This window comes from Homo sapiens, chromosome 9 (assembly GCF_000001405.40).
Source record: "Homo sapiens chromosome 9, GRCh38.p14 Primary Assembly".
Classification (NCBI taxonomy): domain Eukaryota; kingdom Metazoa; phylum Chordata; class Mammalia; order Primates; family Hominidae; genus Homo; species Homo sapiens.
The window spans coordinates 130,973,097-131,842,774 of NC_000009.12; the positions used below are offsets into that span (position 1 = coordinate 130,973,097).

Genomic DNA, 869,678 nt, shown 5'->3' on the forward strand with positions numbered 1-869,678 from the left:
TTAACCTGGTTCTGTGGGCACCCAGAGGGTAAACTAAGGCAATCGAGCACCAGGTCCATGGAGGCGAACACAGGGTGACCTTTCTCTGCAGGTGCAGCCGTCCACCTGCAGGTGAGCTCTGCTCCCTGCCTCCCGCAGCCTGGCCCCAGACTCCCAAATACCCTCCGGCTGTTTAAATGACCCTCCAGCAGACCTCGGAGGCTGGGGCGTAACGGTCGCCATCATTGTCTGTTTGGGTGGCCCCTGAGCAACTCAAAGTCTCCGGCTCCACCTTCTAGAGCCAAGGACAGGTGGTGGGCTGAGCAGGGCTGGGTATGGACCCTGCCACCTCCCGGGTGGGACAGGAGGGCCAGAGCAGAATGCTTCCCTTCCCTGATCCACGTCCGCCTCTAGCTGTAAGACAAAGCCCAGACTCCATCCTAGGGGCTGCCGGTGCCCACCCCTCCAGCCGGTGCCACACTCCCCTGTCCCCCTGGGTACCAGCCACCCTGGTCTTCTTCAGCTCACTGAACACAAACGCCCTGCCTCTGTCTTTCGTCCCGGGCTTTGCGCAAGCTGCTCCCTCTGCCTGGAACACCCCCCTCTGCCTTGTATCGCAGCTCACCCCGGTTCAATCCTCAGGGCCAGTCTTCTCTGACCGCCGGCCTCCTGCCCCAGCTGTCATGGGTGCCTCTCAGTGCACAGCCTGTACCTCCCATCACAGCTCATGGCACGAAACGGTCCTCTTGCTAGTCTGCCCCTGTGGGCGGTGGTGGCTGGAGTTGCGTCTGCATGCTGCCTGGTAGTGTTCCCCTCCCCCTGCCTCCGGCTGGCCCCGAGTGGGTACCCGTTGATGAAGAGGTGAAAATGTTCCCAAAGCTCATCACAGGGGGTTCTGGGGGATCCGCCAAGGGAGCTGCAATTCTTTTCTGAGCCGTGCAGTCACCTGCAGCCTCACAGTTGATCTCATGGTCATCCCTGCGCAGCTCTGTCCCCGGAGGAGGCAGTAAGTGGGGCCACAGAGGACAGACCTGATTCCCAGTGTCTCTAGGAGCCTCTGCCAGGCGGGAGGCACACAGAACTCCCCGGGGGCCGTGGGAATGAGGCCGATGCGACGCCTACCCAGGTGCAATCCCCACCCAGGCCATGGACCCTGCAATTCTGGCTGCTCCCCACACCTTCCCAATCCCTCTCATTCCTCTCCAACCTCAGGGACTTCTGCTCATCCATAGCTAATGACGGCAAGAGGATCACAGGCTTGGAAACACGGCAAGGAGTTCAATAGAAAAATGAGCACCAGGCTGGGTGCAGTGGCTCACGCCTGTAATCCCAACACTTTGGGAGGCTGAGGTGGGTGGATCACTTGAGGTCAGGAGTTCGAGACCAGTCTGGCCAACACGGTGAAACCCTGTCTCTACTAAAAATACAAAAAATTAGCTGGGCTTGGTGGTGGGTGCCTGTAATCCCAGCTACTCGGGAGCTGAGGCAGGAGAATCGCTTGAACCCGGGATGCAGAGGTTGCAGTGAGCCGAGATTGTGCCACTGCACTCCAGCCTGGGCAACAGAGGGAGACTCTGTCCACCTCAGGTGAGCTCTGCTCAAAAAAAAAAAAAAGAAAGAAAGAAAGAAAAACAAGCAACAGGGGTCTGGAAGCACCAAGCCCCTCCCTGAGCTCAGGGAGAAGACAGAATGGTCACCAAATGGCCCATCAATTTATCTCCCCCCAGATACCACTGTTCAGCGCCCCTGCCCAGCTCCAGACAGCCTGGTAGGACACCTGGGACTTTTCCCTAGGTGAGGTCACCATCTGCGGTGGGGACAACCTTTAATGACGTCACACCTGCAGCAGGTACCTCCACCCTGAGAGTGCATACAGGTGAGTGGCTTTTACAGATGTGAAAGTCTCCATCGTCAATGCCCCTCAGGTCCTTCTGACTGTGTGAGAGAAAGTCTCCACTGAGAGCTAACCTGTATTTCAGAACACTTGCCCACTGCTGGAGGGGGCGTAAATTAGTTCAGCTATTATGGAAAGCAGTGTAGGAAGACCTCAAAGAACCTAAAACAGAATTACAGTTCGACTCAGCAATCCCATTATTGGGTATATACCCAAAGGAATATAAATCATTCTACCATAAAGATGCATGCATGTACATGTTCATTACATCACTATTCACACAAGCAAAGACATAGATTTAACCACGATGCCCATCAATAGTGGACCGGATAAAGAAAACGTGGTACATATACACCACAGAATACTATGCAGCCATGAAAAAGAACAAGGTCATGTCCTTTGCAGCAACATGGATTGAGCTGGTGGCCATTATCCTAAGCAAACTAAGTGCAGGGACAGAAAACCAAATACCGTGTATTCTCACTTGTAAGTGGGAGCTAAACAACAAGAATACATGGACATAAGGAGGGGAACAACACACACGGGGGCCTACTCAAGGGTGGGGATTGGGAGGAGGGAAAGGATTAAAAAATACCTACTGGGTACTATGCTTATTACTGGGGTGATCAAACTGTCGGTACACCAAACCCCCGTGACACGCAGTTTATCCATATAACAAACCTGCACATGTACCCTTGAATCTAAAATAAGTTTTTTTAAAAAAAGCTAACTCGTTTTTAATTAATTAATTAATTATTTGAGATGGGGTCTCATTCTGTTGCCTAGGCTGGAGTGCTGTGACACGATCTCGGCTCACTGCAACCTCCGCCTCCCAGGTTCAAGTGATTCTCCTGCCTCAGCCTCTTGAGTAGCTGGGACTATAGGCACGTGCCACCATGCCCTGCTAAATTTCTATTTTTAGTAGAGACGGGGTTTAGCCATGTTGGCCAGGCTGGTCTCGAACTCCTGACCTCAGGTGATCTGCCCACCTTGGCCTCTCTAAATGCTGGGATTACAGGCGTAAGCCACCGCACCTGGCCTAATTTAATTTTATAGTGACCAATGGCCCGTGACACAGCCCTCAGGAGATCCTGAGAACATGTGCCCTCCAACTCATGTTTTAACACCTTGAATCTCAGGGTCAGCAGTCCCTGCCTGGGTGTGCAGGTCCACAGGGCAGGGCTGGGAGGCCAAGGTCATGACCGTAACAGCTGAAGACTCTGGACATGGACTCTGAATCCTCATGGCAGCTCTTGGAGGTGGGCATCATTTTATGCCCATTCTGCAGAGGAGAAAACAGAGGCTTCCACCAAGATGTTCAGTGACTCTCCAAGGTCACACAGCTAGCAGGAGGGACTGGAACGGGGTCTCTCTGGCTCCAAAGCTCACGGTCTTTCTGACGGGTGACACTGCACCATTGTGGGGTCCACGCTCCAGGGCTTGAGGCCTGACTCTTAGGAATGAGTGACTCTGTGTATGAACCTCAGAGAGCACAGACCCTAAGCACAGGGATCTCAGGTGCAGCCAGGCCTGTGAGCAGGACGGACAGTGAATTCACACACGGTGCCGCCCTCTGAAGGGCAGTGGCTTATCCATGAGAGGTCATCACCTGGGTGCAGTTCCCTGAGGGGTGGCTGGGTCTGTGTCCTGGACAGAGAAATTCAAATACATTTTCCCTGACTCATGGCCACTCATGGTATCAAGCAATGTAAAGCCTTCATTTACTCACTCACTCATTCATTCTGTGAATACAGTTGTCCCTGGATATCGATGTGGGATTGGTTCCAGGACCCCTGTGGATACCAAAATCCACGGATACTCTAGGCTCTTCTACAAAATGGCATAGCATTTGCACATAACCTACACACATCCTCCCGTGTACTTTAAATCATCTGTAGATTACTTATAATACCTAATGCAATGTAAGTGCTATGTAAATAGTTGTTACATTGTATTGTTTAGGGGAATAATGACAAGAAAAAAGTCTCTACATATTCAGTACAGGTACAAACCTTTTTAAAAAATATTTTCAATCCGAGGTTGGTTGAATCCACAGATGCAGAACCCATGGATATGAAGGGCCGACTGTATTCACTGAAGACCTCCTTTGGGCCAGGTGCTGGGCGAGGCCCCTGGGATACAAAATAATAAGGCAAATCCCCCGGCATGAGGCTGCTGTCCTAGTGGGAGAGATGAGCCTTGAACAGGGAAATAACAGCAAGCTTAACACACGAGGGCTGGGGCTGGTCAGGGGCTGCAGCATCTGGGGCAGGTGTGAGGGGAGGCGGGGTTCACACGCACACACAGGCATGCATGCATGCGCACATACATGCACACGCGCGCGCACACACACACACACACACACACACACACACACACAGAGTTCGTGGCTGGACCCCCGCGGCAGTAGCCTCTTAGGTGTCTGAGATGAGGTCCGAAGCTGAGGTGTGAATGAGCTGGGCTAAAATTGCAGGGAAGAGTGTTCCGGGCAGCAGGAACAGCCTTGCGAGGCCTGCAACAGAATGAGCACGGTGTCTGAGGGACTGAAAGAGCCAGTGTGGCTGGAGCATCTGGCCCAAAATGAAGAGTGCTGCGAGTGAGGTGGAGAGGCCCGCGGCGGCCAAAGCAGGCGGACCTGGCGAGCCACGCCAGGGCTCTTTCACCAGGGGCGCTTCGGAGCCAGCAACAGGCGTTGGACAGGAGACGGTGTAAGCCGACGCACATTTGGGAAAGATGGACTGGCTCCTGGATGGACAGTGGATTTGTAGGGAGTAGTGGAGGGAGGAGGAGTCCTCGGAAAGACCAGGGCAGCCACCCCAAGGCCCGGAGGTGTGAGGCTGAGCGCACGGGGGAGAGCAGAGGGCTCTGGGAGAGGCCTAGGTGTCGCTTGAGGGGACGTGTTGACAGATTGGCCTTTTGAAAAAGTCAGCTGGCCCCAGGGATGGAAGGAAGCTGGTGCCAGGAGGTGGTATAGGGGCTGGGTCCAACTCTGGCAGCCTGAGCTGGGTGAAGAGACTTGCCCTGTGTCCCAGCTGCCCCATTTCCAAGCAGCATGACCTCAGAAAGGTCGCTTTGCGCGTCTGGCCCTGACTGTGTGCTTATCTGTTAAATGCTCGATCGGCACGAGAGGATGGGTAACAACCCCCGAATCTCACGGCCTGGAAAGCGCAAGTTTGTTCTTCTCTCACACGGTACACCCATCCCCCACGGGCTCTGGAAACCAGGCTGACAGGAGCCAGAACACGTGGAGGGAGAGCCAGGGGTTCCCACATTTTTTTTTTTTTTTTTTGAAACAGAGTCTCACTCTGTAGCCCAGGCTGGAGTGCAGCGGTACCATCTCAGCTCACTGCAACCTCCGCCTCCTGAGTTAAAGCAATTCTCCTGCCTCAGCCTCCCGAGTAGCTGGGACTACAGGCAGGTGCCACCACGCCCGGCTAATTTTTTGTATTTTTGGTAGAGATGGGATTTCACCGTGTTAGCCCGGAGGGTCTCGATCTCCTGACCTCGTGATCCACCCGCCTCGGCCTCCCAAAGTGCTGGGATTACAGGCATGAGCCACCGCACCCAGCTAATTGGTTCCCACACCTGAACGCAGCCCACATCCCTCCCTGTCTGGATTCCTTGGCTGGAGGGAGCCATAGGGCCACACCTCACTCCAAGGGGGACAGGCAGCGAGAGCCACCGGACATGGGTTCAGTGACGTCCACTTCACAGGGTGCTGTGCAGAGTGCGGTCAGTGAGGTGCTGCGGGAAGAGATGACTGTGCAGAGTTGATGCTCGGTACAGGGCAGAAAGGATGATCCCAGGAACGCATCGCTGGACCCGCCTCCCCTTCCTGGACATCTCCCCAAAGGGGAGTGTGATCTGAGTCCGTGTTCCCCAAACCTCCATCACCTGCCAGACCCATGGGCCAATAAGAATCAGTCACAGAGGCTGGGCGCGGTGGCTCACGCCTGTAATCCCAGCACTTTGGGAGGCCAAGGCGGGCGGATCACGAGGTCAGGAGATCGAGACCATCCTGGCTAACACAGTGAAACCCCGTCTCTACTAAAAATACAAAAAATTAGCCGGGCGTGGTGGCGGGTGCCTGTAGTCTCAGCTACTCGGGAGGCTGAGGCAGGAGAATGGTGTGTACCTGGTAGGCGGAGCTTGCAGTGAGCTGAGATCGTGCCACTGCACTCCAACCTGGGTGACAAAGCGAGACTCCGTCTCAAAAAAAAAAAAAAAAAAAAAAAAGAATCAGTCACAGAATGGTTTTGTTTTATTTTATTATCTTATTTTATTTTGTTTTGTCTTGTTTTGTTTTATTTTTTGAGACCGAGTCTTACTCCATCACCCAGGCTGGAGTACAATGGCATGTTCTCCGCTCACTGCAACCTCTGCTTCCCGGGTTCAAGTGATCCTCATTCCTCAGCCTCCTGAGGAGCTGGGATTACAGGCGTGTGCCACCACGCCCGGCCAATTTTTGTATTTTTAGTAGAGTTGAGGTTTCACCATGTTGACCAGGCTGGTCTTGAACTCCTGACCTCAAGTGATCTACCCGCTTCAGCCTCCCAAATTGCTGGGATTACAGGCTTGAGCCGCTGTGCCCAGCCAGAATCGTTTTCTTTAAATCAACTCACTTTTTGTTTAGCATTTGTTTGTGGTGTCACCGAAAGAGAAGGGCCCTAATTCAGGAATGTCTAATTGTTCCTCTGTGCACAGGGACTTCTCCGAGTTTGCAGAGCCAAGCGTGTATATATCTAAGGCTGCCCCCATGTTACTCCAGCCCAGAGTCCCACTGCATAAATAATACATGAGACGCGCTGTCTATATTTTCCATGGCGAGGCTGTGGATTAGAGCATGATACGATACATGGTATAATAAAAGCAGACGATCTATGCTGGTGTCATTTCAGCGCCTAGAACATGGCTCTTCGCTTCCAAGCAGAGAGCAGGGATTGGAGAGGAAGGGCAGGCTCTGAGTGAGGACAGAGAGCTGGCCCTGGCGGGGCAGGCTGGGGCAGTGGGAAACGTCCCAAGTGGTCAGAGCTAGGTTTGAACCCTGGCTCTGCCACTTGCGAGGTGTGTGACTTGCAAGTCAAGTACGAGGAGGACCTTTGGTGTCCCTGCCAGGTCCCCCTTGAGTCCCCTCTGTGAGCACTGCCTCCGTTCCGCCAGCATCTCAAGGCTTGGCTTTGCAGCCATTGACTGGTGCCGGGTGCAAAAGCCCAGCTCCTGGCCTTGGGATGAGGCAAAGCTGAGGGTGCACTCTATGCTCCAGTGCACCTCGTGGGAGCAGGCTGAGCTCAGCCCTCTCTTAAACCCACCCTATTGCTGTCTCCCTCTTCCCTTTCCTGCCTCCCTCACTCCTTACCAGCTTCTCCTTCGAGCTCTTCTTTCATGAAATCGCTTGCCCTGAAATCCTAGACTAGGGTCTCCTCCTGGAAATACCCCTCTAAATAGCAAGGGACTTCGCCCCTGTGCGCCTCACTTATCTCATCTGTGAAATGGATATAACATTCCCTCCAGCATGCAGTTGGCACAAAGGGCCTCAGCATAGGGCCGTGCACATATCAACTGCCTAAGAAACGAATCTCTTCTGATTCATATGCAACACACAGGAACCTTGTCATGGTGCTGCTGAGGAATGAAGCATTGCCCCTGGGCAGCGGGGGGTGTCCTGGGAGCCCTGCACAGTGGTACGGAGGAAGCAGCTTTAGAAAACATATGTAGCCCCTCCCGGGCCCATCCACCTGCTCCTCATTAGAGACGTTCTCATCCTTAGCTCTCAGCGTACAGCACAGCCCCCTCGACGGTCAAGCAGGGTTGGTGCTTTGGGGGACAGTCAGTTACGAGACCAGGTTTGGCCTCTCACGTCGTCACTTCCTCAAGATGCGGCCTAGGTACGCGGGGGCCTGGGTTAGAGCACGTGGATGTTTGACTGCAAAGTCATGTCTATTACGGGGGGGTGGGCGTGCAGATGGGGGTCTCTTCACAGAGAAGGCAGAGCCGATAGGCTGGCAGAGCAAAGAATGTTGAGCAGAGGCAACCTGGACCCTCCTGCCCATCCTGGGCCACCCACCTCTCGGGCCACATCCTTAAAAGAGAAGCAACTTGAATGAATAATGGATCAATGGCGGACGTGCTCTTGCCTGAGAGCGGGCAGGGCAAGCTTCTCTTCTGTATCCTTTTGAGTACAAGGGAGATGATTTTGCAATTCTGCAAGCCACTTAAAAAAAGAAAAGGAAAGAGAAAAAAAGAGGAAGCTGCCCTGCCCTCCCGACCACTGCCCACAGTTCTTTGGGTGAAGGTCTTGGTTAAGCTGGGGCTAGACCTCCCCACCCCAGGCATGGTAATGGCAACACCATCCATTTGGATGGGGGCATCCGCTAGAGCTAAGGGCTTTGCAGCAATACATCATTTAACCAATCCAGAAGGTTGCAATTATCTTCCCATTACTGATGAGGAAAAGGAAGTGACCACCTGGGAAGCAGAGGAGACTCATGGCCTCCCCCGGCTGAGCTCTAACCACCGAACCATCAGGCCCACCTCGCAGGAGCCTCTCCCACTTCCCCTCAGGGCCACAGATCCACTGGGTCCTTGCAAGAGCTGTCCCTGGCCTGGGATGGGGTTTGTAACCTGAGGACTTTCCCCATGGGGTACAGGTGTGGGGGAGACCCCTTCCCCTGCTGCACCCCAGGGGCCTGGCTTCCCCAGCACCCCCTACCTCACTCAGCCACGTCTCAAACCTGGGATTGAGGTTTCCTGCAGAAAAGAATCCTCAAAGCTGCCTTTGGTCCTTATTAAGTCAGCAACCCCCCTCCATGGAAGGAGGGTGCTGGGTAAGTTCCCTGCTCCTCTCCCGCCCTCTCCTCACCGCACCTTTCATCACAGGGAAAAATCCCAGGAGGGCCAGCGTCAGCTCAGCCTGAGTTACCAAGACAACGGCCTCTGCCCACTCGCCATGCGGCTTCTCCACCTCCCTGCGGCCCCCGCCCTCCACTCAGGGCCAGCGAGGCTCAGGCAGGTGCCCCCGCCACGGGGCTGTCAGCCTGGGTTGCAGGCCATGGCTTTCATCTGTGAGACTCTGCCTTCGAAGTGGATTGCATTCTCTCAGGTTCCAGGTGGTGAGATAATTGAGGAGGGAGTGACGAGGAGATGGAATGGAATCGTCTCCACTGTGGAAAAAGCTCTTGTCACGCTGCCTCCTCCTGCCGCCTGGTCTGGCCAAGCCCATTGTGGGCGACCAGGGCCCTGGGGAAGGACAGCACAGGGACCAAGACCAGGAGGCTGAGGAGTGAGACTGGCTGGGTACAAAGCCCAGCTCCACTGTTCTTAAGCTGTGTGACTTTGGGCAGGTTACTGGATCTCTCGGAGCCCTGGTACTGAATGGATGCTGATTACTGTCTCATGCGGCTGTTGCATTGGTGAAATAAGAGAGTGTGTGGGGCCGGGCACGGTGGCTCATGCCTGTAATCCCAGCACTTTGGGAGGCCAAGGTGGGTGGATCACCCGAGGTCAGGAGCTTGAGACCAGCCTGGCCAACACGGTGAAACATCATCTCTACTAAAAATACAAAAAATTAGCTGGGTGTGGTGGCGGGTGCCTGTAATCCCAGCTACTCATGAGGGTGAGGCAGGAGAATCGTCTGAACCCGGGAGGCAGAGGTTGCGGTGAGCCCAGGTCGCGCCATTGCACTCCAGCCTGGGCGACAAGAGCGAGACTTCGTCTCAAAAAAGAAAAAAAAAAAGAGTGTGTGGACAGCCTGGAGGCTGGCACCTAGGAAACACTCAGTACATAAACTGCCTGCCCTGGCCCCAGCCTCCTTTGGGCGGAGCTCAGGAGGACGCCACCGCGGAGAAGGGGACTGACATTTACGAGGAGCTCCCCGAGCACCAGGCCCCGCTTAGTGCTCACACCTGCGCTGCCCAGGAGGGCACGTGAAGGCCCTGTCCATGGTTTGTTCGTTTCATGGGTGACACTAGAGGGAGGAGCACCTTGCCAACATTGCTGGGTAGGTAAGGCCAGGCGGCTGCCTCCTCCACCAGGCCTGTGTGATCCTGAAGCCCAGGCTCTTCCGCATAGCCGGCCTTCTTGGAGACATCGCTTGGTTTCTGCAGCAGCTGGATGAAGAGCCTGCGGTTGGCAAAAGCAGGAAGACTGGGGCATCCCTGTGGCCCCTCGGCCCTCGCAGCAGCTCCTGCTTCCCAGGGCCACCCTCTGCTCTGAGCCTCTTCCTGGGCAGTAGTCGTGTTTTCCCAACCCCTGTCCTTCGGGTGACCTCAGAACTGTCACAAAAGCCCCGGGAGAGACAGAGAATCCAATCACCAGTCATTAGGTGTCCTCTATAGAGTCTGCCCTGATGGAGAGGAGGACTATGAAAAGAGATCACAGCAGAATGAGTCAGTAAACTGATTAGCTGAATCCAATCAAATTTGGAAGGCCCTGGGTGGGGGGCTTCAGACTGGCGTGAGCAGACAGAGAATGAGGGGCTGAGGATGCATCCGGCTGGCCAGTAGCCCCGTCGTGCTCCATGTCCCATGAGGCAGTGGGCAGGAATGTAGGCAACTCAGTCAGGCCACACTGGCCGAAGACATTCTGCCAGCTGAGAAGGCGGCCCTCAAATCACCAGGTGTGGCAAAGTCCCTTCCACAGTAGCAAGCATCTTTCAGCCCCAAAATGTTTAGAATTAAGTATAGATGTGTTTAAGAGAATCAAAACAATAATAATAGTATTTTTGTCTCAAAAGTTTTCCTAACTTTACAGGCCGGACACGGTGTCTCACGCCTGTAATCCCAGCACTTTGGGAGGCCGAGGCAGGCGGATCACTTGAGGCCGGGAGTTCGAGACCAGCCTGGCCAACACAGTGAAACCTCGTCTCTACTAAAAACACGAAAATTAGCTGGGCGTGGTGGCACACACCTGTAATCCCAGCTATTGGGGAGGCTGAGGCAGGAGAATCGCTTCAATCCTGGAGGCAGATGTTGCAGAGAGCCGAGATCGCACCACTGCACTCTAGCCTGGGTGACAGAGCGAGACTCTGTCTCATTAAAAAAAAAAAAAATAGTCCTCCTAACTTTACAAATGCTGAAACCACCCTCCACTCACGCTGCGTTGTTTCAGCATTTGTAAAGTTAGGAAGACTTTTGCCGATTAAAGGACAAGGTCAGCCTCACGATTCTGACTTAAAATGTGAAACTGAGCACGTGGCTTAGACTTGAGACTTGAAGCTGCGCTCTGAGAAACTTTGGAAACAGTGCTGGAATTCACCACATCTGTAATTCAATGTGTTAGACGCACAAAAGATGTGCTTCAGTCTGTAGCGAGGCTGGTTTCTCAGTTGGGCCGTGGAAGTACTTACAAAGGAAACTGAATCGATTAAGTTTATTTATGCAGTTCAAAATGTTTCAAGGAGCTCCATGAACTGGTTTTGTAAATGGGACCAAACAGTAAGGAAATGGTCCTTAGAAGGGATTGTTCTGATGTGCTGGATTTTAAATAGAATAAGTAACATGTGTAAAGTGAACTTAAAAGCTTAAGAAAGAAGAACATTTTTGAATGCGTAACATTCATGAAACAAATGTTAATGTTTAAAATCAAAGCCATTGTCTGAGTAATCTTTTCTGTGCACTAGAGCCACCCCAGAGAACAGCAAGCCACTGACAAAGATACATCCCTGTCCCCATTCAAACCTTGTTCCCCCTGTGTTCCGCACCTGCCATATCCCTTCCCAAGAGGTGAGCGTTCAAGGTGATAGGCTCGGCTGCTGTCACAGCCACAGGTTTACGGTTCATGGGCTAACGTCTGGTTTCAGCAGGACACGCTTGGGTGTCTAATAAAGGGGCTGCTCAGAGGCGGTTAGTTAACCCTCCCATTCAAGGGAGGAAGGATTCACTGAGCCCTGGCAATATCCAGGAGGAGATATTCAAGGCACCAATGAAGGTAACAGGAGCTAACAGTGCTACGGGGTTCATCATTTGTTAGGACCAGTGATGAAGCTTCATAGATATTAACTCGTATAATTGCTGTAACAACCCATTTCACCAATGAGAAAACTGAGAGGCAAGCTGATGAGGGGCGGCCCCAAAGACTTGGCCCCAGAGAGTCTGGCTGCAGAGCCTAAGCTCTTCCTCAGGCTCCTGTCCTTCAGGATCTTGCTCCGTCCTCCCACCACCCCTGTGAATTAGACATTGTTGTCCCATTCTGCAGATCAGTTAACTGAGGCTCAGGGAATCTGGAACCTCACCCAAGGCCACACAGTCACATGGGACAGAGATCGGCAGCTTCTGGCCCTTGCAACATCTGTGCAGCTCAAATCCAATGGGGGATGGACTTTGTTATTGTTGAGACAGGGTCTCACTCTGTCGCCCAGGCTGGAGTGCAGTGATGGGATTATGGCTCATTGCAACCTTGACCTCCCGAGCTCAATGGATCCTCCCGCTTCAGTCTCTTGAGTAGCTGGAACTACAGGCATGCACCACCATGCCCAGCTAATTTTTTTTGTATTTTTTGTAGAGACAGGGTTTTGCCATGTTGCCCGGGCTGGTCTTGAATTCCTGAGCGCAAACAATCTGCCTGTCTCGGCCTCCCAAAGTGTTGGGATTATAAGCATGAGGCACCTTGCCTGGCCGGGCCATGGCCTTTCAACAGATGGTACTGAATGGTTTTGAATTATAGTCATACTGGTGTTTTGCAGGCCAAGGGCAGGAGCTCAGAGTGTGCAGCAAGAAGACCTGGCCTGGTCTTGGGACAGGAGGGGCACACCCGAGGAGGTGGTGTTGACACTGAGACCTGACAGATCTCAGCTGTGGCCAGGTGCGAGTACACCTGGTGAGGAGGGGCCAAGGACCTGCTCACTGAGGAACAGCCTCCGTGAAAGCCAAGGCAGGAGGGCACTGGAGGGGTGCCCGGCGGGTGCTGGGGAAAGAGGTGGGGTGGGACAGGCTGCAGAGAGGGCAGGAGCCAGGTGGGACACTTTGAAGGTGTATCCTGACTTTTATTTATTTATTTATTTATTTATTTATTTATTTATTTTGAGATGGGGTCTTGCTCTGTCACCCAGGCTAGAGTGCTGTGGTGTGATCCCCCTGCCTCAGCCTTCTGAGTAGCTGGGACTTATAGCCATGTGCCACCACACCCAGCTATTTAAAACAATATTTTGTAGAGACAGGATCCCAGTAGGTTGCCCAGGCTGGTCTCAAACTCCTGGGCTCCTGCCTCAGCCTCCCAAAGTACTGGATTACAGGTGTGACGCCACCGTGCCTGGCTCCATCCTAACTTTGGACCTTCTCCTGAGAACACCTGGAGGTGATGGCAGGGTTTTGAGCATGAAAGGAATAAGGTTAGCCGCATGTTTGTAAGCCACCTGTCCCAGGAGGGCAGCAGGATGAGGCAGGGGAGTGGGCTGCCACGGGCGTCCAGGCGAGCAGCTGGAGCCAGGACTGACCTGGTGGCACAGAGACCAGCAAGGTGTGCCCGTGGAGAGTTGTTTAGAAGACAGCATGGATAGGGGTTGGCCGCGATGGGGTGGGGAGGGACTGGGAAAGAGGAGGCCCCTCGGGGCAAGCTGGGCCATGGGTGTGGTGTGTGGATGTCTCTCCGCATAGAGCCCTTGCCTGCCACACCAGGGCCCAGACCCGAGGGCCTTTCCCCGGCCCAGGATGAGGCACGGAGGGCTGTGCTGTTGGACCGAGAAATGTCGCCGCAGGGGCTGTGGCATACTGGCCTCTGTGGAACCCCCCCCCAGCCTGGCCTGAGGTGCCCTCCTGGCGACCTGAACCGCTTAACTCCTCCCAGAGGAGTCCGGGTAATTCGGTCTCTGTGTTTACTCCTGCGGTGAGCGCCTCTGAATCTTTCATCTTGACTGCTGACTGTATCAAAATTCCCGTGGTAATTGGATCAGGTGCAGTATTTTCCATGAGGATATTAAATCAGGCCTTCTGCCCATGTCCAGAACGATCCGTTTCAGAATATAAAGACGCAGGAGATGGCATTACCCAAGGTATTTTTCCTCCTTTAAACTTCCCCCCCATCTTAATCATGGCAGCTCTTTATTTGTTGCCAAATAAATTGGGTCGTCCTCCCCTCCCCCAGTTTGTAGCCAAAGGAAAGGAAAGATTCTTGTGCGTGGAAGTGGGAGACTGGGGGGTGTGAGCGAAGCAGCCAGGTGGGGCATGTGGGGTTGGATGGCAGTGCCCAGAGTCACCCAGGAGGGTCCCACCTCCAGGGGACCCGTGGACCTAGGCAGAGTCCTCAACAGAGGGGAAGAGTTCAGTCAGACACTGCCCTCATTCTCCCAATCAGACCCAGGAATGGCCACTTGGGGAGGAGGTTTGGGCACCCAGCATTGGTGGAAGCTCCTCGTCAGCCAGCCTGGCCCCATAGCCAACCTCAAGATGGGACATTTTAACTGTCCTTAAAACACCGCAGGAGAGAAGCTCATGGATATGGCAAGACTCCGGATGGGGAGGGAGTTGGAAAGAAGCTCCGAGACATTTAGTTGTTTAAAATGATAGGCGAGGGAGAGTACTAAGGTCAGTTCGGAGGCTGAGGAGGCCACGGCCGAATGGCTCTGTCATTTGGAAGGATGGGGTGGCAGTTGCACAACCGTGTGAAAGAACAAAATGCCACCAAATTGTTCACTTTCAAATGGGTAATGTTATGTTATGTGCATTTCATTTCCATTTTTAAAAAGCAGCTCTTGTCAAAATGCTGTGTTACCTACCAAAGACTTACTTCCATCATTCAGCCAATATTGATCAATATTGATCGAGCCTGCATTCTGTGCCAGGCATGGGTCTAGGCCCCCAGGATGTAACCGTGAACACAGCAAAGATCCCTGCCCTCGGGGAGCTGACATCAGAGAGGGGGAGTGGGAGACAGACAATGAGAAGTGGGGTGAAAAGTGCTGGGCAGAAAAAAGAGGCAGGGAAGGAGGTGGGCAGTGAGAAGGCAACATGGAGCAGAGCCCAGGGGAGGGGAGCGGAGGCAGGAAGCGGAGGGACGGCGTGGAGGCGAGTATAGGGGAGCACAGAAGGAGGGGGAGAGCTTTGGAGGGTCTCGAGCAGAAGGGAGGGCAAGAGGGTCTCTCTGGTTGCTGGGGCAGGATGGATTTCAGGGGGCAGAAGCCATCACAGGGATTCTACTGGGCAGCCAGTGCAGTTATGGAGGTGGAAACGCAAATTAAAACCACAAAGAGAACTCAGTACACAGCTGCCAAAGTGGAGAAAAATTAAAGACAGACAACACCAAGCATTGATGTCCACACAGAGAAACTGGAATGCTCCCACATTGCTGTGGGCTATAAAACATCCTGGCCACATTGAAGAAGAACATGGCAGTTTCTCATGAAGTTAAACATACATCTCCCCTGTGACCCAACAATCCCACTGCTGGGCCCATACCCGAGGGAAATGAGTGCTTATATTCACAAAAAGACTCACTCCAAAACATTCATAGCAGCTTTGTTCATAATAGCCCCAAATTAGAAACAACCCAAATGTCTACCCACAGGAGGGTGGATGCACAAACTATGGTCAGTTCACAGAATGGAATACTACACAGCAGTGAAAAAGAACCAAATCCTGACACTTGTAATGAAGCGGATGGATCTCACCTACTTTAATGGTGAACAAATAAGAAAATAGACACAAAAGAGTCCCTATTATAGGATTCCATTGGTCTGAAGTTCTAGAAGTTGTTGACTGTGCTCTGGTGATAGAAGACAGAGGTGATCTCGATGGCAGTGGGCAGAAGGATGAGGGAACTTCTGGGAGTGACAAATGTTCTTTGCCTTGATCTGTGGTCTCATGTGTGCATACACATGTAAAAATTCATTGAGCTACATAATTGTAATGCATGCATTTCACTGAATGTAAATTACACACACCCCCCCTCCCCCAACACACACACACACAAAGTGGCAATGGAGAGAGGATGGTGGCTCCAACCAGGTTGTAGTACGGTTGGGGGGCAGGAGGGAGACAGAGGGCCTGGAGAAACTGTGCTCCCTCCGGGCTCGCTACATCCAGGCCTGGGCCACCTGGAATTCCAGCCACCTCCTGCCCTTCCTGTGGTCCCTCACTTTGGGTGGGGCAACTGGGATGGGCAGATGTCCCTTCATGGGGACAGGTGGCCTGGGGAAGTGGTTATTGACTTCAGGGACCTGGCTTGTTTGTCTAGCGGGGGAGGGGCTGGCGGCGAGCATCACAGGACCAGATTCCTGATTATAACTTCATAACGGGCACTGGTGATTCGGGAGGTGCTGATATTTATGGAATAAATACAGTGCAATTTATGGCCGTATCTCCCTCTGATGTCCCATCTGATATGCAATTCAATTTCTTTTATTGTTTTTGGGCTTTTGCCATGGAGGAGAATGCATAAATAAATAAATATGTGGGCAAATGGCAGCCGGCGGGCCAGGCCGGGGCTGCCAGCCCGCCGTCTCCAGTCCCATATTAGGCCCATCGATCACACGTTATGAAGCCGGAGCCTGTCCCCCGGCTGGGATGAGCAGCAGACGTGCCGGTCACTCCCTGTTATTTAGGGGCCTCCGTTGGCGGGCTGCCCTGCCTGCCCTCTGCGTGCCACTGGGCCGTGGTGTCCATACTCAGGACCCAAGCCCATGCCGCTCTGCCACTCGATTGCAGGAATCCTGGAGGATTCTGCCCAGGGCCCAGGAGGGCATGTCCCAGCCCTTCTGTGGGCTGAGAGCACTGAGGACTTCCCCCTGCCCTCCTCTCCCATGGGAACCCCACGCCCCACAGGGTGAGGCTGCCGGGCTCTCTCACAGGCACCTTCCTGCTTCCATGCCCAACGGGCATGCCAGAAGTTCCGTTCTGGAGTCAAACCACATCTTCAAAAACCAAGCACCAGCATCTCTGAGCCCTGGGACCCTCGGTAAGTCCCCCATCCCTGCGCCTCGCTTCTTCATCTGAGCACAGGAGAGCAGCCTCTGTCCCAGGGCTGCCTGGAGGATGGCGGGAGGCCCTGCATGCGTGGGCACAGGCCAGGCACCCACTGCACAGAGTCGGACGGGGACCGTGCTAGCCGTGCCAGGTGCGGGGGATGCGCGAACCGGCCGACAGCGGCCCAGCCCTTCGCGGGGCCCTGCCCTCGGAGTCACAGAGAGGCTCAGTGGCTGAGCCTGGGGTCATCATTGATCCCCAGGACTGTCCCCTGCTGGGGACCGGACACCAGCCTGTGGGAGGACTTAGCTGGAGAGGCCACAGCCTCTCCTCGGTCCCCATCTCGGGTGGACCCCTGGGCTCCGAGATTCAAGTGGGCTGCCGAGTCCCTCCCCGTGCTCTTGGGCCAGCCACTAGCCTGGAGCCGCCCACTTCCTGCTGAGTCCCTCCCCGTGGTCTTGGACCTGCCACTGGCCTGGAGCCCCCCACTTCCAGGTGCTCCCATCCTGTGTCTCCCCGATCCCAGAGCACCCTGGGCCAGGCTGGGACTTATCTACAACAAGCTCACAGCTCCGCTCCTGCATAGCTCCAGTGACCACCACGGGCCTCGCTCCGCCACCAGTCCCAGCCGCCTTCCTCCTTTGGCTGTGCTGAGGGCTCCTGCGCCAGGCCTGTCCCCCTCAGGGCCCCATGGGTCCTGCCACACACACAGATACATCCCACAGCCACACACCACGTGCACACACACATACGCACCCACAACACACGCACACACACGCCGCCAACATGCACACATGTACACACACACAAACACACACCAACACACAGATACCCTTCCCACGTCCTCCCCTCACAGATCCCAGTGGAAACCCGATAGCCCCCAGCACATCCTTGAGACACGTGTGTGCATGAAAATCAATTTGCAAAGAATATCCCCATTGCAGAGACGGGGGTGGGGACTGACAATAAACTATGGAGAAGACTGATCTCCGCGGAGACCTGAAGGGGAAGACAAGGGGCTGCAGTGGGGAGGGTGCTCCGAGCAGAGGGAGCGACGTGCATGTGAAAGCTCTGGCAGTCCTCACATAGCTCCCCAAGCAGGGGGAGACCTAGCCGGACACTGAGGCTGTGGACTGTCCTAAATGGGGTTTGTCCTGGAAGCTGGGAGAAGTGGGGAAGGACAGGGCCAGGAGGCTGCTAAGAGAGTTGGAGAACTGGGTTTCAATCCTGCCTGACCCTCTCAGGATCAGCGATCTCAGGCAAAGCCCTCTGCTTCCCTGAGCCTCAGTGTTCTCATCTGCAGCCTGGGGGCAACGCCCCTCCCTCATAAGATCATCTTGAGGATGAATCTGGATGGTTTGTATGGCAGGTGGTGGGGACGGAGCCTGGCCCAATGGGGGTGAGCAGGAGGGGTCACCTCTCTGATTCTGACACAGCGGGGGGTGCCCCCTAACCCCACCTACTCTGAGTGGCCCCCATTTTTACCCTGTCCCGCGGAGGGTTGGGGGTTATACTGAATCCACCTCTCTGTCCCCCAGGGGCCTCCACCAGGCCGTGCCTCCTGGGCAGGCATAGACTTGGCAGCTTTACAGTTTTATTTTCTGAGCCCCCTCGCCTGGCCTTCACATCAGCCCCAGCAGGCGGCAGAAATTTCCCGCGGCCTATGCAGGGCCCCATTTGCGCATCGCCGGGAATGCTAATCGGCTCCTGGCGGTCCCAGGCGGAGAATCCCGCCTTTCCCTGACATTTGTAAAGTTCACGTTTTCAAAATAAAGCCACGTGAAGGGCGAGGCACTCGCAGATCACTTCCCTGTCACCGGCCTGCTGGCTCCTTCCCTGCCCTTGGCCTTCACTCCCCCGCTTAAAAGCCATCAGTCCTGGGAGAACAGCCACCCCCCTCCCCGAGCTTCGCTGGCCAGTTCCTTTCTCCCAGCCTTCTGCCTGCTTTCTGCCCTCCCTCCCTCCTTTCACACACTCACCCATTCACTTGTTCTTTCATTCTGCACTATTTATTGAGCACCTAGTGCACATCCTTCCTGGGTGTATGTCAAGGACACAGCAGGAAGCCCCAGGATTCTTGTCCCCAGGAGCTGACAGTCAAGTGGGAAAGAGGGACATGAAATACTCACTTAATGACAAGTGTGAGAAATGCCACAAAGTTGGAAGCAGGGGAGGTGTCACAGGGTTGGGGCACCAGGGACTGCTTCCCTGAGGAAGTGGCATCACCCCAGGCCTAGAGGAGGAGCAGGAGTCAGCCGCCACCCCACCCTGGCGAGAAGAGGCAGAAGGGCATTTCAGGACCCGCGGGTGCAAAGTCCTGGGATGGGGGGGCCAGGGATGCCTGAGGGTCTAGAAGAGGCCCGTGAGTTCTGGAGTCTTAGGAGCTTCAGCTCAAGAGATCCCCTTTACCCGAGGGGAATGGGGGCCCTGCAGGGTCGTGCCAGGCCCCTGGTGCGGACTGGGGTCCTGCTCAGGTGAGGCTCAGTGCACGTGGCGCTCAGATGGCCAGGCCCTAGGGCAGCCGGAGCTGTGCATGTGCCTCCCGTCCCTGGATGGGTTCTGCTGACTTACACTTGGGTTATAACTGGGTTCTGGTGACTTATAATTGCTGTTTCCTTGTCCTCAGCAGAAAGAGCTCGGAAACGAAATTATTGTTTAAGGACAGCCTCCCTGCAGTGAGAACTGCTGGCGAAGACCAGTGTCTTCCTCCTGCAGCCGCACAGCAGCAAGCGAGGCCGAGCTCATGGCCTGAGGGGGCAGACGGGCCACAAACAGACAAGCAAAAACATGCCCAGCAGGTGCGGTGAGGGCTAGGGGGGAAAACCCGCAGAGTGGCAGGGGAGTCCTGGGGAAGGTCAGCAGGAGGGTCTGGGACGGCCTCTCCATAAAGGGATGCAGAAGAAAGTGTGGGAAGAGCGTTCCAGGCACGAGGAGCAGCAAGTGCAAAGGCCCCGAGGTGGAAACGTGCTCTGTGTGATCGGGAAGGAGGCCCGTGTGGCTGCAGCCAGCCCAGTGGGCAAGGGGACAGGATGGCAGGTGTGGTCACTGAAACCAGAACTGGGTAGGGGGCAATCAAGTAGTGCCTCCTGTAGGGACAGTGAGGCCCGCAGAGCTGGGGCAGAGGCCGCTGGAGAACCCAGGGAGGAAAGGCTCTCATTTGAAGCAGCACACATTCACCCCTGACTCCCGCTTCATTGATTCACCATCATTCATTCACTCTCACTCATTCATTCCTTTTCTGTCCATTCTTCCGTCCACTTCCCATTCATTTGTCAGCTTTCATTCATCCCCTCTGCCTTTTGTGAGCATCTACCCTGCCACCTGCCCAGGGGAGGAGTCAGACCCACTCCCTGCCTGCCCTCAAAGGGCTCCTCGTCTGTGGTGGGGTCAGAGGTACAACAAAGCCCACTGTAGGGGCCTGAGGTGTTTAATCCACCCACGGGATGGGTTCCTGGATCCCTGGCCGGGCCCATCTGTGGGTGACACGTGGCACTGTGAGCTGTGGGGGCCGTATCTGGGCACTGGGCAGGGGGTGCTGTATCAGTGTGGACGTGGCTGCCAGCATTTTATAGGGAAGTGCCAGGCCCAACGGAAGCTGCTGGGGACCCTGGGTCCCCAGAGGAAGTGGCAGTGGGGGCCAGCAGGGGCCAGAGGCTGGGGCTGGAGCCTCTCACTGGTGGGGGGACAGCCTGGACCCCTGGGAGAGCCTTGGGAAAGGGAAGCCACTCTAGGCAGGCCTCAGAGGACATCCTTTGCTTCCCTTTATCATACAGATGGGAACCCTGAGGCCCAGAGAGGGGAAGGGACCTGCCCAAGGACACACAGCGTGGGAGGGGCCGAGCCAGGAGAAGTCTGGCCTCCTGGGTTCCTCTGGGCACAGAACTTCAGCACTGACAACGGCTTCCCCATCTCCCCCAGGCCTGCTCCTGGACCGGCGACCCTGTCTGAGCACAGCACGCCCACCCAGGGCCCAGCCAGAGACCCAGAGCCAGCCTCAGCTTTGCTCACCACCCCGCCAGCCCAACTGGGTGATTTTCTGTCCCCAGTGCCTTCTGGCACAGATACCCCCATGCCCAGGGGCCACAGTTTGCTTCCCGGGTCCTGCAGACCCCAGCTCCTCCCTGCTCCTGTTTAGGCTACCACCTCATTCTCCTCGGGTCCCTGCAGCAGCTGCCAAACCATTTCTGCTTCCACACCACCCCCAGCGGGCCAATCTCCCTGCACATCCCAAGAGAAAATCTTCCCACAGCTCCCCATGGCCCCCCGGTGAAGTCCAGGCTCTCCAGCAGGATGTCCTGGGCCCTTCTTGGCTCCCCTTTTCCACCCTCCCCACTCCTCAAATGCCCATCCTCCCACCCCCATCCTCCGCTTCTGAGCCTTTCACATGCTGCTGTCTGCCTGGGATGCTCTTCCCCAACCCCTTTTCCTGGATACTCCATTCTCCTCCAGGTCTCAGCTGAGACTCCACCTCCTCCAGGAAGCCCTCCCTGATCTCTCCAGACTGTGTTAGGCATCAGGTCTCCACTCTCACTGCCTGGTGCTTACAGCCTTGTGTTGTTATTAACAGCTTCTTGGATCCCTAAAGTGCAGGGACAGTTTCATCATTATTCATCACTCTGTCCCCTGTGTCCAGCCCAGGGCCCAGAGTGTGGGCTGAGTAAACATCTGTCCAGTGGATAAAGGAATGAATGAATGAATGGATAGATAACCACGTTTATCTCCTTTGTAGCCCAGCCTGTGGCCCCTGCACCACCGAGAAGGGGACATCCTTTATTCTTCTGAACCCCCTGAACTTGAAGGGCTGCCCAGGGCTGACTCATCCAGGCCCAGACCCACCTCAGGCTGAACACAGCAGGGAGGTTGAGACAGTTGCTAGACTGAGTAGTGACATGCCCTGAGGCCAGTCATGTCCCTTGGCCTGTCTAAATCTGTTAACTCTGTAGGAGGAGATGCTCCGTGAGGGTGACAGCTGAGGGGCCCCCTGTCAGCTCCCATCAGCTCCCTCTCCATCCTGCCTCCCATCTCATCTTGCAGGTCTCCAGTGAGCTGTCACCTCCTCTGAGAAGCCTCCCTGATTGCTCACCCCCTCATGGAGCTCATCCCAGCCCTGTGTCTATTTCCTTTGCGGCTCTTACCGTGATCAGTCACTAACTAATTCACCAGGTTGCTTCCTGGGTCACTGTCTGTCTTCCTGATTCTCTGGGGAGCACCATGAGGTCCCAGACAGTCTATCCCCTGTACCTCAGCAACCAGCCCAGGGAGGGCACAGAACAAATGTCCCCTAAAGTAATAGAATGAATGAATGGATGGATGAATGAATGAATGGAGAGCAAAGTGGAAAGGCGCACAGGCTCTGGGGCCGGGCACACTGGGGTGTGTACACGGCTCTCTGTTGCTGACGAGCAGAGTGGTCCTGGGCAAGGAGCTGTCTCTGGCTGGGCCTCAGTTTCCCTGTCTGCAATATGGGGAGAATAACAGTAACTACTTGTGGAGGTGGTGCACTCAGCCCAGGTCTGACTCCCAGGAGGCCTCTCAGGGGGTGACCTTGTCCTTGCTCAGAGGGGCAGGGCAGTGCCCAGGGATATGCTGCAATACAGACAGATGGGCGTGGGCCTAGCAGTGGGATCCTGGGGGCTGATGTCGCCAGTTGCTAACTTCTTTCTTCCACAGTTGTCCACAAGCCCTTGGCAGACCTCCCAGTTTTCACTTCCTGCCCTTGAAGCCTGCCTGCAGAGCAAGTGATGTCTCCCCACCGAACAGAAGGGAAGATCGAGACCCAGGCATGCGGACAGAGAGCACAGGCTTAACAGAGCCTCTGAGCCAGACCTGGCATCCTGGGAACCACCTAGACCAATGCTCTTGCTGTCCACATGGGGAACTGAGCCGCCCTAGAAGGGCAGAGCCCCACCCAAGATACCACAGTGAGTCTGGGCTCCAAAGCTGCAGGGTGGGGGCAGGGGGAGCTGCCTTTCCCCTCTGCGCTGTGCCCCCAACGCTGGGCTCCAACGAGGCTGCAGAGCTGTCAGGAGAGATCAGCAGGGCCCTGGCCGATCTCCCCAGATTTAATTAACAGGCCTTTCATCTCTGTCCTGAAGGAATCAGCTCTCTTCTGTCTTCTTAATTAACGTTCATTAAGCAAATCAGAACAACAGGGTTTTTCTCCCTTCTTTCTTCTCCCGGAAGGTTTTAACCCTTAGTAGGTGGGCTTCCGGGAGGGAGCCTGCTACCTTTGCTGGTAGCCCAAGCACAAGGCCAGGCCTCTGCAGGAGCCCCCTAGGTCCCCAACGCAGGCACATTCCTTATCGGACACATACACACACACAATGGACACACACACACATTGGACACACATGCACACACTCACATATCAGACACATGGGACACATACACACACATCGGACCCACACACACATCGGACACACACACACAACAGACCCACACACACATCGGACACACACACACAGGACACACACACACATCAGAGACACACACACATTGGACACACACACATATTGGACACACACACATATTGGACACACACACACTCACATATCAGACACATGGGACACATACACACACATCGGACCCACACACACATCGGACCCACACACACATCGGATACACACACACATCGGACCCACACACACATTGGATACATACACACATCAGACACACACACACACATCAGAGACACACACACATTGGACATACACACATATTGGACACACACACTCACATATCGGACACATGGGACACATACACACACATCGGACCCACACACACATCAGAGACACACACACACTGGACACACACACACACATCAGAGACACACACACACACTGGACACGCACACATATTGGACACACATACACACATATCAGACACATGGAACACACACACATGCGTGCACACGCATCAGCTCCTCCTACCACACCATCATCAGGCTGCTCCCCTGGACTCCACTCCCATCTTCCAAAAGGAAACAGGCCTGGACCATCTGCTGCTCAAGAGCCTTCCTTGGCTCCCTGCTACGGCTAGGACAATGGGCAGACCCTCACCAAGCCCTGCCAGCTTCATTTCTGTCCCCCTTCCAGGCCCCCTCGTCCGCCTTGCTCCTCTCACTCGCCTCCCACCTCCCCGCTTGGCACTTGCAGTTGCTTCTTCAGTTGTACCCTTCCCACTTCCCCTCCGGAGACCCTCTCCAACGCCACTCCTCTCCTTCCCGAATCAGCTCTCTCTGCCGGTGCTAAGGACAGCTCCCTGAACCCCTGAAGGAAATATTCAGGGGTCCCTGCTCCCAGAGCAATCCCAGACACAGGTGATCCTGGGGTAGGGCACAGGACCAAAGCCGCCTGTCCAGGCACACCCACCAGTGGGTCAAGGCCAGTGTGACACAGGTGCCACTTACGGACCCTAGGAACTAGTACCAGCAGGGGACCTCAAATGACATGGTGGGAGGTACTTAGGTGGCAGCAGGGCTCCACTTGGGGGAGGGATGCAGGGGCTGCCACCAGGTGTCAGGGAGAGGGGTTGGAGGTTGGGGATCTGGAGAGGGGCCCCAAAGCTCCAGGCTGCAGGGAAACTGAGGCCATGCAGCCTGTGGCTTCTGTGGGTTTCTGGTCATGTGTGTAAAGAGGGGACCCCCGGCTTCAGGGGTCAGATGTCTTGCCAGGGTGTGGGGCCCTACCAGAAGGTGCCACTCAGAACCTTCCCCTGATGGAGAGCTGGCAGCCCTCACCCAAAGACTGGCTTCCTCAGTTCTCCTGGCTCCTTCCCAGCCCTTTCCGGCAGTGCAGGTGTTTATTGTCCCCTTGTTGCCCAGATTTGGGGGGTTATTCTGAGACTTTTTTGTGGGTGCACAGACACCCCGATGCCCGGGGAGGATACTTTGCTTCCTGAATTCTGTAGACCCTCCCCGAACCCTATCCTAGGAGGAGCTGACCACAGGGATAGGAGAGACCCGGTCACATCCTGCCTTGAATGTGTCCCCAACAAACTGCTTCTCTTCCCTGGGCCTCAGTTTCCCCATTTGTACAGCCTGTGCCCTGGATCCAACCATCTTTATAGGCCCATCTTATCGGATCCCAGGCCACAGGGAAGCAGGGGATGTTTAGCCACCCCACCCACAGTGCCATCCCTTCTACTCACGCTGTCTGAACACAGCGGTCAGTCTGAGAGGCCAGTGCCCACCGGCCGCCCCATGGAGGCTGAGGGGCCTCAGGATGGGGGCCCGGGGAGTTTGTCCTCAGCAGTGGGATGGAGGGAGACCTGGCTCTGGCCCTGGGTCTGCCCACTCCCGCTGTGTGTTCCTGGGAGTCACCCCCACTCTGAGCCCCTCCTTCCCCCTTTGGGCTCCCCATAAACCTGGCTGCTCCACACTCAGCGCTGGGGCCCCGAGCGGCTGGGGAAGGGCTAGCGGGGGTCAGACGGCAGAGCCTCTTGCTCTCGGGGCCTGAGACGTGCTTGTGCCACTCACCCAGAAAGCAGCCTCGGGAAGGAGCTTTGTCCGATGGAGCTCCGCGCCCCCCTCCACGGCGCTGGTCAGCTCCCCTGCCCTGTGCAGCAATGGCCCGGGGTGTCCTAGGCCACCAGGGGCCAGAGAGGGGCCCGTCCCCGTATTGTGGCCAACATCGCCACCTGGTGGTTGGTCCCGGGTGAACTTGAGCAGCTGGACGGTGAGAGCTGGGAGGAGAAGCTGGGAAGGCAGAAGGCACGAGGTTGCTGGGAGACCTCCGCAAATGAGATCACCAGCCCAGGCAGGACGGTCCCTTCAAGGGCTGCTGCCAGGGCTGGGCGAGGTCAGTGAGCACCCAGTTGATGCCTCTTGAAGGAGCCCTCATCTCTAGCCCAGCCCCTAAAGGATCCGTCTTTGCCGGCCGCGGGGGTCTCATTCATTCCAGAAATGCTCCTGAACACCGCTCAGTGCAGGCCACGGGGACACCAGGCCGGGACACACGTGGTCCTTGTCCCCCAGGGGCTCACAACCTCCAGCCCCTGCAGACCCTCGCAGGACAAACTGCCACTGCCGAGAGGCCCACATCCTCTGGCCTCTGTGCCCTGCTCCAGCCTCACCCCACAGGACCAGCTCCCTACCCAACACTGCAAACACATGCCGACCTCCCCTGCTTGTGCACGCCTCTGGGCCTTTGCGCGTGCTCCTGCCTGGGACGCCCTTTCCTCTACTCATCCTTTACAGCTCAGCCTAAATGCTGCTTCTTCTGGGAAGCATCCTCCAGTTCCAGGCAGAACGAGCCACCCCACCCTCCTTGCACCCGTTCCAGGCACTGTCTTGTTGCATGTGTCTCGTTGCAGCGTCCAGACCTATGCATATCACGCCTCTGCCTCACTGACTGTGAGCCCAAGACAGGAGAAGTTCAACAGTGGGTAACAGTACGTTTGCCGAGGGACAAATGACCACAACTCAGTCTTATAAAACAGGTTCAAACGAGCCTTGGAATGTCATCTGGCTGTTCCCTTCTTTTCTTTAGTTAGAAAAAAGACTTTCTTTCTTTCATTCTTTTCCTTCCTTCCTTTCCTTTCTTTCTTTTTCTTTTCTTTCTTTCCTTTCTTTCTTCTTCCCTCCCTCTCCTTCTCCTCCTTCTTCTTTTCTTCTTTCTCTTTCTCTCTGTCTTTCTTTCCTTCCTTCCTTCTTTTCTTTTCTTTTTCTTCTTCTTCTTTTTTTTTTTTTTTTTTTTGAGACAGAATCTCACTCTGTTGCTCAGGCTGGAGTGCAGTGGCATGACCACAGCTCACTGGAGCCTCTACCTTCCAGGCTCAAGTGATCTTCCCACCTCAGCCTCCTCAGTAGCTAGGACTACAGGTGTGCACCACCATGCCTGGCTAATTTTTGTATTTTTTGTAGAGATAGGATTCCACTATGTTGCCCAGGCTGGTCTTGAACTCCTGGGCTCAAGCAGTCCACCAGCCTCGGCTTCCCAAAGTGTTGAGATTACAGGCATAAGCTACCACTTCTGGCCAATCAGACTATTTTTTAATGAACGCTTTTCCTCTCTAACCAGACCATGGGCTCATAGAGAGCAGGATCTTGTGGGAATTATAGCAATAACAATTTATGGAGCACTTACTCCATGCTGAGCTCTGAGCCAAGCACTTGCCATGTGCTTGTGTATATCCAACAGGAAGGATTGAACACAGGTCACTAAGTGCTCAGGAAATGGTTGGGAGGACTGGAGGGGCTGATACCTGGGACACCGCAGAACTGACCCACCAGGGAAGCTGCCACCACCTCTGAGGCTGCCACCGCTGTTGGCTCTGAAAACTCACAGCTGTGCCTGCAATCCAGGGGCTGGAAATAAGAGTCAGGAAGCACTGCTCCTGCTACCGCCACCACACAGAGACCTCTCAGCACACGCAGGACTGGAGAATGGGAAGCAGGTCAGGCTGAAAACCTCCCTTCTCTGTGACCTCACTTGCACCAGAAAAATCCACCAGAAGGGCAGAAGATGGCCTCTGCCCACTTCCATCTTCTAAATCTCAAGTGAAAATACCCGGCTGGCAGGACCTATTATTATTATTATTATTATTTAGACGGAGTTTCACTGTTGTTGCCCAGGCTGGAGTGCAATGGCGCGATCTCAGCTCGGCTTACCGCAACATCTGGCCCCCGGGTTCATGTGATTCTCCTGCCTCAGCCTCATGAGTAGCTGGGATTACAGCCACGTGCCACCACGCCTGGCTAATTTTGTATTTTTAGTAGAGACACGGTTTGTCCATGTTGGTCAGGCTGGTCTTGAACTCCTGACCTCAGGTGATCTGCCCGCCTCAACCTCCCAAAGTGCTGGGATTACAGGCATGAGCCGCCGCACCCGGCCTGGCAGGACCTATTCTACATACAGGGCCCTAGCAGCAAAGGCAGCCGGGAAGAGTAGCTCTTAGGGTGGCAAGCTTGGCATATCAGGGAGGCATCCAAGAAGGAGGGGAGACCAAGGCTTCACTACCCTCCACAGCCACACAGGAGGTGGAGATAGAATCTGAACCCAGGTCTGTTCCTGAACACCATGTGGCCAATGGCTTCTGTGTCGCACAGATTGAATTGAGAAGATGACCAATTAATTAATCCAGGCAGAGTCCTTGATTGAGAATTAGGGTGGCGGAGGCAGGGTCTGCTTTGCCATGGAGCCTGGGAGGAAGGATGCTGGCCTTCTTGTCACCATCATCTCCCCCTACATCATGGTCCTGAGCTCTGGAGGGTCCAGAACAAAGCTGGCCCCGTCCCACAGGTCCATCTGCATGCCCCTGCCACCAATCTTGCTACATGGTCCATCTGCATGTCCCTGCCACCAATCTTGCTACATGGGTTGCTAAGCCACTTGCCACTGTCCACGAGTTTCTGTGCATCGTTCTCAGGTGTACAAACACTGCCCATTGGGACCACTATCCCCAGGGCCACCCCAGATTTGGCTGGAAGGGCAGTGGCAGTCCATTCTGGTCCCATAACTGCACACTGAACTGACTTACCTGGGAGCCAGGCTGGGATTTTTTCTTCCTCCACCAGCTGGTCATAGGGAACACCTTCCTCCCAGGCTATAGGTATGAGCCAAGGAGGAAGCATCAGAGCTGGGGGGCAACATGGGGGCTGTGCCACCGGTTCATGAACTCCCTCACACTATGGACGACCCGTCCCTGACCCTGGACCTACCGTTCCCATTTCATGAAGGCTGGCTGTTGGGTCTGCATCCTTGACTTCGTGGGTCCGACTCCACCCAGCTCTTGATGGCAGTACCCGCCATGTGGTCCGTTGATTTCCTTTGATCATCACTCAGCCTGTACAAAAGCCCGGTCTTGTAGACCAGGATCTGCCTTTTGAGTGGCATAGAACCCTCTGCGGGGCTGGCATGCCTTGCTCCAGAACCCCGGGGCTCACGATAATTATGGTTCTTTCCCAGCATGGATTCCACCAGCACCACGGGGCCCGCTGGCACACATGCCTAAGAGGCAGGGCTGTTCATGAATGGCCTGGAGCTGCTGCCCAGCCCTTTCCTACTCTGGGCACATACAAAGCGAGTAGCCTCACCTGTTCCCTGAGAAGTGGGTCCGAGAAGTGTTCCTACATGAAGAATATGCTGCTTCTAGGACCTGAAGAGGCCCACCAAGCATTGTGCATCTCGCTGATAGAGACAGCGTGACTTTTACTTTGGAGGGTGCGATGGTTCATTTTACCTGTTCACCTGAGAGGCCACGCCACCCAGATATTTGGCCAAACATGATTCAAGATGTTTCTGTGGAGGTATTTCTTAGATCAGATTAATGTCTAAATCAGAACACTTTGAGGGAAGCGAAGGCATAAAGTTGGTGGGCCTCCTCTAATCGGTTGAAGACTTAGTAGGAAAAAGACTGAGCTCCCTGAGGAAAAGGGAATTCTGCCAGCAGGCGGTACAGGAGCTTCAGCTCTTTCCCGGGTCTCCAGCCTGCTGGCCTATCCTGCAGATTTGGGACTTGTTGACTTCCATAATCATGTAAGCCAATTCCTTAAAATAAATCTCTCTCTCAATTTCTTTATTTATTTTTACTTATTTATTTATTTTTTTGAGACAGAGAGTCTTGCTCTGTCACCCAGGCTGGAGTGCAGTGCCACAATACAGGCTCACTACAACCTCCACCTCCTGGCTTCAAACGATTCTCCTGCCTCAGCCTCCCTAGTAGCTGGGATTACAGGCATGTGCCACCACGCCCAGCTACTTTTTGTATTTTTAGTAGAGACAGGGTTTCACCATGTTGGCCAGGCTGGTCTCAAACTCCCGACCTCAAGTGATCCACCTGCTTCGGCCTCCCAAAGTGCTGGGATTACAGGTGTGAGCCACAACGCCTGGCCCTCCCTCAATTTATTTTAAGTTATTAATTAATTCTTCTCTCCCCATATATACATATATATATACACACACACGTATATATTCTCTTTTTCTCTCTCTCTCTTTCTCTCTCTCTATATATATGTAAACATAGCCACACATCATTTGATGATGGGGATGTATTCTAAGAAATGTGTCGGCAAGTGATTCTGTCATTGTGTGAACATCAGAGAACATACACAAACCTAGATGGTACAGCCTACTGCATACCTAGGCTATATGGTGTAGTCTATTGTTCCTAGGCTACAAACCTCTACAGAATGGCACTGTGCTGAATACTGCAGGCAATTTTAGCACAATGATAAGTATTTGTGCCTCTAAATATAGAAAAGCTACAGTAAAAATATGTGGGCTGGGCATGGTAGCTCACACCTGTAATCCCAGCGCTTTGGGAGGCTCAAGTGAGTGGATCACTTGAGGTCAGGAGTTTGAGACCAGCCTGGCCAACACAGTGAAACCCCATCTCGGCCGGGCACGGTGGCTTACGCCTGTAATCCCAGCACTTTGGGAGGCCGAGGTGGGCAGATCACAAGGTCAGGAGATCGAGACCATCCTGGCTAACACGATGAAACCCCGTCTCTACTAAAAAAAAAAATACAAAAAGTTAGCCGGGCGTGGTGGCGGGCGCCTGTAGTCCCAGCTACTCGGGAGGCTGAGGCAGGAGAACGGCATGAACCCAGGAGGTGGAGCTTGCAGTGAGCCGAGATCGTGCCACTGCACTCCAGCCTGGGCGACAGAGCAAGACTCTGTCTCAAAAAAAGGAAACTCCATCTCTACCAAAAATACACAATTTAGCTGGATGTGATGGCGCCTTTAGTCCCAGCTACTCAGGAGGCTAAGGTGGGAGAATCACTTGAACCTGGGAGGCAGAGGCTGCAGTGAGCCGAGATCATGCCACTGCACTCCAGCCTGGGCAACAGAGTGAGACTCTATCTCAAAAAAATATGTATATGCTATAAAAGATTAAAAATGGTATACCCATATAGGGCACTTACCATAAATGGAGCTTGCAGGACTGGAAGTTGCTCTGGGGAGTCAGTGAGCGAGTGGTGAGCGAATGTGAAGGCCTAGGATGTTACTGTACACTACTGTAGACTTTATGAACATTGTACACTTAAGCTACATTAAATTTATTTAAAAATATAAGGTATTCGTGCTACGATATTATGATGGCTATGACATCACTGGACAATAGGAATTTTTCAGCTCCATTGTAATCTTAGGTGGTCCATCACTGAACAAAATGTCATTATGTAGCATATGACTATATATATAAAGTTAGCACTATTAGCCAATCCCTGCAAACTTCTTTGGGGGATAATCCTGCTGCATCCTTAGCAGGCTCAGAACTTCCCCAGTCAGGCCATGCTGGACTTTTCCCTAGTTGCTGGACCTCTGGCCAAGAGGGGAGGTGGGCAAGGACCATCTTATAGGAGAAGGGCGAGGATGGCCTTATAGACACCTGCCTCATTTGAGGCTCCTGCAAACTCTTCAAGCAGTGGTGGGGTGGTGGGCACTATCTTCTAGAAAAGCGGAGTGGATCCCTTCTTCAGGCCCAGAGTGTTAAAGGAATCTAGAGATTCAGGGTTCTCAGTGAATCTGTCCAGATACCCACCCTAAGTCTCAAGGTCCCACTTCTTCCCTATCCGGACCCTGATTGTGATTCAGGATGCTTTCCAGGGATGGGAAATCAATCTCCTCTGGAGTCCAGTGCAACTTACAATCAGATCCTGAGCCTAGTTTTCAGCTCGGTCTGCCCCGTGTGGTTTGTTTGTTTGTTCGTTTGTTTGTTTTTTGAGATGGAGTCTCACTGTGTCACCCAGGCGGGAGTACAGTGGCGCCATCTTGGCTCACGGCAGCCTCTGCCTCCCGGGTTCAAGTGATTCTAGTGCCTCAGCCTCTGGAGTAGCTGAAACTATAGGTGCAAGCGCCAGGCCCGGCTAATTATTATATTTTTAGTTAGAGACAGGGATTCATATGTTGGCCAAGCCGGTCTCAAACTCCTGATCTCAAGTGATCCACCTGACTGGGCCTCCCAAAGTGCTGGGATTACAGGCGTGAGCCACCATGCCCCACCAGGTCTTTTTTTTTTTTTTTCTAATTGTTGCCAACAAGGGCCTCTGGCTTTCTAAATTTGTTTTGGATTGGTCCAAGATCACCCTGACCTGGTCATTTTCCCTCTTCAAGGTATCAGTGACATTCAGCAAGGGCCACCCAATCCCACAGTCTCTATAATCACTATTCCCTACTCTCAAGCACCAGAGATTGGATGAACCATCGTCTCCTTCCACCTGTACCTTGGTCAAGTTCACTGTAGGTGAAAGTCTTATTGCTTGTACTGTTACTGCATGCTGCGAACTACAAATACTTCACCTAGCTGTAGTGATACCAGCCGGGTGTTACTGTAAAAAGTAAAGTAGAGGTTCCTCTTCAAAGAGACTCTCCTCCCCATCTAATTAAGAATAAATGGTAACTTCTCTCAGAAGCAAAATTTATTCAAAGACCTGTGCTAACATTCTTAAATATCTGCTAGCCGTAATAAAGAAATCAATGTACTTTATGTTCTTAGCTCCCACAATTTAGCCTAAATATTTGCCCTGGCATGCTTATACTGGTCCAAGCAGGCATTAGGTCATAACCTATTCCTCTTCCTTACTTAGAAGTGTTTTTACCTTTCTCAGCACTCCACAAATTTCTTCCTCCTTCCTTTGTTCTCCTCCACCTTTGCCTCTTTTAAAAAGTTCTAAGTTGCTAGCCAATCAGGACAAATACAGAATGTGAAGTCCCGTTCCAGCCAATGGAAACTGGACACAGCAGTAAAGTAGACGTGTCAGGTTATAAATGACCCTGTCTCCTTTGTTCAGTGTACTCTAGTGGCAAAACTGCTGGCGAGTGTACCCTTTCTGCACAAAGTAAAAATAGCCTTGCTGAAGAAATTAAATTTATGTTCAAGTGGTATTTCTTTATGGCACCGAGGAACAAGCATTTCTAACATTATCATGGACACTTTATGACTTTCCTGGACCCTGGGCAGTTTTGCCTTAGCGGGCTCCTTTATTTATTAAAAAATATTAAAAATTCTATTTTACCGAGGGGAGAAGGTTATAGAGAGTTATTGTTTAAGAGGACAGAGTTTCAGTTTTGCAAGATAAAAAGTTCTGGAGGCCGTGTGCAGTGGCCCACGTCTGTAATCTCAGCACTTTGGGAGGCTGAGGCAGGAGGATCACTTGAGGTCAGGAGTTCGAGACCAGCCTGGCCAACATAGTGAAACCCAGTCTCTAAAATAAAAAAATTAGCTGGGCATGGTGGCAGGTGCCTGTAATCCCAGCTACCAGGGAGGCTGAGGCAGGAGAATTGCCTGAACCTGGGAGGCAGAGGTTGCAGTGAGCCAAGATGGCGCCACTGCACTCTAGCTTAGGTGACAGAGCAAGACTCCATCTCAAAAAAAAAAAAAAAAAGGTCTGGAGATGGATGGTGGTGATGGTTGCACAACAATGTGAATGTGCTTAATATTATTTAATTGTAACTTAAAAGTGGTTAAGATCGTAAATTTTATAAATATGTTATATGTATTTTACCACAATTATAATTTTTTTTTTTTTTTTTGAGACAGGGCCTCCCTCTGTCACCCAGGCTGGAGTGCAGTGGCGTGATCTTGGCTCACTGCAACCTTCGCCCCCTGGGCTCAAGCAATTCTCCCACCTCAGCCTCCCAAGCAGCTGGGACCACAGGTGTATGCCACCATGCCCGGGTAATTTTTTGTATTTTTAGTAGAGACGAGGTCTCACCATGTTGCCCAGCCTGGCCTCAAACTCCTGAGCTCCAGCGATCTACCCGCCTTAGCCTCCCAATGTGCTGGGATCACAGGTATGAGCCACCGTGCCTGGCACTAACATTTTTAAAAATTATATTTAACCATTGCATTGATCTAAAGACGGGTATATTAATATCATACGTTAAAACATGTTCTTCAGCCTAAAAGTTCTTTTTTTTCTTCTGACTTTAAAGATATTAGAACAGTTTTTGTGGGTTCCTAGAATTCCTGTGGGCTGCCATGTTTCCTGTGCCTGATAGATGAATTTGCTTTGGATGGGTGCACAGCCCAGCTCAGGGTAGCTGCGTGGACCATCAAGAGTCTGCTGCAATCATGTTCTTGACCATAAGAGAAAACTTTAACAAAGAAGCTTCCATAACACCATCAAAAAAACAATTTGGAATTACATTAAATGATATTTTAACTTGGGGAGAATTTGTATATTTAAACAGTTGGAAATCCGTGAATATAGATGCTGGTCTCTTCAGGTTTTCTGTCTCTCAGTAGCATTTTATAATTTGATTCATTTATATCTTGCACATTTCATACCAGATTTATTATTAGGTGTTCTACCATTTCCTACATCATTGCTGGCATCAGTTTTTTGTTTGTTTTGTTTTGTTTTTGTTTTGTTTTTTAAAAAACAGGGTCTTGCTCTATTGCATAGGCTGGAGTGCATTTGCGTGACCTCGGCTCACTGCAACCTCTGTCTCCTGAATTCAAGCGATTCTTGTGCCTCAGCCTTCCAAGTAGCTGGGATTACAGGTGTGCCACAATGCCTGGCTAATTTTTGTATTTTTAGTGGAGATGGGGTTTCACCATATTGCCCAGGCTGGTCTCGAACTCATGACCTCAGGTGATCTGCCTGCCTCAGCCTCCCAAAGTGCTGGGATTACAGGCGTGAGCCACCGCACCCAGCCAGAAAATGCCTATTGCTGGCATTGGTTTTCGTACTCTATCCTGTAGTCAGCCATCTTACGGAGCTCTTATTAATTTTAATAGTCTTAGTAGAATCTTTTAGATTTTCTAGATGTATGTTCAGGTAAGTAGAAGATATAAATATTTATATCTTTTAAGTTTTTTGTCTTATTGTATTAGCTAGAACTTCCAAAATAACCTTAGGTACCAGTGGTGATATCATATACTAACTCTACTTAGATATAGTTCTGAAATCTCTAACTTATTCCATGGGTCTATTCTGTAGTCCTTTCCACAACCGTATTGTTTTAATCATGTGTAAATAACTGGTAGTGAATCAGCCCACTACAGTTCATCTTGCTTCCAAAAATTTTCTTTCTTTCTTTTCTTTCTTTTTTTTTTTTTTGATGGAGTTTCTCTCTTGTTGCCCAGGCTGGAGTGCAATGGCATGATCTCAGTTCACTGCAACTTCTGCCCCCCGGGTTCAAACAATTCTCCTGCCTCAGCCTCCTGAGTAGCTGGGATTACAGGCACGCACCGCCACACCCAGCTAATTTTTGTGTTTTTAGTAGAGACGGGGTTTCACTATGTTGGCCAGGCTGGTCTCGAACTCCTGACCTCAGGTGATCTGCCTTCCTCAACTTCCCAAAATGCTGGGATTATAGGCGAGAGCCACCGCGCCAGGCCAGGAAATTTATTTCTATTTTCCTTAGAGTTCGTCTGGGAATGGCTGCCTTTTTTTTTTTTTTTTTTTCGAGACAGGGTCTGACTCTGTTGGCCAGGCTGGAGTGCAATGGCATGATCACAGCCCACTGCAGCCTAACCTCCCGGGCTCAAGGGATCCTTCCACCTCAGCCTCCCAGGTAGCTGGGACTACAGGCTTGTGCCATGACGCCGGGCTAATTTTTGTATTTTTTTGTAGAGATAGGGTCTCACTATTTTGCCCAGGTTGGTCTCGAACTCCTGGCCTCAAGTTATCCTTCCGCCTCCACCTCCCAAAGTGCTAGGATTACAGGCGTGAGCCACCGCGCACGACCTGGCTGCTAAATTTTATCGAATGACTTCTCTCCCTCGATTTGCTAATGTTAATAAATGGGGAGTAAAGGGGGCATTTATGGGGGTTGGGGCAGAAGACAAGGAAGCCCTCTCTGAGGTGACATTTGTGATAAGACCAGGTACCCTTGTCACAAATGTCAGGTTAGAATCTCTTTGCTGTGGGGACAGAGCGCAGCCGGCAGCAGGAGTGCTTTTCAGGGTTAAGGGCGACAGGAGCTATGCGGAGCCATCTCACAACCCTGTCCAGGGCACACTTTATTGCTAGGAGGAGATGCGCAAACGGTAGCGATCAGTTAGAGATAGATCCTCTTGTCCCCTTTTATCTCAGGACTCCAAGGCACTGCTGAACAGTTTCTGTTTAATGAGCAGCCATTGAAGCCTCCCAATGGCGAGAATGAGCCTGCATCTTTACCGACCCCACTCCACAGACGAGGAAACTGAGGCTCAAAGAGGCCCGGGTCGCCTCTGGGGCAGACTCCCGAGCCGCGCACTGCCGGGCACGTCCAGCAGGTGGGAGTGGGCGCCCGGGGACGGCGCGGTCCCTGGTATTTTTAGTGGGGTGGGGCCGCCGCCGCCCGCCCCTCCCTCCAGCCTCCCCGCCCCGCAGGGGAAGGCGGGTCCTGGCGGCCAGCGCGCGGTCCGCGCCCACCCTAGCCGAGCGGGGCCGGCAGAGCGCGCGGCGTCGGTGCCCTTGACCATGGCGGCGGCTGCGCTTCTGCTGGGGCTGGCGCTGCTGGCACCGCGGGCGGCCGGCGCGGGCATGGGCGCGTGCTATGACGGCGCAGGGCGCCCGCAGCGCTGCCTGCCGGTGTTCGAGAACGCGGCGTTTGGGCGGCTCGCCCAGGCCTCGCACACGTGCGGCAGCCCGCCCGAGGACTTCTGTCCCCACGTGGGCGCCGCGGGCGCGGGGGCTCATTGCCAGCGCTGCGACGCCGCCGACCCCCAGCGCCACCACAACGCCTCCTACCTCACCGACTTCCACAGCCAGGACGAGAGCACCTGGTGGCAGAGCCCGTCCATGGCCTTCGGCGTGCAGTACCCCACCTCGGTCAACATCACCCTCCGCCTAGGTAAGCGCGGGCTGGGGGCACCGCCACCGCACCCCGTGTCCCCACTCCACTGGGGGTCTGAGGCTGAGGCCTGAGCTGCTGTGCGCCCAGGTTGGGCTGCAGGACCCAGATATGGTGTTGGATGGAGGGGCTCAGAAATAGGAATTAGGCTGGGTGCGGTGGCTCACTCCTGAAATCCCAGCACTTTGGGAGGCCGAGATGGGAGGGTCGCTTGAGCCCAGGAGTTCAAGATCAGCCTGGGCAACGTAGTGAGATCCCATCTTTACAAAAAATAAAGAAAAATAGGCCGGGCGCGGTGGCTGACGTCTGTAATCCCAGCACTTTGGGAGGCCGAGGCGGGCGGATCACCTGAGGTCAGGAGTTCGAGACCAGCCTGGCCAACATGGTGAAAACCCGTCTCTACTAAAAATAGAAAATTTGGCCGGGCGTGGTGGTAGGTGCCTGTAGTTCCAGCTACTCAGGAGGCTGGGGCAGGAGAATCGCTTGAACCCGGGAGGTGGAGGTTGCCGTGAGCCGAGGTCGCACCACCGTTCTCCAGCCTGGGCAACAGAGCTAACTCCGTCTCAAAAAAAAAAAAAAAAAAAAAAAAAAGCTGGGCGTGGTGGTGCACACCTATGGTCCCAGCTACTCAAGAGGCTGAGGCAGGAGGATCACTTAAGACTGAGAGGTTGAGGCTGCATGAAATATGATAGTGCCACTGTGCTACAGCCTGGGCTACAGAGTGAGACCTTATCTCTTAATAAAAAGAAAGAATGAAAAAAAGAAGAAAAAAAAACAGGACCTGTACCCCTAGATAGCCAGAAGGATAGACTGAGGGGTGCCCCGTGGGGCGGGAGAGGCAGGGAGTCACTTGCTGAGCTTTGGTTCTAGGTTGCAATTATAATCCCCTGTAATGGTTTTCCATCCTAGACCAGAACTGTTGGGGAGGTGACACACCAAGGACTGAATTGGTCACCCTCTAGGGCAGGGGCTCCTGATCTTGGGTCTTCTGGTCAACTTCAGGTATTCAGTGGACCCCTGAAGCTGCCTGCAGTCCTCGGGTGGGTTCTGGAAGATAGAAGCTGTGATGTTCATCACTGCACAGGCAAAGTTTAACCCTCTGGGGAGGAGGACTAAGTTTCTTCGTGCTGCTGGGCAGCTGCGCCCGGTGGCATGGCCTCTCTGCCCTGCTCATGACTTGCCGAGGTGCAGAAGCCCTTAGATCTCCAGGAATCAGAATCTGGAGTCTGGACCCAGCCCCGGTTCTCAGCCCCTGCCCCCACTGCAGGGAGCTGGAATGCTCTCTCCTCCCTCCGTGTTCAGCCCGATTCCCATGTCCTCTGTGGCCGGGTAAGCGCCAAGTGTCTTTCCTGTTGCAGCCTCCACTGCCCTTTCAGGAGGGGCTGGTATCACTGGTTAGACTCCCTTATCTTCGAGGTCAGCCTCCCAAAGCTTTGAAAACTCAAATTATTTTTATAACTCATTTTTGCTGCTAAACCTGACCTGAGGCTATTTATAAGCTATGTTTATGCTAGTGAGAATGAATATTCATTCGCTTTGCTACTGAAATCTCATTTGAGTACAGCCGGCAGCCCCAGACCCCACTGGGGGTATTAGCACAATATATGGTATAAGGCCTGCATCGTCTTTCTAAAAGCTGAAAAATGTTCAATTCCCAAACACATTTGGAGCCTAGGAGTTTGGATTAGGGATGATGGGACTGTATCCCATGTTTCAGCTGAGAAAATTGAGGCTCAGAGAGGTTGTTTTGCCCAAAGGCACAGAGCTGCTAAGTGAGCATCTGAGCGTGGACATCCATGGACATCAGAGGTCAGAGCATAAACTCTTTGATGTGAGTTCCGCCACCCATCAACTGAGTCAGCTCCACCTCAGCCTGGTGACAGTGTCCTGGGGAGGGCTGGGAAGTGACATTGGAGTGGGGTGCGGGGAGGACCGTGAGCCCGCTCTGCAGAGCACACAGGTACTGGCTGCCACCTCAGAAACTCCCTTCTTCTGGGGCCACGTCACCTTCTCTCAGCCTATCTGGATCACTAGGTGGGGCTTCTGAATGGGACGAGGGGGAGGGGACAGGAAGCCAGTGGGGAGGGGGGAGGCTGGGGGAGCTGTCTGGATGGAGCTGGCAGGACCCCAAGGCCACAGGGGAAGGAATCTGGGACAGGGTGGGGAGTTGTTGGGGAGACACAGTGCTCCATGACAAAGGGTATCACATGTGTCCTGGGAACCCAGGGGCCAAGGAAAGAGCTCAGCCCAGGCACAAACAAGGTGGGAGGAAGTTGGGAGAAATGGCCAAGTTTTTGGATTTGAGGTAGTTCCTGTTTACTGTGCATCTACTGTGTGCCAGGCCCTGTGCTGAGCTGTGCACCCTCGTGGAACTCTGCCTAGAACCTTAGAAGCAGAGTGGTTCTGATCCTTCTAAAAGCAAGGAACCTGAGAGCCTCCACACTGTGAATGTAGAGAGCGAACACACACACACATACACACACACACACACACACACACACACACTCCCTGCTGTGTCTTATCCCGGTGAGCATTCTTCCTGTTTTGTCGCCGAAAACCAGGCATATAGGAGAGAGTCCACAAGTGTGAGTGACAGGGTCACCTCCTCTGTCCTGTGCTCTGGGGCCAGCTCAGCATTCTCTTTTGCCTGCTCTGGGAGGCAGAATAGGATAGAAATCACGAAAGGAGGCTTTGGACTTAGGCCCAGCAGAGCCACTCACTGGGCAAGCGGAGTCCCCTCTCTCAGCCTCAGTTTCCTTACCTGTACCGTACGGATAAGAGTCGCCACTTCCTGAGCAGCTGTTCGGGTTCATGAGCCCGGGTCGGAGCCATGGCAGTCCCTGTGTGTGACCAGCGTGGCTGCTGAGACAGCTCAGGGCTGAGGCTCCCTTGCGGGGATTGAGAAATGCTCGTCCCGGCCGCCCTGCCTCCTCAAAGACATCCTGACGCTGGTCTCTGTTTACGCACAAGGGGCGCCGGGGGCCCAGCGCAGCCCCAGATTTGGCCTCTTTTTGGTTTCCTATGACTTAGGTTTGCTCCAGGCTAAGCCATGGCTTGCATAATAGCGGGGGAAGGAGAGGCCTGGGATTGTCGGTGTCCCCTGTGGAGGCCGTCTGATGACCTCTCCTCCTGGTCCTTAGGCCACCTCTGCTGGCTCTGTCCCCCCACTGCTCCCTCTCCTTGAAGGCTCATGGGAAGGGAGAGTGGGCGGCCAGCTCTGGCCCGGGGTCTCCTAGAGGGAATGGGGTGAGGGGCAGGGAAGGAGATGGAGGTCGCCGCATTCCCAGCCCCCCGTGGCTCCTGGACATCTGTTCCGGATCCTCCCGTCATCTCTGAGCTGAGCCTTCCTGTCTGGGATGAAAGGCAGCAGTGGGCTCTGGCAGCCCCAGCCCACCACCAAGGCCCAGGGAGGCCACGGGGCTGGGGCCTGGGAGTCAGTGGGGTGTTGGGGGAGTGGACAGTGACGGGGGTACAGACCATTCCGGGGCTCTCACCGTGTACCAAGGACTCGCCCAGGCGGCATCCCAAACCGGCATGCTTTGTTCTTTTACAGACAGCAAAACTGAGGCACTGAGGGTGAGATCAGTTGCTTGGGGTCGCACAACTCAATAAATGGTGGCCCCCGGGACCCTCCCCCTAACTGCTGTACTTGGGAATGAAGAGGGTCCAGGCTAGGCTGGTCCACATGCTTGAAGCCTCGGTCCTGGGAGGAACAGTATGGGCTGTGGCTTTCGGTGGGCTGGGGGAGTCTCCTCCCGGCTTGCACTTGGATCGCTGAGAATCTCCTGGAACCACAAAAAGACCTGAGTCCCCCAAGCAGATGAGTTCTGCCCTCCCTCCCCCGCAGGTCCCGGATGTCCCTGCATGGAGTTGACTTCTTCTTGCTTTCATTTAGCCGTTTGCTTGGTGGTCACCCAGCCTTGGCTCACTGGCCACAGGATGCAGCTGTGAACAGGGCCATGTGCGGCCCCTGTCCTGAGGGGCTCAGGGCCCACCAGAAGGCAGCCTTTACTGAGCAGTGCTGAGAACGAGGATGTATGCTCAGAACATGCACTGGTGCGCACGAGCCTCATCTCTAGGGTCAGGAAGGGTCTCGCTGAGACCTGAAGGATGGTAGGAGCTGACCAAAGAGGGAAGGATGTTCTTCGACCTGCCGGGCCTGGATGGCCTGAGTGCAGACACCGAGAAGACGCTGGGGTCTGGCCAGCCACAGCGAGGAGCCGGGTCCCAGGGTGCTGGACATTAGGGGGACCCTGTGGCCCCTGAGGGGTCCTGGAGCCAGCTGGGTCTCCTGAGCCTTGGCTCCGTTCTGTCTTCCTGTCGAGTGGGCGGCTGCGATTGCCTTGGCCTGGGCCAGTGCTGGGGGCCAAGTCCTCCCTCCTGCTCCCTGGGGGTTCTGGCTGGAACGCTGGGCCCTGAGCAGGGCAGGAGGTCAAGGCAGCGGCTGGTTAGCCTCCATCCACCCACAGAACTGCCCTCCAGGCCCCTGGGCCCAGCTGGCCTTGGCCACCTCTTTCTCTCTGGGCCTCCCAGGACTAATCCAGGAGATGCAGGGCTAGGAAGTGGCAAAGCCCAGGATGGGTGTAGCCAGCCTCCCATGGCCTCTGCATCATCCCTGTCCACTTCCCACACTGCCCTTCAGCAAGGCCTTGGCTGGGCCGAGGCACTCTCTCTCCTCCAGCGCCTTACATGTGCTGTGGCTTCGGCCCAGCGCACTTCTCCTCCCACCTTCAGCCTAACTCATGTCTTGTTCATCCACAAAACCATTGCATGTCTGCCGATCCCTGTGCTGAGCCCTGGGGATGTCTGTCTGCCCCACTCAGCTTAGAGGTGCCTCCTCTGGAAAACCCCTCACCCCTCTAAGGTTGGGCAGAAGGCCTGCCCACGCATCCTTGCAGCCCCTAATCCTCCTTCCACCAGAGTCTGGATTACACTGCGTGAGGGCTTGGTCTGTTTACGTCCATCCCTATCTCTGGGCTGCCAGAGGGAATGCCTGTTTTCACACCTGTGCCCCAGTAGTGCCCAGCCTGCATTTGCCCACTGCACAGGGTGCTGGGTAAAGGTTGGTCAGGCGAATGAATGGAAGAGCAGCTCAAATTTCATTGAGGCTGGGTGAGGCTCACACCTGTAACCCCAGCACTTTGGGAGGCAGAGACGGGAAGATCACTTGAACCAGAAGTTCAGGGTCAGCCTGGACAACAAAGTGAGACCCTGTCTTTACAAAAATAAAAATAGAAATGAAAAAATTAGCCGGGCGCGGGGGCAAGTGCCTGTAGTCCCAGCTACTTGGAAGGCTGAGGTGGGAGGATCGCTGGAGCCTGGGAGTTCGAGGCTGTAGTGATCACACCACTGCACTCCAGCCTGGGCAACAGAGCGAGACCCTGTCTCAGAAAAAAGAAAAATGTAGTTGAACAAATGCTTCGTGCCTGGGACTGTTCCAAGTGCTTCCAAGGCATTTGCTCATTTAGCCCTGTTATTGTTATGCCTATTTTGCAAATGGGGAAACCAAGGCACTACATTGCACAGTCACTTGCCCAGTGAACCCGAGGGAGTTCAGCTATTTTGCCCAAGGCCACAGAGCCAGGAATTGGTGGGGCTGGGCTGTGAACCCCAGGGTTGCAAGATTGCACTGTGTTTCCTCGCTCAGAGCAAGGGAGTGAGGAATTCATGGATGAAGGGCCCCCAGCCTTGCAGGTGCCTCCCGTACTCCTAAGCCACGGTGTTCACAGCAGTGCCGCCGTCCTCCCAGCCCAACCCTGCCCTGCCCTGCTCTCCCTTGCCCAGGCTTCAGCTGCTTGGTCTACCTCCCTTCCCTGTGGCCCCTTGTCCCCGGGCAAGCCCTCCCAGCAGCCATGCCCTTCCCCAGCTCATGCCCTGGCTTTGCTTATTTGAATCATAGTCGACATCCAGGACTCCACCTGCACCCCTCGCCCTGACTCGGTCTCCACCTGAGCCCTCGACTGGGTAATTTGAGCAGCCGCCTTGACACCAACCACTCTGAATGTCATGCAAGGGCCCCCGTGTGCAAAGGCTATGCAAGGGCCCCTGTGTGCATAGCAGCATTTTCTTTTCTTTTTTATTTTTTTGAGACGGAGACTCGCTCCACCGCCCAGGCTGGAGTGCAATGGTGCGATCTCAGCTCACTGCAACCTCCACCTCCCAGGTTCAAGCGATTCTCCTGCTTCAGCCTCCCAAGTAGCTGAGATTACAGGTTCCTGCCACCACACCCAGCTAATTTTTTGTATTTTTTTGTAGTTACGGGGTTTCACCATGTTGGCCAGACTGGTCTCGAACTCCTGACCTCAGGTGATCTGCCCTCCTCTGTCTCCCAAAGTGCTGGGAATACAGGCGTGAGCCACGGCACCTGACCCATAACAGCATTTCCACAATAGCCAAAGGCAAGGCAGCCTAAGTGTCCACCGAGGGGTGAATGATGAGCAAGAGCAAATGTGGTCCATCCATCCAGTAGAATATTACTCAGCCCTGAAAAAGGAGATTCTCACACAGCCACAGTATAGACGAACCCTGAGGACATTATGCTAAGGGAAAGAAGCCAGCCAAAAAAGAACAAATACTGTAGGGTTCCGCTGATATGAGAGGCACCCTGGGATAGTCAAGTCCACAGAGACAGAAGGTAGAATGCTGGTTGCCAGGGGCTGGGGGAGGGGCAATGGAGAGTGACTGTTTCATGGGGACAGAGTTTCAGTTTGGGAAGATGAAAGAGTTCTGGAGATGGATGGTGGTGAAGGTTGCACAACAATGTGAGCTGTGCAAATGGGTAAGATGGTAAATGTCATGTTATACATATTTCACCACAATAAAAGAAGGTTTGGGGAAAAGTACATGTCAGCCCCGTGGGAAGGCAGCTTGGCAACATGGTTGAAGACCCACAAGAATATTCCTGGCCTTTGGCAAAGGAATCCTACTTCTGGGAATTCAAATAAGGGAAGGGTCCTAATGCATGAAAACATTCATCGAGGCGTTCTTTATAGTAGGGAAAAATGGGAACCATAAGGGACTAGTTAAGTAAATTGTAGGACATAAATTCTCATGGTGATTGGAGCCATTCAGTGCAACAGCTGACAAAGGGTTTGTAATACACAGGGAGCGCTTAAGTCAAAATGTTGAATGAAGAAAAAGACACAAGTTGGTATATGTGGAATCATCAGATTTATATTTTAAAATCCCTAAAGAGTAGGCAAAAAAAGAAAGACATCAAACTGGTAAGCGTGTTTGTCCTCAGGACTTGCAGTGACTTTTCTTCCATTTTCCGTGTTTCTACATTTTCCCAGTATTCTCTCATGAAGCTTGTTCTAATTTAAAAACTGGAGAAAACACATTTCTACGATTTTTTTTTTAAAAAGCACCCGCCTTGCTATGTTCTGTTTTAAGATGTTTTTCAAAGTTCTGGTGCAGCACAGCTTGGCACCGTAACTCCCAACCCCTTAAAAGAAAGCGTGCGGAGCAAACAGGGTCCGGATCTGGGGGCGGCCTGGTGTCTGCGCCTGTTTGGAGCAGAGGCTTCGGGCCTTGGAACGAGGTGGGGGGCTGGCCCAGATGTGTATTCGCTAAAGGATGCTGTGCGCGGGCTGCTGCGGGTCACCGGCGCAGACTCCTTGGTAAACATCTAGCAGCCAGACACCTCTCGGGAGGGGAGCTTGGAGCCACTTGAAAGGTAGCTGGCAGCTAGAAGCGTGATCGGAAAAAGGCAGTCACTGGGAGTTCATGCAAACGAGCGGCCTCACGCGATAGGAAACATCCCGGCTTTTCTGTCCTTGCCAAACCAGGAGGTGAGAGAAGATGCAGCAATATCACAGAGACATGGCAGGGACTTTTTGTTACAAGAGTTAATTAGAGGCCGGGTGCGGTCCTTACGCCTGTAATCCCAGCACTTTGGGAGGCCGAGGCCGGCGGATCACTTGAGGTCATGAGTTCGAGACCAGCCTAGCCAACATGGTGAAACCCTTTCTCTATTAAAAAAAAAAAAAATTAACCAAGCGTTGTGTTGGGCGCCTGTAATCCCAGCTACTTGGGAGGCTGAGGCAGGAGAATCGCTTGAACCGGAGGCAGAGGTTGCAGTGAGCCGAGATCGGGCCATTGCACTGCAGCCTGGATGACAGCAAGACTGTCTCAAAAAAAAAAAAAAAAAAAAAAAAGGCCAGGTGCAGTAGTTCACACCTGTAATCCCAGCACTTTGGGAGGCTGAGGCGGGCGGATCACCTTCGGTCAAGAGTTCGAGACCAGCCTGGCCAACATGGCAAAACCCCGTCTCTACTAAAAATACAAAAATTAGCCAGGTGTGGTGGCGTGTGCCTGTAATCCCAGCTACCCAGGAGTCTGAGGCAGGAGAACCACTGGAACCCGGGAGGCAGAGGCTGCAGTGAACCGAGATCGCACCACTGCACTCCAGCCTGGGCGACAGAGCAAGACTCCATCTCAAAAAATAAATAAATACATAAATAAAAGAAAGCAGCTTAATCCCTCCTTTGTGATGAAAAAGTTTCTTCCAAAGGCAACAAAAAGGTTGGGAAAGGAGTGGCCCCAAGATCTTTTTTTTTTTTTTTCTTGAGTTGGAGTCTCACTCTAGCCCAAGCTGGAGTGAAGTGGCATGATCTCGGCTCACTGCAACCTCTGCCTCCTACGTTCGAGCGATTCTCATGCCTCAGCCTCCCGTGTAGCTGGGATTACAGGTGCATGCCACCATGCCCGGCTAATTTTTTGTATTTTAGTAGAAACGAGGTTTCACCATGTTGCCCAGGGTGGTCTCGAACTCCTGAGCTCAGGTGATCCCCCTGCCTCGGCCTCCCAAAGTGCTGGGATTACAGGTGTGAGCCACTGCGCCCGGCCCCCAAGATCTTTTAAACAGCGACGAGAATTAAAATCTGCAGCCCTAGCCCAGACCCTCACAAGCTCCAGGGGCCAATGAGGCTTCTGGGTGATTGAGACAGCTGTGTTCCTATCAGGAAAGCCGAGCCAAGATGTCATCCTTGACTGTTAGCTGGTGGTGACACTGCTTGGGAGTACTTGGCTTCCCTCACCTCCAGGCCGCCCAATATGCTGTTCTCTCTGTCTAGAATTCTGTTCCCTCTGCTCTCCTCGCCTGTCTAGCTCCCATGCACCCCTGCTCATCCCACCCGCTTACTGGACCACATGCCCCAAACTTACTTCTCACCACCTCCTCCCTCTCCATGCTCCTGCCAGCCTGAACTACAGGCTTCACCACAAGGTGGCCACAGCTTTGCCAACATCCTGCCTGGTGTGGAATGCACCTTCTCCTCACCTTCCCTGGCTAATGGCTGCTCATCCTTGGAACCATAGGTTTGAGCGCCTTGTTGATGCTCCCACAGCCTCCCTGGGCTACTTTGTCCTGTTCTATAAAGACCTGCCTGTCTCATCTGGGCACGGTGGCTCACGCCTCTAATCCCAGCACTTTGGGAGGCCGAGGCAGGCAAATCACTTGAGGTCAGGAGTTTGAGACTAGCCTGGCCTACATGGTGAAATCCCATCTCTACAGAAATACAAAAATTAGCCAGGCTTGGTGGTGCACGCTTGTAATCCCTGCTACTCAGGAGGCTGAGGCAGGAGAATGGCTTGAATCCAGGGGACGGAGGTTGAAGTGAGCCAAGATCACGCCACTGCACTCCAGCCTAGGCAACAGAGTGAGACTTTGTCTCAAAACAAACAAACAAACAAACAAAAACAAGACCTGCCTCTCTCTCCCTACCTGTAACCTCCCCTTGGGGCAGGTGCCATGAATCCTTATAGCTGAGCATGGCACCTAGCACACAAGAGGTGCCCAATAAATGCTTGCCCGATGAATGAGTAGACTCGAGGCAGGATTTGTACCTTCAAGGAGTTTATAATCCAGTGAGAGAGTGGAGACAGCAGGCAGTCCTGACAGTGTGGATCACATTGTCCCAAGTGTGCCTGGAAGTCATGATCCCTGGATGAGTCTCTGTTTCACACTAGCCAGCATTTAGTGAGCACCTGCTATGTGCCACGTGCTTTGCCAAGTACTTTACTCACACTGTATGGCTGAGATCCCCAAACACTTCATTTACTAGTGAGGAGTCAGGCTCAGGGAGCAGAAGGACTTCCTCAGTGTCATGCCCAAAGTCACTGCTCAAAACCTGGGTGCCCTCCTACTCAGGAGTCCATGGAGCCCCAGAGAGAAGGGGCTGCCTAGGAAGGGGGTGAAGGGGGTGCTGGTGCCCATGGAGACATGGAGGTCCCACCCGCCCCCCTCCCAGTCTTCACCTGCTGGCTGAGCCAGCAGCTGGGCACAGCAGAGCCTCCCCCGGCCGGGCCCCGCACCGCCCACGCCAAACAGCAGGAGCGCCAAGCTGTGTCCTCTCCAGCCAGCTGGAACATAAAGCCCATCAAGAATGACACCGGGACAGTCATAAAATCAAGCTGGCCCACATCCGGCACTGACCAAGCAGAATGAGCTCAGTACGAAGAGGCTTATTTTGGGAAAATGGAAACAAAACAAAGCCCTATAATTGGAGCCATCTGGGCAGCAGTGGCCTAGGGAGTGGGGCGGGAGGGGCTAGGGTGGAAAGCTGGGCTGGGAATGCATGGGTGAGGCTGCCCTGCCCACCTCGAGCATCAGAACCAGGTGGGTGAGCTGCTCCCAGCCTACAGGGGAGTCACACCCAGCAGGGTCCCTTAGCCCCATCTGGCCACCCACTGTTCTTGTTCTTCCTCTCCCAGCCAAGCTCTTGGCACTTCTGGGTGTGGTGACTCCCTATAAGGAGCTGGGGACTCCCCATGGCCATAATGCCAGATACCACAAGACCCTGGCTGAACCAGGGATAGGCTCCATCACAGCCCTCCCATCTTGGCACTAAGTCTAAGCCCCAAATATGAATCAAGATTGCCAAGTCTAAAAAAACAAAAAGATTGCCAAGTTCTCCTCTAACCTGGGGAGACCAAACAGTTTTCCTTGGATTGAGTGTTGCCTAGGGCTTTGTGTTAAGAAGGATTCTGAGGTACAGTCTGAGCCAAAACATGACTGAGACATGACTGCATGTTTGCAAAGAGAGGTGGCAGGGCATTCCAGACCATTGCATAAGTCAGGGAACAGACGAGGGGCTGAGAGAATGACAGAGAGGAGGGCTAACACAAGGAATTCCAGAGAATGAGCTAGTGATCTGGTGAATACTGAGGTCACTTGCGAGAAGGAGGTGATTCACCAGCTTCTTGTTTTGGTGCATAGAGAGACTAGGGGAGGAAGGAGGGTGCCTTTATTTTTCCCCCCCAAATACATGTAACACAAACGTGGAGTCTGGCTTTCGGTTCTTTTGGGTATATCCCCAGAAGTGGAAGTGCTGGATCATATGGCAATTCTATTCTTAGGTTTTTTGATGTTTTTTTTTCTCCCCAGAGTCTCTGGCTTCTTTTAATTAGTTTTAACCTTTAAGCTTTTGTAAGCGTAATCAACCAGCTGAGGATGGTAGGGGATATTTCCCAACACTTCTCGTGTAAACTCAAATTGTAGGTTCTTGCTTGGAGTAACACAGGCTCTTCACTGCTTACAAGGTTATTCTTGAGTTGCAAAAATTCTCTCTCCGTAGTTTTTCCTGGATTCCTCTATTCAATCTCGGCTGCCACAGAAAGCAGAAAGCAGTCAGAGAGAAAGCACAGGGACGCTGTTTTTGCATCTGTAGTGGAAACCTTAGCAGACAGTAACTGCTCTGGGGCTGTCAAATAGATGCATTGTTTTTAGTTTTTTCGGGAACCACCAGTTTCCCATAGCGTATGCACCATTTCACATTCCCACCCACAGTGCATGAGGGTTCCAGTTTCTCCATATCCTTGCCAACACTTGTTATCTTCTGTTTTTTTGATAATAGCCATCCTAATGGATGTGAGGTCCAATAATACATATATATAACTGTGTAGGGAAAAACTCCTCAAACTGTGTTTTTCCTCTGCTCTCAGACGACAGCCATCATCAACACAGAAGACTTCTGTGACCAAATGCGTGGGTTTTTCCCCCACCCAACAAGCAGCGGTACCAGCTGGGTGTCCTCTAATTCAGTTCCAACACGATCTAGTCAGAGATAGCATCCGGTCCCACAGGTTGAGGGCTCAGTCCCCAAGGCTGTCTTCCGCCACACACACCAGTCACAAGTCTAGGCCTCACGAACTTCTGACAGATTAGCTTCAAGTTCCCATGACCCCTTCTTTGGGTTCAATCAATTCACTGGAGCAGCTCACAGAACTCAGGGTAACACATTGACTGGTTTATTATAAAGAATATTGCAAAGGACACAGATGAAGAGATGAGCAGGGTGAGGAACGGTGAAGGGACGGGAGCTTCCATGCCCTCCCTGGGTGCCACCCTCCAGGAACCTCCCCGTGTTCAGCCATCCAGAAGCTCCCTGAACCCTGTCCTCAGGTTTTCATGGACGCTTCATGCATCAGCATTGCTTCCCTTGGGCGTAGGGTGGGACCCTCTCTTGGAGGGTCTTAAGACCCACGGTCAGAAAGGTGGGGGAACTTTAGAGTGAAAGGAGGGCAGGAGAAGGCAGAGGCCTGCCCCTGAGGCCCAACACACCCAAAATTCTAATGAAAGACCGTAAGGAGGGCTATGGGAGTCATAAGCCAGGAGCTGTGGATGAAAACACACACACACACACACACACACACACATATATATGTATTTTTTTAATAGAGAGACATGGTCTCACTATGTTGCCCAGGCTGGTCTCAAACCCCTAGGCTCAAGTGATCCTCCCACCTTGGCCTCCCAAAGTGCTAGGATTACAGGTGTGAGCCACCACGGCCAGCCCGAAAACTGACAGCTATCATAACACCACAATAACATACATAGTATATATAACAGCTTTAGGAGATACAATTCACATACCGTATAATTTACCCATTTAAACTATACAATCCAGTGGTTTTTAGTATATACACACAGTTGTGCAGCCATCACCACAATCAATTTTAGAATATATTTATTTATTTATTTATTTATTTTGAGACAGGGTCTCACTCTGTTGCACAGGCTGGAGTGCAGTGGCACGATCACAGCTCACTGTGGCCTCTACCTCCTGAGCTCAAGCCATCCTCCCACCTCAGCCTCTCAGGTAGCTGGGATATGCAAGCCACCACGCCCAGCTAATTTTTTAATTTGTTCTTATTTATTTATTTATTTTTTGTAGAGAGAGGATCTTGCTATGTTACCCAGGCTGGTCTCAAACTCCTGGGCTCAAGCGATCCTCCAGCCTCAGCCTCCCAAAGTGCTGGGATGACAGGTGTGAGCCACTAAGCCCGGCTTGGAACACCTTTATTACCCTGTACCTATTAGCAGTCACTTTCTGTTTTCCCCCAGTCCCCATCCTGAACCCCTATCCTGTGACAACCACCTGTCTCCTTCCTGTCTCTGTGGATTTGCCTATTCTGGACATTTACGTGGAATCCCATAAGATGTGGTCTTTGGTGATTTTAGCTTCTGCCACTTAACGTTCTCGTGGTTCATTCTTGTGGTTGCGTGTGTCAGCACTTCATTTCTTCTTGTAGCCCAATCATATTCCATCATATGATATATGCCACGTTTTATTGATTCATTCATCAGTTGCTGGGCATTGGAGTTGTTCCCACTCTTTGGCTGTTGCAAAGAAAGCTGCTGTGAACATCCATATGTACGTTTTGCGTGGATGTATATGTTTTCATTTCTCTTGGGTATATGCTGAGGAGTGGAATTGCTAGGTCCTGTGATAACCCTGTGTCTAACATTTTGAGGAACTGCTAGGCGCTGTTTTCCAAAGTGGCCGCCCCATTTTACATTCCCATCAGCAGTCTATGAGGGTTCCAATCCCCCAACTTCCTCACCAACATTTGTTATTACCTCTGTTCATGCTACCCAGCCTTGAGGGTGTGAAGGAAATCTCATTCTGGTTTTATCTTGCATTTCCCTGCTGGCCAATGATGTGGAGCATTTTTTCTTGTGTTTCTTGGCCATTCATATATCCACTTTGCAGAAATGTCTATTCAAAACCTTTGCCATTTTTGTTTTTTCTTTTTTGAGATAGAGTCTCACTCGGTTGCCCAGGTTGGAGTGCAGTGGCGTGATCATGGCTCACTGTAGCCTCTAATTCCTAGGCTCAAGGGATCCTCCCACCTCAGCCTCCCAAGCAGCTTGGAGGCACGGGCCACCATGCTCAGCTCATTTTTTATATTTTTTGTAGAGATGAGGTTTCGTCATGTTGCCCTGGCTAGTTGTGAACTCCTGCGCTCAAGCAATCTACTCCTCCTTTGTCAGTTTTTAATTGGGTTGTCTTTTTGAGTTGTAAGAATTCTTTATATATTCTGGATAAGTCTCTTATCAGATATATGATTTGCAACTATTTTCTCCCACTCTGTGGGTTGCCTTTTCATTTTCTCAGTGGTGTTCCTTGAAGGACAGAAGTTTTGGTTTTGATTAAGTCCAGTTTATGTATTTTTTCTTTTGTTACCTGTGCTTTTCGTGTCATTTCTAAGAAGGCTCTTCTAGTGCAAAGTCCCAAATATTATTTACTCCTCTGTTTTCTTCTAAGAAAGAAGTTTTAGCTTTTTTTTTTTTTTTTAGACAGTCTTGCTCTGTCACCCAGGCTGGAGTGCAATGGCACCATCTCAGCTCACTGCAAACTCCACCTCTTGGGTTCAAGCAATTCTCCTGCCTCAGCCTCCCGAGTAGCTGGGATTACAGGCGCCCACCACCACACCTGGCTAATTTTTTTATTTTTAGTAGAGACAGGGATTCACCATGTTGGTCAGGCTGGTCTCGAACTCCTGACCTCAGGTGATCCACCCGCTTCGGCCTCCCAAAGTGCTAGGATTACAGGCATGAGCCACCGCACCCAGCCTTTTAGCTCTTACCTAGAGCCAAGATGTTTCAGCAGACGACTAGGGTGGCTTGTCCTCGGCACCTAAGGAAGATGGTGGTGGCAGTGGGCAGTCTCTTGGGGGTCTCTGGGACCAGGGAAGGAAGGATCAGAGAATAGAAAGCCGGCCATGGGGAGGGGACTGGGCATCTTCTGTGCTGCTCTGGGAAGTGAGAGGCTACTGCCAACGGTAGAGATGCAGGAGGGACTCCCTGCGTGGGCCGTTCTTCCCTTCATTCATTCGTTCCTGCACCAACACTCAGTGAATGCCTGCCAGGTGTCAGGCACCTTGCTAGGCACTGGGATGGCAGAGATTACCAAAGAGACGCCCGGTGCCGACGGTGAGGAGCTCTGTCCAGTGTGGGGAGCCACCGCTGAGCAGGTAACTCTGCAGGAGGCTAGCTAAGGAGTCACATTGCAGGAGGCCCCCTCTCCTGTCCTGGGGGGATGTCAGGGGTGTGCATTAGGGCTTAAGGTTGAGTTGGGCTTCTGTGAGGAGGGGGTACCTGGATGGAGTCCTAAACATAGGAGGATGGGGAGAGATGGTGGCATTTCAGGCAGTGGGGAAATTGCCTTTTTAAATTCAGGCTGTACTTCCTTCTTATTATTGAAATCATACCCGCTCTCAGTGTAGAAGCCAGATACTTCCCAGCTCGAACTGTGGAAGGCGGCAGTTCTCCCGCGCCCGCACCCCAGGCTCCCTCTCCGCCCGGCGCTCTCTGAGCCATTTCTGTTCCCTGATGCATCCTTATCTCCTAGCCCTGTGCCTGCACTGCCATGTCAGGGTTTTTCTCTTCTTAGGCATTGCCTGTTGACATCCCATGAGGGAAGAGGAGGAATTGGGAACCCCCTTCCCTCTACCACAGCCATCCTCCCTACCCCAGCCTCCCAGGGTAGCTGAGTCATTGTGACGGAGCCAGGTCTGCTGTTGAGGATGCTTCCAGGGTGGAGCGCAGGGCAGGCAGGTGCCTAAAGCCTGCAGATCCTCCAGCTGGGTGTCGGGGGCATGTGGGGGAGTGGGGCTAAAGCCCAGGGAAGGGAGAGGCCACTGGAAGCTGGGGGTTCAGGGAGCAAGCAGAGGGGCTCAGGAGGGGGCCAAGGCAGGCAAAGGAGAGGAGAGCAGGTGGAGGCCCCGGGAGAGGGGACTTTCGAGGAGGTGAGCATGATCAGAGGCCCCTGGCTGTGGCCACCAGGGGCTGTGGGTGAGGTAACTTTGCAAGTACAGTGTCTTCTGTGGAGTGGCCCAGAGAAGCTGAATTGCAGGAGGTTGAAGGTTGAGTTGGGAGATGAGGCTGTGGGGCAGTGGATTTAAACCTGTCTTGGGAAATTTGGAAGATAGAAACTTGGAGCAATAAGGGGTCCAGGGAGGATTTCGTTAGGATTAGGAGATATGTGGTCATTGCAAGGGAATGAGGCCGAAGGCACAGTGCAAGGATCAGCTTCGTTGGGGTGTAGTAAAAGAAATAACTTTCTAACGGTAGAGCAGGCTTTCTTAGAATGTGGCAACATCCCATTGCTGGAGATATTTGAGCAAACAGAGATGGCTGCCTCTCAGGGGTGTTGCAACGGAGATTCCTGTGCAGGGTGGCGAGTTGACCCAGAAGAGGGACAGCAAATACTTGGGAAGCATGTGGGCATTGTCCTTTCCAGTGCCCCAGCAGGCATCATGAATGGAGGGTGGCTTCCCCTGTCCAGAGCTCCAGACAGCTTCCAGCGATCCATCCACGCTAGTGCCTGCAATGCAGCCGTCTGTCCTTCCTAGACCAGGATTCCATACCTCCTTCCCCTTCCATAAAATGGGCCCCGTTTTCCTGGCTGCAGGGAAGGCTTATGAGATCACGTATGTGAGGCTGAAGTTCCACACCAGTCGCCCTGAGAGCTTTGCCATCTACAAGCGCAGCCGCGCCGACGGCCCATGGGAGCCCTACCAGTTCTACAGCGCCTCCTGCCAGAAGACCTACGGCCGGCCCGAGGGCCAGTACCTGCGCCCCGGCGAGGACGAGCGCGTGGCCTTCTGCACCTCTGAGTTCAGCGACATCTCCCCGCTGAGTGGCGGCAACGTGGCCTTCTCCACCCTGGAGGGCCGGCCCAGCGCCTACAACTTCGAGGAGAGCCCTGGGCTGCAGGTCAGGGAGGAGCGGGGCTTCGGAGGTTGGGACGGGGTTGGGACTGGGTCACGGCAGTAGGAGGGTCTGATGTGCCAGGACACACAGGGTGGGGGACCTGCAAAACCCCATGGTTTTCTTTTTCTTCTTTTATTTTTGGAGACTGAGTCTTGCTCTGTCGCCCAGGCTGGAGTGCAGTGACGCGATTTCGGTTCACTGAAACCTCCGCCTCCTTGGTTCAAGCTATTCTGCCTCAGCCTGCCAAGTAACTGAGATTACAGGTGCCCGCCACGACTCCTGGCTGATTCTTTTTTGTATTTTTAGTAGAGACGGGGGTTTCGCCATGTTGGCCAGGCTGGTCTTGAACTCCTGACATTAAGCGATCCACCTGCCTCGGCCTCCCAAAGTGCTGGGATTACAGGCATGAGCCACTGCCCTTGGCCCCAAACCCCATGGTTTTCAAGCTTTCTGCCACAGAAGGCTTGTTGCACCCAAGTCTTCTGTGGATGCCGCTAATGAACCAGAAGGAAGACGGGCTACTCAGTGGACCAGAGCTGTCCCTTCCCTGGCCTCCTGGGGCAGAGCCCTGTGGCTCCCAGGAGCCTGTGAGGGCTGTCAACCCACCTGGCCCCTTCCTTATATGGGTGTGGAAGCTGAGGCCTGGAGGGAGACAGCATTTTCCAGGGGCACAAATGAGGCGTGGAAGGGCCCAGGCCAGCACCTGAGTGTCCAGACTCCTGGCTGGTGTTCTTTCCAGAACTCTCCGCTGAGGGGCCTCGCTTCCTCCTCCTGTGAATTAGTAACAGGGCCTGCCCATGTGTCTCCAAGGGCTCCTATGAAAATGGCAAAATGTGACAGGAACATGGGCTTTGGAGTCATAGAGCCCTGGGTCCCACGCTGTAAGTCCGTGCCAACCAGCAGCACTTTCTGTGATGACGGAAAGCGCCTCTAGCTGCATTGTCCCATGTGGTGCCACCAGCCACCATGAGATGTGGCCAGCGCAGTTGAGGAACTGGATTTCATATTTTATTATTAATATTTTATTATTAAATATTAATAAATTTAATAAAATAATAATTATTTTATTAACTTAGCCACATGTGGCCAGTGGCTGCCACGTTGGAGAGACTGCTGTGGGGTAGCGGGAACACACACACTGTGACCAGTGCGGTGCTTGGCACGTAGAGCGTGCCCACCCACACTCGGGAGATACGCGCGCATGACAGCTCCCCGTCCTTGTCCTCACGGTAGAGAGGACGGCTGGCCTGTCGCCATGTCAGTCCATTCAGGGCCCTCCAGTTCAGCCCACGTAGGTCCACCCAGGTGTGCGGACCTGCCGGGATCGGCACCTATCTGTGTCCACGTTGCTGTGTGTCCATAGCTGTTCATCTCCACACAAGTGTGTTGGGTGGCTCTCCAGTCCACAGGTCCCCAACCCCCGGCTGCAGACCGGTACTGGTCCATGGCCTGTTAGGAACCAAGTCACACAGCAGGAGATGAGCGCGGGCAGGTGAGCTTTCCTGCCTGAGCTCCGCCTCCTGTCAGATCAGCCTCCTGTCAGATCAGCCTCCTGTCAGATCAGCTGCGGCATCAGATTCTCCCAGGAGCAACTGGGTTGCGTGTCCTCCTGAGAATCTAGTGCCTGATGGTCTGAGGTGGAACAGTTTCATCCCAAACCACCGCCTACCCCGTTCGTGGAAAAATCGTCTTCCACGAAACCTCTTCCTGGTGCCGAAAAGGTTGGAGTACCGCTGCTCTAGTCCATTTCCCCGGGTTCAGACCCAAGACGTGTCCAAACCCAGGGAACCTGCCCTCTCCTCCCCTCCAGACTTTCAGAGCGTCTCCTTTGCCCATCTGGGATAATGAGGGAACCAGGGTTAGAATCCTGTTTCCAGAGGGGACACTGACACCCAAAAAGAAGTTGCGTTCTGTCAGCGATGTGCAGCATGAGAACACACGGAGCCGGCCGTGTCGGGGTCCCCAGGACCACCCTTGGGTTTAGTGGTTCGCTATAAGGACTCACGGAACTCAGAAAAGCTGTGAGGCTCAGAGCTGCAATTTTTTGCAATGAAAGGCTACCGGCTCACATCAGCCAGTGGAGAGGCGCCCGGCCAGGTCACAGAAGGGACCAACCAGGCTCTGAGCTTCCAGCTGTTCTCCCAATGCAGTGGAGTCACACGCACAGCACATATTTCCCCAGAGCCACATGTGACAGTGTGCGTAGAGTACTGCCAACTTTGAAGGCCAGAGTTTTTTAATAATTTTTTTTTCTTAAATAGAGACCTCGTCTCACTATGCTGCCCAAGCTGGTCTCTTACTCCTGGGCTCAAGCGATCCTCCCACCTCAGCCTCCCAAAGTGCTGGGCTTAAATGTGTGAGCCACCACACCTGGCCTGAAGTCCAGGGTTTTTACTGGAGGCTGGCAGTGTAGACACGGCTGACCACCTGTGTGGCTGACCTGTCTCCAGCCCCTCCAGAGGTGAAGCCGATTCTGTGTGGCCCGAGGCCCCCACCGCAAATCACATCATCCGCATAGACTACCTAGTGTGGCCCAAGGGAAGACCCTCTTATCAGGAGGGACATCCAAGGATATGGAGGTCACTCCCCTGGATCCAGGGCAAAGGGCCAGGCCCCTCTTTGGGCAAGCCGAATCCTTTATCACACAGTACCACATCTCTAGACGTCCAGGCCCTGCTTGTCCCACTAAAATTGTACATGTCACCATGATTTTATTTAAAAATTACAATTTCTTCTCCACGGGGCTCCAAAGCTCTGTAGATTAGAAAACGTCACCCGAGGTCAGATGAAGACAGGCAGGGAGGGCCGGCCCCCGCTCCCACCTGCGTCTGTGCAGCCACCACCGTGGGGACACCCTTGGCTGTTGGAGGTTTTCTGTCTTGTTGCCTCTTGTGTTCTGGACACTGTCCCTGATGGAGAGATGACCTTTTGAGAAATATCTCCCCTGCTGCTTCTGGACAGAAACCAAGAGCAGAGCAGGACAAAGAGAGGCAAGTCTACCTTGCTCTTTTCTCCTCATGCTCCCTCTGGACACATTTAGGGGGCAGGTGCTTTCTCAGAGGACACAGAGCTTGGAAGGAAGGATGTGGCTGCTGGGTCTTGGGTCCCTCTGACCCCCAAGGAAGGGCCTAGGACTTTGGAGGAGAAGGTCGACCTGGCTGTTGCAGAGTAAGACCGCCAGAGTTGAGGGGCCGCCTGAGCACCCCTTGGACATAGAGCCCAAGCTGTCCACCTCCTGCTTCTCCTTAATGCCATGGCCTGAGTCCTGGGATCCATCTAAAATCAACTCCAGCACCCACTCATAGCTTAAGCTGGAGTTCCAGTGCCTGGGTTCAGTGGGGATTGCCCTAAAATGACTTTTTTTTTTTTTTTTTGAGACAGTTTCGCTCTGTCGCCCAGGCTGGAGTGCAGTGGCACGATCTTGGCTCACCGCAACCTCTGCCTCCCAGGTTCAAGCAATTCTCTTGCCTCAGCCTCCCAAGTAGCTGGGATTGCAGGTGTGTGCCACCACACTGGCTAATTTTTGTATTTTTAGTAGAGATGGGGTTTTGCCATGTTGTCCAGGCTGGTCTTGAACTCCTGGTCTCAAGGGATCTGCCCGCCTTGGCCTCCCAAAGTGCTGGCATTACAAGTGTGAGCCATCACACCAGGCCCTAAAATGACTTTTAAGGCATCAAGACAGTCCCCCTGCAATTGAGGCTAAGGCTGCTCTCTCCCAGCATCCATCCTATGTCTCAGAGATTTTGACCCCATTCCTTTGTGGTCATTGTCCTTGCAGACTGATGGATCAGGTCACAGGCCAGGAAGCAGAGGTGGGAGACCTTGGGCAGGTCATTGCTGTCTCTGGGCCCCACTGGCATGATAAGGGCTTTGGGATAGACACAGGAAGGCAGACCAGCCTCGTGGTTAAAGCTGGGACCCTGGGATCAGATAGACCAGAATCCCAGCTCTGCCATGCACTGGCTGTGCAACTTGGAACAGAAGGGTTACCCTCTCTGAGCTTCAGTCTCCTCATCTTTAAATGGGGTTAATAACAATACCTACTTCAGGGTTACCGTGAGGCCCGAGCCCTAACCATACAATATGTGTCAGTAGCCGCCGCACCTCCTGGCTCTGGTATCCAGTTGGTTTGAGTTCTCCAGGTGGCACTTTTTTCTGGAGAAGGAATCGCCACAGCGCGTTCAGCTCTGGACTGCGGGACTTCCCCACCCCAGGCCTCAGCTCCTTGTCCAGTAGCCGGCCCAGCAGCATCAGTACCTGGGCACTTGTGAGAAACGCAAGCTCCCCAGCTCCACCGCTGACCCCTGAATCAGAAGCTGCACTTTAACCAGATCCCTGAATGCACGCTGAGCTTTGGGAAGTGCATCCTGGGGTGATCCAGGCCTGCAAACTCAAGCACAAGCTTAGCTTGGTGCAGAGGCTCCCACTTTAGTGTTTGGGTGCTGGACCCCTCTCCCTGGCCAAGGCATCCTCTGGCAGAGGCCCTGGGTCCCCGGCAGTAGCTCCGGTTGCCGAGCTCTCGGGGAGCAGGAGGGCCGTCGGCCTGAGTCACGCTGGGGCAAAAAGATGGCCTGCCAGGAGCTCATTTTCTGCACTGATGGGCCTGATTGCTAAAGCAGGGGCTCCTGGGCGGAATCAAAACGCTGATTAATATTCAGCTGGAGCTGCTGCTGCTGCTCACAGCAGGCAGGTGAAAATGTCAGTCTTCACGTGGGTTTTCCCCGACTTCCCCTCCACGCTCTTCCATGGGGAAGCTGCTCATTCAGGGATCAGCAGGTATTTATCGAGTGCCTGCTAGGGCCAGGCAGAGCCCAGGGCCAGGGAAACAGTGAGAACAAGGGGCCACAAGTCCCTGCTCTCGTGGAAGAGATGTCACCTGAGGCAGGTGACCTGTCCACAGGAGCCTGACCCTCAGCATGTGAGGAGCCAAGAAACCCGGGGCCAGCTGCATGCCAGGCCCCACTGAGCAGGGGAGAAGGTTGCGGGGGCACACCGTCCCCCAGCTGTATCCCTGGAATGAGGTGCAGGAGCTGCTGGGAAAAGCCAGGTGACCTGCACAACCGGGTCTTCAGTGGGCTGCTTTGACCCCTGCCCGCCCAAACCTCAGCTGCTTCCTGACCACGGGCCCGACCTCACAGCCAGCACTGATACTTGCTACCCTCCCCCAGACATGTTTGTAGGGGAGGTGCTATTTTTGTTCCAATTCACAGATGGGAAAATGGAGGCTCTAAGACACTGAATGCAGTTGCACTAATCAGTAGCCTAGCACCCAGGTTGGGGTGACCCCCAAAGCACAGCCTCCTTATTTCTGCAGTGTTCTCAGAATTGGCCTGAGCTCGGCCTGTTCCTGTGTCCCAGGAGCTCCCGGGGCAGCCAGCTGGATCTGCCAGCAGAGCGATGGGGGTAAATACTAAATACTCAGGAACCTGCTGATGGCACCCTCTCCCCTCTGCCCCAGGAGTGGGTCACCAGCACCGAACTCCTCATCTCTCTAGACCGGCTCAACACGTTTGGGGACGACATCTTCAAGGACCCCAAGGTGCTCCAGTCCTACTATTATGCCGTGTCCGACTTCTCTGTGGGCGGCAGGTAGGAGGGAGGAGGGAGGCAGGGTGGCAGGGCTCCAGGACCCAAACCCGAGAGCGGAAGGTGGCTGCTGTGGGGTGGGGGGTGGGGGGGCACAGAAGCCAGGTGTGCCCCAGGGGAGAGGGAGGGAGCACCTGCCATTCGAGGCCCTGGGGGTCCACACCCAGCCCACCTCCTGCCGGGTCCCCTGCATCAGCTGATTTGCCATGTGCCAGACACTGGGTCTTGGTTCCCATTGTCCCCTCAGCCTGGAGGTTCCTTCCTTCCTCCCTCCCTCCCTCCCTTCCTCCCTTCGCTCTCGCTCTCTTTCTCTCGCTCTCGCTCTCTCTCACTCGCTCTCTCTCTCTTGCTCTCTCTCGCTGTCTCTCTCTCTTGCTCTCTCTCGCTCTCTCTCTTGCTCTCTCTCGCTTGCTCTCTTTCTCACTCGCTTTCTCTCTCTCTCTCTCTCTCTCACTCTCTCTTGCTCTCTCGCTCTCACTCACTCTCTCTCACTCTCTCTCGCTCTCTCTCTCTCTGAAGGAGTTTCGCTCTTGTTGCCCAGGCTGGAGTGCAGTGGTGCAATCTCAGCTCACTGCAACCTCTGCCTCCCAGGTTCAAGGTATTCACCTGTCTCAGCCTCCCAAGTAGCTGGGATTACAGGCATGCGCCACCACGCCCGGCTAATTTTGTATTTTTAGTAGAGATGGGGTTTCTCCATGTTGGTCAGGCTGGTCTTGAACTCCCAGCCTCAGGTGATCTGCCCGCCTTGGCCTCCCAAAGTGCTGGGATTACAGGCATGAGCCACGGCCCCCTTCCCCTTTCTAGTATAGGGGTGTTACTGGCCTAGAGAAAGGCGCTTCTCTCTGGCCCGTGGTCCTGGTCCTGGTCCTGGTCCTGGTCCTATGCGCCATTAGCACCCATCAGTGCTGTGGGCAGTTTGTTTCTCCTCCAACATCTGTCCCCTCCAGGAAGCAGGGGCTGCCTAGGAGGTAGAGGCCCATCTCTCACCTCAAGTCCCAAGGCCTGTCTCGCACATGGCCACCTGGCAGTGGGTGCCCAGGGAGGGCTGTGGGACGAGGGAGGCATGAACAGCTTCCACGTCAGTGTTTCTCAGGTTTCTTTGAAAGGAGAGAGGAAAACAGGTGCGTTCCTGCCCCAGTCACCTGGGGATGGCAGACATTGATCAGATTGCTCCCCAGTGAACACATCAGCCCGCTCCAGGATGACAAGGAAGGAGAGGAAAGGGAGAGCGTGTGCCTGGGGTCGGGGAGGACAGGAGCTGGTGCTGCAGATGGGACCCAAGAGTGGGAAGGCTGGGGTTGAGGACTAGGGGACGGCCAACGTGGCTGGGTGGAGGGCAGGCGGGTGGGCGTGGAGAGGTTGGCAGAGTGTCAGGGCCTGGGCGGGTTTAGCCTCACCCAGAAGTCAAGAGGAAGCTGTGGAAGGATTTGGTCAGGGTAGTAACAGAGTCAGATTTTTAAAACACCCCCAAACCCCTGACAGCCAAGTGGGGCAGATAGGAGGAGAGAGGAAGTCGAATGTCAGGAATCGAGGCGGGAGGCGGCAGCTTGGACCAGAGGGCTGGGGTGTGGGGCGCGTGGGTCTGAACGCGACTGAGGATGGAAACGCAGCTCTGTGTGTGAACCATGGGCCATGGGAGTGGGGAGCGGGGATGACACTGGACTCTGGGCCTCCACAGTTCAGAGGCGCTTGGGTGGCATTAGAGAGATGGAGAAGGGGGCGGCATGAGGCTCAAATGCCTGCTTTGGGTGTGTGAGCTCCAGAGAAGGCCAAGGCTCGTCACTGAGAGCCCCTGTGGCCATGAGGATCCCCCTGCTCCAACCTGCCCCCTTATGTGAGTCGGTGGGAGGAGCTCCCCGGGGAAGGCGGCCATGAGCTCCAGTGCCTCCTGTCAGGGGGCTTCGGGCCAGAGGACATCTGGGTTCCAGCTGCCAGAGCCAGACCACCCTCAGACCACAGCTGGCTGGGGCAGGCTGCTCATGGCAGGGGACAGGTGGCCCCAACAGCCTGTGTTCACAGTGGAGCCCGTGGAGTCTCACTCTCCTTTCCTGGGTCAGTGGGCTTCACAGGGCTGGTGTTTACAGCACCCCCTCCAAGGCAGGGGCAGTCCCTTGTGACTTCCCTGGTGACCACTGTCCCCAGGATTGCCTGGCGCCTGCCTCACCCCAAGAAACCCTGGGGTGCTGCCTGCCTAAACTGGGCCTTGCGTGGAAGCCGTGCTACGTGCCCTACCACACAGTGTGTCCGCTATCAGCTAAAGCACCTGGAGCCGCAACAGCGGTTGGTGATTCGTCAACATCCACAGAGGGCAGAGCGTGGAACGTGGCTTAAGGGAGCCACTGAGTGGCCACAGAGGAGTGTCCAGGAGCTCAGGGTCCACGTGGAGTCGATGAGGACGGGCTTCAGCTCCAGCTCAGCCACTTAGCATCTGTGAGTTCCAAGGCCTGAGCCTGATGCCTCATGTGTGGAATGGGGACGCTAATGTCCCTCCCACCTCTGGTGAGGCTCTAGGGAGAAGCTATTGCCTTGGCCAGGGGCAGAAGCCATGGCCTCTGAGCAGCTCAGGACAGGGACAGTGGTCGGGACAGGGACAATCACTCACAGGGTCAGGCTCTGCCGAGCATGCCGCGGGCTCCCAGGGCACCCCTGTTCCTGCCTGATTCCACCTGTCTCTTGATCCTGTGTGTGGAATGGGGCCACAGGCCGGGGCTGCTCTCAAAGACCCCGTATTTGTCCATTCTTGTACTGCTGTAAACACCTGAGATGATTATTTATTTATTTATTTATTTATTTTTGAGACAGAGTTTTGCTCTCGTTGCCCAGGCTGGAGTGCAATGGCACGATCTCGGCTCACTGCAACCTCTGCCTCTTGGGTCCAAGCAATTCTCCTGCTTCAGCCTCCTGAGTAGCTGGGATTATAGGCATGCGCTGCCACACCTGGCTATTTTTGTATTTTTAGTAGAGACTGGGTTTCTCCATGTTGGTCAGGCTGGTCTCCAACTCCTGACCTCAGGTGATCCGCCCACCTTGGCCTCCCAAAGTGCTGGGATTACAGGTGTGAGCCACCATGCCCAGCTGATGGTAATTTATTAAAAGAGGTTTAATTGGCTCACAGTTCCACAGGCTGTACAGGAATCATGGTGCTGGCATCTGCTTGGCTTCTGGGGAGGCCTCAGGAAACTTACAATCATGGCGGAAAGTGAAGAGGGATCAGGCACATCACATGGCCAGAGCAGGAGCAAGAGAGCAGGGGATGGGGTGGGGCTGACGGGTGGGTGCCACACGCTTCTAAACAACCAGATCTCATGAGAACTCACTCTACAGTACCACGGGGGAGGGTGCTAAACCATTCAGGAGAATTCAACCTGATGATCCAATCAGCTCCCACCAGGCCCCACCTCCAACATTGGGGATTGCAGTTTGACACATTTGGTGGGGACACAGATCCAAACCATATCCGAAGTGGACTCATGGGGGATTTGGAGTGACTCAGGAGCTGTCCCTGTTTGGGGTACCTTCTTTCCTGCCCTTTCGGACACAGTTGAGGGATAGCTGCTGGAGGCGGTTCCCTTTGCCTTCCACACCTATTGCTGGTGTGACTGCTGGCCCACTCTCCACTTGGGAGACTAAGGTGACTTCTTCCTGGGTCCCTCTCAGCCCCCAGGTGGGGCTCCTCCCAGGCAGAAGCTTTCTGTGCCAGGCACTTGCTAGCTGGTGGCTTTGGGCAGCTTCTCTGTGCCTCTCAGTTCACCCATCCATTCTATGGGGGTGGTAACAGGCTGGTGAAGATGGAATGGGTTTGTTCCAGAGCTCACCAGTACAGTCAGTTCTCTGTTACTGCTGCCCCCAGGGCACATAGTAGGTGTTCAGTGAGGGCCAAGATTGAGGGTGGAGTCTGGCTCACACCTGCAAACAGGGGCTACCTGGTGACTAACTCCTTGTCTGCCCTGCCGGCACCTGCGGGTCCCCTTCCTCCTCTGTGTCTTTTCCCAGGTGCAAGTGCAACGGGCATGCCAGCGAGTGCGGCCCCGACGTGGCAGGCCAGTTGGCCTGCCGGTGCCAGCACAACACCACCGGCACAGACTGTGAGCGCTGCCTGCCCTTCTTCCAGGACCGCCCGTGGGCCCGGGGCACCGCCGAGGCTGCCCACGAGTGTCTGCGTGAGTGTCTGAGTGTCACAGGGCATCAGGGACCCGAGGCTGGTGTTGCAGGCGGGGAAAGGAACTCCCCAAAACGTCGTGGTGGGGGCTGCTCCTGGGTACGCCCCGGGGGCAGCTCGGGGTCTCTGTGCTGCTGCAGAGATAAGGACGAGCAGAAGGGGAGCCTGGGGAGGGGGTGCATTTAAGCCTCAGTCTCTCCTCCACTAAGTAGCTTCCCTGGACCAACTCTACCCATGCAGAGGCGCCTGTGGTGGGAGGGCCGGAAGGTCCCCGACTTGCTTCTTTGTGTTAACCGCTCCCACCCCAGCTGCTAATCGGAACCAGGCTACCCAACAAGCAAGGGGGTGCTGATGGCCCACCCAGCCTCTCCCACGGGCCCCCAGGCAGCCCTTTGGTGTCCCAGCCCCCATGTGATGTGGCTTTGACCACCTAACCTCAGAGAAGCGCTGGAGAGAGGATGATGCCATCATGTCTTCTCCAGGGACACAGGCCAAGAGCAGGGACCCACTGACTTCCCTTCTGGCTGGGGCACTGGCTGCAAGCCCCACCCTGTCCCCAGACAGCCTGGTTTCCTCCAGGCTCTCCATGCACAGCCGCCGTTGCTGGGGGCCAGATCCCAGCTGGTGCTGGTGCTGCTGGCAGGAGACACATCTTCACTCACAGGCTCGCTGGGCGGGCAGCTTGGCCTCTGGACCCCGCTGTCCTCTTGGGCCTGGGCCACTGGCGACCAGAACTGGGGCTGGGCCGGGGGCGGCTTGTTCTGAGGGTGGGGCACTGTCTGCAGGAGCTGCCCTCGCTGGCCTGCCTCCACCAGAGAGTCCTGGGGCCAAGGAAGCTGTGCTGGCTGGCTTCCACTGTCCCAGCCTGCTGCTGTCTCCATGGTGGGGACACAGAGGCCAGACTGCTTCTACCATGTCCTCAGCTCCATGGTCACGTCTGTCTCTCAGTCAGCAGCCTGGGAGCCAGGGTTTCAGGCTTGACCCTTCATCCCCACCCTCACCCGCAGCTGAGACAGCCCCGAGCCCTGAATTCCGCCTCATCCACATCGCTCCAGTCTGTCTAACTTCTGTCCATTGCAGCCGATGCCTTGGGCCTGGCCCTGCCTCCTCTCCCTGCACACCCGAAGCTTCCTCTTCCCTGCTCTCCCTGTTCCCAGCCCTCCCCTAACTGCAGCTAAGGCTCTTTTCTTGAAACACGGCCTCACTCTGTCACCCAGGCTGGAGTGCAGTGGCCCAATCATAGCTCACTGCAGCCTCGAATTCCTGGGTGCGTGTTCCTCCTACCTCAGCCACTAGAGTAGCTGAGACTACAGGCACATACATCACCATGCCAAGCAATGTTTTATAGAGCTCGGCTCTCACTGTTGCCCAGGCTGGTCTTTACACTCCTAGGCTCAAGCAGTCCTCCTACCTTACCTTCCAAAGTGCTGGGATCACAGGCGTGAGCCATGGCACTGGGCCAAGACTTTCTAAAGGACAAATTTAGTAACATCTATTCCCTGCTTAAACCTTCCCACGGCTCCCCCTTTGCTCCCAGCTAACGTCCACTGACCACGGCAGCCCAGCCTCCCTGGAGCAAGCTCTGCTAGCCTCTGACTTCACAACTGCCCCTGCACTGCAGGCCCCCCACTGCACAAAGTCCTTCCTTCCCTGCCATCACACGACATGCCGTCTGCAGCCAGCCTCATGGCACACCCGCACCAGGCCACGCGTCTGTCTCTGCATGTGGGGTATCCCCTGGGCTTTCGCCTCCTGTCTGCGACGCCCTTCCCGCCCCCTCTTCCTCTGCCTGGCCTATTCCTCACTGCTCAGCCTTCAGATTCAGCGCGGCCATGACTTCCTCTCGGAAGCCTTGTCCCACCACCCCAGCACAGCTGCAGGGGCCCCTTCTTTCGGCTCCCAAAGCCCCCAGCCTCTCCTGTCTCAGCCCTGCACCTGCAGGGGGTTTGCTTGCTTGCCGTCTGGGCTGTGGGCAGCACGAGGGCGGCAGGTGTAAATGGGTCCGCACCTTTCATGGATCCACCCCTGAGCTCACTCTGGGAGCCAAGACAGAGCCAGTCCTGCACACAGACTTTTAAAAATGATTTAATGGGGGAAATGAAAGGTGACTTGTGCTTTCTGTACCCCTGAGTGACCTCACACAATAGTGAGAGTCACACTATTATGGCTTGGAGGACCTCCAGGAGATTTTGGAGAGAGCCAAGCTGCCACTCCAGAAGGCAGCCAGCCTCTGATCGGTGCCCATCTATCTGGGTGTATATCCTTGTTGCCTGGGATGGTCTTCTTTCTGCCTGTTGTTTTGGTGTATTTACTAACAGTGTCCCCTTTGCTCTTAAGAGTGTCCTGTTTTGGAAAATCAATTGATCAATGTCTAGCCTTGATCAAGCTGGGCCTGAACTCCATTCTGGACCATGCTCTTGCCCTTCTCTTTGCACTGCCTGCTCATTTAGCACAGGGAGGCTGACTGACACAGATGCAGCCTCCTACCACATCACAGGGGACTCACACACCTTTCCCCACTCCTGCCCATAGCCTGCAACTGCAGTGGCCGCTCCGAGGAATGCACGTTTGATCGGGAGCTCTTCCGCAGCACAGGCCACGGCGGGCGCTGTCACCACTGCCGTGACCACACAGCTGGGCCACACTGTGAGCGCTGTCAGGAGAATTTCTATCACTGGGACCCGCGGATGCCATGCCAGCCCTGTGACTGCCAGTCGGCAGGTGAGTGGACTCCACATCCCCAGCCTCCGACCCTCTCCCTTTCCTGGCCTCAATTGCCCTGTGCCCTTCCTCTCCCAGGCTCCCTACACCTCCAGTGCGATGACACAGGCACCTGCGCCTGCAAGCCCACGGTGACTGGCTGGAAGTGTGACCGCTGTCTGCCCGGGTTCCACTCGCTCAGTGAGGGAGGCTGCAGGTGAGGGCGAGGGGCGGCCCAGTATGGACACATTGCACTGAATGACAAGAAGCAGGAGGAACAGGCTGTCAGCAGTCCCTCCCCTCCCCATCCCTTCCTGTCTGCAGCTACCTCGCCCTAATCCTGGTGAAGACTAGAGACACTCAGCTCCTGGAGAGGCCAAGAGACAAAAACAGACCTTAATGAGACCAGGCTGAGCCCTGTGGAAGCTCAGCGGATCTTGCAGGTGGAGGGCAGGCTTCCTGTAGGAGGTGCTGCATAAGTGCAGGGAGAGGGGAAGGACAGGTGTTTGAGGTGGGGTGGGGGGCACGGGAGGCCTCTGGAGGAGCCGTGGATCAGTGAGAAGCAGGAGTGGGTGAGGGGGAGGCTGCGTGGAGGCTACAGCAGGAACGCCTGGGCAGCCTGCATGGGGGTTTGACTGTGGAGAGGGAGAGCAGGGCAGATTCCAGAGCCCAGTGCAAGGAGGAGCTAATAGGACATGGTGACCAGGGGGTGGAAGAGGAAGAAGAGGTGGAGGCTGACCTTCGGGGTTCTCTGGGCCTCTGGATAGCAGGGCACGCAGTGTGGGGAGCGGGGTGGGAGAGGCTGAGTGTCATCTGGGTGCACCGAGTTTGGTACCTAGTGGGACAGCTGAGGGGAGAGAGGGACAGGGGCTCCTGGGGTCTGGACCTTACCCCAACACATTTGCCATCACTTGATTGAGAAAGTATACAATGGCCAAAAAACAAAAACAAAACAAAACAAAAACCTATGATAAATTTAGAAGCTTTTTTTTTTTTTTTTTGAGACAGATTCTTGTTTTGTCAACCAGGCTGGAATGCAGTGGTGCCATCTTGGCTCACTGCAACCTCCACCTCCCCGGTTCCAGCAATTCTCTGCCTCAGCCTTCTGAGTAGCTGGGATTACAAGCATGCACCACCATGCCCACTATCTCTATTTTTTTTTTTAAGATGGAGTCCTCCTCTGTCACCCAGGCTGAAGTGCAGTGGCGCGATCTCTACTCACTACAACCTCCGCCTCCCAGACTCAAGTGATCCTCTCATCTCAGCCTCCTGAGTAGCTGAGATTACAAATGTGCACCACCACACCCGGCTAATTTTTGTATTTTTTGGTAGAGATGGGGTTTTGCCATGTTGCCCAAGCTGGTCTCAAGCTCCTGGGCTCAAGTAATCCACCCTCCTCGGCTTCCCAAAGTGCTGATTACAGACGTGAGTCACCGCGCCTGGCCCAGAAGCACTTTTAAGTGAACTTGCTTTGGTTGATAACGGGCATCTTTGTATATTTGAGAGGCAGCAGAAACACATTGGGGATATCTAGGAGAGCTCTGATTCCTTGTAAAATATTTGGTGGTTCTGGGCATAAAACTGACCATGAGATGGGGCCTGGCTGCTTCCCTGGGGTCCCTCTGTCCTCTGGACCTTTGCAGGTGCCACACCTCCCACCCCTGCCCCCTCTCCCCAGCCTGTGGCTCACAGCCTCCTGCTCATTCTTCAGGTCTCAGCTGAGCAGCCCCGCTCTCGGGACACCTTCCCTCCCACCTGCCCCTCGCCTGCACACCCAGGCTGAGTCAGAGGCCCCACAGTGCAGGCACAGCCTCTCGTACATCTCCCACAACACGTATCGCGGTACAGGGTCTGCGTGATCTGTCTGTCTACACCAGACTGGGATTCACCAGGGAGGAACCATGTCTTATTAGATGAGTGGATGGATGGAGGGAGGGATGGAAAGATGCATGGATGGGTGAATGAATGGGTGGATAGGTGGCTGCTGGACAGAAAGAAGGAAGGATGAATAAGTGGATGGAGGAGTGAGGGGATAGACAGAAAGATTCATGGAGGCCGAGCACGGTGGCTCATGTATGTAATCCTGGCACTTTGGGAGGCCAAGGCAGGTGGATCACCTGAGGTCACGAGTTAAAGACCAGTCTAGCCAACATGGTGAAACCCTGTCTCTACTAAAAATACAAAAATTAGCTGGACATGGTGATGCATGCCTGTAGTCCTAACTACTCAGGAGGCTGAGACAGGAGAATCACTTGAACCCAGGAGGCAGAGGTTGCAGTGAGCCAAGATCATGACACTGCGCTCCAGCCTGGGTGGCAAAGTGTGACTCTGTCCCAAAAAAAAAGATTCATGGATGATGAGTGAGTGCGTGGATGACAGATGGAAGGATCCTGGATGGATGTGTGGTGGGTGGGAAGATGGACCACTGTACCAGTGATGGATGGGTCACTTCCTTGGCAAGATGGGAACAGTAAAGCCAGGTCAGTTACCTGCGTCAGCCTCACTCCTGATGTTGGCAGCAGGGAAAGCTCCCTTCCTAGGATGGGCTGTTGCCATTCTGAATTTGCTCATTGCACATTTTCCTCTTGTCCTGTCTCATTGGCAGACCCTGCACTTGCAATCCCGCTGGCAGCCTGGACACCTGTGACCCCCGCAGTGGGCGCTGCCCCTGCAAAGAGAATGTGGAAGGCAACCTATGTGACAGGTTTGTGAGCTAATCCAGCAGTAAGCTTGCTGGAAGTGACCTGGGGGCTCACTGATGAGGCACCAAAGCTGTGGAGTGCGGGGAGGAGCAAGGGGCACGGTCTTCATGGACTTGGGTGACCTTGTCACCCTGTGCCCTTCCTGGGGCACCATGTATCTGTCATACAGGAAGTTACTCAAAAGCTTTATGGCACTGTTTGTGCTTTGATTCAACACCACTGATCATTCATAAGCTGAGAAAATACATGTCTTAGCTTAGAATCCTGAAAAGAAAGAACTGGAATGATAGGAGAGACCATCTAATCCAGGGATAGTAAATAGATGGTGCTCGTACTACCACCTGCTGTGGCAGACATCGCTAATGGAGCACTATCACAGGCCTCCCGTTTCACACTCACTGCAGACATAGCTAATGGAGCACTATCACAGGCCTCCCGTTTCACACCCACAGCAGACATCACTCATGGAGTATTATCAACGCTCCCCTTTCACACCCATGACAGACACCACTAACGGAGCACTATCACAACCCTTTCACACCCACGGCAGACCTATCACAGCCCTCCCTTTTCACACTCAATAGACATTACTCATGCAGCACTGTCAATACACCCCTTTCACACCCACAGCAGACATCACTAATGGTATACCCATGGTACACATCACTAAGGGAGCACTATCACAGTCTTCCCCTTTCTTACCCACAGCAGATATCACTAATGGAGCACTATCACAACCCTCCCTTTTCACACTCACGGCCAACATCACTCATGGAGCATTGTCAATGCACCCCTTTCACACCCACAGCAGACATCACTAATGGTATAACCATGGCAAACATCACTAATGGAGAACTATCACAGCCTCCCCCTTTCATACCCACAGCAGGCATCACTAATGGAGCACTATCAACCCTTGCCTTTCACAGCCATGGCAGACATCACTAATGGTGCCATATCAAACTTTCCCTTTCATAGCCATGGCAGGCATCACTAATGAAGCACTACTACAACCCTTCTTTTTCACACCCATAGCAGACATCATTCATGGAGCACTGTCAACACACCCCTTTCACACCCACAACAGACATCACTAATGGCATACCCATGGCAGACATCACTAAGGGAGCACTATCACAACCCTCCCCTTTCATACCCACAGCAGACATCACTAATGGAGCACCATCAACTCTCCCCTTTCACACCATGGCAGACATCACTGATGGCATACCCATGGCAGACATCACTAAGGCAACACTATCACAACCCTCCCCTTTCACACCCACAACAGACATCACTAATGGGGCACAGCAGTCTTGGCCATGAGCCCTACTATAACCTCAGGATCCTTCTTAACACCCTGCTTCAGGAAGCCCCTACCCACTGAGCTGGATTTTGAGCCTGTTTGCCATCTTTGCAGTCTGATCATGGTACAAATGGGGCATCTGAAGCTCTGCAAGTCAAAGGGGCTCTCCCAAGGCCAGGAAGTACATAAACTTCCTCTTTCAAGTGTTCAAGAGGCCTCCAAGCTCCAGCAGTGCGGCCAGCAGACAAACATGGGTTTAGCTCCTTGGGTACACACTATCTCTTCTTCCTGGCTTTGTGTCTGACATTCACCAGAGCTGCTTGGAGAAGTGGCAGATTCTGGGGCTGGGGCTGGAAAAAGACAAGATAAGCCCAAGGCGTCTTACAGTGCCAGGAAGCAAGGAAATGCTGAAAAACAGAGACAGACACAAACAAAACAGCCCAAACCAGAACGTGGGCCCATGTCAAAAGGACACAGGAGCCGACGTGAAAGAGCTCTCAGGGCTGAAACAATTTGAGCAACAAAATAAACGATAGTATTGGATTATAACCCAGAGAATAAAGTCAAATCCACGAATCCATACTGATGTAAATAGATGATTGAATACATAAATAGATGGGCATGAAGAGACAAACCTTCCTTGCAGAAGAATTCCAAGTAATGAATGTAGAAATGAAGGAACTGGAAAACCACTGTTCAGACCTCACAGTGGTAATTGCTACAGGCAAGAGCTGCCGATGAATGCTGACATTGGTGGGCAGAACTTTAAGGAAAGAGAGGATATTTGCATAACCTCAAAATATCTATTAATTACTGGGGTGGCTTTAACATCTGTCCGTGGGTTCTTTGATACTCTTCCTCTAGGAGGTCGAGCTTAATCCCCCTCTTTTTGAGACTGGGCTGCATTTAGTGACTTGCTGCTTTTTTTTTTTTTTTTGAGACGGAGTTTCGCTCTTTTGCTCAGGCTGGAGTGAAGTGGTATGATCTCGGCTCACTGCAACCTCTGTCTCCCGGGTTCAAGCGATTCTCCTGCCTCAGCCTCCTAAGTAGCTAGGATTATAGGCACCCACCACCACGCCTGGCTAATTTTTGTATTTTTAGTAGAGATGGGGTTTCACCATGTTGGTCAGGCTGATCTCGAACTGACCTCAGGTGATCCACCCACCTCGGCCTCCCAAAGTGCGTGAGCCGGCCAGGCGCGGTGGCTCATGCCTGTAATCCCAGCACTTTGGGAGGCCGAGGTGGATGGATCACGAGGTCAGGAGTTCAAGACCAGCCTGGCCAACATAGTGAAACCCTGTCTCTACTAAAAATACAAAAATTAGCCGGGCATGGTGGCGCACACCTGTAGTCCCAGCTACTTGGGAGGCTGAGGCAGGACAATTGTTTGAACCCGGGAGACAGAGGTTACAGTGAGCTGAAATCGTGCCACTGCACTCCAGCTTGGGCAACAGAGCGAGACTTCGTCTCAAAAAAAAATTTAAAGTGCTTGAGCCACCGCGTCCGGCCTATTCAGTGACTTGCTTCTAATGACTGGACCGTGGTGATTGCACAGTGGAGAGACTGGTAGACAGCACAGGTGATGAAAGTCAGCATCGCTTGGATGTCATGTGGGTTTCCTGTGCCCCCATGTGATATGACGAGAAGGGTACTTCACCTCTGTGTATTTCTTTCCCAAGCCTATAACTCTGGTCTAATCATGAGAAACATCAGACATTCTAAAAATACCTGATCAGTGCTTTTCAAAAAGTGTCAAGATAGTGGCAGACAAGGAAAGACTGAGAAGCGGTGATAGGTTGGAGGAGAACAAGGATACCACTAAATGCAACACCGTGTCCTGGATGGGATCCTGCAGCAGAAACCAGACATTAGAGGAAAAAGTGGAGAAATCCTATTAAAGTCGCTGGGCGCGGTGGCTCAAGCCTGAAATCCCAGTACTTTGGGAGGCTGAGGCGGGCGGATCCCCTGAGGTCAGGAGTTCGAGGTCAACCTGCCAACATGGTGAAATCCCGTTTCTACTAAAAATACAAAAATTAGCCGGGTGTGGTGGCAGGCGCCTGCAATCCCAGCTACCCGGGAGGCTGAGGCAGGAGAATCACTTGAACCCGGGAGGCGGAGGCTGCAGTGAGCCAAGATTGCACCATTGCACTCCAGCCTGGGCCACAGAACAAGACTCTGTCTCAAAAAAAAAAAAAAACAACAACAACAAAAAAACAAAACCTAATAAAGTCTGGAGTTTAGTTAACTTAGTTTTGACAAATGTACTGTGGTAATGTCAGATGTCAGCATCAGGGGAGGCTGTCTGAAGCAGGTATGGGAACAATCTGTAATGTTCTTACTACTCTTCTAGAATTCTGAAAAAAAATTGTTTTTAAGTTTCTGCAGTGATTCTAGACTCTCATTGGTCCAGCTGGGATACCCTGGCCCCGCCCCTTCCTGGCTGATTCACGTGGCCCTCGTGGGCATGTCCTGCCTCCATTTCAGATGTCGCCCGGGGACCTTTAACCTGCAGCCCCACAATCCAGCTGGCTGCAGCAGCTGTTTCTGCTATGGCCACTCCAAGGTGTGCGCGTCCACTGCCCAGTTCCAGGTGCATCACATCCTCAGCGATTTCCACCAGGGTAAGAGATGCTCCCTGCAAACGCCTCCCAAGGGTCTGCTCCCAGCCTAGGCAGGTGATCCTGCCCTGGGGAGATCTTGCATTAGTGGATCTCCCATTGTGGAGAGGAGCCACAGGCCTGCACAGCCTAGGTGGGGTCGGGGGTGAGATGATGGCTCCCCAGTGCCCACCTGCGACCCCCAGCTCCCTCCCCAGTCCCTGACTCTTCTCTTTATACCCGTGGTGGGGTTGGGGGCCGGGTACGTGACGCTTTTTGGATCCTGTAGGGGAATTTCCCACTCACCCCGTTGAGACTGGCCTCCCTTGGTGTGTCTAAACACTGGGGATTCAGGCTCAGTCTCCTGGCCTCCACTTATTGAGCACCTGCTGTTTGCCAGGCACTGTGCTGAGCACCTAACATGCAAGGATTCTCATTCCCCTTTCAATGATGAAGTAACTGAGACCTACAAAAGGTAGGCCACTTGCCTGAGGCCACATAACAGTTGTGAGCACTGCATTTGTCAGCTCCTGAGTTTTGCTCCTTTTTTTTTTTTTTTTTTTTTTTTTTTTTGGACACAGGGTCTTGCTGAGTCACCAAGGCTGAAGTGCAGTGGTGCAAGATTGCACAGCACAGCTCACTGCAGCCACCACCTCCCTGGGCTCACGTGATCCTCCCACCTCAGCCTCCTGAGTAGCTAGGACCACAGGTGTGCACCACCGTGCCCGGCTAATTTTTATATTTTTTTCTAAAGACAGGGTTTTGCCATGTCTTTAGACCCAGGCTGGTCTCAATCTCCTGGGCTCAAGTAGTCTGCCCACCTCCGCCTCCCAAAATGCTGGGACTACAGGCGTGCACCACCATGCCGAGCTAATTTTTGTATTTTTTTTTTTTTTTTTTTTTTTTTTGTACAGACGGGGTCTTACCATGTTGCCCAGGCTGGTCTAGAACTCCTGAGCTCAGGCAATCCCGCCCACCTCGGCTTCCCAAAGTGCTGGGATTATGAGTGTCCGCGCCCAGCTGTTTTGCCCTTAACCGCTGTGGTGGCCTATACCGTGGTCCCTGACTCCAGGTGGCACAGCCGCATATTTAAAGAGGAAAGCAGCAGAGCTCGGAGCTCTGCATTAAACCAGAGGCTGCGTGGGCCCCAGCGATGTCCCACGGAGCGCCCCGCACCTTCCGCCTGTCCCCAGGAAGGAGCGAGGCATCAGCTGAAACAGAAGAACCTCAGGGCCGACGCTGGGGCGGCCCCAGACATGAGGGCCGCGCGCCCTCTGCTGGAAGCCGCGCAGAAAGCAGGACCGAGAGATGCGCGGACCGGCGCCGCGTGTCTGGGTCCTGGGTCCGGGGGTCTAGGGTGTCAGCGTTGGGCAGGACTCATTTTCTAGACCCTAAGAACAGTGTCATGATCTGTTCTCACATTGGGCCAGGCACTGGGTGTGGCCGGCCCTTCAGGGGTGTCATCTCATTTTGTCTCACAGTTGCCCTTGCGCAGGAGTTCTCAAAACTTTTTGGTCTCTGAATTCCTCTTTTTTTTTTTTTTTTTAAGACGGAGTCTCACTGTGTTGCCCAGGCTGGAGTGCAATGGCGTGATCTCAGCTCTCTGCAACCTCCGCCTCCCAGGTTCAAGTGATTTTCCTGCCTCAGCCTCCTGTGTAGCTGGGACTGCAGGCACCCACCACCACGCCCAGCTTATTTTTGTATTTTTAGTACAGGTCGGGGGTTTCACCATGTTGGTCAGGCTGGTCTTGAACTCCTGACCTCAACTGATCCACCCTCCTCAGCCTCCCAGAGTGCTGGGATTACAGGTGTGAGCCACCGCACCCGGCCTCTGGATCCCTTTATGCTCTTGAAAATTATTGAGAACCCCAAAGTGCTTTTGTTTATGTGGGTGGTTTGTATGGATATTTGCTGTCTTAGAAATGGAAACTGTGGCTGGGCGCAGTGGCTCACGCCTGTAATCCCAGCACTCTGGGAGGCCGGGGTGGGGGTGGGGGGAGCGGATCACCTGAGGTCAAGAGTTCGAGACCAGCCTGGCCAACATGACGAAACCCCGTCTCTGCTAAAAATACAAAAATTAGCCAGGCGTGGTGGCCAGCTCCTGTAATCCCAGCTACTCGGGAGGCTGAGGCAGGAGAATCGCTTGAACCTGGGAGGCAGAGGTTGCAGTGAGCCGAGATCGCGCCACTGCACTCCAGCCTGAGTGACAGGGTGAGACTCTGTCTCAAAAAAAAAGAAAACAAGTAGTTTTTAAATTTTTATTATTTTTATTTATTTTTATTTTATTTTTTTAGCAGAGACGGGGTTTGCCATGTTGACCAGGATGGTCTTGATCTCTTGACCTCATGATCCATCTGCCTCGGCCTCCCAGAGCGCTAGGATTATAGGTGTGAGCCACCACACCCAGCTGATTTTTTTTTTTTTTTTTTTTTTTTTTTGAGTCAGAGTCTTGCTCTGTCACCCAGGCTGGAGTGCAGTGGCACAATCTCAGCTCGCTGCAACCTCCGCCTCTCGGGTTCAGGCGATTCTCCTGCCTCAGCCTCCTGAGTAGCTCAGATTATAGGCAGCTGCTACCATGCCTGGCTAATTTCTGTATTTTTAGCAGAGATGGGGTTTCGCCATGTTGGCCAGGCTGGTCTCGAACTTCTGACCTCAGATGATCCACCCACCTCGGCCTCTCAGAGTGCTGGGATTACAGGCATGAGCCACTGTGCCTGGCCTTCTAGTTCCTTCTAAATGCCTGTCTGCAAACTTCTCTTCATGTTGACATCTTCCTTTCTCTGACCTCTTTCCCCACTCCGTTCCTTCCTTCTTACCCCTTGGCTGCCCCAGGTATTTGGCCTCTGCCTCATTGCCCGCTACCCCCTGGAGAGGCACCTCCTTAAGGTCACTCGCTGTGTGCTGGGCTGTGCTCCGTGTTAACTGCTGTGGCCAGAGGGAGGAGGCACTGAACTGGCACTGGGGACCAGAAGGCCTGGGCTCCCGTCGTGGCTGGGCCCCTTCCTAACCAGGTGGCCTCCTTGCCTGAGGTGCTGTTAATGACATGGGCCACTGGAAGGACAGGGTTCATGAGGTCACAGGTGAGAAAGTTCTCTGAGAACCTGAAGATGAGGTCAAGTCTGGTACTATTAGAGATGGCCCTGATGTCCCAGGGCCCCCATGTGGGGGTCTTCAGGCTGTCTTCATGCTGAGCTCAAAACCCCACTGAAAGGGCAGGGCAGGCTTCCAGGTCTGACCATGCCCCCAAGCAGATCCGGGTCCCTGAGCTTTCTAGCTTCTCCTGGGGCTCCCTCCTACCCCAGGGCCCCCACCTGGGGCTGGCACCTGGAGACCACCCTCCGGGGCCTCACACTGATCGGGGGGTGTCTGTGTTTGCTGTCTAGGAGCCGAAGGCTGGTGGGCCAGAAGTGTGGGGGGCTCTGAGCACCCCCCACAATGGAGCCCAAATGGGGTCCTCCTGAGCCCAGAAGACGAGGAGGAGCTCACAGCACCAGGTACCTCCAGCACCAGGTGGGGGCTGGCCGCCCTGTGTCGGTTCCTCCTGCTGCTAAACAACTTGCCGCATATTAGAGGCTGAAAACAATGCCAGTTTATTCTCTTAGAGTTCTGGAGAAGTCAGAAATAGGTCTCTCGGAGCTAACATCAAGGTGTCAGCAGGGCTGAGTTCCTTCTGGAGGCCCATGGGAAAGTCCCTTCCTTGCCTTTCCCAGCCTCTAGAAGCCGCCTGCATTCCTGGGCTCATGGCCTCTTCCTCCATCTTCAAAGCAGCTGAGTTTTTCTCACGCCCCATCACTGGCACCAACTCCCCTGCCTCCCTCTTGTGTATTTGCCATTAATCTCTAATGATTGATGGGGCCCAGCTGGATAACCCAAGAGGCTCTTCCTACCTCAGGTCAGCTGATTAACAACCTTAATGTCCCCTGCCACAGAACACACCATATTTATGGATTCCAGGGATTAGAATGTGGATGCCTTGGGAAGGCTGTTATTCTGCCATCAGACCACCGTATCTGATGAAACCCCCGTTTTTCTGGTCATAGCTTTGTCATGGAGGGCTTCTTCAGTGCCACAGGGCCATAGCCACTGTCATGGCCCAGAGAATCTGTGTTTCCCATCAGCCCCTCACCCGCCAGGCCACTGCACCCTAAGCCCAGGGCCATGGCATTCTTGCAAAAGGAAGGAGGTTCTTGATCATTCTGACCTCTCCACCCCACAGTGAGGGGAACTGTGGTCTCCTGGCGACTGTCTCAGCCCCAGAACCCAGAGCCTAGAGCCCATCTTTAGCCCCACTGTGGCTGATTCAGGACCTGCCAGCACCCCCGACCAGCTCTGCCCTTTCCCTCCCTCCCTCTGCCAGAGAGGCCGGGGAGATGATGTCACAGGTGGCTGAGGAGCCGTGTGCCCTGCAGCCAGGAAGTCAAAGGCGTCGGGCCCCTCGTGGGGCAGGCGCTCCAAGCTCAGAGGCCCATGAGCAAAAAACTCACTCTGTTCCATGGCCACTCTGCTGGCATATGTAAGAAAAGGGGCTTATTCCTGAAAGAAGCGCTTGCTGGGTGTTGGGCACACTGCAGGGGTGAGATGGATGGACGGCCTGTCCTCATGGTGCTCTCAGGCCGGCCCGCTCCCGGGGCACCCTGAGCAGCTGGAGGTGAGGGCATGGCAGGGGAGCCAGGCTTCTGCCTGTTGCTTACGGTGGGGACACAGAAACAAACGTCTGGGCTGGCTGGTGACAGCATCAGAGGGAATGAACACATCGACCCTCTGGCCAGCATGTCCACCTTCTGTATTCTGCCTACGAGCACTCAGTGGGGCAAAGAGCAGGAGCTGAGGGAAGATAAGTATTTAGGCCGAGCGCAATGGCTCACACCTGTAATCCCAGCACTTTGGGAGGCTGAGGTTGGGGGGGATCTTCTGAGGTCAGGAGTTCAAGACCAGCCTGACCAATATGGTGAAACCTCGTCTCTACTAAAAGTACAAAAAAGTTAGCCAGACGTGGTGGTGCATGTCTGTCATCCCAGCTACTCAGGAGGCTGAGACAGGAGAATTGCTTGAACCTGGGAGATGGAGGTTGCAGTGAGCCAGGATTGCACCACTACACTCCAGCCTGGGCGACAGAGTGAGACTCCATCTCCAAAAAAAGGAAAAAAAAAAAAAGAGTATTTAATGGTGCAAGCTTGGGGCAGTCCCAGGAGGGGCTGGGTAGCCTGTTGGTGGACTGTGATGCGGCCGGTTGTGGAACAGTGTGTGAAACCATCTCACGTGTAGAACGTGAGTAGCAAAGGATGGGAGGGGAGCATTGCGCTCGTGCTGGTGATTGATTCTGGAGGCCGAATCGGAGTGCAGCCGGGGCATGTGGCCACCAGCTCCCGGGGCTCCCCGCTTCAGGCCGCTTCTGCACAGGTAAGAAATTCCCCCAGCCAGGAAACGCTCTGGGGCAGAGGGACACAGGGACTTTCAGTGTTTCGGGAGCTGTCCACCAAAGCTGTGGCGGGGCGCGCTACAGAATTTGAGGGATGCACTGCAGAATTAAAATCCCACCCCCCCAGTTCCCAAATAGGGGGAAGTACTATTAAAGGTACTAAAATATAAACACTTTTTTTCCCCTGCAGTTTTGCCCTTTATTTGTCATGGTGTTTTTTGGTTTGCTATTTGATGCCATTCTAGGTAAAGGAAAATTTTAAGTTATTAGCATGAAACATATAAAGTTATTAGCATGAATTTTACCATTCTTTTTTTTTTTTTTTTTGAGACGGAGTCTTGCTCTGTTGCCAAGGCTGGAGTGCATTGGCGTGGTCTTGGCTCACTGCAACCTCTGCCTTCTGGGTTCAAGCAATTCCCTGCCTCAGCCTCCTGAGTAGCTGGGATTACAGGCACCCACCACCATGCCCGGCTAATTTTTTGTATTTTTACTAGAGATGGGGTTTCACCATCTTGGCCAGGCTGGTCTTGAACTCCTGACCTTGTGATCCACTCGCCTCAGCCTCCAAAAGTGCTGGGATTACAGGCGTGAGCCACAATGCCAGGCTGCGTATTTTGTTCTTACGAGGACAGTGGAAATACTGCACACAACAAGCCCAGCCACTTTTATTTCACTCCTTGACACACGCATGTTCCACCAACATGGCACACCTCTGTGGCTTTCTCACGGGTAAGGGAAAGACCACTGGGAAAGGAGGAGGGAGGGTACTGGGAAAGGAGGAGGGAGGGTGGCCTGTGTCCTTTCCTCCTGGGTCACGAACTTCTGAAGAAATGATGGGCTGATGCAGTGAAATGACATGAGTCAGAAGGTACCGCACAGCGCTTGGTGGTTCGTGTCTCAGAAAACTAGTGCCTTCTTTCCGAGTTCAGGGCAAGTTCTGATTGGAAGGGAAAGCATGGCCCGGGGCCCAGAGCACCTCTGCTCACTCAGCCAGCTCACTTACCTTGCTGTCACCTGGAGGTCCCGCTAAACTCCTGCTGCTGGGTGTTCCCTAGGAATTTCGTGCTCATGGGCATCGTGAATGCTACACATGAGCAGACGGCAGCCTCTCTGGTCACACGTGTGTGTATCCCCTCCGTTCACCCTCGGACTCCGTGTTCCATCGGACGTCACTTCTAAAACCCAAGTTCAAAGATAAAATTATTAAGAATGTGAAGATGGTCACAGCAGAGCATGAAGCCAAGTGTGGGGGCGTGTGTGACTGCAGAGGTGTGGGTGGGCCCCCTGCAGGGTCTGCTGTGCAGGAAGCTTTTGATTTTCTACCCACTGCACTTTTATCTTTTTTGAATGTTTAGTTGCCGATAAAATCAACATAGACATTTAAAATCAAGCTAACCATATGAAGACTGTCAAAGCCTTCTTCTCTTGTCTTCAGAGAAGTTCCTGGGAGACCAGCGGTTCAGCTATGGGCAGCCCCTCATACTGACCTTCCGGGTGCCCCCCGGGGACTCCCCACTCCCTGTACAGCTGAGGCTGGAAGGGACAGGCTTGGCCCTGTCCCTGAGGCACTCTAGCCTGTCTGGCCCCCAGGATGCCGGGCATCCCAGGGAGGTAGAGCTCAGGTTCCAGTAAGTATCCCCTTCTGTCCTGAGAGATGGGGAGGTGAGAGGGGTGGTCTCTGAGGTCCGGGCACATTTCAGATGCCCCTGTAGTCTGGGGGGCTACCCCCCATCCCCAGGCATGGTACCCCCCCACCCTATGTCGGGATCTCACTTTGACCGCTTCTCTCGCCAGCCTGCAGGAGACCTCCGAGGACGTGGCCCCTCCACTGCCCCCCTTCCACTTCCAGCGGCTCCTCGCCAACCTGACCAGCCTCCGCCTCCGCGTCAGTCCCGGCCCCAGCCCTGCCGGTCAGTAAAGACAACCACATGCCCAAGACCCGAGTGCTTGCCAGGTCTCAGAACTGGGCTGGGCTCCGGCGGTCACAGTCTTGTCAGGGCCTTGCGGCCGGGTGGTTATTGTCCTGTTTTGCCAAGAAGGAACCTTAGTCAAAAGTCAGGACAGTTGCCAGAGGCCATATAACCTGTGAAGGCAATGGGGATGGTGGCTGAGGTCAGATGCAGGGAATGGACAGGAGAGAGGCCTGAAGGATGGGCCTCAGAGGCAGGTGTGCGGCCAGCAAGCCACCCAGACCCGCTGGGTGTGCTCACTCCACCTTCACTGGATCCACCAAGCCCCCTGTCCCCGCTGGACACAGCCCACAGCCGGCAGTCCAGGAGTCCCCTGGCAGAGTGACTCCCCTGCTGGTCACTGGCGGTATTGTACCTAAGCCACCCTAGGAGGGTCTGGTCTTCCCAAAGAGGGGGCCAAGCCATCACACATCATTGATGGGGGTCTGTCACCACCTCCCACCCTGGTCACAGTGATTGACAGCCTTAGCCTCTGATCTGTTCCTCATTAGAACCTCTACCCACACGCTATTTTAAAAATCAATATAGGTCGGGCGCAGAAGCTCACGCCTGTAATCCCAGCACTTTGGGAGGCCAAGGCGAGTGGATCATGAAGTCGGGAGTTTGAGACCAGCCTGGCCAAGATGGTGAAACCCCACCTCTACTAAAAATACAAAAATTAGCTGGGCGTGGTGGCACACACCTGTAATCCCAGCTACTTGGGAGGCTGAGGCAGGAGAATCGCTTGAACCCAGGAGGCGGAGGTTGTAGTGAGCCAAGATTGCGCCACTGCACTCCAGACTGGGCGACAGAGCCAGACTCCATCTCAAAACAACAACAGCAACAATAACAAAAAACAGTCTGGTGGGGTGGTCTGCACCTGTAATTCCAGCTACTCAGGAGACTAAGACTGGAGGATCGCTTGAGCCCAGGAGGTTGAGACTGTAGTGACTGTGCCACTGCACTCCAGCCTGGGTGACAAAGCGAGACCTTGTCTCTAAAAAAAAAAAAACAAAACAAAAAACAAAACCCCTAGTGTATGTGTGTAAAATGAAGCTGAGCTCTAGGCTCAGATGTTTACAAAGGGGTTTTTCTACCCTTCCAGCACCACGCAGGACATTTGAAAGTCATGTGGGGAGTTTCTGGGAATGTCAATTTCTGGGAACTTTAGGCCTCTTCATCCACATGACAACCAACATGTCCTCAGATTTGCTTCCAGGGGAGGGAGATTTTGCTCTTTTTGAGGACCTCTGGCTCAGAGGGTCAGTCTTCCCCTGGGCCTCTTTTGAGTCCAAGGGTGCTGGGATGCCCTGGAGAAGCAGAGGACATAGCGACCCTCCCCAGCACCCGCAATCCCCAAACTTCCTCTTTCCATGGGTAATGTTTTGGGAGGCCTCTCTCTAAACCTTTCTGTGTGTACGTACTTAACATCTGTATTTTTTTAAAAACATAGAAATGTGATTACACAGCCGGGCGTGGTGGCTCACGCCTGTAATCCCAGCTCTTTGGGAGGCTGAGGCGGGCGGATCACTTGAGCTCAGGAGTTTGAGACCAGCCTGGGCAATATGGTGAAACCCCATCTCTACTAAAAATACAAAAATTAGCCGGGTATGGTGGCATGTGCCTGTAATCCCAGCTACTCGGGAGGGAGAATTGCTTGAACCTGGGAGGCGGAGGTTGCAGTTAGCCAAGATCATGCCACTGCACTCCAGCCTGGGTAGCAGAGCCAGACCTTGTCTCAAAGAAAGAAAGAAAAAGAAAGAGAGAGGGGAAGGGAGGGGGAGAAAGAGAGAGAGAGAGTGAGAGAGAGAGAAAGAAAGAAGAAGGGAGGGAGGGAGCAAGGGAGGGAAAAGAAAAGAAAGAAAGGTAATCACACAGTACGATATTCTGGGACTTGCTTTTTGTCAGCTAACAGTGCGTCGTGGAGGTTGTTCCTTGTCATTACGCGTAGAAAGCCTGGTTTTCTGTGTCTGGTGTGTAAGATTCTGTGGTATGGGTGCTCTGTGAGGTTTTAGCCATCCCCCTATTGACAGGCGCTTAAGTGGCCTCCAGTTTTCCCCATTACAACCGTGTCACAGGGAATAGGGACCAGCCTCATAGAAAGGTCTTGGTATTCCAGTATAAGTGTCGCTTTAGGACAGAGTGCTGGAAATGGAGATGTTAGGTCAAAGAGGGAGCATTTTCCATTTTGATCCACACTGCCAAATTTTCCTTCAGAAAGGCTGCTCTGATGAGGAGTGTCGGCCGCCTCCAGTCTCCCTGTTCTGTGTCTACAGATGGTCATTTTCATATTTTGCCCAGAGTTTATAGTTGTTTTCTGTGGGAAGGTTGATCTGCCAGGATCCCCTGCTCCTCTGTTACTGGAAGCAAAACCTTCTGATTAGTATTCGTACATCCACACTCTTTTTTCTTTTCTTTCTTTTTTTTTTTTTTTTTTTGAGACGGAGTCTTGCTCTGTCACCCAGGCTGGAGTGCAGTGGCATGATCTCTGCTCACTGCAAGCTCCGCCTCCCGGGTTCATGTCATCCTCCTGCCTCAGCCTCCCGAGTAGCTAGGACTACAGGCGCCCGCCACCACGCCCGGCTAATTTTTTGTATTTTTTAGTAGAGACGGGGTTTCACCGTGTTAGCCAGGATGGTCTCGATTTCCTGACCTTATGATTCGCCCGCCTCAGCCTCCCAAAGTCCTGGGATTACAGGCTCGAGCCACCGCGCCCGGCCCATTTTTTTTTCCAAATATCAGATTTCTTTATTTTTAAAATGTACACATTATAGTTGATCTAAATACAAGATGTTCACTTTCCTTGCAGGTAAGAAATGTCACTGACATTTCTGTGTCAATTAGCTTCTTTTACATCAAAATCCTGTTACATTCATTAGTCTCAAAATCTCCTATAACACTTAGAACTTTAGGCTGGGCGTGGTGGCTCAAGCCTGTAATTCCAGCACTTTGGGAGGCTGAGACAGGAGTCCTTGAGGCCAGGAGTTCAAAACCAGCCTGGACAACAAGGCGAAACCGTTTTTCTACAAAAAATTTAAAAAATTAGCTGGGTGTGGTGCCACACACCTTTGGTCTCAGCTACTTGAGCGGCTGAGGCAGGAGGATCATTTGAGGCCAGGAGTTCAAGGCTGCAGTGAGCTATGGTTGTACCACTGCACTCCAGCCTGAGTGACAGAGCAAGATTCTGTCTCTCTTAAAAACAACCAAAACAACAAGAAAAATCTTAAAACCTTAGAAATAGACCTTAAACTTTGCCTAAATGTAGCATTCAGTTATGAGTAGCCCAGGTGAGTTTCCTACACGCCATCCTCCACTAAAATTCATCTATAAAATGTTACCAGTCTGAGAGATGTGAATGGTATCATCGTTGTTTAAATCTATATATCGTTAATAACCTGTGGATGGATATCTTTCCATAAAATTCTCAGCCATATCTATTTCTTCTTGAAAATTGCCTAATCATCTCCCTTACCCTTGAATTGACAATTTGAAAAATAAAAATAAAAATCAACCAGCGCAGTGGCTCACACATGCAATCCCAGCACTTTGGGAGGCCAAGGCAGGAGGATTACTTGAGGCCAGGAGTTCAAGACCAGCCTGGGCAACATGGAGAAACCCCATCTCTACAAAAATTTTAAAAATTAGCTGGGCTTGGTGTCTTGCCTGTAGTCGCAGCTACTTGGGAGGGTGACATGGTGGGATCACTGGAGACTAGGAGTCGAGGCTACAGAGCTATGATTGCACCACTGCACTCTAGCCTGAGTGACAGAATGAGAATCTGTCTCAAAAAAAGAAAAATCATTGATTGCTAGTCTGCCTTTATATACGTGGGCCTGGTCCATATGTGAACAGGAAGGTTTTGGGGGGAAGCATGTGCAGGGAGCTTGTGCCTCCTCTCTTCCTCTCTCCCTTCTCGCTCTGCAGGTCCAGTGTTCCTGACTGAGGTCCGGCTCACATCCGCCCGGCCAGGGCTTTCCCCGCCAGCCTCCTGGGTGGAGATTTGTTCATGTCCCACTGGCTACACGGGCCAGTTCTGTGAATCCTGTGCTCCGGGATACAAGAGGGAGATGCCACAGGGGGGTCCCTATGCCAGCTGTGTCCCCTGCACCTGTAACCAGCATGGCACCTGTGACCCCAACACAGGTGAGTCTCCTGGCACCCCATCCGAAGGCACCTGGGTTATACCCAAAACAGCGGGATGAGTACTGACCTGAACAGGGCCAGCCTGGCACAGGCATTGAGGTGTTGGCCAAGCTGTGGGGCAGTGCGGGCACTGAGCTTTCCCGTGCTGCTCAGTGCCTGGGCACCTCATAGTTTAATAAAAGTTACTACTGGAATTTGTTGAAGCCTCAGGCTCTGTGCCAAGGACTTTGTATGTATCAGGTGATAACCATAAGCCAGCTGCTCTGTGGGCCATCTGTCCGCGCCACCTTCTCCCTGGGCTGGCCCTTTTCCCAGGAAGGACCAGGGAAAGACCTCAGGGGTCTTTACATGCAGAGGGTGCTGTGAGGAAGGGCAGAGGCACCAGCATGGCAGGTGACAGCAGGAGGGTTCTCAAGAAGGTCACACAGGTGACAGCAGCTCATAGGCACCAACCCAGAACCACAGACCTGCCACCCTCACCCCTTAGTGGCCATGGGAAAGTCACTTCCCTCCCTGAGCCTGCTTCCTCTTCTGTAAGGTGGAGATAATGACAGTATATACACTGCTTCTGTTTCTACACAAAGCCATATGGTGGTCAGGAGACGCTCAGGCTCTGAAAACACAGGCCTGGGTTGCATAGGAGCTCAGCCATAGCTAACTGGGAATGCCTTAGGGAAGCGCAGATAATGAAAGTCTCTACTTTTCAGGACACTTGGGAAATAATAAAATAGTGTCACCAGGTTCCTGCATGTGCTAGTCACCTTCTCTACACTATATCATTGACTCCTGCAGACATCCCTGCGGGGCCGGGACCCTTCCTGTCCCATCTCACAGGTGAAGGCCCCACGCTGCAGTGCAGATGCATGGCCAGCAGGTGGCAGAGCCGTGCCTCCCTCCAGCCTGGACTCCTGAGGCCTGGTTGCTGCTGGCTACTCATTCTCACTTCTTTTTATTTTATTTTATGTTTTATTTTTTATTTTTTGTGGGGGGTGACAGAGTCTCGCTCTGTTGCCTATGCTGGAGTGCAGTGGTGCAGTCTTGGCTCACTGCAGCCTCCTGCTGGGTTCAAGAGATCCTCCCACCTCAGCCTCCTGTGTAGCTGGGATTACAGACGCCTGTCACCATCCTCGGCTAATTTTTATATTTTCAGTAGAGATGGCGTTTTACCATGTTGAGGCTGGTCTCAAACCTCTAACTTCAAGTGATCCTCCTGCTTCAGCCTCCCGAAGTGCTGGGATTACAGGCGTGAGCCACCACGCCTGGCCAACTGATCCCCACTTTTATAGGAGCAGACCTGGCCTTGCTCAAGGTCACATGGCCAGGAGGCACCTGAGAAGGCTGGACTCAGACCTCTTCCACTCCCACACTGACGGCTTCATGCCTAGACACCTGCTGCCTCCCCAGAGCAGGTGGGGGCTGTCTGAGAAGAAGGCTGCTGGGCATTTTTCTTCCTGAAAAGACGGTAGCCAGGCGTGGTGGCTCACACCTGTAATCCCAGCACTTTGGGAGGCTGAGGTGGGCGGATCACCTGAGGTCAGGAGTTTGAGACCAGCCTGGCCAACATGGTGAAACCCCATCTCTACTAAAACTACAAAAATTAGCTGGGTGTGGTGGCAGGCACCTGTAATCCCAGCTGCTTGGGAGGCTGAGGCAGGAGAATCGCTTGAACCCAGGAGGCAGAGGTTGCAGAGAGCCGAAATCATGCCATTGCACTCCAGCCTGGGTGACAAGAGCAAGACTCCAGAGGAAAAAAGAAAAAAAAAAAGAAGAGGCCAGACTTGGGCTCATGCCTGTAATCCCAGCACTTTGGGAGGCCAAGGCAGGTGGATCACCTGAGGTTGGGGGTTCAAGACCAGCGTGGCCAACATGGTGAAACCCTGTCTCTACTAAAAATACAAAAATTAGCCAGGTGTGGTTAGGTGCCTGTAATCCCAGCTACCTGGGAGGCTGAGGCATGAGAATTGCTTCAACCTGGGAGATGGAGGTTGTAGTGAGCCGGGATCGCGCCGCTGCACTCTGGCCTGGGCGACAGAGTAAGACTCCATCTCAAAAAAATAAAAAAAGGCCGGGCACGGTGGCTCACGCCTGTAATCCCAGCACTTTGGGAGGCCGAGGTGGGCAGATCATGCAGTCAGGAGATCGAGACCATCCTGGCTAACACGGTGAAACCCCATCTCTACTAAAAATACAAAAAATTAGCCAGGCGTGGTGGCGGGTGCCTGTAATCCCATCTACTAGGGAGGCTGAGGCAGGTGAATTGTTTGAACCCAGGGGGCGGAGGTTGCAGTGAGCCGAGATCGCGCCACTGCACTCCAGCCTGGGCGACAGAGCGGACTCCGTCTCAAAAAAAAAAAAAAAAAAAAAAAAAAAAAGACGTCAGCTGACCTAGCCGGGGAGGGCAAGCACAACCACACGCCACACGCCACATACAGGGCACTCTGTCTTCTTGTGTCCATGGCAAGCATTGATAATCGAGCCCAGACAAGGCCACATAATCCCTCCCTGCTGCAGTGCTTCCTGCAGCCCCTGTGGAGGAAGCAGGGTCCTCCCATGACTGGGATCAGTTTGTCATCCCCACAGAGCCTCTGGCCCTGCCACAACTTCCTGCTCAGCTTGGGCAAGTCCTCATCTGTGAAACGGGCAGTATAGCCCCGCTGCCTAGGCTGAGAGGAGGAATGAGCCTATGGGTGCTGGGCCTAGGCTGGGACAGTTCCCCCTGGATGCCAGCCCTGCTATGCATGAGCGACCTGGTTCTCACTCTTCCTCCCAGGTCACCTGTGCCTTGGCTGCTGGGGTGCTGCCTGGGGACCTCCTGGAAGTGGTGGTCTTGGTTAACCCCTTCTCAGCCAGGCTTCTCACTCAGTCCCTGGCAGCGGGTCTCCCTTCCCAAGCACCCCAGGCTCTGAGCAGATGCCAGGTGCAGTCGGCCTGGGGAAGAAGAGTTTGCAGAATCCACCGTCATCAGGAGCCAGAGGGCAGGAACAGGGGTTCCCTCCCCTGAGACTAGGTATCCCTTGTGTATCCCAAACCCCATAAAGGGGAGCCTCTTTGCAAAGTCATGTGAAGGCCAGAATTCTGGGTCTGTGTCTCCCTTAGGAAACGTTGCTCTTCCTTTTGGTCCCTTGGCATCAAGAAAACAACAGTGTAGCGAATGGTAGCCATGTCACCTTTTGGTTCAGAGAGAGGTTTCGGAATACAAAATAATAACAGTGCTGGCCGGGCACGGTGGCTCACACCTGTAATCCCAGAACTTTGGAAGGCTGAGGCGGGCAAATCGCTTGAGGTCAGGAGTTTGAGACCAGCCTGGCCAACATGGTGAAACCCCATTTCTACTAAAAATACAAAAATTAGACAGGTGTGGTGACGCACGCCTGTAACCCCAGCTACTTGGGAGGCTGAGGCAGTAATATCACTTGAACCTGGGAAGTGGAGGTTGCAGTGAGCCAAATTGCACCACTGCACTCCAGCCTGGGTGACAGAGTGAGACTCTGTCTCAACTAATAATAATAATAATAATAATAATAACAGCAGCGATGAGTATGTGTGCCAGAGAGTGTGCAAGGTACTTTGAATGCATGGTCTTGTTGGACCCTGACGAGAACCCTTTGAAGTCAGTGCTGTGGTTGTTCCCATTTTGCAGATGGGGAGACTGAGGTGTGGGGGCATCAGACAACTTGCCCAGCTTTGCACAGGCAGTAAGTGGTGGACATGAACCAGGTGGTCCAGCTCCAGGCCTGGACCCTCAATCCCCAGGCCTTGCTGCCTCTGCCTGGGAAAGGTCCCCACCCCACTTCTGCCCGGGATGTGCTCCCTAACCTCTCCCACCGGGATGCCCACCATCTCTGGGCATTCTGGGTTCAGACAGTGGTGCTTGTCTTGCCCCTCAGGGATCTGTGTCTGCAGCCACCATACCGAGGGCCCATCCTGTGAACGCTGTTTGCCAGGTTTCTATGGCAACCCTTTCGCGGGCCAAGCCGACGACTGCCAGCCCTGTCCCTGCCCTGGCCAGTCGGCCTGTACGACCATCCCAGAGAGCCGGGAGGTGGTGTGTACCCACTGCCCCCCGGGCCAGAGAGGTAAGTGACTCCTGCCCCGGAGCCCTGCCCCGCAGAGGGCCAAGCCCCGGCACTGTGACTATGCCCTGGGCTCCAGGGTTAGGGCCCTGGGTTTAGGGTGTGGCAGGTGAGGGAGAGCCCAGCTTACGGGCAGCAGGCATGACCTCTGAGGACACGGAATCCCTCAGCCCCATAGCCAGAGCCCCAGGCTGCCGCACATTGCCAGCAGAATTTGGGCCATTGAGAATTTGGGCTATTTGAAAATACCCGTATCTGGTCCCTGGCCCCTTAGAGCCTGGGTTAGTGATAGCTGAACAAGTTCCCTGGGTGATTCTGTTACACAGCTAAGGTGGAAAACCTCGATTAAACTTCTAGCCTTTAAAAAATGTCATCAGGTAGGTAATGTGCAAAGCAGAACCACCTACGCCCACCCTTGTTCCCAGGCTCCTTGTATTCTTTCCTGCTCTGGACTCAGACATCCTCGACTCTGATTTTTTTTAAAAAGCAGCTTTATTGAGATACTATTCATATACCTGACAGTTCACCCATTTAACGCATACAATTCGGCTGGGTGTGGTGGCTCATGCCTGTAATCTCAGCACTTTGGGAAGCCAAGGTGGGCACATCACTTCCGTCCAGGAGTTCAAGACCAGCCTGGGCAACATAGTGAGACTCCCATCTCTAAAAAAAACACAAAAATTAGCTGGGTGTGGTGGCATGCACCTGTGGTCCCAGATACTCTGGAGGCTGAGGTGGGAGGATGGTTTGAGCCCGGGAGGCGGAGGCTGCAGTGTGCCGAGATTTCACCACTGCACTCCAGCCTGGGTGACAGAGCCAGACCCTATATCCAAAAAAAATTTTTTTTTAAATAAAGTACAGGCCGGGCATGGTGACTCATGCCTGTAATCCCAGCACTTTGGGAGGCTGAAGCGGGTGGATCACAAGGTCAGGAGTTTGAGACCATCCTGGCTAACACGGTGAAACCCGTCTCTACTAAAAATACGAAAAATTAGCCAGGCGTGGTGGCGGGCGCCTGTAGTCCCAGTTACTCGGGAGGCTGAGGCAGGAGAATCGCATGAACCCAGGAGGCGGAGGTTGCAGTGAGCCAAGATCGCGCCACTGCACTCCAGCCGGGGCAACAAGAGTGAAACTCTGTCTCAAAAAATAAAATAAAGTATAATTCAATGACTTTTGACATGTTACAATAGTAATTTTTATTATGGTAAAATATATATAACGTAAAATTTGCCATTTTAACCATTTCTAAGTGCATAACTCAGTGTCAGGAAGTACAATTTGCAATGCTGTGCAGCTGTCACTCATCCATCTCTAGAACTTTATCATCATCCCAGACAGAAACCGTACCCATCAAATGTGTTGTTGAGGCCAGGCGCAGTGGCTCATGCCTGTAATCTCAGCACTTTGCGAGGCTGAGGCGGGCGGATCACCTGCGGTCCGGAGTCTGAGACTAGCCTGGCCAACGTGGCAAAACCTCGTCTCTACTAAAAATACAAAAATTAGCCAGGAGCGGTGGCAGGCACCTGTAATCCCAGCTACTCGGGAGGCTGAGATAGGAGAATTGCTTGAACCCAGGAGGCGGAGTTTGCAGTGAGCCAAGAGCGTGCCACTGCACTCCAGCCTGGGTGACAGAGCAAGACTCCATCTCAAAAAAATTAAAAAAAAAAAAAAAGGATTGTTGAATAGCCCTTCCTCCCTCCAGCCCCTGATAACAGCTGTTCTCCTCTCTGTCTCTATGAATTTGACTGCTCCCAGTATTCCATTTAAACGGAACCATACAGTATTTGTTCTTTTGGATCTGGCTTGTTTCATGCAGTGTAATGTTTTTAAGATTCCTAGACATCTGATTTTGCTTTTGGTACGTGTGGCTGCATTAAATCAATTTGTCAAATGCCATGTGCTTTCACTGGGACTGTTCTGAAAGCAGCTCTCTGGCAGCCAACAGCCAACAGGGCAGGGCAGATGGCTCCAGAGCCGGGAGCTCAAGAACCGAGGGATGGAGATTGCACTGCGGGACCCTGCACCCCACTGGCCGCCATGCTGTCCCTCCATTCTCGTTATCTCCCTTACATTTTCTAGCTCCCGACTGTGGCTCCCCTGGCCTGCAGACATGCACGAGGCCCACCCAGTGAGAGTGGACAGTTAGAGAAGCTCAGGTGGACCCAGGCTGAGACATACTTGAGGGAGGATTTCAGGGGAGCAGGCAGTGCTGTGTGCAGAGGGAACCACCCTTGGGAGGGAGGGACACCTGGAGTGGACTTTAGACCTGGGACCTTCTGCCAGTGCCCTTCTTATCCACACCAGTGTCCTCTGGGCCCCGGGAGGGCCTAGCACACTGAGAGCTCACCTGGACATCTGAGTCAGGGTTGACCGGGGTCAAGTCCTGATGCTCACTTGTCCTGGGAAGACTCCTGCCTGCCATCCTGGCCCCTTGCAGCCCCTCCCAGGACTTCCAGAGCTGCCTCCTGCCCTATGAGCTGTCCTCACCTGGTTCCAGGTGAATGGCCACTTAACCATGGGGCTCACTCATCATCATCAGTTTCAATCTCCCCCTTTCCTGTCTAATTTTATTTCTATTTTAGAATCCACAAGGCAGGTGCTAGCCTCGACCTTGAATTCTGTTCCAGTTTGTCTTTTCCTTTCCGTTCCGTTCCGCCTTTTCCTTTTCAGGGTTGCCCTTAGCACTATTAACTTTTTTTTCTCTGGAAACAGAGTCTCACTCTGTCCCCCAGGCTGGAGTGCGGTGGCATGATCTCAGCTCACTGCAACCTCCACCTCCCAGGTTCAAGCGATTCTCCTGCCTCAGCCTCCCGAGTAGCTAGGATTACAGGCATGCACCACCATGCCCGGCTAATGTTTGTATTTTTAGTAGAGATGGGATTTTGCCATGTTGACCAGGCTGGTTTCAAACTCCTGGCCTCAAGTGATCCACTCACCTCAGCCTCCCAAAGTGCTGTGATTATAGGCATGAACCACCACGCCCAGCCAGTACCATTAACTTCATTTCAACAGACCGATGACTTTTGAGGACACAAGGAGCTCACAACTATTCTTCACAATGGCAGCAGCTATTTTTTAATTATAAAATTAGTACATACTCTTGACTGACTTAGTAACTTCATAAAAAATAAAAATAAATGAAAATAGAAATAAATGTACATGGCCGGGCACAGTGGCTCACGCCTGTAATCCCAGCACTTTGGGAGGCTGAGGCGGGCAGATCACAAGGTCAGGAGATCGAGACCATCCTGGCTAACACGGTGAAACCCCATCTCTAGTAAAAATACAAAAAATTAGCCGGGCGAGGTGGCGGGCGCCTGTAGTCCCAGCTACGCGGGAGGCTGAGGCAGGAGAATGGCGTGAACCCCGGGGGGCGGAGCCTGCAGTGAGCCGAGATCGCGCCACTGCACTCCAGCCTGGGTGAAAGAGCGAGACTCCGTCTCCAAAAAAAAAAAAAAAAGAAATGTACATACTCATTGTAATGTTGGAGCAGTGTAAAAATGTCAAGAGGAACATGAAAAAAACATGTGAGCAGCCGGGCGTGGTGGCTTACACCTGTAATCCCAGCACTTTGGGAGGCTGAGCCAAGGCAGGCGGATCACCTGAGGTCAGGAGTTCCAGACCAGCATGGCCAACATGACAAGAACCCGTCTCTAGTGAAAATACAAAAATTAGCTGGGTGTGGTGGTGCACGCCTGTAATCCCAGATACTCGCGAGGCTGAAACAGGAGAATCACTTGAACCCAGTAGGTGGGGCTTGCGGTGAGCCGAGATGGTGCCATTGCACTCCAGCCTGGGCAACAGAACAAGACTCCATCTAAAAAAAAAAAAAAAAAAAAGAAAAGGAAAGAAAAAATCATGTAAGCAAGGCAGCATTCTTGTCACCTCCAGGGGACCATGGCTATTATTTGGGCCTGACACTGGTTTCATGTAGATATAGGCAGAGAGATGGGCATGTTTACAAAGAGTGGCTGACACCATGTGAAGCACTTGGAACAAGTATGTTCTTTTATGCTCCGTCTATGTCCAGAGTAGACCTCTAGAACCACCCTCCAAAAGCCCCCTCGCACAGCATGTCTTCTGCAGCTCACAGGTAACCTGGAGGCTGGAAGATGAGCCAGAAAGCCCAGGTCAAACCCAGAAAGCAGGACAGGAGTCTGCAATGCACAGTCTAGAGGAAGTTCAGAAAACATGAGAAACAGAAAAGGTAAAGGGGCCAGGGATTGCAAAGGAAAATGCACCCAGCTAAGAGGGGGATGAGGAAAAGGACGAGGAGAAGCAGATGAATGACATTGGATGGTGACAATGAAGAGGGTGAGGAAGAAGAGAGTGATCAAGACAATAGTGATGAAGAAAATGAAGATAATGATCAAAATGATGACAATGAGGTGATGATAAAGATAAGGTGACGATGACAGTTGTGCCAGTGCAGCGGGAATGTGGACCTCAATGCTGTAGGCAACTGTGACCCGTGTCTGGCCACTGCCTGCACTGGCTACACACCACCACACGTGATCACGGGTGATGATGAGGATAATGGTCAAGAAGGTGATGTTGATGAAGATAATGGTCAAGATGACAATGGTGATGAAGGTGATGATGATGAGAATAATGGTCAAGATGATGATGATGGAGGAAGGTGATGATGAGAAGGATGAGGTTAGTGGTCAAGATGATGATGAAGATGATGGTCAGGATGATGATGAAGGTCAGGCACAGTGGCACATGCCTGTAATCCCAGAACTTTGCGAGGCCTGAGGTCAGGAGTTCGAGACCAGCAGGGCCAATGTGGCGAAACCCCATCTCTACTAATAATACAAATAAATTAGCCAGGCATGGTGGCACACACCTGTAGTCCCAGCTACTTGGGAGGCTGAGGCAGGAGAATCTCTTGAACCCCAGAGGCAGAGGTTGCAGTGAGCCGAAATTGCGCCCCTGCACTCCAGCCTGGGTGACAGGACGAGACTGCATCTCAAAAAAATAAAAATAGCCGGTTGTGGTGGCTCACGCCTGTAATTCCAGCACTTTGGGAGGCCAAGGCGGGCAGATCACTTAAGTCCAGAAGTTTGAGACTAGCTGGGCCAACATGGTGAAACCCCGTCTCTACTAAAAATACAAAAATTAGCCAAGCATGGTGGCGGGTGCCTGTAATCCCATCTACTAGGGAGGCTGAGGCAGGAGAATTGCTTGAACCCAGGAGGCAGAGGTTGCAGTGAGCCGAGATCGTACCACACTACACTCCAGCCTGGGTGATAGAGTGAGACTCCATCTCAATAATAATAATAATAATAATAATATAAGGATGATGATGAAGAAGGTCATGGTGATTGAGGTGCTGCTGGGGATAGTGGTGATGGTGAAGATAATGGTGACGATGATGATGAGGGTGTGAGGACAGATATGTGATGATAGCCACCACTCCTGAGTGCTTACTACATGTCAGGCTGGATGTTAAGCGCTTTTCACAAATTATGTCACTGAATCCTCCCCACAGTCCTGTGGGGAGCTGCCATTGTTGTCCCCGCTTTAGAGATGAGGAACCTGAGCTCCTAGAGGCGCAGTGGCTTGCTCAGGACCACACAGCTGTGGGCAGCCACTGGGGGCCGGTCCCAGGTCCTCCTGCCCAAGCCCGTGCTGCTCCGGGGAAGGTGGAGGGACGCTTGCTCTGCTTCACACCCACCCTCATCCCTGGTGGGTCCAGCCAGCTGTGTTCCCCACACGTGCTCCCTCTACACACAGGGCGGCGCTGTGAGGTCTGTGATGATGGCTTTTTTGGGGACCCGCTGGGGCTCTTTGGGCACCCCCAGCCCTGCCACCAGTGCCAGTGTAGCGGGAACGTGGACCCCAATGCCGTGGGCAACTGTGACCCCCTGTCTGGCCACTGCCTGCGCTGCCTGCACAACACCACGGGTGACCACTGTGAGCACTGTCAGGAAGGCTTCTACGGGAGCGCCCTGGCCCCTCGACCCGCAGACAAATGCATGCGTGAGTACCTACCTCCAGACCCCAGGGTGGCACATGGTGGGCCCCTTCTCTTCTGCCCTGGCTCAGGGCCCAGAAGGGGTGGCTGAGGAACCCACCAGAACCAGCTGGCTCCTCTGCAAGGCTGTCCAGCCTCAGGCAGGTCACTTCCCTTCCTGTCTCCATGTCCAGAAAGCACAAGGGTTTGCCCCTCTCCCAGGTCTCTTTCAGCCGGGAGATCTTATAAACTCTGATCCGAAGCCTGGATTGTCTAGTGCTTACCTCCCACTCTGCAGTCAGCACGTATGGCTGACCCGGTGATCGCCCTGCGCCGGGTCTCCATGGCCATGCCTCCCCTCATCACCTCAGTTAACACTCAGCCCCTGGGAGGCTCCCAGAGCCCTGCAGGAGGGAAGCTCAGCCTTTGCTCCACACTGATGTGCTTGGAGCCCTTTCCCACGCAGCAGCTGCCGGCTCCTGCTCACTCTCGCTTTGTGGAACCCCTGCAGGAAACACCGCTCTGGCCCAGAGTGAGATGCTCCCCTGGCAGTGGCCAGGAGAACAGGGTCACGGGACCCAGAGCCATGGGTGCAGGGCTGTGCCTGTGACCCTCGCCCAAGTCTCTGGCCCTCTGCAGCCTGCCAGGGCTCAGGGCAGGCTCAGAAGGATTGTCTGTTACCATGACCGTCCTGGGCTGTCCCTCTAAGGATATAGTCAATGGGCTGAGGCTTGAGCTTGGCCCTGGAGCCTTTTTCCAGCAGTGGCGTCTGAATCTGGGCTGAATGTGCCGTATCATCTCTGGAGGCTCCCCCATCTCCTCTGCCTCTGTTGGACCCCCAAAGTTGGAACAGACAATCTGCATTGTTCCCAACACCCCTTCCTGCTCCTGCCCCCAGCTTGCAGCTGTCACCCACAGGGCTCGGTCAGTGAGCAGATGCCCTGCGACCCAGTGACAGGCCAATGCTCCTGCCTGCCTCATGTGACTGCACGGGACTGCAGCCGCTGCTACCCTGGCTTCTTCGACCTCCAGCCTGGGAGGGGCTGCCGGAGGTAGGTAGGGTGAGACTGCCGGTGCCCTGGGGACCTCTCCAGGAGGGAAGAAGGCATCGGGCAGCCCCCAGGGAGGGGCCTGGTTTGGAAGGTGTTGTCCTAGGCCCACTGCCAGGCACATTGTGCCCTTTGCCGAAGGGGAGCAAAGGGATGGACTCTTGGCATCCGACTCATGCTCCTGCCAGCCCAGGATGCAGGCCAAGAGCAGCCCTAAAGGGTGTCCAGGCAGGCAGGTGGCCGGTTTGGTCTCTGATTCCCTTCTCAGTGACACTCTCCCTGGGTGGCCTTTTGGCCACAGTAGCACCTTAGACAAGTGTTCTTAGGGAACAGGAGGACTCCAGGGAAACACCAAGTGGAGCAAACAGGTTTCTTCCTTGCAGGACTTCTCAGAGCTCTTACTATGCTGATTGCATCATGACTTTCCAACAGAGGGGTATAGTCTCCCCGAGACACGTTTGTCCCCATAGCCTTATTTTATCTTCTTTTCTCCCTGAGCATCCTGGGAAACTTGTGCTTTCCAGAGCACAGCTGGGGAAGCTGTGCCATGCACCGAGAGGAGATGGGGTCTTGTCAGCAGAGGGCTGTGATCTGAGGCCCCAGCCAGCTGCAGCCGGCAGAGGCTGGGCCAGGAGTGGCCCTGAGCTTGCCTCAGACCCAGTTCCTTCCCTGATCACAGCTGCAAGTGTCACCCACTGGGCTCCCAGGAGGACCAGTGCCATCCCAAGACTGGACAGTGCACCTGCCGCCCAGGTGTCACAGGCCAGGCCTGTGACAGGTGCCAGCTGGGTTTCTTCGGCTTCTCCATCAAGGGCTGCCGGGGTAAGGAGGCTGGGTCCTTCCCGGGCTGCCCTGAGGGTGGGGCCCGAGGGTCTCTGGGCAGAGATGACTGATGGGGAAAATGGGCGCAGCAGGAAAGGATCGTCAGACATGGGACAGGGTCCCGAGAGCAGCCGGAAGCATGGAGCGAGTTGCTCCCGTGGCAGTGGCCGGGACAGCAGAGTCACATGACCCAGAGCAGTGGGTGCAGGGCTGTGCTTGTGACCCTCGCCCAAGTCTCTGGCCCTCTGCAGCCTGCCAGTGTCCTCATGCCGGCCAGGAATGTAGTCCCAGACGCGCTGTTAAGTGCCTGTGTGCCTGGGGCCATCATGTCACTCTCTGGGCCTCAGTTTCCTCACCTGTAGAGTTGGGCTGCATTGGCAGTTCCTAAACCTGGCTGGTCCTCAGATCCCGAGGGAACATTGGAATAAGCCAGGCTCTGTGCCACCTTCAACCTTCTGAATCAGAATCTCCAGGGAAGGGCCCAGGAATGTTTTTGATGCTGCCTAGGGCATTCTGGGAACACCCAGAACCCAGCACGCACTGCCCCTGGCCCCTCTAAACCCAGCACGCACTGCCCCTGGCCCCTCTAAACCCAGCACGCACTGCCCCTGGCCCCTCTAGCCTGCAGGTGCTCCCCACTGGGCGCTGCCTCGGCCCAGTGCCACGAGAACGGCACATGCGTGTGCAGGCCTGGCTTCGAGGGCTACAAATGTGACCGCTGCCACGACAACTTCTTCCTCACGGCAGACGGCACACACTGCCAGCAATGTCCGTCCTGCTACGCCCTGGTGAAGGAGGAGGTGAGTCGGCCCAGACCCACTCACCTTTCCATTCATTCTGTATTCCCAGCAAGTGCCAGCTCTATGCCGGGCACCAGGAACTGCCTGCTTACCCCCAGTGCTCAGGCTTTGCAAGCCCACCACCTACCTTCTCCCTGTGCCCACCCAGCTTCAGGCCTGTTCCAGCCTGGCTCGACCCTCACCTCGGCCCTTCCCCTGCTCTAGGTGGATGGGGGAAATGTGACTCTTGTCACCTGCCTTTCCCCACCACGCCAGGCTGGGGTCTCACTCTCTCAGGTTCGGTGGGGATGAGACCACAGATGACCCCTTGGTAAAGAGGGTTAACAGGAGGTGATTCTGAGTGGGAAGGTGGCTGGTGCAGAAGTCCGGAGTTCAAGCTCTAGGGTTAACCCATTGGGGTTCCCCTCCCCCAACTCCATTCATTGTCATGTGTCTGGGCAGGCAACAGCCTTGGTAAGCCTCTGTCTCTTTCGTACTCCAGACTGGAGATAGTTCAGGCCTGCAATCCTTTTCTAGAAACCAGTGGGGCCAGCTTTCAGAATGTGTGGCATTGTAGAAAGATAAGATGGCATACACTGAAGGCCGGGTGCTGTGGCTCACGCCTGTAATCCCAGCACTTTGGGAGGCTGAGGCGGGCAGATCGTGAGGTCAGGAGTTTGAGACCAGCCTGGACAACATGGTGAAACCCTGTCTCTACTAAAAATACAAAAATTCGCCGGGTGGGGTGGCGCGCACCTGTAATCCCAGCTACTCGGGAGGCTGAGGCAGGAGAATTGCTTGAACCCAGGAGGCGGAGGTCGCAGGGAGCCAAGATCATGACTGCACTGCACTCCAGCCTGGGTGACAGAGCAAGACTCTGTCTAAAAAAAAAAAGATGCATGCTGTGCTGAATATCACATAATCCCCCACTGTGAATGGGCAGCCCCCATAGTCAAGCCCAGTGATATTTATGCAGGAAAACAGACGACTATTTCCACGAAGTGGGTAAATGAAGACCACAAGTAGCCTTTTTCAGAACAGGTTTATTTCAGGTAAGGTTTTGCTCTCGAGTGAGGAATGGAATGCCTTGTGGCTTTTCAGAACATTTTGGACTTGGGAATGGAGGACAGGGCCCAGGACCTGTGCCTGCCACTTCACTTAGAGCGGTGACAGGAGGAATCAAGCTGGGACATGGCAGGCATTTGTGCTGAGACTGGCTCCTAGGAAGTGTTCTGTAAATGCAGTTATTGTTTGTCTGATGAAAAGATGGAGCTAGGGTATGTTCATAGCACATTCAGCCAGTGTCCATAGTGTGCTTTCTCCATGTGGCGTCCTGGGAACACAGCGAACAGGACAGGCAGAAATCCTCGTGGGGCATCCCTCCCCATCCCTTCCTCCCCACCTTCCGAGGTAGGACAGCAGTGTGGTCAGCGGTGTCGGCAGGTGCCGTGAGGATGGGAGGGGAAGGGACAGCTACCATGGGGTGGGCAGGATTGGCTCTCAGAGGTGTGGCATACCCTTAGCGCTGAGGCCCAGGGGAGGATTTGGAGAAGGGAACCCCCAGGGAGAGTGGCAGGGTAGAAGCCAGCGGGAGTGTCTGGGCAGGACCTCCATGCCACCAGCCTCATACACCTTTTCTTCCTGTCCTCTCCAGGCAGCCAAGCTGAAGGCCAGACTGACTTTGACGGAGGGGTGGCTCCAAGGGTCCGACTGTGGCAGTCCCTGGGGACCACTAGACATTCTGCTGGGAGAGGCCCCAAGGGGGGACGTCTACCAGGGCCATCACCTGCTTCCAGGTACAGCAGGAGCGCAGAGCGGGAGGGTGGGAGGCAAGGGGAGGCCCCCAGCGCCTGCAGTCTGGTGTCGTTGGATGCTTTGGGGGCCCTCCCAAAACAGCCCTGTTGCCATGGGCCTTTACTTCCCTAGCCCACCTGTAACTTTATTAATATCAGTCCTTGTCACCATGCCTCTGCCCTACTCAGACTCTAAGCTCAGTGAGGATGGGGCTGGGCTCATTCATTTATTCACTCCCTCCACAGGGGTGTCATGAGGCGCTGCTTCAGAGGCTGGACTGGGAGGGTCTTGCTGTCTTGATTCTTGGCCGTTTTGCTCTGCCATAGGCCAGCACGGTGCTCAGCACATAGAAAATCTTAATAAATGAGTAAATAAGACAAAAGAAGGAGGGCCAGGTGTGGTGGCTCGTTCCTGTAATCCCAGCACTTTGGGAGCCAAGACAGGAGGATTGCCTGAGCCCAGGAGTTTGAGATCAGTCCGGGCAACACAGCAAGACCTTGTTTCTATGAATGGAAGCAGGGAGGGAGGGAGGACCTGGAAATGGCGCTGAAATGGATTGGATTACTTTGTGAAGTTTTATATGTGTAAGTGCTACACTCCTTTAGCAGCCAGACAGAGGCGAGCTGAGAACCTGTTAGCAGGACTCACTGTGGAAATAGGGGCTATCAGATACCGTGTCTTAAAATGCCCACATGTGAGCCACATTGTGAATCAGAGCTGATTTGAAGGGTCCAGAATTGCTTGTGTGGCTCCAGAAGGCCTGGGTCTCTCCCGGTCCCTGTGTATGACTGACTTGCTGTGGGTAGGACCTCGGGTCATGTTTGCCTTCTCTGGGCCTCGGCCTGCACCTGGAAAATGGGGGTACTCTGCCTTTGGGACTACCTGTTGGTGCTCAGGGCTGCTGATGCCTGGGGAATGGAGGCCACAGAAGGGGACCCCTGGGGGTGGGGGCTTTTGTGTGACATCTCCACCACTTTGTGACCCCTGGGCTGTGGGCTTCCCATAGGGGCTCGGGAAGCCTTCCTGGAGCAGATGATGAGCCTCGAGGGTGCTGTCAAGGCCGCCCGGGAGCAGCTGCAGAGGCTGAACAAGGGTGCCCGCTGTGCCCAGGCCGGATCCCAGAAGACCTGCACCCAGCTGGCAGACCTGGAGGCAGTGCTGGAGTCCTCGGAAGAGGAGATTCTGCATGCAGCTGCCATTCTCGCGTCTCTGGTATCCCAGGGGACCCCCCTACCCGAACACACCAAACCTGGGCATTGGTCCCTGCCCCAGCCCTCCCATTGACCTGGTGACCTTGGGTATGACTCCCCACTTTGGGAGGCTTAATTTCATCTGCAAAGTGGGGATCACACAGTGCCTCCTCCTGGATTCAGCGAGAGGATGTTTGCAAAGGGCGAGGCATGTTCCGAGGAGACTGAATGCGCAGTAAGTGGTGGGCTGCATCCTTATTGGTGTTTCTGCATCCTAGGACTCCGCTCACTGAATGCCGATGTTGTGGCCAGCTTTGTGCATTTATAAAACGACGGGTGCCATCCAGTTCTGCCTCACAATTGGACCAGATGTGGCCCTTACCCTTTGGCGATGGGCCATCAGTTTCCTCCTCTTCCTCTTCTTTCTACAGGAGATTCCTCAGGAAGGTCCCAGTCAGCCGACCAAATGGAGCCACCTGGCCACAGAGGCCCGTGCCCTCGCCAGGAGGTGAGTCCCAAGACATGGTGAGCTTACACCTGGCCCTTCTCCTGGGGGTTCCAGGGTCAGAGTCAGCCCCACAGGTGCCCCCACCCAGAAGTTGGGATCAGATATTACAAGAGCTGTCTGATGGAGGCAGTGTCACCAGCATGGGGAGGGGCAGGCAAGGTGGGTATAAGTCCAGAGATGTTAGGGGCAAAGCTTGGTGGACTGAAGGCGTCAGAGAGCATCTGCCGGCTTTCTCTTTGTGAGAGTTGTGTAATATACAAGTTATTATATTGGGGGTATAGTTCACACTATACAGAGGCCTTTGCCCACTGCACTCCAGCCTGGGCAATAGAGTGAGACTCTGTCTCACTGTATAATTCAGTGGTTTCCCTATATTCTCAGGGTTGCAAAGCCATCACCACAACCAGTTTTAGGATTTTCATCATCCCAAAAACAAACCCCTGGACCCATCTGCCATCAGCCCCCGTTTCTCCTTACCTCCCCAGCCCCTGGAACCACTATTCTACTTTCTGTCTCTATAGATATGCCTATTCTGGGTGTTTCATAGAAGTGGAATCAGACAATGTGTTGCCTTTTACAACTGGCTGCTTTGCACAGTGTTTTCTTTTTTTTCTTTTCTTTTCTTTTTTTTTTTTTTTTTTTTGAGACGGAGTCTCGCTCTGTCCCCCAGGCTGGAGTGCAGTGGCGCTATCTCGGCTCACTGCAAGCTCCGCCTCCCGGGTTCGTGCCATTCTCCTGCCTCAGCCTCCCAAGTAGCTAGGACTACAGGCGCCTGCCAACATGCCCAGCTAATTTTTTTGTATTTTTAGTAGAGATGGGGGTTTCACTGTGTTAGCCAGGATGATCTCGATCTCCTGACCCCGTGATCCACCTGTCTCGGCCTCCCAAAGTGCTGGGATTACAGGCGTGAGCCACCGCGCCCGGCCAGCACAGTGTTTTCAAGGCTCATCCACATTGTGGCATGGGTGAGTGCTTCACTCCTCTTACAGTTGAATAATATCCCATTGTATGGAAATGCCACATGTTGTTTATCCGTCTTCTGTTAACAGACACTTGGGTTGTTTCATCCACTGCCTTTAAGGAGCAGCTTAAGGCTGGGTGCGGTGGCTCACGCCTGTAATCCCAGCACTTTGGGAGGCTGAGACAGGTGGATCACTAGAGGTCAGGAGTTCAATACCAGCCTGGCCAACATGGTAAAACCCCGTCTCCACTGAAAGTACATAAATTAGCCAGGCATGGTGGCACACACCTATAATTCCAGCTATTTGGGAGGCTGAGGCAGGAGAATCGCTTGAACCTGGGAGGTGGAGGTTGCAGTGAGCTGAGATTACACCACTGCACTCCAGCCTGGGCAATAGAATGAGACTCCATCTCAAAGAAAAAAAAAAAAAAAAAGACGCAGCTTAAGATCCTAAAAACACAGGATCTGTGACAATTTTCTCCTTTAGCTACGCTCCAGGGACCTTAGACTTATTTTACAGATGAGAAAACATTCAGAGAAGTTAAGGAATTTCCTAAGGACACACAGCTTGGAAGCAATAAAGCCAGGATTCAAACCCAGGCTGTCGTGACCACTCTCTTCTATGCTGTCTATATTGGGGTGACTGTACAATTTATTGTCCAAACTGAGATGCTTTCACGTGTGATAAAAGGTCCTATTGGCCAGGCACAGTGGCTCACACCTGTATTCCCAGCACTTTGGGAGGCTGAGGCATGAGGATCGTTTGAGGCAAGGAGTTACAGACCAGCTTGGGCAAGATGGTGAAACCCCCATCGCTACAAAAATAATTTTAAAAATTAGCCGGGCATGGTGGCACACACCTGTAGTCCTAGCTACTTGGAAGGCTGAGGCGAGAGGATCCCTTGAGCCTAGGAGTTTGAGGTTGCAGTGAGCTGTGATGGCACCACTGCACTCCAACCTGGACAACGGTGTAAGACTCCATCTCTTAAAAAGAAAAAAATAAGGCCCTGGCTGGGTGCAGTGGCTCACGCCTGTAATCCCAGCACTTTGGGAGGCCGAGGTGGGTGGATCGCCTGAGGACAGGAGGTCGAGACCAGCCTGGCCAATGTGGTGAGACCCTGTCTCTACTAAAATACAAAAATTAACTGGTGCACACTTGTAATCCCAGCTACTCGGGAGGCTGAGGTAGGAGAATCACTTGAGCCCAGGAGGGGAGGTTGCAGTGAGCTGAGATCACACCACTGCACTCTAGCCTGGGCAATAGAGTGAGACTCTGTCTCAAAAAAAAAAAAAAAAAGTCCTATTAATCCTTATGTCAGGACAACAGACACAAACTCTATGTCTCTGTGTAACAGAAACAGGGCATGGAGTACCTTTCCTGTCAGTCCTTGAAGTGCGTAACACAGAAAGGTGGAAAAGGCGTACCTGTCTTTGTGGCTGTCCTCTGTTAGGGGCAGCAGGAGGCCTGTGTAGTAGGGGGCGTAGTTCTGATCCTGGGCCCCTTCCCTGCGAGCCCTTGGTAATGCTCAGGTGGGTGTCCTCACACAGCCACAGAGACACCGCCACCAAGATCGCAGCCACTGCTTGGAGGGCCCTGCTCGCCTCCAACACCAGCTACGCGCTTCTCTGGAATCTGCTGGAGGGAAGGGTGGCCCTAGAGACCCAGCGGGACCTGGAGGACAGGTGAGGCCTCCCCAGGTGTGGGTAGAAACTTTGGGGTTGGCCTCCTGGAGCCAACAGGGCCTAGCCAAAGGCTGCTGGTTCCAGAGCCAGCTCCCTTGAGTCCTGACGTTCTTTGTCGTTGGTGTCTTGGGTCTGCATCCTCCTCGGAGTGGGGCCACAGGGTCTTGGGCCCACTCGGTGGTGAGTCGCAGTAACCCACTTTTGCCTGGGGGGATGCAACTCAGCCTCTTCAAGAGAAGAGACAAGAACTGGAACCCAGAGCAACAGATCCCTTGCTCTCCTTCTGCCGCATTCCCTGACCCCCCTGGCCCCGGCGCCCCAGCCCAGGGCAGCTCCTCTGAGCTCCTCTGAGGCACCAGCTTCTTTCTCTGCCTCTGCAGACAGACGGCTCTGCTTTTCTGCTTTGGTGACCCCTTCTGTCCCTCTCAGTTTAAAGGTTCATGGAGACTCCCCAGCATCTTGCTTGAGCCCCTTGACATTCCTAAACGAGACATTCCTAAACGAGAATGGGATTGGCTCCGCTTAGATCAGGTGTCCAGCCCTGAGCCAGTCACCATGGCTGGGGGAGGTCACATGACCCACCCCAGGGGCAGAGCGATGGCTCTCTAAGGAGGAGTAAGGGATGGAAGGGAAGCCAGAGGTCTCCACCCCAGCAATGCCCTTGTCGAGGAAGAATGGGTGGGACAGGATGTGGACAGCTGGTCAGGACAGAAAACCCATCCTAGCTGATTGGTTATAGACCACAGGCCTGTCAGGGCAAAAGGGCCCACAGGGATTCTGCAGCCCAGGGCTCTCCATTCATCAGTGGTGAGGACGTGCCCAAGGTCTCTGGAAAGGGCATGGCCGAGCCAGGACCAGGACCGGGGCCGCTGTGCTCCCCACTTCACCGGGCATTTTCCTCTTCACCATTCACCCAGAAGAGCCAAACATTTGCAAACATGTGATTCTTGAGTGGAAACCAAGCAGAGCCCTTTCAGCAAAGTGTGGCTGAGCTGAATGATGCAGAAACAAGAATGTGGCCCTTTCACAGCCCGTCTGGCTCATCTGAAAGCTTCAGAGAAGCAGCCACTTTCCGAGGCAGCTGTACCTACCCCGCAGAGGGCTATTCTGCCTGGGAAGTTGGCAGAGGCCTTTGCAAACCAGTGGCTCCAGCCTGGGGCCCAGACAGGGATGGGGAGGGCTAGTTCTGCACCCAGCTCCGTGGCCTCTGCTTCCTCCCAGGTACCAGGAGGTCCAGGCGGCCCAGAAAGCACTGAGGACGGCTGTGGCAGAGGTGCTGCCTGAAGCGGAAAGCGTGTTGGCCACCGTGCAGCAAGTTGGCGCAGATACAGCCCCGTACCTGGCCTTGCTGGCTTCCCCGGGAGCTCTGGTCAGCTCAGTTGTCTCAGAGCTCCGTGTGGGGTCGGGAGGATCTATTATAGAAGCTGGAGGCTGGGCACGGTGGCTCACGCCTGTAATCGCAGCACTTTGGGAGGCCGAGGCGGGTGGATCACCTGAGGTCAGGAGTTTGAGACCACCTGGGCCAACGTAGTGAAACCTAGTCTCTACTAAAAATACAAAAATTAGCCAGGTGTGGTGGTGCGTGCCTGTAACCCCAGCTACTGGAGAGGCTAAGGCAGAAGAATCACTTGAACCTGGGAGGCAGAGGCTGCAGTGAGCCAAGATTGCACCTCTGCACTCCAGCCTGGGCGACAGAGCAAGACTCCATCTCAAAAAAAAAAAAAAAAAAAAAAAAAAAAAAAAAAAAACTATTATAGCAGCTGGAGAAACCGGTGGGGCCCAGGCAGAGGCAGGTGATATGGCTCATTTTTAACTATATTGCAGCTAAGTCAAATGATATAACCTACCTATGGGGCTTGGCAGAGTCAGAGCTCAACCATTTCAACCATTCTCTGTTGATAATGTTAAGGCTGGGGCCTCTTCCTCCTTACAGTGACATTAGCAGTGTCATCAGATGGACACGGGATGCAATCCCAGCTCTGCCACTCCAGCTCTGTGACCTCGGCCAAGGACTTTCCCTTCCTGAGCCTCAGTCTGTCACATAGAACTCACCCATTAGGTTATTTCGAGGCTGCTTCCATGGGAGCTGGACAGAGATTCGGGAGCAATGCACGAGGTAGCTGGCCGACCCCTCTGTGCTCATCGCCTTATACTCATCACCTCTGCATGAACCGGGTCCATCGTGTCGATTCAGTAACCCTGAAATCCCAAAACTCAGAAACTGAACATTAAAGAACTCAGCTTGGCCGGGCGCGGTGGCTCACACCTGTAATCCTAGCACTTTGGGAGGCTGAGGCGGGCGGATCACGAGATCAGGAGATCGAGACCATCCTGGCTAACATGGTGAAACCCCATCTCTACTAAAAATACAAAAAAATTAGCCAGGCATGGTGGCGGGCGTCTGTAGTCCCAACTACTCGGGAGGCTGAGAATGGCATGAACCTGGGAGGCGGAGCTTGCAGTAAGCTGAGATTGCGCCACTGCACTCCAGCCTAGGTGACAGAGTGAGATTCTGTCTCAAAACAAAACAAAACAAAACAAAAAAAACTCAGCTTATAAAAATGCATTTGGGACAAGTGCTAACCCAGATTGATGCCCAAGGCTGCTTATTTGAGATCTTTGCTCCTCCCACTGCGTGCGGAGAGTAATGCACAGCTGTTAGTGTGTTTGAGCCCAGGTTCTGCTTCCAGCACCACTCAGGGTGTTAGGTCATAGGTAGAACCTGCACAGTTCTCCTATAAGTCTGGGAAATTCTGCATTCGGAAGCCATCCAGCCCCCAGATCTCAGTTCAGGGCTGTGGAGCTGGGGAAGCATTCCCACTTTGCAGTGGGGCAGTGTGGGTCAGGGAGGTTAGCTGGGTTGCTCAAGGCCACGCAGCTAGAAATTGGTAGGACTGTCATCTGAGCCCCAAGTAAGGGCTTCCCCAGCCTGGCTCCTCTCGCCCTGGGCCCTCTGCCTCCAGGGGTCCACACAAAGCCTGACCCCTGCTATTCCTGCCTCTGGGCTTCCGAGCTACCTGGGGCATCAGCTAGGCTCACCAGGTTTTCAGGGGGCTTGGGTTCTTGGCTGGCAGCCAGGGGCAGACCCGCCGCCTCAGCCCAGCAGGGCACCTCCCCCAAGGAGAGGATCCGCTGCTTGCCCTTCCTTTCCAGGCCCTGCCTGAGCGCATTGTCTCCCTGCAGCCTCAGAAGTCCCGGGCTGAAGACCTGGGCCTGAAGGCGAAGGCCCTGGAGAAGACAGTTGCATCATGGCAGCACATGGCCACTGAGGCTGCCCGAACCCTCCAGACTGCTGCCCAGGCGACGCTACGGCAAACAGAACCCCTCACAAAGGTCAGCTCTTGTGCTTTGAAGCAGGGGACCTGGGAGAGGTTGGGGCTACCCTGAAGGTGATCCAGGGTCAGGGTTGCAGGAGGGAGAAGGGCAGAGACAGAAGTAGCTCTGTCCGGCCGGGTGTAGTGGCTCACACCTGTAATCCCACCACTTTGGGAGGCCGAGACGGGTGGATCACGAGGTCAGGAGATTGAGACCATCCTGGCTAACATGGTGAAACCCCATCTCTACTAAAAATACAAAAAATTAGCCAGGCATGGTGGCATGTGCCTATAGTCCCATCTACTTGGGAGGCTGAGGCAGGAGAATCGCTTGAACCCAGGAGGTGGAGGTTGCAGTGAGCTGAGATCGCGCCACTGCACTCCAGTCTGGCAACAGAGTGAGACCCCATCTCAAAAAAAAGAAAAAAGAAGAAGTAGCTCTGTCCATCCCTCTGGTGCCTCCTGCAAAACTCCACATACAGCCTGAGATAGGGGAGGGGACCCTGATACCCCGAGAAGAGATGATGGATAGACTGACAGAGGACAGCAGCAGCAGCACCCGGGGCCACACCCACCATCCTGGGATCATTCTCTCTCATGCCTCCATTCATTAGTTCATTCTCTAGTTCATTCATGGCTCATTTGAAAGCTGCAGAGAAGCGGCCACTTTCCAAGGCAGCTGTACCGATAATTTTGTTTTTAATTTTGTTTTTGAAACAGTCTTGCTCTATTGCCTGGGCTAGAGTGCAGTGACACAATCTCGGTTCACTGCAACCTCCATTTCCCGGGTTCAAGTGATTCTCCTGGGTCAGCCTCCAGAGTAACTGGGACTACAGGTGTGTGCCACCGTGTCTAGCTAAATTCTTTTGTATTTTTAGTAGAGATGGGGTTTCACTGTGTTGGCCAGGCTGGTCTCGAACTCCTGGCCTTAAGTGATCCACCTGCCTCGGCCTCTCAACATGCTAGGATTATAGGTGTAAGCCACCACACCCAGCCTCATTCCTTTTTTTTTTTTTTTTTTTTTTTTTGAGACAGACTCTTACTCTGTCACCAAGGCTGGAGTGCGTGGCGCGATCTCGGCTCACTGCAACCTCTGCCTCCCAGGTTCATGCGATTCTCCTGCCTCAGCCTCCAGAGTAGTTGAGATTACAGGCCCTCACCACCACGCCCAGCTAATGTTTGTATTTTTAGTAGAGATGGGGTTTCACCATGTTGGCCAGGCTGAACTCCTGATCTCAGATGATCCACCCACCTCAGCCTCCCAAAGTGCTGGGATTACAGGCACGAGCCATCACACCCGGCTTCCATTCCTTTTAAAGACAGGATAAGGGGGCTGTCTGTGAGGCATGAGAATGTATCTGAAGAGCTGAGCCCAGTGCCTGCCGCTTACCCGGGGAGTTTGGCTTTGCCCCCGGGGTAGCACCTGCTGATCTGGTCCACTGCCCTCGTCCAGGGTGAGGTTGCCAGGAAGAGAGGTGACTTCCCCAGGAGTCAGGGCCAGGCCCCAGCGTGTACAGATGCCTCACCCCACCACAGCACCCATGCCTTCGTCCTCCTCCCCACCCCATGAGCAATCAGAATAGGCCTGAGGCAGTACTAGTGGCTCCTCAAACTACTATTTATTTATTCTTGTTACAGTGACATTCACGTGGCATACAAACACCCATTTTAGATGCAATGGCTTTAGCACGTTCACGATGTTATGCCACCTCCACCTCAGTCTAGTTTCAGAACATTCTCACCACCCCTAACTCCATGCCCACTCAGCAGTCCCTCCTCATTTCCACTTCCGAGGCCCGGGCAGCCTCCACTCTGTTCTCTGTCTCTGTAGATTTCCTTAGTCCAGCTCTTTTGCAGAAATGGAATCGTGTAATATGTGCCGATGGTGTCAGGCTTCCTCCTGATGGCATCACCTTTTCAGGGTTCACCTGCCTTGCGGCCTGGATCTATACTTCCTCCCTTTGAAAGGCTCGGTCATATTCCAGTGTGTGGATGAAGCACATTTTGTTTACCCACTCATCTATCAGACCCAAATTCTTTCAGTGTATCTAGTCCTGTTGAGTGGCAGTGGGGAAGAAACTGATCTTCCATAAGTCAAGGTGGTGTCATAAACAGATTTGCGATTTTCACATCCACTTGCTGAGATAGAGCAGTGTTCCCTCCCTCCCTCCCTCCCTCCCTCCCTTCCTTCCTTTCTTTCTCTCTCTTTTTTAGATGGAATCTTTATGCCACCCAGGCTGGAGTGCAGTGGCTTGATCTCCGCTCACTATAACCTCTGCCCCATAGGTTCAAGCCATACTCCCGCCTCAGCCTCCCCCAGTAGCTGGGATTGCAGGCATGCACCACCACACCTAGCTAATTTTAAATAAATTTTTAGTAGAGACAGGGTTTCACCATGTTGGCCAGGCTGGTCTCGAACTCCTGACCTCAAGTGATCTGCCCACCTCGGCCTTCCAAAGTGTTGGGATTACAGGTGTGAGTCTCTGTGCCTGGCCAATAGAACATGTTCTAAAGAGATGTTCAGGTGTTCTCGTTCCTTTAATTCTAGTGTTTTAGTTTTCCTCCGGGCTTTTGTGGACAGGTATCTCTTGGGAGACATTCGGAGTTCAACTTTTGTATAATAACACAGATCAGGTGCTCCTGGTGGACAGCGTGACCCAGCGTCAGGGATTTGGTGATGATTTGGGCACCCATGTATGTGGGTTTGGTGCCCACTGAGCTGCCCCTGGGCCCTGCTCCTGTGGAGCCAGCTGCCCAGCCTCTCCTCATCTCTCTCCAGCTGCACCAGGAGGCCAGAGCCGCCCTGACCCAGGCTTCCTCATCTGTCCAGGCTGCGACAGTGACTGTCATGGGAGCCAGGACTCTGCTGGCTGATCTGGAAGGTACGTGAGTCCAGCTGACCACTAGGCTGTGTAATGACGAACGCCCCTGACAGCCACTCACCTCTCGCCTCAGCCAGGGCAGGCTTGCAGAGGACAGGAGTCTGGTCTTGTGGGCTTAATTAAGCCAAACAGACTTTCCCTCCACCTCTCAGGATCCTGCCCCATCTCATACATCACTCACCTCGGACTTGCCCATGTGGCTATCCCATACACCCCAGGTCATCAGACCACATGCAGAGCCCCTCCAGACCAAGTGAGAGGAGACTCTAACATCATTGGCTGTTCAACCAGGTCAAGTCCACTCTGGCCTGGGCTCCAGTTAGTTATCTGATACAAATATGGCTGTCCGGGTCCAATGTTGAGTTGGGGCTATGGGAAGCAGATGGAGTTTCTCTTTAGAAGGGGCTATGGGTTGATGCCAGTCTAGTGCCCCCATTTTGCAGATGGGTAGGCTGAGGAAAGGAATTGCTATTCATCCCTGGGTCAGAGCTAAGCTGGGAATAGAAGCCAGCAAGTATTACGATTCTGCAAGTATCCACCTGTGTGATGGGCTTCTGTGATACCCAATTTGCTCCAGAGAGAAGCCCCCTCACCCTTTGTTTGTGGCTCCTTATCCAACGGGCTGGATAAGGCAGGAACACACTCTGAACCCCAGATGTCTCTTGGGGTCTGAGGCCAGAAGTCAGGCTTCTGCTGTTGTTCTGTGGCCTCCCTCCCCAGCCCTGCCCACTGCCCGGAAGAGATGGAGCGCTAGCTGTGGACCCAGCCCCTCTGGGGCAGAGGATGGGCTGGTCAGTGCTCCTGTTCCCCAGCTTCCTGGCGGCTTGAAGTCCTAGTCACCCATCGTTTGGGGACTTCCTGTCGGAAAGGCGTGGCCGTGTGTGCTTAAGTATCTAGAGTCATATTTAGAAAAAGGTACATTCAATGACTTATAATGATGGAATGTTAGGATCTTAGAACATTAGAATTATAAGAGGTCTTAAGGTCATCTGCTGCAAATCTCACACCTGGCAGTGGACTCGCCCACCCTCAGCTTGCCTATCTCCAACAATGGGGGGCTCACTACCTTACAAGCTTTTACCTTCTCATTGTCGGGTTCTGAGAATGAGAACATTCTTGTGTGTAGTGGATGGAAATTTCCTTGCACTGTTCCCATAATCCACAGGAGGGCTAACCTCAAACCTCTAACCCCAGGCTCTTTTCCCCATTCTGATCCCATTTTAGAGACACCCTTTCTTACCACCAGCTTGGCTGTGCTCAGTTGGTGTTCAGGATAAAAGGAAAATTCACAAGGTGAACTGTGGAGCAGTCTTCCCCAGGGTGTGGCCGGGGGTCTCCTAGCCTATTGATACGCTCTGCCAAGAGAGGGTTTGTGTTCAAATAAGTTTAGGAACTGTCTCTTGCTGCAGCATCCTCTTGAGGTCTTACAGAGAACGCTTGAGAATATTAAAGGTTCTGAGAAGGCCTGTAATAAAGAAACCTGCTTCACTTTCAACTTAATTGACACTTCCCCCTAACGTTTGTTAACACCGTGGAGAATTAGGGCTCCACACAATACATGCTGAGAAACATCAATTTTGTGTACAAGGAGCAAAGCAGGTCTAATTTCTGGATGGAACAATTCTATAATATTATGCCCTCAAAGATTAGAAGGCTTTATTCATTTTAAAAATTGACTTTTACTTTGTCCACTGTAATAAGTGCTTTTTTTTTTTTTTTTTTTTTTTTTTTGAGATAGAGTCTCGCTCTGTTGCCTAGGCTGGAGTACAGTGGCATGATCTCGGCTCACTGCAACCTCTGCCTTCTGGGTTCAAGTGATTCTCCTGCCTCAGCCTCCTGAGTAGCTGGGATTACAGGTGCCCGCCACCACACCCGGCATTTTTTTTTTTTTTTGTATTTTTAGTAGAGACAGGGTTTCACCAGGTTGGACAGGCTGGTTTTGAACTCCTGACCTCTGGTGATCTACCTGCCTCCGCCTCCCAAAGTGTTAGGATTACAGGCGTAAGTCACCGTGCCTGGCCTGTATTCAGTTCTTTTGATGATAAACTTCCTTTAGAATTTTTTTTTGAGTTGGGGTCTCACTCTGTCACCCAGGCTGGAGTGCAGTGGTGCAATCATAGCTCACTGTAGCCTCCAACTCCTGGCCTCAAGTGATCCTTCCACCTCAGTCTCGTGAGTAGCTAGGTCTATAGGTGTGTGCCACCATGCCCAGCTAAGCTTTTGTCTTTTTGTAGAGATGAGGTCTCACTATGTTTCCTAGGCTGGTTTTGAACTCCTGGCCTGATCCTCCTGCTTCAGCCTCCAGAGTAGCTGGGATTACAGGAATGAGCCACCGCACCTGACTAAATTTCCCTTAGAATTTTATCTGAAAGGAAAGGAAATAGTCTCTTTGTTTACCAAGAAATAAACTACTTCTTATTGGATAATAAAATCTATGGGAATTCTAACATTTCCTCTGGGTGTGGTGGCTCACACCCGTAATCCCAGCACTTTGGGAAGCCAAGGTGGGTGGATCACTTAAAGCCAGGAATTTGAGATCAGCCTGGCCAACATGGTGAAACTCCATCTCTACTAAAAAAAAAAAAATACCAGCCGTGTATGGTGGTGTGTGCTTATAATCTCAGCTACTCAGGAGGCTGAGGCAGGAAAATTGCTTAAACCCGTGAGGCAGAGGTTGCAGTGAGCTGAGATCTCTCCACTGCACTCCAGCCTGGGTGACAGAGCGAGACCTTGTCTCACTGCACTCCAGCCTGGGTGACAGAGCGAGACCTTGTCTCAAAAAAAAAAAAAAAAAAGAGAATTGTAACATTTCCCTTTTTGTCTTGATTGCTTGAAAGCTCAGTGGTCAATCAAACATTTGGTTTCTGCAATGTCATTATCGAGATTTTCTGGTACTTCTCCCTCTCCTCTGTCCTTCCTCATCCCTCCAGTTACATCAGACTCTTGGTTTTCCATGGTAAGGATCCATTTGTTGATTTACCCATCACTATACACTGCCTTAAAGCATTGTTTAGACGTAGGCAGTACATGAAAATGCCGAGCTGAGCAGACTGAGCCATGGACTGTGCTAGTCCCCACCACTGGCCCCAGCATTGACCACCATGTAATTCCTTGACTTTAATAGACATCCTAATAGAATGAATACTCATCTCAAAATTCCCCAAGCAGTATGTCTGTGTCTCGCTTGCTTTTGTTTTCTCCTGGATAAGCCTGAGAAGGCGATATGCACGTTGCATGCACTTCAGACCTCCACTCGTTGTCCAAGGGTCTGTGGTCAGCCAGGCAGCTCTGCCAGCGGCTGCCTGGGAGGCACCGGAGGTGTGAGCCCAGTTCCCCTGACCCAGCCTCAGCCGGGTTTGCAGGAATGAAGCTGCAGTTTCCCCGGCCCAAGGACCAGGCGGCATTGCAGAGGAAGGCAGACTCCGTCAGTGACAGACTCCTTGCAGACACGAGAAAGAAGACCAAGCAGGCGGAGAGGATGCTGGGAAACGCGGCCCCTCTTTCCTCCAGTGCCAAGAAGAAGGGCAGAGAAGCAGAGGTGTTGGCCAAGGACAGTGCCAAGGTCAGGGTGGTGGCTGTGACAACAGTGGCCTCCTTCCCTCCCGGGGGGACCGCCCTTCCGCGGGCCCCTTCCCGACATCCGTGCTGACTACTCCGCACTCACTCACTGCTCAGTGGGCCCAGGCAATTAGCTCAGAGACTTCACGGGGGTGAGTCTGTGGGTTCCTCACGAAATAGGTGTCATTGCTGTCCCCATTGTACAGGTGAGAATGCTGAGGTGCAGCCAGCTTCATGAACTTAACCAGGACTTACACCTGGGTCTGCTGGCTTTCCTGCCTAAACTTCTAGGTTTTTCTTTTCTTTTTTGTTATTTTGAAGTTTGCGTTTATTTATTTTACCTGCCTTTTTGTTTTCAATTTTTTTCTTAATTTTTTCAGACAGATTCTTACTCTGTGGCCCAGGCTGGAGTGCAGTGGCGCAATCTCAGCTCACTGCAATCTCCGCCTCCTGGGTTCAAGTGACTCTCCTGCCTCAGATTCCAGAGTGGCTGGGATTATAGGCGTGCTCCACCACACCTGGCTAATTTTTGTATTTTTAGTAGAGCGGGGTTTCACCATGTTGGCCAGGCTGGTCTCGAACTTCTGATCTCAGATGATCCACCTACCTTGGCCTCCCAAAGTGCTGGGATTACAGGTGTGAGCCACTGCACCCAGCTTAAGGGTTTTTGGTTTTGTTTTTTTTTTTTGCTTGTTTGTTTGTTTTTTGTAGAGACAGGGTCTCTGTCGCCCAGGCTGGAGTACAGTAGCACAATCACAGCTCACTGCAGCCTCAAACCCTTGGGCTTAAGTGATCTTCCTGCCTCAGCCTCCTGAGTAACTGGGACTACAGGTGTGTGCCACTGTGCCTGGCTAACTTTTTTTTTTTTGCAGAGATGAGGAGTCTCGGCCAGGTGTGGTGGCTAACTCCTGTAATCCCAGCACTTTGGGAGGCCAAGGCAGGCAGATCACTTGAGGTCAGGAGTTCGAGACCAGTCTGGTCAACATGGTGAAACCCTGTCTCTACTAAAAATACAAAAAAATTAGCCGGGCATGGTGGCTCGCACCTGTAGTCCTAACTACTCCAGAGGCTGAGACACAAGAATTGCTTGAACCTGGGAGGTGGAGGTTGCAGTCAGCCAAACTGCACCACTGCACTCCAGCCTGGGCAACAGAGGGAGACTCTGCCTCGAAAAAAAAAAAGAAAAAAAAGATTGGGGTCTCACTATGTTGCCCAGGCTGGTCTTGAACCTCTGGTCTCAAGCAAGCCTCCTGCCTCAGCCTCCCAAAGTGCTGGGACCATAGGCATGAGCCACTGCACCCAGCCCTGGCTGATTTTAACTAGGCTTTTAAAAAATTGGTGCCAAATTCTAATCAGTGCCTATCTCCCCAGCTCTGCTGCTGGTTCTGTTGCTCACACACCAAGGAAACTGTCTTTATGGTGCCTAGGAAAAGTGCTGGGTTTGCAGTAGGGGTCCCCGGGCTTGATCTCTTGTCATGCCCCTCGGGCTTTGGCCAGCCCCTCCTCCCCTCTGTGCCTCTGTTTCCTCACCTGTAAAATAGTTAGAATTGCTCCTCCTGAAACGGGTGGTATCCAGCAGTCTACACTGTGCCCAGCACTTAGCCTGCATTCAGTACATATTTGTTGCGTGCATGAATGAATGAATGATCTGCCTGGTACAGACAACTGCTTGGCATCATTGCCATAAGAGCTATTTACCTCCAAAAGGACTTGCTGCACTCACTTCTTCTCCCTGCCACTGCCACCCATCCCATAGCTTGCCAAGGCCTTGCTGAGGGAGCGGAAACAGGCGCACCGCCGTGCCAGCAGGCTCACCAGCCAGACGCAAGCCACGCTCCAACAGGCGTCCCAGCAGGTGCTGGCGTCTGAAGCACGCAGACAGGAGCTGGAGGAAGCTGAGCGGGTACGTTTGCCAGGGCCCCTACCCTATCGCCTCCTGCCCCTGGCAGCCCGGGTGGGGACGCCATTCAAGCTGTTTCTTCCTCCTCCCCCTGAAAGGTGGGTGCTGGGCTGAGCGAGATGGAGCAGCAGATCCGGGAATCGCGTATCTCACTGGAGAAGGACATCGAGACCTTGTCAGAGCTGCTTGCCAGGCTGGGTAAGGAGGCCCTAAGGCTGGGCCCTGAACCCCTGGGTCCCTGGGGCACCTCTAGGATCTTCCTGTGAGCTCCAGTCCTGGGGAAGATTTCCTCCTTGTCCTCATTGCCATGCTTCCCGCATCCCCATCTTTGTGGTCAATCACAAGCATTTATAACCATGCCCAGGCCCCCTTGCCATGTGGGACAGGGTTGGCATCTAGAAGTGAGTTCACTTTGAGTAACTGTTTGTGCCTCCAGGGCCCTCTATTCTTTGGGGCAGGGCAGGGGGCACACAGAAAACTCACCATTGGCAAGAACACCCACAGGCACCGGGTGAGCAGGTGAGCAGGTCAGTCCTCAGGAGCTGAGGGTTCAGGAGAAGAAGAAAGACTGTCACGGCAGAAAGTGTCATCAGGTGCTGGTCTGGGATCAGACTAAGATTCAAGTCTGGCTCTGTCCCTTCTTTGGCCATTAGACCTCGGGCAAGCCACTCCACCTCTCTGAGCCTCAGATCCCCCATCTGGAAAATGGGAGTAACAGTGGGGTGGTTTAGAAAGCGCTTACCACGGTGCGTGGTGTATGTTGAGAGTGAGTAAATAGCGGCTCGTAGGAAGGAGGTCAGATTCAAGATGGGCCTTAGCAAGGAGGCATTTTGGATGAAGGGAATAGCACCTCCCAAGGCACGAAGGTTGCAGAGGCCCAGTGTTGTGGGGAGGCTCAGGAGACAGCAGACAGGGCAGTTGGGCTGAAAAGAACAGCATGTATTTTTTTCAAATTGTAAAAGACACATAATATTTTCCATCTTAACCATTTTGAAGTGTACAGTTCAGCAGCATTAAGTATATTCATTGTTGTGCGATCATCACCACTACCCATCTCTAGAACACTTTCATCATCTCCAACTGAAGCTCTGTCCTCCTGAAACACTAACCCCCCATTTCCCTCCCCCAGCCCCTGGCAGCCATCATTCTACTTTCTGTCTCTATGAATTTGACTACTCTGGGCCAGGCAGGGTGGCTCATGCCTGTAATCCCAGCACTTTGAGAGGCTAAGGTGGGTGGATCATTTGAGGTCAGGAGTTTGAGACCAGCCTGACCAACATGGTGAAACCCTGTCCCTTCTAAAGATATAAAAAAAATTAGCCAGGCATGGTGGCACATGCCTGTAATCTCAGCTACACAGGAGGCTGAGGCAGGAGAATCGCTTGAACCTGGGAGGCGGAGGTTGCAGTGAGCCAGGATCACACCACTGCACTCCAGCCTGGGTGAGAGTGAGACTCCGTCTCAAAAGAAGAACTTGCTTAGAATCATAGGTGGGAATTGAACAATGAGAACACTCAGACACAGGGTGGGGAACATCACACACTGGGGCCTGTCATCGGGTGGGGGGAGGGGGGAGGGATAGCATTAGGAGAAATACCTAATGTAAATGACCAGTTAATGGGTGCAGCATACCAACATGGCACATGTATACATATGTAACAAACCTGCACGTTGTGCACATGTACCCTATAACTTAAAAAAAAAAAAGAATTTGACTACTCTGGGGACCTCATATAACTGGAATCATATAGTATTTGTACTTTTAAAATTTTTTTGGAGACAGGATCTTGCTCTGTTACCCAGGCTGGAGTGCAGTGGTGCAGTCGTGGCTCACTGCAGCCTCAAACTCCTGGGCTCAAGCGATTCTTCCACTTCAGCCTTCGAAGTAGCTGGGACCACAGGCACGCACCACCACACCCAGCTAATTTTTTTTTTTTTTTTTTTTGGAGACAAAAAAATATGTTCCCTATGTTGCCCAGGCTGGTCTCAAACTACTGGGCTCAAGTGATCCTCCTGCCTTGGCCTCCCAAAGTGCTGGGATCACAAGCGTGAGCCACCATGCCCGGCCTTATTTGTCCTCTTTTGACTGACTTATTTCACTTAGCAGAAAGTCATCAAGATTCACCCATGTGGCAGCAAGCATTTTCAATTTTCATTCGTAGTAAGAGGAGAGAGAATTGCCATGCTCTACACGTTGTCTGGACACCAGGCCCACACTAAGCTATTCACACACGTGATCTTACAGAATTCTCATACTCACTCTTTGACGCAAGGACAGTTATTCTTTTGCCGTTTTGCAGATGAGGAAACTGAGGTGAGGAGAGTTTATTTTTATTTTTTATTTATTTTTGTTTTTTTGTAGAGACAGCGTCTCGTTATGTTAACCAAGCTGGTGTTGAACTCCTGGCCTCAAGGGATGCTCCCACCTCAGGTTCCCAAAATGCTGGGATTACGGGAGACAGCCACCACACCCAGCTTAGCACAGAGTTTAGATAATGTGCCCAGGGTCCCACAGCCAGTCGGTAGGAAAGCCGTGGCTCACCTGCGGGTCCAAGTGACTCAGCGTGCGTGCAGGTAGCCACTAGTCGACACCTAAGGCCCTGTCGTGGAGCAGACACTCTCTTCAACCATTCCTGCATTGTCACTGTCATTCATTCACTTGTCACACTCTGTGTTGGCCTTGTGCTTGGCCTGGGGATGCAGAATGAAGAGCACACGCCTGGCCCCTTCTCCAGGAGCCCTAGGCAGCCTGGGCAGGTAGAGTGGGGGCTGTAATCCATTTCTGAATCTCTTCGAAGACCAGGCTGTTTGGATTTTGCTGTGGGCCATGGGGCCTCTTGAGGTCCTCCTAGGTCAGCAGGGCCTTGGCTCCCCTCTGCCTTCTCTTGCACACTGGCTCAGTGCTTGCAGCTGCTTGCCCAGGAAATCCAGGGCCTCGGGGATCCCAGGGGCCCAGTGGAATCCTGTGGGGTTAGAAGCAGCCACTTGGGGCTGGGCATGGTGGCTCATGCCTGCAATCCCAGCACTTTGGGAGGCCAAGGCGGGTGGATCACTGGAGGTCAGGAGTTTGAGACCAGCCTGACCAACATGGTGAAACCCTGTCTCTACAAAAAATACAAAAATTAGGCAAGGCGTGGTGGCTCACACCTGTAATCCCAGCACTTTGGGAGGCTGAGGCGGGCAGATCACCTGAGGTCAGGAGTTTGAGACCAGCCTGGCCAACGTGGTGAAACCCTGTCTCTACTAAAAATACAAAAAAATTAGCGGAGCATGGTGGCAGGCACCTGTAATCCCAGATACTCGGGAGGCTGAGGCAGGAGAATCGCTTGAACCTGAGGCCACAGTAAGCTGAGATCGTACCACTGCACTCCAGCCTGGACAACAGAGCGAGACTCCGTCTCAATAAATAAATAAATGCATCCATCCATCCATACATACATACAAAAATTAGCTGGGCATGGTGGTGTGGGCCTGTGGTTTACCCCAGTGATTGCCCACATCCAGGCCCACAGGCGGCATCTGTAAACGTGTGCTGTCAGTGAATTGAGCCAGCATGTTCAAGCTGGCAAAAATCACAGGGGCCTTTCTCCCACACTGTTTTGTAAATGAGTAAACTAAGACTCAGAGAGGACTCACCTGAGGCCTTCTTTTTTAACAATAATAGTAAAACCATCAACAAAAATGACATTTGTCAAGTGCCACCCAGGAGGATGTTCTAGAGTCTGCCCATGGGCCCGTTGGGATGCTATGGGTCCTCACCCACCTCCCAGCCCTTCTGCTCCCCATCTTTCCCTGGTGGATGGTGGGCCATTGGAATCCTGGGAGGCCTGAGCTGGGGAGAGGCTCAGGGGCTGGGAGGTGCCCTGGGGCCTGCAGGGCTGCTGGCTCACAGTGAGGCTGTTTGTGCCCCACCACAGGGTCGCTGGACACCCATCAAGCCCCAGCCCAGGCCCTGAACGAGACTCAGTGGGCACTAGAACGCCTGAGGCTGCAGCTGGGCTCCCCGGGGTCCTTGCAGAGGAAACTCAGTCTGCTGGAGCAGGAATCCCAGCAGCAGGAGCTGCAGATCCAGGGCTTCGAGAGTGACCTCGCCGAGATCCGCGCCGACAAACAGAACCTGGAGGCCATTCTGCACAGCCTGCCCGAGAACTGTGCCAGCTGGCAGTGAGGGCTGCCCAGATCCCCGGCACACACTCCCCCACCTGCTGTTTACATGACCCAGGGGGTGCACACTACCCCACAGGTGTGCCCATACAGACATTCCCCGGAGCCGGCTGCTGTGAACTCGCCCCCGTGTGGATAGTCACTCCCTGCCGATTCTGTCTGTGGCTTCTTCCCTGCCAGCAGGACTGAGTGTGCGTACCCAGTTCACCTGGACATGAGTGCACACTCTCACCCCTGCACATGCATAAACGGGCACACCCCAGTGTCAATAACATACACACGTGAGGGTGCATGTCTGTGTGTATGACCCACACGTGTTCAAGTCTAATCCATCCAGTCAGCAGCTTACGGTCCACACACATTACAGTCCACAGCTGTTGTGAGAGCCACCTGTGTGCTGGACACCCTCTGGATGTTGGGCAAGTTGTTACATGAGATGCCCTGGGGTGCTACATCCACTCACTCCAGATAGCAGGGAGGTCTCAGCAGATCTGCAGAGATCAAGGGGGTCAGCAACAGCCAAAGCCCCTAGTCCCAGAGCTGGCTGCCCTCTGTTTCACAGCAGCTCCCTGACCTGTGTTGCTGCGTGCACTCCCTACAGCTCGACACAGCCAGGGGACCAACAGGCCAAGAAATGCAAGATCCCGGGAGGGTTCTTAGCAGCAGAATCTGAGGCCCAGAGACCCTGAGGCCGTGGCCAGGCCTGCTAGTCTGGCTAGAGCAAGGCCCATTCCTGGCGGGGGTGTCATTGCCTTCACCGGACGCTTCCCTCTCAGGGTCCTGGGACTGCACCAGATGCCCTGAGGGAATGGCCCACCCTGGCCTGTACCCACTTCAGCCTGTGATCTATCCAAAGAGCCAGGCCCAAAAGCGCCTAGGTCAGGGTGCTCAGGCTACCAGGAGCACGCCTCTGTGCCCCCGGCAACCCAGTTGACCTTTAATTGACGCTTTCCAGACCAGCCCTGCGGCACCACTTGCCATGCGGGAGGCCACCAGGGTGTGCAAGCCTGGCTGCCATTCCAGTCTGTCCTGTCTGGGAATCGCCCTGTGGCCAGGCCCGCATGCTGGCCTCTGCCCAGGACTCCTCAGCATTTCCTCTTGGCATCCCTCCCCTCTCCCAGACCCTCTTCCAGCAGATGGCAAGGCCTCGGCATTGGGAAGTCAGGCACCTCTGCGGGCCCAGCCCCCTCCCGTGGCTCCCCTGACAGGGGCAGGGGTAGGGCAGCAGCACAGACCAATTCCGTTGAACGTGGAAATAAAGGACCCTTTCACTGGGCAGGGTGGTGTGCCTCACCCTCCCCGGCTGGTGGGCAGCCAGGGCCCTGGCTGTGGGTGTGCATATGACACACCTAGTAGGTGGCCAGCATGTGGACCGGACGTTGGTAGGAAGGTGGCAAAAGCCGAGCTCGTGGCTGGGCCAGTACCTCCCATTAGAGGGCTTTGCTGGGGTTGTGTGATCACAGGTACCTACCCTGTCCTCTCAGGCACTTACCACGTAAAGCCTAGGAGCTGGTGAGTTGGAGGGGTGGGGTGCGGAGAGGCCCTCAGCTGACCTCTGGTTCAGGCTCGAGACGAACTCACAGCCAAGTGTCCGAGGATGGTGAGGAGCAGGGAGGGGCGCCATCCAGGAGGGGGATGGTGTGGGTGGGGCCTTGAAGGGTGGGGAGGCAGAGAAGGAAGCATTCCAGGCAAGAGGGTGGACAACAGTCCGGGGCCCGCAGGGTTGGGGCTCGGCCAGCTTGCATCACTCCAGGACCCCAGGTTGAATGGGGTGGGATGTTGGAGCTGCTCAGTCAGGGCTCTTGGCCGCAGGCCTCAAACCCCTCCTGAGGTGGTTTCAGCAGAAAAGGGGTGTTGGGAGGGTCGCTTGGAACCCTGGAGTAAAAACGGCTGCCACGTGTTGGAGATAGCCTAGGGAGGGGAGCCTGAGGCTTCCGGGATAGGTTGGCTTCCCTCTTCCCCCCTCCCGCCTCTCTTCTTGGTCTGTGTCTCTGCTCTCCTCTCCTGTATCTGCTTCGTTCTTTTCTCTTTATTTATTGATTTTTTTTGAGATGGAGTCTCGCTCTGTTGCCCAGGCTGGAGTGCAGTGGCATGATCTCTGCCCACTGCATCCTCCACCTCCCAGGTTTAAGCAATTCTCCTGCCTCAGCCTCCCGAGTAGCTAGGACTACAGGTGCTTGCCACCATGCCCAGCTAATTTTGGTATTTTTAGTAGAGACAGGGTTTCACCACGTTGGTCAGGCTGGTCTCAAACTCCTGACCTCAGATGATATACCTGCATTGGCCTCTTAAAGTTCTGGGATTTCAGGCATGAGCCACTGCAACCGGCCCATTCTTTTCTCTTTGCAGAGTGGCTTTCTTTGTTTTTCTTGTGCCTGATAGGAGAGGACACCCACCCCTACCGCCATCCCCCATAATGGCCCCAGGTGTACATGTCATCAGGTCCAGTGCTTGCAAGAGACAAGCTGGTGACTCTGTCCTGATTCCAGCTTCTCAGCTTAGGTGAAGTCCCACCAACCCCCGTTCAGGATAATGAGGATCTCTGGATCTAAGGCCAATAATGGATGACCGGTGCCACCCCCCAACCTAATGGGAGATGGTGTTCAGAGAAGAGGTGTGCTCCTCCACAGAAAACTGTAAAATCAAGGCTACGGTGGGGGATTGACATGATTAAACTGAGCTAGGAGTGACTTGGTCCCTAGATGTCTGGGCAGAGGTGGAGAGGCCGAAGATGGGGGAGCTGCTGCTGCACAGTGAGTTTGGTGATTGGCGTCTGGTGTAAGTGATGTCGAGAATATGGAGTTCTTCCAAGACCTCTGGGATAGGGTCTGATGTCCCCCTCCCGCCTCCCTCCAGTTTCTCAGCCGATGGCACACAGTCGTCCTGGTGCCTGCTCTTGGCACTCAGCCTTTATCCACTCAAGCCGTGGGATCCAGCTCAGCTCAGTCCCAGCATCCCCGACGGGTGGAGAACTCGGGCCTGACATGTTGTGACTCACGCAGTCTGATCATGCCTGGTGCATGTGCTGATCTATTCTCTGGCCCCAGAGGTGGGGCCGCTGCCGGGTGGAATGCGGCAGCTGTTGAACATCTGGCTAGCAATGCAGTCCAGCAGCTGAGCAGAAGGTGGGGTGGCCCCTGCCCTGTAGGATGGCTGACTGGAGCCAACCAGCCCAACCGGCCAGGGCAATAGGCTGTTGGAGCCTGGAGAGGGAAGTGCATTATGAGGGCTCTGTCCTAAGTCAGCTCCCATCCACCAAGGGTGGTAACGCTAAGCTTTTACTCTCTGCTTAAACCATCCAGCAAGTCATCAAAGTTACAAAAGCCCCTGCTTAGTGCGTTCTGGGTTACTTCATTGTGAAGATCAGGGGACTGAAGCTCAGCCAGATCAAGTGCCTCGCCTAAGGTCATGCAGCTTGGCCAAATCCAAACCCTTGGGTGAGTGGACAGAGGAGCGTCAGCTAGGAGAGGTGGGCGCTGGTCTTACTGGGGAGGAGGGGCCTGCCCCCTGGACTGCTGCCCTGACCTCAGCCCCATCCCATTCTGCCTAGCCCCTTGCTGGGCACTTCCCTCCCCAGGGACAGCCACAGAAAAATGATGATCTCGGCTGGGCGTGGTGGCTCACGCCTGTAATCCCAGCACTTTGGGAGGCCGAGGCAGGTGGATCACCTTAGGTCAGGAGTTCGAGACAAACCTTGCCAACATGATGAAACCCCGTCTCTACTAAAAATACAAACATTAGCTGGGCGTGGTGGTGTGTGCCTGTAGTCCCGGCTACTTGGGAGGCTGAGGCAGGAGAATCACTTGAACCCGGAGGCGAAGGTTGCAGTGAGCCGAGATCAAGCCGCTGCACTCCAGCTCTGGGCAACAGAGCAAGACTCTGCCTCGAAAAAAATAAATAAATAAGAAAGATGATCTCAGGGTCCCTACCCTAGGAGTCAGATGCACGGTGGGGCCATTCCTAGCGCTGCCTGCCCTGGACAGCGCCTGTCTATGCCTGTGGCCCAGCATCATTATGAGGAGTGCTCCCTTGACTCTGGCTGTCCTGATTTGGACACTAGACTTCATGGTCACCCTGGCCACAGGTACCCTATCCTGCATCCTGAGCTCCGCTCTTCCTGGAGTCATGGGCTGGTCTTTCCTCCTGGTGGCCTTGCGCCCCAGCTCCAGCTTCCTGACTTTTCTCTTCTGGAAATGGGAATGCCAAGTCCTATTTCATGGAGTTTTGAGAATGAAATGACTGGTGTACGGTGCAAAGTGCCTGTGAGTGCCCAAGAAATCTCTTTTATTAACAAGACACGAATTCATTCCAATTGATTTGACGGGCCACTGTTGTCACAGCAGCCGCACTGCCCCAAAGGCAGCAGTGATGTTTGAGCGCCGACTCCCCGACGGCACTTGGTCCTCACAACCACCCCATGGAGTTCATGCTAAGATCCTCGCATTTCATTTGTGTGGCAGGGACTTGCTGAGGTCCGGGGAGGGGCAGAGAGGAGGGGTGCGGCCGCCCCGCGCTTTGCACTTTCCGCGTCCTCCAGCAGAGGGGTCGGCCGGCGGGCTCAGCGTCCCGCATAATAGCCGCTTTGAAGCCCGCGGAGCGGGTGGCGGGAGGGGAGGGGAGAGGCGGGAGGGGAGGGGAGAGGCGGGAGGGGAGGGGCGAGGCGGGAGGGAGGGAGGGAGGGGCCGGCAGCGGAGGGAGGGGTGTGTCGGCCGCCCGCGCCGTTCCTCCGCCCCTCGGTCCCGCGGCCACACGCAGCTAGCCGGAGCCCGGACCAGGCGCCTGTGCCTCCTCCTCGTCCCTCGCCGCGTCCGCGAAGCCTGGAGCCGGCGGGAGCCCCGCGCTCGCCATGTCGGGCGAGCTCAGCAACAGGTTCCAAGGTAGGCGCCGCCGTCCCCGAGCAGCCACCTGTGCGCGCCGGGCGGACCGCGGGGTCCACCGCGCGCGGGAAGCGGGCGGGGACGGGGGCGCGTGGCCCGAAGAGGACCCCGCTTCCCAGGCCGCCTCTTTGTCTCCTCCAGGAGGGAAGGCGTTCGGCTTGCTCAAAGCCCGGCAGGAGAGGAGGCTGGCCGAGATCAACCGGGTAAGCCCCGCGCCCAGGGCAGCACGCGAGTCCCGAGCCGCGCGCTGCGCGGGTGCCACCTCTCCTTCCGCGAGGCCGTGCCCGCCTCCAGATCTACCCTCTTCCTTCCCTTCCCCTGGGCTTCCCTCAGGTGCCTCCCTCCGCCCCCAGCCCCGTCGCCTCCGACTCCAGGTAGGTCCGCCTCCGCCTCCCGCCTCCGGTCTCGGGTTGCAAGTTGTTACTCTTGCAACTGGGGACTGGGGAGGTGGGGCCGGGTCAGGAGCTCGGATGCCAGCCGGCTCGTGGCTCCCCGCAAGCCCGCTTGGGAGCAGCCCAAGGATTTGGCGCGGGAAGGGCCCTAGGCCAGTGATCTCTCCAGCTCAGAACACAGGCTCCGGGTCATTTGCTGGTCTGTCGCCCAGGCTGGAGTTCGGTGGCCCAATCTCAGCTCATTGCAGCCTCCACCTTTGGGATTCAAACGGTCCTCCCTCCTCATCCTCCCGAGTAGCTGGGACTACAGGCATGTGCCCCCACGCCTGGCCTTAGCTATTGTTGTTATAAGGGATTCAAAAGTACAAATAGAAGACTCTGATGGGCGTAGAGATCCTGGCACTTCCCCGTGGTCTCCAGCCTCCCGCCTCCCTCAAACACACCACTCCTCTTCACTCCAACTTTCAGGAAAGATTGCCTTAAGGGATTCAATGCTTTTCTTGCTGGTCCTGGTGGATTTCTCAAAAGAAATCTTTCCTGTTGTTGCCAGGCATCCAGTGAGAGCTCCATAAATTTACATAGATTCTAGAAGATAAGGAAAGATATCAGGACCTGTCTGGGTTGGCCAAAGCTCAAAGGCAGCACAGCCAGTGGCTTTAAAGTTCTGCAAGACCTGGGCTCAGATCTGGCCTCCACTGTGTGCCAGCTCTGTGGTCCTCAGCAAAGGGCCTCTCATCTCCAAGCAGGGCATTGTGCAGGCTCAGAGAGGGAAGGCCCGTGGCCTGCATGGCCCAGCACCCAGCATTCAGGAAGCACTCACAGAACTAGCATTATTTCCTGAGGTGGATGTCTCCCAGTTTCCTTCTTAACTGGTGGCAGAGGCACGCCCGCTGAAACAAGGCTTGGCATTCCCCCTGCAGGCTCCTCTGGTCCCCTGGACACCCAGGGTCTAAGCCCAGCTGACAGTCTGGAAGTGGGCCGCTGGTGAGGTCAGCAGAGCCCGAGAAGGCTGTGGGAGGCGGGTCCGAGCCTGGGGCCAGGTTGTGGTATTGCCTCTTGCCAGCAGTGTGCAGCCTTGATTCCCCCTTGGTTTTCTTGGACTGCTTGGATGTAGGCAGCCTGTCTGTTTTCCATCCGCTGGCTACAGGACTCCCATTCGGTCCCCAGCTACAGGGCTCTGGGGACCTCAGGGTTCCCCCTCCAGGTAAGCTCCGGCCTCCTCACCGCCACCCTCACCCTGCTTCCTGGGGGCATCTTGAGCACAACTGGAAGGTTGCCCGGACATCTGGCTGGGGTGCTCAGGGGTCTCGGATCCCTGCTGGGCTCCTTCCCAGATCACTGTGTGCCTGCCCAGCCTGGGGCTTGGCTGCTCTAGCCCTCTGGACAGAAGGCTGGAACCCCGACCTCATATAGCCCCCTGGGTCACTTGGCCAGGCGGGTTCTGAGCTGGCTGGAGCCACCCACAGCCAGCGGGACCCTGAGCCACAGACAGCTGGAGATGGGGGTGAGGTGACCATGGTTGGACAAGCCAGAAGAGCTAAGAGGGCGGGGCCAACCTAGCCCTTGGGGAGGTGGGTTGGGGGAGGGGGCGGCTCCAGGGTTGTTTTGGGAAACCGACTAGCTTGGCTTAGAAAGAGGAGGGACTTTAACAGCTGTCAGGGGCTGATCTGGGCAGCACTGGGACTAGGGAAAGTGAGCAGGAAGGAGCTGTGGTCTAACCACCTCAGGACAGCGCCCAGAGAGGGCAAGCAGCTGACCCAAGGCCACGCAGAAGCCAGTGACAGAGCTTGCAGCCCAGCGTCCTTCCCCTGCCAAGACGCTGTACTGAGACCCACCATGACAGCCCAGCCGCTGTAGGGCTGCTGAGGCCCAGGATCTGGGGCCCTGTAGGAAGGAGGCGCCAGGATCACACGGGAAGCTTGAGCTGCTTCACCACAGTGGAGCAGGGTGGCCCCACCAGTTTAGTCATGAGGTACCCACAAGCACTGATCTGTGACTCTGGGCAAGCCACTCACCTCTCTGAGCCTCCTTCTCCAAAAAGATAATGGTTGTGATTTTTTCAGTGAGACAATCTATGTAAAGCACCCAGGAGAGCTGGCTGCGGCCCTGATAGCTATCAGGACAGTTTCTTTGTTCGTGGCCTCAAGGTGCAGGGAGTGGAAGATACTCCGCCCTGGCTCATGCTGGTTGCTCAGCCCAGCAGAACCTCGTCTTCCCCAGCCTGAAATGGGAGCAGGGATCTCTGCCCCTCTGGAGTCCCTGCAACAATTAACCGATGGAAGTGGATGGAAGCTCTTTGCAGACTGTGGGGGAGTCACTCTGTGTGAGAGTCTGAATTGGTTCACCCACGGCCATGGGGGCAGTGCAGAGGGCCTGAGCTAGGTGGATTGTAGGCAGAATTGTGCTGGCAGCCCGGACTGCCTTCCTTTGGGGTGCAGCTTCACTGCCCCACTGGAGTGTGGATTCTGGGGGCCTGGGCTAAGCCCAGGATTCACTGCCAAAGCCCTGCTTCTGTGCCAGGCAGCTTGGGCACCGCCATGGCTGCTGCCTGGGGCACAGCCCAGCTTGGCTGGCAGATCTAGGGGCTTCTCTGGGCCGATACCTAGTTCCCTTTGGGGCCTTTCTCCTCCCTTGGTGTAGGCCAGCTTCCAGAGGGGCAGGGTAGCTCAGCCTTAGCTTTTTTTTTTTTTTTTTTTTAGACAGAGTCTCTGTCACCCAGGCTGGAGTGCAGTGGCGTGATCTCAGTTCACTGCAACCTCCGCCTCTCGGGTTCAAGCGATTCTCCTGCCTCAGCCTCCCGAGTAACTGGGACTACAGGCGCTTGCCACCACGCCCAGCTAATCTTTGTGTTTTTAGTAGAGACAGGGTTTCACCGTGTTGGTCAGGCTGGTCTCGAACTCCTGACCTCAGGTGATCTGCCCGCCTCAGCCTTCCAAAGTGCTAGGATTACAGGCGTGAGCCACCCCACCCCGCCCAAATTTAGCTTTTTGTTGTTGCTGTTGTTAACAGAGACAGGGTCTCACTCTGTTGCCCAGGCTGGGGTGCAGTGGCCCAATCTCAGCTCATTGCAGCCTCTACCTCCCCAGCTCAAGCAATCTTCCATCTCATCCTCTCAAGTAGCTGGGACTACAGGCATGTGCCCCCATACCCTGCCTTAGCTATTGTTATTATAAGGGATTCAAGAGTAAAAATAGGAGACTCTAATGGGCCTAGAAATCCCAGTAGAGGAAGGGAGGTGGGGGAGCCGCATGAAAATGCACCTCTTTTTGGTTTCACTTTAGTTTTTGCTGTAGTTTTCTGAACACTTGGTATGTGCCCGTCCTGTGCCAGGTGCACTGTGGGCATTATCTTGCGAATGCTCTCTCTAACCCAGGGAGTATTGTTGCTCCCATTTTTGAGAAAACGAGACTCAGAGAGGCTGGGTAAACTGCCTGGGTTTAAACAGCCTCGACTTGAACCCAGCCTATTTTCTCAATCGCTCAGCTTGGCTGGGCCTCCTGCTGCGTGTCCACCCCCAGCTCCATTTGCTGTGTGTTTGTATGTGCACGCACGTGTGTACATAGCAGCACTACTGGAGTGGGCAGAACTGGCCAGCACCTCCTACTCCCCCTACATAGCTGGCATTCCCCGAGCCCTGATGGCATGGTTGGTGACCCCAGGCCAGCCAGGCATGGCCTTATATGGCAATGGGAGAGATTTTCTCCAGCTTCCCACAGGGACAGAGAGAAGCAGGAGTGGGGCTGGGGGCGCTGCCCCTCAGGGTGGCTGTGCCCTGGGACTTAGCAGGAGGCGCTCAGGGGACAGTGAGGGCTGCCACATGAGCTGGCTAGCAAGTGAGGTCTTTTTTCTTTCTTTCTTTTTTTGAGACGGCGTCTCGCTCTGTCACCCAGGGTGGAGTGCAGTGGCGTGATCTCGGCTCACTGCAACCTCCACCCCCTAAGTTTACGCGATTCTTCTGCCTCAGCCTCCCAAGTAGCTGGAACTATAGGCGCGCACCACCACGCCCGGCTAATTTTTGTATTTTTAGTAGAGACGGGGTTTCACCATATTGGTCAGGCTGGTCTCAAACCCCTGACCTCGTGATCCGCCCCCCTCGGCCTCCCAAAGTGCTGGGATTACAGGTGTGAACCACCACACCCGGCCAACAGGTGAGATCTTCAACACAGTAACGAGCTGTGGCTGTGCTCCATGCCCACAGATTGACATTCATCATCTCGCTGACCCCGCAACAGGGCACCCCAGCAGACAGATGCACAGTGAGAATCTGCAGACAGCCCCATGGGATAAGGATTATCATGACTCCTTTTTTTTTGAGACAGGGTCTCACTGGGTTGCCCAGGCTGAAGTGCAGTGGTGTGATCTCGGCTCACTGCAGTCTTGACCTCCTGGGCTTAGGTGATCCTTGCACTTCAGCCTCCTGAGTAGCTGGGACTATAGGCGTGCACCACCACGCCAAGCTAATTTTTTTTTTTTGTGGAGACAAGGTTTCACCATGTTGCCCAGGCTGGTCTCGAACTCCTAAGCTTAAGCAATCTGCCCACCTTGGCCTCCCAGAGTGCTGAGATTACAGGCATACATCACTGTGCCGGGCCTTGACTTCCATTTTAGAGATGAGGAAACAGGCTTAGCTAGATGAAGTCACCTGCAAGGTCACCCAGCCAGGAAGTGGCAGATCTGGGATTCAAACCCAGTCACCCTGGCCCCTGTCACCAGGTGGCTGCAGCCTAGCTATGACACAGGCCTCTCTTGCTTATATCGATAAGGATCTCTGGCTACTGTCCCAATGGTCCAGCCCTCCTGGGTCGAATGAAGGGCACTCAGCATTCCCTGTCACATTTAGGTACCTGATGGTTTTTTGTTTTGTTTCGCTGTTTTTCATTTTGAGACAGAGTCTCACTCTGTCACCCAGGCTGGAGTGCAGTGGCATGATCTCGGCTCACTGCAACCTCTGCCACCCAAGTTCAAGCGATTCCCCTGCCACAGCCTCCCGAGTAGCTGGGATTACAAGTGCCCACCACCACGGCTAATTTTTGTATTTTTAGTAGAGACAGGGTTTCACCATGTTGGCCAGGCTGGTCTCGAACTCCTGACCTCAAGTGATCCACCCGCCTTGGCCTCCCAAAGTGCTGGGATTGCAGGTATGAGCCACTGCACCTGGCCCCTGATGTTTTTTTCAGAAGCCACATGTCATCTGCACTGGGAAGGCAGCTGGGCAGGGTAGGCTGGGTATCTCTGCCCAGGGGTGTATATATCCCCTGCCCTTCCCCCAGCAATGGGGGGCCTCTGAGACCTGACCCAGGCAAGTATGCAGGTGTGTCTTTTTTCCTATGTACCTGGCAGTGCCACTCTGTCCCTGCCCAGGCGAATGTATGCAGCTGGCATTGCTGGGCACCCACCTCTCTTGCTCTTCCTTAATATATTATAAGGGAGATGGTGATAAGTGGCCACGTGAGCCTCTGAGGATTCAGTGTCCCCTGCAGGTCCAACCAGTTATGACCTTGGTGTGGCCGTGTCACAGGAAGCTGGAGATGGAATTTCTGCAGGGTGTGCTTTATTGCATAGCTGCTTGGGAGTTTTTCTTTAGCTGCCCCATCTGTTGGCGAGGATGCGGCATCTGAATGAGGCCCAGGGCTGCAGTGGGGAATGTGAACCCGCTGTCCTTGTGGGTGCACATTACAGGCTTCTGCTACTCACCAGGTGCCAGCACCACTTGTGGCCTGGCCCTGGCCCTTTAAGAGCCTGTGGGCTGCGTCAGAGGTCCTACGCCCCGGCATGGTGCTTCCTGTCCTTGGAGTTCTTGTCCAAGGCCTGAGCCACCAGCCCCTTGGATGGCCTCCAAGATGGTGATATCCGCCCACCCCAAAATTCTGCTGCAGCTGATACAGAAAGACAAGCCTGGAGGGCCAGGAGCAAGGGTTCGCCAGAAGGTGCTAGAGGTACCAGCCCAGAAAGAGAGTTAAGTCAGCGAGGAGCAGGCAGGTGGGAGGGCTTCTGAGGACAGGCACGGCAGGGGCTGCCAGCTTCTGATGGGTTTGGAAACAGCCCCTCCTGGGCATAGCACTTGGGGGCCTCGCTGGAGGCTGGGATGGGCTTGGGGGACTCTGGCGAGCATCAGAGGCTGTAGGTGACCAGGAAAGGCGGCAGTGAACAGATGCTATTGGGGACTGAGATGGGAGGGTTCAGGCAGGTTGGATGGCCCATCACTGCCAGGTCAGCCGGGGGCTGAGGACAAAGCAAAACTTGCCCTTGAGGGATGGCCAGTGGGCCAAGACTTGCCAGGAGGACTTCAGGGCATCACGGAGGAGCACAGCATGGTCGGTGGGTGATGTTCTTTCCCTGCCCTTCCCCCGCACACACACCTGCCTCTCGATGTGGCTTGAGTTTGGATGATCCTAAGACATAATAATAATTTTGAACACTTAGCAAGTGTACTAGGAGCCAGGCTCCTTCTGTGCAATTAGCTCGTTTAATCCTTACCGCAGGCCAGGCACTAAGGCAGGAGGATAGCTTGAGTCTGTGAGGTTGAGGCTGCAGTGATCCTGCAGATCGTGCCACTGCACTTTAGGCTTGGGAATGGAGCAAGACCCTGACTCAAAACAAAACAAACAAACAAAAAAATTCCTTACAGCAACTCAGTGAGGAGGTTCTGCATATCATTATGATCCCATTTGATAGATAAGCCCACTTTATAGATGAAGAGACTGAGGCCTAGAGTGGTAAACAGGTAAAGTTGCCCTGCCCAGAGCCACAGAGCTAGTATGTGCTAAAGCTGGAATGGCAACCCTGGCAAGTTATCCCCTATGTCCTACACACCCTGGGCTCAGAGAGATGATGTGACGTTTTCAACTGTTGTGAACTTGGGCAAGGCCTGTCCCTTCCGGCACCTCGGTTTCCCCAGCTATTGAACAAGGAGGGCAAGCTGAACGCTGTGAGGAGTCCCTTCTGGTTCTGTGGCTGGGTGGATAATTTAACAGCTCTGCCACCTCCCAGGCCCCAGCCTTGGATGCTCTGGTCCCCGGGGACTGAAAAGTGGGCTCAGCTGCCTGTGTGTCACCCCCCAGCTCCTGCCCGCTTGCATTTCCTGGCCCTTTGCTAGGGACTGATCAGGCCACTGTGGCCTCCAGGCCTGCCCCTCTGCATGTCAATAGCCACTTTCAGGGCCCAGAGGCCCCCTGCACTTCTCACACCTGCTCCCCCACCCCAGCACTTTCTACTTTCTGCAGCCGGGAAAACTTGTCTTTGGGGACAGTGGGTTAGATTGTGTGAGGAGGATAGGGGATAGAATAAACCACCTACCCCCACATCTCCCTGGAGGGCTATAAAGTGGTTCCCTGGCCTCTGGAATAACCTCCTGCAGCTGCCGAAGAGGAAAGGTAACTCCCAGTATTGACTTTCTTTGCCCAGAAACCTGCAGCCAGGCTACCTTCTTGTTTGGGGCAGGCATAGACCTTGAATTGCTAAAACTTGGCAATCCTGAGCAAGTTGAGCAACCTCTCTGGGCCTCAGTTGTCCCATCTGTCAAATGGGGATACCTGGAAAGAGGAGAGAGAAATCATAACTGGCCTACTCCACGGGGAGGGGGCCTCCTTCCTAATCTGCTGAATAGTCTGTGAGGGTCTATGGAGGTTATAAGCTGATTGTATGGGCATAAGTATTAGAAAAAAATAATAAACAGCTAACATTTATTTAGTATTTGCTGGCCGGGTGCGGTGGCTCATACTTGTAATCCCAGCACTTTGGGATGCTGAGATGGGCGGACTGCTTGGGCCCAGGAGGTTGAGGTTGCAGTGGGCTATGATTGTGCCACTGCACTCCAGCCTGGGCAACAGAGCGAGACTCTGTCTCAAAAAAAAAAAAAAAATTCATGCAGCCATGAAGTGGATTCAAACTCAGGCATTCTGGCTCCAGTCTGCCTTTTTTTTTTCTTTATTTTGCTTTTCTTCCAAACACCTGGGGTGGCTTCTATCTCTGTCTCCTCTGCCTATGGACCCAGGGTCAGGGCAGCCAGGGGTCCTGGAAAGACAGGGTACCTGTGCCTTTGGCAGGGACGGGGGGAGGATGCCTGCAGGGAGGGAGCTGTGGGTGGTACATGAGCAGGAACCAAGAATCCAAAGCTCAGAGGTGGAGCAGGCGTGGCAGCCTGGCTGGTGGAGTCCTGTTCCTGCCACTGCCCGCCGGGCTCCCCCATCCCCTACCCAGGCATGGTCAGCACAGCTGCCCTAATCCCAGAGCCAGTGAGGGCTGCCCACACATGAGGAGCTCAGCTGCCTCTCCCACCCTGGTCACTTGTGGCCCAAGCATTTGTCATGTTTTGTTTTGTTTTGTTTTTTAAGACAAAGTCTCACTGTGTGGCCCAGGCTGGAGTGCAGTGGCGCGATCTCAGCTCACTGCAACCTGCACATTCCGGGTTCAGACAATTCTCCTGCCTCAGCCTCCCAAGTATAGCTGGGATTACAGGTACGTGTGGTTTTTAGTAGAGACAGGATTTCACCATGTTGGCCAGGCTGGTCTTGAACTCCTGACCTCAGGTGATCCGCCTGCCTTGGCCTCTCAAAGTGCTGGGATTACAGGCGTGAACCACCACACTGGGCTGCATTTGTCATTTTTGGCTCTAAGGAAAAATAGGATTCCAAACCCTAAGCCCCTCCAGCCTCTGTCATGCGTGGGCACACACTTTTGCAAAGCTGCCTGATCGTTGCAGGGGTGAGGATGGAGAAAATAATGGACCGAATGGCAGGCCTGTCCATTCATTCAATGGATGTTTTGTTGTTGTTGTTGTTGCTTTTTTTTTTTTTTTAGAGACAGGGTCTGGCTGGAGTGCAGTGGTGCAGTCAAAGCTCATTGCAGCCTTCACCTCCTGGATTCAAGTGATCCTCCAGCCTCAGCCTCCCAAGTAGCTGGGACTACAGGCACGCACCACCACACCCAGCTAATTTTTTAATTTTTTGTAGAGATGGGATCTCCCTATGTTGCTCAGGCTGACTTCAAACTTCTGGCCTCAAGTGATCCTCCCTCCTCGGGCTCCTCAACAGATGTTTATTGAGTGTCTACGATATGCTGGGCACTTCGACGCTAAACCTGTGGCTGGGGCCCTGCCTCCTCCGAGCTGCCTCCTGATACCCACTTCCTCCTCAGTACTGTGCAGGGAGGGAGCCGCAGCTACAGAGGATTTCATGTTCCCAGCACAGCTGCTTGCTGGCTCTGCTGTTTCAGGCAAGTTAGTTAACCTGAGTCTCAACTCCTCCACTCATCCTGCACATGTTTATTGAGCGTCTGCTATGTGGAACCTACATTCTAGCCGGGGAGGCAGAGAGGGTGTAGTAACCTCAGTAAGCAGTGGCAGTGGAAATCATGTTTGGAGGTGACCCATCCTAAGGAGCTGGATAAGGGCGATTGGAAGTCGGGGCAGCTGAAGTGGGCAGGCAGCAGTATAAAACAGGGTGGACAGGGCTGGGCATGGTGGCTCACACCTATAATCCTAGCACTTTGGGAGGCCGAGGCAGGCAGATCACTTGAGCCCAGGAGTTTAAGACCAGCCTGGGCAACAGAGGGAGACCCCATCTCTACAAAAAATACAAACATTAGCTGGGTGTGGTGGCATACACCCGTAGTTCTAGCTGCTCTGGAGGGCTGAGGTGGGAGGATTGTTTGAGCCCAGGCAGGTCGAGGCTGCAGTGAGCTGTGATCGTGCCAACAAAGAATAAATAGGGTCGGCCGCATTGAGAAGGTGACATTCGGCCGCATTGAGAAGGTGACATTGAGGCTGGGTGTGGTGGCTCACGCCTGTGATGCCAGGAATTTGGGAGGCCGAGGCAGTCGGATCACCTGAGGTCAGGAATTTGAGACCGAACTGCTCCATATGGTGAAACCGCATCTCTACTAAAACAAAAATTAGCTGGACGTGTTGGTGCGCACCTGTAGTCCCAGCTACTGGGGAGGCTGAGGCAGGAGAATTGCTTGAACTCGGGAGGGGGAAGTTGCAGTGAGCTGAGATCGCGCCACTGCACTCCAGCCTGGCGACAGAGTGAGACTCCGTCCCAAAAAACAAAAATAAAACAAAACAAAAAAGACAAGGTGACATTGAGCAAAGGCTTGAAGTTGGTGAGGGAGAGAACCACGCAGATCTGTGGACTCCAGGCAGGGTGCACAGCTAGTGCAGGGTGCAGCCCAGGGCAATCTTCCCAACCACTGCTGCCGTTCATGCTGTGCACGTGGCCTTGCTCTTCATCCCTGCCTGGTTGGTCTGTGTCTGTCTGTGTGCAATTTGTCTCTAAGGCCAGGGACCATGTCCTTCCACTTGCACCCATCCACCTACAGAGTGGCCCAAGTAAAACTGGATCTCTAGGGCTGGTCGGTCCAGGCTGAGGCAGGATTTCTGGTCAACCAGACCCCAGGGGCTGGGACAGCCCCTCCAAATCTCTCCCCAGAGGTTCCCAGATGTTGGTGCTCTTGTGCCTCCCCAGGAAGGTTCTCTAGTTCTTGGTAAAGTGAAGGAAATGCAGGGTCACTGTGGTGAGTTGGACCTAGGCTGAATGGATTCCATTTAAACATTCAGAGATGGTGAACTTCCTACTTTTATGAAATGTTCTTTTCTGAACTCATGGCAACAGTCAATGGCCATTGTTTAAAAAGTCTTTACTTGGCAAAATAAAAAGTTGGCACTCGTATATTAGTGCGCCCCTCTGCCCCGCCTTTAAAAATGTTTCATGTCTGCGTGACCCCAAAGTCTGGGAATCACTGATCTAATATGTCCCTTCACTGGGCAGATATGGGATCTGGGACCCTGGGAGGTGCCTGGTTTGCTCACAGTCACAGACAAAAGTTAATTGTCCTCCTTTTGGGCAGAGGATGGGGTGAGGGAGCAGTGCCGAAGAGCTATGAGAGGGAGCCAAGAGGAAAGGAAGTCCTCGACAGAGCCAACTAGGAGGAGGGCGGCCTCCCAGGCTGCCGAAGAAGGATCCAGCGTCAGCTAAGTGGAGGCGGGGCCGTGCCCAGTGCATTGCAATGAGGCCTGGAGTGAGGCTGTGGCCAAGCCAGCAAGACCCCATAGGCCCTGGGACTGCCCTCTGCCCAGGTGCAGGAGGACACAGGTCCTGGAGTCAGATAGACCCAGGTTCGAAACCAACCTTCCTTAGCTGTCTGTGAACCTTTTTTTTTTTTTTTTTTTTTTTGAGATGGAGTCTGTGGCCCGGGCTGGAATGCAGTGGCACAATCTCGGCTCCCGGCAACCTCCACTTCCCAGGTGCAAGTGATTCTCCTGCCTCAGCCTCCCAAGTAGCTGGGATTACAGGCACACGCCCCCATGCCCGGCTAATTTTTGGACTTTTAGTAGAGACAGGGTTTCACCATGTTGGCCAGGCTGTTCTTGAGCTCCTGACCTCAAGGGATTTGCTCACCTCGGCCTCCCAAAGTGCTGGGATTACAGACGTGAGCCACTCACTGCGTTTGGCCTGTCTATGGACTTTAGATGTGGTATTTAACCCCTCTCATCCTCATGTTTTAACTTGTAAAATGGGAATAATAGTGGCTGTGAGGATTTAGTGAGATAGCACAGTGTCTGCTACAGCCAATGTTTTACCAAAAGCTACAGGACAGCCAGACCCCTCTCCCAACCCAGTGAGGGAAGCCCTGTTGCCAGGTAGGTTTCTCCTGTGGTCAAGGGGTGCTGAGTTAATGTGGAGAAATTTGAGCCATAGAAGAGGCCATATTCTGCCTCATACTCATAATCTTATCTGTTGCTCATTGAGAGCTGAACTATGAGCCCAGTGCCCAAGGAGTGGGTACTATTGAACCTATTTTAGAGCTAGTAAAAAGGGAGACTGAGATCCAAACCCAGATTGCTTTATAGTCAGTTAGTTCTTGTCATCCTCTATTCTGCTTGAAGCCTCTTAGGAGTTTGCAACAATAGACTAGGAAGGTAGTGAGTTCTCTGTCCTAAGAGATATGTAAGAACAGACTTGGCCATCATGTATTAGGAAGTAGGTCAAGTGATTAATGTGGGTGACATTGCACATCATTTTAAACACCAGCTTTCTGTAATTTCAGGATAAGGACCTTGTCATATTCACCATGGTCTCCTCTGCTCCCTTGATGCTAGCACAGTGAGTGCTGTGTGCACTGTGTCCCCCCAGAATGTTGAATGAGTGAATGAATGAATGAATGAATGAATGAAGGAGCAATGTCCATGTCCAGTGAGCTCAGTAATGAAGAATGGAAGGTCCACTGGCCGGGCTCAGTGGCTCACACCTGTAATCCCAGCACTTTGGGAGGTCGAGGTGGGCGGATCACATGAGGCCAGGAGTTCAAGACCAGCCTGGCCAACATGGTAAAATCCCGTCTCTACTAAAAATACAAAAATTAGCCGAGCATGGTGGCACACTCCTGTAGTCCCAGCTACTTGGGAGGCTGAGGCACAAGAATCATTTGAACCTGAGAGGCAGAGGTTGCAGTGAGCCAACATTGCGCCACTGGACTCCAGCCTGGGTGACAAGAGCGAGACTCCGTCTCAAAAAAACAAAAACAAAAACAAAAAAAGAATGGAAGCTCCAAAGAAGAGGGGTTATTTGCAGAGTTCGAGTGGTAGGAGGGGAACAGGCCCTGTGCTTCCCCATCTGAATACAGGTTCCAGGGCTGCTGAAAGATTAGCCGCAAGATACATAAGTTACCTGGCACTGTATCTGGCAGGTGTTCCCTCATTGGTCGCTTTTTGCTGTAAGGTCAGAGACCAGGCCAGATGAACACCTGCAATCTGCCCACCTTTAAAGAATGTAGGGGCTAAGGATGCAGGCTCCAAATGAGATGGAGCCGAGTTGAAGCTCTGGCTTATGAGCCTCAGTTTCCTCACCTGCAAAATGGGTATAATAATAGTAGCTACTGGCCGGGCGCCGTGGCTCACACCTGTAATCCCAGCACTTTGGGAGGCCGAGGCGGGCAGATCACTTGAGTCCAGGAGTTTGGGACCAGCCTGGGCAACAGAGTGAAACCCTGTCTCTACAAAAAATACAAAAATAAGCCAGCCGTGGTGTGGCGCCCATCTGTAGTCCCAGCTACTCAGGAGGCTGAGGTGGGAGGATCACTTGAGATCGGGAGGCGGAGGTTACAGTGAGCTGAGATTGCATCACTGCATTCCAGCCTGGATGACAGAGCAAGACCCTGTTTCAAAATAATAATAACAATAGCTCCCTCTTGGGACTCCTAGGAGATGTGAAGAGATCACATAGGTAAGGGCTTCACCCTGGAGGCCATTGTTAGTGTCCAATCCTCCCCACCCTGCCCATCTGGTCCTGAAAGGACTCATTTGAGTCTCTCCAAGCATCTGAAGGGAAGGCAGGCCAGAGATTAAAACCCCCATTTTACAGGTGAGGAAACAGGTGAGAGGGTAAGTGTACAGTCATTTTCCCGTTAGAGCAGAGACGACGAATTCACACTCTCACTGGATTTCTTTTTTCTTTTCTTTTTTTTTTTTTTTTAAGATGGAGTCTCTCTCTGTCTCCCAGGCTGGAGTACAGTGGCATGATCTCAGCTCACTGCAACCTCCACCTCCCAGGTTTAAGCTATTCTCCTGCCTCAGCCTCCCAAGTAGCTGGGATCACAGGTGCCCACCTCTATGCCCAACTAATTTTTGTATTTTTATAGAGACGGGGTTTCACTATGTTGGCCAGGCTGGTCTCGAGCCCCTGACCTCAGGTGATCGGCCCACCTTGGCCTCCCAAAATGCTGGGATTACAGGCGTGAACCGCCGCACCTGGCCTCACTGGATTTCTATACAAACTCAAGAAGCAGATCATGATTCTCATTTGGTAGATAAGGCAATAGAAGTGTGGGGAGGGCCGGGCGCGGTGGCTCACACCTGTAATCCCAGCACTTTGGGAGTCTGAGGCGGAGGGGTGGGAGCGGGGGGATCAACTGAGGTCAGGAGTTCGAGACCAGCCTGGCCAACATGGTGAAACCCCGTCTCTACTAAAAATACAAAAATTAGCTGGGCATGGTGGCAGGCGCCTGTAATCCCAGCTACTGGGGAGGCTGAGGCAGGAGAATCGCTTGAACCCAGGAGGTGGAGGTTGCAGTGAGCTGAGATCGCGCCATTGCACACCAGCCTGGGGGACAAGAGCAAGACTTCTTAAAAAAAAAAAAAAAAAAGTGCACGGAGGAATGAATGAGCTCAGGATCACATTCCTAAGAAGTTAATGATGGAACCAGGGGCTTGTCTTTGGAGCTCACAGCTTCTCGGATCTGAAGCTGGGGTGTCTTGGGGGAGGGGCACGGGTCCCAGCATTGGTAATGTAGCTGCTGGCTGGAGGGCTTAGTCACCCGTAGTGAACCCTCTGGGGCCTCCCCAAGCTGCTGGGCAAACTTCCTACCCACAGGGTGGCCAGTGCAGATCTGCCTCCAAGGGGCGACAGGAAGCCGGGGTGAACAAGGGACAAACTGGGTCTGGTCGCACCTGGTTACCCGATAGGAGGGAAGGCCCCCGGACAGTGGGCCCATGTGTGGGTGACTTCTGTCCCCAGTCCCTTGCTCAGCACTGTCCTCTCACCTCTGTAGGAGTTTCTGTGTGACCAGAAGTACAGTGATGAAGAGAACCTTCCAGAAAAGCTCACAGCCTTCAAAGGTAAGCTGGGGCGGGCTGCCCTGCATTTATTCCTGGGGGAGGTGGGCTGGCCCCTCATCCTTGCACACAGGACCCCTCAGCCCCACAGGACTAGGCTGTGGCCCTGTTTTGTCCAGAATGCCCTTCTTCCTGGAGAAGGCTTGGAGACAGGGACCCCCTGAGAGGTGGGGAGAGGCCCCTCCACCTGCCTCCCTGCCCCTGCGGGCCCCGTCACCCCTCGCCTGCAGCCCGGTCCTGGCCCTGCCCCTCTCTCTCCCCTCACTGCCCACGGGGCTCAGGCTGGTTCCCGTCCGCCGCTGCCCAGGCCCCGTCACTCCCGGGCCCCGCACACAATCAGCTCTTTGTGAGCAAGCCTTGCCTCTCCCCCTCCCCAGCAGAGCGTCTCAGGAGCCCCTGCGGAGAATGGACGTTTGTGTCACCGCAGTGGGGCAGGGGGGCAGAGTTTCTGCCCATTGAAACCCGGCAGCACGGGATGAAAAGAAAGCAGGGCCTGGGAGCCGGCGCGGGGAGAGGGGCAGCATAAAGGTCCCTCTGTTTGGGGCCCTGGCGCTTGGTTCCCAGCCAGCACCTCGAAAGGAGAGGAGCCGGGCACATAGGGGGCAGCGCAGACCCACCTTCCCTGCCAGGGGAGGCACTTAGGCGCAGGAGCCCTGGGCTGTCATGGAAAATATCCTGGAGGTTGCATTCCCCTCCAAAGTGTTTGCAGTGTGAGCATCCTCCCGGCTCCAGGGCAAAGAACTTGGCCAAGTGTTCCTCAAATCACTTCCAGTTGTCCTTAGGCTGGACATCTAGGGCTAATCATATTAATAACAGCTGGCATTTGTTGGACGTCGGCCTGTGTGAAGCACTTCTCGTGCGGCGTGGCGAGCTCCCCACATCACCCCAATCGGCCTGGAGGAAGATGGCGCACTTGTTAATGTGCAGATGGAGAAACTCGGGCTTGGAGGGCGGGGTTGTTGGCATGGGGACACATAGCTCGCCTAGGGCAGAGTTGGGACTTGAACTCATGTCGGTCTGGCTCCAAAGCCCCTGCTCTCAACTGTTACGCTATGATGCTTTTTACATGAAGAAGAGAGAAGGGAAATAGTAAAAGACACTCCTGACCCCACCCCATCCCAGCCACCTGTAGGAGAGCTGTGAAAAAGAGAGCAGTCTATTCCCTTCTGTCTGCATACCAGCGTGGCCACTCCCAGGGGTGGCTCTGGGAGGAGGCACGGGTCTCAGGGCTCTGGCACCCTTTCTACTTGTCTTCACTGGAATGTTGGGCCAGACAGGAAGTTACATCATTCACTCATTTGTTCTCCAAATGCGCACCTGTACATGTGCCAGGACCATTCCAGGCCAGGGGCACCATGGTGAACGTAAAAGGCAGCTCCCACCCGGGAGCCTGTGTTCTCGCTCGGGGGGCGGTGTGAGAGGTGGTGGGAGACTAAACAGAGAGCCGGGAAATACAAGGTTAGCAGACTGTGGTAGGTGCTTCAGTGAGAAATGAGGGAGGGAGGACAGGAGTGCTCAGCTGTGGGGAGGGGGTGCAATTTTGAAAGGGTGGGGAGGCCAGGCACGGTGGCTCACACCTGTAATCCCAGCACTTTGGGAGGCCGAGGTGGGTGGATCACCTGAGGTCGGGAGTCCAAGACCAGCCCGGCCAACATGGCGAAACCCCATCTCTATTAAAAATACAAAAATTAGCTGTATGTGGTGGTGGGTGCCTGTAATGCCAGCTACTCGGGAGGCTGAGACAGGAGGATTGCTTGAACCCAGGAGGCAGAGGTTGCAGTGAGCTGAGATCAAGCCACTGCACTCAAGCCTTGGTGACAGAATGAGACTCCATCTCAAAAAAAAAAAAAAAAAAAAAAAGCATAATGGTTAAGAACGGGGGCTTTGGAGCCAGACTAACATGGGTTCAAGTCCCAACTCTGCCCTAGGTGAGCTGTGTATCCCCCCTGAGATCACGCCACTACACTTCAGCTTGTGTGACAAAGTGAGATGGAGCAAGACTCCTTCTAAAAAAAAGAAGAAAAAGAAAGGGTGGGGAGCCCTGAAGCCATGAGGAAGGGTGCTGAGAATACTTGGGAGAACATTCCAGGCAGAGGGGCAGCGAGCTGGAGCAGGCAGGGAGTGGGCGGGGGCAGCACAGCCTGCAGGAGGGCCTCGGCTTTCTCTGCTGGCTGCTTGTGGGGCAGGATGGACCATGAGGGCCCCACTCTGCCCGGGCAGGGGGTGACCTGCAGAGGCCCCACGGTCCGTTTGACACACTGCTCCCATCTGAACATACCAAGCCCACTGCTCCGACATCCTCCCTCACTGCTAGAAGTTTTCCTGGACTCCTTGATCAGGGAAGTATAACTCAGTCTGTGTGTGAGGTTTGGGGTGATGGTCTGTGTACCCCGGGAAACTGTATGTCCACTTTGTGGGCTAGGGCAGGCCTTTTTCCTGGTTTCAGAATCACAGGTCCCCTGAATCAGTGGTTCCCACACCCGGTTGCCCATCAGAACTGCCTGGGACGCTAAAAAGCACACCCATGCCTGCCCCCACCCTGTCCTTCCACACCCATGAGCCAGAATCCTGGGGCAGGGAATCAGAGCTAGTCACTTTGCTACTAACTCAGATGCAGCTGGTCTGTGCTGCTGGGGACCCGGGAGAAAGCAGCTGCCCTCCTGGTAAGAGGGTCAGAGTGGCCCCCAGCCATCTTTCCCTCGTGGCACCTCTAGGAGAGTAGTCCAGGCAGGATGAGCTCTTTCCCCAGAGGCCATGGCTCAGCGGATGGGGGACTCAGGTCAAGACCCTTGGTAGGGTGCGGGAGGTGGTTCAGACTCCTGAGGACACGGTCATTTGCCCACAAGGGAGCCACTGGGTCCCCACAGGGAGACGCTGCTTCCAAACTAATGCTAGTTTTTGCTCTGTGATTTCCAGAGAAGTACATGGAGTTTGACCTGAACAATGAAGGCGAGATTGGTGAGTGAAGCCTTGAGTGTGTTTAGGGAGGAGGGTGTTAAGTGGGTAGAGGGCTTGAGGGACCCTCTGTGCGGGTGAGGGGCATGGGGCAGTCCGGAAGGCTGGTGAATATGTTGCGCCGAGCCAGCCCCAGCCCCTTGCCTTCTGCCCTGGCACCACTGCCCTCAGACTCCTCCAGACCCTTTGATCCCCTACTGCTTCCCTCCCCACCCACACCTCAGCCTCCCACCCCAGGTGCTACGGGGACTCAGGACAGAGGGTGCCACACCTGCCCAGGGCTGGAGACACTCAGGGTGGACAGGCCCTGGGCCTCCTGGCTGGCATTTCAGTGGCCCTGAAGTCTGTCTTTCCATTGTATGTCATTCGGCAGTTGACAAGTTGCTTTTATATACGTTGATTCTCTCCTTATTGCATCCTGCTGTGCAGCTACTGGCACTTACGTTCTGGTAGGAGACCATACCTGGACCTCACCCGCAAAGAAGTGGTTAAGGCTGGTTTAATTATCCCCATTTTACAGATGAGGAAAGCAAGACTCAGAAAGGTGAAATGGGCCGGGCGCCATGGCTCAAGCCTGTAATCCCAGCACTTTGGGAGGCCAAGGCGTGGGGATCACCTGAGGTCAGGAGTTCAAGACCAGCCTGGCCAACATGACGAAATCCCATCTCTACTAAAAATACAAAAATTAGCTGGGTGTGGTGGCGGGTGCCTGTAATCCCAGCTACTCGGGAGGCTGAGGCAGGAGAACTGCTTGAACCCAGGAGGCGGAGGTTGCAGTGAGCCAAGATTGTGCCACTGCACTCCAGCCTGGGTGACAGAGCGAGATTCTGTCTCAAAAAAAAAAAAAAAAAAAAAAAAAGCAAAAAGAAAGGTGAAATGACTTGCTTACATGGAACACTGGCAGTGAACCAGGGCCCAGCCGTTGGTTTCTGAACAGTTTCCCCCTTTTCCATTTCATCCTGCGTCTCAGATTGATGCTGCTACCGGCATTTCTACTCCTCTTCCTCTGTCCTCTCTCTTTTCTTCTCCCTTTAGAATATTTTGATCATTTTTTTTTTTCTTTAGAAAGAAAATTTGGCCAGGCACAGTGTCTCACGCCTGTAATCCCAGCACTTTGGGAGGCCAAGGCGGGCGGATCACATGAGATCAGGAGTTCGAGACCAGCCTGGGCAACATGGTGAAACCCCATCTTTACTAAAAATGCAAAAATTAGCCGGGCATGGTGGCAGATGCCTGTAATCCCAGCTACTCGGGAGGCTGAGGCAGGAGAATTGCTTTAACCCAGGAGGTGGAGGTTGCAGTGAGCCCAGATTGCACCATTGCACTCCAGCCTAGGGGACAAGAGCAAGACTTCGTCTCAAAAAAAAAAAAAAAAAATTTGGCTTATCAAATAAACACATTTTCATCATTAAAAAAATTGGGGAAACACAGCAAGACAAAAAGACAAAAATGCATCACCCACAACCCCACCTCCCAGAAGTAACTGCTACAAACATTTCCGTTTCTAGCCTTCCACTCTTTATTCTAATCACAAAAGCTGTTTTATATCATTTTTGAGCCTCCTTGAAAAAAATAACTTTCTATTGGTCAGCCCGGCCAGAAAAAATAAGTGAAATAAAACAATGGTGAGTATTTTGATTTATTATTGATTTTTCTTTCTTTTTTTGAGACATAGTCTCATTCTGTTGCCCAGGCTGGAGTGCAGTGGCACAATCTTGGCTCACTGCATCCTCAGCCTCCCAGGTTCAAGCGGTTCTCCTGCCTCAGCCTCCCAAGTAGCTGAGATTACAGGCACGCACCACCACGCCCGGCTAATTTTCGTATTTTTAGTAGAGACGAGGTTTCACCATGTTGGCCAGGCTGGACTCAAACTCCTGGCCTCAAGTGATCCGCCTGCCTCGTCGTCCCAAAGTGCTGGGATTACAGGCATGAGCCATGGCGCCAGCTGATTTTTCTTTTGAAATATAGTTAATGGCTGCATTGTAGGAATGGATTCTAATTTGTTTAGCCGATGCCTTTGTGTGGACCATTTGGATGCCTTCCAATTTTAACTATTATTGATAATCCTGTAAAGAACCTCTTTGTACATGAGTGCTTGTTCACCTCCCTGGTTATTTCTGTAGAGGAAATCTCAGGAAGGGGACACTGGGTCAAAGGCTTTTGAAGCATCTTGCCGAACTGCCCGAGAAAGGTCCTGCCAACTTCAGAGTCTGGCAGTGCGTGTGCAGCCCTTTCCCCCTTTCCTGGAGAAGGCTGCCCAGCTCTCTCTGAATGCGTGGACATCCTGGCACCTTTGGGCCTGGCCCCAGTCCCGCCCGCCTTGCCAGGAGGAGCATTGGCTGCGCCACGGCCCATGGCCCCTACCCCAGCCCTCTCCTGCCATCCTTAGATGACCCATTGTTCACTGGAGAACAATCCAAAGGAAATTGCCTCAGATCTTGGTGGGAGCTGGGCGGTCAGAGACAGCACCGCCTCGGGCTGGAGTGACATTCTGGGGCCTCCCTTGTTTTTCTTGAATTTTGTTCTTTTGTTGGTTTTCCTGCTCTGTGGGATATTTTTGGCATCCTCTCCCTTCCAGCCGGGGCAGAGCCCTAGGACAGCAGGACAGGAGTGGCACGTGGGGAGAAGCCACCTGCCACTCGGCACCCAGCAGAGTTACTTTCAATGCCTGACTTCCTGACCCTGCCACACTGGGCATAACTCCCCAGGCAGCAGGAGAGTGGGCACCCAGCCCACCCTAACTGCAGGAAATAGCAGAGCCCACAGTCATGGTGTGAAGAAAGTGCTCTGGGCCGGTGCTTCCTGCACAGAGATCCCTGAATGATCCCATCCACCCGTTCCACCGTTGGTGGGAGCAGGGGTTCAGAGAGGTTAAGTAGTGTGCCCCAGATCCCAGAGCCAGGAATAGCAGAGCTCGATTCCAATGCAAGCCCGTCTGACTCTAGAAGCCCAGGTCACTAACCACTAGCCTATACGGCCTCCAAAGAGAGCAGGGAGGGCGTGATGGGCTCCTCCTCCCTAGAGAAGGAGTGCAGACGCCAAGTTTCTAGGCGTGGGGTGCCTGAGTGGAGCTTTCCCAGCTTCCCTGCTAAGCCCCAGCAGCCCATCTCCACTTAACAGATCTGCTTTTCCCCCGGCAGACCTGATGTCTTTAAAGAGGATGATGGAGAAGCTTGGTGTCCCCAAGACCCACCTGGAGATGAAGAAGATGATCTCAGAGGTGACAGGAGGGGTCAGTGACACTATATCCTACCGAGACTTTGTGAACATGATGCTGGGGAAACGGTCGGCTGTCCTCAAGTTGTGAGTACCTCCTTCCTCCCTTGGGATCTCTGAAGGCAAAATCATTCTGTGCAGAGAGGCCCCTGGCTCTGGGCACCCCAGCCATTCCCCACCTAGTAGGTAACTCATTGTGCGACCTGCTGGACAAGGTACTTACTTCTCCTGATCCTGATTTCCTTATCTGTCAATTGTTTGTTTGTTTTTTTTTCTTTTGAGATGGAGTCTTACTCTATTGCCCAGGCTGGAGTGCAGTGGTGTGATCTTGGCTCACTGCAACCTCCGCCTCCTGGGTTCAAGTGATTCTTCTGCCTCAGCCTCCCTAGTAGCTGAGATTACAGGCATGCACCACTATGCTTGGCTAATTTTTGTATTTTTAGAAGAGACGGGGTTTTGCCATGTTGGCCAGGCTAGTCTCAAACTCCTGACCTCAGGTAATCTGCCCTCCTCAGCCTCCCAAAATGTTAGGATTATAGGCGTGAGCCACCACACCCGGCCCAAATGGTCATATTAATATGTACCCTGTAGGGGAAATTAGCTTGTAGCAGAGTCAGGCAGAATCAGTACTCAGTAAGTGGCAACTGTGATGATGATGATGGTGGTGATGGTGATAATGGTGATAAATCTGTTGAAACTTTCCGAGCCTTAGTTTTCCTTTTTTTTTTTTTTCTTTTTGAGATCTCGCTCTGTCACCCAGGCTGGAGTGCAGTGACATGATCTCAGCTCACTGCAACCTCCGCCTCCTGAGCTCAAGTGATTCTCCTGCCTCAGCCTCCCGAGTAGCCAGGATTACAGGTGTGCGCCACCACACCCAACTAATTTTTGTATTTTTAGTAGAAATGGGGTTTCGCCATGTTGGCCAGGTTGGTCTCAAACTCCTGACTTCCAAGAGATCAGACCCCCTCGGCCTCCCAAAGTGCTAGGATTACAGGCGTGAGCCACCATGCCTGGCAGTTTCCCCATTTGTAAAGCACCTCCACTACCCCCACAGGCTTGTAAGCATAAAATAGAGTCAAAAATTGGCCCCAAAGGGAGGCAGGGTTTGCATCTTGATGCTATTACTTGCTACCAAAATGACCCTGGGCAAGTTACCTTAGGTCTGCGAGTCTCAGTTTCTTCATCTATAAAATAGGGGTGATAATCATGTCTTCCGTGATGTCCTGAGGGCTAGTGAAATGACACTTATGAAGATTTCAGCCTTGTGTGGCTGATGGCAAACACCTACTACGTGGTAGCACATTGTGGGTGCTGCCCCATTGAAGAGCGTTACAGCATTGCCCCAGGGCAGTCTCATTGTCATTTGTCACAGCTGAAAATAACACTCTGCCAGGTGCCCTGGCTCACGCCTTTAATCCCAGCGCTTCGGGAGGCTGAGGCCGGTGGATCACCTGAGGTCAGGAGTTCGAGACTAGCCTGGTCAACATGGTGAAACCCCGTTTCTACTAAAAATACAAAAATTAGCTGGGTGTTGTGGCTCACGCCTGTAATCCTGGCTACTCGGGAGGCTGAGGCAGGAGAATCACTTGAGCCCAGGAGGCGGAGGTTGCAGTGAGCAGAGATCGTGACATTGCCCTCCAGCCTGGGCGGCAAGAACAAAACTCTGTCTCAAAAGAAAAAAAAAAAAAAAAAGAAAACAGAAAATAACACTTACTTGGCTTTTATGAAATAAGATTCACTTTTTTAAAGTACGAATGTAAAATATACCTGTCTCATTTTACAAAGGAGCTTGTTGAGGCCCAAGGAGACTGAGTACCTGGCCCATGAGCCCACGGTCCAATCTGGCCAGATCTTCTAGCACCCCACTTCCAGGGAGAAACGCCAAGGATCAGAGAGGTCAAGTGTCTTGCTTGAGCCACCCGGCTGGGAAGTAGCAGGGCTGGCATTTGAATCTAGGCAGTTGCCCTAGAGGTTATACGCTGAGCCCCTACCCTCTACTCCCCAGACACCACTCTCAGAGCAGTGGGCAGGTTTTTGAAGATCTTTGCGCAGAGGCGTGGCCCAGCCTGGCTCAGCCTCCTCCAGGCAGTGTGGTTAAGGGAAGGGTATGGCCTGGAAGTCAGAAGCCTGGAGTCGTACCCAGCCTCTGCCCTGGACCGCCTGTGTGGTTCTGAGGAGTCATATCACCACTTTGCGCCTCCATTTTCTCCTCTGTAAAATGGGACTAGCAGCCCCTTCCTTGGAGCTGCTGTCTTGGGCTTCTGCAAGGATCCCACTGGAGAACAGATTTAAATTCTGTTGAGGACCCTGCTGACATGAGGCTGGGATGATCTTTCCCTGGATGAGGGAAGGATCCTAATCTTGTTTTTCTTTCTTTTTTTCTTTTCTCCATCTCCAAACCAGAGTCATGATGTTTGAAGGAAAAGCCAACGAGAGCAGCCCCAAGCCAGTTGGCCCCCCTCCAGAGAGAGACATTGCTAGCCTGCCCTGAGGACCCCGCCTGGACTCCCCAGCCTTCCCACCCCATACCTCCCTCCCGATCTTGCTGCCCTTCTTGACACACTGTGATCTCTCTCTCTCTCATTTGTTTGGTCATTGAGGGTTTGTTTGTGTTTTCATCAATGTCTTTGTAAAGCACAAATTATCTGCCTTAAAGGGGCTCTGGGTCGGGGAATCCTGAGCCTTGGGTCCCCTCCCTCTCTTCTTCCCTCCTTCCCCGCTCCCTGTGCAGAAGGGCTGACATCAAACCAAAAACTAGAGGGGGCAGGGCCAGGGCAGGGAGGCTTCCAGCCTGTGTTCCCCTCACTTGGAGGAACCAGCACTCTCCATCCTTTCAGAAAGTCTCCAAGCCAAGTTCAGGCTCACTGACCTGGCTCTGACGAGGACCCCAGGCCACTCTGAGAAGACCTTGGAGTAGGGACAAGGCTGCAGGGCCTCTTTCGGGTTTCCTTGGACAGTGCCATGGCTCCAGTGCTCTGGTGTCACCCAGGACACAGCCACTCGGGGCCCCGCTGCCCCAGCTGATCCCCACTCATTCCACACCTCTTCTCATCCTCAGTGATGTGAAGGTGGGAAGGAAAGGAGCTTGGCATTGGGAGCCCTTCAAGAAGGTACCAGAAGGAACCCTCCAGTCCTGCTCTCTGGCCACACCTGTGCAGGCAGCTGAGAGGCAGCGTGCAGCCCTACTGTCCCTTACTGGGGCAGCAGAGGGCTTCGGAGGCAGAAGTGAGGCCTGGGGTTTTGGGGGAAAGGTCAGCTCAGTGCTGTTCCACCTTTTAGGGAGGTTACTGAGGGGACCAGGATGGGAGAATGAGGAGTAAAATGCTCACGGCAAAGTCAGCAGCACTGGTAAGCCAAGACTGAGAAATACAAGGTTGCTTGTCTGACCCCAATCTGCTTGAAACCTGACTCTGCTTCTCTCATTTGTCTTCCTACCCTACTCACATAATTCACTCATTGACTCACTCATTCACCAGATATTTATTGACCTGCTATTATAAGCTTTACATCCTCCCATGTTGTCCTGGCATGTGCAGTATACACGGTCTAACTCATCTCTCCCCAGATCTCTCAGAACCTTGAGCTTGGGAATTGAACTGGGGTCACCTGTGTCCTTTCTTATGGACTCGCAGGATTTTAGAACCCTAATGCACCCTGGAGGGTAGCTGGGCCAGACTTCTCATTTCACAGGTGAGGAGACTGGTGCCCCACAGGGATTAAGTGCCTTGCCCAAGGTCAGGCTTATCTCCAGAGGGAGGTGCCCTGGACTGGGGCCCAGATGTTCAGGGACCCTGCCTACACCTCATTTCCAGTGTGGGCTGCCTTAGTTAGTTATGAGAACAGGGAAGGGCTGGGAAGAGACAGCCTCCAAGGTCAACACTTGGAGAGGGTTTCACTTGCTCTGAAGACCCTGGTCCAGGATTCGCCCTCTCCCATGCCTTCAAGTCAGCATCAGGCTTAGGGCAAAGACCAGGCCTCTGAAGCTGCCTCTTGTAATTCATGCAGGAAGATGTCAAAGTCAGCCCCATCTTGGCTGATCAGGGTGTTCAGCCTTAACCCCACCTGTGTTCTGAAGTCTCTTACCCTACCTGCTCAGGACTGAGACAGTTATTCACTGAACATATTTATTAAGCACTTGCTGTAGGCCAACAGTTAAGAATCCAATAATGAAATGGACAGATTCATGGAACTTAGAGTCCAATAGGAAAGTGAGACCCAGACAATGACAATGAGATAAATGTTAGGAAGGGGGAGGTATGGGGTGACTTCCCTGCAGTCCTGGGGGCCTAGATGGGCCCAAGACTGGGTGAGAGTCTTGGCAGAGCCTTTGCAACACCTTAAGTGGACAGGACTGGGAGGTCTTGGTGGTTGGAGCCAACGTGGGTTCCCTGCGGCTCCTTAGTCACCTCTGATAGCAGATTGAGGGAGGAAAACAGGTAAGGCATGAGGAAATGGCCAGGTTGGGTTAACCCACTGGTTTCAACCAGTTCAGGAATGAGGTTATTTGGCCATGACTGGCTGATCTTGAGCTCAAGGATCTGCTTCAAATGCACACAGGCCTAGTTGAAGTTTAAACCCCAGCAAAACATTCCTCCCTGTAAATGGAAAATCCTACTTCTACCCCCACCCTGCCCTGTTTTTTGTTTTTTTTTTCCCCAAGATCATTAGATGTCCTCACCCCTCCTCACTGCCTCTCCTCTCTGGGACAGGCTGGGACCTTTGAGGAAGATAAAGCCTTCCTTCACTACCCATCATATTCAGTGTCCCTGTTCCTCACTCAGAGAGGAAGGCAGAACCAGTCAGGCTTATTTCAGTAAGTTCCACAGTTCTACAAGACTGCAGGAATTCTCCTTAAGGGAGGAGAGCAAGCAGGTGTGGCCCCAGCTTCTGGAAATGGCAGAAGAGAGGGTTTTCTCATTGAATGGGGGTGGGGGCTCGTGTGTCCTGGGAAACCCCATCAGTCCCTTCATTTCTTGAGACTCAACTCCTGGGAGGAGAGGGTCTCAAGAGTTGTCCCTGGAAGGAGGGCGGGGGCAGTCTGCATCTATTTCAGGTTGTGGCTCTTGGTTCTAGGACTCTTACTTCTCTGGCTAAGGGCTCAGCTTCTTGGGACTTCAACCATCTTCTTTCTGAAAGACCAAATCTAATGTAACCAGTAACGTGAGGACTGCCAAGTATGGCTTTGTCCCTATGACTCAGAGGAGGGTTTGTCGGGCAAATTCAGGTGGATGAAGTATGTGTGTGCGTGTGCATGGGAGTGTGCGTGGACTGGGATATCATCTCTACAGCCTGCAAATAAACCAGACAAACTTACCAACGTCTTGATTGGTGTATTTTGGGGCTGGTTCTGGGCTCAGCAAATTGCGAACTAGCTAATATAGTAAGAGATTAAATGAGCATGTCCTGTGCCTTTTGTCTGAGACAGCTGAAATTCACTTATCCTAACCACCTCCCTGCAAGAGACAGGTTCTATTATGTCATCCTTGTTTCACAACTGAAAAGTAGGCTTGAATAAGCAATGTGCTGCAAGCCAAACAGTAAATGGCACAATCCGACCCCCCTGGAGCCAACCCATGAGGTCCAAGTTAAGAACCTCTGTCGGCCGGGCGCGGTGGCTCACGCCTGTAATCCCAGCACTTTGGGAGGCTGAGGTGGGCGGATCACGAGGTCAGGAGATGGAGACCATCCTGGCTAACACGGTGAAACCCCGTCTCTACTAAAAATACAAAAAATTAGCCGGGCGTGGTGGCGGCCGCCTGTAGTCCCAGCTACTTGGGAAGCTGAGGCAGGAGAATGCTGTGAACCCGGGAGGCAGAGCTTGCAGTGAGCCGAGATCGCGCCACTGCACTCCAGCATGAGTGACAGAGTGAGACTCCGTCTCAAAAAAAAAAAAGAACCTCTGTCCTAGAGCATTTATAATTCACTACAGAAATGTATTCTATGAAGGACTTTAATACCATCAGTCAGCCTTATCCAGACGATCTCAATTCTAATCCTGTCACCACCACTTTCTGACTGAGGGCTATTGGAGAATTTTCTCAACTTCTCTGTGCCTCCCTTACCTCATCAATTATTATTATGTATGTGTATGTGTGTGTGTGTATATATATATATATGTGTGTGTGTGTATATATATATGTGTGTGTGTGTGTGTATATATATATATATATATATATTTTTTTTTTTTTTTTTTTTTTTTTCTGAGACAGAGTCTCACTCTGTCACCCAGGCTGGAGTGCAGTGGCACAATCTTAGCTCACTGCAACCTCCACCTTTTGTGTTCATGCGATTCTCCTGCCTCAGCCTCCTGTATAGCTGGGAACACAGGCGTCCGCCACCACACCCGGCTAATTGTTGTATTTTTAGCAGAGACGGGGTTTCACCATGTTGGCCAGGCTGGTCTCGAGCTCCTGACCTCAGGTGTTCCACCCACCTCGGCCTCCCAAAGTACTGTGGTTACAGGCGTGAGCCACTGCTCCCAGCCTATTTTTATTTACTTTTTTTTTTTTTTTTTTTTTGAGACGGAGTCTCGCTCTTTCGCCCAGGCCAGACTGCAGTGGCGCTGTCTCTGCTCACTGCAACCTCCGCCTCCCGGGTTCACGCCATTCTCCTGCCTCAGCCTCCCGAGTAGCTGGGACTACAGGTGCCCGCCACCGCGCCCGGCTAATTTTTTGTATTTTTAGTAGAGTCGGGGTTTCACCGTGTTAGCCAGGATGGTCTCCATCTCCTGACCTCGTGATCCGCCCGCCTCGGCCTCGCAAAGTGCTGGGATTACAGGCGTGAGCCACCGCGCCCGGCCTTTTATTTACTTTTTGAGACAGGGCCTGGCTCTGTCACCCAGGCTGGAGTGCAATGGTGCAATCACAGCTCCCTGTAGCCTCAACCTCCTGGGCTCAGGCAATTCTCCCACCTCAGCCTCCCGAGTAGCTGAGACTACATACGCATGCCATCACTGCTGGCTAATTTTTGTGGTTTTGTTTTGTTTTTTATAGAGACGGGGTCTCGCCATGTTGCCGAGGCTGGTCTCAAACTCCTGGTCTCAAGCAATCCTCCTGTCTCCGCCTCCCAAGTGCTGGGATTATAGGCATGAGCCACCCGCGTCTCATCAATTAAATAAATAACCCCTAGGACGACTAAGATGTCTTCAAGATTACATGAGATCCCACATCTGAAGGTTTTTGCAAAGGACTTGGCACAAACTCGTGCGACTAGACATGGATATGGCTCTTGCTCTGGAAAGGATCACCTTGATAGGAGCAAACAAAGCTGGTCTTCGGTGCCCTTTAATCTCCCCTCCCAGCCTTCCACCTTCCACACTTTAAGAGTCGTCCCTGCCGACCCCCCGACCCCGTTTTTCTGAACCTCCCTTCCTCCCCTTGCATAGTCCAAAGCCTCTCTCTAAAGCAGCCCCCCGAAAACATCTGTCAAGTTCCAAACTTATCTGAATCGGAAGCTACCAATAGCCAACCTACATCTAAGGGGAACTGTAAGATTTCAGAAGAACAAGAAGCATAGGTCGCTTAGGCGTGGGCCACCCAAGAAGAGAGACTTAACACTAGGTAAGCCCGCGCTGGCTGCGAAGGCGGGAGCGGCACCAGGACCATCCAGGGCGCAGGCGCAGGGACCTCACGGCCACGCCACTACTCAGCCCGAGCTGGCCAATGGGGAGCGGCGGCCGGAAGAACGCGCGGCTTCGCTAGGTTCCGCGGCTTCCTCTGACCAAGCTTGACGTCACCAAAGCGCGCCGGAAATGCGAGGTCAACTGCGCGCCGCTGGCGCTGAGGGGAGGAAGTTTGCTGTCGAGCGGCCTGGGTTCCGTGGGCAAGGCCGTGGGAGGCAGCGTTGGCTGCTTCGACACACTGAGGGCGGCGCGATGGGAGACGAGATGGATGCCATGATTCCCGAGCGGGAGATGAAGGTCAGAGACTAACCGGGGCCTCCCTCCCTTCTTTAGTCCTGGCGTTGCCTTGGAGCCCAGCTGAAAGGCGAAGCGCGGTGCTGGCTGTCCCGCCTCCTGCTTGAACAGTTTACCGCGTTCACAGCTCTCACCAGCGCGTCTGCCGCGCCGCTGGCGTGATAGCCCCACCGAATGCAGTTTCCCAGTCCCATCCTGGTCTCGTGCACGGCTGTTGAGTTACCCTAGCTACTTCCTGGGGCGGTCACAATAGTGGCAATAACTGCTGTTTATTGAGTGTTGACTGTGTGCCAGGCACTGTGGTAGTCATCGCGGCAGCCCTACGAAGTAGTCGTTAACGTAGAGGAGTAAGTTGAGGCTCGGAAAGTAATTTCCCTAAAGTCACATTTGACGCGGGGCTGAAAGCCAGCATCATTTAAGACCTTTGCTCTCCCAGTACTTCTGTAAGGTGATACGGGCTTGCCTAACGTAGAGTCAGGGAAGGTCATCCATCCTGCAGAACCTTTAGTTGATTGGACTAGGAAGACTATTTTGACCTCGGTATATCAGCCTAAAGTCAGGAACCTAAAGGGAGGGCCAAGTGGTCCCAGTGATAGCAACGTGGGAGTCCCCCAGGGATAACTTCAGGATGGTGTGTTTAATAGTTCTTATATGGGTTCTGACAGAATGAGGGTACAACAGACGGGCTACATCTGTTTTAAATAGTGAAAAGAAGTAAGTTGCAGGAAGATTTTAGGCATCTGTGTGAACAATAAATCACTAAAATGCATTTAGGGCATAGTAATACCATGTTTAGAATAGTGATTTTTTTTTTTTTTTGAGACAGAGTCTTGCTCTGTCACCCAAGCTGGAGTGCAGTGGCATGATCTCGGCTCCCTGCAACCTCCACCTCCCCGGCTCAAGCGATTCTCCTGCTTCAACCTCCCTAGTAGCTGGTATTACAGGCGCCTGCCACCACGCCCCACTAATTTTTTATATCATTTGGTAGAGACTGGGTTTCACGATGTTGGCCAGGCTGGTCTCGAACTCCTGACCTAACGTGATCCGCCCTCCTCTGGCTCCCAAAGTGCTGGGATTATAGGCGTGAGCTACCGTGCTGTCCTAGAATAGTGATTATTTTTTGAGAATCACCACCTGTGGTGAGCCACCTAATGGGGTTGTGTCATATTCCTCAGATATGCTGGGGTAGAAGAAAAAAAGGTTTTATTAATAGAACCACAGACTTAGAAGATGGTAATCTCGCACTCCCTTTGGCAGCACATATAAAATTGGGATCATGCAGAGAAGACTATTATGGCCCCTTTACATGGATGACAGACAAATTCATGAAGTGTTCCATATCAGAAAAAAATGAGGGCCGAGTGTGGTGGCTCATGCCTGTGAGCTTGCACTTTGGGAGGCTGAGGTGGATGGATCACTTGAGGTCCGGAGTTCGAGACTAGCCTGGCCAACATAATGAAACCCTGTGTCTACTAAAAATACAAAAATTAGATGGCCATGGTGGCGGGTGCCTGTAATCCCAGCTACTTGGGAGTCTGAAGCAGGAGAATCGCTTGAACCTGGGAGGCAGAGGTTGCAGTGAGCCAAGATCGCTGCACTGCACTCCAGCCTGGACGACAGAGCGAGACTCCATCTCAAAAAAGAAAAAAAGACAATTGAGACAGACCTTGGTCTCAGTAATACATATTTTTGTTGTACTGAAATTGGGTCTACTGAATATAACATGTTTTAATTTCTTTCTTTATTGAATTGATCTCGTTTTGATTCTTCACAACAGGATTTTCAGTTTAGAGCGCTAAAGAAGGTGAGAATCTTTGACTCCCCTGAGGAATTGCCCAAGGAACGCTCGAGTCTGCTTGCTGTGTCCAACAAATATGGTCTGGTCTTCGCTGGTGGAGCCAGTGGCTTGCAGATTTTTCCTACTAAAAATCTTCTTATTCAAAATAAACCCGGAGATGATCCCAACAAAATAGGTAAGTTCCCTGGTTTATGTTGCAAAGTAGAGAGAGGAGTATGGTGGCATGCTCTTGTGTTTCCTTCCCAAGAAGTCATTCTAATACTAAAATGAACACTGCTGTCAGTTTGAAGGTTGACTCCCAAGAAGATTAATGGAAGCCTTTCTAGGTTTTCTCCTTGGTCCTTTGTATTTCTCCTTACATGAGTTGTTCCTCTCAGCTCAACAGGGAAGAACTTAACCATTATGCCATGCTTTTATTTTTGCTCAGTTGAACTTGGGCTCTGGCTCTCTGGGTGAAGGGTTTTATTGGCATGGGTTTTCAGTTGGCACAACAGTATGATCCAAACTATTGGCAAGGTGTACTATTTAGAGCATTGTTGCAAAAATATTTTCAACAAGGGCAGCAGCCACAGTTAGTTTCCCCAGATTGTATGAGGAAGAATTCCAGGGATACTTAATCCATCATTATATATCTTTAAGAAAGTTAAGATTTATCTGTATAACTAGGTATTGGGGTGTATGTGTGTTTATGTAGATGCAAAAATTTTTTCACATCGAACTGGATAGAGGTTGTGGCTTTATGCTTAGAACATACCGTTTTCTGCTTTGTATTTTTTTGTTTTCATAGTTGATAAAGTCCAAGGCTTGCTAGTTCCTATGAAATTCCCAATCCATCACCTGGCCTTGAGCTGTGATAACCTCACACTCTCTGCGTGCATGATGTCCAGTGAATATGGTTCCATTATTGCTTTTTTTGATGTTCGCACATTCTCAAATGAGGTAAGCTACTGTTATACTGTGATGTCAACATGAGAACCCTAAGCAGATTTCCTTGTATTGAATTACAACTTGGAAGCTTCATAGGTTAACCCTTGAAGTTTCTCTCTAGATTAAAATATGGGTTAAAAAAAAATCCTTAATTATAGAATCATAGATCTTTGAGACAGAAGGGACTTCAAGAAATTCTTTCATAACGCCATCTGCCCTAAGTTGTTATCAGGAGGCTTAGGTGACTTGCCCAAAGTCATAGATGAATACATAATGTCAAAAGTTCCTACATTTTGGATGTTCTTCCATTCCAAGCAGTTTAAGAATGATAATAATAGTGAGTGTTTATACTGACTGTGTGTGTTAGACTCTGTACTAAGTGCTTTATATGCCTTGTCCCTCGTTCATGCCTACCACAGCCTTATGTAGTAGGTACTATTATCTTCATTTTATAGGTAGAGAAACAGGCTCAGAGTTTAAGTAACTGTCCAAGGTCCCAACATTATTAAGAAGCAGAGCCAAGATTTTAATCTATTGTCTGCTATTTATTGGTTATTTTGCAATTGTGCATTCCCCTTCTGAGAGTCCCCCTAAGCATGTTAGAATAATTGATTGCCATTTTCAAAGTTGTGTTGAAATTGTCTATAGCAAATAGATTGATGCATAAAACAATCTTTTTTTATGGTTATGGAGAAAAATAAACTGATTTGAGATACCTTGTGTATTCAGTAATTTCCATTGAATATTAAATGTTTCTGCATTTACTATTTGTTAACTTATTTCACTTTTGCATATTTGTTTTAAAAGGCTAAACAGCAAAAACGCCCATTTGCCTATCATAAGCTTTTGAAAGATGCAGGAGGCATGGTGATTGATATGAAGTGGAACCCCACTGTCCCCTCCATGGTGGCAGTTTGTCTGGCTGATGGTAGTATTGCTGTCCTGCAAGTCACGGAAACAGTGAAAGTATGTGCAACTCTTCCTTCCACGGTAGCAGTAACCTCTGGTGAGTAATAAAGGCTTTCACACTGTAGCATACAATCATGGTCATCTACTTAAGAATTGATTTCTAGAAGTGAAAGTGGATAGCTTTTTGTGTTTTGGTTTTTTTTTTCATGACGAGGGAGGTTAAGGATGGAAGGTATTCTTTTTTGAGACAGTCTCACTGTGTCGCCCAGGCTGGAGTACAGTGGCATCATCTCAGCCACTGCAACCTCCACCTCCTGGGTTCAAGCAATTCTCGTGCCTCGGCCACCCAAATAGCTGGGATTATAGACATGCGCCACCATGCCCAGCTAATTTTTGTATTTTTTGTAGAGACAAGGTTTCACCATGTTGGCCAGGCTGGTCTTGAACTCCTGACCTCAAGTGATCTGCCCTCCTCCACCCCGCATATGCTAGGATTACAGGTGTGAGGCACTGTGCCCGGCTGAGAGTATTCTTTATACCCATAGTTAATGTCCTTGAAGCCAAACAGCATACATAATTTAACCTGAATGTACTTGGGATTTCTGGAGAAATATTTTGGTACAGCTGGTTTAGAAGTGTTTTTTGGGAATAATTGTTTCTGGATCTGTAACGGTGGTACTCTGAAAGTCATTTGTACCTTTGGGCGGAAAAGCATTTTAAATATTAAATGGGAGCAGGAGAATGATTTCTGGTTTTGTTTTTTTTTTTTTGTTTTTTTTTTGAGACAGAGTCTTGCTCTGTCGCCCAGGCTGGAGTGCAGTGGCGCGATCTCAGCTCACTGCAACCTCCACCTGCTGGGTTCAAGCAATTCTCTTGCCTCAGACTCCAGAGTAGTTGGGATTACAGGTGCCTGCCACCATGCCCAGCTAATTTTTGTATATTTTAGTAGAGACGGGGTTTCACCATGTTGGCCAGGCTGGTCTTGAACTTCTGACCTCAAGTGATCCGTCCGTCTCATCCTCCCAAAGTGCTGGGATTACAGGCATGAGCCACTGTGCCCGGCCAGTGATTTCTTGGTATTTGGAAACCTTCTCTGTTCTCCTTGTCTTATGTAAAGACTACAGAGTTTTCTGTATTTTGCAGCTTTCTGGGCAGTAATCTATTGAAAAAGCATTTTTAGCTTTCAATTCAATAGCCCAGTGATAAATCAATTGGCTTATATCGTTAAAATGATTTTACTTTTTTCCACTTTGCCTGATAGAGATGATCCTACAATCTTCCATGGACTGACAGAGGAATGAGAATTGATAATTAGCTGTGTGTGATAGATCTTATTGGTTTGCTCCATTTTCTTGTTTTCATTTGGTAATACTGTCTTTGCTCAGTGTGCTGGAGCCCCAAAGGAAAGCAGCTGGCAGTGGGAAAACAGAATGGAACTGTGGTCCAGTATCTTCCTGTAAGTTCTTATCTTGAACTTCAGAATTTTTCTTAAGTTGCCCACTTTTTTGGGGGTGGTTTGGGAGTATCTTTCTTGTTTTTCCTATTAAAAAGTAATTTATACTCATTGTAACAAATCCATCAGTGAATGAAGAGTGGAACTCTTCCCTTTCCCATAGTCCTTCTTCCAGAGGCACCCACTATGTTGTGTTGAGTAGATAGCCTTCCATACTTTTCTGGATGTTATACAAATAGTCTATGGGTAGCTGCTTTTTTTTTGTTGTTGTTTTTATGTAAAATGTGATCATACGCTATGCGCTGTTCCCCACCTTTTTCAGTCCATTCCATAAAAACAGCTCAAGGGAAAAGAGTTAGTGAAAAAACTATGATGATAATGCAGAATCACTCTGGGTTAAAGCACAGTATTTGTCTTTTAACTGAGTCTGTCTTTAAAGGTCTGTTTGTCTAACTATGGGCACCAAAGAAAATGGATACTCTTGTTGCATGTGCACTCTGTCATCCTCCCTGTGAATTTCTTGAAATAATGTTCACAAATATCCTTCAATATCAATTGAGTTGCAAGGAACCCCCATATGTCTATTGAGCCTGGACACGAAGGAGGGATTCACAGGTGGTGCTAAGGCCTTTCTTGTGCCTTCCTCCTCAAGACTGTTCTCTGGCGAGGAGGGGAGCAGAGTGGTGAATGTAGGTGGTATAGGTTTAAGGTTAAGGTTATGTTTCTTATTTGTTATTACCAAAAGTTACCTGAAATTTGGTACATAATCTTTTAGGACACTAACCTGTAAAAAGATAATGCAATTTTTTAAATTTTCTTGCTTTGCTGTTTGCCTTAATTTTTTATTTATTTATTATTATTTTTTTTTGAGAGATGGTCTTGCTCTGTTGCCCAGGCTGGGGTGCAATGGTGTGATAACGTAATGGTTCACTGCAGCCTCAGCCTCCTGGGCTCAGGTGATCCTTCCACTTCAGCCTCCCGGGTAGCTGAGACTACAGGCACTTGCCACCATGCACAGCTAATTTTTGTATTTTTTGTAGAGATAGGGTTTTGCCATGTTGCCCAGGCTGGTCTCAAACTCCTGGGCTCAAGCAGTGTGCCCACCTTGGCCTTCCAAAGTGCTGGGATTACAGACATGAGCCACCTCGCCCAGCCTTATTCCACTATTGATGATTGTCTGCATCAGTGCTAGTGGCGTTGCTGCTGCAAATGGTGTTGCATTGACTACTCTCATTACCTATATCTGAACATGTTCATGCGTTCATGCGTTTCTTTTCTTTTCTTTCTTTTTTTTTTTTTTTTGGAGACCAAGTTTTGCTTTTGTCACCCAGGCTGGAGTGCAATGACGTGATTTCAGCTCACCGCAACCTATGCCTCCTGGGTTCAAGCAGTTCTCCTGCCTCAGCCTCCCGAGTAGCTGGGATTACGGCACCCGCCACCACACCCAGCTATGTATTTTTAGTAGAGACGGGGTTTCGCCATGTTGGCCAGGCTAGTCTCGAACTCCTGACCTCAGGTGATCCACCTGCCTCGGCCTCCCAAAGTGTTGAGATTACAGGCATGAGTCACCACACCCAGCCACGTTCATGGGTTTCTGTAGGATGAAGTCCTGGAAGTAGATAGCACTATTCTGTTTCTTCAGTCTCTCCCGGCCAAGGAGATGGAACAGGTAGCATCTAAGGAATAGATTAGATTTGACAGTTTGATTGGTTTAGGATTTGTTTCATTTGATACTTTATTTTCCCCTCCAAATCTCTTTCAGACTTTGCAGGAAAAAAAAGTCATTCCTTGTCCTCCGTTTTATGAGTCAGATCATCCTGTCAGAGGTAACAACTGCTTTTCTTATTGGGCTGACCTCTAATGACATGTTATGTATATTACAGAAATTCAAAATCATGTAATGTACCTGCTCAGTGAGGTATTGGTGTTTGCTTTATGAATAATGTCACTATTTCAAACAGCTAATTAAGTCAGTGTAAATTATGGCCCTCTGGGTGACATCTGTGTTTCACGATAAATGACATGAAATGGATCCCGACTTTTTATTACAATTCTTCATAATTTGCCCTGATTATAATCCAGCAGAAAAATTACCATTTGGGGATGAGTTTGGGCTTCTTGGGTCATTGTACCTGTGCATTATATTTAGTCAATGAAATCAGGGCCTTTGATTTTTTTTTTATCCATAGTGGCTATTCCAAACATAAGCTGCTTTTTCTTGTATCTGGTTGCTGTCATTTTTATGAGCTACTGATTAAGATGTGTCTTTCAGTTCTGGATGTGCTGTGGATTGGTACCTACGTCTTCGCCATAGTGTATGCTGCTGCAGATGGGACCCTGGAAACGTCTCCAGATGTGGTGATGGCTCTACTACCGGTATGCCTGTGGAAGAAATTTCATTGTTTGAGAATTAGAGAAGTCTTCTAATAAAGCTGGAGGCTTTGATTTCAAGGGGTTTTTTTGTGTTTGTGTTTTTTTTTTTTTTTTTTGAGACAAGATCTCACTCTGTCGCCCAGGCTAGAGTGCAGTGATGCGATCTCACCTCACTGAAGCCTGGACCTCCTGGACTCAAGTGATCCTCCCACCTTAGCCTTCTGAGTAGCTGGTACTACAGGTGCACACCACTATGCCTGGCTAATTTTTTTTTTTTGGTAGAGATGGAGTTTCACCATGTTGCCCAGGCTGGTCTTGAACTCCTGAGCTCAAGTGATCTGCCCACCTAGGCTTCTCAAAGTGCTGGGATTACAGGTGTGCGTCACCGCACCTGGCCTGATTTCAGGTTCTTTTACTTACTGGCAGTGATTATGCAACTTCAGGTATAAGGTTTCCATGCTGCACCATGGGCCAGGGGTCTAAAATTGGAGTGTCCACAGCATGTTCTACTGTTATGAGGTTAAAAAAAAAATGATTTTGCTTAAGCTATAAACTATGAGTCTTGGTTAACTCGATAAATTTTAGAAAAGCAAGACAGTATCTTGATTTTTAAAATTATTTCATTTGCTCTCGAATATTTAATGCCAACAGTGTGCTAGGCACTGCTTTAAAGCTGAGTATATAGCAGTGATCAAGGTGATGGGCTTGCTTTTATGGTTTTAAGTTTGTTGTTGTTGTTAATTTTTATTTATTTTTTAGAGACAGAATCTCACTCTGTTGCCCAGGCTGGCATGTAGTGGTGCGATCACAGCTCACTACAGCCTCAAATTCTTGGGCTTAAGCCATCCTCCTGCCTCAGCCTCCCGAGTAGTTGGGACCACAGGCATGCACCAACACAGCCAGCTGTTTTTAAATTTTTCGCAGAGGTAGGGTCTTGCTTTGTTGCCCACGCTGGTCTCGGACTCCTGGCTTTAAGCAGTTCTCCCGCCTCATCTCTCAGAGCACTAGGATTACAGGTTTGAGCCACCACACCTGGCTGGTCTTACATTTTAATGGGATAGTCAATACTAAATGTGAGATCAAGGACTGATAAGAGTGATGGAGAAAATAAAGCCGTGTTAGGGATAGATGATGACTGGTATGTGTTTGAGATTGTGTGTCAAGGGAGGCCAATTTGATACTTGAAAAAGATGTCTTGTTTTTAACTCTTTTGGATTTCTAATAAGGTTGAGTTTTTGAAATATGTTTATCTAGATGCCTTATTTTAAGATTAGAGGTTTTTTCTATTCTAGGGGATAATATTAACACTAGTATTTATTAACTGCTACTTATGTTTCATGTACTGGGCTGGAAGTTTTGTATGTATCATTTCATTTTACACTTTACAGTAGCCTCTGAAGTAGGCTTAGTAGGTCTAGTATACACATGAGAACACTAAGTATCAGGAAGGTTGAAAAATCTGCATGTCTCGTGGGCAGAAAGTGGCAGAACAGAGTTTAAATGCAGTTCGGTTGATGGCCAATGTTTGTACTCCTTGTACTAAGTGCTGCCTTTATACCATGTCCGTATATCTGGACTTTGAGTAAATATTCTCATATAACTTTAAATGATTTATTATTTGAGATTCTTTTGCTGTGGGATCTGAGAAAAATTGCACATGAGAATTTTTTTTCTTGCTTTGTTCATTGTAGAAAAAAGAAGAAAAGCACCCAGAGATATTTGTGAACTTTATGGAGCCCTGTTATGGCAGCTGCACGGAGAGACAGCATCATTACTACCTCAGTTACATTGAGGAATGGTGAGCAGAGAGTCTGGACAGGGCATTCCTGCTCTCACTGGAAGATCACACCTGAGTCACCTTGTCCCATGTTGAAATCTTTTCTGATTGATTGATTGATGGATTGGCAGGGTCTCACTCCATTACCCAGGCTGGAGTGCAGTGGCACGATTGTAGCTCACAGAAGCCTGGAACTCCCAGGCTCAAGTGATCCTTCCACCTCAGCCTCCCAGATGGGACTACAAGCACATGCCACCACACCTGGCTTATTTTTAAATAAGTTTTTTGGTTTTTGTTTTTTGTTTTTAGAGATGGGATCTTGCTATGTTGCTCAGACTGGCTTCCCAAAGTACTGAGATTACAGGTGTGAGCTACCGCACCCAGCCTGAAATCTTTTCCATTACAGAGGAAAATGGAGGCTGAGATGCCTTGAACATATTTTCAGCTGATTCTTGATAATGTCTTTCTATTATTTCTGTTTCCCCAATCTTGAATTATTTATCTTAAATACATACTAATTTCAAAAATCTAATTTTCTCAATAACCCCTAGTGATGACTTACGAAAATATTGATATTCAAGGAATATATTAAAAGTTTCCTGAGAGCAGAGTTGCCCTTTGGAATGGAGATTACTCAAAGCAAAGCTTCCATCCCTCTAGCTACATTATTCTGCCTTTGGATGGCATATTGATTGTGAACTGTGACTTGATTCTGTTGTGTCTTTCCTTTGTCTTCATGTAGGTAGGCACTGAGCTGATTCTACAGGGCTTTCTCACAGAAACTAAAAAGTTCAGCTTTACATCTAGAATCTTCCCACCTTTGTTCAACCAGATAAAAAACCTTACTCTCTCTTTGACATGTGGAGGCAGCCCTCACAGGTGTTACCTGCAGACCCAGGTTAGCTTAGAACTATTGCTGTATTTGAACGTAATGGTCTCTGGTTTTATTCTTTAAGGGATTTAGTGCTGGCAGCATCTGCGGCTTCAACAGAAGTTAGTATCCTTGCTCGACAAAGTGATCAGGTAAATCTCTTTTTTGTCACTTCTGTGGTGCTTTCTTTTTTAAATTATTATTTTGAGACAGTCTCGCTCTGTTGTCCAGGCTGGAGTGCAGTGGTGCAATTTCAGCTTACTGCAACCTCTGCCTTCCAAGTTCAAGCAATTTTGTGCCTCAGCCTCCCAAGTAGCTGGGACTGTAGGCGCGGGCCACCACACCTGGCTGATTTTTATATTTTTAGTAGTGACTGGGTTTCGCCATGTTGGCCAGGCTGGTCACAAACTCCTGATGGTACTTTTCTGAAAAAGATTTTGGAGGGAATTAACTATATGTGGTTAAGGTATACATGATCTCACATCTGTTTTATCAAGTTTCTGCGTGACAGCAAAGCTTCAGTGACAGAGTGCCTTGGCCAAATGGCTTGGCTATTGCATGGAGAAACACGGGTGTCAGACTTAGCACTTCCTTCGCTTCTGTTCTTTTAGGATCCAACCCCTGTCTGTGGAAACATACCATGCAGTTAACCTCCAACTGGAGTATGCCTGATGTGTAGGCGGCTTTTTCTGCCTTGTCCTGTTTTGTCATCTTTGTTTTATTCCTGTTGCTTGAAACAACTTCTATACAATTTAATGATAATCCATCCTCAGTTATGAAAGAAAAACATGCAGATGACACTAAATTGTGATTCACCAGAAGTACTTTCTGTTTGACTTTGAAAAACTGTCAGAAGGAGCAAAGCACCTTTGCATACAAGAACCTTCTTTCACGTTGTCTTTCTTGCAGGGACACAGTGGGCCCAGGTAGTGGTGGTGCGCTATCCACTTGTAGATTTTGCAGAATGACTGTAGAGAGGGCACAACGAAAGAAGGGAAACTTCTTTTTAAAACTGGCTTGAACTTAAAAATCTTTAGTGCACCCTTATAAATAAGAAGCAAGTGCTTCTCCTCCCCACATGGATACTTTGTGCTCCACCCATACATAGGTACTTTGTGCCTCTTCAACCATTGGCATTTATCTGTCACTCTCTGGGTGGCCAGGTGGCCCATTAGGAGGGCCATGGCTCTCATTGTCTAGGGGTGGCTGCTTTTGGATGAGGCTAGAGTTCAGCCATCTGATTTGCTGCTCTAGAACTATCTTAGATTGACCTCAGTAATAATTTCTTATTAGTACAAGTATTTCATATGTTCACACATTAAAAATGCAATTTTATTTTTACTTTCTATCAGAATAATTTATGTTCATGTTTTTGAAAAGTAAATAGTAGAGAAGGGCTTATAAGTGAAAAGAATCACCCCTGCCCTACCTGTTTGCTTTCTAGAGGGGACTGTTTTTAATTTGTAAACATTTTCTTATAATGCTGCCACCTTATCCCTAAAGAAAAATCTGCTTTATAACTAGTAATTGGTTATTAGTTTTAGACCTTACTGACTGTACGGCAAATGATGATCTAGCTCACACATGGCCCCCAGTCCCCTCCTTCCTCTCAAGAGTTACAGCGTTGTTTTAATTTCTTATCTTGGTGAACCTTTGTAATTTTAATTGGTGTTTTTTACCCTCATTTCTGGTGGTATCTTTTTTTTTTTTTTTTTTTTTTTGAGGCCAAGTCTCACTTTGTCACCCAGTGCATTGGCGCCATCTTGGCTCACTGCAACCTCCGCCTCCCTGGTTCAAGCGATTCTCATGCCTCAGCCTCCTAGTAGCTGGGACTGTAGGCATGCGCCAACACGCCTGGCTAATTTTTGTATTTTTTAGTAGAGACAGGTTTTTGCCTTGTTGGCCAGGCTGGTCTCAAACTCCTGACCTCAGGTGATCCGCCCGCCTCAGCCTCCCAAAGTGCTGGGATTACAGGCATGAGCCACAGCTCCCGGTCTGGTGATAACTCTTGATCTTCCACTTTGTGAGAGGAATGTCTTAGCACTCCCACCCTTTCCCTTGGTAGCCTTCCAGTTGTTATCTGCGTCTTCTCTTTTGTAAAATTGCATTCTGTCCTACAATGATAAGTCATCTTTATCTTGTCTGTAGACTGTTTTTAAAAGTTGAGATTGTTTTTGTTTAATATGAACGTGTCTGTTACCTGCTCCATAGCTAAGTCACATAGTGTGATTTCATTCCCTCTCCTGAACTGCCTGCCTGCTTGCTTTCTTGCTTGCTTTCTCTCTCTCTCTCTTTTTTCTTCTTCCTTCCTTCCTTCTCTTTCCTTCTCCTTCCTTTTCCTTCCTTTCCCTCCACTCCCCTCTCCTCCCCTCCGCTCTCCTCCCCTCCCCTCCCCTCCCCATAACCTAGGCCAGAGTGCAGTGGTATGATCTCGGCTCACTGCAACCTCTGCTTTCCGGGTTCAAGTGATTATCCTGCCTCAGCCTCCCAAGTAGCTGGGACCACAGTTGCACACCAACACGCCCAGCTAATTTTGTATTTCTGGTAGAGACGGGATTTCACCATGTTGACCAGGCTGGTTTCAAACTCCTGACCCCAGGTGATCCACCTGCCTCAGCCTCCCAAAGTGCTGGGATTACAGGCATGAACCACTACATCCAGCCTGTTTTTCTTTGTTGGTCTTTAAGCACTATTCCCCTGTGATTCATGCTTCCCAGTCTGGTCAACACTGAAAGTTAGGCAAAATGTTAGTGATTTTAAAAACCAAGAGTCATTTGTTGGAAGGAACAGAGCCTATCCAAGCACACTTAAGCAAAAAGGGAGTTTACTAGAAAGACTTAGTAGTTTCTCAAGGAATCTGGGGACAGGAAAGCTGACCAGCCTGAGGAACTGGTACCAAGAACTGGGAAGAAGAACTAAGGTTATCTCTGTCTCTATAGACGAGTGAGCGCAGGGCATCTGAGCACAGACCAGCCTTACATGCTTCTCTGTGAAAGACTGCAGTAGAGATCAGCTGGAGTTCCTGGCCCCAATCCAAAATGTCTAGGAGCAGGTATTGACTGGCTTAGTGCTGCTGTTGGATTTGTCCCTCATGGTCAGCAATCTCCCTAGTTGTCATGGAAGGTACCTCAGAAAATGTTCATGATAGTGGTTATTTATTTACAAGGCAGAGGCTTGATACACCAGGAACAGATAGAGAGGGGGTTGATTTGGAAAATTAACTTCCCATTTGCTGGGGTACTTCTGGCTTTTAGGCCATCTTCTCAGATTTCAGAGCCTCCTAGTCAACACCTGAGTCTAAACCAAGTGAGTCATCTCTGTTCTCCTATTTGAACAATGTTAGGAGGAACCAATGCAAAGCTCTAACCAACATGGCTTTTTCTTTTTTCTTCTTCTTCTTCTTTTTTTTTTTTTTTTTTTTTTTAGATTAATTGGGAATCTTGGCTACTGGAGGATTCTAGTCGAGCTGAATTGCCTGTGACAGACAAGAGTGATGACTCCTTGCCCATGGGAGTTGTCGTAGACTATACAAACCAAGTGGAAATCACCATCAGTAAGTGTAGCCTGGTAGTTAGTGCAGAAATAGTCTTCTTTCTAGTTAGGGTTAATATTGAAACACCAGTTACATGTTACTGACAGAGTCTACTCTGCTGGGCACTTGTAGCTTCTGGCAGCACATTTCTCCCTGAAGAGTGATAACAGGCTGCGTTGTGACAACACTAAACTGATTTGAATGGATGTTCGTTGATGAGACCAAGGCCAAACACTGTATGTATGTGTGGGTGCATGTTTGCACACTTGCACATGTCTGGGTGTACTTTAGAATCTGGTTGAAATATAGAACATCAGGATTTTATGGCTTGGTTTCTTTGTCCAATCCAATTCCCTGGTGACCTCCCAAAGAAGCAATACCCGAATCTGGTACTGCACACAAGTACTTGGTTTGAAGGCAAGGATTAGAAAATAGAGACCTCAGGCCCATGGTTTCCAAATAGGGCCTAGATATGTGTTTTGAATAGATCTTCCCTGCAGTAGCTTGGCTATACTGTAGTCATTGAAATGTAAAAGTGCCACAAAAGAAACAGTCTTTGCCATCTGGTACTTAAGTTTAGAGAGGTGTCCCCGTCAGGCACCATTAAGTTGCTTGCTCCTTCCCTGGTTAGGCAGGAGTATTTGTTCTGATAAGCTCATTTGCTCTGATTCTCTTGAAGCCTTAACTGATAAAATACATACTTGTCATTCAGCTGTGAATGAGGATAAAGTGGTTTGACTCATCTTTCTGTGTCCTACTGTCCATTCCAAAGAGTCTAGTCTCATTTTCCTACTAACCTAAGTACTTCTTAGATATTCTTCTCTTGGTCAGGGGAATGCCAAGCCTACCTCCACTGAGGTACACAAGCCACTGAGACACTCATAAAAACTGAGGGACCTTTGGGAGAGTCAGAGCTACTGCGGGACTGATGGAGCTTCTAGGCAGGGCCCAGCAGGGTGGTGGCGATCTGATAGCGGCAGGAACTCTCTTTAAATAGCTGGTGCACGAAAGGCTGTTCAGATATAAAATCAGAACAAACTAACTTGAGCTGCTATTCAGATGAGTCCCTTAAACCCTCTTCATGTTGAGGGCAGTCTTTGCCTTCTGGGCTCAGGCCCTTAAATTCACTTGGTTTTTTTATTTTTGTTTTCTTTTTTAACAGGTGATGAAAAGACTCTTCCTCCTGCTCCAGTTCTCATGTTACTTTCAACAGATGGTGTGCTTTGTCCATTTTATATGATTAATCAAAATCCTGGGGTTAAGTCTCTCATCAAAACACCAGAGCGACTTTCATTAGAAGGAGAGCGACAGCCCAAGTCACCAGGTATGTGCCTCTGCCTGCTTTATCAGTAAGGGAATACCATGGGCTTGCACAAGAGTATTTCCAAGAATGAACATGGTGTGAAGACACATAGTGATTATCTTTACCAGCCTGGTCTGTCTTAGGAAGGCACACACTAATCTTTTTTTTAAACATGCATGTACATATTTGCCTTCCCCTACCCTCAAGCTTTATTCTGCAGCCATTACTTTACTTCGGAGATGAAGGAAGGTCAACCAGATGATTTGCATCCAGTCGTTTACCAACAGTTTTCTAAGACCCTATATTATGTGATGTGCATCCAAAAGACATTGTGCTTAATCATGGGGGTTGGTTAAAGAAATGATTGTATAGTCTTACAGTGAAATGCCATGTACCAATTATAAATGTTATATTTATTGACAGGGAAGGAGTGAGTGGAATACATCACCAAAAAAAAAAAAACCACTATTCTTTGTGATCTTTTCTGTATGAGAAAAAACATATACATAGAAAAACAACTTGGAGATGGATTTAAAGTCTAAATGGTGGTTATTTCTGGGTGATGGGAACATGGAGATTTTTGTTTATATTTTCTTGACTTTTTTTCTCCTTTTTGAAACATTTCTTAAGTAATAGATGTTTATTGAAGGAAAATGAGAGCATGCAAAACAATGGCCACAGTCAACATTTTGGTACCTATCCTCCATGAAAATGAATGCACACATATAAATACTAGTCTGTATTTAAACAATTTTTACAGTGACATTTGTATCACTTGTGAAAAGAAACTTTTTTTTTTTTTTTTTTTTGTGGAGACAGGGTCTTACTCTGTTGCCTAGGTTGGAGTGCAGTGGCATGACCACAGCTCACTGTAGCCCTAATCTCCCAGGCTCAGGCAGTCACCTAAGCCTCCCAAGTAGCTGGAACTACAAGCATGCGCCACCATATGCAGCTATTTTTTAAATGTTTTGTAGAGATAGGGTCTTACTGTGTTGCTCAGGCTGGTCTCAAACACCTGGGCTCATGTGATTCTTCTGCTTCAGCCTCCCAAAGTGCTGGGATTATACGCATGATACACTGTGCATGACCAGAAAATATAAAACTTTTAAAAAGAGCATTGTTTCATATGTTGGAATTTGACTAATATTTCTCTTTTTGAATTCTGTGAGTATATAACTGATACAATTTTTTTCTTCTATTATGACCAGTTTCTTACCTAAGCAAAAATGTATGACCAGTTGGTTTGTATAAGGTTAGCAATAACTTAGGGGTATATTCTCTTCCTGCATCCCAGTGCACAGTGAGTTGTATATCACAAATAGAGCCACTCAGATACTTGGGCCCTAACAACTGGCAGCACTACCCCAAGTGATATACCAGATGGCTTGCAGAGTGTTGTATCAGGGTAGTCCATTATTCATAGTGTGTGTACTCTTTGTGTTGTTTTTTTTTCCTCCTTATTCAGCCATGAATAAGGGTACCATGAACTACCTATACCCAGCTGCCTGGTGTGTCTGTAATAAGCAGAGCAGCCTGTGAGATTAGGAGCCTCTGGGATGGGACGAGGTTTGTTTCTGAGCCTTTGCTACTAGCCCATTCAATGCTGGAGCACAATCAGAGGCCAGTTTTACTGTTAGCCTTTCCTAGAGAAACTCCCCTCTTCCTTCACAGTTGGTCCAGAGGTTATAGTTGTGTTCAGATGTGTAGAAGAGAGCCCCTGCGGGGAGAAAGTCCGTCCCATCAGCTAAGTCTAGCTAAAGCCTACTTCATGGGTTCAGAAGACATTAATGGTTCCACCTGTTTCTACACTGCAGTTCTAAGGATGCTGTATTGATCAGAAGTAGTAGTAGCATGATGGTTTTCCAATAATCAGTTCTGTTTTCAGTGGAAAAAATGCTTTTGATTTATTTAGGGTCTGGTATATATTTTTCATGTCAGTTTACCTAATATGCATGAAAGTGTTTTAACATCTATGTATGTCTTTACAGAAGTTAGTTGTAGCTGGTTCCATATCTATTGTATAAAGAAGTATTAACAGAATAGGTTTGCTTGCATTATTATACTTTCATCAATGTGACAGTTTACTTGGATTTTTGTTTTCAGAAAGTGGTATTTTCATACTTGTATCTAAGTATTACGTTGCATTAGACAAAGTGTCTTCCATGAAGATAAACTGCCATCTTAGCTAATTTGGAACAACCAAGTCCTATTAATATAAATAGAAAATATTGACACAAAGAATTCTTTTCTTATTTAGTTGGTTATTTAATTTAAAGATTAATATTTTTACCTTATGGAAAGTTTGGAAAATAGAAAAAAAAATTATTCATTTTTGAGACAGGGGTCTCACTCTGTTGTGCAGGCTGGAGTGTAGTGGCAGGATCTTGGCTCACTGCAGCCTCTGTCTCCCAAGTCCAAGCGATCCTCCCACCTCAGCCTCCCAAGTAGCTGGGACTACAGGCACAAGCCATCACACCTGGCTGATTTTTGTATTTTTTTTGTAGCAACAGGGTCTCACTTTGTTCCCCAGGCTGGTCTCAAACTCCTGGACTCAAAGGGTCCTCCTGCTTTGCCCTCCCAAAGCTCTGGGATTACAGGCATGAGCCACTGCGCCCAGCCTTCCATTGACTTTTTTTTTTCTTTTTAACCATTTGGATTGCATTAAATATCTTTTTCATTTTTTGCATTATGTTTGTAAGCTTTATTCTTAGAAGAGAAATTACTGGGTCTGTTTTTTACAGTTTTTTATACAATGCCAAAATGTTTTCTTAAAAAAAATACTAGTTACCTACCAGTGATAAAAAGTTTCAGGTTTGTTTTACCCATCCAAACATAAGGGGTTAGACATATTTAAATTCTTATAATTTAGAGGACAAATTAAAAATGTACCTTGTTTATATTTCTTTGATTAGAGAGATTGAATGTGTTTTCTTTATGTGAGTTAGTTTCCCTGTTTATTAGTCCTGAAATTTTAAAATCTCAATTTGTATGAGCTTTTTAAAAAATAGAAAACATCTTATTTGTCATTTGCTATGGATCTTTTTTTTTAGTTCATTACCATTTAGTTATTGTACCTGAGTAGCTATTTTTTACACAAATCTTAACCTTCTCCCTTTGCGATTGTTTTTTTTTTGGTCACTTCTAAATTTATCAAGGTGTTAGATTCTGAGACCTAACATATCTATCAATTTGCCTCCTTTGTTTTGAGATACCTGTATTTATGTGACTTTCTATGTGTATTTATCTGGAATTACTTTTAGTGAAATAAGGTGGAGGTCTGAATTAAAACTTTTTCCTGGTTGTTAATGAAATGTTGCAGTGACTGAACTGTTTTGTGTGCCATAGTAGCACTGAGAAGTCCATGAAGTCCAATTATTCTAATGTCTTTCCTTAGTTTTCCTTCAGTTTCATTTATCTCATGAGACCTGAAAACTCCAACATGAACTGTGTACCCATGTGTTCTTTTTGCTTCTTAAACTAGTAACATTTCTGGCTTTATTCTACCACAAATTCTTTTTCACTTGCTTTCTATTATGTGAACCTCCACTGTTACAGTGTTAACATTTTCCTTCCTTTTTTTGTCACTGCAGGAAGTACTCCCACTACCCCAACCTCCTCTCAAGCCCCACAGAAACTGGATGCTTCTGCAGCTGCAGCCCCTGCCTCTCTGCCACCTTCATCACCTGCTGCTCCCATTGCCACTTTTTCTTTGCTTCCTGCTGGTGGAGCCCCCACTGTGTTCTCCTTTGGTTCTTCATCTTTGAAGTCATCTGCTACGGTCACTGGGGAGCCCCCTTCATATTCCAGTGGCTCCGACAGCTCCAAAGCAGCCCCAGGCCCTGGCCCATCAACCTTCTCTTTTGTTCCCCCTTCTAAAGCCTCCCTAGCCCCCACCCCTGCAGCGTCTCCTGTGGCTCCATCAGCTGCTTCATTCTCCTTTGGATCATCTGGTTTTAAGCCTACCCTGGAAAGCACACCAGTGCCAAGTGTGTCTGCTCCAAATATAGCAATGAAGCCCTCCTTCCCACCCTCAACCTCTGCTGTCAAAGTCAACCTTAGTGAAAAGTAAGTCACTTCTAAAGTTTGATTCTTCTGTGAGTTGGGTAGAAATATTGGATGTTATTTACTAAAAGTAGAGTCACTCTGAGAGGAGTTAACTGAGTAGAATTTTTTTACCCAGAGTGATACTTGCAAATGGCAAAAATTCAACCAACATAAAATACTGGCATTTCATCAGTGAATAGAGTCCAGAAGGGTCTCTTAGCTAGCATTTTATTTTTTTGACTATGGGATTTATATTCAGGTATTTGTTTTGCTTTTTTACGTTACAAATGTAGGAAATATTCCTTATTTTAAAAAAAGAAGCAATCCAGAGTATGCATCCTGGAAGGGAAATGAATCCCTTGTAGTCTTTTTTCCTCCCTGTGTCTACCCTTAACTCTCTCTGAACTGCTGTCTACACAGCCACAAAGTCATCTTGTGACACTGTAAATTGTTAGGTGATTCTTCTGCTTGACAGTCCCTATGAAGCCCCGTGGCTGCTCACTGCTAATTCTTAGGTTGGTATCCAGTTTCCTCCAGATCTGGGTCGGGCAGCTCACTCATTTCTTATTTATTTACTTCTTTATCTTGTTCTTTTCTTCCCACTAGAATGTAAGCTTTTGGAGGGAAGCAATCCCTTATATCTTGTAACCCCTCCCAAGATAACCATGAGTTCCCAAGATAACCATCGAGTATAAGTACTACCAGCTTTTTCCCTACTTGCCTGTACTATCTGTTGTTGCTATGGTGGTGCTGCTGCCACCACAGTTACTGTTAATACTGAATTGGCACACATCCACTTCATGCTAAGGGTTGCATAGTGTTCCATTTTGTTGACTGCACCACAGTTTATCTGACCAGTCATCTAATGCTGGAGTTTAGATTGTCTACAGACTTTTGCTCTTTAGGTGGAACCGACTTTACATTTCCTTTAGGCCATAAGTATCCCAAAGACAGTTCCCTGCATTCCTCTTCCTTTTTCACTCCCCAGAGAAGGTGCTCACTCTCAAAACGAGTTCTCAGTAATTTCCTTGGTAAGAGAAAGTACTAACTCTCCTAAGCATAATTGTGTCCCACCTCCTGTTTAAAACTCAGCTGGAAACAATAGTATTTCATATCATGATAAACTTGGTATTTCATATTGTGATAAACTTAGTTTTGATATTTCCCCTGAATAATTAATTCCTAAATAAGCAGACGAAAAGATAAATGTTTCCTTGCAGCTTTCACCTTTTATAAGAAATAGCTAAACATTTTTGTTTCCTGAAGGCAAAAAGTATGTTATCTTTGTAAGTTAACATAAAAGATAATAAGTTATCTTTTGATGACATTGCTCATGCTAGTGTAAAAGAATCTTCTAGCAGGCTCTTCTGAGGCCTTCAGGCTGCCATTTTTCAGGTTTACTGCTGCAGCTACCTCTACTCCTGTTAGTAGCTCCCAGAGCGCACCCCCGATGTCGCCATTCTCTTCTGCCTCCAAGCCAGCTGCTTCTGGACCACTCAGCCACCCCACACCTCTCTCAGCACCACCTAGTTCCGTGCCATTGAAGTCCTCAGTCTTGCCCTCACCATCAGGTATGATTTTAAGCAGACAACTTTAGACCTCAGCCCTGCCTTCTCAGATTAACGGTTTTAAGTGTTAAGAGTCGTAGCTAACATAGTTGGACAAGGTTATTTTTTCTTGCTTCCTGTATCATACATTAATGATTAATGTGCTGTGATTTTCATACTCTGAATTGGGAGATTTGCTCTTGCTTAAATGCTGCCACTCTTCTCTCTGACACTTCTTATGGAGCTAAGTGTATTTAATGAGTCAAAAATGCCTTGCTCTTGGGCATTTATTTTCATATGGAGCCTGCCCTCCATGAAGAGCAGTTACATAACAGTTCTTTAAGAAGCACAGGCACAAGAGTTGTTTGGCGGGGTGCGGTGGCTCACGCCTATAAACCCAGCACTTTGGGAGGCCAAGGCAGGTGGATCACCGGAGGTTAGGAGTTCGAGACCAGCCTGGCCAACATGGCAAAACCCCATCTCTACTAAAAATACAAAAATTAGCCAGGTGTGGTGGTGGGTGCCTGTAATCCCAGCTACTCAGGAGGCTGAGGCGGGAGAATCACTTGAACCTAGGAGGCAGAGATTGCAGGGAGTCGAGATCACGCCACTGCTCTCCAGCCTGGCGACAGAGCGAGACTCTGTCTCAAAAAAAAAAAAAAGTACAGAGGAGAGAGTACCTGCAGTGATTATATTCATATTTTCACAGTCAGTCATACTGTAAACAGGAAGTTTTGTTTTGTTTTTTGAGACCCTCTCACTCTCTCACCCAAGCACATCACTGCAGCCTCTACCTCCTGGGCTCAAGCGATCTTCCCACCTTAGCCTCCTGAGTAGCTGGGACTACAGGCATGTACCACCACCGTCGGCTAATTTTTAAATTTTTTTGTAGAGACAAAGTCTTGCCATGTTGCTCAGGCTGGTCTCAAACTCCTGGGCTCAAGCAATCCTCCTGCCTCAGCCTCCCAAAAGGCTAGGATTACAGGTTTGAGCCACCATACCTGGCTCCTAAAATTTTAATATATTTTTTTCATTATCTTAGAACAGAGGCTAGCACAACTGGTGGTCATCACTCTTTAAAATAAATCATGAAAGTGGGCCAGGGGCAATGTGTAACTTAATTTCTTAGATTTGGAGAAAGGACATTTGTGATAGGAGAAATAAAGGTAATAAATGCCATCTATTTTAACTGACTTCTTTTTCAAGCAGGACGATCTGCTCAGGGCAGTTCAAGCCCAGTGCCCTCAATGGTACAGAAATCACCCAGGATAACCCCTCCAGCGGCAAAGCCAGGCTCTCCCCAGGTATGTTTAAATTCAGCTTGCAATGTTTGTGTTTATTAATTTACTGCCCCAAGCATACCTATGAATAAAATGAGTTTTCATGTTTTATAATTCAGACCTTGGACATAGTAATTGGGACTATGTGATAGTAAATACCAAAGTGCGAGGTTTGAATACTTGTATACTCGTAAAAGCCATTTAGCTATTTTAATTTTTTATTCATGTATAATACAAATAGAAAAAAGTACACATGATACATGTACAGCTCAGTGAATTGTCAACAACTGAACATACCTTGGTAACTAGCATCCAGATCAAGAAACAGAATTTTACGAGAACCTGGCTGGGCACAGTGGGTCATGCCTGTAATCCCAGCACTTTGGGAGGCCAAGGCGGGCGGATCACCTGAGGCCAGTAGTTCGAGACTAGCCTGGTCGACATGGTGAAACCCCGTCTCTACTAAAAACGCAAAAATTAGCCGGGCGTGGTGGCACGTACTTGTAGTCCCAGCTCCTGAGGAGGCTGAGGCATGAGAATCACTTGAACCCGGGAGGCGGAGGCCAGAACCCCAGAGTTCTTTTTCACCTGTCCCCTTCTAGTCACTACTCTTGCCAAAGAGTAGCTGATTTGATTTCCAACAGCATAGATGAGGTTAGCCTGCCTGTACCTCCTATCAAGTGGATTTGTACAGTATGTATTCTTGTATCTGGCTGCTTTGTTCAACATTATGTTTGTGAGATTTATCCATGTCGTTGTATGGAATTTATTGTGTGATTATATTACAACTATTTGTTCCACTCTGATGGGCGCTTGAGTAGTTTCCAGGTTTAAGCCATTGTATGTAGCACTGCTATGACCGTTCCAGTTGACATCTTCAATGAACACATATGCAAGTTTCTCTTGGGTGTATCCCTATGAGTGAGATTGCTGGGTCATAGAATCTGCATGTATTCCTCATTAGTAGATTCCCACCAAGAGTGTATGAGACTTCTGGCTGCTCCACATACTTGCCACTCTTGGTATTTTTCATCTTTTGTTGTATGGTTTTGTGGTTTTAATTTGTATTTCTCTAATGATTAGCAAAATTAAGCTTTTTAAAAGATGATTATTGGCCATTTGAATATTTTCTTTTATGTTGTGTCTGTTCATGTCTTTATTCTGTTTTTCTGTTGGATTGTCTGGCTTTTTCCTTCTGATTTTTAAGAGTGAGTTCCTTGAATACACACACACACGCACACACATACAGTGCAAATATGTTCTCACTGTGAATTGTCTATTCATTGTCTTTTTTGTTTCTTTGATGAATACACATTCTTCATTTTAATATAATTAAGTATATCAGTTTTTTCTTTTATGATTAATGCTTTTCATGTTTTAGAAATAATTTTCTATTTCAAGGTCAAAAAGATGTTTTTCTAAAAGCTTTATTATTTTATCTTTCATATTTAGATTTGTAGTCCATCATCTCAGTTTATTTTTATGGTATAATGTAAAGAGAATTGTATGTCAGTTTCCCACGTGATTACTTGAGTGCCCTGAGAATAAGCGTTATGTCTTTTCCTTTCTGTGTCCCTCTAACCAACCCTTGTACCCTAACACACACCTGTACTAGGTACATAGTAAGTGCCCAGGTCACAGTTCACGGTGTGGCATGATGCATGACATACAGTGTTTGTCAAATAAATGTTTGCTGTTAATGAATGCTGATGCAGTCTAAGACCTCTCTAGTGTTAATCGTTGTAAGTATCAAATAGTCTAAAGGGCATTTCAAATTATAGTATCTTTAAAGCAGAACTCTTGATTTCTGTCTCCCCTAGAGGCTAGTCCTTTTCCAATGGGTAAGTAGCACTAACAAACCAGATGTTTGCACAAGCCCCAAGCCCCGAAGCATCCTAGATCCCTCTCTTTAACAGTACCTGTCCCCAGTCCAGGCTGGCGGGAGGTCTTGTCAGCTCCACCCTCTGCTGTGTCACATGTCATAAGCCCACAGCTCTGTCCCCCTGCTAGCATCCTGTGTCAAGCTGTTGCACCTCTCACCTTGTTAACCTCTCGACTACTCTCTCTGCTATCCCTGCTCTACATAGCAGCAAGAGGGATCTTTTAAATCATAAAGGAGATTTAAACTCTTGTAAAACACCAGTAGTAGCTTTCCAACACGTTTAGAATAGAACCCAAACTCCTTGGTGTGACCTTATATGACCTACCCCGGCCTGCCTTCCTGACTCTACCCCTGCCCTCTACAACGCCTCCCCTGACTTCACAGAGCCCACATTTACTTTTTTTCTTTGCTAAGGTTTCTCCTGCCTTGAGACCTCTGCACTTGCCTTTCTTGGTGCCTGGCAGGTGCTTCCTGAAGATCTCATAGCTTGCTTTCTGCTTGCAGCCTCCGTTCAGATGGCAGCCCGCAGTGAGGGCTTTCTTGGCCATCTCATCTGAAGTAGTGCCCTTTTTTATTCTCTTTATGTTTCCCTGTTTGTTCTCCAACTGAAATTATCAGATGTGTTTATATTTTATTATTCAACATGTCCCAGTAGGAGGTAAGTTCCATAAGAGTTGGGCCCTCATCTACTTGTTCACCTCTACCTGCACTGTCTAGAACATGCCTTACACAAAGTAGAGACCCTATAAATAAGGATTCGTTACAATGAGTGAAGAAATAATGACTGTGTTACAGGAGCGCCACTCCCTGTAATAGGCTCTGATATAATTGCTTGTAGAAGCTATGACTTGCAGTTTTTAAACCTTTTCCTTCCATTTCAGGCAAAGTCACTTCAGCCTGCTGTTGCAGAAAAGCAGGGACATCAGTGGAAAGATTCAGATCCTGTAATGGCTGGAATTGGGGAGGAGGTAAATTTGTTTCCTGAGGGTGTTTTTCTGAAAGTAGCTGACAGACTTGGATGGGTCAGAGTGCCAACCCCTGTATGACTAGTTAGTTCATTCTAGCGCTGAAGCATGGCCCATCCCAGCAGTCTGAGCAGTTAGTAAGCACGATAGCAGTGACATTACTGTTTGTCCTTCAGACTGAGTAGTTCCTCACTTGTGGCTTCTACAGATTGCACACTTTCAGAAGGAGTTGGAAGAGTTAAAAGCCCGAACTTCCAAAGCCTGTTTCCAAGTGGGCACTTCTGAGGAGATGAAGATGCTGCGAACAGAATCAGATGACTTGCATACCTTTCTTTTGGAGATTAAAGAGACCACAGAGGTTTGTGTTTATGGATACTTTTCCTGAGTTGAATTGCATTTAACAATTTTTTTCTCCTAGTACTCCATGGGGTTATGTACTTTATTTCTTCAAGGACCACCAGTGTTGTTGTTTTTTTAACGTGGCTGAGTAGCTTGCCTAGAATCCCTGAGTTCAAATCCTACCTTCAGCACTTAATAAATTATGTGACTTTGGGCAAGTTAACCTCGTTACTCTATTTTTCAGTTTTCTCATCATAAGATGGACTAAGTTTCTATCCCTTTGATGCATACTGTGCACTCCATAAAATTTATTATAATTGTTAATTTAATTTAGGTTTATTTGAAATTTTACTATCTCAAATAGTGTTCGATTTTTAAAAAAGGATATTTTAGGACATATGCAGTATGAAAATATTAAATGCTGGGTGTTAATAGTGTTAATTATTGTAACCATTATTACTACTTACTGTGTGCCAGGCACTGTGCCAAACGCATCACTTGTATTATCTCACTGAATCCTCACAACTTTGCTGTGTCATACATACTGTTACCCTATTTTGCAAGTCAGGAAACTGAGGCTTAGGCAAATTTGTCAAAAGTCACCCACTTAGCAAGTGGTAGTGCCAGAATTCTGCTTCAGACTCTCTGATTCCAGAGTTCGGGTCTTAAATAGTGTGTTTGGAAAGAGGCAAGTTCTTTAGAGTGTTAGCAGTAATTATCTTCACATAGTAGTGTTAGAGCTACTGTCTTTGTATTTTCTGCATTTTCAATCATTAGAATGTATTTTTTCAATGGGGATGAAAAATAAATATAAAAAAAGAACATTAGTGTCGTTCTAAACAGTTAAATTCTTTTTTTACCTGAGTTAAATATGTTCAGATGTTCATTCTGTTCAGTGAGCGTTTGAGAAACACCACCTTCCTTGATCCAAACAGAAAGATTTGGACGTAACAACTTTTTGTACCAACACATTATTGTACTTTTTCTAGTCGCTTCATGGAGATATAAGTAGCCTGAAAACAACTTTACTTGAGGGCTTTGCTGGTGTTGAGGAAGCCAGAGAACAAAATGAAAGAAATCGTGACTCTGGTTATCTGCATTTGCTTTATAAAAGACCACTGGATCCCAAGAGTGAAGCTCAGCTTCAGGTAGGAGATCTATGTAAATCTGTTTAAAAGATTTAAAAACAAGCTCATGTAACAATTGCTACCTCTTTTTGCATATAGATTTGGATGATGGCTCTTTTTGAAGTTGTTGATTTTCTGCTTATAATTTACCACATTTCCCGTAAACTTCCTTAACTGTGGCAAACAGTACACTTCATGTAATTATGTAATTTTTTTCACTTAAAACATAGATTTTTTTTAAAATACTTTTTTTCTTGAGACAGGGTCTTCTCACTCTGTTGCCCAGGCTAGTGTGCAATGGTGTGATCCCAGCTCACTGCAGCCTTACTTCCTGGGCTTACGTGATCCTCCTGCCTCAGCCTCCTGAGTAGCCAGGACCACAGGCATGTGCCACCACACTTGGCTAATTTTTAATATTTTATTTGGAGAGATAAGGTGTTACTATGCTGCCCAGCCCAGCTGGTCTTGAACTCCTGGGGTCAAGCAGTCCTCCTGCCTTGGCCTCCCAAAGTGCTGGAATTACACGCGTGACTGGCCAAAATTTTTTATTAAACCTTAAGCTTAATAGAGAATACTCTGTTGAAACATGTAAGTTGAATTATAAATAAATAATAATTATAAATAAATAATAAAAATAAATAATAATTATTAAAGTGGCAACTATTTCTTGAGTGCCATTTAATCTGCTAGGTGTTTCTTATGCATTATTTCTAGCCTTCAAAGCCAGCTGCTCTGCAAGGTAAGAGTTACTGGTCCCTGTAGCCCATTATACAGGTAACTGGAAATTAAATTTCATAGGCTAAGTAGCTTGTCCAAAGTCATGTTGGCTAGGAAACGGGGAACCAGAATTGAAACCTCCATTTGCCTGAGCTCTTTTCTGTATGCTACACTTAACTTTTCTCTTGAAAAAAAATTTTTTTTTTTTTGAGACTGAGTCTCGCACTGTCGCCTGGGCTGAAGTGGCACCATCACAGCTCACTGCAGCCTCAACCTCTGGGCTCAAGTGATCCTCCCACCTCAGCCTCCCACATAGTTGGGAGTACAGGTGTGTGCCACCACACCCAGCTGATTTTTAAATTTTTTGTAGAGATGGGGTCTCACTACATTATCCAGGCTGGTCTCGAACTCCTGAGCTCAAGTCACCCTCCTGTCTTTGTAATCCCAAAATTCTGGGGTTACAGGTGTGAGCCACTATTCTTAATTATTCTTAATCTCTGCTTTTGCTAATCGGATTTTGCTTTCCATCTTTCAGTGTACACCGAATCATTGTGTCACTGGCCTTAGTGTGGGGGTCCTCTTCTGCTATCTCACATTTGTCTGGAATTCCAGCGGGAAGCGTTCACTGGCATCTCTGGTCTTCCTCATGACATCTGTGGGGTTTGCAGGTGTGATGAATCATTCTTGCCTCAGAGAATTTGAGGCCTCAAACTTTATTGTTCCCCAGTGTTTCTGTCCCACACCTGGTCAACTTACTGAAAATTAAAAAAAAAAAAGAAAAATGGTTCCTTCTTCAAGATAGATTGCAGAGCCCTTGCTGTGATCTGCAGCCCTCTGGTATTCCTGATGCGTCCTCTTTCCACTGTGGATATTACCTCTCAGCAAGAGAGTGCTGCCTGCCTACTGCTCATCAAATTACAGGCATCCGCTCTGCATCCGAGCTACATGTTGTTCCTATGTGCCTTTCCACCTCTTTCTCTATTGACAAACTAAGAGGAAAGCATACAGCTTTAGGGAGACACTTATTCAGGAGGGAATAATTTTCTTTTTTCATGGTGCTAAGTAGATAATACTAGTTAGCATGTATTGAGTGTTTACTATGGACAATGCACAGATGATGAAACCAAGATAACTGAAACTGCCCAGGTTTTACCACTAATAAACCTTGAAACCTTGAACCTGGGCAGTCTGACTCAAGAGCCTGTGCTCGTACTCAAGAGTCTGGTTTACAGTTCATGCAGGTTTACAATTCACTCGGGTTTGCAATTCCTGCAGTTGGGTAAGTGACAGAGAGAAAGACGAACATGTAAATGTAGTGTGGGATATGTTGCTATGGGACCACAGGTGAGGGAGCAGCCGAGCCAGAGAAAAGAAGTATTTGTGATAGGCTTTAAAAGAAGAATTGTTTTTGGCTGGTGGGCACAATTGGGAGGGCATTCCAAAGAAACAGCAGCAGCTAACGCAGAGGTGTGGTTGTATCTGAAGTGATCAAAGGAAAGAGCCTCGGTGAGTTGAAAGTTACATTTGCTACTAAGGTTACTTCTACTTCTCTTGAATCATCTTGGCTCTTTTAAAATTACATTTTCTCTTTTTCAGATAGGACATAGACCCTTATCCACAAAATAATTTTTTTTTAATTTTTAAAAATTTCAATAGTTTTTGGGGGACAAGTGGTGTTTGGTTACATGGTTAAGTTCTTTAGTGGTGATTTCTGAGATTTTGGTGCACCCATCATCCAAGCAGTGTACACTGTACCCCAATGTGTAGTATTTTAGCCCTTACCGCCCTCTCTCCTTTCCCCCCAAGTCTCCAGAGTCCATTGTATCATTCTGTCTATCTATCTGTCTGTCTGTCTGTCTATCTATCTATTTATTTATTCATTCAGAGACAGTCTCACTCTGTCACCCAGGCTGGAGTGCAGTGGCGTGATCTTGGCTCACTGCATCCTCTTTCACCGTGTTGGCCAGGCTGGTCTTGAACTCCTGACTTCAAGTGATCTGCCCGTCTTGGTCTCCCAAAGTGCTAGGATTACAGGCGTGAGCCACCGCGCCTGTTCCGTTGTATCATTCTTATCCCTTTGCATCCTCATAGTTTAGCTCCTGCTCATAAATGAGAACAAATGGTGTTTGGTTTTCAATTCCTGAGTTACTTCACTTAGAATAATGGTCTCCAGCTCCATCTAGGTTGCTGCAAATGCCATTATTTCATTCCTTTTTATGGCTGAGTAGTAGTAGTTGTGTGTGTGTGTGTGTGCGCACGCGCACGCTCGCGTGTGTGTCACATTTTCTTTATCCACTCGTTGATTGATGGGCATTTGGGCTCGTTCCATATTTTTGCAATTGTGAATTGTGCTGCTGTAAACATGCGTGTGCAAGTGTCTTTTTCATGTAATGACTTCTTTTCCTCTGGGTAGATACACAGTAGTAGGATTGCTGGATCAAATGGTAGGTACTTTTAGTTCTTTAAGAAATCTCCATATTGTTTTCTGTAGTGGTTGTACTAGTTTACATTCCCAACAGCAGTGTAAAAGTGTTCCCTTTTCACCACATCCACACCAACATCTATTATTTTTTGATTTTTAAATTACGGCCATTCTTGCAGAAGTAAGACGGTATTGCATTGTGGTTTTGATTTGCATTTGCCTGATAATTAGTGATGTTAAGCATTTTTTTGGATGTTTGTCAACCATTTGTATATCTTTTAAGAATTGTCTGTTCATGTCCTTAGCCCACTTTTTGATGGGATTGTTTGTTTTGTTCTTGCTGATATGTTTGAGTTCCTTATAGATTCTGGATATTAGTCCATTGTCGAATGCATAGTTTGTGAAAATTTTCTCCCACTCTGTGAGTTGTCTGTTTACTCTGCTGATTATTTCTTTTGCTGTGCAGAAGCTTAATTAAGTCCCATCTATTTACCTTTTTGTTGCATTCGCTTTTGGATTCTTGGTCATGAACTCCTTGCCTAAGTCAATGTCTGTAAGAGTTTTTCTGATGTTATCTTCTAGAATTTTTATGGTTTCAAGTCTTAGATTTAAGTCTTCGATCCATCTTGAGTTGATTTTTGTATAAGGTGAGAGATGAGGATCCAGTTTCATTCTTTTACATGTGGCTTGCCAATTATCCCAGCACTATTTGTTGAATAGGGTGTCCTTCCCCCACTTTATGTTTTTTGTTTGCTTTGTTGAAGATCAGTTGGCTCTAATAATTTGGCTTTATTTCTGGGTTCTCTATTCTTTTCCATTGGTCTGTCTGCCTATTTTTGTACCTGTACCATGGTGTTTTGGTGACTATAGGCTTGTAGTATAGTTTGAAGTCAGATAACGTGATACCTCCAGATTTGTTCTTTTTGCTTATTCTTGCTTTGACTATGTGGGCTCTTTTTAGTTTTATATGAATTTTAGGATTGTTTTTTCTAGTTCTGTGAAGAATGATGATGGTATTTTGATGAGAATTGCATTGAATTTGTAAATTGTTTTTGACAGCATGGTCATTTTCACAATATTGATTCTACCCATCCATGAGCATGGGATGTATTTCTGTCTTTTTTTTTTTTTTTTTTTTGAGACGGAGTCTTGCTCTGTCACCCAGGCTGGAGTACAGTGGCACGATCTCGGCTCACTGCAAGCTCCACCTCCCGGGTTCACGCCATCCTCCTGCCTCAGCCTCCTGAGTAGCTGGAACTACAGGCGCCTGCCACCACGCCCGGCTAATTTTTTGTATTTTCAGTAGAGACGGGGTTTCACTGTGTTAGCCAGGATGGTCTCGATCTCCTGACCTCATGATCCACCCGCCTAGGCCTCCCAAAGTGCTGGGATTACAAGCATGAGCCACTGCGCCCGGCTGAGCATGGGATGTATTTCTATTTGTTTGTGTCGTTTCCATTTGTGTCGTCTATGATTTCTTTCAGCAGTGTTTTGTAGTTTTCCTTGTAGAGGTCTTTTGCCTCCTTGGTTAGGTATATTCCTAAGTTTTTTTTTTTTTGTTCTTTTTTTTTTTGCAGCTATTATAAAAGGGGTTGTTGTTTATTTGATTCTCAGCTTGGTCGCTGTTGGTGTATAGCAGTGCTACTGATTTGTGTACATTGATTTTGTATCCTGAAAGTTTACTGAATTCGTTTATCAGATCTAGGACCTTTTTGGATGAGTCTTTAGGGTTTTTTAGGTACATGATCATAACATCGGCAAACAGCGACAGTTTGACTTTCTCTTTATCAGTTTGGACGCGCTTTATTTTTTCTCTTGTCTGTGCCAGCTACACAAATAATTTTGAAAATACATTTAAACATAATAAGATCTCTCTACAGATGTAAACTGCTTTTCCTAGTGTATAGCACATTATCTCCATTTGTAGACATACTTAATTGAATGCCTCAGTTTTATTTTATTTTTTTTTAGGAGACAGAGTTTTGCTATGTAGCCCAGGAGTGCAAAGGCTATTCACAGGCATGATTATGGTGCACAAAAGCCTCGAATTCCTGGGCCCAGGTGATCCTCCTAACTCATCCTCCTGAGTAGCTGGGTCTACAAGTGTACGCTACCACGTTTAGCTCTGTTTTTTTTTTTGTTTTGTTTTGTTTTTTAATTTTGGACACGGTCTTTCTCTGTTGCTTGGGCCAGAGTGTGTGGTGCGGTGGCACGATCCTAGCTCACTGCAGCCTCGAACTCGGGCTCAAGTGATCCTTCTGCTTCAGCCTCCTAAGTAGCTAGGACTACAGGCACACGCCACCATGTCTGGCTAATTTTTAAAATTTTTGTAGAGATGGGGCCTTGCTGTGTTGCCCAAGCAGGTCTCGAACACCTGGGCCCTAGCACTCCTACTGACTTGGCCTCCCAAAGTGTGAGATTACAGGTGTGAGCCACTGTGTCTGGCGTTTTTTTTTTTTTTTTTTTTTTTGAGAGAGAGTCTCACTCTGTTGCCCAGGCTGGAGTGCAGTGGTGCGATCTCAGCTCACTGCAACCTCAGCCTCCTGGGTTCATGTAGTTCTCCTGCCTCAGCCACCTGAGTAGCTGGAATTACAGGCGTGCACCACCACTCCCAGCTAATTTTTGTTTTTTGTTTTTTGTGTTTTGTTTTGGAGACAGGGTCTCACTCTTTCACCCAGGTTGGAGTGCAGTGGCATGATCTCAGCTCACTGCGACTTCCACCTCCCAGGTTCAAGAGATTCTCCTGCCTCAGCCTCTGGAGTAGCTGGGATTACAGGCGCGCGCCACCACACCCGGGTAATTCTTGTATTTTTAGTAGAGATGGGGTTTCACCGTGTTGACCAGGCTGGTTTCAAACTCCTGGCCTCAAGTGATCCACCTGCTTTGGCCTCCCAAAGTACTGGGATTACAGGCATGAGCCACTGCACCCAGCTCTAATTTTTGTATTTTTAGTAGAGATGGGGTTTCACCATGTTGGCCAGGCTGGTCTCGAGCTCCTGACCTCGAGTAATACACCCGTCCTGGCCTCCCAAAGTGCTGGGATTACATGCATGAGCCACCATGCCCGGCCTGATTTTTTGTTTAGAGACAGTGTCTTGCTCTGTTGCCCAGGCCGGAGTGCAGTGGCGTGATCTCAGCTCACTGCAGCCTCCGCCTCCTGTGTTCAAGTGATTCTTGTGCCTCAGCCTCCCAAGTACCTGGGATTATAGGCATGCATCACCCTGCCCAGCTAATTTTTGTATTTTTAGTCAAGGCGGGATTTCACCATGTTAGCCAGGCTGGTCTGGAAGTCCTGGCCTCAGGTGATCTGCCCACCTTGGCTTCCCAAAGTGCTGAGATTACAGGTGTGAGCCACAGCGCCCAGCCACCTGGCCTGTTTTTAATTTTTGAGAATCAAGTTGCATAGCCATGAAGGTTAACAGTCGCCCAAAATTTAAATAAAATTATTGCAGGCCTATAATAAGTTAAATAGCTAAAATTTTAAATAATGACAGATTCAGTTTTTAGTGCTGATAGTGTTCTTTGATTTTGCAAACAAATGAGTATTTCTCAAATGGGAAGATGACTTATATGTTCTATGCTGTGAATAGATAGGTTTAGAATTACTTTCAGCACCGTTTTGTCTCCATTACAGTTAATTTTATGGGTGGGAGAGCAAAATCTAAATGGATGCACTGTCTGAGTACCAGAATGGAATGGAAAATTCCCAGACCATGGAACTGAGAAATGAGAATTAAGCAAGAACATTTGTTCCCTGGGGGCCTAGGCAGCCATACCCATTCTGTTTCCCTTTTCATTGTACCACCTCTCTGCCACCTCTGCCTCCTGGGTTCAAGTGATTCCCCTGCCTCAGCCTCCTGAGTAGCTGGGATTACAGGCACCTGCCACCCTGCCTGGCTAATTTTTGTGTTTTTAGTAGAGACGGGGTTTTACCATGTTGGCCAGGCTGATCTTGAGCTCCTGACCTCAAGTGATCTGCTTGCCTCAGCCTCCCAAAGTGAGGAGCCACCACTCCTGGCCAATTTTGTTTTTCATTTTAATTATAAAGTTTTTTTATGTAACTTTTTTATTTGTATACATTATTAGAGACAGAGTCTTGCTGTGTTGCCCAGGCTGATCTTTAACTCCTGGCTTCAAGCAGTCCTCCTGCCTTGGCCTCCCAGGGTGTTGGGATTATAGGCCTGAGCCACTACACCCGGCCTCATTTTAATTATATAGTTTTAAAAATCGTATTAAAACCTATTCTGTTTTCCTTGTTCATTATGGTTCTTAATATAGAAGTATTTTAGAATTCTTTTGACTGTTTTGATACATCTTCCCCCAAACTATCAGAAAAACAAGTTATTTGCCTTTTAATTTTTTTCTTATAGGAAATTCGGCGCCTTCATCAGTATGTGAAATTTGCTGTCCAAGATGTGAATGATGTTCTAGACTTGGAGTGGGATCAGCATCTGGAACAAAAGAAAAAACAAAGGTGAATGAGATCTCTCATCTGCAATGTGTTGGAATAGATATTGCTATTGCCATTTTAAAAAGGTTATTTAGGAACATATGAAAATCCCAGGCCGGGTGCGGTGGCTCACGCCTGTAATCCCAGCACTTTGGCAGGCCGAGGCGAGTGGATCACCTGAGATCGGGAGTTCGAGACCAGCCTGACCAACATGGAGAAACCCTGTCTCTACCAAAAACACAAAATTAGCCGGGCATGGTGGCACATGCCTATAATCCCAGCTACTATGGAGGCTGAGGCAGGAGAATCGCTTGAACCCAGGAGGCGGAGGTTGCAGTGAGCTGAGATCGTGCCACTGCCCTCCAGCCTGGGCAACAAGAGCGAAATTCCCATCTCAAAAAAAAAAAAACAAGAAAGAGAAAATCTCTACAAAACGTTCATTCTTTTTAACAGTCATTCTACTTGAAATATTTTTCTATAGAAACAACAAATGATACTCAGTAATTTACATAAAATAATTTATATTGCAGTATAATTTATGATAGTGAAAAATTGGATTCAGCCTAATTATCTAAAGGTACAGGAGTGGCTAAATAAATATGGTCGCTTTTTTTCTTAACTACAGAATACCCTGTAACCATTGACTAGCATGTTCTCCAATAAATTATTTAATATATTGAATACATATTCTATGTTCTACAAAATGTATGAATATATAACTATTTCGCTATAATTATTAGATGTAATATAAAAATTTAATAAGTAAAAAGACAAAAGCATATTGGCTAATAAGAATGTGGAGGTACAAAAGTAAATAGATGTAACAAAATATTCGTAGTTATATCTGCAAAACGGGATTAAGGAGAATTTTCCGTAATACTCTTCTGTATATTTCAAATTTTCTTTTTTAGAAAACATTTGTAATTAGTGTGGATAATTAAAAAGATGAGAGAAATGATGGCAAAGTAATGGGAAAACCTTTTAGCATAGTTTTTTATCCCTAGATATTTGGTTTTAAGCCACATATTTTCCACAAGGAGTAGAATGTCATGCACCATGAGAGCATGAAGTGCCCATTAGAAATTTGAAAAATGAATCAGCCATGAAATGTTAGATTTCTGAAACACCTACACTTGATTAATGATTAGCTAGCCCTGTATGAAAACAAACCAAGAAATGGTCTATTTGATGTACTTTTCAGTGGGACAACCTGGGTGTGATATCAGGGACAGGACTATAATATGCTTATAATTTAGTAAGCACAATTCAATAAATTACATTGTGTTATGTGGAGAAAGGCTAAAAATCCCAACTGGAGGACCCTCAGCTTGCAGCATAGATAGGTATAGGGAGATAGAAGTGAGAAGCTCTCCTCCGCCACTATCTAAGGGGAGAATTCTGTGGCCTGTGGACTGGAGCACTTGTCTCCATGGGCAGTGGGGCCCCATTAGAGAACTAGCTCACACACCTGGTTCTGATTCATGTTTAACCATATGGTTTGCTTTCCCACAAGGGAAACAATGGTCTAACCTTACAGTGGGTACATTCTGCTCTGCTCAATGGTTGTATTTCTTTTTGGTAATTAACAAGTTAGCCTTGTAAGAAAGTGCATGATGCTTAAAGAGAAGCCAAGCTTTTTTTTCCTTTGTAACAATTCTGTGGATTTACTACTTATGCTTTTCTGAGTTCTCTTTCTGCAGAGTTCAAATTCTTAAATCTGTACAATTTTCTATTTTGATAGCACTTCTCTGTTTCAGGGCCATCCCTGAATATTACCTTGAACCCTATTGAAATGCCTTTTTTTTTTTTTTTTGAGACTAAGTCTCGCTGTGTCACCCATATTGGAGTGCAGTGGCGCGATCTCGGCTCACTGCAACCTCCGCCTCCGGGGTTCAGGCGATTCTCCTGCCTCAGCCTCCTTGAGTAGCTGGGATTACAGGTGCGTGCCACCACACCTGGCTAATTTTTGTATTTTTAGTAGAGATGGGGTTTCACCATGTTGGTTAGGCTGGTCTCCAACTCCTGACCTCGTGATCCACCCACCTCGCCCTCCCAGAGTGCTGGGATTACAGGCGTGAGCCACCGCGCCTGGCCTGAAATGCCTTTTAAAAATTATATGTTGAACTACCTTGTTACCAGAGGCAGTCATTCAAGTCAGCCCTGAACTCAAAGAGGTAATGGGAAAAAGGGAAATAAATCCAGAGGTTTCTGTTTAGCAAGCATTTTTCATTCCATGATTTGTGTTGAGGCAAAATATACATAGAGTCACTTGTTGCTTAACGTGCGTTCTGAGAATTTCATTGTTAGGCGATTTTGTCATTATATGATCATCACAGAATGTGCTTACACTATGTGTACTTATTACCTAGATGACATCACCTATTACACACCTAGGCGCTTATGGTGTATAGCCTGTTGCTCCTAGACCACAGTACCATACAGCAAGCTTGTCCAACCCACGGCCTGCAGGCTTCATGTGGCCCAGGACAGCTTTGAATGCAATCCAACACAAATTCGTAAACTTTCTTAAAACATTCTGAGATTTTTTTGATTTTTTTTTTAAGCTTATCAGCCAGCATTAGTATATTTTATGTGTGGCCCAAGACAATTCTTCCTCCAGTGTGGCCCAGGGAAGCAAAAGATTAGACACCCCTGCTGTACAGCATGGTTTTGTACTGACTACTATAGACAATTGTAACACAAATCACTAGGCAATAGGAATTCAGCTCTACTGTAATCTTATAGGATCATCGTTGTATATGCAGTCCATCATTGACCAAAATGTCGTTATGTGGCACATGACTGTATTGACATACCATAGCAAAGAAAATTTGGTTTATAACTGATGTGGGATTATTCCTTATGTTTTTATATGTATGATTTTTCCTATCCCCTCTGCAAATTAATGCAGTCAGAAAAAAATTTCAAAGCTACTTAAAGATTTCTACTGAAAAGCGGAAGCAAATAGACCTGTCGCCCTCTACAGTCAGACCTACTTCCCAGAGGCAGCTACTGTTGTCTCTGTCTTGTTTTAGTTCTTTTGGGCAGGTTACCTTCCTGATGCTAAATCTTATGCTGTCCCCCTATTTCTTGACAATAGTCTGAAGAATTAACTGACTCCCATAGACTTCCAGTGAACCTTTTTTTTTTAATTGAATATAATTTACATTCAGAAAAACAGATAAATTCTAAGTAGAAAGCTGACTGGCTTTTTCCTGGTTCCTGACTCACACCTCACTCCTGCCCTTTTCTTCCCAGGGCCTCTCTCAGGTTTCACCTAATGTATGCTGTCCTTTGCTACAGGACTGGCCTGCCTGTTTCCAGCTGTTTTCTCCACATTCCATTTTATCTTCATTAGGCTTTCATCTCCTTTTTATTTTCTAGTAATTTCTTAATGGTTCTTGTCCAGTGCTGGTTCTCCATTTTATCATTTTCACTGTTACCATTGTAGTCTTGTTTGTTTTTTTACTGGGAGATTCCTTTACTTGAACCATTCATGTTTAATTCTTTTCTCATTGTTGTCAACAGGCACCTGCTTGTGCCAGAGCGAGAGACACTGTTTAACACCCTAGCCAACAATCGGGAAATCATCAACCAACAGAGGAAGAGGCTGAATCACCTGGTGGATAGTCTTCAGCAGCTCCGCCTTTACAAACAGACTTCCCTGTGGAGCCTGTCCTCGGCTGTTCCTTCCCAGAGCAGCATTCACAGGTGTGGAGAGGACTTGCACTCAATAAATATGGGTGAATGAATGCATGAACATTTAGGGAGTCTTAGAGTGGTTCAGATATGGGTTTGCAAGTGACTCTGTGTCTCTCACCTGTGTAATCCTGGTCAGGGTCCCACCCTCTCTGATCCTTTGTTTCTTTGCCTAAAAAATGAGGATGACAATACCTGCTTCGTGGGATTGTTGGAGAGTTAAATTAAGTCTGTAAAATATTACACTGATGAAATGGGTGCTGAATATATCATAGCAAGTGATACACCATAGTAACAGTGTCATGGTTTGATTGAAAATCAGCTGATAGGATTAAGTTGACTGACTTGTTTCTGAAGCCCAGATTTGCCATTCTGCTTGAATGGGGGGACTTTCAGACCCTGGCAGATTGACAGTTTGCCTTGAGTTTACCAAAATGGTTTTGTGTTTATGCTTTTAGGCCAAATGTATAAATTTTAATTACTTTTTCTACTGAGGCACCATCATGTTGTGTTTGAGGTGGAGATGGTATATAATATGATTGTGATCTCACTTCTTTTAGATTAATTCCATCAGTTGGTCAGATGGCATGTTTATATATTGGGGATATTCTCATGTCTTGCATTTATATTTAAGAGGATAGTGTACCCCCGACAGCCTCCGATCTTTCAGCTCCTAGTTGGTCTGTATCTAACACTGTTCTGTTTCAGTTTTGACAGTGACCTGGAAAGCCTGTGCAATGCTTTGTTGAAAACCACCATAGAATCTCACACCAAATCCTTGCCCAAAGTACCAGGTAATTGCATCCTTCCCAGTCTTTTAACTCCCTTTATTCTCTTCCAAGTACTGATATCTTAAAAACTGAGTCTTAATCATTTATGGGTTTATGGATTTCTTGCAGCCAAACTGTCCCCCATGAAACAGGCACAACTGAGAAACTTCTTGGCCAAGAGGAAGACCCCACCAGTGAGATCCACTGCTCCAGGTAAAGAGAACCAGTAACTGGGCCTGTACATAGTGATAGGGTGTGGTGGGGTGTGTGTGTGTGCGCGCGCACATGCACGTGTGCATGTGTGAGCTAGGGTGCTGTGTATGTGTGTGTAAGTGTGTGTGTGTTGGTTCTTAATAGGGGATAGAGAAAATGTCTCCAGAATCTGTTGTTAATCTGAATAGTGGAATAAGAACCAGCTTATATATACTTGATGAAGCAGCAAAGTAGTCGTTTTGGCTTTTACACTGTTTTCTGCAGTCCTCAAGTTTTATGGCACTGATTCACAAGGGTTTGAGATAGGCTGAGCTGGATCCTAGCCTCTGCTTTAGCCAGAGAAGGTTTACTTTTCTGATTTGTGTTGGGTTTTGAGTAAGTTTGCATCTGGGAAAAAGGCATTTTAAAAAATAAATAAATAATAGAAAAAAATAAAAGACGAGGTCTCCCCATGTTGCCCAGGCTGTTCTCAAACTCCTGGGTTCAAGTTATCCTCCTGCCTCAGCCTCCCAGAGTGCTGGGATTACAGGTATGAGCCACTGTGCCTTGCCGAAAAAGGCTTCTTTTATGAAAAAAGAAGAAAAAAATAAGATTAAGCAATGTTGATTAAAAATACTTACTTAAAAATACTTGCTTAAAGAAGCCATAAATTTTTTTCCCATTACATTACCTAGATAATAACTTCAATTTAAAGAAAAATTTGTGACAATTTTAGGCATAACTGCTTTGTTTTAGTATCCATATCCAAATTTTTCTTTGAGATTCTGTTTTCAGTTAAAATTTTTTTATGCCAATAACAAATGCTTTTGGTAATCAGAATAACTGAAAGAAATTTAATCTTACTGATTTATTTTTCTGTACTCACATAGAGCTAAATTAGATAAATAATAGTCACAGACAAGTTAATTTTCAAATAATTTTTCTTTACCTAAAGAATACATTCTCTTGGTAGGTAATTGGGAAAAATATGGAAAGTATAAAGGAGAATAAAAAATATTAGCTGAGTGCGGTGGCATGCACCTGTAATCTTAGCTCTTCAGGTGGCTGAGGCAGGAGGGTTGCTTGAGCCTGCAGCTGCAGTGAGCTATGGTCATGCCACTGCACTCCAGCCTGAGCAACAGAATCTCTAAAAAAAATTAAAAAGTTAAAAAATTACTCTCTCTCAACCCAGATATGGCCTCACTTAGTTATTTTGGTTTAGTTCCAAACTTTTTTCTTTGCATATGTAAATCTGATTTATTTTAAAATGAAATTGAGATTATAACAGTTTTGTGTCTTGATTTTTTTCTAATTTAAAATTCATGAGCCCTTACTATTAAACAAAATAAATGCTGGTGGTGAAGATATGGAAAAAATGGAAGCTTTGTGCACTATTGGTGGGAATGTGAAATGGTAAAGCCACTGTAGAAAACAGTTTGGTGGTTCCTCAAAAAATTAAAAATGTGATTACTGGATGATCCAGCAATTTCACTTCTGGGTATATACCCCAAATAATTGAAAATAAGGTTTCAAAGAGATACTTTTGTATCCATGCTCATGACAGCATTATTGGTAATAGCCAAGAGGTGGAAACAGTGTGTCTGTTAATGAATGAATGGATAAACAAAATGTCTGTCTATACAATGGAATATTATTCAGTCTTTAAAAAGGAATTTTTGACACATGTTACAATATAAGTGAACCTTGAGGACATTGTGCTAAGTGTCCTCAAATAGACAAATACTGTATGATTCCACTTATATGAAGTATCTAGAGACATCAAATTCATAGAGATGGAAACAAGAATAGGGGTTGCCTGAAGGACTGAGGTGGGGGGTCATGGGGAGTTATTATTTAATGGGTATAGAGTTTCAGTTTTGCACAGGGAAAATAGTTCTGGAGATGGATGGTGGTGATGATTACACAACAATGTGAATGTACTTAATACCAATGAACTGTGTACTTTAAAACACTTAAGATGGTAAATTTTATGTTACATTTTACCAAATTTTAAAAATTGGAAAAAAGATTTAAACTTAAAATCTTAACCTTTTCCTCTGCCTTCTGTGTTTAAATATTCTTTGAACACATGCCTTATAAAGACAGCACAATATTTCCTTGTATTAGAAGGCCATAATGCCTGTTGCTAATCTTGTTGCCAAAATTTTCTCAGAACGTCTTTGTTCACAAATCTTTAGCCCACATCAGATTATATATTTAGATAGAGTCCTTACAAGTGAGATTTATGTAATTTACTTATTCATTCATTCAATAAATATGATTGCCTAGTTTGTTCCAATCAGTGGTAAATAAGAGAAACATGGTCTCTGCCCACATGAAGCTTTTCATTTAAGAGGAGGAATTCAGACATTAAGCAGATAACTGCACATGATACTCATTTAATGTTAGTGGGCATGCTGGGAAGAATAACTCAGCATGTAAACACTTTGAATTTTTAAAATTGTGAAAAACAACACACATTAAGTGCACAAAACAAAAACGTATATCCCTGTAGCCTCTACCCAGGTCAAGAAACAGAATATTGCCGTTTTTTAGAAGCCCTCTTGCATACCCCAGTTTTCCTTCTTCCCCTAAGGCACGATTATATGGGCTTATGTGAGAGTTTTGCCTTTGCCTTTTTTTTTTAATTTGACATTTTTTGTTATTTTTAATTTATTATTTTGAAAAAATTGAAACTTCCAATTGCGAGTACAGTAAGCACCCACTTACCCCTCACCCATATGTTTACTACTGTTTGCCACAATTGTTGCTGAACTATCTGAGAATAAGCTGAAGACAACGCCCCTTATTCCTAAATATTTCAGCATGTGTCCTCCCAAGAACAAAGGTGCTCTCTTACACACCATAATACAGTTTGCAGGTTCAGGAAATTTAACGTATACAGTTATCTCATATACAGTTGATACTCAAATTTTGCCGGCTGTCCCACTTACCCCTACACGTTGATTGGATCTAGGATCCAATCCAGGATTCTGCATTGTGTAAGTTGTCATTCTCTTTAGTCGCCTTTTCTTTGTTTTCCTTCAGAGCTTTACTATGTAAGCATACCTCCCAAAACACTATGATTTGGTTTTGCCTGTTTTTGCATACCACATAAATCCATTCACTTAGTCTCTGGACAGGCTTCTCTTGTTCCACATCAGGCTTGTAAGATCCATCCGTGTTGTTGCCTCTAGCTGTTATTTTAGTTGCTCTGTATAGGATTCTATTGTATGAATATGCTGTATTTGTTTATTCATTTTCCTGTTGGACATGTGCTGCTTTCAGTTTATAGCTATTACAGAAAAGGTTCTGAATATTCCCGTGTGTGTCTCTCGGAGCACATGTGTACTTTTCATTTGGTTACATAGCTAGGAGTGGCATTGTTGGCTCATAGTCTGTCCATATGCTCAGCTTTCATAGACTCTGCCAGGCGGTTTTACTAAGTGGTTGTACTTTATCATCAGTAAATGAGTGTTACAGTTGTTCCACATCTTTGCCAAACTTGATATTGTCGGTCTTTTTTCTTTTAACTATTCTGGTAGGACTCTTTTGTAAAATGTTTTAACCATTTGGATATGTTCTTTTGTGGAGTACCGAATTAAATCTTTTGCTCATTCATTTATTATTGAATACTCTGTCTTATTGATTTGTACATGTTTTTATCAATTCTGGAGACCAGCCTTTGTTGGTTTTGTGAGTTGCAGATACTCACTTTGCCTTTTTGTCCTCTTAATTATGTCTTGGTGAACAGAAGTTCGTTTTTGTTTTTGTTTTTAGAAACAGACTCTTGCTCTGTTGCCCAGGCTGGAGTGTAGTGGTGCAGTCATAGCTCACTGCAGCCCCAACCTCCGTGGCTGAAGCGATCCTCCTGCCTCAGCCTCCTGAGTAGCTGGGACTATAGGCACAGGCCAGGCCACCATGCCCAGATAATTTTTTTAGTTTTTGTAGGAACATGGTCTTGCTGTATTGCTCAGGCTGATCTTGAACTCCTGGCCTTACGTGATCTTCCTGCCTCAGCTTCCCAAAGCGCTGGGATTACAGATGTGAGCAACTGTGCCCAGCCTGGTGAGCAGAAGTTCTTAATTGTAAAATAGTGAGATTTATCAGCCTTTTCTTTTATAGTTAGTACTTTTTGTGTTCTGTTTAAGAAATCCTCTATCTCTAGGTAATGAAAGTAGGTATGCACCTTTATTATCTTCCAGAAACATTTAAGTTTGTCTTTCACAATTGGATCAACTTTATTGAGGTATAATTTACATATAAAACTCACCTGCTGGTAGCTGGGTGCTTTTTACTAAGTTTACAGAATTGTATACCCATCACCACATTTCAGTTCTAGAACATTTCCATCACTTAAAAAGTTTCCCCAAGCTTGTTTGCAGTCAATTCTTGTTCTACCCAAGCAACCACTGATCTGCTTTCTTTCTTCTTGGATCTGCCTTTTTAAAGAAATTGCATATATTATGGAGTCTGATAGTGTTTGGGTTTAGGTTCTTTCACTTAGCATGTTTTTGTTGTTCACCCATGATATGTACCATGTATCATTAGTTCATTCCATTTTGTCATTGAACAGTATTCCACTGTATAGATATATTTAGTTCACCCTATCAATAATTGATTTTTGTGTGTGATATAAGGTATGGCTCATGTGTCATTTTTTTGTGTTTGGATATCTGCTTGTCCTAACACTATTTATTGAAAAGACTCTCCTCCCTGCTTAGCAGGGCCACTTTTATTATAAATCGTTTATCCCTATACATGTATGTTTGTTGGTCTCATACACTGATTAGAAAGCACTACTGCCACACTGCCTTAATTAGTGCTCAAATAAGTCTCAATACTGTTCTCTTGCTAGATTCTAGAGGTGTTCTGTCCAATATGGTATTCTGCTTACTTTGTTTTTTTTTGTTTTTTTTTTTTTTTTGGAGACAGAATCTCGCTCTGTTGCCAGGCTGGAGTGCAGTGGCATGATCTCAGCTCACTGCAACCTCTGCCTCCTGGGTTCAAGCAATTCTCCTGCCTCAGCTTCTTAAGTAGCTGGGACTACAGCTGCGTGCCACCAAGCCCAGCTAATTTTTTTGTATTTTTAGTAGAGATGGGGGTTTCACCGTGTTGGCCAGGATGGTCTCGATCTCCTGACCTTGTGATCCGCCTGCCTCAGACTCCCAAAGTGCTCGGATTACAGGTGTGAGCCACCACGCCCAGCCTCTGCTTACATTTAAATTAAATAAAATTGCAAGGCAAGGTGGTGCATGCCTGTAATCCCAGCTGTTTTGAGGAGGCTGAGGCAGGAGGATCACTTGAGCCCAAGAGTTCGAGGCCAGCCTGGGAAAGGAGTGGTGAGACCCTGTCTCAGATAAATATATAAATTTTAAAAAGAAAAATAAGTAACATTTAAAATTTAGTTTTGCAATCCCAGTAGCCACATTTCAAGTGCTCAGTAGGCACATGTGACTAATGGCTACTGTAATGGCAAACACGTATAAAGAACATTTCATCATTGCAGAAAGTTCTACAATTCAGAGTAGGGGTTGGCAGATTTTTCTGTAAGGGGCCAGCTGGAGAATAGTTGAGGTTTGCAGGTGCTGTGGTTTCCATTGCACCTACCTAACTCTGCTGTTGTAATGGGAAAGCAGCCACAGACCATGTGATGAGAGGGGCATGTCTGTGTTTCAGCAAAACTTTATATTTCTGCAAAGAGACAGCTGGTCTATGGTTGTAGTTTTCTGACTCCTGCTCTAGAATGTTTTGCCTTTCTTGGTGTTTTACATTTTCATATTAACCTTAAAATTGTCTTGTTAAATTCTACCTCCCTGTACCTAGAGTAGTCAAAACTATAGAGACAGAACTAGAATGGTGGCTGCCGGAAGCTGGAGGAGGGAAAATGGGGAGTTAGTGTTTCATGGGGATGAAGTTTCAGTTCGGGAAGATGAAAACGTTCTGGAGATAGATGGTAGTCACGGTTATACAACATTAGGAATGTATTTATGCCATGGAACTGTACACTTTAAAATGTGACTATGGTGCATTTTATGTCATGTATATTTTACCACAATAAAAAAATAAATAAATAAAAAAGAAGGGAGGCAGGAGAATCGCTTGAACCCGGGAGGCAGAGGTCGCAGTGAGCCGAGATCATGCCGTTGCACTCCAGCTTGGGCAACAAGAGCGAAACTCCGTCTTTAAAAAAAGAAAGTTTTGGGGGAGGAATTTTGCCTTCCTCAGCCTTCAAAGGAAAGTTGAGATTTTGATTGGAATTGTATTGAGTCTCTAGATCAACTTGAGAATTGACATTTGTGCAGTAGTGAACTCTCAGTTCCTGAACTGGGTACATATTTGTATATTTGGGTGTTCTTTAATTTCTCTTAATGTTTTCTGCGTGGGAGACATGCACATCTTTTGTTAGATTAATTGCTAAAAATTTAATTGCAAAAATTTGTTGCTCTTATAATGGTAGATTTTTTTTCCTTAAATTTTATGGTTTATGTTGGATGTAGTATCGAGAAATACCATTGATTTATGTGTATTTACTTACAGCCAACAACCTGGCAGAATTCATTTATTCTAACACGTCTGTAGCTGTTTCTTGGCCTTGTAACTATGGAAACAATGAAATCCTCCATGGATACTAATGGTGACGTTTCTGCCTTTCCAGTCCTTTTGTTATTATTATTATCATTATTATTATTATTATTATTTTACCTTACTTCACTGGCTAGAACCTCCAGTGCAGCGTAAAAGTGTCGTGTAGCTCTCCTTGATCTCAAAAGGAGCACTTTCTATAGTTCATCCTAAGATGTGAGGTTTGCTGCATCTACTGAGATGATCATATGACTTTCTATCCTTTTGTCTCCCCACCCTCCCTGCCCTCAGTCATGTAGCTTTCTACCTTTCCTTATCTGACGTAGAGTGTAAACAGAATAAGATTCTTTAAATTTCAGTGGGACGCTCTTTCTAATGCCAGGCAGTTAGCTGCATCCTTGATCACAGCAGAGAGCAGCACCCATTAATGGTGGAGGCAGCACCATTGGCATAGTGAGCAGTCCATGCCCCATGCTTCTGTGAGTGAGCATGCCCATTGCATCTTTCAGTTGATGGGGTTCCTCCACCGAAGGCAGGTAAATTGCCTCAGAAAGGTGAAGGAAGGAACTAAGAGTACCTTCATGTTACATAGGACCTTGGAGGTTACATAGTTATTCCAGTGTCTCTTTCTGTCTAGTTCTTGAAGGTGATGTGATTATTTGAGTCATCTTTTATTGTTACTATCAGGAACTACAATAGGATTTTGGAGAAATTATGGAGAGAAATTTGGCCCCAAGAAAACATGGGTTTGTATTAGTTTCCTATGGATGCCGTAACAAATTATCACAAACCTAGCGGCTTAAAACAGTACCTAGTTGTTATCTCACAGGAAGATTTTCTTTTTTTTTTTTTTTTTTGTTATACTTTAAGTTTTAGGGTACATGTGCACAATGTGCAGGTTAGTTACATATGTATACATGTGCCATGCTGGTGTGCTGCACCCATTAACTTTTCATTTAGCCTTAGGTATATCTCCTAATGCTATCCCTCCCTCCTCCCCGCACCCCACAACAGTCCCCAGAGTGTGATATTCCCCTTCCTGTGTCCATGTGTTCTCATTGTTCAATTCCCACCTGTGAGTGAGAACATGCGGTGTTTGGTTTTTTGTCCTTGCAATATTTTACTGAGAATGATGATTTCCAATTTCATCCATGTCCCTACAAAGGACATGAACTCATCATTTTTTATGGCTGCATAGTATTCCATGATGTATATGTGCCACATTTTCTTAAACCAGTCTATCATTGTTGGACATTTGGGTTGGTTCCAAGTCTTTGCTATTGTGAATAGTGCCGCAATAAACATACGTATGCATGTGTCTTTATAGCAGCATGATTTATAGTCCTTTGGGTATATACCCAGTAATGGGATGGCTGGGTCAAATGGTATTTCTAGTTCTAGATCCCTGAGGAATCGCCACACTGACTTCCACAATGGTTGAACTAGTTTACAGTCCCACCAACAGTGTAAAAGTGTTCCTATTTCTCCACATCCTCTCCAGCACCTGTTGTTTCCTGACTTTTTAATGATTGCCATTCTAACTGGCGTGAGATGGTATCTCATTGTGGTTTTGATTTGCATTTCTCTGATGGCCAGTGATGGTGAGCATTTTGTCATGTGTTTTTTGGCTGCATAAATGTCTTCTTTTGAGAAGTGTCTGTTCATGTCCTTCACCCACTTTTGGATGGGGTTGTTTGTTTTTTCCTTGTAAATTTGTTTGAGTTCATTGTAGATTCTGGATATTAGCCCTTTGTCAGATGAGTAGGTTGTGAAAATTTTCTCCCATTTTGTAGGTTGCCTGTTCACTCTGATGGTAGTTTCTTTTGCTGTCTCACAGGAAGATTTTCTGTGATGATGGAAATGTTCTGTATCTTTGTTGTCCAACAGGGTAGCTACTAGCCACATGTGGCTGTAGAGGACATGAAATGTGGATAGTGCAATCGAGGAATTGATTTTTCATTAATTTGCTTTTGATTACTTTAAATTTAAATAACCACATATGGCTACTGGCTACCAAATTGGCTAAGACAGCCGTAGCACATAGCATTGGTTTTTAGTGGCATTTGTTTATGTTATACTTACATTATGACAATAAAATCTTGCAGAGCCATGTGCACATGGGACACAAAAGTCAATAAATATTTGCAGAGCCATTTTAAATAACTTGGGGAGGGAAGAAAAAGGGCTAGATTATTTTGTTTGGTTTTTGTTTTTTCCAATATACAGGAAGTATTCACTTGCATTCTGAAATTTATGATAGAAAGTTAACATGACATAAAGCCTTACTCTTCGTAGTCTAAACAGAAGGCCGGGATTCAGTTCAATTCAATTCTATTTTCTCTTTTGGGTTTTTCTTGTTGTTATTTGAGAAGGAGTCTCACTCTGTTGCCCAGGCTGCAGTGCAATGGTGCAATCTGGGCTCACTGCAACCTCCACCTGCCGGGTTCAAGCGATTCTCCTGCCTCAGCCTCCTGAGTAGCTGGGAGTACAGGTGTGCACCACCACGACTGGCTAATTTTTGTATTTTTTAGTAGAGATGGGGTTTCACCATATTTGCCAGGCTGGTCTTGAACTCCTGTCCTGGTGATCTGCCCGCCTCAGCCTCCCAAAGTGCTGGGATTACAGGCTTGAGCCACTGCACCCAGCCTTTTTTTTTTTTTTTTTTTTTTTTGAGACAGAGTTTCACTCTGTTACCCTATTTTTTGTAGAGACAGGGTCTCACTATGTTGCCTAAGCTGGTCTTGAACTCCTGGCTTCAAGCAGTCCTCCTGCCTCAATCTCCCAAAGTGCTGGGATTATAGGCCTGACCCACTGCACCCAGTCTCTTGTATTTTTTTTTTTTAAACCTAATTGTCTGAATCAGAAGAATCATTAGATTTATCTGGAAATGTTCGAGACACTCAGGACCGAGGACATTCTTTCTAATCCATTTTGCGTTGGACCTGTTCTTAGAAGCTTATCATTGGAAGGTGACAGTAATGGTGTGATTGTTCACCCCACCATGGAAACTTGCCTGTTACATTTCTAGTATATTATTATTATACTAGTGAGGGCTCCAGGCTTCTACTTTGACACCAGCATTAATTCTGTCTCTTACTTTTTCACATTCTTTTAACAGCCCCAAGATGTTCTCGTTCACACACCTCAGTTTCTCAAATCCCCATCTGAGCAAAGACCCAAAACCATTTTTGTTCACATTTGACAATACCTGCTCCCACTTAAAATAAGTAATAATTAAATCATTTTACAAGTTGAGTATTTTTTTTTTTTATCAACAGTGAAAATTACTTAGCTTTTGGGCTTGCTTTGAGTTGTCTAAATTGTGTTTTGTTTGGGGCTTTTGTAGCCAGCCTGTCTCGATCAGCCTTTCTGTCTCAGAGATATTATGAAGACTTGGATGAAGTCAGCTCAACGTCATCTGTCTCCCAGTCTCTGGAGAGTGAAGATGCACGGACGTCCTGTAAAGATGACGAGGCAGTGGTTCAGGCCCCTCGGCACGCCCCCGTGGTTCGCACTCCTTCCATCCAGCCCAGTCTCTTGCCCCATGCAGCACCTTTTGCTAAATCTCACCTGGTTCATGGTTCTTCACCTGGTGTGATGGGAACTTCAGGTAAGTAAACAGTGGGAAAGGAAACTGTTTTTCCCTATGATGTTTCTAACTAATGACGGAATTGTAACTGGGTCTTATACTGTCACACCAATATGGTGGTTGGCTCCAGCCCACTTTTTTTTTTTTTTCTTTTTTTCTTTTTTTTTTTGAGGTGGAGTCTCACTCTGTTGCCCAGGCTGGAGTGTAATGGCGCGATCTAGGCTCACTGCAACATCCACCTCCTGGGTTCAAATGATTCTCCTGCCTCACCCTCCCAAGTAGCTGGGATTACAGGCGTGCACCACCACGCCTGGCTAATTTTTGTATTTTTAGTGGAGACGGGGTTTCACCATGTTGTGTTGGCCAGGCTGGTCTCAAACTCCTGACCTCAGGTGATCCACCTGCCTTGGCCTCCCAGAGTGGTAGGATTACAGGCATGAGCCACTGCACCTGGCTGCTCAACTCACTTCTGCTTATATTCTAGAAATTAGAAGACTGATTGAAAAGATGTGTGTTCCCCTTGAAAGCAGTTGCTAGGCCATTGTGAGGAAGGAGATGGCTCTCCAAGTTTATGCGCTATAACAGTTTTTCTGCTGAGCCAGCTTGTTTTTTAAAACAGATCTTTTTCAGAAGTAAAAGGGGGCTGTTTGCTTCAGTTATAAAGCAACATCCACACTCATATCTTTTAAATCCTGGCTCATTTCAGCCTGACTTGTGGCATATTCTGCCTCAGAACTCACCAGCTCTGATGCTTGTGGTCAGTATTGGCTCACTGTACTGACAGGTGTTGTGCCCCCACACTTTCAGTACAGTGTCAGGGCTTTGCATCAAAGTGACTTCCAGCAGAGAAAAATACCAGTGTTAGGTACTAGAATGAAGAGAATTTGTGAGAGGGGATCAGGGAATTGGTCTATGTTGGTATAAAAGTTGTATCTCAATCAGTATCAGGAAATGATGATGTATCTTAGTAGAGGTGGGTAGGCAAATTTCATGCGATAACTGAAAGATATAGATGCCAGCCTGTTAGTTTACTGGTACTTTTCTATGTTAACGCTAATTTTAGCATTTTCCCTGCAGTCGAACATAAAGAATTTACCAATTTAACCTTTTGTATTTTCCTGTTCTCTCACCCACTCACACTTAATTTTTCTTTTCCTCTTAGTGGCTACATCTGCTAGCAAAATTATTCCTCAAGGGGCCGATAGCACAATGCTTGCCACGAAAACCGTGAAACATGGTGCACCTAGTCCTTCCCACCCCATCTCAGCCCCGCAGGCAGCTGCCGCAGCAGCACTCAGGCGGCAGATGGCCAGTCAGGCACCAGGTAAAAGCTGTAGCCCCATACCTGTACAGAGGCTGATTATGAGCTGTCTGAGTCACAGGCCAGGACAGCAGGTGGCAAGAAACAGTGGGCGCTCTTTGGTGCCCTTCAGAAGAGAAGATTGATGTGACAGCCCTCTCCCCTTTGTGGAGAGAGTTCTAAGAAAGCAGAGACTAGGTCTGAAAATCTTTGCTTTTAAGGGGAGGGATTAGAACTGCCACATTTAGTTAAGGTGGAAATCAGTGGGGTTTGTTTTTTTTTTTAAACAAAATTGCTAATCCTACTTTTGAATAATGTCTGCTTAGAGCCCTAAAATTATAACCTTTGAAATTCGATCATCGAATAACACTAGCGTCATCTCTTAGTATCTTACAGATTGCAGCTACCCCAAGAGGTAGGTATTTGAATGGCTATTTTGGCTGGGCATAGTGACTCATGCCTGTAATCCCAGCACTTTGGGAGGCTGAGGTGGGAGGATCACTTGAGGCCAGGAGTTTGAGACCACCCTAGGCAACATAGTGAGACCTCATCTCTAAAACAAAACAAACACAAACAAACAAAAAGAATGACCATTTTGTGTTTGAGTAATCTGAAGTTCAGAGAGGTGAAGGTTATCCCACCAATAAGTAGCAGAACCCAGACTCTAACCCTCTGCTCTTTTTCAGTTGAGCATTTTTTCTTCTCCAACTATATCTTGCATGAAGCTTTTTTTTTTTTTCTTTTGAGACAGGGTCTCACTGTGTTGCCTAGGCTGAAGGACACTGGTGCGATCACGGCTCGCTGCAGCCTCCGTGATCTCCCGAACCCAGGTGACCTTCCCACCTCAGCCTCCTGGATAGCTAGGACTACAGGCATGCACCACTACACCAGGCAAATATTTAAAAAATTTTTGTAGAGACAGGATTTCACCATGTTATCCAAGCTGGTCTCAAACTCCTGGGCTCAAGTGATCCACCCGCCTCTACCTCCCAAAGTGCTGGGATTATAGGCATGAGCCACTGCTCCTGACCAAAGCTTTTTTTTTAACATTGTAAAATTTAACTTTTACAGAAGGAAGCGCTAATAAGTCAGTTAGCACTTAACATTTCGTCAGTGGCTTGTCATTATCCCAAACTTTCTACTACTTTCTACGTTAATGTACATTGTACATTAGGATTTTACAGTCTGCGTAGTTGGTCTCAAGGACTTCAGTTATCACTAGTTATCAGTTTTATAAGCTAGTAGTTCTCAACTAGAGGCTGCCCCCACTTCCCTGTCCTCCACCCCTGAAACAGTTGGCAGTGTTGCTGGCATTTAGTGGGTAGAGGCCAGGAATGCTGCAAAAAAAAAATCTTTAAAATGCATAAGACACCCCCACAACAAAGGGTTATCTAGCCCCAAAATGTCAGTAGTGCCAGGGTCAAGAAACAGATATAAGCCAAATATTTTCATTTTAGCTGAGTAAAATTATTTTTTAGATGTATCACTGCTTACAACACTTATCAATTTAGAGTTTTTTTTAAAGACTAAAAAGACATAATAGTTTGATTTAGGAAAAAAGAACTAACATTAAACAGTGATAAGTCAAAAGATTGTAAAGAAAAATTCAAATATTAAAACCTTTATTAAGACATCTAACATATATATTGAAGAACAAAACAAAGATAACTTTTGAGGTACCTTTGGGCTTTCTAAAAATAGAATTCTTTGATCTCTTTAAATATTACTTGGACCAGGTAGAATCTTGCCATTGTGCTGAACAGGCCTGAAATCAAGTTGATCAAGTCAATGATCTGTAAAACGTTAAAATCTATTAGGATTGAGGATTGTTCCACTCAGCAGAAGGTGGTGTGATCTGTATTATCATGTTGGATGCAAAAATTTCTAAGGTATAGGCACCTTTGAATATGAAATATGAAAGATGTGCAGTCGTGGGCAAGATGTTCTGGTCACTTCTTTGAAAGAGGGAATAAAAGAGAATTAACTACAGGTCTGTCATTCTGCTTGTGATAACCACTTTCACCTTGGCCAGTGATGCAGTTAGTAATGAGCCACAAGCTTTGCTCAGGCTTCCTTAATTGCTAATTATAGAATGTCATTAAGTCTTTTGGGATACAATTTACAATTATAAGACGAAAGCTGATGAGGAGGTGTCAGATATATGCCTCTTAGTCTCTTCTCCCATTATTGTCCAAGCTCCATTTTCCACATTTTATTCATTATGCCTTTCTGTCTCACTAGGCCATGAGTTTCTTTAGAGAAGAAACTATAGATACATTTTGTATTCGCAGCCCCTAACACAGAGCCTGGCACATAATAAGCCCATGTTAAAGAAAGACAGTGAATGAGTGGCAGAAATCCTGAGTCTAGATGCTGTTAATCCTCTAGCTCAAGCTGCCCTTTTCCAGGACAGACCAGCAGTGTGGCAGGTGTCTCAGCTCTGTGTAGAAAAGCTGGCCAGAGAATTCTTTTCCCCTACTCTAGTACATTCGATTCAGTTACAGGAAGCCTTGTTCCATCACCTGTGTTAATGGAGTAGGCCAGGTGTTCCTTTGAACACAATGCTGCAAGAACTACCTAGAGTAGATTTCCTTCACATGATAAGGCTCTAATCTGCTTGGGCTCATGTCTTGGTTTTTCATTTATATGTGGCTAGAACTTTTTATCCTTTGCTGGAATTAATATGGTGTTCTCTCTTCTCTGTTTAAATTAGCTGTAAACACTTTGACTGAATCAACGTTGAAGAATGTCCCTCAAGTGGTAAATGTGCAGGAATTGAAGAATAACCCTGCAACCCCTTCTACAGCCATGGGGTATGTTCTGACTGCAGTGTGTTTCAGCCCCTGGCTGCTTCTGTAGTAGCGGTGGACTGCCTGCAGGGAGCAGCAGTGCCACTGTCACAGTCTGGTTTTCCTGCACCGCCTTAGGTTATAAGGGGGGTGGCGGCTAAGCCTGCCTACACAATGCATTTTCAGGAGACTGTCCTTTTTAACTGGCCGGTGACAGTTGCCTCACAAACTTTTAAAGTTTGTCTTGATGCTGTATGCTCAGTTTCTGTTTGCCATGTGTAAGTCTCTGTGTGGTACACATTAGGTGTGCAGGTTGATTTTTTTTTTTTTTTTAATGCCCTAGGGGTTCCAGAGTTGATGCTTTGGGTCTCATGCAGACTTGATTCTGGAAACTGTAATCTCAAGGGTGACACTCTCCTCCCTCACTTCCCTTCTCCAGGCATTTCTGTTCTTCCCATTTCTTTTGCTTTTGTATAAAAGACAGCACCTCTGTTTGGAGACTTTAGCTTCTCTGCCATGCCATGTTTGAGGGCTGGATTGTTGCTGGTGGAGCTCACTTGTTTTTTTGGTGGTGGTGGTGGTTTTGTTGTTGTTGTTGTTGTTGTTTTTTGTTTTTTGTTTTTTCTTAGACAAGGTCTCACTCTTGCCCAGACTGGAGTGCAGAGTGCAGTACGATCATGGCACACTGTAGCCTTAACCTTCTGGGCCCAAGCCATGCTCCCATATCTGCCTCCCAAGTAGCTGCTGGGACTACAGGCACATGACACCACACCCAGCTAATTTTTTAATTTTTTGTAGAGATGGAGTTTTTGCCATGTCACCCCAGGCTGGTCTCAAATTTCTGGGCTCAAGTGATCCTCTCACCTCATCCTCACAAAGTGCTGTGATTATAGGCAGGAGCCACTGTGCCCAGCCTAGCTCATTTGTCTTTAGTCCTCATCTGTGTTCGGAATTCAGGGTGCTGACTCCCTCCCGCTGCCCTGGGCAGGTTCGCAGAACATGCCTGTGCCCTGCTTTGCCCTGCATATTTTGTGACTGTGATCCCTTTAGACCAACCACCATCCCCTGTGGCAAAGGGAAGAGTTGAGGGACATTTCCTCACTTGGAACATGGGGATCTTGAGGACTAGTATCAGATTTCAGGGAGTTAGTGTCTGGTACCCATGATTAGTCTAGCAGCAAGAAGGGCAGCCATAGACCTTGTGGTTCTCCACAGCGTGCCCACCCTCTGCCATTGCACAGAGCAGATCTGCCCACGGTTCTGTTTTCCCTCTCTCAAGTGGCCCTGCCTCACTGGTCCGCTGGCCTCTTTTTTTCCATGTTGTTCTGTTTATCAACACTGCTTGTTTGAGGAATTTTTAGTTATCTCAGGGCCATACTAACAGCCAAAAAACAAGCCTTCTCTATTACTATTTTGTAGTGACCTCGGAGCCTTGGTATGCTGTTTAGACCAAGATGGTATTTGTGGTTGTTGCAAGCTTTTCAAGGGAAAGAACTATGCATTAGAGTTTGGGAATTGTAGCCAGATTCCCAGCATAGGGAAGGCAAGGCAGAATGTTACATAAGATGGGAAAACTCAGCATATGGTACAGGAAGTATTGTCTAGTGTTTCTGAGATATATTAGGTGCTAACCATGTATGAGAAGCACCTTTTGGAGATTCCACTTCTCCTTTTCTCAAGCTTCATTTCCCTAAATGGTTCATCTGAGCTGATCTTTGATGAAGGGTTTGTTCAAGGAGTAATTTTGAGTCTACTCTTTCTGACAAAAAATCTCAGACAACTTAAGAAATCTTGAAGAAACTTTCTGTTCCATTCTCCACAGAATTAGACTCTGGTATAATTATTTCATGTGTATGCCCAGCATGGTGCCTGAAATGTAGAAGCATTCCTTTCAATAATCATTTATTGAATAATAGGTAAACTCTACTCCAAACATAAATTGAAAAGTGAAAATTGGTGTTTACTGCCACCCCTCCCCAGGAAAGATCGAGAGAATATGTTCATTGTAAAATGACTTGCTTTCAGATTCTTTTATGTTTTATTTTTAAAATTATTTTCAGCCAGCTCTCGTGGAACAGATTCTTTTAAACAGTAGTTTCCTAAGTGTATTTTAAGTATTTAATTTTGCAGTTAGCTTTTTCTCAGTGGTATCTACAGAAGATTCATCATAGGATGAGCTTACATATTTCTGCCATTGGTGTACTTTATGTTCATTGGCCTCATCCATTCAGTTCGTTGGAAGAGTGTTTATCTGGCGCCAACCCACAGCTATTCAAATTCCTTTGCAGTGCTCCATCGCTTGATTCAGCAGATTCTTACACAGCGTCTGCTGTGAGCATGATACTGCCCTGGGTACTAGAGATAGGGTAGTTGAATAAGACAAACCAAACAAGAAGACAGCCGGGAAACTGCCAATTACACAAACACTTATTTTGGTGTGCATTCATTCATTTATTCATTCTTTCAACAAATACTTAATGAGCATTTGTTGTATGCCACACAGTATTCTTAGGAGCTGGAGATAAACTACCTGTTTTGTTGTTAACAAAATAGACCAAAAAAACTAACAGACTGATTGTTTGGAGAGACAAACAATAATCAAAATAAATAAGTAAAATATGTAATATATTAGATGGTGATATGGTGTGATGGAGAAAATTAAAGCGGGGGAAAGGTTAGAGAGTATTGTCTGAACATGGGTTATAATTTTAAATAGGGTGGCCAGGGAAGGCCTTCTCAGGAAGGTGACCTTTGAATGAAGAGAGAAAGGCCACACAGCAGGTCTCATTAATATCTCGGAAGAAAGCTCCAAGCACAGGGCCTGTAGCAGGAGCGTGTCTACAAGTTGAAGAGCGAGTCAGGGGGGACCTCTGGTGACGAGAGTAGAGGGAACAAGAGGAAGAATGCTGGGGGAGTAGGTCAGGAAAGACTGTTGGTGGACAGTGTCTGTTTGAGTCCCTGCTTTCAGTTCTTTTGGGTATGTATGTAGGAGTGGAATCGCTGGATTACATAGCTCAAACTGGTTTACAGAGGTGCTGCACCATTTTTCATTCCCAACAGCAATGTATGGGGGTTCCAGCTTCTCCACATCCTCACCAACACTCATTATTGACTATCTTTTTGGTTATAGTCATCCTAGTGGTATAAAATGGTATCTCACACTATCAGTGGTTTTGATTTGCATTTCCCTAATGGCTGGTGATATTGAGCATCTTTTCACGTGCTTATTGGCCAGTTGTATCTTTGGAGAAATATCTATTTAGTTCCTTTGCTCCATTTTAAAATTAGGTTGTCTTTTTATTTTTGAGCTCTAAGTTTCTTTATATAATCTGTATTCAAGTCTCTCATCAAGCATATGATTTGCAAATATTTTCTCCCATTCTTTGAGTTGTTTTTCACTTTCTTGTTGTGTCCTTTGACACGAAAATTTAGTCCAGTTTATCTATTTTTTCTTTTGTTGCTTGTGCTTTAGGTGTCACATGTAAGAAACCATTGCCTAATCCAAGGTCATAAAGATTTACACCGATGTTTTCTTTGAAGAGTTATGTGGTTTTAGCTCTTATATCTAGGTCTCTGATCCATTTGGAGTTAATTTTTGTAAATGGTGTGAAGTAGAGATCCAACTTCATTGTTTTGAATGTGGATATCCAGTTGTCCCAGCACCACAACATATCTTTTCCATCCTTTTATTTCAACTTATTTTGTCTTTATATTTAAAATGGGTTTCTTGTAGCACAGCAATGTGAATGTACTTAGTATCACTGAACTACATGTGCACTTAAAAATGGTTACTTTTAAGATGGCAGATTTTGTTAAGTGTATTTTACCACAATAAACAAAAATAATTTAAAAAAATAAAATGGATTTCTTATAGATTAGGGGTCCCCAGCCCTGGGCTGCAGACCAGTACCGGTCTGTGGCCTCTTAGGAACTGGGCCACACAGCAGGTGAGCGGCAGGCAAGTGAGCATTACCACCTGAGCTCCACCTCCTGTCAGATCAGCGGCAGCTTTGGATTCTCATAGGAGCATGAACCCTATTGTGAATTGCACATGCAAAGGATCTAGGTTGCATGCTCCTTATGATAATCTAACTGAATAAAATATAAAATTATAGCCTGATGATCTGAGGTGAAACAGTTTCATCCTGAAACCATCCCCCTCCGCTGTCCGTCTGTGGAAAAAATTGTCTTTCACAAAACCAGTCCCTGGTGCCAAAAAGGTTGGGGACCACAGTTGTAGACAGTATATAGTGGGCCTTAGCTTGCTTTTTTTTAATCTTGACCATCTGTGACTTTTAATTGGGGTGATTAGATCGTTTACCTTAAGTGTAATTATTGACATGTTTTGGTTTAAATCTGTTATATAGCTATTTGTTTCTATTTATCCCATCTGTTTGTTGTTCAGTTTTTGTTTTTCTGCCTTTTTTTGGGTTAAATGTCTCTATGACTCTATTTTAACTTTTTTGTTGACTTATTGGCTATAACTTGGTGTTATTTAAGTGCTTACATTAGGGTTTATAGTATACATCTTCAACTTATCACAGACTGTCTTCAAGTGATACTATATTACTAAAGAATAGTGTAAGAATCTAACAGCAGTATTCTATTTTCTCCCTTCACCACCTTTATGCTATTGTGCATTTTACTTCCACTGTATTGTAAACCTCATGATACATTGTTATAAACAGTTGACTATCTTTCCTCCCCACTACCCCCCAGATGGATTCTTCTTCTGTCGCCAAGGCTGGAGTGCAGTGGTGCGATTTCAGCTCACTGCAACCTCTGCCTCCCAGGTTCAAGTGATTTTCCTGCCTCAGCCTCCCTAGTAGCTGGGATTACAGGTGCCCACCATCACACCTGGCTAATTTTTATATTTTTGGTAGAGACGGGGTTTCGCCATGTTGGCCAGGCTGGTCTCGAACTCCTGACCTCAGGTGATCCGCCTGCCTCGGCCTCCCAAAGTGCTGGGATTACAGGCTTGAGCCACCGCGCCCGGCTGACTATCTTTTAAATACATTTAAATAAGAAGAAAAAAGTTTACATGTTTATACATATAGTTACCATTTCCAGGGTTCTTCATTCCTGTGTCTGGTCCCAGCTTGCCATCTGGTATAATTTTTCTTCTGCTCAAAGGACTTCCTTTAATGTTTCTTGAGGTTCATATCTGAATTCTTTTAGCTTTTGTATGTCTGCAGAAGTCTTTATTTCACCTTTGATTTTGAAAGATATTTTCACAGGGTAAAGAATTCTAGATTGGCAGTTTTTTTCTTTCACTGATTTAAAGATGTTCCTCTACTTTAAAAATAATAACTCTAGTAATGACCAGAAACTTAAAAGGAACTTTAATCCTTTTGTTTTTCTAATTACAAATGTTTGTTGTAGATATAAAAAAGATAGTTAAAAAGAACAAACTTAAAATCACCTTTATTCCCACCACAAATGTATGATTGTTATTTACACATTTTTTCATCCTTATTTTATGAAAATGTTTCTTGTTAGAGAAAAATTTGGATGCATGCTGCTTTGTAAATTTGTAACCTTTTCAGCTTAATCATGAAATGTAATCGTTTACATTTTCCATGTCATTAAAAATTCTTACACTATTCGTATTTTTTCTTTTCTTTTTCTTTTTTCTTTTTCTTTTTTTTTTTTTTTTTTTTTTGAGATGGAGTCTCGCTTTGTCACCCAGGCAGGAGTGCAGTGGCGCAATCTCAGCTCATTCCAACCTCCGCCTCTCAGGTTCAAGCGATTCTCCTGCCTCAGCCTCCTGAGTAGCTGGGATTACAGGTGTGCACCAGCACAGCCGGCTAATTTTTGTATTTTTAGTAGAGACGGGGTTTAACCATGTTGGCCCGGCTGATTTCAAATTCCTGACCTCAGATGATCCACCCACCTTGGCCTCCCAAATGCTGGGACTACACGCGTGAGACACTGCAGCCGGCCTCTCTCTTTTTTTTTTTTTTTTGAGATGGAGTCTCGCTCTGTCACTCAGGCTGGAGTGCAGTGGCACAATCTTGGCTCACTGCAACCTCTGTCTCCCGGGTTCAAGCGATTCTCATGCTTCAGCCTCCCAAGTAGCTGGGACTACAGGCACCTGCCACCACACCTGGCTAATTTTTTTGTATTTTTAGTAGAGACGGAGTTTCACCATGTTGGCCAGGCTGGTCTCGAACTCCTGACCTCAAGTGATACACCCACCTCGGCCTCCCAAAGTGCTGGGATTACAGGCGTGAGACACCGTGCCTGGCCTATTTTTTCATATTTAATGTGGATTTTTTCAAAGCTCTAATGCAATTCCGTCTTAATTATTTAAGTTACTTAGCATCTAAACATTCATGCAGGAAATACAATTTGCTTTAACAGACTTTTGGATACTATTTTAAAGAATGTGTCTTTGAAGACATTAAATTTACCAATGGAGAAAATAGTTGGCAGTTATATTTCCATCGACAGATGTCAAAAACGCCCAAGAATTGAATATAGAGTGTTTGTTTTCAGTATCTTCTATCATTTTCATTCTTTTTCCCTGTTGATTTCTTTGTTTCTTCAGTTACTCTTGATAAGTTCCACTCTCTCATATATGAGTATGTATGAAAAGATACATGTGATAGTGATTAAGATTTACCAAAATAAAACATAACCAGGTCTCTTGTTTTTTATGCTTTTTAAAATCCTGAAATAAGTTACAAGAAGTTGAGGCTTTTTACAACAATGGGATGAGTATTTACCTTGTTGAAGTTCATTAAAGTTGGAGGGATCAATAGCAAAGGGCCTAGGTGACATTTTAATGCTTCACAACCCAATTTTATAATTGTGTGTAGAGTACACATCCATGGAACATGTGTGCATTTGTCTGCCTCTGTTGGCATGTAGTGCTGGTAATGTGTGGCCAAAAACAGAAAAAAATGACTCTTCTGTGTTTTATTTTTCTCCAAGAACCCGAGTTTCCAGACTCTTAGTGATCTGTGCCTCTGTCGCTCATTTCTGAAGCAGGAACTTTAGTGTTGCTGGCAATGTCAGTGTCATTTGTAGACTCACTCAGTAAAGAGATGTCTCTTTGGGGCTCTGTTATAGCACCATTTTCTTCTTAGAACAAATATCAAGATGAATTTCTGATATTTTTCAACTCCATATTGCTAAAAAGTGGAATAAAGTCACCTAAGATATGGATACTTCTGAATTTGGCTTTTCTATCTCTTGATCATTTCTAGCTATTGATTTCCATTGTTTTGGTTCATGCTCATGCAAAAACGTTTGAACATATTTGTTTGAGAGTATACTGTTTTTTTCTGTGTGCTGTCTTGGATCTTGATAAGAGATTTATTGGATCTGGTTTGTTAATTGGTTTACTGGCTGATTGCACTGAACAGCATTTCTTTGCAGGGGTGTCACGTGGTGTGTAGGTACTGTGAATCCTAATTTTGTGTATTTGGGGATTTAGGATACTCAGGAGATACATAGAATTATCACAAATAAATAGAATAATAATTACACTCAGTCTTATTCATGCATAATTTACTATCATGTCACAATTGAATTCTGGCTGTAAAAAATTTTCTAAAATTTGGATAAATTGCTGCTTTTATTTTTATTTCTGATTTCTGTTTGTCTTTGAGAAAGCATGAAAGAGTTTCCTTTCCTTTGTAATCCTTGTGAGCTCCAACCTCTTCTCTAAGCAAGTCTGCTGTGTCTGTCCAGGTACTGCTCAGGGCCCAGCAGTCTCACTCACACATTCTTTTCCTCTGGTACAGATTCAGCGGAGGTGACGGGGGAACACTGTATCTGTATTGCCTGCTTGGTAAACTATCTCAGGGGAACAGAGATGTGTTTCTCCAGAGAGATGCATATTTATAGCTGCTTCTGGCTTCAGTAGAAGCATGAAACGGGTTTTGTTTCATTGAACATAAGTTCACTTTTTCTTCTCTCTCAATCTAATAAAGTCTGTTTAGGAAGGTCCCCTTGTTATTCCAGCAGAGAATCTCAATATGCTTGTAAGGTTTGTTAAGCTGTTTGATAATTTTCTTCCGTGAGGCACAGGCCTATCTTTTATCTTCTAAGTTCATTTTTGATGGAAAATATGAATCCTCCCTAAATCTAGGGGAGTTCTGAAAAATAACCAGGTCCTACAACTACTACTGCTATATATACCAGTCAGAGTAGCGCTGGGCTGACAACAGATAAATTGAAAAAATTGCCGCTAGGAGCCAAGAACTTTTGTGTGTGATTACACTAACAGGTAGTTTTCCCATATGTGAACACTAGTTATTGAAATAACAGTTCCTCACATACAGTATTCACCTACTTCAGAGTTAACAAAAGATGATGAGAGCTCTTTCTGCGAATAGGGGTATACTTTTCATGCTGTAGCAAAGATGCAGGTTGGGAATGGAACAGTGGTACATTTGAATCCCTTGGATGCTGACCTGGTGAGCCCTGGAGATAGCTGCTGTGAGAAGCTAAGATCTCTTTGGATAGCACCTTTGCGGTAGCAGCGAATTGGATGCATAGGTGGCAGTGAGAATGCTTCCCATAGAGCCTGCTTGGGTAAGAGAATCAGGAATTTCTCGTGGTCTACAACAGGGGGAAGGGCCAGGGAGGAGGAGGGCTTATACTCTGGATAGCAAAAAGATCTAGTTCTGAATGGTTACTAATTTTTTTCTTTGGATTGCAGAAAGGAAATAAGTTATAAGGCCACTGCTTTGACTTTCATGCTAAAAACCCAAAGTTCATTTTTAAAATTTATCCTTCAAAAAAAATGTCAAATCAGTTGTATTGGGGTCCCATGCATCTGTATCCTACCCAAAACTGGTATTGTATATTGGACAGAAGGTTGGCTTGAGAATGAATGTGATTTTTACCTAGTCATGCCTTTCTCTGAGTGTATGCTTTGTGTGTTTTTCAGTTCTTCAGTGCCCTACTCCACAGCCAAAACACCTCACCCAGTGTTGACCCCAGTGGCTGCTAACCAAGCCAAGCAGGTAACTTACTGATTTTTACTTTTTTTTTTTTTTTTTTTTTGAGACAGAGTCTTACTCTGTCGCCCAGGCTCAAGTGCAGTGGTGCGATCTTGGCTCACCGCAACCTCTGCCTCCTGGGTTCAAGTGATTCTCGTGGCTCAGCCTCCTGAGTAGTTGGGATTACAGGCACCCACCACCATGCCCAGTCAATTTTTGTAGTTTTAGTAGAGACGCGGTTTCACCGCGTTGGCCAGGCTAGTCTCGAGCTCCTGACCTCAGATGATCCATCTGCCTCGGCCTCCCAAAGTGCTGGGATTACAGGTGTGAGCCACCGTACCCGGCCTGAGTTTTACTTTTAACATTCATGCCGTGTCTGTCTTTGTAAGTGAAGACCATACTGTTTTTAAGTCTTGACTTTGTTTAAATGAACCATAAGTCTGATAAAGGCCCATAATCCCTTCCCCACAATTTATGCCAGTCTTGACATGGCTGTTAATCAGGGTAGGTCAGTCAGGACCTGATACTGTCTTCATAGGCCATTTAAACATTCTGCACCTAGTAATTTGGGGTCATAATTCTAATACCATACATTTTTATATGAAGTATTTTGCTTTGCAGTTTACTTTCACATTATCTCAGTTAACCCATACAACAGCCGTGTACAGTGGGAGGATAGGTGTTTAGATATGTCTCACTGGTGAGGCAGCCTAGGCTTGAGTGACCAACGCAAACTCTCACGATTAGTAAATGGTGGAACCAGAGCTGGGACCCAAGGCTTCTGACTTCCTCCTGTCCATTGCTCGTTTCACTACACAGTTGAGTATCAATGTCTGGGGTATAGGTTATCTGGTTTTCTCCTGCAATCCCTGTTTGTCAGAGTTTGCATATTTTTAGTGATGTTATGTCTAGCTTGTCTAGCTTCAGGCTTTTGCCTGATAAACATTGTCCCTTAGAAAAATAGGTGATATTGCAAACAGTTAAACAATCCAGAAAAAAGTGATAGGGGATGGTTGGAAGGTCAGTCAGGCTAGTGCTGAAACTCTTCCTAAGAAGTTCTGGTTTCTCTCACTACTCTTACATCTGTCTCTGAGATGAGTAGTTTGTGTTAGAGATCAGAATTTGAGACTGGATATCAGGACTTGCCTATTTAAGTTCTCAAACTTGCCTCTGTTCCTTAGTTTACCATAACTTAAAATGGCATTTAAGCATTTAGCATTCGATCTTTCTTCTGGAGGTATTTGTGTTCACCATGGAAAACACATGATAAGGCATAAGTCATGGCGAGTGAAGGAACATTGACTGGAGATGGATAAGTCAGTTTTGCTTTTAACCTTATTGTACATGCTTTGAGAGCTAGAACCATTTTATTAATTTACTCCTTCATTAATTCATCTACCTAATAGTCAAGTGCTTTTGATGTGCTAAGCACTGTGCTAGGCACTGGGAAGATAGCCATGAACTAGGCCAGTGTGACTGCCTTCTTGGAGCTTGCAGAGTATTTCTATTTTCATCCTTTAATATGATCTTACATATGGTTAACTTAAATTGAGACCTTTTTTTTGTTTCCTTTTTCTTTTTGGTAATTTATCTAAAAGTATTTGTCCTTGCTTATTTTAAATTATATTTTTGTGTTTACATTTTACATATTTCTTTGTTACAAAGAATGGTTAGTGGTTTAACATAAACATTTTGCTTGCATTCTGTTATAGGGGTCTCTAATAAATTCCCTTAAGCCATCTGGGCCTACACCAGCATCCGGTCAGTTATCATCTGGTGACAAAGCTTCAGGTCAGTTTGCATTTTTGTTTTCTTGAAAAGTGAAAGAAGCACTCCACAATAGGGGTTATTGTTCTGGATCACTGAGACAGTTGCCATAGGAAACAGGAGTCACATTTGATGAGATCGGGAGCATTCAGGGTAGTATGACCATAGACAAGAGATCATATTTGAAAGCCGTCAGCTAATGAAGAATTTCTAGAAAATTAGTATGCCCTTCAATGGCTATGTAGACTTCTGAAATTTTTAGGTTAGTTTGAAAATGATAGAGCAATAGGAGAAAAACCTCCCTTTAAATTCTTTTCCTAAAATGGAGCAATAGTATTATCTTTTTCTTCCTTGCTGGATGATCACAGTTGAGAGGAATGGATCAGAATGCTAAACGCTATTTCTTCCACTAAAAGGAATTAAAAATTCTGTTGGTCCACAGTGACAGTTCAAAAGCCTATAAGGTAGAGAAAGTGAAACAGATTTGTAAGATCTCAGAGTATATAATGAGTCGATATTATGAGATTTTATGGCTTCACGTAACTTCTCCTACACTCACTCAAGCATAATTATTCTTAATTTAGTTTTCACAGTAACCATGAGTGTTTTGACCAGACACTTTGTCCAAGTGTCATTGCCCAAACCAACTTTATGCAGAATGTGGGTCTTCCTCAGTGTCCCCTTTTGTTGGCTCCTTTATTATAGCCTACCTAATTTGGCGTGTATTACTTCCTGCTGCAAGGGTCTTGTGCTGTCTGCAATACTGAATTTTTACAACACTGTTGATTCTGGCATTTGTTTCAATCATGCTCTTAAGTGGGCCTTCAAGCAAATTCTGTTAGAAATTGAACTTCATACATTAGCAGCCTGCGTCTCATAATCTTAATCATACAGTCATTCTGACTTTCTCTGTAATCCCAAACTTTCTGATTGGATACTGGATTTATCTTTAGTAGCTATTCCTTGCAGAAGGAAGCCATTATTGCATAAGCCAGAGTTGTATTCTAGAATTCGGAGTGATATGGAACCACAGTTGGTATCATGTACGCCTCACATGAGAAGGAGGTATCTAGCACTTCTCGACCGGGGCCTAAAGCTTTATGTTAAAAGGAAAATTATATAGTAGAACTGTCAAAGACTTGAGTATTTTACAAAAAGGTTTTGAAAGATCATATACTCTTTTTTCAAGGACTTCATTGGAGAGGTTTTTGTCACTCTTGGAGTTAGAATCAAAGAAACCTAAGGAACTTTGCTTTATGCATGTCTGGGCAAGTAGTGTGACTTGCAAGAAATTTCCGAGATTCACCATTCATTGCTGATCATGAAATCCTCTCTTTTGTTACGAGGTGTTCACTTCTGTTTTCACTTGCCAGGTAATCAAGGTTTAGAAAAGAACTTTTTTCTTTTGGTAGGAAAACTTCCCTGAAAGGTGCTGCTTAAGAGTTTGCAAAAAGTTTCTTTTTGAAAAAGAGCATTTCTAAAACCTCTAGAGAATAGTTCTCTTATTAGTAATGGAAATACCTTCATTGTTTTTCTGATTGTAAAACTATTACATGCCCAGAAAAAGCCTATGGTGTAGAGATATATAATGTAGAATGTGAAAGCTGCCCTATAGATTCTGTATTCCAGAGATCATGATTTCATGTATATCTCTTGAGGTTACTTCATTGTTTTTTAAAGAAAAATATCCTATATACTGTATATCCTATATATATTGATTTTGTAACTTATTTCCCCTTCTCTGCCCCCTCTTACAATAAATGTCTTGGTCTCTGCAGGTCTGATACAGATCCACCTTACTCATTTTAAGAGCTGTCTACAACCTCATTGTGTAGTTATACCCTGTTAAATTTAACTAGTACTCTGCTGATGATTTAGATTGTGACTTTTCATCCTGTACATTTTACATTGTATATCAGTAGTTTTAAAAATATTTGTACTGCCATCTACCCTGTGTTTGTTTATTTTAGAAGGTTGGTGTTTTTTTTTTCTTGTTGTTGTTTGGTTTAGTTTCGTTTGATTTGGGCTTTTAAATAGTTTTCCTCTTTCCTTTCCCCCTTTTGAAGTGGAGCAAGGCCAGGCCTGGTGGCTCATGTCTGTAATCCTAGCACTTTGGGAGGCCAAGGCAGGCGGATCACCTGAAGTCAGGAATTCGAGACCAGCCTGGCCAACGTGATGAAACCCTGTCTCTACTAAAAAAAAATACAAAAATTAGCCGGGCATGGTGGTGCATGCCTATAGTTCCAGCTGCTTGGGAGGCTGAGGCAGGAGAATTGCTTGAACCTGGGAGGCAGAGATTGCAGTGAGTCAAGATTGCGCCACTGCACTCCAGCCTGGGCGACAGAGCGAGACTCTGTCTCTAAATAAATAAATAAATAAAGTAGAGCAGTAGGGAAAAGATTGAAGATTGTACCCAAACTATAAGTAAGTAGTTAGAGTGAAATCGAACATGGGGAGAATGATGGATTGCACTTTTAACCTTTTTGCATGTCTCCATATTATAGCAATCATGTTTTACATCTGTAATTTTAAAAAAAGAACACGATTATTTGTTAAATGCCAACAAAATCTGTGGAAAATGCAGAAATGTATATAGAAGTAAACAGCCTTAAAGTCACTACTCAGAAATATTTAGCTTATGAACCTATTTCTCTTTTGGATTTTTGTCCTTCAGCATAGATTAATTTCAAATAATTATAAAGCTACATTATATATAGTTTTATTTACTTTTGTGGGGAGGGGGCTTAGCCTCACATTATAAGCATTTTCCCATACCATTGAAATATATAAGAGTGTACTTTTAAAACTGTACATTTAAACTATACTAGAATTATTTTGATATATTTTCTGTAAAGGAGAAGATGGCACACCTTAGACTGGAATTAACATTGACAGAGCCACGGAGCAATTTCAGAGACCTCAAACACAAGTGAGGCAACGTGCTCACTCCCCATGGCCACTGACGTGTCACAGAAGGCACATGTGGTGCTAAGCAGCACCTCACAGGCTGAGCTACAGGGAATTATACACTGGAACAGTGTTTCTGTCTTTTTGTAATATTCTTTTTTTTTTTTTTTTTTTTTTTTTTCCATAATTTCAGGGACAGCCAAGATAGAAACAGCTGTGACTTCAACCCCATCTGCTTCTGGGCAGTTCAGCAAGCCTTTCTCATTTTCTCCATCAGGGTCAGTAATGAACTTAAGTTTTATGGCAAATTACTAGCAATTAGCTTCCCCAAATCTTACAATTATAGATATATTTATTTACTTATTAAATGTGTATGAACCCAGAGTTCTTACCGTGGCAGTAATACATGTGATGATAGTGGCAATAGTTTAATGTTCTCATGTAAATCGATTTTCCCTTTGCAATTCAAGTTAATACTTGTTTGTTACATATTTGTGTATCTGTTTTGTTTTTTAGCCTAAGCCTCATTTTCTTTGAGTAATGAGTCTGCTAAATTCTGTAGTTCATCTAGTTTGTCACACTGAGATGTTTCCATTCTGACACCATTTTGGGGGCTAGATGTGACATTCAAATTGACTTTGCTGGACAAACATGGTGGCTCATGCCTATAATCCTAGTGCTTTGGGAGGCCAAGGTGGGAGGGATTGCTTGAGGCCAGGAGTTGGAGACTGACCTGGGCAACATAGTGAGACCTCATCTCTACAAAAAATTGAAAAATTAACCAGGTACGTTGGTTCACTTCTATAGTCCCAGCCACTTGGGAGGCTGAGGTGGGAGGATCCCTTGAGCCCGGGAGTTCGAGGTTACAGTGAGCTATGATCACACCATTGTACTCCAGCCTGGGCAACAGAGTGAAACCCCGTCTCCAAAAAAAAAAAAAAAAAAAAAAAAAAAGGCTTACTGCATCGAGAGTACAGTATACTAAACTTAGAGAATGTAATGAAAGATAATAGGCATTTGAAATTTGAGGTTTTATATAGATGTGGAGGAATCTGTTTCCGTTTCTTTAAAAAATAATAATAATAATGATGGCTGTACTTGTAAAGTTGAGTTGTTTTTAAAAATGAAAGAATCTTCTATACCTTATCTCAAGATGAGCCTTTGTTAAGGTGCCTGTTCTCTGTGCCCTGAGCGCTCATGTTGAAACCTGTGTGAGCTGCTGAAGCATTGGGTTAGACTCTGTGGAACTGAGATCAAAATGTGTCAAAAGGATTTTTTGCCATTGAAGCATTGTGCATTCAGTTCCTTAGAAAAGCCTCTTAAGTTCTTCAGTTTATGCTTTTGTAACTAGGAGCATATTAACCAGTCTCTTTTTCCTGATTTTAATATATTTTTTGAGTGTCCTTCAGCCTAAGGAGAAAAGAGGGTATTAGAATATTATTTGAGGGGGAAAGTAATACATATATTTTTTCTTTATTATAAATCATTATGTTTTATGCTTCCCAAAGGTAATTTGCAGCAAATTTTAAAGAGTAGGTCAATGCCAAGAATTATTGCATCCTTTACAGATGGCTAATAATCAGTCTTCTGTGAAATGATATTCTTCTTCCTTTTCTTTTTTTTTTTTTTTTTTTTTTTTTTTTTTTTTGGATTTTCAGGCAGAGTATCACTCCGTCACCCTGGTTGGAGCGCAGTGGTGAGATCTCAGCTCACTGCAATCTTCACCTCCCGGGTTCAAGTGATTCTCTTGCCCTAGCCTCCCAAGTAGCTGGGATCACAGGTGTGCACCACCACACCCAGCTAATTTTTGTATTTTAGTAGAGATGGGGTTTTTTCATGTTGCCCAGGCTGGTCTTGAACTCCTGGCCTCAAGTGATCCACCCGCCTTAGCCTCCCAAAGTGCTGGGATTGTAGGCACGAGCCACTGCACCTGGCCCTCTTCCCATTTTTAAAATAACCCAGAAAAGGTGGGGTCATTGAATCAATGGCTTGACACTATTAGATAAAATTTTTTCACTAAGAAAGGTTGTGTTTTTTTTTTTATTTTTAATATGATGGGCAAAGGTGTCTAAGTTATTACATTATTTAGTATATTTGATGTGCTTGGTTCGTTATATTTTAAAGCTAGTTTGAAATCTGCAATTTGAACTTTGCGTGTGTGTGTGTGTGAGATAGAGCAAGATTCTGTCTCAAAAAAAAAAAAAGGTGCAGTGGTACAGTCATGGCTCACTACAACCTCCACCCCCAGGACTGAAGTGATCCTCCTGCCTTAGCCCCCCGAATAACTGGGACTACAGGTGCGCGCCACCACACCTGGCTGATTTTTGTTTTTTAATTTTTCGGTTTTGGTTTTTGGGGGTTTTTGTTTTTGTTTGTTTGGTTTTTGGGTTTTTGTTTTTGTTTTGTAGAAACAGGGTTCCACCATGTTGCCTAGGCTGGTCTCAAACTCCTGGGCTCAAAGGATTAACCTGCCTCAGCCTCTCAAAATGCTGGGATGTGAGCCACCATGCCTGGCCTGAGTTTTTATCACAGTGAATAATCTGTTCTGATTCACACTCGCGTGGGATTTTCTTCCTTAGCTATGGTGTCTTCACTTACAGTGTAAAGAAAACGTACAAAAGGAGAGAGGAGATGGTGAAAGGAGTCACAAAGTTTTTGAACTAGATTTTCCTAGCCGTAAAACTCAGTTCTGTCAAAATGACTGAGTTAGGGCTTCTATTTCATTGTATCCATTGTTTTCCCTAGCAGTGTGGGGCTCTCTGACATGCTTGTTGGTCTTGGAGGGGTTCTGAGAGGCTCTCCCTAGTCTTAAGTGCTTCTGTCTTACCAGACCTTCCTTCTGTCCCCTCACTTAACAGACCATCTGCTCCGGCCACCATTCCCACATGCACATTTGTCATGTGTCTCTACTGCTGCAGCTTTGCTCATCTTGCAAGAAGTCCCCACTCAAACTTCTGCTACAGAAAGCCCAGCCATCCCCCAATGGGCTCTCAACTGCTATCCCTGTCGTATCTCACACACAAACTGCTTCTCTGCTTAGAGATCATAGAGTGGCCTTACTGCTTCTGAGATAGGTGCTTTGACTCTGTTGTCATTTATCTTCTAGATTGTAAATTCCTGAGGGCGGTTTGTATGAATGAATGATAAAATGGAATATTAAGAGGGCAATATTGTGCCTTGGTTTGTTCCTTTTTAATTTCTCTTTTTCCACTTGTTAGGACTGGCTTTAATTTTGGGATAATCACACCAACACCGTCTTCTAATTTCACTGCTGCACAAGGTACAGACTCTGTGTTGAGTAGCATTACTCATGTGTTTTCTCTAAATAAGTACAGGTTATTTTTGCCCACATGTTAGTATTTGACTTGTTCCTGAATCTTACTTACAGTATCTGCAATAAGCTCAGTGTTGATAATGTGCATTAGAAATATGCTTAATTTAAGAAACTGATGTGAAGGATTTCTATTTTTATAATTAAGGACAAGGAAAGGATTTGCTTCTAGAAAATCAGGGCTGTGCTTTAACATTTAAATGTTAACATGTGAATTAAAATTTCTCCATTTTTTGTCTGTAATTTAAAATTTCTTCAATTTATAGGGTGATTCTGTAGGGCAAGATAGACATGGTAATAGATAGACTGTAGAAATGAAAGACCAAACTCGTTTTTTTCCTTGATAACATACCAGCAAACACACTCATCCCATGCATGTTGTTAAAAATCCATCAATAGACTGGGCGCGGTGGCTCACGCCTATAATCCCAGCACTTTGGGAGGCCGAGGCAGGCGGATCACCTGAGGTCAGGAGTTCAAGACCAGCCTGACCAACATGGAGAAACCCCGTGTCTACTAAAAATACAAAATTAGCCAGCCGTGGTGGCGCATACCTATAATCCCAGCTACTCAGGAGGCTGAGGCAGGAGAATTGCTTGAACCTGGGAGGCAAGGTTGCAGTGAGCCAAGATTGTGCCATTGCACTCCAGCCTGGGCAACAAGAGTGAAACTCTGTGTGTCCCCCCCCCCCCCCGCGCCAAAAAATCCATCAATAGCATGTTTTTAACATTTAAAAGAATTTGAAGCCCTATAAAGAAACCAGATCTATTTGTTAAGTGCCTTTCAGTTATCCGTTTATGATTAAGTCTTTTATTTTATTTATTTATTTTGAGATGGAGTCTCACTGTTGTCATCCAGGCTGGAGTGTAATGGCGCAATTGCAGTTCACTGCAACCCCCACCTGCTGGGTTCCAGCGATTCTCCTGCCTCAGCCTCCCTAGTAGCTGGGATTACAGGCGCCCACCACCACATCCAGCTAATTTTTGTATTTTTAGTAGAGACAGGGTTTCACCATGTTGATTGATCAGGCTGGTCTCGAACTCCTGACCTCGTGATCCACGTGCCTTGGCCTCCCAAAGTGCTGGGATTACAGGTGTGAGCCACCACGCCCGGCCTCGTTACTCTTGTATTTATTAACCACTGTTGTTTGACCAGGCCTTATGGGTGCTTTACCCATATTTCCTGCGATCTTTGTAACAGCACAATGAAGGTAGGTATTGTAATGATCTAGATTTTCCAAATGGGGGAATTGAGGCTCAGAGAGGTAAAGCAACCTTTCCAGATTCACACAACCAGCGAGTGGCAGAGTGCATAGCTCCAGAGCCCATGTCCTTGACCACCAGACCGTACTGCCTCTGTCAAATAGCTGACTTAGTAGAGCACTAATAAGTAGCCATTAATTGTACATAAAAATGATTTTCTGTGGACTGACACTTTATTTGCTCATAAAAATGAAGGAAGAACTTCCATTTTGAATCAAGTCCTGGTCTATCAGGAGGTCCACAGGCCATTGCTGTGCTGAGGATGTTATTAAGGAAAGCACACAGCTAGGGTAAATTAAGGGAAGAGGCTTTTTTATTTCTCTTTGGGATAATATGTTAATTTCACATATTCTAGATATTTTGTATTTGTTGTGATTTAATGGTCATAAAAAAAGTATTTTTTCCTTTTCACCTCAGACGACTCAGAGCTGATGTTTGTGTGGAGAAGCACTCATTCCACCTCCTTAGAGAAAGCTGCTGTGAGAACAAGGCACCCTGACTCTGTAGAGGGAGGAGAGAAACTTTGGCTTAGAAACACAATCAGTGGAAATGTAATGGGTCATCTTTTGCTAAATCCAACCCATTTTCTGATTTCTTTTTCTTGCTAGGGGCAACACCCTCCACTAAAGAGTCAAGCCAGCCGGACGCATTCTCATCTGGTGGGGGAAGCAAACCTTCTTATGAGGCCATTCCTGAAAGCTCACCTCCCTCAGGAATCACATCCGCATCAAACACCACCCCAGGAGAACCTGCCGCATCTAGCAGCAGACCTGTGGCACCTTCTGGAACTGCTCTTTCCACCACCTCTAGTAAGCTGGAAACCCCACCGTCCAAGCTGGGAGAGCTTCTGTTTCCAAGTTCTTTGGCTGGAGAGACTCTGGGAAGTTTTTCAGGACTGCGGGTTGGCCAAGCAGATGATTCTACAAAACCAACCAATAAGGCTTCATCCACAAGCCTAACTAGTACCCAGCCAACCAAGACGTCAGGCGTGCCCTCAGGGTTTAATTTTACTGCCCCCCCGGTGTTAGGGAAGCACACGGAGCCCCCTGTGACATCCTCTGCAACCACCACCTCAGTAGCACCACCAGCAGCCACCAGCACTTCCTCAACTGCCGTTTTTGGCAGTCTGCCAGTCACCAGTGCAGGATCCTCTGGGGTCATCAGTTTTGGTGGGACATCTCTAAGTGCTGGCAAGACTAGTTTTTCATTTGGAAGCCAACAGACCAATAGCACAGTGCCCCCATCTGCCCCACCACCAACTACAGCTGCCACTCCCCTTCCAACATCATTCCCCACATTGTCATTTGGTAGCCTCCTGAGTTCAGCAACTACCCCCTCCCTGCCTATGTCCGCTGGCAGAAGCACAGAAGAGGCCACTTCATCAGCTTTGCCTGAGAAGCCAGGTGACAGTGAGGTCTCAGCATCAGCAGCCTCACTTCTAGAGGAGCAACAGTCAGCCCAGCTTCCCCAGGCTCCTCCGCAAACTTCTGACTCTGTTAAAAAAGAACCTGTTCTTGCCCAGCCTGCAGTCAGCAACTCTGGCACTGCAGCATCTAGTACTAGTCTTGTAGCACTTTCTGCAGAGGCTACCCCAGCCACCACGGGGGTCCCTGATGCCAGGACGGAGGCAGTACCACCTGCTTCCTCCTTTTCTGTGCCTGGGCAGACTGCTGTCACAGCAGCTGCTATCTCAAGTGCAGGCCCTGTGGCCGTCGAAACATCAAGTACCCCCATAGCCTCCAGCACCACGTCCATTGTTGCTCCCGGCCCATCTGCAGAGGCAGCAGCATTTGGTACCGTCACTTCTGGCTCATCCGTCTTTGCTCAGCCTCCTGCTGCCAGTTCTAGCTCAGCTTTCAACCAGCTCACCAACAACACAGCCACTGCCCCCTCTGCCACGCCCGTGTTTGGGCAAGTGGCAGCCAGCACCGCACCAAGTCTGTTTGGGCAGCAGACTGGTAGCACAGCCAGCACAGCAGCTGCCACACCACAGGTCAGCAGCTCAGGGTTTAGCAGCCCAGCTTTTGGTACCACAGCCCCAGGGGTCTTTGGACAGACAACCTTCGGGCAGGCCTCAGTCTTTGGGCAGTCGGCGAGCAGTGCTGCAAGTGTCTTTTCCTTCAGTCAGCCTGGGTTCAGTTCCGTGCCTGCCTTCGGTCAGCCTGCTTCCTCCACTCCCACATCCACCAGTGGAAGTGTCTTTGGTGCCGCCTCAAGTACCAGTAGCTCCAGTTCCTTCTCATTTGGACAGTCTTCTCCCAACACAGGAGGGGGGCTGTTTGGCCAAAGCAACGCTCCTGCTTTTGGGCAGAGTCCTGGCTTTGGACAGGGAGGCTCTGTCTTTGGTGGTACCTCAGCTGCCACCACAACAGCAGCAACCTCTGGGTTCAGCTTTTGCCAAGCTTCAGGTAAGAATTTGTGGAAGCTTTTTACTTGTTTCCCTCTCTGCTATTTGAAACATTAGCAACAGACCCCTATTACTTTTGTAATTAAAGGGGAGACTCAAAACCCAAAAATAATCTGTAGGTTAAAGAAGACAGCTTGGAGCACATGTGGTCTCAGGAACTTGTTTGGCCTAATTGGCTGGATCTGTTACAGCTTAATGCAGCTCCAGTTTTGCTTCTTAGCAAATTGTCCACTCTGCAAGCCACCAGAGTGTGTTTCATGGGGAAAAATCAAGCATCTTTAGTTGAGGTCCTGCCAAGTAATTTAATGAACAATAAATAGGAAATTTCAAATTTGGAAGGCACTGTAGAGATCATTATACCCAAAGCTGTCAAGCCTCAAGGAGACTGCTCTAATGTCAGGATAGTGCCAGTGGAACCAGCAGGAGAGTCCAAGTGTCATCATAGTCCACCGCCCTGCCAGTGTTTTCTGTCTCCTCTGACACCATCTTTCTTACTGTAATGGCAGTCACTGACATTTGATTTGGGTTCTTTTCTATTTTCAGTGTTATGACTTTTTGTAAAAACTACAGTTTACTGTTTTTGACAGTGAAACCTAATTCTTCTCTATTGCATTTTCCATTTTAGCAGCTACTTTTACTTCTAAAAGTTATCAATAAGCAAGGCAATTTGAAAATCTGTCCTGAGATTTGCTTTCTGAAAGTTATCTTATGAAAGGTAATTCTTCAGCAATAGACTCTAGGAGAAAAGCAAGGATCAATGATTTCATGGTGGGCAAGATTACTAGTAACTGCTAATTCATTATTCGATGATAACTTGAAAATGGTTCATAATTTATTAGAAAGGAAACATTTTCCTTTCTTCAACAAATGTTTGTTACACTCCTCCTAAATTCAGCTATAAGGACACGGTGTTGAAAAGACAGATATGGTTTTGAGACCTACCCAATGCCCTGTGAAGAGGCCAGAGGGCTGCTGAATGATGGGAAATGTGCTGACTTGGTCCAGAAAATGGGCAAGGAGAAGGCCCTATGAGTCTTAGAGGAGAACGTGTAACACAGTCCGTATCACTACCACACCATTTGCTCTGCAGTCAGAACCTGAGAAGACCTCATGCACAGGCATGGTCATACTATTTCAACAAATTCAGAACCCAGGAAGGAATCTTCTTTCATTTAGTATCTGTGCGGAAAGGTATCTGAGCTGTCTACTTCAGCCCTAGTTGAGGAATTGAGTCTTGTCTAAGCTCACCTACCCAATCAGTGACAGAAATGAGAATAGAGGCTGGGCATGGCGACTGACGCCTGTAATCCCAGCAATTCGGGAGGCCGAGGCAGGGGAATCACTTGAGGTCAGGAGTTTGAGACCAGCCTGGCCAACATGGTAAAACCCCATCTCTACTAAAAACACAAACATTGCCGGGCGCGGTGGCTCACGCCTGTAATCCTAACACTTTGGGAGGCTGAGGCAGGTGGATCACCTGAGGTCAGGAGTTTGAGACCAGCCTGACCAACATGGAGAAACCCCATCTCTACTAAAAACACAAAATTAGCTGGGCGTCGTGGCAGGCGCATGTAGTCCCAGCTACTTGGGAGGCTGAGGCAGGAGAATCGCTTGAACCTGGGAGGCGGAGGTTGCAGTGAGCCAAGATCGTGCCACTGCACTCCAGCCTGGGCAATAGAGCGAGACTCCATCTCCATTAAAAAAAGAAAAGAAACGAGAGTAGAACTCCTGCCTTCTCACTCCTTGTCTGGAGCTCTTTTGTTGTATAGTTCTGCCTCATGTTCCCAGGCCCTGTTCAGCTCAGCACTTCAACCATGTTATGCCATCTGGAAGAAAGATAAACTACCCTGAAAAGAATGTGGTATCTGAGATTCAGAAGAAACCGAGGAGTAGAAATATTCATAATATTAAGTCATTAGAAAGAATTTCTGGTCACTGAAAGTGAGGATAAACTATTCTTAGCCCCCATCCACGTGGGGTTTGGTAGGAGAGGATTCATTCCCCAGGGCTTTAGAACTTACACTATTTTAAAATGTTAGCAATGAAAAATGGTCTTTAAAGTATTTGCTCAGACTTTTCTCCATACTAGATGAGGAAACATTTTATTCATAAGTTGATTTATTATGGGCTATCTTAGCACACCTGAATGTCATTTAAAAAGAAATAAACTTAGGCTGGGTGCGGTGGCCCACACCTGTAATCCCAGCACTTTGGGAGGCCAAGGTGGGTGGATCATGAGGTCAAGAGATCAAGACCATCCTGGCCAACATGGAGAAACCCCGTCTGTACTGAAAATACAAAAATTAGCTGGGCGTTGGGAGGCGGAGCTTGCAGTAAGCCGAGATCGCGCCACTGCACTCCAGCCTGGGCGACAGAGCAAGACTCCATCTCAAAAAAAAAAATTAGCTGGGCATGGTGGCACACACTTGAGTCCCAGCTACTCAGGAGGCTGAGGCAGGAGAATCGCTTGAACCTGGGAGGCAGAGGTTGCAGTGAGCCAAGATCCCACCATTGCACTCCAGCCTGGTGACAGAGCGAGACTCTGCCTCAAAAAAAAAAAACAACAAAACTTTAATGTTGTAAAAGACTCATCCAATCCAAATTGAATTTTTGTTTTCTTTGTATTTTACAGGTTTTGGGTCTAGTAATACTGGTTCTGTGTTTGGTCAAGCAGCCAGTACTGGTGGAATAGTCTTTGGCCAGGTAAATATGCATTTGTCTTCATTCACGTCAACATGTATCAAACCCATTCAGTTTTCTTCACTGTAATGTAGTCAGTTCGTGTTGTATATCTAAATCCAGCAAATATAGCCCTGTGTGGTTCTTAAGCTGTACTCCCTTCAGCTGCCTTGGAGGTGCAGAAGTCTCAGCCTCTGATTAAAGAGGATCACTAGAATTTTGATCCTCCTTCCACAGTCTTCTGAGAAAGTATTTTGAAAGCACATTGCCTGATTCCTTTTTTCTTTAGACACAGGATCTTGCTGTGTTGCCCAGGCTGTAGTACAGTGGCACAATCACAGCTGACTCTAGCCATAAACTCCTGGGCTCAAGCAATCCTCCTGCCTCAGCCTCCCCAGTAGTTTGGATTGTAGGCATGCACCATAACACTCAACTAATTTTTTATTTTTGTAGAGACACAGTCTCGCTATGTTGTCCAGGCTGGTCTCAAACTGCTGGCCTCAAACGATCCTCCACGCCTGACCACATTGCATGATTTCTATCAGTCCCCTGCCTGTTAGGCCAAGGGTTGACAAACTTCAGTCTGTGGGCTAAATACACTGTTTGGCTTTTGGGGGGTTTGTTGTTGTTTAACTTCTTAATCTAAGAATGGTGTTTGTGTGTGTGTGTCTATATGTATACATATATGTGTGTACACACACACACACACATATATATATTTTTGTTTGTTTGTTTGTTTTTGTTTTTGGAGGCAGAGTCTAACTCTGTTGCCCAGGCTGGAGGACAATGGCACAATCTTGGCTCACTGCAACCTCCGCCTCCCAGGCTCAAGTCATCCTCCCACCTCAGTTTCCCAAGTAGCTGGGACTATAGGTTTGTGCCACCACACCCAGCTATTTTTTTTTTTCTTTTTGTGTTTTTGGTTGAGACGGGGTTTTGCCACGTTGCCCAGGCTGGTCTGGTCTCTTAACTCCTGAGCTCAGGGTGATCTGCCCGCCTTGGCCTCTCAAAGTGCTGGGATTACAGGCGTGAGCCACTGTGCCTGGCCAGTTTTTATATTTTTAAGTGGTTGTTTAAAAAGAAAAAAGAGGAAGAAGATTTGGCAACATATATATCCCCTCTGCTACGCTATATGTAGCCCAGAGACTCCTTTTGGTGAACTGAGCTGTTTGATTTTATGTAGCTAGCAGTTATCTATGTGCCAGGCATAATTTTAAGTCTTTTATTTATTTATTTATTTATATTTATTTATTTACTTATTTTTTTTTTTGAGACCGAGTGTCGCTCTTTTGCCCAGGCCGGACTGCAGTGGTGCTATCTCGGCTCACTGCAAGCTCTGCCTCCCAGGTTCACGCCATTCTCCTGCCTCAGCCTCCCGAGTAGCTGGGACTACAGGTGCCCACCACCGCACCCAGCTAATTTTTTGTATTTTTAGTAGAGACGGGGTTTCGCTGTGTTAGCCAGGATGGTCTCGATCTCCTGATCTCGTGATCCGCCCACCTCAGCCTCCCAAAGTGCTGGGATTACAGGCGTGAGCCACTGTACCCAGCCAATTTTAAGTCTTTTATACAAATTAACTCATGTAAGCATCACAGCACCTCCATAAGATAGGTGCGATTATTATCGCCATTTAAGAGATGAGGACACCGAAGGCCCAGAGAGGTTAAATTGACTGTTACATCAGACACCGGCTGCATTTAGATCATTTAGATCATAGTAACCTCCTAAGGAGCCCTTATGAAGAAAGATACCCTAATTTATCAGAAAGGATTGTGACTTTCTGAAGGTAGAATTTGTATTAGTCCGGCAGTTAATAAAGTGGTAGGCATAATATATGTTTCTTATACATCTTCAGGAAGAAATTTTCTTTATCATCTCTGTTTTCCTTTGAAGATAGGCTCTGTCCTAGTCAGTGATCTTTCTTAAGAGAGAAGTGAAACTTCTGATTTCCAGTTTCTGGTAGTAGAGGACTAAGTCATTCAAGGGAACCAAGTTCCCTACTGAAAACTACTAAAAAATGCTAGATAAAACATAAAAACCTTGTCTTTAAAAGCACCAATAAACTAACAAGGTATTTTACCAAGCCAAAAGGAAAATGGGGACCTAGAGAAGTGGAGCCCAGAAGCCAGTTGTGCCCTGACAGCATTTACTAATCTGAGAAAATGTGAATTTTCTATTTAATAACCCCAAAGGTAAAGGGACAAAAATCACCAACTAAGATATGCACAAAGTGGGGAGTCTAAAAGAGACCCTTCAGCTGGGACTCCATGTTGACAGGTCTCAGCCCCTGACTAGACTGATATGGTTCCAGAGTGATGCTGCCTCCAGGTGTCTGGCAGAGGCAGCGCAGGCCCACCCTGAAGGAAAGGAACTTTACTTAGCCTTCGAATTACTCTTACAAGTAATTTCTGTCCCTCAATGAGACACACAAGGAAACCAGGAACTATGAGCAAGAGCCAGAATAAGCGTCAGAAATCACCTTTGCACAGACTACCTAAACTGTAAATCAGCTGGGGCTTACAGAGTTTAGAAGAAATCAAAGACAAACTTGAAAATACCAGTAAGGAATATAAAATCTTAAGAAGTGTCATAGCAAATTTGAAGAAGAACCAAATAGAATTTCTAGGAAAATGTAATGATTAAACTCAGGTGTAAACTCAGTGGCTGTATTTGGAGCAGATTAGACCCACTGAAAGGAGCAGTGGTGCTCTAGAACAGAATGTGGTAGTCAGCGTTTCCAGCTTTGAGGGCTATCGATAGCCTCTGTCAGAAGCACTTAACGCTGCCATTGTAGTGCAGAAGCAGCCGTAGACAATATGTAAACGAATGCGCATGATTGTGTTCAGTAAAGCTTTGTTTACAAAAACAGGCAGTGAGCTGGATTTGGCCCCTGCGCTGTAGTTTGCTGACCTAACTAGAAGGTAGGTTAAGGTGAGTTACCTGGAATGCATCACAGAGAGCGAAATGAAAGATACAAAAGAGAAAAAATCCTGTAGGAGAAAATCCAACACACATTTAATCAGAGTCCCAGAAGGAGAAGAGAGAAAGACAGAACCTTCCAAAACTAATCGATAATAGTAATCCACAGATTCAGAAGCCCAACAAGTGCCAAACGAGAATGCATAAAAGGAAACTGATTCTAAGACCTGTCCTAGTGATACTGAAGAACACCAAAGATGAAATATTAAAAGCAACTAGAGAAAAAAGACAGATTATCTTCTAGGGTGCCATAGGCAGACTGACAGCAGACTTTTCAGCAATGACCATGAAAGCCAGAACTGGCCACCTAGCATTTCTAAATCCAGCAAAAAAATATCTATAAAGAATGAAGAGAAATCAAGACTTTTTTTCAGATAAGCAAATACTGAAATAATTTATGTCTAGCAGACCTGACTCCAGTCTGGGCGACAGAGCAAGACTCCATCTCAAAAAACAAAAGAAATTCTAAGAGATACTGTTTGGAAAGAAGGAAAATTTGACCTCACTAAAATTATGGCCCTCTTAATTTTAGGGTAAAACAAGCCATTAAATAGGAAAATTGTAGCCTATGTAACCAACAGTGTAATTGTATTCAGAATATGTAAAGCTTTCCTATAGTTCAAAAAGAAAGACAGCTATACCCAAATTAAATTAAAAGGCTGACAGTACCAAGTATTGGTGAGGAAGAAGAGCAACTGGGAACTCATATTGCTAGTGAGAGTGTAAATTCATATTAACCACTTTGGAAAACCATTTGGCAGTATCAAAACTAATATACAAAATCCCTCTTGGCCCAGCAAATCTACCCTGAATATGTAACCAACAGAAATGAGTGCCTTTGTTCACCAAAAGATATTGATAAGAATGTTCACAGCAGAATATTCTTAATAGCTAAACACAGGAAACAGCCCAAATGCTTATGAGCTAAAGAATGCATAAATAAATTGTGGTATATTCATACAGCCCAATACTACAGAGAAATAAAATGTACTGCTCCTATAGCTGGCCTAGGTTTGTTTTTTTGTTGTTGTTTTGTTTTTGAGACGGAGCCTTACTCTGTTGCCCAGGCTGGAGTGTGGTGGCATGGTCTTGGCTCACTGCAACCTCTGCCTGCTGGATTCAACCTCAGCCTCCCGAGCAGCTGGGATTATAGGTGCCCACCACCACGCCCAGCTAATTTTTGTATTTTTAGTAGAGACAGGGTTTCGCCATGTTGGCCAGGCTGGCCTTGAACTCCTGAACTCAGGTGATCTGCCCACCTCGACTTCCCAAAGTGCTGGGATTACAGTCATGAGCCACCATGCCCAGCCTAAATTTGTTTTTTAAAGAAATTCGTGCACGTATGTATCAGGATACAAGTGTATTCATAGCAACATTGTTATAATAGCTTACAACTAGAAGCAGCCCAAATGTTTGTCAGCATTCATATGGGTAGGTAAATTTACATTATTCCACATAGAATTTTTTTCTTTTTTCTTTTTTTTTTTTTTGAGACAGGGTTTTACTCCTGTCGTCAAGGCTGGAGTGCAGTGATGCGATCTCCACTCACTGCAACCTTTGCCTCCCAGGCTCAAGTGATTCTCCTGCCTTAGCTACCCAAGTAGCTGAGACTACAGGTGCACACACTGTGCCTGGCTAATTTTTTGTATTTTTTTGTAGAGACGGGGTTTCACATGTTGCCCAGGCTGGTCTTGAACTCCTGGGCTTAAGCAATCTGCCTGCCTCGGCCTCCCAAAGTGCTGAGATTAGAGACATGAGCCACTGTGCCCAACCCTCTTTTCTTTTTTTTTGAGACAGGATCTCACTCTGTCACCCAGGGTGGAGTGCAGTGGCACAGTCACAGGTAACTGCAGCCTTGATCTCCTGGGCTCAAGCAGTCCTCCTATCAGTTCTCCAGAATAGCTAGGTCCACAGGTGCACCACCACGCCCAACTAATTTTTTCAGTTTTTTGTAGAGATGGGGTCTCACCGTATTGTCTAGGCTGGTCTGTAACTCCTGGCCCAAGTGATCCTCCCACCTGGACCTCCCAAAGTGCTGATGAGATTACAGGCATGAGACACCATACCTGGTCTCATAGTAGAATATTATCCAGCTATGAAAAGGAGCAGATTTCAGCTCCATGTATAACTAACAAGCACAATGTTGAGCCAAAGAAATAGAAAACATCACTGTGATAAACTCCATATTGTTACTTCCCCTTCCACTCCGTATTCTTCCACCACGGAAATTATGTATGCAATTGGAAGGGCCAAAGATTGAAATCAAGGTTTTTTCTATGATGGCAGGGGCCTTATTGTTTTTATTGATTGCTGTATCTCCAATGCTTAGGACTATGTCTGGCACATGATAGGCATTGTGGAAATGAATGAACTTTCAGGTAGCAGAAGTATCCTCAGAAAACTCTAAAGATGCTAGGCAGATTCTGGCTAGGATGTAAAAGAATATAGAAAACCTTCACTGCCATAATAACACCAAGAAAAATCCAGATGATGTAGAAGTCACACTTACTCTGGCAGTATTGGAATTATTTACTGCTGTATAACAAATTGCCTCAAAACCTAGTAGCCTGCAACAGCTACTTATTTATTATAGTCTTGGATTCTGTAGGTCATAACTTCAGATGGACTTAGTAGGGATGGCTTGTCTTCACAGTATCTGTGATCTCAGCTGGAAGAAGGGAAGACTGGAGGCAGGAGTCATCTGAAGGCTCACTCTGATGTCAGTGGTTGGCTTGGCTGTTGGCTCAGACCTTAGCTGGAGCTGTTAGCTGAACACCTACATTTGGCCTATGTAGCCTGGGCTTCCTCACAACGTGGTGGCTAGGTTCCAAGGAGGAACATTCCAAGAAAGAGGAAGAGCCATGCTGAAGCTGTATAACCTTTTATGACCTATCCTCAGAAGTCACAGAACATCACTTAGGCTGCATCCTCTTCATCAAGGCACTCACAAAGTCCCATCCAGGTTCAAGAGGAGATACAGAGGCCGCCTCTTGCTCTAGAAGAGCATATGTGACTAGAAGTATTGCTGTGATCATCTTTGGAAAATATCTGTCATAATGGGACCATTGAAGAGTGGCAGAAAGCCTTGTTGAACTGGTTTCCAGAGAGTGGAGCCCATCATAGGTGTGAGCACTGTGGCACAGCAGCTGCTGGGGGCAGATGCCAGGTCTGGGTTTGAGCAGGTAGTAGAGAGGACTTGCCAAAGACTGAGAAAATGTACTGGCTGGAGAAGGAGCTGTTGGCAGTGATGGGGGCAAGCAAAATAAATGACCAGTAATTACATGAAAAGGTGATCAAGTAGCATTAAACTAATGAGGGAAATGAAAATCAAAACCACAATTAGATAAGATACCACTTCACACCCCCTAGGATGGCTATCATTTAAAAAGTAAAAAATAAAAATAACCAGTGTTAGCAATGATACAAAGAAATTAGAACCCTCATACATTGCTGATGGGAATGCAAAATTGTGCAGCTACTATAGTTTGGTGGTTTCTCAAAAAGCTAAATATAGTACTTCTACCATATGACCCAGCAATTCTGCTCTGGGGTAGAATACCCAAAGGAATTGAAAAAAAGGGATTCGAACAAATACTTGTACATCAATGTTCATTGCAGCATTATTCACAGTAGCCAAAAGGTGGAAACAACCCAAGTGTCAAACAGCAGATGAATGGATAAACAAAATGTGGTATATACATTCCATGGGATATTTTTCAGCCATAAAAAGGAGTGAAGTTCTTGGCCGGGTGCAGTGGCTCACGCCTGTAATCCCAGCACTTTGGGAGGCTGAGGCGGGCGGATCACGAGGTCAGGAGATCGAGACCATCCTGGCTAACACAGTGAAACCCTGTCTCTATTAAAAATACAAAAAATTATCCAGGCGTGGTGGCGGGTGCCTGTAGTCCCAGCTACTCGGGAGGCTGAGGCAGGAGAATGGCATGAACCCAGGAGGCAGAGCTTGCAGTGAGCCGAGATCGCGCCACTGCACTCCAGCCTGGGCGACAGAGCGAGACTCCGTCTCAGAACAAAACAAAACAAAAACAAAAGGAATGAAGTTCTCGGCTGGGCATGGTGGCTCACACCTTTAATCCCAGCACTTTGGGAGGCTGAGGCAGGCATATCATGAGTCAAGAGATGGAGACCATCCTGGCCAACATGGTGACACACCGTCTCTACTAAAAACAAAAATTAGCTGGGCATGGTGAAGCTCGCCGGTAGTCCCAGCTACTTGGGAGGCTGAGGCAGGAGAATCGCTTGAACCCAGGAGGCGGAGGTTGCAGTGAGCCGAGATCACGCCACTGCACTCCAGCCTGGGCGACAGAGTGAGACTCCATCTCAAAAAAATAAATAATAAAAAGGAATGAAGTTCTCATTCATGCTACATATAGATAAACTTTGAAAACCATATGCTAAGGCTGGGCGCAGTGGCACACACACCTGTGATCCCAGCACTTTGGGAGGCTGGGATGGGCAGATTGCTTGAGCTCAGGAGTTTGAGACTAGCCTGGGCAACATGGCAAAATTCCATCTCTACAAAAAAAAAGACCCACAAGTTGGCTGGGCGTGGCAGTGCATGCCTGTAGTCCCAACTACTAAGGAGGCTGAGGTGGGAGGATCACTTGAGCTCGGGAGGTCAAGGCTGCTGCAGTGAGCTATGTTCCTATCACTGCACTCTGGCCTGGGTGACAAAGTGAGAACCCTGTCTCAGTCAGTCAAATTTATTTATTTATTTAGAGACGGAGTCTTGCTCTGTCGCCCATGCTGGAGTGCAGTGGCACAGTCTCAGCTCACTGCAACCTCCGACTCCCAGGTTCAATCAATTCTCCCACCTCAGCCTCTCAAGTAGTAGCTGGGACTACAGGTGTTCACTGTCACACCTGGCTACTTTTTGTATTTTTAGTAGAGTTGGAGTTTCACCATGTTGGCCAGGCTGGTCTCGAACTCCTCACCTTAGGTGATCTGCCTGCCTCGGCCTCCCAAAGTGCTGGGATTACAGGCGTGAGCCACTACACCTGGCCTCAGTCAGATATAAAAATTAAAAACTCAGATTGGGATCTGAAAGACTTGTAAGTGCAACAATAATTTATTCAGCATACATATCCTCCAGCTCTCCCCCGCTAATCCTCCCCAACTTTGCAAAGAAAAAGGAACTAAAGCAGCACTAAAAAGTAGAAAGAACTCACAGGGTCTTACATTCTCCTGTTTTCTGGAACTCTTGTTTGAAAGGTGATACTTCCTCTTGCCTCCCACCTCAGATACTTACAGACCAATAACCTAAAACCTAAGTGGAGACTGTTGGGCTAACCAGAGGTGAGCTCAGTCTTCTTAAATCTGTGACTCTGTTCCAGATCAACCCTTAGTGAAATCTGAATAATTATTTCCTCACTTTAATCAGACGAAATGGGAGCTCTCACTCTCTAGGAAAAGCATTAATGTTCTTCAGTCACCACTGTTCTTCCATAATACAAACATACAGAGCAACCAAAAAAGAGAGTGACACCCACAATTAAATTTTTAAAATCAGCAAAAACCAACCTATAGATGATTCAGATATTGGAACTGGAGACAGACTTTAACTGTCATGTTCATAGGGCTTATGGGAAAATAGTTGAAACAGTGGTTGAATAAGGAATCTCAGCAGAGAAATGGAAGCTTAAAAAAACCAATGGAAAGGCCGGGCACAGTGGCTCACGCCTGTAATGCCAGCACTTTGGGAGGCCAAGGCGGGCGGATCACGAGGTCAGGAGTTCAAGACCAGCCTGGCCAACATAGTGAAACCCCATCTCTACTAAAAATACTAAAATTAGCCGGCATGGTGGCGCGCCCCTGTAGTCCCAGCTACTCGGGAGGTTGAGGCAGGAGAACCACTTGAACCCAGGAGGCAGAGGTTGTGGTGAGCCGAGATCACACCACTGCACTCCAGCCTGGGAAACAGAGCGAGACTCCATCTCAAAAAAAAAAACAAAAACGCAAGTCGTTATCTGTATTTGAAGTTTAAATCTAGTACGTGAAATAAAAAACAAAATAGGCTTAACAGCAGAGTGAATACTACAAAAGAACAGTGAACTCGAAGACGTATCAATAGAAATTATCTAAAATGAAGGTCAGAGAGATGGAAAAAAAATGGATAGAGCATTTCTACGATCTATGCAACAATATCAGGCAGTCCAATATATGTGTAATCAGAGTCCTAGAAGGGTAGGAGACAGAATGGGTAGGATAAATTCACAAAAGAAGTGCAAAACTTATACAATGAATACTATAAAACATTGTTGAAATTAATGACAACCTAAATAAATGAAAATACATCCCATATTCATGGATCAGAAGACTCAACATTTTGTTAAAATGGAATACTCTTAGCTAGTAAATTGTAGAACCAGTACTGAAACCAAGGTCTGTTCAAATTAATTTAATCATTCATATAGGAATTCATGGTGAGTAGGACAGGCAAAGGTGGCTGTGTTCATGGAGCCTCCATTAGATGGAGGGAGTCATTCTTTAATAAAACGGTATAATTTCAGATAGTGTTAAGTACTGTGAAATAAAGCATGATGTGATAATAATTGGGGAAGATGGTTTAGGTTAGATGGTCAGGAAATGCCTCTCTGAAAAAGTCTCATAAATGTCTCTTTTTCTTTTTACATTTTGTTTTCTTGAATTAGGACCAAATAAAGGCCACACATTGAGATTGCTTGCTATGTCTCTTAAGTCTCTTTATGTATAGGTTCCTCTTTCATATCTCGCTTTTGAATTTTTCCTGGTAATTCAGTTGTTGAACAAAGCTGGTCATTTGTCCTGTGGCGTTTCCCATGATCTGGTTTCTGACTGCACAGCTTCCAAGTGAATGCCATCTGTTGCGGGAAGTCAGGGACCCCAAATGGAGGGACCTGCTGAAGCCGTGACAGAAGAACATAAATTGTGAAGATTTCATGGACATTTATTAGTTCCCCAAATTAATACTTTTGTAATTTCTTACGCCTGTCTTTACTACAATCTCTGAACATAAATCGTGAAAATGTCATGGACGTTTATCACTTCCCTGATCAGTACTCTTGTGATTTCCTATGCCTGTCTTTACTTTAATCTCTTAATCCCGTCATCTTCATAAGCTGAGGATGTATGTTGCCTCAGGACCCTGTGATGATTGCATTATCTGCACAAATTGTGGAGCATGTGTGTTTGAACAATATGAAATCTGGGCATCCAAAAGGAACAGGATGGCTGCGATTTTCATGGAACAAGGGAGATAACCATTGGGCCTGACTGCCTGAGGGGCTGGACAGAACAGAGTCATATTTCTCTTCTTACAAAACCGAATAGGAGAAATAACACTGAGTTCTTTTTCTCAGCAAGGAACAGCCCTGAGAAAGAGAATGCATTCCTAGGGAGAGGTCTCTAAAATGGCCACTCTAGGAGTGTCTGTCTTACACGGTTGTAGATGAGGGATGAAACAAGCCCCAGTCTCCTGTGGCACCCCAGGCCTCTTAGGATTGGGAAATTCCTGCCTAGTAAATTTTAGTCAGACCGATTGTCTGCTCTCAAACCCTGTCTCCTGATAAGATGTTATCACTGATAATGCATGCCCAGTGGGACATGAAACTTCATCAGCAATTCTAATTTCACCCTGGTCCTGTGATCTCGCTCTGCCCCATTTGCCTTGTGATATTTTATTGCCCTTGAAGCATGTGATCTCTGTGACCCACACCCTATTCATACAACCCTCCCCTTTTGAAATCCATAATAACTTACTGGTTTTGTGGCTCAGGGGGCATCACGGAACCTGCCAACATGTGATGTCTCCCCTGGACACCCAGCTTTAAAATTTCTCTCTTTTGTGTTCTTTCCCTTTATTTCTCAGACTGGCCGACACTTAGGGAAAATAGAACGTATGTTGAAATATCGGGGGCTGGTTCCCCGATAGCCATCCTCAGCCCTCTGTTACTTCCTCTGCAGTGGTGGTTGGGTCTAGAGGCTTGAGGAGAGTCAAGTTAATTGTTTTTGGCAATATTGTAAGTCTGGATCTTAAACACTTACTCCTTACTCCTTACACTATATTAAGGCATTATTGTTAAAATTTTCGGATATAATGGTCATGTAGTGATGGTTTTTTTTATAGATTTATACAGGAAAATTAGTGGATGAAATGATATGTCTGAGATTTGCTCCACTGTAATAAAGGATGAGAAGTACTTGGGGGTAAAGACAAAATCTGACAGGCCATGAGTTGAGCATTGTTGAATCTGGCTGATGGGTGTCTGGAGGGTTCATTATACTCTTCTGTCTGCTTTTTGTAGTTTTTAGATTTTCCATAATTTTGTAGTTTTTAGATTTTCCATAATTTTATGTTTTAAAGCCTGTTGTTATTTATCTCAATTAAAATGAATGGAATTCTCTCTCACCCATTTATGAGGATGCAATAACTATCAATTCATGTTGACTTCAGTAAAATATGTTAGTGATCTACTTCATTTTCATGGGAAGCCATTATTTATCAAATCACTTTTTTTTTTTTTTTTGACGGTGTTTCGCTCTTGTTGCCCAGACTGAAGTTCAATGGCACTATACTGGCTCACTGCAACCTCTGCCTCCCGGGTTCAAGCGATTCTCCTGCCTCAGCCTCCCAGGTAGCTGGGATTATAGGAATGCACCACCACGCCCAGCTAATTTTGTATTTTTAGTAGAGACAGGGTTTCTCCATGTTGGTCAGGCTGGTCTTGAGCTCCCGACCTCAGGTGATCCACCTGCCTCGGCCTCCCAAAGTGCTGGCATTATGGGCATGAGCCGCTGCACCCAGCCTGTCAAATCACATTTTAAAAATTAAGCTGAACCATTTGAGGTTTCTGAGCTTTTTCAGGCAAAATGCTCATATACTGGCAATTTTCTGTGTTTCAGCCTGATGCATGGACGTCAGCTAAGCAGTCAAATACCTTCCACATGCATGCATTCATTGTTAGGTTTTCTAACTTTCCATGGCAGTTTACTAGTTATCAGGGCCAATGCTGTTAGGACTGAATTGGATTCCTAGTTTTTAAAAGCTGTGACTCACCATTAAATGGTTGTAGTGAATTGGTACTGTTGTTGTTGTTGTTGTTGTTGTTGTTGTTGTTGTTAAGAAATTTAAAGGGGGAAAAAAAAGAGACTAGGAAGTACATTAAGTATGTTACCCTAAGACAGAAATTAGCTTGTTGTATTTGAGGCACAGAAGATATGTGTGACTGCCCTGAGTGAGGGGGAGGATGATAAAAGATGATGTCAGAGCAGTGGAAAAGGGACAGATCATGTTGGGCCTTCTAGAATTGGTAGACAGGAGTGAAATGATGTGACTGCCATTGCAAGTAGTGCTCCAGCTGCTGTGTGGACGTAGACTGTAGTGGGAGCAAAAGACCAGCTAAGTTGTTGCATAGTCTGGGCAAAAGGTTGGGGTTAGGTGGCTCAGACCAGAGTAGAAAGGAGGGGATACCCTAGGGGGTGGGGGGCATTTCAGAAGTGGCCCACTGGAGGTTTGATGAGTAGAGATTAAGTGATTACTTAGAAAATACTTAGGAATGTGCCTAGCACATACAGAGTGCTTGATTTTTGGTTCATTGTGGTTAAAACACTGAACAGCAACCATTTTTTGAGCATATAAGTCTGTTTCAGGCTCTGTTCTAAAGTGTGTTACATTTCTTGGCTCACGTAATTCACTCTCCGCTGTGTTGAGATGGGTAGTTTATTACCACCATTTTACAGGAGAGGATCCATAGCACCGCTCTGCTCTTGCAAGTTTCTATGCACAGTGGCCCCTTTCCAAAGTCCATCTTATTCTGCATTCTCAGCCACGGAGAGATGACACTTAACTAAGGTGAATGGCCCCTCAAATGTAGCCCAGTTGTTCTTTAAGAACCAGCTTCCAGAGAAGTTAAGTGTCTGGGACCTGACACAGCCTCGAGTCAGCATTTGCCCCTGTGCTAGCAGCATCCTCTGAGCATGAGATTTGCAAACTTGGACAGAATTCAGCTTTGGTCATCATTTCAACAATGAAGCTAATTTAAGCTTACTTCTGCAGCACTGGGAAAGTCATTATGAAATAAAAGTGCACAAATGGAGAGAAAGACAGTGAAAATCACTTATCATCCATTGCTAATGAGTTCAGCCAAACGCTGGAGGAATCAGAATAAGTGGTGTCCGTAATAGCTTGTAAATGTTTTCGAACTTTTTATTTGGTGGATCTCTTGTGGGGTTGGTTTTCCTGACCCTGGCATTGTGTCAAACAGACACTGCGGGCAGTGTAGCAGATAAACATTAAAAGTTCCCACCTACCATAAATCATGTTTTCAGAGAACTGTGAACATGGAATAGCTTGAGAACTTCTCATAGATAGGAAGTCCCTGTCCAGAGTCTAGCTTCTTTTGTGGTGGTTAGAGCATTTGTACCAGAACTAATCTTGCTTTTTCCATTTGTGCCAGCTGTGAGCACCTCCTGCCCACGGATGCAGCCTGCCATTTCACGATGACCTCTCATCCTATCTTGCTTCCTGACCCTTTTGTTTTTTAGCAATCATCCTCTTCCAGTGGTAGCGTGTTTGGGTCTGGAAACACTGGAAGAGGGGGAGGTTTCTTCAGTGGCCTTGGAGGAAAACCCAGTCAGGATGCAGCCAACAAAAACCCATTCAGCTCGGCCAGTGGGGGCTTTGGATCCACAGCTACCTCAAGTAAGTTGAGAAGACTTTTCCCAGTCCCTTGGTCCCCTAATGCCATTGTCATTCTTAGGGTGTTATCAAAGCTTCAGTGACAAATATAAAAAGAAAAAAAAATCTAGAAGGCTCATTTAAAATATCTTCCCCAAAGCAGTGTGATCTGTTTTGCTTTTTTATTTTTGGTTTTTTAATGAGATGTCCTATATAATCATGAAAAGATATCAGAGCTGCAGGGAGAGGATCTGTGTATTGAGCTGCTCCCCTCTTCTCTCCCAAGGCCCAAATCGCTCTGTTTCTTAGTATTGGAGTGACTTGAAGTGAATGCAAGCAGACAAGCATAAATGAGCAGCAGCAGAGCAAGCCGAGGATGCTGGGAGGAGAGCATGCAGACTTTCATTTGGATAGTACTCTCCAAATTTTCCTTAAAATTCAGCTCCTGTAGGGAGATGTCACCCAAAAGTTGAAGCCTTTAATATTTCTCACCTCTTACATTTTTGTTTTATTTTCATCTGAAGCTGTATCTGCCAGTACTTTCTTTAGCTAATTTTTTTTTTTTTTTTTTTTTTGAGACAGAGTTTCACTCTTGTTGCCCAGGCTGGTGTGCAATGGCGTGATCTCAGCTCACTACAACCTCCGCCTCCCAGGTTCAAATGATTCTCCTGCCTTAGCCTCCCAGGTAGCTGGGATTACAGGCACGTGCTATCACGCCTGGCTGATTTTTATATTTTTAGTAGAGACAGGGTTTCACCATGTTGACCAGGCTGGTCTCAAACTTCTCCGCCCGCCTCGGCCTCCCAAAGTGCTGGGATTACAGGTATGAGCCACCATGCCCAGCCTTCTTTAGCTAATTTTAAAAATTCTTTTTTTTTTTTTTTTCTTTTTTCTTTTTGAGACAGAGTCTTGCTCTGTCACCAAGGCTGGAGTGCAGTGGCGTGATCTTGGCTCACTGCAAGCTCCACTTCCCGGGTTCATGCCATTGTCCTGCCTCAGCGTCCTGAATAGCTGGGATTACAGGTGCCCGCCACCAAGCCCGGCTAATTTTTTATATTTTTTTTAGTAGAGACGGGGTTTCACCATGTTAGCCAGGAGGTCTCGATCTCCTGACCTCATGATCCGCCTGCCTTGGCCTCCCAAAGTGCTGGGATTACAGGCGTGAACCACCACGCCCAGGCTTTTTTTTTTTTTTTCCTTTTTTTTGAAACGGAGTGTTGCTCTGTCACCCAGGCTGGAGTGCAGTGGTGCAATCTCGGCTCACTGCAACCTCCCAGGTTCAAGCAATTCTCCCAGCTCAGCTTCCCGAGTAGCTGGGATTACAGGCACCTGCCACCAAGCCTGGCTAGTTTTTGTATTTTTAGTAGAGACGGGGTTTTACCATGTTGGCCAGGCTGGTCTCGAACCCCTGACCTCAGGTGATCCGCCCACCTCAGCCTCCCAAAGTGCTGGGATTACAGGCGTGAGCCACCGTGCTCGGCCTTAAAAGTTATTTGTTGACCTGTGTATTCATGGTTGGAAATGAAAGAAATCTGTTTGTGTAGATCTTTATCCTGCTGCTCAGGCGGAAGCTGAGATTAGAAGTTGGGAGCCTGTCCTGTTTGTCTCAGCTTCTCTCATTTAATGTGCCCTACATGAAGTTTCTCTCATCTGTTGTGCTGTGTGAGATCTCCATGAATCATGAGCTAGTGTTCTGCAGTCATGACAGATGTTTCCTTAATATTAAGGCCTGTGCAGTTAGCAAAACTTTCTATCCTGATTTGCCCTTCTAAACTCCTAAATCAAAAACTAGTCAGTTTTTTAGTTCAGCCTGGGCAACACAGCAAGTCCCCATCTCAAAAACCAAACAAACAAAAACCTAGTTATTTTGATGTCACTGTCCACTCCACTAATACATAAGGAAAGATTATTGTCAAGAGACACATACCTTTTACCTTGTGAAATTATGTAATCAGAAGTTTTTGTTCTTTAGGTTTCAGTCTGCCAGGAGGGATTTAGAATCCTGGATCTTAGAAATCAAGTCTAGTAGTTTTCAAAAACTGTTTTTGCCAATGAACTCTTAAGTAGCATCCTGATAAGGAAAACAAAAGTAGGTTCATGCTGAAGCAGGGGTCAGGAACTCCAAAACACACAGCTGGCTGGCACCACAGGACCGTGAGGCTCCATAGCACATACTTTGAAAACATCGTCCTTTTATGGCTCTTCATTTTCCATTGAGGAAACAAGCCCAGAATTCTGAGGTCACAGAGCCAGAAAGTCACAGATATAGAACTCAGCTAGACTATATGTCACATGCCAGACACAGAATCTGGCACAGAATAGACACTTAATAACATGCTCCACTGCAGTTAGAAATTTGGGTTTATCCCAGAGCTAAGGTATCATCTGCGAGGTTGTGTTACTGGCCAATTTTGTTAAAAGTTAAATGTGTCATATCCCTATAAACATTCGTTTACTCATCTCTAATGCCATGGCTCTTGACTGTCAAGGAGTTGCCTTCTGTCAGTGGCTGGCTGCAGCTGGTTTGCACGGACACATGAGAGCCAGCCAAGCACATCTTCCCAGTTGTTCATTTGGTGACATCGTTTGGGGTAACCTGAAATGAGCCATTGTGGAGTATTTATATCATGGAAATCAGAAAACCCTACAAACCAGGACTCCCCAGCCTGTCAAACATTACTGGCTGATTCTTCTAATTCTGGTTTAAAGTAAACACATAACTATTCTTGATACCAGATAACCTGTTAGTCTTCATCTTCTAAATGTTGGCTGTTAACTATAAACCAACAATTTACATGTGTGCCTAAGGGAAGTTTAAGTGATTTTGAAGGAGTAGAGGAAACACTTAACATTGTATTATTTTAAAAACTATATGATTTTATTTCAATAGTTTTTGGGGTACTAGGTGTATGATTCAATAGTGAAAGGGACAGGAATTGTTTTAACTCTGAGGGCCACCAAGTACAGAATAAAAGGAAGGAACAGTGGAGAAGGAAGAGCTGGGAGTCGTCTGGGGAAAGGCATTGTCCTCACCACAGTACTCAGGATCGTTTCTGCAGAATCATCAGTGACAGCTTCTTTCTCCTTAATTGACTCTGCATCATTTGATGCTTTGAGCACCACTTCTTTCCTGGACTGTATGAACTGATTCTCCTGGTTCCTTCTGCCTTTCAAACAATTCCTCCTCTGCTTCTCTTCTTATCTCTACCTTCTCTCCCTCCCCTCACCAACCCCCGCACTCCCCGCCCCATTTTGCTATGGGGCATTCCCCGTGGTCATCTGTTCATCACAATCTTCTTCTCCCTTCCCCCTGGCTCTTCCATTGTGGTCTGAAAATCCATGCCAAACCCGAGTCTTAAGACTGCATTTATTTTGCCCCTTTTCCTACTCAAACCCTTGGGCAACTTCCCACTGACTATAGGATAAAGATGAAATAAACTTGAAACTGGAATTCAGGGCCCTCCTTGAGCTGGCCCCAAAGTACCTTTCTGACTGTACTCAGTTCCCCAGCACATTCCTTCTGGTTTGGTCAGTTTGTCTGCTTGCATCCCTCCCTCACTTCCTCCAGGTTCACTTGGCACCCTGCACCCACCTTCTGAGCCTGTCCTTCTTTAAAAGATGAATGCAAGGCTGTTTCTGTGTGCACTGCACCTTTGCCTGAGGGTCATTCAGGCCCACCATGATCGCTCCCTCTCTGGAAATCCTGCAGCCCTTGGATTTCATCACTACACAAACCATCAAGCAGAAGGAAACCAGCCTTTATTAATCACCTGCTGTGTGCCAGAAGCTCAATGCACGTGAGCTAACCACTTCTTACAACAGTGCTTTTAGATGTGGCTGTCCCCATTTCACTGATAGGAAAATCAGGTCCAAGAGGAGATGTATACTGCAGAAGTTGCACAGCTACTAAGTGGCGTAGCCAGGATTTAGTCCAGCTGCGTTTCCCGAGCTCTGATTGGCCTTGTTTACAGAACGTCTCCCAGGTACGCCTTTTTGGGCAACATTTATGCATGGAAAAGACCCCATTATAGAGAGTTATTTGAGCAGTCCCCTTTGTGACATTTATGCCCCGGGCTGCTTTGCCCTGAAACTGCCCACTTTACCCCTGAGAAGTCGTGAGAACTATAACAATGACCGCAAAAGACAAGCTGAGAACACCAGTACTTGGAGTTGGCATGTTCTGTATCCAGAAGCTCAAAGCTTGCAAGAAGGGCTTCTTCTCTCTGTCATCCCCATAGAATCTACTAAAGAAAACCTGGGAACCCATGGAGACATCTAAAATTCACCACCACTGTGGATTGTTACCCATAAGGACCTGTTGCCTCCTTTAGTATTGTCCTGAGGACACTGTGTAGGGCCATTCCCAGCACATTCTTTCTGTTTAGGGTCCTGAAAGACATATTTGTCTCATCAGAAGATGAAGAAGCCGTTTGATGATGATCTTGTGGGTTTACAGGGTCCCTCTACAACTGTTCTTTAAGAAAATATCTTGGAAAGTATCCTGGGCAAGAGCTTCCTGAGAGACCCTTTCGGAGTATGCATTGAATTCTTGTTCAATGACTTTAGACCTGCAGGATGATATGGGGCCTGGTCTGATACTCTGTATCGGATTTAATTGCTATCCAGTTTATATTAAGTATAATTTAATTCAGATTGGGTCAGGCCCTGATGTTGGATGATGCTAGTGTTTTTGCCAAATAAAAGACCAAAGAAGATCCATGTTTTGCCAGCAGGGTGGAAGCCCAGAGCAGATGCCAGTTTTACCTGTACTTGGCACCCCTAAAGTGTCAGTCACAGATGGCTATGCAAAGACAAACTTGTTTTTTTTACTGGATAGTTTATTTACAAGTCAAGAAGAATCTTCTACAGTGAAATATTGTTCGGTCCGCCAAGATATTCTCTTATGGTAATATGAGAATATGGTAACATATTTTCAAAAACTAGAGACTATGTTATTTTGGAACCATTAGGAGAAAACCAAGAAACACATTGTTGACATTAGAAACAGAGACTCAGTCATTGTTTTATGCTACTTTGTTTCAGAGCAGTTTAAATCAATGGTAAAATGTCTCAACATGCAGAGCTCCTTGAGAGACTGTAAATGAGAGTGATTACAGCTTTAATGGTGTCATTCTTGGGATCTTTTAAAAATGAAAAGGATTTGATTATCTCCTGCTGACCTGCTCAGTGTCTTACTAGCTGAAGTGTGATTGAGATGTGGAAGGAAGAGGTTGAAGGAACAGAGAAGGGCAGCAGCCTTTTCCGAGAGTCTACAACATACCACACTAGTGCCCTGTGTGCATCATGTTATCTTCCCAGCATCCCTGCAGAGTCACAATTGCTGTCCTGTTCTGTGTGTGGGGAAACTGGGACTTAGGATAGTTAAGTCCTTGCCCAGGGTGACACAGCTATTAGGTAATCTCACCCGGGTCTGACTGCAAACTTCACTGCTTGTTCCACTATGATATGCCATAAAGATTTTAAAGTCAAAGAGTTCTTAAAGAGAGAAAAAGATTAAAAAGCCCAAAGACTTCTAAATGATCTCTGACTTCCCACCACTGTCCCAATAACATCATTTCACCTCACATTTCATATGGTTGCACCAAGTTTCTCCAAGAGGAGATTCAACCCCAGTCTTGCCCTTGAATTTGTTTGCTATTTGAATTTTGCATTGCTAGCACTAACAAAGTGCAAAAATCTGTTCTTGAAATACCAAGTAAACGGAATGGCTGAGAAGCCTGTTTTCATCTCCATTGTCAAATGTACTGCCATTGAAGGAATCAGACGTAACTTTGGGCTAGCTCGATAAGGGGAAGGTCAAACTGCTCAGAAGGCCATTTTGTGGGACTCCGTCAAGGGATACATTATCCTGTGGTACCGAGTTATGAGGGTGATACAAAGGGATTTCTTAACCACCCAGCTGCCAGTACCTGACATACCTGACATGTGGGTCCTTAGCCAGGCTCTCAAATTGTCAGCAGTGGTTTTATAGGGCAGTGACCATGATGTGATGGGCCAAGTCATATTGTATTACTGGTGCCTGGAAATTTGAGGTGACTGGGTCCCAAAGTGAGGCCACTCACTTCCTGGATTGTGGATTAAGAGCATTGCATCTGGACGTATTAACCATGGTGGCTCTCCTATTAGAGTTGGTTGGTAGCAGCATGAGTTGAGAGACCTGGGGAGGTGACAGGTTAATGGGGGGGCCACCTCTTCCAACAGCTCGACTTTGAAAATGATGTTAAGTGCTCCCCCTCCTCCAGTCCTCTCCTTTCACTTTGCTTGTGAACACCTGACTGGCTTAGGGAGAGACTGGTCCTTCATTACCCACCCAGTGATTACCCAGAGCATATGCTGTGCCTCCCATTTATGCCTTGTGTCTTTGGGCATCCACTCCACTTCAGGATAGCTTCTCCCTGCCTTGTGGGCATATATTCAATAAAACACCCATCTAGACGTGGTAGGAAACGTGAGTTATTCCTTCCCTTCCCACCAACGCCCACCCCCCCCAAAAAAAGTTTGAAAACTCTGACATATCCTGTGCTATATTATCTGAGTGACAGCTGCTGTGTATGTGGACTTTGTCTGTTTATCTATTATTATCTGTCAGGTTTGCATTTCTTGTAACAGGTGAAAAAAAATTCTCAGCCATCTTGGTTTTTAGTAGTTTCCTTTTTTCCTTTAATTCTTGGAGTGAATTCAGTGCATAGTTGAGAGGGGGATGACCCCCTAGATAAGTATCTAAAAGGTCAAGGGCTTCATTAAACCTCTTAGAGGAAATCTGACTGGAAGTCTTGCTAGCCTCTTTAACATTCTTCAGACCATCCCTATATCCCCTTGGATCAAAGACAGGAGCACCATGATTTTTCTCATTTCACTGCCATTCTCTGAGCAGCTCAGGCAGCCATAAGCATGCTGAACTTGACTATAAAAGCAGGAGGTAAGTGCTAGAAGCCATTTTGCCTGGGTTGGATTTGTTCTAACTTTAATTTCCCTAGTTTGACAAAATTTGAAGTTGGTCTTGTGTGAAGAGACCAATCAAAGTAAGCCCTGTTTTCCAGAAGAAAGCAGCCTGTGGGGCAGAGCCCATGGCCTCCATTGCTGGGCAGTCTTGACACTTGCAGGAGCACCCAGTGAGCTTCTACAAAGGAGCCTTTTCAGTGGGACCTCTCACTGCTCCTTTATTTTGTGCCTATAAAATCATGCCAGGAAATCCTGAGCCTGGGTGCCAGAATGATTAAAAACTTCCCAGCAAGGTGCGTGAAAATCAGAGAAAGTACCTGTTGCTGTCACTGTCGCTCCGCTCCCTTGGCTTCTAGGCGGCTTGTCACTCCCATCTTTCCAAACACCCAACTGAGACTTTTTCTGTGTTCTGAGAAGCAGGTAAGGACATTTGTCTCCCTCTGACCTCCCTCACATCTTCATCTCTTCAGATACCTCTAACCTATTTGGAAACAGTGGGGCCAAGACATTTGGTGGATTTGCCAGCTCGTCGTTTGGAGAGCAGAAACCCACTGGCACTTTCAGCTCTGGAGGAGGAAGTGTGGCATCCCAAGGCTTTGGGTTTTCCTCTCCAAACAAAACAGGTACTCCTATGTCTATTTGTTATGGTTATCTTTATATATGTATTTGTTTATGCATAGATATCTGGAAGGAGACATCTCTAGGGTGGTTATCTTAAGAGAGTAGGATTGGAGTAAAGAAGTTAACTGTTTCCTCCGCATTATTTTTATATTTACTGAGCATCTGCTACATTCCTAACATGATTCCAGGTCTTCCAAAACATGTTTAAAAGCATAGAATGCAAGTAATGCAACATTTTTTTTTCTTTTTTTTTTTGTGAGAGGGAGTCTCAATCTGTCGCCAGGCTGGAGTGCAATGGTGCGATCTCAGCTCACAGCAACCTCCAACTCCCTGGTTCAAGCGATTCTCCTGCCTCAGCCTCCCAAGTAGCTGGGATTACAGGCATGTGCCACCATGCCCAGCTAATTTTTGTATTTTTAGGAGAGATGAGGTTTCACCATGTTGGGCAGTCTGGTCTCCATCTCTTGACCTTGTGATCCGCCCACCTCGGCCTCCCAAAGTGCTGGGACTACAGGCATGAGCCACCGCGCCCAGCTGTAATGCAACTCTTAAGAGAACACAGATTCTTCTTGGGGAGAAAACATTGTAAATATTTGACAGTTGCAGAACAAACAAAATAAAGGAACACATAAGGAAATGATAACTGAAGTATCTGCAGGAAAGCATCCTGAGTCATGGATTTGTTGGGGTTCCCATTATTTGTGAGGGTCAAAGCAGATTATCTGTTTAATTTCTAATGTGTATGTTACTTTCCCCTCTTTCGCAAATCACTTTTTTTTTATTTTTATTTATTTATTTATTTTTTTTTTTTTTTTTTTTTTTTTGAGACGGAGTCTCGCTCTGTCGCCCAGGCTGGAGTGCAGTGGCGCAATCTCGGCTCACTGCAAGCTCTGCCTCCTGGGTTCACGCCATTCTCCTGCGTCAGCCTCCCAAGTAGCTGGGACTACAGGCGCCCGCCACCACGCCCGGCTAATTTTTTGTATTTTTAGTAGAGACGGGGTTTCACCGTGTTAGCCAGGATGGTCTCAATCTCCTGACCTCGTGATCCGCCCGCCTCGGCCTCCCAACGTGCTGGGATTACAGGCGTGAGCCACCATGCCCAGCCCCCAAATCACTTTATTTTTAATTGAAGTATATGTTTATCCACAATCCACATAAGTACACAGCTGAATTAATTATCACAGTTGGAATACACCCATGTAACCAAGGAAAAGGAACATTACTAGGACTACTTTTTATCCCAGCATTACTATTAAAGTATATATTTATATAAACTATATGCCTTTTTATAATCATGTATGATGTATTTATAACTACAAATTTTTAATGAACAGTGTATGTTTAGATCTGAAAACATGTACTTCATTTCTGTCATCTGCCTCTCCACCCTGTTTCTGTCTCTGAGATCTGCGGAGAGTCTGCACTCCTGTCCTTGTTGATGGAAAGTTGTGTGAAAAGAGTTTTTTTTAAGACAGGTGGTCCAGGGTGGGCTGTTTGAGCAAGCAGCTTTTTAAAGCAAACTCCCCCTGGGTAAGTGGGCAGGACACTTGGCCCTCGTATGCAGGGGATGCTCTGAAATATGCTAATTCCAGAGGAAGGATCTAACCTCAGGACTAGATGCATCAGTGGCTCTGACCTGGGAGTAAGGCTGCCCCAAATTAATACATGGAGTCTCATATTTAGAGCCTAAAGTGCTGTGGTTTCCAAATCCACTGTGCACCTTACCTCAGATTGTGACTCAGGTAGCTTAGTCTTTCTTTGGTTGCTAGTTGTTAATACTGTTTTCCTAGAAATTAAAACAGAATATTCTGAAATGGGCTTCACAGCTTTCTTTTTGCTACACACACAGTGCATTGTTTAAAAATGAAAGGGCCACAAGGCTTTTATCCCAGTTAGAAAGGTGCATCGTGAACATTTCAACTGGGGAATTTTAGTTCATCGATCATCAAGACTTTTTATGTTTTTAGGAGGCTGATAATGTTTTCTTTGACTCTTAACGGTTTTCCTATATATGGTTCTTTATCCTGAGATTATATCCCCATTGATTTGGAAATCTGACCTTTGAAAATTCCACCTGTAATCCCAGCAGTTTGGGAGGCTGAGGTGGGAGGATCACTTGAGCCCAAAAGTTCAAGACCAACCTGGGCAACATAGTGAGACCCCATCTCTAAAAGAAAAAAGGAAAATCACACCTAATTCAGACACTGGGTACAGTGGCTCACGCCTGTAATCCCAGCACTTTGGGAGGCCAAGGAAGACAGATCACTTGAGTCCAGGAGTTTGAAACCAGCCTGGATAACATGGCAAAAACCCGTCTCTACAAAAAAAAATAATGCAAAAATAAGCCAGGCACGTTGGTGCACACCTGTAGTCCCAGCTCCTCGGGAGACTGAGGTGGGAGGATCAATTGAGCCTGGGAGGCAGAGATTGCAGTGAGCCAAGATTATGCCACTGCACTTCATCCTGGGCAACAAAGCAAGACTCTGTCTCAAAAAAAAGAAAGAAAATCTGACCCTTTTATTTGTCTAGTCTTAGAGAAAATGTATGCCCCAACTTTTCATAGTAAGTACTTATTTGCCCCATGAAACTAATACTTAGATTGAGGCCTCGAATAGAGAACAACTATCTTTCAGATACATAAGATGAGTGAACTAGTAACCATAAACATCAAAGTGAGGGCAGGGGAAAGGCCACTCCCCCTCATGTTTCAGGACTTCATCTCTCTGCTGCAGAACTCGTATTGGTTCTGGGAGAGCTTTTTCTATTGAAAGAGGGGACTGGAAGTCCCGAGCAGAAGGAAGGGCTGCTGTGAATAGAGGAACTGCCTTCCTGTCCAGGCATCAGGGCACTTTTTGCTTTAAGAGAGATTTTAAGTTGATGATTTGGATGGGTCTTTGAAAAATTCCAAAAGTATCTATCCTCCCTTCAGTAAAATTGCATTATAAAATTATCCTGCTGGAGGTCATCCGGGGAGAGGACAGGAGGAAGGTGGGATGGACTGAAGATGGCCTTGCTGCCCACCATGGTCAGTGGTCTACACCCTGCTGTCTCGCTAAAGTGTTAGATTTGGAGGGAGGCAGGCAGGGGATGAATGATGGGGAAGATGAGAGGTGGGCGTTTGAGTCGCACAGACCTTGTTCCAGTCCCAGCTCTAGCACCCATCAGCTGGCTGAAGTTGGGACAAGTGGCATATTCTCTAAGTCTCAGTTTCCTCCCCTGTGATGTAAGGATCCCAGGCTTATTGGGAAGATTTAAGAAAACTGCTGTGAAGCACCTGGCATATAGTGGGCCCTCAATAAATCAGAAAGTTTATCATCATTGATTATTAGAAAATTTGTTTCTTCTGGAGAAGAAATTTATGAAAATACGGCAACTGATAAAATCAAACCCCTCCTGCCATCAGGAGAGAGTTGCCTCTTTAAGCCAGAGTGACTGTTTTCTTCCTGTTTAATTTGGCTGTGACCCAGGTGTGTTGTTTGGGGGCTTTTTCTCTCTGTGTATATTTAACCGCCACCCCTCCCCTGTCCAGTTTATTTTCTGTATCATCATGACTTCCCATTTTTCACTCACCTTCCACCAAGAAGTCTAAGCAATATTGATACAAGGTACTAGATAGCGCCCTGCATGTCTAGGAAGAAAGTGTAACTAGATCTGTGATCAGTCTTAAATAATTCAACTGTAAGGGTTTTTTAGCACTTTTTTTTTTCCAGTCTGTTATATTTATAACCCAACAGTCTCCATTATCATGGCTTGGAATTTCACTCAGTGTTTTAACATGCGGAATGTTAACCCAAACACGAGCCTTAGCAAAAAAGTATCTTCTCAGTTGTGCAGCCTACCACTGTTAATGGCAAATAGGCACATGAGTGAATCACAAAATAACAGTTAACTGAGGGATTCAGCTGACAACTTTTCATACCCAGGATTTGATCTTTCCTGATTCAGATGGCAGAAGCTTGTGTTGTGATTACATAAACAATAAGAAGTCTGGATTTCATCCCTCTAACAACAGATTGACTTTCTGAAAGGGGAGAAAAGGCTTGTCGCTAGGCCACCATTACTCCCGCTAGCACGCAGTTCATAGGCCAACACTCACCTTAAGAAGTACTCCCTTTAGAGGGTGCTCCCAGTTAGAGCACATTTCTTATGCCATTCTATTCCATTCATTCAAGAAGACACTCACTGAGTGTCTATTCTAATACTTTAGAATGATTTCAGCAGTATCTTGGAAGTTTGGGAACCCGCATCAGGAATAGCTCAGGAGAGGATGTTTTGTCTTCCTGCCTGACAGGCATCACCAGCAATCAGAGTAGGGTGCCCTGTGCGTGACCTGACCCTTGTCTGTGTGGCCACCTGTGTGGTGCTGCCCTCTGGCAGCCTGAGCCCACTGGGCAGCAGTGTTGGCAACGTTGCAGAAGGCATCTGAACTCTAGGGCTGTCCTCACTGTTGACTTATTATTTTATTAGATTTATGCAGCAGCCTGCCTCCAAAGAAGAAATTTGGTGTGTTTTTTCATTGGGAAGTAATTCCAGACTGCAGGAAAAAAGCATTTAAAAAAAAAAAAACAAACCTCCACTGAGCGAGAGAAAGGGAGACTCTGATGAGAGACGTAGGAGCCATCAGGCTGTAAATAAATAAAAAGCACCTGGCTGGGCGCCAGCATACACGTCTCTGTCTCTGCTATGACCCAATTCAGGGATTCTCCCTGAGAGGAGGTTTTGAGCCTCTGATTTTATAATTTGGGTTTCTATGAAGCTGGATGTCTTGCCTGTGTACTGATAAGTAATATAGTCTGTCATCTTTTGTCAGCTAGGTAGGGATTGGAGTTTTTGAGAATGGTTTTTCACTCCAAACAGCTCAGAGGACCTGGGAGGGGTGGAAGGTGCACCGAGTGGGCTCTTGGAGGTCTGCTCACACGGCTTCACAGTGACTTCACAGGGTCTGCAGGAGCTCTCCTGAGTGGACCCCAGAGCCCTCTGCTAGGAATGGAGGGGAGTGGTTTGGTTTGAGGGCTTTTGTTTTGTTGTTTTCATTACTATTTTCTTGATAGAAGGGCGGGGGGGAGGGGGGGTGTTGCCCTTTACTCTAGTTCTTGCATTTGAATTGCTAACATCCTCTTTTCCCTTTTTTCTTCCTATTTTGATTTGGTTTCTCATTGCTCAATGTCTTCTCTTCCTGTCTCCTCCTTTCTTTCTCCCTATTTCTGTTTGTTTGCCTCTGTTTTGCTCAGGTGGCTTCGGTGCTGCTCCAGTGTTTGGCAGCCCTCCTACTTTTGGGGGATCCCCTGGGTTTGGAGGGGTGCCAGCATTCGGTTCAGCCCCAGCCTTTACAAGCCCTCTGGGCTCGACGGGAGGCAAAGTGTTCGGAGAGGGCACTGCAGCTGCCAGCGCAGGAGGATTCGGGTAAGCCCCCTGGGGAGGGCCCTTGGGAACCCACACGCCAGCCAAAAAGCACTAGGGGCCTGTACTCTTGCTCTGAAAAGAAATTTGACCATGAGGTGAAGGCCCCTCCCTTGAAATTTGTGAACAACTCCCTCAAGGATTCCTGTACCTCTCCAGGGTAAGACTCATTTCGTTCAAGCCAGGCTTTGTTGAATTCATGGTGGACCTCAGCTGTGTTGCTGTTCCCTGGTATGAGAAATGCTGGTCATCAGAGCCCCTGTTCTCCTGCTGGGGCTAAAGGAAGGCACCAGCCCTGCCTTAACTACTGCTTTGTAGCCAAGAGGTGCCCCGGTGTGGAGCTTCTGTTAGGAAGTCCTCAATGAATGGTTTTCACCAGATTCTTTCCTCTTGGGATTATTCTGTGTTAGACCCGTTGTCCTTGAACAAACAACTCCCTGTGTCCCCTGCTCCCCTGCAGCCCCCCAGAGTGAGTATTCAGTTGCACAGGTCCTCCCGTGGGAAGATCCTGGATGATCAGGGATTTCGAAGCTGCTCTCATTGCCTCGTGTGCGTCTGCACTGGAAAAGGCCATTTTTAGGGAGTCGCTTTTAAGGGCAGAATTTCAGTGTGGTTGCCAAAACCCCAAGGGAAAAAAACCTTCACCACACCACAACATCCCAATTTAAAAAATGTACACGGGATGACTACCAAGTCTCTTGTTCAAAGGAGGTGTCGATGCCTGAAAGGAGTTCTAAAACGCCTCTTGCCGCAGTACTGGGCTCAGCATGAGCTGAAGGTTTGGGGGAGGGGAGATGATTTTGTCTAGGGGAATTGTTGAGATACTTGGATCTGAGTCTTGGCAAGATGACAGCATCTTTATCTTGAAAATAAACTATAGTATGTTCTTACTCACACCCTTCCCCTCCGTGCAAGATGCTGGAGCGCAGCAGCAGGAGTGAGAGGGTTGGCGTGCTGCTTCTCCTGTTTCACGGGAGACTGATGCCTTAGGTTTGCCCTCAGGAAACCCCAAGAATTAAAGTTAAGGAAAGCTTTGAAAGGACAGTTAGAGACCCACTTAGGCTGGTATTCTCAGAGGTCTTAATGGATGCTGTTCTCTGCAGTGATGAACCAGCACACAGTACCACAGAGTTGGTAGAAGGTTTGGGTTGGCTGGGTATCTTGTGAATTGATTTATTTATTTGAAACCAGCTGTTTTCTTTACTAGTAGAAAAGTATATTCTGCCTTGGGGCGGCTCTCACACAAATCCCGATTGGCTGGTTAGTCAGTCCTAAAAAAGGTTAATGCCAGGTCAGTTATTAAATCTCCATAAGAGCCCATTACCTTCTTCCAGGTCCCTGGCCATGAGCCTGTCTCCGACCCTGAAGGGCAGGCTGTTGCTGATGAGGCCCAAGGCAGGAGGAGGAAGGGAGCAGGCCGCTCCTGGGAGAAAGTCCAATGAGAGCAGATCCCTTGGCCACCTTTGTATGGAAAGAGCCTTGACCTCACCATTAAAAGTGAATAGAATGGTGGGAAGGCAGAGTTTTAGATACTTTTTCTTGCTTTGGGGTTGATTCTTGCCCCCAGGTGCTGCCCCTTCTCCCAGAAACCACTGATCCGTTTCCCTCACCTAGTCACCTCCAGACCCCAGAAGCTCTCCCCAACCCAGCCGAGTTCCTCTGCAAACAATTCAAGGGGCTCTGATAGGTCACACAGTGCCACCTTGTGTGCTGGACCATATCTGGAGGGAGAACTGAGTGAGGGGGCACAGGGGATTGTCTCCAGGTGGGGCGAGCAGGGGAAGGAAAATAGTGGCCACTTTTACATTGGTTTGGGTAGTAATTATTGATTCAGGAAGCAAATACAAAATCCTGAATGAAATGACTTGGAAAAAGTAAATAGAATCAAGATCCCAAGAGGAGCTGAAGATAAATAAATGGGAGCAGGATGTGGGGGAATGGTCGGTAAGTGAGAAATGCTAAAATGATAGAATAAAGCTTAAGGATTGTTGGAGGTAGAGCAGGAACTGTGTACTGCATAGTTCCCAAATGCCCTGGTGTTCCAATGGGGGATGGAAACTAAAACACTGGCCAGGTTGGATTTCATACTGTAGTCCTGCCATTTTTCTTCCTAGAGCAGAGATAAAAGTTGGCCCTGGGCGATAGCTCATTCTCTCTGAAAGGCTGCTAGTTAGGCCCAGCCTGTCACCCTGGATCATGAGTGTCGTGTGTATTGGGACTTACAGCAGGGGGCTGAGGCTTGCAGATGGGCAAGTGGTGAGAGGCCCCACTGACCTCAGTCTGTTTCTCACTGGAGCGCAGGTTTGGGAGCAGCAGCAACACCACATCCTTCGGCACGCTCGCGAGTCAGAATGCCCCCACTTTCGGATCACTGTCCCAACAGACTTCTGGTTTTGGGACCCAGAGTAGCGGATTCTCTGGTTTTGGATCAGGCACAGGAGGTAAGCTGCCACAAGTTCTCCCCTCACAAGCAAAATGGGTCCCTCTTGCCTTCTCCCCCAAAGAAATGAGTATGTTTTACCTGACCAGTCTGTTTAGTATTTTAAAAGCTGACTGGGCACGTGGTTCACGCCTGTAATCCCAGCACTTTGGGAGACCAAGGCAGGAGGATCACTTGAGCCCAGGAGTTTGAGACTAGCCTGGGCAACATGGCAAGACTCCATTCTCTACAAAAAATGTTAAAATTCGCCAGACATGGTGGCACACACCTGTGGTCCCAGCTACTCGGGAGGCTGAAGCAGGAGGATCACTTGAGCGCTGCAGTGAGCTGTGATTGCACCACTGCACTCCAGCCTGGGTGACAGAATGAGACCCTGTCTCAAAATAAATAAATATGTAACATACTGAAAGTGGTTGAAACATATATATATATATATATTTTTGAGACGGAGTCTCGCTCTGTTGCCCAGGATGGAGTGCAGTGGCACAATCTCGGCTCACTATAAACTCCGCCTCCCGGGTTCACGCCATTCTCCTGCCTCAGCCTTTGAGTAGCTGGGTCTACAGGCGCCCGCCACCAGGCCCGGCTAATTTTTTGTGTTTTTAGTAGAGATGGGGTTTCACTGTGTTAGCCAGGATGGTCTCCATCTCCTGACCTCATGATCCACCCACCTCGGCCTCCCAGAGTGCTGGGATTACAGCACCTGGCATATATATTTTTTTTTAGGTTTTAGTTAGACTTAGAACACTGTGTCATTTCTTACCAAAGAAATTACTGTCTTGATTTCCTCTCAGGATTTGAGAAGCCCAAAATAATAATGGTCTTACTAGGCCTTGGTTTAAAAAATCTAAGCCAGCAGACTCAAAAAAAAAAAAAAAGGCATAGAAACTTCACAAAACATCTTGCATTTGTTTAACACTCTGCTTCTTCAGATGGCAGAATATGTGTCTTCCATTTTGTTCTTGCAGTAAACTGACAAGGCACAGAATTTAGGTATCATTACAATTGTACCCGTGAAGAAACAGAAACTCCAAGGAACTAAGTGTTAGCAGTTAGCAGTAGAACCAGGCCTAGAATCCAGCCATCTTGCTTCTCTGGCCCCCAAAAAGAAGAGGAAGCAAATGGATGGAAAAACAACAACAGCAAAAAAAAAAAAAAAAAAAAAAGGTTTTCCTAATGAATGGATCTATGTGGTCCAGTACAGCTGAGAGGCCAAGCCAGAGACCCTCTGCCTACAGCTGGGGCCGAGGAGGGAGGAAGAACCCTAAAATACCAAGAAGATAACTCATAAAAAGTAAAGGATTTTTTCTGCCTTCTGGGGGATCTGAGTAGCTCCAGAGGACAAACTCAGAATAAAGGGGCTTCTGTGTGTACCTTTCCTGCCTTCCTGTAGGTGGTGGAGGCACGGAGGGCTTCCCACAAGAAGCACAGAGGAGGGCAGACACTTAGCATGGGGACCACCTTTGTCTTTCGAGTGGATGCGTGCTTTAACTTCACTCTTATTCTGCTTTTCAGGGTTCAGCTTTGGGTCAAATAACTCGTAAGTATCCCCCTTTTTGAGTCTCACCTTAATTAAAAGCATTAAATAAGGTTGGAAGTGTGTGGATCTTGCTGGATTTGTGCATTTTCTTTTCGTTTTTTCCTGTTTTTAGAGTTTGTCCTGGAAGTGTGGGGGTTCAGCAGCAGGGTTTGGGTTTTGTGGACTTGCTCTTCTCTGTAGCAATATGGCAGGAGGTGCCAGGCCTCGCCTTCTTAAGAGGCGTGGTTCAAAGAGAAAAGAGCACGCCTGCCAGTGAGCTGGGCCTGAGGGCAGCGCTGAGGAGATGCTGCTCCTGACTTCCCTGGAGGTTTCTCAGAAGCTGCATGCTAACCCCTGGGCTCTGGGCCATCACCAGGTCTCATGTGTTGATCCACCCTCTGTGCTTCTGTGTAAAATTTCATGGCGTTAAAATTCAGTCTTAGCCAGGTGGGTGGTTCACGCCTATAATCCCAGCACTTTGGGAGGCTGAGGTGGGAGGATTGCTTGAGCCCAGGAGTCAAGACCAGCCTGGGCAACAGAGTGAGACCCCATCTCTACTAAAAATTAAAAAAATTAGCCGTGCATGCTGGCTTATGCCTGTGGTCCCAGCTACTCCAGAAGCTGAGGCGGGAGGATCACTTGAGCCTGGGAGGTTGAGGCTGCAGTGAGCCAAGATGGTACCACTACCGTCTAGCCTGGGTGACAGCCAGACCCTATATCAAAAGAAAAAAATATATATACTGGCCAAGCACGGTGGCTCACACCTGTAATCCCAGCACTTTGGCAGGCCAAGGTGGGCAGATATTTGAGGTCAGGAGTTCGAGACCAGCCTGGCCAACATGGTGAAACCCCATCTCTACTAAAAATATATATATATACATATATAGATAAACACACAAGAATTAGCCAGGCGTGGTGGTGCATGCCTGTAATCCCAGCCACTGAGGCTGAGGCAAAAGAAGCACTTGAGCCCGAGAGACAGAGGTTGCAGTGAGCTGAGATCACGCCACTGCACTCCAGCCTGGGCAATAGAGTGAGACTCTGTATCAAAAAAATAATAATAAAAAATCTGAGTCCTGACCTTTGCACACAGGCAGAGCAGCAGAGCCTGTGACTGCTCTGTGACAGAGCAGCTGACTCCACCACTGTCCTGTGCTTCCTTGCAGGTCTGTCCAGGGTTTTGGTGGCTGGCGAAGCTGAGGGCGTGTCAGCAGGCCTTTCGATCCCTGGGACCAACCGCATCCTCAGCTTCTTCCCCGAGAAATGCTGGAGCAGGCTGTTCAGACCGACGTTGCCATCAAAACACATACACCCAGAAAGAAACAACAGAAACCAAAACTCACAAGGCGCATGATTACTTGTTTTATATTTCATGTTGGGTTTTCCCTCCCACTATTAAACAGTCTGTTTCCGTACAGAACGTATGTGGGTTTTTTCAGATCACAGCCAAGAAGATTGCCCCGTTTCTGTGGCTCTGAGAAGCCAGCAGAGCCTCCATCAGCCAGAACACTGTGTCTTCAAGGATGGCATCAGAAGTCACCAGCGTCGGGTGTTGATAAACAGCATCGAATGTGCCGTGGTCTCACTTGGACCTAGCGCCCTCCACATAGGGAAGAGGTTGAATGCTGGTGGGTCATCTTTTTGAGGCTGAAACTTGGTTATCTCCTCTCCTTGTTCTTTTAGCCATTGTGTATCAGGACCATCCAAGGACGCACTCTGCGATTGAGTGGAGGCAGAGGAAGCCACTCATGCCAGCAGCAGTTGAGTTTCAGAAGCAGCCATAGCGCTTTTCAGTACAGTACAATAGTAGCCAGCGTGAGGCAGGACAGTGCTGCGCCTTAGCCGGCCTTGGCTCTCATCTCCATGTGGCTCTTGGGTGCCATGTGTCCTACTCCAGAGAGGAGGGGGCCGGTCACTTGAGAAGACAGCCTTTATATTCTGTATGTGGCAGTGACATTGGTAGCCACACCTACCCAGTGTCTACTAACCACAGTGCAGATAGCCCTTGGGTAGACCCAGGAAGTGTGAAGACAGACACTGCTGTTGCCAGACAACACTAGCAGAACGATGCTGGATTTGACAACAGTGTTTGCTAGGACGGCCCAGAGCTCATCACTGCAGTTTTATTAGAGTGCTTCTTTATCTTTAATGCAGTATCTTTGAGGCCTGTAACATCCTAGATAGTTGCCATCAAACAAGGACCGTCTCGCATTGAAAACAGATGTAAGAATTTCTCTTTCAGGCCCAGAATCTGACAGTGCTTTGGCTTGGGTCATGAGCAGCGGGGAGTTGGGAAGAGATTTTTTTTTTTAGAGTTTTACATATTGGCAGGTTGTATTTTTTTAATGTTTTAATAAAAGTTTGACATGACATTAATTCATCATGTTGCAGACAGTGTGACCTCCTTGGTTCTGATGGCTTATGTGGGGACAGTAGACCATGGTGAGGTCTCCACTGTGTCACCACCTGGTCTGAAGGTCCCCATCTCGCCTGTGCCCCAGGGTCACCTGCAGAGTTCTTTGTCAAGTGCACATTCCCAGCCTCCATCCTGGGGACTCTGGCTCCAGAGGACTCCGATAGAGGCTGGACGCCCACCTGGCTTTGTGTTTGGTGATTTCTTAAGCTCACGAGAAGAGGAATCTCATTGTATAGCACTGTTGGGTTTCAGAAATCCCTCCCTCAACCAGATGCCAGCAGAGCCAAGAGCTGGAATTAGATCCGTGGTGTCTCTGGATGACTGTCACCCTGCGCTCTGTGCAGTTAGGAGAGGGAGGGGCTGTCTGTACGGTCCGTTATCTAGGGGCTCTGCCTCTCGCAAAGAGCTGGGGTCTCCATAAATTTAATGTGTGCTCTTTTTGGTCCTTGAGAATTGAAGAGCCTGTCACCTCCACCCTGTGTTCACAGGTGAAGTGGGGGGACAGTCCCCATGACATTCACAACCAGTCACAGGGCATCTTTCTCCCACGTGGGCTCGTGCTAGTCTAGAGACAAAGGGACTCAAGCTCTGACAGGAGAGGCTCGTGGCGGAGGGCTTAGCTTTAAAGGGAGAGATGTACCTGAAGCTCTGCAGGCTCCGTTCTGCCCTTGGCTGTCATCCTGCCGACTGGCACCCAGGCCGAGCCAGTCTTCTCCTACCCTTTTGCTTCCCCCTGGACACTCCTTTTTATAAATAGAAATGGTTCGGCCTAAACCCTTGACCTCAAATTCTCTGCGTTGATCCTCCATTGAGGTGGCATGTGACATCTCTCCATAAGGCACTATCAGCTGTGCTCAGGCAGATAACACCCCCACTCCCTGTCAGGCAGCAGCCCCGGAGGAATGTACTACTGGCATGTGAGCCCCTCCAAGTTCCTTTTTTGGGGGTGATTACAGCGGTAGATGGCAGGGGTCAGCTCAGCCTGCATCCCCTGACGCCTGAACTGTCAGGATATCCGGCTGGAATGCACAGTCGCTCCCACCTGCCCAGGGAGGAGATGGCGGGGCTTGAGCCATCTCCAAATCGGGGCAGGCAAAGAGCCTGGATGACAAGAAGGGGCCCCAGGGATGCCCACGCAGCCCTTCTGGGGCATGTGCTGCAGCGGCAGGCACAGGAGGTTTCATTTATGTTTCTGCTCCGCGTAACTCAGGAAAGGGGGCGCAGACTGAGCTAGGCTGTGTTTTGCTTGGCTTTTCCAGACACACATATCACACTGGTAATTGGTGCTTCAGATGGCAACATAGGGATAGAGGCCAAATTGAGCTCCTCAGGGACAGGTAGAACCCCAGTTACACGACACCCACAATCCCGGCCTCTCGTTTGGGCAAAAGTATGAGTCCTGTGGCACGGTGATGTGGCTGAGCCGGTGGTCCCCTCCACATGGCCCTGCCCACCTGTGAGTGTCCTGGTGCCTGCTTTCAGCTTTGCGTTCTCTGTGGCAGCCTCCAGAGAGGCTTCTAGGTCAGGTCTCTGGCATTACAGAGAAGGAGTGGACTGTGCAGGCTGCCCTCACTCTTACCCCCACCAGCTCTGTAACCAGAACGAGGCACTTGGCCTCTGTGTCTTGAGAGTTTTTCCCCTCAGTTGTAAAGTAGAATTCGAATACCTGTCTGGCAGGGTGGCGGTTCGGACTAAATGAGGTGCACCTGGCCCAAAGCTGCTTCCCAGTCTTGGCGATGCTGTTACGCTCACCCGCAGGCTCTGGCCTGACATCTGGGTTAAATGATCCCAAGTTGGTTCCCACTTTGACCTCATCTGGTCTGTGGGGTGGGGACATCTCCTGCCTGGCCTTCAGGCCCCTTATCAAACACAGGACCCTGCTGCTGGGGAATGGTGCGGCTCTAGTGCGGCGCTCAGGCTTTCGCTGGAGATTTTTCATCAGGGCTAGGCTAGGCCCTTGAATCTGTGTTTTTCCTAAAGTGGGTGATTCTTGTACAGATGGTCCATGAACCCCATGGGCCTTCTGCTTTAATCTAAGGACAGTAGCCATAAATACCCACCCAGGGGGCATCTGAAAAACAGAACCCAGCTCCCATGAACATGTTTATTTTGCAGTTAATCCAGGCTAAGGGATTTTATCTGAAATTGTTGATAAGAAACACAAGTGTAAATTTAAGCCGCTCTGGCACCTGCTCAAAAAAGAAAAACTCTAAAAGCACAAGTGGGCCAAGTCACCTCCTTGCCACTCAAAACACTTTGAACCCTCCTCTGTGAGTCCCTGTAACAGAGGAGGAAAGACCTTCCTTGCCCTCATCCTGCCTTGCAGCAGCTCACCCCACTTGGCTTCTGGACTGCCACTTAGTTGTTTATTCTATTTTTTTTTTTTTTTAAGACGGAGTCTTGCTCTGTCACCAGGCTGGAGTGCAGTGGCACAATCTCGGCTCGCTGCAACCTCCGCCTCCCAGGTTCAAGGGATTCTCCTGCCTCAGCCTCCCGAGTAGCTGGGACTACAGGCGTGCACCACCACGCCTGGCTAATTTTTGTATTTTTAGTAGAGACGGGGTTTTACCGTGTTAGCCAGGATGGTCCTGAACTCCTGGACTCAAGCCATCCGCCCTCCTTGGCTCCCAAAGTGCCGGGATTACAGGCATGAGCCAGTGCACCTGGCCCCATTTGTAATTTCTCTTAGAAGACCTGTCCAGTACTTCTCGGCATTTGATTTTCAGCCAACAAAACTGGCCCAGTTTCATGCCAGAGATGGGGCTTCTTGCCTGAACTTCCTCTGAGGAAGTCCGTGGAGCACCCTGGCTGGAAGGCAGGGATAGTGGATCTCCCAGCCTGGGCTGCCAGCTGGTCGGATTCCTGCGTGTGCACCCCCATTGCTCTGTCTCAACATCACTCTCTACTTTCCTCCTGGGGAAAGGAGGAGGAGCAATTGGATGGAGGGTGTATCAACCCCCAAACTTCTGCCGTTTTCAAAATGTCTCCTATGGGAAGTTAGTATTCTATAAAAAAAAAAAAGGTGGGGGGGGGCTCTATGGCCATATAAGTTTAGGAAGAGTGGATGGAACAAAATTTAACATCTTTTTATTATAAAAAAGACCTTTTTGAGCCTTTAATATGCAAATATGTTTTGTAAATCAACAAGAGGAAACAGTCCGCCATTTCCCAAATACGTTTGCTCGGAACCTTTCTCCTTGGAGTTGGGGTCCTTGGCACTCAGGCTGGGAACCGCTGCCTCGTTGATGTTGCTATACGGAAGCACAGCTCACTTCCTGCTGGTTGTGTTTCTAACACACATTCCTTTTTAAAAATTGCTTTGTAATAGTAACAACTCACTGGATGGCTACAGCATGCCAGCACTGACTATGCTAAGCCCTTCACTGACATTTTCACATTTCACCCTGTGAGCCACGTACTACAACCCACAGCTTTCAGATGAGAAAATGAGGCTGAGCCAGGAAGCGGTTTGCCCAAGTCTCACAAGAGAATGAGGGGCGGAGCCAGCACTGGGGCCCGGGCAGTGTCTCCCTCCCGCTCCTGCCAGGCCCTGGCTGGCTACCATTGGATCTCCTGATTCTTCTCCAAGATACCTGTTCATTTCCAAAGAAATCTTGCCGGCTGGTGCCAGCAACACTGCTGAACCCCTTACCGACCAGCAGACCACCCTGTGAAAACAAGCCGGCCTTGACATCAGTCACAGCAAATAACCCTGACACCACGCAGTTACCTGTCCCCTCTGCTGCCTCTCACCTGTTTGTATCTGTGATCACGATCTGTCTACAACGGCAGCCCGGCGGGGGCTGGGCAGAGGCCGGGCCTGTCTAGCTTATGTTGGCGTGAACCGCACATGGACAGGGGTTTGCGGGTCCTGACGAGGACTCCAGGGTGGGAGCAGCTGGCTCCATACCCTTCAGCTGTGTCATCTGCCCTTCCTCTGCCGTCTCCTCTGGGGTCTGGCTTTGAGGCTTGCCAGAGTCCCACCAGAGGTCAGGCCACAGGCCCACTGAGGTGGCAGTTGCTGCATTGTTATAAATAGAAGCCCATCCATACCGCAGCCCCGGCCGGCCGGAGATTCTCTGCATTGTTTTCAGACCTAGATTGCCAGCTGCAGAGGCCACAGGCAGGGGTGGGGGGAGCGAGTGGGCTGTGGATGGAAGGCGGGAGCCCCAGCATATGAGACAAGAGCCGAGCCCGGTCCTGGCTAGAGGCGACCTCTCCTTGCTGGCATCCTGGCCCGTGAGGGTACAGAAGCAGCTTTGCTTTGTGGCCCATCGGATGTTGGCTTTCTCGACCTCACCTAGTGCCTTTCCATCTGGAAGCCTAGAAGGGGGCTTGGCTGCCATGCAGCCCTCACAGTGCCTGCAGGCCCTCCTGTCTGGCCCTCCTCCCCCTCCTGCCCCCTTCCGCATCTAACTCTCCCTGCGGTTCTCCAGGCCCCTCTGCACTTTCTCTGCTTCTCAAATGGCCCATTCTCCTCGTCGCCACAGGACCGCTCCATCCTCTGTCCCTTCCTGCTCATCCTGCAGGTCTCCATTTAAGCGCCACCTCCCCACGGCAGAGCCTTCCTGGTGGGCTGACCTGCTCACAGGCACTGGCTCCCTTTGTGTGCTCCTGCCCTGCCGCACTGCTATTTTGAGGCCTCCGTCGCAATTGAAATTTCTCGTGTAGTCGGTGGTTTCATTCATTTATCTAGTCCGTCCCAGCAACGGGCAGCTCTGTGAGGGCAGTGCCAGGACAGAGCAAGAGTCAGGAACTGTTGATAAATGACTCCCAGCACGACTTCCTAGAAAGAAGCCAAGACTTGTTCAAAAGCCAGACCCCCACCTGAGATGACAAGAGATAGCAGGTATTCAGACAGTTCAAGGGCACAGGGCCAGCTAATGGCACCAGAGGCACACAGCAAGGCCAGGGCTCCCCCACCCTGCCCAGGGGTCCTCTGGGTCTCATCCCAGGAACGCACTAGGGCAGGGCAGCCAGGTGAGTGGTGAAGAGTGCAGACTGGGTGCAGGAGGCCCTGGGGAGGAGGCCTTTCTCTGAGACACCAGCTGGAGCAAGCCGTCCCATCTGCCCCCCGTGAAAATGAGGCAGGTGCCGTGTGCCTCACAGGGCAGGGCTTGCACGGGGCTCAGGGCAGCGCCTGGCAGAGTCACTGGGGTGCTCACGGTGGCTTCCCTGCCTTCTCAGGGAGAGACCCAGGCCCCAGCAGACGGACCCCAGTGCCCCACGAAGTCTTCCCTGATCCCACAGCTGACCGGCAGCACTCACTTCAGGAATGGGGCTCGGGGACCCGCAAAGGTCCAGCCTGGGTGACAGAGTGAGACTCTGCCAAAAAAAAAAAAAAAAAATCAAGACAGTAGACATCAGACAAGGAAGGACAGTGATCCCCAAGATTCAAGAAACTAATGAATGAGCCATATGATTGCCCCAGTTACCGCCTGGAGAGTGTGTCCAGATCACAGTGCATGGAAGGAGAGCCCAAGAGGAGCCCGACAGTCTCCCGGAGTTTACAAAGCAGAGGACTGGGGAGGAGAGGGCCTCACACAGAGAGAACTCTGGACCCTTGCGGAGGGTCCTCTCGAGTATTCAACTGAGTACTGCTCAGCTTGGTACATGTGAGGAAATCCCGGGTCTAGAGAAGGAAAACAACATGAGAGGATTAGAGGCAAACTCTTCAGAACTCTAGGGCGAAGAATAGTGCCTCTTCCTGCCGGCCGAAGTGGAAAGCCTCATAAATCACTTCGCATTGGAAACAGTGCTCAGAAACGTTTTGTCTCGGTGCTGGGAGAATATGAGTCCTACCCAGAATGCCACTTGGATCTCACCTAACAACGCTTAAAAGCAAGACCCAAACAAATCAAACTATTTCCAAGTAAGAGCCCAGAACAAAGCCCAAGAAGCGCATAGGAATACAAAAGCACCCGGTAACGGGCGGCTGTCAAAGGTAGCAGAGGGGCAGGCCCTGGTACGCAGTGGCTGAGGCCATCTCCTGGGCCACCTGTGGCTATCACAGCCAAATAGGTACTGCTGGACCAAGAGGTGGTGGTCCTGGGTGGCAAGGGCATCAGCGTTTCTGGCAATTTCTACAGAAACAAGTGAAAGTGCCTGCCCTTCCCCTGCAAGTGGATGAACGCCAACCTATCCTGCGCCCCCTACCACTTCCAGGCCCCCAGCCACATCTTTAGGCAGACTGTGTGGGGCATGCTGCCCCGAAGACTAAGTGAGGCCTGCCGGGCACAGTGGCTCACGCCTGTAATCCCAGAACTTTTGGAAGCTGAGGCAGGTGGATCACCTGAGTTCAGGTGTTCAAGACCAGCATTGGCCAAGCTGTTGAACCCTCATCTCTACTAAAAATACAAAAATTAGCCAGGCGTGGTAGCAGGTGCCTGTAATCCCAGCTACTCAGGAGGCTGAGGCAGGAGAATCGCTTAAACCCAGGAGGAGGACGTTGCAGCAAACCGAAATCGCACCACTGCACTCCAGCCTGGGCAACAGAGCAAGATGCCATCTCGGAAAAAAAAAACCAAAAACAGACTGGCCAGGCACAGTGGCTCATGCCTGTAATCCCAGCACTTTGGGAGGCCAAGGCAGGCAGATTACGAAGTCAGGAGTTTGAGACCACTGCACTCCAGCCTGGGCAACAAGAGCGAAACTCTGTCTCAAAAAAAAATTTAAATTTAAATTTAAAAAGACTTAAGTGAGGCCAGGCTGCCCTGACCACCTCCAAGTATCTGGTGGGATCCCACCACCCTATGACAAGAAAAAGCAGAGGGTGGTTCCCGCTGCCATTAAGACTGTGTTTCACGCCTCTGAGAAAGTCTGCCCACCTGGGGCGCCTGGCTCACAAGGTTGCCTGGAAGTACCAGGTGGTGACAGCCACCCTGGAGAAGAGGAAGAAGGTCAAAATCCACTACCAGAAGAAGAAACAGCTCATGAGCCTACAGAAACAGGCTAAGGGCAGGCATGGTGGCTCATGCCTGTAATCCCCGCACTTTGGGAGGTTGAGGTGGGCGGATCACTTGAGGTCAGGAGTTCAAGACCAGCCTGGCCAACATGGTGAAACCCCGTCTCTACTAAAAATACAAAAATTAGCTAGGTGTTGTAGCATGTGCCTGTAGTCCCAGCTACTAGGGAGGCTGAGGCAGGAGAATTGCTTGAACCCGGGAGGTGGAGGTTGCAGTGAGCCAAGATCGTGCCACTGCACACTCCAGCCTGGGCCACAGAACGAGGCTGAATCTGAAAAAAAAAAAAAAAAAAAAAAACAGAACAAAAAAGTCCTGCTTGGGCGGGGTGCAATAGCTCACCCCTATAATCCTCGCACTTTGGGAGGCTGAGGCAGGAGGATCATTTGAGTGCAGGAGTTCAAGACCAGCCTGGGCAACATAGGGAAACCCTGTCTCTACAAAAAAAAAAAAAAAAAAAATCAAAGTTAGCTGGGCATGGTGGCATGTGCCTGTAGTCCCAGCTACTCAGGAGACTGAGGTAGGAGGATCACTTGAGCCCAGGAGGTCAAGGCTGCAGTGAGCTGTGATGGCATTACTGTATTCCAGCCTGGGCACCAGAGGGAAACCTTGTCTCAAAAAATAATAATAATAAATATAAACTTCCCACTTAGTCATATACTATATCTGCAGATGTTAGAATGTGAGAAAGTGGCTGGGCACAGTGGCTCACACCTGTAATCTCAGCATTTTGGGAGGCCAAGGTGGGCAGATCACCTGAGGTCAGGAGTTCAAGACCAGCCTGGCTAATATGGTGAAACCCCGTTTCTACTAAAAATACAAAAAATTAGCCAGGCGTGCAAAGAAGCAAAGAAATATAATCTATAATGGGTAAACTCAAACAATTGAGATGGGCCCCGAAATGACTCAGATTAAAAAATTCGCAGTCAGGGCCGGGCGCGGTGGCTCATGCCTGTAATCCCAGCACTTTGGGAGGCCGAGGAGGGCAGATCATGAGGTCAGGAGATCGAGACCATCCTGGCTAACACGGTGAAACCCCGTCTCTACTAAAAATATAAAAAATTAGCCGGGCGTGGTGGCGGGCGCCTGTAGTCCCAGCTACTCGGGAAGCTGAGGCGGGAGAATGGCGTAAACCCGGGAGGCGGAGGTTGCAGTGAGCCGATATCGCACCACTGCACTCCAGCCTAGGCGACAGAGCGAGACTCCGTCTCAAAAAAAAAAAAAAAATTCGCAGTCAGAAACTTTAAAACCATGATCACAACTGTACTCTGTATTTCCAAGAAGCTAGAGGAAAGATTAAACCTGTTGAATAGAGGCATAGAAGAGATACAAAAGATCCCAGCTGAACTTGTAGAGATGAAAATTATGGTATCTGAGAAACACCGGGGAGGGATTAATAGGCTATTATCCACAACAGAGGAAAAGATGAGTGAACTTGACTTGAAGAAATAGCCATAGAAACTACCCAAAATGAACTACACACGGAGATAAGAATGAACAAATTCGGAACAGATCATCAGTAAATGGTGGGACAACTTTGAGTGGCCTAATATATGTGTAATTGGAGTCCCTGAAAAAAAGATGGGGAGAAAAATACAAAAAGATCAGAAATGGTAACTACATGAGTAAATGTAAAGATTGGGGTGTAGGGGCTTTTCTAAATCTCTTTAAAAGAACTGCTTAGGCCGGGCACGGTGGCTCACACCTGTAATCCCAGCACTTTGGGAGGCCGAGGGGGGCAGATCACGAGGTCAGGAGATCGAGACCATGAGACCATCCTGGCTAACACGGTGAAACCCTGTCTCTACTAAAAATACAAAAAATTAGCCGGGCGTGGTGGCGGGCGCCTGTAGTCCCAGCTACTCGGGAGGCTGAGGCAGGAGAATGGCATGAAATCAGGAGGCGGAGCTTGCAGTGAGCCGAGATCACGCCACTGCACTCTAGCCTGGGTGACAGAGCGAGACTCGTCTCAAAAATAAATAAATAAATAAAAAATAACTGTTTAAAGCAAAAATAATAACAATGTACTATGGGTTTTATGATATATGTGGAAAAATGTAGTATGACAACAGCTGGGCACAGTGGCTCACACCTGTAATCCCAGCACTTTGGGAGGCCGAGGCGGGCAGATCATGAGGTCAGGAGATCGAGACCATCCTGGCTAACACGGTGAAACCCCATCTCTACTAAAAATACAAAAAAAATTAGCTGGATGTGGTGGCGGGCACCTGTAGTCCCAGCCACTCGGGAGGCTGAGGTGGGAGAATGGTGTGAACCCGGGAGGTGGAGCTTGCAGTGAGCCAAGATTGTGCCACTGTACTCCAGCCTGGGTGACAGAGTGAGACTCTGTCTCAAAAAAAAAAAAAAAAAAAAAAGAATTACAAGGAGGAATAGATAGATCCATAGTTATAGTCAGAGGTTTCAACAGCCCTGCATCAATCTTTTTATTTATTTATTTATTTTTTTGAGACAGGGTCTCGCTCTGTCACCCAGGCCGGAGTGCAGTAGCACACTCTCAGCTCACCGTAACCTCCGCCTCCTGGGCTCAAGCAATCCTCCCACGTCAGCCTCCCAAGTTGCTGGGACTACAGGAGCACACCACCATGCCTGGCTAATTTTTGCATTTTTTGTAGAGAAGGGTGTTTGCTATGTTGCCCAGGCTGGTCTTGAACTCCTAGACTCAAGCAGCCCTCCCACCTCGGCCTCCTAAAGTGCTGGGATTACAGGCAGGAGTCATTGAACCCTACCCTGTCTCAATAATTGACAACACAAATAGACAGAAAATAAGTCAGAATATAGAAGACTTGAACAACACTATCAACACACTTTGAACCTAATTAACATTTGTAGAACACTCCACCCAACATCAGTAGAATATGTGTTCTTTTCAAGTGCATACAAATAGGAAGACCATATTCTAAGTCATAAAATGTGGGCGGCAAGCCACCCAGGTGCCGAGGCAAGAGACCGAGGACACGAGCTGTTGCAGTATAATAAAATATAAAACAAGAATAGTTATACCAGATATAGATCTTAGATATGATTATCTATGAATATCATTAATCACTAGTTTGTAGCAATTACTCTTTATTCCAATATTATAATAATCCTTGCTCTACAATCATAACCTAGGAAAAACCAGGTCACACAGAGATAGGAACTGAGGGGACATAATGAGAAGTGACCAGAAGACAAGAGTGCGAGCCTTCTGTTATGCCCAGACAGGGCCACCAGAAGGGCTCCTTGGTCTAGCGGTAACGCCAGTGTCTGGGAAGACACCTCTTGCCAAGCAGACCATGGTCTAGCGGTAGCGTCAGTGTCAAGGAAAAACACCCACTACTTAGCAGACCGGGAAAAGGAGTCTCCTTTTCCCTGGGGGAGTTTAGAGAAGACTCTGCTCCTCCACCTCTTGTGGAGGGCCTGACATCAGTCAGGCTCGCCCGCAGTTATCCGGAGGCCTAACCGTCTCCCTGTGATGCTGTGCTTCAGTGGTCATGCTCCTAGTCCACCTTCATGTTCCATCCTGTACACCTGGCTCTGCCTTCTAGATAGCAATAGTAAATTAGTGAAAGTACTAAAAGTCTCCGATATGCAGAAATAATGGAGTAAACTGTCTTTCTCTTTGTCTCCTCTCTCTCTCTGCCTCGGCTGCCAGGCAGGGAAGGGCCCCCGGTCCAGTGGACACGTGACCCACGTGACCTTACCTATCATTGGAGGTGACTCACACTCTTTACCCTGCCCCTTTTGCTTTGTATCCAATAAATAACAGCGCAGCCAGACATTCGGGGCCACTACCGGTCTCCGTGCATTGGTGGTAGTGGTCCCCCGGGCCCAGCTGTCTTTTCTTTTATCTCTTTGTCTTGTGTCTTTATTTCTACACTCTCTCGTCTCCGCACATGGGGAGAGACCCACCGATCCTGTGGGGCTGGTCCCTACAATAAAACAAATCTCAATAACTTTAAAAGGATTCAACTTACACAAAATATGTTCTCTGACCACAATGGAATTAAATTAGAAATCATTAACAGAAAGATAGCCAGAAAAATCTCCAAATAGTTGGCAGCTAAATAACACATTATTTAAAAAAAGGAACTCAGAAAATATTTTAACTTAATGAAAAATGAAAACATGACATCACAAGTTGAGGTGCTAAAGTAGTACTTGCAGGGAAATTCATAGCACTAAATGCCTATATTAAAATAAGAAAAAAGTGTCAGGTGCAGTGGCTCATACCTGTAATTCCAGTACGTTGGAAGGCTGAGGTAAGTGGATTACCTGAGGTCAGGAGTTCGAGGCCAGCCTGGCCAACATGATGAAACTCTGTCTCCACTAAAAATACAAAAATTAGTTGGGCATGGTGGCAGGCACCTGTAATCCCAACTACTCAGGAGGCTGAGTCAGGAGAATCGCTTGAACTGGGAGGCAGAGGTTGCAGTGATCCAAGATCGCGCCGTTGCACTCCAGCCTGGGTGACAAGAGTGAGATTCCGTCTCAAAAACAAAGCAAAACAAAACAAACAAAAATTAGCTGAGCATGGTGGTGCTTACCTCTAGTCCCAGCTACTAGGGAGGCTGAGGCATGAGAATCGCTTGAACCCAGGAGGCAAAGGTTGCAGTGAGCCGAGATTGCACCACTGCACTCTAGCCTGGGTGACAGAGTGAGACTCTGTCTCAAAAATGAAAAATAAAATAAGAAAATAAAGAAAAAAGCTATCTTAGGAACTAGAGGAAGAAAAATAATAAATAACAAGAAAGGAAATAAAGATCAGAGCAGAAATCAACGAAGTAAACAAAACAAGACAAAAATAGGAAAAAAATAAAATCAAAAGGTGTTTCTTTGAAAAAATTAATTAATTAAACTCTAGCCAGACTGATCAGGAAAAAAGCAATAAGATATAGATCACCAATGTCAAGGAATGAGAAAGACAACGTCACTACACATCCCTTGGATATTAAAAAGAAAATCAGGGAATATTATGTATGTTTCTATCAAAATCAACTTCAATGAAATAGACAAATTACTCAAAAACAACAATTATCCAAGTTCACTCAGCAAGAAATAAATAACCCGAGTATCCCTATGCCTATTAAAGAAATTGAATTTATCGTCAAAAGTGTTCTCGTAAGGAAAACTCTTGGCCCAGATGGCTTCCCTGGTGAATTCTAACAAACGTAGAATTCTTCCTTAAGGAAGAAATAATATGATTATATGCAAACTCTTCCAGAAAATTCAAGAGAAGAGAATACTTCCCAATTCATTCTATGACACTAGCATTACTGTGACACAAAAACCTAACAAAGACATATAAGAAAAGAAAACTACAAATACCCATCAAGACTGATGGAAAAACTCTTATTTTATTTTATCAAGAAGTTTTTTCTTCCTACAAGATGCCAAACAGAAAAATTCTTAATAAGCTTTTAGCAATCAAATCCGATAATTTATAAAATAGATAACACTTGATGACCAAGTGGGGTTTATTCCAGAAATTCAAGGTTGATTCAACATTTGAAAATCAATCCATGTAATTCACCATATTAACAGAGTAAAAAATTAAAAAAAAAAAAAACCATGATTATCTCAGTAAATACCGGAAAAGCATTTGATAAAACCCAATGTCCATTCTTGATAAAAACTCTCAGCAAACTAGATATTGAAGGGAACTTCCTCCACCTTATAAAAGGCATCTAAGATAAACCTACTGTTAACATCGTACTTAATGGTGAAGATAGAGTGCTTTCACCCCAAGATAGGGAACGAGACAAGAATATCTACTCTCACCACTTCTATTCACATTGCACAGGAGGTTCTAGCCAATGCACTTAGGCAAGGAAAAGAAACAAAAGGCATGTAGCTTAGAAAGAAGATGTAAAACAGGCTTTACATGCAGATAACATAATCATCTACTCAGAAGATCCTGTGAAATCTAGGGAAAAAGTTATTTTCGAGACAGTCTCACTCTGTCACCCAGGCTGGAGTGCAATGCTGGGATCTCCGCTGGCTGTAACCTCCACTTCCTGGGTTCAAGCAATTCTCGGGCCTCAGCCTCCTGAGTAGCTGGGATTACAGGCGCGTATCACCATGCCCAGCTAATTCTTGTATTTTTACTAGAGATGGGGTTTCGCCATGTTGGCCAGGCTGTTCTGGAACTCCTGACCTCAAGTGATTGCGAGTCGTCCGCCTCTCCCTCCCAAAGTACAGGAATTTCAGGCATAAGCCACTAAGCTCGGCCAGAAAAAGCTATTAAAACTAGTAAGTGACTTAAGAAGGCTTCAGAATACAAGCTCAATAAACAGAAAACAATTGTCCTTCTGAATACTACCAATAAGTAATCAGAAATTGGAATTCAAAATTCCAATATCATTTACAATAGCAACAAAAATATGATTTGCCTAAGTATAAATCTAACAAAAGATGTGCGGCCGGGCGCGGTGGCTCACGCCTGTGATCCCAGCACTTGGGGAGGCCGAGGTGGGCGGATCATGAGGTCAGGAGATGGAGACCATCCTGGCTAACACAGTGAAACCCCATCTCTACTAAAAATACGAAAAAAATTAGCCAGGCGTGGTGGCGGGCGCCTGTAGTCCCAGCTACTCAGGAGGCCGAGGCAGGAGAATGGCATGAACCCCAGAGCAGAGGTTGCAGTGAGCCGAGATCGTGCCACTGCCCCCCAGGCCGGGGGACAGAGCGAGACTTCATCTCAAAAAAAAAAAAAAAAAGACGTGCAAGACTGTACACCAAAAACTACAAAACATCGCTGATTGAAATTAAAGAACACCTAAATAAACGGGACACACAGTCATGAATCAGAACATTCACTATTGTTAAGTTACCACTTCTCTCCAAATTGACCTATGGATTCAATGTAGTCCCAATCAAAATCAAAATCCCGACAGACTTCTTTTTTTTTTTTTTTGGTAGCTGATTCTAAAATTCATATGGAGATGCAAAGGAGCTATAAATATTTCATAAAATTTTGGAAAAGAAGAACAAAGTTTGAGGACTTACACTTCTTTTCTTTAAGACATTATAAAATTTGGCCAGGTGCGGTGGCTCACGCCTGTAATCCCAACCCTTTGGGAGGATGAAGGGGGAGGATCACTTGAGGTCAGGAGCTCAAGACCAGCCTGGCCAACATGGTGAAACCCTGTCTCTGCTAAAAATACAAAAAATAGCTAGGCATGATGGTGCACTCCTGTAGTCCCAGCTACTCAGGAGGCTGAAATAGGAGAATCACTTGAACCTAGGAAGTGAAGGTTGCAGTGAGCCGAGTTCGTGCCATTGCACTCCAGCCTGGGAGACGGATGGAGACTCCATCTCAAAAAAAAAAAAATAATAATAATAATATATATAATTTATATATATAAATTATTAAAATAGTACATGTACTTCCAAAATATATACAACTATTATTTTAAAAGACATATTAGAAAGCTACATTATTCAAGACCATGTGGTCCTGGTGTTAAGATTTAAAGAAACATAGGTTAATTGTACAGAATAGAACATCCAGATATAGATCCACACGTATCTGGTCACTTGATTTTCGACAAAGGTGGAAGGTAACACAGTGAGAAAGGACAGGCTTTGCAACAAAAGCTGCCGGGACGATTAGGTCTCCATGTGCCAAAATGAGAACTTTGACTCCTGCCCTGCACATATAAAACTGACTCAAAATTGGACCATAGACATCAATATAAAATCAACTATTGAAGAAAACACAGGAGAAAATCTTCATAATCTTGGATTAAACAAAGATTTCTTAGACCAAAAGCATAATCCATAAAAGAAAGTATTAATAGCTGGGTGCAGTGGCTCTTACCTATAATCCCAGCACTTTGGGAGGCCGAAGTGGGAGGACTGCCTGAACTTAGGTGTTTGAGACCGGCCTGGCCAACATGGCGAAACCCCATCTCTACAAAAAATACAAAAATTAGGCTGGGCATGGTGGCTCACGCCTGTAATCCCAGTGCTTTGGGAGGCCGAGGCGTGTGGATCATGAGGTCAGGAGTTCAAGGCCAGCCTGGCCAACATGGTGAAACCCCGTCTCTACTAAAAATACAAAAAGTTACCCAGGCGTGGTGGCAGGTGCCTGTAATCTAAGCTACTCAGGAGAGGCAGGAGAATTGCTTAAACCTGGGAGACGGAGGTTGTAGTGAGCAACCTGGGCAACAGAGTGAGACTTTGTCTTAAAAAAAAAAAAAATAGCAGGTTTGGTAGCTTGTGCCTATAGTCCCAGCTACTCCAGAGGCTGAGGCAGGAGGATGGCTTAAGCTTGGAAAGTTGAGGCTACAGTGAGCTACGATCATACCACTTCACTCCAGCCAGGACAACACAGCAAGACCCTATCTCTTAAAAACTAAAAAATTGTTCACTTTACATATTATATGTTAATTATACCTAAAAAAAGCTGTTTTTTTAAAAAAAGAGTTTGAGCAACATCACCTCCCCTGCTCCTACTCTTAAGACTTAAGAGAAATTCAAGGCTAGGCACGGTGGCTCATGCCTGTTATCCCAGCACTTTGTGAGGCCGAGGAGGGTGGATCACCTGAGGTCAGGATTTCGAGACCAGCCTGGCTAACATGGTGAAACCCTGTCTCTACTAAAAATACAAAAATTAGCCAGGTGTGGTGGCAGGCACCTGTAATCTCAGCTACTCAGGAAGCTGAGTCAGGAGAATCACTTGAACCTGGGAGGCAGAGGTTGCAGTGAGCTGAGAGGCGCCACTGAACTCCACTCTACTCTAGCCTGGGCAACAGAGTGAGACTCCCTCTCAAAAAAAAAAAAAAAAAAAAAAAGGGCAAACTCTTTTTTTTTTTTGTTTTGAGATGGAGTCTCGCTCTGTCGCCCAGGCTGGAGTGCAGTGGCACGATCTCGGCTCACTGCAAGCTCTGCCTCCCGGGTTCACGCCATTCTCCTGCCTCAGCCTCCTGAGTAGCTGGGACTACAGGCGCCCGCCACCATGCCCGGCTAATTTTTTTGTATTTTTAGTAGAGACGGGGTTTCACCGTGTTAGCCAGGATGGTCTCGATCTCCTGACCTCGTGATCCGCCCGCCTCGGCCTCCCAAAGTGCTGGCATTACAGGCGTGAGCCACCACGCCCGGCCAAAAGGGCAAACTCTTAGAGTGGAGTGCTGGCTGCCAGGGGCTGGAAAGAGAGGAGAAGGGGGAACTGTCCTTTAATGTGTGTAGTTTCAGATTTGTAGGATGAAAAAGTTCTGCAGCTCCGGGAAGGTGACTGCCTGCCAAGGAGGCAGGCGGCCAGCCACAGTTCTGACTCCAGGAGCCACATGTACCTATGCCTTTTTTTTGGGACAGAGTCTCGCTGTTTTTGCCTGGGCTGGAGTGCAATGGCGAAATCTCGGCTCACTGCAACCTCCGCCTCCCGGGTTCCAGCAATTCTCCTACTTCAGCCTCCTGAGTAGCTGAGATTACAGGAGCCTGCCACCACCCTGGCTAATTTTTGTATTTTTAGTAGAGATGGGGTTTCACCATGTTGGCCAGGCTGGTCTCGAACTCCTCACTTCAGGTGATCCACCCGCCGCGGCCTTTCAAAGTGCTGGGATTATAGGCGTGAGCCACCGCACCCGGCCGCACCTATGCTTTTGATGATGAGTCCAATGACAGTGATTGCGGTTAACACGGATCAAACCTTAGGCACTGGCTGCCCACCTCGGTCAGGCTGCAACCAGGAAGGAGGCAGCCCACCCTCCAAGGGACACGTGGTCCACATGAGCAGCTCGGCCAGGGGCCTTTCTTCCACCCACCTCATCTATCTGCCTCATTTATACCAAGTGGGCCCGGGACAGATGCCGGCCACGGCGCTGCACAGCCTCAAAGCATGTCCAGCAAGATGGCCTGTGGGGTGGGGGACCTCACCCCTTGTATTGTTTTGTCCTCTCAAAGTCTCAGCTAAAATTGGGGCAGCAAATAAAAGCTTTTTGGGCGGTGGGGGGTGGGGCAGGGATCGGGTCTCGCTGTGTGACCCAGGCTGGAGTGCAGTGGTGCAATCACAGCTCACTGCAGCCTTGAACTCCTGGGCTCAAGCAATCCTCCTGACTCAGCCTCCGGAGGAGCTGGGATTACAGGCATGCCCCATCACGCTGGGCTAATTTTTTCTATTTTTTGTAGAGATCAGGGTCTTACTATGTTGCCCAGGCTGGTCTCCACTCCTGGGCTCAAGTAATCCTCCTGCCTTGGCCTCCCAAAGTGGTGGGATTACAGGCATGAGCCGTGGCGCCCAGTCAAGAAAACCATTTTATCATCCTGTTACAACAAGGTCAATAATAGGTGTTAGCTATTGGCGGTTCTGTGCTGAGGGCCTTGCCTGATGACCCCCCGGAACCCTCCTCCCTGTGAGGAAAGCGTAACCCTGTCTTGCAGATGAGGAAACCGAGGCTCAGTGGTGCCGCCGAATCACTCGGATTTGCTAAGCGCTTACTCTGGGCTGGGCACTTGTCCAGAAGCTCAGGACCATCGGCTTCACGTGCCTCCGCAATCTCGTGAGGTGAGGAACCACCTCCGTCCCCACTCCATGTCCTAGGAAACCGAGACCTGAGAGGAGGGGGACTTGCTCAAGGTCACAGCCGTAGAGGCACCGCCCGCCCAGGAGGGCTCACATGACCCTCTCCGGCCTCCAGGCCCAGCTGCAAGAGGAAGCACCGTCCTGGGGAGCCCGGAGACCCAGGCCCCCCTCACAGGCGAGGGGCTGGCACGCGGCCTCTGGAGGAACTTCTGGCCTTCACCGTCTCCGCCTGGTCACTCGTCAATGGCCGGCTGCCTTCTGGAAAGCTGCTGCTGCGCGACAGTGACCCTGGGTGGAGTGAGGCATCCACGGGTGCTCGCTCCCAGAGATGGAGGCCGGAGCCCTGAGCAGAGGCGCCGGCTGTGCCCCGGTCCTCTGTGGCCCCCAGGGCTGCAGAGCTGGGCAGGTCGATTCCCTTGTCACTCCTAAAAGAACATTTGAAGCCCCCAGCAGGCTGGTGTGGGCACCCCAGTTCCTCAGCTACTCTGGGCTCTCCTTCCCCAGAGGCTGTGGGACCTGCCTTCCGGCCTCCGTCACATGACCGCACAGCGAGGAGGCGCTTCTGTGAACCAGGAGGTGGCCCTCACCACGCAGAAACTGTGGGCGCCTTCATCTTGGACTTCCAGCCTCCAGAACTGTGAAGGATTGGTTTCTGTGGTTGACGAGGCATCCGGTCTATGGTTACTTTATTCTAGAGCCCAACTGGGCCAAGGTGATTGTACGTATCTGTGAATATACTAAAACCATAGAACCGTACACTTTCTATTTGCTTTTATTTTGTGAGACAGGGACTCACTGTCGCCCAGCTGGAGTGCGGTGGCACGATCAGGGCTCGCTGCAGCCTCGACCTCCCACCTCATTCTCCTGAGTAGCTGGGATGACGAGAATGTGCCACCGCGCCCAGCTAATTTTTGTTGTTGTTGTTAGCTTTTTGAGATGGAGTCTCACTCTGTCACCCAGGCTGGAGTGCAGTGGCACAATCTCGGCTCACTGCAACCTCTGCCTCCCGGGTTCAAGCAATTCTCTGACTCAGCCTCCCGAGTAGCTGGGGTTACAGGCGCCCGCCATCACACTCAGCTAATTTTTGTATTTTTAGTAGAGACAGGGTTTCTCCCTCTTGGCCAAGCTGGTCTTGAACTCCTGACCTTGTGATCCACCTGCCTCAGCCTCCCAGAGTGCTGGGATTACAGGCATGAGCCACTGAGTCTGGCCTATGCCTGGCTAATTTTTAAGTTTTTTTGTAGAGATGGGGTCTCACTATGTTGCCCAGGCTGGTCTCAAACTCCTGAGCCCAAGATCCTCCCACTTCGGTCTCCCAGAGTGCTGGGATTACAGGCAGGAGCCACTGCACCGGCCAGAACCGTACACTTTTTTTTTTTTTTTTAAATGGAGTCTTTGTCACCCAGGCTGGAGTGCAGTGGTGCAATCTCACTGTAACCTCTACCTCTCAGGTTCAAGTGATTCACCTGCCTCAGCCTCCTGAGTAACTGGGATTACAGGCGTGTGCCACCATGCCCTGCTAATTTTTGTATTTTTTTCAGTAGAGACAGGAGTTCGCCATGTTGACCAGGCTGGTCTTGAACTCCTGACTTCAGGTGATCTGCCCGCCTTGGCCTCCCAAAGTGCTGGGATTACAGGCAGGAGCCACCACACCCAGCCAGAACCGTACTTTAAATAGGTGAGTTGTGTGGTATGTGAACTGTATCCCAATAAAGCTGAGGTAAAGCATTTTAATACGTTTGTGTGACTGTCTGACCAGCATTCAGTCTGCATTTGTCATGGATGCTGAGAATCCCACATCACTAAGCCAGGCCCCTGTGGTCTAGATGTTGCAGAAGAATTGAGCCGTATTTAGAGAGAAGAGTCCCTGGTCTCTGAGCTAAGCCCTGGTGCTCAGTGTGATTATTCTGGGGGCTCCATTTGCATGTTTAACACGGAGCACAACTGCTATGCCTTTGCTGGGCCCCGGACCGGGGAGGACAGGGTAAGTGTGCGTGTCTCTGGCCTGACGATTAGGAAACTCAGGCATGTGAGGTTGAGCGACAAGCCTGGCCTCACTCAGCAAGGCAAGTGGCAGCCAGGAATAGTGCAGGGCTCCCAGCTGTGTCTGGCCCGCCGTAAACACCCACCCTTCTTCTGTCTGATTGAAAAGGGAACATGAAATAAGAACCAGGGCTCAGGCTGATACAGGAACTAATCCTGCCTCTGCATTCCAAGTCGTGCCGTCTGGGCCTGAAGGGAGCTGGGCTGGCCTTCGCCAGTTCCCATGTTGATTTCGGGTTCACCTCCCTGCACACAGGCACAGAGATGGAGTTCATTCACTCCGACGTGTTCGCTTGCATTTAGTAGTTTCCATCGGCCGGGCGCAGTGGCTCAAGCCTGTAATCCCAGCACTTTGGGAGGCCGAGGCGGGCAGATCACTGAGGTCAGGAGTTCGAGACCAGCCTGGCCAACGTGGTGAAACCCCATCTCTACTAAAAATATAAAAATTAGCCGGGCGTGGCGTGGAGCGCCTGTAATCCCAGCTAGTCAGGAGGCTGAGGCAGAATTGCTTGAACCCGGGAGGCAGAAGTTGCAGTGAGCTGAGATTGCACCATTCCACTCCAGCCTAGGGGACAAGAGTGAAACTCCGTCTCAAAAAAAAAAAGTTTCCATCGTCCAGGGTCAACAGGGCTGCTAAGGACTCGGACTCAGCGTCATGCCGAGGAACCTTAGCAACAGGACAGCTGAGGGCAGTCTGGTAGAACTGGGGTACCAGAAGGCTGGGGTGTCATAGAAGGAGCTGAGACAAAGCACGGGGTCAAAGGCCGGGTGTTTGAAACCAGCCTAGCTCTGCATCTTCCCAGAAAAGTGACCTTTGGCAAGCCCCTTGGTCCCTTCTGTGGGGCAGCGTCCTCACTGATTGAAGGGGAAGAGCATACTTGAAGGGTCAGCAGTGGCAGGAAGGGGCCTGGACAGCACCGGAGTGGCTGGTTGTGCCCTGTGATCCTGATGGGCAATTTTTGGACTGTCACACAGTAAAATATTTGCTTTCATCCTATGCCCAGACCCCAACCAGGTGGGAAGCCATTTCTGTGGGGGCGCCCAAGCAGGATAGAGGATGACCAAGAGAACCACCAAGCCAGAGGCGACAGAAGATCACCTGGGCTGTTAGAAACCTCCGAGGGCCTGCAAGCGCCACAGGCCATCACACTTTTTTTTTTTTTTTTTTAGATGGAGCCTCACTCTGTCACCCAGGCTCTGGAGTGTAGTGGTACAGTCTCGGCTCACTCCAACGTCTGCCTCCTGGGTTCAAGCGATTCTCCTGCCTCAGCCTCCTGAGTAGTTAGGATTATAGGCACCCGCCACCATGCCTGGCTAATTTTTGTATTTTTAGTAGAGACAGGGTTTCACCATGTCGGTCAGGCTGGTCTTGAACTCCTGACCTCGTGATCCACCCACCTTGGCCTCCCAAAGTTCTGGGATTACAGGCGTGAGCCACCGCACCCCGCCAGGCCATCAGCTTTTTTGTTTCCTGATGAAACTGTCTTCTTTTGGGCTCCAAGAGGGGCTTTCCTGTTTGGCCTCATGGCCCAGACTACAGCAAGTCTCTGTCCCATTTAAAACAGCCCCAGAGCAGAAGAGGCTCTCCTGAGAAGTGACTTTGAAAGTGGGAGGTGGAGATGTTATGGGGTCGCTGTGCAGCTGCTTCTCCCAGACCCTGGATGTCTCAGGCAGGTGAGCCTGGCCTGGCCCAGACAGCCGGCTCTCCCAGGCCCAGATCCTGGAGAGGAACCCGTGACAGCTGGGCAGAATCTACTGTCTGTGCCTCTTCTCCCAGTCTGGACTTCTAAATTTCACCTGCTGTCAGCTGGAGAGGCTGGAGGGCTTCCACTCTGTGACTAAATGCCACTTGGAATCCACTTTACTCACAACTCCCTCCTTGTACATTTCCCTCTCGAAACTGTTACCCACAGATTCAGCTGCGTCTCCCCATCTCCCGTCTCACTGCGCCTCTGCATGAAGGCTTTGCTCTCCTGAGCTTCTGAAACCCTGCTATCAGGTTAGGCCTGCATCCCATTCTCTGTACACACACACACACACACACACACACACACACACACACACACACACACACACACACACACACACCATAGTCTCTCATGGGCAGAGCTCAGGAGCCGACTCCACACCGAGAAGCCAAACCACGACAGTGAACTGCACCACCCAGGAGCCATCTGCGTGGAGCTCGGCCAGCAATGCCTGTTATGCAATTTCCTGCTTTGGTGTCTCAGCCCCAGGAGGCAGGATGTGAGCGCCGTTGGTTTGCTGCAACGTGGAGAACCCACAGAAGACCCGAATTCTGATGCCCAGAGTGCATGGGGCCTCCCTGTCCCCGTGGGGGTGCAGAGAAGCCACTGCCCACCCTGGATGATGAGCCTGTGTGCGGTGGGTGCAGCAGCCGGCCCCTGCTCAAAGGGAATCAGATGGGCTCATTGTGGGCCAGAAAGAACTGACTGCCCCGAGACTTCCGGGGTGGGGAGGGGGGTGCACTTCCTGCCCGGGGCACCCAGGATGGGGGAGCAGAGGCCTGGGACCTTCTCAGTAACAGTCACCAATGTTATTGGACACTGCACATGGCCCCACCGTCTCAGGCTCAAGACTGAGAGTGCGCTATGGCGAGAGGTGGCTCTGTGGCCAGAGTTCGAATCCTGGCTCCGCCTTCCCCTAGCTATGTGGTCTCAGGCAGCTCCTTGGCGTCCACTCTCCCCGTTCCTTCGTCTGTGAAATGGGGGTGGCAGTTAACACCTCCCTTGTGGGGTTGTCATGAGGATTCAATGAGTTCGCACCCAGAAAGAACAGGGAGTTTCCACTGAATCCGCCAGGAGGCAGCTCCTCTGAAAATCTCCATTTTCTTTTTCCTTTTTTTTTTTTTTTTTTTTTTTTTTTGAGACAGGGTCTCACTCTGTCACCCAGGCTGGAGTGCAGTGGCGCAATCTCGGCTCACTACAGCCTCTGCCTCCCGGGTTCCAGTGATTCTCCTGCCTCAGCCTCCTGAGTAGCTGGGACTATAGGTGCCCACCACCACACCGGGCTAATTTTTGTATTTTAGTAGAGACGGGGTTTCGCCATGTTGGCCAGGCTGGTCTCAAACTCCTGACCTCAAGTGATCCACCCACCTCAGCCTCCCAGAGCGCTGAGATTACAGGTGCGAGCTACCACACCTGGCCACATCTCCATTTTTCCATACAAAGTAAGTAGGGCTCAGAGGGGCTGAGTGTCGGGCTCAAGCTCACATAAACGGCCTTGAACCTGTGATCTACCTTCAGAGCCCACAGCCACTCCAGGACCTCCAGGGCCCCCACCCATGTTTACACAAGAAAGCTCCATTTATAAGATGGTATCCATTCAAGGCTGGGGCCCCACAGGACCCCTCAACAGCTGCTGGCTGAGGGCAGGGCATGGAGCCCCCGTCCAGACTGACACTGTCCTGCTTGTCCACAAGAAGACAGCTTTGCAGGCCCAAGTTAAGGGTCAATCTAAACCTTAATCGCCCTTGACATAGGGGTTTTACTGTTCGCCAAAAAGTCAAGCTGCCCCCAATTCCTAGCTCTACCTCCAAGCCCACCACCCTCCAGGCAGGGCACTGGCAGGGGCACTTCCAGGTGCAAGGCTGAGACCGCAGGGCTGCTCTCGCTGGAGCTGGGGCTGTGAACAGAAGCAGCTGGAAGGAGCAGGACTCAAAGGCTGGCTCCCTCCTCCCATCTCCCAGGCCCTGAGTACGGGGATCCCAGCCTCAGCCCATCCTCCTGCCCCCCAGATACGTTCACCCCCGCAGCCAGCACCGCTGAGCCACCCACCCCAAAGTGAATCTCCACTTCAGAAACATCCAGGACCTAGCCAAGCCTACTTTAAAATTACATTTTATTTCTCTTTATGAATATTTGCTTTTTGTTTTTTGTAAAAAAAAAAAGGTTCATTGTACATCTTCTTCAAGAGTCTTGTGCCTCCTGGTAAGTGCATTGGTTTGTTTCACAGTACTCTCCACGACCAAGGACGGTTCTTATTGCTGGAAGGAGTGAGTGGATGTCCACGCCAGGGCGGGGCTGGAGGACATAAGAAGAATCGGGGCCCTGGCAGGAAGCCTGGGGCCTGTGCTCCAACATGAGCAAGGAGGCTGAAGGAGCAGACCGGGGCTCAGCTGAGCGTCCGTGGCCGGACCTGCAGCCTCTCCAGGGTGTTCCTAGCCCTTCTTCGGTGAGGAAGGGCAGAAAGAAGGGGCACGGGTGAAGGTGGGTCAGGGGGCAAGGTGGGCTGGGGGCCGGGCATGCAGTGGGAGGGGTGCTGGCTCCTGCCTCGAGTGTTTGCTCTCACTCAAGAAATGCGGGTTCGGGGGTCCTTCACCCCCTAGCAGCTCAGGAAGCCCCTTTCCATTCTGGTCTCCAGCCCCACCTCCAGGAATAAACCAGCGGCCTGAGACCCGCTTCCTGAACCCCCAGGGTCCTGTCCCTGCTTTAGTGCAACAAAGACCTGAGTGGAGAAGTCTCCAGTGAATGAAAGCTGAGTCCCAGCCCTGTCCCCACCCATCCTCAGACATGCAGCTGGGACCCACTGTTCCCCTAAGGCTACTGCCTTTCGGGGTGGCACGGCCTCCATCCTCACAAGAGAACCTGCAGTTTCTGCGGGGAGGTCCTGGCCCCCATCAGGGGCCCCCTGAGCACCGTGCCAGCCGGCAGCTCCAGCCCAGTGTGTCCCAGGACAGCCTCCTGGCACGAGCTGGGCCCGGAGACCGACGGCAGTGGCTAAACGGTCATTAAGCACCCCTTGAATAAACGCAATAGCCCGTGGACAAAGGAGCAGGGCAGGGACTTTGGTTCCCACACCGTCCCACGCTGTCACGGAGACTCTTACAAGTGGCTCATCTGCAGCAGAAATGGATTATTTTTCTAAATGGACGGTTTTCTGTGCTTGATAATTATTAGGCTGAGTGTGGGTCCCGGGCGGGTAGCTGTGGGTTTGGCAAGCTGGAAGGAGCGTGGCTTCAGCGGGATGTCCCCTAATAGCCCCTGCAAGTGGCCACAAGGCCGACACTGCTCAGAACCCTGGCACAATGGGTCAGGACTAAGTAAGCCCTGGAGCTCCAGTGACCTGGGACCGAGGGAGGGCAGGTCCCAGGGATGGGCTTCCAGACGTCTGTCCTCACCTGTTGCTCTCCACTGTGCCAGCCCAGCCTCCAGAGTGGCTCTGAACCCTCTCGACGATAAGCCCACCCAGCCCTCCCAGCCCTTGGCCTGGATTCACTTATTTGAGGACAGGAAGCAGGGGCTCGGCCGACTGCCTCCCAAGACTTCCCTAGAGCTTGGGTGCCTTCCACCTCCATCACTGTGGCACCCAGAGCCTGACTGCACCGTCCCGCTGCCCTGAGGGCCTGGGAGGGGCGCCCCTGAGAACGAGCCCTGTCTTGGCCCTTTTACAGTACACCAGGGGCCAGCCAGCCACAGGGGCCGGGGCCCACCCGATTCAAGTCTTAAAATGCCCTGCAAGAAGGGACGTGAATGCCTTCCTTACCTTTGAGACTAACATTGAGGCTGTGTGTCGGCGGTCCAGGTGGCCGGCCCCCAGGCATTTGGGACCAGTGTGGATGGAGAAGGAAAAAGCCACACACCTGGAGGAAGGGCCAGGGACTCAACTGGGGGTGGGTCCTGAGGACTGAGAGGGTGAAAATTCCCTGGGCTCACAGGAGCCTGCCTCTCTCCTCCTAGAGCCGCCCAAGGGAAGTTAAGGCTGCTGGGAAGAGAGGGGAGAAGAGGCCAGGCGACTGGTGGAGCCACCCCCCGCCAGAGCTCACAGCCCCTCTCCGCAGGTGCAGGGATACGACCTGGGGGTGGAGGGAGAGAAGGGGCTGTTCAGGCAGAATCTACCTGTGGTTTTATTTCTGCCAAAAAGAAAGAGTGAGCAGCTGGTTTCGGGTCTAAATGCCCATCCTCACCCTTCTCCCAAGACAACCGGGAAGAAGGGCTCAAGAGACTCTCGCGGGCGACCCCAACCCTCCCTCCACCTCTGGCAGAAGAGGAAAAGTCCGGTAGAAAAGAGATCCTGCTTTCTTTCTCCGATTGGTTTTCTTCCTTTCAATTCAGCTTAAGGCAAAAGTTTGGCAAAGCAAGTCTACATAAGGCCGCATGACAGAGGGCGGAGGGACCTGGGGGGAAGGCCGGCCAGCGCCACAAATCGGCAGCAGTGTGGATCTGTCTCTTTGATCGGGGGCTGGAGCTTCCCTCCTAATCAGCTCCCCCTCCTCCTGCCCCTGAGCCCCCAAAAGAGGAGTTTTTTTAAAAAACGGAAAAAGCAGTGTTTCAGGGAATCTGTTACAAGTGAGCGACTGAAACTGAGAAAAAGGAGAGGCAAGGAGACCAGAGGTCACCCTGAGGGCGCACGTGGGGTCTGTCTGTCCTGCTTAGATCTCCCCTCTCCCTGAAAGGAAGCAGGTGCCGAGAGCCGGGGAGGCCTTCCCGGGGGCATCAGCACAGTGAGATCCGCCCGCTGGAGAGGGTAGAATGGTTGTATCTTGCTGAATGACTGAAGAGTGAGTCTGAGTTTTGTTTTCAGCGGTATTATTATTTGTGAGTCTAACCTAGCGGGTGGTCCTGGCTGTCACCGGTGCTTGGGCGGGATCACCACCAGCGGCTGCCCGTACTTGGGCCGCCACATGAGGACCTGGGCATCGTTGGCATTGGGCTTGACCAGGGCGCTGGGCGGGATGGGCTCATTCTTGCTCAGGATTTTGGGCTGGTCCTGGGCGATGGGCTCCCGCAGCCGGGCGCGCTGGCCCAGGGGCCGGTTGGGGTTCACCTCGATGCTGAGCTGCATGCGCCAGTGCAGCGTCTGCAGGATGATCATGTCGTTGGTGGAGGTGTTGGTGGCCACCAGCCAGGTGGTGAAGCTCTGGTCCCGGTAGATATTGGTGAGCTTGGCCACGTTGCTCTCGCTGACGGGCACGGCCCATGTGACGCTGGGGTAAAAGTTGTCATTCATGCTGATGATGAACTTGGAGTCCCTCTTGGTGGGGCCCACGATGGTGCAGGTCTCTGTGGTGTTGCCGTACCAGGGGTAGTTCACCCCATCCGAGTCGCTGATGGCTTGGATCTTGCCCTCCTGGAGGTCGGGGAGCTCCCAGCTGGACCTGAGGACAAGGAAGGCCAGTTCACTCACTCGGTCACTCAAGGAGGGCTTTCTGTGTCCCCCTGGCAGGCCAGGGGCTGTCCTGGGCCCTGAGGATGGAACGGACCCAGCAGACCACCCGGTCCCCTTTGACGTTCTGGGGGCAGGGGGTCAGACAGTAGCTCGGAGTCACTGTCATCACTGCTGCTGTTACAATCATAACCCTCAGACAGAAGAAGGTGGCCGGCCTGGCCCAAGTTGCTCTAGGGACATACAGATCCCACACTCCCATGTGGCCATGGATATAGTAGCATCTGGGAGCCCACCCCAGACTGTAGGGGCCCCTTACTTTAACATTACAGGCTCACAGACAATCTTCTCCATGCAACCCCACCCGGCAGATACAGAAAGTGAAGTGGTGGGCTGGGGGTGGAGAGTGAGGCTACATTTTCCTAAGGACATTTGGCCAAGCGGTGGGGCCTGGGACCCCGGCGCATTTCCACCAAGGCACCTGTAACAGGGAAGCTCAGGACACCCTGCGCCCACTGCGCCTTCTGCTCACCTACGTGCACAGCGGGTACTCCCAGGAACAAGCTACTGTTAAAAATGCACTCCTGGCCGGGCGTGGTGGCTCACACCTGTAATCCCAGCACTTTGGGAGGCTGAGGCAGGCTGATCACTTGAGGTTAGGAGTTCAAGACCAGCCTGGCCAACATGGTGAAACCTCGTCTCTACTAAAAATACAAAAATTCACTTTGGGAGGCCAAGGGGGGCGGATCATGAGGTCAGGAGTTTGAGAACACCCTGGCCAATATGGTGAAACCCTGTCTCTACTAAAAAAAATAGAAAAAATTAGTCAGGCATGGTGACATGCGCCTGTAGTCCCAGCTACTCAGGAGGCTGAGGCAGGAGACAGAGGTTGCAGTGAGCCGAGATCACGCCATGCACTCCAGCCTGGGCGACAGAGTGAGACTCTGTCTCCAAAAAAAAAAAAAAAAAATTAGCGGGGTACGGTAGCAGATGCCTCTAATCCTGTAATCAGGAGGCTGAGGCAGAAGAATTGCTTGAACCTGGGAGGCTGGGTTTGCGGTGAGCTGAGATTGTGCCACTGCACTCCAGCATGGGTGACAGAGTGAGACTCTGTCTGCAAAAAAAAAAAAAAAGCACTCCCAACTGGACGCAGTGGCTCACACCTCTAATCCCAGCACTTTGGGAGGCCGAGGCTGGCCAACACAGTGAGACCCTACCTCTAAAAAAAAATGCATTCCTGTTCCTAGAATTAATCACAATAGCCAAAAGGCAGAAGCGATCCAAGTGTCCAACGACAGATAAATGGATAAACAAAATGTGCTACATACGTACAATGGAATGTTCTTCAGCCTTAAGAAGGAAGGATGTTCCAACACAGGCTACAACACAGATCAACCTTGAGGACGTTATGTTGAGTGAAATAAGCCAGCCACAAAAAAACACAAACTGTGTGATTCTACTTATGTGAAGTCCCTAGTGTTGTCAAATTCATAGAGACAGAAAGTAGAATGGAGGTTGCCAGGGGCTGGGAGAAAGAGGAACGGAAAGTTGATATTTCTTGGGGACGAAGTTTCAGTTTTGCAGATGAAAAGAGTTCTGGGCTGGGCGCAGTGGCTCACACCTGCAATCCCAGCACTTTGTTAGGCCGAGGCAGGTGGATCACCTGAGGTCAGGAGTTCCAGACCAGCCTGGGCAATACGGTGAAACCCTGTTCTACTAAAAGTACAAAGATTAGCCAGGCATGGTGGTGGGCACCTGTAATCACAGCTACTCAGGAGGCTGAGGCAGGAGAATCGCTTGAACCCAGGAGGCGGAGGTTGCAGTGAGCCGAAATCACACCACTGCACTCCAGCCTGGGCGATAAGAGCAAGACTCCATCTCAAAAAAAAAAAAAAAGAAAAAGAAAAGAGTTCTGAAGATAGATGGTGGTGAAGGCTGCAAAACAATTTGAACAGACCTAATGCCACTGAGCTGTACACTTATGAATGATTAAAATGGTCTATTTTGGCTGGGCACGGTAGATCACTTGAGGTCAGGAGTTCGAGACCAGGCTGGCCAACATGCTGAAATCCCGTCTCTACTAAAAATACAAAAATTAGCTGGGCGTAGTGGCAGGCACCTGTAATCCCAGCTACTCGGGAGGCTGAGGCAGGAGAATCGCTTGAACCTGGGAGGCAGAGGTTGCAGTGAGCCGAGATCATACCATTGCACTCCAGCCTGGGTGACAGAGCCAGACCCTGTCTTAAAAAAAAAAAAATTAATAATAAAATAAAATGGTCAATTTTATAAAATGTTACATAGGCTTTACCATAATTTTAAAAATGCATTCCCCTACTTATGCATCATATAATGTTAACAGTTAGCAAAATTGGGGCCGCCGCAGGAGGAATGATTAGGAACATGATTTTGCTAATTTTCCTGTTCATCTCATTGAAAAGCTCACTCATTAGAGTAACACCTGCTTAATGGGCATCTCCTGCCCAGCCCCTGAGTACCCAGACTCAGGGAACCTGCAGGCAGCTCAGACAACCTCACTGTCCGGAAGTACCCAGCAATTCCTAAGATCTAGGGGGGCCCCACAGCAGCAGGCAGGATGACAACAGGGTGAGCCTGCTCATTCATTCCCCCGCACAGATGGAGAAGCGGGTCAGGGTCTCTTTGCCCACTGGGGGCCTAGTCTCCTATTTCAGAAGGAAACGCCCACTCTGTCCTCACACAGTGCTTACACTTGCTTGGAAAAGTTTTCCGTTTTTTTGGTTTTTCAGGGCAGGAAGCAAACTTGCATAAGGAACCCCGCTTTGGCCTTGCCCCCTCTTTCGTTTGCAAAGAGCTGAAGGTCTGGTTTGGGGGAGCAGGACTGAGCAGCAAAATAGCCCTCCTCTTCCTGACCCCAGCCTTGGGGTTTTCTTTCCTTTCCCAGTCCTGAAACTCCCAGGCCCTGGCTCAGGCAAAGACAGGTGAGGAGCCTCCCAGGCTGGCAGACAGCACTGCGTCACGCGGGGCATGGCTCAGGGCCAGGGCCAAATCGTCACCAGGCTGCGTGGATCCCTCCACCTGGGGGTTGCAGCGGGTGCAGCAGCCCAGGGTCCACTGTCAGCCCCAGCTACTCGCACTGTGGTCCAGTCACAGACGCGCTGAGCTCTACCAGCTCTTCAGCAGCCCACAGACAATCCGCCAACATCTGCCTGCCCGGTTTTTGTGATGATTAAATGTACTGATACTCACTGCCTGGTGCAGCCAACAGCAGTCAGTGGAAGCTTCTGGAGACCCTTTGAGGGTGGCATCAGCAGTTAGAAGTGTGCCTCTCCCAGACCAGGTAGCCCTGATTTGACCCAAAGCCCTAATTTGACCTGAAGCCTTTTCTGACCTTTTTTTTTTTTTTTGAGACAGAGTCTCACTCTGTCACTCAGGCTGGAGTGCAGTGGCGGGATCTCTGCTCACTGCAGCCTCGGCCTCCCAGGTTCAAGTGATTCTTCTGCCTCAGCCTCCTGAGTAGGTAGGACCACAGGCACCCACCACCACGCCCAGCTAATTTTGTACTTTTAGTAGAGACGGGGTTTCACCATGTTGGCCAGGCTGGTCTCAAACTCCTGACCTCAGGTGATCTGCCTGCCTTGGCCTCCCGAAGTGTCTGGGATTACAGGCGTGAGCCACCGTCCCCAGCCGAATTATTTTTATATGAACTTGTTTCTCTTCTCTATTAAATTTCTATTGAGTTTTTTAGTGCTTTTTGTCCACCATTCTTTTGATTACAGATTTTATTGGTATTTTTCTTCTGTTTCTTCTTGGTACTTATTGGGGATTTAAACATTCTAATTCTGTTCTCTTAGTAGTTGTCCTTGAAATTTTCCGATTATTTTTAACTTAAAAGTCTAAAGTTAAGCAATATCTTAACCACCTTTCTCCTTTTTTTTGAGACAGAGTTTCACTCTTCCTGGCCAGGCCGGAGTGCAATGGCATGATCTCAGCTCACTGCAACCTCTGCCTCCTGGGTTCAAGCGATTCTCCTGCCTCAGCTTCCCAAGTAGCTGGGATTACAGGCATGTGCCACCATGCCGGACTAATTATTTAGTAGAGATGGGGTTTCACCGTGTTATTCAGGTTGGTCTCGAACTCCTGACCTCAGGTAACCCACCCACCTCAGCCTCTCACAGTGCTGGGATTACAGGCGTGAGCCACCATGCCCGGCCTAATTTTTATATTTTTTTAGTAGAGACGGAGTTTCACCATGTTGGCCAGGCTGGTCTCAAACCCCTGACCTCAGGTGACTGCCCGCCTCGGCCTCCCAAAGTGCTGGGATTACAGGCGTGAGCCACCGCACCTGGCTGTAAACAACCTGAGATTTTCAATGCTGAGACGGCAGAGCCTTGAACCACGCTCAGGGCCCTTCTGAGTGCAGGCCCCGGACAGCTGTCCAGTCTAGGAGCCCAGCAGGCCGTTCACCTCCATGGCTGTGGGCAGAGGCAGGCAGAGCCACCTGTCACACTCCCATCCTCCTAGGGACCCCAAAGGACAGCAGGCAAGTCCAGGCTGGAACCCAGGCGTCAGAATGCTTCCCGGGCTGAAGTGGCTTCCTCAGCCTCCCGCAGCGTCCCTGTCCTGAGTCCCATCATCACCCACCCAACAAACATCTGCAGGGCACCTGCTTTCCATGTCTCACGAAGCCCTGACATGGGTGGACAGAGCCACTGGCCTGGCTGGCAACGGGGAGGCCTGTGTCTCCGGGACACAGCGCCATCCTGGACTCTCCCTCGCCCCTCCAGGCTGTGCCCCTTCTCCTCCTCTGCCTCCACCATGGCCTTACCCCTCCCTGGTCTCCCAGCCTCCTGCAATCTGTTCCCCTCCCAGAAGCAGCCCGAAGGATCTTCTAAAAACACAAATCCGATGGCATGGCTCCAACCCTGTTAAACCGGCCATGACTCCCCTATGCCCTTAAAACCGACGCAATTGAAGCCTAGAGCCCTGCGTGTGTGCACACGTGCACAGCACAAGCACACACACGTGCATGTACACACACGCCCTCCCTGGGCTCCAGGGCCCCAGCCATTCTCAGCTGCTGCAGTGGGCCATGCTCCTCCCTCTCAGGGCCTTCTACCGGGAGCAGCGTCATCCTCGTCCTCATCCTCATCCTCCTCCTCCTCCACTCCTCTTTCCTCCTCCTCCCCCCCACTTCCTCCTCCTCTCCTCTCTCATAGCTGCTCATCACTCAGCTCTGCAGCCACCACCCCAAAGAAGCCTGCCTGGACCCTCCACATGGGCCAGGTGCCTCCTGCTATTCAACGCCACTGGATCTCATCCCACTGCCCCGTGGCCTGTTCATGAGGGTGATTAAATACTGATGCACTCATCTGCTGCCAGTCTCTACCCTAGACAGACCACGAGGCCGTGAGGGCAGGGCCAGGCCTGCCTCGCCCATCACCACATATCTGGGATGTATCACAGCACCTGGCCCAGCTTCAGGCACCATAATGTCTGTGGCCAGGATCAGTGGCTGTCAGTGCACGCTGGGTCTCCCTCGAAGCCCACAGGGCATCTCTGTGAGGAGTCCAGGGCCCCCAAAGTTGCCCTGAGCTTCTGCTTATCCTGCAGGGCTGCAGCTGCAAAAGCCTCTTGTTGGACAGTCACCTTAGCACGCGGTGACAGCAGGTACCACTCCCTGAGCACACGGGCTGCGCCAGGCACCACACCTCCCTGGGGCCGGGGCTGTGGGGAGCATTTAACAGAGGAGACTTACGGCAGTGAGAGGCCGGGTCCAAGGTCACACAACTGGGAAGTAACTGGGCCAAGGTCCCCAACCTGACCCAGCTCTTACCCCACCAGCCTCTAATGGAACCTAAGCGATCCTCTCACCTCAGCCTCGCAAGCTGTTGAGATGAGCCACCGTGCCTGGCCTGATCACCTTTTAAAAGACTCAACTATGGGAGTCTGAGGCTGGAGGTGAGGGGGCATCGCTTGAACCCAGGAGGTCAAGACCAGCCAGGGCATCAAAGCAAGAGACCCTCGCCTGTACGAAAAACTTAAAAATTAGCCAGGCATGGTGGTGCGTCCCTATACTCCCAGCTACTCGAGAAGCTAAGGTGGGAGGATTGCTTGAGCAATCAGGAGGTCAAGGCTGCAGTGAGCTAGGATTGCACCACAGCACTCCAGCCTGGACAACAGAGTGATACCCTGTCTCTGAAAGAAACAAAATCAACTAAATTTAGAAACAACTTTGAAATAACAGGTTGGATATGCTATATATACAGATATACAGATATATGTTCTAATAGGCAATAAATATGTTGCATTAAAATAAAATTTAGCCTTAACCTTAAATGATTTACTCAAATATTATCCCACCTCCTACAAGTGGCTCACATTGGGCACCTTAAGAAACACCTTTACAGATAAAGACTTGAGGCTCCAGGCCGGGCGCGGTGGCTCACGCCTGTAATCCCAGCACTTTGGGAGGCTGAGGCGGGCAGATCACAAGGTCAGGAGATCGAGACCATCCTGGCTAACACGGTGAAACCCCGTCTCTACTAAAAATATATTTTAAAAAAAATTAGCTGGGCGTGGTGGCAGGCACCTGTAGTCCCAGCTACTTGGGAGGTTGAGGCAGGAGAATGGCATGAACCCGGGAGGCGGAGCTTGCAGTGAGCCGAGATGGCGCCACTGCACTCCAGCCTGGGCGACAGAGTGAGACTCTGTCTCAAAAAAAAAAAAAAAAAAAGACTTGAGGCTCCAGGGCAAGGATCTGCCCATGTCACACAGTCTCCCGCTCAGTCCTGGTTTCAGTCCCTCACACAGGCTGGGCAGGAAGTTAGGAATTATTTTACCTACTCCCCAACAGTATGGATTTTATAATCTGATAAAATTTGCAGAAAGTACTCATTCTGTAAAAGCTTTACAATTTTACAGAAACGAATGCCCAAGAGCCCCCATTCCACACTGGACAGGCATCCTGGGTTCCTGACATCCCCCCCGCACTGCCGCCCCCCTGGGCTGTCCCCACCACCACCGGGTCACCAGGCCCTGCTCTCCTGGCCTCCCCAGTACCTGCTCACCAGCTGAGGGAGGGGCTGGAGGTCTCGCCTCCCACAGGGCCTGCCCACGGGGATTCCCCCACCACAACAAACCCCATTCCTTCTGGGACCCAGACACCTTCTCCCTGCCAACCCCACTCCCCTTAACCCAGGCACAGCTGTGGATCACTGGGATCTCACAAGGGGAGGAAAGACCAACAGCGCCTGTTTAATTTTAGTTATAAAAGAAGTGCTTGGCCAGGCACAGTGGCTCACTCCTGTAATCCCAGCACTTCGGGAGGCCGAGGCGGGCGGATCACAAGGTCAGGAGATCGAGACAGAGACGGGTGAAACCCCGTCTCTACTAAAAATACAAAAAAATTAGCCGGGCATGGTGGCAGGTGCCTGTAGTCCCAGCTACTCGGGAGGCTGAGGCAGGAGAATCACTTGAACCCGGGAGGCGGAGCTTGCAGTGAGCCGAGATGGCGCCCCTGCACTCCAGCCTGGGCGACAGAGCGAGACTCCGTCTCAAAAAAAAAAAAAGAAGTGCTCTTAGGCCGAGCGCGGTGGCTCATGCCTGTAATCCCAGCACTTTGGGAGCCAGAGGAAGGTGGATTGCTTGAGGTCAGTTCAAAACCAGCCTGACTAACATGGTGAAACCCCGAGAGGCAGAGGTTGCAATGAGCCGAGATAGCACCACTGCACTCCAGCCTGGGCGACAAGAACAAAACTTCGTCTCAAAAAAAAAAAAAAAAAAAAGAAGTGTATCAAGTGAAAACTGAAACCTACCTCCCCATGCGCCCCTCCCCATGTGCCCCATGTACTCTGGTAAACATCCTTTGAGACCTTGCTCTCTGCATACACACACAGGATATGTTCCCAACTTCAGTATTTTCTTTTTAACAAAAATGGGTTACTACCCTACATATTGTTTGATAACTTTAAACAAAAATGTAACAACAATGTATCATTTCCCCACTTGTCTTCATCGCCTATGGCCCTGCCTCAGAGTCTGCACTGCAGGCAGAGCATAATTTCACTCCCTCTTGAGGGGACACTTGAGTTGTTCCTGGCTTTTTGCTATTAGGAGCCGTGCTGGAGTTAACATCCTCACGTGTGCATTTTTTTTTTTTTGAGACAGTCTAGCTCTGTTGCCTAGGCTGGAGTGCAGTGGCGTGATCTCGGCTCACGGTAACCTCCACCTCCCAGGTTCAAGCAATTCTTGCACCTCAGCCTTCTGAGTAGCTGGGATTAAAGGCACGCACCACCACACCCAGCTAATTTTTGTATTTTTAGTAGAGACAGGGTTTCGCCATGTTGGCCAGGCTGGTCTCGAACTCCTGACCTCAGATGATCCACCTGCCTCAGCCTCCCAAAATGCTGGGATTATAGGCGTGAGCCACCGGGCCCAGCCCATGTGCATCTTTATGTGCTGCTTCTCCCCTTCGCGTGATCATTAACTCACTTGTTCAGTAGATTATTTTTTTGCCTCCAATATGCAGGCCCTGAGCTAGGGGCACAAAGTTTCTACAAGAGGCTCTAAAAGTACAGGCCGGGCACAGTGGCTCACACCTGTAATCCCAGGACTTTGGGAGGCCGAGGCAGGCAGATCACTTGAGGTCAGGAATTTGAGACCAGCCTGGTCAGCATGGTGAAACCCCATCCCTACTAAAATAAAAAAAAAAAAAAAAAAAAAAGCCAGGTGTGGTGGCAGGCACCTGTAATCCCAGCTACTTGGGAGGCAGAGACAGGAGAATCGCTTGAACCCGGGAGGCGGATGTTGCAGTGAGCCAAGATCATGCCACTGCACTCCAGCCTGGGTGACAAGAGTGAAACTGCATCTCAAAAACAAGTACAACCACCGAGCTGAAGGGCTTGCACATGTGGACGGTAACAGGCACAGCTGAGCTCACCTCTCAGCATCCTCACCTGCCTCAACTGTCCTCCCACAAACAACAGGTGAAGACGCTTCCTTCCCCCAAACACTGGGCACGACTGATCTTTTTCAATGCACCCAACTCCAATCAGCAAAACAAAGGATATCAGTATGTAACTTGTCATTTCCCTGATTACTACGGCTGTTGAGTGACGCCTCACTTGGTCTCCAATGTTTGTTTCCAGTGCTTGGAAGGTGGATGAGGGCTGCAGCAATCCCTTGGCCAGGGCTGGTCCTGGGGGAGCTCTCTTTAGGCTGGGTCATCCCCCCTACTTCCTCCCACCCCAAAGCCTTGAAACAAGGACTTCCCTCTCCCACCCACCCCGCCCTTGCCTCCGCCAGGGCCCAGCAGATGGGGGAGGCCGCCTTCCGGTTACAGAGAGGAAGCCTCCTCCTCAATTGTTCTTTGCACAACTGACGCTCAGACCCCGGCTTCAGGAAGAGGCCACGTGGTCAACAGGGACATTCCTCCATGGCCTGTCCCCAGATCTGCTGGCGCTGAGCAACACTGCTCTGGCAACCAGCTTCAGGTCTTAGAAGCTGTGACCACATCATAAAATGAGGCCTTCCTGAGCTCCTGGGGAGGACGCTGGGAGACGGCAGGTGGGAAGGCGCCCGAGGCAGCCATTCTCAGCGTCATCCCAGCAGGACAGGGTGGCACCCAGCGGTCCCTCCACCCCTGCCCTGTCCTTTCCCACCAGTCTTTTTTTTTTTTTTTTTTTTTTGAGATGTGGTCTCACTCTGTTGCCCCAGCTGGAGTGCAGTGGTGCAATCACAGCTCACTTGCAGCCTTGACCTCCCCAGACTCAGGTGATCCTCCCACCTCAGCCTCCCAAGTAACTGGGACTACAGGCACATGCCACCATGCCTGGCTAATTTTTTTGTATTTTTTGTAGGGACAAGGTTTCACTGTGTAGTCCAGGCTGACCACTGGCCGTTCATAACACAGTGACAGCACTCATGCTATAGACAGGTATCTGAAACCCAGGAGAAGGGATAATGTAACAACAGCAACGAGGCAGCCACCTTTCCGGTGACTCCGACAGGCATCGCATAATGCATAAGACATTATTAGTATTACGATTCATAGCTATGGTATTGACGGCTACCATATATTGAGTGCCTGGTATTCGTGAGGTGCTGGGCTAAGGTCTTATCATCACAAGCCTATGAGAGAAGACTCATATTCCCATGTCATAGATGGGAACAGTGAGGCTTGGAAAGGTTAAGAGGCTGGCCCAAGGGTTGGGAGCTGGAGTTCACACCCTGCCATACATGGGCATGGGGTAGTGTCCCCATCCACCCAAAGAAACCCTTTCTATCTGAGCTGCTCCCCCTCCTCCCCGCCCAGTCTGCCCTTTGGCAGAATCCTGAGCCATAAACTGCCCCTGACCTTGGCCTTGGCCATGGGCGTGGCTGTGGGCCAGGTTCCCAGGGGGCTCCAGAGAAGGGCAAACCAGGGACAACGTGGAACTTCTCCCACACAGGCGAGAAATTGTGACTTGTCACTTAGAAGACTCTGTGCCAGCTGACAGGTGGCAGTTGAGGAATTGCGGGGGCCGGGCTGTGGAGGCAGGTGTCTCCAACAATTTGGATGGGGGGGGTTGGCTTTTAAAGCAATGTGGGTTGGACCCAAAGCCATATAGAATCCTCTCATGCTGGCACAGAGAAACTCACTCTTTTCCAGCTCTGTCTGCAAAAGTCAGGGTATTATTGAGATGGTGGTTTTTTTTTTTAATTGTTCCATTTCAAATATTTCAAACCCAGAATGTCATTCTAAAAAGTTATCCTCTTGGCTTAGGGATTAATTTTAAGCAGGGATAACGTTTGGGGGTATTATGGATTTTGGTTAAGTATTTGGAATTAACATTTTGGATACAAGCCCATTTGTAAAGAATGAAAGCCCTAACCTAGCTCTCGCTACCTAGCTGTCCCTTCCCCGGGCCACTAAAGCACAGGGCCTGGGTTTCATTTTAAGGATGTGAATTGTCTGGGTCAAGTCCAGTGGTTCTCCACTAGGTGTGATTTCATAGCCCCTCCTGGGGACATCAGGCCCTCCCTGGGGACATTATTGACTGTCACAGCTTGCGGGGATGTGCTCCTGGCATGGAGTGGGTAGAGGCCAGGGATGCTGCCCAGCCCCCTACCATGCACAGGACACCCCCCACCAGCACAGACAGAATTACCTGACCCTGGGCCAGGCAGAGCAGAGGAACAATTCTGGGCTGGTTGGGGTTTCTGGTCACCCCAACCACTGTTCCCTTTCCTTTTCATGCCACAAGGCTTAAAAACTTGGAAAATGGAAGTCATCACAGGAGGCCTGGGGCAGGGGAGACAGGAAGGGGGTTTTAAATCCCACCCAAGGCTCACACCTGTAATCCCAGCCCTTTGGGAGGCCAAGGCAGGCAGATCACCTGAGGTCAGGAGTTCGAGACCATCCTGGCCAACGCGGTGAAACCCCGTCTCTACTAAAAATATAAAAATTAGCTGGGCATGGTGGCGCATGCCTGTAATCCCAGCTACTCTGGAGGCTGGAGCCGGAGAATCACTTGAACCCGGGAGGCAGAGGTTGTAGTGAGCCAAGATTGGCACCATTGCACTCCAGCCTGGGCGACAAGAATAAGACTCTGTCTCAAAAATAAATAAATAAAAATAAATAAAAATTAAAAAAAAGATAACTAAATCCCACCTAAATGCTTCTATTTCCATTCAGCAAGGAGCTAAAGCAAGGCCGCATCCTGGCCTTCTCCATGAGCCCTTCAAGGGTGCAGGTTGAATCCGGGACTCTGTTCTTTGGTAACTCGGCCCCTTAGGATGATTCTGTTGATTACTACCAAGTACTCGGCAGCCTCCTCCTCTACGTCTCAGCCACAGGACGGTCACCCATACTGGCCTCTCGCTGAATCCTCACAGCAGCCTACGGGAAGTTCTCCCCCTCATGGACGGACACCAAACGGAACCCCGGGGGCTGCCTGGCCAAGGCCTAGGAGCCAAGACACGTGGACCCTTCTGCCCGACTGCTCCAAGCCGCCCCTCCCAGGAAGCTTCTGACTCCATCCTGTCCCTGGGGCTGGTCCCCGTGTATCCCAACCGGGATTGCACAGCCAGTGCACCCAGGGAGAATGAGCTGGGTGGGACACAGAGGCTCCCTGCAGCAAAAGAGGAGTCCCGAGAGCGAGAGGGAGCAAAGAGAAACATCAGGGGCAGAGAGAGAACAAGGAAAATGGCCTGGAGCCACTTTAAAACGCAAGTTCTTCATGCCTTACACTGCTTTAAAAAGTTTTAAACTCAGGAAGTGGGCCCTACGTGACAGAGAAAGACTCGGCCTGGGGAGAAAATTCACTACACGGTGTGGCTGACATCTGTCCTAATTCTGTAGTTTTAGCCACTCACATCTGATAGAATAACAGTAACAATCACAACACCGCTAAGGATGATCCCCATCCCATTACTGCCTGCGGTAAGTATTCACCACCAGCTTGGCGCAGGGCTGACTGCATGGCGAATTTGGTTAGCTTGAGTGATTCTCACAATAAGCCATGGGGAAGGGGTTCTTGCCAGCCCCAGTTTGCAGATGTGTAAACTGAGGGTCAGAGCAGTAAAGGGACTTGCCTAGGGCCACATCCTGGAGAGTGGCAGAACCTGGCCTCCCGCCCAGATCTGCCTAAGAAGGCATGAGGCTCTTCCAACCAGGAAGCCAGGACTGCGACAGGGAGGGCAGGGTTGTCTCAGGTCCCAGTCTCAGGCCTAGCTCCAGCCACATCACCCACACCTACTCAGGGTCACCAGATGGAGAACAAGTCTTAGACAAGACATCGGAAGCCCATGTGCACAGATGGGGAAGCTGAGGCTTGGAGTCTGTACCTTGGGTCAGGCCTGTGGCCTCCCCACCACACGTTGCACCAACCACATTAGCATCCAGTCCCGTGAGTGCTCATGTCTTTCCAAGTTCAGAAGAACCCACTGGCTTCCTTACCCCTTCCAGGGAAGAAACTAGGCTTAGCCCAAAACCCCGAGGAAAACTTTTGTTTCTACAACTGTCCCGATGCCTTCAAAGCCCGAGGAGGTTTCTGGGCTTAAGCGTTCTTAGAAAAGGTCCTCACTGCATAACTAAGAATCATGTTTCCCTGCTTAGAACAGAAAGGCAGCACCCCCTCCCCCGAACTGGATTACTAGCTGCTCTTGAGACACAAAGGGGTTGGCACAGAAATCAGGCTGGTGGAGAGGGCCGGTGAGAGCCTCTAGATGTGCCCCCCATGTACCTCTTTGGGACAGTCACTGTCACACGCTGGACTTAAGGGTTACTGTGATCCTCATGTTTCCTTTAGAACTTTGGAGTCATTAAGTAGAGAAGCCACCAGACTTGGTGTCCCGCCATCCTCCACCCCTCTCATTTACAGGTGGCCCATGAGATTCTTAAATCTGTGATAAGTTCCAGCTCCTGGGGAAATTCTCCTCTTTTCCCCACTTGCAAAACGGGGACGTGAAGCTGCACAGGGTAGACACTGAGAGAGGCTCTGGGAGTGTCAGCGGCCAGTCACGGGGCCACAGGGTAGACACTGAGAGAGGTTCTGGGAGTGTCAGCGGCCAGTCACGGGGCCGCATGGGTGGGCTGCCCGCCGGGGCCTGCCTAGCTCTCTCCAAAGGGTCCTTACGCTCAGAAACAGCTATTTTCACCATCCCTGTCTTAGGGTGAACCTTCAGATTAAGTCACTCTCCCAACTCTGCCTAAATGCAGCTCTTTTCACCCTGGGGACGGCCTTCTCTGGGGTCAGGAAGCAGGCCAGGAAAGGAGCCCCAGGGTCCCAGGGTCCTCACCGGGACCCCCAATACCCTAGGCACACTCTGGAGACCGGGCTTTGGGGCTGCAGAGGAGAGGCTCCTCTTTGCTGTTCCTGTTAGGGCCTCGCCAGAGGGACACTGGACTTGTCTGCATAAAGCGGTCTTCTGCCTTGGAGACAGAAAGCGATACACTGTGAAGAAATCGGGCTTCTAAAACTAACTGTGCTCTCAAACACAGTGCCGTTTGGAACGGGGAAGCACTCCCCCAGCTCCTGGCATACACTGGTAAAAGCCAGAAAGATAATTGAGGCCCAATCGCAAAGCCCTGAACACACCGGTCTGGGAGTTGCAGAGTGCCTGAATGTCTGCCATGGGCCCGCACAGGGCCAGAGGCCTGGAGGGCAGCCCTGCAGCCTCTCTGGTGACCCCTGATGGCACAGACACTCCTCAGGCGGACGGCACACTTGCTCTGCCAGGAAACACTGGGAGTAATGTCTCTCTGCTTTCTCGGCATCTTGCAGGGAAGGACACAGGAACCCGGGGGGAACAGTGGCAGGGTAGATTGCAGGACCGTGACTCCAATCTGGATCCACAGGCAAACTTTTCAGGGAGCCACCGGGCCAATGAGGCCACCTGCATACCTGCCTAAAGCTTCCCTCTGGCCTCCGTCCTGTCTTCATGGTATCTCCACCTTCCCCCTATCCGCGGCCCCCCACCAGGCCTCCAAGCTCGGCCATCCCTAGCAGTTCCCAGAGCTGGCTCTCGGCCGTACTCACATGCCCTGCTCGCCGTACTGGTTGTAGAACTCCATGTGGCTGCACGCCTGGATCCAGCCAACTACCCAAGTCTCCTTCTTGGGGATGGGCGGCATGACCACCTGGGCCGAGGCCCGGAAGTGGGGTGTCCGGTAGCGGAGCACCACGCTGGAGGACTCATCGATGCTAGTGGGGACGGGGTCGATGGAGGCTTTCACATCAATCACCGTGATCCCTTCCCGGAAGACTCTGGCTTTGCCTCCGATGCTCTGAATACAGCCCATGGCATACAGGAGCGCTCTGATCTCCAGGGAAGGCCAGCAGTCACAGAAAAAACCAGGCATTGAAAGGACAGAGGCTGCAGGACCCAGTACAGACGGCGCTGCTCTCCAATCTCAACTCTCAAGACCGATATCCATAGGATAGAAAACTCACTGAGTAGACTGGGGTTGCATATATCACTACCGCGGCCTGTTTATAAATAAGGATTCTGCTGCATTTCATGAGCCCTGGGCTCTCTCTTCTTCTCCTCGCAGTGGACAAAAATCACCGATATTCTTTGGGTTAAAAAAAGTTTGTAGTTTAATGAATAATTATGCGGTTCTGACATCCAGCCCTTCTGTGCCTCACACGCGGGGACGGCAGCTCGCAGACTCTCCCTGAAGTCTTCGGAGGAAGCAGGCGAGCGCCGGCAGACTCATAAATAAGGAAGGCTCTGTCCCCGCGCGGCCGCGCCACCCTCGCGGCAGAAGCCTGACTTCCTGCCCTCCGGCCTTCCGCACGCGCTCCCTCCGGGCCCCGCACCCGCACCCGCCCGGCGCGGTCGAATCAATTGCAGAGCAGTTTGTGTTCACCCGGCCGAGGTCCCGGCGCCCTCGGGGCGAGCGCCGACCCGCGGCTTCCAGGAGGCGAGCTCAGGGCTCCGGCCGCTCGCCGGTGACGGGGGAGCGCGGCGCGGGTCCCCGTCGGCGCCCACTCGCGGGCGCGGGCCGGACGTCCCCACGCAGGGGCGCCGCGTCCCTTCGCCGCTGTCGCTGCCGGCCGCCGTGCAGGGTCCCGGGGCTGCGCTCCGGCCGCCGCCGCCTGCTTCGCCGCGGCCGCCGAGGACCTGGTGGGAGGTGGAAGGGACAGCGCGTCAAGGCCAGCCTCAAAGTTAAGCCGAACTTTGCTGCGGGGGGCGCGCGGGGGCGGCGACGCGTGTGCGCTGGGCGCGGGCTGCGGAGCTGACGGCGCAGCTCTGGGCGGTCTCCCCGGAGGCGGTGGCCCCCGCCCCCCGCGCCCGCCCCGTCAGTGGCGGCCGCACGACCGCGCGCACCAGCGAATAATAGCCGCCCGTGACATCTCCGCTGATACCGTCCCGGACGGGCGGGGTGGGGGGCGAGCGGCTGCCGCTGCAGGGGGCGGCGAGCACTTGCCCTGCTCTGTCCCCACCGCCGCGCCGCCAGCGCCAGGTGCCCCTTCCCCACCCCGGTCCCTCCGGCTCCCTGGGCGCAGGGCCACCCACCAGTGCCGTCGGATCCGGCGGGCACCCCTTTCCCGGCTGGGGTCCCTCGGCCCTCGGAGGGCATAGTGCCCCCGCTCCGCCGCGTCAAGCGCCTCTGTCGCCCCTCTCCAGCCGCGAGCAGCCCCGGGTCCCCACGCGTCGGGCGCGCTCGCCGCTGCCGGGGAACTTTGGCGCGCACGCCCCCACTCGGGCGGCGCCGCCGACTCACCTGCCCCGGGGGCCACTCCGCTGGCCCGGGCAGCCGCTCTCCGGACGCCCCTGACCCGGCCGCGGGCACGTTCTTGGGGCGCCCCCACCCCCTTCCCCGGGCACTGTCCCTTGGCTCTACTGGAGTCTGGGGCCGGCGTGGGCGCCCCCGGCCCCCACCCTCCTCCCGGCTTGGGGCTTCGGGGGGGCGGCCGGGGGCGGAGGGCTGAGGCTCGGGGCTCTCTCGCCCCCACCCCGCGCGCCTCCTTTATTTTATGATCATTGTGAGCGCGCTGTCGCCGCTCAGCCCCGCCGCCGCGCCGCTGCCGCCTGGCGCGCCCCGCGCTGCCTCGCTCTGCTGCAGCATCGGAAAGGCAACCGGGTCAAACTTTGCAGAAACTCGGCCCCTGCGCCGGCCCGGCCCCCGCGTCCGCTCGCCGCCGCCGCCGGCCGAGCGCAGCCGGCGCACGCAGGGACCGCCGCCCGCTCGCCGGCCCCGCGGGGATGCAGGTCCGCAGGCGGCGGCGGCGGCGGCGGGCGGGCGCCGCCTCCTCCTCCCCGCCCGCCTGGCTCTCCACCCTCGCTCCCCGCACACAGCCCGCCCTCCCCCTGGTAATCCCTCGCTCCCCCTCGCTCCCTGTCTCTGCAGCTGCTCGGGGAGCTGAGCCTCTCCTTGAACAAACGACATTTCCTTTTTGGCCAGCCCCGGGAATTCTGGGTAGTGTAGTTCCGCTGCTGTCTCGGGGCCAGGTGGGCTGCTCCCAGTGCCCTTTGAACTCTATGGACCAGAGGCTTTCTGGGGTTCGGAGCACCCGCAGAAGGGCTCCCTTGCCCTGGGGTTCCTGACCGCAGGGAGACAGTGGCTTGGTGGAGACAGCGCGGGGGCTTTGTAGGCTCCAAGGCTGGGAAGGTCGCGGGGAGGGGAGAGCAGTTTGGGGAGAGGTGGGTCCCCTCGAGCAGGTCTGCTGGCTGCCTGTTGGACCCCGGCTGTGTGATGAGCGCTGTACAGAGCATCATTTCAGCCACCATCGGCCTCCCTGTGGAGGGAGACTGATGATGTGCACTTCACAGAGCAGGCACCCAGAGCTGAGAGGCTAGGGGATTTGCCCAAGGTCCTTCCCCCCGTCCCCCCGCAGGGGTCCCAGTGCAGGGGCTCAAAAGGAGCATGAGGCTGTACAGCCATGGGAGAGCTATGAACCCCACCCCTACCTTCCAGCCAGCCGTAGGGAAAGCCCAAGCAATTTGTGACATAAGTACATCTGGCAGCTACATTAAAGCCACGCTCTTCGTCCCCACCCCATCCCCATGACTCTGACTTCCACAGGTGCCCACAGCCGGCACAGGGCAGGTGCTTCCAGCCAGTCCCAGAGCCGGAGCACGCTGAGTGTGTGAGGGCAGGGCTGGAGGGACCGAGGGGCTGGCCACTCTTGGATCTCTCCTTTGAGGGGTTAACAACCAGGACATCTCACAGCAGCACCGGCTCAGCCATGGAGCAGGAAGTGGCTGGCTAGGGTGGCCTCCGCCTCTCACCCAGCCACACCCTCACCCCAGCACTGCTATGGCCCGTATCCCCAGCTAATGAGGAGGTGGTCCCTTTCCAGTTCAGCTAGTAGGTGGCTTATTCCTAGTCCCACTGACTCGGGCCAAGGCAGGGCCACAGAGATGGCCCCCTTGGCCTGTTGGACACAGTAGAACCCCAGACAGCACACAGATTACATCAGGGCTCTACATAAATGTCCATTTCCAGGAAGAAGTCTTCTCTGGCCTCTTCACCATGTGAAATGGCCTCTCCCTTCCATGAACTAATGGCCCCCACAAAACCTTCTGTCCCTCTGACAGTCACAGGGCCTTCTGCACCTCTTGTGCCATCAGATAATTACTGCACTACCCAGTTTATATGTAGGGACGATATTCACTTTTGAGATGTCTGTTTCATTTCCCGACTCTCATCACCCCGACAGCCTGGCCAGGGTGCTCTGTGAGGGTAGGAATGCTATCCTGGAAATGAGGTGACAAGTTCAAGTGCTCAATGAACAGGGCCAGAGCTGCACGTCCCTCTCGTGGAAAGGACAGGGACCAGAGCCCTGAACCGCCTTGTGAGCAGTGAAGCTGCTGGAGGTGATTTCCCGGGGGTGGGCTCTCTTCAAGGCCAGCTGGGAGTGACAGTGCCCCGCCCCCTCCGTCCTGGGCTCCGCCTGGGTTTGTAAAGCACCCACTGTGTGTCAGGCGTTACATTGAGCAGGCACTGTCTCTTCTATCCTTGACCTTAGCCCTAGGCAGTGGGCTCCACAGATAGAGAAACCCAAAAACCCAGGGATCAGGGGATAGAGACTTCTCAGAGGCTGGATGCCAGCTCCGATCTGACCAGCTCCAAAGCCCACATTCAGCTTCTTCACCAAGCACACCCCACTTGCTAGCCAGGGCCAGCCCCTCAGAACTAGGATGGGACTGATCACTAGGAAGTCCTACCAGCAGAGGTGTGTGGGCGCCCACATGGTGAGGACTTGCAAAGTAGAAGACCCCTCTCCCTTAACCTGCTCCCCCTTGACATCACCCCTGCACAGGATGTCATCTCAGTCTGCAGGAGAAGGGACCAGGAAGCATCAGTCCATGGGCCTGTTTGCCGGCTTTGAGCTGGGGGGCAGCTCTGCCAGGCAGAGGGTGTGAATGGGCTCGGCTCCTGCATGCACTCCCTGCCCTGGCTTCTGAAGCGCCCACCAGGGTTCTGGTGGCTTCCCCAGCTCGCGGCCCCTCCGGCCCTGCCGCTTCCCTACACAGCCCTTCCTCCTGCTCGTCATTTTCCGGAGCTCCGTGGGTGTTGGGCACAGACCCACGGCAGCCTCAGCATATGTGGAAGGCTCATGACGCATCCACGCGCGTGTGAAGTGCCGGTGTCTGCAGAGCAGAGGAAGGGGACATCTGTTTGAGTCATTGCCCAACAGCACAGGGCACTCCCATTGCTCTCAGGACCCTTTCCCCTCCCCCAGGCCTCAGGCTCCCTGGACTCTGAAAAATGAGAAAGAGGAGGGGTGGGGAGACACGGCCCCATCCCCCACCCGGGATGGTGAACACTGGGATGGCCACTTGGGAGCTCAAAGTGTTGTCAGTGGGAGGACAAGGTCCTCAATTCCTGGCACATTGGCCCAGAGAAGTCATGAAAACCCAAAGCCACACAGCAAGTCAGAAGTAGAAACAACACTGACCCTGCCAAGCTGCAGGGACCTGGGAAGTCTTTGGAAAAGAGACTGCTGCAGTGTCTCCTTGCAGGCATCACCGTGAGCTGGGGCTTTGCACACAGCATCTTCATGGCTTTCCACAATGATCCCAGAACTGATCCAGAGAAACCCAGGGATCAGGGGTTGACCCGACCCTGTCATCATCCCATTCTACAGATGAGGACACTGAGGCCTGGTGAAGAGGGAGGGGTGGATGGAACCAGGGGGCCTGGCTCTAAGACCCAGAGGCTGGATGACTGGGATATAGTGGGCGCTCTCACCAGCATTCCTTGCAGTATAGGGACCTTGTTTTCAGTGGCCACCAGAGACAGTCCCAAGGCTCTTTCTCTCTCATGGACCACTCTGCATTCAGAGTTTCAGCGGGTCCTCCAAGGGCTTGCCACCTTCAAGGCTGGGGTCATCAGAGGCCAAAAAGGAATCTCAAGAGAGGGAAAAGTTTTTGTTCTGCAGATGGAAATGTTCGGTGCTGGAATTCTGTTGCCCTGGGAGACAGCGTTCTCTCCCCAACTGTTGGGGACCAGACCGAAAGCCAATGACGAAGCTTGGAATGTCCACCAGGGAGGTGGGTGGGGCCAAAGAGCCAAACAGGTGTCTGAAGGTGGGAGACATTGAGAGGCTAGGTGGCAGATGGAGGCGTAGGGCATGTCTGCATCCCTGACCTGCCTAACTGGGACAGGGGGCAGGCTGAGCCTGGCCAGGGGAGTAGGGACAAGATCTCAGAGAGAGCTGGTCCAGCAGCCTCCCCTACAGGTGGGGAACAGAGGCCCAGTGAAGTCCTCCAGGGAGGCTTCCTTCACTAGAACCCGGGTCTTCTGGCCCTGCACTCAGTGAGAGCGTCACTCTCCACTGAGGGCCATGGTGCCGCATGGGTATGGCAGGGCATGGGACAAGGGATTGAAACCGCTGCCTGTGCTGGCTGCAAATCTGGAGGCTGGGGCCTTTTCAGCCGAAGCTCAGAACCACATGGCTTATAGGGCAAGTTAGGCTTGGGGCACCTGCCCACTGTTCCAGCTCATTCCTTCCCCAGTGTGGACCGGACACGTCCGCCGGGCCAGGCACTGAGAAGATATAGCGGAGGAGTCACAGCCAGGCCCAGACAACAGCACTCACATCCCCTTCCCTGAGATGTCGGGGATAATGCCAGGAGCCATGAATGAGGGTATTGATTATCATCAATAATAAATAGGTACAGACTGATGCTCAAAATGGTTATGAGTAAGCATCGATGGCTATAAATCAGGAGGTATGTCGGTCAGTTGTTTCGATGTGTGTGTCTGCTGCTGAGCTGGAGGAAGGGTGCGTGCACCAGGGCTGTGGGTTGTGAGGCTGTGGGGTGTGTGTGCAGTGGGATAGGGCGTGTGGGGGCATGTGCATCTCTGCGTGATGATGTGAGTGTGCATCTCTGCGTGTGAGGCTATATTTGACAGTTGTTGGTGACTGTGGGTGTGTATGAGTGTGTCCATCTTGTAAGTGTATGTGCCTGCATGCCATGTGGGTGTGTGTCCATGTGTGTATGGGGTGTGTAATGGTGTGAATGAGCATATGTGGTATGGGTGTTGATGGGCACGTGCGTGCAAGTTGTGTATAACCGTGTGTGTATTGTGTGAGGGGATGAAAGTGGGGGTGTAAGGATGTGTTTAAGTGTGTGTTCTGGTTGTGTGTTTGGGTCCATGTGTGTCTGTGGATGAGGCCATGTGTCTGTGTGTCTGTGTGGGTGTGGGTGTGAACTGGATTGTGTGGTGAGCACATCTGTGGGTGTGCATGAGTGTGAGTGTGCAAGTGTGTCTGCACATGCGGGTGTGTTGGGTGTGAGTGTGGGGCTGAGTCCGAGTCACTGAGGCTGAATCGAGATCAGGAAGGGGCGAGTAGGGACTGTCCCTCGCTGCCCACCGAGGGTCCCAGGTAGGGCTCCTGGCCTCGCACTCCGCCCCCCGAACCCCCGCAACACCCTCCACTCCCCCTCTGGCCGGGCTTCCCCATCCTCCTGGAGGTTTCTAGGAGCCTCCAGCCACCGCCCTGAGCGCCTAAGGTCTTCCCCGCCCGGGGCGCGCGTCAGAACGCACAGTCTCCCAGCCCAGGTCCGGAGGCTCAGGCAGCCCAACGCCGGCACCGCGGAGCTGCAGCGCGCTCAGCACCGCCCCGCCCACCCCGACGCCGCCCCTCTGCACCCGCTCACCACCAGTCCCACCCAGCAGCCTCCGTCCGAGAGGTCAGAAGCCCACGAGCAGGAGATGCCAGTGGGGGGACGCGGGCAACCCCGGCCGGGCCAGGGGCGCGCCGCCCACCAACACGCCCCGCGGTCCCCCGCCCCCCGCCGCCGGGGAAGGACGGAGGGGGCGGCCTGGGATCGGGTGCGGGACTGGGAGTTCTCCAAGGTGCTAAAATAAACCCAGCGAAGGATCAGGTTTCCCGACCAAAATAACCCAGGAGCGGCCTTAGAAATGCGAACTGAGAAAGCGATCCGGGCGGGAGGCGGGGGTGAAAAATGCTTTCCGCGGGGCTCCCTCGCCCTCCTGGCAGGGGAGCCCGCGGCGGACCCTCCCTCCTCTCCCCTGCAGCTGCCAGGCCGTTGGCCCCACCCAGAGTGGAGCTTCTCACCCACTCCCTCCCCTTCCTTTCTGCCGTCAGTCCCCCAATAGTGTCACAATAGTCCCCTAACAGTGTCCCACTGGCCATCTTTGATGACCAGGTGTGTAGCAGGTTCGAGCCCGGCTTGGAAGTTGTTTCTACTATGAGCCAGGCACTGCCTGAGCACCTGGGTCCCACCAGTGAACAAATAGACGACAGTCCCCGCCCCGGGGGACTAGCCTTTTCCTAGCAGGACACAGAACCCCAAACACTCACAGAATAAAGAGGTGAGGCTATGCTGCGTCCGAAAGGGATATGGGCTTAAAAAAAAAAAAAGAAGGCTGGGCGTGGTGGCTCACACCTGTGATCCCAGCACTTTGGGAGGCCAAAGCGAGCAGATTGCCTGGGCTCAGGAGTTTGAGACCAGCCTGGGCAACATGACGAAACCCCATCTCTACTAAAAATACAAAAAATTAGCCAGGCGTGGTGGTGCACACCTGTAGTCTCAGCTACTCGGGAGGCTGAGGCAGGAGAATCGCTTGAACCTGGGAGGCGGAGGTTACAGTGAGCTGAGATCACGCCACTTAATTCCAGCCTGGGTGAAAGAGCGAGACCCTGTCTCAAAAAAACAAACAAGAAAACAGCAGAGAGCAGAAGAGGGAAGAGGGCAAGGGGTGGGGGGTGAGATTTGACTTGGGGCTCCCTGCTGGTTCATGCAGTGGCCTGGCTAGATCCCTCAACTCTGAGCTTGTTTTCCCCTTTGTGTGCAGGGCGTGAAAAGCCCTGTCTGTGAAGTGTCTGTGCTGGTTACACTGGGTGATGTAGGGCGTAAACTCTACTCCAAGCCTGGCACAGGCATAGCAAGGGTTAGGTATAAGCCAGGGGTAAATATGCATGTTTGTATTTATGGTAACTATCTTAAACTCTTAAAGACAGAAAACAAGTGTCTGCAATGTCCAAACTGCTCTAGGTACCAAAAGCTGCCAGAAAACTCCTGCTGTCAAGTGAGAGAGAAGTAGTATTGTCAGATGGTTAGGGATTTAGGCTGAGCTTTGGGTCTGAATCCTTGTACCAGCTGTGGGCCCTGGCAAATCAATTCACTCCCAGCCCACCTCTCAGCAATCGATATTTGGAACAAGGCCCAGGTGGAGCAAGGCTCCTGGGACGTCTACTGGTCTAAGGGGACAGGGCCACCAAGGTCATCTTTGCTCTTCTCATTGGTCCGTCCATGGGGCCTGGCACATTGTGGCTTCAAGAAGTGTTGGTGAAGGCTGGGTGCGGTGGCCAATGCCTGTAATCCCAGCACTTTGGGAGGCCAAGGTGGGCAGATTGCTTGAGCTCATGAATGCAAGACCAGCCTGAACAACATGGTGAAACTCCATTTCTACAAAAAGCAGAAAAATTAACCGGGCGTGGTGGCATGCGTCTATAGTCCCAGCTACTTGGGAGGCTGAGGTGGGAGGATCACTTAAGCCTGGGAGTTGGAGGTTGCAGTGAGCCAAGATCATGCCACTGCACTCCAGCCTGGGCAACAGTGCGAGACCCTGTCTCAAAAAGAAAAAAAAGTGTTGGTGAGTGAATGAATGAAACTGAATGAGTAAGTGAATGAGTGACAGACGAGGCCAAGCAGGCAGGGAACAGAGAAGCTGTGGGACACGTGGCCAGGAGGACAGCTCACAGGCTCAGAGTCAGAGGGACTGGCCTGCCTAAGTCCCAGCTCTGGCCCTGGCTAGCTGTGTGGCCTCACAAGTGATGTCACCACTCTGGGCCTGCACTTGTTCCTCTAACATGGGAAGAGGGTGGTTGGACTTGGCTTGTCAACCGCGAGTGTCTGTGGCCCCATCCTGCCTCCCATGTCTGGACGCTACAGTAGGTAGTTTGGGCTAGCCCACCAGATCCCATGGGGATCCCTCCCAGCATGGTCCCAGCCACCCCACCTTGACTACTTGTTTCTTTTTTCTTTTTCTTTTTTTTTTTTAATTGAGACGGAGTTTCGCTCTTGTCATCCAGGCGCTGGAGTACAATGACGCGATCTTGGCTCACTGCAACCTTTGCCTCCCGGGTTCAAGCGATTCTCCTGCCTCAGCCTCCTGAGTAGCTGAGATTACAGGTGCACGCCACCAAGCCCTGCTGATTTTTGAATTTTTAGTAGAGACGGGGTTTCACCACATTGGCCAGGCTGGTCTCAAAGTCCTGATCCACCTGCCTCGGCCTCCCAAAGTGCTGAGATTACAGGCGTGAACCACTGGCCCGGCCTTTTCTTTTTTTGAGACGGAGTTTCGCTCTTGTCGCCCAGGCTAGAATGCACTGGTGCCATCTTGGCTCACTGCAACCTCTGCCTCCTGAGTTCAAGCAATTCTCATGCCTCAGCCTCCCAAGTAGCTGGGATTACAGGCGTTAGCCACCACACCCAGCTAATTTTGTATTTTTAGTAGAGACCAGGATTCACCATGTTGGTCAGGCTGGTCCTGAACTCCTGACCTCAGATGATCCACCCGCCTCGGCCTCCCAAAGTGCTGGGATTACAGGCGTGAGCCACTGCGCCCGGCCTTGACTACTTGTTTCTATCCTGCTTTAGAGCACAGGGATATATGCAGAAGGACAGCCACCCTAGAGTAGTTTTTGAATAGTTACACAATGGAAACAATGAAATGTCCAATAACAGGGGATTGGTTACATAAATTCTGGCCCATCCATGTGACAAAATGCCAGGCAGCCTTTGAAAAATAATAGAGTGTCATGGAAACATGGCCAGATTTATATTGTTAAGTGAAAAGGATAGGTTGCTTTTCAGAAGAATGTATAATGTCATCACATGTTTAAAATGCATATTTTGGGGCCAGGCGCAGCGGCTTACATCTGTAATCCCAGCACTTTAGGAGGCCAAGGCAGCAGACCACTTGAAGTCAGGAGTTCAAGACCAGCCTGGCCAACATGGTTGAAACCCTGTCTCTACCAAAAAATACAAAAATTAGCTGGGTGTGGTGGCATGCACCTGTAGTCCCAGCTACTCGGGAGGCTGAGGCATAAGAATCACTTGAACCCGGGAGACAGGGATTGCAGTGAGCCAAGATCATGCCACTACATTTCAGCCTGGGTGACAGAGTGAGACCTTGTCTCAAAAAATAATAATAATAATTTTTAAATGCATATTTTTGTGTATGTTGCATATATATGATATATAGAGATATAGCTTATTTAGTATATATTATTTTCTAATTAATAAAGTAATGCTTGGTTGATGCAAAATATTTTAGTAATTGGAAATGAGACAAGTGAGAAACCGTTTATATCCTGATCACCCTCACGTTAACACTGGGTGGTAGGATGAAACCTATATCAACCGCGTGTGTTGAATCTATTGCAGTAAGTATGTAACACTTTGATAGTAAGAAAAAATAAGGCTATTGGTAAAATTATACTCTTTTATAAATTGGCTAATTATTTTGTGGATGTGTGTCCTGGTATCCCCAACTAGACTGCGAGATCAATGAGAGGACGAGATCAATAAAAGCATTGAATGAATGAATGGATGGATGAATGAATGAATGAATTCTCAGTCTCTTGGGAAGTGGGATTGTGCGGCCCATATTGGGTGCTTATAAAGGTTTGTGGGGGCCAGGCACAGTGGCTCGTGCCTGTAATCCCAACACTTTGGGAGGAGGAGGCAGGAGGATCACTTGAGCCCAGGAGTTCGAGACCAGCTTGGGCAATATAGTGAGACCTCGTCTCTAAAAAAATAAAGTAAAAATAAAGGCTTGTGGGTTGAGGCAACCAGGAGTGTCTGTGGTCCCATCCTGCCTCCCTGTATCTGGGTGCTATAGTAGGTGGTTCAGGTTAGCCCACCAAGCTTGCTTGCTCTTGCTTCCCAGCTACCTGAGACTGTGAACAGTGTCACCCCACCATACAAGGGAGAGGAGCAGGTCTCAGGGTCCTGGAGGAAGCCACCAAAACCATCACAGACAGAAAGAGCCCTTCACACAATCTTCTTGCCAGCCCTCAAAGGGGAAAACGGGCTTGGAATGGCGAAAGGATTTGCCTGGGGTCACTCTGGAGGTGGCTGAGCCAGGGTTTGAACCTGGGGCCATCCTACCCCAGACTTTATGTCTTAACTACTGCTGGGCAGGAGCCAAATCAGACCCCATGGCCCCAACAGTGTGAGGCCCATTGTGGCTCTCAGAACATGCCAGCAGCTCTAGCCAGACGAAATGCTGACACAGCCTCTGGGTATTAATAGCCCCTGTCTGGGCCGGGCTCCTGTGCCCCTCCTGAGGCCACCCAGGGAGAATGGGGTGAGTGCTTGGTGGGGAGATGAGCAGATCAGTTCCCTGTGGTCCAGGGATCTGAGTCCAGCGGCCCTCGTGCCACCCCCCATAGGGACCACTTAGGAGCCGGACCCCTTCTCTTTTCAGCTTCCTGGCTCGAGGCCTTCACCCACTCAGCCTCAGCTTCCACGTCTGTAAATGGGGATATCACAGCTGCGTTACAGGACTGTCATTAGACTTTGTCGATAAGCTGAACACATAGAGAGCTCAGCACACAAAGAGCTTATACACGCTCAATATCCGTGCCTGGCGTGCACACTTCCATGTGCGCCAGGTTCCAGCCGTCTAGTGTCCGGGATGAAGCAGCACATGTCATCATTGCTGCACCCAAGATGGCAGGACGTCTCGCGGCCACGACATCCCCTCTATGGCCGCACAGTCTGAGTGGAGCACGCTGGAGAGGAAGAGTGGGGAATGAGGCAGGTCTAGCCTGCTCCAGCCCAGCTGGACCCAGCCAGGGCGTCTGCAGGGAACCCCAGACTGAAGGCTCCTGGACTCTGGCCTCATCCCTGCCAGGAAAGGGGTGGAGGCCAGACCACAGGGTTGGGCCCTTCTGAAGCGGGCACTCAAAAGGAAGAGACGGCTGTGCCTCGTTTGTCAAATGAAATCAATTACTAACCCACAGGGCTGAAATTGATTCCTAACTCACTCTGCAGCAGGGACTCAGCTCAGCGTTTCACAAACACTGTCTCACCCGGACTCACGAGAGCCCTAAGAGGTGGACACTGTCATTCCCATGCGACAGGTGGAAACACCAAGGCCCAGGGAGGCCAAGTGAGTTGCTCAAGGTCTCCCAGCTGGTTGATGGCGGGGCAGAGCCCCGTCTGTCTGACTCCAGAGCCTGGGTGCCCATCCCCCATGGCCAGGGAACACCCACTCCCTCCCAGGGCAGCTTCCTGTTCTTGGGAGGCTCTAGGTGGGCCTGAGGCACCGTGGGCTGGCTCCATGGTTGGAAGAGAAGTTGCAGCCCCCTGCCTTCATCTGGGCGAGCAGACAGGCCTTGGCCACTGAGAATCAGGAGACGGAGGAGCTCACTTCTGACTCTTCTGGTCAGCTTAAATTGGCAGCTTCCCCCATCGAGCCCAGGCCCAATCAGCCCTAAAAGGGCTGTGGAGACTTCGGGTTCCCACAGGTGGTCCAGATGGGAGCAGGGATACCTCCCTCACATCCGGAATCCTCAGCTGGGCCCTCTGGGTCTGCGTTCTGGGTTTGCAGCCTCTCGTCCCCTTGGGCCCCATGCAGCCACACGGGCCTCCTGGGCCTCCTGCAAGGCAGGCTGTCCCCGAATGGGACTCCCCCTTTGTTCTTCCTTCCTGGGGGCAGCCGTCCCTGATTCCCAGACCAGACCCAGAGCCCCCAGAGCCCCGCTTCTAGGATCCTGCCACACATTTGCACACCTGTGACCACTTACACGTGTCCTTCTTTCCATCCCCACTGAGCTGTGAGCTTTTCGCAGTGCGCCCAGCACTGACACACTGCCAGGCGCTCGGAAACTATTTACGGGTTGCCTGAAGCTGCTGTCACACTCCCGTCCTTTGCGAAGTTCCAGGTAGTGGAGGCAACCTCCAAGAGGCAATCCATTACCAACCAACTCATGACCCCTCCCTCCGGTGGAAATCAGAGCTCACGGAGTGTCGTTTGATTGGACTGTGATGCACTGAAGCTGAATTCAAGACTGATTTAAAAAAAGACCTGCCAGCTGAATGAATGCTGTCACAGAGGGAGGAGCTGGACCTGGCCCCAGGGACCCAAGATGATGCTGTCAGTGACGTCGTTCACTCCATCTGGTGCCCAAAGAGGCCTCGGCCCAAGCAACACCGTCCAGTTTACAGGACCAGGTCCAAGCTGCCCGGCAGCTGGGGCAGGCAGGCCTGACTTGCAGGGGTCTGGACGGCTCAGAGGGAAGCTGGTAAAAGCAGGGTAAGCCCAGGTCCCACCTCTGCCCCTTCAGAGGCCAAGGCCACTGCAGAGTCCAGAGCAGCCGGAGGACTACATTTCCCAGAGTCCCCCAAGCCCAGGGATGAGCCATTGGCCGATTTAAATAGCCCAGGCCCGAGGCAGCCAGGCCGCAGCTGTGGACTCCTCACCTCCCGGAGGCTCTGCTGGTGCAGGCCCCGCATTGGAGGGCTCGATTGGCTGCCCGGCTGGCACTGACGTCCCCTTGGAGCTGGGTGGCAGAGGAGATAAACAGCCATGTGCAACTCTCCACACTATATTTAACAGCTGCGGCGGAGAAGGCAGGGAGGCAGCCACGGTGGCGGCTCTGGGGGCAGCTCTTGTCTTCGGGGAGAAGGCCCTTGGAGCCGGGCTGGCATCGGCCTTCTCGGGGTGAGCGAGGTCACCATGCCAGCTTCCCAGAGCCGGGCCCGTGCCCGGGACCGCAACAACGTCCTCAACCGGGCTGAGTTCCTGTCCCTGAACCAGCCCCCCAAGGGGGGCCCGGAGCCCCGCAGCTCGGGCAGAAAGGCCTCGGGCCCATCAGCACAGCCCCCACCTGCTGGTGACGGGGCCAGAGAGCGACGCCAGTCACAGCAGCTGCCAGAGGAGGACTGCATGCAGCTGAACCCCTCCTTCAAGGGCATCGCCTTCAACTCCCTGCTGGCCATCGATATCTGTATGTCCAAGCGGCTGGGGGTGTGCGCTGGCCGGGCGGCGTCCTGGGCCAGTGCCCGCTCCATGGTCAAGCTCATCGGCATCACGGGCCACGGCATCCCCTGGATCGGAGGCACCATCCTCTGCCTGGTGAAGAGCAGCACACTGGCCGGCCAGGAGGTGCTCATGAATCTGCTCCTGGGTGAGTGTGCCTGCCGCCCGCCACTCACTGTCAGGCCCCTCGGGAGGCAGCCTGGCCTGCCCAACCCCACCCTGGCCGGGACCTGCACAGCCCTCAGAAACCGGCTGGGATGGTCTAATGAGGTTAGGCAGGAAGGGTGCCCCAGAAACAGGCAGGCTCCGGCGTGGGGGAGCGACAGCCAGGGATGCATAGACGAGGCTCTCCTGCCACATGCCAAATGAAGACAGAGGCCATTGCGGCCCTGTGAGAAGGACCTGCTCAGCAAAAGGCACCGCTGCCCAGAGGCAGCTTGAAGGGAGGCTGGGCCAGAGGCGGTGGCCTCAAGGGAGACGGTCAGGGCTCTGGTGGGCATCCTGGAATGGGGTGTCACTGTTTGACTCCTGCCCCACGGCTGAGGTCCTCGCTCCTTGACAGCTCCCAGCCAGGCTGTTCCCGTGAGCTGCCCCATGAGCACCTCCCGCCTCGGTTCAGGAACCGGGAAAGCTGCCCAGGCTTCTTCCCCAGGGTCTGGGGACCCAGGGAGTTCCCCTGGGACTGCCACCCACTCACAGCCCCCTGGAGTTCTTCCCTGCTCCTTCCCAGGGGGAGTCACTGGAGAAGGGTTCGGGGGGCCAGTTGTGGGTTTGTTTGTTTGCAAAGTCTTTGCCACCAATGTCTTGCAGATTAGCACCGCCCTGTGCCAGGTGCCACGTGGGGCCCATGTGGAGGCAAGCCATTCCCTCCACCCAGAGGTGATGCCCAGCCCCCGTCCGGCCCACCCTTCGGGCACCACCAGGTCCCCAAGGTGCCCCAGGAAGCTTCCACCCTCCACGCCAGGCCCGCATCGATTTCCTTGTCTTTCCCGGTGTGGCCATCATTTGAGGGACATGTGAGGTGGAGGTCTCAGGCAAGGCAAACATTAACAAGGGGTCTCAGTTCCAAAAGGGCATTGGGTTGGACCACGGAGAACATCAGTTCCAGAGGAAGTTACAATAAAAACACGTATCTCCCTGCTCTAGTCTCAGTCTGGAGGCTCTATGCTCTCTGGGTGGGACTCGGGGAGGCAGAAACCATTGGATACTTCATGCAGGAGATGGCTGGGTCTGCCACCTTCGAGGTTTTCTTGTTCCTTTTTTTTTTTTTTTTTTTGACAGAGTCTCGCTCTGTCACCCAGGCTGTAAGACTGAAGTGCAGTGGCACGATCTTGGCTCACTACAACCTTCAGCTCACTACAACCTCCGCCTCCCGGGTTCAAGCAATTCTCCTACCTCAGCCTCCCAAGTAGCTGGGATTACAAGCGCACACCACCACACCCAGCTAATTTTTGTATTTTTAGTAGAGATGGGGTTTCACCATGTTGGCCAGGCTGGTCTCAAACTCCTGACCTCAGGTGATCCACCCGCCTTGGCCTCCCAAAGTGCTGGGATTATAGGCATGAGCCACCGTGCCTGGCCAGTTTTCTTGTTCTTATTACTAAATTATTTACATTACAATAACTTATGATTTACTCCTGAATAAACAGTCTCACGAGGTTGGTGCCATTATCATGCCCATTTTACAGATTAGGGAACTGAGGTTCCTATAAATAAAGCAACCTGGCCCAGCCTCAGGGCTTGAGATTTGCACTGGCTCCAGCTGACACACAGGCCTCTGCTCTTCCAGGTGCTGTGCCATGGGCGTGGGAGGGAGGGACAGAGCAAAGTGGCCGAGGCACTAGGCCAGGCGCTTCCAGGGGCAGAACCTGCTCTCATTATCCACAGTTTCACACAGGGCCACGTGGCTCAAGAAGACTGTTGGGATTTAGAGAGGTAGGTTGCCTGCTGTCAGAAGATGGGGTGGGAAGGCATACACTCCAGTCTGTCTCTCAACCCTGCTCCCTTGACCCCATCTCTTCCTTCCCACCTTCTTTCCCCATGTGACAAGGGAGGTGATGAAGATGTCATTGGTTGAGTGCTTACCGTGTTCCAGGGCTTTGCATAAACCATATCATTACTTCTGATCTTCACCATAACCCATGGAGCTTGGTGCTGTTATTATTCCCCATTTAAAGAGGGGGAAATTGAGGCATGGGGTGACGATGGTTCTAAGGTCCTGCAGCTAGTCAGTGATGGAGCCAGGAGCAGAACCAGGAGCAACTCTAGCTTTGCTTTGCGTTTTCAGAGGAGAGGGAGAGGGAACCAGCTCAGACTGTGTGAAGCTTCCAGCAGGGGGAGGATCAGAGAAGAAAGGAGGTGCATCTCAACTTACCCACAGTCAGTGGATGCTCTAGTAAGGGGGTGAGCTCCCCGTGGTAGGAGGTATGCAAGCAAGCTGCCTCACATCACCAAGTAAAATAGCTCTGCTTTGTTTTTTTTTTACAGGAATGTTTGCTTTTAAGAACATTTCCCCTGCCCCAAACATTGAAAAATTTGCAACCTACTTGTTAAGATAAGGCTTCAGGCTCATTCCAGCAGCCAGCTGCCATGGGCACAAAGCTGTTTGCCCCACAGGATAAAGATGAAGATTTGAGTTGCCTTCCTCCTTGAACAGAAGTGATAGACATTTTTAAAAATCTTTAAAAACATCATGTATTGAGCTTTATTATGTACCAAAGACAATGGCATGAACGGCCTGTATTTTATGATGTAAAAAAGCTGTCGATGACCTTTCAAGGTAAATATTAATATGCCCATTTTACAGATGAGTAAACTGAGGCTCAGAAAGCTCAAGCAACTTGCCCACCATACAGCTATAAGCGGTAGGTTCAGGAAGTAAATCCAAGGCCCCGTGACTGCAAACCCCCCCACTCCTCGCTGCTCACCGTGGGGCTGCAGGTCGGGCATATCACCCGTGTTCACTGCACTCCTGGAGCGTGTGTGCTTTGCGGAGGGGAATGATCTGGGAGGAGGTTGACTGTCTTCATATCCAGGTGTTGAGGCCATGGGGACATAGGGCCTGGCACAAGTCAGGCATTCAGCATAGGCCACAGAGCAGGCCGGGTGGGTCTGGGGACCCCGAGGTCACTCTGTGGGGATGCCAGCCCAGACCTCGGCTTGGTGGGAGAAAATTGCAGCAAATGGCCAAGGCAGGCTCTAATCCTGCAGCTCTGGTCTGACCTGCCAGGAAGGAAGGTCCCACAGTCCCCTGCCCCGGGGAAAGCAGACTGCCCACTGAGCACACGCTGCAGGTTCCATCTGTCCTTTTGTCTTTGGAGGGCACCCTTCAACCCTGGAGCACAGGCTCTGGGGAGAGACTGGCTATTGTCCAGGTCCCTGCTCTGACCCTTACTTGCTGTACGCACATGCTCAAGTCAGTTCCTGTCTCTGAGCCTCAGTTTCCCTATCTGGGGGCTGAGGGGGATGTGGCAGGGATGTGAAGGGAGATGGCAAAGCATTTGGCATGGTGGGTGCCATGCCACACGGTGACATCACTGCAATACTGAAGGGGGAGGGAGCCCTACCTAGCCCTGCCCACCCGCTCTGGCCCCGTGGCACTCAGCTAACCCCCAGGGGCAGTCTCTGGGCTGGGAGCAAGACCTCCGAGCTTGCAGTTGGGACCTGGGTTCCACTTGGCTCTGAAGAGGCAGACTTGGGAGCTTGGGAAATGGGAGCTGCAGCTACGAGGCCTAGGAAGGGTCCTGCTGGGCCTGGGGAAGTTCTCTGCATGCTCCCTGCTTGGCAAGCAGTCCCATGCCCTCCCTGCTTGCCCCTCTCCTAGTGCACACTGTCAAGACTCTAGAAAGCTCAGAGCCAGAAGGGGTCTTAGCAGCAGGCAAAAGTTTGGACTCCACAGGCAGCCGGACCTGAGTGCAAATCCCAGCCCTGCTGTGGGAACTCAGGCAAGTGACTTTGCCTCTCTGAGCCTCAGTTTCTTCATCTGTCAGGTGGGTTGTTGGGAAATCTCCCTGATGAATCACACATGAAGTGCTTGGCACTTACTGATGTTGGTTAACGGTTAAGTAGCAATGATTATCATCATCATTATCACCGTCATCATTGTCAGAAGTCCAGGACCAGCCTCCTGCCAGGTACCTTCCAAGCTCTAGATGCCTTGAGACCACCTGTCCCCTTCTCCCTCCCGAGCAGCACCCAGCTTGATGATCCGAAGGGAGCCAGGTGACAGGTGACAGGTGACCAGGCCCATCCCAGTTCACTAAGCCCATCCTTGTTTCCTCATGGGCCTGTCCTGTGGTGGGAAATGCCTCTGGTCTTGTTCCTTGATCTATGTCCTTTATGAAAGTATCTTTTTGTTTGTTTGTTTGTTTGTTTGTTTGTTTGTTTTTGAGACACAGTCTGTCTCTGTTGCCCTGGCTGGAGTGCAGTGATAAGATCTTGGCTCACTGCAACCTCCGCCTCCCGGGTTCAAGCAATTCTCCAACATGGTTTCGTTATGTTGGCCAGGCTGGTCTCGAACTCCTGACCTCAGGTAATCCACCCACCTCGGCCTCCCAAACTGCTGGGATTATAGGCGTGAGGTGATCCACCCACCTTGGCCTCCCAAAGTGCTGGGATTACAGGCTTGAGCCACTGTGCTGGCCTATAAAAGTATCTTTTTTTTTTCCTTTGAGACGGAATCTCACTCTGTCTCCAGGCTGGAGTGCAGTGGTGTGATCTTGGCTCACTGGCATGAACCCGGGAGGCGGAGCTTGCAGTGAGCTGAGATCGCACCACTGCACTCCAGCCTGGGCGACAGAGTGAGACTCTGTCTAAAAAAAAAGTATCTTTATTGAGATTTTCCTGAATATGAAAACTACTTTTTTTTTTTTGAGACGGAGTCTCGCTCTGTCACCCAGGCTGGACTGCAGTGCTGTGATCTTGGCTCACAGCAACCTCTGCCTCCCTGGTTCAAGTGATTCTCCTGCCTCACCCTCCCGAGTAGCTGGGATTACAGGTGCCCGCCACCACGACTGGCTAATTTTTGTATTTTTAGTAGAGATGGGGTTTCACCATGTTGGCCAGGCTGGTCTTGAACTGTTGACCTGATGATCCACCTGCATCAGCTTCCCAAAGTGCTGGGATCACAGGAGTGAGCCACCACGCCTGGCTATGAAAACTACATTTTTATGTCATTTTTTATTGTGATAAGCTATACATCACACAAAATTGATCATTGTAGTCATTTGAAGTGTACAGTTCAGTGGCATTGAGTCCATTCACACTGTTGTGCAGCCATCACCACCATCCATCTCCAGAACTCTTTTCATCTTTCATCTTAAAACACAGAAGCTCTGTCCCCATTAAGCACTGACTCCCCACTCCCCTTCCCCCAGCCCCTGGCAACCTCCATTCTACACTCTGTCTCTGTGGATTTGACTGTTCTAGGGACCTCAAGTAAGTGGAATCGTACTGTATTTGTCTTTTGTGGCTGGCTGATTTCATTTAGCATGATATCCTCGAGGTCCATCCATGCTGTAGCGGGCGCCGGCATTTCCTTCCTCTCTAAGGCTGAATAATGCTCAGTTACAGGATGGACCACATTTCGTGTATCCATTCGTGCACCCATGGACACTTCGGTTGCTTCCACATTTTAGCTGTTCTGAGTAACGCTGCCGTGCGCACAGGTGTATATGCATCTTCTTGAGCCCCTGCTTTCAGTTATTTTGGTTGTATACTCGGAATCGAGCTGCTGGATCACAAGGTAATTTTGTGTTGACTTGTTTGAGGACCTGTCCTACTGTTGCCCACAGCGGCTGCGTGATTTTACATTCCCCCAGCAATGCCCAAGGGCTCCCATATATCCACATCTTCACCAACACTCATTATCTGGTTTTTCAATCAGAGCCATCCTAATGGGTATGAGGTGGTATCTCTTGTGGTTTTGGGTATTTTTTGTTTGTTTTTTGTTTCGTTTTGGGGGTTTTAGTTTGTTTGTTTTCTGAGACAGAGTCTCGCTCTGTCACCAGGCTGGAGTAAAGTGATGCGATCTCGGTTCACTGCAACCTCCGCCTCCCAGGTTCAAGCAATTCTCCTGCCTCTGCCTCCCAAGTAGCTGGGACTACAGGCGCCTGCCACCATGCCTGGCTAATTTTTCAGAGATGAGCTTTCACCATGTTGGCCAGGCTGGTCTCAAACTCTTGACCTCAAGTGATCCTCCGGTCTTGGCTTCCCAAAGTGCTGGGATTATAGGCGAGAGCCACGGTGCCCAGCCTACACATTCTTGTAGTAAGAAAAAATGCAATGATTACAAGGCTAGATCAAGAAGAAAGTGAGCCTCTCCCTTAAACCCTCTCCCAGGAAGAGCCTCTGCCGCAGCTTGGGTCACGTGCCCCTGGATTTTTCCCCGTGCGAATGCTAATGTGTGATGTGTTTCTCAGGCTGTGTTTTGCCCGGTTTGGCCTCACTCTCACAGCTGTGGCCCTCCCACCTGGAATCCTGATCTGGACCCTCCATGTCCCTCGCACCAGCATGAGGGGTTCAGATGCTCCAGATAATCTGTTCTGGCAGCTCTCCCATCCCCTGCCCTCTGGCTCTTGCTCTCAGGGACAATTTAGGTGACAGCCTCTCCACGAGGCTTGTCTAGCCTGTTCCTAACTGAGGGGTATTTAGGCTGATCCCAAATCTTCGCTCAGATACCCTCCTGTGGGAAACCGCACATGCTACCTCCTCGGAAGTAGAGGGGTTCCCTCCCCAGCCTCCTTTCTCAGCATCTCAGTGGGCCTCAGTGCAACAGTCAGTCCCTCAGGGGGGCCTTTGGCCACCCCCAGGCCAGGTCAGGGCCCCTTAATACACTGCCCTGGCAGCTGTCCACACAGCGGATGCAAGAGAAATGCAATAGTTTGTGGTGCCAGTAGGCAGGGTCTGGATCAGCATTGCCCACCAGCACAGCTAGTGATTTCATGTCCCTGGGACCTGCTCCTAGCAGGACCTGGTGCTCAGCAGAGTGAATAACCAGCGCCATCAGTCTTTCTATTGATGATCCTGAGTGCTTTGCACACCACTGGTCTTCAAAGATAGGGAGAGCTGGCTTTAGCAGGTGGAGTCTTTTTTTTTTTTTTTTCTGAAGAGAGTCTTGCTCTGTCACCCAGGCTGGAGGGCAGTGGCGCGACCTCAGCTCACTGCAACCTCTGTCCCCCAAGTTCAAGTGATTCTCCTGCCTCAGCCTCCTGGGTAGCTGGGATTACAGGTGCCTGCCACCACACCTGGCTAATTTTTGTGTTTTTAGTAGAGACGGGGTTTCACCATGTTGGCCAGGCTGGTCTCGAACTCCTGAGCTCAAGCTATCCGCCTGCCACCGCCTCCCAAAGTGCTGGGATTACAGGCGTGAGCCACTGTGCCTAGCCTGTAAAAATAACTTTTTAAAAATGTGCACAAATAATGCGTGCTTGTGGCAAGAAAGATTTTAAAGTGCAGAATTACAAGAAGTCAGTAAAAATCACCCCTAATCCTCTTGCCCAGCAAGAAGCATTGTTAGCATTTAGAGCAGTAGCTTCTAGATTTTTTTCTCTGTATATAAGCACGTTTGCTTACATACATATCTTATTTTATGAAGATGGCATCCTACTGGAAATCCTATTTTATAAGTGGCCTTTTCCACTTAACATACCCCATGGCTTTCTGATATAGTCGGGCTATAAATATACATGGGCCTTATCATCTGCAGTGGCCACAGCATGCTCTGGTGTCTAGATTAGGCCACAGTTTGTCCTGTCTGTCTCTTGAAGGGCGCTGGGTCGTTTCACGTTTTTCGGTGTTATAAACAATGCTGCAGTGAACATCCCGGGCCATGAATCATGGCCCACATCCCTAACGATTTCCCAAGGAGATATTCCTGCAAGGGGAAGAGCTGAGTCCAAGGGAGACACGTGGAGGAGAGTTCTGATTCCGAAGCCAAATGCCCTTCGGGAAGTTCAGACCGATTTACACACTCCCTGGGCAGTATATGGCTGGCTCCCAACCTTCCGGAAGCCAGAATGGGGGATGAGAAGCAGGATTGACTTCCCAGCCCAGGAGCACTGGGACCCCTCCTCCCAACCCAGCCGGAGAGAGACATCTGCCCACAAACCCAGCCCTTCGCAGCCTGCAGGGCATCCCAGAAGCCCCGTCCTTGTTCCTTGCTTTAGAACAGCTGAGCCCACAGCCTTCACCTCCCACCCCTACCCCACTAGCCCCAACTCCCCAAAGACCCTGCCCTGCTCTGAGCTGGTCCCACAGAGTGCGTCCTCAGGGGGAAAGCAGCCCAAAGCCACAAAGGGCCACACTAGGTCACCCCAGCTGCCCCTCTTCCCGCAGTGCACATAGCTGCTGGCAGACAAGTGATGTTCTAATTTTCAGAGGCCTCAGGAGGAGATGATTCCAAATCTTCCAGGATGGCAGCAGCTCTTCTCCAAGAAAGCCCTGGCTCCTGCCTGGCCTCTGGGAGCCTCCAGCACTCTGGTTCCCTGGCCACCACCAACCCCGAGGGACCTGGGCTAGGGGAGAAGGGTGGGCCTCGAGGTGGGTTCTTGTTGCCCTCTGAGGGCCGGGAAGCCTCCAGGACAGCAGGGCCCCGGGGACAGCTGTGCTTCCTGCATGGGGGGTTCAGACATTCAGGCCCCAACCCTGTGCAAAGAGCGGAAAGTGGAGCTGGTTGGGACGGAAGAGCGTGAGGGGTGGTGGACAAGCCCTGGTGTCCTCTGACATGGTCCCGGGGGTCCATTACCAAGTGTCTGCTATACACAAGCATCAGAGCAGGCCCCTTGGCATCCCAGCGTATCCATGGCAGGGAGCTCTGGGGGATAGACACACCGAGGTTTTGCTGTCCACAAGTGGCCGACCTTGAAGCCGGTCTCTTTCTGGAGCCTGAGTGCGCCCTGGGTGATCCTAGTGAGTGGAGGCCAGTGGAGGCTGAGTGACCTCCCTGAAACGTGCACATAGCAGGTCCAGGGCAGTGCAGCTCCCACCAGCTCCCCGGCTCTTGCCCCTGAGCCTCCTGCTGGGTGGACCTTTCCCCTCACAGGGGTCTCCTTGCCCTCCTTGAGTCAACTGGTCGACTGGACAGGGCCATGTGGGCGGAATCAGCCTTGAGTGATGGTGCCGTTTGCTTCTATTTCTGGGCACCAGATGATGCGCTCACAGTGTCAGAATCACAGTCACTCAAGGCCTGGCTGCGCTGGAGGAGGAAGAGAGGCCCTGCAGGGGCAGCAGGAAAGGGCAGAGTGGGGTGGGAGGCCCAGGGGAGACTACGGCTCTGTTGGAGAGCTGCCCTGTGGTCTGAGGGTGGCAGGCGGGCCACTGCCTCTTCCATTCACAACCCTCCCGGCCAGACGGCTGCGGCATGGTGAGGGCGAAAAGCCACGCACCCCGTCACACCTGTGATAGAGTAACGCTCTGTGTCACTATGTGCTTACTGCCCACCGTCCCGTTTGGCCATAGGAGACCCTGCCAGCCTCGTTCACAGTGCCAGGCCTGACACACGCCTGAAATACCCAAGAACCGGCGGTGCCCAAGAAAGGGTGGAAAAGTGAATGAACCAGGCACAGGCTAGGTGGGTCAACCCAGCTGGAGAGCCAGGCTGGGCCCTATGGTCCCCGCAGGGCCCAGGGAAGAAAGGGGGCAGATACCCCCCGTCATTATGGCCTGAAGAGAGGGAACCAGCCTGAAATAGCCACAGCTTCCCAAAGGCACAGCTGTGGGGCGTCTTAGTCCATTTTGTGCTGCTGTAACAGAATACCACACACTGATTTATAAAGAATAGAAGTGTATTTGGCTCATGGTTCTGGAGGCTGGGAAGTCCAAGGCTGAGGGGCCGCATCTGGTGAGGGCCTTCTTGCTCCCTGTTGCCTTCTGCATCACGTGCAAGGGAGCACATGCCTGGGAGGGCAGGAGGTGACCACACTCACCCTTTCGTCAGGAACCACCCCTGGTACCTGCATTCATCCATTCATAAAGGGAGAGCCCTCCTGGCCTATCATCTTTTTATTTTATTTTATTTATTTAGTCCCAGCTACTCTGTTTCCTACACCGAGTCTGTATGCTTTCATCGGGAAAAGCAATGTTTTGCTGCTAGAGATTTGAAAGGAGCCAGGCACAGCGGCTCACACCTGTAATCTCAGCACTTTAGGAGGCTGAGGTGGGAGGATCACTTGAGCTCAGGAGTTCAAGACCAGCTTGGGCAACAAACTGAGATACTGTCTCTACAAAAAATCAAAAAATTAGCCAGTTGTGGCCTGTGCCTGTGGTCCCACCTACATGGGAGGCTGAGGCAGGAGGATCATTTGAGCCCAAAAGTTCAAGGCTGCAATGAACCATGTTTGCACCACTGTACTCCAGCCTGGGCAACAGAGGGAGACACTGTCTCAAAAGCAGAAAAAAAAAAAAAAAAAAAAAAAAGGGAAGGTGTGGGTCTAGCTTAGTTCTTGGCCTATGGATCCTGACAGCCCATGCAGAGAGCTGGGGCATGTGGGGAGGTTGAGGCACCCAGCCCTCCTTGCCTTTGGCCACCCCATCAGAGTTGAGGTGCTGGGCCCAGTGTACCCCCCGGGTGACTTAGTAAAGTCAGCCTTTCCTCCCCACATTTTCCTTGACCACAGCAGCTGTCCATTAGGGCCCTGTGCTGGAAAGGCAGATTTTATTTATTTATGTATTTATTTATTTATTTATTTTGAGACAGAGTCCCGCTCTGTCACCCAGGTTGGAATGCAGTGGTGCCATCTCAGCTCACTGCAACGTCCATCTCCCAGATTCAAGCGATTGTCCTGCCTCAGACTCCCAAGTAGCTGGGACTACAGGTGCCTGCCACCACATCCAGCTAATTTTTGTTTTTTCAGTAGAGATGGGTTTTCTCCATGTTGGCCAGGCTGGTCTCGAACTCCTGACCTCAGGTGATCCACCCACCTCGGCCTCCCAGAGTGCTGGGCTTACGGGCATGAGCCACCGCGCTGGCCTCGAAAGGCAGATTTTGAACCCATCAGCTGCTGAGTCCTGGTTTTCAACCTAAAGACCTGGTCACCAGTAGGACAGATGGCCCATGCCTTCCAGTGGCTGGTGTCATATTTCAGCCTACCATGGAGCCCAGTCCTGGTCTGCATGAACCACCCCCTACCCCAGATTCTGGCAGCTGTTCGGGCACCCAGACCCTGGCTGGCCACCAGTCACCAACCACCACCACCAGGAGGCCTTGCTTGGCCTGGCCTCTCTTACTTGTCTTGAGGTGGTGGAGGTCTTGGAACCTGGGCCAGACAATTTTGACCCTGGTGGGACCTTAGGAAAAAAAGCCTTCGCTGGTGTTCCTGCACGGTGCCCCAGCCTCCAGGACCAGAGCCTCCCACAGCTTCCCGGGCCAGGCGGGGCTAGGACTCACAGGCAGTGTAATGGCAGCAGTATGCTGTCAGCCACCACACTCCTCCCCGGTTCATTGGCTTATTTCCTCCTGGGACCACCCTTGCTATGGGTGAGTAGACCAAGGCGCTGAGAGGGGAAGGAACTTGTTCTTTTTTTTTTTTTTTTTTTTTGAGACGGAGTCTCGCCCTGTCGCCCAGGCTGGAGTGCAGTGGCGCAATCTTGGCTCACTGCAACCTCCGCCTCCCGGGTTCAAGTGATTCTCCTGCCTCAGCCTCCCAAGTAGCTGGGACTACAGGTGCCCGCCACCATGCCCAGCTAATTTTTTTGTATTTTTAGTAGAGACGGGGTTTCACCATGTTGGCCAGGCTGGTCTCGAACTCCTGACCTCAGGCGCTCCGTCCACCTCGGCCTCCCAAAGTGCTGGAATTACAGGCGTGAGCCACTGCGCCCGGCCAGAACTTGTTCTTAATTAGCAGGGTCGACCCCTCGGCCAGAAGCACCAGGACCCCTCCTCAAAGCCCCAGCCAGTGAGACTTGAACCCCACCTGTGACTCCAGAGCCTTCAGATTTAACCCCCTCCCCATGAACTGCCTTCCCTCGCCAGGTGGAGAAAGCCTGTCACCAGGCCATTTTTGGGGAAGTGGTGGGGCTTGCAGATGAGAGGGCTCCCTGGGCTGGAGAGGACCAGCTGGCCCCTCTAAGCTGGCTTCCTCAGCTGCTTCATGGGGCGAAGGGATGCCAAGGTCAGCACAGCTACCTCCCTCTCCCGCCTGCCCTGGGGACCTGGCAGTCCCCAGTCCCTCTCTCCTGCTGGAACTGTGACCTCCCACAGGCTTCAGATGGCACGAAACCCGGGCATGGTCAGCACACGAGCTGGCCAGCCACACGCCTCCCCAGCCACCTCCTGGGAAGACCCAGCCCAGGGGAACAGCTGCCGTGAAATTGGCAGGCAAGGGTAGAGCAAGGTTTTCTCGAGGCCTTCAGGCCCCGCCCTCCTTGGGCCAGCCAGCTCCTCTGTGTACCTGCTCAGCCCCCTCCTGTGCTGGCCAGGCACTTCCAGGGTGCAAGGCTCTCAGCCAGCCCTGTGGCTAATGAGAGGGGCCAGGAGATGCCACGATTCAAACCCCAAACAGAGAGACCAGACTACAAGCAGCAACCCTGAAGTGGGCAGGAAAAGGGGAAGCCCTGAAGTTCTAGTCCTCCAGGGAGGACTGCGTGATCTGGAACAGTCTAACTGCCTGGCATGGACAGTTAGGTGCACCACAGTGCCTCACACCCTGCAGCAAGGGGATCGGGGGTATGTGATGGTGCAAGACTTTCAAAAGCAGGCAGCAGAACAACATATGCAAACCATGTTACAAGCTTTATTAAATCTATGCTCCAAAGGCCGGGCACGGTGGCTCACGCCTGTAATCCCAGCACTTTGGGAGGCTGAGGTGCGCGGATCACCTGAGGTCGGGAGTTCAAGACCAGGCTGACCAACATGGAGAAACTCCATCTCTACTAAAAATAGAAAAATTAGCTGGGCGTGGTAGCACACACTTGTAATCCCAGCTACTCGGGAGGCTGAGGCAGGAGAATCGCTTGAACCTGGGAAGCGGAGGTTGTGGTGAGCCGAGATCACACCATTGCACTCCAGCCTGGGCAACAAGAGGGAAACTCTGTCTTAAAAAAAAAAAAAAAAAAAAAAAGCTGTGCTCTATAAGTGGATGGAAAGGTCTGGAACAATGACTACCTCTGAGGGGCAGGATTACAGGTGATTTAAACTCTAACTTTTGTTTTCTGTTTTGTAAATGTTCTGCAGTGAATAGCATCTTCTGTGTCTTTTTTTTTTTTTTTACTTTTTTTCCATTTCTGCCAAGAGCTGAACATTCCGATAAATACTGAAAAGTTTTCTAGGAAAGCTCCCAGCATCTGGCTGCACTGAACTGTCATTGAGTCATAACCCCCCACCTTTATCCAGCCCTCCTGGTGGGCCAGGCGTTTGGGGGACCAACTCAATCATTTGCTGCGACTTCCATGCTTTAGCACTGAATATCTTGTGTCCTAGGAAACCCCTCTGTCCCAGTGAAACCTTGTCACCCTGCAGTCAGCAACCTGCCTGCAGGCATGGTGCCTGGCCCCCTCTGGGAGGTGGGTGTCCCTGAGCTTCGTCTCACAGGTGAGGAAAGTTAGGTGGTTTGCCTGAGGTCACACAGCTGGGAGGCTCCAGGGCTGGAGCTCACAGCTGGGTCTCTGGCTGTGATGCCTGTGAGCTTTGCCACCACACTGCACTGTGGGTGTTGTCTTCACTGTCCGTGAGGCAGGGCTTGCAGGAGCTGTGACCTCACTGGGGTCCCCAAGGTCACCTGAGATGGGGAAGCACAGGGGGCAGGGGCACGGGCTCCCTGCCGACTCTGTACCTGCCCTGGGGGTGCTGTCTGGCCTGCTGATGCCACCCCCACCCCCAGGTCAGAGGGTGTGAGCCCCAAGGGCCTTTCTAAGGGTGTGGAGGGTTGACCTGGAACCCCCACATTGGCGGTCTGGGTGCCACTCAGATCAGCTGGGTGAAACTGGGGTCCTGGCATGGTGCCTTCCTCTCTCGGCACAGAAAGGCGGAGCAGCCCCCCAAGGCCACACAGCAGGGTGTGGCAGAGACACGATGGAGATCCAGGTCTCCCCTGTGTTTCCGAAATGGGGAAAGAAAGGCCAGGCGCAGTGGCTCACGCCTGGAATCCCAGCACTTTTTGGGAGGCGGAGGTGGGCAGATCCCTTGAGGTCAGGAGTTCGAGACCAGCCTGGCCAACATGGCGAAACCCCGTCTCTACTAAAAATACAGAAATTAGCCAGCCGTGGTGTCAGGTACCTGTTGTCCTGGCTACTCGGGAGGCTGAGGCAGGAGAATCACTTGAACCCGGAAGGCGGAGATTGCAGTGAGCCAAGATCATGCTGCAGTACTCCAGCCTGGGTGACAGAGTGAGACTCTGTCTCAAAAAAATAAAGAAAAAGAAAAGGAAGGAAAGAGCCCACCTCGCTGGTTATGAGCCTCAGGCCAGTAACTCAACTACGTTTGGAGACTGTGGCTCTGTTTCTAGCCACGGGGAAAAAAACCTATGAACAAACAGGCACAGCCCCTGCCTCCACGAAGTGATGACTTCATGCCGCAGACAGCGAACCCTCACCTCCCAACAGATGCCTCAGTGACTGCGGGGGAAAAGCCACGAAACAGAGGGCCAGATGTTGAGACTGAACCATTCAGGGCCTGAGCTGTCTGGAAGGCCGGGGCAGGTCCCTGAGGTGGTGAGTTGGGAAAGAGTGGAACATTCCAGAAAGCAAGAGCCTCAGGTATGAGTGCTCTGAGCTCCAGGGGTTCATCTTGTCCTCTATAAAGGGGGGAATGACACAGCGCAGTTGCTGGGGAAAACAGTGGGGTTCCTCAAAGAGTCACACACAGAGTTACTGTCATTACCAACCAGCGACTCCAGTCCTAGGGATCTACCAAAAGAACTGAAAACAGGCACTCGGCAAACACTTGCACACACGTGCATAGCAGCATGAGTCACGGCAGCCGAAAGGCGCAAACAACTCGATAGCCATCAATAGATGAATGGATAAACAAATTGTGGCCGGGCACAGTGGCTCACGCCTGGAATCCCAGCACTTTGGGAGGCTGAGGTAGGAAGATAGCTTGAAGCCAGGAGTTTGAGACCATCTTAGGCAGCAAAGTGGGATGCCCATCTGTAAAAAAAAAATTTTTTTTTAATTAGCTGGGCATGGTGGCACACTTGTAGTCTCGGTGGCTCAGGAGACTGAGGGAGGAGGATCTCTCGAGCCCAGGAATTCAAAGTTACAGTGAGTTATGATTGCACCACTACACTCCAGCCTGGGCAACAGAAAGAGACACCATCTCTGTCTCTCTGTTTCCCTCTCTCTCTCTTTTTAAGACAGGGTCTCACTCTGTCACCTTAGCCTCCTGGGTAGCTGGGATGAGAGGCGTGCACCACCACACTCAGCTAATTTTTGTATTTTTTTGTAGAGATGGGGTTTTGCCATGTTGCCCATGCTGGTCTCAGACTCCTGGGCTTAAGCAATCCTCCCACCTCAGCCTCCTGATAGCTGAAACTACAGGCGTATGCCATCACACATGTCTAATTTTTGTATTTTTTGTACAAACAGGGTTTTGCCATGTTGCCCAGGCTAGTCTCGGACTCCTGGGCTCAAGCAATATGCTCATCTCAGCCTCCCAAAGTGCTGGGATTATAAGTGTGACCCACCGTGCCCAGCCAGAGACATCCGTCTCTTAAAAAAAAAACACCAGGTGCGGTGGCTCACGCCTGTAATCCCAGCACTTTGGGAGGCCAAGACGGGCGGATCGCGAGGTCAGGAGATCGAGACCATCCTGGCTAACACGATGAAACCCCGTCTCTACTAAAAATACAAAAAATTAGCCAGGCGTAGTGGCAGGCGCCTGTAGTCCCAGCTACTCAGGAGGCTGAGGCAGGAGAATGGCGTGAACCCAGGAGGCGGAGCTTGCAGTGAGCCGAGATGGCACCACTGCACTCCAGCCTGGATGACTGAGCGAGACTCTGTCTCAAAAAAATCAAATAAAATAAAGAGGCCGGGCGCGGTGGCTCATGTCTGTAATCCCAGCACTTTGGGAGGCCAAGGCAAGCGGATCACTTGAGGTCAGGAGTTTGAGACCAGCCTGGCCAACATGGCAAAGCCCCGTCTCTACTAAAAATACAAAAATTAGCCAGGCGAGGCAGCGTGCGCCTGTAATCCCAGCTACTCAGGAGGCTGAGGCACGAAAATCACGTGAACCCGGGAGGTGGGCAGTGAGCCGAGATCATGCCACCACACTCCAGCCTGGGCAACAGAACGAGACTCCATCTCAAAAAAAAAAAGAAAGAGAAGATGAACAAATAGTGGTCCATCCATACAGTGGAATATTATTCGGCCATGAAAAGGAATGAAGCGCTGCCACATGGGTGGATGCTGGAAACATTATGCTAAGGAAAGGAAGGCAGACACAAAAGGCCACATGCTGTCTGATTCCATTTACATGGAGTGTCTAGAGGAGGCAAATCCTCTAGAGGAAAGCAGATTGGTGGTGTCCCAGGGGCTGGAGAGAAGGGGATGGGGAGTGGCTGCTTCGTGGGTATGGGGCATTCTTTTGGGATGATGAAATGTTTTGAAATTAGAGAGAGGAGGTGGCTGCTGACATTGTGATGTGCTGAATGCCGCTGAAGCGTGCACTCTAAAATGGTTCACTGTACAAGATGTAAATTTTGCTTCAATTTTTGAAAAATGGGAATGGGGCTGGGCACAGTGGCTCACGCCTGTAATGGGTGAACACTTGGGGAGGCTGAGGCGGGCAGGTCACCTGAGGCCAGGAGTTGGAGACCAGCCTGGCCAACATGGCAAAACCCCATCTCTACCAAAAATACAAAAAATTAGCCAAGCATGGTAGTGTGCACCTGTAATCCCAGCTACTCGGGAGGCTGAAGTATGAGAATTCCTTGAACCCAGGAGGTGGAGGTTGCAGTGAGCCAAGATCAGGCCACTGCACTACAGCCTGGGCAATAGAGCAAGACCCTGTATCAAAAAAAAAAAAAAAAGGAAAAAGGGCCGGGCGCAGTGGCTCATACCTGTAATCCCAGCACAATGGGAGGCTGAGGCGGGTGGATCACCTGAGGTCAGGAGTTTGAGACCAGTCTGTCCAACATGGCAAAGCCCCATCTCTACTGAAAGTACAAAAATTAGCTGGACGTGGTGGTGGGTGCCTGTAATCCCAGCTACTCAGGAGGCCGAGGCAGGAGAATCGCTTGAATCCGGGAGGCGGAGGTTCCAGTGAGCCAAGATCTCACCTCTGCACTCCAGCCTGGTTGACAAAGTGAAACTCTGTCTCAAAAAAAAAAAAAAAAAAAAAAAAAAAAAAAAACCCAAAGAAATAAAATGCGTATTATGTCAGGGCATGAGAAAAGCTGTATGAAAAAATTAAACAAGGTGAGGGGAGACAGCGTGGTGGGGGCTTTTTACAAACAGCGTGGTCAGGGAAGGCTTCTCCGCTAAAGGAAGTAGCTACAGGAAGGCAGGATGTGCCGGGCAGGGGAGACAGCAAAGGCAACAGCCTGAGAGGGGACCCTGCCTGGGGGTCAGTGTGGCTGAGTGGCCTGAGTGAGGAGCAGAAAGGGGAGGCGAGGTGGAAATGTGGGGGGCCAGGGCCTGGGCCTGGCTGGTGGCCCTGATGGCCCAGGGGCCTCTGTCTCCCCCCAACAGCCCTGCTCCTGGACATCATGACGGTGGCCGGCGTGCAGAAGCTCATCAAGCGGCGCGGCCCGTACGAGACGAGCCCCAGCCTCCTGGACTACCTCACCATGGACATCTACGCCTTCCCGGCCGGGCACGCCAGCCGCGCCGCCATGGTGTCCAAGTTCTTCCTCAGCCACCTGGTGCTGGCGGTGCCCCTGCGTGTGCTGCTGGTGCTCTGGGCCCTCTGCGTGGGCCTGTCCCGCGTGATGATCGGCCGCCACCACGTCACGGACGTCCTCTCCGGCTTTGTCATCGGCTACCTCCAGTTCCGTCTGGTGGAGCTGGTCTGGATGCCCTCCAGCACCTGCCAGATGCTCATCTCTGCCTGGTGAAGCGCCCGCCGGCCCACACAAGCCTCTGGGGGCAGGGCTGGCCCTAGAGAAGGGGCAGGGGGTGGCGAGGTGGCGGGCGTGGGTGGAACAGAGCGGCCAGGAGTCAGAGCGGCCACCCCCACCTCATCTTCCCCTCCTGGCTGGAGGCTGGCGAACCCAGGCCACCCCTCCCGGAGACAAGCGTGTTTGGCAGTGCCAGGCCTCTTGCCCCTTTGCTTGGACTCCAAGTCTCCTCTCTAGGCAGCCAGGACCCACCCATGGGGACAGCCCTATTTAGCTTCTGCTCTGGGAACAGCAAAAATCAGGATGGTGGGAGGGGCCGAGTCTTGTCTTGTCCTTTCATCATCATGACTGTTGAGTTCTTGGCTGTGCCCATCACGCCACAGCACGACGCCTGCCAAAATGCCCCCAACCTACTGCCTGATGCAGGTGCCATTGCCATTAGCGGTCATCGACAGCTTAGGGCAGCACTTTCCAACGGGTGCCCATGGGACACCAGCCTGCGAGATGCTTTTGGGGGAAAGGGGTTTTGTGGTTCAATAACTTTCGGAAGTGCTGCACACTCTGTCCCCAAGTTGGACATTCACAAAGGCCGTTATTGCCGTAAAGGCTCTGACAAGCCCTATAGAAAAGCTTCTTGCTAAACCTTCTTTAACCCATGTTTTCTAAACTTATTTGACCACAGAACCCTTTTCTTGGGGAACAGCTATTAACCCCCAAGGAATTATTGGTTCCTCAAGTGCGTTTTGGGAGCTGCTGCCAGAGAGCTAAAGGGCCTGGGGTGTGAGCTGACTCTCCTCTGGGGAGGCCGGGTGCACACGCCACAGCCCGAGGAAAGTGCTGGCCACCGCCCGTGGGCATCGATGAGGCTTTGGCCCCCAGGGGCCGGACTCCGTGTGACCTAATAGGTCGTTTCCAAGTCACCCGTTTTGGATGTGCATTTCATGTGACAATACAGATGACATGCAAATGGCCCTCTCCCGTGTGGCTTTTTCCTCATGCAATTCAATTGCTCTGGATGCATTCACCTTATTAACATGGAACGGGCGGAGGGGTGGGGTAATTCTTCGGCCCTAGACAGTGCCATGATGCCAGGGATCGGGGGCTCTGGGCACAGCTGGTCTGCTCCTGGACTTTACCAGGCTGGCCAGTCCCTTTGCCCTGGGGTGGCTGCCTGGTACTCCCTCAGCCCCCAGGCCCTGTGCTGGCTGCTACCTGGGGCCTGGGCAGGGACCGTTTGAGAGGCCCTCACTGTGATGCTGATGGACCAGAGACCCTCTCTCACTTCAGCCTCAGGCCTTCCCAAGCCCTCCGCCCCGACTCCTGGCTAACCTGATCCTCGTCCGCCAGGAAGTAGGCAAGTGACCAGTGAAACACAGCCAAGCCTAAGAGAGCTGCCGCGAGGGATGTGCAGGGCAGTGAGGGCTCAGAGAAAAGGCCCTGGAGCCCAGCCTTGGGGCATCAGCGCATAGGTCCCAGAAGGGGGAAGTCTGAGCCCAGATGGAGGGAATGGGTGGAGGGAGCCAGGAAGGAGGGGAAGAATGTTCTAGGCAGAGGGAGGAAAGGGGTGAGGGCCAGGAGGCAAGAGCCCCCAGGTCCTATCACAGATCGGCAGGAGGCTTGGGGACACCCGGAGCTCCCCGAACCACACTTTGAGTGTGAGCGCTCGTCTGCAGCTCTCAATAGCCCTCTGATGTGAGGTGATCGACATGCCCATTCCATAGATGGGAAAATTGAGGCCTGAGACTTGCCCAAGGTTGCCCAGCCAGGAGGCAGCACAGTGAGGTGGGAGCCAGTTTGCCTTGTTCTCGGCCGCATCCCGCCACTCTCTGCCTCTGTTTCCACGTGGCCTTCTCCCTGTGTCTGCGTCTGTCTTCCTGTCACTGTCTGTGATCCCCTTCCTATAAGAATAACAGTTATACTGGCTTACAGTCCATCCTACTCTAGTATAACTTCATCTTAACTCACATCTTTTTTTTTTTTTTTTTTTTGAGATGGAGTTTTGCTCTTGTTGTCCAGGCTGGAGTGCAGTGGCGCAATCTTGGCTCACTGCAACATCCGCCTCCTGGGTTCAAGGGATTCTCCTGCCTCAGCCTCCTGAGTAGCTGGGATTACAGGCATGTGCCACCATGCCCGGCTAACTTTTTTGTATTTTTAGTAGAGATGAGGTTTCATCATGTTGGCCAGGCTGGTCTCGAACTCCTGACCTCAGGTGATCCTTTCACCTCAGCCTCCTAAAGTGCTGGGATTACAGGCGTGAGCCACTGTGCCCAGCCCCCACATCTTAGTCACATCTACAAAGACCCTGTTTCCAAAGAAGATCACATCCATAGACACTGGGAATTAGAGCTTCAGCATCTCTTTCTGGGAGAACCCAATTCAGTCCGTAACCCACAGGACACTTTTGGGGGAGGAACACATCTTCCCCTCCTAGCTGGGTGGTCTCTGGAGTCTTTAGGATAAGGAAGGGTTGCTGAAGGATGGAGGGCTCTGGGCAAATCCTCTAAAGCTTGGAGGGGACGGTGGAGCCCCAAGAGCACCTGGCGCACCGTGAAGGGGAGAGGCTCCCAGAAGGCAGTCGGCGTGCTGCCTGGGAGCCACATCCTGTGTGATGGCAGCGGCAGCCGGTGCTGGCTCAGGACAATGCCAGCACTTCCTGCCGGTGCTGACGTCCCGTCCCAGAGCGTTGGTGTCGTTGTCTGTCAAACGGGGATGACAGGGGCCCCGTGGGGTTGATGTGTGACTCGGGGTGCCCTCCACCTGCAAACCTGACACATCACAGGTCATGCTCAGTGTTGGTCACAGGGCTCCTGGCGTTGTTGCCCCTGGTGGCAAGGAAGGAACTGGGACACGATGTGCTGACATGGCCGTTAGCACAAAGCAGACCCGGGATCTGACTCTTCCAGGCTTTCCCTGGACTTCATCACTCTCAGACACCGACGTGTCTCTAGAACCATCACTCTGCATCCCCTTTCCATGAAGACCCAAGGGCCATGGGAGGAGCTGCCAACCTCAGATCCCAGATGACAGGGAAGAGGCTGTGACTCCTTCAGGACTTGCCATCCTGCCTTGTTGCTGGACAGAGCCTGGGTGGGGAGGTCGATGCCATTTTGCATTGGTTGACAGCTTCCAGTGCACATCATGGAACAAGAGAGATGGTGTGTACCTGCTCAGGCATGGGTAATGCACTTTGTTGAGTAAAGCCAATAACTGTTTTGTTTTGTTTTTGTTTTTTCAAGAGTTGAGGTCTCTTGGCCAGGCATAGTGGCTCACGCCTGTAATCCCAGCACTTTGGGGGTCCAAGGTGGGTGGATTACCTAAGGTCAGGAGTTCGAGACTAGCCTGGCCAACATGGAGAAACCCCATCTCTACTAAAAATACAAAAATTAGCCAGACATGGTGGTGCATGCCTGTAGTCCCAGCTACTTGGGAGGCTGAGGCAGGAGAATCACTTGAACCAGGAGGCGGAGGTTGCAGTGAGCTGAGATTGAGCCACTGCACTCCAGCCTGGGTGACAGAGCGAGACTCCGTCTCAGAAAAAAAAAAAAAAAAAAAGAAGAAGAAGAGTTGGAGTCTCGCTCTGTTACCCAGACTGCAGTGCAGGGGCACGATCACACCTCACTGCAGTCTCAAACTCCTGGGCTCAAACAATCCTCCCGCCTCAGCCTCCCAAGTAGCTAAAGGCATGCACCACCACACCGGCTAATATTTTTATTTTTTTACTTTTTTTTAAAATTGAGATAGAGTCTCACTCTGTCACCCAGGCTGGAGTGCAGTGGTGTGATCTCAGCTCACTGCAACCTCCGCCACCAAGGTTCAATCGATTCTTATGCCTCAGCCTCCCGAATAGATGGGACTACAAGCACCACCACGCCCAGCTAATTTTTTTTGTATTTTTAGTAGAGACAGGTTTTGCCATGTTGACCAGGCTGGTCTGGAACTCCTGACTTCAGGTGATCCACCCGCCTCAGCCTCTCAAAGTGTTGGGATTACAGGTGTGAGCCACCACGCCCAGCCTATTTTTATTTTTGTAGGGATGAGATCTCACTATTTTGTCCAAGCTGGTCTCCTAGCCTCAAGCAATCCTCCTGCCTTGGCCTCCCAAAGTGCTAGGACTGCAGACGTGAGCCACCGCGCCTGGTGATTGACATGCCCATTCCATTTTTTTATGGTGAATTATACATGATTTTTGAATGGCAGCCGCTTCTGCATATCTGAGACACACCCCACGTGGCCCTGGCGCATTTCCCTTCTAAATATGGCTGGGTTGGATTGAACAACGAATGTGTTCTGGATTCTGGCATCAATGTCCATGAGGGATGCTGGTGTCTGTTTCTTGATTTGGTTACCAGGGGCAGGCTGGCCTCTTCTACACTTCTGAAAGAATCTGTGTAAAATTGGTATCATCTCCTTCTCCAGCCCTCAGATCCCAGATCTCTGCTCTCCCTCTAGTTCCAGCCTCTTGCAAAGCACCCTCTTCTTAGAATTGACATTCTGTTCTCAGCCATGATTTGAGGGGAGGAGTGAAGAGCGGGGCTCACACCTCCCACGGGCCTGGCCATACGTCTTCCATATGTGTCATTGTGATGACCTTATCCCTATTTTACAGATGAGGAAACTGAGGCTCAGAGAGGGAAACCCATTTCCCTAAGGTTGCCCAGCTTGGATGTGGTGGAGCCAGGATCAGAAACCAGGCCTGAGTGGCCCCAGCGCAGAGAAGCCCTCCGGAAGACAGAAACGCAGGGCACCCGCCAACCTCGGAATGAGGCTGAACTGGCGAAGCGACAGGCACAGGGAGGCGGGATGGGGGTGACTTGTTTTTCTATTTTTTAAACAGAACCAAACCCCACCGCGCCAGGCGGCTGCCTGTGCTGCCTCCGGCAGTCTTTGGCCAGACTCTGTGGGCCTCACCCTGGGCTGCAAGTTGGGTGTGGCAGGAATGGGGCCTGCTCCGTCCTTACGTGACCCCGAGAGGTCTATACAAAGGTGACACCTCCTCCACCCCTGCTTGTTCCCACCCACACCCTCTCCTGTCATCAGACAGACCCAGCCCTATGGATTCCGGCCTTCTCTGCACCAGCTGGGATCCCTGGAGCCTGGCGCTAACCCTGATTTTGCCCCATGCCCTTCCACCACCTGGTTTCTTCCTTCCCACCCCACCCACCCGGCATCACCTCCTCGCCACCCCAGCTGTCATGGCCAACATAACCACTTCCCAGAATACAGAAGAACGGGAGCCTGGAGACAGCCTGCAGGGATCATGACTATGGAAAATGGAAAGGGTGGTTTTCAATGTGTCATTTCGCCCCCAAGCAAGAGCCGTGAAGGTCTAAGGAGCGTGGCAAACTGCGGAAATGCATGGCTTGTCCTCAGTTCTGATCTGGCCAAGGAGTCTGGGTCTGGAGGGTGGACACCCGCAGCACAGCGTGTTGAGCAGGGTCTGTCAGGGGGGGGTCTCTTTACTTTTTTTTTTTCTTTTTTGAGACAGAGTCTCACTCTGTCGCCCAGGCTGGAGTGCAGTGGTACAACCTCGACTCACTGGAATCTCTACTTCCCAGGTTCAAGCTATTCTCCTACCTCAGTTTCCCAAGTAGCTGAGACTACAGACGGTGCCACCATGCCCGGCTAATTTTTTTTTCCCTTGAGACAGAGTCTCGTTCTGTTGCCCAGGCTGGAGTGCAGTGGCGAGATCTCGGCTCACTGCAAGCTCTGCCTCCCGGGTTCTCTCCATTCTCCTGCCTCAGCCTCCCGTGTAGCTGGGACTACAGGTGCCCACCACCACACCTGGCTAATTTTTTTGTATTTTTAGTAGAGACGGGGTTTCACCATTTTTTTTTTTTTTTTTTGAGACGGAGTCTCGCTCTGTCGCCCAGGCTGGAGTGCAGTGGCGGGATCTCGGCTCACTGCAAGCTCCGCCTCCCGGGTTCACGCCATTCTCTTGCCTCAGCCTCCCAAGTAGCTGGGACTACAGGCGCCCGCCACTACGCCCGGCTAATTTTTTGTATTTTTAGTAGAGATGGGGTTTCACCGTTTTAGCCGGGATGGTCTCGATCTCCTGACCTCGTGAACCACCCGCCTCGGCCTCCCAAAGTGCTGGGATTACAGGCGTGAGCCACCGCGCCCGGCCGGGGTTTCACCATATTAGCCAGGATGGTCTCGATCTCCTGACCCCGTGATCCGCCCACCTCACACCTGGGATTAGGTGTGAGGGCTACCGCGCCCGGCCTAATTTTTTGTATTTTTAGTAGAAATGGGGTTTCTCCACGTTGGCCAGGCTGGTCTCAAACTCCTGACCTCATGTGATCCGCCCGCCTCCACCTCCCAAAGTGCTGAGATTACAGGCACAAACCACTGTGCCTAACCTCCGCTTTTTTGTTTTTTGGTTTTTTTGAGACAGAGTCTCGCTCTGTCACCCAGGCTAGAGTGCAATGGTACGATCTTGGCTCACTACGACCTCCGCCTCCCAGGTTTAAGGGATTCTCCTGCCATAGCCTCCCGAGTAGCTGGGACTACCTGCGTGTGCCACCACGTCCAGCTAATTTTTGTATCTTTAGTAGAGACCGGGTTTCACCATGTGGGCCAGGCTGGTCTTGAACTCCTGACCTCAAGTAATCTGCCTGTCTTGTCCTCCCAAAGTGCTGGGATTACAGGCATGAGCCCGCTCCAGGCTGGGGGTCTCTTTTCAAGCAGAAAGGCCAGCTCGTGGAGTAGTGGGGAGAAGCAAGGGAGAGCCTTGAGCACACAACCCAGAACACACAGCCCCCTTGAGGTGGCAGGCAGGGTCCCACCTCCAGCTGTGGGCCACAGGGCTTCACTCTCTGCATGTCCAGCCACATCTCTCTCTAAGCCTCAGCTCTGTGCTTTGGGAAGGTCACTGGCTGGAAGCCCAGGGTAGGCTGAGGGGGCCAGGCTGGAGCTGGGCTGGGCTGGGTCGTGTGAGGGAAAGAGCACATAAATGGGAGTCGGGCAGACCTGGGTTCAGATTCCGGCCCTGACAGGTTGCTGACCCTTCTGAGCTTCAGCTTCTCCGTCTGTGAAATGGGGCTGATACTTGGCTTGCACAGTTGTGAGGGCTGGAGACAGGGCAATGGGACCACCCAGCCCGGCGCAGAGGGTTGCTGGAGAATGAGCCTCTTAGGCCACTGCCCCCTGGAAAGGACCCTGAGCGTTCCCTGGGCATTTAGGGACACTCTGGGGCTTGGACAGGTGGGCAGCAGGAGGGACTTGGAGAACCTCCAGGCAGGCAGCTCACCCATGTCATGATGGCACCTGTCCCCTGGCCACGGTTTGCCTGGGTACCTGGGTGTTTGGTGGCAGGGACAGGGTGGAGGTGTGTGGAGGAATCTCCGTTCCTGCCCCTGTGAGCCTGGCTTTTCTGGGAAGCTCTCATAAGAGTGTCCAAGGTATAAGCACCTCTCAGGGGTGGCGAGGGTGTTGCGTTGCCTCCTTCTACAGACGCAAATGCCACCTAATCACACAGCTCCCTCTGCAAACCCGCTCCCATCTCCATAGCAACTACAGGGCTTCGGCGCTCTTGGGCTCCTGGTCACTGTGGTTCAACTCCTAAGAGAGGGAGGGACCCCGGGTTTGTCCCCATCCAGCTCCAGGAAAGAGACGTTGGCTCGAGGAATCCGTCTCAAGGTCAAAGAGGGCGAGGTGAGGGCAGGGCGGGGACAGGCAGGCTGCAAACAGATCCGCTCTCTGCTGCTCTGGTCAGGAGGATTCTGGGAAGAGAGGACGGAGGGACAGAGATGCAGCTCTGGGTGGGAGGGCCACAGAGCTCAGCGTCCACTCATCCTGTGTGCGGCTCCCACCCGCCCCATCCAAAAAGTCTCAGGGAGGCAGCGGCACAAGGGCTGGCTCTGGGCAGTTTCCTCATCTGTAAGATGCGTCGATGCTCTGCGCCAGCGTATGGAGAGGCAGCCGCTGCAGTCTGTGCCCCCCACAGTCTGTACATTGAAATCCCAACCAAAACACGAGGGTATGAAGAGGTGGGCGTTTGGGGTCATTAGGTCATGAGGGTGGGCCCACACGACGGGATTAGTGCCCTTACAAAAAAGGCTCCGGATGCCGGGCGTTGTGGCTCACGCCGGTAATCCCAACGCTTTGGGAGGCTGAGGTAGGCGGATCACTTGAGGTCAGGAATTCAAGACCAGCCTGGCCAACATGGCAAAACCCTGTCACTACTGAAAATACAAAAATCAGCCCTGGGCAGGGTGGGGCATGCCTGTAATCCCAACTACTCAGGAGGCTGAGGGAGGAGAGTTGCTTGAAGCCAGGAGATGGAGGTTGCAGTGAGCCGAGATAGCACCATTGCACTCCAGCCTGGGTGACAAAGCAAGTCTCCATCTAAAAAAAAAAGAGGCTCCAGAGAGACCCCTTCCCCTTCCCCCAGGTGAGGATGCAGTGAGGAGGCCCCATGTATGAACCTGAGAGCGGACCCTCACCAGACGCCAAATCTGTGGGCACCTTGATCCTGGACTTTCCAGCCTCCAGAACTGTGAGAAGTCAATTTCTTCTTCTTCTTCTTCTTTTTTTTTTTGAGACAGAGTCTCGCTCTGTTGCCCAGGCTGGAGTGCAAGGGCGCGATCTCGGCTCACCACAACCTACGCCTTCCAGGTTCAAGCGATTCTCCTGCCTCAGCTTCCCAAGTAGCTGGGATTACAGGCGCCTGCCACCACGCCCGGCTAATTTTTGTATTTTTATTAGAGACAGGGTTTCACCATGCTGGCCAGGCTGGTCTGGAACTCCCAGCCTCAGGCGATCCGCCAGCCTCAGTCTCCCAAAGTGCTGGGATTACAGGCATGAGCCACCACACCCAGCCTAATTTTAAAAAATTTTTTGTAGAGATAAGGTCTAGCTCTGTTGCTCACGCTGGTCTTCAACTCCTGGGCTTAAGCAATTCTCCCGCCTTGGCCTCCCAAAATGCTAAGATTGTAAGTGTGAGCCACCTCGCCTGGCCCAATCCAAATTCTTTTTTTTTTTTTTTTTTTTTTGAGATGGAATCTTGCCCTGTCGCCCAGGCTGGAATGCAGTGGCGCAATCTCAGCTCAATCTCTGTCGCCCAGGCTGGAATGCAGTGGTGCAATCTCTGCCTCCCAGGTTCAAGTGATTCTCCTGTAGCACCTGCCACCATGCCCAGCTAATTTTTTGTATTTTTAGTAGAGACGGGGTTTCACCATGTTAGCCAGACTGGTCTCGAACTCCTGACCTCAAGTGATCCTCCTGCCTTGGCCTCCCAAAGTGCTGAAATTACAGGCATGAGCCACTGCACCCGGCCCCCCAATCCAAATTCTTATGCATGTACACACACACATTCTGAATAGGGAACTTCTCCATACTGTTTGCTAATCTGCTCTTCCACATGCTAAGATGTCATGGACCTCTCTCCCTGTAGTTTCCATCCTCACCTATAGTATTCCCTTGCACTGAGCCCTGATCACCTTCCTAACCAGTATCTGATGGGTGGATGGCCCCCAAACCCACATGGCTGGAAATGCAGGGAGTAAAGCTCTGTGACCCACACCGTGAGGTGGGGCCCTACCTGCCTCCTCGAGGGGGCTGTGTGCCCAGGGCTCTCCCTTGCTTTTCCATTAGCCTTCTCAAAGCTTTTCACGGCGCCCAAATGCAGTGGCTCACACCTATAATCCTAGCACTTTAGGGGGCCAAGGTGGGAGGATCACTTGAGCCCAGGAGTTTGAGAACATAGTGAGACCTCATCTCTACTAAAAACCAAACCCCCAGCCAAACCTGGGGACAGATCCACAGTGCAGAGACTGCCCCGGGGCATGGCCTACATTATGCCACTGGCCTGGCTGCTCTGCTTCTGGGCCCTATAGGAAGAGCACTGTGCGAGGAGTCCACCCTAGAGGAGATGCATTGGCACAGACCCCATCATGGCTTCCTGAGGCCCTGCCCAAAGGAAGCAGCTTCCCAGGCCAAGGCAATTCTCACCAGGACAAAGCTCCCCGAGTCCCCAGCCCTTCCCTGCCTGGGGAAAATCCGGGAGGGTCAGGGAAGGGGATGGCAGGAGCTAGAAAAATCCACCAACTCCCACATCCGCCGCCATCTGGCTCCAGGAAGAAACAGAACATCTGGCACCAGCTTTGGCCCATGGCGTTTATGTAAGCCATATGTGACCCCACGTGGCCCAGGCGGCCCCTCACAGGCTGGTGCCCTGGCCTCGTCCCACCTGACTTTTCCTCACGTGTGAAATAAGCGTGATAATCACGGGGCAGTCAGGGGGCGAGATGATGCTCAGAAAGCCCTGCTGCTCCCCTGAGCCCGAGCGCACAATCACTCACACACGCAGTCTCAGCCGCTGGCCTCCGTCTCCTCATATGTAAAATTATGTACGTGAGATCTCCAAGCATCCCTCCAGCTACAACAGTCCTTCAATAGTCCCTCCGTACATATCCACAGGTATTTCCATATCTAAACTTCATGCATGCATACACGTAGATGCAAACATGAGAACACATGTGTCCATATTTGCACACAGTCACATTTATACATGCACCTAGATATAAAATGCACCTTTCGCCATGGGCCAAAAGCCAGGGCCAGTTGTCCCATTTCTTCCTGGAGACAGATGGCAGTAGGTCTGGGAGTTCCTGGGTTTTTCTAGCTCCTGCCATTCCCTTCCCTGACCCTCCTGGTACACACACATCCATGTGTTCTGGTACACACACATCCATGTGTATATGTACACGCTTAGCTTTACCTACATTCACGCACAAATACTTTTTTTTTGAGACAGGTTCTTGCTCTGTCACCCAGCCTGTAGTGCAGTGGTGCAGATCTTGGCTCACTGCAACCTCCGCCTCCCAGGTTCAAGTGATTCTCATGCCTCAGCCTCCCAAGTAGCTGGGATTACAGGCATGCGCCACCACACCCAGCTAATTTTTGTATTTTTAGTAGAGACGGGGTTTCACCATGTTGGCCAGGCTGGTCTCGAACTCCTGACCTCAGCTGATCTGCCTGCCTCAGCCTCCTAAAGTGCTGGGATTACAGGCGTGGGCCACTGCGGCCGGCCGTGCACAGATGCTTACACATATGTGTGTTCTTGCACTGCTGTACACACTCACATGCCTGCATGTTCTCTTGAATGCACAAATTTACATGTATTCTGCCAGATTTAGCAAATCAATATGCAGGATGCATTATTTGGGACATATGTATACTAAAATACTATTTATCTGAAATTCAGTTTCACGGAGTGTCCTATATTTTATCCAACAATCTAACATGGATGTATAACATGCTCACACACGAAAACTCATGAAGCCATCAGGGTCCCCGGGGCCCAGCCCAGGACATGCTGTTTTGCCAGAAGAATGTCCAAGCCCTTCTCTTTGTCTGATAATTAAATCCACAGATGCTCTCCTGGCCGCAGCGCAGCCCCGGGGCCCCATTTGCCGCATTTAATAACCTGGCCCTTGGTGGGGAGGGGCCAGCTTCCAACAGGAGAGCCTTGGTTTGCTGGGATGCGAACAAAGTTTCTGTCAGCCGGGCGCGGTGGCTCACACCTATAATCCCAGCACTTTGGGAGGCTGAAGCAGGCAGAGCACCTGAGGTCGGGAGTTTGAGACTAGCCTGACCAACATGGTGAAACCCAACCTCCACTAAAAAGACAAAAATTAGCCAGCGTGGTGGCTAATGCCTATAATCCCAGCTATTCAGGAGGCTGAGGCAAGAGAATCGCTTGAACCCGGGAGGCCGAGGTTGCAGTGAGCCAAGATCGCGCCACTGCACTCCAGCCTGGGCAACAAGAGCAAAACTCCATCTCAAAAAAAAAAAAAAAAAAGTTTTTCTCGCCAGCAGCACAGCTGTGAAGTCTGGCAGCAGCGGGAGCTCTGGGAACCCTGGGGCCCCACCCGTGAGCCGAGGCCTGGGGCCTGGCCTCCAGGAGGGGTGTCCAGCTCGGGTGAGGGATGCAATCTCAGCCCCCAGGGGCCGGCTTGGCCTCTTCTCCATCCGGAGCTGCTTCTGCTGGTGGGAGACAGGTCAGGACAGGACAAGGATGCTGTGAAAGCTGCTTCCTCCACTCAAATCCTTCAGCGGGAAGGGCAAGGAACAAGGTCCTCAGGGGACCTTAGCTGGGAGAGAGGGAGTCACAGAAGGCAGGACACAGCCCTGCCCCAGCCATGAGACCTGGGTGAGACCTGGGCCCTCCTGTCCTCTCCACTCCCGCGCCTCCCCTTAGGAAAGAAGAATTCTGATGCTGAGCCCTGGGCCGGCAGATGCGCGATGAGTCTCTTAAGGGCCTCACAGGGAACAGGGTGAATTTCGTTAAGCAATCATCTATTTCCCTGATTAGTATGTGTTTTGGTTACACAAGAATGCTTTTTTATGATTTAAAAAATTAGGGGCCGGGCGCGGTGGCTCACGCCTGTAATCCCAGCACTTTGGGAGGCCGAGGTGGGCGGATCACGAGGTCAGGAGATCAAGGCCATCCTGGCTAACACCGTGAAATCCCATCTCTACTAAAAAATACAAAAAAATTAGCCCGGCGTGGTGGCGGGCGCCTCCCAGCTACTCGGGAGGCTGAGGCAGGAGAATGGCGTGAACCCGGGAGGCAGAGCTTACAGTGAGCCGAGATCGTGCCACTGCACTCTAGCCTGGGCAACAGAGCCGAGACTCGGTCTCAAAAAAAAAAAAAAAAAATTAGAACATACAAGGAAAACAAAAGCAAAAATATTTTAGTTATTCCTTTCGGATGTTTTTCGACACGTTTGTAAAAATGTAGACATATTTTGGAGGAAAAAAAAGCAATTATATTCTATAGTTTGTGACCTACTTCTTTTTCACTTACTAACATATTGTGAACAAGTTTCTGCATCAAAAAGTAAACACCAGCTGGGTGCAGTGGCTCATGCCTGTAATCCCAGCACTTTGGGAGGCCCAGGCAGGCAGATCACTTGAGGTCAGGAGTTCGACACCAGCCTGGCCAACATGGCAAAACCTCATCTCTACCAAAAAATACAAAAAATTAGCTGGGCGTGGTGGCACACACCTATAATCCCAGCTACTCGGGAGGCTGAGGTGGGAGAATCACTTGAACACAGGAGGCAAAGGTTGCAGTGAGCAAAGATCGAGCCACTGAACTCCAGCCTGGGTGACAGACTGAGACCCTGTCTCAAAAAAAAAAAAAAAACAAAAACTAAACACCAGCCGGGTGCGGTGGCTCACACCTGTAATTCCAGCACTTTGGGAGGTCGAGGCAGATAGCTTAAGCCTAAGAGTTCAAGACTAGCCTGGCCAACATGGCGAAACCCTGTCTCTACTAAAAATAGAAAAATTATCTGTGTGTTGTGGTGTAAGCCTATAATCCTAGCTATTCAGGAGGCTGAGGTGGGAGGATAGCTTGAACCTGGGAGGTGGAGGTTGCAGTGAGCCAAGATCATGCCACCCACTGCATTCCAGCCTAGGTGACAAAGTGAGACCCTGTCTCAAAAAACAAAACACCTATATCTCGACTTGTCACAGCCTCACAGTGGTCCCTGGTATGGAAGTCATTGCTTTTTTTTTTTACATTGCTCCTGGTTTTGTTTTGTTTAAATTGAGGTAAAATTCACATAAAAATATTAGGTTGGTGCAGCCGGGCACAGTGGCTCACGCCTGTAATCCCAGCACTTTGGGAGGCCAAGGCCGGTGGATCACCTGAGGCCAGGAGTTCGAGACCAGCTTGGCCAACATGGTGAAACCCCGTCTCTACTACAAATACAAAAAAATTAGCTGGGTGTAGTGGCAGGTGCCTGTAATCCCAGCTACTTGGAAGGCTGAGTCAGGAGAATCTCTTGAGCACGGGAGGCAGAGGTTGCAGTGAGCCAAGATGGCACCACTGCACTCCAGCCTGGGCAACAAGAGCGAAACTCCATCTCAAGAAAAAAAAAATAGGTTAGGTTGGTGCAAAAGTAATTGCAGGTTTTGCCATTACTTTCAGTGGCTAAAACTGCAAATACTTTTGCACTAACATGATACAATAAACTATTTTTTTAATTTTATTTATTTATTTGAGACAGTCTCACTCTATTGCCCAGGCCAGAGTGCAATGGCACAATCTCGGCTCACTGCAACCTCTGCCTCCCAAGTTCAAGCGATTCTCCTTCCTCAGCCTCCCGAGTAGCTGGGATTACAGGTGTGCAACACCATGACCGGCTAATTTTGTATTTTCAGTAGAGACGAGGCTTCACCATGTTGGTCAGGCTGGTCAACTCCTGACCTCAGGTGACCTGCCTGCCTTGGCCTCCCAAAGTGCAGGGATTACAGGCGTGAGCCACTGCGCCCAGCCCAATGAACTATTTGAGAGTGTATGATTCAGTGGTATTAGTACATTTACAGTGCTGTGCAACTACCACCTCTACTTCGTTCCAAAATATTTTCATCGCCTCAAAAGGAAACCCCATCCCGCCTCCCCCAGGCCCTAATCTGCTTTCTGTCTCTATGGATTTGCCTCTTCTAGATACTTCATGTAAATGGAATCAGACAATATGTGACCTTTTGTGTCTGGCTTCTTTCCCTTCGTGTAATGTTTTCAAGATTCATCCATGGGAGTGCACGGATCAATCAGTGCTTCATTCCTTTTTATAGCTCAATAATATTCCACTGTATTGATAATGCTATTACCCAGTCATCGGTTGATGGGCATTAAGTGTGGTTTGCACCTTTTGGCTATTGTGAACACAGTTGTTGTGGTCATTGAGGTACAAGCATTGTTGAGTGCCTGTTTTGGGTTCTCTTGGTGTATACCTGGGAGCGGAATCGCTGGTTCCTGTGGTAACTCTATGTGTCACATTTTGAGGGACCTTGAACTGTTTTCCATAGCAGCTGCACCATTTTCCATTCCCATCAACAAAGTACAACAGCTCCAGTTTCTCCACATCGTTGCCAACACTCCTTATTAACTTTTTTTCTTTTTTTTTTGACATAGAGTTTTGCTCTTGACACCCAGGCTGAAGTGCAGTGGCATGATCTCGGCTCACTGCAACATCCACCTCCCAGGTTCAAGCGATTCTCCTGCCTCAGCCTCCCGAGTAGCTGGGATTACAGGCACCTGCCACCACGCCTGGCTAATTTTTGTATTTTTAGTAGAGACGGGGTTTCACTATGTTGTCCAGGCTGGTCTCGAACTCCTGACCTCCAGTGATCCGCCTGCCTCAGCCTCACAAAGTGCTGGGATTACAGGCGTGAGCTACCGCACCCAGCCAGAGACAGGGCCTTTAAGGAGTTTATGACGTTAAAACGAGGCTGTCAGGGTGGGCCCTGATCCAATCTGACTGGTGTCCTTCTAAGTAGAGGAAACTTGGTCACACAAAGAGACACCAGGGATGCACAAGCACAGGGGAAATGGCTTGTGAGGACACGGCGAGAAGGCAGCCATCTGCAAGCCACGGAGAGAGGCCTCAGGTGAAACCAAACCTGCTGAACTTTGATCTTGGACTTCCAACCTCCAGAGCTGTGAGAAAATAAAATTTCTGTTGTGTGAGCCACACAGTCTATGGGATTGTATTATGACAGCCCTGGGAAACGAAACACTCCTCTCAGCTTGTTCACCATCTGATGTGTTCCCTGCGCATGCCCAGCCCCACAGTCCGCCCTTCCTTTGTCAGGGATCTGAGGTGTGCAGAGCCCCACACCTGTGCCGGTCAGCAGCTGCCATGTAGATAGTGGGACCCTGATGCTGCACAGAAGGTCCCTGGAAGCAGGTGGCCCCTCTCAGGATGCGTAGAATACAGCAAAGGCTTTAATTATTTTTTTTAAATACAGAAGCTCAGGTCCCACCTGAAGAGGTTTGGGTGTAATTGGTGTGGGGCGTGGGCTCCTCACGGGGATTGTTTTCCAAGCTTCCCAGGTGATTTCAGTACAGCCAAAGTTAAGAATCGATCCTGGAGCCGGGCACGGTGCCTCATGCCTGTAATCCCCGCACTTTGGGAGGCTGAGGAGGGTGGATCACGAGGTCAGGAGATCGAGATCATCCTGGCTAACACGGTGAAACCCCGTCTCTACTAAAAGTACAAAAAAATTAGCCGGGCGTGGTGGCGGGTGCCTGTAGTCCCAGCTACTCGGGAGGCTGAGGCAGGAGAATGGCATGAACCCGGGAGGCGAAGCTTGCAGTGAGCCGTGATCCTACCACTGTACTCCAGCCTGGGCAACAGAGCGAGACTCCGTCTCAAAAAAAAAAAAAAAAAGAATCAATCCTGGGCCAGGTAAGCCAGCTCACACCTATGATCCCAGCACTTTAGGGGGCCAAAGCCGGAGGGTCCCTTGAGTCCAGGAGTTCAAGACCAGCCTGGGAAATATAATTAGACTCATAGCAAGATCATGCAGCTGCAGTCAGCCATGATGGTGCCACTGCACCCCAGCATGAGCAACATGGCAAGACCCCATTTCTACTAAAAATCAAAACATAGCCCAGCATGGCGGCATGCACCTACAGTCCCAGCTACTCAGGAGGCTGAGGTAGGAGGATTGCTTGAACCCAGGAAGTTGAGGCTGCAGTGAGCCATGAATGCACCACTGCACTCCAGCCTGGGTGACAGAGCAAGACTCTGTCTCAAAAAAACAAAAAACAAGAATCAACCTAACCTCCAGGCCCCTCAGGTGGAAAGGCCAAGGGAATCCATCCAGGTATAGCCCAAGGCTCTGAGTCCGGGAAAGGATGGGGTAGTTTGTAGGGCAAAGGTCCTTCTGCCTCTGACCTGGTTCCTGGATAGCTTTGCCAAGAGGGGCCAGGTCAGGTCTCTCACGGGAGGGATCAGCAGCCCCTCACTCTTCAATGATCACATTCAAAATCTACGTGGGGGGTTGTGTTGAGATCTCAAAGGGGAGAAGGAGGAAGCCTCCATGCACTCCAGGGGGAACGGAGACCCTCAACCTTGTTCCATCTCCCCTTCCTTCCTGCCCCAAACCCAAGCAGCTGCAACATTCCACTCCACGCCCAGCAGGCACGGGGTCCGGCTAGGATTCTGTTTCTTGGGAGAGACGGGCCACGGGACTGCGTCCTGGTTTTCAGGGGCCTGGGGCGCCTGACTCTACCACCCGCGCTGTGGAGGCCGAGGCAAGGCTCGCCTGCAGATATGGGCTTGTGTTTGTTCTGTTCCTGGAAGACATGCGCTGCCACCGAGTCACTGGGCTTTTGACTCAGCTGTGTTTCCTCCTGCAGATGAACCCAAACCCAGGCTTTGGAGTCAGCAGAGCCAGCTGGGGCATCAGCCTCCCACTGGCGTCTGTGTGACTTTGGGCAATTCTCTTGACCTCTCTGAGCTTCGGTTTTCGGTCTCTCTGAAATGGGAGGAACCAACTAGACCAGCGTCTCAATCCCTGGACTCAAGCCTTGGACATCTCAAGTGGGTGAGTCCTTTCCCTTTTTGGCTGCAGAGTTGGAGCTGGGCTTCGGTTACTTGTAACCAGCACAGCTGAGTGCAGGTGGGTTGCTCTCTGCAAATGGCTGTGGAAATGAAGTGTATGAGCTTTAACCAGGGTGGGACTCAGAGGGCTCATGGGGTAACGGGCTGTTCCCCACTCCACACCCAGGAAAGGGGAAAGCCCAGTGGCCCCTTGCATTCTGGCTTCAAGTCCCTGCACAAAGCACAGTAAGAATAGCTCCCACTGATGGGAGCCCACTAGGCCATTGTTGACACTTCCCCGAACTCTCCAAGTGGGCTGTTATCATCTCGGCTCGCTAAGCAGAGTCAGGAGGTGGCTGAGCTGCAATTCTTGCTAAGAGACCACAGAGGTCCAGAAGTGGATTAATCATAATCTTTGGGTCATCACAACTCTCATTAATGAGCCATGCTGCTTTAGGTGTTTGCTTTTAAGATGGTTTTTTTGGCTCACGCCTGTAATCCCAGCACTTTGGGAGGCCGAGGTGGGTGGATCATGAGGTCAGGAGATCAAGACCAAGGTGAAACCCCGTCTCTACTAAAAATACAAAAAATTAGCTGGGTGTGGTGGCGGGCGCCTGTAGTCCCAGCTACTCGGGAGGCTGAGGCAGGAGAATGGCGTGAACCCGGGAGGCGGAGCTTGCAGTGAGCCGAGATTGCGCCACTGCACTCCAGCCTGGGCAACAGAGTGAGACTCCGTCTCAAAAAAAAAAAAAAAAAAGATGGTTTTTTGTGCTTTTTTTTTTTAAGAGATGAGGTCTCCCCCTGTCACCCCTGCTGGAGTGCAGTGACACGATCCTAGTTCACTGCAATCTCAAACTCCTGGGCTCAAGCAATCCCCTGACCTCAGCCTCCCGAGAAGCTACATTGAGTCTCTAGATCAGTTTATGAAGAACTGACATCTCTGTAATATCAGGCTTTCCTGTCCTTAAGAATGGGTTATCTCGGCCGGGCGTGGTGGCTCATGCCTGTAATCCCAGCACTTTGGGAGGCCGAGGTGGGTGGATCACGAGGTCAGGAGTTCAAGACCAGCCTGGTCAAGATGGTGAAACCTCGTCTCTACTAAAAATACAAAAAAATTAGCCAGCCGTGGTGGCAGGCGTCTGTAATCCCAGCTACTCAGGAGGCTGAGGCAGAGAATTGCTTGAACCCAGGAGGTGGAGGTATAATTGCCTGCCTAATTCTTGCCTACGTTTCATTATACTTATTCTTAGGTACTTATTATAATTTTCATACTCTTGTGAACATTATCCTTTTTTTTTCAAGGATATTTTCCAATTGTTTCTTCCTGGTATACAGAAATGAAATTAGTTTTTGTATATTTTTCTTATATCTAGGTATCTTGCCAAACTCTCCCTCTGGGGTTCCATATAGCTGGTAGTATCTGAAAATAATGTGTTTTATTTTCTCTTTCCCAATCCTTATGTTTCGAATTTATTTTTTCTAGTCTTAATGTTAGAGTGGAAGCTCCAATACTCTGTTGAACAGAAGTGATAATAGCAAACAGAACATTCTTGTTTCCAGTCTCAGAAGGAATGCTGCTAATGTTTATCCTCCCATTTCCGACTTGCCAAGAGGCTTAATCACAAATTTATGTGAACTTCTAAAAATACTTCCTCAGCATCTATTAAAATGATCCTGTAGTTTTTCCTCCTTTCATCAGTTAATACGATAAGTAACACTGATAGACTTTTCTTTTTTTTTTTTTTTGAGACGGAGTCTTGCTCTGTCACCCAGGCTGGAGTGCAGTTGCACCATCACAGCCCACTGCAGCCTCAAACTCCTTGACTCAAATGTTCCTCCCACTTCAGCCTCCCAGGTAGCTAGGGTTACACGAGCATGCCACCATTCCAGGCTAATTTTTTTTTTTTCATTTTTTTAGAGACAGGAGTTTCACTGTGTTGCCCAGGCTGGTCTCAAACTCCTGGCCTCAAGCAGACCTCCCACCTCAGCATCCCAAAGTGCTGGGATTACTTGGTGTGAACCACCATGCCTGGCCCCACCCTTTCTATTATTGATAATGCTTTTAAAGTATAAGACAACTTTGCCTCATATCAAAATATATCTTTATATCTTTTTATATATATATATAATAGATAGATAGATAGATAGATAGATAGATAGATAGATAGGCTAGGCGTGGTAACTCACGCCTGTAATCCCAGCATTTTGGGAGGTTAAACGGGCAGATCACTTAAACTCAGGAGTTGGAGAGCAGCCTGGGCAACATGGTGAAACTATGTCTCTGAAAATTATTTTTAACCTTTTTGGATCCTTAAATTTTTGGTGAGCTCTCTTTTTGTGTGTGTGCAGATCTCTTTTAAGCTTCATCAATCTGGAATTTTTTTTTCCTACCCAGTCTCTGAATCTCTTACTTATTGATTTACAGACAGGGTCTCAGTCTGCCACCCAGGCTGGAGTGCGATGGTGCAATCACAGCTCACTGCAGCCTCCACCTCCCACTTCAGTCCCCTCTGTGCCTGGGACGACAGGCATGCACCACCATGCCTGGCTAATTTTTGGGTTTTTTGTTTGTTTTGTTTTGTTTGAGACAGGGTCTAGTTCTGCCACTCAGGCTGGAGTGCAGTGGCGTGACACAGCTCACTACAACTTCTGCCTCCTGGGCTCAAGCAATCCTCCCATCTTGCCTCCCGCGTAGCTGGGACTACAGGCATGCGCCACCACACCCAGCTAACTTTTGCAATTTTTGTAGAGACAGCGTTTTGCCATGTTGCCCAGGCTGGTCTCGAACTTGTGAGCTCAAGCAATTCACCCGCCTCAGCCTCCCAAAGTGCTGGGATTACAGGCATGAGCCCCCATGCCCAACCAGTTTTTTGGTTTTTGTTTTGAGACAAGGTCTAGTTCTGTCACTTAGGCTGGAGTGCAGTGGCATGACACAGCTCACTGCAATTTCTGCCTCCTGGGCTCAAGCAATCCTCCCGTCTTGCCTCCCACGTAGCTGGGACTACAGGCATGCACCACCACACCCAGCTAATTTTTGCAATTTTTGTAGAGACGGCATTTTGCCATGTTGCCCAGGCTGGTCTCAAACTCGTCAGCTCAAGCAGTTCACCTGCCTCAGCCTCCCAAAGTGCTGGGATTACAGGCGTGAGCCACAGTACCCAGCCAGTTTTTTGGTTTTTGTTTTGAGACAGGGTCTCGCTCTGTCACCCAGGCTGGAGTGCAGTGGCACAATCTCAGCTCACTGCAGCCTCGACTTCTGGGGCTCAGGTGATTCTCCCACCTCAGCCTCTTGAGTAGCTGGGATCACAGACGCACGCCACCATGCCCACCACGCCTGTGGCGGTGTTGCTGTGGGAACCTGGCCTCTGACCTCCCAGCCCACTGATACCTGCCAGGCCAGACCAGTTTCCTCCTCTCAGGACCTTTGGTTGGCCACTGCCCTGGGCCCAGATCCCACCTCTGTGCCCAGCACCTGACCACCCACGCTTTCTTCTTCAGCCACTGTGGAGCGGCTCACATTTCTTGATTTATCTCCTGTTTGAATTGGGGAGGGGGCCGTTTCCATGAACTCTCCTTTCCGTAAGACCAACAATGCTTCAAAAAATATGCTCATCCCGGGTCAGGTGGAGGGAGCAGGTGTGTCCCTCAGGGCTCCCACAGTCATGACTCAAAAGCTGAGGCCCCTGAAGCACTGAAATCTGAGCCACTCATGTGCAACTCAAAGCCGGTGCCCCTCCGCTGTTTCCCAGGCTTCTCACTGTTGGGTGACTCTGCTGTGACACCTTAGGGGCTGGTGATGTGTCGGGAGCTGTTTCCCCCCAAGCTGAGGGGCGTGGCTGGCTTTGTTTCTAGAGTCCTCCCGGTCCCCCTCAAAAGCCTCCCTGCACCAGCCTTGCTCCCAGACCCTCAGAAGTATGTGGTGCTGTGGCCTCTGCGTGCCTCGCTGGGCTGAGCCGGCACCACCTTCCCCGTCTGCTGCTTCTGGTTTACCAACGGCTGGAAAGACAAGGCTCCAGGCTCGAGGGTTTGTGCAAAGGGAAGTGGAGTCTACACAGGGTCTGGCAAGCTCCTCTGTGATCAGGGGGACCTTGGAGGGCATGGCACAGGCTGCTCTTTGCATCTTGCCTTGGCCATGAGTGGTTCATGAATCCATTTGAAGGCATGAAAATGTGGCACCAAGAATGCACATGTTGAGGTCAAACAGCCTGGGATCCAACCCTGTTCTTCTGCTTAGGCTGGTGTGACCCTAGACAAGTGATTTCATTCATCTAAGCCTCGGTTTCTTCATCTGTACCATGGGAATAACAACTGTATCTTGTTCTCAGAGTGCTGATGAGGATTGAGTGTGCTTATCCATGTAAAGAGACTGGCTATGCCTGCTGTTTATTCATTTACTTATTTATTGAGATAGGGTCTCACTGTGTCACCCAGGCTGGAGTGCAATGATGCAATCTCGGCTCACTGCAACCTCCATCTCCTGAGCTCAAGTGATCCTCCAACCTCAGCCTCCAGAGTAGCTGGGACCACAGACATGCGCCACCGTGCCTGGCTAATTTTTTGTATTTTTGGTAGAGATGGGGTTTTCAGGGAAGGTCTCGAACTCCTGAGCTCAAGCAATCCGCCCACCTCGGCCTCCCAAAGTGCTGGGATTACAGGCATGAGGCACCATGCCTGGCCACCTGCTGTTTAATTAGTGCTAAGTGTGTGTATGTGTGAGTGTGACTGTGTGTGTGTGTGCGTGTGCGTGTATGTGGCCCACAGAGAGAGTTTCAGCAGTACCCACCAGGGCCAGCTCTATACTAAGCCCTTGACACACACTGCCACATGAAGAAAGAGCTTCCAATATCTATCATTAAGGATGAGAAAATTGAGACTCAGCAAAGCTTACTGACTTTTCCAACATCCAACCCAGCCACCTGATTTGTGTCTCCAAATCCTCAACCACCCACTATCAAGCCTGACTCATCAAGTATTGCACGAGGGAAATGGATTTTCTACAAAATAAGAAAACCCAGGCTGAGTAGTGGCTCACACCTGTAATCTCAGCACTTTGGGAGGCCGAGGCGGGTGGATCACGAGGTCAGGAGATCGAGACCATCCTGGCCAACATGGTGAAACCCTGTCTCTACTAAAAATACAAAAATTAGCCAAGCATGGTGGTGCGCGCCTGTAGTCCCAGCTACTCGGAAGGCTGAGGCAGGAGAATCGCTTGAACCCGGGAGGCGGAGGTTGCAGTGAGCCGAGATCACACCACTTCACTCCAGCCTGGTGACGAGCGAGATTCCATCTCAAAAAAAAAAAAGAAAGCCTGAGCCTTCAGGCCTGCATTCTGGCTCGTTTATTCTTTCACCAGCTGGAGTCCTCCCCCGTGGCAGGTGCTGGCTGAGCCTGGGGAGAGCAGGCCACACGGGGGAAGGTGCTTTGAGACCCTCCCCAGAAGAATCCTCCAGCCTCTGGCTAAACCCCCAGCCACCTTCACCAGCCACATCCAGGCTCCTGGGAGCAAACACGAGCTCTCTTGGCTTCCTAAGAACCAGTTGTCCCTGTCCCCACCTACCCTCACCCCAGCAGTGCAGGGAGGGGGTCCCCTCCTGAGAAGGGTCACATTCTAGGCCTGAGGGCGGCCAAGCCAGCCCAGTGGTGTTTTCTCAAGCTGCCTGAAGAAACAAGTCCAGCATCTGGCCTTCCTGCTGTGATAATCCTCTTCCTGCCCCTGCGCCCCCTCCCCACTTGGCCGGAAAGCGGCAGGCTTTCTCTTCCCCTCCTTACAAGGGAGGCCTGGCTGGAATGTGTCCCTTGATAACGGGGCTCGTGAGGGGCTTGGCATAGAATGGGCTGCCTGCTGTGGGCTCTCAGACACATGTGGGGCTGACTGATAAGGGCCCTGCTGGCCTTCTGCGCTGAGGCCCCATTTGACAAGCTGTGGGCAGGATTTGAAGAGGGGTCAGTGTTCACAGAGTACCCTGGAATCCATCAAATGTGCAGGGAGCGGGCTGGGCACAGTGGCTCATGCCTGTAATCTCAGCACTTTGGGAGGCTGAGGTGGGTGGATCACCTGAGGTCAGGAGTTCAAGACCAGCCTGGCCAACATAGTGAAACCCCATCTCTACTAAAAATACAAAAAGTAGCTAGGTGTGGTGGTGCACGCCTGTAGTCCCAGCTACTTGGGAGGCTGAGGCAGGAGAATTGCTTGAACCCGGGAGGCAGAGGTTGCAGTGAGGTGAGATCGCACCATTGCACTCCAGCCTGGCGACAGAGCGAGACTCCATCTCAAAAAAAAAATTGTGCAGGGAGCACAGCCTTGGGCGGACCCTGTGTGTGCATGGGGGTGGGAGTGAGGGGAGGGAGACCCAGTCACTGTCCCCAGGGGCTCACAGTGTAAGGGCCCCTGGGGTCAAGGACATGAAAAGAGGAATTTGCTAGGTACAAAGTTGGTTTTTTTTGTTTTGTTTTGTTTTGTTTTGTTTTGTTTTTCAGACAGGATCTCACTCTGTCACCCAGGCAGGAGTGCAGTGACACAATCATGGCTCACTACAGCCTCTACTTCCTGGGCTCAAGCGATCCTCCTGCCTCAGCCTCCAGGGTAGCTGGAACTATAGGCATGCACCACCATGCCTGACTAATTTATTAATTTTTTATAGAGACAGGGGGGTCTCACCTACCCAGGCTGGTCTCAAACTCCTGGGCTTAAGTGATCCTCCCACCTCAGCCTCCCAAAGTACTGGGATTACAGGCATAAGCCAGTGCGCCCAGCCTGAAGTTATTTTATTCACCCATTAATTGTGTCGACAAATCTACAGATGTCACACTGAATGAATGAGTCTAGAATGAAGGTTAAGAATCAGGGCTCAGATATCAGCCAGGCCCAGATTCGAGGCATAGCTCCATTACTTAGTGGCTTTGACTTACCGTGTAAGACTCCATTTCCTCATCTGTAAAATGAGGAGAACCGGCCAGCCGGGCGCAGTGACTCACGCCTGTAATCCCAGCACTCTGGGAGGCCGAGGTGGGCGGATCACCTGAGGTCAGGAGTTTGAGACCAGCCTGGCCAACATGGTAAAACCCCATCTCTACTAAAAATACAAAAATTAGCCGGGCGTGGTGGCAGCCTCCTGTAGTGTCAGCTACTTGGGAGGCTGAGGCAGGAGAAGCGCTTGAACCCGGGAGGCGGAGGTTGCAGTGAGCCCACTGAACTCCAGCCTGGGCAACAAGAGTGAAACTCCATCTAAAAAAAAAAAGAGGAGAACCAAGTACCTACCTCAAAGGCACCTCATGAGGGTTTGGGGAGATGGCACACATATTGCACGCAAAATGGGCTTGGGGACTGGTAAGCCCTCAGTAAATGTTTTGTTTTTGTTTTTTTTAGATAGTGTCTTTCTCTGTCACCCAAGCTGGAGTGTGGTGGTGTGATCTCAGCTCACTGCAACTTCCACCTGCTGGGTTCAAGTGATTCTCCTGCCTTAGCCTCCCAAGTAGCTGAGATTACAGGCCCCCACCAGCATGCCCAACTTATTTTTGTATTTTTAGTAGAGACAGGGTTTCACCATGTTGGACTGGCTGGTCTCGAACTCCTGACCTCAAGTGATTCACCTACCTCGGCCTTCCAAAGTCCTGGGATTATAGGCACAAGCCACCACACCCGGCATGTAAATGTGGTTTTTTTTGTTTTGTTTTTGTTTTTGTTTTTGTTTTTGAGAGAGTCTCACTCTGTCGCCCAGGCTGGAGTGCAGTGGTGCAGTCTCGGCTCACTGTAACCTCTGCCTCCCAGGTTTAAGCGATTCTCCTGCCTCAGCCTCCCAACTAGTGCACTCCAGCTTGGGTGACAGAGAAAGACACTAGCTGGGATTACAGGCATGTGCCACCACGCCCAGCTGATTTTTTGTATTTTTAGTAGAGATGGGGTTTCACTGTGTTAACCAGGATGATCTCAATCTCCTGACCTCGTGATCTGTCCGCCTCGGCCTCCCAAAGTGCCGGGATTACAGGCGTGAGCCACCACACCTAGCCCTGTAAACGGTTTTTAAACCATGACACTGGCTCCCAGTGCTTTGGGAGGCCAACGAGGAAGGATCCCTTGAGCCCAGGAGTTCAAGACAAGACTAGGCAACAGAGCAAGACCCTGTCTCAAAAACAAAAACAAAAACAAAAAAACACAAAAACCATGACTGCTGGAATCCCAAGGGCCCGGAGATGAAGAAGTGCTCTCCCCTCCACCTGCCTCTGCAGGGCTGTGTGGGTTGGGAGTAGCCATGAGGGCAGTGTCTGAGGACACAGGGCAGCTTCCTGGAACCTGGGCTGGGAAGAGGGTGCAAGGGGCAGAGCTGGGAGCAGGGGAGCCTCTCTCCTGGGGCCCCGGGCTTTTGTGCATGTGCCTCATTCCATCCTCTGCAGACCAGCCCCCTCTGCTATCATGGCTGCCCCTCATGGATCCCTCACCCCAAGTCCAGTTTCTCTTCCAGTTAGACAGAGCCCACCCCATGTGACCAGAGTCTCCCAGACCCGATTCCAAATGGCCAGGAGAGCTCAAACCCAGGCCCAGCTTGTGTCCAGCCCTGGCCGAGCCCACTCAGCTGAGGCTGCTGGCGGGGGCCTGTGGGTGCAGGCAGTGAGCTCTGTAAGAGAGGGGCTGCGCCACCCCTTGCTGTAGGACCCCAGCCTCCAGGCCAGGGCCCCTGTGTAGCAGGTCCTCAAAAAAGCATTTTCTAGGCCAGGTGCGGTGGTTCATGCCTGTAATTTCAGCACTTGGGAGGCTGAGGCAGGAGGATCACCTGACGACAGGAGTTTGAGAACAGCCTGGCCAACATAGTGAAACCCCGTCTTTACTAAAAATACAAAAATTAGCCGGGCGTGGTGGTGGGCGCCTGTAATTCCAGCTGAGGCAGAAGAATGGCTTGCACTCTGGAGACAGAGGTCACAGTGAGCTGAGATCACGCCCCTGCACTCCAGCCTGGGCAACAGAGCGAGATTCCGTCTCAAAAAAAAAAAAAAAAAAAAAAAAAAGCATTTTCCAGGACAGCTCTTGCTTCTTAGCCCTTCGCATACATCAAACCGTTTAGGAACACTGTCTAATTACAGCCGGGGCAGGACAGTTCTTGTCTCCATTTCACAGTCCGGGGAAGTGCTTTACCCCAGGCCACGTGGCAACTCAGGCCTGCAAGGCCCCAGCCAGGGGTGGGCAGGGCCGGTGGGAGGGAGAGGGTGCCTGGGGAGTTAAGAATATCCCTGCAGTGCTCAGCCTCTGGGTCTTGTGATGCCGAAACTCAAGCGCCCCCTGACTCAGCAGGATATTAATAAGCCTGGCCGGTTCCCAGGGGGCCGGCTCTGCCAGGGGCTGGAACAGAAGGACTCCCAGCCCTGCGGCCCGGATCCCCCTCCCCATGGCAACACAGCCCCACCCCTACTCCTTCTCCAGGTGCCCCCTAGCAGCCCCACAGCCCAGAGTCTCCCAGAACAAATTAATGTGGGGGAGCCCCCCAACCCACTGCTGAGCATATTGGGCAAATCTCACCGAGCTGAAGGGACCCTTCCTAGAAGGGATCCAGGAGGAAAGACAGAGCCAAGCAGCCTGGGAGAGGGAAGGGGTTTGAGCAGCCAACAGTGTGGGTTTGGGATGGGAGCTGAGTTGCAGCCCTGGTTCTCCCATTTCTAAGGTGCTCACTTGGGACAAATCCCTTATCAACACTAAGCCTTGGTTCCTTCCTTCCTTCCTTCTTTTCTTTTCTTTTCTTTTCTCCTTCTTCCCTCCCTCCCTCCCTCTCTCTCTCTCTCTCTCTTTCTTTTTGAAACAAGGTGTCATTCTGTCACCCAGGCTGGAACACAGTGGCACAATCATAGCTCACTGCAGCCTTGACCTCCTGGGCTCAAGCAATCCTCCCACATCAGCCTCCTGAGTAGCTGCGACTATAGGCCTGTGCCACCACACCCAGCTAACATTTGTATTTGTTTTTGTAGACACGGGGGTCTCACCATGTTGCCGAGGCTGGCCTCAACTCCTGTGCTGAAGCCATCCTCTGGCCTCAGCCTCCCAAAGTGCTGGGACTACAGGCATGAGCCACACACTGCTCGGCCTGAGCCTTGGTTTCTTTTTTCTTTTCTTTCCTTTCTTTTTTTTTTTTTTTTTTTTTTTGAGACAGACTCTCGCTCTGTCGCCCAGGCTGGAGTGCAGTGGGTGGCACGATTTCGGCTCACTGCAAGCTCCGCCTCCCGGATTCACGCCATTCTCCTGCCTCAGCCTCCCGAGTAGCTGGGACTACAGGCATCCACCACCACACCCGGCTAATTTTTTGTATTTGTTAGTAGAGATGGGGTTTCACTGTGTTAGCCAGGATGGTCTCGATCTCCTGACCTCGTGATCTGCCTGCCTCGGCCTCCCAGAGTGCTGGGATTACAGGCGTGAGCCACCCGTGCCTGGCCTTTTTTTTTTTTTTTTTTTTTTTGAGACAGAGTCTTACTCTGTCGCCCAGGCTGGAGTATAGTGGCTCGATCTTGGCTCACTGCAACATCCGCCTCCCAGGTTCAAGTGATTCTTATGCCTCAGCCTTCCAAGTAGAGATGGGGTTTCTCTCTATTTTTAGTAGAGACGGGGTTTCACCATGTTGGCCAGGCTGGTCCTCGATTTCTTAATGTGTAAAGTGGGGATGGTAATGGTACTTCATTTCTGGTTTTGCTATAAGGACCCAGTGAGGCAGCTGTCCTGAAGGGCGAGCCTTGGGAGCCCTGGCTGTCCAGGCTGGTCTCAATGGACCCGGCTGTCAGGGCCACTCTCGGCTGAGTTTCTGTCCTACAGCGCCCTCTAGTGGGAAAAGGTGGTCATTGCAGGGGCATCCAACTCAGGTGGCCAGGGAGCTTTCCTATCCCAAGTTGGAGTCCAAAATGTGCCCTTTCTGATCAAGTTAAATTCATGGCCCTTATTACATATGCACCAGCATGGTACGGCGAAGGAGGACAAAGAGAATGAGACCCATTCCCTTCCCTTTGGAGGCTCAAAGGGCAGCACTGCCTGGTTTGGGCATCAATGTGACAGTCAAGTCTGGGTCCTGGTCCTGCCCTCTCAGTGGCCTGCACAAGCCACACCCTCCCTGAGCTCCAGAGTCCTCCTCTGTAAACAGGATCACAAAACTTTCCGGTGGTAAGAGCTACGGAGAGGAACTAGGAAGAGCCAGCAGGAGGCTTGTGTTTGAGATGCGATGGCCAGGGAGCCCACCTTTGAGGAAATACCCGAAGCAGTGAGGGAGAGATCTTTGCAGAGACCTGGGAGGCCAGCGAAGGCCTGTGCCAGTTCAAGGAAGAGCGAGAGGTCAGTGGGGTCAGCGCGGAGCGATGGGGGCCGGAGGAGATGAGGGGAGAGGGGCTGTGTGTCACGATCAGTGCAGTAGGATGCGTAATGAAGGGCCCTGGCCCAGGTGGCCATGGAGGCCTCCCAGAGCAAGGAGTGTCCAAGCTGCGGGTGGCAGAGAGGGGTGGGAGAGCTCGGAAGACCTGATCCCAGTGCGGCCCCAACACTAACATCCTCTGTGGTCCAAGATCAGCCCACATCCCCTGAGCTCAGTTTCCTCATCTGCAACATGAGGGAGCTGGCCTAGCTACAGCCCCTCTTTCTCTAATCTGACACCTGCCGCTGGGGCCAGGGCTCCAGCCTGACTGCGTAATGCACAGGGACCCCCAGCTAGCTCAGGGTAGGCGGCGTTCGTGAAAGGTCCTCACACCCTCCAGTCCAGGCTTTTGCAACCCCTGGGCCTCAGCTGGATGTGTGAGTGGAGTAGGGGCAGCATCAGATCTTTTGACCTGAGGAAGGCCAGCAGCAAATGCCCCAGGATCTGAGAGCTTGCTGTGCTCGCTGCTACCAAGTTGTCTTTGCTTACAGGCTGTTAAGGGGTGAATTGTGCGTCCCCAAAAAAATATGCTGATGTTCTAACCTCCAGTCCCTCAGAATGTGACCTCATGTGGTCTTTACCGAGGTAACCGGGTTAAGATGCGGTCATCGGGGGGTGAGACCCTAATCCAATATGACCGGTGTCCTTATAAAAAGGGGAAATGTGGCCCGGTGCAGTGGCTCACGCCTGTAATCCCAACACTTTAGGAGGCTGAAGTGGGAGGAGCCCAGGAGTTTGAGATCAGCCTGAGCAACATAGGAAGACTCTGTCTCAATAACAACATAAAACTAGCCGGGTGTGGTGGCACCACATGCCATGGTCCCAGACACTCCGAAGGCTGAGGCAGGAGGATCACTTCAGCCCAGAAGTTTGAGGCTGCAGTGAGCTAGGATCACACCACTGCACTCCAGCCTGGGCCACAGAGTAAGACTCCATCTCAAAAATATGAAATTAAAATCAAAAGGAGGGGGGCAGGCGTATTGGCTCATGCCTGTAATCCCAGCACTTTGGGAGGCCAAGGCAAGTGGATCACTTGAGGTCAGGAGTTCGAGACCAGCCTGGCCAACATGGTGAAATCTCGTCTCTACTAAAAATATAAAAATTCGCCAGGCATGGTGGTGCATGCCTATAATCCCAGCTACTTGGGAAGCTGAGGCAGAAGAATCACTTGAACCTGGGAGGCAGAGGTTGCAGTGAGCCAAGATCATGCCCCTGCACTCTAGCTTGGGCAACAGAGCAAGACTCTGTCTCAAAATAAATAAATAAATAAAAAATAGAAAGGAGAAATGGCCACACAGAGAAGACATGCAGAAGGAAAGAGGGAAAGCAACATTAACACGCAGAGAGAAGGCCGGGCGCAGTGGCTCACGCCTGTAATCCCAGCACTTTGGGAGGCTGAGATGGGTGGATCACCTGAGCCCAGGAGTTCGAGCCCAGCCTGGACAACATGGTGAAACTCCATCTCTACTAAATACAAAAATTAGCCAGGCATGGTGGTGAATGCCTGTAATCCCAGCTACTTGGGAGGCTGAGGCAGGAGAATTGCTTGAACCTGGGAGGCGGAGGTTACAGTGAGCTGTGATTGCACAACTGCACTCCAGCCTGGGTGACAGAGCTCTGTCTCAAAAAAAAAAAAAAAGACACAGGGAGAAGACAGGCTGTGAAGAGGGAGGACAGGAGTGACTCCGCCACACTCCAAGGAACACTGGAGGCTGCTGGAGGCTGGAGAGAGGCCTGGGCAGAAGGATTCCCAGCACCTTCAGACGCAGCGTGGCCGAGGCTGCAGAGAGGCCTGGGAGGGAGGATTCCCAGCACCTTCAGACACAGCGTGGCCCTTTCCACCCCCTCACTTTGGACCTCAAGCCTCCAGAAATTTGGGGCAGAACATTTCTGTGTTCTAAGCCACCAGTTTGTGACATTTTGTTACCGTAGCCCTGAGAAACTACGCCACAGCTCTTCCAGTGTGCCAAAGACAGGAAGGCTACCCCCAAATTCATAAGTTCATGTTGATATTTCTTTCTTTTTTTAACACTTTATTTATTTATTTATTTTTATTTTATTTTTTAAATTATACTTTAAGTTCTAGGGTACACGTGCACAACATGCAGGTTTGTTACATGTGTATGCATGTGGCATGTTGGTTTGCTGCACCCATTAACTCATCATTTACATTAGGTATTTCTCCTAATGCTATCTCTCCCCCCTCCCCCCACCCCACAACAGGCCCCAGTGTGTGATGTTTCCCATCCTGCGTCCAAGTGTTCTCATTGTTCACTTCCCACCTGTGAGTGAGAACATGCAGTGTTTGGTTTTCTGTCCTTGCGATAGTTTGCTCAGAATGATGGTTTCCAGCTTCATCCATGTCCCTGCAAAGGACATGAACTCATCCTTTTTATGGCTGCATAGTATTCCATGATGTATACATGCCACATTTTCTTAATCCAGTCTATCACTGATGGACATTTGGGTTGGTTCCAAGTCTTGGCTATTGTGAATAGTGCCGCAATAAACATACGTGTGTATGTGTCTTTATATTAGCATGATTTATAATCCTTTGGGTGTATACCCAGTAATGGGATCGCTGGGTCAAATGGTATTTCTAGTTCTAGATCCTAGAGGAATCACCACACTGTCTTCCACAATGGTTGAACTAGTTTACACTCCCACCAACAGTGTAAAAGTGTTCCTATTTCTCCACATCCTCTCCAGCACCTGTTGTTTCCTGACTTTTTAATGATCACCATTCTAACTGGTGTGAGATGGTATCTCACTGTGGTTTTGATTTGCATTTCTCTGATGGCCAGTGATGATGAGCATCTTTTCATGTGTCTGTTGGCTGCATAAATGTCTTCTTTTGAGAAGTGGTTGTTCATATCCTTTGCCCACTTTTTGATGCGGTTGTTTGATTTTTTTTCTTGTAAATTTGTTTCTTTGTAGATTCTGGATATTAGCCCTTTGTCTGATGGGTAGATTGCAAAAATTTTCTCCCATTCTGTAGGTTCACTCTGATAGTAATTTCTTTTGCTGTGCAGAAGCTGTTTAGTTTAATTAGATCCCATTTGTCTATTTTGGCTTTTGTTGCCATTGCTTTTGGTGTTTTAGTCATGAAGTCCTTGCCCATGCCTATGTCCTGAATGGTATTGCCTAGGTTTTCTTCTAGGGTTTTTATGGTTTTAGGTCTAACATTTAAGTCTTTAATCCTTCTTGAATTAATTTTTGTATAAGGCATAAGGAAGGGATCCAGTTTCAGCTTTCTACATATGGCTAGACAGTTTTCCCAGCACCATTTATTAAATAGGGAATCCTTTCCCCATTTCTTGTTTTTGTCAGGTTTGTCAAAGATCAGATGGTTGTAGATGTGTGGTATTATTTCTGAGGGCTCTGTTCTGTTCCATTGGTCTATATCTCTGTTTTGGTACCAGTATCATGCTGTTTTGGTTACTGTAGCCTTGTAGTATGGTTCAAAGTCAGGTAGCATGATACCTTCAGCTTTGTTCTTTTTGCTTAGGATTGACTTGGCGATGCGGGCTCTTTTCTGGTTCCATATGAACTTTAAAGTAGTTGTTTCCAATTCTGTGAAGAAAGTCATTGGTAGCTTGACAGGGATGGCATTAAATCTATAAATTACCTTGGGCAGTATGGCCGTTTTCACCATATTGATTCTTCCTATCCATGAGCATGGAATGTTCTTCCATTTGTTTGTGTCCTCTTTTATTTCGTTGAGCAGTGGTTTGTAGTTCTCCTTGAAGAGGTCCTTCATATCCCTTATAAATTGGATTCCTAGGTATTTTATTCTCTTTGAAGCAATTGTGAATGGGAGTTCACTCATGATTTGGCTCTTGTTTGTCTGTTATTAGTGTACCGGAATGCTTGTGATTTTTGCACATTGATTTTGTATCCTGAGACTTTGCTGAAGTTGCTTATCAGCTTAAGGAGATTTTGGGCTGAGATGATGGGGTTTTCTAAATATACAATCAAGTCATCTGCAAAGAGGGAAAATTTGACTTCCTCTTTTCCTAACTGAATACCCTTTATTTCTTTCTCCTGCCTGATTGTCCTGGCCAGAACTTCCAACACTATGTTGAATAGGAGTGGTGAGAGAGGGCATCCCTGTCTTGTGCCAGTTTTCAAAGGGAATGCTTCCAGTTTTTGCCCATTCAGTATGATATTGGCTGTGGATTTGTCATAAATAGCTCTTATTATTTTTAGATACATCCCATCAATACCTAGTTTATTGAGAGTTTTTAGCATGAAAGGCTGTTGAATTTGTTGAAGGACTTTTCTGCATCTATTGAGATAATCATGTGGTTTTTGTCTTTGGTTCTGTTTATGTGATGGGTTACGTTTATTGATTTGTGTATGTTGAACCTGCCTTGCATCCTGGGGTGAAGCCAACTTGATCGTGGTGGATAAGCTTTTTGATGTGCTGCTGGATTTGGTTTGGCATATTTTATTGAGGATTTTCGCATCGATGTTCATCAGGGATATTGGTCTAAAATTCTCTTTTTTTGTTGTTTCTCTGCCAGGCTTTGGTATCAGGAGATGCTGGCCTCCTAAAATTAGTTAGGGAGGATTCCCTCTTTTTCTATTGATTGGAATAGTTTCAGAAGGAATGGTGCCAGCTCCTCTTTGTACCTCTGGTAGAATTTGGCTATGAATCCATCTGGTCCTGGACTTTTTTTGGTTGGTAGGCTATTAACCATTGCGTCAATTTCAGAGCCCGTTATTGGTCTATTCAGGGATTCAACTTCTCCTGGTTTAATCTTGGGAGGGTGTATGTGTCCAGGAATTTATCCATTTCTTCTAGATTTTCTAATTTATTTGCATAGAGGTGTTTTTAGCATTCTCTGATGGTAGTTTGTATTTCTGTGAGATCGGTGGTGATATCCCCTTTATCATTTTTTATTGTGTCTATTTGATTCTTCTCTCTTTTCTTCTTTTCTTTTCTTTTTTTTTTTTTTTTTTTTTTGAGACGGAGTCTCACACTGTCGCCCAGGCTGGAGTGCAGTGGTGCAATCTCAGCTCACTGCAAGCTCCGCCTCACGGGTTCACGCCGTTCTCCTGCCTCAGCCTCCTGAGTAGCTGGGACTACAGGCGTCCACCACCACGCCTGGCTAATTTTTTTTTTTTTTTGTATTTTTAGTAGAGACGGGGTTTCACTGTGTTAGCCAGGATAGTCTCGATCTCCTGACCTCGTGATCCGCCCGCCTCGGCCTCCCAAAGTGCTGGGATTACAGGCGTGAGCCACCGTGCCCGGCCTCTTTTCTTCTTTATTAGTCTTGCTAACGGTCTATCTATTTTGTTGATCTTTTCAAAAAACCAGCTCCTAGATTCATTTATTTTTTGAAGGGTTTTTATGTCTCTATCTCCTTCAGTTCTGCTCTGATCTTAGTTATTTCTTGCCTTCTGCTAGCTTTTGAATTTGTTTGCTCTTGCTTCTCTAGTTCTTTTAATTGTGATGTTAGGGTGTCAATTTTAGATTTTTCCTGCTTTCTCTTGTGGGCATTTAGTGCTATAAATTTCCCTCTATACACTGCTTTAAATGTGTCCCAGAGATTCTGGTACATTGTGTCTTTGTTCTCATTGGTTTCAAAGAACATCTTTATTTCTGCCTTCATTTCATTATTTACCCAGTAGTCATTCAGGAGCAGATTGTTCAGTTTCCATGTAGTTGTGCAGTTTTGAGTGAGTTTCTTAATCCTGAGTTCTAATTTGATTGCACGTGGTCTGAGAGACAGTTTGTTACGATTTCTGTTCTTTTACATTTGCTGAGGAGTGCTTTACTTCCAACTATGTGGTCAATTTTGGAATAAGTGCAATGTGGTGCTGAGAAGAATGTATATTCTGTTGATTTGGGGTGGAGAGTTCTGTAGATGTCTATTAGGTCCACTTGGTGCAGAGCTGAGTTCAGTTCCTGGATATCTTTGTTAACCTTCTGTCTTGTTGATCTGTCTAATGCTGACGGTGGGGTGTTAAAGTCTCCCATTATTATTGTGTGGGAATCTAAGTCTCTTTGTAGGTCTCTAAGGACTTGCTTTATGAATCTGGGTGCTCCTGTATTGGGTGCATATATATTTAGGATAGTTAGCTCTTCTTGTTGAATTGATCCCTTTACCATTATGTAATGGCCTTCTGTGTCTCTTTTGATTTCTGTTGGTTTAAAGTCTGTTTTATCAGAGACTAGGATTGCAACCCCTGCTTTTTTTGTTTTCCATTTGCTTGGTAGATCTTCCTCCATCCCTTTATTTTGAGCTTATGTGTGTCTTTGCATATGAGATGGGTCTCCTGAATACAGCACACTGATCGGTCTTGACTCTTTATCCAATTTGCCAGTCTGTGTCTTTTAATTGGGGCATTTAGCCCATTTACATTTAAGGTTAATATTGCTATGTGTGAATGTGATCCTGTCATTATGATGTTAGCTGGTTATTTTACCCGTTAGTTGATGTAGTTTCTTCCTAGCATTGAGGGTCTTTGCAATTTGGCATGTTTTTGCAGTGGCCGGTACCGGTTGTTCCTTTCCATGTTTAGTGCTTTCTTCAGGAGCTCTTGTAAGGCAGGCCTGGTGGTAACAAAATCTTTCAGCCTTTGCTTGTCTGTAAAGGATTTTATTTCTCCTTCACTTATGAAGCTTAGTTTGGCTGAATATGAAATTCTGGGTTGAAAATTCTTTTCTTTAAGAATGTTGAATATTGGCCCCCACTCTCTTCTGGCTTGTAGAGTTTCTGCTGAGAGATCTGCTGTTAGTCTGATGGGCTTCCCTTTGTGGGTAACCCAACCTTTCTCTCTGGCTGCCCTTAATATTTTTTCCTTCAGTTCAACCTTGGTGAATCTGACAGTTATGTGTCTTGGGGTTGTTCCTCTTGAGGAGTATCTTTGTGGTGTTCTCTGTATTTCCTGAATTTGAATGTTGGCCTGCCTTGCTAGATTGGGGAAGTTCTCCTGGATAATATCCTGAAGAGTGTTTTCCAGCTTGGTTCCATTCTCCCCGTCACTCTCAGGTACACCAATCAAAGGTAGATTTGGGCTTTTCACCTGGTCCCATATTTCTTGGAGGCTTTGTTCTTTTTTCTCTAAACTTCTCTTCTCGCTTCATTTCATTCATGTGATCTTCAATCACTGATACCCTTTCTTGCACTTGATCAAATCGGCTACTGAAGCTTGTGCATGCGTCACGTAGTTCTCGTGCCATGGTTTTCAGCTCCATCAGGTCATTTAAGGTCTTCTCTATGCTGTTTATTCTAGATAGCCATTCATCTAATCCTTTTTCAAGGTTTTTAGCTTCTTTGCAATGGGTTCAAACCTCCTCCTTTAGCTCAGAGAAGTTTGTCATTACCGACCTTCTGAAGCCTACTTCTGTCAACTTGTCAAAGTCATTCCCTGTCCAGCTTTGTTCCATTGCTGGCGAGGAGCTGCGATCCTTTGGAGGAGAAGAGGCACTCTGGTTTTTAGAATTTGCAGCTTTTCTGCTCTGGTTTCTCCCCATCTTTGTGGTTTTATCTACCTTTGGTCTTTGATGTTGGTGACCTACAGATGGGGTTTTGGTGTGGATGTCCTTTTTGTTGATATTGATGCTATTCCTTTCTGTTTGTTAGTTTTCCTTCTAACAGTCAGGACCCTCAGCTGAAGGTCTGTTGGAGTTTGCTGGAGGTCCACTCCAGACCCTGTTTGCCTGGGTATCACCAGCAGAGGCTGCAGAAAAGCAAATATTGCAGAACAGCAAATGTTGCTGCCTGATCCTTCCTCTGAAAACTTCGTCTCAGAGGGGCACCCGGCTGTACGAGGTGTCAGTCGGCCCCTACTGGGAGGTGTCTCACAGTTAGGCTAGTCAAGGGTCAGGGACCCACTTGAGGAGGCAGTCTGTCCATTCTCAGAGCTCCAACTCCATGCCGGGAGAACCACTGCTTGCTTCAAAGCTGTCAGACAGGGCCATTTAAGTCTGCAGAAGTTTCTGCTGCCTTTTGTTCAGCTATGCCCTGTCCCCAGAGGTGGAGTCTACAGAGGCAGACAGGCCTTGTTGAGCTGCAGTGGGCTCTACCCAGTTCGAGCTTCCAGGCCACTTTGTTTACCTAGTCAAGCCTCAGCAATGGCAGACGCCCCTCCTGCAGCCTGGCTGCCGCCTCACGGTTTGATCTCAGACTGCTACACTAGCAGTGAGCAAGGCTCCATGGGCATGGGACCTGCTGAGCCAGGCGCAGGATATAATCTCCTAGTGTGCTGTTTGCTAAGACCATTAGAAAAGTGCAGTATTAGGGCGGGAGTGTCCCAATTTTCCAGGTACCATCTGTCACTGTTTCCCTTGGCTAGGAAAGGGAAATCCCCTGACCCCTTGCACTTCCTGGGTGAGGCGATGCCCCGCCCTGCTTCAGCTCACACTCCATGGGCTGCACCCACTGTCCAACCAGTCCCAATGAGATGAACCTGGTACCTCAGTTGGAAATGCAGAAATCACCCGTCTTCTGCGTCAATCATGCTGGGAGCTGTAGACTGGAGTTGTTCATATTCGGCCATCTTGGAATGATCCTTTTTTTTTTTTCTTTTTTGAGACACAGTCTTGCTCTGTCACCAGGCTGGAGTGCAATGGCAGGATCTCACTGCAACCTCCGACTCCCTGGTTCAAGCAATTCTCCTGCCTTAGCCTCCCAAGTAGCTGGGATTATAGGCATGTGCCACCACGCCAGGCTAATTTTTGTATTTTTATTAGAGACAGGGTTTCACCATGTTGGCCAGGATGGTCTCAATCTCCTGACCTCATGATCCGCCCGCCTTGGCCTCCCAAAGTGCTGGGATAACAGGCTTGAGCCACTGCACCCGGCCATGTTGATATTTCTAATTAAAATTCAAAACTCACAGTTGTTTCTTTCGTATTTGCATCCCTTTTCTCCTACATATTTATTTCCATTGTCCTACAATACACATTAAATAGTTTCAAGATTAATTTTGGGTTTTCTTAGAGACAGGGTCTCATTCAGTCACCCAGGCTGGAGTGTAGTGGTGAGATCTTGGCTCACTGCAGCCTCGACCTCCTGGGCTCAGGTGATCCTCCTGCCTCAGCCTCCCAACTAGCTGGGACCACAGGTGCACACCACCCTGGCCAGCTAATATTTTAATTTTTTGTAGAGATGGGATCTCGCTATGTTGCCAGGGCTGGTCAATTCCTGGGCTCAAGCAATCTTCCCTCCTTGGCCTCCCAAAGTGCTGGGATTACAGGCATGAGCCACTGTGCCCAACCTCGAAATTAACTTTAAAGAAGCAAAATCCCAGGGCCGGGCACAGTGGCTCACGCCTAGAATCCCAGCACTTTGGGAGGCCAAGGTGGGCAGATCATCTGAGGTCAGGAGTGCGAGACCAGCCTGACCAACATGGAGAAATCCCGTCTCTACTAAAAATACAAAATTAGCCAGGCTTGGTGACACATGCCTGTAATCCCAGCCACCTGGGAGGCTGAGGCAGGAGAATCGCTTGAATCCAGGAGAAGGAGGTTACAGTGAGCCAAGATCGCACCATTGCACTCCAGCCTGGGCAACAAGAGTGAAACTCTGTCTCAAAAAAATAAAAAATAAAAAGCAAAATCCCAACCAATCTAAGGGTTTTTATATTTATTCTTCCCCCATATTTGTACAATGCTCAAACCTGTCTTGACTCAAGTCTCAGCTCAAATGTCACCCCTCCGGGAGGCCTGAGCACCTGCTACTACCCTGACCACTGCGCCCATCACATTCCCAACATTGCCCAATATGGTGTCTCTATTTAAGTCTCTGTTTACTGTTTCCCCTTCCAGAATGTCAGCGTGGTACAGGCAGTGGTTGCTGTCCATTTCTTCTCTGCTGTGTCCCCAGTGCCCAGAACAGTACCTGGGACATAGCTGGCATTCAGTAAATATTTATAAAATGGATGGATGGAACTGGGCACGGTAGCTCGCATCTGTAATCCCAGCACTTCGGGAGGCCAAGGCAGGCGGATCACTTGAGGTCCGGAGTTCGAGAGCAGCCTGATGAACATGGTGAAACCCCATCTCTAATGAAAATACAAAAATTAACCAGGTGTGGTGGTGCACGCCTGTAATCCCAGCTACTCAGGAGGCTGAGGCAGGAGAATCACTTGAACCCAGGAGGCAGAATTTGCAGTGAGCCGAGATTATGCCATTGCACTCCAGCCTGGGTGACAGAGCAAGACTCTGTCTCAAAACAAAAAAAGAGTGGATGGATGGATGGATGAACTCACCTGCTGGTTGTCTCTGCTGAGCTAACTTCACACATATGCCAGCCTCGTTTCTAGAACATTCCATAGGCTATGAGGTACCTGTTGGAAATAAATGCAGATGTAGGTGGTCACCCTCACAGCACATTGGGGCCACAGCTTGGAAGTCCCCTGGCCACTGTGTCACCTCGGACCTAGGATGCCTTTCCATTGAGACATTCAGATGGCCTTAGTGCCACAGAGGGACGAGGTCCGTGGACATTCTGGTCTCCAGCTTTCCAGGAAACGGGAGGCTCCTGGCAGCGCCCTGGCTGCCAAGACAAGGCTCCTCCAAGCCTGGCTGACTCAGCATATTCTCCAGGCTTCTGCTGAGACACCCCTTCCCGGTGATGGCCCCTCTGGAGTCCCTGTCATGGGAACTTGTGTGTGGGATGCTTCCTTCTCTTTCACGGCATTGTCTGTGCGGGTTCTGCCTGAGCACATGAAGTGCGTTCACTGTGCCCAGCATGGTGCCTGGTACACACAGGGCTCAACGCGCTCCATTTGAAGGTGAGTGAAGGAGGCAGCGTGTCCACTAAAGACGCTCCCTCTATGTGCCTCTGCCTTGAGAGTGGGCGTGGGGGGAGGCGTGGCAGACCGGAGGCAGAGCTTCCTGGGCGCCAAGGCAAAGGGAGGAAACAAAAGCCATGTCTGGCTAAAGGCCAGACTCAAACCATGGGGGCAGCGGCAGGGAGTCTTCAGTGATGTGGAAAGATGGGTTCTGCTGCTCATCTCAGAGGAGAGGACAAGAAACCCAGACATGCTAGGCCGTGTGCGGTGGCTCACGCCTGTAATCCCAGCACTTTGGGAGGCCAAGGCAGGCGGATCATGAGGTCAGGAGATCGAGATCATCCTGGCTAACATGGTGAAACCCCGTCTCTACTAAAAATACAAAAATAAAATTAGCTGGGTGTGGTGGTGGATGCCTATAGTCCCAGCTACTCGGGAGGCTGAGGTGGGAGAATGGCGTGAACCCGGGAGGCGGAGCTTGCAGTGGTGCAGAGATCATGCCACTGCACTCCAGCCTGGGCGACAGAGCATGACTCCGTCTCAAAAAAAAATACAAAAATTTAGCCGGGCATGGTGGTGTGCACCTGTAGTCCCAGCTACTTGGGAGGCTGAGGCGGGAGAATTGATTGAACCTGGGAGGTGGAGGTTGCAGTGAGCCGAGATCGCGCCATTGCACTCCAGCCTGGGCAACAGGGTGAGACTCCATCTCAAAAAAAAAAAAAGAAAGAAAGAAACCCAGACATGCCTGTTCCAGAAGCAAAGGGAAGAGTGGAGTCCAGGCTCTAGAACGTCCAGCCTCTGCCATTCCCCTCCCACCCTCACTGTCTGCCCGTGACCTTTCCAGGCTGTCTGGAGCCCCCTACACTGGGCCCAGGTGGATCTTATCAATTCACTCAACAAATATTTGCTGAACTCCCATCTGGGCTGGCTCTGCCTGTGAGGCTAGGAACGTCAAAAGGAACCCAGGCAGCCAACCCTCCAGGACCTTGGGGTGGTGTGAAGGCCCCAGATTTCTGAAAGTGGAACAAAGCCAGACCCTGTGGCCGCCACCTTCTGGCCAACCTCAGATGGAGCCTTCCAGACACATCAACTCCCAGGGCTGTGGAAAGAAAAGGTGCGTTTTCTGGAGACTTACAGAGGGGTGGGGTGGGGGGCGCTGCGGGCCAAACAGCCATACTCGGTGTCCTCTCCCCCACAGCCCTTGCTCTCCCTTCCCCTCTCTCAACCCTCCCAAACCCCTCACACCTGCCCCTCTGCCTCCCTCATCCCCCAACCCTCTTGGCCTCTTCACCTGCTCCTGAACAGCACAGCAAGCTCCAGGGAGGCTGGGCGGCAGCAGGCTCCCTGGAAAATGGGAGGGGGCTGGGCACACTGGTTCATGTCTGTAATCCCAGAGCTTTTGGAGGCCGAGAAGGGAGGAGTGTTTGAGCCCAGGAGATGGAGGCCAGCCTGGGCAACATAGGGAGACCCCGCCACCCCCATCTCTACAAAAAATTTAAAAATAACCCAGGCGTGGTGGTGCACACCTGTAGCCCCAGCTACTTAGGAGGCTGAGGTGGGAGGATCACTTGAGGCCTGGGAGTTTGAGGCTGCAGTGAGCCAAAATTGCACCACTGCACTCCAGCCTGGGCAACAGAGCAAGACCCTGTCTCACATACACACAACAAAAAAGTGACTAGTGTGATAGAGGAAGTGAGTCCTCAATTTTAGTTGTTATTAATTAGAATTAATTAGCTAGCAGCTTCTGGATGGGACAGTGCAGCTCTAGAGGCTTCATCAGACTCAGGTTTACTTTCTGGGTGAGACAACCCCATGGGCGGGGTGTGCTGCATTCAGGTAGGAAGCCTGAGCCCTGAGCCCAAGCCCAGGCTCGAGGGCTGAGTGAAGGTCTACATCCCTGAGGATGTGTGGCCTTTCTGGCGCCACCTGCTCCTCCTGGAGTCTGAGGCTTTCTGCTCTTCCAGCCTGGGGGTGCCAGGCTGCTAGGGGTGGCACCTTTCCCTCCCCAGGAAAAGATGCAAAATCCCCTGATGGCACAGGCAGCCCCTCCCCAGAATGGACGGGATGGAAAGGGGACAAGTGGCAATGGCCCCAAACCAGGACCTCAGCTCATGGGTTCCCGGGTCCCTGGGGAAAGGGCTGAGGTCCTTCCTGCACTCAGCAAACAGGAACTGCGCGCTGAGCACCCAGCTGGAAATCAGCCATGGACAGGACAGACCTCTTCCCTCCCCCAACAAGCTCACGGTCTAGCCGAGGAGACTCATGTTGAAACATATAAATGGCCACTTCGCCAGGTCATAGCCATGGTAGTGGGGCTCGGAAGGAGAAGCCCATGGCGTTATGAGGGCGTGTGGAGCGGCGGTCGCCAAGGAGGGCTTCCCTGGGGGAGTGACAGTGAAGCAGAGCCCCCAGACCTGAGCGGGACTTGACCAGAAAGGAGGGAGGAAGAGTGTGGCCGGCAGAGGGAGCTGCGAGTGCAAGGCTGACAGGCAGGAAGGCCCGGGCGCTTGCAGGGAGATGCAAGTCTGAGGACGATGGCCCGGCTACGGCTGTTCCGCTGGGGCTGTTCCTGCTCTCCTTCCGCCCTGGGGGAGATGTTCCAATTCTACCCGGCGCTCCCCAGTCCGTGGACTCAGTCTTTCCTTGTGGGCTCCATTTCCCAGCTTCTAATCTCTCTGCGGCTCAACCCCTCTTCCCCTCTGTGTAGCCATGAGGCCCGGAGCCACCCCAAGAGCAGCCTTGGAGGCCTGATTGAGACAGCATCACCCCATCCCTGAGCCCAGAGCATGGAGAAAGCTTAGGTCACGGTGGAGCCTTTCTTGTTTTTTGTTTGCTTGTTGTTTGTTTGTTTGTTTGTTTGTGACGGAGTCTCGCTCTGTCGCCCAGGCTGGAGTGCAGTGGCGCGATCTCGGCTCACTGCAAGCTCCTCCTCCCGGGTTCACGCCTTTCTCCCGCCTCAGCCTCCCGAGTAGCTGGGACTACAGGCGCCCACTACCACGCCCACGCCCGGCTAATTTTTTTTTTTTTTGCATTTTTAGTAGAGACGGGGTTTCACCCTATTAGCCAGGATGGTCTCGATTTCCTGACCTCGTGATCCGCCCGCCTCGGCCTCCCAAAGTGCTGGGATTACGGGCGTGAGCCACTGCGCCCGGCCACGGTGGAGCCTTTCATGGAAAGGCCCGGGAAACAAACTATGACTCAGGCCAGGGACAGGGCTGGTCCTTATCGACTGCTTCACCCCCAGCCTGAAAGAGTGTGGTCAGAGGCTGGCACCACTGTGGCTGGGGACGTCCTGATTTCTCCCCTGCAGAATGTGGTTATTCTGGCGCTGGGGTGGCCCTGAAGCTTAGCTATGAGGGAAGCCTGTTCTTAGATACCCCAGCCTTGGGAGAGAAGAGCTGTGTACTGCCGCTGATAATGAACAGTGGCTGGCCGGGCATGGTGGCTCAGGCCTGTAATCCCAGCACTTTAGGAGGCCCAGGAGGAGTTTGGAAAACTGCTTGACCCCAGGAGTTGGAGGCTGCAGTGAGCCATGATCGTGCAACTGCACTCCAGCCTGGTCCACAGAGCAAGATCCTGCCTCAAAAAAAAAAAAAAAATTCTTTCTTGGCCGGGCATGGTGGCTCATGCTTGTAATCCCAGGACTTTGGAAGGCTAAGATTAGAGGATTCCTTTGAGACCAGCCTGGGCAACATAATAAGACCCTGTCTGTATGTGAAAAATTTTAAAAACTTAAAAAAAAAAAAGTCTTTCTTCAATAATAAATTAACCCTTAATGTAACTTTTAAAATTTTTACTTTATAAACTTTTTTGAACTTTTTCACTCTTACAATAATGCTTAGTTTATAATGCAAATATATTGCATAGCTGTACAAAAATATTTTCTTTATATCCTTATTCTATAATCTTTTTTCTATTTTTAAAATTTCTTATTTTTTATTTTTTTACTTTTATTTTTTATTTTTATTTATTTATTTATTTTGAGACGGAGTCTCGCTCTGTCACCAGGCTGGAGTGCAGTGGCGTGATCTTGGCTCACTGCAACCTCCAACTCCCAGGTCCAAGTGATTCTCCTGCCTCAGCCTCCTGAGTAGTTGGAATTACAGGCACGCGCCATCACACCCGCCTAATTTTTGTATTTTTATTAGAGACGGGGTTTCACCATGTTGGCCAGGATGGTCTCAATCTCCTGACCTTGTGATCCAACCACCTCAACCTCCCAAAGTGCTGGGATTACAGGTGTGAGCCACCATACCTGGCCTATTTTTTTACTTTTAAAAGTTTTTTGTTAAAAACTGAGACACAAGCCAGGTGAGGTAAGATATGCCTGCAGTCCCACCTACGGGAGGCTGAGGCAAGGGGATGACCTGAACCCAGTCTGGGCAACACAGTGAGGCCCTGTCTCTTATTTAAACAAAACAAAACAAAGACATTAGCACACACATGAGCCTAGGCCTACACAGGGATAGAATCATCAGTATCACTGTTGTCCACCTCCACATCTTGACCACCTAGAAGGTTTTCAGGGGCAATAACATGCATGAAGCTGAGATATGTGATAATAATGCCAGTGGGCTTGGTGGCTCATGCCTGTAATCCCAGCCCTTTGGGAGGCTAAGGTGGGCAGATCACTTGAGCCCAGGAGTTCAACACCAGCCTGGGCAACATGGCAAGACCCCGTCTCTACCAAAAAATACAAAAAGTTAGCCAGGTGTGGGGGCTTGCACCTGTAGTCCCAGCTACTTGGGAGGCTGAGGTGGGAGGATCGCCTGAGAGTAGGAGGCGGAGGTTGCGGTGAGCTGAGATGGCACCACTGCACTCCTGGGTGACACAGCAAGACTCTGTCTCAAAAAAAAAAAACAAGGCTGGGTGTGGTGGCTCTCGCCTGTAATCCCAGCACTTTGGGAAGCTGAGGTGGGTGGATCACCTGAGGTCAGGAGTACAAGACCAGCCTGGCCAACATGGAGAAATCCCATCTCTACTAAAAAAGTACAAAAATTAGCTGGGCATGGTGTTGTATGCCTGTAATCCCAGCTACTCGGGAGGCTGAGGCAAGAGAATTGCTTGAACCCAGGAGGCGGAGGTTGCAGTGAGCTGAGATTACACCGCTGCACTCCAGCCTGGGCAATAGAGCCACACTCTGTCTCAAAAAGAAATAATAAAAAATACTAGGTTCAATACATAATCATATGCTCCTGCTGTTCTTTTACACCAGCATCACCACAAACACATGAGTAACACATTGTCGTAGACATTGTGACAGCTACGATAGACTGGGCGATAGGAATTTTTCAGCTCCATTATAATCGCATGGGACGACAGTCATACGTGCGGCCCATCATTAACCAAAACATTGTGGTGTGGGACTGTACCACATCGTGCTTGTCCATTCCTCTGCTGAGGGATGTTTCAATTGTTCCCACCTTTTGGCTGTTGTGAATAACCTCGCTATGAATGTTGGCGTACGAGTTCCTGTTTGAGTCCCTGCTTTCAATCCTGTGGGCATAGACCTAGGAATGGAATTGCCGTGTCATATGGTAACTCTGTGTTGAACTTTCTGAGGAATAGCCAAACCGATTTCCAAAGTAGAGACACCATTTTCGTTCCCACCAGCCATTTCTCCACATTCTTGCCAACACTTGTTACTTCCCATTTTTTTAATTAGAGCCGGCTCTAATAAAAATTAGTGGGTATGAAGTTGTATTTCATAGTGGTTTTGCTTTGTTTGGGACAAGGTCTCATTCTGTCACCCAGGCTGGAGTGCAGTGGCCCGATCTCTGCTCATTGCAGCCTCAACCTCCCGGGCTCAAGTGATCCTCCTGTTTCAGCCCTCTTTGCTCATTTTAAAATTGAATTGTCACCTGTAATCCCTGCACTTTGGGAGACCAAGGCAGGCAGATCACTTGAGGCCAGGAGTTTGAGACCAGCCTGGCCAACATGGTGAAACTCTGTCTCCACTAAAAATATAAAAATTAGCCGGGTGTGGTGGCATGCACCTGTAATCCCAGCCACTCAGGAGGTTAAAGCAGGAGAATCACTCGAACCCGGGAGGCGGAGGTTGCAGTGAGCCAAGATTGCGCCACTGCACTCCAGCCTGGGTGACAGAGCAAGACTCCGTCTTAAAAAAAAAAAAAAAAAAAAAAAGGCCGGGCGCAACGGCTCACGCTTGTAATCCCAACACTTTGGGAGAATGAGGCGGGCGGATCATGAGGTCTGGAGATCAAGACCATCCTGGCCAACATGGTGAAACCTTGTCTCTATTAAAATACAAAAAATTAGCCGGGCGTGGTGGTACACGCCTGTAGTCCCAGCCACTCAGGAGACTGAAGCAGGGGAATCGCTTCAACCCTGGAGGCGGAGGTTGCAGTGAGCCGAGATCGTGCCACTGCACTCCAGCCTGGCGACAGAGTGAGACTCCGTCTCAAGAAAAAAAAAATTGAATTATAGGGGTTATTTATATAATCTGGAAATTAAACCCTCATCAATATGTGATTTGCAAATGTTTTCTTCTGTGGATTTTTTCATCCTTCATAGTGTCCTTTGATGCATAGAAGTCTTTAATTTTAATGAAGTATGATTTATCCATTTTTTCTTTTGTTGCCTGTGCTTTTGGTGTTGTTTAAAAAACCAACGCCAAATGGCCGGGCACAGTGGCTCACGCCTGTAATCCCAGCACTTTGGGAGGCCAAGGCGGGCGGATCACGAGGTCAGGAGATCAAGACCATCCTGGCTAACATGGTGAAACCCCACCAGGCTGGTCTCAAACTCCTGGCCTCTACTAAAAAAAAATACAAAAAATTAGCAGGGCGCGGTGGCGGGCGCCTGTAGTCCCAGCTACTTGGGAGGCTGAGGCAGGAGAATGGCGTGAACCCGAGAGGCAGAGCTTGTAGTGAGCCGAGATAGCGCCACTGCTCTCTAGCCTGAGCAACAGAGCAAGATTCTGTCAAAAAAAAAAACAAAAACAAAAAAACCAAAGCCAACCTCATGCAAATTTTCCCAGATATAGATATAGACATAGATATAGATATATAGTTTGTTTTTTTTTTTTGAGACGGAGTCTCACTCTGTCACCCGGGCTGGATTGCAGTGGCCGGATCTCAGCTCACTGCAACCTCCGCCTCCCCGGTTCAAGTGATTCTCCTGCCTCAGCCTTCTGAGTAACTGGGATTACAGCCGCACACCACCATGCCTGGGTAATTTTGTATTTTTAGTAGAGACGGGGTTTCACCATGTTGGTCAGGCTGATCTCGAACTCCTGACCTCAAGTGATCCACTCACCTAGGCCTCCCAAAGTGCTGGAATTATAGGCATGAGCCACGTCACCCAGGCTCCCATGTATTTTCTTCTAAAAATTTTATAGTTTTTTGCCTCTTAAGTTTTGGTGTTCAATCCATTTTGAGTAAATTTCTGTATGTGGTGTAAGACAAGGATCCAACTTCATTCTTCCGCATGTGGATACCCTGTTTACCTAACACCACTTATTGAAGAGGCTTCTTTCTCCCATTAAATGGTCTTGGCAACTTTGTTGAAAAGCACTTGACCATAGAGGTATGGGCTTATTTCTGGGTTCTCATTTTTATTCCATTGTCTATGTGTCTAGCCTTATGTCACTATCACCTGCTTTGATTACTGTAGCTTTGTAGTACGTTTTGAAATCTGGAAGTCTAAATCATCCACCTTTATTATTCTTTTTCAAGATCATTTTTGGCTCTTCTAGGTTCCTTTAAATTGCATATGAATTTAGGATGGATTCCATATGAATTTAGGATAGATTTAGCGATCTGCCCGCCTCAGCCTCTCAAAGTGCTGGGCTTATAGGCATGAGCCACTGTGCCTGGCCAGGTTGACTCTACTTTTTAATATGTTCAAAATCGACATAATGGAGAGTTAGTAAGAAGAAAGTTGGTCAGGTGCGGTGGCTCACACCTATAATCCTAACACTTTGGGAGGCTGAGGTGGATAGATCACTTGAGGCCAGGCATTCGAGAATAGCCTGGCCAACATGGTGACACCCCATCTCTACTAAAAATACAGAAATTACCTGTAGTCCCAGCTACCTGGGAGGCTGAGGCAGGAGAATCACTTGAACCTGGGAGGCGGAGGTTGCAGCGAGCCAAGATCGTGCCATTGCACTCCGTCTCAAAAACAAACAAACAAAACCAGGCTGGGGGTGGTGGCTCATGCCTGTTATCCCAGAACTTTGGGAGGCTGAGACAGGTGGATCACGAGGTCAGGAGTTCAAGATCAACCTGGCCAACATGGTGAAACCCCATCTCTACTAAAAATACAAAAATTAGCTGGGCGTGGTGGTGGGCGCCTGTAATCCCAGCTACTCGGGAGGCTGAGGCAGGAGAATTGCTTGAACTTGGGAGGCAGAGGCTGCAGTGAGCGAAGATCGCGCCACTGCACTCCAGCCTGGATGACTCCATCTCAAAAAAAAAGGCCAAGTGTGGTGGCTCACACCTGTAATCCCGGCACTTTGGGAGGCCGAGGTGGGTGGATCACCTGAAGTCAGGAGTTTGAGACCAGCCTGACCAACATAGTGAAACCTCATCTCTACTAAAAATACAAAATTAGCTGGGTGTGGTGGCACATGCCTGTAGTTCCAGCTACTTGGGAGGCTGAGGCAGGAGAATGACTTGAACCTGGGAGGTGGAAGTTGCAGTGAGCAAAAGTCACACCATTGCACTCCAGCCTGGGCAATAAGAGAGAAACTCCATCTCAAAAAAAAAAAAAAAAAAAAAAAAGAAGAGCTCATGTCATCCGCAAATAGAGACAGTTTTACTTCCTTCCCAATGTGGATGCCTTTTACTTCCCTTTCTTGCCTAATTGTTCTGGCGAGAACGTCCAGTGCACTGCTGATAGAAGTGACCAGAGCAGGCATCCTTGGGTTGTTTCTGCAGAGGCTGAACTTTTAACCGCATGATGGACTTTTTCTGCTGAGTCGTCCTGATTCTTGGTTTGTGGGGAAAAGCAAGAGAGATCAGATTGTTACTGTGTCTGTGTAGAAAGAAGTAGACATAGGAGACTCCATTTTGTTATGTACTAAGAAAAATTCTTCTGCCTTGAGATTCTGTGACCTTACCCCCAACCCCGTGCTCTCTGAAACATGTGCTGTGTCAACTCAGAGTTGAATGGATTAAGGGCGGTGCAAGATGTGCTTTGTTAAACAGATGCTTGAAGGCAGCATGCTCCTTAAGAGTCATCACCACTCCCTAATCTCAAGTACCCAGGGACACAAAAACTGCGGAAGGCCGCAGGGACCTCTGCCTAGGAAAGCCAGGTATTGTCCAAGGTTTCTCCCCATGTGATAGTCTGAAATATGGCCTCGTGGGAAGGGAAAGACCTGACCGTCCCCCAGCCCGACACCCGTAAAGGGTCTGTGCTGAGGAGGATTAGTAAAAGAGGAAGGAATGCCTCTTGCAGTTGAGACAAGAGGAAGGCATCTGTCTCCTGCCTGTCCCTGGGCAATGGAATGTCTCGGTATAAAACCCGATTGTATGCTCCATCTACTGAGATAGGGAAAAACCGCCTTAGGGCTGGAGGTGGGACCTGCGGGCAGCAATACTGCTTTGTAAAGCATTGAGATGTTTATGTGTATGCATATCTAAAAGCACAGCACTTAATCCTTTACATTGTCTATGATGCAAAGACCTTTGTTCACGCGTTTGTCTGCTGACCCTCTCCCCACAATTGTCTTGTGACCCTGACACATCCCCCTCTTCGAGAAACACCCACAGATGATCAGTAAATACTAAGGGAACTCAGAGGCTGGCGGGATCCTCCATATGCTGAACGCTGGTTCCCCGGGTCCCCTTATTTCTTTCTCTATACTTTGTCTGTGTCTTTTTCTTTTCCAAATCTCTCGTCCCACCTTACGAGAAACACCCACAGGTGTGTAGGGGCAACCCACCCCTACAGGTTTGGGGCCGGAGATTACAGTTTGTGTGTCTACGCCAAAGGCACGGGTGGAAACGGGGAAAGCCAGCCAGTTAGCCGCCACGTGGGCTTTGGTGCAGCCCCACCAGGTGGTTGCTTATGTCCACACGTGTAGCAGTGAGAAGGTGCCCTGGCATGACTAACTCCCTTCTCCATTTTGCTCGTAACTTCCCTCCCCTCCCCCGACACCCTACTGGCTATGGTGATGATATCTTTTAGGTTAACTGCTTTTGCCTGTCTCTGCATGTAGGCCAAACTTATTATGGGAGAAATTTAGTTTATAGTTTAACTTTGAAGCAAGGATGATGATAATAGTCTCTCCCTAAAACTAATCCTCCCTCCCTTCCCCCACAGAAGATGAGGAGGTTGTACACACAAGTAACAATGTTATGTTACAAATGTACATAAGCTGGCATGGGTGACTCGTGTGTCTGTAATCCTACCACTTTGGCAGTCAGAGGCAGTGAAGTGGCATCGTTTGGGGAAATACCCAAGGATCGTTGTCTTGACCTAAGGAAAATGAAGACGCAGACGCACGAGGAGTCAGAAAGTTGGGGCCGGGCGCGGTGGCTCACGCCAGTAATCCCAGCACTTTGGGAGGCCAAGACAGGAGGATCACCTGAGGTCAGGAGTTCGAGACCAGCCTGGCTAACATGGCGAAACCCCGTTTCTAGTAAAAATACAAAAAATTAGCCAGGCATGGTGGCGTGCGCCTGTAATCCCAGCTACTTGGGAGGCTAAGGCAGGAGAATAGCTTGAACCCGGGAGGCGGAGGTTGCAGTGAGCCGAGATCGTGCCATTGCACTCCAGCCTGGGCAACAGAGACTCTGTCTCAAGAAAGAAAAAAAAAGAGAGCAGAAAGTTTAATAGGTGAAAGAAGAAAGAGAAAAGCTCCCCCGTGCAGAGGGAGGGGGTTCCGTTCATGGCAGGATGTGGTTGGTTTTACAGAGGGGCTTGAAGAGGTGGTGTCTGATTTACATAGGGCCCAGAGGATTCATTGGACAAAGTGTGTCATTTACCTGGAGCTTGAAGAGGCTGACCGTCCCACCCTAATCATTTATCATGCAGATGGAGTCTCTACCTGGCCGGTGCCATGACACCTGCACACGTGGCAACAAAGAAAAGGGAAGAGAAAGACTCCATGTTGACTCTACCTGGCTCCCAGGTATCCCTTCTCTATCGGCACGGCTGCCGACTTCGCCTGTGCAAGTTTCCAGCTTGCTTACCTATGCTTGCAGCTTGATTTTTCAGGCCGCTTTTTGTTAGAAAAGAAATTAGTTGGGGGCTGCTTTATTATTAAAATAAAAACCTTACTTTCTGTACTCTCACTAACTGCCTAAATAATTTCTTTTTAACTCCTATATCAGCGGGAGGATTGCTTGAGCCCAGGGGTTGGAGACCACCCTCGGCAACACAGGGAGACTCCGTCTCTACAAAACATTAAAAAATTGCCAGGCGCAGTGGCTCATGCCTGTAATCCCAGCACTTTGGGAGGCCGAGGCGGGTGGATCACGAGGTGACGAGATGGAGATCATCCTGGCCAATATAGTGAAACTTCATCTCTACTAAAAATACAAAAATTAGCCGGGCATGGTGGTAGGCACCTGTAGTCCCACCTACTCGGGAGGCTGAGGCAGGAGAATGGCGTGAACCCGGGAGGCAGAGCTTGCAGTGAGCCAAGATCGTGCCACTGCACTCCAGCCTGGGCGACAGAGCCGAGACTCCGTCTCAAAAAAAAATAAAAAATAAATAAAGTTAGCCAGGCATGGTGGCGCATACCTATAGTCTAAGCTACTTGAGAGGCTGAGGTGGGAGGATCACTTGAAACTGGGAGGTCGAGGCTGCAGTGAGCCATGATCACACCACTGCACTCCAGCCTGGGCAACAGAGTGAGACCCTGTTTCAAAAAACAAAATGGGCCAGGCACAGTGGCTCACGCCTGTAATAGCAGCACTTTGGGAGGCTGAGGTGGGTGGATCACCTGAGGTCAGGAGTTCCAGACCAGCCTGGCCAACATGGTGAAACCCCATCTCTACTAAAAATACAAAAATTATGGCAGGGTGCAGTGGCTCACACCTGTAATCCCAGCACTTTGGGAGGCCGAGGCGGGCGGATCACCTGAGGTCGGGAGTTCAAGACCAGCCTGACCAACATGGAGATACCCCGTCTCTACTAAAAATACAAAATTAGCGAGGTGTGGTGGCTCATGCCTGTAATCCCAGCTACTCCGGAGGGTAAGGCAGAAAAATTGCTTGAACCCGGGAGGTGGAGGTTGCGGAGAGCCAAGATCATGCCATTGCACTCCACCCTAGGCAACAAGAGTGAAACTCCGTCTCAAAAAAAAAAAAAAAAAAAAAAAAATTAGCTAGGCATGGTGGCCTGCCCCTGCAATCCCAGCTGCTTGAGAAGCTGAGGCAGGAGAATCGCTTGAATCCAGAGGCGGAGGTTGTGGTGAGCCGAGATTGCATCATGGCACTCCAGCCTGGGCAACAAGAGTGAAACTCCATCTCAAAAACAAAAAGAAAACCCACATATACACCTTGATTTAATACTTCCCAAGAGCTATTCGTTTGGCCCTATGTCTGTGACAGCTGGAAAGAATGCTTTATAAAAGAAAGAAGAGGCTGGGCGTGGTGGCTCATGCCTGTAATCCCAGCACTTTGGGAGGCCAAGGCGGGTAGATCACGAGGTCAGGAGTTCAAGACCAGCCTGGCCAAGATAGTGAAACCTTGTCTCTACTAAAAATACAAAAATTAGCTGGGCGCAGTGGCGGGTGCCTGTAATCTCAGCTACTCGGGAGGCTGAAGCAGGAGAATCGCTTGAACCCAGGAGGCAGAGGTTGCAGTGAGCCAAGATTGCACCACTGCACTCCAACTGCAGCGACAGAGCAAGGCTCCGTCCCAAAAAAAAAAAAAAAAAAAGAGAGAAAAGAAAGAAGAGCGGCCAGGCACGGTGTCTCACACCTGTAATCTCAGCACTTTGGGAGGCTGAGGCGGGTGGATCACCTGAGGTCAGGAGTTCAAGACCAGCCTGACCAACATGGCAAAACCCTGTCTCTACTAAAAATACAAAATTAGCCGGGTGTGGTAGTGCATGCCTGTAATCCCAGCTACTCGGGAGGCTGAGGCAGGAGAATCCCTTGAACCCGTGAGGCAGAGTTTGTGGTGAGCCAAGATCGTGCCATTGCACTCCAGCCTGGGCAACAAAAGTGAAACTCTGTCTCAAAAAAAAAAAAAAAACGAAAAGAAAAGTAAGAAGAGCATCCTGGCCAGGCGCGGTGGCTCACGCCTGTAATCCTAGCACTTTGGGATGCCAAGGAGGGTGGATCACATGAGATCAAGAGTTTGGGACCAGCCTGGCTAACATGGTGAAACCCCATCTCTACTAAAAATACAGAAATTAGCCAGGTGTGGTAGCGGGCGTCTGTAATCCCAGCTACTTCGGAGGCTGAGGCATGAGAATCGCTTGAACCTGGGAGGCAGAGGCTGCAGTGAGCCGAGACAGCGCCATTGCACTCCAGCCTGGTGACAAGAGCAAAACTCCATCTCAAAAAAAAAAAAGCTTTAGAGCAGGAATGAAAGGAAGTAAAGTACACTTGGAAAAGGGCCAAGCGGGTGACTTGAGAGATCAAGTAAGCAGTTTGGCCTTTTGACTTGGGGTTTTATATGTTGGCATGCTTCCGGGGTCTTGTGTCCCTTCTCCCCTCATTCTTCCCTTGGGGTGGGCTGTCCGCATGCGCAGTGGCTGCCAGCACTTGGGAGGTGAGCATGCACAGTGTGTTTCCTGGAGCTGTGCACGTGTTCACTTGAGGCATTCTTCCCTTAACAGTCAAATGCCCCTAGAAGTTCATATACCAGTTAAGCCCTACCATTTTGCCTCTTAATGCACATGCTCGAGCCTACTTGTCCAGCTCCTGAGATCTTATCAGGAAGCTGCTGATCCCCAGTTTCAGGTGTTCCTGTTTATTAGGAGACTGCTTTCTCTGCTGCCTGGTGCTGAGTCACAGTGTCTGGCACCCACATTATTTTTTGAACAATTATTATGTTAGAGAGACAGTTAACAACCGCTTAACCATTACATGATGGTGGCGGACATTCCTGGTTGGGGGGGCCCTCTCCTGCTGTGCTCATGCCTGACTAGCTACCTACTGTAACAAGACCCCGTCCCTAAAAAATTGAAAAGAAAAATAAATTTAAAAACTAGGCCAGGCATGGTGGCTCATGCCTGTAATCCCAGCACCTTGGGAGGCTGAGGTGGGAGAATTGCTTGAGCCCAAGAGTTTGAGACCAGCCTGGGCGACATGGCAAAGCCCCATCTCTACAAAAAATACAAAAATTGGGCTGGGCACGGTGGCCCACGCCTGTAATCCCAGCACTTTGGGATGCCGAGGTGGGTGGATCACTTTAGGTCAGGAGTTCAAGACCAGCCTGGCCAACACGGCGAAACCTCGTCTCTACTAAAAATAAAAAAATTAGCCGGGTGTGGTGGTGGGCATCTGTAATCCCAGCTACTTGGGAGGATGAGGCAGGAGAATAGCTTTAACCCGGGAGGCGGAGGTTGCAGTGAGCCGAGATTGCACCACTGCACTCTAGCCTGGGTGACAGCGAGACTCGTCTCAAATAAATAAATAAATAAATAAGAAGTATGGTCTTTCTGCCATAAGCAGAGACAGGCTAAAAACATTCATAACATCCGTCTGACCCTGAATACTTTGTTCAAATTCAGCCTTGCTTTCTGCTGGCTTTCCAATGATACATGTGATTGATGAAGAAATATATTTTAGTTCCTTGCCAGATTTTATTTTTATTTCTGTTACAGTTTTTACTGCAGAATTTTTTTTTTTTTTTTTGAGACGGAGTCTCACTCTGTCGCCCAGGCTGGAGTGCAGTGGCGCGATCTCAGCTCACTGCAAGCTCTGCCTCCCAGATTCATGCCATTCTCCTGCCTCAACCTCCCGAGTAGCTGGGACTACAGGCGCCCGCCACCACGCCTGGCTAATTTTTTGTATTTTTGGTAGAGACGGGGTTTCACCGTGTTACCCAGGATGGTCTTGATTTCCTGACCTCGTGATCCGCCCGCCTCGGCCTCCTAAAGTGCTGGGATTACAGGCTTGAGCCACCGCATCCGGCCAGAAATTTTTATCTGACAGGAAGAACAAATGATTCCCAACGGTATGCAAGTTTCTGCTTTTGCTATTAAGAAACCTCAAAAAAGAAGCCAGGCGCAGTGGCTCACACCTGTAATCCCAGCACTTTTGGAGGCCGAGGCGGGAGAATTACTGGAGCTCAGGAGTTTGAGACCAACCTGGGCAACATGGCAAAACCCCATCTTTACAAAAAATACAAAAAAATTAGCCAGGCTTGGTGGCACACGCTGGTAAGTTTCAGTTACTTGGGTGGCTGACCCTGTCTCAAAAAAAGCTGACCCTGTCTCAAAAAAGGCTTTGAATCATTTATCATTAAGTTTGAAGAAACTCTGGGGGAAGCACTGGATTAAGTATGACACAACTTTAAAAATCACTGGAGAAATTGTAGAGGTTCACCTGGACATTTGATTTTCACATGCTCCGGTTCTTGGGATGGAGTCATATTATGTAACCCAGTATCTCAAGGCCCATCTATGCCCAGAGTGAGGTTCTTCATTCAAATAAATGGGTGTAAATCCACATTTCAAATAATCTTCTGGATTAATTGAAGTCCTGGGCCTTGAAAAAGGGTCAGTTTGACATTTTTTTTTCTTGTCTCATTCTGTCAACCAGGCTGAGTGCAGTGGCAAGATCTCGGCTTACTGCAACCAACACATCCCCGGCTCAGGTGATGCTCCCTCTTCAGCCTCCGAAGTAGCTGGGACTATAGGCATGTGTCACCATGCCTGGCTAATTTTTGTACTTGTTTTTTTGTAGAGATGGGGTTTCATCTTGTTGCCAAGGCTGGTTTCGAACTCTTGGGTTCAAGTGATCCTCCTCCCTTGACCTTCCAAGGTGCTGAGATTATAGGCACCAGCCATGGCTCCTGGCCTAATACTATCCTCATTCATTCACTTCTTTTTTCAAGATGGCTTTATTATTCTTCTACAGCTTTACTGAGGTATAATTAATGTGCAATAAACTGCACATATATGAAGTGTAAAATCTGATGTGTTTTTGTGTTGTGACCTATGTCTACACATGTGAAATGATTACCACAACCAAGATGATATTTCCTTCACCCTCATTGGGTTCTTCCTGCTTCTTTTTTTTTTTTTTTTTTTTGAAGCAGAGTCTCGCCCTGTTGCCCAGACTGCAGTGCAGTGGCGAGATCTCGGCTCTCACTGCAACCTCTGCCTCCCTGGTTCAAGCGATTCTCCTGCCTCAGCCTCCCTAGTAGCTGAGATTACAGGTGCCTGCCACCACACCCAGCTAATTTTCGTATTTTTAGTAGAGATGGGGTTTCACCATGTTGGCCAGGCTGGTCTCAAACTTCTGACCTCAGGTGATCCACCCGCCTCCGCCTCCCAAAGTGTTGGGATTACAGGAGTGAGCCACCATGCCCGGCCTCTTCCTGCTCTTTTGTAATCTATCTTTTACTCCTCCTACCCCCAACCCCCAACCCTAGAAAATCACTGATCTGTCACCTTTGGTTTGTATTTTCTAGCATTTTCTATAAATCAAATCATGCAATGTGTATTCTTTTTTTTTTTTTTTTTTTTTGAGACGGAGTCTTGCTCTGTTACCCAGGCTGGAGTGCAGTGGCGCGATCTCAGCTCACTGCAAGCTCAGTCTCCCGGGTTCACGCCATTCTCCTGCCTTAGCCTCCCCAGCAGCCGGGACTACAGGCGCCCGTCACCATGCCCGGCTAATTTTTTTGTATTTTTAGTAGAGACGGGGTTTCACCGTGTTAGCCAGGATGGTCTCGATCTGACCTCGTGATCCGCCTGCCTCAGCCTCCCAAAGTGCTGGGATTACAGACGTGAGCCACCGCGCCCGGCCACCATGTGTATTCTTTATCTGACTTTTCTTTTTCGAGACAGGGTCTCTTTGTTGCCCAGACTGGAGTGCAGTGGCACAATTATAGCTCACTGTAACCTTGAACTGGGCTCAAGTGATCTTCCTTCCTCAGCTCCCTAAGTAGCAGCTTGAACTACAGGCGTGTGCCGCAGCCAATTTTTTTTTTTTTTTTTTTTTTTTTTTTGAGACGGAGTTTCGCTCTTGTTGCCCAGGCTAGAGTGCAATGGCACAATCTCAGCTCATCACAACCTCCACCTCCCAGGTTCAAGCGATTCTCCTGCCTCACCCTCCCTAGTAGCTGGGATTAGAGGCATGAGCCACCATGCCCGGCTAATTTGGTATTTTTATTAGAGACAGGGTTTCTCCATGTTGGTCAGGCTGGTCTCGAACTCCTGACCTCAGGTGATCCACCCTCCTTGGCCTCCCAAAGTGCTAGGATTACTGGCGAGCCACCGTGCCAGGCCATTTTTTTTTTTTTTTTTTTTTTTTTTTTTGGAGAGATGAGGTCTCATTATATTACTCAGGCTTGTCTCAGGCAATCTTTCCATCACAGCCTCCCAAAGCACTGGGATTATGGGCACCACGACTGTCCCTTTTGTCTGGTTTAAAAAAAAAAGTTTATATTACATAAATAAATATTTTAAATTTTTTCTAGAGACAAAGTTTTGCTCTGTTGCCCAGGCAGATCTCAAACTCCTAGGCTCAAGCAATCCTCTTGCCTTGGCCTCCTTAAGTGCTGGGATTACAGGAGAGAGCCATGGCACCCAGCCTGTCTGGCGTTTTGTTTTTGTTTTTTTGTTTTTTGAGATGGAGTCTTGCTCTGTTCCCCAGGCTGGAGTGCAGTGGCACAATCTCGGCTCACTGAAACCTCCACCTCCTGGGTTCAAGCAATTCTCCTGTCTCAGCCTCCCAAGTAGCTGGGACTATAGGCAGGCAACAACACCCCTAGTCAATTTTTTTGTATTTTATTTTTGAGATGGTTGGAGAAAGGTATGGTTTGTCCAGAGCAGAGTTACTACTTGAATCAGTCTCCCCCAAAATGTTGAGGCTAGGCTTTTTCAAGGATAGTTTGGCAGGCAGGGGCTAGGGAACAGGTGCTGGTAATTGGTCGGGAATGTGATCATGGGGGTGTGCAAAATGCTCCTTGAGCACTGAGTCTTCCTGTGAGTTGGGCCACAGGACCAGTGGGCATTAGTTTTTTTGTTTTGTTTTGTTTTGTTTTTTGAGATGGAGTTTCACTCTTGTAGCCCAGGCTGCAGTGCAATGCTTGTAGCCCAGGCTGGAGTGCAATGGCACAATCTCGGCTCACCACAACCTCCACCTCCTAGGTTCAAGCGATTCTCCTGCCTCAGCCTCCCGAGTAGCTGGGATTACAGGCATGTGCCACCATGCCCAACTAATTTTTGTATTTTTAGTAGAGGCAGGGGTTTCTCCATGTTAGTCACGCTGGTCTCGAACTCCCAACCTCAGGTGATCCGCCCATCTCAGCCTCCCAAAGTGCTGGGATTAGAAGGGTGAGCCACCGCGCCTGACCAGGCATTAGTTTTACAAAGGCAGTTTAGTTTGGGAAAGTACTACTATCATCCTTGCTTTAAGGTTAAACTATAAACTAGATTCTCCCCAAAGTTAGCCTGGCCTAAGCCCAGGAATGACCAAGGAGAGCTTGGGGGTTAGAAGCAAGATGGAGTCAACTATGTCAGCTTTCTGGTTTTTTTTTTTTTTTTTTTTTTTTTTTTTTTGAGACAGATTCTCGCTCTGTCACTCAGACTGGAGTGCAGTGATGCAATCTCAGCTCACTGCAACCTCCGCCTCCTGGGTTCAAGCAATTCTCATGCCTCAGCCTCCAGAGTAGCTGAGATTACAGGTGTACACCACCACACTTGACTAATTTTTGTATTTTTAGTTGAGATGGGGTTTCACCATGTTGGCCAGGCTAGTCTCAACCTCAGGTGATCTGCCCATCTTGGCCTCCCAAAGTGCTGGGATTACAGGCGTGAGCCACCGCGCCTGGTCTAGATGTCTTTCACTGTCATAATTTTGCAAAGGTTTCAGGGCTGAGATGAGAAAGAGTGGGAACAGGGCTTGGCTTCAGCTCACTCCCACTGGAGCATTCTTCCATGCATTCCCAGTGATCACAAACCCCACTCCACTGCCTCATTGATGCCATAATGTTTAACCACGCCTTTTACTTAAGGAATGCCAAGAACTGGCTTTAGGAAATCCAAATATGAAACCAAGGTTGTGGCGTGTTCCACCCTGGGAAGGAATGCTGAGCAACTGATTTATAGCCTTGCTACCAGCCAGACCACCAGGTGGCCCCTTAGTCAAGACAACCATAGCAACCGGCCATGCTAACCTGCATACCCTACCCCTCAGTGTTTTGCCCAGTCCAGTCTGCACACCACCCTACCCCTGACGTTAATTCCCACACTTTGCCTAATAAAAAAGCCCTACTGACTCTTTTTAGAGAGGCAGTCAGGGAATTCTCCTCTCTGTCTCTTTCTGCCTCCCGTGCTACCTTCATATGTCCAGGCATAAGCTCCAACTAAGTCTTTCCTGGGAAAACTCCAGGCTTCATGACGATTTCTATTGCATTGAGAGCCCAAGAATCTATGGTCAACAACAGGGAGCAGTGGCTCACACTTTTACCCAGCACTTTGGGAGCTTGAAGTGGAAGGATTATTTGAGCCCAGGAGTTCAAGACCAGCTTGGGCAATACAGTGAGACCCCATCTCTACAAAACATAAAAACAAATTAGCTGGCCATGGTAGCATACGCCTATGGTCCCAGCTGCTTGGGAGGGTAAGGAGAAAGGATTGCTTGAGCCAGGAGTTCAAGGCTGCAGTGAGCTATGATCCTGCCACTGCACTCCAGCCTAGGTGACAGAGTGAGACACTGACTCAAAAAAAAAAAAAAAAATTTTTTTTAAAGGAATCACCAGCTTGTGCTGTGAAGAATACTACCAGGTAGTTAGGGAAGTACACCCGGAACCTGCTTATCTGCTTGTTAATCTCTCAGCAACACAGACTTTCAAATCATATTCTTAACTGGAAATAAATGGGAAAAAAGATCTCTGGGGCAAGAAATTATTATCACAAAGACCTCATGCTAAATTATAATACTTACAAAAAAACAATTCATATTTTGATTTTTAGCCCAAAGGATTTGATCAGCCACATTTTGGGGGTGAGGGTGGAGAGAGCTGGTTGGAGAAAGGTACTGTTTGAGACAGACCATGGCCACAGGGAGTTTTGGCTGGGAGCCTGATAATAAAGTAACAGCAATCCAAAGAACAAAACAGAATTTTCCTAAAGCACAGGATGACAATGTTACACAGACTGTTTCCACCCCTGCTGCCCCAAATTCATATGTTGAAATCCTAGCCCCTGCCGGGCGTGGTGGCTCACACCTGTAATCCCAGCACTTTGGGAGGCCGAGGTGGGCGGATCACCTGAGGTCAGGAGTTCAAGACCAGCCTGGCCAACATGGTGAAAACCTGTCTCTACTAAAAATACAAAAACTAGCCGAGCAGCACAGTGGCGGATGCCTGTAATCCCAGCTACTCGGGAGGCTGAAGCAGGAGAATTGCTTGAACCCAGGAGACGGAGGTTGCAGTGAGTTAAGATCGCACCATTGCACTCAAGCCTGGGCGAGCGAGACTCCGTCTCAAAAAAAAAGAATAAAAAAAAAAAAAAAGAAATCCTAGCCCCCCAAGGTGATGGTATAAAGAGATGGGGCTGGGCTGGGCCAGATGACTCAGGTCTGTAATCCCAGCACTTTCGGAGGCTGAGGCAGGAGGATAACTTGAGCTCAGGAGTTCAAGAACAGCCTGGGCAACATAACGAGACCCTGTCTCTACTAAGAATTTAAAAAAAAAGAATTGTCGGGCAAGGTGGCTCACACCTGTAATCCCAACACTTTGGGAGGCTGAGGTGGGCAGATCATGAGGTCAAGAGATTGAGACCATCCTGGCCAACATGGTGAAACCCCGTGTCTCCTAAAAATACAAAAATTATCCGGGTGTAGTGGCATGCACCTGTAATCCCAGCTACTTGGGAGGCTGAGGCAGGAGAATTGCATGAAGCGGGAGGCAGAGGTTGCAGTGAGCTGATATCATGCCATTGCACTCCAGCCCGGTGACAGAGCGAGACTCCGTCTCAAAAATGAATAAATAAATAAATAAAGAGAGCAATGGGGCTTTTGGGAGATGATTAAGTCACGAGAGGTGGATACCATGTAAGGACACAGCCAAAGGACAGCTGTCTCTGAGCCAGGAAGCAGGCCCTCACCAGACAATGAATCTACCAGCACCTTGCTCGTGGAACTTCCCAGCCTCCAGAACTGTGAGAAATACATTTCTGTTGTTTGTAAGCCACTCATTTTATGACATTTTGTTATAGCGGTCCAGACATGCTAAGACAGGTTATAAATACTAACAATAGTGCTAAGCTATTAAGAAAAGGTTGGGCCAGGCGTGGTGGCTCACGCCTGTAATCCCAGCACTTTGGGAGGCCCAGGCGGGCGGATCATGAGGTCAGGAGATTGAGACCATCCTGGCTAACATGGTGAAACCCCATCTCTACTAAAAATACAAAAAATTAGCCGGGTGCGGTGGCAGGCGCCAGTAGTCCCAGCTACTCAGAGACTGAGGCAGGAGAATGGCGTGAACCCAGGAGCGGAGCTTGCAGTGAGCCAAGATAGTGCCACTGCACTCCGGCCTAGGTGAAAGAGCGAGACTCTGTCTCAAAAAAAAAGAAAAGTTTAACTATGTCCAAGATCCTCTATTTAACAGGACAAAGATAGTTTGTTTTTTTTTTTTTTTAGACGGAGTTCCGCTCTTTTTGCCCAGGCTGGAATACAATGGCACGATCTCCACTCACTACAAGCTCTTCCTCCCGGGTTCAAGCAATTCTCCAGCCTCAGCCTCCTGAGTAGCTGGGATTACAAGTGCCCGCCACCACGTCCAGCTAATTTTTGTATTTTTAGTCAAGATGGGGTTTCACCATGTTGGCCAGGCTGGTCTCGAACTCCTGACCTCAGGTGATCCTCCCGCCTCAGCCTCCCAAAGTGCTGGGATTACAGGCATGAGCCACTGCACCTGGCCAATGGATCCATTTCAAAAATCTCTTAATAAATTTTACAAAAACTCACCATGGTGTAAATGTGCCATCATTCTTTGCCTGGCCAAGTTCCTGTGTGTCACCTTGGTGAGGTGCTGCAGCACAACAGAAAGCAGAAGGTCTGTGATAAGCTGCATAGGGGTTCACATCCTGGCTCAGTCAGTTACTCGCTGGGAAAATTACTTCTCTAGTCCTCAGTTTCCTCATTTATTATTATTATTATTATTATTTTGAGATGGAGTCTCGCTCTGTCACTCAGGCTGGAGTGCAATGGTGTGATGATCTTGGCTCACTGCAACCTCCACTTCCCAGGTTCAATAGATTCTCCTGCCTCAGCCTCCCAAGTCACAGGGATTACAGGCACGTGCCACCACGCCCAGCTAATTTTTTGTATTTTTAGTAGAGACGGGGTTTTACCGTGTTAGCCAGGATGGTCTCGATCTCCTGACCTTGTGATCCGCCCACCTCAGCTTCCCAAAGTGCTGGGATTACAGGTGTGAGCCACTGCACCTGGCCAGTTTCCTCATTTCTTAAGTGGGGCAATAAGGCCGGGCACAGTGGCTCATGCCTGTAATCCTAACACTTTGGGAGGCCGAGGCAGATGGATCACTTGAGGTCAGGAGTTCAAGACCAGCCTTGCCAACATGGTGAAACCTTGCCTCTACTAAAAATGCAAAAATTAGCCAGGCATGGTGGCAGACGCCTGTAATCCCTGCTATTCAGGAGGCTGAGGCAAGAGAATCACTGGAACCTGGGCGGCGGAGGTTGCAGTGAGCCGAGATCGCACCACTGCACTCCAGCCTGGGCAACAGTGAGACCCTGTCTCAAAAAAATAAATAAATAAATAAAAATAAAATAAAGTGGGGTAATAATAGTACCTGCTGCAGAGGGTTGTCGTAAGGATTTAATGAATTGATGCATGTAAAGCACCTGCACAGGGCTAGGACGTGAAGTCAGAGTGCACTGGCTGTTTGTGTAGTATGAGTTACTATTCATGTTTCAGCATGCATGCCCCTTACTGGTTCTGAAGAACACAATGGTCTTTGGTTACCAAGATACAAGTAAACAATTGAAGATTACTTTTGGGTGTTCCTACACTGATGAACAATCCTGTGTGTTTTTATCTCCCTAGATAATTTTAATGATCTGGAATGCTCTTAATGACCTAATTTGGGGCTGGGCATTCATACCTATAATCCCAGCACTTTGGGAGGCTGAGGTGGGAGGATTGCTTGAGCTTAGGAGTTTGAGACCAGCCTAGGCAACATAGTGAGATCCCAGTCTCTACAAAATATGCTTTTTTTTCCTTTTTTTTTTTTTGAGACAGAGTCTCTCTCTGTCGCCTAGGCTGGACTGCAGTGGCGCGATCTCGGCTCACTGCAAGCTCCGCCTCCTGGGTTCACGCCCTTCTCCTGCCTCAGCCTCCTGAGTAGCTGGGACTACAGGCACCTGCCACCATGCCCAGCTAATTTTTTCTATTTTTAGTAGAGACGGGGTTTCACCGTGTTAGCCAGGATGGTCTCAATCTCCTGACCTCGTGATCCGCCTGCCTCGGCCTCCCAAAGTGCTGGGATTACAGGCCTGAGCCACCGTGCCCGGCCTACAAATTTTTTTTTTTTTAATTAGCCTGGCATTGCAGTGTATGCCTGTAGTCCCTGCTACTCAGGAGGCTGAGATGGAAGGATCTCTTGAGCCTGGGAGGTTGAGGCTGCAGTGAGCTGTTAATTGTACCACTGCACTCCGGCCTGGGAGAGAGTGAGGCTATGTCTCAAAAAAAAAAAAATCTGACTTGGGAGTATTTTCTTTCTTTCTTTTTTTTGAGACAAGAAATCTCGCTCTGTCACCTAGGCTGGAGTGCACTGACGCGATCTCGGCTCACCGCAACCTCCGCCTCCCAGGTTCAAGCGATTCTCCTGCCTCAGCCTTCTGAGTAGCTGGGATTACAGGTACATGCCACCACGCCTGGCTAATTTTTGTATTTTTAGTAGAGACGAGGTTTCACCATGTTGGTCAGGCTGGTCTCGAACTCCTGACCTAGTGATTCGCCCGCCTTGGCCTCCCAAAGTGCTAGGATTACAGGCATGAGCCACCGCGCCCGGCCGGGAGTATTTTCAAAACAACTCTAAAGCAGAATGCTGTTCAAGTCACCTAATTTCTGCCTCATATGGTGTCTCTTTATATGCATAAGCCTCACTATTTCCCTAGGTCCCTTGGAGATATTATCACGAAGGTGACTGACTGATGGACTTCATCTTTTGGTATCATTATATACTTCCGGTGGCATGTTACCCTTGTTCAGCAAGCCCAAGGGGCACTGCGTGCAGGGATTTTCACTAGACAGGATCGTGTCAGCTTATTAAATATAATAAACAAGTGGCATCAGAAGTAAGATCTACCATTATCCTTTCCTGTTTTTCTGATAACATGGAAATTTTGCATGTTTTCAGGCTGTTGCCATTCTTGCCACTGCCTAGCTTTATCACACCAGAAAGTACAGCGTGACTGAGAATTCATATAAACCTTCCAAAAATCTTCTCTCAGAAAATGAACCGGATCTCTCCTGGGCCTCATACACCTCACAGATAACAAATCTTCATCCAAAAAAACGTTTAGCTTTTTGTTGTGATGAATTTCTTGCGAGTCTTCCATTTAACTTCTTTAACAACTTCACGATGATCTTTGCAGATAAGCTCATTCCCACAGAGGTTCCTTCTCCTACAGAGAATTATGTCGAGGACAGGGAGTTTTTGGTTTTGTTCTTTTTCCCCCACCGATAAAAAACTACAGAAATGAGAGGCCATGCACCAATTTCTGCTGGTCACAGTTCTGGATCCTTCTCCTTTGACCAAATGTCCTCAATTCCCCCACTTGGCTCTGGAGATGGGTTTGTAACCGAGAGACCTCGCTGTCAGCAATTAGCTTCCCCCTCACCCCGCCAGACGGAGTCTCGCTCTGTCGCCCAGACTGGAGTGCAGTGGTGCAATCTCGGCTCACCGCAACCTCCGCCTCCCGGATTCAAGCAATTCTCCTGCCTCAGCCTCCTGAGTAGCTGGGTTTACAGGCGTGCACCACCATGCCCGGCTAATTTTTATATTTTTAGTAGAGACGAGGCTTCACCAGGTAGGCCAGGCTGGTCTCGAAGTCCTGACCTCGTGATCCACCGGCCTCGGCCTCCCAAAGTGTTGGGTTACAGGCGTGAGCCACCGCGCCCGGCCTTTAGCAATTAGCTTTTTGATTTTTTTCTTCCGGTTCCTTTGCTCATAAATCTCTACAAGCGGATCACTGCTCTGCCGCAGAAGCGCCACCTGCCACGACAGACTCAAGTTTGTGTGCTGCCGCTGATGGGTTGTGTCCATTTGCTTTCGGAGAAGGCTCCAAGTCTAGGTTCCGAATTCGGTTGCAAGCTGGGGACCTTACTGGGGGGTTACACAGACCACGGCGTCTGACTTCCTCTCAATCTCACGAGCCAAAGCTCCTGTCAGCATCTTGGACAGTCTTTCCCGGGGCAGCGGCCACCACCCCGCTTCGGCTGGCCCTCCGCCCTCGAGCCGGACTGTCGCTGCACTGGACCGCCTCGCACTACCCAACACACGCAGCACGGCTGCCGGCGCCGGGACCCTGCGGGAGTCAACTGCTAGCATCTCAGCCCAGCTGGCGTGAAAGTTCGTCAAAACCCATGGCGGTATCTCGGCCAATCGGAGCTGGCCAATGGATGAGAGGCAGCTATTTCATTCAATCACGTCCTTCCGACATCCCGCAGCTCTCCCAATCGCAAAACGATGCAGCCAAAGTCGCTCCCGGAAGATGCGCGGAAGGCGGGGAATAGGGAAGGGGTGTGGCCACAGGCCCCGCCTTCCGCTCTGGGCCGCCGCGATTCTGGGCGTGCGTGAGGGAGGGTGGGTGCTGAAGGCGGAGGCAGCACCCACGCCAGGTGAGCCGTCGTTTCTTTGCGTGGATCTTTTAGGATCGCTCGTCTAGGCCGGGCGTGGTGGCTCACGCCTGTAATCCCAGCACTTTGGGAGGCCGAGGCGGGCGGATCACAAGGTCAGGAGATCGAGACCATCCTGGCTAACACGGTGAAACCCCGTCTCTACTAAAAATACAAAAGATTAGCAGGGCGCGGTGGCGGGCGCCTGTAGTCCCAGCTACTCCGGAGGCTAAGGCAGGAGAATGGCGTGAACCCGGGAGGCGGAGCTTGCAGTGAGCCGAGATTGCGCCACTGCACTCCAGCCTGGGCGACAGAGCGAGACTCCGTCTCAAAAAAAAAAAAAAAAAAATCGCTCGTCTACAAAGAAAAGGTAACGTTTGAGGTAATGGATATTTCAGTCACCCTGATTCGTTCATTACACATTGTATGCATGTATCAAAATAACACATATACCCCCCAAATAAGACCTATATCAATTTTAAAAATACCAAAGAAAATCACTCGTCCATACTGTGAGTTAGTGTGGTTAAAACTAAACACACTGTGGCTGGGTGCGGTGGCGCCCAGCGGAGACTCTGTCTCAAAATAAATAAATAAATAAATAAAAACTAAACACACTGCACTGATTCACTTATCCAAGAGTTGCAGGTGACGCCTTCTGTTTATGTTTATCTGTATTCTAAAAAAAGAAAAAAGTCAGAATGATATTAAATTTTGCTAACATGTATTACACAGATTGAACGCCACTCGGCATCAGTCTGTATAATGCATATTGTAAAGTTTAACCTCGCTCTTTTTTTTTTTATTTTTATTTTGAGACAGAGTCTCACTCCATCCCTCAGGCTGGAGTGCAGTGGTGTGATCTTGGCTCACTGCAACCTCTGCCGCCTGGGTTCAAGTGATTCTCCTGCCTCAGCCTCCTGAGTAGTTTGGGATTATAGGCATGCACCACCACGTCCAGCTAATTTTTGTATTTTTAGTAGAGACGGGGTTTCTCCATGTTGGCCAGTCTGGTCTCGAACTCCTGACCTCAGGTGATCTGCCCATGTTGGCCTTCCAAAGTGCTGGAATTACAGGCGTGAGCCACCATGCCCAGCCGATTTTTTTTTTAAGATAACAGATAAATGTAAATAGAAGGATCATATTTCCCACACACATCCCAGGGGACCAGCTTGCACCCTCCCCAGGGTACCACTGCCTCTCTTAGGAGACTCTGCCCCACAACACTTCACTTCATTGTTTGTAGAGAGGCAGAAGCTGGGCAATTAATGTGTAGGTAGACTGGAGACAGACTACCCAGGTTTGAGTCCTGTCCCTTCCATACATGTGCTGAGTGACTTCAAGTCACATAACTTCTCTGTGCAATTTCCTCATCTTCAAAATAAGGGCACTGGCCGGGTGCTGTGGCTCACGCCTGTAATCCCAGCACTTTGGGAGGCCGAAGCGGGTGGATCACGACGTCAGGAGTTGGAGATCAGCCTGACCAACATAGTGAAACCCCGTCTCTACTAAAAATAAAAATTAGCCGGGCATGGTGGTGCATACCTGTAATCCCAGCTACTCGGGAGGCTAAGGCAGGAGAATTGCTTGAATCCGGGAGGCGGAGGTTGCAGTGAGCCGAGATTGCGTCACAGCACTCCAGCCTGGGTGACAGAGCAAGACTCTGTCTCAAAAAAAATAAAAAAAATAAAAAAATAAGGGCATTAACAGTAGCTGTCTAGCAGGGTTTTTGTGAGGATTGAATGAGTTATTATGAAGGTGCTTAGAATAATGCCTAATCCATAATCTGCACTTAATAAATGATGCTGTTGAGGGAATGGGTGTTGTCTCAGAGCAGGTAGGAGCTCGCCATGTTATCTGTCCTTATTTCATTGTCTGCCACAGGCTTTGGGGTCAGAAGGCTCTTGTTCCACATTGGTTCTCCAAGCATGCACATTTTACCTTATAAAATTTACTTAAACTTTCTGAGACTCAGTTTCCTCCTCTGTAAATGAGAACTGATGTTAAGGATGAAATTCGGCTGGGCGCGGTGGCTCAGGTCTGTAATCCCAGCACTTAGGGCAGCCTAGGTGGGCGGATCACCTGAGGTGTTCAAGACCAGCCTGAGGTCAGGAGTTCAAGACCAGCCTGGCCATTGTGATGAAACCCTGTCTCTACTAAAAATACAGAAATTAGCCGGGCATGGTGGCGATTGCCTGTAATCCCAGCTACTTGGGAGGCTGAGGCAGGAGAATCACTTGAACCCAGGAGGCGGAGGTTGCGGTGAGCTGAGATCTCGCCACTGCACTCTAGCCTGAGCAACAGAGTGAGACTGTCTCAAAAAAAAAAAAAAAAAAAAGGCCGGGCATGGTGGCTCACGTCTGTAATCCCAGCACTTTGGAAGGCTGAGGCAGGTGGATCATCACCTGAGGTCAGGCGTTCAAGACCAGCCTGACCAACATGGTGAAACCCCGTCTCTACTAAAAATACAAAAAAATTAGCCAGGTATGGTGGCGCGCGTCTGTAATCCCAGCTAATCGGGAGGCTGAGGCAGGAGAATTGCTTGAACCTGGGTGGTGGAGGTTGCAGTGAGCGGAGATCGCGCCAATGCACTCCAGCCTGGGTGACAGAGTGAGACTCCATCTCAAAAAAAAAAAAAAAGGATGAAATGATAACATGCATGTAGCATGCTTAGCATGGTGCCAGACATGTAGTAGAGTCTCAGTAAACAGTAGCTGTGACAGAGACTACTGGGTGTTCAGCAATCCTCATTTACTTTTCCTCCAGGGCACACCACTGGACTACAATTCCCAGCCCCCTGTGTAGTTAGATGGGGCCATAAGACAGGTATGGATGATGGAATGAGGCCAGAGTGATGGGCATGCTTCCCGGCCTGTGTTTCCTTGTTAACACAACTGGAAGTGGGAGTGGAACCAGGAGGTGACGTTTCCAGAGTCCTTGCAGCGCCACTTGGAACAGAGCAAAACCCACTTGGGACTGCTGTGTGGGAGACAAAAAAATAAACTTTTGTGCTGGTGCCTATAATCCCAGCTACTCAGGAGCCTGACACGGGAAGATCACTTGAGGCCACGAGTTTGAGACCAGTCTGGGGAACACAGTGAGACTCCCATCTCTAAAATCATTCAAAAATTAGCCAGGCATGGTGGTATGCACCTGTAATCCCAGGTACTCGAGACACTGAGGCAGGAGGATGGCTTGAGCGCAGGAGTTTGAGGCTGCAGTGAGTTGTGATGGCACCACTGTACTCCAGCCTGGGTGACACAGCAAGACCCGGTCCGTTGAAAAAATAAATAAAAAAAGTTTGTTGTGATGCACCACTCAAATGCTGGGGTTATCTGTCGGTAGCCAACCTGACTAATACATAACCTTTTCAATTATTACTGTACAATTAATTTTTTTTTTTTTGAGACGGAGTCTCGCTTTGTCACCAGGCCGGAGTGCAGTGGCGCATTCGGGGCTCACTGCAACCTCCGCCTCCCAGGTTCAAGTGATTCTTCTGCTTCAGCCTCCCAAGTAGCTGGGATTACTGGCACACGCCACCATGCCCAGCTAATTTTTGTATTTTTAGTACAGACGGGGTTTCACCATGTTGGCCAGGATGGTCTCAATCTCCTAACCTCGTGATCCGCGCGCCTCAGCCTCCCAAAGTGTTGGGTTTACAGGCGTGAGCCACTGCTCCTGGCCTATACTATTAATTTTTTTTTTATACCTCCACAATTGTACTTTTGGAGGATATGGTCTTTTGTGATGGCATTTTATTTAATTTTTCCTTTTTCTTTTGTGTGTGTGTGTGTGTGTGATGGCATTTAAATGTGTGCATGCCTCTCCTCAACAGAATTGTAAGCCCCTCTTTGAGTTCTGTTTCTGCACCCCCACCCCAGCCCTGGGCTCCACATCCACAGTGCCCAGGTCCTGGGACGATGCCTACGGAATGACAAGAGGGTTTAGTGTCCAAGGCGAGGTGGAAAGATTTTCTTCTTTGTTGCATTTCATTCTGCCGCTTTCTCCTCTCCTCTCTGTTTTGTTTATTTGTTTGTTTTGTTTTTAGACAAGGTCTTGCCCTCTCGCCCAGGCTAGAGTGCAGTGGCACACACATGGCTCCCTGCAGCCTCAATTTCTTGGGCTGAAGTGATCCTCCTGCCTTAGCCTCCTGAGTAGTTGGGACCACAGGCATTAATCACCACACCTGGCTAATTTTTAAATTTTTTGTAGAAATGGCATTTCCCTCTGTTGCCCAGGCTAATCTTGAACCCCTGGGCCCAAGCGATCTTCCTACCTTGGCCTTTCAAAGCGCTGGGATGGCTGGGCATGGTGGCTTACGCTTGTAATCCCAGCATTTTGGGAGGCTGAGGCAGGTGGATCATGAGATCAGGAGTTTGAGACCAGTCTGACCAACATGGTGAAACCCTGTCTCTACTAAAAATTCAAAAATTAGCCAGGCGTGGTGGTACCCACCTGTAATCCCAGCTACTCGGGAGGCTGAGGCAGGAGAATCGCTTGAACCCAGGAGGCGGAGGTTGCAGTGAGCAGAGATTGCACCATTGCATTCCAGCCCGGACGACAAGAGTGAAACTCTGTCTCAAAAAAAAAAAAAAAAAAAAAGTCCTGGCAGGCCTGTGCTCACAAAGGCAGGGGGTGCTCCTATGCCACAGGTCTCTAGCCTCCCAGAGGAGGACCATAGCTGGAGGGGGAATGACACACCATTGGGGCCCAGGTGTGGAATCTAAAATGCACCAAGAATAATGAGATAATTGGGCTTCCTTGGACTATGTTCCCACAGGTCAGGTCCCCACCTGCAAAAGTTCCCCAAGGGCTGTGAGCAGCAGCTTTTCCCAAGCGCTCAGCCTCCATCCCAGCCCTGGGAGGGTGAGCTGAACACTCCTGTGCTCTCTTCCATTCTCTTCAGAGGAGAAATTAACTAGTGAAATACCAGCTTTTTGTCTCTGTGGATTTGCCTGTTCTGGGCATTTTGAGTGTTTTGTTTTGTTTTTGTTTTTGTTTTTTTAATTGAGATACAGTCTTACTCTGTTGCCCAGGCTGAAGTGCAGTGGTGTGATTTTTGGCCCACTGCAAACTGCCTCCCATGTTTAAGTGATTCTCCTGCGTCAGCCTCCTGAGTAGCTGGGACTGCAGGTATCTGCCACCACACCCGGCTAATTTTTGTATTTTTAGTAGAGACGAGGTTTCACCATGTTGGCCAGGCTGGTCTTGAACTCCTGACCTCAAGTGATCTGCCCACCTCGGCCTTCCAACGTGCTGGGATTACAGGTGTAAGGCACCGTGCCTGACCTTTTTTTAAAAATTATTTTTGCAATCTAAGGCAGGATGGACATTTTGTACAAAGGGAATCATGCAATACCTGGCCTTTTGTGTTCAGCTTCTTTCCCTTAGCATAACGCCTTTCAGCTTCATCCATGTGGTACCATGTGTCAGCACTTCTTTCCTTGTGTCTATCCATTCATCAGCTGATGGAATTTGGGATTGTTTCTGCCTTTGGCTATTGTGAATAATGATGATATGAACATTCGTGTATACTTTTTTGTTAGAACATCTGTTTTCCATGTGTTGGGGTATATATCCAGGAGTAGAATTTCTGGGTCATATGAGAATTCTGTGTTTAACTCTGAGAAACCACTAAACTCTTTTCCACAGTAGCTGCACTATTTTACATTTCCACCAACAATGTATGAATGTTCCAGTATCTCTGTATCTTTGTCAACACTTGTTATTTTCCATTTTTTTGGATGATGGCCATGCTAGTGGGTACAAAGTTGTATCTCATAGTGGTTTTGATTTGCATTTCCCTGCTGGCTGGTGATATTGAGCATCTTTTCATGTGCTCATCGGCCATGTGTATATCTTCTTTGAAGAAATACCTATTCAAGTCCTTGGTCCATTTTTTTTTTTTTTTTTTGGAGATGGAGTCTCACTCTGTCACCCAGGCTGGAGTGCAATGGTGCGATCACAGCTCACTACAACCTCCGCCTCCTGGGTTTAAGCAATTCTCCTGCCTCAGCCTCCTGAGTAGCTGGGATTACAGGCACACGCCACCATGCCTGGCTAATTTGTGTATTTTTAGTAGAGACGGGGTTTCACCATGTTGGCTAGGCTGGCCTTTAACTCCTGACCTCGTGATCCACCCGCCTCAGCCTCCCAAAGTGCTGGGATTACAGGCGTCAGCTACCGCACCCAGCCAGCCTTTTTTTTTTCAGTGGTTGTTTGCCTTTTTGTTCTTGAGTTGTAAGAGTTATTTATATATATATAATAATTTTTTTTTTTTTTGAGATGGAATCTCACTCTGTCGCCCAGGCTGGAGTGCAGTGGTGCAATCTTGGCTCACTGCAACCTCTGCCTCCTGGGTTTGAGCAATTCTCCTGCCTCAGCCTCCCAAGCAGCTGAGACTACAGGTGTGCACCACCACGCCCAGCTAATTTTGTGGATTGCTTGAGCCCAGGAGTTGGAGGCTGCAGTGAGCTATGATCATGCCACTGCACTCCAGCCTGGTGACAGAGTGAGATTTTCTCTAAAACATAAATAAAAATCTTAATAAAAGAGTTCTTAAGCTGGGCACGGGCACGGTGGCTCACACGTGTAATCTCAGCACTTTGCGAGGCCGAGGCGAGCAGGTCACCTGAGGTCAGGATTTCGAGACCAGCCTGGGCAACATGGTGAAACCTTATCTCTACTAAAAATACAACAAATTAGCCAGGCGTGGTGGTGCGTGCCTGTAATCCCAGCTACTTGGGAGGCTGAGGCAGGAGAATCCCTTGAACCCGGGAGGCGGAGGTTGCAGTGAGCTGAGATTGCGCCATTGCACTCCAGCCTGCAAAACAGAGCAAAAACTCCGCCTCAAAAAAGAAAAAAAAAAAGGCCGGCCGCAGTGGCTCATGCCTGTAATCCCAGCACTTTGGAGGCTGAGGCGGGAGAATTACGAGGTCGGGAGTTTGAGACAAGCCTGGCCAACATGGTGAAATCCCATCTCTACTAAAAATACAAAAAATTAGCTGGGCATGGTAGCAGGCGCCTGTAATCCCGGCTACTCGGAAGGCTGAGGCAGGAGAACCGCTTGAACCTAGGAGGCAGAAGTTGCAGTGAGCTGAGATCACACTACTGCACTCCAGCCCGGGTGACAGTGTGACAGTGTGAGATTCTGTCTCCAAAAAAAAAAAAAGAGTGATTTGTATATTCTGGGTACCAGACCCTTCTCAGACATATGGTGTACACATATTTTCTCCCACTCTGTGGGTCGTTGTCTCACTTTTTTGACATCAGGTTAGATTTTGAGATCTATTTCTCCAGGGCCTACACTTCTGAGATACCGGCCTACGCTACATAGGGCAAGACTTGATTACTAAATTCTGCTGCCAATGACCCTCCTTCATCCTACCCTTATCCTACCACCTCCACCTCACATGTCAGCTTCACTAGTTGTTGTGTCTTCCTGGGTCTCCATGTTGAGGAATATTCTCAAGCGGTTGAGCAGGAAGAGGACTGTAGTTCAGGAATGCTGCCATGGGCACAGAAAGGGAGCAGGTGGGATGGCTTCCTGGGACTTGGCCATTCCTGTTCTTTATTTGGGAGGCTGCTTTGAGAGCTGCCTCTTTTCTTTTCATTTCCTTTCTCAAACCCAACCCTTCAATAATTTTTCATTGCTTCTTATACTCAACCAGAGTTTCCAAGTTCTGGTTCTTTTTTTTTTTTTTTTTTTGAGACGGAGTCTTGCTCTGTCCCCCAGGCTGGAGTGCAATGGTGCGATCTCGGCTCGCTGCAACCTCCGCCTCCCGGGTTCACGCCATTCTCCTGCCTCAGCCTCCTGAGTAGTTGGGACTACAGGAGCTCGCCACCATGCCCAGCCAATTGTTTTGTATTTTTAATAGAGATGGGGTTTCACCGTGTTAGCCAGGATGGTCTTGATCTCCTGACCTCGTGATCTGCCTGCCTCGGCCTCCCAAAGTGCTGGGATTATAGGCGTGAGCCACCGCGCCTGGCCAATTCTTTTTTTAAGTTTGTTATTTTTATTATTGTTTTTTTGGGACAGTCTCGCTCTGTCCCCCAGGCTGGAGTACAGTGGCGTGATCCCAGCTCACTGCAACCTCTGCCTCCCAGGTTCAAGCGATTCTTGTGCCTCAGCCTCCTGCGTCACTGGGACTACGGGCACGTACCACCATGCCTGGCTAATTTTTGTATTTTTAGTAGAGACAGGGTTTCACCGTGTGGGCCAGGCTGGTCTTGAACTCCTGGCCTCAAGTGATCTCCCTGTCTTGGCCTCCCAGAGTTTCCAAGTTTTATTTATTTATTTATTTTTGAAGACTGAGTCTCACTCTGTCGCCCAGGCTGGAGTGCAGTGGCATGATCTCAGCTCACTGCAACCTCCGCCTCCTTGGTTCAAGCAATTCTTCTGCCTCAGCTGCCCAAGTAGCTGGGATTACAGGCATCCGCCACCACGCCCGGCTAAGTTTTGTATTTTCAGTAGAGACGGGGTTTCACTATGTTGGTCAGGATGGTCTCAAACTCCTGACTTCAGGTGATCCACCCTCCTCGGCTTCTCAAAGTGCTAGGATTACAGACGTGAGCTACCAAGCTGGACCAGAGTTTCCAAGTTGTAAATCTTACCCTCATTTGTTCTTTTATTCCCCAGTCTCTGGTCTTTGCCTCCTCTCTTTCTCCAGTGTCTGATGGGAAATGGAGGGCAAAATTATAAAGACTGGCTGTGGTTTGAAGAGAGGATGCCAGGAGTCCCAGGGAACCCCTGTGTTGTTGAGCCCCTCGGAGACTTGCTTTTATCCTGTGTGTGTGTTCACTGCTAAGGCTCAGATGTCCCTCCCTGCTGTGAGCTTCTGGGTCTGTGCAAGGGCCCCCTGCTGCTGGTTCGTTCGGACCCAGTGTTGTATTTTTAGCTCCAGGCCCCCATTCCTTTTTTTTTTTTGGAGACAGAGTCTTGCTCTGTTGCCTGTCGCCCAGGCTGGAGTGCAGTGGTGTGATCTCGGCTCACAGCAACCTTCGTCTCCCAAGCTCAAGCGAATCTCCTGCCTCAGCCTTCCAAGTAGCTGGGATTATAGGTGTGCACCACCACGCCCGGCTAATTTTTGTACTTTTAGTAGAGACGGAGTTTCACCATATTGGCCAGGCTGTTCTCGAACTCCTGACCTCAAGTGATCCGCCCGCCTTGGCTTCCCAAAGTGCTGGGATGACAGGCCTGAGCCACCGCACCCAGCCAGGCCCCCCATTCCTGTAGGAGTGCACCTCCCCTCAGGTGGGGCCACATCTCTAGTGGCTACCAGACAGCGTGGGATGTCCTCCCGGTGCTCAGACACTCCCATCCCCAGGCCTTTGTTCATGCTGGTCCCTCCATCTGGAATGTTCCTCCACAGTCTCCGCTGATTAAACTCTGCTCTTCCTTTAAGGCCTGGCCTCAAAAGCACCTGCACCGAGAAGGCCTCCTCCGGCTCCCCAGCTGGAATCCATTTCCCCCTGGAATATTGTTCATTTTTCCCCTTCAGTTTAGATGACTCCACTTTCTAAACTGAACATGGGAACTCATGCTGTGTCTCGTTAGTACAACTGCACTGTGGAGAACAGGTGCAGAGCATTTGAAAGCGGCCAGTCCAAGAATCCTGGAACAGCTCATGACTGCACCAGCTGGAGGCCTCACATTCCTGGATCAGATCATATTACAAGTTAGCTGTGGCCAAATCCCTGTTATCCTCCTACCCTTTCTCGGGAAGGAGGAAGCACTAGACCACGTTAAGAGCCAGGTCCCAAGATATTCAGGCCCAGCTTAGGCTGTGTCTGGCAGGTAGTGAAAGAAAGCTCACGAAATCAGTCTTTATTCTTGTAGGGTTTTTGTTTGTTTGTTTTGGTTTTGGTTTCTCTTTTTTTTTTTTTTTTTTTGAGACAGAGTCTCGCCCTGTCACCCAGGCTGGAGTGCAGTGGCCCAGGATGGAGTGCAGCGGCTCGATCTCGGCTTACTGCAACCTCCGCCTCATGGGTTCAAATGATTCTCCAGCCTCAGCCTCCCAAATAGCTGGGACTACAGATGCCCACCACCATGCCCAGCTAATTTTTTGTATTTTTAGTAGAGACAGGGTTTCACTGTGTTAGCCAGGATGGTCTGGATCTCTTGACCTCGTAATCCACCCGCCTCGGCCTCCCAAAGTGCTGGGATTACAGGCATAAGTCACTGCGCCCGGCCGGTTTTGGTTTATTTTTTGCGACAGGCTTGCTCTGTCACCCAGGTTGGAGTCCAGTGGCACAGTCATGGCTCCTTGGACCCTCTGCCTCCTGGGTTCAGCTGATCTTCCCACCTCAGCCCCTGAGTAGCTGGGACCACAGGCACGTACCACCATACCCGGCTATTTTTTTTTTTTTTTTTTTTTTTGGAGACAGAGTATTGCTCTGTTGCCCAGGCTGGAGTGCAGTGGCACGATCTCAGCTCACTGCAACCTCTGTCTGCCTCCCGTGCTCAAGCGATTCTCATCCCTCAGCCTCCTGAGTAGCTGGGATTACAGGCACCTGCCACCACGCCTGGCTAATTTTTGTATGTATGTATGTATGTATGTATGTATTTTATTTGAGGTGGAGTCTCACTCTGTCACCCAGGCTTAAGTGTGGTGGCACGATCTTGGCTCGCTGCAACCTCCACCTCCCAGGTTCAAGTGATTCTCCTGCCTCAGCCTCCCAAGTAGCTGGGATTACAGGCACGCACCACCATGCCCGGCTAATTTTTTGTATTTTTAGTAGAGACAGGGTTTCACCATCATGGCCAAGCTGGTTTCAAACTCCTGACCTCAAGTGATCCGCCCACCTCGGCCTCCCAAAGTGCTAGGATTACAGGTGTGAGCCACTGCGCCCGGCCTAATTTTTGTATTTTTAGTAGAGATGGGGTTTCACCATCTTGGCCAGGCTGGTCTTGAACTCTTGACCTTGTGATCCACCCGCCTCAGCCTCCCAAAGTGCTGGGATTACAGGCGTGAGCCACTGCGCCTGGCTTAATTTTGCACTTTTTTAGTAGAGACGGGGTTTCACCATGCTGATCAGGCTAGTCATGAACTCCTGACCTCAAGTGATCCACCCACCTTAGCCTCCCAAAGTGCTGGGATTACAGCTGTGAGCCACCGCGCCTGGTCGAAGGAGACATTTTCACATTGGCTGTAACAGGAGTGGAACCAGAGCTGGAAGATGGACAGGAAGTAACTGAGTGAAACCAGGAGAGCAAGGCTGGAGAGAGTGGGCATGAACCAATGAGCAAGTGTTGGGTTGTGTTTTGTTTCCTTTTAGTTAATTAATTTAATTTTTTGAGATGGAGTTTCACTCTTGTCGCCCAGGCTGGAGTGCAATGGTGTGATCTTGGCTGACTATAACCTCTGCCTCCTGGGTTCAAGCGATTCTCCTGCCTCAGCCTCCCGAGTAGCTGGGATTACAGGCATGAGCTACACCAGTAAGTTTCCTAATATTTAAAAGAAAACAGCCGGGCACTGTGGCACATGCCTATAATCCCAGCTACTTGGGAGGCTGAGGCAGGAGAATCACTTGAACCTGGTAGGCGGAAGTGGCAGTGAGCTGAGATCGTGCTGTTGCACTCCAGCCTGGGTAACGAGCGAAAAACTCCGTCTCAAAAAAAAAAAAAGTTTCCTTCAGGGTCCCCCAAATGTCCTGGGAAATCCCACCCAGGAGCCAGCCCTCACTGGCAGCCTCAGACCACAGACAGCAGCTGCCACAGCTGGCCCAGCACATCAGCCTTGCTCTCCCCTGGAAAGGCTAAACTTCCCAGACTGGCACTGCTGGATTCTTCTAGTCCTGGCTCGGCTACCCATGTCATTTGTGTCCTTGCCTATGTAAGTCACTTAACTTCTGACCTAAATTTCCTTATCCGTAAAGTGGGAGAAATAATAACAGTCTTGCAAGTGTTAATTAAGTTATCTTAGCAGCATGCCTGGCCCAGAAAAATGCTCAGTAAACAACAGCTATCCTCATTCTTTTTTTTGAGGCGGAGTCTCGCCTTGTCGCCCAGGCTGGAGTGCAGTGGTGTGATCTCGGCTCACTGCAAGCTCCGCCTCCTGGGTTCACGCCATTCTCCTGCCTCAGCCTCCTGAATAGCTGGGACTACAGGCGCCCACCACCACGCCCGGCTAATCTTTTGTATTTGTAGTAGAGATGGGGTTTCACCATGTTAGCCAGGATGGTCTCAATCTCCTGACCTCGTGATCCGCCCACCTCGGCCTCCCAAAGTGCTGGGATTACAGGCGTGAACCACGGCGCCCGGCCATCATTCTTATTGTTGTCATCTCAGAGAGAAGTGCAGAGAGAAGAGGATTTCCTGAACTTGGGATGTGGTTTGGATGTAGCCTAACCATTGAGTTTTACGGGGCAAGTGAAGGATCTCTGTTTGTTTGTTTTTTTTAAGAGATAGGGTCTTGCTCTGTTGCCCAGGCTGGAGTGCAGTGGCGTGAACATGTCTCACTGCAGCCTCGACTTCCTGGGCTCAAGCAATCCTCCCACCTCAGCCTCCGGAATAGCTGGGACTGCAAGTGTGCACCAACATTCTCGGCTAATTTTTTAATTTTTTTGTGGAGATGGGGCATCTCACTGTTGCCTATGCTGCTGGTCTTGAACTCCTGGGTTCAAGCAGTTTTCCTGCCTTGGCCTCCCAGAGTCCCGTGATTATAGGTGTGAGCCACTGCGCCTGGCCTATGCCTGTGGCTTTTTAACTCCCAGGGATGCAGCAGCTCCCACTGTCCCCAGAGGGTGTCACCCCACTTCCAGATCTGCCCGAGGAACAGAGCCTTTGACTTGACTTTCCCCCCTTAATACTTCCTCATCTGTCTTCCCAGAACACCCACGTCCTTCCAGGTTTTTCATACGCTTATGTCCTCTCTTGTCAGATGATAAAAACGGGTAACCCTATGAGTCCCAGGGTCCCTTCTGTTGTAGCCAATGAGGTCAAGGGCCAGACACCCATTCTGCCATTCAACAAACCAACCAAATTCATTGAGCACTCACTATTTGCCAGGCACCATGCTTGATGCTAAGGATAGCACAGGTGTATTAGGGTTCTCTTAGAGGGACAGAACTAGTAGGATATATATAATCATATATATATATAAGTCATATATATATATAGGAGTTTATTAAGTATTAATTTACACGATCACAAGGTCCCACAACAGGCTGGCTGTCTGCAAGCTGAGGAGCATGGAGAGCCGGTCCAGGTTCCAAAACTGAAGAACTTTGGGAGAAAGATGTAGGCTGTGAAGTTAGGCCTGTCTCTTTCTTTCTTTCTTTCTTTCTTTTTTGAGACAGTCTCGCTCTTGTTGCCCAGGCTGGAGTGCAATGGCACGATCTCGGCTCACCGCCACCTCAGCCTTCCGGGTTCAAGCGATTCTTCTGCCTCATCCTCCCAAGTAGCTGGGATTACAGGCATGCACCACCACGCCTGGTTAATTTTGTATTTTTAGTAGAGACGGGATTTCTCCATGTTGGTCAGGCTGGTCTCGAACTCCCGATCTCAGGTGATCCGCCCGTCTCCGCCTCCCAAAGTGCTGGGATTACAGGCGTGAGCCACCGCGCCCGGCCACCTGTCTCTCTCTCTCTTAGTTTTCTGCCTGTTTTATGTTCCGTGGCAGCTGATTGGATTGTGCCCACCAGATTAAGGGTGGGTCTGCCTTCCCCGGCCACTGACTCAAATGTTAATCTCTTTTGGCAACACCCTCACAGACACACCCAGGATTAATACTTTATATCTTTCAATACAATCAAGTTGACACTCAGTATTAACCATCACAGCAGAGAACCAAATGGACTAAGTCCTTGTCCTCCTGAGCCTTAGACCGATATCTCCCTTGTGCCAGACTTAATCCCTGAGGGATTTGCATCAAATAAGACAGATGCGGTCATCCTGCCTCTCACGGTACTGTCATCTCCTCCACTTCCCAAACTTTGGCAAAGGCTGTGAGGAACAGTGGAGAAGGTAAAGAGCTCACTGCCCCTGTGCCACCACCGAGAGTGTGAAACCTGCCCAGCACTGAGTGGCATGTGCTATAAAGTATAAAATACATGCCGGACTTGAAGACTTCATGTGACCACAAAGAATGTCAGTGATCTCATTTATAATTTTAAAATATTAATTACCTGTTGCAACAGTAATATTTTTGATATAGTAGGCTAAATAAAATTCATTATTAGGCCAGGTGCAGTGGCCCATGCCTGTAATCCCAGCACTTTGGGAGGCCCAGGTGGGTGGATCACTTGAGGCCAGGAGTTCAAGACCAGCTTGGCCAACATGGCAAAACCCCATCTCTACCTAAAATACAAAAAGTTAGCTGGGTGCGATGGCACACGCTATGTAGGAGGCTGAGGCATGAGAATCATTTGAACGCATTGTGGGCGGGGGGCCGAGGTTGCAGTGAGCCGAGATTGCTCCACTGCACTCCAGCCTGGGCAACAGAGCGAGACGCTGTCTAAAAAAAAAAAAAAATCATTATTAAAATTAATTTCATCAACTTTTACTTTTACTTTTTTTTTTTTTTTTTTTAGATGGAGATTCCCTCTTGTTGCCCAGGCTGGAGTGCAGTGGTGCAATCTTGGCTTACTGCTACCTCCACCTCCCAGGTTCAAGCAATTCTCCTGCCTCAGCCTCCCGAGTAGCTGGGATTACAGGCATACACCACCACACCCATCTAATTTTTTGTATTTCGTAGAGATGGGGTTTCACCATGTTGGTCAGGCTGGTCTTGAACTCCCAACCTCAGGTGATCCGCGCACCTCGGACTCCCAAAGTGCTGGGATTACAGACGTGTGCCACCACGCCCAGCACTTTTTTTCTTTTCTTTTCTTTTGAGACAGAGTCTTGCTCTGTCACCAGGCTGGAGTGCAGTGGCGCGATCTTGGCTCACTGCAACCTCCGCCTCCTGGGTTCAAGTGATTCACCTGCCTCATCCTCCTGAATAGCTAGGACTACAGGCACACGCCACTATGCTCAGCTAATTTTTGTATTTTTAATAGAGACAGGGTTTCACCATGTTGGCCAGGATGGTCTCGATCTCTTGACCTCGTGATCCGCCCTCCTTGGACTTCCAAAGTGCTGGGATTACCGCACCTGGCCCCTCCTTTTACCTTTTTTTTTTTTTTTTTTGAGACGGAGTCTCGCTCCGTTGCCCAGGCTGGAGTGCAGTGGCATGATCTTGGCTCACTGCAACCTCCCCCTCCCGGATTCAACCAATTCTCCTGCCTCGTCCTTCCAAGTAGCTGGGACTACAAGTGCATGCCGCCACTCCTGGCAAATTTTTTGTATTTTAGTAGAGATGGGGGTTTCACCATGTTGCCCAGGCTGGTCTCGAACTCCTGAGCTCAGGCAATCCACCCACCTTGGCCTCCCAAAGTGCTGGGATTACAGGTGTGAGCCACTGCGCCTGGCTCCTTTCAATTTTTTTTTTTTTTTTTTTTGAGACAGAGTTTCGCTCTTGTTGCCCAAGCGGGAATGCAGTGCTGGGATCACGGCTTACCACAACCTCCGCTTCCCTGGTGAATCAAGCGATTCTCCTGCCTCAGCCTCCCAAGTAACTGGGATTACAGGCATGCGCCACCATGCCTGGCTCAGTTTTTGTATTTTTAGTAGAGATGGGGTTTCTCCATGTTGGTCAGGCTGGTCTCACACTCCCAACCTCAGGCAATCCGCCCACCTTGGCCTCCCAAAGTGCTAGGATCACATGCATGAGCCACTGTGCCTGGCTGGGCAAGTCACTGAACTTTCTGATGCTCTATTTTCTCGACTGTTAAGTGCAGGTATTCAAAACACCAGGTATGTTTTCTTCCTCTGACACCTTGCTGGATGCTTTGTCCCCATAGTGGTGACAGTAGGGGAAGGGAGGCTGGGCACCCACCTCCAGGCTTGCTGAGGTTTGGAGGCTTTAGTGCATGTGCTTATTTGGCTGGTTTTGTGAGCCGTGTGTTTTGTGTGGTTGGTCAGGAGCCATGATTTTGGCCTCAGTTGTCCAGGCATCCACTTTTCAACCACCATGGAGATTGAGTGCTTACTTTGTGCCAAGCTCTCTTCTCTGCTTGGGGATCCCAGCTGGAGAGACACCACAGTGCTCCCCACCCAATTTTCGCAGGTAGAAACTCTTAGGCACCAAAAGGCTAGCTCTGCTGGTTGGAGACAGAACCAGAACTAAAACCTCGGAACATGGTTGTTTTTTTTTTTGTTTTTTTTTTTTTTGAGATGGAGTCCTGTTTTGTCGCCAAGCTGGAGTGCAGTGGCGATCTTGGCTCACTGCAACCTCCAACTCTTGGGTTCAAGCGATTCTCCTGCCTCAGCCTCCCGAGCGATTACAGGTGCCCGCCACCACGCCTGGCTAGTTTTTGTATTTTTGGTAGAGACAGGGTTTCACCGTGTTGGCCAGGATGGTCTTGATCTCCTGACCTCGTGGTCCTCCCGCCTTGGCTTCCCAAAGTGCTGGGATTACAGGCGTGAGCCACTGCGTCTGGCCTGTGTTTGTTTTATTGACTGTAGTGGCCCTTCTCTGCCCAGTTCAACAGCATGGCCCCAGAGCCTGGCACAGTGAGCACCAGAGTGCAGGTGCCCAGTGAATGAACGGACGAACTTTGATTCCCAGGGCTCTCCTCTGGGCTAAGCACTTTGCAGGGATGGATGACTGCATGCCATTCTCTCCATGAGGATGGTCAGGGAGGTAGGAGATGGCTGAGCTGGATTTGAAGCCAGGTCTCTTCTCTCCCAAGACTCCTAGCTTGCCTTTTTTTTTTTTTTTTTTTTTTTTGAGACAGAGTCTTGCTCTGTCGCCCAGGCTGGAGTGCAGTGGTGTGATCTCAGCTCAGTGCAAGCTCTGCCTCCCAGGTTCATGCCATTGTCCTGCCTCAGCCTCCCGAGTAGCTGGGACTATAGGCGCCCGCCACCACGCCTGGCTAATTTTTTGTATTTTTAGTAGAGATGGGGTTTCACCATGTTAGCCAGGATGGTCTCGATCTCTTGACCTCGTGACCCACCTGCCTCGGCCTCCCAAAGTGCTGGGATTACAGGCGTGAGCCACTGTGCCCTAGCTTTTTTTTTTTTTTTTTTTTTTTGATACAGAGTCTCGCTCTGTCGCCCAGGCTATAGTGCAATGGTGCAATCTCGGCTCACTGCAACCTCCACCTCCCAGGTTCAAGCAGTTCTCCTGCCTCAGCTTCTTGAGTAGCTGGGATTACAGGCACATACCACCAGGCCTGGCTAATTTTTGTATTTTTAGTAGAGACAGGGTTTCACCATGTTGGTCAGGCTGGTCTCGAACGCCTGACCAAGTGATCTGCCCACCTCAGCCTCCCAAAGTCCTGGGATTACAGGCTTGAGCCACTGTGTCTGGCCCTAGCTTGCCTTTTAACCCTTCCCTCGCTGTGTTGCCTTCAGCAAGTCTCCAAGGTTGTACTAGTTTTCTATTGCTACATTACCACACATTTAGTGGCTTATGTAACTTTGTTATCTTAAAGTTCTGGAGGTCACGGTGGTTGGCAGGGCTCATTTTCTTCTGGAGGCTTTAGGGGAGAATCCATTCCTTGTCCTTTGTAGCTTCTAGAGGCAGCCTGCATTTCTGGGCGTGAGGTCCTGCGTCATTCCTTTGTCAGTCAATATGATGAACTCCGCTTCATCAACCACATCTTCTCCGACTCCGACCCTCCTTCCTTCCTCTTGTGAGGACCCTTGTGATTCCACCTGCCCAACCAAATAATCCAGGATTCATCTCTGCATCTCAAGATCCTTAACTTCATCCCATCTACAGAATCCCTTTTGCCAGAGAAGGTACCATTTTCACAGATTTCAGGGATCAGGACTTGGACATCTTTGGTGGGGGGCATTGTATTGCCTCCACAAAGTCTACTTTTCTTCTCTGTTGGATGGGCACACTAGTGTCTGTTTTATGGGTATGTCGTGAGGATTACCTGAGTGACTCTATAGGGAGTGTTTAGCACAGTGGCTGTCACATAGTAAGTGCTCAGTAAACCACCCTGTTACTGTTCAGCCTCCTCCTATCATTTTGTTTTGAGACAGAGTCTCTCTCTGTTGCCCAGGCTGGAGTGAAGTGGCGTGCTCTTGGCTCACTGCAACCTCCACCTCCTGGGTTCAAGTGATTCTTGTGCCTCAGCCTCCCGAGTAGCTGGGATTACAGGACCCCACCACCATGCCCGGCTAATTTTTGTATTTTTAGTAGAGACGGGGTTTCACCATGTTGGCCAGACTGGTCTCAAACTCCTGACCTCAGGTGATCTGCCTGCCTCGGCCTCCCAAAGTGGTGGGATTACAGGGGTGAGCCACCACGCTTGGCCTTACAAATAAAGAATCTGAGGCTTCAGATAGTTTATTTCTTTTTTGCTTGTTTATTTTCTTTCTTTTTTTTTTTTTGAGATGGAGTCTCACTCTGTCACCCAGGCTGGAGTGCAGTGGCATGATCTCGGCTCAGTGCAACCTCCGCCACCCGGGTTTGAGCAATTCTTCTGCCTCAGCCTCCCAAGTAGCTGGGATTACAGGCGACTGCCACCATGCCTGGCTAATTTTTGTATTTTTAGTAGAGATGGGGTTTCACCATATTGGTCAGGCTGGTCTTGAACTCCTGACCGCATGATCCACCTGCCTCGACCTACCAAAGTGGTGGGATTACAGGTGTTAGCCACTGCGCCAGCCTTACAGATGAAGAACCTGAGGCTCAGTTTATTTATTTAATTTATTTTTTATTTGTTTATTTGCCTTCTATCATTTTTATTAGTTGCTGGGTTTTGAGCACTGGGCCAATTCTATGGCCTTCCTGAAGATGGTCAAGGAACAAAATCGAAAACAAAAATTAGGGTTACATCCTCCCTGTTTTGTAGAGATAGCGAAATATTGAAGACATTGGCAGGGGAATAATGCAGATTTGATGATGTAAAACAGAGTGGCCGGCACTGTAATCCCAACACTTTGGGAGGCCAAGGTAGGTGGATCACTTTAGCGCAGGAGTTCCAGACCAACTTGGCCAACATGGTGAAATCCCATCTCTACCAAAAATACAAAAATTAGCTGGGCATGGTGGCAGATGTCTGTAATCCCAGCTACTCAGGAGGCTGGGGCAGGAGAATCGCTTGAATCTAGGAGTTGGAGGTTGCAGTGAGCAGAGATTGCGGATTGTGCCACTGCACTCCAGCCTGGGGGACAGAGCGAGACTGTCTCAAAAAAAAAAAAAAAGAAAAAAGAAAAAAAGGATAACACTGAAAATGACCATGGATAAAATGTAGGAAAATTCAGAGAATTATAAATAAGGCTATAAAAGTATCCAGAATTCTACTCCCCAAAAACTAAGCTTTGTTCACCAGCCTCAGTTCTGGAGTTAGGCTGAAGTGGGTTAATTTTCCTTCTGGGTCCAGCAGTGTGGCCTGGGGCACATTCTCTCAAAGCCTCCTTTGTCTCACCTGTGAATTAGAACAATAATATCTGCCCCTGGGTTAGGATTAAGTGAGACAAACCACGTGCTTTAGCATAGGGCATGGCCCGCAGCTGGTGCTTAGAGCAACCGTGACTGGAAGAGGGTGGGATGATTTGGGTGCCAGGCCCTAACATTTTTTTTTTGTATTTGCTTTTTGAAATTGCTTTTATAGTTGGTTAGGTGTCTAAAAAAGTAAGAACCCTCCTCCGCTCTCCCAACCTCAAACCACGGAGGTAACCAAGACAGGAGTGCAGTCTCCCGGACCTTTTGTTTTGCAATCACACAAACACACAACACTCAAGAGGAGGGGCTTATTAGTTTTCATTTTGTAAAAATGGGACAAAGTACCCATATTGTGCAACAACCTTGCTTTTGAAATGAAAAAAGTATTATTTCTGCTTCCTTTCCGTTCATATACCGTATACATATTTTAACAAAATCCGGGCTTAGTCTGTTCTGAGGCGCTGCAGTTTTGAAGGGGGAGGGGGCGGAGATCCGGGCTCGCTCCCCCGTCACTGCCCCCTCCATCCCTTCCCCCTCTTTCCGGGCGCCCTTCCCCCGGGCCCAGGCCGGGCCCATGCCCTTCCCAGGCCCCTTCTCTTGGCTCCTGGCCCCTCCTCCGGGTCTCCTCCCCGATCCCCGCTCTGCCCCGTTCTCTCCCGCCTCTCCCGCCGTCCCCGGGCCCCTCCCCACTCCCAGCCCCCTCCCAGCCCCCTCCCGCCGCTCCCCGCCCCTCCCCCCTGGCCCCAGCCCTCGCCCGGCCCCCGGGCCGATCCCAAGGCCGCCGCTCCCGGGAGGCGCGGCAGGGGGCGCTGCGCGGGCCCAGGTTGCGGGCGGCGGCGGGAGGAGGAGGACGAGGAGGCGGGGGCGGCGGCAGGCGGGGGGCGGGGAGCCGAGCGCGAGGGAGCGAGCGGCGAGACAGGCGCCGAGGCTCCACCGCGCAGCGACGAGCGAGCCCGGGAGGAGGGAGGGAGCGAGCGAGCGAGCAGCCCGCGCCGCCGCCTCGCAATCCGCCGCCATCCCGCCGCCCCCGTGCCCGACCGCCGCCCGACTGCCATCGCCCGGCCCGGCCGCGCCCGCGGAACCAGACCAGGTGGGTCGGGGCCGGGGCCGGGGCCGGGGCGTGGGGGCGGCGGCGCTAAGATGGAGGCGGCGCGGCCCGGCCGGGCTTTGTCTCCCGCGGCCGCCGCCGGGGGCCCGGGGGCCCTGCGGCCCTGCCCGACCTTTGTCCGCGAGCGCGGCCGCCGCCGCCTCCTTCCCGCCGGGCGCGGGGCTGCGGGGCTGGGAGGCCGCGGGGCCTGGGGGCGGCGGGCCCGGGCGCGCTCGCCATTGTTGTGGCGGCGCCGCGCGGCCTCAGGCTCGGGCGGGGTCCAGGGGCCGCGCGACTCCCTCAGGGCTCGCCCGCCACCCCCGTACCCCCGAGGCCGGGCCGGGCTGCAGAGGCCGGAGGGGCGGGGGTCCCGGGCCCGCAGCCGGGTCTCGGGGTTCTGGGGCCGGCGTCTTTGCTCCCCGCCCCGCCCAATTGACGGAGCAGCGCGCCCGAGGCGGGATCCTGCGGGGTCGGGCCTTGGGTCCGGGGCGCTGAGCGGCGTTCGCGGGGCCGTTCCTGGCGCGGGGTGGGCCGGGCCCCGGCGGCGCTAAAGTTGGCGGCTGGGGGAGGGAGGCGAGCGGCCGCCCAGTCTCGGTGTGAGTGCGGGAACCAGAGGGTTATTTTCGAAATGCTGAATGCTCCATGCTAAAAATGTTTAATAATAAACAGGATGTCGCCACTCGGGGCCTGCCAGATGGGGTTTTTTTTTTTTTCCTCCTCTTTTGCCTCCCCTCAACCCCCAGGAGAGAAATTCAGCCCTGTTGAAACTGTGGGCCTCTGAAGAGTGGATTTGCCTTAAGAGGTGGATTTTTTTCCTTTTTCTTTTTTCCTCCTTCTAAATATCGTGGGAGGTCGGAGCCCACCTTTAGGCAAGAATTGGAGGTGTTTTCAGTGGTGAGCTTGAAGGAAGTGGGAGAAGGGGGGCTGGGGAGTGTCTTTTGCTAAATGGCTTCCTGGGAGAAATCTTTAAATGCCTTTGGTTTACAGGACTGTTAAACTTTCCCTAAGATTTTTTTTTTCTTTAAGGTTTAGTGTGCATTTGATGTGGCTTTGTACAGTGTCATCCAGTTTGGTTTTTGTAACCAATTGTGTGCGGTCTTAGCATGGTTTTTCCGAATCTCGCTGCAGCCATTTAGTCATGTCTATGCACAGCGCTGTGGTGTAAGGTGGGACTGGGGAGGCCCAGGCATTGGGGTGCAGATCCTGCTTCTTTCTTCCGTAAACCTAGTGACTCTGGGGCTGTCTGAGGCTTCATCTGCATAAATCGGGGCGTGCACCCTCCACCTGGCAGGTTTGGGCAGCGGTGAAGGGCCTAGCAGAGGGCCTGGCACAGTTAGTGGTTCCTCCTACGGTTGTTGGTATAACTGCTGTCAAGTCCTAGGACAGACGTGAGCCCCTTGTGGTGCCACCCATAGAGCCAAACTGTGCCCATGGATGCCACAGGTGCTGGCCTAAGGCATGGACAATACAGAAGGAATTCAAGGCCCAAACATTAGTGGGCGCTTATACAGTGCTGAGCCTCTCGGGAGGCAGGGATGGGAAAAAGTAGCATTTGGAGGTCTCTAGAACTTAGTAGACCCGGAGTGTGTGGCAGTTGGTCAGTTTAAGGCAGGGTTAGAACAGTACGAGATGCTCAGGACAAACAGACGCCCAAGGAGTCCTGCCTTCTGAGGATAACTGCTTTCCTTGGGGATTGGCAGATAATCATCTGAGAGTGAGTTTCTACTTGTTTGGGCAAGTGTGTCTCTTGGAGCCTGCGCAGCTGGATTCTGGTCCTCATCGGGTTACCTTTACAAAGCAAGTCTCTGAGGCTCAGATCTTGCATCTGTAAAATGGGAATAATTATGCCTGCCTTGGGTATCTATTAGGGCTCTTGGGAGCCTCACTTAAGATTCACAGTGAATTGTTTTCTCTCCATAGGAAGGTGATGAAATGTATGTGTTTGTTGATTATCTGTTTTTCTGGTTCCTTTCTCCTTCCTTCCTCCCTTGCCCTCTTCCTCTCTCCCTCCCTCCCTTTCCCTTCCTTTTCCTTCCTTCCCTTCCTTCTTTTTTCTTTTCTTTTCTTTTTTTTTTTTTTTTTTTTGAGACAGTCTCACTCTGTCGCCCAGGCTGGAGTGCAGTGATGTGATCTCAGCTCACTGCAACCTCCGCCTCCTGGGTTCAAGCGATTCTCGTGCCTCAGCCTCTGGAGTAGCTGGGATTACAGGCATGTGCCACCACACCTGGCCAATTTTTGTGTTTTTAGTAGAGACAGGGTTTCACCATGTTGGCCAGGCTAGTCTCAGACATCCGACTTCAGGTGATTTGCCTGCCTTGGCCTCCCAAAGTGCTGGGATTACAGGCCTGAGCTACCGCGCCCGGTCTTCTTTCTCTTAATGCTTATTTTTTCCTCTTCTCTTGGTTGATGGAACTGTGACTTCCCCACCCCAAATTCTATGGCCGGCTAATGTTTTGCTATGGTGACTATCACCCATCTACCTGGAAGCACCAGAATGGCTTAGTACAGCTAGGGAGCTCAGCCAGATCTCGGTGTCTGCTGTTTGAGATTGTGTGGAAGGACTATTGCTAAGAAGCAGGAGACAGACTGAACCCAGTGTTGGCCACAAGTGAGGACTGAGACCCAGGTCACCTCTTGGCTGAACATGTTAGCTTGTTGGTAAATGGCTCTGCAGTGGTTCTGCATTTTATTGGGGAATTTGTTTTGGTTCATTTTGGCATTCCCGCAACCATCTTGTTGGTTTTTTGGTAAAATGTGGCACCCCCTCCAGACCTCCTAGCTGTGGAACTGAGATATTTTAGCAGGGTCCTGTCATCCTTTGATTTTTCCTCGCTTCCTGCCTCTTGGCCCTTCCTTTTTGTCTGACTTCACTCGGGCCCAGTCTGGCTCTATACTGTTAACTGGTTAGTTAGGCCAGGAGATAGTCGCTGCCTCTCCCATGAGCTTCTGCATACCTGTGAATTTTGGTTATCTGTGGCCCCCTAATGCTGATTGCATGCCCTTGCCTTAGGCCCTAAGCCCACTGTGTGGGCGTCCCATCTCGTACAGTGGCCGTCTCCAGCCTCCACTGGGCCCAAATAGGTAAAAAGAAAGCCTGGGGAAGGAAGAGCCAGGAAACCTCGGGAGAGTGGAATTTCAGGAATGGCAGGTCAGAACTGGTTCCAGCATGGGTCCCTTTGCCTTGTGCTTAGCTGAGGGATTTTTGTTATTAATTTTTTTTTTCCTGTTCAACACTCCTAACCTCTTTTGAATTTCAGTTCTCTTTTTTTATCCTGAAGGATTATTTTATTGTACTTTTGAGGGTTTTTTTTTTTTTTTTTTTTTGCCTTGCACAAAGTACTGACTCATGTTGCTAATGGCTGTGGCTGTATGCTAGTTATATGTCTCATTATCCTACCCCTTAAGATTGATCATTTCTGTGTTGGTTTCTATTTCAAACCAGAATAGGCCAGGTGGGTCAATTCATGTATTTCTGAATTCAATAATGAGGCTTCCCTACCGTGAAATGTACATATCTTGTCATGGGCGGACAGGTACTAAATAGAGCCTATCTATACTAGATTTTAAAACAATGGATTTCTCCCCAAAAAACAACATTTCCAGCAGACAATGGGCTTTGTGCTCCAAATCTTGTAATTTTGGTTTTAAATAAATTTCATGTAAGGAGGCAGGGCTAACTAGACTGTCTTCTTTTCAGATCATAACTTGATCTCTTTTTAAGATTATTTCTGGGACTTGTACAGCCTCAGGAAACTTGGGTCTGTCATTGGGACAAAGAAATACAGGCACTGGCTGTGGTGTTGGAGATGGGAGCGACATGGGATATGGTGAGCTTTGTTTCTGGTGAAATAGAATTGTTTGTCATTAGCTTTAGGTTTAAAAGGTGCCATTCAGACTGGACCTCCTCACCTGGGAGCTGGCAGACCTGGGCCTTGCCATTGGCGATATTACTGTTTATACCTCTGGGTGGCACGTGGGAAATCTCTTTTGTGCTGGGAGGTAGGTTTGTCTTAGTGTCTTGAGCCAGAAGTTGTGGTTGAGCTTTGTTCTCAGCTGTACTTGTTGGTTTTCTGTGTGACCTGAGAAGCATCCTTCGTCCGAGCTGAAGTGCACCTCCGAGGTGCTGGCAGCAGCACTGATTTGTGAAGCATTGCGTGCAGCAGGAGTAGCTGGCAGAACAAAGCCTATCTCAAGTTGCTGGCGGTCTTTCACATCTTGTACAGGACTTCCTTCCGTTCTTACCTCTGCAGCCAGTTGTGTGGCTTCCGTCTGGACCGTCTTCCTCCTTTCCAAGATAACCATCAGTCTTTTTCTCTGTGGGGCTGCAGCAGCAGTATTTATTGCATTTTTAATTGACTTGTCAGGCAATAGATACTCCTTGAGCACCTATCATTTGCCAGGCATTGTACAAGGCCCTTTAAATACATTTTTCTTGTGGTAGGGCAAGGTGGCTCATGCCTGTAATCCCAGTACTTGGGGAGGCCAAGGCAGGTGGATTGCTTGAGGCCAGGTTAAGACCAGCCTGGGCAATGTGATGAAAATAAAAAAATGCCTCTTAAAAGAAAAAATTAGTAGGGTATAGTGGCGCATGCCTGTAGTTCTAACTACTTGGGAGGCTGAAGCAGGAGGATCACTTGAGCTTGGGAGGTTGAGGTTGCAGTGAGCCGTGATCATGCCACTGCACTCTAGCCTGGGCGACAGAGTGAGACCCTGTCTCAAAAGAATAAAAAGTAGGTCGGGCACGGTGGCTCACGCCTGTAATCCAAGCACTTTGGCAGGCCGAGGTGGGCGGATCACCTGAGGTCAGGAATTCAAGACCAGCCTGGCCAACATGGTGAAACCCCGTCTCTGCTAAAAATACAAAAATTAGCTGGATGCCGTGGCGAGTGCCTGTAGTCCCAGCTACTCAGGAGGGGTGAGGCTGGAGAATCACTTAAACCTGGGAGGTGGAGGTTGCAGTGAGCCGAGATTGTGCCACTGCATTCCAGCCTGGGAGACAGAGTGAAATTCTGTCTCAAAAAAAAAAAAAAAAAAAAAGTCTGGGCACGGTGGCTCACACCTATAATCCCAGCATTTTGGGAGGCTGAGGTGGGCGGATCACGAGGTCAGGAGATCGAGACCATCCTGGCTAACACGATGAAACCCCGTGTCTACTAAAAATACAAAAAATTAGCCGGGCGTGGTGGCGGGCGCCTGTAGTCCCAGATACTCAGGAGGCTGAGGCAGGAGAATGGCATGAACCCGGGAGGCGGAGTTTGCAGTGAGCCGAGATCACGACACTGCACTCTAGCCTGGGCCACAGAGCGAGACTCCATCTGAAAAAAAAGGAAAATACTGAAAAGAATAAATGCCAAAATAAATATATAAATCACTTGTGACCTCACCATCCAGAGCTAACTGCAGTAAAGTTGCTGGTGTGTTTCTTTCCTCTGATAATGTCTGTGTTTTCTAAATTAGAGCAATAGTATATATACATTGAATACACAGTTGATAGCTTGCTTTTCCCCTTTTAATGTTATAGTGTATTCCTCTACGTTATTTTTATAATTATATAATTGCTATTATACGGATATGCCATAATTTATTGACTCCTGTATTCGTAGACATTTAGATTATTGTTGCCCTCTTTTCCCTCCTATAAGAGAAACTGTAGGGAGCATCTCGGCATGTTAAGTCTTGGTCCACGTGGCTGATTATCTCCCATAAGTGGAATTTCTGGGGTCAGAGGATTGCAGGTTTGTTCTTCTCTTCTGGACAGGATCGGTTGTCTCCTTCAGTCTTTGTCACCTCCCTCTCCAGCCTTGAGCCCAAGGCAGTCTCTTTCTTAGTTTTTTCTTTTTTGAGGCAGGGTCTCACTTTGTCGCCCAGTCTGGAGTGCAGTGATGTGATCTCAGCTCACCGTAACCTCTGCATCCTGGGCTCAAATGATCCTTCTGCCTTAGCCTCCCAAGTAGCTGGGATCCTATAGGCATGCGCCACCATGCCTGACTAAGTTTTGTATTTTTTTGTGGAGACGGGGTTTCGCCATTTTGCCCAGGCTGTTTGTTTTTCTTTTCTTTTCTTTCTTTTTTTTTTTGAGATGGCATCTTGTTCTGTTGCGCAGGCTGGAGTGCAGCCGTGCGATCTTGGCTCACTGCAACCTCCACTTCCTGGGTTCAAGCAATTCTCGTGCCTCAGCCTTCGAGTAGCTGGGATTACAGGCGTGCACCACCACACCTGGCTACTTTTTGTATTTTTAGTAGAGACGGGGTTTTGCCATGTTGGCCAGGCTGGTCTCGAAATCCTGACCTCAGGTGATCCACCTGCCTTGGCCTCCCAAAGTGCTGGGATGACAGGTGTGAGCCACCGTGCCTGGACACCCAGGCTGTTTCAGACTCCTGGACTCAAGTGATCCCTCCGCCTCCGCCTATCAAAGTGCTGGGATTACAGGCATGAGCCACGGCACCCAGCAAGGCAGCCTCTTTCATGAGCCACTAGGTTCTGGGGGGTCTCAGTCCTGGTTAAGCCCTTTGATGAGTGGGGCTTGAGGTCTTACTCCATTTACTGGTTTGAACCTGGAGAAGCCTTTTGTCTTAAACAGTTTTTGTTTCTAGGGACATGGATGCCCCATTGACTCCTGGGGAGATCCTGGTCTGGTGGGGAGGAGGCCCTGGAGAGCCCCCCACCTAACTTTGGCCTCATCCTCTTGTGGTTTCTTTCTTTCTTTTTTTTTTTTTTTGAGACGGAGTTTTGCTCTTGTTGCCTAGGCTGGAGAGCAATGGCGCGATCTTGGCTCACTGCAACCTCTACCTCTCGGGTTCAAGCGATTCTCCTGCCTCAGCCTCCTGTGATTTCTTCGGAGCCCCCTACAGTTTCTCTTTATAGCAGTTTTCACAACTTGTAAATAGGTGTTTTTTTCTTTATTTGAATTTTAAAAATTGTGGTGAAGTATACATAACATAAAATTTACCATTTTTAAGTGTACAGTTGAGTGGCGTGAAGCACTTTCACAGTGTTGTGCAACCATCACCACCATCCATCTCCAGAACGTTCTCATCTTCCCAAACTGAAACTCTGTTCCCATTAGATGCCAACTCCCCTCCCCCATCCAGTGGCGGCGGCCACCATTCTTACCATTCTTTCTCCTTTTTTTTTTTTTTTTGAGATAGGGTCTCACTGTCGCCCAGGCTGGAGTGCAGTGGCACGATCTTGGCTCACTGCAACCTCAGCCTCTTGTGTAGCTGGGATTACAGGCACACGCCACCACACCCAGCTAATTTTTGTATTTTTTTGTAGAGACGGGGTTTCACCATGTTGGCTAGTCTGGTGTCGAACTCCTGGCCTTAAGTGGTTTGCTTACCTCAGCCTCCCAAAGTGCTGGGATTACCGGCATGAGCCACCGTGCCTGGCCTAGTTTTTGTATATTTTATTTTATTTTATTGAGACAGAGTTTTGATGTTGCCCAGGCTGGAGTGCAATGGCGCGATCTCGGCTCACTGCAGCCTCTGCTTCCTGGGTTTAAGAGATTCTCCTGCCTCAGCCTCCCGAGTAGCTGGGATTACAAGCGCCTGCCACCATGCCCAGCTAATTTTTGTATTTTTAGTGGAGACGGGGTTTCACCATGTTGGCCAGGCTGGTCTCGAACCCCTGACTTCAGGTGATCTGCCCACCTCGACTTCCCAAAGTGCTGGGATTACAGGCGTGAGCCACTGTGCTTGGTCTAATTTTTGTATTATTGTTATTATTTTTGAGACAGAGTCTCGTTATGTCTCCCAGGCTGGAGTGCAATGGCACGATCTCGGCTCACTGCACCTCTACCTCCCGGGTTCAAGCGATTCTCCTGCCTCAGCCTCCTGAATAGCTGGGATTACAGGTCTGGCTAATTTTTGTATTTTTAGGAGAAACGGAGTTTCGCCATGTTGGCCAGGCTGGTCTCGAACTCCTGAGCTCAAGCGATTTGCCTGCCTCGGCTTCCCAGAGTGCTGGAATTACAGCCATGTGTAATCCCATGGTGGCAATGTTGAGCCACCTTGCCCTGCCAACCATTTTACTTTCTTTCTGTGAAACCGAATACTCTTAAGTACCTCATGTAAGTGAGATCATCCAGTATTTGTCATTTTGTGTCTGGCTTATTTTTAGCATAGTATTTCCAAGGTTCATCCATGTTGCAGCATGTGTCAGAACTAACTTCATTCTTAAGGCAGAATAATATTCTCTTATTTGCATGTATCTACCACATTTTATTTATTCATTCAGCGACGGGCAGCAGCCTGTAGATAGTTTTGTTTTCATGTATTGAATGGTCCTTTCCCCCAGTGGAGTGAGTAAATGCATCCGGAAGCAGAATTCTGTTGTTTCCCATTCATCACTGTGTGCCAGGTGTCTGAGAAGGGGGTCTTATAGGAGCCCACGCAGAAACCAAGCTCACCTCAGTCTGGGTGTGGGGCAGTCAGGGAAGGCATTCTGGAAAATGTAGCTGACTCGAAATAAGCACCTATTGAAAATAGTGTGCTGAGCCCTGGAACATTAAAAATGTGTTCCTATGTGGAAATCAGAAATGTATGGGTCCCAGAAGAGAACTTGTGGGTCAGCCTGCTTTCCAGAGAGTGCCGAGGCCCTTTGAATGGTGAACATTATGCAAGCATTCTTGTATGGCCAGTGGCCAGCAGGGAGGAGGGCAGAGAATGACTGTGCCTCCGGGAAGCCGGCGTCAACTTCCCGACACGCTTCAGGATCATCTCTTTGTATAGAACCATGGGATGGATCGCTGCAGGACCTACTGGAAAAAGGAGGTCATCTCCAGGACTCTTTCCATGGGTCCTTTGTGTCTTGCAGAACTTTTTTCGGCAGGTGTTGTTTACATATGGTTCAGAGCTTAAAGAACAGCTGTGTTCCAGGCCAGGGCAGAAAGCACAGGCCTGTCTGGGAGGGGCATCATCACTCCTGCCTGCCTGCCCAACCGACCTGTCGGTGGACTGAATGGGCCAAGTGTTCAGAAGTCCTTGGGAAGAGGATAGTGTCCTGAATCATAATGTGGTATTTTCTGGTTTTTTGTTTGTTTGTTTGTTTTTGGTAAAATGTTAATTGCAGAAGTATACAGGTTATTTTATTTATTTATTTATTTTTTTTTGAGGTGGAGTCTTGCTCTGTTGCCCAGGCCGGAGTGCAGTGGCATGATCTCGGCTCACTGCAACCTCCACCTCCCAGGTTCAAGCAATTCCCCTGCCTCAGCCTCTTGAGTAGCTGGGAGTACAGGTGCATCCCGCCACGCCTGGCTAATTTTTTTTTGTATTTTAGTAGAGATGGGGTTTCGCCTTGTTGCCCAGGCTGGTCGCAAACTCCTGAGCTCAGGCCATCTGTCCACCTCAGCCTCCCAAAATGCTAGAATTACAGGCGTGAGCCACTGCGCCTGGCCCATACTTTAAAAAAAAAAAAAAAAACAAAATTAAAAGCCAAGTGTTTGAAGAGAAATGAAAGCTTTTCCCCAATGTCCCAGGCAGTAACCATTATTGATAAATTTGCTTTGTTTATCCTTCTAGGCTCAGTGCACGTATAAATATGGCCTCATGTAGGGAGGTTTTTTAAAAAACAAAAATGGGATATACTATATTGTATTGCAACTTGGCATTTTCAAAATATCACAGTATTTTTCCATACGTATTTTTAAGCGTAACTTCTCTTATTTTTATTTTCAGTAATACTTTTTTTTTCTTCCTTAGGGATGTGGGGGTGGGTCTCGCTATGTTGACCAAGCTTGTCTTGAACTCCTGGCCTCAAGCTGTCTTCCCATCTTGGCCTCTGAAAGTGCTAGGATTACAGGTGTAAGCCACCACACCCAGCCATTTTTCCATATTCATGTGAACAGACCTGCCACACTAAGTGTTTTAAAAATAATGTTAGGTTTCTAAAAAATATACAGGTGTGTAAAAGAAGAAAAAATCGTTTATAATCCCATGGTTTAGATATTCCCAGTTGACTTTTTTTTTTTTTTTTTTTGGTGGTGGGGACAGAGTTTTGCTTGTTGCCCAGGAAGGCAATGGCGTGATCTTGGCTCACTGCAACCTCCGCCTCCTGGGTTCAAGCAATTCTTCTGCCTCAGCCTCCCTAGTAGCTGGGATTACAGGCATCCGCCACCATGCCTAGTTGATTTTTTTGTATTTTTAATAAAGACGAGATTTCACTATGTTGGCCAGGCTGGTCTCGAACTCTTGACCTCAGGCGAGCCACCCGCCTCAGCCTCCCAAAGTGCTGGGATTACAGGCGTGAGCCACTGCACCCGGCCCCCAGTTGACTTTTTAAAAAGAAAATTCAAGTTGCTCAGGGAGGTATAAAGGCTCTTCCCCACTCTCTCTGAAAAAAAAACCAGTGTGAGGAAGTTCTTGGGATTCCTCCCAGAAAAAAACCCACATTATCCACATGCACGTTTGTATTCTTCAAGCATGCTGCTGCCCTTTCACGTGATAAAATGTCTCAGCGTGCTCCCTGACAGCTACGCAGACGGATTATGTTATCTATTTTAGCAACTGCAGAGAATATTTTGTGGGTATACTTGATTTAACCTCTGTCTCCTACTGGTGGACATTTGGGCTATTTGTAGTTTTGGAATATTACACAATTTTGGTCAAACTGTACCAGATTTGTTTTCAAAAACATACAATTTGTATGTAAGCATGTAAGTGTGAGAATGTGGTTCTGCAGTGTGGACTCTTCAACTGAATAGCTTTTTGGTAAGAATTCTGCCAGATTTCTCTTCAGAAAACTTTGTATCAGCTTATATGTGTGAGCGTATGTTTCTGGACTATGGGCTTTTCTAAATGAACAGGCTTTTTGGATTGTTTTGGGTGTGCACATTTTCCAATCAAAAGCTACTGTTTGCGGCTTTCTGTGGTGAGCGTAGGGTCTGATGTTTTGGTGAGCTTGGGCAGACAGCGATCAGACACAGCAGCTCCGTTCACAGTGCAGAAGCGGCCACTGGAGGAGTTGCTCTGGGTGTCTTGTTAGGTGAAGGCCACTGTGGGAGCTGGAAGGAGGCGATAGACACAGCCAGGTCTAAGGTTGATTTTCTGTATCAAGTAAAATGATTGTCCTTGCTGCCTGTTTTCTTCCAACTGTTATACACTGGAGCCTGGTGCATAAAATTCAGAGACGGCCTCCATTTTAAGTTTTCTCATAGCCCCGTCTTTCACAGTCCTTGGTGGTTTTGTTGCTGTTAATATTCATTGCTGTTGGCGCTTTTGCAGCTCCTGATAGTGGCTGTTGTGCATATCTCACTTCTCGACTCAACCTCTTGGCGTCACTTGCCACCCCTCCTGCCCCCCACTTTGGTTTAGTTCTTCCAGGAGATCACACCATTGGTTGAAGTGACTGCAGAAATGAAGCACTGGAATGCCTGGGTGGTGGTGTTTCATCAGGCTAGGCTGGCGGGGATTTGTGCTCTGGCAAGAGGAGGTGCGGTTTGGAATTACACTGCTCTGGCTCCTGGGGGGGTTATTGTTAGCTGGAATTCAGAGAGAGCTCGCTGGGAGAGTTGGGAATGCCATGCCCCCTCTTCCTGGTGGAGAGTAGCTCTCCCTTGCAGGCACAGTGCAGCACCCCACACTGGAAGCCCTGCTTTGGGGTCAGCTGCCTTCAAGTCCAGGTTCTACCACTTAGAAGCTGGGTGACCTGGGGCCAGCTTTTAAATCTTTTTGAATCTCCATTCTCTTCCTCTGCAAAATGTGATAGTAACACCTTCATAGGACCTGGGAAAGGATTCAGAGGGTCATGTGCTGCAGAGTTGATAGGGCACCTGGCACAAGACAGCAGGCTCTCCATAGACCGCAGCTATTAATGGTTCCTGGATTCAGCCCTCCCCGGGGGCCCGGGGGTTTGGAGCAGGCAGGCTTTTGTACACTTGGGGCTTGTTTGTTACCTAGGTGTTGGGGTTTCTAATTATGTGCTCAGCACTGTGCTACATGCTAAAGATTTGGACCCGTAGCGCATTGCCCTCACCTCCTGGAGCTCAGTCACCTTAACTAGCAAGGGCCTCCCATGGGCAGGTGCATCAGGGCTCTTCTGTACATCTCTCCACAATGAACACCACTGCGGATGTCTGTTCCCACGAGCAAGGGCGTTTGATAGCTGGCAGCTGCCCTGTGTCTAGTCTGTTGTGTTGTGTTCTTGGGGAGTTTCAGGTAAATGTCTTGGAAGGAATGAAGGTAGGCATGTTAAGGCAGTTTGTGGGTTCTGGCTGCAAGGGAGACTGCAGCTGGGCCAGCAACAGCCCTGACTTGACCTCAGGCCGACAGGAGTGTTCCTTTCAGCCACTTAGACCTACCTGCTATGAGGTCTTGAACAAATCATGTCTTTTGCTCCTTTAAGTCTCAGTTTTCTTATCTGCCCCAAATGGATACGGAACCTGTCTCACAGCATTGCTGCAAAGATTGGCGTAATTTCTGGGATGCAGTGTTAGTGCAGTGTAGGAAACCTAGTCAACTTGGAACAGTATATGGTGTTGATACTATGTTGCTCAGTTCACCGAGATCTTAAAAACAATGTAACAGTTACAATACAGGCGTGTCACAGTTACAATACAGCCTTGCTACAAACATCAAGCTCCAGAAGTGTATAGAGTAGAAAGTGAAAGTCATTCCTTCTTCCCTGCTGTTTCTTTATAATATCAAGAGAGGACTGCTGTCTTAACCAGTTGTTTTTAACTAAGGGGACTGTTTTAACTGTGCATATGAATTCTAAACCTGAAGTGACCACTGGAAGGTGGGAGGTGTGACTGTTTATAGGTAGACCTTAATATAAGCAAAGACATCTCATATGGCTCCTTAGTGTGGTCTCTTCAGCTTTTTGAGGGGAGAAAAGGCCATTGTAATTCTTTGCACACCCTGGATGAATCATAATGTTGTATTGGTAAAGTTCAGCAGTGGCATAGACTGGGTTTAATTAACAAGTGCTGCTTCCAAAGATCCCACAGCTTTACAATTTGCTGTTGACATGGTTGGAGGGTGGGGGAAGGGGAAAGGTGGGCATGCCCTTAGGGTAATGGGGCAGTGCAATACGGTTTTTTAGACGCTTCGGGGAGATGGTGGGTGGGGGAGGAGAGTTGTGAGTATAGAGTTTTGGGTGAGGTGAGGAGTCTGTGGGTAAGGTGTTTATAACGTGTGTAGTGTATTTGGAGTGAGGGTGCATGCTCCCTTTTCCCACCGTTCTGAAGTCACAGCTTGGCGTACCTGGGAATGCCCTTGGCGTAGTAATCCCTGGCCCTTATTTTGGATCTGTCCTTTATTCCTTTGTTACTTTAGAACTGGCTTCGCCGGCGATTGTCCTGGGTTTCCTCTAGTGTCTGAGGCTTGGAGGAGAAGTCATGCACGGCTTCTGGGGTCCAGTCCTTTGGCCTTTGCTGGAGATTATTTATACCAACCCAGCCCTTTTAGCTCCCACTTCAGTATTTTTGGATTTATTTATTTTCATCAAAGAGAAAGTTCCTTTGTCTCGGCTGAGTTGATGAACGTCTCTATAGCAGCAAACACCCGAGGGCGTGTGGCCCAGTTCTGAGAAGCTGTGGTAGAGTGAGGAGGGCACTGTGTGACCCTGGTTCTCACTTCACCTCTGAGCCTCTGTTCCCTTATCTGCAAATAGGGGGTGATAGTAAGGACAGCCACCTTAGTGGCGGTTAGGAGGATGCTCTCTGCAGCTGTAATGTTTATTCGGGCAGCCCGATGGAGTATTTCCTCACCGGGGTAACGGGAGGCATTGCATCCAGGTTGGAGTGGTTGCTGAGGAGTCCTTCGGTGCTTCTGGTGATAGTCATTGTTGGCCCTAATCCGCCTCCTGCAGCTGAACTGTGGGAGTGCCACAGCTAGAGGGGGTGGGAAGAAGAGGATGGGGTTGTTGTAAGTAGGCTGTGTTCTCTGCCTGTCTGGGCATTTGCTGCCGAAGGGCGTCTGACTCCCATGTAATTTACCTAATGAGAGGTCTCGGGCCTTGCTGGTTACTCTGTGCGGGGTTACAGGTCTCAACTCTTTTCTTTCTATGGACACAAACGAAAAATGTGCTTTGCAGAGATGCCAGGTTGTAAAGAAATATTGGCCCCAGCATGTAAAGATACATGTACTGGAGTGTTGGTTGTGGCATTATTTGTGGTGGGACATGTTCAGTTGGACATTTCCGTAGGGAAATGGGTAAATAAAATACGATGCCACTGTATAGTGGAATGCTGTGTAGGCATTAAAAAGAATGAGGTAGATCACTATGTGTATTTTTATCTTTTAATTTTTAAGTCTGAACTAAACAGAACTTATGTATATTTTTAGAAAGATGACCATGTATAGAAAGAGAAGAACCCAGGTTGAATAATACAGTAGCTTCCTGCATTTGTAGAGAAGACCATGACTGCTAATATGAATGTGTATAAGCCTGGAGGCTGTCCACCAGTTTGTTAACACTGTTTACCTTTTGAGTTGGATTGTTTTCTTGTGCACACATTAGTATCTTTTTTTTTTTTTTGAGACAGAGTTTTACTCTTGTTGCCCGGGCTGGAGTGCAAATGATATGATCTCGGCTCACTGCAGCCTCCGCCTCCTGGGTTGAAGTGATTCTCCTGCCTCAGCCTTCCGAGTAGCTGGGATTACAGGCATGTGCCACCACACCCAGCTAATTTTGTGTTTTCAGTAGAGACGAGGTTTCTCCATGTTGGTCAGGCTGGTCTCAAACTCCCAACCTCAGGTGATCCACCCCCCTCGGCCTCCCAAAGTGCTGGGATTACAGGCATGAGTCACTGCGCTCAGCCACTTTTTTTTTTTTTTTTCCTGAGATGGAGTTTTGCTCTTGTCGCCCAGGCTGGAGTGCAATGGCGCGATCTTGTCTCACTGCAACCTCCACCTCCTGAGTTCAAGCGATTCTCTTGCCTCAGCCTCCCAAGTAACTGAGATTACAGGCATGTGCCACGACGCCCGGCTAATTTTGTATTTTTAATAGAGATGGGGTTTCTCCATGTTGGTCAGGCTGGTCTCGAACTCCCGACCTCAGGTGATCTGCCCGTCTTGGCCTCCCAAAATGCTGGGATTACAGACGTGAGCCACCGCACCTTACAGGTGCCTGCCACCACGCCTGGCTAATTTTTGTATTTTTAGTAGAGACGGGATTTCACCATGTTGGTTGGCCAGGCTGGTCTCGAACGCCTGACCCCAGGTGATCTGCCCATCTCGGCCTCCCAAAGTGCTGGGATTATAGGTGTGAGCCACTGCTCCCTGGCCACATTAGTATCTTTTGAATTTGTCTTACTGAATGTGTATTAGTAACATGTATTGGTTACAAAGATAATAACAAAGGTAACTCGCATGCATTTCAGTACAGTGGAGCCTGTGGGGGCCGGGCTGGGCTGGGGCAGCTGCTGTGTTGGTGGCTCTTTTCCTGGTGCCAGATCAAACTTACCGTGAGGTAAGAGCTGCTCCAGGCTTCGTATTCCACGCAGACCCATCCAGTGCACCCTGGCTCCTGGTATTGGGCCCCAGTGGTTACTGTGAATTTAACTAGTTCAATCGTCTGTCTCTGTTGATGTGTCAGTGGCCCTCAGAAACTGCTTTGTTTATCTGGTTAGAAGGAACAATCCAATACAAATGCTGTCTCCGATTTCTCTTCTCTACTAAATCAGATTGTACAATAAAGAACATAGATTTTGGTTGCATTTGCAGAGTACTTCTCATTTGTTAATTCACCATTATTTGGAGGTGGAAAAGGAAGGAGTAACTGAAAGAAGCCCATGTATTTCATGTATTTCTTTTATTTGCCAGGTCCTTGTTAAATTTTGACGCCAGAGAGGGAGGCCTTTGTATAGCACATCTGTCCAACTGTTCATCACTCACCATATGTTGAAATCATCTTCTTCCCCACCCCCCTTGCTAAATTAACCGCATCTTCAAAGCGGGAGGTAGGCAGGAACTTGGAGACCGCATATGGGCTTTCCAGCCAGAGTCCTCTTCAGGCTTCAGCCCAAGCCTGCCTGCCTGTGAGCTAGATGAGGAGAGGGGCTCCAGGCAGACCCTGTGGGTGAGGAGCCCAGAGCTGGTGCAGACTCTGGGGGTGTGGGATGCTGTATTAGAGTAAAGATAACAGTGCCAGCGCCAGTTCACACCCCACCGCAGGCCAGGCCTGCACTTCACATTCACCTCAGGTCCCCAGGGGTGCTGGCAGGGCCAGGGAGTACCGTGGGCAGGTGGGGCCATTCTCTGGGGCCCACCGCATGGGCCTCCCAATCATGGCAGCAGGCGTCGTTCTTCCAGTGCCCAACACTGCCCAAGTAAGTCTGGATGTCACATCACCCCGGGTTCAGGTTCAGATTTTTTAGACTCACTAACTGGATGATAGTGACCTTGAACTAGTTATTTAACCTTGCGGAGCCTTCATGTCTATAAAATGGAAGTACTAATACCCTTCTCTGAGTGGTTTATCTATTTTGTTTCTTCGTTCAAGGAACTAATTTTATTCATTTTTTCTTTTCTTTTTTTCCTTGTGGACCTCACCTGACTGGAGGAGCTCCTATTCTTAAATGCAATTTTATGCAGATGTATTTATTACACTCCCTAGCTCTCTTTAGGCTTTTTCTTCATTGTTTCTGCTTTCCCTTACATTTGCTTGCATTGGTTTTTTTCTGATTTCTTAACTTGGATGCTTAATTTATATTTCATTTTTTTTCGTTAGGAATTTGGTTTTTAGGATATTTCCTCTGAGTACAGATTTATTTTTGCTTTGAAAGTTTTCTTACGGCCAGTAATCCCAGCACTCTGGGAGGCCGAGGAGGGCGGATCACCTAAGATCAAGAGTTGGAGACCAGCCTGGCCAACATGGTGAAACCCCATCTCTACTAAAAATAAAAAGAATTAGCTGGGGGTGGTGGCAGGCACCTGTAATCCCAGCTACTTGGGAGGCTGAGGCAGGAGAATCGCCTGAACCCGGGAGGTGGAGATTGCAGTGAGCCGAGATCACGCCACTGTACTCCAGCCTGGGTGACAGAGCGAGACTGTGTCGGCAGGGGAAGAAAGCTTTGTTATGCAGTGTTCTGTTTTTCATTTGTGCTATTTTCTTTTTTTTGTTTGTTTTTTTGTTTTGTTTTGTTTTTTGTTTTGTTTTTTTTTTTGAGACGGAGTCTTGCTCTGTTGCCCAGGCTGGAGTGCAGTGGCGCAATCTCGGCTCACTGCAAGCTCCACCTCCCGGGTTCACTCCATTCTCCTGCCTCAGCCTCCCGAGTAGCTGGGACTACAGGCGCCTGCCACCACGCCTGGCTAATTTTTTGTATTTTTAGTAGAGACAGGGTTTCACTGTGTTCAGGATGGTCTTGATCTCCTGACCTCGTGATCCGCCCGCCTCGGCCTTCCAAAGTGCTGAGATTACAGGCATGAGCCACTGCGCCTGGCCTCATTTGTACTATTTTCTAGATATTTTGCAGGTGTGGTTTTGAATTCCACTTAGATTCAAAACTTTTTTAGTAGAGAGTGTTAGGTTTTCCAGCTCTTGGGGTTATTATTTCTACTTTCATCATGTCTTGTTTTATTGCACTGTTGTCAGTTTTACTTTACAGAATTTGGGATTTTTCTTTTCTTTTTTCAGACAGAGTCTTGTTCTGTCACCCAGGGTGGAGTGCAGTGGCACAGTCACGGCTTACTGCAACCCCAAACTCCTGGATTCAAGGGAGTCTCCCAAGTAGCTGGGATCCAGGCATGTGCCACCACACCCAGCTAATTAATTTTTTTTTTTTTTTCTGTAGAGATGGCGTCTTGCTGTATTGCCCAGACTGATCTCAAATTCCTCACCTCAAGCGATCCTCTCACTTCGGACTCTCAGAGTGTGGGGATTACAGGTGTGAGCCACTGTACCTGGCCTGAATTTTTCTTAAAGTCTAATATAGTCACTTTTAGAACATGTTTGCTCATCTACGTTGACCGTCTCTATCTTGATGGGCTTGATCTACCAAGGTGGACAGGCTTCTGTTTGTTCTAATGTTTGTACTTTCATTGTGGGTGGTCCTCTTGGCCCTTTAAAACTACCCTGCTCTGCTGCTTGCTCTTTTGTGTCTGTCTCCTTTGATTCAACATTTTTTTTGTGCGTTTCATCTGTATAGTTGTGTATGTTTATTTGTTCTTATTGTAGGATGGTTTTTGGTTATGTGGATGTAATTATCCATGTGACAGACTGAGCTCATTTCCATAGTTCTTCCAAACAATGCTGCCACAGTGCGGGTATGTGCGTGCGTGCGTGCGTGCATGCACACGCTGTTGGGTATATACCTAGGTTTGGAGTTAACTGGGTCATGGGTGAGCATATGGTGGCTGCATGGGCAGCTGCCAGCTCTCAGTGATGGCACCAGGTACATGAGGGTCATCCTTGCTCTGCTGACGCTGTAAAGATGTTGCTTCTTTGCAAATTAACCGCTGGATTCCCTGTAATTCTAGTGAAAATCCCAGCAGCTTTTCTTTTGTTTTAGCTGTTTATTTCAGAAATTGACAAACTCATTCTGAAATTTATATGAAAATGCAAAAGGGCCAAGAATAATCAAAGCATTCTCTCTCTCTCTTTTTTTTTTTTTTTTGAGAAGGAGTTTTGCTGTTGCTCAGGCTGGAGTGCAGTGAGACGATTATAGGTCACTGCAGCCTAAAACTCCTGGGCTCAGGAGATCCTCCAGCCTCAGCCTCCCGAGTAGCTGGGATTATAGGTGTAAAAAGTAAAGTAGAGGTTTCATTTTAAAGATTTTCCTCTTCATCTAATTAGGAATAAATAGTAACTTCTTTTAGAAGCAAAATTTATTTAAAGACCTGTGCTAACATTCTTAAATATCTGCTAGCTGTAATAAATAAATTAATGTACTTTATATTCTTAGCTCCTACAATTTAGCCTGAATATTTGCCCTGGTATGCTTATACTGGTCCAAGCAAGCATTAGGTCATAGCCTGTTCCTTTTTCTTATTTGAAGGTGTTTTTACCTTTCTTAGCATTCCACAAGTTACTTTCTCCTTCCTTTGTTCTCCTCTGCCTTCGCCTCTTTTAAAAAGTTCTAAGTTCCTAGCCAATCGGGACAGATACAGAATGTGAGGTCCTGTTCCAGCCAATGGAAACTGAACGCAGTAGGGTGGACGCATCAGGTTGTAAATGACCCTGTCTCCTTTGTTCGGTGGCAAAACTGCTAGCGACTGTACCCTTTCTGCAGAAAGTATAAAAATGGCCTTGCTGAGGAAATTAAATTTACGTTCAAGTGCTATTTCTTTACAGCGTCAGGGAACAAGCATTTCAAACATAGGCATGCACCAACACACCCAGCTAATTTTTAGTGGAGACGTGCTCTCACTGTGTTGCCCAGGCTGGTCTCAAACTCCTGGCTTCAGAATCATCCTGCCTTGGCCTCCCAAAGTGCTGGGTTACAGGTGTGAGCCACCTCACCTGACTAATCAAAGCATTATTTTGTTTTTGAGATGGAGTTTTTGCTCTTGTTGCCTAGGCTGGAGTGCAGCGGTGCGATCTTGGCTCACTGCAACCTCTGCCTCCCAGGTTCAAGCGATTCTTCGGCCTCAGCCTCCCGAGTACCTGGGACTATAGGCGCACACCACCACGCCCAGCTAATTTTTGTATTTTTAGTAGAGATGGGGTTTCACCATGTTGGGCAGGATGGTCTTGATCTCCTGACCTCATGATCCACCCGCCTCGGCCTCCCAAAGTGCTGGGATTACAGGCGTAAGCCACCACGCCGGGCCTTAATCAAAGCATTCTTGAAGAAAAACAAAGCTGAAGGACATATCCTACCAAATATCCAGACTTTATAAAAGCTGCAGTGATTAAGACAATGCAGTGTTGCCAAAAAGATAGACAAATAGGCTGATTGGAGGGAACAGTCTTCAAACAAACTGCACATCAGTAGTCACTTAATTTATGACACATGACAAAGAGAAAAGATGGCCTTTTCAGAAAAGGTACTGGGAGAACTGAACTCTCCATAAGGGAAAAAAATGAAACTTTTATCACAAATCATATCGAGAAATCAGTGTTAGGTAGATCATAGATGTAAACATGAAAGATAAAACAATAAAGCCTCTAGAATAAAACATAGGATATCTTCATGATTTTGGAAAAATCGGACACAGAAAGCAGTAACCAAAGTAGAAAAATTTGATACATTAAACTGCATTAAAGTTTGTATCTTTTGCTTTTTACATTGCTCCAAGAAAATGCAATCAATACTAATTTGTAATTTCCTGGAAATGGTAGATAATCCATCCTGTTTGTTCCTCCAGAAGCCTCTATCCTGTTTTTACCAGGACTGTTGCCCCTCTGGCCCATGGTGCGGCTACCATCTTGGGCTTTTTTTTTTTTTGGAGATGGAGTCTCTGCTGTGTCGCCCAGACTGGAGTGTAGTGGCCTGATCTTGGCTCACTGCAACCTCTACCTCCCGGGTTCAAGTGATCTTCTGCCTCAGCCTCCCAAGTAGCTGGGACTACAGGTGCCTGCCACCACGCCCAACTGATTTTTGTATTTTTAGTAGAGATGGGGTTTCACCATATTGGCCAGGCTGGTCTTGAACTATTGACCTCAAGTGATCCACCCGCCTTGGCCTCCCAAAGTGCTGGGATTACAAGCATGAGCCACCGTGCCTGGCTGCTATCTCGGGCTTCTGTTGGTCGTCATTCTGGGACTTGTTTTTGTCCCTCCACACGTGGTCCTTATTTCCTGGATCCTATTTGTATTGGTTGGATAATTTGGACATAATGACAGCAACTGTCTTTTTTGTTTGTTTTTTTGAGTCGGAGTTTCACTCTGTTGCCCACGCCGGAGTACAGTGGCACAATCTCGGTTCACTGTAACCTCTGCCTCACAGGTTTAAGCGATTCTCCTGTTTTCAGCCTCCTGAGTAGCTGGGACTACAGGTGTGCGCCATCACGCCCAGCTAATTTTTGTATTTTTAGTAGAGACGGGGGTTTTACCATGTTGGTCAGGCTGGTCTTGAACTCCGGACCTCAGGTGATCCACCCGCCTTGGCCTCCCAAAGTGGTGGGATTTTCAGGCCTGGCCAACAGCAACTATCTTAATAAGAACGTTCATTGACTCAAGTAATTGCAAGTCCAGAAGTAGACAGGTTTGGGATTATTTGGGTGCACCCATTCTGAACCAGTCATTAGAACCGGAGCTGGGCTTCTCTTAGGCCAGGCCCCCGCTCCCCTGGGGCTGGGGCTGGGTCAGCCTCCCTCAGGCTCCATCAGGAAGGAGGAAGGGAGAATTAACTGCTGGGTAGGCAGACAGGAGTGGTCCCACTAATATTGCCAGTCCCTCGGTTTGCTCTCTTGTAAAAATCCTATTTTGAGTCCTTATGTAGGTCTGAAAAAGTCTTTTTCTGTCCCTACACTTGACTTGGTCAGCTGAGTATTGGATTCTAGATTGAAAGTCATTTCCTAGAGAGGATGGTGATACTGGTAAGAAGTCTCCATCATTGTTGCTCCTGAGAACTCATTGCCATTCTGATTGTTCCTCCCTGGGAACTTTTTTGCAAGAGGGATGACTTTTAGAAGCTTTTAGATTCTCAAACTGTATCCCTAACATGCTGAAATTTCACATTGTACTTTGTGTTCTTTTTATATCCATTGTTCTGAGCACTTGGTGGGCCTTTGAAGTCTCGGCTACTTGGCTACTTCAACTCTGGGAACTATTTTTGGCATTTTTTACTTGATAATTTCTTCCTCTCCTTCCCCCCACCCCACCCCCATGTTTCTGGAACTCCTAGTTAAATCTGGACTCCTGGGTTAATCCTTTGATTTTGGGGGTAGGATGTGACTAGCATTATCCCATCGCTCATTTTCTGAGATTTGTTTGGCTTGCTCTTCCACCTCTTCTTCGTTTTCTTTTCTTTCTTTTTTTTTTTTAAGACAGTGTCTTGCTCTGTTGCCCAGGCTGGAGTGCAGTGGCGCCATCTCGGCTCACTGCAACTTCTGCCTCCCAGGTTCAAGTGATTCTTCTGCCTCAGCCTCCTGAGTAGCTGGGATTACAGGCGCATGCCACCACGCCTGACTAATTTTTGTATCTTTAGTAGGGATGGGGTTTCACTATATTGGCCAGGCTGGTCTCGAACCCCTGACCTCATGATCTGCCGCCTCGGCCTCCCAAAGTGTTGGGATTAACAGGTGTGAGCCACTGCGCCTGGCCTCTTCTACCTCTTCTAATTGGATTATTTTACTTTAGAATAGTTTAGCTGTACAGAAAAGTTGGAGTTCCCATATAGCCTACTCCCAGTTTGCCCCCATTAAACACATCTTATGTTAGTACAGTATATTTGTCACAACTAATGAACCAGTATTGATACATTATTATTGACTAAAGTTTATGCTTTATTCAGATGTTCTTAGCTTGTACCCAGTGTCTTTTTTTTTTCCGTTCTAGGATGCCACATTAAATTTAATCATGTCCCCATAGTTTCCACTAGGTTGTGACAATTAAGTTTTTGATGACCATGACAGTTTTGAGGCATACCGATCAGATATTTGGTAGAATGTTCCTCGATTTGGGATTTGTCGGATGCTTTCTTCATGATTATCCTGAGGTTATGGGGTTTGGGCTATAACATGCTTAATTGTAACTAGGGTGATTCTTGTTTTCTAGTTATTTTTTAAGGGGGAAAAAAAGTTTATTTCATGGGTGTGGTATCTTCTCTTGATTTTATGAGGATATTAATTTTATAATACATATTTTTAATCTTTGATCTCTGGCACTGTCTGTTTCCTCTGTTATTTTGTCTATTTATTTGGTGTCTGTCTTTTAGTTGGTCATCTCTCAGATACCTGTGGTCTCGGGCACACAGCTGATTGGAAACTGCATGGACTCTTCAGAGTGGGTGCCTGGATGGGAGGCTGGCCTTTTCATTTCTTGAATCCCATGTTGGTGTATATAGGTTTTCTTTCTCTGGGGCTGGTTTTTCAAGAGAAGACTCCCTTGTCTTTGCCTGAGGAGTGGAGGGTGGTGTGGTGTTTGTCTGCTGCCCTCCTGTGAGGAGCAGCAGAAGTGGGGGGCCTGAAGCTTCTGAGGTTTGCCACTCAGGTTCTCTCTTCACTTTTTTGGGGGGTCTCCTTTCCCCACCCCTTCCCCCTCTGACCCTGGTGTTCTCAAGTCTAGACTTCTCTTGTTTAATGTATCCAGTGGGGGAGGGAAGGGGCCGTAGGTGTCTAGCTGTTGCACTTGCAGCCTTCAGCCAGTCCCCCCACATCTGAGTTCCCACCTTCCCCTTTCATGCAAGGTGCCTGCCACCTCCTACGACCTCCTGAGCCTTCTGATATCCTGGGTGAAGGGAGGTTTTCCCCTCTGCAGTCCTCATGTTGTGGCATCTTTCAGTCTGTGAAATCTGTTCATACTTTTGCCCCCTCCTTGCCAAAACTGTCCCTGTTGTTTGGGTTCTTCGCTGTTTTCATTTTCGGGGGTTGGAAGGATGAGCTGTACAAGCCCTCAGTCTTTCTGCCATGTTTAACCAGAAGCCCCCTGTATTCTAAATAGTGTGTCTGTGAGTTGGATGGAATTGAATTAAGGGCCATCTGTGGGATGTGTGTGCGTGGAGATGCGTGCACAGCCCTCTTTATGTACACGGGTGTGGGAGTATTTTTGTCCGAGCACCACTCGACTGCCTTTTCCCCATGATCGAGCATGACTCTCTTTTTGTGTCAGAACCTCAAGAACTGCCATTTGCTGTGGTCGCTACAGAGCATGGTGAGGCCCAGAGGTAAGGCTGGTTTTGATGTCTGGTCATTGGCACAACCTTCTTACACATATGGAGGGTGAACTTCTCTGTCCTTCCCTCCAGACGCCTTGAGAAAGGGAGTCCAAAGCCCCGGAGGCAGAGAGTTCAGCCAGCTGCAGGGGGTGATGGTGTCACCACCACTATCTGCTGAACTCCTCTGTGCCAAGGAGCATTGCATCAGGGTGCTGGTGGCACACCTGGGGATCATCATCTCTTCCTTCTAAAGCAGCTGTCTGTCTCCACTTTGTCACTGAGAAAACAGTAAGTGCAGGAGGTGACATTTGGCCCCTGGCCCCCTCTTCCTTCTGGAAACTTGTGTGTAGAGAGAGAGCTACTGCCTGCAAAGGGGGTTCATCCTCTATAGGGAGTGTTTGCCCCAGAGAGTGTTTACCTAGAGGTTAGGTGGGAGTTTAGATTCAGCGTTGGTTATTATTTGGGGGATGATAGAACCAATCTTGGTTTTTTTTACCCCCCTGTGTTTTTTTCTGTGAGTCTCTGTGAGGACATAGGGTTTAGGAAGGTGGGGAGGAATGCTTTCTCCTGGGCTGAAGGAAGTCACTTGCTGCCAGAGACAGGCCAGCCTGATTTGTCTTCTTCTTTTGTGCCCAGATTCCAGCTTGCTCCAGGTGACATCATTCCTACAGGGGAAAGGCTTTGGGTGTAAACAATGGCACTGCCGGGCAAGCCAGGGACAGCTGCAGCTGGCTGGGACGTGGCCTTCCTCCTCGGTGTGTGTGTGCTCAGCTCAGCCTTTCTGCCATCCTGAGTTTTCTTTAAAATTATCTTCATAGTTTTAAAAAACAAATAGCAAATCTGTTTGGAATTAATACACAGTGTTTTATGACCCTTACTGCTGAATTCTTTTGAAATGGGAAGTCAAAACACAGTAGAACACGGGCGAGGCAGATGATTAGTATTGCAGCGTGACAGCACCTGGAATTTAAGTGGCTCATGCTGGTGAAGAGAGATCCAGGGATCTAATCTGGGAGCTGGTTTAGGGATGATACTTTTCTGTAATTTTTTTTAAGATTTACAGTTTTTCTGTATCAAGCGTATATTTCTTTTGTTACTAAAAATGTGATGGAGAAATAAATGAGCAGTACTGGGATTATCCACTTCCATAAGGCCATCTATTGTAACATCAGAGGGTGACTGCAGTAAATAGCTACGTTTATTGCCCCAAAGTGGGAAGCCTTGAAACTGGGGCAGTTTAGTGTGGTTTAAATTAGTCACAGTAGAGTGTTTATCTCAAGAGGGTTTTCTGAGAATCTCCCTGCATCTCTGTCTTCCTGAGAATTAAAGGGGTCCACTAGCAGATCCTAAACACCTGGGAGTTTGTCCTCATGGTGTTTGAAGGTCTGCTCTCTGTACCAGCACCCTTAAACTGTGACACTTAAACTGTGACACACCAACGTGGGGACGGGTCCCCAGTGCACAGGAGGAGGTAGAAGCACAGGTGCCTGGTCTACCCAGCACCACCCAGAGCAGCCCTGCTGGGGAACGGAGGCTTCCCTGGCTGCATAGGAGTCTGGAGAGATGAGCACTGTCAAAAGCTGATAATTGGGTGGGCTGGAGAGAGAACAAGAGCAGAACCACGGTGAGGTGACAGCCGCCATTGGTCGAGTGCCTGCTGAGGACAAGTGCTGGGTCAAGTGCGGGGGTCTTTGTTCTCTTGTTTATTCCTTACAGCAGACCTGGGAGGTGGGAGATTAACATGGTATGTTCATCTTAATCCACGAGGAAATAGACCTCAAGTCACAGTGTGGAGTGGAGGCGAGATGCAAACCCAGTGTTTCAGATTTGAGACTGCCGGGGGTGGTGTGGGGAGAAGGCTGGGTGGCGGCGTGGGGCCAGCATGTTGGGCCGGGGGGGTCTGGACTTGACCCTGGCGCGGTGGGGGGTGATGTGGAAGGTGTGTGAGCAGGTGCTCCCCGTGGTCTGTGTTGCTGTGTGAGCCGTGGCTCTGGTGGAGGGGACCCAGCTGACCATGTGGTTCCGGCAAGGGGCTTGCAACTAAGTGCTGGAGAACCCCCCAGTTCTCCACTGGGGGTGGGGAGTGCTTCTTGTGTCCTCACCATACGCCTCAATGCTTCTTTGTTTTTCCTTTCCTCTTATTTTAAATTTGTTGCTTCCTATATATGCTGTCTCCTTGGGGTGCGTGGTCTTCTGGGGATGGCTCATGTCTCCCATAAGGAACACTGGGTTACCAGGAACCCCACTTTCCCCACTCTGTGGTTTCCTCAAACCTTATTTTCAGGCTGTTTATTCTTGGAGAGTTTGTGCAGTGTTCTGCAGGGACCTCACCCATTTGGGCTTCTGCAGGTAGAATGCCTGGATTGTGCTATAGCTGAGCCCAGCCTTCAGCTTTCCAGATGAGCCAGTGCCTCGCTCTTAGGGAACAGAAATGTGGGCGCTTTAGGGCTCTTTGAAAGCCACCTCTGCTTTTCTTTTTTCTTTTTCTTTTTCTTTTTCTTTCTTTCTTTCTTTCTTTCTTTCTTTCTTTCTTTCTTTTTTTTTTTTTTTTTGAGATGGAGGCTCCCTCTGTCGCCCAGGCTGGAGTGCAGTGCATGATCTCGGCTCACTGCAACCTCCACCTCTTGGGTTCAAGTGAGTCCTGTCTCAGCCTCCTGAGTAGCTGGGATTACAGGCATGCACTACCACGCCCAGCTAATTTTTGTATTTTCAGTAGAGTCAGGGTGTCGCCATGTTGGCCAGGCTGGTTCCGAACTCCTGACCTCAGGTGCACCTCAGCCTCCCAAAGTGCTAGGATTACAGGTGTGAACCGCCACACCTGGCCTACCCTTGCTTTTCTGACAGTGCCACGTAGGGAGCCTCTGCAAGCTGGAGGTGTGGTGGGGGTTGGGTTAGGCTGTCATCGAGTGAGGCAGCAGAAGTGTCCCCTCAAACCCACCTGGTTCCCCCACCCTGATATGCACACAAGTTCATCATCATCTTGCAATGTATTCATGTCCATACTTTACCCTCTGAACCAGAAGGCAGCAAACTGCAACCCCGATTGCAGCCCACCTCCTGTTTTTGTAAATATGGCTATTCTCTTTTATGTATTGTCTGGGGCTACTTCCATGCTACGACGACAGCCTCAGGCAGAGTTGAGCAATTGCAGCAGAGAGCTCTGTGTGGCCAGCAAAGCTGAGTACATTTACTGTCTGGCCCTTTACAGACAAACTTTGCAGATCTCTCCTGCTGCAGGAGTGCAGGGTGGAGTCTCCTGTCTCCATGTCCCCAGCACCAAGTGACACAGGGTCTGGCACACACATTGGTCAGTAAACGTTTGAGTATTTGAAGTAGGTGAGGTCGCCTTACTTACGTTAAAGGTTTTTTTGCCAGACATTGATTGGTGTGTTGGGGAAAGATAGACTTCTTTCATCTTGTCCCTGGATTTCGTGGTGATGGTTCTTGGCTGAGACTTAACAAGTAAACTGTCCAGTGGCCACGTCCTTTTCTGGCCCACATTGTTACTTCCTGAAGCGTTTATCCAGCCTGCTATCAATTTCCATGCCTGTGGAATCATGATTTTTGGTATGTTTTGTCTAGCAGTGGGATCTTTCCGTTCGTTCTATAAAGAGACATTCCACCTTTCTCTCTCACTGCCCCCAGCCTCACGGCCAGGGCACGTTGCAGCACTCATTGTGTCCCCCTGAGGTCGGGCCTTGGGCCTTTGTCACTATTGTGAGTGGAGGAAAGAGCCATGAAATCTCTAGGTGCCCACATGTGAAGAGTGAAGTGACTGGATTTGCCTTGGGTGAGAATCTGGCTGTTGGTGGCATGGCGTAAATAAAATGCTTGTTTTTGAAGCTGTCCAGGATCATCATCTGTACAGTTGGCCAGAAAGCAGCTGTTGAGCCTGGGCTGACTTATATCAGAACCCATTGTGCCGCCTTTCGTGTCTGCACCGGTACTCCCACTGGGAAAGCAGATTCCAGGTCGTGGGGCATTCAGTCTGCAGCCTGGTGGCGTCCAGTGCAGCCTGGGCTCCAAGCCTGGCCCTGCACTCGGCAGCCTTGTGACCTTGGGTGCGTTACTTTTCTTTTCTTTCTTTCTTTTTTTTATTTTTTTATTTTATTTTAAGATGGGTGTCTCACTCTGTTCCCAGGCTGGAGTGCAGTGGCATGATCTTGGCTCACTGCAACCTCTGCCTCCCGGGTTCAAGCGATTCTCCTGCCTCAGCCTCCCGAATAGCTGGGATTACAGGCGCGCGCCACCATGCCCAGCTAAATTTTGTATTTTTAGTAGAGACGGGGTTTCACCATGTTGGCCAGCATGGTCTCGATCTCTTGACCTTGTGATCCACCCACCTTGGCCTCCCAAAGCACTGGGATTACAGGCGTGAGTCACCCGCATCCTGCCGGGTGTGTTACTTTTCTATCCTGATTGACTGAACCTTAATGTCCTTCTCTGTCAAACAGGCAGTAGTATCTTCCAGAAAGTGCTGTTATGAAGGGGAGTAGAGCACATGAGGGCTTAGCAGGGTGCCTGGCCCTTGAAGTGCTGGTGGCCACTGATCTCCCCTGAATGCGGAGCCGTAGTGGTTCCTGGTGAATGACAGGTCATCCCAGTGCCCTGGTCAGGCATCTGACACTGGCTGGCACTCAAGTGTGGAGTGAAATTAATCCTGTTACCCGGAAATGGCTTTTGATAAATTAATTACAGGGCAGAGATGTTCCCTCTGGTGGACAGATAGCAGGAACCTGTTGGACAGGCGGGCACTGTCTGGAGAGGCGGGGCTTGGATGTGAAGTTGCCGTTGTTGGCGAATCTTTCTGGTTGTTTTTGTTCCAGCACAGCCTGGGAGCACTTCTTTAGATTATGTGCCAAAATATGCAACCTGGATTCTTTTTCAATGTTCTTTTCTCCATTGATTTGTTCCCAAATCTATCTTCATATGGGTTTTAGGCCCCTTTTTCATCTGCCTAATGGCAATATTTTCTTTTAGGCTGGCAAGTTTCAGAATGCTCTAGCTCCCCGTGGCAGTGTCTCTGAGTGGCTTCTGTGGGAAAGGAGGGCTTACAGCAAGGGGGCACATAGGCTGGACTTCTTTCCAGCAGGCATCATTGGGTTGTGTCTGCTTCATATGTCATACTGAGGTTCCAAGTCAGATTCTGTTGGAGAGAAAACGAATTCTGTTGCCTACAGAAGGGAGAGAAGGTGAGGTAAAGCCGTGGCCATAAGCCAGGTTTGACTTATGCTAACCTGCGAGGACTTGGTGCGTCTATGCCGGGTCTAGTCCCACAGACCTAGGGGTGAGTCAGAGCTGGATGGAAATGCCTCAGACCCGCTGGAGAGCTGTTCTCTTGCCTCAGCCGGCTTCCTGCTTCACACTTGGATGCTCACCGGTGCTTTCTCCCTGCCTCCGGATAGGCTAGTTTAGCTTGGGGTATGCATGTGTGTTGATGGATGGAAACTCGGCAGGTATTTGAAGCCTGGTAAAGCCCTGCTAACAGCGCCCTGGCCTGATGTTTGTGAAAAGCAGCTGGCAAGCAGTGGGGCCAGATGCTTGTGGGCGGGGCCAGCCTCGCACTCAGCCGGTCAGTGGAGATCCCTGCAACGGGAGGAAATCCGAATGATTCTGGTTTATTTTGGAGTTGTGTCCAGTGAAAGATCTCCTGACTGCCGTAAAGCAGGTGTGTATACACAAACTTTGTAAAGGACCAGGCAGTAACTGTTCTGGGCTTTGTGGGCCATAGATGGCCTCTTGCTTATTTCTCTTCAGGCTGCCGGCCCCTGCTCTGATGGAACGTTGAGGCTGGAAGATTCTCCACTTGTGCAGTCTTCACTGTGGAGAGTGTAATTGTCCTCGTAGGGGCTGCTTTCATTCACTGCAGCAGTGACTCGCCTGGTTCCTTGTTGGTATCCCAAGTTTATATAGGAAAATAGGATCCAATCCCAGGCTTGTAAGAGGTGGCTGATTCCACAGTAAGCCATTTCTTTCTGCTACGTTTTTTTTTTTTAGACAGATTTTTCCCTCTGTCGCCCAGGCTGTAGTGCAGTGGCCCAATCTCCGTTCACTGCAACCTCCACCTCCCAGGCTCAAGCAGTTGTCCTGCCTCAGCCTCCCCAGTGGCTGGGATTACAGGCGTGCATCACCACGCCCAGCTAATTTTTTTAAATATAGTTTTAGTAGAGACAGAGTTTTACCATGTTGCTCAGGCTGGTCTTGAACTCTTGGGTTCAAGTGATCCGCCTGCTTCAGCTCCCCAAAGTGCTGGGATTACAAGCGTGAGCCCCGGCGCCTGGGTAGTAAACCATTATTTCTGTGGCTGTCAGTTGTCAACATTGATGGGCTTGATTTTAGGGTCAGTGCTTGTCTAGGCCACTCCTTCAGTAGATGAGGAAACAGGTCTAGAGAGGCCAATAGCGTGCCCAACAAGTGCAAAACTTGGTTAAAAGGTTGGGGGCACTGGCTGGGTGTGGTGGCTCACGCTTGTAATCCCAGCACTTCAGGAGGCCAAGGTGGGCGGATAACTTGAGGTTAGGAGTTTGAGACAAGCCTGGCCAACATGGTGAAACCCTGTCTCTACTAAAATACGAAAATTAGCTGGGCGTGGTGGCGCGCACCTGTAATCCCAGCTACTCGGGAGGCTGAGGCTGGAGAATCACTTGAACCTGGGAGGCAGAGGTTATAGTGAGCCAAGATTGTGCCACTGCACTCCAGCCCGGGCGACAGTGTGAGCCTCTGTCTCAAAAAAAGAAAAGAAAAGAAAAGATGGAGGGCATTAAAGAAAACATTGTACAAGCAGGTTAAGTGCAGATGTTAGTCCAATGTGTTTCTTGTACTGGCTTCACCAAGGCTCTGTGATTGGAAGGGGTGGAAAACATTTCACCTGGAACACAGAAGGTGCCCAGTTAATATTTGTTGGGTGGTTGAATTTACTGGGAGGACATAGTTCAAGGAATAGTTGTAGACAGACTGACATCTCGTAAACACAATTCTAAATTTCTAGGAGAGTGTCTCATGTTTGGGCGAGGTTTTTTGTTTTTTGAGATGGATTCTCACTCTGCTGCCCAGGCTGGAGTGCAATGGCGCAATCTTGGCTCACTGCAGCCTCTGCCTCCTGGGTTCAAGTGATTCTGCTGCCTTCAAGTGATTCTCCTGCTTTAGCCTCCCGAGTAGCTGAGATTACAGGCGTGCACCACCATGCCTGGCTCCTTTTTGTATTTTTAGTATAGACGGGGTTTCACCATGTTGGCCAGGCTGGTCTTGAACTCCTGACCTCAGGTGATCCTCTCGCCTCGGCCTCCCAAAGTGCTGGGATTACAGGCGTGAGCTACCACGCCTGACCTGAGCAAGGTTTTTTTCCTTTTGTTGCCACTAGGGTATGGGGAAGTATGAATCAAACCTTCTCAGAGAAGTGTGGTGTGTGCCAGGTAGTTACACTGAGAGCTGTGTGTGTCCATTCTACCCTTTTCCCTCAGGCCTGGTCAGCACAGAGTCAGAGAAAGTAGAGGCCAGGGCAAACAGCTTTTAAGAGGACTTTTGTTGTTGTTGTTGTTGTTGTTTTTTGAGATGGAGTTTCGCTCTGTCACCCAGGCTGGCGTGCAGTGGCGCGATCTCAGCTCACTGCAAGCTCCCCTTCTGGGTTCATGCCATTCTCCTGCCTCAGTCCCCCAAGTAGCTGAGACTGCAGGCGCCTGCCACCACGCCAGGCTCATTTTTTTTGTATTATTAGTAGAGATGGGGTTTCACCGTGTTAGCCAGGATGATCTCGATCTCCTGACCTCGTGATCACCCGCCTCAGCCTCCCAAAGTGCTGGGATTACAGGCGTGAGCCACCATGCCTGGCCCCCGAGGACTTTTTAAGTAATATTTATATAAACAAATGTATTTCTGGTCAGTTTTCAGAATTAAATGACATTTTAGCTGGGCATGGTGGTTCACGCCTGTAATCCCAGCTACTTGGGAAGCTGAGGCAGGTGAATCGCTTGAACCTAGGAGGCAGAGGTTGCAGTGAGCCGAGATCATGCCACTGCACTCCACCCTAGGTGACAGAGTGAGACTCCGTCTCAACAAAAAGAAAAAAAATCACATTTGATTTAAGAAATCATTCGATGTTGCCAGGCACGGTGGCTCATGTCTTTAATCCCAGCACTTTGGGAAGCTGAGGTGGGTGGATCACTTGAGGCCAGGAGTTTGAGACCAGCCTGGGCAACATGATGAAATCTTGTCTCTACTGAAAATACAAAAATTAGCCAGGTTTGGTGGCACACACCTGTAAGCCCAGCTACTCAGGAGGCTGACACAGGAGAATTGCTTGAATCTGGGAGGTGGAGGTTGCAGTGAGCTAAGACGGTGCCACTGCACTCCAGCCTGAGCTACAGAAAGAAACTCTGTCTCAAAAAAAAAAAAAAAAAAAAAAAGAAAAAGAAAAAAAGAAGAAGAAGAAAGGAAAATCATTCAATGTGAAATCTTGCCATGCCTTTCTTTTTCTTGAGACAGGATCTCGCTCTGCCCTCAAGAGGCTTGCAATCTAGCCCACGGAACGATGCTCTTATTAATTATGACTTTTGGGGAGTGGGACAGCAACTCCCTGGACCTAGCCTCAGGGAGGGAGATTTAAAATGGCCCATGGACCCCAGGGCAAGGAAGCAGCCAGGTCATGGGCACCGCAGTCAGGATTGGGCACGTGGGACTGACTCCCATTCTGAGCATTGGTGCCCTTTGCTCCAGTGCAGGAGGTGAGCTCTGGGGAGGGCTGCTGGGGTCAAGCAGCTGCTGGCAGGTAACTTGGGGGCAGTGAGTGCTTGGAAGCACTTTTGCTGGTATGTTTCTTCATTGTGCCAGACTCTCTTACGCCCTCTAGTACATTCAGCATCCTTGGGCTTGGCCACTGAATGTGGGCAGCAGTCCCATCATTGTGACATCAAAAATGCTCCTGCACATTTGCAAACACCCTGGTATTCCTTGGCCCATGGCAGCAGCTGAATAAACTGGGATTTGGGTGAGGGAAGGGAGTTAAGTAACCAACCAGCATGGCTGAAGCCATGTGGGGCGGAGAGGAGAATTTCCTTGAAGAAGGGCACAGTGTCGGCCCCTGGTTGTGTCCCCTGCTCACACAGATCGGACGTAGGACCGCTTATCCCTCGGCATCCATCTTCCTGCGTTCTTCATGAGCATTTCTTGATACGAATTGCATGCGGATCTGTCCCTCAGTGATTGGCAGATCTTAGGTATCAGTCAATACCTGTTAAATGAATGAAAGGATGGTTTGCGCACTTGCGTGTTTGACACGGCACCAGCTCAGTCAGCGTCTTTTGTCTCACTTTTTTTGGCCCCTGTTTGTAATCGATTTTCACTCCCTATGTTTCATTTGGATCATAATATAGTTGTGTGTGTGTGTGTGTTTTTTTGATGGAGTCTTGCTCTGTTGCCCAGGCTGGAGTGCAGTGGTGCGATCTCAGCTCACTGCAAGCTCTGCTTCCCGGGTTCACGCCATTCTCCTGCCTCAGCCTCACGAGTAGCTGGGACTACAGGCGCCCACCACCACGCCTGGCTAATTTTTTGTATTTTTAGTAGAGAAGGGGTTTCACCGTGTTAGCCGGGATGGTCTCGATCTCCTGACCTAGTGATCTGCCTACCTCAGCCTCCCAAAGTGCTGGGATTACAGGAGTGAGCCACCGCACCTGGCCCATAATATAGAGTTTTATCTTTAAAATCATCCTTTGGGGTACAGATTGCCCCCCACCACATCGCATGTGTTCCTCCTGGCCTGCATGGTGTCAGAACAAGATGGTGAAATGGCAAACCTTGCTTCCGCAGCTACCACCAAGTGCCTTTTACCAGTCAGTGGTAAAATGGGGAATTATAGTTGTTGCCATTATGTCATTGAGGACATGTTAAACATATGCCTTAATTATTGCTTTAGCTTTGTTTTCCAGTGAGAAGTGATGATCACTTATACAAGTGTTTTATTTTTTTGTTGTTTTTGTTCTTGTTGTTGAGATGGAGTCTTGCTCTGTCACTCAGGCTGGAGTGCAATGGCACAATCTCGGCTCACTGCAACCTCTGCCTCCTGGGTTCAAGTGATTCTTCTGCCTCAGCCTCCTGAGTAGCTGGGATTACAGGTGTGCACCACCATGCCCAGCTAATTTTTGTATTTTTAGTAGAAACGGGGTTTCACCATGTTGGTCAGGCTGGTCTTGAGCTCCTGACCTCGTGATCCACCCACCTCGGCCTCCCAAAGTGTTGGGATTATAGGCGTGAGCCACCGTGCCCGGCCTACAAGTTTTGTTTTTTAAGAGATAGGATCTTGCTCTGTTGCTCGGGCTGGAGTACAGTGGCCTGATCATAGCTCACTGCAGCCTCAAGCTCCTGGGCTCAAGTGATCCTCCTGCCTCAGCCTCCTAAGTACCTGGGGCTACAGGTGCATGCCACCATGCCCTGCTAATTATTTTTATTTTTATTTATTCATTTTGAGATGTAGTCTCCCTCTGTCACCCAGGCTGCAGTGCAGTAGGGCAATCTCAGCTCACTGCAACTTCTGCCTCCCGGCTTCAAGCAATTCTCATGTCTCAGCCTCCTGAGTAGCTGGGATTATAAGCATGCACCACCATCTCTGGCTAATTTGTGTAATTTTAGTAAAGATGGGGTTTCACCATGTTGGCCAGGCTGGTCTCAAACTCCAAACCTCAGGTGATCTGCCCACCTCAGCCTCCCAAAGTGTTGGGATTATAGGTGTGAACCACCATGCCCGGCCTATTTTAATTTTTTTAGACACAGTGTCTTGCTGTGTTGACCAGGCTGGTCTCAAACTCCTGGCTTCAAGCAGTCCTCCCACCTCAGCCTTCCTGAGTAGCTGGGATTATAGGCATGAGCCACTGAGCCCATCAAGTGTTTGGTTTTTGGTAAGGAAGCTTAGAACCTATTGCCAAGGTTGGGTATGGAATAAAAAGCAGTGAAGCTCTTAGTCCTCAGTGCCTGGCACACAGGCCCTTGGTCGGCACTTAGTATTTGTTTTTGTTGTGTTTTTTTTTAAGATGCAGTCTCGCTCTGTCGCCTAGACGGGAGTGCAGTGGTGCAATCTTGACTCACTGCAGCCCAGGTTCAAGCAATTCTCCTGCCTCATCCTCCTCAGTAGCTGGAATTACATATACCTGCCACCATGCCTGGCTAATTTTTGTGTTTTCAGTAGAGACAGGGTTTCGCCATGCTGGCCAGGCAGGTCTCGAACTCCTGACCTTAAGTGATCTGCCCACCTTAGCCTCCCAAAGTGCTGGGATTACAGGCGTGAACCACCACGCCCAGCCAGGCGCTTAGTATTTTGAGTGAGTGAGTGAGTGAGTGAGTGAGTGAGTGAACTGATGAGGAGAGCACTAGTAGACTCATGGACACCTGTAGCACATTAGAAAGTGGCAGAGGAGGGAAGCTTCTTTCTTGGAGGGCTTTTCAAGGTTGTCTCTTCAAAGGGGCAAGTGCGGATGGCATAGCCCCCATGTGGTCTCTCCCTTGCTAGCCCTGGGGAGTTCTTGCTTTCTGTTTTCCATGTGTGTAGCTTAGAGAGCCCTTTTGTTGCCTAAGCAGATGTTTTCTCTCTGGGTACTAGTTGTTTATTTTGAAAAGTGTATATACTTGATTATTTCTGAAGGATAATACTCTGGCTGCCCTCCTTTGATTTGGTTTTGCTTGCCCTTGAGATGAACAGCCGTGGTGTAAGTGGGTTGTGTACCTCCCCTATTCTGCTAGCCTTATTTTCAGTGTTATACATGGATGTGTTAAAGTACTGAGCATTTATTTTTCCATCTTGAGCTGTCCTTGACTTGGAGAGGGCTCTGTTGAAGTTTACATGTCAGTGTGGTTGGTGTGCAGTAGACTCCAGCCAACTCAGAGTGAGAGGAATTAACAGCAGGTGGGGGTTGGGGGGGTACTCCACAGATCGCCTCGGGGTGTCTACATAAATGCCCTGTAAATGTGAATGAACAGCCTGTGGGTGGTGAGAGCAGTTTTCTAAGGACAGTCCAAAGCCATCTTCAGATCTTCAAGGAGATCCATGATTCGTGAAGGATTCACTCCTCTGGATCAGAGGTTCTGCTGTAGTGACACTCTTTTTTTTTTTTCTCTCTCTTTTTTTTTTTTTCTTCTCTATTTCAAAGGCAGATCGGGAGCGGTGCCGAGAAAAATTTCCTTACTAGATGACATTTCATCGCAATGTCCGATCGTTTGGGGCAAATTACCAAGGGCAAGGATGGGAAAAGCAAGTACTCGACTCTCAGCCTGTTTGATAAGTATAAAGGAAAATCAGTAGACGCGATTAGATCCTCAGGTAAGGCCCAGGGTTGAAGGCCAGTTCCTCAAACTTTCTCCGAGTGACATATCCCAGAAACCCAGAGTCCCTCACCTGGTTAGACAGATGTGGTCCGTGCACACCAGGCTTCTGGGTGTGCATGTAGAATCACTCTCTACTTCCTACTTGAGGTATGATTTCAGAGCCTTGAGCATCCTGACTCTTTCTGTAGTGGAATTTTCTCCATCTATTACCTTATTGAAGCTGGGGAGATATATCTATAGATATCTATAGATAGATAGATAGATATCTATCTATAGATATCTATAGGTGTGTGTGTATGTGTGTGTGTGTGTGTGTGTGTGTGTGTGTGTGTATATATATGTTTTGGAGACAGAGTCTCACTCTGTCACCCAGGCTGGAGTTCAGTGGCATGATCTCAGCTCATTGCAACCTCCACCTTCTGGGCTCAAGCGAGTCTCTTGCCTCAGCCTCCCGAGTAGCAAGGATTACAGATGTGTGCCACCACGCCCAGCTAATTTTTGTATTTTTAGTAGAGATGGGGTTTCCCCATGTTAGTGAGGCTGGTCTCAAACTCGTGACCTCAGGTGATCCACCCGCCTCGGCCTCCCAAAGTGCTGGGATTACAGGTGTGAGCCACTGTGCCTGGCCAAAGCTGTGGATTTTTATCCTGATGGGTAGAATGGGACTTAATAGGCATTAGTGTTATCCTTTTTTTTTTTTTTTGAGACACAGTTTCGCTCTTATTGCCCATGCTGGAGTGCAATGGCGTGATCTCAGCTCAGTGCAACCTTCACCTCCTAGGTTCAAGTGATTCTCCTGCCTCAGCCTCCTGAGTAGCTGGGATTACAGGCATGTGCCACCACGCCCGGCTAATTTTGCTTTTTGTTTTTTGTTTTTCTTTTTTGAGACGGAGTCTCACTCTGTCATGCAGGGTGGAGTGCAGTGGTGTGATCTTGGCTCACTGTAAGCTCTGCCTCCCGGGTTCACGCCATTCTCCTGCCTCAGCCTCCCAAGTAGCTGGGACGACAGGCGCCCACCATCATGCCTGGCTAATTTTTTGTATTTTTAGTAGAGACGGGGTTTCACCGTGTTAGCCAGATCGGTCTTGATCTCCTGACCTCGTGATCGGCTTGCCTCGGCCTCCCAAAGTGCTGGGATTACAGGCGTGAGCCACCGTGCCCAGCCTAATTTTGTATTTTTAATAGAGATGGGGTTTCTCCATGTTGGTCAGGCTGGTCTCGAACTCCCGACCTTAGGTGATCCACCCACCTCGGCCTCCCAGGGTGCTGGGATTACAGGCATGAGCCACTGCGCCTGGCCAGTGTTATCCTTAATAAAGAATTTTTTTTTTTTTTTGAGACGGAGTCTCACTCTGTTGCTCAGGCTGGATGGAGTGCAGTGGCGCAATCTCGGCTCACTGCAAGCTCCACCTCCTGGGTTCACGCCATTCTTCCGCCTCAGCCTCCTGAGTGGCTGGGACTACAGGCGCCCGCCATCACTCCCGGCTAATTTTTTGTATTTTTAGTAGAGACAGGGTTTCACCGTGTTAGCGAGGATGGTCTCGATCTCCTGACCTCGTGATCCGCCCGCCTCGGCCTCCCAAAGTGCTGAGATTACAGGCATGAGCCACCGCGCCCGGCCATCCTTAAAGAATTTTTTAAATTTTGTTTTAAAATTTATTTATTTATTTAGAGACTGGGTTATGAGACTGGCTAATTTTTGTATTTTTAGTAGAGACAGGGTTTTGTCACATTGCCCAGGCTGGTCTCGAACTCCTGGGCTCAAGCGATCTACCCACCTCGGCCTCCCAAAGTGCTGCAATTACACGTGTGAGCCACCACGCCTGGTGTGTTATCAGCCTTTTTAGCTTTCATGGTTCTTGATATTCTAGAACTTGTTGGAAAGGTTCTTGTTGATCCTTTTCACACCCCATGAAGACTTCATGAATGTCGAAGGGCTCCTGTTCAGTCTTGTTTTGGATCTAGGCAGAGGCTGTCCCTTTAGTCCTGTAATGAGACCAGAGCTGTCTCAACTTGCAGAGAGGTGGTTCCTCTGTAAGCTGGAGGTTCCTGGGCCTGTCTCCTCACCCATGTTGTAAAGTCTGCGAGCCTTGTCCTGCCCATCAGTGAAATGGAAGCCTTTTTACAGGTTTTAGCAGCTCCTTTGTCCCTGTAGTCTTCAGTGAAGAGCTTGTAAAGTGACTAAAGTGACACCAAACACTTGTTTGTCCCACTGCTGGTCTGCCCTTTGTTTTTTGTTGGGTTAGCTTTGTTATGATCACTTAGAGATTGAAAGAACAGCTGAATGCATCAGGCTTCTTTCCTTCTGTGACCTTTTTGCATGGTGTCTGTTCCATGTCCCTCTCCCTGCAGTTATTCCTAGACATGGCTTACAGAGTCTTGGGAAAGTTGCTGCAGCCCGGCGCATGCCACCGCCTGCAAACCTGCCAAGCTTGAAGTCTGAAAACAAAGGAAACGACCCCAACATCGTGATAGTACCCAAGGACGGGACGGGATGGGCAAACAAGCAGGATCAGCAAGACCCAAAGAGGTAAACGGAGGAGGCGGGTGGTGAGTGGGAGCTGGCGCTCCAAGGGTGGTCCCGGCATCCTTCCCTGTGGCAAACTAACCCTAACCCTTTGGCTACTGCAGCGCTAGTCTTGCAGTGGCAGAATTGGAACACTGGGAGATGCAAATGAAGCTGCTTCCTCTCTGGCCCTGGTGCTTCGTATGTTTCTTTTTCCCTGCCTTCATTTTTTCTGGCTTTTAGAGCCGATGGAGCAGCACATCTGTGGACAACCTTGTCCCCAGTGACCACTTTCCCCCTGTGCCTTATTAGGAAAGGCCTCATCACCCCAGAGGAGCTTATGCAATGACTCAGAGCCAATTCCTGTAAGAAACACTGTGGACAGAGCTGGGGCTTGAGGACTTCATTCCTGGTGATGGGTGTCCCTGTGAGCTGAGCTCTGCAGAGAATCATGCAGCTTCCCTAACCATCGGCCCAGCAGCTTCCCAGACAGAGGAGACTTCTGCTGTTGCTCTAAACAGACCTAGTCATCAGTGAGAACAGCACAGAATCCTCCAGGATCACTGTACTGCAGCCTCCCTGGAGGCTCACCTCCTGCCAGCACAGTACTTACAGAAACCCTAGGGGGCAGAGGGTGGCATGGTGCTGTCAATCAGAGAAACAGCCCCTGTGTGGTGGGCTGAAAACACAGGGCCTGGCTGCCTGGGGCCCACTTGGATGGCTGCACCTTTGTCTCCTGCTGCAAGTCCTCTCTGAGTGTTTAGCCAGTGCTAAGACAATTCAGGGAAGGGGATGTGTTCAGGGAGGGACAGGGCCTTGCTGAGGCTGGCAGGCAGAAATCTGCTGCTGGGGTTTGCCTGTTAAGGAATGTGAACAAAGCTGTCTGGCGGCAGCGCCCTCCTGGCCTGCATCTCTGGTGGCCTCCCTGCTGATGTAGGAAACCAGACGGTAAAAGGGACCCAGATCTCAGCCTGCTGACCCCAGCATCCTTTTCTTACAAGTCTGTGCTAGAAATGACCATGGTAGCTTTTGTAAAATTGTTGCCTGTATTTACTTCAGACAGGATGTAGAGAGTGAGCTAGTTTAGTTATTCAGCTAGATGATTATAAAGTAGTAATCAAAATAGGGCCTTAGAAGTTATTTTTAAAACATTTCTAAGAGTTTGCTTAGGGATCATATTGATGGACAGTATAGCATGACTTTTGAAATCTACCAGCCCTAAGTGGTTTCCAGCTAGACCACTTATTAGCTTGATGGAACCTGGAGAATTGTTTGACTTCTGAGCCTCAGTGTCCCCCCCTTGAAATAGGAATGATACCTGGCTTTGCTGGTGGTTACACGGTATCCATGAGGCATTGATGGGCTAGCATAGGTCAAGTGCTTAGCCTAAACCTGGCACAGAGGAGGGGCAGATATTGGCTGCTGTCATCATTCCATTCAAATGGTACTCATTCCATTCACACCATGAGCTCTGGAACGAAATGGATATTGCACATTTTAATGGAAGGACTGAAATCCTCTGCACCACCAAAAGTTCTAGAGAGGACAAAGCATTACTCCCTCCTGTTATCCAGCCTTTACTCTGCCTTTGCGGCTCCAGTGAGGGCTAGTTGTGCTGGAGCACGTCCGCCAGGGAAGAGGTGAGGATGGAGTGTTGGTGAGGGCATAGACCCCCGTGTAGTTCTCTGCTGCCCCAGGCCACATCCTCCCACCAAGGTATCAGGTGGCAAGTGGGCCCACAACGTGGGGACTCAGTGCTTAGTTTTGGAGAACACAAAAGTGCGACTACTTGGAAGCTTCTCTTTTAGGTAGAAGGAGATGTAAGAACCCGATCAGTAGCCTTCTGTTTGTAATAATCACGAATGGTGAGTTGCCTGGGTCAGGTGAATCTTGGAAGAGGGTGTCTGTATAGAGTTTGGCTTCCATTTACAGATAAGCCACTTGTATTGGAGGAGTTCCCACCAGGGGGGTGGCTGCCCTCCTTGAATCTCGTTGAGTGAAAAGTTGCCTACTGTGACCGGAGCGCTGAGTTAGAGCAGAAACCTTCATTCGGCCATTTCTTGTTGATTTCATCACTTCACCTGTGGAGTGTAAATTCACTGACACAGCCTTTTTTTGGAGGGCAGCCTGGCAATCATTTAAACTTCAAAATATCTTTTGATCCAGCATTTCCATTTCTAAGGTCGTATGCTATGGAATTACTTACAGAAAAATGGTGCAAAGATATGTATTAAAAAAAATTCTTGGCCGGGTGCAGTGGCTGACATCTGTAATCCCAGCACTTTGGGAGGCCGAGGAGGGTGGATCACCTGAGGTCAGGAGTTCAAGACCAGCCTGACCAACATGGCGAAACCCGATCTCTACTAAAAATACAAAAATTAGCTGGGCGTGGTCGTGCACGCCTGTAATCCCAGCTACTTGGGAGGATGAGGCAGGAGAATTGCTTGAACCCGGGAGGCAGAGGTTGCAGTGAGCCGAGATCATGCCACTGCACTTTAGCCAGAGTGACAGAGCGAGATTCCATCTCGAAAAAAAAGAAAAGAAAAAAAAGTTCTTATTGTAGGTCGGGCGCAGTGGCTCACACCTGTAATCCCAGCACTTTGGGAGGCTGAACTGAGCAGATCACATGAGGTCAGGAGTTCAAGACTGGCCTGGCCAACATGTTGAAACCCCGTCTCTGCTAAAAATACAAAAATTAGCCAGGCGTGGTGCTGCATAACTGTAATCCCAGATATTCGGGAGACTGAGGCAGGAGAATCGCTTGAACCTGGGAGAAAGAGGTTGCAGTGAGCTGAGATCATGCCACTGCACTGCAACCTGGGCGGCAGAATGAGACTCCATCTAAAAAAAAAAAAAAAAAAAAAAAAAGCCAAAAAATTCTTATTGCAGTTGTATCTGTAAGGGGGAAGAAAAACCCATATGAGAGACTGGTTAAATTATGACCTGTCTAGTTGTGTTGTGTGCTCATTAAAAGCAAAAGGAAGATCCGTTTCTATGTTGATGAAAAGATGTTCAGATGCATGAAGTAAAAAAGTCATAGAGCTTTATGTATGGGGTCACTCCACTTCTGTTAGAAAAATACTGTATTCCTGCAGTGTAAAACTCTGCTGGTTAAAAACAAAACTGTATTAACAGGTATAGAAAAGTCTGCTTGGAGTTTCTCTCTGGATGATGAGATCATGATGTTCTGTGTTACCTAGTTTTATTTATAAGTTTATTTTTACTATGAGCATGTATTTCTTTTATAAACTCAGAGAAGGTTAAAAAGTCAGCCCTCTGAGTAGGTATGGGCTCTGGGTCTGGGGTAAGGGGCACAAGCCCTTCATTCCAGTGATTGAATTTCCCTATTGGCAAATCCTTCATTTGCATTGTTTACAGTGAGCTTTTAGTTTTTGCAGACAGAAGGCTCTACAAGAAGGCAGAAAAGTTTCATTTTTAAAAAAGAAAGGCCAGGCAAGGTGGCTCAAGCCTGTAGTCCCACCTACTCAGAAGGCCGAGATGAGAGGATTGCTTGAGGCCGGGAAGCAGAGGTTGCATTGAGCCAAGTTTACCCCACTACACTCCAGCCTGGGTGATAGAGTGAGACCCCCTGTCTCAAAAAAAAGAAAAAGAAAAAGTCAGAGGACTGTCTTGTGCTAATTTTAAATGTCAGTGACTAGAACTTAAGCATGGTTTGTTTTCTTATTAGTTTTTGCCAGCATAAGAATCTACTGGGGAAAGTCGTATTTTTATTGGCCAGAGGAGGTCTGCTTCCTGTGAGCAGCTGAACAGCTGTGGCTCCTGAGAACGCAGAGACCTGGCCAGCGCACTCTGTGCGGTGCCTGACCCCACTGCCCTGCCTTTGTCTAGTTCCAGTGCGACGGCCTCTCAGCCGCCGGAGTCGCTGCCGCAGCCGGGTTTGCAGAAATCTGTCTCCAATTTGCAGAAACCGACACAGTCAATCAGTCAGGAGGTAGGTGCTGGGACCCCATCCCAACTGTTTCCTGGGCATGGTAGCCCCTAAATCTCTTTGTTGCTGGGGGATGGAAGGAGTTGCTACTGAGAAGTGTGGTTGTGCATGACCTGTCTATTCCAGAGGCACACCCGATGAGTGACTTTAGAAAACCGTCATGGGAAACCGTCAAGGTCAGTGGTTAAGAAATTTAATCTGCAGCTTTTAGAAAAAGACCTCAGATACAGACTAGGATACAGGCACCTACTTTGGTTCCTCTTGATTTACCGTGAGGCAGGGTCACTCAGGCTGGACTGCAGACTAGTTCAGGGTGAAGCTCCATGGAAGCGTCACGTGAGCTCCATGGAAGCTTGGGTCACAGGAAGACAAAAAGTGGCAGGTCACAAAAAGGTTCACTGGCCAGGTGAGTTTGAAAAACAAAACGAAGCGAGCTCCTTTACTGCGGTACTTCTCAGTGCCTTTCATATGCTAATACCTAATGTGACTCTCTGAGAAGAGGATATAATGGGCAGCAGTCCCTGAATTTATTTGTCCCAGGAAACATTTCTTTACCGAATGTCTCTAGGGACTAATGTCTCTCAGAACACGCTTTGGGAAATACGAAGCTACAATCCTTCATTTGTTGATATGTTTTAAGTGTTTTTCTAAGCAGAAAGTAATGATTTCACCAAGCAAGAGCTCATAACACACTCAGTCCATCAGAGCCTGGCTACAGGTTTCCAGAGATTGGCAGGAGGATATACTTAGCCAGAACTAGAAATCTAGATGAGAAGTCTATGAATTTTTTAGAAGACTAAAAGTAGACGTAGATATCTCATATTCACCAGCTCTCTTGACAGCGGGAATGAACATATTTTGGTTTTGCTTTGCTGCATGGGCAATATAAGGTCTCAAATGTCATCCCCTCTCTGCTTTAACCATACTCAGGGAAGTCTGTGGCTTTGCCAGGGCACCCTCTCCCCACCTAACACTGAACCGTGCTTTTAAAATTAAAGACAAGAAAAGAGGTCTATAATCATGCAAGATGCCCTTTTCCTTGGCCTAAATCCACTGGGACCCATAGGCTAGTCAGAGTATTTAGAGTTGAGTTCCTTTCTGCTTCCCAGAATTTGAAAGAAAAGGAGTGAGGTGATAGAGCTGAGAGATCAGATTTGCCTCTGAAGCCTGTTCAAGATGTATGTGCTCAGACCCCACCACTGGGGCCTGTGGGTGAGGTCCTGGGCATCTATTTGAATGAATTGCTGAAGGGGAGCACTATGCCAAGGAAGGGGAACCCATCCTGGCACTGGCACAGGGGTCACCTTATCCAGTGCTCAGTGCTTCTTTGCTGCTACCTGGTTTTCTCTCATATGTGAGGGGCAGGTAAGAAGAAGTGCCCAGTGTTGTGCGAGTTTTAGAACATCTACCAGTAAGTGGGGAAGTTTCACAAAGCAGCAGCTTTGTTTTGTGTATTTTCACCTTCAGTTAGAAGAGGAAGGCTGTGAGATGAATGTTAGTTGAGTGGAAAAGACGGGTGAGCTTAGTGGTTAGAGACTCGAAAGGGCACTGGACATAGGCAGGCTGGAGACTGGTCCTGGTCCTGCTGTTCTGCATCTGACTCAGTCACTCTTCTCTGAGCCTCAGTGGGGGATGTGACTAGAGCCTTCTCAGGGGGTGGTGAGCATTCAGTCAGGCTGGGTGTGCTTCGCATAATGCTGACCCTGGCGAGTTTTCAGCAGAGGTGACCTCCTAGGGTTCTCAGGAGGGGAGCTGTGCCTTGTAGAGTCACGGTCACTACAGAAAGTGCTGCAGCCAGCCCACCCAGATCAAGATCTGGCATGTTGGCCTTCTTTGTTCACGTTCCTCATTAGCAGCTGCGCAGTTTTAAAGACACATGCCGGAACTGGGCCTTAGTCTTTGTCGCTGGAGCAAAATAAAGTAGCTCTCTGTGGACACGGGAGGTTCCAGAGCACCGAATGGAGAGAAACAGGTTTGGGTCCTGGCTTTGCTGTGTCACTGTCTGTGTGACTTGAAGCTGGTCACTCCCCAAATCCTGCTCCTTGTCTGTAGAGTGGGCCTGGCATTTTCTCGTCCCTGGGACCGCTGTGTGGAGTGTGCGTTACAGGGAAGGTTCAGGGCTTTGCTGCTGCTCAGAAAGTGGTGGTGGATGGATCCGTATAGGGTTTGAATCTAAGGTGCTGGCCTCTCAGCACCTTGTTGTAATAGGCTGTTATTGTACAGTGGAATAAGGGAGCTGGCCCTCTTCTGATTCTCTTCCTTCTTTCAGAATACAAATTCAGTGCCAGGTGGACCAAAGTCATGGGCACAGCTGAATGGAAAGCCAGTAGGACACGAAGGTGGTAAGTGCGCACGTGTGTGTGTTGTTTGGGGACGCTGGGGAGAGGGAGGTGAATGCCTTTTCCAGAATGTCTGGTTGGGTCTAGGCACCCAGAAGCTTTGAGGACTCTCTTCCACAAAGAGGTACCGTCTATGGAGCCCTTGCCTGTGCACAGCGGGCGCTGACTCTGTAGAGGTGCCAGCTCTTTGGTTTCTTTGGATGTGTGCTCTTGCTGAGACAGAGGAGTGCTGACTGGGCTGTGCTGCTGGTGATTTTTGATGATAGCTTGAATGTTTCTAGCATACTGTGCTTCAGACCAAACTAGGCAGCAGCTCTGAGTGGGAAGGAGAGTGGTCGTGGTGTGGGCAGACGATTCAAAGGAATGTACTGGGGAAAGCCCACAATTCACTTTCTCCTGTAAAGCAGCACTGGCTGCCCTTTATTACCCTTTGCCACCATCCTGATATCGCCTTCTGCTTCCTGCACTACCCCTGCCAGCCAAGGCTTCACCAGACTTGGTCTTTAGTAGCCTGTATTAGAAAACCAGCTGCACATCCTTCGTTACCTGAACCTCACCCCCAGCCTGCCATGCCTAGGAGGTCCTGCCCCTTATGGGTTGAAATCCCTGTGCTCAAAGGCTCTTCCCTCAGTCTCCAACGGGAAATGACCGATCAATGTGCCAATTGGATTTCAGTGCCCCAGCTTCTCCCAAGGGGCTGAGGGTACAGATCGAGTGCCAGCAGGAGTGCAGTGGCACAATTATAGCCCATTGCAGCCTCGATCTCCCGGGCTCAAGCAATCCTCCCACCTCAGCTTCCTGAGTAGCTGGGACTACAGGTGTGTACCACGACATCTGGCTGATTTTTTTTTTTTTTCTTTCCATTCTGAGTAGAGACAAGATTTCACTATGTTGCCCAGGCTGATCTCAAACTCCTAGGCTCAAGAGATCCTCCCACTTCAGCCTCCCAAGTAGCTGGGGCTGGGATCACAGGCGCATGCACCACCACGCCTGGCTTATTGATTAATTGATTGACTGAGTGATTGATTGGTTGCGACGAGATCTCACTATGTTGCTCAGGCTGGTCTCCAACTCCTGGGCTCAAATGATCCTCCTACCTTGGCCTCCCAGAGTGCTGGGATTACAGACGTAAGCCACCGTGCCTGACCTCAAAAGGGTCTTTGAAGATGCTTTATGAAGAGCATTCACTGGACTTGTAACTGGTTCTTTGGCTTTCCATATCTTATATTTCTGTAAGGTTAGAATTTTTTGTTTTGTTTTTGTTTTTTTTGAGACAGAGTCTTGCTTTGTCACACAGGCTGGAGTGCAGTGGCACAATAGCTCACTGCAACCTCCATAAGGTTAGAATTTTTAAAAATAGATAGAATATATTAATTTTTATTTAAAAAGAACTACAAAAATTAAAAGAAAAACTTCTGTATAAATTGGCCCAACTCCTATGGAAGCCAGTTTGGCGCTGCCTGGCAAAATAATAACACATAATACCCTTTGACCTAGCAAGTGCACCCTGAGGAAATTGCTCTACAAATTATACTCGCCCGTGTGTGAAATGACTTGCGCATAAGATTATTCACTGCAACATTATAATAGCAAAAGATTGCAAACAGTCCCTTGAAATGCCTGTAAAATTATGGTACTTTAATGAAATGTGATTTGGCTATAAAGAAAAAAAGCAGAAGTTTTCTATTGATTTGGCAAGATCTTCAGGTGAAAAAAAGTACAGAATGGTATGTATAGTATCTTAACCATTTGTGTAAAAAATGGGGGTGAGGGCTGGACACCTGTAATCCCAGGACTTTGGGAGGCTGAGGCAGAAGGATTGCTTGAGTCCGGTAGTTCGAGACCAGCCTGGGCAACATGGTGAAACCCTGTCTCTACAAGAAATACAAAAAATCAGCCAAGTGTGGTGGCAGACACCTGTAGTCCCAGCTACTTGGGAGGCTTGAGGCAGGAGAATCACCTGAGCACCAGAGGTGGAGGCTGCAGTGAGCTGTGGTCACACTCCTGTACACCAACCTGGGTGACAGAGCAAGACCCTATCTTAAAGGACAAAACAGAAAAATGGGAGTGAGAAAAAATACACTTCTAAAAAATGTTGTATATGCATGTTTTAAAAGCCACCCATCTGTATACTGATGTATATGTGTTTAAAAATCTCCAGAAGGTAACAGAAAACTGCCAGTTTTTTTGAGGGAGTCAGAAGGGGGCAAATGGGCATAGGGGTGAGAGGAAGGCTTCTGTGTCTACCTTTACATGGTGTTCACTTCTGAACCATGTCACTGTGTTACCTATAAAAAATGTAGGTAATGTAACTGTATCACAATAAAGCTTGATGGAGAAAATAATTTTAAACTGGACGTGGTGGCACACACCTGTTATCCCAGCTACTTGGAAGGCCAAGGTGAGAGGATTGGTTGAGCCCAGGAGTTTAAGTCCAGCCTGAAAAACATAGCAAGACCCTTTCTCTACACAAAATTTAAAAAAACAAAGAAAATAATTGCAGGCAGAAACCTGCCAGCCCACAGAATCGACACACTGGGCAGGGTGGGGGCCAAGTGTAAAAGTCAGTTTCAGTTCCCCCTCTCGTGCTAGAGTCATGCATCTGTGACACTGTCAGGAGTGTGGGGATTTGAGGGTGTTGCCCACAAGTGTTTTCATGACTCTTTGGAATTCAAAAGGACTTTTCCTGAATTGATAGACTCAGTTGATAGGTCACCTGAAACAGACCCAGGAGACCTGATTGCATGTTTGGGCAGAGGTCAGAGGCTCAGATACCAGCTGCTGCCCCACCAGTGGCTCAGCCTGTGACCTCGGAAGAAGCCCCCTGACTTTCCTGCCTCAGTTTCTCATGGCAGAGAACAGATGGCAGGTGAACATCATAAAACATTGGGACCTTATGAATACTGGTATTTTGGTGTGAGATTTTTTTTTTTCCTACCCTTTATCCTTATTAAGATTAATTCATGCTTACAATAATATATTCATGATTCTCGAAGCAGAAGAAAGAGATGGAACAGCAATGTTGGACAGGTGCTGGTTTTTTTCCTAATTTCAAATCTACCTTTTTTTTTGTTTGTTTGTTTGTTTTTTTTTAGGCAGGGTTTCATTCTGTTGCCCAGGCTGGAGTGCAGTAGTGCAGTTTTGGCTCACTATAGCTTCAGTCTTCTGGGCTCAAGCAATCTTCCCGCCTCAGCCTCCCAAGTAGATGGGACTACAGGCATGCACCACCATGCCCGGCTAATTTTTGTGATTTTTGTAGAGATGGGGTTTCATCATGTTGTCCAGGCTGGTGATACTGTATTTTAAAAATACAGTTTTTATTTGATTCTTGCCAGTGACCTTCTACCATAATGAAGCGACTCTGAGTCAGAGCCCCCTTCACAGAGCACTGGAGCTCCTTCATGACACTTAGAGTCCATCTCTGGCTGGTCATTGGTGAATGGTGTCCAGTCTTACCGTCAGGTTTATTTGACCCTGGACCTTTTTACTAAGGGAGTGGCAAGCGAATTGCTGCCACGTGCTTGTGTGGTGATCCAGCCGCGCCTTTCCGGCACAGTCGGCTTTAGTGAACAGGCCCGTGGATCAGTGGTGCTAAGAATAATTTAAACTACTTAGGGGAAGATTTGGGTTTAGCTGTATAGGGAACAAGGCATTCCACAGGGGGCCATTTGTTGTGTGGTGTCGCCACTGTTCCTAGATTGCTCCTGTCTGGAGTGTGCTGCATATTCCAGATCAAAAGACGTGCCATTTTTAATCTGTTCATCCAAAAATGGTGGCAGAACCTCTGTGCTAAGTTTTCTGTGTAAGGGAACAACATTAGGAAAGGCTTCTTCTCTAAAGCAGGTTGTAATGTCAAGGAATGAATGAAAGAATGAAGAAATAAACTGTTCCCAGGATTATAAGAGTGAAATGTTTGGCCTTGTAGGGCTCAAGGAACTTAGTACAAAATGCGGAAGGACAGGTGAATGAGGAGTTACTCATGTGTATAAATCTAATTTCCACCTGATCTTACCACATTTGATGGTAGAAAGCAGCATTTGTTTATTTTATTTTATTTATTTTATTTTATTTTATTTTATTATTTTTTTTTTTTGAGACGGAATCTCGCTCTGTTGCCCAGGCTGGAGTGCATTGGCACGATCTCGGCTCACTGCAAGCTCCATCTCCTGGGTTCACGCCATTCTCCTGCCTCAGCCTCCCGAGTAGCTGGGACTACAGGCGCCCGCCACCACGTCTGGCTAATTTTTTTTTGTATTTTTAGTATAGATGGGGTTTCACCATGTTAGCCAGGATGGTCCCGATCTCCTGACCTCATGATCCGCCCGCGTCGGCCTCCCAAAGTGCTGGGATTACAGGCGTGAGCCACCACGCCTGGCCTATTTTTTTATTTTTAGAGAGAGGGTCTCACTTTGTCACCCAGACTGGAGTGCAGTGGCACGTTTTCGGCTCACTGCAACCTCCACCTCCCGGGCTCAAGTGATCCTCCCACCCCAGCCTCCTGAGTAGTTGGGACTACAGGCGCCCGCCACCAGACTAATTTTTTGTATTTTTTGGTAGAGACAGGGTTTTGCCATGTTGCCCAGGCCGGTCTTGAACTCCTGAGTTCAAATGATCCACCCACCTTGGCCTCCCAAAGTGCTAGGATTACAGGTGTGAGCCACTGTGCCAGGCAAAAGCAGCATCTTAATCCTTTTGGGGTGGACTGGGGCAGGGATGGCAGCACACTCTGTAGGTGTTGCCTCCACAGGAAAGCAGTTGCCTTCTTGGCCTCCCCTGGGCTGATTTTATAGGAGGCTGTGCTTGTCTGTGGCCCCAGGCAGTCAGTAGAACCTTCCCTGCTGGGGCAGGCTGTGGCCTGGAGCGGCTGTGATGTCTTACCTCTTTCCATTTGTAAGCAGGCACTGGTCCTTGCAGGTCAGCTGGGAAGGGGCATGATGCTGTCAGCAGCAGTCTCCCTTGCCACCCTCAGCACCCTCGTGGCATCTGCCAGCACAGAGCACCCTTGTGACAAGACTCCCTTCAAAAGCCCACTTCCAGGCAACACGGCTTTCAAGGTGTGGAGCTGGGAAGCAGACGACTGTTGACTCCATCTCACTTCCTCCATGTCTACCCCGTCTTCTTGACAGGTTTAAGGGGCTCAAGCCGACTGTTATCCTTCTCTCCCGAGGAATTTCCGACGCTGAAAGCAGCTGGAGGGCAGGACAAGGCTGGCAAAGAAAAGGGCGTCTTAGATCTGTCGTATGGGCCAGGACCAAGCCTCCGCCCTCAGAGTAAGTGACTGCAGCCTCTGGGCACTCGATGGAGTAACAGAACTTCCTCCTCTCATCTCTCTGCACTCCTAAAAGGGTGCTGATGCCACTGGGGTCTCCGGTTCGAGCTGGAAACGTGGCTCTTTGACTCGCCACGTGATCTGTGCATCCATTGGACTTGCTGCCTAGGCCATTGGATTGGGCCTTGTGCCTTTTTTGTCTCTTGGGTTGGGCCAGGCCTGTCCCCTCCCCCTCTGTCATCCGGTTGTTAATTTTGCTGTGCCTGGTGGCTGTGGCAAGGATGGACAAAGGACCAATTAACTTAGGTCCCCGGTTCAAGAGCTTGTTTTCTAAAGCTCCCAATCCTAGCTACATCTAGTCGGAATCACTGGGGAGTTTGTGAATGAGTCTGATTTCCAGTCCTCCCCTCCCCCAGCCCAATTAGGACCTGTATTTTTAACCCATTCCTCTGGGGATTGTTACATAAATCAGCCTGGTACTGGTCTCTACTGGCCCCTCATCTTAGGTCGGGCCAGGGAAGTGGCAGGATTGTGTAGCACTGGCTGGAAATTTCTCCTTGGAAGCCGAGGGTGGCTGGAGGTTAAGGTGGTGTTTAGGAATGTGATTTTCCACGTGTTCTACTCAGGGATTTTGAAGTGGCTCATGTAGTCCAGGGGTCTTGATCAGGTCTTAAATTGTGAGGCCTTTTGTTTGCTTGCCTTGATGTATCCCCAAGGCCTCTCCCATTCAAGTCATAAGTGATGTCCTGTAAGTCAGTGATCACTGTGGATGTGTCTTACTTAAACCAGCACTCACTGCCTTTCCAGTGGCCCACACAGGACTGGTTTATTTTGCTGCTTTTTTTTTTTTGAGATGGAGTTTCGCTCTTGTTGCCCAGGGTGGAGTGCAATGGTGCGATCTCTGCTCACTGCAACCTCCGCCTCCCGGGTTCAAGTGATTCTCCTGCCTCAGGCTCCCGAGTAGCTGGGATTACAGGCATGTGCCACCACACCCAGCTAATTTTGTATTTTTAGTAGAGGCGGGTTTCTCCATGTTGGTCAGGCTGGCCTTGAACTCCTGACCTCAGGTGATCCGCCTGTCTCAGCCTCCCAAAGTGCTGGGATTACAGGCGTGAGCCACCGCGCCCAGCCTGTTTGCATCATTTTAAGGGACACGAATTATGTCTTTCTGGGGTTAATTAAGAGGAGCTGCCTTGTGGGACTATAAAAACGTAGACATAGAAGAAGCTTCTAAGCATCAGTTTAATCTCCTCATTGGAGAAGATGAGAAAACATGGACAGAGGGGTGACCTTGGCTTGCCCCAAATCACACAGCAAAGGGGTTGAAGAGCTGGGATCAGACATGTCCTGGGTCTCTTTCCCTTAAGGGTCGTGTAACTCAGAGACCTTTGTGCTTCAACTTCTAACCAAAAGGTGACCGAAAACAGGGGTCTGTTGTCTCATTTGATTTCTTGTTGGCCTCTAATAATTTCCACCCGATCTTACCACATTTGGCAATAGAAAGCATCATTTTAAAAAGACAGGTCAGCAGGTTTCCGTCTGTGAGCTACGCAAGTGCCCCACACCTCCACTGGAAGGACAGCAGCTGCGCCTTGCCTGTCTTGTGGGCTGGGGGATCTTTATTAAAAGGTGCCACTGCTAAACAAAGCCTGAAACCACTGTGCCCGGAACTTGCTCCTGTTTTAATGTGTAGTCCAGTGCTGACCCTAAGTGGGCTGGTCAGTGTTTGTTGAAGGAATGACCCAAGGCTGGTTTCATCAGGGCCATCTTCATCTCTCTGGGTTGTGAGACTTGGGGAAGGGTGGTGATTGTTGCTTACTGATGAAGCCTTCTCTCTGAGTAGATCTCATTTTATATTTCACAGTCAGACTTCCCTCAGCAAGTTCATCCTCATTGGCCAGGGGTCTGCCCCAACCTTCCCTGACAGATTTAACAGTTCTTCACTTTTGGTGTTTTTTGTTTTTCATTTTATTTTTTTGGTGAAGGAGGGGGTCCCTTGACCTTCAGAACCTCATACGATCCCTCCTTCCCCCTCCTCTTCCCTCTCCCCTTTTGCCCCCTTTCAATTTCCAGATGTGACAAGCTGGAGGGAGGGCGGTGGGCGACACATAATTTCTGCCACGTCTCTGAGCACCTCCCCAACTGAGCTGGGCAGCAGGAACTCGAGTACGGGAGATGGAGCCCCCTCCTCGGCATGTACCAGCGATTCTAAGGACCCCTCTCTCCGCCCGGCTCAGCCTGTCCGAAAAGGGGCTTCACAGTTCATGGGAAATGTATACCACCCACCTACATACCATGACATGCTTCCTGCTTTTGTAAGTCTTCAGAGTGTACTTTTTTTCCCCCCATGAAGTTGGATTGTGTCCAGCAGATAGGTCAAGTGGTTGAATGTCCCCCTTGGGGTCTCCTCTTGGCCCTGTTACCCTACTTCTGAGGCTTCCACTCGTTTTGCATTTTCTCTCCCTGCTTTTTAAATCTTCAGGGCCTCTGACTTCTTTCCCTGGTGATGTGGATATGATTTTAGCCTTTGGTTCTTTAGAAACAGGAGAGGCAGGTTTTCCCTGACATAGGTCCCCAAGTCTACTTACTGGCAGCAGGAATGAAATGGGGGAGATGGTGGTAGGATTAATTAGGAAACCCCATGACTTTCCTGTTTCTTTTTCCCATTTTCCACTTTATAAAACACATTCTGATTTAAGTGGAAATTGCAGTTTCAGCCATTACCAGCAAATCCTGTTCATTGATGTTATGTTTCAGATGTGTTCGCCGAAGTCATCAGAAAACCAGGGTACAGTGGAACGAGGCTCTTTTCCCCTTCCTCAGCTCCGCCTTGAACCTCGAGTTCCTTTTAGACAGTTCCAGATGAATGACCAAGACGGGTGAGTCCATTGCATTACAGTCACGTGTGTAGAGATGAGTGCGGTGGTGATTCTGGTCAAGATGAGGGGCTGATGAATAGAAGTGCTGTGTCTCCTGGAGACCACAGAGAACTTAACCAGCTCAGCGTGGCAGGGTGTGTGGGGTGGTGGCTGGGATTTGGAGCTGGATGACAGATTGAGTCATGATTTCAAGTGCCTGGTAGAGTTGAAGTTCTGGCACGTGTGTGTTGCTGCTGCCCTAGGCCTTAGCAACCAGCATGTAAAACTGCAGGACAAGGCAGAACTTCTTTCTGGGATGTACTCGTTTGCTCATTATATATTTCTTTTAAAGGAACTGATAGAAATAATTAAATCAAACATGAACCTTTGCAGTGTGGAATTTATTTTTGGAAAGGTATTTGATTTTGCTTCCGTCTGTATACTGGACATGATTCCATCATCTTTTCTTTTATCAGAAAAGAAAACAGGCTGGGATTGTCTCGCCCACTCCGCCCACTAAGGCAGCTGGTGGAGCGGGCACCACGGCCCACCATTATCAATGCGGAAAACCTGAAGGGCCTTGACGATCTGGACGCCGATGCCGATGATGGCTGGGCAGGTGGGCAGAGAAGCACGGGTGGTTTAGACGGGCAGGACCAAAGTCCATATGTACTTACCAGGGATGGAAACCCCCTGGCACCACCGTGTGTTTTCCCTTGGCAAGATAGGGATGAAGAGCCGGACAGGGAAGCAGACCTGATGCCCTCCTTCCTCATTTACTCCCTGACTAGAGGTTCCTTCCTGGCCAAGCCATTAGCTTCTTTTGGTCTTTAGTCTTGATCTTAGAGTTTTGTTGTTAACTTTTTAAAAATTATTGATGATGCAAAATTTAAACAAAAAAGAAAATAGCTCCCAACCACTGATCACTCAGGTTCAATAAGTACCAATGTTCTGCCATTCGGTTTTTGTTTGTTTTAATTTAATTTTTTTCCAAGAGACAGGGTCTCAGCTACTCTGGGCATACTGCCTGTGGGTTAGCCCTACTCTGCAAGGAGCAGTAAAAAATATAAAGATAAAAAGGAAGGCTGGGCACGGTGGCTAATGCCTATAATTCCTTTGGAAGGCTGAGGTGGGCAGATCACAAGATCAGGAGATCGAGACCATCCTGGCTAACATGGTGAAACCCTGTCTCTACTAAAAATACAAAAATTAGCCAGGTGTGGTGGCGCGTGCCTGTAGTCCCAGCTACTCAGGAGGCTGAGGCAGGAGAATCACTTGAACCTGGGAAGCAGAGGTTGCAGTGAGCCAAGATCGCACCACTGCACTCCAGCTTGGGCGACAGAGGGAGACACTGTCTCAAAAAAAAAAAAAAAAAAAAAAAAAAAGGAAAGAGAAAGAGTCTGGCTGTGTTTCCCATTCTGGAGTGGAGTGGCTGTTTGCAGGGTCCATCATGGTGAGCTGCAGCCTCAAACTCTTCCTCCTTCCTCAGCCTCCGGAGTAGCTGGAACTACACGCGGGTGCCACAAACCCAGCTTGTTCTGCCATTCTTATTCGTTTATCTCCCCCCACTCCCCATCCCCCAACCTGATTATTTTCTTTTATAGTTCTTTTTATTTTCAAGTAGATTTAAATTATAGTGAAAGGTACCCATATCACATTTTACCTGTACAGTTTTACAAATGGATACGTGTATATCACACACATCCATATCCAGAGAAAGAGGGAACATTTCCCTCACCACCGCAGGCTTCCTCATTGCTTCTCCAGTGCTCTGCCCTGCCACCGCTCAAGGGCCTGCTGCTCTTCTGATTCACTTTACCCTAGATTAGTTTTGCCTAGTTAACAGACTTCAGATGAGTGGAGTCATACAGTTTTTACTCTTGTATGGTTTTCATATTCATCAATGTTGTTTATATGCCAGTTGCTTTTAGTTGCTGAGATATGTTCCAGTGCATCAATATACTGTAATTTGTTTATTCATTCAAAAGCCCCACTATATACATCATACTTCTATTTCTCTTGGGTAAGTATCTAGAATTGTTGGGTCAAAGGGTAGACATAGGATTAAGTGTTTAAGACCTGTCCAAACCTTTTCCCCTGGTGGTTGTGCCATTTTACATTCCCAGCAGCAGTGTGTGAGAATTTGGTAGGTCTGGATCTTACATTTTGGTGTTCATCTTTTTTTTTTTAAAGAGACAGGGTCTCACTTTGTTTCCTAGGTTGGAGTGCAGTGGTGTGATCAAAGCTCACTGCAGCCTTGAACATGTTTGTGTTTTTAATTTTAGTCATTCTAGTGGGTGTTTAGTGGTATCTCATTGTGCTTTTAATTTGCATTTTGCTGATGACTAATGATGATAAACACACTTTTATGTGCTATTTGACAGCTGATATATTGTCCTTTGTTTGGTATCTGAATTTTAAAAAATTGAGTGGTAGGGTACCAGCCCAGGATACAAATCCTTTGCAACTTTTATTTTGCAAATATATTTCCTTATTGCATTCTTTGTCTTAATTTTTTTTAAACACTGTTTTGGTGAGCAGAAGTTTGAATTTTGAAGTTTAATTTACAAATTTGGGTTTTTTTGTGGTTATTATTTTTGTGTCCTGTTTAAAAAAATGTTTGCTTCCCCTTGGTGGTAAAGATGTTCCTAGATGTTTTATAGTTTTAACTATTAATTTTAGGTCTTTGATCCACATTGGATTAATTTTTGTATATGGCATAAGATAGGAGTCAAGGTTTGTTTTTTCCCATACGGCCAATTCTCCACAACATTTGTTGATAAGACTTCACTTTCCCTATCGAATTGCTTTGGAACCTTTGCCAAAAGTCAATTGACTATAAAAGCATTGGTCTATTTCTGGACACTGTTCCATTGATCTAGTTGTTCCTCATACCAGTACCACACTGTGGGTTTATAGTAAATCTTAAATTTCAGTAGTGTAAGTTTTCCAACTTTGTCGTTTTCCAAGATTGTTTCCACATAAATTTAGAATCAACCTGTCAGTATTTACAAAGGGCCTGCGGGCATTTTGGTTAGGATTATGTTGAATCTGTATCAACATCGATAAGTGACATCTTAAATTTTTTTTTTTTTTTCCCGAGACAGAGTCTTGCTCTATTGCCCAGGCTGGAGTTCAGTGGCATGATCTCGACTCATTGCAACCTCCGCCTCCCGGGTTCAAGTGATTATCTTGCCTCAGCCTCCCGAGTAGCTGGAATTATAGGCGCGCACCACATGCCCAACTAATTTTTGTATTTTTAGTAGAGACAGGGTTTCACCATGTTGGCCAGGCTGGTCTCGAACTCCTGACCTTGTGATCTGCCCACCTCAGCATCCCAAAGTGCTGGGATTACAGGCGTGAGCCACTGCACCCCACCTGACATCTTAACTTTGAAACTTGGTGGTGTTTTTTTTTTTGGATATGGGGTCTCACTCTGCCACACAGGCTGGAGTGCAGTGGCATGATCTCAGCTCATTGCAACCTCTGCTTCCTGGGTTCAAGTGATTCTCATGTCTCAGCCTTCCAAGTAGCTGGGATTACAGGTGTGGGCCACTATGCCCTACTAATTGTTGTATTTTTAGTAGAGACGAAGTTTCACCATGTTGGCCAGGCTGATCTCGAACTCCTGACCTCAGGTGATAGGTCCGCCTTGGCCTCCCAAAGTGCTGGGATTACAGGTATGAGCCACCATGTCCAGTCCTTAATTTTGAATCTTTAGGTCCAGGAACCTGGTGTATCTCTTTATTAGGGCTTTCATTTCTCTCAGCAGTGTCTTACTTACAGTTTTCATGTAGAGGTCCTGAATGTCTTTTGTTAAATTTATTCTCAGGCATTTTACGGTTTTTTGATGCTATTAGAAATGACATTGATTTTTAAGAACAATTTCATTTTTTAAGGGTTTGCTGTCATTATATAGAAAATACAGCTGAGGCCGGGCGCAGTGGCTCACGCCTGTAATCCCACCACTTTGGGAGGCTGAGGTGGGTGGATCACAAGATCAGGAGATTGAGACCATCCTGGCTAACATGGTGAAACCCCGTCTCTGCTAAAAATACAAAAAATTAGCCGGGCGTGTTGGCACGCGCCTGTAGTCCCAGCTACTTGGGAGGCGGAGGCAGGAGAATTGCTTGAACTCGGGAGGCGGAGGTTGCAATGAGCCAGGATCGTGCCACTGCACTCCAGCCTGGGTGACAGAGCGAGACTCCATCTCAAAAAAAAAAGAAAATACAGTTGATTTTTTTGTGTTCACTGGTACCAGACACTTTGTTGAATATACATTAGTTTTACTAGTTTTTGTTGATTTCTTAGAGTTTTCTACATAAACCCTTATGTAGTTTGTAAATAAGGAGTTTTACATTGTCTTTTTCAGATTACGTGCCTTTTATTTATTTATTTGTATTTTGCCTTATTGCACTGTGGTATACTTCTAGTATAATATTAACCTCAAGTTCTTTCTGGTCTGAGGAAGAAAATGTTTCATGTGTCAGCATGAAGTGTCAGCTGTGGGTTTTTCAGAGATGCTGTTTATCAGGTTGAGGATGTGTTGCCTTCTGTGTCTAGTTTGCTGAGCCTTTGGGTTTTTTGTTTTTGTAAATTATGGGTATTGCATTGTGTTCAATGATTTCCTACATCTGTGTTCATATTATTTTTCTCCTTTATTTTGATAATAGATTGCATTTTTTTTTAATGCTAAACCAACCTTGCATTCTTAGAATAAACCCTCCCTCTTTGTATGCCTAGACTCAATTTGTTAATATGTTTTAAAGTTCTGTCATGAGGGATATTAGTTTGTAATTTTCTGTTCTTTTAATGTCTTTGTCAGGTTTTGGTATCAAGTTATGCTGGGCTTATAAAATGAGTTGTGGAGTGTTCTTCTCTACTTTCCTAAAGAATAAGATTGGTATTTTTGTAAGATCAGTATAAGATTGGTATTTTTGTAAGATCAGTATTATATATTTTTCTTTTTCTTTCTTTTTTGAGACAGGGTCTCTCTCACTTTGTCACCCAGGCTGAGTGCACTGCTGCAATAATGGCTCAACGCAGCCTCAAACTCCTGGGCTCAAGTGATCCTCCTGCCTCACCTTCTGAGTGGCTGGGGTTACAGGTTTGGGCCACTGTGCCTGGCCAGTATTACTTTACCAGTGAAACAATTTTGCCCCTTCAGTTTTCATTGTGGAAATGTTTTCAGTAATTTATTTTATTTGATTAGTTATGAGACTGTGCAGTTTCCCTATGTCATTTCGTGTGAGTTTTTCGGTAAGTTGTGTTTTTTGAGGAATTTGTTCATTTCTTTTGAGTTGTTGAAATTATTAACATAAAGTTGTTGAAAATATATTACATTATCCTTTTGATGTCTGTAGGATCTGTAGTGATATCTTTTAATTCCTGATAATTTGTATATTTCTTTTTCTTCATTTCTGCCAAGGAATTGAATTGTTTTATTAATCTTTACGAAGCAGCAGCTTTTAGCATTGTTCATTTTCTCCATTGTTTGACTTGTTTTCTGTATCTATTTTAAATGATTTTTTAAATCATTGAGGCAATTTTTTATTACGGGGACATTTCTAGATTGCTAATTTAGTTGTCTTACAGCCAGAGAGCACATTCTGTATGATTTCAGTTGTTTTCAAGTTAGTAAGACTTGTTTTATGACTAGGATATGATCTGTCTTGGAGAATATTTCAGGTGCCCTTTGAAAAGTATATATTCTACAGTTGTTGTTCAGTGTCATGTTTTGTATGTTCCAACTTAGTCAAGGTGGTTGATGGTGGCATTCAGATCTTACTGTATATTTACTGATGTTTTTGTCTGCTTCTATGAGTTAAGGAAAGTGAGATGTTAAACTCCAATTATGGATTTATCTGTTCCTCCCTTTAATACTGTTGGTTTCTGCTTCATTTATTTTGAAGCTGCTATTAGGCATACACACATTTATAGTTTCTATGCCTTTCTGGTGTGTTTCCACATTTCCCTCGTTATCTCTAGTAGTCTATTATCTTGCAGTCTGTTTTGTCCTGTGTTCATACCATTGCTCTGACTTACTGTTTTCAGCGAAAATCTTTTTCCATTCTTTTCCTTTAAGCTCCTTTATGTTTGTATTTAAAGTGATTATTTAGTAGACAGCACGTAATTGCAACTTGCTTTTTCAGTTCCTAACTCTGCTTTTTAATTAGATTGAGTTTTTGTTGTTACCTTTTAAATTTTTTTAATTTTAATTTAATTTATTTTTTCTAGAGTTGGGATCTTGCTCTGTTGCCCATGCTGGTCTTAAACTCCTGGGCTCAAGCAGTCCTCCCACCTTAGTCTCCTGTGTAGCCAGGACTGCAGGCATACATCATGGTGCTTAGTTAGCCTTGTGTTTGAGGCAAGATCTTGCTCTGTTGCCCAAGCTGGAGTGCAGTGGCACAGTCACAGCTCACTGCAACGTCAACTTCCTGGGCTTAGGTGATTCTCTCACCTCAGCCTCCGGAGTAGCTGGGACTACAGGTGTGCACCCCCATGGCTGGCTACTTTTCTGTATTTTTAGTAGAGATATGGTTTCGCCATGTTGCCCAGGCTGGTTCAAATTCTGGGCCTCAAGTGATCCTCCTGCCTTGACCTCCCAAAGCGCTGGGATTACAGGCGTGAGCCACTGTGAATTATATGATTATATGATTCACATAATTTTAATATAATTATATGATTGACATAATTGTCATATAACATAAAATTTACCCTTTTAAAGTCTATAGTTTAGTGGTTTTTAGTATATATTCACAAGGTTGTACAACTACCACCACTATTCAATTTCAGAATGTTTCCATCACTCAAAAAAGAAACCCAATACCTGTTGGCAGGCGCTCTCTCCCACCTCCTAATCCTGTGGCAACAATAAATCTACTTTCCATCTCTATAGATTTGCATATTCTGGACATTTCCTATCAATGGAATCAATATGTGGCCTTTCTTGTCTGGCTTCTTTCACTTAGTATAATGTTTTCACAGTTAATTATGTTATAGCATGTGTTTGTATTCATTCTTTTTCATGACCAAATAATATTCCATTGTGTGGACCTACCACACTGTGTTCACACAGTCCTCTGTGATGGATACTTTCTGCCATCTGAGCCACTTGGGCTGATCAGTGCCTGGGGCAAGTGGTAACTCACAAATCTCACAAGTCAAGCTTCTGTATTCTAAGGGTAGACAACTACTTGGTTTCTGCCTGCTTTGTTCATCCTCTTGGGCCTTGAAATAGATTTTAAAGATATAATGTTCAGATTTAAGAATTGTTACCTGTGGGAGGGTTAGTCTAACCAAGCTGCCCTGCTCTTACCAGAAGCCAAAACTGCCCTTCAGTCACAGGGGTAGGCAGCCAGGTGGTTGACTCAGCTCCTCTGCTGGGATAGCGAGATTTCTGGCCAAAAGAACCTCTCCGATGGTGCCTGGGTACCACTGACCTTTTCTTTTTCTTTTTTTTTTTTTCGAGATGGAGTCTCGCTCTGTCGCCCAGGCTGGAGTGCAGTGGCATGATCTCGGCTCACTGCAACCTCTGCCTCCTGCGTTCAAGCGATTCTCCTGCCTCAGCCTCCTGAGTAGCTAGTATTACAGGCACACGCCACCATGCCCGACTAATTTTTGTATTTTTAGTAGAGACGGGGTTTCACCATGTTGGTCAGGCTGGTCTCAAACTCCTGACCTCATGATCCGCCCACCTCAGCCTCGCAAAGTACTGGGATTACAGGCATGAGCCACCATGTTGGTCAGTCTGGTCTCAAACTCCTGTCCTCATGATCCGCCCACCTCAGCCTCGCAAAGTACTGGGATTACAGGCATGAGCCACCACGTCCGGCCACCACTGACTTTTTCATTCTTTCTCATTCTTCCTGGGCCCTCCTGCTGTTGTAGGCCTCCATGAAGAAGTGGACTATTCTGAGAAACTGAAGTTCAGTGATGATGAAGAGGAGGAAGAAGTTGTGAAGGACGGCAGGCCAAAGTGGTAAGGACCCGTTCCTGCCCTATCAGCATGAGTGCATCCCTGCTTAGTGTTGTTGTGTACCCAGAGCATTTCCCAGTTTCCATAGCAACCTGGAATGGCAGACAGATGCTGTTTCCACTTTGTTTTGAGGGTGACAGCTATTGATGATGGCTGTGAAGGAGGGGAGCCAGGGTTTGCCTGCAGGTGTGACTGTGTCCTGTGCATAGTCGGCCTCTTCACCACTGCATCAGTGTGTCCCCAGGTGTGTTATGCAGACCACGTCTTCATGGATTGCTTGTGGCTGTCGTGCCCAAAAAGGCTGCTGTGGCCAAGCAAGTTTGGGAAACCTCCCTGGGTTCAACTTCTTTTTTTTTTTTTTTTTTTTTTTTGAGACAGGCTCTCACTCTGTCACCCAGGCTGGAGTGCGGTGGCATGATGTCAGCTCACTAAAACCTCCATCTCCTGGGCTCAGCGATTCTCCCACCCCAGCTTCCCAAATAGCTAGGACCACAGATGCACGCCAGCATACCCAGCTAATTTTTATCTTTCTGCTGGAGATGGGGTTTGCCACGTTACCCAGGTTTGGTCTCAAACTCCTGGGCTCAAGTGATCCACTGTGCCTGGCCTCAACTTCTTTCTTTACTCCAGATTCCTCGGAGCCTTGAACATGCTAAAGTACACTGGGGGCCGGGCACGGCGGCTCGTGCTGTTAATTCCAGCACTTTGGGAGGCCGAGGCAGGTGGATCTCTTGAGGTCAGGAGTTTGAGACCAGCCTGCCCAAGATGGTGAAACCCCGTCTCTACTAAAAGTACAAAAATTAACCAGGTGTGGTGGCGTGTGCTTGTAATCCCAGCTACTTGGGTGGCTGAGGCAGGAGAATTGCTTGAACCCAGGAGGCAGAGGTTGCAGTGAGCCAAGATTGTGCCACTGTACTTCAGCCTGGGCGACAGAGCAAAACTCTGTCTCAAAGGAAAAAGAAAAAAAAAATTAAGTGCACTGGGGAGGTGAAGAAGCAGAATGCATGCCAGCTTTCCTGAATTTATTTGACCATGTTAATTTTGTCTCTTTTTTTTTTTTTTTTTTTGGATCATTTCCTTGGACTAGTTTAGTTTTGTTTAATTTCCTTTAGAAAATACTGCATTGTACTCTCATCCCTCTAGTTTTTATAATGTTAGTAGCACTTTTAAAATAATACCCCACAATGGCCAGGCACGGTGGCTCACGCCTGTAATCCTAGCACTTTGGGAGGCCAAGGCGGGCGGATCACGAGGTCAGGAGATCGAGACCATCCTGGCTAACACAGTGAAACCCCGTCTCTACTAAAAATACAAAAAACTAGCTGGGCATGGTGGTAGGTGCCTGTAGTCCCAGCTACTCGGGAGGCTGAGGCAGGAGAATGGCATGAACCCGGGAGGCGGAGCTTGCAGTGAGCCGAGATCACGCCACATGCCACTGCACTCCAGCCCGGGCAACAGAGCGAGACTCCACCTCAAAAAAAAAAAATACCCCACAATTAGTTGGGCGTGGTGTGCACCTGTAGTCCTAGCTACTCAGGAGGCTGAGGTGGGAGGACTACTGGAATCCAGAAGGTCGAGGCTGCAGTGAGCCATGATTGCACCACTGCACTCCAGCCTGAGTGACAGAGTAAGGCCCTGTCTCAAAAAATTAATAATAACAATCATACCTATGGTTGTCATAATTTGTATTTTTTGAGTACTAGCAAGTAAGACTTTTTCCTTTGCTTCCTTTGTATAATGCCTGTTTCCTTCACATTTATCACTGCTTTCCGTTAAAATGTAATGTTTTATATTGTTTAGATGTTAATGCTTTGCTGTTGGTCTTGCAAATATTTTTCTCTGTTTTCTTGTCAATAACTGAATATTTGTTTAGTCAAATCTGTGAGTCATCTTTTTCTTTGTTATTTCATCCTTTACTTAAAAGCTTCCTAAAGTAAGTGCCCATCTTCTGGAAAGAGTTGGTAATAATCTTTGCTACTCTTTTTCTGATGACACACAAAAAATGAAATTCTGTAATTTCCTTTCATGCTGTTTGATTTCAGCTGAAGCTTTGGATGCAGTCGGGACATACCTATGGGTCAGTTCCTGGAACACTAAGCTCAGAAGGAGCTGTGATCAAGAATTAAAATCAAAGGCAAAGACATAAACTCTTAGAGACTGATTGGAGCAGTAGGACACTCTGTGTTCCTTGTCTCTTTGAGGCGATGGGAACTGCATATTCCCCTGAAGGAACTGGACATTGGTTTTGGAGACAGTTTTGCCCCTGACTTTGACCAAGGGCACTTCAAAATCAGAGTGCCCGAACGATCTCCTCCTGAAACCTGCTCTTTTTCTTCATGTTCTCTGAGCTGGTTGGTGACCTGGTAGAGACTTAGTGCATGCATCCATGTCTTATTTGGCATCTTTATTTCCTCATACACAATTGGCTCCCAAAACTTGCCCTGACTCTGTCTCCTCTTTTCATTTTCTCTGGGGCCACTGGGACCTCCTCCTTTTCCAGACCATCCATGGGTCCACCAGTTCATCTCCATCCTTTCAGCCTGTCCTCCATGGCCCGTCCTTGACACCCTGCCCATAGTCATCTTCTAAAAACACAGGTCTTTTAGACAGGTCAGCAGCTTTACTGTGGTCTCCATTTCTGACAAAGTCAGATAGGAATCACCGTTGTCCCCTCTGTAATTGTTGTCCCCTCTGTAATTTTCCCCTCTGTAATCTCCTAAGCTATGTTACCTGCCTCGTCTTCCCTCCCTCGCCACGTACGTGTGTGGGTAGACACACAGGCCCACACATCTGCCATCCCTGATTCCCGCTTTTCTCTGATCTGCAGTATTACCGGGCCCTTGCAAATGCTTTGCCCCAGCACCATTGCTTCCATTGTGAGGCGTCCAGACGAGCATGGCACCCATCCCCTTCTTGTCCAGCCACCCCTGCAGCTCTGTTTGGAACACCTCCTCCTTTTCCATGCTGTGTCGGCTCTGCTTGTCTCCTCTTGCTCTTTTTATTGTGGCACTGTTTAGTAGTCATCTTTTGTTCTTTTGAGGGGCATTTATTGAGCAACTGGCTTGTGCAGAGCATAGGGAGGGAGATGTACCAAAAGGAGACGGACACGCACCTGGGAGTCCTGGTTCAAATCTGTGAGCTCCTCCCTGTGAGGGGTGCCCCGTTAACCTTGATGAGACTCAGCTACTGACTTTTTAAATCAAGAGTGTCCAATCTTTTGGCTTCCCTGGGCCACACTGGAAGAGTTGTCTTGAGCCACACATAAAATACACTAACACTAACGATAGCTGATAAGCTAAAATGAAAAAGTTACGAAAAAATACCTCATAATGTGTTTTTATTTTTTTTTTTTTCTGAGACGGAGTCTCTCTCTGTTTGTTGCCCAGGCTGGAGTGTAGTGCCGCGATTTTGGCTCACTGCAACCTTCACCTCTGGGGTTCAAGCACTTCTCCCACCTCAGCCTCTAGTAGCTGAGATTACAGGTGCCTGCTACCACACCTGGCTAATTTTTGTATTTTTAGTAGAGACTTGGTTTCACCATGTTGGCCTGGCTGATCTGGAACTCCTGACCTCAAATGATCAGCCCGCCTCAGCCTCCCAAAGTGCTAGGATTACAGGCGTGAGCCACTACGCCCAGGCCCTCTTATAATGTTTTAAGAAAGTTTACGAATTTGTGTTGCGCTGCATCCAGAGCCCAGGGCCATCCTGGGCCACATGTGGTTGGACAAGCTTGCTTTAAAGTGAGGATCATGAGGACTTTTTTTTGCATCGGTGAAATAGTGTGACATATCGTGCCTGGGGCTCTGTTTAATGAGAGTGACTTGATAAATGGTGGGGCTGAACCGTGGAATTCACATGGAAGTAGTGGGAGTGGTGGTCCATTCTAATGAAGAAAATGATTTGGACAGCTGACTTGGGAATTCTCAAGGCCTCTGACCAGTGAGATCAGAAATGCTTGGCCTGAGTGCAAAAACTTAACATCAAATGTGGTTTGTCCTAGGAACAGTTGGGACCCTAGGAGGCAGCGGCAGTTGTCAATGAGCTCTGCAGACAGTGCGGACGCTAAGCGGACTCGAGAGGAAGGGAAGGACTGGGCTGAAGCAGTGGGTGCGTCCCGTGTGGTCCGAAAGGCGCCAGACCCTCAGCCACCGCCCAGGAAGCTTCATGGCTGGGCACCAGGCCCTGACTACCAGGTACCAAGGGCCCTTGGCTGTCCTGTGTATTTGTACTTCATTGAGTTGGGTGGCTGGGTTTCTGAGAAGTCCTAAGTGGGCATTTCTTTTTCATTTTTATATTTCTTCTTTTGTTAAAATGTTTTTTCATAGAGACAGGGTCTCACTATGTTGCCCAGGCTTGTCTCAAACTCCAGCTCAAGTGATGCCAAAGTGCTAGGATTACAGGTGTGAGCCACCATGCCCGGCTGTTCTTACTTTTTTTAAGATAAGGTCTTGCTCTATCCTTCACCTCCCACCCTCAAGCGATCCTCCCACCTCAGCCTCCTGAGTAGCTGGGACTACCTGTGTGCTGCCACACCTGGCTCATTTCATTCATTTTTTGTAGAGACGAGGTCTTACTATGTTGCCCAGGCTAGTCTTGAGCTCGTGGGCTCAAGGGATCCTCCTACCTCAGCCTCCCAAAGTGCTGAGATTATAGGCATGAGGCACTGTATTTGTCTTCTTGTTATAGTTAAAAAAAATTAAAACAGCCAGGCATGGTGGCTCACACAGTTTGCAAGGCTGAGGCAGGGGGATTGCTTGAGACCAGGAGTTCAAGACCATCCTGGCCAACACAGTGAAACCCTATCTCCAAAAAAAAAAAAAAAAAAAAAAGCCAAAGAAATAATTAAAACAGCTTCAAAGTGATAGAAAAGTTGGAAGTACATTACAAACAATATTTTTTCTAAACTGATTGAACAGTAAGTTGACAACCTGATGAGACTCTTTACACTGTGGTACTTGTTTCCTACCAAGATGGGGACATTCCACCCAGGTAACTACAGTTACTTCCAGGAAATTAGCCTTGATAATTGATTGTCGTTTAATCTGCAGGCCCCATTCAGCTTTTACCAGTTGTCCCATTAATGTCCTTACTCGAAATAATCCAGTTCAGAATCACACACCTCTAGCCTTCTTTATCTGGATCAGTTCCTCAGCCTTTCCTTCACTTTCATGACTTTGAGGCTTTGGAAGATTACAAGCCAGTGGAATGCCCCTCAAATTGGGTTTATCATCATCTTTCTTGTGAAGAAGTCCACAGTTTCCATCCTTGGCAGGGATCTTCAGGCATGACCTGACTTTTCTCATTTCATCCCACCAAGGCAACCACGACTTCATCCTGTCCCCCTCTGGCTACGTGCACTTTGGTCTCTTGATTAATGGGGTGCCTGCCAGGTTTCATGCTGTAGAGTTACTCTTTTCCCTATTTGTAGTTGATAAGAATTTTGTTGGGAGAAACTTTGAGACTGAACATCTCGTTTTTGATCAAGCTTTTAGTTTACTCATTTATTTACATCAGTGGGTGTAATCTACTCTCACCTGGTTGGCCATTGGGTGTTCCTTCAGGCCAGTGCGTGTCCTTTTTCCCTGTTCTCCATCCTTTTTGGAGCCCTTCCTTCATCTTTCCCGGATGCATGACCTGTCTTGTCCTGGGTCCGCCCTTTCTCCATGAAGTCCTAGTTCCTCTTAGTGAAGGATGATATTTAGAAACCAGTGTCTGAGACCCAGCAGGCTCCTTGCTGCTGGGGTGTCACTGCTTCCGGGCCTCCTCAGCGGACAGTTGCGGGGAATGTATGTAGGTATATGTGTGTGCACAAATACACACTTTCATATTTGTATTATTTCTGTACCTGTCCATATTGGAAACTGTGTTCTCATTGATACCTCCAGTTCCACAGACTTTGTTCCACTTCCTCCCAGTGCATGTTTGCACCTCCTTTCTGTGACAGGGAGAATCTATCTCTCATCGTCCCTCGTATTTATACTCACTTGGTCAGTCTCCCCATGTATGACCAATCTCATTTCTGCTGCCACACTCTCTCCCTTGCACATATGCTCTCCTTGCCCACTCAGATGTCATTGTCCCCACTCCTGGATGCCCTGAATGTCCCTGCTGGGCCAACTCTGCCTATGAATGTCCCCCTCATCTAGCTTGGGCTTTGGCCCCACACCTCTACCTGCATGCCCTCCTCCCCTTGCCTGGGCTCTAACCATTTGGAGTGCAGTCAGCCGCCAGGACTCCCTGGCACCAGGCTCCTGGCTTGCATTGCCACACCTAGTGACTCTGGGACTGGACTGTTGAGGAGTGGGAGGGCTGGGGAAGGGGGAGTCATGACTTTGAATACACTTGGTAAAGCCTGCTATTTTCAGTGCTCTTTGCTATTTATTTATTATTGTTTTTGGAGATGGAGTCTCACTCTGTCGCCAGGCTGGAGTGCGGTGGCGTAATCTTGGCTCAGTGCAACCTCTGCCTCCCGGGTTCAAGCGATTCTCCTGCCTCAGCCTCCCGAGTAGCGGGATTACAGGCGTGCACCACCATGCCTGGCTAACTTTTGTATTTTTAGTAGAGACAGGGTTTTGCCATGTTGGCCAGGCTGATCTACCCTGATCTACCCACCTTGGCCTCCCAAAGTACTGGGATTTCAGGTGTGAGCCACTGCGCCCGGCCTGCTCTTTGCTATTGAAAGGGCTTCTATTCCACATTCTTATAAAATGAAAATGCCCCTCAGCTACAGTCTTCTTATTGAATATTTATTGTATGCCAGGCACATACATATGTGCTGGGTACAAGAGATACAGAAGTGAAACAAAATAGACACAATGCCACTGCTCTTGGAAATTATTCTGCAGTTAATCCACATTTTCATTCACATGTTGAGGTTGCTCCGTATTCCTTTTTTTTTCCTTTTCACCAGTCAAGAAGTAGTGCTGATCAGTATTCAAAAGGTTTCACTTTAACCTACTCATAACAGCACTGTAAATTAGCTGAACATCAACAGTGATGAAATCTATATACTAAATTTATGTATCCAAGGCATCTTCTGACCAAATTTCTTTCATTCTTTCTTTTTTGAGACAGAGCCTCACTTTGTCATTCATGCTGGAGTGCAGTGGTGTGCTCTCGGCTCACTGCAACTTCTGCCTTCCAGGTTCAAGCAGTCCTTCTGCCTCAGCCTCCCAAGTAGCTGGGATTATAGGCATGTGCCACCACACCCAGCTCATTTTTGTATTTTTAGTAGAAATGGGGTTTCACCATGTTGCTTTGGCTGGTCTTGAACTCCTGACCTCAGGTGATCCACCTACCTCGGCCTCCCAAAGTGCTAGGATTACAAGCATGAGCCAATGCACCTGGCCTCTTCTGACTGAATTTTTAAGAAAATTTTTAAGAATTCTCAATTTGGCCAGCCGCAGTGGCTCACACCTGTAATCCCAGCACTTTGGGAGGCCGAGGCGGGTGGATCACGAGGTCAGAAGTTCTAGACCAGCCTGACCAACATGGTGAAACCCCATCTCTACTAAAAATACAAAAATTAGCCAGGCGTGGTGCCGCACGCCGGTATTCCCAGCTACTCAGGAGGCTGAGGCAGGAGAATTGCTTGAATCTGGGAAGCAGAGGTTGCAGTGAGCCGAGATCATGCCACTGCACTCCAGCCTGGGTGACAGAGTGAGACTCCGTCTAAAAAAAAAAAAAAAAAAAAGGTCTCAGTGCAAATTACTTTGCAGAACATTTAGTCTATAAAATGATTGCTAATTTCAGGGCCTTTTAGGAAAGCACATCAAAGGTCTTGACGGTGTACATGTGCCCTCTGAGTCTATTATTTCCTTTCCAGGAAATTATCTGAAGGAAGTAATCAGGGCTAGGCGTGAAGGCTATGTGCAGTGGTGTATTGAATCCCATGGGATAAAGGCAGATAGGCAGATTTTGGTATGAGCCATGAACTGATCAATACACAGCCGTTAGAAAGGTATGGATAGACCCTCAGGTTCGATGGCAAAGTGAAAGGAAACTGCACGCTTCGGTTCCAATGATATTATATAAAATGTACCTTCATGCCTCTAAATTGGAAGTTTATAATCTTATGATTACAGTACTTACCTCTGGCTTATGAGAAGTTAATTTTTAGGAAACTCCTTGACTACAGTAAATTTGTTGTATATTTCTTTTACTGAAGTATAACTCACCTACAAGAAAAGGCCTAGATCCTGTTTCCTTGATTTGATTTTTGACAGCTGTATACATTTGTGTTACTAGCATTCAAAATAGGAAGTTCTGTCTTTTTCTGGTACTCAGATCTCATTAGAATTTCAGTGGCCAGAGCTCAGGTGACAGCTGTCCATCATTTGTCCTGTTGCCAGGTCTGCATGCTGCTTGACCCCTGCAGACCAGTAAGAAAGGGTCCCAGTAACTGGCAACCAGCAAGAAACTCAGAAACGGATAAAGAATCCAAAAGAGATTTTTTTTAGGCATGCTTTTTTTTTTTTTTTTTTCTTAATGGGATCTAGCCTTGTCCCCTGGCTGGAGTGCAGTGATGTGATCTCAGCTCACTGCAGCCTCCTGGGCTCAAGTGATCCTTGCCACCTCAGCTCAGTAGCTGGGACCCATAAGCATGTGCCCATCCCCAACTAATTTTCGTATTTTTTTGGGGGGCTGGGGGGTAAATACGGGGTCTCACCATATTGCCCAGGCTGGTCTCGAGCTCCTAGGCTCATGCAGTCCCCCACGTTGGCCCCCACAAAGTGTAGGAATTACAGGCATGAGCTACCGTGCCTTTGCTAGACATGCTTTTTTTTTTTTTTCCCCCAGATGGAGTCTCGCTCTGTTGCCCAGGCTGGAGTGCAGTGGCGCGATCTCGGCTCACTGCAACTTCTACCTCCCAGGTTCAAGCGATTCTCCTGCCTCAGTTTCCCAAGTAGCTGGGACTACAGGTGCACTCCGCCATGCCCAGCTAATTTTTGTATTTTTAGTAGAGACGGTGTTTCACCATGTTGGCCAGGCTGGTCTCGAACTCCTGACCTCAGGTGATCCACCCGCCTCAGACTCCCAAAGTGCTGGGATTACAGGCGTGAGCCACTGCGCCCAGCCAACATGCTTAATAAAGATCACTTCGAAGCTTTATGTCTGACAGTGAATTTCATTTTCCTAGGGCTCTTTCTACCCAGGGGTTTATGTATTGTTGTGCGGGCAGGAGTAGCAGTTTTCGTGACCCAGGAATGATCAGTGTGTGGCTTCCTGTTCCGGTTCTTAGCCTTGGAGGCCCTTAGCTTGCATGCCCATCAGCAGTGGTGGGAGTGTTTGTCGTGTGCGGGTCGCATGTTGCTTTGCAAACATGGTTTTCACCTTCACAATCCTAAGAGCTTCCTTTGTTGTCCCCATTTTAAAAACAAGGAAGTGAGATATGGAGAGTTGGCACTTGGCCTAAACCACATTTCACATACAGCAGAGGCCAGAGCAGGATTCGAACCCAGCTCTGTCTGCCACACGCCTGTGCTGCCTCTTGAAGGTGCTTGAGGATCTTGGGAGGAGAACTGATCCCAAAGTGGGAGTGGTTCCTGTATCCCGGGTCCCGGACCCACCGCCTTATCTCAGAGACATTCTCTTGGCAGAAGTCATCAATGGGCAGCATGTTCCGGCAACAGTCCATCGAGGACAAGGAGGACAAGCCCCCACCAAGGCAGAAGTTCATTCAGTCAGAGATGTCCGAGGCGGTGGAGCGAGCCCGAAAGCGCCGGGAAGAAGAGGAGCGCCGAGCCCGGGAGGAGAGGCTGGCCGCCTGTGCTGCCAAACTCAAGCAGCTGGACCAGAAGTGTAAGCAGGCACGAAAGGCAGGTGAGGCCCGGAAGCAGGCAGAGAAGGAAGTGCCCTGGTCTCCAAGTGCTGAGAAGGCATCTCCCCAGGAAAACGGCCCTGCTGTCCACAAAGGTAAGAGCTGGGCCGTCTTCCCACCAACTGGAAACCCTGGCCTGTTGTCCTCGTCTTGTTACTTGCAACTGCCTTCCTTCTTAGCTAGCAGAACGTATGGCTTACAACGAGATCGTATTGGGAAGCATCAGTTATTAAGAGCATAGGCCTGGGTCAAATGCCTGGGTTCTGATCCTATTTGAACTTCTTTTTTATAATTTCAACTTTTACTTTAGTTTCAGGGGGTACATTGTGTGATGCTGAGATTTGGGGTATGAATGATCCTATCACCCAGGTACTGAGCATAGTACCCAACAGGTAGTTTTTCAGCCCTTTTTCCTTCTCCCATCTGAACTTGTTAAACTAGCTGGTGAGCACCTCACCTCTCTGAAGCCTGTTTCTTCATCTGTGAAATGGGATGAGTATGTACCTGCCAGCACGCGGAGGGGTGTACAGCACGCTCCAGTTTCTGGGACATTGAAACCATGCATCTACTCACTGATGATACTCATCATCGTCACTATTATCCTCGCTATCCCTGCCTAATCAAAGACACGTGTGCTCTAGGACTTTAATAAAACCACAGATCCTTTAACATGGAATAAAAATAAGCCCACTTGCTTGGTAGAATACATTTTTTCCTGGTGTTGATTCTAAAAGGAATGGATCACATGGCCCTATTTTTTTTTTGAAATGGAGTCTCTTTCTGTCACCCAGGTTGGAGTGGTGTGATCTCTGCTCACTGCAACCTCTGCCTGCCGGGTTCAAGCGATTTTCCCAGCTCAGCCTCCTGAGCTGCTGGGATTACAGGCGTGTGCCACGACGCCCAGCTAATTTTTGTATTTTTAGTAGAGACAGGGTTTCGCCATGTTGGCCAGGCTGGTTTGGAACTCCTGGCCTCAAGTGATCCACCTGGCTTGGCCTCCCAAAGTGCTGAGATTACAGGCGTGAGCCACTGTGCCTGGGCAACACGGCCCTATTTAAGAGTAATGAAGCAGTGCTCTATAATGCAGAGTGTCTCTTGTAGCAGTTTTGAAGAATATAATCAGCTGTTTTCTTTATAATTTTCTTAAATAAACTCAGATCAGCTCTTGTTAGGAGACAAGGGGATGTTTGAGGCTCTGAAAGCTTCTCGGGTTAGAGAGTCCTAGTGCCCTTCTGGCCAGGGAACTCATTTCTAGTTTTTCTTCTGCCCTCCTTTCATTAAAGGTTGAGTGAGGACTGTGCCACTCTTATAGGAAAGTTGCACTGAGCATTTTCTGCCTGTCAGGCACTGTTTTCAGTATATTATTGTAATTAATTCAATTCTTACAGAAACCCTTGGTGAACACATGGTAGTTATTCTTATTTGCAGATGAAGAAATGGCCAAGGAGAGCCTGAAAAATGTGCCTAGGTCACATAGCCTTTCTCTTGTTTTTGTTTTTTTCCTCTTTTAAAAAAATGTTTTTTCCTTTATATCCTTGCCAGCAGGAAGTCATACACAGCATTTCCATATGTTGAGTTCCTGCTGTTCAGATGTTGGATATGTGGGCTGTCACTGAGTTCATGGCTGTTCTCTATCAGTCCTTTTTTTTTTGCTGGGGGGAGATGGAGTCTTGCTCTGTCACCTAGGCTGGAGTGCAATGGTGTGATCTCACTGCAACCTCTGCCTCCTGGGTTCAAGCGATTCTCTCACCTCAACCTCCCATATAGCTGGGATTACAGGCGAGCGCCACCATGCCTGGCTAATTTTTGTACTTTCTTTTTTTCTTTTTTTTTTTGGAGACGGATTCTCACTCTGTCGCCCAGGCTGGAGTGCAGTGGCACGATCTCGGCTCACTGCAAGCTCCACCTCCTGGGTTCATGCCATTCTCCTGCCTCAGCCTCCCAAGTAGCTGGGACTACAGGTGCCCGCCACCACGCCTGGCTGATTTTTTGTATTTTTAGTAGAGACGGGGTTTCACTGTGTTAGCCAGGATGGTCTGTATCTCCTGACCTCGTGATCCATCCGCCTCGGCCTCCCAAAGTGCTGGGATTACAGGTGTGAGCCACCGCGCCTGTCATTTTTTGTACTTTCAATAGAAATGGGGTTTCACCATGTTGGCGAGGCTGGTCTTGAACTCCTGACCTCAAGTGATCCACCCGCCTCAGCCTCCCAAAGTGCTGGGATTACAGGTGTGAGCCACTGCACCCGGCCTTATTAGTCCTTTTTAATAAAACATCTTCCACCTGAAGTCACATCTCAGCTCTGCCACTGACCGTGTGACCCTGGACGTCATCTAACCTCTTGACCCTTAGTGTCCTAGTCTGTAAGGTGACAACAGGTGAAGCCTCCTCACATGTGTTGTGGGGAGTCCCTGAGCTTGTGTACGTGATGCGTTTGGCACAGGGCCAGGGTTCAGGGACGTGACTGTTCTAGCAGTGGAGCGTACGGGCCAACAGGAAGAAGTACTTGTTTGTAAACACTTGGTTGGCTGAGCTTCTGTGAGCTCACTGTGTCATTTCTCTGCTGGTATATTCTCTAGGCTCCCCAGAATTCCCTGCCCAAGAGACCCCCACCACATTCCCAGAAGAGGCACCCACAGTGTCCCCAGCAGTGGCACAGAGCAACAGCAGTGAGGAAGAGGCCAGAGAGGCTGGGTCCCCTGCACAGGAGTTCAAGTATCAGAAGTCCCTTCCTCCCCGATTCCAGCGCCAGCAGCAGCAACAACAGCAGGTAAACAGATGAGATGGTAAAAGACTGTGATAAACAGGCCTGAGTGCCGAGCAGATGTTTCCCCTCCTCGTCCCCATGCCCCACCTCCAACTTAGAAAAAGGCCAGAATATCCCTTATGTGCCCCCAAGACCAGTGGGGACGTCAGGAGTTGTACCTCAAAACTTGTGACCTTGGTAGATCAGCCCCTGGCCATTATTTATTTCTCTGAGTGGTGGAGGTCCCTGGGAATGAATACAGTCTTTGTGGTTTATTGAGCTTGTTTTCTAATATTGTTAAGGAACCTATTCAGTGCTGTTTGCAGTGAGCTCCATTTTTCTAGTGTGCAGGCTGGTTGTTTTATTTCAGAGCAGTGCACCTTGGACGTTCCTTAGAGGACAGTGTTTCCCACCCTGGGGTCCTCCCAAGGTGTAAGGGAGGCCTGTGAGCTGTTTGAAGAGCTGCCCAAGAGAGGCACGTCACCTTTGGGTTACAGATGTAGGTTTGCAGGTTTCAAGTTGGACAGCTCCCTTCCTGATGTTGCTGCTGAACTAGTTGTGCATGGCCTTGGAGGGGTCAGTTATGCCCCTCTCACCCATATTTCTTCATGTGTAAACCAGGAAGAATGAATACCTGCCTTTCAGCATGGCAGAGTGTTTCATGCCATATCGCCTATAAACTATTTTATTGGTGTCACCGTTATTGGCTTTTTATAAACTTTATTTTTATTTTTTTATAAATTTTAAAAGGGACCTACTTTTTGTCCTAAAGATCATGTGGATAATGGTTGTAATTCCACCCATCTCTCCTAGTCCTGATAGTCTTGAAGCACTCATCAGCAATCGTGCCTACTAGAGTAGTAATAAGTAAGGGAACACAGTAGTCAATACTAAGGAATAGTGCATTTTGGTGGGACACTGAGATGATACATAGACATTACTTAGTGCACACCAAACAGCAAGGTGTGCAGTAAATTATTACTAATATTAATTGAAAATATTTCAAAACGTGTGTGCCATGGAGAAACAAACCAAGGACTTAAGGCTTTTCCCAGTATCTCACTTAATTACCTTTAAACTTCTCACCTCAGCCTCTTCTCTCCTCTGGGCACCTGGGAGCCTTCCAGGGACCGCCTTTAATGTGATTTTAGAGCATGGGAGTGTAGGCGAGCACTGCACAGTTACTCATGTTCTTGGGGTATAGAATTACTGATGGGGGAGAGCTCTGGAATTACTTGCGCCAAACCTAGCAGCGACAATTGCTCTAGGTAACTCCTTGGGGTGCGGAGGAAGTGATGGGTAAGTCCTTCCTTAAGAATAGAAGGAATTGCCGGGCGTGGTGGCTCACGCCTGTAATCCCAGCACTTTGGGAGGCAGACAGATCACCTGAGGTCAGGAGTTTGAGACCAGCCTGACCAATATGGTGAAACCCCATCTCTACTAAAAATACAAAAATTAGCCAGGCGTGGTGCCGCACACCTGTAATCCGAGCTACTCAGGAGGCTGAGGTAGGAGAATCGCTTGCACCCAGGAGGTGGAGGTTGCAGTGAGCCGTGGTCGCACCACTGCCTTCCAGCCTGGGTGACAGAGCGAGACTCCATCTCAAAAAATAAAATAAAATAAAATAAATAATAGAAGGAAGTCTGAAAGCACCAGGGCAGCCTGTCTGGTCATATTCCCTGGAGACCTAGGGTGTAGACAGGAGGTGGAGCTGGGAGATGGAGGCCCACAGCCTTCTCTGTGGACTGGGAGAGTGAATGACTCAAGTCTCTTGATTGATGAGCTATATTTATTGAGTGCTCTTAATAGGCACTGGGAGTGCCAACAGAACTGTCCAGGGAATCAGCTCAGGATGTGCTGTAGACTGCCAGGCAGGTTGGCCGCCTTTTTGTTTGCGGAATGGAAGGGTGTGTGCTGGAGGCCGTTTGGGTGTCCTCAGAGTGTGACGCAGCAGTGAGTCCTGCCTCAAGGCCAATTCAGGGTTCCTTTAGGAATTAGCGCCCGAGGTCACTGATGGGATAGAGCAGGGTCTGAAATGAACCCTCCTGAGTCAGGCAAGGGCCTTGATTTTGAATAGTTACTGATAATTTGTTTACCCATTTGTGCAAATGTTCTGTATCCTGAGTGTGGTGCTGTGGGCAAGGGTGCACAGGGAGTCTCTTAGGGTTCAGTGAGGGTTACCAGCAGTAAAATCCATCAGCTGCTGTGAGTGCAACAAAGGAGCACTGGCCATTCTGTGGGAGCAGAGGACCGGGGACCTGGTCTCGTCTGGGGGTTACGACAGGCTTTCTAGAGGAGGATGTGTTTAAACTGAAAATCTGCGTTTAGGGATGGAGGGAAGAGGCGCTTACCTAGGGGTCCCAGTGTGTTCCCGTGGCCTGAAGTGCGTGGCAGGGATATATGGAGCAGAAAGTGGAGGGCCAGTCTTGCGAGGCAAAGCTAGAGAGGCAGACTGGGCAAAGTCACACGGGACCCAACCCTCACTGTAACACCGTAGGTCACGAGTAGCCTCGTAGGATTTAGGCGTCGGGTGGAGAGCGGTGGAGAACCACTGAAGGCTCTTTTGAGCTAGGGGTTGACATATTGGGCGTGGGGTGTCTGTGTGAAAAGATCATCCTAGTCAAGGATGGAAAATGGATTGAAGAGGCCTGGAGGGAGCAGGGAAGGGATGCTGGTGTATTATTTAACCTCAGATGGTAGCTGCAGACAAGGAGAGAAGTGGCCAATGTCCAGACATTCTGTGGGAGGCTGCTGTTCGGTTCCAGGAGTGTCTGATCTAGGTGAAAACCTAGCCTGTCTCGTGTAGCACAGGCACAGATGAGCCTCCATTGTGATAATGGCATGGCTGTCCACCAGCCTTGGACAGGGACCTGAGCTTGCAAGCTGTAACACACTGGGGGCTTCCCCTTGAGCAGCTGCCCATCCCTCCCCTCCTTGGTCTTCTGTTCTAGGTGGGCTTTCTGTGCTGCCAGCTGGAAAGCTGGAAGGGCGTGTGTTGGGTGGCATCTCTGTCCCTGGCCGCACCAGCCTGACCAAGTCTCTCTCTCTCTGTGGGCAGGAGCAGCTGTACAAGATGCAGCACTGGCAGCCGGTGTACCCCCCGCCGTCCCACCCCCAGCGCACCTTTTACCCACACCACCCCCAGATGTTGGGCTTCGATCCCAGGTGGATGATGATGCCTTCCTACATGGACCCACGTATCACGCCCACTCGGACCCCGGTGGACTTCTACCCCTCCGCCCTGCATCCCTCAGGTAAGCACTGTGGTCTGACGGTCCATACCTGTATCACCCAGGATAGCGTGGTGGTCAAGGGTGTCCTCTCGAGTTAAACAGATACACCTGGATTTTGGTCTGGCTCTTTGTCAAGTACACAACTGGTCTGAGTTTCAAAGTAGTCACTTGCAAAGTGTAGGTACAATAATAGTTCTGTCATAAAGATTTGTTGGGAAAGTCATGAAGATCGTGTATCATAAATTGCTTTAATTAATTTTAGATTTCTGCTATGTCGTTTTGTCCTTCTTCTCATTCTTAATGTTCTTTGTGCTGTCTCTTTTTTCTTTGATTAGTCTTTCCCAAGGTTTGTCTAGTGCCTTTTTAAAATCAGTATTTGGGCTTCTTCATTCCTCTAACTTATTTGGGTTTTATTTTAATAATGCCTGCTTTTTCTTTTCTTATTTCCTTTAAAATATTATCATATACTTAGTTTATTAATTTTTGGCTTTTAAGATTCTCTTTGCAGTACTAATTTCTAATGTAGTTGCTCTGTGGTCAGATAATATGGTCTGTGTGATACAGACCAGGGGTCAGCAAACTTCTACTAATGACCAGATAGTAAGTCTTTTAGGCCTTGATCAGCTAGTCAGTTTTGGTGTTGTAGGACAAAAACAGCCATAAACAATAGTAATTGAGTGAACATGGTTGTTTTTCCATAAAACGTTACTTGTAAAAACTGGCAGCAGGCTGAGTTTTGTTTAATGGCTGTAGTTTGCTGACCAACTCCTGACTTAGGTTGCTTGACATTTGTTGGGTTTTCTCTGTAGCCTCTTCCATGGCAATTCTTTTTTAACATTCTACATTTGCCTGAAAAGACTGTATTCTCTGGTTGGAGATAGTCCATTAAGTTGAGCATGCTAATTGTGTTGTGCAAATGTCTTCATCATTGCAAGTTTTTATCCCTTTGACCAGTTACTAAAAGGTGTTTTAAAATGTCCCACTATGATGATGGATTTGTCAAATCTTCTTTGGGAGCCTGTCAGTTTTTGCTTTGTCTATCTGGAGGCATACAGGTTTAGAATTTCTGTATCTTGTTCCTTTTATCCTTATGTAGTACCTTTGTTGTCATTAATAGTGCTTTCTATCTTTATTGCCTACTTTGATAGCAATATAATAATTATAGTTTTCTGTTGATAAGTATTTGAAGTCTTTTGTTCCAATTTTTACTGTTAGCCTCTTTGAGCCCTTATGTTTTGGGAGTGTATCTTTGTATCTACAAGATGTGTATAGCTTTACCACTCTGAAAGTCTATGACTTTTAATTGCAAAAGTTGGTCCTTTTAGATTTATTGGGATGATGATTATTATTATTATTATTTGAGACAGAGTCTTGCTCTGTCATGCAGGTTGGAGTGCAGTGGTGCAATTTCAACTCACTGCAACCTCCGCCTCCCGGGTTCAAGCGATTCTTCTGCCTCAGCCTCCCAAGTAGCTGGGATTACAGGCGCCCACCACCACGCCCAGCTAATTTTTTTTTTTTTTTTTTTTTTTGAGACAGAGTCTTGCTCTGTCACCCAGGCTGGAGTGCAGTGGTGTGATCTCGGCCTACTGCAACCTCCACCTCCCGGGTTCAAGCGATTCTCCTGCCTCAGCCTCCTGAGTAGCTGAGATTACAGGCACCTGCCACCATGCCTGGCTGATTTTTTTGTATTTTTAGTAGAGACGGGGTTTCACTATGTTGGTCAGGCTGGTCTCGAACTCCTGACCTCAAGTGGTCTACCTGCCTTGGCCTCCCAAAGTGCTGGGGTTACAGGCATGAGCCACCATGCCCAGCCTTATTGGGATTATTATATTTAGATATTCCAACTATGATATTTCATGCATTCCATTCTTATTCTTCTCTTTCTGTGCCTTTTCTTCTAATTCCTGCCTTTTCTTGGTCCTATTGTTTTTCTTTTGCTTCTACATTTCATTTCTATATGTTAGTGGTTACGTGAAAATTCTAACATGCACCTTCAACTTAGCAAAGCATTTGGGGAGGTAGAAATCTGAAGTCTTTGTCCCTTAAACCTCCATGAAAGTAAGCATGTGAGTCTGAATTCCTGGGAGGGGGACAATTGTTTCCCTGCCCTGGTCCAGGCCAGACAGACCCGCCAGTCTGTTCCTGGTAGTAAAGCGCATGTGTCTATCTAATGTGCCTTTTGAGGATGTGGCCCTTTTGGGTCTTTGTTTTAAACAATGTCTCAGTTGTATCTCCCTGCCCTGTATAGAAAGGCTTCATCCCCTGTCCTGAGTGTTAAGGACCAAGCCTATATCTGACAAATGTGCTTTTCTTGCCCCCTTCCTTGGACAGGTCTTTGAACCAGGCAGGGTGCATGTGTGTGTGCCTTCAGAGGTCCTCAGGTCAGGAAAGATTAAGAGCCCTATGATGTGTAGGTGGGTGGGGTGCTGTATCCACATGAAAGTCAGGGTAACTGTTAACTTCTTTGGGCCTTTGGTTGACCCTGAGATTGGAGCAGGGCTTTCTAAATGAGATGATGTAGATCAGTCTTTGCCTTCTTCAGGACTGATGAAGCCCATGATGCCCCAGGAGTCCCTCAATGGGACAGGCTGTCGCTCTGAGGATCAGAACTGTGTGCCCCCACTCCAAGAAAGAAAAGTGACCCCCATCGACTCACCCCCTGTGTGGAGCCCAGAGGGCTACATGGCACTGCAGAGCAAGGGCTACCCGCTCCCGCACCCGAAGTCGAGTGACACCTTGGCTATGGACATGCGTGTCAGGTGAGATGAAGCCTGGTCCTGCTGCCTTGCCACTGAAGGAGGACTCCAGGTCCTAATTGAGAGGGCCCTGGGATGAGCTACCATCCTAGGAGACACTGCCCACGGGAGACGTGCTCCTTGAAGGGACTCCTGGTTCCTCTGGGGAAGGAGAGTGTGAGGAGGATTGCTTGAATGCTTTGTCCAAGAGGCTCTTTTCAGATGGTGAGACGTAAGGTGAAGGAGAAGTCCCGGGGTCCTCAAATCCTGGGCACAGGGCAGGCGGGTGGGGGCTTCACAAGGCAGGTGGGGTCCAGAGCATGGGTCTTGGCTCATTTCTGTGGAAGTAAACAGAGTTAGCCCTGCCACCCCCATAGCCCCAGACTCTTCACGGCCTCCCAGGCTCCAGCTTGCTCTTGCTCTTTGACCCGGAGGATTGCCTGGCTCCTCTGTCTCCAGGGGGCACACCGTACCCAGCCTGCGGCCACGACAGTCTTCACTCTCAAGGACTCCAGGGGCCACCGACCAATTCATGGCCTGGCATTTCTGAGACGTGTTTAAAGATAGAACAAATGTTGATGCTTATGTTTTTTTTTGGTTGTTGTTTTTTGTTTTGTTTTTCTAGCTTTCTTTTTAAAAAGTGTTTTAGTTTTTGTTTTTGTTTTTTCTTTTTAAAACTAAGCTCTGTGTTCAGCATGGAAACCAGGAACCAGGCTCCAATCGCATTGACTGATTTTTCTGGTTCCTTTTCAGGAATGAAAGCTCTTTCTCTGCCTCACTCGGAAGGGCAGGGGGCGTAAGTGCTCAGCGCGATCTCTTTGAGGAGAGAGGGGAGGAGTACTTGAGTGCTTTTGACAAGAAGGCCCAAGCAGACTTTGACAGCTGTATCTCTTCTCAAAGAATAGGCCAGGAGCTTTTGTTTCCACCCCAAGAAAATGTTCAGGATGCAGGTGCTCCTGGGGGTCACACCCAAAACCTCAGGTGTTCCCCATTGGAGCCTGACTTTGTCCCAGATGAGAAAAAGCCAGAGTGTGGCAGTTGGGATGTTAGCCACCAGCCAGAGACCGCTGACACAGCCCATGGTGTTGAGCGGGAGACACCCCGGGAGGGGACGGCCTTTAACATCTCCTCCTGGGACAAGAACGGGAGCCCCAACAAACAGCCATCCTCGGAGCCTGAATGGACTCCCGAGCCCCGGAGCTCCAGCAGCCAGCACCCGGAGCAGACGGGCAGGACCCGGAGGTCGGGACCCATCAAGAAACCAGTCCTGAAAGCCCTCAAGGTGGAAGACAAGGAGAAGGAGCTTGAGAAGATTAAGCAGGAGCTAGGGGAGGAGAGTACCCGGCTGGCCAAGGAGAAGGAGCAGAGCCCCACGGCAGAAAAGGATGAGGACGAAGAGAACGATGCCTCTCTGGCCAACTCCTCCACCACCACTTTGGAGGACAAAGGCCCTGGCCATGCCACTTTTGGCCGCGAGGCCACCAAATTTGAAGAGGAGGAGAAACCTGACAAGGCCTGGGAAGCCAGACCCCCACGAGAGTCCAGCGATGTTCCCCCCATGAAGAGAAATAACTGGATCTTTATTGATGAGGAGCAAGCCTTTGGGGTCAGAGGACAGGCCCGGGGCCGGGGCCGTGGTTTCAGAGAGTTCACTTTTCGTGGTCGGCCTGCTGGCGGAAATGGGAGCGGCCTCTGTGGTGGGGGGGTCCTGGGGGCCCGCAGCATCTACTGCAGCAGTCAGCGCAGCGGCCGTGGCCGGGGCCTGCGAGAGTTTGCGCGGCCAGAGGACTGCCCCAGAGCCAAGCCCCGACGGAGAGTTGCCAGTGAGACCCATAGCGAGGGCTCAGAGTATGAAGAACTTCCCAAGCGCCGCCGGCAGAGGGGCTCCGAGAACGGGAATGAAGGCTCGCTCCTGGAGAGGGAGGAGAGCACCTTGAAGAAGGGCGACTGCAGAGATTCTTGGCGGTCCAACAAGGGGTGCTCTGAGGACCACAGCGGTCTAGATGCCAAGAGCCGAGGCCCTCGGGCCTTTGGGCGAGCCCTCCCTCCCCGGCTGAGCAATTGCGGGTATGGACGGAGAACCTTCGTCTCCAAAGAGTCACCCCACTGGCAGAGCAAAAGTCCAGGCAGCTCTTGGCAGGAATATGGCCCTTCCGACACATGCGGATCCCGGCGACCTACAGACAGAGACTATGTCCCAGATTCCTACAGACACCCTGACGCATTTGGTGGCCGGGGCTTTGAGGACAGCCGCGCGGAGGACAAGAGATCCTTCTTCCAAGATGAACACGTGGCAGATTCTGAAAATGCAGAGAACCGGCCCTTCAGGAGAAGGCGCCCCCCACGCCAAGATAAGCCCCCTCGATTCCGGCGCCTCCGGCAAGAGCGGGAGTCCCTGGGCCTGTGGGGACCCGAGGAGGAGCCCCACCTGCTGGCAGGTCAGTGGCCAGGCAGGCCCAAACTGTGTTCTGGGGACAAGAGTGGCACTGTGGGCCGCAGGTCCCCTGAGCTCTCCTACCAGAACTCCTCCGATCACGCCAATGAGGAGTGGGAGACGGCCTCCGAAAGCAGCGACTTCAGCGAGCGGCGGGAGCGGCGGGAAGGCCCTGGGTCCGAGCCCGACTCCCAGGTGGATGGTGGCCTGTCGGGGGCTAGTTTGGGTGAGAAGAAGGAGCTGGCCAAGAGGAGCTTCTCCAGTCAGAGACCCGTGGTTGACAGACAGAGCCGAAAGCTGGAGCCGGGAGGGTTTGGGGAGAAGCCCGTTAGGCCAGGTGGTGGTGACACCTCCCCTCGCTATGAGAGCCAACAGAATGGGACGCCTTTGAAAGTGAAAAGGTAAAACCAGACACCATCTGGGCCCTTTTTGTTGTTGTGTTCTGTTCTCAGCAGCACTGAGTTCACGCATGCATGCCGATGCCGCCGTGTGTCGGGGCTGGGGGCCTGCCCCCAGGCCGTCTGTGCGCGTCTCCATTGCCTGCCCCCACATTGCCTGTCTGCTTCTCGTGGTGGTGTTATTGTGGCTAGAGCTCCCACCCCCACCCCCACCCCAGTGGTGCTCTTGAGGCCACTGTCCAGCACCTGACCTGAGAGTCCAGTCATGTGTCCCTGGAGCCCCGCCGAGGGGCCGCTGCAGCGAGGAACGTTGCCTGTGCACAGTGCCAGGTGCCGGTCAGTCCACCAGAGTCCTCTGCTCCGGAGTTGCTGCCAGGCGGCGTCCTAGGGGGCATCGCTGGCCTCGTGGCTGCATGGAAGTGGCTCTTCCTAGATGGTTCTGCTTCTCCACTGTGAGGAGACGTGGCCCCACGGTGGGGTTGCCACCTCAGCATGGCAGGAGCCCAGCAAACGCAGAGGGGAGCAGGCTGCACATGGTCTGGCGAGCACCTCTTCCACAGCCAGAGGCATTCGGGTGATGACCTCTGCTCAGGGACCAGGAGAGGGTCCCCTGCACAGTCTGGGTTGACTGACTGCACTTGGCTTGTGCCTCGGACAGGGAGGTGCAGGGGCTGCTGAGGCCTTCCCTGTCCTCAGCATACTGAGGAAGATGGCTTCACACCTCCACTCTCCTTAGAATTCAAGGCAGAGAAACTCCCAGAGAAGGAGCCACAGGGAACACCGACTCTTTCAGGTGGCATCTAATCCAGCTTTCCAGGCGCCAGAGGCTGACCCTTGGCTTCACCTCAGTTTTCTGCCCCAAGGGCCCTCCGGCAGGGCAGTCCTGGAGAGGAGCAGAAATGCTGGCGTCTCCATTCTGAGCATATTCCCCTTGTCTCTCTCCCCCCTACACTCTGAACATAGCATGTGGGAGAGCCCTGGGGAGCCACTTTCCCCAGGAGCAGGCAGAGCCGGTGGGGGCAGCCTTACACGTATGTTTGCACACGGACATGGATGCACTGTGGCCAGCCTGCCGCTCCTCCCCACCCGAGGAGTCAGCTAGAGGAAGTGGGCCTAGATCAGGGTGCCGGGCTTGTGTGCAGGCTGTGTGCACGTGCGGTGTTTTCCCTCCTTCCCCAGCTCTGGTTAACAAGATCCTCTTTCCCTTACAGATCCCCAGACGAGGCCTTGCCTGGAGGTCTTAGTGGCTGCAGCAGTGGGAGTGGCCACTCCCCCTATGCCCTGGAGCGGGCAGCCCATGCCAGTGCTGACCTTCCCGAAGCCTCCAGTAAAAAGGCAGAGAAGGAGGCCAAGTTGGCTGCTCCGAGGGCAGGTGAACAGGGAGAGGCCATGAAACAGTTTGACCTGAACTATGGAAGTAAGTCATCCTCATATCTTCAGGGGAAAGAACTCAGGCAGAACCAGGGGCCATGCAGTCCTCGGGCCTCCCGAGTTTGCCCTTGCACTGAGTACCTTAGCTTTCGGAACAGCTCGGCCAGGCCCTGGGCTGGGTTCTGGGGCTGTAGAGGTGAGCAGAGTAGGTAGGATTCCCACCGAGTGTTGCTCACAGCCCGTTGAATCCCCGTGACACCCTGCAGCTTCCGGGCTTTAAAGAGAGGAAGCCTGGGGCCCAGAGACGTTCGGTGGTGTGTCCGAGGTCACACACAGCTGTAGGAGCAGAGCTGGGGTTTAAGCTCTTTGCGTGTTCTCTCAGTTGTGCCCTTGGGCCTCTTTGGTTTGGGGTAACAATGTGTTAGATCAGAGGCGGCCTGAGAAAAGTGCGGAAGTCCTGTCCAGGTTTCTGTCGAGCCTGATGCTAGATCTCAGGCGCCTGTTGAATTGGGTTGTTCTTGTCTCCTGGTGAGTGGAAAGACTGTTCCTTCTCGTGAAATCTTGGTTCAGGTGCCATCATTGAAAATTGCGGGTCCAGCCCCGGGGAGGAGAGTGAGGTGGGTTCTATGGTGGGCGAAGGCTTCATCGAAGTCCTGACCAAGAAGCAGCGCCGCCTGCTGGAGGAAGAGAGAAGAAAGAAGGAGCAGGCCGTGCAGGTGAGGGGCGGAGGGTGGGGGGGCATGGGGCTGGAGGGCAGGCTGGCAGATGCCCAGGAAACCCAGAGCCAGAGGGTAAGGGAGTTCTCGGTCAAGCTCAAGGTGGCAGAGAGGAAGAAAGGAGTATTTAGCAAGCACACATTGTCTCCCCGTTCCTGCTATTACCAAGGCCCTTCTATCAATGTAGGAATAGGTGGTGGCATCACTGTTATGCAGTGGAAGAAACCGAGTCTTGAAGAGGGTGACTTCTCTAGGGTGATAACAGTGGAAACTTGTCCAAGGCAAGATGCAGACCTCCGTCACCTCCCAGCTTCTCCTTCCTCCCCACTCCTCATTCCTGAGTGGAATGAGATTTGTCTCCCTCAAGTCAAGTGGATCGTGAACGCTATACTAAAATGGAGTCAGGGCTGGACCTGCACACAGATTACAGTCCGTTGGCCTTTCAGGTCTTTCTTGGGGGGTGCTTTGCTTGGCATCGCAGTTCTGCTTGAGGTTTTGGGAGACGAGCGTTCCACACATCTCTGGAGCATTTTCAGGTGGTGTGATTTTTGGTACCTGGGATACTTATCCTGGGGAGAATTTGTCAGTCTTGGTGCCTTTGGCTAGACTACAGCATCCTTTCTTCCCCTCAGGTGCCTGTCAAAGGTCGAGGCCTTTCCTCCCGTATTCCTCCTCGATTTGCAAAAAAGCAGAACAACTTATGTCTGGAGCAAGGTGACGTGACCGTGCCTGGCAGCAGCCTGGGCACTGAGATCTGGGAGAGCAGCAGCCAGGGTGAGAGTTGGGGGTGTGACCCCAGCTGTGGCACCCAAGGTCACATCACACACTGGGTTTGCTTCTGGGGAGGATCCTGCTTTTGAGCTACGAATATAGATGGAATACAGATGGAGTACCTGTTTGCTGTGTTCCGCTGCTGAGCTAGTCGCTGAATGCCGTCTGAGTGATTTGCTGCTGCAACCCCCAAACGGATACACAATTTTCCTTGCCTAAAATTGGTAGAAGAGCAGAGCATTCATTAGTCTGGTGATCTGGAAAAGGATGGCCCCTTGGGCTTAGATCACACAGTAGTGGGAATGGCCTTCTTTGTTGGTCGTCGTTTTCTCCCACTAACTTATGGAAGAGAAGCAAATGACAGATAGACCAGCCGCAAGAGTTCAGGAGCTCTCTTCTGTGCTGTGCACCCTTTTCTTAACATGGGGAAGGCTCTGGAAACCCCTCCCTGAATGCTCTTCTGGAAAGGCAAACTGAGACCAGAAGACGGTATACGTTACTTCTTAGAACATTTGTTGCCCTGAAAACTTTTTTTTTTTAATTCTATATCAAATGTAATTTTTCTGGGAATTTTTCCTTATAAAATAGAAAACTATTTTCATAGAATAGGTTCTTCTTGAGGTTTAGGTGAGGCAGGGCCCTGCGCTGTTAGCCCAGAGCATGCATAGATGAATAAAAACATGGACATTCGATATTTCACAGCTCAGGCCCATGAGGGGAGCTTGGAGAGGTCACCTAGTGCCAGCTCATTTTTCTGCAAAGCAGCTGAAGCTTCTAGAGGGAAGGGACTTGACTCAGGGACTCCAGGGTCATAGGACAAGCACCCGAGACACTGAGTTCTGGGCCTTGATTCTTTCACTGTTTCCACATAGCTTGTCCTCATGTGCTCGGTGAAAACTTTGGTTCTTGCAAACTACAAAATAACATTCAACATGCCCAGCTTTGATGGAAAGGAAGCACAACCATTTGATAAAACATCAATAACACTACATTTGGTAGTGGCTGAGTGACAGGTGTCATAGTATTGGTGTCCAAAAATGCCCAGGTGCCAGATTGGTTGAGCTGCCAGGTGTGAATCAGATGTGACTCTCAGGTGTGAGTCATCATCCCCTTTTGTCAGATCTTTTACTCCAGAATTCTGCAGGGGCTCATTGGTTTCTCAGACCAGGGGTTGTGTCCAAGGGATGGCTTCAGAGAGCCCTTGGATATTAAAATAGCATGTGAAAGGATTTTTTTTTTTTTTAAAGATGGGGTCTCACTATGTTGCCCAGGCTGGACTTGAACCCCTGGGTTCAAGCAATCCTTCTGCCTCAGCCTCCTGAGTAGCTGGGATTGCAGATATGTGCCCCCACCCCCTGCTAGCATGTCAACTTTTGCATGCATATCTATTTTTCTGGGCTCCGGATCCATGGCCATTCAAAAAGTGGTCTGTGAGCTTAAAAATTTTTAGTAATACCCGCTGGGATCTTTCAAAGACTCTGTAGAAGCCACCAACTTTGGCCAGGAGTGGTGGCTCACACCTATAATCCCAGCAGTTTGGGAGGCCAAGGCTTGAAGATCACTTGAGATCAGGAGTTCAAGACCAGCAACAGAGTGAGACCCTGTCTCTATTGTTTAAAAAAAAAAGAAGGCCAGGCCTGGTGGCTCACGTCTGTAATCCCACCACTTTGGGAGGCTGAGGCAGGCAGATCACCAGGTCAGGAGATCGAGACCATCCTGGCTAACATGGTGAAACCCCGTCGCTCCTAAAAATACAACAACAACAAAAAATTAGCCGGGCGTGGTGGCGGGCACCTATAGTCCCAGCTATTCGGGAGGCTGAGGCAGGAGAATGGCGTGAACCCGGGAGGCAGAGCTTGGCAGTGAGTGGAGATCGCGCCACTGCACTCCAGCCTGGGCGACAGAGCAAGACTCCGTCTCCAAAAAAAAAAAAAAAAAAAAAGAAAGATATATTTTTTAATGTAAAAAAAGAGAAGCTACCAACTTTTAGAAATAGTATAAGTGAAAAGAAGCATGAGCATAGCGGAAATAACGACAGAGAATCCAGATTGGCAGGAGTGAGGGCTCTGCCCTGCTCACTCTCTCCTGTAATCCATGAGATGTTGAGAAACACGTTGGGTGAGGATGTGGAAAGTTGGGTAAGGCTGTCAGACCAGCTCTTCCACGTCAGAGCCGTTCACTGGGTGTCACGGGTAGGGGGCTGGGGTGGCGGGTGCAGGGGAGGCAGGGGAGTTGGATTTCTGCAAGCTGTGCCTGTGCTTGTTCTTTAAGAGCTCATAAACTCTCTAGACGGGTTGCTCTTTGATGCCCTGACTCTGTCTTCCTCCCCTGGCAGCTCTCCCTGTGCAGGCCCCAGCCAACGACTCCTGGAGGAAAGCTGTCACTGCCTTCAGCAGCACCGAGACTGGCTCTGCGGAGGTGAGTGTGGCCGCTGCCCACATGCTGCCCCTGGGATGAGTGTGTGAGTGTGTGCTCACCATCCACACGGCCAGCTTGCTGTGGCCCACCCAAGCCCCTGCCACAGCAGCTGAGCTTGGAATTAGGTTGTTTCCATGGGGCCAAGCTCATCAGTGGTTTTCCATCTTGATTTCTGGCCTGTGCATGGGGCGTGCATGAGCAGGAGAAAGAGAAAAGGGGTAACAAGGGAGGACCCAACGCTGGGTGGGAAGAGGGATTCAGGGCCTCCTCTGAACTGGTGTCAGCAGCCACGTAGTCTGGTTTGGGTCACAAGTGAGATGGGTTTGGCAGCCTCGGTCTGGGGCCCATAGAAGATCCTGTGGTCACGAGCTCTATCGGGGTTGGTGTGTTTGGCCACACGTAAGTTGTCAGGCATCCTCAGCAGGGCAGGATCAAGATCAGGACCAGACTTGGCAAGGGACAGGCAGCTGGGGTAGAAAAGTCTCTGTGCCACATGCAGTTTTACTCTCTGGATAATCGAGTTGGGAGTTTGAGGCTATAACCCATTTTGTGCTCTGCACAGCAGGGTTTTAAGAGCAGCCAGGGAGATAGTGGCGTTGACTTGAGTGCCGAGTCTCGGGAGTCGTCTGCGACCTCCTCGCAGCGCAGCTCCCCATATGGGACTCTGAAGCCAGAGGAGATGAGCGGGCCCGGCCTGGCGGAACCCAAGGCCGACAGCCACAAGGAGCAGGCTCCAAAGCCATCTGAGCAGAAGGTAACCTGGACGTTCCAGTCACAGTGGCCAGGGCCTGGGTGGAAGGGGCCATCGTCTCATCATCTTCCTCAATTCCTGGGACAGTAGAAGCTAGAGAGTGTGGTCATTCCAGTCTGTGTGTCTCCACCTCTCTGCTTTTTTATCAAGGATTCAGAACAAGGCTCTGGACAGAGCAAGGAGCACAGACCAGGACCCATCGGCAACGAGCGTTCTCTGAAAAACAGAAAGGGCTCGGAGGGGGCCGAGCGGCTGCAAGGGGCTGTCGTCCCGCCTGTTAACGGGGTGGAGATTCACGTGGACTCCGTGCTGCCTGTGCCACCCATTGAATTTGGAGTCAGTCCAAAAGTGAGGCTTTGATTTGTTTTCTTGCTTGCTTTTTTTACTTTTTATTTTGGTACTTGGAGAGGCTGGGGGCTCAGATGGGATTGTCTCCTAGAAGGAATAGAAGGATGGGAGCCAAGCAGTCTTCCAGCGGCTAGAGTGTTGGTGTGGAGTCCTGCACATGGCCAGTGCTCTGTTGAGTTGCTTTAAAGATTGCTTCACTGACACCAGACAGGCCAGTGATCTTCCCTGTTTCTGTCAGGCCACCCAAGGGACAGGGAGAAAGAAGTGAGGCTGGCGTCCTGTCTCCTGTGCCGTGGGGAAAATCTGGCCATCTCGCTCATATGTGGCTCCAGTGAATGCTGCTCAGTGGAGTTTTTGAGTCGGGGAAACTGCATCACGTTAATGTATGCCTCTGGGGAATGTAGGGCCAGGAGGATCTCAGTGGGCTGTGTGGCCTTTTTTATTTTTTCAGGACTCCGATTTCAGCTTGCCACCTGGTTCTGCCTCTGGTCCTACTGGGAGTCCAGTTGTTAAACTTCAGGATGCCTTGGCCAGTAATGTAAGTCCACACTTCCACTTTTGGCTCCACTCACTGCTTGGGGCTGGCAGGCCCTGGGTGAAGGAGACAGCACATGTATTTCAGGCTGACCTGGGCTGGCACGTGACTCAGTTGCTAGCAGCTCCATGTCCTTAAAAGGTGCTTAAATGTTCCTGCCCAGGTTTTGTGACCTTCCAGTGGGGATCATACAGTTCCTAAGGGCTGGTTTATTTGGCTCTCTTTGGTTCCATTGTCTCCTCTGTGCCAGGTGCGAGCCCAGACTCAGGCTGCCTTTTCTGTGGCCAGGGGTAAGGGGCACAGATTGAGTAGGAGAGCCCTCCTCAGGAGGCCCCATCTCACCATCCAAGGGTCCCTGCCGCCTGCAATCTAACTGTTGTGATCCAGAAGACCTGCTGGCGCTCTACCATGGGCTCAGGAGCTGGCAGTTGCATCTGTTGTGGCCACTCGGGGCTGCAGCTGAGGCTGTCGCAGTGACATCTGGTTCACTGCTCTGTCCTCACCACCTGCAGGGGTGGGTGCTAGTGCATATGCTGAATGAACGAGTATCATTTGGGCAGCGTTTCCCAGAGGATTCCAAGGAATGTGAGTGCTGTACAATATTCATAGGTGTTGAATGAAAACAATGTTTTGGAAGTGCTGGGCTCTACGAGGTTCTTTACTCGAGAGTCTGCGGTCTCTGTCACATGCAGATGGACACCGGGGATCTGCAGGAAGCGGGGGCACTGTTGCATTTCCAGCCTCTGTTACCAGAGCCCTCTTTTTCAGTTTGCTGAGGGGCACAGCCTTCCCTGTCTGGCCCAGGGCATCTCCAGGCCAGGTGGCAGGTGCCTTCTGAACCAGATGTTTGTGTGCGGGCTGCCAGTCCATATTTATACTGCCGGGACATGGCTCTCCCTGTCTGGAGGGCACTATGGAGTGTGGATATGGGGGTGGCTCTCTGCAGACTTGTGTGGAGGAAACTGATGGAGGCAGCCATCTCCAGGAGATCAGTCATGGTCCTGGCTGCCATCAGTTTCATCTGGGTGGTCTTGGGTACATGTGGCCAATACTGAAGATGCATTTGGACAATTCATAGACACGGAGCTGTAGGTGCTTTTGGGAAAAGCCATGGATGGGTTTGGGCAAGTCATAGATACATTTGGACGAGCCTTGAGTGTGTTCAGGAGAGCCATGGATGGGTTTGGGCAAAGCCATCTCTGCACCTGTTTGTGTTCCATGGTTTCCTTTTCCTCCTCTCCAGGCAGGGTTAACACAGAGTATCCCCATCCTGCGGCGGGACCATCACATCCAGAGGGCCATCGGTCTCTCCCCAATGTCCTTCCCCACCGCCGACCTTACTCTGAAGGTAACACCAGCCCTGAGCTGGGTGAGGGCCCACCCAGTACCTTAGCTTACAAAGAGGCAGAAGGGAGGAGTCCCCGAACCCCTAAAGCTTAGATTGGCTCTGTCCACTGCCAGCGTGATAGTAATTTTCATCCCTCCCCCTCCCCTTGCTTCTGAAGATGGAGTCTGCGCGCAAGGCTTGGGAAAACTCCCCCAGTTTGCCGGAGCAGAGCTCTCCAGGCGGCGCTGGCTCAGGCATCCAGCCTCCATCCTCTGTGGGTGCCTCCAGCGGGGTCAACTACAGCTCCTTCGGTGGAGTGTCCATGCCACCCATGCCTGTGGCCTCTGTAGCACCTTCTGCTTCTATGCCAGGTATCTCATCCCCTGAGCAAGGCCTTGGGGTCCTTCTCCATTTATTATCAAGAAAAACGGATTAACAGCCCCGAATGTCACCTCCTGGCCTTGTCTTAAGTAGCATGTAGAAGTAGCAACTTGTTTTTAGGCCCAGTGGTCGTAGCTCCCATGTGCTGCAGGTAATGTGCACGTCCTGCTTCCCCACGCTGGGAAACAGAACTGGGGGATAACAGCGAGGCACTCCTGCCTACTGGTGACAGGAGCGAGCAAAGGCTTGACTTTGAGTCAGACCTGGGTCATGTGCTGGAGCCGTGTCGCCTCGGCTGGTGAGCAGCTCTTGCCGAGCCACAGTGTCCTCTCCTCTCTTACATGAAACTCCGTGGGGTGGCCACACCCGTGAGGCCAGGTCTTACCTGGAAAGGGCTTTGTATCAACAGAGCCCTCAGTCACTGGCAGCTACTTTTGTCCTGATTGCTGCCATCCTTATCGTGTGCCAGTGTCCCCAAGGGGAAGCGTGGGGGTTTTGAGGGCCCAGCTGCCAGTCTCAGTGATGTAATTCCAATAGATCCTTCTGACCCTCCACTGTGGACTCAATAGCAGGGAGATGAAGAGGACAGTGACTGAGAGACCAAGGCAGCCCTGGTTAAAGTAGAATGCCCCTTCGAGTGTCTGGGGTAGTTGGTGAGTGGGAGGTGGGAAGGGTAGGCCAGAGCCCACCTGCCTCCTCCCTCCTCCTAGGTCTGACGCTGCACCCTCCCTACGTTCCCTGAGGTGCGTGCCAGGCGTGTTGTGAGCAGGCGTGTGCTTCCGGCACACAGGGAACCTAGCAGCCTCTGTACACACGCCCTCGTCCCCACTGAGTCCCCTGGGTAGAGCAGACCTGTAGACTGTTTCCCTCAGGGACATTGAGAAGTAGTGAGGCTTGATCCTCTTCTACGTCCCTTTTGCCGCTCTGTTTCCAGGCAGCCACCTCCCGCCCCTGTACCTGGATGGCCATGTGTTTGCAAGTCAGCCCCGGCTGGTTCCTCAAACGATACCTCAGCAGCAGAGTTACCAACAGGTGACAGCAGCTAGCCAGGTGGCCTGGCTGGGGGTGGTGGGGAGGAGCCAGTGCAGGGCGGAATTGGCTTGCTCATCTATTTCTCATTGTCTGTCTGGTTTTCCATCCCCCTCACATGTGGTGACCAGCACCTGGCCCGCCACGGCAGCCAGGAGGCATTTGTTAAGCGAATAATCGAGACAGGGAAGAGGAGTGGAGTTGGCTGCTCCAGACTCTGCTTAGTTTTCCTTTCTCAAAGTTCTCCCTCCTGTGTCCTAGCCGGGGAATTAGCTAAAATGGAATTTTCTTTGGTGATCAGGTATCCTTCTGATGAAGAGAAGAAAGGCCTAAACTCCCAGGCATGGATGCATTAGAAAGAGGTAGTCTTAGAAATGAGCAGGCGTTGGTTATTTATGCAGGACTGGCATACTTTCTGTGCTGCCAAGGGGTGATTTTTGGAAGTCTCCCCTCTAATGCTGGTGCTGGGCCTTTGGGATGGTCTAGCCGCCCCTCAGACCCATGTGCCTCCACAGCCACGACAGTGGACTTCCAGGCAGAATCTGCTCCAAGTGCAGGCTTGCTGATGGAGGATGTGGCCTCTGCTGACCTCTTTTTAAAAACATGTTCTTAACTGCTGTATTGTTTGGTTACCAAGATTTTGGTTCTTGCATAACTGGGTCAGACTGCATGTATCTTTCTTTTTGTGCATTGTTAAATTCAGCGTTATGTTTTTGGAACTCACCTCTGTTGACGTATGTGCTAGGATCCATTTTTGTTGCTGTGTAGAATTCCAGGGTAGGGATATGCTGTGGTTTGGGGTTGCTACCAGTTTTTCATTATAGGCTTTATCCCAATAGCAAGGGAAGCCCAGGAATGACATGCTGGCATTTGAATTTTGGGCAGTGTTCCAGCAGCCATGTGGAGAGGGGCAGGGGAGGTGGGAGGGGAAGAACCACCTGGATGGGCCTTGCGGTTACCTCCCCGACCCCGTTTTCCCGTTCACAGGCCGCCGCTGCCCAGCAGATCCCGATCTCCCTTCACACATCTCTGCAGGCACAAGCTCAGCTTGGACTGAGGGGTGGGCTTCCTGTGTCCCAGTCCCAGGAGATCTTCAGCTCCTTGCAGCCCTTCAGGTGAGCTCATGTACCAGCTTGCGGAGCTGGCAGCTCACAGCCAGGGCCTTGGCCCTGTGTGCAGCCTTCGTCCTGCAGCTGTTTGGTGCTTGTCTGCTTTGGGGCCAGTGGGGCGGGGAGGGGTGGGAGTTTGCTCTGAATCACTCTTCAGTCCGTTGTTAACTGTGCTCTAGGAGAGGCCTGGGGCGAGCTGATATGTGGTGGGCCGTGTTTTGCTTTTCCATGTCATCTTGCCTCCTTTCCTTGCTCCTTCCTCCTCCTCTCCCCTTGACTCCCTGTCTCCTCCCCACCGCGGGCTTCTCCGTCAGTGTGGCTGCCAGTCATTGTGGCTGATGTCCTGTGCCTCGTACAGCCTGGATGTCTTCACTTGTTTAATCCAGCAGCATCAGCGCCATCTAGGAGCTTGTTCTCAGGCCCCATCCTGGACCCTCTGAGTCGCGCTCTGGGGGTGGGGCCGGGGATCTGTGGTTTAGCAAGCTCTCCGGGGATCTCTGAAGGGTGGGACCAGATCCGCAGCTGGACTCATCCACCTGATCCCGACCATCTGTCTGGCTTTTGCAGATCTCAGGTGTACATGCACCCCAGCCTGTCACCGCCCAGCACCATGATCCTCTCTGGGGGCACAGCCTTGAAGCCTCCATACTCGGCGTTCCCAGGCATGCAGCCCTTGGAGATGGTGAAGCCGCAGTCTGGCTCACCCTACCAGCCCATGAGCGGGAACCAAGCCCTGGTCTACGAGGGCCAGCTCAGCCAGGCTGCTGGCCTGGGTGCCTCCCAGATGTTGGACTCCCAGCTCCCACAGGTCAGGAATTCAGTCACTCTACCCAAAGCCCTAGGCTTCTTTCCTTCACGACCTTGCCTTTTCTTTTCACCCGCCTCTCAGTGTGTGCTGGCCTATCGTGCTGTTGGTTGGTAGCCACCGTGCCCATTCCTCAGCGTGCAGGAAATCAGCCTCTTCTGAGTAGCCCCATCACCTTTTTTTTTTTTTGGACAGAGTCTCGCTCTGTTGCCTAGGCTGGAGTGCAGTGGCATGATCTCGGCTCACTACAACCTCTGTCTCCCACATTCAGGCGATGCTCCTGCCTCAGCCTCCTGAGTAGCTGGGACTACAAGTGTGTGCCACTGTGCCTGGCTAATTTTTGTATTAGTAGAGATGGGGTTTCACCATGTTGGCCAGGCTGGTCTCGAACCCCTGACCTCAAAGTGATCTGCCCGCCTTGGCCTCCCAAAGGGCTGGGATGACAGGCGTGAGCCACCACCCCTGGCCCCTCATCCATCTCTTTATTCTTGAGACCTGGCTGTCCCCTAAGCACTGCCTGCTCCTGCAGCCCCCAGACGGGGGCTCCTTCCTTTCTCCCTGCCCTTGTGCAGTAGGGTGTGGAATGGGTTAAGAGTCCTCTTTGTGTAGTTGTTGATGCTTCTAGACTCCTCTTCTTCCTTCCTCCCTGAAACGCCAGCTTTGAAGCCCACACCATAGACTGTGCCTGACAAGCCCTTCACTCTGCTATGGTGCCATCACCACATCCAGTGTCTGCTGAGAAATCTTCCTCTCCGTCAACCTGTGGGCAGTATTTGGCACCTTTGAAGGTCACCCTCCTTGTCTGGTCTGGCTTGCAGTCTGTCTCCACTCTCCTGTTCCAGTTCCTAGTGGTTTTGATGTCTGCAGAGATGACCCCGGGTCTCTGTGCCATGGACCCTGTCCATGCAGTTTGTGCCCTCCTCGCCACTGGTGCCCTTGTTCACATGGGCCCCTGCTCTGTGCACTCCTGTCTAGGCTTGGCTGCTCCCAGTAGCTGTGGCTCTCGCATAATCTCAACTCTCAGTGTCCCTCTCAGTTGTCACCTCTGGCTTTTTCAATTCACTCCCTCTAGTGACCCAACTCCAAAATTCTTTTTTTTTTTTTTTTTTGAGATGGAGTTTCGCTCTGTTGCCCAGGCTGGAGTGCAGTGGCGCAATCTCGGCTCACTGCAACCTCTCTGTCTCCTGGGTTCAAGCAATTATCGTGCCTCAGCCTCCCGAGTAGCTGGGATTACAGGCGCCCACCACCCACCGGCTAATTTTTGTATTTTTAGTAGAGATGGGGGTTTCACCATGTCAGGCTGATCTCGAACTGCTGACCTCAGTGAGCCACCCACCTTGGCCTCCCAAAGTGCTGGGATTACAGGTGTTAGCCACCACACCCAGTCTCTGCCACCCATGTTTTTGTCATCCTCCCCCTTGGCCTGGCTTCTTCCTCCCCATCAGCAGATCTGCCGAGCCACATGGCCTTTGCATTTCATCCAAGCTGTGGCTCCCAGTCAACCCCCACCCTCCTAGCAGCTTTTCAGACTTGCATCTTGCCCCTCGCTGCCTCCCACCCATGACCTCCCTTTCTGTGTCACCCAGGAAACAGGAGCAGTGACAGTCTCCAAGCCCCTGTGGCCACATCCCTGCCTAGGTGCTGCCTGTGCCCCTGGGGGGCCCTGCCCCAGCACATCTCCCTCTCTTTCATGCATCAGATATCCCTTCCCGTCAGTACACAGACGAGCTGCAGTGCTGACCCCGTAATCCCGCCCCCCACACCCCTCGAACCACTTTCTTCACCCAGTTTCCAGGCCGTCGCTCCTGGCTTTCCTGCTGCCTCAGGCCTCCTCCTCAGTCTCCTTTGCTGTCCCCTCTCCTTCCCAGTCTGTAATGGTCAGCATGCCCGTGGGCCCTGCTTTGGGTGTGTTTCAAGAGTCATGGCTCTAAATTCCTTCATCTTCTCCTCACTCCCAAATGGACATCTTTAGCTCAGATCTGTCCCTGGAATTGAATCTCAAATCCAATGGACTTTCCAGCATGTCTGCTATGGTGTCTTATGGCATCTCAAGACTCATCATATTCAAAACTCGATTTTCCTCCCGGTCCTTCTGCTTGTCCAGTCCACATCCTCCTTGGCTCCCTGCTCCCCCTCACCTCACCCCCTTACCCTTCAGCAGGCCTGTCAGCTCTGGCTTTAAAAGGATTCAGAATCCAGCTGTGTCTCATCCCCTCCACACCCCTGCATGCTGTCCAGCTCCTGTAGGGACTCCTACCTGGCCTCCCTGCAAGTCAGATCATACCCCAAGTCAGCACTCTATAAATGGCAGCATCTTCCCATCATTTTCATCCTGCACCATTTTGGTGCTCCAAGGAGGAGCATGGTGTTTTGCGGCTCTGGCCACCACAAGTCTCAGTGATGTAATTCCAATAGATCCTTCTGACCCTCCACTGTGGACTCAATAGCAGGGAGATGAAGAGGACAGTGACTGAGAGACCAAAAGTGGCCCAGCCCCCCTACCCCATCCTGTTCCCCTGTCCTTACAGTCTCTGGGCCCACATCCCCACCTCGCATATCTTGTTCTAGTTAGTTAGGCCCTGCAGCTACCCTGTTCTCCTGTCAGCATGCTTCAAAGGACCCCCACAGTCTGGAATCCAGCCCAGTCTTGTTTTTACCACCACTTGATGCAAAACAGTAAGAGTCTTGAACGTGTGTGCTGTACAAAGGAATGCAGAGATATACGTCCGATGCAGCTTTCATCTTTTGGGACTTGGCTTCGCCATTACTTCTGACTTTCCTCACTCGTCCTCTCCTTGCCCACCCCGCCCCGTGTGCACCCATAAATCTGGTGTGCACCCACAGATCCTATGCCGCTCTGCATCCCGAGTGTCCTGCAGCTGTGTCCAGTGTGTGACACACTATCCTGGCAGTGTGCAGGCCCATGTTGGACAGGGCCCTGCCGCTTCCTTGGCACCTTGTATGCTTTCAGTAAGCACTTGCTGGACAAAGGCAGAAAGGGCTGAAGATAGACGCAGCCCTTAGCAGAGATGTGGATGAGACACACTTAACGCTGTTAGTTCCCATGCCTGCAGCCAGCTTAGTCTTGCCCGTTTTCTCACCACCTACTCTATTCCAGCAAGAAGACGTGCCTCTGCCATCGAAGGTGTGAAATCCTGGGCGATCTCTCCTGTGCTGCAGTAGAAATTAGAGCATGTCCTGCTTTATGCAGGCTTTGCTTTAGTTCTTCTGAAGTGTATGAATCTGAAGTGCATGTGCGGTCGCTCTTTGGTGCGTTTGGGGTTTCTCCATAGCATCATTCCCCCTCCTGACTGTCATTGTCGCCCAGCAGCTGACCATGCCACTGCCTCGGTACGGCTCCGGGCAGCAGCCACTGATCCTGCCCCAGTCTATTCAGCTGCCACCTGGGCAGAGCCTCTCCGTTGGGGCCCCCCGAAGGATTCCTCCGCCCGGGTCCCAGCCGCCAGTCCTGAACACCAGCAGAGAGGTAAGGGGACCCCATCTGCCTCTGACCCTAGGGAGGGGGCCTTGTGTCACCAACTTTTTCTAGCAAGCTAAGTACCCCTGTGTGGTAGAAAGAGCCAGTGGCGTGGGACTGCCAGGGCAGAAAGGAAGGTGACCATGTGTGGGGCCATCACAGAGGCAGGTCCTGGGGACTCTGAACATGTCGAGGGCTGAGGGCCAGGAATCAGCATTCCTCCCCAGCTCCCCAGGAGGCCCTGCTATGGACGGCCATGTTTCATTGGCTCTCCCACTTCACTTTAAAAAGAACAAAATATTGTGATGGTTCTTGCTTCTAAGAAGAAGCCCTCTTGAGTCTGGCTTAGAGGGAAAGGGCTTGCAGATTTCTCTAGAACAGGGGTCCCCAGTCCCCGGGCTGCAGAGCTGTACTGGTCTGTGGGAAAATTGTCTTCCATGAAACTGGGCCCTGGTGCCAAAAACCACTGCTCTATAAGATGCCTCCCTGGGAATTCCCATGGCCCTCACCACCTCTGCCCTGGGTTGTTCAGTAAGTGTGTGGTCCAGCTGTCTCCAGGGCCTCAAATGACAGCTTGTTCCTGCTTGGTCTCTCTAGCCCTCTCAGATGGAGATGAAAGGCTTCCACTTTGCCGACAGTAAACAGAATGTCCCTTCAGGAGGCCCCGTGCCATCGCCACAGACCTACAGGTAAAGCCACTCCCTGGGGACTGCGTGCTGTGTAGCTGAGCAGTTGCCAGAGCTGCGGCCCAGTGACTCAGAAGAATCTGGGCCCAGGGAGAGCCGCCAGAGACCTGGTCCCTCTATGGGCCATGTGTCACTGTGGTGTTTCAGCACTGGGATGCACTTGTGTTCCAGTTAAATTTGGGGGAGTGAGGAGTCAGGAGAGTGGTTTTGGTTTTAATCATTATAATAAGATGCTCTGGATTGGGGAGCTTTCTGGAAAGGTAGGAAAAGGAACGGCTGACATTTAGTAGGCATCAGGACTGACGTGACTTCCCATTAGATCCTAAAAACAGGACCCACTGGCCACAGGGCTGCATCCTGGCAAGGGGAGGAGCGTGGCCTTTCCCAGCGTCTCTTTCCTCAGACTTGCCCTATGACCCCTGCCAGGGGACTTTTTATTGCTGGGCTTATGGGGCCATTCCTTCCATGCTACAAACCAGCACCCTCTTTTTGCTTCCTTTGTGTCTGTCTCCACCTCCAGCAACTGTCTCAGGTCCCCTTAGCTGGATACTCAGGTGGCTCTGTCGGATGTTGGCGAGAGCCTCTGGTCCACTGCCTTTTCTGCCCGTGCTGGTGTGTGAAGGCAGCACGCTCTGGCCCTGGGCTCCGAGGGCTTGTACAGTCCACCCTTGTTACATGTGGGAGATTCCTGAGACCCCTCTGTGTTTACAAATGAGTGAAACAGACCTGCCTGACCCATGGTGCCCTGTGAGGTTAACACCATCGCTGCAGACGCCATGAGGTATCCCCACGACTACACAGGTACTTGTGGGCCTGAGGAGCGCTCTGCAAGCCGGGCCCCCATGGTCTGCAAGTTGCTCCAGCTGCACCCCCTCTGCCTTGCTGCCCTCCCTCTGCCCCACCGCCCTTTGCCTGTCCTCCATCACAGCATTCCACTCTTGTACCTTCATTTCCAGAGAAAGGGGTTTTTGTAGATTTTCCTCCCATTCCATCTTTTCTGTTCTTATTTTCACTCTCCTGGCTTCATTTATTTCTGTTTTTAGTACGTTTCGTTTTCCTACCATGTCTGTCACATAGACCAAAACATCAGGACTGTGTGAAAAAGATAGCTGGACAGCACCGACCATGGAGCGGAACTGGAAGGAGGAAGGCGGCTGCAGGTCTCAGCAGACGCTGTCCCGCTGCTGCCACAGGCAGATTCCAGCAGCCTCTGGCTACAGAGCCTTCCTCAAAAAGCAAAACCCAGAGACAGAGCCTCACGGGACAAGAGTCGCCTGTGTCTATGTAGTTGTAGGAATGAATGGCAGCAGATTATTCTTTGGAGCATATTTAGAAAGTGGAAGCCTTAAACTAGTAGCTTTGTTTCTATGGTGTTTTAGGGGGGTTGGGGAAATTGCTATAATTGTATAAAGCAGTGTTTGCCAAAGTGTTCTGGAAATAGAGCTGCTGAGATGTGCGCTGCAAAAACAAGGGTTCCCTGGTCAGGTCCTTGGGGGAGTGCTGTCCCCAGGGTGGCCTGCTGGGGAGGGTACTCACCACACAGGCTGAGCGGGCCTAGGTTGAGAGTCCTGTTGAACTCTGCACACGGCACTTAGGCTTTTTGACCGCAGACTTTTTTTTTTTCCACGTAGCACCTAATTAACATCCCTGGGAACTAACTAGTGGTCAGTGGAACACATTTAGAAGCATGTTGTACATTTTGGTTCCCCCATCCCCTTTTCTGAAAAGTGAAGACTAGAACAATACTCGGCACAGTTCTGGCTCAGCGTCAGGCTTCTAGGCCTTTTGTCTGGGGCACTGCATCGTGTTGGTCCAGACCCTGAGACGGCCAGTGTCGCTTTCTGCACAGCAGGACAGCCATGCCCATCTGTACAGGGCCTCAGCCTCCCTCTCTTGCGGTGCGTCTCCTTGAGCTCTGTCCTGGAGGTGCCAGGGTGGTCAGTGACAGCCACCCCCTCACCCTTCTGCGTTCTGGGCTGTCTTAGGTCTGTGGTTGTTTTCCATCCAAGAGATCCACGGACCGTCCCGAGTGAGCGCCTCTGGCCGCAGGCCCTTCCTTCCTTGTGCCTCCTCCATGTGCTAGGCTTTGACTCCATTTCTGTGGTGACACGTTGTGTATTCTCAACCCCTGCCTTTGGTTTTTTCAGGCCTAGCTCTGCTAGCCCCAGTGGGAAGCCCTCTGGATCAGCAGTTAACATGGGCTCTGTGCAGGGACACTACGTGCAACAGGTAGAAGATGGCTTTCCAGACCCTTCAGCCCTGGACACTTAGGCCCGTCTCCAAGCGCCAAAAGAGAAGGGACTGTCCAACCTATCTGAGCGCCCCCTGTCTAAAGACAGCCATGCCCTAGCGGTTAGAGCACAGAACCGGGAGCTGGGCCGCCCGCGTCCCTCCTGGCGAAGGCATTTCTCCTCTTGACGGGCGTCTGGATCCTTCCTTGTCCTGCAGAGAAGGGAGGATGCTGATTCCTCTGAGGAGGTGGTGCTGGAAGGTGGACCAGCCCTGGCAGGTCGGGGCTGAGGCGCCCTGGGAGACTCGGTTAGGTTTGGGGGTCGGCTTTAGGAGCCGGGGTGCGCGCGCTGGTTCTAGTCAGTGGTGTGTCTCATCTTTGTCTTGGCTGGGTGGGAGCACAGGTGAAATTAAGTTTTCCCATTTTATAATGAAAAGGACATCGCAGTGTCTTTTCCTGCACGCACTATTCTCTTCTCTATTCTCTAAAACGTGCTGGGGCTCAGAGCTTAAGCCCCTCAGACGTGGGTTTTTAATCAGTCACTGTGCCTGGCTGGTAGAGATGGGAAGTGATTGCTCTCATTGGTTCCCCTAGGGGTCATGAAAGTTGTGTGGAATGAGCTTCTAAAGCTTTCTTCCAGAGTTCAGACCTGGTGGGGGGCAGATGCGCTGGCTGCTCTGTGACTTCCCCACCCCACTCCCCGTGTAGAGCCACAGACCAGGGGAGCCCTGACTAGGAATGGGGCCCCAGGGAAAGGTTACAGAGTGGGAATGGTGGGGGGGTTGGCTGAATCGCGGCCAGAGATCTGTGGGGGCCAAGTCTGCCTAGGGCCCCAGCAGACAGTCGGGGGCTCCGAGACGTGCAGGGGGCACTTGGATCTACTTGAAGGGGCCTTTTTTGCCTGTGGGGCAGGAGGTGCACTGATTTGAAAAGGTTCTTCCAGTTGGCCTTGGGACCAGAACTGCTTCCGCCCTGGGATGTGCCATCGCGGAATTCTTTGTGGAGGACCCGGTGTCTTCCTGCCTCTCCGAATCACTGCACTCAGGGCTTATGGGGAGGGAGCAGAGACGGCACTCGCGCCACTTTCCTTACTAGGAGGGGGGTTTCTAAGTCTGGTCCTTCAACCAAGGGACTGACAACTTAGGGGAGCTTTCCCTGCAACTCAGGAGCAGGAAGGGAGTGGTGGGAACTATGTATCCAAACACGTTTCAGCGTCAGGGTCACTTTGTTTTTCCCATTCATCTGTCCAAAGGCAAAACAACGAGTGGATGAGAAACCCAGCCTGGGAGCCGTGAAGCTGCAGGAGGCCCCCTCGGCTGCCTCCCAGATGAAGCGAACCGGAGCGATCAAGCCTCGGGCTGTCAAAGTGGAGGAGAGTAAGGCCTGACAGTGCCTGGCTGCCACCTCGCCTCTCCCTACTGAGGACGGTGCCGCCATGCGGCCTCGACACAGCCGACACTCGGGAGCCTCACCAGATCCACCGTCCAAATGCGTGGCCCAGACTGAGAGACCTCCCTCCTCTCCACTCCCGAAAGCTCCGTTGTCAACCAGCTTGCACCCGTGGATATATGGCATTGACCCGCTTGCTTTGATACGAAACAAAAAAGCAGACGACTCCTTCATCCCATCTGCTCCTACCGTGACTGTGGAGTGACGCCTCCTGTGCAGTGCAGATTTGCCCTCCCTGCCTCCTCCCTGTCCTGCCGCGCAGCCAGGGCGCCTTCTCAGCAGTGCTTCCGGCCCAGCCGCCCATCCCTAGGCACAGTGATTTGGCAGCAGGGTCATTTTACTTTGAGGCTTTTTGTTTTAAAATGTAGCCAAGGTTTTTACAAAGGGGAAAGGAAAAGAAAACAAAAACGCAAGCTCCATGTGTATAGCTGAACTTTTATATGTTTCTTGCCAGCCCCTCCGCTCCCTTCCATCTCTAGCCTCTGTCCTGTTTAGTTTGATACGTCACTGCAGTACCTTAAGAGGTGACTCTTAAGAATGCATCCCCTCCTGATTCCTCAGCTGGTTCACCCTTGAGGTTATTTGCAAAAAGAAAAGGAGGTTCTTGAGGGCACCGATTGCGAGCATTCTGGTGCCTGGCTCCCCGCCTGGGAAGCGATGGGGTGCTCAGAGCAGCAGGCAGGTTGGGGGAGGGGGGGGGTCATAGTTGGGTTCCAGCTCCTGGCTTGATGAGCCCAGGGCGCTTACAGGCAGCCCATGAAGTTGATGACAGTTTTAGCATGAGAATCACACAGGGTCCCTGTCCTGGGCTCCTCTAAAGCCAGTGGATGTGCTGGGCACCAGAGACAAATCATGGAGATGGCTGCTGGTGGCTCCCAGGTTGGCCCAGATGGGGTGAGCTGACATACCACAGGCCCATCCCAGGCCCCGTGGGCTCTGCTTCTGGGGCTCCATACCCTGCCCTGCAGGGGTGCTGTGTTTTTCACACATTTCTTTCCCTGAAGCCTTCTGTAACCTGTCATTTTCCTTCCTTCCTCTTCCGGAGCCTGCTGCTTTCTCTGGACCTGTCTCCACCTCCCACACAGCTCATCGTGAACACCACTTGGTGATGGAGGGAGTGGACCCGTGTGTGGTCCCCAAGTGAGGCCACTGGGAGTTTGTCCTTTTCCTCCTTTGCTTCACTCCCAGCAGCAGACCCAGGTTGTCAGGACAGGAGGGCCTGAGCTAAGCAGTAGGCATCAGTCTCGTTTGTCTTCAGACGGCGGGGGCAGGTCCAGGGTGAGGCTGGGTGGAGGGCTGACCAAGGTCCAAAGGGCCTGCGCAGCCTCCGGGAGGGCAGCTTCTCCAGCCAGAGGCTTGTGTGAGCCATCGTGTGCTGGGCTTGTTTTTAAGTAAGAAACAAGGAAATCACTCCAGATTCTGTCATTCCAAGGAAAGGGAAGGGGACAGTTCAGGTTTCTCAGCTGTTCTTAGGGGTCACTGAGCGTCTACCTCCTCCTCCAGAGGAGGCTGGCTCAGAACACCTAGAGGAGGGGGCCGGGGATGCACCCCCCACCAGAGGCTGCCTTCAGCGTCTCACGGGTGCAGGACAGCGCTCAGGCTTGGGCTCTAAGCTCTGTGTCTAGTGTAGAACATGGGGAAGGAGCATCTTAGGAACTGCTGAAGTAACTTCTTACTGCTCTCACAATTCTAAGGAAGCGGGAGAACGGCCTCCTACCAACAGCGCCCACCCCAGAGCTGCCTGGGAAAGGGCAGTTTTACTGAAAGGTGCTTTACTGTTCACCTGCATCTTTCAGCAGCTCCCCTCCTGCCCTCACCTGGTCTTTTCCCTCTTTATCCCAAGCCTTTATGCTTGAGTCCCTTCCCCAGGGGCTGCCCACCCGACAGTTCCAGGCATTCCCTACCTGAGCTTCTTGTCTGCTTTTCCTTCTCCCACTGCAAGCGGCTGCTTGTGGGGCCTGGGATGAGCCCTCTCTGTCCCCACCGGCCCTCCTTGCCAAGCCATTCCTGGGTGAGTTCAGGCCTGCGGGAGCCACACATTCATCTCCACCTGGACACTTGAGCCGCATGGCCAGACCCCTCCCACCTGATGCGGTGGTGCGTGTGATTTGTCAAAAGAAAGCCTTCTGGATGCTGTTAAGATGTACCCTTCAGGTGAACCTGGTATCAGACCCACAGTACTTGCTGTTTGAGAAAAAATAAAAACAAAAAGGTCACCTGTTCTCCAGCCCTTTTCTCTTACCTGGTATTTCCTTCCTTTCTCCTCCCCCACCCCAAATAAAAAAACAAAAAACACTAGAATTTATTTATATGTATTGATGTTGTAGGTCTAGGTGAAAAAAAAAGAAGTAAATGTTTCACTGCTCTATTTATATATAATGTCTGAATTAATTCTGTGCAGGAAAGGCCAGGAAATTGCATGTGAAGTTCGGTGCAGTCACCACCTGTGTGTGACCTGAGCTGCAGTCTCTTCGCTGAGATGCAGGTTTTAAATGAGACTTGGGGGGCTGAGGGCAGGCCTCAGGCCTCCCAGCGCCCCAACCCCTCCTTGGTCTAATGAAATGCAGTTCTTAGTGCAGAGATGTTTTAAGGTGCAATATATCTCTTCCTTTCCCGTGGTTTTAGAGCCAAGCTCAAGGTAGTAGGACGTAGGGTCTTATTTTGTTTTCAAACCCCCATCCTCAGAGCGCAGATACATGCAGAGGCTTCTGCCAGGATACCACGGGGCCTTAGTGGGAACAGGTGGAGACCAGCACTTCCCTTTCCTGCTGCTGAGGTAGGGATTGGGGGGTCAGAACCCACTCACTTTTGCCTGTTAAAGTTGCCCTCCTGACGCTGGCAGCTCTGCCTTGGTCACTGGGGATGCGGCTCGTTGCTCAGCCACCAGTGGCCTTGCGGTATTGTCCACCATCCACTAGAGTGGGATGAAGTCCAGAGTGTGGGTATACATCTCAGATGCCCATCTACCCACTGGGGACTTCAATGCCAGCTGCATTTGGTTTGGTTTTCTTAACTGTTGGCTTCTCCCCACAGCGTTTTTTGTTTTTTTTTAAACATTCATATTGTTTTCAAACTTGGAATTCATAGACACTCTGGCTCTAGGTTCCTTAAGGGGGAAAACAAAAGATGACTTTATTTCACATTCAAGAAAATCAGTTCAGTTCCAAAGCTGTGGTCCTTCCAGCCACTTCTAGGGACACTGGGGAACCTTGTTAAACGTTGACATCAGTGCTCTCCAGCCGTGCTGTCACCCTCCTATCTTCTGGATCTGCCTTCGCGATGGTCAGTGACAGCTTCTGGAAGCTGAGCACACACAGGTGCACAGCCATGCTGTGGTCTGGCCTGCTACGGCAGCATGGCAGCTCTGGTGGAGCCTTCTCCCTTGCCATTTGGTTCCCCTGTGCCAAGTAGCTGCAGGCTGCCCCTCAAATCTTCATTTGTCCCTTTTCACTTCCTGCAGAACAAGCCTGGGTTAGAGGGTCTGCTGGAAATGGCCTTTGAAGACCAAGGATACCAGGATGTGTGCACTCTGTCGTGTTCTGTGATGAATGGGAAACGTAGGCTTCCAGAAAGCCAGCTCTCTTCTGAAATGTGACGGACCTAAGCAGGAAGTCATCCAGGACAGGAGTGGCTCAGTGTTGGGGATGGACGCTGTCGCCCAGCCATGCTCCACCAGGGCCACCAATGTGTAGTTGGCTGGTGGTCTTCGGGCATGTGAGACCTGCTCTTCACTGTTTCCACCCCACTTGGTGGCCTCCAGGATGGTAGTGGCACCCTCAGAGCCCCATCTTCAGCATGTTCTGAAGCCTCAGAGTGGAAATTCCTGCTAAGGCTCTGTGTGGACGCCTTTCTCCCGTGATCTAAAGGGGACACTGTACTCAAGCTTTTGACCTCATGCCTTGTGTAGTAAAAAAGGATTTGGGGGTTTTGTTTGGTTCCTGAGAGGGTTGTGTTTTGTTTTTGTTTCCTTTTGTTTATGTTTTGGCCTTTCCTCTTTGTCTTTCCATGTAGACCAGATATTTGAAAGGGCAGACGATGGCTAGAGGTGTAATGTGCAGCTTGTTTATACGGTATTTTGGGAAACTTACCTTGGATGGGAAATCGAATCGTGGATTCACCAGGCCGGTGCTGGCACACTCACCCTCGCCCTTTCCCTCCGGTTCAGTACCTATTGTTTCTCCTTTCAAATATGTGATTGTACTAGCTCTTTCCATATGAAAGAATTCTCCTTATTTAAATAAAAAAAGTTTAAAAAGATAAAGCTGAACGTGCTTTCTCAGGTTGTACATCCCTCGTTTCTTGGTCATTTGACCAGAGAGACCTACAGATCAAAGAATTCTAATTTTACAGAGTTCACACGGAAATTAGGAGTGGCACGGCTGAAATGCCTTAACAGAAGCTGTGTGGGTAGAGAAGGGATTGAAACCCGTGGCTAAGAAGCATCTTCCAAATGCGGCAGCATCAAGCACTCCACCCTCTTCCCACGGATGGCATCTGGTTGTGCACAGTGCCTGCCTGTGGCCCCGTCACTTGCCGTGAGAAACGAGCTGGTCAGAGGAGGTAAGCATTTGATGTGGCGTGTTGTGTTGTCACTTCTAGCGGTGCTTTTGCAGGAAGTGGAGGAGGATTATGCTGTGCTTTGGGGTGGGGAGGGAGCAAGCCAGGCCTGGGGTAGCGAAGGGTAAAAGGTAAGAATGGGCTGAGGCAGCAGTTCTCGGTTTTGCCATTGCCTCACTGACCTGGGGAAAGACGTTTCACCACCTGAGTCAGTCTCCTTAATCATAAAACACAGATTGTAATGGTATCGACCTCATGGCGTAGTGTGGATTCAAAGTCACCAGTAGCTTTTAGCTTAGTGCCTAGAACCAGCTAAGAAAACTTATAAATTACCCCCAAGAAATAAAACGCTGTTTCCATGAGGAACCCCAGTCCCTCAACTTCCTTCTAAGCCTTTTGACTATGGAAGAGAGTTGGGGACCTGGCCATGGGCATCTCAGCTTTAACTAGCCACACTCACTGCCCTGATTTACTGCTCCCTAGGGACAGGTGGCTCACAAAATCTCAAACGGAGACCAGCCCTGAAAGAGGCTAGTCCTAAGGTTGGGGGCTTGCAAGATGGAGGCTGTAAGTCCTGAGGCACCACCACTGTTAGCATGGCATGAACCAAAGCTTAACAGCCCAGCCCCACTCCCTCCTGGGGCCCAGGGAACCCTCCCTGCCCACTGTAAATACAGTTGCCTGCAGGCTCTGGCCACAAACCCAGGTGAGCCCCAGCTCCTTGCCTCTCTGTGGGATCTTGGGTGAGTCACATAACCCCTCAAGGGTAAGCCATAAAGAAGTAACCACGAAATTCTAACTGGTGTCATCTAATGCTATGTTGCCCAACATGGAAAAAAAGTCTTGCAGGCAGCCAAGAACCATAATGAAGGTTATTAAACCTGCAGTGTGCCCTTTTGGTCTGTATAGATTAACATACAAATAGACCAGGAGATCAAGAAGGAGCGAGGCTGAGAAGAGTGATCCATCAGCCTGGTTGCGTTGCTGTCAGTTACCCTGCTCTGGGTGCCGACTGTTCAGGGAAAACATGGGAAGGGGTGCATTGACCCAACCAAAAGTACCATGTCTGCTCCAAAGCAGGCCTTTGGGAAGGCTCTTGACCCTCAGCAGAGGGGGCTGGAGAGGCTGATGGATGAGGAGGAGCCCTGGGAATGGAGGAAGAAGCCTCCAGTCTTCTGCCACGGAGTTTAGGGGAGATGCCCCCACTGGAGCCTCTGATGGTCATGCAGCCCCCACTGATGTCCAGGTTTTTTTGGTTTTGTTTTTTGTTTTGAGACGGTCTCACTTTGTAGTCCAGGCTGGAGTGCAGTGGTGAGACCAAGGCTCACTGCAGCCTCGACCTCTCTGCCCCAAGTGATCTCCTGCCTCAGCCTCCCTTGTAGCTGGGACTGCAGGCAGACGCCAAGGGGCCCCGCTAATTTTTGTATTTTTTTGTAGAGACGGGGTCTCGCTGTGTTGCCCAGGCTCTCCTGGACTCAAGCGGGCTCACGGATCCTCCCACCTCGGCCACCCAAAGTGCTGGGGTTACAGGCGTGAGCCACCGCCCCCGGCCCTAGGTCCGTTTTAAATGCCCTTACCCTCAGCCACTTCACCGCTAGATGTATGTGCAAGCAGGATCGTGGCATCGATGTTTTTCGGCAAGGAAACTAGGAGCGCCCGCGGGCGTGGGGGCACGTGCCTGTGGTCTCAGCTGCTCTGGAGGCCGAGGAGGGAGGATCGCTTCGGGCAGAGAGGTCGAGGCTGCAGCAAGCCGTGGTCCTGCCACTGTACTCCAGCCTGGGCGACAGAGCGAGACCCCGTGTCTTAAAAAAAAAATTAAGGTCGGACGCAGTGGCTCACGCCTGTAATCCCAGCACTTTGGGAGGCCGAGGTGGGCGGATCACTTCAGGTCAGGAGTTCGAGACCAGCCTGGCCAACATGGTGAAACCCTGTCTCTACTACAAATACAAAAATTAACCGGGCGTGGTGGCGTGCGCCTTCAATCTCAGCTACTCGGGAGGCTGAGGCAGGAGAATCGCTTGAACCCGGGAAGCGGAGGTTGCGGTGAGCCGAGATCGCGCCATTGCACTCCAGCCTGGGCAACAAGAGCGAAACTCCGTCTCAAAAAAAAAGAAAAGAAAAGAAAAGAAAAAAACTAGGAGCAAACTGGCGCGCCCGGCAGAACGCCGTTGTGCAGACGCAGAATTAAGATCTTCACGCCAGATGGAGTGAAAAAGCAAGGAGCAGAAGATGGGTGGGAGCCCACTGCGCTTTTTAAAATCTGCACGTCTGCTTAGAGTACACAGAAATCCTGGCACACAAAACAGTAGCACCCGAGAGAGGGGAGGTCGCCGCGTTTCACACCTGCCTCTCCTCCGGGACCGGCGCCCTCGCCCGCTGCGCACGCGCGTCACCCTCTCCCAGTGCGCACGCGCGCTGCTGCCCGTCTGGCCCCGCAGGCTCGGTGAATCGAACGTTGAGCAGGGCGGTGGGTGGTGCGGAGTGCCGAGCGGCCTCACCCCCAACCGTCGGCCCAGTCGGACGGTTCCGAGGCGTTGCCGGGAGCCGGGCGCGGCTCTGTGTGGACTCGGAGAAACGCGGGTACATTTGGGGACACCGGGGACGAGAGCCCAGCCCGGACTTGGGGGAGTCCGTCAGTGCCGGACGCGGGTCCCTGGCTTGCGGACGGGCTGGGGCCGGGGGCGTCCCCGTCTTTCCGGAGCTGGGGGCGGGGTTCGGGCCCGGGCAGATGCGGCGTTCGGGCGGCCGAGCCCCGAAGTAAGAACTCCGTGGCGCGTGCAGCCCTAGGGAGGAAGGGCGTGCTGCGGGTGCAGTCTCAGGGTGAGGACGGAGCTGGGGCCGACGCAGCCTCGGGAGTTGGTGGACGGGACAGGTGCGGCCTGTGGGGAAGAAGGGCCGGCCAGGGAGATGCGGTCTGCAAGGGGAGAGGAGGCACTCCCAGGACAGATGGGACCTTTTGGGACGAAGGCGCTCAAGGCAGATGCAGCTCAGGGAGGGAAGGGCGCGTCCAGGGTAGATGGGGCCTGAGGAGACCAGCGGGGCGCCAACGGCCAGATGCGGCTTTGGTGTGAGACAGGGTGTCCCAGGCCTGATGCAGCCTCAAGAGAAGCGGAGCTCAAGGGAAGATGAAGCCTGGAGGAGAACGTGGGGGCGCAGGGTGCAAATGCACCCTCCAGGCGAGAAAGGGAGCACCCGGGGATGATGTGCCGCTGGGATAGAAGGCAGGGAGGCACTGGGGGCAGATGCATCCTTGAGGAGAGATGAGGAGGCCCCGAGGCTCGGCCAGGTTGGGGTCCCTGGGCTGTAAGCAGCTGAGATGGCACCCAGGAGCTGCCCAGGGTCAGGTAGCTGTGGCCGCACTGTGGGCTTCTGGTCGTCGGGGAGGGAGGGGAGAAACCCTGGCGTTCCTTAGCAGTGTTCTCGCGCCCAAGACGTGCTCGGCAGGTTTTGTGGAATGAGTTGTTGAAAGGAGTGAATGTCCAGTCCTGAGATCCCCTGAATTCCCACCCGAGTTCACTGCTAGTGCCCCTCACCCCACATGTCTACCTGAACCAAGGCTCCAGGAACTTCGGTCTTTCTCAGCAGCCCGGCTGTGCTGTGGTTCTCCTCGTGTGTCCGGGAGCCGGGTGGCTGGGGATCCCTTCTGTAGCCTCTCGTGAGCCCTCATGGACCACGGCTCCTCCCTTCTTTTCTAGGGCGTCTGCCTGAGCCCGCTTTTCTACAAGATGTGGGGATTTTTGAAGCGCCCTGTAGTGGTGACGGCTGACATCAACTTGAGCCTTGTGGCCCTGACTGGGATGGGGTTACTGAGCCGGCTGTGGCGACTCACCTACCCGCGGGCTGTGGTGTAAGCTAAATGACTCCATTCCCAGGGTGAATCTAGAATTGTACTTTGTGACAGGAGGCGCCCTTACTGAATAGCATAAATGGGAGAGTGAAATCCTGGCTTCTTGGTGATAGGTGTTTTTGGCAGTGAGAGGAGAGACCAGTCTGTCCCCAGGACAGCCCCAGCAGAGTACACCTTTTAGGTCTTGCCTTCTGAGTCTGTAACAGGTGAAATTTGGCCCATTAAAGGGGTGCAGTAGAGGAAAATCTGGTTGCCAGCCTTAAGTAACAGTTTTAAAGTCTGGACGGCAGAGGATTAATGGATTTGGAAGTAAGTCTTCACTGTTGAGAGCACTTTTTAGAATGTGTTTTTGTCATAATGGGAAGTGATTGCTGTTATTATTGAAGGGCTCTTTATTAACTGATTAATGTGTGTATGTGTGTGTGTGTGTGTGTGTGTGTGTGTGTGTGTGTTTTTGAGACGGAGTCTTGCTGTGTCGCCCAGGTTGGAGTGCAGTGGTGCCATCTCGGCTCACTGCAACCTCTGCCTCCTGGGTTCAAGCAATTCTCTGCCTCAGCCTCCCGAGTAGCTGAGATTACAGGTGCCCGCCACCACACCCAGCTAATTTTTGTATTTTTAGTAGAGACGGGATTTCACCATCTTGGCCAGGCTGGTATTGAACTCCTGACCTCATGATCCACCCACCTGGGTCTCCCAAAGTGTTAGGATTACAGGCGTGAGCCACTCCGCCCTGCTGCATGTTCTTTTTTGTTTAACTTTTTATTATGGAAAACGTCAAACATATACAAAAGCAGGGAGACAAGTATAATGAATGACCCCCCCACACACACCAGTATTTTCATTACCCAGCTTCACCTTATCAGTTCACAGCCAGGCCCCTCCCTGCAGTGGTTTTTACTTTGCAGCAAATCCTAGTATTCATAGATAATTCAGCGGTATATCTGTAAAAGATGAGGATTTTTTTTTTTTTTTTGGAGACATAGTTTTACTCTGTCGCCCAGGCTGTAGTGCAATGGTGCGATCGTGATTCTCCTACTTCAGCCTCCCGAGTACCTGGGATTACAGGCACCTGCCACCACGCCTGGCTCATTTTTGTATTTTTAGTAGAGAAGGGGTTTCACCATGTTGGCCAAGCTGATCTTGAACTCCTGACCTTGTGATCCACCTACCTTGGCCTCCCAAAGTGCTGGGATTACAGGCGTGAGCCACCGTGCCTGGCTGAGGATTCTTAAAAACAAAAATCACATAACCACAGTTGCATTATCATGCCTGAGAAATTGACAGCAGTTTCTTGGTTATCTTCACCTCTCCCTGATTGAAAACATGTTATTGCAGTTGATTCCCACGTTTTCCTTTCATACTTGCAGCCGTTTCATTGGGTCATCGCTAGCCACAGACATGTGCTGCTGGTGGGGGCGGGGGTGGGGGGGTTGGGTAGGTGGGTAAGCAGGATTAGCCTTGCGTCCCAGGAGGTCTTTCAGCAGGTTGGCTCATAGTATCCACCTAAATCAAACACAAGGGAGAGACAGAATCTGTATGGGCAGGCATGCTGAGTGCCAGCTGTGCTTGGTGAATTCCCCATGTCTCTGTGGGTGGGTGATGCTGTATGCATCTTAATATTTGGGGATGGGAAACAATTGGGGCAAAAGATCCAGCCTTTGCTGATCACTCACTCAAAGTCATTTGGAAACACATACACATTTATCCTCACAGTTTTTGTTTACAGTTAAGATTCTAATTGAATATAATATGGGTTGTTGTTTTTTTTTCTAGTTTTGACGAAGTATATTATGGGCAGTACATCTCTTTTTACATGAAACAAATCTTCTTCTTGGATGACAGTGGGCCGCCATTTGGCCACATGGTGCTGGCCTTGGGAGGTAGGAGTCATCAGGAGAGTAGCCCCTACCCTTCAGGACCTCAAATACATTTAAAACTTATCAGTGCATTTCTTACAGGCAGAAACCAGGTCTTATTATTGATGCATCTTGTTTATTGCTTGCCACAGTACTCTAGAAATATTTGCTGAATGGGATAGTTACTGATTAATCTTCTGTTTCAGGTTATTTAGGAGGATTCGATGGCAATTTTTTGTGGAACAGAATTGGAGCAGGTAAAAGATAATTTTCATTTCCCTTTTAATGTGCGCAGGTTAGAATGAAGAGATTGTGACTTTTGTAAGGATTAACAACTGTGGCTTTTTTTTTCCTTTCATACCTAGTCCCACAGAAACTGTGCCTTATTAATCTGAGTCCAGAAAATAATAAATTGGTTGGATACAAATGAAAGACTTCTGGAAAGTCTGGTTAAAATCTTACTGTTCAGTTGCAGTCATTATTTCAGCCCTTGTCGTTGGTACACGTATCACAGAGCGTCTGATTGTGATGATCGGTTGTACATGTGAATTTTGTCCATTGCCACAATGTTTTTGAAAATAGGGAGGGTAGGCCGGGCGCGCTGGCTCACGCCTGTAATCCTGGCACTTTGGGAGGCTGAGACGGGTGGATCATGAGGTCAGGAGATCGAGACCATTATGGCTAACATGGTGAAACCCCGTCTCTACTAAAAATACAAAAATTAGCCGGGCGTGGTGGCGGGCGCCTGTAGTCCCAGCAACTCGGGAGGCTGAGGCAGGAGAAGGGCGTGAACCCGGGAGGCGGAGCTTGCAGTGAGATGAGATGGCGCCACTGCACTCCGGCCTGGGGGACAGAGCAAGACTCCGTCTCAGAGAAAAAAAAAAAAAGAAAAAAGAAAACAGGGAGGGTAAATATGTATAAGTAAGGCGGTAAATTTTAGAATCCTTAGTCCTGTCTATGCTTCATGAGATCGGGTTCCATGACTATGCAAAGCTAATTTCAAAGCCTTCACCCATAGTTTATGCACTCTGCTGCTGATGGGGTCCCCAGTTTTGTAAACGTGCATTTTAGAGTCTGTGAACATGACGGCGCTATGTGAAAGCATAGCTGCAGTACACAGAGATGGTGTGTGCACAGTGTAGTCAGCTCTGCAGTGTGGTTGCTTTTCCAGAATACAGTAGCAACGTGCCTGTGTGGTCCCTGCGCCTGCTGCCAGCACTCGCGGGGGCCTTGTCGGTCCCCATGGCCTACCAGATAGTGTTGGAGCTCCACTTTTCTCATTGTGCCGCCATGGGAGCTGCTCTGTTGATGCTTATCGGTAAGACCTGCGCCCCTGCCTGCTCTTGCTGTCATGCAGGGAAGAACTGACCCTTTGGCCCGGAAGATCACATGGGCTTGGTGGGCGAGCTGCACCAGAAAGTGCATCTGGTTCATCCAAATTTGACGCTGCAAGTCACCCGCTCCCAGGCTGACCCCGTGGTTATGGGATTGCTGAATTGTGGGATCAGACTCTTATCAGCAGTCGGGGTATGGCAGTAGAAAACTGCCCAGATGCTGCTGCAAAGTCCATGCACACGTGGGCACCTCCATCTCCAACCAATCTTGTGACCAAATGATAACTTCCCCTTGTTCCACCACCTCCCAGGCCTTGGCCAATTGAGATGGACTCGTGAGTCAGTGGATCCTCTTCAGAGAGGGTCTTCCAGCTCACGTTTATGAACAGATGAAATTAAAGCAGATGAAAAGTTAGATTAGGCTGGGCGCAGTGGCTCACACCTATAATCCCAGCACTTTGGAAGGCTGAGGCGGGCAGATCACGAGGTCAGGAGTTTGAGACCAGCCTGGCCAACATGGTGAAACCCTGTCTAAAAATAACGAAAAATACAAAAAATTAGCTGGGTGTGGTGGCAGGTGCCTGTAATCCCAGCTACTTGGGAGGCTGAGGCAGGAGAATTGCTTGAACCTGGGAGGTGGAGGTGGCAGTGAGCCAAGACTGCGCCACTGCACTCCAGCCTGGGCAACAGAGCAAGACTCCATCTCAAAAAAAATAAATAAGCCGGGCACGGTGGCTCACACCTGTAATCCCAGCACTTTGGGAGGCTGAGGCGGGTGGATCACAAGGTCAAGAGATCGAGACCATCCGGGCCAACATGGTGAAACCCCATCTCTACTAAAAATACAAAAATTAGCTGGGCATGGTGGCACCCACCTTTTGTCCCAGCTACTCAGGAGGCTGAGGCAGGAGAATCGCTTGAACCCGGGAGGCGGAGGTTGCAGTGAGCCGAGATTGTACCACTGCACTCCAGCCTGGTGACAGAACAAGACTCTGTCTCAAAAAAATAAATAAATAAAATTAGCCAGGTGTGGTGGCATGCGCCTATAGTCCCAGCTACTCAGGAGCCTGAGGCAGGAGGATCCCTTGAGCCCTGGTGGTCAAAGCTGCAGTGAGCCATGATGGTGCCACTGCACTCCAGCCTGGGCGACAGAGCAAGACCCTGACTCAAAGAAAAGAAAGAGACAGTAGAAAATCAAAAGAGATGTGTATTGGGTGATGACTGTATGAGGCCTTGTGTCTATAGAATGTTTTAACATTCACAACAGCCCCACACAGTTGTATCGCTTCTGAAGTAATGCCTTTTTTCATGAGTGTTTTTCATCCTCATACGTTTTCCCTTGCTACCTTAAAATTGACATGTGTTTCCTCTTTGAAACAGAGAATGCTCTCATCACTCAGTCAAGGCTAATGCTTTTGGAATCAGTGTTAATATTTTTCAATCTATTGGCCGTGTTGTCCTACCTGAAGTTCTTCAACTGCCAAAAGCACAGGTATGGAAAATGGAGTGTCTTCCTAGTTAACGAGAACAGAGATTCTGGGTGGTTTGTTGATCTGAGATGGTCCAGTACCTTTTTTTGTTTCGTTTTGTGAGACAGTACCTTTTCATTTTGAGGAGTTGCTTGCTAAATATCTTTTTTTTTGAGACGGAGTCCCTGTCACCCAGGCTGGAGTGTAATGGCGCAATCTCGGCTCACTGCAACCTCCGCTTCCCAGGTTCAAGCAATTCTCCAGCCTCAGTCTCCCGAGTAGCTGAGATTACAGGCACACAGCACCATGTCTGGCTAATTTTAGTATTTTTAGTGGAGACGGGGTTTCACCATATTGGCCAGGCTGGTCTCAAACTCCTGACCTCAGGTGATCTACCCGTCTTGGCCTCCCAAAGTGTGGGGATTACAGGTGTGAGCCTCTGCGCCTAGTGCTAGATATCTTTTGGTCCTCTAATATTTTGGGGGTTGGCCCTTGGCTTGTGACTTCATAAATACATCTTCATTTTTCTATAATTTAAACTAACAGGACAACATTTTCTGGGCAAAAAGAAAAATTCTGCTGGGATGGATACTTTGGGAGATGGGAATTCTTTCTTACTGCCCCTGTGGCTCAGCATGGCCAGCCGACCCAGAAAGATTTCTCTGAAGAATGTGGAGCTTCACTAGCCTTTTGGAAATGTGTCTGAACTATTTCTGTCTCCATCTGCTTTGTTTTTATTCCAGCCCTTTTTCTCTGAGCTGGTGGTTCTGGCTAACACTGACAGGGGTCGCTTGTTCCTGTGCAGTGGGGTGAGTTTGAGCCTCTGGTCTTGGGCAGTGTCCTCCTCCATCTCCTTATGTTTTCCTGTCTCATGTTAACTCCATTTCTGTCATGTCTTTGCAGCATCAAGTACATGGGTGTGTTCACGTACGTGCTCGTGCTGGGTGTTGCAGCTGTCCATGCCTGGCACCTGCTTGGAGACCAGACTTTGTCCAATGTAGGTGCTGATGTCCAGTGCTGCATGAGGCCGGCCTGTATGGGGCAGATGCAGATGTCACAGGGGGTACTTGGTGAAAAGACTCCAATCCTCAATGTTTTAGAAGCAGGCAGGCCTGGGCAGCCTCGCCTCTTGGCCTCTGCAGGTGCCTCTGTATGGGAGGCCAGAGTTTCTGTCACTAACTTTTTCTAAGCTCACAATGTCTAGAGGTGGGTACGCTTTTCCACGCAGTGGAACATGACTTTTCTTTGAATCTCTGGCAGGTCTGTGTGTTCTGTCACTTGCTCGCCCGAGCAGTGGCTTTGCTGGTCATCCCGGTCGTCCTGTACTTACTGTTCTTCTACGTCCACTTGATTCTAGTCTTCCGCTCTGGGCCCCACGACCAAATCATGTCCAGTGCCTTCCAGGCCAGCTTAGAGGTAAGTAAGCAGTGGGCATCGTGGCCACTGGAGAAGGAAGATGATAGTGGACCCAGAGTTTTCTTACAAACACATCAAGTGAACATTAGCACTTGAATCAAAACATGAAGAATCCACATCCATATTTCTTTTTTTGGTGGGGGGGATGGAGTCTTACTCTGTCACCCAAACTCCGCCTCCTGGCTTCAAGCGATTCTCCTACCTCAGCCTCCCAAGTAGCTGGTATTACAAGCACCTGCAACCACACCCAGCTAATTTTTTTGTTTTGTTGGTAGAGATGGGGTTTCACCATGTTGGTCAGTCTGGTCTGGAACTCCTGACCTCAAGTGATCCGCCTGCCTCGGCCTCTCAAAGTGCTGGGATTATAGGCGTGAGCCACCGCGCCTGGCAGCTGGGAGCATTTTAAAGTCAAGTCTTACAAACCCTGGGCAGTTTCACCCGCCTTAAGGACCACACTCAACTGTGACCTTCATTCCTATGAACCTCGCAGCAGTGGTAGAAGGTATCAGTAGAGGTGGTCAGGACTGTGGTTCCTGAAGTCAGCCAAGCCTGCCGACGGCCAGTGCTGTAGTGCTGTGTGTTTCAGCAAGTTGTTTGGCTCACCCTAGTCTTGGTTTTCTCATCTCTTAGACAGACATCATCATTGCTCTTACCTCATTGGATGCTTGTAAGGACTGAATAGGGTGCGCGTGGAAGGCTGAACTGAGTGCCTGGCCCAGAGGCAGCATTTGATCAGACTTAGTGCTCATTATGGTTCTATAATGTAACGTGATGTGATTAAATGGGAGATCATTACCACTGTTACAAGAATGGCCACCAGCCTAAACATCACCCCAGAGGGAGGAGTGGCCATCGGGAAGGCTGGCTTAGGGTCATTTTTCTTTCTGTCTCTCACTCATCAACCTTCTGCTTCTGTCTCAGGGAGGACTAGCTCGGATCACTCAGGGTCAGCCACTGGAGGTGGCCTTTGGGTCCCAGGTCACTCTGAGGAACGTCTTTGGGAAACCTGTGCCCTGCTGGCTTCATTCCCACCAGGACACCTACCCCATGATGTAAGGTGATGGTTTTACTTTGAAGATAATTAAATGCTTTATTTGCTCGTAGATTTGCTTATCTTAGCAACTTTCCCTTTCTTTGAGGAAGTTTGTTTGCAGGACAGAAAGAAGTTGAGCAGCCCGGGTGCTGATTGCCAGTGAGCTTCGTGGTTCCCGGGTGTTGCTGGAGGGACTTGGCGTGTGGCAGGGCCCAGGGTCGGCCCCAGCTCTGTGGCTGTGGCTGACCTCAGCACTGCCTGCCTGAATCATCTGATTTCGGCTCCTTGTCTGTGGTATCTTCATTTTCCCTGAAACCCCTTGCTAGGTTGTATTTGTTGAAATCTGCTTCCCTTTGCAGAAACTTTAGGAGAAAGGCGTGTGGGCCCGATCGATGACCCACTTCCAGATACGTTTCTTTCCCTTTCTTTTCTTTTTCTCATAAATAGACACAGGGTCTCACTATGTTGCCCAGGCTGGTCTCAAACTCCTGGGCTCAAGCAGTTATCCTACCTCAGCCTCCCAAAGTGCTCTGATTACAGGCCTGAGCCACCGCGCCTGGCCCAGATACATCTCTTTGTTGACTTCACACAGATATGAGAACGGCCGAGGCAGCTCCCACCAGCAACAGGTGACCTGTTACCCCTTCAAAGATGTCAATAACTGGTGGATTGTAAAGGATCCCAGGAGGTGAGTGCAGGTCCTGTGACTCCAGAGCAGAGCTCACCTCCTGGCCTGGCCAGGCGAGACCCTGGGATGCAGTCCTGGGCCCCCTTCTTTCCCTCCCTCACTGACTCTAGTCACCGTCATGGCCTTGAACACCAGCTCAGTGCTGAGTCCAAGGTCAGAGGAATAGATCATGAGACCCTCAGTGAGCAGCCTGCTCAGTAGCTGCTCTGAGAAGTTTCCAGGCGAGCCTCAATGCCCCGACCTGTGTCCCTCTCCCTTCCTCATAAAAACAAGAACCCCCCTCCTGCAAAAGTAGCATCATCTTGCACACATCCCAGCTAGAGGTGCCCCTTGCTCTCATTCCCATATCCAGTCCTGTGGATTCTGCCCCCAAACAAGGTCTCTAGCTGTCCCGGTCACTGTCTCCTGATGGTGTCCTCCCATTGCTGCCTGCCCAGCTCCAGCACCTGCAGCCCGAGTGGGCTTTTTCTTTTTTTTCTTCTTATTTTTTCGGGGGACAGAGTCCCACCCTGTTGCCCAGGCTGGAGTGCAGTGGTACGATCTCGGCTCACTGCAACCTCCGCTTCCCGGGTTCAAGTGATTCTCCTGCCTCAGCCTCCCGAGTAGATAAGATTACAGGCGCCCACCACCACATCCTGGTAATTTTTGTATTTTTAGTAGAGACGGGGTTTCACCATGTTGGCCAGGCTGGTCTTGAACTCCTGACATCAAGTGGTCCACCCAGCTCAGCCTCCCAAAGTGCTGGGATTGCAGGTGTGAGCCACCACGCCCGGCCCCCTCATACACTTTCATTGGTGGAATGCCCTTCAGAAGGATTCCTTGGCAGTCATGGTACATTTGTCACTGTAGTGTTTGTAGACAAATTCAGAGCAATGCAGGTGTGATGACCGCGGGTAGAATCACATTCGGAAAATGACCTTTGGTTTCAGAAAAGAGCCCAATTAATGTCTGTGCTTTGGTTTCCTGTGTTCACCTCATGTGAGGCACACATGGGTTGGGAGGCAGTCTCAGCCATGAGAATTCAGAGCTGTGCCCCTCCGGTGCAGCTGTTAGTTCGAGGGGACCAGGCTCTGTGTGGTCCCGACAGCACTGTGTCTTCCAGGCACCAGCTGGTGGTGAGCAGCCCTCCGAGACCTGTGAGGCACGGGGACATGGTGCAGCTGGTCCACGGCATGACCACCCGCTCCCTGAACACGTGAGTGTGCCCGCCGTCTGCTCTGCTGCACCTGTGGGTTTCCTCTGTGGTTCTCTGTTCAGACCAAAACGTGAGCCCTGCCTTGGGCCGCTGCCCCCTGTCTACCCATCATCTGCATGTGTAGCAGCTCTTAGACCTACATTTGATGCCGGGAGGGGACCCAGGCCTGGCCGCGGAAGGGAGCGGGGTTAAGAGGAAGCAGGGGCTCTGTGAGGACTGGACAGAAGCACCTAGCACAGCCCATCCTAGGAGAGCTCAGGGCCCCGTGGATGAGTGTACAAGGACAGGCTGGGAATGTTGACCCGCTTTCTATGCAGAGAATGGAGTTTGGGCACACCTCCTTAAAGTGGTCAAGCTTAAAGTATGAGTGAGTCCAAGAAGCCTGGAAGCTCGGGCACGAGTGGAGCCGTGAAGGCTTCTTCCTTCTCAGTCCTTCGTCCTTGTCCGACTTGCCTTCCCGTGGTGCTGGGCACAGTTGCTCACACCCTCCTCCTTCCTCCCTGACTGCTCTCTCCACCGCCTCCTTTTCCTCTGTTGCTCTCAGTCTCTGAGGGCCCTCCGGCCTTGCTGCCTCTGCACAGGCCCAGTCCCGGGGCTACCTCTCCTGGACTTCCACCCGGCTGCCCGGGGCTCACCTCCAGCTCTCCACGACTCCCAGCTCCACAGGGGCGGTCTCTGGCCCTGGCTTTTCTGGTTCTCCCTGGAAAGGGCCCAGTAGCTGAGGCATCACCTGACTCCTTCCCCTCCCCTCCCATTGCATGTTGATTCCATTGGGAGATCCTGTTTCTCAACCTTCAGAACCAGCCCTGGGTAGGGGTCCTTCCTTCTCCCTCTACTCCCACCTCCTGGGGCCTGACCTCTCTACCTCGCAGCAGCCTGTCCGGCCTGCGGACCGTGCACAACCCACTTGCGTTGTTCCTCTGTGCTCAGTGACTCCCGTCACCCGCCAAGGTCCCTGGTGACCCTGACACACTTCACCCCCGCCACCCTGGCTCCCCCCAGCCCTGAAACAACCACCTGCGGGCCCCTTGGGGGCTTCACACTTGCTCCCTCTGCGAGAATGTTCTTGGACTTGGCTCCCCCATGGCCCCTCTATGTAGGGGTCTGCTGGGATGTCACTGCATCCAAAAGTGCCTCCTGGGTGCTGTCCCCCACCATTTGTTTTATTAGTGGCACTCCTACAGGTGCACGCTCTGCCCACCGGCATGATGGCTGTTTCCCAGAGGGCTGTGAGGGCCTTGTCTTGTTCACAGCTGGGTGGCTGCTCCTAGACAGTGCCAGGTGCATGGTGCGGTACCACATGGTTACTGAGTGTGTGGATTAAGAGGAAGTGGGTGTTCCTGACCGGGCGTGCTGGCTCACACCTGTAATCCCAGCACTTTGGGAGGCCAAGGTGGGCAGATCATTTGAGGTCAGGAGTTGGAGACAAGCTGGGCCAACATGGTGAAACCCCGTCTCTACTAAAAATACAAAAATTAGCCAGGCATGGTGGCATGTGCCTGTAATCCCAGCTAGACAGGAGGCTGAGGCAGGAGAATCGCTTGAACCCAGGAGGCAGAGATTGCAGTGAGCTGAGATCGCGCCATTTGCACTCCAGCCTGGGTGACAGAGTGAGACTCCATCTCAAAACAAAAAAGAAGTGGGTGTTCGTTAACATTGAGGTTGATAGCCTTTTCTCCCAGCTTATCTGCTGCGTCCCCAGGCCAGCTGGGCGCAGGGGCGGGCAGCTCAGCCCTGCAAGTTGTAGCATTGGTACTGCCAGCTGGCATCGCAGCAGTACCGGATCGGGCCTGGGCGCACGGTTCCTTCCTCTGAAACTTGGTTCGCTCGTCTAACAGGTGGAAGGTTCCACAGCAGAGTGTCCTTTTCTTTTGGAGATGTTCCCACAGGGCCTCCTGCCTGTTTAGTGTCCACTCCCATCGCCGAGCCTCAAGACCTCCGTCCTCAGTAGCAGCAACTCATGGGACTGGGCCACCCCTTATGGCTGAGCCGGCTTTGTTTCTGAAAAGCAACCTTTTCCTGCCTGAAAGATTTAGTAATTGCCTTCCAGAGGAGTTCAAGGAATTTTCTGAAATCTCGGTCTTGGTTTTCCAGGCATGATGTTGCAGCCCCCCTGAGCCCCCATTCACAGGAGGTCTCCTGCTACATTGACTATAACATCTCCATGCCCGCCCAGAACCTCTGGAGACTGGTGAGTAAGGCTGCGGCTATAGCAGCCACAACCGTCAGTAATGAACACTCCCTCACACGGAGCACTTCCTCACCCGGAGCACTCCCTAACACAGAGCACTTCCTAACAGAACACTTCATCACACGGAGCACTTCCTCTAACACGGAGCACTTCCTCTAACACAGGACACTTCCTCACACGGAACACTTCCTCACACGGAGCACTTCCTGTAACAGGACACTTCCTCACACGGAGCACTTCCTCTAACATGGAGCACTTCCTGTAACACAGGACACTTCCTCACACGGAGCACTTCCTCTAACACAGGACACTTCCTCACACGGAGCACTTCCTCACAGGGAGCACTTTCTCTAACACAGGACACTTCCTCACATGGAGCACTTCCTCACATGGAGCACTTCCTCACAGGGAGCACTTCCTCACACGGAACACTTCCTCTAACACAGGACACTTCCTCTCACACTCACACGGAGCACTTCCTCTAACACAGGACACTTCCTCACACGGAGCACTTCCTCACACGGAGCACTTCCTCTAACACAGGACACTTCCTCACACGGAGCACTTCCTCACATGGAGCACTTCCTCACAGGGAGCACTTCCTCACACGGAACACTTCCTCTAACACAGGACACTCTCACACTCACACGGAGCACTTCCTCTAACACAGGACACTTCCTCACACAGAGCACTTCCTCACACGGAGCACTTCCTCACACGGAACACTTCCTCACACGGAACACTTCCTCACACGGAACACCTCCTCACACGGAACACTTCCTCACACGGAGCACTTCCTCACACGGAACACCTCCTCACACGGAGCACTTCCTCACACGGAGCACTTCCTCTAACAGAACACTTCCTCACACGGAGCACTTCCTCACAGGGAGCACTCCATCACACGGAGCACTTGCTCACACGGAGCACTTCCTGACATGGAATGTTTGAAACTGCCGTTGAGAATAATCATTTTTCCTTTTTTTCAGTTTACCCAGTTGAGGTTGGATATTTAGAATAATTCTGATTCAGATGTAAAGTTACATAAGTTTTATTCGTACATAAAGTCACAGATGTTTTCACAGGGAACCGATGCGTCTTCCTTGGTGGAACTGGGGAACCTGGTGGTTTCCTGCATCAGAGGCCTGTGTTCACTGAGATTCTAAATGCTTTGTGTTTGCTCCATGTTGGGTGCCAGGTGCGCTTGAGGCTCTGCCAGGTGAAAGTTCTCCCAACCTGTTTAGCCTCAGGAGCAGGTCCTGAACACAGGACACGAGCTCCAGCCACCCCTCTGCCACCATGATCCAGGAGAAATTCCATTTCTCAGGATTTCCCTGGGGACAGGCTTAGCCGTGAGTGCGGGGGATGTTCCTGAGGCGCTGGGTCTGTGGTCACCTTTCCTTCCAGCGACCAGGGCCACCTGCTCCCCTTACGGAATCGGGTCTCCTGGGAAAGGTTCCATAAAAAGTCTTCTGTTACTGGACCATGTTGCCATCTGAATCTAAGGACATGGACACTAAATGCAGCCCAGCCCCATGACCACAGTGAAGGCACTGGGCTTATTTCCATAGTGAGGTCACACCCCCCCTTCTAGCTTCCCACTGGCTTCAGCGCTTTCTGCCTACGCAGGCTCAGCCCTGTTTCGCTTGACAGAGTTAGCACCACGTCCTCATGGCCAGCCCTCACAGCAAAGCCAGGTATCTGCTGATGTTCTTTTTTTTTTTTTGCGACTGGGTCTCACTCTGTCACCCAGGCTGAAGTGCAGTGGCGTGATCTTGGCTTACTGCAGTGTTGGCCTCCCAAGCTTAGGTGATCCTCCCACCTCTGCCTCTTGGTATTACAGGTTAGCCACCATGCCTGGCCCCTGTTAATTTTGAATATTTAATTTTTAAAATATTTTTTCTATTCCAGGACAGTCTGATTTTTAAAATTTTTTGTGGAGATGGGGTCTTGCTATGTTGTCCAGGCTGGTCTTGAACTCCTGGACTCAAGCCGTCCTCTTACCTCAGCCTCCCAGAGTCGCTGGGATGACAAGTGTGAGCCACTGCTCCAGATTGGCTGTTCCATTTTTGTGCAGAGTGCGCCCCTCTGCCCCACTCGCCGTCTCTGTGCTCTGCATATCTGTGTGCGTTCTGCATTTCCATCCCCGCCCCCCCACAGTCCTTCCCTGACGTGAGTGCTGTGCCCCTTCTCACGGGCACCCTTCTCTGTCCTTTCTGATGGCCCCTTTGGCACCAGGAGCCCACATTTCAGGTGTCTGAAGTTCATAGAACAAGGAAGGAGGGAGCATGCGTGAGGTGTGCGCGCCCGGCCTGCGGCATGGACCGCGGCCAGGCCTCCTCATGCCTGCTCCTGCCTAGCTTCTTGGGTTCTCTGGTTGTGACAGTATGGGAAAATGACAGTCATGTGATGTCATGGGGTCATTGTGAGGCTCCAGTATGTCAGGCTGTGACAAGGCAAAGTGCCTTTCAGATGTTAGTTGTCTTTTTTATTACTCGATGCGAGGAAATCTCTAAGCTGTGTCTGGCAGGGACAGTGTCTGGCCTTCATCTGAGCTGTCTGCGAGTCCTGCCAGATAGGGACTGAGACTTGCTCACTTTTTGGCCAGGGCTCTGAGCCCTATGAATAGGCTTTGCAGAGAGGCACGAAGAACATCAGGCTTTGTATTTTCTGTGAGGAGGCCTCTTGTACGGCCTTGGCGAGGAGGAGGGTGCACTTCCCCAGCGACCCTCGGAGCAGCCCGGGGTGCTGTGGGCATTGGGAAGGAAGGCCAGTACCAGCCCCTTATAGCTTCCCTCACTTGGGGACTTGTCCCTTTGTCTCAGGCTCAAGTCAGTATCATTGTTTGGTGACAGGTCTTTATTTTTACATTGAAGGAAATTTGAAAAGGAATGAAATAATCCTTGAGATGTCTTTTTGCAGGAAATTGTGAACAGAGGATCTGACACAGACGTCTGGAAGACCATCCTCTCAGAGGTCCGCTTTGTGCACGTGAACACTTCCGCTGTCTTAAAGGTAAGGACACTGTCCGTGGCTTGGCCTGTCCTGAGCTGTGGGCTCCAGTCTGTTTCCCAAGCCCCTCAGGCTTCACCGCCTCTCTGCAGGCGGAACGCTTCATTTGAGTCATCATGGCTTCCTCTTACACTGAGGGAGGGCGGCTTTTGTAACTTCTCAGGATGGAATCCCAATGTGAATCTCCCACAAGGGGCACCTGCTGACAGCGTGACCCGGGCAGGGGTTCCCCTTCCAACCCAAGTGGACACGGGAGCCACGGCCTTCCCATCACGCCCTTTACTCTCCTGCGGTGTCACCAGCTGAGCGGGGCTCACCTCCCTGACTGGGGGTATCGGCAACTGGAGATCGTCGGGGAGAAGCTGTCCCGGGGCTACCACGGGAGCACGGTGTGGAACGTGGAGGAGCACCGATACGGCGCGAGTGAGTCCGCGGCGTGGCTTCCGCCGCTCCTGGAATGTACTTTCAGCTGCTCAATATTTGATAACACCCCAGAGTTCTCATTTTGGTGGGAAGGGAACTGAGCACATTCTCCATGCTCGGTGGCAGGTCATCTCCCTCCCTGCACCCTGCACTCAGCTGCTGCAGTAATAACTCAAGACGCTTCTTCCGAGGTGTCGCTGGAAGGCAACCAGTTTATCCCCGTGCAAGTGGAGCTTTCTCAGGGTCGAAATCACCTCATTTGACCGGGCAGTCTTGGGTGTGGTGGGGAAAGCTAAGTGGAATGATGCGGTTCGATAAGGGGTCTTTGTTAGAAAGGCAGGAAGCCAGCTTTTTGCTGCACTGACAGCTTCTGCTCTGAGCTCTTGACCTTGTGCTACTTCTATCTGTTATGCCCTTGTCTGTTCTGCCAGGCCAGGAGCAGAGGGAGCGGGAACGGGAGCTGCACTCACCTGCGCAGGTGGACGTCAGCAGGAACCTCAGCTTCATGGCGAGATTCTCGGAGCTGCAGGTGAGGAGCGGCCAGGGGAAGCTGGCCTAGCTCGCTGAGCATTGACTCCTCAGCAGGGAGGCCTGGGGGCTGCACAGGACTCAAACCAGAGTCAGGCTTTGACGCTGGAGCTACAGGCTCACAACAGAATGAGTGTCTCCTCTCTCCAGTGTAAGGGACTGTGTGTGACACCCCTGGCCCACACCTTGTGGCCCTGTGGTCAGGAATAATAGGGACCCAGGAGGTTCTGCAACATCGCCAGGGTGTCTTAAGGCCCCCAGGCAGCGAAATGGGCCACACTCAACAGAGCCCAAGAGAAGTCACAATCAGAAACTCACGGTCACAAATCTGAACGTGACCTTAGAGAGCATTCAGCCCAATCACTTCGTCTACAGAGGAGGTAACTGGAGCACATAGGGTGGGGCGACCCTCCCAAGGCCACATTCAGGGCTGGAATCCAGGTTCTCATCATGCTGCCTCCGATGCATGATCCGAATGAACTTGAGCTGGGCCAGTCCACGTGCAAGGGGCAGCAGTGTACTCCTTTGACCAAATCCACGCACAGCGGGAGGCATCCCCCATCCTCAATCTCAGAGGCCTCTGCTTTGTTCCAGTGGAGGATGCTGGCGCTGAGAAGTGATGACTCGGAACACAAGTACAGCTCCAGCCCACTGGAGTGGGTCACCCTGGACACCAATATTGCCTACTGGCTGCACCCCAGGACCAGCGTAAGCGAGCGATGCTGACAGCTGACAGTCATAGATTCATCCTGTTTCTTGAGAATTCCTTGCATTAAGAGCAGCCGCTGCACCCTAGAAAGTGCTGGGTTTCTCCCAAGCTTTTCCTGACAAAGGCCTGTGACTTGGTTTTCTCTAAACGCTTTGGCAACCTGGAGCCAGGAGTAGGGGTGTGGCATGTGTGCCTGTTGAAGGAAACCCGGCTTGATTGCTTTTGTGGAGACACATTGTTCCCCTTTTCCTGGCGAAAGTGGTTTTAAGATATTCCCATTCAATTTTCCGTGTGGCACCTGGTGGTGGAGCTTACCGGTGCTTTGCTGATGTGCGTGCCGTCTCTCCACCCGGCAGAGTGAAAGCATTGGTAGGCCGGGCGCACAGTCAGCGCCCCATAAATATTCACTGAATGGGCAGACGCTGGAAATGCCCACCTTTTTCCTCCTCCCTCAGAGGCGGGTAGGTCGGCTCAGCATGTGCACTGAAGGCAGAGGCTCAGGCCCAGAGGCCGCCCCACCCCGAGCTCTGAGCGCACTTTGCATTCTCCTCCGTGGACAGCGCTGCTGTTACAAAGTGGAGTCATCTGCTCCCAATTTTCAGTTTCCAATTACAAAATTGAGAGCATCAGTGCTGTGTGTGTGTGTGTATGTGAGAGAGAAAGAGAGAGACGGAGTCTTGCTCTGTCATCCAGGCTGGAGTACAGTGGCGTGATCTTGGCTCACTGCAACCTCCACCTCCCAGGTTCAAGCAGTTCTCCTGCCTCAGCCTCCAAGTAGCTGGTATTACAGGTGCCCACCGCAATGCCCAGCTAATTTTTGTACTTTTTAATAGAGACGGGGTTTCGCCACGTTGGGCAGGCTGGTCTCAAACTCCTGACTTCAGGTGATCTGCCCACCTCAGCTTCCCAAAGTGCTGGGATTACAGGCATGTGCCACCACACCCGGCTGGCATCAGTGCTTTTAATGAAAGGTCTGAGTAGGAGCAGACCTGTCCACAGTAGTAGTAAGGCCTAGTGGATGCTAGGCTGTGCCTGGCGTTTTTTCACTCTGCTAAAGTAGTGCGTGCATCTGAATTCCTTTCCTGTGTTCTCTTCTCTTCCCTCCCTGAGCAGAGGGCAGGTGGCTAACAGCATCTCCCATGTTCCCTTAGGCTCAGATCCACCTACTTGGAAACATAGTGATCTGGGTTTCGGGCAGCCTCGCTCTGGCCATCTACGCCCTGCTGTCCTTGTGGTACCTGCTCCGACGGCGAAGAAATGTCCATGACCTCCCTCAGGGTTAGTACCTCTCCCACATGGCTTTCTTTCTTTTTAATATAGACATGGGGTCTTGCTGTGTTGTCCAGGGTGTTCTTGAACTCCTGGGCTTAAGCGATCCTCCTGCCTCGGCCTCCCATAGTGCTAGGATTACAGGTGTGCGCTGAGCATTCACCGCCTCAAGTGACAAACCGACTTCATAGGAACCTACCCCTTAACGCGGCCTCTTTGTTTCTGTATTGTGGAATCTTAAATTATGTTTGTCTCCCAAGAGACAAAATGTTAAGTTCCCATGTTGCGTTAGAGGTGTCTCCAGTCGAGTGCAGCGTATTGGGCAGGAATTGCCCTCTTGGTCCCATGTTGCCCGTATGCGCTGGAAATGGCTGGGTAACACAGGCAGCCAGGCCGGGCGCGGTGGCTTACACCTGTAATCCCAGCACTTTGGGAGGCCAAAGTGAGGGAGTCACCTGAGGCCAGGAGTTCAAAACCAGCCTGGGCAACATAGTAAGAACCCTCTCTCTAAAAAAGCAAAAGAGAGAGAAGACCCGGCCTGTGGGAGCAGCAGAGTCGGTGTAGCTCGAGCCCTTTCCTATAGATGCCTGGCTGCGCTGGGTGCTGGCTGGGGCGCTGTGTGCCGGTGGCTGGGCAGTGAACTACCTCCCGTTCTTCCTGATGGAGAAGACACTCTTCCTCTACCACTACCTGCCCGCACTCACCTTCCAAATCCTTCTGCTCCCTGTGGTCCTGCAGCACATCAGCGACCACCTGTGCAGGTACGGGGGCTGCGGAGACAGTGGCTGGACCGGGCAGCAGCCCTCTGCTGGGAAGCCCATGCGCAGCAAACACATGGGGTGCAGCGAACCTCACCCATTTCACGTTACACTGACATCCTCCGGGTCCCTCCGGGGAATGGGTGAGGTTCAGAAGAGATGCCCAGATGAGGCACTGCAGGAACCCAGAGGGAGAAGTCGCGGCTGACAGAGATGAAAGCGGAGTGGGTGGGGAGACGGGGAGGGGATGAAGAGATGTGGGTGGCCTGGAGGATTCGGGAGCAGGGAGCAAGGCCCAGGAGCCTGGGGTGTCAGAAACGGCAGCTGGTTATGGTCGGGTTGTGTGGTGTGGTGGAGAGAACCCAAGAAAGCTTCTAAACCAGAGTGTGTTTGGAGGTTGGAGCAGAGGGCGAGGGCCTCCCGGTTTCAGGAAGCCACACAAGGGAGGACCGTGGGTTTGGGACCAGTCCTCTGGCATCTGTGTGGAGGTGGCCCAGCCACTGTGGAGGCCTGAGGAGTCATCAGGGGGCCCCTCTCAGTGCATCCAGGTGGGAGATGGTCATGGGTGGCAGGAGACAAGACACAGAAACCTGAAGGCAGAACCCCAGGCCTCGGGGGGTGACCGTGTGGACAGCAGATGCCAAGAGGGTGCCGGGCAGGGAAGCCGCAGTGGTCAGCCACCCTCCCCCACGCTGCTCTGACCTCTGCAGGTCCCAGCTCCAGAGGAGCATCTTCAGCGCCCTGGTGGTGGCCTGGTACTCCTCCGCGTGCCACGTGTCCAACACGCTGCGCCCACTCACCTACGGGGACAAGTCACTCTCGCCACATGAACTCAAGGCCCTTCGCTGGAAAGACAGCTGGGACATCTTGATCCGAAAACACTAGAACAAGAGTGTGGCAAAGAACACCCGTGCTGGGGTCGGGATGAGGTTGAAGGGTCTTGGTCAATGTACGTAATGAGCAGGGTGGGCCCCACGCTGGGAGGACACGGGCTGGGCTGAGCAGGGCCTCTAGTGGAACACATGGGGGTCTCATTGAAAAGCTCTCTGATGAGCACCTCCTTTTGTGCAAAGTTAATTTTTTCTCGACAATAAAGATATTCCGTGTCTTTACCCCTGAACTAAGACACAGGGAGTATTTCAGAGGCCAGCGTAGGAGTCATTGACAACAAAAAGCCGAGAACCCAGGGCCAGCAGTGGAGCCTCAGCAGACCAGGGCCTGGTCCTTGCTAACTGCTGCAGGGTGGAGTTTGATCTGGCAGACCCGATCCTCCTTCATGAACACCCAGCAACCTGAGCAAGTCCCGGCCCTGCCCTCAGCGAGCCCGGCAGGCGTCCTGGGACAGCTCAGTGTTGGAGGGCCACCTGAACCACGAGCCAGGGCTGGGGCTTGCATGTCATTGTCTATGACAGCGTCAAGACTGGCCCTTGGCACCGTGCTGTGTGGAAACCCTCCCCTCTGAGACTCCACTGAGACGTGGCTGAGTGAAATCTTCCTCGTCAGTGGTCAAGGTGTGTCATCCATACAGCTCCATGCCTTTGTCTTTTTTAAATGTAATTAAAAAAGGAACCAACTGGCGTTTGTAGTTGGTGTTTGTTATTTATTGATTCTCCCTCCAAAGGGGCCTAAGCTCGACAAAACCGTTACAGTTGTCAGAACCCAGCCACAGGGCTCAGCCCCCTTCCCCCACGTCACGTCTGCATCACTACTGTGGGTGAGCCTGGACGGACGGGGGCTGGGGCTGCCCATGGCAGCGGCAAGGGATGCTTTCCAGAGACAGCCACCACGCAGGAGGGAGGATCACCCCAGGCAACCCAGACACGGGTGTTCACATGTGAGGCTGTGAGCTCCACATAGCACAAAGGAGGCTTGCTGACTTTGGGCGGCCATGTCTGCTGGGACCTGGGTGATCCAGTGCGTGCCACAGCCAGAAGCACCATTCCCTGCATATGGCCACTAGCCACCCTGGGGTGGGACAGCCTGTCTAGACAGACAGCACCTTGGGGGCTCCCCTGAGGGTCAGTGAGGGCCTGACCCCAGGCAGGACTGCGTGGACGCTGTTCTCCAGCCGGGACAGACCTGGCCTCCGCTGCCTTCTGCCCTACTGCATGGGCTCCCAGCCTGGCCCCGCACAAGCCTGGGTGTGATGCTGGGTGCTTCCAGGGCATCCGCCTCGCTTCTCTGCCTTTAAGGCACAAGCAAGGGGGGAAAACATCCCTCAGTGGCTCCCCATATCCGTGTAGGCCACGCTGGACTGCAAACCACTGGGTCATGAAATTAGGTTTGTAGGCCACAACCAGCCTTGTGTTATGAAACAGAAAACAGAAAACATGAGGACATGTAACATGTAAAAAAGGAAAGTACTTGTTCACAAAACTTTTGAGTTATGTGTGTGAGTGTGTAAGAACCAGATCAGACTGGAAAAAACTCTCTCCCACTGTGGGTTCACTGTCAACAAAACATCAGGCCAGCCAGTGTCTAGGCTGTCTCCTCAATTTCCCCAATAATGTGCCTCACATTCCTCACAGAAGCCTCCCAGGCTTCCTGCACATTCTGTGGCATTTCTCAGTGACCTAGAGGGATCTTTAAACCGCAACGAGCCTAAGTGGCTGAAAACCTCAGGAACGCCTGTCAGTGTCCCAGCAAGTTGAGTCTGAGTGACACATCTGAGTTTCCACTCCTGAGTGAGGAAGGCCTCGCTGCTAACACTCCCCTGGGGTGCGCCGAGAGGAAGCAGTGGGTGTGGGTGGGCGTCCCCAGGCTCAGTCCCTGAACACACATGCCGGGCGGGAGACCTGCCCTGAGGCTCGGCAGCCCCTCAGTGGGGTCTGCTGCTGGACTCCAAATGTGACCGTTTGCCAGAGGTCAGCATCCCAGGGTGGTCCCCTGGCTCAGAAAAGGTCCGCTTGTAGCTCCGCCCATTGGACCCTCCTCGGTGCCATTTGCAGATGTCACCATTCAGAATGTCCTGGATGTGCTGCACGATCAGGTTGATGGCAACTGCGCCAAGAGACAGACAAGCAGCGGGTTAGCCGCATCCATCCTCCGTGGAGACCGCCCCTCCCCGCAGCACTCGGCCAGGAGTGAGCGCCCAACCTCTGCCCTGAGGCACAGCCTGCGGCGAGGGGCATCGAGTCAAATCTCAGCAGACAGAAACATGCATCAGGACACAGCAAAATAAGACTTCTTAGCTTGGTCTTCCAGGAATTTATGTTAGAGTCTGCTTAAAGTACTTTCTGCTAACAGATTTGAATATACATATATATATGTTTTAAGAAACAGGTTCTTACTTTACTGCCTAGGCTGGAGTGCAGTGGCCCAATCACAGCTCACTGCAGCCTCAACCTCCCAGGCTCAAGCAATCCTCCCACCTCAGCCTCCTGAGTAGCTGGGACCAGAGGCACATGCCACCATGCCCAAATAATTTTATTTTTTGTAGAGATGGGGTTTTGCTATGTTCCCCAGGCTGTTGAACTCCTGGGCTCCAGTGATCCCCCTGCCTCAGCCTCCCAAAGTGCTGGGATTACCAGTGTGAGGCACCGCGCCCAGCTACATACATTTTTAAGCATATTTTAACCCTGTGCCGCAGATCAACACTGGCAGGCCGCGTGCGCAGGGGAGTGCTCAGTAACTGCACACTGGTGGAACTGTCCCTGCCTCAAGCTCTGGGAGGGGCGGGGGGACAGCCCAGCAGGCCAGCTTCTTACCCATATTGTCCACTCCTCGCGGGATGATCACATCGGCATACTTCTTTGTCTGTAAGGCACAAGGGGGGGTGTTCCTGTGAGGACTTTTCCTTCAAAGGTGATTTTAAGATGCTCAGAAACAGATGCAACAGCAGGAGGGGCGGCCCTGGGGTGCTCAGAGGTGCTGGTGTCATCGGCAAATGGGGGACACAGACTCAGTCATCAGCCAGGTGTGAGAGGCCATGATCCAAGAAGTGAGGCAGAAAGTGCAGCTGAGGCAGCCAAAAGAAAGTGCCTCTTCCAGTGTCCCCATTCCATCACAGAAGACAGCCCCCTTCCAGTGTTCCCACTCCATTACAGGAGACAGCTGGCTACGCTAACGACTCAATTCACTGGGCCAAGCTAAGTGTGGCACTTCTACAAAGTGTGACATTGTTCCTCTGGAATCATGAAGCTTCTGCAAATACCCTGGCACAGCAACAGGACAGCCGCCGCCGTGCATAATTACTGCAGGCAGAGACGCTGATGGTAACTTACTCCCTCATCCAACCACTCATTGGCTCAATGCTGACTCTCATTCCCTGTCAGATGCTCTGCTGCTGAGGAAGGACAAGGATGGAGATATATCAGGAAATGCAGGGCTGCTGGGGAGGGTCCGCAGCCAGATGGTGGGGGTTGGGGGGTGGCTTTAGGGAAGGGGAAGCAGCCTGGAGAACATGGCTGAATCAGACAAAGCTGAGGGAAGAGGGAGGGCAGGGTCTGGGCCGAAGGACGGAACTTGGAACGGTGCGTGCTGCTGGCGTGTGGATTTGGGTCAAGAAGGCGGCAGAAGAGACAAGCTGCAAGAGGCAGACAGGGACCAAGTCCTGGGGACAGCTGTGTCTGCAGTTGGTGGGACCCCATCTCATGAAAGCACGAGCGCAAGGGCGAGGGCTGCTTTCTATTCTAGTCTGATAGTCTGACGGGCTGGAGGAGTCCGGGAGAGCTGACAGGGGTCTTAACCGCCAGCAGGGATGGGCCTGAATACAGTTGGGAAATACCTACGGGGTCCAGGCAGAGGACTGCACAAGCCACTCAACATGAAGGTGAAGGAAAAGGAGGCTCAAGAACGGCTCTGGGTGGGGCTGGGGCCGGGTGCGGTGGCTCACGCCGGTGATCCCAGCACTTTGGGAGGCTGAGGTGGGTGGACTGCTTGAGGCCAGGAGTTTGAGACCAGCCCAGCCAACATGGCAAAACCCCGTCTGTGCAAAAAAAAAAAAAAAAGGAAAAATTAGCCAGGCGTGGTGGTGCGTGCCTGTAGTCTCTGGCTACTCAGGAGCCTGAGGTGGGAGGATCACTTGAGAGTGGAAGGTGGAGGCTGCAGTGAAGCAAGATCTCACCACTGCACTTGGGCCTGGGTGGCAGAGGGAGACCCTGTCTCAAAAAACAAGCAAGCAAACAAACCAACCAAAAACATCTCTGGGGCCTGGGCCCAGAACATAGCAGGTGACAGCACTTCCTCTACTCAGGTCGCTGAGGCAGATTTGATATCCAGAGTTTTACTGCGAATCACCTACTTTTTGCCAAATATCTTTCTGTGAATGAGAGACTAAAACAAGTTAACTTTACTTTTAAAATTATATTTTAGAAATTTCAGACAGCATGAATGCAAAAAAAAACAAAAGTTTTCTTTATATAGCAGCCAATAGGCCAGGCATAGTGGCTCACACCTGTAATCTCAGCACTTTGGGAAGCTGAGGTGGGAGGACCACTAGATCCCAGGAGATGGAGACCAGCCTGGGCAACACAGGGAGACCCCATCTCTACAAAAAATTTAAAAATTAACCGAGCATGGTGGTGCACGCCTGTGGGCCCAGCTACTCGGGTTGCTGAGGTGGAAGGATCGCTTGAGCTTAGGAGGTCAAGACTGCAGTGAGCTGTGATTGCACCACTGTACTCCAGCCTGGGCAACAGAGCAAGACTCTGCCTCATTAAAAATAAAATTTAAAAAAAGGCCAGGCACAGTGGCTCAATCCCAGCATTTTGGGAGGCCAAAGTGGGTGGGTCACTTGAGTCCAGGAGTTCGAGACCAGCCCAGCCAACATGGCAAAACCCCATCTCCACTAAAAATACAAAAATTAGCTGGGTGTGGTGGCGTACGCCTGTAATCCCAGCTACTCGGAAGGGTGAGACAGGAGAATTGCTTAAACTTGGGAGGTGGAGTTTGGAGTGAGCCGAGATCGTGCCATTGCACTCCACCCTAGACGACAAAAAGAGACCCTATCTCAAAAAAAAAAAAAGCAGCAGATAGAACTTACTTGTCCTACATTATCAAAGGCAGGAATCTTGGTTTCAGTTCCTTTGTGCTGTATTTTTACCTTAACAGGCAAAATGTTCCCGTGCAAAACACTCCCATTTGAGTAGAGCCACGAGTCCCACCAAGCCAGAAACACAAGATGGAGAAATGGAGAAAAGACAGGTGGGTGTGCAGCGGGGAGTTCCTGCTCTCTGCGAGCCAGCTGGGATCTGGGCACAGCGCTCACTCCAAGATTTCAGAGCACTGGCCCAGAGCAGCCTGGGGTCACAGACCCTGGAGGAGCAGCTCTGAAGCACCTTCTGAGGGCCAGATCCCGGCCTTGGCAGTGAACAGACTAAAGTGCTCCTGGGCTTCCCCACTCTGCGGGGAATAAGCACCCAGGACGTGTCAGATGATGGTAAGTGCCCCGGAAAAAGGAAGCAGGCAGAGAGGCTGGCGCTGGGTGCAGAGGGTTTTCAGTGTTGAATGGGGACGCTGGGCAAGGGCCTGAGGCAGGGAGGAAGCGGCCAGTGTGAATGTGGGGGAGATATGGGGCTTTTTTAGGCAGAGGGAGGAGCAGGCACAGAGAATGTTTTTACAGCTGAGAACTACTCCCAGGGTATGTGGCCATAATGAGCCAAATTCTTCTCCTTTTTTTCAATCAGATCACTGTCACCCAGCACTAAGCCCTCTCACAGTACTGGGTCCCATGTGTCCTTGTGAAAGGGGAAAATGGGCTCTGAAGCAGCGAGCACAGGTACCGGCAGGCAGAACTCCTCGAAGGCCGGCTTCACGAAGGTGGTGTACTGCGTCAGAATCTGCTCCAGGTCCCTCCCTCGGCGCACGTCCCGGAGAACTGCAGCGGCAAGGGGCAGGCGTGCTTCAGACCTCAGGACCTGCCGCCAGCCTCGGCCAGGCAGGCACGGAGGCCCGCGGCCGCCTTACCTCTTCGAGACAGCCTGACGTCGGAGTCGGTGTCCACGAAGAGGCGCAGGTGGAACATGTCCCGGATCTCCTGGCTGTAGAACACCAAGATGCCCTCAAACAGAACCACGTCCGCAGGGTAGACCACCGTGGTCTCTGGTAACCTGAGGGGCGCACGGGGAAAGGGGCTCTGCTGCAGACACAGGGTCTCCAGGCCACACACACAGTCAGCTTCCATTGCAGGGACACTGACTGTGGGAAGGGGTGGGGGACCCACAGAAACCAACCGGGGGAGGCCTGCCGCCAGGCAGGTCTGTGTGAGCCCGAGGGGACGTCCTAGCTGGCCCCTCTCCTCGGCCCTCCCTAGAACCACCTGCTTACCTTGAGTGTGTCACAAAATCATAGGTCGGCACCTCCACCGTTTTGCCCTCCACGATGTTCTTCAGAGTCCTGTGCATCAAATCATTATCAAAGGCATCTGCAGGGTTGGAGACAAAGGCAAGACAGGCAGATGCCCTCGTGCAGCGGACAGCAGGGAACCCTCTCTGCTCTGGGGTCAGCACAGCTGGGTGCTGGGGACACCGAGAACCCTAGCACAGGTAGACTAGGACTACGGCAGTGTATGTTTGGTAGCAACAGTGCCCTCTGCAGCCCTGCAGACCACAGGATGACCCTGTCCTTGCTGTTCTCGGGCTGTGCCACTGCCCAAGCTCTGTGCCCCTGAGATGCCGGAACACAGGGGTTTTCTGATCAGCTCTTCCTGGGAGGTGGGTAGGCTGGGCCTCTGCTTCTCTCTCTTTCTGGGACTAACTGGTTAGACTGCGGCTTTGCAGGCCTTCTTCCCACAAGTCCTTGGGAAAAGGCTGACCATGCCAGCCAGCCAGGGTGGAATCTTCTAGCAGTGGCAGGTGTCTCCCTGCCGCATCTGCCCGTTTACCTGGCCCGGAGCTTCAAGCCACCAGCACTAGTTTACCTACCGCCTCCCACACTGGCCTCTCTGAGGACTTTGCCCCAAAGCACGGGAGGGCACAGTGGGCAGAGGTGTGTGTGGAGGGCCCTAAAGGCCCCAACGTGGGAAGGGAAGATGGGAGGATTTCTCCAGGATCACAGTTGTGGCAGGGCAGGGCAGGGCTCCCCACAGTGCAACAGGCTTCCTGACTGGCTCCAACCACGCTCCTGGGGGGACACTCAGGGCCCAGAGAACTCAGCAAAGTTCCCCTGACTTCACTGTGCAGCCAACTCCACTGCAGGCTGCGTGGCGAGTTGGGGGAACAGCCCAAGCGGGTCTGCATCCATCCAACCTTGGGCCCAAGCGCAGCTGGTTAGCGGCCGCCCAGAATGGGGTCTGCCCTCCCCACATCGTTGGGCTCGCGATTTACCTGGATGGTCAAAATTGTACTGTCCTTTCAAGGCCTTGGCCTTCTGCTCTGCCGTCAGGACCTTGTAGAACCTGTCCTGGCTCAGGATGACCACCTTCCGCTGCCGCTGTTCCACCTCGTTCTGTCCCAGCAACTCCATGATCTTCTCACACACGGTCGACTGGAGACACAGAAGCGGGATTCCCGCCTGGAACCGCTCGTCCTGTGACAGGCACGGGGCCGGCTTCTGGAGACACTGACCCACCCGCCCCCTGGGGGGTATGCTCGGAAGGCGGGAGGACACCAACAGGTGTGGATGGTCTCAGCGGAAGGGCCGCGGGGGCCCAACGGGGTTAGCACGGACTTGGGGCTCCGAGGAGCCCGGCCGGCGGAGAGGCTGTGGGGGAGCCCCGAGGCCCAGCGCCCCAACCCCTCGCCCGCCCCAGCCCGCCCCGGCCCATCGCGGCCTGCAGCCCCTTCGCTCCCGCGCCCTGCCCCTGCCTGGCAGGGGGCCCCTCGGCCGGGGCTGGGGTCTCCTCTCTGGACCGGGCCGCCCGTAGGCACCGGCGAGAGGCGAGACCCCGGCCCGCTCGGCCCCTTACCTTCCCGCTGGCAGTGCCGCCGCTCACCCCTATCAGGAAGGGCCGCTGGTGCGGACGGTCGGCCTCCGGCGCGGGGCTCTCGCAGTCTTCGCCTCCCGCCGAAGCCATCTCGGCCTCCGCTCCCGCGCATCGGGTCCCCGCGCCCGCCCCTTCCCCAGGCCCGGCGCGCCCGCCCAGCGCCGAGGTCGGAGGCAACCGGAGCGATCACTTCCGGGAGGCGCGCGGGGCACGCCGGGAGTTGTAGTCCACCGGGGGGGGGGGGGCCGCGCATGCGTGAGGGTGCAGGGCCCGAGGCCGGCACACCAGGAGCGCCCGCGTCCCATTGCGCCGAAAGCTGGCTGGCAGGGACTGCTGCGCCCGGGCCTCGAGCCGGCTACAAGGTCTCAGACTCAAGTGGCCCGGAAGGTGCCCGTTCCGCACCCCGAGGCTGGGGCTGCGCCTTCGTCCGAGTGCTTGCCTCTGCCTCGCGCTGCCTCTGCGCCAGTCCCGGGCCCTCCCCCGGCCGCCCCCGGGCCTGGCCCCCTCCAGCCCAGGCTCCTCTTGGCCATCGAGGCCTCCGGACTGTCCGGACGCCTCCCACCCCACCCGCTGCTGGAGCCGTCGGGGCGCCCCGGAACGTGGCGGGGGCTGTCGCCTGATGACTTTAGGCTCGCGCCTACAGCGCGCCAAGGAGGCAGAGGCCCATGTGCCGGGTTCCATCCCTGCCGCCCCCCCGCTCCGTGCCTGGCACAGAGAACGTGACAGGCAAATTCTGATCCATTGAAATTATGGATTTCCAGCCGGGCGCGGTGGCTCACGCCTGTAATCCCAACACTTTTGGAGGCTGAGGCGGGTAGATCACGAGGTCAGGAGATCGAGACCATCCTGGCGAACACGGTGAAACCCCGCCTCTACTAAAAATGCAACAAATCAGCTGGGCGTGGTGGCGGGCGCCTGTAATCCCAGCTACTTGGGAGGCTGAGGCAGGAGAATCGCTTGAACCCGGGAGGTGGAGGTTGCAGTGAGCCGAGATGGTGCCACTGCACTCCAGCCTGGGCCACAGAGCAAGACTCCGTCTCAAAAATAAAAAAGAGAGAGAGATAGCTAAGGCTCGGGGCAGAGCATGCTTTTCATATACAAAACAGACAACCCCGGGCGGACGCGGTGGCTCACACCTGTAATCCCAGCACTTTGGGAGGCCGAGGCGGGTGGATCACGAGGTCAGGAGATCGAGACCATCCTGGCTAACATGGTGAAACCCCGTCTCTACTAAAAATACAAAAAATTAGCCGGGCATGGTGGCGGGCGCCTGTGGTCCCAGCTACTCGGGAGGCTGAGGCAGGAGAATGGTGTGAACCCGGGAGGTGGAGCTTGCAGTGAGCCAAGATCACGCTACTGCACTCCGGCCTGGGGGAAAGAGTGAGACTCTGTCTCAAAAAAAAAAAAAAAAAAAAAAAAGACCCCAAGTCTACAGCCCCAGCTACCTCCTTATCTAATTCTCGCCTTTGGAGGCAAGATTCTCCCTGCCCTAAGTCACCCAGGGCCAGGTATCAGGTGACTAGAGACCACTCTGCAGCCCAGAGCCTGCTAGAATTACTCAAACTAGCCAATTTTAAACTCTTTCCCTGCCCTGCCAGGCCTTTTCCATGGAAACCCCAAGAAAGCCTCAGGCCTGGGCTCTCCCCTCGCCCCTGCTTCTGCCTCCTGACCAAACCTGGGGTTCTCTACTGAGAACCGTGCATGGCATGGGTGCCCCTTCTCTCAGGAAATGCGATCAATCTTGCGATGGCTTTGGCCTCTCCTCATGGTCATTCAGCCGTACCTCTGTAAATTAAGCCCCAGGCACAGAACAGTGCCTAGCAAACAGCCACGCTGCTGGCTTAGATCTGTCCAGGTGTGTGTCCCAAAGGTGGCCATCCCCCAAGCCAACTTTGAATTTGTATCAAGGGAGAGTTAGACACGGTTTCTTGCCATTTCTTCCCCTGTGGTCCAGCCACGTAGCGAAAGGCAGGGAAACTAGCAGAGTCTGACCAGGGGCTGTCCCTGATACCCCTGGCCTGGGTCTCGTGTGCCCTCTCTGGTGACTGGCCACAAGGCATGGGCTGCCAGGGCCAGTCAGGCTATTGCGTGGTTCCGCTCCCAAGGCAAAGGGACGCTTTGGGAAGGAGCCACTCCCTGGGAGCAGGCCCAGCACCCAGGAAGCCCACAGTCCAGTAAACAAGGCCCGGGCCCACACGGCTCAGGCCTCTGGGCCACAGTGGCTCCCCTATGGGACCATCCCAACCACCACCAAGCAGAGGGCCAGCCCCAAACCTCTAGCTGGTCCCCAACTCCCCATATTGTGAAGAAGAGTGACTTTTATGGGTTTTTTTTGTTCGTTTTGAGACGGAATCTTGCTCTGTTGCCCAGGCTGGAGTGCAGTGGCATAATCTTGGCTTACCGCAACCTCCGCCTCCCGAGTTCAAGCAATTATCCTGCCTCAGCCTCCCCGAGTAGCTGGGACTACAGGCACCTGCCACCAGGCCCGACTAATTTTTGTATTTTTAGTATAGAGACAGGGTTTTGCCATGTTGCCCAGGCTGGTCTCGAACTCCTATTCACCTGCCTCAGCCTCCCAAAGTGCTGGGATTACAGGTGTGAGCCTCTGTGCCCAGCCGAAGAGTGTCCTTAAAGAAGCATGAGTCAGCCGGGTGCAGTGGTTCACGCCTGTAATCCCAGCACTCTGGGAGGCCGAGGCAGGCGGATCACTTGAGGTCAGGAGTTCGAGACCAGCCTGGCCAACATGGTGAAACTCCATCTCTACTAAAAATACAAAAATTGGCCGGGCACGGTGGCTCACGCCTGTAATCCCGGCACTCTGGGAGGCTGAGGCAGGCGACTCACGAGGTCAGGAGTTCAAGACTAGCCTGGCCAACATAGTGAAACCCCGTCTCTACTAAAAATACAAAAAATTAGCTGAGCACAGTGGCGGGCGCCTGTAATCCCAGCTACTCGGGAGGCTGAGGCAGGAGAATCGCTTGAACCTGGGAGGCGGAGATTGCAGTGAGCCGAGATCACGCCACTGCACTGCAGCCTGGGCAAAAATAAATAAATAAATAAGTAAATAAATAAGCCGAGCATGTTGGCATGCGCCTGTAATCACAGCTACTCAGGAGGCTGAGGCAGGAGAACTTGAACCCAGGAGGCAGAGGTTGCAATGAGCTGAGATCGTGCCACTGCACTTTTTTTTCTGTCTGCAAAAAAAGAAAAAAATAAAAACTAGCTGAGTGTGGTGGCATAGGCCTGTGGTCCCAGCTACTGGGGAGGCTGAGATGGGAGGATTGCTTGAGCTTGGGAGGCAGAGGTTGCATTGAAGAGAAATCGCGCCGCTGCGCTACAGCCTGGGTAACAGAGCGAGACCCTGTCTCCAAAAAAAAAAAAAAAAACAAAAAAACGTTGTTGCTGAATTGGGGGGTGGGGGTAGGTGGAGAGTTGGGTGGAGGCTTGGAGCCCTCGGAGTTTGGGTTTCCCAGAGCCAGGCAAGGCAGTACTCCTAAGAGTGACCACTGTCTACTCTGGATTCATTCTCTTACCTGCTCTCTGGTGCGGGATGTTGAAAATCGGGGAGGCTGTGCATGTGGGGGAGTGGGGAGTATATAGGAAATCTCTGCACCTTCTGCTCAATTTTTCTGTGAATCTAAAACTGCTCCCCCTGCCCCCTCAAACACATGCAGTACAGGAAACACCGCTCTCCATGGCTGCCCTCCTCCCTCCTCCTTCAAGCCACCCTAACCACTACAAAAATGTCAGCTCATGCCAAGCATGTCCTGAAGCTTTTATTGAACACTAGCTGGCTCTCAGCGCTTAAAGAGATAAGCAGGTGCCTGCTGTTTTAAGTATTGATTGCCCTTTTCCCTGTAATCATAAAAGTGACTCCTGCTGATTGCAGAAAATGTATACACACAAACACACAACCAAAACTAGAACCACCCCTTACTCCTCACCCAGGGAAAAGCATGGTTTTGAGTTCTGGGGTGTGCCCTTCTGGTCTGACATGGCTGTTCTAGATAACGGAACGAGAGGCTAAACAAGGTTTGGTGGTGTGGGTTTTTTTTTTGTTTGTTTGTTTTTCGAGACGGAATCTCACTTTGTCTCCCAGGCTGAAGTGCAGTGGCGCGATATTGGCTCACTGCAACCTCCACCTCCCAGGTTCAAGTGATTCGCCTGCCTCAGCCTCCTGAATAGCTGGGATTACAGGCGCCTGCCACCACGCCCGGCTAATATTGTATTTTTAGTAGAGATGGGGTTTCACCATGTTGGCCAGGCTGGTCTCAAACTCCTGACCCTCAGGTGATCCTCCTGCCTCGGCTTCCCAGAGTGCTAGGATTACAGGCCTGAGCCACCGTGCCCGGCCAGTTGCATATCTTAAATAGCATTAAAGCCTCACAGCCACCCTGCGATATGGGTACCATTGTGATACCATTTTCCTGATGGGTAAATTGAGAAACAGAGTGATTATGTGGCTTGCCCAAGGCTTGCAGCTGCAAGAGACCTCCGTCAAGTTGGCTGAGACAGCAGGTGTAGGAAGCCAACGCACATATTCACATATACACACTCGACACACACACAGAACTGCACCATCTCCCTGCTCAAAGACAAGACGGGGAAACATGACAGCCAGGCTCTTGGAATGAAGAAGGTCCCATAGCCAGTGGTTTGAAGCTGAGTTGCCTATAAAGGGTCCAGGACCAGGTATGTCTTAGGGGTGGGAGTCAAAGCCGCAGCTTCACACACAGCAGGAGGTTCTGGAACTGGCCCTCTGCAGACAGCTGGAGCCCAAGATGAGTTGCCCTTTTGTGAAACTAGAGAAACCAGTGCAGCACTCGAACTCTGGGTAAACGGAGTCATATCTAAGAATGTGGAGTCGGGGGCCTGCGCTACACCTGGGCCACCCACATGGGACAGAAACTCCAAGCTAACAAACTGACATAAAAATGGTTCAGACCAGGCATGGTGGCGCACACCTGTAATCCCAGCATTTTGGGAGGCTGAGGTGGGAGGATTGCTTGAGGCCAAGAGTTCAAGACCAGCCTGGGCAACATAGTGAGACCCTGTCTTTCTTTTTTTTGAGATGGAGTGTCACTGTGTCACCGAGGCTGGAGTGCAGTGGTGCAATCTCAGCTCACTGCAACCTCCGCCTCCCGGGTTCAAGCGATTCTCCTGCCTCAGACTCCCAAGTAGCTGGGATTACAGGCATGCTCTACCATGCCCGGCTAAGTTTTGTATTTTTAGTAGAGACAGGGTTTTGACATGTTGGCCAGGTTGGTCTCAAACTCCTGACCTCAGGTGATCTGCCCACCTCGGCCTCCCAAAGTGGTGGGATTACAGGTGTGAGCTACCGTGCCTGGCCAGCAAAACAAAACAAAACAAAAAACAAACAAACAAACAAAAAACCAGCTAGGTGTGGTGGTGGTGGCACATACTTATAGTCCCAGTTACTAGGGAGGCTGAGGTGGGAGGGTTGCTCAAGCCCAGGAGTTCAAGGCTGCAGTGAGCTATGATGGCATCACTGCACTCCAACCTGGGTGACAGAGACTCTGTCTTAAGAAAAGAAAAATAGGCCAGCCACAACTGGTGCACACATAGGAACCCCTCACAGAGACAAATGCGAAACTCTGATATTCCAGGGCACCAACATGGCACGTGCAGGATGCTTTTAGAAGACAATGCCTGCTGAAGATGAACTCACAGACAAAAATTACAAAGAGGGGGAAATCTGCCCCCTTGTAGAACAGTCAACAGGTGTCGACTAGTGATGAAATCACATCTGAGAAGATACAAATGATTCCATTTGAAAAGGACTTAAAAATAAGTCTGTTGGTCAGGCATGGTGGCTCATGCCTGTAATCCCAGCAGTTTGGGAGGCTGAGGTGGGTGGACCACTTGAGGTCAGCAGTTTGAGACCAGCCTGGCCAACATGGTGAAACCTCGTCTCTTCTGAAACACCAAAAATTAGCTGAGTGTCATGGCACATGCCTGTAATCCCAGCTACTCGGGGGTTTAGGCTAGAGAATCGCTTGAACCCAGGACGTGGAGATTGCAGTGAGCCGAGATCACACCACTGCACTCCAGCCTGGGCAACAAGAGTGAAACTCCATCTCAAAAAAACAACAACAAAAACAAAACAAAACAAAACAACAACAACAAAATATATATATACACACACATATATAGTCTATTAAAGTGTTTGAAGACCTGACAGCTAAATGCAACACGTAATCCTAGGATAGCAACAAATATGCTAGGAAAGAAAAGACATTCTTGAGTAATTTGACAAAATGGTAATACAGACAGTAGATTAGAGCAGTGGTCCCCAGGCTTTTTGGCACCAGGGACATGGAAGACAACTTTTCCACAGACTGGGTAGGGGGTGGGGGTGGGGGTGGGGGGCGGTTCTGGGATGATTCAAGTGTATTACATTTATTGTGCACTTTATTTATGTTATGATTACATTGGCATATATAATGAAATAATTATACAACTCACCTTGATGTAGAATCAGTGAGAGCCCTGAGTTTGTTTTCCTGCAACTGGGTGGTCCCATCTGGGGGTGATGAGAGACAATGACAGATCATCAGGCATTAGATTTTCTTAAGGAGCACGCAAGCCAGATCCGTCACATGCGCAGTTCACAACAGGGTTCACGGTCCTGTGAGAATCTAATGCTGCTGCTGAACTGCACATGTATTTATAGGAGACAGAGCTCGGGCAGTAACATGAGTGATGGGGACCTGCTGTAAATACAGGCAAAGCTTCACTCTCTTGCCCGCCACTCACCGCCTGCTATGCAGACCAGGGTTCGGGTCCGTGGCATCTAAAGGGTTGGTGACCCTTGGATTAGAGTGTATCTTATTGCACCAGTGTTCACGTCACTGAATTCGATAACCGTGCTGAGGTTATGTAAGAAAATATCCTTATTTTTAGGAAATGCACACAGTTATTTAGCGGTAAATCACCATGATATATGCTATTTATTCTCAAATATTCAGAAAAAAATTAAGTATATGTGCACGCATGTGTGCGTCTGTGTCTGTGTATGAACAGAGAGCATACAAATACCAAGCAAAGAGTGCAAAATGTGAGCCGCTGAGGGGTCTGTGCAAGGGCTACGGGGCGATGATGAGTCCGCTCCTGCCGCCGTCACAAAGTGCTACGGGCCGAGTGGCTTTGACAACAGAAATCTGTTTCCTCAGGGGCCGGGCACGGTGGCTCACGCCTGTAATCCCAGCAGTTTGGGAGGCCGAGGTGGGCGGATCATGAGGTCAGGAGATAGAGACCATCCTGGCTAACACGGTGAAAACCCGTCTCTACTAAAAATATAAAAAATTAGCCGGGCGTGGTGGTGGGCGCCTGTAGTCCCAGCTACTCGGGAGGCTGAGGCAGGAGAATGGTGTGAACCCGGGAGGTGGAGCTTGCAGTGAGCCGAGATCGCGCCACTGCACTCCAGCCTGGGTGACAGAGTGAGACTCCGTCTCAAAAAAGAAATGTATTTCCTCCCTGTTCTGCAGGTTAGAAGTCCAACGTCAAGGTGCAGGGTTGGTTTCCACGGAAGACGGCTGCTCCTCCCTCACTGACTCTTCATGCGGTTGTCACTGTGTCCGCACACCCCTGGGGTCTCTTCCCTCTTCAGCTTTTTTTTTTTTTTTTGAGACGGGGTCTCGCTCTGCCGCCAAGGCTAGAATGCAATGGCGTGATCTCGGCTCACTGCAACCTCCGCCTCCCAGGTTCAAGCGATTCTTCTGCCTCAGCCTCCCGAATAGCTGGGATTACAGGCACCCGCCATCACGCCCGGGGTTTCACCATGTTGGCCAGGCTGGTCTTGAACTCCTGACCTCAGGTGATCCGCCCGCCTCGGCCTCCCAAAGTGCTGGGATTACAGGCATGAGCCACTGTGCCCAGCCCCTTCCTCTTGTTTTTTTTTTTTTTTTTTTTTTTTTGAGACGGAGTCTTGCTCTGTCACCCAGGCTGGAGTGCAGTGGCACAATCTCGGCTCACTGCAACCCCTGCCACCTGGGTTCAAGCGATTCTCCTGCCTCAGCCTCCCGAGTAGCTGGGATTACAGGTGTGCACCACCACGCCTGGCTAATTTTTCTATTTTTAGTAGAGACAGGGTTTCGCTATGTTGCTCAGGTTGGTCTCAAACTCCTGACCTCAGGTAATCTGCCTGCCTCAGCCTCCCAAAGTGTTGGGATTACAGGCGTGAGCCACCGCGCCTGGCCTCTTCCTCTTCTTATAAGGACACCAGTCCTATTCAATTAGGATCCACGCTTATGAGCTCACTTAGCTTTCATCACCTCTGCAGAGGCTCTGTCTCCAAATACAGTCACACACTGAGGCACTGGGGGTTAGGACTTCAACATACGAACATGGCAGGGGACACAATATAGCCCATAACACACCAGGTGACATGGCTCTTCTTTCTACTATTCTTGCAACTTTTTCTATGAGTTTGAAATAATTAATAGAAGCCATTTGAGGAGAAAGCAAAGCAAAAAAACATTAAAGTTGTAGATTTTCATTTTATTTCTATATTTATTTTATGTTTTTAGAGACAGGATCTTGCCCTGTCACCCAGGCTGGAGTGCAGTGGCACGATCATAGCTCATTGCTAACCTCAATTTCCTGGGCTCAAGTGATCCTCCTGCCTCAGCTTCCTGAGTATCTGAGACCGCAGGTGGGTGCCACCACACCTGGCTCATTTTTAAATTTACTTTAGAGAAAGGGCCTTTCTATGTTGCCCAGGCTGGTCTTGAACTCCTGGCCTCAAGCAATCCTCCTGCCTCAGCCTCCCAAGTTGCTGGGATTAAAAATGTTAGCCACTGTGTCTGGCAAAAATTGTAGACTTTTTTAAAGAACCAAGTGAAAATTCTAATCATAAAAAATAAAGACATCAAAATGTTTTGTAGGGGCCTGTTGCAGTGGCTCATGCCTGTAATCCCAGGACTTTAGGAGGCTAGGCAGGCGGATCACTTGGGGCCAGGAGTTAAAGAGTAGGCTGGCCAGCCAGGCACTCATGCTTATAATCCCAGCACTTTGGGAGTCTGAGGCAGGCGGATCATCTGAGGTCAGGATTTCGAGACCAGCCTGGCCAACATGGCAAAACTCCATCTCTACAAAAAATACAATAATTAGCCAGGTGTGGTGGCAGACACCTGTAATCCCAGCTACTCGGGAGGCTGATGCAGGAGAATTGCTTGAACCCAGGAGGCAGAGGTTGCAGTGAGCTTAGATCATGCCACTGTATTCCAGCCTGGGTGACACAGCTAGACTCTGTCTCAATAAAAAAAAAAAAAAACATCTTTTGTAGAGGCTGGATGCAATAGCTCATACCTGTAATCCCAGCACTTTGAGTAGCCAAGGTGGGTGGATCACTGCAGCCCAGGAGTCAAGACCAGCCTGGGTAACATAGGCACCAAGCCCATCTCTAGTTATTCCTGGTGGTGCTCACCTTGACCACCTGGCTCCAGTGCCGTCGGCCAGGATTCTTGGCTGTAAACTCTCGGATTCACACGAGTGCTGAATTCTGCACATGTGTGGTCCTGAAAGTGAGTAACCCTTACATTTTGCATCTCAGGACCTCACTGGCCTCACCATAGCCCTAGTCATGCTCTTTTCTATTTGTTCTATCTGTGCTTGAATTGATGTTTCCTCTTTTTCTAATTCCTCATGGGTTAATTGAAAATTGTTTATGGTTCCATTTATCTCCTCTATTACATTATTGTTGAGATCTTTTCAATAAAAATCTAGTGATTGCCCTAGGGTTTATGACATATGTATTTAATTAATCTGTTTATCTTCAAATAATGTTATATTGCTGGTGCATAGTGTAATAGCTTTACAGCAGTGCAGCGCCAACCCCTCCCATCACTTGTTCTATTGTGTCACATAATTAATGAATTAATTAATTTTTTGAACAGGGTCCCACTCTGTCTCCCAGGCTGGAATGCAGTGGCTCAATGCGATCTCAGCTCACTGCAGCCTCTGCCTCCCATGCTCAGGTGATCCTCCTACCTCAGCCTCCTAAGTAGCTGGGACTATAGGCACACACCACCATGCCCAGCTAGTTTTTGTATTTTTTGTAGAGACAGGGTTTTGCCATGTTGCCCAGACTGGTCTTGAACTCCTGAGTTCAAGGAATCCACCCGCCTCCGCCTCCCAAAGTGTTGGGATTACAGGCATGAGCCACTGTGCCTAGCCTGATTTATTTTTTAGTATGCTATAAACACAAATAAATTCCTACTATTTTTGCTTTAGCGTTTTTTTGTTTTCCTTTTTTTTTTTTTGAGATGGAGTTTTGCTCTGTCACCCAGGCTGGAGTACAGTGGCATGATCTCAGCTCACTGCAACCTCTGCCTCCTGGGTTTGAGCAATTCTCCTGCCTCAGCCTCCCAAGTAGCTGGGATTACAGGCACCCACCACCATGCCTGTATTTTATTTATTTATTTATTTTTAGAAGAGATGGGGTTTCACCATGTTGGCCAGGCTGGTTTTGAACTCCCAACCTCAAGTGATCTGCTTACCTTGAGCTCCCAAAGTGCTGCAGTTACAGGCATGAGCCACGCACCTGGCCTTTGCTTTAGTTTTTTTATTTCTTCTGCCTGAATGAACTTCCTCTGTTGTTTTTGTTTGTTTTGGATGAGAAATTATTTTTCTTTTTTTTTTTTTTTTTTTGATATGGAGTCTCGCTCTGTCGCCCAGGCTGGAGTGCAGTGGCACAATCTCGGCTCACTGCAAGCTCCACCTCCCGGGTTCACGCCATTCTCCTGCCTCAGCCTCCCGAGTAGCTGGGACCATAGGCACCCGCCACCACACCCGGCTAATTTTTTGTATTTTTAGTAGAGACGGGGTTTCACCGTGTTAGCCAGGATGGTCTTGATCTCTTGACCTCGTGATCCGCCCACCTCTGCCTCCCAAACTGCTGGGATTACAGGCGTGAGCCACCGCACCCGGCCTATTTTTCTTTTTAAAAAAGAATTGTAATAGACTTTATCTTTTTAGAGCAGTTTTAGGTTCACAGAAAAATTGAACTGAAGGTGCAAAGATTTTCCCATATACTCCCTACCCTCACATTCACAGTCTCCCTCATTTTCAACACCCCACACCAGAGTGGTACATTTGTTGCAATCAGTGAACCTATATGGACACACCATTATCACCAGTGTCCATCGCTACATTAGAGCTCACTCTTGCTGTACATTCTATGCATTTGGAAAAATTTATAATAACATGTATTCACCATGATATTATTATTGTTTTTGAGACGGAGTCTCACTCTGTTGCCCAGGCTGGAGTGTGGTGGCATGATCTCGTCTCACTGCAACCTCCACCTCCAGGATTCAAGCAATTCTCCTGCCTCAGCCTCCTAAGTAGCTGGAATTACAGGCACCTGCCACCACGTCTGGCTAATTTTTGTATTTTTGGTAGAGATGGGGTTTTGCCATGTTGACCAGGCTGGTCTCAAACTCCTGACCTCAAATGATCCGCCCACCTCGGCCTCCCAAAGTGCTGGGATTACAGGTATGAGCCACTGCACCCAGCCTATAGTATTATACAGAGTAGTTTCACTGCCCTAAAAATCCTTTCTGCTATTCATCTCTTCCTCTCCCTAACCACTGTTCACCATTGATCTTCCATAGTTTTCCTTTTTCCAGAACATCATCTAGTTGAAATCATACAATATGTAGCCTTTTCAGATTGGCTTCTTTCACTTAGCAATATTCATTTAAGGTCCTTTCATGTCTTTTCATGGCTTGATATTGCAAATTTAAAATGTTTTTGTTTTATTTTTAAAGAGGTTTTTTTTTTTGAGACGGAGTCTTGCTGTCGCCCAGGCTGGAGTGCAGTGGCGCGATCTCGGCTCACTGCAGGCTCCACCCCCAGGGGATCACGCCATTCTCCTGCCTCAGCCTCCCGCATAGCTGGGATTACAGGCGCCCGCCACCTCGCCTGGCTAATTTTTTGTATTTTTAGTAGAGATGGGGTTTCACCGTGTTAGCCAGGATGGTCTCGATCTCCTGACCTCATGATCCACCCGCCTCGGCCTCCCAAAGTGCTGGGATTACAGGCGTGAGCCACCGCACCCGGCCTAAAGAGGTTTTTTTAAATCTTGTTTTTTAATGAATTTTTACTGGGTATAGAATTCTGAGTTGACAGTTTTTTTTTTGTTTTTGTTTTTTCGTCAGTTCAAATACATCACTCATTGTATTCTGGCTAGCATAGTTTCAAACGAGATGTCTGCTGTAATTCTTCTCTTTTTCCTTTTTCTTTCTTTTGTTTTTGAGACACAGTCTTGCTCTGTCACCCAGGCCGGAGTGTAGTGGTGTGATAACAGTTCACTGCAGCCTTGACTTCCCCAGTTCAAGTAATCTTCCCACCTCAGCCTCCTGCCTAGCTGGGACCCACAGGCACACCACCACATCTGGCTAATTTTTTTTTTTTTTAACTTTTTGTAGAGATGTGGTCTCACTATGTGGTCCAGGCTGGTCTTGAACTCCTGGACTCAAGCAATTATCTTGCCTCAGCCTCCCAAAGTGCTGAGATTGCTATGTTGATGGTTGTGCCATCACACTTGGCCTCAATATTTCCATTGATAATTCCATTTCACTCTGATTCTTGACCTGGTGGATAAAACTGACTGTTTCCTATGGACATTTACAGAATCTTTCTTTGCTGCTAGAATCTTGCAATTTCACAATCACGTCCCTTTGGAGGGTATTCTCCCCAGTATGTTGGGCCCTCAGTGACCTCTTTCCATCTGAACACTTGTGTCCTTTAGTTCTGGGAAATTTTCTTGAATTCTTTTTTTTTTTTTTTTTTTTGAGACAGAGTCTTGCTGTGTCACCCAAGCTGGAATGCAGTGGCATGGTCTCAGCTCACTGCAACCTCTGCCTCCTGGGTTCAAGCAGTTCTCATGCTTCAGTCAACCAAGTAGCTGGGATTACAAGTGTGTGTCACCACACCTGGTTAATATTTGTATTTTTTGTAGAGACAGGGTTTTGTCATGTTGGCCAGACTGATCTTGAACTCTTGGGCTCAAGCAATACACCCACCTTGGCCTCCCAAAGTACTGAGATTACAGGCGTGAGCCACCATGCTGGGCCTCTTGTCAGCTTGGATGGGGGTCATGTCCCACCAGAGTAGTTTTACATTTGCTTTGGACCAGAGCTCTTTCCTAGAGCCAATTTTGTTTTAATGACAATTTTAGTGTAGGGGCATCTAGACTAGCAGATAGGCTGAATTTGAAGCCCATATTCATGTGAGGAACAGGCCCAGGGCTACAACTCCCAGGAAGATTTTTATTTCCAGAATCCAGGCTGGGTCACACCAGCTTCCTTGTCACCCTTTTGGGCCACAGGCAGATTTTGTTTTCTGTTCATTTCTCTTCATCCCAACTCCCTGCTTCCCAGACCCAAGGCTTCACCTCCTGTCCACATCTGGATGGAAAAATCAAGCCCTAGACTCTGAGACCAAAGCCCCCAGGGCTGCTGCATACTTCCTGGGCATATCTGTCCCTCCCTCTTCATTGCTGGTCCCTGAGGATTCTCTTGGCTACGTGGGAGCTCAGCTATGAACATACAAGGCTGCCTGGCATGCTGGTGTCCTGTCTCTAGCATTTCCACGTGGTTGGATTGGGACCTGCCTCAGATTCTCCAGTCTGGCACATTTCAGAGAACAGAAGTCCCACACAAATGATTTTTAAAAGTCAAGATATTTCGTCCGGGAGCAGTGGCTCACGCCTGTAATTCCGGCACTTTGGGAGGCCAAGGCGGGCGGATCACGAGGTCAGGAGATCGAGACCATCCTGGATAACATGGTGAAACCCTGTCTCTACTAAAAATACAAAAAAAAAAAAAAAAAAAAAAATTAGCCAGGTGTGGTGGCGGGGCCTGTGATCCCAGTTACTCGGGAGGCTGAGGCAAGAGAATCGCTTGAACTCGGGAGGCAGAGGTTTCAGTGAGCTGAGATGGCGCCACTGAACTCCAGCCTGGGCAAAAGAGGGAGACTCTGCCTTAAAACAAAACAAAAACAGAAAAGAGAGATTTCACATAAAAACCTACGTTTCTGGCTTCTGTTGCTGGAAAATTAAAAGAAAGCTAGAGACACCATGACTCTCGTCTGTGCAGCTCACATCCGTCCGGCTGTGGTGTCCAGTTGCCCAGGTCCCCACCACTCCTCTTTGTCTCATGCTGACTCGCTGGCCTTGCGGGCACTCTCGTGTGCCACCCTGCCTTCTCTAGTCCGGCGTGGCTGACTCGCCCTCCTACCCCAACCCCTCCAGCCCTGCACAGCGCCGCGGAGTCTCCACCGAGCCCGTCCTACCCAGGCAGGCAGGGAGGCAGGTCCGGCCGAGCGCAGGGCGCCAGGGAGCGACTGTTGTTGACCCAGCCTTGGGCAAACAAGGCGGTCAATTATTAACCGGCCGCACGGCAGGCACCAGGAAACCTGAGCCCGCGGCGCAAGCGGAGCCGGCCCGACGGCAGGCGCCGGGCCAGGGAGCCGCGCAGCCCTTGCAGCCGCCGCGGGCTCGGACCATGGAGGCAGGAGCTGGAGGGGCAGGTGCCGGAGGGGCAGGTGCTGGTGGGACAGGTACTGGCGGGGCAGGTACTGGCGGGGCAGGTACTGGCGAGGCAGGTACTGGAGGGGCAGGTACTGGCGGGGCAGGTGCTGGCGGGGCAGGTGCTGGCGGAGCGGGTGCTGGAGGGGGTGTAAGGGGTAGATACCAGAGGGTCGGCTGCTGGAGGGGCAGGTGCTGGTGGGGCGGGTGCTGGAGGGGGTTTAGCGGGTAGATAACTGCGGGCCATGTTCTGGAGGGTCAGGGATCGGCAGGGCGGGCCCAGGCCCGGGGCTGTGGTGCCCCGGAGGCCGGCGGTAGCAAGATGGGGGAGAATGCCCGGCCCAGGACACCCCATCCGGAGCCAGGGTGGGGAGAGCCAGGAAGCTGCTGTGGAAAGTTCAGGAGCTCTGGGGGCGCCCCTGCGGGCAAGCCAGGGAGGGGGCAGCGGCGGTTCATTCTCTGAGCATTTTGCCCACTCCCGCCCCGTGTCCCGCCTCTGGCAGCTCAGCTCACCGCCCCGGCCAGGCTGAAGTCCTTGCAGCAGGGGAGTGGGCGACCCTGGCCAGGGCGGGGTGGAGACAGAGCCTGCAGTAGGGAGCACGACCTGGGAAGAGACCCCACGGGCTAATTCGGGGACGGAGAGCTGGAGACAGGGACCGAGAGAGGTGGGGTGGGGGCAGAGCTGGAGAGAGGCGCGGACGCGGGTGGGATCCGGCCAAGGCTGCGACCAACTCGACGTCGCCCACCCCCAGGCGTCAGGCGCTGGAAGGGGCGGGGGGCAAGGAACCGAGACCTCGTCCTTGCCCTGGGGAGTCTCTGGCTGGCTGGAAGCAGTGGGGCGGTGGCAGTGGGACCCCTGCAGAGTCTCGCGCACTCCCCGCCCCCTCATCCCCCAGCGCGACTGATCTTGAGAGCCCGGGGATGGGGCGCACCAGTCCCATCTGCAAGCAGCTCCGGGAGATGCTGGAGCGCTGGCCCCTCCCCGCCGCCCCGCCCTCCAGGACTCCCCCCCAGACCCTCAAGCACTTGCCCAGCGGGGAGCCCGGACCCCCCTTCCCAGCTGGAATGCCTGGCGGAGGCTCCGGTGTCAAGAGCCTGAGAACCTGAGAACCCACCCGAGGCCCCCGCCAGGCAGCGCCGCCAGCAGATTTATTTACTCTGGGGCCCTATCTCCGCGCCATCGGGCCAGATATTTGCCCTGGCGGGATCCAGGGAAACTGCGGTTTTTGTTATGATAGCTGGGGCAGGGACACCATCCCGGAGAGACCTGTTTAGAGTGGAGAGCTGACTCGCTGAGACCCACGTTTCTTGCTGGGAGTCTCGGTTCCCTCATTAGTAAAATGGGGAGCATAAAAACAAAAGCGCGCCCGAGATGACGCGGGTTACGAAGCAAAAGCTCTCAGAGCAGAGCCTGGCCTCCTGTTCGCTTTTTTTTTTTTTTTTTTTTTTTTGAGACTGAGTCTCGTTCTATTGCCCAGGCTGGAGTGCAGTGGCACAATCTCGGCTCACTGCAACCTCCTTTTCCCAGGTTCAAGGGATTCTCCCTCCCAAGTAGCTAGGATTACAGGCGCCCAATGTCAGGCCTCCGAGCCAAAGCTAAGCCATCATATCCCCTGTGAACTGCATGTACACATCCAGATGGCGGGTTCCTGCCTTAACTGATGACATTCCACCACAAAAGAAGTGGAAATGGCCTGTTCCTGCCTTAACTGATGACATTACCTTGTGAAATTCCTTCTCCTGGCTCATCCTGGCTCAAAAGCTCCCTCACTGAGCACCTTGTGACTCCCACCCCTGCCCACCAGAAAAGAACCCCCTTTGACTGTAATTTTCCTTTACCTACGCAAATCCTATAAAACGGCCCCACCCCATGTCCCTTCGCTGACTCTTTTCGGACTCAGCCTACCTGCACCCAGGTGATTCAAAAGCTTTATTGCTCACACAAAGCCTGTTTGGTGGTCTCTTCACACGGACGCGAGTGAAATTTGGTGCCGTGACTCAGATCGGGGGACCTCCCTTGGGAGATCAATCCCCTGTCCTCCTGCTCTTTGCTCCGTGAGAAAGATCCACCTACGACCTCGGGTCCTCAGACCAACCAGCCCAAGGAACATCTCACCAATTTTAAATCCAGTAAGCGGCCTCTCTTTACTCTCTTCTCCAACCTCCCTCACTATCCCTCAACCTCGTTCTCCTTTCAGTCTTGGTGCCACACTTCAATCTCTCCCTTCTCTTAATTTCAGTTCCTTTCCTTTTCTGGTAGAGACAAAGGAGATGCGTTTTATCTGTGGACCCAAAACTCTGGCACCGGTCACGGACTTGGGAAGACCGTCTTCCCTTGGTGTTTAATCATTGCGGGGACTCCTGCCTGATTATACACCCACAATCCATTGGTATCTGATCTCCGTGGGGACGCCTGCCTTGGTCATTCACCCACATTCCCTTGGTGGCAAGTCAATTGCGGGGATGCCTGCTTTGGCTGCTCACCCACATTGCAGCCAGGGCTGCTCACCCAACCCATTCTCTCTGTGTCTCTACCCTCTCTTCTCTCCACTTTCCTGGGGGGACAAGCATCCCCCACCCCTTCTCCACTTTCCTGGGGGGCAAGCATCCCCCACCCCTTCTCTCCGTATCTCTACCCTTCTTTTTAAACTTGTCTCCTTCACTATGGGCAACCTTCCACCCTCTATTCCTCCTTCTTCTCCCTTAGCCTGTGTTCTCAAGAACTTAAAACCTCTTTAACTCTCGCCTGACCTAAAATCTAAGTGTCTTATTTTCTTCTGCAACACCGCTTGACCCCAATACAAACTCGACAGTGGTTCCAAATAGCCAGAACACGGCACTTTCGATTTTTCCATCCTACAAAATCTAGATAATTCTTGTCGTAAAATGGGCAACCGGTCTGAGGTGCCTGACATCCAGGCATTCTTTTACACATCGGTCCCTCCCTAGTCTCTGTTCCCAATGCAACTTGTCCCAAATCTTCCTTCTTTCCTTCCCGCCTGTCCCCTCAGTCCCAACCCCAAGCGTCACTGAGTCTTTTGAATCTTCCTTTTCTACAGACCCATCTGACCTCTCCCCTCCTCCCCAGGCTGCTCTGCGCCAGGCTGAGCTAGGTCCGAATTCTTCCTCAGCCTCCATTTCCCCACCCTATAATCCTTTTATCACCTTCCCTCCTCACACCCGGTCTGGCTTACAGTTTAATTCTGCGACTAGCCCTCCCCCACCTGCCCAGCAATTTCCTCTTAAAAAGGTGGCTGGAGCTAAAGGCATAGTCAAGGTTAATGCTCCCTTTTCTTTATCCGACCTCTCCCAAATCAGTTAGTGTTTAGGCTCTTTTTCATCAAATATGAAAAAGCCAGCCCAGTTCATGGCTGTTTGGCAGCAACTGTGAGATGCTTTACAGCCCTAGACCCTAAAAGGTCAAAAGGCCATCTTATTCTCAATATACATTTTATTACCCAATCCGCTCCCGACATTAAATAAACCCCCCAAATTAAATTCCGGCCCTCAAACCCCACAACAGGACTTAATTAACCTTGCCTTCAAGGTGTACAATAATAGAGTAGAGGCAGCCAAGTAGCAGTGTATTTCCGAGTTGCAATTCCTTGCCTCCACTGTGAGATAAACCCCAACCACATCTCCAGGACACAAGAACTTCAAACGCCTGAACCGCAGCTGCCAGGCATTCCTCCAGAACCTCTTCCCCCAGGAGCTTGCTACGAGTGTTGGAAATCTGGCCACTGGGCCGAGGAATGCCCCCAGCCCGGGATTCCTCCTAAGCCATGTCCCATCTGTGCGGGACCCCACTGAAAATTGGACTGTTCAACTCACCTGGCAGCCACTCCCAGAGCCCCTGGAACTCTGGCCCAAGGCTGTCTCACTGACTCCTTCCCAGATCTTCTTGGCTTAGTGGCTGAAGACTCACGCTGCCCGATCGCCTCAGAAGCCCCCTAGACCATCACGGATGCTGAGCTTCGGGTAACTCTCACAGTGGAGGGTAAGTCCGTCCCCTTCTTAATCAATACGGAGGCTACCCACTCCACATTACCTTCAAGGGCCTGTTTCCTTTGCCTCCATAACTGTTGTAGGTATTGACAGCCAGGCTTCTAAACCTCTTAAAACTCCCCAACTCTGCCAACTTGGACAACATTCTTTTATGCACTCTTTTTTAGTTATCCCCACATGCCCAGTTCCCTTATTAGGCCGAGACATTTTAACCAAATTATCTGCATTTCAACTAAATTATCTGCTTCCCTGACTATTCCTGGACTACAGCCACATCTCATTGCCGCCCTTCTTCCCAACCCAAAGCCTCCTTTGTGTCTCCCTCTTGTATCTCCCCACCTTAATCCACAAGTATATCATGCACCCCTTACCATCCTATTAAAACTTAATCACCCTTACCCTGCTCAATGCCAATATCCCATCCCACAGCACGCTTTAAAAGGATTAAAGCCTGTTATCACTCGCCTGCTACAGCATGGGCTTCTAAAGCCTACAAACTCCCCTTACAATTCCCCCATTTTACCTGTCCGAAAACCAGGCAAGCCTCACAGGCTAGTTCAGGATCTGCGCCTTATCATCCAAATTGTTTTGTCTATCCACCCCGTGATGCCAAACCCATATACTCTCCTATCCTCAATACCTCCCTCCACAACCCATTATTCTGTTCTGGATCTCAAACATGCTTTCTTTACTATTCCTTTGCACCCTTCATCCCAGCCTCTCTTTGCTTTCACTTGGACTGACCCTGACACCCATCAGGCTCAGCAAATTACGTGCGCTGTACTGCCACAAGGCTTCACAGACAGCCCCCATTACTTCAGTCAAGCCCAAATTTCTTCCTCATCTGTTACCTATCTCGGCATAATTCTCATGAAAACACACGTGCTCTCTCCCTGCTGATCGTGTGCAGCTAATCTCCCAAACCCCAATCCCTTCTATAAAACAACAACTCCTTTCCTTCCTAGGCATGGTCAGTGCAGTCAGAATTCTTATGCAAGAGTCGGGACTGCGCCCCGTAGCCTTTCTGTCCAAACAACTTGACCTTACTGTTTTAGCTTATCCCTCATGTCTGCGTGCAGCAGCTGCCGCTGCTTTAATACTTTTAGAGGCCCTCAGAATAACAAACTATGCTCAACTCCCTCTCTAATCTTTTCTGGCAGGGCTATGCTGAACCTCCTTGGGCACTCAATTCTGTCCTGGGTCCTCCCAATTCTTAGTCATTTAATACCTGTTTTTTTTCTTCTCTTATTCGGACCTTGTGTCTTCCGTTTAGTTTTTCTTTTTCTTTTCTTTTTCTTTTTTTTTTTTTTTTTTTTTGAGACAGAGTCTCACTGTGTTTCCCAGGCTGGAGTGCAGTGGCGCGATCTCGGCTCACTGCAAGCTCTGCCTCCCGGGTTCACGCCATTCTTCTGCCTCAGCCTCCCGAGTAGCTGGGACTACAGGCACCCGCCACCATGCTCCGCTAATTTTTTGTATTTTTAGTAGAGACGGGGTTACACCGTGTTAGCCAGGATGGTCTCAATCTCCTGACCTCATGATCCACCCGCTTCAGCCTCCCAAAATGCTGGGATTACGGGTGTGAGCCACCGCGCCCGACCTGCGTTTAGTTTTTCAATTCATACAAAACCGCATCCAGGCCATCACCAATCATTCTATACGACAAATGCTCCTTCTAACAACCCCACAATATCACCTCTTACCACAAAATCTTCCTTCAGCTTAATCTCTCCCACTCTAGGTTCCCACGCCGCCCCTAATCTCGCTTGAAGCAGCCCTGAGAAACATCGCCCATTATCTCTCCATACCACCCCCAAAAAATTTTCGCTGCCCCAACACTTCAACATTATTTTGTTTTATTTTTCTAATTAATATAAGAAGACAGGAATGTCAGGCCTCTGAGCCAAAGCTAAGCCATCATATCCCCTGTGACCTGCATGTACACATCCAGGTGGCCGGTTCCTGCCTTAACTGATGACATTCCACCACAAAAGAAGTGAAAATGGCCTGTTCCTGCCTTAACTGATGACATTACCTTGTGAAATTCCTTCTCCTGGCTCATCCTGGCTCAAAAGCTCCCCCACTGAGCACCTTGTGACCCCCACTCCTGCCCACCAGAGAACAACCCCCTTTGACTGTAATTTTCCTTTACCTACGCAAATCCTATAAGACGGCCCACCCCATCTCCCTTCGCTGACTCTCTTTTTGGACTCAGCCTGCCTGCACCCAGGTGATTCAAAAGCTTTATTGCTCACACAAAGCCTGTTTGGTGGTCTCTTCACACGGACACGAGTGAAACCCGCCACCACACCTGGCTAATTTTTGTATTTTTAGTAGAGACGAGGTGTCACTGTGTTGGCCAGGCTGGTCTGGAACTCCTGACCTCAACTGACCCACCCGCCTCGGCCTCCCAAACTGCTGGGATTACCGGAGTGAGCCACCGCATCCAGCCATGTTCGCCTCTCTAAAAATGATTATTACTGTGATTTATCTTCACTTTACAGATGAGGAAATGGAGGCATGGAAAGTTTGTCACATGCCACTTCCCCCTTTTAGAGAGGACAAGGTCTCACTCTGTAGTCCAGGCTGGAGTGCAGTGGTTCAATCACAGCTCACTGCCCCCTCCTGTGAGGAGGCCACAATGTCTGGCCAAGTGTGTTTACCTTGACCTCATGGAGCATGGTTATAATGGCTGCTTTTTCTGAAAATTCCAATATCAGGTCATCTCAGGGTTGGCATCTGCTGAGTGTCTTTTCCTTTGAGCATTGGTCACTGTATGGCGAACAGTCTTGGATTGTGTCCTGGACATTGTGAATAGTATGTTGTGTAGATTCTTGGTCCTGTTACAATTCCCTGGAGAAGGTGGGTTTGTTTGGTTTCAGGAGGCAGTCAGCCTGCGTAGTTTCAGGCCAGAAGTTCTGTTTCACCTTCTATGAGTGGCATTTCCAAACTTGGGTCAGTTTTCAGAGTTTTTTTTTAGGCTGGTCTGGGTTTGTCTCCTGCACATGCAGTTTGGGGGGGAGCCCAACCTCTAAGGTTTTTTTTTTTTTGAGACGGAGTCTCACTCTGTAGCCCAAGCTGTAGTGCAGCGGTGTGATCTCGGCTCACTGCAACCTTCACCTCTGGGGCTTGAGCAATTCTCCTGCCTCAGCCTCCCAAGTAGCCGGGACTAGACACTTGTGCTGCCACACCTGGTTAATTTTTTTTTTTTTTTTTTTGTATTTTTAGCGAGACGGGGTTTCATCATGTTGCCCTGGGTGGTCTCGAACTGCTGAGCTCAGATGATCCACCTGCCTCGGCCTCCCAAAGTGCTGGGATTATAGGCGTGAGCCATTGTGCCTGGCCATTCTCTAAGTTTTGACTCCACTCCGCAACCTCCCTGCTTTTGTTTGTCTTTCAGTGACCTCAGATGCTTCCTTTTTGTATTTTGTCTAGACTTTTCAGTTGTCATCAGCTGGAAAGACATGCTTTTAAAAAATGGTGCTAAATATGTATAACATACGATTTACCACTTGAACCACTTCTAAGTGTGCGATTCAGTGGCATTAAGAACACTCACATTGTTGTGCAGGCATCACCACTATCCATCTCTGGGACGCTTTCTCATCTTCCCAAACAGAAACTCTACACCCTTGAAACACTAACTCCCCAGCCCCAGCCCCTGTTAACCTGGAGAGAAAGGTTTTTAAAGCTTCTGCTTACAAAATGTTTGTCAATGTGCCATTGTGCAAAGCACGTCACATGGTCAAGCCCAGATCCAAGGGGTGGAGAAACAGAGGGAACATCACAGGTAAAGGTGTGGAGGTATAAACAGCGTGGCAGGTGTATGGGGTGCAGGGGCCATGAGTGAGCCCCTAGCTGCTGGGAGGGGGTTGAGGCAGGACACGCCCAGGGGCTCATCATTCCCTGCCATTGGGATCACTCTGGCAAGGATCCCTGCCTCCACCCGTGGGGGACTTCAGGAAGGGTCCTCCCACCCCCACTGAGATGTCTGTGTGATGTCTGTTTCACTCATCCCTCTGCCTTTTATAACCCTTAAGGACACTTAGGAAATGGACCTCCAAAGCCAGACCCCTGGCTCTGGGCTGCCCACTTCTGCAGTGAGGCCTGAATGCCCACGCAGGTCAGGGGAGGCCACTCTGCGATTCTCTTCCAGGGCCTTCCTTGTACCCTTGCCTGAGGCCCTCTGGTGCTCAGCTGGTCGGGATGCTCTCAGGAGGTGCAGCCTTAAGAATTTGTTGGGACCTGACCAGGCACCACCAGGACCTATCGTTGGGTGCTGAAGGCCAGGGCCTGGGTCGGGAGCAAGGCAGCTGGGCAGCTTTGAGGCTCTGAGCCCTGGCTTCAAGCTGCTGGGCCCTGTATATTCTGGTGTCCATTCTCAGTGTGCATATGGCCCTTAGTGACCTCCTGGCTCCACCATGTTACTCTAGCTACAGTTTGGCAGCTCCTGGGCACCTCACCCCTCCCCTACAACTCCAAGCCAAGAATCTAATTGGTTCAGCTCATCTCCTCAGGTAGGCGTCCCCTTCATTGGAGGTGTATCTCAGGACAGCCAATCAGGGGCTTCCCTGGGCGGATTATCCTTTTCTGGTCCAATTAGCTTTGACATAAAGGCCTTAGTTGGGGGTGAAACTACCTCCCAATAGAGGCCATCTGCCAAGGAAAGGGGGTGGGACAGTGCGGGGAGGGGCGGGGTCAGCAGCCTGGGTTCCCACCCAGATGAGTCGCTCAGTCTGTGTGACTCCAGCAAGGCAGGTGGCCCCTCTGGGCCTGTTTTTTAGTCCCTTTGCGTCACGATCCTATGAGGCCCAGCTGCAGAGGGCTGGGAGCTTGGTTCGTGGGAACTGCGGGACCAGCGACGTCCCACCTAGCCCGGCGGCCTCTTGCTCACGACCGCTGCCATTTCTTTCTAGGGTCCGACACGAAAGGGGGCGGCAGCCCCGCCACCCCCGAGGACCCCCGGAGCCCCGCGAAGCCCGCCGCCCCCGAGGATCCCCAGATGCCCGCGCAGCCCGCGCTCCCGCAGCTCCCGCGCCGCCCGCGGACCCTGGACGAGGACGGGGCGCCCAGCGAGGACGGGGCCGCGGGGGGCAGCGAGCCCGCCCCGGAGGACGCCCCGGCCCAGGCGGCGGGCGAGGCCGGGCCGGTTTCCAAGGCGGCGGCCGGCGGCGCCCCCCACATCGGCTTCGTTGGGGAGCCCCCGCCCTACGCGCCGCCGGACCCCAAGGCCGCGCCGCTGCTGTACCCGCCCTTCCCGCAGGTGCCCGTGGTCCTGCAGCCCGCGCCGTCTGCGCTCTTCCCGCCGCCCGCCCAGCTCTACCCAGCCGCGCCCACGCCGCCCGCGCTCTTCTCGCCGCCCGCCGGGGCCGCCTTCCCCTTCCCCGTGGTGAGTGGCCGCCGCCCTGGGCGCGCTCCCCTCCGTGCTGTCTGCGCGTGGTCGGGGGCGCCCGTGCGGAGGCCGATAGGTCACTTCTGTCCCTGGGGGCGGGCGAGTCCGGGAGGCTCCCTGGAGGTGGGGGCATTTGAGCGGGGTTTTGGAGGATGAATAGGAGGGCTAAGGCAAAGAGAACGACGGGCGCCCTGGACAGAGGACACCGCACAGGCGTGGAGGGGCCGAGACTGGGCGTTCTGGGGATGGTGGAGGCTTGTTTGGCTTGGTAGGGAGGGCAGGAAGGTGGAACCCGTGGGGAGGGACCCCAGAAACTTTGGGCAGGAGGTGACTTGATTAGATTTTCTTTAAAAACAAAACAGTCCGGGCACGGTGCCTCATACCTGTAATCCCAGCACTTTGGGAGGCCAAGACAGGCAGATGGCTTGGGCTTAGGAGTTCCAGACCAGCCTAGGCAACATAGTGAGCCCTCATCTCTACTAAACGTAAAAAAATTAGCCGGGCATGGTAGTGCGCGCCTGTAGCCCCAGCTATTCTTGAGGCTGAGGCAGGAGGATTGCTTGAGCCAGGGAGGTTGAGGCTGCAGTGAGACGAGATCACACCATTGCACTCCGGGCTGAGTGATAGAGCAAGCCTCTGCCTCCAAAATAAAAACAAAAATAAAAATAAAAATAAAAATAAACAAAAGCCCTGGGCTGCCTGTGGGGGAAAGATTGGAGGCCCCCCAGGGAGGGGTGGCGAGCCCAGTGAGGACGATAGAGATATCACAGAGGCTGGACCCTCGACTGAGCCAATGGTAGAGGGCAGGACTGAGGGCTCAGTGGGACTGAGGGCTCAGCGGGGCTGAGTGGCCAGGGGTGCAAGAGGGAGAGGGCAGAGGGGCACCCTGACCCAACCCCTCCGTGAATTGCAGCCTCAGTGGGTGGGGACTTGGGGGACTGAGTGAGAGAGCTTGCATGGCCTGGCTGGCCTTCTCACTCACTCTGTTGTCCAGAGGCTGGGCCAGCTCCCTCACCACTGTGGCTCTGCCCCCACAGTACAATGGCCCGATGGCTGGCGTGCCAGGCCCTGCCACGGTGGAGCACAGGCCCCTGCCAAAGGACTACATGATGGAGTCAGTGCTGGTGACCCTCTTCTGCTGTCTGCTCACCGGTCTCATCGCCATCGTCTACTCCCACGAGGTAGGTGCGGGGGCGGCCCTGGGCACAGCCTCTCCTAGCACGCAGCCACTGGCGCCCCAGTGGGTCCACAGAGCCCCTCTTCCAGCAACACGGTCTCTGGTGTCTCTCCCTCTGGAGGGGGGTGGGAATTGGGAAGTCAGAGCCCAGTTGTTTGTGGGATCCTTGCTCCTCCTGTCTCTGCCCCCAACTATTCAAAATGTGCTGTGGAATGTTTGGCCAAAACAATTCACGGTAAAGCTGTGAATGACTGATAAGACCCAATGTGCTGCCCATTCCAGTGGAGGCTTGTGTTTTAAAGGGGGTACAATCTGCTCATTCATTCCTATGCTCATCTCATCTATCCATCCACCCCATCTCTCCATCTCTGTAGCTACCCATCTATTCACCCACCCATTTATCCATCCACCCACCCATCCACCATCTCTCTCTTTTTTTTTGATACAGAGTCTTGCTCTGTTGCCAGGCTGGAGTGCAATGGCGTGATCTCGGCTCACTGCAACCTCCACCCTCTGGGTTCAAGTGATTCTCCTGCCTCAGCCTCCCGAATAGCTGGGATTACAGACGCCCACCACCATGCCCAGCTAATTTTTTGTATTTTTAGTAGAGATGAGGTTTCGCCATGTTGGCCAGGCTGGTCTTGAACTCCTGACCTCAGGTGATCCACTTGCCTCAGCCTCCCAAAGTGCTGGGATTACAGACGTGAGCCACTGTGCCTGGCCCATCCACCATCTCTCTAGCCTCCATCCATCCATCATCCATCCATCATCCATCTACCATCCATCTACTATCCATCTACCATCTTCCATCCACTCACCCCACTATTCATCCATCTGCCTACTCACCCACCCACCAATCCCTACCCATCCATCCATCCCTCTATTCATCCATCCATCTACTCATCCATACACCCACCTACCACCCATTATCTCTCTACTCTCCATCCATCCATCCACTCACCCATCCCTCTATCGATTCATCTATTTATTAGGCCCTTGGGATTCAAAGATGCCAATGTGATGACACTCTAATAGAGACAGAAGCAGGGCTGGGCATGGTGGCTCACAAATGTAACCCCAGCATTTTGGGAGGCCAAGGTGGGTGGGTCACCTGAGGTCAGGAGTTCGAGATCAGCCTGACCAATATGGTGAAACCCCGTCTCTACTAAAAATACAAAAATTAGCCGGGCATGGGGGCAGGCACCTTAGTCCCAGCTACTCAGGAGGCTGAGACAGGAGAATCACTTGAATCCAGGAGGTGAAGGTTGCAGTGAGCTGAGATCGCACCACTGCACTCTAGCCTGTGAGACGGAGCAAGACTCTGTCTCAAGAAAAAAACAAACAAAAGCAGGCAAGGCTCTGGGGGGCCTATGCTCAAGGCTGACCTGGACTCAGCCCTGGCTTGACTCTGCTGTTCAAGCCCCCAGCCATAAGCAGAAGGCAGCTCTCAGGACAACTCAGAGGTGGGACTTGAGAGGTTGCTGCCTGCTGGTGAATTCTGGCTCCACCATTAGTGTTGTGACCCTGGATAGGTCACTTAACTTCTCTGAGCCTTTGTTTCCATATCTGCAAAGTGGGGTCAGCCTCAGGGCTGCTGCAAGGATGGTAGAGGTTGAAGCTGAGGGCAACTGTCAGTGCTGAGCGTGACAAGCGCCTGATGGCTGGCGGCCGCCACTGCCATCACGCCTGCCCCCTTTCGAGCTGTGGGCCTGGCAGGTCCCTGACCTTTTCAGCATGTCAGTTTCTCAGTTTGTGGAACTGGGCCTAGCCCTCAATCGCACTGGGAGGGAGTGGGGGCTCCCTGTTCGCTCCCACCGCCCCCTCCTGCCCTGTCTCGTTGCAGGCCCGTGCAGCACTGGGCAGGGGTGACCTGGCCCAGGCTGAGGAGGCCTCGCGGAAGGCCCGCTCGCTGGTGCTCTTCAGCCTGCTCTTCGGGGTCTTCGTGTCTACCAGCTGGGTCATCTACGTGGTGGTGGCACTCTACCTTCCCTGAGGCTGTGGCTCCTGCGGAGATGCCGGATGCCGGAATGTCCACGGAAAACTGGCCGGGCCAGACCCTTTCTCTGGACTCAGATCCCTGCCGGTGGCCAGCTCTTGCCTGCAGAGGGAATCTGGGGGCCAGAAGAGGGCAGGCTTGGCAGCCCTCAACTGACTTGTGGCTGGGCCTCAGCCTCCTCAGCCTCCACAGGTGGCCCACTGGAGCCTCAGTCAGTGTCCTAATCCAAGGTGTCTCCAGAGCCCGGCCCCAGCCGTGGGACAGGAGCCCACCAGAGCCCCATTTCCCAGGAGCCTCCTCTCAAGGCCTTCCTGGGACTCCTCTTGCCTTCATCTGTGCTCTTGGGAGGCCATCGTAGGGACCAAAGCCTTCTCTGTCTTCAGAGCCATCTGGAAGGACACTGCAACCTCCGCCCCCCGCCCAACCTCCAGCCCAGCTTAGGCGATCAGGATGCCAGTATTACCTTTCCCTGCGGGAGAGTGGAGCATGGTGACTTCTGGCTGGTTGTTCCCCTATCCCTTCCCCATCCCAGGAGACAGGGTCCCTCATGCTGACCCTACATCCAGAAACCAGGGCCACTCTGTCTGGTCAATCAACAGAAAGTGACACATCCGTGCGGAGCTTCACACTGCTACTTTGGGGACACTTCCTGGCTCTCTTCCAGGGCCAATGGCAACATCTGTCCACAGTTGGGCTCCAGGGCACCCTACCCACTCCTCTCTGAGATGCTGTTGGCATAGAGGCAGTGCTGGCAAGAACTACCCAATGACAGAGGATCAGCTGGGTGCTCGTTTGATGAGGACCGCCCTGACTGGGGAGCACTTGCACCAAGATCCCTCGGCCAGCCTGTAGAACCGTACCTATGACTCTGGCATCAGATTCCTGGCACCCCAGTCCCACTAGCTGTGGTCCCAAGAATGAACCTGCATTTTAACAAGATTCAAAACCATTGCAGAGGCCAGGCGAGGTGGCTCACACCTGTAATCCCAGCAGTTTGGGAGGCCGAGGTGGGTGGATCACCTGAGTCAGGAGTTCAAGACCAACCTGGCCAACATGGCGAAGTCCTGTCTCTACTAAAAATACAAAAATTAGCCGAGTGTAGTGGCAGGCGCCTGTAATCCTAGCTACTCGGGAGGCTGAGGCAGGAGAATTGCTTGAATCCGGGAGGCAGAAGTTGCAGTGAGCTGATTGTGCCACTGCACTCCAGCCTGGGTGACAGAGTGAGACTCTGCCTCAAAAACAAACAACCATTGCAGACAGAGGAGGAAGGGGACCCCCAGCTGAGCCACACAATATTGATAGCTCAAGCTAAATCAGTTGGTTTCAGAGCAGCCTCGGTGTGCTGCTTACAACCCTGGCACCAGGGGCTGAAACAGGAGAATGGCCCAGCCCAGCCCAGTCCCTCCTCCAGAAAGCTGGAGAGGCAGGCATGAGGAAGTAAGTCATGAGCAGCCTGGAGACTCTGTGGATTTTTGTTCAGTAAGCAGGGCCTGAGGTTCTGCATTTCTAATAAGCTTCCCAGTGATGCTGAAGCTGGTACTCAAACCAATAGCAAAGTGGGAAATTATCAAAACTACTAAAAGGCATTAAAACCAGGATCATGACATGGATGCCCCCTGGTGTCTCTATTATTTGACATTGTTGTGAAGTTCCAGCTAATGCAAAAAATAAAAAAGTGAAATTTGTAGTATGAAAACTAGAAGAGACAAAAAATTATTACCTAGCTAGACTATCCAAGAGTCAATTAAAAACATGGAACTAGTAAGATAACTCAGTAAAGTGGTTGGATACAAAATAAATATACAAAAGCAATAGTAATAACCAGGTACACTTGGAAAAAATTTAAAATTCAACTTATGATAGTGATAACAACAGTAAAATTTAGGAATAACTTAACAAAAGATCTGGAGACCAAATTAAGAAAATTATTTTAAAAAACTACCAAAAGGCCAGGTGCAGTGGCTCATACCTGTAATCCCAGCACTTTGGGAGGCTGAGGCAGGCGGATCACCTGCGGTCAGGAGTTCGAGACCAGCCTAACCAACATGACGAAACATCTCTACTGAGAATACAAAAATTAACCAAGCACGGTGGTGCACACCTGTAATCCCAGCTACTCGGGTGGCTGAGGCAGGAGAATCGCTTGAACTTTGGAGGCAGAGGTTGCAGTAAGCTGAGATTGTGCCACTGCACTCCAGCCTGGCTGACTGTGTGAGACTCCATCTCGAAATACATAAAAAAAAAAAAAAAAGATAAAAAATACCAAAAGACCAAAAATAAACAACAAAATATCCTGGTAGAAGATGTAATATACAAATATCTATTTTTTATAGATATTTTAGATAGAGATTTAATACAATTCTGGCAAGAAAACCAAGCTTTAAATAAATGACAAAGATTATTTTAAAATTAATTTGGAAGGAAAAATATGCGAAGATTGCTAATCTTTTTTTAAGTTGAATGAGAGGAGACTTTCTTCACCAGATATTAAAACTGACCATAAAGCTATAATAATCAAAATGGCATGGCATTGCCACAGAGTTAAATCAGTGAAAAATTATTGAAAATCTAGAAAACATTACCAGTATATGTGGAAAGTTAGCACTTGCTAAAAATGGCATTTTAATTGAGTAAAAGAAGGTTCCTAATAAGCAGAGTTGCTATCTGGTTGGAAAAAATAATTATTCTAATATTGTATGCAAAAATAAATTCAAGATGGATTAAAGAGCTAAGTATAAAATGAAGCTCTAATCATAATAAAGCTTAGGAAAATATGTGTGTAACTTCAGGGTGCTGGGGCAGTATGGAAACGGGAGGCCTCTTAAAATCTAGAAAACCATAGAGGGAAAGATTGATTTATTTGAGTCCTATATATCAGGAACATGCAGATTTAAATCATGAGATATGATTTTTACCCACTGGATTGTGAAAGAATTAGAAAAGGTGAACACATCTAGCGTTGCAGAGGGACTGCTGACTCTCACATTTATTACTAGTGGATATGTATTGCCATAATCTTTGTGGAAAGGAGACTGATGGTATCTGTTACTAATGTATGTATGGGCCAGGCATGGTGGCTCACACCTATAATCCTAGCACTTTGGGAGGCCAAGGTGGGAGGAGTGCTTGAGTCCAGGAGTTTGAGACTAGCCTGGGCAACATGGCAAGATCATCTCTACAGAAAAAAAAAAAAAAAAAAAGGCCAGGTATTGTGGCATGGGCCTGTAGTCCCAGCTACTTGGGAGACTAGAGTGTGAGGATTGCTTGAGCCTGATGTTGAGGCTGCAGTGAGCTGTGATCATGCCACTGCATTCCAGCCTGGGTGACAGAGCAAGACCATGTCTCAAAAAAAAAAAAAAAAAAAAAAAGAGTATGTATGTGAGAGGAATTTAAAATTTTTGCACTTTTAACTGCTTATCACTATTGATTTGCATATTTATTATTTATATACATATAATGTTCTTGTCATGTATGCATGGACATATAACTATGGACATATGCATGCAAAGAATAGAGTCTGAAGGATTTATTCCAAATTGCTGATAGTGGCTGCCTTTGGGTACAGAATATGATGAGGAGGGTTTGTGCAATGCATTGCTGAATTTTAAAATAGGATGTATTGTGAATTTAAAAAATAACAAAAAACATGTACGGCTTTTGACCCAGAAATTCTAGTTTTTGGATTCACAGTCATGAAGAAGGAAAGGTCTGTTTTCCTGGAGCTAGCAGTCCAACATGGGATACAGACATTTAGCAGATAATGTAGCTGCAAACTATTCTAAAGTGCCATGAAGGAGAGGTAGCTCCTGCAAATCTGAAATGTTGAGTGCAACTGAGAAAAAACTGTCATTAAATTAGAGTGCGTCCTGATTTAAGAGATACAAAAATATTTCTTAGAATCATTCAGAGGTGGTTGAGAGAGTGGTGAAAAAGGGCTTTTCTGAGCATAGGTTGTGAGTATATTAACACTAAAAGTAAACGAGATGCTGCCAAACTACATTCCAAAGTGGTTGCATCATTTTGAACTCCCACCAGCAATGAATGAGAGTTCCAGCGGCTCCCCATCCTCATCAGCCCCTGGGATTTGTCAGTCTTTTACGTTTTACCTCTTCTGATATGTGTGTAGTAGTATTTCCGTTTGGTTTTAATTTACATCTCTCTGATGACTAATAATATTTAGGCTTTTATCATGTTTTTTTTTTTTTTTTTTTTTTTTTTTTAATACAGACAAGGGTCTCACTCCATTGCCCCAGGCTGGAGTGCAGTGGCATGTTCACAGTTCACTGTAACCTGGAATTCCTGGGCTTAAGCAATCCTCTTGCTTTGGCCTCCCAAGTAGCTGCGACCACAGGTGTGCACTGCTACATCTGGCTGATTTTTAAATTTTTTTTTAAAGAGACAAGAGTCTATGTTGCCCAGGCTGGTCTTGAACTCCTGGCCTCAAACAATCCTCCTGTCTTGGTCTCCCAAAGCGCTAGGATTACAGGTGTGAGCCACTGCACCTGGCCTAGCCTTTTATCATGTTTACCAGCTATTTGGATATCTCTTTTTACGAGGTGCCTGTTCAAGTTTTGTGCCCATTTTTATGTTTGACTGTCTTTGTTTTAGAGCAGTTCTGTATGTATTTGGGATGAGTCCTACATTAGATACAGTATTGCAAACATCCTTTCTCACTTGGTAGCTTCCCTTTTCACTTTTTTTTTTTTTTTTGAGACAGAGTCTCGCTCTTGTTGCCCAGGTTGGAGTGCAATGGCGTGATCTCTGCTCACTGCAACCTCCGCCTCCCAGGTTCAAGTGATTCTCCGGCCTCAGCCTCCCTCCCTTTTCATTCTTAATGGTATCATCTGATGAAAAGTTCTCAGTTTTGTTTTTTTTTTGAGATGGAGTCTCGCTCTGTCACCCAGGCTGGAGTGCAATGGTGCAATCTCTGCTCACTGCAACGTCCACCTTCCAGGCTCAAGCGATTCTCCTGCCTCAGCCTCCTGAGTAGCTGGGATTACAGGTGCCTGCACCATGCCTGGCTAATTTTTGTATTTTTAGTAGAGACAGGATTTCACCATGTTGGCCAGGATGGTCTTGATCTCTTAACCTCGTGATCCGCCCGCCTTGACCTCCCAAAGTGTTGGAATTACAGGCGTGAGCCACTGTGTCCAGCTGAAAAGTTCTCAGTTTTAAGGTAGTCAAGCTTATCTTTTCCTTTGTAAATAGTATGTGTGTAGGAGTATTTCAGTGGCTTTTGTGGCTTAATAAAATTTCTGTACTCATAGGACATGAAGATGCTCTTATAATGTCTTTTAGATTTAGAAGCTTTATTTTTATTTATTTATTTTTTTTAACTTTTGAGTTGGAGTCTCGCTCTGTCACCCAGGCTGGAATGCAGTGGTGCCATCTCGACTCACTGCAACCTCTACCTCCCAGGTTCAAACGATTCTTCTGCCTCAGCCTCCCAAGTAGCTGGGATTATAGGCGCCTGCCATCATGCCCGGCTAATTTTTATATTTTTAGTAGAGATAGGGTTTCACCATATTGGCCAGGCTGGTCTTGAACTCCTGACCTCAAGTGATCCGCCCACCTCTGCCTCCCAAAGTGCTAGGATTACAGGCGTGAGCAACCGTTGCCTTCCTGTGCCTGGCCTCATTGCTTATTTTCACAGTTAGATCTGCCACCAGCCTAGAATAGGTTCCAGAGCTCTATTATTATTTTTTTTTTTTGAGATGAAGTCTCACTCTGTCACCCAGGCTGGAGTGCAATGGCGTGATCTCAGCTCACTGCAACTTCCACCTCCCGGGTTCAAGAGATTCTCCTGTCTCAGCCTCCAGAGTAAGCTGGGACTACAGGCACGTGCCACCATGCCCAGCTAATTTTTTTGTATTTTTAGTAGAGACGGGGTTCCACTATGTTGGCCAGGCTAGTCTTGAACTCCTGACCTCACGATCTGCCTGCCTTGGCCTCCCCAAAGTGCTGGGATTGCAGGCATGAACCACTGCGCCCAGCCCTGTTTGCCTATTTCTTTGCCACTATCACACTTCATTATGGGGCTATATATATATATATATACACACACACACGCACACACACACACACATATATACACATATATATGTATATACATACACATATATATGTATATATACATATATGTGTGTATATATATATACATGTGTATGTATATACATATATATGTATATTTGACACATTGTCTTTCTCTATTACTAAGGCTGGAGTGCAGTGGTGTGATCACAGCTCACTGCATTCTTAGCCTCCTTGGCTCAAGTGATCCTCCCATCTCAGCCTCCCGAGTAGCTAGGACCACAGGTGTGCACCACCACACCTGGCTATTTTTTTATTTTTCTGTAGAGATGGGGTCTCCCTATGTTGCCCAGCCTTGTTTTTTTTTTAAGATAGGGTGTCAACCAGGTTGGAGTACTGTGGTGTGACTGTACCTCACTGCAGCCCCAAACTCCTGGGCTCAAGGGATTCTCCTGTCTCAGCCTCCCAAGCAGTTGGGATTACAGGCATGAGCCACCACGCCCCAAAATCACTTGTCTTTTTTTTTGAGAAGGAGTCTCACTCTGTTGCCCAGGCTGGAGTTGCCTCAGCCTCCTGAGTAGCTGGGATTACAGGTGTGCTCCACCACACCTGGCTAATTTTTCTATTTTCAGTAGAGACAGGGTTTCACCATGTTGGCCAGGCTGGTCTCAAACTCCTGACCTCATGTGATCCTCCCACCTCAGCCTCCCAAAGTGCTGGGATTACAGGTGTGAGCCACAGTGCTCAGCCCCAAATTCACTTCTTAATTCTGATAATTTATCTGTAGATTCTGTTGGGTTTTCTATACACAATGTTATCTATATATAATGAGTTGTCTTCCTTTTCAATTCTTACCCACCTTGGGTATTTTTCTTGCCTTATTGCACTAGCCGGGACCCCTATTATAATGCCGAATAGGAGTGCTGACAGCAGGCAACCTTGTCATTTTCCCAGTCTCAAAATTAAGGCTTTCAACATTTCATCTTGTTAAAAAAACAGATTTTTTTTTTTCAGGTTAAGTACCCTTCTATTCCTAGTTTACAAAGAGTTTTAAAAAACTATGCATAGATATTGAATTTTATTTTCATGTGTACTGAGAAAATGATCAGATTTAATCCATTAATATGGTAACTTATGTTACCATATTAATTTTCAAATGTTAAAATAGCTTTTCATTCCTGGAATAACTTCATCTTGATGAGGATGTATTATTATACTTTCTGTATTTCACTTTGCTAAAATTTTGTTTAGGATTTTTGCATTGTGTTCATGAGTGAAATTGGACGGTAACTTTCGTTCTTGTTATAGTTTCGGTATCATAGTTACGTTGGTCTCATCAAAAGAGTTGAAAATGTTTCTCATTTTCATTTTTGGAAGTGTTGTATAAGATCTGACATTTTCTTTTCTTCTTTTCCTTTTTTTTTTTTTTTTTTTGAGATGGAGTCTCACTCTGTTTCCTGGGCTAGAGTGTGGTGGCGCCATCTTGGCTCACTGCAACCTCCACCTCCTGGGTTCAAGCAATTCTCCTGCCTCAGTTTCCCAAGTAGCTGGGATTACAGGCGCCTGCCACCACACCCAGCTAATTTTTTGTATTTTTAGTAGAGACAGGGTTTCACTGTGTTGGTCAGGCTGGTCTCGAACTCCTGACCTTGCAATTCACTTGCCTTGGCCTCCCCAAGTGCTGGGATTACAGGCATGAGCCACTCCGCCCGGCTAAGATTTGATGTTTTCTATTCCTCATATGTTTGGGAGATGTGTGTTAGCACTTCCCACTAGAATCATAGATTTATCCATTTCTCCTTGTAGTACTGTCAGCTTTTGCTTTACATATTTTGAGGCCATGTAATTAGGTGTATACAAATTTAGAAACTGTTAAATCTGTTGGGTGTAATTTGTATCTTTACAAAGTGTTTCCTTTGTAACTCTAGCAATGCCTTTTGCCTTGAAGTCTGTTTTTTCTGATATTAATATAGCTATGCTTTGGGGTTTTTTTTTTTGGTGGACCATATTTGCAAAGTGTATCTTTCCCCAAAATTTTACTTTCAACTTTTCTGTACTTGTAACTTAATTTTTATTTATTTATTTATTTAGAGACAGGGTCTCACTCTGTTGCCCGGGCTGGAGTGCAGTGGTGGCGATCACGGCTCACTGCAGCTGCACTTCCCAGGTTTGGGCAATCCTCCTACCTATCTCAGCCTCCCAGGTAGCTGGGACTACTGGCACTCACCACTACACCTGGCTAATTTTTGTAGTTTTTGTAGAGATGGGGTTTTGCCATGTTGCTTGCCCAGGCTGGTCTTGAACTCCTGGGCTCAAGTGATCCACCTGCCTCAGCCTCCCAGTGTTGGGTTACAGACATGAGCCACCGTGCCCAGACAAGACATTTTCATGGCTGTTTTACATAGCGAGTGTTCATTTATCCACCTGTTCACTCTTTTTGTTGCTCTTTCATTCTCTCCTGCAAGTATGATCTTCCATTTGGGATCATTTCACTTCTGCCTGAGAAAGTTGAGTCTTTGCTTAGTGTAGGTCTGCCAGTGGTGAGTTTTCTGTTTTTTTAATCTCACAATATCTTGATTTTGCCTGCATTCTTTTTTTTTTTTTTATTTTGAGATGGAGTCTCGCACTTTGGCCCAGGCTGGAGTGCAGTGGCGCGATCTTGGCTCACTGCAAGATCGGCCTCCCAGGTTCATGCCATTCTCCTGCTTCAGCCTCCCAAGTAGCTGGGACTACAGGCGCCCGCCACCTTGCCTGGCTAATTTTTTGTATTTTTAGTAGAGACGGCATTTCACTGTGTTAGCCAGGATGGTCTCGATCTCCTGACCTCATGATCCACCTGCCACGGCCTCCCAAAGTGCTGGGATTACAGGCGTGAGCCACCACACCCGGCCACCTGCATTCTTGAAAGGTATTTTCAGTGAGCGTAGAATTTTGGATCGTGGTCCTATTCTTTCGGCTTTGAAGAAGATACCATTCCCTTATCTTCCAGCCTCAATCATGTCTGTTGAGGAGTCTAATTGTGGCTCCTTTGAAGGTGATGGGCCCTTTTTCCCCGTATGATTGCTTAAAGATTCCTTTTTCTCAGGCCGGGCGCGGTGGCTCACGCCTGTAATCCCAGCACTTTGGGAGGCCGAGGCGGGCGGATCACGAGGTCAGGAGATCCAGACCATCCTGGCTAACACGGTGAAACCCCGTCTCTACTAAAAATACAAAAAATTAGCCGGGCGTGGTGGCGGGCGCCTGTAGTCCCAGCTACTCAGGAGGCTGAGGCAGGAGAATGGCGTGAATTCAGGAGGCGGAGTTTGCAGTGAGCCGAGATCGCGCCACTGCACTCCAGCCTGGGTGACAGAGCAAGACTCCATCTCAAAAAAAAAAAAAAAAAGACTTCTTTTTCTCTTTAGTTTTCAAAAGCTTCATCATGCTGTGCTTTGGTGTATTCTTCTTATTTATTATCCTGCCTGGGGGTTCATAAGGCTTCTGGAATCCAAGGCTTGATGCTTCCAGTCAAGGACTGATCAGGAGACATAGAGAGTAATTTGGACAGGAAAAGATTAATATAAAGAATAACCCGACGAGAAGAGAAACTGTGAGTGCTAAAGAATGCTCTAGGGCTGAAGGTGAGTACCCAAGAAGAAAAAACTTAGAAGGGCCCAATCCCCATGGCTGGGATTGAGAAGTCACTGGAGAAGGTGTGAGTGCAGCCTACTGGGAGGTAGCACTCACTGGGCCCCGGGGCCAGAGCTGGCTCACTGGGCTGGGCAAGTCCCTTTGAGGTGCAGGTGGGCTGAGGCTGGTGGGCGGGCATGCGTTGGGAGTTGGGGTGTTGGGAACCTGCTGGCCAGCAGGGTGGCACAAGGGTGAGGTGTGCATTACCCATGCCTGGACGGCCACAGCAAGGTGGCCACCATAACACCACTGGGGCCGAAGTGACAGGTGTGCGGTAGGGGCAGGTCTCCACACATGTCTCTAGCAGCCATTGAGCCAGAGCAAGGACAAAAGGCCAGGGCCTTCCGCCAGCAGTGTCTCTCCAGCGTCTCTATTGACAGAACTTAACATGCCCACTGCAAAGGAGACCTCTTCATTGCAGAGCAGGTAATGAAGGGTGGACTTGGACATGAGAAGCAGTGACATGATAATTGGCCAGTAGGTTTAGGAAAACCATTGAAGTATAATCTACATATCATAAAATTTACTCATTTAAGTATATGATTCAGTTATTTTAAATTTGCAGAATTGTGCAACCAGCACCGTGATCCAATATTTAAGTTTCCATCATCCCCAAAGATCGTTCATGTACTCCTTTTGAGACAGAGTCTCGCTCTGTCACCCAGGATGGAGTGCAGTGGCACGATCTTGGCTCACTGCAACCTCCGCCTCCCAGGTTTAAGCGATTCTTATGCGTTGGCCTCCCGAGTTGCTGGAATTACAGCCCCGTGTGTGCCACACCGGTCTAATTTTTGTATATATATATTTTTTTCCTGAGAGGGAGTCTCGCTCTGTCGCCCAAGCTGGACTGCAGTGGTGTGATCTCGGCATACTGCAACCTCCACCTCCTGGGATCAAGCAATTCTCCTTCCTCAGCCTCCTGAGTAGCTGGGACTACAGGTGCCCGCCACCACACCCAGCTGATTTTTGTATTTTAGTAGAGACAGGGTTTTCCTTTGTTTGCCAGGCTGATCTCATACTCCTGACCTCAAGTGATCTGCTCACCTCAGCCTCTCAATGTGCTGGGATTACAGGCGTGAGCCACTGTGTAATTTTTGTATTTTTAATAGAGACGGGGTTTCACCATATTGGCCAGGCTAGTCTCAAACTCCTGACTTCAGGTGATCCGCCTGCCTTGGGCTCCCAAAGCGCTGAGGTTACAGGCGTAAGCCACCGTGCCTGGCCCCTCATGCACTTTTTGTAGTCCGTCTGTTTCCACTTCCAGACAACCATGAATCTGCTCTCTGTATCTATAAATTTGCTTTTTCTAGACATTTCATATAAATGGAATCATGTGATAACACACCCTTTGCATCTGGCTTCTTTCATGTCCATGTTTCTTTTTCTTTTTTTTTTTTTTTGAGATGGAGTCTTGCTCTGTCGCCAGCTGGAGTGCAGTGGTGCAATCTTGGCTAACGACAACCTCCACCTCCCAGGTTCGAGTGATTCTCCTGCCTCAGCCTCCCAAGTAGCTGGGACTACAGGCACCCGCCACCATGCCCGGCTAATTTTTTGTATTTTTAGTAGAGATGGGGTTTCACCATGTTGGCCAGGATGGTCTTGATCTCTTGACCTTGTGATCCACTCGCCTCAGCCTCCCAAAGTGCTGGGATTACAGGCATGAGCCACCCCACCTGGCCTCCATGTTTCTTTTTTTTTTGAGTCAGAGTCTCACTCTGTGCAGTGGCACGATCTTGGCTCACTGCAACCTCCACCTTCTAGGTTCAAGCAAGCACATCCGGCTAATTTTTGTATTTTTAGTAGAGACAGGGTTTCACCATGTTGGCCAGGTTGGTCTCGAACTCCTGACCTCAAGTGATCTGAATGCCTCGGCCTCTCAAAGTGCTCGGATTATAGGCGTGAGCCACTGCGCCTGGCCATGTCCATGTTTTCAAGGCTCATCCATGTTGCAGCATGTGTCAGCTCATTCCTCTGGATTGCTAAAGTGTTCCACTGTATGGAAATACCTCATTTTGTTAATCCTTTCACCAGCTGTTGTACCCTTGGGTCCTCTCCCCTTTTTGGCCAGTGTGAATAATCCTGCTGTGAACACTGATGTACACGGGAGTCATTCCTTGCTTCTGCTCTGACCTTTTCCTTTCTGCTGGTCCACTTACCCTCAGGACTTCTATCCCTGGGTCTCCTCCTACCTGGTTTGCTCCATCCTGTGTCTCTTCATGCTGCATTCTACCCACATCGTCTTTTTTTTTTTTTGAGATGGAGTCTCACTCTGTCTCCCAGGCTGGAGTTCAGTGGCGTGATCTCAGCTCACTGCAACTTCCACCTCTTGGACTCTAAGCGGATTCTCCTACCTCAGCCTCCCAAGTAGCTGGAATTACAGGCCCCCGCCATCACATCCAGCTAATTTTTATATTTTTAGTAGATATGGGGTTTCACCATGTTGGCCAGGCTGGTCTCGAACTCCTGACCTCAAGTGATCCACCTGCCTCCACCTCCCAAAATGTTGGGATTGCAGGCGTGAGCCACCGTGCCCAGCCCACCCACAGCTTCTAACCTATCTCCAGGTCACTAATTTTGCTCTTAAACAGTCACTGAGTTCTTCATATGAGGTATTTTTTGGTTTAGAATTTCCATTTGTCCTGTTTATATTTTCTAATTATTTGCCAAATTTCTCAGGCTTGTGTCACTCCTAGAACATAGTTAAGCACTGCACATTCACAGCCACATTTAAGAACTCCAAATTTCAGCCTTCGGGGGACTGATTCTGTCAAATGCTTCTGTTTTTTTTTTCTTTTTTTTTTTTTTTTCAGCAGGAAATGCTTGTGCCCTAGTTATGTTTTGCCGTATGTGAAAAATTAAGAAATAACTAGAGACCTAGGATGATGTTAACCTCTCCAGTTTTTTTTTTTTTTTTTTTTTTTTGAGACGGAGTCTCACTCTGTCGCCCAGGCTGGAGTGCAGTGGCTCGATCTCGGCTCACTACAAGCTCCACCTCCCTGTCCTGCCATTCTCCTGCCTCAGCCTCCCGAGTAGCTGGGACTACAGGCGCCTGCCACCACACCCGGCTCATTTTTTGTATTTTTAGTAGAGACAGGGTTTCACCGTGTTAGCCAGGATGGTTTCAATCTCCTGACCTTGTGATCCACCCGCCTTGGCCTCCCAAAGTGCTGGGATTACAGGCGTGAGGCACCGTGCCTGGCCAAACCTCTCCAGTTTCTTTGCCTTTGTTTCTGGCAAGTGCCTGGGTTGCTAGGTGTCCAGAATCATCTTAATCCAGTTTCAGGGACTGAGACCATCTGGAGCTGGCTCTGTCCCTGTGAGGGTTGGTATACTTGTCATGGGTCACCCTTCCACCTGCAGGGCAGCTCCCTGAGGTTTCAATTCAAAGCCTGGTGAGTTCTAGACTCTCCCCTTTTTTCCTTAACTACTCTTTTGTCTGAAGTTCTGCTCAGTTCCTCGGCCACGTCATCTGGAATTGTCAGACGCCCTTTACATTACATGGCCCCAGGTGTCAGGCTTCCCTCCTGTCTCTTCCTGAATCTTGGCCCAGTAATTCCTCCTTCTCTCCTAGTTCTCTGATGACTTTAGGCAGGGTTTTATTATATATATTACATTATTATTTTTATTTTTTGAGACGAAGTTTCGCCCTTGTCGCCCAGGTTGGAGTGCAATGGCGCGATCTCAGCTCACTCCAACCTCTGCCTCCCGTGTTTAAGCGATTCTCCTGCCTCAGCCTCCCAAGTAGCTGGGATTACAGGAATGCGCCACCACACCTGGCTAATTTTGTACCTTCTTTTTTAGTAGAGACGGGGTTTCACCATGTTGGTCAGGCTAGTCTTGAATTCCTGATCTTAAGTGATCCACCCAGTTAGGGCTCCCAAAGTGCTGGGATTACAGGTGAGAGCCACCTGACCTGACTGCAGGTAGGGTTTTAAAATCTGATCAAGCTTTCCTAGCAGGATGGCTGGGTGGAATCGCCAGAGTGGTAATTCTTTAACACATGTTAGAATTAACTTCATCAAGGACCACATAAAGTCCTTCTTTGATTTCCTTTGGAATAGTTTTGAATTTATACATTATCTGGGGGAGAAGTGACATCTTTACAAAAATTGGCTGGGTGTGGTGGCTCATGCCTGTAATCCCAGCACTTTGGGAGGCCAAGGCAGGTGGATTGCTTGAGCCCAGGAGTGCGAGACCAGCTTGGGCAACATGGCAAAACCCCGTCTCTACTAAAAATAATAATAAAAAAAATTAGCTGGAGGTGGTGGCATGCACCTGTAGTCCCAGCTACTGAGGAGGCTGAGGTGGGAGGATCACCTGAGTCCAGGAATATGAGGTTGCAGTGAGCCAAGATCACACTACTGTACTGCAGCCTGGGTGATGGGAGTTGAGACCCTGTCTCAAAAAACTCCCAGAAAGTTAATTTTCCTATCCACAAACATTCACACCTCTCAATTTATTAAGGTTTTTTTTTTATGGTTTTTAATAAAATCTTATCATTTTTCCTATAAAGGTTTCACACATCTTTTGCTGGTCTAGGACCTTAAGACTTGTGATGCTAGTATAAATGGGGTCCTTTAAGAATTACATTTTTTGAAGCTGGGCGTGGTGGCACGTGCCTGTAATCTGAGTTCCTTGGGAGGCTGAGGTGGGAGGATTGCTGGAGACCAGAAGTTTGAGACTGCAGTGAGCTGTGGCCACATCACTGCACTCCAACCTGGGCAACAGAGCAAGACACCATTAAACAAAAACAAAAACAAAAACAAAACAGAAAACAACCCCAAATCCTCAAAAAACAAACAAAAAAAAGGATTACATTTTCTGATTGCTGACTGACTGTATATAGGAATATGCTGAACTTTTTATTTGGTTGTATAGCTAGCCACCTTGATAGATTTTCTTGTTCATCTCTCAGTCATTTACTTTTCTTACATCATTGGCAAGGATCTCCAGTACAATGAACAGACAAGGAGTTAGTGGGATCATTCTCTTGTTTCTGATTTTAAAGGAAGCACTTTGAATATTTCACAATTAAGTATGTCTCTATACGATCTTGGAAGTTAACCTTCATCAGATTAAAGAGGCTTTCTATTTCTAGTTAACAAAAAGGTTTTTGGCCGGCTGTGGTGGCTCACGTCTGTAGTCCCTACACTTTGGGAAGCCGAGATGAGTGGATCACTTGAGCTCAGGAGTTCAAGACTAGCCTGGCCAACATGGTAAAACCTGGTCTCTACAAAAAATAAAAAATTAGCTGGGTCTGGCGGTGCGTGCCTATATGCCCAGCTACTTGGGAGGGTGAGGTGAATCGCTTGAGCCTGGGAGGTCGAGGTTGCAGTGAGCAGATGCCACACACTCCAGCCTGGGGGACAAAAGCGAAACCCTGAATTTTTGTTATTCATAATAAAAATAATGGCCAGGTGCGGTGGCTCACGCCTGTAATCCCAGCACTTTGGGAGGCTGAGGTGGGTGGATCACGAGGTCAGGAGATCGAGACCATCCTGGCTAACATGGTGAAACCCTGTCTCTACTGAAAATACAAAAAATTAGCCGGGTGTGGTCGCGGGAGCCTGTAGTCCCAGCTACTCGGGAGGCTGAGGCAGGAGAATGGCGTGAACCCGGGAGGTGGAGCTTCCAGTGAGCCGAGATCGCGCCACTGCACTCCAGCCTGGGCGACAGAGCGAGACTCCGTCTCAAAAAAAAAAAAAAAAAAAAAAAAAAAAAAAAAAAAAAAAAAGAATGGATGTTGCATTTTTAACAAAGGCTGTTCTGTGACTATTGCGGTGATTCTATGGCTTTCTCCCTTTAATTTGTTAACGTGGTACATTCGGGAGAAGCGAGGCCATGCCGTGAAAAAAAACCCTGGTCTCCATGGCTTCATTTTTCATTCACATCAAGCAAGCCCCGTGTGGGTGAGTGGGGTGTTCCCTGACCAGGCTCCCCCAAGTTGGGGCTCTGCCATCTCAACACCCAGACTCCAGGAGTACCGCGGGTGGGAAAGATTAAGTAGGGAGCTGCACAATAGTCCTTAAACGCCCAGCCCACAGTGACATGTGTCTGCCTCTCAGATCTCAGGCAGGGGGCTGGGAAGTGTAGTCCCCTGTGTGCCCAGGAAGGAGATGCAAACCAGACGTGTGGAGCAGCAGCGTCTAGCATGGGGTCAGTGACATCCATTAACTGATTGAAATTATTCCATCCTTGTATTTTTGAGATAAGCCCAACCTGGTCAGGAAGGACTGATTTTTATGTGATGCTGGTTTGGGGCTGCTAAGATGATTTTATAAGTTTTGTATCAGTATTCATACATCAGACGGACTTGTAATTATCTTGTACTGTCCTTGTTTTGATTCGATGTCAAGGTTATATTCCATTCATAAAACAAGTTTAGTTTTTCCCTTTTTTTTTTTGAGACAGAGTCTCACTCTGTTACCCAGGCTGGAGCCCAGTGGTGCGATCTCAGCTCATTGCAACCTCTGCCTCCCATGTTCCAGCGATTCTCCTGCCTCAGCCTCCTGAGTAGCTGGGATTACAGGCGCCCACCACCCACCACCATACCCGGGTTTTTTTTTTTTTTTAGGAGTCTCGCTCTCGCCCAGGCTGGAGTGGTGGTGTGATCTCGGCTCACTGCAAGCTCCACCTCCCGGGTTCACGCCATTCTCCTGCCTCAGCCTCCTGAGTAGCTGGGACTACAGGCGCCTGCCACCATGCCTAGCTAATTTTTGTATTTTTAGTAGAGACGGGGTTTCATCATGTTGGCCAGGCTGGCCTCGAACTCCTGACCTCATGTGATCCGCCTGCCTCGGCCTCCCAAAGTGCTGGGATTACAGGCATGAGCCACTGCACCCAGCCTGTGTGATTTTTCGATTAAGAGAAGTGAATGAGGTAAAGCAGTCTGCAAAGTGCTTGGTACCCCAAAATATTATTATATCCAAGTATTAACTCATTGAAACTTTGTGAGACCTTAGAAAGCAGAGTCTGTTATTACCCCACTTCCAGCTGGGGAAACTGCCAAGCAGAGAAGAAAACCACTTACCCAGGGTCCTTTTGCTTATCAGCTGCAGAGTCAGGACACAGCCCTTTGCAGCCAAGGACATATTCCCCCAGACTGCTGGCAGCCAATGAGGGACTCAGATGGCCCGAACCACACCTTGACTGCTTCCTAAATAATGCACCCCTAGTGAATGAATGAAAAAAAAGGTTTGAATGAATGCTGGGGCCTGCCTCCCATCCCACAGGGGGAACAATGAGCAGTCAGCCATCATACCCCATTCTCCAGCCTTGCACCACTGGGGGCGGGACCCAGATTGTCGACCTACTGCAAGGTCAGAGCAGGTGGGAGGCTTGGGGCCCTCAGCTCAGACACCTTCGGGGGGACCGCAGTTCTTGGTTGGAGCAGGCATCTGAGCCTCCTGGGTTACTGGCTAAGCATGCACACTCGCAGGTCCTGGGCGGGGACACTGTGGGGGTGGGGTGGAAGCCAAGGTGTTTCCTCCGTGACTATGGCGGCTCCCTTGGTGAATCTCGCGGTCTGCCGGTCACCAAAGACCAGGGTGGGTCGCAGCAGCTGCTGCCCCGCAGCCCTGGTGGGAAGGCTGAGGCCTGAGGTCCATACCTGGCACATCACCTCCTGCTCACTGGGGTTGTTGGGGCCAGACCAGCTTCCTGGCATTGCTGGCAGGGGAGGGAGATGCGAGTGGAGGACTCAGGAGTGGACTGGTCTCTCTCGGGCTTCTGTGTGCTCATTGGTCGAAATGGACAAAAGCAGATAATGAGGAGCCTGAGGCATGAGTGGCTGAGCAATCTGCCCGAGGACACAAGGAACAAAAGAGAGAACCTGGGCTTCCATCACCTACGAGGTTCATGGAGGCTTTGGCGTTGGCGCCTGACACACAGGCAGCCAACAGCTCTGGATGGTTGATGCCTGCCTGATGCAGGGTCCCTTCTATCAGATCTTGTGATCAGCCCAGGAATACTTGGCCCCTTCCCTTTAAAGGGACAGACTTAAGCTGCTGCCTTTGCGGGGCATGAGGGGAGATGCCTCCTCCTCACCAGGCCTGACCTCTGCACGATCAGGTACAGAGAGATGCAGAGATCCTGGGCTTCCCCAGGGGCCGCCGTGGGGCTGAAAGTTGGGGACTGGGAACCAGGGTGAATATGAGGGCTGGCCCTGATCCCCGCCATCCCTGGGTGGCTATGCTGGGGTGCTTGGTCTCAGGTGCTAGGATGGAAACAATGGGGCACAGGTGGGCTGTGGTGTGGGAGGACAAGGAAGACAGGGAGACAAATGGCCTCCCAGAGCCATTGGGCCCCGTGCCTTACTCCGCATGGAGGGGACACAGCACACCTCGGGGCAGAGAAGGGACTGGAATCCCTGGGGCCTCCTCACTCTGTCCCTTGTAAGTGCAGAGGCTCTGCTGTTCTTCACTGGGGCTGGGCCCGAGCCTCTGTGTGCTGCCTCCTGGGCGGCAGAGGACACACCGCAAAAGGCACGCCATAAAGACAGTGCTTCCGGGCCCCGAAGGAGCAATTCTAGAGCCTGTGCCCCCGAATCCCACCCGAGGAATGCCCTTTTCATCAGGACACTGGGGTGAGGGGCTCTTGTGCATGAACCGACCTCTGGAGCACGAGCAATTCTTTGTCCAGTTGAATGCTTCTAGGGCACAAGGCCTAGGAGGGAAAGTTCTGGTGACGTCCATTTCACTCAGCCACGACTACCCCAATGGCAGCAAGTGGGCCTGGGAGTGGAGCTGAATGACCCCAGCCTCCCAGGAGCCCCGCCTGCGACAGGGGTCTCAGAAAAGAGATGGCAAGGCCAGCATGGAGCAGGCTGGGCTGTCACTGTAGTTGCACACATGCAGCTGGGCGCGGACATGGCATTGGGCAGCTTTCATCTGTGTTTATTTTTTTTCATATAAAAGTTACATGTTTGAAATGTCTGCAGGAAGATGCCACCATCAGACAGGTTAGCTGGGGCATATATATTACAATGTAACCCTGTGGAGGTCGTGGGGCCGGAGCGGGAAGATGCTCCCCAGAATCGGGTTCAGGTCAGACATGGTGTGTGCCTGCCCCTCCTTGCCCCCCCACACCCCGACACCTGCAGGTGAGGACTGACCTCTGCAAGGAACGAGTCCTCCGCCTGGCTCACGTCTGTCTGTGAAGACTGATTCCCACAACCCGCCCGGGCCCCCCAAAGGAACAGACGAGCCACGGCCAGGCCGCAGCACTGAGCACAGAGCTCAGCAATAACCAGGGCCAGGCTTAGGGGGCACAGGGGGCTGCCTGCCATCAATAAGTTAGACATACATCGCACCTTGCCGTCCTCACGCAGGGAGCCCCTGGGCACTGCTCATGTGCTGCCTGGGCCCTGCTGCTCAGAACACCAAGGGCTCCCAGTGAGGGCCTGGGGAATTGCCTGGGCACACTGGGGCCAGGCACAGGGTCTGTTCTGAATTCAGGGAAGGTGAAGAGACCCCACCTCTATCCAGCTCAAGCCCAAGAACAAGGCAGACAGAGCTGTGGACAGCACCCGACCACAGACACGGTTCTGCCTGCTGCTGGAGTGAGAGGCCTGGTTTCTGAGGCTGCAGCATGGCACTGGCATTGCCTGTGCTACAGATGGGGACTCCTGCGAGTCTCACAAATACAGGGAGAATTTCAGTTCACACAACCCAAGGGCCCTGTGTGCAGAGCGGCCCTCACACGCGCACAGCAGCATTCAACAGAGCTGGGCAAGGGAAGGGGAGAGAGAGTCAAGGATTGAAATGAAGGGACTTCAAAAAGAAGGAACAAACTAAAAACCCAACCCACACACAATACTGTTAATAAGCCAGCGACTCTACACACACACTCCTTAAATAATAAAGTGACAGGTCCCGGCTGGCCCCGCAAGACCACCGCAAGAGGGGGTCCCGCCACCAGAGGGGGTCCCGCCTGCCACTGCACGGCTTTCCTCCCTCTATCTACAGGACAAACAAAACACGGGAGAGGGGAAAAAGCCCACATTTTCTTCTTGATAAATGCTGTTCAAAAACCCATGAAGGACTCAAAGTGACATGGTGGTTTAAAAAAAAACCTAAATGATCAACAGATGTTGCTTTCTATATTTTTCCTTTGTTCTGTTTGAACTGGGCTAAGTAAGCACAGTTAGACCCTGCTGTTCACTTGACCACGTCCTAAACCCGGGACAAGTGAGCACTCATTCATGCACAGCAGACCCGGAGGCATGGGCTGGGGCAGCACAACTGGGTTCCCGCAGCGCCCTGCCTGCAGGCTCATGCTGGAGGCCACGGAACCAGGCGGCACAGGGCAGATTCTGTTTGTCAAGCGCCCCACAAGCCTTGCCCAGATTGTCAAGCTCAGCAGCGAGAATGGTTTTGACGAGGAGGATGGAAACAGCATCTGCTCTGGAAGCCGCTCTGGCGTGGGGAGAGTGGGGAGAGGGTGCGCTTGCTGCAGCTGCTGCCTTAGGAGGCTCCTCTGTGGCCAGGCTTCTGCCTCCCTGCACCCTGAGGGACCATTCGGGTGCCTCAGGGATGCCCTTCCCTCCCAGGGGCACTGACAGCACTGGCTGAAAGGTCTGAAGAGCCAGAGGAGGAGCCCTGCTGGCTGGCCCAGGATGGGGCAAGGAGGGAGGGAAAGCCAGGGGATGGGGAGGGACATGAGATGGAGTTTAAGGCACACAGCGAGCGATGGAGGAGGGAGGTGCTGGCCTCTCCCCTCTGAATTAACTCCCCCAGGAGCTCAGCTCTGGCCTCAGTTTGGTGAGGTTCAGAAGACTCCCAGCAATAAAAAGTATTTCTTGGATGATCAAGTCCTCCCTTACTCCAGCCTCCTCTTCTCAGCTCCCCAGGTGGTGTGGGAGGGGCCCAGTGGCCTGGGGTGGGGGGTAAGGGGCGACGGGATGACAGAGACTGCTGCTGCTCTCAGGCGGGCAAGGGAGGCCCTGATGGCGCCAGTACCGCGGGGCAGAGCACCAGCTGCGGGGCTGCTAAGGCGTCACCTGCGTACCTTTCCGGGCCTGCTGAAAAGCTCACACCATCCTCCATGCATCAGAAGGGGAAGCGGAAAGTGAAAGGATCCTCCCCCGAGTCTACTCTGCATTCTGCCCACCCAGCTGCTTGCCCCCATTCCAGGGCCCCTGCAGGACAGGCCACCCCAGGAGGCCTCCACTCATTTGAGATTTCAGAAGATTCAGGGACCCTGGAGCTTAGGGAGGGGGAGCACCCACCACTTCCTTGGTCTGCTGATGAGGTCTCTGCTGCTCTCTCCCTGGAGGGGAGTGGGTGGAAGGTCAAGAGGGGAGAGATGGAAGTAAAAGCAGAAAACAAAACCAAACCAGAAAACCACCGGTTTGTAAATTGGCAACAAGACCTGCCTGCTGGCTGCCCTGAGGCCCACGGGTCTGCTCCCACAGAGGAAGGAGGCAGGAAGCGGCTGGCAGGCTCCAGCTCCCGCCCGGCCCCGCTGAGGGCTGGCCAGCCTCATGGCTCCGAGGCCGGGACTCCTGCCATGCGCCTAACAGGTCCAAGGTCCTCTCCGGTCTGGGAGCTGCCCTCTGCGCCCCTCGAGCATTCTCCTGGATCCCGGCGTCTGCTCCTAGGTCTTCTCTTCCCGGTCTGTTTTTCTCCTTGTTATGTTCCTGGGTTTAATTTTCAGAGACAGTTCCCATAGGGCCTCCTCAGCCAGGTGGTCACTGAAGTCATTGAAGAAGTTTATAATGTCGTCGTTCCTCCGCATGTCATAGTGCCTGGTGCAGGGGATGGGGAGCAGTCAGTGAGCACCTGTGTGGGCTGGATGGCCCGATGGCGCCACCCTCCTGGAAGGTGCCGCGGGGACCATCCCCACAGCCTCGCAGCAAACGGATGCTGCAGGGGCTACCGTTGACCAATGTGACAGAGGGGACACCAGTGCTCAGAGACGGTGCCACCAGCACATGGAGCACAAACAGGGCCCTGAGGCTGGGCTGCTCACAGGGAGGGGGCCCCAGGTGATCCCACTGCCCCCAACAACGCATGCCAGGGCCCGCCCTGGGGGAGCTCTGGTGCCTCAGAGTCAGGCAGGCCAGGGTTTGTCAGGCCCTTCTCACAGCAAGGTGGGCACCAGCTTCTGGTGTGTAAAATGGGAGGACGAGCTGTGCTGTCACGGGGTCCAGGCCCAGGGCCAGGCTAGGCCTGGCATGGAGCCTGGTGGGCATGCTCTCAAGTCATCCTGGCAGAAACTGAAGGGCCCGGACTATATCTCAGCAGTGGCAGGTCCCTGGGTCCTCTGTGGCTCCCCCTCCCCTCGGTGTCCCGGGCTGTCTCTCCTTGTGTGTGGCCCGGGGCTCAGCTCTGCCTGGTCCCCCCGGGGCAGTGGCACTCACGCCTGCTGGAAGCAGCGCATGCTGTCGAGGATGTTGAACTGCTGCCACCGCTTGGAGAAGTTCACTTTCCCGTCGATGTAGTCTGGGTTTCCCAGGTGAACGAAGGTCAGGTCCTGCAGGATCAGCCCCCTGGGAGGACGGGTTAGGCAGCCTGTTACTGCTACGGGGTTTGGAAGCAGCAAGGGCTAGAGACATGTGTCAGGCGCTAGGACTCGCAGTGAGCAGCTTCCAAACCCCAGAGCAAACCAAAGAGCCAGTCTGAGGTGTCTGTTTCCCAGAACAAACTCCCGCCTCAGCCTCTGGCCTCTGGCTCCACAAGCACCTGCTGGGGACCTCGGAAGCCAGTATGCTGATGAGGAGCCTGAGGGTGATGCGGCTGCCATGGCTCAACCCATAAGGGCGAAGCTGTGGGCTGCTAAAGTAACATTAACAAATGAGCAGTAAAAAAAAAAAATAACAAAACCCAAACCAGGGGGCAGGGGCAGAGATCTCCTTTTATTAACAGGTGTGGTGGGCTGGGTGCAATGGCTCACACCTGTAATCCCAGTACTATAGGAGGCTAAGGCAGGAGGATTGAGCTCAAGAGTTTGAGAACAGCTAGGCTGGGTGTGGTGGCTCACACCTGTAATCCCAGCATTTTGGGAGGCCAAGGTGGGAGGATCACCTGAGGTCAGGAGTTTGAGATCAACCTGGCCAACATGGTGAAACCCTGTCTCTACTAAAAATACAAAAAGTAGCCGGGCATGGTGGTGCACACCTGTCATCCCAACTCGGGAGGCTGAGGCAGGAGAATCACTTGAACCTGGGAGGCGGAGGTTGCAGTGAGCCAAGATTGCGCCACTGCCTGGGTAACAAGAACGTAACAAGAACTCCAGCCTGGGTAACAAGAACGTAACTCTGTCTCAAAAAAAGAAAAAAAAAAAGAGTTTGAAACCAGCCTGGGCAACATAGCAAGACCTCGTCCCTACAAAAAATACAAAAATTAGCTGGGCATGGTGGCGTGTACCTGTAATCCCAGCTACTAAGGAGACCGATGTGGGAGGATTCCTTGAGCCCAGGAGTTCAAGGCTGCAGTGAGCTATGATTGCACCACTGCACTCCAGCCTGGGTGACAGAGACTCCGTCTTTATTAAACAAAGAAACTGGCTGGGTGTGGTGACTCCTGCCTGTAATCCCAGCACTTTGGGAGGCCAAGGCAGGTGGATCACCTGAGGTCAAGAGTTTGAGACTAGCCTGGCCAACATGGTGAAACTCCGTCTCTACTAAAAAAAATACAAAAAAAAAAAATTAGCCAGGCGTGGTTGCGCATGCCTGTAGTCCCATCGACTACTCAGGAGGCTGAGGTGGGAGAACTGCTTGAACTCAGGAGGCAGAGATTGCAGTGAGCCAAGATCATGCCACTGCATACCAGCCTGGGTGACAGAGTGAGACTCCATCACAAACAAAGAAACAAAGAAACAAACAAGGTGTAGTAACTTAATAGGTGCTTCTGACTGCAGAGGACTTAAGGCCAGATGAGAAAGACAGGGGCAGTTCCTCCACTCAGGGAGAACTCAGCTTGAGGGAGCAGATGTAGAGCCACAGTGGGAAAGACTGTTAGTGCTCAGAGCAGGAAGCCTGGGGATTTGTATCTCTGAGGGTTGAGGCCTCGAGGGCAGCCCTGCAGTAACCCTATAGGATGTGCCATTGAACACTCAGCACTGGGATGCTGCTGCGCTTTTGGTCTCTTGGAGATTCTCAGTGTCTACTAGTATATACTAAAGGCTCTCGTAAGTCCTGCAACAGACACTTGTTTGGTTTTGGTTATTCCGCTACGTCCCTTTTCTATGAAACACATATTTCCTCTCGCCCATGGTCCACGCTCAGGAAGCACTTTCTGAACTTCTTTACACCAAGGCTCTCAAGGTCCCTGGGTGGCCGTGCATCCTCAGGTTGTTCTAATGCGCAGCCACGTGTGAGGACACTGGAATACTGTGTGATGCCATGTGTGGGGAGAGGAGCCATACATCTGTCACAAGCATGGCTGCACATGCTCACGGGCAGGCTACAGAAGGAAATGAGAGTGGGGCTGGGGGCTGGGAAAGGAGAACCCGTATTCTTCACCTGAGCGCTTCTTTTCTGTTTAAACTGTATTATAAGAAGCATTATATATTATATTATATATATGTATTGTATATTATGCATTATAACTGTATTACAAGAACCTTAAGTAAAACCAAGTACAAATGTCTCCGTTAGAAACCCCTAAATTAAGATTTCTCTGCTGGAGCCTGACAGATCTTCCCCAGAGCAATGGAGGCAAACCCAGGCGGGGCTGGGGGCCTGGAGGGGCTGCTACTCACAGGTACGGGATGCACGGCGGTTCCACCTCCGAGAGGGCGGCCCGGTAGGCTCGGAAGGAGGACGAGCTGTCGATCAGTGTGCAGTACTCGGCCAGGCCCTGGCAGGACAGGACAGGACAGGACCGGACAGGGGTGAGCGAGTGCTGGGGCAATGCTGGGGCAGAGCCCTGGTCCTCCTCACTAACTGGAGGGTCAACCACCCTCTGCCCAACTCCACAGGTCCCACTACGCACAAACACCCAGCCAGGTGTGGGTCCTGGCCCTGGCCAGCAGGGATTCTGTCCTTTTCAACGAGTGTCAGCCCAACCCCTGGTCACAGGGGACTTCAGGCCGTTTTGTGGAGAAACACCCCACAGTACTCATTGTGCCTGGGCAGCCAGCGCTTGTGTGTATACGACATCCCGGAAGATGGGCTCCTGCCTGGCCCTGTTCGGCGGTGCAGCCAGAGGAGCTTCCCAGGCACACACTGAGTGGCGTCACTCCTGACTCGGAGCTGCCTTTGCTCTGCCCTGTACTCAGGGAGGACCAACTAAAGATAGCATGTGACCTCGCCCTCCCCAGGGCTGGGTGGCTTCTCTCCTGCAGGGGTGGGGGGCTCCCACCTAGGAGACTCAGCCAGCCCTGCCCCACTCAGAAGGCCCCTCTCCTGCCTCTTCTCCTGTTACGTGCCTCTCCCTGAAGTGCTGCCTCCTGAGGACCCCCCATGCAGAGGCCGTGTGAATTTCCCACCTCTCCCCATACACTAGCTTACAACCATCCCTGAACATGGGCTTGAACAAGAAGACCCTGGGTGGCCTGGCTGACACCCGGGTCTCTGACATGACCCCTGGGTGGCCTGGGTCACACTCGGGTTCCTGACACGACCCCCAGGTGGCCTGGCTGACGCTCGGGTTCCTGACATGACCTCTGGGTGGTCTGGTCACACTCAGGTCCCTGACACAATCCCTGGGTGGCCTGGCTGAACTTGGGTCCCTGACATGACCCCTGGGTGGCCTGGCTGACACTCAAAAGCCATGGGTTTTGCCCCCATTTGCAATATTATTTCCCTACACAGGATAAAGGTCCAACTCCTCACCAGGCTCCTGAGGCTCTCATGACCTAGAACTGGTCCCCTTCTCCCGGGATGTGGTCCCCTGGCCTCCTCCTGTCCCTGGAGGTGCTGACCCCCACCTGCTCCTGGCTGTGCACTCCTTTGTCCCCTTTGATTCTCTTCCCTTCCCAGGAAACTCCTCCTCCTCTGCAGATGGTGGCATGAGTGACACTTCCTCTGGGCTGGCCCACCTGCCCACCCTTCTTCTTTTAGTGCTTATCTAGCAGAAACTCACCCAACATCATGTTGGGCTGTTCACAGTGCGTCCCCAGCACCTACCGCAGTGCCCGGCCCGAAGCAGACCCTTCAGAAGAACGGGCTGAGGGCGGGCGGGGGAGGCGGGAACCCAGGGATGGGCCTGCTGGGTGGCAGCAGAACACCGGGATGTGACCACCCCAGAACCAACCTCGAAGCTCCCGGGGGCCTGAAGATTGGGGATCAGAGACAGGAAGGCGGGAGGGCAGCTGTTCTGGTCACACAGCATGTCGGTGGCAGAGCAGGGGCCTAGGCCCAGCATTTGCTCCAGTGGGAGCACTTTCTGCCACAGCTAGTCGCCTGAGGGCTGGGCGGCCCCCCTTACCAGCCACCCTCCCGCCCACGCCCCAAGGCCACTCACCTCTGAAGTCTGCTTCTGCCACTCCAGCCTGCGGATGGGCGCCGAGTCCAGGGCAGAGAGGATGGCCAAGTAGGAGTTGAAGTTATTCAGCTTCCGCAAGTGCTGCCGAGAGAGGGGCGGTGCCGTGAGGCAGGAGGGCAGGCGGGTCCCGGGCTCCCAGAGCAGGGACTGATGATGGGGGCCTGGGAAGGACTTGGCCACCATTACCTTCATGATCTTGATGAACTTCAAGAGCAGCCGTTCCCTGTCCTGGGCCTTTTCCTGTAACATGATTATGGACCGGACCCTGCATGGACCAAGGGAAAAAGAAACAGCTGAGTTGACAAGTCCCTGCAGGTCCCAGGGGTCCTGGTGGAGACAGGACCTGTACGACCCCCATGCCAGTGGCCACGAGCCCACCCCTACTGAATACCTGCAGCCTGCCCCAGGCATAGATCTAGTTTCTGCTCTCCAGGAGCTCATAACATCCTGGGACAGAGGCACAAGGAAATCTGGTGACAATAAATCTGGTGACCATAAGGAAATCTGGTGAAGGCCCAAAGGGGGCTTCGAATCTGCAGGTGGAGCATGGGAGGATGAAAGCAGAGCCTTTCCTGACAAGCATGGGCCCCAAGTACCAGGGGGCTGGGCAAGTTCCTTGTGTGATGCAGGACTGGCTCGGGGAGACCCGCTAGCACGTGAGGTAAGAGGTCACCTTGGGCAGCCACGAGGGAAGGAAACTCTCAGAACCTTAGTAGCAACCAAAGCCGAGACCAAAGCCAAAGGCCAGTCTCATCTGTGTGATAAATGCAGCAGGGATGTCACCCTGGCCTCAATTTCCTGTGGTTCACAGGGGCCACTACCAGGGTCACTTGGAGGTGGTGCCGCACTTTGCACTGCTGGTTCTTCTTTTTTATTTAAGAGACAGGGTCTTGATCTGTCACCCAGTGCTGTGAGTATATCTCACTGTAGTCTTGAACTCCTGTTCTCAACTGATCCTTCTGCCCCAGCTTCCCGAGTAGCTGGGACTATAGGTGTGCACCACTGCTCTTGGCTAATTTTAATTTTTTGTAGGGGGGGGGCGTCTCTCTATGTTGTCCAGGCTGGTCTCGAACTCCTGCGCTCAAGTGACCCTCCTGCCTCGGCCTCCCAAAGTCCTGGGATTATAGATGTGAGCCACTGCACTCGCACCTCTGTGCAGCCAGGCCCTGTGGAGTGTGCCCCTGAGCTTCTTGCACCCAGCCAGAGGCTGGTGTCAGAAGCCAGGCTTGGGGCCTTGTGTGCAGCTTCCGTCTGCTTTAGAAACCACATCCTGTTGGGCAAAACCCTACGCTGGACTGCCATAGCTAAACATGCTTTTCCCCAGGATGGAGTGCTTCTGTGGGGAGGAAGATAGGCAAACGGGAGATGATCTCGGGGCCTTTAAAACACATCAGACATTCTCCTGGAGGCAACAGTGGGTGGGTGGGGGTGGCACAGCTGCTGAGCTCTAGGGGGTCCTGCCTGATGCTGAGCTGCTATGGGGGCTTTGTCGCCTCTTGAAGAGACAAGAGCTCTGGTTTATAAACACATTACTGGGATTCATTTTGCTTTAAGAATTAAAGACTAGGCTGGGAGCGGTGGCTCATGCCTGTAATCCCAGCACTTTGGGAGGCTGAGGTGGGTGGATCACGAGGCCAGGAGGTTGAGACCACCCTGGCTAACACGGTGAAACCCTGTCTCTACTAAAAATACAAAAAATTAGCTGGGTGTGGTGGCGAGCACCTGTAGTCCCAGCTACTCTGGAGGCTGAGGCAGGAGAATGGCGTGAACCCGGGAGGTGGAGCTTGAGGGGAGCCAGAGCTTGCAGTGAGCCGAGATTGCGCCACTGCACTCCAGCCTGGGCGGCAGAGCCAGACTCCGTCTCAAACACACACACACGCACGCACACACACACACACACACCTGCAGAGCAAGACTCTGTCTCAAACACACACACACACACACACACACACACCTGCAGAGCCAGACTCCGTCTCAAACACACACACACACACACACCTGCAGAGCAAGACTCCGTCTCAAACACACACACACACACACACCCACCTGCAGAGCGAGACTCCGTCTCAAACACACACACACACACACCTGCAGAGCGAGACTCCGTCTCAAACACACACACACACACACACCTGCAGAGCGAGACTCCGTCTCAAACACACACACACACACCTGCAGAGCGAGACTCCGTCAAACACACACACACACACACACCTGCAGAGCGAGACTCCGTCTCAAACACACACACACACACCTGCAGAGCGAGACTCCGTCTCAAACACACACACACACACACACCTGCAGAGACTCCGTCTCAAACACACACACACACACACACCCCTGCAGAGTGAGACTCCGTCTCAAACACACACACACACCTGCAGAGCGAGACTCCGTCTCACACACACACCTGCAGAGCGAGACTCCGTCTCACACACACACCTGCAGAGCGAGACTCCGTCAAACACACACACACACACACACACCTGCAGAGCGAGACTCCGTCTCAAACACACACACACACACACACACACCTGCAGAGCGAGACTCCGTCTCAAACACACACACACACCTGCAGAGCGAGACTCCGTCTCAAACACACACACACACACCTGCAGAGCGAGACTCCGTCTCAAACACACACACACACACACACCTGCAGAGTGAGACTCCGTCTCAAACACACACACACACACACACACACACACCCCTGCAGAGCGAGACTCCGTCTCAAACACACACACACACACACCTGCAGAGCGAGACTCCGTCTTACACACACACCTGCAGAGCGAGACTCCGTCTCAAACACACACACACACACACACCTGCAGAGCGAGACTCCGTCTCAAACACACACACACACCTGCAGAGCGAGACTCCGTCTCAAACACACACACACACACACACACCTGCAGAGCGAGACTCCATCTCAAACACACACACACACCTGCAGAGCGAGACTCCGTCTCAAACACACACACACACACACACACGAATTAAAGACTAAATGCAAACATTAACGTTATAGAGCCCACTCCTTTGCTAACTGTTCTGTCAGGCAGAGTCAGTGTGAGCATCAGCTTGAGATTGCCTGGCAGTGACCAGGGCAGGAGGGCAAACTCACGCCCTTCCCAACACCACCTATGGCAGACATCGCTCCTCGACCCTGGCACTCTTCCCTGCTGAGCCTCCTCGACCAGGTGGCCACTTCCAGCAAGCCCCATCCTGTCCCTGCCCCTGTCCTCAGCCTGTCAGTGCTCATGGGAACCCCCAGGAGCTTAGCGGAATGAAAGAGGCAGCTCCTTCTCCTACCATTCAAGCTCCCTGCAAAGGAAAACGCAGAGCCCACCCAGACGTGCCACCATCCAGAGCAACAGGGCTTGGCGCTGGGCCTCTCTTACCAGTAGGACATGTTGTTGAAGTGCTCCGTGAACTGGGTCAAGTTGGGGCTCTTCTCCTCATTCTGCTCTTTTGCCCAAAGCAAAACCTCAGGAATCTACAAAAGGAAAGAAGGCAGATGGAGGTGGAGCCCCGGCTTTCCCCTGATGGGGGTTTCTCTCATTCAGGGACAAACAGTGTGGCTCCCCCTGGCAGGAGCAGCCTGTACCTCTATTTTATAGAAGAGCTCAGCATCCAGCAGCGTTAGCTGCTCCGCTATCTCATGGCTGTGAAAGTCGTGCAAGGTCCCCGGCCTGGAAGACAGAGGTGTGAGAAGAGCCGTCAGGGGTGGGGAGGCCGGTGGGGAGGGCTGAGCAGGCCCGGGCTGCGGGCGTCAGAGCAGGAGAGCCTCTCTGCCCAGCAGGAGCGTGGAGGCTACAGGGCGGGGAAGCCCCAAAAGGCTCCCTGGGGCCCTAATGGCCTCCTGCCTCTCTCCGGGACGACACTGTCTGCCTTTCTCTCCTGCTTCTGCTGGGTATGTCCAGCAGCTTCTGGAATCAGAAGCCTGAGTTTCCCTCGTGAGCTCATGGACAGTTGAGATGCCAAGAAGGCTCGCTCACGGCTGGAGCCCACTTCCAGGTGGCCAGCAAGAACAGAGATGGTGCCAAAGAAACGAAGGCTATGCGCTCACTGGAAGGAGCCCACTACTCAACAGACATGTATAGGTGCAAATGACACTCACCGTCGGTGTCGAGGGGACGGGCCACAGACTGGCATCAACCACTGCCATGTTCGTGCTGGGACAACCCAGAACTGACCACAGCCCAGGGTGTGTGCACTCCTGCCCTGTCCTATGAAGCCCCATGCCCTGCTGCCCGCTTCCTGGTCACAAAGGGATCACCACCCAATATGTGCCTCCTGGAGAAGAGGCCCAGCCCCCAGGGATCCACGGGGCTGTTCCTGAGGCACCTCATCAAAGGGCCTGTGCAGAACCAGGATGGGGCTGTGGGGCTGGCAGGGAGGGAGGGTAAACTGAGAAAGGCACGGCTCCTGGGGAAGAGGCAGGGCTGGAGAGGTGGGCTTCTCACCTGGCTGCTACCCCCCGGGCTGCCAGGGGCTGGCTGGAGGTGGCACACCTGAGTAGCTTCTTCTGGTCCACCTTGTCCAGGATGTTCTTCCGGAGCACACGGGCCAGGCTCAGCTCCCCATTGCACACCAGGCGGAAGACCAGTTCCATCAGCAGCTTCAGGATCTCTTCTGTCAACTCCACCAGGCTGAAGGACAAAAGAGCACAAGGTGAGGAGCAGGAACGCAAGGCCCAGGCAGAGTCTGTCTTTGCCTTGAGACACACAAAGGGCACGGGGCTGTGACCGGCACAGAGCTGGCTGGGAAATTTCTCATGGGAAGAGAGCAGGAGACGAGAGCCTGGGATGGCTGCCTGTGTCCTTGGAGGTGTTGGGATGGTCACAAGCACCTGCCACACACTCAACAGCCATCTGTTGGCGCTGGACAAGCGCCAGTGACTGTGCTGGGGCCTGGGCTGCAGGGACAAGTCCTACACGAATCCCGCCCTGGGGAGCTGCTGCTCCCATTGGGCAATGAGACACCAAGACTTCCCGGCCTCTCAGACTAGATGCTCCCCAACTTGCCCTGCTGAGCACTGTCCACACGTGGCCATTTCCCAGCCGCACAGCCACTTACCATGGTCATCTCCCCCAGCAGGAGGAAGGCAGTCCGCCTGATGGAGATTTGTTAGCGGAACGGATATGGCCAAGTGCCATGCTGTCAGATGGCCAGCCATGGAAACACTGAGGAGCGAGGGAGAGGTGGCCTCTCCCATTCCAGCCTCCACACAGCCTCCACCATGGCTGGCGGCTGAGAGCACGGCCTGCTGGAGACTGGACCTAAGATACCATGGGAGCAGGTGCGTTGGGCGGGTTCTCTCCTGAGGGTCCAGGAGGGACCTCATGAGGAAATCCAGGGCCTGGGTGCAGGGTGGAGAGACACCTCACCCATCTCACCCTGGTCTATCGGGCACAGGCCATTCTCTCAAAGGACCAAGATAGAGCAGGCAAGAGCCAGCTCTGCCCAGAGCCGATGGGCAGGAGAAGCAGGTGGAATGGAGCCTTTGCCTCCCCACTGGCCCCCAGGACCCCAAGGGTGAAGCACTCACCAGAGCTCATCCACCACCCGTACCAGCACGAAGAACGTGTTCTTGCTGACGCGCTTCTTGAATGTGTCGGCAAAGGGAGAGAATTTCTCATATGTGGAGCACGGGTTAAAGAAATAGCCATGTGGTCGGCTGAGGGTGGTGGAGTGGAGGACTGACTCCTGGTGACCACTCACTGAGCGCTCACAATGTGCCCATCTTCCTGCATGTAAAGCACTGGCATCCAGAAACGAGGGCACGGGACTAGCGCAGTGGAACAACTGCAAAGCCAGGATTTGAGCACAGGCGTCTGTCCCCAGGGATGCCCCCGGCTGCTGCCCTCTCCTCCCTGCCACGCCATCTCCGCTGCACTGTCCAGACCCGCCTTTCCATCGGGTTCACCCCGAGGTGCCCATGAGATTACAGACACGTAGAGAGTGCCTTGCTGAACTTTAGGTAGAGAACGGTGGGCCCAAACCAAACACCCTCCAAACCCCAGGTCCCTAGGCAGGTGTGTAGGCCAGAAGTATCTCCCTCCAGTCTTTCTGTGAGTTTCCATCCTGAGGCTGCCTCCCTGGGCTCTGCAAGGGAACTCTCACCTCCGTGACACCGGGCCGGGTCTCTCTTCCCAGAGCTGCAGCACGCTCCACATTGGCTCCCTGTCTCCAGGGCAGCACTTCAAGCACCCGATCAGCTCTAGCTCATGCCCTGAGGTCGGGCTCTGCTTTGTGGTCAGGGTTTCCTGCCCGGCTGTTGTGCTCGCCATCGACTCCCCAGATCTCTCTGACACCCTCCTGCCTGCTCTCTAGTGATCCACGACCTTCCAAGTCATGGGGCTCAGGACAGAGCAACGTACCAGGGACTGTGTCTTGGCCCACAGCACAGGGGTCGCCAGCCAACCAGGCCCAGACCTTGATGCTGCAATATTTCCATGATGGCTGAGCCAGGCAGAGGCTGAGAGCCTGGGCGCAGGCAGCAGGGGGCAAGCAGCGTGTGGCTGCTCTCCCACCAAGCAGCCACATGGGTCAGGTCCTTCATGTCTCTGGGCCTCGGTTTCCTCAATTACACAATAGGGAGTTATAGAGCAGTGGCCCCATGTATAATATGGTAATTTTATACACACCCACACACACATATTAAAAAATGGTCATAGAGCTAGGGCTAGGTGAAAGCACAGGTGTAAAGCACATCTCGCCTGACCAGCAAGTCCTTGACACGTGTGAGTGACAGCCATTCACTGAGTCAGGCCTGTGAGCAGGTGCTCTGAGTAACAGAACTTGCCGGGGACCCGAGGCTCCGCCAATGGAGGATGTCCACGTCTGTCTTGATAGATCAGGGATTCTAAAGGTCAACACGAGGGGAGAATAGGAGGCCAGGAGGTCTGCAGGAGGCCCTGAGTGGAGCAGTGAAGGCTCAGGGCACACAGGAAGGAGCGGGGGCGCGGGTGGACTCAGGACTTCCTACCCCAGGTGGTGGTGGCTGCCCAGCAGATGGCAGCCGTGGGCTATGTGCAAAGAGGTGGCTGAGGAGCAGCTGACCCAGGCTACCCTCCTAGAGCAGCAGCTGCAGGTCAGCCTCTTAGGATGGGCAGGTTTGGACTTGAAGAGGCAATGGGTCACACAAGTGGGTCCTTCCAAACCCCTGGGGTCCTCCTCAGCCACTACTGCAGAGGGTGACATTTACTGAGGGTGGGCCCATGGGGTAGATCTGGGGACAGGAGCCCATTCCAGTTGTGGATGTGGCAGTCGCAGGGTCCGCTCCAGGGAAGGTGACTGTGCTGACCCCTGAGCTGTCTATTTGGGTCTTGGTATCCTTCGTGCCCAACGCCCTGGGGCTCAGCTCTGAGAAGCTGCCGGAGCCGACCATGAGGGTCTCTCAGAGGCGTCTGCAGGACCGGCACACTTACCCCTCCCAGTCTGGGGCATGTCTAATTCGTTTTTAGAATCATCCAATGACCACAACTGCCACCAGACACACATTCCCAGACTATGTTCCAGCCTCTTCACATCATTTCACTCGGCCCTTTTAGAGATGAGGAACTTGCCTGAGCTCAAAGCTGGAATGCGGGAGGGTAGAGGTGGGAACCTCGGTCCATGGGGCTCCTGTGTCCCTACTTCAATCACACTGCCACCCAATATGCTGCTCGGCTTCCCCCACGAGGACTGAAGGGCAAGAGGGTCCCTCTCTCTCCAAAATGCCCATGGTGCAGGGGCCCTGGGTCAGGAAGGAAAGGATATCTGTACTGCAGCTTCTTGATGAGCTCCTCTGGGGAGATGAAGGTCCTGTAGGTGGTCAGGAATGCCTCGCAGTACAACACCAAATCTAGAGGGAAAAAACAATGCAAACTGCTTGTCTGGGTGCAGAGTGCTGGGGGGTGGTAGCCAGGGTGGATTTGAGTCCTTGCTCTGAGAGAGGCAGGGGAGATGGCACGGGGAGTGGGATGGGCGAGGGAGCCGAGGGCTTGGGAACCCCCTCTGGTGTCTCCGCCTGCATGTCCCAGAGAAGTCACACGTCCTCTCTGTCCATCTCTCAAAGGAAACGGCAGATCAGAGAGGGGAAACAGGAAAGGGTTTTATCTCATGGGCACTTTCTACCGATGATGGTGCTGCCTGGAGAACCGTGCTGTGGGAGCTGAGGCCAACTCTGGTCCCAGCGGAAAAGGGCACTTAGGCTGACGAGTGACGCCTGCCCTAGGCATCAAAACCCGGTGGCATGCCTGTTCCAGGTAGGAGCCAGCCCTGGATTAGACTCTGAGAGGCTCTGCCTGTCCTAAGGCTTTATGCTTCAGAGGGTCTCAGCCATCATGGGAACAAAGAAAATCGTCTGTTCAAACCCGTCAGCAGGATCCTGAAATGAAACCCTAGGCTTTACTTTTATTTTTAAATTTTTATTATGATTATTATTTTCGAGACAGGGTCTCACTCTATCACTCAGGCTGGAGTGCAGTGGTGCGATCTTGGTTCACTGCCACCTCTGCCTCCTGGGTTCAAGTGATTCTCCTGCCTCAAGCCTCCCGAGTAGCTGGGACCACAGGCACGCGCCACTACGCCTGGCTGATTTTAATACAGACAAGGTTTCACCATGTTGGCCAGGCTAGTCTCAAACTCTTGGCCTCAAGTGATTCACTCAGCTTGGCCTCCCAAAGTGCTGGGATTACAGGCGTGAGCCACCGTGCCTGGTCAGTACTTTTAGATGGTAGGGTCCAATCAGAAAAATCCGGGGAAATTCCACGTTTTGGGTCCTAAGGGATAGGCTGAAGAGGCACGGCTTGGGCCGGGTACCAAGGAGAGGCATGGTGCCAGCCACTGGGCAGGTGTGGGCTGGCAGCTCCAGCTTACCCCTCACCTCTCCATGCCTGCCTCCTCTTAGAGGGGGCTGGTACCAGTCAGGGACTCCCAGACTTTCCAGAATTACAACAGCCCTATTTATTTGCTGTGGTGACACCTTCTCAACTGTGCTGTCTCTGATATTACAGAATGAAGTGGAATTTTAAAATGTAGGACACTGCCTGAGCCAACGGGTGGCCAGACTCACTCCCTGCAGCCACCCCCCGTGCCTGCTGAGGTGTGAGGCCCAAGGAGGCTCCGCAGCTGTGCTTCTCACTGTGAGGCTGGGTGCAAACACGCACTGCTTAAATCTTGTGCTCTGGACATAGACCACCTGCTCCCACCTTCTCCCTCATTCCCGAGCTGCTGGGTAGAGGAATCTCGAGGAACCCACATCTCCAGCTGAGTCATGCTGGCTTGGCTCCTGCCCCCACCCTTGCCCCATCCCCTCTTGCATCAAACGAGAGGAAAACCCACGCCTGCTCTTGCACTGGGGGCTGCGTGGGGTGGGGCTGGCAGGTGAAGGAGGCTCCGGGCTGGGAATCACAGCAGGGCCCATCCGCACTGTGCTCAGGCTCATTCCTCGGCCCCCACACCCACCCAGTTCACTGTCAAGCTTGGATTTTTGTTCAAAGAGTTTGGGGAAGGAAGCAGAGATGGCACCAGCATAGACCCATACCTGCTTCTGGAAGAAGGGGCCCAAGTCAACTGGCCTTTGCGGGTGCATCATTGCCAGTAGCCATGACAACTTCGTGGGACTCGCTGGTGAGCACTGGGCCATGCCTTGAACATATGCCACATCCTTCAATGCCCAGAGCAATCCCACAAGGACAGAGTCCTGTTACCCTACCGAGAGAGGAGGAGCCCAGGCACGAGGCCACACCACCCGCAAGCAATGTGGCGGGGTCGGCGCCCATGTCTGCCCAATTCCAGAGCCCTCCCCCATCTGCTGTGCCCTGGATTATGGCAGATGGGACAGCGCCTGGCTTCTGGGACGGGCAGTGCTGTGCCACCCCTCTAGAGATCACAGGACTCTCGATGCGGTCCTGAGCACTCTGTGCGCCCTGGCTCACCTGGTCTTTGAGACAGCCCTAAAAGGCCCCGAAATTGTCCCTCATTTTCCTCCTAAGGAATCGGAAGCTCCGGGGCTAAGTGACAGGCTTGGCACACAGTTGTCAAGGGATAGACAGGATCTAAGCTGAGGCCTGAGGCCAAGGCTGACCTGACCTTCTCCCATGCAGGTCCTGACACCTGAGAGCAGAGCCGTGCAACCACAAAGCACCCCCACACGGCCTCTCCCTGCCAAGCCCTGCTTGGCAGGCTGGGCTCCACGGGCCTGAGCCACGGGGCTCCCAGCTGCTCGTGATGCTGGTGCAGTCTCTGGCTTGCAGGATGCACCTGCCCAAGGAGCTTGCTTTGTTACCTGCCACAGGGTGCTTCACCCTCCCAGTGGAGCCATGGCTTCTGCCTCAGTAATACTTCCTACGTAAAACTTTGGTTCTGGGGAGCCTCCAACCCTTCTGCTAGTAAAATCAGGCAAAGCTCCCACCGGCACGGAGCGTCCTCTCAGCAGGTCCAGCCAGCAAAAGCCAGAAGCCTCTTGGCTGTCCTGTCTCAGGGACCCCTCCAGCCTTGGCCACAGCTGGCTGTACCCGACAGGACAGTGGAGTTCACCCTTTGGAGCCGAGGTCTGAAGCCAGCTCCCATTTCAGCCCCTCGCTGTGGACAAAAAGGAAATGAAAGTCGCTCCCATGCCTGGCTGAGTATGGAGCCCCCTATGTCAGGCAGGGAGGGGGATTCACTGCAGAGAAGCCAAGCAAGGGCTGCACTCGGCGCTCAGGATGCTGCTGATCACGCCCCCAGCACCGCTGACATGCGGGGCAGGTTTCACACTCCCTCACGTAATCCACACAACAACAGGCACCGTTCACCCCTTCAACAAGTGGAGTCGGCTCAGGCCGAGAAGCCCGGGGACTGCCCAGGGGCCCTCTGAGCCTGTCATGGCACAGCTGGGGCTAGGATGCAGCATCGCCAGGTCTGGGCCCTGCCCTGGTCAGAACAAACAAAGGGTGAGGGAACAGTGAAGGGGAGGGCGGAGCAGTGGCTGCGGTGAGTTTGTGGGAGCCATCTCTTCTTTTTCTCTAATTTTCTGCAATGTAAATATTTTTTAGTACTACTTCCATAATTCAGAAATTCCCCGAGTCACTCTGGGTCACATGTTTTGGGAAACGTGCTGAGGAAACACAGGGACAGAGTCCCTTACAGAAATGAAACGGGTTGGGCTAGGATTTCAAGGTGGGGGTGTTTTCATTCCCTCCACAATTTACTTCACCATTGCTCTGACATCATCTTTTAAATCATTTTTTTAAACGTAAAAAGAGAAGCAGCGTGTGGAGAGACTGGCCGGCCAGGTGGTGCTGGCCCCTTGAGGGCAGGCAGTGAAGGGTGCTGTGGCCATGCCCCATCAGGTCACTAGCACCTCCTTTCCAGAGCATGACTGGGAATGACTTTGCTAGCAGAGTCCACCCAACAAGACGTTTTAGGGATTAGGGGACGGTCCCTGCTTTTCCAGCCCTCTCAATCAGCACACTGAATGCGTGGTAGGGTGGGGCAGCTGTGTGCTGTGAAACTGAGGCCACTGCTACAGAATTGAAGGTTCCTGGACAGAACAAACCTTCAAGAATTTCCTCGTGGAGTATGTGAGTGAAGTCCGGTCTAATGGTCTGCAACAATAGAGTGACTCAGCAGTCAGGAAAGGAATCAAAAGGTACCTGCATGTTATCTTAAGTTTAGTACTACTGGGTGACATGCCATCACTCAAGGCGCTGTCTGTGGTGCGCTTAGTATGCGCTGAGCCCCTCAAGGACCCTGGAGGCCCTGGGGTCACTACCTTGTACCAGCGGAGGACAGATGCCACGCACGCCTGGAGTTGAACATGATCTACTTGTCTTCCAAGGTGGGCTCTCCCTGCTCTGACTCAGGCGCACCAGGACTGCTGATCAGACCTGCTCAGGGCTGTGGCTGCCAGGAGGGGACAGGATAGCGGTGGGAGGCCGAGTGGCACCCGGGGCAGGACCAGCCCCAATCTAGTGAGCTCACTGACACCCTACCTTTCCTGTCAGTCTCAGTAGCATGGACCAGTAAGATGTCCCCAGATCCTCCGCGGACGTCCGGCCCGTCATCACCCTGTAATGAACACAGCCAAGGAAGGTATGAGGCAGAGTATGCCCTTCAGAGAATCAGTTTAGGAAGAAACAGGCAGGAATGAGATGACAAAATGCCCTGCAACCCCAAGTCCCCTCTCCTTCTGTGCTCCTCGGCCCAGGAGCAGTGTGGCTGCGCTGCGAAGCCAGGGGTGCCCTCCAGACTCACCTTGTGCTTGGTGACAGGCACAAACTGGACTGTGTCTGGGAGCTGGATGGCCTGGGAGCTGCCCCGGCACCAAGGCACCAGGGCATGCCACTGTTTTGAGCACACAACTTGGGCCAGGGGACATAGCACCTTCCATCCTTCCTTGCTCACCAAACCACAAGTCAGAGGTGAGGTAGGACCCCCTGGGGGCAAGACAGTCCCCAGCCTTGCCCAGGATGCCTGTGGAGGCAGCAGGACTATTTCTAAGCATGTTCATGTTCCCCAAAACTGCAGCAAGCGGCCCTACATCTAAATCCGTCTCCCCAGGTGGAAGTAGAAGTTACTTGCATTGGCACAAGGTTCTTCTGTGGGGCCCTTCCTTAAAGGAGAGCAAAGCATTACAGACAGAAATATTCAATGACTTCTGACGCTGCACACCTGCCACCAACCCACCTGCCTCTTAAGAAGCAAGTCTTGCTTCCATGTGGGCAAACAGAGGCCACCCAGCGTAGAGCCAAAAAGAGCTGTGACTAGGGCCAGGAACAGAGGTCCAGGACAACCCCCCAGGCCTGTTTCTGCCCCTGGCCCTCAATGCTCCTTGCTCTGTAACGCTGGAGGGACGGAACCAGCCCTCTCAGCTGCGGTACACACTCCGGGACTAGCCCACCTTTTTATTTTTAGGCTTTGGTATTTTACCTCCTGACTCCAGAGGCCTGAGATTGTCTTGGGTTTACCTCTAGGAGTAGGAACTATGCCTTTGACCTGATTTTAAGGAAGAAATTTATGGCAAGGATCTCTCTGCAGAGGAGCCCAGCTGTGTGAGTACCCTCATCAGCCCTGCCTGTGTGTGACAGCCCAAGGCGCAGACACATTCCTGGGCTGCTCCCTGCCATGGCCAGAGCCAGCGCATCCTTGCCTGGGAGTGCGCAAAGGGCAGTATCTGCCCTTTTGTCCATGTGTCATCAAATCGAAGCCCCAAAACAGTTGCCTCCTGGTGCGGGCCAAGGCTGCTTTATGAAGCCGCTCCTTTGTACTTCTAGCACTGCACGGCAGGAGGGAGAGGCAGGGCACTCTCTGTCCTGCTTCCTCTCCACTCTCACAGGTTTGGGCCCTTTTTCACCAACGAGGTTCTGCAGGCAAGGCACAGGACCAGGGAATCCACAGTGTCCAGGCCTGAATTTTCTTTTCTTTTTTTTTAGAGATGGGTCTTGCTGTGTTGCCCAGGCTGGTCTTGAACGCCTGGACTCAAGCCATTCCCCTGCCTCTGTCTCCCAGACTGAAGCTACAGTGGAGCTATTTTTTCAACCACAGAAAAAGTTTCCCATTAGTGAGGGCCGGCCACATGCAGGCTCTGTCTGCAGAGCATTTACAGGGGTTCCATCTCCACACCCTCAGGAGTTCTGGCATCTTTAGCTAGAGAGGCTGCAGAACTTGACCTGTGTAAGATGACTTTCTATAAGCATCAGAAGGAGACAGCACACTTCCCCTGGAGTCTACCCCTCCAGAGCCCACAGCCCAGAGGCTCACCAGGGGCATTGAAAGACTTGGTCTCTAAGCCTCCTAGGGTTGTTCTGCTTATGACAAGATCACATTCTTCTCTGCCCCACCTGCTCTCCTCTGTGGGGCCAGGCTGCAAAGCCCCAGCCCGGGAAGTTCTCACCTCCTGCTTGAGCGTCAGCCTGGACATAATTTCGTTGTGGTCAATGAGGGACAGCTCGTCCACTTCCTCCTCCGACTGAGCCGACTCCAGAGCATCTGGTGACTTTGGGGCCCTGCGGGGAGAAGTGGTTTGTGTTGCAAGTGTCAAACCGGCTCAGCTCCCGATGCCTGGAGGCCAAGGCAGTGCCGGTGTGCACGGCTCGAAACCGCTCCCGGAACATGCCTGCCCCGATGGCAGCTACGTCACTATGGACTGGATCCTCAGCTCTGCTACTGACTGGCTGTGTGGCCATAGGACAGTCGCTGCTGCCTCTGGATGTTCCATCTGTACACGGAAGTGATTCCGCTGGGAAAATAAAAAGGTTCCATTAAGCTGTTTGAGTGATGGTCTCAGCCACTCCCTGCCAAGGCCCACCGCACAGTTAGCATTTAGGGAGAGGAGGAGCTAAGGGGCAAGCAGAATGGGAGAGAAAGCTGCATTGCTCTTGAGGCTGCTCCCCAAGTCTTCTCCAAGGACCGACTTGCCACGGGACCCTTTGCTTGGCGCTAAGAAAGAGCTGTGAACCAAGCAGACATAGCCTCTTGTCCCTGAGGGTTCAGTCGAGCAGGAGACAGAATTTATTTATTTGCTTTTTTTTTTTTTTTGAGACGGAGTCTCGCTCTGTCACCCAGGCTGGAGTGCAGTGGCGCAATCTTGGCTCATCACAACCTCCACCTCCTGGGTTCAAGTGATTCTCCTGCCTCAGCCTCCTGAGTAGCTGGGATTACAGGCACATGCCACTACGTCCTGCTAATTTTTGTATTTTTAGTAGAGACAGGGATTCACTATGTTGGTCAGGCTGGTCTCGAACTCCTGTCCTCGTGATCTGCCCAATTCGGCTTCCCAAAGTGCTGGGATTATAGGTGTGAGCCACCGTGCCCAGCCACTTATTTGTTTTTTTTTTTGAGACAGAGTCTCCCTCTGTAGCCCAGGCTGGAGTGCAGTGGTGCGATCTTGGCTCACTGCAGCCCTGACCTCCTGGGCTCAAGCCATCCTCCCACCTTAGTCTCCCAAGTAGCGAGGACTACAGGCACAAGCCACCATGCCTGGATAATTCTGTTCATTGTAGGGATGAGGTCTCACTATGTAGCTCAGGCTGGTCTTGATCTCCTGACTCATGTGATTCTCCTGCTTTGGCCTCTCAAAGTGTTAAGATTATAAGCATGAGCCACCGTGCCCAGTCTTTTTTTTTTTTTTTTTTGAGACAGAATTTTAAAACAAGTGGTCACAGTAGCACAGAGAAAGGGGAAGCCCAGAAGGGTACCATGAGCACAGCCAGGGGGTCTGGCCTCGTCTAAAGGTCGGGAGGCTTCTGGAATGGGATGGGTGAGCCGAGGCTTGCAGTACTGAGCCTAAGTTGCCGGCTGAAGGATGGGAGAGAACATTTCCCACAAAGGGGAAGGTGGGACGGCCGGGGGTGTCCAAGATGAGTCTCCCAGCTTAGGGTGTTCTGGGGAGAGTGGAAGCTGGGCCTACAGATATGCCTGGCTTTCCCCTGGCATTTTCTTCCATGTTCCTCTATTTTATTCTGGCCCGTCTTGTGGTCATAGGTCACATTTTAACCCCAGGTATCTGAGATGTAAAAATATGTGCCTTTAGGCCAAACGTGGTGGCTCACGCCTGTAATTCCAGCACTTTGGGAGGCCGAGGCGGGTGGATCACTTGAAGTCAGGAGTTCGAGACCAGCCTGGCCAACATGGTGAAACCCTGTCTCTACTAAAAATACAAAAACTAGCTGGGCGTGGTGGCGCTTGCCTGTAACCCAGCTACTTGGAGGCTGGGGCAGGAGAATCACTTGAACCCAGGAGGTGGAGGTTGCAGTGAGCCGAGATCGCACCACTGCACTCCAGCCTAGGTGACAGAGTGAGACTCTGTCTCAAGGGAAAAAAAAAAATGTGCCTTCAGTAAAAGAATATGGATGGGTCAGAGTGGGCCCTGCCCAGTCTCGAGAAAATCCCTGCTCCACATCTCGTCAATGTTCACCCTGTGGTTTGGCCTTGATGGAGGGACAACATCCCATAATTATTTCTGAGCAGTCAAAGTGTTCATCCTTCTCTTTCACGAGAACCATCTGGAACTCTGAAGACGATACTTTGGGGTCCAGTGAAGCTAGTGGCATACCCACGAGCTGCATTTGCTTGGCCCACACACTCTGCCCCAGGTATTAACCTAGAAACCACACCATTCCTGGCTTCACACCTGGGGAAAGCTCAGTCTGGGCAGACAAGTCAGAGAGACAAGTCAGAGAGCACAAGAGTGGCCAGGAGGCAGGCTGGGCAGGTGGCCCTCTTCAACAGGTCCCTATGCAATGCCTTCTCATTTCTTTTTCTTTCTTTTGCTATTTTTATTAACTGCCTCTTCAACCATTCATGCTGAGCCCTGATAATGACAAGTGGGCACTCCCTTGCTCTAAGGTCACCAAAGACCCCAGAGGTGGCTAAAGCTTGACCTAAGGAGGGAGGAAAAGCTTGAACACATGGAACATTTCATAGAGAAGGGGAAGTCAATGTGAAGTTGCAGGTGGGAGTGCCCATTTGCAGATCCTACACATCATATTTCACAGGTGCATACTGGGGAAATCTACTACGTATTTCTACACTTGGTCAGGTTTGGTTTATGCTAATATTGAAAAATGTGGCCAGGCATCATGGCTCACGCCTGTAATCCCAGCACTTTGGGAGGCTGGGGCAGGTGGATCATGAGGTCGGGAGATTGAGACCATCCTGGCTAACATGGTGAAACCCCGTCTCTACTAAAAATACAAAATAAATAAATAAATAAAAACTTAGCCGGGCATGGTGGCACATGCCTGTAGTCCCAGCTACTTGGGAAGCTGAGGCGGGAGAATCGCTTGAGCCCGGGAGGCGGAAGTTGCAGTGAGCCGAGATCGCGCCACTGCACTCTAGCCTGGGCGACAGAGTGAGACTCCGTCTCAAAAAAAAAAAAAAAAAAAAAAAAGTTATAAGACATTAAAGAGCTGTAATGACTAAATGCAATGAACAGCTCCTGATCTTGGCTGCAAAAAATTAAGATATACAAGACATTCTTGTTAGCAACATCACATGCACACATATGTCTAGAAATGTCCCTGATAACAAGTTTGTAAGTGGAGGGGGTGTCTTTTACACTCCCTATCAACTTGAAAGAGGCCAAGACCAAGGGAGGTTGGCCTGGGATTTGAAAAAGAAAAGACAAGGCTATCGTGGGTAATTTGTAAGGTAGATAATATAGGTGCAAACAATCAAGAAGTAATGGCAAACTACATGTGAAGGCCTTTGCAGGGTGGGGTTATTAGTGATTTTTCTTGCTTTCTTGCAGTTTTCTATGCTTTTCAACAGTTTCTATCCTGAGCTTGTATTATTTGAGAATCAGAAAAAAAGGAAGAGGGCCAGGTACAGTGGCTCATGCCTGTAAGCCCAGCACTTTGGGAGGCTGATGTGGGAGGATCGCTTGAAGCCAGGAGTTAGTGACCATCCTAGGCAACATAGCGAGACCTCGTCTCTACAAAAAACTAAAACAATCAGCTGGGCGTGGTACTGCATGCCTGTAGTCCCAGCTATCTGGGAGGCTGAGGTGGGAGGATCGCTTGAGCCCGGGAGTTCAAGGTTATAGTGAGCTGCAATTGTGCCACTGCACTCCAGTCTGGGTAACAGATCAATACCCTGTCTCTAAAAAACAAAAAAAGGAAATAAGGAAAGAAGGAAGAGTTTCAACTTGAAATACCCTCAGGCCTAGGGGCTAGCTGGGAGAGGCTGCTCAGGCAGGCCTCATGAGTGGGCGCACTGCTCTCGGGGGACCCAGCTCCTCTGGGTCCACTTCCTACCTCTCACTGCCGTCTCTGCTGTCCTTCCCAGGGACGCCGCTGACCGCTGAGGGATCTCTGGGATGTCCGTCTTTCCCAGCCGGTGGCTCCTGGAAAGAGGAGTGGGTGCTGAGTTCTGGACAGGGGCCCTCTGCGGGGCTGCTCTGTCTTCCCAGCATTCCTGCCTGCAAGTGGCTGTGGAGTGCAAGTTCCTATGGAGCAATCTCAGATGTGAACAAATTAAAGATGAATGCCGTTAATCACAGGAAACACAAGCCCTCAAGACTAGCATGTGGCCTTTGGAGAAAGTGAAAGGTGCCACTATTTGTCTCATCTGTAAGCTGCCAACCTAGGCAAAGCCACCTCAACTACCTCCTCAAAGAAGACTGTCATAGCCACTCCCCCCGAGCACAGCCAGGGACTGGGCTCTAGGCTGTGCCCACTTCTCCTCATTTGACTTCGTCAGTGAGCTAACACCATCGTCCCCACTCCATGCATAGAAACAGAGGCCAGAAGTCAAGGACCCTGCTCAAGACCACACAGCTCATAAACAGCAGAGCTTGGATTTGAACCCAGGGCTATCTACCTGCAAAGCCTGTGCCCTTAACCACTGGGCCCTGCTGTCGTGAACCAAACTCTGCTGATTTAAAGAAGTCCTCAGGGCTGCAGTGCTCAACCGGGTTCAGTCCCCAAAGGGCCAGCTCTCAGGCCCTGGGGTGCCAGTCCCCTCTTCCTCCGGCAGACTTGCTTCCTCCTGGGTCCCTGGGCTGGCCCTACTCAGTGACAACATGGCCCGCCAACATCCCTGGTCTGCTGCTGAGCCTGATGGAGAACTGGGGCAGGACAAATACAGAAAGAGTGCTTCAAGGCAAGGAGCCAGTGAGCCCTGGAAGTGTCACAGTGGAGGGAGAGAGCCATGCGAAGCTGGCCTCTACCTGCACGTGGACTTCACCATGGGGAGGCTGAGCCGGGGGGTGCCAGATGCACATGTCAGCAGAGGAGACAGCTCCCATGGACTGGGTCAAATCCCACTGGAGTGGACACTCTTCAATGTTCTATAACCTGCTAATGTCTGAAACAGGGCTGGCTCTGGGTGGGCCTCTGAACCCCTGTGGGGACCCTGCTGAGAGAACCACCTGAACGGGTGTGACCAAGCTCTTCACGGGTGGGGGCCCGCCCTGGGGTGGATCACTGGGAGTCTTCCAGCCCTCATGGGCCTCCCTTCAAGGAACCTGTCCCACCTGGGCTCATGGGGGGAGCAATTTCTGAAGCTTTTGAACTTGCTCATGTTTGGCTGAAGCAAAATGTGGAAAGTGGATTGCTCAATAGAACTGCTGTACCGCGATGGTCGGGAGCTGGGGCAGCAGCATCACGAGGGTGCTGACGTCGGGTACCTTGTGGCTCCCTCAGGAGGGGGTGTGCATAGTCATGGCAGGGGCTATGGGCCAGACTCACCCGCTTCCTCAGAAGCAGTCAGTGTTGGAGCAATGGGACATGCTGGGGAGGGAGATGAAGGTCTGAAAGGCCCTATGGGAAGAAGAGTCCCTCCCTCTGCATGAGGGACAGAAGATGAAGCCAACACCAGAAGATAAGGGAGGAAGGAACCCCACAGAGAGCACTAGATACACAGCCGGGGCCCGTGCCACGCTGGTCCCAGAGATTTCTAGATGACCCATCTGGCCAGGCTCTGAGGAGTGCCACACGCACTGAAGCAGGAGCAAAGGGCAGACCTCCACCTGGAAGCCACGTCCTCTCCAAAGGGCCGAGCTGGCTCCCAGCAGCCTGCAGGAGCCCAGTCTGCTGGTGACTAGGAGGGGGCTCAGCCCAACAGAAGCAGGTGCGGGGGAAGCGGCCTCGGGAGGGCAGAGCCCAAGCCCCACCAGGCCAGGCCACATGCAGGAGGCCGCCCGAGGTTACTTACTCCTCGAGAGGGAGCCAGCTCCTCGCTGCTCTGGCCAGAGGAATACAGATTGACATATTCACCCTCACCAGCTTCCTCACTGGCGTTTTCACTCTGGGGGAGACAGGACGAGAGGAAAGACACATGGGCCAGGCCCTCCAGCCGGCCCTCACAGCTGGCCAGGGGATGCCACAGCCTGCACTCTGGTCTTCCCAGGTGCAGAGAGCAAAGCTGCTTTTGCCACCTCTTGCCTCTGTGCTAGAGGGGATCCAAGTCTCCTGCTGCTGCCCCTCCAATGGTGTCTGGGGCTAAATCATCCTGGAGAGATGGCCCCACTGTAGTGGAGACAGCAGGGGTCCCCAGTGTGGCGGGAAACGATTATGGAGGGAGAGAAGCAACACATCAAGACAATCCCACATACTGGGGAGTGGGGTCCGCTGCCTGCACTTCCTCTGCCCCATGTACTTGTCTGCTCCAATCTGCAAGGCAGCATTTCTCTGAGTTGGACGAAGCGCTACAGGCACTTTAACAGGCTAGAGACCAGGCTTCTGTCATCGGCACCACATGCAACCGAACAGACACTTGTCCTGAATCTGTCACCTCCACACTTGCGAAGGGCTTTGTACCTTTCCCTAAAAACAGACAAGTAAATGGAAAGCTAGTAGCATTTTGTATCTTATGCGTCTGATAAGTTCCTCTCTAAATGGCCACTAATCCATTTGTGGAAAATCAGATTCCTAGTTTGATAGAACTTTGTATAGAAGAGTCAGTTCTGTTCTGGAAACACATGGGCTCCCATTGCACCTTGTGACCCTCAGTAGCTGTCAGCTCAGCCATGCTGCCAGCAGGTGTGCGCTGGCAGCCCCCAACTGCTAGTAAAGGGGAGGCAGTGTCTTTCAGGAACGTGAAACCGCTTTTTAAAAAACGTGCAGCCCCATGTGCAGGGGTGTGTGTGTGTGTGTGTGTGTGTGTGTGCACGCTGAGTTCTCACCGAGTCAGTGAAAGAGGTTTCGGAAGGAAGGCAGACAGTATTCCCATGAAAGCTGCTCTCCTGAGAAGCCGAGAGAGGCCCGTCCACGGTGCTGGGAGGTGGACCGGCCATGGTTGGCACGGCTAAGTCAGAGCTCTGAGACTGGTGGGCAGGTGGGAAATGTGGAGAGGAAGAGGAGGTAGGCGGAAGGAAAGGCGGAACGGAAGCTTGGTGGTGAGGCACGAAATCCTGGGAGTAGGACCTAAACACAGACTTATACTACAGAATCCAGGTGGAGAACAAACAAAAACGAGAATACAAGAAGAAAAGAGAAAAAGTAATTAGATTGGCAGTAGCTGAGCAGTGACAGGCCGTTCACAATAACTTAGTCTAACGGGCCACCAATCACGCCAAGCAACCCCCAGTCCTCAGGCCACTGTGATACCCACACCCAGCACCTCCTCCCTTGAGAAGGGCCCTGAGACTGGAGAGTGAACAGCGCTGTCCTCAGGGCTATCTAAACAGCATGACACAGAGAACGGCTCAAGTGGCCACATGCTCTGCTGGGACAGAAAATAAAACCTGCGTGGCCCATCGCTGTCTTGTCTGCTCAGGAACTTCGTGGCCAAATTCAATGTCATTGTAATTACTCATTTTGAATTTCTGGATGAATCTCTCAGGTTTTATTCCTTAAGAGTCAAACACTGCAACTTTTAAACATTGAAATCCACCTTGAATGCTTTTGGAAAGGAGCGGCACAAACCTTAAGCGTGGCTGGCAAGCTGCACTATGGAAATGCTAACGATGTCTGAGTCCATTTCTCTTCCTACCCCATTTTTTTCTTTCTTTCTTTCTTTTTTTTTTTTTTTAACAAATGAAGTAGGCTGGGCATGGTGGCTCACACCTGCAGTCTCAGCTCTTTGGGAGGCCAAGGCAGGTGGATTGCTTGAGCCCAGGAGTTTGAGGCCAGCCTGGGCAACATGGCAAAACCCCATCTCTACAAAAAATACAAAAATGAGCTGGGGGTGGTGGTGAGTGCCTGCAGTTTTAGCTGCTCTGGAGGCTGAGATGGGAGGATCACTTGAGCCCAGAAGGCAGAGGTTGCAGTGAGGCAAGATCAAGTCACTGTACTCCAGGCTGGGTGACAAAGCAAGGTCCTGTCTCAAATAAAAACAAATGTGATCTTACAACAGCTTTGATGCCACCTTGTAGCCACAAGGCTATACTCCCCCAGATGCTCATCAGAGAGGAAAGACACTGTGTTGAGAAGTGACAGCAAATCCCATGGCTTCTGGGGTCCAGTGAGCACCCCCGGCTGGGGCTCTGCTGCTGAAGGAGGGACAGAGGTGTTCCAGGACCTGGTCAGCAGCCACCACGTGGAGAGAATCTAATGATGTGATGTCATCGTGTCCTACAAAGGCCTGCCATCATGCTGCTACCATCATGGGGAGCTGGGAGAGCGCTGTGGGGGTGGCCACGTCCAAAGTCCTTGCAGATATGGGTGAATGAATGAGTCACAAAATTAAACAAAACAAAGACCTTGCCGGGCTCACTGGCCCACTACAGAGGCAGGGACGTGAGGAAAGTCAAGCCCAGTGCAAATGTGCGTGCCACTCGCTCAAACATTCTCTGTGTTTGCTGTGGCTGGGGATTTTCAGAACCCATGGAAAAGAGGAAGAAGAGGAAGAAAAATGAAGTTTTAAACTAACAAGAGGTCAAAGCCACTCATCCTTAAGTAGTTTTTTGTTTTCTCTTTTGAGACAGGGTCTCACTCTGTCACCCAGGCTCACTGCAGCCTCGACCTCCTGGGCTTAAACAATCCTCCCACCTCGGGTTCCTGAGTAGCTGGGACCACAGGTGCATGTCACCACAACCGGCTCACTTTTTGATTTTTTTGTAGAAACGGGGTCTTTCTATGTTGCCCAGGCTGGTCTTGAACTCCTGAGCTCAAATGATCTGCCCGCCTCAGTCTCCCAAAGTGCTGGGATTACAGGGATCAGCCACCATTCCTGGCCCTTAAGCAGTCTGGCAAAGCTACCCTTTAACCTGTACAAAGAGCTACCGTAACTCGAGGGACAACGCAACCCTCTCGTTTCCACCTGTGTGTACAGCCGTGGCCCCTTCCCGGCTGCACTGACCAGAGTTTCAAGCTCCTCCCTCATCTCACTCCTGTGATCTCACACCAGATCCATGACATCTGCCCTAAGCACTCACTACCACTTACACATCTGCTTTCCCATCTAACCTACAAACTCAAGGCCAACCCTATGCCATGGTCAAATAAATCAGTGGAAGTGTCATACATGTGACCAGCACTGAACACTCAGGTACCTGTACAAGTGAAGTTCCCTTCATATCCTTCTTTCAGGAGCTCGGGGGGCAGACACCCTGCTTGGTACACCCTGGCTTGCCGCCCTCACCTACACCCTCACAGCAGGCTCCACGCAACACTTCAACGTTTCACAGCAATTACCCAGGATGGCGCTGCAGGCCTGGGAGCTCGCTCTGGGCCTTCCTGGGATGGCAGTGGGGTGAAGGGCTTGGCTTTCTGGGTTTTCCATCGATCTCTGGAGGATGCCTGCACACAGCAAGCCTCCCTTACTGGCTGGGAAAGTCCACAGAGAAGACAGCAAGCAGGATGCACTGGCTGAGGGGTGGGACGGCGTGCTGCTGGGGGGGCTGCCTTCAGGGAACCCTTGTATGACTGTTTCAGGGAGTGGCTCAATCTTTTGTAGCCCCAATTCTCAGATCTGCCAGATGTTCATTCCCAATGCCCAGACACTGCCACGAGATTTGCTAAACAGATCCCCCTCACCTTGCCTTGCTGCTGCCTAGTTTAAGGAGTCATGTTCCGCGCTGACTCCTTCTGGAGTCTTGAAATAGCCTCATCGGCGCCCCCGTGTAAAGTCACTTTGTGCTTCCACGTGCCCTGCAATAACTGAGCACCTGATTTACACATACACAAATGGCTTTTGTGTCATCACAAAATGTACCAAGTTGGAGAAGTGTCTTCCTAACCAATCATATAGTGTGTTTAGCCGGTTTTAATTCAACAAGGTGAGGGGCAGACTCCCACAGCATGGTGCCTCTTCCGGGAGACGGCACAGGGCAGCGGCTGACTGCAAGGTCTCCAGTTGCCCCTCATGGCATCTCCGCTTGTGTGCCCTAGTACAAGTGACTGAAGTTCTTGAGCCTCAGCTCAAGCTGTTCATCTTTAAAACGGGGATGAAAACAATAGCCCCTCCCCCATAAGGTTTCTGCGACGTTCCGCGAGACGCAGAGCGCTGCGTGCAAGTCCTCCGCATGGTGCTGGTGCGGACGACCTCTCGGCCAGCAGCAGCCGTCCTCTCCTGCCCTCCCAACAATCCAGGAACTGCCCTAAATAACAGTACTGGGGCATTCAGTAGGGGCCTAATACATATTTGCTGATACGTATTTTAGTAGGCACCTAATACATAGTCTAGGCACTGTATTAATTAAGGTGTCTAGAATATTACCTGACTCACAGAAGCGTCTCAGTTTTGAGTGTGGATGGGTAAGAGACGAACTTCACCCACTGCATGGGTTCAGGTCCAGACACTGGGGAGGGAGGCTCAGGGAAATGACCAGGGGTGTGGGCTGCCAAGGAGGGGGCAGCTAGCAAGGAGAAAGCAAGGAGAGTCGGCCTCTCTTGGACAAAGGGGCCTGGCCTGCTCTGCCTCTGCCTCTGCAGCTGTGAGCTCACGTTCTGGTATTCAAGCTATGCAGTCGTGCTGGGACAAGAGCCAAACTGGAAAGGTACCTTCACGGGGCAGGGAGACACAGGGAAAACCTTCTGATCACCATGAAGCCCTTGCTGTGCCCCTTGGGCTCTGCAGATGCCAGGAGCTGCATCAGGGCTCATGGTCACACCATTTACAACAGGCCCCCATCTCTACCGATTCCCCAGAGCAATACTTCCAGCCCCTTATGATCACGCTTACCCACAGGGGCAGAGAGAAAGGCAGGGCGGGCCATTCCACAGAAACGCCGCCTCATCACAGCCTGGAGTTTATTTTAGGATCTGGCTCGTGCCCGGGTTTGCTTCTGACGAGCTGCTGCTCTCTGTGCAGCAGGAACTTTTATTTATAGCCAGAATAAGACTGTTTGGGCTGAGGATTTTAGAACGGGAAGGGCTGCCTGTCTGAGACTTGCAAACTTCTGCACAAGATCTAGGGGTGCCAGTTAGGAGAGGGGTGCCTGGCCCCCAATGTCAGCCCTGGTCACATAGCCAGTCGAAACACAGCAGGGACTGCCTCATGAGGACGAGAACAACTATTCCTACCTCATGCTTCCTGCTAGGCAGATGTAAGTGTTGCACGGATCATCTCAATTAACGTACACACAGTGCCTTACTGTTCTTATTACTGATGAAAATACTGAGGCTGGGAGGGGAGACCACGTGCCTAATAACACAGCTGGCAAGAGGTGGCGTGGGTATGGCTGATATCACAATCAGTTCGTGTTTTCTGAAATACTGAGGTGTATCCTGGACGAGACAGGCCCTAACCATGCAATCCCACAGCTCTGCAGGGTACAGCCTCACCAAATCTGCAGAGTTCCTTAGCTGAGTGCTTTGTGACACCAGGCATGCAAAGCCCAGTGAGCTGAGACTTGATCCATAAGCCAGGATGGAGAGAGGGGTGCACTGGCCAGAGTGTGGCAGGACAGGCAGGGAAAAGGTGGAATCAGTAACCAGCTCCTTTGGAAACACACCCCTGAAAGCCACTGGGCCCCGGAGTCGAAACGATGCTGGAGGCTGATGACCTCATATGCGAGCGTGTGGCCAATTCATTAAAAGGCAAAGCTGCCTGAAGCTGGCCAGGCACCAGTTTTTTTTCTCACAAGTAAAATACTTAGAAAAGGCACTAGTTTTCGGTGACACCTTCTCTCTATTATAGTCCTGGCATGGAAAAAGGATTAGGGATGGGCTCTGTGTTGCCTTAGCAAGAAAGCAGGAAAGATCTTTTTCTTCCTTTCTTTTTTTGAGACAGGGTCTCGCTCTGTCACCCAGGTTGGAGTGCAGTGATGCGGTCTTGGCTCACTGTAGCCTCAACCTCCTGGGTTCAACTGATTCTCCTGCCTCAGCCTCTCAAATAGGGGGGAATATAGGCATGTGTCGCCAGGTACAACTGATTTTTTGGATTTTGTAGAGATAGCGTTTTGCTGTGTTGCTCAGGCTGGTCTTGAACTCCTGGGCTCAAGTGATCCTCCTACCTCAGCCTCCCAAAGTGCTGTGATTATAGGCGTGAGCCATCGTGCCCAGCAGGAAAGCAGATCTTTAAAGGAACAATTCTGAGTCCTCAATATAACAGCCACTCCACTTAATTCCTCTGCTGATCAGGAAGAGCGCGTGCCAGAGGAGGCTGTCTGCTCATCAGCGGCTGAGGGTTAGGGACACAGGCTGAGGAACCTTGATCAGAATGGTTGCTCCACAGTGACTTGAGCTCCAAGCCCTGGAGAATTGTCAGCTCCACCAGTTACAGCGAAATGTGGTCATGTAAATGAATGGATTCACTGGCATGGTGAAGTGTTTGGGAAGAGAAGTTGCCAGAAATTGGTCATTACTGCATAATCTTGGCTCAAGTAAGGCTTATGACTTCAGAGTTTTTGGATGCTACTTAGCAAAACAGATAAGCTATTGGACAGCTGGTTTTCGGGCTTAAATTTTTATCCCTCATTTGTGAGAAAACACATTCAGGGGAAGCTGCTTTTCTAGTGTGGTCTGGGCTTCCTTCCTCAGCGGAGAATCAATGGGAGCCACAGCTCAGCACTGGCGCTGGGCTCAGAGCACATATGTCCTTCAACTAGGGGACTGTGAGCCTCAAAGTGTGGGCCCTAATTTATCTATTCTGGAAGGAAATTGAGCTTTTCACTGATGATGACACCCACGTGATTGTCTGGGGAGAAAAGCTTATCTGATTTGATTCTTATAGAGATGGGGTATGACCACTCCCAGGACACCCTCCTGCCCCAGGAAAGGTGCTTGGTAACACTCCTTGTTACTCCATTTGGCAAACTATTAGGGATACCTCTGGCTTTGTCTTCTCTTTCCTTACGGTCCCAATTAACTACTGGTTTACACAGTAGGGTCTACCTTAGGCCCAGGGGCAACTCCTTTTCCTTGATGCCCTTGTGTTAATTTAAAACAATAACTATACCTTACATAATGTCAAAAGATGAGTTCCAAAGCCAAGTGGTAGGTTCTGAGGCCAATGCCACATGCACATGAACTGAGATCTGCCACTGACCGTTTTGTCTTTGATCCTGGTAAGAAGGCAGTCCTGTGGGCCACACTGTGTGAATGACAAGATGGCATTCTTCTCACCAAAGAAAGGCAACATTAGCATTATGTTGGGTCCAAAAAATATCTTCTCCCTTTTCAAATAAACTCCTTAGTGGAGCTTATTTTTAAAAACCACCTGAATATCCTAAGAAAAAAGGATGTAAAAGAACAAAAATGCGTTGCTTGGGAGAAGATGGGTGAATGCAAAAGTTCCTTATTAAGTTCCTTCTCATGTGATGTATTTTTGCAACTGGAATCACAATATCTCCACTGAAAATACTACGTTTTGGCCAATGGCTTCATGGCAAATTAACTCTTGCAAAACCTCCAATACATTCTAGGATGCTCTGTAATTCACTAAGTGTTGATCTGAATAACATCAACCCTTTATAGAAAGATTTAGTACAGACTGAAAAATGATTCAAATTCAGTTCTAGAAGTCTGACAACTATTTTTACTCAGTTTGCATTTCAACAGCCTGACAGGGGCTCTAATTTATACTTATTCTTAGAACTCTATTTAGAGCCTGTAGCTACACTTTGTAACATGTCAGAACATGAAGGAGAAATACACGCCTCTCAACGTCCAGCCTACACACTTTTCTTTTGACCCAGCCTTACGAGATCTCAAAATTTATTTGGCAATTAAGCAGTTCAAAAATGGGCAATTAAGCAGTTCAAAAATGTTAATCTAACGCTGTATTTTTCATGATAGGGTTCTGGATTCCAACCCTGGCTCTAGCTTAACTTGGAACAAATGGCTCAGCTTCTCTCTCCTGGCTTCTCCATCTCTAGAACTGCAGTGAACCATTTGATCACAGAATAGGAAGGAAGGCCCTCGATAGGGAAACAGTAGCCTGACGTGGAAGTAAAGGCGAGAGGCACTGGACGTGGAACTGGCCCTCAGGATGCGTGTCAGTGCACGACCTTTACAAGGAATGGGGATCCTGTGGGTACCAGCCTTCCAAGAAGGTTTGTGTCTATTTCCTATAACTTTATCTTAAAACTTCTCCTCTGTAATTTTCCCCACCACCCTGACTGAACTCCCACATGACAGTTTGCCTGTCATGGATGGAGTCAGAAGTACAACCACGGCCAGGTGCTACAGTGACACTACTGTGCCTGAAGCTGGTCAAGGGGCACCGATCAGCCAAAATGCCAGGCTGTAAACAATAAAGATTCTCAAAGTCTACAACCAGGGGTTGGAAACAGCTGCATCAGAGTGGTTGCTTTTGAAAGCCCCCAATGCGAGGCACTCTCAGCTCTGTTCCTGCTGTCAAGGCTGTGACCAGTCCTGCTGCTGAGATGGGCATACTCCCTACTGCCCACAGTAAGGCAAGGCAGGCTCGCTCCTGGGCTCAGGAGGTAACGCCGTCTCCTCCAGAGCTGGGCCTTTCTCTATAGGTGGCTCTACGTTATCCCGAGGGTCGCAGTGACCTGGAAGGGGCTCTGGTCTGCATGTACCTCCTTCCACAAGACCAGGTCAAGCTGAGTGGGATCTAATCCAGCCTTCACACTTCAGAGCAGCACTGGGTCTTTTAGGAAGAGTGGAAAAGCACAGGGGGAACGCACTGCAGGAGCCAAACTGTGTTTCAAGGGCTCTGCAGACAGGAACTACCTGGGAAACTCTTGAGTCAGACACAGCAGCCAGAGCCTCAGGTCAGTAGGGAAGGAAAATGAGGAAGAAAATGGATTCTTGGCCAGAGCCTGGGACCAATGCATCTGTTACATGGGAGCTAGAGGCTAGGCTGCACCAAAGCTGCCAGTTCACAGCCCATCCCCTCTCCTCAGGGGACATGCAATCCTGAGAAGACGAACCGGAACATGACACAGGAAAGCAGCAGCCTCCCCCACATGGCGACAGATCTGATGCTAATAGCTCCCTTTCCATGAAATGCTGGTTGTGCGTCACGTACTACATGTGTGCTTTTCATCCTTGTAACAACCTTGTGCTCCCACTGCACAGAGGAAAGCGGGGCCCAGGGCACTGGGGCAGGGCGGTGTGCTCAGGTTCATACAGCAAGTAAGGAGAAAACACGGTGGGGGAGAAGACAGGGTTGTGCAGGAAGGAGAAACTCGTATGTTGGGAAGGGATGAAGGGAAGGCAGTGGAGGTGTGCAGGGGACAGGTTCGTGGTAAGGTGGGGAGAAGCAGTGTGAGGGCCTCTGAAGAGCCAGGGAAGCTGGCCCTGGTTCTGCAGGGATGTGGCGACACTATAGTCTAGCTGCAGGGTTGAGAAGCAGGGAGGGCCTCTGACTGCAGAGGCAGGAAGGCCAGTCAGGAGCTGCAGTGCATCCAGGTGAGACATGGGGGTGGGGAGGAAGTGAGTGGCCACGGGCTGGAGAGAAGCGGACCCGCTCAAGGCTAATGCCCTGTGCAGTATCAGCAAGACATGGTGGGATTGGGACAAGAGGGGCAGGACAAGAGTGAATGGGCACTGCCTGCCTGTCTGCTATGTGCCAGGCATGGGGACTAATTTCTGACCTCAGGGAGCCCAGGGTCTGGTGAGGAGAGAAGCCTGCACTCAAACAGCTGGAGATCTGTGGAGACTCAACCTTGGACTTGTAGATTCTGCCTCAAAGGGTATGAACTTGTAGACTCTGCCCCTAAGGGTATGGACTGGTAGATGCTAACCCTAAGGGCACAGACTGGTAGACCACACCCTTGAGGGTATAGACTTGTAGACTACATTGTGCTGCTAAACCCCCAAGAATGGAGGACAGTCCAGGAGTCAACGGTGTGAAATAACCTGAAGCACCTACGTACTACGTGAGCTACGCCAGGCCAAGGAGGAACATGCACCAGTGGGAGGGAGAGGCCTCAAGGGGGCTTCACAACATGGGGACAGCGGCACAGTCCTTTTCCCCAAAGAGGAGCACTCCATGTGGACCGTGCAAAGGGAGGGTCAGACCAGTGTGTGCACCAACACCCCCCCCCAAGGAGGGGCTGCCTTGAGAAACCCCTCTCCCACCCCCGGCTACCGGGTTCTGCCCACAGATGCTCCCTGCTCTCTCTCTCAATGTGATCTAGCTCTGACCAGGACAAAAAGCCAATGAGACAAGATGGCATCAGGGAGGAACAAAGGACAAAGGTCAGGATGGCAGGAACTTATTTTTTCCAACAGGTGCCGAGAGCCCCATGGACTGTCTTCCACTTCCCTCCCATGGGCCATTCCGTTTTCCTCCTCCTCTCCTCCCTTCTTCTCTCCTTCTCTCTCTATCTCTCCCCTTTCCTGTTTGGCCTTTAGGCCCGTCAGTGTGCCCAGGGTTTCTGTGATGGCTCATCCTTGGGGATGGTTTGTGGCCAGGAGGTTGTGGGTAGGGAAGGAGAGAAAGAGTGAGTGAGTGAGAGGCAGATGAATGGGCAGAGTGAAGGAGCCTGCAACAGGTCCCGAGGGGCTGGGCCTGGCATTTCCCAGCGAGGGGACGCCATGGCATGGGGACTGAGCGTCTGCATGAAGCTCAAGCCTTCTGTTGAGAGCACATGTGCTGATGCACAGAAACCTGGGCCCATCTCAGAAAACGACTGTTTTGCCCAGAATGGGATGCCAGCTGCTCTGCAGACCCTTTTAAAAAAATTAAAGTCCTCAAGATGATACACACTTAACTCTCTTAGCCTGAAGTTTTTTTTTTTTTTTTAAACAGATGACAGTTATTACAGGCATTTCAATATAACTTCTACTCACAACTTGGGTCTGCTAGCAGTTTTAATTATCCAGATTCATTCTGGAAGCCAAGATGGTAAAGAAATATTTCAACAGATTTCTAGCACCCAAATAGACCTCTTAGTGAGAGTAAATACCCATAACTTTCAGTTAGCAAAGAAAGAACGTACAAGAAAGTAGTGTGCAGTATGGAGGAAGGTGTTTTTTCTTTTTTGAGACGGAGTCTTGCTCTGTTGCCCAGGCTGGAGCGCAGTGGCGCGATCTCCACTCACCGCAAGCTCCGCCTCCTGGGTTCACGCCATTCTCCTTCCTCAGCCTCCCAAGTAGCTGGGACTACAGGCGCCCGCCACCATGCCTGGCTAATTTTTTTTGTATTTTCAGTAGAGCCGGGGTTTCACCGTCTTAGCCGGGATGGTCTTGATTTCCTGACCTCGTGATCCGCCCACCTTGGCCTCCCAAAGTGCTGGGATTGCAGGCGTGAGCCACTGCACCCAGCCGGAGGAAGGTGTTTTTTCCAATGCCAACCCTGCAGCACCGGCAGGGCACAGGCAGCCCTAATGGTTACTGAGAGATTCTGCATCTCTCGGTCTGAAGCCTGTGCAGGGGACGGTTGGAGGGACTCCCTGGGACCAACTCGTGGGAGGTGCTGGTGAGAGAGAAGCCCAGCAAACAGTCGAGTCCAGGCCCGGCAGAGCCTGCGGATGGGGAGGACTGGCTTTTCCTGGAGTGGAGGTTCTGGGGAGACGGGAGGGCTGGCTGTCATCATTCCCCTCATTACCTTATTCTAAGTGTTTACATTTGAGATGACCTTCCCGAATGGATGCTGGGCTTCCTGGCCTCCATGCCTCTGGCAGGTCCTTCTGTTTGGAACATCTTGACTTGCTTTCCCTGTCCTTTAGCTCCTAAAAATCCCGACTGCCCTTCAAGTCACAGTTCAAGCTCCACCTCCAGCCCCCACGACCCTGTCCTTGCTCCGCCACCCACAAGGTTTCTATGCCTACAACTCTCATGTCATTCCTCACACGTGCTTTCATGTGGTGTGAACTTGTATGTTACATACAAGGTATCTTAAGACTCCCATATATTCCAGGGATAAAAACCATGACGTGGCCAGGCGCAGTGGCTCACGCCTGTAATCCCAGCACTTTGGGAGGCCGAGGTGGGCAGATCACCTGAGGTCAGGAGTTTGAGACCAGCCTGGCCAACGTGGTGAAACCCCATCTCTACTAAAAATACAAAAAATTAGCTGGGCGTTGTGGAGGGCGGCTGTAATCCCAGCTACTCCGGAGGCTGAGGCAGGAGAACGCTTGAACCTGGGAGGCGGAGGTTGCAGTGAGCCGAGATCGTGCCACTGAACTCCAGTCTGGGCAACAGAGCAAGACTCCATCTCAAAAACAAAAACAAAAAACCAAAAGCCATGACGCACTCAGACCCAAAATTAATTAATATGTGTGCAGATGTTCTTTGGTTCTGCGCAGGCTTCATGCCCGTCTTCCTCAGCCTGCTGACCCGTGGCCCTGCTTTGCTCGGGGCCATCCTCCTCAACTGCATGTCTTTTGCAACCCGGCCTGGAAAAGTTGATGTCCTGAGCTTGCTGAATTAAACCCATCCCTGGTATCAGGGAAGGAGTGAATGAGAATACTTCTCAGTATCCACCTCCATTTAAATTGTTCCACACAGGTTTAGTGCCCTACAAATTCCCTTGGCAAGAGGTTTTCAATGGTTAGAATCTTTTAGTGGAAATAATCGTCCACTGTGCCAAGAACCACGTGAGGTGTCTTCAGATTTGTCAACTGCTGTGTTTCCAAGGGGCACTCCTTCAGAGTTCCATGCTGGACAAACCATACAGGCCCAGGAGCAATGAATGAAGAAAGTCAGGAATAAAGGGCCGCTCTGATAGTAATCCAAAGCTCTATGTCTGGGGCTCATCTCAGAATTTAACCAAAGGATATATGAAGGACATGTTGGCACCGTACTGAATCCCTTCTCTGAGGTTCCGGCATACTGGGTGCTGAATGTCCCAAACCTGGCCATTACTAATGGTTCCTGAGGTATTCTCCTTTTAATGACATAAGGACCTTATAAGGTCCTTCCCTCAGGCTCCTTGGTGGGCTTTTTGCTAAGAATGCAGTGTTTTAGACACAAGATGTCTTAAGGCTCTTGTATGTCCCAGGGATAAAAACTATGACGTACTCATAACCAAACTTAATTAAAACGTCCTCGAATTTAATTTTGTAGCGAACAGTCCAGTTCATTCATAGTCCTCTAACCCTAACTGCTCAAAAGGGATATTGTGGAAACTCTAAGGGGAAAGAAAACAAAAACAAAAATCTAGCTCAGTCAAGAGCTCGGATTGTCTAAAGGCCAAGTTTCGCAAGATTTGTGAAAGGAGCTTGCCAGAGGTGCCTCTGAGGAAACCAGGGGCTTCTGTGTGGCCACAGCAGGGTGAGGGGAGCGCATCTTCCCAGCATGAGTAGGGATGCTGGGGGCTCTAAGGCGTGAGGCCTCAGTACCCATTGGGAGAATGCACTCCAAGGTCCTCAGACAGGCAGGACCATCTTGGTCGAAGGCACTGGGCATTGGACTGCCCACCCTGGGCACAGATGGAAACCAGACAAGACCAAACTGGGAACTTGAGTTTGGATAAGTCTTTAAAAGTCACTCGGTCCAAACTCATCATTTACAGAGGGGGAAAAAAGGCCAAACAGGTTAACTCTCATGTGTAAAGTTAGAAACAGAACAAGACTAGAATCCAGAACTCTTATTACTAAGACAATGAGAGCAAGAACAGTAATAAGCTTTCTAAGCTTACTACATACCTAGACATTTCATATAATTTTACTTAATTTTCACACTTACAAAATATGAGGCAAGTAAAATCCAGTCCCAAAGGAAAGACGCTGAAGCATCTTTGGCGGGGGGCCATGGGGGGAGAATTGCACTGCCCAAGGCCAAACTTCTTTCAAGTGGGACTCGAAATTGTTCTAGAGTTCTTTCCCCTGTGCTAAGTTTCATTTTAACAGACGAAAGGGAGAATGGTGGCCATTTTGGTTCCTGGACATGCGCAGATGCCAGTGAAAGACTCCCCTCTTCAGTGTCAGCCCCTAGGCTTCAGCAGTAAACTGTTTACCCAAATGGCTGCAGCCCATTCCCTTCCTGGACCCATGCCCCGTGCAACATGACTTAGTAGCAACTACCATCAAGAGGCAGAAGCAACTTCCCTGCTCCCTGAATCTGGGCTGGCCTTGTAATTTAACTGAGCAAATGCAATGGAACAGGCATCACACTACTTCTGAGCTGAGGCCCTAAGGGGCCTTGCACGCTTCCATTTGTTATTTTTGGAAGCCCGCCAGCTGTCATGTGAACAAGCCCAGGCCAGCCTGATGGAAGTGACAGACTACATGGGTCACAGCCAAATCAGCCCCATTGTCTCAGCTCAGGTCCCAGGGATGTCAGTGAGTTCAGCCAAAATTGGCCAAGCCTGGGCCAGAGCAGCACACCCATCCTGCTACCCCCTGTCCTAAGCAGTGACAAATGCTCACTATTATTTTAAGCCACCAAGTTTTGGGTGGTTTGTTATGCAGCAAAAGCAAACTAATACATCCCTGAGAGTCAAACCATCCTGCGCTAGTGAAGCCTGCTCTCCTCGACCTGGCTTTCTACGTGAGGAATAGTACCACCCATCTACTCATCCATCTCATCTATCTTATCTATTTATTTTGAGACAGGGTTTCACTATGTTGCCCAGGCTGGACTTGAACTCTGGAGTTCAGGTGATCCTCCTGTCTCAGCCTCCTGAGGAGTGGGGACTACAGGTGAGTGACACCACACCTGGCTATATTCCTTTTTAATCCTGGAACACAGAGGGCTGATCCAAGGTCCAAAGCGAGATTGGGATAAAAAGGCTAAAATGTCTCTGTCAGTTTATGCCAGACTGGTGATGCTCCCAAGGTGGCCACTCACATTTCCCATGCCTGCCCCTGCCTCACCTGGATGCCTCATGGTCTTTAAGGCCCCAGAGAACCAACCATTCATAGCCTTCCCATCTAGGTGTAGGGACCCGCAGAAGGGCAGGGGCCGCGACGGGCAGCAGAACACATGGCTGAGGCACACGCTTCCAAGGAACGGCCCTGTTCACGCGTTTCCAAGTAAAGAACAGCAGGGAGCAACTCACCGAGGGCACGGGCAAGCTGCCGTGCCGGCTGAGAAAGGAGTTAGAGACGGACACACTGAGGCCCTGAGCGGCACTGCCGTCCTCGGGGGTGAAGGCCACTTTAGTTTGCTGGACACAGTGGGAGACAGAGGAGAAGGAAGAAGCAGCACAGGAGGCCTGCTGGACAGAGGGGAGGAGAGAGAAGGCAGGGAAGGAGGGAGAGAAGCAGAGAACAGTCAGGTCCGTGCAGGGAAAGGCCGTGGAGGTTGCTCTCCACATCCTCTAACAGACGTTCTGGAGAGGGATGGCTTCTGGGCCCAGTTCAGGGACTAAAACCAGCTGCCGAAGGCCATCTGCATGAAAGGGCACCCTCCTTCATTTCCTTACACTAGATCCTAAAAATTGTGTCCACTGGAAGCAGGTTGGGTGGAAGGAGGACGAGGGGGCTGGAGCCACACAGAACTGGGCTGACTCTGGGCTTGGAGCTGCTCCTCTGTGGGGAGTGGATCCATGTGTCATTCACACGTCTTCAGAACTCAGACGGGGCTCCGGCAGCCTGGGTTTGAGTCTGGACCCTGCCATTTCTCACCCGTTTGGCCTTGGGCACTACTTAAAGGTCTCCGTGCCTCAGGTTTTCCATCTGTAAAATGGGGATAACCCTAGTGTCTCCTGTACAGGGCTGTTGGGAGGATGAAATGGGATGATACGTGTGAAGCACTTGAAATATTGCTTACCACACTGTACATGGGCCAACAGGTGTGTGTAATGAGCACCATTTTTGTCTGTGAAGTGTGGATAACGCTTCCTGCATCTGCATTTGAGAGAGGGTGTGACCAGCAGCTGGCAGGACCTGTCAGGTGGTATGCCTGGGCTGTCATTAGGATTGGGTGTGGCTCCCAGGTCTTCTGTTTCTAGCTGTGGGCTTGGATTAAGGTTCGCTGGCTCTGTCTGCCTCAATTTACTTATAATGGGGATGCCAGGAGCTGTGGCAGGGACCATGTAGAGCCAGATGAGAGCCCTGGTGCTTACCTGGGGAGGTGTTCAACACAGATGTTCCTAACAGGCCTCCGGGGGCTGAGCTCGCCACTGCCCTGCAGGCGTGGTAGAACAGGTTCTGATTCCACGTGCTCCCTAGGGGTGTCTCCCCAAATATTCAGAAGCCTGTGGACTCCACAGTATGGAGAAGATGCCCAAGGATGGCAAATGGGCCGAAAATATTTTCAATAAATCTGGCTCAGCAATGGCTTTTTTTTTTTTTTAGACAGGGTCTCACTATGTTGTCCAGGCTGGTCTTGAACTCCTGGGATCAAGTGATCCTCCACCTCAGCCTCCCAAGTAGCTGGGAATATAGGCATGTGCCACCACCACTCCTGGCTCTCGGCAACAGTTCTAACCAAACATTTTAGGCAAGGGGTCTCTAAATGAGGCATTTATGTTTCCATGGTGGGACCCTTTTTGAAACATCTTCAGAGCAATTGAGATTCACATTCTCAATTGTGTCTGTGGGACGGGCAGGGCAGGTGAGGATCTGAGACTCTGAAAATGGCACGTGCGACACGGCTAACAAGTGGCAGGACTGGAATTCAGGACTCCCAACTCCAAGCTTGGCCTTTCCTCTACTGGACATGGCCACCTCTGAAGTGGCTGAGTGTGGTTTTTGAGTGGAAACAAAACAGCTTGCTTGGTTAGCCACAGCCCACTGAGTATAGGAAGGCTCAGGAACTCCTGGGACTGGGCTGAGCCCCAGGTGATTGATTATACGGAGTAATCCAGGGACATTTGTCCTCCAGTCTGCAGCTGCCTCCCAGAAGAATCAGATGGCCCCTCATGTCCTCTCGCAATGGATAAAAGATGGCCCAGTGCACACCAGTCGCCTCCTGGTAGAAGCCACCAGACTGGCCAGCACACGAGAGCAGCAGCCCAGGCAGCTCTGAACAAGCCTGGAGCTCCCTGCTGGGGAGCTTCCTCTTCCTGGGGAGCATGGCTGGACAAGAGGCTCAGATCTTCAAACCTGACTAGGGCCCTCCATGTTCATTAACTGGCAGCAAAGGGAGAAAGTTTGGAGGGATGCCACAGGTACCCCCGATCTGCTCACCCTCCCAGTGCCTGGGCAGTTCCAGAGCCTCATGGGGTGCCCACGGTGGAACAGCTTGCCTTCTGTGCTGGCCCGTGCTTCCTTACATGCACAGGAGTCCTTAGCACACGAGTGTTTTCTAGAAGAGGAAGGTGCCATGTCTGAAACAGAGTGGCTCTGTTTAAAGCCATCCTCCACTTCAATGGCACTTGTTTTCCTTGGGCCCTCCCCGGCCAAGGCTGGGTTGTAAGTCACTCTACACAGTTAGGCCCATTATGCCAATCAAGTCCACAGATGGCTGTGCACAGACCATGTCCTGTGCTTTGATTGAGTCCCTCCTTTCTGGGAGGTCTATGTTGAAGCCAAAGAAGAAAGAAAAAAATACAAGAGACTGTCAGCAGAGAGAGCAAACACCCTGAGTACAAGCCTGTCCCTGCTGCGCGGGGCTGCTGTGGAAAAGAAAGGTCCCTGCACCCCAGGGTGGGGAGGTGGTGGAGTGGGCGCTGGGCTGCTGGTGAGCATCTAAGGAGGAAGTAAAAGCATCTGTGTGGGAGATGGTGCCTTCCACGCCCAAAACCAGGGCCCTGCCACAGCAGGGAGGAGGGTTAACCCTGCCCCCAAGGAGGGTCATTCTGGTTCCTAGAGACCTGCTAGGATCGGAAGTTCTAGTCACAAGGGAAGGTGTCACTCACCAGCTGCCGCTGCTTGGGGGGTAGGGCGGGCGGCGGGGCCAGCTCCTGCACGGAGTCCACCCCACTGAAGGAGTCGCTGAAGCCGTATACCTCCATGAGGAGCTTGTTCTTCTGCTGGTAGATGTGCTCGTTCTGTGGCGTCTGGTAGAACATAGAGGGCTGCGGCTCCGAGTAGTCCTCCAGCAACTGCATGTAGGCCAGCACTGTGAAACAAGGGAGAAAGCTGCAGCGAGGCCGGGGGAGGCCACATCAGGGAACCCCTCCCCCCATTCTTCCCACAGCAGCTAGGGGGCTTTCCACTGAAAGCACCTCAGAGAGGGACGAACAGACGGAGCACGGAGGACTTTTCGGGCAATGAAATCACACTCTGTCTGATGCGCTAACGGAGGAGACACGTCCAGACCGGCAGACGCGCAACACCAATGGGGAACCCTAATGTGAACTGGGGACTCAAGCGAGGGCACATGGCGGGTGCAGGGATGGCAAGTCTCAGCTACCTCCTGAGCAGGCACTTTCCCCTCGAGGCATGTCGCAAGTGCCACGAGCAGCTGCCAGGTGGAGCTGAGATTCAGATGCCAAGAAAAAGTGGTGGCTCTGCAGTGCTAAATTTTGTATCTTCAAATAAGCACAAAGCCAGAGGCTTCTCTGCAAACCCCAACTAGTCAACAAATCAAGGAAGGCCAGACACTGAGCTGAGGAAGACAGTCACAGAGGTAGGGAGTTTATTTCTTCCCTGAGCCACACTGGGGGTCCAGGTATAGAGGAAATGCTCTCTCTCCAGGAGTGTCACTGAAGGAAAGTGTTCAAAGTCACCTTCTTTATTTAAAAGAATATGTAAGAATTTCTTACTAGCTCCAACAAGCACCGAGCAGAACTTGGTTGTAAAAGATGCACAGGAAGAAATGGTTCCCCTCTGAGGTCAGCTGCTGCTACTGAAAGGGCAGCTCACAGCCCCTTGAGCTTGTCTCACACTTCCTTTTTTTTTTTTTGAGACAGAGTTTCGCTCTTGTTGCCCAGGCTGGAGTGTAGTGGTGCAATCTCGGCTCACTGCAACCTCCACCTCATGGGTTCAAGCGATCCTCCTGCCTCAGTCTACTGAGTAGCTGGGATTATAGGCATGCACCACCGTGTCCAGCTAATTTTTGTATTTTTAGTAGAGATGGGGTTTTGCCATGTTGGTCTGGCTGGTCTTGAACTCCTGAACTCAGGTAATCCACCTGGCTCGTCCTCCCAAAGTGCTGGGATTACAGGTGTGAGCCACCAAGCCCAGCCCCACACTTCCTCTTTAATGCTGCACAACCAATGTCACCAGGCTCCAGACGAAGAGGCAAGCCTAGGAAGGTGATCCCAAGCACCCACAAACTGCTCCCTAAAAAGACTAAATATGACCGGGCGCACTGGCTCATGCCTACAATCCCAGTGCTTTGGGAGGCTGAGGGAGGAGGGTCACTTGAGGCTAGTTCAACACCAGCCTGGGCAACATAGTGAGACCCCCGTCTCTAAAAAGAAAAAAGAAAAGAAAAAAATTAGCAATGGTGGTATGTGCCTATGGTCCCAGCTATTCAAGAGGCTGAGGTGGGGGGATCCCTTGAACCCAGGAGTTCAAGGTTGCAGTGAGCTATGGAAAAAAGAAAAAGATTAAACACAACCATCTCTGCCTGACTTTTCTGTAAAACTGTGATCTCTTCAGGAGGTCTTTCTGAACTCTTGATGTTGAAGTCCTTGTAGACACCTGCTAGCCAAGCACAGAACAGCAGTGATGCTCCCAGCCTTCTAGAAATGAGGAGGACCCAGTCCATTTCAAAAGCAGCCCAGAGGCTGATTTTAGAGGCCTTGCTCCTAACACAGCCAGCATTGCTGGGAAGGTTCAGCCGCCAGTGCTCAGGGCCTGGGACTGTGGGGATTTCAGGTGCCGGACAGTGATCACAAGGCTCGTCTGGCACAAGGGACTCATGGGGCTGCTCCGGGCAAGAGGGGCTGGGGACCCTCACGATGTCAGTGCATCCCAAATGATGAGGACACGTCGTGACATTGGGACTGAGCGTGCATGAACTCAGGCCAGCGTTAGCCACGCGGCCAGGGTGATGATTCTTTCCTTCTTTCCCTCAAAGCAATTTTGAGGCATTTTCCACAAGGTCACCTGAGGGTCCCCTCGGGGAGTGAACAGCAGACTGGGGACAAGGATGAGGCTCAGGGTGCCTAAGTTTGGGGCTCTTTCACAGGGTACGGAGAAGACCAACCCCTGCACAGGGGTCAATACTGTAAACTGGATGGGATCTCAAGGAAGGAGGGCTGAATCTCTTCCTCCTCGGCTTGGGAGGAAGTGTAACAGGCTTGTACAACTCAGGCCAGGCTCTCAGTCCCAGATCTGTGCCCCACTTGCTTGTTGATCTTGGGCAATACTCAGTTCTTCTGAGCTCCAGTTTCTCTACCTATGAAATTGGAGGTAATAGAGCCTGCCTTGCAGGTGGCTGTCAGGACTACCTTCCATAGGGCATGTGAAGCTTTAGCTCAGGGCACACCATGGCTGTAGCTCAGGAGTTTTTTAGAGGTTTGCAGGCTCCAGTGCTGGAGACAGTGATGAATTGGTTAAAGCCTCAAAATGGTGGCCTAAATTAATAGGGATTTTCAGCCACTTGAGACTGTTTGAAAGGAAACAATGGCTACCCCTCCCTTTCCTTCTCCCCTCTATAGACCCTGCATGAGGACCGCCACCCACACTTGTTCTAGGAGCTGGAAGGGTAAGGCTCTCTGGCATCTGCTGCAGCTTGCAAGGATGCCATCCTGCCCAGTGTCTGAGCTCAGAGGACCCCTCCCCTAGGGAAGGAAAGGGGGTGAACCTGAATGGCACGCAGCCCAAGATAACAGGGGTGGAGGGGGAGGCCAACAGCTCTTTAAACACTTGTCCATGCAGAGGGAGGGGAAGAGAAGGAAATGCTTCTGGCAGTGCCATTGCACACCCCTCTGCGGGAGCCCTGGTTTCTGATGAGCAAATATACACGACAGATGGGGATGACATCATTAGTCCCACAGAGCCAGCTCTCCCTCTAGCTGGGGGACCACACTGCTGAGGCCATCACACAAGCTGGGCAACACCCACTGAGGAGCTGGGGATACATGACATCATCGCAGCCGCCGCCTTCTGTGGACCACGCAGCCAGCCCTCAGGGCGACCCTTGCTGGACTGAACCAAGCCAGGTCTTCCCTTCTTTGAGAATGGGGCCCAGCTCTAAGCTGGGCTCAGAAGCTCTCATTTGGGAATTTGGAGTAGAGATTCCATTTCTAGGTCATAGAAGTTCTCTGCTGGATGTGTCAACTGAGGCCAGGGAAGCCTGGGGCTGTGTGGCTAATGTGACCACACACATTGAAACGGTGACAGCTGTGCTGCCAAGAAAATCGAAGCAGAACTATGCTAGTGAAGCAGGGAGAGGGCGGGGACAGAGGGGGCCAGGCAAGTCCCAGAAGTGTGGAGCAGTTAGGGGAGCTAGGAGAAAACCGAATTTCCAGGAGAACTCTCCTTATTACTTTTATGACAGATTTACCGTTGGAAAATATTCAAAACTTCAGCTCCAACCCTGGGCTCCAATAACATCATATATTAAAATGTCTGGTCCAAGAAGTGTGCTGAATTACTCCTGCTGGGCAACCCCAGCTTCCAAGTCATTCTGGGAGCATGAACAGAGACAGTGTGCTCTAGACAGGGATCCTTAGACAATCACTCTGTGGAAACTAGGCAAGTTCTGCTGAAATTCACGTATCCACCTCGCTCTACACAGATGTTGCTGCAATGCTGTCCTGCGTGCCAGGACACTCGTTCCCCTCTGTCACTGTGATCAGGCCAGAAGGTCAACTGCTGCCATCTAAAGAGGAGAATCCCTCAGGCTACATGGAGACCGGACCTGAGATTGTATAGAAACTGTAAAGGAGAGGTCAGCTGATGAGGCTTTAAAAATGATCACGTGTAATGACAAAACCTGGCTCCCAGAAGTGTCCACATACCTGGCTGGCCTATCTTTTATGAAATAATGAGGCCACTGATTTGATTCTGGTCTAATGCTGAAATAAAACATACTGCCATTTCAGGTTATAAAATGCACTTCCTGACAACAGTGCAACAAAGGCTTACTGTGTTTGTTTTTCTTCTCTGGTAGAGGAGGTGGTTTTTCTGGGTCACCGGTTGACTCAGGAGCAGTAAAATCACCCACAAATTCGACAGGGGCTGAGGAACCTCCATGCTGAAAGGGCAGAATAGCAGCAAAGGGCGCGTAGGGGACGGATGGGATCGGGGCTGTGCTCTGCAGGTCCTCCCCAGAGATGTTGTCATACTGCGAGGGATGCCGCTCGTAGGACACCCTGCAGCCAGAGCCGTCCGCCGTCTGGGAGGCTGCGCTCCTGCGCTTCTTCTCGGGGAGAGCAGGTGGCGTATCTGTCTGCTGCCCTGGGGCCAGAGGTCCGTCTGGCTGGGGATGGCCGCCAAGAGGCAGCTGGAAAGGAGGGCCAAGAAATGGAGACCCAGACTCCCCCAAAGACTCTGGCAACGGGCTAAGGTTCCAGGCCGTCTGCTGAGGTATCTGGTCTGCGTTAGAGAGGTCTTGCTGGAGGAATTCATAGTCGGGATCATAGTGGTCTGCAGTTACAACAGGGGAAAAAGAGACCCGTTAGCCACAGGCCCTGCAGGAGCAGCCAGCTCCCCCCGCCCGCCTCTCGCCGGCTCGCTCATGGGTGTGTGACAAAGACCTGTCTCCAGGGCTTATTTTATATTCACATGTTATATTCTTCATTCTTCTCCCTGATTATAAAAGCAAACCAGATGGGAATATGGCTGTTTGCTATACTTTTATTTTTTACATTTCTTATTTAAAAAAAAAATACACAACCATTACGGAAACTGTGGCAAATTACATCAAGAAAATAAAAATCACCCACAGTACCATAATCTAACTGTACTTTCTATTTACATTTTGAAGTATTTCCTTAAATGACTTTTTTGCCTATACAATTCCTTTTTGAAAAAGCCTAACTGAGGGCCACGCGGTGGCTCACGCCTGTAATCCCAGCACTCTGTGAGGCCGAGGCGGGCCGATCAGTTGAGGCCAGGAGTTCAATACCAGCCTGGCCAATGTGGCAAAACCCCGTCTCTACTAAAAATACAAAAATTGGCTGGGCACGCTGGCCCACTTTGGGAGGCTGAGGTGGGCAGATCACCTAGAGTTCAAGACCAGCCTGGTCAACATGGTGAAATCCCGTCTCTACTAAAAAGACAAAAAAATTAGCCGGGCGTGGTGGCACACACCTGTAATCCCAGCTGCTTGGGAGGCTGAGGCAGGAGAATCACTTGAACCCGGGAGGCGGAGGTTGCAGTGAGCCCAGATCATGTCACTACACTCCAGCCTGGGTGACAGAGTGAGGCTCTGTCTCAAAAAAAAAAAAAAAAAAAAAAAAAAAAGAAACAATTGAGAATACTATGTAAATGGTCCTGTACTTTTTCTAGTTATCAATATGAGTGATTTTTAATAGCTACAGATTATTCCAGCAAATGAATGTACCATAATTCATCTGATTTCCTACCAATGAAAATCTTGCTATTAATCACTGATTATGCTCCTAGGATACATTCTCAGAAGTGAAAATATCTAGTTCACAGGATACGAACAGCTTCCTGCTCTCTAAGCCCCCTGCCCAGCAGACTCGGAGGGGCCCGCACAGTACACATTCAGCACTGACTAACGAGAAGGCCGGCTCGCGCGGCTCCCTCCCCTTCAGCCTCTGTCAAGTGTTGTCAGGACCCCCACCCCTTTGTTTAAAGCTCTCAACACAAATGGCTCTTAATTTTGGTAAAGAGAGTCAAATTACTCACTGACAGATGAACTAACAGTCACCGCTTGAATATCTAGGCTGTGGTTTTACATTGTGATTTCATTTACATGCTCAACTTCCTTGGGAGGCAGATACTGTTATCCATATTTTGCAGATGAGGAAGCTGAGGCTCAGATTTTAAACAAGTCAGCCAAAGCCACGTAGTCAATGATTGCATGACCTGGGACTCCCACCCAGGACTGTAATGGCCCCAGAGAAGCCACCGAGACACGATGGAACAGGAGGATGGTGGCGGCTCACCTAGTGTTTCACAGCTTGTGTTCCGGGAGCACTGCCCACTGTCCCTGTCCAGAGAGGACAGCTGCTCGTCTGACTTGCTGAGCTTGCCTATGCTGCTGCAGGGGGAGAGGCGGGGCGACTCTCCACCATATGAGTGGCTGCCTCCTGACAGTCGCCTCTGTGCGTAACAGTCAACATCAAAATCCTCAAGTGGAAAAAGAAAAACAAAGCCAAATCACTTCTGAGAAACGGTGGCACAGACCAGGGGTGAGGCAACCGGTGCATTTACTTAGAGAAGGAAATACTGCCAGGCGAACTCAGAAACCACCTCTGACGTCAGTAGTCGAAGGACACATACAGCTGAGAAGCAGCCATCTGGAGTTTGTGGGGGGTGTGGCCAGGGAGGGCCCTGGGGCTGGACTCACCTATCCCCAGGAGACGCCCTTTGGCTCTGCCCTCCCTGCCCTGACCCTTATCCCCATATGGGAACTTGGACCGTGTCCTGGAGAGAGAGGGATGGGTACAAGGTCTCGCACTCCTCGATGTGACAAACACCAGCGCCTGAAGACCATGGGTTTCTTTCAGCTTCAGGAGCCACATCCCTGAGCCCCCCACCCCCTCCCTGCCTTCCCATGCAGGGAACAGGGGCTGCATTACCTGCCTATTGATTCCAACAGGCAAACTGGAGCCACTGGTGGCTCGGCTCATGGGGGCCACCACAGCCACTCGGGTAGGGGACGGCGCCGACTGTCTTTTCTTGGGTGGCAATGCTGGTGGAGGACTGAAACAGACCGAAACGTCCAGGCAGACCAAACCACACTCACCAAAGCTCTTCAGCGTGATATTGGGGTACAGGATGTGGGGTTCTTTCATTACTAGACTCTCCACACCCAATGTTCACACTTCAACTCCTGCCTACTCCCCTCCGCCAAAATAAAACCTGTAAATACCAAATGAACAAAAAAGAACAACCCTTTCTTTTTCTTTCATAATAAATCATACCATGTCTCCCTGGGCTGAGGGCACAAGGAGGCCTTCAGGAGAGCTCAGGGTGGCCAGCGAGGGCCGGCGGGGTGGGGACAGCTCCAGAGTCAGCCTCCCAAGGGGGGCCAAGCCCTCAGCGCTGAGGGGAAAGGGCCCGAGCCCTGTCTTCCTCCCTTTCTTTCTCATTCTGCCATGGGAGGCACTGGACAAATAGGAAGGTAATTACCTATTATCAACCACCCGAATGCCAGGCAGAGGAGGCTTGGGGGGCGCGACCTCTTCATCCGTGGCATCTGGGAGGAGCTCAGTTGACTGTGACATCCCAGTCGTCTTGTTTAGGATCTCTACCTCGCGGTCTGTCAGGGGGAGCTCTGCTGGGCTGGAGAATTGGGAAGAACTTGGGGTTACAGAAGGTCAAAGGCGGGACAGAGCACACACAGGCCCTGAGAGGGTGAGGACGTGACCAGGAAGAACACAGTGGGTGAGGTGGGGCTGAAGAGCAGGCTCCCTGGATATAGAACCCTGGGGTTCTGGTTTGGTTGCTAATGAGCTACTGGAGCTTGGCTGTGCCCCCAACTTTGCACCTCAATTTCCTCATCTGAAAATGATCTAAGGGTTCTCTAAAATGCTCCAGGCCGGGCGCAGTGGCTCACACCTATAATCCCAGCACTTTGGGAGGTCAAGGCGGGCAGATCACTTGAGGTTAGGAGTTTGAGACCAGCTTGGCCAAGATGGTGAAACCCTGTCTCTACTAAAAATACAAAAATTAGCTGGGCATGGTGGCGTGCACCTGTAGTCCCAACTACTTGAAAGGCTGAGGCAAGAGAATTGCTCTAATCTGAGAGGAGGAGGCTGCAATGAGCCCAGATCGCACCACTGCACTCCAGCCTGAGCCACAGAGACTCTGTCTCAAAAACAAAAAAAAAAGCTCCAAATTTATGTTTTATATTTTTACCAGGAGCTTGGAGTAGAGATGAATATAAACCTTTACAACCATCCATGTCATCCTCAGTTTACTCTTGATCAAACAAGAGTGCTCTCAAGTCAAAGCACCCAAACCCAAGCCTTTAAAAGTTCTTTGTCATTATGAAACGAAGCTGCCCAGGAAAAGCACTGGTATGTGTCACTGGATGCGCTCACAGAAGATCCTTGGAAACAGTCATGCTGAAGGGTAAACTTGAGACAGGGCAATACTTCAAGCCTGTGTGAAATATACACACACTGCTAACCACTGAAAAAGGAATATGGGCCTCCAGCAGCCCACCCTCATGCTGCCCACCCCACCGGGCCCTATCCTTGTCAAGTGCAGACTTTGCCACTGAGCGTGACACCCGCGACACGAGGGTTAGTCAGCACCTACCCATCAGGCTTGCTGGCAGGGGAACTGGGCTTCACGGGGCTCGTCGGAGACGGACGTCCCTGCTTCTCGATGGTGAGCCTGACCAGCTCCTACCCCCACAAGAAAAAGGCAATGAGCAAAGCTCCCGTCACCACTGAGTTTCCACCAGAAGGCAGGCAGGTGCTGTCTGTCCTCTGCTGCTGAGTCTCATTTCTGTGCCTACAGATTCCCCACGCACCATAAACGCAAGTATCACTTGCCTTAGGTAATCTGCATGACTTCCCAAATGTCCCCTGCCCTCCAAAAATACCTTCATGGCATGTCAAGTTTCAAATGCGTAAAGGCACTTCCTCTTGGAAGGGGAAATGGCAAACCCCAGCCTCTCAAAATGATTGTTTATCACACAAATTAAAATACTCATCAGAACAGGTTCCCAGTCAGTTTGTTGGGGAATAACTCTGTTCCTAGTTCTCTAAAGCCATTAGATCATATGCACGATGATGGCATGGGTGGTTTCCCAAGGCGAGCTGGCCACAGGTGTGGTGGAGCTGCTAGCTGGTGGGGGTGGGGTGAGGGCTGGCTGGGATCCTTGTCAATGGAGAGGGAGTTAAGGGGAGATAACCCAGCAAAGAAATCACTTTAGAACCATTAACTGAGAAAAACAGAAAAGAAAAATAGCCTTTTTCAAATCGTAGCAAAAGAAAAAAAAGGGAAGACATAAGTGCCCATGTGTTTTTTTTTTTAAATTAGAATGCATTTTTTCCCAGTTTGATGAGTTTTGACAACTGCATATACCCAAGTAAGCGCCACTAAAAACACAAAGAACATTTCTATCACCGTCTCCAGCCAATCTGCCCCGCCCCAACTGTTTAACTTCTATTATCATAGATTACTTTTGCCTGTCCTAGAACTTGATATAAATGGAACCATATCATACATACACTTTTGTGTCAACCTTCTTTTTAAAAACAGCTTTATGGATATATAACTCATATGCCATTAAATTCACCCATTTAAAGTGTACGATTCAGTGGTTTTTAGTCTGTTCACAGAGTTGTGTGACCATCAACACAATCAATTTTAGGACTTCTCATCACCCCATAAGGAAGCTCCGCATTCCCCTCGACCCCCAGCCCCTGGCAGCTGCCAATCCATTTCCTGTCCGCACATCTTTGCCTGCTCCGTCCCCCGAGCTCAGCGTCAACAGCTGTGCTTCGTGTGGGCGAGGCGCCTGCTGCTCGCTGCCAGCAGTGTTCCCACTCGTGGATGCACCACAGCTTCTCCCTCCACCTTCCTGTTGCTGGACATCTGGCCTGGCCAGGGCCTGCATGTGTGTGATGAGGGGCTTCCAGGCTTTCAGCAGAAAGCTGTTTCCAAGTTACAGAGGAGGTGGCAGCGGATGCCAGTGGGCAACACAGTAACCAGAGACCCTGAACCAGCGGCTGCCAAGCCTCTCCAGACTCAAAAAAGCACCACACACAAAAAAGGCAGCGTATGCTGCAAATAAGGCAAAGAGTCAGTTACCATCCTTTCCAGCGCAAGGGTTCTTTCGAAAACAAAAAAACTAGAAGGTGAACACGCCGAAAAAAATATCAAACAAGAAATTTACAGATACCAATGGTCAATAATCATAAGACATTCACCACCTTGGATGGTAATAAAATAGAAACTTCCAGACATGGTAGGTGGGAGCACCACTTCAGACAGCCTCTCCAGAGGGATGACTTATCAGTATATATCAAAAGCCTTAAATATTTGCATTATGAGAATTTTGCACCAGGTGCAGTGGCTCATGCCTATAATCCTAGCACTCTGGAAGGCTGAGGCAGAAGGACGGCTTGAGCCCAGGGGTTCGAGGAGCACTGAACTGTAATCACACTCCAGCCCAGGTGAGAGAGGTGAGAGATTGAGACTCTCTCTTTTTTTTTTTTTGAGACAGAGTCTCGCTCTGTCGCCCAGGCTGGAGTGCAGTGGTGCGATCTCAGCTCACTGCAAGCTCCGCCTCCTGGGTTCATGCCATTCTTCTGCCTCAGCCTCCCGAGTAGCTGGGACTACAGGCACCTGCCACTGCACCCGGCTAATTTTTTTTTTTTTTTTTGTATTTTTAGTAGAGACGGGGTTTCACCGTGGTCTCGATCTCCTGACCTCGTGATCCGCCCGCCTCGGCCTCCCAAAGTGCTGGGATTACAGGCGTGAGCCACCGCGCCCGGCCAAGACTCTGTCTCTTAAAAAAAGAATCCTGTCCAAGAAAAATGTCATGAATGTGTGCAAAAATTAAACCACAAAAGATGGTTATCACAGAATATACATAAGATTACGTATCATTAATGTGGTAATTTTGAATAGTTCAACATCCCACAATTAAATATTTGATAATATGTATCAATTACATAAGTCATGATAGAACCAGACAATGGGCTGACCATTACGTTGTTATTAAAGACAAAGTCACAACAAGAATATGCACTGTATCGTGGAAAGATGCTGTAATACACTGAGTGGAAAAACAGTTCTAGGTGATATGCTGGTTTATATTGCACGTTTTGTAAACAAAGCCAAATCAAGAATATATGTAATACAAAAAATATGGCTATGAAACACCCTTTTATCTTGTTCTTTTTCTATTTTCTAAATTTTCTGAAATGAACATATATTACTTCTGAAATAATAATTAAACAAGCAACCCCGCCCTCCAAAATTAAATGCATATATCAAACTCTTGGGCTCAAGTGATCCTCCTACTTTGGCCTCCCAAAGTGCTGGGATTACAGGTGTGAGCCACCACGCTCAGCCAGGCATATCCACAGATGCAGGTTCAGTGTTACCCTACTCTGTGACAGTTGTTACCCCATTCAGATGTCTATTCTTGAAGAAATGTGGAGAAGCAAAATCTCTAAGAGCCAAGTACTAGCAAGAAAGGAGAACCTTAATACTTGCATGTTAGCACAATTTAGAAGTTAATATTTAAGGGACAGCCATCTAGCTGGTGATTACAAACAGGACAAGATGGAGGAGGAGAGACTACACAATCAGTGAAGAGAGCAGTTAGAAAAGAGGCAGCTCCCTTGCACCCTACCGCCTGGAGGAGGGAGGACGGTGGGAGAAGCAGCTCTTCCTAAAAGCACAACGCCAGGCCCCAAAGAGGAGCATCACGGCCTTAGAGGGAGTTAAAGAGCGCCAGAACACAGTGCCCTGGATGCCCCACTTTCAGATTCACTCTTCTTTACAAGCAGGGCAAAAGGAACAGAGAGAAGTCTGTGTTGTTTGCATCTGTTGATACAGGAAAACATTCCTGGTTCTTCATTGATTCATGAGCAATTATAATTAGATCGTCATCTTTCTGGAGAGGCAGCTGTGAACTCAACTAATGAACAATGGCAAAACAATCCTGGAATGACAGGCACACATGTGCAGACATGTGCCCAAATTCAAAGATGACGTCATGATCCCAATGACGCTCCCTACACTAGCTCGCGTGGCCTAGGCTTGAAAAGACTATAAAAGGGGCGGGCTGCTTTTTAAATTTACCACCTATCTCCCTGCCTAGACAGAAGGTCTTTAGTCTTGACTTGCCTTAACTATCACAGAGGAGAAACCTTAAAATGTGCACATATCTGGCTACTGTGCTAACACCCTAATCTCATTGAAAGTTGACCATTTATAATTTGGCATGAGCCCAACACCTCCTACTGAAGGTAGAATTTTTTGAGAGGGATGTCAGACTTTTTAATTGTCCTGAGGCACGAGTTAGAAAAGACTGAAAAAGGCCAGACGTGGTTGCTCATGCCTGTAATCCTAGCACTTTGTGAGGCCGAGGCAAGTGAATCACTTGAGCCCAGGAGTTCAAAACCAGCCTGGGCAACATGGTAAAAATCTGCCTCTACAAAAATTAGTTGGACGTGGTGGCATGCACCTGTGGTCCCAGCTACTCCGGAGGCTGAGGCTGGAGGATTGCTTGAATCCAGAAGGCGGAGGTTGCAGTGAGCAAGATTGTGCCGTTGTTGCACTCCAGCCTGGGCGATAGAGTGAGACTGTCTCAGAACAAAAAGAAGAAGAGACTACTCTAGAGTCTATGTCTACAGCAGTGACTGGAAACTGCCGACTGGTCACTGAAAATCAGTTTTCAAAAGTCAAAAACGGTATTTGGAAAAGTAGCTCTCCAAATATGTAATACTTTATTTCCATGTTCATTTTATTCATACTGAAAATGATCATAGGTCGGGCGCGGTGGTTCACGCCTGTCATCCCAGCACTTTGGGAGGCCTAGGTGGGCGGATCACTGGAGGTCAGGAGTTCAAGACCAGCCTGGCCAACATGGTGAAACCTTGTCTCTACTAAAGATACAAAAATTAGCTGGGCATGGTTGTACGCGCCTGTAATCCCAGCTACTTGGGAGGCTGAGGCAGGAGAATCACTTGAACCCAGGAGGCGGAGGTTGCAGTGAGCCCAGATCATGCCATTGCACTCCAGCCTGGGCAACAAGAGTGAGACTCCGTCTCAAAAAAAAAAAAAAAAAAAAAAAAAAGAAAATGATCACAGAGAAGGAAGGGCTTAAATAACAGTTGACAAGTCAAAATACAGCTCTGGTGCTCAAGTAACACAGTAAATTACCTGGTGAAGTTGGGAAGAGGTGGGGTACCGATTTCAAAAGATCATGCTGGGATATCTCTTTGGCCTCGAGTGGCTCGGCCCCCCAGCATCCAGGTGCTAGGCTGGGTGTGGTTCTCAGAGAAAAACATTGAGGGTCTTTAAATTCCTCAGATTTCCTTCCTTCAAGAGTCATAATCAGCTCTGAGCTACAGGCTCCCGGTGGAAAAGCAGCCCCAGAGCCAGATGAGGGGACAGGGGTCTATCTTTTACCTGAGATGATAAGACTACCTGGAAAAGAGCCATAATCACTGTCAAAAATGGTCACTGTGAGCCGTTAGAAATGAACACTTCTCCAGGTAACACTGTTTCCCCACTGCCTCCTGGTCACCTAGTTCTTACCAGGTACTTTATATACTTTATCTTACTGAATTTCCTCAAATCTTCAGGGTAAATATTTTAAAACCTACTTGAAACTCAGGGAAGTAACTTGCCCAAGGTTATACAGCTTGAACAAGTGGCATTTATGTGGAGGTTTAAATGATAAATGCTACCATGCATTCAGGGACAAAACCAAAGTAATCCTGTTTTACAACCCATGTTCAATCATTTGAAAAAAAAAAAAAGAGGAAAGACTCCCTTGAACAACTGAATGGGTTACGTAAACAACGGTGAGTCAGTGTAAGAACGTCCAACGCCCCTCCTCCAAGTGGGCTGACAACATCCTCATGAGTGCATTTCCCTTCTGCACAGCTCCAGTCCCTCCCAGCTGGGGGAGGCTCTCTCACGCCACCAGGGCATGGGCTTTTAAGGTGTCCCAGGCCTGAAAGGGACGGTGAGAGAGGCTGGAAGCCAGCTAGCTTGGAGGTGGGAGTGCAGAGAATCCTGTCCTCCCATGGGAGGCAGCAGCTCAGGGTGTCATGGTGCACAGGAGCCGGGGAGGGGGCAGCAGGTTGGGGGTGGGAATCACAGCCTTGCCACTGACTACTGCTCCACCTGAGCCTGAGTCTCCACACCTGTGAAAGGGGCAAGGGGCAGCCATTTATGCCTATTATGGAGGGTTGTCATGAGTATTAAGTGAGGACAGTGTACAAAAAGCACCCCATAAATGTTAGCTGTTATTACTATTAGACAATAACAACAAATGCCAGCGTCACAGTGTCTCGATCACTCTCACTGTCTGTAATGACTCCAGCATGAAAAGCTCCCAGCCACAGGCAGCTCCTGTCCATCCTCCAGATGCTGGCCTGTCTCTTCCTTGGGGAAGCGTCTCTGACCACCCTGAGAAAGGAAGGTCATCATACCCTTTCATCACACCCTGTGCCATCTTCCTTGGCAGCGCTATACCACATGGGTGTGCCTTTGTGTTTACGGTCCTGCCCCCCTTAGACTGTAAGTGCCATAGGGCAGGGTCTGTGCCAGCTTTGCTCATATTTCCTATTATCTCTCATTGCCTGGCATATAGAAGGTTCTCACTAAATGCTTCTTGAATAAATGAAACAAAACTGAATTTGTAAAGCTTCTCACCTAGAGAATCTTTGTTCTGGCTAAAATATTTTTAAAGCAATTGTGGAAAAGTTATTTGCTCTGACATTGACAAGTTCATAACCTATAGGTTTCTCTCTCCTTTTTTTTTCCCCAGTCACTTTGAAAAATCAAGGAAATTTTTCTTTCAGACATGCCTTTCTACTAATGAAGTGGTGCTGTAATGACTCCATAGAGGAAATGTACTTGGGACTGCCACAGAGCTTTATGAGTGGAAACTCATTCTCCTCTGTTTTGGCTGCTCTAACTTGTGAACATCTCATCAGAATCAATTCGATAGAAGGAAACCTTAACAATGTTACCTGAAGAATAACAATTTTCAATAATAGCATTTTCAGAAGCCTAGACAGGAACAGCAGGGGTGGGTGGGCCAGAGTGACTCAGGGCTGCTGATAAAGCCCCAGGCCACGTTCCACTCTGCTCTGCTGAACCCAGTGTGCTACTGTGAGGACCAGATATGATAATGTACGTGCCTGTCCTCCAAATCCTGGAAAGGGCCATCAGCTCTGATCACAACAGCCACCCTGGGCTACATCCTTGAGTCTCGCTGCCCTAAGCAGATACTAGTAACTTTTTGGAATGAAGGGAACATGGGGAGGCTGGGCGCAGTGGCTCACACCTGTAATCCCAACATTTTGGGAGGTCGAGGCGGGCAGATCACCTGAGGTCAGGAGTTCGAGACCAGCCTGGCCAACATGGTGAAACCCCATCTCTACTAAAAATATAAAATTAGCTGGGTGTGGTGGCTCACACCTGTAATCCCAGCATCTCGGGAGGCTGAGGCAGGAAAATCACTTGAACCCAGGAGGCAGAGGTTGCAGTGAGCCGAGATCGCACCACTGCACTCCAGCCTGGGTGACAGAGTGACATTCCGTCTCAGAGAAAAAAAAAAAAAAGGAGAACATGGGAGAATTCAGAGGAAAATATTGATGTCATCTAGGCAAGCCCCTTTTACATGAACTCTATGGCCCCAGCAGACACGTCAGCCTCCCCTTAAATGCTGCTGGGGTTGGAGGGCCACCCAGATGTCCTGGCAAACACATATTTCATTCTGGAGCAATTTGCAATGCTGAGCAATGCTTTCTCAGCCTCTCTCTATAATTTAAGTCCTTTGGGGGTCCTTATTCTACTCTCCAGAGCTGCTGGGGAATGTTAAGCCAAGGAGGCAGTTTTCAGGAATTTGTTAGCCTCGTTGAGTGGGAAGGAATTTTTTTTGACCTGGGGTAAACACCTCAGCTATAATTTTGGATTGAGGGGTCCAGAAAGGAGAGGGACACAGGTTTTTCAAGCCAAGAGATCTGTTTACAAAGCATGCATCTAGCACCACATAATTAATAATAAATAGCAGCTAAGGCCTGACTGCTCCGTATGTGCCAGGTGCTGTTCTAGAAGCATTATGTGTATTGACTAGTGTAATCTTCCCTATAACCCTGAGATGCACGATGCTATTATTATACCTATTTCATAAAAGAGTTACTTAAGGTGCAGAGCAGTTGAGTAAACTGTTCAAGTTCATAGACTACGAAGTGGTGAACTTGGGATTCAAATCTAGCCAGGTGCTAAGGCTGGCCCCTTTCTACTACATTATATGGCCTCACACAACAGCGGGGTTTCCACTGTCCTGCTGCCTGCAGCCCTGGCCCTGACCCAAAGGCCCTTACCTGGTTCATGTCCAACATTCTGTCTTGCTTCCCATCCGCTAGGACTTATTTTCTCTATTAGGATTTGTCCCCCTGACCCCAATTCCAGACCTTCTATGGCCTTTGCTTCCCATCTTAACTAGGATTCACAATTTCTTATGCTGTTTCTGACTTCTCTGGATAGCAAATACACAGACCACATCACGGATATCAAGTAAATACAGAAAGTTCCATTTCTTACTCATCTCACTCCTGCTTTTCTACCAAGAATCCTAGAAGCTCCCAGAACATGAAAAGGTAGTGCTGATATGACATGCTGGGAGCTTTGCTTAAAGTCATTGTGAAAACGATCTCCATTGCATTTTGTCTAGCTGGCAAGCATGCTCAGCCAGCACGATGCTACGAAGACTCACTAAGATTTAATGCAGTGCTCAGTAAGGGCTGACTGCTCTAGACAGCTTTTCCCTAAGAGCCATTCGCACCAGTCCTGAGAGAAGTAAGTAGTTATGGGATAGAGCGCACCAACACCAGAGACGCAGAAAGACATTCTAATGTTTGAAGGTCAGGAGCAAGCTCTTATGTGACAAGCACCAGCAGGCAGGCTGCTCTAAGTCCCTGACTGGGACTGTCTGGAACCTGCACCGGTACCTTCACTCCATCCAGCACAGCCTTGATGACCCCCTTCACAGTCGTCACCATCTCCTTGTCTTCTGAGTTCACGCCTTCCAGCATCACTTGGTCAGACCAGCGAATGAGGTTGGCGAGGCTTTGGTACACTCGGCTATAGCAGGAAGAGAGGGCTGAGCTACAGGGAAGAGAAGAATGGAAAAAAAGAAAATCTAAAGCATGACCATCACTTAGCACAGAGCCAGCTTCTCGGTGACAAGGGTGTGTTTCTCCAACTTTCTTTGTGCAAAATCCATACTGCCTTTTAATAAGCAAACTTCTCCCATGAGACTTTTTCCATACATCCAACAAAGATTTTGTGGAGCTTTATATTCTAATCTGTGTTTCAAAATTTTTTTCATTTCCCAAATGTAACATTACAAAAATTCCACCACGATAGTTAAGATGCTTTTTCAAACTTCACATCCTTCTACAAGATTCTGATCACATCTCTCAAGGAGTGCCCCATCTTCCCCTCCTTCTAGCTGCTAATCACTAGACCAGGTCCAAGCAGTGTATACTGATTGTTAGCAATTAGAATCAAATCTATTTTAGATGTGCCACAAGGAGCCGACAGGTTTGCGGAATTTTAACAGTCATGAGCTCAAAACAGGTCTGCAGTTTATTAGAATTCCTCCGTCACGGGGCCAGCTTCATCATCTTCTGCACTATAACGATGAGACAGACGTCAGGAGCGCACGAATGAAGACTATTTTGAGAATAGCAAATCAGGGGTGACGGGGCCTGTGATGGTGGTGGGGATGTGAGGATGGGAACGCAGGTGAGTGTGTGTGTGTGTGTGTGTGTGTGTGTGTGAGAGAGAGACCACGCTACCAGCTACACTGTGATGCCAGCGCCCACAGACAGAAGCCCTGAGTGCCTCAATGATTGTAGAGTAGCAGCCGAATGGAGAATTTTTACATCTTTCACGTATTTTTAAATAACTAAAGATAATTTTCCCTAGGAATTGTGGAAAGGATTATTTTTCCATTTCAAACAATTATCACAGAGGAAGAGCAACAATATAGAAAATTTATGTGCTGCAACCTCCTCTACTCCAAAAAAACACACAAAAAACAAAAAAACACCCCAAAATGATGCAGATTTAGGAGCCAAAGATATAACTTTGAGGAAAATATATAATATTGTAAGATATGATTAAAACAGGTTCTAAAAACAAAGCTATTTAGAACAAAAATGTGAACCAAATAGTGCTTTAATGAGAAGCTCTTCAGAATCAGGCAAGGAGGAAACAATTTTTGCAAGGATCTAAAGTTTCCATTTAGCCAGGCGTTCCACTCTGCATGTTCCAACAGGAGAAAAGGGTCGGCAGGAATGAAAGCAAACTTTTCAAGTCCATTAGAAACAAACAAACAAAATTCCTAAAGGAGCCCTGAGAAAGCCAGGATTGGGTATTTTAGAAGATTATATGGATGAAAAGTATTTGTTGTTGGAACTACTCTCTTAGGAAAGAGGACGGAGAGGGGAAAACAAAGACCCTGCAGTCTCTCCGGGGGTTGGACCAGAGCTGATCTGATCCTGCAGGGGAATGTGCTTCTAACGGCTGGGCTGGACCTCGCTCTGCTTCCTGGCAAGGCCAGGTGAGGCATCTTGAAAGAAGCCTGCTGCCTTCCCCTGATGTGCTGTAGGAGGATTCCACCGGAGAAAGCATCTCACTGTCACACTGCTGGTAACAGTGAGGTGAAAGAGGGGAAACACTTTTATTCACTACTTCCTTTCTACCTGCATTGGATGCTAACGTTTCCCGGAAGGTGCTGGAATTATGTCCAGCCTTCCCGTCATTAGCTTGGAAGCAGAATATTCCTGTGTCAAGGGGCTAAGACATAAGAAAGGAAGGAAAGTTGAGGACTATAAAAAATGCCATCTGAGGCCCAGCTGCTGGCTCAGTTCCACAATGGAGCAAAGCCCTCCGCATGTGACGAGTGTGACTCTCGCTCTCACATGGGCCTCTGCGTGCCTCACTCGGGAATCCTCCATTCAAAGCTCATGCTAAGAGCCAGCTGCTTGTTGGAGGCCAGCCTATCACTGTCTCAGGAACCGAGGTGAGGGCGGCAAAGGGCCTGTTTGCAAGGACCCCCCACTCCCTGCCCCACGGAAGAAACGAGAAAGGACCTTCCAGCTCGCAAACTGCACTTAGGGAGGAAAGAGATAATGCAAAGCATCTAAAAGGAGCATCTGAGGAGGTATTTCCAATCACTGTGGGAGACCAAGAAAACCACCTCCACTAGCCTGGAAGAATTTCAGAAGGAAAACCCCTTCAATGGGATTAGTCAAAGGACTACCAGAAAACAAACCATATTTCATGGGTCCTTACAGCCACACCCAGGCACTTCCCATTTTCTCCTCTAGGAAATGGTTATAGACATTCAATGTCAATTAAGAGCCACCCCTCAATAGACAAAAAATACCCCCAGCCATTACCATGTGACTTCATCAGTTCTTACCCAGGGTTTGCAAGTGACCTCCAAGCAGAGCCTGGCTCTGGGAAGCAACACTTCTAGCAGCAATACACTCTGGGTGTGAGGGTCCAGGGGACGCTATCCTGGACTCTCCCAAAGAGGCTTAGCGCCTGAGGGTGCAGGGTGATCAGTCGCCTCTTCCCACTGTTCCCCTCTCGTCCATGCTCTAGGACATATACCCTCTGCCCATGACTGCCCGAGTCGCCGCCCTCCCCTCCCCGGGATACACCAGGCCCAGTGGCCTCAGTTCCTTTGCTCTTGTTCTCCTGCCCCCACTGCCAATCCAACTGCTGCTTTCCCTCAGGTCGGGCTCCAGGAACTACTCAGTCAAGAGGCTTCATCAGATCAACTCCAACACCCCTGTAACTCTCCCTTCTTCAAACTCCAACACAGCTTCCTCCCTGTACCGTAAAATAAGTGCTTTATCGTAGAACAGAGGGAGCTGATTTGTTTCAACTAGGCTTTAACTATTCCAAGGCAGAGACTACCACATGAGACTAGGTCCACAAAAACATGTTCTAAGAGGGAATCCATACATCTCGCTGTGGCATGACGTCAGCACATGCGCTCCTAGGAGCCCAGCACCGAACACTTCTAAGAGCCGGAGCTGGACTGACTCTGGGAAAGACAGTGAAGACAAGCATGCCCTGCCTCCTTCCCGTCACCAACCAGCGCCAGCGAGCTTCTGGCCAAAAGACCACAGTCTCCACGCGTCAGCTGAAACTCCAGGGAGGAAGCCCCAGGGCAGAGAGTTTCTTGTAAATAAAGACACTATTTGCTTTATCCCCCAGAAGAAGAAAACTATGAACTTCATTGCCAAGTTCTGAAAGCAGTTCATAAAAGCTTAGCCTCATGGGGCTAAATGAACACTAAGTCATCTTGCGGAATTGCGACAGAGAAGCATTTATCCTGAACAGGTACCATGGAAGAAAAACAAAACATGTGCCAGCCTCTTAAGAAAAAGCTCCTGCTAGGCTTTCATTTCAGATTACATTTGGTAGTGCTTTTCTTTTTACATTTAACAATAAATACAGGACAAGCTGCTAGCTAACCTTTAAGAGGAAAATGTACTCCAGCAATAAAAGTATTACCCAACAAAAGCTTCTTGGGGCAAAGGCCGGCTCCATGTCCCCTGCAGCGAGTGCTTGTAATTTTATGTTGCCTCGGCATCTGTTTTAAAATATGTTTAGCTTTCTCATACCAGAAGCAGGGCTCACGAACCCTTGACAAGGTTCCTAATACTACACCCTACCCGACTGGCTCTAGCTGGTGGCCAGAGACAGAAACTTACAGGCATCTTTGCCCGCCAGCAGGCTAGCTCCTGGCTTACCTACTGATCCTTTAAACAGACCATTTGCCTGAGAACTTAAAGCAACCACCTCTTAGTCAAAGGCTGCGCCTCCTGAACACGTGCCTGCTTGCTTTAAACCCACCAATTAAAGCTCCCTGCAGGAGGCCTGTTTGGATAAGGCCCGCCCTGGACCCAATAACCCCAAAAGCGGCGCTGGTCCATAGGGTCCCTTCTCTCTCTCCCAGCTTGTGCTTCTTCGCCTCCCTGTGCAGCCTCCAGGCTGCTGTGTAACCCCCAAGGTCTAAGGTACTAAAAAACTCTTAGCTTGTGAGCCTGCAATCCAGCCCCTGGCAGTGAAGTCTGTGAAGAGACTCATGCAGATGGAGGCCCTGCTGGTGCTCTTCAGTCTGGGCCTCTGGCGATGAGTGGAAACAGTAGCTTCCACCTGACAGATAATGAAACTCAAAAAGTTTCATTCAAAACAGGCTCCTCCCACCCGCAGTGAATCCAGGCTCCATGTCCGGGAGGCGTCCTGGCTTGACGCAGTTAAGTTCTGCAATGACCACAAACTTACACTGTGGCCACATCCCTAGGGATGGCAGAGATGTGTCCCGGGCTTCAGGAGTAATAGTGACCTCAACTCTGAGATGGCATCACGGGATAGTTGTGGGGGGAGTGGTCAGGGGAAGGATGAGGGGTGATGGAGTCCTTTTCCTGACTGTTCCTAGGAACCTTGAGTTTCCAGTGCCACCAAACCAAGATGCTTCTAAGGCTTCCATTGTTCTGACACAGCCAAAGACTTCAGAGCCACTCACCTGTGCTGAATTCGAGGATCGTTCTGCACCAGGGGTAAGATGGCCTCCAGCACCTTGCTGGCTGACCCTGGAAGCATCTCCAGTACCTTCTTATCAATTGCCATTTTGTCCACAATGGTCTTAAAGTAGCGCAGGGCACTGACAACTTCCTTCTCTTTCTCCTCCAGCCAGCTCAGGTTCTGAAAGGAGACGTTAGGCATAAGGAGGAGGAGAGAGATTAAAGGGAGCTATTTTGAAAAAATAAAGGAACATTTTCTTTAAACCAGCTTGAGATCGATAGGAATGGAAAGGCTCTTGCTACAGAAACCAAGCCAGATCATTTTTCTAAGGATTGTAATCAGGAGACAGAGGGTAGAGCTGAAGGAAGAAGGGGGCTTGGACCAAGATAGCTCATTCAGAAATTTCTGAATTCCCTTTCCAGACCCTGAGGTCTTGAAAACCACTTATCCTCCTGTCTGTCCTCATCAGCCACACTGACAGACCACCACTAACCCTGTTAACTAGAGTGAGGACTAATTTGCTGATGACTTGGAGAAGCACCAGTCAAGGCCCATGGTACATCTGTATCCTGTAAATCACATCAAGAAGCTCCAGGCTTTTGTTTCAAAGATCTGAAAGACTGTGTAAGACTGGTCCAGGGCATGAGGGGCTGAAACCCATTCCCTCAGGACTCCTCACTAGGTTCCCAGATTGTTCACCCCACTGAAGCCCCCACTCAAGGAAATGATATGCTATTCCTCAAGGGCCTGGAAGCTCCCAGGGCTAGAAGGGGCAGGAAATCTGGGGAGAAAAGGCAGAGAAGCCAGAGCAGATGACCGTGATTCTCAAGATTCAATCACGACTCATGCAGTGGGCGCTAGCAGCATTCATGGTCCCTCTGCTCCTGAGAGAAGCCCACCTGAGAGAAAGGGAAAATACAGAGCCCTGCGCTTTCCAGTGTTTAAGCCACAACCCCAAGCTTTTCTCCCTGACCGTGGGAGGCCTTGGATCCAGTTGGTGGGTCTACACACCCCTTTTGTTCTTCTCTCCAACTTCCCCTCTACTTGCCCTGATGTCAATGATCCAGGTCTCAGCTGGCTGGCAGGAAAAGGAGGCTAAGAGTAATCTACAGAAGTGGAGTCTCTGAACCTGTTCTGGTTTGGGAGGCTGTCCTTTAAAAAAAAAAAAAAAAAGAGTAGTCTACAGAATGGATAAATCCCAAAATGGACAGTGTACTCAAGTAGTCGATTACATGTCTAGTGCAAATTAAGAGGGGTGTGTATGAGGCAAACAGCCACCTGCAGGATCTCAGAGGTCTAGAGGATATAAATAAAAACTGAGGGCAAGAAGATAATTTCTAGAAAAAGGTGATTTAAACAATATACAGACAAACAAATGGTAGAAATTAATAAAAAGTGCTTATGATTCTGAATACTAGCTCTTTTCTTCTAAAATAGTGCCGATTGGCCAGGTGAAGTGGCTCACACCTATAATCCCAGCACTTTGGGAGGCCAAGGTGGGCAGATCACTTCAGCCCAGGAGTCAGGACCAGCCTGGGCAACATAGTGACACACCGTCTCAATTAAAAAAATAAAGTTTAAAAAAAGGTGCAGAATATCATTTTAAATATAAAAATGTTCAATAGTAGAGGCTTTTATTTCATGGGAATGTCAAAAGAAAAATATATAAATGGCTACTTTAGTCAGACAATGCACAAAAGACCCAGTCATTTCTTTCATTGAGTCTTTCCCACAAGGTGTCCTGCAGACTAGAAGACACAATTCTCCCATGGTGGGGGAAGTGCCCTTCCTCATCCCCATCCCTGGGTCCTGCACCCTGGCTTTATTTTTCTCTTTTCACTACCTGACAGATTTGTTTACGGTCTGTTTCCAAGAGGCTGGGCGCTTACTTTTCCACCTCGTGGACAAGAGCTCTCTGCTTCATGTCATCTGCCCGGGGCAGGGAGGAACCTGAGTGTGAAGGAGTCGCAGTGCCGACAGACCTCAGATGTGCCTAAAGCCATGGTCAACCAGGCAAGAAGAGGACTATGACAGTAACACTGCCACCTTAGCACATCAGAAAGTGTTAGAGACCAGCAATGATGAAACTTGCTGAGGAACAGGAAACATTTTAAGAAAATGTGTCATCAGGTCACACAGGGAGAAAGTGGCTAATCTGAAGATGGGAGGCACTCGAAAGTGGCAAGGCACTTCAGAGCAGAGAGTTTTTCTGTCATTGCAGAGAGATCAAATCAGCTGTTTAAGAGTCAGGCTGTCCTGGGCTCCTCCTAAAGGAGCCAACAATGTAGCACAGCCAGGCTGCCTCCGTGAACTCAGATTCTACTCCCAGAATTAATGGCCTCTGGGTGTTGTGCATTCTCCAGCCTTTCAGCTGTCAAGCTGGGGATCCTTGTGAATGCAGCCAGCAGTGAGAGTTCACAGCCACACAGCCACATCCAGCACTGGCTCGGACTGGGGACTCCATGCCTTGGCTTTGCTGAAGCTGCCTCGCTGCATAACCCGAGGGCAGGTGCGTTCACCTGCGCACCCCTCCTGCTGTGGGGGATGGATTGCCATCATTGGTCCACATAAGCCTGGAAACTAAATGAGGCTGTCCGTGTCTGGGGATGGCTTAGAGACAAAGCCAACTGCTGGGCTTTGGGCTTGTCACCCACAAAATGGGGAGAATAACATCTGCCCCGTGTAACTAAAGAGGTGACTGTGGGGGACTGAATGAGAAAGCATATGAAGTGGTTCACAACATTTAACAGGCACTATACCAACACCAGAGACCATATACCTGCCAGTAATAAAGCAGAGAAAGAGGGCCTAGGATGGGAACATCTGAAAGGGAAGAAAGAGGCCAGATCGTAGCTACCACTCATCGGGGACATGGAGGCACCCACTGTGCTATGGATTTTATATAGGCTATTTTGTTTAAAGGTTACAACCACCCTGTGAAGTGGATACTATTATTTCACAGGTGGGGAAACTGAGGCTTAGTGGGACGTGGGGGAGGTTAAGCAACTTGCCTAAGGCCACACAGCTGTAGTGACAGATATGGAATTTGAACTTGGTCTGTCTGAGTTCAGAGCCTGGAGAGATAGAGAGGAGAATAAAGACCAGATCAGAAATGTGCTGAAGTTAAAAAGTTTACTTGAGATCCCCTGGTCAAAAAGATCTCATTTAACAAACGAGTAAACTAAGACCCCGATGGCAGAGATGGACATAAAATCCCCATCGCCTTTCCTGCCCCGTGGGCCATATTCATTTCTGACGCCCAGGCTGTGGCTCCACAGCCATGTGCTGCCACAGGAGATGGCGGGGAAGAGGGTGAGGAAAACTGGCCCTCCTCTCCAGACAGTTCTCTCCCCACAGCCGTGCCGCAGCCGGGACACCCGACTTGCTCTGTCACTCCTTGTCCCATCTGCAGCCTGGGTGCCTCCCCTCTCCACAGCAACATAAGCCTCATTTCCACACTATAGGACAGTGTACCCTGAAAATGTGGGTAAAGCCAGGGAGTGAGGGGGAGGGCAAGTCACAATCAGTATAATAAAAAACTAGAATTGCAGGATTAAAAAAAAAATGGCAATGCAACATTATTCCTATTAGTCCAGAACAGTGAGGCCTAGCAAGAAGACATGTCGAACACAGACATTGGTTACAATGAGAGCACCAAATCACCACCTGCCACCAGGCTGTCCGGCAGCAGCATCTCCCTGGAAGAGCTGAAGGGGAAAGGCTTTCAGGAATCCACCCAAGAGCACTCGGATCCAATCTCTGTCCAAATGCCCTCAGAGATGGGGCATTAACACCTCCCAGGACCCCCTGCTCACTGCTCATTGTAATTATACCTTTGGACACCCAGTATATGGCTAAATTTCCTCTACAACTTCAACACTCTGCAGCTCACTGCTAGACTTGTTAAAAGGTTGCAAAAAAGTTTAGAAGTTCATCACAATGTACTTTGAATTTTTAAATTCACTAAGAAGATGCAAGAGACTGCTAATGTGGAATCAGTCTGGGAAGACAACAGAATATAGTGAGAAAAACAGATTTTGATCAAGAAAATGTGCACCAGGGCCAACACTGTCTGCACAGTGGGAATAATAAAAGCTTCCCCACACAATTATGGTGAGGAGTAAATAAGACAGCATGTCTGAAACCACCCAGGACAGGGCTGGGGCGAGAAGGAGCCCTCGGGAAGTGGCAGCGAATCTGAATCTGTACTTTCATCTCCCTGCACTTCCATTTCCCTCGTATCTGAGCAGGGAAAGCCATGCATATGACCTGAAGTAAAATAAGAATGTACGTAATCACTCCCTAAGTGGTAAGAGAGCTAATGAATAATCAACGAGGGCAGCAGATGACAGACCCACTGCAAGGTTTCTTGGACATAATCCTCTAAGTCCACGTACTCTGGGAAGTTTCTCAATGCTTCTGGTTCTGTCCATGGGCCTCCACGAAGCAAGAGGTTCGCATTTACTTGTCCCACGCAGGTGGCTTGGGACAGAACACAGACATCCAACCCTTCCTAATGAGCAATGATGAAAAAGGGGTAACATTCCTTCTTGGGTGAAGATCACACCTACAGCTCCCTGCTACAGAACAGGTTTCTCAGCCTTGGCACTACTGACATTTTGGGGCAGAGAATTCTTTGTTGTGTGGGGGGCTGTCCTGTGTATTGTAGGATGTTTAGCAGCTTCCCAACCCCTACCCACTAGAAGCCAATAACATCTGCTTTGCCTTCCTATGGCAACAACCAAAAATGTCTCCAGACATTGCCAAATGGCCCCTGGGGTTTACAGGCACCCCACTAAATGAGCGGTACTTTAGCACTGAATTTTTCTCTGTGACCTCTCTTGGAAAAATGAATAAAGGGGAAAATCCCGGCTGGGTGCGGTGGCTCATGCCTGTAATCCCAGCACTTTGAGAGGATGAGGCGGGCAGATCACTTGAGGTCAGGAGTTTGAGACCAGCCTGGCCAACATGGCAAAACCCCATCTCTACTAAAAAATACAAAAATTAGCCAGGCGTGGTAGAGGACGCCTGTAGTCCCAGCTACTCGGGTGGCTGAGGCGGGAGAATTGCTTGAGCCTGGGAGGCGGAGATTGCAGTGAGCTGAGATTGCTCCACTGCACTCCAGCCTGGGCGACAGAGTGAGACTCTTATCTCAAAACAAACAAACAAACAAAAAAACAACAAAAACAACAAAAAGGGGGGAAATCCCAGGAATTGAGTGGCCGAACAGTTTCATATCAGAATTCACTAGCAGGATAACGTTGTTAGTAAGTGAATCATTTTACTCTGACTGCCTGGACTAGTGTTGGATGACAATTACACTCTACTTGTAGTTAATACTACATTCGGCTACAAGAGGTTACTAAACAGATTGCAATAAAAAATAACTGTGGCACAGACCAAATCTACTGTATTACTCTTCTTCAATCTGGAATTTAGATCAATCTGGCAAACACTGACTGTTTCCCTCTTGCTTGTCAGTCACCTTTCGTTAAAAGAGGGGGCAGGAAAAACCACTTTTCAACAAAAGACTTTTAGATTTAAAACCTTTATTTTCCTCCACTTTTAACTAAAATTTTAAGATATTCTGCTGGTCAACATAAAACCCAAAAATAGATGAACTGCAAAATTCAAGAATTATGTATTTAAATAACAGGCTAGTGTTTACCAGCGGCATTAAATGGATGGCTGTGACAGTAGTTCTGCTACATAGAAATTATACTTTGGATAATCACTAAAGGATTAAGAATATCTGTCTACAAGGTTTATTTTATTTTACATTGCTAAGTTTAGTTTTATTTATTTATTTTTTGGAGACAGAGTCTCACTCTGTTACCTAGGCTGGAGTGCAGTGGTGTGATCTCGGCTCACTGCAACCTCTGCCGCCCGGGTTCAAGTGATTCTCCTGCCTCAGCCTCCCAAGCAGCTGGGATTACAGGCGCCTGCCACTATGCCTGGCTAAATTTTTTTTTTTTTTTTTTTTTTTTTTGTATTTTTAGTAGAGACGGAGTTTTGTCATGTTGGCCAGGCTGGTCTTGAACTCGTGACCTCAGGTGATCCGCCTGCCTCAGCCTCCCAAAGTGCTGGGATTATAGGCGTGAACCACTGTGCCCAGCCTAGTTTTATTTTTATGTAATGAGTCAGGATTAATATTTAAATTCACGAGATATTAAAAATTCTGTCTTTCATAAAGAGGAAACGTAGCATCTCGACAATTCAGACTCTGACGTCAGACAGCCTGCATTCAAATCTTGACTTTGCCACCTTTTTGCTGTGCGACTTTGGCTAAATGCTTAATATTTCTATAGATCCAGTTTCCTTTTTGGCAAAATAACTTTTCACACATCAGGGTTGCTATGAAGACAAGTAAGAGGACACATGTAAAGCACTCAGCACTGGACCAAGAAAAGGCTCCATAAATGTTAGGGACACAGGTGTCTGGGGCTCTGAGAGCACTTGGTTATGCGGCGGTCTCACTGCACTCCACCAGCCTTGTGAGATGGGTAAGAAAGCACTCGGAGGCTTCAGAAGCCTTTTCCCTTCTAAACTATTCAGATCATCTTAGCAATTCAAGGAACAGCTGGTCTTGAGAGATGAGACTCGCCCACATCCCCTGGAACCCGTTGGACCCAAGCAGCACACCCAAACCAACCCCAGAAAGAATCCCTAAGCTTTTGCCACAAAGCTCTCTCCAAAGATCATGGGACCTTGCATAAACTCTCACTTTTATCCAAGGTCCCCTGGACTCTTTCCTGAACAATTCAGCCCACGGTCACCACCCAGTTGAACATAATAATAGTGCAATAGAGTTTTTTCCATCCCCAAAACCATGGACCAGGATTCTGCAGTAGAAGGCAAGGCAAACCCAATTGTTCTTAATGTTACACTGACCTTCTGCCTTTGAGACCTGGAAGCCACAGCACTGGTGGACATAAATTCTACTGCCTGCTGCTCCAGATCCAAGGGGAGAGGGTAGCCCTCTGGTAGAAATCTGTCTGTTGCCTCCTGGAAGAGAGGAAACCTGGATTCCTACAGAGTTTGAAATGGCTGTTTGAGGCCGAAGGGAGGGGTTGATGAAAGTCAATAGCTGTTTCAACATATCTGGCTTGACTGGCCCTGCTGAGGCCACTAACTCTTGAGGACATCTTTGGCTGTGTCTCAAGGGGTTTGCATGTTTCAGAGCACAGGCCCTAAAGCCAAATGATGGATGTTCTGGACATCACAGAGTTCCCTGTGTTTGAGTGTGCGCCAAGGCAACGTAGGGAACTGCAGGGCAGGGAGGCAGCAGCCTGGGGTGTGGACATGATGTGCTGAGCTGTTTTAAATGCCCAGAGGATGACACAGCTGGAAAAGGAGAACTGTCTTAGCCAACTGAGCTTGGCTAACGTGGCAAACACTCACCATCCTAATGGTTCTTATTTTACAAGGACACCAAAGGTCCCGCCCATGGAATGCTACGAAGTAGGTATGATGCACTGAAAGCTCAATCCCCAGGGAGGGAACATACAAATCGCACAAACTCATATTGCTGGAAGCAGGTGAGGCCAGGAGAAACATCCAGAGTCAGCTTACTTTGTTCACAGGCTTCTCTGGAATCTTTACGGACACCTCAGCTGGTTTTCCCTTCTTTGATGGCGTTCTCTTGATTTTGGGTGAGTGGAATTTGTCCATCAGCTTCATGGTGAAGGAAGAGAGATGAGAACGCTGAGAGTCTGAAAACAAAGAGGGTACTGACTGTTAGATGGGAGTGGGAAGAAGCGATGGTTCATTGACCTTTTGTGGAAATGAGCAATGTCCCCAAACCCATCTTTTTTCTTGGCTGTTGAGAGTTTCAAGGGAAAGGACGTATGGATCCATTACAAAACATTTCTGCTTACATGCTTCAATTTTTGCAATTTTCATCAAGGAATTGTGGAAATCAAAGGCAGTCCAAATAAATATGGAAAAAGAACTTGCAAATATTCCCAAGTGTCCTTACAGAGTTTGTGTGATGATCTAACTAACATCCAAGGGAACTGGCTGAGAAGAAAGAACACCCAGTCAAATCACAGATGTGTAGGATGTGAGAACTGGAAAGGAAGGCCCTTTCGCATCAACCTCTTCATTCTTTAAGAAACTGCAACAAGTGACATGTGCAAGGCTCTGGAGTTGGCAGCGGTGACTGAATCAGAAGTAAGGTGTTCAAAATCCTCTGGGCCCTGGTGAAAGACTGAAAGACTTGCCCCAAAGATCAGGAATTAAGACTAGGACATCTGTTCTCACCACTCCTATCTGACATTGAACTGGATCAGACCTAAATGTAAGAGTTACAACTGTAAACCTCTCAGAAAAAAACAGTTTTTGTGACCTTGAATTTGACCATGTTTTCTTAGATACAAAACCAAAAGCACAAGTAACAAAATAAAAAAATAGAAAATTGGACTTCATCAAAACTAACAACTTTTGCACTACAAATACTACTACTAAGAAAGTGAACAAACCCACAGGATGAAAGAAAATACAGTCATGTGTTGCTCAAGGACAGGAATAAGTTCTGAGTAATGCATCATTAGGCAACTTCGTTGTGCAAATGTCATAGAGTATACTCAAATGAACCTAGATGGGATAGCCTACTACACACCTAGGCTATATGGAATAGCTCATTGCTCTGAGGCTACACACCTGTACAGTACGGTACTGTACTGAGTACTGCAGGCAACTGTAATACAATGGTATTTGTGTATCCAACCATATCTAAATGTAGAAAAGTACGGTAAATGGTATAAAAGATTAAAAATTCCACCTGTGAAAGGCACTATCACGAATGGAGGCTGCAGGCCTAGAAGTTGCTCTGAGTAAATCAGGGAGTAAATGTGAAGGTCTAGGACACTCCTGTACACCAGGGTAAACTTTATAACCATGGCACATTTAACCTTCACTAAATTTATTTTTAAAATATTCTTTCTTCAGTAAGTTAACCTTAGCTTACTGTAACTTTTTTACTTTATAAACTTTTAATTTAAAAAAAACATTTTTATTCTTTTGTTTTTTTGAGACAGGGTCTCACTCTTTTGCTAAGACTAGAGTGCAGTGGTGTGATCACAGCTCACCACAGCCTGGAATTCCTGGGCTCAGACATCTTCCTGCCTCAGCCTCTCGAGTGGCTAGGACTATAGGCAAGTGCTACAATGTCTGGCTCAGTTTTAAACTTTTTGTAGCGATGAGGTCTCACTATGTTGCCCAGGTGGGCAAAAATATTTTCTTTCTTTATATCCTTATTCTTTAAGCTTTTTTCTATTTAAAAAATTATTATTTTTTTTTCACTTTTAAAACTTTTCATTAAAGACAAAGACAGACACACATTAATCAGCCTAGGTCTACGGGGGCAGGATCATCAGTATCACCATCTTCCACCTCCCCATCTTGTCCCACTGGAAGGTCTTCAGAGTAATAAAATGCAAGAAGCTGTCATCTCCTATGATAACAATGCCTTCTTTTATAACACCTCCTGAAGGATCTGCCTGAGGCTGTTTTACAGTTAACTTTTTTGTTTTTAGTAAGCAGAAGCATACTCTCAAATAATGATAAAAAGTAGAGTAAATCCATAAACCAGTAACATAGTCATTTATTATCAAGTACTACGTACTGTACATAACCATATGTGCTATATATTTACACCAGCATCACCACAAACAGGTGAGTAATGCATTGCGCTGGATGTAATGATGGCTACATCAGGCGAGGCGACAGGAATTTTTCAGCTTTATGATTATCTTATGGGACCATAAGATTATAATGTGGTCTGCCCTACATATGTTATAATGTGGTCTGTCACTAACTGAAATGTCGTTATGCAGAGCATGACTCTATTTAAAAATCATATGCAGCCATCCCTTAGCATCCTCAGGGGCTTGGTTCCAGGATCCTCTGCGGGGATCAAAATCCACGATGCTCAAGTCCCTTATATAAAACAGTGGAATATTTGTGTATGACACACATCCTCCACATGCTTCAAATCATCTATAGGTTACTTACGATACCAAATACAATGTAAATGTTATGTAAATAGTTATACTTTATTTTAAAATCTGCATTATTACACTGTTATTTTTATTGTTTTTCCCTGTATATTTCTGACCATGACTGAATCAGCAGAGGCTGCAGAACCCACGGATATGGAGGGTCAGCTATACCTGATAAGGGACTTGTATACAGAAAACATTACAAAATTCTTACAGCTCTAGAATAAAAGGCATGTAACCCAATGTAAAATGGGCAAAGAGTCTGAGCAGACATTCTCCAAAGAAGATACACAAATTGGCAATAAGCACATGGAAAGACGGTCAACATAATTAGCCATTAAGGAAATGTAACGCTTCACGCACACTAGGTCTAATAAAAAAGGCAGTACCAAGTGTTGGTGAGGACTGGAGAAACTGAACGCCCTACACATTGCTGGTAGGAATGTAACATGGTTTCTCTGCTTTGGAAAATGTCGGGCAGTTTCTCACAAGATCACAGAGTTGACATGTGACCCAGAAATTCCACTCCTGGGCAGATTTGCAAGAGAAATGAAAGCCTAAATCCATGAGACTTGTACAGGTAAGTCAAAGGAAAGTTCACAGCAACATTATTCATAATAGCCAAAGGTGGGAAAAACTCAAATGTCCATGTTTGTGAATGACTAAATAAAATGTATTATATCCATACAATGGAATATTATTTGGCAATAAAAATAAATTAAGTACGGATCAGCTACAACACAGTTGAACCTTGAAAACATTATTTAAGCTAAAGCAGCCAGCCACAGAAGACCATATATTGTATGATTCCATTCATTTGAAATGTCCAGAATAGGCAAATCCATAGAGACAGAAAGTAGATTGGTGGTTGCCTAAGACTGGACGGGGCAGAGATGGAGAGGGGCTGCTATAATCAGTATGGAGTTTTTTCTCCTGGTGTACAAAAGTATTCTAAAATTAGAATATGGTGATGGTTGTATAGCCCAGTGAATTACTAGAAAAAAAAAAGAACTGTACCCTTTTTGAATGAATTGTATGATATGTGAATTATATATCAATAAAGCTATTTTTTTAAAAAAGCCCACTGGCAGTCTTCCTTCATCTCAGCATTATTACAACCAGTTCCAGTGTCTGAAAACATCTTATTAATCGATTTATTTAAACCTGTCTCCTCACAAGAATGCAAGTATGGCTGGGCGCAGTGGTTCATGCCTGTAATTCCAGCACTTTGGGAGGCTGGGGCGGGAGGATCACTTGAGCCCAGGAGTTGGAGCCTAGGCAACAGAGTGAGACTTTGTCTCTACCTACAAAATATTAGCTGGGCATGGTGGTGCAGACCTGTAGTCCCAGCTACTCAGGAGGCTGAGGTGGGAGGACTGCTTGAGCCCAGGAGTTAGAGGCTACAGTGAGCACTGCGCTCCAGCCTGGGCAACAGAGCGAGACCCTGTCTCAAAAAAATAAAGGCTTGGGGGACAAGTTCCCTGAGGACTGTACCTGTCTTGTTCATGCCTGTTTTCCCAGTGCTGACATGGCAGTTGGCCCATAGAAGATAATCAGTAAACATATATTCAACAAATGAAGAAACCAACCAACAACAAAAATATCCCAGGAAGAAGACTGCTTCTTTTAGTAACAGCAGAAATACTTGAAATTGGCTGAAAATTAAGCAACAAAACACTGTCCTACGCAATGGAAAAATAAATACCTGTAGTTTTAAAAATAAAAAGCACTCCCTCTGTCAAGTTTTTCCAGCAATTTAGTACAACAAAACAAACCAGAAAACCAAACAAAACAACCCTCCAAATAAATAGCACGGCACCTTGCACTACATGGCTCTCACTCTGTCTACTATTGCTGCACGTGACTTAACAAGGCCAAAGTTCAGTTCCCTTGCTAAAGACCTTCCAGGTGGCCAGGCAGGATCAGATAAACTACCTGCCCTTTGCAAATTACCTAGGCACCCACTGCGCTCTGGACCAAAGAGAAAAGCCAGGGCCTGACCCGCATTCACATGTGGTCAAACCAAACAGCTTCACAGCTGTGTGATGGCCAGAGCTGCAGAAAGCCCTTCTTAGTCCCCAGATGGGGACACAAGTCAACAGGAAGCTGCTGCACCTGGCTAGCTCACCTGGAACAGCTCAACAGGGTCAGGAGGCTCTCAACACCAGCCCTCATATGTCAGCAGTCATCCCTCGCATTCAAATGAACTGGGATGGTGTGACTTCTCCCGCTCCCCTCTGTCCTGCCTCTTCTCTCTCTTCACCCAAGCAGGGTGGATCCCATTTACAGTTTATACTTCCTTCTTTATACTTCAACATGGATGTGAACAGTCTAATCCTTCATGTGATGCTTAAGAGGGTGTGCACTGTTAGCCAGGCCTGGTGGTACATGCCTATAGTCCCAGCTACTCGGGAGGCTGAGGCAGGAGAATGGCGTGAATCCAGGAGGCAGAGCATGCAGTGCAAGATTGCACCACTGCACTCCAGCCTGGGCGACTGCCACCACGCCTGGCTAATTTTTTTGTATTTTTAGTAGAGACGGGGTGTCACCGTGTTAGCCAGGATGGTCTCGATCTCCTGACCTCGTGATCCACCTGCCTTGGCCTCCCAAAGTGCTGAGATTACAGGTGTGAGCCACCGCGCCCGGCCAAAAAATTTTCTAAAAGGGGGGTGTGCACTGGAGTCAGAATGTTTGCATTCAAATACTTAGATATCATCTCTCTAAATCTTTCCCTTATTTTGTCTGGAAAATGAGTGAGATAACATTATATTTCTTGAGATGGCTGATGTGATGTAGATTAAATGAGATATTTACTGTGGATAATACAATAAGGTATTTCACAAAATGCCTGGCACACGGCACCCGCTCAACACAAGGAGCTTGGATGCATAGCAAGGTCGATAGATACCGAATTCTTATTTCCCAGCTGCTTCCAGATCTTCATCCAGTTATTCTGCAACACTGAACATTTAACTCACTATTCTAAGTAAATGAGACCTTATAAATGCCCACTCTTCTCTTCCTTTGGCACTGAACCAGAAGTCTCAATCTGGCTTTTAGCCTATTAGTCTATTTCCCTCTTTGGTTTAACCTGCCTCCCTGCATACGGATCCTATTGCTGTCCCTACTCCATGTCTTCTGATGGCAGCCCCACAGTGTCCCTAAAAGACACAGCCTCTTCCCTCACCAGGCAGGTTCCCAAGTCAGATGGGCTGTCAGAGCAGTTTCCTAATCCATGTGACTTGTATCCTGTTGAGTAGGACTGAAGCAGGGAAAGCAGACACAAATGGGGAAGTCTGGGCAGGATGCGTGGGTTCTCTGGTGCTCAAAGATCTTCAGGCTGGGTGAGCCAACTTCCGCTTTCTCCACTGTCTACTGCCCTGAGTTGCTGTTCAGGCAGGCATGGGGCTGAGGAGCTGGCAAGATTCACAACTGCGCCGTCATGACCACGGCGGAACTGGGGTAGACAAGTGAGGTGTAGAGGTCGATCACCAAAAAACCCTCTCAGGTTCATGCAAGGGCAGGGACCAACTAAGGGCACTTCTGCCTATGAGCTGTTGATGGAACTCAAGAGGTTTATTATTGCACTCACAATTCTTGTCTGCCTTGGGCAAGGCTGGGAAAACATGTCAGCACCTAAAGACAGTGCAATGCCTACCAATAAATCTCCCTCCTCAGGGTATCCACCTCAGCACAGCCAGCTCTAGCACAAGAAGCCATAAATCAGGCAGAGAGAAGAGATTCTTTCAAATGACAACCAACCTTCTCAACGCTGGAAATCGAGGACAGCACTAACTAGGACAGTATGTTTGTCACATCCTTCTTGAAACCTTGGGTTAGCAGCACAGGCTTCAGGTGATTCTCAAGGTCATTCACACTATGCCTTTGAGTGCTGAGGAGGTACTATAATGCTTTGCGATAGCAGGGTGGGGAGGAAACGACAGGTGCCCTCACATGAACACTGCTGTTAGGGCAATCTCGCCAACGGCTCCAGACAGGCAGGCAGACAGACAGACAGACAGACAGATGCACTCTCCCTGCCCCTTTCTCATGCACGTCAATCATCTGGGATGGAGGGCGACGTGAAGGGAGTGTTCCCACATGACTGCTGCGTCGCAGGCAGTGCCACCAACTGCTCTCTTGCTATTCCCCTGCTTTTCACACTTAGGAAGTTACACTGTAGAATTTGTATATGCGTCTCTTTAGTAATTTTCTAGAATTGAAGTTAAAACAAAAAATTTAAAGATTTCATACAAATATATATATGTACAAGTTATAGAGAATGAATCAAATCCAGGCACCCACCATCTGGCCTAGCAAACAGAACCTTCTGCAGCGATGGAGGCGGCCGGTACCTGAACTGTCTAACACGACAGGCACTAGTGGCTACTGAGGCCTGATTGTGGCTGCTGTGGCTGAGGCACTGAACTGTGAGTTAACTGTGTAAACAGCCCCTGGGGCTGGTGACTGGCACACTGGATGGTGCAGCTCGAGAAGCGGATGGATTCCACTGGTGCTGCCATGTGCTCCTCTACAGCCACATCTCTTCCCTACAGGCAGCCCGACTCTGACTTTCAGACTTATCATCCCTTACTTTTCAGGATAGTTTATATCGACATATACAGTTTAACTTATAAGTTTGTGAACGTTACCTAAGTGATGGCATATTGTAAAGATTCTCACGCTCTTGTTTTTTACTCAATAGCAGGCCTGACACTCAGGCATGCTGGGGTGTATCAGTGATTTCGTTTTCAATGCTGAGAAATTCCGTAGATTCCATAATCCCAGCTTTATTTATCTGCTCTCCTGTCAGTGGACACTGGGTCGCTTCCAGCATTTTTGCTTTAATAAACAATGCTGCTCATACATGTCTCCTGGAACACATGCCAACAGTCCTCTAAGAGCAGAACGGCTGGATTGTAGGGTATATGCCACATTGATTCTTACAGATATTGCAAAACAATTCTCCCAAGTGGCTATGCCACTTTACAGTCCCACTAGCAAGGTTGGGAGAGTCCTAGTTGCTCCATATTCCTCCCGGCACCTGGGGTTGCCAGACATGCAAACTTTCCCACATGGCCATGTCTAAGAAAGGACACAAAAGTCCTCCTTCACCTGGAAATGCCATATGCTGGTGTATTTTATTGTGATCTATCTAATCTGTGAGAGCAACTTCAAGTTCACCTGAACTTGAGAACAGAAAGCCTCAGACTCTTGCTCCATGTTACATTTACCCCAAGGTCAGAGACTCCCAGTGACTAATCTGCTAGTCATTCCTTCCAGAGGAAGGGTGGCTTATATGAGCTTACAAACAATTTCTGTATAAATTGACTGTGATGTTACCAACAGCAGCCACTTTCTTGGGCAACCATCGCAGGCTACAGATCTGGCTGTCGGATGAATGTCCTTCTCTACCGAGAGAGAAAGAGGATGGGCCGGAGGAGAGGATGTAGCCTGCTCACAGAATCATGTCTCAACAGAAAACCAAGCAGAGCAAAAAGACATCAAAGCCAACCCAATTTCTTCAAGTGGTCTGCCAGATGCCAATATTTCATTCTTAAATTTTTAACTTGCCCCTCGGCCAGGCTTAACAATGGTCTCTGCCTGTTGCTGACAAATGTGGCTATCAACTGGCCTTCTTTCTGTGTCATTTGTAGCAGCAGCTGGGTTCCCAACTTAGCAGTGGTTTCTGTCTCAACTTAATCTCTCACCAGGGATGGTGGGGAGTCTCTAAACATCAACCACACGGGATCACAAAGTCAAGGGCAAGGTGGACAACTTTGAGGCAGCCAATCTTGAGAAACGCTGTGGCTAATTCCTCATTCCCTGTCTTCTACTGGGCTCAGAAGTCGAGCACTGGGAAGGATTTAGAGATCACTTACTTAATAAACATTCCCCATTTTCCAAATGCATAAAAAGGACAAATGGAGTGGAGGCGTGATTGAGGACATTAGGAAAAGCTTTTTTAAAGATGAGGATTTCCAATTTTTTAAAAGTCTTTTCACTTGTCTAGGATTTTGTGGACCGCAAGGTAAAGATGGAGACAGAGGGCTATGGGCACAGGAGGCAGCAGAGCTGAAGTCTGTGGCTTTTTTTTTAAATCTATTTATTTATTTTATCTTGAGACCAGGTTACGAGACTGGCTAATTTTTGTATTTTTGGTAGAGACAGGGTTTCGCCATGTTGCCTAGGTTGGTCTCGAACTCCTGGGCTCAAGGGATCCTCCCATCTCAGCCTCCCAAAGTGCTGGGACTACAGGTGTGAGCCATCACGCCAGGCCTGTGTGTCTTTGTTTTAACTTCAGCTCGGCCACTAACCTGGGCAAACTTTTTACCCGAGCCTCCGGTTCCTCACCTAGAGGAAAGCCATAGCCACAGACCTAGCTCCTCCTCAGGTAATTGTGGAGATTAAATGTGACCCGTGTGTAAAGCATGTAGCCAAGGACCTGATATATAGCAAATACTTAATACATGGCAGCTATTATTGTCATGTGATAACCTCGTCAGGTCTCTGCCAACACTTAAAAAGGCAAAAGCTAAAAATAACCCCAGTCTAGTCGAGCCAAAAGCAACCTGGAGTTATATTTTTCTTTTTTTTTGATATGGAGTCTCGCTCTGTCGCCCAGGCTGGAGTGCAGTGGCGTGATCTCGGCTCACTGCAAGCTCCACCTCCTGGGTTCACGCCATTCTCCTGCCTCAGCCTCCTGAGTAGCTGGAACTACAGGCGCCCGCCACCACGCCCGGCTAATTTTTTGTATTTTCAGTAGAGACGGGGTTTCACCGTGTTAGCCAGGATGGTCTCGATCTCCTGACTCCGTGATCCGCCCGCCTCGGCCTCGCAAAGTGCTGGGATTACAGGCATGAGGCACTGCACCCGGCCTGGAGTTATATTTTTCTAACAACTTTAACATGGAAAGATCCTCTGTCTTACTTAATATACAACTATTCCTGTTAAAACAGAGGGAAAACAATATTTGAAGTTTTGCAATTCCAAAGACTCTTTTGTTATGAAAATCCATTCCTACTACCCAATTGTTCAGGAAGTCTACTGGATAACTATGACACTGCTAATGGGAATATTAAGCCTATCTTTTAAAAAATTTTCAAACAATCTCATTATAAAAATCCAAGCACTGTAAAAATATATAACGTAGACGGTAAACATTTCTCATAATTCCACACACAGCAGAAATATTTTTTCACTTTTTTTTTTTTTAAACAACAAGCCATTGTGGGCATTTTCCCATGTGAGTGCAGTTAATGGCTGCATGATGCTCTGCTGGACGGCAACCACAGTGTATTTATGCAGTCAGGCCCCCGAATGAATAGATTCTAACTTCTGCTCTTCAAACAATGCTGCGTTGATGAACACCCTCAAGCTGGCCTGTCTGCGCCCTTGTATGGTGAGACAGACTCCTAGGGATGGACGGCATGGGAAGCTGGATGCGACATAGTCAAACTGCCCCCCACTGAGCTGAATGCAGCCAGCACTGCCTGCCCCAGAGTGGGGCCCTGGATGGAGGCAGAAGGGGTGAGGAGGGATTCTGGGCCCTGGGGCCTTCTCGCCTATGCAGGAAACCAGGCTTCACCTTGGATTTGGGTTAAGATCTGACAGAACCACCCTTTTCATTTTACTTGCATAACTGGTAAGCATTACAAAGAGATTCAGAATCACAAAAGGCAACATTCAAATGGCCAATAAACATATAACAAGGTGCTCAATTTGTCATCAGGAAGCAGTACATTAAAACCACTGAGCTACCACCACAAACATGCCTGAATAGATAAAAAGAAAAAACAGGGAACACTATCGGTGTTGTGGATGAAGAGAAGGGGGACTCTCTACCCTGCTGACTGACAGCCACCCACTATGGCTGAACACATCCTTCCTCTCCAGCCCAATAACTCCACTCCAAAGAACGCCTGTGTGAGGTCACCATCAGACATGTACCAGAATATCACAGCAGTGCTCGGCGAATGCCTGTCGACAGCAGGACGGGTGAACCGTGGCACCGTCGCACAGTGGAATATCATGCAATCGACACCCATGACATGCATGGTTCTCACGAGTGTAGAGAGAAGCCAGATTCAAAAGAGTACATTTTATACGATTCCATTTATATAAATGCAAAAACAGACAAATTTAATCTATTATTTGGGGATTCAAGATAGTGGTTATGCTCGGGGAGTGGGGGGTGGTTAACTGGCAGGTGACATGAAGCAGTGGGCTTCTGAGGTGACGGTTATGGCCTGTTTCTTGATCTGGGGGTTGGTTGTACCAGTGTGTTCAACTTGCGAAAATCCTGCAAGCTATCTACATAAGGTATGTGTATATACTTCCTGATGTATAGTATATTCCAACAAAAAGGTGAAATAACCCAGATACAAAGGTCTAAGATTCTTCGGAAAAAGAGCCCACATGATTTTTATATGGGTCAGATTAACAACTGCAAAGTTCATTTACAACTTAAGGAAATTCCATTCCCTAAAACAAACAAATGTATTTACCCATGAATATTCCAGAATGAGTATCTTCCCTAAGAACTCTGAATTGACTATCTCAGGAAGAGCCTGTGAATATCTCAGGAAACTTTTGTCTCATCTTTTTAAAAATAATAAAAGATAACACCTACATAAATGTATACATTCTTAGGATCTTAAATCACCAGTAAATAAGCATTTTCCAATCTCTTCTCCCTTACTGTATGAAAAATTCTAGGAACTTAATATAAATACAATTGAATCTTATAATTTTTTATGTTTAACCAAGATTGAATCAATATACTTTTAATAATAGTATCTGTCTCATGAGGCTCGCCTAAGAATTAAAACCAAAACTCATTCAATGACTTTTTAGGCATCTCATCTGTGCCTTACATCAGCGGTGGGGCCCCACCCACCCGGCCTGCTCACACACTGCACCAGCCATTCTCTCCTCTCCCCACCACCAGGTTTCCTTCTGCTGTGTGTCACTTCACGTCTGCACATACACATGGTAGATCTCCCCCATCTTAAAGACCCGAGTCCTTAAGCCCACCTTCTCCTCCAGCTACTCCCACGTTTGTTTCTCTAAATAGCAAAACCACTTGAAAGACTTGCCTATATGTTGTCTACAGTTCCTTTCCTCTTATCCTTCATTTTCCCCCAACATTTTATTTTTTGAGACAGGGTCTTGCTCTGTTGCCCAGGCTGGAGTATAGTGGTGTGATCCCAGTTCACTGTAGCTATGACCTCTGGGGCTCACATGATCCTCCTGAGGAGCTGGGACTACAGGCATGCGCCACTATGCCTGGCTAATTTTTTGTTTTATTTTGTTTTTTTTTTTTTTGAGATGGAGTCTCACTCTGTCACCAAGGCTGGAGTGCAGTGGCACGATCTCGGCTCACTGCCTTCCTGGTTCAAGTGATTCTCCTGCCTCAGCCTCCTGAGTAGCTGGGATTACAAGCATGAATCACCATGCCTGGCTAATTTTTTTTTGTATTTTTAGTAGAGACAGGGTTTCACCATTTCGGCGAACCTGGTCTCAAACTCCTGACCTCAAGTGATCTGCCTGTCTCGGCCTCCCAAAGTGCTAGCCACCATGCCCAGCCCTGGCTAAGTTTTGTTCGTTTTGTAGAGATAGGGTCTCACTATGTTGCCTAGGCTGGTCTCGAGCTCCTGGGCTCAAGTGATCCTCTTGCCTCAGTCTCCCAAAGTGCTGAGATCACAGGTGTGAGCCTCCACGCCTGGTTCCAACGTTGTATTCTGGAAAAAAAAAATCAAATCTACTGATGTGCTGAAAGAATATTATGAAGCGAACGTCCACATACCCGTCACCTAGATTCGTCAACCGTTAACATTCTGCCATGCCCGCTTTCCAAAGTTATATTTTGGAAAAAAAAAAATCAAATCTATTGATGTGCTGAAAGAATACTATGAAGCGAACGTCCACATACCCTTCACCTAGATTCGTCAACCGTTAACATTTTGCCATGCTCGCTTTCCATCCCTTTTCTTTCTCTATCACAGAAACACACATGCAAATTTATTTTTCATCAAAGCAACTGAAAGTTGCACACGTTATAACACATCTCTAAATACTACCAGCTGTCTCTCTCCTAGGAACAAGGACATTCTCCTGCATAAATAACATAATAACATTATCATACCCAAGATATTTAACACTGACATAATATTTGCTCCATAAGCAAATTTCTCTTATCAGATTCTCTATAGCTTTTTTTTTTTTTTTTTAAATCCAAGATCCAATTAAGGAGCATACATTGCATCTGGTTGTCATGTCTCTCCAATTTCCCTTATCTAGTCTGGAGGCAGGAGGGACGGGACTGGCTTTTGGACGTTGACATATTTTGAAAAGTGCCTGCCAGTTGTCTTGGAGGAGGTCCCCCGTAAGTTGGATCTGCCTGTTCCCTGTCATGAGATTCGGGTAATACATGCTTGGTAAACACAGTTCCTGGGTGGTATGTGCTTTCTACTGTATTATTAATCAGTTATTGATAATGCTAAGTTCGATCACTTGGTTAAGGTGGTATCTGCCAAATTTCTCCACTGCAATGATATAGTTTCTCCTTTGTAACTAATAAGTAATCTGTACTGCAATTTGAGATTTTAAGCATCTTGTTCCCTAACAAATTTTCACTGAATAGTTTGGCATCCACTGATGATCCTTATGTGAATCTTTATTTTACTGGTGGTTACACATTGGTGATTATTAATTATTCCTCGATATTTATTGGCTGGCATTCCTTTATAAGTAATAGGCCCCCACCCTTTACTTTTTTTGGTATCACTATGGACCTGGGTGTTCATTTATTATTCAGTGTGTTATAATCCATTATAATCATGCCCTTTCATGTTCAAACTTCCAAACTTGGCCAGAGGGAACCTTTTTAGCCCATCTCCAGTGTTACTGAGGAGTCTCCATCAATCTTTGAATACTTCTTTGGTTTTTGATGCAAAAGAAGCTCCAGAATCACCCCGTACCTTCCCTACCCCATTTCTCCAGGAAATCAGCTTGGAATCTGCCATTTCTTTAATGTACCCTAGCTCCTTTTGGTGGGGAGTGGTATTTAGAAACCAAGATCGGGGCATTAGATGTGCTCATTGCCACTGGGATGTCACTGTTCTATGTCCTTTCAGTGGACACAGCTAGGAGAGAAATATGTACATGTATTTAATGTAAATATATATAATTAAATATGAGTGTGTATATATCTATATATTTTTAAATCATAAGTTAATACTGTTATTTCTTACTGCAAGCCAACACCACCAGGTTCTTCCTCCTTCCTTGATTCCATATTTGCAGCTCCCTTCCACAACAGTGAGAACCCTGGTTTCTAACATCATCAATCTATTCATTTGCCTTATCCTACAATAAACACAAAATTTCTTCAGAATTGCTACACGAATATCATTAACAACTACTAAAGGTAAAAGTTCAAGATTTCTTAGCAATTCTTTTAGTCCTTAGAATATATCCTGTGATGGGCATATAGCAAGTACTGTGTTCAAAAAGATATTCTAATTCTTTTTTCTGTGTGGGTTATATTATCATTTAATATACAGTTAGGTTTGTTTTTATTGATATTCAATTTCAGGATTTTTTCTGAATTTGTAAAATATTTATACAGTTCAAAAGTTAAAAAACTACATAACTTCTGTTTTATCCCTCATTTACACAGAAATAAGTAGTATATCCATCCTTATTTCCTCTTCTTACAAATACTGTATTAGACATCCACAGGAGCCTGAATTTGGCAGTTCAAGAGAAGTGAAGGAGCTAGGTGAAGGCTAGGGGTATATATTCGAGAGCTGTCGGCATATACACAGTATAGGAAGCTAGAAGACCAGTGGAGGCCCTCAGGGACATGTGTAGATAGAGAAGAGGGCCAGATGACTTCATTGTTGGGTGGTCTCATTACACAACACAAGCTCTTGGTGATTCCCTTGGACATTTGACAGGTGGCTCAAACACAAGTCTAAAACTGTATCTCTGAAGCTTCCTCCCAAACCTGCTTTGACCACATCTTGGTAAACAGGACATTTCACCCTTCCAGCAGCTCAGGTTAAAATCCTTGATTCTTCTCTTTTGCTTGAGTCCATCTGGCAATCCTTCGGCAAATCCTGTGAGTTCTACCTTAATGGTACATTCAGAATCCACCACTTCTCACCACCTGCACCACGGTCAGCCTGCCCAGTGCCATCTTTATTCCTCAAATGGACGACCGCGATGGCTTTCTAACTGTCCCCTGCTCCTTGCCCTCCCCATTCTCAACTCTGCAATCAGAGTAGTCCTTATAAGAGCTAAGTCTCGCTATGTCACCCTTCTGTTTGAAAACCTCTGATGGCATCTATTCTCCCTCAGAGAGGCCCTGTGTGATTTGCACCCAACCATGTGCCGCCCCAACCAACCCCCTCCCCACCTCTGAGAGTAAGCCCTCCATGGTAAGCCTGTTCTCCGATGTCCCCCAGATGGGGAGGCCTGACAAGTGCAAAGCCACTATGAGTGGTTGGGTAATGTTGGTCTAATCCTGGGACTCAATACTGGGAAGCTCACTGGGCTCTTAGAACAAGCTGCATCCTTCAAGCAAGGCTTTAGAAATCAAGGTGATATTTGGGTCCCCATCTATCTACCTTACTGTCTTCTTTTCCAACTTTCAGAATTCAGGGGACAGAGAAGGGTTCTACTTACTAGTCCTTTGAGACCCCAATGAGAGAATCAAATCTCATTCATTTTGGAATCTGGCACTTAGCCCAATAACTGACACATCATAAAATAAATAAGTGCTTGTTAGCAAACACGCAGATAAAAGAATCAATGAATTAACCCTGTAACAACCAACAGCTATGACATTCAGTCTACACCAGATGGTAATATCAGAGATGTAGATAAGATGGTTTATATGGATTTTTAATATAATTCTCTAAGTAGTTCTAGCACACGAGTCAGAGACAACTCATTCAGGAACTTTCTTTGGTGGGACGCTTCAGCCTGGGTTACTAGAACATCTGTTGTTCAAGCTACCTCCAGGGAATAGACAAGAAAGATTATACTGTTCACCCTCCTCCTCTAGGTTCTAACGGACTCTCTGGACCAGTACTATCCAATAGAAACATAGTGTGAACCACATATGTAATTAAAACAAAATTTTTTTTTTTTTGAGACAGAGTCTCACTTACTCTGTCCCCCAGACTGGAGTGCAGTGGCAAGATCTCAGCTCACTGCAACCTCCACTTCTTGGGTTCAAGTGATTCTTCTGCCTTAGCCTCCTGAGTAGCGGGGACTACAGGTGCCTGCTACCACGCCTGGCTAATTTTTGAATTTTTAGTAGAGACGGTTTCACCATGTTGGCCAGGCTGGTCTCGAACTCCTGACCTCAAGTTATCTGCCCACCTCAGCCTCCCTAAGTGCTGAGATTACAGGCAAGAGTCCCTGTGCCCAGTCTTAAAAATATTTTTTAATTGACCCAATTTATCTAAAGTATTATTACAACATGTAATATAAAAACGATTAATGAGCTATTTACCTTCTTTTTCTTTCATATTAATCTGCTGTGGATTTTATACTTCAGCACATCTCAGATGGCACTGGCCACATTTCCAGTGCTGCTGGACTAGACGCACAGCCTGGGCCCTCACCTCCTGTGATGGGACGGCTGGGACATGAAGCAAAGAGCCTTGGCCTGGTTGGATCTGCCTGCTTCAGGGTGGAGTGCTGAGGTCTTGAAGGTGGCACTTCCTGCTCGCCTTCAAAGCATTCTTTTTTTTGGAGACAGAGTCTCACTCTGTCACCCAGGCGGAGTGCAGTGGCACGAACTCGGCTCACTGCCATCTCCATCTCACGGGTTCAAGTGATTCTCCTGCCTTGGCCTCCCTAGTAGCTGGGATTACAGGTGCCTGCCACCACGCCTGGCTAAGTTTTGTATTTTTAGTAGAGATGGGGTTTCACCATGTTGGTCAGGCTGGTATCAAACTCCTGACCTCCAGTGATCTGCCTGCCTCGGCCTCCCCAAAGTGCTGGGATTACAGGTGTGAGCCACTGCGCCCAGCCAAGGCATTCTTATTACCACTCAACAGATGAGGAGACCGAGTCACAGGCGGCTTCCTGCTCGCCTTAGGCAGGGCTCAGGGCAGCACTGGAGTCCCAGACTATGGAGCCCTCCCACACCCTCTTCCTACACGGAGGTACTGCCCATTTCCTCCTCCACAGTACCTGGTACAGGGACAGAGGTGGCTGGGTGATGGCCTCAAGAAATGTCACTGTGCAAGGTCTGGTGATGGAATGCATGGAAAAAGAGGCAGTCTTCTATTGTTTCAAGAGAAGAAATCTCTACCATCACAGCTTCCCAACATTCCAGACTGATTTTCTCTGAAGGTAGGGACCACAGTCATTCAAAGGGGAACTGCCACCATGTCCTATGGCTATGACATGGGGCAAACAGAAGTGGCACTCATCTCTACACGTGGCCTAGGGCAGCCTATCCACGTATTCCCGTCCCACCCACGTCTCAGATGGAAGGGAAAGGCCGTCATCTTGTGTGATGCTGAGTCAGCTGGCCTCCCTGGGGCTTGCTTTTCTCTGCTGTAAAATGGGAGTAGTGATCTTTACCTCACTGGGCCGTTGGGAGGATGTCATACAGTACTGCACATACAGTGAGTCACTAAGCCCAGTCCTGGCACTTAGTTAACATTCATAAATGTCATCTGTGGCCACCAGACCGTTCAAAAATATACTCCTTTTTGGGATAAATGCCACCATCTTCAGTGGACAGCTGTTATTTCTTAACACAACTGGCTTTAAAAATAGAGAAAAATTCTAATAACTTAAGCATCTCCTAGGATTTAAACAGAACCCACAGCCCTCGTCAGGTAAACTTTTCCGCGTGAACAAAGCATGGAGATGATGTCCAGGGAGCCCCTCCCTTACCTGCCAGAGACGTGAAGAGAATTCCCAGACTCGCTCCTCTTATAAACCACAGATGCTGCTTGAGGGGATGGAAGGGACGCCTCTGAGACTCAGAGCGGCTTCCCTCCCGGAGCCCAATCAAGTGGTTAAATCAGCAGCGGCTGTTTTTAAACTTCCTCTCAGAAATTTTTAAATTAGATATTAAAATTTAGATTTTTAAAAAACTTACAATTTAAGAAATCCCCTTAGAAGCCAGGAGTGGGGCTTCTAATATGTGGGGAGCTCTTGGCATATGCCTGGTCCTCATGCTAACATCAGAGGGGAGGTATTCTTATTACCACTAAACAGATGACGAGACCGAGTCACACGGTAGTCATGGACCTTGGCCAAGGTCACAGGGTTAAGTTTAAACCTCCCCTCCCCTCCCATTTTCACAGACAAGGTGACTGCAGCCCTAGCCGGTGTCCTGAACCACTCAAGGCGGCCTGTCCCCACGGTGGCCTACTCCCAGGGAAGCGTTTCTTTTCCATTACTGTTAGGCATTGATCTAGAGATGAAAACCACAGACTTCATAGGCTTCCTGAGATGTGAATTAGTCATTTCTCAGCTTTATTTTCAGAGGCAAAATGAAAAAAAGAGTGATGGTAAAATAACAGTTTATTCTGAGTAAACCACAGAGCAGAGGCCAGGGTACATCTCATCATCTGGAGGCAGAGCCCTCCCCCGGCCTTTGTCTTTTAGGTGGAGTTGTTTGGGGCAGCCTCCGTGGCTCAGAGGAACCTGCCTGTTAGGATGGCTGCCAGCCTAGGAGGGGCAGGTGGAGGCAGCATGCCATCTCAGCACTCCAACAGTGCTCTGCCGGGGCCGCAGCCTCCTGCTCTCCAGTGCAGTGCCACCAGCAAAGCAGCCAGTCTGGGGGCAGGAAGGCCTGTCTAGCTGGGGCTGGGTCGTGGTGATGGAGCCCCATGGGCCTGCAGGCAGGAGGTGGCAGCAGACGGCCCCCACCTCTGCTGCGCTAGCCCTGCTCAGAGACTCTGAGAACTCACAGTTTGACAGGCCACCCTCTGGGCCTCCAGAGGAAAAACAGCATTTTCATTCGTCAGTAAGCATACATTCATGTATTTATCTCCCAGACAACAGGGGAAGGAGCTGGCAGCCACAATCCCTAGCAGCTTGGGACACTGCAGAAGGAGCTCATGGGCAGAGAAAGAAGACAGTGAAGGGACAGGAGTCACCTCAAAAGTCCTTCCCTGTCACCTTAGGGAAGCAGGCTGCACTGCACAGTGCAGGTCAGACACTGCGTGGCATCCTCACTCATCCACCCCTTCACTCCATAAACATTTACACGCAAAGCACTTGCAAGGTGCTGGGGTCAGGAGGAGGCCCAGTTTACCACCCAGGCCCCCCTGCCCCTGAACGAGGGCAGTTCAGGCTCCTTCCTCCGAACTGGAGGAGAAAGCGTCAACTCGCCTCCCTCAGCCCTTTCTCCTCCTCATGTTCTGACATGACACCCAAGCATGCAGAGGGCTGGGATAGAAGAGCCCACCCTGGTGCTACTGATACCAGCTGACTCTTACTTCAGAGTTACTGGCCTAACCCCCACGGGAGGCTCCTGAGGGCCCTTGAGGTTCTGGGAAAATCAGAAGTCCTCCTGGTTTAAGCACAGACAGAATTTCATTGGGTTAGAGCCTAAAATTCAATCCACTTCATTTCCAGTCAAATGTATTGGCCCCCACTATGTACAGGGAGTTGTATCAGGTGCTGAGTAACACAAGGCCCTGCCCACGTGGAGCTGGCAGCGATGACAATGGCTACACAGCAATGACTAGGACCACTTCTTGTGCAGTGAGCACCCAGCACCACCGCAGGCACTCAACAGGCCTCATCTCACTGAAGCCTCGAAGTGACCCTCCAATACAGGTACCACTGTCTTCATGCCACAGACAGGGAGAGTGAGGCCGAGGAGTAAGTGACAGACCCTGGATTTGAATCAGTTCTGCTTCACACACCAGCCACACGGTCTCCTAATTTAGTAGAGAGAGGAGTAAGTACCCTAAGGATTGTTCAAACAAAGCAGAATTCAAGTTCAGAGGAAGGAGGGCTCACGTCTGCTCTTGGCCCTAGAGGACTTTTCTTATTTCCTCTGGGTCAGTGTTCCACTTAAGTCAGCACCCACTCAGCGTGGGACACTGGGCTTGGCTAGGATCACCACCATCCTGTCCCCACCCTCGCTTCTGACGCAGATGCCACAATCTTGGTGTAGGCTCCTCTTCCCCCTTTTGAAGCCAAAGACTAGCAAATAAGCTGTTTATTAAGTGTGTTCACAACCTTGATCACCAGGGGAGTAAGTCACTGTAAGAGGAGAAGAAAAGACTTCCAGGCCAGGACTGCTTGTAAAAGTGAATTACACCCTTCTGGAAAAGCCCAGGACCAAGATGGCTGGTTCATAGCAGACGCACATCAAAGACCTCCCGGCTGTGCTAGCACCTGGGCTAAAAATACTCTCAGCGCAAAACCTCGGGACAGTCTCCCGGCCTCAAGGAAGAGGCCAAAGTTATACACTGGCTCTCTCGACTTGGGAGGTGGGATTATGGGTGCAACCAAGACACTATTTTTAAACAACCCCAAAAATAATGGGTTGGGGAAGAACATATATTTCAGTGATGCCTGGAATTGCCAACATTTGGCAAGAAAGCGGAGAAGGGGATCTTCCTAAGTCAGAAAGTCCTCCCTTTCTCACTGCCTTTATGCCTTAGCAGTCTGTGATCAGTTACAAAACTCGCCATACTGATTAAAGAGGCTCCTCAACCAAGTGTTTTGAAAAGACAGCCATCCCCCTTCCCTGGATCTTGAACTCAGCCAAATAGCATTCCTCTAACTCCCTCCAAATTACCTCTCTCATTTAACACTCTCTAAACCCCACACTGTCCGGGGAATGCCCCTAGGAAAAACCAGGGGCAACCCAACTTCAAAAACTCAGTTGCTTTACTCTAGAATCCTCAGAGCAGGAAATAGTGATCGTTTTTCAAGAGGGAATCTCATTTTTCATTGCTCTCCCTCAGCAGCTGTATCCTCTAAGTCTCCTGGAATTGAAGTTCTATTTTAAAGGCCCAAATCCTCCACAGGAGGCAGCCTCCTGCCGTCTGTCTGAAGGCCTACATCTCAGCCCGCCAGGGAGGAGGCACGGGCCACACGGTGGAGAGGCAAAGCAGAGATCGGTCTTTTCCAAGTCAGTTGTTGGAATCAGAACACACCTTCCCCTTGAAACAAAGTTAAAAACCAAGTCCCAGTTCTGGGCCCGCCCACAAAACTGGGGTTGCAATGTGGCTGAGCGCCTCCAACCAGCCCAACAACGTGGGGCCTTTGCTGCCACAGAGGTTCTGGGGGCACTGGAATGCAGGCTCTGCACTCAGGTGGTCTATAAGCTGACAAGAAAGTCAAGCCTCCAACCCAGGGCTATGGCACACTGTGAGGTGAGTCAAATGCTGAGGACATGTGGGGGTCACTTTGTGAGAGATGCAGGAAAAGTTCATGAATGGAGGCCCTGGAACCGAGACTGGCAGACGGTGCAGGATCTGGCTGTGGAAAGTGCAGGGCAGTTGAGCTGGGGGAGAACAGGTGCCCTGGAGAGTTGTGGGAACTGGTCCTGGCCACTTGAGGGGTGGATTTGTGGATTACTCCCAATGTTGATGTTTACGATGCACAACCAACCCATTTAGCACTTCCCAAAATCAATGTCATAGATGAAAACATGAAACAGAAAATCTCAGAGGCCATGCATGTATTAAGGCTAATATCGTTTCACGAAACTTAATCACAACCAACTTGAAACATGTGAAGACCCTTCTCCCTGGAGTGTGGAGTGGAGAAACCCCCTCACTGGGCCAATAGGTGCTGCTGTAGGTTAGGGGTCATGTATGGTGGTGAAGACCGCAAACCTAGCCCATAGCCAAAAGTTGCCAAGACACTGGTTAGCTTCCCCTCCTGAGCCTGGAACTAAGGACCAAGCACAGGTGCAAAGGCACAGGTGGGCATTTCAGAGAGGGAGAAGTAGCTAAGGCAGAGGCTAATAAGCTTTTTGACCCCGGTAAGAAACGTATTTTATATTACAACCAAGTACACAAAATATGTCAAAAATCTAAAGATTTAAATTCTATTTTACTTTTTCACTACTTGCTATTTCACTGAATCAATTTTAGGACAACATTGTGTCTTCATCCTTCGTTCAGCTGAAAAGGGACTGGGCATCAGATGACGGCATCAGTGTCACATGGGAGGGGGTCTGGATGCCAGCTCTTTAGCCCTGGTGCAAACCTAAGAATCTGATGAACTGGGGTCTCTGGGGAAGGGACCCAGGACACTGGGCTTCAACAGGTGGCCCTGCAGTGCTGGAGTGTGAGAAGCACTGTTTCAGAAGACAAAGGTCTGAGGGAACCGGTTGAGCTATTAAGATTTTCCACATCTTGGGCCAAAGACGGGGAGGGGCTGATGACTAGCCCAGCACAGCCCAGGGCACATGGGAAGTGACAGGCAGATGGGACCCTTTGACTTCGACAGCAGGGGAAGTTCTAATCTCATCTCAGATCAGAACATTCCTTAGGATAAGCCCCTCCTGGTTGGGAAACAAATCTGTAAATGCTGAACCTGGAAAAGGTCCGTGTAGGGTAAGAGGGGGTGACCACCAGTTCCAGCCACCAAATTCCAACTAAGCAGTCACCCCTACCAAGGAAATTTAGCTGAATCAGGCTCTTCTGGTAAAAGGCTCAGAGCACCAGTCAGCCAGTATCTCCTGAAGCCCTACTGCGTGTGTGGAGTGACAGACATAAGAACCAGGGGGCCAAAGCCACCACTGAGCCCTGCTCTTCCTTCTGCTTCAGGGCTTGCTTGTTTATATTTGGCTGTAGACTTTGTTTAGCACCTACTTTGTGCTGGGAAAAAAAGTGCTTTTTGCCCTCAAATAACTGCACTAAGTCAGTGATTCTCAGGAGAGGAGTGGGGTGGGTCAGAATGACCTGGCGTCTGGTCTGAAAAAGTGCACCCAAAAAAACCATACATGTTCCTATTTGCAATCAGAAGAAAGCAAATCTGAACAAAATCTTTTAGTCTCTCTCATAGGAATACAGAGTAGATACAGTGATTTTCAAATCAGAATTCCTAAGAGGGAGGGGCTGAAACATCAGTGTGTCCCAAATCAGGGCTGGATGAAAAGCCACCATGCCACCTGGCCTGCTAGGAGCAGGCCCAAAAGCTAGAGGTTGGGGTCCCAACTCCACTGCTGACCCTGTCCTGTAGATGAACTGTGTCCTCAGTGGAAAGCAGTTATCTTTAAAGTTCTTTGAGCACATTCTAAGATGATAACCACCTTTTACATTTAAGATGGACTTAGAATTTTCTAAACAGGTAAACCAATTGGAACCAACTGTAAATCAACTGGAAGGGAAAGGAATTTGCTGAGGACCCTGTGACCCAAAGCACAGGTCCTCTGCAGATGGTTAGAAAGCAGGACATTCCTATCAACTCCATCTGTGGAGGGCTACAAAAGCACCCCCCCGGCCGCCCCACCCAACAGAGAGGAAAGGAGGGGCCAGGAGAAAGTCCAATGGTGCTGAGTCAGAAATTGCCAAGAGCCACCAGTGACCGTGAAGAAAAACATGCCGCTTCATTTTCCACTAGGTAGATGGGGCCCATCATGTACTCATCGTGGCCTCTGTTTCCTAAAAGACGGTTCCGTTCTGCAGCTGGTGTCTGCCAGTCCCCATGTCCTCAGATCTAAGGGTCCCTTGATAATAAAAATATGGAACTCGGAGAGCTAGTAGACGTTTTTGCAAATGCATGACAATCCGTGGACTGAATCTATAAATGGGTCTCTAAACTCTGTAAAAAGCAGAATGATGCGAGCAGAGAGTTATGAACATTGTTCGAAGCCACCTTTGAAAGCATTTTTGGTTCTAACTTTTGCTTTACAAATTGAACCACCACTGCAGAGCAGGGATTGGGATATATCTAGTTTCTTTATAATAATATTTTCGTGTTCTTTGTGGTGGGGGTTGAGAGCAGTGTTTTTAAATTTTTCATCAAAACAAAAATATTAGCACAGAACTATGTGTCCTGAAGCTTGTTAAAATCGGGGGTGCTTCAAATGGGGCTTACCGCTTTCAACATTCATTTCTGAGGGCAATGAACCAACTACGTTAAGACCAGTCTGAAAATGCTGAAATAGGCGCCCTGCAGAGCACGGTTTTGCTTTAAAATTCTGCCCTCTTACCCAAAGCAGTCAGCCTGACTTGAGAAGGAGCTCAGATCTCTGTGTTATGAACAGGCCCTGGTCCGGTTCCCCAAGGCGTGAGAAGCCACCACTGTGGTCCCTCTCCCTCAGGTGCAAGGAAATCTAGGTCTCCACACTTGGCTCAGGAGAAAACCGTTGCCCTGCATTGTTTTGGGCGGCTAGGGCTGGAGCTCTGGCTGCTTGGGCGGTGGGCGCGTGGAGGTGGGAACCGCTGGCTAGAGTCCAGTCCGGTGACCGCCTCCCTGACACAGCCCACCTGCTCCAGTTCAGACGGCCTTCCCACCAACCCAACCTGAAGAGGGATCCCTAGAAGGAAAGTCCAATCTGAGCTGGCTGCCTGCTGAGGAAAAGCCTCTGTCCTGTCCCCTACTCCTCAGAGAACAAGAAACCCTGTGGAGGCGCGGGGAGGGCAGACCTGAAGCATCGCTACCGAGGTCAGGGGACAAGTGCTACACAAGTGAGGCCAAAGACCCCTAACCAAGTCTGGAGAGAGGGGTGGGGGTGGCCTCCCCAAGGTGAATGCTTAAACCTTGGTCCGGTTCCCCAGAAGCAGACTCCTGGGATGTGCAGGGACACTGGGGGGTTCTGGAGGAGCAGCTGGGAGGGAGGGAGCAGAGAGAAGGCGAGCGTCATAGCCCTTTCCACAGAGGGTGGTGGGGGGTGGTAGCAACTGTGCTTGCCACCAAGAGGAAACTGGCTTAAAAAGAAGCTGGTGAGATTTGCTGCACTTGGCTAGATTTGCTGCACTTGGCTGGATTTGCGCTGTATTTCTCGTGGGGATGAGGCACGGACCGAGGGGAAAATGCTCCCAGCAGAGGGATGAGCACATCTGGAAGGCCCCAGCCCAGCAGGGTCAGCTGAACAGGTGACCTGACTCAGGGAGGGCAAGAGCCAGGGGCTGGGCGAGGCTGTGGAGGAGGGCTCTGCGGGAGCAGGGAGCCCGGCAGCTTCCTGCGGGTGCCGGGACGTGCCGTCCACAGGGTTCACCATGTGTTTTTTTCTTCACCGGCCATGAGAAAGGATTAATTCAGAAATCTAAAAATGGTCCCCAACAGGCTGAGAAGCCAAACACCCACAAGCCACCTTCCACTAAGAGACGAATTACCAATGTACTGGTGGTCCTGATGTCTAGATAAAAATGAATTCCCCAACCATGTCTTACAGCAAATTGCCACAAGGCAAAATCCAAAGTAAGCACACACCATTATCCTGCCCCTGTACCAGGAAAGCCCCCAGGGAATGAAGGTAGAGAAGAGGAATTTAAGGCAAGGGTTAGTCAGGAGCTAGTCTACTTCTTGCTCCTCAAAAGATAGCCTGTAATTTACTGAGCACTTACTATACGCCAGCCCTGACAGGCAGACATTAATTGCCATTTTGCAGATGAAGAAACTAAAGCTCAGAGAAAAGAACTAGGTGCAAAGTCACAGCATGATTGGGAAACAGCCTGAACTCGAACTGCTCAGTTTGACAAAAACTCAGTCTTTTTTTTTTTTTTAATCTCGCCCTGTGGCCCAGGCTGGAGTGTAGTGGCATGGTCGTAGCTCACTACAGCCTTGAACTCCTGGGCTCAAGTGATCCTTCCACCTTGGCCTCTCAAAGTGCTGGGATTATAGGCTGGCCTCACAGTCTTAATCATGACAATAAAGTGCCTTCCTTAAGTGGAGCCAGTGGCCATGTCTTTTAGAATGGGGAGGTGGGCACCAACAGTGCAATGGAAAGGATGTAAAAGAAAACCGTGGACAGAAGGTGGCCACAATAACCTCCTTCTGCCCAAACTGAACAGCTTCTGAGGTGGGCATGGGCAGCCGCTGGGGGTTCTTCCCAGCGCACCCTGAGGAAAGGGGCAAGGGCTGTGAGGAAGTGAAGGGTCCCTCAAGTGTGCTCCCCTCACCCCAATCTCAGTGCCCACCATGGGACATGGGAATCACCTGTGTGGGGGACTGAGTCCCCTTCAAGGCAGCTGAGCCCCAAGCACCCCGGCTGTGCTAAGATCTCCAAGATGGGCAAGAAAATCTGGGGACACAACTGCCAAACAATGAGAAAACTTAACTTGGCTCCCAGCCCAACCACGTCCTTTGATGGGTAGCAGATGCCACAAAGAGTGGCTGGTGCAGCTAACACATACCTGGAACGACACCTCCTGTCCTCTTGTTCTGTTCCAAGGTTGTCAGGCTGGGACGAAATCCCAAGAAAGAAATGGGCATGTGGTCACTATCATAGCAGACTGCCAGTTAGGGACATCAGAATATATTTCTCTGTCCTCAAGTTAGGAAGTGAGAGGACAAACCTGGCCTTCTGTGTTGTTTCAGCCACTAATTGGTTTTGTCAATTAGGCAAAACATAATTTCTCTAAGCCTCTTTTCTCATCCACAGGCATTAGCCTAGTCAGCGGTTCTCAAAGTGTGGTCCTGAACCAACAACGACGGCAGCTTCACCAAGAGACTTCTTAGAAATGCAAATTCTTGGGCCCATGCCACACCTACAGAAGCAGACACTCTGGGGGTAGGCCCAGCAATCTGTTTTAACAAGCTCTCCAGGTGATTCTGATACACAGTAAGTTGGAAGACCACTGGCCTAGCTGATGTCCCTTTTTATTGTTTTAGAAACCATCCTTCCTTACGGCCTCCTATCTGTAGTGCTACTGACTTCATTTACCCCAAACAAATATTTACAAAGTTTCTACTATGTGCTAGGAACTGGGGACACCAGGGGAACTTACACGTCTGCTTTGTGTTTAAGTTCTCATCACAATAAACGTGCACGCAGCTTGTTGGCTGGTTGTTCACTGAGTAAGCAGCACAACTGTATTTTCCAGCAACTTGCCTCTTTAGCCATGATCTTCTTCCAAAACTTACTGTACTTTTAAAATTAAAGAGCTCTGCATGCAAGTAGAGATGCAATGTGCTAACAAATACAATGTTACTGTATTGCTGATGATAAAAGAAAGAGATTATGGATGTCCAATTAACATAAGCACAGGAATCAACTGGAAAATTTCTAGAAGGAAATATAGAAAAGAGTAACACAGACAACATTCCTTTCTCCTAAAACTATTTTAGTGACTCACAGTGCTCACGGGTCTTGAATGTTATTCTAGGCACAAAATAACAAACACCAAGTGACATTTTTAGCAGTCCATTTTGCTTCAGGATATATACACAGGAAATGCAAAAGCAAAAACAAAAGCTAAAATGCTCTACCCTAAGAGGAAAGACGCAACCAAACTACCATAATATTAAAAACAGGACTAAAATTAGCTTCCTCCCTTACGCTTAAGGGTCTTACTAAAAACATCTGCCAACAGCTTTTCTTCCTCTCTCCTCTGCTCAAGCAGACCAGGGAAGGCAAATGAAACAGGCTCAGAAGACAAACAAGCGGCCAGCTGCTGCAGAGCTCGGCCTTAACACGAGTCTTGGTCTGCATCAATCCCACAAAGATTCACTCCAGGCCAGAACTAAATTCTCCTAAGTCAAAACTACATCATGGGATTTGACCCTTTTGAGTAGAAGCAGAAATCAGAGTTCTCACCCAGAGCACAGGTCAACAAGCTCTTGTCTGCACTAGTTAAAACAACTCACCTAATAATTAATAGAACATACTCACAGCTGTTTCTGCTTAGAATCGAGGTCAACGCAAACCACGGAGCTAATGTGCAAAGTTACAAAGCAATTCCTCCCCTAATGGTAGGTATTTATTTAGAAAACACTAAGCACACAGCAAATGAGACACTTTAAAAGCAAACAGAGTCAGAAGCTTAGAACTCAAGATTTACTGCAACTGAGTTGTATTCGTTTGGTTCTAAGTTTCCTAGTGGCAAAGGTAAAAAGGTAAATAAGATAGGTTTTGTCCATTAAAAGAAAGTAAATAAACTCAACAGAAGAGGGACTTTTCCTAGCACAACATTCTAGAAGGAATTTCAAGAAGAATGTAAAGTAACTTTGAATCTGGTCTTCAACTTTGCTTTTACAAGATCTATGATGTTCTTCAAATAACAATTTAATATTTTCACTCTACAAAAAATCAATAGTCTGATAACTTTATATCAATACACATTTCTTAGAGAATCTAAACCACTAGTATAAGCCAGTGTGCTGTTTTCAGGAGCTCTAACTTAATCCAGCTGTAACCCTCAAGAGCTTAACAGAAATATGTTCCTCCCCATCTATTTTTGGCAGAAGTGAGACGGTGATCACATCAACACTGAGCTCTGAGGCCCAATGTTTGCAGCTCAGAGCGGTTAAGTGCTGATGACTAAGGCCTGACACACACCCGTGCCCACAGGGACTGTCAGCACTGCAGGTACTAGCAGGACCTCAGGGGTGCAAAAGGACACCCAATCAAACAACACACCAGGAGGCCAGCCTCCATGATGGGGGGTGCCGGGGGCACAGGCAGCCCTCTTCCTCCTCAGAGCACCTTTCTTCAGAGAACCAACAATCAAACAAGAGCCAGGACTACACAGGGGAGGCTGGAGGGTTTGGTTTGACCATTTCCCCCTGCTTTTTATGAGTGAAACTGGATATGGTTTTGAAGGGCAGTAGCTAGACAAAACAGGCCAGCAGGAGCAGGACAGATTAAAAATGCAGGAATTCCTCAGCCCGGAGAAGCAAAGGCTAAGAGGCAGCAGTGACTGGGGGTGGGGGGAAATGATGAGGAGAATCCTAGGACAAATATGGCCCTAGGGTGCTGGAAACTCACACGAGGAAATCCCAACTGCGAACTCATTATGTGACAAGGGGGGGGCCACAAGCAGCTGTACAAAGGATAGATTATAAATGTCTCAAGATGCTACCTCCTTGGAAGCTGCAGCTGACCTCAGGGAAGACAAGCCTAAGGGGCCAGCCCCTGTCCTCCATGTGTCCTTCCATAAAAGAACACTGGGCCAAATGATGTGGGATGCCCCTCTCTTCCACTATGACCAAGGAAACCTGTCAGTGCTACAAAAAGGACCTCAGGAGCCACTTTTGCCTTTGCCTGATGGGAAGAAAAAGGGAACGGTGGATTAGAAGCTCACCAAGGCTGTGATTCAGATGTTCCCATCCTAAAGTGATCTGACTTGGCTCAGATTTTTATAACATTAAATAAGTACCAGTAACAACTTGTGTAAGTCCTGAAATGTTTCGTATTGCCGCATAATGAAGTACACAAACTTAGTGGCTTCCAACACACATTTATCCTCTACCAGCTTCTGTGGGTCAGGGGTCCGGGTCCACGCACAGTTTAGCTGGGTCCCTGAAAGGCTGCAATGAGGGTACTACGCAGCGGGGACTCCGCCAGGGAAGGGTCTTCATTCAAGTTGCCCACTCGGGGTGTGGGCAAAAGAACTGATTTCCTTGGAGCTGTAGGACTAAGGTCCCCAGCTTCTTGTTGGATATAGGCAGGAGGCCACCTTCAGCTCCCTGCCACAGGGGCCTCTTCCTCAAAGCTAGCCAGGAAGAATGGCCCCAGAGGGAGTCAGCTGGCAAGAGGAGTTAGAAGTGGGAAGCGAGTCACAGGCCACATCCAACTCCAGGTGAGACAATGAGACAAAGGCGTCAACTCCAGGAGGCAAGAATCCTAGGGGTCACCTTAAAGTCTGTCTGCCATACGCATCTAGCTCCTTTACAACTATAAAATCAAAGCACATTTATAACTAAACGCAACTAAAACTCCCATCCCCAAATTTTGATTAACAGTGCACACTGATGGACAATAAGGACAATGTCTTCTTGAGACTGCACAGTCAGTTCCAATGTGAATCCAGTGTAGAGAGTTAGTTATATTGGGGTTCAATATGCTTAACTGTGTGTCACAATGACAACTCATTGTCTTACCACTTTTTTCTACTGAATCACGACATCATTTTAGCTTTCCATTGGCAGAAGTGCCTCATCCACATTATTAAGCCTGGCTCTGCTCTTTTTTCATCAGCCTGTCCACTGCAATTGAAGGAGGAGAGGAGTGTTGGGAGCAGGCCCCCCAAAATCTGGCCATAAATTGGCCCCAAAACTGGTCATAAACGGAATCTCTGCAGCACTGTGACATGTTCATGATGGCCATAATGCCCACGCTGGAAGGTTGTGGGTTTACGGGAATGAGGGCAAGGAACACCTGGCCCACCCAGGGCAGAAAACCACTAAAGGCATTCTTAAGCCACGAACAATAGCATGAGAGATCTGTGCCTTAAGGACATGCTCCTGCTGCAGTTAACTAGCCCAACCTATTCCTTTAATTTGGCCCATCCCTTTGTTTCCCATAAGGGATACCTTTAGCTAATTTAGTATCTATAGAAACAATGCTAATGACTGGCTTGCTGTTAATAAACACGTGGGTAAATCTCTGTTCAGGGCTCTCAGCTCTGAAGACTGTGAGACCCCTGATTTCCCACTTCACACCTCTATATTTCTGTGTGTGTGTCTTTAATTCCTCTAGCGCCTCTGGGTTAGGGTCTCGCGGACCGAGCTGGTCTCGGCAAGTAGCGTCCATCGTGGGGGCTCGAATCCAGGTGGAGGGGTCGCCAGAGTGATGGCTGGAGAATGCGGAACTAGCTGGAGGACACCCGAGTACTCTCAAAGCAATCCCCCTGGTGAGTAAGAAGGGGAGCTCAGAAGCATCAGGGTAACAATAGGACAAGTGTGGGGGTGTGGTTCGTCCCACCTTGGAACTTTTTCACACCGATGATGAGGAGGAAGGAGAGTATAGCTAGGTAACAAAAGAGGTTACAGAGCATGTTTATTTACCAGCTAAAGCTAAAGCAGCAAAGGAGGGAGAGGTTCATCCCTACCCCTCTGCACCCCCTCATTATTATTTTGAAGAAAATGATCCTCCAGATCTTTCTTTTCCGGAGGACACTGGGCGAAAATTAGTTGCCCCAGTGACTGTTCAAGCAGCACCTCGAGCGACCACTCTTAATTCTATTCAGGCAGGAATTCAGCAAGCTAGACGAGGGAGTGATTTAGAGGCTTGGCAGTTCCCTGTTAGAATACACCCCCAGATCAACAGGGAAATATTATAGCTACATTTGAGCCTTTTCATTTTAAATTACTCAAAGAATTTAAACAAGCTATAAATCAGTATGGACCAGGTTCTCCTTTTGTAATGGGACTGTTAAAGAATGTTGCTGTTTCCAGTCGGATGATTCCTACTGACTGGGATGCTCTTACTCGAGCTTGTCTAACTCCTGCTCAGTTCTTACAATTTAAAACTTGGTGGGCAGATGAAGCTTCCATTCAGGCTGCTCGCAATGCCCAGGCCCAACCTCGAATTAATATAACTGCGCACCAGCTTTTGGGGGTCGGCGGCTGGGCTGCTTTAGATGCACAACTCATCATGCCGGATGATGCCATAGAACAGCTTAGAGGAGTGTGCATTAGAGCTGGGGAAAAAATCACTTCAAGTGGAGAACAATACCCTTCCTTTAGTGCTACAAAAACAGGGATCCAAAGAACCATACGTTGATTTTATAGCTCGGTTACGGGAGTCTCTTAAAAAGATGACTGCAGATTCGGCTGCTCAGGATATAGTGTTGCAGTTATTAGCTTTCGACAATGCTAATCCCGACTGCCAGGCTGCTCTGCGACCTATCAGAGGGAAAGCGCATTTAGTTGATTATCAAGGCCTGTAATGGTATCGGAAGTAATCTGCATAAAGCTACTCTGCTAGCACAGGCAATGGCAAGACTGAGAGTGGATAAAGGAAATACTCCATTTCCTGCAGCTTGTTTTAACTGTGGGAAGCATGGCCATACTAAAAAAGAATGTAGAAAAAATAAGCGAGTCAGGCTGCCAGATAGGGGAAAAAAGAAAACTGCTGAGCCTGAAATATGTCCAAAATGTAAAAAAGGAAAACATTGGGCTAATCAGTGTCACTCTAAGTTTGATATAGAAGGGAACCCGATTTCGGGAAACGCCATGAGGGGCCCGTCCCGGGCCCCGTTCTAAACCGGGGCATTTCCAGCTCAGGCCATTCCATCACCTCCGTACAATGTCTGTCAGTAGATTTATGCTGCACAAAAGCTGTGAGCCTTCTGCCTGGGGAACCTCCGCAAAAGGTTCCAACAGGAGTCTGTGGACCCTTGCCAGTGGGGACAATATGATTACTTCTAGGAAGGTCTAGTTTTAAGTTTAAAAGGGGTGCGAATACATACAGGAGTCATTGATTCAGATTACAATGCGGAAATTCAAATTGTTGTAACTACTTCTGTTCCCTGGACAGCAGAGCCAGGAGAGTGCATAGCACAGCTCCTGATTGTGCCGTATGGGGGAATGGGGAAAAGTGAAATTAAATGAAAAGGAGGATTTGGAAGCACAAATAAACAAGGCAAAGCAGCTTATTGGGTAAGTCAAATTACTGATAAACATCCTACCTGTGAAATAACTATTCAGGGAAACAAATTTAAAGGTTTGGTAGATACAGGAGTGGACATTTCAATCATTTCTCTACAGCACTGGCCGTCCGTGAGGCCAATTCAACCCGCTCAATGTAACATATTTGGAGTTGGTAAAGCCGCTGAAATATATCAAAGTAGTTATATTTTGCATTGTGAAGGGCCCGATGGACGACCTGGGGCTATTCAACCAATTATAACTTCTGTACCTATAAATTTATGGGGGAGAGATTTATTACAACAATGGGGAGCACAAGTTCTAATTCCAGAACAATTATATAGTCCTCAAAGTCAACATACAATGCATGAATTGGGGCATGTCCCTGGTATGGGACTAGAAAAAAATTTGCAAGGTTTGAAAGAACTGCTTCAAGTGGAAAAACAAAGTTCCGCCAAAGATTAGGAAATAATTTTTGATGGTGGCCATTGTTAAGCCTCCGGAACCTATATCTTTAAAATGGTTCACAGATAAGCCAATTTGGATAGAACAATGGCCGCTAAGTAAAGAGAAACTGGAGGCTTTAGAGAAATTAGTTACTGAACAACTAGAAAATGGGCACATACTTCCTCCAACATTTTCCCCTTGGAATTCTCTAGTTCTCGTAATTAAGAAGAAATCAGGTAAATGGAGAATGTTAACTGACTTAAGAGCCATCAATTCAGTTATACAACCTATGGGAGCATTACAGCCAGGATTGCCTTCTCCTGTTATAATTCCAAAAAATTGGCCTTTAATAGCCATAGATTTAAAAGACTGTTTCTTCACTATCCCTTTGGCTGAGCAAGACTGTGAACGGTTTGCATTTACAATTCCTGCAGTAAACAACCTGCAGCCTGCTAAGCGTTTTCATTGTTTTACAGATGGGACTAGTAATGGTAAAGCTTTATTCTGGATCAAAAAGTAAAGATTTCCAGATGCCCTATATTTCAGCTCAAAAAGCGGAGCTTGTAGCTGTAATTGAGGTATTGACTGCTTTTGATATGCCTATTAATGTGGTTTCTGATTCTTCATACATGGTTCATTCCACACAGTTAATTGAAAATGCTCAGTTATGATTTCATACAGATGAACAACTGATGACTTTATCTACCCAACTGCAAACAGCAGTTAGAAGTAGAAGGCACCCTTTTTACATCACTCACATTAGGGCTCGTACACTTCTTCCAGGACCTTTGACTGAAGGGAATCAAATGGCCGATCGCCTAGTTGCTAATGAAATATCTAATGCTAGACACTTTCACAATTTAACCCATGTTAGTGCCTCTGGTCTCAAACGCAGATACAGCATTACCTGGAAAGAAGCTAAAGCTATTGTCCAGTGATGCCCAACTTGCCAAATGGTACATTCTTCATCTTTTACAGGAGGAGTTAACCCTCGAGGACTGGAACCTAACTGTCTTTGGCAAATGGATGTCACACATGTTCCCTTGTTTGGGAGACTAGCTTATGTACATGTATGTGTGGACACCTTTTCTCACTTTGTCTGGGCTACATGCCAATCAGGAGAGTCTTCTGCCTGTGTTAAACATCACCTTTTGCAGTGTTTTGCGGTGATGGGCATTCCAGCTTCTATTAAAACAATAATGCCCCAGGCTATCCTAGCCAAGCTCTAGCTACATTTTTCTCTATGTGGAATATTAAAGATATTACTAGTATCCCATACAATTCTCAAGGACAAGCCATAGTGGAAAGAATGAATCTTTCCCTAAAACAGCAGTTGCAAAAGCAGAAAGGGGGAAATAGAGATTATGGAACACCGCAGATACAACTGAATCTAGCATTATTAACTTTAAATTTTTTGAGCCTGCCCAAAGGCCAGATGTTATCAGCAGCTGAACAGCATCTACAGAACAGCTGCAAAGACAGAAGCAGAACAACTGATTTAGTGGAGAGATCCGATAACAAAAAGTTGGGAAATAGGTAAAATAATAACTTGGAGTAGAGGTTATGCTTGTATTTCTCCAGCCCAAAATCAACAGCCGATTTGGATACCATCAAGACACCTGAAACCTTATCATGAGCCAGATGCCGAGGAAGAGATTCCGGGAGGATCCCAAGGACCCCTCAGTTGCAGCCATGTCGAGACTGATGCTGAGGAGGACCCCAACTGTCATGAGCAACACCCGTCGAACACAGCCACCCACCTGGGGACAGATCAAGAAGCTGTCACAGATGGTGGAAGAAAACCTGAGGAAAGCGGGACAACCAGTCACAACAAGTAATTTAATGGTAGCTATGATAGAGGTTATCACCACTGCCGTGAGTATTCCTTCAACAAGGGCTGACACAGAGAACAATTATACTTACTGGACATATTTATCTAGTAACCCATTAAAATGGATAAAAACACTTGGAAGCTCTGTGATTTCAATGATGATTGTGCTTTTAATCTGTGTTGTCTTTGTACAGTCTGCAGATGTGGATCCTGACTCCTGCGAGAAGTAGCTCACCGCGACAAAGCTGCCCTTGCTTTTATGGATTTGCAAATCAAAGAAGGCGGACATGTTGGGAGCAGGCCCCCCAAAATCTGGCCATAAACTGGCCCCAAAACTGGCCATAAACAATCTCTGCAGCACTGGGACATTTTCATGATGGCCATAATGCCCACGCTGGAAGGTTGTGGGTTCACGGGAATGAGGGCAAGGAACACGGGGCCCACCCAGGGCGGAAAACAGCTTAAAGGCATTCTTAAGCCACAAACAATAACATGAGCGATCTGTGCCATAAGGACATGCTCCTGCTGCAGTTAACTAGCCCAACCTATTCCTTTAATTTGGCCCATCCCTTCGTTTCCCATAAGGGATACTTTTAGTTAATTTAATATCTACGGAAACAATGCTAATGACTGGCTTGCTGTTAATAAACACGTGGGTAAATCTCTGTTCAGGGCTCTCAGCTCTGAAGGCTGTGAGACCCCTGATTTCCCACTTCACACCTCTATATTTCTGTGTGTGTGTCTTTAATTCCTCTAGCGCCGCTGGGTTAGGGTCTCCCCGACCTAGCTGGTCTTGGCAGAGGGGCATATAGTGGAGTATGGAGAAAACTCAGGCGAATTCAGCTACGTGCATTTGGACAAACAGAGAGGCAGGGCAGGGCAAGGAGGAAGGAGACACATTTTAGGCAAATCACTCTCCAATTTAGTCAGAGCATATGATGCCAGGTGAGGGTCAGATGGAGAGGCGAGGTGACTGCTTCTTCAGTTCCTTCATGCGTTCTGGGGTGTGAATATCTCACCTCACTGATACGATTCTGGTGTTTAAAGGTAACAATTTTCTTTTTACAACGTAGTACCTGAATATAAAACGAATTCCTTCATTTGCTCCAAAGCAGAGGGCAGCAAACTTTCCTTGAAGGGCAACATACGAAACAATGGACTTCGTGGGCCATACAATCTGTTGCAAATATTCAACTCTGCCACTTTGGTAAGAAAGCAGCACCAACAATATGTAACTAAATGGGTATGGCTGTGTTCCAACAAAACTTTATTTATAAAAACAGACCGCCAACTGGATTTGGCCCATTTGCCATCCCTGCTTTTAAGAAACAGCATTCTGTTCCAATGCTGAAGACAACTGGCTCTGTGGGTCTCCGACAAGGATTCTCTGTGTGATTTTGACTATGGGTAATTGGTGCTGTGTGGACTTTTCAGACCCAACCCCCCACCTGTATGGAATGCAGCTCCACTACACAACTGGGCAGCCACACAAGGAGCTGCCCAATTGGCCTGAAATCAACACAAAGTCACCATCCAGGCTGTCCACAAGATGCTGGGTTCCCTCTCTGTTTGAATAATTTTTTTCTCCCACAGACTTCCTTGACCTCCTAGACGGGGTAATGAGGCCAGAGCTCTCTGCATAGCATTCACCTCTCTGTGTTGTAGGTTACATCCACTGCCTTTGTTTTCCACCTGGCAGTGAGAGGATGCCTCCTGGAAAAGGCAGGCAAAGCCTCTATATTGCTCAGTGCCCAGCACAGTGCCAGAGACTTAGACAGTCCTCATTAACATCTGCTGATGAAGTAAGAAACCGGGTTTCAGTGTATGTTTTTCTCAGCCCCAAATGTTTTACATTCACAGTACTTAAATGTAACTACATCGTCATACTATAATTATTTAGTTGAACTATGATAGCGTTCTGATGAAATGGAAGATCTAAAATAAGTTGACTGCTGAGGTGTTGAGGTTCAAAACCACGCGAAGATAATGAAATAAAATTACCAATAGGATCCGTTATGTTAAGTCAAATGTTATGTTAAATCAAATCAACACCAGCCTCTGGCTTCTTGACAATACTGGAAAATTTGAGAATGCAAGCCTGGACAACAGATTCAATTCATAATCAATCAGTAATCTTTCTGAGTGGCCAATCAAATAACTTGCATACAGTTTTTTTGTTCTTTTGTTTTATTTTTAAAAACAGAGTCTTGCCCTGTCCTCCCCGCTTGAATGCAGCGGCACGATCTCAGCTCACTGTAACCTCCACTTTCCAGGTTCAAGCAAATCTCCTGCCTCAGCCTCCCAAGTAGCTGGGACTACAAGCGTGCACCACCACCCCTGGATAATTTTTTTTTGTATTTTTAGTAGAGACGGGGTTTCACCATCTTGGCCAGGCTGGTCTCAAACTCCTGGCCTCAAGTGATCCGCCTGCCTCAGCCTCCCACAGTACTGAGATTACAGGCGTGAGCCATCGCACCCGGCCTTGCATAGAATTCCCATTCACTCCTCCCCAAAAGTCTGTTCTCAACTGAGCATGTTTTCCTTAGATTTCATTGTTTAAAATGCCTCAAGAGTAAGGTGGTCCTTGGCTTTTAATGGGAAGAAGCAAAGGAAACGCATGGAGGCAATGCAGCCACTTGTACAACCAGCCTCCTGTGATTCCTTTAGAACTCAGAGCAGCCCCTAGGTTGGTGCCAAGGAGGACAAGTTTAAATGTAGCTGAAAACACTAAATGCTTAATCTTCTCTCTCACCACGCCACACATCCCAGGATCCTCCACCCCCATGCCTTAAAAAAATCAATTTTCATATAATGTTCTATATAAATGGGAAATTAACCTGTCAATCTTGATACTCCACCATCACATGGGTCTCAATAGTTTAATGACAAAACCCTATGGGCTGTGAGGAACAAGTGTGTTACCCACGTGAAGATACACAGCATAGCAATTCTTCTGTAAATCATGTGAGTTGCTCATGGATGGAGGCTTCCCGGAACCTCTGAATGAGAAGCATTTTCATTAGGAGCCCAAGTACCCAAGAAAAGAAAGGAAAATGAGCCACAGCCAGGTCTCTTGACCTTTCCAAGGTTAGTTCGTGCACAGTTACCTGCCTGGGCAGAGGTGCTTAGAGGAGATATGCTGGAGATGCCGTGCCAGATGAAAGGGAGACCTCTCTCAAGGTGGAGAATTGTCCCTCCAAGTCACTCCCTTTAAAAGCCCCCAAATCCCACAAGTTAAGAACTTCAGGAAGAACTGAAGTCAATTATTCCGAGTCTGTGAACACCTCCAGTCAATGGTTTACACTCTGGTGTTGAATAAAAGAACCACAATTCACTGTTTATACATAAACCAAATAAACAGCAACAAGTGTCCTGTATTTCTTATCTCAGTGGATGTTAACTACCCATTAACATAAGCCAGGAACCTGGTGGCATCCTTGACTCACTTTATACTGCTAAATAAAACGTACAAGGGCCTACATTTCTGGCACTCAGCTGGCTACTTTGAAACTCTGTAAGAAATTTACATCTATAAAGGAAATCTCCATTTTGTAAGGGATCTGCCTCTCTGCACCCTGAATCACTAGAAACTATTACAATGAAGAAGGCAAGACTCAAATCTAAATAACAAGCCTGTGGCTGGGTGTGGTGGCTCACCCCTGTAATCCCAACACTTTGGGAGGCCAGGAGTTCGTGACCAGCCTGGGCAACATGGCGAAATTCTGTCTCTACCAAAAATACAAAAAATTAGCTGGGTGTGGTGTAATCCCAGCTACTCGGAAGGCTGAGGCAGGAGAATCACTCGAACCCGGGAGGTGGAGGTTGCAGTGAGCCAAGATCGTGCCACTGCACTCCAGCCTGGGCCATAGAACGAAACTTCGTCTCAAAATAAAAATAAAAAACAAGGAAACAATAAGCTTCACCTTGGACCACTGTGTCTTAACTGGAATTCCCACTTCACCCCTTTCTTTGTCTTGACAAATAATGGTGTTTAATTTTATGCCTTTGAGATGTCAATTTTTAAACTCGTTTCATCCAAGAGTCATCTTTTTGGAAGGACAGATTTAGGGTTGTCTGGCTAACAACTGCTTAGGGTGATGGAACAGAAAATGGAAAGATTAATGGTTTGAAATATAAAGAATCATATTTAACTTCTGTTTCTTTGATTCTGTGATTTTTTTTATACCTGTCTTGTTTGTCAACAAAAATAAAATAATGTAAGATGATGGGGCAGAGGAGGGACTGATGACAGCTGAGTTCTTCTGAGAATCTGTCTTTGGGCAGGTACGAGTTCAGAGAATGCCTCTCCCTGCATTTGTTGTATTTCAAGTACATGCAGCTGGAAGTGATCAATATACTAATGCGACATATTCTGGAATGGCATTTCCTGAACTCCTTCACTGATTAGTTTTAAGAAGCATTTCAAGCATAAATATTAAGCATGACTAAATTAGGTGAATGTAAAGGGGATAAAGGTTTATAGACGGATTAAATCATAGTTTCAAAAATCCTTTTCAGTAACTTGAATTTTTTTTTTTTTTCCAGAGACGGAGTCTTGCTCTGTTGCCCAGGCTGAAGTGCAGTGCTGTGACCTCGGCCCACTGCAACCTCTGCCTCCTGGGTTCAAGCGCTTCTCTTGCCTCAGCCTCCCGAGTAGCTGGGACTACAGGTGCCCACTGCCATGCCCAGCTAATTTTTGTATTTTAGTAGAGACGGGGTTTCACTGTGTTGTCCAGGCTGGTCTCCAACTCCTGAGCTCAGGCAATCCGACCGCCTCGGCCTCCCAAAGTGCTAGGATTACAGGCGCGAGCCACCGCGCTTGGCCAGTAACTTGAAATCTTAAAGTCAAGTTATGTTAAGTAATAGTTATGAAATGTCTGAGTTGTTTCTAAATAAGTTAAAATACTGAAACATTAATATCTGAATATAAATGTAAAGTATATGTATTCTGGCATCTTGTTTTTATATGGCATAAATTAAATACATGCGGGCCTTGTGAGTCTGTTAATAAACATGAAAAAAACTGTATTAGGGCACATGTTCCTAAAAATTAAGAAATGGTGCTCATGTACAAAGTGCTGATATAAAACAGTTTAAATTTGCTCACTCCCTAGTTTTCACTAGAAATTAAGGTTACCAAGAGTTAAAAAGTCTAATTAATGGATGACCATTAAAACTAGAAGGAAATAACTCTGTATGTGAGGGAAATAAGATACTTTCTAAATAGGAAGTTATAAAGAATGAGACTTTGTTAAGGGAAAAAGAAAGTAATTTTTTCTTTCTACAGTAGAGTGACGGTTCTTCCAAAACGAGAAAGAGAAACATTAGAGGACAAAACAGAATCGATCAGAAAATGGTAAAAGGTTTGTGGAAGATGAATCTTGTGAAAGGAATTTTATGTTTGATCGAGCTAAAATTAAAAGGAAATTATTTATAATGTCCAATTTTTTTCTAAACCTTTTTTTTCTAAAAATTGAGCATTAATATCAAAAGTACACTGATGGGTCAGGCATGGTGGCTAATGTCTGTAACCCCAGCACTTTGGGAGGCCAAGGAGGGCAGATCGCATATAGCCTAGGATGTGGAGAACAGCCTGGGCAACATGGCAAAACCTCATCTCTACCAAAAAAAGGATACAAAATTAGTCAGGCATGGTGGCATACACCTGCTGTCCCAGCTACTCAGAAGGCAGAGGTGGGACCCTGGGAGGTGGAAGGTACAGTGAGCCGAGATTGTGCCACTGCACTCCAGTGTAGGTGACAAAGTGAGACCCTGTCTCAAAAAAATAAATAAATAAAATAAAAAGATGCTAATGCAAAATAGAATTTGGTTCTCTCAACACGAGGTTATCAAGGTCATTTTAAGTCTTGTTATCTACAGTTAATTGCTTTGTTCTGATGCTTGTCTCAATGCTTTCTTGGAGTATTGATTTACTCTTAATGAGAAATAGTGAAAGGTTTTTCTTTCTTTCTAGATAATTGGCCTAGGAAATAAAGATTTTGTGTTTTATCAAGACAATTTCTTGCGCTTTGCATTTTCTTTTATTAGGCCTTTGATTACTTAAGAAATGTGAGTCTTCTCAATATTAAAAGAGCTAAATTTTTGCTGACAACTATGTAACTTACTGTATTTGCCTTCTGAAGTCTTTTTCTTATCACTGGTTAAATGAACAACTATTATTTCCACAATGACATGTGATACTATTTTAATTGTTTTAAACCTGTTGATATTTTTGACAAACTTCTCAAAATCAATTTTAGATCAAGTCTCTCTGACCTCAAATTCACTTTGAGGTTTCTCAGTTGGGCCCCCAGAAAACATCAAAGGATGAGTCTCTCACCGTGAAAAAGAGAAACATTACTCCAATTAGGCTTATCTGATCATCTGATATGCTGTCAGTCATAATTTTGGTTATCATGTTAACTTGTTGTATGCCACAGAAACAGCCAAATTTCCTTGTCAACTGAATCATTATTATAATGAACCCTCATCAGATCTCTAATCATGGTCGCTTTAAGTCCTGTTATCCACAGTTAATTTGCTTTATTCTGATGCTTTTCTCAATGCTTTTTGCAAGCAACTATAATCCTAAAATGTTGTGTTTTCAAGGAGATTCATGGAAAGGATGGAAAGGACTTTGACAAGAAGAGGTCTCTAATAACTTTAAGATCATACCATTGGACTGGCTAAACATTTCCAGAACTCTAATAAAGAAACTGATGGGCTTGTGAAACTACTGACCAAGATCAAGCAGAACAAAAATTAATTACATGAGACAGAATAAAATGATAAATAACAATTGTGGGTTTTATGGTTTTTAATTTGACATATTGCTGGTGTTTTATTTCTCAGATTAAAAAAAACACCTTTTTCCTTATATTAGCTTTCAGTAATTTGGTAAAGTTATACTCTTATGAACAAAAACGAAATATTTATGTTTTCTCCCTACCTAATATCTCCAGAATTCGGAAATTATTTGTGACTCTTCTTATCTTTGTGCTAATATAGTTATTTCCATTAAGTTCAATATGAGTCTGCTCTCATAACAGAATATAGTTGGAAATATCAGTTTGGCTTCCTAGCTTTGAGAGTCCTTTAAAAGTCCAATCTGAGATTTCTTATCCAAAGTTCCAGCAAAGCAAACTTTGTGATCAATCACTAGCATTACTGCAGTTGTGTAAATAATCAGGCCAAGTTTGACGAGACTAAGCTCATTTTGCAAAAAAATTCACCTCGCTTTATCTTTAGTAGAAATGAGGGTGACTGTAGAGAGAAAAACTATGTTTCAGAAGAAAAACTATAGTACACCTGTTATTAGATTGTAGCCCTGTTCGTTGTTTTTGAGTTTTTACTATTTGTAGGCTGGAACGGATCCAGAATTCTTCTACTTTCCTATTTGGAAACATCTGGCTACAACTCTCCAAATACACACAAGAACTGCTCTGTCCCAGAAGCCCTACAAGCTGGAGCTTGACAACTCCATGTATATTATGAGGGACAGGTCTCATACCTGATATGTGGGCCACAGAGAGTTCACCCAAACACCGGACGTTATAATCACAGGCAGTCAAACTGCAAACCAGGACAAGCTGACAACTTCATGCTGTGGACAGCTTTTCCCAAGACATCAGAACAAGATTCTTTATCATAATGAGGCTCTGACTCCTCTTGATTTTTCCTTGCTTATGCCTACCTTTTTCACTTGGCAGGATAATGCTACATTGCCGGAATTGCACAATCAGTAGCTTCTACAGAGACTTGATGAAAAAACGGATCTGTCATGCCAAACCTAGTCATGGGATGGTAGGTAACAGAAATGCCACCTTCTAGCCGAACAGGAAATAATCTGCACAGTTGCTAATGCTTCTTGTTGCACATGGATAAACCGAACAAACAGGCTGCTTGGCTAAAACAGGTAGATTCCCCATCTGGCTCATTATTTGATCTAAATGATTTCAGTTGGTTTGGTTCATGGGGACCCTGGCTAAGGGGCATACTCCAAACTCTTGGTATTATCATCCTCATAGTCATTAGCCACAACAGTAGTCTCCCTGGTGCACTGTATCCTCTCAAAAAAGTCTTAAATGTGCATATGCAGCCATCTGCTGAATGGTAAATGTTCTCTCTCTGGCTGGAATAATGGAAACTCCAAGAAATGCATGATAATGAGGACACCCATGAATGACGTGTTAAGATTTAAACCCCAAAATAATGATGACGGAGTAGTGCTGATGCCCTAAGTTTTGGTCACACTGTCTCCTAGGTGAGAGCATGACAAAAAGGGAGAAATTGTTAAATTAAATTTATAGGAGGTCATTGGTTTGAACTGAGCTCCTGCAATATGCCCAATAGACCAAACCAAAATGGTGTCACTCACGCTCAAGTTCCATACCACTAAGCCAAAATAAGATTTTTATCTGACCTTCAGAGAAATCAGGAGAGAGAGAGAATAGCCAAATCCCCAAACAGGCCAGTTGTAGCTGGCATGATAAGAAAGTCCCCTCTGCTTTAACCTTTATAAGAAAAGTAACTCTGAAACAACCAATCTGCTTTTTATTTTCTGTTTCTGCTTTCCTCAGTCCTTTTCTTTCTATAAAACCAACCTCCTCTGCTTGGCCCATCAGAACACTCAATTCTATTCAAGTGTTTCTCAATTCTGGAATCACAAGTAAAAGCCAATTCAGGTCTTTACATTGTTGTAATGTTGTCTTTTGACAATACCTTTCCAAACCCCAGATCCCATCCATTCCCAAGTCCTCTTGGAGTTTCCATTATATCCAGGGAATCTGTCCCACTGCCACCACCCTTATCTGCCTGCAAATACAAGGCAGCTTAAGAATTCCATTCTTGCCATTCCAAGGCTTTCTCCCACTGCAGCCAGGGCAATCTCATCAATTTTTCAAAGCACAAATCTCGTATCCTCTCAATCAGTTTCTCTCTCTCTCTCTCTCTCCAAACACTTAATGGCTATTTAGCTTGAGACTGAGTTTAAGTGTTCTTAAACTCAAGGCTGTGACAGGCCCTACAAAATCCATCTCACCCCCTCTCCCACCTCTGCCTCAGGTCTCTGCCCACTGTTTTCTCACCTAGACAGTATCCTCTCCCTCCCCAAGGGCCCACCTCACATTTCACCTACTTTACTCTGACTTACCCTTCAGATCCTAGCTCTGATCTTTCATAGTATTTACTAGTCTGTAATTACAGGGCAAGGGCTGGGGGCAGAGGAATTCTGCCTTTTTCAGTCAGGGTTCCAGCAGAGAATGAGGCCTAATACCCTAGGGCATGCATTAGATGTACTGAATGAACTTCTCTCCCAAGCATCCAGAAAGCATCAGCTGTGTCACACTCCTGGAAGAGCTGAAGAGCTGAACAAATAGTCACAGAGTTCTGTGTTGTATGGTTCAGATGGGGAACCCAGGTTTGAAAAGCTTTGTGCCAAATACTACTTGACACAGAGTAGGTGCTCAAAGGTTTGTTAAAATGAAACAGAAATGTAATCTTGCAATGAACCCAAGGCTGGCACGCTCTCGCTCACTCTGCTGCAGTCACACTAGATTCGTGCTGTTCCTTCAATACCTACCAGGTCCCCCTGCCTGGCATGCCTGTGCCCCAGGTTTATCTGCTTGGCCAACTGCTTCACCTTCTCAAGACTGGACGCAGATATCACCTTTCAATGAGGCCACCCCGGACACTCTCTTTAGCTCTGCAACCTGACCCCATGATCCCTGGAATTCCTGATGCCCCCTTATCCTCCTTCCTACAGCACTCATCACCTTCACACTTTCTTTTTTTTTTTTTTTTATACTTTAAGTTTTAGGGTACATGTGCACAACGTGCAGGTTAGTTACATTTGTATACATGTGCCATGTTGGTGTGCTGCACCCATTAACTCGTCATTTAACATTAGGTATATCTCCTAATGCTATCCCTTCCCCCTCCCCCCACCCACAACAGGCCCCCGTGTGTGATGTTCCCCTTCCTGTGTCCATGTGTTCTCATTGTTCACGCACTTTCTTTACATGCAACTCACTAACGGATAATGTTGACTGTCTATTGTGTATTTTCACCTACTAGCAATATAGGTTTCATGAGGATATCTGTAACCCAAGTGGCTAAAACAATGCCTGGCATGCAGCACATGTCTAATCAATGTTCATTAGATAAATGCATGAACGTGCTTCTTCTGAGTTACCACTCTCTCATAATTCGGAAGCACACAGGGACTGCCTGGTTCCAATTCTGTAGATTCTTTAGCTCAAATCCCCGCCAATGATTAGAATGCTTCCCTGTGTCCGGTTTCAAATTCCTGAGGCAGAACCAATTGACCCGGCTTGTCTTCCCAAAGCAGGCCACACGATAGAGGTCAATGGTAGCTACCCATGGATGAGCCATTTAGTGTAGAAGGGCCTCTTGGCACAACCGAAAAAGAGCAAAGCCATCTGAAGCTATTCAGTGTGGAAGCAAAAGCTCTCCCCAGATTGCAAGCGCACTGCTGTGTTACAGCAGAGGCCACACTGGGTATCAGTGGAAGCAGGGGCATCAGGAGCGAGTTGGATCAAGCTAGACGTTTAGCTGCCAATCCTAACCTTAGTGGGGGCTGCTGCCAGGACTGAGTGGTGTACCTCAATGTCTGGCTCACCCAGAAGAGGTGCATCACTCCCTCAGGAAACTTAACTGTCCATATGCAGCCATCTGCTGAATGGTAAATGTTCTCTCTCTGGTTGGAATGATGGAAACTCCAAGAAATGCATGATAATAAGAACACCCATGAATGACATGTTCCCATCTCATCCTCTCCATAAACAGATTTGTTGACAAGTGTAACCAGCAAACATTTAATAAAAAAATCAATGTAACTCTGCAGGCAAGCAGGCATTCTTTAGAACTCCTCACCGCACCCCGTTCCCTGCTGCAGATTTTATAATGACCTGAAAGGCAGAGTGGCTGACACAAGCTGGATAGTTCTGGCTCAGGAAGATGTCTCATGAAGCTGCAGTCACCTGAGGCCTGACTGGGGCTGGAAGAGCTGCTTCCCTTCCCTGTGGGCTGCTGGCCAGAGCCACAGACCCTCACCTGTGACCTCGCCTCACCACAGGACAGCTGGTCTCCCCCCAGAGCAGGGGATCCAAGAGAGACAGGCTGGCGGAAGCTACAACATCTTGTATGACTTCTGCTGTATTCTACTGGTCATAGGACCAGCCCTGATCCAGAGAGGGAGGGGATGACACCTGAGTGTGAATACCAGGAGGCGGGGATCCCCGGACCATCCTGGAGAAGACATACCACAGTCTGCTCATGTAGACAAAGACCTATTTTTTAAGGGCCCAGAGCTAACAAAAGGTTTTTACATCTTAAAGGGCTTTCCTTAAAAAGGAAAATAAAGCAGCATATGTGACAGAGACCACAGGTGGCCTGCAAAGCTTAAAATATTTACTATATGGTCTTTATAGAAAAAGTCTGATGACCTCCGATGTACACTGTACTTTACAGATGATTTAAGGGATCTTTCAAGGCTAATTCTTCCTCTGTGCCATGTTCTCTTTATGCTCGGACTTTAGAATCTATCTCCCAAGTGAGCAACTCTATTGAAACAGGTGCTCAGCGAACTGTAGCTCTGAATATTATAGTGGCAAGCACTAAGAAATGAACAGCTCATCATAACCTGAACAGAAAGATAATAATCAACAGTTCCTTGTCCATAAGTAGGTGTCTGATAAATACAAACTCAGTGAATGAATGACTAAATGGATACGAAATACTACAAAGACGCATCTTGAAAGTATGGAGCTATCATGACAATAAAAATATCTTTAACCAACGATTTACAATATAAACACAACAACATGTGAAGGTGCTATAATAACATTAACAGCTGAAATTTATCGAGGGCTAACTCTATGCCAAGTATTGTCAAGCATTCTCGTATTCACGCCTCATATGCTAAGGCAGGTGTAATTAGTTGCCTTCATTTTACAGATGAGCAAATTGAGGCTGACGGAAATTAAGTAATTTCCCCTGGATTACACTGATACATAAGTAGCGGGGCTATTTTCTCTTAGCAAACTACATAAAAAAATAAAGAGCAACTCTGCATCCTGAATGTCATGCCTGAGATGAGCTTGCTGAAAGCGCAGCAGAGACAGCAGCCCTCTGCTGGCCCAGGCTTCTCCTCCATCCCTTCTCGCTCCCTCCCTTCCTCACACTCAGCTGGCTGGGATCCCAACCCAGGGACTCCAAGAAGGGCCCAGCTCCGGGCTCCCTATGTAAGCAAGGTCACAGAGACTTGAAATGGGTGATTGAACCTAATTACTCACTGCTCTGCTCCCTCTATCCAAAGAGAGCTTGAAAACATTTTCACTGAGGTCTTTGCTGAGATTGCAGACTCAGCACAGGACCTGCCTCCTGCTTTCCTAAATGAGCGAAGTGGCTTGCAGCGGCTCTAGCTCTGGGGCCAACAAGGTTTTGACGCTTGAATTAGGAGAGGGCAGAGAGAAGGCTGCAGCTCTTGCAGCAAAATGCAGGGCTGTCAGGTATACACCCAGGACACACTGCAGCCACTGCAACAGAACAGAACTGAGCTCTAGGCCACGGGTTTCCTAGGCGGACATAAAGAGATCTCACTCTCCCTGAATGGCCTTGGAGATGGCTCAAAGTGTCCACTCTTCCCAGATTCTTGCACCTGAGGGTACAGGACTTGCTCAAGACTATACAGCCAGTGTCAGAGACAAAGTTCACTGATGCTAATTCAAATTTTCCCACATTTTGGATTCTGCTCTTGGAAAGCTTGAAGTCCAGTTGGTTGAAAAGACAGTTGATGATGACAAGTTCTGGAGGGAAGAGGACCTGGGCAGAGGGAACCTGGACTAGAGGCTGAGTGTACCTGTGTCAGGGCCAGAAAGAGAGGGGCCAGGATAAAGGCAGACAGAGGAAGTCAGAGGCCTGGAACAAAGTGGGGCGTGAAGGGGAACATGTGTGACTATCTGGACAGGAGAGTCAGCTGACCAAGGACAAGGGCAAAGACTGTCAAAGGGCACTGAGGGACCAGCTGAGAGCAGAGACATGAATCTGTGTCAATAACACACCACTGTGACCTCAAAGGGATTCTCATAAATACAGCTGTCCAATCCCCGCACAGTAAACATGCAAGCCACAACAAGATGATCACCTCCCTCAGTCCACCCTGATTATGAGATAATCATCATCCACAAAAATATTATTCCCATGCCTAACAAGCAAAGGGAGGAGGGGCCCTCTAGTCTGCCCTTGTAAACAGACACTTGCAGGAAGGGAAAATAGGGAAGAAAGGGGCTTTGACGTCAGAGACCAGTTTAGGTCCCAATTCTGCCACTTACTAGCTGCATGATCTTGAGCAAGTTACTGGATGCTCAGTGACCTGGTTTTCTCATCTGTAAAATCACAATCATACTACCTACCCCAAAGAACTCTTGTGATGATTGAAAGCAACATGCTTAGCTCACAGACAGCTGTGACAAATTGTTTGCAGTAATGGCCAAACGATTCCCTGCTCCTCATACCCACAGCTTGGCAAGATGACTTTGCACTCTCCTGTTAGAAGGGCGGGTAGAAGGAGGGGGCAGGTCTCTCTCTCCCTTCCCCTTGAATCTGGGCTGGCCTGTGGCCTGCTTTAGCCAATGAAATAAAGTAGAGGTAACTGTGCGGCTTCTGACCTGGGGCCTCAGGGCTGCCCCCCTTCCCCGACCAGGTGAGCAACCCCACTACGGGAGGGACCCTGGGCTAGCCTGCTGGAGGCCCAGGGATAAGCCCTCCCAGCAGCTGATTGTAGACACTTGAGGAACCCTAGGCAAGACCAGGAGCCCAGCAGCCCAGCCTGAACTGCCAGCTGCAGAAGTGTAAACTAGGTGCCCAGTTGTTATTTAAGCTCCCTAAATAGCGGGGTGATTTGTCAGCAAGGACTGTAAATACTCAATGCACCACAGCTGATAATCAGGACTTCTCTCTCGTCCGGCAATTCTCCTGGTCTTGAGCGATGTTTCCATCTCTACCAGGTCATTCCCATCAGCATTCAACCTTGCCATTATTTCACCCTTTATGAAAAAACTTTCCCTTGACCGCAATACCCTTAACAACTACCACCTTGTGTCTTCACTCCCGCTTTCAGCAAAACTCCAAGAACGCCCATGCTCCCTGTGGCCAATTCTCCTCTGCTCATTCTTTGACACTTTCACACCCAACACTCCACTGACACTTTTTTTTTTTTTTTTTTTTCTGAGGTGCAGTTTTGCTCTTGTTGCCCAGGCTGGAGTGCAATGGCGTGATCTTGGCTCACTGCAACCTCTGCTTCCCAGGTTCAAGTGATTCTCCTGCCTCAGCCTCCTGAATAGCAGGGATTACAGGCATGTGCCACCATGCCTGGCTAATTTTGTATTTTTACTAAAGACAGGGTTTCTCCATGTTGGTCAAGCTGGTCTCAAACTCCCGACCTTAGGTGATCCGCCCGCCTCGGCCTCCCAAAGTGCTGGGATTACAGGCATGAGGCACTGCGCCTGGCCCCACTGACACCTCTTGTCAAGGTCTCCAGTGACCACTATGTTACTGAATGCCAAGGCCAAGTCTTGGTCCTCAAGGGATTTGACCCAGTCAGCATCATGTGTCACCGAAGCCCCCTCTCTGCCTCCTCCTCAGGAACACTTTCTGCAGTTGGCTTCTGAACACCAGTCTCCTGCTTTCCCCCTACCTTCCTGGAAGGTCTTTCGAGGTTTCTGCTGGTGCTCCCTCATCTCCTCCACCTCCTAATGCTGGAGTGCTCTGGGGCTCAGGCTTTGGCCCCTGCTCTTCTCTGACTTACTTGCTGGTATCTCACCCAGTCTCATAGCTTTAAACACCATCTTTATGTCAACAACTCTCAAAAAAGCCTACACTTCTTTTCTGAACTCCAGATTTTTATACTCCAGATTTTAATGGCCTAATGGCCACCTCCTTGTAGCTCTCTGACAGGCACCTCAAACTCACTCTGTACCCACACAGCCCCAATCATCCCCCACAATCTGTGCCACTGAAGCTCTCCTGCTTCGAAAGTCAACCTTCCGATGCTCAGGAGAAAACCACTGGGGTCGTCCTAGACTACTCTTTCTCTCTTTCACCCCATACTCAACCCCTCAGTAAATCCCACTGGCTCTCCCTTCCAAGTCCTTACAGTCATCTCAAGGCCTGGCTTCATCTGCCATGGGTCTCCAGCCTCCGCCCTAGTCACACATTCCCAGGTCAGGGCCTCTGCGCCACCTCTTCCTTTTCCGGAGCGCGCCTGCCCAGACATCTGCAACACACAGGATTCTGCTCCTTATTTCTGATCACTCTCCCTTTCCATCACATGTAAAACTAACAACCCTCTTCCCCTGTCCATCCTGTCCCCTTCCCTGGCTCCTCTATATGATACCTGTCATCCAAAAGCCTACATATTATACTTGTTCATATGTAAACTAAAAACTCCAGAGGGCAGAGATGTCTTATTTTCCTCATTAGGTATCCCCCGTGCCTGGAACAGTGGAGACACAGGACCTGTTCAATAAACATTTGTTGGATGAATGAACATCCAATCAATAAATGAACAAATATAGAAACAATAGAATTTTTTTTAGTACAGTGTCCCATTTAATAGTAAAGGAAAAATGCTGAAAGCCTCTATAGTCAATCATGAGGTTCTACAAACCTTCCACTGTCTGTTTTCTCCTTATTACAGTGGTGAGAAGAAGAAGGAGGTCTCCATTTGCATAGATGGAGACCTGAATGTGTGTGTGCCGGAGAAGCCAGAAGGCTCGCTGAGCAACCCCAGTCAAACAGGAGGCTGCTTGTTCGTAGCCTGCAAGTGAAGAATGGTTTTCATATTTTTAAATGATTTCACTTTAAATCGTTTTATGGGTATCTACATAATAGTCTTACTTTTGCTTCTTGGGCCTGCAAAGCATAAAATATTCATGACTTGGCACTTTTAGAAGTTTACCAACCCCTGGAGGCAAACTTCTCGGTAGTCCACAAGGCCCCCTGAAACAGTTATCCAGGTATTTCAGCAAAAAGTGACATCTGAAATCAAGTGCCTTAGAAGCAATCAGTGAAAAGTGATTGGAAAAGTGATTAAAGTGGGCACTGGCCATGGCTATTATCTAAAATAATGGTGACACCCTCTATGCAGCTGGGAAAGAAATAGCCAAACACGGAAATGTATTTTACGCACGTTCCCAGGGTAAAGCATATCCGAAAACCAATGGCTACGGATAGATATTGTTCTAAATTTGGAGGTATCTGATGACAGAATGAAGTTTCCTTCCCTTTTCTTACCCACACCCAAAACTACACCCATACTTCTCATGAGAAAAATTCTGTCACACTTAGGGTTTCCCTTTCCAACATCTGATCTTTCACTTAAGAAAAAACCGATTTCCAGGACACTTTAGTTACATGTCAACTGCTCCCAAATGGAAGCTCCTAATATACACAGACCTTTCAGTGCCATGCCTGGCAAATAGGAAGCCACTGGCATTATTGTAATACTGTATCCCAATATGTTATTATTGTATCATTGTTACATATATTATTGCATCATATGTTATATATGATACAATACATAATGGATTGCATATACAATGTATTGAATATTCTGTAACATGTAAATATAAAATCATAACATATACAGTATGTTGTATGGTTTTATATTATTACATGCGTTATTATATCACTGTTATATTGCTATCCTAACTTAGGAGACACAAAGCCACACTCTAGCTGCAGGGCTTCAGACAAGTTACTTCACTTCTAGAAGCCTCAATTTCTTCATTGGCAAAATTAGGGAATAATTTGAGATTTTTACTCTTCTCTTCTAGCTCAAGATGTCTGTGATTCCAAAGTCATGTTAAATAATCTTTTGTTTACCTTTCTCTCCTACCCTGAACCAGTTTATGACTACATCCCAATATGGCCTCTAACCTCACTGATGAACCAATGGCCTTGTCCGTTCTATTCACTCCAACGCCCTGACGTTCTACACTAGTTGATTCAAACTACCCTCCCAGCAAACTGTTTAATGTATCTATTTTCCTAACAATTGAATTGATGCTCTTGTCATCCATATGCAGTTAGGGAAATGGTTAGCTCTCTACAGAAGCAGCGAAGAGGGATTGCTGGGTCATTAGTCACGCTGCCTAACAGTAAGCATTACATTAACAATGTTAACAACACTTCTGGGCTCACTCTGTCTCTTTCATGTGAAGAAACTCAAGTATTTAATAATCATTGCTCTCTGGAAGGCAGAAGACAAAAAGTTGTGATGGTAATTGGGTACGCTTAAATAAAGCCTCATGTCTCCTTTCTATGAAACTCAGCACTTGAATGAGATTGAGTCAAGCCCAAAGCAAATGACTGTGGGAAATTAAATTTTATAACAAAATGGATTCTTAACACCGATAATGGCTTTTGAACTTCCCATACCCTTTCTCTGAGTCCCGTGCCATCAGATAATTCATCAAAATGGTGTTTGTAAGTGTAGTTTAAGTTTTACAAGAGGAACGATTTCAAAATAATATTCAGTGCTGATGTGCTTGAGAGTAACTGGTAAATTTATACATCACTCATGAAAATGCATCACTTTTGGAAAACAACAAGGCAAGATCCTTAAAGCTATTTCTATGTTCCTGGCTTGGGAACTTTACACTGGGAACTTATCCTAAGGACATCATCCAACAGAATCACAAAACTATATTAATGAAGCTACTTACTGCTGCCTGACCTGTAAAAAGTGGAAATAATTTCGATATTCAACAGCAGGTGAATGATTTCATAAGTTATGGAACAGTAACATGATGGAATGTCATAGTCATAGCAGTTATTAAGACCACATAGAAGCATAAAATTAAAAGAAAAAAAAGCAAAATTATTTGCATACGATGACAATTCTATGAAAAATATGCATCGTGCAGCCGCTCTGAAAAAGAATAATGGCACTGACTAACACTTTTGCCGCCTCACTATGTTTTAGGTCATTCACTCATTCATTCATTTTAAGACAGGGTCTCAGTTCACCCAGGCTGAAGTGCGGGGAGGATCACCTGAGCCCAGGAGGCAGAGGCTGCAGTGAGTCATCACCATGCCACTGCATGCGTGCCACCACGCCCAGTTAATTTTATTTTTTAAAATTTTTTGTAGACAGGGTCTCACTGTGTGGTCCAGGCTGGTCTTGAACTCCTGAGCTCAAGTGATCCTCCTACCTCAGCCTTCCAAAGTGCAGGGATTATAGGTGTGAGCCATCATGCCCGGTCATTTATGTCTTTTAGGCTTAGCCACTCAACATGCATTTTCTTGTTTGCATTTTGTCCGTTTGTTCCAATGTTTTTCTTTAATAATGTAACATCATTTCAACCAAAATTAAATGTAACTTCTCTGTATGTGGCCTAAAAGCAATAACAATAATAAACTGACTGGATACTGACTGCACGCCAGGCACTGTCCTAAGCACTTTGCATGGACAGACTCCTTCATCCTCACAACATCCTATGAAGTGGGCCCTATTTGCAGATGAGGAAATTGAGGCCCAGAAATTAAGTAACTTGCTGAAGGACAGCCAACTAGAAAGTGGGAGAACAAAGACTCCACCCTGGCACCTGGGCTCCAGAGTTCTAAAGAAATTTTCAAAGAAATTCAACACCATAAAAAGCACTCCTATGATCCCTCAGCTCAGCCAAACCGATGCTGTCTAAGCAGGTACTGAATGCTCCAGGAGCTAGCACATATGAAAGGCAGTGACCACTGCTGATGGTCATTGATGCACAGCCTGCAAAGGGTCCTTCAAGACCATCAGGCATGCGATACCTTAAGCTGAGAGACAGAAACAGGTGGAGAATTACCCAAACTCACACAGCCATTGGGATTGGGATGAAGCCAGGCAGATAATCCATGTCCATGGATCTGGTAAATCCAGGGTTCTCTTTACTATGCAATGCATAACAAGAATCACTAATATTCATTAAATGCTCACTGTATGCTAAGGGCTATAACCCCTTTATGTGAATTATCTCATTTAGTGCTCACGGTAGTCCTTCAAAGTACGCATTATTATTAATCTCATTTAGAGATCAAGACACAGGCCTGGAAATGTGAAGTAATTTGTCTTGTCTTACTTATTAGCTAGAAGGCACTGAGCCGGTGGTTATTGCAGCACCCAGCCCTTGTGCATTCTGGATCAATATTAATTAGCTGGCACACGGGCATCCAGCTGCCCCAGATGCTACTTTGCTATCTAGTGTGCAGAGGCAAGTCTAAACACCTTTGCTGGCTGGAATCCAAACATTTCTAAATTTGCCCCTATGGCAGAGCAACCACTGGCATTCAAAACTGAGGCAAATCCTTAACTCACCCCCTGCCACCCCCAGCCCCACCTGGGCCTGCCAATCTGCTTCCAGCACAGCAAATCCCACAATCTGCCAAGGTCTGTGGGCTGAAGCTTTTTATACTCAGCTCTTCTACTAAGGGTGTTAATTTCATTCGCTCACACCCACACTGTGTACAAACATGCAAATCATTAACATTTCCATTTACCAGGCTGGTATGGCCTGGAGCTGCTGGGATTTTTGAAGGAGATAACAATTCAATTTGCAATTACTGCTGCAATTTTTAATTCCCAAGGAAACTTCTGTCAGTGCTGTACTCCCGAGAGCCAAAATGAACACTGTAAGCAACTCTTCAAATCATTTCGAAAGAGAGGGAAAAAAAGAGAGGAAAGGAAGGAATGAAAGGAAAGGAAAGAAGGAAAGGAGCCAGTCAGGCAGGGTGCCTGCCTGCCTGCCTACCTCTGGGAGGGCAGGATTATAAGCCTATTTCAGAGAAGTTCAATTTAGCTCTAAATTTCAAAGTTTCCTCCAGCTGTATGAATCAACAACTAAATGTTGATTCTTTAGGAGGGGCTTTTGTGAAGTAATATTTGCAACTGAACAATCATCAACACATTTACTGTTTGTAAACTCAGAATTGCTGTGGGATAGAGGAAGGTGTACCTATTTTCATTCTCCAGTGTTACTACTTTGGGCAGTTAAAGGCTAAGAATGAACATTTCCAGGTCCCAAATAACCACCTGCCACCTTCCAAGTCCCAAAGACACCTGCTGGCACTGGTAACTACTATTTATTGCACGTCCACTGTGCACTGTGCACCAGGAACCACCATGCCCTGCATAAGCCTACCCTTCTTCATACCAGCAGGGAAACTGCAGCCAGGGAGCACTCACAGAGGGCACATGTGCCAGGCACCGTGCAAGTGCTGGGGACAAAACAATGAACCCTGCGACTGCCCGCCCTCAGGTGGTTTACAATCAAGTGGTAAACAGATCAATTAAAAAAAAAAAACCATGGATGTAAATTAAATAACACAATAAGATGCAGTCATTTGGAACAGGCCACTGTAGACGAGGAAAGCGAGGGCATTTGGCCTTAGAAAATGCATCTGTTCAAGGTCAAAGAGCAGGCTGGGCCACAGCTCTGGCTGGAACTCTCAGGGTCACACTTGAGCCACTGCTTCGTCCCACTCCCCATCTTATTTTTTTCTGTTTGGGGCCTGCTGGAACTCACTGCGGTAATACAAATGAGTCAGATTTCTCGACCACGAGAAGCATCCATTAATGTAAAAAACATTTTCTTGTTTGGGGTTGGTCCTGAGAGCTATCAAAAAATAAAAACCAGAACCATAAGTCAGACAGTATAATGGTCCCCTCATCGGGTATGTGTCCCACACTGTCTCAAATCACTAGAGAAGCTTCTCTAGCAGGCATCAAATGCTCTGTAGGGTGACAGCAGGTGGAGGCTGTAAGACTCATGTTTTTCACACTAGTGTTCTGCCTCTGCGGCTTTTCAACTCCCCAGGTGTAGGACATGGAAACACACGTAAATGATCTAAATGGCAGATAACAGTTTCCTTTAAATTTGCCTTTGGAATGCACTCTGGGCCTGCCCTTCCTAATCATGATCATCTTTGGCTCTGGTTAAAGTCTTATTCTCCAGAGCTCCTAACACAGGGGAATCCGGGCAGAAATCAGGGGCCGCCTGGTCTGTCCCAACTGTCTGTAGCAAATCCACATAACGATATGCCCAGGATTCCCATTCACTTGTTCCTAAACTAGACACAGACCATGCTACTTTGCCCTGGAACCTGGGGCCATCATCCACCCACCAAGATTTCACAACCACGTTGAATGTGGGCTGCAGATCAGGGTCATGGTGGTGCCCTGACATTCTTCTTCTTTTTTTTTTTGAAACAGGGGTTTTGCTCTGTCACCCAGGCTGGAGTGCAATGGTGCAATCTTGACTCACTGCAACCTCCGCCTCCTAGGTTCAAGCAATCCTCCCACCTCAGCCTCCTGAGTAGCTGGGACTACTTGCGCGCGCCACCATGCCTGGTTAATTTTTTGTATTTTTGGTAGAGATGGGGTTTCGCCATGCTGCCCAGGTTGGTCTTGGTTTCGAACTCCTGAACTCAAGTGATCCGCCTGCCTCGGCCTCCCAAAGTGCTGGGATTACAGGTGTGAGCCACTGCATCCAGTGTGCCTGGGAATCTTTAATTCCAGTTTGTAAACACTGTTCTATAATCCCATTTCCAAAATGTAAGCAACCTTTCAAGAAAAAGACAAATAAACTGTGAAGGACCACTCCCTATCCCTGTTATTTCGGCTCTTCAGCAGGACACCATGCGCTATGAAAAACGGCTTTTCCTTCTGAGATGGACTTTGGACCGCAGTCCCCGGGTCTATCAGCCCAAACAAATAAAACCCTATGCGCCAAAGATGTGCTCCTGGTCAGTGGGGCCTGTGAAGGCTTAAAAACCAGAACTGCTCTGTTCTCTTCTTTAATCTCCAATTCACTGTGGATCTTGAAATCCCTACTACCAACAGTGGTCCTACCACTCTTCTCATTTAAATTACTGAACACAACTAAACAAAACCACAAAATAAAACATCAAACCTGTCTGTCTGTATACCCAGCTGCTTCCAATGAAAATCTTCAGACATTTTAACTCATGGTTTTCTAAGGAGAACCAGAGACAATCCAAACGTAAGTAAACATATTAAATTTCTATTCTAAAAGTGGTGCTTTTAAGTAGTTGGATCAATGCTGATTTTCTCCTGGCTGGCTGGAGACACCAGCCCACACGGTGCTGAATTCAGAAGAGTACCGCATCTTGGTCTGCTTCAGTAAATACCGGTGTCTGCTAAGGCCCATTCTGAAGACACTGTACTATGTATGACACAGTCAGAACTGGTTCTTTATTTTAATGTGTAAAAATACATGAAAGAAAGTATAACAAACCTCATATATCGATGACCTGGACTCTAACACTTGTTAAACTTATCCCATTTTGCTTATCTTAGGTCCCCATTTATTTATACAGTATATTTTGCTGAACCTGTTTTTTTATTTTGATTTTTTCTTTTTTGAAACAGAGGCTCTCTCTGTTGCCCAGGCTGGAGTGCAGTGGCATGACCTCAGCTCACTACAACCTCCGCCTCCTGGGCTCAAGCAGTTCTTGTGCCTCAGCCTCCCGAGTAGCTGGGATTACAGATGTGCACCAGCACGCCTGGCTAATTTTTGTATTTTTAGTAGAGATGGGGTTTTATCATGTTGGCCAGGCTGGTCTTGAACTCCTGGCCTCATGTGATCTGCCTGCCTCGGCCTTCCAAAGTGCTGGGATTACAGTATTGTTTTTAATTGGAGAAAAGGCATACAAATTTATTAACGTGTATACAGGGAAAATCACAGAGTGATTATGATTTTAGAGAGTAAATTATAGATAGCATAACTCTTCACCCTTAAATACTTCAGCATGACTATTCAAAAAAGCACACACTCCTACATGACTCAGCACCGTTTCACACATAATCACATGAGCAACAGTTCCTCATTATAATCCACCATGGAGTTCATATTCAAATTTCCCGAACTGTCCCCCAATGTCTTTAATAGCCGTTTTGTTCAAACTTGGATCCAATCAAGGATTGCTAAGGAGTACCCTTTCCAAAGTAACATGTTAGACAAAAGAATGACTCACAGAAAGTCAGAAGGGCTGGAACCTGACAGTAAATTAGCATCCCACCTACTTTCTTTTTAAGAGAAAATGATCTATGATTTGACAAACAGCAACTGCTCTTAATATTTCCATGCATTTTCTTCCAGTTATTTGTTTTCTTTTCATAAACACACCCATATATGCAGTTGTGAAAAAACTGTCTTGCTACTGATCAAATGCTACCGCAACTTCTTCTGGCAAGAGGAGGCAAAGACCTGGTGAAGTCTCGCATATGTCATCTCTGGCATGCCTGCCAGCCGGCCGGTCTCCTGGGTCAATAACTGTGATAAAAGGCCGCTGAGTGCGTCAACAGACTGTCCTGCACTGAGACACTATTAAAGGTCCTTGAGCTCCAAATGTACCACTGCACTGCTCTGTGGCCCTGCCAACTTCCTCCTCCTCAAGCTGACATGACCCCAAGCCCTAGAGAGACAGAGTAGGTGTTAAGAGAGGCTGTTGTCCCACTTCCTGGGTGTCCAGGATGGATAAATGAAAGATTTTACAGAAAGTACCTTGAAAGTACTTTGGAACTTTTGGAAGTGCTATATATTTAAAAGCTGTTAATAACATTATCTAAATCAAAAAATATCACAAAAGCCTCAAACTCCTAGATATCAAAGCTTTGACCTGGGATATTTCTTTTTCTTTCTTTCTTTTTTTTTTGAGACAGTTTCACTCTGTCACCCAGGCTGGAGTGCAGTGGCGCAATCTCGGCTACTGTAACCTCCACATTCTGGGTTTAAGCGATTCTCCTGTCTCAGCCTTATGCCTGTAGCTGGAAATACAGGTGCCCACCACCAGGCCTGGCTAATTTTTGTATTATTAGTAGAGACGGGGTTTCGCCAGGTTGGCCAGGCTGGACTCGAACTCTTGACCTCAAGTGATCCGCCTACCTTGGCCTCCCAAAGTGCTGGGATTACAGGCGTGAGCCCCTGTGCCTGGCTGACTTGGAACATTTCTAAAAAAGTAAAAATGTTCAGCCAGGCGCGGTGGCTCACACCTATAATCCCAGCACTTTGGGAAGCTGAGACAGGTGGGTCATGAGGTCAGGAGTTCAAGACCAGCCTGGCCAAGATGGTGAAACTCCATCTGTACTAAAAATACAAAAATCAGCTGGGCGTGGTGGCGGGTGCCTGTAATCCTAGCAACTCAGGAGGCTGAGGCAGAGAATTGCTTGAACCTGGGAGGCGGAGGTTGCAGCGAGCTGAGATCATGCCACTGCATTCCAGCCTGGGCGACAGAACGAGACTCCATTTCAAAAAAAATAAAAATTTTCAACAGACACATACTGCACCAAATGAAACATCTCGAGCTGAACTAAACTCTCAGCCAAACCAAGCCATCATATTGAGAGAGGAATCATCTTATTCCTCAGGAGAATTGTGAATTTTCTTGAAATCATGTTGGACTACCTGTGCTTTCTGCTCTGGAAGGTGATTCCCCAGGCACTTCAGCTCTGCTGCTGGGCCAGTCTCTCAGAGAAAACTGCCTCCTTGCTTCTTCCTGGAAAGGAAGCCCAGGGCTTTCTTACCTTGTTTCCAGGGGTACAGATGACTTCGTTTCAAGGGCTTCTGTTTTTCAATAGCATTGCCCATTTTAAAGCCAGAGGACACAGGGCCCTTCCCAGCCCCAGCGTCTTTCCGGAGCAGCAACTGAGGACCGAGTCACTGGCTGAAAGGGGATATCTCTTGGACATCCCAAACCACCCAGCGGCAGAACCCAGGCAGCCTCACAAGGGAAGCCTGAGGAATCTCATTCTCAAGTCTTTGCCTTCTGCCTTTCAAAATCCCTTTGGCCCCAGGGAGGAAATCAGAAGAAAGGGCTTGTTATCGCCCTACCGGTGCCTCTCAGGCATGGTCTATATTAAGAAGCTCTTTCCTCAGCATCCTTTTGACACTTTATTACTCATCAGCACAACAGCGGCTTGCAAGATGAATTTTATGTCCAAATACTTTTAATACCACTTTTCTCCGCAGGAGAAATGGGGAATCAGGTGATCAAAATGCTGAAAGTCATAAATGAACCATTCTGGGGCATGCCAGGAGAAACATTTTCATACAGACCCTTATGCCACGCCTTCTATTTCAGAGTCCCACGCTCAGACCAGTGTGCACCACGTAACAAGTACTGTCAGAGAAAACAAGCTGATTTCACTAATGCTGTGTTTCCAAGGGAAACACAAAACGAAACAAAACATCAAAACACTGCTACACCTCAGTCTCCAAAGAAGAAAACACCTTGGGGACAAATACAGCTAAGAATTTATAACCCCAAGCTCCAAACTCCCACTGCACTTTGGGAACAATTTTGCTGGAGAAAGTGCTACGCTACCTAAATTCTGAACAAAGGGTTTTCTAGAAGAAAAGAAGGGAATGAAATCAATCACATATTCTTGGTAAAAAGGAAGACAATGTCGAGGTGGATGAAAAGATTTCATTTATTTCAGTCCCAGAGTTTGAGGTTATAAAAGCCCCTAAAGAATCCCCACAGCATAATATGGGTAAGAATGCAGGCTCTGAGCCGGGCGAGGTGGCTCACGCCTGTAATCCCAGCACTCTGGGAGGCTGAGGTGTGTGGATCACTTCAGGCCAGGAGTTCAAAACCAGACTGGCCAACATGGTGAAACCCTGTCGCTACTAACAATACAAAAATTAGCCGGGCGTGGTGGGACGAAGCTGTAATCCCAGCTACTTGGGAGGCTGAGGCAGGAGAATCACTTGAACCTGGGAGGTGGAGGCTGCAGTAAGCCGAGATCACACCACTGCACTCCAGCCTGGGTGCAAATACTAGCTCTTCCCCTTGGCTTTGCCAGTTGAGCACAGCAGCCTCAGTTTCCTTATCTGTTAACTGGGCATAATTCCAGTCTCACCTCCTCAGCTGTAATAAGAATCAAACAAAAGAGAACATTTGTGAAGTACGTAGCATGCTGCCTGACACTCAGGAGGTCCCTGGTGAATATTTAACTTTTTTTTTTTTTTTGGAGTCAGGGTCTTGCTGTGTCACCCAGGCTGGCGTGCAGTGGTGCAATCATGGCTCACTGCAACCTCAACCTCCCTGGCCCAAGCAATCCTCCTCCCTCAGCCTCCAAAGAAGCTAGGACTACAGGTGCATGCCACCTCGCCTGGCTAATTTTTAAATTTTTTTGTAGAGACAGGGTCTCCCTATGTTGCTCAGGCTGGTCTCAAACTCCTGGTCTCAAGTGAACCTCCTGCCTCAGCCTCCCAAAGTCCTGGGATTACAGGTGTGAGCCACTGCACTGTGCCTATTATCACCTTTTTTTTTTTTTTGAGACAGAGTCTCACTCTGTCACCCAGGCAGGAGTGCAGTGGTGCAATCTCAGCTCACTGCAACCTCTGCTTCCTAAGCTCAAGTGATTCTCTTGCCTCAGCCTCCTGAATAGCTGGATTACAGGTGTGCGCCACCACACCCAGCTAATTTGTGTATTTTTAGTCGAGATGGGGGATCTGCCACGTTGGCCAGGCTGGTCTCAAACTCCTCACCTCAAGTGATCCGCCCGCCTCGGCCTCCCAAAGTGCTGGGATTACAGGCGTGAGCCACCACGCCCAGCCCTTCATCACTTTTATAATTGTAGACGGAAAATACATTAGCTTAGGTGGCAGATATCTGGCTTCGGTCAATTTAGTCAAAAGCACCAAAGTAAATTTATTTTACAGAGTTGGATGGTACAAAATGGGAGCAAGTATAGAACCGGAGTAATATTTGGGACAACATTCCAAAAAAGACCCACAGAACCAGAGAGACCAAGTTTAAGAGGCACTTAATGCTCTGTTAAGTTTCTGGGCGCAGTGGGCCACTGTGTTAAACCAGGCCCTTCCTTTCTGAAGGAAGGGGAAATAATCTTTCCAATTTATGCAAAACAGACAAAAACCAAAATCCAAATCTCTACAAGATCTTAAGGCCTCATAATTGATCTACCAATACAGAGATCATTTTTGCAAAATCACGGCCTGAGAGTCCAAACTTGGCAAAGCAAATGGCATGTGTCTGTCGCACCGTCTCCAATGAGGTGGCAGGAAAGAGCATGGGTGCAGAGGCTCCCTGTTTCCCTCACAGAGCCCGCAAGCTCCTCCCCAGATTAAACTGCAGCCACAAACTGGAATAAAGCACAGGGAACCCCCACCACGCGAGAGGGGTCCAGTGAAAACTAACAGTTGCACAGCAGAATACCTGGCACACAGTAGGTGCTTAATAACTCTCTGTTGAATAAATGAGTGGATAGGTGACAGAATAAACCAATGAGAATTATCCCCAACATACACACACTGATTGTCCCCACCCCCTGGAATGCATTAACCAGAGTTTCTAATCCATAAACAACCTCTCCTCTCCTAGCAAGAGTCAGAGGGTATGGGCGGCTGGGGCGCTGTTTCCTCCACTTCCCCACTCCTTAGCTCAGGCCACTCTGGGCCCTGGAATTTCTTCCCTATCAGGAGTGCGAAGCCCCTGAAGTCAGGAGCCGTGTCTGGGGCAGCTCCTCCTGGCGCCTGTGCACACAGACAACAATGGGTCACAGTTACAGAACCTGGGCTCAGGTGTGCCCTCTCTCGTTTCTCAGCTGGGGGCCAACACATTTGTAACTGTGTTTCCATGAAAAAACGCATCCTAGGTTCCAAACAACTAATATACTGATGAACCTTTAGAATGAACTGGACATTTTTCCTTGAGAGAACAGCTTTGAAATGAGGACCCTGTGGTCCAACCCTTCTCAATCATGGCTCCCCCAAAATAACTCCAATGTGAACTGTTCAGGGGTAGGGGGAGGGGGAGAGCAACAGAATAACCTAATCTTAAGAATTCCTCTCTAATCCCCAGCTCAGAAAGCGTCTTTTACAGTCATCCCCTCTGCAGTGTCCCAGACTAAGCAAACAAACAAAAAAACATAGAGCCATCCCCAAAGACCAATATGCTTGCAATCCAAGATGGGCAAGCGACCCATCTCCAGTCCACATTTCAGGGAGACAACAGAAAATTTTTCTGATTCTTCACAAATGGGAAGAATCAAAAGTGAACTGTTACCAGAAGCAGAAGGCTGACTGCACAGCCACTGTGATGAGTTTCCAAGCCTTGCACAAATACGCCGAGAACGCTGTGGCTGTACGAACTGCCTTCAATCAGACCCGACCTGGCCATGTGTTATCAAGGTCACTCCTTCAGGTATGACTACTCCAAGCCTCAAATCTCTGTAAAACCCAAGGAGATCCACAAGATCATCTGCTCCAGCGACTCCCTTCCCCATTTCACAGATTCCTCAGAGAGGGGCAGGGATCAACGCTAGGCATTTAGTTGGAGGGCTGGATCCAGCCCCCAAATCTTTATCCTTGGCTAGGAAAACCTCTGCTACCCATTTCCTCATGACCAGAGGAGGCAGGAGGGCAGTGTGAAGGAATTGGCTTTGAAGGCCAGCTGGCCTGGTTTGAATCTATGGGGGCACTTCCTAGCTGAACAACTTTGGGATAGAAACTAAACCTTTCCACACCTTGTATTTTCACATACATTCATGTGTACCATTATGCTGTCTACTTCATGGGTAGTTTAAAGGTTAAATAAGAATTCAGACTTGGGAGGCTGAGGTGGGAGGTTGAGGCAGGAGAATCATTTGAGCCCAGGAGGTCAAGACTGCAGTGATTTGTGATCACACCACTGCACTCCAGTCTGGGCCACAGAGCGAGAACCCATCTCTAAAAAACTAAACTAAAATAAAGATGTTTAAAATTTGTTGGTACACAGCAGATACTCAATGAGAATAGCTGTCACTGTTTTTATTATTATTACCTATAAATCTCCAAGCTTTAGATACAATACATTGAAAAAAATTATTTACCCTCACTAGGGATTTTCTCCCCCATATCAGAGTAAGATCCACTGCAATATTCTAGTAAATAATCATTCTCTTAGTATAATTAAAATAAAATTTATCTTACAAACATCTGTACCTCAGGAATAATTTTTTTTTTTAAGAGACAGGGTCTCCCTATATTGCCCAGGTGGCCTCAAACTCCTAGGCTCAAGTGATCCTCCTGCCTCAGCCTCCCGAGTAGCTGGACTCCAGGAGGAATGATATTTTGATTGTGGAACATGACATAAGCCAGAGGGGTAATATTGTGGCCACTGAAGTAGGAAACATTTTAAGGAGTGCCTGTCCCTACACGCAAGACGCTGTTGGCTCCAGACGAACTCTGAGTCAGGATCCTGCAAGGCGGTGCTCACTTCTTGAAGGAGATTTTTTTTTTTTTTTAGATAGAAATGGCTCAGAAGGGAAGGGCTCGTGGATCCCTGTAATGTGCACACTCACCCACCCAGAACCAAAGAAACAGAGGCTGGGCTCTCAGGCGGGTACCCGGTAGCTCACACAAAGCTTTGTGTATGGAATTTGTCTGCTGGGAGGAAAGTCTGATGTTGGTCACTTCCCTCCTGGAGAAAAATACAACAATACGAGGAAGCGCCAAGCACTGTGGGAATGTTCCAAGTGTGAGTTCCAGCTCAGCCCAGAATATAAACAAAAGCGATGACCAGCCTGGAGGTCAGGCCTAGCAAAGCACTGAGGCAGAAAGTCTGGGAGGCACTCTTCTGTCTTCTGGGGTCCTCTAGACTCTGCCTTTTTTTTTTTTTTTTTTTTTTGAGACAGTCTCCCTCTGTTGTCCAGGTTGGAGTGCAGTGGTGCAATCACAGCTCACTGCAGCCTCCAACTGCTGGGCTCAAGCAATCCTCCTGTCTCAGCCTCCTGACTAGCTGGGACTATACGCACTTGCCACCATGCCTGGTTAATTAGTAAAATTATTTTTTGTAGAGATAGCATCTTGCTTGGTTGCCAGGCTGGTCTCAAACTCATGGCCTCAGGTGATCCTCGAGCCTCAGCCTCCCAAAGTGCTGGAATTATAGGCATGAGCCACCGAGTCTGGCCGAGACTGCTTTGAAGTAACTTTCCTGTCCAGGCCTGGAGGAAATCATCGAAGGCAAAGGCCACCACGTGTCGAATGTCATAGGAAATACAAGCTCAGGGACTCTCTTATGACACATCTGCAAACTTATAGATCAGTCTCAGAATGTCATAGCTGGAGGGGCCTCAGAGATTTACTCAACAAATACCAACACGGAGCTTGGGGAGGGTCGGATAACATGCACGAAGAATCACTTAGTTATCCCGGTGATCAGTGCTAAATTCAGGGTGGGGGACGCATGTCTAGCAGGGCGACCTAATCTAAGCTGGAAGTCAGGGAAGGGTGAGACTTGAAGGATGAGCAGAGCTGGACCAGGCAAAGGGGCAGTGTGTATGAAAGACCTGTGTAGCTGGAGGTATGTGCCCAGGGGAAGGCCGGGGGTCAGATGGGACAGGGCCTTATAGATCCAGGGCTTTGTCTCATGGGCTTTGGGGGTTCCTAAGGTGCCGGCAAACCACGTGTTCATTCTTCTGGGAAGAGAGGTCTATGGCTTTCACCAAAGTCTTAAGGAGTTTCAAGAGGTTAAGAATGGCCGGGCACGGTGGCTCACGTCTGTACTTAGGATCCCAGCACTTTGGGAGGCCAAGGTGGGCAGATCACAAGGTCAGGAGATAGAGACCATCCTGGCCAAGATGGTGAAACCCCATCTCTACTGAAAATACAAAAATTACCTGAGCATGGTGGTGAGCACCTGTACTCCCAAGCTACTCGGGAGGCTGAGGCAGAAGAATCACTTGAACCCGGGAGGTGGAGGTTGCAGTGAGTGGAGATTGCACCACTGCACTCCAGCCTGGTGACAGAGCGAGACTCCCTCTCAAAAAAAAAAAAAAAAAAAAGAGGTTAAGAACTACTGATCTAGCCCAACTCATTACAATAAAATGGAGAAACTGAGGTCCAGAGAAAAAAGACCTTTCACAGGAGGCTAGAGGCCCCAAGTCACTGACTCCCATTGCAGTGCTCTCCCACAGCTAGCCCGCCGACCCACGTCTGCAGGGGATGTGTCAACAACTACATATGCTGGCTCCCATCCCACTGGCCACTGCTGCTGGATCCCACACGAGGCTGCTTCTATCCAGGCAGGCCTAGAAGGACAATCTACGGAAATGAACTGCAAAGTCACCAGCCCATCTTTCTTGTGCAACCTAATCTGCAAAACACAGGGGCTCAGAACCTGTCCCTTGCTTCAGATTTCAAGGACCCCCCCAATGATACAGTTTCTGGCTTTTCAAGAAGCTTCATGGATGAGGCTGGTTCACTGAAGGGCAATCAGGGCTCAGCATCCAGCCTTCTGAAGAAGCTGTTTACTTGTTGTTCTTTACAAAGTCAGGACTTGGCCAGGAACTAAACGTAGCCCTCAGTATGGGAAAGGGAGAAATTTGGAAGACTTGGTGGAAAGTCTAAATATGTAAGGAGAATGCTTCTTAAACCCCTGATGTGGCCAGGCACTATGGCTCATGCCTGTAATCCCAGCACTTTGGGAGGCAGAGGTAGGTTGATTACTTGAGCCCAGGCGTTTGAGACCTGCCTGGGCAACATGGCAAAACCCTGTCTCTACAAAAAAAGGAAAAACATAATTAGCTAAGCATTGTGTTATGTGTGTCTGTAGTCACAGCTACTCGGGGGGCTGAGGTGAGAGAATGGCTTGAGCCTGCGAGGCAGAGGTTGCAGTGAGCCAAGATCGCGCCATTGCACTCCAGCCCGGGTGACAGAGGCAGACCCTGTCTCAAAAAAATAAAATAATAAAAACCCCTCGATGCTTCCTGTAATACTAAAGGTAGAAGTCCTAAGTACGTGGATTGGCATTCAAGGCCTTTTGGAGTCTGGCCCCAAATTACCTTTCCCACCTTCATCTCCCACTTCCTCACACGGCGACTGGACACTGTGCATAGCCGTGCACCTGCCTGCCTGCACTGTAGCTCCTGTCCCTCCTCTCCAGCGAGTCAAAGGAAACCTCACAGCCAACATCCAGTGGACTCTCAAAGATCAGTGTTGAGGGTCCCACAGCCTCGGGTCCCACAGCCTCTGCTTCACTTGGACCATGGCAGTATTGGAAGGGGTAATGCCCGCACTGGGGAAGACTCCAGCCCCTCTCCTGGCCAGCCCGCTGACCTCAGCCTCCAGGCTGTGATGCCTCTGCCCTTTACAACTCCCCGCCTCCAGATAAACTTGACAGAGCCACTCACTGCTGATGGCCCTCTGCACTGAGCTGCATGAGGATGAACACGGTCACAGCCTGCACTCTGGCTGTGCTCCTCAAGCTTGTAAAAATGCACCTGTCTCCCTTAAGAGGTGTGGAGTCCATACACAATGGGTACTCACTATCCACTGAACAAAAATTAGTGAGCGTCAGCTATGTGCCAGGCACCATTCTGGGCTCTGGTGAAATAGCAGCCGACAGGGAGCTTACCTCCCAATGAGGGAAAATATCATAAAAAAGAAGCAAATAGGCCAGGCGCGGTGGCTCACACCTGTAATCCTAGCACTCTGGGAGGCCAAGGCAGGCAGATTGCCTGAGCTCAGGAGTTCAAGATCAGTCTTGGCAACATGGTCCCTGTCTCTATTAAAAACACAAGATATTAGCGAGGCATGGTGGTGCATGCCTGTAATCCCAGCTACCGGGGAGGCTGAGGCAGGAGAATCGCTTGAACCCAAGAGGTTGCAGTGAGCCAAGACTGCACCACTGCACTCCAGCCTGTGCAACAGAGTGAGACTGTCTCAAAAAAAAAAAAAAAAGGCTACATTTAAAGGGGGAAAAAGAGCGGGGGATGAGGGACAGAAAGTGATGCGCACCCTATCTGTTATTCTGGGCCCAGTGGTTAGGGCTGACCTCTCTGGGTGGCATCTGAACAAAGATGTGAGGCAGCTAGGGATAGGGAGCAAAGGACACAGGAAGAGGAACTCATGTTTGCCCAGTTCTTCCAATCGAGTACTCCCCAGCATGAACTCACCAAAACCCTACCGCAGGATCCATCTTATCAATGAGAAACTGATTTTTAAAAGGAGATGGGTGAGCAACTTTTCCCAAGATCACATGATCAGCAAACGGTGGCACCAGCAGCCTTTAAACCGTGGCTCTTGTCCATGGCTTCTCAGCAGGTGCCCTACAATATCTGGGGAATGAATGTTCCAGTAAGAGAACGGCAAGTGCAAAGGCTCTGAGGGAAAGGAACACCTGGAAGAAGAGCACAAAAGCCAGTGTGGCTGGGACACAGTGACGGGGAGAGGGGTGTCAGGGAGTGAGTTAAGGGCCAGAGTCCAGGGCGCACACAGGCCACGTCGAGGACCTCGGATCGCTTCACATGTGTGGGGAAGCCCCAGGCAATCATAAAGAGGATCCATGTGATCCAGTTCACACTCTGGCTGTGAAATGCAGAATGAATGGCTGTGAGTTGGGAGAAGAAACCAAGAAGCCGGTTAGGAAGGCATGGGGCAGTCCAGGGAGAAACGGCGGTGGCCTGGAGTAAGGGGTCAGCAGAGGAGGTACTAAGAAGGACCAGTCAGGATTTATTGGAGTAAATCGCAGGGGTTTACCGAGGGACTGGATGTGCGCTGGGAGAGAGGAGGCAAGGACACCCTCATTGTTTTCTCATCCAAACCAAGATTTCTAAGCCTGAACAATCGGATCAAAAATGGCATTATTTACTGTGATAGGGGAACCCAAGGTGAGTTACCAGGCAGAGAGTGAAGGGGAGAACCAAGAGTTCTGGTTCAGGTGCATAATGTCCTAAAGAGGGGCTGGAAACATGCATTTGAGAAGGACCAGTGTTTAGCTAGCTGGCTTAGTGCCACGGGACTAGGCTGCCTGTTCCCAAATGGCAATTCAGGAGACAGAAGAGCCCAAAACAGAAGGCTGAGATGAAACCCTTTACAGAGCACGTACACTTGATGCTGTAAAATTACTCATGGGAGTACTGCGTGACTTCAGATATAATTTAAATTTTAGAGGTTGTGGCTTTTTGTGTGTGTGTGTGAGACAGGGTCTCACCATGTTGCCTAGGCTGGACTTGAACTCCTGGGTTCAAGTGATCCTCCCACCTCAGCCACCAGAGTAGCTGGAACTACAGGCACATGCCACGGTGCTTGGCAAAATTTTAGTTTTCACGTTCTGGATGCTTAGTTTGTAAATGTCTTGCTTATCATGACTAATATGTCATCCAAATTAATCAGCTAATATCCCAAGGCACAATATACATTCAGAGTGAGATTCACCAAAGAGTTTTCTTCCCAACTGCTCAGCTTCTGGCCATCTCTTGTCAGGGCTCATTAGATCACTGTTGTTTTTCCCTCGCAATACTGCTGACAAGAAGCATGAACTGGAAGCAGAAGTGTCACCATTTTCTTGTTCACGTGTACTTATACTACTAGAAAAGTCTTCAGTCTGTGATGTCTTTTTGGGGCTATTATTAAGCTACTTCTCTATTTTATAAGGGTTTGTTTCAATACTGGGCAGCGGCTTCAACCTAGCTCTTCAACCCAGCTGGACAAGTCACATAAACCCTTCAGGGCTTTTTTTTTTTTTTTTTTTTTTTTTGAGACAGTCTCACTCTGTCACCCGGAGAGATAGTAGTAAGCTGATGTTCATTAGGCACTTAGCCCATGCAGTACCAGGCTCCTTTCTGTGTATTTTACTCTCGTGGTTGCATTAGATCCTCACGATAAGAGAAGGATACTGTTACTGTTCTCATTCTACAGAGGAGGAAACTAAGACACAGAGCTTTTCTTTGAGATCTGAAAGAGTTAAGATTTGTACATAGTCATACACCGAATTGGGGCAAAGTTAGGGGAATAGTTCATCTGACTATTGCCCACACAGCTATATTTTCTTCTTTTCTTTCTTTCTTTTTTTTTTTTTTTTGAGACAAGAGTCTCACTCTGTCACCCAGGCTGAAGTACAGTGGCACGATCTCAGCTCACTGCAACCTCCCCCTTCTGGGTTCAAGCGATTCTCCTGCCTGAGCCTCCCGATTAGCTGGGACTACAGGCATGGGCCACCACACCCAGCTAATTTTTGTATTTTTAGTAGAGACAGGGTTTCATCATGTTGGCCAGGCTGGTCTCAAACTCCTGACCTCAGGTGATCCGCCCACCTTGGCCTCCCAAAGTGCTGGGATTACAGGCGTGAGCCACCGTGCCCAGCCTTGGGCCTCAGTTTTCTCATCTGTAAAATGAGGCCACTGTCACCTCCTTCCAGTGCTTTTGAGAGGATTAAATACACATAGCACAGCTCCTGGCATTACTGCACAGAAATTCTTTGTTACGTCATCATCATCATCATTATTATTATAAGGGCAACCTTTTATCTTACAGGTAAGTCCCTATGACCCTTCCAATTCCTCTCCAGACTTTGAGTGGTGGTTCCAAAGATACCCCCCACCTCTACCAGCAGTGTCACCCAGGGAACTCGCTAGAGATGCTCATTCTCAGCCCAACCACAGACCTACTGAATCAGAAACCAGGCGCCAGAGCCCAGAAACCTCCAGGTGCTGACGTTTGAGAGCCACCGAACAGGCAGGCAGCATTCTGGGTACCCGGCAGGTCCTCAGGACAGCGACCACCTGGCCCCAGATGACCCTGTCAGCAACACCTGCCAACATCACAGGCTGCAAGTTATCAATTTGTCACAAACATCAAGCTTCTTACCTGTCTTTCTGGCTGTTTCCTTTAACCTCCTCCCACAGTATATCACTTGCATAAAAAATGAAACTTCTTAGAAAAATCCTATGCCTGTATCTTTTCCACAGCAACAGAAAAAAAAATCTCTGTCCAAGTTAACCAAGACAAGTGTCCCTATATAATTATTTTTCCAACTTTCTCTATAAAACTTAAATTGACAAAAATACTAATATCCCTTTTATCCATTCCAAAGAATAACAATTTGAGATTTGATGTGATTTTTACCTTAAGATAATGTGATCTGGTTGTTATATGTACATGTTTATGTTTCTTGAACCAAACCATCCCAGATTTTGATGCTTCTAGGAGTGACTGGAACATGCCAAGTAGCAGATGCCCATGGGAGAACGGAGCCCCAGACAATCCCACCGACCCTCCCGCAGACTCCATGGACTTGACCTGCATTAGAACAGGCTGTGGACCTGAAGCAGTTCTCTCACTGCAAACCCAGACCCTCTCCAGTGCGAATTTGTGGAACGCGATAGATGTTAATGATTACTCCCTCAGTGTTTTCTCATCCAAATCAGGACATTTCGAAGGGGGTAGGGAGGACTCTGTTAATAATGATGCCAGGACAGCAGGCAGAAGCCGGGAAGTGTGCTCATCCCTCCATCTGTCACGCGCTCTGTCAGCACGGTGATCCTCAGGGTAATTTTCCTCTGGTGTCCGGATATCTAACTAAGAGGCTAGAAGAGAGGTGCATTGACAAGCAAAAATCCAGAGTCCAACCCTTCAGTCTAAGGCGAAGTCTCGTTTGGAGGGGTGTACTTGGACCCAGTCACAGCAAGCTCCATGAGGGCAGGAGACCTGACTTCTTTACCAGTGTTCCAGGCATCTATTGCCACCAACTGTATGGAATAGTCGCCGAAGAATTCAGCTCGAAGACGGGTCAGTGGCTTATACTGTATCTCCCTGATTCTAAGTCACAGACATTTGGCCCTCTGTAGCCATGGGTTCTGCATCTGTGGATTCAACCAACCTCAGGCAAAAAAAAAAAATGGATGGTTGTGTCTGTAACTGAAACACGTAGACTTTTTTCTTGTCAATATTCCCTAAGTAAGATGGTATAGCACCTATTTATATAGCATTTCCACTGTATTAGGTATTGTAAGTAATCTAGAGATAATTTAAAGCATATGGGAGGATGCATAGGTTATCTGCAAGTACTATGCCATTTTGCATCAGGGACTTGAGCATCTGTGGATTTTGGTATCCACTGGGGGTCCCAAAAATCAATCTCCCTTGGATACTGTAGTTTTTCACAGCTTCACTTTTGAAATCAAGGTGCGTTTTATAATCCACCTGCTAATGTATTTTCTCCTTTGTTTCCTGAGAAACATTAAATCGATAACGCCTTACATGTCTTATATGTGTTGGTGTCTTAGTGTCAAAAAAAAACCCCAAGGTAATTGGTTATCACCCAGATTCATAGAGAGACGTGTTAATGATACTCGTGGGAACAGAGACCCTATCGTGGCCATCTCCAGGTGGCGCTCCCACTCACACAGCGGTACCATGCCACCTAACAGGGCCTGCCAGGCTGGAAAATTCTTGGAGAGGGCCTTGATCTTGCTTTTGCCTAGATCGTCCTCTCTTTTCCCCTCCCCCAAGCCAGTGATACCTTCTCAAGAACGTGGCGATAGCCTGGAATCCTGCCAAACAGCTCTGGAGTAAGTGCCATCTGTGTTGTCAACTCAGAGAGAGTAAGTGCTGCTGATGGATCCAGGCAGAGCCCTCGGAGGGAAGCCAATGCAGAGCTTGAGAGTCTTTACTAACAGCCGACATGAGCCAAGCACTAACTACGCGCCAAGCTATATCACCACCAGGGGCTAGAGCTCAACTAGACATTTAGGCTCCCAGGGACTTCCATCGGCCCCTGATGGGAATGGGAGCTTGCCAGGGGACAGCAGGGGCCCAGTACAGCTGAAAGGCCCAGGTCCAAGATGACTGGGTCCCCATCCAGAGGTGCAGGATCTGCCCTGGATTAAAAGCTTCATGGGCTGGGCATGGTGGCTCCCACCTGTAATCCCAACACTTTGGGAGGCTGAGGCGGGAGGATTCCTTGAGCCCAGGAGTTTGAGGCTGCAGTGAGCCATGATCACACCACTGCACTCCAGCCTGGATAACAGAGCAAAACCCTATCTCTATTTAAAAAACAAAACAAACAAACAAACAAAAACAACGGGGCGGGGGGCAGGCATGGTGGCTCACGCCTGTAATCCCAGCACTTTGGGAGGCTGAGGCTGGCAGATCACTTGACATCAGGAGTTTGAGACCAGCCTAGCCAACATAGTGAAACCCTGTCTCTACTAAAAATATAACAATTAGCCAGGTGTGGTGGTACATGCCTGTAGCCCCAGCTACTCAGGATGCTGAGGCAGGAGAATCACTTGAACCCAGCAGACGGAGGCTGCAGTGAGCCGAGATCACACCATTGCACTTCAGCCTGGGTGACAGAGCGAGACTCCGTCTCAAATAAATAAATAAATAAATAAAAATTTTAAAAAGATATTTAAGATTAAATTATGTAATTATATAAACATTGAAAAAACTGTGGTAAAGTACACATAACATTTGCCATCTTAATCATTTTAAAGTGATTACCACTTATTACCACTTCAGTGGTAATAAGTAACATTCATAATGTGCCATCATCACCAGCAGCCATCTCCATAACTTTTCTACCTTGCAAAACTGAAATAGTCCCCATTCCTCCCTCCTTCCAGCCCCTGGCAGCCACCTCAGCGCCTTTCGGTTGCTATAATTTTGTCTAGCGTAGGCACCTCACGGTCTAGTGGAATCATATGGTACTTGTCTTTTTGTGACTAGCTTATTTTACTTAGCATAATGTCCTCAAGGTTCATCCACACTGGAACATGTCAGAATGTCCTTCCTTTTTAAGGCTGAATAATATTCCATGTATGAACAGCCCACGTTTTCTTTATCCATTCACCCATCAGTGGACACCTGGGTCACTTCCATCTTTTGGCTGTTGTGAATGATGCTGCTACAGAGATGGTACACAAAGGTCTCCTCGAGTCCCTGCTTTCCCTTCTTTTGCGTACACACCCATAGGTATATACTTTGCTGGATCATGTGGTAGTTCTATTTTTAGTTTTTTGGCGAGCTGCCATACTGTTTTCCACAGTGGCTGCACCATTTTACAGTCCTGCCAACAGCGCACAAGTGTTCAGATTCCCCCACATTCTCCACAACACTTATTTTCTGTGGGGTGTTTTTGTTGTGGTGGCAGTGATTGTTGCTGTGGAAAGAGTTTGACTGCTTTATTATATTTTGCCATTAATATTTTATAAAAAGTAGTGAAAATGAGAAAATGGAATAGTTGATACCAGTGAAAAACACAGGTTTCATAAAATACTACTGCCGAGAGAAGACAGAGGTGAGTGGCCATGCCAAAGCTGTAGATCTTCATCCTCACTCAGGTAACTCATCGGACTGTGTGAGTGTCCGGCTGACAGTGTATTGTTAAGATACAGGTTTGATATTCAATTTTCAGACATGCTTTCAGGAAGGCCATATACACATACGAAGTAGCAGACTGCCCATAGGGTTCATGGGAAAAAAGTCCACTCGGCCGGGCACGGTGGCTCACGCCTGTAATCCCAGCACTTTGGGAGGCCGAGGCAGGTGGATCACGAGGCCAGGAGATTGAGACCATCCTGGCTAACACGGTGAAACCCTGTGTCTACCAAAAATACAAAAAATTAGCTGGGCGTGGTGGCGGGCGCCTGTAGTCCCAGCTACTCGGGAGGCTGAGGCAGAAGAATGGCGTGAACCCGGGAGGCGGAGCTTGCAGTGAGCCGAGATCACGCCACTGCACTCCAGCCTGGGCGACTGAGCGAGATTCCGGCTCAGAAAAAAAAAAGTCCACTCCTGTCCTGAAACACCAGGATTGTTATTTTCAGCATCCACGGCCTGGTAAATCCAAGGAAGGCTAAAGATGATTAAGGAACTTAGAAAGAAAGCCTACAGCAACTCTGATGGATGAAATGAGTTCTGACCAGCAATACTGAAATCTGCCACAGGAAATGTCAAGGTCCCCCCTAAAGATCTTGTGATTCTGTTCTCCCTTGTTGCAGAAAGACGGCCTCATCCTCCCAAGAGACACACAGATATTGGCAAACCCTGTTTAAAAACAGCAGCCACAGTCTGTTAATTCCATCTGCCTTGTGCTTACCCATTTATCATAAAGGATATTACAAAGGACACAGATGAAGAGCTGCACTGGGCAGGGCCTGTGAGAAGGGGCACGGAGCCTCCACATCCTCCCCAGCTGTGCTACCTGTTCAGCTATCTGCAAGCTCTATTTTCTGAGTTTTTGAAAACAGCCATCCTCATGGGTGTGAGCTGGTATCTCCCTGTGGTAGGTAGGTATGTACTTAGGTATGTATGTATGTACGTATATATATGTATGTATGAATGAATGAGATGGGGGTCTCACTATTTTGCCCAGGCTGTAGTGCAGTGGCTGTTCACAGGTGTGATCCCAGGGCTGATCAGCACAGGAGTTTTGACCTGCTCCACTTCTACTCTGTGCCAGTTCACCCCTTGTTAAGCAACGTGGTAGTCCCAGAGGTTAACATATTGATGCTGAACTTAGTACAGACACCAGGTAGGCATGGTGCACTACAGCCCAGAACTCCTGGGCTCAAGCAATCCCCCTGCTTCAGTCCCCTCCTTAGTCCCTGAGTAGCTGGGACTACAGGCGCACACCACCATGCTCAGCTAATTTTCTTTTTCGGGGTCTCACTCTGTCACCCAGGCCAGAGCGCAGCAGCGCTATCAGAGCTCACTGCAGTCTTGACCTTGCGGGCTAAAGCAATCCTCCCACTTCAGCCTTCTGAGTAGCTGGGACTACAGGCACGCACCACTGCACCCAGCTCTGTTTGTAGTTTTGATTTGCACTTCCCTAATGATCAGTGATGTTGAGCACATTTTGATGTGTTTATTAGCCATTTGTATATCTCCTTTGGAGAAATGCCTATTCAAGCCCTTTGCCCATTTAAAAATTGGGTTGTGTTTTTTTTTTTTTTTTGAGACGGAGTCTTGCTCTGTCACCCAGGCTGGAGTGCAGTGGCGTGATCTCGGCTCACTGCAAGCTCCACCTCCCAGGTTCATGCCATTCTCCTGCCTCAGCCTCCCGAGTAGCTGGGACTACAGGCGCGTGCCACCATGCCCAGCTAATTTTTTGTATTTTTTAGTAGAGACGGGGTTTCACCATGTTAGCCAGGATGGTCTCAATCTCCTGACCTCGTGATTCACCCGCCTCAGCCTCCCAAAGTGCTGGGATTACAGGTGTGAGCCACTGCACCCGGCCAAAATTGGGTTGTTTTTTGTTGGTCCTGTGCCATCTTTGTCTATTTCTAGCAAACAGACAGATAGTCAGCCAAGGTCAAATTCTCACGCAGATAAGCAGTTATTATGTCAATGCAATAGAATACTACTCAGCAATAAAAAGGAATGAACCAGTGATAAAAAGGACAACTTGACGAGTCTCAAAGTCAGTACAGAGTAAAAGGCCGATTACACACTTTATGGTTGTACTTACACGGTATTCTGGAAAATGCAAATCTATAGGTATAGATAAAAAACAGATCAATGCTGGCCGGGCACAGTGGCTCACACCTGTAATCTCACCACTTTGGGAGGCTGAGGCGGGCAGATCACTTGAGGCCATGCATTCGAGACCATCCTGGCCAATGTGGTGAAACCCGTCTCTACTAAAAATACAAAAATTAGCCGGACGCGGTGGTGGATGCCTATAATCCCAGCTACTTGGGAGGCTGAAGCAGGAGAATCACCTGAGCCCAGGAGGCAGAGGTTGCAGTGAGCTGAGACGGCACTGCTGCACTCCAGCCTGGGGGACAGAGCGAGACTCTGTCTCAAGAAAAAAAAAAAGAAAGGAAGCAGATCCATGCTGCCAGGGTGGGAGAAGGGTATGACTGCAAAGGGGCGGCAAGAAGGCTTTTTCACTCAGGGTGATGGAATTGGCCTGTATTCTGAATGTGGTAGTGGTTATGCAAATCTACACGTGTTAAAACGCACAAAACTTTATACCCCACTAGCCTGGCAAACATAGGGAAACCTGTCTCTACAAAAAAAATTTTTTTAAATGAAAAGGGTGTGGTGGTACGCACCTGTAGTCCCAGCTACTCAAGAGGCTGAAATTGAAAGACTCCTTGAGCTCAGGAGGTCGAGGCTGCTGTGAGCCACGATGGTACCACTGCACTCTAGCCTGGGTGACAGTGTGACCCCATCACAAATGAAAAACAAAAAATACAACTGTATATCCCCAAAACATCAATTTTACTATACATAATTTTTTTTTAAACCTCACCCATAAGGGGAAGGTTCCCCCTTTTATCCATGCAGGTATTCCACCCAGCAGCTTACAAGCCCCATTTCACAAAATCCTTACCAAATTCTGGGAATGCATAATTACTGTTACTAGGGCTCAGACCTGACTGAACTAAGTCCTGATTGTTTCAGACAACAAAAATTCTATTTGATCTTTCCAAGACCCCGGGTATTTGCGAATTCTCACTTATCATATAGTAGTGGGAATTTACGGCTTGGCAGAAACATGTCCACACATAATGAATCTTTCTCCCTGGGGACAAGGTCCACAGAGTTTCCATCAGACTCCTGGGAGACCTATGATCTTAAAAAGCTCAGGAACCTCTGTTCCAGTTCAAGGCCCTCCAATTATAGAGTGGGGTTCAGAGGCCCAGGAAGGAATCCTGGCTTGCCCCAGAGGACATGGTGTGTCTGTGGCAGTGCTAAGCTGGTTCCCTCTTCATCACCCAAAGATGCCACAGGTCCAGGCATTTCTGGTGATCATGACTCACACGCTCCCCATGACTTTAGCCTACAGAATTTCCTCAGCAGTACGTGCATTTCTCCTGCCAAGCTGAGGCCAGGGAACTCCGCACCCCTGCAGCACAGGCAGTCCCTAGCCCGAGTCCCTGTAATCCAGGTCCCTAGCCCAATTCTTACTTGTCAAATATAAAAGCTTCATTCTACAACCTTGCATATTTAGGGTAATTAATAGAGAAAGCTCCTCATGAACAGAAAAAAAACAAGGACAGATCATGCAGAAAAGCATGCTTTTGATCTATGCCTTTGGTCTTCTGATGAGCTCAGAGAATTAATATTTGCAAGGCACTCTTGACAAGCTGAGGCAGAAGCACAAATTAGTGTGGTTATGCTAATTGAGAGGTTCTGTAGCTCCAGGACCAAATGATTACAGAAAGTGAAAAGGGTTGACTGGGCTTTGGTCTCTCTGCAAATAGCACTGTGCTTCATGCTAGCTGCACTGACAAATTTGCAAGGAGACTACACACATTTACTTTCACATACCCGAAATTCCCAGTGGAGCAGGGGTTAAGGAAGACTCAGAACACCAAAACAGCATTTCTGAATTTATCTTTACTGTGAAAGTTAATCAAGAAAGAAAAATAAAGGGTATGAAATCCCCCTTCTTGCAGTGCTCAATGCAACTTGTAAGTTACTTTGTACACGAGGACCTTGAATGTCTTGTGGTTTTTAACTGTCACAAATGCAACACTCTGTGATCATTTCACCTCCAGAGCTGAACGAAGATGATTTAATTAATCCCCGAAAGTCACCCCGCAAGGAGAAACTGGGGAGGTGTCCCTTGAGACAGGGCAAAAAATATACCTGTTGGTGTATCAGCCCTGCTGTGGCTCTGACATATACCACAGCCTGCAAGCACAGGCCCATTCCTTCCAGACAGACTCAAATTAAAATCAGGGCCTCCTGGTCTGCCTGCATGCACTGGGATATGTGTAGCTGAAATGAATTGCCCTCTACTCTTCCTACGAGTGATCACTTCAAAAGTTTATTACTTAATTGTAAAAACCTACTCCCTGGACTTCAGCTTTCTTAGAGAGAGAAAGAGAAAGAACAAACCAGCCTAAAAGGAAATACCTCAATAGTCAGGGACCTCCCCTTCTCTGTGAGTGCTGAGGTTTGAATTTTAGTTACCAGATTACCATTTTTAAAGAAATGGTCACTTTAGAGTAGAAGGCGACCTGAAGTAAGAACAAAAGCTAAGATTTATCGAGCACTTCTTATGTGTCCAGACTCTGATTAAATGCTTATGTACATCATCTCGTTTAATTCTCCCTCAATACCATAAGGTAGGTACTGTTAGGATTTTCCCCATTTTACAGATAAGGAAAAACTGAGAGTTAGACAAGACAGAGTGACATGCCCAAGATCCCACAACAATGACACAGGAGGGCTGGTATCTAAAGCCACAGCTAGAGGACCTGAAGCACATGCTCTCAGACACTGTTCTGTACTGGCTCACTGCACAGATGGAAAGACAGGGTTGGGGAGGGGCACTGATCCAGTGCATCAGTGCAGGCCCAGGGGCCATGAGGCAGGTCTCCCACCTCTCAGCTCAGGCTCATGCTGCCTCTAACACGGATGAGGGTGTGAGAGCCAAGATCAAAAGTCTCCTGTACACAACGCAGGTGGTGGCTGACTGTCAGTTCCCCAAGGGCACTGACGCCTCAGCCCTCTCAGTACCCTCTCCTCCCCTGGCAGGCTGCTTGACACTCAGTGACAGCCAGTGTTGGGTGGGTGGGTGGGTGGAACTACTTTAACTCGTAAGGGCCACTTCCTACCGTTGTGCCATCTGTGAAAGGTTTCTCCAAAGCAGATTCTCATGCAATATTTTCAGCAAATGTACTTTTTAAGCCACTTCAATAATGGAGAAACCAGGGGCTTCTTCATAAATCTGTAGGCAGATGTGGTGCCACCTTAACAGTCCTACAGAGAGGCTGGAAAGCCCCGGGGGAACCCCAGAGTACATTCCAACCCAAGGCAGTGGTGGTGCCGGCAAGTCAGCCCTAGACCCCAGGAAGGGGAGAGAAGTGAAACTCCAGTTCTCAGCAATACACAACCCACCCCTGGCGAGTCACTTCCCTCTTGCTGCCTCCCTTTCCTCAACTGTCAAATGGGCACAATACCTGCCATTGCTGACTCTTTATAAGAACAGAATTAATTAAATCACACACACACGTCTGAAGGTAAAGCTCCTAGCATCGTTCCCGGCACACAGGAAATAATAAATGTGAGCTGCCATCATCCTCATCTGGGAAAAATCTTGGGCAACTCCATACTTATGATAAGAAACAAATTGGCTGGGCGCAGTGGCTCACGCCTGTAATCCCAGCACTTTGGGAGGCCGAGGCGGGCAGATCACGAGGTCAGGAGATCGAGACCATCCTGGCTAACATGGTGAAACCCCGTTTCTACTAAAAATACAAAAAATTAGCCAGGCGAAGTGGTGGGCACCTGTAGTCCCAGCTACTCAGGAGGCTGAGGCAGGAGAATGGCGTGAACCCGGGAGGTGGAGCTTGCAGTGAGCCGAGACTGCATCACTGCACCCCAGCCTGGGCAACAGAGCGAGACTCCCTCTCAAAAAAAAAAAAAAAAAAAAAAAGAAACAAATTAACAAAGCCCAAAACAACAAAGAAACTAATGTGTACAAAAATGTTTCAAAAGCTATTTTGATGATTAGTTAAGTGCTATCCAACATTTACTGCCATTAAAAATCATCAACAAAACAAGCCTCAATAAGTCCACCCCACATACTGCAGTCTAGACTCCCAAAGAACCAGCCTTAGGCTGGGAGGTGGCTCACACCTGTAATCCCAGCACTTTGGGAGGCTGAGGCGGCGGATCACAAGGTCAGGAGTTCAAGACCAGCCTGGCCAAAGAGACCAGCCTGGTCAACATGGTGAAACCCCATCTCTACTAAAAATACAAAAATTAGCCGGGCGTGGTGGCGGGCGCCTGTCATCCCAGCTACTTGGGAGGCTGAGGCAGAAGAATTGCTTGAACCTGGGAGGGGGAGGTTGCAGTGAGCCGAGATCACCCCATTGCACTCCAGCCTGGGCAACAGCAGAGTGAGACTCCATCTCAAAAAAAAAAAAAAAAAAAAAGAAGAAGAACCAGCATTAGAAAGGGCTCCGGGGTGGGTTTATCCACCCTACCAAATTACAACAAAGGCACCTGAGGCTCAGGAGATTAAGCAATTTGCCCACGGTCACCCAGCCAGAAGCAAGGCTTCCGCAGCCCCCTGTGAGCTCCAGCAGGACAGTCAGGAGGAGAGCTGTCTTCTGAAGGAATCCTCAGGATGATGGGGTGTCCTGTTAGTGCAGCAGCTGCCTCTGTGGCAGAGGGGTCCCTGGAAACATGAAGGCTCATTTTCACCCAAGTCACACAGCCAAGAGAATAATATCAGAATCAATAAAAATATAGATGCATGGGGAATAGTCAGATGGGCTTTAGTCCTAACTTTGCCCCAACTCAGTATATGACTATGTGCAAATGTTAACTCTTTCAGGTCTCAAAGAAAAGCTCTGTGTCTTAGTCTCCTCCTCTGTAGGATGAGAACAGTTAACAGTACCTTTCTCCTATTGTAAGGATTAAATGCAACCACAAGTGTAAAATATACAGAAGCGAGCCTGGTACAGCACGTGGTAAGTGCCTAATGAACATCAGCTACTACTATTATTTGTATTTATTATTGAAAGGAGGGGTTGAGAGTAGCCAATTCCATGACTCATGAACAATCATCCATCTATTTATTCAGAACCATCACTTGAAGGAGGATGGGCGCATGTGATAACCAGCAAATAAATACAACCACTGTTTCCAACCAGGGGTTTTGTTTGTTTGCTCGTTTGGGGTCAGCTAAGTGGCTATTTAACACGGTCACATTCCACTGGATGTCAGCTGTCCTCTCTTCTCATTCCATGTCCTTCCTTCTCTCAGTTACTGTCAGTGTCACACTCCTGCTCCGTTTTTAACAATACAGTGTGTGGCTGGGAATCGCATCTGTCAGGTCCACATCAGTGGCACAAATTTTAAAAGCTATAGAGCAAATGCCTGAAATCCGCCCCTCTGAACCCAGCCCTGGGCAAACCACACAGCATCCTGTGCTCAGTGCTCCATTTCTACGCTTTAAAAGCACTGCAGAATCGCCTGATCACAAAACTTAATATGCAGTAAAGTCACTGTGTGGTTTGGGCAAGCCAGTGAAAAGCAAAGAGAAAGCTGCTGCTAAGGGACTGTGGGGACAGAAGTCTAAGCTGTTACAGGAGTCGTGGTGTTCCGGGAAGCAGCAGTCCAGACTGCAGGGTGGGACTTGGGTTCAGAGAATTGTCACCTGTCTTTCAAACTACAGCCTGGGAGAAGAAAGTGGGAGAAAGGAATTGTGACCAGCAGACAGCAGATTTCTAATAAATTCAGATGAACCTCCCCCCCTGTACCTTAGCTCACAGAGGAGGGGGAAGTAGCAAGAAAATACTGCCCATGCCTCTTGACAAAGAAGGAAGGGGGTGCCAGAGGCACACCAACAGCCTGCACCCCAGCCCTAGACAGCACACGCTGCACAGTCATCCTGGGAAAAGAGAGTAATGCTGCAGGAAGCCAGTCCTAAATCACATTCAAAGGCCAACTGAAAAAAAAAAAAATAACAAGTAGGGACAGGGATTCCTGGGATGGTGCTCATTATGGGTGTCAGGCTGAGTAGAGCTGGCACAGGCCTTGGTTTGTAAACACAGGGCAGAACGAGCATTACCTAAGAGCGCTTTGCTCCTGCACATCCCAAAGAACCAGGCAGTCACTACAAGTGGAAGCTCAAAGAACATGCACTCAAGTGGAAGCTCAAAGAACGTGCACTCAAGTGGAAGCTCAAAGAACGTGCACTGACCAATGGATGCGGCATCAGAACCGAGTGGCGGCTCAGCCTTCACGGTGTCCTGGCGTTCTCCCAGTGGTGTTCTGGGAATTTGATCCTAACCTCATCATTAGTGTTCAGAGGACTACAGGAAAACACAGAACCCCCAACTAACTGCACACCACTGATCAGATATTGGTCCTACTAATGTACCAAGAAACATCCTAATTGGCAATTTGAAACCACAATAAGCTACGTCTAAAGATAATTTGAGACTTGGAACCAGAAACTAAAATTCATTCTATGATAATATTAACTAAATTCACTCATTCTTTTAGTAAGTATTTACTGAGCACCTATTGCGTTCAAGGCACCGTAATGGCACCGCAGTGGTAGACACACTCCCTCACGGAGCTAATCATCTGTTTAACATTTCACTTGTTGATTTTTTAACTTGCAGAAAGGAAACTGGGGCTTTGATTTTGAATGAGTGAAACATCATTCTACTCAAGCATTGATCTGGGGCATTTCCATGGAATTTACTATATGTTAGAGGAAGAGAAGGCACAAAGAGCCCAGAGGAAGTTGATTTTGGTAGAGGCAGCTGTGAGAGCATCGAGGAAGTGGGTTTTCACATTGTGTTTGGGGTGGAGGGTCCAAGGAGGAGCCTCGGCCACAGCTAAGCAGGAAGGACTGCATTCAAAGAGGCTTCCCCATTAGTGGTTACCTAATGGCCTTCTTATGTATAAAAAAGGGCCTGCAGTCACGCATGCGGGGCTTCAAACCTAGATGACGGGTTGATAGGTGCAGCAAACCGCCACGGCACATGTATACCTATGTAACAAACCTGAACGTTCAGCACATGTATTCCAGAACTTAAAATTTAAAAAAGCCGGGGCGGGGGCGGGGGGGGGGGTGGTGCGGGGTTGGCGGGGGCAGTGGCTACAGCTTAAAAACACAAACAGAGGAGCGCTCCTTTTGAGTCCCACTCCTTCCTGGCACTGATGGGGAAAATAAGCCCCAGGAAAGGGTAAGAATCACCCAAGGACACAACTAAGATGTTCTCAAACAGATGACCAGAAACTAAGATGACTGGCCTGCTGGATGACAGATCCCTTAATAATTCACAAACGGTGGGTTTTATTTATTTACTCATAAAACAGCCTTTGGGGCAAGACGGGTGACGAGTCAGAGGAACACCTGTCCCGGCGGCGAGGCGGCCGCGGGGTGGGGCAGGCGGTGGGTTGTCAGGCCTCTCCTCTTTCCAGAGCGTGATCTTATCCTGGCCATGGGGAACACGCTCAGCTGGCCTGAGGTAAGACCCAGCCTGGCACTCAAGGCAATCTCCAATCCGGGCTACTTTGGGAGACATTTTTCTGCAAGCTCACACATGACTCATCTCTACAGACCTCCTATAAGGTCTCTTGGCTACAAGGAATCCCATTCAAACCGCCTCTGCCAACAGCTGCTCTGGAGACCAGGAAACATTTGGGGTTGCTGTGGTTGATTTTTCTAAAAACACACTTAGCTGGCATTAGTGCTATTTCTTATCTCTCTACAGCACTGTTAATGTGACTAGTATTACGAGTATCAGACGCAGTCTAAAGACTGTAGTGAGCCTCCCTTAATTTCATTGGTAGATCTTTTTTTTCAAAGATCAGAAAAGAGATTGAGAAGCCTGAAGAATTAAGATGGAAAGCTGTGTCCCCAGCAACCAGGGAGGCTCTAACCAGTGCTCTATAAAGGCAAGAAAGGGGGCCGGTTCCCCATTCCACTTCTCCAGGGCATGACCTTGGGCAAACAACCAAATTTCCCTGGGCCTTAGCTGCCCTGAGGGGCAAAAGAGGGATACTCCGCCCTGCCCTCACCCCCTGGGCTGTTGTGAGGATGAAATGAAATGAGGTAGTCTATAAATGCATTCTGAAAACCACAGGAAATTGCAGAGATGTTCAAGATCGTTCTGATTCTACCCCTGGACTGTGGCCTCCAGGGACAGGTTCCTGCTGGCTCCCTGCCACGAGGCATCACTTGGTGTTTGCCAACAAGGAGGCACTCAGTAAGTGTTAAAACGGGTGAGTGAAAGGAGGCAGAGCAGGTGCCATCAAAATGTCTCATTGCTTGACTGAGTATACTTTGACGACAAAAATTCCTAACTATGGAGGAAAAAGGAAGTACAAATTTGACGAGTTTAAAATTGATCGAAATACAATGACTGCCAATCTAAGAGGACCTCTTTCTCAGGCCACAAAAATGAGTAGCCCTACATCATAGGGCCTGTACTCTTAGTATCTGTTCTGAGAAAATATATCATGACAAAAATGTGACCATGAAATGCAGTCATTATAAATTTCTTTTCGATTTACAATAAAAGCATCTTCACACATTTGAAACCGTAGCACACTGAGCGTGAGACACCTATTTATTCCATCTTCAGGCAGCGTGCTGGGCAAGCCTGTGGCCACTTTAGCAGGCCCAGTGAACTGCTCCAAGGTGACAGGAGCTACAGCGCTGGCAGGAGGGTCTGGTAAATGATGAAACTCCCAGCCAGCCTGTGGTTCGCTGGGAGCACAGAGAGGAAGGAAAGGGACTTTAAAAACATACATACAAAACTGCTTAACTTATGGCCAGCCCAGTTAGAAGGTATGGCCCAGGAGGCCGGGATCTTTGCTGTGTCCCAAGAACAAGAACAACTCCAGGCCCTCAGGAGGTTGCTCCGTGAGGCAGGCGATGAGTGAAGCCACTGAAGGAGGGAAGAAAGGAATGAGTGACTGAAACTGACACATGCAGTCCAAGGACCTTCTTCCCTTCAGCTGAGGAGGCCTTGGTCTGCTCCCACCCCAGGAGACTGGTCCCCTACCCCACTGCCTGTGCCCAGCTAAGTGGACCCATCCTCCGCCTCTCACCTTAAGTCCCATTTTGTCACAGGAGCACAGGAGTTTCCTGACCATCCCTCCCCACTGCAAGTCTGATCTCTTGCCACCTTCCTGCTCACCCTGTGACACACAGAGGATGCCTGTATTCAGGGCAGGCAGCACGACATCTGCTGAGTTCACCACTGAGTCCCCAGAGCCTTGTACGGAGCCTGATGGAGCCGGTGCTCAATCCCTGATGAATGAGGGATGGAGTAATGAGTCAATGAAGGGATGGGGCAAAGGTTTCAAAGTCCAGACAAAAACAAACAAACATGAATCATTTCTCCGAGGAGGGGATGCAAACGCAAATGTCAAAAGTCCAAGTGGGCCGTCGGAGGTGTGGCTGGCTGTGGGAGTGGTGAGGGGCTCTGTGGGAGTGTCCGCCACCTGACTCCTGCCCATAGCTGCCTTGTAGGCAGGAACAAGCGCTCAGAGTTACCAGAGATTCTCATTTTTCAAGGAAATCAGGAACCAGGCTTTTGAGATTTTTGAGTGACTTCCTGATTTTTCAATATTGACCATCAATTCTTTTGTTTTTTTCCTCAAGAACACGTGCGGATCCAACCCAACATATCTGTGGACTGAATCCAGCCCGCAGCTGCCAGTCTGTGCTTAAGCTCCAAAAACATGACGGTATCAACTCTCCTCGCTCAATGTCTTTATTGGAAGATATATGAGCAAAAAGAACCACAGTAACTGCTTGCACAACCAGAACCATGTTCATTTGTTCTCCAAAGCAGCCTCTAAACAGCTGCATACATCTCCCATCAGTCTTCCAGAACAAATCCCTCTGAGCTCCTAGGGAAGAGCCTCTTCTCCTCTGCAGGCCTGCCCACAAGCTCACCCTGGGAGCTCCCTAATCTGTCCAGCTCTCTTCTACTCCCTACCTCCTCGTCATCTCTAGAAGCACTGTAGAGTTTAGAAAGCCTCCCCTGCATCCCAGCTTGTTCCTGGCCCTCCAAATTCAACCTTTCTCCACCAGGCCTCACTTGACAGGCCCCCACCAGCCCAGCAAGTTGTCCCTGTGCCACCCTCTGGCCCAGACTGTCTTGATTCCCCATGGCACTTGGGACCCCCAAATGTGAGGCCTATGACCTTGTGTATTCTCTGAGGATATACATAGGTATGGATGAACCCCTCAAGGCCCTGCCCCAGCCAGGCACTGCTGCATGAGAAAGAAAATGTCCCAAAGAACAGCAATGACTCAAAAGATCTCCCCCAGGGGTTAAGGAGAGTCCTGCACACCAAGGAGGTATCAGGCAATGCAAGGGGGCGGGATGAGGAACAGGCCAGAGCTGCACACTATGCGGGATGTGAAGGGGTTTCCTGTTTACCCAAAAAACCCTGGATGCCTTAAGCACTGAGAACTAAAAACGCTGGTTCTTCTACTTTCAGGGAGAGGAGATTATGAACATATTTAAGCAACGTTTCTGTTGCTTTGAGATAACAAAACAGCAAAACTCCAATCACAACAATTGTTTGCCTGGTGTCAGGCTCTGCCACCACTTCACCTAAGGGCCTCTCCTCTGAATCAAATACTCCTCTGGAGACTGAATAGTGGGAAGTCCATTAAAAAAACTCCAACAGAAATCTAACAAAATGTCGTCTAAATGCAAAGGGAAGTTCACTGAGAATAGCCAGCAGAGACCACCAGGAAAGGTCATCCTCACTCCAGGCGCGCCCCAGTCTTCCTTGGCAGTTGTAATCTTTCACTATGATTCCTATGAACTGCAGCAAAAGACCTTCTGCAAGGAGGCTGGACTTCCAGCCAGCTCCACATCTGCAATCCCCAATCTGCAGGCGAGGTCCTGACCCTGGTCTTGCCAATCTCAGAACTCTTACTTTTTCTGCTTCTCACAAAATGCATCTTCCTCCCACACTTTCCGCAGCTCCTGGTCAGCCCCTTCCCCTCTCTCCTCTTTCTCCCTGTCTCCACCAGGTATATATCTCAGCCCTCTCTTCAGAGCCTAGCACAAACACTGTCCCCTCCAGTGTCTTCCTCATTCCCGCACTCATGACACCCCTCTCTCACCTGTGTCCATGGCAGCACGGTCGCTCGGTCTGGCAGCCTGGGTAGCTTAGAAACTGTGCTAGGTTAGACAAGCTTCTCTGGGAGCAGGCACTTTCATCTACAACCCCCTAGCAGAAGGCGGTGCCCAGAAAAGGCCCAAGGACAAACTATGCTGAAATGAACTGGCCTCAGGTCTTTCTCCCAAATAGCAGAGAACTCAAATGAAGAGTCATTTCATTCCCAGCGGTTTGGGCAGCTCATGGGATGACAGGCAACTTTTTCCTTTTTTTAAAAAAAGAGGCCCAGCGCGGTGGCTCACGCATGTAATCCCAACACTTTGGGAGGCCGAGGTGGGCGGATCACGAGGTCAGGAGATCGAGACCATATTGGCTAACACGGTGAAACCCTGTCTCTACTAAAAATACAAAAAAATTTGCCAGGCGTGGTGGCAGGCGCCTGCAGTCCCAGCTACTCGGGAGGCTGAGGCAGGAGAATGGCGTGAACCCAGGAGGAGGCGGAGCTTGCAGTGAGCCGAGATCGCACCACTGCACTCCAGCCTGGGCAACAGAGCAAGACTCCGTCTCAAAAAAAAAAAAAAAAATTTTTTTTAAAGTAGCAATGAGGTCTCGCCATTTTGCCCAGGCTTGTTTCAAACTCCTGGGCTCAAGTGATCCTCCTGCCTTGGCCTTCCAAAATGCAGGGATTACAGGCGTGAGCCACTGTACCTGGCTGACAGATGATTTCCAATCCGGTTCATTTTACTTTTCTGTGATTTCCAAGTTTTGACAATGAACATAGAATATTCTTATATTATAAAGATATAAAACATAATATAATCTTATATTAGATATAAAAAGATATAATATAATCTTATATATTATAAAGTTCTTATAAAAGAACTCAGTGAATGTTCTTTTTAAAATAAATTATCCAAGTTTCCCAACAGTACCGTTCTGACAAGACACTATACAAGAAGTTCCTGAGAAATGCTGCACAGATGAACCCAAGTTATTTCTGGAGCAGCAGGTGTACAGGATGGCGACTCATGGTCACTCGGCAAGGCTGTGGGGGCTCAAATTCAGTGAGAAAAATACTCAAGAAATGGCACCTGAACCCAAGCGCCCTGCCCCTGAGAAAAGCACCCTGGCTTCTGGTCAGAGGGCCAGGAATGAATATACTAGGGGCCTGCCGCCCTCTTGCTGTCTGGACAGCCGGAACTCACTGAACCTCTCTGAGCCTGTAAAACTGGGACCATATTCTTTCCCACAGACTAGCTTCAAAAATTTAAGAAGCAATGCATTTTAGGTGCTAAGAGTTAGATATATAGTAAACCCTCAATAAAGCCTACAAAAATGTCCTTCTGTGCTTCAACCACAGCCTGCAAAAGTCATATTGCCTTGTGGGTCCGCTGCAGGGGTGCACCCCACAGAAGTATCCCAGATTCAACCCAGGAAACATAAGCAACTTCCACAATCAAAGCCACAGACCTCCTTTGCAGCTCCCTAAAAATCTGCTTTCCCTCATTCAGCCGCCAAGCTAACCTGCTACCGGGGTTATGACCACAGGGCATGCTCCCAGTACAGGAGCCCAGGAGCACCCGCCCACTTCACCTTAGACCCAAGAATTCGCATTTGCCCTGCAAGGTGCTGCAGGCTAATAAAGCCTGGGGCCCCACAGGCTCGACAGTCATTGAATCTTTGGAGACTCTATTTCCAGGACAGGCAAACCCAGGGACTCGGAAGGTAACTCCCCCAGATTTCTAGGAACACACAAAGAGACGAGGTCTGCATCAAGATTTACCATCTACTCCAACCCACCGGTCCCCCACCTGCCCTCCTTGCAGAGCTGAGCTTGATCGGGGTGGGGAGGGGAAACTTGACTACCTCCTCAAAATACCCCCACTCATCCAGCCTGCTTCCTTTGAAGCAACCGAAGTGGACGCTTCTCGTTAAACTCGAAGCTCGTTAGAAATGACACATTTTACAGCTCAGCTGGGTTCACCCTCCTAGCGCCGAGCCCAGGCCGGGCACCGATCGCTGCAGCCGCAGCAGCACGCGGCCCGGGCTGTTCTTCCCCTGCTTGGGGCTCGAGCCATTTTCGGAAGTTCCCGGGGACCGCGGAGCGGCTAGCGCGCCCGGCCCCGGGTTGCAGGGGCCCCGCCCGGCCCGGCCCCTGGCGCCCCCGCAGCGGCCGCTTCCCCCCGCGCCCGGCAGGCAATGGGCCTGGAGGAGAAGCTGCCAGGCGCCCCGGCGAGGCCTCGGTGGCTTCACCCCGCCCCGGCGCACGGAGGGCCGCACATCCCGGGCGACCCGCGCTCGGCCCGGGGAGCGGCGGAGCCCCAGGGCCGGGCCCGGCCGGAGGGAGCCGCCCCACGCCCGCGCCTCACCTGCTTTCTCGATCTTGCCGGACATTTCCGGGCTGCGCCGGAGGCCGAGGCCGCCGCTCATCGGGCCCGGGCCGGGCCGCCGCGGGGCGACAGGGGCGGCGCGCCCGCCGCTCGCCTCGGCCCTGGCTCGCCACGCCTCAGACCCGCGCCGGCATGGCGGGCTCCGCGCGGCCGCGGCCCTGCGCTCGGCGACCGCGCTCCAGCCCGCCCGGGCCCAGCCGCTCCCGCCGCGCCCGCCGCCGCCGCTCCGCCTCCCGCGCGCCCGCCGCCGCTCCCCCGGCCCGCGAGCCGGCCGCAGCGCAGCGACGCCGCCCGCCCGCCCGCCGGGCCTCGGCCGCGGCCACGGCCACAGCGCCACCTGCCGGGCGCCCGCCGCGCCGCCACAGCGCCCCCTGTGGGCCCGGAGCCGCCCGAGCCTCCCGCGCGACGCGCGAGACGCAGCGCCCCCTGCCGAGCCGGAGTCCCCACGCCGGGGCCTGGGGCCTGGGGTGTGGGGCCGACCCCGCCTGGGACTCCGCATTCCTCTGCTGTGGGACCAGAGTCACCAGCTCCAGACCTGGGACTGACAGCTCCAACCCAGGGTCCTCGGTTGCCCAAGAGCCTGGCCTGCCCCCTCACCAGAGACACAGAGAACCCTCCTGGGTCAGATTTTCCACCCCAGGACGTGGAACTGACGCCCACCCCACCCTAGCATCATCCCGGACCCAGCATCCCCTGTGGGCCAGAGGCTCCACACCAGGGCCTAGAACTCACTCTCACCAGGACTCAACAAGCTCTGCTGGCTGGGAGCCTGTCCTGACCTCCCCCAAACCAGAGATGCAGCACCCCCTTTTTTGTTTTGTTTTTTGTTTTTGAGACCGAGTCTCACTTTGTCGCCAGGCTGGAGAGCAGTGGCGCGATCTCGACTCACTGCAACCTCTGCCTGCCGGGTTCAAGCAATTCTCCTGCCTCAGCCTCCTGAGTAGCTGGGATTACAGGCACATGCCACCATGCCCAGCTAATTTTTGTATTTTTAGTAGAAACGGGGTTTCGCCATGTTGGCCAGGCTGGTCTCGATCTTCTGACCTCATGATCCACCCACCTTGGCCTCCCAAAGTGCTGGGATTACAGGTGTGAACCACTGCACCCTGCCCGCACCCCCTTCTTAATTGGAGACCCCACACCAGGGCCTGGGAGTGGCCTCATAGCACCTCCTGCCAGCCCAGAGGCTCCAGCCGGGGAATGAGTCCACTCTGGCATGAAAGCCCTCTGCTGGCCCAAGGTCTATGCCAAGGCGGAGGATTCATTCTCCACCCCAGCCCTGCATGTGGGACTCAGTCACCCTGCCAGCGAGAGCCACCTGTCCCGGGCTGGGGTTGGCCCTACTCAGGCCTAAATGTCCCCTGAGGCCTAGAGCCTCCATGCTGGCCTGGGCCCAACTCCCTCAGGGACACAGCACACCCTGCCTGCCCTGCTTATTTGACATCCAGAAGGGCACCCTGGGGCTCAGCTGTGGAACTTTTCTAGTGTGGAAATGAGTTCATTAAAAGTCGTGGCTGGGCACGGTGGCTCACGCCTGTAATCCCAGCACTTTGGGAGGCCGAGGCAGGTGGATCACGAGGTCAAGAGATTGAGACCATCCTGGCCAACATGGTGAAACCCCATCTCTACTAAAAATACAAAAATTAGGTGGGCATGGTGGCACACGCCTGTAGTCCCAGCTACTTGGGAGGCTGAGGCAGGAGAATCTCTTGAACCCAGGACATGGAGGTTGCAGTGAACCGAGATCATGCCACTGTACTCCAGCCTGGTGGCTCCAGAGCGAGACTCCGTCTCAAAAAAAAAAAAAAAGTCGTGGTTGGGCACAGTGGCTCACGGCTGCAATCACAGCACTTTGGGAGGCTGAGGTGGGTGGATGACTTGAGCCCAGGGGTTCGAGACCAGCCTGGGCAATGTGTGAAACTCCGTCTCTACTAAAAATACAAAAATTAGCCAGGCACGGCGGCACCTGCCTGTAGTCCCAGTTACTTGAGAGGCTGATGAGGGAGAATCACTTGAGCCCTGGAGGCAGAGGTTTCAGGGAGTCATGATTGCACCACTGCACTCCAGCCTGAGTGACAGAGGAAGACCCTGGCTAAAAAAAAAAAAAAAAAAAAGGAAAAAAAAAGTCATTTAAGAATCAAAGGATCTGCTAAGTCTAAGCACTATTTCGGGTTCTGTGGGCCCTACAAAAGTGGGCACAATTGGTGCTTCCCTCCAAAGAGTTCACAACTTAGCTGGGAAGTCAAAGTTAAATCCTATAATACAAGTAGTAAATAACAACAAATTAGTAACGCAAGTGATGTTCCAATGTGGGGCAATTCTGCTGCCTGCTTCCTGTTGTTAGTCTAAGATGGAATACAAAGAAGTAGCACGCACCACCTGGGCTAGTTTTCCCTCCTGTTTCCCCCAAAATAAGTAAATTAAATAACCTAGTGATGGGGACAGGATTTGGGGGAGGTGCAGGGAGGAGGAAAAACTGCTAATGTTGTGAGAGATTCTTATTCCCATCTCCCTGGACAGTCTAAAGGGTCACCGATTCCACAACTAAGAGCTAGTCAGGCCGGGTGTGGTGGCTCACACCTGTAATCCCAGCACTTTGGGAGGCCGAGGTGGGTAGATCACCTGAGTTCAGGAGTTCGAGACCAGCCTGGCCAACATGGTGAAACCCCATCTCTACTAAAAATACAAAAAATAGCCGGGCGTGGTGGTGCGCGCTGGTAGTCCCAGCTACTCAGGAGGCTGAGGCACGAGAATCACTTGAACCTGGGAGGCAGAGGTTGCAGGGAGCCAAGATCGCGCCACTGCACTCCAGCCTGGGTGACAGAGCGAGACTCCCTCTTTAAAAAAAAAAAAAAGGAGATGGTCATAGATGGCAGCCAAATTTCCCATCATCATTTCATCAGTTGCAGCCCTCTAGAGGTCAAAGGCAAATCCAAAGATTGACAAATTCATTTCCCTCTTCCACCTGATGAATGGATGCTCTGATCCAGGGTGGCCCTGTTCAGCCCTCTTGGCAGATGCCTTACCAGGCAAAACTGGCCCCTGGTCCCAGGCCCAACCCCAAAACACACTCAATGCTGCCCCCAACCCTTCTAGGCTTCTGAGCTGAGAAGAGCCGATATTTTAAATCCAAAATCCTGGTTGAAAAGTAGAAAACTAGACTGCATGGATACTAGGTGCAGTCAGGGGTTTGTGAGAACACAAATATATTTAATAAATTATGACATATCCAATGACAAAAGATTTGCAAACAACAAAGTACTTTGCAAATGGACATTATGGTAAATCAGGGTCACAGAACTTACTTAATAAAGGCTATTCATCAAAGATGTTTATAACTATAGTAGAACACACACAAGGTAATGAAGCAAACGGATTCCCAAAGCCCAGTTCTGGCTGACTTGGAACCTTCTCATGAGCTGCTCCTGCTGTCTAGAATGTTCCCTCCCCTCCTCTCCACTTGGCTGGTCCCAGTCATCTTTTGCTTCTTAGTTTCACTGTCACTTCTATGGAGAATGCTTCCCTGACACGCCCCAACAGGGCCATCCTCCTGTACTGATTAGGAAACTTGATTTCACTCTCAGAAACCTAGCTCTGCTATTGCTTACAGCAAGAAGGGCATTTTTTGAAGATCATAATTAGTAAACCAGGTGTACAATTAGGTCCAAATGCAGCTAACCCAGGCTCTGGAACAAGGCCATTGGTCCTCTATGTTGGTTCCCTTCTCAGGTCATCTTTCTCTACAAGGTAGCAAAGGGTGAAGCTGGGCACCAGCAGTCCTGGGCCTGTCACCTGCCTGCTTAACAACCCCAATGGACAAAGAGGATCTCTTTCCTCATTGTTTCAAAGAGAGCCCCATGGCAGAGTCTAATTAGCTCAGTTTGAGTCACACGTCTATCCCCAGGCCAATGACTGCAGGAATGGGGTAGAATATGTGACTTGGCCAGCCTAGGAATTGTGCCAATTGTGAGAAAACTTGGGAGCAGAGGCTGTGGAACAGCCTAGCATCTCAGGAAGCTGAAGCAAGAGAATCACTTGAGCCTAGGAGTTCAAGCCTGTAGGGTGCTATGATCACACCTATGAATAGCTACTGCACTCCAGCCTGGGCAATAGAGTGAGACCTGTGTCTGAAAACAAAATAAATTGTAAGATAACAGAAAATAAAGCCCTATTAAGACAAGGGGTCATGCCGGGCTCTTGTACTGCGGCAGCACCAACTCCAGCAGAGGGAAGGGGCTCAGTCAACACTCGGGTGGGTGCTGTCAGGCCTTCTCCCAACATTCCAGGGAAGGATGGGGTGAGCCAGGTGACCACTCTACCCTAGCAGCTCTCCAGACTCCATGGTGGAAGATGGAAGAAATAGTTAGGTGGCTCTGAGCCTGCTCACAGAGACTATTTTAGATGGGGGCCCCTTGCAAAAGCGCCACATCCTCTTCTTGCGTTTGCAGACAACACTCAGCTATTCAGACAACAGGAACTCCACGAGACTCGGGTAGAAAACAGCCAGAGTGAGGCTGGTGGCCAGGGGCCCACCTCAGCTTGGATTGGTGGGATCTGTTAGCAGGCACCTGCCTGAACTCCCAGACACCACTGTCCGTTCCCTGTGGACAGAGAGTATTGCTTCATTACATCACCATTGTAGATCAGAGGAGGAGGTGAAACCATTACTAACAGGAGTCATGGGAATGAGGGCTGATGCTTCCTGAGGGCTGCCTGTGGCTGGGCACTGCTCAGTCACTGCCTCAATCCTGACATGAATCCTGGGAGGGCGGGGTCTAGATAAGAGAGTGTTTGTTTGGTCACGTGTTGTAGATACCTACTTAATGTTGGCAAAGGGGAATCTATTGGTAAAAAAAAAGAATGTCTCATAGGTAGAACCAAAGGGCAGGAAATTCAATACCTCGCCAGCAACTGAACTGCACGTAACAATCACTCACTTTCCCACACATCCCGAGGCCACTTCCTTCCCCAGCTCAGCCGTGAGACCAGACCCGCTAAGGATGCTCAATCCAAACCCAAGTTCCAGGAGAGAGGAGCTGATTGGCCCAGCTGGGGTCAGTGGTCCACCCCTGGCCCAGTTGGGTCTGGCCAGGTGGGTGGGGTTATGTAGGAAGCTGAAGGCCTGAGGGACGCGTGACCAACTCAGCATTCCACTGGAGTCTATATGATCAAACAGCAAACTGTTTATCATGAATGCAAGATGTGAACAAGCTCACGACTGCTCTTGCAGACAGAAGGTTTCCTGGAGGCAATCACTCCCTGGGGCCAAGGCTATCTACTGCGACATCTAGAGCCTGTTGTTCGAGGAATGCAGTCTTACAAGCCTACTCTGGGCCAAGCAGCTGACCCCTTCTTCCACCCCAGTTCTCACTACCTCTTTTGCCTAATAAATACAGAGGGCTGTGTAAAGCTCAGAGCTCTTGTCCACTAGAGGCAAGGTGCCCCCTGACCCCTTCTTCCAAATATACTCTTTTGTCTCTTGCCTTTTATTTCCGTGTTCGCCCCCTTTGTTCAGTCGCCCTAGGTCGGTGCGGGTTACATAGTGGCGCCCCGAACAGTGACAGAATCGGGCTCACAACAGGGTTACATGGTACAAACACAACTGCTAGAGGCTACACTTGTGGGTCCAGTTCTCAGCAAAGGAGGGCTTAGCATAGGTGTACCCTGCATCCTCTATGGCTTGTATTAACTCCATGTGGCTTAGTGGGAGACACGAAGACACATTTCTAGTAAGTGGTGGGGCTGGAACTCACACAGGTCAGCCCGCTCGGAGCTCGTGTTTTAACCATGGTGCTACAAATTCTCTACTCAAACTTCTCTTTATACCTCCTCCCCACAGTGTTTTACATATATGCTTGATCTTGGGTTCAGTTCAATTCAATCCACATAGATTGTATATCTTTAGAGTACTGGGCCTTATGAGAAAAACAAAGATAAATAAGATCTACATGCTGGTCTCCAAGAGCTTCAGGGGTGTTTGGGGGCAGAGCTTTCAAGTCTCAACCAGCTCTTCCAGGAAACCAGCTGTGAGGAATGTTCCAGCCGGGGGTGCCTAACATGCTTTCTGAGTGTGCAGGTATTCATTTCAATTTGGAGCATCAGGCAAGTCCAAATAGAGAAGGCAAATATTTCAGTGACTTTAAATAGGGTCAGTTATGTCATTTTTTTGTTTGTTTATTTGTTTGTTTGTTTGTTTGAGACAAAGTCTAACTCTGTCGCCCAGCCTGGAGTGCAGTGGTGCAATCTCGACTCACTGCAATCTCCACCTCCCGGGTTCAAGTGATTCTCCTGCCTCAGCCTTCCAAGTAGCTGAGATTACAGGTGTGCCACTATGCCAGGCTAATTTTTGTATTTTTAGTAGAGACGGGGTTTCACCATGTTGGCCAGGCTGGTCTCGAACTCCTGACCTCAGGGGATCCACCCACCTCGGCCTTCCAGGGTGCTGGGATTACAGGCGTGAGCCACCGTGCCCAGACGATGTTATGTTTTTATGGAGATTTTGCTCATTATTTGTTACGGAGAATATGAGGCTCCCACATTCCCCCATGCCTTGGGCCTCCATACAGCTGAATCCTGTTCTGGTGTCCATGTCCTTGATATTGAAGAGATGTCCACAGAGATCCTTAGAAAGGCCAGGACAGATGTCTGGGTCATCACTCCACTATCTAAATGTGGGATCTTTCAGGCTGACTCCAGCAGAACAGGCAGCAGATCAGCTTCATGGTAGTTTTGGCCTTTTTTCTCACAAGTAGGGATTCAGGCCAATTAGAAGACCTCTAGATCTCTGTGTACTCAAAGGCTGGTATGAAACAGACACATTTTTGATAATGACCCATAAGGCAACCACACAGCCTTGAGGATCAGGTTAAAATGGAATAGTCAAATTCATAGAGACAGAAAGTAATATGGTAGTTGTCCAAGGCTGGGGGTATGGGAGTATGGTGAGTGACTGGTTAATAGGTACAGACTTTCAATCTTACAAGATATGAAGAGTTCTAGAGATGGATGGTGGTAATGATTGCACAACATGAGTGCACTTAATACTACATAACTATACCCTTAAAAATGACTAAGGTGGGCCGGGCGTGGTGGCTCATGCCTGTAATCCCAGCACTTTGGGAGGCCGAGGCAGGTGGATCACGAGGTCAGGAGATTGAGACCATTCTGGCTAACATGGTGAAACCCCGTCTCTACTAAAAATACAAAAAATTAGCCGGGCGCAGTGGCGGGCGCCTGTAGTCCCAGCTACTCGGGAGGCTGAGGCAGGAGACTGGCGTGAACCTGGGAGGCGGAGCTTGCAGTGAGCCGAGATCGTGCCACTGCACTCCAGCCTGGGTGACAGAGCGAGACTCTGTCTCAAAAAAAAAAAAAAAAAAAAAAAAAAAAAAAAAAAAAAAAAAAAAGACTAAGGTAACCTGGGCATGGCATACTTGTAGTCCCAGCTACTTAGGAGGCTGAGGCAAGAGGATCCTTTGAGCCCAGGAGTTCGAGACCAGCCTGGGCAATATAGTGGGATCCCATCTCTACCAAAAAAAAAAAGACTCAGATGGCAAATTTTATGTAACGTGTATTTTACCACAGTAATCAAAAATTGGTGAAAATATGAGATTATTGGGCCCACAGCTGATGTCTACTAGTGTGAGAGGCCTGGGTGCTGTCATTTCCTTAAACAAGTCTGTAAACCTTACAGATGACCTGATGAATGGGGAAATTGTGCCAGTAATCTGGTAAACAGTGACAAGCAAACAGCAAGCGCACGCACACACACACATCTCTTCTGCCCCCTAGTGAACATCTAGAATTCTAAACTCCATTTGCTTAAAATCTAAAGAGCAATGTACTATCATTTTACAATTCTTTAAATTGTTAAATCTCACAGGAAATATGTGCTCATTTTTTAAAAAATAAAATCAGGCCGGGTGCGGTGGCTCATGTCTGTAATCCCAGCACTTTGGGAGGCCGAGGCGGGCGGATCACGAGGTCAGGAGATTGAGACCATCCTGGCTAACATGGTGAAACCCCATCTCTACTAAAAATACAAAAAATTAGCCGGGCGTGGTGGCAGGCGCCTGTAGTCCCAGCTACTTGGGAGGCTGAGGCAGGAGAATGGCGTGAACCTGGCAGGCGGAGCTTGCAGTGAGCCGAGATCACGCCACTGCACTCCAGCCTGGGCAACAGAGCAAGACTTTGTCTCAAAATAAATAAATAAATAAATAAATAAATAAAATAAAAATAAATAAAAATAAAAATTAAAAATAAAATTAAAAATAAAATCAAACACATATATAAAATAAAAACTGGAAGTCCCACTTTCACTCATAAGAGTTAACAGTTTAATGTACATCTTTCCAGATTTTTCTCTATTAAAAATATATCCATGTACGCTTTTTTTTTTCTTTGAGACAGGGTCTTACTCTGTCTCCCAGGCTGGAGTGCAGTGGTGTGATCTTGGCTCACCGCAGCCTTGACCTTCTAGGCTCAAGCGATCCTCCTACCTCAGCCTCTTGAGTAGGTGGGACTACAGGTGTGCGCCACCATGCCTGGCTGATTTTTTAATTTTTTGTAGGGAGGGGGTCTCACTATGTTGCCTAGGCTGGTCTCAAACTCCTGGGCTCAAGGTGATCTTCTTTCCTCCGCCTTCCAAACTGCTGGGATTACAGGTGTCAGCCGCTGTGCCCAGCCCCATGCACACATTTATGGTGTTTTGTATGAATGAGTTTAAATGGTACACATCAGTTAGCAAGACAGAGGCTGGCTAAATGCTCACCAAATCTATTTTTGGGGCACACAGCTGGACTCGTCTCCCAGTTAGGTGTGGCCAGGTGCTCTGAACAATAGATGAGGGTGAAATAATGATTGCCACTTCCGTGCCCCACTCATAAATTTCTCCAGCACCTGATGGTTGACATTTTCCTTTCTCTTTCAGCTTTGATGATGTGTGGAGATAGAAGGAGCCTAGGTCCCTGAATGACTGTCTGGGGTAGAGCCGCCCCCTCCCAGTGGACCTACTTTGGGCTGTGACATCAGAAAGAAATGTAGCTTTACTGGATTTGTTATAGCAGTTCACCTATCCTGTCCAATGCAATCTAAGACTTGCATTTTTCATTAAGTATATTAATATATTGAACATCTTTCATGCTAGCAAGTATAAGCCTATTGGATATTTTAAGTCATTCAAGTGTATGAATGTATAAAAATGTATTTGATCATTCTCTGCTTTTTTTTTTTTTTTTGAGACTAAGTCTCACTCTATCGCCCAGGCTGGAGTACAGGGATGTGATCTCAGCTCACTGCAATCTCTGCCTCCCAGGTTCAAGCAGTTCTCTTGCCTCAGCCTCCCCAGTAGTTGGGATTACAGGCGTGCACCACCACGCTCAGCTAATTTTTGTATTTTTAGTAGAGATGGGGTTTCACTGTGTTGGCCGGGCTGGTCTCAAACTCCTGACCTCAAGTGATCTGCCTGGCTTGGCCTCCCAAAGTGCTGGGATTACAGGCATGAGCCACTGCGTCCAGCCTCTCATTCTCTTCTTGATGGATACTTATATTAAACTCCTGGGCCCAAGCGATCCTCCCATCTCAGCCTCCGGAGTAGCTGTGACCACAGGTGTGTGCTGCCGCACCCAGTTAATTTTTTAAAAAGTTTTTTTGGGGCTGGGGGTGGTGGCTTACTCCTGTAGTCCCAGCACTTTGGGAGGCTGAGGCAGGCAGATCACTTCAGGTCAGGAGTTCGAGACCAGCTTAGCCAACATGACGAAACCCCATCTCTACTAAAAATATTTAATATAAAAATTAGCCAGGTGTGGTGTCTCATGCCTGTAGTCCCAGCTACTTGGGAGTCCGAGGCACAAGAATCGTTCAAACCCAGGAGGGGTTCTCCTCCAGGGTTTTCTCTCAGGAAATGTCACCTCTTTCCACAGGTTACTCAATTCAGAAGCCTGGGCTTGGGATCCACTGTCACCAACACCTCGAGCCATTGGTCTGCCCTCCAGCCCCACCTCCACTCTCCTTGGGTGTCAGGCCTCGTGATCTTCTGCCTGAGTCACTCCTAATGGGGCTCCACCTCCTTTCTTCTCACAATTTCTTCTCCAAATTGTGGCCAGAGGGGTCTTCATGCTAAACCGACAGTGGTATCACTCTCCAGGTTAAAATGCCTTCAGGGCCAGGCGCGGTGGCTCCCGCCTGTAATCCCAGCACTTTGGGAGGCCAAGGCGGGTGGTTCATAAGGTCAGGAGTTCAAGACCAGCCTGACCAATACGGTGAAATCCCATCTCTACTAAAAATAAAAAAAATTAGCCTGGTGTGGTGGTATGCACCTGTAATCCCAGCTACTCGGAAGGCTGAGGCAGGAGAATTGCTTGAACCTGGGAGGCAGAGGTTGTAGTGAGCTGAGATCGCACCACTGCACTCCAGCCTGGGTGACAGAGAGTCCATCTTGGGGGGGAAAACAAGCTTTCAGATACTCCCCATCTTCACAGCACAGAGCCCAGTCCTATGGTGGTCTTCAGTCTCCTCTCTCCCACCAACCTCACGAGGCTCACGCTCTTCCTCCTGGTCATGCTTAACCAGTGGAGCTCTCTGTGCTGGGCCCACCCCCATCACCTTCCCATCTTCCATCATTGTCCCGATGGTCCCTCCTGTAGGGCTCACTTTAAAGGTAACCTTTGAGAAACCTATCATGTCATGCAGAAGGAGCAGCATTGGAGGAAAAAAGAAAGAACGAGAAACCTATCACTTCAGCTCATCACTCAACCAAAACAATATTTTATCAAGCAGAGTCTAATTCATGCCCAATAAACAGCATCCATTGAAAGTATACAACGTGATGTGTTTTGGCGGATGTCTACACCCATGAAATCACTGCTGTCAGTCAAGATGCAGAACATTTTCTTTCCTCCAAGGGTCTCCTTGTGCCCCTGGGTCCCTAAACCTTCTTCCACCACCAGCCCCAGACAACCACAGCGGTGTTTTCTGTCACTGTAGATGAGTTTGCATCTTTTAGAATGTGACATAATGGAACCATCCAGGTGTGTCCTTTTTTGGTTATATGTCAATTTTAGAATTTCTTTTTTTTTTTTTTTTGAGACGGAGTCTCACTCTGTCACCCAGGCTAGAGTGCATTGGTGTGATCTTGGCTCGCTGCAACCTCTACCTCCCCGGTTCAAGCAATTCTCCTGCCTCGGGCTTTTGGGTAGCTGGGACCACAGGTGTGCGCCACCATGCCCGGCTAATTTTTGTATTTTTAGTAGAGGCGGGGTTTCACCATGTTGGCCAGGTGTGTCTCGAACTCCTGACCTCAGGTTACCCCCTGCCTTGGCTTCCCAAAGTGCTGGGATTACAGGCGTGATCCACTGAGCATGGCCTGGAATTTCTTGGGTTGAGCATCTCCCCCAGCATAGCATAAGATACACAAGGACAGTGTCTGTCTTATGCACATCTGTGCACAGGGCCTGGTACATAGTAGGTGCTGAGTGAATACATGTTGAGTAGATCCGTAAATTCTCCACTCTTTGTTTATCGGGGGCAGGAGCTATTTGGATCAGGAAGATCTTGAGTCTTTTTAGCAAGCTGAGTGACAAGGCGCTTGCTAGCAGAAAAGTACCTTCTGGCTGGGTGGTGTGGCTCACCATGTAATCCCAGCACTTTGGGAGGCTGAAGTGGGAGGGTCATTTCAGCCCGGCAGTTTGAGACCAACCTGGGCAACATGGAGAGATCTCGTCCTACAACAAAGTTTAAAAATTGGCCAAGTGTAGTGGCACATACCTGTGGTCCTAGCTACTTGGGAAGCTGAGGCAGGAGGGTCTCGTGAGCACAGAAGGTCAAGGCTGCAGTAAGCGCTGATCACGCCACTGCACTCCAGCCTGGGTGACAGAGCAAGACTCTGTCTCAGAAACAAAACAAAACAAAACAAAACAAAACAAAACAAAACAGTATCTTCTTGGACATCCGTGTTTCAGGGGTCTAGTATCCCTGGAAACCCAGGCTTCCCCTCCCACTCACACCCCCTGTGGCAGCTGCTAGGCCCACAGTTCTCAGCATGAGGCGTCCTTTTTTTTTTTTTTTTTTTGAGACAGCATCTCGCTCTGTCACCCAGACTGGAGTGGAGTGCAGTGGCATGATCTCGGCTCACTGCACGCTCCACCTCCCTGGTTCATGCCATTCTCCTGCCTCAGCCTCCTGAGTAGCTCAGACTACAGGCACCTGCCACCACGCCCAGCTAATTTTTTGTATTTTTAGTAGAGACGGGGTTTCACCATGTTAGCCAGGATGGTCTCAATCTCCTGACCTTGTGATCCACCCACCTAGGCCTCCCAGAGTGTTGGGATTACAGGCGTAAGCCACTGCACCTGGCTGAGGCATCCTTTTGAAAATCAACTACTTTTTTTAATAATAAAAAAATTTACATTGTGGTAAAATACACATAACGTAAAATTTACTATCTTAACCCTTTGTTTTTTTTGAAGAGGCAGGGTCTCCCTCTGTCACCCAGTGGTGTGATCATGGTTCACTGCAGCCTCAAACTCCTGGGCTCAAGTGATCCTCCTGGCTCAGCCTCCAGAATAGCTGGGATTACAGACACGTGCCGCTGGGCCCAGCTATCTTAGCCATTTTTAAGTGTGCCCTCCAGTGGCATTAAGCACACTCACATTGTTATGCAACCATCACCACCATCCATCTCCAGAATGTTTTCATCATCTTAAACTGTAACTCTGTCCCCATGAAACACTGACTCCCCATTTTCCCCTTCCCCAGCTCCTGGCAACCTACATTCTATATCCTGTGTCTACCAATTTGACTATTCTAGCACCTCATATCAGTGGAATCATCCAGTATTTGTCCTTTTGTGACTGGCTTATTTCACTTAACACACATCCTCAAGGTTCTCCTGTGCTGCAGCATGCGTCACAGTGCCACTCCCTTTTCAAGGCTGAATAATATTCCTTTGTATGGATGAATGGACCACATTTTGTTTATCTATTTGGACACTCGGCTTTTGGCTACTGTAAATAATGCTGTTATGAATATGGGTGTATAAATATCTCTTTGAAACTTTACTTTCAATTCTTTTGGGTATATACACAGAAGTAGAATTACTGGATCGTATGATAATTCTATTTTTAATTAATTAATTTGTTTTTTGAGACGGAGTTTCACTCTTGTTGCCCAGACTGGAGTGCAATGGCACAATCTCAGCTCACCGCAACCTCCGCCAACTGGGTTCAAGCGATTTTCCTGCCTCGGCCTCCCAAGTAGCTGGGATTACAGGCACCACCACACCTGGCTAATTTTTTGTATTGAGTGGAGATGGGGTTTCGCCATGTTGGTCAGGCTGGTCTTGAACTCCTGACCTCAGGTGGTCCACCCACCTCAGCCTCCCAAAGGGCTGGGATTACAGGTGTGAGCCACTGTGCCCGACCTTAATTAATTAATGTATTGAGGCAGGGTCTCACTCTGTTGCTCAGGCTGGAATGCAGTGGCATGATCCTGGCTCACTGTAACCTCAACCTTCTAGGCTCAAGCGATCCTCCTGTCTCAGCCTCCTGAGTAGCTAGGACTGACTATAGGCATGTGCCACTACACCCAGCTAACTTTAAAATTTTTTAAATTTAAAAATTTCGTTATGTTGCCCGGGCTGGAGTATGTTGCCCAGGCTGGGTCTCAGCCTCCTGGGCTCAGGTGATCCTTCCACCTTGGCCTCCCAGAGTGATGAGATTACAGGCATGAGCCACCACGTCTGGCAGATTATTCTATTTTTAATTATTTCAGATACCACAGTACTGTTTTCTCAGCGGCTGCATCAATTTACATTTCCATCAACAGTGCATCAGGATTTCATTTTCTCCACATCCTCATCAACACTTTCTTTTCTTTTTTTTTTCTTTTTTTTTTTTTTTTTTATGAGACAGAGTCTTGCCCTGTTGCCCAGGCTGGAGTGCAGTGGCATGATCTCAGCTCACTACAACCTTTGCCTCCTGGGTTCGAATGATTTTCCTGCTTCAGCCTCCTGAGTAGCTGGGACTACAGGCATGTGCCACCACGCCCAGCTATTTTTTGCATTTTTAGTAGGGATGGGGTTTCACCATATTGGCCAGACTGGTCTCAAGCTCCTGACCTCCAGTGATCTACCCACCTCAGCCTCCCGAAGTGCTGGGATTACAGGCGTGAGCCACCGCGCCCAGCCTATTTTCTGCTGTTTTATAATAGCCATCCTAATGGATGTGAGGGAAAGCCGACTTCTGAGAACTGGCTTTTGTTTTGTTTTGTTTTGTTTTGTTTAGTTTAGTTTTGTGTTTTTTGAGATGGAGTCTTGCACTGTCGCCCAGCCTGGAGTGCAGCAGTGCGATCTTGGCTCACTGCAACCTCCGCCTCCTGGGTTCAAGTGATTCTCCTGCCTCAGCCTCCCAAGTAGCTGGGATTACAGGCAACGGCCCCTACGCCCGGCTAATTTTTTGTATTTTTAGGAGAGACAGGGTTTCACCATGTTGGCCAGGCTGGTCTCAAACTCCTGACCTCCAGTCATCTACCCACCTCAGCCTCCTGAAGTTCTGGGATTACAGGCGTGAGCCACTGCACCCAGCCTATTTTCTGCTGTTTTATAATAGCCATCCTAATGGATGTGAGGGAAAGCCAACTTCTGAGGACTGGCTTTTGTTTTGTTTTGTTCTTTGAGATGGAGTCTCGCTCTGTCACCCAGGCTGGAGTGCAGTGGCGCGATCTTGGCTCACTGCAACCTCCGCCTCCTGGGTTCAAGTGATTCTCCTGCCTCAGCCTCCCAAGTAGCTGGGATTACAGGCAACGGCCACCACACCTGGCTAATTTTTTGTATTTTTAGTAGAGACGGGGTTTCACCATGTTGGCCAGCCTGGTCTCAAATTCCTGACCTCATGATCCTCCCACCTCGGCCTCCCAAAGTGCTGGGATAACAGGCGTGAGCCACCACACCCGGCCGAGGACTGGCTTTTTACCTCTGCAATGTCTCCTCCCCCCAGAACCCTGGTCCCTTAAATCACACAAATCTCAATGCTGGGAAATCTCAGCTCTGTCTCAACAGCGATTCCTCAGCCTGAGAGCCATCAATGGAAGCCTGGGGCCGTCTGGACTTTTCAGTGTTAAATATGCATTCTCTCCATGCTTGTGAGAGCCTGTTCTAGACGCACCTGGCCGGGGGGCTGCCTGCTGACTCCAGCTCCTGCTTTGTTCCTCCCCCTGCCCCCACCACTGGGAATTCCAGAACAACAAGGCCTCTTGCTCACCTGGATAGCGAGGAGGGGCTGAGAAGACGCCTGGTTGCTGGCTCCGGTTGGCACCCAGCCTTGTTCTTCTCTCTTCTGCCAACTGCTTTTAATTTTATACTCTCTTGTCTTATTTTTATGAGCACTTGTGAGACATGCTTAATTGTTTGTCTTCTCCCAGAACAAGGAGGGTATAAATAAATAAATGAGAAATTCACAAGAGAGTGGGCTGGGCACAGTGGCTCACGCCTGTAATCCCAGCACTTTGGGAGGCCAAGGCGGGAGGATTGCTTGAGCCCAGGAGTTCGAGACCAGCCTGGGCAACATGGTGAAACCCCTTTTCTACTAAAAATACAAAAAACTAGCCAGGTGTTGTGGCGTGCGCCTGTAGTCCCAGCTACTTGGGAAGCTGTGGTGGGAGGATCATCTGAGCCCAGGAAGTCGAGGCTGCAATGAGCCATGATTGTGCCACTGTCCTCCAGCCTGGGAGACAGCAAGACCCTGTCTCAAAAAAAAAAAAAAAAAAGAGTGGTCTGTGGATATAACTAGCAAGGTCTCTTCTACACGCGGACTTAATAAAAAATCGACTCTTCAAAGTCTCCAGGATGTAACCACCACCAGCCTTACAGGTGACTTCACATCCCCTCTTCCTCACCCACCAGCCCCGATGTGGGTGGCATTAGGACCAGCTCTTCCTCCCCAGGGCCCTGCTGCAGTACAGTGAGGTCTTACTGAGTGCTGTGATGTCAGCTTTTGCTGTCACATGGTGGCGCTGTGGAGCCCTGCGTGGCTTTCGGCTCCCCACCTCCTCGCTCCGGCTGCTGTGAATGAACTGCAGGTGCTGTGTGTTTTCTGCTTCTCCCTTCCTCCTGGAGATTCTTTCCTGGGCTTTTTTTCCTGCTCCTATGCCACTGGCACCTTGTGGCCGCCCCCCCCCCCAACCACCCTCACCTTGTCACAGTAATACTTGTTACTGTGTTAGTTCTTTGTTTGTTTTTTAGAGATGGGGTCTTCCTATATTGCCCAGGCTGGACTCGAACTCTGGGGCTCAAGTGATCCTCCTGTCTACAGGTGCATGTCACCACACCTGGCTAATTTTTGTATTTTTTGTAGAGACAAGGTTTCAGCATGTTGCCCAGGCTGGTCTCGAACTCCTGGATTCAAGCCATCCACCCGGGTTGGCCTCCCAAAGTGCTGGGATTACAGGCATGGGCCATCGCACCTGGTGCTTTTTAGTGTTTGTATTGAATAATATTGTTATCGATTTTTTTCGGTTAACAGAAAAAGTTAGAAGGAGAAAGTAAAAACCACTCCGAATCCCACAGTTCTGTGATAACCACTGTTAACATTTTGGCAGAGAGGCTTTCAGACCAGTTTCCCAGAGTACGCTCCCTGGAACACTAGCCCTGAGAAATGCTCCTTAGGGGGAAAACGTGGGGAATCCCTTAGTCAAAAGATCCCGGGAAGAGCCGCATTCTTCTCATTGAGCATCACACATCAGCAAAGTAAAGGCACAGAGTTCAGCTTTGCCCAAATCAGTGAGCCCCTCAGAATCTTCCATGGGAACCCCTGGGATTGCAGCTTGTAAAATGCTATTTTAAGTTCTTTGCTATGAGTGGACCCCATGTATATGCACAAGGCACATTCTTAAAAAAAAAAAAAAAAAGGTTTGGCCAGGCGTGGTGGGCTCACGCCTGTAATCCCAGCACTTTGGGAGCCCGAGGAGGGTGGATCACCTGAGGTCAGGAGTTCGAGACCAGCCTGGCCAACATGGCGAAACCCCATCTCTACTAAAAATACAAAAAACAAAACTAGCCAGGCGTGATGGCACACACCTGTAATCCCAGCTACTTGAGAGGCTGAAGCAGAAGAATTGCTTGAACCCAGGAGGTGGGGGTTCTAGTGAGCCGAGATCGTGCCACTGCACTCCAGCCTAGATGACAGTGCGAGACTCCATCTCAAAAAAAAAAAAAAGTTTTACAAAAATTAGAATATACCAAATAACCCTCTTGTAATATTTTTTCTACTCAATATGTTGGCATTTTTTCATATTAATAAGTATAGCTGTATATCATCAATATAGTTTTAAAATTAATTTTTGATAGTACATGCACATGAATAGAGAACCCAGAAAGAGAGCTCTACGAGTATGCCCAGCTAATTTGTTGACAATGATGCAAAAAGAATGCAATAAAGTGGCTCATGCATGTAATCCCAGCACTCTGGAGGCTGAGGCAGGTGGATCACTTGAGCCCAGGAGAGTTCAAGACCAGCCTGGACAACATGGTGAAATCCTGTCTCTACTAAAAAAAAAAAAAGAAAAGAAAAAAGAAAAGATTAGCCAGGTGTGATGGCATGCATCTGTAGTCCCAGCTCTCGGGACATTGAGGTGGGAAGATCACCTGAGCCCAGGAGGCGGAGGTTGCAGTGAGCTGAGATCTCTCCACTGCACTTCAGCCTGGGTGACAGAGTGAGATCCTGTCTCAAAAAAAAAAAAAAAAAAAAAAAAAAAGAAAAAACAATAAAAAGGAACGAACTATGATCTATTGATACATGAAACAATCTGATGAATCTTCAGAGAATTATACTGAGTGAGAAGAGTCATCCTGTAAAGGTAATATATTGTATTTTTCCATTTATATATAATTCTTGAAATGACACAATTGTAGAAACGGGAAACAGATTAGTGGTTGCCAGCAGCTAAAGAGGGGGCAGGAGTGGGAGAGAAGTGGGGTGGCTAGAAAAGGAAACCAGGGCGGATAGTTGTGATGATCGAATGTTTTGGATCTTGACTGTATCAGTGTCAGTAGCCTGGTTGAGATAGCTTTCTATTGTCTTGCAAGCTGCTATCAATGGGTAAAGGGTACCAGAGATCTCTCTGTATTATTTCTTACAACTGCATGTGAATCTACAATTATCTCAAAGTAAAACTTATTTTAAAAAAATCACAAAAGTATTTAGATGATGAAAAGTACATTTCTTCCCCTCCCTGGGAGCAACCACTGTGCTCAGTCTCTCCATCCTTGCTTCTAAAAGCTGTGCTGTATTTCTCTGGGTGGCTGTGCCATATTTTATTGGATCAATGCCATATTGTTAGATGTTTAGGTTGTTCCTAATTTTCACCATTACAAACTGTATTATTATGAGCATCCTTGTATATATCTTTGCTAGAAGTGAGATTTCTGGGTGGAGAAATATGTATGTGTGAAATGCTGAAATGTTGATACATGTGGCCATATTGTCCTCTACAAAGATTGTATCAATTTACACTTTGCCTGAGCGGTTTATCTTCTGACTCTAACAAGCTATTAATACTTTTCTTCCCCACTAATCCACACTTTAAATTAAGAAAGGGTACCACCAATAAAAATCTTGGAGAAACCTTTCTCTGTAGTATTACACACAAACCAGGGAGTCGGGATGGGAAACAAAGGCATAGCTTCCGTATTTATCGAATTTCTAAAAGGCAAATACATCACCTCATCGCATAGACTTTTTTTTTTAAACAGTGAAAGGAAAACGCCATACACTTTACAAGATCAACCATGCCTAGTTTTGTTATAACATTTCCTTTAATCTTCACCTAAAAGAAGCCTTCTTGAAATCCTTTCTATCTTCACTTCCACTGCTCTGAAAAATAAACTCTGTAACCTCTTATTTCCTAGAGAGGAAAAAAGTTGATTTTCACAGTCTAACATGCCCAGCTTAGAACGAAAAAAATTGAACAGTCAATGCCAGACGGAGCATGAGCTCCATGGTGGGGAGCTGTGTTCTGGACCAGAAAGTTCTGGTTGTAACTCACTGCACTGTCACTTATGGGTTAGGGGATTTTGGGCAAGTTATTTAAATGCTCTTAAACCTGTGCTTTTGAGTGTAAAATGGGGATAATAATGGTGATTGACCTTGTAAGACAGGGAATATATGCTTCTACTACAGCTTCCAGGAAGGATGAGCCAGGTAGAGGTAGGGGTCTGCAGAACATCCAGGCAAGAGAAAGGTCAGGACTGGACAGTGGAGCTCCTGACGGCCACCCAGGGCCAGCCATCTAAGCCACTGTCACCAAAGCCACTATAAGCCAGACATTTACTAGCTGTGTGGCGTGCACCACGCCATGCTTCAGTTGCTTCCTCCTCTAAATGAAATTGATAGTAGTACCTGACTTCTAACTTGTTACAAAGCTGAGAAGGGAAAGTCTGCAAAGCACTTAGTTGAGTAAGCAATTAAGGGAGGGTGCAATCTGATGATTCATGGAGGCAGCTGCTCTTGCATTTGTATCAATAAAAAGGCTGCTACCTCCCAGACAGGAGAAGCAGGCAGAGGCAGTTTTGGCCAAAAGACTCCAAACCCCCAACTCTTTCCCTGACTCAAATAACCTTAATGCTCTTAGAGTCTGCCTTTCTGCAAACTCCACAAATCAGAATCTGCACACACAGCTTTTTTCCTTTAATTAAAATAGCTCTTATTGCTTTTTTTCATATCACAAAAGTTATAACACATTTATTGTAGAAAAATGCAAAAATACAGACAAGGAAAAAGAAGGGAGGAAGGGGAAGCTACAATCCTATTCTGTAGCTTCGAACTAGGAAATTAAGTGTGTTTCATAAAAGGAAGAGGTCTAGGAGGACCCTCTGGGGTTTTGAAAACAATGAGCAGAAGCCAGTATGCCTGGGACTTCTCTGTACCTGTACTTCACCAGCATTATCTCAGTGAGACCCTACAGCAATCCTAAGTCCACCTGATCACAGCCCTAAGTCCCCTCTGCTCAGAGCTGCTGCCAGCAATGAGCCCGGCACCCCTCCCCTTCCTTCGTTGTCTCTGGGTTTTTATTTCTAGGTTGTTCTTAAAGTTTTTCTTTGATTTTTTATTTTTTTTCGAGACAGAGTCTTGCTCTGTTGCCTAGGCTGGAGTGCAATGGTGTGAGCTTGGCTCACTGCAACCTCTGCCTCCTGGGTTCAGGCGATTCTCCAGCCTCAGCCTCCCAAGTAGCTGGGATTACAGGCGCATGCCACTGTGCCCGACTAATTTTTCTATTTTTAGTAGAGACGGGATTTCACCATGTTGGCCAGGCTGGTCTTGAGCTCCTGACCTCATGATCCACCTGCCTCGGCCTTCCAAAGTGCTGGGGTAACAGGCATGAGCCACTGTGCCTGGCCTGATTTTTTTTTTTTTTTTTTTGAGAGATGGGATCTTATTCTTTCACCCAGGCTTGAGTGAAGTGGCACAATCATAGCTCACGGCAGCCTCAAGGTCCTGGGCTCAAGTGATCCTCCTGCTTCAACCTCTCAAATACCTGGGACTACAGGTGCATGCCACCACGCCTGGCTAATTTTTTGTTTGTTTGTTTTAATGTTGTAGAAACGGAGTCTCACTATGTTGTCCAGACTGGTCTCAAACTCCTGATCTAAAATGATCCTCCCACCTTGGCCTCCCAAAGTGCTGGCATTACAGGCACGGGCTACCATGCCTGGCCATTTTTAAGGTTAGCAGACAAACAATAAAGCAGGATAGTCTTACATGTACAGCTTGGTGAGATTTTACCCCTAGATAAACACCATCCAGAATAAAATCTAGAACCTTCCCAGTATCCCCCTCCCCCACCCACCAAGGCACCCTTATACTGCTTCCAGTCAGAAGGCCTCACCCTGCTGGAGGTAACCATTATTCTGATGTGTATCGCCATAGATACCTTAGGCCTTTTTTTTTTTTTTTTTTTTTTTTTCGAGATGGAGTCTCACTCTGCTGCCCCAGCTGGAGTGCAGTGATGTGATCCCAACTCACTGCAACCTCCGCCTCCCGGGTTCAAGTGATTCTCCTGCTGCAGTCTCCCGAGTAGCTAGGATTCCCGGGCCCACCACCATGCCCAGCTAATTTGTTTTTTTTGTTTGTTTTTTTTTTGTTTGTTTTTTTTTGATGGAGTCTTGCTCTGTCGCTCAGGCTGGAGTGCAGTGGCATAATCTTGGCTCACTGCAAGCTCTGCCTCCTGGGTTCACACCATTCTCCTGCCTCAGGCTCCCGAGTAGCCAGGACTACAGGCACCCGCCACCAAGCCCAGCTAATTTTTTGCATTTTTAGTAGAGACGGGGTTTCACCGTGTTAGCCAGGATGGTCTCAAACTCCCAACCTCAGGTAATCTGCCCGCTTTGGCCTCCCAAAATGCTGGGCTTACAGATGTGAGCCACCACATCTGGCCCTTAGACCTGGTTTTGAACTTCATGTAAGTGGGAAGTTTGGGTCTAGCATCTTTTGCTCCATACTATGTCTGACATCTGCTTATGCTATTACCGTAGTTCTTTTTTTTTTTTTTTGAGACAGGGTCTCGTTCTGTTGCCCAGGTTGGAGTGCAGTGGTGCAATCATAGCTCACTGCAGCCTTGATCTCCTGGGCTCCAGCAATCCTCCCACCAGCCTCCTGACTAGCTGGGACCACATGTGCATGCCACCACACCTGGCTAATTGAAATGTTTTTATTTTATTTTTTTATAGAGACAGGCTGTCACTAGGTTGCAGGCAGGTCTCAAACTCCTGGCTTCAACTGATTCTCCTACCTTGGTCTCCCAAAGTGCTGGGATTACAGGAATGAGCCGCTGTGCCTGGCCAACATGTAGTTCTTTTTCACTGCAGTATAATATTTCATTATATGAACTATATATGACTACCACAATTTGTTCATCCAATCTACTCTTTTTTTTTTTTTTTTTTTGAGACAGGGTCTTTCTCTGTCATCCAGGCTGGAATGCAGTGGTGTGATTTAGGTTCAGTACAGCCTCCACCTCCTGGGCTCAAGTGATCCTCCCACCTAGGCCTTCCAAAGGGCTGGGATTACATGCATGGGCCACTATGCCTGGCCCATTCTGCTATTGATGAGCATTTGGGTTGCTTCCAGGTTTGGGTCATTACTAATACAGCAACCATAAACATCCCTGTGCCTGTCTTTTTTAAGTGTGTGTGTGTGTGTGTGTGTGTGTGTGTGTATGTCCAGATTTCCGTGTGCACACCCAGGCATGGAGCTGCTGGGTCTCAGGGCACATGTATATTTCACTTCAGCAGCCAAACATTTCCTGAGTCGTTGTACCAATTTACACTCCTGTGTGTTTCCTTGGCTTTAAAAACTTGCAATGATGATGTTGGTAGCTGCAAAACACACACCAGGAAAGAGTCCCAACATTTCCCTAAATCCCCACTCAGTGTGGCATTGAATTTGTAGGTGACAGGGTACACAGTTTGCACTGGAATCCTGCCTTGCTGTTTTCCTTCTCACCTATTTATGCTGCCTTCACATGATCCTGACACAGGAGCACACACACGCACTCACACACACGCACACACGCTTGCACACTTGGGCCAAGGCATCTACGTGGGGATTCCACGTTGCGCCTTGACCCAGCCACTGGGAGGGCGGCACTGGTTTCGCCCTGGCCCCGGCGCCTGGCTAGGCCTGTAGGCTGCCCCGGCAGTGGCTGCCATCTGTTCCAGGCGGGGCGGGGCCATCGTGTGGACGACGTGGGGTGTCCGCAGCGCCGGGGTGAGGAGGGGCTAGGATGGAACAGTGGCGGCCAAGGGCGCGCGGCCCTCTGGCGGGCCTGGCTGCCGGCGGAGTTCTGCCATGCGGCCACCAGAGGGCGGCACAGTCCCACAGAAGACAGCCCCGCCCGGCGCCTCCCAGGAGCCACCCGGGAGGACCTGAGAGCCAGCGGCGGACCTCGCTGGGAACTGGGTGGGTCGTGGGGAGCCCACGTTCCCCTCGCCTCACACCCTGCTGTGGTGGACTGAGCCCGGGGAAGGAAATCCAGAAACCACTTGGCTTCTGTCACTCACAAGCTCTGGGACGTTGGGAAAATGATTTGGCCTCTCTGTGCCTCAGTTTCTGCACCTGTAAAATGGCAACACCGTAATGATAATGGCCCACCCCCCTGGGGTCCTATCCCGAGGCTCAGTACCGATAACAGTGTTAGAACTATGATGACGGCCATTGCTGGGAACATTGCAGAGCTAAAAACTAAAATAAAAATAAAAAATAAAATAATGATGATGGCCAGGCATCCTGGTCCACGTCTGTAATCCCAGAACTTTGGGAGACCGAGGTAGGAGGATCACTTGAAGCCAGGCGTTTCAGACCAGCCTGGGCAACATGACCAGACCCCATCTCCTCAAACAATACAAAAATCAGCCAGATGTGGTGGCTCGGGCCTGTAATCCCAGCTACTCAACAGGCAGAAGTTGGAGGATCCCTTGAGCCTGGGAGGTCGAGGCTGCGGTGAGCCGTGATCACGCCACTGCACTCCAGCCTGGGCGACAGAAAAGACCCTGTCTCGAAATAATAAAATAATAATAATGATGATGATGATAATAATAATAACTATGGTCTATTGAGTGCTTACTTCATGCCAGACGCGGGGCTGGTGCTTCCAAAGCCTTCACTCATTTAATTCTCACAGCCACCCTCTGAAGATGTGAAGGCAGGTGGGATGGGAGAGCTTCAGCGTCGGTGCCATCTCCACCCTGAGCATGTCCCCAGCTGTCCTGCCCTCCCTGGGTGTGTCTTTCTCTTCTGTCTTCAGATCACAGCCCACCCCAGAGGGTACTGTGATTATCCCCACCAGACAGATGGGCAGACAGAGGGCAGAGGGGCAAGCCAGCCTGCCCCAGCTGTAGGAGCCAGGCTGGGGCTCCCCGACTCCACCCCACACCGTCTGGCCAGAGCACCTGGTCAGAGTTGCTGGACAACAGTCAGTGGGCATTGGTAAGGCCCGAGGCACCATGCAGATATGTGGCTGTCATCTCCCCGGGAGAAGTGAGCATGGAGTTGGCCGGCCTGGGGCTCCATTCCACCCCCTCAGCCACTGCTGCTTCCTCTGTAGTGTGAGGGGTAGAAATCAGTGCTTTGCCACCAGGTGCGGTGGCTCATACCTGTAATGCCAGCACTTTGGGTGGCCGAGCTGGGCGGATCACCTGAGGTCAGGAGTTTGAGACCAGCCTGACCAATATGATGAAACCCCATCTCTACTAAAAATACAAAAATTAGCCAGGTGTGGTGGTACACATCTGTAATCCCAGCTACTCAGGAGGCTGAGACGGGAGAATCGCTTCAACCTGGTAGGCAGAGGTTGCAGTGAGCCGAAATCGTGCCTTTGCACTCCAGCCTGGGCAACAAAAGTGAAACTCCGTCTCAAAAAAAAAAAATTTCTTTTGCATTTTTAGTTGAGACGGGGTTTCACTATGTTGGCCAGGCTGGTCTCGAAGTCCTGACCCCAAGTAATCTGCCTGCCTCGGCTTCCCAAAGTGTTGGGATCACAGGCATGAGCCACTGCCCAGTCTGCAATTTTCTTTTGAAGAAAATAGTCCTGATGGTAACCTTTTATTTTTATTTTTAATTAATTAATTATTTTTTTTGAGACAGGGACTCACTCTGTTGCCTGGGCTGGAGTGCAGTGGTGCAATCACACCTCACTATAGCTTCGACCTCCCGGGCCTAAGCATTCCTCCCACCTCAGCTTCCCAAGTAGCTGGGACCACAGGCCTCAGCCACCATGCCTGGCTCTGATGCTAAAATTAACCAAAAATAATGTTTAACGCCACCAGACTAGATAATTCCTGAGGCCCTTCCTAGTTCTAAATATTTTATGAAAACTTTCTTGAACCTATTTGTATTTTTGGCTGGTAAGTTCAATTTACCTTTACCCTACTGGGTCCAGACTTCCTCCTCCTCCTTGTCCTCCTCCTCCTTTTTTCCCTCCTCTTCCTCCTTCTCCACCTACCCTTTCCTCCTCTCTCCTCCTCCTCCTTCTCTTCTTCTATCTGAGAGATTATCTTTCTCAAGTTTTAGGCACTCACCATTCCAATCCCAGTTTTGGCATTCCCAGGTTTTTTGTTAAGTCTCTGTCCTACCCTGCTTAGCTCTGTTTCTGTGGCCTCACTTGTGCCTGTCCTTCCCGCTCAGTTTCCTTTCTGGATCAGCATTCTAGCTTTTCCCTCTGGAGTTTTCCATGAGACTACCCTTTACCATTATCTATCTGGTCCTTCCCTAGACAAGATCTGTGGCATTTCTCAAAGAAGACGGCAACTAGGAGACCACATGGCATTCTGGGAATGGGTCACCCGGGTCTGGGAGGAATGAGTTTGTTATTAACAAGTGAGAGAGAAAAGAGCTGTTCCCGTGACGAAAAGGAAAAAGAGCATCAAGTATAAATGCACGCTTTTTCATCACCATCTCCTGGTCTCTGCTTCCAGCCTTTTCTTTTGAATGTAGAGATAAATCCACTCTATTTTAATAAACTCCACATTTTATGCGGTTTTCAAGGTGTATTGGAAATAGGGTAAATTTTGATGCTAGCATATCTGAAAGCATTTTAAATAGCATCTATTCTGCTGGGGAATCAAGTAGTACGGCAAGAAACACTACTTTGCCTGTAAATAAACTACCTTCCATCCTAATCTGTAGCCCTGCTCTGAAGGAGCGCCTAACACTTTCTACACAACACGGGTGGAGATGTCCACATCTTCCAGAGGACTCAGTGTCCTTCACGATGACGTATCCCCTTCTGCTGCATAAGAACAAGATGATCAGTCAGCATCAGCTAATCAATCAATCAATCAATCATCAATCCAGGAATGTTCCTTCTCTGCCTAACATGGACCTCGTAATGTTACAAACATCGGGGAGGGGCAGGGGATAAGAAAACAAAGCCTCCCCCCGTAACTCCTGCTCCCAGGGCACAGAAACACATTGTGTCTTGAGAGCAACATCAGCTTCAGCTTTGGGTGCTGCCATGAAATGCAGCACGAACAGTGATAGAAGAGAGTTTAGAATAAAATCTGTATCCTTGCCCTGGCCCCCAAGGCTGTGCCTAGCCCCCCTTCCTCCTGGGTGTCTGCACCTATGCTCCCCATGCTCTTGCCGCGTAGCCCTCCTTCAGCTCCTGCTGGGCCGACCTCCTGCTCCCAGCCCTGCACACGTGGAGTCCCCACCTTTCAGCTCCTCTTCAACCCCTGTCTCTGCTTGGCGGGATCCCTCAGAGATTCCCAAAGGAAACCAGGTCCCAGCATTAATTCCCTTTTTCAGCACGCTTGATCAAAGTGGGTGATTACATCTTTTTTTTTTTTTTTTTTTTTTCAGTCAGAGTCTCGCTCTATCACCCAGGCTGGAGGGCAGTGGTTTGATCTCAGCTCACTGCAACCCCCACCTCTTGGGTTCAAGTGATTCTGCCTCAGCCTCCTGAGTAGCTGGGACTATAGATGCATGCCACCATGCCCAGCTAATTTTTGTATTTTTAGTAGAGACAGGGTTCACCATGTTGGCCAGGCTGGTCTCGAACTCCTGACCTCAGGTGATCCACCCACCTCGGCCTCCCAAAGTGCTAGGATTACAGGCGAGAGCCACCGTGACCGGCTGTGATTACATCGTGTTCATTTAATTTTGGCCTCCCTGGCTGGACTGTGAGTTCTGTGTCTGTCTGTGTCATGGTATCCTCAACGTCCAGCAACGTGTCTGCACCAGTGTCTTGTGAGTGCTGAATAAATGAGAGTGTGCACTAAGGTTTGATGAGCAGCCACAGGGGCAGAGCGTGGGTGCAGTGATCAGTTCTCCCGGGCAGGAACTGCCAGGCAATTATCCCAAGGGATAAATCCTGTGTCCAGCACAGCAATTGGCCCTGCAGGGATGTGGGGGAGAGGGAACAATGGTGGGCAGGGGGAGAATAAGACAAACCATGGCGGGGGTGGTGAAGGCCTGAGAAGGAGATGGAGCCATCACAGGTGTGCCAACTGCAGCTGTGTGCCAGGGAGAAAGAGATCAGTCCAGCTCCAGGCTTAGGGCAGGTCCTCTCTACAGCAGGGGCATCAGATAATTAATCCAGTTGATGTTATTGAGTGCCTACTATGTGCCAGGCACAAGCTCCGGATGCGTGGATACAGCTGTAGGCAAAGTCCCTGCTTTCATGGAGTATTCATTCCAGGCAGGAAAGATTACATGCAAGTAAATATCCATTTATCTCTGTTGATGAATATTTGGGGATTTTTTTCCCCAGCTTTTGGCTATGCCCAATTAAAAAACCTGTGGTTTATCCATTTCCTAGCAGAGCGCTTAGCAAAAACAAAAACAAAAACAAAAACAAAAACAAAAGGACTGAACTACAGGTACACACAACATAGAGGAATCTCAGAATAATGATGTTGTGTTCAGTGAAAGAAGCCAGACCAAGAAAAAAAAAAGAGTAGACAGGGCGCAGTGGTTCATATCTGTAATCCCAGCACTTTGGAATGAGGACAGATCACCTGATGTTAGGAGGTCGAGACCACCCTGGCCAACCATGGCCAACACAGTGAAACCCTGTCTCTACTGAAAGTACAAAAATTAGCTGGGTGTGGTGGCGGGCACCTGTAATCCCAGCTACTCAGGAGGCTGAGGCAGGAGAGTTGCTTGAACCAGGAAGGCAGAGGATGCAGTGAGCTGAGAAAAGAAAAAAAAATAGTACATATTGGAGAATTTTTTTTCGAGATAGAGTCTCACTCTATTGCTCAGGCTAGAGTGCAGTGGTGCGATCTCAGCCCACTTCAACTTCCACCTCCCGGGTTCAAGCGATTCTCCTGCCTCAGCCTCCTGAGTAGCTGGTGCTACAGGCGCATGCCACCATGTCTGGCTAATTTTTTTTTTTCGTATTTTTAGTAGAGATGGGGTTTCACCATGTTAGCCAGGATGGTCTCGATCTCCTGACCTCATGATCCACCCACCTCGGCCTCCCAAAATGCTGGGATTACAGGTGTGAGCCACCACGCCTGGCCTGGAGAATTTCGTTACATAAAATTCTAGTAATGCAAACTAAACTACAGTGATGAGAAGTGGCTCTGTGGTTGCCTGGGGACACTGGGGGCTAGAGGTTAGTACCTCCAGGGTACCACAGGGCGTGAGGAAATTTGGGGGGAAAATGGGTATTGTATTAGTTTACTAGGTCTACCATAACAAAGGACCACAGACTAGGGGGCTCAAATAACACAAATTCATCTTCTCACGGTTCTGGAGGCCAGAAGTCCGAGACGTCGACAGGATGGGTTCCCTTCGAGGGTAGTGAGGGAAGGCTCTGTCCAGGCCTCTCCCGGCTGGTAGACAGCTGTCCTCCCCTCGTCTTCCCTCTGTGTGTCTGCGTCCACATCTTCTCTTATTTTTTATTTTTATTTATTTATTTATTTATTTATTTTGAGACGGATTTTCTCTCTTGTTGCCCAGGCTAGAGTGCAATGGTGTGATCTCGGCTCACTGCAACCTCTGCCTCCTGGGTTCAAGTGATTCTCCTGCCTCATCCTCCCAAGTAGCTGGGATTACACGCACCTGCCACCACGTGTGATCTCGGCTCACTGCAACCTCTGCCTCCTGGGTTCAAGTGATTCTCCTGCCTCATCCTCCCAAGTAACTGGGATTACAGGCACCTGCCACCATGCCCAGCTAATTGTTTTGTATTTTTAATAGAGGCGGGGTTTCACCATGTTGGCCAGGATGGTCTCGAACTCCTGACCTCAGGTGATCCACCCGCCTCGGCCTCCCAGAGTGCTGGAATTACAGTGGTGAGCCACCGCACCCAGCCAAATCTTCTCTTCTTATGAGGATAGCAGTTCTCATTGGACTAGGCCCACCCAATTACCTCATTTAAAATGAATTAGCTCTGTAAAGAACCTGTCTCTAAATACACTCATATTCTGAGGTACTGGGGGTCAGGGCCTCAACAAATAAATGTTCAGAAGATCTCATTTCACTGCCTAACAGGCGTATTCACTATCTTGACCCTAGTGATGGTTTGACGGGTGTCTACATATGTCCCAAAGTATCAAATAGTGCACTTTAAACATGTGATGTTAATTACGCCTCAAAAAAGCTGTTAGGAATACAAGTCAATGAACATATCACCCATGCGGCAATGCTCCCTATGAAGGGAGAGGGCTTCCAGCACTGGAGAGGGCTGGTGGGAGGCTCCATCTTTCTCAGATGGGGAAGAGGCAGAGCATTGCCTGAAAGGGAACGGCAGGAGGGAAGGCCTCAAGGTGGGAGCCACGGGGCTCATTCAAGAATGGAAGGAAACCCAGAGAAGTCACATGGACAGGAGCAGTGGGGTCTTCTGGGGAGGTCAGAACTGGAGATAGACATTGGAGATTCATTTTCCATTCATAGTTTCTTTTCTTTTCTTTTTTTTTTTTTTTTGAGACAGAGTCTCACTCTGTCACCCGGGTTGGAGTGCAGTGGCATGATCACAGCTCACTGCAACCTCTGCCTCCTGGGTTCAAGTGATTCTCGTGCTTCAGCCTCCCGAGTTGCTGGGACTACAGGGGCATGCTACCACATCTGGCTAATTTTTGTATTTTTTTTTTTTTTTTTTTTAGTAGCGACAGGGTTTCATCATGTTGGCCAGACTGGTCTCGAACTCCTAACCTCAAGTGAGCTGCCTGCCTCAGCCTCCCAAACTGCTGGGATTAAAGGCAGCCCAGCCTGTTTCATATTTTGAATGATGAGAAGCACTTCCTAGGGAAGAGGGAGCAGCCTGAGGGCATCCTGGGCAGGGGTGGAGGTTTCCCAAAATGCCAGGGGAATTAGGTAATTCGTTCAGATACCACAAATACCTTAAGGGTTCTTACTCTTACTCCCATTTTGGCTAGAAGAACAAGAATAAGAAGAACTTTTCAAAACACCCATTTCCATAAATATATTTAAAGGCACACATAGACAAACCCAAAGAGAAGAAATATAGAGCTTATTAGAGGTGATGGTGACTTTAAAGAAAAACTCACCACTGCTTGTAGCAGGACTGGCAAAACGTTTCATCTTGCATTTGAACTCTGGCTCATTCACTTCTTCAACAAGTGTTTACGAAACACCTACTGTGGACCCAGCCACCATTCTAGGCTATGAATGAAATGGACAAAGTCGCTGACTGTGTGAGCTTCTTGGCTAGCTGGTCTGGAAGACAGGTTGAGACTGGCTGCCAGGAGGGCCCCCTTTAGCCAGGACTATCTTTATGGCTGTCGTCACAGTGTGATCACTAACAGCACCCTTTTCCTTGTTGAGACTCTGGCTTCAAGGTTGGTGGCAAGGCAGTTTTCCCATCCCTTTTAGCCCAGAAGAATGCTATAAAATGCAGTGCCCTCTTCAGAGCCTGGAAAGTCTAAAAATCTTATTACCTTAAATCCCTGTGATCAGTCACCAGATTTAGATTGTTCTATATTTAAGTGTTAATTTTGTTGATTGTATCCTTTAGACCCAAACTTGAAGAGGTCTGTCTCAGGGGAAAAAAATCCAATCAATTATAAATTGAAAACATTATTTTGAGGATAATGTCACGGGGAAGGAATTATGAACTGCATGTGGGAGATTGACCAAAATAGTCAGGGAGAAGATGTAAGGCATGTTTTTGATTTGTAGTATCTTTTTAAAAATTAACATTTGTTGCTTTTAAAAAATGGATCACCTGCTCTGTGCCAGACCCTGTGCTAGGTACTGGAGCATCACATTTAATTCTCTTAAAAGTCATCTGTGTTATGTATTTTTTATCAAAGGGGAGCCCATCAGGCTTGGAGGAAGAAGTGAGTGAGTGAGAATTTGAATCTGGTTTGCCAGGCTCAAAAGCGTGATCTTTTCCATGCACAACACAACCTCTTGAGCCTCGTGGGAAAGACTATATTTCCCAGGGAATATCTCACCTGCCCCCAAAACTTCAAGCCAGCAAGTCATCAATGATCGCCCCCTCTCAGGCACCGAGGACTTCTAGCCTCATTATTTCATCACCTACTAGCCCCTACTTGATAATAATAACCCCTAATGCCTGAGATGGAGCCTCCTTGCTCGCCAAGGTAACTCCTTTATGATGTGGAACTTCATTCATTCAGGCATTGGATGCCAGACGTATAGGGGTGCACAAGACAGATGTGGGCCCCAACCCCAGGGAGCCTATATCCCAGTGGGAGGGACAGATAGTTAAATGGAGAATCCCCTGTGAGGGCTGCTGGGATGCAGAAAGCACAGGTGCTGCAGGGCACGCAGCAAGAGCGGGAGTGCTTCCTGGAGGAGGTGACATTAAGACTGAGACCTAGAAGCTGGGGAAGACTTAGCTGGGGAAAGAGGAGCTGGGGGAGTATTCCACAGCATGTGCGCAAGCCTGGAGGAGTGAGAGAGCATGGAAGCTTCCAGAAGCAGACGGAAATTCAGGGAGGCTAGAATGTAGAGTGCAAGTGAGAGGGTAACAGGAAACAAGGCTGGAGGTGTTACTTTAAGAGTAATCGCTTGCCGGGCATGGCTCACGCCTGTAATCCCAGCACTTTGCGGGGCCAAGGCGGGTGGATCACTTGAGGTTAGGAGTTTGAGACCAGCCTGGACAACATGGTGAAATCCCGTCTCTACCAAAAAATACAAAAATCAGCCGGCCGTGGTGGTGCGTGTCTGTAGTCCCAGCTACTTGGGAGGCTGAGATAGGAGAATCGCTTGAACCTGGGAGACGGAGGTTATAGTGAGCCGAGATTGCAACAACTGCACTCCAGCTTGGAAGACAGAGTGAGACCCTATCTCAAAAAAAAAAAAAAAAAAAAAAAAGGACTCACGGATGATGGATCAGTGGGCCCTTCCAGTGAGTCAAGTACACTCATCATCTCATTGCTTCTTCCTGTCTGCCTATGAGGGAGTACTTTTATTATCCCCACTTTAGGGATATGATAACTGAGACCATGAGGTGGAGTAGCCTGCCTGAGGATTTAACCCAGGTGCGCTTGGCTCCAGAGCTGGCAGTCTCCACTTGGCCCTGTGGCAGGCCCTGGCTTCATCCTGAGGCACTGTACAGCAGATGTGCAGCCATGAGGCCGGCATGCCCAGCCTGCAGACCCCTGGCCCATGCCTGTTCTGTTCCTCCCACTTGGCTTGTGCTGAAGCTCCTGTGGTATCCCTGAGCTCCGCCCAAGCTGCAGCTCAACTCTGCAATGGCTTCTGGCCCTCTGTGGGGTCCAGTTCTTCTTTTCTGGACAGCAGAATCACAGCTGCACAAAGGTACTTGGAGGCCCTCTCCACCTCTGCCTGGAAGCAGGGCTGCTGCTGCACTGGAAGAATAACCCCCATCGAATGGGGTGTCCCCAGGGTCCTGCCTTTCTTCCCTGCCTTTCTCCGTGGCCAGGAGATCCTCTGGTAGGGCCGACGGGATGTGAAGGTGACCCCAGGCTGCCTGCAAGAGGACTCTTCCAAACAAAAGCCTGACCAACAAACAGCCATGCCAGCAGGGAATACAATCAATATTCCGAAGTCACAAAAACCGGCTTCAAAGCCAGCAGTGGCTGGGAAGCCAGAGTGAGGGGTTGTGGAAGGTTCTGCTCACTCCTGCTCTGTTGCCAGGGCCCAGTGGCGCTAGGGAGGGGAGTGGCAAAGGCGGATGGTAAAATGGTTAGGCTGGTGGAGCTGACATGGGGCCCTGGAATCAGAAACCCATTCCCTGTACACTGAGTACAAATTAACTCTGCAGCCTTGGGCACGTCTCCATCTCTCTGGGCTTCAAAAGAGGAGAAAAATGAAGAGGTTGAATAAAATGCTCTTTCTGGGGTCTGAAGAGATTACGTATTTCCCCTGAGGTCCCCCAACTGTGAAGCAGAGACTGTTCTCAAACTCAAGTCTGACTCCTGGGCCCACGCCAGCAGTCCACGGTCAGGCTAGATGGAGCCATGTCAGGAGCCGCCGCCGACATGCGGGCTGTGCTCAGAGCCCCGCCCAGCACTGGCTGGACCAGGTCTCTCTGATGAGGAAGACAAGGCATGGCTGGAGGCTCTCTGCAGGTGGAGAGTTGGAGGACAGCCTGGTCGGGGGGACAGAGTGGGTACTGGGGCTGACTCACCGCCATGCCAGCACCCTTCCTTGGGGAACCGCCCTTCCTGAGCTGGGCAAGTGGGAGCCTCTGAGGGGTCAGTCGCTGCCCAGGAGTTTGGCCGAGACATCCACCCTCTGTATGAATCCTGCCTTTTATGTTCTGCATTTCCATTGCTTTGACATCTTGGGGTCTTGCTGACTCTGGAGGGACTGCCCCCACCCAGGGCCAAGTCCCAGGGGTAATAAAGGGCTCACTTAGGAGCACGCCTTTCATATGAAAACCATGCAGTCTGGTGTTCACACCCCAATAGTCTCCTTTTCCTCACTCTGACACTCTGGGCCCCTGCCTACCTGCCCCAATCGCCCCAGGGCCAGGTATCAGACAACTAGGAACAGCCCCTATGCCCCAGAGAACCTGAAATTATTCAAGTGAGCTGACCCCAATCCTGCTCATTCCCATGGGAACCACAATAAAGGCTCTTGGCCACCCCTTCCCCTGGCTCCCTCTGCCTCTTGACTGACCTCGGTGTTTCCCTGTGTGGCCCTGTGTTTCCTGTTTGGCCCTGTGTGATGTGGTGAGTCCCCTCCTCTTGGGGTCTGTGGGTATAACAAACCTTCTTTTTTTTTTAGACGGAGTCTTGCTCTGTCGCCCAGGCTGGAGTGCAGTGGCGCGATCTCGGCTCACTGCAAGCTCCGCCTCCCGGGTTTACGCCATTCTCCTGCCTCAGCCTCCCAAGTAGCTGGGACTACAGGTGCCCGCCACCACGCTCGGCTATTTTTTTTTTTTTTTTTGTATTTTTAGTAGAGATGGGGTTTCACCTTGTTAGCCAGGATGGTCTCGATCTCCTGACCTCGTGATCGGCCTGCCTTGGCCTCCCAAAGTGCTGGGATTGCAGGCTTGAGCCACTGCGCCCGGCCAACAAACCTTCTTTCTAATGGCAGTCCCTTGATCTGTTAGCCTCACCATACCTGAATAATAATAAAACCTACATTTTAGAACGCCTTCATATATGAATGCCCGCGTCGGTCCCTCCTTGGATAGCCTGGGAGAAGAGCCTGCTCCTGGGGCGTTGATGTAGTGGAGGGAGCCCTGGATGAAGTCTAGGTGTCTGAGGATTTGAGTCCCACCCTTGGCTGTTTGGTGCCCCCTCGGCAGCCTCACTGTGAGGCAGGGCAGCTGGGCAGCCGGGCAGCCGGGCAGGGACTATGAGTTCCTTTGCTATATCAGAAACTGGAGTGACCTGTCCAAGGTGCTGAACTGGACTAGTCCACTCACCCTCTCCCACTCAGTTCTTTCTGACTCCCAGACCAGGGCTACAGGCCCTTATTGGGACACCTGTGGGAGTGACTTCCTACTCAGGACGAATGGTGTTGGGAATGCCCCTCCCCTCACTCGGAGGGTGGGGGTTCTCAGCTAAGAGTTCAGACTGTGCCCATAGCTGATTGGACGAGGTAAGCACATGACCAAGGAGGACCAATCCATTCACTCTCCCAGGTACTTGCAGGTGGGGCCAGGAAGGGTCTGTGGGTCCAGCTGGGGTTGGTGAGTGGCCCTTCTTCTCCCCTTGCTTTGGAGAATACAGGGGAATGAGTCAACGCCTCCAAGGGGGGTTCAGCAAAAGAAGAAGCCAGGAGCCTAGGGGTTTGATGTTTAGGCCTCAGATTCTGCTCTGTCCAGAGGCCTGGCTGCCTCTTGTTCCTGGGTAATGGAGGTCACTCTGGTAACTTTCAAAGTCCCCCTGCTCAAGGGCTCTGGCTCTTTGCCTGCACAGCCTCCTCTGCGGCACCCCAGGGCCCCACTCCCTCCCCTGCGGCTTCATGAAAGCCCTCATTTTACAGATGGCTTGAGACACAGACAGGTTAAGCTGCCTCCCCCAGGGTTTGGGGGCCCCAGGGCAGCTGGGGTGGCAGTTGTGGAAGGGGCACTGGAAAAGGAGTCGGGCTGTGGCTGGGAGCTGGCAGCTGCACCCTGTCCAACAGCTCAGGGCTCACCAGCCTTGCTGAGCCAGCACACCGGCGGAGACTGAGGGAAGCTGGGGCAGTTTGTGAGGTCTCAGGAGACTCCCAGTGGCAGAGAGCTGGCTGCCCCCAAGCTCCTTGCCTGGGGCCCAGGCAGTTTGCTGTGTCACTGCAACCACCCTGGCTTCTCCTGGGGAGAGAGGACAGACAGAACGGCAGCCAGGAGAAGGCAGGTTGGCCGGCCAGACCCTGGGGTGGGCTGGGAGGTCTCAGCTCTGTTTGAATGTGGCTACCTTTTAGGAGGCAAATCCCACCTGAGGCAGGGCCAGGTCACTGGCACTGCAGACTTAGGGAGCCAGGCCTCTTGCCCATGCATGTCACATCACAGCCCGTCTGTGATTCCCCCTTCCCGGCTTCTGTTTCCTCCAACCCTCTCCTCTGTGTTGAACTAAATACTTTTCAAAGGGAATCAATGCAGAGAGAGGGTTTTTTGTTTGTTTGTTTGTTTGTTTGTTTTTCAGAAGCAACACCAGGCTCTTTAATTTAAACTCTCCATGAGCTCTTCCATCCAGCGAGCTTTCCTGGCTCATCTGAAAGTTGGGCCCTATCCCTGACCTTGAGGGAGGGATGACCTCTGACCTGGGGGGAAGAATGACCTATACTTTTGGGGCTGTGGGGGCCTCCCTGCCACTTCCTCCTTCTGTTACGGTGGCATCACCTGTCCTTGCCACCTTCCCACCTGCCCCAGATTGCACACCTGCCCCCAGTGCAGCTCTGCCCCAGTGAGGAACTCTGCCCACTTGGCTGGTCCGTTCTGACAGAGGACTTTCTGTTTGCTGGGCAACCAGAGGCAGAGTGACCCTGGCCTTCTGGAGGGCCACAGCCTAGGGCTAGAAGGAGGAGTGACAGGAGGGCAACAGCTCATGTAGGTCACAGAGTGTGAGCTTGAAAGGGACTTGAGAGACCATTAGGTCCACTGCCCCTTCCCTGCTTCTCAGAAGGGGATTCCCCAAGACCAGCCTTGAAACCAGTAGACTAACTGATCAGTTGAATAATTTTAACACCCACCACTTACATGTTGGATGCTTACTGCATGGTATGCACTTCACTGGGTCCTATTATCTGTTAGCACCACAATGAGCCCATGAAGTGGGTGTCCTTTGTGCGGTTGAGAAAGTGGAGGCTACAGGAGGCTATGCCACTTTCCCAAGACCTAACCTCTGGTTAGCAAGAGAGAGAGTGGAACTTGAACCCAGGGATGGTAGATTCCCAAGTGCAAGTCTGAAGGCTGCCCCACCCAGCCCACCTCCTGAGAGATGAGAACACCCAGCCGTGGGGGCCTCATAAGAATTCAGCAAAGGAGCCATTCCTGGTGTCCCAGGCCAGCCCCAGCTCCCTCCCCTCCCTGAACAAGGACAGAATGCCTGCAGTTCCCCATGGAGTGGCAGGATGGCACATCCCTGTGGGGAGCCTGCAGCCTTGGGCCTCAGCCACTGGGTCTGTGCCAGCCCTACCACGGGCATCATTTGAGAATGTCAGCGAGGCCCTCACTCCCTGCAGCAGGCTTGCTGGCTCTTTATGCCAATATTTTTGTGGGACATCCACTCTGCCCAGATCTGTACTTGGTGCTGACCCCCTGTCCTTCAAGTGTCGTCTGTCCAGTCCAGAAAAGAGCCCAAGACCCATGACAATCCTTTTGGGATATAAAGGATCTAAGAAGGCAGCCAGCAGGAGCCCTGGAGACCATCTGATCTGTCCTGCCCATCTTTCAGACGGGGAGCCTGGGGCTCGGAAATAGGGTAGGACTTGCCCAGGGCCTCACAATCCACCATTGGGCAGGCCGGGATGTGAACCTCAGGCCTCAAGCGGTGCAGGACCCTGGACAGCTCCCAGGCTCTGAGAGACTCCAGGCCTGGGTTCATGGTGAAGCTTGGGCCTGGAGTCCCCACCCCAGAGGGGAGGGACTGCACACGTTTCCCACCTGGCCTTCTGGTGACCAGTCATAGGATGTGCAGTAGCAGAACAGCAGAGGTGACACTCCGAGAGCCAAGTCCCTTCCCCCGGGAGAAGTGGTACCAATGGTCAGACTGTGAGGAAAGGGATGTGACACCAAACCAGAGAGGTCAGGCGCAGTGGCTCATGCCTATAATCACAGTACTTTGGGAGGCCGAGGCGGGTGAGTCAACTGAAGTCAGGGGTTCGAGACCAGCCTGTCCAACATGGTGAAACCCCTTCTCTACTAAAAATACAAAAATTAGCCAGGCATGGTGATGTGCACCTGTAATCCCAGCTGCTTGGGAGGCTGAGGCAGGGAAATTGCTTGAACCTGGGAGGCGGTAGTTGCAGTGAGCTGAGATTGTGCCACTGCACTCTAGCCTGGGAGACAGAGAGAGACTACGTCTCAAAAAAAAAAAAAAAAAAAAAAAAGAAAGAAGAAGAAAAAAGAAAACAACAACAACAACAACACACACACAAAAAAACAGAGAGAGCCCAAAACAGTAGAAGCACCTCACAGCCCAGAGCAGGAATGCATCAGGTCAAAGGCTGCACCATGAAACTGATAACTGAGAACATAAGCGGTGCATTTCAGAGAGACTTGATTTTCTCCCTCTTCTTCCTCTTCCAGCCACTTATATTTCATTCCTTCAAGGAGGTACCTTCAGTTATCTAGAAAATGCACCATACGCCAGGGCACAGTGGCTCACACCTGTAGTCTCAGCATTTTGGGAGGCCAAGGCAGGAGAATTGCTTGAGCCCAGAAGTTTGAGACCAGCCTGGGCAACAAGGTGAAACCTCGTCTCTACAAAAAATACAAAAATTAGTGGAGTGTGATGGTGCCAGCTACTTGTGGAGGCTGAAGCCAGAGGATCCCTTGCACCCCAGAGGTTGAGGCTGCTGTGAGCTGTGTTCGTGCCACTGCACTCCAGCTTGGGTAAAAAACAAGACCGTGTCTCAAGAAAAGGAAAGAAAATGCACCATATGAGGCCTCTCTTTTCTCAAAGATGCCATGTTGTCTGAACACTTTTCACATCTGCAATTAAATGATTATGTGCTTAACACCTAACTCTTGCCAAACCACCAGTCCTACAAGGGCATGGGCCCCATCTGCCTCTTTTCCAGCTGCATCTGAGTGCCTGGCACAGGGCCTGCCCCAGAGTAGTTGCCTGATCAACTTATCTTGGGTGAAGGAGTGAATGGAGGAAACAGTGCAGTGTCCTTCTGATAGGCTCAGCAGCTTGAGGGGCAGCTGGGTGCCCGCTGCCCCTGGAGTTCTTGCAGCTCTCCAGGGCCATGAAGCTAGACATAGATGCAGTGTGTCAGCTCCCTAGACCTCATGCAGGGATGCCTGTTCAAACAGGGAATGCTGGGTTCTAGATCCCAGCACTCCTTCCCAGGGAGTGACCTTATTAGGCTGGTAGGGGATAAAAGATGACAAAGGGGCCAGGCAAAGTGGTACGTGCCTGTAATCCCAGCACTTTGGTAGGCTGAGGCAGGTAGCTCATTTGAGGTCAGGGGGTCAAGACCAGCCTAGCTAACATAGAGAAATCCCATCTCTGCTAAAAATACAAAAATTAGCCTGGCGTGGTAGTGCATGCCTGTAATCCCAGCTACTTGGGAGGCTGAGGCAGGAGGATCGCTTGAACCTGGGAGGCAGAGGTTTCAGTGAGCTCAGATTATACCACTGCACTCCAGCCTGGGTGACAGAGTAAGATTCCTTCTCAGAAAAAAAAAAAAAAAAGGGCCTCACCCTGACACTGGCATGAGGTCAGCCTGATTGGGTGTCAGTGCCTCTGCCCCAGCTTTCCCTGAGCTGCTCCTAGGGAGCGAAAGGGGGATTTGCTTCCTTCATGGGCTTCTCATGGCCTCTCAGTGAAGTCTGAGCTTTCTTATGGAACCTTCTGTCATTGGTTTTTTCCCACCCCTCTCCACTCACTGGTGACAAGTGTAGTCTTTGCAGGGAAGACAGCTGTGGGAGACAAAACTATGCTCCCCACCAAGATGTTCCTGTCCTAATCCCTGGAATCTTCGAATGTGTTCCCTGACGTGGCAAAAGAGACTTTGCAGATGTGATTAAATCAAGGGTTTTGAGGTGGGGAGATGATCCTGGATTATCTGAGTGAGCCCGATGGAATCACAAAGGTCAGAGCCAGAGAAGGAGGTGTGACAATGGAAGCAGAGGTCAGAAAGAGAGAGACAGGAAGAGGCTATGCTGCTGGCTTCAGAGATGGAAGAAGGGGCCAGGAGCCAAGGAATGCAGGCGGCCTGTAGAAGCGGTAGAAGGCAAGGAACAGATTCCTCCCTAGAGGCTCCAGAAGGAATGCAGTCTTGCCGACACCTCGATTTTAGGACTTTTGACCTCCAGAACTGTAACACATTCGTGTTGTTTTAAGCTACTGAGTTTGTGGGAATTTGTTAGGGCAGCAATGGGAAACAAATAGAACAACTATGCAACTTTGGATTTGCCTCTCGCTCTTTATTTTCTTTTTCTTTTTTTGAGACAGGGTCTCACTCTGTTGCCCAGGCAGGAGTGCAGTGGCACAATCATGACTTACTGCAGCCACACTCTCCTGGGCTCAAGCAATCCTCCCACCTCAACCTCCTGAGGAGCTGGGACCACAGGCATGCACCACCATGCCTGGCTAATTTTTAAATTTTCTGTAGAGATGAGGTCTTGCTACATTGTCCAGCCTAGTCCCGAACTCCTAGGTTCAAGTGATCCTCTCATCTTGGCCTCTCACAGCATTGGTATTACAGGCATGAGCCATTGTGCCTGGCCTTTGTTTCCATTTTATAGTGAGGCGATACACTGTAGGTTCCTGGTATGGGACCCCGTGGCTTCACAGGTGCCCTCAGTCTGGCTCTGCTGCTTTTGCAGATGTGTGACCCTGAGAAACTGCTTGACCCCTCTGAGTCTCTATTTCCTCACTGATAAAAGGGGAAGAGCAATCCTCACCCCGTTGCACTCTTGTGAAAGTCTGATGAGACAGAGTGTGCAGAGGGCTGAGAATAAACCAGATGTGTTGTGAGGACCCATACCTGGTTAGTGTTCTTTTTTTTTTTTTCTGAGATGGAGTCTCACTCTGTCGCCCAGGCTGGAGTGCAATGGCACGATCTCGGCTCACTGCAACCTCCCCATCCCAGGTTCAAGCGAGTATCCTGCCTCAGCCTCCCAAGTAGCTGGGATTACAGGTGTTTTCCACCATGCCTGGCTAATTTTTGTATTTTTGGTGGAGATGGGTTTTGACATGTTGGCCAGGCTGGCCTTGAACTCCTGACCTCAAGTGATCAGCCCCCTCTTGGCCTCCCAAAGTGCTGGGATTACAGGTGTGTGCCACTGCGCCCAGCCCAGGTTGATGTTCTTATGATGCGTCCCAGATCCAAACTCCTGTTGCTTGATCTGGAAAAAGTACTAAACTGTTTAAAGCCCGCAGAGCTGGGCAGCTGATCACAGACGTCGGCAAACTTCTCCAGGCCTCAGTTTCCTCATCAGCAAAGATGAGAGGTTGCATACTGTGGTTCTCAGGTTGCAGTCAGCCTGCAGACAGGTATTGTTTGGCCTGTGCCACGGTTTTAGAAAGTAAGAATTAGTTAACAGTGTTTGAAAATTGGGAAATATCAGCTGAGCGTGGTGGCTCATGGCTGTGACCCCAGCGCCCGGGCAGCCTGGGCAACATGGTGAAGCCCTGTCTCTATGAGAAATGCAAAAATTAGCTGAGCATGGTGGTGCGCACCTGTAGTCCCAGCTACTTGGGAGGCTGAGGTGAGAGAATCACTTGAGTGCCTGGGAGGTCAAGGCTGCAGTGAGCCGTGATAGTGCCACTCCAGCCTGGGCGACAAGAGCAAAACTCTGCCGCGCCCCCGCCCAAAAAAAAAAAAGAAAAGAAAAAGAAAATATGGCACATATACACCACGGAATATGACGCAGCCATTAAAAAAGAACATGTCTTTTGCGGGAACATGGGTGGAGCTGGAGACTATTATACTTAGCAAACTAAGGGTAACCAAATACCACATGTTCTCACTTATAAGTGGGAGTTAAATGATGAGAACTCATGAACACAAAGAAGGGAAAAACAGACACTGAGGTCTACTTGAGGGTAGAGGGTGGGCGGAGGGAGAGGAGCAGAAAAGATAACTGTTGGGTGCTGGGCTTCATACCTGGTTGATTTAGTAATTTGTACAACAAACCCCTGTGACACGAGTTTACCTAAGAAAACAAACCTTCACATGTACCCCCTAACCTAAAATAAGAGTTAAAAAAAAAAAAAAGAAGAAATGCAACTAACTGAAACACATCAGGCAAATCAATAGAAAAAAAAAACCACCAACTCTTGGAAGGAGGGCTTTCAAGGTTTCAAAACTCTTGCATGAAATTTCATGAACTTGATCCACAGGAGAGCTCCCTATGAGTCATTGAGTCTCATTTGAGACTCATTTCTAAGAAGCATGGGTTTTCTTTTTTGCTCCCCTGGAAGGCTGGAAGCAGTGAAGAGGGACTTCGTGGAGAGGAGACTTTGTAAACAGCACAACTGGACCACAGCCAGCGAGACCAGAAGCAGGATAGAGGGTGTATAAGAAGCGGCTGTGAGAACTGTAGCAGTAGAACCAGCTTGGGCCATCTAGTGTGGGGCACACACCCTCATGGGACTTGTGTTTTGACAAAGGAGTTAGACATTAAGCAAATCTAACTTGCTTAAATTTAAAGCCGTTATGAAAAGTGCTTCAGAGAAATGGCATCATTGAGAAATGAGAGACCACAGATTCATTGCTGGTTTATAGCTGATGATCACAGTGCACATAACTGAAATTTTTGAGAGCATATAACCCAGGGGTCACAAGCATGAATGCCTTTATGGGGGTGGACAGGTCATGTAAAGGAGAGAAACAAGAGGGTGTGGTAATAGGGAGTGTTGCAATGGCGTAATCTCGGCTCACTGCAGCCTCCGCCTCCCGGGTTCAAACAATTCTCCTGCCTCAGCCTCCCAAGGAGCTGGGATTACAGGCACCTGCTAACCATGCCTGGCTACGTTTTTGTTTTTTTTTTAAGTAGAGACAGGGTTTCACCATGTTGGCCAGGCTAGTCTCGAACTCCTGGCCTCAAGTGATCTGCCCGCCTCAGCCTCCTAAAGTGCTGGGATTACAGGTGTGAGCCACAATGCCCGACCAGGTACCACATTTTCTTGATCCAATTTGTCATTGATAAGCATTCGAGTTGGTTCCATGTCTTTGCTATTGTGAAGAGTGCTGAAATGAACGTTTGCACGCACATGTCTTTATGGTAGAATGACTTATATTCCTTTGGGTATATATCCAGTAGTAGGATGGCTGGGTTGAATGGTAGTTCTGTTTTTAGCTCTTTGAGGAATTGCCACACTGTTTTCCACAAGGGTTGAACTAATTAACACCAACAGTGTATAAAGATTCCCTTTTCTCCACAACCTCACCAGCATCTGTTATTTTTTGACTTTTTAATCACAGCCATTCTGATTGGTGTGAGATGGTATCTCACGGTGGTTTTGACTTGCATTTTTCTAATGATCAGTGATACTGAGTCTTTTTTTCATATGCTTGTTGGCTGCATGTATGTCTTCTTTTGGAAAGTGTCTGTTCATGTCCTTTGCCTACTTTTTTTTCTTTTGCCTCAAAAAATGATATTTATTCAAAGAAAAAAAATGACAAGACGTCCATCCCTTGGCTCCTTTCCTTCCCCTCTCCTGCTGCTCCTCAGCCCTCCAAGATTGAACCCTGGCTGGGGCTAGGGAGCAGGACAGCCCCTCAGATGAGGTCAGGAACATTGAGGGGAATTTCCTCAATGGAAGTGTTGTAGAAGTTCTCGATGTTTTGAAAAGTCCCCTTGTCTTCTTCTGTCACCATGTTAATAGCCACACCCTTACGGCCAAACCATCCATCTCGACTGATTCTGTGGATATAGTTTTCCCTGTTGGTGGGAAGGTCATGGTTGACTAAAGAAACCTGCTGCACATCAATGCCTCTGGCCTATGTCAAGAAAGACAACTCTTCAGCATGTGCGTGAGATGTATCTCAAAGGGAAGAGACGTAGGTATCCGTGTAGGCAGACAAGGAAGGCAGAGGAAATAAGCATCCCTGTTCCCCAAAGACCTTACTTTGCCCACTTTTTAATGGGGTTGCTTTTCCCTTGTAAATTTGTTTAAGTTCCTTATAGATGTTGGATATCAGACCTTTGTCAGATACATAGTTTGCAAATAGGTTTTCCCATTCTGTGGGTTGCCTGTTTACTCTGTTGTTAGTTTGTTTTGTTGTGCAGAAGCTCTTAAGCTTAATTAGATCCTACTTGCCAATTTTTGCTTTTGTGGCGATTGCTTTTGGTGTCTTTGCCATGAAATATTTGCCCATTCCTATGTCCAGGATGGTATTGCCTGGATTGTCTTCCAGGGTTTGTATAGTTTTGGGTTTTACATTTAAGTGGTTATTCCATCTTGATTTGATTTTTGTGTATGGTGTGAGGAAGGGGTCCAGTTTCAATCTTCTGCATATGGCTACCCAGTTATCCAAGCACCATTTATTGAATAGGGAGTCTTTTCCCCATTGCTTGTTTTTGTCAGCTTTGTCAAAGATCAGATGGTCCTAAGTGTACAGCCTTATTTCTGGGCTCTCTATTCTGCTCCATTGGTCTATGTGCCTGATTTTGTACTGGTACCATGCTGTTTTGGTTAGTGTAGCCCTGTAGTATACTTTGAAGTTGGGTAATATGATGTCTCCAGCTTTGCTCTTTTTGCTTAGGATTTCCTTGGCTGTTCAGGCTCTTTTTTCCTTCCATATGAATTTTAAAGTAGTTTTTTTTCTAGTTCTGTGAATACTGTCATTGGTAGTTTGATAGGAATAGCATTGAATCTGTAAATTGCTTTGGGCAGTATGACCATTTTAATGATATTTATTTCCTATCCAGGAGCATAGGATGTTTTCCCATTTGTTTGTGTCTTCTCTGATTTCTTGGAGCAGTGTTTTGTAATTCTCATTGTAGAGATCTTTTACCTCCCAGGTTAGCTGTATTCCTAAGTATTTTATTCTTTCTGTGGCGATTGTGAATGGGATTGCCTTCCTGATTTGGCTCTTGGCTTGGCTATCGCTTGTATAGAGGAATGCTAGTGATTTTTGTACATTGACTTTGTATCCTGAAACTGTGCTGAAGTTGTGTATCAGCTGAAGGAACTTTTGGGCCGTTGGTTTTGTTTGTTTGTTTGTTTGTTTGTTTGTTTTTGAGACAGGATCTCACTCTGTTGCCCAGGTTGGGGTGCAGTGATGCAATCATAGCTCACTGAAGCTTTCATCTCCTGGGTTCAAATGCTCCTCCTACCTCAGTCTCCCGAGTATCTGGAAGCACAGCTGTGTGCCACCAAGGCTGGCTAATTTTTGGATTTTTTTTGTAGAGATGGGGGGGTCTCCCTGTGTTGTCCAGGCTGGTCTTGGACTCCTGGGCTCAAGTTATGCTCCTGCCTTGGTTTCCCAAAGTGCTAGGATTACAGGCATGAGCTGCTGTGCCCAGCCTCAAGGATTTTTAGAAAAACAGACTTTATTTTTTAGAGAAGTTTTAGGTTCACAGAAAAACTGAGTGAAAGGTACAGAGATTTCTCATATACTCTCATATACCCCTGCACCTGCACTGCCTCCCCTCTATTAACATCCCCCATCAGAGCGGGACATCAGTTACAATGGATGAACCTCTGTTGACACATCGTTGCCACCCGGTGTCTGCAGTTTACATAGAGTTCTCTCCTGATGTTGGGCACCCTGTGCATCTGGACAAATGTCTAATGACACAGATCCACCACTGTAGCATCATACAGAGTTTCACTGGCCTAAAAACACTTCAGATGACTGAGGCAGGGGTCAGAGCTCTCTGGTTTCAGCACGACTCCTACCTTGCCCGCAAGGTTATGCCATAAAATAGCTGGCCTTGGAAAGAGCATAAAGAGGGAAACTGAGGCACATCCAAGGGAAAGCTGGTGAGGGGCACAAAATACCACCCCACTCCCCCGGCCCTGACCTCCCATTGCTGTTTCCAGGTCTCCCTCCCTGTTCTGGTTAGGACTGGGTCCCTCCAGCTACCGAAAATGACAGGGCAGGCAGAGGGCCTGCAGTTTGCAGGCGCTCCAGTGGCCCGGCAGCCCTGGGGAAGGGAAATGACAGTCTATCCCTTTAAACACAGATTAGCAGCTCTCTCTCGTGCTTGTCTTCCTTAAAAAGAGAACTTGTCAAGGTTTACATCAATAATAGATAATGGTGCATCACTGTGGCAGGTTCCAGCCGGAGGCTGTTTTGATATTTTCTAGAGAATTTGTCAGCAATCCGAAGTCAAGAACAGTGGGGGATGGGGAGGCAGGGGCTGAGACAGCGCCTTCATTAATTTTCCTCATTTGCATTCTTGCTGTTAAATAATGTATTGATCGCTCTGTAAGTCTTTAGCCCTCCCTCCTCGCCGAGCCGCCCCTCCTGGTCCTGGAGCCCTCCCCTCCATGAGGGATTAGCTTGTCACAGGCCTTTGACAGGGGGCAGAGGGGGCAGGGCTGGGATGTCTCGTCTCCATGAGGCTCCCAGATCCCCACTGGGCCTGTCACCTGGATCCTCATGGAGAGCATCTCCCTGCTGTCTGGAGTATCATTTTCTACCATTTAAGTCTTTATCATCAGCTTGTCCTAAACTAAGTGGTTTACAAATAAGCCCCCCTGACATTTTTGTGACATGAGGTTGGTGATTAAACCTATTTTACAGATGAGGAAACTGAGGCTCAGCGAGGTCAAGTGCCTTCCCCAGGTCGCATAGCCAGGAAATGGTGAAGCCGGACTTTGAACCTAGGAATGTCTGGCTCTAAAGCCAAAGCTCATTCTTTCTAAATCTGCAAATCTCATACCCCGCTGTGGCCCTGGGAGGCTTGCCCGTGCCAGTGGGGAAGGCACCTCTCTCTCCAACCAAGAGATCAAAAAGATGGGTGTGTGGGCTGGGTGCAGTGGCTCATGCCTGTAATACCAGCACTTTGGGAGGCCATAGTGGGAGGATCACTTGAGCCCAGGAGTTCAAGACCAGCCTGGGCAACATGGTGAAACCCTGTCTCTTTACAACAACAACAAAAATACAAAAAATTAGCCAGGTGTGGTGGCATGTGCACCTGCAGTCCCAGCTACTTGGGAGACTAAGGTGGGAGAATTGCCTGAGCCCAGGAAGCCAAGGCTGAAATGAGCTGTGATTGTGTCACTGCACTCCAGCCTGCGTGACAGAGTGAGACTCTGTCTCAAAAAAAAAAAAAAAAAAATAAGATGGGTGTGAGGTTTGGTTTTGGGGTGGAGACCAGGAGACCGAGGCTGAGGGATAGACAGTGTGTGTCACCCTAAGTGCAGAATTGAATTGACACCAGTGTGAGGAAGGGCTTGGGAGGCAGATTCAGGCTCGACCTCAGGAAGGATTTCCTAACCCTGGAGCTGCCTGCAGTTGGAATGTGACTCTCTTGTGAATAGCAAGCCCCTGTCACCAGGGATGGTTCAGAGAAGTTGGATGTCTGCCTGTCCGGTCACTTGTTTCCAGTGAAAAAAAACACCAATCGTTAGCTCTCTACCCCAACTGGAGATTGATTGATTCTGTCAGAATCCATCCATACAATGGATTCTTACATAGCCAGTAAAAATGATGTTGGAGGTACATTTTAAAACATGTATTTATTTAGAGACAAGGTCTGTCACCCAGGCTGGAGTGCAATGGCACAATCTTGGCTCACTGCAGCCTCAACCTCCTGGCCCAGGTGTTCCTCCCACCTCAGCCTCCTGAATAGCTGGGACTACAGGCACGCATCACCATGCCTAGCTAATTTTTTGTGGAGATGGGGTTTCATCATGTTGCTCAGGCTGGTCTCAAACTCCTGGGCTCAAGTCCACCCACCTTGGCCTCCCAAAGTGCTGGGATTACAGGTGTGATCCCACAGTTTTACCTGTGGGCAGGTAAAACTGTACCCACAAGGCCATTCATGAACAGGTGCCTGGAAGGACGGCAGGAAGGCGTGCTCTGGAATATCACCAGCAGGTGCCTTGGGATGGTGGGATTCAGGTGATTTTTCTTCTTTCTTTGTATTTTCCTACAGTTTCTCATTTCTGATGCCAGCATTTCCGGTGTCATTCTTAGGTAAGGAGATCTGCACATATGGGGGCTTTGGAGGGTCAAAAGGGAGTGAAAACAAGGCCCCCACAGGGACCTTGCCCCAAACGTCTGGCTAAAATCTGACATTACATCTCTGTGCTCCTCTTATGACCAGTCACCCTAAGCAACTCTTCTGTGCCTCAGTTTCCCCACCCTCCTTGTCAGTGAAGAGGATGGTCTGGCTGGGACTGTCTTTCACTCTTTACCAAGTCTGTAGCAAGCCTCCTGCTTGTGCCAGACCTTGGGGAGGGACCCGGGATCAGGCAGACACGGAGACAGCATCCTCGTGGTGTTGGGTGGGAGGGAGGCCTTGTACTTACCATTTCCTGAGGAGGAAATGAACCTCAGAGATGTTTAGTGCCTTACTCGAGGTCACACAGCCAGGAAAGGGTGGAGCCTGGGAGACAACTGTGGGTCCTGGGTTTGTGGGCTGGCGATGCCACCTCTCTGCCCCTCCTCAGTGCCAGGTGACATGATCTGTGTTCCCGAGGCCAGGCCGTGGACTGAGGGCCCTGCTAAAGTAACGGCCTTGGCGTTGTAGTCCTCGTTGGGAAAGAGAGGCGACCCTCACCACATTCAGGGTGAGTTCTCCCCCTCGGCCCAGAATGGTTTCACACTCTGCATTTGGCCATTTTCTTTTCAAAGCCCTGATTTCTGCTCTTTCCTGCTGTCGGGGGGCTTCCTTCTCTAATCTGCTTTCCGAAGCTAATGTCTGCCCCTCCCTGCAGCTCATCCCTGGTATTTGGGATCCCGCTAGGAGCCTCATTTTCAAATTAGCCTAGGGCTGTATGGTCTGAGCTGAAAATACTCTTTGCAGCTGAGAAGTACCCTGGAGGCTGCCCGGGCGCAGGGGGTGGGGTGGGGATGGATGAACTAACTCTGTGCTGGGGGACCCACTTAACTTGTGAAACCTCTGGGGCCACGCAGGGTCTGTCTGATGGGTCCATTCCTCTGAAGCACCAGGCTCAGTGCTTTACGCACAAAACCTCCCCTGGCCCCACTGACTCCTCAACAAAGCAGGCATGAGTATGACCCATTTCACAGATAAATAAACTGAGGTCTGGAGAGGGTAAGTGACTTGCTCAAGGTCACAAAGCAGAGTCAGAAATCGAACACAACTGTCTCATTTCTGAGCCTGAACTCTACGTAACGCCTGAGTCGGAGGGGGACACACACACCTGAGTCGGAGGAGGGAGGGGAGAAGAAACATGACAAAGAGAAGGGGGCAAGCCTGGCGGGAAGCCTGGTGGAGACTGCTGACCTGTCACTTCACGGGAGCCCCGAGGACCTGTGGGCTGACCAGTGCTTACACCTTCCATGAGCACCTCCGGGAGCTCAGCACAGCTGACAGCGAGTGACGGGCATGTTAGACATTGCGTTTATGAATCTCTGTAGATTTAATAGAGACAGGCATAAATAGGAGGTCGAAATGGAGTTTGTAGATACAAACAGGTATCTGGGCTGCAGCTACAGCTGTAAATATAAAGATGTGGCAATCATTTCCTCATTTGTCCATTCAGTAAACATCTCAGCCTCAGGAGGGAGGCTGGGCTCAGGGACATGCAGATGAAAAGGCACAGCAGCCACCTATAGCCACAAAGGGTGTCCTGCTGGGGATGCCGAGCAGCTGGACAGGTGGGTTCGAGCCAGCAGGTGCAGGAAGAGATGCTCACTGGGGGAGCGTGAAGGAGGAGCCCCCGACTCAGCTTGGGGTGGGTGTGGGAAGGACTCTCTGGAGGAGTGAGGCCAGGGTTGGGGGGGTCTTTTCATACCATACACACATGTGCATACATACAGATACACACATGTACAATGGAGGTATGATTAAGGCACAGTAAAATGCCCAGGTCACAGGTGTTCTTTTCAGCAAGTTGTATATACCCCTGTAACTCCCTCCCAGAACAAGACATAGACCATTTCCGTCACTGTCTAGTCAATACCCTCCTCTGCTGTTCTGATTTTTAATACCATAGATCACTTTTGTCTGCCCTAGGAATTTCTTTCTTTTCTTTCTTTCTCTTTCTTTCTTTCTTTTTTCTTTCCTTCTTTCTTTCTTTCCTTCTTTCCTTCTTTCTTTCTTCCTTCTTTCTTACTTTCCTTTCTTTCCTCTTTCTTTTTCTTTCTTTCTTTCTTTTCTTTCTTCCTTTTTCTCTCTCTCCCCTTCCTTCCTTCCCTCCCTCCCTTCTTTCTCTTTCTTTTTCTCTCTCTCCCCTTCCTTCCTTCCTTCCCTCCCTCCCTTTCTTTCTTTCCTTCCTTCCTTCCTTCCTTCCTTCCTTCCTTCTTCTTTTTTTGACAGGGTCTTGCTCTGCCACCCAGGCTGGAGTGTAGTGGTATGTAACCTTGGCTCACTGAAACCTCGAACTCCCATGCTCAAGCTATCCTCTCACTTCAGCCTCTTGAGTAGCTGGGACTACAGGCACACACTACCACACTTAGCTATTTAAAAAAAAATTTTGGAGGTGGAGATGGGGCCCCACTACATTGCCCAGGCTGGTCTTGAACTCCTGGCCTCAAGTGATCCTCAATTGGCCTCAGAAAGTGCTGGGGTTACAGGTGGGAGTCACTGTGCCCGGCCTGGGATTTCCTTTGAATGAACCATGCATACTCACTGAGCACATCTCAAGAGTCATCCATGTTGTGGTGTGAACCAGGAGCTTGTCCCTTTCTATACCCCATAATAAGGATGCACCACACTTGGTTTAACCATTTGTCTGTAGATGGACATTTGGAGTTATTCCTAGTTTCTAGTCAATATAAACAAAGCTGCTATGATCATTCCTAAGCAAGTCTTTTTGTGAACATGTGTGTGCATTTCCCTTGACTAAATACCTAGGAGTGGAGTTGCTGGGCTATAGGGTAGGTAGATGCTTAACCATGTAAGAAACTGCCCAGCAGTTCTCCACTGAAGGCGTGTAATCTTACGCTCCTGCAGGATGCATGCAAGTTCCGGTTGCTCCACATCCTTACCAACATTTGGTGATGTTGGTCTTTGGGATTGTAGCTATTCCACTGGTGCTGAATGGAGTCCTGGAGCATGAATTGGGGTTATCCACGAAACAGAGAGGGGCCAGAGAGAGGGCACTCCAGGCCTGGGGGTGAGAAAACCACAGGCAGGTGGGGGAAAAAAATAAAGAGGCTTTGGGGAAGGTGGGAGTGCTGGGCAGTCTGGAGGTGGGGTCAGTTGTGCCCAGCCAGGTCAGACACTCTGGCCTGTGGGGGTTTTCTCTGGAGCACCCCAGATGCCTTCTCTGGGTCCGGGCTCTGTGGGGGACCCCAATGTGGCCTGGGGTTTTGGCTCCTTTGGCAGTCAGTATTTCCCTTGGTTCCTACTGGGAGAGTCAGGGAGGCCCAAGACCGGTGACCGCATTTAGACAGGAGGGACTGATGTGGAGCTCTATGGCTGAACTGTGTAAGAAACGGCCCAACAGTTTCTCTGGTGCCTCCTGCTGCATGATGCTACCTTCCTGCTCTGGGACCCCACAACACTGCACCGTCCTGGGCTCCCCAAGGAGGCAAGAGAGTTAGGATCAGCGTCAAGTCTCAGCCAGACTCAGGCTGAGACCACACTCAAGAATACCAAAGTGCCATGGCTTGAGCGGTGGCTCCCCAAAGAAAAGTTCAAGTCCTAACCCCAAGTGAAGTCCTCACCCTTGTGGCTATGACCTTATTTGGAAGTACAGTCTTTGCTGGTGTCATTGGTTAAATTAAAATGAAGCTCTACTGGATTAGAGCGGTCCCTGAATCCAACGGCTGGTGTCCTGATGACAAAAAAGAAGAAACAGAGACACTAAGGGAAGACAGCAGCGGGGAGACAGAGCTAGAGATGGGAGGGGTGCAATCATGAGTTGAGACACACCCCAGCCACTGGAGAGCAGAGGCTGGAACGGATCCTCCCTCAGTGCCTCCAGGAGGAACCTGCTTGCCAACGCCTTGATTTTAGACTTGCGGCTTTTTTTTTTTTTTTTTTTTTTTTGAGAGAGAATCTCACTCTGTCACCCAGGCTGGAGTGCACTGACATGATCTTGGCTCACTGCAACCTCCGGGGCTCAAGCAATCCTCCCGCGTTAGCCTCCCAAGTAGCTGGGATTACAGGCATGTGCCACCATGCCCGGCTGATTTTTGTATTTTTAGTAGAGACAGGTTTTCGCCATGTTGGCAAGGCTGGTCTTGAACTCCTGGCCTCATGTGATCCGCCTGCCTTGGCCTAGGACTTTTGGCCTTCTGAACAGTGAAGAAATGGAGGTTGAGTTAAGCCACACAGTTTGAGGTAACGTGTTACAGTGGGCCTAGCACCTGAATACACGAAGCCAGGAGGGCCGCTGTGCCCTCTGCCCCATGCTTCCCTCTGGATCCATCCACTGGCATTCTTCTCTCCCTGGAGAATCACCTTCCAGCATCCTCTCCAATTTACTCCCTGACCCCTCCAAATCCCAGCCCCTGTGCCAGCTCCTTCACAGAGCTCCCCAACTGAAGTGAGACCCACGCAAGGCCTGTGTCCCCCTTGTCTGTGTGCAGAACCTGACACCCTGGGCCTCTCAACCAGCATTTGCTGGATGAATGAATGAATGAAAGAATGAATGAATGGATACTTGCACTCTGCAGCAGTTTGCAACCCCTCATGAGGTTCTGCTGCAGAACCATGTTTCTGCAAAGCAAACCTGACCCAGAAGGCACAAGTATGTGAGCTGGATTTGGGGCGACAGCTCTCCTCTCTACAATGGAGCACGGAGATCATTTTACTTCAGCCAACCCCGGCTGGGCTCTCCCCTGCGCAGGTGATCAGCAGGCAGCTTAATTGGCCTGGCAGAGCCGTGGGCTAAGCGGTGGGGAGGGCAAGCTTGCTCATTACTTCCCTGATCCGCTGGGACCTTCCAACCACAATGCAGGACCAGCAGCGATTTCTGCAGGGAGAGGCAGGAGCCTGCGGGGCCCCGGAGCACTCGACACCTGGAAAGGACCCAGGCCTGGGAGGTTCTGCACTGTGGCTGTAGGGCTTGCTGGCCACGGGTCTCCCATCCTGTCAGCGCACGGTCCTGGCTCTCCATGAGTGCAGGGGCTGGTCTGCTGGTTGCCGTGTCCTCAGTGCCCAGCCAGTGCGGGCCGAGGCAGGGCTGCTGCGTCACAGAGCCCCGGGGGCTCCTTCCACCTCAGCTTCTGTGTGAATGGCCCCCCTTGGACTTGTGCAGCTTGGCAGCCCTGGCTACCAGCACCCACCAGGAACTCAGTGAGCGTGCACGGCGGTGGAGGGCACAGGCCACGGTGCTCAGGTTCATAGTGCTGACCAGCAGGTCCAGAGGCCTGGGACACAAATGCTTTTTCCTTAATGCAAGCTTCCGGGTCCTCCTGAGCCCAGTCCAAATGCCAGCTCCTTCATGGTACTCCACTCAGGGCCAGTTTCCCCTCCTTCCTGCCCGCATACAAGCCCCTATCCCCACTTCCCACGAATGCCACTGTGATGGTAACTGTCACCAAGAGCTTGCTGCGTGCTTACTGCGTGCCGGGCACTGAGCCATGGCCCTGGGCGAGTGGCTGCATTCTATCCTCACTGCAACACGGTGGGGCGCATGCTATCATCCCATTTTAGAAATGCCAAAACTGAGGTCCTGAGAGTGAAACAGTCTGCCCAAGGTCATGCAGCTTGTAAGCCGCAGAGGCAAGAATCTGACCCAGGCCCCTCCAACCCAGCCCCACCTTCCAGCATGCTGAGCGCCACCGTGGCAGACGCCTGGAGTCTGTGCCTGCTGTGCCACCCTCGAACCCCTTGAGGGAAAGGAGAGGGTGCCCCAGTGTTCTCCCCAGGCTCCAAGCACAGAGGCCCACTTGGTGTTTGGAGAACAGAGGCTGTCGGGCTGCAGGACTAGGCTCCGGCCCCTCCCTCCCTTGTACTGTTTACTTATGATCTCTCTCTCGACGTTTCGCCCCCAAATGCCCAGAGCCTAGCACAGGGCCTGGCACAAGGAATGCCCAGTGAAAGTTGGTTACATTCAACCCAGTTGGAGGCACGAGCCCAGAAGTGGGAGTGACAGGGAAGGCTCCCCTGAGACCAACAGCGGCCTGACACCCCCTTCAGCCTCCGGGACCCCACCTGGGTCTTGGTCTGTTTTCCCTCTCTCTCTGCATGAGCACTGATGTCCTTCCAGGCTATGCTGGTTGCTGTGACAGTAGCCCCTTCCCCACACGGCAGGGTCTGTGACACCCTAGCCATGCCCACTGCAGCCTTCTCAGGAGAACTGGGAGGAGAGAGAGGGTTTTTTTATTTTTGTTTTTGTTTTTTGAGAAAGGGTCTTGTTCCGTCACGCAGGCTGGAGTGCAGTGGTGTGATCATGGCTCACTGCAGCTTCTGCCTCCCAGGCTCAAGTGATCCTCCTGCCTCAGCCTCCCAAGTAGCTGGGATTACAGGCATGCACCACCACACCTGGGTAATTTCTTTTATTTTTTTACTAAAAAAAATTTTTTTTGAGATGGAGTCTTACTCTGTCACCAAGGCTGGAGTGCAGTGGTGTGATCTTGGTTCACTGCAACCTCCGCCAACCGTGTTCAAGCAATTTTCCTGCTTCAGCCTCTCAAGTAGCTGGGATTACAGGCATGCACCAACATGTACAGCTAAATTTTGTATTTTAGTACATGTTGGCCAGGGTGATCACGAATTCCTGACATCTGGTGACCTGCCCACTTTGGACTCACAAAGTGCTGGGATTACAGGTGTGAGCCATCACGGTCAGCCTATTTTAAAATATTTTTTATTTGAGGTCTCACATGTTGCCCAGGTTGGTCTTGAACTCCCAGCCTCAAGTGATCTGCCTGCCTCGGCCTCCCAGAATGCTGGGATTACAGGTGTGAGCCATCATGCCCAGCATAAAGAGAGGTTTTTACGAGGTAGGAGCAGGAGACACCAGAACACATGAGAGTGTGTGAGGTGGCCATGGATGGCTGCTGACCCCCAGAGGGAGGGCAGGGAGAGGTGGGGTGGCTGAGGGTCAGCTGGTGGCCTCTGGAGCAGGCCACACTCCAGCCACGCTCCTGTTGGGCCCAGATGACCATGGAGGCATCCCCAGGGAATGTGGGGGACGGGGGTCTGGCAGCTCCTGGCAGCGGCCCCATTGGTGGGGACACTGACATTCTTCCAGGGTCGGAGGGAAGTACCCCAGGTCCGGACTGTGGGTAGAGGCCAGGACAGCAAAGGGGAGCAGGGTGAGGGGCCATGTGGGGGCTGCGGCTGAAACCGCTGTAGGGGCATGCATGATGCCCACTTCAGAAGCTCCTGGACACCTCTGGGCACCTGGTGTAGGTGAGGTGGGCAGGGTCCTGATGCCATGTGGGGGAGGCCGAGCCCGTGGGCATTAAGCATTCCCTAAAGGAGGAGGTTCTGGTTGAAGGTGTTCACATCCTTTGATTCTGAAACAGATGTGAGAGACGAGGAAGGGAAGGGGTAGAGCGATGGAGTGCCAGGGAGAAAGCCAGAGTGGAGGCACCTCCGGCTAATGAGTAGAGAGGCAGAGACACGGGAGAGGGCAGGGCGGGAAGAAAGGCAGAGATGAAACGTGTTGGAAGCACCGAGTTAATGCAACTACTAAGTGGTTCATATTTCCCAGCTAATAAGACCCCCTCTGCAGGGAGGAGGGGACGGGACAAGAAAGCACCGTGGTTCGAATGACTCAAGGCGCTGGAGCTAATGAAGTCACCGGGGACTCGGAATTCCTCGGATACGGCTCTGTGGCAATGCTATTTTAATTCAGTCTGAGGATGACAAAGGGAAGGGTGACAAAGGGAAGGGAAGTCTCCTGTTAACACGACAAGCTTGGGGTACAGGAATTGGGGGTTGAGGAGACAGGTACACTGCAAGGGGTTGTCTGACATGGGACAAAGGACTCAGGATGGACGCAGAGACAGGGAGGGGTGACACACGGTCCTGGGAGGCAGTGAGCACACCACAGATACACTCAGGGTGAACTGCACTCCTCGAACACAGCACAACGAAGCCCATCCGTCCATCAGCTAGTATTAATCCAGAGCCGCAGGCATGGGAAGGGCAGAGACCAGCCAGACTCAGGTCCCACGGGGCTGACCTCTCTGATTCCAGGCTGGAAGCAGCATCCTATTCTTTCAGCAGAAAGTACAGACTCCTCTGGGGAAGGGGGTCTTCCTCTGCCCACCTCTCAAGAAGCATCTGGCATTACCTCCTCCCTCCCCAATGTGCCAGTCCTCTGGGTCTTTCCTTCCTTCAGAACCTATTTCCTGCCTTGGGGCCCTTGCACCTGCTATTTCCTCAGCCTGGAATGCTCTCTGCTGCTAACTCATATACCTCCTTTAGCTTTCAGGCTTCTGATCAAATGTCGCTTCCTCTAGGGTGCTGTCCCTGATGCCTCAGACCAGGACAGGGCCTTGGACATTGTGTTAGTTTCCCGTGGCTGCTGTAACAAATGACCACAAAGCGGTTGCTTAAAACAATGGAAATTTATCCTCTCACAGTTCTGGAGGCCCAGAGTTCAAAATCAAGGTGTTGGGAGGGTTGGGTCCCTCTGGAGGCTCAGAGAGAATCTATTTCGTGCCTCTCCTGGCTTCAGGCAATCCCTAGTCTTGCTTGGCTTTTGGCTGCATGGCTCCAATCTCTACCTGTCTTCACACAATTCTTTTCTCCATGCATCTGTTTTCTTTTTAGTCTCTTAAAAGGACACTATCGTCGGGTTTAGGGTCCACTCCAATCCAGGATGATCTCATCTTCAGAGCCTTACCTTAATGACATCTGCAAAGACCCTTATTCCAAATAAAGTCACTGTCCTAGGCTATTCTTGCACTGCTATTAAGAAATACTTGAGACTGTAATTTATAAAGAAAAGAGGTTTAATTGGCTCACAGTTCCACAGGCTGTACAGGAAGCGTGGCTGGGGAGACCTCAGGAAACTTACAATCAAGGCAGAAGGTGAAGGGGAAGTAGGCAGATTTTAGATGGCCTGAGCAGGAGGAAGAGAGAGAAGGGGAGGTGCAACACGCTTTTTTTTTTTTTTTAGATGGAGTCTCACTCTGTTGCCCAGGCTGGAGTGCAGTGGTGCGATCTTGGCTCACTGCAACCTCCGCCTCCTGGGTTCAAGTGATTTTCCTGCCTCAGCTTCCCCAGTAGCTGGGATTACAGGCACATGCCACCATGCCCGGCTAATTTTTGTTTTACTATGTTGGCCAGGCTGGTCTCGAACTCCTGACCTCAAGTGATCTGCCTGCCTCAGCTTCCCAAAGTGCTGGGATTACAGGTGTGAGCCACCGTGGCTGGCCCAACACACTTTTAAACAACCAGATCTCTTGTTTAAAAACGTGGCACCCTCCCTTTCTCTCTCGCTCCCACTCTGCCATGTGAGACGCCTGCTCCCCCTTCACCTTCCTCTCTATGATTGGAAGCTTCCTGAGGCCTCCCTAGAAGCACATGCTGCTATGCTTCCTGTATAGCCCGCAGAACTGTAAGCCAATTAAATCTTTTTTTTTTTTTTCATAAAAAAACCCCAGTGTCTTGAGAACTCCATATCATGAGAACAGCACCCAGCGGATAGTGCTAAACCATTAGAAACTGCTCTCATGATCCAGTCGCCTCCCACCAGACCCCACCTCCAACAGGCCTGACCCAACTGGATTGGGTCATGGCCCTGCTGCATCCATGATGTCCAGCCAGGGCAGGTGCCTTGCAACTACTGCCGAGTGACTGATGGGACTGTTGGGCCCTTGGGAAGACTGGTGGGAGCAAGGGGGAAAGGACACACCCAGGGCCACCCCACCGAGGCTGTAGCTTTTGGTCCCACAGTGAAGAGCAGCCAGGAGGCCCCCCACCGACAGCCAGAACTGGAAGGGGCTTACAGGTCAGCCAGCTTAGTGCCTGTGTTAACAACTGGGGAGAACAAGACTCAGAGGAGGCCAGGCACGGTGGGTGGTTCACACCTGTAATCTCAGCACTTTGGGAAGCTGAGATGAGCAGATTACCTGAGGTCAGGAGTTTGAGATCAGCCTGGTCAACATGATGAAACCCCGCCTCTACTAAAAATACAAAAATTAACCAGGCGTGGTGGCATGCATTTGTAGTCCCAGCTACTCGGGAGGCTCAGGCAGGAGAATTGCTTGAATCCAGGAGGTGGAGGTTGCAGTGAGCCAAGATCGCACCACTGTACTACAGCCTGGGCGAAAGGGTGAGACTCTCTCTCAAAAAAAGAAAAAGACTCAGAGGAGACCAAGGGCCTCTCTGAAGGACACGGTGTGACCACATCACATCCTCAGCACTCTTCCTGTCCCCTTGCACTGTGTTCCCTGCCCGTAGCATGGATCTGAAACTTAGGGCCAATTCTCAGGACAGTATAGGGAAGGCATGGGTAGGAGCCCTGAGATGCCAAGGACGAGGTGCCGTCAGCTGGAGTCACTCCCACAAGCTTAGCCTTCAGAGGTTTCCTCTCAGTGTCTGCAAAGAACTCCAGTTTTCCTTAAATAGTTTCATTTTGCCTAATTATCCTCCAGCCGCAAAGCGAATAAGAGGCATGAGGGATTAAGGAGAATCAAGAGGAACAGGCATTAGGGCTGTGAGCTGGAAGTGGGGAGGATGGGGAAGCCAGGGCAATTGGAGAGTCGGGTCAAAGCATATACAAGTTGCACTCCGTTTGAGAAACAGTATGTCAGAGTGGCTAAGAGAGTAGGCTCTGCACTCAGACTGACCTGGGTTTGAGATCCATATGGCCACTGGCTAACTCAGGGACCTTGGGCAAGTTCCTTGACCTCTCTGAGCCTTATTCCACATTTGTAACTTCAGAATAATGATGTCTACTCCAAACATGGATTGTCAGGATTTACTGAGAGAATGGCACCATGCCTGGCTCTCAGTAAGGCTCAATAAACAATAATGATTATGCACAGAGGTCAGAGAGGGTAGAGGAACTTGGAAAGTTATAAAAAGGCTCAAAATCCCTGAGTTTGATTCTAAATGTCTTTGCAATCTAGTCCAGGAAGGCAGGGTCATGTCTGTCTTGTGACTACTGCACTGGTCCCAGCAACCAGCAAAGTTCCTGCCTATTGGAGGGCCTGCCTGGCTCCTGATTGAAAGGAAGAATCAATGAGTGGGTGAGTGAATGAAGGGCAACAGCCTTCCTTCTTTGCAGCTGCAGAGGCTGGGCAGTTATTGGGCCATGCAGGACTCAATCAGTCTGCCCTTTCTTGTTTTCTGGTGCCCTCCAGCCTTGACGCCATGTTTAGACCATTGATATTCACAGAATAATTTCCAGCATTGATTACTCAGATGGAACACCCTCCCTCCCAAGCTCCGCCGCCTTCCTCAGTCTTCCCCACCACAGGCGACTCCACCGAGTTTCCTGATTAATTCCCCTCCATAAACATTCTGATGAAGCCGCCAGCTCTCGCCAGGCAGCCTCCCAGAGCAAGGATTATTTCACAAAGCTGCTTTTCTCTTTGTGACCTGTGTTCATTAGCTGCTGCAAGGGTCACAGTCTGGGCTGCTTCAGTGGGGCCACCTCTGGGCAGGCAGTTCCCCTAGAGGAGAAGCTCTTCCCAGCCTGCCCAGGGTGGAGAAGGTCACCCCTGCCCAGACCCAGTGGCCTGGAAGCCGTGGGAAGTAGCACATTCCTGGCAAGGGAAGAGATGCTCTCAGTGGAGAAAATACTAGGTGGAGGCGCATGACACTTCTGATATTCAGCCATTTGCTGACCCATGAAAATGGCAATTCAATTTAATAGGACCCTCTGTGGTTGAGCCTAGAGAGAGGGAGGGGAAAAAGGAGTGAGGGGTCTGGAGTCAGAAACACAGGCAGTCCTGCTCTGTGTCTTCTCAGCTGTGTGGCTTGAGGAATGTGGCCTCATCCCTCTGGGCTGACTTGTCAAGTGTTGATAGCCACAGCACCGCCTTGCAGGGGGGTGTGTAGTTTCAGTGCAATCATTACATCACAGCCTGCTTCCGTGGCTGCTGCAACATCCCTGTGCCCTCAACAGCAGCTATTTTAGCAATAACGAGTGAGTTGGGGGCACTGGGATAGTGCAGCTGCCCACTGACTGGCTCCCCAGGTGCCTACCTTCACTTCTTCGGAGTCACTTCTCTGGCAAAGGCACCCAGGGGGTCCAGGAGACCTTGGACACAATGGATTTTAGTGGCAACCAGAGAGGTCCTCTATAGCCCACTTCCATGAGTGGATAAACATGGTGCCTGGCACAGACGGGATCCTCAACAAACTGAAATGAATGAGACAAGTGTATCAGCTGATGTCTTAGAACACAGAATTCAGCTTTGAGAAGTAAAAGATACAAAAAAAGTCATAGGAGGTTGGAGAGTGGGCATGGTGGGAGAGCAGCAGCCAGCTCCTGGGGGTGGGTTAGCAGGTGCTTTTATGGGGCCCTGGAAGTCACTGGCACTTTGAGCCTAAGGGTGTGGCGAGTGTCTGGGGAGCTGTCCGTGGTGCTGAAGCACAACCACTGGTGAGGGCAGCTGTCCTTTCAGTGCCTGTGCTCAGCGGAAGCCTGTCCCACTCCTTCAGGAATTCTGAGTCCAGAAAGGAAAGAAGCAGTGGAAAGGGAGGCAGAGAGTGAGAGGTGAGGCCTGCACAAAAGGTTATTCGTCAGACAATCACTGCCAGACTGGAGGAAGCACTTTTGTTTTCACATTATTGCAGTCACCAAACACTAATTCCCTCATGAGGGAAACATCGGCATCTCTCCCACCAACATGCTCCGAATGCCATCCTTTTTTCATTGCTGTGTAGTATTCCATCACATGAACTATACATAACTACCACAATTTGTTAACTCATTCTATTTTTTTTTTTTTGACAGACTCTTGCTCTCACTCAGGCTGGAGTGCAGTGGCACGATCACCGCTCACTGTAGCCTCAACTTCCTAGGCTCATGTGATCCCTCTGCCTCAGCCTCCTGTGTAGCTGGGGCACAGGCATGTACCATCATGCCCAGCTAATTTTTTTTTTGTAGAGATGGGGTCTCCTTATGTTTTCCTGGCTAGTCATGAACCCCTGGGCTCAAGCAGTCCTCCTGCCTTGGCCTCTCAAGATGCTGAGATTACAGGTATGAGCCACTGCACCTGGCCCCAATGCCATCATTATGGCAAAAGTCAAATCAATCTTGTGTCTCCAAATTTGTGATGTGCACCCACCCTCATTCCTCTTGTCTGGAACCTCTCTGCAGGTCACTGCCCACTGCTCCTTCCAGCTCCAGGCCTTTTGCCCTTCCTACTTTCCATCATCTCATCTGACCCATCCTTTAGAGCCTGTCTCCAGATTCTCCTCTTCCAGGAAGCCTCCCTTGACCACTTCAGCCCACTCTGCCTTCTTGCTCCTCTGACCACCTACTGAACTTGGAGCCAAGTTTAGCAAGCGCTGCTTTTCAAGATATTCTCCATAAGTGCTCTCTTTCTCCCCACTCAGTTGTGAGCTCTCAGGGGACCCAGTTCTTGCTTCTTTTACCTCCTTCCAGCAGAGCCAAGCCTGAATTCTGCATGAATATCAACATCAGCAGCAGTGGCATCAGCCACTGTGAATGAGCACTAAGGCTGTGTTGGGGCTGTGCTGCACTTCCTGTGCTTTATCTCACTGAAAACCCATGGTAACTCTGTGAAAGCAGATCCTATGATTACCACCATTATAATAGGAGGCTCAGAGGGACGAGGTAACTTGCCTAAAGCCATACATGCATGAGGGCTAGGGTTCAAGCAAAGGTCTGCCTGACCTCAGGGTCTAGTTCTTAACCAGCAGTCCATCTGATTCATAGCAGTGACCCATAATGGCAACACACATTCTGAAACCAGTCCCGCTCTGCTGTTTACTTATGTTGAGGCTGTACGCCTAAAGAACCAGCGCTAGAAGAATTGGGGATAGGAAGATTTTTTTTTTTAAAATCAGTACAGAGCAGAGAGCACTGCATTATTTTTCTGCCTCTAAGAACATTCTCATTACTTACAAATTACATTAATTTCTACAAACACTTATTGACACCCACTGCCTGCTGTGCACCCTGCGTTATGATGAGTACTGGATTAGACAGTCATAAATAAAACACACACTGGCACAGTCAGTCTGTGATAGAAGCTTTTAGAGAGAGAATTAGAAAAGGGCTCTGTGGCTCAGCCCCATCCTGGGGGCCCAGCCAATAGATGGCACCAGCTTCTATGCTTTTAGAAAGACCCTGGAGTGTCCAGAACACCGCTCAGACTCCTGCAGAGACATGAGGAACATGTGGGGCTGGGGCTCTGGAATTTTCAGGAGACAGTGAATCTTAGACACCTCTTACCTCTTGGCTGCTTTGCTTTGTCAGGTGGTTGGATAACATCAGATTGCCCAGGAAGCCAAACTGACCCACAGGATGGGTTTCTGTGTATGTGTGTGTGTGTGTGTGTGTATGTGTGTACATGTGTGCGTGTGTAGGGGGGTGAGGGGTGCACATGCATGCCTATACATTTCTGCATTCCTTCTCAATTGGAAATATATCAATGCTGACAAGGAACAAGGGTAGAAGCATGATATAATCACAAGGTTGCTGGAACATGGGTGCATGGTGGGGAAAATAAGTGAAAATCAATTTTCCCCTGGATCTGTGTGTGTGCGTGCATGTGTGTGTGTGTATAAAACTCCAGCCAGTGAGACAATGTTCACTCCTCTGAACAGCACTCAACGCTAATGCTGGGCAGAGCAGGGGCTTTCTGGGGAGCTCTTGGAATTGCAAGATTGGGATGAACAGGGATGGGAAGAAAGATTTATGAAAGGCCTGGTCAAGTTCTTTCCCCCTCCAGTCCCCAGAGAGGTCCCTCTGGGCAGCTTCTTGGTTTCAACTGGTCTCATCTTGGCCTGTACCAAGTAGCAGCCCCTCTGCTCTGAGACCCCCCCCTCCCACCCTCCTGAGCTCCACCCTGCATCCTCTTCCCTACATCTTTCCCAGAGGGGCTGTCATCGTGTCAAAAAGCCCAGTGATTTTAAAAGAAACTTTCTCTCCTTGTGCTTTGATTCTGCCGCGGTTTCCCCCGGTCTGCTAGAGAACAAAGGGCATGATTGAGTGGAAATGCGCCCCCAGCGTCTGCCTTGATTCCAGGCTCCTGTTGCTGGAGAGAATTTTGATCTCTGGTGTAGTGGCTTCCTCTTCTCCCTGCTGTGAGGGAAGAGTCAACGTCCCCATGTGCTTCCTGCGAGAAAGAAGGACCTCTCAGTCACTGCAACTCAAAAGCAAGATCCTTTCACCCACTCAACAAATATTGACACCTGCTGAATGCCAGACACCATCATAGTTGAGTGGAGTTAAGCAGTTGTCAAGTCTTTAGACAAAAACTTTGGCCCTTGTCTTATTCCATTTTTTGCTGATATACCAGAATACTGGAGACTGGGTAGTTCATAAAAAGCAGAGGTTTCTTTTTTACAGTCTGGAGACTGGGCAATCCAAGGTCAAGGGGCTGCATCTGGTGAAGGCCTTCTTGCTGTGTCATGTCATCCCATAGGTGGAAGGGCAGGAGGGCACATGCAAGACAAAGAGTGGAAGAGCCCCTATGACCTAATCACCTCTTAAAGGCCCCACCTCTCAACACTGTTGCATTGGGGATTAAATTTCCAACACACTAACCCAGGGGGACAGCAGCCCTCATGAAACTTGTGCTCTAGTGGAGAGTACAGTGGCTAGAGAGATACAGGGGCATATCCAGGCTCTACCATTTGCCAACTGTAAGACCTTGAGCAAATTAATTAACATCTCTCAGGCTCAGCTTTTCCATCTTCAAAAGGGAGAGAACAAGAGCATATTAGTTATCTGTTGCTACAATAATGCTGCATAACAAACAACCCCAAATTCTAGTGGCCTGCAACAGTAAGCATTTGCTTCTCATGCATCTGCAGTCAGCTAGGGGAGAAGGATCACGGGTCTTATAGCTTTGTAGGCATTGGCTCGGCTCACTCCCACGTTTGAGAGTCAGCCAGCTGTTGGCTGGGATGACTCGGGTGACTTGGTTCTGCTCCATGTCTCTTTCATCTTCCATCAGGTTAGCCTGGGTGTATTATCCTGGCGATGACAGAGGTGCAAGAATGAGAGCCAGCCCCATTACATACATGATTTTTGAGCCTTTGCTTGTATTAGTTTCTAACATCCCATTGGACAATGGAAGCCTCTTGGAGGATTCCAGAGTGAGAGTGCAAGGAAACTACAAATTCACACGGCAAAGAAGTGAATACAAGGAGGGATGAAGCATCAGTTCCATTTTTAAAGTCTACCATGGACTTTCCTCCTGGGGCTGTTGGGGGATAAAGGAGAATGGCATAAAGTCCTTGGCTCAGCTCCTAGTTCATAGCAAGGGCTACATCGGGAGCTAACTTAAAAAGAACAGAGGTCTTTGGGTGAATGAGAGCAAGGTTCAGGTAGGTCTTTTTCACTGTTATATCCCCAGTATAATAACTGCTGAATGAATGAGCTGACCACACAGTGAGTTGTTCTTGAGATCAAGGTGGCTGATTCCAGCAATTGTTCCATCCTACCTTCTGGAGGCTAATGGTTTCCCCTAGAAGGCCTTGGATGGAGCCATTCTTTGTCCACTATGGGGCTTCTTAGCCCTCCCAGAACTCGATATTTGGGTGAGAGGAATAGCTCCAGGAGCATACTGGGAGAGCATTCTCACTGTCAAAACTTCCAAAGAATGAGGGGGGAAGCTTCCTATCTGGGAGTGATTGTCGTATGGACCAGAGGTAGGAGGAGGGAGCAGGTGACCACTCAGATCCTTGTGCACACAAAGAACTACATTTCCCATCTTCCTTGGCAGTGAGATGAGGCCACATCACTGAGTTCTGGCCAGTGGGATGTGGGTGGAAGGGATCTATGCCACTTTCAGGCCTGTTCCCCCACCAAACCTCCTGCATAATCTCCCATAGCTCTCTCTTTCCCGGTCTTCTCATCAGATGCACAGGGTCCAGAGAGGAACTCCAAGGCTCTAGGACAGGGGTCAGAAAACTGAGGCTTACAGGCCAAATCCAACTCTCTGCCTGTATTTGTAAATAAAGCTTTATTGGAACACAGTCATGCCCATTCATTTCTAGGTTGTTTATGGCTGCTTTTGCACCACAATGGTAGAAATCATTAGTTGTCACTGAGTGGCCTGAGAAGCCTAAGATATTTCCCATCTGGTCCTTTAGGGAGAAAGCTTGTTGACTCCTGCCCTGGGGGATGGTGGAGCCACCACCCAGGATGGTAAGGAGCCTGGGGCCCTGGATGACTGTGTGGAGTACGGGCTCCTTCCCAAGAGCCTGCGCTGGACAGTGACACAGCAAGAAGGAAGCTTTTACTGTGCTGACGCACTGAGATTTGGGAGCTGATTGTTTTAGCAGTCAGTCTACCCTGGATACACACTGCCCAAGGAGCTCTGACTCTGGGATGAGCAGAAACATGGCTTCCTATTCATCTTCATCCTCTCTGTGCCCTGCACACCTAGGAAGCTGACTTGTCTCCAGGCTAGGGCTCATGCAAGAACCAGTTGGACATCCCATAGTCGCTCGGACCTGGTGGCCTATCTGCCACCAGGGTGACTGCCATCTGGGTGAGGTCACTTTGACAGAGTGGTAGGGGTCCTTCTCTCCTCATAGGAGGATAAAGCAATAAGAAGACCAGAGCCAGGAACAGGAAGCCCCTGGGAAGCCCAGGCTGGTGCCAGTCTGGTGGTTCTGGTGAGGCAGCCTTGCTCTCAGACCAACCATTTTAGGAAACTTGAGCTTGAGAGTTTGTTGATTAATGGCTGTGCAATCCTAGATAAGTTACTTAACTCTCCCTCCCCAAGCTTCAGTTTTCTTATCTGTGAAATGTGATCAAGAGTGCCTATATCCTAGAGTTGCTGGTAATAGCAAGATCTTCAGCAGCAAGGGATGCCCCCACTCTAGAGTGCCATTTACATGCACAGTGCCATTTCTCTCTTACTCTTATTCTCCATGTTCTGGGCCCTGGAGCCATGTCCCTCCCCAGGAAACCCCCCTGCCTGCAGCCCTAGCTTCCCAGGCATGGCCCTGACACCTGGCACAGCCACCTGCACCTGGTGCTCACCTGCACTGGTTTCTCTCTTGAGATTTCGACCAAGAGGAATTGAGGGGGAGGGGGAGCTCAGAGGGTGCAAGGCAGCCCTGGAGCCAGGGGCCATGCTGGGCCACATGCCAGAGGAGCAAAGAGAAGAATCCAGCTGTTAGATGAGGGAAGTCGCCCCATGGAGAGGAACATCCTGGTCTCCAGGATACAGGCTGCCCAGTGGAACTTTCTCTGCCCAGTGGAACGTTCTACATTTGCACCGGCGGCCAGGTGGGGGTGAGCTCTCTTAGGCTCGGTCTTGGTTTATGACACGTGGCTACTGAGTACTTGAAATGTAACTAGTACCACAGAGGAACTGGACAGTAAACTTTATTTACTTGAAATAAATTTAAATTGGACTTAGTTTTGTTTTTTGAGACGGAGTCTCCCTTTGTTGCCTAGGCTGGAGTGCAGTGGCGTGATTTCAGCTCACTGCAACCTCTGCCTCCCAGGTTCAATCGATTCTCCTGCCTCAGCCTCCTCACTAGCTGGGATTACAGGCACCTGCCTGACAAATTTTTGTATTTTTAGTAGAGACAGAGTTTCATCATGTTGGTCAGGCTGGCCTTGAACTCCTGACCTCAAGAGATCCACCCGCCTCAGCCTCCCAAAGTGTTGGGATTACAGGCGTGAGCCACTGCGCCTGGCTGGACTTAGTTTCAATTCAAAGTGGCTAGTGGCTGCCATCTCGATCAACATACAGTGAGTGCTTCCTAGTCAACCTCTCAAGGCCCTAGATACACTTGGGGTCTTTCCTGCCCTTATGCCAGGAGCTGTTTCGCCTTTACAAGCCCACCTCCTTTGACTTGAGCCACCCTCAGTGCGGTTGCTTCTGAAACCTGGAGGTTTAGGGCTGAGGTCAGCCCCAGCCTGGGTTCCTGGGGCTTGGCAAGGCTGCAGTGTTGTGTGTGTGTGCATGCATGCATGTGCACATGTGTGTACCTGCGGTGGGAGAGAATGGGCAGATCATGACAGAGGGAGCCAGGCAGGCACGATGGAGATGCAAGCCAGACACACGCTTTCCCCTTGGTGGGTGTGGCCTTGAACCTCAGCGTTTGCCTGCAGTTTCCGCTACACGAAGCTCTCAACAGCAGAATGTTTGAAATGAGCTGTTCTGGGAATGTGTTTCCCAGGCCATGCATTCCCGAAGCAGCATTATTTATCCTGTTCCTTCTCAGACCCACTTTTCATTTTGCCTCCCGATCTGGCAGCTCCAGAGGTGTCAAAAAGAACAGGTGGAAGAGGAAGGGATTCTCAGATTTGCAGGACACGGCGGCACGCAGGGGCTATGCTACCACCGACTGGAGCAGAGTCACGAGAGCTCAAGCGCTCATGGTGCCACTGGTTTGCTAGGTGACCTTGGGCAGGTCAATGAACCCCTCTGGGTCTCCGTGTTCCCATCTGTTGAGAGGGTTAAGTGAGGCCTAGGACAGGCCTGTGAGGAAGCGAGGGGCTGGTGTCATGGGTGTCATGCCACACATCTCCTGCTGAGCCCAGAGACACCAGGAACTTGCTTCCAGGGAACAAACATGGACTAAGTCACAACTGCCATAAGCTGGTAGCTTCTCACTTGGAGAGCGAAGGAACTCCTCGGTTAAATAAGATCTGAAGCCAAAGCGAATGCATGAAGGGGAAAAGGCAGTGGGGTGGTGAGGAGGGGCTGAGGAGCCAGGGCACCTCCCAGCACTGTGGGGAGACCTAGCCTCTGGCCAGGACCACTGTGGGGCTCTTGGGAAGAGGATTTGGAGGTCCAGAGTCCATGTGCCCCTGCCCCCACCCTAACTTGGCTAAACTGTTGGCATATTCTGTAACGCTGTTGGAGCCTCGGCTTTCTCATCTGCAAAATGAGGATGATGACAGCAGCTGGGTCCTGTGAGGGCAGCTGGGACAATTCAGTGTGCTATTGTATCTGAAGCCTGGCACACAGTAGGTGTGCAAAAAATAACTCCAGCTGGTGCAGAGAAGAGGGCTGTTCAGAGAGGAGACTGGGATGATGGGACCTGCCTATACCTGTTTTAAATAAAATTTTTTGGTCTTTTTTCTTTATGCAAGCCATTCATTCCACAAGCTTATACCTTTTTAAGTGCAGCCTCTAGGCCGAGAGAGAGCAGAGTAGCCTGAGGGGGAGAGGTGCCCAGAGTAAAAGCCCCTCTCCTGGCTGTGACCTTTGGCGACCCTTCCCCTGCAGGGCCCTGGAGCTCACCTCTAAAGGGAGGGGTCGAGCCAGCACACCTGGAGGTCCCTCCAGTCTGAAGGTTTCCATAGGTCCCCTCCCCGCCTCCCCCACCTCCCTGCTCTAAGAGGGAGCCTGGAGGAGAGCGCCGGTGGGGGAGGAGGCTTCTGGCTTCCTTCCACCCAGCCTTGCCCTGGGGTTCCCGAGTACCTTGAATTCATTAGCGGCTGCAGCTCTGAGCGTTGATTAAAAAGACGCTGGTTTTTTTAATTCCTTCTCTTTTCCCCTTGGTTCTTTCCCGGAGCAGTGATTTCAATTTGCAGCCGGCTCCCTCTGGGATGGAGGGGAGGGTGGGGCTGGGAGCTTGGCCGTGACTAGCTGGGGGTGGGGGCGGGGGTGGGGACCTGGGCAACCTCTCTTCCCTTTCTCTGCTCCTCTCCTCCCTTCTTCTCCTCCACGCCCCTGGCTCCCCCTATACTCCCCCTCCCTCAGTTGCAGGCCAGGATTTGACACACCTGCAGTGCACATTGATTGCCTGATTAAGGGAAGATTGATTGGTCCCTGCTGTCATTAGCATATAGTTAGCGGTGACCCCTCTGCTTGGCCTCCAGCCTGCGCTGACCTGAATGGCTCCAACAGCTCAACAGGAAATGGGAACTCGGCGAGAGGAGGGGCTGGCCTGGCCTGGTCTGGCTGTCAGCCCTGGGCCAATAGGGGACCCCTAGGGCCCTGGACCTTCCAAGGGGATCAGTGGACTATCTTCCTTTCTTCTGAATGGGGAGGTTGAATGCAACGCTTTCTAAGTGAGAAGAGAGTTGTGCAGCCTTACCTCCCCAAACCTGCACCATCTTTTCCCAACCCTCCCAGCTCCTCCGCACACCTTGGACTTGAAGCGCCTTTAAGCCGAGCTTTCCTCTCCTTCTCGGAGACTTTTTTTTTTTTTTTTTTTTAAAGAGACAGGGTCTTGCTTTATTGCCCAGGCTGGAGTGAAATGGAGTGAACACGGCTCACTGCAGCCTCAATCTTCTGGGCTTAGGTGATCCTCCTGCCTCAGCCTCCTGCGTAGCTGGGACTGCAGGCGTGTGCCACCACACCATCTAATTTTTAAGTTTTTTGTAGAGACTGGCTCTTGCCAAGTTTCCCAGGCTGGTCTCAAACTCCTGGGCTCAAGTGATCCTCCCGCCTCAGCCTCCCAAACCGCTGGCATTACAGGCGTGAGCCACCGCACCCAGCTTCTCTGGGAGACTCTTGCTTTCAAAGCACATTCACTCTGGTTTCCCACAGGGAGAAGCAGCCAGCTGCTGGGTGTGTCAGGAGGTCCAGGTCCTCTCTTGGGCTCTCATAGCTCCTCCCTAGGCCACTCGCTGCAGGACTTGGGATTTTTTTGTTGAATGATTGTCTCCCCTTTGAGTCGCTGAGGGCGGGGAACCTGCTGTATCTGTATCTGTGGCCCAGCACAAGCACCAGGGGTTAGAGTGCATATCTCCCCCTCCCTCCCCATTTCCAGGGGAAAACTATTTTGAAACTGTCAAGAGTACGTAAAACTAGCTCTAAACACTGAAAGGGAGCCACAGTTCTATTTGCTTGGTGGCTGCAAAAGGTCTAGTTTTTTCCTAAAGCAAAACCCAGCAATGCCACTGCTCTGCGAGGGGTCGGGTGGATGACCCCAGAGCGCCGGGTCCAGCTGAATCTCCCAGCCACGCCTGCTGGGACGGTGAGGTCGCTGCAGGTGGGAGCTCCTGCGTGGGGCTCATTCATTCTCTGTCCTCAGAACCCCACCCTGTGCAGATCCTGTGGCTGGGGCCTGGAGCGGGGGCACACCTTGAACACAAGCTTTAGGGTCATGTTTGAATCTGGTTCAGTCACTTAGCAGCTTTGTCACCTTCTGCAAGCTCACCACCTCTCTGAGCCTGATTTTCCTCCTCTCTGAAATAGGATGACAATAACTATCCTAGAAGGATTGCTAAACGCTTTGAGATAATCTATGTGCACAGCACATAGTAGGCACAAAGAAAAGGGAAAAGGAAGACTAACGTTTGATGTTTTCATGCTGCCATATTATGGTTTGCTTATTGGCCTCCTGAAAGCATGTTATTTGAAAACAAATATAAAGGATATTATAAGCTCTATCACCACATCGGAGACGCCTCATTCATCCCAGCACCACTGCTGGTGCCTGCACAGTGTCAGGGACATGGCAGGTGTGCAAGAGATGTTGGGTGAGTTGATGGATTTTGGACTCAAGGTGCTCTGGGGCCCTGCGCAGCGCCCCTTGACAGGGTGCCTGGCTCAGCCCTGTGGGCTGAGATCCCTTGGCCAGGGCTTTTAGAGGATGACAACGATGGATGAAGTCAAGCCTAGGCAACCCCTCCAGCAACTCTGAAGGGAGATTCTCCACCTGGCTACAGTGAGGGGAGCGATGGGCCCGTGGATGGCAGTGGGGGACCCACAAAGGGGTTGGGAAGGAGATAAGGTCTGGTGAGCATCCTTTGGTCAACAAGAGACAAACTGTACCCACTGGGCTGAGCAGATGTCCATGTCCCCAGCCACATGCTGAAATCCTGGGGAGGTGGAGCTCCATGACACCAGTAGCCTCCTGGGCAAGGTCACTTTGAGCTCAGGCCATGGGTGGCCCCGTGAGGATGGCCGTGGGACACCCTTTGATCTGGTCCAGCCTGCTGGTGGGCACACAGGAAACCTCAGGACCCAGGAAGCAGCAGTTCTCGGGTATAGGAATGGGGTTGGAGGGTACCCTGCTGCAATGCCCAGGATATAGCAGCCTCTGGCAGGGCCAGGCAGAGCCAGGCGGTGCGAGCCAGGGGGGCGAGGCAGTCCCAGCTGGCTGGGCCAGAGAAGCCTTCCTGCGAAGTCGCAGCCCTTTGAAACTGACTAATAAGGTTTTCTTCCCTTTCTAAGTTGAATGAGTCAGGAGCTTCATATAGGATCCCATCTGTCTGCTCCATCCCTGCCAGTTGGATTCTAGGCCTCTAGCCAATTAAAAAACCCAAACTAGCTTAGTGGGAATCTGCTTGACTGGTTTGGTGAGAGCTCTGTTTTCCCTCGGTGGAACAGAGGCCTCTTGGCTGCCCTTCTGGGTCGTGCCTGAGAAGGAGTCTGGAATCCTGCAGCCAAGGAGCCGGGATGGCTTGAATTAGGACCAGGAGGTGGCAAGCTGCAAGGAGATGGAGCCCAGCTACACAGAGCAAAGACGTCGTTCCCCAGGCTGTTCATCGCTGGAGCCCACCGCACTCTGGGTCTCAGTGCTTGGCCAGGCGTCGGGGAAACTCAGCTTGACCGGGATGTCTCCCCCGCGGTGCTCCAGGCCCTCGAGGACTCAGTGCTGACCGTACCTGGAATGAATGAACATGTGCCAGGCGGGGGCAGGGGGATCTCATCACCAGAGCTGGTCACATACGGGCTTTCAGTCCCTCGCTCACACCACAGCTGGCCGGTTGCATGGGACAAGGCCCCGGGATTCCCTGAGGCTGAATGAGCTGGAGCTGCCGGAGGTGTGGGCAGGACGGAGGGTGGGTGGCCTGTGTGTCACTGGGATTAGGCTTCCTGGGCCATCACCTGCTTCTCCTAGGAGAGGGGTGACAGCGTGAGGCTCAGCAGGGCAAGTGCCACCCAGAGGCCAGATGCAGCAAAAGAGTAAGCAAAATCCCTTGAGGGTAGGGTGGGAAGAGTTGCTGTAAAACCTGTGCACTTTGCTCAGACAGGACTGTTACAGCTATGAGGAGAAACGAAGGTGTCTGCAGCCAGCCCGCAGCAGAGCAGACGAGCTCTTGAGCAGGCACCTGCTCCTGTTAGGGGTGGACCCTTGGTAGCAAAGAGACAACAGCTGTCAACAAAATAAATGAGGGCTGGATGTAGTGGCTCACACTGGTAATCCTAGCATTTTGGGAGGCTGAGGCGGGCAACATAGTGAATATTCATCTCTAAAACAAAACAAAACAGAACAAAACAAAAAAGGAGGTGGGTATGGGACCGTGCATTTTGGGGCCATTTAGTGCAGGAGAAGCACTGGGCAGAACATGTAGCTATTAATGAATGTGCTTATCATGTCAACGCCTCCCCACATGCAATAGCCCATAAATTCTGTTTTTCTTTTTTCTTTTTTTTTTTTTTGAGATGGAGTCCTGCTCTGTTGCCCAGGCTGGAGTGCAGTGGCACAATCTCAGCTCACTGCAACCTCTGGCTCTCAGGTTCAAGCGATTCTCCTGCCTCAGACTCCCAAGTAGCGGGGATTACAGTCTCCTGCCACCATGCCCAGCTAATGTTTTTGTATTTTTTAGTAGAGATAGGGTTTCACCATGTTGGCCAGGATGGTCTCGAACTCCTGACCTCAGGTGATCCGCCCGCCTTGGCCTCCAAAGTGCCGAGATTACAGGCATGAGCCACTGCGCCTGGCCAATTGCCAATAAATTCCAATGTTTTTAGGATCAGGCCCGCCATCCTCACCACGTTCCATCATAGCCTCATCTCATGCCTCCCTGTCTGGAGCCACTCTGACCTGGTTCCCGGAGCCCTCCGTGCTCTGCCTCCAACCCCGAGGGCCTTTGCACTCACAGTCCTTTCTGCACAGTGCTCTCTCCTCCCTTACCTCAGCTGCTGGCCTCTCTCTATGGACACCCTGGGGATCGGATGTCAACCCCAGCCCTCCCTGACCCCGGGGCCGGTCCACGCTGCTTCATCCTGGGTTGTCACCAATGCTCACCCCTTTCCCTCAGGGCGAGCTTTGAGCCTTGAATGCCACCCGGTCTCTCTAAGATTGCTTGATTCATGCCTCGTCTGCCCCACCTGACTGTAGGACCCACTGGAACAGGGATGTCGTCCCCCTTTGTCACTGTTTTACCCTGAGCCCAGCACAAGGCTTGGCTCATAGAGGCTCCCACGAAACTGTTCTCACCTGAGAGTGACCCCGAAAAGTTCAGGACACTGGCATGGAAAAGGCGACTGCTTCTCACGAGGCCAGAGTCCCTGACTTGGAATTCAGCAGTTTAGAGAGGGTTTCCAGACCCAGCCTGAATTCACATTTTCACTCTGGCGCCATTGGCTGGCTTAGCGGGGACCTTGAGAAAGCTGAGTTAGCTCTCCGAGCAGGTGTTGTCACCTATTCCTTGGACAGGGCAGGGGGAGGAGTCGCTGAGATGACACAGCACACAGAGCCCTTGGCACAGATCCTGGCACAGGGGGTGCTTAGTGGCCGGTGGTGGGGGAGGCAGGGCAGCGGTTCTGAGGCCTGGACACCTCTCATCTCTGGCTAGGGGTCAGGTGAGGAATTTTCCCTGGCTGCCCCAAAGCAGCAGCTGCCCGGAGCTGGCAGGGCGGGTGAGGCCCTGCAGAGACCTGGAAGGCGTTCGGGCCACGGGCTGCAGGCACGGTTGGCAGCAGCGGCTCCGCTCCAGCCTGGTGACCTCTGCGAGGAGCTGCCTCTGCTCCCCTCTGGCCACTCTCTGTCCACAGCCAGTACAGCCTTCAGGAAGAACGAGGAGGACTGGAGTCCCCACAGGACGTCAAGCCCTCCCTGTGCCCGGGCTGCCGGCACCTGCCCTGAGCTTCCGCAAGACTGCCCTTTTCCCCTCATCAGACCCCGATAAGATACCCAGCTGCACGTTAACCAGCCGCACTGTGTCCAGTGGCTCACAGCACTGGAGACTCAGTTTCCCCAACCCTCATCTGTAAAGTGGAGATAAGAATTCCTGCTGGATGCAACGAGAAGATGTTTATAAAATTGCCTGGCACAAAATAAGTCCTTAATAACGCTAGTTCCCTTCTCTGTTCCCTGTACCAGCTGCTTTTCCCCTGAAGTGCTCTGTCCCCTCCATTGTAGAAGCAGAAGTCTCTCCCTAGTTTTGGGAACGGATTTCAAACTCCTTCCCACAGAAGAGTTGAGGCACACAGTGGGTTCTCCCCAGTGGGAGGCGGTATTCATTAAAGAGTAGGCTTCGGCCAAAGATATCAGGCAATGATGGTGATATTTCAGGCATTGAGATTTTGAGGCTGGGGCTGCTCTGCCCGTGAGTCACTGGCCTCTGACAAAGGATGAGGTGGCAGGAGGAGGTAGCCAGACCATGCGATGAGGCGTTCAGTCCCAGCTTCTCCACTGCCTAGCGGTGTGACCTTGGCTGGGTCTCCTGACCTCTCTGAGCTTCCTGGTCTGTAACATGTGGGTAATAATCAGTGGTAATTCCCACCTCCCAGGGGTGTGCTGGGGATTACGTGGGCTCTTCCTGCAGCACAGGGCTGACCCATGGCAAGAGTTCAGGGCGTCACAGGTCCTGCCGTTGTTTGAGACGGAGTCTCACTCTGTCACCCAGGCTGGAGTGCAGTGGCAAGACCTCAGCTCACCGCAACCTCCGCCTCCCAGGTTCGAGCCATTGTCCTACCTCAGCCTCCTGAATAGTTAGGATTACAGATGTGTGCCATCATACCCAGCTAGTTTTTGTATTTTTAGTAGAGACGGGGTTTCACCATGTTAGCCAGGCTGGTCTTGAACTCCTGACCTGAGGTGATCTGCCCGCCTTGGCCTCCCAAAGTGCTGGGATTACAGGCGTGAGACACCGCACCCAGCCCTGCTGTTGTTTTTCTTTTCATCACTGACAGTTGGCAGTGTGTTTGGCCAATTCATCAGCCCCAAACCCTCCTCCCCAGCAGCACAGCTGAGGGAACGCAGCTCAAGGCTTGGGGAGGTGCAGACATTTCCAGAATGCTAACAACCTGATTTCTTTGAGAGCACACCTCATGTTTGGCCTTGGACTGGCTAGCTGTGTTGGTGGCTGGGTGGGCTTCCAGCTTGGGGAGGGAGGCCCCGTGAGGCCGAGGGACCCCAGCAAGACCACTGTGTCCCAGAACCTCTGTTTGTTCATAAGTGAAGCTGCTGTCTCTCTGGGCTGCCTGGCGCTCTCGAGGGCCTGGCCAGTGAGAACAGAGAAGCCCAGGCCACAGCATCAGGGATGGGGCTGGAAGTGGAGAGGGCTGTGAGTGGGAGGCCTTTGGACATGCAGCGTCTCAAGGCCATGGGAGGGTAGGGTTTCCTGGACCTGCCCGCAGGGGAAGTGACCCTGGCCGACCTGCCCGCAGGGGAAGTGACCCTGGCCACCCTGCCGCTCAGTGTGGGCGCTCCTGGCACTTCCCCAGAGGTAGCTTCTTAGTGCTGTTAGGTGGAGGGTGCTGGGAAGCCGGTCCAGGCCCCCCAAGCACAGACTGAATGGGTTGCCTGGTTCCCCAGGTTCCTGAACTGGGGGCAGTGGGGCCACCTGGGTTGATACCTGGGAGGAGGGACCCCCCTGCTGCCAGACCCCAATAAGGGGAGCAGGGCTCCGCCAAGACAGCTGAGAGCGCCAGGCTGGAGTGGGACTCTGAGACAGAACTGGGCAAGAAAGCATCTCTGTCCCCAGCTCTCCTGCCCACAGGAAGCAGAAAGGCAAGAAAGCCCCAGTGATGTGGAAGAGGCAGGCAGGAAGGTGGGGGAGACCCCTGCCCTGGCCAAGGCATGAGTGAGGGAGGGGGGTGGCTGTGTCCCCATCACACTCCATCATAGCCAGGGAACAAGCTCTCCCCATGAAAGCTCCGGGCTTCCTCTCCCCTCCCTGGATACCATTTTCCCATGGGGTTTGCTGCCATCCTGGTGGGAAAAGTAATTAGGTGACCAAGTACCCAAAAGTAATTAGGTGATCCCATCCCAGGTGGAGCTCACCCCTCTTCCTCCAGGAAGCCTTCCTGGATTACCCTCACCCCCACTGAGCACCCTTTATCCCTCTGGGGCCCAGTCGCCCCTCAGGCGGTTGCCATGGGATCCTGTGGAGACACAGGGGAAGGGGTCAGTTCACATCCATGGAACAGCAAGCCCTTCACGGCGACCCACTCAGCACCGTGAACTCAGAACCATCCAGTTCTAAGTTCCTAGCAGCATCCAGGTAGCTTCCCAAGTTCCCAGTCAGCATCCACCAAGGGACCAGCCCTTCCTCTGCATGAGTCAGCTGTACTGAGGACAGGGAAGGGTGGGCAGAGGGTGGGAAGAAGCTTTGAATCTTTCTCTTTGGCTGATTCAGCAGCATCAATGACATGAGATGGCTCTTCAGTAGGCTACAGTTAGAAAACGGCAATGCGGGTCAGCCATGGTGGCTCACGCCTGTAATCCCAGAACTTTGGGAGGCTGAGGCGGGTAATCACTTGAGGTCAAGAGTTCGAGACCAGCCTGGCCAACATGGTGAAACCCTATCTCTACTGAAAATACAAAAATTAGCTGGGCGTGTTGGCACGTGCATGTAGTCCCAGCTACTCAGAAGGCTGAGGCAGGAGAATCGCTTGAACCTGGGAGGCAGAGGTTGCAGTGAGCCGAGATCGCACCACTGCACTCCAGCCTGAGCAACAGAGCAAGACTCCATCTCAAAAAAAAAAAAAAAAAGAAAAAAGAAAGAAAACAGCAACATTGCATAGCATTTTTCGAGCACTTCTTGCAGGCCAGGGACAAGGCTAAGTGCATTCTGTGCATGCCCTCCCTGCGTTCTGACCGCATCTTTGAGATCACTTACTGTTCCCACTGTTTGGTCATGGAATGGGAGGCTGAGAGGCTCGGAAATGGCCCGGGGTCTCGCGGCTGTAGCAGGAGCTGGTGCTTGTCAAAGGCTACCTGTGCCCCTGAGAGGGGAGAGCACTTGAGCCCAATTTAATAACCAGTCTCTCTCCTACATTCATCCCCATTCTACAGATCAGAAAACAGGGGTTTTGAGTTCAACAATCACCTGGAGATATCACGAGGAACCAGGGGCTGATATGGAGCTACAGCCCAGGTTCCTGATTCTAAATCTGGTCCTCCTTCTACCCTAAATATTTCCCTGACTCACTCCCATCAGTCATTCTCGCTGCCGTGGGCTAAGAAGGATTCAGAAGCCATGCTGGGGATCGATGGGAATGAGCACGGGGATGGATTAGCAATGCCTGCCAAGGGCGTGGGCAGGGGAGTGGCAGACTGCCTGCTACACGTTGCCATCCTGCATGATACCCTGCTGGCCTGGAGCTGATTGACGCTTTCCTGCCCCAGCAGTTGAGAAGTCCATTTATTTCCCTCCAGGGGCCTCACAGACCCATTTACCCCAGAGCTGTGGGTCTGGGGGATTCAAAGAGAGACCTGGTGACTGTGACAGCCTCTGGAAACCTGAGTCGACATTGTCTGCTGGGCATTAGTGGTGATGCCCCAGGTGCTCAAGCCTCTCTGCACTCTAGGTCTTAGACTGAGCCACTGGAGGGAGGAAGCTGGGGTTTTTAGTAAACCTTTCTGGAGAATGTCTTTTGGAGCTGGTCTGTATTAACCTGGAAGAATTCCCCTGGGCTCTGAATCCAGAGGCGGGGGTTTGGGGGGCATTTGGAATCTACTGTATCATTTTCCTAAGAGCCAAGTGAAACGCAAGCTCCAGCTGCCGCTGGCTCCCAAACCGCAAGCTCGGGCTCGTTCTGTAGCTTGAAGTTGCAGTAATAAATTTTCCCCTGTGAAACCTGCGGAGGCGCTTCTCATCTACTCTCCGTGGTTGCAGCCCAGGTTGTTGCAATAGTAAGCGCATACTGCATGTGAGTTGCAGAAAGAAGGGAACAGATGGTGAACACAACATTGCACCTGGGTACTAGTTAGTTGTGTTGACCACGTGGGTTATAAAGACTTCATCTCAGAAGTCACTTTGCTACTTCTGTTGGATATTGGACATTATCGTACAGGTTTGAGGAATGGTGAGTTCACAGACTTCATCCAGAGTGGTGAAATCTAGAAGCAGAAATGAACTAAAGAGTGAGAAAGGAGAGCGATGGTAATGACAGTCAGAGTGCTAGGTGCCGTGTGCCGAGGGCTGTGCGAGGCTCGGTGCTGAGTGATGCTTTGTGAATATTCCAGTTAATGTCCACGACAACCCCATCAATGGGGGCTTAGGCCTATGCTGCAGATAAGGGAGTGGAGGTCCAGAGAGGTTATATAACTTGCCAGGGTCACACAGCCAGTAAGAGGCAGAGCTGAGATTTGTGCAGCTGGCTTCTAAAGTCCCATCAGCAATGGGTTGGGCTGCCCGACTTTGCTGTGCAGAGCCTGCAGTGCCAGCCTGTGTCAGCAGAGAGCCTGGAGAGGCCCTCTCTCCCTGGAGGGGCATGGGCTGGGCAGGGCTTCCCAGTGGCTTCCCTCTGCTGGTCTTGGAACTGGACCCTGAGCCAGGGTGAGAGCCAGCTTTCCCCAGGAGGTTTTAGATTTCTGAATTGTCAGAACCCTTATTCATTTATTTATTTTTTGCGATGGAGTCTCGCTCTGTCACCCAGGCTAGAGTGGAGTGCAGGGGTGCCATCTCGGCTCACTGCAACCTCTGTCTCCCGGGTTCCAGCAATTCTCCTGCCTCAGCCACCTGAGTAGCTGGGATTACAGGCGTGCACCACCACGCCCGGCTAATTTTTGTATTTTTACTAGAGATGGGATTTCACCATCTTGGCCAGTCTGGTCTTGAACTCCTGACCTTGGTGATCCACCCACCTCCACCTCCCAAAGTGCTGGGATTACAAGCGTGAGCCACCGTGCCTGGACCAGAATCTTTATAATGTGGCAAACAACAATGGCACCTGGATCTACTGGCGGCACAGTGGCGTCTGGCTTCTTGGCACGATTCCAAATCACAGCTGGGAACAAAGACGTCCTACTGGAGGCCTCTTGGGGCCAGGAGAAGGGGTCTTGGAGATAACCCAAGTCACAGGTCACAATGTCAACTGAGTGGCGTATGGTAAGCCACAGCCACGCCCCATCTTTTTGTCCCCAAATGTTTGTGTTTACTTTTATTTACGTATAACTGACATAATAGGAAATATGTATTTGTTCTCTGCCCTGGCTCTTGGCTCCTGGCACAGAGCTTCTAAAACCCTCGTAATTTCCTGAGTGATGAAGTGATGGCAGCATCTTTTGTTAATAATATTTAATAATATTTGGTCTTGTCCCCGGTTCCTGATCCAAGAGCTTCTAAGACCCTTGGCATCTCTGGAGTGATGAGTGTCTTTTTATATGCTAATGAGATGACTGGTGGCTGGGGGCCCCTAGATAGCTTCAGGGTGGGGGCTGGTGGCCACAGGAACCAACCGTGAAATTGGAGGGCTGGAACATTCAGCCCCCTCATCTCTGAGGAAGGGAGAGGGGCTGGAGATTGAGTTAATCTCCAATCCTCATTCACGCCAATGGAATGGAACCTCTATAAAAACACTCAACACCGGGGTTTGGAGACCTGGGTTGGTGAACACACGGAAATGCTGGGAGGTTGCCGTGCCCAGAGCGGGCATGGAAGCTGTGTGCTCCTCGCCCATGTCTTGCCAGATGCAGCTCTTCCAACTGGCTGGTCCTGAGTCGTGTCCTTTATAAAAACTGGTAAATGTAAATGAATGTTGCCCTGAGTTTTATGAACCATTCTAGCAAATTATTGAACACGAAAGGGGGTTGTGGGAACCCCCAATTTATAGTCAGTGGTTCAAAAGTACAGGAGGCCCCAACTTGGCCTCTGATGTGGGGTGCAGTCTGTAGGATTGTGGGGTCTGCGCTAACTCTGGGCAGCTAGTGTCAGAATCCAGTTAAATTGCAGGACACCTGGTCGATGTCTGCCAAGAACTAAAGAACTGGTTGGTGTGGGGCAACCACACCAGACATCAAACCACATGTGATGTCTGAAATGTTGGGAGGATTTAGAAAGACAACTATTTCCCTTTAATAACACACGCAGTAAATTGCCTGTAAGTGTCCAGAGTATATGAATGAGTGAGTGCCCATGAATGGATGGATTTTCACAAACTGGTCCCATGGAACCAGCACCTTTGAAGGCCCCTCGTGTCTGTGTCTGTGCTTTGTATAAATGGGATGACACACGTGTACCCTTTGGTGTCTGGCTTCTATTTCTCAGCATACATTCGGGAGACTCATCCACGTTGCTGTGTGTTGAGGTAGATGATTAATTTTCCTTGCCGTACAGTATTCCAATGCGTGAGAATACTACACTCTGCCCATTCTACTATTGTTGGGCTTCTGGGTAATTATAAACAGTGCTGCTATGAACATTCTGGTGCATGGCTTTTGTTTTCCAAAGTGTTGTTCTCATTTTCCTCCCACCAGTAGTGTAAGAGAGGTGCATTGCTCCACATCCTCACCAACTTGTATTATTATTTTCTATCTTTTTTGTTTTAGCTTTTCTGGTGGGTGTGTATTGACATTGCACTGTGGCTTGTATTTGCATTTCCCTGTTGGCTAATGAAGCTGAGCCTCTTGTCATATGGGGTATTTTTCGGTTCATTTGGGAACCCTGTTGGCCTCTCTGCCTATCCAGGCCCATTTATCTCCTGGGATGTCTGTCTTTTTCTTACTGGTTTGTAGGCACGTTATAAGTATGAATCCTTATATTGCATTAATTACACTGTACAGATGACCTTTTCACTCTCTTAGTAGGTTCTTCTGATGAATAAACATTCTTACTATAGTCCAATTTATTTTTTTTATGGTTAGTTTTGTGTCCTATTTAACACATCTTTGCCAAGTCCAAGATCACAAAAGTGTAATGCTTTATTGTAAATGCTTTATTGTTTGTATTTCACATTTAGATCTAGAATCCACCTGGAATGGATATTTTGTTATTTGTGAGATATGTTTGTTTTGTTTTGTCATAGAGACAGGATCTTGCTCTGTTGCCCAGGCGAGAGTGCAGTGGCATGATCACAGCTCATTGCAGCCTTGACCTCCTGTGCTCAAGCAATCCTCCTGCCTCAGCCTCCAGAGTAGCTGAGACTACAAGCACCCACCACCGCGCCTGGATAATTTTTAAACTTTTTAGAGATGGTATCTCACTGTGTTACCCAGGCTGGCCTCAAACCCCTGGCTCCAAGCAATCTTCCTGCCTCAGCCTCCCAAAGTGCTGGGATTACAGGTATGAGCCACCATGCTTCGCCTTGTGAGGTATGTTTTTGAGATGACCCTCTTTTCCCCATTTATGGCTGGGTTGCCCTGTTGAGTACACTGTGGGGAGGGGAGGTCTCTTTCTGGATTCCCTCTGTTCTATCGGTCAGTTTGTCTATTCTTGTGCCAATCCCACACTGTCCTAATTACTGTGGCGTTTTTTTTTTCTTCTGATGTCTTGTAGTGTGAGTCTTTCAGCCTTGTTCTTTGTTCTCAAGATCTTCTTGGCTATTCTTGGCCCAAAGCTTTTCTATATGAATTTTAGGCTCAGCTCGTCAATTTCCATGAGAAAGAAACCTCCTGGGATTTTGATTGAAATTGCATTGAATTTAGATATTCATTAGGGGAAAGCGATATGTTTACAGTATTGTAGTTTTCCAATCCGTGAACATGGTATATACCTCTATTTGTTTAGATCTTTGTTAATTTATCTCAATGGCATTTTGCAGTTTTTAGTGTAGGTTGCACGTCTTCATTAGACTTCTTTCTACTCTCAAACCTACAGCTAATTTGCAAGAATGGAACAATGAAGACTCCTAGACCTACTCACCTGCCTTAAAGATATGCTATTGTCCCCCAGAGAGGTGGCAAAATGGTTTGTATTTTTGTCTTAAGCCTTGGACTTTTAAAATCCTGGATTTTGATGTGTGTGCAGAAGAGAACTAAGATAGCGTGCTTGAGACCGCTCTCCTTTAAAAGGCCTGCTTGCAAGAGTAGCCTCTGACTGGCATCTGGGAACTTGGATCTTGAGAGAGTTGCCACCATTCTCTAACTTTGCTGTGCTGCTTTGCTGTGCCTGAACTGTTTGCACACAAAATGGGGTTTATGCAGAACACCTGCTTGCCCTCTGGAGGTCTGGAATTTTGTTTCATGCTAGATAGAGAATGCTATGTGACCAGATCTCCATAAAAACCCCAGGCACTGAGTCTCTAATGAGCTTCCCTGGTAGACGACACTTCGACTGTGCTGCTACAACACGTTGCAGGAGGAATTGCTCCCATGAGACTGCCCTGGGAAGGAACCCTTGGAAACTGGCACCTTCTTGCCTGGGACTTTGTCCAATGCACCTTTCCCTTTGCTGATTTTATTTTGTGTCCTTTTGCTGTAATAAGTCATAGTTGTGATACAAAGAGTATGCTAAGTCCTGTGAGTCCCAGTGAATCACTGAACAGGAGGTAGGGGTGGTGTTATGGACCCTTGACACAGTGTGAAAGCTCCAGATGTTTTATGTTGATTCAAAATGAAAACTTCTGAAGCTCACATGAATCGTGTCTGTAGGCCAGACATGGCCTACGAGCAGGCACTTTGGGGCTTCAGAGTGAGCTCGAGCCCCTCACTGGACAGGGATCAAGTGAGGCCTAAGGTGGGACTTGCCCCCTCCCAGGTGCCCAAGCTGGAAAGAGGGTCTGGGCTTCCCAGGCCAGAGCTGCTTTCAGGAGAATGTACCTGGTGGAAGAAGTGGTGGAAGGAAGGAAATCATGTCTTGGTTTCTGATGGGAGAAGGTTTTCAATCTATGTTGTGTGAAAAAGCAGTTGGTACAGAGACTCTGTACCCATAACATGATTTTATTTCATAGATAGGATCTCTATATCTCAGCCTTAGAAACAGGGAAATTCTGACGCATGCTACAACCTGGACGAAGCTTGAGGACATGATGCTGAGTGAAATAAGGCAGTCACAAAAGACAAATGCTGCAGAATTCCACTTCTATGTGGTCCCTAGAGTTGTCAAATCCATAGAGGCAGAATGGAGGTTGCTAGGGGATGGGGAGGGGGAATGAGGAGTGAGTGCTTGATAGGACAGAGTTTCAGTTTAGAAGATGAAAGCGTTCTGGAGATGGACGGTGGTGATGGCTGCAAACAATATACACCTAAAAATGGTTTAAATGGTAACTTTTATGTTATATATATTTTACCACAGTTAAAACATAGCAAGATAAAATAGGATGTCTCTCTGTTCACATCGCTATGGTCCTGGGAAGACACAGACCAAGGTGCTCATGGTCATCATCTGTGGATGGAGGGATTGTGGGGGAGAGTTTTCTTTTTGTTTATTTGGTTTTAGAGATGGGGGGCTTGCTATGCTGGCCAGGTTGGTCTTGAACTTCCGGCCTCAAATGATCCTCCTGCTTCAACCTCTCAAAGTGCTGGGATTACAGGTGTGAACCACCGTGCCCAGCCTGGGAGATAGTTTTCTTTCTGCTTTTCTATTTTCCATATTTTTTTTTTTGGCATGCAATATATATTATGTTTTAATGTTGAAAAAAAAATTTTTTTTTTTTTGAGATGGAGTCTAGCTCTGTTGCTCAGGCTGGACTACGGTGGCACAATCTCGGCTCACTGCAACCTCTGCTTCCTGGGTTGAAGCAATTCTCCTGCCTCAGCCTCCCGAGTAGCTGGGATTACAGACGCACGCCACCATGACCGGCTAATTTTTTGTATTTTTAGTAGAGACAGGGTTTCACCATGTTGGCCAGGCTGGTCTTGAACTCCTGACCTCAAGTGATCCACCCACCTTGGCCTCCCAAAGTGCTGGGATTACAGGCATGAGCCACCGCGCCCGGCCTGAAAAAATTTAAATACAGAAAAGCACGGAGAATAACAAAACATTTATGTATGTACTAAATTTGCAGTTTGGAAAAAATTTATTAACAATAAATAGTATGAGAAAAAAAATCAATGTCGTCAACCAGAAACATTGGGGAAAAAAAAGACAACCTAATTGTTTTGCAGAAACACCTCCAGCCACACTCCAGTTGGAAAATATCATAGAATTGGGCCTGGGCCTCTTCCCAGGTACCTGTTTCTGGCCAGGCAGCGGCCACCTCAGTCACATCAGGAGAACTGCATGGATTCCCGATCCACCAGGACCTCTGAATCTGAATTCCTGGGGAGGCCCAGATGCTGTCCTTTGCAAACTCTAGGTCGTTCCGCTGTTTTGCGGGGCTTGTGAACCACCTCCTGGGGTTCTGAGAAACTGAGTTTGACACGCCTTTCTCTACCCGATGGTGGCTCTGTTCTGTGCTCCTTGGTCTAGCGTGGGTCATGGTCTGCGCCTCAAGGTCTGAGTGTGAACCAGGTCCCAAGACTCTGCCTATGGCTGCACCCCAGGAGATGGAGCTGGGGGGCGACATGGAAAAGAGGGGGATGGGTGTGACTTGCTAGGAGAATCCCAAGTGACCATCACCTCCAACAGTGCAGCGGAAAGCTGGGTTGCAGGTGGAAGGGAAGTGCCTTCACCTGTTGTGCTTATTATCCCTGTGCTTTTGAGGGAGAGAGTGTGGCTCAGGCCGGCTGAGTGACTTGTGCAAGGTCACCCAGCTAGTCGTGTGTGCAGGACTGTGACCTGAGGGCGTCCCTTAGGGGCTGCAGTCTCCTCTTGGCCATCTGGAAGGGTGTGCTCGGGGTTCTAGGGGGCAGATGGGGCAGGGTCCCTGCAGCCCTGTCTCTGAGATGATGGACTGTGCACGTGGCCACCCCCACAGCCCCGGAGCCTCCCTTGAACTCTTCTCTGCACCCTGCTGAAGAAGCATCTCCTGGGGACGGTGGCAGCCAGGGGAGTGGCAGAGGAAGAGAGGACGGGTAGGCCCCATCTCCCTGTCCCAGGTCTGGAAATGACGCCCGCGCCCCAAGCCCTTCTCTCCTGCCCAGCTTCGTCTGTGTCGTCTGTGTCGTAGAAAGGCCTGCTCAGAATTCACAGCGGCTCAGGGGCTCATGAATTATGTACGGCTCCAGATCAATCCGTCAGCGCTCTGTCAGGGAGGAATCAAAGGCCCCGCGGCCGGCAGACAGCTCTTTCTGCGTGGGGCCGCCGCGGAGAGCCCGGCGCCGGCGAGTTGGTGGAGCCCCGTGGGCGCTCGGCTCCCCGTCCCTTCCGAATGCCCCGTCTCTCTGTTTCTCTGCCAGACGCAGATTTGACAAATGTCTTTAAAGGCGGGGTGGGGGTAACAACAAAAAGCCCTGGCCCGTGTGTTTTGAGCGCGTTCCAAGGTGCTCGGCGTGAATAATTGATGCCAGCGCCACTTTTGTCATGGGAAGGTCACCCTGGGTGCGGTACAGTCTCCGCCACCACAACAGCACAAGCTTCCTGCAGCACTGATGAGACGGCCCCTCCTCGGCCAGGCCACCATTCTGGGGCTGGGCAAGCTGGCCATGAAGGGATGGCGACCTTGCTCCTGAGAAGGGGCGTCCTGCTCTGCTCTGTCCGGGCCTCCAGGCCCAGAAGCGAGGGTTGAGGGGGGAGCCGCGGGGAGCCGCAGGGAGCAGCCTGTGGCTCCTGGGCACCGCTGCCTTCTGGGAGGAGCTGGAGGTGGTTGAGATGCTTGGGCTGGCTGTGCACCAGCGTCCCGGAGCTGCTGTGACAGATGAGTGCGAGCTGGGCTGCTGAACACAGGGTCATCCCACAGCTCTGCGACCGGAGGGCTGGAGTTAAGGCGCCCGTGGCGATGGCTCCTACTGGAGCTTAGAGGGAGACTCTGCTGGCCTCTGTCCCGGTGTCTGCTGCCTGTGGGCTCTCCTCGCTGTTCTTTGATCCTGTCCCTGTCTCTGCCCTCAGGTGGCCTCTTCCTCTGTGTCTCTGTATCCTCTCCTCTTCTTATGAGGACACCTGTCATTGTCATCCCAGCCCAGTCCAGGATGATTGCATCTGAAGATACTCATCTTAATGACATCTTTGAAGACCTTCATTTCAAATAAGGACAATTCTGAGGGTCTGGGTGGACCTATCTTTTGGGGGCCACCATCTAACCCACTACGGCGGGAGACGCAGCAGCACGGGCCACAATAGGGACAGGGCCACCCAGGCCTGATGGCCGCTGCGACCTTCTCATCTCAGGGCACGGCTGGGCCCACACCCCGACCCAGGACAGAGGCAGGCACCCCCGAAAGAACGCCCCCCAGAACTGCTCCTGCCTGGCTTCCGATGGCACCAGGGTCCCCACCTCCCCCTCAGCTGCTCTGAGTTGGAGAGGAGGTTGTGGTGCCCCTTTAGCAGATGGGCAAAGTGAAACCCAGACAGGGAGGTGATTTTCTCCGGGTTCCAGGGAGGGGCTGGCGGGGCAAAGATCAGCGGCCACGTGACTCAGGTAGGTGCACGTCCTCCTGCGCCAGGCTGCCAAGCTGTGCTTGGGCCCCTCTGTGCTCCCCCGGTCTGTAGGGCATTATCTGCTTCTAGCTGGCCCCTCCCACCCCAGCCTCATCTCTCCCCACCCACACTCTCCAGGCCAGCCTCACCGGCATGCCAATCCACGGGTCTCAATCCTGCTGCACATTTGGGTCCCCAACTTTGGACATTCAGGTCTCATTTGAGTGAGGTGGGAGCAGGTGTGAACTGTTAGACTCTCTCTAAGTGATTTTAATGCGCTCCTACGGACCCCACACTCCTTCTGGCACAGGCTCTTCTCTCTGTCTGAGATCTACTGGTTTTGGTCCTGACATCTGCTCGGTGGTCACTTTCCCAGGGAGGCTGCCCCAATCTCCCTGACAGGGCCTTGACTACCTGTTTAATGCAGCATATCTTACTCTCGCTGGATACAGCCCAGCTGGAACGTTCATTTCTGTATGTAATTCTTCGTTTTGTGTCATCCTCTTTGTATCAGGTAGAATGCCTTAGGCTGTAATAGAATATCCGGGGAAAAGTGGCTTTAATAATAGGAGCTTATTTTTCTCACATAATAAGAGGTTTGGGCCAGGCACGGCGGCCCTGTAATCTCAGCACTTTGGGAGGCCGAGGCAAGAGGATCACTGAGGTCAGGAGTGTGAGACCAGCCTGGCCAACATGGTGAAATCCCATCTCTACTAAAAATATTTTAAAAATTAGCTGGATATGGTGGTAGGCACCTGTAGTCCCAGTTACTCAGGAGGCTGAGGCAGGAGAATAACTTGAACCCTGGGAGGTGGAGGTTGCAGTGAGCCCAGTAAGTGCCACTGCGCTCCAGCCTGGGCAACTGAGCAAGACTCTGTCTCAAAAAAAAAAAAAGAGAAAAAAAGAAAAGAGACTTGATTCAGCAGCTCAGTAACAGCAGCAAGGAGCTAGCATTTTACTACGCTCAACTTCACCAGCATAATGGCAAGGCCTCAACTCATGGTGACAACATGGCTGCCACAGCTCCAAGCATCACATCACACAATAATAAGGTCTACAAGGAAGGAGGGGAAAATGCTACTCCCAACTCTTCTTGTTGGAGATGCAAAGCTTTCCCAGATCCCCCCAGCAGACCTCAGGTCCTAATGGATAGAGCTGGGCCACCTGCCCATGCCCACATGCAAAGAAGTCTGAGGAGGCAGGTATTTCCCAACTTTATCTTCTATTTGGGAGCAGTGCTCTGATAACAAGGAACTCAGGGAGGGTCGTGTCTCATGGGTGGGTCACCCAAAGCGTCTCAGTCTCCCTGACTATGGTGTAAACTTCATGAGGGGAGGAACTAGGTCTAAATTTGCTCCCATATAACCCCAGTGCCTGGCAAGTACCTGGTGCTCACCAGATGTGGGCTGAATTAGTTCCCTGGCACACAGCTGATTCTCCAATCAGCCTTGAGCTCCTTTAGAGCAGGGGCTCCTCTGCTCATGTTCGTAGCACCCCCACCTCCCCCATCCCTCCCTACACACAACAGGGGGCTATAGCTGCAGTCCTGCTGCAAGCGGGGTGCTAAGAGAGGGCACAAGAAAGTGCCCACTCCGATGGACTCCTTAAGCTTCTGTGGTTCTGACACGAGCAAGTCTCCCCTCTAGGATAAGTCAGGGTTTTTCTGCCAGCAGCCAAAAGTAACTCTGGCTAATTTCGGGAAGGATAAAGAAGGATTTATGGAAGGAATGAGGCTCACTTAATCAAAAGCAAAGGTGAACACTTCACATCCATTAGGATGGCTCTTATGAAAACAAAACAGAAAAACACAAGTGCTGATGGGGATCTGAGGAAATGGAAAGCCTCGTGCACCGTTGGTGGGAATGCAAAACGAAGCAGGCATGGTGGAAACCAGCATGGAGGTTCCTCAGAAATGAAACAAGGAATGATCACGTGATCCAGCAATTCCATTTCTGGGTGTACACTCAAGAGAACTGAAAACAGAAATTCAAAAAGATATTTGTACACCCATGTTCACAGCAGCATTCTTCATAATAGCTAAGACGTGGAAGCAGCCAAGTGCCCATTGCTGGGTGAATGGTAGATGAGGTGTGTTCCATCCATACCACAGAATATGACTCAGCCTTAAAAAGGAAGGTGATTCTGACACAGGCTACAACACGGCGGAACCTCGAGGCCATTATAGTCAGTGAAATCAGCCAGTCACAAAAGGGCAAATACTGGCAGATTCACTTCTACAAAGTACCTGGAAAAGTCAAGTCCATAGAGACAGAAAGTCCAATGGAGGCTGCCGGGGGCTGGGGGAGGGGGAAGGGGAGTGAGTGTTTCATGGGGACAGAGCTGCATTTGGGACGATGAAGGAGTTCTGGAGATGGATGGGTGATGGCTGCACAATGCAAATGTGCTTAATGCCACTGACTTGCACACTTAGACATGGCTAAAATGATGAATTTTATGTTATGCCTGTTTTACCACAGTCAAAAATTAAATTAAAAAACAAAAAGCACAGTGAAGAATGCGGGGGTGGAAGGGCAGGTGGGGCAGCACGGCAGCCTGGGGAGCAGGAGCGGGGCCAGGTTCTTCCAGGCTCCTCTGCTTGGAGCAACGCTCCAGCTCTGGCTCAGTGTCTGCCCAGGACACTCAGCCCAGGAGCTGGCATTCTAGGGCAGGGGTCCAGCCAGCATGATGTGGGGCAGGGGGAGGACAAACGGCGCTTCAGGGACGTTCACAAGGCCCTGCACAAGTCACCTGGGAACTGGGGGACGGCTGCGTGGTCCCGACCTCTTCTGTCCGCTGTAAGGGAACTAAGATGCCTCCTCCCCTCTGCACACCGCAGGGTGGTGAGTGGGGATCTGGAGTTGCAACCTGACGGACTCAATCTCATGTGACAGCGTGAACCACTAACATGGAGGCCGTGGCCGCAGTGCAGTGGGGAGGGGTCTGCTGGGTGTGGCTGCCCAGGCGCCTCTGGGACTGAGCACTACTGGTCTAGTGGTGTAAGGAGGTGGATCTGGGGATGGGGGCGCTTGGCCAGGCTGCCCCGGCTGGAGATCCCACTGACAGCCTGAAGGGTGGAAGACTTGGAAAGTCCTCTGAGAAGCTCGCCTAACGGCGATGCTCCACTCGATTCCAAGATTGCTTCCGTTTTGCTGGGAAGAGGTTGATCATTAAATTTTATGCGCTGCTTTTGATGTCTGCTCCGAGGATGTCGGTTTCAGCATTCCGGCTCCTCCAAGGGAGGCCTCGGCAAAGTTGGCTTCCAGACGTTGGTTCCCGCCAGCAAAACCATCCATCATCGCGTGCGAATGGCTGGCCTCCTAAAAGCCATGTTATGAGAAGATGCCAATAAGTGTACTTACATTCGCCGTGCCCATCAGGGCAGCCTTGCAGAGGCATCTGCTGAATCTGGACTTTCACTCAACAGCCCGGTCTGCTCCTCCGTCCCTCCTCATCGATTGCAGGTTGAGTCCATCTTTGGTAACCAATCACCCAGGGGTTGGTAGGCATTTTTTTTTTTTTAATTTTCTGTATGAGGTTTAATTAAACCAAGGTGTGCCTGACCCTGTCAAATCATATAAAAAAAAGGCCTCTTTGCTGTATGAGGAAAAACATCAGCATAAATTATTGATTAATCCTCATTCAAACTAATCTATCAATGACTTTCTCTGGCTTGGTGGACCTGGGGAGCTCTTAGATGTTTCCATGCAAACGGCATCTGAAAGCTCCATTTCAAAGTGATCTGAGGCCCATTTAAAGCAGTCAGCAGCCAGTGGGAGCTGCCCCTGAAATTCTGAAGTGCGACCGTTCACTCTGGCCTCAGTTCAATGGTGCCTAGATGTGTCCTGTCTGGGCAGTGAGTTCCATCTGGTCCCTACGCCTGGGGGTGGGGAGTTCACAGTTCAGTGGGGGGCAGAGGAGATGACAAAGACAGACACATACAAAAGACATGCTGATATACTTTGGTGAGGGCTAGATACTGTATGATACAGGCATACTATGCACTGTATGATACAGGCATACAGTGCGTAAACCTCTAATCATACAGAAACCTCTTGTAATCATACAGAGGTCTAATGTTTAAACAGAATGGACGAAGAGAGCAGAGCAGCTTATGTGGATACATTTGAGAATTAAAGGAAATAGGCAAAGTATTTTAAAAACACAACTTACCAAAGCTGTCACAAGAAAAAAAAAACATATCCATTAAGGAAATTGAGCCCCAAATTAGGAACGATCGGGCAAAGAAAACTCCAGGCCTAGATGACTTCCCTGGTGAATTCCACCAAACACTGAAGGAAGAAAGGATCCCAGTCTTACATCAAATCTCCCAGAGAAGACAGAAAGCAGGAACACTGTCTAACTCATGTTATGAGTCTAGCAAAACTTTAATGCTAAATTCTGATGAAGACATTACAACAAAGAAACATCATGGGTCAACTCTTCCCATGAAAATGGATGTGAAAATCCTTAAAAAATATTAGCAAGTCAAATAAAACAATATCACAACCAAGTGGGATTTATTTCAAAATGCAAGGTTGGCTTAACAGTCAAAAATCAATCACATGGCCGGGCATAGTGGCTCATGCCTGTAATCCCAGCACTTTGGGAGGCTGAGGCGGGAGGATCACTAGAGGTCAGGAGTTTGAGACCAGCCTGGCCAACATGGTGAAACCCCGTCTCTACTATACAAAAAAATTAGCTGGGTGTGGTGGTAGATGCCTGTAATCCCAGCTACTTGGGAGGCTGAGGCAGGAGAATCGCTGGAACCTGGGAGGCGGAGGTTGTAGTGACCCAAGATCGCACCACTGCACTTCAGCCTGGGTGACAGAATGAGACTTTGTCTCAAAAAAGAAAAAAAAAAAAATCACAGACCAGGGTCAGAGGCTCACGCCTATAATCCTAACACTTTGGGAGGCCGAGGTGGGAGGATTGCTTGAACCCTCCAGGTTGGAGAGCAGCCTGGGAAACATAGTGAGACCCTGCCTTTACTAAAAATAAAAAAAAACTTAGCTGGACATGGTGGTGCACACCCATAGTCCTAGTTACTTGGGAGGCTGAGGCAGGAGAATCACTTGAGCCCAGGAGTTTGAGGCTGCAGTAAGCTGTGTTTATGCCACTGCACTCTAGTCTGGGTGATAGTGAGACCTTGTCTCAATAAAAAAATAAAAAACAAAAAACATAATAAAAAGAAAAATTGGCTAGGTGCAGTGGTTCACTCCTGTAACCCCAGAACTTTGGGAGGCTGAAGTGGGAGGATCAGTTGAGGCCAGGAGTTTAAGGCCAGTTTGGGCAACATAGTGAGATCTTGTCTCTATATAAAAAATTTAAAAAAAGAAAAATCATATGATCATCTTTATCGATGCAGAAAAATTATTTGATGGCGTAGGCATTTATTTAAAAAGATGTAGGCCGGGCGCAGTGGCTCACGCCTGTAATCCCAACAGTTTGGGAGGCCGAGGCGGGCGGATCACCTGAGGTCAGGAGTTTAAGACCAGCCTGGCCAACATGGTGAAACCCCATCTCTACTAAAAATACAAAAATTAGCCGAGCGTGGTGGAGGATGCCTGTAATCCCAGTTACTCTGGAGGCTGAGGCAGGAGAATTGCTTGAACCCAGGAGGTGGAGGTTGCAGTGAGCCAAGATTGTGCCACTGCACTCCAGCCTGGGCGACAGAGTAAGACTGTGTCCCAACCCCCCCAAAAAAGATGTAAACATATGCTTATTGACATTAAAAGAAGCTCATGATATGCCAGCAAGTAAAAGAGCCAGTCAGAAGATGGCATATAATATCATCCCATTTTCTTGTAATAAAAAAAATCTGTATCTGTCTCTGAAAGGGTTTACCTCAAAATAGTAATTGTGCTTATTATCTCTGGGTGCTGAAAAATTTTTATTTCTTCTTTGTATTATTCTTTATTTCTTGCTTTTTAAAATAGTGAACATGTATTATTGATGTAATAGTTTTTTAAAAACAACTTATTAAAAGAAGAACGTTATAGCCCATTTTTCTGCCCTGGAAATTCACTAGAGAAAAGCACGAAGAGAAATTCCAACAACTGACAGGGCTCTTATTTGTAGGCCACGGAAATAGTTTCCAGCTGATTTAAGCAGAAAATGAATTCATTCCAAGGGCACTGGGACTCCCAGAACCTCTGGAGGCCAGAGGACCCAGCTCGGAGCCCGTGAGGCTGGGAGGGAAGAATGGGCTCCAGCGGAAGTGGTTGGTGAAGACACCACTGCCATCGCTGCCCGGCCTGAGCTGTGTGGGGGTTTCTCCCCTCCGCTGCCACCAGGCAGCACCACCCCTCGGGCACCGCCATGTGCCTTGGTGTCCAGGGTCGCCACCCATCCCAGAACGGTTCCCCTCGGTCCCTGGTTCCCAGCACGTGCCTTGGTGGAGGCGGGGGCAGCGGCTGCCAATGGCCGTCTGGGATACATGTGCACATTGGCCACGTTTGGCTGTGACAGCAGAAGGCGGGCTCTGCCTCAGAAGGAGAGGTCTCCGCAGGCCCGGAAGTAGGTTCAGGAGCTGAATGACCAAACCACAGGACACCCTTGGCCCTTCTGCACTAAGACTAGCGTTGGCGAACTACAGCTTATGGGCCTGATCCAGCCCGCTGCCTGCTTTCTGTACAGCCCACAAGCTAACAATGGGTTTTACATTTGATAACAATCAAACGAAGAATGGTATGTCTTGAAATGTGAAAATTTTATGTAATTAACATTTCAGTGTCTATAAAGTTTTATTGGCACATAGCCCCATTCACTGTGTATCTATTGTCTATGGTTGCTTTTGCACCATGAAGGCAGAGTTGAGCGATTGTGAGAGAGACCTGCAAAGCCACAAATCCTGACCAGTGGGCTCCCTGCAGAAAGTCTGTGGACCCATGACTGAGAGTGATGATTCTCTCTAGCTGTGTCTGCACTCTGTTGGTTGCTCTTGGTTCATAAGGACCCGGGATATCTTGTGAGTCTCCTGCTCAGGATGAGACTAAAGGGTGGTAGAATATGCCACCCTCAAATATGCCTCTTTGACATAAGGGTTATTTTGAGCTAAAGGCACTTAAAGAAATAGCAGGTGCATCGGGCGCAGTGGCTCACACCTGTAATCCCAGGGGGTGGGAGGCTGAGGTGGGCAGATTGCTTGAGGTCAGAAGTTCGAGACCAGCCTGGCCAATACGGTGAAACCCCCTCTCTACTAAAAATACAAAAATTAGCTGGGTGTGGTGGTGTGCACCTGTAATCCCAGCTACGCAGCAGACTGAGGCAGGAGAATCACTTGAACCCGGGAGACAGTGGTTGCAGTGAGCTGAGATCGCACCACTGCACTCCAGCCTGGGTGACAGAGCAAGACTACATCTCAAAAAAAAAAGAAAGAAAGAAAGAAAGAAAGAAAGAAAGAAAGAAAGAAAGAAAGAAAGAAAGAAAGAGCCGAGGAAAAGAAATAGCAGCAGTGACTAAAGTACTCTGACTTCTGCTTTTTCTTCCTAAAAGTAGGAGATAAAACCCCTGCATAGAAGATGTCCTCTCTATACCAGAGAGGAAGTAACATTCTTATCACCAGAGATGGGGAGTCGAGGCAGAGAAAGATCTGTGCAGACACACGTGGTTAAACTGATCCTTATCTTCCTACTTTTCCACCATAAACTACCTTAGCCCAAGCCCCTTTGTCTTGTCACATTTTCCTAATTTACTATGTTGTCCAGTTTAGTTCATAAATATTCCACTCTGCCTGCTGCTTTATGTGTTCATTTCCTTATGAGGGCACTAGGTCCTGTAAAACATACATGAAAGCAATATGTATGTTTTTCACTTGTTAATCTGTTTTTTTTTTTTTTGATGGAGCCCCTGCTGAGAGCCTGGAAGGGTAGGAGGAAAGGACTTGGTCTTCCCCTGTGTGGTGTAAGATGGCTTCTCAGAGTCCAGAGAAAGATCTTCACCAGCACATCTCAGCTAAGTCTCATGGTCTCTGCTTCTCCTTCATCACCTTATCAGAACTCTTGCACCCACCCGCTTCCTGCCCCTGTTCTCTAGAGCTTTCTGTGTCAGCTTCCAGCTCTGCACCCGAAGGCTGTGAGCTCTTGCTTGCCCCAGCCCCACGCAACCCACACTGCACACTGTGATTGCTCTCTGCCTCTTTTCAGCTCATCTCTGGCTGGCGTAGACTCTGGTTGGACCAGTCTCCCCAGGCAAAGCTTCTCATGCCAGGTACCTTTGTGGGCCAGTGACCAGCCTCTTTTTGTTCCCTCAGCTGTGGACAACAGGGGAGCCATGGGATGCATGGCATGGGCACCTGGGGCTACCCATACGTGGGGGATGTTTCCTTTTGCAGGTGCTACGGGACTGGCAGGTACCAGTAGCAAACCACACAGTGATGCAGACCAGCCATGCCCGCTGCCCACATGCTCAGAGGTACTTAGAGGAGGGGAGGATGGCCATTCAGGGCTGCCAGTGATGTGTCAAGCATCCTTTTCACGTACTCCTCGCCTCAACCTTGGGAGGGAGACCCATGGACTGTCCAAGCCTATCTCCCTTCCCTCCAGGCACACAGCTGGATGGCATTTCCTAGCATCCTTTGCAGTTCGGTGGAGCCATGTGCTGAATTCTGGCCATGAAGTGTGCATGGAAGTGAAATACACCTGGGTCTCTGAGTCACTATGTGGAGCTGAGCCCTTCCTGGCCTAGGTCTCTGAATCACTGTATGGAGCAGGGCCCTTCTTGGCCTGGGTCTCTGAGTCATTGCGTGAAGCAGAACCCCTCCTGGCCTGGGTCTCTGGGTCACTGTATGGAGTCGAGCCTCTTGTGGCATGGGTGTCTGAGTCACTGTGTGGAGCAGAGCCCATCCTGACCTGGGTCTCTGAGTCACTGTGTGGAGCAGAGCCCCTCATGGCCTGGGTCTCTGAGTCATTGTGTGAAGCAGAACCCCTCATGGCCTGGGTGTCTGAGTCACTGTGTGGAGCTGAGCCCCTCATGGCCTGGGTCTCTGGGTCACTGTATGGAGTTGAGCCTCTTGTGGCATGGGTGTCTGAGTCACTGTGTGGAGCAGAGCCCCTCCTGGACTGGGTCTCTGAGTCACTGTGTGGAGCCCTTCCTGACTGCTGATTGTACTTTTCATAAGTGTGGTAAAGATGGTCACAAATTCTGTGAACTTCTCCCATTGAAATGAGGAGGTCTATATCTCCTCCCTTTAAATCTGGGTGGGCCTGTTACTGCTTCAAGCAATAGGATATGGTGGAACTGACTCTCTCCATTTCTGGGCCCACTTCTGCCTCCTGTCTCTTGGAGCACACTTGGAGGTCTGAGCTGCCATATGAAGAGTCTGACCACCTTGTTGGGTGGGGAGGAATCAGGACCAATAATTCGGTGCCTCTCAGGAGGCTCGGTCACCACTGACCAGGAAGGTGGCTTCAGGCTAAAGGAGAAATCCCGTGGGGCTCCTGTGAGGCTCTACTCTGACTAATACTTTAGTTCCTGTGTGATGGTCACTAATACGTTAGTTCCCACCATGGGTATTTTGTCCCTTCTCCTTCTTTGACGTGGCTGAGTTCTCCTCACACAGGGGCAGTGAGCTGTGGCCCTCTGCCTGGTCCCAGGAGGCCCTGGGACCCCTGAGCGTCGTGGCTCAGAGCTCAGCTCCCCTCCTGGGAGGTGGAGCTGCCTTTCTCCGAGGCCATGAGCTGGGCCCTCCACACCCCCCGGGGCACGTTCTAGCTACTGCCTTCCTCGCAGCCTTTGATCACCTAAGGATTTCCAGTCCTGCCCACTGCCACTCAGCCATCGCAGGCCCAGCGGCCTCGGGGAAGATGAAAGGTGTCGCCCACCTCGCTCCTCCTGCACAAAAGCAGGATCAATTAAAAACTTTCTATCCACGGAGCCGGAAGACTTGTCAGAGGAAGCTTCGGAGAGAAAATCAGGCTCCAGAGGGAGACGCAGTCCTTAAAAGTAAAGGTATTTTTAGCTGGAAAGTTTAGCAGAAGAAAGGCTGCGTCAGGCCCGAGCGGACCCGTCATCCGTCACAGGCCGGCCTCAGAAAGTGGGGAAGAAACCCCAGAAAGGCTTGAAAAGCCGTCCTTCCACGTGGGCGGGCGCCTCCCGGGCTGCCGGGGGATGTGCGAAAGTCATTGCGGCTCAGGGCTGTGCAGCCCCACCTTCAGCTTTTCCAAGTGTAAACGGAGCCTTTCTGCCTTGAACAGCTGTGTTTTCCCTTTACTTGGAGCGGATGCAAAGTTCGGAGGCTGTCCGGGGCCCTCCTCTCTCCCCCTCCCCCAGACGCTCAGCCTTAGGCCTTCTGCAGGGTGTGGAGCCTGCGGGATCCTGGGCCTTTAATGGGGGCTCCAGACCCTCCCTCCACAGCCACACAACTTTGCCAGTGATGCTGGGAGCCGGGAGAGGGCCTGGGGTTTGTGCAAGCCAGATTCAGACTCACGCGATCTCCCCAACTCCGGCCCGGGGACTTGGGGCTTCTCTGTCCTCTCTCCTCCCTGCACACCCAGCCTCTGGGAAGGCGCAGGCCAGCTGCACGGTGTTGGAATTCCACCTCCTCTGCTGAAGGAGGTGCTGGGTGTGCCAGGCACGTGGGGCCCTCGGGTGTCCACAGCTTCTGGGACCCCCCTGATAGTTTCCCACGGATTTTCCCAACTCTGACTTCTCTTGGTCAAACCCTACTTATGTTTCCAGGCTCATTTCAAATGCCACAACCTCCAAGAAGCCCTCTTGGATGTCCAGACAAGGGCACACGCTCCCCCTTCTGAATTCCCTATGGCCTTCTGTCTCTTCCTTCCTGGTACCCTCCTGACCCCACCTGACAGGACGTGTCCTGAAGGAAGAAGCAACGCAGCTCTGGAGCACGCAACCCTGGGGTGGAATCCGCCTCCTCTACTTTTTTTTTTTTTTTTGAGACAGGGAGTCGCTCTGTCGCCCAGACTGAAGTGCAGTGGCACGATCACGGCTTACTGCAGTCGGCCTCCTGGGCTAAAGCAACCCGCCTGCCTCAGCCTCCCAAAGCGCTGGGACTATAGGCGTGAGCCACAGCGCCCGGCCTACGCCTCCTCTACTTCTTAGCTTGTGATCTGGGGCAAGTTTCTTATCCACTCCAAGCGTCAGTTTCTCTATCAGTGAAAGGAAAAAATAACACAGTCTTCCCTCCTGGGTTCCTGTGAGGATTCAGTGAAGCGAGAGTGATCTACACGTGGGAAGCCCTAACCCCGTCCTCGTCCTCGGTAGCGTGGTGCTCGTCCTCCTGGGAGGAGCCCGGCGAGGCCCTGTGGCTGAGACTCGGGCACCTGGCTCTGCTCTGGCCCCCCTAGAAGACCCTGACGCCTAGTCTCTGGATTCAGACCTCGCCTGCAAAAACAACGTGACCACATCAGCTCAGCCTGCACCACCAACTGCTCTGAGATGAGGCGTGAGGTTCCCTTTGGAGGTAACTCTGGGGAAACGAGAGTGGCGGCCGGTGTCACAGGGCCACCTGCACATGCCCTGAGGATCACCGCACCTGCCCGGAGCTGGCTGGATGTTTTGGAGGACCCAGGACACAGCAGGCGAGCGCTGGCACCCACAGACCCCCTTTCTCTCATTTCACGTCCCTGGGCTGCAGAGGGAAGGACCCTCTGGCCTGGGCAACATAGTGAGACCCCATCTCTACAAAAAAATTAAAAAATTAGCCGGGCATGGTGATGCATGCCTGTAGTCCCAGCTACTCGGGAGGCTGGGGCGGGAGGATCACTTGAGCCTGGGAGGTCAAGGCTGCAGTGAGCCATGATTGCACCACTGCACTCCAGCCCGGGTGACAGAGCAAGACCCTGTCTCCACCACCAAAAAAAAGGCCCTCGTTAGTTTACTTGGGAGGAGCTGGGCCTGCCGTGAGCTGGGCAGGCATAGGCCCTGTCCTGGTGCTCACTGTTCTGGGGTGGGGGAGCAGATGAACAGGTATAAATTCTACTATGGGGGGGTATGGGCTCTGATGGCCATGGGGGGCGGGTGTCTAATCATGGACTGCTTCCCGGAGGAAGGTGCATTTGAGTCTGACACATGTGCAGTTAGTGGGAAAGTGGGATGGGCTGGATGATCTGAGCCCTGTTGGGGAGAAGCAGGAGCTGGAGCAGCCTGGCATCTTTGAGCATCTGAGGTCCAGCCTAGGACCCGTCAGGGCATAGCCAGGAGCAGGGGCAGGGGCAGGGATTGGCAGGACGGAGACCAGGTCAGGCTGGGCGGTGCCCCTGTCTGCATTGTGGCTGCTGCAGGCTGATGGCGGGAAGAGGCAGTGGGACTCGAGTGGCCACTGGGAGGCAGGGCAGGGGTGCTCAGGTGAAACATGGCAGCAGCCCTCTCTGGAGTTACAACCGAGGGCTGGAGACAGGCAAGGGATTCTGGAGAGTACAAGGAGCCAGACTGCTCGTGACATGTGGGGTCTGGGGAAGGGACGGGAGCGGGGGCCTGGGCTCCATGTCTCTATTGCCCTCCTGCCTTCCTGGCCCGGCCAGGGGAGCCTGGGCTGGGGCTGATCGTGACCTTGCCAGTCTGTGCCTGGGCTTGCGGACTGTTAGCCCGGGAACAGCCTGCACATCTTGAGTGTCTGTCAGCTTTTTCTGGGAGAAAGATTCCCAAGCAAGCCCTGGACACCCCCAGAATGTACAAGTCTCTGCTCTGTTCCCAGCTCCTGCTGTCTCCCCCAAAACACACAGCCCTCTGCTCTGTTCTCAGCTCTGGGTGTCCCCTCTGCTCCTGCCATCCCCCACCCTCACCTTAGATCAATCACTGTCCTGAGCTTCTCTAAACACTCCGTGTTGCTTCGAAGGGCGTGGGACCTCACTTCTCAGCAGTGTGACTCGAGTTTGCCCCTGGACATCTCCGTTTCCTCCTCTGGGAAGTGGGCTCACGGCAGTCCCGTCCCCATGCAGGGCTGCTGTGCAGATGGAATGGGAGGAGCAAGGCAGGCCCTGGGTCAGCGCCTGGCTCTGGACTTATCAGGACCATAAATAGGGTTCCTGGTGGTCGCTGTTTTATTCGTGGACTGCTGGCTTACGAGCTGCCCTGAGTGACGCGTGGGGTGACGCTGCCAACACCTGGCTACAGAGGTCCCTTCAGGGAGGACAGGAGAGCCTTGTGGTGAGGAAGCCTCTTTGGAAAGTGAGACTCAGTCATCAGAGCTCACCGTGCAGATGACAGGCTTCCGGGGCTGGACCTGGGGCGGGGGGGGGGGGCGTCAGGCGGACCCCCATCCCCAAGGGGCCCAGCTCGTCCTGAGGGGGCAGCCACGGCCCCTTTTCCAAGCTCCCCCAAGGATCCGCGGGTGGCCTCAGCCCCGCCCACCTCACCCTCTCTCCCGGCCTGACCCTTCCCCACTCCTCAGCCTCTGGTTCTGCTCTCAGCAGATGCCCCTGCTCAGCCTTCCAGAGCCCCTCCCATATTAGCGTCTTCCTGGGAGCACTGCTGTGCAGCTCCATGCCCGTCCCACCTTCTAGGCCAGAATTCATTCATTCATTCAGTCGTTCAGCACCACTGCCTGAGGGCTTACCTTGAGCAGGTCCCACGCTGGCTGACACCAGCACGCCGGAGGCCCCGGGCTGAACACACAGCGCCACCCACCGAGCCTGAGCAACGTTTGCTGCCGTCAGTGAAGCCCCCAGGCAGGGAGGCCACTGCAGGGAGGACTGAGCGGGCCTCGAGGGAGTGAGTGGCTGGGAACAGAGGGGTGCAGCCTTCCCAGGGAGGGGACAGGGTGTGGAGAGGGAGAGGGGGCTGGGGAGAGGTGAGCAGGCGTCTCCCGCTGTCTGAGGAGCTGGAACCTGGTCCGATCCAGAGGGCACCCTGGCATGGTCCGACCCAGGGGGTGCTTCTGCCGTGGGCTTCGAGAGGGCAGGGAGAGGGGAGGGGAGCTGCAGATCCCCTGGCTCCAGGCCATAAGGACCTGATCTCAGGTGGGGCTGGGGGGCACTGAGCAAACTGAGAACCACTCCCAGGCCTGGGTGAGGGAGCCAGGAGTCTGGGGTCTGGCCTGCCCAGCGTCCACAGCCCACTTTGCCAGGGAGGCCCAGGGCTGGTGAGGACCCAGCCGAGGTCCTGCCGCCACCCCAGCTGCAGCTGAGCTTGGAGAGGAAACCAGGTGCCGCTCGGGGACGTCGCTGCTCTAACTGCCCGCAAGGGGTGCTTCCGGGGCAGGCCTGGCCAGGACAGGGCGAGGAGGCCTCTCTGGAGGTCATGGGGACCCTGTGTCTTCTCTTCCTTCACACGCCTGGGCCTGCGACCTCACAGAGGCCACAGCATGCCCTGTCCGTCCTCACCAGCTGCAAGCAGGAGGCGGCCTGGCCGTAACACCGGCCTGGGAAGGCCGAGCACATTTGAGCAGCCTCATGGAAAGTTCTGGGGTTTATGACAACAGATTATCTGGTGGTGACAGCAGATCTGGGATGGTGCTTCCTGCCCACCGCCTTCTCTCTCTTTGAAAACAAAACCACCCACACATTTTGAAAGCTGGGCCCCTATGGTGGGTTCAGGATAGAGCCAACCCTGAACTCATGGGGAGACTTGTCCCACAGAAATGACGAAGATTCTTCCAGGAACAGACTCAGCCTTCTCTTTCCACCTGAGGGACACTCAGTCTCAGCCTGGAAACCAAAGATGGGGCTGGGCGGGTGCTGCGGTTTAGGCTGAATCATCGTCATAGCTGTGACCAATTGTAACAACAACAAAAACAGCAGCAGCAGCAGCAGCAGCTCATTTTTCTCTAACAGGCTTGTTGCATCTGCACTAAGTCAAGGTATCATTCCTGTCAAGGAGGCTTCCAGCCTGTGCTTGTTTGCTTCTCTTGATGGGGACCTCACTACCTCGGGCAGCTATGTATGTCCCCCAGGCGTGTGTCCAGTGTCCTGCTGGGGGCGCTGGCCCCCAATGTGCCCCTTTTGCTTTCAGACAGCCAGGACGTTGGGCTGCAACAGCCTAAACTGGCTCTGGCGTCTTACACAGCAGAGGAACTGGAGGGAGAGCTGAAGCTATTGGAATCCACGGGGAGGCAGGGAATGGTGGAAGCCACAGCCAGTGGGGCAGCTGGAACCACAGCCCAGAGCCAAGCTAAATGTGCACTCTCAATGATCTCCATTTGCCCAAAATTCGAAACCAGAAGGAAGCATTTGATTGGCTGAGCCAGGCACAGGCCCCGCCCTGGCTGCTAAGGGTAGAGGTGGCGGGAAGGGGAGGAGAGGAAGGGGAAAGGAAGGGCCAGGACTGCCTCCAGCAGGGTAAGCTGGGACCCCAGGCAACCACCACAGCCACCCTTTTCCTCCCCATTTACTGAGCTCACCGCAGGCCAGGCCACCAGGCCAAGTTGGATAATGTTTTATGTGATACCGCCTCATCCCGGGGTGTTTCCTCTCAGCACCATAACCACGCACACCCCATAATAAGCAGTGGGCTAGCTGGAGAGGCAGGAAATTGCCTTTGGGGTCCCATTGTAGGATCATCCCTTGTGGGTTTCGCCCTTTTATGGTGTCAGCCTCCCTGCCGGTGCTTCCCTGAGAGGGTCTCAGCAAACCAACATCTTGGTACCAACGATGGCGCAGAACAACTCTGTCCTTTTCTCCTTTGGCATCAAAAGACAAAACAAACCCAAATGACATCCATCCCAGAAGCTGCTCCCAGTTTCACTGGACAATGAGGAAGGGAAACGGGAAGGAAAGTAGGGTAGGACTGGCTGGGCCGATGTGCGGACTAGGAAGCAGAAACTCTCCTGAGGGAGGAAGCCAGGCCACCGGACAGGGCCAAGGTCTGTTCCCTAGGACGACAGAGCACACAGCACCTCAGTTTCATCTTTCAAGTCCCATTATTTGGCTGGGTGTGGTGGCACGCACCTGTGGTCCCAGCTACTCAGGAGGCTTAGGTAGGAGGATCGCTCGAGGCCAGGAGATGGAGGCTGCAGTGATCTGAGATTGTGCCCTGCACTCCAGCCTGGGCAATAGAGTGAGACCCCAACTCTAAAAAAAAAATTCCACAAATTCCACTATTTAGCCTGAGAGGCAGTGCAGCAATGGTTATGAACATGGGCCCCGCAGCCAGAAAGATCTGCGCAAACCTCCAGCTGTGTGACTGTGGGCGAGCAACTGAACCTCTCTGAGCCTGTTGTCTCATCTGCAAAACAATCCCGGGGCATTGCGGTGAGGGTGAAGTTGGGTCACGTAGATGAGTGGTGCTGCCCAGATCATCTTTGGGAAGGACCTGCTGCCCAGCTGCAGGGCGTGGTCACCAGACAGTCTCGGCTCTCAGTTCCTTCAGGGTGGGCTGCAGAGACCCGCCTCGCCCAGGCCATGCCTGGGGTCCTGCTGGGCTGGCGGAGGGCTCCTGGGACTGCGTGTCAGTTCAGCTCCTCCGTCTGCCCAGTCCTGCCACCTCCCCTGGCAGGCATCTTCATCCATCCTCAGCACCCGCCACCCCAGGAGCCAGCCTGCAGAGCCAAGCATGCGGCAAGCCCTCTGTCTACATCCTGTGACTACATTATTATTATGAAGCCTGCCCTAATGCACATATTAGGCTGGAAGACAAGTAGATGAATTCAAAATTGGGAAGAAGTGAAAAGCCAGAGGCAGGAGGGGCTTGGGGTATTTGCCCTCAAAACGACTGAGACCCCAACAGCCCCAGAGCCGGGTGAGCCCGAGTAATGGACATACATTGAGGGAAGAGAAAAAGCCGAGAAAAAAGCGGTTTGAACGGGGGGTGATGTCACCGGTTACACGCGTGGTTTCTGATGGTTTAACGCGGGCCCTGGAGATATTTGCAGAACCTGCACTCAAATGCCAGCTTCTTGCTCGCGATGTCACCGCCCATCCCGGTTCACGGGGGCAGGTGACGACGTCTCACACTCCCCAGCATGCACACCCGCGTGAATCAGGGCTTGGGGGAGTGGGAACTCGGACCAGAATATCTTGGTATTTAGTAACACAGGAAAGGACACGGATGGGAAGCTGCGGCTAAATGCCTAGCGAGAGCCGCTCACGGCGGGCTGATGGGATGTTTTAAGTAAATTCCACGCAGCCATCCCATGAACCCCTTGAAACTGGCCATGGAGGAGCTCGCTTGGTGATGGTCAGGGCACACATCGGAGGCTTCTCAGGGGGCAGGAGGGTGGGGACGGGCTCTGGGCCACGTCTGGGTAGAATGCGGTCATCTGGGGGTGTCATCAACGTGGGTTTGGTGGAAATCGCCTGTGGGGAGATGACTCCAGGAAGAGCCCGGGAAGCAGCTGTGGACCTCTGGCGGGTCTGGCGGGACCTCTGGCGGGTTCTCTGCTTCTGTGTTGTGTCCTAGAAAAGCAGGGGTGATGTGGAATATATCCCACCGCTGGCTGTGGCACCGGAGCCAGCCCAGGAGCCTCCCTTCTCCAAGAGGGGCTTGGAGGGGAGCCGTGGCACCCCACAAGGACTATCCTGCTGGCTGGCTGCAGAGGAGTTGCATTCTAATTTCCATTAGAAATTGATGGGGAGTGGCCTGGGGTGGCTGGGAATGGATGGGGCTGGAGGGCAGGAGTGTGGAGAGGGCTGGAAGGAGTCATGGGGATGGAAGTGGGA

The 869,678-nt window shown here is 49.8% G+C and overlaps 10 protein-coding genes, 4 long non-coding RNA genes, 2 other non-coding genes and 5 pseudogenes across 128 annotated transcripts, besides 162 other annotated features; 11 read left to right on the plus strand and 10 right to left on the minus strand.

Moving 5' to 3' along the window:
* Window positions 8,388-8,908: an enhancer, noted in NCBI's record as "H3K4me1 hESC enhancer chr9:133856871-133857391 (GRCh37/hg19 assembly coordinates)". NCBI's record gives its function as "activates a minimal SCP1, AML or CMV promoter by ChIP-STARR-seq in naive H9 embryonic stem cells {active_cell/tissue: H9 hESC(naive)}" and the evidence as "EXISTENCE:reporter gene assay evidence [ECO:0000049][PMID:30033119]".
* Window positions 12,808-13,679: an enhancer, noted in NCBI's record as "H3K4me1 hESC enhancer chr9:133861291-133862162 (GRCh37/hg19 assembly coordinates)". NCBI's record gives its function as "activates a minimal SCP1, AML or CMV promoter by ChIP-STARR-seq in primed H9 embryonic stem cells {active_cell/tissue: H9 hESC(primed)}" and the evidence as "EXISTENCE:reporter gene assay evidence [ECO:0000049][PMID:30033119]".
* Window positions 21,992-22,548: an enhancer, noted in NCBI's record as "H3K4me1 hESC enhancer chr9:133870475-133871031 (GRCh37/hg19 assembly coordinates)". NCBI's record gives its function as "activates a minimal SCP1, AML or CMV promoter by ChIP-STARR-seq in naive H9 embryonic stem cells {active_cell/tissue: H9 hESC(naive)}" and the evidence as "EXISTENCE:reporter gene assay evidence [ECO:0000049][PMID:30033119]".
* Window positions 25,286-25,345: a silencer, noted in NCBI's record as "silent region_20410". NCBI's record gives its function as "represses an Ori minimal core promoter by ATAC-STARR-seq in GM12878 lymphoblastoid cells {active_cell/tissue: GM12878}" and the evidence as "EXISTENCE:reporter gene assay evidence [ECO:0000049][PMID:35858748]".
* Window positions 25,456-25,505: an enhancer, noted in NCBI's record as "active region_29169". NCBI's record gives its function as "activates an Ori minimal core promoter by ATAC-STARR-seq in GM12878 lymphoblastoid cells {active_cell/tissue: GM12878}" and the evidence as "EXISTENCE:reporter gene assay evidence [ECO:0000049][PMID:35858748]".
* LAMC3 (laminin subunit gamma 3) lies at window positions 36,078-121,377 on the plus strand. Of its 3 annotated transcripts, none has more exons than XM_011518121.2 (28): window positions 36,078-36,491; window positions 53,189-53,493; window positions 58,949-59,079; window positions 63,070-63,236; window positions 65,768-65,956; window positions 66,035-66,152; window positions 68,541-68,639; window positions 72,428-72,564; window positions 75,924-76,034; window positions 79,395-79,587; window positions 79,754-79,869; window positions 83,833-84,051; window positions 87,939-88,127; window positions 93,864-94,109; window positions 94,982-95,135; window positions 95,812-95,954; window positions 96,576-96,754; window positions 98,388-98,529; window positions 99,534-99,739; window positions 100,149-100,225; window positions 102,735-102,869; window positions 104,091-104,238; window positions 106,053-106,202; window positions 108,963-109,065; window positions 112,410-112,627; window positions 114,380-114,526; window positions 114,622-114,721; window positions 118,441-121,377. In XM_011518121.2, the coding sequence occupies exons 1-28, from the start codon at window positions 36,119-36,121 to the stop codon at window positions 118,689-118,691; spliced, it is 4,746 nt and encodes a 1,581-aa protein (XP_011516423.1). In that variant the 5' UTR covers window positions 36,078-36,118; the 3' UTR covers window positions 118,692-121,377. The 3 variants fall into 3 exon arrangements, with proteins under 3 accessions (XP_011516423.1, NP_006050.3, XP_006716984.1); NM_006059.4 differs by having other exon boundaries at window positions 112,428-112,627; XM_006716921.3 differs by lacking the exons at window positions 106,053-106,202; window positions 108,963-109,065; window positions 112,410-112,627; ... (1 more) ...; window positions 114,622-114,721; window positions 118,441-121,377 and adding an exon at window positions 104,803-104,979.
* Window positions 39,137-39,705: an enhancer, noted in NCBI's record as "H3K4me1 hESC enhancer chr9:133887620-133888188 (GRCh37/hg19 assembly coordinates)". NCBI's record gives its function as "activates a minimal SCP1, AML or CMV promoter by ChIP-STARR-seq in naive H9 embryonic stem cells {active_cell/tissue: H9 hESC(naive)}" and the evidence as "EXISTENCE:reporter gene assay evidence [ECO:0000049][PMID:30033119]".
* Window positions 39,706-40,273: an enhancer, noted in NCBI's record as "H3K4me1 hESC enhancer chr9:133888189-133888756 (GRCh37/hg19 assembly coordinates)". NCBI's record gives its function as "activates a minimal SCP1, AML or CMV promoter by ChIP-STARR-seq in naive H9 embryonic stem cells {active_cell/tissue: H9 hESC(naive)}" and the evidence as "EXISTENCE:reporter gene assay evidence [ECO:0000049][PMID:30033119]".
* Window positions 40,274-40,841: an enhancer, noted in NCBI's record as "H3K4me1 hESC enhancer chr9:133888757-133889324 (GRCh37/hg19 assembly coordinates)". NCBI's record gives its function as "activates a minimal SCP1, AML or CMV promoter by ChIP-STARR-seq in primed H9 embryonic stem cells {active_cell/tissue: H9 hESC(primed)}" and the evidence as "EXISTENCE:reporter gene assay evidence [ECO:0000049][PMID:30033119]".
* Window positions 43,535-44,106: an enhancer, noted in NCBI's record as "H3K4me1 hESC enhancer chr9:133892018-133892589 (GRCh37/hg19 assembly coordinates)". NCBI's record gives its function as "activates a minimal SCP1, AML or CMV promoter by ChIP-STARR-seq in naive H9 embryonic stem cells {active_cell/tissue: H9 hESC(naive)}" and the evidence as "EXISTENCE:reporter gene assay evidence [ECO:0000049][PMID:30033119]".
* Window positions 45,950-46,137: a silencer, noted in NCBI's record as "fragment chr9:133894433-133894620 (GRCh37/hg19 assembly coordinates)". NCBI's record gives its function as "represses an EF-1alpha promoter that drives an FKBP-Casp9 reporter gene in an ReSE screen in K562 erythroleukemia cells {active_cell/tissue: K562}" and the evidence as "EXISTENCE:reporter gene assay evidence [ECO:0000049][PMID:32094911]".
* Window positions 48,072-48,210, minus strand: LOC124900284 (uncharacterized; annotated as a pseudogene).
* Window positions 73,652-73,925: an enhancer blocking element, noted in NCBI's record as "candidate insulator 9-5; strong CTCF association in K562 cells". NCBI's record gives its function as "blocks activity of the beta-globin HS2 enhancer when located between the enhancer and the Agamma-globin gene promoter in a lentiviral reporter assay in K562 erythroleukemia cells {active_cell/tissue: K562}" and the evidence as "EXISTENCE:reporter gene assay evidence [ECO:0000049][PMID:24098520]".
* Window positions 76,964-77,464: an enhancer, noted in NCBI's record as "H3K4me1 hESC enhancer chr9:133925447-133925947 (GRCh37/hg19 assembly coordinates)". NCBI's record gives its function as "activates a minimal SCP1, AML or CMV promoter by ChIP-STARR-seq in primed H9 embryonic stem cells {active_cell/tissue: H9 hESC(primed)}" and the evidence as "EXISTENCE:reporter gene assay evidence [ECO:0000049][PMID:30033119]".
* Window positions 78,575-79,774: an enhancer, noted in NCBI's record as "BRD4-independent group 4 enhancer chr9:133927058-133928257 (GRCh37/hg19 assembly coordinates)". NCBI's record gives its function as "activates an origin of replication core promoter dependent on BRD2, P300/CBP, MED14 and CDK7 cofactors, and independent of BRD4, by STARR-seq in HCT116 cells {active_cell/tissue: HCT116}" and the evidence as "EXISTENCE:reporter gene assay evidence [ECO:0000049][PMID:35650434]".
* Window positions 84,862-85,076: an enhancer blocking element, noted in NCBI's record as "candidate insulator 9-2; strong CTCF association in K562 cells". NCBI's record gives its function as "blocks activity of the beta-globin HS2 enhancer when located between the enhancer and the Agamma-globin gene promoter in a lentiviral reporter assay in K562 erythroleukemia cells {active_cell/tissue: K562}" and the evidence as "EXISTENCE:reporter gene assay evidence [ECO:0000049][PMID:24098520]".
* Window positions 85,082-85,583: an enhancer, noted in NCBI's record as "H3K27ac hESC enhancer chr9:133933565-133934066 (GRCh37/hg19 assembly coordinates)". NCBI's record gives its function as "activates a minimal SCP1, AML or CMV promoter by ChIP-STARR-seq in primed H9 embryonic stem cells {active_cell/tissue: H9 hESC(primed)}" and the evidence as "EXISTENCE:reporter gene assay evidence [ECO:0000049][PMID:30033119]".
* Window positions 95,862-96,371: an enhancer, noted in NCBI's record as "H3K27ac-H3K4me1 hESC enhancer chr9:133944345-133944854 (GRCh37/hg19 assembly coordinates)". NCBI's record gives its function as "activates a minimal SCP1, AML or CMV promoter by ChIP-STARR-seq in primed H9 embryonic stem cells {active_cell/tissue: H9 hESC(primed)}" and the evidence as "EXISTENCE:reporter gene assay evidence [ECO:0000049][PMID:30033119]".
* Window positions 105,938-106,501: an enhancer, noted in NCBI's record as "H3K27ac-H3K4me1 hESC enhancer chr9:133954421-133954984 (GRCh37/hg19 assembly coordinates)". NCBI's record gives its function as "activates a minimal SCP1, AML or CMV promoter by ChIP-STARR-seq in primed H9 embryonic stem cells {active_cell/tissue: H9 hESC(primed)}" and the evidence as "EXISTENCE:reporter gene assay evidence [ECO:0000049][PMID:30033119]".
* Window positions 115,029-120,276, minus strand: LOC124902289 (uncharacterized). The gene is made up of 3 exons (XR_007061825.1): window positions 120,180-120,276; window positions 115,266-115,446; window positions 115,029-115,065 (listed from the first exon to the last, which is right to left on the minus strand). It is a non-coding gene; the product is annotated as an uncharacterized LOC124902289 (long non-coding RNA).
* Window positions 119,237-119,835: an enhancer, noted in NCBI's record as "H3K4me1 hESC enhancer chr9:133967720-133968318 (GRCh37/hg19 assembly coordinates)". NCBI's record gives its function as "activates a minimal SCP1, AML or CMV promoter by ChIP-STARR-seq in naive H9 embryonic stem cells {active_cell/tissue: H9 hESC(naive)}" and the evidence as "EXISTENCE:reporter gene assay evidence [ECO:0000049][PMID:30033119]".
* Window positions 119,836-120,432: an enhancer, noted in NCBI's record as "H3K4me1 hESC enhancer chr9:133968319-133968915 (GRCh37/hg19 assembly coordinates)". NCBI's record gives its function as "activates a minimal SCP1, AML or CMV promoter by ChIP-STARR-seq in naive H9 embryonic stem cells {active_cell/tissue: H9 hESC(naive)}" and the evidence as "EXISTENCE:reporter gene assay evidence [ECO:0000049][PMID:30033119]".
* Window positions 121,230-121,731: an enhancer, noted in NCBI's record as "H3K4me1 hESC enhancer chr9:133969713-133970214 (GRCh37/hg19 assembly coordinates)". NCBI's record gives its function as "activates a minimal SCP1, AML or CMV promoter by ChIP-STARR-seq in primed H9 embryonic stem cells {active_cell/tissue: H9 hESC(primed)}" and the evidence as "EXISTENCE:reporter gene assay evidence [ECO:0000049][PMID:30033119]".
* AIF1L (allograft inflammatory factor 1 like) lies at window positions 123,435-150,048 on the plus strand. Of its 5 annotated transcripts, NM_001185095.2 has the most exons (7): window positions 123,435-123,564; window positions 123,706-123,767; window positions 133,092-133,169; window positions 138,501-138,567; window positions 141,481-141,522; window positions 144,660-144,822; window positions 147,139-150,048. In NM_001185095.2, the coding sequence occupies exons 1-7, from the start codon at window positions 123,534-123,536 to the stop codon at window positions 147,224-147,226; spliced, it is 531 nt and encodes a 176-aa protein (NP_001172024.1). In that variant the 5' UTR covers window positions 123,435-123,533; the 3' UTR covers window positions 147,227-150,048. The 5 variants fall into 5 exon arrangements, 4 of the variants coding, with proteins under 4 accessions (NP_001172024.1, NP_113614.1, NP_001172025.1 ...); NR_033701.2 differs by lacking the exon at window positions 133,092-133,169 and having other exon boundaries at window positions 123,684-123,767; NM_031426.4 differs by lacking the exon at window positions 133,092-133,169.
* Window positions 123,772-124,271: an enhancer, noted in NCBI's record as "H3K27ac hESC enhancer chr9:133972255-133972754 (GRCh37/hg19 assembly coordinates)". NCBI's record gives its function as "activates a minimal SCP1, AML or CMV promoter by ChIP-STARR-seq in naive H9 embryonic stem cells {active_cell/tissue: H9 hESC(naive)}" and the evidence as "EXISTENCE:reporter gene assay evidence [ECO:0000049][PMID:30033119]".
* Window positions 128,440-128,990: an enhancer, noted in NCBI's record as "H3K27ac hESC enhancer chr9:133976923-133977473 (GRCh37/hg19 assembly coordinates)". NCBI's record gives its function as "activates a minimal SCP1, AML or CMV promoter by ChIP-STARR-seq in naive H9 embryonic stem cells {active_cell/tissue: H9 hESC(naive)}" and the evidence as "EXISTENCE:reporter gene assay evidence [ECO:0000049][PMID:30033119]".
* Window positions 129,256-130,175: an enhancer, noted in NCBI's record as "H3K27ac-H3K4me1 hESC enhancer chr9:133977739-133978658 (GRCh37/hg19 assembly coordinates)". NCBI's record gives its function as "activates a minimal SCP1, AML or CMV promoter by ChIP-STARR-seq in primed H9 embryonic stem cells {active_cell/tissue: H9 hESC(primed)}" and the evidence as "EXISTENCE:reporter gene assay evidence [ECO:0000049][PMID:30033119]".
* Window positions 135,078-135,577: an enhancer, noted in NCBI's record as "H3K27ac hESC enhancer chr9:133983561-133984060 (GRCh37/hg19 assembly coordinates)". NCBI's record gives its function as "activates a minimal SCP1, AML or CMV promoter by ChIP-STARR-seq in naive H9 embryonic stem cells {active_cell/tissue: H9 hESC(naive)}" and the evidence as "EXISTENCE:reporter gene assay evidence [ECO:0000049][PMID:30033119]".
* Window positions 136,784-137,463: an enhancer, noted in NCBI's record as "NANOG-H3K27ac-H3K4me1 hESC enhancer chr9:133985267-133985946 (GRCh37/hg19 assembly coordinates)". NCBI's record gives its function as "activates a minimal SCP1, AML or CMV promoter by ChIP-STARR-seq in primed H9 embryonic stem cells {active_cell/tissue: H9 hESC(primed)}" and the evidence as "EXISTENCE:reporter gene assay evidence [ECO:0000049][PMID:30033119]".
* Window positions 152,389-152,688: an enhancer, noted in NCBI's record as "active region_29170". NCBI's record gives its function as "activates an Ori minimal core promoter by ATAC-STARR-seq in GM12878 lymphoblastoid cells {active_cell/tissue: GM12878}" and the evidence as "EXISTENCE:reporter gene assay evidence [ECO:0000049][PMID:35858748]".
* On the plus strand, window positions 152,490-261,567 carry NUP214 (nucleoporin 214). 3 transcript variants are annotated; one of them, NM_005085.4, is made up of 36 exons: window positions 152,490-152,653; window positions 154,428-154,623; window positions 155,236-155,387; window positions 156,183-156,381; window positions 157,670-157,740; window positions 159,500-159,563; window positions 160,010-160,113; window positions 161,802-161,908; window positions 162,844-162,910; window positions 166,185-166,311; window positions 167,453-167,614; window positions 171,184-171,658; window positions 173,033-173,208; window positions 174,394-174,488; window positions 177,228-177,314; window positions 177,520-177,669; window positions 178,640-178,798; window positions 186,287-186,390; window positions 189,895-190,077; window positions 190,774-190,859; window positions 190,965-191,048; window positions 200,959-201,222; window positions 202,364-202,525; window positions 205,215-205,314; window positions 214,193-214,268; window positions 215,957-216,035; window positions 219,112-219,196; window positions 222,137-222,198; window positions 224,120-225,919; window positions 228,551-228,621; window positions 242,116-242,272; window positions 249,682-249,834; window positions 255,064-255,235; window positions 257,534-257,673; window positions 259,188-259,212; window positions 260,358-261,567. In NM_005085.4, the coding sequence occupies exons 1-36, from the start codon at window positions 152,609-152,611 to the stop codon at window positions 260,389-260,391; spliced, it is 6,273 nt and encodes a 2,090-aa protein (NP_005076.3). In that variant the 5' UTR covers window positions 152,490-152,608; the 3' UTR covers window positions 260,392-261,567. The 3 variants fall into 3 exon arrangements, with proteins under 3 accessions (NP_005076.3, NP_001305253.1, NP_001305254.1); NM_001318324.2 differs by having other exon boundaries at window positions 173,066-173,208; window positions 174,391-174,488; NM_001318325.2 differs by lacking the exons at window positions 152,490-152,653; window positions 154,428-154,623; window positions 155,236-155,387; ... (21 more) ...; window positions 214,193-214,268; window positions 215,957-216,035 and adding an exon at window positions 217,043-217,384.
* Window positions 153,894-153,995, plus strand: RNU6-881P (RNA, U6 small nuclear 881, pseudogene; annotated as a pseudogene).
* Window positions 158,567-158,741: a silencer, noted in NCBI's record as "fragment chr9:134007050-134007224 (GRCh37/hg19 assembly coordinates)". NCBI's record gives its function as "represses an EF-1alpha promoter that drives an FKBP-Casp9 reporter gene in an ReSE screen in K562 erythroleukemia cells {active_cell/tissue: K562}" and the evidence as "EXISTENCE:reporter gene assay evidence [ECO:0000049][PMID:32094911]".
* Window positions 171,131-171,632: an enhancer, noted in NCBI's record as "NANOG hESC enhancer chr9:134019614-134020115 (GRCh37/hg19 assembly coordinates)". NCBI's record gives its function as "activates a minimal SCP1, AML or CMV promoter by ChIP-STARR-seq in naive H9 embryonic stem cells {active_cell/tissue: H9 hESC(naive)}" and the evidence as "EXISTENCE:reporter gene assay evidence [ECO:0000049][PMID:30033119]".
* Window positions 176,686-176,980: a silencer, noted in NCBI's record as "tiled region #7681; K562 Repressive non-DNase unmatched - State 25:Art". NCBI's record gives its function as "represses a minimal TATA promoter and a strong SV40 promoter by Sharpr-MPRA in K562 cells {active_cell/tissue: K562}" and the evidence as "EXISTENCE:reporter gene assay evidence [ECO:0000049][PMID:27701403]".
* Window positions 205,251-205,500: an enhancer blocking element, noted in NCBI's record as "candidate insulator 9-3; strong CTCF association in K562 cells". NCBI's record gives its function as "blocks activity of the beta-globin HS2 enhancer when located between the enhancer and the Agamma-globin gene promoter in a lentiviral reporter assay in K562 erythroleukemia cells {active_cell/tissue: K562}" and the evidence as "EXISTENCE:reporter gene assay evidence [ECO:0000049][PMID:24098520]".
* Window positions 231,112-231,666: an enhancer, noted in NCBI's record as "OCT4-NANOG hESC enhancer chr9:134079595-134080149 (GRCh37/hg19 assembly coordinates)". NCBI's record gives its function as "activates a minimal SCP1, AML or CMV promoter by ChIP-STARR-seq in naive H9 embryonic stem cells {active_cell/tissue: H9 hESC(naive)}" and the evidence as "EXISTENCE:reporter gene assay evidence [ECO:0000049][PMID:30033119]".
* Window positions 253,712-254,711: an enhancer, noted in NCBI's record as "H3K4me1 hESC enhancer chr9:134102195-134103194 (GRCh37/hg19 assembly coordinates)". NCBI's record gives its function as "activates a minimal SCP1, AML or CMV promoter by ChIP-STARR-seq in primed H9 embryonic stem cells {active_cell/tissue: H9 hESC(primed)}" and the evidence as "EXISTENCE:reporter gene assay evidence [ECO:0000049][PMID:30033119]".
* Window positions 254,712-255,710: an enhancer, noted in NCBI's record as "H3K4me1 hESC enhancer chr9:134103195-134104193 (GRCh37/hg19 assembly coordinates)". NCBI's record gives its function as "activates a minimal SCP1, AML or CMV promoter by ChIP-STARR-seq in primed H9 embryonic stem cells {active_cell/tissue: H9 hESC(primed)}" and the evidence as "EXISTENCE:reporter gene assay evidence [ECO:0000049][PMID:30033119]".
* Window positions 261,813-266,701: an enhancer, noted in NCBI's record as "VISTA enhancer hs1963". NCBI's record gives its function as "enhancer in: somite[12/14] | branchial arch[11/14] | heart[12/14]" and the evidence as "EXISTENCE:transgenic organism evidence [ECO:0001131][PMID:17130149]".
* Window positions 263,737-264,237: an enhancer, noted in NCBI's record as "H3K27ac hESC enhancer chr9:134112220-134112720 (GRCh37/hg19 assembly coordinates)". NCBI's record gives its function as "activates a minimal SCP1, AML or CMV promoter by ChIP-STARR-seq in primed H9 embryonic stem cells {active_cell/tissue: H9 hESC(primed)}" and the evidence as "EXISTENCE:reporter gene assay evidence [ECO:0000049][PMID:30033119]".
* Window positions 264,238-264,738: an enhancer, noted in NCBI's record as "H3K27ac hESC enhancer chr9:134112721-134113221 (GRCh37/hg19 assembly coordinates)". NCBI's record gives its function as "activates a minimal SCP1, AML or CMV promoter by ChIP-STARR-seq in primed H9 embryonic stem cells {active_cell/tissue: H9 hESC(primed)}" and the evidence as "EXISTENCE:reporter gene assay evidence [ECO:0000049][PMID:30033119]".
* Window positions 264,794-265,361: an enhancer, noted in NCBI's record as "H3K4me1 hESC enhancer chr9:134113277-134113844 (GRCh37/hg19 assembly coordinates)". NCBI's record gives its function as "activates a minimal SCP1, AML or CMV promoter by ChIP-STARR-seq in naive H9 embryonic stem cells {active_cell/tissue: H9 hESC(naive)}" and the evidence as "EXISTENCE:reporter gene assay evidence [ECO:0000049][PMID:30033119]".
* Window positions 265,158-265,317: an enhancer, noted in NCBI's record as "active region_29171". NCBI's record gives its function as "activates an Ori minimal core promoter by ATAC-STARR-seq in GM12878 lymphoblastoid cells {active_cell/tissue: GM12878}" and the evidence as "EXISTENCE:reporter gene assay evidence [ECO:0000049][PMID:35858748]".
* Window positions 279,518-279,834: a silencer, noted in NCBI's record as "fragment chr9:134128001-134128317 (GRCh37/hg19 assembly coordinates)". NCBI's record gives its function as "represses an EF-1alpha promoter that drives an FKBP-Casp9 reporter gene in an ReSE screen in K562 erythroleukemia cells {active_cell/tissue: K562}" and the evidence as "EXISTENCE:reporter gene assay evidence [ECO:0000049][PMID:32094911]".
* Window positions 279,541-279,590: an enhancer, noted in NCBI's record as "active region_29172". NCBI's record gives its function as "activates an Ori minimal core promoter by ATAC-STARR-seq in GM12878 lymphoblastoid cells {active_cell/tissue: GM12878}" and the evidence as "EXISTENCE:reporter gene assay evidence [ECO:0000049][PMID:35858748]".
* Window positions 280,786-281,287: an enhancer, noted in NCBI's record as "H3K4me1 hESC enhancer chr9:134129269-134129770 (GRCh37/hg19 assembly coordinates)". NCBI's record gives its function as "activates a minimal SCP1, AML or CMV promoter by ChIP-STARR-seq in primed H9 embryonic stem cells {active_cell/tissue: H9 hESC(primed)}" and the evidence as "EXISTENCE:reporter gene assay evidence [ECO:0000049][PMID:30033119]".
* Window positions 282,844-282,993: an enhancer, noted in NCBI's record as "active region_29173". NCBI's record gives its function as "activates an Ori minimal core promoter by ATAC-STARR-seq in GM12878 lymphoblastoid cells {active_cell/tissue: GM12878}" and the evidence as "EXISTENCE:reporter gene assay evidence [ECO:0000049][PMID:35858748]".
* Window positions 283,374-283,553: an enhancer, noted in NCBI's record as "active region_29174". NCBI's record gives its function as "activates an Ori minimal core promoter by ATAC-STARR-seq in GM12878 lymphoblastoid cells {active_cell/tissue: GM12878}" and the evidence as "EXISTENCE:reporter gene assay evidence [ECO:0000049][PMID:35858748]".
* Window positions 284,982-307,949, minus strand: FAM78A (family with sequence similarity 78 member A). Of its 19 annotated transcripts, NM_001400592.1 has the most exons (5): window positions 297,364-297,459; window positions 291,488-291,531; window positions 290,382-290,503; window positions 289,595-289,641; window positions 284,982-288,254 (listed from the first exon to the last, which is right to left on the minus strand). In NM_001400592.1, exon 5 carries the CDS (start codon window positions 288,104-288,106, stop codon window positions 287,726-287,728), a length of 381 nt encoding a protein of 126 aa, NP_001387521.1. In that variant the 5' UTR covers window positions 288,107-288,254; window positions 289,595-289,641; window positions 290,382-290,503; window positions 291,488-291,531; window positions 297,364-297,459; the 3' UTR covers window positions 284,982-287,725. The 19 variants fall into 19 exon arrangements, with proteins under 19 accessions (NP_001387521.1, NP_001387515.1, XP_047279206.1 ...); NM_001400586.1 differs by lacking the exons at window positions 289,595-289,641; window positions 291,488-291,531; window positions 297,364-297,459 and adding exons at window positions 302,761-303,847; window positions 304,244-304,674 and having other exon boundaries at window positions 290,382-290,499; XM_047423250.1 differs by lacking the exon at window positions 289,595-289,641.
* Window positions 289,607-289,656: an enhancer, noted in NCBI's record as "active region_29175". NCBI's record gives its function as "activates an Ori minimal core promoter by ATAC-STARR-seq in GM12878 lymphoblastoid cells {active_cell/tissue: GM12878}" and the evidence as "EXISTENCE:reporter gene assay evidence [ECO:0000049][PMID:35858748]".
* Window positions 295,743-295,905: a silencer, noted in NCBI's record as "fragment chr9:134144226-134144388 (GRCh37/hg19 assembly coordinates)". NCBI's record gives its function as "represses an EF-1alpha promoter that drives an FKBP-Casp9 reporter gene in an ReSE screen in K562 erythroleukemia cells {active_cell/tissue: K562}" and the evidence as "EXISTENCE:reporter gene assay evidence [ECO:0000049][PMID:32094911]".
* Window positions 297,924-298,043: an enhancer, noted in NCBI's record as "active region_29176". NCBI's record gives its function as "activates an Ori minimal core promoter by ATAC-STARR-seq in GM12878 lymphoblastoid cells {active_cell/tissue: GM12878}" and the evidence as "EXISTENCE:reporter gene assay evidence [ECO:0000049][PMID:35858748]".
* Window positions 300,324-300,393: an enhancer, noted in NCBI's record as "active region_29177". NCBI's record gives its function as "activates an Ori minimal core promoter by ATAC-STARR-seq in GM12878 lymphoblastoid cells {active_cell/tissue: GM12878}" and the evidence as "EXISTENCE:reporter gene assay evidence [ECO:0000049][PMID:35858748]".
* Window positions 301,894-301,953: an enhancer, noted in NCBI's record as "active region_29178". NCBI's record gives its function as "activates an Ori minimal core promoter by ATAC-STARR-seq in GM12878 lymphoblastoid cells {active_cell/tissue: GM12878}" and the evidence as "EXISTENCE:reporter gene assay evidence [ECO:0000049][PMID:35858748]".
* Window positions 301,964-302,013: an enhancer, noted in NCBI's record as "active region_29179". NCBI's record gives its function as "activates an Ori minimal core promoter by ATAC-STARR-seq in GM12878 lymphoblastoid cells {active_cell/tissue: GM12878}" and the evidence as "EXISTENCE:reporter gene assay evidence [ECO:0000049][PMID:35858748]".
* Window positions 302,094-302,143: an enhancer, noted in NCBI's record as "active region_29180". NCBI's record gives its function as "activates an Ori minimal core promoter by ATAC-STARR-seq in GM12878 lymphoblastoid cells {active_cell/tissue: GM12878}" and the evidence as "EXISTENCE:reporter gene assay evidence [ECO:0000049][PMID:35858748]".
* Window positions 302,129-302,741: an enhancer, noted in NCBI's record as "H3K27ac-H3K4me1 hESC enhancer chr9:134150612-134151224 (GRCh37/hg19 assembly coordinates)". NCBI's record gives its function as "activates a minimal SCP1, AML or CMV promoter by ChIP-STARR-seq in naive H9 embryonic stem cells {active_cell/tissue: H9 hESC(naive)}" and the evidence as "EXISTENCE:reporter gene assay evidence [ECO:0000049][PMID:30033119]".
* Window positions 302,129-302,943: a biological region, named in NCBI's record as "H3K27ac-H3K4me1 hESC enhancer GRCh37_chr9:134150612-134151224".
* Window positions 302,154-302,203: an enhancer, noted in NCBI's record as "active region_29181". NCBI's record gives its function as "activates an Ori minimal core promoter by ATAC-STARR-seq in GM12878 lymphoblastoid cells {active_cell/tissue: GM12878}" and the evidence as "EXISTENCE:reporter gene assay evidence [ECO:0000049][PMID:35858748]".
* Window positions 302,234-302,283: an enhancer, noted in NCBI's record as "active region_29182". NCBI's record gives its function as "activates an Ori minimal core promoter by ATAC-STARR-seq in GM12878 lymphoblastoid cells {active_cell/tissue: GM12878}" and the evidence as "EXISTENCE:reporter gene assay evidence [ECO:0000049][PMID:35858748]".
* Window positions 302,444-302,943: an enhancer, noted in NCBI's record as "active region_29183". NCBI's record gives its function as "activates an Ori minimal core promoter by ATAC-STARR-seq in GM12878 lymphoblastoid cells {active_cell/tissue: GM12878}" and the evidence as "EXISTENCE:reporter gene assay evidence [ECO:0000049][PMID:35858748]".
* Window positions 303,584-304,763: a silencer, noted in NCBI's record as "silent region_20411". NCBI's record gives its function as "represses an Ori minimal core promoter by ATAC-STARR-seq in GM12878 lymphoblastoid cells {active_cell/tissue: GM12878}" and the evidence as "EXISTENCE:reporter gene assay evidence [ECO:0000049][PMID:35858748]".
* Window positions 305,124-305,223: an enhancer, noted in NCBI's record as "active region_29184". NCBI's record gives its function as "activates an Ori minimal core promoter by ATAC-STARR-seq in GM12878 lymphoblastoid cells {active_cell/tissue: GM12878}" and the evidence as "EXISTENCE:reporter gene assay evidence [ECO:0000049][PMID:35858748]".
* Window positions 309,099-309,957: an enhancer, noted in NCBI's record as "H3K4me1 hESC enhancer chr9:134157582-134158440 (GRCh37/hg19 assembly coordinates)". NCBI's record gives its function as "activates a minimal SCP1, AML or CMV promoter by ChIP-STARR-seq in naive H9 embryonic stem cells {active_cell/tissue: H9 hESC(naive)}" and the evidence as "EXISTENCE:reporter gene assay evidence [ECO:0000049][PMID:30033119]".
* Window positions 309,958-310,815: an enhancer, noted in NCBI's record as "H3K4me1 hESC enhancer chr9:134158441-134159298 (GRCh37/hg19 assembly coordinates)". NCBI's record gives its function as "activates a minimal SCP1, AML or CMV promoter by ChIP-STARR-seq in naive H9 embryonic stem cells {active_cell/tissue: H9 hESC(naive)}" and the evidence as "EXISTENCE:reporter gene assay evidence [ECO:0000049][PMID:30033119]".
* Window positions 314,900-315,815: an enhancer, noted in NCBI's record as "H3K4me1 hESC enhancer chr9:134163383-134164298 (GRCh37/hg19 assembly coordinates)". NCBI's record gives its function as "activates a minimal SCP1, AML or CMV promoter by ChIP-STARR-seq in naive H9 embryonic stem cells {active_cell/tissue: H9 hESC(naive)}" and the evidence as "EXISTENCE:reporter gene assay evidence [ECO:0000049][PMID:30033119]".
* Window positions 316,394-316,513: an enhancer, noted in NCBI's record as "active region_29185". NCBI's record gives its function as "activates an Ori minimal core promoter by ATAC-STARR-seq in GM12878 lymphoblastoid cells {active_cell/tissue: GM12878}" and the evidence as "EXISTENCE:reporter gene assay evidence [ECO:0000049][PMID:35858748]".
* Window positions 316,627-336,165, plus strand: PLPP7 (phospholipid phosphatase 7 (inactive)). Of its 3 annotated transcripts, none has more exons than NM_032728.4 (2): window positions 316,627-317,352; window positions 334,827-336,165. In NM_032728.4, the coding sequence occupies exons 1-2, from the start codon at window positions 316,902-316,904 to the stop codon at window positions 335,189-335,191; spliced, it is 816 nt and encodes a 271-aa protein (NP_116117.3). In that variant the 5' UTR covers window positions 316,627-316,901; the 3' UTR covers window positions 335,192-336,165. The 3 variants fall into 3 exon arrangements, with proteins under 3 accessions (NP_116117.3, XP_005272287.1, NP_001397950.1); XM_005272230.5 differs by lacking the exon at window positions 334,827-336,165 and adding an exon at window positions 319,692-319,897; NM_001411021.1 differs by lacking the exon at window positions 334,827-336,165 and adding an exon at window positions 318,015-318,349.
* Window positions 324,046-324,340: a silencer, noted in NCBI's record as "tiled region #12946; K562 Repressive DNase matched - State 8:EnhW". NCBI's record gives its function as "represses a minimal TATA promoter and a strong SV40 promoter by Sharpr-MPRA in K562 cells {active_cell/tissue: K562}" and the evidence as "EXISTENCE:reporter gene assay evidence [ECO:0000049][PMID:27701403]".
* Window positions 327,892-328,393: an enhancer, noted in NCBI's record as "H3K4me1 hESC enhancer chr9:134176375-134176876 (GRCh37/hg19 assembly coordinates)". NCBI's record gives its function as "activates a minimal SCP1, AML or CMV promoter by ChIP-STARR-seq in naive H9 embryonic stem cells {active_cell/tissue: H9 hESC(naive)}" and the evidence as "EXISTENCE:reporter gene assay evidence [ECO:0000049][PMID:30033119]".
* Window positions 328,394-328,893: an enhancer, noted in NCBI's record as "H3K4me1 hESC enhancer chr9:134176877-134177376 (GRCh37/hg19 assembly coordinates)". NCBI's record gives its function as "activates a minimal SCP1, AML or CMV promoter by ChIP-STARR-seq in naive H9 embryonic stem cells {active_cell/tissue: H9 hESC(naive)}" and the evidence as "EXISTENCE:reporter gene assay evidence [ECO:0000049][PMID:30033119]".
* Window positions 337,878-337,957: a silencer, noted in NCBI's record as "silent region_20412". NCBI's record gives its function as "represses an Ori minimal core promoter by ATAC-STARR-seq in GM12878 lymphoblastoid cells {active_cell/tissue: GM12878}" and the evidence as "EXISTENCE:reporter gene assay evidence [ECO:0000049][PMID:35858748]".
* Window positions 348,802-349,338: a silencer, noted in NCBI's record as "fragment chr9:134197285-134197821 (GRCh37/hg19 assembly coordinates)". NCBI's record gives its function as "represses an EF-1alpha promoter that drives an FKBP-Casp9 reporter gene in an ReSE screen in K562 erythroleukemia cells {active_cell/tissue: K562}" and the evidence as "EXISTENCE:reporter gene assay evidence [ECO:0000049][PMID:32094911]".
* LOC105376299 (uncharacterized) lies at window positions 351,774-385,927 on the plus strand. The gene is made up of 4 exons (XR_001746959.3): window positions 351,774-352,543; window positions 373,693-374,660; window positions 375,505-375,774; window positions 385,668-385,927. It is a non-coding gene; the product is annotated as an uncharacterized LOC105376299 (long non-coding RNA).
* Window positions 357,031-357,985: an enhancer, noted in NCBI's record as "H3K27ac-H3K4me1 hESC enhancer chr9:134205514-134206468 (GRCh37/hg19 assembly coordinates)". NCBI's record gives its function as "activates a minimal SCP1, AML or CMV promoter by ChIP-STARR-seq in naive H9 embryonic stem cells {active_cell/tissue: H9 hESC(naive)}" and the evidence as "EXISTENCE:reporter gene assay evidence [ECO:0000049][PMID:30033119]".
* On the minus strand, window positions 373,890-377,335 carry LOC105376300 (uncharacterized). Its single transcript, XR_930401.3, has 4 exons — window positions 377,075-377,335; window positions 375,952-376,056; window positions 374,136-374,213; window positions 373,890-373,928 (listed from the first exon to the last, which is right to left on the minus strand). It is a non-coding gene; the product is annotated as an uncharacterized LOC105376300 (long non-coding RNA).
* Window positions 379,004-379,505: an enhancer, noted in NCBI's record as "H3K4me1 hESC enhancer chr9:134227487-134227988 (GRCh37/hg19 assembly coordinates)". NCBI's record gives its function as "activates a minimal SCP1, AML or CMV promoter by ChIP-STARR-seq in primed H9 embryonic stem cells {active_cell/tissue: H9 hESC(primed)}" and the evidence as "EXISTENCE:reporter gene assay evidence [ECO:0000049][PMID:30033119]".
* Window positions 382,374-382,991: an enhancer, noted in NCBI's record as "H3K27ac-H3K4me1 hESC enhancer chr9:134230857-134231474 (GRCh37/hg19 assembly coordinates)". NCBI's record gives its function as "activates a minimal SCP1, AML or CMV promoter by ChIP-STARR-seq in naive H9 embryonic stem cells {active_cell/tissue: H9 hESC(naive)}" and the evidence as "EXISTENCE:reporter gene assay evidence [ECO:0000049][PMID:30033119]".
* Window positions 382,992-383,607: an enhancer, noted in NCBI's record as "H3K27ac-H3K4me1 hESC enhancer chr9:134231475-134232090 (GRCh37/hg19 assembly coordinates)". NCBI's record gives its function as "activates a minimal SCP1, AML or CMV promoter by ChIP-STARR-seq in primed H9 embryonic stem cells {active_cell/tissue: H9 hESC(primed)}" and the evidence as "EXISTENCE:reporter gene assay evidence [ECO:0000049][PMID:30033119]".
* Window positions 386,073-386,689: an enhancer, noted in NCBI's record as "H3K27ac-H3K4me1 hESC enhancer chr9:134234556-134235172 (GRCh37/hg19 assembly coordinates)". NCBI's record gives its function as "activates a minimal SCP1, AML or CMV promoter by ChIP-STARR-seq in naive H9 embryonic stem cells {active_cell/tissue: H9 hESC(naive)}" and the evidence as "EXISTENCE:reporter gene assay evidence [ECO:0000049][PMID:30033119]".
* Window positions 399,726-400,247: an enhancer, noted in NCBI's record as "NANOG-H3K27ac-H3K4me1 hESC enhancer chr9:134248209-134248730 (GRCh37/hg19 assembly coordinates)". NCBI's record gives its function as "activates a minimal SCP1, AML or CMV promoter by ChIP-STARR-seq in primed H9 embryonic stem cells {active_cell/tissue: H9 hESC(primed)}" and the evidence as "EXISTENCE:reporter gene assay evidence [ECO:0000049][PMID:30033119]".
* Window positions 400,248-400,771: an enhancer, noted in NCBI's record as "NANOG-H3K27ac-H3K4me1 hESC enhancer chr9:134248731-134249254 (GRCh37/hg19 assembly coordinates)". NCBI's record gives its function as "activates a minimal SCP1, AML or CMV promoter by ChIP-STARR-seq in primed H9 embryonic stem cells {active_cell/tissue: H9 hESC(primed)}" and the evidence as "EXISTENCE:reporter gene assay evidence [ECO:0000049][PMID:30033119]".
* Window positions 400,264-400,383: an enhancer, noted in NCBI's record as "active region_29186". NCBI's record gives its function as "activates an Ori minimal core promoter by ATAC-STARR-seq in GM12878 lymphoblastoid cells {active_cell/tissue: GM12878}" and the evidence as "EXISTENCE:reporter gene assay evidence [ECO:0000049][PMID:35858748]".
* On the plus strand, window positions 400,555-527,097 carry PRRC2B (proline rich coiled-coil 2B). Of its 5 annotated transcripts, none has more exons than NM_001384818.1 (32): window positions 420,990-421,167; window positions 456,994-457,163; window positions 459,521-459,698; window positions 463,524-463,626; window positions 465,893-465,965; window positions 471,089-471,232; window positions 473,305-473,546; window positions 473,989-474,110; window positions 474,566-474,708; window positions 481,980-482,070; window positions 486,068-486,260; window positions 491,667-491,982; window positions 494,467-494,657; window positions 497,692-497,887; window positions 500,412-500,628; window positions 501,358-503,439; window positions 504,648-504,853; window positions 505,378-505,523; window positions 506,156-506,297; window positions 508,630-508,712; window positions 509,275-509,466; window positions 509,614-509,811; window positions 510,263-510,349; window positions 511,590-511,694; window positions 511,852-512,044; window positions 512,989-513,086; window positions 514,071-514,198; window positions 514,760-515,000; window positions 518,329-518,484; window positions 519,073-519,164; window positions 521,309-521,390; window positions 522,644-527,097. In NM_001384818.1, exons 2-32 carry the CDS (start codon window positions 457,049-457,051, stop codon window positions 522,776-522,778), a joined length of 6,690 nt encoding a protein of 2,229 aa, NP_001371747.1. In that variant the 5' UTR covers window positions 420,990-421,167; window positions 456,994-457,048; the 3' UTR covers window positions 522,779-527,097. The 5 variants fall into 5 exon arrangements, with proteins under 5 accessions (NP_001371751.1, NP_001371747.1, NP_037450.2 ...); NM_013318.4 differs by having other exon boundaries at window positions 456,998-457,163; NM_001384821.1 differs by having other exon boundaries at window positions 456,998-457,163; window positions 509,278-509,466.
* Window positions 420,214-420,363: an enhancer, noted in NCBI's record as "active region_29187". NCBI's record gives its function as "activates an Ori minimal core promoter by ATAC-STARR-seq in GM12878 lymphoblastoid cells {active_cell/tissue: GM12878}" and the evidence as "EXISTENCE:reporter gene assay evidence [ECO:0000049][PMID:35858748]".
* Window positions 420,834-421,023: a silencer, noted in NCBI's record as "silent region_20413". NCBI's record gives its function as "represses an Ori minimal core promoter by ATAC-STARR-seq in GM12878 lymphoblastoid cells {active_cell/tissue: GM12878}" and the evidence as "EXISTENCE:reporter gene assay evidence [ECO:0000049][PMID:35858748]".
* Window positions 421,054-421,163: a silencer, noted in NCBI's record as "silent region_20414". NCBI's record gives its function as "represses an Ori minimal core promoter by ATAC-STARR-seq in GM12878 lymphoblastoid cells {active_cell/tissue: GM12878}" and the evidence as "EXISTENCE:reporter gene assay evidence [ECO:0000049][PMID:35858748]".
* Window positions 421,394-421,683: a silencer, noted in NCBI's record as "silent region_20415". NCBI's record gives its function as "represses an Ori minimal core promoter by ATAC-STARR-seq in GM12878 lymphoblastoid cells {active_cell/tissue: GM12878}" and the evidence as "EXISTENCE:reporter gene assay evidence [ECO:0000049][PMID:35858748]".
* Window positions 421,394-422,251: a biological region, named in NCBI's record as "H3K27ac hESC enhancer GRCh37_chr9:134269973-134270734".
* Window positions 421,490-422,251: an enhancer, noted in NCBI's record as "H3K27ac hESC enhancer chr9:134269973-134270734 (GRCh37/hg19 assembly coordinates)". NCBI's record gives its function as "activates a minimal SCP1, AML or CMV promoter by ChIP-STARR-seq in primed H9 embryonic stem cells {active_cell/tissue: H9 hESC(primed)}" and the evidence as "EXISTENCE:reporter gene assay evidence [ECO:0000049][PMID:30033119]".
* Window positions 423,014-423,775: an enhancer, noted in NCBI's record as "H3K27ac hESC enhancer chr9:134271497-134272258 (GRCh37/hg19 assembly coordinates)". NCBI's record gives its function as "activates a minimal SCP1, AML or CMV promoter by ChIP-STARR-seq in naive H9 embryonic stem cells {active_cell/tissue: H9 hESC(naive)}" and the evidence as "EXISTENCE:reporter gene assay evidence [ECO:0000049][PMID:30033119]".
* Window positions 425,393-425,472: an enhancer, noted in NCBI's record as "active region_29188". NCBI's record gives its function as "activates an Ori minimal core promoter by ATAC-STARR-seq in GM12878 lymphoblastoid cells {active_cell/tissue: GM12878}" and the evidence as "EXISTENCE:reporter gene assay evidence [ECO:0000049][PMID:35858748]".
* Window positions 428,171-429,162: an enhancer, noted in NCBI's record as "H3K27ac-H3K4me1 hESC enhancer chr9:134276654-134277645 (GRCh37/hg19 assembly coordinates)". NCBI's record gives its function as "activates a minimal SCP1, AML or CMV promoter by ChIP-STARR-seq in primed H9 embryonic stem cells {active_cell/tissue: H9 hESC(primed)}" and the evidence as "EXISTENCE:reporter gene assay evidence [ECO:0000049][PMID:30033119]".
* Window positions 434,646-434,765: a silencer, noted in NCBI's record as "silent region_20416". NCBI's record gives its function as "represses an Ori minimal core promoter by ATAC-STARR-seq in GM12878 lymphoblastoid cells {active_cell/tissue: GM12878}" and the evidence as "EXISTENCE:reporter gene assay evidence [ECO:0000049][PMID:35858748]".
* Window positions 435,769-436,269: an enhancer, noted in NCBI's record as "H3K4me1 hESC enhancer chr9:134284252-134284752 (GRCh37/hg19 assembly coordinates)". NCBI's record gives its function as "activates a minimal SCP1, AML or CMV promoter by ChIP-STARR-seq in primed H9 embryonic stem cells {active_cell/tissue: H9 hESC(primed)}" and the evidence as "EXISTENCE:reporter gene assay evidence [ECO:0000049][PMID:30033119]".
* Window positions 444,240-444,289: an enhancer, noted in NCBI's record as "active region_29189". NCBI's record gives its function as "activates an Ori minimal core promoter by ATAC-STARR-seq in GM12878 lymphoblastoid cells {active_cell/tissue: GM12878}" and the evidence as "EXISTENCE:reporter gene assay evidence [ECO:0000049][PMID:35858748]".
* Window positions 462,980-463,955: an enhancer, noted in NCBI's record as "OCT4-NANOG-H3K27ac-H3K4me1 hESC enhancer chr9:134311463-134312438 (GRCh37/hg19 assembly coordinates)". NCBI's record gives its function as "activates a minimal SCP1, AML or CMV promoter by ChIP-STARR-seq in primed H9 embryonic stem cells {active_cell/tissue: H9 hESC(primed)}" and the evidence as "EXISTENCE:reporter gene assay evidence [ECO:0000049][PMID:30033119]".
* Window positions 463,956-464,929: an enhancer, noted in NCBI's record as "OCT4-NANOG-H3K27ac-H3K4me1 hESC enhancer chr9:134312439-134313412 (GRCh37/hg19 assembly coordinates)". NCBI's record gives its function as "activates a minimal SCP1, AML or CMV promoter by ChIP-STARR-seq in primed H9 embryonic stem cells {active_cell/tissue: H9 hESC(primed)}" and the evidence as "EXISTENCE:reporter gene assay evidence [ECO:0000049][PMID:30033119]".
* Window positions 505,266-505,560: a silencer, noted in NCBI's record as "tiled region #9532; K562 Repressive DNase unmatched - State 17:Gen3'". NCBI's record gives its function as "represses a minimal TATA promoter and a strong SV40 promoter by Sharpr-MPRA in K562 cells {active_cell/tissue: K562}" and the evidence as "EXISTENCE:reporter gene assay evidence [ECO:0000049][PMID:27701403]".
* SNORD62A (small nucleolar RNA, C/D box 62A) lies at window positions 512,569-512,654 on the plus strand. The gene has a single exon (NR_002914.1). It is a non-coding gene; the product is annotated as a small nucleolar RNA, C/D box 62A (small nucleolar RNA).
* Window positions 516,101-516,601: an enhancer, noted in NCBI's record as "H3K4me1 hESC enhancer chr9:134364584-134365084 (GRCh37/hg19 assembly coordinates)". NCBI's record gives its function as "activates a minimal SCP1, AML or CMV promoter by ChIP-STARR-seq in naive and primed H9 embryonic stem cells {active_cell/tissue: H9 hESC(naive and primed)}" and the evidence as "EXISTENCE:reporter gene assay evidence [ECO:0000049][PMID:30033119]".
* SNORD62B (small nucleolar RNA, C/D box 62B) lies at window positions 517,390-517,475 on the plus strand. Its single transcript, NR_003050.1, has one exon. It is a non-coding gene; the product is annotated as a small nucleolar RNA, C/D box 62B (small nucleolar RNA).
* LOC124902290 (uncharacterized) lies at window positions 525,948-527,054 on the minus strand (annotated as a pseudogene).
* Window positions 526,920-528,119: an enhancer, noted in NCBI's record as "BRD4-independent group 4 enhancer chr9:134375403-134376602 (GRCh37/hg19 assembly coordinates)". NCBI's record gives its function as "activates an origin of replication core promoter dependent on BRD2, P300/CBP, MED14 and CDK7 cofactors, and independent of BRD4, by STARR-seq in HCT116 cells {active_cell/tissue: HCT116}" and the evidence as "EXISTENCE:reporter gene assay evidence [ECO:0000049][PMID:35650434]".
* Window positions 529,608-530,475: an enhancer, noted in NCBI's record as "H3K27ac-H3K4me1 hESC enhancer chr9:134378091-134378958 (GRCh37/hg19 assembly coordinates)". NCBI's record gives its function as "activates a minimal SCP1, AML or CMV promoter by ChIP-STARR-seq in naive and primed H9 embryonic stem cells {active_cell/tissue: H9 hESC(naive and primed)}" and the evidence as "EXISTENCE:reporter gene assay evidence [ECO:0000049][PMID:30033119]".
* Window positions 529,723-529,922: a silencer, noted in NCBI's record as "silent region_20417". NCBI's record gives its function as "represses an Ori minimal core promoter by ATAC-STARR-seq in GM12878 lymphoblastoid cells {active_cell/tissue: GM12878}" and the evidence as "EXISTENCE:reporter gene assay evidence [ECO:0000049][PMID:35858748]".
* Window positions 529,822-550,703, plus strand: POMT1 (protein O-mannosyltransferase 1). 44 transcript variants are annotated; one of them, NR_148399.2, is made up of 21 exons: window positions 529,822-530,217; window positions 531,093-531,244; window positions 533,018-533,124; window positions 533,307-533,357; window positions 534,272-534,418; window positions 535,815-535,926; window positions 536,647-536,712; window positions 536,807-536,900; window positions 537,164-537,319; window positions 538,241-538,371; window positions 538,945-539,040; window positions 540,143-540,235; window positions 542,330-542,426; window positions 545,349-545,441; window positions 545,602-545,861; window positions 546,293-546,390; window positions 546,984-547,097; window positions 548,250-548,376; window positions 548,951-549,128; window positions 549,836-550,074; window positions 550,251-550,703. NR_148399.2 is itself a non-coding variant. In NM_001353198.2 (20 exons), exons 3-20 carry the CDS (start codon window positions 533,058-533,060, stop codon window positions 550,008-550,010), a joined length of 2,082 nt encoding a protein of 693 aa, NP_001340127.2. In that variant the 5' UTR covers window positions 529,822-530,217; window positions 531,093-531,553; window positions 533,018-533,057; the 3' UTR covers window positions 550,011-550,703. The 44 variants fall into 44 exon arrangements, 28 of the variants coding, with proteins under 28 accessions (NP_001340127.2, NP_001340122.2, NP_001129585.1 ...); NR_148392.2 differs by having other exon boundaries at window positions 529,822-529,977; window positions 536,807-536,966; window positions 545,741-545,861; XR_001746160.3 differs by having other exon boundaries at window positions 529,822-529,977; window positions 545,741-545,861.
* Window positions 529,993-530,142: a silencer, noted in NCBI's record as "silent region_20418". NCBI's record gives its function as "represses an Ori minimal core promoter by ATAC-STARR-seq in GM12878 lymphoblastoid cells {active_cell/tissue: GM12878}" and the evidence as "EXISTENCE:reporter gene assay evidence [ECO:0000049][PMID:35858748]".
* Window positions 530,476-531,341: an enhancer, noted in NCBI's record as "H3K27ac-H3K4me1 hESC enhancer chr9:134378959-134379824 (GRCh37/hg19 assembly coordinates)". NCBI's record gives its function as "activates a minimal SCP1, AML or CMV promoter by ChIP-STARR-seq in naive and primed H9 embryonic stem cells {active_cell/tissue: H9 hESC(naive and primed)}" and the evidence as "EXISTENCE:reporter gene assay evidence [ECO:0000049][PMID:30033119]".
* Window positions 530,713-530,772: an enhancer, noted in NCBI's record as "active region_29190". NCBI's record gives its function as "activates an Ori minimal core promoter by ATAC-STARR-seq in GM12878 lymphoblastoid cells {active_cell/tissue: GM12878}" and the evidence as "EXISTENCE:reporter gene assay evidence [ECO:0000049][PMID:35858748]".
* Window positions 531,253-531,332: an enhancer, noted in NCBI's record as "active region_29191". NCBI's record gives its function as "activates an Ori minimal core promoter by ATAC-STARR-seq in GM12878 lymphoblastoid cells {active_cell/tissue: GM12878}" and the evidence as "EXISTENCE:reporter gene assay evidence [ECO:0000049][PMID:35858748]".
* Window positions 531,343-531,412: an enhancer, noted in NCBI's record as "active region_29192". NCBI's record gives its function as "activates an Ori minimal core promoter by ATAC-STARR-seq in GM12878 lymphoblastoid cells {active_cell/tissue: GM12878}" and the evidence as "EXISTENCE:reporter gene assay evidence [ECO:0000049][PMID:35858748]".
* Window positions 539,723-540,223: an enhancer, noted in NCBI's record as "H3K4me1 hESC enhancer chr9:134388206-134388706 (GRCh37/hg19 assembly coordinates)". NCBI's record gives its function as "activates a minimal SCP1, AML or CMV promoter by ChIP-STARR-seq in primed H9 embryonic stem cells {active_cell/tissue: H9 hESC(primed)}" and the evidence as "EXISTENCE:reporter gene assay evidence [ECO:0000049][PMID:30033119]".
* Window positions 540,224-540,724: an enhancer, noted in NCBI's record as "H3K4me1 hESC enhancer chr9:134388707-134389207 (GRCh37/hg19 assembly coordinates)". NCBI's record gives its function as "activates a minimal SCP1, AML or CMV promoter by ChIP-STARR-seq in naive H9 embryonic stem cells {active_cell/tissue: H9 hESC(naive)}" and the evidence as "EXISTENCE:reporter gene assay evidence [ECO:0000049][PMID:30033119]".
* LOC105376301 (uncharacterized) lies at window positions 543,462-544,807 on the minus strand. Its single transcript, XR_930402.3, has 2 exons — window positions 544,431-544,807; window positions 543,462-543,927 (listed from the first exon to the last, which is right to left on the minus strand). It is a non-coding gene; the product is annotated as an uncharacterized LOC105376301 (long non-coding RNA).
* UCK1 (uridine-cytidine kinase 1) lies at window positions 550,705-558,167 on the minus strand. 7 transcript variants are annotated; one of them, NR_134666.2, is made up of 8 exons: window positions 557,971-558,167; window positions 557,390-557,591; window positions 556,392-556,488; window positions 556,032-556,174; window positions 555,848-555,942; window positions 553,349-553,407; window positions 552,833-552,881; window positions 550,705-552,125 (listed from the first exon to the last, which is right to left on the minus strand). NR_134666.2 is itself a non-coding variant. In NM_001261450.3 (7 exons), exons 1-7 carry the CDS (start codon window positions 558,076-558,078, stop codon window positions 551,944-551,946), a joined length of 807 nt encoding a protein of 268 aa, NP_001248379.1. In that variant the 5' UTR covers window positions 558,079-558,167; the 3' UTR covers window positions 550,705-551,943. The 7 variants fall into 7 exon arrangements, 5 of the variants coding, with proteins under 5 accessions (NP_001248379.1, NP_001248380.1, NP_001305448.1 ...); NR_134667.2 differs by lacking the exon at window positions 553,349-553,407 and having other exon boundaries at window positions 556,392-556,460; window positions 557,390-557,549; NM_001261450.3 differs by lacking the exon at window positions 553,349-553,407 and having other exon boundaries at window positions 557,390-557,549; window positions 557,998-558,167.
* Window positions 555,419-556,618: an enhancer, noted in NCBI's record as "BRD4-independent group 4 enhancer chr9:134403902-134405101 (GRCh37/hg19 assembly coordinates)". NCBI's record gives its function as "activates an origin of replication core promoter dependent on BRD2, P300/CBP, MED14 and CDK7 cofactors, and independent of BRD4, by STARR-seq in HCT116 cells {active_cell/tissue: HCT116}" and the evidence as "EXISTENCE:reporter gene assay evidence [ECO:0000049][PMID:35650434]".
* Window positions 557,324-558,237: an enhancer, noted in NCBI's record as "OCT4-NANOG-H3K27ac-H3K4me1 hESC enhancer chr9:134405807-134406720 (GRCh37/hg19 assembly coordinates)". NCBI's record gives its function as "activates a minimal SCP1, AML or CMV promoter by ChIP-STARR-seq in primed H9 embryonic stem cells {active_cell/tissue: H9 hESC(primed)}" and the evidence as "EXISTENCE:reporter gene assay evidence [ECO:0000049][PMID:30033119]".
* Window positions 557,324-558,262: a biological region, named in NCBI's record as "OCT4-NANOG-H3K27ac-H3K4me1 hESC enhancer GRCh37_chr9:134405807-134406720".
* Window positions 557,653-557,702: a silencer, noted in NCBI's record as "silent region_20419". NCBI's record gives its function as "represses an Ori minimal core promoter by ATAC-STARR-seq in GM12878 lymphoblastoid cells {active_cell/tissue: GM12878}" and the evidence as "EXISTENCE:reporter gene assay evidence [ECO:0000049][PMID:35858748]".
* Window positions 557,903-558,262: a silencer, noted in NCBI's record as "silent region_20420". NCBI's record gives its function as "represses an Ori minimal core promoter by ATAC-STARR-seq in GM12878 lymphoblastoid cells {active_cell/tissue: GM12878}" and the evidence as "EXISTENCE:reporter gene assay evidence [ECO:0000049][PMID:35858748]".
* Window positions 558,403-558,572: a silencer, noted in NCBI's record as "silent region_20421". NCBI's record gives its function as "represses an Ori minimal core promoter by ATAC-STARR-seq in GM12878 lymphoblastoid cells {active_cell/tissue: GM12878}" and the evidence as "EXISTENCE:reporter gene assay evidence [ECO:0000049][PMID:35858748]".
* Window positions 572,427-586,719, plus strand: PRRT1B (proline rich transmembrane protein 1B). Of its 4 annotated transcripts, none has more exons than NM_001395643.1 (4): window positions 572,427-572,544; window positions 581,461-581,933; window positions 582,974-583,117; window positions 584,957-586,719. In NM_001395643.1, exons 1-4 carry the CDS (start codon window positions 572,520-572,522, stop codon window positions 585,104-585,106), a joined length of 792 nt encoding a protein of 263 aa, NP_001382572.1. In that variant the 5' UTR covers window positions 572,427-572,519; the 3' UTR covers window positions 585,107-586,719. The 4 variants fall into 4 exon arrangements, with proteins under 4 accessions (NP_001382572.1, NP_001352595.1, XP_016870901.1 ...); NM_001365666.1 differs by having other exon boundaries at window positions 572,427-572,559; window positions 584,957-586,103; XM_017015412.3 differs by lacking the exon at window positions 572,427-572,544 and having other exon boundaries at window positions 581,260-581,933.
* Window positions 578,319-578,820: an enhancer, noted in NCBI's record as "NANOG hESC enhancer chr9:134426802-134427303 (GRCh37/hg19 assembly coordinates)". NCBI's record gives its function as "activates a minimal SCP1, AML or CMV promoter by ChIP-STARR-seq in primed H9 embryonic stem cells {active_cell/tissue: H9 hESC(primed)}" and the evidence as "EXISTENCE:reporter gene assay evidence [ECO:0000049][PMID:30033119]".
* Window positions 594,992-595,491: an enhancer, noted in NCBI's record as "H3K4me1 hESC enhancer chr9:134443475-134443974 (GRCh37/hg19 assembly coordinates)". NCBI's record gives its function as "activates a minimal SCP1, AML or CMV promoter by ChIP-STARR-seq in primed H9 embryonic stem cells {active_cell/tissue: H9 hESC(primed)}" and the evidence as "EXISTENCE:reporter gene assay evidence [ECO:0000049][PMID:30033119]".
* On the minus strand, window positions 603,679-766,980 carry RAPGEF1 (Rap guanine nucleotide exchange factor 1). 29 transcript variants are annotated; one of them, NM_001377935.1, is made up of 27 exons: window positions 766,674-766,980; window positions 677,714-677,853; window positions 677,033-677,146; window positions 670,143-670,321; window positions 665,539-665,695; window positions 657,140-657,228; window positions 656,006-656,158; window positions 655,453-655,576; window positions 654,817-655,000; window positions 652,826-653,326; window positions 648,700-648,902; window positions 645,955-646,110; window positions 631,835-632,092; window positions 630,865-630,957; window positions 628,965-629,053; window positions 625,103-625,214; window positions 623,202-623,277; window positions 619,003-619,087; window positions 616,790-616,882; window positions 615,705-615,890; window positions 614,846-614,930; window positions 614,640-614,734; window positions 611,422-611,500; window positions 611,215-611,316; window positions 609,509-609,606; window positions 607,167-607,295; window positions 603,679-606,551 (listed from the first exon to the last, which is right to left on the minus strand). In NM_001377935.1, exons 1-27 carry the CDS (start codon window positions 766,732-766,734, stop codon window positions 606,401-606,403), a joined length of 3,792 nt encoding a protein of 1,263 aa, NP_001364864.1. In that variant the 5' UTR covers window positions 766,735-766,980; the 3' UTR covers window positions 603,679-606,400. The 29 variants fall into 29 exon arrangements, with proteins under 29 accessions (NP_001364864.1, XP_005272243.1, XP_011516874.1 ...); XM_005272186.5 differs by having other exon boundaries at window positions 645,955-646,113; XM_011518572.3 differs by having other exon boundaries at window positions 645,955-646,113; window positions 677,033-677,170.
* Window positions 605,843-605,892: an enhancer, noted in NCBI's record as "active region_29193". NCBI's record gives its function as "activates an Ori minimal core promoter by ATAC-STARR-seq in GM12878 lymphoblastoid cells {active_cell/tissue: GM12878}" and the evidence as "EXISTENCE:reporter gene assay evidence [ECO:0000049][PMID:35858748]".
* Window positions 605,923-606,052: an enhancer, noted in NCBI's record as "active region_29194". NCBI's record gives its function as "activates an Ori minimal core promoter by ATAC-STARR-seq in GM12878 lymphoblastoid cells {active_cell/tissue: GM12878}" and the evidence as "EXISTENCE:reporter gene assay evidence [ECO:0000049][PMID:35858748]".
* Window positions 606,253-606,332: an enhancer, noted in NCBI's record as "active region_29195". NCBI's record gives its function as "activates an Ori minimal core promoter by ATAC-STARR-seq in GM12878 lymphoblastoid cells {active_cell/tissue: GM12878}" and the evidence as "EXISTENCE:reporter gene assay evidence [ECO:0000049][PMID:35858748]".
* Window positions 616,254-616,753: an enhancer, noted in NCBI's record as "H3K4me1 hESC enhancer chr9:134464737-134465236 (GRCh37/hg19 assembly coordinates)". NCBI's record gives its function as "activates a minimal SCP1, AML or CMV promoter by ChIP-STARR-seq in naive H9 embryonic stem cells {active_cell/tissue: H9 hESC(naive)}" and the evidence as "EXISTENCE:reporter gene assay evidence [ECO:0000049][PMID:30033119]".
* Window positions 632,693-633,193: an enhancer, noted in NCBI's record as "H3K27ac hESC enhancer chr9:134481176-134481676 (GRCh37/hg19 assembly coordinates)". NCBI's record gives its function as "activates a minimal SCP1, AML or CMV promoter by ChIP-STARR-seq in naive H9 embryonic stem cells {active_cell/tissue: H9 hESC(naive)}" and the evidence as "EXISTENCE:reporter gene assay evidence [ECO:0000049][PMID:30033119]".
* Window positions 633,146-633,440: an enhancer, noted in NCBI's record as "tiled region #10461; HepG2 Activating DNase matched - State 5:Enh". NCBI's record gives its function as "activates a minimal TATA promoter and a strong SV40 promoter by Sharpr-MPRA in HepG2 cells {active_cell/tissue: HepG2}" and the evidence as "EXISTENCE:reporter gene assay evidence [ECO:0000049][PMID:27701403]".
* Window positions 645,496-646,462: an enhancer, noted in NCBI's record as "H3K27ac-H3K4me1 hESC enhancer chr9:134493979-134494945 (GRCh37/hg19 assembly coordinates)". NCBI's record gives its function as "activates a minimal SCP1, AML or CMV promoter by ChIP-STARR-seq in naive H9 embryonic stem cells {active_cell/tissue: H9 hESC(naive)}" and the evidence as "EXISTENCE:reporter gene assay evidence [ECO:0000049][PMID:30033119]".
* Window positions 648,356-648,425: an enhancer, noted in NCBI's record as "active region_29196". NCBI's record gives its function as "activates an Ori minimal core promoter by ATAC-STARR-seq in GM12878 lymphoblastoid cells {active_cell/tissue: GM12878}" and the evidence as "EXISTENCE:reporter gene assay evidence [ECO:0000049][PMID:35858748]".
* Window positions 651,377-651,877: an enhancer, noted in NCBI's record as "H3K4me1 hESC enhancer chr9:134499860-134500360 (GRCh37/hg19 assembly coordinates)". NCBI's record gives its function as "activates a minimal SCP1, AML or CMV promoter by ChIP-STARR-seq in naive H9 embryonic stem cells {active_cell/tissue: H9 hESC(naive)}" and the evidence as "EXISTENCE:reporter gene assay evidence [ECO:0000049][PMID:30033119]".
* Window positions 655,158-655,207: an enhancer, noted in NCBI's record as "active region_29197". NCBI's record gives its function as "activates an Ori minimal core promoter by ATAC-STARR-seq in GM12878 lymphoblastoid cells {active_cell/tissue: GM12878}" and the evidence as "EXISTENCE:reporter gene assay evidence [ECO:0000049][PMID:35858748]".
* Window positions 655,687-656,436: an enhancer, noted in NCBI's record as "H3K4me1 hESC enhancer chr9:134504170-134504919 (GRCh37/hg19 assembly coordinates)". NCBI's record gives its function as "activates a minimal SCP1, AML or CMV promoter by ChIP-STARR-seq in primed H9 embryonic stem cells {active_cell/tissue: H9 hESC(primed)}" and the evidence as "EXISTENCE:reporter gene assay evidence [ECO:0000049][PMID:30033119]".
* Window positions 663,566-663,860: an enhancer, noted in NCBI's record as "tiled region #12258; K562 Activating DNase matched - State 5:Enh". NCBI's record gives its function as "activates a minimal TATA promoter and a strong SV40 promoter by Sharpr-MPRA in K562 cells {active_cell/tissue: K562}" and the evidence as "EXISTENCE:reporter gene assay evidence [ECO:0000049][PMID:27701403]".
* Window positions 682,187-682,687: an enhancer, noted in NCBI's record as "H3K4me1 hESC enhancer chr9:134530670-134531170 (GRCh37/hg19 assembly coordinates)". NCBI's record gives its function as "activates a minimal SCP1, AML or CMV promoter by ChIP-STARR-seq in primed H9 embryonic stem cells {active_cell/tissue: H9 hESC(primed)}" and the evidence as "EXISTENCE:reporter gene assay evidence [ECO:0000049][PMID:30033119]".
* Window positions 683,855-683,934: an enhancer, noted in NCBI's record as "active region_29198". NCBI's record gives its function as "activates an Ori minimal core promoter by ATAC-STARR-seq in GM12878 lymphoblastoid cells {active_cell/tissue: GM12878}" and the evidence as "EXISTENCE:reporter gene assay evidence [ECO:0000049][PMID:35858748]".
* Window positions 686,269-686,802: an enhancer, noted in NCBI's record as "H3K27ac-H3K4me1 hESC enhancer chr9:134534752-134535285 (GRCh37/hg19 assembly coordinates)". NCBI's record gives its function as "activates a minimal SCP1, AML or CMV promoter by ChIP-STARR-seq in primed H9 embryonic stem cells {active_cell/tissue: H9 hESC(primed)}" and the evidence as "EXISTENCE:reporter gene assay evidence [ECO:0000049][PMID:30033119]".
* Window positions 686,803-687,335: an enhancer, noted in NCBI's record as "NANOG-H3K27ac-H3K4me1 hESC enhancer chr9:134535286-134535818 (GRCh37/hg19 assembly coordinates)". NCBI's record gives its function as "activates a minimal SCP1, AML or CMV promoter by ChIP-STARR-seq in primed H9 embryonic stem cells {active_cell/tissue: H9 hESC(primed)}" and the evidence as "EXISTENCE:reporter gene assay evidence [ECO:0000049][PMID:30033119]".
* Window positions 695,280-695,329: an enhancer, noted in NCBI's record as "active region_29199". NCBI's record gives its function as "activates an Ori minimal core promoter by ATAC-STARR-seq in GM12878 lymphoblastoid cells {active_cell/tissue: GM12878}" and the evidence as "EXISTENCE:reporter gene assay evidence [ECO:0000049][PMID:35858748]".
* Window positions 695,750-695,809: an enhancer, noted in NCBI's record as "active region_29200". NCBI's record gives its function as "activates an Ori minimal core promoter by ATAC-STARR-seq in GM12878 lymphoblastoid cells {active_cell/tissue: GM12878}" and the evidence as "EXISTENCE:reporter gene assay evidence [ECO:0000049][PMID:35858748]".
* Window positions 695,950-696,059: an enhancer, noted in NCBI's record as "active region_29201". NCBI's record gives its function as "activates an Ori minimal core promoter by ATAC-STARR-seq in GM12878 lymphoblastoid cells {active_cell/tissue: GM12878}" and the evidence as "EXISTENCE:reporter gene assay evidence [ECO:0000049][PMID:35858748]".
* Window positions 696,090-696,159: an enhancer, noted in NCBI's record as "active region_29202". NCBI's record gives its function as "activates an Ori minimal core promoter by ATAC-STARR-seq in GM12878 lymphoblastoid cells {active_cell/tissue: GM12878}" and the evidence as "EXISTENCE:reporter gene assay evidence [ECO:0000049][PMID:35858748]".
* Window positions 696,814-696,893: an enhancer, noted in NCBI's record as "active region_29203". NCBI's record gives its function as "activates an Ori minimal core promoter by ATAC-STARR-seq in GM12878 lymphoblastoid cells {active_cell/tissue: GM12878}" and the evidence as "EXISTENCE:reporter gene assay evidence [ECO:0000049][PMID:35858748]".
* Window positions 696,924-697,133: an enhancer, noted in NCBI's record as "active region_29204". NCBI's record gives its function as "activates an Ori minimal core promoter by ATAC-STARR-seq in GM12878 lymphoblastoid cells {active_cell/tissue: GM12878}" and the evidence as "EXISTENCE:reporter gene assay evidence [ECO:0000049][PMID:35858748]".
* Window positions 697,194-697,313: an enhancer, noted in NCBI's record as "active region_29205". NCBI's record gives its function as "activates an Ori minimal core promoter by ATAC-STARR-seq in GM12878 lymphoblastoid cells {active_cell/tissue: GM12878}" and the evidence as "EXISTENCE:reporter gene assay evidence [ECO:0000049][PMID:35858748]".
* Window positions 705,356-705,405: an enhancer, noted in NCBI's record as "active region_29206". NCBI's record gives its function as "activates an Ori minimal core promoter by ATAC-STARR-seq in GM12878 lymphoblastoid cells {active_cell/tissue: GM12878}" and the evidence as "EXISTENCE:reporter gene assay evidence [ECO:0000049][PMID:35858748]".
* Window positions 705,746-705,825: an enhancer, noted in NCBI's record as "active region_29207". NCBI's record gives its function as "activates an Ori minimal core promoter by ATAC-STARR-seq in GM12878 lymphoblastoid cells {active_cell/tissue: GM12878}" and the evidence as "EXISTENCE:reporter gene assay evidence [ECO:0000049][PMID:35858748]".
* Window positions 710,246-710,846: an enhancer, noted in NCBI's record as "OCT4-NANOG hESC enhancer chr9:134558729-134559329 (GRCh37/hg19 assembly coordinates)". NCBI's record gives its function as "activates a minimal SCP1, AML or CMV promoter by ChIP-STARR-seq in naive H9 embryonic stem cells {active_cell/tissue: H9 hESC(naive)}" and the evidence as "EXISTENCE:reporter gene assay evidence [ECO:0000049][PMID:30033119]".
* Window positions 734,823-734,882: an enhancer, noted in NCBI's record as "active region_29208". NCBI's record gives its function as "activates an Ori minimal core promoter by ATAC-STARR-seq in GM12878 lymphoblastoid cells {active_cell/tissue: GM12878}" and the evidence as "EXISTENCE:reporter gene assay evidence [ECO:0000049][PMID:35858748]".
* Window positions 736,324-737,105: an enhancer, noted in NCBI's record as "H3K27ac hESC enhancer chr9:134584807-134585588 (GRCh37/hg19 assembly coordinates)". NCBI's record gives its function as "activates a minimal SCP1, AML or CMV promoter by ChIP-STARR-seq in naive H9 embryonic stem cells {active_cell/tissue: H9 hESC(naive)}" and the evidence as "EXISTENCE:reporter gene assay evidence [ECO:0000049][PMID:30033119]".
* Window positions 736,324-737,114: a biological region, named in NCBI's record as "H3K27ac hESC enhancer GRCh37_chr9:134584807-134585588".
* Window positions 737,015-737,114: an enhancer, noted in NCBI's record as "active region_29209". NCBI's record gives its function as "activates an Ori minimal core promoter by ATAC-STARR-seq in GM12878 lymphoblastoid cells {active_cell/tissue: GM12878}" and the evidence as "EXISTENCE:reporter gene assay evidence [ECO:0000049][PMID:35858748]".
* Window positions 738,972-739,473: an enhancer, noted in NCBI's record as "H3K4me1 hESC enhancer chr9:134587455-134587956 (GRCh37/hg19 assembly coordinates)". NCBI's record gives its function as "activates a minimal SCP1, AML or CMV promoter by ChIP-STARR-seq in primed H9 embryonic stem cells {active_cell/tissue: H9 hESC(primed)}" and the evidence as "EXISTENCE:reporter gene assay evidence [ECO:0000049][PMID:30033119]".
* Window positions 739,474-739,973: an enhancer, noted in NCBI's record as "H3K4me1 hESC enhancer chr9:134587957-134588456 (GRCh37/hg19 assembly coordinates)". NCBI's record gives its function as "activates a minimal SCP1, AML or CMV promoter by ChIP-STARR-seq in primed H9 embryonic stem cells {active_cell/tissue: H9 hESC(primed)}" and the evidence as "EXISTENCE:reporter gene assay evidence [ECO:0000049][PMID:30033119]".
* Window positions 749,600-750,099: an enhancer, noted in NCBI's record as "H3K4me1 hESC enhancer chr9:134598083-134598582 (GRCh37/hg19 assembly coordinates)". NCBI's record gives its function as "activates a minimal SCP1, AML or CMV promoter by ChIP-STARR-seq in primed H9 embryonic stem cells {active_cell/tissue: H9 hESC(primed)}" and the evidence as "EXISTENCE:reporter gene assay evidence [ECO:0000049][PMID:30033119]".
* On the minus strand, window positions 752,072-752,371 carry RN7SL328P (RNA, 7SL, cytoplasmic 328, pseudogene; annotated as a pseudogene).
* Window positions 755,852-755,961: an enhancer, noted in NCBI's record as "active region_29210". NCBI's record gives its function as "activates an Ori minimal core promoter by ATAC-STARR-seq in GM12878 lymphoblastoid cells {active_cell/tissue: GM12878}" and the evidence as "EXISTENCE:reporter gene assay evidence [ECO:0000049][PMID:35858748]".
* Window positions 756,232-756,611: an enhancer, noted in NCBI's record as "active region_29211". NCBI's record gives its function as "activates an Ori minimal core promoter by ATAC-STARR-seq in GM12878 lymphoblastoid cells {active_cell/tissue: GM12878}" and the evidence as "EXISTENCE:reporter gene assay evidence [ECO:0000049][PMID:35858748]".
* Window positions 756,662-756,811: an enhancer, noted in NCBI's record as "active region_29212". NCBI's record gives its function as "activates an Ori minimal core promoter by ATAC-STARR-seq in GM12878 lymphoblastoid cells {active_cell/tissue: GM12878}" and the evidence as "EXISTENCE:reporter gene assay evidence [ECO:0000049][PMID:35858748]".
* Window positions 760,060-760,109: a silencer, noted in NCBI's record as "silent region_20422". NCBI's record gives its function as "represses an Ori minimal core promoter by ATAC-STARR-seq in GM12878 lymphoblastoid cells {active_cell/tissue: GM12878}" and the evidence as "EXISTENCE:reporter gene assay evidence [ECO:0000049][PMID:35858748]".
* Window positions 760,486-760,780: a silencer, noted in NCBI's record as "tiled region #1247; HepG2 Repressive DNase unmatched - State 8:EnhW, and K562 Repressive non-DNase unmatched - State 8:EnhW". NCBI's record gives its function as "represses a minimal TATA promoter and a strong SV40 promoter by Sharpr-MPRA in HepG2 and K562 cells {active_cell/tissue: HepG2 | K562}" and the evidence as "EXISTENCE:reporter gene assay evidence [ECO:0000049][PMID:27701403]".
* Window positions 762,000-762,129: an enhancer, noted in NCBI's record as "active region_29213". NCBI's record gives its function as "activates an Ori minimal core promoter by ATAC-STARR-seq in GM12878 lymphoblastoid cells {active_cell/tissue: GM12878}" and the evidence as "EXISTENCE:reporter gene assay evidence [ECO:0000049][PMID:35858748]".
* Window positions 762,426-762,720: an enhancer, noted in NCBI's record as "tiled region #10210; HepG2 Activating DNase matched - State 5:Enh". NCBI's record gives its function as "activates a minimal TATA promoter and a strong SV40 promoter by Sharpr-MPRA in HepG2 cells {active_cell/tissue: HepG2}" and the evidence as "EXISTENCE:reporter gene assay evidence [ECO:0000049][PMID:27701403]".
* Window positions 762,426-762,720: a silencer, noted in NCBI's record as "tiled region #10210; K562 Repressive non-DNase unmatched - State 19:H4K20". NCBI's record gives its function as "represses a minimal TATA promoter and a strong SV40 promoter by Sharpr-MPRA in K562 cells {active_cell/tissue: K562}" and the evidence as "EXISTENCE:reporter gene assay evidence [ECO:0000049][PMID:27701403]".
* Window positions 766,364-766,693: a silencer, noted in NCBI's record as "silent region_20423". NCBI's record gives its function as "represses an Ori minimal core promoter by ATAC-STARR-seq in GM12878 lymphoblastoid cells {active_cell/tissue: GM12878}" and the evidence as "EXISTENCE:reporter gene assay evidence [ECO:0000049][PMID:35858748]".
* Window positions 766,744-766,793: a silencer, noted in NCBI's record as "silent region_20424". NCBI's record gives its function as "represses an Ori minimal core promoter by ATAC-STARR-seq in GM12878 lymphoblastoid cells {active_cell/tissue: GM12878}" and the evidence as "EXISTENCE:reporter gene assay evidence [ECO:0000049][PMID:35858748]".
* Window positions 766,944-767,203: a silencer, noted in NCBI's record as "silent region_20425". NCBI's record gives its function as "represses an Ori minimal core promoter by ATAC-STARR-seq in GM12878 lymphoblastoid cells {active_cell/tissue: GM12878}" and the evidence as "EXISTENCE:reporter gene assay evidence [ECO:0000049][PMID:35858748]".
* Window positions 771,219-771,278: an enhancer, noted in NCBI's record as "active region_29214". NCBI's record gives its function as "activates an Ori minimal core promoter by ATAC-STARR-seq in GM12878 lymphoblastoid cells {active_cell/tissue: GM12878}" and the evidence as "EXISTENCE:reporter gene assay evidence [ECO:0000049][PMID:35858748]".
* Window positions 781,999-782,606: an enhancer, noted in NCBI's record as "H3K27ac-H3K4me1 hESC enhancer chr9:134630482-134631089 (GRCh37/hg19 assembly coordinates)". NCBI's record gives its function as "activates a minimal SCP1, AML or CMV promoter by ChIP-STARR-seq in naive H9 embryonic stem cells {active_cell/tissue: H9 hESC(naive)}" and the evidence as "EXISTENCE:reporter gene assay evidence [ECO:0000049][PMID:30033119]".
* On the minus strand, window positions 809,330-809,695 carry EIF4A1P3 (eukaryotic translation initiation factor 4A1 pseudogene 3; annotated as a pseudogene).
* Window positions 820,929-821,433: an enhancer, noted in NCBI's record as "H3K4me1 hESC enhancer chr9:134669412-134669916 (GRCh37/hg19 assembly coordinates)". NCBI's record gives its function as "activates a minimal SCP1, AML or CMV promoter by ChIP-STARR-seq in primed H9 embryonic stem cells {active_cell/tissue: H9 hESC(primed)}" and the evidence as "EXISTENCE:reporter gene assay evidence [ECO:0000049][PMID:30033119]".
* Window positions 826,226-826,416: a silencer, noted in NCBI's record as "fragment chr9:134674709-134674899 (GRCh37/hg19 assembly coordinates)". NCBI's record gives its function as "represses an EF-1alpha promoter that drives an FKBP-Casp9 reporter gene in an ReSE screen in HepG2 liver carcinoma cells {active_cell/tissue: HepG2}" and the evidence as "EXISTENCE:reporter gene assay evidence [ECO:0000049][PMID:32094911]".
* Window positions 831,916-832,415: an enhancer, noted in NCBI's record as "H3K4me1 hESC enhancer chr9:134680399-134680898 (GRCh37/hg19 assembly coordinates)". NCBI's record gives its function as "activates a minimal SCP1, AML or CMV promoter by ChIP-STARR-seq in naive H9 embryonic stem cells {active_cell/tissue: H9 hESC(naive)}" and the evidence as "EXISTENCE:reporter gene assay evidence [ECO:0000049][PMID:30033119]".
* Window positions 834,284-835,219: an enhancer, noted in NCBI's record as "OCT4-NANOG-H3K27ac-H3K4me1 hESC enhancer chr9:134682767-134683702 (GRCh37/hg19 assembly coordinates)". NCBI's record gives its function as "activates a minimal SCP1, AML or CMV promoter by ChIP-STARR-seq in primed H9 embryonic stem cells {active_cell/tissue: H9 hESC(primed)}" and the evidence as "EXISTENCE:reporter gene assay evidence [ECO:0000049][PMID:30033119]".
* Window positions 840,594-841,094: an enhancer, noted in NCBI's record as "H3K4me1 hESC enhancer chr9:134689077-134689577 (GRCh37/hg19 assembly coordinates)". NCBI's record gives its function as "activates a minimal SCP1, AML or CMV promoter by ChIP-STARR-seq in naive H9 embryonic stem cells {active_cell/tissue: H9 hESC(naive)}" and the evidence as "EXISTENCE:reporter gene assay evidence [ECO:0000049][PMID:30033119]".
* Window positions 843,774-844,275: an enhancer, noted in NCBI's record as "H3K4me1 hESC enhancer chr9:134692257-134692758 (GRCh37/hg19 assembly coordinates)". NCBI's record gives its function as "activates a minimal SCP1, AML or CMV promoter by ChIP-STARR-seq in naive H9 embryonic stem cells {active_cell/tissue: H9 hESC(naive)}" and the evidence as "EXISTENCE:reporter gene assay evidence [ECO:0000049][PMID:30033119]".
* Window positions 854,966-855,465: an enhancer, noted in NCBI's record as "H3K4me1 hESC enhancer chr9:134703449-134703948 (GRCh37/hg19 assembly coordinates)". NCBI's record gives its function as "activates a minimal SCP1, AML or CMV promoter by ChIP-STARR-seq in primed H9 embryonic stem cells {active_cell/tissue: H9 hESC(primed)}" and the evidence as "EXISTENCE:reporter gene assay evidence [ECO:0000049][PMID:30033119]".
* Window positions 864,564-865,102: an enhancer, noted in NCBI's record as "H3K4me1 hESC enhancer chr9:134713047-134713585 (GRCh37/hg19 assembly coordinates)". NCBI's record gives its function as "activates a minimal SCP1, AML or CMV promoter by ChIP-STARR-seq in naive H9 embryonic stem cells {active_cell/tissue: H9 hESC(naive)}" and the evidence as "EXISTENCE:reporter gene assay evidence [ECO:0000049][PMID:30033119]".

Bases quoted from the DNA above. Each gene is read 5' to 3' on its own strand.
- LAMC3 (XM_011518121.2), top strand. From the start codon at position 36,119: ATGGCGGCGGCTGCGCTTCTGCTGGGGCTGGCGCTGCTGGCACCGCGG. The intron at 79,870-83,832 runs GTCAGTAAAGAC...CTCGCTCTGCAG, and splicing joins TCCCGGCCCCAGCCCTGCCG to GTCCAGTGTTCCTGACTGAG. The intron at 106,203-108,962 runs GTCAGCTCTTGT...ATCTCTCTCCAG, and splicing joins AAACAGAACCCCTCACAAAG to CTGCACCAGGAGGCCAGAGC.
- AIF1L (NM_001185095.2), top strand. From the start codon at position 123,534: ATGTCGGGCGAGCTCAGCAACAGGTTCCAAG. The intron at 133,170-138,500 runs GCAAGTTAGTTA...TCACCTCTGTAG, and splicing joins TGCTGGCTCTGCTGTTTCAG to GAGTTTCTGTGTGACCAGAA. The intron at 144,823-147,138 runs GTGAGTACCTCC...TCTCCAAACCAG, and splicing joins CGGTCGGCTGTCCTCAAGTT to AGTCATGATGTTTGAAGGAA.
- NUP214 (NM_005085.4), top strand. From the start codon at position 152,609: ATGGGAGACGAGATGGATGCCATGATTCCCGAGCGGGAGATGAAG. The intron at 173,209-174,393 runs GTATGATTTTAA...TTTTTCAAGCAG, and splicing joins AGTCTTGCCCTCACCATCAG to GACGATCTGCTCAGGGCAGT. The intron at 225,920-228,550 runs GTAAGAATTTGT...TGTATTTTACAG, and splicing joins CAGCTTTTGCCAAGCTTCAG to GTTTTGGGTCTAGTAATACT.
- FAM78A (NM_001400581.1), bottom strand. From the start codon at position 303,083: ATGCCTGGTTTTTTCTGTGACTGCTGGCCTTCCCTGGAGATCAGAGCG. The intron at 288,255-302,760 runs GTGAGTACGGCC...CCTTGTCCTCAG, and splicing joins CAGTACGGCGAGCAGGGCAT to GTCCAGCTGGGAGCTCCCCG.
- PLPP7 (NM_032728.4), top strand. From the start codon at position 316,902: ATGCCAGCTTCCCAGAGCCGGGCCCGTGCCCGGGACCGCAACAACGTC. The intron at 317,353-334,826 runs GTGAGTGTGCCT...TCCCCCCAACAG, and splicing joins GCTCATGAATCTGCTCCTGG to CCCTGCTCCTGGACATCATG.
- PRRC2B (NM_001384818.1), top strand. From the start codon at position 457,049: ATGTCCGATCGTTTGGGGCAAATTACCAAGGGCAAGGATGGGAAAAGC. The intron at 465,966-471,088 runs GTAAGTGCGCAC...TCTTCTTGACAG, and splicing joins GCCAGTAGGACACGAAGGTG to GTTTAAGGGGCTCAAGCCGA. The intron at 494,658-497,691 runs GTAAACAGATGA...CTCTGTGGGCAG, and splicing joins AGCAGCAGCAACAACAGCAG to GAGCAGCTGTACAAGATGCA.
- POMT1 (NM_001353193.2), top strand. From the start codon at position 531,123: ATGTGGGGATTTTTGAAGCGCCCTGTAGTGGTGACGGCTGACATCAAC. The intron at 545,862-546,292 runs GTGAGTCCGCGG...CTGTTCTGCCAG, and splicing joins GGAGCACCGATACGGCGCGA to GCCAGGAGCAGAGGGAGCGG. The intron at 547,098-548,249 runs GTAAGCGAGCGA...ATGTTCCCTTAG, and splicing joins GGCTGCACCCCAGGACCAGC to GCTCAGATCCACCTACTTGG.
- UCK1 (NM_001261451.3), bottom strand. From the start codon at position 558,078: ATGGCTTCGGCGGGAGGCGAAGACTGCGAGAGCCCCGCGCCGGAGGCC. The intron at 557,592-557,997 runs GTGAGCGGCGGC...TGCCTGTCACAG, and splicing joins AGCGGCCCTTCCTGATAGGG to GACGAGCGGTTCCAGGCGGG. The intron at 556,175-556,391 runs GTAAGCAGGTGG...TGCGCCCCTCAG, and splicing joins GATTTTGTGACACACTCAAG to GTTACCAGAGACCACGGTGG.
- PRRT1B (XM_017015411.3), top strand. From the start codon at position 581,349: ATGAGGCCCAGCTGCAGAGGGCTGGGAGCTTGGTTCGTGGGAACTGCG. The intron at 581,934-582,973 runs GTGAGTGGCCGC...CTGCCCCCACAG, and splicing joins CCGCCTTCCCCTTCCCCGTG to TACAATGGCCCGATGGCTGG.
- RAPGEF1 (XM_011518571.3), bottom strand. From the start codon at position 736,587: ATGGGCAATGCTATTGAAAAACAGAAGCCCTTGAAACGAAGTCATCTG. The intron at 670,322-677,032 runs GTCAGTGTAACA...GTCTCCTTTCAG, and splicing joins CCAGGTCTCAAAGGCAGAAG to AACCTGAGCTGGCTGGAGGA. The intron at 616,883-619,002 runs ATATCCTTTCCT...CCCGTGCTCCAC, and splicing joins ATCAAGAAGCTGCAGTACAG to ATATGAGAAATTCTCTCCCT.